This window comes from Lissotriton vulgaris, chromosome 11 (genome assembly GCF_964263255.1).
Source record: "Lissotriton vulgaris chromosome 11, aLisVul1.2, whole genome shotgun sequence".
Classification (NCBI taxonomy): domain Eukaryota; kingdom Metazoa; phylum Chordata; class Amphibia; order Caudata; family Salamandridae; genus Lissotriton; species Lissotriton vulgaris.
The window spans coordinates 269,895,747-271,049,179 of NC_141699.1; the positions used below are offsets into that span (position 1 = coordinate 269,895,747).

Genomic DNA, 1,153,433 nt, shown 5'->3' on the forward strand with positions numbered 1-1,153,433 from the left:
GCACTCTGAGTTCCCCGGAGCACACTAGCCCCAGGAGCACACGGGTTACTCCAACCACTAGAGACACGCCGGTCTCGGAGACACACCAGTCTCTTGGAGCATCCCAGCTCCCTCAATCAACAGTCGGACCACTCACCTTCAATACACGGTACCGACCTCTACCGTTCTCCACCGCGGGCTGCTGGGACCAACACGGTCAGCTCCAAAGTTCCGCCTTCCGGACCCCTGCGCAGTATCATGAACCGGGACCTCTCCCGATCAGCAGGGTGGGGCAGCGCTGCGAGTACCAAACTCGGCATCAAATGGGTACCCGGACCCACCGTGCCGACCAGAGAGTCCCCGGCCTTCTGCTACCCACTTACAGGTGAGAAAGATCCTTATCGCGGGGTTCCTATTCGGGCGCCATCTGATAAGCGTGGCTCAAATCCACCTGAGTGACTTACCGCACTCACCTATAAGTACCAAGTAAGAAGTCAGCCGGACAATGGAGAAAAATAAACAAAGTATTTTATTAGGCCACAAACTCCCATATGAGAGGGCCCTGTCCGACCTCACCCCTAGGAGTGCGCCGGGAGGACTGACTCATCTCATCACAGCAATACATTATAACATGGTACAGCACAGTAAAACACGCCCATACTGGAAAAGTACTGGACCCCGGAGAGGGTGAACAATGGCCTCACACAAGAGGCATCTGCACCTGCAATAGCAACATTTGGTTATCTCTGCCCAAGGCCGCAGAGGCGGGCCTCAGCATCTCCAGTGCATGAGAACATTACTGATTAGGTTTTTGTTATTAGTTTCGGTCACAGTTAGCTAAGAAACGAAAACTGCTGCTTTCAGGGTTTTTCCTATTCCTACGGGAGGGGGGGATGAGCGAGTGCGACTCGCACGCAGAAAGAAGCATCCCAAAATGGTGGCACACAAGCTAAGTTAAGAAAACTGAATAACATCACACGCATAAATGAATAATGAGATGGAGAATATAAACGTAAAGACATAAATGAATACATCATTAGTTAGACACATTATGCTAACTCATAAATGTAAATGTAAGTGGGCGGGGCATTGGAAAATGAAACCTATCATCCTATGAGAGGCAGGACTTTGTCACTTGCCATCTTATTGGAAGGGGGGGTACCTAGCCATTGTTTCTTTGCAATGCCACTATGATGTCCCCTGCTCGGTCTCTTAGTATTGGGTCTGAAACCCTCCTGCGTGGCTATATGCTGTGTCTCCCTCTCTGTTCATAGTGGTGGGCCTTCCTCTGTCCAGGTCCAATCCTCCTGTGGAGTCTGGAAGAAGATGGCCTTACCCCCAAATATGACTTTAAGCTTTCTGGGAACAGTAAAATATATTGGACGTTCATTGCCAGTAGTTCACTTTAACTTAATCAAAGGGCAGCCTTTGTTTTTGGATATCTAAGGCGTAATAGGGGGACATGATTTTAGATTGTGCATGCTGGATCTCTCTCAGTCACCACATCTCCTGCAATACCAAATTCCAATTGTGGTAATTTAAGGAACTGGACAATAACTGGGCGTGTGAGTGCTCCTACCACTGGTTTGGCGCTCAGGGCCCTGCGGGCCCGCACAATCACAAAGCATGCAGAGAACGGTGCTGCTGGGAGAGAGCCTCTCAACCATTTTTCCAGGAATGACACAACACTGGAGCCTTCAACCGACTCTGGAAGACCGATGAAACGCAGGTTGTCAACCCTCCAGGCTTTTAGGGGTAGCTCACAGTTCCATTACTTTGTTTCGGAGGTTATGCTTCACGTCTTCTACTTCTGATATTCTAATCTCTGCCTGGGCTACCCTTTCAGAAACATTACGTATTACTTGGTGAAGTAGAATAACTTCAAAGCGGACCCCTCCTATATTCCCCTTAATGGTTTTCCTTGAAGCATGCAGGAGTGCCACGTTGTTGGGCATAGTATCCGTCTCCTCTTCTGGGCCAGCCTGTTGGCCAATCACTTTTGTATACCGATTCGTTTTGGCTTGTTTTGGTTGCTTGAAGTCTTTATCTTTGGCCATGTTAGCTGGGTGTCCGGGAGCTGGCGCCTGGGGGCGACACTGAGACAATGGCGCTATATCATAGCAGAACCCTCAGAGAGATGTCAGGGGAGTAAATGTATCACCTCAGTGAACGCTCATGTGCTGCAATGGCTGCACCACCTCAAAGCAGGTGTACATTACCCCCTTTCTGAGAACATTCATGAATCTCTGGCTCATTCGTGCTGTTTGATGGAGAGTTTGGTGTCCCACGGGTGTCGGTATGTTTAGGCTGAATCTGCAACTCTGCACCCCCCTCTTGCAGGGTCTACAGGGCCATCAGTTGTGTTGTGGCCTCCATGTTCATAGCGTTCCCAGCCTCATTCACTTCTGAGAATACAACTAATAACACTGGGGTGCTGCCTTTGTTTATGGCCAGGTTTCCACCAGTCCTGTGGCATCACCCTCCGGCCTTTGTATTTAGTGTCCCTCACCTCTCAGGGAGGATGCCAACACCGCTGCATTCAGCCCCGCGTTAGGTCCTGCAGGTAAAACGGGATGCATGCCTACCCTGTATGACCAACAGACAGCTGGAGGACATCCCTTTTTTCCGCCTGCCTCACAGCGGTTGCTTACTGAGTCACTCCTCCACGAAATGGAAGGGGGGGAACACATCACCCTCTCAGTTCTACTCTGCTCCCAAGGCCCAAGTTGGACAGTCTCCGCCTCTTCACCTTGGTTCTTTCCCCGGAGAGCAAGGGCCCCTGAACCACGGCGTTGTGGGATCAACAACCATATTCCTTTTCCCCTTGGGATGGCTTCCTGATGTTGCAGTGCCCACAGGGGGAGTTTGCCTTGCACACCCCAAGTGAGAAGCCACCATACTACTCCCCCCACCGCTGCACTGGGAACTCAGCACTTCTTTTTCCATATTGACCCGGTACCTGTGCGCAGCCTGGGGACCTCCAGCTTAAGCATGAAGGCTCCTCCCCGGCTTTTGCGTCTGGCCTCACCGCAGTGCTGGGGAGAAGTCTCCACCCCGGAGTGCTCCTTGTCTCCTCCCCTCTACTGTAAACACTCCAGGCAGACTCACTCCGGAGACTAACTCAGCTGGCTCCGTAGCTCACCACAGACCCATGTCAGGGTCCTGTGTTTGGCGCTTCATGTTTTGTTGGGGAGAGTCATGCAAGGCTGTCTATCCCTTAGCCTACTACAAATTTGGGGTTTCTCCGGTGTCACTCACTGGCTGCATCGCTGTCTTACGTCCCATTCTTGGCACTCTCCTTCTTCTTTACCATTATGATGGCGCCCACCGGGCCTGAGGGTTAGGTATGCTTCCGGGTCGAGAACGGGTCCAAAGTGACTCTAACCTTCTTTCGGCCCACTCTGCTGTGGGCCCTGGGAGTCTGGTCATGTGTTTTGTGTTTGGATGGCAATACGATCACAGGATTATACCAGCATGAGGAAACAAGCAGGCAGAGCAGGCAGGAAAATCTGCTAGTAGGCCATCTTGTTGGCCACGCCTCATTTTAATGGCATTCTTACACAATTAAACAATCTGTTTCTTCTTTGTAAATTTTAACCACTGTTGACACCCAACAGTTGATCCCACTTTTACAGAATCGCTGACATAAAATGTAATGTTTTTCATTCACTTTCTGACGTCAAAAATCTTTTTGCTTTCATGCTGAAGTTTCATTTCCCTTTCCTTCCATTCACCAACACCACTGAACTTTAAACCTTTTCCCAAAATCATCCATCCCTGACATAGTTCAGCATTTGTAGATCTCCCTTTAAAAAGTTTAAATTGCGTTTGTCCAGTTTTGGCATGCAGTTACAACTTGTGAGCTGCGATCCTTTCTTGCAATACCATTTTCCAATCTAAATTCTTTATTCTGGCCAAGTGTATGCTTTCTTTAAAGTCATAAATAACCTTTCAATTGCACCATTAGTCTCTGGATGATAAAGAGAGCTTCTATGGCAAACGTCACAGACCTCAAAATAATTTTCCCTTTCTTGACCACAAAATTGCAGACACTGATAGAGGACATTACATGTACACACCTCACTTAAATTCACCAGGAATATAAATCCATTAACATTATTAAATAGGATGTACAATGTTCACCATGCAAGGGGCCAACACTGTCTATTGCTACTTCATCCCAGGGATACTTCTGCAGGTCCATACACACAATAGGAATTTGTCCTGTTTTCAAAACATTGTTACTGATGTTACACTGCACACACAATCCTTCTTAGTTTTAGCTATACCCTTGTGGGCTTCATCCGCTAACAATAACAGTTTGCTCTGCAATGCTTGTTGCGGAACTGGTCTGGTGCCTCTTGTTAAAATCCCATCAACTACAGCCAACTCTTCTTTAACCATGGTGTAAGGCTTATCCAACTTGTTAATATTACCCATTAAAATGTACTCCATTACCTTAAAATAGTTGAGTCTTTAGCAATTTCAAGTTTCCAATTATCTTCTTTCACTGCCCTCAGCCCTCATTGTAACTTCACACACATTCACTTCATGTTCCAAAAAATCATCTGACTCATTCTGTGTTTCCTATGAATTCTCAGTGTTAACCAAACGTGATAATCAATCAGCTGAGAAATGTCTTACACCCGGGATGTATTCCACAGTGAAATCATACTCTTGCAGAGCAATAACTCAACTTATCCTTGAACAAACTGAGTCAGGAGCTTTCTTCTGAAAAACGTTGCTCAATGGTTTGTGGTCCGATCTTACCTTGAAGGTGGTACCCCAAATCAGATCGCTAACCTTTCCCAGTGCCCAATGGATTGCAAGAGGCTCGTTTTCAATCACAGAGTAATTTAACTCTGCACCTTTCAACCACGGAGAGGCACGCCCAATCAGTTGTTCAGTACCATGTCTCATTTGAACAATAACAGCTCCAATCCCTTTTCCACTTGCCTCCTTAATTATACATCTTTCATCCCCAGGAACAAATGCTTGTAAGTTGGGAGCACTTTTCAAAACTTCTTTCAGCTCATCAAATTCCTTTTGGCGATTGCTACTCCAAACAAACTTGATTTTTTTTACTAGTACCCTTCTCAGCATACCCTTTGATGAACTTGATATGATATTCTACTATTCCAAGAGAAGACACTAGCTAGTCATCCTTGGAACAAAGCTCCTTTATTTTAACAACAGTAGCCATAAGGTCATTGACTGTTTCATCTGTTGGTGTCTGGATAAGCGCTGGGATGCCCCAGGGTAACTGCGCGCTATATAAAATTTTAATACTCATACTCATACTCTATGGTGTAATCTCTTTACCCAAAATGTGATACCCCAGGTAGTTTACCTCACTTCCACAAAATCTGCATTTGTCTTTTTATAACATGAGACCTGCGTTTAACAATCTATCTACCACCACACTTACTCTCTCATCATGTTCTTTTCTTGTTTGACCAAAAATAAGCACATCCTCCTGGTAACAACGTACCCCTTGTACCTCCTTTAAAATTGTTGCCATTATTCTCTGAAATACTGAGGCTGCTGAGATCAGACCAAACGGCATTCTGCAAAGTTTGTACGATCCCATAGGGTGATAAAGCCTTAAAAGCTGTTAAATACTGAGAGACTTATCTAATTCAACTTGATGATTGGCTCATGCTAGACTGAGGGTTGTGAAAAAATTCGCACCTGCCACAGTAGTCACCATCTCATCAATATTCGGTAAAGGAAACTTATCCACAATCACCTCCTTATTGAATGCCCTGAGATCAACACATAACGTATCTCACCATGAGATATTTTCCTCTAAGGTGTGCCTATCATTGCATAGATAGACAAAGGAATGCCTTAACCTCTGTGGAATTCAATGCACTTTGTTTTTTCTCCTAAAATGGCTGCCGTGCTTAGTCACATTTTTTTTACCTTGAGTCTGGCTTATTTTCACTGTCAAAACCAGAAGCCCAAATACCTAAAATGGCAGCTGAGCATGGTTGGTATGGTTTACGGCCTATTTCTAGGGTCGATCTGGCTTGTTTTTTCTTTTCCTGGCCGCAAGGCTTCTTTTTACAGTCGATTGAGCACATATGTCTCAACTGCCTTCAGTAAACGCAAACTGTGGCACACCACTCTTCGGAAGCCCAGTGAGGCCCCAATAAAATGCCCTCACCTTACTGGTAACACAGAAGCACCAGGAACTTCATGCTGGACTTTCTCCTCTCAATCCTCCCACGCTGTAAGTACCGCCCTCTGTGTCCATAAATTCCACACAGATAAGGTGTTGAAAGTTGACTGCTCAGCTCCTCTCAATGCTCCCACGCTGTAAGTACCGCCCTCTGTGTCCATAAATTCCACACAGATAAGGTGTTGAAAGTTGACTGCTCAGCATGTAGCCATCCCATTCTTCGTCGCCAACTTTGAAACTTGAATACATGAGACTTCACAAGCCATGGATAGGTGCTGGAACCAGGAACACTTTATTTCACTTTCACCCATCTCAAGCTCCTTCCAACTGTTCCCTTACATTTAAATTCCATTTCCCTCTGTTAGCAGACATAGATGGATCCATTTTAGACTCTTACCAATCCCACATATAGCCTCTTCAGTCATTTCTGGATTAATGTGATAAGAATGACCGTCACTATCACAATGGAGTCTCAGGCTTGGAACTTGTTGAATCCCCTAGTTATGGAATGCCACATAAACGAGGCTTGACATGAGGCGCTCCTCCACTGCGGTTCAATGGTCAGTGTCAATTAGGATTTGTCTAAGACGATATGAGAGGCAAGAATGCAGAGGACTGCCAGTATAGCATGGCGGCTATTGGCTGTTTGTGCTACTAGAGGGGGAGCTGGTGTGAGTAGAGGGAAAGCAAACAATAAATAAGATACAAGGAAACTAAGGAAATTATACACAGCAATCACATTGCACATAAATAACCATATCACAAGAAACAAATTACATTGGGACAGGATCATACAAAGGATATATAACAGCAAATGCTATCTATTCATGTACATATTATATTCCGTTTTAAACTGACATTCTTGTGTTGGTGAATCTTGAATGTACAGTTCCAAGGTATCGGTTACGTATTAGTGACACAAACCCTCTCCATTCTTCAGTAGAGTTAAGTCCTTTCTAAATAGTGTAACATTTGGTAATCCACATGTATTCCAGTCTTTGTATAATGAGCGAGAGGTCTCCACCTCTCACCAGTAGCTTAGCCACATTAGTCATTTGATGTCCTCTGTGCTTTGGTTCTTCTAGAAAAGTCGGACAAGTTGTGCACTTATTACTTCACATCTGATCCTACTCCTGTGCTGCCCAATGCAAGTTTCTATCTGTTGTGTTGTCTGTCCAAAGTAGATTTGTAGGTAGGGGCACCAAATTCAAAACACCACATTGGCAACAATACAGTTTGTCAAAAGTCCCATATCCGCATTTATATTGTCATGTTCAAAATGCTTAGTATCGTACATGAGCTTATAAGTCACACAATTCCCACACCGATAGGAGGCTATCAACTGGGTTAGTACCTCGTTACTTTCTAAAGTATTGTTGGCAAGTATATGGGCACTGGCTGAGCCGTTTTGAAGGCAAACAATGGTGGCTCAAGGGAAGCATCCACCGTCTGTAGGATGTGCCAGTGTGTTTTTGTTTATTGAAGTTTTGACTTTATTAGTGTGGGGACAACAGGTTGTTACACGCACCCAACTTATCTTTAGCTTTCTAAGTCTTAGTTCTCAAGAGTTCCTCTTTGGGATTGTACCATGCTTTCATAAGGGCAATCCTTACTATTTTGCAAAGGTCATCCCTATTTAAGAGTTCTTTCTATAAGAGACCTGCCACTCTAAAGTAATTTGTCTTTCATGTACAGTTGCGTGACAACCTGGGAAATTAGCCTTAGGGTTGCCTGTCCCTCAATGCACGTGGATGGAAACTGCGATATGTCAAGAGTGTATTTCTCTCTTTCGGTCTATTGTACAATGTAGTAATCAATTTGCCTTCATCAGGCATTATTATCATATACAAAAATGAAGTCTGATGACTGTTATGTTGACAGGTGAATTTCACTAAATGTTTTTCTTGCTTTTTGCTTTTAGGTATGTAAAAGAAGAAGACATCACTTGCAGTACTGCCAAACAGAAGGCCTGTACGGTGACCTCACTTGTCAGTGCTCCAATCTCTTCCACTTGTGCATCTTATTACCACCGCCAACTGAGTGCTCTAAGATGGCCCCAAAGAAAGTTGCTGCCAAGCAAGTGGTCAGCGAGACAAAGCAGCTTTCCACTAGTGGCGTTTTGGCTGAAACCTTCTTCGCACAACACTGTGGGCCCGATTCACAGAAGTAACTTAAGACAAAATCCTAAACTTACTACTTTTGGTATTCACAGAAGTTAGGATTTTGTCTTAAGTTTGTCTTAAGACAGACTTAAGACAAAATCCTAACTTAAGTCTGTCTTAAGTCTGTCTTAAGACAAACTTAAGACAAAATCCTAACTTCTGTGAATACCAAAAGTAGCAAGTTTAGGATTTTGTCTTAAGTTAGTTCTGTGAATCGGGCCCTGCGTGCCTATCACACCGGTGTCCAGGGAGCAAGCCGGAAGCAGCACTCCCACATCAACAGCACCACCCCAACCTAAGCTGAAAACCATGTCTGTCAGTGAGGCAGCCACTGCAATCATGGCGATGCCAATGAGCAATGACGTTAAATTGGATTTGTTCCTTTGGCAGGCGCCAGGAAACCCTTTTTGGGTATCTGTGCGCATTACAAATTTAATTTAATAATAAAATAATAATAATGATTACTGTATCTGAAATAGTTGGTTGTCTGGGCAATTCCTCTGAGATCTGATGAATTTTGTGGGATCATATTAAAATGCCAATATATTTTAATTCAAATGATAAGGAGAGCCCAAATTCATAGGAGTAGCTCTGAACAACAAAGAATAGATAGGGAAGAGCAAGACCATAACTATAATAATACATAGATAATGGAATTTTTAGATGTCAGGGAAAGGATAACAGCATGGAGAAACATGAACAATAGAAAGAAGTTTAAAGAGGGGGGATTGCACAAAACAGATAGGAGTGGGTTACGAGCTGAGGCAGAGGAAAGAAGGAGAGATGACTTTGTGATTAGTCCTGCTAACTTTCAAACATGAGGATCCAGGTTCAGGTCCTGGACTCGACTCAACATCATGGAATTCTCTGCAAATCACTTAGGGCCTTATTACAACTTTAGCAGTCCTCCAGTGGTGCCGCCACTGACCCATCTGCTGGAGAACTGCCAAGGCTGTGTAATCCATGGCGGGGGGGCATTGCAGTGGCGGTCTGACAGCAGAGGATTATTAGGCTCATGGGAGAGCCTAACATGCGTACTGCTGCTGGAAAAGCACCAACTACATGTTCCTGCACGGTGTAAATCCAGGGGGGCACATGTTGGGCTCCCCCCTGCATGCACCTCCAGGCCCAGTAGTAGCAGGGGGACCTGTTAGGGCCCCTTTTGCTGCCTCTCCACCACCCTTCTCATGGCAGGCTTACATGCATGAAAGGGGTGTCGGACAGGTAACTCGTAATATGCTCGGCAGTGCCACAGCAGTGCTATATAAGCACTACATTTACAGCAGCACTGCCACCATAATGCAGCTTCATGACTGCAGTGTGACCACTCGCCGGCCAATGCAGCGGTTCTGTGGTGGTCCGACTGTTGCACCCGTAATACTTGCAGGCCCACCCGCAGTGTGGCGGTGGTCGGACAGCAACCATAAGTAAGGCGGTAGTATTGACCCCTTTCCTTGTAATAAGGCCCTTATTCTCTCTGTGCCTAAAAGGGAAAAATGTGTAACATACTCTGGTTCTTTTATCAAGTGCTCCAATTCCCTTGGGCCAGGTTTGTGCAAAACAAGATTACCATAAAAAAAAAGTAAAGTATGAGAAGGAGGAAGACAGGAAAAAGGCAATTTGGCATTTTCGGAGTAGACTGTTGGATATGGGGATACTTTAATGGCCGTATGGGTGCTATGACCCATCCATTTAGGCCCTCAGGATCCCATTCTGATAACAAGCTTCTCCAGTCTGGAGCTGGTTTGAACGTTTTTGCTAAGGTTAATCTTTGTTTACAGTTTGACCCTGATGTGAGGGGAAGGAACAAGAAAGACGAGTATCTCAGTTGTGTTAGAGCAGATGTGCAGAAAGTTATAGAGTTGGAATAGAATGAGGCTTAAGAAAATGGAGTCATCGAGCTGAGTAGAAAAAGGGGGAATAAATGGAACGTTTGTCAGTCATCAACACAAAAATGGGAGGAGTCAAGGAACATGGCGGCGGCAGGCTAGCGGCTGTCACGGAACTCTCCGCCTGAGCACATTTGGATAGATGGCTTCATTGTCCATACAGAGATTCCACGAAACGAGGTTTTCTCTCCTTTCTAAGTTAATACGAACGAGTGGAGGCGAGGCGAAGCGGCGGAGAACGGTGGAGAACGGGGATCGGCGCTAGGACCCATGGTTTCAGGGAGATGGTTAGCGTGAACGCACGCCGGGAGGACGAGGAGGGGCTGCCGCTGGACACGAGAAACGGAGCCGTGAGAGTAGATCCAGGAGCCACGGGCAAGGAGTTCGTGAAGGAGTACGAGACGGATGCGGGTGTTTCTCCAAGGCAGACAAACATATTGAAGATAAGTTTAAATCAGAGACTGTGGAGTGGAGTCCGGGGGGGGGGGAGGGGGGGTAACTGGAGGTGGGATATTTGGCAGTGCACAAAAGGTGTTTTTCTTTTACAACATTACAGAGGTCCTGTCTACTGGGGGCATTTTTCAATCAATAGATACCTATCTCCAGTTACCCCAGTTACCCCTGTTAAAGGAAGAGTTCGCATGGAGGCAGCCTTGTCTGCAGGATCACCAGTTTTGTCGTGTCAGAGTGAAGGAAGCTCAGATACTTTATCTGATATTCTTACGCCAGCAGAAATACACTTGGATATAGGAGTTCCAGAGCTTAAGGGGAAAGACCGGGCAAGTAGCAAGCAAACCAAAAGTCGAGGAGAGGTGGTAAAAAATAGATACCAGTTGAGATCAAAACAAGAATTAAAGCAGCAGGGGGTTCTAGATTCAGCTGAATTGGGCGAGAAGGTGAGACCCTCACCTCTTATACCACATAAAAGTAAGAGGAAGTGGAGCTCTAAGAAAAGTATTAGCAGTAAGCTCCCTCAGCAGATTTCAATGCAAAAAAATACTCCCTCCCTTAAAAGTTACTTTAAAGTGGTTGAGAAAATGAATTTTTTAAAAGAGGGAGCCAATATGGAAGAGGTCCAGCAGTCTATTCAGAATACTCAGCCTCCCTCTTTATCTGCCTTGGTCCTAGATAACAGGTACTCCCCACTAGCTGAAACACAAAGTGTTAAAGGACTTAGAGAGCCCGGTTAACACAGGTAATGATATCCTAAATAGCTGCAGCAATACTAATAGTCTCTCTGACAATCTTCTATCCCATCAAGACTCTACAAGTATACAGACACTACAGGCTGCAGCATGTAGCCACACTGAGACTGCGGACACCCCTAACAACGCAACCGCCCCAGCTTCTGAAACCCGTGTTAGATCAGAAAAAGATACCGGCCAGATTTCTACTCCTCCTCAGGAGCTTGATAAGATTGGGCTCCTATTTCATTCATTGAGAAGTGACTTGTTGATGAAATTTGAAATTTCTGAGACAAACCAGAAAAGACTACATGACAGGTTTGATCTTTTGGAAACTAGATTGGAAGGGATAGAAGCCCGGACAGTCAGTCTGGAGAAAAAAGTCTCTACCCTCTCAGTTACCACAGCAGAAAACAGTGAGGACCTCAGTGCCTTAAAGAAACAAAATAAGGCCCTAATGATGGATATGGAAAAGTCGGAGACTCACTCAAGACGGAATAACCTCCGTATTCTAAAGATACCGCAGGGGGAAGAGGTAGGAGATATAAAAGCCTTTGTTTGTAGACTCCTTAGAGAGGGGGTTTTGAAAGATCGCTTAGACATAGACCTAGAAGCGCAGATACAGAGAGTACACAGAGACCCTTTCAGATTACACCAAGATCGTAAGGGGCCCAGGAAAATTTTGGTCTATTTACAGACCTACACCGTCAAAGAGCTGATACTGAGTAGAGCTTTAGCAAGTGCCTCTCTTCATTATCGGGCTAACCCATACCAAATTAGGTCAGACATAGGGGGAAGAACGGCTCAGAGACAATGGGAATTGGGTTCAAGAATGCCGGAACTTAGATCATTGGGAGCGAAAGTACAGATTAAGTTTCCAGCCTTGCTTAAAGTTATGTGGAATAACAAAATGTATACCTGCAACCAGCCGGAATAGGTAGATGAATTGCTACGGAATATGAGAGAGTAGGTTCTGTTGGAAGTATCTAGCTCCAAGTACTGAGTATACTCAAACCTAAACTTCCACTTGTATCTACTGATTATGCCTGTATGGCAAACAATTAATTTAGTAATCCGAGACATAGATCAACCACATTAAGTAAAAAATTTAAAATAAAAATAATTAAAAAAAATATATAATAAGGGAGGTTTGCACATCACACTTGTAAAAAAAAAAAAGGCAGGAAGAAAGGAGAAGGAAGGGAAAGGAGAGTAATTCACACTAATTTACACTAATTCACACCGATAGTAGTTAATAAGGGTAAGGGACAAGATAGATAGGGTGCTGTAAGACGGAGAGCTCCACAGGGGCAGGACAACGCCCAAGATGAAGGGAGGGTTCCTTGGGGGAGGGAGCGGGGGGGGGGGGGAGAGGAAAAAAAAGAAAAAAGTCCTCATTGGATCACAGAAACTCAAACATTTACATATACAGACAAATACAAACATATGAACATATACACAGACATTTAGACAATGCTTTTACCCTGGAGACTAGTTGGGAGGGTAACATCTGGTTATGGCGGTAAATCCTTACACAAGTAGTAAGATCATTTCTTCGAATCTCAATGGAATAGGAAGCTATAGGAAACAACAGAGGATATGTGACTTTCTAAAGAACCTCGAGGCTAGTATATATTTAATACAGGAGACCCATCTTGAGGAAAAAGAGTGCAAGAAGGTCTTCGAGAAAAGGCGTTGGGTACAGGACATTTTATGCTCGAGGCAAAAGGGAATATCTAGAGGAGTTGCTATAATTATTAGGTCAAATAAGGGAATTAAAGTACAGAGCTGGGATACTGACCAGTCAGGGAGGTGGCTGGTAGCTGAGCTCTCAATCGCTAGCTTACCATATACTTTTGCAGTGTTTTATGGCCCAAATGAGGATAACGAAATCTTTCTTCGTAAACTTGAGAGGGTTCTAATTCTTAGTAAAGCACCTCTTACTTTTGGGGGGGACTTTAATCTTATTTTAGACACTCAGTTAGATCGTACCTCCAGAGCAAAATATATCTTGCCTAAAAGATCTCTTTCAGTTCTCAAGAATATAATGAAAGAACACAACCTGTTAGACGCCTGGAGAACCAAGAATGGCAATCTAAGAGAATATTCCTTTTATAGTAAAAAATATAAACAATTCTCGAGAATTGATTTATTTTTGGTAGATCATTCCTTTGAGCCAGTTTTAACCTCAGTCATTCATATCCCAGTGGGCCTTTTGGATCATTCAGTAGTATTACTAAGTATTAACTTTACAAATATATCCACGGAACGCAGATGGACCTTGGATAGAACTATCCTTCTAGACGATAATATTGGAGTCAAAATCAAGAGCAGCATATCAGAGTACTTCTTATTTAACGTGGGTTCAGCTTTAGAACAAACTGTTTGGGAGTCATTCAAGGCCTTTCTTAGAGGTTTATTGGGATACCATATGAGACAAAAAAGAAAAGAGATAAAAGATAGAGAAAATAAAGATTTGGACTCTATTAAAAAGAAAGAGAAGGAGCTTCAGCGTGCAGCCTTGGAGAAAAGAGAGAAGATTCCAGAATTAGAAAAGGAGCTTCTAGAGCTGCAGCTGAGTCTCAAAGCTAGAGTTGATAAACAGATCCATGACAGATGGGAGACTAGTAAATAAAAAAACTTTGAGTATGGAGAGAAGTGTGGGGCACTTTTGGCGTGGAAGGCCAGAGCGGACAGGACCAGAAATAACATTGACATCTTGACCCAAAGAACCTCGGGAGACCAGCTGACTAAAGAAGAAGAGATCAGGGATGAAGCCAGGGGTTTCATGGAAGAGTTATACCGGGAAAATATTAAGGTTGGAAAAGAAGATCTGGAGAAGTGGTGGAACCAAAGGGCATTAGCCCAATTGAATGAAGACGATAAAAAGACCCTGTAGGGGGACATTACTGAGGGGGAAATTAGAGCACAGTTAAAAAAGATGAGCAGGAATAAAGCCCCAGGCCCAGATGGCCTACCAACGGAGATCTACAAAGATAATGAGGAAGAGATCCTTCCACACTTGTTGGCTCTTTTCAACAATATCTACCAACAAAGAGGGGGTATTCCACCCTCTTGGTTTGAGGCCACCATCAATTTAATAGCTAAACCTAATAAAGACCCAATGAAAATAGAGTCATATAGACCTATCTCCCTTCTAAATTCTGACCTTAAAATATTTTCGGGGATTCTGGCAGAGAGACTATCCAAAGTCATTAAAACTATCATCCACCCTGACCAAAGGGGTTTTATCCCAGGGCGACAATTGAATGAGTTGACCTTTCAGGTCATTGGAGCCATTGATTATGCCGAAGAAAAGGGACTGCCACTTACCATCGTGGCAATAGATGCCGCAAAGGCTTTCGATCAAGTTAATTGGGTGTTTCTGTGGGACACTCTAACAAGGTTTGGCTTTCCATCACCCTTTATTCAGGCTGTTAAAAACTTATATGGGAACCCACGAGCAAAGGTTTTAATTAATGGGTGCATGACGGACTGGTTTGAGATATCAAGAGGGACGAGGCAGGGTTGTCCCCTGTCTCCTCTCCTTTCCGATTTATATATTGAGCCTTTCGTGACAGTGATACGATCAGATCCAACAATTACCCCCTTTAATATGGGTGGGCTGGAGTTAAAGACCGCATTGTATGCTGATGATCTGTTGCTATATACTATCAATCCATTAGAGGCTATTCCGAAGTTATTCAAATTAGCAGAGGAATATGGAGCAGTCTCAGGATATAGTATCAACAAGAACAAAACAGACATAATGAGTTGGAATAATCCTGTCCCCATACCAGATATAAAAACAAAGATCAGTTACCTAGGCATCTATATTACTCAAAAACTGCTAGACATACCCAAAATAAGTTGGCAGATTGTGGTGAAAGAATTAACTAAACTCCTTCAAAGATGGACCAATCTACCTCTCAGTATTTATGGTAGAGTCAACTTAATTAAAATGGTAGTATTGCCCAAAGTGACTTCCCTATTCAATAGTATTCCATTGACATTTCAAAATAAAGACATTTCAAGCCTTCAGGGAAATATTAGCTCATTTATCTGGGCAACCAAGTCACCAAGAATTGCTTGGAGAAAGTTGAGGAGGGGGTTAAAAAAACAGATTTGCTTTTCTACTGTTACGCATTTCAGTTAAAAAACTTTAGACTCCTGGCTAACAAGCTAGATTCGTCGTCACATGGTCGTTTGTTTCAAGCATTGCTATCCGACCTTCCTAATGGTCTTAAATTTTTCCTGTTTAAATTTGGCGCCCAAAAATTTTACAAAAAAGTCCGCCTAAAAATCCTACTAACAGCCCTTACACTGTGGCAAGCAGCTTGTAAAATCTGGAAAATTCCTTACTATAACTCTCTGGCACCAATTCGGGACTCCCCCGGAACACCGGAATGTCTATTAGATCATCTCTCTTTCCCCTTGTGAGAGGCAGGCTTAATACGATGGGGAGATCTGCAGGTCAATCTAGAACTTTTAGACTGGGCATCCTTATCTAACATGACAGGAAGGTCCCTCACGAGGTTCAAATATTATCAATTATCATCGTGGTGGGGAAGTCAAAATTGGGCGTCAGAAATAGCAGGCTGTGAATTTCTAGAATTAGCCAATAGACAAGAAGGATGGAAGGGCGAGGTTTCAGCATGGTATAATATACTAATAGGGGCAAAGGACAGACAAGAGGAAGAGATCTCGAAACTTTGGGGGATATAATAGGAGATGGTACGAAAAAACAATTGGAGGTTTGGATAGACTCATTCATAATATCTCAAAAAACAATAAAACCTGCTAACCTCAGAAGAAATCATCTTTACACGGCATACAGGGTCTATTGGACTCCCTCAAAACTCTCAAAAACATCGGGAGTACCACCCTCCTGTCCTAGATGTAAATATACAGCGGCAGATGACGTACACATTTTTGCAGATTGTACAGAAATTAAAAACTACTGGCTATTGGTCTGCACTTTTTTAGAGGAGGTACTATATAGACCAGTCACTTGTAGTCCTAGACTGATTCTTATGGGTTTGTTAGAGGAATACGATATTAGAGACAGTATCACTCAGTTTATGTTCTATGTGATTGTCATCGCCAGGAGGGGGATCTGCAGAGAATGGAAATCTCCAACCCCCCCTAGATTTGCAGACTTTCTAAAAAATATCATGGCTATAAGTAAAATAGATCTGATGTGTGGGGGAGAGGACGCGGCAAAGATCTGGGCTCCGTTGATAAAGTGGTCGGATAGTTAAGACAACAAAAGTCCAATGATTATTGCCAGGGGTTTGTGGTCTGGTCCTCCCCGAGACAAGGTACAGTGACATCGATCAGGGGAGTTGGACTAGTAGAAAACCTACCTCTGGGAGACCTCTCGAAAGCTAAACATAAAATACTCCAGGGCGCACAGTTAGGTATTGTGTTGGCAGAAATGAGAGTTTCCATCTAGAGTCATTCCATCTGGTGGCATATATGAGGACACAATTTTCTTTTTTTAAAGTCATCAACACAAAAATGACAGGAAAGATTGAATGATGTGGTCAGATAAGACGAAACATTAATGTATAAATAAAAACAGGTTGGTATGAAGATCAGACACTTGAGTAACTCCAACATGAAGAGTGAGCTGGGAAGATAAAGCCAGACTAGGAACTAAGTAGGTGTGATGAGGGAGTTACGCTGAAGGCTAGGTTTGGGCTGTACCCGGGATGCCAAACCAGTAATAAAAGCCAGGCAAAATGATTTCAAAGGCATCATATGATCAGAGTGATAGTAAGTGAGGGAAGCCTGGAGTGACAACCTGAGGGGATAGAGCAGTGGTAATGTAAAAGAGTGCAATTTCTAGTTTGGGTAGATTGCAGGGGATGGAGGACTGACAGCAGCAGAGAAAGAAGAGTGTTGGGCTCTGGGTAGTGGCAGAGCTACAAGCCGTCAGTAATAAAAAGAAGGTAGACAGATGGAATGATAGAAGAGATCTAGTTGTAAGTTCTTTAGCACGGTAACAATGGTGGCTTGCATGAAGGATCAGGACAATGCTTTGAAGAGAGAGAAAATTGAAAAGAACAGTTGAAGGAAGAGGCATAGAATAGAAATAGGAAGCTGTTTGCCTGCATCCAGTTCAGCATGCTGTCATATAAGTTTAGTGTCACAGGAATGGTTGAAATCCCAGGAATAAAATAGAGACATGAGAGGAGCAGAGGAGAAGAAACAGAAGGCAACAAGGTATTTGGATCCAAACAACTGTGGGAAATCATAAGTATTAGTGAGACAGAATCAGGTAAGGGAGAAGAAAGATGTTGATTAAGCAAGAAAACAATGAGAGTTGTGAGATAGAGTGCCTATGAATCAATAGTACAAGTTTTTCATCACTAACATGTCATGGAATAGTGAAGAAAGGAATGGTAAGTGACCAAGGCAAAACCTGTCTCCTGATCCTCCTGGACCTATGCTCAGCCTTTCACATGGTTAACCACGAAATTCTCCTTAATCGCCTCAATCTTAGGATGGGCCTAGATGGCACTGTTCTTGCTTGGTTTAGGTCCTTCCTCCAGAATCGCTCACAGAGAGTCCTGATCAACGGTAACCTGTCTGCTTCCTCTCCGATCACTGTCGGAGTCCCCCAAGGATCAACCCTGTCCCCAACCCTCTTCAATCTTTACCTTGAACCGCTCTCAGAGGTACTGCGCATCGCCAATATTTCCTACCACATGTATGCCGACAACACACAGATCTACATCAAAATCTCTTCTCCAGAGGACATTTGCTCCCTGAATGAGACCCTGAAGTTGACTGTTCACTGGCTCACTTCTAACCAGCTTAAACTCAATGCAAAAAAATGGAGTTCCTCTTAATTGCACCACCTAACACCAATACAGACATTCAAGAATGGATCAAGGCTATCTCAGCGCTAAACTGCTCTCCTACCCTTGTTGACTCTGCTAAATCCCTTGGAATTACCTTAGACAGCAACCTGAACATGTGTGGCCATATCAACACAATGGCCAAAACTGACAGATTTCACTTGAACTACCTAAGAAACCTGAAACCATTCCTTGACACCAAAGATCTAAAATCGACAATTCAGGCCCTAGTCATCTCTAGGCTAGAATATGGTTGCTCCACCCTCGCAGGCCTACCCAAGAGCTCTCTGGCACCATTGAAAGCCTGCCTCAACGACGCCGCCAGACTTCTAACTGGCTCTAAGAAGTACGAGCATATCTCACCCCACCTTATAGCTCTGAACTGGCTTCCTCTTGAGGCCAGAATCCAATTCAAGCTGGCTTGCATCACCCACAATGCCCTTTATTCCAAGTCCCCTGCTTTTCTCGCCCAGAAACTCGTGATATCTGGAGGAGCCAGAAACTCCCGTTCTGCCAGAGACCTTTTGCTCCAACCTGCACACTTCAGAAAAAAAAGAATGTACAATCAGGCCTTCTCTGGGGTTGCCCCAAGAATATGGAACTCACTCCCACCCGCCATCAGAAGAATACCGTCTCTAGCTCACTTAAAAAAGAGGCCAAAACGTTCCTAATTGGCAAATTCCTCTACTAACGCTCATGTTACAATCACCTCCGTAACCTGGCTTCGCCTATCGTTATGGCATTATCCCAGGGCCTTTTCCCCTTATGATACCCACTCTGCACTTCCGAACAAACCCCCTAGGTGTTGAGACTGCTTCTCTAGCTTAATGTATCGATTTGTTCCTACCCCAAAATGTATCCGGATATTATGATTGTTTGTTCTACCATATGCTGTATCCACCTGTCCCTATGCCTTTGACTTTCCTCCCCTATGTCCTTGTATCCCACCTGTTACTTCTGTAAAGCGCTCTGATACCCTCACGGGTCTGGTTCGTGCTCCATGAAACACTAAAAATAAAAAATAAAGTGAGGAGTGTGTTTTTTCCAGGTGTCAGATGCTATTCAAGGAGGGGCTGGGGGCATCGGGCTACTGGGCCTCATCTGTGGTGGCTGCAGTAATTTGCCTCTCCTGTCCAGAGGTCCGTCCTACTAAGGCTGTGCAAATTGGGCCAAATACAAGCTATCTTGCATTTGACTCTCTGGGGTAGTGATGGCGAGCAGTCACAGGCTTCTCAGTAAGGTTAGCATGGTGGTAAAACAAAATCAGCACTCAACAATCACCCAACAGTGCAATAACTGAGTGCCCCACCCAGTGCTTAACTCTTTAATAAAGAACACACTTTACTGCACTTTAAAACACAATACTAGGCACTAGAAGATGCATTAATGTTAGTTTCTGGTGAAGGGGTAGGGATACCCTTGATGCTCTTCTCCACACTCCCTTTCCATGCCTATGGGAAGTCAGGAGTCAGTCTCAAGGACATGCACAGTGCTACCCCTTCTAAGGCAGAATATTGTGCCTAGTCTCTCAGTCTTTAATAGTTCTCAAGAATGTAAATATTTATGGCCAGTCCAAGGATCAGACCACAGCACGCTTCAGTCATGTGTGCCAACTAGGCATGGGCGGAAAATCCGTTTCGCTCGCGGATTTTGCGGATTTTCGGGAAATTCGCAATCCGCGAGATTCGCGAATCTCCCGCAAAATCCGCAAATCCGCGAGCAGCGGATTTTGCTCGCACTGCTCGCACTGTTCGCGTGAGTTCGCGGCTTCCCAGTACAACTTCGCGCCCCGCGAATAAGTGCAAAATTGCAGAAATACGATCTAATCAAAACTGAAACTACTTACCAGGTTCAAAAGTTCAGGCTCATCATTAGTAGCCATTTCCTGTAGTGCTTGCTGAGGGGCCCCTCCAGAGTTCAGTTGCCAGTTGCAACTATTATGTGACCCTGCTCTGAACCTCAGAATAGTTACACATATGCCACAAAGGTCCTGAATTACAGCTAAGGGAGACAAGCAGGAGCCAGGCTGGCAGTTCAAATCCATTAATCAGCCCCTAATTCATTATTGTCAGTTGGGGCAGGGCAGGTGTTGTAACTAATTTTGCAACAATGAAAGCACTTAGCAAGTGCAAAAGTTCACTAATCAGGAAGCACTAAGGAAGCAGGTGCCAGCTAAAAAAATATTCTGTGACACATTAATCAGCCCCAAATTAATTCAGGTCACTTGAGGCAGGTAAGGTGTGCTTGCGTTGCCACAATAATGTACACTGACTGGACAACCAGAGGGTGCTGTGATGAAACAGAGGGTGGCATGGGTGGGCCAGAGGGTGGCATGAGTAGTCAGAGAGTGGCAGTGGTGACAGAGAGTGGCAGTGATGAAGAAGAGTGTCCCAAACAGGCTGGACACGTAGAAACAACAAGTTCGCGAAACTTGCGACCCGACAGGTAAGTTCGCAAATTGCGAAATTGTAAAAACCCTCGCGAACTGGCAGAAACACGGGCGAACACAAAAAAAAAAAAATCCGCAAATGCGCGGGAATTCGCGGATTTTGCGGATTGCGAGTTCGCAAATCCACAAAATTCGCGAACGCGAGATCCGCAAAATTCGCCCATGCTTAGTGCCAACCCTCCTTCAAGGGAGAAGTGTTGGCTGCAGGTGCATTACAACCATTCCATGTCCTAGATCAGATATGGAGGTTGTCTTTTGAAGGTGACAGTAGCAGTGTGGATTACTGATGGTCTTCAGAGATGGCAGGACCTCTTGCAGGCTCAAGCTGAGTTGGTGGATGTCGGAGATTACAGGTCACCACAGGTTCCTTTGGTACTGATTCAGTTCCGATGGCACACATGACAGCTGCCCAAGAGGCGATTGAGAGGTGCTGGTCCCTGGGTTTTGGCTTCTTGGGAATCTACTTCGGTTCATTATACCGACTTGCAGCAGTTGGGCTCCTTCTTGGTGGGGACAGTTCACTTGGTGGCGGGGAAGTTGTATTGGGCGCACTTCAGGTCAGCATCTCGGGAAAGCCGTACCCAGACTCAAGATGTAGTTGTCAGCTCGGGCACACTAGGGAAAAGTATCTAGTAGTTTCAGTTTCAGCTGCATAGTCCACATGGTCAAACGCTGAGCCAGTATTTAGGGCTTTCTGCTTCAGAGTCTGATGGCACACTTCAGGCAAGTGCCACTGACTTGCACCTTCAGAGTCTGTTCAGGTAGACTTCAGGAAAGTGCTGTTGGCCTGTAGGTTCAACAAAAGTGACTTGTTCGGGACTAGGACCACCTCTTCATGTTCTCATGAGTCTCTGGTGAACACACATTTAGCTCCAGGGTCAACTGCTTCTTGCCCATGCTGGCAACAGACTCCTCCTGCAGGGTTTGATCACCTTCTTCACAGGCAGGTGCTTCAGAACACAGAGACAGCACTTCATTTCAGATCAGACACCCAATGGTGTCCTCTCATCTCTAAGAAGTTGGCTTTCAGCAAAATCAGCTCTGGTTGAACAGCAATCATCTGGGTACTCTGCAAAGCACTGCCTCCTTGGTCAAATAGAACTTGGAACTGGAACAAGTGAGTGAGCAACTCACACCTTTATTATGCGAATAAAGGATTTCGAAAATGGATAACTGAGTGGACAGAACTATACATGCAAAAAAGACCAAAAATGAAAAGAATATTTGTAGAAATATATATATATATATATATTTAGCATTTAAAAAATCTTGCAAATTCACTGAAAAAACCATAGGTTTCACACATGTTATAGTTAGCTGGAGATTTCACTCATACAAAACCATTGAAATTCCCCCGTTATAGTTAGTTCAGCTAACTATAACTCGCGCGCCCGCAATGCACTGCTGATGATGTCACATACTACATCACTCATGACATGGTCAGTGACATCACTCATGACATCACTGATGACATCTCAAATGACATCACTGATGACATCATCCAGTGAATGTGTGTTTTTCTGAAATTTAAATATGTTTTATATATGTATATGTCAAGGTCGATGGAAGAATAAATGGGTAAATAAGTGTCTAAATGGTTTTATTTTGTAAAATTGATTGTATAACTGACCTATTAAGTAAATATTAGTGAATACATGTATTAGCTAGTAATGTTTAAATATTTAAATATCTGTATCAGTGTCTCCCTTTGTGTAAAAGTGGCTGCATGGGTTTATAAGTACCTACATGAGTGTTTATTTGGGTTATTAGTTGGTTTTTTGAGTATCAGAATGAGTGTCTGTATGGTTTGGTGGGGGGTATTACTTAGCGCACAGATGCATGAATGAATGGCTCACTGTTTGTATGTGTTTTTTTTTAATTTATTTTTATTGCAAAGTTATATAGCATTATCATCACGGTACAAATATATGCCTACAATCCTGAGGCCGGCTTGCATTATGGGGTAAAGATGATCAGAGCAGAGACCTTGTAGCCTTGTCCAGTTGTAGAGATAGTATCAATTATCAAGATAATCAATCATGTGGAACGAATGAAATTTACAATGAAAATACAATTTGCTTTTTGTGTTTTTTGTTTTCATTTTAAACTTAAACTAAAAAACTGCACACAAGAATCAGTACGACAATAAGTTATTCTTAGCGTGTTATCTAGCATCGAAGTTGCCCTGTGAGGGACCAGTTGTGCGATTCTCCCAAGATCACATCCCGCCCGCGCACCCCCCCTCCGTCAAATCCCACTGCTATGTGACCAGCCCCGTCCCCTGCATGTAGACTGCCCACCGTTGGCCCGACCCCTATTCAGTGTCTTCCTCGTCTTCAGAAGCTTCAAGATCCTCTTCCGTCAATGGCTCACAAATATCCCCCCTGTAGGAGTTCCACGGTTGCCAAACCCCATTCCATTTGCGCGGGTTATCTCTCAGTTTGTAAACTGCCCTTTCTGTCAACATAAGCATATCCATGTTCCTGCTCCACTGTGCCAGTGTGGGGAGATCCGCTGTTCCCCATTTCGGTGCGATATCTCGTTTGGCTGTGATAAGTCCTATCGTAGTCCACACCCTTTCATAGAAAGTAAAATCTGTAGGCCCCCACACATTCAGTAAACATACCCTTGGGTCCAGTGTGAGTGAGGTGTGGAGTGTTTGAGCGATAGTGCGTAGTATCCGCTGCCAATAACTAACAATACGTGGGCATTCCCAAAGCGTGTGTATGAACGTGCCCTCTTCCCTGCAGCCCCTGAGACAATACGGATGGTCTGCTCTCTGCAGTTTGTGTAGTGTTGTTCGGGTGTAATAAATCCTATGTAAAATTTTAAGTTGTACCAAGCGGAATTTAGATGATATACCCGCCTCACGTGGAGACGCCATGGCTGCGTTCCAGTCGGACTCGTCTAGGTCTCCGACGTCGGTCACCCATTTGTCTTTTAGCTTCTCCAGCGGGTCAGGTAAATTGTTGATTAGCTTACGATATGTTAATGAGGTTGCGCCTTCCTGCATGAAATCTGTGAGCAGACGGTGCTCTAACGGGGAGGATTCTGGTGGAGACGTGTCTGGTGGGATTGCCGCCTGTAGGGCGTGTCTAATCTGTATGTATCTATACAGCTCGCTATCCCCCAGTTCGTACTGTTCTTGAAGGGTCGCGAATGAAATCACTCCCTCCCTAGTCCACATGTCTCCCACGGTCGATATCCCAATGTTATCCCACTGAGTGAAGCCCTTAGTGCGCCGTAGATGACCCAGCGCCTTGGTGTCCCACAGAGGCGTGAGCTTTGTGATGGTCCCATCCCAGTGTAACTTCGCTTGTGCCTTGTACCACAGTTGAACGGTGTGTTTAGTGGGCCCTATGAGTTTCGCCGCAGTGCCCCGGTGGTAAAGAGGTGCCAGTAAGCTATTTGTACCTAGTTGTACCCTGTCCGCTTTGAATGCTGGATCATCCTGCGGGGCGTGCACCCACTGATTAAGGATCTTGAGTTGGGCCGCCCAATAATATAATTGCATATTAGGCAGTGCAATGCCTCCATCATACCAGCTCCTATTTAGCTTTGTGTGCGAAATCCGAGCTGGCCAGTTTCCCCAGAGCAGACTCGAGATCTGTGCTGTTACTCTCTGTAGGAAACTGGCAGGTATCAAGCGTGGGGCGTTTTCAAGGACGTACAGAAAGCGCGGCAGGGCCATCATTTTAAATGATGCTGCCCTGCCCAGCAATGTCAGTGGGAGTTCTTTCCAGTGTTGCACATCGTTACGGAGCCGGAGCATGGGAGGCTGCAAGTTGAGCCGTGAGAACTCCGTTTCATCTCGAGTGATGTGGATTCCCAGATATTTAAAGGAAGAGGGAGCTATCTCCAGCGGACAGGAGTCTGGCAGTGGCGGGAGTGGCCCCTTGAGCTCAAAAAGTATCGACTTCGCCCAATTGATGGTATAGCCTGATACTCGCCCATGTGAGTTACAAATTGCTAGGAGGTTGGGAAGGCTGTTCTCTAGGTCTGTGAGGTATATTAACATGTCGTCCGCGTAAAGGGACACTCTGTCTTCCCACTGTGGATCCTATTGTATCCCCTTCAGAAGTTGCGTAGTACGGATAGTGACTGCCAGCGGTTCTAGGACCAGAGCAAAAAGGAGGGGCGAGAGTGGGCATCCCTGTCGCGTACCACGTCCTAAACGTATGGCCCGAGATATGTGGCCATTCGCTACTACCCTGGCCATGGGATCCTTATAAAGCATCCTTATCCAGGAAATAAAGACTGGACCAACGCCCATGCGGGTGAGCACCGCGAAGAGGTAGTTCCACTCCACCAAATTGAACGCCATTTTGGCGTCTAGTGATAATATCGCTGCCGGTTCTCTCAACATTGAGAGCCTTGCCACAACTCCGTGTACTCTGCGAAGGTTTAGGGCCGTGCTCCTATGCGGCATGAAGCCGGACTGGTCTGGGTGAATCAGCTGATTTAAGCATGGCATAAGTCTGTTTGCCAGCACTTTTGCTGTTATTTTGGCCTCCGGGTTCAGGAGGGAAATAGGCCTGTATGATTTACAGTCGCTGGGCGGTTTACCCGGTTTCGGGATAGCGACTATAGTTGCCATCCGTTGATCTGGGGGCAATGTTCCCTTCGACCTACTCTCTTCATACATTTGAAGAAGGGGCTTACTCAGGGATTCAGACATGGTTTTAAACCACTCAATGGGCACCCCGTTGGGGCCCAGAGCCTTACCCGAGTGGAGGGAGTTAATGGCCGATTGAATTTCGTCAATTGTTAAGGGGGCGTCGATATCCTTCGCCGCCTCTTCCGTCAGGGTTGGCAGAGGCACACATTTGAGGGCGTCCCGGGCCTCATCTTCTGTCACCACTATCGTCGGAGTGTATACGTCATGGAAGTGATCAGCCAGGGCTTCTACTATGTCCTCCGGTTGGGTGTGTACAGTGCCACAAGAGTCCGTAATTTGTAGTATGTTCCTACCCCCCCCCCCCTTGTTTCTTGTCTAGCCATGCCAGGAGTTTACTAGCTTTATCCCCTATGTCATAAACCCTGTGTTTAGTCGCGGCAATGTCCGCCATTGTCACACGCCTCAAGTGGTCGTTGAGGCGGCGCTGGTGTATCTGTAGGTCATGAAGTGTGTCTTCCGATGGATCTGCCATATGGGCAGTGTTGGCCCTCTCAAGGCCCAACTCCAATTCCAATGCTTCCTTCCTGTGTGCTCTTTTGTGATTTGTTATCGCTGCAATAGCCTGACCCCTGAACACCGTTTTGTAGGCTTCCCACAGTATTGAGGGGGAGTCCACCGATGATTGGTTCTCCTCAAAATAGAGCCGGGTCACTTTCTTCAGGTCTTTACTAATCTGTGGGGCTTTGAGATACCCTGGAAAGATCGGATACACCCTCCTACGTTTGGTGCCTGTGCTAGCTACGGTCAGAGTGACCGGCGAGTGATCCGAGATGCCTCTCGGCTGTATCTTTGCCTCGCTAATGTTGAGGAGACCGTTACCCAATGTGAAAAAGTAATCTATCCTTGAAAGACTATTGTGAGTCGCTGAGTAATAGGAGTATTGTTGCTGATCTGGGTGCAGTGTACGCCATACATCCACCAAACCCTGTGCTTCTAGAAAGTTCTGTAGCTTGCTAGGGCCATCTGCTTGTGTTCGTGTGGGGAACCGATCAAGGGTGTCTGTGAGTGTCATGTTAAAGTCTCCACCTACAAGCAAATCCCCTTCAGGGAGTTCCAGCAGGAATTTGCCGAGGTCCGGCAGAGCTACTGATTGTAACGCCGGCGGGATATAAACGGAGACCACATTTAGCAGTCTACCCTCCCACTGGCCATGTACTGCCGCAAAGCGGCCTTGATCATCTATTTTTGTGGATTTCACTATGTATTGGGAGGATTTTCTTAGCAATATACCTGTGCCACGTGACCCTGAGGTAAATTCAGCGTGTGCTATCATACAGGATCCCCTCCTATCCAGAGCCCGCGTGGCCGCCCCCAACAAGTGTGTCTCCTGTAAAAGAACTAGGGTGGATCCCTGTCTCTTAATGCCTTGCAGTACCAGGCCCCTCTTGATCTTGTCGCCCAGGCCCCTAACGTTCCATGACATGATTTGCAACGGGGCTGGTGTGGTGTGGTTATCTATCCTGGCCATAGGAAGAGTTGGTGGGCGGGCCCGGAGGAGCCCGTTGGATGCAATCCCTCTCCATTGAAACGGAGGGATCACTATAGACCGCAAGGCCTTCTCGCCATGAGTGAGGTGGTGCGCGGAGACGAGTGTAAGGCAGATGTGACTCCTCCCAACCTCCCGCCATCTGGCTGTCCCAGTGACATACGATGCTTCCCAAATGCTGAGTCATACCAATAAACATGTGTGTGTGCAAAACTAGAACTTGCAGGACCAAGTGGTCCCAAACTTTAACCATTCTTGTGCCCCTACCCACCCCCCTCCCTGCCCCCCTGCTACACGGACTCCAAACTGCCCGCCCCCCCAACTGAGCAGAGTGCAGACCCCAACCCCAAAACAGTGTACTTGCACGTTGGGGTGAGAAACTCTCCGCTGCCAGCGGTCTCTCATTCACACCCTCGGAGGTCCATCACCCAGTGTCCAATGGCGGGTAGCGCGTATGCAGCACAATAAGTCTAATAAAATATAGAATTCTGGAGATTACTGTTCCTCATTTTCTTCTTGTCCGCCTTCTGCTCCCAAGGACGCGCTGCTCTCTGGGCCCCCTCCCGACGCCTGGGAGTCCGGATGTTTTCCCGCATTTCGGCCCTTTGGGGGTCGGTTGGTTCGTCGAGGGTGGTGTCCCGGTCTCCACCCTTCCAGCCAGTCCTGCACCGCCTCTGGGTTGTCAAAGAACCAAGTTTTGTTTTCTGCTACTACCCTAAGCCTCGCAGGGAAGAGCATGGAGTACGGTAGTTCTCGTGTCCTCAGTTCCTTTTTAACCTCAAAGAAGGTTCTTCGCCTGCGTGCGACGTCTGCCGTATAGTCGGGGAAGAAGGCAACGGTGGAGTTCTGAAGTTTAATAGGAGGGGATGTCCTGGCCGCCTGTAAGATGGCGTCTCTGTCGCGAAAATTGAACAGGCGGGCTACTATGGGCCGCGGAGCCGCCCCCGGCTTCGGTTGACCTCCCGGCACGCGGTGGGCCCTTTCCACGGAGAAAAAGGTGGACAAGCCTTTCGGTTTAAGTTCGTCCGTGATTAAGCTCTCCACAAACAAGTCCATGGCTCTTGTGCCTTCCGACTCCGGCACTCCAATAATACGGATGTTGTTCCGCCTAGAACGCCCTTCTTGCTCATCAAGCTTCTCACGCAGCAGTTTATTGTCCTGCGCCATCTTCCCCATTGCCTGTTGAAGTTCGGAGACATCCTCCACTAGGGATTTTGTGACCACCTCAATGTCTTTGACCTTCTCCGACATTTTGTGGAGGTCGGCTCTAAGCAAAGTGACATCCGTGGAGATCGAGCCCACCGTCGTCTGTAGCTGAGCCAATGCATGCATCACATCTTCCAACGTTGCCTTCTTTCCTCCCGGGGTATCTGCAGTCTTGCCCCCCGTATCCTTCCCCGTCACTGGGGAGGTAGCTGGTTTGTCGGACGTATATCGTTCAATGCGGGTCTGTGTGGCGCCGCCCTTAGGTCCTTTCCCTGCCATGCCTTTAGGTTTCGTGCTTTCCGGGCCTCTCTGCTCCAGTTTGTCCGGAGTGGCGCACCCACTTCGGCCACAGAATGTTAGTGGTCTCGTCCACGCGTGAGCCCGGCCAGGGCGCCTCTCAAGTGGCCGCCGATATCAACTAGCTGTCCCTCCCCGGGCCTCCGGGGGATCGTATTGGGCTCCTGAACCGGGTGTATTCTTTTGCTGTGCTCAGGCCCATCAGTCGGGCACTTGTAGGGTGTTCCGCAGGGCGAAGTATGCCAACAGTCAATAAGTGCGCAGCGACTTCCTCGGCCTAGAAAATGGCGGCTGCCCTTCACCTTCCGAGGCTCCCCCTCGTTTGTGGCCACCGGTCTGTCTTCGAGCAGGGCTGGGGGTATCAGTCACAGTGCAATATTGCAGTCACACTTCCTTGGACCGTAGGCGGCGCCAAGTCTGGCTGCGTAACTTTCGGGTTTTTGGCCGTCCTATGCGGCTTGCGGGCACTTCCGGTCCTGGTCCCCCGGATCAACTGCACTTCCTGCCGGGCCACTCGATCAGGGAAGATCCCGGTTCAAGCGAATGAAGTAGGCCAAGCGCAGCCGCGATGTAACTCGGTCCCCAGGCGTCGGATTTGAACGCCGCTTCTCGCTACTTGCTCCGCCTGGTCCTGGGCTCCGGTACCCTCCTGTAGGGCTTGAAAATTGTGGCGGATTATTAGTCAGATAGTCGAAGAGGCCGCTTCCGCTGCGGAGCTCGTCCCTTATGCTGCCGCCATGATCGGCTGCTAGCCACGCCCCCCGTTTGTATGTGTTTTGAAGACAGCATGTGTGCAGGACTGTATGGGTGGATGATTGTGTGTATGGGTGTCTTAGTGAGTGAATGACTGCCTCAATAGTGTTTTTATGAGTAAGTACATATGTTTTAAACTAGTATATGTGAGAATTGATGTATTTAAGTAAGGATACATGACAGTGACAGATTGGAAGAGTTCCTGTATAAATAAGTATGTGTTTCTATAACTGATTGTTTAACCACATCGCTGCTGTGCATTTTCCCCTCCTGTGCTGGAAAGTGTCATTTTGCTTCATTTATGACGAGCTCAGCTCGTCATCAGCACAGCTCCACTGTGCCTCATGACGAGCTGAGCTCGTCATGAGCATGGAAGGGGTTAAGAGAGTAAGTATGTGTACGTTTCTGTAGAAATAAGTGTAGTGGTGTGTGTAGAGCTGTATATGCACGTAAATGCATGTGTGAGTATTTGTGTGAATAACTCTATGTATGTGCAGGTGTGTAACAGGATGTATAGGTGTATGAGTACATATGATGAGTGAGTACATGTATGAGTGACTATATAGAACTATTGGTGAATGAGTGGGTGTGTATGTAGATTTTGGAATTACTGAATAGGTTGTTCTAACAAGTATTGGTATCTCCATTTTTTAGAAAATCTTAGGTTCTATTTTTGAATGTGTGTATCAAAGGTTATATTAGGGTGAGAGGAGGTCTGCCACTCTTTCACAAGGATGTCATTTGAGATGTCATCAGTGATGTCATGAGTGATATCACTGACCATGTCATGAGTGATGTAGTATGTGAGGTCAACAGCAGTGCATTGTGGGCGCGCAAGTTATAGTTAGCTGAACTAACTATAACGGGGGAATTTCAATGGTTTTGTATAAGTGAAATCTCCAGCTAACTATAACATGTGTGAAACCTATGTTTTTTTCAGTGAATTTGCAAGGTATTTTAAATGCCAAGTCCTGACTATAACGTGGCTGAAACCTATGGTTTTTTCAGTGAATTTCAAAGGTTTTGTAAATGATAATTTTTAAATGTATAAATTATTATATTTCTTTCTTTTTATACAAATTTCTTTCATTTTTAATAAAAATATTTATATTGATTTTATTTTTTAAATTATATTTCATATTCTTAATGTAAAATAATAACAAAACTAAATCCCCACATTTTTTAAATATTTTTTTCTCCAATTTTTTACAATTAAAATCTGTATAATTCCTTTTTCATATTTTTTTGGTAATCGCACCGTATGCGTACAGTGATCGCAACACACTTTGTACAGTAAATGGTCCTCTGCGCGTAGCCGCGCACTCATTACGGATACGCTTTGACCTTGCACATCGCATCAACGCCTCTGCGTGACATCATGTACGGTGCCCCGTAAGCGTACGGCGCAAAAGTTTCTAATTGTTCAAAAACATATATATATATATATTTTTTTTTTGGGGAAAACCTTTATTAGATAATATGTGCAAAACAGATACGGGCCTACAACCCACAGGCCGGCCTCGACAATAAAAGGCACATCAGCATGCAGTTAGGCAACTCAGCAGCATATCAGAGCAGGCACGATTAATCCAAGTTACACTATACATAATTGCGCCGCTGAGAAGTAGGATAATGAAGGTTTAATTTTTAAAGTTTTGAAATGAGTCCATAGCAATAAGGGTCGTGAAGGATCCGAGGCAAAACAATACGATTAGGACAGAAGTGGGCAACGATCAACAGAAAATTAGCAAGCATTATCCGCAAAACAAACGGCTGTAAGCAATGAAGTCAGGATAGAGGATGAACACGCCACATAATGACCCCCAGCCGCTACCCGCAAGATCCCAATCCTCCCCCCGACCCAAGGAAATAAGAAAGGGAAAGAATAGAAGATAAGAGTAATAAGAAGAAGAAAAAAAAAGAAAAAAAAGGAAAAATAGAGGCCCATAGAAACTGAAACAATCGAAGAAATAACCCCCCACCCTACACGCATGCAGAGGCTACGGCCTACCCCCCCCTAGCAGTGTGTCTGTCGCCCCAAAAGAGTACCCAAAATTCAGAAGAAAGAAAAAGAAGAAAAAAGGAAGAGAAAATTCACATATGACTGGAGGAGGGCCAAGGATATAACCAAAGCAATCAATACTATTACCCGCGGCCACCCAAACCCGGGCCCCGACCTAGCACCCAACCAACAAGTACCTCCAACAATTATCATTTACAGTCCCAGCCATGCACGTAGCAGGTTGCAGCAAAAGAAGAAACATCCTCAGCCCTGTCCCCTCCGAACCGGCATGACAACGGAGTCCTGTTCTAAAACAGCCAACATGGACGGGAAGGGCCTCCGTGGAATACATCGCAGAAGTCGAGACGCTTGGGACGAGTCAAACAGGCTTGGAGCTCGATAGCAAAAGTCAGAAGAAGTCACCACTGCCTGTCCGAGGGTAGTACAATAGGGAGCAAGACGAGGCGAGAGTTCCAGCGTAGCAGCCGGCCGATGCGCGAACAGCAAGTCCAGAAGGACGCTTGAAATCATGCCACCAGAGGACAAAGGAGATGGGCAACATGGCGTCCGAAGTACAAGCACCGGCCATCGCGAAGGATCAGTATCGCCAAACTCCTTCAAGGCAAATCCGGAGAGTGCTGCAGCGGATACTGAGGCGCGCCCATCCGTCTCCTCCACATATTCCAAAGCAGGCGATTCACCGTTAATCGGGTGAGGATGTGGCGTAGTATGCAGCACTGAAGGACCATCACGGCCGGCCGAAGAACTCTCAGAAAGCCGGGCCCCCAAGCCATTGGCAGTGGCACGAAAGGCCACCCGCAGGTCTTCCAGAGCCTCCAGGATGTCCCGAAGTCTCAGCGGCGTATCAAGAGTGGAGGATGCAGCATTGACCCCCATCCATGGCGAACGGCTGCAGAGCGCCTCAGGAAGCAAGTCTCCCTCGTCAGCCATCAACACTCGCGAATTCCATAGAAAATCTGCAGGGCTCAGCTGGGGCAGAGACATGAAGGCAGCCGGTCGTGGGGAAGCTCCAATTGAAAGGAAGCCGGCAGAGCAGGGAACCCCACTGGCAGTTACAGGGTTCCCAATGCAGAAAATGGCGTCCGCCACGGAGGGATAGCAACAAAGAAGCAATCCCGGCCCTCTCCCAGCCAGGCCGGGATACAATGTAGAGGAGCCGGTACAATGTAGCAAGGCGCGCTGGGCTGCCGAGCGGAGGGAAATGCTACGGCGAGACGCCCAGCACCACACTGCAGGTCCAGTCAGCCGGCTCCTCCTCCTCCGCGGCGGCCGCTGCTGTTGTTGTCGCCGCCGGCCGTCTCTCACAGGCAACGACCCGGCTGCAGCCACTTGAAAGGCCGGGAAATACACTGGGGCCCCTCGCCACCGGGACCGCTCCGTTTTCGTCGAAAGTTGCAGCTACGTGATCAGGAGCGTCCAACAAGGAAGCGTAGCGCATGGAGGTACAGGATATGCGGCAGGATGATGGAAAAGGGCACACGGGTCGGCGGAGCCGAGGAACTAGGCGGCCATCTCGGCTGCAGGCTAGGCTCCTCCTCCCCAAAAACATATATTTATCTCTTTAATGTACATATTAAGGGAAGACATTATCTAGGACAATCATGAAAATTGTTTTTTTTTTACTTTTAAAAAATGAATATTACTTTTAAAAGCAATTACGCAAATCGCAGAGGTACGTCGTACGTACTCGCATCTTAAGAGCACCGTAAGAGCACTGTAAGCGTACGCAAAGTCATGTGACCATAAAATGAGAGTTTTGATTGGTTCATAATTCCTCTGAGGAAGATTTTGTTACTGAGCCACCTCAGAAAAAAAGAAAAGAAGCTTTCATTTAGAAGTTTTTTTCATTTCCGGAGGGACAGAAAAAAGTGAATGTGCCGAAAGTAACGTGCAAGATCTGTGAGGTTACACTTTCCAGGGGTGACCCCACTAAAAAGTACTCTTTCGGGACAGCCTCAATGGTTCGCCATGTCAAAAATTTACATCCAAATAATTATGCAAGGATGGCAGCACAAAGGTTCCAGGAGAACCCTCAACCTGCAGTTCCTTCTACCTCAACTGAACCACCACCTCCTCCGAGAAGTCCGCATCCTATTATTGTGCCTCAGTTTGCAGATCTTACAATTCATTGTAAATTTTGCAGAGAACTCTTTTGTTACAGTGAGCAGTCTATTGACCTCATTGTGAAGCGCAAAGAAGAGCACCTTTGCCCAAAACAATAAAAAAAAAATCTATTTTGTTCCTGTACCACAGTTTTTTTGTTTCCGGTTTCATTTTTTTGGTTTAAAAAAACCCAACTATAAACTTGTTGAAAAAAATACCAAAAAAAATAGAAAACAAAAAAGAAAAAAAAAACAGTTATTTTCAGAACTACCTCCATTGGCTTAAGAAAGAACTATATTTCTATATTCGTGTGTAAAAGTTTGTCAGAATGAATGTGTAGTGCATAGTGCGTAAATGAATGAATGAATTAGTAGTGTATGGTGAATGTGAAAGTGCAAAACTATAAGGGACTGCTACAGCATAAATGTATAAGGTATTTACCTATAGTAAACTGTAGTACCTCCGAAGCACTTCAATACCGGTTACATGGCAACACTTTTTACTCCTTAATGCTATTTATACACGATATTTGCACTGTTATGCTATACAACCCTACCTCATTCACCTCCTAATACTAATTGGATAGGCTGAAGAACTATTACCTATAATCCCCCTTACAGCTTACCGCCTTAGACCTTACACTCATGTATGTCTGTTGATACAATTGCCTCCATAATGTCTGTAACTTATCCTACATGTGAAGCGCTCTGATACCCACGGGTCTTGTCCGCGCTATACAAAACTCTATAAATAAATAAATAAAATGAATAAATGTAACATATCCATATAAATAAGTTACAAGTCTATGCTTCAATTTGCACTGCTAGTGAAACTACCTGGGTGAATTTGTATGTGTTAGGAGCGGATTTACAACCCCCTTGTGCCTCTTTTACACATCTTTTCTGCCACTTTTGTGATGCAGCAGTGGTGCAAAAGATGTGCCATGGTGTCTGATATTTACAATGTGATGCATAAGGAAAGTGCATCACATTCTATAGCCCTGCGCCAGAAAGAGGCTTTCCTGCGCAGAGGGGGGGGGGGGGGGGGTGGAGGTGTTCTGCATTAGGAACGCCTCCTAAAAGTGACTGAGTGAAATCTATAAGATTTCATTCAGTCACTTTTAGGTTTATACTATGTCAAAACCCCGCACCTGCTTGAAACAGGTGTAAGGATTGACACAGCTTTGTGAGCATAGAACCCCAAGAGCACTGCTGGAGCTGCATTGCGCTTGGAACGCAAGTCAAGCAATGCACCACCTTCACAACACAAATACATCACATATCTGTGCCGTTTTTGGTCTATACTACACCACATTGTAAATACGGTGCATCCATTGTGGTGATATCACAGTCCACAATAACTGGCATATCTCTGGGGATGTACCACTTATTGTACATCTGCTGATTACTGTTTGAATGTAGTGAATGGATTGCTACACACTGATCAATGAGTCACTACAAAACTATAACAGGAATGACAGAGTGTTTGGTGGAAGTGTAAAGATAAAGACTGAGGAATTCAAAATATGAAAGGTAAATTTGCAGGTGCATAGAACAGTACATGCATAGTAAATAGAAGTTTGAAGCAGTCCATAAACTAAGGCCTACTTTGCTCCATACTTACTTGGGTACTGACTGCATGATTACAGTTCTGCAAAGAGAGTGCATGACTGAATTTATAAGGGCTTCACTTTTACCACAGTACATATATAAGAAAATACTGCTGAATGGCTCACTATAATATTGAAACAGTAGAGTGAGAGTGATTGTGAAAGTCTAATGATACAGACTGGGAAATTGAATGTATAGTCTATACAGGTTTAAAGCAGTACAAGGCACTAAGGCCCACTTTGCACCATGACATCTTGAGTACTGGCTGAATTATTACAATTCTGCAAGGAGAGTGTCTGTCTGAATTTAAAAGAGCTTCATTTTTAGCACAGTGCATACATAAGGGCATTCTGCTAAATAGCTCACTACAATACTGAATCAGCAATCACAAAGAGTTTAGAGGAAGTGTAAAGATACAGACTGGGCAATTACAAGTTTAAAAGCCAAGTTTGCAGGTGCATAGAAAAGGGCATTTATTATTTATTAACCTTCCTAAAGCCCCAACCGCCAGCACACCTTTCCGAGGGTAGGATTACGATTTACAAATGCTTGCATTTTTTAAATTAGGAACCATAAAAATAACAAATATTAAACCTTTTTTTTTTCTTCTAATGATAACGATATTATTTTATACGTCTTCTATTTAGATGCTTTTAATCATGAAAATGCAAAGAACATATTTTACTGAGTAACACTTTTTAAACTCACCAACGTATGTAGATAATAATACCTTATACGTGTTACTATCAAAATCGAAACCTTTACAGCTTCACAGTTTGTAACTTTTCCGAAGACGTGCAGAACAAAAACAGTTAAAACGTGAGCACCTGTAAACTGCAAAACCAACGACCCCCAAAGGGCCGAAATGCGGGAAAACATCCGGACTCCCAGGCGTCGGGAGGGAGATGGCTTCGGTTGACCTCCCGGCACGCGGTGGGCCCTTTCCACGGAGAAAAAGGTGGACAAGCCTTTCGGTTTAAGTTCGTCCGTGATTAAGCTCTCCACAAACAAGTCCATGGCTCTTGTGCCTTCCGACTCCGGCACTCCAATAATACGGATGTTGTTCCGCCTAGAACGCCCTTCTTGCTCATCAAGCTTCTCACGCAGCAGTTTATTGTCCTGCGCCATCTTCCCCATTGCCTGTTGAAGTTCGGAGACATCCTCCACTAGGGATTTTGTGACCACCTCAATGTCTTTGACCTTCTCCGACATTTTGTGGAGGTCGGCTCTAAGCAAAGTGACATCCGTGGAGATCGAGCCCACCGTCGTCTGTAGCTGAGCCAATGCATGCATCACATCTTCCAACGTTGCCTTCTTTCCTCCCGGGGTATCTGCAGTCTTGCCCCCCGTATCCTTCCCCGTCACTGGGGAGGTAGCTGGTTTGTCGGACGTATATCGTTCAATGCGGGTCTGTGTGGCGCCGCCCTTAGGTCCTTTCCCTGCCATGCCTTTAGGTTTCGTGCTTTCCGGGCCTCTCTGCTCCAGTTTGTCCGGAGTGGCGCACCCACTTCGGCCACAGAATGTTAGTGGTCTCGTCCACGCGTGAGCCCGGCCAGGGCGCCTCTCAAGTGGCCGCCGATATCAACTAGCTGTCCCTCCCCGGGCCTCCGGGGGATCGTATTGGGCTCCTGAACCGGGTGTATTCTTTTGCTGTGCTCAGGCCCATCAGTCGGGCACTTGTAGGGTGTTCCGCAGGGCGAAGTATGCCAACAGTCAATAAGTGCGCAGCGACTTCCTCGGCCTAGAAAATGGCGGCTGCCCTTCACCTTCCGAGGCTCCCCCTCGTTTGTGGCCACCGGTCTGTCTTCGAGCAGGGCTGGGGGTATCAGTCACAGTGCAATATTGCAGTCACACTTCCTTGGACCGTAGGCGGCGCCAAGTCTGGCTGCGTAACTTTCGGGTTTTTGGCCGTCCTATGCGGCTTGCGGGCACTTCCGGTCCTGGTCCCCCGGATCAACTGCACTTCCTGCCGGGCCACTCGATCAGGGAAGATCCCGGTTCAAGCGAATGAAGTAGGCCAAGCGCAGCCGCGATGTAACTCGGTCCCCAGGCGTCGGATTTGAACGCCGCTTCTCGCTACTTGCTCCGCCTGGTCCTGGGCTCCGGTACCCTCCTGTAGGGCTTGAAAATTGTGGCGGATTATTAGTCAGATAGTCGAAGAGGCCGCTTCCGCTGCGGAGCTCGTCCCTTATGCTGCCGCCATGATCGGCTGCTAGCCACGCCCCCCGTTTGTATGTGTTTTGAAGACAGCATGTGTGCAGGACTGTATGGGTGGATGATTGTGTGTATGGGTGTCTTAGTGAGTGAATGACTGCCTCAATAGTGTTTTTATGAGTAAGTACATATGTTTTAAACTAGTATATGTGAGAATTGATGTATTTAAGTAAGGATACATGACAGTGACAGATTGGAAGAGTTCCTGTATAAATAAGTATGTGTTTCTATAACTGATTGTTTAACCACATCGCTGCTGTGCATTTTCCCCTCCTGTGCTGGAAAGTGTCATTTTGCTTCATTTATGACGAGCTCAGCTCGTCATCAGCACAGCTCCACTGTGCCTCATGACGAGCTGAGCTCGTCATGAGCATGGAAGGGGTTAAGAGAGTAAGTATGTGTACGTTTCTGTAGAAATAAGTGTAGTGGTGTGTGTAGAGCTGTATATGCACGTAAATGCATGTGTGAGTATTTGTGTGAATAACTCTATGTATGTGCAGGTGTGTAACAGGATGTATAGGTGTATGAGTACATATGATGAGTGAGTACATGTATGAGTGACTATATAGAACTATTGGTGAATGAGTGGGTGTGTATGTAGATTTTGGAATTACTGAATAGGTTGTTCTAACAAGTATTGGTATCTCCATTTTTTAGAAAATCTTAGGTTCTATTTTTGAATGTGTGTATCAAAGGTTATATTAGGGTGAGAGGAGGTCTGCCACTCTTTCACAAGGATGTCATTTGAGATGTCATCAGTGATGTCATGAGTGATATCACTGACCATGTCATGAGTGATGTAGTATGTGAGGTCAACAGCAGTGCATTGTGGGCGCGCAAGTTATAGTTAGCTGAACTAACTATAACGGGGGAATTTCAATGGTTTTGTATAAGTGAAATCTCCAGCTAACTATAACATGTGTGAAACCTATGTTTTTTTCAGTGAATTTGCAAGGTATTTTAAATGCCAAGTCCTGACTATAACGTGGCTGAAACCTATGGTTTTTTCAGTGAATTTCAAAGGTTTTGTAAATGATAATTTTTAAATGTATAAATTATTATATTTCTTTCTTTTTATACAAATTTCTTTCATTTTTAATAAAAATATTTATATTGATTTTATTTTTTAAATTATATTTCATATTCTTAATGTAAAATAATAACAAAACTAAATCCCCACATTTTTTAAATATTTTTTTCTCCAATTTTTTACAATTAAAATCTGTATAATTCCTTTTTCATATTTTTTTGGTAATCGCACCGTATGCGTACAGTGATCGCAACACACTTTGTACAGTAAATGGTCCTCTGCGCGTAGCCGCGCACTCATTACGGATACGCTTTGACCTTGCACATCGCATCAACGCCTCTGCGTGACATCATGTACGGTGCCCCGTAAGCGTACGGCGCAAAAGTTTCTAATTGTTCAAAAACATATATATATATATATTTTTTTTTTGGGGAAAACCTTTATTAGATAATATGTGCAAAACAGATACGGGCCTACAACCCACAGGCCGGCCTCGACAATAAAAGGCACATCAGCATGCAGTTAGGCAACTCAGCAGCATATCAGAGCAGGCACGATTAATCCAAGTTACACTATACATAATTGCGCCGCTGAGAAGTAGGATAATGAAGGTTTAATTTTTAAAGTTTTGAAATGAGTCCATAGCAATAAGGGTCGTGAAGGATCCGAGGCAAAACAATACGATTAGGACAGAAGTGGGCAACGATCAACAGAAAATTAGCAAGCATTATCCGCAAAACAAACGGCTGTAAGCAATGAAGTCAGGATAGAGGATGAACACGCCACATAATGACCCCCAGCCGCTACCCGCAAGATCCCAATCCTCCCCCCGACCCAAGGAAATAAGAAAGGGAAAGAATAGAAGATAAGAGTAATAAGAAGAAGAAAAAAAAAGAAAAAAAAGGAAAAATAGAGGCCCATAGAAACTGAAACAATCGAAGAAATAACCCCCCACCCTACACGCATGCAGAGGCTACGGCCTACCCCCCCCTAGCAGTGTGTCTGTCGCCCCAAAAGAGTACCCAAAATTCAGAAGAAAGAAAAAGAAGAAAAAAGGAAGAGAAAATTCACATATGACTGGAGGAGGGCCAAGGATATAACCAAAGCAATCAATACTATTACCCGCGGCCACCCAAACCCGGGCCCCGACCTAGCACCCAACCAACAAGTACCTCCAACAATTATCATTTACAGTCCCAGCCATGCACGTAGCAGGTTGCAGCAAAAGAAGAAACATCCTCAGCCCTGTCCCCTCCGAACCGGCATGACAACGGAGTCCTGTTCTAAAACAGCCAACATGGACGGGAAGGGCCTCCGTGGAATACATCGCAGAAGTCGAGACGCTTGGGACGAGTCAAACAGGCTTGGAGCTCGATAGCAAAAGTCAGAAGAAGTCACCACTGCCTGTCCGAGGGTAGTACAATAGGGAGCAAGACGAGGCGAGAGTTCCAGCGTAGCAGCCGGCCGATGCGCGAACAGCAAGTCCAGAAGGACGCTTGAAATCATGCCACCAGAGGACAAAGGAGATGGGCAACATGGCGTCCGAAGTACAAGCACCGGCCATCGCGAAGGATCAGTATCGCCAAACTCCTTCAAGGCAAATCCGGAGAGTGCTGCAGCGGATACTGAGGCGCGCCCATCCGTCTCCTCCACATATTCCAAAGCAGGCGATTCACCGTTAATCGGGTGAGGATGTGGCGTAGTATGCAGCACTGAAGGACCATCACGGCCGGCCGAAGAACTCTCAGAAAGCCGGGCCCCCAAGCCATTGGCAGTGGCACGAAAGGCCACCCGCAGGTCTTCCAGAGCCTCCAGGATGTCCCGAAGTCTCAGCGGCGTATCAAGAGTGGAGGATGCAGCATTGACCCCCATCCATGGCGAACGGCTGCAGAGCGCCTCAGGAAGCAAGTCTCCCTCGTCAGCCATCAACACTCGCGAATTCCATAGAAAATCTGCAGGGCTCAGCTGGGGCAGAGACATGAAGGCAGCCGGTCGTGGGGAAGCTCCAATTGAAAGGAAGCCGGCAGAGCAGGGAACCCCACTGGCAGTTACAGGGTTCCCAATGCAGAAAATGGCGTCCGCCACGGAGGGATAGCAACAAAGAAGCAATCCCGGCCCTCTCCCAGCCAGGCCGGGATACAATGTAGAGGAGCCGGTACAATGTAGCAAGGCGCGCTGGGCTGCCGAGCGGAGGGAAATGCTACGGCGAGACGCCCAGCACCACACTGCAGGTCCAGTCAGCCGGCTCCTCCTCCTCCGCGGCGGCCGCTGCTGTTGTTGTCGCCGCCGGCCGTCTCTCACAGGCAACGACCCGGCTGCAGCCACTTGAAAGGCCGGGAAATACACTGGGGCCCCTCGCCACCGGGACCGCTCCGTTTTCGTCGAAAGTTGCAGCTACGTGATCAGGAGCGTCCAACAAGGAAGCGTAGCGCATGGAGGTACAGGATATGCGGCAGGATGATGGAAAAGGGCACACGGGTCGGCGGAGCCGAGGAACTAGGCGGCCATCTCGGCTGCAGGCTAGGCTCCTCCTCCCCAAAAACATATATTTATCTCTTTAATGTACATATTAAGGGAAGACATTATCTAGGACAATCATGAAAATTGTTTTTTTTTTACTTTTAAAAAATGAATATTACTTTTAAAAGCAATTACGCAAATCGCAGAGGTACGTCGTACGTACTCGCATCTTAAGAGCACCGTAAGAGCACTGTAAGCGTACGCAAAGTCATGTGACCATAAAATGAGAGTTTTGATTGGTTCATAATTCCTCTGAGGAAGATTTTGTTACTGAGCCACCTCAGAAAAAAAGAAAAGAAGCTTTCATTTAGAAGTTTTTTTCATTTCCGGAGGGACAGAAAAAAGTGAATGTGCCGAAAGTAACGTGCAAGATCTGTGAGGTTACACTTTCCAGGGGTGACCCCACTAAAAAGTACTCTTTCGGGACAGCCTCAATGGTTCGCCATGTCAAAAATTTACATCCAAATAATTATGCAAGGATGGCAGCACAAAGGTTCCAGGAGAACCCTCAACCTGCAGTTCCTTCTACCTCAACTGAACCACCACCTCCTCCGAGAAGTCCGCATCCTATTATTGTGCCTCAGTTTGCAGATCTTACAATTCATTGTAAATTTTGCAGAGAACTCTTTTGTTACAGTGAGCAGTCTATTGACCTCATTGTGAAGCGCAAAGAAGAGCACCTTTGCCCAAAACAATAAAAAAAAAATCTATTTTGTTCCTGTACCACAGTTTTTTTGTTTCCGGTTTCATTTTTTTGGTTTAAAAAAACCCAACTATAAACTTGTTGAAAAAAATACCAAAAAAAATAGAAAACAAAAAAGAAAAAAAAAACAGTTATTTTCAGAACTACCTCCATTGGCTTAAGAAAGAACTATATTTCTATATTCGTGTGTAAAAGTTTGTCAGAATGAATGTGTAGTGCATAGTGCGTAAATGAATGAATGAATTAGTAGTGTATGGTGAATGTGAAAGTGCAAAACTATAAGGGACTGCTACAGCATAAATGTATAAGGTATTTACCTATAGTAAACTGTAGTACCTCCGAAGCACTTCAATACCGGTTACATGGCAACACTTTTTACTCCTTAATGCTATTTATACACGATATTTGCACTGTTATGCTATACAACCCTACCTCATTCACCTCCTAATACTAATTGGATAGGCTGAAGAACTATTACCTATAATCCCCCTTACAGCTTACCGCCTTAGACCTTACACTCATGTATGTCTGTTGATACAATTGCCTCCATAATGTCTGTAACTTATCCTACATGTGAAGCGCTCTGATACCCACGGGTCTTGTCCGCGCTATACAAAACTCTATAAATAAATAAATAAAATGAATAAATGTAACATATCCATATAAATAAGTTACAAGTCTATGCTTCAATTTGCACTGCTAGTGAAACTACCTGGGTGAATTTGTATGTGTTAGGAGCGGATTTACAACCCCCTTGTGCCTCTTTTACACATCTTTTCTGCCACTTTTGTGATGCAGCAGTGGTGCAAAAGATGTGCCATGGTGTATGATATTTACAATGTGATGCATAAGGAAAGTGCATCACATTCTATAGCCCTGCGCCAGAAAGAGGCTTTCCTGCGCAGAGGGGGGGGGGGGGGGGGGGTGGAGGTGTTCTGCATTAGGAACGCCTCCTAAAAGTGACTGAGTGAAATCTATAAGATTTCATTCAGTCACTTTTAGGTTTATACTATGTCAAAACCCCGCACCTGCTTGAAACAGGTGTAAGGATTGACACAGCTTTGTGAGCATAGAACCCCAAGAGCACTGCTGGAGCTGCATTGCGCTTGGAACGCAAGTCAAGCAATGCACCACCTTCACAACACAAATACATCACATATCTGTGCCGTTTTTGGTCTATACTACACCACATTGTAAATACGGTGCATCCATTGTGGTGATATCACAGTCCACAATAACTGGCATATCTCTGGGGATGTACCACTTATTGTACATCTGCTGATTACTGTTTGAATGTAGTGAATGGATTGCTACACACTGATCAATGAGTCACTACAAAACTATAACAGGAATGACAGAGTGTTTGGTGGAAGTGTAAAGATAAAGACTGAGGAATTCAAAATATGAAAGGTAAATTTGCAGGTGCATAGAACAGTACATGCATAGTAAATAGAAGTTTGAAGCAGTCCATAAACTAAGGCCTACTTTGCTCCATACTTACTTGGGTACTGACTGCATGATTACAGTTCTGCAAAGAGAGTGCATGACTGAATTTATAAGGGCTTCACTTTTACCACAGTACATATATAAGAAAATACTGCTGAATGGCTCACTATAATATTGAAACAGTAGAGTGAGAGTGATTGTGAAAGTCTAATGATACAGACTGGGAAATTGAATGTATAGTCTATACAGGTTTAAAGCAGTACAAGGCACTAAGGCCCACTTTGCACCATGACATCTTGAGTACTGGCTGAATTATTACAATTCTGCAAGGAGAGTGTCTGTCTGAATTTAAAAGAGCTTCATTTTTAGCACAGTGCATACATAAGGGCATTCTGCTAAATAGCTCACTACAATACTGAATCAGCAATCACAAAGAGTTTAGAGGAAGTGTAAAGATACAGACTGGGCAATTACAAGTTTAAAAGCCAAGTTTGCAGGTGCATAGAAAAGGGCATTTATTATTTATTAACCTTCCTAAAGCCCCAACCGCCAGCACACCTTTCCGAGGGTAGGATTACGATTTACAAATGCTTGCATTTTTTAAATTAGGAACCATAAAAATAACAAATATTAAACCTTTTTTTTTTCTTCTAATGATAACGATATTATTTTATACGTCTTCTATTTAGATGCTTTTAATCATGAAAATGCAAAGAACATATTTTACTGAGTAACACTTTTTAAACTCACCAACGTATGTAGATAATAATACCTTATACGTGTTACTATCAAAATCGAAACCTTTACAGCTTCACAGTTTGTAACTTTTCCGAAGACGTGCAGAACAAAAACAGTTAAAACGTGAGCACCTGTAAACTGCAAAACGTGCCATCTAAATAGGCGGAGCCACATCTTCCTTCCATAGACTACTAAACAACAAAAAACTATATAAACCACACCTACTGTGCAATTAGTTTCGTTTACGCGAGTAATTTCTGAATCGCCAATCTCTGTTGCAGGTTCCGTTCTCTAGCATCGGATTCTCTTTTTGCGTCAGCAAACATATTCTGGAGTTGTAAGTTGTTTCAATCAGCATAGCCATAGTACTTAGTTATAAATTGTGGCTATTTGTCAATATTGAAACATTTATATGTAGAAAAAAATGTTATTGCATGTTTTTTGCTTTTTCTCTGTAACATCAGCAGCTTGTTCTTAGAAACAGATAGATTATAACAAATATTGCTCTTTTTCTGGCTCCTTTCACCTTATATACAGTGACTTTTAATATTATAATATTGATACTGTACTTCGCTCGAGAGGTGTTGCTAACCCGTCGACGCAAACACTAAACATTTACAATCAACGTCACAATGTTACACTTGTTATTATGTTTTCCCCTAGAGATCACATACTGTTAATATGTATATTATAACATTAACAGTCTAGGTGATCTTAGCGGAATTCACAATCCGTCGTCACAAACAGTAACGATAAGTAAGCAACGTTACCGGCTAGCTGCTTTCAGTCTATTTTCCCCTTGTGATCATATGCTGTAAGAATATATACATATTATTATTCTCACCATCATGATCTCAGAGGAGTTTATGACCCATCTCCACGAAGATCACATTTTTTCACCTCTCGGAGAAAAGAAGTTCAGTAAATAATTACCGCTCAATAGTATTTCATTATGGATGGTCTGTTAAATATATAACTTTATTTTCCTTTTCTTTTTACTGTAACAATGGTATTAATCGTTATATTATAATAGATTGTCCTATTGCTACAGAAGAGGAATGGGAGATTTTCCAGCACCATCTGTAATATAATTATCAAATATTTATAAATACTTGATCAGATATTTTTATATATATTAAAATATATAGCTATCATGCATACTTTGTTACTTTAAATATTTAATAAACCCTACATTTCTGAACGTTATTTTCTAATTTCTATTCTTATTTGAGATTCCTATTCACCTTCTCCCTAAAGAATATTTAGGACCTGTACTATATATTATAAGAGTAACATTCTATATATACTTTGGTGAGTATGTGATTTATTAGCGGAACAGTCTGCAACCTGTAAACACTACTACAGTACGTTTCTGAATTGTACAGAATACAAATTTGAAAAATAATAATGCATGCATTTCTATATAATATGAAATAATTTATATTTTACTGTTTTACTTGTTCTCTTGATCGGAGATAATGTAGTGCAGGAGTGTTTATTGTAGCACTTCTATTCTACTTTATCTAAAAGTAACTGATGCCCTCTTACATCAACAAGAATGTGGGGCAAAACTTTTACAAACTGTAGCACAAAAAAGAAGTATATAGCCTCGCTAAACTGATATTTTATGAAATTCCATTTTTAAGTGTCACCCCTTTCATATATATAGTAACAGTTTATTAATAAAGTTTATTTGTATTTGCTTAATAAAAACTGTTTCAAACCTAGACTGAATTTTTTGCTGTGCAACCATACCGCCCCATCAGGATAGTAAACACCACATTATAAGTAAATAGTACTACTAAGAAGTATGTCACCTACAAACTTGATAAAAGAAAACAGCGCAATTCACTGTAATTTTTCTGCTGTGATTTATACACCACACGGCAATTACATAAATATCCCTTGAAACATATACAAAAATTGTTTCCCTCATAATTCCTCTCCACCACCTTATGGGCACTGTACAAAGTTAATAGCGTTCCTAACCTGCCCTCTACTACTTTCTTTCCCCATACTCCTTTGGAAAATGCATCACAATATCACTGACAACAGTGAACCATTCCCACCCAATAAGGAGCAAACTTGTGCTCGGAAAACTTTAGCCAATAAAATGTCCATGTTGTTCCACGGACGAGCAAGGAATGACTGCTAAACCTTCTACTTTTAATACTTTACAGCCAATGAACATTAAACTTCGTAAAGTCCAGCTTGGAGCATGTTACCCTAATACTCCCCGAACAAGAAGGAATCCCTAACAAACCTTTTCCATGGACTTCTTCTACGACTAACGGTTCGTATGAAAAAAATAAATATAAATCTCCAGCACAGTAACTATTTCAATTAGCAACATATTGTGATGAACTTCTAACCTCTGTACTCACGCAACTGATCCATGAACTGTTACTATGGTAACAGGCAGAAAGGTAGTGGCTGTACAAAAAAACTTTATATTTACCCTTGATCCTCTACAAGACAGCAACAAAAACAAAATACCACATTTACAACCCCTTTGCACAGTTTTCTTTTATAAAAAGAGGCCGGGGGGGGGGGGGGGCTCGAGTGGAGGAGGAGGCGGTCCTCGGAACTCCGGGGTGCCATGAGCCCCCCGCATACATATAGTTAAAGATCGGGGTAGCGATCCCCGCGCATGGCAGACCATCTAGGCACCCCATTATGAAAAACAAAATTGCCCCAGGGATTTGGCCCCCTCGGAGGCTAACTAACAATAAAGCGGGCTTCGCTTTTTTTGTCTTTTTCACCCAAAAAGCGTACCCTGCGTTTTTTATATAAAAAAGAAAAATATATCCTGCGTGACGTCATATACGGCGCCCCGTACATGTACGGCGCGAAAGATTCTAATTGTTCAAAAACATATATTTATGTATTTAATGTACATATTAAGGGAAAACATTATCTGGGATAATCATGAAAATAGTTTTTGAAAACTTTAAAAAAGCATATATTACTTTTAAAATCAATTACGGATACATTGCCTGTACGTCATAAGAGTAAAGGGATTTCTTAGTTGCAGGTCTAGTTGTCAGATCGACACACACTCTCTCATGTCTGGTATACACCCACACCACACCCATCCAGCACATCCGTCACTACACACGTAACCCTATGTATAAAAAAGATGGGGAGCACGTGTTCTACGCCATTTTAGAGTTGTTTCCAAACTACCGAACAAGGGGCCCACTACTACATGCGTGGCCTCTTTGGTCACTGAGTTAGTGGCGCCCGAAGCACTGAGCAGGTGAAGAACCTGCGATGATAATGATGAGAGCACGAGTACGTCGTTAGCCATATACATTTACCACCCATGATAAAGGCATAAGCATGATAATGGCTCTCTGGTGACGGACACGTGTTGTAATGGCTGTGGCTTACATGCTTCAAATGAGTTTTTAGGTATACATGAGACCAAGTCTGATAACATCGGAGGCCAAGGACAAACACAGGAAATCTCATCGATCGCAGACAAAATAGGCGATAAGTAACAGGTATAAAAAAAAATAACGGAGGAAAACTACTAAAATGGCGGAGTATGTAATCAACGTTTGGCGCCTCGGCAATATGATAATTAATATATTACAAAAGTATAGCAGCGGATGACACACACGGCCCGGGAAAAGAAAGCGGCAAAGTTAATACCTGAAATGAGGACAGCTTTGCTTGGCGAACTTAAAGAAAAAGAAAGAAACATGGGCTTGGAAACGAGGCTGCTCATGCATAGAGAGTACAACTGGTGCACAAAAAGAACCCGGACAGTTTCACATACTATCATTGAAATATAGCTCTTTTTTTCACTAGTAAAGTTAGTTCTCAAAAAGAACTTTTTTTTTTTAGCCCCAATGCCCCCACGATCCTCCCCGCGTCCTTCGAGAGCCGGCATTGCTTTGTCAGAGAGAGCAGCTTACATGCTGCTCTCTCTATCGAAAACCAATTTGCTTTCCTACTTGAAAGAGAGAGCAGGTTAACTTGCTCTCTTTCAAATAGGAAAGCGGATTGCTGTGGTAAAGTGGGAACAGCGACGCTACCACCCTACCATAGCAAACAGCAGTGTCCCGGAGGTAGACATCCCGAGACACTGCAGGAGCCGGTCCTGGGAGGCGGTGGTCCCCATGGCCATCAAGGGCTCCAGGAAGGGGCTGCGCGACCCCCTCCCAACATTAAAAAGCCCCGGGGGTTGCAGGTCCCCGGGGCTGAAAGGTCATTTTACATATTACTGCCCCAGGAAGGTGGTGGTCCCCGAGGCGTGTACGGGGGGAGGGGGAGCTGAAAACATAAATGTAAAAACCCGAGGGGATGGCGGTCCCCGGGCTGCGGGGCACATTACAAGCCCCCCTTTATGGATAAAAATTGCCACCGAGATTTGGCCCCCCGGAGGCTAATTAAGAATAAAACAGACTTCTAGTTTTTTTTTACCTATACGTGTACCCCGCAATTTCTTATTTAAAAATAAAAGTAAAAATTTGGGGCCTAAAGATCCATGTGGGACCCCCTGAGCAGGCCTAGAAGGTCAGGATGTTTCTACACTGCCCCCTTTCCTTTTTTTCAACTTTGTTGTACTGTTTTCTTGTGACTCGGTTCTACCGAGGCACAAGATGGCTGCCAACACTTCCTGGTTTGGAGTGTTGACAGACAGTTGACATCCAATCAGCATTGCTGCTCGTGCTCGTAATTGTACGGATTTCCGTACGCATGCAGTACTTTGTCTCTAGATATCACTATCTGCCAAATTTGGTGTAATTCCGTTCAGCCGTTCGGGCTGTAGCCCTGGCTAAAGGTCCCTATGGAAAATTGCATGGGGAAAAAACGTTTTGGGACCCCCCTTTTTTCTCGGCCCCCACTTGACGAATCACCCCCAAACTTTCAGGGAAGTTGCGGAGCCAAGCAGGCCATTTTCTTGGAGAAATTCGCACAGATTCGTCCACCGGCGCCAAAGTTATTCCAAATAGAATGTTGTAGATTTCCTATGGAAAGTAGGTCCTAACTATAACTACCTACTGGCCCGCCAGAAGGTAATATATATATATATTACCTACTGGCGCCGGTGGACGAATCTTTGCGACTTTCTCAAAGTTCGTGGCCCGCTCCTTCCCTGAAAATGTGGGGGGGATTCGTCAAGCGGGGGCAGAGATAAAAGGGGGGGTCCCAAAACGTGTTTTCTCCATGTTAATTTCCATAGGGCGGTTGGCCTCACTTTTAGCCCGAACGGCTGAATGGATTTTCACCAAACTTGGCAAAATTGTAGGGACTGGTAGCCCGATGTGCCTTTGCTATGTCTCAAGATATGTGCTACAGTGGATTTTGAGTAATTTAGGATCAAAAAAATATATATATCTATAAGCACGCCCCGGTACGCGCACCGGGGAGCGCACCGGGGAGCGTACCATAGGGAAAAAAGAATGACAGAGTTTTCAAAAAATGTAGCATTTTTTTTATAAATTGGAGGTAGTTCTAAAAAGAACTGTTTTTTTATTCTTTTCGTTGTTTTATATTTTTTTATTGTTTTTTGGAACATTTTTTACTTTTTTTGGCTTTTCTGAACACTTTTATATTTTTTTTGTATTTTTTATGGGGAGAAACAAAAAACAGGGAATTGTAAATGGCTCAACTGGAGCAAAAAAAAAATCTGGAACATTTAGGGTTTTCTTGGACACTTATGGTTATCACCAGCAACCATGATAAGTTCGATACTTTGCTCACCATAGCAAAGTGTCTTGTTACAATATTTGCACACGATTTTGTAATCGGCAAACTTAGGTTGAATAGTAGCCAATGTGTCTCTTGCCCCCGGACCCGATGAAGTGGGTTGTTTTGATGTTGAGGGTCTAGAACTTGATGGGGGTAGCTTACTTCTGAGGTCCCTTAACTCTGCATTAGAATAATTGTTAGGGTTCCCCCTGGACAACTGAGCATCACAAATTAAACAAGTCACCTTTACAGCGTTGACTTTTTTAAAACCCCTTGGGATTTTGTAGAACTCCCAAATAAAGTGCTCTTTTGGTTGGTAGGGCTGTTTCTTTTTCAGGCAGGAATTCCCTTCTCTGTTCCTCCTCTTCATCATTCTCCTCCTCATCCTCTTGACCACCAATGTAATCTTCTGGTGGTCTTTTAGATGGTGGTGGTGGTGGGGCAGATACTCCAGCTGCTGCTGCTAATGTAGCCATTTCAAACTAGTAAAGAGTAGAGATAGAACTCCAAAAAGGTCTTCCTCAGTCAAAGGACAAAGTCAGAATAAGGAAAAAAGGTGGGGGCTTTCATCATTTGGAAAAAAAAACTGTTCTGGACCAATGAAAAGGGTTATTTTCAAGTCACATGACCCAGGCTTTCATCATTTGGAAACCAAAACTGATCTGCACCAATGAAAAGTGTTATTTTCAGATCACATGACCTGACGCACTTACGCTATGCGCCCCGGGGCGCGCGGCGTATGTGCGTCGAGACGTTGCACGATCGTATGCGATCGCGTACTTCCGGGTGCGCTTACGCAGTTCGTCATATGACGCATCACGCGACTGCGCGAAACGTCACGATGTTGTTTTCGTTCGCGGCAATAGCGCTAATGGGACGCTCCCCGGTACGCGCCCCGGGGCGCGCAGCAAAATTGCGCTGACCGGGGCGCTCCCCGGTACGCGCCCCGGGAGCGCTGTGGGGCAAAAAAAAAAAGTAAAAATATAAAAAATATTATTACATATTTATACAATATAAAATTCGTTATAAAAAATATTACTTTTCATACCTATAGAGATTTGCTATTAAAAAACCATTGAAATTCACTGAAAAAACTATAGGTTTCACACCAGTTATAGTTAGGAATTATCATTTAAAAAACCTATTAAATTCACTGAAAAAACCATAGGTTTCACACCAGTTATAGTTATCTGGAAATTTTACTCGCATAAAACCATTGAAATTCCCACGTTATAGTTAGTTGGACTCACTATAACTTGCGCGTGCAATGCACTGCTGATGACGTCACATATTACATCACTCATGACATGGTCAGTGACATCACTCATGAAAATCACTGATGACACCATCCTTGTGACAGAGTGACAGACCTCCTTTCACTGTAATGTAACTCTTGAAACACATATTCAAAAATAGAAACTTACATTTTCAAAAAGATGGACATACCCATAACAGTTACAACAACCAATTCAGTAATTCCACCATCTATATATCACATCCACTCATTCACCAACAGTTCTATACAATCACTCATACGTATACTCACTCATCATATGTAGTGATACACCTATTCATCCTGTTAAACACCGACAGTCATCCATAAGTTACTCACACACATACTCACGCATGCAACTAAACTATTGAACATCCATTTATTTGCATGTAGAGCTGTACACACACTACAACCTTACTTCTATGGAAATTTACACATATTTATTCTCTTAAACAATCACTTATAGAAACATATACTTATTTAAACAGGAACTCTTACAATCTCTTACTCTTACATATACTCACTTATATGCATCAATATTCACATATTCTAGATTAAAACATATGTAGTTACTGATAAAGACACTAGTGAGACAGTCCTTCACTCACTAACATACACATATACACACTATTCAACCATACAGTCCTGCACATATGCAGTCTTCAAAATACATACAAACAGAGAGTCAGTCACTCATGCATCAATGTTGTAAGTAATACCCATACTAAACAATACAGACACTTATACTGATACTAAAAAAAATCTATTAACTCATATACATACACTTGTAGTTACTCACCAACCCATGCAGCCACTTATACACAAAGTGAAACACTAATACATATATTTAAATATTTAAACATTACTCACTAATATTTATTTTTCAGAAAGACACACATTCACTGGATGGTGTCATCAGTGATGTCATGAGTGATGTCACTGACCATGTCATGAGTGATGTAATATGTGACGTCATCAGCAGTGGATTGCACGCGCAAGTTATAGTGAGTCCAACTAACTATAACGTGGGAATTTCAATGGTTTTATGCGAGTAGAATTTCCAGATAACTATAACTGGTGTGAAACCTATGTTTTTTTCAGTGAATTTAATAGGTTTTTTAAATGCTAATTCCTAACTATAACTGGTGTGAAACCTATGTTTTTTTCAGTGAATATATATATATATATATATATATTTGAGAAAGAATACGGAGGTATTCGAAACGCGTCTGACAACTTGAAATAAAGACCTGCTAGATCCACGCAAAATTGGAGTCTGTATTTCGTTTCTTTGGCTGTGTTCCGGCTGGGCGCTGCAAAGGGATTCGGAGATATTTTATATATATATATATATGTATATTCACTGAAAAAACCGTAGGTTATAGACCATATATAGTTAGGAATTAGCATTTACAAAACCTTGAAAATTCACTGAAAAAACCATAGGTTATAGACCATATATAGTTAGGAATTAGCATTTACAAAACCTTATTTTACTCACACAAAGCCATTGAAATTTCATATATAGTTAGTTGCACTAACTATATATCGCGCACCCGCAATCCACTGCTGATCATGTCACATATTACATCATTCATGACATGATCAGTGACATCACTGATGACATCACTGATGACATCTCAAATGACATCACTGATGACATCACTGATGACATCTCATTTGACATTACTGATCACATCACTGATGACATCATTAATGTGATAATACGGTGAACCTCTTCAGACTCTAATATAATCTTAGATACACTCAGAGTAAATAGACACTCACAGACTGTCACTCATCCATGGAGTTACTCACACACCTAGTCAGTCATGCAAAGAATCAATCACACTTCCATTTCCTCAACTATATAGTTATACACACCTTCCTTATTCAAACATATACTAACACATATTTACTCTCTTATACAATCCCTGATACAAGTTCACAATGATCCATACAGCCACTCACAAATTCACTGGCTCTTATGCACAGTTATTTATATATGTCAACTCTCACATGTACTGTGTTTTACATATGTACTTACTTTGACATGTAGCACTGAGATATCCATTCACTCAATCATCAATACAGCTGTTTCCACATACAGTTTTGAACCCATACATCTAGTGAATCAACTGCTCACACATCTATGCACATAGTCACACACCTCACAGCCACCCACACACACACTCACTCTCTCATACAAATACTTGGGCAACCTATCATTAACCCATATACTTAATCATTATGCTACTGATCAACACATGCAGTAGTTTACAGAACCAAACAACAAAAGAAGAGAGGTCTGGTCAGTCACAAGGCTGCCAGGAATGTGGAGCAAAGAGATAAGAGGGTTTTTTTTGTACACAGTCACTCTGATTGAGTAGGAAAGCCCTCACACACCGACCTGGTCAGTGTCATGCTTCATCATCGGGCCCCACCGAAGAGACCGAGTGTCTCTTCGGTGTGCTGCGACGCCAGAAAGACTGCGGAGCTGGTCGTGTGGGGAGGACGTGTTGTGAAAAATAGAAAATTAAAAGTGCCTAACAGGGTATCAAAAAAACTTTTAATGAGTGATCCCTAAGACACGTGTGGGTGGTATATGTGTCTGAATTTAGGTGCCAAGGTTGTTAGGATTTGGTTAAATTCAGCTAAATACCACGAGTTTAAAATTAATCAGTCAACATGTTTCTGCCGTGCTTGTGGTATGTATTCACCAAGGCATTCTTCAGGACTATACCCCGGCGGTATGGACACTCTAATAGTCCACCCTGACCTGGGGACGTGAAAGTGAAAAAAGGGAAAAGTGAAAAAGTGCTTAAAAATTAGAAGAGCAAATGCTCATTCCAAAAAAGCCCCAAATTCAGGGGTGTATCAGCACCTGTAAGAGAAAATATACAGACAAACAGATATAGACATACATACGATTAGTATATGCCAGAATAGACTTATCATAGTGCTCCTAAGATGGTGGCAAACTTTTGTGTGCACACAATAATTGATATCTTATGCACCATCCAAGTAGCCCTTGGGGATGTTGTAGTCGTACAAGCTAGGAGGTGGAGTGCTAAAGGTGGTTTAAAAACTACTGTTGTAGTGGGGGAAGTAAAAACACGATGTGAATTCTCCATGAGGAGGGATCAATTTGACCAAATGGTCGGTGACCCCCCTAAGATGGTAAGTATGGAGAATATCTCACTTTAAAACCGGGCGCTACTAGCACCATGGGTCTCGGGAGGAGGATTGGAGCGCGCCTGGCACATCCTAGGGAAGGAAAGAGTTAAATGTCAGTGCAACCCAAGCATACAGGTACTTAGCTCATGATGATCGTAAAAGTCGTTCCGCTGGGGATGCAGACTCACGCCCTCAGCGCTCACAACCCGCTTCTCAACCTGCTAGAATCCACAAAACCGGACCCCGACGATGGAGAGCGGGGCCGGTAAAAGGGTTTAAAAGCGCTTTGTTTTCGGTTTGCGCGCTCGATTCCGGGTTGGGCGTGTCCCGCTCGAAACGAGGCTTGGAGCGCACACGCCCATCTGGGCGGGGTGCGCTTAGGATCAAAATGAGGCTTGGAGTCGTGAGCCTATCCCTGAGCTGTACATGAAAGGGATTTAGGCACGCTAACGGTTGCTGCGGCAACCGAAGGTGCTCGTTTCTCTCCAGTAGTAGTTTGTGAAATCATATGTTTTGGATGGGAGAATTCCAAAACTTTGGAGATGTTAGCACTGCTGTGATTAAGGAGATAATTAAATGGTATTAGAGGAGAAATGCACACACTGTTGGGGAAATTACAAACATTTATGTTTTGTTGGCAGACATAGTTCAATTTTGAGGCATTGATGATGGAAATGCACAGGTTATGGAAATGCACCAATTATTCAGTATTCGGTGGTATGTCTTGATCAGATCACCTTGATGTCTCATTATCAGATACAGTTTCAGACAACTGAAGCTAGGGGCCAAGGGGTTCACGATAGAACTGTGTTCCAGGGGATATCGTCGTTGAGGCCATTGGTATTTGTCCCCAGACGGTATACCCAGCGCTGTTCTTTTTCGAACAGTCTGTTTTGTACATTCCTTGTACCATCGATAGCTTCAATAACAGTCCACCTCATATCATTGGTGGTGTGATTTTTGTCTAGGAAGTGGCGACTCAATTTCGTTGTTATCTTTTTGCACCTTATGTTGCTCCGGTGCTCGCAGATCCGTTGTTTCACTTTTCTCGTGGTCATACCTACGTACCGGAGCTGGCAAGGACAGGTGATCAAGTAGATCACATTGATCGAGTTGCAATTGGTATGTTCACGTTGGCTCCACACTTTCCCTTCTTCTAGTGCCAGTGTTTTGGTAGCTTGTGTTAAGTGACACACGCTGCAGTCCGAGCAGGGGTAGTGCCCGGTAATTTTAGGGAGACCCCATGATGTTGTCACTGACGGTGTCGTGTTTTGTGGTTTCTCTTTTGGGCGTGTGTGGACCAGGGCATCTCTTGAACTGCGTCCTTTTTTAAAAGAAAAAAGGGGTTTTTCCCAGTCCTTTTTAAAGGTTTTTACAATATTCCAATGTTTGTTTATGCTCTTTTTCATGATGTTTGAGAGACTGCTGTATGTGGTGACACAGGTGAGTGGAATCTGTTCTGGATTATTAGTTCTTTCTTCAAGGAGTGCCTCCCTTGGCTGATTTTTAGCTCTTTTGAATCCTTTATTCAGAGTAGAAGTAGGGTAGCCTCTATTTTTTAATTTTTCCGTCAGGTTGACTGATTGGTCTTTGAAATCTGTGATCGTACTGCAGTTCCTTCGTAGCCTGAGGTATTGTCCGTAAGGGAGGTTTTCCTTCAGCGGACGTGGATGGAAGCTGTTAAATTCCAGGAGGTTATTCTTTGCAGTCGGTTTGTTATGGGTTTTTGTGGCGAGTGTCGTTCCACTGATGGAGATGACCACATCTAAGAACACAATTTCTCTTCTGCTTGTGGTGTTGGTAAATCTTAAGTTGTGGTCTAGGGTGTTGATCCATGTGAGGAAATTCTCCAGGTCATTATCACTACCGTTCCAAATGAGCAAAATGTCGTCAATGTAACGTTTCCACAGAAGCATTGACGAAAAGAAGGTTGCATTGGGTGGCAGGATATGTTTGGCTTCAAAGTCTGCCAAATACAGCCCCGCCACGCTTGGCGCGAAAGTACTGCCCATGGATGTCCCAGAGCATTGTAGGTACAGTTGGTCTTTGAATGAGAAAAAATTCTCTTTCAGTGCTATAGTGGCACACTCAATAATGAACTTTTTCGGTGTTTGGAATTCCCAGTTGGTTGAATCAAGTACCTTAGTGAGGACCTCGATTGTATCGTCCTGTGGAATACTTGTGTAGAGGCTTTCCACATCTAATGTTACAAGGGTGATCGAGTTTTCAGGGAATGTGATCTCTGCTAGCAGACGCAACAGACTTTTTGTGTCCTTCAGGTAGGTTGGTGTAGACTGTACTAATGGTTTTAGAAAGTGATCACAAAATTGTGATAACGGCTCTAGGAGCGAACCAATCCCTGAGACGATTGGGCGTCCAGGTGGTGGTAGTTTGTTCTTGTGCATTTTCGGCAACGTATAAAAGTAGGGTATAACACTACTTGTATTGCTCAGAAATGCCGCTTCATTCTTGGATATATGGTCTTGATCCTCTGCTTGTTTGACCAGAGAGCTGATCCTTTTTGTGAGGTCAGGAGTTGGGTCCGATGTCAGTGGAGTGTAATTTCTGACATCGCCTCTACACAAGTATTCCACAGGACGATACAATCGAGGTCCTCACTAAGGTACTTGATTCAACCAACTGGGAATTCCAAACACCGAAAAAGTTAATTATTGAGTGTGCCACTATAGCACTGAAAGAGAATTTTTTCTCATTCAAAGACCAACTGTACCTACAATGCTCTGGGACATCCATGGGCAGTACTTTCGCGCCAAGCGTGGCGGGGCTGTATGTGGCAGACTTTGAAGCCAAACATATCCTACCACCCAATGCAACCTTCTTTTCGTCAATGCTTCTGTGGAAACGTTACATTGACGACATTTTGCTCATTCGGAACGGTAGTGATAATGACCTGGAGAATTTCCTCACATGGATCAACACCCTAGACCACAACTTAAGATTTACCAACACCACAAGCAGAAGAGAAATTGTGTTCTTAGATGTGGTCAGTTCCATCAGTGGAACGACACTCGCCACAAAAACCCATAACAAACCGACTGCAAAGAATAACCTCCTGGAATTTAACAGCTTCCATCCACGTCCGCTGAAGGAAAACCTCCCTTACGGACAATACCTCAGGCTACGAAGGAACTGCAGTACGATCACAGATTTCAAAGACCAATCAGTCAACCTGACGGAAAAATTAAAAAATAGAGGCTACCCTACTTCTACTCTGAATAAAGGATTCAAAAGAGCTAAAAATCAGCCAAGGGAGGCACTCCTTGAAGAAAGAACTAATAATCCAGAACAGATTCCACTCACCTGTGTCACCACATACAGCAGTCTCTCAAACATCATGAAAAAGAGCATAAACAAACATTGGAATATTGTAAAAACCTTTAAAAAGGACTGGGAAAAACCCTTTTATCTTTTAAAAAAGGACGCAGTTTAAGAGATGCCCTGGTCCACACACGCCCAAAAGAGAAACCACAAAACACGACACCGTCAGTGACAACATCATGGGGTCTCCCTAAAATTACCGGGCACTACCCCTGCTCGGACTGCAGCGTGTGTCACTTAACACAAGCTACCAAAACACTGGCACTAGAAGAAGGGAAAGTGTGGAGCCAACGTGAACATACCAATTGCAACTCGATCAATGTGATCTACTTGATCACCTGTCCTTGCCAGCTCCGGTACGTAGGTATGACCACGAGAAAAGTGAAACAACGGATCTGCGAGCACCGGAGCAACATAAGGTGCAAAAAGATAACAACGAAATTGAGTCGCCACTTCCTAGACAAAAATCACACCACCAATGATATGAGGTGGACTGTTATTGAAGCTATCGATGGTACAAGGAATGTACAAAACAGACTGTTCGAAAAAGAACAGCGTTGGGTATACCGTCTGGGGACAAATACCAATGACCTCAACGACGATATCTCCTGGAACACAGTTCTATCGTGAACCCCTTGGCCCCTAGCTTCATATGTCTGAAACTGTATCTGATAATGAGACATCAAGGTGATCTGATCAAGACATACCACCGAATACTGAATAATTGGCGCATTTCCATAACCTGTGCATTTCCATCATCAATGCCTCAAAATTGAACTATGTCTGCCAACAAAACATAAATGTTTGTAATTTCCCCAACAGTGTGTGCATTTCTCCTCTAATACCATTTAATTATCTCCTTAATCACAGCAGTGCTAACATCTCCAAAGTTTTGGAATTCTCCCATCCAAAACATATGATTTCACAAACTACTACTGGAAAGAAACGAGCGCCTTCGGTTGCCGCAGCAACCGTTAGTGTGCCTAAATCCCTTTCATGTACAGCTCAGGGATAGGCTCACGACTCCAAGCCTCATTTTGATCCTAAGCGCACCCGGCCAGATGGGCGTGTGCACTCCAAGCCTCGTTTCGAGCGGGACACGCCCAACCCGGAATCGAGCGCGCAAAAAAACCAAAGCGCTTTTAAACCCTTTTACCGGCCCCGCTCTCCATCGTCGGGGTCCGGTTTTGTGGATTCTAGCAGGTTGAGAAGCGGGTTGTGAGCGCTGAGGGCGTGAGTCTGCATCCCCAGCGGAACGACTTTTACGATCATCATAAGCTAAGTACCTGTATGCTTGGGTTGCACTGACATTTAACTCTTTCCTTCCCTAGGATGTGCCAGGCGCGCTCCAATCCTCCTCCCGAGACCCATGGTGCTAGTAGCGCCCGGTTTTAAAGTGAGATATTCTCCATACTTACCATCTTAGGGGGGTCACCGACCATTTGGTCAAATTGATCCCTCCTCATGGAGAATTCACATCGTGTTTTTACTTCCCCCACTACAACAGTAGTTTTTAAACCACCTTTAGCACTCCACCTCCTAGCTTGTACGACTACAACATCCCCAAGGGCTACTTGGATGGTGCATAAGATATCAATTATTGTGTGCACACAAAAGTTTGCCACCATCTTAGGAGCACTATGATAAGTCTATTCTGGCATATACTAATCGTATGTATGTCTATATCTGTTTGTCTGTATATTTTCTCTTACAGGTGCTGATACACCCCTGAATTTGGGGCTTTTTTGGAATGAGCATTTGCTCTTCTAATTTTTAAGCACTTTTTCACTTTTCCCTTTTTTCACTTTCACGTCCCCTGGTCAGGGTGGACTATTAGAGTGTCCATACCGCCGGGGTATAGTCCTGAAGAATGCCTTGGTGAATACATACCACAAGCACGGCAGAAACATGTTGACTGATTAATTTTAAACTCGTGGTATTTAGCTGAATTTAACCAAATCCTAACAACCTTGGCACTTAAATTCAGACACATATACCACCCACACGTGTCTTAGGGATCACTCATTAAAAGTTGTTTTGATACCCTGTTAGGCACTTTTAATTTTCTATTTTTCACAACACGTCCTCCCCACACGACCAGCTCTGCAGTCTTTCTGGCGTCGCAGCACACCGAAGAGACACTCGGTCTCTTCGGTGGGGCCCGATGATGAAGCATGACACTGACCAGGTCGGTGTGTGAGGGCTTTCCTACTCAATCAGAGTGACTGTGTACAAAAAAAACCCTCTTATCTCTTTGCTCCACATTCCTGGCAGCCTTGTGACTGACCAGACCTCTCTTCTTTTGTTGTTTGATACTTAACCGGGGATTAAGAGAGTGTCCTTGATTCTCCCTACCTCTCTCTTTGTTGACATGTAGTTTACAGAACAACAGATATAATGATGCACAAATTAAGACAGTTTAGTCACTAACCCATGCACTTAGTGAGACACATTTAATCACTCACTCATACAGTCAGTCATGCACCTACTAAATCCTTCATCCAGGCACTTATACATCCACTCATTCTTCAATATGTAAGACATATTTTGACTTTTCAGAAACATACAGTCACTGGATGTTGTCATCAGTGATGTCATCAGTGATGTCATTTGAGATGTCATCAGTGATGTCATCAGTGATGTCATCAGTGATGTCACTGATCATGTCATGAATGATGTAATATGTGACATGATCAGCAGTGGATTGCGGGTGCGCGATATATAGTTAGTGCAACTAACTATATATGAAATTTCAATGGTTTTGTGTGAGTAAAATAAGGTTTTGTAAATGCTAATTCCTAACTATATATGGTCTATAACCTATGGTTTTTTCAGTGAATTTTCAAGGTTTTGTAAATGCTAATTCCTAACTATATATGGTCTATAACCTATGTTTTTTTCAGTGAATTTCATTGGTTTTTTAAAAGCTAATATCTATAGCTGTAAAATGTATTTTTCTTTAAATCCAAAAATATATTTTATATGTTTATGATTATTTTTTTTTAAATATTTTTTTTTGTTCGCTCCCGGTTCGCGAACCGGGAAGCTTTCCGTTAGCTTAATTTGATGCCGCGACCCGGTCCGCTAACCGGTAAACGTTCAGTTTGCGTAACTGCCGCGTCAGAAATCAACATCGTGACGCGTCGCGGAAGCGCGACATATCACGTTGCCGCATAATGCGTCTTATGACGCGCCGCGTTAGCGCACCCGGAAGTGCTCCGGACCGCGAACGAGGCGCGAAACGCAGCTTTCCGGAAGCGAACCGGAGCGCGGCGCGCAGTGCGTAACGTAAGCGGAACAGGTCATGTGACTTGTTCATAAAACTTTTCATTGGTTCATTTCACTTTTAGTTTCCTAATGATGTAAGACTAGGTCATGTGACCTAAAAATAAGACTTTTCATTGGTTTACAACTATTTTTTTTCCCAAATGATGAAAGCCCCCACCTTTTTTCTCACTCTGACTTTCAACTTTGAGAAAGGAAGACCTATTTTGGAAAATGGCTTCACTAGTTGCTTCAGCTGCTGGATCCCCACCACCACCACCACCACCTCTTCACAAGAGAGGACCACCTCCACAGTTCCTGGGAAACCCAGAGGAGGAAGAGGATGAAGAAAAAGAAGAAGAGGAAGATCAGGCACCACAATTTTTAAAAGAGTTGCCCCGGGTATCTTCAAAAAAACCTAGTTTTATTTGGCAGTTTTTTTCTATTCCAGCAGGAAAGAAAAAAGTGAATGCACGTTATGTGACGTGCCTAATTTGCAAGGATGAATTATCTAGAGGCACTAAAAAGAAATATAGTTATGGGAACCACACTATGCATCGTCATATGCAGAGGTGGCATCCTCTGAATTATAGCCGGGCAGAGATGCGTGACCTGCAAGATAATCCTCCACCTTCTACGGCCAGGACACCATCAGAAATATCACTGTCGGTTGCAGAAGAACGAGATACAGTGCCAAATATTCAAAAAAAAATTGTACATATGAAAATTGTTTGCTTATATTGTGGCGCATTATTTTCATGTGCGAATATGAGTGTTAAATTAGTCAATTTAGCATATGAAAAACACCAATGTCCTAAACGCCACAAAAAATAATTTTTTTTTTTTGCTCTTGTTGAGACGTTTTCAATACCTGTTTTTTGTTCTTTCCCTTTCAAAAAAACAAAAAAAACATAAAATTGTTCAAAAAATAAAAAAAAAACAATGTTCAAAAAAGAAAAAAAATATATAAAACAACAAAAACATTAAAAAAAAGTTCTTTTCAGAACTACCTCCCCTTTATACAAAAATTGCTAGAAAGTGTAACACTCTGGCAAGCTGTATTTTTTTTAGTTCGCTTTCCGGTTCGCTCGCCGGTACGCGAACCGGGAGCTAACCCCCCAATTTTTTTTATTTTTAAAAAAGGAGTAAGTACAAGGGAAGTAAACAGAGAGTAATGTTAAAAGAAAGACAGCTATAGGGACTAAACCAGAGATGCTGTTTAATAGATTTATTTACCGAAGAAAAGATGGAAGAGGATATAATTGTGGAAAACAAAATAGATAAGGAAGTGAAAGAATCAAGCATTGAAAATGCAAAAGGTCACACAATATAAGAGTTTGTCCTTTTGGTTTTGCAAATGGATGAGTGGCGTTGCGTGGATGAGTGGCATTGCGTGGATGATTGGCATTGCGTGGATGATTGGCGTTGCTTGGATGAGTGGCGTTGCGTGGATTAGTGGCGTTGCGTGGATGAGTTGCGTGTGTGAGTGGCGTTGCGTGTGTGAGTGGCGTTGCGTGTGTGAGTGGCGTTGCGTGTATGAGTGGCATTGCATGTATGAGTGGCATTGCGTGTGTGAGTGGCGTTGCGTGTGTGAGTGGCGTTAGTGTGGGGAGGGGGGGACGAGAAATGCACACGGCGGACAGGGGAGGGGATGGAGCGGGGAGAGCAGAATGAGGGTGTAAAGCAGCTGGGGCCTTTGAAGTGAAGCTAATCTTCACTTCAAAGGTGTGGGAGGAGTGCGGCTGAGGGAACAGACGGCAATTTGGTAATGTGCACACGCATTTTAGGTCAATGCACTTGCGCATTGACCTAAAAGCCACGGGCACAGCTCCAAATTTCCACATTTAGGTAAACTTTGTTTAAAGCTCTATAGTCTGAAGCCCTATAGTAGGTGAATGTGATAGAAATGTAACGAAAAGAGTAGAAAACATTTACCTTATAATTCTTGTTAACTTATTCACTTTTTTTTCATACTTTCAATCTGTGAAAGAGAGAACAAACATTTGAAAAATATTAAAACATGAATTTAAAAATTAGAAAAGACAAGGGAAAAGGTTGAAGGACAAACAGTTTTTCAACAACTTTGACATTTACAGAAGCCTCTGCTTCTCTAGGCCCCCTACACAGTCCTAAAGATATATATTTTAAACTAACAGTATCTTGATGCTGATGAAGTGAGGCCTATTTTGGAACATGGTGCATCTTTTGCACTGCTGATGTCTCACAACAGTGATGCAATGGCAGCGCAAAAGAGATGTAAAGCCATCATAAAATTGTCCCTAACATTTTAAATGATTGTTTCAGGATGCAAATAAGATGTGTCTTTTCCAGAGGTTTGTTTGAGGTGAGGCCTACTCAGGTTTCAAAATAAAACAGTACCCAGAAGTGCAGCACTGTATGCATTAACTTTGACACTTACAGAAGCCTCAGTTTCTCCATGTCTACCTCACATTTCTAAATGTATATCATAAGTACAAAAAGTAGAGAATTTATTATACATGTTAAATGGTTTATTTTTGCTGTTCTCAGAATGTATCAAATTTCACTAAAATCAGTGACTTGAAGGTATTCATCATGTAACAGCGGGGAAAAAAAAACACAATCAAAATGATTGTGTTTAAAAAACCCATACAACATAAGAAATCAGAATTCAAAACTCCTTAAAATTAACTTACTTTCCATGACGTCGAAGGATGTCCTATGAACAGCTTACACTCTGTTGTGCTGTTAATATTTTCAGCCCGCCACTTTCTGAAAGTGAAAAAAAAATATGTTACATACGATAAAAGACTTCTCACATTCTACCACATGTTTCCACATGGCCAAATCATGTTACAGCGATTTATAACTCTTGGAATTCTTGTAAACAAATCCCGTCATTTTCTATTTTCGCAACTTTCAGAAAGAAAACGTTTAAGATTACTTTCACAATACTGGACTATTAATATCTTACCCTTGTTGCTCACTCATGTTCTACATTTCCTATGACACTGATACTGCTTACTATGAAGCAGAGTTACTTGCATCAGGTTTATATTTTTGAATTTTTAAAATGACATTATGATCAAAAGTTTGGATAAATAATCTAGACAGCATTGCAGACTTACATTCCCTCTACTCCATGAACCTCTTGAAATTGCTCAGAACAAATCCCGAGATTCTGTCCCTAAAATTTTGGTTTTAAAAACACCAGGTAAGAATTTTTAAGGTCAAAAGGCAATTTCTTTTTGAAAGTTAAAGCAGAATCGTTGCAGAATGACCAGCCGTTTCTGGACTTTAAATAAGTTGTGTAATGTCCTGATGTTGTTGTAGGACCGTCATGAAATATAATTGCTGCAGTTACAAAAGTCCTTCCTGATATTGACAACTGCGAAGCAACACATTTTTTTATTAAAGTTGTCAATTTTGTTCGATCAGTCCTACATCGTTGGAACATTAAAATTACATACAGGCCATATCTTCGTAAAAATAAGGTTGACATCATTTCAGATTTACATTGGCTACACTCCATGTTGTGATCAGCTGCTTTTACTAGCTTAGGAAAGGACACTGATTTACAGTCTGGCAAAGTTAAATATATAAATCTTTCAGAATCTACACTAGTAGTACTTGATAGCCTACAATTCTCGCAGTCATGCTGCCATTGATAAGAAAGGCCAAATAGATAATCTACATCTACACCCTCATCTTGCAATACATCAAGCATATACATTACAAACTCCTGACAATCCTGCTGAATATTTTCAGAGAATTCTGTTTGACCTGAACATTCGTCTAACAGAAAACGAATTTCAGACACACTTTCTACTCTCGTTTTATCAGCACTTCATTTCTCTAACACAGAATTCAACAAACAGCATAAACTTTGTTCCGAATTGATCCCAATCTGTTCTTTGAAAGTCTCTAGTGAAAAGAGAACATTAACCACTACATTAGCATAGCAGTTGACACCAGAACTATTTTCAAATTTAAAACCAACATCTTCAACAGAATCCATTTTCTTTCTGCTTATAATTTCAGGTTCATCAACTTTTCGTCTTTTTGGTATAACCTCCCTACTATTGGTCACATTTCTTCGTTTCCGGCCTACCACACGTTTCTCAAACAAAGGATATTGAGGCAAATGTGGCGCATACTCTCTTCTTAACCTATTGTATTCCTTAACACAATCTAGATCTGCACAAATGTTTGTGACATCACAGTCAATCAAGTACAATCCCGATAAAGTTCTAACTCGTGACAATGCCACATATGCCATACCCTCCTTGAACACAGAACTGCCAATATTCACTAAAGCACTATCTACACTTAAACCTTGCGATTTATGGATTGTCACCGCATATGCCAAGCAAACAGGAAACTGCTTACGGCGCACATATAAGTCTTTTACAAGCAAAAATCTAGCAGAAGAACGACCAATTAGCTGTACTTCCTCAATGCCATCAAATTTAATTTTTAAAAATTCAATACCATCTCTATTTCTGTATTTTTCAAAATCAACAACATTACCCATTGATCCATTTACCAGACCTCTTTCAACATGTAAATTCCTTCTCAAAATGATACGACAATTTAAACACACATTCAGAGTCTTTTCAAAACCCGCAGTTTTAGATATAGTCTTCTCTAATGAATGCAATTTAGATTTCAAATTCTCAGACAAAATAATTGTTGCTCCCATATGCTCTGTTTTGTCAATAGCTTCAAGTTTCACAATCTCTTGTTTTTCTAAATTCAACATTTTGTTGTTGAAGATGGCACATTCTGCAAGAGTTGGCATCAAACATATTCCAGATTTCTTCTCAGTAATTTTCTTAAAAATATTCTCAGGCACAATATCTTGTTCTCGATATAAATTTGACAGTAATCGTGCATGTAAAGCTTCTTTCGCATACTCGGTCACTTTTCCAATTCTAACATCTTGTAAAATATTCTTGTAATCTTCATCCTTCGCCTGACGCATATTTTCATGCAGTTCAGCATAATTGAAGTTTAACCATATATTGACATTGCCAATGCTCCCTAGGAACTTCCTGGTATCTTCATGCGTGAGTATTTTGAACACAGGTTGTCCTTTCACTGGAGTTAGCTGCAGAAGATCTCCGAAAACAATGATGTGTTTGCCACCAAATAACACATCATACTCTGTTTTAAGAACGTCTTGCATTCTCAAATGCACAAAGGCAAGCATGAGATTTGAAACCATGCTTACTTCGTCAATGATAAGAAGTTTCATTTTCCTCAAGACTCTTGAAACTTCACAACAAGCATCTCCAGATAACTTGTGGTATTGTAATTTGTTGTCATGCTCCACTGGCAACATCAGTAGACGATGCAAAGTAATACCTTTAATGTTATGTGCTGCCAGTCCAGTTGGAGCGGTGACAACACAAGACAGCGATGACTCAGTCCTTTCCTGCAAATAACAAGAAATTGCTTTAATGAGGAAACTTTTTCCAGTTCCCGTTTCTCCACTCACGTACAATCGGACAGGCTTCAACGACGTACATGAGCACTCTTTCTTCTCATGATTTAATCCATGCTCAATTTCCTTGGTAACTTCGTCATATATTTTCCTCTGCTCAACGTTGAGTTGTCTTTCCAAGTCTTGTAAGTTAACCGCATCCTCCTGAGCATGTGCCATGGCTCTTTCTACTTCATTCATGGCAGTGGCGGCTTCATTTTCGATAACAGGTCCTCCTAGTGGATCCTGACTCAATGAAACAGTACTCTGACTGTCCTGAGAACTGTCTCTAGCAATCTCAGCTGCAATCGTTGCTTCCTGCTCGATTTCCAAAGTCAACATTTCTAGATATTTGGGAAAAGCAGAACATTCTATGGTTTCCTTGGCGGCATTGAAAGAGTCTTCGTAACAAAGAAAATCTCCAAGCAGTTCTTCTTCTGCACGCCAAGGCTTGAAAAGTTGCAAGAGTGCTAAATAGAAAAACTCTTTTTTTTCTGGAGATTCGCCACTCAATTTTCGATGGTTTACCAAGTGGCATTTTCTTTGCTTGACCAGACATCCCTCACTTCCAATTACAGCATACACTCCTTTCTCAATATCTTCTTTGATGTTCCTCTTGAATATGTAATTTTGAAGAACCTCATATAGACAAACATTCTCGAGGTGACTGCTTCGATTTGGATAATATGTATCCAACATGTTGGTCTTCAAAATGTTGGTACTGTTTGGCTCCTTTTCCGCCAAATACTCAATTTCCCGAACAGGTTTTAGAACTCGATTTCGCGTTGCAGCAAGACCAAGACTCGCCCAAACGATACTCCTGGATTTGGCATAGAGACTTGCTGAAGACAAGCGGTCAGAACATTCGTAAGCTCCGATTTCTCGATGCGACAACATCTTCAAACTGAAACTGTACAACTTTTTGCTGAGGCTCTTTTCATGGGAAATATCCTCCCACATATCCTTCAATTATGTCTTTTCTTTTTTGGTGATGTAAGATGTCACATACCGAGCCACAGCCATACAGTTGTCAGCCACAAACTGTATATCCATGTTAGCATTCCACATGGACAAAATCACAGGGTTGTAGTCGTTAATGTACTTGGACTCTTCGTTTCTTTTCAAATTGTATGTGTTTTTGGGTGATTTCCTCGTCACATTATGTCGCAGTGAAGACATCAAACTGTTTACTCTTCCTTTAGAAATCACCGGTCGTGGAAAGTTGAAACGACATTTGGTGTAGAACTTGTCCTTGTTTCTGAATTTACGACTACAGTACTTTTCACAACAATGGCTTTGGAAACGTAGAACTTGTTCTCTTAGGCTTTTCTTCTCCTTTGCGTTTGGAACAGCACACGTAGAATACTGTTCTATGAAACTCATCACTAAGTCATCCGGATCTGTTCCAAATTTAGGTGCATCCTTGATCCACAGCAGCATATGTATATGAGGAGCACCTCTTGCTTGGTACTCCTTTCTCCAGAAAAAATCCAACACCTCTCCAAGAGGTGGATTCTTCTTATTCATGATGAAAGACATCATAGCTTCAAATCTATGATTGAAGTACCTGCATACATTCACTGGATCCAAAGAGCACAGTTCTCCGGGTGTCTTGAATTCAATATTTTCAATGTTTCCATTTGCCTCTCGTAGAAATTCAAGTAAGTCTTCCCAGCTATACTCGGCACAGCTGAGAGTGAGGAACCATGTCGGAGTTCCTAAGTTCCTCAACATACATTTTAAATCACCATGACGACGGTACCAGTACTCATTAGTACCACGCTGACACGCCATGAGATTAATTAGGTGAGAATCCAAAATACTGTCTTGGACATTGACTTTATCCATAAAGTCCCTTGCCGAGATGTTTCGCATCTGTATACCACTTTTCAAGATGTGGTTCACTGCATATGACAGTCCTGACAGATCGCTTTCAAACAGGAGATGAAACAAATAGGGAATGCATTGTCGAAACCTAGCATCTTCTGCATACAATCGTAAAGTCCGGTATTCTGAAGCAGGAATTTGAACAGGTCGCTCATCATATCGTCCTCCTCGACCTGTGGGAAATAGCTGTGGGAAACACCGAGCTTCCAAACTTTCCTCCCAAACACTAATGGGACTCCCTTTGGCTTGTTTCATTTGAAACAACTCAATAGCATTCCCCATAGCTTCCTTGGAATGCAAAGGATGAACACTATAATGTTCATAAATTTCTTCCTTTTTAGAGGCTTCTACTTTTTCAATTTGACCAGGACACAAATCGCTATCCTCTTCCTCACTTACTTCCTCTTCTGCAACATATACATTCTTATAGTACTTATTATTTTTTTTTAAATACAATGTTGCATTTTTGACTTTCCTAACATCCACTAAATCTTGCCATATTTTCTTACTCTTTGTCGGAACACCATTAACTATGATAACTAGAGGTTCCTCTTCCACTTTCTCTACTCCAATTGTGTTAATGTTTTTGTTCAAATCTAGAGGCAAATAAACAACTCTTCCCTTTAATCCTCTCTGTAAATCTGATGGAGGCAACTTCCCTGTCTTTGGCTCCATTCTCACAATAGCTTGAAAGGGATGCACACTTTGAATCAAAATAGATTCATAAGTATTTAAATCCTTCAATTCAGAAGGAATCTCTACCAATTCCAGATTATTATGAACCGCCCTAGCTGGCATCTGGTTTTGGTTTAATTTGTTACAACAATAAGTACACACACGTTGATCCGATCCCAAATCAAAACCATTTTCTACCATCAAGTATGTTGCGAAATCCTTCCATTCACTATTATTTTCCCTTTCACTTTTTGCATATAAATCCACTAACTTAGTCTGATTCTTATAATAAGTCAGTCGACAACACACACAAGTGAAATTAGGCCTCTCACTTGATTTCACCTGAAACGTGGCAATTTCTTTCTGAAAATTATCTGTACTGGAAACCTGTACATTATCTTCAACATTACCCTCTTCTTCTGGGTCAATTTGAACATTCTCCTCTTTACTTCCAAAGTAACAAAACTCAATTTCTTCACAAATATTCTTTACATCTATTTCAGAACCATGGAAAAGAGCAGCACATAATTGTTTAAGCATAATTGCTGGACTCTTAGCATAATACAACAATCTAATTAATTTCCTCACTTTATTATGATGCACTGCTAGCATCCTAAAATGATGAAAAACACTCTGGGATACTCTCCTGGAAAGACAAGCCAGTGAATGACCATGCAAACCTGTCACTTCTCTCACTCTGCAAGGGTCTAATTCTTGCAACAACTTCATTTTCTGATTCAAACTTTTCTTATTAAATGTCCGTACAAAATCACAAAGCAAATCGATTGAATCCTGTCGCACACTGCAAATACTACTACACTTCCAGGTGTACACAGGACCCTTAGGACGTCTTCCTAAAACCTCATTACCTAACACCTCTTCTGTCTCTGTTGTTACAAGTTTTTCTTTTTCAACTGGACATCCATCTTTCACTTCATAAGCTCGACCACTGGTGTCAACTGCATGCACCAAATCATTATCCTGGAAATAACTCTCCTCATTAAAAAATGCCTCAGAACTTGAACTATGCATCCAGTCTCCTGAGAAAACATCACCAAAATTACTACGATTAATTATTCTCTTCCATCTACTATTAGTTTTGAAATCATAAATTACCTTGTTTACCTTCCTAATTCTGTTGAATATCAAAATAAATAATTTTCGTTTAATTTCAAAAGCTTGATCAATAACTTTCTCAACTTTTTTTTTCTCTTATAAAAAACCACTTTCTGTTGACCTTTGTTAATATTTTTTAACAAATTGCCAATTATCCTGTTGCGGAACATTCGTTTACGAATGTCCCTAAACTGTTCTTTCCTTTTGCTATCATGCACAGAGTTATCTCTTGCTCTAGCAGTAACATTTTTGATTGGCCCTTCCTTTCCGTTTAAATTGCTTCTCTTTTTCTGGACTGAAACATTTTCAGTAGAAATACTTTTTTTACTACAAATTTTTCTTATGAATGTTTTCGTGGTCTTACCCGATGTTTTCTTGGTGACTTGACAAGTTTTTTTTGTAGAGGACTGCTGCAGTAATTGATGGACCTGCTGTCTTTGACGTCTTGTAGCCTTTCTAATTCGATTCTTAGTTGGCATTTTCAAATTTTGAAATAATCTGCAGTTCAATCTGTGCTAAAATATAATAAAAACTGTTATTAATCACTATTACCAAACAGTAAATCAATAACATTCATCAAAAACTTAACACCCTGCTTGTTATTTTAACATAGAATAATTTTTAGTGCATTGGCAAATTTAGAAATCACAAATAGTAGCAATTGCTAATTGTTTTACCTGTGTTGTTTTATATGTGATTCTGAACTAATTTTACGAGCATATTTGATTATTTTAATAAAGACACTACACACATACTATTTTTGAACTATTGTTTAATTTTAAATGAAATGGTTTACATTTTTACTACATAGGCTCAAGCAGATCTGCTTCCCACCCTATATCATACAATTCTGACAAATCAGCATTCTCATCATATTCTTTATCATCCTCAAGATTTAAATGATCTAAAGGATCTACTTCCACTGACGTTTCAATGACAAGTTCAACGATAAGATCGAGATCAACTGATTGCTCATTATCACTCATGCTTGATGTTGTGGTTATCTTTAAAAAAAGAGAACAACAATGAGATGTTGGAGACTAAGACACAAATCTCAGAGGCTAGAATAGTAAAATTGTTTAACAAGAGAATCATATTGCAGCTATTATTTAGCCATGTCCAGCGATGCTGAAGAGGTAAGGCCTATGTCTAAGTCTTCAGTAAACAGGACTCATCTCTTCTTAACCTAGGATAAGCCTCACCAACTCTGTGTCCCCTACACATACTTAAATGTATAGGGACAGATTTATATTAACTGACACATCCCCAGAAATGCACCAGTTAATGTGCACCACTGCTCTGCTACTCATGGTGTGGCACATTTACATTGTGGAACACCATTGAATAAAAACAGCACAGATGCGTCACGCATCGGTGCCACAAAAGCAACACATTGCACAAGTCACGTCGTAAACACGACATGTCTACTGCAATGCACAGGAGGAAGTCACACATTGCATGCTGCTTCACTCCTTATATTTACAACAAGGGGTGGTGAGGGACAGAGTCTCTGAATTAAACAGAATACTCTCACCCAGTCAAGAGATCAGGGCTAGATCCAACACCGTTTTTTAGCTCACTGCACCATCCCAGTTTCAGAACCTGGCTGTATGCAAATTAGTCTGTTCCTGTCCCAGTGCATGATGGGAACAGGGCAAACCAAACTACAAAAGCCAATTCTTACACTGGGAAGGAAACAAGCTACCGGGGACCGGTTTCTGGCATTTCAGCCTCTTCGGCCCGGCTTGCTTGAATCCTGATGGTGCAATGAGCAAGGGACTCACATCTGAGCATACCCTTCCACGCTTAGGGTGGACAAAAATATTTACAACAAGGGGTGGTGAGGGACAGAGTCTCTGAATTAAACAGAATACTCTCACCCAGTCAAGAGATCAGGGCTAGATCCAACACCGTTTTTTAGCTCACTGCACCATCCCAGCTGAAATGCCAGAAACCGGTCCCCGGTAGCTTGTCTCCTTTCTGGTAAAGAATTGGCTTGGTAGTTTAGTCTGCCCTGTTCCCATGATGCACTGGGCCAGGGACAGACTGATTTGCATATAGCCAGGTTCTGAGCTGGGATGGGGCAGTGAGATAAATAACGGTGATGGATCAAGCCCTGATCTTTGGACTGGGTAAGAGTGGTCTGCTCAATTCAGACACTCTGTTCATCACCACCCCCTTTTGTAAATCGATTTTGGCCACTATAGGTGTGGCAGGGTATACTCAGACATGAGTCCCTTTCTCACTGCTCCATCAGGATTCAAGCAAGCCGGGCCGAAGAGGCTGAAATGCCAGAAACCGGTCCCCGGTAGCTTGTCTCCTTTCTGGTAAAGAATTGGCTTGGTAGTTTAGTCTGCCCTGTTCCCATGATGCACTGGGCCAGGGACAGACTGATTTGCATATAGCCAGGTTCTGAGCTGGGATGGGGCAGTGAGATAAATAACGGTGATGGATCAAGCCCTGATCTTTGGACTGGGTAAGAGTGGTCTGCTCAATTCAGACACTCTGTTCATCACCACCCCCTTTTGTAAATCGATTTTGGCCACTATAGGTGTGGCAGGGTATACTCAGACATGAGTCCCTTTCTCACTGCTCCATCAGGATTCAAGCAAGCCGGGCCGAAGAGGCTGAAATGCCAGAAACCGGTCCCCGGTAGCTTGTCTCCTTTCTGGTAAAGAATTGGCTTGGTAGTTTAGTCTGCCCTGTTCCCATGATGCACTGGGCCAGGGACAGACTGATTTGCATATAGCCAGGTTCTGAGCTGGGATGGGGCAGTGAGATAAATAACGGTGATGGATCAAGCCCTGATCTTTGGACTGGGTAAGAGTGGTCTGCTCAATTCAGACACTCTGTTCATCACCACCCCCTTTTGTAAATCGATTTTGGCCACTATAGGTGTGGCAGGGTATACTCAGACATGAGTCCCTTTCTCACTGCTCCATCAGGATTCAAGCAAGCCGGGCCGAAGAGGCTGAAATGCCAGAAACCGGTCCCCGGTAGCTTGTCTCCTTTCTGGTAAAGAATTGGCTTGGTAGTTTAGTCTGCCCTGTTCCCATGATGCACTGGGCCAGGGACAGACTGATTTGCATATAGCCAGGTTCTGAGCTGGGATGGGGCAGTGAGATAAATAACGGTGATGGATCAAGCCCTGATCTTTGGACTGGGTAAGAGTGGTCTGCTCAATTCAGACACTCTGTTCATCACCACCCCCTTTTGTAAATCGATTTTGGCCACTATAGGTGTGGCAGGGTATACTCAGACATGAGTCCCTTTCTCACTGCTCCATCAGGATTCAAGCAAGCCGGGCCGAAGAGGCTGAAATGCCAGAAACCGGTCCCCGGTAGCTTGTCTCCTTTCTGGTAAAGAATTGGCTTGGTAGTTTAGTCTGCCCTGTTCCCATGATGCACTGGGCCAGGGACAGACTGATTTGCATATAGCCAGGTTCTGAGCTGGGATGGGGCAGTGAGATAAATAACGGTGATGGATCAAGCCCTGATCTTTGGACTGGGTAAGAGTGGTCTGCTCAATTCAGACACTCTGTTCATCACCACCCCCTTTTGTAAATCGATTTTGGCCACTATAGGTGTGGCAGGGTATACTCAGACATGAGTCCCTTTCTCACTGCTCCATCAGGATTCAAGCAAGCCGGGCCGAAGAGGCTGAAATGCCAGAAACCGGTCCCCGGTAGCTTGTCTCCTTTCTGGTAAAGAATTGGCTTGGTAGTTTAGTCTGCCCTGTTCCCATGATGCACTGGGCCAGGGACAGACTGATTTGCATATAGCCAGGTTCTGAGCTGGGATGGGGCAGTGAGATAAATAACGGTGATGGATCAAGCCCTGATCTTTGGACTGGGTAAGAGTGGTCTGCTCAATTCAGACACTCTGTTCATCACCACCCCCTTTTGTAAATCGATTTTGGCCACTATAGGTGTGGCAGGGTATACTCAGACATGAGTCCCTTTCTCACTGCTCCATCAGGATTCAAGCAAGCCGGGCCGAAGAGGCTGAAATGCCAGAAACCGGTCCCCGGTAGCTTGTCTCCTTTCTGGTAAAGAATTGGCTTGGTAGTTTAGTCTGCCCTGTTCCCATGATGCACTGGGCCAGGGACAGACTGATTTGCATATAGCCAGGTTCTGAGCTGGGATGGGGCAGTGAGATAAATAACGGTGATGGATCAAGCCCTGATCTTTGGACTGGGTAAGAGTGGTCTGCTCAATTCAGACACTCTGTTCATCACCACCCCCTTTTGTAAATCGATTTTGGCCACTATAGGTGTGGCAGGGTATACTCAGACATGAGTCCCTTTCTCACTGCTCCATCAGGATTCAAGCAAGCCGGGCCGAAGAGGCTGAAATGCCAGAAACCGGTCCCCGGTAGCTTGTCTCCTTTCTGGTAAAGAATTGGCTTGGTAGTTTAGTCTGCCCTGTTCCCATGATGCACTGGGCCAGGGACAGACTGATTTGCATATAGCCAGGTTCTGAGCTGGGATGGGGCAGTGAGATAAATAACGGTGATGGATCAAGCCCTGATCTTTGGACTGGGTAAGAGTGGTCTGCTCAATTCAGACACTCTGTTCATCACCACCCCCTTTTGTAAATCGATTTTGGCCACTATAGGTGTGGCAGGGTATACTCAGACATGAGTCCCTTTCTCACTGCTCCATCAGGATTCAAGCAAGCCGGGCCGAAGAGGCTGAAATGCCAGAAACCGGTCCCCGGTAGCTTGTCTCCTTTCTGGTAAAGAATTGGCTTGGTAGTTTAGTCTGCCCTGTTCCCATGATGCACTGGGCCAGGGACAGACTGATTTGCATATAGCCAGGTTCTGAGCTGGGATGGGGCAGTGAGATAAATAACGGTGATGGATCAAGCCCTGATCTTTGGACTGGGTAAGAGTGGTCTGCTCAATTCAGACACTCTGTTCATCACCACCCCCTTTTGTAAATCGATTTTGGCCACTATAGGTGTGGCAGGGTATACTCAGACATGAGTCCCTTTCTCACTGCTCCATCAGGATTCAAGCAAGCCGGGCCGAAGAGGCTGAAATGCCAGAAACCGGTCCCCGGTAGCTTGTCTCCTTTCTGGTAAAGAATTGGCTTGGTAGTTTAGTCTGCCCTGTTCCCATGATGCACTGGGCCAGGGACAGACTGATTTGCATATAGCCAGGTTCTGAGCTGGGATGGGGCAGTGAGATAAATAACGGTGATGGATCAAGCCCTGATCTTTGGACTGGGTAAGAGTGGTCTGCTCAATTCAGACACTCTGTTCATCACCACCCCCTTTTGTAAATCGATTTTGGCCACTATAGGTGTGGCAGGGTATACTCAGACATGAGTCCCTTTCTCACTGCTCCATCAGGATTCAAGCAAGCCGGGCCGAAGAGGCTGAAATGCCAGAAACCGGTCCCCGGTAGCTTGTCTCCTTTCTGGTAAAGAATTGGCTTGGTAGTTTAGTCTGCCCTGTTCCCATGATGCACTGGGCCAGGGACAGACTGATTTGCATATAGCCAGGTTCTGAGCTGGGATGGGGCAGTGAGATAAATAACGGTGATGGATCAAGCCCTGATCTTTGGACTGGGTAAGAGTGGTCTGCTCAATTCAGACACTCTGTTCATCACCACCCCCTTTTGTAAATCGATTTTGGCCACTATAGGTGTGGCAGGGTATACTCAGACATGAGTCCCTTTCTCACTGCTCCATCAGGATTCAAGCAAGCCGGGCCGAAGAGGCTGAAATGCCAGAAACCGGTCCCCGGTAGCTTGTCTCCTTTCTGGTAAAGAATTGGCTTGGTAGTTTAGTCTGCCCTGTTCCCATGATGCACTGGGCCAGGGACAGACTGATTTGCATATAGCCAGGTTCTGAGCTGGGATGGGGCAGTGAGATAAATAACGGTGATGGATCAAGCCCTGATCTTTGGACTGGGTAAGAGTGGTCTGCTCAATTCAGACACTCTGTTCATCACCACCCCCTTTTGTAAATCGCTTCACTCCTTATGCCTGTTTCAAACAGCCATAAGGATTTGATTCAGGAATGCTATAAAGCTGACTCAGTGAAATCTTCTAAATTTCACTGTGTTACTTTTACAGGGCTTTCATGCAAATGAATGCCCACCCTGCAACAAAACACCTATATGAAACCTGACGCAAGTTTCATGTGGCACAGGACTTTACAGCATGACACATCTGTCTAGATGCATCAAGTTGAAAATATTTCGGCACATAGCAAATCTTTTGCACCACCGCTGCAGAGTACAGAGGAGATAATACATGTGAAGGCCTACCAATGAAGTAAGTCATGTCCACTTCACTCTTGAACAAAGGCCAGACCTCTTTTGTGTCCGTGGACAGACCTAAACTTCAATTGCACAATGTTATTCATAAACTTACGAAACACAGGTGATGTAATTGAAAAATGTGGAGTTTCTTTTCCTCATTGCACAATCACATCACCTGTGTTTCCTAAGTGACTTAAAATGCCCTAAGACACATGAAAGTGTTTTTTTAAAGCCTTTGCGCCATTTTTGGATCACTTTTAACATGGCTATGTAAGTCAAATAATCAAAATCTAAATTTGCCAAGCACAGATGGAAGCATATTTACAAGGAACGTGCACCACGGGGAAAGGTCTTAAATTAAAATGGGAAAAATAACATCAGAGATACTTAAATGCCTTATAAATATGCCCCAAACAACCTATGAAGCTCTAGCAGTACATATCCAGAAATGTAATTGATTTTAAAAAAAACGTTTTTAAACACAACATATAAATCAATAGTATACCTACATTCAAGAGGAAATGACTTAAAATGTCCTTAAGACACATGAAAGGGGTTTTTGATTGCGCTTGCACCATTTTTTGGGACACTTTTAACATGGCTATGTAACTCAGAGAATCAAAATCTAAATTCGCCAAGCACAGGTGGGAGCATATTTACAAGGAACAAGCCACACGGCGTAAGCTGTTAATTTAAAATGGGAAAAATAACATCAGAGATACTCAAATGCCTTATAAAGAAACAGACACCATTTTTTCCTTGTGATAAATTTTAAAAACATTCCTTTTCCTCAAAAACGACAGCATGACACATCTGTCTAGATGCATCAAGTTATAAATATGTCGTCACGTAGCAAATCTTTTGCACCGCCGCTCCAGAATACAGAGGAGATAATACATGTGAAGGCCTACCAATGAAGTAAATCATGTCCACTTGACTCTTGAACAAAGGCCAGACCTCTTTTGTGTCCGTGGACAGACCTAAACTTCAATTGCACAATGTTATTCATAAACTTAGGAAACACAAGTGATGTAATTGATAAATGTGGAGTTTCTTTTCCTCATTGCACAATCACATCACCTTTGTTTCCTCAGTGACTTAAAATGCCCCAAGACACATGAAAGTGTTTTTTTAAAGCCTTTGCACCATTTTTGGATCACTTTTAACATGGCTATGTAAGTCAAATAATCAAAATCTAAATTTACCAAGCACGGGTGGGAGCATATTTACAAGGGACGTGCACCACAGAGAAAGGTGTTAAATTAAAATGGGAAAAATAACTTCAGAGACACTTAAATGCCTTATAAATATGCCCCAAACAACCTATGAAGCTCTAGCAGTACATATCCAGAAATGTAATTGATTTAAAAAAAACGTTTTTAAACACAACATATAAATCAATTGTATACCTACATTCAAGAGGAAATGACTTAAAATGTCCTTAAGACACATGAAAGGGGTTTTTGATTGCCCTTGCACCATTTTTTGGGACACTTTTAACATGGCTATGTAACTCAGAGAATCAAAATCTAAATTTGCCAAGCACAGGTGGGAGCATATTTACAAGGAACTTGCCCCACTGAGAAAGCTCTTCAATTAAAATGGGAAAAATAACATCAGAGACACTCAAATGCCTTATAAAGAAGCAGATACCATTTTTTCCTTGTGATAAATTTTAAAAGCATTCCTTTTCCTCAAAAATGATTTTCAAGTAATAATTTGAAAACACTGCACAGCTCCTATGTACAAAAACACCCTGACAGTGCTAATACTTCACATTATTTTCAATTACAATTTCTCAAAGAAACAAAATCTATTTGTAAAACACTTTAGACAAAGCAACATTTTAAAAACACAGCTTTCTTCATAATTTTGTCCTTAAAGCATACTATAGTCTATCTAAATTAAATAAATCTTTTCTCACCTTAGCAAATTCTTTATGAGTTTCAAAACAGTCTCAGAAATACACCAAATTGTCTTCAGCAGAACAAAGAGTATGCACTCCAGAGGCTGCAGCTATAGAAAGCACAGAAATGCAGATATTCATTACACATATCTCTCATGTTAGCCAATCAAAACTCTTCCCTCACTTTTTTCAAATCAAAACCCTTCCCCCCCTGCCCTCTCTGCCTTTTTTGCATAGCAACCACCACCTGAAAGACCTCTGATGTTTGCAAGTTCACACAACAATGTTTCAATTGAACTCTGAACTCTCAGTGCACCTGCGTATCCAGTGCAATCTTTCATTAAATGTTTTTTCCTTGACCATTCAAATTACATCTTTCAAAGAACACATCCATGCACCCTAACTTTCTGTTTTCAGAAATGGAAATCCACCAATCACTGCTAGTGAATCATTAGCACTGAAACTCCACAGTTTTTTTTCTTTACAAACTCCTACTGTTTCATCTGCCATTTCATTACCACACTTCATCTGACTGCAGCAGAAACTTCTCTCACCATGTTTACTGTCTGGATTGTTGGACATAGTTACATCTACTGGGCTCAAAGGTATGCTGAGAACAGAAATTTACATAACCTCAATTTACAAGATGTGGAAATTAAGTGGTTTGGCCACAGAGGATTAAAATGTCACCAATTGATACCATTGGTGAAAACCTTTATGCATTTGCCAAAACCTGACCTGTTAATTGTGCACTGTGGAGGTAATGATTTGGGCACTTTGACTGGGGTAGGTCTGGAAATGCTTTTAAAGGACACCTTTGAGCAATTAATGGCACTTTTTCCTCAAACTGCCTTGGTATATTCAAATATATGCCAAAGACAGAAATGGAGGTGGTCGAACCAATTTTGTCCACAAATTGAGAAGTCGAGGAAGCATGTAAACAAATCTGTTTCAGCTTACATGAGAGACCATGGAATGGGCTCCATGTACAACAATAACTTGTGTTACTGCATGCAAGATATCTACAGAGGAGATGGAGTTCACTTCTCAGATGAGGGCAACAGAATTTTCATTTTGAATTTAAGACTGTGCATTGGTACCTACTTATAAGTACCTAAATGTACCATAAACCCAAAAGCTCTTCTCAGAGCTACCCTACATCTGATCACTCACAATTATTATTTTACTCTAACTTTTTTCACTAATTTTCAACAAAGTACGCTCCCCGGAGCGCTACCCGGCACGCGAACCAGAAGCTAACCGCGCGAAATTTGTAAAAAAAAAGTTTTTTTCCCCGTACATATGGGCCTCCTCAGCCACCCTCAGAAAACCTAGGGGGTCAAGATACGTCTACCGTGCCCCCTTCTACCCATTCTCAACATTATTTGCCCTCCATCTTGTATCTTAATTCGACTGAAACACAAAATGGTGGACTCCCGTAACGCTGCTGGTTCGCGAACCGGGACGCTCCCTGGGAAGCGGTCCAATAAAAAAGGTCGGAAAGTAATTTACAGAGAAACGACTGGAAACACTTTCACCAAATATAGATTAGCTCATACTACATACCAATCCCTACCATTTTCATAAAGTTGTTTGGAATTACATTTAGCCATTTAGCCTGTAGACCTCTCTAAATACCCTGAGGTAAATTACTTCACAAAACACATCTGAAGTGTTGGAATTGACAACCAATGAAAATGTTACTTTCATTTTCAATTTTTTTTACCTGACATTTGATTGGTTATGTACCTGAATATATATAAAGAAAGAGAGGGAAACACAGCTATTTCCACTACTACTTCCTGAACTACATTTCAAGAACATTTTCACCTCCCTGTAAAGTAAATTGATAATTTGTAAGGGGCACTTTAAATTAATTTGTAAAAACGTTTTTTGATAATTATTTACTGTCCCCCTGCTATAGTTATAGCTACAGATAGGCTCCTCTGTTATATTTATTGATTGACTTACACTTCTCTACTATAATTATGAATTTACTTACTTTAACTTCACTGTTAAAAAAACAGAACTACCTGTCTGAACTTAAACCCAACAGTGCCCTAACTCTTCTAATATAATTATTTTTTTATGCAATTTACAGCAAAAAAATGGAAGGGGAGCACGAAAATATCAATGTTTCCTTCGACATTACATCTGAAGAGATTTTAAATGAAGAATTTTTAGATGAAGATTTTATGGATCAGTCTTTTGATGAACAATTTATTGAATGCTTACAAGACATAGAAACATGCATGTTTGAGGAGATTCCAGATGAAGTAATGCTGGAAGTTTTATTGAACTATGAAAATTCTGACCAATACATTTTTATTTAATAATTAAAAAATGTTTGAGACATTATTCATTGTTATATCTAATTCATGAAGTACAACCAAAATAAAAAAAAAAACAACAAAACGAACAATCAATAAACATACAATAAGTTGAAAGTCAATCATTCTTTTTTCCTTATAGTACGCTCCCCGAACCGCTTTCCGGTGCGCGAACTGGGAGCTTCCCACGCAAAAAAATAAAAAAATAAAAACATTTTTTTTGCCCCGCGGGGCCCTTTTAAAACCTCCTCTTCAAACCTAGGGGGTCAGGGAGGATCTACTATGCCCCCTTATGATCATTTCCCCCTTCGTTTTGGCCTCCTCTTGTCTCTCGATCCTACCGAGAGACAAGATGGCGGCCGCTCCGGACTCTTTAGAATGTTGACAGACACCGGAGAGCCAATCAGCTTCGCTTCGCAAAGCTCTGTTACGGGAAAAGTACGCGAACCGGAGCGCTACCCGGAGCGCTGTCACAGATATATATATTTTTTTGAACGTTAATTTCTCAAAATCCACTGGAGCACATATATTGAGACCTAGCAAAGGCACATCGGGCTAACAGTCCCTACAATTTTGCCAAGTTTCATTCAAATCCATTCAGCCGTTCGAGCTAAAAGTGAGGCCAACCGCCCTATGGAAATTAACATGGGAAAAACGTGTTTTGGGACCCCCCTTTTTTCTCGGCCCCCCCTTGATGAACACCCCCCAAATTTTCAGGGGCTGCTCAGAAACAAAATGTGCCATTTTCCTGAAAATTTCAGCCAATTCCGTCCACAGACGCCAAAGTTATTAGACATAGAATTTTCAAAAATCCCATAGGGAAAAAATCCTAACTATATATACCTACTGGCGACCGCCAGTAGGTAATATATTTTCACATATATATATATATATATATATATATATATATATATATATATATATATATATATATATATATATATATATATATATATGTATATATATATATATATATATATATATTTATTTATATATATATATTGGAACATCTATTAGTTAATAGATTGACTACACATCATACAGCTAATGTTGATGAGAAGGATTTAGAAGGCTAATCATGCACACAAGTTCATTCACACATGGCCTAAGAGTTTTTTTGATACATCAGAACATGATATTGTTTGCCCGTCACTCTCCCCCTCTTCTTCCATGCTGTGTCTCTCACTGCTAGCCTCCAACAGTGCCCTTAATCTCTCCAAAGCCACTCCCCCTCATGACTTTGTCCTCGAATCCCCTCAGTACCACCCTCCAACTGCACCCTCCTCTATCCAAAGGCCCTCCTCCTTGGATTCCCTCATTGCCACCCTCCACCAGTGCCCCTCATCACCCCATAGCCTCTCCCTCTATTGACCTCCTCCGCAGATTCCCTCATTGCTACCCTCCAACAGTGCCCCTCATCCCTCTGTAGCCCCTCATGACCTCCTTCTTGGATTCCCTCACTTCCACCCTCCAACAGTGACCCTCACCTCCCCAAAGCCCCTTCCCCTCATGACCTCCTCGCATGCCCTCACTACCATCCTCTAACAGTGCCCTCACAATCCTTCCTTAGCCCCTCCCCCTCATGACCTCCTCCTCAGTCTCCCTCACTACTACCCTCCACCAGTGCCCCTCATTTCTCCGTATATCCCACCCTCCCCCCATGACCTCCTCCTTGGATTCACTAATTGCCACCCTCCACCAGTGCCCCTCATCACTCCATAGTCTCTCCCCCTATTGACATCCTCCTCGGATTCCCTAATTTCCATCCTCCACCAGTGCCCCTCATCGCTCCATAGCCTCTCCCCCTCATCACCTCCTCCTCAGACACCCTCACTACCACCATCCAACAGTTCACTTCATCTCTCCGTATCCCCCTCCCCCCATGACATTCTCCTTGGATTCCCTCACAGCCACCCTCCACCAGTGCCCCTCATCGCTCCATAGCCTCGCCCCCATGACCTCCGCCTTGGATTCCCTAATTGCCACCCTCCACCAGTGCCCCTCATACCTCCATAGCCTCTCCCCCTATTGGCCTCCTCCTCGAATTCCCTAATTGCCACCCTCCAACAGTGCACTTCATCTCTCCATAGCCCCCCATGACATACTCCTTGGTTCCCCTCACAGCCACCCTCCACCAATGTCCCTCATAGCTCCATAGCCTCTCCCCCTCATCACCTCCTCCTCAGACTTCCTCACTACCACCCTCCAACAGTGCACTTCATCTTTCCGTAGCCCCCTATTTTTTTTTTGTCAAACCGTTTTTATTGCAGATCCAATCACATAATATAACAATCAGTAGAAGTATCATTAGCGTGTGATCCCCTCTCCCATTACCATGTTCCCTGCTATTGCACACAGCCATTCAGCCCACAACCCGGAGGTCGGGCGGCAAAAAGCGCATCTCGGTGCAGTCCTCACCATCGGCAGTCACTATACGGTGCATGCGGGGGGATCCACTGTCTGCTTTAATTTTTACCCCTGTCCACCCTCCTCCCTATAACATCTATAAATGAGCATCCCGACTACACTTACTGGTAAAAGATTCCCCCTGCACCCCTCCCAACTTCCCTCCTCCCCCCAAGTGTCACCAATCGCTCCTGGTGAGTGTGACTGGTGCTGGTGCTGTCATCTCGTGGTCACTGGTAGCATCCTCTGCCGAGTCCCTTTCATCCTCCTCCCCATCTAATGTGCTATCTCGCAGTGCCTGTACTAAGAGTTCCCACTCCATAGCCGCCTCCAAGGCCCGTTCATCTGCTCTTCAACGTGCTAACTGGTATCGTACCGTGCTCTCGCTCGTCGCCCATTTCAAGAACTCAGTCAGCCACCTCCGATGTGTTGGGCCCGTTTTCGATCTCCACCCCTTCGCCAATTCCCGTTTAGCCAAGAGGAGGCCCATATCGATGAACCTGCTCGACATCTTATTTTTGGGTGTGTGCGGAAACCAGTGTAAAACGCTGACGGCCATAGTATATTGAAGGTCTCTGTCTGCAGCTTCGTTCAAGGTGTTGCCAATGTCCCTCCAGTATTCCTGCAGCTGGGGGCACTCTCTGAGCATGTGTGTCAAATCTGCTCCTAAGGTATTACAGCGTGGGAAAGCGGCCTCCTCCGCCCCAAAGTATTTCTGTATTTTGCTCGGAGTTAGATAGGCCCTGTGGAGAATATAAAAATGGATTAGCTGGAAGCGTGCGTTCCTCGTACTCTTCCTAGCCCGTCCTATCAGTTGCATCCACGTGGTGTGAGGGATATCCAACTGTAGGACTAATTCCCATTTCGCCTTCAAAGTAGTCAGCGGTTGCAGTGTTTCTCTTAGCATCCTCGAATAGAGGCATGTAACCGCCTTAAAGGTGCCTGCCGACATCATTGTGTACTGGCAGGCCTGTGCTGTCGGCGGTTACTCGAGCCCCGTACCCCAATGCCTCTGTACGGCTCGCACTACCGCCGCATGTAGTAAGTAATCGCCTCGTGGGAGGTCAAAGCGCTCCTGCAGCGTCTGATATGGGACCAACCCTCCATCTTCGAACAAGTCTCCCATCACCTGCAATACTGCTTCCTCCCAGCCCTGCAGGTGTGACCAATCTCCCCCATGCGGGAGGGCCGTCACCATGCCAGAGGGATCTCGGGCGCGTATGGGTGTTTAATCCCCGCACGCCTTGACGAGCGGTTCCAGCACAGGCGGAGAGTCCTCTCTTCCAAGGACAGATCTCTGACCGGCAATCTCTGTCGCAGGGCTATAAAGGCTAACACATGTCGGGGGATGCCGCTGTCTCAGTCCTGCTCCGGCCCGCAGTACACTCTCGCAATTTCCTGCGTCAAGGTCTGGAGCTGGGCCGCCAGGTAGTAGAGTTCAAAGTCTGGGACAGCCAGGCCTCCCTCGTCTTTCGGGCGGGTCAGCGTGGACAGTGCGACTCTTCATCTGCCTGTGCCCCACAAAAAGGAGATAACCATTGACCTCAGTTGTCGAAAAATCGCAGCTGGGACCCAAACAGGCAACCGGGGTAAGGCTATCATCTTGAGCAGAGATATGCGGCCCGTTACTGATAACGGTAGAGTGGCCCAGAGGGACATATTGCCTTTTAAAGCACGGATACAACGTCCGACGTTTCCCCCTAGCATGTCTGCCTCTTCATGGTAGATATGCACACCTAGGTACTCCAGGCAGTCAGGCTCCCATCGGATTAACGGTCGGAGGAAGGGCTGGGTCTCATGTTTACGTAGGGGAAAAAGACAGGTCTTGGCCCAATTAACCCTCAGGCCAGACAACTCTCTGAAGCACGCAAGGAGTCTTTCCGCTCCCGACACTGCCTCGTCGGCGTCTTCCAGGAAAAGGAGGAGGTCATCCGCGTATAGCGAAATAAAATGGCGAGTTCCATTATGAGCCAGGCCCCCATAGTAGATGCCCCTCCTAGCCATTTCCGCAAGAGGTTCCACCGCCAAGGCGAACAACAGCGGGGAGAGAGCACAGCCCTGCCTAGTGCCCCGGAGCTCTTCAAATTGGTCCGATATCAGGGTGCCTACTCGCACTCTTGCTTTCGCCTCAGTATATAGCACTTTTGTCCACCGTATGTAGCCTTCCCCGAGCCCAAAGCACCGTAGCACTCTATAGAGGTATTCCCATTCCAGGCTGTCAAAAGCCTTCTCTATATCCACTGCCAATACCAGGGGTGCTTTTGCTTCTGGCGGTGGGCTGCCCATTAGGCGGGTCAATCTGCTGATATTATGGCTGGTATTACTCTTGGGAATTAACCCGGATTGGTCCTTATGGACCAGTGATTGCATGTGTTGCAGTAGTCTGTTTGCCAGCACCGTGCCCAGAATCTTATAGTCTGTGGTCAACATTGACAGTGGACGGTAAGACGCAGTGTTGGTACTCTCTCTCCGCGGTTTCAGTAGGGGAATAATTAAAGCTTCGCGCATGGAGCTTGGCAGTCGTCCCTTAATCTTAGCTTCGGCATAAATGGTTTGAAGCCGCGGGGCCACTTGATCAATGTATCGCCCATAGAACTCAATCGGTAGTCCGTCCAGACCTGGGGTCTTATTACCGGCCATTCGCTTTACTGCACCTCTAATTTCCATTAGCTCTATAGGGCCACCCAAGGCTTTCGCCTGGGTCTGGTCTAGTCGCGGCAGCTGTAGGTCTTCTAGGAAGGCAGCTATATCCCCCTCTCTCTCACCGAGTTCGCTCTTATATAGTTGTTCATAATAGGTCCTGAAGCTATCTAGGATCGCCGATTGTGTGGTGCGCATGCGGCCTTCCCCCTCTGAAATGGCTAGAATCGGATGACTGCGTCTGGTGGGGTTGACAAGTTAAGCCAATAGGGTCCCCGCCTTATCCCCTTCGGCATGCGTTTTCACTAGGTAAGACTTATAATCATAACTACGAAGGCGTTCCTGCTCTACAGCCACCGCCTCTCTTGCCGCGCAGAGATCTCCCTGAAGGTCAGGCCGGTCAGGGCGCGCTAGCTCAACCTTCCGCAGCTTGCGTTTCGCTCTATCTAAGTCCTTTAACAACGTTTTGCGGGCTCCCGCGAATTTTCCGATGCAGTGCCCTCGTATTACCACCTTAAGAGCGTCCCATTCCGTGGCTCTGGAGTCAGTGGACCCTACATTCTCCGCAAAATATTGCTCAATTCTGTCCCCATAAGCCTCGTGGAATGGCGGGTCATCTAGTGTGTCTGGTCGGAGCTGCCATGTCGGGACCCTAGAGAGTTCAGCCATCCAGTCAAGTGATAATAGTAGGGGGTTATGATCCGAAATCATGCGGGCCAGGTATTCGGTGTGCGCCACCGCAGGGAGACAAGCGACGAGCACAAGAAGGCGTCTATACGAACGTGGAGGTCGAGGAGGCTGGAGTGGAATGAGTAATCTCGCCCCAAAGGGTGTTGTGTGCGCCAGGCATCAGTTAATCCCCATTGTTCCTGCCAGTCTAATCTGCACTTTGCTAGTCTGCGTACTGGGGACGAGTGTAAGGGAGGGTGCGACCTGTCTAGGTCAACATCTGCCACCGAATTAAAGTCTCCCCCCCAACAGAACGGGGCCTGCAAAGTAGCTAGCCAGTTCCCCAGAAAGCCGCGCAAAGTATGCAGCCTGGTCTACATTATGTGCGTATGCGCTGCAAAGCACTATGTTGCGCCCTCTGAGGGTTCCTTCCACTGCCACAAACCTCCCTTCTGGGTCCACCACTTGTCGTGTGATCTGGAACGGGGTGCCCGCCCGTACCCAAATGAATGCCCCCCTAGCAAAGGCCGAGTATGTAGTATTGAACAAGTGTCCTCTCCACCTGCGCTGCAATGCTATTCCCTCCCGCTTCGTCAGGTGCGTCTCCTGCAGCAGCGCTATATGAATCCCCCTGCGAACTAGGTAAGCGTGTATCTTGTGTCGTCTGGTCATGGTGTGCAGCCCCCTCACATTCCAGGTCACACATTTTATCATTCCGGTGTTAGCCATTATCCCATGCAGTGTGGTATTGTACAACATAACTGAGTCCCCGGTCGCTTATGGTGACACATTCCCTCAATCCCGCAGAAACAACCCCTCTCCCCCCACCCTCAACTGTGCCTCGGGCTGCCCCAACTGCCTCAGGCCCCCCTCCCTCCCCCAGAACAGGACCTAACTGTGCCAGAGTCGCTCCCATCCAAACCATATGCGGGCAACTGTGCCCTATTCCCACTTAATCCGCAGTCTGCACTGCGGAGGCCTTATGGGCCCTAAGAGGCGAGAACTGGCTACGGGTACTTGAACCTCAGTCCCGTTCCCCCCGCCCCCAAAACAGTGTTACTCACAACATTATCGACCAAGATCTGCCTGCTCCGGCCGCCATGTCAGCCAAGTCCCATCAGCAAGGGGTAATACTGGGACGGCAGAGCACTCTCAGCCTTCGACAATTTCCCCTGAAGTTTGCGGCGTAATCTCCGGTCCTTTCGTGCTGCCAAATTCTGACAGTTCTGTTTCTGAGTCTGTTGCCCGGGCCTCTGAGCCCGAGGCCCGCTCCGATTGAGTCAGGACGGCGCCCGATAAGTCAATAACTGCTTGTAGTGCGGCCTTCCGTTCACTCTCCGTCTGCGAGACCGTACGTTTCCCAGTCTTTCGTTTCCGTCCTCGCATTCTCCGAGATCTTCTCAACGGTTGCTGCAGCCGCTCTTCCTCCTCCCTCATCCGTGCCCCATCTGTTCCAGCTTTGTATGTGTCCCACCAGGCCCAGGCGTCCGCCGAGGTAGTAAAGAACAGGGATTTCTCGTCCACGACCACCCTCAGCCTGGCCGGAAAGAGTAGCGAGTACTGCAGGCCCTCCGTCCTCAGTTCCTTCTTGATGGACAAGAAAGAGGCTCGCAGCTTCTGGGTCTCGAAGGTATAATCCGGAAATAAGGTCACTCTACAATTGTCCACTTGGAAGGGGCCCGCCATTCTCGCTCTTTGCAGCAGCCAGTCCCTGTCCTTGTAGTGTAGCAGTTTGATGACTACTGGTCTAGGTGACTGTCCCGGGCTGGGTGGCTTGGCTGGTACCCGGTGCGCCCTTTCAAAGGTGAAGAACGGAGAAAGCCCCTCAGGTGCCACTTCCGTCTGCAGCCAGGTGGTTAGATAGTCCACGATGTCAGGGCCCTCTTTTTTTTCGGGAAGGCCTACGAGGCGTACATTGTTGCGTCTGCTGCGGTTTTCCGCATCCTCCGCCCGCCGCTCGAGGGCCTGTATGCGATCCAGGGCGTCCGTCAACCGGCCTTCCACTCATTTTTGAGCAGGAACCAGCTCTTTCAGGGTTGCTTCCGTGGTCTTGACCCTGTCCGACAATTTACCGTGGTCCGCTCGCAGTAGTCCCAGGCTCGAGGCCACTTGAGCTATGTCCTGGTGTAGGGCGTCTTTTGTGGTGGCGATAGCTTCTAGGATTCGGTCCTGCATCTGTTGTAGGTCCGGTGGGGTCGGTAGAGTATCGTCAGGAGCTTCTGAGCTAGTGCCCCCTTCTCCCTTCGGGCCTTTGGGTTTCCCCATTCTGCGCTATTGCTCGCAGTCCCGGGTCTGTTCAACACCAACAGCGGCAGTCGGCCTGTGCTCCTACAAGGTAAGCCGTTCGCAGCCAGCAGGGGCCTACCGGTCAGTGCACGTAGGAGTGGCGCAGTTTCCCATTCACGGTCCCGGCCCTATCGCAGCCCCCAAATACCCAGGCCCCGGCGTCCTGGCACTCTCCTCTGGGCAACGCTCAGTACCCCTCCTATTAGCTCGGTCCTTGGGGTCGCCAGGTGGTGTCGCCTCCTCACCCCCACCAATGGTATATGTCCAAGGCGATAGTCGCGGGGGCAAGGCTGCGTTCCAGGTGTGTGCGTTAGCGCCCTCTTCCCGGTGGCCGCCGCGTGCAAGTACCGGGGTCTGGGCCCGAAGGGGTCACCAGTATGTCTCTCACCGGTTGCAACTCTCCGCCAGTTCTGCCAGTCAGGTTTTGGGCTCCTTCCGTAGCGGCCAAAGGAACGGTGTTGTCTGCGGGGGCCCCGGCGCCTTACAGTTCGCAGTTCCCAAACCGGGCCGTCACTCAGGACAATACTCCCACTGGTGCCATCCTAGCAGATGGGCGTCCTCTCCTCCTAGCGGGGACGCGGGGGGCCCTTCGCTCCGTGTGCGTCCTCCGCAGCGGAGCTCGCGTCCGCTCAGTGGGGTTGTCAGGCCGGGGTCCTCATCGTTTCCAGCCCCAAGGTATGGCAGCGGGCAAGCAGATTTGAGGCTGCCCGTCCTCGGAGGCCTCTGCACCAGAGTTACGTGCCGGTGTCTCACTCCACTTGGCCTGTTTTGAAGCCCCCACTCGGCCCCCTCCGCCCCCGGCCGCCTCAGGCCGCTGGATGCCGGGGCGTCAAGTCATCAGGTGCCTGGGCGGTGAGGAGCAGTGTTGGTGCGTCCAGCGGGCGCGGCACCCCGCTTCAGATCTGGAGCGTCGCCGCAGGCGGGGGCTGCTCCTCGTAGTTGGCGCCCCTTCAGCCCCCGCAGCTCAGTGCTCCCCAGGCAGCCAGCGGACACAGGGAGAACGGCCCAGCTCGGTCCCCGGAACCTCCGGTCGCAGCAGGCCCTCCAAAGCCGGGGCGTCGATTTGTTCCCCTCCGGGCGGGGAGGAGCCTCATTGGGGCCGCGGGGTGGCGACGTGCTCAGCTCCGGGTCGGGGCTCTAGTGGTAGTCGCTTGCGCATCCGGTCATTGTCAAGCGCCGGATCAGCGCTCGTAGGCAGGGCTCAGGGGCGGACGGGCCAGCGGGGCATCGATCAGTGTAGTGCAGCCCTCGGGATCGCCGCCATTTCTCGATCCGGCAGCCCGAGGCTCTGTCGCCGGTCCGACCCCTTCCAGCGTCGGATGGAGTGCTCTGGCTCGAACGGAGCAGGCACTGGAGTATCTTCTGGGTTCCCCCTCGGTTTCGGGGGGATCCCAGTGCTGTTGCAGGATAAAAGGACGGATTACCAGGCGGGGGGTCGGGAGCCTTGTTAGGCTGCGGCCATCTTCGCCAGCTGCAAGCCCCGCCTCCTTCCTTTCCGTAGCCCCCCATGACCTCCTCCTCGGATTCCCAAATTGTCACCCTCCAACAGTGTCCTCCATCTCTCTGTAGCCCCTCTCTCATATTCAATTTCATTTGTTGTATAGCGCTACTCATAGTGCAGGGTGTCACAGTACTTACATCATGCAGAGACAATGAATCATAGAAGTATGTAAATCAGTCTATAGGGAATGTCACATAAGCCAATGAGGATTGCAAGGTGTAGGTATCACATGTCATCCATACTGGTGGGCAGCATGTTTAAGAGGTATTCATCTGGAGAAGCACAAACACAGAACTTAAATCATACCCCAGTGGTTGCGGAGTTGGCTTTACTGATTAAAATGTATATCTGCTAAAACAAACTCTTTATAGCAACATCAGAGTAATGAAAGACAGGGTAAATTCTAACTATATTGCAACACCAAAAAAAATAAGTTCTAATTACATCATTCAGGTTTGTATGCAGCTCTTTGACGTCAGTTCATAGGTCACTGTCCTATTTTAGGATTGCAACTTCTGTACTGCAAGAAACCCACTAGGCTATCCACATAAATACAGTTTATCTGCATTTAAAAATTAGAAACAGACAAAATATTGCTCTGCAGCAGGATCATTAATCACCAGAGTTATCTGGAAATTTTAGTAGTTGTGTCTTGCATCCGTCATGATAACGATACACGATATAAAATATACACAGCATACACGAAGTATGTGTCATGCTGGGCCCTCATAGATTTTTTTTAAAAAAAACCTAATATACACACATCCTTGAAGCATACATCTAGCTGGGCCTTTTCAGATTTAAAAAAAACGGAAGAATAGCCACACAACTGCTCCATTTAAACTCTGTGGCACAGCCCGGTCTCATAAACAGCTGAAGGGGTCAGAAAAGGTGAATCTGGATCAACAAACTCCTTTTCTCCAGCGCTGAAATATCCATGCAGTGGGACAGTGCGCACACATTACCTGGTGCCAAAGAGGATTTCTACCCTTCGCCATGCCCCTGTACCTGCACAAGTGGACGGGGACACAACCCACCTTCCTAAAAGGAGATGCGTGATTGTGAGTGCCTGTGACAAAAAGCCCAGGCCCAACCACGCAACTCCTAGAAAAATAAGAAAAATAACGTTCAGATGAACTTTTTAATTGCCGTGGCCATTTGCTGTTGCCCCCCTGACGTAAGGGCCAGGCTCATGCTTGGGTGGGCCTGGCCCACCCGCTAGAACCGGGCCTGGTAGTATCGCAGAGCACTTCTGGCTGTCTCTGGCACTCCTAGCAGAATATTTAATGCCTTCTCGTTCCAGGTGGGCACTGCACCTGTGGATATGGATAGTTCAAAGGCTGAACATTCTGAAGGAAAGAGTCGCCATTAGGAGCACGGCTTCCAGGTGACTGTGGCTATCATTCATCGGGAAGCCTCCGGATTGGCAGATGGGATTCCTGTGTGGACGACCGGTGCCTGGCAGACGCTTCTGGCTCGCTTCCCAAGCCCATTCCTTAGGGACCCATAGCCGGTTCAGGAGAACCAATTTGCATGTATATTAGATGACTGTGAATGCAGTGTATTTAATTTGCATTCAATGTACATAATTTGCATTACAATCAGTTAGATTGCTCGCCTGAAGTGAGACGTTCCCAGAAAGCGGAGAGTGCAAGTTGCCTGCTCTCTCTTTGGTTCCTGTCTGATCTTGGAGGTTTGTGACCTGATGACTCGCCCTAAATTTTCCAATGGGACAACGTTAATGTAAAAGAGAACCCAGAGCTGTACCAAAGGATGTTGAATTTTTTACTGCTGCGTGCAATTTTTTTTATGATGATGAAGAACTCATATAGCGCAATATGGCCTCATTATGAGTTCCCCAGATTTTGGTGCAGGTATGATAAGGCTGGGTGGTGAGGGGCTGGAATCTCCGGTTCTTGCTGGTATCATTGCACTTAACTCTAGAAATTACGAGTTATTTCCTATGAAATACAGAATAACACATATATTTTCACTTGAATGGGAAATAAAACGTATCTTGCAATACCAGGTTCTAATCCATGTCTTTTTAGCAAAGGTTCTGGAAATAAGGATGCAGGGGTGAGGGGGTAGGAGGGGTGAATGAGTATCAAAGACATCCTCGCACATTTCCTGTGATTTCAAAAACAGATTAAATGTCTGGGTAGGTCTTCTGAAAAATTGCTGCTTACTCTTTCAACAAGGCGTGATTGGTGTTTACTTTTCCTTCTCTGCCTGTTAGAGAATTAAACATTAGAGTATTAGTTCATGTGAACTATCTGACAATCTTGCTGGGATACAGGGAGTGTAAAAGGAAAAACTGTAGGCTAGCAGGTATTTTCTAACACACATTTAAACACCTGTAAAATAACTGTACAAATATTTCAAAATATATCAGCAGTAAGGGAAGCAAAAATAAAGCAATTGTTTTGTAATTGTGTTGTGTGATAGAAACAAACGTAATAGGATCAAAACAACTCAAGACACTTTACTTGGTGAAGTGTAAATGATATACAAATGTAAATATTTGCAGACAACCTATTTCCACACATTATCCTTTGTGCGTTATATAATGTTACCATATCCTCCTAAAAGGAACCATGAAAATACCCCAAATGTACCTATTGTATTGAGGTAGAACAGGAGGGGTCTATAAAATAAGGGATCAAGAGGTCCTGAAGAAAGCTATCCAGACCTTCAACTGAGGAAAATTGTAATTTGGCTTAAACATGTTGAAAAAGAAGCAGTAAGGAGGGGTGAATAGGTACTAACAACCTTATTTCACCACCATCCTATTTTCTTTTAATCTCGGCCGGGTAATCCAGGAATAAAGGGTAACCATGACTATACCTGAGCTAGTTTTAATATCCCTATATGCACTAATTTCTTTGTTGATCCCGTTATTATTTATATATGTTTGTATTGTCTCCCCCCCCCCCTATGCTCCACCCCAGGCGTTGGTTTGCAGGGGTGTTAGTTGGCAAGCTCCACGATGAAGCATGTCATAAATTGTGAGTGAGGGGAGTTTTTTCACACTGAGCACATATCACTTGCATCTTTTAACCACATTCTCCATTCCTACCTCTCTTTTGTGTGAACAAGGAACATGATGGGTCAGTGGATGGTGTGAACCTTTCTCCCACCCTGACCTCTGAGCAGAAGAGGGACTGTTGCCTGGTGCTAGGAACAGTTCGCCTCCCTGTTCTCCCTGACCCCAGGAATCACCAACTGCAGTGTCCATGATGTGGACACGGGGAATGGTTTGCCTACGAAGCACAACACTTTCAGGTTGACTGACAGGGTCAAGGCTAGCGTCAAGGAAGAAGTTTCCAAGATGTTGGTGCTAGGGGTGATAGAGCCCTCCAGCAGCCCCTCGGCCAGCCCAGTGGTCTTGGGTCCAAAAGCTGCTGCACCAAGTGCCACTCCTGAACTTCGGTTCTATCTGGGCTACTGTGGACTCAATGCCATCATCAGGACTGATACGCACCCAATTCCCAGAGCTGATGAGCTCATTGATCAGTTGGCAGCTCAGCATGTTTGATCTAATTTCAGGGTACTGGCAGAATGTCTTAACTGATGGGGCAAAAGAGAGGTCTGCATTCTCCACGCCAGATGGGCACTACCAGTTCCGGGTCATGCCATTTGGGTTGAGGAACGCCCCAGCCACATTCCAGAGACTGGTCAACCAGGTAGTGCCTCAGCTGGAGGATTTCAGCGCTGCCTACCTGGATGACACTGCAGTGTCCAGTTCCAGCTGAGAGGGACACTTGCAACACCTCTGTGAAGTGTTGAAGGTTCTGCAGAAGGCAGGCCTCACTATCAAGGCCAGTAATTGCCAGATAGGGCAGGGGTCCGGGGTGAACTTAGGGCACCAGGTAGGAAGCGGCCAGGTTGCACCCCTACAACCTAAGATTGCACCATTCTGGCTTTGGACCCTCTCTGTCACACCCCGTGAACTAAACGAAAAGATAAATGAAAATAAATAGAGCAAAGTACCCAGGTGAAACTAATGAGAGTTTACATTGTGTAGGGATGTCTCTCTGTACATAAAGTCTCTATTCAGAACTGAAAAAGATGTAATGCTCGTACCGTGGAGGGGCAGGCCACAAGAGGAATGTCCCTGGAAAGGTAGCTAATAAGGGTACCCCATGCATATTGAAAAAACTAGAAATCATCTACAAAGATATTACTCATTCTTTCCATTGTGACTGCCTGCCACAGCCGGCGTGCTATTGTTTTAGAGCGGTGGCCAACTTCTTCTTCCATGCTGCTGCTATAGCCAGCTTCGCTGCTCCTAGGCCGAGCCACACCACATCTTCGTCAGTTTTTGTTTGATATTTCAAAGAGGAGTTCTTATGCCTGGTAATGCATAGTTCGGGGAGTCTTGGATTGGGTATCCAAACATGTATTTAATGTCTGCCAGAATCTCTGCCTAATTGCCCAGCATACCACAACCCCTCCAATATAGATCTGACTTATTAGGAAAGAGTCTTTTTAATTTAGTTGATTATAGGTACCAATCATAGAGTACCTTGTAGTGGGATTCCTGTAGGCATAAGGAGCGATTGTGGCAGGCTATATCTTTCCATAAAGACCTCCAATGTCCCTCTGGGATGTCATGTCCCAGCGTATGATCCTAAAAGGAAATGTGAAGTGGTTGTTGGGAAGGCAGTGTATGGAGAAGAAGGGAGTATGAGAAAGATATTGTGCCTTTAGTTGTCCTACCCCCTTCACCAAGCGCTCTACTTGCGTGAGCTCCCTAGTCGCCATATCCCTAATTTCTGTGTATAGCGCCCATTGACATATTTGCAAATAGTGGAAGTGTTCGGTATCTGAGAGTTGGGAATCTCGTTTACAGAGCTCAAAGGTGAGAGTGTCCCAATTGCAAAATAGATGGGATAATATAATGCCTCCCCCCTCCTTCCATGCTTCAAATTGACCCGGTTGTAGTGCCTGCGGAAATGCCGGTTTGTAGTATATTGAGGTGAAAGGAGAGGGAAATGTCGTCCATGTGGCTATCTTGACCACCTTATCCCAGGTTCTTTGGGTCATTCTCGTGGGTGTGCATATGTTCGCATTAGGGAGGCGGTCTGCCTTTGGTTTCCACAACATGTCCCATATGACTCTTCCCGCGATCGCCCAATCCATATAAAGCCAGTACTTTTCTGGATCTCTCTGGGACCATTCCGCAATAACACGTAATTGGGCGGCTTTATACTATAGATTAAACTCCAGGAGCGCTAGACCCCCTTCATCTTTTGGACGCCAAAGCAAGTTAAAGGGGAGGCAGGCTCTTTTTTTGCCAGATAAATATTGTCAGCAATGTCAGGAGTGTGTTCAGGAAATCTCTCTTAAGGTCAATTGGTTGACTTTGATTCCAAAGGAACTTCGGCCGAGGAACTTCGGTAAGACCACCACCTTAATCACATGTATTCTACAGATCCAAGACAAGTAAATCGAGGCCCATCGCTTAAGGTCACTCTGCAATTGCCAAAGAAGGCAAGGGTGATTGGCTAGAAATAGGCTTGAGAGCTTACGAGTTAATTTGATACCAAGATAGGTAAGCTCCTTCTTTACCCTCTGAAAGGGGGTCGGAGATATCAGCTCTCCCACCTCTGCTTAGGTAGAGGAGGGAAGAAAGCAGGCACCCCTGTCTGGTTCCCCTCCCAGAGGAAACGACTCAGAGCTCACTCCCTTAACAATTACTCTGTAGTAGGAAACCACGTAATTGGCCCGGATTATTGCTATGAAGGCATCACAGAAGCCGAATTGCTGTGGATCAAGAAGGTCCAGTCCACCTGGTCAAATGGCTTCTCTGCATCTAGACCAAGCATAACTGCCGGGAATTTTTTTTGGTAGCCTTCTCGATCAAATGTATAGCACTCCATACATTATTATGAGTCTGCCAGAATTCAATGAAGCCTGATTGATCCGGGTGAATCAGTTCAGGCATCATGTCCTCCAGCCTTGAAGCCAGGATTTTGGAGTATAGCTTTGCATCAAGATTGAGGAGTGCTATGGGGCGATAAGAGCCTCACCTCTGTATGTCTTTGCCAAGTTTCGGTAAGACCGCGATGACTGCCTCCCTCATCGTAGGGGTTACCTTTCCCATTTCTGCAATATGATTGAAGAGAAAGGTTAAGTGGGGGATCATTTCTGCACTACATGTTTTATAAAATTGAGAAGTCAGACCGTCCGGGCTTAGGATTTGTGGAGCTTCAATGTATCAATAGCCTGTCTGACCTCTTCCTCACTAATAGGCTCCCATAATTGTTCGTTGTGAGTTCGTGGTACTCGTGGAAGTTCCAGCATGTGTAAGTAGGCAAGTTGGAATTGTGAGTTGACCGTGTCCACTGTGTATAGGGCTTTATACAACTGCCCAAAGGCTTGTGCCTTTCCCTTGTCCAAGGTTTCCACTTCTCCAGTAGGGTAGCGTATGTCTCCTATGTATTCTTATTTCCTGTGCATCCTTATTTGTCGTGTGCCCCCACATTGTTGCCATGCGAGAAGGTGGTTTGTTTAAGCCAGAGAAGTGTTAATTCCATTCCGTTAGCATAGATTGCATTAAGTTTCCCTTTGACGTCTGTCACCTTCCGTTGGAGGCACAGTGTGGGGGTCAGTTTATGGGACTGTTCTAGGGTGCATAATTCTCCCTCTAAGGTCAATCTCCCCTTGGTCCTCTGGGGGTTTAATGTCGAGATTAGTGCTACACATTGGCCTTGCAGGACCACCTTAAATGAGTCCCAGTTATTGGAGGGGGGTGTATCCTGGGGTTTATGCAGCTGGAAAAATTCTCTAATGCTCTTGTAGAGCTTATCTCGTAATAATCTATCTTGAACCAAGGCATGGGGAAAGAACCAAGGCTTGTATTCAGGTGGGTGGTCATTCCACTCAAGGGAGACGACCACCGGCGCATGGTCTGAGAAAGTTATTGAGTGAGTTGTTGCTTTCCGAATCTCTTGGGCGAGAGCCTGGATACGGAACACATAGGCCAACCTAGAATATGTAAGATGGACATGGGAGAAAAATGTTTAGTTTTAATCTCTGGGGTGTTGCTCCCTCCATGCATCAAGTAAACCCAGATTGTGTATTACTTGTTTTAAGTCTTTTGTGAAGCTACCTGTTTGCATCCTGTGGGGGTTGGTACTATCCACGTCAGAGTGCCATGTAAGGTTAAAGTCTCCCATGAGAATAATATCTCCTTGCGCAAAGCAGCCTATTAGTGTCAGTAGAGTTGATACATTGGCTTTGATTGGAGTAAGGTGCGTAAGTCGCTGCAATTGTCCATATTATACCCCGAATATGTCCTTTCACCAGGACCACTCTTCCCTCTTTATCTGTTTTGTAACCCTCAGGTTGGAATTGTAGTGTGGAGTGAAATAGAAGTGCTACCCCACTGTGTTTTGTAGAGGCGGAAGATTTGTATATCTGGGAGTACATCTTATGTTTGAGTCTATGATCTTCCGACCTTTTAAAGTGGGTCTCCTGCAGCGCCCCAGTATCATAATGTTGATCTAGTAAATATTTCCACGGCTTATGTCTTTTGGCCGGTGCATTCCATGTAAGGGAGGTAACTACCATTGTGACAATTTGGGGGTCCCACCTGCCTCTGAGTCTGCTCCTCTCCGTGCAAAGCCTCCCCTCCTCGACCCCTGCCCTCTCTTCCCCTCCCCCCGACCACAGGCAGCTCCCCTCCTTGTACGCTACCAATCTGTATCTTTTGTAGCCATAGTCTCATGTCACAGAGTGACTCCTAAGTACCTAAAAACAAAAAGTAAGGAAAAAAGACCCCAGAACAAAACTTGTAGGGACAACTAGTCCCAAATTTGGTCCAAAGATATGGTAGGTGGTCATGGGATGCGATTCAGACCAAAGTCGCTACCATGTCTGTAGGGTTGCAACTGCATGCAAGGGTCCAAATCATTGGCAATCGTGTTATGTGCAACAGCCATCCGTCTAGTGAGGAATGCAACAGACTCAAAGAACTAGAGGAGTTGCCAGGGCAGCACTAGCAACTGCACATGGGGAGAAGATAACCCGTGGAGTGACCATCAGTCCTTCTTATGGTGTACAGTCCAGGTTGAGTGCTGCAGCGTGACTGAAGAAGGCGGAATTGTGGCATCACCGATGTCCCACCCAATGATGGTTTCCTCTGCTTGTGGGGACGCTGGGAGAGCCATGGGCCCCGTCTCTGGGACCCCATGGATTCCACTCCTGATGTAGCAGGTTTGTCAGATAAGATTCCGTCGTCGGGTATTACCAACCCCAAGAGCATCAGGGCTTCCTCCATTTCTGCGAAACGGTGGGCTCCATTGCGAAATTCAAAGACCAAGCCAAATGGAAAAGTTCAACAGTATTTAATATTCTCTTGCCTAAGTTTGTCTGTGACTGGTCGGAACTGTTGACAACGGGCTAATGTCACCAGTGCCACATCCTGGTATAGGTTGCAAGTAGCTCCCTAAAATGACACAGTGTCTCTTTTCCTGGTGGCCTGTAGAATAGCTTCTTTCATTATAAAGGAATTAAGTTTAGCCAGGATGTCGGGGGGGGGGCGGAGCTAGCCGAGACGCGAGATGGCTGCGCCTTGAGCGAGCTCCACCGGGAGGCCGATAACATCATCCTCATCCTGCACCTACAGCATGGATCTGACCCACTAGAAATGCTGGCATCGCCTTGACATCGTATCCCCCACCTCCGCTGCAAGTTTTGAAGGGCTCACGCTGGCATATGTGCAGACGAGACCGCTTCCGCTGTAGAGGCCTGCGGAGCGCCGAGTCCAGCTACGCATCGGCCCACAGTACCTTGGCTGGCCGTGATGCACGGCACGTAACCCGGATCGCGGCGGGCCGCGCTTCCGGGGTAGGGGACGTGAGCCGAAACCAGCCTGCCGGAGTGGTGCAAACCGAGACCCGACGACCCGCGCCAACCAGGGCTATCAGGTATTGGCGCGGAAATGCCACAAGTGTCCCACATAAGTGAGCCGCTGCCACTCGCTCATGTGTAATATAGCGCGACTAGGCCGAACTCGGCAGTGTGGATGCATAAGGTGACGGCGCAGGAGTATGAGATGGGGTACACTAACGGGCCCAAGACTGAGCGAGACAATTGAAGACTCTCCAGCACGTCCCTAAATACAGCCACTGGGAAATGGTCAAGGGCCAAAACTCTACGGCCCGGAACTGGATGTGACGGGCTGATTGCTGCAAATGAGGTGCTCCTGAGTTCCCACAGCTACTCGTGAAGGCATTGGCAAAAGAACAGAGCCATTGGAGGGAGGGGATCATACTCCGGACCTGCTGCCATGGTAGGGAGTGACACGAGGATGTGGCTGCTGTCGCCTTTTGAGGGGTACTAGATCTACCCAAGAGCTACAGAACTCAACACCTTGCACTGTGAAACGCTACAAGCGGTGACCAACGGGTGCTCCTTCATGTAACACACTGTTTTCCAGGAATTGCGGACGTGGTTGAGGACAGCGTGGGGACCACACATTGCAATTGTCAGTCTGCGGCTTAAGGCACCGCCAACGCAGGAATTGGTGAAATATCAGTAATTGAGCATTTGCACCGTCTACCGTCGATGGCACGCTGCAATACGGGCTAGCGGTGAAGGAAGACACAGGGTAGCATCTGGATTTTGAGAAATATTGGGTCGCGACTGGTGAATAGCAATTACATAACGCTATACTGTGGCCCACGCTAAGACGACTACCTGGTACGACATATATGCAACTCATTGGCCACAACACCCGAACTGCTGCCTGGACTGGAGTGAAACCACTTACCCTTGGTGGAACGATGGGCAAACCGGACAAGAAGCTCACTTTCGACCATTCCAAAAAACCGGCAGACCACTCCGGAGAGGACCAACAAGCTCTTCCACCTGCAACGACATCGACCGGTGGACCTCCGGCAGACCACATCCAGTCGATGTTCCTAACAATTCAAACTGCGCTGAAGAATATAGACGGCAAAATCGACTCTCTCACGCACAGAGTTGATCGAATGTCCGAGGGATTGGATAGGCATACAGAGCGAATCGACATGGCTAAACGTAGGATTTTGGACGTAGAAGACACTAACAACCAGATTACAACTAAACAGACCGGAATAGATAAACAGCTAACTGCGTTCTCTGCTAAAGCCGAGGATTTAGAAACCAGATCCCGAAGAAGCAATATCCGTCTGATGGGAATTGCAGAAACCACAAATATGGGCCCTATGAAAAAATATGTGGAGCAACTTCTAATCACGCCGCTGGGCAGAGACACTTTCTCGGATGTGTTCCTCGTTGAAAGGGCGCACAGATCCCTCACTCCTAAACCTCCAACGGGCACTAGACAGAGGCCCATCATTGCTAAAATACTAAATTATAGGGACAGGGATGCAGCACTACGCAAGGCACGAGAACAGGGCGCCCTACGCCATGAGGGTATGGACATAGCATTATATCCAGATTTTACGCAAGCGGGGCAGGAAGCGCGGAAGAAATATGGACTGGCAAAGCAGAAACTTTGCGATCTGCAAATCCCCTACGCTATGTTATACCTGGCCAGACTCAAGATCACAGATGACGGGCCACGAAGATCTTCAACGAACCTAAAGACGCCATGAAGTATTTGCAACAGAGGACACCGAAGGGAGAGCGCAGGAGATCACCCCGGGACCGACTAACAGAACGCGGGGGGATGTCCGATGTAGAATGATGTAGCATAACCATGATTGGATAAATCGAGATCTGGAAATGTGAACTACTTACTCTATCTTGCCTGAACCTACTGTGATGCCGATGTTTATATTGACAATCTTTGACTTATGGGACAATCTGCTGGGGGCGAGCAACCTTTTGATCTACTGGGACAAAGACACACCGCACAGCTAAGTAACTCATGTAGAGACCATCTTTATTATAGGGGACAGAGGAGCAATGGGTCCCAATGTTTTTCATTCTTATAACTAGACATGTTGTGCTGGTGTGTAGAATCTGTGGGGTTGGTCATTGTTATAGTGCATTGTTATGTTGTTAAATGGCCCCCCTTTGCACAATCCAGCGAAGGGACAGGACACTGCAGCTTCTGCCTACTTGTGTACACCACACTTGTTTCAATTTTTGGGTTTTGGCTAGTTTAAACTCGGGGTGGGGGGAATGAGGATATGGTTTCTTTGCAGGGGCTTGTCTTCGTTGTTATGGGAATGACGGAGTGGGAGGGGGAGGAAATGGGGGGGCAATTAAGAAAATCGCCGGGCAGCTACAGTTGGGTACATAGTACGTGTTTATGCTCTTCACTTATGAAACACATGCAATATTACGTATTCATTTTGATTCTTTTTGTAACACATGGCGACTGATCTAAGGCAAGTTAGGACGTTGACTTTCATGACCTGGAATGTCAGGGGCCTTCATAACCCACAAAAAGTACGCAAGGTAATAGCTTACCTGCACAGGCACAAGATTAATGTAGCCTGTCTTCAGGAAACGCATCTTACGCCACAACGAGAGAACAGAATTGGCTATAAGTGGGCGCAGTATCGGTTGGCGTCTTCCTACTCAAATTATGCAAGGGGGGTGCTTCTGCTGATTAAACGTAATACTCCATTTACACTTGTCAATGGGATTACAGATGACCAGGGTAGATATGTAATTCTACGGGGTACCTTTGCGGGCACAGATCTTACAATTGTTTCAGTATATGGCCCTAATGTTGATGACCCACTGTTTTTTTTTACGACATTTGAACCAAACATAGCGATTTTCAGCCCACAGCTTTTGTATGGGGAGGGGACTTTAACATATGCCTGGACTCTGCACTGGATAGGTCATCAGGTACTGATAGATATGGCAGATGGGCAGCCAACTCCCTACTAGAGGGCATGGAGGACTGGTCTTTGGTAGACGTATGGAGGATAAGACACCCTGGGCTCAAAGAGGGAACATGCAATTCATTGACACATAACACTTGGTTGAGGTTAGATTATTAGCTGACCATAGGGGAGGCTAGTACCTGGATAACAACGGTGGAACATTTGCCTAAAACGCTATCGGATCACTCTCCTGTTCGCCTAGAGCTAGCTATCCCCACTCATACTCCCAAACAGTTCACGTGGCGCCTCCAACAATCAGCACTGAAAGATCAAGTTTTCTGTAGTGAACTGCGGCAGGCAATTATAGAATTCTTTCAAACTAACGCTGGCTCTGTAGACAGCACTAGGTCCCTATGGGAGGCGTTTAAGGTCACTATAAGGGGCCATTGTATTAGTAAACATGCAGGGATTCTTAGGGATATAAGGCAACAGTTAGTCATGGTAGAAAGGGACATTCAGAAACTAGAAGAAGACTACACTAACACTCTAAATGCGTCCCTCCTCGCAGATTTACGGAGTAAAGTAGATACGTATCATGAATTTGCAGACACGGAAATTAAATACCTTTCAAGACAATACAAGGCCAGAGCATACGGCGAAGGGGGTAGACCAGGCGGCAGAGCACTTTCCCACAAGATCAAACCCATCCATGCTACTGCTCATATAACACAAATCACAAATGCACAGGGTACACTGGTTTACGACACTTCCTCCATCTTGGATAACTTCCTGACCTACTACTCCACATTATACACAACGCAGACATCAAACTCCCCATCGGCCATACACGAATACCTAGATGATATAGGATTAGCATGGCTCTCAGATACACATAGGGAATACCTTGGCCACCATATAACAGAGGACAAATTTAGAGAAGCAATTAACTTGCTACCAAATAATAAAGCCCCAGGACTAGATGGTCTACCGGGCGAATTATACAAAGAATTTAAGGATTTATTGATACATTACTTGGCTCAGATGTACGAAGAAGCGTATGAGGAAGGAGTCCTTCCATTTACACTACGAGATGCACTGCTGATAGCTCTCCCTAAACCGGGCAAGGACCTCAAAAAATGCGAGTCATACCGCCCCCTCTCACTCATAAGCATTGACGTCAAAATTCTGGCCAAGATTCTAGCGACTAGAATACAACCATTATTGGGATCACTGGTTCTGCCAAATCAGGCGGGCTTTATCCCCACTAGATCTACGACACAGAATATCCGTACCATTTTTGCCTTATACCATAGCCTAAAACCTGACTTGCCTGCTGCAGCCGCACTTTTAGATGCGGCGAAGGCTTTTGATTCTGTGGAGTGGAATTCATGTTTACAGTCCTTTCCAGAATGGGATTTCCACCCCCTTTCTTGAAATGGATTTCTTTGTTGTATACTGAGCCCAGGGCTTGGGTGCTTATTAATGGTATTACCTCGAAACATATTGAACTAAGCAGAGGAACACAACAGGGATGCCCTTTGTCCCCTATCCTGTTTGTGCTCACGCAGGAACCCCTGGCATGTAAAATCAGACAGAGACACCCGGAAGCTGCTGTATTTCCCTATACGTGGATGACATGGTGCTTTACACCAGATGCCCAGATACGAACTTGAACCCACTGATCAGAGAATACATCAAGTACGAGAAGTACTCAGGTCTTAGTATAAACTGGGATAAATCGGTAGTGATACCTTTGACGGCTGAGACCACACAGCTCATGTTAGATTACCCACTCCAATGGACGACTGACCCAGTGAGATATCTGTGAGTCTGGATACATCGCGACCCAGATGTAGTGATTAGAGAGAATTATGGAGTAGCCATGACCAAACTAGAAGAGCAAGTCGAGAAGTGGATTAAATTGCCTCTATCAATAGCAGATAGGATTGCCCTTCAGAAAATGATGATACTGCCCCGCTTTCTGTATTTATTTTGGAATACCCCGATCTGGCTCACACAAACCTTTTTTGCCAGACTCCGCACAGCGCTACAGCCCAGGGTAGGTGGGAAGACACTCACGAAGCCATACCACAAGGGTGGGTTTGCGGCCCCCTGACCTACAACTGTATTATTATTGTGCGCAGGCTCAACATGCGCACTATTGGACACAACCACACTCTCATATTCCGCATATAGCAGTAGAAGAAGACAGCATTCGCCCAAAACGCTTAACACACTACATATCGGACACCATCAGCTGCTATCCTAATGACTCCATTCACCCTGTCAAGTGCACATCCAGGGTCTGGCACACATTGGCGCTGCGAGCACAGAAGCTACCGCTCTATGCCCCGGAGCTTCCGTTGGCAGATCACCCCAAACTATCAAAAGAAAAGAAGATGAGAACGGTGCTAGGAGATACGGGTTTTTTGACAATGGGCGCGCTGTTCCCGAATAAAAATTTCATCCTGTTCCACAGCCCGTCCTTATGCGCACACCAAACGCCGTTAAAAATGTTTGCATATTTAAGACTACGTGCAGCAATTAAAGATTTGTACGTATCATTCCCGACAGAACCTGCACCATTACAAGCCCTACAGATTCTTATGACTGCTCCCAAACGCAAGAATCTAGTCACAAGACTATATACTGCTTCCCAGAATGAACAGAATCTAGACCCTGATCGATCGCTCCAAAGATGGGAAGAGCTCACTGGGGTGACCATATCGGAGAACGACTGGAGCTATAGCTGTGCGCAATTACACTTACTCACGTCGAACTGTAATCTAAGGATCATCCATTTTAACCGCATGAGCGCTTGCGGGTTTTCCCGCTGTGCGCTGAAATTTCAAAAAAGAGCCTTATGTGACAAAGCCGGCTCGTCATGCGCGCAGCACAGGTAACAACCATGACGAGCTGGCTTTGTCACCAGCATCGATGGGGCTAAGTTTCTTCATCAGACCTATTACATGCAGGTCAAGTTACACCGATATGGCCTTAGAGCGGATGATAAATGTCAATGCTGTTCCACACCTGGGGCTGATTTTTTACACATGGCATGGGCTTGCCCCGGTCTGAATAAATATTGGCAGGAAGTGACAGCTGCGCTCACACACATGCTAGCCGAACAGATCCCAAACGTACCACTAGTATGCCTACTGGGTATATATAAACTCAAATTGGCCAAAAGACGAAAGCTGCTGGCAGTGGCATTGTTAATTGCAAAAAGGCGAGTAGCCATTAAGTGGGGTAGCAAATGCCCACCCAGATTCAAGGACTGGATAACTGACTTACTATACTGTAAAGAAACACTAAGCGCTTATGAGGAGGAAATACCTCAGGCCTCAAGACCTAAAGATTTTTGGCAACCATTATTAGATTATTTACAGCAATGCGATGACGACTCTTAATCAGAAATCGTAGAAAGATGCACTGACGAGAGAGCGAGAATGCTATCCCATGCGTCCCCTTTGGTACAATACAATAAGTATGACTGTTAACTTTGCTCATTGCTAGGTCATGGAGGTTTTAAATGTACGATTATTTGATTGTGATCATTTTTGTATAGGTATTACATCATATGCCGGGAGTCGCTATGTGTATCTGCATTGTTTATATGTGTTTTAACTGACGAATATTGAGAGCATGAGTACTAGGACGTGTACAAGTACTTCCATATTGTAATATGTTTACCATTTAATGCTGCTTGGTGAATAAAAAATAAAATAAAAAATAAAAATTAAAAAAAAAGTTTAGCCAGGATGTCTCTCGGGTGCTGCTGATCCCCCAGGAGCGGTTTTCCTACTCTGTAAACTCTTTCTATATTAATTTTTGCTGTGGATGGGCTAAGTAGTTGGGTGAAGAGACCCACGACAAAGGCCTCCAAGTCCGGTCCCTCTGCCCCCTCCTCGAGATTCCTGAACCTGATGTTATCCCACCAAGACCAGTTTTCTAGTCTTCACTCTTTAATAGGGCCACATGGAGTTGAGATTGGAAGGAGTGGGTAGTGTCATTCATGCGTTCCATGTGTTCTTCTAGCTCCAGCATTTTGGCTTCCATTTCCACCACTCTGCCCCCCAATGAGTCCACATCTTCGCGCAGTGTGGTTAATTTATCATTTACATCAGCCTTCAGCAACTTCAGTGAGGTGGCCATGTCCCCTTTGAGTTCCTCCCTCAACTCCTTTTTAAAATCCTGTCGTGAGGCGAGAAGGTCTTCCTTTGTGAGAGTCATCTTGTCTCGATCCTCTGGAGCTCGTCGGCTTTTACCGGTGTCTGAGGATGCAAAGTTGCTGGACACCCTGTTACTTTGCTGTTTTTTCGGCGGCATAAAGAAAGTCACTCTGCTGACCGGCATATGTGGGAAAGGCTGAAAATATTCTCCCGGAGCAGCCGTTTTCATTCCCACACGTGCAGCAGGGCGAGCAAGATTCATGTGGCCTCCGTCGGAGACAGAGCTTTGTCCGGCTCTGCTACCGGGGTTAACCCAGCACTTGTAGTCTTTGTGGAGTCCCAGGCTATCCGACAAGCCCCCTCTGTTCTGGGTTAGCCCCCAATTCTGTGCGTGGTGTCACCACTCCAGGGGAGCCCAGACCAGTATTTCAAGTGAGTGGGTAGATCTCCAAGTGGGTAGGAAGCTGCGCTAGTTTGCCCCTTATTAGCGTCTTGTCTCTCCTGACTCCCTCTAGGCACTGTCAGCCTTGTGGAGTAGTCATCAAGCCACCATGTCAGGGCCAGGCATTGTGGTCAGGATGCTCTCTACTGTGTCTCTAGGTTGTGCAGGAGTAGTCCGCCGCTCACCAAACCTCCTTCTGCACATATCATTCCAGACCCGGGGCCACATTCAGCCACTGCTCGTACTCCTTCCCCGTCCTCTCACCTCTCCGATGCGGGCTGCTCCACCGCCATCTTGAAGTCAGGAAGGCTGTGGCTCCCAACTATGCGGTCTGGGGATAGTAGTGATTCCAGCACTAATGGCTCCCATGAAAGCCATATGAGACTCAGGAAGATGCGCATACCATGCACCGTTAGTGCATTTGCTGTGCTAAATCCAACACTTTCCAATTTGATGGGGTGAGTTGGAGGGGTAGAATGAGGATGCCTTTAGGTCTAGATTCCTCAAACTGAGTGAGTTTATCTACCTTTGAAACTAAGGTAAACATGTTCTAGGTTCCCTCAAGAGCACGTCCAAAACTGAGAATGACGTTAGTCCACAGTTATCTGAAGTGCTGTGACTGTAATGGACTTGATATATGGCAAACAAATCATCGGATGGGCATGGCAAGCCGGCCACAAATATGACCGATTTGTGTAGTGTAGGATACAGGACTCTGTGTAAAGTCATGCATTTGTAAAGCACGCATTCACCCGGGAGGGTATTCGGTTGGCGATGCAGAAGAGTCTGAACCAAGCCATGTACTCATCTAGTTGAAGAGCCAAGTCTTCAGCTTCTTGCGAAATTCAAGAATTGAAAAGGCAGCTCTGATGTGTAAGGCACGTTGTTCCAGGATTTAGGAGCAAGGTAAGAGAAGGAATGACCGCTGGTTCTGGTGCTGCATATGCATGGGATATGTGTGAGTAGGAGTCCCGCTGAGCACAGGTGTCTGGAAGGTTTCTGAACTCTAATGTGATTGTTGATGTATGCTGGGCCAGTGTTGTGTAAGGGTTTGAATGTGTGCATGAGGAGTTTGAAGATAGCATGCTTGTGGATAGGGAGCCAGTGAAGCTCTTTGAGGAGTGGGATAATGTGTAGGTGAGGTTGAGCGAGAGCCTGGCTGCTGTGTTCTGTATGGTTTGGAGTCATCTGATCAGATGAGTGAGGGAGTCATTGAGTATTGGGGTGAGTGTAGCGCACATGGGGTTGAGTCCTTAGACAAACATGAAGAGATGGCATGTGTCTCTTTCCTATCTTCTTTATCTGCCTTCTAGATATACTTTGTCTCAGGTTTTCCTACCTGTTCATGTCCTTGTCTCCTTCAAGTCCTGACCATTCCTGTGTACTTGCCATGTGAATCTATACTAATGGCTTCCGTGACCGCTACATGAGGCTCAGTAAGACATCTTTTATGCTGCTTTAGCACACTCGCTGTGCCAACTCCTTCTAATATGAAGATGCAAGTTGGAGGCTGTCTGAGGATACCTCCATGCCTAGATTCTTCAAACTGAGTGAGCATACCTACCTTTGAAATGAGAAAAAACATACTGGGGAAGACTGTCCTATGATCCCTAAAACAATCTTCAAAAACTGCTATAGGTTTTGCCACACAGCATACTTTGTGACAACATGGCTATGGTCTGTCCACCATTATGTCCAGTACACTGACAGGAATGCACTTGTCATACGACGAATGGAACATCTGCCACATTGTTGCAGCAGATAAAGGCGTTAAGCAGGCCAGGAACAAGTCCAAGAGTTTATCAGGTAGCAGAAACAATTTGAAAGGCTGCTTGCCTAGTGAAGTAGTGGCCCTTGGAAGGTATGTATCCTTGCACAGCCATTGAAAGATATATACTAGCTCAACCTCAAGGAATTTTCCAATAGTTCGCTTTTGAATGGTACAACATAAAGCAAGTTGGAAACATAGGCCTAGCTGAGATGGGCATTGGGGGATGTAATACCAACTCTCCTGCCATTTTCCTTACTTACAGCAGACTCTGCAGTGACGACATAGTTGAGTCTTTCTGTCTGTTGCAGAAATGTGGTCCATAAAGTGGAGATCCCACAGCCTTCCAATGTGCTCCACAACAGATGAATTAGAGGTTACTGCTTCTGCAGCAGTAAGACTTTCGATGATGGTCAATTGAAAGTAAAGGAAAGACATTGGTCTTCCTGTGGTGATCAGGCGGTAAACAACATACACAAGGTATGTTGCCAACTGGATCAGGTGGCTAAACAACTTCTCATACCATGTGAGAGTTTTACAACTCGCACTATATGTCTGAAACACCTGGTCATTCTTATCCACCCTATCCATGTTATTGTTATAAAGAAGTATCCAAGTGGGCTTGTGAAACTTGACCTACTTATCCCAAACCATGACCAGGGAAGTGCGCTCATCATGGATTATAATGAGCCCATATTCATCCTGCCTATCAGAAAATGGGACGGAGTGTAGTTAATTTGCAACACAAAGTAGTGCTCTTTAATTTTTGGAACTTTGTGGCAACATTGAACTATACCACATACCAGCTTTGTACAGCTCTATTCATGAGAAGTTGGCCCCATAAAGGTAATAACCTTTGTAATGGAATGGTTGGACAAGCACCTTTCTTTGATGTGGCTCTTAGCATTGAAAAGCAAGTTACAGGATTTGGAGCAGAGTCTTTCCTTATATTTACTCTCAGGCTATATACATAACCAGTAAAACTCTCACACAGCATATGCATTTTGATGCCATAATGAGGTATTTTGTTAGGTATGTACTACTTAAACAGCACCAATCCCTTTACAGGATCATGGACTCATAAGTGGCTATATTTTTTTCAGGGGTAAAAATCTCTGGGAACCTGGCAGACAAATGTTCCAAAACAGGCTGCATTTTGCACAGCCTGTTATGGTCTGGATGGTCCTTGGGCAGTGTAGCAGAATTATCATTAAAATGCAGCATACAGTGCACTAGCAAGAACTGATCTCTGCTTATGACTAGTGCAAAGCTAGGTGTTACCCAAACCATGAGAGTGGACCAGCAGACTAGGATGGTAGGCTTGGTTTGTACACTATCCCCATTTTGAGCATAAGGCCCAGAAATGGTTTCAGTTCTCCAAGTGAAGAGGGAGTCCACTGGTGTGACCTAGAATGAGGCCAGAGAGTGCCACCATGCTCAGAAATAGTTCAACATGCAAATTGGATGGTGCACAATTTCCTCAAGGAAGTGAACATCCTGGAAGAGATGAACATAGTCATTAGGCAAATAATTTGCTGTATTGACTTTATATCTAGTGTCTGCAGTTATCAGGGGAATTTAGGGCTGAATTAAATTTGGGGGCTGCCAACAGTGCACTAGTCTGTGCTTGCCACCACACCAGCATGCTCTCTGGGTTGATTTACCCTGCTACTGTCCACATGAGCCATCAGATGGAACTCAGCCAACTGAAAAAATGCTTACAGATTCTCCTCTGTTTTCCTCTACCTCGGATGCTGTCTCAGTATCTAATCATGCCTCTGAGCAGTCCTCCATTAGTTAAGTTACAGCCTGGGCACAAGTCATCCACCGAGACGCCATTTTTGTTGAATGTCTAAACACTGTCTAAACCCTTCCGTCTAAAATATTATTCCCTGTGTAGAAGGCAGAAGTATGCAGTGGATGAGTGTGTGCATGTGATATAAGCACTTAGCTTCTGGATGCTACGATACAAAGAATTCCTCCAAAGAATTTCTCCAAAGACGCTAAAAGAGCCCAAAAATAAAGTATTACTTCAACTTGCCACATACCCAATACCACAGTATACTTTAAGGTACACGGGGTGAGCCCACTCCAGCCACTGCTTAATTACTTTAGCATTCATATACAGCAGAGATGGGTGACAACTAAAACAAAGCCATATCAAAGTCCGTTAGAACTAAAAACTAGATGCGGTCAAGACAATAAAAGGGTCCCACTTTAGCAAATCAGATAGCTAATCACCTATTTGCTAACCCATGAGGTCTGGTATTCGCTGACAGGCTATTGGCTTTCTCAATGCTTTTTTTGCCATAGCATTTGCAAAACGTTATTGTTGGGGATAGCTGCCTGGTATAAAAACAATCTGGTTTTGATCTCTGTTAGAACTGGGATTTCTGGTTGGCTAAGGCTTGCGCCAAAGCCAGGCAGAAACCACCACTCCAGTCAGGGCTAGGGAGTTACACGCCAAAGATAACCCCTGCTCACCCCCTTGGTAGATTGTCACGAGCAGTCAGGCTTATCCCGGAGGCAATGTGTAAAGCATTTGCGCATGCACACAGCAACAACATCCCAGGCACACTACAAAAGGAACTCCACACAAGGTTATATAAAAATAGCTCTTGTATTCTCAAAACACGTCAGATAGTAATCACACAATATACATTGTGCCAACTGGCATGGGCAATATTCACAAGGGATTATTTACACAGGAGAGGGCCACGTGGGCCACTGTCAGGATCAACACTAAGCAGAATTTGGTACAAGTAAAAATAGATCATAAACCTACAACCAGTAGCCACTGGTAATCACTGTACTCCACCTCAACCTGTAACATAACTTTACATTATGCCCAGTCACATTAGGCGAAAATTACATCCTGCGCCAACCTCATCAGCATAAACACATTATGCAATCTCTCACTAGTCTAAACACATTAGACCCTACGTCCTAAGTATAACTCACATTAGTGGCGTAAATCACAGAGTGAAGTATAATCTCACTAGCATAACCACATGAAATGTAAAATAACCTCATAGTCATAAACCACAGTTTTAGAGGTTTCAGATACAGGGTGCTGTAGTGAATCAGCCACTTTAGTGGTCTGATGCTCTGTGATGACCCTCGATCACCACCATTGTGTACTGACTTTAGTGTGCTATGTTACCTTAGCCTTAATGTAGGATGGTCTTGCATATGCCTATTTCTCTTCTGTTCTATACTCTTGCTGTTTTTCAGTAGAATAATCTTGCCAAAGAATAGAAGGTATGGGATGTCGAGGTGCAGTGTTGTTGGTGATGGTGCACACATGCGCTCCATAGTGGATACTGAGGAATTAAGTGCATAGTGTTATTTTAGTTTGGTGAATTATGACATTAGCCTATAGGCTTTGACGTGGTCTAATATCATTCTGTTTTCCAAGTAGTAAAGGCCTATGCTGGAGCAGCTCCATATTCTAAACTGCAGCCATCTTCTGAGCCTCTTTAGGTTAGAGGTTATATTTTTGTTTCCATGTGTTGTTCACCAGCAGTGAACCAGAGCGGACCGGTTCTTTATCGGAAGAATGTGCTCTCTCGATGCCAAAGTCATAAGAAAACGCTTGGCCAGCTGCTTGTTGTGCTCTTGGTACGAGGTGGTACAGGAATCCAGTGAGAACTATAGGCCGAGTTAGCTAGAAACTTCGATGGAGAGCTGCATTCTATATTAGAGAAAGGGGGTCCGAGAGAGGGTGAGATGTTGGTCTGGTGGTTTGGCGCTCTGGTGATACATCACGGTGCAGACGTGCAGTCGTGACTGTGGAACAGAGAGTCCTGACCCAACCAGAGAGGGAAAGAGAGACGGACCCTTCTTCAGATGAAAATATGCCTAAGATTATGGTGAGGTGTTCCACGTATATCTAATTTTCCTCTTATTTTCAGGTTTTATGTATATGTATGAGTTGGTGATTGCTATAAATGTTTACTGTGATATGCAGTTATTTATTCTCCCTTGTCATCCTGTTATCATGTAATAAAGAAACCCCAGAGCATATAATTGGTTTGTATTACTTGTGAGGGAAGGTCGGGACCCTTTTTTTACCAAGTACTTACAGAGGGATGGGCGATTCCCCTCTAATGGGTACTTGTTGATACGGCTCCCATCAGGGATGTCTAAATTCGAATTATTCTATCCAATACATTGCTAGGAGGAGCATGCGCTGTGTACCCTCTCGGATGGGGAGGTGTTGTGATTTGCTGCGTACCCTCTCAGATGGAGAGGTGTTGTGACTTGTTGTTATTTGCGAGCTCCTCAGCAATGGTCTTATATGTTGTTAGTGTTTATTCCTTTCTTGGGTAAGTATTTTGAAATGTGGTGTCTTTCTGGATCCTGAGAAAGGATGTGGTAAGTAATGGCCTGGTGACTGACAGAAGCACCAAAATATACAGAAAAGCAGGTCATTACAGGTGCGCACAACATACTATACACAATACATTTCCTAGCACCACAATCACTTCAGCACATAATCACATTAGAGCCTTGCGCCCTATACCTCTACCAGCCCCACTGGCCAACTGGCCCTCCAAGAAGGGGCTCAAATGCCCTGTGTCCAGAATGTCAGGGCGCGCTGCAAATGCAGTGCCAGTCAGGTGTGCGCCATCTGCGCAAACCTAAATGCTGCAGCTGCCCACTACTTGCTGGGCAGCTGAGAACCATCCCAAGGGGCCTAAACGCTGCAGCTGGCACTAAGTGCTGCGCAGCTGTGTAACGCCTGGCATCTCTGTGCCACTTCTGTCCCTCTCAAGGACTCTCTGAAGAATAGCGCCTAAACGATGCATCTGCCCACTACTTGCTGGGCAGCTGTAGATAGTCCAAATGCGGCATGGGATCTCCCTGTCCCTTGGAACCAACTTTGCCACAGGTTGGAGCCATCTGGCTCTAGGAACAAACATGTGTCCCCTACTGAGCTATCTGGCTCTAAAATGAAAACCTGTCCCCTGGAACACTCTGGCTCCTTAAACACGGAGCCAAACGTTGATGCCCGCTAGGCTCTAGACATCATGTCCCCTCAAGCACACGGGCTCCTAGAACAACTCTGCGCCACTGTGGAAAAAGAGCTTACCCCCAAGCACTGTGGAGCGCACTGGTGCCCTCAAATAAATAATCACATGGCGGGGCCACACGGGGCCCTTAAAATAATGGGCAATGCGTTGAAGCCATCTAGGCTCTAAAGACAACAAGCTGGGCCATTAAATAACGGTGGCCACCAAGGAACAGAACTTGTCTCCACCAAGGGAGCGGCCCACTTCAAGCCGGGGCCACTCGAAATGCCTCACACCTCACATAGTGCTGTGCCTGTACCCGGCAGCACCGATTGTCCCCATGGAGCCCCTCAGCCCTTTCGTACTCACCGGGCTGCTCGCGGGGGACTCCTTTCCTCTGGGACGGCATCACTTCTCCTGTAGCGGCGCTTGCGGGGCTCTCTCACCTCATGAGAACCCCGCCTCTTGAGGCACCAGACTTCACCCGGTCCTTCACTTGCGGCAGGGGCAGGCAGCAGCAATGTGCCTCGCGCCCCCTCTGCCTTCTGCCGCTAATGGCTGGTGCCTGCGGGGCTCTCCCTCAGCAATGGGAGCCCCGCACCGGCAGGCACCAGCATTCATCTCCCAGGCGGCTTCTCCTTCGCGGGCTTCCTCTCGTACTCGGAGGCCTGCATCACTCCTCTCGCTAGGCCGCACTTCCGCTTCCGTCAGCAGGCCCCACCCACAACCAGGCGGGCCGCGGGCGGCAGCATTCTCCGTGCTTTTCGGCAGCAATGAGGGGTAGGCTCCCTTGGGATTACCGGGTAGACCGTAGCTGCGAACAAAGACTGGTCACCCTTCGCATTTGCACGTTCGTGATCCTGTTTGTCCCCCCCGTGGATGCCAGATTCACCCGGGGAGGTGATTGTGATTGATATCGGGCATGAGGATATGGATCGAACGGTGCATGAGCCATCGCTGAGGTCAATACTGGCAGAACTTTGGGCATTTCGCTCCCATGTGGATACTTTGTTGAGCAAATTGGACACGCGCCTATCTGAGATGCTCCTGGTGGAACCGGACCCAGCCTTACTGTTGGAACAGGAATCTGCAGCCGTTCAAATCGTGGCCATTTTGATTCCGTGCGAGACCCTGTGAGGACACAAGTATTGGAACCATCGGCTGGTGCCCTGGGAGACGGTGTTCCCGAGGATGTCATGGTATTGCTGAACCTTCCACCACTACTGGCTTTGGAGATATCATCAGGCGTTCCACTCCCGGAGACTTTTGTTTGTGACTTTCCATTCATTTTGTGGTCATCTTCTCCTTTCCTGGTGACGCTACGACTCCTGTGCAAGATACATTAGGACTGTTCATCTAGGAGGGAGGGTTCTTCTGCGTCTACAGTTCCTGTGGACTCACTGCCTGCCAGTAGCCATGGACTGATTTCTGATGACTCTCTTCTCCTTTATTGCTTCTTTGTGTGCCTTTGGGTCTCGCTGGGGGGGGTTCGTGTTCTTGTTCGGAAGGGCCAAGGTTAAGATTGACTGGGTCGGGAAGGGTTGGAGTGGCTTTCACAAGTGTTGGACCTGCAACTGTTTGCTCTAAGAGGCTGGGCGGTGTCTCACAGTACCCTCTAATTTCTTCTATATTGTTGTCATAAGTTTGTCTTTTTGTGGTAGGGGGTGGCTGTTTCAGGCGGGGGGTCTAAAGGGGCTGGGAGCCCACTTGGATATGCCCTCCTCCGTTCTTTTTCCTACCTTTGGGGTTTTAGTTATTAGGGGCGACAGACACGCTGCTAGAGGGGTCAGGCTGTAGCCATTTGCAGGGGTGCAGGGTGGGGGGCTGGACGGGGTTTTTTATTTTGCCTTTTTTATTTTCTATGGCCTTTCTTTTCCTTCTCTCTCTTTTCTTAAAGGATCACTATACCTACGAATCATTTGGATTCTTATTGTGTGCTTGTATTTAGTGCTTGTGCTTTTATGATATCCTGATTCCTGGGTGGGCAGGCCCCTAGTACTGGCGCACATGGAATGTATACTGTGTGTTCTTTTGTACCGACTATGAGCTCTGGCGCCAATTCTCCATTATAGTGGCTATTACATGCATATCCTGTCTCTTACCCTGTTCCCCGCATTCTTCTGTTTGATTGTATGGCACCTGATCCTCTCTAATATAATATAAAATGAAACCTCTATCTCATCCTGTAACCCAGTTGTGCATTCTAATACAAGTTTTATCCTGAATCGCTGCCGGACCTCTGGGTTGTCGGCTGATGAGCTGTGTCGTACTGTGATATCGGCGATTTTAATTTGTCTAACGGCCGGCCCCCGCGGTTGTAGGCCCATGCTTGTATTTTTATTGAATGCTAAAATAAAGGTTTTTCAAAAAAAAAAAAACAACAAAAAAAACCTGCTTCCTCAGCGGGATTCCGCCGACAAAGACTTTTCTTGTGTCATTTGGAGTATGCACTGCTGGTAACCTGCTCCTGCAGGCCAAAGAACAGTATTTGTGTCACGCTCTCCCTGTCTGCCATAGCGCTTTCTTTGTGCTTCTGACAGGTAAGGGGAAAAACATGCAACTGCATTTCTGATATCCCGTCCTGCAGCAGCACACTTTCAAGTCCCATACTTGACAACAATCCAGTTTCAGGCCTCAATATGGTCAATGGGGTAAATACATTATCCCTATTATTTGCTCAAACCTCCCACTTTTCTCTTCTAAAATGTTGGCATGTATCTAAAATGTTGGCATGTATGCTATCTCTTTCTTTCTTATCTCGAAATGTTGGCATGTATGTCTTGATGGCATAACAAAGACACAGGTATGAAACCAAAGACCAAACAAAGACTGACCATAGATAGATGTGTGTGAGGAAACTGAGAACCTGACATCACAAAATGACTGGTCTGTGGTTTGGACGTTGTTGAAGATGGCAGCGTGAGCCTTCGTCTCTTCCCATGGTGTAGCTCAAGTCTGCACTTTTAACTGTATTCCGCGTGGGCTGATGCCATCCCTGGCAAGAATATACTTTTGGAATGGATGGGGAAATGTATTAGTGACGTCTGAGGAGTAGTGGAGCCTCTAGAAGGGTGCTACCCAGCTTGACATAGTTTAGCCTCGCATGGGAACATATCTGACCACATCGAGCCGTAGCTCTACAGGGACTGAGAAAGAGAGATGAAGCGAGCTGAAGATTGACCAGAATCAACCCCACATGAATGTCGGGGCAACACTAGACAATTAATGTGCAGGCGGCTACTAAAAGACACTCATTCACCGGCAGGAACTTTACTTCTACATTATTCTTTTTCAAATAAGGCTGTGCACGCTCAAAATGACGGGCGTACTGTGAACTCTCGATAGTTGGGTGTGCCTCTACAGCTCACATAGGCACACAGCACCGGAATATAACTGTAATTCACACTATATCAAAGCGCAATGGCACAATAGCACAACAGCCCAATAGCAGTACGCTTTGTTAGTGAGTTCAACACCCTCACTCGCCGCAATACTCCAGAGCAAAGCAAGCTGGATGTGGCTGGATGTGCTTACAACTGTATAAAGGCACTGGAAGGTAATGCGGCACAAGCAGCAAGCAGCAAATCTATATGATAAGCGACAAGGGCCACATCTGAGCACCTGAGCACTATCTACCACAACGCCTCCGCAGACCATTATGAAAACGCTTGGCCAGCTGCTTGTTGTGCTCTTGGTACGAGGTGGTACAGGAATCCAGTGAGAACTATAGGCCGAGTTAGCTAGAAACTTCGATGGAGAGCTGCATTCTATATTAGAGAAAGGGGGTCCGAGAGAGGGTGAGATGTTGGTCTGGTGGTTTGGCGCTCTGGTGATACATCACGGTGCAGACGTGCAGTCGTGACTGTGGAACAGAGAGTCCTGACCCAACCAGAGAGGGAAAGAGAGACGGACCCTTCTTCAGATGAAAATATGCCTAAGATTATGGTGAGGTGTTCCACGTATATCTAATTTTCCTCTTATTTTCAGGTTTTATGTATATGTATGAGTTGGTGATTGCTATAAATGTTTACTGTGATATGCAGTTATTTATTCTCCCTTGTCATCCTGTTATCATGTAATAAAGAAACCCCAGAGCATATAATTGGTTTGTATTACTTGTGAGGGAAGGTCGGGACCCTTTTTTTACCAAGTACTTACAGAGGGATGGGCGATTCCCCTCTAATGGGTACTTGTTGATACGGCTCCCATCAGGGATGTCTAAATTCGAATTATTCTATCCAATACATTGCTAGGAGGAGCATGCGCTGTGTACCCTCTCGGATGGGGAGGTGTTGTGATTTGCTGCGTACCCTCTCAGATGGAGAGGTGTTGTGACTTGTTGTTATTTGCGAGCTCCTCAGCAATGGTCTTATATGTTGTTAGTGTTTATTCCTTTCTTGGGTAAGTATTTTGAAATGTGGTGTCTTTCTGGATCCTGAGAAAGGATGTGGTAAGTAATGGCCTGGTGACTGACAGAAGCACCAAAATATACAGAAAAGCAGGTCATTACAGGTGCGCACAACATACTATACACAATACATTTCCTAGCACCACAATCACTTCAGCACATAATCACATTAGAGCCTTGCGCCCTATACCTCTACCAGCCCCACTGGCCAACTGGCCCTCCAAGAAGGGGCTCAAATGCCCTGTGTCCAGAATGTCAGGGCGCGCTGCAAATGCAGTGCCAGTCAGGTGTGCGCCATCTGCGCAAACCTAAATGCTGCAGCTGCCCACTACTTGCTGGGCAGCTGAGAACCATCCCAAGGGGCCTAAACGCTGCAGCTGGCACTAAGTGCTGCGCAGCTGTGTAACGCCTGGCATCTCTGTGCCACTTCTGTCCCTCTCAAGGACTCTCTGAAGAATAGCGCCTAAACGATGCATCTGCCCACTACTTGCTGGGCAGCTGTAGATAGTCCAAATGCGGCATGGGATCTCCCTGTCCCTTGGAACCAACTTTGCCACAGGTTGGAGCCATCTGGCTCTAGGAACAAACATGTGTCCCCTACTGAGCTATCTGGCTCTAAAATGAAAACCTGTCCCCTGGAACACTCTGGCTCCTTAAACACGGAGCCAAACGTTGATGCCCGCTAGGCTCTAGACATCATGTCCCCTCAAGCACACGGGCTCCTAGAACAACTCTGCGCCACTGTGGAAAAAGAGCTTACCCCCAAGCACTGTGGAGCGCACTGGTGCCCTCAAATAAATAATCACATGGCGGGGCCACACGGGGCCCTTAAAATAATGGGCAATGCGTTGAAGCCATCTAGGCTCTAAAGACAACAAGCTGGGCCATTAAATAACGGTGGCCACCAAGGAACAGAACTTGTCTCCACCAAGGGAGCGGCCCACTTCAAGCCGGGGCCACTCGAAATGCCTCACACCTCACATAGTGCTGTGCCTGTACCCGGCAGCACCGATTGTCCCCATGGAGCCCCTCAGCCCTTTCGTACTCACCGGGCTGCTCGCGGGGGACTCCTTTCCTCTGGGACGGCATCACTTCTCCTGTAGCGGCGCTTGCGGGGCTCTCTCACCTCATGAGAACCCCGCCTCTTGAGGCACCAGACTTCACCCGGTCCTTCACTTGCGGCAGGGGCAGGCAGCAGCAATGTGCCTCGCGCCCCCTCTGCCTTCTGCCGCTAATGGCTGGTGCCTGCGGGGCTCTCCCTCAGCAATGGGAGCCCCGCACCGGCAGGCACCAGCATTCATCTCCCAGGCGGCTTCTCCTTCGCGGGCTTCCTCTCGTACTCGGAGGCCTGCATCACTCCTCTCGCTAGGCCGCACTTCCGCTTCCGTCAGCAGGCCCCACCCACAACCAGGCGGGCCGCGGGCGGCAGCATTCTCCGTGCTTTTCGGCAGCAATGAGGGGTAGGCTCCCTTGGGATTACCGGGTAGACCGTAGCTGCGAACAAAGACTGGTCACCCTTCGCATTTGCACGTTCGTGATCCTGTTTGTCCCCCCCGTGGATGCCAGATTCACCCGGGGAGGTGATTGTGATTGATATCGGGCATGAGGATATGGATCGAACGGTGCATGAGCCATCGCTGAGGTCAATACTGGCAGAACTTTGGGCATTTCGCTCCCATGTGGATACTTTGTTGAGCAAATTGGACACGCGCCTATCTGAGATGCTCCTGGTGGAACCGGACCCAGCCTTACTGTTGGAACAGGAATCTGCAGCCGTTCAAATCGTGGCCATTTTGATTCCGTGCGAGACCCTGTGAGGACACAAGTATTGGAACCATCGGCTGGTGCCCTGGGAGACGGTGTTCCCGAGGATGTCATGGTATTGCTGAACCTTCCACCACTACTGGCTTTGGAGATATCATCAGGCGTTCCACTCCCGGAGACTTTTGTTTGTGACTTTCCATTCATTTTGTGGTCATCTTCTCCTTTCCTGGTGACGCTACGACTCCTGTGCAAGATACATTAGGACTGTTCATCTAGGAGGGAGGGTTCTTCTGCGTCTACAGTTCCTGTGGACTCACTGCCTGCCAGTAGCCATGGACTGATTTCTGATGACTCTCTTCTCCTTTATTGCTTCTTTGTGTGCCTTTGGGTCTCGCTGGGGGGGGTTCGTGTTCTTGTTCGGAAGGGCCAAGGTTAAGATTGACTGGGTCGGGAAGGGTTGGAGTGGCTTTCACAAGTGTTGGACCTGCAACTGTTTGCTCTAAGAGGCTGGGCGGTGTCTCACAGTACCCTCTAATTTCTTCTATATTGTTGTCATAAGTTTGTCTTTTTGTGGTAGGGGGTGGCTGTTTCAGGCGGGGGGTCTAAAGGGGCTGGGAGCCCACTTGGATATGCCCTCCTCCGTTCTTTTTCCTACCTTTGGGGTTTTAGTTATTAGGGGCGACAGACACGCTGCTAGAGGGGTCAGGCTGTAGCCATTTGCAGGGGTGCAGGGTGGGGGGCTGGACGGGGTTTTTTATTTTGCCTTTTTTATTTTCTATGGCCTTTCTTTTCCTTCTCTCTCTTTTCTTAAAGGATCACTATACCTACGAATCATTTGGATTCTTATTGTGTGCTTGTATTTAGTGCTTGTGCTTTTATGATATCCTGATTCCTGGGTGGGCAGGCCCCTAGTACTGGCGCACATGGAATGTATACTGTGTGTTCTTTTGTACCGACTATGAGCTCTGGCGCCAATTCTCCATTATAGTGGCTATTACATGCATATCCTGTCTCTTACCCTGTTCCCCGCATTCTTCTGTTTGATTGTATGGCACCTGATCCTCTCTAATATAATATAAAATGAAACCTCTATCTCATCCTGTAACCCAGTTGTGCATTCTAATACAAGTTTTATCCTGAATCGCTGCCGGACCTCTGGGTTGTCGGCTGATGAGCTGTGTCGTACTGTGATATCGGCGATTTTAATTTGTCTAACGGCCGGCCCCCGCGGTTGTAGGCCCATGCTTGTATTTTTATTGAATGCTAAAATAAAGGTTTTTCAAAAAAAAAAAAACAACAAAAAAAACCTGCTTCCTCAGCGGGATTCCGCCGACAAAGACTTTTCTTGTGTCATTTGGAGTATGCACTGCTGGTAACCTGCTCCTGCAGGCCAAAGAACAGTATTTGTGTCACGCTCTCCCTGTCTGCCATAGCGCTTTCTTTGTGCTTCTGACAGGTAAGGGGAAAAACATGCAACTGCATTTCTGATATCCCGTCCTGCAGCAGCACACTTTCAAGTCCCATACTTGACAACAAACCAGTTTCAGGCCTCAATATGGTCAATGGGGTAAATACATTATCCCTATTATTTGCTCAAACCTCCCACTTTTCTCTTCTAAAATGTTGGCATGTATCTAAAATGTTGGCATGTATGCTATCTCTTTCTTTCTTATCTCGAAATGTTGGCATGTATGTCTTGATGGCATAACAAAGACACAGGTATGAAACCAAAGACCAAACAAAGACTGACCATAGATAGATGTGTGTGAGGAAACTGAGAACCTGACATCACAAAATGACTGGTCTGTGGTTTGGACGTTGTTGAAGATGGCAGCGTGAGCCTTCGTCTCTTCCCATGGTGTAGCTCAAGTCTGCACTTTTAACTGTATTCCGCGTGGGCTGATGCCATCCCTGGCAAGAATATACTTTTGGAATGGATGGGGAAATGTATTAGTGACGTCTGAGGAGTAGTGGAGCCTCTAGAAGGGTGCTACCCAGCTTGACATAGTTTAGCCTCGCATGGGAACATATCTGACCACATCGAGCCGTAGCTCTACAGGGACTGAGAAAGAGAGATGAAGCGAGCTGAAGATTGACCAGAATCAACCCCACATGAATGTCGGGGCAACACTAGACAATTAATGTGCAGGCGGCTACTAAAAGACACTCATTCACCGGCAGGAACTTTACTTCTACATTATTCTTTTTCAAATAAGGCTGTGCACGCTCAAAATGACGGGCGTACTGTGAACTCTCGATAGTTGGGTGTGCCTCTACAGCTCACATAGGCACACAGCACCGGAATATAACTGTAATTCACACTATATCAAAGCGCAATGGCACAATAGCACAACAGCCCAATAGCAGTACGCTTTGTTAGTGAGTTCAACACCCTCACTCGCCGCAATACTCCAGAGCAAAGCAAGCTGGATGTGGCTGGATGTGCTTACAACTGTATAAAGGCACTGGAAGGTAATGCGGCACAAGCAGCAAGCAGCAAATCTATATGATAAGCGACAAGGGCCACATCTGAGCACCTGAGCACTATCTACCACAACGCCTCCGCAGACCATTATGTGCCCACACAAAATGGCAGCAAGATCGGCACAATTGTTTTAAATCGGCATAATTGTTATATATTTCAACGTCGATAGGCAATAAGTAGAGCATTTGAAAACCTGAGCGCTATCTCCCCCAACACCTGCACAGCTTGCTCTGTGCCCACACGAAATGGTGGCAAAATCGGCAAAAGCGGCGAAATCGGCACTATAGTTACAAATCGTTATAAAATTGCACAACGCAAGGGGTGATCGATCAGCACATTGCAGGGAAAACAATAATAATCTGCATACAACAGGAACTAGGAGTTAATACGCTGCCAACTGTTTTGCAAAATGTTGTTTGTACTGGCAAATGTCAAATGTCAAATAATTGAGTGTTGCCTGACTTCAAAATGGCTGCTATAATAAGGAAACATAACCCTAGAATCAAGCTTGCCTGACTTTAAGATGGCCACTACTATAGACAGTTCTTAACATTTCTAGACCAGTTCTTCTTCAAGCCTGTGCTGCCTGTGTTGCCTGTGTTGCTGGTCATTGATGGGCCGTGCTGCAGAACTGCTTGCTGCTGAGTTGCACCAGTTACACGCAACTGTAGTAAGCAGTGGTTACATGCAACAGAAGTTAGGCTCATCAAACAGCCTACATCTAACAGCCTTCACCCAACAGCTTAAACAGGCCTAAAAATAAAACAGCATATAGCCTACGCTCTACAATCTACGCTCTACAATCCACAAATCTACAAACTGCAAGAAACAAGCTACAAGGGCACAGGCTTCAGGCTACAATCTACAGGCTTCACACACGCTCAACAAACTACGTTTGACGATCTACAATTCTACAAAGATACAAACTACAAGAAACGGACTACAATCTACAGGCTACAATCTTTAGGCTATAATCTACAGGCTACAATCTGCAAGCAGTCCTCAAGCAGACCAACCCAAGTGGTTAGGAGAACCAGTCCACAGACTACAGGTATCCGGATACAGTCTACAAGCTCACAGTCTTTATCACACAAGTTACAAGCCACAAGCTACAAACTACAAACAAGACTGCAAGCCAGCCTACGCAGTCAGGGCAGCCAGGTCAACCAAGACAAACAACGTGGCCAATTAGACACCATGTACTACGTGTACCGGGCACACTCTATAGCAACAAGAATTAAATGCCAAAATGGCCGACAAAGGTATCAAGAACCTCAAAAGACTCAAAGCTGAACCTACAAATCCCGATTCGCCTACAAAAGGTAAATCCAACATTAATGCAACAATGGACACCATATTAAACAAACTGGCAGAGGTTCAGGATCTCGCAAGGAAGAAATCTACACAATTAGGCAGGACATTAGAGAAACTAACATCGGAGTATCTGAGACGGAGAGCAAAATTAGCCAACTAGAGGACACAGAAAATAAAATATGTAAATCCCTCAAAAACCTGACGACCACAATGGACTCTCTAACGAAACGGCTGTCAGGGCTCGAAGATAGGAATAGAAGAGGGAATCTAAGAATTTTTGGAATACCGGAAGGAGAGGAGGATCACTCTGGTTCATGTATCACCTTCATGGAAAATTGGTTCACGCAGGCGACTAACGTATCCCTAGCAAGCCTCTGGAATTTGACAGGGCCCATCGGGTCCCAACTAGAATTGCGTCAAACCAGAAAACACCAAGGCCAATTGCTTGCATCCTCTCCGCTACCAGCGCGTAGAACAGATCCTGGCCTTTATGCGCAAAACAACCATATCTTATGGAAGAACAACAGAATTTCAATTTCTCAGGACTACAGCAAGAAAACGGAAAGGATTCCTAGAACTCCGTCCAAGTCTACGAAATTTGAACTACCAATTTGGTTTTGCATGCCCAGTAAGAGTAATGATTCATGGATCTTCACACTTTTTCACTGATCCCCTACAACTAAAAGCCTTCCTTGATGGTCCAGATGACCCATCAATGGACACAGGGACCCCGGGATCTTCCTCCAAAGGCTCTTCAGGCCTTTGTCGCCCTTGTCCTAGTTAATGCTAGTTAATGCTAGTTAATGCTCTAATGCTCTAATGTTTTGATGTGACTGTTTGATATGGTTGTCTGCATGCTCTTGGGCTAGTCCACATGCCACATGCTAGTCCACATGCTCAGGGGCCCAAGGGCTAGTATTTTCGATCCTTAAACAAGGTTTATTATAAGGTTGACCCGCCTACTTGTATAGGGATACTCCATCAGTATAACAACAACTAACAACCAACAATAACCTACAATAACCTAATGTAACTGTGCTCTGCTCTTGACCTCAGGTAACCAGGTAAATTGTTTATGTTAATGTTCAACCGAGTAGATGTCCGTAATTGTCTCTCGTTAGATATTAAAAAATGTTGGGGTGTGTCCAAACTTGCCTCATAAGGTGCTACATGGCTAATAAAACTAATAGGGTGTTACATGGCTAATTAGCAATAAATAGCAATATGCATACACTGTGACACATTATGCACATTATGCGTTACAATGCTCCATTACAGTGTCCCATACCAAAATGTAACCTCATCCAGTACTCAGTTCTTGTTACTAAATGTTAAAGTTTACTACTCTTAAAGCAACACCATGGCCCCACGCGTTCAACTCTTATTGGTTGGATACCATGAGAGGGGAGCTCTCTTCCCCTGTCACCATGCCTGTTAAGTACTTTCAGGGTAGAATGGGAGGGTTTGGGGTGATGGTGGGTAGGGGTAAGGTTTTGGATCTTGTTTTTCTTACCTTACTTTTCTTATTTGCTGTTTTTGGCATATTTGTATTTTTTACTCAAGTGCCTTGCCTTTTTCCTCAGGTTATGTTTCTTGCAGTGACTGTCGTAGTGCTAGCCCTTCACGTGCAGATAAGACTACTTTGGAAGGTATTACTTTGGTAGACATGCTTTGCGTAGACGATGTTGATGTTGTACCTTCATATCTAAGCTCCAGGTTAAATTTCCTCAAAACATGGTGCTGCTCTATAGCTCACGGTGATACCTTATTAATCTTATATGCAATATATCTATTAATCTTGTATGCATTGTTTCCCAATGATAACCTTGTTTACAAAAATCATAACATAGAGAACCACCTTTTGAATGGTATTTAGGAATACCAAAACACTTGATCTGGAAACTGGCAAGATCTGGAGACAGATTTCACACACCAATTGCAATAGTAGTAATGTGGTATACTTAATCGAATGTACTTGCAAGAAACGGTACATAGGAATGACCACCCGCAAAGTCAAACAAAGGATATGCGAACATCGCAGCACTATACGCTGCAAGAAAAATGCAACCCGACTTACTGATCATTTCATTGAGAAAGGCCACACACCAAACGATATGTTTTGGACTATCATTGAGCAAGTGGCCCCTGGACCAAACATACAAAAACGTTTGTATGAGAAAGAGCAAAGATGGGTATACAGATTATCCACACATGTGAATGGTCTGAACGACAATATACCCTGGGCAAGTGTACTCTCCTAAATACTTTTGTCAAAATCCATATTGGTATACACCACATTATACCATGCTGAATGGCTAACTCTCTTTTTCATTTCCGTGTATGAGATCATATCCCCACGTTCCCATGACTACCCCCTTGAGCCTGAACGCTCCTCTCAATGGAGCTCTTTTGAAAATCTGTGTTCCGTTTCTATGGCAACCTCTGAATCTTACGGGCCTCCATAGATTCCCTTGTGACCGTTTGACGTCATTACGCCACGGTAACCACGCCCACTCCGACCCCAAAGGCGGCTACCTTTAAATACAGCTCCGCATTTGGCCTTTGACGGGCATATGGAGGGGCGAAATAGGTATACGGCTGTAGACAGACCACTGAAACTGTAAGTAGATTCCGGCTGCACTAAAAAGAAACACGTCCGTTTCTAGTTGCCTAACCCGAGCAGCGATGTGGTGCCGATTAGCATTCCACCCAGCACGTTGCTGATCTATTTAAACTTTCCATTTACAGAATACGTTTCCTGTACTGTGGCCTCCCTTCCCTCTAATCCCGTGCAGCATTCTAACCCCCAAAGAGGAGTGAGCACGTTTTATTTACAATATGTGTTATGTGTTGTGTCTGTTTTGTATTGTCTAATTTGGATCAAGTTGTACTCTTAGCACGTCGGTAATCCCTGGCACCATTAAAATATGCGTAATACTTAGGCACGCACTTGTTAGCCTTAACAAACTTGCAGTGAATAGACTTTGCTAGTTCTCCTTCACACTTATATTGATAGGTGTGTCAACAATCAACCCTAAACTTCACTGAAAAAACAACACTCGATCACCGCACCTGAGTAGTTCGTTTTAAATGGATGTGGGATGATTCACAGAAAGAGCAGATTCCGTCACTTCACTACGTTGCAGGCATGTAACTAGTTTTGTTGACTTAAAATTTCTTTTTCTCCACAGGTTTTTCTGCTTTTAATGCAACCACTTTTGGGTTGCTTTTTCTTTACCCTATAACAACCTCTTTGTTATTTGGGAATAAAGGGTTGCAGGTATGGCAGGGTGTTAGTGTACCCTGACCAGCCAACACCTTTATTTTGGTCCTGAAGAAAAACCGGTAATTTCCTTACGGTTTGAAACATGTAGACCTCACATATATTTCACAGATACATTTGGTCAGAATAAAACCTTCACTGTATCGACACACTGTTTTTATTATTGTCCAGTAGTCTTAGAATAAAAATTTTGTATAAGCCATACCAGGACAATTTTTAACTCACTGATTTCCTTTTTCTACATTCATCACTCACATACCCGCTCCACTGTATCCCAGGTGTTGCAGCACACCTTGATGGCACTCGGCTGTCAAGGTGGCCCCGATGATGAAGCATGTCACCGACCAGGTCGGTGAGTGAGGGGTTTATTAAAAACAAAGAAGGACTTCTTCTTTTTCCTCATTAGAATCCCATCCCACCAGCCTTATCTATGGTGGTACTCCTCCTTTTTGTTATACTATGAACTCTTATCACCAAAACCTTGCAAATCTCATAAGAAATGTGAAGGAAAATGGGAGTCAGAGGACAACTCTAGTAATATCCCTTTTGACTGGGATAAGATACATATCACCCCCTTATCGAATAAAATCTCCCCAATACTGTCACAAAATATGTCATATTGGACTCCAGAAAGGATTTTTAAACTTAATCTCAGTGAAAGCCCTACTTGCTGGAACTGCAACTTTAACGCTGGTAACCTGGCCCATATGCTCTTCAAGTGCACCACACTACAAACATACTGGGATAGGATCTATGAGTGCATAGGCAAAACTTTCAAAATAACCCTTGCCAGAGAATTTTCCTATGTTCTACTAGGCGCTCTGAATCCTAGGATCACAGACATAAATGACTGTTACTTGTTAGATCTTATGCTCACTTTAGTAGCATTGTTTTAAATAAGTGGAAACACTCCAAAGAAGTCTCATTTAAGATGTGGCAGGAATGGTTATAGGGATAACGTTGCACTTCAAGCCTCCCCCTGGCGTAAATCACACAGGAAAATGTGACTCCTGTGAAAACAGGCTCATTCTACATAATGTAATTTTTAAAGTATGCTTTATTTGCAATGATGTCCCTGAACTGTATGATGCTCCTGTACTGTACTGTACTTACTCACTTGCCTAATATATCTATAATGAAGAGTACTTGTATTACCAATTATTACCATTTAGGTGATACCTATGCTTGGCTAACCACTTGTACATAACTTCGTTGTCATTGCAGTCACCATGGCAAGGCACTTGAGGAACATATTTGTTTATTTTCCGTGCACGCTTTTGCCTAGATAGTTGGGGGGAGAAAAGCGGCAGTTGCTCGGTGTAGGCTGACAAAACACTGTGTCAGCCAGCCGGCAAGAGAATCGATTGGCTTCCATTTCGGTAGTCTTGGAGTGCGACGGGTTCCTCGCACCACCACATTGCCACAATCAGGGCACCGGCTGCTCTGTTGACAGGTACTTCTTAATCAGGTGACTCATTTCTGAACTGAACAAGTATCCATCCGCAGAGACGACTTTATTCCCAAAAGGGCTGCCCAGTAGCGCAATCGGCAAATGCCTCAATTCGCCCTCACCTGTGTTTTATTTCGTTGCGCGGTCATGTTGACGGTTGTCGCGCGAGAGTTTATCTCAGAAGCAGCGGTGGAGGAGGGAGGCTGGGGGCAGTGAGGAATTACCAAGACACGGACCCTCGGGAGCAGTGCTTTCCCTTCGTTGCCGCTCCGGCGCTCGTGTTTCTTCAGGATACAAATGGCAGCCGTCGACTCTCGGGGCAGCGGTCGGCCGCCCGACGCCCAACCATTATTGATGAATGTCTGTGTGTTGAACGGTTACACTCCAGGCGTACAGCACCGCAGTAAGTGTATATTTTGGGTATAATTTATAGGGATACTTCGCGCGTGTGGGAAAGCTCGGGAGTGTGTGTGTTTTGCTAATTCTGAGGTAAGTAGCATAACTGTTGAATTAACCTCTACACGAAAGTTGATTTCTCCGACGCTTTATTCATTAAAGTAGCATTCTGTGAAGGAGCCAACACGATCAACTCCTACGTAGCAAACATTTTAAATGCCATGGTAGTACTCATGCTACTAATGACGCTGCAAATATAGTCCATACTATGCGTCAAAGAAGGAATACCTAGTAGACACACCACTTCTCCTTCCTTAAATAATTACTGACTAAACCTTAGTTAATATAAATAACATTAATGGATTTACCATTGTGTTCTACATAGTGAGTTCTTACACAGGACGAACCCTTAACAACGTTATAAATAGTAAATTCATACTTGGGAAATAACAACCTATCATGAAATATAGACTCACAATTTATACAATTAACATAATCCTGCACCTAAGCAGGAGGCTTAATTTCTCGTCGAGATAAACAATTACAATGGTCCTGATGTTCTTTGATCCAACCCCTTTCCTTAATTACTGGGGTGAATGTATGACATTGTTCTGCATTCTGTCCATCAACTGTGGTTTTTGCATTTGTCACCTCGAGTGGGATGGGTATGCTCAGACGTGAGTCCCATGCTCTCCACACCACTGGAGTCAAGCTATCCTGGCTGAAGACGGGTGATAGCCCGAAACCGGTCCTGGGATGCTTGATTCCGGTCCAGGAAAGACATGGCTTGGCAGTTTGGGCCGGACTGTTCCCATGAGGCACAGGGTCAAAGCTGATTTGCATATGGCCATGTCTGAACTGGGGTGGTGTGGAGTGCAAAAAAAAACATGGATTTAGGCCCAGATCTCTGTACTGGGGTGAATGTAGGAAATTGTTCTGCATTCTGTCCATCAACTGTGGTTTTTGCCCTTTTCCTTAATTAGTCTCAACCTCATTGCTTAGGCATTCTCTCTGACTACCTTCACTCTCAACAATGTTTTTTCTCTCCACTTCCAATGCATTCTTTAGCTGATGTGTGTCCAACTAAATATAACCTCTCTCTTTAACCTCTTCTAACATTATCTTCTTATTCTCTTTACACCTTACAAATCTACTCATGTTCCACACACGACCACCACTCAATCTGTCAGAGTTAGCAAATATTTTATCCAGTTCCAGTGGTTCTGAATATTTGTGCCTTGATATTTTTTTTTTATACTTTAAATGGTCATTTTAACATGCATCATTCTCCTTTCTTCAACTAAACATCTACTAGCTCTACTTTTCTTATCTTTATATTCCTTTTACTTCTCTTGTGCTTTCCGTATGTTCTTCACAACTTTAGGTGACCAATGCTATAATCGTGAATTCACCATTCAACTCTTGTTACCATTCATGAAAGGTATTCTTCCTCTCCTTATGGTGAAAGGACTATAACCTGTGGCAGTAGGGGTAGTGCAATACATCCAAACCTTTTCCTTATACTTGCCATTTAATGTAAATCTTATATTTAGCCATTTGCAAAGGTTCTTTGACCACACGGTTGAACCTTTCCACTTCACCATTCCCACTAGTATGATGAATTGAAGTCAATGTATGCTCCATGCTGTTACGTCTGAGAAAATTCTCCATTTAACCACTTTTACACTGCACACCATTACCTCTAATAATCCTCTGGAGTAATACCTCCCTCTTAAAAATGTCATCCAAAAAGAAAACCACACTTTCAGTAATGGCATTTTAAAAAAATGTCAGTTCTGGCCATTTGGAAAAATAATCTGTCACAACTGGTACAAACCACACCTCACCATTGTCTTTACTTATTGCTCCCATGATGTCAACTTCTATAGTTTCCTATGTCATCTCAGGACAAGATGTTGGATACAGACATGGTTTCAGTAAAATCTGAGATTTATCTGCATCCACACAATATAACAACTCTTTCTATTTCTACATCTTGACCTGGCCACCAATAGTTCTCTTTAATTTTCATTTTGCTCTTGACAATACCAAGATGTCCTTCACGACTAGACTTAATTATGGTCTCCTTCAGGCTCTTAGATGGTACAATTTTATATCAGCTAAAAATATTCACACCTATCGCTGACCATTCATTGCTAAACTCCCATAAGCTTCTAAATTCCTGTGTCACTGATTTTTATTCTGGCCATCCTTCAGTTTCACCAATCTTTCATCCCTTGAGCTGGCATCCTTCCATTCCTGGTCAGTAATGGCATTTATCCCCTCTCCTTCAGTCGATGCTGCCTTCAATTCTTCTCGACACTCGTGAGGTTCCACTTCCAAAGGTAATGGCAATCTACTTAAACAATCTGATACTTTCTTTCTGACCCCTGGAAGGTAAATCATCTTATACCTGTAGTCCATGAGTCTTACAGACATTCCTTCTATCCTAGCAGCTTCCTTGAATAGCCCTTCCGTAGATAACTTTTAATAAAGGTTTATGGTCTCATTGCCACTTGAAAACCCTGCACAAAATTCCACAAGTGTTATAAACCCCACACCACGGCAAAGGTTTCGCTCTCTATCACAGAATGGCGTTCTTCTGCGGGGGACAATGCCCTAGATGCAAATGCAATGGAGACTTCATCACATTTAACCTCCCTTTGATATAACACAGTAATACCTTTGTTGCTACCATCTGTAGTTAATACACATTCAGGTTTGGGAACAAAACCATGTAATTCCTTTGCTGTACAAATATTGTCTTTTGTACACTCAAAATAATTCTGCAATGTGGCATTCCATACAAATTTGCATTTATTTTTCAATAAATGGGTGTAAGTTGAATGTTTTCTCGGAGAACTTATAGACAAATTTTGCATGATCCTCCACTAACCCTAATAATGTCTTCAGCTCCTCCTTATTGCAGGATCCTCTCTCCCAGCTTTATGTAACACATTTAGTTTTATACCATCTGCTGTGGTTACATGTCCAGGCTAGTCTAAAGGTTGTACTCCAAATTTACATTAAGAAAATTCAGATGCTAAGCCACTATCTCTTAATTTCTTCAACACCTCTTCCTCTCTGATGTCATGTTGTTCTCTACTCTCCTCCATGATCAGTATATCATCTTGGAAGAAAATAGTACCAGGCATGTAAACAAACAACTTGTGCATACTTTTTAGAAAAACTGCTGCAGCTGAGGCCAGCCTAAAAGACATGCAAACCTATTGATAACTTCCTCTAGGTCAGGAATAATGAAGGTGGTGAATTTTTTGATGTCATTGTGTAATTTCACCTGGTGGTATGCAGAGGATAAAACAATAGATGTAAACCACGTCATCCCCTTGGTTACTGCCAACACTTCATTTATTTTGTGCAATTGAAATTTCTTAACAACTATGTTTTCATTAAGTTCCCTCAAATCTGCACACAGTTAAATTTTACCATTGGCTCATCTAGATACGACCAATTGTGCAATCATTCCGCTGCATCCACCTTCTCAATCCCTTCCTTGAGTAATTTATTAAGCTCTATATTGACCTCCTCCCACAACATCCAAGGAATAGCTCTTGACTTATGTGCCTTCAGAATAGCATCTTGTTTAAGCAAAGTTTCTTGGAATAACCTTCCATTATCCCAATTTTTCCTGAAAATACCCCAGGAAATGGGTCTCTAAATCTTGCACTATGGTGTTCACTGTCTTCCATGACCAACACTTGTTCAGTACTATTTGGGTCTAATATTATGTCCAATGCTCTCTGATCGATCCAACCTAAGACAGATGGACCTTCTTCAGCCACATGGAGCTTCCCCATGATTTTCCATCCTTTAAACTGAAATGTAACATTCCTATATCCAACCTTAGGTATAGGGTCTCCCATGAAAACTTTCTGGGGCCACATCTGACGGTTTCAAATATGACCTTAACAGCCCTGCACATTTTTCTATCCCCACTTCCTTGTCCATTGTAGTGTAGGGTGACCCTGCATCGGCCACTATGAGCAGCTCTACACCACCTAGATTCATGGTGCATACTGGTTTATTCCTAGAAAGCTTCGCCAGATGGTTCACAACATTAGTCTCTTGAGTGCTATTGGTGCCATTAATTCCCAAAACGCAATCATTATCCTTAGATGCGCCCTCACCAACAGATACCTGCAAGCCTGAATCAGTATTGGACTTGTCTTGTATCACCAATACCTTTTTCATGCCTTTACTTTTTCTACAATTTTAGAAAAGTGCCCTTTGATCCCACACACCCCTTACTTTTGTTTACGTGCAGGACATTTCTTGTTATATGCCAGATGATTACCACTTCCACATCTATAACATTTCCTCTCTAAAGCCTTAATGCCCTTTTCTTTAGTTCTTCTTTTTCACTTTTTTTCTTTTGTTTTACTCTGCCTATGATGACTTTCTGAATATTTCTCTTTATTTTCAACACACTTAATAAAGCTCTCCGCTTTCTTAACCACCGCAAATACATCACCCAATGATGACTCCCAATACACCCACAACATATCTTGTATGTGATTATTTTATAGGTGAATTATGATTTGAACTTATAAGTTTGTTATGCAATACACCGAAATCTACATGTTGATGCAAGTTTCTTAAGCTCAGAGACAAACTCCTCAGTAGGCTCTGTTTTAATCTGCTTCCTCCAGAAAAAATATGTCTATCAATTGCTCTGCAAACTGAAGTAGAGTAATACCTATTCAAATCATCTAATTCATTTTGGAACACATCTGAGCTTTCGGTAGAGCCACGTTTCTTTTCCATATAGTTATACACCGTGAGACCTTGTAGTCTTAATTAAATGCAGAAGGATTTTCATTTTCCTATGTTGTGACAATTCTTGGTGCCACTTGATGGGTGGATCACCAAACGTTGACGAGAACGATTGGGGAGGAGTAAGACAGAGTTTTGCGAGGCACACGTGTTGTTATACGAGCTAAAACAGCCAAAATATTGGTTGTTGCACCAAAGTTACAAAAATGGTTTAAAATAGTACTAGAGTACAGAATTCAGTAGCTCTTCCCAATATCCACTTGCACAGCTTGAAAAAATGCAACTAAAAATACCTTATCAGGTATTGTTTTGAGCTTGGCTGGCAAATTTGTAAAGAAGAGAGGTAAAAAACCTCACCGCAAGTTGATGAGTACAAAATCAGGTGCGCTTTAATTTTTGAAGGCCTTGATCGCAATTGCCTCAGAAGATGCCCCGACATGTCATGCGTTTTTTAAACAATATGATCTCCACCCCACCCAAAAAATGTCCCAAGTCATACACCTCAACGCCGCAGTAGTAGTGTACTGTTACCCTATAGGGAATCTCCTTATTGAAAAGGGCCCCAGAGCTAACAAGCAAATGTGCTGAAGTGCTCCGCTCCCAAGATCTGTTGAGGCGTTATCGCTTTCCCCGGCGGTCGCTCGTACCAGCACCATTTCTCTAGTGTGCTCGAGCTTAACCAACTGCCCAACGGAGTGCTTGCCCAACATTAAAAAATGAAACTTCACTTTCAAAGTTAAAATAAGCACTTAATTTGCCCGTCTGCTTCTTCATTCACGGTACCAGATACAGTACACGACGTTAACTCGCTTCCACCTGGTAGTTCATTAAACACCTCACATGCTTCCAAAGGCGCCTTGCGTCTTCATGTGGAAAATGTCCAAATTTCACCAAGCTCCTCGCCAATATTGTAGTGTTAAACTCCAAACAAAAGTTCATTTCCACAATACTTTATTCATTAAACTAGCATTCTGCTAAGAAGCCAACACGTCCGGTAGGGAGACATCATCTCTTACTTAGTTAACATTCTAAATGACATGGTATTCATTCTATTAATGATGTAGCAAATACATTCCATATTATGCATCATAGAATGAATACCTCAAGTAGACTCAGAAATAACTTCTACAAATGTGTTGTCGCCTTGGGCTACAGGTGCGCTTATCACTTCTAGTGGCTATAACCTAACCACAGCACTGTCGTCCCAGCTGAATGTTTTTAAATTGGTTTTGTTCCGGGCCATGTCCGGTGTTGCTTGCCTAGGTTGACCAGATGACTCCCTAGGCCTGGGTAGAGATGAGTGAGCCAACAAATTAACATGAAGAGCTGAGTCAAGGATCCCTCGGCTCCAAGAGTCTGTGCACAAGTCGAACCTTGAAAATATTTGGGATGCAACTCATGCAGTAAATATGAATGATATAAGTTGTCTTCAAAATCCCAAAACGTGCATTTCATTAACACACGGAAGTGTTTCAGCTTAGTACATCAGATTATATCCCTGTATCTCTGGAGCGGATTATGAATAATCCACTGGCGCAGGGTCACCACTTCGCCACAGGTTCTTAACAAGTAAGGAGGAATCAACACTGGAGCGAAATACAAACTATAGGTCATTTATTAGCATTCATGAATTGGGGCCTCATCCGACAAGCACCATAGAGATACTCAAGGAGAGAGCACACTGAATGATGGTTACATAGGTTTTTATAGCAAAGAGGTAAATAGAGCTTTGGGAAGAACACACAAATGAAACAATCGGTAAGATTCAACAGCCTTAGTGCCTTGTGTAACTGTTGCGTCATGAAGCTGCACAACAAGATAGGCTATCTGTGTAAACTTTATCTAAGGCTTTACCATTGTTTAAGAAACCCAGTGCAAACGCCAGCTGTTCTTTTGCGCTCAGTCTGCATGTATACACAGCCTACAATGCCCCAATCTAGATTCTTTACCATTGTTTATGCAGGTGCGGTGTCAAGGAGAGAGCCAGGCTGAAAACAGGGCAGTGGTGAAAAATGGATGAGGCACAGCTTAATCAAAAAACGAGAGAATCAGATTTTACATTTCAACAGACCTCCCTTTTAAAAGGTACATGTATTAATGTATATATCAATCTTCATAAAGTCATCAATTTCAAGTTGTACCATCATTTCTCGATTCAGTTCATGAACATTGACGGGGGAAGGTTTAATACTATTGCAAGTATTTATACAAGTGGTGCATATCATAGGGGCATATTGAATGCGGCAACAGCAAGTGAGAAAGACGGCTCCTGTTAGAATCGCCTGTCTCTAGTTGGCAGAGGTATACACTTCTGACAAATAGGGACCCACCTCCTCTAGTCAGGGGAAGGGGATTACACACTCAGATAACCCCTGCTCACCACCTTGGTAGCTTGGCAGAGCAGACAGGCTTATCTCAGAGGCAGTGTGTTAAGCATTTATGACCGCATACAGTAATAAAGTGAATACACTACAAATGGACACGACACAGGAGTTATTATAAAAATAAGGACGTTTATATAAGGCTTAGCACAAGACCAAATAACGACAAAAATATACCACAATCTCAATAAATACTCTTTGGAAGGAAAAATAATAGTTCAGGTAATGTTTCTTCTTAGTAACTGTTCTTTAGCAACAAAAGTAAATCTTCTTCTTAAAGCACAGGTCTTGGCAACAAAGTAACCCCCACAGGAGTCACATGACGTCGATGCAAAGCAATTCCCAAGGTTCGGCGTCGACCGCGAGGAGCGCTACGTCGAGCCTGAAGTCAAGGTAGACCCCCCCAAACACAGTACCTTTGAGAATGAAGAAAACAATGATCCACGGCGTCGAGAAGTATCGGCGTCGATCGAGCCTCGGAGTCTGGGCGATCCGCAGCGGCGTCGAGAGATGTCGGGCCGGAGCAGCGCTCATGGTAGCGAAGCGGGCTGCGGCGTCGTTGTCGATGTCGTCCTTGCAAGAGTGAGCAGCACTCATGGGGTCAAGAAGGGCTGCGGCGTCGATGCGATCAGTAGCGGCGTCGAGACGGGGTCACTTGGAGCTGGAGCCGAACTCGCTACTCCTTGGCGTCGCTACTGGCGTCGATGGGGCCCGGCGTCGAAGGTGCAGGACACTGGAGTCACACTCACGATGTCGAGCTGGATTAGGCGGCGTCGGCAGCGTTCTGATTGCTGGTTTCGTTCTGCGGACTGGAATACCACGTCCCAGTAGTAAGCAATTTAGCAGATGATGAAGTCCTTTAACCCTGTGTCTTCAACAGGAGACTGGCACGCTTCCAGCCCTTGGAGATTTTCTTGGCAAAGCTTGAGAGTACACACTTAGTTCCTCTCTCCTTGTTCCTGGGCAAAAATAAAGAAGCAACTGCAGGATTACCCCCAGCAAACAGCACAGTGGCAGAAGGGGTAGGCAAGTCCTTGGATCAGCAGACTTCTTGTCCTTGGTAGAGGTTTCCTTGTCAGAAGTGATCTAAATTCTTTGGTTCAGGGGTCCTTCTTTTATACCCCTTTTCCGCTTTGATCCCTTTGTCCATGCAGGGAGTGTTCCCCCATCCCCGGTTTGTTGTGGGTGTTGCCAGGCCGAGGCACCTGGCCTATTCACTGTGCAGGGCAGGGTCGTCAGCCGCCCGGCAGGAGGTGGTGCCAGTATTGTCACTGGCAGGGACAGGACCATCAGTCGCCTGGCAGGAGGTGGAGCCAGCATTGTGTCAGGCAGGGCAGGCTATCGGGAACTACTCTTCCCCCACTAAATGCCTCATTCACCCCACACTGACTCATTCAGACCTCTGGAGCCACCCAGCCCCTGTCACACTCACCAAACCAGCAGAGACCGGTAGATAGTTAGACAAGAAACTAGTCACTTTCTAAAAGTGCTAGTTTCAAACCCAGAATCTAAAAACCATCCATCCTAAAGGATGCGTAATTAAATTCCGAGTTCAGGGTTACTAAACTCGACTTTCTACCATGCTCTCTGAGTCTGTTAGGATTATATAGTGTAATAATTCCAGCAGCCCATTCTGGCCTAAGGAGAGCAGGTAGCCTTACAATAGTGAAAAACGAAAATGGCTGTAATTCACTATTAGGACATGCCACACACATCAGGGCTTGTCCTACCTTATGCTTAAAATGCACCCTGTCCTTGGGCCTACCATAGGGGTTACTAACATGAAGTTAAGGGAAGGTTTTAGGGACTGGCAAGTAGGTGCACTTGCGCAGTCAGCATGGCAGTACCAGACTGCACGCAGGTTCTGCAATGGCAGACCGTAGACATATTTTACTAGGCCGCTATGTGGGTGGCAAAACCAGTGCTGCAAGCCCACCAGCAGCATTTGTATTTACAAGCCCTGGCTCTCCTGGTGCACTATACTAGGGACTGACAGTAAACCAAATAAGCCAAACATGGAATCCAATTAATGTACCAATTTAACGACTAACGACATTAATTGAAACTGGTCTTCCGGTATCTCTATCTGCTCCTTCCCTTCTTTGGTCGTAAATCGTACCTTGTCGCTGAAGGCGTAGTTTGATCAGGAAACAAAGTGTCTTCGTTCAGAAGAGCAGCACTTTTCTGAGTCGGTAAGGTGTCTTTCAGATCGCTTCTGCTTCTGGCTGGAGAACAGTTGTTGAGATTCGTTTGCAGTGGGAATCATTAATCCAGTGGCGTCTGTTGGTGACACGGACAGCAGTTCGAGTCGCAAGCAGTGTCTGCTCCGGATTCTTCCAGCGAGGATCCAAATTCTTAGAACGTTGGAAGTTTTTCAAGTCCCCAGGTTGAAGACCATGAGCCGGACCATCTGATTTATCTGGAATAGCTTCATGCACCTGCCGATGAATCAGAGACATTTTCTTAGTTATGTTTATTTAGGTAATCACGCATAACAGGGTACTGTATTTGTTTAATTACATTTGGCCTTGGGGGTCCCCATATACTCATTGGCCTACCTACTATCTCAGGGAGAAAGTCTAATCTTACTATGTGGGATGGAACAAACAGATAACAAGGCTAAGGGCAGGGCATATGGCCTATTAAGGCCCTTTGCTGCTTGTTTCTTTGCTAGCTTCAACTCCAATGTGGCATTGTACCTTTCTGTCAGACCCGCTGCCTGAGGACAATTAGCAGCATGAAACTTCTGTTTTACCCCTAAACCCTTCATTAGGTACTCTACTATCTGGCCAGTGAAGTGGGGGCCGTTGTCACTCCATAGGACTCTACAAATTCCAAAGCGGGGGAAGAACTCTTTTAACAGAATTTTGGCTGTTGTTAAGGCTGTGTTGTCTTTGGTGAGATAAGCTTCTACCCACTTACTAAAGGAACAAACCAATACTAGTACATACTTTAAATTGTTATAGCGCTCTAATTGAATGTAGTCCATTTGGAGTGCTTCGAAGGGAACCCGAAGTGGGGAAAATCCACCAGTAGGGGTTGATACTCCCTTCCCAGGATTGTGCTGTAGACATATCATGCAATTTTTACCCAAATGCTCAGCCGTTTTCTGAATGTACCTTTTATCCCAAACCTGTTCTAGTTGGGAGATGGTATTTTTGGCACTAACATGAGCAGGTCCATGAGCCATAGTCACAAAAGGTAATAAATAGGCATAGGGCCATTTCCATGTTGACATATCTTTTGACCTCCAACATCCCTCATCATCTAACTCTCCTTCCTTTTGCCATTCTGCCCTTTCTTGTTCAGTGGCTGACTGCCGGATTTCCTTAATCTCTGTATACATGTTTTCCCATCTTTCAGCTTGGGATCGTAGTACATACATTTTACTTGTGAGCGCCGTCGACCCCACACAAAATGGCTTCCGTGCTGGGCACAGCACGGAGACCGCTCTTCTTGTGATGGTGGAACATCTCCGTGCGAGGTTGGATGCTGGTCAAACGGCGGCGCTGATATTGTTAGATCTCAGCGCCGCCTTCGACACGGTATCCCACAGCATCCTCCTGCATCGGCTCGAGGAGATCGGTATTGGTGGTCAGGTGCTGCAATGGTTCCGCTCCTTCCTCGACAATCGTTCCTTCTGTGTTGCCATCCCTCCCTTCAAGTCCAACTTCCAGCCTCTGGCCATGGGGGTCCCGCAGGGGTCCTCGCTGAGTCCCACGTTGTTTAACCTTTACGTGAGACCGCTGGCTGATGTCGCTAGGCAGGGGGGCCTAACTTTGGTCTCATATGCCGACGACACACAGCTGGCGGTTACTCTCAGCGGGGACGCGGAACAAGATGCCCCCAGGTTCCAGGGTGGACTGAAGGCGGTGGCAAGCTGGTTGACGGGAAACTGTCTCCAGCTCAATGCCACTAAAATGGAGGTAATGATTGTCGGAAGGGGAGTGGAGCTGTGGGGTGACCAGTGGTGGCCTCCAAAGCTGGGACCTACTCCGACCCCGGTGTCGGAGTTGAAAAATCTGGGGGTCTGGCTGGATGCTGGCCTTACCTTTGTAGGACATACCAAAAAAACAGCAGCCTGTTGTTTTGGTCTGTTGAGAGGTTTAAGACCAGTACTCAAATTCTTTGATGCCCCAACCAGACAGCTGGTAATCCAGGCAACTATCATCTCTCGCCTGGATTACGCTAGCTCTCTTCTGGCCCGGGCCAACCAGGCTGAGCTAACTCGCCTGCAACGGGTTCAAAATGCTGCGGCCAGAGCGATTGTCGGCCTGCCCAGATTTTGCCCGGTGTCGAGTGTTCTTCGCTCCCTACACTGGCTTCCAGTGAGGAAGTGTATTCTCTTTAAGGTCCTCTGTCTGACCTTTAAGATCTTGAGAGGTATAGGCCCTGAAATCATGTCCAGCTGTCTTTCTTTCTATGTCCCCACTCGTACCCTCCGCTCTCAAGGCCAGGCCCTTGCTGTAGTCCCTAGATTCAGACTCAGCCGTATAGGGGGTCGTTCCTTTAGCGTAAAAGCTGCACTAACCTGGAATTCTCTCCCGGTTGAAATCCGTTTGCTGGAGGACCTTATGACTTTCCGGAGAGCAATAAAAACTTTTCTGTTTTAGCTGCCCCTTTTAAGTCTTATCTTTTCCTGTTGTGTTATGTTTCTCCTTGTCTATGCGCCGGGACGCTCCTTGGCTGGAGTAGCTGTGCGCACAATAAATTATAATAACATAACATAACTTGCAGTATCTCGTACAACTTTGTCAGCGAAAGCATTTCCTTGTCCCACCTTCTCTGTAATTTTCTTATGGACACTACATTTGATAATGGCTATACTGTTTGGCAATGTCAAGGCAGCAAGAAGACTATTTACCAATTCGCCATGTTGTATTTTAGAACCATGGGAGGTTAGGGATCCCCCTTCCTTCCAAAGCTTGCCAGAATTGTGTGCCACACCGAATACATACTGGCTATCCGTATAAATATTTACTGATAATCCCTGACTGAGTTCGCAAGCCCTCAAAAGTGCAATGAGTTCAGCAGCGTGGGCAGATTTTTGTGGGATGCAAGCAGTTTCCACCACTGTCTGTAATGTGCTTGTAGCATAGGATGCAGAGGTGGTGCCATCAGGTAGACTTATACAAGAGCCATCCACCCATAGTTCTCCCATAGTATCTGACAAAGATGTATCCTTAGGATCTATTCTTCCCTTAGTTTGTTCTTCTGTCAGAAAAATACAGTTGTGTAAATCTTTAGTTTGTTCAGCTGGCAAAGGTAACAAAGTAGCTGGGTTCAATGTCAAAGCACCACCATATGCTTACAATGCTCACTTCCCCGCGCAGCTGATTGAGCGCTGCAGCGGGTCCTAATCTGCCGCCATTTCGCCAGCCAGGCGACGCCCACCGCTCTAGACACGCCCCCCCGCCGACACCTGATAAAAACGCTGAATACGAGCGCGGCTTGAAAGTGTTGACATACCTCCTGAGGCACAGCCGGGAGCACTCCGTTTTATTGCTACTACTTGCCTTTTTAAAATTCTTTCTGTGTGATAACGTGTTTACCTGATCTCGCTCTCTGCCCACTTTGTTCGAAGCTCAGGACTTCCCCGCGCAGCTGATTGAGCGCTGCAGCGGGTCCTAATCTGCCTCCATTTCGCCAGCCAGGCGACGCGCACCGCTCTAGACACGCCCCCCGCCGACACCTGATAAAAGCGCTGAATACGAGCGCGGCTTGGAAGTGTTGACATACCTCCTGAGGCACAGCCGGGAGCACTCCGTTTTATTGCTACTACTTGTCTTTTTAAAATTCTTTCTGTGTGATAACGTGTTTACCTGATCTCGCTCTCTGCCCACTTTGTTCGAAGATCAGGACTTCCCCGCGCAGCTGATTGAGCGCTGCAGCGGGTCCTAAGCTGCCGCCATTTCGCCAGCCAGGCGACGTCCACCGCTCTAGACACGCCCCCCGCCGACACCTGATAAAAGCGCTGAATACGAGCGCGGCTTGAAAGTGTTGACATACCTCCTGAGGCACAGCCGGGAGCACTCCGTTTTATTGCTACTACTTGTCTTTTTAAATTCTTTCTGTGTGATAACGTGTTTACCTGATCTCGCTCTCTGCCCACTTTGTTCGAAGCTCATGACTTCCCCGTGCAGCTGATTGAGCGCTGCAGCGGGTCCTAATCTGCCGCCATTTCGCCAGCCAGGCGACGCCCACCGCTCTAGACACGCCCCCCGCCGACACCTGATAAAAGAGCTGAATACGAGTGCGGCTTGAAAGTGTTGACATACCTCCTGAGGCACAACTGGGAGCACTCCGTTTTATTGCTACTACTTGTCTTTTTAAAATTCTTTCTGTGTGATAACGTCTTTACCTGATCTCGCTCTCTGCCCACTTTGTTCGAAGCTCAGGACTTCCCCGCGCAGCTGATTGAGCGCTGCAGCGGGTCCTAATCTGCCGCCATTTCGCCAGCCAGGCGACGCCCGCCGCTCTAGACACGCCCCCTCGCCTCCCCTATATATTATGTGCAACCCCGGCCGCGCAGCGGACGAGCGCAGCGGGCGCGCCTAAGGCAAGCCCGTCTGCGCCCGTCCGCGCCTGGACCGAGCCCAGGGCCACCCCCCCTGCCCGCTATACCACTACCAACCCAGAAACTACCATTAAGTACAACTCCGACTATCTACATTCGCTAAACACTACTTCCCATCAATGCCAGCGTCTCAATCTGGCTAAACAGCCATTCCACCTTCCTTACACCTGCCCTAAATGCTCCTTCATCACTAATAATTACCGACTCTTACCAACAACGATCACAAACAAAAAGGTACTACCTAAACCATGTATAGCTGCACTTATTAATGTACGCTCCCTCCCTAAGCACAAATATGAGATCTCCAATTTCATTGAGATCCACAATATCGACCTCCTCTTCATTACCGAAACGTGGGGCGATCTCTCCTGCGGACCAGATTTCGCTACATCTACCCCTGAAGGATACTCAAATGTCAGATTGGACAGACCTCCTCCAAAAAAAGGAGGTGGACTAGCCATCATATACCGTGGAAACCTAACAGTACGAACAGAAATTATTCCCTCCCCTTGCTGCGAAGCATTGTCTTTCATTATCTCTGTCCCAAATGCGCCCCCTTTCAAAGGTATACTCATCTACCGCCCCCCTGGACCTCGCAGTCCTTTCCTCGCTAGTTTACCCATGCTTTTGGAACCACTGGCAGGTGAAAGCCAGTACACCATTCTGGGTGATTTTAACTTCCATCTTGAGCTGCTGGATAATCCCGATACCACAGCCCTGCTATCTGAATTAGATGCTATAGGACTCCCACAACTGGTCACCGGATCCTCGCATACTGCGGGCCATCTCTTGGACGGTCTTTTTTCTAGCGAAAAATCCCTAGTGATAAAGGATCTCCTTCCCTTCACCTGGACTGACCATTCTGCTATCCTTTTTGAATTTTCACTACAACCTACTCCCCCCAGAGTTAACACTTCCCCACCCTTGAATCAATTTAGAGCTTGGAAAAGTATCGACATTCCTGCTTCTCAGTCCTCACTCTTGACCTCCCTGCCACCCACTGCGGCTGATCCTGAACTAGGTGCCAATAACTATACCAATTGGATACGAAACACTGTCAATCTGACAGTCCCACTTAAGACACAATCCTCCAATAGAACCATTAAGTCCTCACCCTGGTTCAATGACACTCTTAGGCAGGAAAGACAACAAATAGGCGCCAAGAACGCAAATGGAGACGTGACTACGACCCAGAGCAAAAAGCCCTCTATAAAATCATGTTGCTTAATTACAAGCAATTAATCATCAAGAAGAAAAGTAACTTCTACAGCAATCAAATCAATCTTGCACAAGACTCGACCAAACAACTTTTCCAGGTAGTGACGCGTCTCTCTGGACAAACAGCAACTACACCTATCACATACACCCAAGAATTATGTAACTCATTGGCAAATCATTTCCAAAAAAAAGTCACTGACATTTTCTCCCAATTTAAAGCTCACGCTAGTGGCACTGGACATTCTAATGCCCATATTCCATCGGCCCGGAACTGTACTAGCCCCCCTCGAACAAGCCCTTCTGGATCCTTCCAGGAATTTACTCAGATCACCTCAGAGCAGGTGTCTCATCTCTTGTGCACCACGAACTCCGGATCTCCGGAAGACCCATGCCCCCCCACCATTCTCAAAAACTTCCCTGAAATTATAGGCCCTAAACTTACTGATATTTTTAATGCCATGTTCTTGTCCACTACTTTTCCCTCCATCAGGAAAAAAGCCATTGTTAAACCTCTTATCAAGAAAAGCTCACTTGATCCGACGATAGTTGCTAATTATCGTCCAATTGCTTGCCTCCCGCTCCCCGCCAAAATTGTGGAAAAAATAATGAACACGCAAATCTCAGACTTCATAGATCTCGATGAAACACAATTTGGCTTCCGAAGGGGACACGGGACGGAAACTGCGCTCATTAAAGCCAAAGAGGAAATTAGGAAGTCTCTCGATAATGGAGGATCAGCAGTGCTCATTTTACTGGACCTATCTGCAGCCTTTGACACGGTCTATCACTCCATCTTGATCGACCGTGTCAAAGCGGCAGGCATCACGGGTGCAGCGAAAGACCTTATTGCCTCATTCCTTACCAATCGAGTTCAATCCGTTGCCTTCGGCAATTTCAACTCACCTCCTTTCACTCTTCCTTGTGGTGTTCCCCAGGGATCCTCGCTAAGTCCCACATTATTTAACATTTATGTTTCAGACTTAGCGAGGATCATAAAAATCCATCACCTGGCGGTTACATCCTACGCCGACGACACCCAGATTGTCTTAGCCATAAACAAAAATGGAGATGAAGTGGCCTCCAACTTTAATCTGGGAATGCTGGCAATAAGTAATTGGATGGCCAGAAACTGCTTGAAACTGAACTCCGATAAAACGGAGGTGATGTTGTTTGTTAATCTCTCCCCTGCCTGGTCTCCCACATGGTGGCCTGATGCCCTTGGACCACCCCTCCCCCTGTGACCAAGGCAAGAAATCTCGGAGTTATACTGGACACCAGACTCACCTTCATGCACCACGTCAACGCGGTAGTATCCTCCTCATTCTATACCTTGAGAATGATAAAAAAACTTCTACCCTATCTTCCCATGAATATGGCAAAAAATCTGATCAGCGCACTTGTCATGGCCCGCATTGACTACTGCAATGGTCTGCTAGTCAATGCTCAAGAAGGTGTTCTAAAGAAATTACAACTGGTGCAAAATGCTGCGGCCAGATTGATTACCGGATGCCCCAAGTATACCTCCATTTCTGGCACACTCCGAGAGCTCCATTGGCTGCCTGTAAAGAAGAGAACTAAGTTTAAGGCTCTCTGCATTGCCTACAAGGCAACTCACGATCAAGGTCCAGCGTTTCTGAAAGATTCTTTTTGACCTTACAAACCTGCTAGATCCCTCCGATCCTCAACCGCTGGACTCATGCAGGTTCCCAGGACTAAGAAAGTCTCCTGGGGAGACAGATCCTTCATAGTTACTACAACTAAACTATGGAACAGTCTTCCACCTCACATCAAAGCCTCTACATCTCTTCTTTCTTTCCGCAGACAGATAAAATCCTGGCTGTTCACGCAATAACTCCTCATGGACTAGTTCACTCATTCAGCGCCGAGACACCCACGGGTAGTTGAGCGCTTAACAAATCGCTTAATTAAATGCAACCTGCTCTTGGGCCTACCATAGGGGTTACTAACATGAAGTTAAGGGAAGGTTTTAGGGACTGGCAAGTAGGTGCACTTGCGCAGTCAGCATGGCAGTACCAGACTGCACGCAGGTTCTGCAATGGCAGACCGTAGACATATTTTACTAGGCCGCTTCTGTGGGTGGCAAAACCAGTGCTGCAAGCCCACCAGCAGCATTTGTATTTACAAGCCCTGGTTCTCCTGGTGCACTATACTAGGGACTGACAGTAAACCAAATAAGCCAAACATGGAATCCAATTAATGTACCAATTTAACGACTAACGACATTAATTGAAACCGGTCCTCCGGTATCTCTATCTGCTCCTTCCCTTCTTTGGTCGTAAATCGTACCTTGTCGCTGAAGGCGTAGTTTGATCAACAAAGTGTCTTCGTTAAGAAGAGCAGCACTTTTCTGAGTCGGTAAGGTGTCTTTCAGATCGCTTATGCCTTCTGGCTGGAGAACAGTTGTTGGGATTCGTTTGCAGTGGAAATCATTAATCCAGTGGCGTCTGTTGGTGACACGGACAGCAGTTCGAGTCGCAAGCAGTGTCTGCTCCGGATTCTTCCAGCGAGGATCCAAATTCTTAGAACATTGGAAGTTTTTCAAGTCCCCAGGTTGAAGACCATGAGCCGGACCGTCTGATTTATCTGGAATAGCTTCATGCACCTGCTGATGAATCAGAGACATTTTCTCAGTCATGTTTATTTAGGTAATCACTCATAACAGGGTACTGTATTTCTTTAATTACATTTGGCCTTGGGGGTCCCCATATACTCATTGGCCTACCTACTATCTCAGGGAGAAAGTCCAATCTTACTATGTGGGATGGAACAAACAGAGAACAAGGCTAAGGGCAAGGCATATGGCCTATTAAGGCCCTTTGCTGCTTGTTTCTTTGCTAGCTTCAACTCCAATGTGGCATTGTACCTTTCTATCAGACCCGCTGCCTGAGGACAATTAGCAGCATGAAACTTCTGTTTTACCCCTAAACCCTTCATTAGGTACTCTACTATCTGGCCAGTGAAGTGGGGGCCGTTGTCACTCCATAGGACTCTACAAATTCCAAAGCGGGGGAAGAACTCTTTTAACAGAATTTTGGCTGTTGTCAAGGCTGTGTTGTCTTTGGTGGGATAAGCTTCTACCCACTTACTAAAGGAACAAACCAATACTAGTACATACTTTAAATTGTTATAGCGCTCTAATTGAATGTAGTCCATTTGGAGTGCTTCGAAGGGAACCCGAAGTGGGGAAAATCCACCAGTAGGGGTTGATACTCCCTTCCCAGGATTGTGCTGTAGACATATCATGCAATTTTTTACCAAATGCTCAGCCGTTTTCTGAATGTACCTTTTATCCCAAACCTGTTCTAGTTGGGAGATGGTATTTTTGGCACTAACATGAGCAGGTTCATGAGCCATAGTCACAAAAGGTAATAAATAGGCATAGGGCCATTTCCATGTTGACATATTTTTTGACCTCCAACATCCCTCATCATCTAACTCTCCTTCCTTTTGCCATTCTGCCCTTTCTTGTTCAGTGGCTGACTGCCGGATTTCCTTAATCTCTGTATACATGTTTTCCCATCTTTCAGCTTGGGATCGTAGTACATACATTTTACTTGTGAGTGTACTTGCAGTATCTCGTACAACTTCATCAGCGAAAGCATTTCCTTGTCCCACCTTCTCTGTAATTTTCTTATGGACACTACATTTGATAATGGCTATACTGTTTGGCAATGTCAAGGCAGCAAGAAGACTATTTACCAATTCGCCATGTGTATTTTAGAACCATGGGAGGTTAGGGATCCCCCTTCCTTCCAAAGCTTGCCAGAATTGTGTGCCACACCGAATGCATACTGGCTATCCGTATAAATATTTACTGATAATCCCTGACTGAGTTCGCAAGCCCTCAAAAGTGCAATGAGTTCAGCAGCGTGGGCAGATTTTTGTGGGATGCAAGCCGTTTCCACCACTGTCTGTAATGTGCTTGTAGCATAGGATGCAGAGGTGGTGCCATCAGGTAGACTTATACAAGAGCCATCCACCCATAGTTCTCCCATAGTATCTGACAAAGATGTATCCTTAAGATCTATTCTTCCCTTAGTTTGTTCTTCTGTCAGAAAAAAAATACAGTTGTGTAAATCTTGAGTTTGTTCAGCTGGCAAAGGTAACAAAGTAGCTGGGTTCAATGTCAAACATCTCTTGAGTGTGATATGAGGTGCCAAAAGTGTAAGTTCGTATCCTGTGAGTCTAGCGCTGGTCAAGTGTTGTGTTTTAGTCTGGTTCAGGATCGCATCTACTGAATGGGGTACCATAACCATAAGCATGTTGCTTAACACTATTCCCTCTGATTGTCGTATAGAAATCGCTGTGGCGGCAACCGCTCTAAGACATCCTGGAAGTCTTCTGGCCACTGGGTCTAATACAGCTGAGAAATAAGCACATGTACGATGCTTACTACCATAGGGTTGTGTCAACACTGACAATGCACATCCTTCTCTCTCGTGTACATGTAGTATGAAAGGTTTGGCATAGTCTGGAGTGCCTAACACTAGAGCAGGACAAAAGGATGCACAAAGCTGCTGATATGCTTCCTGACATTTGGATGTCCATGGTAGAGGAAAGGGGTGTCCTTAGTAACAAGGGACAAAAGAGGCTTTATGATAAGTGAAAGGTTTGGGATCCACTGTCTACAGTAGGAAGTAATACCAATAAGTGCCCTGACTTATTTTTGAGTACTTGGAATGGGAATTCTTAGGATAGTTGGAATCCTGTCTTTAGTCAGAGTGCGGCCTTCCTTAGACAAGAGGTAACCCAAATAAGTGACCTCAGACTGACAATATTGCAGCTTGTTCTTAGAGATTTTATGTCCCTCAGTAGCAAGATGATGCAATATGAAGAGAGTGGCCTCTTTACAATGCTTGATTGCCACTCCTGGTGGCAAAAGAAGTTCATCCAACTGTTGTTCAAGTGCATGACTGTAAATGCTAGGTCTTTCTGTATAGGCTTGTGGATCCCTAGAAAATCGAAATGAACAGCCCCTTAATGAAAAACCGAAAAGATATCTACTATTCTCATTTATTGGAACAGAGAAAAGGCATTTTTTAGATCAATAACAGAAAATACAGTGGTTGTAGGTGGGATTAATGTTAACAAGGTTGTAATATCAGAGATTACAGGATATTGAAGAATCACTATTTTGTTTACTTGTCTTAAAACAATCACAAATCGGTAACTCTTGTCCCCTGTTCCATCACTCCGTTTTAGGATGGGGAGAATGGGGCTATTGCATACATTAGAGAAATCATCCTCAACAATTCCTGTACGTATCATGTCGTCAATGATAGATATCAATGCATCCTCACCTTCTTTTGATATTTTATATTGCCGGACCCTTAGTAAGGAAGCATTCTCCCAAATCTGTATGTGTACTGGGGAAATGTCCATTCTTCCCACATCTGTGTCAGCAGTAGCCCAAACACATGAAGGAACAGAATCAAGGTCTGAACATAAAGAAAAATTATATTGTGTAGGCAACGTCTTTTCCCCAAAAATGACATGTACTCCTGATGAGGAACAATGTATAGTAGCATGGAAATATTTCAAAAGATCGAGTCCAATCAGATTATCTGGAGCATGTGGGGGAAGTACAAAGGGGGCTGTGGTAATGAAATTCTTAACCCGCAAAGGTAGTTTTTGGGACAAAGGGCTAGGAGTTGGTGTTCCATCAAATCATATTGAAGTAATTACTTGGCCAACAAGGGTGTCACAGGGACCAGTTTTTGAGATATCGCACTACGTGTCACCCCTGTATCCACAAAAAAGTTCTGATTCTGCCCAAGTATGGCGGCTGTTATATAGGGTCCTGACTGGTCTACAGGTATCTTAACTGGTTCTCTTTGTCCTATGCTGTCCTAGGCAAAATGTGTTCCCACAGTTTCCTCTGATTCCCAATCCTTCATAGAATATTGATTATTTAATTGATCAAAATAATCTCCTGACCTATTTGTCTCTGGAGTTTTAACCTGCTGCGGCTCCTGTCAGGGAGCTGAAGTCCCCCGACTACCATTCATTTGTCCCCTTCCTCTCCCACCAGCAGCTAAAACAGGACATTCGGAACACCAGTGTCCCTTCTCCTTACAATAAGCACATTGATCCGGCCCTAGTGGAGTTTGTCTACGCGTTGGCCCTACTGGAGGTGCTTGTCTATAACTCTGACCATAATTTTGACCATGGCCTCGACCGTGAGGTCCATAGGCCTGAACCATCATCACCTTAGTTTTCAATGCTTTTAGTTTTCCTTCTTTTTGTTCTTGCTCAGTGGTCACCTGATTCAGATAATACTGAGCCATGTCTAATATAGCTTTCGGGGTTACTGAAGCCCATGTACTCTCAGAATTTTTTAGGCGAACCGATATCTCAGGAAGTAAATTTCCCACGTATCGATATACAAATAAATGTGCACCTGTAGGTGTAGATGTATCTTGCCCACTAAAATCGTGGAACACTCCCTCAAAGCGCATAAAGAAATCAGGGACGGCCTCTCCCTTTTTTGTTTACAAGCAGTGAGAAGTGCCCAATCTATTTTTCTTGCCGGGACTATCGTTTTTATATAAGTGAGTATGTTTCCAGGAAGATCCTGTATGAGCTGACTAGGTTTCTTATCTGAACATACCATACGGCCCGGACATCGGTCCACGCTATCAAAAGACACATCTACGGAAATATTATCCCGCTTTTTATCTTCTGTTGGTTTCTGCACAGCAACCCTGCCCACCACAAAATCATACTTTGACGGGCCATCAATCACCTCCAGAATCTGTCTATATCAAGCTCCACTTACTGGAGAAACGCACTACTTCCCTATCTCATGACGAAGTAGAAGAACATCCTCTATCTACGCTTGCTAAGAAATTCACTACATACAGAATAATTGGAGGAAGTATCGCTATCGCTTCACAGGAATCTGTGGCTCGATTTCCCCAGAAGAAGGCGCTGGTATAGCGCCGAAATGAGCGTCGGAATTAATCTTAATCTCGCCACACCTTTGACAATATAATGCACTGTCTGAATAATGTACTCTTTAAATGATGATTTTTTTATATTCATTTACTGCATACTGTATATCATGATTGAACACTACATGTACTGCATTTTGAGATACAAAGATTTTTAATCTTGTTTGCTTTTAATATAAATTCATATCCTTTTTTTATACAATAAATCAAGAACTTTTGCATTTCGCTTTGTTTGTTTGACAATTTACTTGCTAGGCCTTGCATGACATATTCATGTATTGTTTAGACCGTCTAGGGAGATACCTACACACTGTTTGACCCTGCCCTAGAAGTCTTTTTAGAATCAGGGGATCCTTGTTATCGCATGCACTGACTAGGTATCTTACCAGGCTTCCTATCTCTATCCGCTGCTACTATGGCAGCCCTGTCTCCTCCCAAGTCAACAGCATGATCCTGTTTCTCGGTAAGTCTCCACATATCTGGTGGCAGGATCATACCAAAAAACATATCAATATCTGCTAAGGTCATAATACAAGAATTAATGGCTGCCTGTACATCACCATAAAATCCTCTAGAATGTTTCTGTATGTCTGGTAAAGAAGCTTTTAAAGTAAGCACATTCGTCCTTTTCCAGGGTGTATATATCTAATTGTACAAAAAATGGGCTCTAGCATCAGGACTATTGGGGTCATCATTATCTGCATTCCTTCTTCCAGGATTGAACTGTGGCGCGGCTTCCCTCATAGGTCTTATTCGGGGAGAGGAAGAGAGTTCATTACGATATCTAAATATTGTTGCTATGGCAGTGTTAATCCTACTTACAGGGAAGGCTCCTATCTTACACTGTCGATTAATAGCTCTAACATCATCAGGGCCATTCTGTCCTGTAGTTATCTCCCATTGGACCATAAGTTGATGAGAAAGCCTATTTATGAGACATAGAAGCTCGCCCTCAGAAAAATCCTGTATCTGATCTATCATTTCTCCTACCTCCATTTCTAAATCACTCACCCAATTTAATACCATCAACCTTATCACATCCTTACATGATTGTGATACAGTAGAATGAAGAATACGATTAGTCAGGACAGATACAGAAAGTACAGGATCATCAGGTATTTCGGGTGCAGTAGCCTGGGATGGATGTGCAGAGGCCTGGGATGGAGGGGGTAAAAGATTTACCAGTACTGGTTGGAAAATAGGGAGCTAGACAACCCGGGCAAGGGAGGTGGAACTGGAGGTACAGGATGTCACGAAGGCCGGAATTCTCTCGCAGGGGCAGTCCTGATGCTGAACCCAATCTCCCCGCCACCAGTGACCTCGCCTAACAGGCAAAGACACTAACAGAAGGGAAAAGGGGAAGTGGACAGAGAAGAGACAACTTGAGATCTTCTGGCACCACTTTCAGACCGCTGAGAATAGGTCTTCTGCTGTCTGTGCTTCACCGGTGCCTAATACATAGATTGGGGAAGAGAACATAAGCAACAACCCACCTTAACAACTGTACTCTCTCTATTTTAATAACTGAACTTGTCCTACCAGGATTTCTCAAGTTCTTGCCTCTCTTCTTACAGTGAAATGGTAGACTGCTGGATACTCTTATCTGGAAGAACAGGAGTCAACATTACTGAGGGTTCTACTTATGTTTCGCTCCTACCCTCTAATGGAACTTCTTTTACCTGAGAATATCCTTGGCAATGCCTTAATTGGGGTTCTGTTGGAGACTGCAGGCGCTTGAACCTTGGCTTGACTTCTGTTAGTCCATAAATCCAAAAGTGCGCAAAAAGGAACCAGGGAGGAAAAAAGGGGAAAGGAAGGAAAGGGGTAAGCGCAATGAGGGATTGAAGAGTTTTAGTTCGCAAATACAAGGGGGGGAAGAATGAGCAAGTCAACGAGATAGGCTTACTACTTCTTTGTTGTGCTGCTCACCCTCGAACTCCTTCTTCCTCTGCAGCGCTGACGTCTTCTTAGAGGGGAAATGCTAGAAGTCCACCTCAGAAGATAGCATTCTCCATGACGGATTCTGTCACCAAAGAAGTTCCGCTTTTACCTCAGGAACTGTAGAACTTCGAACTTTTCTTGGGGTTGTGAACCTTACGTTTCCATGAATTCTCTGAACTAAGAATTACTCTACTAGAAGACCGCTAACACTCCCTCAAAACTCCTGTCACGAATACTAGACACGGAGCGAGGTAATTAGCGACCGCCTCAGGCAACGAAGCAGTTGAAGTGCGCAGATTCAAAACTGCGCGCGAGGCACATTAACTAGACCTGTCACTGCCTTAGATTATCTTTAGCGTCCACCCCGGCGGCCATCTTAGGGAGGGACTCTGATGACGGTAATGAAACTATTTACAATATTACAGCCACCCTCTCCTAAGGGCAAGGGTACCACACATTCACCACCCGCGGTCTGGTAATGGTCTTTGCTTTCATTGCTGGTTTATAAACAGAGGTGGCAGCAACTCGCAAAACCCTGACACAGGAGGAACAACATTTGGTGGTCCGGGGGAAGAGGTGTTAAAGGTACATATGGGGGCGGGGTAGTTCAATCAATAATCCATCAATATCTGAATCCACATCTTCTTGGTGGACCTGAACTGCTACTGTTGATCTAACTATATATTCTTTAGATATTAGTAATCTCTGCTCTCTAGCTAAACATTGCTTTTTCTCCTGAACTTCCTTTTCCTTTAATTCCTTATAATTCTGATATTCTGTTTTCCTTTCCTGTTTCCTTTGTACCCTCTCTGCCTTGAGCTGTCGCTCCTTTACTTCCTCCCTCCACACATGCAAACTGTCAAACATAGCTGGCCTAACTTTCTTTAAAAACAATAGTTTCTCTAAATACTCGAGTTTGTGAGGGTCCATTGTCCCCTCCAATGGCCGTTGCAACTGCGAATCCCCTTTTTGTTCCACAATGCATTATACATGATGGTACAAATACCCTATTTGATGTACATTTCAAAATTCGGCGTGCCTTCTGGTGGCGCCGGCTGACTTGTTCCAAAATGCTCTGCTTATCCCAGCAGCAACAACAAAACTTCTAAAGTGTACTAAGTACAGGCATGTTATAGAAAATATAAAAAAAATTATAAACAGAGAGAAAGAAAAAAATATTCCCACATTACCTGTAAATAAAAATGTTAGTTAAAACAAATAGCAAGTCCAAAATCAGATTCTAAATTCTGACATTCCAAGCAGATTCCGAACGGATACCAAACAAATGCCAAGGCAAATACAAAACAAATTCTAACCAAAAGAACCGGTTCTATACAGATTTACCTTATGCGTTGTCTTCGACTCCCACCTGTCGATCCTCCCTGATCCAAAAGAAGGATCATCCGAGAGCCCCAGTCAAAGCCAGCAGCCGCCAGGAAGATCAGAGTCAGAGAGCTGAAAAATCACCATGGACCACGAGCAACACTAGTCTCTTCAGGTGGGGCGAAGTTCGTTTTACTGACCCGATCTGACCAGAGAATCAGATTTTACATTTCATCATATCTAGAAGTGTTTATTAAAAGTGGAGTGTTTTTAAACATGCACTGAAAAACATTGCTTCCCCAACCTTGATGACAATGCTATTACTGAACTAAGAGGCAAGTAAGTTTATTTTGTATACCCAATAGGCCACAACCCAGTGGGAAAGCGTGTCTTGGGCTCGAGGTTCCAAGAAGACATTTAGCGGAGCAAATGCCAGGCTTCTGGCTCAAGCTTTTAGTGAGTTGCCCACTTCTATCACCAGGACATCGGTTTTACAGTCATGGGCTTTCATTTTCCATTAATTAATTTCAGTTGTCTTAGAGCAGTTGTTCTAAAGGAGTCAAATCAATTACGAATCCAGAAAGTATCAGTGTATTAAACCAAATCCCAAGAATGGAAGGCCGCACATGACAATTCCCCCCCCCCCCCCACCCCTAACTGCCCTAATCCGCTGAGAGTTTCCAAAAGGAATTTAAGGCCAAGTGGGGATGTTAGGCTCAAAGTTTACTGCACACTAATGTGTGTGCAGAGTCCTAGGCTTTCCCTTGACATGAGTGAGGTCCTGGACCTTTCCCGTGACATGGAGGGGCACATCAACCATGTCCTTATTATATTGATAGTGGCATGATTTGGAGGGGTCCACCAACAGTGTCTTTATTATATTGACAGTGGGTTTTCGCTTGTAGAGTAGTGGCAGCTGCCATATTTTGTACATCCATAATTGTAATCCATGTTGAAGGGGAGAGGGAAATAATTCATATGGATGGTGACTCAGTTTCCCCCAAGCTTAATGCAAATACTAGAGAGAAGTCCTACTAAAATGCAAAGGTACCACCACCACTACCTATATTCGCCAGAAAAAATAAAGTCTTAATTTTTTTAAAGGTTTCACCTGCACTTATGCATGGCATGCCATCAAGTCCTACGTCCGGTGCCCCTATTGTTGGTGGATGGGATCAAACCCACTTTTGAAGGGAGCACTTTCACTGTAGCCCTAAGGACAATGTCAGGAGTCTGGGAAAGGTTTATAATTAAAAATAAAATAGCCTGCAGGTAAACCCAACAACTATTTTTATTATTGTGGCACTGTTGGCTAGATTAAAAAAGGGTGGGGTGTCGCAGGGAGTATGCTAATGAACTCCAAGATCCTTATGTCAACATGTTTCAGCTATTTAATACGTGCGGCGCCTGCAAAATGTGCATGGCGAGTGGATCTCCCTCTATCATCCCTTCTTAATAGATACAACTTTTGCAGATTACAACACTGAGAGAGAGCTGAGACTGTAACTACTCATGCCCCATTGTGGTAGGGCGTGCTGGGTCTCGTGCTACATTGATGACAGATAGCATGGGCCTTAGGGGATGTCGTGATGGGACTAGACTAGATCAAGGACACTCCTGAGAGGTCTTCTGGGTGCATATGCTACAACAACAGCACAAGCACCAAGGACAACCTTTTCTTGGCACTGAATCGGTGTGTATGGTGTGGCGTTGATATTACTCGAAGTCTCATCCCAGGCACGACTGGGACCCTAAGTAAGCTAAGTTACTATTTGAAAGCTGCTTAATGTGCAAGCAAACAGATACTTATTGCATACGCCCTGAATCGATGTCTGGAGAATACCGTGAGGGAGATATCAATCCTACAGTAAAAGTGCACCCACAAAGAATGCAAGCCAATCTCCTTCCTATTTTTAAATATTCTCATGGACCATAGTGCATCAAAAATATACAAAACAGGAAAATCGCCTCAAATGTGCAACAAACTGAAAATTACTTGGGATGCAAAGGTGCTCTTCCTAATCAAAGCTAATAATAATGAGGTTATGGACTCGAGATCTCTGCAAAATGATTTGTGAAATATGGGGATTTCAGGGTCAATAGACACTGGTAAGATGGACACCTTTGTGGAGGGCATGATGATATCACTCTTTGGTGTGGATAACTTCTTTAAACTGTTTATTTTGGAAAAATATTACTGGCACCCCAACCTCCACAGAGTCACCTGGCGCAGACCTTATTTATTATTTATTTATTTATTTATTTATTTATTTATTACATTTATATGGCGCAACAGCTACCCTGAGGGTTTCCCAGCGCCTTGGATCCGAGTTTTACCAGGTGTAATGGAATTTAAAGGTAGAAAGTGGAATTTATTGGTTAAATAGACCTGCTTTGATGCCTTTCCGGTATTTGATGTAACTTTGTTCAAGACGTAGTTTCAGCGGGAGTGAATTCCACTGAACCGGAGCCAGGTAAGTGAAGGAGCGTCCGCCCAATCGTACCCGTTTAAACCTAGGGACAACAAATTTTGCCTGATGCAATGACAGAAGGTTTCGGGAGGGTGTGTATTTATGCGCCAGCTTACATAAGTAGGCAGGCGCTTCCCCTGTGTTTATCCTGAACATGTAGCATAGTGCTTTAAATTTAACTCTGTTGTCTATCTTGAGCCAGTTTAGCTTTCTTAGGTGTTCAGCAACACTCGTTCGCCCAGGGAGATGGAGAAGTAGCCTTGCCGCCGTATTTTGGACGACCTGGATTCGATGTGTGTTCTCTTTATTGACTCCTAGGTATAGGATATTCCCATAGTCTAGTCTTGAGCCAATCAAGGCCTGTATTACTGTTTTCTGCGCCCCTTCAGGGAGTTGCCACAGGATTTTTCTCAGCCATTTAAGAATGGCGAAGCAGGTTGAAGCTGTTTTGGCTGTTTGCACACGCATGGACAGTTTGTCATCGATTATCATCCCTAGGTTGCGTGCGGATTGTACCGCTACCGGGGTTGGGCCCATTTCCGTGGGCCAGTGAGTTGGTCCCCAGAGTTCCTTATGTTCTCCAAAGATAATTAGCTTGTTTTTTTCCCCATTTAGTTTTAATTTCTTAGTATGCATCCAATTCGCCATTCTCAGTAACCCAGAGCGGAGAGAGGAGATTGTTGGATTTGTCGGTAGTTGATAGGTGGAGAAGTGTGGCTCAATGGTTAGAGCGGCAGACCCTGATGCAGAGGTCTAGCCCGGGACCAGGGTTCAATTCCCCGCCTCGGCGGGTCTTGGGCTCAAAAAGTCCACGGACCTGATAATTCTTGCCTCGGTGCCTATTCCAATCATGGAGTCCCACTCTGCGACTCTGGGCAATAGCTTGCTTAATCTCCACAATTGCCCCCACAACGCTAAGGATGCCTGGCCTCTACCTTGGGGGTGCCCAGGAGTGGACGCCTCACAGGGAAAGCCAGGATGGGTTCCACAGCGGTATTCGTACAAGCGCCTTGAGACCCTTGCGGGTGAGTAGTGCGCTATACAAGTATCAATTTACATAGGGCGAACACTAATTGTGTATCATCCGCATAGGAGTAAATTGTGACGCCCATTTCCTCTACTATTTTCGCCAAAGGGGTAATATAAATATTAAAAAGTAACGGACTCAATCTGGAATCCTGGGGAACTCCGCAAAGGGAGTTCAGGATATTGGAGGCATTATTTTTGGAGAAAACCTGGAATGTCCGGTACGAAAGGAATTGTTCTAACCACTCCAGCGCTTTCCCTCTCACCCCTATATCCTCTAGAGTCTGAATCAAAGTTTTATGGGAGATGGTGTCGAAAGCGGCACTCAAATCTAAAAGAATGAGTGCCACCGTGCCACCACTGTCCAGTTCCAGACGAATAGCTTCAGTTACCCATAATAGGGTGGACTCGGTAGAGTGACTGGCTCTAAAACCCGACTGGGAGGGATGTAGTAACTTATTGATATTGATAAAATCCGCTAGCTGTCTATTCACATGTTTTTCCAGGATTTTGGAGAATATTGGCAAGAGCGATATTGGGCGAAAGTTAGAGAAGATCTCTGGATCTCGTTCGCCTTTTTAAGCAGAGGTACTACCCTTGCGCGCTTCCAGTCTTCAGGTACTACTGCTACATTTAGAGATGCATTTAAGAGTATTCTAGCTACATCCAAAATGCAAGGATCAAGCTGTTTTAAAATATGGGCTGGCATCGGGTCCTGAGGTGAGCCTGATTTGATACTGTTTAGTACTTCCATAAAAGTAATGGGGTCTAATGGCTGCCAGGCAGTAAGCAGGTTCACAGGAGTATTATCCCACTCGTCAGACCCATTGGGAATTGGGGTTGACAACAGCATTGCCTTAGAGTCACATCCTTCATTGAAATTCGAGTAAATGTTGGATATTTTCTCATTAAAGTAATTTGCAATGAGATTACATTGTGTGGTGGACAGTATAGGGGGTTCTGGTTGGTGTGAAGCTTCGGCTAAGTTCTTTAAAACTTTAAAAAGAGTACTGGGATTACTTTGTGCCTCTAAAATGGTATTCTTTGTGTAGTCCCCCTTTGCTATTTTACATGACAAGTGATAAACATTTGGTGCGTGTTTATATACTTCCTTGCTTGCTAATTCATAGTTTCTTCTCCACTGCCTCTCTAGCTTCTTGCAGTTACTTTTTTCTTCCTTCAGTTTCTCAGAAAACCACGGGGTTACATGACTTCTGTTTACTCAACGTGAGCGGAATGGTAGTCTGTACGGCCACAGATAGCCAGGTGTTGATTGCTTTATGATCTGTGACTTTGAGCTCATTAAGAGTAATATTGGGTCTTGACCATATTAGCTGGGAATTAAGATTATCTATGTTAATTTTTTTCCAATTTCTGAACCAGACCTCAGTTCTGTTCAGATCTTTAGTAGTAGGTACCCAGATTTCAAAATTAAATTGATTAGATAATGGTCAGACCAGGGAATGGGAAGTGCGGGCTCACATCTTAGGTTATTAAAATTTGAAAAAATAGGGTCTAATAAGTGACCTGCTATGTGTGTGGGGCATTTATTCCATAATTGGACATTGAGTGCTTCTAAGTCAGAAAGAAGGTTGAGGATAATAGGGCAATTGTGGTCCTCTAAATGCAGGTTAAGGTCGCCAAGAATAGAAAACATGGATGCCTCCAGCAGGAGTGGGGTGATAAACTCTGAAAGAGCTGCCACCCATTCCCCTGCTGCACCTGGCGGTCGATAGATCAGGATTCCAGTAAACGTGATTTGAGGAGTGAGGGTAAGTTTAAAAAGTCCAGCTTCACAGTTGTCCATTTTAAGGTCTTCCCATTTACATTTTAAATCTTTTTTAAAAATAATTCCTATGCCTCCCCCACTTTGATTCAATCGATCTTTCCTAACTATAGTGTAATTTGGGGCTAAGGCTGTGGCAATGTCCGGGCCTGAACTGGCATTATGCCAAATTTCTGTTAAAAATAGCGCATCTGGCTTCTGATCATTTAATAAGTTAAAAATATCCTCTTTATGTTTGGGGAGCGATCTGCAGTTAGTACTAATAAAGTTAAAATGCCTAGCTTCTTCTTTATTTGTCTCAGTCTTGGCATTCTTGCATCCTCCATTCTCCTCTGTTATTCCTAACTGTAAATGGGAGAAGGAGAAGTTACACTCGGGGCAGAGGAAAGGTGGGTCCTCAGAGAGCAGTATCTTGCAGTGTGAGTTGCATTAAGTCAATCGGCTGAGCAAATCACTGCGTGAGTAGGTATGTGCTTTGGAGATTTAGGCAGGGTGTGGCCCCTGGTCCCGGCCGGGCGCTGACCGGCACAGACGGGCTTGCCGCCGGCGCGCCCGCTGCGCGCTTCCGCTGCGCGCGTCCGCTGCGCGATGTACACATAGCCGACTAAGTAGTGCTCCAGCAGTGTTGTTCCTGCCCCAGACCACTAACCCGTGACTATGTCACTGTCCCGCCTTCACTCCCTCCACATCAAGCGGGAAAACCCGTGGTGGACCGGGGAGCCGGCGGACAGGACAGCGGGTGTAGCGAGATCGAGTGAGGCTGTAAGTAAGCTTTGTGATTTTTAAAAGAAATTTAAAAGCAATGCTACTAACAGATAAAATTCCAAGGTTTAAAAATCAGGCGTAACACCAGCGTGCAAAATAGCAAATATAGTGAATCATACTAGCTATTCGTGGCACCTGATCTCAACAGACTTTGAATGCCAGACTCCTGAACTTCAGGGACAGAGACGCAATTCTTCAAATGGTGCGTGAGAAACAAATTCCTACAAAACCGAGGCTGTCAAATTTCACTCTACTCTGTTTCTACTTGAGTGGTTCAGGTGGTTCGATGTGCTTTCCGGTCTGTTAAAAAACAAAAACAAAAAAAACCTACAAACTTAGACAGTACGCAATGTTGTATCGAGGTAGATTGAGGACTGCTCACCCAAGTAAATAGAAGAGATTCCCAGACGCTATTCCTAAAATGCTAGAAAGAAAAGTCCAAATGGGCCAGTCAAGCCAGCAGTGGAGTCTCGTTTCCCTAACTGTCCCCCACCTGAAGATGACTGGGAGCAACACTATTATACAAAGCTCTAGGGCAACATGCCTGTAGAATACCACAAAGAACAAAAAATTATATTACACAGCTAGAACTAATACTTAACTCCATGTGACAACAGTAATGACTTGTGCAGCGTCTCTGCTTCCCTATGTGAAATGGTGTTGGTGGAGTAACCAACCTCAGACATGTCCGGAAAAGGCTGTGCCTACCTGGGTTTTGACTACAGGAGTATGGAGATCGGTGGGTTTGAAGCGGCCCCACAATTGGGAATATATAAAGCATTATTTCCTTTTCTTATTGCCAGTGCTGTATTTTTTTTTTTTTGTCCTCATTTTTCGCCCTTGGTGATCAACTAGTAGCATGTGGAAATTACCTTACTGTCTCAGATAAACTGGGAGGAGCTCCGAGAAAGGCCGCCCTAATCGCCCCACAGTAAGTAATGTCATAATCCAACTAAGCCACTTTGGAGCAACCATCTGGGACACATGCTGCGTTCATATACCCAGTCGTATATCGCTTTCAAATATATTGGGTATAGTCAAATAGAAAGAGAGGATGTCAAGCAGCGTAATCATTGGACTGTTACTGTTTTTTCAGATGGTAAGATATGGAGGGTGGGAGGCAGGGAGGGTTGTCAATATTCACTAGCTAGGTTGCGGGCTGCTTTGGGAGGGGGAACTAGTTAGGAACAATACATACATGTTTTTAGTCCAGGTAAAACTCTACAAAGCCTCTGCTATGCTCACTACTGAGACACAGAATGCACTACACATACAAACCAACCAACTACACTTAAACTACAGGTTATTCATACAAAGACGGTGACTATACTTTCCTTACATGTGACATGTGCAGATTGTATAATCCCCGAACAAAATGAGACAAATCACTGCTTACCTGCAAAGGCATAAGGTGGATATAAACTTTTTACAAGAGACACATATGCCACTATACAATGATAAACAATTGCTGAAGAAACAGGTGGTAATCCAAGAGTATAGTATATGCCACAGGGTCACTGATATTGAGTGGCAAGTCTAATGCCACTCTAAATCTACATATAGATTGCACATGTCAGCCCGTAAATACTCAGAAATTTAGTGGTAGAATGTGAACTCGATATACCGAGATTGAGGAACCAAGGTTATAGACAAGGGATGTACTACTCTTGCACATATAATATGTGGTCAAGGCTGAACTTCTGGCTAACTACTTGAGTTGTTTGCACTTGCATTTCTGAAATTTAACATCTAGCACAAACATTATCAGACCACTGCCCTTTGCTAATGCGACTTATTATACCCAGATCCATCGGGTTGAGGAAATATGGCACATATCCCCCAGAAGATAGTTTAAACAAATTGTTTTATGAGAAGCTTAGGGCATCAACTCATTTTGAAGAACATATGGGGTCCTGCATGAGACCACGCTTTTAAAGTAGTGCTTAGAGGGAGATGCATTTACAATCACTCAGGCTTCATCTATCCAAACTAGTGAGAGAACTTGAGCAACAGTAAAGCCAACTTGGAGCACATGAAATAATAAAATTAGAGCTTTGATTAAGGGTATTAGAGGTGTGGCGCCGCTGCCAGGGCGACTGACGCTGGAATCTGGGGATCACGGTTCGATTCCCGGCGCCTGCAGCAGATTAGCCCAGCACCATGTGACTCTGGGCAATAGCTTGCTTAATCATCCCGACGGCCCCCAGCGCCTGGAGACCCTTACGGGTGATTGTTTGCGCTTTACAAATGTGGATTATTATTATATGTAACAACATAGTGATATATTATGAAGTTGGTGATCGTGAACCCAACTATTTTAGATAATATGCTAAGGTACAGAGAAGGAAAGATACCAGGGACGCTGCTTGCCAGTGATATTAAGCAATGCGCTGCAAATATTGTGACCCAAGTTTCTAATAAAAAAGGCAAAGTCAAATATGAGGTCAAAGAGATTGATGAAATATTCCCTGACTACTGTAAAAACCTCTAACGTGCCCCTGGCCTGTTTGAGTGACACCAATGAGACTTTCTAGCCTGCCTTTTTATGTTGAGAGAGGTCTCAGATTCAATACAGGAACTACCTAACAGTAAAGCCCCCGTGTCTGACAGCCTTCCAGCCGAAATATATAAAACCTACACAAACCTACTGGTGCCTTATCTGCTGAAAATATATGCAGAGGCACTGCAATGGGTAGGCTACTAGCTTTCATGCGTGAAGCAGTCATAACAATGCTGAAACCTTCCAAATTGGTGGATGGATGTGAATCATAAAGCGTTTTCGAGGAATAGAATCTTACTCAGAAACCTATTATCTTAAGGTGGGTGCAAGTGAGACAGAGACATGAATATTTGTACGGACGCTAGTATTGTGCCCGTGAACGCCGTCTTTTTAACTAATGAGGCGTTCTATTGTTTACAGAACCTGAGGCGTTCTATTGTTTACAGAGCCTGAGGAGACTGCTCTATGAATATATTCTTTCTTGTGCTTCTGGAGATTACCACATTTGTGTCAAGACCTTCAACAGGTATGCACATAACAGTGGCAGTAATATTCATCTTTTGAGCGTTAATGTACAATTTTTTGATCATCAATGCACTTTTGAAACCAATCTAATATGGTGTTGTGTATATTATTTTTCCTAGAACAGATGGGGAAATTTGTTTTCCTGATGCACAATCGTTGTTGAGTGCCTCAAAAATACACTCATACGGTGAGTTTGGCACATTAAGGTCTATCTATGCAACTATCAGTTATGTGGGCTGGACTTAAGACTGATCATTCATCCTTCTTATGGTGTAGCCTTTGGAAAGTGATTTCTATCTAACCTCGTCATTGATAGACTTGATTTGATCTACTATATAACTTTTGGCTGGTGGAGCACATCATTGACTGGTGAGTTCGCCTTCCTCTCTCTAAAGAGTACCCTACAGAGCTTTGTAGTGCCAATATTTGAGTCTTGGCACTTAGTCTATGTTTCTTGTCTATTCTTAGGTGGTCCATCGTTTTGAAGTGCTTTCTGCTACAGCTTAGGTAATGTACTCTCTGGTGGTATTTTGACCTTATAATCAGTATGATACTATAAAACTGATGATGCATTCATCTTTACCCCAGGTCCCCCGGTCTGCCCCAGTCCTGATGAAGACCCATAGCTGAGGTGCTAATTTGCCCACCAATGCGCCAGGGTCGAAACGTCGACATCCATCCCCTCTTCTGGAAACCTGAATCCTTTTCCCCTCCTCCTTGCTTAAAGATAATGTTTTTGAATTATCTTTTGTTGGGTCAGGTTTCTGTTATAAGGAATTGTACCTTATTCCTGTATTGTTAATTATTACATCTTTTTTCCATTTATCTTTCCTTTCACACGAGCACTTTTCCTACTGCACTTTATACTGCGCCTGGCAGTCTTTTCATGTATGTATAAAGTTTTTTAAGAAATTGTAAATATTCAAATAAATGTAGATGTTTGGTATGAGCATCTTTTGGAACATTTGATGGGTACATTGTATATATATCCATAGACAAGAACATTTCGCTCTCTTTTTGCTGAGGATTAATTCCAATATACTAATAGCTGTCAAATAATTGATTCATTTTGAGTATTAATTATAAGTCTAGGACCATTTTCATGTTTACCATTTGATACCCAGGTCCTTGGACTATTTTGGGTGATACCCCATTTTTTAATGGAAAATATATGCAGAGGCACTGCAATGGGTAGGCCACTAGCTTCCATGCGTGAAGCAGTCATAAGAATGCTGAAACCTTCCAAATTGGTGGATGGATGTGAATCATACAGACCTCGGTCATTAATTCACTGCAACGTAAAAATCCTTGGTAAAGTTATTGCCCAAAAAATCCTCCCCATACTTCATAAATTATGTTACCGGATCAAGCCGTTTTTGTTCCAGGTGTATCCACCACACACAATCTGCAAACACTATTTTCCATAATGCACCAAATCAACCTGAGACTACTGTATCAATCTTTCAGAATGCCACAAAAGCTTCTAACTCACTTGAACGACACGGTCTTATGATGCCGTCGCCTCCAAGGACTACATCCTCCTCGGGGACCTGAACTTCTATCTCGAGAACAACAACAACACCAACACCAACTCCACCACCCTGATCGACAACCTAGCCAACCTCGCACTCTGACAACTCGTCACAACACCCACCCTCTCCGCCAGTCACACGCTTGACCCCATCTTCTCCGAAAGCCCCCACGTCTCCTTCAACCACACCAGTGAACTCCACTGGCCTGACCATTGCTGCATCCACTACATCTTTAAGAAACCCACCACGCACCACCGTACCGAACAGATGCCCCGCCGCTGCTTGAGCAAAGTCACCAAAGACCAGTTAACCAGCACCCTCGCCCAGGAGCCCACCTGCCGACCCCACCGACCCTGACTCCGCCACCCGCAACCTCAGACAATGGATCAACAGCTGCGCCAACACCCTCGCCCTGATCATGAAACCCTCCAACAGTCACACCAACAAGAAAGCCAGCTGGTTCACTGAAGACCTCAGGGCCTCCAAGCAAATCTGCCGAAAGCTGGAGAAGATCTGGCTCTGTGAATGAACATCGGACAGCCACACAGCCCACAAGAATGCCACCCACAGACACCATCACTTCATCAGATCTGCCAAAAGGGCCTTCTCCAAAGACCGCCTAGACAACAACGCGAACAACAGCAAAGAGCTCTTCAACATCTTGAAGGAACTCTCCAACCCAAGCTCCAACACCAAGGAAGTCCCACCCTCACAAGACCTGTGCGACTCGCTGGCCACCTTCTTCCACCACAAGATCGCAGACATCCATGACAGCTTCAACACTACGACCGCCCTGACAACCACTGAGACCTCCGCACCCCCGACCACCATCCGCACCAACCGCCTGCTCTCCTGGACCAACATTAACGACGACACCATCAAGATCATGAACACCATCCACCCTGGATCTCCGTCAGACCCATACCCACACCACATCTTCACCAAAGCCAGCACAGCCATCGCACCCCATCTCCGGAAAGTCATCAACACCTCCTTCGAGAGAGCAACCTTCCTGGAGAGCTGGAAGCACGCCGAGATCAACGCCTTACTCAAGAAACCCAAGGCGGACCTCAAGAACTTCCAGCCCATCTCCCTGCTCCCGTTCCCGGCAAAGATCATCGAGAAGACCGCCAACCAACAACTGACCCGCAACCTAGAGGAGAACAACATCCTGGAGCCTTCCCAGTCCGGGTTCCGCAGCAACCACAGCACCAAGACTGCCCTCATCGCCGCCACCGATGACATCAAGACCCTGCTGGACAACGGAGAAAAGGCGGCCCTCATCCTCGTGGACCTGTCAGCCGCCTTCGACACGGTCTGCCACCACACACTACGAACACGCCTCCACAATGCCGGGATCCAAGAAAAGGTCCTGGACTGGACTACCTCCTTCCTCTCCGGCAGAACACAGAGCGTCCACCTCCCCCCCTTCTGCTCCGAAGCCACCAAGATTATCTGCGGCATACCCCAGGGCTCATCCCTCAGCCCAACTCTGTTTAGCATCTACATGGTACCGCTCGCCCACGTCGCCCGTCGGCACGACCTCAACATTATCTCCTACACCAATGACACCCAGCTGATCCTCTCCCTCACCAAGGACCCCCACACCGCCAAAACCAACCTTCACGAAGGAATGAAGGCCGCCACCGAATGGATGAGGAACAGCCTACTGAAGCTGAACTCGGACAAGACGGTGGTCCTCATCCTTGGATCCACCCCTTCGGCCTGGGACGACTCCTGGTGGCCGACCGCACTGGGAACCATCCCAACACCCACCGACCACGCACGCAACCTAGGGGCATCCTCGACTCCACCCTCTCCATGACTAAACAGGTCAACGCCGTCTCCTCCTCCTGCTTCAACACTCTCTGCATGCTCCGCAGGATCTACAAGTGGATCCTCACTGAAACGAAAAGAACAGTCACCCAGGCCATCGTCAGCAGCAGATTGGACTACCGAAACGCCCTTTACGCAGGAGCCTCGGCCAAACTCCTGAGACTGCTCCAACGCATTCAGAACGCTTCTGCACGCCTGGCCCGCGACATCCCTCACCGCAGCCACATCACACCCCACCTGAGAGACCTGCACTGGCTCCCGGTCAACAAGAGGATAACCTTCAAGCTCCTCACCCACGCACACAAGGCACTCCACAACACCAGACCAACGTACGTCAACAGACGACTCAGCTTCTACACCACCACCTGCCAGCTCTGCTCCGCCGACCTCACCCTCGCCACAGTCTCCCGCTTCCGAAGAGCGACCTCCGGTGGCAGATCGTTCTCCCACCTCGCCACCAAGACCTGGAACACCCTCCCCATCCACCTACGGCAGACCCAAGACCTGCTGACCTTCAGAAAACTCCTCAAGACCTGGATTTTCGAGCAGTAGCAGCATTCCCCATCCCGGCTCCTTGAGACCCGCACGGGTGAGTAGTGAGCTTTACAAATGTTTTGATTGATTGATTGATGGTGAATCAATTGAGAATGGCCAACCATTCTTGGCCCTAATCTAATTCCTCTATACAGCGCCCATGGCTAAAGTCCATCTAAATGACAGAAAATTCAACTTCATCTCAATAAATCATGGAACCAGACAGGGATGTCCCCTTTTCCATTTTATTCATGAAAGCACTGGGACCTCTTTCAGCTAAGATGAAGCAGCACTATCCACAATACCCACTGAGCTTTATGAGCAGGCCACTCCTGCTCTCCCTGTATACTGAGGCCATTACGCTGTATATTCGAAACCCACCAGAAGGGTCTCAATCCATTGTTGTGGAAATTCATTAAATATGGAGGAATATTTGGCCTACAATAAATGTTTTTATTTTTTCTGCCAACCCTCAATACTCTTAAATTCGAGCTCTAGCACCCTACACTGAACTATGTAAGGCCAATTAATAAAGTAGAGGACCAAATACCTAGATGGCTTGAACTGCCTGCTCTCAATGGCAAGTTGCATCAGACTTATTAAAATAGTGATGCTGCCTAAAATTCAAAATTTTTCAACATCCTAGTGAACAAAAGTTTCTTTAAAACTGTGAAAACCAAATCCATTCACTTGACTCGGTCAAGCAGCAAACCCAGAATCGCCAGGGAAACAATGACTGTCCCTTATCCCACAAGTGGATTCCCTATCGCATCATTAACATGGAACTCTATTACATGTGCTCTAGCACACTTTACACACTGCTGGTTCCTTCCTCAAAAATACTCTACACACCCAGCAGTGGAAAAAAACTTGGTAAACCCAGTCCCTCTAAAAGCATCCATATGGACCAAGCAGTCCTTGACAAGGTTTTTGGTCGACACAGCCAAATGCACGTGTTACCTTGGGATGAGCTCCATCAAAAAGCATGACTAAAATTATTCCCCACCCCCACTATAACCCTGCTATCGCACCCACTATTCAATTATAGCTATGAACAAAAAGCATACGCACTACAAACATTTAACGTCACCACTTGGGTGGGCTATTTCCGACCTTTATGAAAGCAACTCATTCATCACTGTAGAATCCCTCTAGACACCAACCATGTTAACTCCATTAGCCACATTATTAAGCCACAGGCTAAAATTGACGTGCAAATGAGTCCCTTCTGATTTTCCTCAGCAACCTGGCCAAGTTTTCACCTTTCACGGTCCTGACGAATTGGCTTGATCATCCTTTTGACATATTCATGGCAAGAAACCTGTTAACCTTCACCAGTATTTAGAGCCAACTTGGATCATTATATCCACTCTGGCATATACCTGTTTTTAGCATAACCGAGGGTTCCATACATTAAACCTTTGCTGTGAATACCTAGAGTTATTTTTACTACACCACTCTACTCACTTATGGGCTTTACACATAGCACCTCACACTTGACTATGACAGCTGAAACGGACTCTGGCAAACAGCCCCTTATGGGTCCCTTTAGGCATTGAAGCGCAGGCCCAACGATGAGCTGCCCTCTGATGAAGAAAGACACCCCTTGGGGGGTTTGAGGGCCCTTGCTCCTGAACGATTATATCCCCAGACTTGATCCCTTAGTTACCTCTGACCTTTTTTCACAATAGGAACTGCACACCTCTGTGTATACATACTCCCAGTAACTTCAAGGCCAAGCAACATATTGGCACCATTCCGAAACTACCCGTTGAGAGCTGAGAATGATCATAACTGTAAACAACCAGATGTGTAATCATAATCTTGATTGCTTACTGTTGTACTGTGTGTATTAAAGTAACTGAGACTTCAAGGATGCTAGTGGTGAATATTCTATTACTGTGCTGTTTTGTCTGTATTTACACTTAAAAAAAAAAAGGGAGTTGACGTTCATCCATATGATCCCCCAAGCATAACATAACACTGTGTTGTGGTCTGTCATGCCACCATGTGTCCTGAGGCGGTAACTTTGAAGAGCACAGTGTCCAAGGTGGTACCTAGTGCTCTCCCAGGGATGGTTTCTAGGGTTAGATTTCCAAAGACTGTGATTTGCACTGTATGGGAGTGAACCAGTACGATTGTATTTCCTTGTAAACACTTTGGTGTCAATTTCAGGAGGTGCCTGGCTCTACGTGGGAGCCATTTTGGAAGGGTGAGATCCATTTTATTTTAAATTTATGTTTACATTTTTCACTTTTGATATAGTTGAAACTTTCTTTTGATATACTCCTGGCACAGGGAAACCTGTGTGAGGAGCAGGAGTCACTGGACTCCAGTTTGTGATTTTAATTTGCCCACTCGTTTTGCCTCTGACTCGCTGAGGTGAGTTCAGATCTTAATCACTCCACGCCCTAGGGTTGAATGTTGGCCTTTCTAAACTACTGCAGAGCTTGCCATAGGCAAGCCTGTCTGTGCGCGGACATCGCCTAGCACCAGAACCTCTGATCAAATTGCCTTCCAGCCTTGCCCAATATTCAAGTACTCAGAAGAGCTCCTTTCCATTAATGACCCAGTTAAGGAAACACTATGTTCCATGTTTATTTTTAATTGTGCCTTTATTTTATCTGCTACAGCTGTAGCTTCTTATTAGATGACAATAAATACTGAGGGTCATGCTCATTTGAAAACCCAAAGGAGACTACAAGCAGTTGCATAGGGGATAGATACAGAGATCACGTATGCTTATTAATGCACGTTCTTTAATAAAAAATAAACACAATTCACCGGTTTTATTTAAATCAATACTCCGTAAATTGCATTTGTCACAAACTTACGCTGACCAGACATCAGGCCCTGACTTAGTAGCTACAGTTCCAGCAGGCTAATCTATATTCCGATTGGACCGTTTACTCAAACGTGATGGCGGCTTAGAAATTCTGCATCGCAACAACCTGGAGATTACCTTTCAGCCAGTTTCATTATAAGATTGCAAAGCACTTTCCTTTACATTTGAGCTATCTAACAATTCCTCATTCCATGGCTTGTTAATGTATTGGTTACCTAGTCCTAGAGCTAACTTTGTTCTAACACTGTGCACTCTCATGGAATCATTCCTACACCTGTTCAATTTCACTGTATTAGAGGATTTTAATTTTCTCCTAGAGGCATCAGCTGGGAAAGATAATGTGCGACAAGGATACGGTATGATGTTTTAATTTTGGCCTCGCACAAAGGGTCCATGCTACCACTCACTTAGCTGGCCACACTCTTTTTTTTTTTTCTTCAACCATATTTAATTGGTTTTCCAAGACATAGTCAATACTTGCATACAGTGTTCATTGGTCATGTCCCATCCCACACTTGTTGCACATGTTTCACATAATCATTACACTCTGGCGTGCTTAACGTAGCATTCCTGTTTAACAGACCATCCCCCCTTGAATTGCGTAGAGGGGATATTTACAATCCTTCTGTGATATCGTGTTGGCGTAGGTTGAGCTTGCAGTATCAGCGTGTGTCGGAGTGTTGGCCAGTGCTCTATTCAATGCTCTACTCATCCGCTCCCTTGTTCTAGTGCCGCTGGCTGCGAAGTGCTTGCCCCACTACCATTGTCTTGCCCTCTAGCTATCAGCTCACACACTAGTCCTTCCCACACTCTGGCCCTATCTATTTTGCCTCTACCCCTACAGGCTTACCTGAGCAATAACCTGCCTTTCCCTCTTGCCCATTTCTCAAGTTCTTGCCCCACTACCATTGTCTTGCTCTCTAGCTATCAGCTCACACACTAGTCCTTCCCACGCTCTGGCCCTATCTATTTTGCCTCTCCCCCTACAGGCTTACCTGAGCAATAACCTGCCTTTCGCTCTTGCCCATTTCTCAAGTTCTTTTTTCCAGGAGGTAATCCTGGGCCATCCTGGGGCTTTTCAGTTTCTGGCTATTTCTCTTTTAGCCAGCACATAGGCCAGGTCTTGGAACTTCCCAGGCCTCCTATTCTTGGCCATATGGGGAACCACCCTAGCAGGAAGTGGTCTGGGGTACACAGGTGTTTCTTATCAATGAGTTCACCTACTATTTGTCCTACTTAATCCCAAAAGGGTTGAAGTGTGGGGAATTCCTGGACATGTGGATTATGTGTGCCTCCCTCTCTCCACACCGTGGGCACGCTGCTGTGTCTGTGCCAAAGTATCTCCTGATTCGGGACGGGGTGAGGTACACCCTATGCAAGACGTAAAAATTAATTAATTTAAATCACACATTTCTGGATGCCTTAGGGGTTCGCTCTAGGATCCTATTACACTCCACCTCGGTATCTGTTTACCTAGGTCTTTCTGCCATTGTAAATCGCAAGCGCTCTAGCGGCTATTGCACGTCTTGTCTCATGGCCTTGTAGATGCAGGACACTGTTTTAATCCTCCCTGCAGACAGCGCTACATATCTGCACCATGCCAATGTCCACGGCTCATTACCTCCCACTCCCCAGTGACATCCAATCCCTCTAGTAAGGGCCCCATGTTTCATGAAGTGACCTCCAGGCAAGTAATATGGCGCTCGTAGCTCGTCAAATGGTAGTAGTGCGGAGTCTAGGTACAGGTCCCCATCACTTTCAGTCCTGCCTCCACCGAGTCTAACCTAATGTTTTCCTACCCAGAATCCCCTGCAAACCTCAGAATTTAGCAGGCCATACCTCCCTGATCTCCCTGGGGTGTTCTAGTTCTCAGAAATGTCTGGGTTTGGTAGGTTTTCCTAGATGACCATCGAGCCCAGGACCAAAAACGCAGGTGGCCCCCTTGCAAAACCAGATAGATTTGTGATAGATAATTTTGATGCCTCCACAATACGTTTTGGACCCTTTCCTGCCGCGGGTACTTGGCCCAACTCACAAGTGAGGTACCATTTTTATCCGGAGACCTTGGGGAACACTGGGTTGTAGGAAATTTGTGTCAGCTCTGTGATCCCACAATTTTTCCACGCAGAAATGTGAGAAAAATTTGATTTTGATTTTTTTGTCGGCTAAGTTTGAGGTTTGCAGGGGATTCTGGGTAGGAAAACGTTGTGGGATCCACGCAAGTCACACTTTCCTGGACTCTCCCAGGTGTCTAGTTTTCAGAAATGTGTGGGTTTGGTAAGTTTCCCCAGATGGTCGCTGAGCCCGGGACCAAAAATGCAGGTGCCCCTTTGCAAAACCAGGTAATTTTGTGATCGATAATTTTGATGTCTCCACAATAGGTTTTGGGACCTTCCCTGCTGAGGGTACTTGGCCCACCCACACACGCGAGGTACTATTTTTATCAGGAGACCTGAGGTAACGCTGGGTGGTAGGAAATTTGCATCAAACTGGTGATCCTACAACTTTCCCACACAAAATGTGAGACAAATGTGATTTGATTTGATTTTTTTTCTGCTAAATCTGATGTTTGCAGGTGATTCTGGGTAGGAAAACGTTGGGGTATCCACCCAAGTCACACCTCCCTGGACTCCTCCGGGTGTCTAGTTTTTAGAAATGTCTGTGATTGTTAAGTTTCCCTCTGTGGCCGCCGTGCCCAGGATCAAAAGCCCAGGTGACTTGCTCAGAAAATAAGGTATTTTTGTAATCAATACTTTTGAAATCTTCACAGGACGTGTTGGGCCGCCTCCTGTTGCGGTACTAGGCCTACCCACACAAGTGGGGTACCATTTTTATCGGGAGGCTTTGGTGAATGATGGGGGGGAGGGTGTATGTTTGCAGATTCCAGAACCTTCACAGAAATGTGAGGAAAATTTAGTTGGTTTGAGGTTTGCAAAGGATTTTGGTTAACAGAACCTTGTGAAAGCCACACAAGTTACCACATCCTGGATTCCTCTGGGTGTCTAGTTTAAAAAATGTATAGGTTTCCCTAGGAGCTGCCTGAGCTAGGGTCCAAAATCCACTGCTAGGCACATTGCAACTTTGCAAAAAAAGAGTCAGTTTTCGCAGGAAAAATGTGATGTGTCCATTTTGCGTGTTGGGCCGTTTCCTGTCGCAGGCGCTAGGCCTACCCACACAAGTGAGGTAGCATTTTATCGGAAGGCTATGGGGAACACAGAATAGTAGAACTAGTGTTATTACCAATTGACTTTCCTTGCATTTCTACCTTCCAAATATTAGAGAATTTTCAAAAAAGAAGTCCTGTTGAAAAATGACCTCAAATTCACATGCTTGTATGGGTACCCACAATTTTGAATATGTGCAGATAACCACTGCTTCTAAACTCTATTTTGTTCCCATTTCTGAAATATATAGGTTTCCTTGGTACCCATTTTCCACTCTTTATATTTTACCAAATGAATTCCTATAAACCCGGTACACAATGAAAACCATTGTAAGACACAGCTCAGTTAGTGGCTCTGACTTATAGAGGTTCTTGGTGAACCTACAAGTCCTATAGATCCCTGCAACCAGAACGACCCAGCAGATGTAACAGTGTGTTGCTTTAAAAAATCTGGAAAAACCAAAGGAAATGATGGACGGAGCGTTGACAATACAAGCACTCACCCCCAGTCAACTGATCTGGGTTTAATCCATCACCGTTCTTTAGCCCACTCTGCCACCCCAGTTCAGACATGGCCATATGCAAATCAGTCTGACCCTGTGCCTCATGGGAACAGTCCAGCCCGAACTGCCAAGCCATGCCTTCCCTGGACCGGAAACAAGCTACCGGGGACCGGTTTCTGGCATTTCAGCCGTCTTCAGCCCGGCTTGCTTGAATCCAGTGGCAAAGTGAGTAAGGGACTCACGTCTGAGCAAACCCTGCCAACTTATGACGAACAAAGAAAAACCAAAGGAAATGATGGACGGAGCGTTGACAGTACAAGCACTCACCCCCAGTCAACTGATCTGGGTTTAATCCATCACCGTTCTTTAGCCCACTCTGCCACCCCAGTTCAGACATGGCTATATGCAAATCAGTCTGACCCTGTGCCTCATGGGAACAGTCCAGCCCAAACTGCTATGCCATGCCTTCCCTGGACCGGAAACAAGCTACAGAGGACCGGTTTCTGGCATTTCAGCCGTCATCAGACCGGCTTGCTTGAATCCAGTGGCAAAGTGAGCAAGGGACTCACGTCTGAGCATACCCTGCCAACTTATGGCGAACAAAGAAAAACCAAAGGAAATGATGGACGGAGCGTTGACAGTACAAGCACTCACCCCCAGTCAACTGATCTTGGTTTAATCCAACACCGTTCTTTAGCCCACTCTGCCACCCCAGTTCAGACATGGCCATATGCAAATCAGTCTGACCCTGTGCCTCATGGGAACAGTCCTGCCTGAACTGCCAAGCCATGCCTTCCCTGGACCGGAAACAAGCTTCCGAGGACCGGTTTCTGGCATTCCAGCCGTCTTCAGCCCGGCTTGCTTGAATCCAGTGGTGTGGAGTGCATGGGACTCACGTCTGAGCATACCTATCACACTCGGGGTGACAAATGCAAAAACCACCGTTGATGGACAGAATGCAGAACAATGTCATACATTCACCCCAGTACAGAGATCTGGGCCTAAATCCATCGTTTTTTTGCACTCCACACCACCCCAGTTCAGACATGGCCATATGCAAATCAGTCTGACCCTGTGCCTCATGGGAACAGTCCAGCCCGAACTGCCAAGCCATGCCTTCCCTGGAACGGAAACAAGCTTCCGAGGACCGGTTTCTGGCATTCCAGCCGTTTTCAGCCCGACTTGCTTGAATCCAGGGGTGTGGAGTGCATGGATGATGGGACTCACGTCTGAGCATACCCATCCCACTCGGGGTGACAAATGCAAAAACCACAGTTGATGGACAGAGTAAAGAACAATGCCATACATTCACCCCAGTACAGAGATCTGGACCTAAATCTATCGTTTTTTTGCACTCCACACCACCCCAGTTCAGACATGGCCATATGCAAATCAGTCTGACCCTGTGCCTCATGGGAACAGTCCAGCCCGAACTGCCAAGCCATGCCTTTCCTGGACCGGAAACAAGCTTCCGAGGACCGGTTTCTGGCATTCCAGCCGTCTTCAGCCCGGCTTGCTTGAATCCAGTGGTGTGGAGTGCATTGGACTCATGTCTGAGCATACCCATCCCACTCGGGGTGACAAATTCAAAAACCACAGTTGATGGACAGAATGTAGGACAATGTCATGCATTCACCCCAGTACAGAGATCTGGGCCTAAATCCATCGTTTTTTTGCACACCACACCACCCCAGTTCAGACATGGCCATATGCAAATCAGTCTGACCCTGTGCCTCATGGGAACAGTCCAGCCCGAACTGCCAAGCCATGCCTTCCCTGGACCGGAAACAAGCTTCCGAGGACCGGTTTCTGGCATTGCAGCCGTCTTCAGCCCGGCTTGCTTGAATCCAGTGGTGTGGAGTGCATGGGACTCACGTCTGAGCATACCCATCCCACTTGGGGTGACAAATGCAAAAACCACAGTTGATGGACAGAATGCAGAACAATGTCATACATTCACCCCAATACAGAGATCTGGGCCTAAATCCATCGTTTTTTTGCACTCCACACCACCCCAGTTCAGACATGGCCATATGCAAATCAGTCTGACCCTGTGCCTCATGGGAACAGTCCAGCCAGAACTGCCAAGCCATGCCTTCCCTGGACCAGAAACAAGCTTCCGAGGACCGGTTTCTGGCATTCCAGCCGTCTTCAGCCCGGCTTGAAACTGGATCTGTTTGCAACAGAAGACAACAGGAAGTGCGAAAAGTTCGCCAGCAGGTTTCCTCAGAGGAATTCCTGGAATGCTCTACAGATGCAATGGACAGAGTCATTCGCCTTTGCGTTCCCGCCTTTCCTCTCATTCCAAGAGTGTTGAAGAAGATGAGGAGAGAGCCATGCCATATCATTCTCTGAGCTCCGGCATGGCCGAGGCAGTTTTGATACACGGAGCATCTCCTGTGTTCGATATCTCCTCACATTCTCTTTCCTCCGCTGCTAAACCTTCTCTTGATGAACAACGGTCAAATTGTTCATCCGCAAATAAGGTCTCTCAGTTTGTCAGCTTGGAACCTCACGACTATGAATTCGCAGATTTAAACATCTCTCCGTATTGCAGGTCCATTCTCCAGTGGGCCAGAGCCTCATCCACTAACAGTTGTTATGTTGCAAAATGGAAGAGATTCTGTCATTGGTGCAAGAGTCAGGAATTACATCCATTCCTATCAACTCCGGAACCGATCCTGCCGTATTTACGTCATCTAGCTAGTTCAAAATTAGCTCACTCATCAATCAAGGTGCATCTGGCGGCAATTTCCAGGTTTTGCAGAAAACCAGGTGAACTCTTTGTGGTCAACAAGAATCGTTAAGGAGTTTATGAGAGGACTCTTCAGGGTTTTTCCACCCTTCAAGCGCCCTACAGTCCTGTGGGAATTGAATACAGTTTTAGCTCAATTGATTAAATCGTTCTTCGAGCCCATACATAAGGTTGATTTAAAATATGTTTCTTGGAAAACGGCTCTTCTCGTAGCCCTCACGTGGGCTAGAAGAATCACTGAGATTCAAGCCTCCACGATTGCTGAGCCTTTCCTTCAAATCAGACAGGATAAACTTTTCTTGAGAATTAATACTCAATTCATTCCTAAAATTACAAATTCATTTTACTTGAACAAACCAGTTGTGCTTTCTACGTACTTTGCGAATCCTTCAACCAACGCGGAAAGAGCATTGCACTATTCAGATGTGAAGAGATGCATTAAATTCTACATGCACAGGGCAAGGACTTACACCACCAAGAAAGGGTCAAGCCTTTTTAAGAAACAGTATTGCACGTTGGATTTTGTTGTACCTAGAATCGTATCCTTCTTAGTTGCTCAGCCAGAATGAGTGTGTTGTCTGCGTGGAATGTTGGAATGCTTGATGTCAGAGTGAGTAGAATGTGAGGGTGCCTTGTGGTGTGTGGAGAATGACAGTTGATGAGAGTGGGCTGAGCATCAACCATCTAGCTCCTGGTGGGACCCTCTATTCATCTTCTTAAGTACAACTAAATCTTCTATGGAACTTATGATGAACTACTAATAAACCTCTTACTTGGATATATTACCCGGCTACCTTTGGTACTATCTTTATTTACCCACAACAGATTTCCTCTGCTATTGTTTTCTGCCACTCCAAGGCTGGTAAGCCTTTATCTGCGAAAGTGTCTGCGCACTCCACGAGCAAGATGGCAGCCTCTAAAGCATTGTTTACCGGTGTGTTTTGCTTTCAGACATCTGTAGAGCGGCAACATGGTCCAGCGTGCATACATTTACTAAGCATTACTGTTTAGGTTTGGCATGGAAAGAGGACGCTGCTGTGGGTCAAGTGGTGCTGAACATCTGTTTGCTTAAGGTACAGTCTTTCACATCTTATAATTCTATTGTTTTGTATTTCTGGTTTTCACTCCTTATTGGATATTTTATGATTTATTCCGTTTTTATGATTCATATGTATTAGTTTGTGTCAATATGTCTCTTTTATGGCATAGGAAGGTCTTCGCCTCGACTGCTAACTACTCTGATACAAGCATGTGAATCTATGAAAGATTCAATACTGGAGAAAAAACGAGGTCCTTATCTGTACACTGTGGTATTGATATCTTTCATAGATTCACTTGTGGCCCTCCCTCCTCCCGGTCTAGGCATGCCATTTCTGATCTTGTGTTACTTCTTACCTTAGCACACTTGTACGTGAAATCTGAGGTCTGGTGGCTCTGAATAGGGAGCTGAGGTCTAGGGCTGGTCTGTGATTTGTCGAAGTTTGGACCCACATAAGGAGGCTGACGACTGACAAAGTTTACCTCTTCTTCTGGATGGTTTCTATGTACTTCTATGGTACTTCTTTTCTAACTACCGTAAGACTCCCACCAAGACAACGGGTAAGATACAAGCGTGTGATTCTATGAAAGATATCAATACTGGAGAACCACAGAGTACAGGTACGTAACTTATGTTTTATGAACCATGCATGATGGCAAAGCCTGGACATAGAAGAAAGTTTGTCAAATTGCAACTGGGTGGGCACGGTCATCCCAGAATTCAACATTTTTAGGCCTTATTCAGAAAGGTAACTTATAGTTTTGAGTAATTTACTAATTTGGCTAAGTTTGCTACTTTTTGCTTATTTACAAAATCTGAGTGTATGTTACTCCTTAAAATAAAAAGTAATAATAATACACTGGTAGTACAGCAGCACACATGACAAAATGACTGGTAATGTTGTGGAAGCCTGTTTTATTTTGTGAGGAGTCCATCTTGTTTTGTTCACATCCTGTGATATTCATCCATGAAAGGCTTGCAAAATGTGTATGGAGTTCGGATGACCTCAGATAAACTATTGTACCTGTCAGAATAGTTTGTAATGCAAGGCTTGCTCTAACACGCCTCCCGTGACATGCATTCCTTCACTTGCCCAGCCTCAGTCAGACATACTGATGAATACATATAGCTAAGGCCATGGGCATACATTTATTTGGGCAAGGATTGTGCAATTTTCTTTCTTGTTGATGTACTAGACTGTCCCAACAATGGAGGATATGTAGACATCACACCTGGTGCCTTCTGATCAATAACACACCATGTATTTGTCCATAATAATGAAGAAATCACCTTTTTCAGTATTGTGATTGGAAGTGTATTTTCCAGTGGAGGATCACCATCCTGGAGGCAAGTTCCTCTTCTCCTTCAAGACCCACTCCTGGGTGTTACAGGTTTCAGAGAGACTATGGGCCAGATGTAGGTCGCCCAATACCGGTCGGTAACGGCCGAAATTACCGAATTTCGGCTGTTACCTACCGGTATTTGGCATTTGGAATGTAGGTGGCATGATTGTAGGAATCAGTATTTTACCAAATCGGTAACTTAAGGAATCGGTAAATTACTGAATTCTTAACATACCGTTTCGGTAATTTACCGAATCCGTAATGTAGGGAGCACTCAAGTTAGTGCTTTTCTGAGTTAAGGATTCGTTATTTACCACCAACTTCAAATTGGTGGTAAATATCGAAAACCTTGGAAAAAGCTAATTTTGTGCTTTTACAACAGTGCGATATGGCAGACATACATGCCACATGTGCACACATGCACGATTCAGGGGTGCAACAGGGTGTCAATGTAACACCCTGCCACCCTTGAATATGTGCCCACTATTACCGATTCGGTATTTACCGAATCTGTAATAGTGAATGGCTTCCCATTGATTCCTATGGGCCTCCAGGCCCATAGGAATGAATGGGAATTACCGAATTGGTAAATACCGATTCTCAATTACCGAATCCTACTGATTCAGTAACATTTACCGAATAATTATCTACATCCCATTTACCTATTCCTAAATACCGAATCGGTAAAATTCAGTATTTAAGAATAGGTAAATAAAGATTACCTACATATGGCCCTATGATCACTGCCTGCCGAGAAGCAGAAAGTGTCACCTAGAACATCTTGAACTAAAAACAATTCTGGAGCATATCTGAGAACACACCTGAGATTCTAACCTGTGCCGATCTAAAGCCAGAAGACCTGTTCAGTGGTTTTGCAGGGGTATCAGGCCCTGAATCAGTGACAGGCGACCCCACCCCCCAACCCCCCCAAGCCCTCTCTCATTGACCCACACTTAGTTGGAGGACCATCCATCTCCGGGCAGGTTTCCCGACTAAGACTGGTACCAGAATACGATCAACCACCACAGCCTCTGACCCAGCGTGGTGTGGGACATAAAGGTACTTTTTGAGATCCAATCCTCTACTGTCACAGCGATAAAAAAGAATTTGTGTCTGAGTGAGGTGGTCCACGTGACCTGAGTGGATGTAAGACTGTTCCACTGATGCCACATCCAGACTTTACGTTCCTGTGTTTACCCTTTTGCTTCTGACCAAGAGAAGCATTATGCTGGTGACAGTGTTTTGTTTTCACCTTGTGGGGCGGGGGTGGGGGTGGAGGGAGAATGAGCGGCACTAAGCCGCTCTGTAATGGGCCATTACTAACCCCTTTAGTCAGTTTATCCTGGCTGGGAGAACGTGTCAAAAGGGAAGGGACTCTAAATATTCTTCAAAGCTCCACCTTCATTTCTAATAATAACACTGTGGATACTTTTTTAAATTAGTATGGGGTGCCCGACCAGAATAGTATGTTTGCTATTCATGTATTTGAGTGCATTTTTAAAACGGTTCAGAACTTAACTGCAATGTTTAAACAAGTCTAGACCTATTTAGACATTGCCAGTTTAATAGAATAATTGTGACTAATTTTGACTCCCAACTATGGTTTTTTTCTCCACAGGGGGCGCGGCATTAAAACTTTTGAGACCACTGCTATAAGGGATCACATGCTACACATCACTGGCGCTGATGAGGTAATAGTTGCTTCTGGGAGCAGGTTGTGTCCCCCACTGTTGGGAGACTGCCTATCATTTCCTTGCTGTAGAACTGTCTTACTGTGTATTAAACAATGTGAGATGTTCCACTTTGCAGATACTTTGCTGTTTAAATTTGCATAACTTCGCAGTTCCTTGGGGCACAAGATGCTAGATCAGCTCTGGTGATAGCCTTCTAGTGTGTCTTTTTCCAGTATTCCCTAAATCACGTGCAGCAATGTGCAGTCTTAAAAGTAGTTTCTCTGGTAGCGCTGTGTATTATTGTCAGTACTCTTATTAATTATCTAAAACTTTTGTGTTTGGTGTATTCTCAAACCATTTCCAAACTGTTATCCTTCCTTAAAGTGCTGGCATTAGCACGAGTTACTGTTCTACCCATGAAATGTTGGCAACAAGATTAATTACATCCATACCCAAAAAAATTAACAGTAAAGTGGGAGATTATGAAAAAGTTTATCTGGTGAAATACATTTTCCCCATTGACTTCTATGGAAGCAGATGCGATTTTAGCATGAGAGACCGGTTAAAGAAAACAATATTTTGCTTCAAAATTCGAGTTTCTCATCTGACTCGGGTCTGTTGACATGTACAGTATAATAGTCTAAATCACTCTCTACCCCCGCTGTTTCCTTTCTTGCTAATCCCTTGTAGCAATGCAGTTAATGCCTTGGCAATGTTAAAGTCGGTCGTTTCATTCGCGATAAACTGTTCTGCATAACGACTTGGGAGTTCCTCTTTCTCTCCCCTGCTCTTTGCCAGATCCCAAACACGAGCTAGGACTGCCGGCCAGAACTCCTCCCATACATGGGACATTTTTCGATACCAGCTGTCTGAAATGAGACCACTCAGGAAATACATGGGACAACTAATTTATTTTCCACACCTAATGCATGTTTTTTTGACCAAAATATTTTGTTGTGAGCATCTCTGTACAGCATGCTTATTAGCCAAAGTATCACTTTACAATTGCCCTTCTGTTTGTAACCTGTAGAACATCCATTTTTCGTGATCAGTCAGAGATTCTGTTTGAAAGCTGTCCACCCATATGTTCAGTGCAGCCTGTTCTTTGGCGTAGCAAGATCATTATAGACTGTAACGGATGCAAAAAAATAAGCCCCAACTCTTCTTCCATATTAATAAAAGGCAGCAATAATTGGGGTGCAGATAGTTTCCTGAACCCCAGTGTAACTGCTGCATTGACTATAGAGAGGTCTCTCGTCCTTTTAGAAATATGGATATGCACAGGTCAGGTACATGTGTGCTCTTGTGTTTATATGTATGTATTTAATAGACATCTACCTCGAAGTATTGGTTAAGTCGGATTTTCTGTTAAAGACGCATTTTTTTGCTTTGCTTATAATAACTTTGACGAAACGACAAGAAATGTTACAGTCAAATGGTATTAGCGCAGATCATTCAAAGTGAAAAACAAATTTAAGGAGGAGATGACTAGCATATTCCATTTTAACTTATATGGGAAACTTTGCTCTTCGCTTCAGCAAAAAAACACTTAACAGAATTACACCAAGCTTGGCATGAAATAAATTTAGTTGTTTTTGAAAAAATTAACAGTGCAAATTGTGTTGGATGGGATTTTAATGTTTAAATGAAGAGATATCTTGACTGTTTTCTTTTTAAAAATCTTTTTATTGCCATTTTCACATTTTAATCAAACAACATGAACAAGGCATAGAACCATGTATAGATACTTTCAAGTGCTGCGATATCCAGTACAGTACCTTATAAACTAGTGAGTTATTCAACAGGATACAGAGAGAAGACTCACGACAGTGTCAGTATAGGGAGCGTAACAATATCGGAGAGTCTTACCATTGACCAGTCTCTAGGTATTTCGGACTCTTCCATCTTGTTTCTTGTTGCTGTACTTGGTCAGAAGCGCTTTGAGACCTGTCGGTGAGTTGGCGCGATATAAAACCCAGATACAAATACAAATACAAATAAATGGTATAGCCTAGGCCAAACTGTGGACTTAGGGTACAACAAATCGAGGACAACTTCATCGAAGGAGGGGTAAGGGAGTCGTGTGAGACCTGCTGTCACATGTGGGATAACAGAGTGGACCAGTCCTATCAGAGCGTCAATGACAGCGACATTATGAAGCGGGCCATACCTCTCCCATGAGCATTGACTGTCAGCCTTGGATACCGTCTCGAGGCTCCTCTGCATTAGTAACTATGCCCTCCAGCTTCGACACCATAGTATCCCATTGAGATGCTAGGGGAAATGTACAAATACCAAGTAGGTCCTCTCCACGCAGAGCAATTCCCTCCGCCCCAGCCCAGTTAAGCAGGGACCAATGCCAGGCTAATGTGTGAGGTGCCAGAGGGGACTTCCAGCACTTGGTAATCAGGCATTTTACTACTACTAGGCCCAGCTCGAGAAAACTGGTGATAGCCCTGTGCTTCTTATTCCTGCTGAATAGGTGCAGTATATGCACCTCCCATCTGGCTGGGACAGCGCGAGATGTGCAAGCGGTCAGTGTGGTTGCCACACTGCTCCAGTTTTCTTCAAGGACAGTGCAATTCTACAACATGTAGAGTATGTCCACATCTAGCTGACGGCATCGAGGGCAGGACGCGTCCGTGCTGAGGAAGTACTTAACGATTTGGAATGGGGTGAGAGAAGCGTGATGTAACACAAAAAATTGGATTTGCTTAAACCGCTGATTATGCAGGATGTATGTTGGACTGCCCCGGACAGCAATCCATTCCTTGAATGTAAATGCCCTCCCCCGGGTCCCCTCCCAGTGATGTCTCAGAGGAGTCTGGTCAGCCTCCCTATGCTGACGAAGAGAGGACGCGTACCATTGAGTCAACTGTCCCACTCTTCCCATTACATGAAGATATTGCAGTGTGTAGTGAGTAGGTGGTTCCTGAGCAAGTGCACCCCATTTAGAAGACAGCAAGGCTATAAGTGCTTTGTGTAATAAAAACTGTCCCGGGTGTAACTTTTCCTCCGCTACAAGTTTCTGACATGGGATGAGCGAGCCATCTAGAAAAAGATCCCCCAGGTCTTGGATGCCCTCTGCGGACCAGTCATGTAGCTTGGCTGACATAGTGTGAATGTTCCCTCGTGGTGTACCTAATAATGGGATAGCGGGTGCATATAGGGTGGTAGTTCTGGTGAGGAAGAGGCACCTACGAAAGCATTTATAAGCTACAGTGAGTAAGAGCGTGTCAGTGGGCCTGGGCTTCGCACATGGATGAAAAATATACAGTAAGACATTAAGCGCTACTGGGGGTTGTAATGAAGCTGTGTCTTCCAGATTCCAAGATGAGAGCCACCTAGCAATCCATTGCATCTGGGAGACGAGGTAATAGTGCTTGAAATTAGGCACTGCCAGTCCTCCCAGGTCTGCAGGTAGATCTAATTTCCCCATGGATATCCTATGCCTCGATGTCCCCCCTATAAAGTCCCTCACAGTCTTTTCCCATTGGCGGAAGAATGGAGGGGAAATGATTATAGGGAGAGTGGTAAAGTAGTAAAGGAGGTGGGGGAGGGCTACCATTCTAATGAGAGCAATTCTCCCCGAGATTGCCAGCGGGATGTTTTTCCAGAAGTTAATTTGTGACTGGATGGCTGTGGTGGCTCTAAATATGTTCCCTTTAAATAAGTCTGCCCTATTACGATAGACACGCCGCCCAAATATCTAAAAGGGTCAGTGCATCATGCTACTGTAGTTTCCCCAAGGGTATATCCCGGGTCGGGAGTCTCCTGTAGGAACTGTGAGAGAATAGATTTTACTGCGTTAACCCGCAATCCTGAGGCTTGCACGAAGTGTTTTAGGGCCTGATCTAGGGAGGGCGGAATGTTATGAAGGTCCCGGGTATACAACAGAACATCTGTGTATAATGAGATAACATGTGTCATCCCCCAAAACAATACCCATGTCAACATGGGTGCGGATGTGTGCCGCCAGCAGCTCCACTGCCAACGCGAACAGCAGAGGAGATAGCGGGCCTCCCTGCCGGGTCCCCCGTTGTGCCCGAATGGGATCTGAAATATAGGGTCCTGTTTTAGCCTGGACAGTTGGGCGATGGTATAGCAGTTGTATCATGCTAAGAAAGTATGGTCCCAATCCAAACCGGGCCAGGACGGCAAAAAGGAAATTCCAAGCCAGCGAATCAAAGGTCTTCACAAGGTCCAAAATCACACAACACGAGCTAAGCCAGTCGACAGGGGCGTACTCTGCCACCTAAAAGTAGCGTTGTATGTTCAGAGCAGTATTGCGGTGGGGAACAAACCCGTTTTGGTCAGAATGTACCAGCCGGGGACAAGTGGGACCAGCCTATTGGCCAAAATTTTGGCTAGAATTTTATAGTCAGATTTCAGGATTGCAATCTGTCACTAGGAACCAGGAGATGTGGGATCCTTGCCGGGTTTCAACAGAGACCACATTGGCTGTACGCATAGTCGGGGGCAGGGTACTGTCAGTGATTGCAGCTGCGTATCGAGAGCACAGATGTGGCACCAGCTTTTCCGTATATGTCTTAAAGAATTCCCTCGGAAGTCCATCTGGTCCCGGTGTCTTGTCGGAGGCCAGGGACCGCAGGGTTTCCCTGGTTTCATCTTCCCTTAATGGGGAATCCTGGTCAAAAAACGGATTTACCTTTAGTGTGGGCAGCTCTACTGTGTCAAGGAATGATGCCACACTTCGACCATTTCCTACCGGCTGGGTTGCATACAGCCTTGCATAGTGATCTGTTATTAATGTGTGAATGTCCTTCTGAGTACTCTGCACATGTCCCTGGTCATCTACCAGCATCTGTATTGGGCGCTGGGGATGCTCTTGCAGTATCAGATAGGCCAATAATTTCCCTGCGTTGTCTTCCGCAGAGTGTGAATGGGCAGTATGTGCCAAATAATTATTGCACCACAGTTTTTCCAATAGTGCCCTCCTTTCCGTGTGGACATCGTAAAGATGCTCCGGCTGGTCCAGTTGAGTGACGGTCTGCGATTCGAGTTGAAGCAATTGATTCTCGATAGTAGACAGTGACGTGTCCAGCTGTTTACGGATACTCCATTTCTGCCCCAGGCAATGCCCTCTAACCACTACTTTAAAAGCTTCCCACTCTGTCAGGGTTGAGTTCGTAGAGTTCGTGTTGAGCTCGAAATACCTGATCACCGCTGTCTCCAGCGAGCCTCGAAACACCGGGTCCTCTAGGGCTGTAATCTGCAACCGCCAGACCGGAGTCGGAGGTGGGCCCACCTCCCAAGCCAGATGCATTATTTGTGGATTATGATCCAAATGTGCCCTACCCAGGTAATCCGTAGATCGTATCAGAGGGAGTAGGGCAGCAGATGATCTTTAAATCTATTTAAAAAGATAAATACGAACCTTTGGACAAGAACTTTTTGTCCCATCATCCATTACAGATCTGAGTGCGGGTATGCATATTTGTGCTCTCTTCTTAGTCTGGCCAACACAGAAATATGCATATTGTGCCCAGCATTACTCAATTAGGTTTACCAAGCACTTTCTTGGAAAAAATAAATAAAATAGGGCTCAGAGACCCCTCCCTTAGCAATAAATTACATTTTAAAGAAATGGGATTTGTAGATCCTGGGCCGGATTTGCAAATGCTGTTCCTTCCCTGCACTTTCAGTTCTCCTGGGGTTTGCAGGATTTTAGAATTACGGGCTGGAATATAGGCAGAATCTGCAAATTCAGAAAAAAACAAGGTGGGGTACCTCGGCTGTGCACAGTCAACTGATGTGTCGGGTGGGAGATGCTGAAACATGGGTTGCCTGCAGGGCCTTCCACCAACCCACGATGCATGCAGTGGTCCTGGACATAGCCCTGTGGAGACCCCCAACTTTGCACAGCTAATGGTTATGTACAGCAGGGCGTGGTTGTTCATGGCTGTTGTGCGCAGGGCCTGGTTAAAGCCAGAGCCGGCTTTAGCGTTTCTGGCACCCTTTAAGACAATGTTTGTTGGCGCCCCGCCCCCTCCCCCCTTCACCCCTCCCCCAATGACCACCTCTACCACGGATTTCCTCACTAGGTCCCTTTAAAAGTGCCCCTCAAGTATCCTTAACTACTGTCTCTCAGATTCATTTAGGTTTTTAGCGCCAATCATACCAGTGTAAGGTGTTGCAGCACTTTACATTGCACAGAAACAATCATACATGTGTAAATCAGTATATAAGAATGTTACATCAGACTACAAGGAGATGTGTATGAGTGACATGTCATCTATACTGGTAGGCAATAGAGTTTGAGTCCTTATTCTGGAAAAACACAAATTCAGAATTTAAAACGTAACATCATTGTTAGGGGTTCTCTTAAATAATAATTGTTTTCTACCTAAATTAACCCTTTTCACAAGATTAGGATGACAAAAGACTGGGCAAAAAACATGTAGCTCTAATATATACCTTAAGTTTGCATGCAGCACTTTGATGACAGTTTATCACTCAATGTTCTATATTAGGGTTTTAACTTATAAACTACAAGTTACAAAAGGAGCTGTCTTACAAAAGAAGCAACTCACTGATCTATTTAAATGATATGCGCTTTGGTATCTGCATAGTACACGTTCTTAGCAGCAGGCATTTTAACCATCTGCGCTACCTTAGTATGAGTCAAAACTTCCCCAAGACAAACCTCCGGTCTCTTTCCAGAAAGGTGCTTAACCCCTTCGATGCTGATGACGAGCTCAGCTCGTCATCAGCCACGGGGGGCGTGTGCGGATGACGAGCTGAGCTCGTCATCTAACGCGGCTTTTCGAAAAAAGCTGCGTAGGGGAAAAATCACTGTAGCAGCGATGCGGTTAATCACCAGAGTTATCTTGGCATTTTAATTGATGTCTGGAAATTGCTGGAGGCCAGGAATGTGGCAGCAGGTGCTTCTAAAATTATATATTTTTTCAAAAATTACACCCCCACACCCAGTCAACACCCGGTGATGTGGCACCGATCGCACCGCTAAGAGCCGGCCTCGATAGAGTACCCGTCTGCCAAACTCTAAATCTGGGTCGATATCTAGTATACTGCTTTGGCTTTAGAAATTAAGCTAAAAAAAGCTCCCGTCTATACATAAACATTAGACAATTGATGTTACATATTGTTTGTGTATTAAATAAAATATTTCATAATTATGTATTTTTGACACGTATTCATTTCTTATTGTTTTTTTATTGATGTTTCTACATTGTTTTGACGTTCCAGTCCTAGACATTGCGTAGGCTGCTGTCTTTGGTTTTCATTAGTAAGTCAGTGGGAGTCTACAAATGTCTAAAGGGTAAGAACCACTGGATCAGGACATGACCTACATTATCAAGAACGCACCTCTTGCTTTTAAGACTATACCCGTTTTGCAGACCTCTACCTTTTACATTATACGTAATGCTTTGATAATATAACACATCTTAATAAGTTTAATGATGTTACCTGATTTCTCAAACCCACAGATTCACTCACCATCAGAGTCGGATTTGGATTTGGATAGAACATACGCCCGGCCACCAAAATAAAAGTAGCCCCCAATAACAGCTCAGCAGTGGCGGCTGGTGACTTTTAAAATTGGTGTGGCCTAAATGTTTGCAACTTTGACAGAGCGAGTGAGCTCAAGTGACCCACAGAGTGTTCGTAGGGTTGAGTTCCTTCCCCCCCCCCCCCCCCCCCCCCCCCCATGAACATTGTAAGAGATAGAGATCGAAATAATGCATTTTGGGGAAGAATTTCATTAAAGAGTATAGGTTTAAATAGAGAATTTTACACAACATTTAAAGTTTCCAGCTCTTGGGTTCTCAAGAATCTGATGAGATGACTATCTTAAATGATTTTCCACGGGGCAAAATTGGTACATATATATTTAGCACTATTTATTATTTTATTTTTTTTGACTGCTTATGTAGTAAAAAAAAAAAGTAGCGAACTGATGTGTTCTCAAACTTGTCCTCCTTTAATTACGTACAGCAAAATGTATTTGTTGTGTTTCGTCTTAGGAAATACGTAAACATAGTGCAAATCAAACTTTTTTTTTGCACTAGCACAAATTTTTATATATATGGCTGATGTGAAGACTGCAGCTAAATTCGATTATTGCCATACCCTTTACACAAAAAGAAAACATTATGCAAGATATCTTTGCTTCATTTTTTGCACCAACGCTAAATTTTAGAAAAAGTGTCACCCCCTAATGTGTGACGAATCAAATGTTTGGAAACCTTAATAGATATAGATATGTATATATATATATACACACACACACACTCTCTCTCACATGGTAATACTTAGTGCTCATCAAAAACATGGCTACTATCAGGTGATTATAAATACATCATTGTGTAGAATGTAAAAGGCAGTGCACACTTCTGCTCAGTTGTAAGATAAACTAAGCTAGACTCTGGAGACGCGTTTTTAGGTATTAATAAGCAACTACAGCAACAAGCACAAACGGCAATTAACTAGCTGTTTGATTTTAGCTGAATTCATCTCAGACTTCCCATATAGATTTGTATAATTTATGATGTGCAGGATCTGCAGACGCACGTGCGCAGCTCTTGCATATGTCTCCAAGGCAGAGTCAAATATTTATATAGTTGGTTTGAGTGGCATATTTTATTTGCTCATACTGAAACAGTGCCAACTACTGAACATGTCGCCTTAGTTTACGAGAAACATACGGTGATGGAATGTAAGTGAACAAATAAATCTATCACAAATTGACTATGGATAATGTTTGACACGATGTGGTGGATATCTTTAAGCACTACTATGATGGGAAACATTTTGGCATAATAACGAGCACATAATCAGAAACATTATGAATATCGCATTTTAGAGCAAAATCAGAAAAACAGCCACTAAACTGGGAAGCACACACTATGCAGTTCACAATAGCTGTATCACAATTTACATATTGGGAAATGCTGCAAATCTCTTGCAGTTAAAGGAAGAATGTGAGCGTCCTTGACCTGACAGAGGCAGACTGTAACTAAAGAGTGAAATAAACAGCCAGTGTCGATCCATGATTTTTGAAAAACGAGGTAGATGTTATTTTAAACAAAACAAAAAGGGAGCTTAGGTAGTGCTCTGAGGTGTACACTGCAGGTTAAAGATTACAAGATTACAAGGACACACACAGTGCTCCAGGTTAGCATCCATGCCAACATGTGTACAGTCCACAGTGAGATATCTCGGACTTGTCTAAAGCACATTCTTCATTCACAATGAGTTACGATTCCACTACCTTTAGTGAAACTACGATGGAAACTATAATTTGCAGAGTGTGGTCATAGCTCCAAAAGGTAAAAATCCCTCTGTTACCCACAGCCCCCCCGCCACCTCGAACTCAAATTCATTAGCCTTCCGTTGCCATCAGGACAGTGTTCACGACTAACAGACATAATGATGGAACTAATCTCCTGTTCGGCTTACTAAACCTCAGGTTTTTTGTTTTTTTAGAACTGCAAACGCCACTGGGTCAAGGGCAATACAATGAACTTTGAAGTCCAGGCGAATACTTCAAGGAGCAAGGACAGCCATTTGCAAGCATGCGCTAGTGCTCAGCAGTCCTATCGACAGTATCACGGCACACAACCTTGGCTCTGTGGTGTTCTTAGCATCTCTGACAGCCCTTAGCTGCTTGAATGCTTGTTGCCTAGCATGTGAGTTGCCTAGAATGCGAGTTGCCTAGTGGTGTTTGAACAAATGGCCAGTTGTCCTCAGCTTTCTGCTGGATGGGGTCTCTAAACAATCCTATACCTGAATAAACAACATTTGAACAACTCTTCATGTATGAGACCGCTTCTTGAAAAGGACGTACCTCCACATTTTGGCGATGATTACCCTACATCTGTCAAGGCATGTGAGACCCCAAACAGCCAAGAGTTTCCAGAAAAGAAAACTCTACTTACTATTTACTGCATCGACGGGATCAATCACCATCTTTCAATGGCGGATGTCATGCTCGATTGTCGTTTCTCCTGAAGTACGTGCACAAGAAGGATGACATGAGCACACAGCGCACACCAGAGAAAGCCAACACTGGATCAGACGGTAGGATCTTCTCCTATACTCTCGAGCTCTTGTTCCTGTCTTTCGGCCGCAAACTTCCGGGGTAGGTGTTTATGGACTAAATTTACTTAAATAACTTTATTCAAAGGCTTTTTTTTGCCTACGCTTTCCTCCTGACTGCGCATGCTCAGAGGCAACTTTACAATATCTAATTGTTGCTGGAATGCAGCGCTAGAACGCAGCTGCCATTTCATGACATATCAGTGGCAGACATCTTGAGATGGTGTACCCCGTGTCGCCACGTCATCGCGCTACTGTTTATGCACACAGATGATGTTAAAAACAATTTGCACAAACTTCTTTGCTGACATGCACAGCCTTTTGTTCGACTACTCGCTAATGTGCACAGCTTTCCGCATTACAAAATTAGCGCAAAGCAATTAATAGAATCTACCACACTCTACGCTGACTCACACAGCTTGGTTTAATCATACTCACTGACTTGCACAGTGCACAGATTACTTTTCACAAGTTTACACGCTGTTGCACATGACTTCTTTGACTGGCATTTTCTCTTTTTGTGCACAGTTTATTTGATTTTGTCATTTCTCTTACTGTTGAAGCGATCTTATCTCAGATGTTAAAACTTGTGGTTCATTGTGCAAATACTGTATTCTGTGTTTCTTCTCTGAATTTCAAGTTTCTTTTGATTACAGGATGCAGAATGTCACGCCCCTACAGTTTTTTCTGACCTCACCAGGTGATTCTCCTCTCTCTTGGGAGAAATGGAAAAAAAGTTTGTTTTCATTATTTACGGGTCTGTGGCACTTCTTTGAGTGCTGAGAGAAAAACTTTGCTTCTCACGCACTAAAGGCCAGGAGGTATTTGAACATCTTCCTGAACTCTCTGATAGTGACTCTGCTTCACTCAATGAGTATGAGATCTGTATAAAAAACCTGGATCTACACTTTCTACCCAAAATAAGTACTGTTCTTGAACGTTATCATTTTGGAAGGCAAATGCAGAGAAAAGAAAAGTCTGTGCAACAATATATAACAATATAATGGAAATTAGCCACAACTTGTAATTTTGGTGCCGCCCTGGAAGAACGATTGCGGGATCAGTTCATGTTGGGTGGTGCCCAAGACAATATTAGGGATGCTTTATGGCAAAACGACAATCCTACTCTTCAAGAAGTCATAACAATAGCTAAAAGTCATGAACATTCAAAGGCTTGTGTTTATGTCATAAAGAAAGACTCGTCTAATGAAAAGAAAGAGGGTTCGGAAGTGAAGGTGGTAGTGGATAAGTCAGCAAACAAAGCTGTTATACCCAAAAACACTTTAACTCAAAAGACGATTCAAAAAGGTTTTCAAGGAAGGTGTTTTAGGTGTGGTGATCCTGGCCATATGGCTAATTTCAAAGATTGCCCAGGATGGAAGTCTATATGTAAAATTTGTAAAATGAGGGGTCATGTCTCCAATTGTTGCAGATCTGGGAAGACTCAAAAGAAAGTCAGTGAAGTTGATCTCTTTGTCGAAGATGTAGAAGAAATTGTGGTTTCCTAAATTTTGGGGGGGGGTTCATCTGATGGTCCTTACGAAGTTGTGCTAGTCAATGTTGCGCCTGTTAACATGCTGTTTGACTCTGGTGCCAAGATTACGTTGGTACCAAAGACATTCTATGAGAAAAGTTTACTAGGCAAAGTGGCTCTTTCCAAACCCAACATTAGACCCAAAGGGTATGATGGTGTTACAATAGACATATTAGGTTACTTTTGGGGAACTATTGATTTCAAAGGAAGAATTCTTCCTGGGAAAATGTATGTTTCCATGAAAGGTGATTCACTGATTAGTTGGTTTCACCAAAGAGATCTTCATGTTTATCTTGATCCTAAAGAAAAGCCATCAGTCTGTTTGAAAGAGTTACCACCTGTGAGTGTGGTTGATGATTCAACTCAAGATTGCATCAAAGCCTTTCCCGCTGTTTTTGGAAGTGAGTGAGCTGCTTAAGAAAATATGTCCATCTCATTCTTTTAAAGAAAAATGTTGTTCCGAAAGTTGCAAAAGTTAGAAATGTGCCTCTCTTAGTAAGGGCAAGTATGAAGTGTGAATTTGATAAACTTTTGAAGAAAGGAATTATTCAGGAAGTTGAAGCAACTGAGTGGATCTCTCCAGTTGTGATGGCTCGAAAAGCCAATGGAGAGGCCCGGCTGTGTGTTGACCTAAGAGCTCAACAGAGCAGTGATCGTAGATCACTATCCTTTACCCAACATCGCTGAGATGTTTTGCTCTCTTGAAGGGGCAAGACATTTCTCTTCGTTGGATTTAACCTCGAATTACCAGAAGGTTAAACTTCACTCTTCTTCTGAAGACCTCACAACTTTTGTAATTCCCTTTTAAGTATTTAAGGATACCATTTAGGCTCATTTCAGCAGCCTCCGTGTTTCAAAGAGTGATGGAGAGCATACTAGGAGGTCTTGAAGGGGTTAAAGTGTATCAAGATGATTTTACTCATTTTTGCGTTTGATCTTGGTCAACATGAGGTTGAGGTCTTTCCTAAACTTATTGCAAGATGCAGGTCTCACACTTTGTTCTGAAAAATATAAATGTAATGTTGCAGAAATAGAGTATCTTGGTCATCTTGTCTCTGCGACGGGTATTAGACCAAATGCTGCTTTGGTTAATCCAAATCGCTCACCCTCAACTAAATTTGAGTTAGTCAAATTTCTAGGAATGGCTGAATTTTATCACAAATTTGTACACAACTTTGATGGGAAGAAGCAATCTTTGAGGTCTCTTTTGAAGAAAGGGTTTGAATTTGTGTGGTCTAATAAGTGTTGGGATAAAAAGGGATCTTAATAATTCCCTGTATCTTAGTAGCTTTGATCCTGCTAAGACTTCTTACCTCATGACGGATGCAAGTTTGATGGGACTAGGAGCTGCTTTATTACAGAAGATGGATGGGGAAGAGAGAACAGTGTTGTTTATCTCCAGACCTTTGAGAGGTGCTGAACGTGATTTTCAGTTGTGGCAAAAGAGGCCCTTGGTGTGTTTTAGGCTATACGTAAGTTACGGAGATTTCTGTGGGGAAAGGAGTTCAAGGTTTTGTCTGATCACAAACCTCCTAAAGAGGTTTTTACAAAGAAGGGTATTGATTTTGTTTCCAATTGCATTCGCAAATGGGTAGTGGCCCTTCAAGAATTTGAGTTTGAGGTGCCGTACTTACCCGGTGCAAATAATGTTCTTGCTGATTGTCTTTCAAGACTTGGTTCTGTTAATGATGACGTAGTTGACGATGTAGAATGGTTTAGAGGGGAGTACATTGAAGAAAAAGTGAATGTTTGTTTGATCACTGAGTGGATAATAATTGAAAGTGAATGGAAGGAATGCCTTGGGGGTCATGATGTTTTGCAAACGGTCATTACTATGGTGAAAGGTTGGTGTGAGAAGAAGGATTGTAGTGAGGTTCTCAAAGGTTTTTGGAATGTAAAAGAAGACTTGGCTGTTGTGAATGAACTCCTTTTGCGTGAGAGTAAGCTTGTTCCGCCTTTTACTTTGAGGAATAAGCTGGTCAGAAATGCTCATGCATCGCATATGGGCCTTGCTAAAACCATGGAAAGGGTTAGAGAAGCTTACTGGTGGCCTGCCATGGATATTTTGTGGAGAGAATTGTTTGTGACTGTGTTGAATGTGCAAATTGTGACAAACTACTTAAATGCGGAGCTCAACCCATGATTGTTAGGGAGTAAGCAGCTAGTCCATGGTCTGACATCTCAATGTATATTTTGGGACCTGTGAGGTTCAATTCTCAAGATAGGTATGTCATTGTGTGTATGGATTTGTTTTCTCAGTGGCCTGTGATAAAGGGGGTGAATTCAGTGAGGCTGTCGTGGTGATTGAATTTTTGGATGATATTTTTGAGTGTAGGCTTCCCGCAAACTCTTGTCAGACAGTAGAGTGCAATTTACTTAAAAAATGATGCAAGATTTTTGGTCTTTGAGAGGAATTAAGCACAAGAGGGCTTCTTTGTATCATCCCCAATGTAATGGTTTTGTAGAGAGGTTTTTTAAGGTTTTGAAAAAGTCTATGCAACAGGCAAGATCCTTTGGTGAAAATTTGGAGGTGGCATTAAGAAAGAAGGTCATGGAGTATCGGTTCACTCCTCATTCATCTACTGGTGTGGCTCCTTTTCGTTTGTTCAAAGGAAGAATTACGAGTACTGAAACTGTTCCTTTGTGGGTGTGTGACAAGAGATCCTTAGTGTGTGACAATTTGGGGAGCACGAATGGATGGAGAGAAAAGGAGAAAAGTATAATGGATGAACGGAAGGTTCGGTATGATGAAAGAAAGGCTGTCAAGAGTACTGTTGTCAGTATTGGATATTGGGTCAAAATTAAGTCTCCAAGGAAAACAGGAGGCATTTCCAAGTTTAGTAAGCCTTTTCAGGTTATTAAAGTGTTTAAGAGCGCCATAAAGACAATTGATCACAAGATTTGGAACATAAGCAGGGTTGCAAGTTTTGTCCTGTGCCATCCATCGATGGAACTTGTGTGACTCCCACACGTAAGGTGGTTCCTGAGTCTGGTGCTGAAGAAAGGGGATCCAGACCACTTCGCGTGAGGCAAGTTCCCCCTATGGTTACAAGATTGTGTTTCATGATGGATTTCATGCACTTCAGTTTTCTCAGGTTTCTTATTTGTTTTTATGTACAAATGTTTATTTTTATAGGTTGTTGATTTGTGAAGGGGGAGGTGATGTGGTGTTCTCAGCATCTTTGACAGCCCTTAGCTTCTAGAATGCTTGTTGCCTAGAATGCGGGTTGCCTAGTGCTGTTTGAACAAATGGTCAGTTGTCCTCAGCTTTCTGCTGGATGGGGTCTCTATACGATCGTGTACCTGAATAAACAACATTTGAACAACTCTTCATGTGTGAGACCGTTTCTTGAAAAGGACTTACCTCCACAGCCCTGTCCCTTATATCCTCGTGGTCAGCGTTGCAATGTTAAAAGTGAAAGCTCCCACAGCACAGCCAAAATGAGGATCAGAAGAAACATGGCAAATCAGTAAAGCTGCTTCAAAGTAAAGTTCGATAATGACTGGCTGTATCCAAGGGATCTTCCCGCCGCTGCGCTCGGTGCTGCATATACCCGATACGAAAGCTAGCAGGTGTTGCATTCTCTTACAGAGCACATTCAGCCAATGCTGCTGTCATGCTATTTATTAATTAAATTTCACAAGAGCAGCATTTGGATTGGCTGAGAAGGTGCACCCAAAGCACCATTTCAAAGAGCAGGCTGCAGAAGCCTGAAGTACGCATGTCGGGCTGGACGTATAAAATAAACGGTCAGTTCAACATGCTCACTTAACTTTACTACATAGGGAAGGCAGGACTGCTGTCACTCCATGCCAATTTTGTGCCATGCGCACTGAGCAGTGGCACATCATTCTGATTATCAGAACAGAATGAAACTAGAATACAAATAAAGTAAATATGTTTGGTTTCTAGCATCATGCAGTGGGAATGGGGGGGGGGGTGGGAGCAGGCGGGCTTGCACGCCCAATACGCTCTTAAATGCGAGCTACCCTTTGGATAGCTGAAAAAGTGTCCCAAGTTTGCAAATTAAGGCAGTTTTGAACTTGTAAACATAAACTATCTGAATGTTTGTAAGGTATATAAGACTTCATGGATTTGAGCTTGCTGCAGGGAGTGTTTGTTTTAATATCAACCAATTAGGGATTTGTGAAGTGGAGAAGTGTGGCTCAATGGTTAGAGCGGCAGACCCTGATGCAGATGTCTAGCCCGGGACCAGGGTTCAATTCCCCGCCTCGGCGGGTCTTGGGCTCAAAATTCCACGGACCTGATAATTCTCGCCTCAGTGCCTATTCCAATCATGAAGTACCACTCTGCAACTCTGGGCAATAGCTTACTTAATCTCCACAACGGCCCCCACAACGCTAAGGATGCCTGGCCTCCACCTTGGGGGTGCCCAGGAGTGGACGCCTCACAGGGAAAGCCAGGATGGGTCCACAGCTGTATTCGTACAAGCGCCTTTAGACCCTTGTGGGTGAGTAGTGCGCTGTACAAGTATCAATTTACATTTACATTTACTACTTACCCGCGAGCGTCTCAAAGCTGGGAGGGAGAAGGGGGGTTTTGTGCAGCTTCTTCTCACCGAAGAGCCAGGTCTTGAGGCTCTTCCTAAAGGCTTGCCAGGTGAAAGTTTGTCTGATACTGAGTGGGAGTTCGTTCCAGGTCTTGGCTGCAATGTAGGAGAAGCCTCTCCCACCCGCTCTGGCTCTGTGGATGCGCGGGACTTTGGCTAGAGCAAGACCGGCGGATCGGATGCTTCAACTGTAAAGAACGACTAGTCAGACCTTAAAACAGACCCACAAACAGCCCAAAAACTTCCAACACCCTGGCTTGTCAGGCCAGCCCAAGGGACACTGCCTGATTGGCCTATATGCCAGTCCGATCATGCACGCCATGGGGTTACAGCACCAAGTGAGAAACAGGACTTGTGAATAACTGAAAGAAAGGGTTGGTGCAGGCCATGACTGAGATTTGCGATTGAGAAAGTACTTAGGATACATGCTCGAGTGCACAAACAATCTTCCTCTGCAATCAAAGTAAGGCTAGGCTACAAGAAAAGAAGCAACAGTCTCTACAGGCAAATACTCTAAAAGATCCGCTGAGTTTGCCGGAGTCATTCATAAATCAGGATGTTAAGATGAGTGATCAACTCTTTCCCTTTCTGTATAGCGTTTTTCTCCTCTGTGAGGGATGGCAATGCCCTTTTTGTTTTAGTTTTTTTCTGAATCTCAGTTTTATCCCCCAATCTCTGATATGTTTTGAAGTTGCTGCCACCAGAGGTTCGGGTGGTGCCCCACTTAACTTACCTACAAAGCCCCAAAGATGAAAAATAAAATGGTAATTCGTTATTTTATTTTTCATCCCCCTCCCTCCCAAACAGAGTGTTTGGGCAGGGCGGGGCCTGCTGAGGACAGCAGCTGGGTGAAGGGTTGGCTGTGAGTGCATTGTTTAAAGTGCACATGTCTTTTTGGCCAGCCGTCTTACACATATACACTTTGAACATTTCTAACAGAGCAAGTGCAGGCCTCCAAAGCGCTGTAGAGTGCCAAGTGAGGCTACTCCCTCCAACCAGGGTGCTGCTGTCATGGATTTATCAAGGGAGTTTATTAGTGATCGGGCTACAGTTGTAGAAAGAAGAGGTCCTGTGCGGAGGCTTGCTAAGTTTAATTTTTTACATTTTATTTGTGCCTGCCTCACCCTGTAGATTCCAGCCACCACTGTTTGGCGGTTCCCAATTCAGACGGCAGAAGCTCAGGAAATGAAGGTGTGGTAGAAGGTGAGAGAAAGATACATAGAGTAAATGAGATGGTACAGTAATGGACCGACAGAGAGAGAGTGAAACCTGAGTGATTATAAAGACAGAGAGGGGGCAGGCAGCAGAGGCATGCTGTGTCACAGGTGGAAAAATTAAAGTTACATGGAGAGAAAGGCGTGCAATAGGGGAATAAATGCATACATAGGCATACGGAGATAGATGCAGATTGAGAGATACTACTGGAATAGAGAATCTAAGAAATGAATGGTTTCAGAAATAAAAGCGTGGAGAGACTGAGAAAGTGAGTGAGATCAATACAGACGTAATAATGGGTTGATAGAGGCAGGACTTACGAATGAGTTTAAGGTAGACAGGCAGGAAAAGAGGGAATGGATGGAGTGTGAGATGAAATAAACAAACATCTAAAGAGATGCAGAAGGAAAAAAGGCAGAAAGATAAAGAGAAGCAAATAGAGGAAGCAAGGGGAGCAGAATGAGATAGAAAACGATGGAGGGAAACACGCATTGGTAATGCATCTGTTTCACCTATGTAATGAATAAAGAGCTGTATTTATCAATCATCGTCCGGGAGAAGGAATGAGCTCCCTGACAGATAACACAGAAGTGTAGAGGATGTGATGCAGCAGCCAGAGCTGCTGACTCGAGAGCTGGGGATCCCGGTTCGGGTCTTAGTGGCGTCGCACAACATCATGTGATTCTATGCAAATCACTTAATATCTCTGGGTGATAAATTCCACCAAAGCAGATGTTCACAGTATTTCGGCAGTGGGAAACCGATAAAGAGAAGCAGACGAGGAACAAGCATTGGTAAATGCAGGAAAATATGCTGCAGCCAATAGAAAAGGAGGAAAGGTAAGCGGCATACACAGGAACCAATGAGAAGCCAGGAAAGAGGCAGGATATAAGTACTTTTTAAGTTTATATTAAAAACAATAGACTTCTCAAGCACAGTGCAAGTGCTGTGTAAGTGCTGTGCAAGCAAAATGTAGACAAGCAGACAGACATGGAGACAGCAGGAAAAAGAGGCAGATAGAGAAAGATATCAATTAAAGACACAGATGCAGGGTAGGTAGAACAATAGAGGCAAGTAGAAGCAGGTGTAGGGATAAGTATGTAGATGCACACAGTCTGAGACAGAATATTAGAAATATATATGCTCAGCAGCCCAACAAACAGTATAAAAATAACATCCAAGTGAAGGTATACAACTCCCATGAGGGCGAGCATAAAGTCATCCAGCACAACATAAGAACTTCCCCAAGGAACAGCACTTCCTCTTAATTTGCTGCTCACCAACTAGGTAATTGCTTTTTCCCAGGCCTGGGCGTAGTTCGCTGAGTTTTGCTACGCGGAACTCCGCGAAGTTACAAAAAGTTCTGGCCAGTGACGGAGTGCAGTGCGAACTGCAGTTCGTGCTGGTATTCCTGCCGCTCGGGTAGAAATTCTACCCTTGCGGCAGCTCACGATCACAAACTTACAGTTCGCAATCGTGAGAGGGAAAAAAACTCTGCTGCACTATGCAAAGGGGACTTTTCTGCACTCCGTGAGTTCCACGGAGCGCGGAGTGTAGAAAACTTCGCTAACAGAGCGGAATTCACCGCCCAGGCCTACTTTTTCCTTGAGTATGTTCTTACTAGTGTTGTGACCTTAAGTCCTTCTAGTTTATTCAAATTGTTTAGTTTGTTTACAGTGTAATTTTTCCAGTTAATACATTCACTGACATCTGCTTTATGGGCTCAGTTGGCTCGATTCTCTCTAGGATGTGTGACCACCTGCCACAGGGCAGCCATTTTCTGGGTTCCCCGCTCTCTGTACGCATTTGGGGTTTGCTGTGGGCTCCCTGTTGGAGCGCAGCAGTCCTCTTTTTACGCGCTTGTTGGAACATTTTATGGCATGTTATTATCTTTCCCCATGCTGTGGCAATACCATAAGCATCCTTCACGTCATTGCAGTTCCAGTTAGCTGTGATTACCAGCCAGCTCTGCAATGGTCACTGTTGAGATACGAGACACTCTCATCTCATGTCTCGCTTGTATTTTTTTTTTTTTTTTTGGTGTAAGAAGTTTATTGCACTTATCACAAAAAAAATATATTACACGTGATTCGCCTACAACCTTAACAGGCCGGCTACAGTCTTGTACACAGCCCAGCAGCCGACATCCAGCGGACCGGCGGCGTCGTGAATGATAACCGTAGAGCTGTCTGCAAGTGCCATACTCGTTTACATACATGTTAGTGTTCTTACTTTTTTTCCCATTTTCTCCATAAGGTAACTAAACATAACAATATTCAATTTAACTTATATGCGTCCTTCAGCTACAAGTGCTCCGTGTCACAGCATCCTCCCTCCTCTTCACCATTTGACAGTTCATGTTTCCAGTGTTTACGCTCACCCTTAAGCCCACACATTAATTGTTAACGGACTCCTCCTCTGTCGCACCATGTTCTAGTAGGTAGGCTCGTAGGAACCCCCAATAGTCCTTGGGCCGAGACCTAACCGGCAACTCTTCCTCGTATGTGGTCAGTGTGTCTTGACAATACGTCATATCTTCTAACCAGTTTTTTACCTCCGGGCCCTTCCTGCTGTTCCAATGTAGGGACACCCTCCGTTTGGCCAATAATAGCGCAACAGCACAGAATTTGCGCTTCCGAGCTCTCAGTTGCGGCACAATACCCAACAGACAAATTTTTGCTTCGCACCCCATGGAAGTTCCAAGCATTTCGTTCAGCACTTGTACTACTTGTTCCCAGTATCCCGCCACCTTACGACAGTGCCAAGCCAGATGCATGAAATCCGCGTTTTCTTGCTTACACCTGTTGCACTGTGAGTCTTCCCTCAAACCGTAGTTGTGCAGTCTCTGAGGCGTATAGTACACCTGATGTAGGTACTTATAATGGATGATTCTCAAGTTACCATTTGGTGTTAACATGTCAGTAAGCTTACAAGTAGAAGCCCATTCGTCATCAGACAGAGGTGTTTCTAAACCTGCACTCCACTTGACCTTGGCCTTGTCTGTATTACTACCCATAGCGCCTTGTAAGCTTGTGTATAATTTGGACACCAGGTGAGAGGCCGTAGGCGTAGTAAGGAGAAGTTGTAAAGGTGCGAGTAGCTTTGGCTCCTCTGGGTGTGTAGGATAATGCTCCTTAAGCGCCCTTTGTAGTCTGTAGTAATTGAAACTGAAAAGGAGGGACGGGTTGCTGATGTACTGTAATTTGTCTAGCGTCTGAAAAACCCCATTGACATATAGGTCACCTAGTGTGTCTATACCTGCCCATTTCAACAGATCCATGCCAACCTGTTCCTGTGTAACCGTGATAGCTGGGTGGTGAGCTAGTGGAAGTGCAGGTGCGTAGAGTGGCAGAGCATCCGCCCCTTTTCCCATCAGTCTCCACGCCTCCGTGGTAGTGTTAACAGGATTAATGTCGTGGTCGTGTAGCCTAGGGCGCTTGTGTGGTAGTATGCTAGCCAGCGGGATCGGGTCTGTGTCCCCCGCTTCCACAGCCACGTGCGTTAAAAAGGGTATTTCGTGGTACCAGTAGTGCGCGAATTGCACCTGAGCGCATAGATAGAAATCCGGCACCTTGAAACCTCCCCTAGCATATGGTAGTGTCATGGTGTGTAGTTCCATCCTCGCCTGTTTCCCGGCCCAGAGCAAGCTAAGCACCAGTGTATTGATATTGCGGAATACTGCAGCTGGCGGTTTTATCGGTATGTTGTTGAACAAATACAGGAATTTGGGCAGGAGTACCATTTTTACAATTGCGGCTCTGTCTGCCAGGGACAAAGGAAGTTTATTCCATCTTTTAATTTTATCTTCGAGGGACGCTATAACTCGTCCATAATTAGTGCGTATAACTAATTCAGGATCCCTATGAAACCATACTCCAAAATATTTCGTCGGTTCCTCTTGCCATTCTAGTGGGTAGTCTAGGGGTGTTGGCCGTGTGCTGTCCGTTAGTGATAGGATAAGAGATTTATCCCAGTTGATCTGTAATCCCGATTGTTGCCCAAATTTTATGTATTTCCTTAATAGCGGATTTAAGTTTTGGTCTGGATTCTTAACATATAGCACCATGTCGTCCGCGTATAGCGAGATGTGTATTGGGCGTGTAGGCATCTGCAGGGCAGAATAATGATGATGTTGTCTGATTTTACAAGCCAGGGTTCTAAGATTAATGCGAAAAGCATCGGCGAGAGCGGACATCCCTGCCTGGTGCCTCTGCATATTTGAATGGGCTCCGAAATATACTTGTTTATTCTAATGCGTGCTGACAAGTTTGTGTACAACATGGAGATCCATCCCAGAAATATTGGGGGAAACCCTATACGTACCAGAACCGCTTGAATGAAGGACCATCCAATAGTGTCGAATGCCTTAGCGGCATCTAGTAACACTGCTACAGCTTTCGTTTCAGGAGCTAGATAATGCTCTAAGGCAAATAGTGTGCGTGTATTATGTGTGGTGACCCTATCCGGTATGAAGCCGGATTGGTCTGGTCTTATTAAAAGGGGCATAAGCGGTTTCAGCCTGTCTGCCAGTAAACTTGCAATTATCTTCGTGTCCACGTTCAAGAGGGACAGGGGGCGATATGAGTCACATTTATCTTCTTCCTTGCCCGGCGTTAAGAGTGCAATGAGCAAGGCTTCTCTCATAGATACCGGCAGGGTCTGGGCCTCATGTGCTGCCACATAAAGCCGCACCAAGTGCGGAGCGAGCAAGTCTGCAAACACTTTATAGAATTCTGTCACGAAACCATCAGGCCCCGGCGCTTTGTTGTTGGGTAATCGCTTAATGGTATCTGTGACCTCTTCCACTGTAATAGGCCGTGCCAGGTATTCCCTGTGGCCATCCGCCAGCCATGCCATCTCTACATCCGCCATATAGGTTAGCAATTCCTCCTGTGAGGGTGACGGGCGCGCTTCATATAGGGTACCATAATTCGTCATAAATTCTTTTGTGATCCCTTTAATGTCCCTTACCACCTCCCCCGTCGGTGTACAAATTGACGTTACATTTTGTGGCCCTTTCCCTGAGAATATTTTGTCAGCCAGTGCCCTTCCCGGTCTACCTCCCTCTCCATACCGCCGGGCGGTCGCTCGCTTAGTTACATAATTAAGCTCGTCAGAGGCAAATTTTCTATGTTCTACCAAAAGGGTTTGAATTTCTCCCAGTACTTTAGAGTCTCCCGTGTGTGTGTACACCTGTTCTAAGTCTTGTATGGCCTCTTCTCGTGTGCGTAGTTGTTGTCGTATATCCTTCAGGATACCCGAGGTTGTACTGATACACACACCCCTAATCGTGGCCTTAAAGGCCTCCCAAAGAAGACATGGGTCGTCAGTCGTTGGGCAGTTCAGCTCAAAGTAATCTACTATTGCTGTATGTAAGTGAAGGGTGGTGGCTCATACTGTGGGACGTCAACCTGTAGCATCACCGGGTTGTGATCGGACAGTGTTCTCGGCATGTGTGTAATACGTGTAACCCATGTTAGTACTTCATGCGTGCCCAGACAGTAGTCCAGCCTGGACCAACTATTATTCGCCGCGTTAATGTGTGTCGCTGCTGTCTCCCCTGGGTTACCAACCCTCCATATGTCTGCCAATTGGAGGTCGTCCATGGCGTCCCTTAGCATGGTCCTTGCATTCCCATGCTGTTCCGTTGTGTGTAGTGCCCTGTCTAGCTTGTCCTGCAATGTCACGTTAAAATCGCCACCCCATAGTATGTGATCCATCTGCATATCTGCAATGCTCTGCCACACCTTTCTGAAGAACCCCGGGTCATCTATGTTTGGGCCATAAGTGTTCACCAACAGTATTCTCCGTCCCCTGACCGTACCTGCCACAAGGACGCTTCTCCCCTCCGTATCTCTGTGTACGCGTGTGATCGCAAAGTGCGTCCCCTTCCGTATTAGAATACTGACCCCTCTAGAGTAGGAGGAGTAGTTCGAGCTGGTTACTGATTCTGCCCATTTAGTGCCCAATGTGGATGTGCCGTGCTTGCCATGCGCGTTTCTTGCAAAAAAACTATGTCAACATGTAATCGGTCAAAATATGCAAACATCTGTCTGATCTTTTTCGGGTTGCCTAGACCTCATACATTCCATGTGAGAAGGTTCAACGTACTAATTCGCGACATTTACATTTGTATTCATGGCAACAGTTCTCTCTAGGTGCAATCTCGGCATCAGGTAAGATGTGTCTACTGGACACTGTAATGCACATAGTAAAAGCAACAGTAGTGTGAAGTAAAGTAATTGAACATTTGCACTGTAGTATATGACTAAGGAGTTCGCCATGCTTCTCAGACACAGAGTTTGTAGCTCAATAAAACCCGGTTCCCCCGCCCTCCCCCCTCCCACTTTAGCACCCAAACTTTGCCAAAGCCATCCCTCAACAACCTTTAACCGTAGTTGAAAACTGAGTTTGGGGCGCACCCGCCTGGGGGTGTCGCCAGGTTCACACATCTCCATCCACGTAGTAGACGTGGACAGACGCTTTTGTCATCGTCAATGTAGTGTTCGTACTAACCCTCTCTTCCTCCTCCAACCGCCAAAAGTAGATAACGGTATTGCACAATGCAAACATGGTCTGCCAGACCTACCATATCCCAGTCACATAGTTCAGCAGTAGTCCGTGCCTGTGCTATCTATATGGCTTGTCCGGTCGGACTGCTAGTTCAAGGACATATGTAACCAAAGTGCCTTCCAGAGGCTTAGGGTATACCTCCCGTGTTCTGTGTCCTGTCTCACACCCTCCGGTTATTGCATGCCCTTTGGATGCTCACTGCGTATAAGCCCTTCCCGCATGCCCTTTGGATACTCACTGCGTATAAGCCCTTCCCACGGCATACCGCTGTTGAAGACAGTTTGTGCGGTGTGCCTCTGAAGTTGTCTCCAGTCTCTAGTCCGGTCCAGTCGCCTTCTTCTTACCACATAGTAGGCCCCACATCAGTTCATAGCAACTTCGGGCCAACTCCTTTCTCGTATTGTTCGTAGAGCAACTCAGTATTGTTCTCAGTATATCCTGTTAGTCCACATCACTCGTCGGTTCAGCATGCTCCTGAGCCTTTCGCCGCTTCCCTTGCTTTTTGAGAAAGTCCTGTGCGGCCTGCACCGTCTGCAGAATAACAGGTTTTCCCACATTTGTGATTTTGAGTTTTGCAGGGTACAGCATGGCGTACTCCAGACCAAGTTCTCGCAATTTCTTCTTCACCGGAGCGAATTCCTTCCGTGCCAGTTGCACCGCCATGGTGTGGTCGGGATAGAATTCCAGGGTGTTCCCCTGATAAGCGATTTTGCCCATTTCCCTGGCGAGCCGTAGTATCGTGTCTCTGTCTCTGTAATTGAGCACGCGGGCTATGATCATGCGCGGGGCAGCACCAGGTTTCGGTACGGGTGCCAGTGAGCGGTGTGCACGTTCTATCAAAAACACAGAGGACAGTTTGTCAGTGCCAAATATTTCCTTCAGTAGCGTTTCGACGTAAGTTTCCATTCTCCCTGAGTTGGTGGATTCCGGTAGGCCCGAAATTCGGATATTATTTCGCCTGGACCTGGCTTCTTGGTCCTCCACCTTAGCGCGCAGGGGTCTCCACCGTCTTCTCCAGACCTCCGCATACCTTCGACGTGGTTTTGCGGTCGTCTTCCACCTTGGAAATCCTCTGTTCTGCCTCAACAATCCGCTCGTCGTGCTTCTCTATCTTCGCCGCCATGTTGTCTACCCTCTGCATCACGTTATCTAGTTTGCCATTCATCTCCTGCAGACTCTGCTGGATTGCTCGCAGCACTGACTCCATGCCCGTCCCTTCCGCCATCTCTCGGTCGCCTTCCACTTCTGGGGCGGTTGCGGTATTCTTAAGCTGTTTCCTTGTTTCAAATGGGAGCTTGGTCTGCTGTTTCTCTGGCTTCCCCATGTCCCTGGGCTGCAAAGGCGAGTTGTGCCCGTTCTCCCTCGGGCTGCCAGCCGTTGGAGTGTTAGCAGTTGGAGCCGTGCGATGTGCTGGTGTTGTGGCTCCCCACTTCAGGGCTCGTCTATTCATCGGCCTCTTTAGCTGTTAGGAGTTATGCCTGGGCCTGGGTCTACAGCGCGTTTGATTTTTGTAACGGTAGCCGCTTACTGGGTTCTCCATTGTACGCAGTGTATTTGGCCCGCTAATTCAGCGCACTCTGGCAATGGGATACCCCCTTCGGTGCTGGGCATGTGGTGTGTTGCTAGTTGGGAGCTCTCGCCGGCCGTCGGTGCATGCCTGTGTGTCTCCGGGAACAGTCACACTTGTCCACCCATGGCAGGCGCGAATCTCCTCCCTCCTTGTGCGCTCAGCGCCTTAGGCGCGCTGTCTTGGGGATCGCAGGTCAGCCCTCCCGGATCCTGCCGTGAGGCGCGCTCGTCCTGCATGTACCTTTAGAGCTGCCTGCAGTCACCGATCCGAGAAGAGAGGCTCCGCAGTTCCTGCTCCTCGCGCCCGCTCCTCGGGCAGCCAGCGCTGTTGATCATATGCGTTCCAGCGCCTCCGCCATCTTGCTGTCGCTGGAACGCACGGCGATATACGGTGTTTCCCGCTATAGCCTCGGTCCCCAGCTGCTTGTCAGCCTCATATAGCACGCGGTACCTCGAGTCCACTCTGTCCCTGGCGTGTAACCGCTCGCACCATCCTCTGCTCTGCACTTAACCCCGATGCCGCTGAGCGTCAGGCGCGGCCATTTTGGAACCTCTTCAGCTACTCTTCACCTTTTCGCCGCAATATCGATCTGTAGCCCGTATCCATTCACATAATTGCCATAGCTGTGTCGGCCTCGTATTCCGACGACGGATTCTGGTCGTGTCTCTGCAGTAGCGGCGGTTTGGAAGGCCGCTAGATTCGCGTCCGTCCGGCGGAGATGACACGCTAATCAGCCATTCCGCAGTGCGCCCTCTAGCGCCCCATCGTCTCGCTTGTATTTGACAGTGAAAGCATGATCACGCTATCAGGCTCTTTCTCTTCTTTCTTGTTTTTTTCAAGTTTTTTTGCCTAGAATATTCCCTTTTAGGATGCATTTGGTATTTCTGGACTAGGCGCTAGTGCGCTAGGTCCTCGTGGCAGTCCCTGGATTATTATGAAGTTTCTCCTGCTGACTTGCTGGCCTACCTGGCCCATAACATTTCAAGGGTGTTTAATTTCCACGGGTTTGCCCTATAAACAGGACAGCCCTTTTTATTGTCAGTCAAAAACATTACTGTATTACCTCTGACACACAATAGCAAGAATTGGGAGTGAAGGGAGTTTTGATGAGGTCATGTAAGGCATGTTGCCTATTCCTCTAGATGAGGAACTGATTGAGGCAGTGAACATGACTCTACAAAGGGCAATGCCCCATGCCTTGGAGCCCGTGAGCAGGCAATCTGAAAGAGACACGTTAGTGATAGATTCCTTACCTTAGAATATCCCCAGGCGTCAGACTGGATCCAGAAAGTTTTGCGTAGCAGTACCCTTGCGCGTCGGTAGGCGTCGTCTGCGGCTCCGCGTCTGTCGTCGGCGTCGTGGGCGCCGTGATGACGTCGTCGGAGTACTTAGACACCGCCTCCGCGTGCTGACGTCAGTTCTTCTTTTTTCCGCCCCAGCCAGCGCAGATCTGGAAAAAGCAGTTCCCTAGTCATTTTTTGACTAACTTTTTGGATCTTTTGATCTATTTCGAAGTCTTCACGACTCCGACGGTGCCGTTAGGGATGCCCGGCTTCTAGCACTGCGACGAGTGCGAACGCCTCATGTCGATTACGGATCCCCACCGCCTGTGCCTGACGTGCTTGGGCGTCGACCATGACGACGAGGCCTGCTCCGACTGTCGGGCCCTCTCGAGGAAGGCCAGGCGGGAGCGGTCCCGCAGGCGACTCGAGATCCGCCAGTCGGCCCCGCGCCGTGTGAGGTCCCGGTCCCACGGGAGGTCGAGGGACAGGTCGCAGGGGCGGAGCCGTCACAGCTCCGGGAGTCGGCGCCACTCCTCCGGGTCCAAGTCGTCAGGTAAGTAGCATAAGAAGTCGAAGAGACATCATCGCTCTTCCGACTCCCCCCGACGCTCGCGCGATGCGGCCGGGGGTTCGATGACACCGCCCACCCGGCTCCTCAGGAGTCGCGGGCGCCGCGTTCAGCTCCATACCCCCCGGTCCCTGGGCTGAACGCGACGCCGGAGGAGATAGAGCGCTTCCTCATGGCCATGAGGTCCCTTTCTTCTCCGACGGGTTCCGCGGCGCCTTCGGGCCCAGCGAACCCGTCTGGGGGCCCTAGTGGGTCAGGGGCTGCGACCCCGACGCTGTCGGGTGCTTCGGTCTCGACGCCGCCGGCATCTTCGGCGCCGGCGCCGCAGGGCTCCACGATCCCGCAGGGTTCAGCGGCCCCGGCGTCGTCGGTGCCTTCGGGCCCGACGCCGCAGGGTGCCGTTCGGCCCTCGTCGGGCGCTGGAACGTACCCGGTGGACCTTACGACCCCCCCGGGGTCGGTCCGTGTGGTGTCCCCTTCGGCGTCGGCCTCGGCCGACGACGTCCCCAATGCCTCCTCTGTATGGGTTCCGGCGTCGGGACGGGGCCTGTCGGCGCCGATCTCGACGCCGGTCGGGGATTTCCATCCCTATGACCCATCCTCATTCACTTACGACCCTGAGTCTCAGGAGATGGGGGAAGAGGAGGATTGGGAGGGGTCTGAGGACCCTCTGACAAGGGAATGCCAGTCTAACATAGACTGGACAGGAGACCTTGGGGAGGCCAGTGGCCTGGACACCTCTCCAGACACTGGATTCGTCTCTCCTCCTTCCGTGGCTTCGGAGGAGGGCGCGACATATAGTGTGGTGTTGATGAGGGCTGCTAAGGCGTTGGGCCTTGAGCTCCCCGTCGCGGCCGTGAGGACTAACCTCCTCACTGAGGTCCTTAAGCCGCAGTCATGCTCCATGGAGCCTATGCTGCCGTTTAATGAGGCCTTGTCGGACGTTCTTTTGGGCACTTGGTCCAGGCCCGCTACAGGTTCGCCTGTAGATAGGAACGTGGCCAGACGCCACCGCCCGGCTCCGGGCGACCCATGTTTCCTGTCCACCCACCCCACCCCCGAGAGTCTGGTTATCCAGGCCTCTAACTCCCAGACCGCCTTCCCGTCGGCTCCCCCTGACCGGGAATCCAAGAGGTACGAGGCCTTTGGCAAAAAGGTATTCTCGTCCCTTAGCTTAGGACTGCGGTCTTCCAACACCGCATGCCTCTTGGGCCGTTACACCCATTCTATATGGGAAACGGTGGCGGAGTTGCTGCCAGAGTGTCCGTTGGAGGTACGGGCCAAACTCGGCCAAGCCCTAGTGGAGGGCCGGGACGCAGCGAAGTATTCGATCAGGTGCGGACTGGATACAACTGACTCGCTGGGCAGAGCGATGGCTACGACGGTGGCCATTCGACGCCACGCCTGGCTCAGATCCGCCAACTTCTCGGCTGATGTCCAGAATACCCTCATGGACATGCCGTTCGATGGCCGTCGTCTCTTTGGCGACAAGGCAGACCACGCGCTCGAGCGCTTTAAGGACTCCAGGGCTACGGCCAAGTCCTTGGGCCTCTCGGCCCCGCGCCAGCAAGTGGGTGCCTTTCGCTCCTTTCGTGGCCAAGGAAGGGGCGTCCCCACGCGTGCCGCCAGCCACTCGCCGCAAACTGTCGTCCAGCGCGGCGGCGGCCGTGGAAACCGCCGTGGAGGCGGTCGGGGAGGCAAGCGGAGCCAGTCCACACCTGCCCCCGCAGCATCCGCCTCTAAACCCTCCTAGTCCGTGCTTTTCGGCCCATGTGACGCCAGTGGGGGGCAGGGTTCGCCATCACCACTCTAACTGGCGCACAGTCACTTCGGACAGGTAGGTGCTGCAAATCGTCCGAAGGGGCTACTCCCTCCCCTTCGAGACGACCCCTCAAGCCATGCCACCGCAACACCACCGCGTATCGGGGGATCATTTGCGGCTCCTGCAGGAGGAAGTTTCGGCCCTCTTGGCCAAGGGGGCCATCGAGCGCGTTCCTGGGCCAGAAGTAGGTCATGGTTGCTACTCCCACTACTTCCTGGTACCCAAGAAGGGCAAAGGGGGCCTACGCCCTATCTTGGATCTGAGGAACGTCAACGGCTTCCTCCGGAAGGAGAAGTTCAAAATGCTGACACTGGCTCAGGTCTTGGCTGCCCTAGACCCAGGAGACTGGATGGTAGCATTGGACTTGCAGGATGCGTATTTCCACATCCCCGTCCTGCCGGCCCACCGGCGTTACCTGCGGTTCACGGTAGGCCTCGAGCACTTTCAGTTTACCGTGCTCCCCTTCGGCCTTACCAGCGCCCCACGGGTGTTCACGAAGGTGATGGCGGTGGTCGCAGCTCACCTGCGCAGGTTAGGGGTTTCAGTCTTCCCCTACCTAGACGACTGGTTGTTGAAGGCGGGCTCGCCCCAGGCAGTCGTCAACCACCTCCAGACTACGGCGGATCTCCTGCACAGGCTGGGATTTTCCATCAATGTGCCGAAGTCACACCTGTGCCCCTCTCAGAAGCTCCTTTTCATCGGAGCGGTTCTCGACTCGGCGCAGTTTCGGGTTTACCCGCCCGAACAGCGAGTCCGGGATATTCAGGCCCTGATTCCGATCTTCGGGCCGTTATCCCTGGTTTCGGTCAGGCTGACGCTGCGGCTTCTGGGGCTGATGGCCTCCTGCATCCTTCTGGTGCATCACGCTCGGTGGCGGATGCGGGCTCTGCAGTGGGACCTGAAGTTTCAGTGGGCCCAGCACCGGGGCAACCTTTCCGACCATGTCCTGATCTCGGAGGGCACTGCGAGACAGCTGCAGTGGTGGCTCACGGACCTCGATTGGGTCAACGGCAGATCCCTCTCCCTTCCCCAACCGGAGCACGTAGTTGTGGCGGACGCGTACCTCCAGGGCTGGGGTGGCCACTTGGGAGAGGCGGAGATCAGAGGACTCTGGTCTCCGGCGGAGTCCCGGCTCCATATCAATCTGTTGGAGCTGCGGGCGATTCGTCTGGCACTGAAAGCATTCCTCCCGTCTGTCCGAGGGAGTGCAGTGCAGGTGTTCACGGACAACACCACCGCCATGTGGTACTGCAACAAACAGGGCGGTGTGGGGTCGTGGACCCTATGCCAGGAGGCTCTGCGCCTCTGGCAATGGCTGGAACATCAGGGCGTGACTCTGATGGTTCAACACCTGGCAGGTTCTCTGAACGCCAGGGCGGACAAACTCAGCCATCGGTGCTCGATGGATCACGAATGGCGTCTGAACTCGGACGTGGCGCAAGGCCTCTTTCTGCGTTGGGGAGAGCCTTGGTTAGATCTATTCGCCACCGAAGAGAACGCGCAATGTCATCAGTTCTGCGCGTTGGAATTTCCAAGGCGGCACTCGCTCGGAGATGCTTTTCGTCGCGAGTGGAGCTGTGGTCTGTTGTACGCCTTTCCGCCTATACCTCTTCTGCCCAGAGTGCTGAAGAAGATCAAGCGCGACCGAGCACGAGTCATCCTTGTGGCTCCGGACTGGGCACGAAGGTACTGGTATCCCGAGCTACTCAGTATGTCAGTCGATCCCCCGGTTCGTCTGCCTCTTCAGGAGGACCTTCTGTCGCAGCAGCAGGGGACGGTCCTCCACCTGAACCTGTCCAGTCTCCACCTCCATGCATGGAGATTGAGCGGCGACAGTTGAGGCCATTTGACTTGCCTCCTGAAGTTTGCAACATCGTTCTGGCAGCCAGGCGTCCCTCCACGAAAACGGTATACGCCTGCAGGTGGAACAGATTTGTGGCATGGTGCACAGCAAAGGCTGTGGATCCTCTCAATGCCCCTCTCTCTGAGATTCTTCTCTTCCTTCTTTCTCTTGCCCAGCAGGGCTCTGCTCTGGGCACTATCAAGGGCTATCTTTCGGCTCTTTCAGCCTTTCTGAGGCTGCCTGACCAACCTTCTTTGTTCAAGTCCCCTATAGTAAACAGATTTCTGAAAGGCATCACTCATACCTTTCCTCCTGTTCCTTTCGTGATGCCTCAGTGGGACTTGAACCTGGTTCTAACATTTCTGATGTGCGCTCCCTTTGAGCCACTTCATAACTGTCCACTTCGCCTTCTTTCTTTGAAGACTGCCTTCCTGGTAGCCATCACCTCTGCCAGGAGAGTGAGTGAGCTCCAGGCCCTCTCTTGTAAGCCTCCTTTCCTTTCAGTCCATCCGGACAAGGTTGTTTTGAGGACTAGGCCCTCCTTCTTGCCTAAGGTGGTCACGGCCTTCCACATGGGGCAGTCCATCACATTGCCCACCTTCTTTCCGCCTCCGCACCCCTCGAGAGAGGAGGAGAGGCTCCACCGTCTGGACCCAAAACGTGCGCTCTCGTTCTATCTGGATCGCACACGCCAGTTCCGGGTGGATGATCAACTCTTTGTTGGGTACGCGGGCGCTAAGAAAGGGAAAGCGGTGCACAAGAGGACCATTTCTCGATGGATTATCATGTGCATCCAGGCGTGTTACTCCTTGGCTAAGAAGGAACCACCTGTTGGGCTGCGGGCTCATTCCACTCGAGCCACAGCCACTACAACTGCCTTGGGCCGAGGTGTGCCCTTGCAGGACATTTGCCAGGCTGCTACGTGGGCTTCGTTGCACACGTTTGCGAGGCACTACTGCCTGGACAGTCAAGTCCGGAGGGATGGCTACTTCGGCCGTTCCGTTCTCCAGGACTTTCTGGTGTGAATATTGGTTCGCAGACCCACCACCACGGGGATGGTATTGCTGGGGTATCTATTCTAAGGTAAGGAATCTATCACTAACGTGTCTCTTTCAGATGCACAAGTTACTACTTGTGTAACGATATATCTGTAAGAGACATTAGTTAGTGATAGATTCCTTACCGACCCACCCATCCTCCCCGTTCTGCGAACCGATATCTAGGGTTAAGGTCATCCCCTTTCAGGGCCCTAGTTTCTTGGCACCAGTGTCGGTTTTTGTCATGGCTCTGCGCTTCTGGCGCGGAAAAGCTGTGGCTAAGAACTGACGTCAGCACGCGGAGGCGGCGTCTAAGTACTCCGACGACGTCATCACGGCGCCCACGACACCGACGACGGACGAGGAGCCGCAGACGACGCCTACCGACGCGCAAGGGTACTGCTACGCAAAACTTTCCGGATCCAGTCTGACGCCTGGGGATATTCTAAGGTAAGGAATCTATCACTAACTAATGTCTCTTACAGATATATCGTTACACAAGTAGTAACTTGTGCAACAATGTTAATCGCTGCATGCCACAGCATGAAACCCGCTGGGAGAACACCAGAGCCACCAACGGCCCCTTGAATCTCAAGAGGCTGCAAAGGCGAAGCCCTAATGTAAAACACCTGTGTCCCCACTTCCAATGCCTTCAGCAGACTCAGACTAGCATTCCTAAAATGCTGAGTCCCCGCCCCTGCAGATCTCTGGGACCCTATCCAATCTGGCTTTACCCCATTGATGATGATAGGCTGCTTCTCCCGGAGGATGGAGATGGGAAACAGTAAGGTGACCCTGACCAAGATGACTCAGATTACGACTCAGGGCCCAGTAGACTAGAGAGCCCGAGGGTGGTCACAAGCATCCCAGATTGGCCAACTCTAGCAGAGAAGCAGCGAGGTCCAATGTATTAGAGAGTGTGTTAGACCCGGACAACATCTATCTCACACGCTCAGTGGAGAGGTATCCACCAGCGAATCTAGCCAAATATGTGGCGAATAGGATTCATAGGCCCATGGACTAAAAAGTTAGAGGCCACCTTACGGCAGAATGCCCACAACCATCTTAATGTATAAAGTTACAACAAGATAGTCACATTTGTAGGTAAGGTTATTGAGTAACCCAAGATAGGGATCAACAGTACATGCAAGGCATGTTGCGATAAGCTTTTGGATATATTGGGGCCACTCACCAAAACGTAGATGAGTTCGAAGAGGCCAAGGAAATAATGCCTGACATGCAGAGAGTGATATACTTTCTGGGAAAGAACTGTGTGCTCACTACTGAGCAAGGACGTTCTCTTATAATTAAGATCAACTTTAATAAAGATTGGTGGCACGGTTGTATCGATGCCCAAATGATGTGTTGTGCCTAATATTTCAAAAGGGATACAAATCATATCAATGCTTCAAATGAAAGAAGGCAGTCACCACATCTTTCTAATTGGGAACATTCCCTGTAAACATGTACACAATTTCCTGAGCACTGAAAGTTCAATAAATATCCAATCTCATAGTTGTATATAATATTCAGTTTTTTCTCATTATTCAATCTTGTGAGATGCAAAATTTATACAAGTACCCAGTAGCCAACACGTGTTTCATCTCTGACTTCCTCAGGGCTACAGACAACGATTTACCAAAATATCACAAATTCAACACGACGTCATGGTAACCCAACCTCATATTACCCATGTGAGGATGATAATTCTCAGCATCAGCATACCGGGTGCAAAAACCAACATACCAGAATCAGATGTTTAAAGAGACCAGGCATGCCACAGTCTAATTAAAACATTCACTAAATGAAATCCGTATTTCTGGGATAAAAATCTGAGAGAGATCAGATTCTAAGGAAACATGTCCATGTCTAGAGTAGAAGAGCTGGAATTAGCTCAGTGAAAACATTCATTGCATAAGTTCCTGCGTCCAGCCACAGTCTATCTGTAGTGATTAAAAACAGTCACCAAGTCCATATCCCTAGTTCAATATTATCAATACCCTCAGAGTTTAATCTTACCCAAGCGTCATATGTCAACCAATAGCATCCAAATGGCGAAGAATTAAAATATGTACCTATAGAAAACCGAAAAACATTGCCTCAATATTCCATACACTGGCTAAGTGTGCTCCACTCTTCAATGCTTGTATTCGGAACACACAGAAATAATTGTGTTATTTAAAAAAATTATATCTCCTGTATTCCAAACCACTGCTGTATATTATATGTGGTCATTTCATGTAACAGATTGTGTTTCACTTGTAGCCTGAACATTCTAGATATAGTCATCACAAAGCACTCAACTGATTATGTGCCCATCACAGTCTTTCCAATTCATTTCCACAAACTAAAACTGAGACAGTGTGAGGCGAGGTGGATTATGTGATTACACTCTGTAAACAAGGGGCTCCACATTGATCATGAGTAAGCTCGGGTGTAAAATTCTGCTCTGTTCGCGGAGTTGGTGGAATAAGGCACCTCCCCGTTCCGCGGAGAACGCATAGTTACCTTTAAACTATGCATTCCGCAACGGAGCAGAGTTTTTTTGGTCTGCGTGCTCGAAATGTAATTTCGCGCGCATGGGAGCAACTTGCCACAAAATCGCCTATGAAATTTTCAGGCCCGTTTCGTGGGTACCACAAGATTTGCTAGGCGGCCGCATGCTCCAGCGAGGTTTTGTGTTCACCAATACGTCATTCGGGTGCGACAGCGACCTCCGGAGGAACTTTTCTGCTGTACGCATTCCCGAGCGCGCAGGATCTCCAGACTGCAATCTGGGGAACATTCTCTCCTCAAACAGCATCAAAATCTTCCCTAACTGACGATTTGGAGTTACACACCTCCTCGAATTGACATTTTGCGGTGTTTTTTGTGTGCAAGGAGTCTTATTTTATTGTTTTTTAAAATTGTTTTTCAACTGGAAGGAAGTGCCCCAGAGTCCTGTTCCTGTACAGCAGGCTCCTCCCAGTGTTTTTTCCATCTCTGGTCACTATTCATTTGGATTTGGAGCTGGAAGAATCACTCTTTGTGTCTGCTGCATATCCCATTGGATTTAAGGACTTTGAATTTCAGATTTCACAAGTCGGTTGAAAAACGGGTGATATTTGTTCAATTGGGGCCATGGACCTGGATTTATTTGTACTTTTAATCCATTTAAAATCGTAGTGTTGGTAGGTGGCCTGTTGTTTCAGTAGGAGCCTAGTGATTTCTTTGCATTTTATTTTCCTTCATTCGTAAAGGAAAAATGTTTAACAGTTTACTACATTTTCTAAAACATTTTTTCTACATTTGAAATGTTGATGTTTTCTCTATTTTACCATGCCTCCTTTGTCTGGCCAGTGTGTGTATGTTTGCCATATGCCAACATTTGCCTTCGTTCCAGATGCCATGAGGCCACTGGCCAGGGGTCATTTTGTATAGTCAGTGCACTGTCCTGGCCTAGGCCTGCTGCATGTGCTGTTTGATTGTTTTACAGGCCTCCTGCCTCTTGTTGTGACCATGTGGCTGGCGGACATTTTGTGTAGGCACCCAGTGTGCTATTGCCTTAGGCCTGCATGCGGTCTTTGTTGTAGGTATGCATTGTCTAGAGAATATAGAGAATATTCGTTCCATTGTCATTTGTCAGGTGCACCTCCCTCAGAGTCAGTGCCACATCACATGTTGTGAGTGACGTGACGTGACGTCACATGCCGCCATAAAGCAAACAGTTTCATCTGTATGTAGTTGTGGGTTTTGCTCTTATTCCTCCTGAGTGGTCAGTCACCATTAAAGTAATTATATGTCGGTGTGGTTTTCCGTGTTACAAATTAGTGTATGTATGTATATATATATTCACAGAAAAAACCATAGGTTATAGACCATATATAGTTAGGAATTTGCATTTACAAAACCTTGAAAATTCACTGAAAAAACCATAGGTTATAGACCATATATAGTTAGGGATTAGCATTTAAAAAACCTTATTTTATTTGCACAAAACCATTGAAATTCCATATATAGTTAGTTGCACTAACTATATATCGCGGACCCGCAATCCACTGCTAATGATGTCACATATTACATCATTCATGACATGGTCAGTGACATCACTGATGACATCACTGATGACATCTCAAATGACATCACTGATGACATCACTGATGACATCTCAAATGACATCACTGATGACATCACTGACATCTCATTTGACATTACTGATTACATCACTGATGATATCATTTATGTGATAATACATCTTCAGACTCTAATATAACCTTAGATACACTCAGTGTAAACAGGCACTCACAGACTGTCACACATCCATGGAGTTACTCACACACCTAGTCAGTCATGCAAAGAATCAATCACATCTCCATTTCCTCAACTATACAGTTATACACACCTTACTTATTCAAACGTATAGTAACACATATTTACTCTCTTATACAATCCTTGATACAAGTTCACAATGATTCATACAGCCACTCACACATTCACTGGCTCTTATGTTCAGTTATTTATATATGTCAACTCTCACATGGAGTGTGTTTTACATATGTACTTACTTTGACATGTAGCACTGAGATATCCATTCACTCACCAATATACTCATGCACACAGTCAACTGTCCATACAGCTGTTTCTACATGCACTTTTGAACCCATACACCTAGGGAATCAACTGCTCACACATCTATGCACAGAGTTATACACCTCCCAGCCACCCACACACATACTCAGTCTCCCATACAAATACTTGGGCAACCATTCAATAACCCATATAGTTACTGATATAGCTACTGATTTAAACATGCAGCAGTTTACAGAACAACATAAATAATGATTGCCAAATTAAGACACTTTAATCACTAACCCATACACTCAGTGAGACACATTTAATCATTCTCTCATACAGTCAGTCATGCACCTACTAAATCCTTCATCCAGACACTTATACATCCACTCATTCTTCAATATGTAAGACATATTTTAACTTTACAGAAACATACAGTCACTGGGTGTTGTCATCAGTGATGTCATCAGTGATGTCATTTGAGATGTCATCAGTGATGTCATCAGTGATGTCACTGACCATGTCATGAATGATGTAATATGTGACATCATTAGCAGTGGATTGCGGGTCCGCGATATATAGTTGGTGCAACTAACTATATATGGAATTTCAATGGTTTTGTGCAAATAAAATAAGGTTTTTTAAATGCTAATCCCTAACTATATATGGTCTATAACCTATGGTTTTTTCAGTGAATTTTCAAGGTTTTGTAAATGCAAATTCCTAACTATATATGGTCTATAACCTATGGTTTTTTCTGTGAATTTCATTGGTTTTTTAAAAGCTAATATCTATAGCTGTAAAATATATTCTTTATTAAGTGACGTATCACGTAGCCCGTGAGACGCCTCATGATGCATCGCATAACCGTGACGTATCGTCTCTGCAGCGCAAACCAAACCCAAAACGTAAGCGCGCCAGAACACGCTTAAAGATATATATATATTTTTTTAACCTTAATTAGACAAAATCCACACGTGCACATATCACAAACGTTCAAAAAACACAATATGTCGGACTCCCGTTACGCTGCCGGTTAGCTGCCCGGTTAACGTACCAGGAAGCACCTTTACCGCGAAAAATCGCAATTTTTTTTTTCTTTTGCCCCGCAGGGAACTTTAATAGCCCCCTCATCAATCCTAGGGGTTCAGGAGGGGTCTGCCTTACCCCTTTCATTCATTTACACCTTTTTTTTTTCCACCTCTTGTCTCTCGATCCTACCGAGAGACAAGATGGCGGCCGCTCTGGACTGTTTACAATGTTGACAGCCAATCAGCTACTCCTCAGGATTTTTTTTTTTTGGGCCCGCGTGGTTTTATAATATCCCCCTCATCAATCCTATGGGGTCAGAAGGGGTCTACCTTGCCCTCTTTCCTTCATTTCCCCCTTTGTTTTGGTCTCCTCTTGTCTCTTGATCCTACCGAGAGACAAGATGGCGGCCGCTCCGGACTGTTTACAATGTTGACAGCCAATCAGCTGCTCCTCAGACTCCCGTTACACTGCCGGTTAGCTTCCCGGTTAGCTGCCCGGTTAGCTGCCCGGTTCGCTTACCAAGACGCGTCTCTACGGCGAAAAAATCGGATTTTTTTTTTTTTTTTTTGGGGCCCCGCGTGGCTCTATAATATCCCCCTCATCAATCCTAGGGGGTCAGAAGGGGTCTACCTTGCCCCCTTTCCTTCATTTCCCCCTTTGTTTTGGCCTCCTCTTGTCTCTCGATCCTACCGAGAGACAAGATGGCGGCCGCTCCGGACTGTTTAGAATGTTGACAGACACCGGAGGGCCAATCAGCTTCGCATCGCAAAGTTCCGATACGCGAAAAGTTCGCTAACCGGATCGCTGCCCGGAGCGCTGTTACAGATATATATCTTGATTTAAACGTTAATTTCTCAAAATCCACTGAAGCACATATATTGAGACCTAGCAAAGGCACATCGGGCTAACAGTCCCTACAATTTTGCCAAGTTTCGTGGAAATCCATTCAGCCGTTCGGGCTAAAAGTGAGTCCAACCGCCCTATGGAAATTAACATGGGAAAAACGCGTTTTGGGACCCCCCTTTTTTCTCGCCCCCCCCTTGACGAACCCCCCCCAAATTTCCAGGAGCTGCTCAGAAACAAAATGTGCCATTTTCCTGAAAATTTCAGCCGATTCCGTCCACAAACGCCAAAGTTATTAGACATAGAATTTTCAGAAATGCCATAGGGAAAAAATCCTAACTATATATACCTACTGGCGACCGCCAGTAGGTAATATATATATATATATATATATATATATATATATATCCCGCTCCAAGAACACCTGGGCAGGGCACTCGCAGGCGGGTGCTTTCCACTGTGGGGGTGCTCCCACAAATCAATACTCGCTCCAGATTCCGTAAATTTGGACTTCCATCCTACGGTAAAAAAGCACTCACGGGGGGTTGTTTGGGTTGTTTATTTTTCACCAGCAAACAGACGCGTTTCGGTAAAAAACCTTCATCTATGTTTACCGAAGCGCCATCTTAGACACAGTTTTAACCACATGCGCATGTTATCGCAATCAAAGAAGGACTCAGGAATACATAAAGAGTTATTACAAATGGAGCGCCATCTTTAAACATTCAAATCAATGAATCTCATTCATCGAAAGGATGTGCAGTTGATAATGCCCATAGATGGGCTCATTATAATATATACATTATATACAGTGCGTTTCATAACAATTATATATACGATATAAGCTGTGTTAATCAAAGCATACAAATCCTGCCCTGTATGGGCATGCAATAAAAGCACAAGGCCTGTGTCTAATCTAGACCAACAATACATCATATTCGCAGTTATATACATCCAAGAAGAAAGAAGGAAAGGAATGTCAGAACCACTCAAGAAAGAGGGCAACCTGGAAGATTAGCGGGGAGAAAATAGAGATAAAGGTTTCCATTTACATGTATACATTTATACATTTCAGAATTCAGGCAGGAGCTGAAAGTGCAAATACAGTTGGTTAACGTTCCTGGATCATATAGATCACATCACTCAGCACATCCAGGAATGTATACAAAGCCTCAACAGCAGATATAGATTAAGTAAAGTTATTCTCCCAGGTGTATTGCAAGTTCTTCACTGCTATTCAAACCCAAAGGATGCTTGGTATGCATGTCGATTATATATCTCGACTCCAATCTGCTGAGCCGAAGTAATCTATCCCCCCCTTGGATTGCTAGGGACATGATGAAGCCCAAAGTAACTGAGCAAATCCCTGTTTCTTTGATGTACTTTATCAAAATGACGCGCAACAGGGTATGCTTCATCTCCTTTTGCAATTGCCCGCATGTGCTCAAGTATTCTCATCTTCATGGGATTGATCGTGCTTCCCACGTAACGTAGCCCACACGGGCAGGTTAAACAGTAAACACTGTAGGGTGTGGTGCATGTAAGGAACCTTCTGATCTTTCTACGGATTCCTATATTGGGAATTTCATAGGTCAGGACTCGCTTTCTGATTTTACAGGCTTTACATTTCTCACACGGGACGAACCCCTGCAGGGGTCCAAAAGCTGATTTAGGGGTTTCTGCCATGTAACTGTGCACAAGATCGTTTTTTAATGATCTCGCCTTCCTAAAGGTAATTAAAGGATTGGAAGGTAGATCCACGCTCAACACCTCATCGGTTTGCAATATATGCCAACTCCTTCTTAAGATCTTTTTAACTTGGGTGGCACTTTTAGAAAATGTAGTTAGAAGGCGGAATTTTCCCCCATTTTTTTTTTTTCCAAAACCTTTATTGCACTTTGCATATTACACAGCGGAATGCCTACAACCCTGCGGGCCGGCCGCTATCAGAAGATCGTTGTTCACAGTGTTTTTCAGCAAAGATGATAGTAAAGCAACAGTTACATTAAGTGTCCGACGGAGCTCACTGAAAAAAATAAAAGTGCAGTTTGAGCAAGTGTTCAAAGCAGAAAATGAGGTTTTGATGGAGTTTTCTCGTTTTTGAAAAATAACAAACTCATAACGGTAAACAGTTAGGAATGACAGTACGGTCTGGTACGAATCAGTGCATTTCAAGTTACAAGTGTCTCTTGTGATTATGGAAATCTGACATCCTAGCTCAGTACGTGCATGCATCTATCTACAACACATGTCCCCTCCCCCCTTGACTCACAGTTCTAAGCTCTAAGATGAGGCCTCATGCAGCAGTCAAGGCCTCCACCCCACCCATCCATCCCGCCTAGCTTCAGCCCTCCTCATCCTCGTCGTCGGAGTCGTCCTGATCATCCTCTAGTAAGGGTTCGCAGATGTCCCCTCTATATTCATTCCATTTCAGCCATATCTTATTCCATTTCCCTGGGCAGGCTCAGTTGGAGTATACTGCTCGCTCGGTCAACATTACTCGATCCATGTTCAGGCACCACTGGGACTTGGTTGGTAGTTCTACGCCCCCCAGCGCTGTGCTATGTCACATTTCGCCACCATTAGCCCCGCCGTGACCCAAAGTTGCTCGTATCGGGACAAGTCGGTAGGTTCCCATATATTTAGCAAGCACCTTCTCGGGTCAGGCAGTATGGAGTGGTCTAATGCTTGCGAAAGTGTGCAGAGTATTTGTTTCCAGTATTCCTGGATCTTGGGACAGTCCCATATGGTATGGAAGAACGTGCCCTCCTCCCCGCACCCTCGCAGACAGTAAGGATGGGGCGCCCTGTGTATGCGGTGTAGCATTGTCCTTGTATAATAAACCCTGTGCAAGATCTTAAATTGCACTAGCCGCATGCGTGCCGAGATGCCTACTTCTTTAGGGGACCCAAGTGCTTCGTTCCACTCATGTTCATCCATGTCGTTAATCTCCCCTTCCCATTTCTCTTTCAGGTGGAGTGTAGGTTCAGGGGTGTTATTGAGTAGCTTTCGATAGGTGAGGGATGTCGCCCGTTCTAACGTGTAATCAGTGAGTAGGCGATCTTCCAAGGGTGAAGACTCGGGCAGCGGTGTGTCGGCTGGGAGGGCTGCAAGCAGTGCGTGTCGGACTTGAATGTATCTATAGAGTTCCCTGTCACTGAGCTCGTATAATTCTTTTAGCCGGGCAAAGGGGATCACCTCATTCCTTTCCCACAGATCACCCACCGTGGAGATGCCTATTGTGTTCCATTGTGTGAACCCTTTAGTGTTCCTTAGGTTGCCCAGTGTGCGAGAGTCCCACAGCGGAGTCATCCTAGTGATCCTCCCTTTCCAGCCCAGAGCTGCCGTAGCTGCGTGCCATATCTGTACAGTTAGTTTAGTGGGGCCCACTAGAGTCCGTATCCTGCGGTGATCATACAGTGGACCCAACAGACTATCAGTGCCCCACTGCACCCTGTCCGACTGAAATGCTGGCTCGGTATGCGGTTCGTGGATCCATTGAATAATAGGTTTGAGGTGTGCAGCCCAATAGTACAGTTTCAGATTCGGTAGCGCAATGCCCCCGCTATACCAGTCTCTGTGTAACTTGGATCGTGCCACGCGCGCCGGGAGGTTGCCCCATAGTAGGTTGGAGACCAAAGCCGCAACTTTCTGGAAAAACTTGGGGGGCACAGGATAGGGCGAATTTTCAAGGACGTACAAAAAGCGTGGCAACGCCATCATCTTGTAAAGCGCCGCCCTACCTAGGAGTGTCAACGGCAGGCCTGACCAGAACTCAACATCCCGTTTAAGCCTCTCTAAGTGCGGCTTCAGATTCTTATTTATGAATTCTGTTGGGTCCTTAGTGACATGTATGCCCAGGTATTTAAATGATGATCCCGCCAGTTGCAGCGGGCAAGTACTGTCGAGATCCGGAGCCAGGCCTTGCAAGACATATAACTCTGACTTGGACCAGTTTAGCGTATAGCCGGAGATCCTGCGGTACGTCTCGCAAATGCGTAATAAGGCCGGTACACCTTCCTCGGGGTCAGTTAGATACAGCAACATGTCGTCTGCGTATAGGGACAGACGGTCTTCCCAACCCCCGGTCCCTGGTATACCTTTGAGGAGGGGAGAGGCTCGTATGAGAGTCGCAAGGGGCTCCAGCGAGATGGCAAACAGCAGGGGTGACAGAGGGCACCCCTGTCGCGTGCCCCTTCCCAGCGGGAATGTGCGTGAAATGTGGCCATTAGCCACTACGTGAGCCACTGGGGCTGTGTACAGCAGTTTGACCCATGCAAGAAAGCGAGGCCCAAACCCCATACGCGTCAACGTTTTGAAAAGGTACTCCCACTCCACCAGGTCAAATGCCATTTTGGCGTCAAGCGCTAGAATTACTGCCGGCGTGTTGATGGTGTCAGTTCTAGCTAGGATACCGTGCAGTCGCCGCAAATTCAGCGCTGTGTTCCTGTGCGGCATAAATCCGGACTGATCCGGATGTATAATCGATGACAGATGGGGCAGGATCCTTTGCGCCAGGAGCTTGGCCAGGATTTTCACTTCTGCGTTCAATAAGGAAATGGGTCCATAAGAGGAACAATCCTCTGGTGGTTTACCCGGCTTGGGGATAGTTACGATAGTAGCCACTCGCTGGTCTAGTGGAAGGGAACCCCTCTCTAAACAATCCTTGAACATCCCCAACAAATGTGTGCTGAGGGTGTCGGCATCACCTGGTACCATTCTATGGGTATCCCATTCGGTCCCATTGCCTTGCCCGGGTTCAGAGCCTTAATGGCCAGTTGGATTTCATCGGCTGTGATGTCCGCCTCCAGCTCGCTCGACGCCTCTGGCGATAGAGTTTGGACCTCAATCGGCGCTAAGAGCGCCCTGGCACTTTCAGGTGTAATCTTACGCGCCGGGGTATATACTTGTTCAAAATGGGTCGCCAGCAGTTCTGTTATACGCCTAGGATCAGTGTGTGGCACTCCCTGTTCATCTTTCACACGCTGGATCCCCCTGGAGCTGCCCTCACGTTTATCGAGCCACGCCAGCATTTTCCCAGCTTTGTCCCCCACTTCATAAATCCTATTCTGAGTGTCGGCTATGTGACCCTTAACTACCAAACGTAGGTGATCATTATACAGCTGTTGTTGGAGAGTGAGTGCGTGTAGGGCAGAGGGAGAAGGGTGTGACTCATGAGCCGCGGTCCGTTCCTGCAAAGTCACCTCCAGGTCAATCAATCAATCAATCAATGACACTTATAAAGAGCGCTACATACCCGTAGGGTCTCAAGGCGCTGGGGGGAGGGGGGGGGGGGGTGCCGCTACTGCTCGAACAGCCAGGTCTTCAGCTTCTTCCTGAAGGAGAGGTGGTCTTGGGTCAGGCGCAGGTCGGGAGGGAGGGAGTTCCAGGTCTTGGCGGCCAGGTAGGAGAAGGACCTTCCTCCTGTAGTCGCTCTTCGGATGCGGGGGACGGCGGCGAGGGCGTGGTTGGCTGATCGGAGGTGGCGTTTGGGAGCGTAGAAGTTGACTCGGCTGTTGAGGTAGCTCGGGCCTTGGTCGTGTAGGGCTTTGTGTGCGTGGGTGAGGAGGCGGAAGGTGATTCTTTTGTTGACGGGGAGCCAGTGAAGGTCTCTCAGATGTCCGGAGATGTGGCTGGTTCGTGGGATGTCGAGGATGAGTCTGGATGAGGCGTTCTGGATCCGCTGGAGTCTCTTCTGGAGCTTGGCGGTGGTACCGGCGTAGAGGGCGTTGCCGTAGTCCAGTCGGCTGGTGACGAGGGCCTGGGTGACGGTCTTCCTGGTCTCGGTGGGGATCCACCAGAAGATCTTCCGTAGCATGCGTAGGATGTTGAAGCACGCCGAGGAGACGTTGTTGACTTGCCTGGTCATGGAGAGGGAGGAGTCCAGGATGAAGCCCAGGTTGCGTGCATGGTCTGTCGGTTTGGGTGCGGTGCCCAGGGCGGGAGGCCACCAGGAGTCGTCCCAGGCGGAGGGTGAGGGGCCCAGGATGAGGACCTCCGTCTTGTCCGAGTTCAGTTTCAGGCGGCTGGTCGTCATCCACTCGGCTACCTCTTTCATCCCTTCGTGCAGGTTGGCTCTGGCGGCGGTGGGGTCGTTGGTCAGGGAGAGGATCAGCTGGGTGTCGTCGGCGTAGGAGATTATGCTGAGGTTGTGTTTGCGTACGATGGCCGCGAGGGGGCTCATGTAGACCAGTTCCTGTGACTGCTGCCTTCTGTGCCCGGTTATGGTGTTAATGGCTTGGCCCCGTAGAACCGTTTTATAGGCCTTCCAAAGCGTTTCTGGGGAGCGCACTGAATGTGTATTTTCAAGGAAGTATTGTTTTGTGGCGTGTTTGAGAGCTTTGCGAACCTGTGGGACCTTAAAATATGATGCGTGCATGGGGTAAATGCGTTTACGTGCTCTCGTCTGTAGGGAAAGCGTCAGTGTGAGTGGTGAATGGTCTGAAATACCTCGAGGGTGAATCACCAGGGTATCTACATGACAAAGGCCACCCCCCAGCGACAGGAAATAATCGATGCGAGACAGGCTGCCATGCACTGTGGAGTGAAAGGTGTATTGCTTCATGCCCGGGTGTAAGTGCCTCCAGATGTCCGTCAGGCCCATGGCCGTGGTAAATCGTTGAAAATATGTTTCCCCCCCTGTCGGGTTTGGCGAGGGGTGTTTATCTAGTTGTGGGTCTATGACAGCATTGAAGTCCCCCCCTAGAATGGTCTCACCCTCGGGGAGAGTTAAAAGGAAGTCCCCTAGTCTTGGGAGGTGGACCGAATGCAAAGCCGGTGGAATATACACTGACACTAAATTGAAGAGTTTCCCCTCCCACTGTCCCTGTACGGCCGCAAAGCAGCCCTGGTCATCAGTTTTAGTTGATAGGGGCATGAATCGTGAGTTTTTCTGTACTAAAATGCCGGACCCCCCGGAGCCGGACGTGAAAGCAGAGTGGGCCCACATTTTGTAACCACGTCTATCCAAGGCCTTCGTAGCTCCCCCTACCAGGTGTGTCTCCTGCAACAGGGCCACAGTAGGCCGCAGACGCTTAATAGCAGTCAATACCAACCCCGCTTAACCTTGTCCCCCAAACTCTCACATTCCAGGACATCAAGGTCATAGGTGGGCACTGTGCGTCAGAGGGATTCACCCCCCCTGTCGGTACGGAATTGTTAGCCATCGGGGAGTATAAGGTACATGTTGTATTGCCCCAGAGATGTAACCGGTCTATCTGCTGCGTCGCCGCGCAGCGAGGCGTTCAGAAGCATCATGGGGGCATAGTGTCGCTGTCCGTTCCCAGCAATGTGCCTTGATTCCCATAAGTACTGAAACATCGTCCTTGACCCTTTGCGTGCATTCCCAACATAAACAGTTCAAAACAGACCCCCCTCCCTGCCCCCCTGCTTAACGGACCTCCAACTGCCCGCCACCCCAACTGAGCAGAGTGCTTTACCCATCCCAAAACCAGAGTACTTGCGTGTAGGGGGGAGAGCGTCTCCCCGGGTTGGCGGCTCCCCTGTAGGCTCTCGGGGTTGCCATGCCAGAGTCAACGTGCAGCTATGAAAACACCAAGTTAGGTCGGTGATCGGCGATCGCGTTCAGTCCGTAGCCAGAGTCATTCATCTCCGCCTCCCCCTTCAAATCCATGGGAGGGTGAGCGTTCTGCACCCTCCACTCGACCAGATGCGTGCGAGCCACTCCTGCTGCCTCCTCTACGATCCTGATCCGGTCTATGTGCCCTGCGCTGTCGTCCAACGGTGTGCCAGCCCTCCAGCCAGTCCCGGGCCGTGTCCGGAGAATCGAAAAACCACACTTTTTTGTCCGCTACCACACGTAGCTTGGCCGGGAATACCATTGAGTACGGTAGTTCCTTCTCTCTCAAGGTTTTTTTGACTTCCAGAAATGGTCTCCTCTTCCTAGACACCTCCGCTGTATAGTCCGGGAAGAAGGCAATTTTCGAGTTTTGAATTTGGATGGCCGGCGCCACTCTTGCGGCCTGTAAAATGGCGTCTCGATCCCGGAAATTGAACAATCTCGCCAGTATCGGTCGTGGTGTGCCTCCCGTCCTGGGTTTCCCCCCCGGAACGCGGTGGGCTCTTTCGACCGAGAAGAAATTGGATAGGCCTTTGGGTTGGAGTCGATTTTTCACCAAATCCTCCACATATAGGTCCAGGGCCCCTGAGTCTTCCGATTCCGGTACACCTACAATGCGGACATTATTGCGTCGTGAGCGACCTTCCTGGTCGTCCAGTTTGTCCCTGAGCAGTTTATTGTCAGTTTGTAGGCGTTCCATCGCTGTCTGCAATTCGGACACATCTTCGACCAGTGATTTAGTGACCACTTCGACCTATTTGACCCGCTCATTCATTTTTTGGAGATCTGCCCTGATTAAGGTGACTTCAGTTGCCGTGGCCCCCCACAGTCTCTTGTACTTGCGCCAACGCCGCCAGGACATCATCCAGCGTGGCCTTTCTCACCACCTCGGCATCCGCCATTTTCCCAACGGTTTTGCGTTGGTCCTGGGGGGGTGAGTGTCTCTCGTATGCAAATTTGTCCAACTTGGCCTGGGTTGTTGTGTTTTTGGGGACCCTGTGCGACATGGCGCCGTTATTGTTGAGGCTTTGACACAAAAAATTGCCGCCCCACTTATTCCATTAGCCCTTGGTTATAGGCAACACATCAACTTGGATTAGATATGTTAGGTATTTTATTTACCTTTGTTTTCAATTCTTTTTTAGAAAAAATCAGAACATCTCATGGCAGAGAAATAACACTGCACGTGTAATATATAAATACATCAACTGTAATACAACATTAACCAAATGAAAAATCAACAAGTGAGACATACAAAACAACTGTACCAATTCCGAACTGTTCAAAAACAGGCAAGTTAAACTTTACAAGCCTCAATGACCAACAATGGAATCCATTGTTGGTCATTGAGGCTTGTAAAGTTTAACTTGCCTGTTTTTGAACAGTTCGGAATTGGTACAGTTGTTTTGTATGTCTCACTTGTTGATTTTTCATTTGGTTAATGTTGTATTACAGTTGATGTATTTATATGTTACACGTGCAGTGTTATTTCTCTGCCATGAGATGTTCTGATTTTTTCTAAAAAAGAATTGAAAACAAAGGTAAATAAAATACCTAACATATCTAATCCAAGTTGATGTGTTGCCTATAACCAAGGGCTAATGGAATAAGTGGGGCGGCAATTTTTTGTGTCAAAGTATCTAATAAGGTCCAGCCCTCCCCACCTCCCAGGGACCTAACTCCTTTTTCTTGCAAGAGTTATTGTTGAGGCGGCCTAGCGGCCTTCCCGGTCGTCTTCGCCGGGTAATGGCGGCGTTGAGTCGAATGTGCGCGCCGCCTTCCGCGCCTCCGACAGAATTTTGCACGCCTGGAGAGGGTCAACAGGCGACGGCAGAGTGTGCTCTTGAGCCCGGGTCGCTGTGGGGAGTTTTCATGGGTCTTCGGAGTGACGCAGTTGACGAGCCGACACTTCCTGTCCCTCGGCCCCGGCTTCAGGTCGCTTCCGGCCAGGTCTGCCCAAACTGTGGCTCTGCGGCTTCGCGGTCGAGAGTAGGCCCGGCTCCTCCTCCGTCTCCGGCCAGCGGCAGAGTGCTTGTTTGGCCTGCCGCCGCACCCAAAAGGTCTGGAGACGCTCGCTGCACGGACTCCGGGTCCGGTCCACCCTTTATAGCCGGAGTAGATCAGGATAATTGTACGGATTGTTGCGGAAAGCCGCCTTTACCCGGGAGCCTCCCTAAGCTGCGGCCGCCATCGTTGGCTGCTAGCCACGCCCCCCTTTCCCCCATTTTTTAAATCTTGTATTCTCCTGTCTTTGGTCTTTAAAAGGCTTTCTCTTTTCAGTTTATTAGCTCTTTCAAAAGCGCTGTTCAAAATCTCGTGGCTGTAGCCACGTGCCTGAAAACGTTGCAAACTAGTTTTAGCTGCACTTTGGAACTCTTTCTCATCTGTGCAATTACGTTTAATCATAAGGAGTTCCCTACAGGGGATACTTCTTATAAGATTAAAAGGATGGTTGCTCGACGCTTGCAATATAGAATTGCCTGCTGTCGGCTTGTGGTACAATCTGGTTTTCAATTCTCCTGATTCTATATAGATGTTATTATCCAAATAGTTCACTGAGGACTCACTTACTTCACCAGAGAATTCCAGATTGAGCTTGTTCCTGTTTAGGACGTCAATAAATTCTTTAGCCCTCTCTGGCGGTCCATTCCATACGACAAACAAGTCGTCGGTGAAACGATACCGCCCCACAATCTGCTCAGTCCACTCTTTGTTGGCCGCCCCCCAGGCCACCTGCTCCTCCCACCAGCCAACAAACAAGTTCGCGTAGCTGGGGGCGAAGCAGGTGCCCATCGCTGTCCCAGACAGCTGTCTATACAGTTGTTTCTGAAATAGGAAAATATTGTTAGCCAAACAAAATTCAACAAACTCCAAAACCATCGAGCAGTGTTGTGTATACTTCAATGGACGTTTGTCCAAGAAGTATTTTGTGGCTAAGAGACCATCTTTGTGTTTAATAGATGCATATAGGAGAAGTGTGGCTCAATGGATAGAGCGGCAGACCCTGATGCAGAAGTCTAGCCCGGGACCAGGGTTCAATTCCCCGCCTCGGCGGGTCTTGGGCTCAAAAATTCCACGGACCTGATAATTCTCGCCTCAGTGCCTGTTCCAAACATGGAGTCCCACTCTGCAACTCTGGGCAATAGCTTGCTTAATCTCCACAACGGCCCACAAAATGCTAAGTATGACTGGCCTCCACCTTGGGGGTGCCCAGGAGTGGACGCCTCACAGGGAAAGCCAGGATGGGTTCCACAGCGGTATTCGTACAAGCGCCTTGAGACACTTGCGGGTGAATAGTGCACTATACAAGTATCAATTTACATTTTACATTTACATATATAGGTTAGTTATATCCAACACCATCATGGTGTATCCATCTTCCCACTTTAATGTAGCCAGTTTGTCCAACAAGTCTGTGGTGTCCCTGATATAAGATTTCAGGGTCTTCACATGTTGTATCAAGAAGAAATCCACATAAATGGAGAGGTTTTCAGTTAGGCTGCCTTGAGATGCCACAATTGGCCTTCCAGGGGGCATGGTCTTATTTTTATGCACCTTGGGTAGGTGATAAAATGTGGATATTGTAGGATTTAAGCGTCTCAAAAATAGGAAATCGTCAGTATCCAGAAGTCCTTTGTTGTGCCATCTGGATAACACCGCATGGTAATCCACAGTACTTTGTTGGTAATCATTGGTTGTGATCTCCATATATGTGTCCTAGTTATTTAATTGGCGGAGTGCTTCGTTGTTGCTTTGCTTGAATGACAATATTACCGCCTTTGTCCGCAGGCTTGTAGACGACACCCTCATCATTACTCAAATCAATCAGAGCTTCTTGTTGTTTCTCTGTGAATTTACCATCTGGAGATCTCAGATATTTTTGTTTTCGTGTGAATTGGGTTAAATCTCTCACCACCGCCTCCGCAAAGATATTTATGGCATTCACTGCCATCTGCGGATGGAATTTAGATGCCGGTTTAAAGGACGTGAGTCCACCCAATTGTTCGGTATCAGTCACAGCCAGCTGTTGGGTTCTGCTTAAGGACGTAATTCCTCCAGGTTCACAATCGTTTCCAGATCTTTCACAGCCAAGAGATCGGTTACAGGTGCAGTGACGCCCATTTAATAGGTTTGCCAGTTTGCGGTCTAGTCTTAAAATACTTATGAAGTTTTAATTTATGCGTACATTTGAATAAATCAATCCGCGTTTGTGTGAATTCCATCGTTTTTTGGGGGCAAAAAGTCAGTCCTAGCTTGAGTACCGACTCCTCAGTGCTCGTCAGTTGTTTATCCGTCAGATTGACTATGGTAAGATTCTCCTCCGTCATTACCGTTTCTTGTTGTAGATCTTCTTGCTTCTTGTTGCTGGTGGGGAGACATTGTTTCTTACGGCCCCTCTGCCCCCTCCTTGTTTTCCTCTTCCCGATTTTTCCGGAGGTTTGCCCGCACCCCCTTTCTGCCAGGATTGGCGGCTCAGTTTGAATTCCTCGCGAAAAGGAGTATGGAAACGTCCTGATCTTAAGGTTCCCGCACCTCCCTCTTCCGATGATTCATTTTCGGTTACCTCTGACTCCGAGGTGACTGGAGCCTCCGCTGTTCCAGTTGTCGTTTGAATCACAGTCTTACTCTTATTCAGTAACTCTTTCCGTGGGGTGTCATTTTTTTGCGAAGGTTAGAACCCTTCCCTGGGCTAATCGTCTTCATCACGATCGAATTTACTTTGTTTTCGTAATTTGATCTTCTCTTCATAAGTTTTAAGACGCTTCTTCATTTGATCTCTATACTCCCCAATCTTCACTTGATCCTCCTCCTTCTTTAGTTCTTCCTCCAAAGTTTCAATGTCTTTGAGTGCCTTTTCACGGTCGCTCCATGCGAACTTTACCAAAATCCGCAGACTACCTTTACAGGATGCTGCAGTATGTTCTGCCCATTCATCCAGTAATAATGGGTCTGGGGACTCGTAGGCAGGCAAAGTGTAGATTCTTAGGCCTCTCGGGACACTATTGACTTCAATGTACTTTTGGAGGGAGGTCGCCTCCCACCATTTCCTTATTTCGCGTTCGTACAGCCGTAAAGCGCAATACATTTAGTGGTAACAGTCGTTTTAAGGGTCCACCTTGGGCTTGTGGAGTGGCCCCTCTTTCTTCTTTACTTTTAAACATGTTTAAGGCCGCGTCCCGGTGCTCCAATTCACAGAACGTGCTTCGTAAACTTTATGTAGCTCAATGCTTGCAATTTGCGTGTCTCCTCCCCCTTGCCTTGCCCGAGTGAAGCAATCACAGAAATAAGTTGGTACGCCAGCCGCGTCCTACCGGGATTCTCTGCCGTGTTTTGATGCAGATCGGTGCTTCTTCCGACACCACCAGGTTCCGTACGATTTAAGCTCCTCTCGGTCGGTGCTCTGCCAAATTCAAATCCCGCTCCAAGAACACCTGGGCGGGGCACTCACAGGCGGGTGCTTTCCACTGTGGGGGTGCTCCCACAAATCAATACTCGCCCCAGATTCCGTAAATTTGGACTTCCATCCTACGGTAAAAAAGCACTCACGCTGTATGCTTTGATTTATCACAGCTTATAATGTATATACAATTGTTATGGAACGCCGTGTATATAATGTATATATTATAATGAGCCCATCTATGGGCATTATCAACTGCACATCCTTTCGATGAATGAGATTCATTGATTTGAATGTTTAAAGATGGCGCTCCATTTGTAATGACTCTTTATGTATTCTTGAGTCCTTCTTTGATTGCGATAACATGCACATGTGGTTAAAACTGTGTCTAAGATGGCACTTCGGTAAACATAGATGAGGTTTTTTTACTGAAACGCGTCTGTTGATGTAGTGTCTGTTTGCTGGTGAAAAATAAACAACCTAAACGACCCCCCGTGATTGCTTTTTTACCGTAGGATGGAAGTCCAAATTTACGGAATCTGGAGCGAATATATATATATATATATATATATATATATATATATACACACATATATATATCTCTTCCAGGGGATACTCATCAAATTCATAAGCAGTGAATTATCCACACCCATGTGCAGGACCCCGGAGCTTATAACAATATATGTACACATATATATAAATATAATAAATAACTATGCAGCCCTATAAAATCCCAACTAAAACAGCGGCAAACAGCCAGAAAATAACTCAGCCATACTTGTATAGTAACACATTACTTAAAAAAACTTGTAATAGAGACCATACACTCAAATGGTTTCACACAAGAATTTCTTTATTTTCCAGAACAAGGAAAAAAAACACAAGTTTTTGAAGGCAGTTTGGCCCATAGGCTGCATTGGAATTACTGTCCTGGGACAGAAAAGAAAACTGGCACCTCGCCTTTAAGACTTCCAAAAATCTAGGTACTTTGCCTTTAAGAACCTCAGAGAGCCCTATGCTCCCAGCATGCACCACAGGTGACAGTTAGGTCAGTTCTTTTTTCCGGCTCCTTCTGTGAGGATCCTGGAGCTTGAACTCAACAGTTTTGTTTACTTTTTAGTCAGAAATTGTTAATTTTCTTGCTGTTTAGCATTTCTCTTGTGCTGGAAGAAGATTTGTCTTCTTTTTCTGACAGAAAATTGTCATCTTTTTCTGTCAAAATGCCAGCTCTTTGCAGAAATTGTCCATCTTGTGGGAAAAAGATGGCTAGATCAGATCCACATTCTTTGTGTATCGCCTGTCTTCCTTCTTCTCATAAGGTGGACTCTTGTTATCATTGCCAGAAGTTTTCTTCAAGAACACTCCGTGATAGAGAGAGGATTCGGCTTCAGGCGGTGATGGAGAGAAGAAAAACACGCCCAGAAAGTGGCCTTGGGGATCAAGAGCCCTCCTCTAATCAGAAACATCGACACCTTCTGCAGTCTGCCTCTACTACGTCGAGAAAAAGGAAGATTCCAGCTTGTTCGCCATCGGTGTCGCAGCCACCGTCGAAGAAAAGGCCTGAACAGTCTCCGATGTCGAGAGGGCGTAAGTCTCCGTTGTCGAGAAAGGCCTCGACGTCGAAGCGTCCTGCTTCTGAACTGAGGTATGGCCAAGATGTGGGTCTATCGACGTAGAAACATGTATCGTCGTCTAGAGCCCCATCGACGTCGAGACACTCTCCGTCACCTCATCGTAGGTCGACGTCGAGAAGCTTGCCGACGTCAAAGAGACACGAAGACCGGTTGAAGTCGAGAGTAAGACACCTTTCGAGATCACCACGACGGCGTTCGACGTCGAAGTATCCACGACATCGACGGCGTTCGAGGTCAAGATCACCGCGACGTCATGCCAGATAGACGTCGTGGTCTCCTATGAAAAGGTCAAAATCTGCACGGCCCTTGACTCCTAAAGGGGATCATCGTGGTTCGACGTCGAGGGAGGGACAGTTGTCGACGTCGATGCCATCGACGTCGAGGGACAAAGAACTTGCTGGGGCCTCGGAGGAGGTCGCCGGTGCATCTCTTTCTCCCTCAAGATCTTCGTCACCTGAACTTAATATTGTACAGATTTCACCGGAGGGCTCTCCGGAAGTTGGTGAAGATCCTTGGCGGAATAAGGCCAAGTCCATCAGCAGTATTGGTTCGGATTACTCCCGTACCTACTCTCCTTCCCATCTCTCAAAGTCTCCAGTTCGAACTCCTCAGATCTCCACGAAGATCGAGGACACCCACTGTGGTATCTTCACGAAGAAAAACTCCTCCAAGATCACGCTCTCCACAATCCCGTCGGAGGCATTCAAGGGACAGATCTAGATCCTTGCATTCTTCTTCAAGGAGGATTCCTCAAAGGCCTTGCACTTGGTCTACGTTGTCTTCCAAGTCCTCTAGGAGAGATTACTCTCCTTCTTGTACTTCTACACCTCCATCACGGGTTTCACCTGTGGACGATCTCACTACCTTCAATGAGGTGTTATGTCGAGGAGCGAGCAAATTAAATATAGCGATGTCGGTCCCTAAGGTATCCACCACGGTGATCTTTGAAACCCTACATCCCCGTTCCTCACCAAGGCCTTTGTTTCCACTTGTTCCTTGCATTATTGATCTTGCCACTCTGACTTTTCTTACTCCTGCAACAGTGGGGTCTTTGCCTTCGCGAATAGCTAAGAAGTATAAGGCTCCTGATCAGGACCCATTATTCCTTTGTTCAGATCCTTCCCCAGATTCCATCATTGTGGCAGCGGCCATCAAAACGCAGTCATCAATGTCTTCATCCTCCGCTCCCCTGATAAGGACAGCAAAGTGATGGATTCCATGGGAAGAAAAATGTGCAACACATCGGCCTCTTTTGTTAAGGTATCCAGTGCATCTGCTCTATTGGGAAGATACAACAGGTCCTTATGGGATTCCCTTGGTCGTTTTGTTGACAAGCTTCCTAAAGAAGATCAACAAGATTTTCTAGAAATCTTGCAATAAGGAGGTCTAGTCGCTAACCAAGTGATTAGCGCCTCAGCGGATGGGGCTGATTTGGCTGCTCACGGATACGCTCATGGTATCTGTTCAAGGTGGGCTGCATGGCTACGACTAACAGGCCTTCAACCAGAAGTACAGCGAAAAATCACTAACTTGCCGTTTAATGGTTCTTCTCTCTTCGGTCCTCATGCAGATGAGGAGATGACAAAAATGAAAGCGGAATTGGACACAGTTAAGGCGGTTGGTCTCGAAAAGAAGAAAGACTTTCGCAAACGTTTTTGTTCCAATGATAAACGTCAATTCCAACAGAAAGGTCAGTCGAACCAGTGGTCGTCGCAAGGTCAACAGCAGCAGCAAAGGTCTCATTTCCAACAGAGACGTCCAGGGAGAGGAAGAGGCAACAATAGACAACCGGCCTCTACCTCAAAACAACCAGCGAAACAATGAGCAGTTACTTCCTCTAAACGTGTTGTCCACTCCGGTAGGAAGAAGTATTGTTGGTTTCTGGAGCAGTGGCGCAAGATAACAAACGACAAGTGAGTGCTAAATATTGTAGAAAATGGATATCTGTTACGTTTCCAGACTCCTCCTCCTTCCATCCCTCCGAGGGTTCTCGGATCGTGTCATCCCATACTTCTAAAGGAGGTACGCAGTCTTCTAGAAAAAGAAGCCATAGAACGTGTCCCAATTCATCAGAAGTGCCAGGGTATATACTCTTGTTACTTCCTGGTCAAGAAAAAGGGTCCCTCTGTGGAGTACAGGCCTATTCTGGATCTTCGCATCTTAAACAGATACATAAGAAAGGAAAAGTTCTGGATGCTGGCTCTACACCGGATCTTCCCACATTTACATCAAGGAGACTGGATGTGCTCCATAGATTTGCAGGACGCTTATTTCCACATTCCAGTGTCCAGGAAGCATCAAATGTTTCTCAGTTTCCAAGTGGCTTGGCATCATTATCAGTTTCGAGTTCTGCCATTTGGACTCAAGTCAGCACCAAGAACGTTTTCAAAGTGCAAGGCAGTGGTGGCAGCTTTTCTGCACAAACGAGGAATTTTCATTTACCCATACCTCGAAGACTGGCTTCTGAAGAGTTCCACTCCATCTCTTCTTCGGTCGCATCTGTCTGTCACTCTTCACATTCTGAACGACCTGGGTCTTCGAGTCAATTATAAGAAATAGATTCTCAACCCCACTCAGAACATTCACTATCTGGGATCGTCTCTGGACACTGTGCAAGGAAACGTGTGTCCTTCGGAGGAGAGTTTCATATCTATCAGGAAGAAGTCTCAAGAGCTTCTTCAGACTCTTCTCCCTACGGTCAGACAAGTGTCCTCTCTCCTAGGGTCCATGGCCTCATGCATCTTCATTGTCCCCAATGCGCGATTGCACACGCGTCCTCTTCAGCAGGCTCTGGAGGACCAGTGGGCGCAGGCTTCAGGGAAGTGGGAGGATCGGATTGCACTTCCGCAGTCTGCAAAGGACTCTATCAGGTGGTAGACAAGGAGAGCAAATCTTTTGCAAGGGGTTCCTTTTCACCAAGAGACTCCAACACAAACTATCGTGAAAGACGCCTCACTGCAGGGCTGGGGTGCCCATATGGATCACCTCCAAGTGCAAGGTCGGTGGTCGGACACAGAGAAGGGTTATCATATCAACTTCCTGGAACTGAGAGCGGTCCAGCTGGCTCTCAAATCCTTCTTCCCGTCTCTGAGATCCAACTCCCTCTTGGTTCAGACAGACAACACCACGACAATGTTTTACCTGAACAAACAGGGAGGCACCAGATCCAGAATTCTGTCCCAGGAGGCGCAAGCAATTTGGAAGTGGTTAATGGCGAGACATGTGACTATCAAGGCAGTTCACGTCCCGGGTGCCCTAAATGTTCAGGCGGACTTCCTCAGCAGAGAGTTTGTAGAGGCGCATGACTGGGTGCTCAACAACGACGTTGCTCTCGACATTTTTCAGCGCTGGGGTTTTCCAGACATAGACTTGCTCGCAGACTCAACAAACGCCAAATGCCCCCTCTACGCATCTAGGTTTTCCCAACCAGGTTCGAGCGGGAATGCGCTGCTGATGAGCTGTTCCCAGAACTTGCTCTATGCCTTTCCCCCACTGCCTCTCATTCCAGTGGTGATGACCAAATTCTACAAGACCAACTCCAGGATGATACTGATAGCTCCGGAGTGGCCGCCCCAGTGGTGGTACCCAGACCTTCTGCAGCTCTCCGAAGTTCCACCTCAGAGGTTGCCTTGCCGTTCGGACCTGCTGTCCAATAGTCAAGTGAGAGTGTTCCATCCCTGCCTTCCTTCGCTGCGGCTGTGAGCATGGCTCCTGAAGTCTTGCAGTATGGGCACTTAGACGTACCAGATGACTGTATGAACATCCTTAAGGAGGCTAAAAGACCTTCCACTAGAGCCTCCTACGCTTTCAAATGGAAGCGTTTTCTACATCTGGTGTTTGAATAATGGGCCTGACCCAGTCTCTGGACAGAAACAAGTCATACTGCCATATTTGCTATATCTGGCTCAGTCAGGGCTGCAATTTTCCTCCATCAAGGTACACTTAGCAGCCATCACAGCGTACAGAAAGTCTCCTACACAGGGCTCTTTCTTTAAGATACCAGTGGTAAAGGATTTTTTAGAAGGACTAAAAAAGGTGTATCCGCCAGTGCGAGCGCCTTCTCCTCCGTGGGAGCTCAATGTGGTCTTGACCAAACTGATGGGAACACCTTTTGAACCAATACATAAGGCTTCTTTGCAGCACTTATCTTGGAAAGTGGTTTTCTTGGTCGCAATTACCTCTGTTCGTAGAGTAAGTGAATTGCAAGCTCTGTGCTGTAAGGAACCTTACACAGTATTTCATGCAAATAGGGTGGTTCTTAGAAATCACCCTAGTTTTCTGCCAACGGTGGTGTCAGAGTTCCACATCAATCAAGGATTCACATTACCTACTTTCTTTCCCAATCCCTCTACGCCCCCTGAAAGGGCCTTACATTCTTTAGACCTTAAGAGGGTGTTGAAGTTCTACCCAGATAAAACTAAAGGTATTAGCAAGACGGACAGATTATTTGTCAATTATGGTCCTATTAATACGGGCTTAGCAGCCTCTAAGCGGTCCATCTCAAGATGGATGGTTTCTTGTTTTTCCTTGGCTTACCAGTTAGCTAATAAAGTTCTTCAAGGAAGGCCTAGAGCTCACTCAACCAGAGGAAAGGCCTCAACTACGGCTCTCCTCAGAAATGTGCCCATAGCAGAAATTTGCAAAGCAGCCACATGGCGGTCTGTTCATACTTTTTCTCGCCATTACTGCTTAGATTCAGATACTCAGGCAGATGCGCAAGTAGGTCAAGCATCTCTAAGGAATCTGTGTGGTTGATTGTTGGTACCTATTACTTTAAGATTGTTTTTATTTCTAGTGCTACATTGCTAGTCCGCGAAGTGTGGGGTATGGGCTTGCTATTCTATTCACTGCTTATGACTATTGATGAGTATCCCCTGGAAGAGCAGGATAAGTTGCTTACCTGTAATCCTAGTTCTCTTCCAGGGGTATACTCATCAAAGTCATAAGCATCCCGCCCTCCTCCCCGGTCTAGCAATGTTTAGTACTGGTTTTAAATGATATTTTATAAGCCTTTACAAAAAGAACTGACCTAACTGTCACCTGTGGTGCATGCTGGGACCATAGGGCTCTCTGAGGTTCTTAAAGGCAAAGTACCTAGATTCTTGAAAGTCTTAAAGACGAGGTGGCAGTTTTCTTTTCTGTCCCAGGACAGTAATTCCTATGCAGCCTATGGGCCAAACTGCCTTCAAAAACGTGTGTTTTTTTCTTTGTTCTGGAAAATAAAGAAATTCTTGTGTGAAACTATTTGAGTGTATGGTCTCTATTACAAGTTTTCTTAAGTAATGTGTTACTATACAAGTATGGCTGAGTTATTTTCTGGCTGTTTGCACCTGTTTTAGTTGGGATTTTATAGGGCTGCATAGTTATTTATTATATATATATATATATATATATATATATATATATATGTATATATATTGTTATAAGCTCCGGGGTCCCGCACATGGGCGGGGATAATTCACTGCTTATGACTTTGATGAGTATACCCCTGGAGGAGAACTAGGATTACAGGTAAGTAACTTATCTATCTATATATATATATATATATATATATATATATATATATATATATATATATATATATATAGATCAACAAGGTGCCTTTCTGCATTTGGGAGGGCACTCAGCTTGAAGTTCACCATCCGGTTTGTAATTCAGGCTCTCTGAGGTGTCCCTCATTTACGTATTCTTGCCTGACGCGTTTCGATGCAGAGCGCATTTCATCAGAGGCTTACTACCCTCTTCCACCAGGATAGGCTCCCTTTTATTTCGCTTCTGAGCACGCATGAATGATTATGCTGCATGCTGGGAAGCACAGTTCCTCTTAGAGCCGACTATATTCCCTCAGTGGTTACTGTCGAAGGTGATTTATAAAGCTATTATTTCTCCTTTATAGGATTCAGGGCATCTCGGAAAGTATTTTCCCAAAATTGCTGTATTGGCCGCAGACCAGTTCGACGGCACAGCCTCTCTGATGGCATTGCAGACATGGTGCCACCTCCCACAATGTAGCCGCCGTTAGAAACATGGATTAACAAGGTGCCTTTCAGCATTTGGGCGGGCACTCAGCTTGAAGTTCACCATCTGGTTTGTAATTCAGGCTCTCCGAGGTGTCCCTCATTTATGTATTCTTGCCTGACGCGTTTTGATGCAGAGCGCATCTCATCAGAGGCTTGCTACACTCTTCCACCAGGATAGGCTCTCTTTTATTTCTCTTTTGAGCGCGCATGAATGATTACGCTGCATGCTGGGAAACACAGTTCCTCTTACAGGAATTTGAAGTTGGGAGAATACTTTACGAGATGCCCTGAATACTACAAAGGAGAAATAATAGCTTTATAAATCACCTTCGACAGGAACCCACTGAGGGAATATAGTCGGCTCTAAGAGAAACTGTGTTTCCCAGCATGCAGCGTAATCATTCATGCGCGCTCAAAAGCGAAATAAAAGAGAGCGTATCCTGGTGGAAGAGTGTAGCAAGCCTCTGATGAGATGCGCTCTGCATCGAAACGCGTCAGGCAAGAATACCTAAATGAGGGACACCTAGAAAAGCCTGAATTACAAACCGGATAGTGAACTTCAAGCTGAGTGCCCTCCTGAATGCTGAAAGGCACCTTGTTGATCCATGTTTCTAACGGCAGCCTCGTCGTGGGAGGTGGCACCATCTCTGCAATGCTATCAGAGAGGCTGTGCCGTCGAACTGGTCTGCGGCCAATACAGCAATTTGAAGTTGGAAAAATACTTTCCGAGGTGCCCTGAATCCTACAAAGGAGAAATAATAGCTTTATAAATCACCTTCGACAGGAACCCACTGAGGGAATATAGTCCGCTCTAAGAGGAACTGTTTTTCCCAGCATGCAGCGTAATCATTCATGCTCGCTCAAAAGCGGAATAAAAGAGAGCCTATCCTGGTGGAAGAGTGTAGCAAGCCTCTGATGAGATGAGCTCTGCATCGAAATGAGTTAGGCTAGAATACGTAAATGAGGGACATCTTGGAGAGCCTGAATTACAAACCGGATGGTGAACTTCAAGCTGAGTGCCCTCCCGAATGCTGAAAGGCACCTTGTTGATCCATGTTTCTAACGGCGGCCTCGTCGTGGGAGGTGGCACCATCTCTGCAATGCTATCAGAGAGGCTGTGCCGTCGAACTGGTCTGCGGCCAATACAGCAATTTGAAGTTGGGAAAATACTTTCAGAGATGCCCTGAATCCTACAAATGAGAAATAATAGCTTTATAAATCACCTTCGACAGGAGCCCACTGAGGTAATATAGTCGGCTCTAAGAGGAACTGTGTTTCCCAGCATGCAGGTAATCATTCATGCCCGCTCAAAAGCGAAATAAAAGAGAGCCTATCCTGGTGGAAGAGTGTAGCAAGTCTCTGATGAGATTCGCTCTGCATCGAAATGCGTCAGGCAAGAATACGTAAATGAGGGACACCTCGGAGAGCCTGAATTACAAACCGGATGATGAACTTCAAGCTGAGTAAGCTGAGTGCCCCCCGAATGCTGAAAGGCACCTTGATCATCTCTCTCTCTCTATATATATATATATATATATATATATATATATATATATATATATATATATATATATATATATATATATATATATATATATATATATATATATATATATACATATATATATATATATATATATATATATATATATATATTGTTAATTAAGGGAGTAACAGCAGTGACCACACAATAAAATATATTTTTTGTTTGTGCTACTAATTGAAAGCAACAATACCACGTTTCACTGATGTCATTCTTGCTTCGTCATTCTTGCTTTTTTTCTTTTAGGTGCATGACAAGAAGACAACAACAAGAGACAACAACACATCACTCACAGTACTTCCAGAGAGAAGGCCTGGGCACGGCGTGACTCGTGAGTGACCCACACATCAGACATCTCTTAAAGTTGTGAAGCTAAGTGCCACTACTATCTACCATCTTCAAGATGGCCCCAAAGAAAGGTACCACTGCTGAGACTAAAACTGCTACCAAGAAAGTAGCCAGTGAGAAGAAGGAGCTTACCACCACCACCACTGGTATGTTGCCCCATATGGGTTTTGGATAAAAAAAACTGTGCCTGTCACACCATCCTCTGGGGAGCAAGCTGAAAGCAGCGCTTACAAATCAGTGGATCTCCCCCAATCTAGGCCTATCTCATGTCTTGTCACAGAGGCAGCCAGTCTAATTACGGCAATGCCGACGAGCAGTGATGTTGACATTGAATTATCTCTATTGCAAAGTAGTAACCAGTCATTGCAGGAAACTCAGATAAGTGGACAACAACAAGAACAACAGCCACAACTGCCAATAGTAGGTGCTCCCTATGTAGGAGCAGTTCAAAGGATTGAGCTTCATGTTGAGGAAGTAGAGAAATCTACTCCAGAAGATCCATTGTCTTCCAGATAGAAAAAGTAGGGTTGGTGGTGCATCATCTTCTTCTTCAACCCCCCTTCTGATGATCACTTGAATCCCACCTCAGTCAGAGAGTGAGACATGCCCGAGAAGACTCTAACGAGGCTTGGGAAAAGGAAGGCTCCAGAAAGCCTTAGAGTTATGGAGGCAGATGTAAAAGAGTAAGATGCCAACGAGCCAGTCATTATAGATGTTAGCCCAGCCCCAGTGGAGACTGAAGTTACCCCATCCCAACTTCCCAGGGGGATGTGGTAGTGGCACCACAGATCCAACCACCCGCAGCTGCCATATTTGCAAAGTCCCGGCAGTGACCTACATCCACAATCACCTGAATAGAAGTAGGTACTGCAGAGCCAGAGAGTCAAACATCAAAACGCCCACCTACCGCCACTTCATCCGACATCAGCAGTGGCACCAGCAGCATCAGAAAGTTGAGCTCCCCAGTTTGAGATTTCTTTTCTGTTAGCCCGACGGAGGCAAACATTGTCATATGGTCCCTTTGTGGAGCAAGTGTTAGTCGGGGTAAACTTGATACAAACTATGGCACTGGAAGCCAAATGACCCATTTGAGAAAGATTTGAGAAAGCTCCATACAATCCGTTGGGAGGCACATCTTTGTGACAAAAAACTGCAAGTGTTGTTGGAGAAGGGGGTGAAAGCCAGCTGAGCAGGCAATCTAAATCCGATCCGATCACAGTGGAAGGCAAAGAAGAGGAAGACATCTTCATTATGCAAAGCAGCCCTCTCCCCAGCAGTGCAGTAGTATCGCCCACATGAGCAAAATCGCAACGGCATAAGACTTCGGTCGAAACACCAAGGCTACAGAGAACAGTGACTACCCCACTGAAAAGCACATTGAGCCTACCACCGCCTGGTCTCAAGAATTTAACTCCATCAGTGGCATCATTAAAGAAAAAAATTCAGGCTACTATTCCTGACATGTTAAGGACAGAGGGACAGTATGAACGCAAACCAACCAACGGCACGTTTTTAGAATGCAAAGCTGGCTAAAATGTTAGCGCTGGACCGCCTTCCTTTTTCTTTTGTTAAAGGGGTGGGTTTTCTTGAATTTGTGGCAGCCTTCTGCCTAAAATGAAATGTTCCCAGTTGGTCCTATTTATCCAGAGTTGCTGTTCTAGCGCTACATCACGATTGCTGCAAAGCTTGTCCAAGCAGTTCAAGCAGGAGTGCTGTCCACACTATCTACCCGACAACAGACATGTGGACCAGTTGCCTAGCGACTGATTACATGTGCATCACTGCACACTGGATATCTTTTGTGGGGGCTAGAGAAAAAAATGTCTTCAGGTGTTGACACTGCTGAGATTTGTAATCCTGCTTGAAAACATGCCACAGCAGCGATGTTTGCAATGGAGAAATCACATACAGCTGCAAATATTTTGCAAAACTTTAACAACAAGGTCTTTGAATGGATATGACCAAGAGGGCTTGAGATTGGATTTGTTGCCACAGACAATGTCAGTAGTATAGTTAAGACCATGGCCAGTGGTGGTTATTTCAGGGTCCTGTGTTTGGCGCACTGCATCAACATCGTTATACAAGACTTTCTCAAAAAGAAGACCAAGTAAGCAACTTACCTGCAGAAGAATCTGCACTAATTTCAGCCATTCATGTAAAGCCCGGAAACAACTGAGGGTCATTTAGTGTGATAATAGAATGTCTGTTAAAGTATAGGAGGTACCAACACGCAGGAACTCCACTTATTACATGCTTGAATATCTGTTTAAGCAGTACAGACCTATCAATGAATATGTCATGCAAAGAGGAGATGCAACTATAAAAGACATAATCATTGAGATTGACCAATGGGGCCTAGTCAAATGACTGACAGAGATGCTGTTTCCTTTTGATATGTTCACACAGGAAGCCAGCAAAGAGGACAGTAACATGGGCCACGCTATCCCATTGTTGCACATGCTACAGGAACAGCTAAAGGAGGTGTCTGCAATCTATGCAGGTGGTGAGGTGTGGAGGAAAAAAAGATGCGTATAACTTTGTGGAGAGCTTAATCCTCGACTTGTCTGCTAATACAAGGATGCAAAGAGACATTGTGTCCTCCAAACATTACATCTGTGCCATAATTCTTAATCCACGTTACAAACCATTACTGTTCACTATCATTCCTTTTTCAGACAGGGGATATTAGAACATACAAAACATGGATAGCTGAGCAAGGCAGTGAGCTATATAAAGAACGGCAGGGAATTAGAGGCCCACTGGTCCAGGGCAGAAGTCCTGTGGTGCAGCCTTCAAGTTCAGTGCCTGAGGGCAGTGCTGTTGGCTCAAATGACAAGAACATCATCAACAACACCAAGACCAGTAGCATCTGACTCCAAACCTGCAACTGAGTGGTCTCTACTGGCAGAGCTTAAATCCAGCGAAAAGGCAAAGGCAAAAAAAGTCATGCAAAGTGGAGCACCAGCAATGAACATTGAGCGAATGGTCCAGGCCTATATGGATGATGCGACAGAGGTCTACCTTGATCAAAACCCATTTGTGTATTGGTATAGATAGAGACGCCAATGACCAGTGCGCAGAAGTCTGGCAATAAACTATCTGGCTTGCCTTGTAACCAGAGTCTCCGCTGAGCGTGTTTTCAGTGCTGCTGGTACCATTGTCACTGTGAGAAGGACCAGTCTCTCGCCCCTAAACGTGGTGGTAGTAACCATGATCAAAATGAATCAGCACTTTGTACCACCGGTTTACACCATACATGAAGTACCACAGGAGAATGATGACGTATGATGGATGATGGAAGTAGTGTGTTAGATGGCCTACTTCTGGCCAAACTATCAGAGTTTGAGGACGAACTCGACTTCCCTGACAACTAGGCAATCAGATCTTGAATTCATTGTTTGGTTGTAGGATAGGAGGGGGCCCCCCAAAGAAAAGAGACACCAGGTGCTTGGCCAGTAATAGGGCAACAACCATGTATCTTCGGACACCCTTAGGTAGGAGAAGGACATATCCAGTAGAGCCACTAGCGGGGATGGCTCGCTAGTGATCTCTATCGTTTTGGAAAAAATGTCGAACACCCCTCCCAAATATCTCAGTATTTCAGCGCAGTTCCAGGCCAAATGTGTGAAGTGGGCGTGTTTTGTTGTGCGACTAGAGCGTGTGTGGAATTTGGTGGGATCCAACTTAAACTTAAAGTTGCGTGCAAAAGGAGTAATGCAAGTATTTAAAATGTAATCATTTATGCAGATGATTATTGGATACTAATTAAATTTGCTTGCCTAAGTCCTTTTCCCATGCTGCTCTCTACCCCCTGTCACTATATGGGCTTACCCTCAATGGCAGCACGGTATAGTCTGGACACTAAATGTGTGCTATTTGAAGTAGTGATTACCATTGTTAGGAGTGGGAAGTCCAGTGGCTCAAGTGGAGCAGTGGGGACCACCGCACGCAGTGCGCTATGCATTCTTTATAGGACAAACCTGTCCATTTGGGTGACATTACTCTTTTCTTGGAATGACGTTACTGAATGGAGTCCAGAATCATCAAACAAATCTCCCATTGTTTGTGTATGACGTGCAAAGTGTTTTTTGTGTCGAGGCTTTCGCTGTAACAGGCAGCCATGGGTTATTCGCTATTGGGATGTGCAGGGAATAGAGGTGTTTAGCGCCAATATGATGTTGCAATTTCTTCCACGCCCAGCATATTGTTGGTATCGTCTGAATCTCTGACATGTGCCGAGGCAGACCCTACGGTAGCAGTGTATCTAGTGGACAAGGATGAATTTGGGAGCTTTCTGGTTTAAGGTACTGGAGACGTACATGGAGATAGTACCTATGGTAGGAGAAGTGTGCTTGAGTGACCAGGTAATAGAGATAGAAGTCTGGAACTCTAAGCCCCCCTTGCTGATATGACAACACTAAGGTAGACTAACCAACTCTAAGGTGCCGACCAGCCCATATCAGCCAGAGTAGCGTGCTGCAGAGTCTGTCAAAGAAGGTGGTTGTAAGAGCAATGGGGATATTGAGGAACAGATAGAGCAACTGGGTAGTATCACCATTTTTATTATCACAATTCTACCTGCCATGGACAGAGGAAGTTTAATCAATTTTTCAACCAGTGTATTTAATGTATTCACTGCAGGCCCATAGTTCAGCCGCACAACCTCAGCACTTTGCTGATGTAAATATATGCCAAGGTATCGAGGGGAATCCAAACACCATCAGAGAGGGAAGTCTAAGGGCACCTGTGATGTGGTATCTGTCAACGGGAACATTTCTGACTTGGACCAGTTTATCTTGAGGCCAGACAGCGCCCCACATCGGACCATGTCTCTTAGTACCGGTGAAAGGTTGCAGGATTTCTGAGAAATAGCATAATGTCATCTGCGTACAATGATGCTACCAGTGGGCCACGCTGAAATCACAATCCCTTTGCCTGGTGCCGCTCTTATAGACAACAAACAAGTGGATCCATCGCCGCTATAAATAATAAGGGTGACGGGGCAGCCCTGCCGCGCTCCCCGGTATAAGGGAAACTGGTCTGTGATTGTGCAATTTACTTTTAGACGTGCCACTGGGGCAGCATATAATAAGCAGACGAGGTCGCAAAATCCCTTAGGGCAACCCAGCTTACTCAACGTAGCAAACAAAAATGGCCCTTCTAGGGAGTCAAATTTTTTTTCAGCATCCAACAGTATGGCTGCCACCGGGAGGTCTGGGTCAATTTGATTCAGGACTGGAATATAGTGCGTAAACTTACAGAGGAATCCTGTTTGCAGTGGGGATATTATCGTGGTCATTAACAGAAAGCCGGATAGCTTAAACTTTCTCAAGAATTTTAATATCATGGTTCAACAGAGATAATGGGCGATAAGATGAGGTTTGCTCCTGGAGCTTGCCATGGTTCAGGAGTAGGGTTCTTGCATTGTTTTTGGGAATAGTCCCACAGTCCAGGGCCTTCGCAAATACCTCTGGTAAATATGAGGTCAGTTCCTCCTTGTATGCCTTGTAGAAAGCACCAGTGAAGCCGTCCTGCCCCAGCGCACGTGTGCCACACAGGTCATCTATGGCCTGCATCATCTCCAAGTTATTGGCGCAGCTAGGAATTGTTGCCCCTTCTCTATCCAAACCATTGCAATTTCCGCGAGATAATCTGCAATGGTGTCTATGTGTATAGGGCAGTGTAATACTCTAAAAAAGCATCTGTTATGTCCTTCGGGCAGTTATTCGATAATTGCTTCATGGACCTCAGAGCGGAAAACCTCATCAAGTAAGGCATTTGAGGGGAATCGCCAGGGTCCACCCGGTGAAAAGAGTACCTAACAGCTGCATAGTGAGAAGCACGATGGAGTGATCTGACAATATCCTGGGCAGAAGGGAGATTCCAGTAAGTGCATGGGTAAGGGCGAACGTGGTGAACCAATAGTCTATTTGGTACCACGTACCATGTGGAGGCTAGTAGAACGTGTATTCTTAGTGTTTGGGTTGTCTGAGTCTCCATTCGTCTGCTAAGGAGTGGGATTGCATAAGGTCAGCAAGTGCGTACTTTGTGCGTAGTTTCGTCGATAGACCTGGGCCAGTCCTATCGAGTACTGGATTCATGGGGAGATCAAAATCCCCACCCATGAGTAGAGTAGAGCTGTGTAAATGAATAATGTGCAGTGATATGAAAGGAAAAATATCCAGGATATCTGTGTTTGACACGTAGATGTTGATTAATAATATGTGGATGATCCCCCTGTGACCCACCACCATGAGATAGCGACCATCGGGGTCCGCGATCACTTCAAGTGTGATAAATGGTAATGTTTTATGTATCAGAATGTCCATGCCTCTAGAATATGTGCTATAGTTTGCAAAGAACCAGTTCTCACCCCAGGTGCAGGCATACTGAGGCGTGCTACTCAGCGCGTAGTGTGTTTCCTGGAGGATAGCTAACTTGACATCATGCCTGGACAAATATGATAGTACCTGACGGCCCTTGCTGGAACTGTAGAGGCCTCGTACATTCAGGACATACATTTTATAGGGTGAGGGTTTTAGCAATCACACTAGATGGGGACATGCGTGGCAGAGATCGATCCAGTTAAGGGATAAGCTAATGATATATAGAAGAGAATTAAGAGCCATGGACGTTTTAGGCAATACATTATGCAATATAACCAAGATTTTTGATATTACTGTGAGCTGACATGCAGTGTATATGACATTAGGCACTATTGTAATAAACACACCCCTACCCCCCACCCACTGTTGACAGCATAACTGATGCTGCCAGAGAATCCCAATATACAATAACCTTATAGTTAACCAACAGAACATTAACAGAGTCATCCTAGGGGGTGGACAACCCCCAAGAGAGGCACCATTCTGAACATGGGTATGCACATTGGATTTGTGGCCTATTAGTCATAAGTAGTACAACGTTCATCATCATCGAGTAAAAGTCTACACTAGAGTGTCAAGTAAAAGAAGAAACAGTATGTTGGTTTGGCGGTGTCTTTAACAAACGAGGGCTGCAGCATTACCGCCAGGTCCGACAAAGGCAGGAACCGGGGCACAGTTCAATCCTGTAGCCGTCCAGAGTCTGTGGATGGTCATTAAGAGGGGTGGCGAGCAGGAGACGCTCCGTTGGTCGCTAAAGCTGTAGTTCTGAATGGTGACGCTTGTAAAATTGAGTAGCTTTGTCTGCTGTGTCGTAAAAATGCGTTTTGCCTTTGAAGTGTAGGCAAAGCTATGCTGGATAAAGCATTGCGTATTTGACGTTCGCTTCAAGCAAGAATTGCTTCAGTTCTATAAATTTCCGATGCGCCTCTTGTACTATTGGGGTGAAATCAGGGTAGAAAATTGGTGTCATTCCCTGATATTGGACTGGACCTTTCTCTCGGGCAAGCCGGAGAACTGCGTCAAGGTCCTGGTTATTCAAGAGCCAGACAATGATCAACCTGGGCGACGTAGCCGGGGCTGACTGAGGTCCCCAGGTCCTATGGACTCTCTCGACCGCAAACGAGGCAGTGAATGTGTTTCTACCAAAGAGATCAGCGAGGAGACTCTTGACATAGTTGCTTGTGCGGCCAGTGTTTGCGGTCTTGGGTATTCCTGCAATACGTACTGTTTCCATGGGATCTCGCCTCTAAATCTTCAGCCTTAGCCGTGTCTGCTTAAGTAGTTTTTCAATATGTTTGCTGCTGGTAGATTGCACATCTTCAACATCCGATATCTGTTGTTCCGCTGGTCTAGATGTATGTGCATAGTTTTGAGCTTCAAGGCATTGCTATCCAGTTGAGCATCCAGTTCCTTAACCCAGATTTTACTTCTGCGAGAATGGCAGCTGTCCCGGCCTGCACCGCTGCGCTCGTCTCCCCGGCATCTTGCATACCTTCTTCATGCACTTCACCATCGCCACGCCTGAAGATTTTAGCAGATTTAAAGGACAGCGGGCACTGTAGTGGGTCCGTGCGCCCCATCGTTAAAGCAAAAGGCCAGGGGCTGGCAGGCAAGCAGGTTAATAGACCATTGAGCTGGTACTATACGATTCGAGCAGCAAGGAGATTACCCAGTTTGGATGTCGGAGTTTCTAGACATTAATTGTTGTTGCAGTATACCAAATAGCACATACATACACAGCCCAAACCTCTGCAGTCGTACATGCAGATTGTCAAAGCATGCCACCTCACCAAACTCGGCTGTGCCGCATTGTGTTATTCCCTTGCTTGGCATGACATGTGTCGGAGCTCAGTCCTCATAGCCGATATCACCACCAAGACTAAATTGCGGTTAATGCAGGGTTAATCCTCCACCATGGCATTTATACACTCTGCTTATTTTGGTCTGCCCCTTCACAGGAGGGGGGGCACTTATCGCTCCGCCCACCATCCCCCAAACTATATGCCAGCACCTTCTTTTATGTAAAACACACGAAGTTCCTGAGCCTCACTTACTTAAAGCAATAACCTTTTGAGGGCTGGAAAATATTTATTCAAACAAACCCTGGCAACATTATTCTTTGCCAATTATTTTGTTTTTTTTGGAAAATTACTAACACTTAGAATGACAGAAAAGCACACTGTACATTGAAATATTTACACTTTTGTACATAATAGAAAAACAAACAATGTCAAAAATAATATGTGAACATCAAACATCATACAAAGAAATGAATACATTACACAAAAAACAATAATACATACATAAACAGTCAATAAATGAGAGAAATCTAGTACATGGGGAATATTGTCAAATAAATGACAGCAAATCAGTAATGTCTGGACTGGTGAGTCCTAGTTTTCTTTGTAAATAAAGTTATATTCCACCAAAAACAAAAAAACTGCCGACGCGTTTCAAGACCAGGGCAGAAGTCCCCAGTCTCTCATCAGAGCTTTTATTCTTTTTGTCTGAAAGATGCAAAGAAGAAAGCATTTTACTGTCTGAATCAACTATTAGCCTCTACACTTTTAATCGCATGTAGTACTGTATGTTGAAATTTAAGAGTCTTTACATACCAGGCTCTTTTGAGGGGAGAAGGAGGTGTGCTGCTGTATTCGGATGCACCGAGGAATTCACTTATTATATGTGGGCAATCTGATCAAAAAAATGATAAAAAAAATGGGGGTTTGTATTATCACATCATGTATTTGCCTATTGAAATCTGCGACATCGTTTTGTTAAGGAAAAAGGACTGACCTTCAATGTGCCGTCTGGCGGCCTAATAGCAGAGAAGGTGTAACCATCTGTGGGTTTCCTGTAAAAAACGTTTAGAATTGTAAGAATAAATCGCTCTGCACTAGTCCTCTTGTTGTTGAGGTGGAGAAGTGTGGCTCAATGGTTAGAGCGGCAGACCCTGATGCAGAGGTCTAGCCCGGGACCAGGGTTCAATTCCCCGCCTCGGCGGGTCTTGCCTCAAAATTCCACGAACTTGATAATTCTCGCCTCGGTGCCTATTCTAATCATGGAGTCCCACTCTGAAACTCTGGGCAATAGCTTGCTTAATCTCCACAACGGCCCCCACAACGCTAAAGCATACCTGGCCTTCACCCTGGGGGTGCCCAGGAGTGGACGCCTCACAGGGAAAGCCAGGACGGGTTCCACAGCGGTATTCGTACAAGCGCCTTGAGACCCTTGCGGGTGAGTAGTGCGCTATACAAGTATCAATTTACATTTTTTGTTAGTATGTACAGGCTAGTCAGGGGCACCAAACATCGCCTACTTTATGTATGATTCGTTTTTTGTTAATCGCGATGATTCATCCGAACTCACACTCCTGCCGGGCAAAGAGAAAACTCGTAAACCTCTTGCCGGTTAGTTAACAATGGAAGTCTGGGGCATTAATTAAGGGGCCTTTACCTTGTAAGCACGCGCTTTCTCCGCACTCAATCTCGATTCGATCTCTATCAAGATGGCCGAATGGCGTCTCGCCCTCTTTTATGTAAATGCAATTGTGATGTATTATGGGCATGGCAGTTTATTATTAGCGCCACAGACAAGGCGCTGGTAAATGCGTGCCGGTGTTTTGGGTTTCTAAAAAACAGGGGGAGATCGGCAAGTTTCAAATGCACCGAAGTGTGTCAGAGTATCTGGAGAGTGCATTTGCACGTGCAGTTTGATTAAAATGCGAGCTAAACAAGTATAGCGTGATGCGCCTAAGCATGGTTTATGCCTTGTCTGTGGCGATGTTATTTGATTTTTTTTAAAAGCAGACTATTTAAACAGACTGTTTGCTTTGGAAGAGTGTCAAGGGAGTGCCAATACTCGTGCAAGTTGATCAAAGTTTAACACAAAAAAATGTCGCATATTGTGCCTGAACATGGCTTGTACCTTGTCTACAACGGTGTTTTACCGTACGGTGTTTTTCCTAAAATAGGTTTAGGAAATGGACAGTCAAGCCCTTCCAAAAGGTGCCAATTATTCAGCACGGCCTGCCTTAATTTGTGCGTGTCAGGACAGAACGTGGTTACGCACACAGGTTTGTCAAGCGGTGTGCGTTTTTTAGCTTGAAGTAGGCATTCCCGAGACGTTTATCTGGCTCGTTTAAAAGAATGTTTAAGGAGCTTTTTAGGATAGCCTCTTTGTTGCATGTCAGAGCAAAATTGCGAGCATGTTTATGATGTAGAATAGTATTCTACATCATAAAAGCACCCATCCGAGAAACCTTAAGGCTAACTTGCCCTATGGGCAACTACTTAGGATCCGGAGGAACTGCTCCGACATACATGACTATGAGAAACATGCTCGCAATTTCTGCTCTGACATGCCTACTTCAAGCTAAAAAACGCACACCGTTTGACAAACTTGTGGAAGGGCTTGACTGTCCATTTCCTAAACCTATTTTTGCTTTTAAAAAGAACCAGAGTATCGGACAGCAGTTGGTCAGAGCTGACATTGCTATACCAAAGCCAAGAAATGACCTACTGTTACAATGGAAATTGAAACCCATTGAGGGCCACCACAAGTGCGGCAATTGTGTTCCTTGCCCGAACACCATTGAGGGCAAGGAATTCATCCATCAAGGGGTCAAATGGTCACACATTGAATTTTCCAACTGTAGAACTAAGAACGTTGTTTACGTGATACTGTGCCCCTGATCAAAGATCTATGTTGGCAAGACCAACCAACAGATCAATCACCGAATCAGCCAGCATCGGTCATGGATGAAAAAGAAAGTTACAACAGCTCCCATGGTCGAGCACTTCTTGGATAAGGGTCATGACGAACATGACTTCAAGTGGTCCATTTTATGGACAGTTAACTCAACAAATAGATGCCAAGACATTGAGCGTACTTTGCTTCAAAAAGAGGTATACTTAATTCTGAAATTTAACAGCGCTCAAACCGGGTTAAATAACCTTTCAGAAAAAGCCTTTTTGTAATATTTTGACCTTGCATAGGAGTTCCTTGGTGTAGTGAGTGACATGCCGGGCTAGTCCATTTGGTCTTGTTCCTCTATTCTCAAAATGTTTAAAAATTCACCACTCTGATAACAACACCGAGGCATTCCGGGTTTGGCAGCAAGCTGACATAACCTAGCCAGGTCCTCTTCCCTTACGGTAAAACACAGTTGTAGATAAGGTACAAGCCATGTTCAGGCACAATATGTGACATTTTTTTGTGTTAAACTTTGATCAACTTGCACGAGCATAGGCACTCCCTTGACACTCTTCCAAAGCTTGTTTAAACAGTCTGTTTAAATAGTCTGCTTTTTCTAAAGATCAAATAACATCGCCACAGACAAGGCATAAACCATGCTTAGGTGCATCAAGCTATACTTGTTTAGCTCGCATTTTAATCAAACTGCATGTGCAAAAGCACTCTCCAGATACTCTGACACACTTCGGTGCATTTGAAACTTGCCGATCTCCCCCTGTTTTTTAGAAACCCAGAACACCGGCGTGCATTTACCAGCGCTCTGCAATGCTAATAATAAACTGCCATGCCCATAATACATCACAATTGCATTTACATAAAAGAGGGCGAGACGCCATTCGGCCATCTTGATAGAGATCGAAGCCAGATTGAGTGCGGAGACAGCGCGTGCTTACAAGGTAAAGGCCCCTTGATTAATGCCCCAGACTTCCATTGTTAACTAACCAGCAAGAGGTTTACGAGTTTTCTCTTTGCCCGGCAGGAGTGTGAGTTCGGATGAGTCATCGCGATTAACAAAAAACGAAGCATACATAAGGTAGGCGATGTTTGGTGCCCCTGACTAGCCTGTACATACTAACAAGAAGAGGACTAGTGCAAAGCAATTTATTCTTACAATTCTAAACGTTTTTTACAGAAAACCCACAGATGGTTACACCTTCTCTGCTATTAAGCCGCCAGACGGCACATTGAAGGTCAGTCCTTTTTCCTTAACAAAACGATGTCGCAGATTTCAATAGGCAAATACATGAAGTGCTAATACAAACCCCCATTTTTTTATCAGATTGCCCACATATAATAAGTGAATTCCTCGGTGCATCAGAATACAGCAGCACACCTCCTCCTCCCCTCAAAAGAGCCTGGTATGTAAAGACTCTTGATTTCAACATACAGTACTAAATGCGATTAAAAGTGTAGAGGCTATTAGTTGATTCAGACAGTAAAATGCTTTCTTCTTTGCATCTTTCCGACACAAAGAATATAAGCTCTGATGAGAGACTGGGACTTCTGTCCTGGTCTTGAAACGCGTCGGCAGTTTTTTTTTTTTTTGGTGGAATATAACTTTATTTACAAAGAAAACTAGGACTTGTGGTAAATAAAATAATTACCCTGTTGAAATTTCTATACATTAACAAGGATCATGCATATAATGAGAGGCAGAGTCCGTGGTGTCCGATTCAGAAGGGCTTTATTCAGTAACTCGAGTTAAGGGAGAATCGGGTTCCATCACCACTAGGGATCAGGAAGGATCGTCATCTGAACTTTATTCACAGAGTTCATTATTTATAGTTAAAACATACATTAACTTGCATAGAGAAGGCTCCAGGCGGAGCAAGTGAAAGAGAGAGATAAGAGCACATGGGCGTGTAAGAAGGCGTACACGTGGGTGTTCCCTTGATGTGTCATAGGTGTGTCATAGATGGGTGGATACATGGAGGGGGTCTGTATGGTCAGCTGGAACCTTTACCCTACTTGTGTGCGCGACTTGGTCATGACGTGGAATTGACGTATAACTGGGGGAAGCTGGGGGGAGCTGACTTTCGTGCTAGTAGAGAAGCCTTGAATGTCAGGACGACCTGCACTTCTGGTATTATCTGATATCTTGAGTTTGGAGGATGTATTATCTGAATTAAAGGTCGCTCGAGCAAAGGCTACTCATCACTAAATGCTAGTGTGTGCCTATATTTCTTCGTGCATTGCGTGAGGCCATGGGCCTTCTATGGATGCGGGTTCTGTAAATCACTTGAATGGAGACAGAAAGGCTAGGCCCTGTCTTTTGCAGTCGGAATATGTTTACCCTTTTCATTAAGCAGGAATGTGTTTCTCTGGAGCAGAGCAGATAACTGTAGGCAAAATACTGTCTTGGCAGGCCAGGCTGGGCACCTCTCGGCTGAGCAGGAAGTATGTGAGAGGTCAGGGATACATAGCTAAACTAAACTAAACTGCAGTTTTTAGAGTATCAGAAGGCTTGGAGCCTGAATTCGGGTCCTGGCTCGGCTGAGCCACAAAACGTGCTCATTTCGACTTTTAAACGTGCACCATGTAAATACATTGGCAACATAGGCCTCAGTGCAGAATTGACGTTTCTTTCATGGGGGGCTTGGTAACTGACATGCTAACATTGGATGGAAATGCAGAGGCATTATTATTACAGGCATGAGAGGGGAAGTGCATGTTGACATGGACATACATGGGGTACATGTAGGGGACACACTGGCCACGTAAAATTTCTATTTCCTCATCCCTCCTTGTCCCCTACTGTGCCCTTCAGGACACATCTATATTCATGATACCGTATATCTGATCATACAGCATCATTTGCTTGTCTTTCTTCTTTTGTATACGTGGATGGGGAATACAGGCAGTGGCACACAAGCCGCAAATCGCCGGGCCACATTGCAGACAGAGACAGCAACTAAATATAACAAGCAGTATTATTCCTAGGAACGACAACACTTTCCATCCCCATGCTGATATTACACTCCAGAGCCAACCGGACCAAGTCCATGTGCCTGGGTTCTGATGTATCTCGTGAGCTATCTTGTGGAGTCTTGTTATTGCTGCATACACGGATGGCGCGTTATTAGGAATAAACACGCAACAACTGGAGCCGATCACTCTACAAGCCCCGCCCCTATCTGTCAGGATGACGTCAAGAACAAGGCGGTTCTGAAGAACAACAAGTCTCATCGCAGACTGCTCCTCTGTCAAGTTCGCCAGAGCAGATACAGTCTCATTTACTACTGCTTCAAGAGTTCTTGTTAACCTGCGTATTAATTTACTGTTTTGGACGGGACCTATGAAGAAAAAGAATCCTTTATTGAAATCTGTATATTGCTCCAAAGCTGTCTCAGTCTGATCAATCACTGGGGAATCAGTCTCCCTCTTACTTCTAACATGTACTAGTCGGGAATCTCGATGATAATGGGATGGGGCTAGAAAAACGTGTGGCAACAGGAACGCATATAACACGTCCCACCCCAGTCTAAGGGCAGACGTACATAGGCTGTCTAACCACAAATGAAATAGGAATGGCGGGAAGCTTTGAAAGTAGACTTTCCTTTAACATTGAACTCGATTACAGTATTACAATCACTGTGTCCCAAATGCACTGACCCTTTCTTTCTAACGCATAATTCACCTTTTACTGGTAAGACTGTTATAAACGGTGGACCTGTATTTTTCTCGGATTGGACATTCAAAATCATAAAGTTAAGGGAAGCATTTCCTTGTTCATACACTTCATTTTCTAGATCGGTCCCTTTCCTCTGGGGAAGACCATCTTCGTCTGGAAAGCATGCTTTATTCATTACTTTATTTAAATCTCCCCAGACCCAATCGCTCTGGGAATCTGTGAACTTTCTGTCTTGTGATGACATTAAAGCAAACCATGCTCCGCACGAACCATTGTGCGAGAACGGGAAAGGAAAAAGGGGCAGAACTCCCTTCGTTTTCTGATAAGGTGGGAGTCGGCCACATACCCAATTCGTTACATTGCTGGTCTGATGAGAATGGTGTAACATCCGAATAAAAGTATTGTTGCGCAGTGCTAGTCGATATGACAGTTCATGGGGTGGCAGATCAATGAATGTGTGCTCTACAGTGTCGTTGAAGGAAGAATGTATATGTGAAGCAATAGGAGGAAAGAAAACATGTAGCGTCAAGCTGATACATATAATCGATATACTTAGAAGAAACATAATAATCAGAGTTACTATACATCTACTGCGTAAGGTCTTGCAGTATTTCTCTCTCTTATCTCTCTGTCTGCTATTCTGGTCTACGATCTTATACATGTCAGGAACCTGTCTAACCGATTCACCACAGGGTGGACTTAAACAATTAAACGCTGTCTGACTTACTAGACCGTAATTTGGACCTATACTCCTGTTGCGGAGTCTTTTCTAGCAAAGGGGGCTTTGAGTCACTGGTTTCGGGGCAGTCCTTAGTTTCGATCACAGTTCCAGCCTTTCCATGGAATTTCTTGATGTGTTGGGCATGGATCCAGCCTTTTCTTCCCTCGACCTTGACGGCAGTCCTCGTGGTAAGCAGTACTAACTTCGGCGTTCGCCAGCGGGGCTCGAGAAGGCTTGAACGATCAAACTTCCGGACCAGCACTACGTCACCCGGAACGATGGTATGTTCTTTAACTTAGGTGTTGTCGGGGAAGGCGGCTGCAACCTGTGAACGACAAGAGAGGAGTGCAGACATCAAGGAAGCCAGGTAATCTGTCAGCATATTACTGTCAACATCGGTAATTTTCTTTGGCATAGGCGTACCCCACATATTCGGTGGTCTACCAAAAACCACCTCGTAAGGGGACAGTCCTGTTCTGGAATGAGCTACCATACGCATGTAAAAGAGGGCAACCGGCAAGGCTACCATCCAATCCACGCCTTTTTCTGCACAGACTTTCGCCAATTTTGTCTTAAGTGTCTGGTTATGTCGCTCAACAAGTCCGGCTGCCTCTGGGTGTCGTACACAATGGAACTTCCACTGGTAACCTAACAGAGGAGATACTTGTTTCATTAATTCAGAGGAGAATGGCTGATCGTTATCTGAGTACACGACACGGGGCAATCCGTAACGTGGAAAGAACTCTCGAACCAACTGCCTGGCAGTGGTTACAGCAGTGTAATCTGGGACTGGGTATGCTTCTGTCCACCTAGATAGTGCACATACAACTACTAGGACATATTTGTATCCTCTGCATCTGTCCATCTGGATATAATCCATCTGGAGGACTTCAAAAGGGTGGTCAGGAGGATGGAATCCACCTTGTTCCACCGGAATGCCTTTGCCTGGATTGAACTGGCAACAAATCATGCAGGTGCGTACTTTCTGTTTAGCTGCTGCACGCAGGTGCTTGTTGAACCAAATATTCTGTAAACTGTCTAGCATAGCCTTTTCTCCTAAGTGTGCTGGACTATGTGCTGTGTTTATGATGACTTGAACCATAGAGTCAGGGAGAAACCATGTAGCTTTGCTTTTTGTCATCCAACCCTGGTCAGTCTGGACCCCTCCTTGTTCAGTCCATTTCTTTATTTCGTCTGGAGTGGCATGTGTCTGTATATCGAGTACATCTTGTGAAGGATCCCTGACTGTCATGCTATTCGTCAGTGATGTCGTGTCCGTTGGGGTGTCTGTTGGAGTCTGGGATGTAAGTTTAGCTGTTCGATCTGCCAGGTCGTTACCCTGGGAAATGGTGTCTGTAACTTTCGTGTGTGCTTTGCATTTCATGATGGCTATGGCTGTAGGCAAGTGTATAGCTTCTAACAGAGCCTGAATAAGGGGACCGTGCTGAATTTTGGCCCCATGAGAGGTCAGGAAACCTCTCTCCTGCCATAACACTCCGAAGTCATGAACGACCCCGAAAGCGTACTGTGAATCTGTATATATGTTTACTTTCAAGTTCTTGGCTCGTATGCAGGCTTGTGTCAGAGCAATGAGCTCTGCTGCTTGTGCTGACAGTGTGTCTATTCTTTGTGTCTCTATGACTTCAGTATCAGTGGTCACAGCATATGCGGCCACTAACTCTCCTGTGCTTGTTCTCATGCATGAACCATCCACATATAGTGTCAGGTCAGGGTCTGGCAATGCAATGTCTGTCAGGTCTTGTCTTGGTTTCGTCACTGTATTAATTACTTCCACACAGTCATGTGGTGCAGTGTCCACTGTGCTTGAGGGCAAGAGTGTAGCAGGGTTCAGAATGTTGCATCGTCTGATCTCTATGTGTGGCTGAAATAATGTCAGTTCATATCCTGTCAGTCTCGCTACCGTCAGATGTTGTGTCTGTGTCCTGTTCAAGAGAACTTCCACTGAATGTGGAACCTGTACTGTCAGGGGTTGTCCTAATACTATGGAATCACTCTGTCTTATAGCTAGGGCTGTTGCTGCAACTGATTTCAGGCACGCAGGCAGAGCCTGGGCCACTGGATCTAATGTACTAGAAAAATAAGCACAAGGCTTGTGTTTTCCTGCTTGAGCTTGTGTAAGGACAGATAATTCTGTTCCATCTCGTTCAGTGACAAAAAGCGTAAAAGGCTTGCTGTAACAAGGAGTCACTAAAACTGGTGCTTGACATAGGGCTTTTTTCAATTCTTCAAATGCAAGGGTATGTTCTTGTGTCCAGGGAAGGACAGTCGAAGACGCTGCCTCCTGTGTTGTTAGCTGTATGAGTGGTTTGGCTAGATATGCATACTGGGGAATCCATTGTCTGCAGTAAGAAGTGAGGCCAATAAAGGCCTGTACTTCCTTTTGTGTCTTGGGCTGTGAAAGATTAGCAATTAACTGAATAAGGTCTTGTGCCAGCTGTCTACCCCTCTTGGACAGCAAGTGTCCAAGGTACACCACTTGCTGTGCACAGAATTGCAACTTCGAAGGGGACACTTTGTGCCCCTTGTCTGCCAGAAAGTATAAGACTGTCAGTGATGCACGTTCGCAGTCTGGTTCTGTACGTGCTGTGATCAGGATATCGTCTACATATTGGAGCAGTGCGGTGTTGGCAGGCATGTGAATACTGTCCAGTTGTCTTTTCAATGCTTGGCTGTAAATACTAGGACTTTCTGTGAATCCTTGAGGAGCTCTCGTAAATTTAAAGCTGCGTCCATTTAAACAGAATCCGAAGAGGTATTGGCTCTCTGGATGTATTGGGACACTGAAGAAGGCGTTCTTTAGATCAATTACAGTGAAGAACGTCGCCTCGGAATCAATTGCAGTCAGTAATGAAGAAATGTCTGGGACCACTGGGTATTGCGGTATTATACATTTGTTCAGCTCTCGAAGGTCAATCACTAGTCTGTAGACTGGTGGTGCATTAGGGTCTGTTCGTTTAAGAATAGGGATGACAGGTGAATTACATACATTCGAGTCAGTTTCTACTACCACTCCTTGTGCAATGAGTTCGTCAACAATTTTCAGTAATGCTACTACGGCATTAGGTGGCAACTTGTATTGTCGGATTCGTGGCAGTACTACTCCTGGTTTGAGAGTGACACGGTGTGGCGTAATGTGCATGTAACCTACGTCAGTCGGACCTTGTGCCCATAAATGCTGTGGTACATTCTGGAGTCTGGGATCAAAATCTCTCAACACATAATGTCCTTTAAAATCACGTAAAAACTATCGCACTCCTTCCGGAGAACAACAAATAACTGCTCCTAGTTCTTTCAATGTCTTTATACCAAGCAAATTTTCTGGACATGACTTAGTAAGTAACAAGTCTGTGGTACGGGACAATGGACCGACTCCTAGGGAAACTGGCTTTGACACTTCGTTAACAATAGGCTTTCCTGAAAATCCGAGGGAAATATTCTGTGAGCCTGAGAGGGGTGCCCCTGGAACCTCGTCATGACTGATGGTAGTTCTGCTTGCCCCCGTGTCAATCAGAAATTTTCTGTCTTTTCCCAATACACGACTATGTACATAGGGACCTTCTTGATCTACAGGAACCTCAATAAGGGGGAAAGCCAACCTCCCTCTCTAGGCTTTTTCATGAGTACTGTTGGAATTCTGGATAGTCTGACTGGGCGTACTGGTACATTTGTTGCGTGACTTGTTGTGTGGCAGCTGCTGGTGGGGGTGGAAAATTCGCTACTGTCTGTTGCGTGTTCTGTGGGGTGCTATTCTGTCTAGGAGGATGCGGTCTTTCTTTTGTATTGCCTGTAGCTATATTGTGTTTCAGGACAGCACATTCATTTACATAGTGACCTGGTTGCTTGCAATAATTACAGTTCCCTTTAACAAGTGGTGTGCCCTTTTTATTCCCATTAGCTGGTACCGATTGTACAACTAGCACTTTCATTTTCGTATCTTTCATGCGTCTCTTTTCATGTTCCTGTTCCTCTCTAATTCTGTTCTGTTGGTATTGTAACATTTGCAACATTTGGGAAGGGCTATTTGCTTGCCAGGTACTCTCAACCTTCAGTACTCTATTCTTGAACGGGGGTAAGGAATTTTCTACTAGTTTGCTCACAAAAAGATGTGGATATGATTCACTACTTGGCTTAAGGCCACTATTAATAGAAAAACATTTCTCGAATCTGGAATAAAAATCACTAGTGTCTTCGTCTGGTTTCTGTTTACAGGCTGAAATAGCATCCCAATCTTCCTTTTTAGTAATCAATACGGCAGGACCTGTATCAAGAGTTCAGGTAGTGCTTTAACTTTTTCCCCAAGACCAACACCAGGGAGCCGTCCTTTATCCTCTGTTTCCAATTCTGCCCAACTTATCTTTTTCTCTCCCACCTCCCAGTCTTTCTCTTTAAGTTTTTCATAAATACCAGCAGGTAACAGTACTTTCAATAATTTAATGATGTCAGCGTACGTGTAATCCCCTATGCGGAGAATGTCTTTTAATTCACGGTGGAACCCCCCCGGGTCTTTATCATGGCAGGGCAGCATCCTTTTCATTTCCAGTATTTCTATTTTCGTCAAGGGTGTGTAAACGTATACTCGCTGAAGGTCACCCGCTGCATTTTTAACGGGATGAACCTCTCGTACGGGGTTCTGTCTGTCTATATGTAAGCCCCTTCTGTCGTGGTGTGGGGCAGGAATCATGCACGTGGTCAGAAAAGTTAAGTATTTATGTCGTTGGTCTAGAATGACATTAATTAATTCGGTACCTAGGCCTATCCATCTATCTAGTAATATATCATCCAGTAATGTATACAAAGGACCGGGATCAGAATATTGACTCTCGTACAACGTGATCAGATGTTGAACCATGTAAATACCAGCCAAACGCTGTTCGTTCTGTGGAAGGCTCAAAAAGGTCTGAGCCACTACGTCACCGTTATATATGTTGGCATTAGACACCCATTGAACGGCTGACCGGGCTAATTCCTGTTCGTGTAGGGTGTGGGGTCTATCGCACTCTACTCGTCTCTTCAGTGCGTCCTCAGTAGCTTGGAATAGATTTTAGAGGGAATATCTTTCTTTTATAGGAGGTCCCTGTTTGCGGTAGTCGAGGCACTTGGATATTGGATATTGGATAGGTATTTATAGAGCGCGAACGTTCGCTCCGAAGGGAGCATCTTGGCGCTGTAAAAACCTGGGACCAGATCACTGGAGGGGAGGTGGAGGGTTAGATGGCTGCTTTAGTCCAGTCGTCAGAGAGATTTGGGCCTGTCAAACTGTCGTGCTCTGCCTACATAATTTATTTTACCCATTTCCTCTGTTTCGTGCTCAGCATCTTCTGATGCTGAATCCTCTTTCTCGTCAGACTCTTTCCTGTGTAAGTTTAGAATCTCTTTTCGTATTTTCCTGTACATGCATTCTGTCTTTCCCACTGTATCATGTTTACCGGCAGCTATGTTATCACTCCAATCAGTCATACCTATAGTTACTCCTTTGTCTGGCTGGTCTTGTTCCCTGATCAGACAGTTAATCAAAAAACGTAAAATTATGTTTTTAACCTCTACCTTTCTTTGTCCCATGGCCTCTTCTATACTCTCGGGTCCCTCCCCCGTTCTAATGAAATGGTATATTTTGTCTAAATTTTCCTTCATGCCTGGTAATGTGATCAGATACTCTGCAGCGCGTCTTAGTCGTAGTGAGGTATATCAAGAAAGGGTATGGGAGGTGCACAGCAAAGTTATGTAGATGGTTGATGCGAAAGTTGTTGTGTTTTAGAGAACTGGCAAATTCATCGACAAATATCTACAACCGTTAGTGATCCAATCCCACAGTTACATCAAGGACACAACTGACTTTTTGTTGAAACTTTCCAAAATACCGAACCTTCACAATGAATCCTACATACTATGCACCGCTGATGTGAGTTCATTATATACCTCCATACCGCACCTAGGAGGAATTGAAGCAATTGAACATACATTACTGAATAGTGGAATTGATGTGAAACTCCAAACATTTCTCATTGAATTAATGATTTTCACCCTTTACCATTCTTACTTTAAAGTGGATGACCGATGGTTTCTACAACTCTCAGGGATGGCCATGGGGAATTGTGCTGCCCCGTCATACGCTAACACATATATGGAAAACTTCGAAAAGAACTACATATACACCAACCCGAATTTCCAGAAGCATGCCAAACTATACACACGATACATTGATGATCTTTTTTTTCTGTGGTCAGATACCAAGGAAACTCTACATGACCTCATGACCGAAATCAATGATAAAGATCCACGTATCAAACTGACATGGCTCATCAGCGATACTGATATCGCATTTCTGGATGTACATATAAAAAACACCTCACAAGGATTGGTCACCGACCTCTATAGGAAAAGTACTGATCGAAACAATGCCCTACACTATTCTAGTTTCCATCAAGGCTCCCTTAAAAAACACCTTCCATTTTCCCAGATGCTACGCGTCAAACGCATAGTGTCTGATGAACAGCTGGCTGAAGATCGCATCACAGAAATGGAAAACAGATTTCTCGAAAGAGGATATCCTTACAACGTTCTGAAAGAAGCACGTGATCGTGTCAAAACCATCTCAAGAACAGAAAGTATGACCAAGTCTCAAAAGGATTCAAAACAACGTATGGTGCTTGTGTCCAAGTATTCCACAGCTAGTTGCAAATTCAAAAAAATCATCTACAAACATTGGCCCGTATTAAAAAATGAACCCGATTTTATGGGGATCTTTGAGCAACCTCCAATCTTCGCTCATACCAGAAGTAACAACTTGAAAGAAATTCTGACTAAACCTATTGAGCCATTAAAACACCATCGAGGCACCCAACCATGCCGTAATTGCAGTCACTGTAACAGCGCAATCAAAGGAAATACTATACAGCATCCGATGAAAGGTCACGACGTAAAACTCAAGGTGGACGCGACATGTGACACTGCCAATGTAATCTATGCATTGAAATGCCCGTGTGGCAAACTGTACATTGGCAAGACAGAACGGAAAATGAAAGTACGCCTCAACGAACACAAGTCTAACATTAGACTAAGATCTGAAAAATCTAACCTCGCCATGCATTTCATTGAGGCTAGCCACACCATCGCTCAAATGAAATTTATCATTCTTGAAACAGTTTTGAAAAGAGAAGGAACTGATAACACCAAGTTCCTACTTAAGAGAGAACTCGAATGGATTTACTTGCTACAGACTCTTAAGCCGAACGGGCTTAACGATCGTACTGAATTAAGTTGTTTTTTATAATTTTGTACATAGTATTTACAACGCTGCCATGTATATTCTGATATTTCTCACACATTGAATGTACCTTGTTCCTATTCCCACCATAACTTCACCATTCCAATATGGCTGCCACACTTTTTCACTTTTCTAGCTTTACTGTTATACGTGAGTCCTCCTTCACTTTTTACTTTGCACTTTTAGCATATATCTACCCGTTTCTTTTCTTGACATAATAGACAACCGGCTGCCACTCGAATGAGCACGCGTTTATACGCCGCTATGTTTCTCATCTTGAAGTAAGTGCATGCTAACGCGCAATTGAGCAAGCTTTAAACCTTCACGCAACCGTTGGTTTACGGAGCACGCCCACGCCGGCTTAAATATTTTACTTTAGACCTGCATGTTACCCCTTTGCTTGATTTTCAGCGTTTCACGTTATGAGTTAACTAAGCCTGCATCGTTTTTTGATTATTTCATCCCTTTTGGTCACAACTACCCCACGCCACCCACAGCAGATCATTCGTTTAAAGGGCACTATGAGCACTTTGTACACATTATTCACGTTAAACGTTTCAGCATTATCCCTTACACCCCCCTTTTCTCTACTCTTCCTCCTCAGCTTATCCGTGACCAAGGGCCAAACAGCCCGAAATGCATAGGATAATACAGTTCGGATGCACAATGACGTTGTCTTTTGATATGCTTTAAATATCAACAAAATACAAACAATTCTCAAATGAAGTAACTTTAAAGAAAATAAACGTGATAAATTCAAGGAATTTACGAAGCACTTTTGTGTGATCATTTTTTGTGTGCCTCATTGGGGATGTATCTGCGGTTCCCGCAAACACAACTTCCTTTAGTCGTAGTGAGAACACGAGCATTGCACCCACACCTGGTACTGGATCGTATATACAATGTGAAATCGTTACATTAGGCTTATAGGGTGATGCTGTCATTTGTGGCGTTCGTTGTGGTCCTAACCCTTGCAGTGCTCGGGATGCTGACGGTGTTTGTGGTGATGCTGGTGGCCCCTCTCCCACTGCCCCTTGTCCTAAGTCGTCTTTCACGGTCGGTGGAGGAAGCAGTTGTGAAAGCTGATCCTGTGGTGGGGGTGTAGGGAGAAAAGGATTGTTGACGGAAGGGACAGGAGGAGGGAATTCTGCGTTTACATAATCCGGAGCAGGCTCCGCTAGATAGGAGGAAATAAAAGCCTCAGCTTCTGTCTGTCTATGCCTACGTACTTTAGTCGGTATCAGTGGTGGCGACAAATTACTGGGTACTTCTGAGCGGGTCTCTTTAGCTAGTCCTTCAGCGAGGACGGGATATATGCCTGAAATGAGGGCATTTCTTTCTCGATCTGCTTGTTCCGCCTTGACCCGTTCCCCCTCTTCCTTTAGTTCTTTTTCTTTGGCTTTTTCTGCTGCCTCTTTACTTCTCTCTGCTTTGTGGAATTCTTTCTCTGTTCTCCTATGCGCTTCTTTACGCCATAACTCAATGGCATCTTTCTGGGACGGTCTAACTTTCTTTTTCCATAGTGCTTCCTCTACTCTCATAATGCATTCAGCATCCCAAGTTCCTGAGGCAGGCCATCCATACTTTTCTTCTAGATCCTTCGTGTAATCTACCCATAAGTCTAAAAACAGTATGGCATCTAGCCCATGCTTCTGATACATGAAATGACCAGGAGTGTCTCTAGGCGGGACGGGAACTGACTCTTCGAGTATCCCTTTCCTGGTCCCTATGTGACGTAATTTCGAAAACAGTGGCATGTTGGAACTAATTTTAACGAAAACACAATATACACAAGAATAGACTGAAAACAACCATTCACACAACAACACTAAAACATTAAAAACAGATACATCCTAACTAGTACATAGGAAAAAACATGATCCCGAAAAACTGTTTACTTTATGTACTGCAAAACAGTACAACCATACCGGTCTCATAAAGAGACACGTCTTAACCGCGTCCACTGAATGGGACACGTCTTTACCGTGTCTGTGTACCCAGACACGTCTTTACCGGACTCAAATAAATGAATCCGTCTTTATGCGTTCCCAATAACGGTACTCACCGGGAAGCAGAACTTTAAGTTGAAGGCCTCGGAAACTCGATACTGCTACTACTGCTGCGGCTGCTGCTACGCATGCGCCTCGGAACAGGTGGGCCTCTGGATACCTCGGACCTGCTCTCTCGGCTTGGGCTCTGGTTGGGATGGTCCGCAATCCTCACCGCCTCGTGTGGATGCCTGGTCGCAGTCTCCGTCTCCTCCGTGGGCCTGAGGGAGTAGGCAGGAAGTCCCGCTGTCGTGTACACTTGAAGTCCGTCACGGCTGTAGAAGGGGGCAGGGGGCTGGACCTACATCACCGGCGCGTGGGGAAAGGGACTGGTCCCTATTCGGGCGCCAGATTATGTGGTAAATAAAATAATTACCCTGTCGGAATTTCTATACATTAACAAGGATCATGCATATAATGAGAGGCAGAGTCCGTGGTGTCCGATTCAGAAGGGCTTTATTCAGTAGCTCGAGTTAAGGAAGAATCGGGTTCCATCACCACTAGGGATCAGGAAGGATTGTCATCTGAACTTTATTCACAGAGTTCATTATTTATAGTTAAAACATACATTAACTTGCATAGAGAAGGCGGAGCGCTCCAGGCGGAGCAAGTGAAAGAGAGAGATAAGAGCACATGGGCGTGTAAGAAGGCGTACACGTGGGTGTTCCCTTGATGTGTCATAGGTGTGTCATAGATGGGTGGATACATGGAGGGGGTCTGTATGGTCAGCTGGAACCTTTACCCTACTTGTGTGCGCGACTTGGTCATGACGTGGAATTGACGTATAACTGGGGGAAGCTGGGGGGAGCTGACTTTCGTGCTAGTAGAGAAGCCTTGAATGTCAGGACGACCTGCACTTCTGGTATTATCTGATATCTTGAGTTTGGAGGATGTATTATCTGAATTAAAGGTCGCTCGAGCAAAGGCTACTCGTCACTAAATGCTAGTGTGTGCCTATATTTCTTCGTGCATTGCGTGGGGCCATGGGCCTTCTATGGATGCGGGTTCTGTAAATCACTTGAATGGAGACAGAAAGGCTAGGCCCTGTCTTCTGCAGGCAGAATATGTTTACCCTTTTCATTAAGCAGGAATGTGTTTCTGTGGAGCAGAGCAGATAACTGTAGGCAAAATACTGTCTTGGCAGGCCAGGCTGGGCACCTCTCGGCTGAGCAGGAAGTATGTGAGAGGTCAGGGATACATAGCTAAACTAAACTGCAGTTTTCAGAGTATCAGAAGGCTTGGAGCCTGAATTCGGGTCCTGGCTCGGCTGAGCCACAAAACGTGCTCATTTCGACTTTTAAACGTGCACCACGTAAATACATTGGCAACATAGGCCTCAGTGCAGAATTGACGTTTCTTTCATGGGGGGCTTGGTAACTGACATGCTAACATTGGACGGAAATGCAGAGGCATTATTATTACAGGCATGAGAGGGGAAGTCCATGTTGACATGGACATACATGGGGTACATGTAGGGGACACACTGGCCACGTAAAATTTCTATTTCCTCAGACTCACCAGTCCAGACATTACTGACTTGCTGTCATTTATTTGACAATATTCCCTATGTACTAAATTTCTCTCATTTACTGACTGTTTATGTATGTATTATTGTTTTTTGTGTAATGTATTAATTTCTTTGCATGATGTTTGATGTTCACACATTATTTTTGACATTGTTAGTTTTTCTATTATGTACAAAAGTGTAAATATTTCAATGTACAGTGTGTTTTTCTGTCATTCTAAGTGTTAGTAATTTTCCAAAAAAACCAAAATAATCGGCAAAGAATAATGTTGCCAGGGTTGGTTTGAATAAATATTTTCCAGCCCTCAAAAGGTTATTGCTTTAAGTAAGTGTGGCTCAGGCACTTCGTGTATTTTACATTTAATTAAGGTCTAGCCTGAACCACATATATACAGACCTATCTCCTTTGGGGTACAAAGCACCTTCTTTCATGGCACTTGTTGACCACTGTAGGAATCTCATCGGTGGCCTGCCGAGCCGCATCAGCAGGGCACGGCAAGCATGACTCCAGAGCCCCTGGCCTGACTCCTCCCCCCTGCCACCAGGAGAGCAGGCCGCCAGCACTGCAGGTCTCAGGTTTCATGTGCGGTCGGCAAGCAGCACGAGCCCTGCCCTCAGGCTCACCCGCGGCCCTTGTCGCCACTGGGCCTCCGAGGGCTGCATCAGTCCGCTGCTGCCGACTGTTGCTGCGTAGCCTCTTACCGCTGTTCCAGACCTGGGCTTGGGTCTGTGGGCTCCCTCGCGGCGTAGGTCAATCTTCTGCAGCTTTCGCCATGAACATTGTGCGGGAGTGCGGTATTTAGGCTGCTGTCTTGTGGTGCGTACTCAGGAGCTTCTGGTGTGAGCAGCCTTCTTGGTCTTCGGCCTGGCCACGCCCCCACACGTGACATTTATAATTCGATTTACACCGGCAATTCTCTGCTTCATGAACAAATGGAGGATCTGCATTCTGCAATGTACCACCAAATGATCATGGTGAGCACACCGGAAGAACAGGTAAATGCTGGCATGCATTGCACGCTGAGTAATTGCTGTTTGTTGTTGCGGTGTGTGAGCTTGTGGTGACATGTCCTCATCAGTGGGTTCAGAATAGATTGAGAATAGATGAGATGATTCATATCCTGGCAGGCAGTGTGAGACTTAGTGTTTGTTTGTTATGCTTTTTTTTTAAAAAACAAACTTTATTGGGTTTTTGTTTTTCTTTACTGTATTTTCATCATACATGAGTTGTGATATGTAGAGTAACTGCACAGTAACATTTCCTATGACTTATAAGGCCTGTGACATACATGATTACGCCCTCAAACTTGTGTGTTTCAGAAAAATGTTTCATACATTAACTGATGTGGGTCTAAGCTCCTCTACAGTATATTACACAGGTCACTTATAAGAATGATTACACTAAATCAACACCCTCATTCCCCTTCCCCACACTGCTAACACCCATCCTCCTCCCGCAACTGGGTATGACATACATTACCTTAACTTAATCAGACAACTCCATACAGTGCAATTACTCTATATACAATTCTTGACCACACTTCACCTTCTGTAACCACCATGGGTTACTGTTCCTCTTGTCATACTGTCGTAGGTGTTATTGGGTACTTGGAACCATGGGAAAATCGTCCGGGGATGGTATTTTTATAGGCTTCCACCATTGCATCCCATTCCAGGGATATTGGATTTTTCCAGAGGCTGCGGGCCTCTTCTCTGCGCAATGCCATGCTTTCAGCTCCTGCCCACCTAAGCAATTGGTTATGCCACATAGATGTTGTCGGGGCTCTGACTGACTTCCAGCGCATAGTGATTGATCTCTTTGCAACTATAAGAGGCAAATCTAAAAAGCGTTGTTGTACCTTGTGTGTTTTCGTCTGCCTACGAACTCCTAACATGTACTCTAGGGCTGTGTCCCCCATGGACAGGTGCGTGACATCCTCTATCTTTTGTTTGACCCCTCACTAGAACTCCACTAGGTCTGTGCATGCCCACAACATATGTAGGAGGTCTTCTTCTGGTAGTTTACATCGGGGTGTAAGGCTTGACGTGGGGGTAGGGGGCTGTGATTGGTAGGACCAAGGAAGTATAGCGAAAACGAAGACTTCTGGTGCAATTGTTTGAGATTTATTTGAATTAAGGTCGAGGTCCAATAAACAAACAAACTCTCGTGGCTCCGATAAAAAAGACAGTCTATTCTGGCGGACTTCTCTTCGAGGCTCCCGGGGTCGGGTTAAGCAGAAGGTCTTCTGACTTGTGGAGCCCCTCGACAAAAGGAAAAGGAAAGAATACGCCGGGTTACTGGCGAGACCAATTATAAGTAATGGCAGGAGGGGAAGGGAAGGACGTGAAGGGGATCACCAGGGACCACAACCGTTCGGTGCTCTTTCTAGTAGTGAGAGTGGTAGCGCTTAGTCAGGCACTCCCATCCCGTGACCACCCAGCCGCCCTCTACCCAGTCCCTCCCTCGGAATAAAACACTCCCCGTATTCTTGCCCATACCTTGCGGAGCTCCTCCTGTGTACGGAGCCTGGCTTTCGCCTACACACGGCGCTCTGCCGTTAGACTTTTCCACTTCTTTCCTAACGCGACCCCCTGAGGAAGCGCACTGTTGTGCGAAATGCATTGGGGAATCTAAAACCATGTGGATCTTATACATGCTGTATATGTATGATTGATTCTTGAAAAATACGTCGTGACTGTTCAATCATATGAAGTTAATATGATGTCAAACAAATAAATGGTTGAAACTTCTACAAATATCCTGGAGTAAATACCCACCTTTCATTTGGAATACATTTGGAATACATTTGTGAACTAACATTTAGCATATTCTATGCCCAAGAGTACTACAAGTTTTTCTTACTCGCAGTAAGATTTTCTTTATCATTCCTGAAGGAAAACCACCTGCGCCCCTCGGCGTAACAGCAAGGCATGCACTCTGTGCCTTTTGTGTATGGAGCCTAACCCTCGGACATTCCATGTGACAAATTTATATTTGTCCAATATCTGCTGGGCCATACAATCTTGTGAATCTCCTATTATGCCTTAGACCATGCAACCGTATGGGGTTTATCAGTGCGCCAGAACTATGTAACCCCCAACCTAACCCAAATACCAGGTCATGCCTACCATCAAAACCAGGCAAGACCAAACAAGAAAAACATTGAAATAAATCATAGTAAACAGTAGCAATCTCAAAGTGGGGACTGGCAGCTACCGCCATCATGTGAAGAAACCTAATCTGGACCATCCCAGAGCCCAAGCTTGATGTGGAGAACATTACAGAACACATTACAATGTATAGAGAGACCAAACAACAACGGATATACGCGTGGTAGGGGAATGACATTATAACATTGCGTCTCTTGGCGGCAGTTCGTAATGTGGCAAAAAGCGCGAGGAAGCCGCTATCCCAGTATTCCGTCAGCCGTTTGTGGCGTCACAGTAGGAAAGAGTTGTAAGCTGCTGTCCGATTCCGAGCGGACTGTGCTATGGTCCGATGATTCCAATAGCCTGCGGGAGGAGTTATCTCTAAAGGTGTGTGCACCTGTCAGGGCCGTCTCTTTGCCAGTCTGGACTTGTTGCTGTGTGGGCCCAGGAAGGGTAGCGCGCCAGTGGTTGTAGCCTCTCGCTGCGATCGGTGGCGTCTTGAGGTTCCGGGTCCACATGTGGTAGATGGGCATCGGCCTGAGAGTTGCGTAGGTTCCATGACTTCGAGCCATTCCTGGACATCTCTGGGCTTTCAAAAAAGTACACCTTCTGCTCGTGGATGATCTTTAGACGTGCTGGGAAGAGTAGTGCACATTTGAGATTCATGGTGCGTAATTTCCTCTTCACCCCTTGAAAGGAAGAGCATCTGCACTGTACCAGGAGCATACACATACCAAAGGGGATAATGGAGGGAGGGCTTGAGCAAATCAAAAACTCACCCCCAGTCAACTGATCTGGGTTTAATCCATCACCATTCTTTAGCTCACTCGACCACCCTAGTTCAGACATAGCCATATGCAAATCAGTATGACCCTGTGCCTCATGGGAACAGTCCAGCCCGAACTGCCAAGCCATGCCTTCCCTGGACCGGAAACAAGCATCCTGGGACCGGTTTCTGGCTAATCAACCGTCATCAGCCAGGCTAGCTTGAATCCAGTGGCAAAGTGAGCAAGGGACCCACGTCTGAGCATACCCTGCCAACTTAGGGCGAACAAAGCGATACCAAGGGGGAAAATGGACGGAGCGCTTGAGCAAATCAAACACTCACCCCCACTCAACTGATCTGAGTTTAATCCATCACCATTCTTTAGCTCACTCCACCACCCCAGTTCAGACATGGCCAGGAGCATATAGTCAGGATACAATGATATTTGGCAGTTCTCAAAATGGAACTGTGGTTGTTCACATGCTATTTGTAACAGCATGTCATGGTCCCTGTAGTTGAGTATTTTCACGATCAAGGGCCTCGGCGGGGCTCCCACTCTTGGTCTTGCGGTGGGGATCCTGTGCGCCCTTTCAATGCAGAAGAGAGACCCTCCGAGGCCAAATACGTGCAGAGCCAGTGTTCCATGTATGTCGCTGCCTCATTTGCTTCACTCTGTTCCGGTAGTCCAATGACGCGGATATTATTGCATCATGCCCATCCCTCCGCATCCTCCACTCTATCCATCAGCCACGTGACCTGCTTTCGAAGAGACTGTAGCTGATTCACATGTTCTTTGTGTTGTGGCACCAGGTCCCGGAGTGTGGAGCTATGATCTTTCACTGTATCAGTTAACTTAGCATGACCCGCTTTTAGTAAAGTAAAACCAGTAGTAACGGTGCCTATTTGCTGCTCTATGGCTCTTCATGATTCCCGCACCTCATTCAGTATTAAGTCCAGCTTGTCTGGCGCACTCTCATCGTCCAAGGGCGGGATTGTGTTGGGTGAGTGCGCATTCTGGGGCGGATCTCCCTTGTCCACACCTTGGGAGTTAAAAGCCACTGCTCCTGGGTTTTGCCCCTGTAGCAGCCCATCTCCTCATTCAGGGATGACCTGTGATATGAAATATCTCGCTTGTAAGCAGTCCGGGAGCCCAAATATCCGGAGCCCTGGCGGTGTTGAGGTTGGTGCTGTGCAGGTATTGGCGCTGGTTGTTCACCCGCTCCTTCGCCTCATGGGCCCAGGACACGGGACAGGCCAAGCAGCAAGTCTGGGAAGCTACACTGCGATGTGTGCAGCCACACCTACACACAGCCCCAGATACAGCAATTGATCAGGGCCGGCTGCATGAAGAAGGGCGAGCTGCTGCAATGTAGGGGGGGGCAAGGAGGGGGGAACAGGGCATTCCACAGGTCACCGTGCAGCCTATAGCCTTCAACACAATGCGCCCAACAGTTTATGAGGGCCAGCCAGGGAGAGGTTAGGTGAGCAGTAGAGGCTTTCGCGCCCTCAAAGGGCCAGCATATGTTCCTCGCAGTCTACACTCCAGGTTGTCTCCAGTGCAGACCACGGAGCTATGGGCTGTCTTCTGAGGCCTTTCGTCCCCCAAATGCAGTGTGCAATTCAGGCTTCTACCCCCAGGTGTCCGCAAATGCAGCAATTTCAACCCCGCTGAGTTCTGTCACTCGCGGCCCAGGCAGACCATGGAGGGCCCCTGCATCAATGCCCTCCGCCAGCCGCCTACCTCACCTCGCTGCAGCTGCGATCTCGGTGTCTCCCTCAGAGAGGGGGGGGGGGTGCCGGGAAGAAGCACGCCGGCTCCCAAGCCACTAGTCCGGGCAGTGTACAGTCCCCGAGTGCTGGTGCCCGCATTCCCAGCGCAGGCCCAGGCCGCGCACGTCTTCTGCAGCGCGCCCACTCACAGTACCGGGCCAGATCAAGGCAGCTCACAGAGCACTCCGCCCCAGATCCGTAGGTCGGATCTCTGTTGCAGCTCACGGGAACAGATTCCCAGACATCAGCTCAGTCATGCACGGGGCAGCTCTCTTTCCAGCAGTGAGGACTCGCATTCACCCGGGTATGCTCTGGTCTCCTCCATCTACGATCTGCGCCATTGTCATGGTCTCGCCCCTCACAGCAGGCACTCCCGAGGTCTCACCCAGCCAGCCTTGCAGGATCGGGATTCTCACATGTGCACTGCGCCGATGCCTTGGGCGTTGGGGATTCCTCCACTGGCGATCCGTTTGGGGTCAGAATAGTAGTTCAGGATGATTATTCACAGGATATTTGAGCTCGGGCTCTGGAGCTCTCCTAATACGCGTCCGCCATGCTCGACAGCTGGCCATGCCCCTTGTTTGTTTGTTAATGTGTAAGTGATGAATTTGAGATTCCTAAAATGTTGGAGGCCTGGCCTACCAGCGACTGATGAATCATTTAAAATTTTCCCCTGAAGGTAACTTTTTTTCCTTCCACCTTGATAGTATAGCGAGTTTCTTTCACCGGGTTCAACTCCACTCCACACAGTCCACACTGCTTTGTTTTTTATGCTTTATATTTATACTCCACAAAGACTCAGTCCCGACCAGTCCTTCAGATTATGCGAAGTTTGCAAACACAAATCTAGTCTACACAAAAAGTGACTCAATCTTTCCCTTCTTGTTATTCAATAACAAAATTGTACAATACAGGCTGATCTATTGCATTTTGAGTCACAACACTGTTAGTAAGGAGTTGTACACCATACTTGTGGTCAGTCACAACAAAATTGAAACTACATACACAACAAACATCACTAGCAATTCGGGCACAGTCACAATATGTCCTATCAAAAAATATAAAATATCCGGTTGGACTTTTTTTTTTTGGTTGGTGGCTACTTTTGAAAAGCCTCTCAAGAAGACAGCCTGTTGTGTAAAGGACTGAACTGAGTGCGTAGAGCTAATGGTGATTCTCTTGTAGGGGATTTACATGTATAGTCATAAGCACTTGAATAGTCCCGCACATGTGCGGGGACCCGGAGCACTTTTTTAGATATATCTTCTTAAGTGGATATTTTTCGCCTTTCTTCAGCATAAATACATAGGATATACTGGCTGCCTCCTCATCAGGAATTGAAAAAAGGTAGCCAGTATACTAAATTGTGTAGTTTTAGTAGTATTAAACATACAGAATAATCTCCTTCACAAAATCCCTTTTTCATGATAGAGCTGAAAGGAAAGGAAAGAGTAGCCCCCATAGACTACCATTATATGTCTTTGAAAATATAAGCTGTACCTTTAAGATCCATCCAGAGACCACCAGTACCCAATCATGCACAGCAGTGGCAGTTACTCCAGTTCTTTTTCCGGCTCCTGCTGTCAGGACAGTGGAGCATTGAGCTCTACCAATTTGGTGTTTCTCTTCAAATTCACTTCTGAATTTAGCCTTTAACTGCTTCACTCAATGTCTTTGGTCTTCCTCTTCGTGTTTCTGTTTCTTTTACAGAAACTTTGCAGTTTTTCACTCAACAATGCCATCTCTCTTTGGTAAGTGCCCAGACTGTGGTAGGAAGAAGGCCAAGACTGATCCTCACAGAGTTCCATCTGCAAAACCTTCTTAAAATGTACTTTGCATGACAGAGAGAAAATACGGCTTCAGGGAGCTGAAGAGAGAAGAAAACAGGCCAAGTCTTCAGGTGGGACTCCAGGGCGAGGAGAGGGTCATTCCTCTACCAGGGCTCTGTCTTCAGCTTCTGGGGGGCTCCTCAGTAGAAGAAGGTCTGAAAATGGTGCTGGTCCTGGTCGACGTCGAGACGATGAAGTCGAGAGCAGGTACGGCGCCGACCTGTTTTCTGTTGACCCAGGGTTCTGGGTCCAGACGACGTTGTTGTTCAACGTCAAGAAAAAGATCATCGACGTCGATTTCGAAGCCGGCAATGATTCCACCTCCGTCGGCATCAGGAAGTCTGCTGCAGACGGTGACACCTTGTAGGTCGCAGTAGAGACCCTTGTCACACTAGGGAAGTCGCTCAATGCCAAGACGGCCCCGGCGATCGACGTAGAGTCAACATCGTCAATTGACGTTGAGCCATTGCCATCGATCACCTGCACAATCCTAGCATCGGTCGACGCCAAGTAGGCGGCGCTCGACGTCGAAGCGAGATCCGCCTTCAACACGACGTCGAAGGTCGCTGTCGACGAGTGGAACGACGTCGAGTGGGAGTCAAAGAACCTCCTCAGGAACTTTGTCATCATCTTCGAAATTACAGGAGGCGCGTAAGAAGAGGAGACATATCTGCACGTCAGATTTGGATTATCCTCAATCTAGGCTCTCTCCTTCCCCAGCATCTCATCATCACAAATGTGGAACCACGATCTCCGACTCCTCCTCATCCTCCTCCACCATCGCCTCCTCCTATGCCTTTCCTCCTCCTCCTTATCCTCCACCGCCTCCTCCACCATCTTCACCACAAAGGCAGAGGTCTAGAGCCCACACGAGGCATTGTTCTTGTAGACATAGATCCTCTACTCATTCCCGTCATCATCATCATAGGCGGAGGTCTCACTCTAGACATACTAGAGACACTTCCTCGTCAAGCACTGGCAGATATTCACCTACGCTGATGGATTTGCCTCCCCCACTGATCTCACCAGTTGATGACATCTAAACATTCCAAGAAGTTTTAGTAAGGGGTGCTTCAAAGTTGAACTTTCCAGTCTCCACTCCTAGGCCGACTACTTCCGTCATATTGGAGACTTTGCAACATAAACAGGTGTCATGTGCTTTGCTTCCTCTGGTGCCAGGGCTGTTATAACCAGTGATGGAGCTTTTCTAGACACCATCTACAATTAAGTCAACTCCTTCCAGGCTACAGAAAAATACTGACCTCTGGAGCAGTATCCTGCTTTCCTTAGGATAGACCCAACTCCGGACTCTGTAATTGTGGTGGCTGCCAAGAAGCAACTTGCCAGGGCTCCAACTTAGACAGTACCATCAGATAAAGTGGCAAAATGGATTCGGCGGGGAGGAAAGTTTGTAACACAGCAGCGACTGTCATGAAAACCACTAGCGCCGCAACCGGGAATCTCTCCAACGATTTACTGAGGATGTATGACATCACAACACATGCTTTTACATCGCATGCTTTTACATCACAACTTTTACAACGCATGCCTTTACAACGCATAGTGTTGAGGGGTGCTGGATAGTGGTTAGTTTAATTTACTATTCCAACTCCAGTCCCCGTGGATAGTAGGGAAGGTGTTGGATAGTAAATTAAATCTATTCCCTATCCTAGAGCGCCCCCCCAGCGCAATGCGTTGTAATGGTTTGCGTTGTAAAAGTTGCAATGTAAAAGCACTGCGTGGTAAAAGTTGCATTGTAAAGGATGTTTCCCGTTTACTGACTACCTCCCTAGAGACATGAGAGAGCATATTAATGAGATACTTGCAGAGGGTTTGATGGTTTCTAATCAATTTATAAGTGCAGTAGCAGACACTGCCCTCCTTGCTGCACATGAGTGTTCCCATGGCGTGGCATTACGGCGGCATTCATTGTTACGCCTTACGTCACATAAGCCTATATCGCAACAACGCATTCTGAATCTCCCATTTTCAGGTACTACTCTTTTTGGCAATCACGCTGACGAGGAGATGGCCAGGATGAAAGCCGAATTTAAAACACTAAAGTGGTAGGCCTGGAGAGGCCTAAGGAGCAGCGCAAGTCTTTCCGTCCTTTTCAACTACAGTACTCTACACAGAGGGTTCAAACCCCTCGCTGGTATCCGGGCCGCCAGCCAGGTACACAATCACAGTATCAACGTTCCTATCAGCCGTACCAGAGAAAACTAACAAGAGGAAGATCAGGCCAGCAGCCCTCCCAAGGAGGCAAGATGCCAGCTGTTGCAAAACCCTGAATCCTGTCTTCCTCCATTTCCGTTACCAGCACTGGTAGAGGGAAGTATCAGACATTACCGGAAAGAATGGCAAAAAATAACACAAGACAATTAGGTGCTGAATATTGTTCGCAATGGATACTCACTCAGGTTTATCAGCCCTCCACCGTCAATACCTCAGAAACAACCCAAGTTCCAAATTGCCCAATTACGACTGGAAGCAGACAGTCTCTTACAGAAACAGCAGGTGGAACCCGTTCCTCCCTTACAACGAAGCAAGAGGATATACTCCAGATTCTTTCATGTCAAAAAGAAAGACGAGAACGTGTTCGGACCCATTCTCGACCTAAGGACAGCCAACAAGTGGATTCGGAGAGAGAAGTTCAGAATGCTAGCATTACATCAAATCTACCCTCAGTTACAACGAGGAGATTGGTTATGTGCAATCAACCTTCAAGATGCATACTTTCATATTCTCATCCTAGAGAAGCTTTGCAAATTCTTGAGGTTAACTGTGGGGAACAACTACTATCAATACTGTGTGCTCTCATTCGGCCTGAAGTCAGTACCCAGGACTTCCTTCAAAAGCATGGCGGTGGTGGCTGCTCATATGAGGAAGCACAAAGTGTTCATCTGCCCCTATCTAGACGATTGGCTAATCAAGACATCGCCGACTCAGGAAGCTCAGCTGCATTTCAATTGGACTTCCCATCTCCTTCAGCTGGGTCTGCATGTCAACCAGGCGAAATCCATTTTTGTTCCCGTACAATGCCTGCAATATCTGGGAGCGTCCATCGATAATCGCATGGCAGGCGTGTGTCCTTCGGAGGAGAGAAGCTTATCGATCCTTTGCAAGGCTCTTATGGAACTGTTTTGCCCGACTGTAAGAAAGGTATCCTCCCTCCTGGGGTTGATGGCATCCTGTATATTCCTCTCTGCTAATGCACATCTCCACATGAGACCTCTGCAGGAATGCCTGGAAGATCAATGGGATCAATGAACAGGAGACTGGGAAGACTAGATTCAACTGTCTTAACACGCCCCCCGGTCCATCAAATGGTGGTGCTACCCCACCAATCGCCTACGAGGGATCCTATTTCACAAGCAGAAGCCTCTTCAAACTATAGACACGGATGCATGTCTCCTGGGATGGGGAGCCCATACAGGTCAACTTCAAATCCATGGCAAATGGTCACAAAAGGAATCTACTTATTCCATCAATCTCCTAGAGCTGCGAGCAGTTCACATGGCGCTGAAAGCCTTTTGTCCATCACTCAGATCCAACTCCTTGCTTGTATAGATTATAGATGGGCAATACAACAACAATGTACTACCTCAAAAAGCAGGGAGGCTCAAGGTCTAGACCTTTGTCTCGGGAGGCCCAGATGATCTGGAAGTGGTTTCTGACCAGAAACTTGACCATAACAGCAACTCACCTCCCAGGTGTTCAAAATACTCAGGCCGACTCTCTAAGTAGACTTCTCCAGGAAAACCACAAGTGGATCTTAAATGGCGACATGGTCCATGATATCTTTGGAATATATTGTACTCCGGAGGTCGACTTGTTCACCACCGCAGAAAACAGCAAATGCCAAAACTTCCCGCCAAGGTACTGCCAACTGGGAACATTGGTGAATGCCCTATGGATCAACTAGTCAGGAAGATTTCTCTACCCCTTTCCTCCAGTTCCCCTGATCCCAGAGGTCCCCTGATCCCCAGATCCTCATCAAGCGGGCACAGTTGCGGACCACAATGATTCTCATTGACCCAGCGTGGCCACGTCAATGGTGGTCCACGAACCTCCTTTACCCGTCTATCCGTCACATCTCTGGCTTCCTTGCTGATCAGACCTACTAATGAAGTTCAATGGCCAGATGGTGCACCTCATCATTTCCTCTTTGAATTTGGCAGCATGGCTCCTAAGATAGTACAATATGGACACTTGAACTTACCCCAAAGCTGCATGAACATCCTCAAAGAAGTTAAGCGGCCATCCACGAGGTCAGCCTATTCTCACAAATGGAAGAGATTCTGTATGTGGAGCTCATCAAACAATGAGGATCCTTCCTTTTGCCAGGAAAATGTCATCCTCCCATATTTGCTTCTTCTGCCACAATCTGATCTTGAATGTTCTTCCATTAAGGTTCACTTGACAGTCCTTACTTACTACAGGAAATACCCTTCACAAACTTCCCTTTTCAGAATTCCTGTCATAAAAAATTTCCAGGAGGGTTTGAAGAAGGTTTTTCCTCCCATTAAGAATCCTTCTCCTCCCTGGGAGCTTAAAGTGGTACTTTCTCGCCTTATGCAAGAACCTTTTGAGCCCGTACATACATTTTCTCTTCAGCATCTGTCTTGAAAGCCGGCTTTCCTTGTGGCTATTACTTCTGGCCGCAGGGTTAGCGAACTTCAGGTACTATGCTGTAAAAAGCCATACACAGTTTTTCATGCATCTAAAGTGGTTATGAGGGCTCATCCGAAGTTCCTCGCTAAGGTGGTTTTGGAATTTCATGTGAACTGGAAAATCTCCTTGCCTACTTTTTTCCAGCATCATTCTACTCCAGCAGAGAGATCTCTTCATTCCCTGGATGTAAGACAGGTTTTAAAATTCTATTTAGATAAAACGAAGAATCCACGGAGATCTGACAAGTTATTTGTAAACTATGGTTCTCTCCGGACTGGTATGGTGACTTCTAAGCCGTCCATCACTAGGTGGATTGTTTCTTGCATCCTTCTCTGCTACCAAAAAGCTAATAGATCCTTAGCTAGGAAGCCTAAAGCTCACTAGACTTGAGGGAAAGAAGCTACTGCAGCCTTGCTTCATAATATTCCAATTGCACAGATTTGCAAGGCTGCTATCTCGAAATTAGTTCATACTCCCACTAAACACTACTGCCTGAATACTGATGCTAAGGCAGATGCTCAAGTGGGGCAGGCTTACCTATCGAACCTGTTTGCCTAAATCTGCATATCTCTTTCTCTGTCTCTTCCACCATTTGCAGACTTACTTGCTTGTTTTAGCCCACTGCAGCCGACTAAACGCTGCGTGGGTTCGACTAGGTTCCTTGGCGCCCACCATCTTAGGGGGGAAAATCAGCGAGCGGTCTAGTGCTCGGCCCCTCGCGCAAAACACTACAAAATGGCCCCCCACAACAGGGAGCGCAGCGGACGGGCGCAGCGGGCGCGCCTAAGGCGCGCCTAAGGCAAGCCCGTCTGCGCCCGTCCGCGCCAGTACGGGACATGGGGCACCTCACTCTGTACATTATTTGAAATATACTGCCGCTGACCTTTGCCATCTGCACAGAGCGTTTCAATTATCTGATACAACCATTAGGCTTCGCCTTGACAGACTTGGTCTCCTACAGCAAAGGGATACATTCCCGGAAATATGTCGTATTCAAAGGTACAACAAGGCAAATACTCTACATAATCATTTGAACTTTCGTGTGTCCTACTTAAACACTCGCTCCTTAATAAAACATCAACTGGAAATTTTCACTCTACTCTCCTCTGACTTACCTGATATACTGTTTCTCATGGAAACATGGATAACTCCGGACTCGGCTCCTGACATACTGGCCGCTATCCCCTCTGACTATTACATTCTCCACTTCGACCGTCCAGCTGGAAAGGCTGGAGGAGGAGTGGCCGCTATTATTCGCCGCCAACACCAATTCACATCGCTTGACTCCCTCAACCTAGCCGCTGCAGATAATTTAGTGATCAAACTTGATTCAGATCACACATCCTTGATCTGCGTGGTCGTTTATAGACCCCCTCAGATCATGCCTCTTTTCCCCATCTCCTTGAGTGAACAGATAGCTAACTTAGCAATCAAATATGCCAATATTCTGCTTATCGGCGATTTCAATTATTGGTATGGCGACCAAGCTGGCGGCCCCCATTCACTTGAATTCACCAATCTTCTATCTAACTTTAACCTTAAACAACATATTTCCACACCTACTCACAATAAAGGCCATATGCTGGACCATGTATGGACAACAACTCCGATCATCTCCGCATTACAGGTAGCCCCGTGTATATGGTCCGATCACTGTCTAGTTACATTTCACCTCACTCTGACTATCAGGACTAAATCCCCCCTGGTCGAGGGTGGGTCGGCTAGATCTTGGAAATCCATTGATCTATCTGAATTTAATAACTTTCTGGCCGGATCGATACCCAATCCGGACCAGAACGTGGACCTATTGGACACCCAGATCTCCGGGTGGTTAAAAACAGCAAGTGATCAGTTTGCCCCTCTCAAAAAAATCAAAATAAACCGGAAGGCAGATGCCCATAAATGGTTCTCCCCCGAACTAAAGGAGATGAAACTATTACTCCGCCAAAAGGAAAGGAGATGGAGAGCTCGCTATGACCCTGGAGACAAACTCCTTTATAAATCAGAGCAGGCAAAATATAACATAGCAATTAAATCAGCCAAGAGAGATTACTTCTCCTCCAAGATCCTAACGTCCACAAACAAATCAAGAGAGATCTTCTCAATAGTGGATGAACTATCCAACCCTGATAGAGTGACATCTAAACCTACCCCTACACAGGAATTATGTGATAAATTAAATAAATTTTTCATAGAAAAGATCATTACAATCAAAGCCAGTATTGTTTGCTCTTCATCAGCCGCGATCCCATCTGATTCCTTCACGAACATTCGTACTCTGGATAGTTTTCCAACGATCGATCACAACTCTCTTATCTCCTTGATGTCTAAGGTTAAATCGGGTTCTCCCAGAGACTGCTGTCCCCCTCATATATTGAGGGAAGTCTTCTCCACCATCCCCCAACCTGCTCTCTCCTTATTAAACTCATCACTCACCCAAGGCTGCGTCCCCAAATCATTCAAGGACGCTACAGTGGTCCCTCTGATCAAAAAGGTTGGTAGCGATTCAGCTGACCCGTCCAATTATCGCCCCATCTCCTTGCTCCCATTTCTAGCCAAGGTCTTGGAGGCACATGTCGCTAAATCCATGTCCACCTTCATAGAAGAGTCTGGACACTTGGACCCCCACCAAGCAGGCTTCCGTCCAGGTCATTCGACTGAGATGGTTATCTTGGCAGTGTTGGATGAGATTCGAAGGGAGGCTGACATTGGAACCCCCCAGGCCTTAGTCCTCTTAGATCTGTCAGCCGCGTTCGACACGGTGGACCACAAGATCTTGGTGGATCGTGTCGGACGGGCAGGCCTGCAGGGCAGGGCCTTGAGATGGGTTACCTCATTTCTGGAACATCGCTCACAGGCGGTTCGCCTGGCTAACTTCACAGCTTTTGAGTTAAGCTCCACATGTGGGGTCCCCCAGGGTTCTTCCCTGTCCCCACACCTGTTCAACATCTATCTACTCCCCTTGATCAAAGCCTTAAAACAGAGGAAAGTTAAAACATTCAATTATGCAGATGATCTGCAGCTCTCCTTTACAATAGATAATTCTATCGAATCTATAACCAACTTTCAGGACACTATGGTGTTCATCCGTCATTGGATGGATCATAACCATTTGAAGCTAAACCCTGGAAAGACGGAGGTACTGCTAATAGGAGACAGTCGCATCTCTTGGGGCCCTCATTATTGGCCGGCCGAACTGGGGCCCTTTCCTAAACCCTCCTCCTCTGTAAAAAGTTTAGGAGTGATTATTGATGGAGACCTGTCCCTTAACACCCAGGTGGGAGCAGTTGTTTCTAAATGTTTCTTCCAACTACGTAAAATCCAGAAGATACATCACCTGCTCACCCAGGCAGCACTGATACAAGCTGTGATTGGCCTAGTCCTGTCGCATTTAGATTATGCAAATTCAATCTATCTAGGACTTCCCTCTTTTCAGATCAAGAGACTCCAGCTTGTGCAGAACCAGGCGGCACGTTTGATATATCAACAACCTAAGTGGCAATCGGCTGACCTCTGATAAAAAAGCTTCACTGGCTCCCACTTCTCCAACGTGCCACCTTCAAAACCGCCTGTCTCACATACAAGTCCCTAAATTGTCACAGTCCTATGTTTATTAACAGCTTAATCGTGAGATACATCCCTTCCCGTGACCTCCGCTCTAAACATCAAAACTTGCTGGTCAGCACAAAGTTTAAACGCAATTGGCATGGTGGAAGCCGTTTCGGCTACCTGGCGCCACAACTTTGGAACTCACTCCCATTGGAGATCCGTTCCTGTCCCCATCTGCTCCAATTCAGAAAGCAGCTTAAGACATGGCTGTTTACACAGGCACATGAGTAATTCTCTCCCACTGCTACCATTTCAGATCAGGCTACTCAGTACAGTCTCAACAGCGCCATGAAACCTTGGTCAAAGTGCGCTTTATAAATTGGTTAAACATAAACAACATAAACATAAAAATTCCACCGCTTTCTACAGGGATGGGCTTACTAATCTATTCCAGTGCTTTGTCTATACATGGAAATCCCCTACGAGAGAAGGAACGGTTTCTTACCTGTAACTCCAGTTTTCTCGTAGGGGTATTTCCATGATAAGTCATATGCAAAGTTCCATCTTACCTGGTGGAATAGACTCAGGGATCCATAACATACTGCATGTATTCTCTTCTCATCGCCCTCAAAAAGAACTGAAGTAACTGCCACTGGCTGTGAGTGATAGGATGCTGGTGGTCTCTGGGATCTTACAGGCACAGCTTCTATTTTCAAAGACATATAATGGCAGCCTATGGGGGCTAATCTGTCCTTCCCTTTCAACTCTATCATGAAAAAAGGGATTTTGTGAAGGAGATTATTCTGTGTGTTTAATTTTTCAATTACTGACGAGGGTGTGGCCAATGCAGCCTATGCATTTAGGCTGCATTATTGTCTTTCTATCTCTTAAGTGTCTTTGCAGGCCTTCCTAAAGAAAGGTGAAAAATGTCCACTTAAGAAGATATATCGAAAGAAGTGCTCTGGGGTCCCCGCACGTGGGCAGGACTATTCAAGTGTAACTTGTGACTTATCATGGAAATACCCCTAAGAGAGAACAGGAGTTACAGGTAAGAAACCGTTTCATCTGAGTTTTTTAACAGAAATAAGAGTGGCCAACTGGCCGGACAAATAGACATAAATTCTTCTTGGTTGGCAAATGTAATGGTGCCGTCCTCCTCCTTCTCATACTTCCTTCCAGCCATGGTGCATGGTATTCAGTTCACCATCAACTTCTTCTCATCTAGGCCTAGTATTATTAGCAGCAAACACAACTTTGGGTTTTCCAACGTGACCATGGCCACTCTCTTGTTTTACTGATTGAGCATGAGAAAGTAAAAGAAGGCCTTCTCATCTCAACAAACAAGTGTAGAATACCTTCTTTGGGCATGCATTCTGCACAACAGAGTAGTAGTATTAGTAGTAGTACAAGTAGAATGCTAAGGACCAATGGGTTCTCTGAGTCTTACAATACCACCACTCGGCAGTCCACAAAATAAATATGGGAAGAGGGAAAGCTGACTGAAAAACCAGAAGAAAGAAAGCTACAGACAGAGACAGTTTGAGGTTAAATACAGACACTAGAAATATAAAGTAACTTAGCTAGTAAAAGGATAATGCAAGGACAACAAGATTTTTTAATTGGATAGATCAAATAGAATTTGGGAAAGAAATAAAACCAGGAAACAGGCAGAAAATAGTTCAAATTAAGGAGCCATAAAAGATAGGGGAATATATACTGATATTAACAACAGTAGGAATTGCTGAGCCCAGCAGTGCCATCGGCCGAGGAGCGTTCTTGCTGGGAGGCACCTGCAGCTCCCTCACCCGCCTCCGATGACCTCTTGCCCCTGGATGCTGATGCTTGTAAGATATAATTAAAGAGACAAGAAATAATTGGTGGTGAATAAATGATCGTTCCCCAAAAAAATTTGGGACAGGAAATTGCAATAACATTGAACTTGCCTAAATCATATTGACTAGTAGTCGACTATTATCGTGGATTGTCCTATTGATTCCACATTTCCTAAACCTACCTAGTCAGCCTATTCCAAAGACTTTGGAATAAATTGCAACAATTGATATTTGCTTCCAAGTTCCGATCTCATTCGTAATCATTCTCAACCTCCTTTGATGGGCCAATTCACTAAGTCTGCATTTTGTCTTTAAATGCATAGATGAACGCATGCATACACCAAATTGGTTGTTTATTAGTCACTGTAAAAAGCTACAAAAAGGTTCTAAGGACTGAAGTGAGAGGATGTGTACCACCACATTACTTATATTTGCCCCAGTATTGGAACTTTCATAGATTCCCATGCTTTGTATCATTCCCCGTCGTCGGAATGGGAGCCTCGGTAAATAGAAAATACCTTAGTAGTAAGCACAAAGTGAAAAAATAGGTCTAGGCCTCATCTCATTTTGCAGCTTATCCACCTCTTTTTGTAAAAGAGACCAAATTCTTGCAATAGCAATCAGAGCAGCCTCACCCCATAGAACCTTCCTGAGAGAACCTCAGAGCCTCAGATTTTCTACCGCACGTTGTGCAAGGGAGTCTCCATTGAGCTCTGTTCATTTTCTTCAATTCCAAGCTATTTTTTCTTCAACTTGTATCTCTTTTTCGTCATGTCTGACAAGGAGAAGAAAGCACTTTTCAGAGCCTGTGCTACTTGCTCAAAGAAGAGATTGTTTGTCGAGGACAAACATGAGGACTGCATATATTGCCTATATCCGGACCATAAAGCCACGGACTGCAAGAATTGCAGAACCTTCTCCACCAAGACCTTGAGGGACAGGGAAGGACGTCTCCTCACATGGCTTCAGAAGATGAAGGACCGCAAAGAACTTATGTCTTCAGACAGTGACGGCTCCTCGTCTATGGTGTCATCTAAGAAGTCGAAGAAGAGGGGTATGTCTCCCCCTTCTACTTCTGACGAGCCCCTTGTCAAGGCCTTACCAGGGACCTCTGATAGGTCTGACAGGCCTGCTTCCAAAAATCTCCTCACCACGGTGAAAAGGAGAGGCAGGGAAAGCCTGAGGAGTCGCAACCCTCAAAGAAGGCGAAGAAAGTTGCTCCTGTCACTTCACCACCCTCTGACAGTGATAGAGGGGTGAAAAAGCCTTCAACTGCAACTCAGGAGGTCGTTTCTGACAAAAAACAGCGTTCGTCAATGGTGAAAACCACAGGTACGTCGACGATTTCTGTAAAAAAGGACTTGTCTGTGAAATGAGCCTCTTTGACGGGCTCGTCGACGACGGCTGCGACGACGGCACCTGCCCCGTCGACGATGTTCAAGACATCTGATGCCTGTTCGTCGTCGACTTAAATCCCTTTCTCCACGTCGACGACGATGACGACGAGAATCGCTTCGACGGCGACGACGAGGACGACGTCAACGACGACCGTGTCGACGACTCCTTTAACCTTGCTGCTGACGACGAGTTCGTCGGCGATCCCGTCGACGCTCCATCCATCGTCGACGATGAGCTTCTCCTCGTCGACGGCACCATCCTCGACGACGAGCGCAGTTTCTTCGTCGGCGCTTCCGTCGACGACACAATCCATAAAGGCATTACCGTCAACGACGACCCCGTCGACGATGTCGTCGACGACTGAAAAAACTGTTTTTTCACGCAGAAGGAGGCAAATAACACCGGAGATGACACCTCCGCGACAGGTTCAAAAATTTCCACCTAACCTATTGTTGGACGAGGATTCTGATGAGGACGCTTATGGCGACTTTGGCCAGGCTTATAGCCCTTCTGACCTACAAGTTAAAGTTCAGGATATCAGTTCTGAGGAAGGAGAGATGGAACACCACCAATATGTTCCAGAAGATTATTATGGACAACAGGAAATGCCTAGCATGCAAATGCCTTTGCAGAAGCCTTCGCGTCAATCTCGGAAAGAGATGGTGGCGATGCCATCCACTCTCATCTCGGATCTACAACTTATGTTGCAGGACTACCGAAGGCGATTTCCTACTCCTCAGGAGGTTCAACAGGTGCGCCCTCTTACACCTCCGCCTCAGCTCTCACAGCCTGTGGCAGGACACTTTTTGCCTTCGAGGGGGTGTGAAACTGAGCCTGCAGAACATCCACAAGAGGTAGTGCCTGTTCATGATACAGATGATGATACTGCCTCGTCAGATGTGGACCAACAAGTGGACCCTGACCAAGACCAGAATGTGGATTGGAATCCGGATGACCCTCGAGATCCGGACATCACAGAGCCTGATAATGCTATCTCTCCTCCAGCAGATGTCGGAGGTTTTCACAACTTGATGGAACAGGCTTCCAAGAGGTTTGGTCTCCCAGTTACCACGGTTCAGTCCGAATGTTTTTTGTACGATTTCAAAGAACCATTCAGGAAATCCGTACGTTCAATCCCCATCATTGAACATGTTTGGTCTGAAGGCCTGAAGGCTATGCAGAATCCGGCCACAGTCCTCCCGGTGCTTCCATGACTGGAGAAAGAATATAAGGCACCAGATGGCAGCCCGGCGTGTCTACTAGGTCAACCAAAACTAGACTCGGTCATTTCCCAGGCCGCACAGAGCAAATCAAAAAACCCATCCACGCCGCTAACTACGCCTCCGGATAAAGAGGGCAGGCGTTTAGACAATGTGGGTAAAAGATTCTCCACAATGGCCAGTCTCCTTGTTAGGGCGACTAATGCTTTGGTGATTCTGGGGCGTTACGATCGCCAGATGTGGTGCGACCTCTCTCCGTTCGTGGAGGAACTGCAGGATTCCTCTAAGGAAGAGGTTAAGAAGATATTGCTGGAGGGAGAGCGAGCCTCTTCAGAGGTGATCGACTGCGCTATGGATATAGCAACCACAGCATTTCGAGTGCTAGCTGGCTCGGCGGTTCTGAGACGCCAAGGATGGTTGAGAGCCACGTGGTTCAGACAGGAGGTGCAGAATAAGATTCTAGATCTGCCATACGATGGAGAGATGTTATTTGGCAAACACGTGGATGACGCCCTACAGGGCATAAAGAAAGATACTGATACGGCCAAATCCTTAGGAACTTTACAATATCGCAAAGTACCCTTCAGAGGAGCAAGAGGTAGAGGATTCTCCACCTATAGAGGCGGCAATCAGCACCGCTACTCTTCCGGCTCGCAACCTAGCCAAACATACAAACCCCAATACTCTCAGAGGGGTTCTTTCTCTCACCAACAGCCGAGAGGACGACAAGGGCAACAAAGGAGAGACAATACCAGGAAACAATAGCGGCCAGGTGGCTCTTTCTACTGTTCCTGTGCCCTCATTAACACCAGTGGGGGGGGCAGGATTGCCCATTGCCTCAACAACTGGATGGTCATAACAACAGACCAGTGGGTCCTACAGATCATCAAGGAAGGACACACATTGGAGTTCCAAGATCTTCTTCCAACAAGAGCTCCAGACGCCTTTACACCCAAACATCTCAAACTCCTTCATCTCGAGGCCCACCAACTCTTCACCAAGGGGGCAATAGAACCTGTACCCCTCTCCCAAAAGGGGAAAGGGTTCTATTCCAGGTTCTTCCTGGTTCGGAAGATGAGGGACAAGTGGCGTCCGATCTTAGATCTACGGCAGCTCAACACTTATCTCATCAAGTTGTCCTTCAGGATGATCACTCTTCAGGACATCCTCCGCCTTCTCAATCCAGGGGACTACATGGCGACCCTAGATTTGGAAGACGCTTACTTCCACGTACCCATTCATCCAGCTCACAGGCAATACCTTCGGTTTACAGTAGGCAAGAGCCATTTTCAATTCAAAGTACTGTCTTTTGGCCTCCGATCCTCTCCGCGGATCTTTACAAAGGTACTAGCTCCGGTGGCAGCCTTTCTCAGGAAGCAGTCTTTAGAAGTCTTCCCATATCTGGACGATTGGCTGCTGAAGCCTCCTTCTTTCCAAGAGGCGTCTAGGGCAGTCACAAGCTGCAGACAGCTGTTCGAGCAACTGGGTCTTCGGCTCAACAGAGCAAAATCAGTTTTGCGCCCCTCCAAATCAGCGAAGTTTCTGGGTGCTATCCTGGACACGGAGTGCTGCCTGGCTATTCCTTCGGAAGAACGCCAAAACAAGCTGATTCTTTCAGCTCGCCTTCTTCAGACACGGACGTTTCTGTCAGTTCGCAAATACAAATCGCTTCTCGGATCGATTTCATCCTGCATACCATTGGTTCCACACTGCAGGCTGCGAATGCGTCCACTGGAAGAACAGTTGGACAAATAATGGTGTCAGGTCACAGGCTCCTTCGACGACAGAATTGTCATTACTCCGGAAATGAGGAAGGCAAGCAGCTGGTGGTTGCTGAAAGACAATCTTTCCAGTGGTTTACCATTCCAACTTCCACCATCTCCCATGGTATTGACGACAGATGCTTCCATGGAAGGATGGGGAGCGGTCCTCCAAGAATTAAAGGTCAGTGGCCATTGGAGCCCAGTCCAAGTCAAGTTCCACATCAATCTACTGGAACTTATCACCATTCGTCTGGCCTTACAAGCCTTCCTTCCGCGAATCCGCGACCGTGCAGTGCTGGTTCGTACAGACAACACCACAGCCATGCACTACATAAACAAGCAAGGCGGAACAAGATCTTCCACCCTCTCGAAGGAAGCCCAGACGCTGTGGAATTGGGTGATCCAAAACAATATCACCCTTTCAGCGGAACATCTGGCGGGAACACTCAATGTCACAGCGGACGCTTTGAGTCGCCAAAGGATTATCACCCACGAATGGGAACTGGACCAGACAATTCTGAAGGAACTGTTTGCACGCTGGGGGACCCCATCCATCGATCTGTTTGCAACTCCCCAGAACGCCAAATGCCAGTCCTTCGCAAGCAGGGTTCACCATCGGGAATCCTTGGGGAATGCGCTTTTGATTGCCTGGCCCGGCGCATTTGTTTACGCGTTTCTTCCCATTCCGCTGATTCCGAGACTGATCCGCAAGCTCAAGGTAGAGCCGTGCAGGATGATTCTGATCGCACCAGCATGGCCCAGGCAGTTTTGGTACACAGAACTTCTACTCCTCTCCCAGGATCAGCCAATTCTCCTGCGTCCTGTTCCATCACTGTTGACAATGGCTCACGGACAGGTTCTACATCCGGACTTGAAGTCACTACGATTGACAGCGTGGCTCCTGAGTTCAGAGAGTTCCAGGGTTTAAATCTCTCAGGAGAATGTAAAGACATTTTGGCCCAGGCCCGAGCGCCTAGTACGAACAAAACCTATCGGGCTAAGTGGAAGAGATTCTGCTTTTGGTGTCGGAGAGAAGGTCTACATCCATATACTTCTGCACCGCACCAACTCTTTTAAAAAAAATTTTTTTTTTTGTCCTCATTAACCATTAAGTCGATCCAACTGTGCTCCTATCCGCACAGACAAGAGGCCAGACCCCCCTATAGCACCAAGAAGCCCAATAATAAGCTCCAAGTACTCAGAGAGTCAGTCCCCATGTCGCCAGCGGAGCTTGGACGAACATTCTCCCTTCAGACCAGTTCGGCCAGTTGTCCAATAGCTGTACGGTGCCTCCCTTTGGACAGAGAGATTTTAGGCCTAATCATCGGACCCGGGGAAAGAAAAAAACAAAAAAAAAAACCCCGGGTTGACTAACTGTCCCTTTTCCAATTGATCAAGAGGTCCCAAAATCTCAAAGATCGAGGACTACATGTCCTAGATAGATCCTGTTTTGACGTTGCATATAATGAAGACAGCCACCCTGCATGTGTTGGGGGGTTTATGTTGACCCAGTTTTTACAGATCTCTCTTCTTGCCAATAAAATGGCGTAAAACAGAAATTCTCTCTCTAATCCCTTGATATTGTCGTTTACTCCAAAAATAATTAAAAGCCATGAGCACGGGATAGATAATCCAAGATGGATTCAAGTGTTATTCTACTTCGTTCCAGAAGGTAGCAATGCTCGGGCACTCACAAAACATGTGGAGATCTGAGGCAGCTAGAAGAGAACATTCGCAACAACACTTCCCGGGTTGAAATTTCGACAGGCGTTTAGGGGAATAATACGCTCTGTGAAGTGTAAAAGAGTGGTTGCGCCTCAGCCATGCTGGCTTGATAACTTTATAAAACAGGGTAAAAGATTCCTCACATATGTCTTCCATATGTGATTCTCCCTCCTGACCCCAAAGTTTTTCCGGGAGGTTAAGATCCCTCTCTCCATCCTCTATGATATGCCAGTAGAAGAGTGCTACTTCCTTTTTCCCGGGAGGTCTTTCGACAAGGATATTTTCTGACAAACTCTCCTCTCCCATCATTGCTTTCTTCTTAGTTTGAATCCGGAGCCAGCTACTTAATTGCAAGTATACTAACCAAGAGAATGATGATGTTACCTTGAAGTTAAAGATTTCCCAATCTATGATTGATCTTTCCACCAGGAGATCGCCCCACTGTGTGATACCTGCATCTAGCAAGACTCTTTTTACTGTGTTGGCTTCTTGTGATGCTAGTCCCGGTAAATCCCAAATCGGGGCATGTTTGGATAGGTATCCTATCCCGATCTTAGACTTTATTTGAGACCATTCTTTTAAAGTACCCAATAGTGACTTTAATCTAATTTTTTTAAAGAACTTCTGGTGGCCGAACTTAAAGAGAAATCCGTTCACTGGAAGATCCGAACCCATTAGCATTGCTTTGCACATATGCCCATTTGCATTTTCCCAAGGGATCTTAAGTAACATCCTGGAGTGGGTCAGATGAAAGGCCCAAGCATAGTATTCCAAATCTGGCAATGCGAGCCCCCCTTTTTCTCTTCTCCTTCTCAGTTTTTTCCAAGCTAATCTGCTGGATTTATACCCCCAGACAAATGAATTAATATTTTGCTGACATTTTGCAAGCTGTTTGGTGTCGAAGACTAACAGGATGGAATTAAAAATAAAAGTAAATTTCGGGAGGATACTCATTTTTATCAAGCTGGTTCTCCCATAGATGGCGAGCGGGAGGAAGGACCAAGCTTTCATCAAGGTTTGGGATTCTCGGGAAATACGGGCTAAGTTATTTTGAGCCAGGTGTTCTAGATCTTTAGTAATTGTAATTCCCAGGTACCTCAGTGAAGATTTTACCGGGAGCTGGAGATTATGAATATTCCAAACCATAATTTCGGTTTTCCCTGCGTTGATTTCATATCCCGAAAATTTTCCAAAATTCTCTGCTTTCTTTATAATAATTGGGAATGCCAACGCGGGATCGGTTGTGTAAATGATTATATCGTCTGCATAGAGAACGATCTTCTTTTCCCAGCCCGAAAAAGTAAAATGTGCAATGTTAGTATCCTCCCTAATAGACTGCGCAAACGGTTCTACATATAAATTAAAGAGAAGGGGGGATAAGGGACAGCCCTGCCTTGTTCCTCGACTAATTTTGAAAGGAGTTGTTAATAGGGATGCTCTAGGGTTATTATACAGTAAGCCTATGGCCCTGCAAAAATTAGGACCCAGACGGTATTTTTCCATTATTAAATTTAAATATACCCAGTTTACCCTATCGAACGCTTTTGTAGCGTCAAGGGTCATGATGGCCAGGGGTAGGCCGAAAGTTGAAGCAATATCCGCGGCTCCCACCAAGTCATAGGTTAGGTCGGCCAATTGCCGGCCCCTAATAAACCCCTTTTGATCAGGGTGAATAATTGACCCAATCTCGCTTCCCAATCTCGCAGCCAAGATTGAGGTAAAAATTTTGTAATCGTTGTTGAGAAGCGAGATTGGGCGATATGATCCACACTCGGCTGGGTCCTTACCTGTTTTTAATATTAAAGCTATATTGGCTTCCCCCCAAGAGATTGGTGGTGTCTCCCCTCTAATCATTATATTGTTAAAAAGGTTCGTAAGGACTGGGGTAAGAGTAGAATTAAGTACCCTGTATAATTCTCCTGGGAGACCGTCTGGTCCCGCGGCTTTACCCTGTGCTAGTTGTTTAATAGTGTTGGAAACTTCCAACTCTGTTATAGCTTTATCTATATTTTCAGTTTGATGGCATTCCAATTCTGGGAGAGTTATATTATTCAACCATTCATTCCTTTCATTTGAATTAACATTAAGTTCCTCTGTATAGATATTCTGGAAGAACTCATTAAAGGCTTCCCCAATGGCTGTATCTGTTAACCTACTATTGGCTTCCCCAGCGACCCTTACTTCCTTAATAAAGTTTCTGGACTGATCAGCTTTGATTTTCCAAGCCAGCAATTTTCCAGCAGATTCACCATATTCGAAGTGGGCAAGTTTGCTTGCCTGCCATCTTTTATTTATCCTTTCCTGCAATATTGTGTCTAGCTTGGCCTTTAATTCTATTTTCTCCTCTTGGTTAGCAGAGGGAAGCTGGTCTGATGATTCTAAATGGGTCAATTATTGCTCTATATGTCGAATTGCCTCTTCATATTCCTTTCTCCTGAATGAGGCCCTTCCTGTAATACAAACCCTGATGAAAGCCTTCCAAGCCTCCCATACAATGACCAAAGAGGCAGAACCTAAGTTTTGCTCTAAAAAGAAAACAGTTTCCTGCATCAAATACTCTTTCTCCTCGTCCTCCAATAGAATTGTTCGGTCAAAAGACCAAGATAGGTGAGTAGACTTCTGCTCTGATTTTATAGTGAAGAAAATAGCAGAATGATCTGACAGATGTAGAGGCAGATATGTTATGCTTTTAACCTGATCCTTAATTGAAAGACTAAATAGGGCATAATCAATACGTGATTTATGCCTGTATTTATAGTTGTGGTATGAGACTCCCATAGTGTTCCCAGATCTTTGTCTCCATAGATCTATTAACCCAAGATTCGACATACATCTACGCAGTGTATCCCTCATACTGCTATGTACTACGGCCCTAGAGGTTGCAGATTTGTCTAATTTTGGATCTAAGACCAGATTAAAGTCTCCGACCCATATTATTGGGTCAGAGCAAGAAATCAGCTGATTTTGCAGAATGTTTAAATAAGAAGGGTCATCCTGGTTAGGCCCGTAATAACTGATGATGGTAACAGCCATTGAATATAATTGAGCATTGACTATCAGCCATCTACTGCTAGCATCTGTTTTCCAACCCGTAATCTGGGCCTTTGCTGATTTTTTAAAAATGATGGCGGTACCACGAATACTAGCATTGTGATCCGTAGTTATAAATTTATCGACCCATTTAAGTAATCTCCTGTTTATTGAGATGTGTTTCCTGGATCGCAATGATCTGCGCGGGTGAGTCTCTTAAGTATTGTAAGATTCTATTTCTTCTAGCCCTAAAGCGCAGACCATTTACGTTCCAGGATAGGAATTTAATGTCTGACATTAGTTGTAAAGCTCTTTAACACTGTTTCCCAGCCCTCAACTCTATTAATTTTTTTGGGAGACAACCTATCATTAGCTATATCTCTTTCTGTTTTAGCCAAGCAGTCACTTTGAGACACCATTGGATCCATATTATTCATTATAATAAGATTCGGTTTATGAGGACTTTTATATTTTGCATTACCTCCCCCCCCCCTTCCCTAGAAAACGCCTCCCGACTTGCTCTGGCATGATGGTTTGCCAGCTTGTCATCTCTGACATGCTCCCGCTCCATACCCTAATGTTAATATTATCAATCATTTTACCGGTCACTATGCTTAAAATATAAGCAGTGGTGAAACATAGAGCAAAATTGTAGGTCCCTCTGCACCAACTCTTACCTTATATCCTTTCCCTTGCGAAATCTGGATTGGCTCCTTCTTCTGTAAAGGTACATTTAGCGGCCATTTCTAGATTCAGACGTTCATCATCAGGTCTTTCCCTGTGGTCTGCAAGGATTATTAAACAATTCCTGAAAGGTTTATTCAGGGTTTTTCCACCAGTCCGGCCTCCACCACCAGCCTGGCATCTTAATTTGGTCTTGTCACATCTAATGAAGGCCCCTTTTGAGCCTATTCATAGGGCTGACCTTAAGTTTCTCTCATGGAAACTGGCTCTTCTCTTGGCCCTGACATCGGCTAGAAGAGTTAGTGAGCTCCAGGCTTTCACTATTGAGGAACCTTTTCTACAGTTCAAAAATAATGTTCTCATCCTAAGGACAAATCCTCAATTTATTCTGAAGGTACCCTCAGAATTTCATCTGAATGAGCCGGTGGTCTTAAAATCTTTCTTTCCGCAGCCTTCCACACCAGCTGAAAGGGCTTTGCACTCTTTGGACATTCATAGATGTCTTAAATTCTACTTGGAGCAAACAAGACAGTTCAGAAAGTCTTCCCAGCTTTTTGTTTCATTCAGCACTCCTCGAAAGGGGTGTCCAGTTTCTAAACCCTGCATTTCCCGCTGGATTTCCAGTGCTATACATTTTTGCCATCAAGCAGCGGGGAAACCACTTCAGCGAGCAGTACGTGCTCATTCTACGAGATCAATGGCTTCATCGGCGGCTCTATTCGCAGGTGTCCCGATCAAGGACATATGTAGAGCGGCGACATGGAGCAGTGTCCACACCTTCACTCGCCACTACTGCTTGGATTCTTCTGTGAAAAAGGATGCGACAGTAGGCCAGGCGGTTTTGAGGAACCTTTTCCAATAAGTTGGTGCGCTTTCCTTCTATTCCGTCTTCCTGTTTGCATATTTTGTATTACTTGTTATTATTTTGCTTTGTGATGCTAATGTGTATCTGGTTTTCTTATCAGAATTATGTATGACATTTTCAGGTGCACATATTACAAAATATGCTTTTCTCTTTACTGCTAGCTATTCTGATACAAAGCATGGGAATCTATGAAAGTTCCAATACTGGGGCAAGAAAACAAGTTACTTACCTGTAACTTTGGTTCCCCAGTATTGGTAACTTTCATAGATTCCCATGCGCCCACCCTCCTCCCCTGGGAAAGCTCAGCCTTATTGTCTTATGATGTTGCTGTTCACAACGGCTACGAAAATCTGAGGCTCTGAGGTTCTCTCAGGAAGGTTCTATGGGGTGAGGCTGCTCTGATTGGCTACTGCAAGAATTTGGTCTCTTTTACAAAAAGAGGTGGATAAGCTACATAATGAGATGAGGCCTAGGCCTATTTTTTTACTTTGGGCTTACTACTAAGGTATTTTCTATTTACCGAGGCTCCCATTCCGACGACGGGGAATGATACAAAGCATGTGAATCTATGAAAGTTACCAATACTGGGGAACCAAAGTTACAGGTAAGTAACTTGTTTTCTTACTATCTTAGTCGTGACAGGACAAAGGAAAGGAGTCTCTCTCTAGTCTGCATTACTTAACATAAGTTCTTACATAATCACCTGAAGCGAGTCCAAATTGCAAACATGTACAATTAGGCCCATAATATAAGATTTGTAAATGTTATGTAACTTACCTCCCTGTGAGCAGCATGCTTGCTATTTGTGAAAAAATATTAGCAATAACATAGAACACACAATAATAATTATCTACTCACCAAGCCCTGTGACCTCAATTTCTAGCAGGTCCAGCGGAGCCCGTACCCTGACCCAGGCCTGTTGCCTGCTGCCAGAGTGGAGAGGAGGTTGCACTGCACAAAAAAATCAGTGTTGCCACCTCCACCTTGGAAAATAAGTCCAGGGGCTGCACCCCTTCCGGGCACCGCCTTCTGCAAGAAAGGCAGCTCTTCTTTGCCTTTTGCACAGGTCTCTGCCATGATGCTGGGGCAGTAAAGAACATTTAGAAAATATAAAAAAATATAAAAAAAAGAAGAAAGGAAGTAAAAAAAATTAGAAAGCAAGTAATAGAGAAAAAGTACAAAACTCACTAAAACACACAAAAGTAGAAAAAAACACAAAATATACACTAAAGATGACCGAGGGAAAGATAATAAATACAAAATTACAATACCAAGGTGTCATTTGGTGATAGGTGACTTTTTCTCCTGTGTCATGGCTGAAGATGAGGTGATGATTATCATGATGTGATATGGAAGCAAGTGTGTGCATTACTTTCTGATTGGAATATGCTTTTGCATGGGTCTCAGAATAAAATGTTTGGAATACTGATAGCTTTATCGTAAGCAAAGTAGGTTGTTGTTGTGAATATTGGTCCAGTGACATGGCTAACATTGCAACTTAGAATGACAGTAATCTGCATATAGATTTAAAACATGATACTCTGTATAATGCTTGGATAATATGGAATGAATACATCTCAGATGAGGGGACTTAGGGCCGGATGTAGGTCGGTCGGTAACGGCTGAAAATCGGTATTTTCGGCAGTTACCGACCGAGATTCACAAAATGGAATGTAGGGCCACATATTTTACAGATTCGGTAAATTTACCGATCTGTAAATTTACCGAATCTGTAAAATACCGAATCGGTATTTTTACCGATTCGGTAACAATGAGATGTAGGTGGGACTCTTCTGAGTCCCACAAGCCTTACAGAATCGGTATTTTACCGTGAAATCCAACTTCATGGTAAAATACCGATTCCGGTGTGCATGCACATGTGTGCATGCACACCTGTGCCATATGACAGGCAGACCTGCCCTTAGGGCAGGTATGCCTGCCACATGGCCCCCGAATCTTTTTTGGGGGTGCTAGAGGGTGTCAAAGTGACACCCCCTGCACCCTTGTCAAAATCGGTATTTACCGATTCGGTAAATACCGACCGGTAATGCCCCATTCATTCCTATGGGCTTCAAAGCCCATAGGAATGAATGGGGCATTACCGGTCGGTATTTAACGAATCGGTAAATACAGATATTTACCGATTCGGTAAAAGGAACATCTGGATGTTCCTACATATCCACCCCTAAGATTTACCGATTTTTAATTACCGAATCGGTAGAATTCGGTAATTAAAATTCGGTAAATCTATTTTACCTACATCTGGGCCATTATGTCTATATTAATTGACTTAGAGCAAGGTGCAATGTTGAGTCACAGATTTAGTGTCCATGTCAAGATGGCTGCAAAATTTACGAAGGACTAACAGTGCCTGCATTAGTGACTAGAATTGACATATAGGTTGGCTATTAGACATAACTGTACAGGTGTTCATTTTTGTGATATAGTGGTGGCACATATATGTGAATACTAACATATTTAAAGGTGGCCTCCAGGGTTGTAGTAAGGAGCAATGCACACATCAGGTGATTAATATTACGCTGTCTTAATGATTTCACATGACCCGCAGTAAGAATATAAAATACAGTAGAAACAAAGATGGAGCTGCACACAAACGCTGCCATGAAGTGATGCAGGGGTGTACTCTCCTTTTTCAACCTGATACACATGGTAAGATTGGATTACGCTGCATATCAGTTTGAGATATACTTTGTGAACCGGTGTGCGTGTAGGATCTACTGGACACGCTGTGTACGGCAATAATATAGCTGCGTATTATGTGAGTTGGATTGCAAGGTTTGTTAATTTTAGACATACTTGGCAAGCAATGTCCATGTAAGATGTACTGGGCACTCTGTGCAGGGCCCTAATTATAGCTGAATGCTATGTGAATTTGGACGTTTGTTTTAGATGTTGGCATATATAGGTTTCTTGATGTTTTTTCATCTACTGTAAATGACGGGTGTCCATTTAAGACATGAATTGGATATACCGTGAAGGGAACAAAATCAGTGAAGGGCTTTGTGATGTTTTTAATCACTACGAATTGGAGCGACTGTGGCTGTGTGACTGTGGCTGGACACATGAACTTAAGTGATGAATGCTTTACCTTAGCTAGTTACAGCTCTTCTACTCTAGACATGGGCATGTTTTGTAAGAATCTGATATCTTCCAGATTGCTATCACAAAAATACCTGTTTCTTTTAGTGAATGTTTTAATTACACCGTGGCATGCCTGGTCTTTCTACAGATCTGCATAAGAATCTTATTCTGACTTTGGGGTTGCGCATCTGATTCTGGTAGGTTGGTTTTTGCACCCAGTGTACTGATGCTGAGAATATTTATTCTCACATGGGTAATATGAAGTTGGGTTACCATGACGATGGGTTGAATTTGTGATATTTTGGTATATCGTCTTTGTTTGTAGCCCTGAGGGCTGTTGTGTTCCCGAGGGTCCGCCCCCGAGGTCCGGAGGGACGGACAAGTTGGTCATGTGACCGCCCTATAATAAAAAGAGGTCGAGCACGTGAGAGGGCGTTCAGAGACACGCGCCGACCGACCAAGCAACTTTATTCCCAGTGTCTGGCTGAGTTTATTCTAGGGCCACGTGCTAGGCCTAGTCAGGGTTAGATGCCCCTTGAGCGTAGATCACCCGACACAACAATTGGCGACGAGGGTGGTGATCGATTCCCCGCTCGGGGTGCGTGTGTGTGTCCCTGTTGGGGTGAGGCGGCTGCGGGCACTACCACGTGTCCGCGGTGCTCGTGCCTTGCCACCGCACACCCCCCGCTTTGCCTGCCTGGAGGAAACACTCTGATCCCTGGCTCTCTTCAGGTGAGCAGCGCTGGCCTGCATCTCTCTGCGGCGCGCAGGAGTCTGATTGGTCGCGCGAGGTGCGTCCGGCGCTCCGACTGCCGCTGGATCATATCACGGCTGCCCACGGACATCCTTCCGGGCGTCCAAAGTGATGGCTAACATTCCGCCCATTGAGCCGTTTGTGGTGGAAGGTGCGCCGTCCACTCTCGCACCGAAGTGGAAAGAATGGGTGGACAGGCTCTTCATATTCTTTGAGGCCACCAAGGTCCATAAGGAGCAGAAGCGTGCCATGATCCTCCATCTTGGTGGCAAGGACATTCATTCCATCGCCCGCACCCTTACGGAAGCAACTCCCAAAACCCACCACACGCTCATAAACGCACTCAATGCGCACTTTGAACCCATGGCCAACCAAGACTATGAACGGTTCATTTTCAGACAAGCGCGACAACTGCCAGAGGAATCGCTGGACGCCTATCACTCTCGATTGAAGAAACTGGCGCTAACGTGTGGATTTCAAGATGTCACGGAGGAAATCAGAGGCCAGATCATTCAGGGTTGCGCTTCTGCTAAACTGCGCGAGAGAATTCTGGAGGAGTCGGGGAAACCCCTCCCAGACATTCTCACGCTAGGCCGCACGAAGGAGCTGTCCAAGGCCAGGGCAGCCCACATGGAAGCAGCTCTGCAGGCCAATATGAAAGTGGAACCAGTGAACAAATTGCAGGTCCGCCCACAGCCCAAATGGGTGAAGCGAACAACAACTCCGCAGGGCGGAGCTTCGGCGCAATCATGTGGTTACTGTGGAGGCCCGAGACACCCGGCGCCAGAATGTCCAGCACGGGGCAAGATATGCTCCGGGTGCGGAAAAATGAACCATTTTGAAAAGGTGTGTCGGTCCAGAAAGTTCAGCAAGCCCCGCCAGACAGTACACGCGGTGGCGGAGCCTGAAGGCGCGGAAGGAGGACCCAGCAACAGTGATATGGACGACGACGAGGAGGAGCGGTCCGTACACAAGGTGCACATGATCGGCACGGCCACCCGACGCACAAGGACACTACCACAGTGTGCAATACAAGTAGCGGATCAGGACATCATGGCAACGGTGGACACGGGCGCCTCAATAAATCTGATGAGTGCGTCCCTCTACGGAGACATGGCTACTCCACCCAGCCTACGCTCCACTCCGATCACCGTTTTTGCTTATGGCCAGGACGTGCCCCTCCGCATTCGAGGAAAGTTCAAAGCAGCAGTCCGACACGGAGACAAGATCACGCATGCCAACATCTTCGTGTCGGAGGAAGGCCAAGGCATGCTCCTGAGTTGCCGGACGGCAGAAGACCTGGGAGTGGTCTCTTTTGCGCTTGGGGTGCACGAGGAATCAGTGCAGCAACTGATTGCAGACTTTTCGGACCTGTTCGAAGGGATCGGCCGCTTCAAGGGTCGGGAAATACACCTACATGTGGACCCCACTATCCAACCGGTGGCCCTGCGACACCGGCGGGTCGCGTTTCATTTGAGGCCACTGGTTGAGGAAGAACTACAGAAGCTGGAAGCCGCGGGCATCATTGAAAAGGTGTCCGGACCCACCCCCTGGGTATCACCCATCGTGGTCACCCGGAAACCCAAGCAGCCGGGAGCGGTCCGGATATGTGTGGACATGCGCCTCCCCAATGCGGCCATCAAAAGAGAACGACACATCACCCCCACGATTGATGACCTGATCGGAGAGATGGCCGGGGCCCGGTGGTTTTCCAAGTTGGACCTCAGGGCGGGGTACCATCAGCTCGTGCTGGATAAAGAGTCCCGGAACATTACGACGTTCTCCACTCACATCGGACTGCGCAGGTACACCAGACTGAGCTTCGGAATATCCAGTGCCGCCGAGGTGTTCCAGAATGTCATCCAAGAGCTCATTACTGGCATACCGGGGGTGATCAATGTCAGTGACGACATCATGGTGCACGCCAGGACAATTCCTGAGCACAACCAACGCTTGGCACAGGTGTTCCGCAGGCTCCGCAGCGCTGGACTCACTCTGCACCGAGACAAATGCGAGTTCCTTCAGACCAAGCTGGGGTTCTTCGGCTACGTGTTCTCGGCCGATGGCGTCAATCCTGATCCGGACAAGGTCAAGGACATCAAAGATGCACCTCCGCCCACGACTGTCACGGAAGTCCGAAGCTTCCTCGGGATGGTGAATTACTGTGGTCGCTTCATAAGAGACCTAGCCAACCTGACCCTCCCTTTACGTGATCTAACCAAAGACTCCACGCCATGGAACTGGGGACCGGAGCAGGAGAGGGCATTCCAAAACATCAAGAGTGCGCTATCCAGCAACACCACGCTGGCGTTTTTTGACCCCAGACATTTCACTCTTATCGCAGTAGATGCCGGACCGGCGGGATTGGGGGCCGTCCTGATGCAGAGAGCCCGAGACGAGATAGATTGGGCCCCCGTCGCCTTTGCCAGCCGGTCCCTCACGGACACAGAACAAAGATACTCCCAAATTGAAAAAGAAGCCATCGCGATTCACTGGGGATGCCGGCACTTCCACTTATATGTATATGGCAAACCTTTCACAGTAGTAACGGACCACAAGCCGCTGCTGTCGCTGTTCTCAGGTACCTCATCCAAACCACCCCCCAGAATTGAAAAGTGGATCCTGCAATTACAGGAGTATAACTGTGCCATTGAATACCAGCCAGGGGCAAAGAATCCGGCGGACTATCTGTCACGACACCCCCGGGCGGCCACCCCAGAGGAGATGGAGGAAGCTGAAGAGACGGAGGCCTATGTGCGATGGGTCGTGGCCAGATCATGCCCGCGCCCTATATCCCTGGAGGAGGTGGTGAGCGCCACGGCTCAGGACGCCTGCATACAACGGGCCAAAGATCTGCTCCGGACGCCCAACTGGCAGAAAGCCAGGGAGAGCTGGAAGGCACTCACACCCGAGGCCCAGAAAATCATGGACGGTCTGTACCACGTGAGGGCTGAACTGAACGAGGACGCGGCGGGGTGCCTCCTGCGAGGGCATCGTCTGGTGATCCCGACGGCTTTGACAAGCCGAGTAGTTCAGCTGGCGCATGTAGGGCACCAGGGAATGGTTAAGACAAAGGCCCGGCTGCGGACAAAGGTGTGGTTCCCGCTCATGGACGATATGGTGGAAACTGTTGTGCGTACATGCACGGCCTGCCAAACTACAGGCGACAGCCCCCGTGAAGCCCCCATCATCGTGGAACCCAGGCCCCGAGGCCCTTGGGAAAGGGTCAGCATGGACTTTGGCAGCCTTCCGGATGGACGGCACACGCTAGTGATGATCGACGATCACTCCAAGTACCCGGAAGTCGAAATCATCACCAGTACCAGTGCCGACTGTGTGATTCCTAAGATAGAGAAAATCATTGCCACCCATGGAGCCATGAGAGAACTCAGAACGGACAATGGACCGCCCTTCCAGGGTCAAGACTTTGCAGACTATCTCTCGTCCCTAGGGACCCGTCACAGGCGCATCACCCCAAGGTGGCCTCAGGCCAATGGGGAGGCCGAGCGGTTCATGAGAACTTTAAATAAGGTGATCCGCATCGCGCATGATAAAGGACAGTCCGTGGAGATGGCCATTTTCACTTTTCTCCGTAGCTACCGCCAGACCCCTCACTCCACAACGGGGGTAGCTCCTGCACACCTTCTCCTAGGGCGGGTGATAACGGACTCCATTCCTCATCACCCCCAGTGGGCACCTGAGCTGATAAATGAACAGACAGTAGAAACAAGGAGACGGGCTGCCTATGACCAGATCAGCAAGAAACGCAGGGCTGTGGCCCCCCACTTCAAAAGAGGTGACCTAGTGCTCATAAAAAATCGGGCCACTGGTGGCAAATTCAAACTCAGCTATGAAAGACGACCATGGCGAGTCAGTGGTGTGAAGGGCACCCGCATCACAGCCACTCGAGGACGAGACAAGGTGACTCGCAACGTGTCTCACTTCAAGCTCTATCACCCGTCGAGCAGCGAGCCAAGGCGCCAGCAAGGCGACAGAGAAACCGAAACTGCAACTACGTTGCCACCTGGTGAATCAACATCTCAGCCCGAGGTCAGGCCACGTGACGAGCAGCAGGTTTCTAGTGAGGATGTGGGTGGAGACACGGAGGCCCTGAATGAGGCCCCAGATCCGGAGGGGGCCGACAACGAGGCGCCAAGCCACGAGGTGGAGGCTGGAACAGAGCCGATGACTCAGCGAGGGTCCCAACGCCAGCTACGTGCCAACCCCACCCCCTCCAGCTGGCTGAGAGACTACTTTACGTAAGACTGTTCTCATTTACATATGTGCCCGTAATGTTTGAACTGAATGCGCTAGCCTTTTTGAAAGACGCTGAAGGTATCGGTCCTGATGCTAGTGAGACCCTGGGTTTGATCAGACCATGTTTGCAATGTTGCAGTATGTTTTTGGTTTTTGTTGTTCTTCTTGTTTTAGGAGGAATGTTGTGTTCCCGAGGGTCCGCCCCCGAGGTCCGGAGGGACGGACAAGTTGGTCATGTGACCGCCCTATAATAAAAAGAGGTCGAGCACGTGAGAGGGCGTTCAGAGACACGCGCCAACCGACCAAGCAACTTTATTCCCAGTGTCTGGCTGAGTTTATTCTAGGGCCACGTGCTAGGCCTAGTCAGGGTTAGATGCCCCTTGAGCGTAGATCACCCGACACAACAAGGGCGTCAGTGATGAATTCTTTGTTTTTACAAAACACGTGTTGGCTCTGACTACTTAAATGAATTTTGCATCTGTCAAGATTGAATAAAGAGAAAAAAACTGCATACTTTGGACAACTATGAGATTGGATATTTATTGAACTTTCTGTAGTCAGGGGAATGTGTACTAATTAAAATCAACCCCAACCTTGGAGGGTTGACCATGTCACCTAGTGGCAAGTCGGGCCTCATTGGATACCCATTTATAAAACAGCTAGGCAAGTTTCTGACAAGTTACTTATCACTGGATAAAGCCCAGCAATCTATGAAAAAGGTGTTTAGAAAACATGTTTTTGGAAGGGCTTTCAAAGTCAGACGGCACTCTTCTGTCATTCCCTATACCCCTGCTTCCAATATTATTACAGCAACCGTCAATTCTAGTATCTAGACTAGAAGCAGTTTGGTAGTTTCTTCTTGATTTGAGCAGAGGACATGGGGGGCAGGGGAAACCTCTGGCCAGTTAAAGCCCTGAGTGGTATCTCAGGGAAGCATTATCACTTCTTCCCAACCAAGTGGAGGGTTGTGTAGGTTTATTTCTTCATCTGTGGAGGGAGGTAATGGGGAGGGTGGACACGTGAGTTCTGCCAATTCTTTCTGGCATTGGATAAAGTGCTATGGAACTAGAGTACAGCCCAGAAGACTATAACCCCTCTTTCTTTCAGCAGCAGACAGCCTTCTAATTAATTAGGATAACAATTCTGCTGTGGAAAAGGGGGCTTTTGTGCCTTTATTTTTACACCTGCTGGTGTTTTTGAGCAACCTTTTCTTAGTCAAAAAGGAGAAAGGCCTACACCCTAAGAAAAACCTAACAGAGTTCAATCAGTGGTTATTTTATCACCATTTCAAGATGGATGGAGGGTTTCCATCTCCTACTGGCGGGTCACCAAATGGTGAGATTGGACCTGGATCACAGACTGTTCAACATTCTAAGTCCCTGCAGTTCATGTGGAATGGCCTTGTGTCAGAGTTCAAGGCAGGTTTGGACTCCCATGCTGCCTGTAGTGCTTCACCAAGTTAGTGAGTCCCGTTGGGGAGTTTTTGCAGTTGAGGAACATTCCTCTGATATTTTACTTAGGTGATATTCTTTTGCTGAATTCTTCTCCGGAAGCTATCTATGACCCATTTCACTATTGTAGGCACTGGGCTTCATTATCAACAAACGCAAATCAGAATTTACTCCTTTGCAATTAATGTGCTTTCTGATAGAGACTTCAAATCGCCGATTCAGCACCTTTTGAATATTTTAAGGTGTCAGACTGGATCCAGAAACTTGTACCAGCAGTACCTATGCATGCTGATTGGTGGCACCATAAGGCTCACATTCCTCATAAGATATGCCTGTGGTGCCTAAAGCGACTGCGCACCTGTGAACTTGAAGGCCAAACACATCTGTGAGACAAAGCTCTGTTGTCAAGCACCGAAAGAGTCCTTAACTAGAGTAGTCCAAGTTTAATGGCCGATCCTGTTTTTAATCCAGAAGTCACAAAAGTCGTTCCCAAGGTTGATGGTCATCACAATCCAAGTATTTGGGTAAGTCAATCAGTAAACATAAAAGATCCAAGCGAGATTTAGCCCCTTAGCATCATTCACTTTCTCCTGAGAAGGCGCGAGAACGTCGCCATGCCTTTCATTTTCGGTGCCCATCCATAACTTGTCCCGGGACAGACAGAGGTTCCAGGGCTGTCTGTGACACCAAGGCAATTCGAAGAGTTCTGCGAGTCCATGTTCCGTCTCTTCAGAACTTACAGACTCCTCTGGTGCGCCTCAAGGCGCCAAGATATCCTCTATCTGGGATTCATCTGACGGGTACACCTTCGGCACCAGTTGGACCCTCTGACACCACCAATGAACCTCACTTGGATTCCGTACTAACTCCCTCTCCAGTGCCCATTGTGCTGTCTGACTCAGAGGCAGTACTGCTACGACCCCGACCAAGGCCACACTCATTTATGGCCAAAATGCAAACTCCTCAGCTTGATTTACTGCATCTACAAGGATGAACACGTACGTTGTATTCCTTATTTGGAGCAGGTTTGGATAACGATTATTATGCATGAGATTACATAGTGCAACCATACCAGTAAAAACATTGGCATAATGACCTTCAAGGCGCCAGTGGTCTTGATACTTCTCCTTAGTCGGAAAGCCTAGGTCCTGCCAGCGACGAGAGTGCGTCTTACGCAATGGTCATGCTTAGGGCAGCCGAAGATCTTGACCTCCAGCTTCCTATCTTTGAGGTCAAAACCAATGTCTTTGCGAAAGTGCCCCAGCTGGAGGAAACATCTACTGATACCCCTCCTCCTATTACGTGAGGCACTTACAGATACTCCCTAATGTGCCTAGGCCAAACCTTGCTCTAGCCCCCATCATCAATTGCCAAATTGCATGACACCACCTCTCTGCCTGGGCGACCCTTCATTTTTGTCTCAGCTCTCCTCGCCTGATAGATTGGTGATTCAGTTGTTTACCAATCGGACAAACCTGAATGCCTTTCTGAGTAGCCGTCTACCTCCCCTGACAGGGAGTCCAAATGAGTGGAGACCTTTGGGAAGAGTGTATTTATTTACACCAGCTTGGCCCTCGGGTCAGTGAACGCCTGCTTCCTTCTCGGCCGCTATTTCTGCACTCTTTGGGATTCAGTGGCTGACGTCCTCCTAGATGTCCCGAAAGATGTCCACCTGCCTTCACCCAAGTCATACAGGATGGCTGTGATGTGTCCAAGTTCACAATTTGTTGTAGCTTGAACACCACCAGCTCCATCGAGCGAGCCATTGGCACTAGCGTCGCGATTTGCAGCCATGCCTGGCTGCAATCAACTGTTTTTTCGGGCAATGTCCAGTCGTCCCTCATGGACATGCCATTTAACTGGACTTGACTGTATGGGGACAAGGAAGATTCCGATTTGGAGCGGTTCAAAGAGAGCAGGACAACAGTACGCTCCTTGAGCTTATCTGCCTGCCTCACCAGATGCATCAGCCCATCTGTTCCTTACGTGGCTTCTGCAGAGGAAGCCCATACCAGCAGCCATTTTGGTCTCATCAGGGTACCTAGCAGTTTTGCTGCTAAGGCCATTGACCCTCTGCCCCCATAGCCAAGGTCAGCGAGCCACTCAGTGTGCTGTTTCCCCACTCCAGCAGCCCACCTTCCAAACTCCGAAAGCGTGCCTTTCATGGAGCACAGCCACCCAGTTGGAGGCAAGAGCCAAAGATTCTTGGCAGGGTTTACAGACAATATCATTGGAAAGGTTTGGGGGCGTGGCCAGGCAGATGACTCCCTAGATGACCCTGTTCCAGGCAGGTCGCTCCCCACGCCGCACACCTCCACCTGACTGCGTCCGTGCTCCTGTGACCAGCTGCTGCTTCTGATGGTGTTCGAGGCCCGCCTCCACCCGCAGGCTACCACCTGTGCCTCATCCCTGGTGGCCAGTGGTAGGCCTTAGGTTTGCTTTGTGCCCGCTCGCATTTTGCTTGTGACCGTTGTTTTTGTCATTGCTTTGTGACTGTATTTGCTTTGTGCTACTCGTTCCCTGCCTTTGCCTGTGCTTGTTTCACCACCACCCTCAACCTCAAACAGTGGATCAACGACTGCGTCGACACCCTCGCCCCACTCAGAACCCCCGCCGCCAACCACTCCAGCAAGAAAGCTACATGGTTCACCGAAGACCTCCAGGCCTCCAAGAGCATCTGTCAGAAACTGGAGAAGAACTGGCTCCGCGAACAAACTCAGTACCGCCAAGAGAATCGCTTTCTAGGACCGCCTGGACAACAACACACACAACAGCAAAGAGCTCTTCAGCATCGTGAAAGAACTCTCCAACCTCAGCTCCAACACTAACTACATTCCCCCTTCTCAAGACCTGTGCGACTCTCTGGCCACCTTCTTCCACCGTAAGATTGCCGATATCCAAGACAGCTTCAACGCCATGACCCCCACGTCCACAGCCGAGCCCACCACCCCTGCGACCACCATCCAACCAGCCGCCTGATCCAACGTCAGTGACGAAGACACCATCAAGACCATGAACTCCATCCGCTCTGGATCCCCGTCTGACCTATGCCCACACCACGTTTTCAACAAAGCCAGCACAGCCATCGCCCCCCATCTCCAAAAAGCGATCAACATCTCCTTCGAGACAGCAACCTTCCCGGAGAGCTGGAAGCACGCCGAGATCAACGCCTTACTGAAGAATCCCAAGGCAGACCCCAAGTACCTCAAGAATTTCCGGCCCATCTCCCTGCTCCCATTCCAGTCGAAAGTCAGAGAGAAAATCATCAACAGACAACTGACCCAATACCTCAAAGACAACAACATCCTGGACCCATCCCAGTCCGGCTTCCGCAGCTACCACAGTACCGAAACCGCCCTCATCGCCGCCACAGACGACATCAGGACCCTGATGGACAAAGGAGAAACAGCTGCCCTCATCCTTCTGGACCTTTCAGCCGCCTTCGACACAGTTTGCCACCGCACCCTAAATGTAAATGTAAATTGATACTTGTATAGCGCACTACTCACCTGCAAGGGTCTCAAGGCGCTTGTACGAATACCGCTGTGGAACCCATCCTGGCTTTCCCTGTGAGGCGTCCACTCCTGGGCACCCCCAAGGTGGAGGCCAGGCATCCTTAGCGATGTGGGGGCTGTTGTGGAGATTAGGCAAGCTATTGCCCAGAGTTGCAGAGTGGGACTCCGTGATTGGAATAGGCACCGAGGCGAGAATTATCAGGTCCGTGGAATTTTTGAGCCCAAGACCCGCCGAGGCGGGGAATTGAACCCTGGTCCCGGGCTAGACCTCTGCATCAGGGTCTGCCGCTCTAACCATTGAGCCACACTTCTCCATCCTAACAGCACGCCTTCAGGATTCCGGAATCCAAGAGGATCACGATGCCGGAATCCAAGAGGAGGCCCTGGCTGGACCACATCCTTCCTCTCCGGCAGAACCCAGAGCGTCCGCCTCCCACCCTTCCACTCCAAGACCACCGAGATCATCTGCGGCGTACCACAAGGATCCTCCCTCAGCCCGACACTATTCAATATCTACATGGCTCCACTCGCCAACGTCGCCCGACAGCACAACCTCAACATCATCTCCTACGCCGATGACACCCAGCTGATCATCTCCCTCACCAAAAACCCTCTCACTGCCAAAGCCAACCTCCACAGGGGAATGAAGGCAGGTGCCGAATGGATGAAGGACAGCAGACTGAAGCTGAATTCTGACAAGACGGAGGTCCTCATCCTCGCTCCACCTCCTCAGCTTGGGATGACTCCTGGTGGCCTACCTCACTGGGAACAGCCCCAGCACCCACCAACCACGCACGCAACCTGGGGGTCATCCTCAACTCCACCCTCTCCATGACCAAGCAGGTCAACGCCGTCTCTGCATCCTGCTTCAACACCCTCCGTATGCTCCGCAGGATCTTCATGTGGATCCCCCCCGAAACGAGAAAAAAAGGCACCTAGGTCCTAGTCACCAGCAGGCTGGACTACGGAAACACCCTCTATGCAGGAACAACAACCAGCTCCTAAGACGGCTGCAACGCATCCAGAACGCCGCGGCATGACTGGTCCTCGACATCCCCCGATGCAGCCACATCACCCCCCACCTGAGAGACTTAGACTGGCTCCCCGTCAACAAGAGGATAACCTTAAAACTACTCATCCACGCACACAAAGCCCTACACAACGCCGGACCAGCATACCTCAACGGACGACTCAGCTTCTACACCCCCACCCGCAGCCTTCGCTCAGTCAGCCTCACCCTAGCCACGGTCCCACGCATCCGGAAAACGACTGCCGGGGGCAGATCCTTCTCCCACCTCGCTGCCAAGACCTGGAACACCCTCTCCACCAACCTAAGACAGACCCAAGACCTTCTGGCCTTCAGAAAACTACTCAAGACCCCCCCATGTAGTGCGCTTTACAATTTCCTTGATTGATTGATGTGTTTCCCCAGAGCTCCTACCAACCGGCTTTATGATCCTGCATAATCCTGTACCATAAGCAGTTGTCATGACAGCATAGAGACACGTGTTCCTCCGGTTGGCCCCCACTCCCAAAACAGACTGTTCCCTGGGTGAATTGGCAGCGAAAACGGCGGTGGAGGTAGCCGATGGGTGAGGCCCGCTGTCCCGTGGCCTGTGTTGAGAAGCTGCTGGACTGCTGAAAGGCTTGCGGCCTGTCGACTGGAGAACTTTGGTTGGTTCTGGCCGCTCCGAGCACCGGTGCCCTGGGACACAGGAGATCCAGAGGGGACGCTGGTGCCTGGAGTTGTATGGTAGCTGGGTGTGACATTCGGCAGGGCCCCCGTGATCTCTGGAGGTCATCGCATGTGCCTGTTGCGGACTGCACACCAGTGTGCCGGAGTACCTGCTTTACAGACATATGCTGAAGGGGTGCAGACTACAGAGAGGAGGCCATACTGGGCTGGGTCCGCCCCCAGGCCTTGAAGCGGTGCTGCTGGTTGTACGGACCGTGAGGTTGGCACCAAAGATGAGGTGAGCCGAGGTTGGGGGGCGGCTTCTGGGCCTGGCGCTGGGCAGCCTTGCGAGTGCACTGGTCAGCTGCGTCCTGCCTTCTTGGGCTCTGGATGGTCTCTGGATCTCCCCCGAGCCTTGGGAGCTGAAGGAGGCGGTGGCTCTGTTCACTGGGCTCGTCTAGCCTGGGCGCTGCCTGGAGCGAGAGTGGTGGTTGTAGGCTGATGCGAGGGGTATCTGGCCATAATCGAGACCCCCATGCACACATATAAAAATTGGCATAAGGGCCTGTCAGTGGGTCCTTGGCATTGGCCTAGTTGCATGTTGCACACCTCTGCCAAAGAGGTGATCATCTGGTGAGAACATTGTAGCGCACCGGTCACTTCTCGGGCCCAGGTGAATGGGAAATTTGACTTAGTCAAAACAGGGCGCTGCCTGCCAACAGGCAGTCGCTACTGGCTGATGCGGGGGCAGAATTGGCTTGGGGACCCACCCCCTGGTGTGGAGATTTATGGTGCTATCCCGGTTTGGACTGGGGGCCTAACAGTTGGGCTAGGACATGAGTCCAGTTACATTTTATCAACCCCTGACGCAGTGTTGATTTGGTGGCGATGGCTTGTGCTAGGGTGGTTATCCCCTAGATACCTAACGGTTGATAATTGGTTGAGCGACATGGCTGAATGGATGAATGCTGAGGGTTGTCACATGAAAAAGATGTGCAGGGGTGAAAATCTGGAGGACAACATGAGGTCTTGGGTGACAATGATTACAGAAATATTGACACCGCCAAATGAGTTACACCCAAAGACTAGGGGGGTGGTGAAAACTTGATACAGACGATACAGAGACTTCTCGGGTGATAGACCAACTCTGATTAACTCCATCCAAACTCCGTATAAATATAGTTCACTGGCTCACTGTCACTGCCACTAATGCAATGTTGTATGGAAATGCAAGACCTTTTGCCCAAAGAGGCAATCAAAAGTGTGCCTGCATAAAGATGTAGGTTGGGGCTGTTATTCCAACTACTTTCTGGTGTCAAAGAAGGACTACCGCCTTCACCCTATTCCAACCGATACTTCTTCCCAAAGTTTCGAAGAGGGTCAAGGCCGACGGGCCCATGTCATTTTAGCAGCCACGCACTGGGTACAAAATGTTGCAAAAGAGAGCTCCTTTTTTGGGGCTTCTGTCCTTCTATCAGGCTGCCTCTCCGGGAGGACCTGCTTTCGCAGCCACAGGCCAAGGCTCTGCACCAGGCTTTTGCAACCTCCACCTTCATGAATGGAGATAGAACAGTGACAGCTGAACACCTTCTGCTTGTTTTGTCTCTCGCCCTGCAAGGCTTTTCAGCTCTTTTTGATTAACTCCATCCAAACCCAGTATAAATATAGTTCACTGGCCCACTGCCACTAATGCAATGTTGTGCAGAATGTACTTTTTCTTCATATGTGAGGATCTGAGATAGGGGGTAGGGAAGGGGGAGCAGATATATTATGTAATTTGTACCAATAAGCTGTGATACAGTACATTGGCTCCCCATTGTTACTGTATGTATTGTGAAATGCTAATAAAAATTATATATATATATTTTTTTAAAATCATTGGACAGGTTGGTCTTGCAGATAGTCTGAAAGGGGTGCATCTTGCCCATTATTTGAAATTTACTGCACCTTCAACTGTCCCCAGAACGACTGACCGAGGACCATTTATTTGTTTTATGGCAGGTAATGCAAGATCTTTTGCCCAAAGGGGCTATCAAAAGTGTGCCTGCACAAAGATGTAGGTTGCGGCTGTTATTCCTGCTACTTTATGGTGTCAAAGAAGGCCTAAGGCCTTTGTCCTATTTTAGAATGGTGTCCTCTCAATGCCTTCTCCTGGGAGGAAAATACAAGATGCTCACTCTGGCCCAAGTCTTGTCTTCTTTTAGTTCTGCGTGTGGCATTGTACATGCAGCACGCCTATTTCCAAATAACCATCCTCCATCAATGCTATCTGTGGTTTGTAGTGGGAAAGAGCATTTTCAATTCGCTGTGCTCCCCTTTCGTCTCACCAGTGCTTCTTGGGTGTTCAAGAAGGTGATGGCGGTGGTCACAGCACACCTTTGGAGGTCGGATGACTCTGTCTTCCCCAACGTCGGCCACTGGCTGTTGAAGGCGAGCTCACCTCAGTCAATCATCAAACTCCTCTGTACTACAGCAAACTTCCTGTCATCTTTGCGGTTCACTATCAATGTGCAGAAGTCACACCTGGCTCCTTCTCAGGCACGCCCCTTAATTTGAGCCATTCTGTACATGTTTCTGTTTCATGCCTTTCCCCCGGAAAGAGTTCAGGACATTAATGCTATGATTATGATCTTTCACCCTCTGTCCTGGGTCTCACTGAGATTGACTTTGCGGCTCCTAGGACTGAAGGCTTCCTGCATGCTGTTTGCACATGTGGGCTCTGCACTGAGATCTGAAGTCTCAATGGGCTCAACTTCAAGGGGACATCTCTGACTATGTCCAGATTTCAGAGGGAAGATCTGCAGTGTTGACTATTGGACTGCAAATGGATCAGTTGCAGACCCCTCTCATTACCTAAACCAGAGCTGACAGTGATGACTGATGCCTCTCTTCTGGCTTGGGGTGGCCACAAGAGAGAGGAGGAAATCTGAGTCTCTGGCCTTCAGTGGAAGCCCAGGTCCATATAATACCCTGGAGCTCCTGGCCATCCGCTTGGCATTGAAAGCCTTCCTACTGTCCATTAAGGGAAGGCTAGTACAGGTGCTCATGGACAACACCACCACTGTGTGTTATTCCAACAAATCAAATGATGGATGAACTCAGGTGACGATGCCTAGTGGAACACAAGTGGCACTTATACCCTGAGGTGGCGCTGGGTCTCTTCCAGGAATGGGGAGAAACTTGTCTTGCTCTATACGAAATAGCCAAGAACACCAAATGACAGCATTCTGCACGTTGGAATTTCCAAAGTGTCTCTTTTTAGGAGATGCGCGGCGAACACTCGGAGCGGCAGCAGTGGGCACAAAGGCAGGGAGACACAGGGGTACCTCTGTTCCTCTGTATGCCTTCCAACCGACCTCTTTTCCCCCAAGTTTCGAAGAAGGTCAAGGCCGATGGGCCCATGTCATCTTAGCCACCACACACTGGGCACAAGATTATACAATACAAAGCTCCTTGGCTTCAGCATCTGTTCCTCTATCAGGCTGCCTCTCCTGGAAAACCTGCTGTCGCAGCCACAGGCCAGGGTTCGCAGCAGGCTTTTGCAGTCTCCAACTTCATGAATAGAGATAGAACCGTGACAGCTAAAAACCTCTGCTTGTTTTGTCTCTCGCCTTTGCTTTGGGACAGGCTTTGCTTTGGGACAGTTAAAGGATACTTTTCGGCTCTTTCTGACTTTTTTACAGTTGCCGTGCCAACCCTCTTTGTTTACCTCACCGGTTGTAGTACGCTTTTTAAAAGGCCTGCAACACTTTTTTCTTCCAATTCCTTTTCTCATGCCATGGTAGGACCTTAACTTGGTCCTCACATATTTGATGTGCACTCCCTTTGAGCCACTTCACAGTTGTCTTTGCAGCTCCTCACCCTTAAGATGATGTTGCTCATGACCATCTTTTTGAGACGGCGAGGGAGTGAGCTTCAAGCTCTCTGTGTCTTCCATCTTCTGCGGACTCAAGGATCCTTTTTTACAAAAAGGCTTTTCGGTCTCCTACATCGACCAAATCTGCACCCTACTGGCGTACTGTGTTCCACCTCACCTCTCTTAGGAGGAGAGGTTTTGTTGCCTGGATTCCAAACTAGTGCTGAGGTTTTACATCGATCCTACCGAAGAACACCAGGTGGAGGTTCAGCTCATTGTGGGGTTCGCTGGCATAAAAAAAAGCACGCCTGTGCAGAAATAGACCTCCTCACACTGGATTGTGCTTTGCATTAAGATCGTTTATGCAGTGGCCAAGAAGTAGTCTCCAGAAAGGCTGCATTATCCAGTATTATGGGTGTCTTTCATAGATTCACATGCCTGAATCATTCCCCGTCGTCGAGATGGGAGTCCCCGGTACATAGAAAAGTAATGAAAAGTAAGGGCCTTGCCTTAGTAGCCTATCTGTGTCCTTTTGTAAAAAGGACCAAACTTCTGAAGGTAGCCAATTAGCTACCACCTCCCTCTAGAACCTTCCTGCCAGGAGCCTCAGTCTCTCAGATTTTCTACCGCACGTAGTGCTAGGGAGTCTCCACCTGAATTCTTCTCAGGTTTCTTGGATTTATCTCTTTTCTTCATAATTCTTGGATATTTTCTTCAACAAACAACAATGGCTGATCAGCAGAAGAAAGGTCTGTTCAGAGCCTGCACTTCATGTGGTAAGAAGAGACTGCACGTCGAGGACAAGCATGAAACTTGCCTCTACTGTCTTTACCCTGACCATTCTTCTAAAGAATGTAGGATTTGTAGAACATTCTCTGCTAAGACTCTTAAAGACGGAGAAGGGAGACTGCTCATCTGGCTAAACAGACTTAAAACCAGAGAGGATGATGTCCTGTCCTCTGAGGGCAGTGAAATGGCTTCAGTTTCATCACAACTGTCATTGAAGAGGCCAAGGGAGGCTTCCCCAAGCCCTACAAATCCTCCTAAACAGACTACCACAAAGTCTTCCGAGGTAAAATCTGTCAAGTCTGTGAAAGATGTTCCCACATTCAGAAAGCCAATGCAGTCATCGTCGATGAGTTCGTCGACGTTTTCTTAAAAAAAGACCACATATGTCTCTACATCGACGATGACGGTGTCGACGACAATGGCGTCGTCAGCCTCTTCATCGACGACGACGACCACTCAATCGTCGACGACGGGTAAGCCACTATCATCGAATGTCATTATAAAACAGCAATCGATCTCGATCCCGTCGACGACGAGACAAAAACCGTCGACGCCTACGCCGTCGACGAGGACGCCATCGACATCGGGCGCCCCATCGACGAAGACACCGACGACGATAAAAACATCGTCGACGTCAAGGGCACCGTCGACGAGCACGCCATCGACGACGAAAGAGCCGTCGACTACGAGAACACAGACGACTTGGCCGTCGACGTCGAAATCACTGTCGACGACAACACCGCAGACGACCGCGCCGTCGACGAAGGAATCGTCGACGACCGCACTGTCGACGAAGGAATCGTCGACGACCGCGCCGTCGACTACAGAAAAACTATCTACGTCAGCACCGTCGACGACGACAACATCGTCGACGCCATGGAAAAAATCCGAATTGATACCATCAAAGAAGATCACTAAAAACCCTATTACGCCAGAATTAACATCTCCAAGTAGGGTACAAAAATCACCCCCATCTTGTCTGCTACAAAGTGACGAATCAGAAGAGGAACAATTCGATCAGGCTACTTCGGATCTAATTGTGAAATGCCAGAGCACAGATGAAGATGGAGATGACCTCATGATGACGGAAGAAACTGTTCATACTCAAGTACAGACTCAAGTAACTCCTATGATCTGCCTCCCAGCAACTATAGTCACCGATCTACAATTCTTGATCGCAGACTACAAACAACGATTCCCTGAATCACCAGCTGCCCCTTCTACAGATAAATCTCCAGCTTCATCCAGACCGCAACAAGCTCTAAAGACAAAACCATTATCTTTGGATATTCCTCAAGAGAGGGAGACTATTCATCACATCCAATCTTCTGACGAGGAGAGCAATCAACCTGAAAAAGGGGAGGTTAGAGACGACCTGTCTCAGAACAGAGACGATGAGGACTATGTCGCTCATTCTCCAGCTACACCTGAACCAAATACTTCGGACTCTCCGCCAGTGGATATTGGCGGATTCCATAATTTGATAGAGAGAGCAGCCACTAGATTACACATGACCATGGAATCACATGAAACGGACTGTTTCTTATACGATTTTAAAGATCCTATCAAAAAGACGGCTAGATCAATTCCCATAATAGATCACATTTGGGAACAAGGTTAGCAACTAATGCAAAAACCTGCATAAGGTTCAATAGTGGTACCTAGACTGGATAAGAAATATAAGGCACCATCAACAGCAGCTACCTGCCTTAATGCACATCCCAAGCCGGATTCGGTAGTCACCCAAGCCGCAAAAAAGAATTCCAGAAATCCGTCCTCTCCTCTGTCAGCACCACCAGACAAGGAGGGCAGGAAATTGGATGGCATTGGCAAACATTTCTCTACAACGTCGGCTATGACTATCAAAATAGCCAATGCCATTGCGCTACTAGGCAGATATAACAGACAATTGTGGGAAGACATTGCCCCATACATAAAGGATATACCTGAAGATTTAAAGGATGAGGTTCATTCACTCCTTAAGGAAGGACCGATGTCAGCAGAGGAAATAATCGATGCTGCTGTGGATATCGCAATGACAGGCTTTAGACAGCTGGCAGGTGCAGCAGTTTTACGCAGACAAGGGTGGATCAAAGCGACATCCTTCCGCCAGGAAGTCCAAAACAAGGTCTTGGACATGCCCTATGACGGACAACACCTATTTGGCGACAAAATAGATGAGGCCTTGCAGACAATCAAAAAAGACACAGACACTGCAAGAGCTCTCGGCACATTGCAATTTAGAAACCAGTCCTTTCGAGGACACAGGGGAAGGGGTCAACCCTCTTACAGGGGATCATATCAAGGAAAATCCTCTTACTCCTACAGTCAAAATCGTTCACAATACCAGCAGAGGCAACAGCAACAAGGTCGTCAGACCTCCTACGGGGGATCGAACTTCAGGGGGAAAAATCAGAAGAAACCAGCCGGCGGACGACAATGACCATTTTCAGCAGCCAGTCCCTCCACAGTCTCGTCCATTCAAAATTGGGGGAAAATTGACACACTTCCTCCACAATTGGAGATCCATAACAACGGATCGATGGGTACTACAATTAATCCAACACGGACACTCATTGGAATTCGGTTCCATCCCACCAATAACTCCTCCTCGCAACATGCAACACAGACACCTACGATTACTCCTTCTAGAAATATCTTCAATGTTAAAAAAGGGAGCAATAGAGCGAGTTCCATCAGCTCAAAAAGGCAAGGGATTTTATTCCCGCTTCTTTCTAATACAACAAAAGAGAAAGAAATGGAGGCCCATTCTAGATCTCAGGGCACTCAATACGTTCTTAAAGACCCAATTGTTTCGAATGGTGACCATCCAGGAAATCCTGGCATCCCTAGAGGAAGGAGACTATATGACGTCTTTAGACCTACAAGACGCATACTACCACATCCCAATACACAGGCGCCACAAAAAATTTCGCAGTAGCAGGTCAACACTACCAATTTTGTGTCCTTCCATTCGACCTCAAATCAGCGCCTCGCATCTTCACAAAGTGCCTCGCTCCTTTTGCAGCTATCCTACGTCAGCAGGGACACCAGGTCTTCCCCTACCTGGACGACTGGCTGGTGAAAGCACCATCTATGACAGACGCGCAACTGTCTTTCAACGCCTGTCTCACTATTTTCCAAAGCCTAGGTCTGACTCTCAACTACGAGAAATCAACCCTACAGCCCACCAAAGTTATAACATTCCTGGGGGCAATTGTAAATACAACATCTTCCAAAGCATTCCCATCTCGGGAACGGAAACACAAACTGATCACTCTAGCTACCGCAGTGTCTTCAAAGAACACCATCAAAGTCTGTACTTTCAAATCCCTACTCGGGATGATGTCTTCTTGCATACTACTCATTCCTCACTGTCGGCTCAGAATGCGCCCCCTCCAAGAGGCCTTGACCAAACAGTGGACTCAATGTACAGATTTTTTCGAGGATCACATAGTCATTACTCGACAAATAACAACGGCCTTACTTTGGTGGACAACAGACAAGAACCTGACAAAAGGTCTGACGTTCTTGATGCCTGCGACTCCACATGTCATCACCACAGATGCTTCTCTAGAAGGATGGGGCGCAGTCCTGCAAGAATTGCAAATCAGTGGCAAGTGGACAGAACAAGAATCAAAACTACATATCAACCTCCTAGAACTCAGGGCAGTTCTCCACTCTCTACAAGCATTCCTCCCTCGCATCAAGAACTCAGCAGTGCTTGTGAGAACGGACAACACGACCACAATGCACTACTTAAACAAGCAGGGAGGAACACGTTCGCTGACACTATCTCGCAAATCGCAGAAAATTTGGAACTGGCTAGTACACAACAACAACAAACTAACAGCAGAGTATGTCCCAGGCAAAGACAACGTCATAGCGGACGCTCTAAGCAAACAGAGGTCACTGTCCCACGAATGGGAACTAGACCAAAAAGTCCTAAACAACATCTTCTTGGAATGGGGGACATCGCAAATAGACCTATTTGCCACCGCAGAGAACGCGAAATGCCAAAACTTCGCAAGCTGGCATCCCCAACCAAGGTCATTAGGAAATGCATTTTCCATCGCATGGCGCAACGTGTTTGCGTACGCGTTTCCGCCGTTTCCCCTGATAACAAGAGTCATTCGGAAAATGAAAATGGAGCACTGCACCTTGATTCTCATTGCCCCATACTGGCAGAGACAGCATTGGTTTACGGACCTCCGTCGCCTCTCAATCCAACCATCTCTCCATCTGGATCAACATCCCTCTCTGCTCTCGATGTCCAAAGGCCAAGTACTCCACCCGAATCTGAAATCTCTCAGATTATCGGCATGGTTCCTGAGCACCGAGAGTTCTGCAAACTAAACATCCCACAGGAGTGCAAAGATGTACTAGCTAAAGCAAGAGCAGTTAGCACGAACAAAACTTACTGCTTGAAATGGAAGCGCTTCTGTATTTGGTGCAAAGACAACGATCTCCATCCCCTACGGATCACTCCGGAGCTCTTACAACCATATTTATTACATCTGGCACAGTCGGGACTTGCCCATGCCTCTATCAGAGTTCATCTGGCAGCAATCTCCTGTTTTACGAGAACTTCAAAAGGACCTTCTCTATGGTCCAACAGATTAATAAAGCAATTCCTTAAGGGACTCTATAGATCATTTCCACGGCCACGTAGGATTCCTCCAACATGGCACCTTAATATAGTCCTCAACCAATTGATGAAACACCCATTTGAGCCCATCCACAGAGCTGATCTCAAATATATTTCATGGAAGACAGCACTTCTTTTAGCTTTGACCTCAGCGAGACGGGTCAGTGAGTTACAAGCTCTTTCCATACAAGATCCTTTCATGCAGTTCAGAGAAGACAGAGTGATCTTAAGAACTAATCCTCGTTTCATTCCCAAAGTCCCTTCGGACTTCCATTTAAATGAACCGCTTGTACTTCGCTCATTCTTCCCAAATCTTAGTACTGCGGCTGAAAGATCCCTCCACTCTTTGGACCTAAAAAGATGTCTGAAATTCTACTTGGACAAAACAAAACAATTCAGAAAAACGAGTCAGCTTTTCATCGCTTTCAGCAGACCCAGGAAAGGCATGCCACTCTCCAAACAAAGCATTTCGAGATGGATATCATCTGCAATTGCTTTTTGCCATGACAAAGCCGGACGTCCATTACACTCCAAAGTCCGAGCACATTCCACAAGAGCTATGTCCACATCGGCGGCACTATTCGCTGGAGTTCCGGTACTGGACATTTGCAGAGCAGCGACCTGGAAATCGCTGCACACATTTACCAGACACTACTGCCTGGATACGGAACTGATGCAGGATGCAGCTGTGGGCCAGGCTGTGCTTCGCCATCTATTCCAGTAAGATGAGCCCTCCTTCTTCCCACCGTCCTGTACTGGTATGCACATTTATTTACTTTATTCCTTATTATTGATGAGGGTTATTAGTCGCATGATATGTATTATCTCAGACTGCTCAAAATGTTTCATTACAAATGTGCATAATGTATTGATTGCTACTCTGATTCAGGCATGTGAATCTATGAAAGACACCCATAATACTGGATAAGAAATGCGTTACTTACCTGTAACTGCGGTTATCCAGTATTGGTGTCTTTCATAGATTCACATGCAACCCTCCCGCCTCCCCAGGAAGGTCTCATCTCTCCCTCTATAACATATACTACGTCTACCTAGCTTGGTGCGTACGAAAATCTGAGAGACTGAGGCTCCTGGCAGGAAGGTTCTAGAGGGAGGTGGTAGCTGATTGGCTACCTTCAGAAGTTTGCTCCTTTTGACAAAAGGACACAGATAGGCTACTAAGGCAAGGCCCTTAGGCCTACTTTTCTCTATGTATGTCTATAGGACATTACTTTTCTATGTACCGGGGACTCCCATCTCGACGACGGGGAATGATTCAGGCATGTGAATCTATGAAAGACACCAATACTGGATAACTGCAGTTACAGGTAAGTAACGCATTTCATCTCATTCCACTGGGGCCAAGGCACATGGAGTTCCTATCCTGGACATCCCCCATGACTTTCTCAATATGGGCTTCTCCTGCTCCCTATAGATGTCCTTATTCCAACACTATACCATCTCATAGTCCTTCTCTATCCACTGTTTGGCTGATGACTTCTCCTGCCCTTCTGTTGTATATCCACACAGTTATGCTTCCAAATCCTTGCGTACAAACCGAAACACGCGAGGACGCATTGTTGCTTTGTTTAGCGGATTCCGGACTGACGCCATCGCTGCACGCACATGGAGTGTATTGAGTGCCCCGTGACCCTGGATTAACTCTCACTTCTGTTGTAATTTCGGCTCAGTTAACCCTTTCTTCTTTCATTTACCTGTCTCGCCCTTGCCTTTGTTACTTGACATATACTGGTTACTTCTCTAATGTGGACTGCATCTCTAGCACTACATCTCTTTTAGTTCGGTGCCTGAGGCTTCACACTGGCTGTCAGTGTTTCGACTGAGCACACATTGAATGCCTTCCTGTATTCCACTGGCACCTAGGGCATCCATAGGTCCCCCACATCATTTTGACTAATTTCATACCACAACTTGTGCCTCTGACTTGTGGTCACTGAACTTCTCCCATCTCCAACTCTTTATCCTTGATACATCTCCTCCTACTGAGCTATACGTAACCCTCTACACATTAATTACCTACATGTACTTTACCTATGTTGACTCATTGGTGCTAATCACATTTATCCTCCCCTACATACACTCTGAATGAACCTTCTCGCATGTGCCCACTCTTATACTCACTCTATTCTTCTTACCTCTGTGATTTATTCTTTATATCTTTCTCTTTCTAGGTTTTAAACCATCTGATTGAACTGTAGGTGTTCATTACCAACATGAACTTTTTCAATGATTTCATAAAAATGATGTACTTTTAGAATTTATTTTTTGACTACTGTTTTATGCTTGCCCATTTGGTGACATTGACCACTACCTGTGCTCAGCAAAATTCTTTTTGATCCTGTTGATGATTTGTTTATCTACTTAAGGTTGAAACATGTTCGACAGCCTTGCAGACTAAAGAGAAATTTGTGAAACCTCCCTGTGGAACAGCGTATATATTTTTATAAACGTTACCCTTTGAGTGCTCAACATATTGAACTGTATTGAATTAGGCTATTGTAATTTTTCTTCTCATGTGTGATCACTTTTTTCACTAGCATTTTGTATCCACCTTGTTCACGGAGCACCTTTGACTCGTTGATTCTCTTTAAATTCTCAGCAATTGATCCGAATGTGTCCTCCATTTGATTTATGTTTAAGCAGCTCTTGTCAAACTATGGTAAATGATCATGTTTCTTTCCTTCTTAAAAATATTGTGTTTGTGCACATTCATTGTTATACAGATATACTTCCAGTATCTGACAATTTTTATAATTGTTTGGAAACTTAAACCGTTTTGAACGTTGTTGATAATAACTTGCAATACTTCTGCCTAATTTGATTGAGGGATTGCTCCTGCTTTTTGTGATGTTTGCAGAGCGTGAGGCATAAGCATAACTAAGCAAGGTCCTTTCAGTTTCAGTCCAGTTTGTTGTGCTGTCAGTTCTCTGTGAACAAAACAGGTGATGGACAGAATGTGGATCAATGTCACACATTCACCCCAGTCCAAAGATCTGGTCCCAAATCCATCGTTTTTTTGCACTCCACACCACCCCGGGTTAGACAATGGCGATATGCAAATCAGCTCTGACCCTGTGCCCCATAGGAACAGTCCAGTCCGAACTACAAAAGCCATTTCTCCAGTATTACATCTTTCATAGATTCACATGCTTGTATCTTCCCCGTCGTCATGGTGGGAGTCTCACGGTAACAGAATGACCAAGCAGTATCATAGAGAAGAAAAACTGCATAGAAAATCCCCATAGGGGCTGTACTATTTGGTAACCAGACCATTTCTTTGTTTTGGTCCAAAAGCCAGCCAATCAGAATTGCTGCCCTGCCCTCACACTCCCCAGCAGCAGCTTCCTGCCTCAGATTTCCAACCGCCTTCGTGTGAGAAAGGAGTCTCCCTGAGCTCTGCTCAGTTTTCTTCTGTTCCTGTGTGAACTTTTGACCCTTGGGAATCTTGTTTCCTGCCTTCTACTTTGAGGTATTGTGTGTACTCATATTGCTTATGATGGCTGAAAGCTCTAAGAAGAGGCTGTTCAGGCCATGCAGATCCTGTGGGAAGGCCAGACTTTTCTCTGAGGACCCACATGAGGACTGCCTTTTCTGCCTCTACCCTAAACACCTGGTGAAGGACTGTAAGCTTTGTAGAAAATTTTCTGACAAAACTAAGCGTGACAGAGAGGCAAGATTACTGTTATGGCTTCAGAAGAAGAAGGCCACATCAGGCTCAGATTCTGAGGAAGAATCTTCTCACTCCACTCCCAAGAAAAGAAAAGCCTCTGTTTCTGTGGAGAAAGTGGAGTCTAAAAGGAGTAAATCTAAGGAAAACTCGACATCGTCTCTTCCTATTACTCCTTCGGAGAAGCAGTCAAGTCTTAAAGGACCTGGGTCTGCACCTTCTACCAATTCGATGGCTTCTGCTACTAAGTCTGTGGTGAAAACTTCAATTCCGTCGACTACGGCTTCGTCGACGACAGGATCTAAGGCTGCGTTGACGACCACGACGTCTACGGCAACGACATCGATGAGTAAGATGTCTCTGTCAGGACCGTCGACGACGACGATGACGACTCCGTCGACGACAGGTTCGATGTCACGAATGTCGACGGGGGTCCTGTCGACGAAGGTCCCGTCGACGAAGGTCCCGTCGACGACAGTCCCGTCGACGAAGGTTCCGTCGACGAAGGTTCCGTCGACGAAGGTTCCGTCGACGAAGGTTCCGTCGACGAAGGTCCCGTCGACGAAGGTTCCGTCGACGAAGGTCCCGTCGACGATGGTCCCGTCGACGATGGTCCCGTCGACGATGGTCCCGTCGACGGTGGTTCCGTCGACGAAAATCTTGCTTTCAACGGCTAAAGCGTACAGATCTCCTCAGTCGAAGACCATGATCTCCATCCGCTCTTTTCAGTCGACAAGAGGTTCGGCTACCATCAGTAAGTCCGCAGAGTTCACCTCCTGGACAAAGATTTCTCCCTTGCCGCCATCATCGCTGTTGGAGCAGGATTCGGAGGGAGAGGAGTCCTCAGGTGCCGCCTACAGTCCTTCTCAGCTTCAGATAAAAAGCCAAGATACGGATGAGGAGGAAAGTTTTTCCTTCAGGGACAGGCCACAATCTTCCAGATATGAATCATTCCAGGAATCTGGTGATTATGAAGATGAAGAAGAGCAGCACGAGGACTCACGGGAAGAAGAACGTCAAGAGACAGTTTCTATACCCCTCACCCTTGTGTCTGATCTTAGATTGATGCTAAACGACTACTATCGTCGCTTCCCAGAGGCGAATTCATCGCAACCAGTTACGCACACGCCTCCCACGCAGACACCTAAAAAAGCACCTGCCCCTCAAGATCAAGGGGTTAAATCTCCGCAGGTGGTTACTATTAGGGACGACCTAACGGACTCCGATGACGATGAAGAGCCCGAAGACGGAGAGCTAGTTCATGATGCCTCGGGGAAGGAATGGGACGAATACGTTTTGCCTTCGGCTGCATCACCCGAACCACTCAAATCTACCTCCCCTCCTCAAGACATCGGAGGCTTCCATGATATCATGGAAAGGGCGGCCAAGAGATTCAGTCTGGATGTGGACGTACAAGAGACGGATTGTTTCTTGTACGATTTCAAGGATGATAACAAAAAGTCACTTCGCTCAATCCCTATTATACCGCATTTATGGGAGGAGGGCCTCAAGATTCTAAAAACACCAGCTTCTATAGCGGTTTCGGTTCCACGAATTGAAAAGAAATACAGAGCTCATTGCCTGCCTCATTGGTCATCCCAGGCCGGAATCGGTTGTGACACAGGCGGCACAAAGAAATTCTAAAAACCCGGTGGCTACTTCACTAGTGCCACCAGACAAGGAAGGGAGGAGAATGGATGGAGCAGGTAAGAGGTTTGCGGTCATGGCAGCCTCTACCATTAAAGCGGCAAATGCGATGGCTCTGCTCGGCCGTTACAACAGGCAGATATGGTCAGATCTGGCTCCCATCCTGTCAGCGCTTCCAGAGGATCGAAAGGAAGAAGCGGCAGCCCTGCTTAAAGAAGGAGCAAAATCGGCTGCTGAGTCTATCGACATCGCCATGGATGTTTCGTCTTTGGCCTTCAGACAAATGGCCGGGGCGGTCTCGCTTCGCAGACAGGGCTGGCTCAAGGCGACTTCTTTTCGACCAGAAGTGCAGGCGAAGATTGTCGATATGCCCTTCGATGGTGAAAACCTGTTTGGGAAACATATCGATGAGGCATTGCAAGGCATAAAGTCGGACACGGATACGGCTAGAGCGCTGGGATCTCTTCAGCAGGGAAAGTTTCAGTCCTTTCGAAAGAGGGGTGCAAGAGGACAATTTAATCAAAGATCCTCTTTTCAATCCAACCGATATCAACCATACAATCAGCAGGGATATCGTCAGTTTAACACCAACAACCAATACAGATCCTCTAACTCCTCTTACCAACAACAGTCCAGAGGTAAATCCAACGCCAGGGGGAAAAATCAGCAGTCTAATAGACGTCAATGATTTCAGGCAGGCGCTCCCCACACAAAAGATCCCGGACAACGACCACTATCTGTCTCAATACTACACCAACTGGATGTCCATAACATCGGACAAATGGGTCCTGGATGTCATAAGCAGGGGTCACACACTGGAATTTGTGGAGATACCACCGGACAACCCTCCAGTACTCAGGCTCAACCATCATCGCACAGAAATGCAGAAGGAAGTTCTCTCGCTTCTACAAAAGGGAGCCATAGAGGAAGTACCACAGCATCTCAGAGGGAGAGGCTTCTATTCACATTTCTTCCTCATCAAAAAGAAACAGACCCAGAAATGGAGACAAGTATTGGACCTGAGGGATCTCAATCATTACATAAAAAAGATACCCTTCAGAATGTTGTCGTTGCAAGAGATCTTACTCATGTTAAAGGACAAAGACTACTTGGCGTCCTTGGATCTCATGGATGCGTACTTCCATATTCCCATCCATCGGAAGCACAGGAAGTATTTAAGGTTTGTTGTGGAGAGTCGCCACTTCCAGTTCAAAGTCCTGCCATTCGGACTCAAATCAGCCCCGAGGGTATTCACCAAATGCATGGCCCCGGTGGCGGCCCACTTAAGACTGCAAGGGCATTACATTTACCCATACCTGGACGACTGGCTGGTGACAGGTCCATCTTTCAGGGACGCAGCAGAAGCTCTACAGAGCTGCATCCGATTGTTTCAGCGATTAGGTCTGAGAACCAACTTAGAGAAGTCCTCGCTGACTCCGGCCCAGGGCATTCAGTTCCTAGGGGCATGGATATGCACCAGAGCAGGGAAAGCCTACCCTTCCGAAGATCGGATGAGAAAGATCAGGGCGCTGACGGCTTCTCTTCAAGCAAAAAAGTCCACTTCCGTGAGGATTTACAAGTCCATGTTGGGGATGATGTCATCCTGCATCCCATTGGTACCAAACTGTCGTCTGCGAATGAGACCTTTGCAGGAACAACTCGACGAACAGTGGGTACAGGCCAGTGGAACCTTCGAGGATCGCATTACCATCACGACCCGTATGAAGGTGGCCATGTCATGGTGGAAGATCCTAAAAAACCTGAACCAGGGACTGAGCTTCATTCATCGAGATCACGACTTCGTGATGACGACGGACGCTTCGCTGAAAGGATGGGGCGCGCATCTTCAAGAGCTGGAAATTCAGGGCCTTTGGTCAGATTGGGAAGCTCAGCTTCACATAAACATGTTGGAGCTCAAGGCGGTGTTCCTAGGGCTTCAAGCATTCCTTCCCAGAATACGACAATCGTCAGTACTTATCCAAACGGACAGCACCACGACCATGTTTTACCTGCTGAAACAGGGCGGGACGAGATCCAAACAGCTGTCGACACTGGCGCAAAGGATCTGGAAATGGCTCATAACCAACGAAATCTCGATCCAAGTTCAGCATATACAGGGAGTCCTCAACACTCGGGCGGACGCCCTGAGCCGCACTCCCAATGCGACACACGAGTGGGAACTACACGACACTCAGATTCGCATTCTGTTCCAAAGGTGGGGCACTCCCACATTAGATTTGTTCGCGACTCAAAGCAATTCAAAGTGCACTCACTTTGCGTCAAGGTACCGTCAACAGGGATCCATAGGAAATGCATTCCTCATGGACTGGACAGGAAGGTTTGCATACCCGTTCCCTCCGTTCCCGTTGATACCGCGCATCCTGCGCAAGATGAGATTGGAACCGTGCCGGATCATAATGATTGCGCCAGCCTGGCCAAGACAGGCGTGGTTTTCAGACCTCCTTCAATTGTCGAGGGGCGACAAGATCCAGCTCCCGACATTTCAAGACTTCATCTCCATGGAGAAAGGGCAGATTCTGCATCCGGACCTACACTCTCTAAAGTTGTCCGCATGGAACCTCACGAGCGTGAATTTCAGAATCTAGATATTTCGCAAGAGTGCAGGCATATTCTCTCACAAGCGAGAGCGGTATCAACGATCTAAACATATACAGCAAAATGGACCCGTTTCTGCCACTGGTGCAACAGACAAAACTTGCATCCGTTTGAGGTTCAGCCTGAAGGTATCCTGCCTTACCTGCTTTTACTATCAAAGTCAGGCCTGTCGCATGCTTCAGTCAAAGTGCACTTAGCAGCAATATCACGATTCAGGCGAAAGCCAAATGAACCATCTCTCTGGTCATCCAGAGTAATAAAGGAATTTATCAAAGGACTCTTTAGAGTCTTCCCACCCATCCAACGACCACCTGTGCCGTGGCACCTCAATACAGTTCTATCGCAGCTTATGAGGCCACCCTTTGAGCCCATACATAAGACAGACTTGCAGTTCCTGTCATGGAAAACAGCCCTCCTTCTCGCCTTAACATCTGCAAGGAGGGTTAGCGAAATCCAGGCCTTTTCAGTGGAGGAACCCTTCTTACAATTCCGTCAGGACAGGGTTATATTGAGAACAAATCCTACCTTTATTCCCAAGGTGGCGACGTCTTTTCACCTCAACGAACCCATTATTTTACCTACTTTCTTCGGCAAGCCTTCCTCGGAAGCAGAAAGAGCCTTACACTCTCTGGACATTTCAAGATGCCTAAAGTTCTACATTGAGAGGACAAAACCGTTCCGCAAGTCCAAGCAATTATTCATTGCATTTGAAGGGCAGAGAAAAGGTCTTCCATTGTCGAGACTGAGTATTGCTAGATGGATATCCTCAGCTATCCTGAAATGTCACGACAAAGCGGGGAAGCCGCTATGTTCTAAAGTGCATGCACATTCAACGAGGAAGATGGCAACCTCGATGGCCTTGTTCGCAGGAGTGGCACTGCCAGACATCTGCAGAGCAGCAACGTGGAAGAGTGTGCATTCATTTACAAGACACTACTGTCTAGACACTGCGTGGAAGGAGGACACGGCAGTGGGGCAGGCTGTTCTGAAGCGTTTATTCCAGTAAGGTATGGCCTAATGGCATATTGGTTTTTTGCTATACAGTACTTTGATGTGTACTTACATGCATTTATCGTATTGCTGATGTTTTTCCTAGCTGCTATTATGTCATTGCTTTGCGGCAGAGCTTCCTTATAGGTTCTGTCCTGGAAACGCTACGGGTATGGTGAGCACTGCTTACTACTCTGATACAAGCATGTGAATCTATGAAAGATGTAATACTGGAGAAGGAATTAGTTACTTACCTGTACACTATAGTTCTCCAGTATTATCTTTCATAGATTCACATGCGCCCGCCCGCCTCCCCGTTTCTCAGGCAGATCTTGTTCTCGGAATTTATCCTTGTCTCTCACTCGGGGACGGAAATCTGAGGCAGGAAGCTGCTGCTGGGGAGTGTGAGGGCAGGGCAGCAATTCTGATTGGCTGGCTTTTGGACCAAAACAAAGAAATGGTCTGGTTACCAAATAGTACAGCCCCTATGGGGATTTTCTATGCAGTTTTTCTTCTCTATGATACTGCTTGGTCATTCTGTTACCGTGAGACTCCCACCATGACGACGGGGAAGATACAAGCATGTGAATCTATGAAAGATAATACTGGAGAACTATAGTGTACAGGTAAGTAACTAATTCCGTCCTTCCCAGAACGGAATCAAGCATCCGAGGACCGGACCGGTTTCGAGGTAACACCTCTCATCAGCCCGGCTAGCTTGACTCCAGTGGTGTGGAGTGCCTGGGACCCACGTCTGAGCATCCCCAGCGCACTTATGGCGGCAATTGCAAACAAAACAGGTGATGGACAGAATGTGGATCAATGTCACACATTCACCCCAGTCCAAAGATCTGGGCCCAAATCCATCGTTTTTTTGCACTCCACACCACCCTGGGTTAGACAATGGCGATATGCAAATCAGCTCTGACCCTGTGCCCCATGGGAACAGTCCAGTCCGAACTACAAAAGCCATGTCCTTCCCAGAACGGAATCAAGCATCCGAGGACCGGACCGGTTTCGAGGTAACACCTCTCATCAGCCCGGCTAGCTTGACTCCAGTGGTGTGGAGTGCCTGGGACCCACGTCTGAGCATCCCCAGCGCACTTATGGCGGCAATTGCAAACAAAACAGGTGATGGACAGAATGTGGATCAATGTCACACATTCACCCCAGTCCAAAGATCTGGACCCAAATCCATCGTTTTTTTGCACTCCACACCACCCCGGGTTAGACAATGGCGATATGCAAATCAGCTCTGACCCTGTGCCCCATGGGAACAGTCCAGTCCGAACTACAAAAGCCATGTCCTTCCCAGAACGGAATCAAGCATCCGAGGACAGGACCGGTTTCGAGGTAACACCTCTCATCAGTCCGGCTACCTTGACTCCAGTGGTGTGGAGTGCCTGGGACCCACATCTGAGCATCCCCAGCGCACTTATGGCGGCAATTGCAAACAAAACAGGTGATGGACAGAATGTGGATCAATGTCACACATTCACCCCAGTCCAAAGATCTGGGCCCAAATCCATCATTTTTTTGCACTCCACACCACCCTGGGTTAGACAATGGCGATATGCAAATCAGCTCTGACCCTGTGCCCCATGGGAACAGTCCAGTCCGAACTACAAAAGCCATGTCCGGCTAGCTTGACTCCAGTGGTGTGGAGTGCCTGGGTCAGAGCTGATTTGCATATCGCCATTGTCTAACCCAGGGTGGTGTGGAGTGCAAAAAAACAATGGATTTGGGCCCAGATCTTTGGACTGGGGTGAATGTGTGACATTGATCCACATTCTGTCCATCACCTGTTTTGTTTGCAAATTCCGCCATAAGTGCGCTGGGGATGCTCAGACGTGGGTCCCAGGCACTCCACACCACTGGAGTCAAGCTAGCCGGGCTGATGAGAGGTGTTACCTCGAAACCGGTCCGATCCTCGGATGCTTGATTCCGTTCTGGGAAGGACATGGCTTTTGTAGTTCGGACTGGACTGTTCCCATGGGGCACAGGGTCAGAGCTGATTTGCATATCGCCATTGTCTAACCCAGGATGGTGTAGAGTGCAAAAAAACGATGGATTTAGGCCCAGATCTTTGGACTGGGGTGAATGTGTGACATTGATCCACATTCTGTCCATCACCTGTTTTGTTTGCAAATTCCGCCATAAGTGCGCTGGGGATGCTCAGACGTGGGTCCCAGGCACTCCACACCACTGGAGTCAAGCTAGCCGGGCTGATGAGAGGTGTTACCTCGAAACCGGTCCGGTCCTGGGGTGCTTGATTCCGTTCTGGGAAGGACATGGCTTTTGTAGTTCGGACTGGACTGTTCCCATGGGGCACAGGGTCAGAGCTGATTTGCATATCACCATTGTCTAACCCAGGGTGGTGTGGAGTGCAAAAAAACGATGGATTTGGGCCCAGATCCTTGGACTAGGGTGAATGTGTGACATTGATCCACATTCTGTCCATCACCTGTTTTGTTTGCAAATTCCGCCATAAGTGCGCTGGGGATGCTCAGACGTGGGTCCCAGGCACTCCACACCACTGGAGTCAAGCTAGCCGGGCTGATGAGGGGTGTTACCTCGAAACCGGTCCGGTCCTCGGATGCTTGATTCCGTTCTGGGAAGGACATGGCTTTTGTAGTTCGGACTGGACTGTTCTCATGGGGCACAGAGTCAGAGCTGATTTGCATATCGCCATTGTCTAACCCAGGGTGATGTGGAGTGCAAAAAAACGATGGATTTGGGCCCAGATCTTTGGACTGAGGTGAATGTGTGACATTGATCCACATTCTGTCCATCACCTGTTTTGTTTGCAAATTCCGCCATAAGTGCGCTGGGGATGCTCAGACGTGGGTCCCAGGCACTCCACACCACTGGAGTCAAGCTAGCCGGGCTGATGAGAGGTGTTACCTCGAAACCGGTCCGGGCCACGGATGCTTGATTCCGTTCTGGGAAGGACATGGCTTTTGTAGTTCGGACTGGACTCTTCCCATGGGGCACAGGGTCAGAGCTGATTTGCATATCGCCATTGTCTAACCCAGGGTGGTGTGGAGTGCAAAAAAACGATGGATTTGGGCCCAGATCTTTGGACTGGGGTGAATGTGTGACATTGATCCACATTCTGTCCATCACCTGTTTTGTTTGCAAATTCCGCCATAAGTGCGCTGGGGATGCTCAGACTTGGTCCCAGGCACTCCACACCACTGGAGTCAAGCTAGCCGGGCTGATGAGAGGTGTTACCTCGAAACCGGTCCGGTCCTCGGATGCTTGATTCCGTTCTGGGAAGGACATGGCTTTTGTAGTTCGGACTGGACTGTTCCCATGGGGCACAGGGTCAGAGCTGATTTGCATATCGCCATTGTCTAACCCAGGGTGGTGTGGAGTGCAAAAAAACAATGGATTTGGGCCCAGATCTTTGGACTGGGGTGAATGTGTGACATTGATCCACATTCTGTCCATCACCTGTTTTGTTTGTCAGTTCTCTGTGGACATATATGAAAGCTTTGACAAACAACTGTTCTTGTACACCTTGTACAACTTGTATGTGCATTCTAAGTCTCTCCATGTGTGAATTTCTAGAAGTCTTGAAACTGCTTTCTAGAGCTGGATCATCTCCTGACTCTTTTGCAGTTACCTCTTTCTTAAAAGCATATGGGAAGGCTTGCCTAGTGATATATTGGAGGTGCCCCTCGGTAACAGATATGTTTCACATGAAACCAACCTAAACCTTGACACAGTCAGCTGGGTTTTTATCCTTTCCAGGGCAATGAATGATACTAAACTTGTAGTCTTGGAGGCAAAGACCTCAGCTCTTGATCCATTGGGCAACTTTGCTTTTGGATTGCCGAAGAAATGCTCAAGTGCATATAGAATTGCCAAGGTTTATTGTTCCGCCTGCAATTAAGCCTGTTTTAGGCTTCTGAGACTATGGCTGGCATACTCCACAATGCAGCGTGAGGCTTCCCTGTCAGTATTCCTCTGGGTTGGTATTGTCTAGACCCACTAGACTTTCACCCACTTCTTTCTTTGGTTGGAGGTCAACTTCAAAGTATGTCAACTCTACTGAATTTGAAAGTCTGGCACAAATCCCCTAGAAAGCTTCTTGGCAGTCACTGAACAGCTTGAACAGAGTTCTTTTCTTCATCAAACTTCTCAGTGGAGTAGTAACTGCAAAATGTATCATTTTCAATAGCTGTATAGACACAGGAACGAACAAAGGGAAGACATATTTTGAGGTGCTGTAAAAGACAAAAGTGGTATGATCTTTTCTGAATCTGGGCGTGAGTTGTCACATGAGAAGTTGTATCCATAGATTTTGAGAGAGGTGTTGCCAAGGTAACACTTTTCTTACGTAAAGCCCCTAAGGTCCGATTCCTTGTTATGTAGCTCCTGACTCCATCTTGGCTAATGGAGGTCATAATTTTCTCACTCTTAAACAATGGAAGTCACCATCGTTACCGATTTATGCAGAATCATTGTCATGCCTACCATTTGACGCAGATGTCGTCTAATCTTCTCTTTTTTAAGAAATGTGAAAGCGTCAAGTCATTCGATTGATGACATAGATACAACACTTAATTTGACATTTGTCTGGGTCACACGTCTACTTTTCACCATGTCATGGTTAACTTAGGAACACATACATACAGACATATAGGCAAAATAATGTTGTCTGAATTGACAACTTTTACCATAAGGAAACATCTGGGACGCACACCTTGATGCACATAAGCTATGTCAGACATTCCTAAACTTACATGAGAAATTCCAATTTCTGATAAGATTTAATATATTAGGACTACACTTGTACCCCATGTCAAGGAAATGGCCCGCTCTGTCCGTCGGTACCTCAATTGGCACGACTCAGATGCCGATTGAGGTACCGACGGACAGAGCGGGCCTCATTTCCTGAGTTGTAACCAGGGGAGGCGAGGCTGTTTCCTTGTGCATTCTAGAGTTCATCATTGCACCATACTTCACAAGAGAACTTACATTGGGTGGTAGGTTGTAACTTGTCTAACCTGCTTTGTTGTTGCTTTTATATATTCTTTCACTCTTGATACGCAGTAGCATAATCACACTTAGGTCCTGAGGAAGGCCAAGATTACATTTAATCTAAAAGGCTGAAACATGTAGACCTTATTTTGGACTGACGCAGTTATTTTTTTGAACTGCTTTTGCACTGTTTTTAATTTGGTGCTCAATAGATGCGGTATAAAGTTGTTTTCTATCCAATTTTAGCTGCACATTACCGTTCATATAATTTTCACAATGCGCCATCCTCTCAGAATCTTTAGTCCTTCACATCTGTTGGATTGTAGCAAATCCTTGAGACGTTGCTTTTCAAAACATCCCTGAGCTCCTCCCTCATAGAGAGGGGGTTATAGCCCTTGTTTGCACTAGTTGCTATCAGGGGAAGATCCCAGAAGATAAAGCATGTCACCACAGTGAGTGATGGGACTCTGTCCTTTTAAAAGGATTTCCATAGACAACATGGTTTGTCTCTTTTTCTTTCATTTCCTTTTCTCGTGGTCTATTTTGTTGTGCCAGTAGTACCGAGTCTGATCTTCGAGCTCGAACAGACCCAGGGACATCTTGTTTGTTACTATATTGTGCTTGGGGAATATGTCCATGCAGTGGTCTTAAAACGTTCCCTTAAACCGTCCACTCTCTGGGTTGTTGTTATTATGGCTATAGCAGACTGACATGACTAGACCTTGACAAAGTCCTTCATCTATTAGTCAAACTTTTTCTTTAATAACTTGCCCTAATTCTATTTCTGGTAGATCACTCTAAGCTCTTATTGTCTCATTTTCCTTAATGATTAATTTTGAAGCAGAAGTCTTTCTATTTGCAGAAAGAGCAAAGGGCCTTATGTATCAAGCCTTTTTCGAATCGCAAACGGTCTTTTTGCATGTTTTGGCATGTATGAAACATTCGCAAAATAAGGAATAGCAAAGATTTGCGATTCCTTATTTTGCCATAGCATTTAAGGAATCGCAATTTTGCGATTCCTTAAATGCTATGTATGTAGCATTTTTGGGCTGCGAATTATGGTTTAGAATTCACAAATTACCACCAACTTGTAGTTGATGGTAACTTGAGAATTCTTCAAAAAATGCACAATTTGGCATGTTTGAAGGTGGCATGTGATGCACACACATGCCCATAGGGCATGTATGTGCGCCATATGCACACTCATGTACATTTCAGGGGTGCTGCAGCAGGGTGTCTTTGAGACACCCCTGCACCCTTGAAATAATTCTCAAATTGCGATTAGCAAATTGCGAATTCGCAATTTGAGAATTATTTCGCAATCATTCCTTAGGGCCTCCTGGCCCATAGGAATGCATTGGAAATTATTCCTTAATTGCGAATTCGCAAAATGCGAATTCGCAAGTAAGGAAGATTAAGGAATCTCTTAAAAAAGCGAATTTCTTCATACATACCATTTTGCGATTCCTAAATAGCGATTCCTTAAAAATCGCTATTTAGGAATCGCAAAAGGGTTTGTTGATACATATGGCCCTAAATCTCATTGCCATGTGGTCCAATAAACTACAAAGCTGCCACACACTGAATTGTCTTTTGGCTCCTTCAAAGCGTTCTCACTTGTGGGGTTACTGATTCACATCAGATTTAAATGCCCTTTCATATATCTCTTTGTGATATCCCTGCTTGCTAACCTGAGCAAACGGGGCAATCCTACACAATTATTTTTCTTCCCTGTGTCCCCTTGACTGTGATCATCATATTTTAAATCACCTTCAAATAATTCAATTGAGGGTGCACACTGTACACAAAACTCTCTACTATATGGTTTAAAAGATTAGAACTCCATTTGTAACAATAAAGGATTTTAAAGGCGGCACACGAAAACGGGCTTACCCATGGGTCATTGACAAAATGTTCAGGCCAGAAAGCATCTGGTTCACTAATTCTTAAAAAGGACTTTCAGGACACTAATCTCGAATGCGATGAAGTGAAATAATCCAAAATATGCTTTTTAAATTTAAAATATGGTAACTCAGCTAGAATTGCTATACTTAAGTAAAATAGAGTGGCAGTCAGCAATGCCGGTAATAAAGCACGTGTGGTTATTGCTGAGCTGAGAGCTGTTCTCTTAAGGTTTCATGGTGTTGCAAAAAGGATGCAACTATTTGTTGTGTGGAATTTAATGACTGGACCCATACCGGAAGACTTGGACCTACTTACAATGTGTCTTTGATGCAAGTTTTGCCATAATTGTGGCCAGGGATCCCAGAGAATGTTAGCTAAAGATTTTGAGGGTTGGTGTGGTAACTGGCTAGATCCCATGCTTAGATTTAATTGTCCATAGCTTTCTCTAGGTTCAGTGTTCTAGATTCTATGGGTTGACAGTTGGATGAGAGAAGGAAGAAAACTGTTGTTTAGAGGTTCGAGCCCCTTCTCAAGAATAAATCCTACTTTATTCCTCACCATCAGGTATTTCTGGACCTCCTATTATGAGATATTACACTACAGTTGGGTAGTTCGACCACCTATCTGATTGGAGATGAATGTGCTGGTTTTGGTATCTTATTTTACTGTGAATTTCTAAAGTGCATCTACACCATAAGGTCTCTTGGTGATAAACTGGAATCTTGATCAGTGATTCAAAGAAATCAAGAGAAGAGGTAAGTTTTACCCAGGACATACTGGGTTAGGATTTTTATTTCAGATATCCAGGAAGAGAGTTCCAGTGGTGGCGGGGTGGGGGGACTAAAAAGAAAATGGATTCCTACCTTAAGAACATTTTCTAGAGAAAGGTTAAGCTAGAAGAAAAGAAGCTGAGGAGCACAAAGAGCAAATGGGGACATATTTCTTCGTTTTTTATGACAAGTGAAGGCAGAAAAATGTTGACGAATTTATGAATCGGGGTCATAGGAAAGCTAGGCGGATGATAGGTTAGCATAATGGGCATAGAGGTTTCTGATAAAACTATGATGGTGGTAAAATGTCTGTGTACGCTATGGCTAAACATAGAATATTAGTAGTTGTTCCCTATGTAAACGATGTGGCTGAACTATACTGTATTGTATGGTAAATTGGTGTGTATACATTCCTCAGGGTTGAATTGTTACATTCGCACATGTTCATGTTGGGCATTTTTTCAGGCCATTTGTAGTTATTCAGTTCCTATGCTTGGTGGCTGCTGCCTTACCTTACCGTATCAAAATGCCGAACTACCCCCAGCACCTTGTTTCTGGAGTTTCACAAATGCCTCCATTAGCAGGGCAAATATGGTATGTTGGTTGAATTGTGAGCTGCCTCTGATGTCGGTTGTCCAATTCAATTTAGTGTGCAAATGCTGGTTGGGTTTCTAATTCTTAATTAAGTCCAGCTATATGTAAGTGTTTGATATATATGAAACAAACCAAAGAACATTAATCTATTTTGATTTGTATGTGTGTCAGCCATCTAGTTTATAATTGTGCAACCTCCTCATATCGGTTTGTAAAATTTACCTCCTGTCCTGAATTTTTGTTCTCAATTTGCCTCCATGTGCTGTGAGGTGGTCCCTCTATTGAGAACTGCAGCCGCATTTGTTCAAAATCTGACCTTTGTGTTTTTGGCCTCTGTCAAGATGGGAGTCACTTCACGACAACGGGATTGGCCCCTTTTTCCTCCTGATCACTGTATGATTTTCCATGTCCACTACTTGAATGTGCTGTATACCTACAGTTTTCGCTGCACTATCCGTAGGCACCGCTGCTGCAGTTAGGATTCCTACAGAAAGATATTGAAGCACCAAAAATCACCAGAGAAGATCAAGATGGGAGAGTTGCGGAGCATCACCCTTCCTTACAGTCCCGGTTAGATGAGAACAATCTTTAGACTTTTGTGGACTAGATGAGGTTTTAGCAGCAACTTAAAGGAAAAAGGGACGACATTTAATTTGATTAGACAACCCAGGGCAAATAGTCATCTTCGGAAGAAAGCATTAGCATATTCAGCGGGTCCAGCGGGTCTAGCTTTTAATAAGAGATTGGAAATTGAAAGGCTGGTTTGAATGTGTGCTTGTGTGGGTTTGTATGGAAGTTCATGTAACTGCATTTGCACACATCTGAACAATGTCTTTCTATATGAGCGACGGTGCTTGTCTTGTGTTGAATATATGTCTTTACTACGCATGCTTTACATCGCATGCCATTACAACGCAGTTGTTACAACAACCGCGTTGTTACATCGTGAACCATTACATCTTCAGTCGTTACAATGACTTGCTTTAGGGGGCACGCTAGACTTAGGAATGGTATAATTTACTATTCCTACTCCAGTTTGTGCAACAGCAGGGAAGGTGTTGGATGGTAAATCCAACACCTTCTGCTCCCTTCAGCAAGTCATTGTAACGACTTGCAATGTAATGGTTCGCGATAGAACAACGTGGTCGTTGTAACAACTGCGTTTTAATGGCATGCAGGAGACATAAACGCAGTTTCCCCACTTGTGTTCATTTGGACACACCACAAACCCACGTAACCATAACAAAGAATACGTACACCTAAAACAAAACTATAGGCATTGAGAGTGCTTTTTTCTTGCTTTTCTCTCCGATTACAAACCATCCCCACAGAATCCTCCATAATCCTTCAGCTGATGCTCTTATTATACCTTGGAAGCTGTGGTCTGTAATTTTCTGACTCGACATATTGTTCACTGTTTAAATCATTCTTGGGTCCTGTCTCCAGAACCGCTCCTGTGCTCCCGAACGTCTCCCTTCTTTGCCACCGTGTGCCCATGCTTTCCGGACTCCTCATGTTACATTCATTTGTGTTGTGTCTGTTTTTCAAGGTGATTTCATAAACTAGGACAAGTATGGGGTTTTCTACAAACCGGCCACTAAGCCGCTTCTCTTTTGAATCCTGAAACATACAAAGCACTCTACCATTCCTCTGGGTATCCTCTTCAAATTAAAATAATAAATGAGTAAAATATTTCCATAAAGAAACAGGCGTAGAGGTTGAAAAAAAGGGGTGATTTGGCCAATCAAAATAGGACCGGGATGAGACTTGGGAGAAAATTGTGGCAGAGCCCCAGATTGTGACCAGCTGGACAATAAGGTATAGCAACATGCCTTTAATCCCGACATCCGACATGTGGATTAGCTTGGCTTTGTTGCCAAGGGCCCGATGTAGGTAAATGGCTTTTTCCGATTTCTAAATACCGAGGCGGGCCGAATCGGTATTCAGAAATCGGAAAACGAGATGTAGGAAAAAAACACTGAATAAAAACCGATTCGGTCGGCATCGGTATTGTGATTCGATACGTACCGAATCGGCACGGACCGAATCGGAATGTACCGAATCGGCAACCACCGAATCGGAAATAGCCGAATCGGCAACTACCGAATCGGCAATTACCGAATCGGCAGATACCGAATCGGCAATTACCGATTCGAAGGTCGGAATACACCCCCATGGCCAAAATGCCCATAGGAATGCATTGAACGATCCGAATCGGTAAAATCCGATTCGGTAAAATCCGATTCGGTAAAATCCGATTCGGTAAACTCCGCTACAGCCAATGAGGTGGACCCACCCTCCCCCACCCAAGCAGGGAGTGGCTACCCAGGCAGGTGCAGCTCATTAAGAACTTTCTGGAGAGCCAGCCTGAGCTGAACACTCACAGTGAGCAGCAGTGGGAGCAGGAGCCAGAGAACTGTGGATAGCAAGATGGCAAGCACCAGTGAGAGCCAGAAGGCTGGCCAGAAGAGAAAGCCAAAGTTTAGTAGCATGGAGCTGCAGGTGTTGGTGGAGGAGGTGGTGAGGGTGCACAGGCAGCTCTTTGGGAGGCTGTCCCTCACTGTGCCGGACAGCACGAAGAGGAGGCTCTGGAGTGAGATAGCTGAAAAGGTCAACGCAGTAGGTGTCACCCCCAGGTCCCTTGATGACCTTAAAAAACGCTTCTACGACATCCGCAGCCTGACCAAACGAAAGATGGCTGAGATCCAGAGGCAAGCTGGACTGACAGGTGGAGGCAGGAACCCGGCGGCACCCCTCACTGAGCTGGAGGAACTGGTGTCCAGCACCATCGAGAGGGAGTGTGTGACAGGAATCGGGACCCTGGATAGCTCAGCCAGAGCTACAGCTACAGGTAAGAAGCATGTGCATCATGACACACCCTACCAGACAGCTCCCCTTTAGACACAATGCACAGCCAAACCCCAGCCCAGTACTGTAACCAACATACAAGAGAAAAGCATCATGGTATATGTAGTCAGCAGAAGTTAGCAAAATATGGCAGTGCAGAACTACAAGATAGAAAAGAGTGGAACACATTCAAAGGAGACACAAGGACATGTGCAATGCTTTAATTGTAGTGACTGTAATACATCGGCACTCAATTTGCAAATGCTTCTTTATACCTAGGGGCACCATCAGGCGGAGGACCACAAGCTACAGAGGCACCAGCACCAGCACCAACTACCAGTGCGGTGGCAGGGCCTAGCACGAGTCAGGCTGCCGAGGAGGAGGAGGAGGACAACACCATTGGCCAGGGTAATGAGGGAGACCTGGTAATCGACTATGCATTCCTTCACTCCCCACAAATGTCAGGCACACCCCCCTTGCTGTTCTCCCCTGAGAACTCTCCGACAAGGGCCCACCCTGCACCTACAACACCTCCTGCCACGAGTATGGCTGTGGCTCCAGTCAACCCTATCCAGGGAGCAGCGGGTCAGGCCCCGGCCACCACCACACCCACACCAGTGGCACCCCAGCCCACACAGCAGGGCGGCAGCAGCAGTACCCGGAGGTGTGCCATTTCCAGCACTGCAGCGCCGGCACCGGAGGGCAGTGTCTTCCAGGGCCTTGAAGGCAGCATGGTAAAAATCCAACGCCAGCAGGCAAAGTCCATCATGGCCTGCCAGCGCCAGCTCCGCCAGCACAACCTGCAGATGGGCGAGATGGTGAAAGGGTTCAAGGCATTTGTAGACACAAACAAGGAGGTTGCTGCAGGTCTTGGCAGGCTGACCACAGCCATAACACAGTTATGCGGAAGACTTGAGGAGCACGAGCACTCGCGCAGGCGGGATGCCCGCGTACAAAACCGCTCCATTAGCCGCCTTGCTGCTGCAACCGCGCAACTGTGTCAGCGTGGTGCCAATATGGAGGCAAGTTTGACACAAAACACCGCCGAGGCCACCAGGGGAATGGCCCGCATCACAACAGCCATGGAGGCAATGATAATCTCCAACACTGCCGCCAATCCAGCCCTGGACCTGGGGGATGCTGGGGACAGCAGCAGCCGCAGCAGCCCGGCCAGCGCTGCGTCGGAGCCGCGCAGGAGCACCAGGCGCTCCGCAGAAGCCGCAGGACATGCGGAAGGGGGTGAGGCACACCCCAGTGGGGCTGCCAAGCGCACCAAGAAGTAGGCTTGCCAGGGCGGGTGAGGCAACCCGGACCTTAGACATTTGTTTTCTTTACTTTTACATTTTATTTTGTTGCACATCAGTGCAGTAACGGTGTTGCAACATTATTAAAATGTGCTTTTCCCCACAACCATTTACCTGTCTGTGCATCTGTACTCACTCAGAAATAGTTTTCTGTAATCTCCTCACGTCTGTATCTGCCATCACTTGGCGTAGACACCCCAGCAGGCTGTGTTAGTGGCACAGCATCATCGTCGTCATGGTCCTCGTAGTCAGACAACTCCACCTCAGTGCCCTTCTTCACCGCAAGGTTGTGCAACATTGCACAGACAGCTATGATCTTGCAGCAGGTGATGGGGGTATACTGCCTTGCACCTCCACTCTTGTGCAGGCATCTGAATCTACTTTTCCAGATGCCAAAGGTCCGTTCAACTACATTCCTTGTGCTTTTGTGGGCCCGGTTATACCTCCTTTGGCTGGGTGTGGAGGGGTTGAGGTAGGCGGTGAGTATGAAAGAGCGGAGGGCATATGCACTGTCGCCTGGAAGGAAAAGGGGTAACATTACTCACATGCATACATGTATTACACCTAGCTACTTTGTGTTATGGGGGTCTGATGATGTGTCTCACCTAGGAGGTATCCTTCACCAAATTCGCCAGCCATCAGCCGTGCATAGATGCCGCTCTGTTGAAAAATGTAGGAGTCGTGGGTACTCCCTGGGAATTTTGCTACCAGGTCTGTGATGGTGCACTTCGCATTGCAGATCACCTGCACGTTGATGGTGTGCGTAGACTTCCGATTGCGGTATATGTATTCTGTGTCAGCTGGGGGGCAAATCGGAATGTGCGTGCCATCTATGCAGCCAATGATTTGGGGAAATTGTGCCATCTGGTAGAAGTTAGCTTTAGTTTGTAGCAGTTCTGCGTGGGTTGCAGGGAAAGAGATGTATTGGTCCATCCTGTGTATCATGGCGTCAAGGAATGTGTGGAAGAACCTTGACAGGCTGCTCTGGGTCACCCCTCCTACCACCGCAACTCCACTTTGATAGCTGCCAGACGCAAGCAGGTGTAAGCTGCATAGCACCTGGACGTGTGCTGGGATGGCGTGTGCCCTTGGGGTGGGGTGGTCCAACAGTGGTTTGAGGTCCCTGATGAGCTCCAGAATGGTGTCTGAGTCCAGCCTGTACCTCTGTAGGATCTCTGCCTCTGTGAGCATGAACAGGGTGATCCTCTGTCTGTATACCTGTTCCTCTCTTTGCCATTCCCTCTGTCCTTCCTGCTGTAGCCTTAGCCGCCTCGCAATGACATAAAAAGCTGCCATCCTGCAAGTTGCAATGCATTTTGGGTGTGTTTTTATGGGTTGGAGTTGGTTACCACCTGATTGTAATCCATGGTAAATACAGAGTGAATAATACCGATTTTGAGCCGAAATCGGTGTTTCTGTGCTTCCCTACATCTCCCCATCTGTCCGAATCGGGGACTTTCCAGATCGGTGATTCTACCGATTCAGTAGGTTATCCGATTCGGCTTATGTCCGATTCGGTGTCACTACCGAATCGGTACATGGACCGAATCGGATATTTTCCGAATCGGTGTCACTACCGAATCGGTACATGGACCGAATCGGATATTTTCCGATTCGGTGTCACTACCGATTCGGTACATGGACCGAATCGGATATTTTCCGAATCGGTGTCACTACCGATTCGGTACATGGACCGAATCGGTATTTTATTCCGATTCGGTGTGTTACCGATTCGTTACATTTCCGATTTTCGGTATATACGTATCGGATTATTTTCCATTCGGTAGTCATTCCGATTCGGTTTTTGGACCGATTTGGACGTTTTTCTTTGCCCTACATCTCGATGGCAGTATACCGATCGGTAAGGGCCCAAAATCGGTATTTTCGGCCGTTACCGATCGGTAACGGCCTACCTACATCGGGCCCCAAATGTATTGAAGGCTGCCAAGAAAAACAGACATTTTAGGGCTTCAAGCACTGGGGAAAATAAATAAATTCTTCCCTCTATGCCTGCTCCTCCACAAATTCAGAGACTTCAAAGAGAGAAGTCCTATTTAAAAAACAATAGAGTCTACTGTAATCTTTGGCCCATGTTGTAACGGTTGTTTTAGAGATGCGTGGGAACGGTTTGAGATCTCAGTGAATGAGGGGCAGCTGTCCAAAGCGATATGCTGAAAGACAGGGCCCTCGTGTGGTCGACCTTAACGTTCATAGAAACGGTCTTATATGATACTTAAATTCTTTTGAGGGAAGACAGTACATTGTACAGAGAGGTTGAGCGTAGTGATGTGATGAATTCATTCTACTACTCAAAAAATAATACGTTTTATTATTTTTGTTTACAGATCAAGGCCCTGAAGAAGGGCCTATGGGGCCTGAAATGCATTGGGCAGCTCTACATGAAAACATCTTTTGATTGGGATGTAAATGTAATTTGTATATAACAAAAAAAAGAAAAACATTTTTGTGATGGTAACAAAATAAAAAAGAAAATAATTGTTTTGTTGACAAAGAGAATATATTGTGGATTTTTAATACTGAATATAGTATGTAATCATGATACAATAATTGTGACTTTAACCAGATGAAGGTTAGGTAACAGTGCGCAGAAGCCAGGTGGAAACACTTGCAAATAAAATAGTTTAGTCGATAGGCACACAGGGACAGTGTGCATGCTTCAGCAGCACGCCTAGAGGAATAATTTAATTAGACCGAATTAGAACTAAAAAGAGTGCTCCGTTTCCATTATCAATAGACATATAACTCAGCCCATCCGTGCAGATTCCACAGCAGCAGGCTTCCTCAACAATCAACAGACCTTCCACCTAGTCATCGGTGACCACTGGCTCTTTGTAAATGAGAAGATTTGCGGCTCTTAGAAGAATGATTCTGTCTCTTGACCTGTTGTCTTTATTGGTTTTCGTTTGCCTGTAAAGCCTCGCGGATCGATAAAGCATACACGTGCAGCAGCGCTGGCATCCGTAATGTACAGCACCCACCGATCTGAGTCATCCTGTTGAAATAGCAATTCAACGGGATGTCTGAGACAATCAGTTGACATGGGAGACATCGGCTTGGGGCGAGCAATCCGGTGTACACAAAGGCCAGAGACAGGTGCTAGTCCAAACAGCGCATACATATCTGAAGCAAAGTGTCAGAATAGCACACAAATAGATTCACTGCAAAATGCACATACATGCATAATATTATCAAAATAAATAGTGAATAGTTTAAATGTATATCACTTATTTCTGAGATAACCAATGCTGCGAGACTGTTCACAACCCTGCTATAACTTAACACACGAGAACTATGACGACAAATAGCTTTCAGACCCACACAATGCCCGCAGAACATGATAAACTGAAAGCACGGAGGGGCGAAGTCCAAACATATAATATACCTTTGACCGGAGTTGACAAGCTCCCATAATACATAGACATTGCATAGGCAGTCAACTTAAAACTTTGTTTTTTATTTTCATTTGAAAAAAATATGAACAGACATATGATAGTGAATTGACAGAATACAGATGACTGTCCTGTAAGACTCTGTTCACCAAGTAACATAGTGTCCCAGACTGTTACCGCCCTGCAGCACAAATTCAGATGTCACTGACCCTCAACATAGGGCCACAAATTGACATTGTCTTCAAGTCAGTATATCACAGACTCACTACAGTGGAGCATAAGGTAGGTTTGCTGTCACCTGTAACATTAGGACATGAACTATCAGCCTTTCCTCACATCCTTGCGATCCATCTAAGTATGTCACACCCCAGTAATCTCAGACTATCTGTCCTATCATCCTAGAACCAACGACTTTTAAATTGTAACAGAGTCCTCATGTCCTGTTGCCCAGTGTCACGATCTCTCACTACCAGAGATAATATCTTTGACGGTCTCTGCCCTATACCCTGGGACGCCCAGACTACCACTGTCACACATGATGTGTCCACACACGGTTCAAGTACTCTCACTGCTCTGTTGTCTATGATTATAGGATGCCACAGGCCATTGTTTGGGCAAATGCTGCTGCATTGTCGAATATCATAGAATGCAGCTGCTCTGCGGCTCGGATCACAGAATATCATTGGTCATTGACTGGGTCACAGAATGTCAATCTTTTGACATGGGACGCTGAATGACACTGTCCAGTTAGTTGGGGTGATACAATGCCACTGGCTCATTCTATGGGCAGCTGAGTGTCTCTGTCCTGGTGCTTTTATATCCACTTTGTCATGGACCATGGTTCAGGGATTACAGTGCATCAGTGTCTTGTTAGCAGGTATCACAGAATGGCCCTTGCCTATTGGCTGGGTCACATGCCGTCATTATTATGTTCATTCGGGTCAGGAAATGACTCTATTCTGCTGTCTGTGATCAGAGAATGTAAGTGACCCATTTCCTGGGGTCTCGAATTTACAGTGCATTGCTGCTTGCAATTAGGTTATTTCATTGTCGTAACGACTTGGATACAAATATGCCACTGACCTGTTGACTGGGATCACACAATGCCTCTTACCTTTTCTTTACAGTCAGAGGTTGTCGCGGTTCTGTTGCCTGTAATTGCATCATGTGATTGTCCATTTGACTAGGATCATAATGTTACTGTCCTGTTAACTGGAATCATAACTTCACTATCTTGTTGTTTGGGACTACACAATGCCTGTCTTGTTGCTTGTGATCACACTCTATCATCAGTGGCTTGTCGCCTGGGATCACAGAAATGTTACATACCTGTTGCTTTTGTTTATACAGTGTAACTGTCCTGTTTGTTGGTCTGAGAAATAAAGACTGTCCTGATGCTTCGTGTCACAGGTTTTCACTCCTGTTCCCTGGTGTCACAGATCACCATGGCCCTTAAATGCAGCATTATATACTTACACTGCCCTGCAGCCTGTAGTCACAGACCCACATTCTTGCAATCGAGGGTACACTCTCTTACTGTCTTGGAGCAAAGAAAATGTGTCTCTTGAACATGTTGTGAGCAGTATGGCTTGTCAAAGTCCAGATTGGAGTCCAGTTAAGCATAGGTGCATTAATAATTAGTTAACTCACTGACTCTAAGTAAGTGCAGTGCTAAGAATGTCCTACACACTGGGCAAAAAACACTATGCATGGCTTGCAGTGATAAGATAGTCTAGGCCCTCGGTAGGAATGTGAGTGTGTGGGCTGCATTGTTGCGATGGCCATTCTTTCTGGATGTACAAAGTATGGATTTTTGGTGGTGAAAGGGAGGTGTCTTATTGTGGGGAGGGGTGTACCAATGTACACGAATTGCAGCGCACGGATGGTCACTCGTACTAGGTGTATGAAAGTGTGCACAAATTGCAGGTCTGGGATGCTCATTCACTCTGTGGGTCAATGAGAGCTTACGTGAATTAATATGGCAACAAACATATGACAGCAAATAAGAACTTCCAGGCCTGTCATTGTTCCTGTATCCTTTCAATAATGGACCATTTACCCTACACAGTCTCTATCTTACCCTGGCTTAATGTATTATTGTGCTCCAGTGTCTGCCCTTGTAAATTCATTCTATGTTTTTTTGCTCAGCCATATGTACTAGCATGCTGTTCTTTAACTCGCTCCCCTCTAGTTTTTGATTGTTCCTGACTTTTGCATCTTCCTTTTTGCAGTTTTCAGTCTCGGACTGTGACTTTTACTCCTGGAAGTATTTTTCTGCTGAAAAATATTTGCTGCTTGTGCTATTTGAAAGTCCCCATCATAATCCCAAGCCTTCTGGTTCTCTGTTGCGTTTGAATTGTTAAACCGATCCCCGTACTACTTCTGATTTAAACCATTCATCATCCTGGGGTCCTTTGAGGCCTCATCTCTACCCTGTAATGCGTTTTATGATTTATGGGGCTTGAAAGCCTTGCACTTCAATGCACTGAAGATTACTTATCAGCGCCCAGGGCTCTTTTTTTAAAAATAGTTCCTAATTTTGGTTTTCTAGGTCCGTATAGATCGTAGACTGTATTGCAGGTCTTTGTACCAACTGCAAGGAGATTACATTGTCTACCAGTTCTCACAAAATATCACTCTAGATTGCATTGTCGAGCATCAGACCTATATCGATCCCTATGGAGCTCTATTTCTTATCAGGTCTTCTGTGTGGAGGGGTTTCAACAGCCTTGCAAAAGGCTAAGTACATCACTTCCACGGTCTCCTTTAGACTGTTTCTATCACTTCTACTCAAAGAACTTTAATAGATTTGCCTCTTACCGCTTGTGAAACAATGCTATTGTGGATCACGTTATACACTAATTTCAAGCTATTATACTATTTTTTCTTTCATCAGAAAGAGCAAAGATCTTTGATCAGGGATTTTGTTGCTTGACCTGCTGTTGTCCCCCTTTTCCTTAGACCCCTGTTTTAAGTAGAGGGACAATTCCTCCTTCCAAGATGCTCCAGTTCTTTTGCCTCAAGTGATTGATTGAACAGTCTTCTTATTGATGTTGGTACCTCTTCCCTAACCTTTCTGGTCCTTCTGCCTTATACCACTTATGCTTTCAAGCTGCATCATGACTCTTTATTTTGTAAAAAGGCTGTTATCCACCCCCCTCTATTGAGTCAGTATGTGATACACCGACCAGTAAAGAACAGCAAAGGTTTTAAGACCTTGTTATGGGATTGAGTGGAATCACTTGCCAAGAACTAATATATGTAACTGTATTATTTGATGGGAATTTTAGAAGATCAACACTTGTCAAGATTTTAGATGCTCTGATCCTGGAATATAGAAATGCAGAAACGAATTATAATAATCTGAGAGACTGGATGAGGAATCAGCCAACCAGGCTTCGGAATAAAGTGTGAATTTCCTATCTCGAGCCTGGGAACTGTGGGGAGTTACATCTCATTTGGCAGTTGGTCTCATTTGTCAATTGTGTATGCTAGAACCAGTCGTTTATATTCAATGTGCAAAGTTTATCTTTTACATTTTGCAGCGGCATTGCTTAAAACCCAAAGCTAACGTGTCCCAGGGGAGTTGTTCGACGCCTTGCAGTCTCTACATATCTTTCAGGTTTCTAGTCCACTCACTGCTGAAAGCAACGAGTTGATGTACCATTTTGGCATGATTTGGTAATGGCTTAATTACAATGCCTAATTATGTTATTAATGGGTACCTAAATCCGTTTCACAGTACTCCATTGAATGAGAAGTCCAACTGGGATTGCAGGCGCCGTAGGGCACAAAGATTTTTCCAAGTTCCATGTCGGGGCGAAAGTTTTTTGCTAACAAAAGGACTTTTTGTTTTTTTGTGAACTGTATATACAGGCACATGCATCAAGCGATTTTGGAATCGCAAATGGTGCGAATCGCAAAAATCGGCCGTTTGCGATTCCAAAATCACTTATTGAGATGCATCATTTATTTTTCATGTATTGCAATTTGAGAATTCGCAATTTTTTTGCGATTTCTCAAATTGCGATAGCATTTAAGAAATCGCAAAATTTGCAATTTCTTAAATGCTATGCATGAGTCATTTTATTTTGCGAATTCGCAATTTTGTAGGGAAAAATTACCATGAAGTACAGCTTCATGGTAATTTTGCGAAAAGTGTAAAAAATGCAAATAAATGCATATTTGACACTTACATGTTACACACACACATGCCCTTGGGACATGTGTGTGAGTAAAATGTACTTACGTGACATTCCAGGGGTGCAGGGGGGGTCTCATTTTTCGATTCCTTAATTGCGAATTCGCAAAATGAAAATGCCTTCCCATTGATTCAATGTAAAGCGATTCCTTATTTGCGATTCGCAATTAAGGAATCGCAAATAAGGAATATTAAGAAATCGCTAAAACTTTTGCGATTTCTTGATGCATTGCCATTTGCGATTCCTTAATTGCGATTCCTTAATTTTCGCAAATAAGGAATCGCAAACAGCACCAATGATGCATGTACCTGATAGTGCTTTACTGGGGGTATATTCAAAGGAAACAGGTATTTTTAATGGATACTTCACATTTCGACTATCCCATTCATCAGTTTGCATCCGGAAACTTTTCGATAACTTTCTCATGCCAGTAGTTGTCACACGTTCTAGGGATGCCTTCTATTGTTCCTGGAGCCATAAAGCACCACCATTAAACTACTGACATCAGCTAATTTTTTCTGCTCCATCCACGCAACCCGGAGCTCTTCAATTCACCTCAGGATGGTTATCATTATTCTACGAATACTTAGTTATTTTATCCTAATAGGTGTAGTTTTCTTTATTATGTCGCCAGTGCAACCGAATCGATCTGAATTCAAGCCGTGTCAAGACTACGAGGGTTAGATGTACATCACAGAACCTCATTTCATTTGCCTTGGCATCGACCACAACTTTGACGCCTGCGACTTCTGCCCAAAAATGCATTCCATGTCACTTAAAAAAAGAGAAGCAAAGATGTCCGTGGCCAAAGTGCAGGATAAAAACCGTCGACATCATAAATATTGTAAAAGATCAAAATCGCCATAATCTCATTCTTTCAAGTAATCGAAAAAAACACAAGAAAAAAGAGAAGGCACAAGTCCAGATGTAATTCTTCAAGAATCAAGTCACCAAGGCCTTCAACTTCGCCCCTTACATCATCAGAGGATGAACAACCTACTGGAGATTAACTGGCTCCTGGCCCTTCATCAATGCTGGCAACTTCAGCAGGCCCGTGTTGGTTTCAGCTAGTGTCCCACTTGTGGTGCCGATTCCGATCCCCAAGAAAAATACCTTCTGTAGAAGGTCCTGAAAATATAATGATCATCCAGACTTTGAAGGCGTGAAGGAAGCAGGTGGGCTCAACACTTCCACTGGGTGGGAGGTGCTCTCCCCAACCGCCTGAGGTCATTACATAGGGTACGTATGGCAGAGGAAAACAACATGCCCTACCCCTTCTCCCCTCCACCTCTTCCTCAGCCACTACAAGGACACATTCTAGTTTTGAATTACCGGAACACATGTTACGTGTTGGAGGATGGGTATCTTCTTTTCCACAAGCATGGAGGACCATCACTTCAGACCTTTAAGTCTTATAAATTGTAGAAACGTGGTATGACCTACCTGTCCAATAATCACCACCTCCCATCCCTCTCCGACCAGATGCAGTTCCATAGATCCTCTTCAGGCTCACATGTCTGATGTTTGCCATTTTGCTTCCTCGCTGGCCCAGCAAGGTTTCACAGTGACTTCTGTAAAAGGGTATTTAGTAGCCTTAAGCTCTTTTTTTATGTCTACCTGATTGACCTTCTCTCTTTAAGTTTACAATTGTTGCGATTCCGCAAAGGGCTCCCAAACAGGTACCCGCCTACTCAATTTATTTTGACACAATGAAGTCTTTGGTTCGTTCTTTTTGTGTTTCCCATTAGAACCTTTCATAGGCGTCCCTTACAGTTATTAATATTCTGGACTATCTTCTTATTAGCTATCATGTCAGCCAGATGGGTAAGGGAACTTCAGATGCTTAGTTTAAAGCCTCCATTCACCACCTTCTTCCCTGGAACACTGGTATTATGCCATGGGCTGCCTTCCTGCCTAAAGTATTCACTCCCTTCCAATTGATCCCTCCCTTCCATCATCCTTCCAACATTCCACCCTCCTCCATATCGTACGAAAGAGGAGGAAAGACTTCATCGACTTGATGTCAAGAGAACGGTCAGCTTCAATGTGTTACAGGACACCTGAATTCATGCTGGGTGATCTGCTGTTTGTGGGATATGCTGAAAGGCAAAGCAGTCCACAAAAGGAGATTATCAAGGTGGATTATCCTGTGCATTAACCACATGCTCGCTGCTCTTATTCTGCTCGTATGCTGAGTTTTTGTAAATCGCACTTTACATGACGAGCTGGGCTCGTCATCAGTGTGCGAGGAGGCTACACCATGACGAGCCCAGCTCGTCATGAGTGTGGAAGGGGTTAATATCTACTATGCCTTGGCACACAAGAAGCCTCCAGAAGGTATTAGGGCTCATTCTACCAGAGTCAAATCTTCTACTTCAGTGCTAGCGAGAGGAGTGCTTTTTACGGATATCTGCAAAGAAGCAGCTTGGTCTCCCCTTCACACTTTTTGTGAAACACTATTGTCTGTATTCTGAAGTGAGGTGGGATTTTTTATTTGCTTGTTCAGTTCTTCAGATTGTTTTGGTATAGACAACCATGCTTCCACTGCCAAGTGGGGAACTGATTGGGGAATCTGTTCAAGGGGTGAGGAATCTGCAGGTACAAGTATCCATCAGAAGAACAAGTTACTTATCTTTGGTAATGCTTTTCCTAGTGGATCCTATGTGCTACCATATATGGGTGGCATCATGTTTCACAGTCTACATGCAGATTCCTCACCAACCCATTCACCTCCCCATTGTATGGCTGTTTCTACCAATAGTTCTGTTGCTTTCTATTCTTCATATTACTGAGTAAATTTCTTTATTGTTCGGTTAATTAAAACCATTACAATGTATGATATGGTACAGCATTTAAAACAGAATTCTTAAAATATTAGCAAGGAAATAAATAGGAAAAGGAAAGGAGTTAAAAGAAAGGTTTACGTTATAAAAGGTTTGCGATACAAGGAGTCCGGCCTGTCATAGCAGGATTTGGTGTGATACAGAATTATCTATCAACAGTGATCTTAAGTCTCGATGGGGGTCCGGCAAGCAGCAGCTTGCCTTGTTTTCTCCGCGAAGCTGTCCAGGAATTTTACTAGTCTACAGATCAGTTGGGCATCCGCTGAGCATAAGGCTTGGACTATCGCGGACCGGCAGGTATGGACTCTTAGCTCGTTGAGTTTGTCCTTGAGCCAGTGCCGCCGTCCGTAGTACTTGGCTGGGCAGATGCAGACTATGTGTGTAATTCTTCATATTACTGAAAATTGCACCTATCTAAATGAGATATTGGATTATCTGTTCTCCTTGAAGGCCTGATAAAAAAATGGATGTTAATTGATGGCAGCACGTTGGTAATGGCGCTCTAGGGCTCCTTTAACGTTACAGGGCAATGTCTGCAAGCTCGTGATGGAGCCCGCGCTTCCTTCTGGCACAGGAGAGCTATTGAAAAGTTTCCAGATCCAGACTGATGCCTGGGATATTCAAAAGATGAGAATCTGCAGGTAGATGTAGTATCCACCAGAAAAAGCATTACCTAAGGTAAGTAACATGTTCTAAAATGTACAGGGCTCTGAAAAGTTAGCAGCCGACCTCCATTACCAACATTCCAATATTTCATGGCAGTCAGACTGTGAGGTTTCTTCGGAGCTTCTGGAAACTTACCTCTCTGGGTAGATGAATGATACAACATCCACCTCTAGTTCTGAAGCATGTATACTAGGCTAAAGTCTGTCCCATATAAAACTGGTGATTTTCGGTTACAGCAACCGAACTTTAGCTCTATTGCTATGTTTTCTCTCCCTGTGTTTTCCTTTGAAAGAAACAGCCCCGTTGGTTTTGCTTGTTCACTTGTGACAAAACTTCAGCATCCCTCTTTGGTCCACTCTGATTTAGCCTCAATCTTCCTGCATATACACAAGTTTCTGTTCTAAATTCCATCTAGTTTTCCTGTCCATTTAGATTTCTTTTTTTTTGGTTGGGTCATTAAGGTATATCTGTGTTATGCTACTCTAGTACTCTCCTCTCAACCCTCCTCTCGATTCAACTCTTCTCTCAACTCTCCTCAACTCTACTTTTCTATGGGATACAGTGATTCGCTTCAAGATATAGATGCTCTCTTACAAAAACCTTACAGTTCGAAGCCAATGTCAAGGCATACAAACTGTGACACTAGATTGTAATATCTATCCCTTAACCCATGATGAAAAACATTTGGAAAACATTAAACAAAAGTATTGATTCAATAATTCTCCTTTTCTATTGCGCGTCCCAAGTCTGCTTCTGTATGTCTCTATTTTACCCCATACCTGAAATAAAAACTTTTTGATTCACTGCTTCAAGAAAATTGGCAATTTCCTCATCTATTTGTCCATGTGCTCGTCCCCCTCCGCCCACTATCTCCTGCTAAAATATATTTCTGTTCACACTTGCCACGGTGCTTCATTGCACATCTGAAATATTGACTTTTAATCTTTACCACCTTTTTATCCTTCCAACTTGTTTCAATAAATTGACTATTATGATGGATTTTCCTCTTTCTTACATGTACATGCCTAGCATACACGTTCGGTAACTCCTCCTCTGGCTTCGTTTATGTTCACATATATTTGTTAAGCATTATCGTGACTCACCCTCTTAAGAGGACACACTTTGTAAAATTTTCATCTTTGCGAAATTGACTCTCTTGCGCTGTCAGGGATTTGAATGAGTAGGCACTTACTTTGCTACTCTTCTTAGCCTGAAACACATTGATTGGTAGTTACTGGAATCTAGACACTCCCATCCTTTATCATTTGTGTCCCAGTTTTTAAGACCCGAGTCCAAGACTTGATACTTTTTAGTGGGTACTGCTCTTTGAAAAGCAGCCCCGTATCCCGTCTGTGCCCTCGCTGCACCGGTCTGCAGATACAGATCCAGGTAATATATAACAAATACAATTGAAGTGATTGGATGGTCAGTGTATCATAATAAATGGTTTGTAGTACTGGCATGGCCACTTACCTTGTGTCTATGAATATGCCACTGGGTTGCATTGCTCAAAGATCCCATGCAATGGCTGTATAAGGCTGTGCATAGGTTGCAAGGCTTGTGTGATGATTTATCATGAGTGCAAACAAGCATGAACGGGTGAGATGACATACATTGCAAGCATGGGTAAGCTTTTTATGTCAGGATTTGCATGTGCGTGTGTTGGATATAGTGCTTGGATAATCCCTTACTAAGAGATTGTGGGAGTCTGCAGCCCCTGTATGAACACTTGCCAGAATTTTATGAGCGTACATGGTTACAGTCATGGGTAATCACTTACAATGAAGGTTCATAAGTTGCAGTGGTTCGGTGGTCACTTACCATGACTGTATGAATGCAGCTGAGTTGAGAAACTGCAAGGATGTAGTCCTTGGATGATCACTTACCATGAGAATGAGTTGGATCGGTTGCAGTTTCTGACTGATCACTTACCAGGAGTATTCAAGAGTGGACAGGGGTTGCAGATTGTGTGTTATCACATATAGAGGTGTCTGAGGGTGTGAATGGGTTATAGTGTTTAGGTGATTATGTGTATGAAAGTATGCATGGGTTGCAGTGCTGGGATTTCAGTTAGTGCTGGGGACCCTGAGGGAGGATGGGAATGTTGAAATGGAGACAAGTTATATGTATTCAAGTCCAGCCCTTTATGCGAGATCCATGCAGTAGGAAATCCTCACAAGTGTCTATTGCTTACTGATGAACAGTTTATCATAAATATAGATATATATATTTATATCGCATTTAATATTACTATTAATAATTGTATATAACATTAAAAAAGCAGACAATATTGCACCCCAATAATGGGATAAGGGGGTTCTCCATGCACGTTCATGCACCTGTCTCCATATGGAGGCATGCGAGTCCCGGCTGCTCTTTTCGTCCAACTGCAGGAGTTGGGGTGGTCCTGCACTTCCTATCCAATCTACAAAAGGCCTGTTGCACATCTGCATGACCATTGTGGAAGCTTCTGCTCACCCCGAGAGAGGCAGAATGAGCGTGAGGGTCGGAGGTGAGGTTGGAGTTCGGTGGGGCATCACAGGAGGCTGATGATTCCAGAAGAAAAGTTTGATGATGCCCTGTTGGTTCCAGCCTTCTGTTGCAAAGTTTGTGCGAATCTCCTTCAAGTGCTCACCTCTGCTACTTCATGCCACTGCGTAAGACCTGGTTAGCTGCGATCAGCATTACGCTAATGATGAAGGCGATGGCAAATGCACAGATTAAGCTCTTCCGTACACAGGTCTGTCGGATTTGCTGGTTTGGAGAAGCTGAGTGGGTAGAAAAGCAGATGGAGGGAACAGGAGAACGATGTAGGGGTGTGCAGAAAGATGGTTGAAGAAAATACGGAAAGGTTTAGATCAGCGATGAAGAGTGGAAAGATAGTGAAAATGAACAGCGTTCGGAAAACCAAAGAATAAGAAGTGGAAGGGATAGGAATAAAATAACGAGGAAGAGAAAATGTAAAAATGAAGAGAATGAGATTGTGTGGAAAATCAGGAGAAGTACAGGAAAAAATTGCAATGTGGAGGTGTGGTGCACAATGGAAGTAGGCAGAAATGATCAGATAGTAATGTAAAGATGTGGAGCAGTAGAAAATGTTGTGAAGACGTGAAGATGTGTGTTTTGGCAGTAAGTAGGAAATATGGTGAAGTTGAATGAGATAGCAGGAGGAAAGTATAGAAGGATGATGGATAGGACGCATACAGCAGGAGTGAAGACAAATGTTGATGGGAAAATAGAGGTACAGTGCATTTGATGCATAATTTAAAGGTTGGTGACAGAGTTGTGGAAAGATGGTTCAGGTAAGACAGTGCAGGCCAAAGGCAGGAAAGAAATGTAAGGGGAAATAGAAGAGAACAGCAGAAGATAAAATCCTGGTTAGTTGGATCTCCTTATTTGTACACACACACACACAACATCTCAGTTTTATGGGAACTTTCTTACATCATTGAAAAACAGAACTCTTTGTTATTCCTTATGCTAAAAATCCTTTAGAAAGTAGATAATTTCACACTCTTTTAAAAAACAAGAGAAATAGATACTCTGGCATCTTTGAAACCCAGGCCGACATGCCAAGGCAAGTTGAGACCTTACTGCCTTTGTCATGATAGATGAAAGCATACCACTGCTGTTCCCTGTCTTCAAAATCCAAGAATATTATTAAATTGCCTGCGCTTGATCAGAGGCAACTATTTTGCCCCTCTTATCTGTAATGGGGATGCAGATAACATTCTTGTGCAGGACCCATGGACATTTAATGGACATCGCCAACTAGTGTTGAAGGACATTTACAATTAGAGGCATACACGTCAGGGTAGTAGATAGCTAATTACCCTCAAAGATCAATGTGCGAGTGGAACGGATGCGGATGAGAATGAACGGGAAGACTAGTGCGAGTGTGCAGGTATGATGATTCCCCCCAATTGCTTACTGATAAGTTCAGTGATGCCTTTTCAGTATCCCTCATTGGCACTTGCAATATTGCACCCAACAAAATGTTGGCCTTTTAATCTTAAGTGTTGTGCACACTGCTTACCAATGTCTGCTGCAATTTGGGATTGAAGGAATATGTGCCTTGTCAGGTCAGTGTACACCAAGTGCGCCTAAGTAATACGATTTAGGTGGAGATTAGCCTGTTATTACGTCCGTGAACTATTGTCCATAGAGAAAACTCGCTGACATTCAGGGAGCTCCAAAAAACAATTTTGGTTGGTCATAACGCTCTACCTTTAAAACTGAAGACATTTAAGCTTCGATTACGAGCATTGCGGCATTCCATTAAAAGAATCCCAGTGGCCAGATTTAATATTACCACTTGCATCTCAGCGTGGAATTCCTGCAATTAGAAGTTAAACCCTTTGGAATGAAGAATATCTGTGCAGACCCAGATTTCTACATTTTATTACCTCTTCCTAGATGTTTTACACGTACATTTACCACCTACCCTAAGCAGGTGGTACATATGTGTGTGTGAGGCTGATGTGAGGTGGAGGGGGAAAGAGGATCAGGACAGTGGTGGTGGTGGTGGTGGAAAGGGGAAGAAGTGTCATAGCAGGGGAGAACATTGCATACTGGTCATCTCCCTTTCGCGCGCGCCCGGTTTGGTGGCGGACAATTTCAGAGCTTGCATGCAAGAACTGGCAGCCTGGATGTCCGCCAACTGCCTGAAACTTAATGGCAGTAAAACCGAGGTGCTCGTGGTGGGGGGATGTCCGTCTGTGTGGACGTCGGCGTGGTGGCCATCCTGCCTCGGAGAGACACCGGTTCCCTGCCAGGAAGCCAGGAATCTTGGGATGTGGCTAGATACCAACCTTGCCTTTGAATCCCAGATTGGTCGTGTGGTGGGGACATGCTTTGGAGTCCTAAGAATCCTGAGAAAGGTCTTGGATTTCCTGCCCACTTCCGCTCGTCGGACGTTGGTGCATGCCTTAGTCACCTCACGCCTAGATTATGGCAATTTGCTGTATCTGGGGGCCACGGGAAAGGCTCTCAATCGCCTACAGGTACTGCAAAATGCTGCCGCTCGCCTCATCTTGAGGCTCCCAAGAAGATCTTCCTCTAGGGCAGCACTTCAGGCTCTGCACTGGCTCCCTGTGAGGAGTAGGGTGGAATTTAAAGCCCTTGCCACGTGTCATCGGATTCTGGGTGGCAAGGCCCCTGCCCCGCTTCAGAGTCTGGTGACCAGGTATGAGCCCACTAGGACTCTGCGCTCCTCCTGTACAGGCCTCCTGAAAATTCCTAGAATTAGGAAAGCGCGTATGGGGGGAAGGTCTTTCAGATTCCTGGCACCGAAGCACTGGAATGACCTTCCGTCTGAGATACGCCTGGAGTCATCAGAATCCGTGTTTAGAAGGAAACTTAAGACCTACCTATTCAGACGGTAGCCGGCTGCGCTTGCTGTTAACTGCTTACTCCACTATTATAGCGCGGGGACACGCCTGTAGGCGTACACCAGGCGCTTTATAAATGCCCCTAATAATAATAATGCCCTTGCCGTAGAAGGTCAGGCAGTACTATGGAACGCAGTCTGGTTGCAGTTGTAATCCAGGCCTAATGTGATTTTACCAGCTGTTTTTCATGACTTGTGAAATCGAGTTTAATGTTCCTCCACCCTAAAAAAAAACAGGGACTAGGAATACTGGGTAAGTCAGTATAAGACTGAATGGAGAGCACATATGATACTATTCTGAACTTCAGCTTTCTGTGGAAAGAGAACATGCTTTTTTGGTAAACAAGCAACAGGACTCTGCAACCAAGATTTAAGGTGCCTAAGCAATGTGAACGGGTATTCATTTGGCTTTTGGATTCAACTTTAAATCGCAAAATGAATGCATGTGCAAACAAAATATAGTGAATGTGTCCAAACAACCAATACTTCGAAAACAGGCCTCTGTACAGTGGTCATCTAGCATACTTTTCCCAGTAATAAATACTATACTTGATGACTTTGTACACGCTTATTCTCCCACTTTCCGTAATAGGCTGGGACAAGCATCCGTAGGTTTAGTGAGTTTAGCCTCAACTAAATTTGCAATGGATGTCTGTACCCTAGCTGCTAAATGTAAATGGATTCAAATTACTGAGATGATGCGATTTACGAATTCTGCACAGTTGAAATCTATTATTTTGTTTTAAGTGTATGTGTCTTTGGGGAATATGAATTATAAAAATAATCACGTAGCTAAACTAGTGTAAGATTTGTGTAACTATTGACACATTCATCACAGAGTTTAGTTATACTTATGGGAGATTTTAACACCACATTATACCAAAAAGATGTGGAGGGAGTGCCACTGACTATGGTATACCTCAAACTTTATTTAATCATACATAAAGCTCACACTTTGGCAGGAATGGGAGATTTCAAGAAGATAGTCCAGCAAAAAGAACCTTTAGATTAGGGAAACAGAATTGCCCTATTGATTATGTAGATGTTGCTGAATGCCACTTTAACCTAGTGTTTGATTTTAGGGTATTGTACGAGACTGAGAGTGACCACTTTCCCTTAAGCCAGCTTTTGACACCTGTAATTGGTAAGGGTATTACCATAAGAGGTCTAGTCCAACCTGGAGATAAGCAAACGTTCTGGATGGGAGTACAGGATTGTGCAGACTTGGCTATCCTAAAACTAAACTGTGTAGTTCCTGAAGTCAAGTGATGTTCCTTGAACAGAGACATTGTAATGGGGTCACTGATCATTTCATAATTAGTTCTACATTTGATGAGGATTTTCTAAATAGCATATCCATAAAAAAAGATTACTGAAACGATTATTACTTTGAGGTTGACCACGGCTGCTGACCCAGACAATTTGCTCTCCTTGACTATCAAGGTAAGTAGTGAATGGTGAGCTTCACTATTTCATCAAGTATTTAGGTTGGTTTTAGTTAACTTCAGGAACATGTCTGAAAGCTGGAAGGGGGCAGTCATAAAACCCAAATTCAAAAAGGGGTAGGGGGTCCTCATGATCCTTTGACTTATAGCCTTTCTAATGTGAGTCTAAAAGTGTTCTCCAAATTATTACTGAACTATCTAGAAGAAATCTAAGACATTATGGATGTTATACGGAAATGGCAAGGTGGTAAAAAAAAGGCCATTCGACCATTGATCATTGTTTTATTTTATGGGCAAAAGCTAATAAATTGAAGGGGAGGGTAACCTTTATTACTGCTCTGTTGATTTCAAAGCTACATTTGATTTGGTAAATCGTGATATACTGTGGGAGCATTTGAAGAACGTGGGAGTCAATGTAGAGATATTAAATATATTGAAAGGAAATGCATAGGGATAATTGGGTTAGGGTCGAATTAAACCATGAAGGCTTGTTGTCTCAAAAGATACCGATTAATAATGGTCTATGTTGGATGTGTTTTAGCACCCACTTTGTTTGCCCTATATATGTATATCAGAGTTGCCTCTTGTCTTTGCAAATGTGTGCATTCTCCCCTAAAATGGGAGGTCGCCAGATCCCCTGCTTGCTAAATGCTTGTTGGAAGGGGAGGTCTCTGGGTGGTAGAGGTAGATACTTCTGACCACACAGAGACCCACCTCTTCCAGGAACGTTGCCGAGCACTTGAGATGGGAGGGTTAGGCATTTATGGTCGTGCACAATGAGGTCTCCCCACACTACAAAGGGACAGCACACCAGTTGGTTATATTTATGAAAGTTTCTTTATAAAACAATTGTCATCAGGTTCACCAGGTCAAAGCGTATGCTATACAATCAGGTTGGGGGGCAGGGTCATTCCCAGGTCTGAAGTGACTACGGGATAGTTCGATCTGGGTTAATAGTAGGAATGTTCCCCGTACTCACAGTCCAAAAAGGGAGGTAGTCACGAGTCCACGGGGTACCCAGTGTCCGGGCCGGTTCTGGGGAACCGTGAAGAGTAGCGGTAACGTTGCTGCTGGTGGTACAAAGCGTATCTGGCGTACGTCTCTCAATCCTCGAGCCGCGTGATACGGAGATGCCTTAGTTGCGGGGCGTACCAGGGGTACGGCTCGCACTCCTCGAACCTCGGGGCGACTGCTAGGCTGCGGATGCGGAGCGTATCAGGCGTACGGCTCTCAATCCTCGAGCCGCGTTATCGAGCGGCGTTGGTTCTGCGGTGCTGCGGGTACGGAACGTACCAGTGTACAGCTCGTACTTCTCGAGCGGCGTTGGTTCTGCGTGCTGCGGGTACGGAACGTACCAGTGTCCTGCTCGAGCCGCGTCCAGGTCAGTAGGGCTCGAGCAGTGGTGGGCAAAGTGTCCTTAGGGATCAGTTGAGCCACGACCAGGTCAGCAGGGCTAGAGCAGTGGTGGGCGAAGCATCCTTATGGATCAGGGGAGCCGCGACCAGGTCAGCAGGGCTCAAGCAGTGGTGGGCGAAGCATCCTTAGGGATCAGGGGAGCCGCAACCAGGTCAGCAGGGCTCAATGGGTGCCAGGGACGAAGCGTACGTTTTTCTCCAAAAAGGATGAGCCGCGACCAGATCAGCAGGGCTCTCTTGGACCAGCATACGACGAACTCCGTAGATGAAGAGCGGCCCCAGTTATAGTCCTTTTTTTCCTTTGAAGTCTGAGTCCTTGCAGGCGGCTCCCTGGTGCCCCAGGGCTGATTGTGGGTGCTTCCTGCCATCTGGCACCTCGATCCTCTGAAGTCTTGCCGTAGGGTTTCCAGACGCCCGGCGGATGCGGGGCCAACCCTGGGGGAGGCAGGAGGTGTGATCGAAACTACTCCACCCCTCTCACTTGGGAGAGGCTCGCTACCCGCAGCCGGGCATGGTGCGTTTGGCGTCCAGGTTTCCCTAGGGCCGGGGCCCTGCTTGGGGGGCTATGGAGTCAGGGGTCCTAGGGAAAGAGTGATTTCTAAACTAGACCTTCTATTGTTTTGTTCTATGACTAGGCTTCATGCATCCGGGGGATTGGGGGTGCTACGCGGGGGTTTCTATTATTTCCCCGGGGTCATGGGGGATCGGGGAGGACAGAGGAAAGGATTGCATTAGTGTTGGCCTCGCACGGGCTACTGTCGGGGCAAGGGGGCGTCTAGCCTGAAGAGTGAGTCATGCACGTGGGGGGACAAGGGGAAGGAATGTAAGGAGACCCACGCCAAGGATGCCAGGTCTAACAATGCTGATGACTTGGTAATTATGAATGTTACTCCAATCGGGTTACAAAAGGAGCTAGAGTCTTTTGCTAAATACTGTAATAAGAAAAGGTTGGTAATTAAAATGGAAAAAGCCAAGACCCTGGTCTTAAAAAAGGGTAAACATGATTGGTTCATTAATAGTGTCCGGGTAGGGGGTGTCACCTCCTGCAGATATCTTGACCTTCTTATTTTGTTCAATCCTAGAGTGGAACTCCCATATGAACCATATGAAAACTATAGCACTTACTTGTGTTCTTGGGTTAAGTAGGTTGAACAGGGTCTGTGGTGGTTATGATATGACTCCTGTGTTAAAAGCCTTTAAGGTAATGGTACAAAGAAAATTCCTCTGCGGTATAAAGATCTTTTGTATGAGAGGATTTTATGAAAGAAATAGGTTGAAAGGCCACCGTCTTGCAAGACTGCTATGTATCCCTCAATCGTCCATGGTTCAAGCAATTAGGATAAGAATGAAGCTTGTTTCATAGTTTTATTTCTCTATAAAACGTATTTAAGATTTTGGAACAGACTTTAAAGGATAGTGAGGACAAAAAGTCAAATGTTTGTAAAAAGAAGCTTTAAAATAGTGATCTCCTATGGGCTGCCAGTGTTTGAAAGTTTTTAAAGAATGTGTATGCTTTGATCTCTTTATACTCTCCCAATCAATCAATCAATCAATCAATTGATCAGTGGAATTATAAGCCTGGGTCTCAAGGCGCTAGGAGGGGAGGGGGTGGTTAAACAATTCCGATCAGTCGAAAAGCCAGGTCTTGAGTGTCTTCCTGAAGATGTTCAGGGAGGGAGCACGTCTGATGTCGATCTGGAGCTCATGCCCGGTCTTGGATGCGATGTAGGAGAAGGTTCTTCCACCTGTTCTGGTTCTGCAGATGCATGGGTTTTTGGCAAGGGTGAGGTCGGCGGATCGGAGGTTTCTCTTGGGCAGGTGGAAGGAGATTCTCTCGTTCAGGTATTCGGGCCGGTGTTGTGGAGCCATTTGTAGGCGTGGGTGAGTATCTTGAAAGTAACTCTCTTCTTGACGGGAAGCCAAGTAGAGGTTCCTCAGTTGTTGGGTGATGTGTTTGTGTCGAGGGATGCAGAGTACGAGTCTGGCTGTGGTGTTCTGTATGGTCTGGAGCTTACGTAGCAGAGACTTGTTGATCTCGGTGTAGAGGGCGTTTCCGTAGTCGAGTCTGCTGGTTATGAGTGAATGGGTGACGGTCTTTCGTGATTCTGGGGGGGTCCATTTGATTGTCTTTCGGAGGATGCAGAGGGTGTTGAAGCAGCTGGATGCAAAGGTGTTGACCTTTTGGGTCATGGAGAGGGAGGAGTTGAGTATGATGCTGAGATTTCGGGTGTGGTCAGTGAAGGTGGGCGGGCTGCCTAGGGCGGTTGGCCACCAGGTGTTATCCCATGCAGAGGGGGATGGTCCGCGTACGAGGACCTCTGTCTTCTCCAAGTTGAGCTTTAGGCAGTTGCTGCTCATCCAGGATGCGACGTCCTTCATTCCTTCCCCTAGAAGTGGAGTCTGGTGTTGTTGGGTTCCTTGGTGAGGGAGAGGATGAGCTGAGTGTTGTTGGGGTAGGGTATTATGCTGGCTGTCTGATGATGGCGGCGAGGGGGGCCATGTAGAAGTTGAAATGCGTGGGGCTTAACAATGACCCTTGGGTATTCCGCAGTTGATATCCATGGCTTCGGAGAGGAATGGTGGTAGTCTGATTCTTTGGGTTCTGCCAGTGAGGAACGAGCGGATCCAGTCAAAGGTGGTTCCTTGTATGCCGATGTCATGGAGTCTGGCAGTGAGTGTGCGGTGGGAGACGTGTTGAATGCTGTTGAGAGGTCGAGTAGGATCAGGACCGTGGTGTGTCCTCAGTTGAGGAGGTTGCGGATGTCGTCAGTGGCGGTGAGTATAGCGGTCTAGGTGCTGTAGTTGCTATGGAATCTGGATTGGGACGGGTAGAGGATGGAGTTTTCTTCAATTAATTTTGTTGTGCATTGACGGTCTTCTCGGTGACATTGGCTGTGTATGATAGAAGGGAGATGGGACAGTAGTTCTTGAGGTCCGCGGGATCTTCTGAGGGCTTCTTGATGAGGGGTCTGACTTCTGCGCGTTTCCAGCCATCAGGAAAGATGCCGGTCTTCAAGGTGGCATGATGGTGCGTCGTAGTTCTGGAGCAATGGCAGCTCTGTGGAAGATGTGCGGTAGGCAGGGGTCCGTGGGGGCCCCTGAGGGGATGCCTTTCATGGTTGAGATGGTCACTTTGGTGGTGACAGGGGTCCAGGAGGAGATGGTGGGCTGGCTGAAGTTGCTGGAGAGGGGAGTGGTTTCGGAGTCAGGTGTCTGGTCGTTGAAGTTGTAGAGGCTCTTGCTTGTCAGATGGAAGTAGGATCCGAGCTTGTTGCAGAGGTCCTGGGAAGGGGTGATGTCTTTGGTTTCGCTAGCGGGATTGGTAAATTCCTGGATGTCGCTAGCATTGGTGAATATTTTGTTTTGGATGAAGGTCCTTTTTGTGGATCTGATGCATTGGTGGTATTCTGTCATGACGTTCTTGTAGGCGGTGCAGTCATCCGACGTTTTGCTATTTCTCCAGCTCTTCTCGAGACATCTGCAGGTGCATCTGGACTCTTGAAGGTCAGCGGTGAATCAGGTGGCCTTCCTGGAGTGCTGTCTGTGGGGTATGTATGGGTGCGAGCTTGTCTGTGCAGTTGGAGATCCATCTGTGGAGTTCTTTGGCATCGGTCGTGGTGTTGGGGGCATCGTAGCTGAGGGTGGTGTTGAGGTGATCCTCAGTGACTGCTCCAGTTCCTTCGTGGAGGGCGTGGTGCAGGTTTGGCCGGCATTTGTTTGTCGACGTGGAAGTGTAGGCAGTGGTGGTCAGTCCATGGGGGTTGCGTGGTGTGGCTGAAGTGGAGGTTATTACTTCCTGCGAAGATGGGGTCGAGGGTGTGTCCTGCCTTGTGGGTAGGCGTGGTGACAATCTGCTTCAGTCCGATGTTTGCGAGTTTGTTCAGGAGGGTGGTGGAGCTGGGATCGTTGGTCATGTTGAAGTGGAAGTTCAGGTCTCCAACGAGTATGTAGTCCATGGAGGCGATGGCGTGGAGTGCGAGGAGGTCAGTGATGGCGGTGGCGAACAAAGCACAGGGTCCAGGGGCTCTGCTGCGAAGTGTGGTTCTAGGACTGTTTTTGACCTGGAAGTGAAGGTGTTCGGTGGTGGTAGAAGAAGGTGCTTGTGGTGGAGGTGGGGAGTTGGAGGGAGCTCTTGTGTGCGATGGTGAGTCCACCTCCTGGGCGGTTGGGACGGTCCTTCCTCTGGATCTTGTATCCGTCGGGGATGTAGGGGGCGGAGGAGGCATTGGTCCATGTTTCTGTAAAGAAGGCGACATCTGGTGAGAGGGTGTCGAGGAGGTCCCAGATCTCTACGGCGAGTCTGTGCAGGGGGCATTCGTTGAGGAGAATGCAGTTTAGGGCTCCGGTGGTGTTGACGTTCATCATGGGGTCGTGGGGGCAGTGTTTGAGGGGGCTTGGTCGGAGGCCAAGATCTGGCAGCAGTGACGGCAGGAGAACTGACTGTAGGTGATGTTCGATGTGGACAGCTGGCATTTGTAGTTACTCGCTGGGTAGAGAGTGAGGAGGGCAGCAGTGTGTGATTGGAGATCCAGGGGTTCTGGCTCTGATCGCGGTTGGGTCGCGGATGGGCGCAGACAGGCTTGCCATTGGCGCACCAGCGGCACGCCCTCTGCACGTATCTGTTGTGTGATCGTTCAGCGGCCACCATTAAATAGGGAAGGGGGAGGGATGTGCAGCTGGGAGGCGGGAGCAGGAACCGGCAGGGGAGAGGGGCTGCAGCGGCATCAGCAGTGGAAAGAAAAAACAGAGCAAAACAACGAAAAACAGGCACAGAAGCTAAAATAGGCAAAATCAGAAGCAGGCAACAGTCACAAAGTACAACACAGTAAAATACAGAAGCTGAACCTGAACAGCAGAGTGGGCACAGGCACGGACCTGAGCAGAAGCTGCCTCGAACACCTCTCAGGAGATACAGTGGAGCTGAGTTGCTGGGGAGAGAGCAGGTCTCAGACAAGAGGTCAGAGGTCCAGCTATAGAATCACCCTTAGAAATGTCACGGATGGATGTGAACATGTAAAGTAAGATGTTATCTAGAGAAGAAGACTATAGGTATCTAGGTACGAAAATATCAGTTATCCACTTCATGGAATCATGGCATAATGAGTATTTATAATTATATCCTTACACTATTGGTCTACTGGATCTGGCCTGCAAAATACTGTTTTTAAATGTAGACTGGGTATCATATGGTATTACATCACCCAATGTGAATTTTAGAGTTAGTGCATTTTGCAACTGTGGTTTTAATATTAAATGTACTAGTGTACACAATTTATTGGATTTTAGGCTTAATGTTGGAGAAAGGCGTTGATTTTTAAAGCCTGTTTTATTGAAATATAATATGAACACACAGTATGTAGATTTAAGGTTTTTATGTGATAATATAGAGTAGGGCCTTTGTTCAAATAATGAAATCCTCAGAATGAACCAGTAGTATAATACTTATGGTACTGTAGTGTACCTTTATTGAGAGCTGCAGTACTCTAGAAGAAGATACTGTTTCCATATAAGAACAATGAACACACCAGTAAGTGCCTAAGTGTAGGATGTCAATATTCGGCCCCTAAGAAGTTAACACACCCTTGACAAATATTAAAAAGACTGAGATCAGGAGGGGGTATAGTTATTTAGATGTCATTGTTGTTTGAAAGTGTAACTAAACGAATAATCGTGTATGCCATAACATTTGTATATATAATGTATACCATCTGAAGGACATTCTGAAGGTCTAATGCTCTCTTTATAAGTTCCCTTGATTTTGGTGCGGGGGTAACAGATGGCCATACACTATCCCCACACCTAATTCTGATGATTGAGTTGTTTTCAGGGAAAGAGGACTAACACGCGGTTAACATGCAGATCTGGTAATATTGGGTGAAAATCATTGTTTCTTTTCCCCATTTTGGAGAAATTGCACACCCAAATCCGCATCCACGTACCAACTCCTCTGAAGGTAAATGAAATAAATAACGGTAACTATCATTACTGTGAATCATAGCCCTCACTGTTATAGTTCTCACATAGTTGAGGAGTCCCACCTTCCAGACAGGACTTTGTGTAAAGCAAAGGAGAAAAAGGATGCTAGTCCAATTTGTATTACTACTAAAAGGCACAATGCTACACTTCCCACTATCCCTCCCACATCCTGTTTATTCTCAAGCAGAAATCCATCTCCTAAGAGGTGCAAATAAAGGGAGGTGGGAAGGAAATGGACTGGAACGAGGAGGACTGTGATTCAGAGTAATGAATATTACTGATAAGTAATTATTTCATTACCCATCGTCCGTCCTCCTTGTCCCAATCTTCACATAGTTCAGGATATAACAAGTATTATCATTTGCACCAACACCAATTTCGATGCTTGAATGAAAATACATTTTAATCACATATATGAACATTACTTTATTGCTGTGTTAATGACACCTGAGCCAACATTCTTTTCAAAAGACTGCACTAATTGTAGTTGATAATAATTCACAAAGGTCAGTGGAGTCGACCAGTGGCCGCCTTGCAGGTCTACAACAAGGATGCACCCACTTTCTCAGCCCATTAAGCTGAAATAGTTATCCAGTATTGGGGTATCTTTCATAGATTCACATGCCTGTGTGGGAGTCCCACGGTAAATAAAAAAGCAGTGCCAAAAGCACTTTGTAGTAGTAGGCCCTAGAAAAGGCCTGAGGCCTATATTATAGTAGCCTATCTACCTCATTATGCTAAAAGGACCAAAGTCTTTGCTCCAACCAATCAGCTCACAGCACCCTCTAGAACCTTCCCTGCAGAGCCAGCTCTCCTCAGATTTTCACCGCACGTCGTGTGGAAGGGAGTCTCCCTGAGTCTTGACTCAGTTTTTTTTTCTTCAGAGCTTCAAGATGTCTGACAAGAAGGCCTTGTTTAGACCTTGCAGAACATGCGAGAAGAAGAGGGTCCATGTGGATGACCAGCACAAGGACTGCATTTATTGCCTGTATCCTAAGCATGAGGGAAAAAGCTGTAAGATCTGCCTTACCTTCCCTTCCAAGACCTTAAGGGATAGGGAGGTCAGAGTCCTTTTGTGGCTTAAATCCTCTTCCACGGATGATGACGACAGAGCCGCTACCTCTAGCAAGAGGGCGAGGTCTCAAGAGGATAAGACAAGTGAGGGGAGAAAGCATGCTAAGACCTCCCACTCTACTTTAGGTTCCTCACAGAGATCCAAACATTCTGTCTCTGGAGCCTCAGCCACCAATGATCCGGCAAAGAAAACTGTGAGTAAGACTTCTACTGTCTCTTCTCCAGTGACCACTGTCTCTACTTCAACCTCTTCTTCTATGGATATGATATCCACTACATCTGTTACTACTCCTATTGTGTCTACAAGGATTTGTATTGTGACAAAAAGAACTCTCGTGGACGACTCGTCGACGAAGACGCCATCATCATCGAAAAATTCGTCATCCAAGAAGAGCCCGTTGACGAAGTTGTCGACGCCGCCGTCGACGACTGTCTCGTCGACGAAGAAAGCATCGACGTCTATCCCGTCGACGACGAGCCCGTCTTCGGTTACCCCGTCGACGACCGTCCCGTCGACGGTGGCTCCATCGACGACGGTCCCGTTGACGGCAAGTCTATCGTCGACGATGCCCTCGTCGTCGATCTCGTCGACGATAAACCCGTCGACGACGGCATCTTTTCAGCAGGTGGATGCACCTTGGTCACCGGGGCCATCAAGATCGATGGGATCAGCTTTACTAAAACCTACCACTGGGAATCGGGCCTTTTGTACACCAATAGCGACAAAAAACTTTCAACTCGTGTCTTATAAGAGACAACAAGGTTCATATATATCACCACTTATGCCTTCTCATCTTCTAGAAACTTATGCTGATGATGAAGAAGATGACTTTGAAGACGATGATGATGAGGGTGCTTTTGGTGTGGCACGTCACCCATCCGAGCTTGTCATCATGTGCCAAGATGATGATGAAGACGATTCCTACGCTGAACACTACTACCAGGAGGATATCATAGTACCTCATGCATTGGAACATCAGAGACGGCCTAGGGTCCCGGAAGTCACTCAGTTGCCGCCTAATTTGATACAAGACTTACAGGCTATGCTGGTGGATTACAGACAGCGTTTTCCACCGCAAGTACCTCAATCTGATACTGCAGTTCCTCCTCAGCAACATCCACCGGTTTCTCCAATTGTGGAAACTCCGCAACCGGTCTTGCCTCCACAAACTCCGGATACGTCATCAGAAGAGGAGGTAGAAGATGGGGAGTTGCCTAACATACCTTCATCAGACCCATGGGATGAATACGTTATACCCATGCCATCCCCTCCAACTCCACAACCTTCAGATTCACCCCCTCAAGATGTAGGTGGTTTTCACAACCTGATGCAGAGGGCATCAACCAGGTTTAAGCTCCCGGTTACAGTGGAGCAAACGGAGTGTTTTCTCCATGACTTTAAAGAGGAAACAAGAAAGATATCTAGAGCCATTCCCATTATTGAGTATATTTGGAAGGAAGGCATAAAAATAATGAAAAACCCTGCATCTGTGCCTGCTGTGTTGCCCAGAATAGAAAAGAAATATCGTGCTCCGCTCTCTAGTCCGGCGTGCCTTATTGGTCATCCACGCCCGGATTCGGTAATCTCTCAGGCGGCGCAACAAAGGTCAAAGAACCCAGCTACCCCTATTTCTACACCAGATAAAGAGGGGCGACGATTAGACCTTATTGGGAAGAAGTTTTCCACTATGGCTGCAGCATCCATCAGGATAGCAAATTCAATGGCGATTATTGGACGCTATGATCGCCAAATGTGGTCAGAGATGGCTAGCTTCATAGAGCTGTTGCCAGAGGACAAAAGACAAGAAGCCAGGAAAGTTCTAATGGAAGGAGAGCGGGCAGCGGAAGAATCCATCGACTGCGCTCTAGATATGGCAAATACAAATTTCAGACAGTTGGCTGGGGCAGCTGTCCTGAGACGTCAAGGGTGGTTAAAAGCCACTACATTTCGTCCGGAAGTGCAGTTGAAAATACTGGACATGGCATATGACGGAGAGTCCCTCTTTGGGAAGCATGTCGATGAGGCTCTCCAAACGATTAAAACTGACACAGATACTGCAAAGTCACTAGGATCATTGCAATATAAAAGAGGATCGTTCAGAGGAGCTAGAGGACGAGGTTATTCGTCCAGAGGAAGTTATTACCAGCAAGGCAGGCAATATCAACAACAATACCGCCAAAACTATCAGTCCTCTTATAGACAATCTGGATCGGCTGGTTTCTCTCGCCAAGGAGGAAGAAGGCGCGCAAACAACCAAGGACGAGACAGTCACAAGAAACAGTGAGAGCAATTGGGCGCCACCTCCAATCCCTTACCTTCCTGTGGGTGCGAAGATATCTGCATTCCAACAGCAATGGCAGAATATAACAACGGATCGGTGAGTGTTAGACTTGATCCAACATGGTCACACCCTAGAGTTCATCACCAAACCTCCAACAACTCCGCCCAGGGGTCCCCCTCCCCCTCGTCTTCACTTATTGTTCAAGGAAGTGCAAGCTATGCTTCTCAAAAACGCAATAGAGAAAGTTCCAAATCATCAGAGAGGGGCAGGTTTTTATTCCCGTTTTTTCCTCATAAAAAAGAAAACAGGGGAATGGCGACCGATCCTAGACCTACGCAATCTGAACAAATATCTCAAGAAGCAGGGATTTCGAATGGTCACCCTCTCGGACATTCTCAGTTGCCTCAACGAGGGAGATTACATGGCTTCCTTGGACATGGAAGATGCATACTTCCACATACCAATCCACCCAAACCATCGGAAGTACCTCCATTTCACGGTGGCCGGCGCCCATTATCAATTCAAAGTTCTCCCATTTGGCCTCAAGTCGGCCCCAAGGATTTTCACGAAGTGCCTGGCCCCTGTGGCAGCAGCTCTTCGGGCAGCAAAAGTGCAGGTCTTCCCGTATTTGGACGACTGGCTAGTCAAAGGTCCATCAGAGGCCAAAGTAAGATCCAACATTACAGTATGCCGCAATCTCTTCGCATCACTAGGCCTCACAATCAACAAAACCAAATCTCAAATGGATCCAAAACAAAACCTGTTGTTCCTAGGAGCTTGCTTGGGCACAGTGGAATGCAAGGCATTCCTATCTCGAGAGAGACAGCTCCGACTGCAGGCGTTGGCCAAAAAACTGGCAAGAAGAAGGTCACTTTCAGTTCGCCTATTTGCATCACTTCTGGGGATGTGTTCTTCAGCCATCAACCTCATTCCATTGGCGCGTCTAAAGATGCGGCCACTGCAAGAGGAGCTAAACTGTCAATGGCATCAAGCGACAGGTTCATTTGAGGACACCATCACAATCACCAACAGGATGGTGCATGCACTCCAATGGTGGTCTCAGATCAGCAATCTGGAACAGGGGCTCTCATTCTTGCAGAATCCTCCGGATTTTATTCTGACGACGGATGCGTCCATGGAGGGCTGGGGTGGTCATCTCCAGGACCTGCAAGTGCAAGGAAAATGGTCTCAGCAACACAAGAAATGCCACATCAACAGTCTAGAGTTGAAAGCCATTTGTCTGTCTCTTCAAGCGTTCCTCCTCAGGATAGTAGGATCCTCGGTTCTGGTCAGAACGGACAACACCACAAGCATGTTTTATATCAACAAGCAGGGAGGAACGAGATCAGCAACGTTATCCAAACAAGCCCAAGAGTTATGGAAATGGTTAACAGTTCACAACATAACTCTCAAGGTGGAGCACGTCAGAGGCCTCTACAACACCTTGGCAGACAAACTGAGCAGAACATTGTCAGATTGCCACGAGTGGGAACTGGACAACGACCAGTTGAACTATGTGTTTCAGAAATGGGGCAAACCCAAGTTGGACCTATTTGAAACCCAACAGAACAAGAAATGCCGGTACTACGCCAGCAGATATCCTCAACAGGGGTCAAGGGGGAATGCCCTTTCGATGCGATGGTCAGGGACCGATGCATACGCTTTTCCTCCGATCCCTCTGATTCCACGAGTGGTGCGCAAAATGAAAATGGAGAGTTGTTGCCTTCTCCTCATTGCTCCCAAGTGGCCTCGCCAGTATTGGTTTCAGGAACTCATGCTACTTTCACAGGAACCACCGATCAAACTGCGTGTAACTCCGAAGTTACTGTCACGCAACGAGGGTCAGGTACTTCACCCAGATCCTCAATCACTGAAATTGCACGCATGGCTCCTAACTTCCTAGAATTCAAACATCTCCAAATTCCTCAGGACTGCCGAGACATTTTAGAGAAAGCAAGAGCCCAGAGTACTTTAAAAACTTATCGTCTCAAGTGGAAGCGTTTTTGCGCATGGTGCATCTCTAGTGCTTTACACCCTATAGAGACGCCGGCAGAAAAGATATTACCCTATTTGTTGCATTTAGCGCAATCTGGTCTTTCTTTTTCATCAATAAAGGTCCACTTAGCGGCCTTATCCAGGTACAGAAAGATGTCTAACACTCAATCACTCTGCTCTTCATCGCTAATCAAGCAGTTTATGAGGGGTCTGTTCCGGGCTTATCCCCCAGTGAAGCCCTCACCACCGGAATGGGAGCTCAACACGGTTCTATCACAGCTGATGAAGCATCCGTTCGAGCCTATCCATAGAGCCGACCTAAAGTTCTTGACGTGGAAGATTGCTTTATTACTGGCGCTAACTTCCGCAAGAAGAGTGGGAGAAATTCAAGCTTTCACCATAAAGGAGCCCTTTTTACATTTCTCCCAGGACTATGTCACTTTTCGAACGAATCCAACGTTCATACCGAAAGTGCCTTCCCAGTTTCATCTAAATGAACCTGTCAAGCTGAAAGTTTTCTTTCCAAACCTGTCAACCCCAGCTGAAAAAACATTGCATTCTTTGGACATCAAACGATGCTTAAAATTCTATCTTCAGAGAACCAAGGCTTTGAGAAAGTCAGACCAACTGTTTGTAGCTTATGGCCAGACTACATTGGGAAAAGCGGTTAATAAAGCCACGATTTCAAGATGGATCGCATCCGCTATTCAATTCTGCCACGTCAAGGCTAATCGACCATTGACAAGATCTGTTCGATCTCACTCCACAAGAGCTGTGGCAGCGTCTGCGGCTTTGTTTGCAGGAGTGACGCTTGAGAACATTCGCCGTGCTGCGACATGGAAGAATGTCCACACGTTTACAAGACATTACTGCCTGCAATCAGCAAATCAGGATGATGCGGCAGTGGGCCAAGCTGTTTTACGTCACCTGTTTCCATAAGGAGTATGTTCAGGTACTGATGTTTACTTATTTCATATAAAGTACATGCAATTCAATAGATTGTTTTAAATATGCAGACATATGCTAACATGTTGTGTATTTTTGTATGATGCTTAAGATTTCTTTCCAGAAAGAAAATGCATAATATCAATGTTGAACTTGAACATGATTTATTAATAGATCAATCTCTAGGCGTTTTTTGGTTGTTGACGATACATTCATGGGGGTGCACTGCAATAAGTCTCCCACCATCCGCAACCGACTTTGCCTGGCTTACTGCTTGCTATTCTGATTCATGCAAACACAACAGGTGATGGACCGAATGTGGATCAATGTCACACACTCATCCCAGTCCAAAGATCTGGGCCCAAATCCATCGTTTTTTTGCACTCCACACCACCCTGGGTTAGACAATGGCGATATGCAAATCAGCTCTGACCCTGTGCCCCATGGGAACAGTCCAGTCCGAACTACAAAAGCCATGTCCTTCCCAGAACGGAATCAAGCATCCGAGGACCGGACCGGTTTCGAGGTAACACCTCTCATCAGTCCGGCTAGCTTGACTCCAGTGGTGTGGAGTGCCTGGGACCCACGTCTGGGCATCCCCAGCGCACTTAGGGCGGAATATGCAAACACAACAGGTGATGGACCGAATGTGGATCAATGTCACACACTCATCCCAGTCCAAAGATCTGGGCCCAAATCCATCGTTTTTTTGCACTCCACACCACCCTGGGTTAGACAATGGCGATATGCAAATCAGCTCTGACCCTGTGCCCCATGGGAACAGTCCAGTCCGAACTACAAAAGCCATGTCCTTCCCAGAACGGAATCAAGCATCCGAGGACCGGACCGGTTTCGAGGTAACACCTCTCATCAGCCCGGCTAGCTTGACTCCAGCGGTCCTCGGATGCTTGATTCCGTTCTGGGAAGGACATGGCTTTTGTAGTTCGGACTGGACTGTTCCCATGGGGCACAGGGTCAGAGCTGATTTGCATATCGCCATTGTCTAACCCAGGGTGGTGTGGAGTGCAAAAAAACGATGGATTAGGACCCAGATCTTTTGACTGGGTTGAATGTGTGACATTGATCCTCATTCGGTCCATCACCTGTTGTTTTTGCAAACTCACTATAAGTGTACTGGGGATGCCCAGACGTGGGTCCCAGGCACTCCACACCACTGGAGTCAAGCTAGCCGGGCTGATGAGAGGTGTTACCTCGAAACCGGTCCGGTCCTCGGATGCTTGATTCCGTTCTGGGAAGGACATGGCTTTTGTAGTTCGGACTGGACTGTTCCCATGGGGCACAGGGTCAGAGCTGATTTGCATATCGCCATTGTCTAACCCAGGTTGGTGTGGAGTGCAAAAAAACGATGGATTAGGACCCAGATCTTTTGACTGGGTTGAATGTGTGACATTGATCCTCATTCGGTCCATCACCTGTTGTTTTTGCAAACTCACTATAAGTGTACTGGGGATGCCCAGACGTGGGTCCCAGGCACTCCACACCACTGGAGTCAAGCTAGCCGGGCTGATGAGAGGTGTTACCTCGAAACCGGTCCGGTCCTCGGATGCTTGATTCCGTTCTGGGAAGGACATGGCTTTTGTAGTTCGGACTGGACTGTTCCCATGGGGCACAGGGTCAGAGCTGATTTGCATATCGCCATTGTCTAACCCAGGGTGGTGTGGAGTGCAAAAAAACGATGGATTAGGACCCAGATCTTTTGACTGGGTTGAATGTGTGACATTGATCCTCATTCGGTCCATCACCTGTTGTTTTTGCAAACTCACTATAAGTGTACTGGGGATGCCCAGACGTGGGTCCCAGGCACTCCACACCACTGGAGTCAAGCTAGCCGGGCTGATGAGAGGTGTTACCTCGAAACCGGTCCGGTCTTCGGATGCTTGATTCCGTTCTGGGAAGGACATGGCTTTTGTAGTTCGGACTGGACTGTTCCCATGGGGCACAGGGTCAGAGCTGATTTGCATATCGCCATTGTCTAACCCAGGGTGGTGTGGAGTGCAAAAAAACGATGGATTAGGACCCAGATCTTTTGACTGGGTTGAATGTGTGACATTGATCCTCATTCGGTCCATCACCTGTTGTTTTTGCAAACTTGCTATTCTGATTCAGGCATGTGAATCTATGAAAGATACCTCAATACTGGATAAGAAAACAAGTTACTTACCTGTAACTTCAGTTATCCAGTATTGGTATCTTTCATAGATTCACATGCACCCACCCTCCTCCCCGGCGAGTCAGTTCTCTAAGTTTGGGATACTTGTTCCCACTTGTGCTACGAAAATCTGAGGAGAGCTGGCTCTGCAGGGAAGGTTCTAGAGGGTGCTGTGAGCTGATTGGTTGGAGCAAAGACTTTGGTCCTTTTAGCATAATGAGGTAGATAGGCTACTATAATATAGGCCTCAGGCCTTTTCTAGGGCCTACTACTACAAAGTGCTTTTGGCACTGCTTTTTTATTTACCGTGGGACTCCCGCCTCAACGACGGGGAATGATTCAGGCATGTGAATCTATGAAAGATACCAATACTGGATAACTGAAGTTACAGGTAAGTAACTTGTTTTCATCTTGTTAATCGGCCTTCCACATACTGTGAGGGCTCAGTGTTTGTTGCTCTCGAAGCCTGCAATGTAGCCTCTTTCACCCACCTGCCTAAGGTAGGAGCTGCGATCTTTTTCTTTATGTTGGCCACCCCAAACTAAATAGGCAAACAATTGGAAATTCTGAAAGATTTTGTTCTCTATACATATGTTAATAAACACCTCACATACAGGGAGAAAGCAGTGTCAGAACCTGAAGAGGATTGTAATTCTGTAAGGACTAACTCCTGAAACAATGATATTGAGAATTGACCTTTGGGTTATATTTAGTGTCTAGGTTCATAACCACCCTGTTGGGGGAACAAACGCAGACAAGGATAAGAGACTACCACGGTGGTTGTCTCACTCATCCTCCTAGCAGAAGGATTGCCAGTAGAAACGCCACTTTTGATGATAAATGTAATCCTGCCTACTCTAAAGGCTCACATGGAGCTTCCTGAAGTCCCTTCAACAACGCTGACCAATCCCAGTTCGGTACCAGAATGTGATGAGTATGCCTTCCTAACCTAAACATCTCAAAGAGATCGTCAGAAAACTGCTATACTCCCTGATTACTGCCCACTAAGTCACTAGAATGGCAGGAGACAAATCTTTGAGGAACCCATCTCTTAAGAATTCGAGAATTTGAAAAGTATCTATTCACTTGGGGGCTTCTGCTCTCCCCTTGCTCTTTGAAAAGAACCCCTGCACATTTTATATGAACTAAAGTGGACAGTCTTCTTGACTCCTTGATGTCTTTGGTCACCAGCCTGGAGCAACATAAATGTTCTTTGTTCATTTGTTGGCCCGATGTCTGCCGCGTCTGCAAAATGCTATCTGAACACAATATATAGCTGCGCATTGAAGGTGGCAATAAAAATAAAAATAATAAAAAATAAATATATATATATATATATATATATATATTATATATATATAAAACAGCAACCTAAATGTTCTTATCTTTTCTTTCCAACTTCATGCTTGTCAGGAGATTTAATTGCCTGAACATCTGCTAGGGAAGCTTGAGAAATTGAAGTGGACAAGGGTCGAGTGTAAGATGAAAAAAATCCTCGAGAACCATCTGCATAATATGGGGGAACCAGGGATGTCTTGGCCAAAATAGGGGTACCAAGAAGACCATCAACATCTCTTCCTGAAGTAGTGCAGCACCCTTGGGAGGAGAGGAATCGGAGCAAAGCCATACCACAACTGGTCTAGCCACAGAACTGATAGGGTGTCCACTGCATATGCATGAAGGCACAATGTCTCCAATCAAAATTGTGGAAGTATTGTGTCTCCTAGGGATTCAAAGAGATCTATCCTGTGGTGTTCAAACTGACTGCTTATCTGTTGGAAGTAAAGGTGAGATAATATGGAACTTCCCCAAGGAAGGCATGTTGTGATTCAAAGCATCTGCTGGAAAATTTGCCTTACCCGGTATGCATACTGCCCCAGTCCAACAGATGTTGCTTTGCCGAGGATTAAATACTTTTCGATAGATTATGGAGAAGCCAACACTTTGTTCCTCTCTGGCAATATAGATTACACCTTGCCACCTGGTTGTCCGTCCTTACCAAATTCACCCTCTCCAATTGAGATTGAAAAGCTTGGATTGTTTGCCATATTGCTACAAGTTCCTTCCAATTGGACGAATAATTTCTTTCCATGGGTGACCATTAGCCGCTTACCTCATGATCCAGTTATACATAGCCCTCCAACCTCAAAGGGTGGCATTGGTTGTTAACAGATGTTGGGGAAGGTAGGTGAAAAGGGATTCCTTTCGTTGGATTGGTGTACGACCATTATCCGGGTTGTGTGATCCCAGTAACTTAAAAGATGAATGACGAGGGGTTTCAGGTGAAAACAAGCCCAAGGGACTAATGCCGCGACGACTGCCATAAAACCCTGAACCTTCAGCCAAATCTGAGACGGACTCTTCTGCAGCCACGTAAGGTGACACAGATTTGACTGGAGACCTATGATTCTCTTCTGCACCAGAAAAGCTTTCCCCACTTCAGTGTTGAAGATCACTCCTACAAAAGTTACTTTCTGTGGTGGTACCAATTGTGTCTTCTTCTGGTTGATGATTAGACCTAAATGCTGAAGAAAGCTGCCAACCGTATTCACATTCTGCTGCGTCCTAGAAAAGGAGGAAGCTCTCAAACGCCAATCTTGAAGATAGGTAAAAATAGATATCTCCTTCAACTGTAATGCTGCGAGCACTTGTGCTAGTACATTTGTGAAAACAATGGGTGAAGTACAACGGCTGAACGAGATTGCTTGAAATTGGTAGTGGTTGCCTCAAACCTCAGGTACTTCTGACTGTGTGGATCAATAGGGACATGAAAGAAGGTGTCTTGTAGTTCCAGAGTTGGTAAGAAGTCGCCACTTTAAATCAGTGGGATTATGGTTTGGAGTGTTACCATTCTGAAAGTCTCTAGAGACATAAAGGTGTTTAGTTCCTGGAGGTCGCAAACTGGTCGAATAGTATTGCTCCGTGGAACTTGCACCACTTCACTATTGGAAATTAGCTCCTGAATGCCTTGGTATATGGAGTCTCTTAATGGGTCTTTTGGCAATAGTGTACATTTGAACCACTTTGTTGGAGGTTCTTCCTTCAATTGTAAGAGGTAGTGCCTTTTTATAACTGAGAGGAACAAATAATTCTCACTATCACTTCTGACAGTTGATGGAAAAAACCTTGCAGCCTTCCTCCCACTTCATTATAGTAATTTCTGCTGCTCTTGGGTTTGAGAGGTCTTTCTCTGTAATTTGCTCGCTAATTTAGCGCCCGGCCTCAGGTCGAGCCCGAAAAATAATTTTGCTTTCCTTTGAGATTGCATTATCTGCTTTTGAAAATATTTTTTCCCCCTGAAAAAAAGCTTGAATGGGCGTAAGATTTTTTTTCTTGGCAGCAGATTTCTGTATCATAACATTTAGCTTCCTCCCTGAACCTCTGGACTGGCCAGAGATTATCAAATTAAATATCCAAGAAAAACTGGGCCAGGAATTTCATGTAGGCAATGGAAGCCATTGACAAGAGTGCTGTGTTCACTTTTGTTGTCTGCAAAAACTGTTCCTTACATGTTTCAGAGTGTACCTTTGATTTTTTCAAAACCGAGGAATTTACGCCTTGTCTACATCTTTCCGCTCCTTGACAATTATGTTCCTTTTCACATCATTGAGTAGCAGATTATCAGCAGGAGTGTTGTACTGTGAGCAATATTCATCCTGTTCCTGATGTGTTCGTTCAAAACACAATACATCCCTAATGTGGGCTATTATTTTGCGAAGATATGTCCCTTGAACATAGCGGCCCTTTGGGCCTAACTCCTGTTCCTCTGCTGAGTTTGTTCTGGCCCTTTTAGCTGCAGGCTCATTCAGTACAGCATCAACAGCCAGCTTCATTAAAAATTCCAGGTCTCCCCTGGAAATCCAGAGGACCTCCTCTTCCACCAGAGTCTCAGGATTATTCTGTGTGCAGCGGTACTGGTTGGTAGTCATCAAGAACAGCGCTAACCCTCATAGATAATCTTTGCTGTTATGGTATATGTTGGGTGGGGACCCGTTTTCATCCCACAAGAAAATGTCTGGCTCAAGGCAAACTGAGCTGCTGTTCCCCCAGCCGCACGCTGTAGCACCTAACCGAGGCGGGAGCGCCGTATCACCAGTCTCTTCTGTCTGGCTCCTTCCCTCTGCCCCAGCTACAAACTAAGTCTGGACGGTGAACACTGCTCTGCTCGCGGAGTTTGCAGAGTTTTGTGCACCCCGCGTTACGTGGAGCTCTGAAAAACTCTGCTCCGTGAGTTTTTTCCCTTGCTCACGTTCGGCAACGTCAAGTTGGCTAGCGCGAGTGAGTAAAATCCACCTCCCGGTGAGATTTTTCCTTGTTCGCAGTCATCAATATTAAGTGGGCGAGCGTGGAAAATCAACCTCATGGCGAGATTTCTCAACGCGGTTGGTCAGATTTCTCATTGCAAGTGGTTGGGTATGCTTGTGACTTCTCGCACTGAGAAACCATCCGTTCACGTTGAGAAAGCTGCTGCTTGTGTAAAATTCTACTCAAGTGGCAGAAAGGAAGCAGCACCCGCTTGCGCTGTGCATGGTGCCATTTGTGATGATTGCACAGTGCGAACAAGCACCTGGCACTAAAAATCACAGCAAATGGCATTTATCTAACGCACTCCGCCGCTTGTGGTCGGCAGAGGTTTTTTTTTTACACCTCCGCGAACTCAGCCCAAGCTTACTTCAAACATGAGTGGGAGCGTGGAGCAGGAATGGTGCTCTAAATTCACTGACTGTCCTGCAAGACAGCGCATACCTAGCAAGGAAGTATAAATGCAACATGTATATAAATTCTACCTTACATCAAGCCTGTCGACCTCGCAAGTATAAATAGGTTAGAGGGGAAGTGAGAAGCATATCACTGTGCGTTACAGTAGTAAAAGAAAGAACGCCGCACAAGATGGCGGTGTAGCTCAGAGGCTCGGTCACCGGTTCCCGATTCCAGATGGCCAACTCTGTCTACATCGGTCATTCTTCATCTCTGCCACCAGCTTCCTTTGTCTTACGATTTGGTGAGCTATATGTGATGTTTGTCGCCTCAATTAGGACATATTTGAGCCCGTAAATCGGCCCATTTAGGTCCGCCATTTTGTTTTTCAATAATCGCACCTATGCCGTTTTTTCGTCGAGATGGCTATTTCATCTGTTCCTTTCTTCAATATATCTACTGGAATTGATCTCTTTTTGGAGACTTTCTTCAGCAATTGCCTACTTTATATTCAGAATGCTGTCCTCAGTGTTTCATCTTCGGATTACCCCCGCCTCTCCATAAATCTACAGTTCCGCCATTTTACTTCACATGGGGAGTATATCTTCTTCCATGATGTGAAACTTATTGCTAGCCACTTTTCCACTTTTTCTCCCTCGGACTCCTCCTGTAATACTTATATTTTGATTTTTACTTCTCTTGTGAAGCTGGGAATATGGTTTCCTCTCCATATCATTTTGTCTCATTTATATGGGGAAATTGTGGAATCTAAAACTTTCCTCATTGGCTAAAGCCGCTCTTTGTTCGGACTCCTACTGACCTCTTCAAGACATGGAGGAAATTACTGTGCACAAATCCGACTCTGCAGCTGGTGCTACTGCGAAAATTCTTCCCCCAAGCAAACTTCCAACAACAACTCCATTCAATCAATCAGGAGTTTGTTAAAGCGCGACTACTCACCCGTAAGGGTCTCAAGGCGCTAGGGGTGGGGGGGGGGGGGGTGGAGGGGGGGGTGCAGGTTCCATTCCATCAAGCAGGGGGTCTGTCGAAGAGCCAGGTTTGGAGGTTTCTTGCGAAGATGGGGAGCGATGTTGTCTGTCTGAGGTGGAGCGGAAGGGCGTTCCATGCTTTGGCCGCGAGGAAGGAGAAGGAGCGGCCTCCCGATCTGGTCTTTCTGGTGCGAGGGACCACGGCGTAGGAAAGCTGGGCTGATCGTAGGGTCCTTTGGGGTGCGTGGAATTTGAGTCAGCTGTTCATGTATGCTGGTCCGGTGCTGTGGAGGGCCTTGTGTGCGTGGGTGAGCATCTTAAAGGTGATTCTCGCCTCGACAGGGAGCCAGTGGAGTGTGCGCAGGTGCTGGGAGATGTGGCAGTGTTTTGGCAGGTTGAGGACCAGTCTTGCAGCGGCGTTCTGGATGTTCTGTAGCTTGCGGATGAGGTTTTTGTTTATTCCGGCGTAGAGTGCGTTGCCGTAGTCGAGTCTGCTGGTGACCAGGGCGTGAGTGACTGTCTTTTGGTGTTCGAGGGGGATCCATTTGAAGGTCTTACGAAGGAGGCAGAGGGTGTGGAAGCAGGAAGATGAGACAGAGTTGATCTGGCGGTCCATTTTGAGCTCGGACTCCAGGATGATTCCCAGGTTGCGTGCGTGGTCTGTGGGAGTTGGCGGGTTTCCGAGGGCGGTGGGCCACCAGGTGTCGCTCCAGGCGTCGGGGTTTGGGCCCATGAGGAGTACTTCTGTTTTGTTGGTGTTTAGTTGTAGGCAGCTGTTTTTCATCCATTTGCCGACGGCTTCCATGCCTTCTCGAAAGTTGCGTCTGGCGGTGTTGGGCTCGTTCGATAGGGAGAGGATGAGCTGGGTGTTGTCTGCGTATGACACAATGTTGAGTCCGTAGGTTCTGACGATGGGGGCAAGTGGAGCCATGTAGACGTTGAAGACCGTCGGGCTGAGGGAGGAGCCCTGGGGGACTCCGCAGGTGGTAGGTGTGGGGTCCGAGAGGAAAGGGGGGAGTCTGACCCGCTGCGTCCTGCCGGAGAGGAAGGAGCAGATCCAGTTGAGGGCCTTGTCCTGGATTCCTGCATCGTAGAGTCTGCGTATTAGGGTGCGGTGGGAGACTGTGTCGAACGCCGCTGATAGGTCGAGGAGGATGAGGGCTACTGTTTCTCCTTTGTCCAGTAAGGTGCGGATGTAGTCTGTTGCGGCGAGGAGGGTGGTTTCCGTACTGTGGTTTTTTATAAAGCCGGATTGGGAGGAGTCGAGGATGTTGTGTTCTTCAATGAATGTGGCGAGTTGGCTGTTGATGGCTTTCTCGATGACTCGCTGGGAACGGGAGCAGGGAGATGGGTCTGTAGTTTTTGAGGTCGGTGGGGTCCGCTGAGGGTTTCTTCAGAAGGGGGTTGACCTCGGCGTGTTTCCAGTTGTCGGGGAACGAGGCGGTCGCCAGGGAGCGGTTGATGGTGTGGCAGAGCATGGGTGCGATGGTGTTGGCGGCTCTGTTGAAGATGTGGTGGGGGCAGAGGTTGGTGGGGGCCCCTGAGTGGATTGACTTCATTGTCTTCAGTGTGTCTCCTACTAAACTCCATGAGAAAGATCCTCCTTCCCCAGGGTCTTCTTCATCTTCTGGTTCTATGGATTTAATCTTGGATGAGATTCGTGCCCCAAAACCATTCATGGAGGAAACTACTAAGACTCTACAATTTTTACCTGATAAATGGTCCTATTTGGATTCCCGTGGGCTCCTAGTGGAACAGTCGACTGAATCTCTGCAGACATCATGCTCCCGGATTTCATCTCTGGAGGCGGACTTTTGTCTTCTTAAAAGTCAAGCAGAGGATTTGGAAAACCGTAACTGAAGGAATAACCTTAGACTTTATGGTCTTCCGGAACATATTGAGGGATCAATTCCCACCGAATTTTTTCAATCTTTTCTGCCAAAAATATTGGATCTACCTGCTTCATCTAATTTCAATATCCAATGAGCACAAAGACTTGGCCCGAAAGTATCTACCTAACCCCAAGGTGTCATCATGCTGTCCCTACAATATTCTGACCTTCTCCAAGTTTTATCAGCTGCCATATCTAAAAAGCAGATTATCTGGAAGGGTCATCGCCTTTTTCTTTCTCAGGATGTTGCTAAGGTTACATCAGATCGTCGGAAAACGTTTCTAGATATGCGTCCTCAGCTACGTGCTCCCAATGCCAGATTTGGTTTGCTCCATCCCTGCCTCTTCAAGGTTACCTACAAGGATAAAACTACGACATATGAAGATCCCCTAGTTCTGCAAGATTTTCTTCGCGAGCATGGACCTGACGTCATGGACACTTCAAGAATTGATTAAATTATCAGTTTTAATTTTTCTTTTTAGTCGTTTCTAGTTCGGTTTCCCGCATTATGTGCTCCCCTTAATACTTCTTTGCATTGTTTTGTAACATATGTTTTCTGTTCTCTTGATCAATCTTTCTCTTTCACAGGTGTGCTCTTCTCCTACTCACCCCAATGTTTCCCATAAGTCATGTGAAGTGCCGTATTCCATTGGTCTTTCGGTGATGTTTGATTTTGTTGTTGTCGTCGTCTTCTGGCGTCGTCACCCACGTTTTTTCGTCTTGTATTTGTATGTATGTTTCTCAGTCGTCTGTTTTTGACATGTACTGTCTTCTGTTTTACTACTTTCTTCTCTCTTCTCTTGCTTTTTCTCTTATTCTCTCCCCCTCACTTTTCTTGGCTTCCTTTTCATCTCCTTGTTTCTAATCTATGTTCATCCTTCTACTTTCTCTCTCTTTATATTTCAGCTCTTACTCTTTTCTACCTTATTTTTTTCTCAACAATCTCTTCTTTAGTCTGCTAAACATAGTATTTACTCAGATTTCTTCTCTGTTGCACTTTTCTGGTTGTCACTTGGAATGTTAAAGGTTTAAATAACCCAATTAAAAGGCAACAGGTACTATCTCTTTTAGCTAGGCTAAACGCTGATGTGGCCCTTCTTCAGCAATCCCATCTTTCAGAAGCTGAAGCCTTGAAACTTAAACGTGGTTGGGTGGGTCATGTATTCAATTTCCCTGCTGCTCGTAAGAAAAATGGAGTTGTAATTTTATGCCATAAAAAGTTGAATGTTTCTATTGTCTCTCAAGACCATGATGTTGATGGTCGTTGGATGCTTGTTAAATTAACTATAGATAAGATTCCTATTGTTATTTTTAATGTTTATGCTCCTACTGGTGTTGATAAATCTTTTTGGCCTGCTATTTCGGAGAAATTGCTTACACTTAATGATGACTATATTATTTTTGGAGGTGATTGTATCCAAATACTTGACCCTATCTTAGATAGAAATTCCAAAGTTAAATTTTTCCCTTCTAAAATGCACTCTCAATTTACTAACACTGTTCATCATAATGCTTTAGTGGATATTTGGAGATTATGTCACCCCGACCTGAGAGAATATAGTTTTTACTCTCCTTCACATCACTCACAATCCCGTAATGATTATCTTTTTCTAAGCAAATCTTTAGCTCAACATGCCATTCATTCTGAAATTGGTTCTATTTTAATCTCAGACCAGGCACCTGTTTTTGTTGATATTGATCTTATTCCTTTCTCCCCCCAACCCGGAAAATGGAGGTCTAATAATTCCTTACTACTTGATCCCACTTTTTGTACTAAATTCACCTCTTTTGCCACTGAGTTTTTCTTCATTATTGAATCCCCTGATTCCCCTTTTGTAATGGTGTGGGATTCTTTTAAGGCAGCTGCTAGAGGTTTTATTATTAATTTTGTTTCACAAAAGAAGGAACTTCTGGAAGCTCAATCTACTCAGCTTTTGAATAAAATCAAACAACTTGAATATATTTATTACCACTCCAATACTGATTTCTCTCTTAAAGATTTTATTGACGCCAAATTTACTTTTAATAAATTTACCACAAATGCTGCCTCGAACTTTTTATTAAAATGTAACTCTCGGTTTTATGGGGGTGAGAATAAAATGGGGAAATTATTAGCCAATTATCTTAAAATATGGAAAGAAAGAACGAAAATTGAATCTATTCAAGGGTCTACTGGTGTTTCCCATTTTAAAGACAAAGATATTCTAAATGAGTTTGTCGCCTTCTATAAAAAGCTTTACACTCCAGAATTTTGTCCTGAGCTGGCCAACATACTTTCCTATTTTCAATCTATTCCTTCACCTCCTTCTGATCATGTGGACTTTGGGTCTCTCGAATCTGACATCTCCCTGGTAGAAATCTCTGATGCTGTCTCGGTATTAAGACATGGCAAAGCTCCTGGTCCTGATGGTTTTACCATTGAATTTTATAATCACTTTGCCTCCCTTCTCCTACCAAAACTACTGCTTCTATTTCAATCCTTTTTCGACTCTGGCTCCTCTCGTGGTACGTTTCAAGAAGCTCTGATTTGTTTAATCCCTAAAGACGATAAGGATCATTCTTTATGTAAGAACTACCGCCCTATTTCTTTGGTGAATACGGATTATAACATTTTTACCAAAATTTTGGCTCTTAGGATAGATCCTCTAGTGCCTGATTTAATCGGGCCTGAGCAATCAGGTTTTGTTAAAGGGCGTCTCTCTTCTGACAATTCACTGGTATTTTTCAACATTTTGAGTAAAGCTCCCACACTTGATCATTCTTTGGCTGCTATTTCCCTAGATGCTGAGAATGCTTTCGATAGGATAGGTTGGGATTTTATGTTTCAGGCTCTCAAGTGGGCAGGCTTTCCACCTAAATTTATTTCTCTCATTACATTACTCTATTCCAGCCCCCAGGTGTCTATTTTTGTAAATGGTATAGTTTCCTCTACACAGAGGAGTTAGACAAGGTTGCCTGTTGTCTCCTCTATTATTTGTTTGAGCTCTAGAGCCCTTTCTTACAAAAATTCAACAGGATGATAATATCTCTGGTTTTCATTTCGGTCCCCAACAAGTTAAACTTTCGGTTTACGCTGATGACATTCTTTTATACTGTTCTGACCCAAAATATTCTCTCCCTTTCTTCATGCATCAAGTCTCTTCTTTTTCCAAAGTCTCTGGGTATCGTTTTAACGTTGATAAATGTGAAATTCTCCCTTTAAACACTCTTTGTCAGAAACATCATTTTGAACATTCTGGTTTCTCTTGGCAACCATCGAAGATTAAGTATTTGGGAATTTGTTTGCTCCCCACTTATCTGATACACTTAAAGTAAACTTTGAACATATTTCCAAAAAATTGAATGACGCCATTACCCGATGGAACCCCCTCTTTCTTTCTTGGTGGGGCCGTCTCGACTCCATTAAAATGATGTTAGCTCCACTTATACTTTACACCATTTCTATGATTCCTATTCATATTCATAATCATTATTTTAAGAGCATCGATTCTATTTTGCTTAAATTTCTGTGGAAAGGTAAACGTTCTCGTATAGCCCTCGTCAATTTGAAGAAGGATAGATCTACTGGTGGACTTAAATTCCCTGATTTTAAAACTTACCATCAAGCTTTCTCCTTGAAACAGACTGCACGTTGGCTCTCCACTGATCTTCCCTTCTACCCTCCTCTCTATCTTACACTAGAATCTTCTTTTCTTACTCTCTTTGATTTTCGTGAAATATTATCCTTTACTTCTTCCATGACTTCCTTTCGAAACCCTATCATCTCTCATTCTCGTAAGCTTCTCATTCCTTTCTTATCCTCCTCTTATCCATCTATTCATTCTATTCACCTACAGTCTATTTGGCATAATAAACACCTTAAGATTCGTAATCGTTCAATATTCTGGAAGTCCTGGTATTCTCGTGGCCTGAGATGGATTTCCCAACTCTTGTCTCATAATCAACCTCTTCTCTTCACTGATCTTCAATCTCTATTTTCCTTACCTTCCTCTTCTTGTTCACAATATGATTCACTTGGTCCCATTCTTGTTCAATACCTTCAGTCTCTACCCATTACTAATGACATTCCCAAAATATTTCAATCTGTATCATCTGCATTGGACCATTCCCCTTCCGCTTCTTTTCTCTATAAATCTCTCCAATTTTCAGCGGACAGAGTTAAATCTAAGATTGAACTAGTCTGGGAAAAATATTTTTCTCAAGATTGGTCCATTTCCCTGTGGGACAAGTTATGGCTGAACCTTCATAAAACCTCTAGGGCTGCCAACACCACACAAACCCTTTTTTTCATTTATAATCGGATTTTATTTACTCCATTACTGTTGTCGACCTTTTCCTCAAACACTCCCTCCACTTGTTGGTCTTGCTCATGCCCTTCTACAGATTTAAAACACATGCTATTTGATTGCCCCCCTATTCTCCAGTTTTGGAAACTTGTTTGGTCCCAAATTAAAACATATTTAAGTTTCACTTTCCCTTCTCTATTACTAACATTTTTCTAGGCTCTCTTTCTTCTATCTATCCTGGAATGCAGTTGGTTTTAATCACCGCCTTGACACAAACTATGTCTCTCCCATTTCATTGGCAATCAAACGTGACCTCCTTTGGCTTCCTTTGACCAATTATTTATCTTCTGTTGCTCCATCGATAAATACTTCCTAATCTACATCAGATGAGGTTCAAAAACCACCATGATTCTCCCAATGTCTTTTAGCATTTTCGTTACCTAATCACCAGTTATTTATTTAGTTTTTCTATGCTAATGATGATTTTTCTTATGCATGGTCCGATTGACATTCTCTTACGTTTTACTTGATACTTTGTAATACTTTTCTCATTTTATATTATTATTGTATATTCTATATGGTTGTATCATTTTGACTGTTTCTTCTTTTTCCTGTTCCTGCTTCTTTTGATTTTAATAAACTCAAACTTAAAAAGAAAGACCCGTCTGGGAGGTTGAACTTCTCAACTATGTGAGGACTGGGACAAGGAGGTCAGATGATGGGTAATGGATGCAAGAGATTCCGTTGGTACATGGAACGGATGGTAGGGAAGAGCAGAGCAGGAGAAGAGAGAGCTGAGGAAACATTTACAGCACTCCCCATTGTGCAGGTGCAAGGTCAGTGCGGCCAGGTTTAGCATCTGCCTTCAGCTTCTGTTGCTCTGCTTCCAGGTTTAGGTCAAATGATTCCAGGCCTAAGTGCCTGGTCTAGTGACATCAGAGTTGGCAATCCGGGGCCTTTTAACACCTGGCTACTCAGAAGAGCCCGGAGTCATACTACAAGGGTCAGATTGACCATCTTCTGAGATAGTTCCACAGTTCCTGATTTAAACCACCTTCGCCTTTTTGAAATGGGTTAGGTTTGCATTATCTGCTGCACGCTCTCTCTTCCTCTCCATACGCTCATAGTTTCTCTCTTTGTTTTAAATTGGTATTGGTTTCCCTTTCTGCACACTGAGTAAGTAATGGGGCATGCATTGGTGTCTAATATAGTCCAAAGAGGTATAAAGTGAATTTAATGTTAAGATGTAATTTATGGTCTACGTACACAGGATACAAGAGGGAGGGTTTGGTGATTGGATTTTTCTTTGCTTGGGACAGTTTTAATGTTTGTGTGTTAAATGCGTCACATATTTTGTCCATCTTTGAAATTCATGGTGTAACGTAGCCGTTATGTAAAAAATAATATTTAATGGTATCAGGGTTGGACGAGGTTTGGAAAATGATATTTTCAGGGCAAGGGGACTGAGAGGTGCAGATTGCGTGTGTGTTCTGATGTTACTTACTTTCGACGTCCACTGGGCAAGACTCAGGATTCTCCAGGTTGCTCTTTTCTTCCGTCTGGATGATATTTTCGATGTCCCGCATGGATAGATGCTCACAGAAAGTATCATAAAGCAACCGCTTCAATTCATCCACTGTCAGCTTCTGCATGTCACACTGAGGAGGAGAACAGCCGTTACACTCCTGTCACATGCCTGTCATGCTGAAGAGGAGAACAACCTGTTACACTTCTATCCCATGCCTCTCCAACACCTGACATGCTGCATTCATGCACCTGTGTCCCACGGGCAGAATGCCAATGCCTATCACTACATACTCATCCAGTGACAGTGCACACAGATGCCTCCTAGTACATTATACACCAACCAGTGCCACTGCACAACTACACGCGATACCTAGATTAGCTTACTCAGGACTTCATCATTCTAGTCCAACACCAGACATAGGCACCTCAGAGTTCTTATGCCATTTCATAGCAGTGCACCCTACAATCATGATACTGGAAGCAGCATAGCCACACACATAAAACACACAGGTGATCCTAAGAACAGGTAAGCCCACAACACTAGTCATCTACCTTTGATAACGAGGGCGACCAAGCCTGCAAACACGCTTACATCACTATAGCTACGCACACGTGACAGTAAGCGTAGTCACATGGCTGCGATATGGTGGATGGCCTTTCCAGATCTAACTATTGTAATATGATTTGATGCAGAGAGCATCCCACTTACCTTCTCAGAGAAGGATTGAACTAAAGAACGCACTATGTATTTTACCGGTCGCGACCGGTAAAATGTTTTTGTTATGTATGAATTCCAATTTACGGTTCGGTAACGTTACCAAATCGCAGTTTGGAATTGCGAACACATACCGATTTGAATTAGGAAGGGGCGAGTTTACGGTGTCCCTCGTAATACTGAATCGCAGCGATATGTAGGAATGTTTTGCAACCAAAATGCTGTTGCAAAACATTTGCATTTCACCAGCTACTTCAAGTAGGTGATAACCCATTCTCAAACAGAAAGGGGTCCCTTGGGGACCCCTTCCCCTTTGTGAATGTTCGTAAAAATGTTTCTTAAGAGCAGATAGTGATCCCACAGACTACTGCTTACTCTTAAAAAAATGAAAAGAAAACATTTAATTTTTCTTTTTTAGCTACAGCCAATTTTCTTTAAAGGAACATGGGCTACATTTAAAAAACAATGATTGCTTTATTTAAAAGCAATCACAGACATGGTGGTCTGCTGACCACAGCAGGCCACCATCCCTATTATTTTGTCGATTCTTAATGGGTTGTAAATTGCGACCTGCCTCACTAATATTAATGAGGTAGGTCGATTTGCAACCTATTAGGAAACTCTAAATGAAACTCATGGAGTTTCATACATTCAAATAGCGATGACCTAATTGCAATTCGCAAATAATCACAATTAGGTAATCGCTATTTGAAATAATGATATATGTGGCCCCATTTTATTAAAATGATTCCAAGCTGATTATCTAGACACTTGCAAACGAGAGACAATACATTAAAGCTAGTCCCCTGTACCTCAAGATGCAAATATATATTTTACAATGAAGAGCAGCCCACTCCCGGAGCATAAAGGTAAAAAAAGATGTGTGTGTATATATGTATGTGTATGTGTATATATATATATATATATATATATAATGGTAATACAGAAGGCAGTCGAGCTTACAATGCTACAGCCGCACCATGTATACATTACAGTTTTATGATTGTGATAAAGGAAACATTCAAAACTACAGAAACCTTCATAGCCAAGCCTAATTTGTAGCTGTTAAGTACAATCTTGCCTTGCTTATAACAATCACCGTATGCGGTTGATAATAAGAATAGCAAAATAAAACCGAATGCAGCATTACAGCAGCACACCAGTAGAAATCTGAAAAGCTTAGACAACCCCATTCCATTCCAACTACTGCACATAGGTGAACTGAGGTCACCGTGGGCAAGTGTGTGACATTTTAATACCCCTATCATTCAACAAACAACACAATCACATTCTCTTCCAGGGGATCCTCATCAATAGTCATAAGCACTGAATATTCCCGCCCATGTGCGGGACCCCGGAAACAATATAAAAATATATATGTAAAAACACATATATCTCGCTCCCCATATATGTACATACATATATTATTTTTCTCACACCAATGCAGCTCCAAACTGAGGCTAAAACAATTTAAACACATGTACATGTACTGCAATTAGTAAGGAAACAAAAAAACACATTATGTCAAATTTCCCTTGAACTTTGTGTTTTAATGAGTAAAACCACTCATAAATCCTGAAAATTGCCTATAAATAGACATTGTTAGCCCTCAGGCTGCATTGTAAAACAATAGCATAGAAAATGAAACGATTTTCAACAAAAACTGGCACCGTGCCTTTAAGGCACCCGGACCCCAGGCTTCCCATCATGCCTGAGGGGTGACAGTTAGGTCAGTTGTTCTTTCCGGCTCCTTCAGTCAGGACCCTGGTGAAACAGCTCCCTTTCTTTTTGACTTTCTGTCAAAAAATATTCTTGTTAATCTACAATTTTTTATTTCACTCGACGTCTTTTAGACCTAGGGTGCTACTACTACCTTTTTTAGGCTTAAAAAAGGTGTTTTTCCTGTCAAGATGCCTTCCCTTTTTGACAAATGCCCTTCATGTGGAAGGAAGATGGCCAAGACTGACACTCATTCACTGTGTATCCTGTGCCTACCAGACTCTCATTCTTCGAAAACCTATAAACACTGCCAGGTTTTAACATCCAGAACTCTCAAAGACCGAGAGAGAATTCTGAGAGAGGAAGATCTCCCAAGAAGCAGAAAGATCGGAGGGCGCGGTCGACGTCGAAAGAAGCCCCGACTTGTTCACCTTCGGCTTCAGGATCGGCGTCGAAGAAGCAGTCGACGGCGACGAAGAAGATGTCTTCAGCGTCAACATTCAAGGTACCTCCGCTACAGACAGCGCCGAGGGGTAGGTCACCGTCGAAGCAGAAGAGCTCGACGGTGAGCCAATCGACGTCAAAGCAGCATCGTCATACTGTGACGTTGTGTCATTCTCCGTTGACGCCTGGCCACCGGTGTTCGACGTCGAGACATCCTCCGTCGACGACTAGTCGTGGTCGTTCGGCGTCGAGGGAGCCTCTGCCGACACATCATCGATCGACGTCGAAGCAGCCCACGTCGACGCCCTGTCAATGGCGTTCAACGTTGAGGCAGCCTCCGTCGCATTCGACATCAAGGCACCCTCCGTCTCCGCCAGAGCATCGGCGGTCGGCGTCGAAGCAGCCTCCGTCGTCGTCGAGCAGGCATCCTTCAACGGCGAGACGCTCTATGTCGAAGGACAGTCATCGACACTCGAGATCGGAGTCTAGGAGATCACGGTCGACGTCGAGGGAGCGTCTATCTGCTTGGCGCTCGTCGTCGAAACAGCCACCGTCGATGGATCAACGGAGATCCGGAGAGCAAAGCGTCTCGCAGCCAGTGAATATATCTCTTTCAAGATCACAGGAGAGAGCACCTGTGAGGCAAGTGGTGCATGAGATGGAGAGTGAACCTTTGGACCAGACTCAAGTCATAAGGTCTCAGCTGGGTTCCCCAGGATCAGCATCGGCTGCGGAGGTGGAGAAATCTCCATTACAGGATCCACCCGCCAAAAGAAGGAGGGTTTCAGAAGAGAGAGGTCAGTCGTGGTCTTCCTCTAGACGGTCTGTAGTGAGCCTGTCCTCATCCTCCTAGGCATCTCGAAGTAGCAGATCCTCGGATGGGGAAAACAGCTATTCGGATAGGGACAGGTCAAAGTCCCCGGCAAGGTCGCAGCAGGATCGAACGGATCAGCCTCCTCCACGTTCACGTTCACCAGTGCAGGAGCGCGCCAAAAAATCTCTTCCTGTTCGTCTTTCCCCAAGGTGGTATAGACCTCTTCACCACTGGGCCAAGGACAAGGAGACGGCGGATCGGTTGAGGGCGTTTCGAGATCAGACCTCCCGCCGCAAAGAACGGTCTCGTTCTAGAGGACATTCAAGTAGAAGAAGATCTAGTCACAGGGAGCGATCTCATTCTAGAACGCGCTCAAGTAGGAGAAGATCTAGGTCCAGGCAGACTCATAGCTCTTCGAGTTCATCGAGGACCCGTTCGCACAGGAATTACTCTCCGACCCTAACAAATAGTCCACGCTCGAGAATATCTCCAACAGAGGATATTTTCTCGTTCCAAGACATCTTGGGCAGGGGAGCCCTGAAGCTAGGAGTGCCTGTGACATCTCCGCAGATCAAGACAACGGTCATCTTTGAAGCCCTGCAGCACAGAACGGCACCCAAACCCTTATTGCCATTGGTCCCGGGTATCATGGATCCGGTGAATGAAGTTTTCCTGACTCCGGCTACGGGAAAGTCAGTCCCAGCAAGGATTCTCAAAAAGTATCGTCCTCCTGAAGAGGATCTTCTGTTCCGCAAGTCCGATCCACCGCCAGATTCGGTAATAATTGCGGCGGCTAAAAAATCCAATGCGGTGGCCTCCTCATCCACGGTACCACCGGATAAGAACAGCAAGCTACAAGACTCATGGGGGAGAAAAATATGTAACACCTCAGCTTCTTTCCTTAAGGTCTCCAACGCAGAAGCTCTGCTGGGCAGATATGATAGATCTCTGTGGGACTCGCTTCAGAGGTTTTCTGCAAAACTTCCTCAGGAAGACAGAAAGGACTTCGAGGAGATTCTGATGGAGGGCAGTCAAGTCTCCAATCAGATTATAGGGGCGGCTGCAGATGGAGCAACGCTGGCTGCGCATGGTTATGCGCATGGTATTACAGCGAGGAGATCCTCGTGGTTGCGCCTTACAGCATTGAAACCCGAGGCTCAGGCCACAATACTAAATCTTCCCTTTTCAGGTACATCTCTCTTTGGGGCGAGCGCCGATGAGGAGATGCAAAGGATGAAGACGGAGTTAGACACCCTTAAAGCCGTGGGGCTTGAAAAGAAAAAGGAATTCCGGAAGAAATTTTGTTCGGACAACAAGGGCTCTTCGAAGCAGAGGGTTCAAACCCCTCACTGGCAGAAGGGCCAGAACCAGCAAGGCCAACAAAAGTCGCAATATAAAGGAAAGCGCAATTCCAAAGGAAACGGAAATCAGCGCCAAGGCAACAGCTTCAATAAGCCTCAGCAGAAGCAATGAGTCTTCACTTCCCCCAGCGCCGTTGTCCACTCCAGTGGGGGGAAGCATTGCGCATCACAGGACAGAGTGGCAGGCCATTACAAAAGACCAATGGGTGTTGTCTAAGCTGCAGAATGAGTACTGTCTTCGTTTTCATCGTCTAACTCCATCCGTTCCTCTGATGTCAACGTCAAGCCACCAGCTACAAATGTTAAAGAAAAAAGTAGCAACACTCCTCGAAAAGTCATCCATCGAGAGGGTGCCCATGGCTCAAAGGGGGAAGGGAGTATATTCGAGGTATTTTCTCTGTCAGAAAAAAGGGCCAAAAGGCGGAATACAGGCCCATTCTGGACTTGAGAACACTCAATCTACATGTCAGAAAAGAAAAGTTTCGCATGTTGGCGCTTCACCAAATATATTCACATCTCAGGAAGGGGGATTGGATGTGTTCAATGGACCTTCAAGATGCGTACTTTCATCTCCCAATACGGCCCGATCACAGGAGATTCCTTCGATTCCGGGTGGGGATCTCCCACTACCAGTTCAAAGTCCTGCCGTTTGGGTTGAAGTCGGCCCCCAGGATGTTCACGAAGTGTGTCGCAGTAGTGGCGGCAGCTCTACGACGCAGGGGGGTCTTCGTATACCCATACTTAGACAATTGGCTGTTGAAAGGTCCTTCTCCGGACAACGTAAGGAATCAATTCCAGACATGCATAGAACTCCGTCAACGTCTAGGCCTGCATGTCAACTACAGCAAGTCTGTCTCCCAACCCACTCAGAAGATTCACTTCCTAGGAGCTCTGCTAGACTCCGAAGTAGGAAAAGTGTTTCCTTCGGAGAAGAGACAGTTTTCGATAACGCTTAAGTGCCAGCAAGTTCTTCGCAACAGGACTCAGAAAGTGCGAAAGATAGCCTCCCTCTTAGGCTCGATGGCTTCATGCATCTTCTTAGTACCGAACGCCAGACTTCGGATGCGTCCTCTTCAACAGGATCTGGAGGACAAATCACTTTGTCGGAGGTAGCTAGATATTCCATCCCTTGGTGGACAAAGAAGCAGAACATGCAGGTGGGAGTTCTCTTCCATCAACCTCCTCCTGCACAAACGATCATCACAGACGCGTCTTTACAAGGTTGGGGGGCGCACATGGGGCCTCTCCAAGTGCAGGGTCTGTAGTCGTCCAAAGAAAGCACCTACCACATCAACTTGCTGGAATTGAGAGCAGTCCACCTGGCTCTCAAAGCGTTCCTTCCCTCGCTTCAGGAGAAAAAGATTCTAGTACAAACGGACAACACCACCACAGTGTACTATTTGAACAAGCAGGGAGGAACACGCTCAAGGACTCTATCACTGGAATCTCAGCACATCTGGCATTGGCTTCTGGCTCGCAAGTTGTCTGTTCAAGCAATCCATCTCCCAGAAAAGCAGAACGTGAGGGCGGGCGCACTAAGTCGGCACTTCGAGGACAAAGAGGACTGGGTCCTCAACGACGAAGTGCTAGAAGTTTCCAGTCTTAGGGTCGTCCTTCCATAGATCTCTTCGCGAACGACGTAAACAGCAAATGCCCAAGCTTCGCCTCAAGGTTCTACTGACCAGGAACGCGAGGGAATGCTCTTTTGATCGACTGGTCAGTGGAATTTGTGTACGCCTTTCCACCCCTTCCGCTGATCCCGAAGGTGGTGAGCAAGCTGAGTCACTCGTGCACAACAATGATCCTGATTGCCACCGACTGGCCGAGGCAATGGTGGTACACGGACCTACTTCACCTGTCAGTGTCTCCTCACAAGAGGCTTCCATGCAGGCCGGACCTTTTATCGAAGATGAACGGGAGGATTCACCATCCCAACCTTCCGTCACTGAACTTGGCAGCATGGCTCCTGAGGTCATTCAGTACGGCCATCTAGGACTGCCACAAGACTGCATGTCCATTCTGAGAGAAGCACGACGTCCTTCGCATGCAAGTGGAAGAGGTTCTATATGAGGTGCATGCAGAAAGGTCACAATCCGGTAGAGAGTCAGGAAGAAGCAGTTCTTCCATACTTGTTGTACCTGGCTAAAGCAGGGTTGAACTTAAACTCCATTAAGGTGCATTTAGCCGCTATAACTAATTATAGGCGATCACCGTCACAAACCTCTTTCTTCCAGTTGCCATCAGTAAAAGATTTTTTGCAGGGTCTGAAAAAGGTGTACCCTCCTGTACGTCCTCCTTCTCCTCCCTGGGAGCTGAACCTAGTACTATCAAAGTTGATGGGCCCTCCTTTTGAGCCCATTCATAAAGCTACTTTACAGCATATTTCCTGGAAAGCGGCTTTTTTGGTAGCGATTACGTCAGCCCGCAGGGTGAGTGAGATTCAGGCCCTCTGTACCAAGGAACCATATACTGTGCTTCATTTGAATAGAGTAGTGCTGAGAACGCACCCTTCTTTCCTGCCGAAAGTGGTGTCAGATTTTCATGTCAATCAGTCGATCTCTCTGCCCACTTTCTTTCCCAATCCCTCTACTCCAGCTGAGAGGGCTTTACACTATTTGGACATGAAAAGGGTTTTAAAGTTCTATTTGGACAGGTACAAGTCGATTCGACATTCTGTTCAGTTATTTATTAACTATGGATCGATCAGAACTGGTCATGCAGCATCGAAACGTTCCATTTCCAGATGGATCGTCTTGTGTATCAAACTTGCTTACCAATTGGCGCAAAAACCTCTGGGGTTTACCCCTAGAGCGCATTCTACTAGAGGTAGGGCTGCCACGGCAGCTTACCTACAGAATGTGCCAATGTCTGAGAAAGCGGCGACCTGGAGGTCTGTCCATACATTTACCAGACATTACTGTCTAGATTCGGACACAAGAGCAGATACCCAGGTAGGCCAGGCCTCCCTGTGGAATCTGTTTAGCAGCTGAGTTATTGGCTGTTATGATATGGTTGGGTCATGTACTTATCATTTACCTGCAGGTGGTTGATGGGCTTGCTATTCTATTCAGTGCTTATGACTATTGATGAGGATCCCCTGGAAGAGAAGGATAAGTTACTTACCTGTAATCCTAGTTCTCTTCCAGGGGTATCCTCATCAAAGTCCTAAGCAACCCACCCGCCTCCCCAGGTAAATGAGATTCAGTACTATTGCAATTTTATGGTTGAGCCCTGTCTTCAGGGTTATGCAAAGAACAACTGACCTAACTGTCAGTACTATTGCAATTTTATGGTTGAGCCCTGTCTTCAGGGTTATGCAAAGAACAACTGACCTAACTGTCACCCCTGAGACATGATGGGAAGCCTGGGGTCAGGGCTGCCTTAAAGGCACGGTGCCAGTTTTTGTTGAAAATCGTTTAATTTTCTATTCTATTGTTTTACAATCCAGCCTGAGTGCTAACAATGTCTATTTATAGGCAATTTTCAGGATTTATGAGTGGTTTTACTCTTTAAAACACAAAGTTCAAGGGAAATTTGACATAATGTGTTTTTTTGTTTCCTTACTAATTGCAGTACATGTACATGTGTTTACATTGTTTTAGCCTCAGTTTGGAGCTGCATTGGTGTGAGAAAAATAATATATGTATGTACATATATGGGGAGCGAGATATATGTGTTTTTACATATATATTTTTATATTGTTTCCGGGATCCCGCACATGGGCGGGAATATTCAGTGCTTATGACTTTGATGAGGGTACCCCTGGAAGAGAACTAGGATTACAGGTAAGTAACTTATCCCTCCTGTATCTGGGCAGTCAATTTACACTTGGCCTATCTAAATCATTCACACGGTACAAAAAAAATGCAAGATTAGCATGACAAGTATAACTAGTATTGGCAAACACGCTCAGTATATAGCAAAGTATAGGGATCCGAACTGTAGTAATTGCAGTTTACAAGCTGAGGTTTTTTTGGATAGTGCCGTTTCATGTACTTTTTTTTACATGGTGACAGGCAGACAGCAATTTTCCAGTCTTCTGTAATTCTTAGTGACTGTATTTGAAAACGTTGTTGTATGTGCAATAGTGTGTAATGATACTTGTGTTTTCCTTTTTCTGAATCTGACCTTTAAACATTGAGCCTGTTTCTGTTTCCACAAAGCAGCCACACAGCTCTATTTAGTCAGTGATTGCCTATTGTCTATAGTGAAGTACTGTACAATATAAGGTATTTCACAAACAGTCTAAACATTTACGGCAAACATTAAAATAAAGGTTTGTGGTCTGTTTACTTAGTCAATTGAAGGCTTTTCTTTCTTCTGGTTTCCCAAGATGTCACTGCCAGCTGGTGGTGTTGTTGTAGATGCCTTCTCCATCCACAGTTGAGTTGCTTATATAAAATGGCTAATTCAGTAAGCAAAATATTTTCTGAGTAATTTATGCTCCCATTACTTCTCGGTTTACTTTCTCCTAACAGTCATAACCCAATGATGAGTTGATCTCCTCCCACACTTTATCCACCCATCTCCTGCACAACCTCTTTTGTTTGTCTTTTTTCGACAGATCTTTCTGAAGTTCAGGGGATGGAACATCAGTTGTAGTTTCCTTTATCTCATGGATTCTTATTCGGGCCCTTAGATGTTTGTTTTACCTCTTATCTCTCTTTGTGGGACTTTTAGTGGTAGGCTGAAGCCTACAATTGTTGCAAAATGTCGGTGCAGCACATACTGTTTAGAGCACCATAAATGCTATGTGAAATCATTGTTGAGCAGTGTCTTCTTTTTAGGTCGAGCTTGCAACAGACTCGCTTGTGAGACATATTGTATACAGTAAAGGGTTTAGAGCCCACCCATTGCTTACCAGTCTTGGCTCTGTTTTGCTGTTCTTTGCTGAATCTTAATTGGTCAGTGTAGGCCAAGCAGCACCTCCCGATTCTTTCAGTGGAGCACAGATTGATTCAAATGTATTGTCTGTCCACGCCTTGCAATGTGATTCAGGTTCTATTTCTTCTTCTATACTATACTGTACTATATACAAGGCATGTTTAAAGCGCATGGCTACCCAACATTCATCCAAGCACTAAATGTCATGTCTGTTGCATAGTGCCTAATAAATGTACAAACTACTCAAGTAAGCGGGGCTTGAGATGTTTTCTAACACGTCGTTCTTCCAGTATCATTCTCAATGGTAGTGGCAGGGTGTTCCAATGTTTTGAACTCGGATACAAAAACGAGCATCTGCCTCATTAAGAGTTCTTAATAAAAAGCACTGTGCCGCAGTCAATGCTGGCTGCGCCATAGCACTTTTTTCTCAACTTGAAGCTGTGTTGCACAGCAGCTTGTGCTGCTGTTCAACAGATCTATAAGAACATTGACAAAGTCAATACATCTCACATAGGGGAGACTTATTGGCTTTGTCAATACTTGTTTTTTCGTGCATTGAAAATTAGAAGCTACCAGTCGTGAGGCAGACAATGCAGGGCAGGTCAGCATCCAAAGGAAGTGGCAGGCTGGACGGTGCTCAACAAAAGGCCACAAGGCATATAGAGCTTTGTGCTGCAGATGGGCATCCACCTAAGGATAGAGGCCGGCTGAGAGCGTTCTATCAAGGGGTCAATAAAATAGAATTAGAGGACATTTTTCATAGTAGAGAAACTACTTATGTTTGATCAACTAGGTTTGAATATGTTTTGCATATTGACCCCTGTTGGCTCATCGAGGTCTAGCCAAAGGAGAGTTGGAATTGTCTATTTGTCTATTGTATCTACATATATGTTCCTCCTGGAGGTTACTGAGGGTGGTTCATTATAGTGTTGACCATAAAGGGTAAAAACATGTAAAGGTTGACAGCTTGATGTATCTTCCTCAGGGGAAAAGAGTTCCAGAAAATACAGATAATCCAGGTGATTATCTTCCTCTACCAGACCAGTCCAGAGACCAAGGACTCTGATGGTCCCAACATTGAGGGACTAATTGAGGCAGCATTTGCTAGCGCATTTGAATCTGAAAGGGAGAACAGAGGACGAGATAAACATCAGCATAAGGGAGATGACTCCTTATCTCATTCCTCTTCTCTAGAGATAGCAGGTTCTTCTACCAAGGGAAACCATCTGAGGAAGAGGAAATGAAGCACATTTTAACCCTTCTGGGGTGTAATGTGGGATTCCAGGCAGTATAGATTTCAGAGGGTTTATTTTCAACTTTTCTTTTGCAATGTGAAGGTTCCTCCTGTCCTCTGCCTCTACATGGTGAGATTAGATCCCTAATCTAATCTTGCAAGAGTGGAAGGATTTGGATCATCTGAGAGCAACACAGTTTGTGCTGAAGATGTATTTGCTGGAGAATGCCTTTTCAGTCCTTTGGCATAATCTAAAGATGGATTCCATGTTGACTACACTGGTGGGAAAAATGACAGTTCAGAGGATTTTTACGCCTTCAGATGCTGTGGATAAAAAGACAGAATCAGGTTTAAAGAGCAAGTTACTTACATTTGGAAGTGCTCTCTCCAGTGGATTTTCTATTTAACTGCAGATTGCTCTCCCTTTGAATGTTCCCCCATGCTTAAGAATGGATCCTCAAAATCTTTTATCAGTACCGCTGCACGCTTATTGATGACGTCATGTGGCTCCACGCTGACATCCTTCCTCTCCAGAAGTGACGTGTAAAGCTGTATGTAAGCGCAACCCATGGCACGCTGACGGCCGTTGCTTTCTAGGCTGTTGGCTGCTCCAAACACAGACCTAATTAGCATATCTCTAGACTTGGGACCTTTTTAGAAGAAGAAAAGAGCCCAGTTCAGAGAAGGAGGGAAAGGGAGACTCTGTGAGGAATCTACAGTTAGAGATAGTATTCAGCAGAAAGTGTTATGAATGGGAATTAACTTATTCTTCTGATGGATACTTCTAACTGCAGATTGCTCACCTTTTTAATACATACCAAAGCCGTACCCTCCCAGTTAGTGGCAGCTGGCAGGGAACAATAGTGGAGGGAGGGGGAGGGAGTACCAGGGGGGCAGAGGGTAAAAAATGCAACAAAATAACCACTTACCTTCTCGCTACGTCTCTTCTCCATCATCACTCCGAAGCCGGAACCAGGAAGCACACAGGATAGCTGCCTTAAACCAGTGCAGTGCAAGCTTGGTGGGGAACATGCAAAGTGTGCATGACTGTTTGCCTGGCCCAAGATGGCCTGCCAAACAGTTATTCGCACTCGGAGTGTGCAAACCACTCCTCCCACTGCGCCACCAGCCCCGCCCAGGCCTAACCCAGCCAGAACCCCTAAGAAAAATAAAATAATATCAACAATGTTAATATTTTAGTTTTCCTGCTCTAAGAGCAATGGAGGACGCCCTTCCACCTTAGCAGAAGAGCCGGCCCTGCTCCCAGTGGTGGGTCTATGAACTGGCTCAGACCAAAAAGTCCAGCAAGACGGAGCGGGCAAAATGCCCTTCTCAACGGACCTGGCTGTTCACGCAGTAACGCTTTGTGAACAAATGAAGCAAAACCCAAGTAGGGGTCTGGCAAATATCCAGACCAAGCACTCCGCCTTCCAACGCAGTGGTAGCAGCCTTGCTTCTGGTGGTAGGAACCCAAAAGCCTTCCAGCAGCTACCTCTTGGCCAGTGCGTAGCTGATGTTGATACAGAGCATAATCCAACGAGCGATGGTTGTCTTCTGCACTGCCTTGCCTTATTTGCTCTAGCGAATCCAGTGAAGAGCTGATCATCCACCCAGTGGTCAATTGATGTGAAAGACAAGAGCTCCTATAGCATCAACCAATGGAGACTATCCTCCTCTTTAGAGGGATGAAGCATAGGGAAGAACACCAGGAGGGTGATGTTTTGCATCAAGATATCTCCACTTTTGGGAGAAATGAGGCTTTGGTCTTCAAAACCAACTTGTCTGGACAGAGAGGGCCTGCACCTCACTCACAAGCATCAATGATATGATGATGAGGAAAACTGGCTGTAGGGCGAGAAGCCGTAATGAAGGGTTGTGTTAAGATTCAAATGATGCGCACAGGAGGAATGTGAGGAATAGATTCAAGTCCCTCTGGGGCATAATCAAAGAAACAGCTGGAAACGTATATTGCAAACATTTCCAAAAACGTATCACAACAGGTGATGTGAATACAGAAGGCTTGTCTCATGACAGCAAAAAGGCCCCAAAAATTACCTTTAACTGGGCCCAAGGAAAGTCTTTGCTGGGCTGGGGATTACTCAAACTGCGAAACTTCAGAAAGTTTGTCCTGAAGTTGGTCACTGTGGCGAGTCTCAAACCATGTCACAATATTGGCCCAACAAAAGGCATGTGAAGATTTCGTGGAGGGATGCCTGGCTGCCAAAATTGACATCTACAACCTTAGGCGGTAGCTCGAATGCAGTCAACTGCTGCCACTCAATCTCCGAGTATAGAGGTGATGATTGTACATGCCTGGGTGCAAGATGCTGCCCTTCTGTTGTGACAGATGTTCTTCTTGAAGCAGCAGCCTGATCAGAGGACATGTGCTCATGCCCAGGAGTTCCCAACACCTTACTGCTGTGACCCAGTGCAGCGCCAATTGGTTATTCCTGCTCTTCTTAAGAACTCACGGCAGGAGAGGTAGTGGCGGAAATGCATACAAGAGTCCCAAGCGCCACTTTAGGCAGAATGTGTCTCTGAAAGAGAGCTGCCTGGGAAACCACAGAATGCAGAAATGTTGACATTGTGCGTTCTTGGTGGTGGTGATAAGATTGTGCCAAGATTATCCCCAATCGGGGAACATAGTTTGTGCCACCTCTGGAAGCGATGCATTCGTCACCTCTGTTAGCTCTGGGTAGGACAAAGAGAGTGGTCTGTCGCTGGCCCAATCTTGGTCTCACAGCCTTCGCTGCAGATCGTTTGCAGTCTCCTCCAAATTTTGGACTCAATCTGTGAGATTTCCCTGATGCTGTGCCCACTATGACCTCTGATCCCACTACAGCCACTTGGCAGGCAGCCTTAGAGTCATCCTCACTGAGATACAGGCTATAGGCTAAACCACTCGAGATCATAGCCTGATTGTTCTGGACTCTCTTCTCTTGGGGGCAGGCACACAATTTCACCACGGCCAGATTAGCTCAAATGAAAAGGAGCTCCTGTGAAGGAGTTGGGTGTACATTCAGCAAGTTTACAGTGAACCCCAAATATCTCAGGAGATAGGGGTGGGTGATAACTATCTGAGGTGGACCCGCCTTCAGTAGCCAGTCATTGAGGTGAGGGAAGACTAGAACCTCCGATATCTGAAGATGGGCTACGACCATAACCACCAGCACTTTTGTGAACACCCAAGAAGCATTGGTGGTACCAAACTGAAAGTGCCCATGTCCCACTGTCAACTGCCGATATCACCTATGGGCCAGCAGGATGGGGATATGAATACAAGCATTCTGCAGGTCTGTTGCCAAAATCTAGTTTTCAGGGTAATAGGCAGACAGATCTGAACCATAGTGAGCATCTTGAACTTGTCCTTCCACAGGAAGGAGTTGAGAGAGCAAAGAACTAAAACAGGATGAGGTCCTCTTTAGCAGAAGAAATGAGCAGGAGTAACACCCAGTTCCTGTCTCCGAGGCTGAAACCCTGCCTATGTCCCTTTTGGTCAAAAGGGCCTGCACTTTCTGCCAAAGAGGGACTAATGGTTCTTCATCTGCCATTGTGGAGATGATGGAAAGTTTGTGAGGTTAATGCAAATGGAAGTGTTTAACCTCTGCTGGACAATTTTCAGGACCCACTTGTCCGAAATGATGGCTTGCCACCCTAGAAGAAAATGTTGAATTCTGCCTCTGACAAGGCGGTGTGTACCCAAAAGTGTTTTGCAGTTTCAACAGCTAGGGGTGCAGCGAATTTGACTGCTTGCTGCCCCTGCCATGAAAAGGAGTGTAGTGTGCCCCTGATGTCTTTAAAGAGTTTGAGTGTTGAGTCTGCCTTCTTGCCAAAGAGGGGAGAGGCATCAAAGAGCAAGTCCATCAAGGAAGATTTGACATCCTCGGAGAAACTCGTAGCCTTCATGCAGCTGTGTCTTCAAAGTGTCAGGCTGCTGCCAATTACTCGACCAAAGCAATCAGTAGTAGCCGCCCTGCCGTGAATCATGTATTTTGAGGTAAAGATTTTGAGGCCCTTGGACTCACAATCCAGTGTGGTGAAAGGGAAAGCATTGGGGTGACCATGCTTGTGGATGCTTGCACTACCAAGCTTTCTGGAGTCAAGTGCTGCGCTAGGAAATCAGGGCCAACCACCCCCACCCTAGGGCAGGGAGGGGGCGCATTGCTACCTGCCTATTTATCATCGGACTGAAACATGGAACATGGATTTGTCCAAGTCCCAAGATGAATGTCTGTGAGGGGCTCATTAAAAAGGTAGCGGGCTCAGTAGTAGTTTTTCCAGATTGAAAAACGTTCGTAAGAATATTGTTTCATACCTCCATGGTGGGAAATTTGAGGTCATGATCTACTGTGAAGAAGGCACTTTCCTAGGTAGCCAGCCTAGGTGGAGAAACCAGACCAGTGTCTAGAGAAGTATCTAGTCCATATGCATCATGTAGCACATCATACCAGTTGTCCTCCTTATATGGTTGAACAAATGTGTCCCCTTCATCATAACAGTCATTATTGAAATCTGTGCAAAAAAGATTGTGGATGATCTGAGCCCTTCCTTGAGGCAGTGGCAAGGTATCAGAGTTCAAAGGATTGTCGAAAGGCTGCAGCTTGGTGAGATCAGGGCAGTCAGTTCGGAGTCGGAGTACACTATTGGTTGTGCTTCAACTGCATCAATAACCCTGCTTCGAATTTTGGCATGGGGTTTCAGGCCCTGACAAATCTGTTCTCCCACTCGCTGTGGCAGGTCAGATTTTTATCAGAGTGACCTATATTTAGGGCCTACTCACACCTTCTGACAAGCTGACAAACATTTGTTCTGTTCACTCACAAAGTGAAGGAGCATTAAAGGTGCCTTTAAATCTTGTTTTTATCTTGTAATATTCTTTTCTGTATTTAGACAGAGAGGTCAAAAGTCAATTTACATTTAGTTACTTTTCGTTCTCTGACTGCAGAGTTCATTCATTTTATAAAGTGAACTCTCTGACAAACGTACTATACCAAAAGTGTAAAATAAAAGGCTGTAGGATGTCGTGTTTTATTCTAACACACATTTGAATAGCTTAAAAGTGAACTGTACCAACATTTCAAAATACATTTCAGTAGTTATGCACGTTCTTGTTTTGTAATTCTGTGTGATGAAAAAAATATTTTAATATGATGAAAACAAATCTGAACACTTTACTTGGTCATGTGCAAATGATAACTATGTTTGCTGAAACCCAATTTCCACAGAATATTGCTTATATGCTCTATAGTTGTATATGTAAAACTGCATGTTAATGGGAAGGTTTTTCCCCATTTCAAAGGAAAATGTGCCGTCTGTAAATGACAGTGCATTACCACCTCATGCTTCACTAATATAATTATAAAAAGTGAATTTTTAAAGATGAACTGAGGAACATTCCTGCCCCTGTCTTGATGGCAATGCTATTGCTGAACTAAGAGGCAAGTTAGGGGTCATGTATCCCCTATATGTGGACTGCATTCTTATTGCATGGAGCAAACGCTTCATCTTTTAAATCAAACAAAACAGATTTTTTGTACATCAGGAATGTTGAACTCACATATTGGAAAGTGCCCTTCTATGTGATAATGAGAAAAAAGGTGGCTCTGCAAAATAAAATATTTGCCTTGGATGACATAATGAGACCAGTTTCTGGGTGAAGGACATTACAGTTAGGTTAAGTAGATTATTCAAGTTACTAGACCTCGAGGTCTAGTAATAGTTTTATAATTTTTTGAAGCCTGGTTGTAGTGCCAATCTGAAAACAGCACTGAAGCCGGTTCGGGCCCGTAATGGCTCCAGAGGATTCAGCTGGGGTCAAGGGTGGTCCTGCCGGTGGAGTTTCAAATGGAGAATCTTATGGTTCCTTAAAGTCATGAGGCATGCCAGAAGGAATGGCCAGTGTGCAGAGGGTGATTTAGTTTGTGAGCAGGTTTACACCATTGAGCTTTCGCTGGAGTTGGAGAATGGTGGAAAGGAGCTGAGTTCCGCTTGGACTTATTATGCTTCTTTTTTTAGTTACCTAAGGAGTTCAATAGCAACAAAGATCTGCTGTGGTAACAGGACAATCCTTTTGACCTTGACCAGTCACTGCATGGAGTATTCCGATGCTTGTTGACATGCAGCTTTGTCTCACAATCCCAGATGGCCTTTGGATTCATCAAGGCACAGTCACTTCAGGTCTTGGAGTTGAGGTCCAAACCCCAAGCACTGATGGAGATATGGCACAGACATCTGCTTGTGACAGTTTGAACCCTGTGGTTCTGGAGGTGACATTTTCCCTTGTGCACCGGTATTTCAAAGTAACCTTTGTATTTTTGTTGTTGTTGGTACTTGTTAAGCTCATCACCCACAGGTCTCATAGCGCTAGCTTATACTCAGAAACCAGGGAAAACCGGGAGGGTTAGACCGTCTGAGATGGAAGAGATCAGAATAGCCAGGTTTTGAGGGATCTGTGGAATTTCTTATGATCATTTTCTAGGTGGAGATGTAGAGGCAATGCATTACATGTTACTGGAGCGGTTCTGGAAAAGGATATGCCACCGTTCTTGACTGCGGATCTTATGTACACTTAGAAATTGCTTACCGGTGGAACGAAGGTTTCTTGCTGGTGGATGTTTTATCCGTTTCTTGGCTAGATATTGCAGCCCTTTACTGTTGAGGGTTTTATGTACCAGACAGCATAGTTTAAAGTTGATCCGCTTTCTGATGGGAAGCCAGTGGAGGGTCTTCAGACTGGGGCCGAGGGCGAGCGGGGGGAGGTTGAGGACCAGCCTAGCTGCAGTGTTCTGCAGGACCTGAAGCTTTGTTAGATGTTCTTCATTTATGGATGCTAGTAAGGCGTTGCCGTAGTCCACACGGCTTATAATTAGTTCCTGCACTAGGGACATGCGCGTGGATAGAGGGACCCATTTAAAGATTTTTCTAAGGCTGCGCATTAGACCATAGCATGTGCGAACCACATTATTGACTTGATCTGACATAGAGAGTTTGTTGTCTATAATCACTCCAAGATTGCGGGCTGCCGTCTTGGGTGAGGGGCAAGGTCCTAAGGAGGACGGCCACAAGTCATTGGTCCATAGCTTTTGGGCATCACCAAAGAGCATTATTTCTGTTTTACTTGCATTAAGTAAAAGTTGATTGTTAGTCATCGAATCATTAATGGCTGTCATGCATTGCTTGAATCTGTGTTTAGTATTGGTAGGATCAAGTCCAAAGGTAATTAGAAGTTGGGTATCATCCGCGTATGATACTGTTTCAAATCCATGGGCTTTGATTATCTTGGCTAAGGGAGACACATACAGATTAAGGAGTGTGGGGCTTAGGATGGATCCTTGTGGCACACCTTTGTCAATGTGCTGGCTGCTGGAAGTGAAGACTCCTATTAGGACCTTGGTTGTTCGGTCTGTCAGGTAGCTCTTGAACCAGCTCAGTGCGGGGCCTTCGACACCAAGCTCCCACAGGCGTTCCAGAAAGATGCAATGGGAAATGGTGGTGAAAGCCGCCGACAGGTCAAGTAAGACCAAGATGGCAGATTGTCTGGCATCCAGAGAGAGCCTGAATTTATCGACTATCTCCAGTAAAGCAGTTTCGGTGCTGTGGAAAGCCTGAAACCCCGATTGAGAGGGGTCTAGCAGGTTGTTGCTTTCAAGGTGTTTGGATAGTTGGCTATTGACCAGTGATTCCATGACTTTTCCAAACAGGGGTAGGAGTGAGATTAGCCGGTAGTTGGAGAGCTGTTTAGGGTAGGTAGGCTTTTTTTAGGATGGGTCTGACTATGACCTCTTTCCAGATTGAAGGCATGGTGGATTGAGACAACGAAAGATTGAAGATTTTGGTCAGATTGGGGAGAAGGGCTGGTCCAATTATGGATAGGATCTGGGAGGAGGCTGGGTCTGTCGGTGAGCCGGATTTAACCCTGGTTAGGGTGGAAGATACTTCTTCCTCAGTGACTACTTGCAATTCTCTGAGAGAGTTTGCGTGTGAGAGGTGGTTATCGGCGTGTTTCTCTATTAGTGGCATGCTGGTAGGTTGGGGAAAGAGTTTATGAATGTCATTTATTTTGAGGATGAAAGGGGAAAGGGAGTTGACCCACTCCTGTGAGGCGATCTGCGCTGGTTTACCAGAGGGGGTGGGGGGGGGGGGGGGTAAATTCTTTCAGAATCTTGTACAGCTTTTTGTGAGAAAGTAGTCTTGTGAAGAGATTTTCTAGTTAGATTGCCTATTGTGATTACTACTGGAAGTATCTGTTTATGAGGCAAGGTACCCAACAAGGCTTGTCTGACTGCTTCCACTTCCTTTCAAATCGATGAGCAGACTTGGGTAGGCCACCTGCTATGAATCTGTTGTAAGGTCAACATGGCTCATCAGTAGTCACTTCCATCTGTCAAGATGATCTTTGATTGTTCAGACCTTAAGGAAGTCCCTGCTTCCAGATGCACAGGATTGAGTCACCAGTCCAGTACTTGAATGACCTCATTAGACGTATGAAGTAGAATATCTAGGTCCATGGATACCAGTTTCTAGAGGTTTAGAAGGTGGTGAACAAAATCCCTAAATGGAATCTAGCCCAAGGAATAATAAAAATAAATTGCTATCAAGTCTTCCTTAACACCCAGCCAATTCCTTGATTTGTATTTCCTCCGGACTTTGAGAAGAGAAACATGAACTAGAATTATTATTTTTCTTGCCTCCAGAAGCACACCAGCCAAATATCTGTTCAAAACCTCATGCTGATCCTGTATGGCAAAATATACATACCTCTGATGGTTCAGGCAGATTGGGATTCGGAGATATGTGTCTGGCAAATCCAACTTCACCCTGTCTAGCAAAAGTGTTATTCTTTGAATGCATACTATCTTGAAGTGAATTGTAGCAACCCATTTGTTGACTAACTTAAGATCGAAGGCAGGTTTATACCCATCTGATAGCTTCTCCATTAAAACAGGATTTATTAAATCTCTTGCTTTTGTATATTTTTTGATCCTTGAATTATCACCTTCTTCCTTGTCAAATCTTTTACTCCTTCCCACAGAGTCCTTCGTTTCTCATTGGTCTTTGGAAACGAAGTAGGGGATGAGTATCCGCTTTGAAGGCACTGAGCAAAAGTCTATATTGGGTCTGTGTTTAACAATGTATATTACCCAAAAATCCAAGATATATATTCCAAGATGGCTGCAAGCTCTCCGGTAGAACCTCCCACTTGCAATGCTGACTTCATTGTTCTTCGATAGTCAGCCGAGATGCCCCTTTTGGTTTGACATCTGTTCATTGGATACCAACAGTTTGTCATGTCTGCCTAGCTGAAAGTGTCTCCTTCTCTTTGCCTGTTTCTGAGTGTCCTGAGAAAAAGACAGTAAAAAACCTGACTTCCCTCTGTATGGTAAGGCATGCTTGTGATCTTTAAAGGCCTTTGTTTGCATGGAATCTATTTTTTCTCCAAACAGCTTGAACCCAGTAAAGGGAACTGAAGCTGCCATTTCTAAGTTTTCCACCTTCCAATATCTGAGCTAGATCTGCCGTCTGGTCAGGATTAAGACACCGGCAGCCACAGCTCACTAGCTATGACTATGCCTCTTCTTTGTTGATCACTTTTGCTGTATTCTTGGCTGCTATCCTTGCTCCTTGTTTTACCATTGCCAAAGCATGCCCTACAGCATGAAGATAAGTCATCTTTGATATATTATCCCTGCTGAGGAACCTGCATATATGTATTCTGTGTCCATTTTGGAAAATTATCACCACTATGAACTGCAGACCTCGCCTTCTCTTGAAAGGGCCAGAAGCATCTCATTCTTGGTCTGAGGCCTTTTCATTCTTCTTTTGGCCTCCACTTGCAACAACTGGCTTTCGCATTCAGCCTGCTTCAGAACTTCTGATTTCTATTTTATTATGTGTGGGCTTTCTGCTGACTTCCATACCATTGCTAATTGCTGTTTCACTTTACTAAGGCATGATCATCTAAGCTACTATATGCTTTCTTGATTTTAGGACATGGGAAGAGGTCCAACAAGCAGGCCTCTGGTTGTAATTGAATTGTTCTGCATAACGAGTTCGCCTCACAATGTTAAACTGTATTGATTTAAAGCAAACGTTTGCCTGGAGACTCCAGTGTTATCATTCGTATCCAACTGCAGCTTTCTTTGTGAATCATCCTGTCAATGTCTACTTTTCCATTACCCCCATCCAGAGAGCATGTAGCTGGATCAAGGAGTGTCTGATATAGCACCAATATGTATTTACTCCTTTGTCCCAGTGTGCATATCATTGTGTAAGCCAGTTGGGTGGAGGTTTCAGGCGCCCCAGTGTCCTATATATGATGTATTGTTTTACTAAGTAACCCATACAATAGAAACTGTCATGCAGGGATGCCATAGTACGGAATCTGATTTCTGAATCAGATTATACCACCCTTCACATGGAGATCATCCACTTGTATTGACATTGTTAATAGACTTGTTCTGTCTCGAATATGTGGTCCCAGCAATCCCACTGGAAGGATCACGGCCACACGTAGTTCCTTCATGCATTTTCTTCTGAGGCAGTGTGCCCATTAATATCTAAGAGCTTACAACAATCATGGCATGGTACAAAGTATGGTATCCTATCTGAGAAAGATTGTCATCCTTTCTTTAGTTACTCTTCCCACGGTGGTGTCTTCCCCCACGGTCTAGAGTCACCTTGTATGTAGCTGGCCATTGTAGCTGTACTGCTACATAGTATAACTCGTAATTTGAGACAACTTGGCCGCCCTCTTTTATTGTTAATCACAGCTTGCCTGGCTTGGAAATAAACCTTTTTGCCTCAGAAAGATCAGTTTAGCAAAATAATACAAGAGGCCTGCGAGGAAGACCATTTTTGACACTCTTTGATTCCCATTACTTTTAATGGTATCGTTCTCCAGAATGCAACTCTTTTCATCATGGCCTCCTTTACAGGTTTAATATTTTCACCTAGAATGACTGAGTCCATTTGGTAGACTCATGGCCCAGTTATCGAAATACAACTGGTTCTTATCTGTCCATATATTAGGATATAATTTTGACTTATTTCTGTTCGCTAGCCCTGATAGCCTGCAAAGTTCCTCTAATGCGTTTATTGCTTGAACGGTTTCAGTTCTTATGTAACACAAAACAGTAACATATCAGCATATTTGGATTTGAAATAAGTCCTACATCCAATGGATATGCCCATGTTTTACCCCCATATGAAAACATTTTCAGGTGGCTCCATGCCCAAGTAAAAACCAGAAAATACCAGGGAATCCCTGTCATGCTCCTTTTCCGTTTCTGCTCAGTGGACAAATTGCATAAGTTGTGCAGACTCTTACAGAGAGGTTAGAGAATAACAAGGAGATCCAGTTTAGGAAACCAGGGCATGTTGCATGTTTTTTGCTATGTCTTTTGATATCACAAGTACCTAAGGGGGCAGTTCTGTAACACCTTCCAGAACCTAGTGTAGTTGCCTAATATTCATAGAGGAGTCTCTGTGTGCTAACTGAGACATTAATTGAAGGAACCCATTGGCTAGAGTCTTGCTTAGCATCTCGTAAACAATATTGAGCATCTATAGAGGTTTTTTAGTGTTATAGCTGCCTCTTCCCATCCAGGTTTGGGTAGGGACATAAATAAGAATGTTGCGTGACATGTGGAGTAAGGCGTGCTCTTGAAGAGCAGCTGTAAACAAATGAGCTAATACAGGTGTTAGAGATTGTATTTAACTGGAGTAAAACTACAGAGCCAAACATCTTCCCTCTAGCCATGCCCTTTACTACAGTTTTTATTTCAACTTCTCAGATTATCTACTGTACCTGATCCATCACATATAGTGGTTATGTTTCAAGTGGTCCCAGTCATAATATATTAACATATTTTGCTATCATTTGCTGTCAATCATATTTTATACAAGTCGGAATAATAGCCTACAAATACTTGATTAATTTCAAGTTGTGAATAAACCTTATTCTTAGTTGTACAGATATTCGTAAGGGTGGATCCTCTCATTTCCAGTCTTGACAACCATGCTAGTAGTCATACAGGCTTATTACCATCATTATGTGATCTAACCTGATAGTCTCTGTAATTGTAGAAACTCAAAACCTCGATATGCTGTGTTAGCTTTTCTTTCTCTGCTACCACCTTCTCTTATAAGGGGTCTTCTGGTCTTTGTTTTTATACATCTCTCAGCCTACGTTATTTGTCTGTCTCCTGCAACAGCACTTGTGTTGACCTTTATTGTCTTTATCCAAAGACATTCTACTATCACTTTAATGGCTAACGACTCAGCCAATGCATGCAACACTGTGCCTTTGTTCTCCAGTATTAGGGTGTCTTTCATAGATTCACATGCTTGAATAATTCCCCGTCGTCGAAGTGGGTGTCCCACGGTACATAAAATAGTAATAAGAAACATATATATATATATATATATATATATATATATATATATATAACATATATATATAACTGGACAGTGATCTATAGTCTAGAACTTTAAACATAAACATTCCTTCATGAATTGTTCACTAACGCTACAAAATTGCTATTGCGTTCCAATGTGAATTTGAACAAGAGCATTTTAACACACAGAACACAGTTGCAAACTACGTTTCCCATAATGCAGTTGCATCATACTTATTGTTTTTTCACACTGTGCACTAAACATAAAAGAAACCTCGTGATAGAGCTCTGTACCCGTGATCAAGCCTTCAGCTGAAGGCGAAACGCGTTGGGCTAATGACGAATGAGAAAAATAAAGATAATGGTTTAAGCTTTACATCTGCCTTCTTGTGTGCCTCCTTACCCCCGGTGCTGGGCCGGACCTGTGAATATATATATATATATATATATATATATATAAAAGAAAATAAAACCTTAAAGTACCATAGAACCATAGAACAACATTGGCCCATAGAAAGCATTGAGGGAGGGTTCACTTTAGTAACTCTCCATGTCATTATAATAGTCCACATTACAGCCAATCAGGCTGTAGCACCCTCTAGAACCTTCTCCTCAGAAGCTCAAGCCCTCAGATTTTCTACCGCACGTCGTGTGAAGGGAGTCTCCCTGAGCTCTGCTCAGTTTTCTTCATTCTCAAACCTTCAGAACTTCAAGAACATGTCTTCAACTAAAAAGTCTTTATTCCGGCCCTGTTCTTCCTGTGGAAAACTTCGTCTTTTCTTTGAGGACCCTCATAAAAAATGCATCTACTGCTTATACCCGGACCATGAGCTGAGGAGTTGCAAATTTTGCTGAACTTTTTCTTCTAAGACCCTAAAGGATAGAGAGGCCTGTCTCCTTCTGTGGCTACAGAGGTTGAAGACCTCAGACAACCCTGTGTCTGATATAGAAAGTGTGTCTTCCTGCCATTCTAAGACCTCTCTGAAGCGTGGGTCTGAGACTGAGATTCCTTCTCCTTTTCTAAAAAAGAAGAAGCTAGTGGACGCTCCGAAGTCCGTCTCCCCACGGGATCTGCCGGCCTCTACGCCTGCAGGACCTAGTTCTCTGGCGTCGCAGATCAACACTGTGCCCTCGTCCTCCAAAACAAGTGCCAGCTCGTCGGCGAGCTCGTCGACGCGCCCGTCGATGATGACGAGGTCCGTTGATGTTATACCTACTTCGAGGACGACCAGCAATCTGTTGACGAAGACGACGACGACGTCTACATCGTCAGCGATGGTCCAGGAGCTCCGGCCTATTTCGTCCAATGTTAAGATATTGTCAACGGCAAAGAAATCTGTCTTGTCGACGACCCTTCCTAAGCGTCATTCATCGACGAAGACTTCGTCGACGCGTCACGTCTCGTCGACGCTACCTGTTTCGATGACTACTTCGTCGTCGATGGCTCCGTCGACGCTGAAGACTTCGTTGACGACAGCAACATCTTCGTCGGCGCCAGTGTCATCGACGACATAGGCTTGGGCTTCGTCTATGGCAACCACCTCTTTGTCGACGCCTGGGACATCAACGACGGTGCCCTCGATGACGACTTCTACGACGAGCTCGTCGTCGGGACCGTCAACTGCGCAATATTCTCTGGCGACTGCGACCTCCTTCACAGTGGTGACAGCTACAACTGTTAAACGTCCAACATGGGTCAGGTCCTCCTGCTCAACTATTTATGTCTGCAGGGGAGGACTCTTCAGATGACTCATATGCAGATAACATCTTTCGTGCTGCAAGTAGCCCGTCAGAGCTACATATCAAATATCAAGACTATGATGATGATGATGAACGGGAGTCGCACATCTCAGTTCCAGATGACCCACGTGATGATGACCATGATGTTCCTATGGCTCAGTTACCAATGACTTTGATCACAAACCTTCAATATATGCTGGAGGATTACAATTGTTGTTTCCCACCTTCTTCGCAGGCCTCTCCACCGCCTCCTTCAAAACAGGAGTCACTTCAGGTTGCACCGGCCCGATCACCAGTAGATCAGGACCCTGGTAATGATGATGACAATCGTAACCATACAGACCAAGATGATGACGCTGTCCTAGCAGATTGGGACAATCACCAGGCTCAGACTCCGTCTCCTCCTCCTGCCTCTCCTCTGGCTTCACCTCCAGTGGACATTGGGCGTTTTCACCTTTTGATGGCGAGGCCCGCGAAGCGTTTCCACTTGCCTAAGGTCATCAGACAAGAGGACTGTTTTCTTTATGATTTTAAAGATCAGCCTCTGAAATAAGTGCATGCCATTCCTATTCTTGATTTCATTTGGAAGGAAGGACTCAAACTCATGGAACGGCCTAATTCAGTTCCGGCCGTACTCCCACGCTTAGACAAAAAATATAAGGCACCAGAAGATTTGCCTGCCTGCCTTGTGTCTCAACCAAAGCGAGACTCTGTAATTACGCTGACTGCCCAAAAGAGATCGCATAATCCGGCTTCTCCTTTAACGTCCCCGCCGGACCAGGAAGGTCGACGCCTGGATACCATTGGCAAAAAGTTCACCACGATGGCTGCGACTTCATTCAGGGCGGCAAATTCCTTAGCCATCCTCGACCGATACAACCGACAAATGTGGTCGGAGATCGCAGCCTTGGTCGACCTGATTCCTGAAACCTCCAGGGCAGAGTCACATAAGATCCTGCAAGAGGGTGAGAAAATTTCATCGGAAATTATAGACTGCGCAATCGATATTTCCTCCACAAGTTTCAAACAACTGGCAGGTGCTGCAGTCTTAAGAAGGCCGGGCTGGCTTAAGGCTACGTCCTTTCGGCCTGAGGTGCAAGCAAAAATACTCGATTTGCCTTTCGATGGAGAGTCCCTCTTCGGCAAGCATGTGGACGATGTCTTGGAGTCCATCAAAAAGGATACCGACACTGCTCGCGCCCTAGGATCTCTCCAATATCGGAAGCAACCATTTCGTGGAGCACGTGGCAGGGGCACATCCTCCAATTTTTGAGGCTTTTCCCAGTACCGCTCCTATGGTGAGAACAGACAGCGTTACTCCAACCATAGTCAGACGAGACAGACTGATTCCAGGCCATATAGGAGAAAATCCACCTACAGAGGGGGTAACTCCTCCAAAAAACAATGACTTTCTAAAAACCAAGTATTATCCTGCTCTGAAGATTGGAGGTCGAATCTCCCAAAACCTTTACAATTGGTCAAAAATACCATCAGATCGTTGGATCTTGGATCTGATTTCAAGAGGCCACACTCTAGAATTTCTCAAGTTTCCTCCCAACCGCCCTCCATCTAGTCCCCCTCCAGCACACTTGAAAGAACTGTTTGCACAAGTTGCAGTTATGATTCAAAAAGGAGCAGTTGAAGTGGTTCCTCGATTACACAAGGGACGGGCTTTTATTCTTGCTTTTTTCTTATCAAGAAAAATCTGGAGAGTGGCGCCAGATCTTAGACCTCTGAGCCCTCAACAAGTTCATCAAGTCCCAAACATTTTGAATGCTGACTTTGTTGGAAATCTTACAGTTCCTGAACCTCGAGGAGTTCCTCTCCACAATCGACCTCCAAGATGCCTACTTTCATTTGCCAATCCATCAAAGGCACAGAAAGTACCTCCGTTTCAAAGTAGGAACAAAGCACTTCCAATTCAAGGTTCTGCCTTTTGGCCTTCGATCCGCTCCGAGGGTCTTCACACAGATCATGGCTCCGGTAGCAGCTTATCTACGTCTACAGGGCATACAAATTTACCCCTACCTAGACGACTGCCTGATAAAGGCCCCAACCTTTCTCGCAGCACAACAACACACTCAGACTTGCCTGTCAGTCTTCAAAAACTTGGGTCTTTCCATCAACTACGAGAAATCGCATTTCCTTCCGGCACAACAAAGAGTCGTTCTGGGAGCATTAATAGACACACATCTAGCAAAGGTGTTTGTTTCGCTAGAGCGCCAAGCTTGCATTGCCAAATTGGTGGCTCTTTTACGCTCAAGAAAGTCCATTTCTGTCCGAATATTAAAATCCTTTCTGGGCATGACCTCGTCCTGCATACCGCTGATCCCCAACTGCAGGTTACACATGAGAGTAATCCAAGAAGAATTGGACAAACAATGGCGGCAAGTCTCAGGGACGTTCAACAACAAGGTTTCAATGACCCCTCGCATTCAAGGAGCGTTAGAATTGGTGGGCTCCCCCTCCCAACATTGCAACAGGGCGTATGTTTCAGGAAACGGCCCCCACGCTTGCCCTTACAACGGATGCTTCCTTAGAGGGTTGGGGTGCACACCTCGAAGGGTTGTCAGTTAACGGCAAATGGACTGCAGACCAACGCAAGTGGCACATCAATCGCCTGGAACTCTTGGCAGATTTTCTCGCACTGAAATCCTTCCGTCTGCTGGTGGAAGGAGTCACTTTTGGTGCTTGCGGACAACACCACCAGTATGCACTGCCTCAACAAGCAAGGGGGAACGAAATCTCTTCTGCTCTCCAGACAGGCACAGCAGATCTGGGAATGGGCAATACAACATCGAGTCCATTTGACTGCAGTTTTTTCTTACCGGGCATCTCCAACGCCCTTGCAGATTCTCTCAGCAGATCTGCCACAAACAACCACGAGTGGGAACTCCATCAGCCAACTCTGGAGTATGTCTTTCGCCTGTGGGGCCAGCCGGAACTGGATCTGTTTGCGACTCCACTCAATCGCCAATGCCTATGCTACGCACTTTGGCATCCCCACAAAGGGTCGAGCAGGAATGCATTTTCGTTCAACTGGTCGAAAAAATTTGTATACGCTTTTCCGCCGATCCCTCTTATACCTCGTCTCTTGCACAGAATGAAAGCACAACCATGTCACATCCTATTAATAGCGCCCAGGTGGCTGCGTCGACCATGGTTCACAGATCTTCTTCTATTTTCCAAGTGCGATCTGATCCCTCTTCGCCCCCTGTCTCACCATGAACCACGGACAGATCTGCCATCCAGACCAGGCATCTCTCCAGCTTCACGCTTGGAACCTCAGAACCACGAGTTTGCCCATCTGAATATTGCTCCTGAGTCCTGACTGCAGAGAGGTCCTTGCTCACGCACAGGCTCCTTCCACTATCAAAACCTATAAAATGAAATGGAAGCGGTTTTGTGTTTGGTGCCACTCGGAAAACATTGATCCTATGCTCGCCACCCCTGAGCAAATCTTGCCTTTCTTCCTCCTTTTGGCGAAGTCGGGACTTTCACATTCCACTCTCAAAGTTTTCCTGGCTGCACTTTCCCGCTTTCGCCATGATGGTTCCACATCTCTGTACTCCTCTTGGATCATTCGCCAGTTCTTTAAAGGTCTGTTCCGGATGTTTCCACCTATCCGGCTTCCTCCACTATCTTGGTGCCTGAATTTTGTCTTGGTCCAGCTTCTCAAACCTCCATTCGAACCAATCCACTCAGCGGATTTGAAATTCCTTACTTGGAAGGTTTCCCTCCTCCTCGCACTCACGTCCTCCAGGCGAGTGAGCGACATACAAGCTTTTACCATTCAGCCTCCTTTTCTTCAGTTTTCAAAGGATGCTGTTGTACTACGTACAAACCCAAGCCGGGGGCTGAAGACGGCTAAAATGCCAGAAACCGGTCCTCGGAAGCTTGTTTCCGGTCCAGGGAAGGCATGGCTTGGCAGTTCGGGCTGGACTGTTCCCATGAGGCACAGGGTCAGACTGATTTGCATATGGCCATGTCTGAACTGGGGTGGCAGAGTGGGCTAAAGAACGGTGATGGATTAAACCCAGATCTGTTCACTGGGTGTGAGTGTTTGATTGGTTCAGATGCTCCGTCCATCACCACCCCCTTTTGTACCACTTTGTTCGCCATAAGTTGGCAGGGTATGCTCAGACGCGAGTCCCTTGCTCACTTTGCCACTGGATTCAAGCAAGCCGGGGGCTGAAGATGGCTGAAATGCCAGGAAGCGGTCCTCAGAAGCTTGTTTCCGGTCCAAGGAAGGCATGGCTTGGCAGTTCGGGCTGGACTGTTCCCATGAGGCACAGGGTCAGACTGATTTGCATATGGCCATGTCTGAACTGGGGTGGCAGAGTGGGCTAAAGAACGGTGATGGATTAAACCCAGATCTGTTGACTGGGTGTGAGTGTTTGATTGGTTCAGATGCTCCGTCCATCACCACCCCCTTTTGTACCACTTTGTTCGCCATAAGTTGGCAGGGTATGCTCAGACGTAAGTCCCTTGCTCACTTTGCCACTGGATTCAAGCAAGCCGGGGGCTGAAGACGGCTGAAATGCCAGGAAGCGGTCCTCGGAAGCTTGTTTCTGGTCCAGGGAAGGCATGGCTTGGCAGTTCGGGCTGGACTGTTCCCATGAGGCACAGGGTCAGACTGGTTTGCATATGGCCATGTCTGAACTGGGGTGGCAGAGTGGGCTAAAGAACGGTGATGGATTAAACCCGATCTGTTGACTGGGTGTGAGTGTTTGATTGGTTCAGATGCTCCGTCCATCACCACCCCCTTTTGTACCACTTTGTTCACCATAAGTTGGCAGGGTATGCTCAGACGTGAGTCCCTTGCTCACTTTGCCACTAGATTTAAGCAAGCCAGGCTGAAGACGGCTGAAATGCCAGAAACCGGTCCTCGGAAGCTTGTTTCCGGTCTAGGGAAGGCATGGCTTTGCAGTTCGGGCTGGACTGTTCCCATGAGGCACAGGGTCAGACTGATTTGCATATGGCCATGTCTGAACTGGGGTGGCAGAGTGGGCTAAAGAACGGTGATGGATTAAACCCAGATCTGTTGACTGGGTGTGAGTGTTTGATTGGTTCAGATGCTCTGTCCATCACCACCCCCTTTTGTACCACTTTGTTCCAGGATCTCTCAACAGGAACAGTTTGGAAAAGATGGGCCTTTTGAAGGGGAAAGACTCTGAGATAAAAGAAAGTAATATAAAAATAGGGTCATCCACTTTGAATAAACTTTACATGGAACAAACACCAATACCAATATCACCTAGGCCCATCTCTGACCATGTTTATGAAAGCACAGCAAGAGAGAGGAAGGCTATTGGGCAGAGGAAGTCAAGGTCCAAAACCTACACCTAAAGCAATTAACAAAGAAAGGGAAAGGGTGCTCACCCAGTTTGGGAACTGCCAAAAGAGACAATGAGCCTTATTACGATGGGGGGGAGATCGCCACGGACAAGCTGTCAGTGGCGTTCTCCCTGCCCTCGTAACCAACTGTACCGGCTGCCATATTATGATGGCGGGCGGATGTGTGGCGGTTGTAAAGACCGACCATCATGCATTCCACAGGCTCCTTGAGCCCGCCAGTGTGGCGGAGGGTCTCATTCCTATCATGGTGGCGCTGCCTACAAGGCAGTGCCGTAGGGACGACGATGTCCTTTCCTGCCTGCCTGTTCATGGCGGTGTCATGTGGCCCGTGGGGACATTGTCGTCTTCCCTAAGTTAGCATGAGCACGCTGCAGACTGTCCCCTGCTTTGCACACATTACTACATGGGCTTCTTTTGCAAATGCTTCTTTTGACATTTTCACATGAGAACCCACTGTTGTGTTCACCCTTTGCAGGTTCCTGGGATTTAGTCTGAACATTGCGGACAAGGTCGAACAACAATGCCCCTTGTTATTCTGTTATGGTCAGGCCCTAGCACCTAGACAAAACATACAGCTGTTTTTTGGGAATACGTACTTTGTTCTTATTGGAATACACGGATAGGTAGGGAACACTTGGAGAGGAGGGATCTTTTCATGGGTCAGAGCATGACATCACCTATGATGTAGAACTACCATTGATAGACTGAGGTACAGGGTCTGCAGAGAAGTCCCAGAGATCTTGTAATGTATAATCATCCTGCGTCTGTGCAAGGGGAGGGAGGCTAGGTTACTCTGTCTCTTACTATGACAGCTCCTTTTACGATCTAGAGATTACTTGCTATGCTGCCTGTATTTGTGTTATACATTTTTTCTGCTTATTTTGCCACGTATACGGCATATTGGAGCACAGTAGTTAAAATAAATATTTTAAACTTGTTTGTGTCTCTGTCAGATCTTATTGTGGCCAAGTACAAGAGTGTGAGCGAAAGGGTGTGTCTTGTAACCTCGATTCCTGAGAGAGTCGCTATTGTTGTGTTCAGGGGTGTCTAATCACTTGTTTCTCTGTAGGTGAGTAGGAGGGCAAATGAGACACTATAGCTAGTCAGTCTTGGGCACATGGGTACTAAGGTGATAGGATGACTCAGTCCCTATATACTAAGGTCCCATAATCCTAAGCATTGTTCTGTGTTTGTGCAGAATTCCTGCAATATGGCGCTGCCAACGTTTGGTCTGGCACTTAGTCACGGGACCTCTGAGTAGCGCTTGTGTTCATCCACAATACCCTTTGGCCACTTCTCGGGGATGCCCGAGGCGGAAGGGCTTTGCCTCTTACGGTTGTAAGCTTGAATTCTAAAAGGTTTCTTTGACCCATTTTGCACTACTGTTTTCTTTAACTTTCCATAATATATGGCACAACCGTATTCCGTGCCAATGCTGGGCGGCGGTTACCCAACATTTGACACACCTTGGAGTCTCCTATATGGGGGCTACTGTTATCATGGTAGTCAAGGCGGATCCAGCATACCTCTTCGAGGTGTTTTACTCCTGGGTTACATTTCCTGCAGTTGATGCCAATGATGATTATTTCATGCTTACACGGTCTCTGCTCCACCGGCGGCGTATCGTCCTTACACGATGATTGAAGTTCCGTTGACTTCCTGGGAGCATATGATTTGGTTTATTGGCGCCCTTCTTCACCCTATCTCTTTTGTTTGTATTGGCTGGTTTTTCACCACATCCAAACTATCTAAATGCTACTATGATGGAACTTTGTCAGCTTTATGCACAGATGACTCAACTCTATAGACGAGCCATACAATACATTTCTTGTACCATTCAGGTGACTCGCCTGGAGCTGGGCCTCCGGCACCAGTTCAGGGCGGGGGTCTCGTCATTAGTCCCGTCATAATTGTAATTGTATTGTAATTGTAACAGTATTTATTGAGCGCGGTTGCTGCCCGCAGGTGTCCAAGCGCTGGATAGAGGGAAAGTGACTGAAGGAGCTTAAGGTACATAGGATTGAACAAACAGCAGTGTCTTTAGGTTTTTCCGGAATGCAAGAAGGTCAGAGTTGGAGCGGAGTGTGATGGGAAGAGCATTCCATAGCCTAGCGGTGTTCAAGGAAAACAGCCTGCCTCCAGACCTAGCTCGCTTCACCCTAGGCACAACGGCCAGGAAAGCCTCCGAAGACCGAAGCTTCCTTTTAGGGTGGTAGGGGGTAACCAGGCCAGTGTTTATGGCAGGTCCCGTCTTCCAAAAGGTGCGATGTGCCAGGCATAGCGCCTTGAAGGACACTCTCTGCTTCACTGGCAGCCAGTGGAGGCTCTTCAGAGCAGGTCTGGCCGACTGGGTCCGTGGAATTTTCAGCAAAGTGCGTGCTGCACAGTTCTGAACAATTTGCAATTTCCTGAGGGTCATCTCCGGGGCCCCCAAGTATAAAGCGTTATTCGAGTCCAGGCGAGATTGAATCAGACCTTGGACTGCCACCTTTTTGGCCTCTAGGGGAAGTAACGGGAGCACCTTCCTCAGAATTCTGAGTAGGCCAAAACAGGTGGCGGACAACTTTTTGGCCTGGGTGGAAAAGGAAAGTTTGTTATCTAGCCATACTCCCAGGCTTTTAACACTTTCTTTGTGAGTGGGCGGGGGACCCAGGGCACTGGGCCATAGGGAGGTGAAAGACACAGGAGAGGTTGGGCCCAGGAGCATGAGCTCCGTCTTTTCTCCATTCAGCTTAAGGGAGGAGTTGGTCATCCATCCCTTCACGTCCACTAGGCAGTTTAACAGGTCTGCTGAGGAGTGAGTATTGTTCTCCGTTGCCAGCGAGACCACAAGCTGGGTGTCGTCGGCATATGACACGATTTTAATGCCATACGGTTCGACAACACCCGCCAGTGGCCTCATGTAGACGTTGAACAACACAGGGCTCAAGGAGGAGCCCTGTGGCACTCCCCAGCTCAAGGGTTTCCTGGAGGACACTGTCTTTCCATCGAAGATCTGAAACGACCTCCCAGACAGAAAGGACTCGAGCCACCTTAAAGCGTCACCTGAAACTCCGATGTTATAGAGACGGTCTAGCAAGGTGGTATAGCTGACCGTATCGAAGGCGGCACTTAGGTCAAGGAGGATCACTGCCACTGATCCTCCCTGGTCTAGTATCCTTCTAGTTTCTTCGGTGACTGCCAATAAGGCGGTTTCAGTACCATGCTTTGGTCTGAAGCCTGTCTGGGAAGTATGTAGTAGAGAGTGGTCCTCCAGGAACTGGACCAGCTGCGCGTTTATGTGTTTCTCCAGCACCTTGCTCACCCAAGGGAGAAGTGAAATGGGGCGATAACTGGAGTGGTCGTCTGGGTCTAGGCTGGGTTTTTTTAACAGTGCCCGCACCATGGCCTGTTTCCAAGCTACGGGGACTGAACAAGCAGATATGGAGGTGTTGAGGAGGTCTAGAATTGCGGGCAGGGTGGTTTTGCTGGCTCGCATAAGGATCTCTGGGGGGGCAGGATCACAGGGGGAGCCCGACTTGACTTGTTGAGCCACCTTGCTTAAGGTGTCTAGATCCAGAGGATGGAAGTACTCAAGGGAGGGCTGGTCTGGATGGAGGGGTGGTCTAGGGGGAAGTGAGTTGCTCGGGTCCAGGGATGTGGCTGCGATAGGCGATGTAGAGTACATTTTTTGAACCTTTTCGTAGAAGAAGTCCGCGAGCTCGTTGCATTGGTCCTGGGTTTTAATAGGTGGAGGGACCGTATTGACATTGGAGCACTGTTTTATAATTTGAAAGATTTCTTTTGGCTTGGATTTTGCTTCTAATATTTTCTCGGAGTAATGGGTTGCCTGGGCTGACCTGATTGCTTCTTTGTAGGATCTGATCGCCTCTTTATAGGCAGCCTTCTTATCTGGGAGGAAGTCTAGGCGCCAAGCTCTCTCTCGTTGTCTGCAAATGCGTTTTAATTGTCTTAGAGAGTCGGAAAACCAGGGAGCGGATTTCTGTAATCTCTTCGCGGAGGACCTACGATACGGAAGGATCGCGTCTAGCGAATGAGTGATCCAGCTCTCATAGTGGGTGTTTGCCACGTTAGGGTCTGGACAGGGTAGCGGGCGAGTGGAGTCTAAGTTGTTCATCCAGAGCTCTAGTGGGAGTTTTGACCAGTTCCTCCTGGTGGTTGTTTGGGGAGGTAGCTGGGGGGTCTTGTGTTTTACCCAGGAAAAAGGAATTAAGAAATGGTCTGACCATGGGAGGGGGATGGGTAGATCCACAGTTAGATTCAGACAATTACTGAATATAGGGTCGAGTAAATTGCCTTTATCATGGGTCGGGGCAGCAACCAGTTGGAGCAGTTGGAGAGCTTCCAGGTCCTCTTGTAGTTCATGAGCAATGTGGTCTGAGGGGGAGTTAAAGTGAAGGTTGAAATCACCCAAGATTGTATGATTGGCAGAGGAAAGGATTCTTTGCGCTGTAGTTTCTGGAAGAGACCTGTGAAACTCTTTTGCAGGCTCGGGGGGGGCGATAGATTAGGGTGCCAGAAAAAGTGCTGTTGGCATGAAACTCTATACAGAATTCTGCACTCTCGCACTCAGGGATGGTTCCTGCTGTAAAACGGCATCTGTACTGGTCTTTTAAGATGATCGCCAGACCTCCGCCTCTCCCTAGCGGTCTGTCCACTCTGAGGATATAATATCCTACGGGTAAGGCTTTTACCACGTCTGGCTCGGAGTGGGCAGTGAGCCATGTTTCTGTTAGGAATACCGCGTCCGCTCTTTCCTCCTCCAACAGCATGGAGATCTGTGTGCTGTGTTTAGGTAGGGAACGGCAGTTGAGCGCGTACATACGGTACGTTTGAGCCGCGGTCGAGGGGGTTTTGTAGAAAGAGTGTTTGCACTCGGTGATGGGAAAACGTCCTCAGAATCATGAGGATCGTCCCTTTTGGAACGCACAGAAAATTTAACAGACAATTTAACAGATTGAAGCTGTTTTCCCACATACGAGCCCTGAGGAGAAACACAGGATCTTTACTATGTGTTCGCCAAGTGGTCTGATTCCCATTCTAATGGATTTCAATGCCTGGGGGATGGTGTTTGCATCAATGTATACACTGTGCTTTGGCACCCCCTCCATGAGCGTTCTGCAGAGCGTTCTAAAACGAGTGCAGGAGGAACACGGGCTGGTCCAGCCCTGGATCCAAGGATGAGATTAGTGGGAATGAACCCTATTGTCTCCAATATGACTCTAGCTAACATTAAAGGTGAAGCGGTTTTCTTGGAGGTGCGCCAATGCCTAGCAGTGGTGGCGGATGCTGATCGGGAGCGCCGGTTGCTGATTGTTATTGCGGATGTCTATACAACCCTAGGTCGCAATATTTTGGGAATCAGACCATTTACCCAAGTACAAACTAAACCCCCTCTGGACAGGAAGGGCTGTTCAGTCTTTCCTAAGAAGGGCTGGAACAAAATTGGCAGCAACAGAAGCCTAGGTCCCGTGCGGGTTCGCCTCCATCGGACGCTTATGAGCATAGATATGATTTATGTGACTGCTCTAAAATTAATACACCTGAGAGGTTTCAGGTTCATGATTCCCAATTCTCCTTGTTCCTTTCAGGAATCGTCAGATCAACAATTTGGCGGAGGGGGACGACAGAATCGCAGACAGGGTGAGCCCACGCAACAAAAGAGAGGCCTGTAGCACCAATTTGACGTTGAAGTCAAACGGGGGGAACCACCTCAGTATCTTGCCCCATTTCAGAAGAAAAAAGTTGCTGCTTTGACTGCAAAGTATGTCCCTGATGGTGAGAACCCTCCTGCTGACAGGAGTTGGTAGGTGACTCTCCTCGACAGCACGGCTGAAGTTACCATAGTTCGGCAGACACTTCACCAGCGTCTGGAGCCGAAAGCAACTGACATGTTTATTGCTGTTGAAACCGCGGACACCTTTGTAACTCCCCTAGATAGCGCGTTCCACGTTGAACTTCAAATTGAAGGTGATATTAACCGCACCATAAATGAAGTCTTTTCGGACAATTTGATTTCTTCCTATGACATTTTGCTGGCTGAGGTTGATTGGCCTCCCCCGTTTGTCACCGCTTCCTCTAGGGACGATGATGTCATTTTACCATCTTTCTCTCAATATGTCCCAGAGGGGACTAAACAAGCTTATGCGTCGAAGTGGGCTCTAGCCCATGCTCCTGCTTTGTATCGCAATCAGGCGGGTTGGGACAGAGATTCACCTTTGCATGTAATTCCTTTGCGATCTACACCTCAGCCTCAACCCCAAAATCCCATTAAACATTATGCTAAAGCTTCTGTTAGTGAGTGACATTCTCAATTGGAATATCAGGGTGTTATTGAACCCTGTGTTTCGTCGATGAATAATCCTCTTTTTGTTTGATATTTAAACCGGACAGTTAATATCGTATAGTTTTAGACTACAGACATTTGAACAATCATGTTTGTACCTTGGCAGTTCAGAACACACATAGCTCTGCGTTAGTGGATGACATAGTTTGTAAGAAGTTCACAAGACTAGATATTTCCAAAGGATTTTTCAGTCACGCCATGACTCCTGAGAGCTGTGACTTGACTGCATTCAGCGCTGTAGGCAATCTGAGACTCTATGCGAGATTGCCTTTGGGGTATAACAATAGCCCCAGGGTTTTTGCTGCACGCAAAATATTGATTTTATATGAAATTGACCCAGATGCATTCTCTTATATCGACGATATTTACTTGACAGATGATAAATTAAATCTGAATCTCATGCGTGTAGATTGCATAAGTAAACATTTTTCCACTTTAGGTTACAAATTAAACTTTGCAAAGTCCCATATTGCCTTCTTGGCATTTATTTCACCAGTTATGAAGTGAATAAGGAGGGTAGGAGTTTAGCACCCCGCTTTCTGTAGAAATGTGCTCAATTGCAACCTCCATCCACCCTAAAACAAATGACAATCTTTGTTTGTGTTTCTTACATTTTGTCAGAACCTATATTCCAGATTATGCCCAGAGTATCAAACTGCTATATGTGTTGATACAATCTTCTTTTTTGTCTGCCAGTTGGCTCCCAGAACATACCACAGTTCTGCGGTATTTGCAGTCTGATCTGCTTGCTACTCAATTCTGGCTGACACATGATAATACTATGAATTTGGTCATAAGGATTGTACCCGGGACATTGGGTTTCACCTACATGACTTTTAATGAAGGGACACAGTTCTCATTACTAATAAATCACATTTATATGCTCCTATTGAAATTAGTTTTTCTTCTACAGAAAAGATTTTGATGGTCGTGCAGATTATAAAACAATGCTCTCTGGCTCAGGGCAAACGTATTTTCATGGTTTAACCTGTGCTCGCTTTGGAAGCTGTCACCAAGGCGAGCTTGCCCAATTTCAAAGCTCGGCATCCTTGTTTCATACAATGAGCTACTCATTGACTTCGGCTGATTTCAATTTTATCTTTGACCCTTCTTTGCGGACTCAAGAGTTTTTACAGTATGAACATGTTCACCCTCTACCTTTATCCCTACTCACTCTTGATCAGTATAAATGTATCATTTACACTGATGGATCTGCACAGCCAGCAATTAGTTCTTAACATGCTTATTCTGCAGCCAGCCCTATTGTGGCAGGCGTAATAGTGGACAGTGATTTTAAATCCTCCCTGGTTCCCACACAATACCTTGAGGATTGTAACATGCAATAGGCCGAGTTACGTGCTTTACTATTAGCCCATGAGGTTGCTGATCCTGGAGTGCCTACTGTTGGAGTTTGCGATTGCTTCTACTGTGTACAATCCTATAATGACAACCTATTCTTTTGGAAACAGAATGATTTTTGTGATTCTAAAGGTAGTGCAATAAAGCATAAAATGTTTTGGGTCTGGGTGGCCGTTCTTAAGGAACATTTACAACTTACACATGTAAGCCATACATTGGGCCATCAACGTGTAGGAGCACACACTATTGTAATTCTATGGCTGATGAAGTAGCCAAATCTGCAGTAGCAACATGCACTGTAGCAGCTATTACAAGGTCCATGACTAAAGCTATTGCTGTAACGAAGGAGGGAACATCTTATCCCCAGGGTTTCCCGCTCGTTTCATCACTTGACCACTGACCAAGGTCCTTTTGTGACTATTCCCTTTGTTGGCGATCGCTTAATTCCCAATGAGGACCGCAGACTTTCGCTTATTGTGGCTGCCCATGAAGGAATGGCTTCTGCGCATGCAGGAGTGACAGCCCCTATTACTCCTTTGCAGCAATGTCATTGGTGGCACGGCTTGGATCATCAAACGCGTAGATATGTGCCTTCCTGTGCCATTTGTTAACAGATTACACCTTCTACTGTCTCGCGTCCACCACACACTCAACTCTTCATTTCTATTCAACCTTTTGGTTGTATTTACCTTGATCACTGTGTTCCCTTGACCTCTGACAATGCTTTCAAATACATTTTGGTTGCATTGGATTCATGCACGAGAATCCTCTGGGCTTGGCCGCAGCGCTGTGCTGACGCTCGTTGTGTTATAAAAGATTTGCATGTCTTTGTAGGAACATATGCCTGTGGCACCTTCCATTCAGACCAAGATCCGGCTTTTGCCTCCAGGGCTTACTATGAATCGATGAAGCCGATGGGGGTGCAGGTGCATTTCTCTTCTCCATATTGGCCTGAGGGCAATTCAGTTGTGGAGCGGATGAAGCATGACTTAAAGCAATATTTAACAGCAAGGGTATTAAGTACAAGCCAGGGCTGGTTAACTCATCTATATGGGGGTTCAGGGTGCACTCAATAATCTCCCTTGCAGATCTCTGGGTGGGCTGACCCCGTACGAAATACTCTTTGGCATTAAGATCTTTGTGCCTGACCCTGATGTTCTAGACAATGTGGCGGCTGCCGCAACATTTAGTGTAGATAACCACTGTACTATGTTACTGGATCTACAAAAGAATCGAGATGCTCTAGCACAATCACATTTACCCTCGCCGATGGATACAGCAGTCTTACGGCCAGATTCATGAAGCTTAATTGCGCTCGCAAAGGGCCAGATTCTCAGAATCTGGCCCTTTGCGAGCGCAATTTTTGCATTTGGGATTCATCATCCCAAATGCAAAAATCTGTAATAGCGAAATCGCTAATTTGCGAGGAATTACATTTAAGGAATCTCTATTTGAGATTCCTTAAATGCAATTCATTATCCATGTTTTTAAATTGCGAATTCGCAATTTCGGGCCGCTATTTACCCCGAGGTCAAACCTCGTGGTAAATAGCGAAAACATAGAAAAATGCTTTTAAAAGCATTTTTCTAAGTTGCATGTTGTACACATGTTGTCGCGCCAGGATACTCTCAAGTAACGGAGCGCGCTACAAAATAGTTTATACATACATACATACATACACACACATGTCCTTGTGAAGGGCACTCGAACTGTAATTTTACCTCCACTGCCTGGATGCAAAGATAACCGATTAATTTCCGTGGAACACGTCAATCTACCATATGGCCGATTCTCAATAGCAGGCCTAGAAGCGTTCCAAGCCGGAATGTTTTGCTTCAGCAAATGAATTCTGTTTCTCCTGAGTCTCTCTAAAACATGGAAGAAGAGCTGGAATCTTCAATTGATTTATTGCCTGTTTTGCCGTAAATGCCTTCAATTGTGGAAAATAAGTATTCTCCCCCATCAGTTGAGCTTATGGTTGATGTGCCTGACACTGTACTACATTTGACTTCTAATAACGAACAGCCTCCACTGTTTCAGCTTGGCTCCAGCGGTTACTTTCTTGACCAGGATAACTTTTCTTTGGATACAACTTTGTTGTCTTTGTCTGTTGCTATGCCTCCCAATCGGATTTGTGTCTTCATCTCATGGTTGAAGAGCACATGCTTAGTCCCTCCATGGACTTACATCTGTATCGTGTTGTTTGTTATCATGTGGATTAGTTTTGTGACTGTCTTCTTTCTTTTGATTAATGGCCCCTCATACGTCTTCGCATAAAATGAAAAGTGACCAAACAATAGTTAATATTTCAGCAGTCCAGATTGCTGATGGCATTGTTTGGGACAAAGTGCCTTTCGATGTATATGGTCCGACCTTGCAAATTCCAATTGTGTTCCGTGTCTCTTTTGTAGATGTTGTTTTACCTGGGATGCATTCAGATGATTGGGATGTCAGTGCTGTTAATTCTTTGTTTTCTGATTTACAATATTATACTATTTTTGATACGGAGGATCTATATTTGAATTCGGTAAATTATGCAGAACCCATTTGTTACCAACATTATAGCCATCACTTTCTTTACAAATCCAGTACTCAAAGACCCACTTTCAATTATTCACAATGGCAACATTGTCCAACACCATCTAAAATAAGTTCTGTTACATAGAATTTTTTTTAAATATATTTTACGGGTTACGATCTATCTAACCCAGCATAATAATATTTTAAATTGAATGTCCCTAGATTGAAGAAATATATGCTAAGACAGACTAAACTGATTTATTCCTCATCTTTTATAAATTACCTGTCACTGAAGGGTTATGATTTTTGGAAAGACACTGTTGATTTAAAGTCTATTTCGGGCACTAAGGTATGGCAAGTGCTGGGTAGTGAATTCTTACAACGTACATGTTTAATACCATATCAAATATTATTATATCATATACGATTCAGCAAACTACTTGCTTCGGTTTGGCCACTGCAATTTTTTTAATGTTCCTTCTATTCCATCTTTGGCTCAACATAAGTCGTGGAGCATACACACCAATTATACTATTGATGACTTGACTTGAATGATACAGAATGGCTCTTTTAACTAATCAATGATAAATCCGGAGGGCTGGGTGTTATGGCCTACAAACACCAATGCTTGTCATTTAAATTTTTTGAATGTTAATAAGGGTTTTACCCAAATTAGACCTAATCCTCACTACCCAAATGTACCTACAGTTACCACTTATTCTGTTGGATAATTATGTCAACAGTGGTTGGAACATTCCCCATTAGCATCTGTGAAACACCATCTTTCCCGTTTGTCAGGTCATATTGATCTTTCTGATTTTCTTTTAGGTCCGAATTCCTCTCGCACTAAATGTTTTGTTTATGCAGCCTATAATGAATTTTGGAAACTTTCACAAATGGAGTCGGCACTATGCTTACGCCAAATTGATCAGGATGATTTGGACAAAGTTCTTGCTGTGGTTGATAAAAGCATAATTACACTGTCTTCTCATATTTATACCTTAGACAATATTGTGTCATCTGTTATTGATATTGTTCAGAATGAAGTGTCTACTTCGTATCATGGTCAAAAATCAGTTACATTCTGCAATTTGGTTGGAATTTACAAACACTTAAAAAGGGGAGAGTACTATGGGATTACCTTAATGCTTCTGCGATGTTTTTACCATTTGATATGACAGACAAACAGAAAGTGATGTATATGAAAGCTGCAACTTACACTATGTTACACATTGAGAAACTAGAACAGTTACCATTTACTGTGGCAGAAAGAGATTCAGCAGTGTGGCTAATATATGGAGTTATTTTGTTGCCAGTCTAACTTTTTCATTTCACAGCTTGCATGAAACATTATACTGCCGGAGATATTAACCCCTCCGGAGTAGTTTCATACATGAATTGTGGTCATTGTCATTCGCTTTCCATCGTCAGCGTGCAGAGAAGGACGTTTTCCTTACTGGGGAGGATTGTGATTCTACTGTCAGACACGCCCTTGTCTGTAAACAAGTAAAACTTCATGACACTTTAAATGTTTCAACACCTAATTTAGCTTGTTTTTTTAAAAGGTACGCCAGTTCCTGCTATTATTCCAACTCTCACTTTGTTTTCTAACAGCAGTTATCTAATTTTCATTTTCAACAATCAGAACTGCTGTGGTTTACGGGCAGGCATCCCGTACAAAGTTACAGTTTCAAAACGCGTTACTTGTTGCAGCAATGTCCTGTGTCCCCCCCACACAGTAGTGTAGATAGTTCACTGTGGCCTTCCATTCTGACTTTGAAAACAGATTTTAGTAAGCTAAGCAGACTTAAAGTTGAGTTGTTTCAACAAGAAGTTTCTCCCACGTCTGCTCGTGAGACCTTCAAATTGCAGGTGGCAAGAACATCTATTGAAATACAATCTTTACTAAACACAAATCTCCCCCTACACTTTGGGCAATTAATTCACCACATTTTTTATGCGTCTGATACAGCAGGCCTCACACACTTTTTTAAAGGTGTGGTATCCTGCCTTGTTACATCATTTCAGACTATATTTGGAGTAATACATACTTTTATTCATTCTATTTTTTCCAGTGTATTTGGAGGGTTTCCACTGCTGCTCCTCCTGGTTTGTGGCATGGTGGTACTTCTTTTGTTGTTCCACAATGGATGCTCGATCTGTGGTACTGCCCAGTCAGGCACAGTTGCAGCTGTACTGTGATTGGATGCAGCAGCTTTTTAACTTAATGCCGTTGGGAGCTCTTGACATTGGCTATTGGCTGACATTTCATTATGCCTACTTCACCTGTGTGCAACCTGTGTTCTATTGCCTAAGGTGCACTTTTCAATGGGCCCTGGACATCTGCCTTTCCACAGCATCACCTAATGCCCTGGATTATGATCTGTTGGTGGGTCTGTTGTGGTCTCAGAGGCATGGATGTTCTGGTACGTGGCTTGTGTACGATTTCACTGGGGCTGATGGCCGAACAGAGTACCTGTGCCCTTGCACAGCGCCTCGTGGATCTGAGATTAATCGAGACTGACACAGGTTGCCCTGGTATGCTCCATGCGGCTTCAGGATTTGCGGAGCACGTCTGTTCCTTTGATTTACTTACTTGGATGGCATCACTTTTTAATATTGACGGTTCGGGTGCCTTACTGGAGCTCATATTCAACAAAGAAATGGGAAACCCAATAAACCCTTGGAAGCTTGGGCAGTCTAATAGTGTATCAGGTAAAGGTGCCTACAGGGGATTCATTTACAAAATGAATTTAATAGATTCAGAAATGAATTTTGATAAGCCCTAATTAGTGGCTTATTTTGAATTAAATATCTTTAAAAAAAACTATTGCTTATTATGATGGCGCTATAAAATCACGAAAACCTTACTGAAAAAGGAAAAACAAGACAAGACGGGTGTACTGTTATTCAAACACAAATTAATGTGAAAAAATCTGTGTATCAAGTTGAAGGGTACATTTATCCAATTCACATAACGCAGAAGGCAGCCGAGATTTAACAATGTCTTGCATTTCTCATTGACCCTTCTGTATCACCCATTTCTTACGTTTCAAGAACAAAGAAATTGTCGTCAATTACACAAAGAACAATTCCTGAAATAAAAAGAATCACATAGAAAATGGACGTGGTTGTCGACGTTTTGGTCTTTGGTGTGAAGACATCTGTAAAACCATCTTCAGCGCGAATTCTTCATATGTGAACCGAGAACCCCTTACGAGGACTGAGCAGTTGATCATATATAGAAAAACGTGCAGCTGTATTAAGCAGTGTCTTGGTTCAAAGGAATTCCTGTTTCTAAAGGGAGAAACAATGGTTGTTATTATTTAAACACTCAACCGGGACTTCATAATACTTTAAGCAAACTCAGTAATACAGCGAGGATTGCAATGAGGCCAACCGCTCTGGTATAAATCAGAGAGTGGCCTGAGTCCTGCTAGATACACGCTGCTCATATTTTTCCTTTTTCAGTAAGATTTTCATGATTGATTAGAGCTATTATAATAAGGAATTGTTTTTTTGAAAGATATTTAATTCAAAATAAGCCACTAATTAGGGCTTATCAAAATTCATTTCTGAATCTATCAAATACATTTTGTAAATGAATCCCTTTTAGGCACCTTTACCTGAAGCATTAGTGGAGCTGATTGCATTCCACTTGTCACATGAAGTTTTTGGCCCGGAAAATACGCTGCCATTGGATGTACTTTTTGAGCTCTAAATTTGCTTTTTCATTTTGGCTTTCCATCATGGTCCTCCTTTGGCATCTTGGATCATACTTGTCATCTGCAGGATACGCTTTTGTTCTGTTTACCTGTGACTTCTTTATTAGTCCAGGGCTGACGTCCTGACCAAGGGCAGGGTGTCATGTGGCCCTTAGGGAGTTAGCGCAGGTTCCTGGGATTTAATCTGAACATTGCGAACAAGGTCAAACAACAATGCCCCTTGTTATTCTGTTCTGTTCATGCCCTAGCAACTAGACAAAACACAGATGCAGCTGTGGTTTGGGATTTCATACTTTGCTGACCGATTTTGTGTTATGCATTTTTCTGCTTATTGTAGCACGTATACTGCATATCAGAGCACGTTAGTTAAAATAAATATTTTAAGCTTGTTTGTGTCTCTGTCAGATCTTATTGTGGACAAGTACAAGTGTGTGAGCGAAATGGTGTGTCTTGGAATTGCGATCCCTGAGAGAGTCAGGAGTGTTGTGTTCTGGGGTGTCTAATCACTTTTACCTCTGTAAGTTAGTAGGAGGGCAAGTGAGACACTAAAGCTAGTCGGTCCTGGGCTCATGAGTACTAATGTGGTAGGATGACTTTGTCCCTATTTACTAAGGTCCTATAATCCTCTGGATAGTTCTGTGTTTGCGCAGAATCCCTACAACAGCGGTTAACCTGCCATGAACAGACAGGCGGAAAGGGACTTTGGGGATCCGTAGTGGCCCCCCTTACCTCCTGGCCCCCAGACACAGGGCCTAGGGGGCACCTATGGTCCTCCCTACATATCCCTGCACATAGTGCAGTGATATGTAAATTGTCCCTTTTCTGATGAGCAGCAGGTGCTGCAGCCAGCAGCACCCACCACAATGCAAAACATGGCAAATCCAGCCGCCTCTGTGGCGGTCACATCGTAATTCGTACTGTGAGACTGCGCTTTGTAAGCGGGCGTTCCCAAATACGAAATGATGACAGATGGATGGAAGTCCATCCACCATCGTAATCAGCCTCAATGTTTGACTCCACACATTGCGGATGAAGCAGAGGCAAAAACAATCATGGTGTGGGGTGTATCCTGGTTGGGCGTAATTTGTGTACTTTTGGTAGCTTTGTATTATGCTTTATACATGAAATTCCCAAATTATGCAGTTGCACGAAGTCATGTAAAGACGTTGCAGTCCTCTGCTAAATTATAATGCTGGAACAAAGCAAAAAACATGACTGTTCATTGCACTTGGTTTTTGTGTGCTCTTTTTCGACATGAAATGCGTACGTGACAGATTTGAACATGTTTTCACACAGTTTTCCAGACTTTTTGTGTAATTTACATGAAAGTAAATCATCCAAATTGTATACACTCTTATACATGACAAGCCCCATGTGGGCAGTTCAGGGGGGAAGTACTCATGTTTTAGAAAGTTAGTAAGTTGATAAAGGTTGAAAGTTTTTGGGGAGGTTATATTACAAAAGGAACAAAAGGGATATAGCATCAGCAAAGAAAGGGTGAAAGTGAAAGCCAAATCTTAGCTTTTTTTTTTTGGCAGAGTTTTATATAGCGCGAACTAGACCCGAACCGAATCGGGTATCAGAGAGCTTTACATAGCACCAGTTACGTTACATTAGGACACACATTCATTTTTGTTAGGCACGGGGAGATTAAGTGATTTGCCCAGAATCACAGGAAGTTTGGCGTCGTTAACGAGACTCGAACCCAGTTCCTCCAGGTCCGAGGTCGAGTCATGTGGGATGAGCAAGTAGACATAAGAGCATACATGCTCAACCCTGTTAATTAGCATGGGAGGAGATGTTTGCCTGTTGTAGAGGACACACCACCACAAAAGAAACTTGAGCAGAAGGCGATCAAAATGGTTTCCCAGGCATTTCTACTGATCAGGAAGAAACAAAGCAAGGTGTGGTGATACTACTATGACATAATTTGGTAGAGCACATGCAAACAATTCTGCAGGATGGAATTGCCTTGGCAATTGTTATGGTGTAAGAGTAAACAATGTGTGCTATTCCATCGGAGCAATCTTTGCACCGAACAACAGGCAAGAGAGTTCTCTGAAAGAAATCACGGCACCTCTTATGAGAATGCCACAGAAAAAAATATTATAGGGAATGGAGTTGACTGTGGTAATGAATATTTCACAATAGACTATATCACATCCAACAAGTCATACACGCTCCATATCCAAATGAAGAATACGTTGGTCACAGTGAGAGGAGGAAGAAAGTCTGTAACAGAGTAGGTGAGCTATTTGACAAGGGTGGGGTAACCTCATCTAAGTCACTAAAGTAGGATTTTGTTCTCCCAGAATCTGAACAGAATTGGTAGCCGCAATGGAGGCCGATAAATACATGAAAGGTGTTTATGTGATAATATGAGTAAGAAATTGAGTTCTGATCTTTGGAAATTGCTGCAAGAGAGATAAATACAAATCCATGCGAGGTAGAATCCAAAAAGAGAACTGGTGAAAACACTGTCCGATAATAAGTGAAAAGAAATGTATGCTAGAATACATAACATGCTAGAGCAGTAGCAGTGAGAACCCCTGATGATTGGTACCTCACACCGGATAAGTTATGGGAATGTGACAGGTGTAAATCGAGAGGTGCTGGAGAAGTTGCAGGGAGGCAGGATCATTGATAACACTGTTCTCGCAGTGAACTAAGCTCGTAGCATACTGTGATGAGATGTTCTTCCACTAGTACCTGGATTCTTGGCTAATGTCATTTTAGGCATTGCCAATGAACAAACATATCTCCTTCCTTCTGACAGCTGGAGCAGGCATAATCAGTATGTCCAGGGAAGCAGTGTGTTTTGGCAAATGGTGCAAAGGTAACCCACCAGAATATAGAGTTGTTATTCAAAATATGGGATATAGTGGGCATGAAGAAAATCCTTTGCACCATTTCAGAGAAACCTGGAAACTTTGGAAAGGATTGTGTGTCTTTCTTAAAATATTTAGCTACGGGATTTGTGAAAGTTTTCATCCCGAAGTATTTATTCCATGTATTACCACGCATCTGATGAGAGGGGATAGGAGACCAAAATAAATTAAAGTTCAGTGAATGACACGGACAAACAAGGCTCACTTATCGACTATTGAATAGAGACACTAGCTGTTGATGTGGTGGAGCTGTTGATATAAGTTAAACAGTTTTACTGCCAGCTAGTTGTTGTCTGCAGGGCTTCTGTACAATAGAAGGAATGAAAGCTTTTGATCCATAAACAAGTTTTATTAATTAAATTAATATTTATATAATTTTTTTCTCATCATTTAATGTGATAAGTTAGTTTGTCGTAACTTTTTATTTTTTATTGATTCCAGATTAATATTATTTAAATTACTTTCCATTACAGTTTTGTCTTACATTACATTGAAATATTTTTAACAAAATAAACTTCCTTACATTTCCCTCTTTTGCTCTAGAGAGATCTCTAACCCTACTAATAGTAACGTTACACTCCTAAATTCATTCATAGGAAGCTCCACCACTCACTGAAGTAGGCGGAAACATTTACGAACCACCTGATTCATCTTTACATAGATGTACTCATGTGACAACGGTACAAGTTACATACCACAATAATTAGAATTCCTCTGAAAATGCCTATTTTGTGTTTACTTTCTCTTTTGGTTGTTTTCTAATAGTCTGTATTAGCCAAGTTTGGACATGGCCCTTGGTCGAAGACTTATCTTTTGAAGCAATTACCCTGTGTAGTTTCTATGCCTCCGCGTGGTCAGGGAGCCTTAGAAAGGCTCATCTCCAAAATCTGACAGGTGTAACAATAGTTACATTTAATCAGAATACAATTCTAAAGGCTGATCAATTAATTATATTCCTAATAATGTTGTTGGCAGTATTTAAGGTTTACTTATATATGCCAGTTTGAACTGATAGTATTCAGGAGGTGCAATAAGAAAGTCACACACTTTGGTGGTTTCTAGAAAGTTATATTAAAAATGGGTTCCAAACTGGCCCAAATCCACATGCAGTCAAGACAGTGACGTAATTTCACAACTTCCTGGTTAGTCTGGAAGCAGGGGAAATGTCTTAAAAATCAAGTATCACCTCATAATTGGAGAATACCACACATTGCTAGGCATATGTATCCCAGTAAACTACAAAAGATAAAGTACTCATTTAGCCACCCTTTCTTACCATAACTCTTTTCTTTGAAATATGGGTGAGGTCGCTGCTGACACGTGCTCTTGGGGCTTTTGTACGTGCACAATGTCCACAGGAGATAGCTAATTTGATATCGACAGTGGCGTTATCAGCAAGACCAAAGGGCAAGCAGTAAACAGTGACGACTATAGTGAGTTAATGTGTCAGGTCTCGTGCTCACATTGCATTTTAAAGTGTTCTACCACAGAGGTTTGCATAACATCAACTTAAATATTAGCAGCTCTATGCACAGTAACATCTTCAGGGTTTTTCTGAACCACATGTGGCTGTTAAGCGGTTGACCTACTGTAGTTATTTCTAGCTCTGTGGAAAAAAAGGCTAATTGGAATATGTTCTTAGTCCCACTAAAATATTAGGGCTTGCATACTGAGCCTTTTCTAAAACACCTACATTAAGAGGCTTCATTTTGATAGGTGGTGGATTTTATTTTTTTGCCAGACATCTCTAAAGTATAAGAAGCATTTTCTCGTGTATTTATGGTAACCTGGGGCGTAATAACATAAACTGCCTAGACTGCGCTAATTTACACCAAGTTGCTGTTTAGGTTCATATTTTATAGGTTTTCTGGTTTGAGGTTTAGCTCCAGTCCATTTTGCGGAAGTTAGTGCTGTATTGTGGTAGCAAAAACCCCCAAAATCTATGTTTTTGTCTAGGTAGACAAAGTAGTTAAATTGATTTTTACTGCTTCCAAACAGCACTTCCCACTTCAAAACGACATGAGGCACGGTATCACACCTTAACAATTTAGAACAACCCAGAATATAGTGCTGAATAGCACTTGAGTGCAAATTAACATTCGGATGGCTCCTGAATTGAGAGTGAGACACCTTTGTGAGTGTAATTAAGAACAGGAGAATGAAGAATATTTTAATCTCTCTCTCTGTGGAGCTGTTCCACAAAAGCATTTGAGATCAGGAAGATGCTTTACAGGAGAATTATTTTACGTAGTGTTACAAGTACATGCCCATTTGAAATGGCTTGAAACGTTCTACTTCCGATTAGTGAAAGCGTAAAGAGGCACAGTCCTTATTTGTGCTAATTCTTTATGAATTGTTTTCCCAGAATACTCCCATTTTATTCCTATGTTAAATGCTAGGGGTCAATCCATAAATGCATGTAAGAGTATGCAAATAATACTACATGAGTACTACATTACATATTCAAATAATAGTTTTCCAAATAGGCATCAATATATGACCCTCTCGCTTCCACACTCTCCAGAAACACAGTAATCTTTGACTATATGACTCGTTTGGCCTTTGTGTAATCAAATGTTCTCAAGCTTCAGTAAGATACGGAGAACAGGTACAGCATGTACAGTACAGTACAGTAGTGTAGCCTTTCTTGCTCACGTACATAATCCTAACCTCAATGGCATCAGTAGGTATAGCACAAACAGCAATGGTCTGAGCCCACACAGAGCAGTCTGTAAAGGACCACTAAAAGATGTCTAAAAGAGTTACAGCATATTATATACTGTATTTGTTGGCAGAGGAGAGTCACACTTGTAGAAGCCCGGCATGATGTGGAGGGTCATGCATAGCAGTCCTGGCTGACACTGACAGCTTGTTGTAGCTCTGGCTGGTGGCAGAGAAACAAGATGGGTGCACTTATAGCGGCTCCAGGTAGAGACATAGGCTGGAGGTAGGGACATAAGCAGTTCAGCAGTTGGTGATGCTGTTGAAGTGTGTTTGGTGGTAACCGGTTCAGACAGCAACAAAGGCTAGAGAAGGAGACGCTGGCAGCAACTCCAGGTGCCGCCTCAGTCGCAAGGCAGGCAGTGCAGGTGGGAGTGCTGGGTCATAAGCAAGAGAGGGCTGGGGATAGTAGAGTTGGAGGGGTCGGCTAGAGAGTTGAACAGGATGGTGTCCAGGGCTACTTGAGAAGGCGTGGTGTTCAGAGGTTGTGCGACAGATGACTATAGGAGGCAACATGCTCCTGACCAGGCTGATTTTGTAGCTTACCTATCATCTAAATTCAGAGCACTAATGTTTCCCGTATACCTAAAAGTCCGAAACATAGCTTTAAAAGACTGCCAGGCATCTGTTAATCCACAAATTGGCGCATGCGAATGGGGGCGGTGGTGAGGAAAATGTTTACTGGGTGTTTTATTTAATTTATTTTCTTCACTTGTTGTCGAACCTGGATTAGGGGAATTTACTCTTGCAGGGCATGTAAGCAAATAAACTGTACACTTCTTGTAAAACGTTATAAAATGATTTGATCTATAAAGAATACAATTCTTAGTAAAAGATACCTTTGTATTTATTGCACATACCGCTTCCTTTCAAATATTCTGCCAGTAAACTGCAATTACTTGGTGAGACATATTTGTAAACAGTGCTCAAACAACGCACTACCACATGCACATTGGTTCACAGATTATTTTGCCCTTTATACTGCATCCCCTCACCGATGTCCTGACACCTTTAGAGTACAAACAGATGTTATGGAGAAAATGGTGACCCCTAGTACCTTCCAAAACACTGTGTCAAAGTCTGTTCCGTGGAATTTATCTGGCACCCCGGAGGTTGTGATCTTGGGACCCAGCAACGTCACAAACTCTTCAAAGTCTACCTGCCCGTCCCCTTGAAAGGAAGCGACAGCAAAGTATTAGACAGAAAAATAAAAGAAACTTACATCAATAGCACAGATAGAAAGCATGAGTTAAATATCAAAAGCGGGAGATGGCATTATGAGACAAACAAGGGTGTTCCACTAAATGGTGTGAAGAGGTCAAATGTCAAAAAAGCGAGCAATGTGAAAACATCATATATGTAATGTAAGGTATCATTAAACAAAACATTGTAGGGAGTGATATCACTGATAAAAATTAAGAAAGGCAGTGACATCAGAGGTATCCTAAGCATAGAAAGGGAATTGACATTACAGGAATAGGAAGGGTACGAAAGTTTCTCTCATTTATCACATAGAAAAGGAATAACCACTAAGGAGGTCAACAGGAAAAGAGGCAGGCACCGCAGCAGTCATGTAGAAAAGGAACAAATATCACATGAATAACCAGCATTGGCAACGCCAGTAGGCCTGTGTTTAATATGTGGCATAAGTTCATTAAACCCAGGAAACATAAAACAGTCCCTATTAAAAGCACCTTTGCTTTTGATACTGTTGTGTTTTTATTTCCATGGCACATAAAGGTCACGGTGCCAATTGAACCTTCATTATAGTTATTTATCAGTTTCTGTAACCTAGAAAGAAAGGAAGACTACAATAAAGACTCCTATTCACCTTCTTTTGGTATAGAAGACTGTATGGAAAGTAGGGGAGCTTATATACAGTATGGACAGCCATTCATTTCTTTAATGGTAAAGTTGGCCACCGTGAGTGCACAGCCTTCAGCATTCTCACAGCACTTACGTGTCGCGATGCATGCTTGTGCTGTGACTACAAAACTCGTTGGTTGTGTGGTAGTTTTAAACAAATCTGTTGAATAAAAGGAAATATTTATGGACTAATTCTTTGCGTTGACTTTATTGACTTCGGAGCGAGTGCACCTTCCAACCTTCTTTTTGAACTTGGCTTTCATTTAACACCCCTCGACGGCGGGTGTGGTAAGAGGCTGCACCACCACATGAATTGGTAGTACATATTGACTGGATGTGCTTGGCCTTTGCCTGCCGTTTGTTCTTTCATTGATAACTGCACTTGCGACTACCTGTTTAGTAGTAGACTATTGCAATTTTTGGTGTTTAGTGGGGTGTCTTGAGCTTTTGGTCCTGGTGTCACTGTACCTGCTCCACCATTGAAATCATAACCCTGTTGTCTAATACATAACTGCACTTGTGACTGTCTTGTATATTAGTAACATTTAGCAATAATCTGGGTTTAGTGGGGTTGCTAGAGCTTTTGGCCCCTGTGCCACTGCACATTTAATATGGAGCATAGAGGGAAAAAAACCCTGGTCGCCATCCACTCAAAGAGTTATAAACAACAAAAAGACCAGGATCCTAAGACTACAGAAATCCTAATCTATCGTATTTCCTATTGTAGTCCACATGAAGACTTGTAGTTTTCTACATAACCCTCATTATACTCTAATAAGTAGCATGTATTACTGTATAACATAAAACCCTTTTAGACAATTTGTTGACAGTTTTTAAGAAATCAGGGACTCTTAAGGTGACATTCTCAACTCTTCCAGTCCCATACACACAATTCTTAGTGTAAAAAAATGTGAAAAGGGCAAAATGACCCCTCACGGGCGCACCACCAAGCGGGTAACTGGCAGGTACTCACCAGATAAGCCCATTTTTGTCATCATTGGCGGTCATTAAGCCCAACAGAAAAGTGTCCAAAGAAAAATGTAAAAGGTGTTTAAGGTGTGCGTGCAGTGAAGTGAAGTGAAAAAGTAGATCACATCTCACAGTGAGGCAGATAGTGATTGAAATTGAAAAAATTCACTCGATTCACAACAACTTTATTCTTCTTCTAAGTGAACCCTCTCAAACTTAAAAAACAGCATAGGATGCTATATATGCATACTGCTGTCAAATGCCAACATGTTTCTCTGCTTCATATATTTTTTGCAGGTGCCACTGCACCTGCTGCCTCAATAAAATCCAGTCCCTTTCAAATGCGAGGTAACTGTAATTGTGACTGCCACTTCAGTAGTCAAAATATAGCAATTTTATGTGTTTAGAGAAGTTCTTACAACTTTTGGGCTCTCTGCTACCACAACTGCTGCACCATTAAAATCAACACTCTGTTGTCTGCAAAGTAACTGCACTTGTGGTCGCCTGCTTAGGAATCAAATATTGCAATATTAGGTGTTTGGTGGAGTGTCTGTAGCTGTTGGTCCCGGGGCAACTGTACCTGCTACGCTATTTAAATCATGACCCTGGTGCTTGGTAGATAACTGCACTTCTAACGCAGCACAGGGGATTGGATGGAAGTCTGTCCCAGGGGCTGCTGGGACTAGGAAGTGGAGAGGCTGCGCAACCCATTTCTGGAAATGGCCGGTGGCTAAAGGTACTTTTTTAAAATTAAAAATATTATTTTTAAACTGCCACACTCCCCCTTACGCGTTTCCTCCAGTTCATTTGTGGCAGCCCCCACTGTCTAAAGCATCTGCTTCACACATCTAAGTGATAAAAAGCAATCATTCCACCATACTGTTAGAAGCTGTCTGCCTTTTCTGTGGGAAGAGATCCTATCTTGACAGTGAATCGGGCTTAAACAGTGTAAACAGCTTTAGCAGAAGTATCGTAAATGCAGAGACGTTTTAAGGCATGGGCAAAGTGAGCCCTGGCCCAGGGCCCCAGCCTTTTAGGGGCCCCCTGATAGAGCCACCTCTGTTCTTGCCCTGATGATCTTGAATAATTCTTAACAGAGTTTTTTACATACCGTTTTCCTTTCATTTATTTTTAATGTGTTGATGTATTAGAGTCCAGTACAGTCATTTGGAAGAGAAATGTCTGTTTTTCAACACCATGCAATATAAAGACAGTTTATTTTAGATCAAAACAGGACTTCACATATGAGAAATAGCAGGGGAATTGCAAAGATTATATTTTCAATATATTAGTGAGATGCTGTTGTATTATGATAATGGAATCACACATCGCCATCCCTGAATATTTGAAGTAAATATAATTAAAATTTGGACGAGTGTGGCTGTATACTGCCAGTGGCCTGGCCAAAGAGGGAATGAAAGAGCTGAAACTGGATCATAAATACAAAGCTGTTACTAACAAGGGCCGCCAAACTGCGTTTGGCCCAGGGCCCCTGAAATCCTTAAGATGTCCCTGCGTAAATGCATGCAGCCAAGGGACGTTAACACAAAAGTGAATGAACATAGTAATTCGACAATGGGAACTGATAAGAGCCCCCATTTAAGATACATTAAATACACCAGATTTCACAAGCACAGCGCAAACGATGTGCAGGCGAAACCTAACAAGGCTGATAAAAGGGATAAACAAGGAAAGGATGAAACACGAGAGGGGCTAATAGTGAAAGGAAGTAACATCAAATGGATAAAGCTCTAACGAACTAAAATTTTCAAAATTATTTCCCGTCTTCTTACTACACAGACGTCTTAACTTGCTAAGTGTCTTGACCGAGTATTCTGGTAACACTAAGAAAGGCTTTTTTTTCTTCTTAGGTGCTCGGCCAGAAAGTGAAGAACTACACTCTCAAGCATGAGTGACAGCAGGTAGATGCCAATGATATTCAAGCTCCATTGTGAGAGGGTCCACAACAAGAAGATGGGATCTGTGTGTGTGTCAATAAAACACTTAAAAGATCACTACCACACCTCAGTCATGTAAAATGACTTAACTGTATCAGGTGAGCCACAAGTAACCATGAGAGAAAATATGAAGCTTACACATTGCCTAAATGTCACGTGTGAGTTGAATCCTTCCTTCAGTGTTACATCAACTATATATATTTTCAATTGAGGCTATTTAAAAAATAGTAGTTAATGTGATGCTTTGCATGGCTTGTGCTAGCAAGTATGCAGTTAAAGTAATCACACAAAATCTCTGATAGATAGAAAGGAGATGTGTACAAATTAGACAACACTTCTATTTTCAACCCCTATGTGGACAGCACATTTTTTTTTAGCTGTTTTCAAATATATTCTCTGCCTTTTCATAAAAAACATATCAACATGTGACATAATATGTATGGAGAGTAAACATTCCTCTGAGTTTTTTTAAGCAAACGTTTTATTCATGACAGGAAACGGTGTGTTTGTGCCTCTTAAATTTATGTCATTATCTGCTATAGAAATGGTACATTGATTTTACAGTAGCTCTCTTAATCATAAATTACCAAAAAGAGCAACAATAGGATATATGTGAGTCATTAAAAATACCTTGGAACAAGTAAGATGCCCTGGTTGTTGTCTCTGCATCCTTATACTGATCGCTTCCCTTCAACCCTCTCACTGCCCCATAACCTAATCCAAAGTGACTACTAATTAACTTCAGTTACTCCTATTACTGCATACTGATTCATGACATGTAACATCTTGTGCCTCATTTTCAACGGCTCATTTTCAACGGCTTACAGGTATTGTCACATGCCATTTGGCCTGACTACCACTGTCTAAACTCTCTATTGATTCCTGGGCCTGATAATTCCAGAACCAACCTAGGTAATGACCTGAAATATGCTAACAATAAAGTTAATCAATGGCTGGAATCGTCACTAGACACGCTAATTCCGAAAAATTGGAGGACCAGTAAAAAGACAGGCATTGTGCAGCCTAGTACTCCCCCCAAAGTAAGAAAACTGAAACAACTATGTAAGCGCCTGGAGAGAAGTTGGAGAAAGGACTTCTCTACTATTAGCAAAACTAAATATAGAAAAGCCATTAAAGCCTACAAGGCAGAAATAAGAACTGCCCAATCTGGGTATTATGAAAAGAAGATTATCTCAGCCTCCAACTCCTCCGTGAAATTTTCATAATTGCGAAATCCCTCCTTAAGCCTCCTGAGGCTGAATTGTTTCTATAAGAAAATTGAAGATATCTATTTGACCTCCCCCCCCCCCCCCCTTGTCAGTTTCTGTAAATACCCCTCTTGCAGATGTTCAATCCTGATTGCTAGACCCTCTCATTGAAACAATCCCTCTCATGGATATGAAATCTTTAAAAAGTTAACTCGCCCGTTTGAAATCCGTCTCCCCAAGTGATCCTGTACCCCTTACCATTCTCAATCAGGTCTTTGACTCTGTCGCTTCAGTGATTCTGGATCTCATGAATATTTCATTTTCCTCTGGGATAGTTCCTTCCTCATGGAAACGGGCCATGGTTAGAGCTCTTCTGAAGAAACCCACTCTTGACTTTGAAGTCTTTGCTAACTATCGGCCGATATCGCTCCTACCAGGGATTGCGAAAATAAGTGAAAAGTATGTCAACTCCGTCCTCTCTGCTTTTTTGGAGGGGAATGAACGCATTCACCCCTCTTAAATGGGTTTTAGACACCAACAAGGCACGGAGAAGGCCTTATTAGTGGTGGTTGAAGAATCCATGAAAATTCTGGATGTGAGTGGGTCCCCGGCTATTGTATTGCTCGACCTCAGCGCGGCCTTCGACACGGTCAATCACCAACTATTGATCGCAAGACCTGGAGAGATTGGGGTCACAGAAATCTTATTCAAATGGCTTGAGTCTTTTCTGGTAGATAGGTCATTCCAGGTCTTTGAGGACAATTTAATCTCGGAGAAGATGCCTTTGCGATGTGGTGTGCCTCAGGGCACCTCCCTGAGCCCCACGCTTGTTATTGTTTATTTGCGCCCTTTGACCGAGGTGGTCAAGCCCTTTGGGGTTAGGATCATCTTGTACGCTGATGACACTCAGCTGATTGTGTTCCTCAATCTTGTGGACAATACGTGGATCAATTTGGCCAACTGCTTGAAAGGGGTCTTCGCTTGGATGGATGACTTCTTCCTAAAGCTGAATGCAGCCAAAACCGAGCTGATGTTTTTGGGCAAGACCACTTACCTTGATACCAGCATACTTTGGCCAAAATGTCTAGGTGTTATGCCACCCCCCCCCCCCCCAAAGATCAATTAAAAAATCTCAGGGTGTGGCTAGACCACAACCTGAATTTTAACGAACAGGCACGTAGGATGGCAGGTACCTGCTATGGTATCCTGAAAATGATTAGGAAAGTTATTCCCTTTCTGCCCTTAAATGCTAGGAAACTACTGAGGCAAGCCTTGATTCTTTTGCGGCTTGATTACACCAATGTGCTCTACCTAGACTCACCTTGCTCTACCATTAAAAAACTGCAAACAGTTCAAAACTGTGCTGCATGACTTCTTATGCAGGCTCATAATCGAGAATCTGCTAAATCCCATATCATCTCTTTGCACTGGCTGCCAGTGACCGAAAGAATTCAGTTTAAGGCCCTGTGCATTGCCCATAAGTGGCTCTCGTCCAGGGCCCCACCGATTCTTCAATCTATCATTTCCCCATACCTCCCTTAAACCATCTCTGTGCTCCGAGAAGAAACATCTTGCAGCCATTCTCCCTCATTGTGGCAAAATGCTGGAATCAGCTACCCGACCACATTCAGCTTGAGGCCAATTATCTGTCCTTCCGCAAACTTCTGAAGACGCTGCTGTTCCCTTGAATCCTCTGACACATCTCGGTTGATGGCTCTGTCTCTAGCGCTGGGAGGCCTTTGGTAGCCATGCGCTATATAAATGTATATTCATTCATTCATTCATTCTCCCAGCTGATAATCTGCAATGGCTTAGAGGTTTTGTCACATGCCATTTGGCCTGGCTACCACAGTCTTCCAGCTGCTATCACAAGAGATCTTTGATGGTGTCTTGTACTTTTCAAAAGAAAATGTCAATATTTGAGGAAGATTTAAAGCATTATGATGACAAATTGGAGTAGGTATTAGGGAGCTTGGAAGAAAGTGGTAATTCACCGGAAAAGAAACCACAGTTAAAAACTGAAATATGGTTCTCCAATATTTGATCTTTCATAGATTCACATGCTTGAATCATTCCCCGTCATCGAAGTGGGAGTCCCATGGTACCATAATAAAGTAGTATGTGCCACTATCATAGGCTGTAATGTCAAGCAATGAAAAAGTCAGTTTAATGGCCTATGTCCTTTTTATTTAAAAAAAGGGTCAAATTTGAACTATAAATAATCAAGCGACAACACCCTCTACAACACTCTCAACAGAGGCTGAGTCCCTCAGATTTTCTACAGCACGTCATGTGAAGGGAGTCTCCCTGAACTCTGCTCAGTTTATTCCGATATTTCTTCTTTTTGGATCATCCAAGATTATATTTCATGTTTCTAATTTCTCTGACCCTAGCACTAGTAAGTAAGAGTAGCAGAAAACAAGGTAAAGGACTCCAAAATATGTCTAACCTTCTCCTCAAAAACTCTCACATTGTATGTGTAAATGTATACATTCAGACAGATTAGGCTATTATTGTGTTTGCTTTATTACTGGAACTACAGAAACTTAGATCTGTCATTTTCTGATGAGGACAGTGAGGATTCCTTCACCTCACAGGAGGTGTCAAAGAAAGAGGTCACGCCAAGGGTATCTAGAAGTCGTGGAGAAAAGCCATAAAAAGTCTGACCATGAGTCTTCTAAGACTCTTCTCAGTGAGAGAGAGAAAATGGGAACAAACTTCCTCAAAGGCAGACCCTACAACTCCCTCTTCATCTCTGATACTACATCAGGGAAATCCTCATAACCTGACGGTGAGGCGTCTATGGCAAAACCACAGTCAAAATCTTTATCAATTACAATGACAACATCTATGACAACAACCATGTCAACTATTACAGTCGCACCTATGACAGCCTCATCTTGGAATGTCCTCATCTACGATTACCTTATCTGTGATGGCCTCATCTATGACGGTTGTCTATGATGGCCTCCTCTACGATGGTTGTCGATGATGGCGTCCTCTACGATGGTCGTCTACGATGGCCTCATCTATGATTGTCGTCTACGACAGCCTTATCTATGATGGTCTTTTATGACGGTTATCTATGACGGTTGTCATTGATGGTCGTCTACGACGGTCGTCGACAACGACCTCGTCTACGACGGTTGTCTATGACAACCTCATATCCGATGGACGGCGACAGCCTCATCTTTAGTGGACTACGACAGCCTCATCTTCAATGGTTGTCTTTGACAGCCTTATCTACGGTGATCGTCTACGACAGCCTCATCTATGACGTGTACAACTGTCTGATCTATGAATGGTCTCATCTATGAATGGCCTCATCTACAATGGCATAGTCTACGACAGCCTCATCTACGATGGTCGTCTATGACGGTTGTCTATGACAGCTTCATCTATGGAAATCGACTGCCTCCTGTATGACTGCCATCTATGAAGTCCTTGTCTACGGTGACCTCGTCTTTGACTGCAACCTCAATGACGGCCTCGTCTATGAAGAAGCCTCGTCGATGACAAGCATTGTCGACATCAGCCTAGTCGTCTACATCCACCTCGTCAACGACAATCTCAATGGCAGTACAAATGAAAACAAAAGCACTGTAGTCGTCAAAAAGAATAAAAGACACCTAATCTAGAATAACTTAATGTTAAGAATTAAGACTAATATGAGCATGTCTACAACAGTCAGCAATATATGAAGAGGCAGTATGTGGAGCAATTTCACCACTTTTTTCCACCTCCAACTTTAGAGCCTGGCTCAGGTCTATGTTGCTCTAGTACTAGACCTACAGAGCATGTTACAGGATTTCTACAAACACTTTTCCAAGCCTGCAAGGTCACATTGTGTCGCATATGTCCACATTCTCCAATGCTCCTGCCACTCCAACAATGATCCCAGTGCCAAATATTGCCATGCTTCCTTGGAATGACCCGTTTACATCTGATGATGTTAGAGAGAAGGCCCACAACCTGTGGGTTCCCCACCAGAGGATTTTTGGTGGTTTCTATACCCTTACAGAACGAGCAGCCAAACGCTTCCAACTTCCAATAGCAAACAAGCAATCAGTTTGTTTTCTTTATGATTTTAAATAAGCTGTGAGACCTGTTCCAATTGTTCATATATATATGGGAAGAATTACAATCATGGAAAACCCTTTCACTCATAACCCCGCCTAACAAGACGTTTTCAACTATGTCTGGTGCTACTGTACTGACTGGCAATACAGGGCATGTATAACCACCAGAAGTGGTAAAATATTGCCACATACATAGAATTTCTACCGGAAGACAGAAAGGGCAGAAACAAAAAATATTCTGCAAGGAGTGAAATGTCCTCCCCAGAAAACATAGATTGCACTATAGATATAGCTTCAATAGAATTCCCACAACTGGCAGGGTTAGTGGTCCTTAGACGCCAAGGTTGGTTCAAGGCAATAGCGGCCCGTATAGGGCGAGCTGCCGGGCAGTGGTGGAGGAGAGGCAGGGTGGGTGGTAGTAAACACCGGAATAGGGATGAATGCTGGTAAGTAGACAATTAAATCACATTAGGCGATGCAGGGCGCGCAACAAAATCTATTTTATTGATTTAATTGTCTACTTCCCTGCATTCATCCGTATAACGATGTTTACTATTCCCCCGCTCCACATCACCACCCAGCAGCACGCCATATACAGGCCGCTACTGGTTCAAGGCCACAATTATTAGAACCTGAGGTGCAAGTATATCTACCATTTTTACCTTACCATGGCGTCGCACTTTTTGGCAAGCACGTTGATGACGCCTTGTATGCAGTCAAGGCTGACTGACACCGCATGATCTCTTGGCCACAGTACAGTTTCAAAAGAAACAACCATTAGATGGACTCATGAAAGAGACACTTATCCATATCAAGGAAGATACCAGAGATATCAGACTTATCAACCCTCTCAGTAGCCCTTAGGTCAGCTTACGTATAGTTACAATGTTCTGGTGCTGCTTATGTCATCCTGTGGAAAAAAACAATTCCAAAATGTTGTCATCAGAGGCAGAAAATTTGCATTGGATCTGATCACATGCCATCGGACATTATAGTTCACTCAGAGGGCTCCCACCTCATCTCTATCGGCTTAGGAAGGGATTGCTAGCTTTGCTAACCAAAGGTTCCATAGAGTAAGGCCAACATTCTCAGCAAGAAACAGGCTTCTATTCTTGGTTTTTCTCATAGACACGAAAACAGAGTAGTGGGGATTCATCATAGACCTCTGGACATTAAACAAGTATTCCGGAAACAATCCTTTTAGGTGGTAACCCTCTCCAACACCACATGACTGGTCTTAATTTGCAGGATTCATATTTCTGCATTTCCACCCATGCATCAAAGTTCTCCCATTTGGCTTTAAATCAGCTTCCTGCATTTTTACCCACTGCCTTGGCCCTGAGGCAGCTTTTTTTCAGGAAGGGCAGTCATCAGGCATTTCCTCACCTCCACAACTGGTTGATAAAAGCACCAACGGCATTTCAAGCTTCCAAGGCCACAGATGCTTGGCCTAAAGTTGTTTCACAAACTAGGTCTCCTTGTAAACTATCAAAAATCATCAACTCCTCCCTCAAAGAAGAATCTGTTCCAGGTCCGTAACACTAGCTACTGTCCAAGACAAAGACTTTCTATTCCAAGATTAGCAACGAAGGCTCTTGGAACTGGATCTCGAACTAAAAAACTTACATTCTGTTTGTTTGTTCAATTAGCTTCCGGGTACAATGTCCTCAGCGATCAATATGATAACTCTTGCATGCCTGAAAATGAGAGCCTTACAGGAACAGCTACAAAAACAATGGATTCAAATAAAAAAATTATTCAAGGGCCTGGTGAACTTCACACATGTATGATGGAAGTTCTAGCCTGGTGTTCCCAGATCTTCCACCTGTCAGAGGACCCCACGCTCTTGCCTGAAATACTTCACTTCGTAGCGATTATGGATGCCTCCCTGGAGAGCTTGGGCAGTCATCTACAGAACCTGCAAATTCAAGGAAAGTGGTCTCCACTCCAAAAGAAGCTCAAAGCCATCTAACTCAGGGCCTGATTATGATGGCGGTATGACGAGCGACCGACCGCCATCCTGTCGGGAACGGGACCGCCCAACTAGCTGATGGCGGTCCCTCCATCGGGGTTAGGATGCAACCCCCTTCAAGGCACACGCAGTCCAAAATAAACACATTGCACATATCCCTGCACTATGGGGCAGGCACTGTGCAGTACCTGCCACATGGTGCAAGGGCATGTAGGGGGGCACCACAGGTGCCCCCCAGTGCCCGTATCGGAGCACGAGGGCGGTAGGGGGGCCCACTGCAGGCCTCCAAGTCACTTTCTGCCTGCCTTTATATGGCGGGTTAACCACCATGAAACTACTAGCGGAAAGGGGCATTGTAATCCCTACAGCGGTGCCTGAGCAGGCAGCGCCACTGTTGCAGTCCCTCTTCTCCTCTGCATCAGTAGGCTGGCAGAAAAACCCAAGGTCATCTTCACTCATCCCAAACTGGCTTTTGGCCCCATCAGGATACCAAAACTGCCCTTTTTTCAGTGGTGGAGAACGCCAGGAAAATTATTGACCAGGGAGGGTCCTCTGCCATTATACTCCTCGACCTCTTCGCAGCCTTCGACACTGTGAACCTCAGTATTCTGGTTCACCATCTCAAGAAGGCTGGAGTCTCAGGATTAGCTCTGGATGGCTACGTCTTTCCTAGAAAATAAGGCAAAAATACACCCAAGCACCCGTGAATTCAAAGGAGCATTCTTTTCAGAGTTTAGTGAAGGCACAAAAAGAAAGTAGAACAAATAAGGCAACTTTTTTCTTTTTTCTCTTTCTTTTTAATCAGTCTTCCTGATGTCAGTTGTTCAGGTTACCGGCGTGAGGGACAGAGACTCGAGGAAGCTCCCATCAAGTCGCATGTACCGAATTACAGGAGGCGACGAAACACGTGTTGGCTTCGAAAAACCTAAACAACTGACATCAGGAGGACTGATTAAAAAGAAAGAGAAAAATAAAGAAAAAAGTTGACTTATTTGTTCTACTTCGTTTTTGTGCATTTACTAAACTCTGAAAACAATGCTCCTTTGAATTCACGTGTGCTTGGGTGTATTTTTGCCTTGTTCTGTTGGTTTACCACAGAGATCTAGGGATGCAGGTGGTTCTCCCTAACCTTAGATCACGGTCAACAATACTTGATGATAAATGATTAATTTTTAAGTGTAAATACCCAGTAGCGCCTACAACCTATTGCCTATACCACCGATCTCACTTTAAACTTTCCTAGAAAATAGACATTTTCAAGTGTTTAAAGGAGACACCTTCTCCAAACCCCTCTCCCTTCAATGTGGAGTTCCCCAGGGCTCCTCCCTGAGCCCCACTCTCTTTAATGTGTACATGGCCCCATTGGCGGATATTATATCCCCCTTCGGGGTCCACATTGTCACATACGCAGACGATACTCAGCTGGTTGTAGAACTAAATCAGACCAAACAGTCACCCATCGACCTCCACTTCTGCCTCAAGGAAGTCACCAACTGGATGTGCCCCTCCCATCTGAGGCTGAACGGTGACAAAACCGAACTGATGGTGTTAAGCAACCAGCTGAGTTTCATATCAAACACCATGTGGCCAGCGTTCATGGGTCCAGCCCCCATCTCTACAACTGAAATAAAGAGTTTGGGAATCTGGCTGGACCATGAACTCTCATTCAAAACCCAAGCACGCCAGACCACTGCAGCATGAAATGGCATTCTTAGAACGACCCGGAAAATACTCCCCTTGCTTCCTAATCATACCAAAAAACTTTCGATCCAGGTCCTGGTCCTGTCTAGGCTAGATCTCGACAACTCTCTCTATCTGGGTGCCCCTACCTCTGTCATCAACAAGATACAAACTGTGCAGAATTCAGCAGCACGACTGCTCACTGGTTCGAGCCGCCAATGTTCAGCTAAACCCGCCCTTCGATCCCTCCATTGGCTCCCGGTGCAGGAGAGAGTCCACTTTAAGCCATTGTGTATTGCCCACAAATCCCTGAAGGGGACTGGTCCCCCTCTTTTCAAGGATCTAGTCAGACCGAACAAGGCCTCTAGATGTCTCTGCTCGGACGATCTCTATCTGGCAACGGTCCCCAGAATCAGAAAGTCCAGATCGGGGGGGGGGGGGGGCGCCTCTTCTCATATAACTCCTCCAAGCTTTGGAATTCCCTTCCTGCAGCCCTTAGGAAAGAACCCAATCACCTGGTTTTTCTGAAGCAGTTGAAAACTTGGCTTTTTCCCTGAGTATTCCCCCCCTCCCTATCGTAGTCGTGCTGCAGCTCTGGGATGCCCCCGGGTAGCCATGCGCAATATAAAAGCCTTTCCATTCCATTCCATTCCCCCTGACGCACCAACGGGCTCCTTGAGCCCGTCAGATGCGTGAGCTAAAGAACGATGATGGATTCAACCCAGATCTGTGACTGGGGGTGAGTGTCTGAAAAGTTTCAGCGCTCTGTCCATCATCTCCTTGTGCTTGCTTTGTTCACCCTAAGTTGGCAGGGTATGCCCAGACGTGGGTCCCTTGCTCACTTTGCCACTGGATTCAAGCTAGCCTGGCTGATGAGGGCTGTTAACCCGAAACTGGTCCCAGGATGCTTGTTTCCGGTCCAGGGAAGACATGGCATGGCAGTTTGGGCTGGGCTGTTCTCATGAGGCACAGGGTCAAGACTGATTTGCATATAGCTGTGTCTGAACTGGGGTGGCGAAATGAGCTTAAGAATGATGATGGATTCAACCCAGATCTGTGACTGGGGGTGCGTGTCTGAAAAGTTTCAGCGCTCCATCCATCAACTCCTTGTGTTTCATTTGCTTATGGATTTATGTACATTTTAATGTATGATATGTATATTTATATATTATTTTATTAAATTGCATATGAATATGTTATGCATATGTTTTCTGCCCACCATCCACTATTTGTGCTAATACTATGATATGTAACCATACAGCAACTGTTTGCTATTCTGATTCAAGCATGTGAATCTATGGAAGATCGAATACTGGAGAAGAAAATAAGTTACTTACCTGTAACTGCAGTTCTCCAGTATTGGTATCTGTCATAGATTCACGTACAAACCACTCTTCTCCTGCAGAGGCTCCCCTTATAGCTTGGAATTCTTTATTCCCTCCCACTTGTGCTTGAAAATATGAGTGACTCAGCCTCTGAGCCTCTGTTGGGAATGTTCTATAGGGTGCTGTCGCACTCGCATACCTCACAATGGGAGCATGCATTCCGAGCGGAATGCATGCCTGCATTGTGAAAAGCAGGGGTGCAGTTCATCCCTGCACCCTGTGGCCGGCACCCCAAGGTGCCTGCCACTGGGTGCAGGGATCAACAGAGGGGCGCCATAGGTGCCCCCACACCACCATTCTGCAGCCTTGCACCCATGGGGGCCCTGCTTGGGGCCCCCAGAGACAGTTTATGACTGCCTTTTCATGCTGGAAACACCGGCACGAAAAGGCAGTGAAAAGCTGCCATCGTACTCCCTCTGTTATAAAGAGGCGACTGGGGGAGTACTGAAGGATTTCCGGACGGTGGACAGGCTCTCCGAGCCCGTAGTAAGCCATCTGGAAATCCGAGTCGGATTTCTTTCTGACTGAGCCCTTCGGAATAGCTTAGTCGGAAAGGACCCAGATCGGAATCAGGACCTTAGTAGAGAAATCCAAAGTAGTAATTGCATATATGCTTACTAGGAATCCATTTGTAAATTCCTGACAGATGTAAAAAAGTTATGTTGAACCTTAAACATAATTTGATGGCCTAAGATAACTTTGTGGATAGGAATTAATATGTTTGTGCCCAGAGCATTGAGTAATGAAATGAAAAAAATTTCTGTTGTGGAAAGGAATGTATTAGATTGTTTTTAGGTGAGAGGTAATTTCAGCTTCCATCTATGATAAAGCATTTCTTAGTTCAAATGGATTATAAGCTGCAAATTCTTGAGCAAATATCATCATCTATTATGAATTTATTATAAAAATCTATACGTAGTTCTGACCATATCCTGGATATACTGAGGAGCTTCCAGCGAAATCTGATGGTCGACTTAATGTGAATAGCCCAGAAACATTCACTAATCGTTTTGTAGTGAATCATGTACCACCAGTAGATCTATCCTTGCTAGAAGCCATTTTCAAGGAGGTAGAATCAACTCCACTTGAACAATGAGGCGGAGGCCCTTAGCCCAGTCAGTACCTGCTTCAGGGGAAAATCATGAAATCTTTCCAATCTTCACGAAACAAAAAATGAATAATCAGTTTTTAAAACTCAGGAAAGTGAACCTGTACCTAGCAAAAGAAAGAAAGGAAAGAAAGGAGGTAAAATAAGAAAGAAGCAATAAAAGTTAAATTCTCTGTGGTGGATTCACAGACTGAAGTGCCTGTTAATCAGGCACTAACATTATAGGCACTGGCAAAGGTAAATCCAAAAACTCCAATCAATAAAGATGTCAGAAGTCTGAAAGCAGCTAGAAGTACTGACGGTGTCACCGCTAGTATAGAAAATCCTTTTTCATAGGTCACTCCCTCTTTGAATGATCTAAGAGTTATTTATTATCCATTATCTGTTTTAAATCCGACTGCTAAATCATATGACCCATATATGGGGTCTGGTTTCAAGCATACTTTAACAGTCCAGCAAAGGTGCTCACTCGGTCATCAACAAGGATTGGTCCTGTTTGAAGCAGTGACGACTCTGGACTTTATTGCTTTGTTTGATGACATTTATTTTGCAAACAGATCTTTTCTCTTGAACTGTTTAACACAAGTAGGTCAGTTAAATATGCTAAGGAGTAATGATATAAAGTTGATGGAATGTCACTCAGTGTGATAAGAGGTCATGGATTGTTTTCAATACTCCCGTAATTTTTTATCTGATTTTGAATAATTGTGAATTCTTTATACTGAGAGGGATTGACATTATTCCATATTGTCCAAAATCCCACATGCCCACAATGAATAGATTTAAGTATGCAAACAACTCTAGCCATCTAGATAATTGTTCAGTTTCTCAAGAGTAATTGGCGCTTAACACTAAACTGACCATAGTATCCCATAAGGCAGATTCTAGAAGGGTACATGTTGTAGGTCAGAACTCAGTTCCCGCCCCAAGGGAAGATGACGTATCACAATGGCACTGGTTGGCAGGGGCACTAAACAGTGACAAGGACTTGCGGTCCACCTCTTTGAGGCATCCTATTTAACAATTTTATCATAATTCTTTCCTGGAATTTGGCAAGCTGCTCAAAAAATTAGGACAAAATTATTCATTTGGATCCCTTGACTAGACATTATATGCCTTCAAGAGAATTGGATAGCAGGCTCCTTTGAGGTAAAATATTATTATGTCATTAGCAATCCTGCTAAATAAATTGAAGCATGTGGTAGAATAGCCACGCTACTGTGTATCAACTACTGGTGATCTAATAAAGTATTTTCTCACCCTTCAAACTAACTGCATTGTATAGTTTTCTCTAATTACAATGGTGTAGTTTCATCAATGTCTTCCCTTATTTTGTCAGTTTTTTTAAATACCCCGGTAATTTGAATAACACCCTATTAAAATATTTGTTTTGATTTTATAAATGCTATTGCCGACCAGGAAAATAATAGGAACACAATAATTGTAGGGTTTTTTAATGACACTACCTTTAACCATACTAAAAGACTGCTCTGTGGCACAGAGAGGGAAGAGGCACTGAATATACCTATGGCAATCTTCCTGATAGGCTCCAGAATAAACAAAAGAGGGTCTCTTCTGCTGGAAGCATGTTGGGACTGTGAGGACATCATAGTAAATGGCAGATTAGATAAGGATAGTACGGCTCATCCCACTCATAATGCACGCGTAATCTCCTCAGAAATGTACTACATTGTATGCTCTTACTCAGTCTTCTGCTGTTTAAAAAATTAAAGATGATTGATAACATATGGAGTGATAATAACACTTTATCACTCATTATAAATAGGCACCAGAAGCGGTATCTCTTTAGCAGAGTGGCAAAAAGGAGGAGGTACATCTAAATACCTCTAACGGATTTGTCTACTTGAATATGATTTGATTTTTGATTTATTGATGTTTAATATTTATAAAGTGCAAACAAATGCCAGAGGGCGTCTTGCCGCTGCACAAAAAAACAGATGAAATAATAAACAGGAGAGAAAGCGGGGATAGTAATCATGCCTGAAAAGCCAAGTCTTTAAATCCTTCCTAAACTTTGGTAAAGAGGGCCCCATTTTTAACTCCAATGATAACTGATTCCAGTTCCGGGCCGTACAACACACTAGGTGCCTGCCTCCTCCGGTGGCCAGTCTGTAGGTGGGCACTGCCAGACATCTTGCTGAGCAGTTGCGAAGTTTTCTTCCTGGGCGGTACCATCTAAATCTACCTTTCAGATAAGCATGGCCAAGGCCGAGATCTGTTTATTAAGAGTTTTCCATCATACAGTTACAGTTCAATAAAAGATACAATATTAGTACAAGGGTGTTAATAGTTGACTGGGTAAAAGAGACGTGTGTGAGCTCATTACTATTAGTCCAGGGTATATCCCAGCAATGCAAGAGATTACTGGCCTGAGTAGCTCGTAACAGGAGCAAGACATGTCTTGCAAGTGAAGCAGTCTGTGTGTAGCTATATTATCTGCAACATTCCATGATAATGACATCAAACCTTTATGAACTGTATAAATGTGAGCAAACGGTTAGCTCAGAGGGAACAGAAATAAACAACATGAGGAGCAGGTGAAATAATCAGGGGTGGGGACAAAGAGGGAAAACAAAGAGGATTCGCTGTCGCACAATGCTGCTCCGAGTCACCTTGAGAGGTTCCAACAACACTGTTTAAGTCTGTGTCTCTTAGCACATATCCCAGTGTATATACAAAGAAACATTTCAGAGAGTGGTAACGTGACCCATATAGGTGTTCCTAATTGGGTACTGATTACAGATCGGAAGTGTCACTTGTATCCCCTTCGTGACATAATGCAACTTGGTGGGCCGTCAAAGATTGTGTCCCAGTTGGATGAAATGGGATACTTACGTAGGCCCAGAGTGTCTTCCCTACAGAGAGAGACTCTGTAGGGAAGACCCTCTGGGCCTACTTAAGTAAGGCCATGGAGAGCTTTAAAGGCCATGCAGTGGCCTTTAAAGACAATTTGTTTTTACCAGGAGCCAATGCATTTTTTTTATGGCTTGGGAAACCAATCCAAATCTAGAGACCTTCATCAGCATATGAGCTGCCACGTTTTGTAGGACTTACAGATTATTTGTTGATTTCCTTAGTAGATTCTGGTACGGACCATTACAATAGTCCATTCTAGGTAGAACTAGAGAACTAGAGCAATAATAATGGTCTTTAACAGATTAACAGGAAGAAACTGAGTGATTTTCTTGACTGAACTCAGGACGTAGAAGGAGGCCGAGGTGTCTCTATTCACTAGTGCCTTGTAATATAATCAGCTATCTATCAAGACACCCAGTTTTTTACCTTCTGGGTTGGCGAAGGTAAAGTGCTGAGTTCTTCAGGCCACCAGTCCTGTGTCCAGAATGTTGGGTTATTGCCAAACAAAGTGACTAAGATCTTTGATGAATTAAGTTTTAGGTAATTTTGATCCATTCACCGGCCCACAGCACTCATACAGCTACAGAAGGTCTTATCCACCTCTGTGCTCTTATACAGTAGGGAGATTACTATTTGGGTGTCATCAGCATAGTAGACTAAAGATATCCCAATGGATTTGATTAATGCTGCTAGGGGTGTAACATACAAATTGAACAGCGTTGGGCTCAAAGATGAGTTCTGAGGGACCCCACACAGCAGTGTGAAGGGCTCCAATGTAAAGCCCTTATAGGAGACTGATTGAATCTGGTGAGTTAGGAATGATCTCAAAAGATTTATGGCAGCACCTTGGATCCCCAGGCTCTGTAACCGAGAGATCAGAAGGTGATGGTTGACTATGTCAAAGGCCGCAGATAGATCTAACAGGATGAGGACGGCATTACCCCTCCTTATCCACAGAAGCCCTGATCTCTTCTGTTACAACTACAACTGCTGACTCCGTACTGAAGCATTTTCTAAAACCACATTGTGTATCTTCTAAAAGAGAAACAGGGCTATAGTTATTAAGGTCCTGCTCATCCAGAGACAGTTTTTTCAACAGTGGGAACACTAAAGCAGCCTTCCATTGTTTTGGAAATACATCCGAACTAAACATGGCGTTAAATATGCATGTCAGATGTGGGGCTGCTACCTCTGGAACTAAATGAAAGATGCTGGGTGGACAGGGGTCCAATGGTGATCCTGACTTTAAATTGAAGATAGCCTGCACAACTTGATCCTCTGTTACTGGAAAAAACTCCTTGAAAGTAGCCTTGTCAGGGAGCCCAGTCATTATTACGTAATTATTCCTGCCTACAAATTCGCTGCTAGAGAATTTTTATTAAAGATGGCTTCGACTTTCTTTTGAAAGAAACATGCTGGTGCATCACAGAAGACTGGAGTTGAGAGTTTGGTTACAACCTGGAAGAGAGCTTTTGTTGAGTTTGTAGCTGCTTTTATCTGTTCAGAAAAGTAAGCTCATTTTACCTCTAACAGGATCTTTTTAAATGGTCCAATACAGGATTTGTATTTCTCTCTCTCTCCAGGGTATTGTTATAGTCCTTCCTCCAGACGCTCTCTTGTCTACGGCTGCTTTGATTTGCTGCCCTGGGAGTTTTCTTGTATCATGTGCAATAGGCTTGCCTCTTCTCATTATTTTTGTTTTGGTGGGGGCTAATTTATTAGGAGCCCTATTAATCCAGCTTTTTACATTTTCCACCCTTAAGAGAATATCAGCAGTGTCTTCTGGCTGAGAATGCCTCAGAGTAGTGCTCAACTCTGGGGCTTGAATCCTTTTCCATGCCTGTGAGATAACCGTTTTATCTACAACCTTCCCTCTCTTTAAATTATTGGGAAGCGTTATGTCCCAAATGACGACCTTGTGGTCTGTCCAATTAAGCGGGAGCATGGCTGGACAAGAGAGCAACAAATTATGTAAAAGATTCTGTCAAGGGTGTGCGCTGCCTTGTGCATTTGACCTATTACACACTGTGTAAAATTAACATAAGTAGGTCTACATCCGGGTCTGCTTTGTTATTGAGATGAAAATTAAAATCTCCTAAAATTGTAAAACCAGATTTGAAAGCAGAAGCTTCCAACAATAATTAAAAGGACTCGAGAAAGGGTTTTTTTGGCCCAGGGGGACGATAAATCACAAGTCCATTAAATGCTCGAGATTTCTTTAACTCAAGTTTACATAGAAGAGCTTCCTGGGAGTCAGAGGATGCCGGTGTACATGTTTCTAATAGAAAGTCCCAAAAGGTAACTGCTATACCGCATCCCTTTTTATGGGGTCTATCAAGCCGGTCGATAGTATAGCCTATGGGAACTGCTGCCGTCTTCTCTTGTTAAACAAGAACAGTTGGTTCTGTCAGATATAAGACAATTTCTTTGCTATATGGTGAATATAATTTTTCTTTATATAATTCACACAGTCCGCATTTATGGTATGATATGTAAGGACACACACAATAGTTCTTGATTTGAAAAGTTTTTCTTATTATAGAAATCTTACATGTATCAAACAATTGTAAAATGTTTCTGTCAGGGACAGAAATAATTTACAATCACATACAGGGTGAAATATTTAGTGACTAGTAGCGACAGGTGATGACCATGCTATACACGAATAAGTGAGGATGAAATATTCACATTTATAAAAAACATATATAAAGAAACATAGATTTTCATCAGTCCATTTTCAAGAAAGATTAGTCACAACAATCACATTGTTTTCTTTTTTCTTATGTTGTGACTTGTGATGGACGGATTGACAAAAGTAAAGTTGACGTTTGAAAATCTATGTTTTTTTATATATGTTTTTTTTATAAATGTGAATATGTCATCCTCACTTATTCGTGTATAGCACAGTCATCACCTGTCACTACTAGTCACTAAATATTTCACCCTGTATGTGATTGTATATCATTTCTGTCCCTGACAGCCACTTTTTACAATTGTTTGATACATGTAAGATTTCTATAAGAAGAAAAACCTTTCAAATCGAGAACTGTTGTGTGTGTTCTTACATATCATACTGTAAATGTGGACTGTGTGAATTATATAAAGAAAAATTACATTCACCATATAGCAAATAAATTATCTTATATCCGACAGAACCAAAGAAGTCCGAATTTCAACAATCTATAAATGGGAGTGCTCAATGTACAACACTGTGCCACTCATCCAGTGTTATCTCGTTTGGAGAAAACTTGTCCCCATACATATAACAACTATTATTTAGTTACAGAGCACAACCACTAATATGTTTCACTGCTGACTTTGTTGTCAGTATATTTTAATAATACATTTGTGACATCAATTTATATATCAATAATGGTTTTTCAAATGTAAAACAAGTAAAAATGCAAAGAATGATCTTGAATATGTTGACACGTCGGAAGTGTTGTTGAAGAAAATGACAGCTGACACGTGTTTCGTCGTAAAAATGACTTCATCAAGGCTCTACAATAGTTGAGAAGATCATAGTTTAGATTCTTCGGAAAACTTCAAACTTTATAAGATGTATCCTAGCAATAGTATTGTGACAGTTACTTTGCATAGAGTAGGACTAGTAGACACTGCCCAAACTCAAAAAGAGCTGTAATGATCAAGAGGATGCGCTAAAACAATGCAACTGGAACCCAATCTGTCCAGTTTCCAAGCATGTATTCTTATAATATGTAGAGAATCACGAAAAGCACTTGTATGTTTGTGCCAAAAGAAACATGAAACCCATGGTTCTGTAGGGGCATTGTTTAGCAGTGCATCATCAGAATCCCTGCTGCCCACATCCCAGTATGGGCGGAAACGCGTCTCTGCTCTCCTACTTGTTTTACATTTGAAAGATCTTTATTGATATATAAATTGATGTCACAACTTTATTATTAAAATATACTGACAACAAAGTCAGCAGTGAAACTTATTAGTGGTTGTGCTCTGTAACTAAATAATTGTTCTGCATTCTGTCCATCAGTTGTTCTTTTTGCAATTGTCACCCGAGTGGGACGGGTATGCCCAGACGTGGGTCCCGTGCTCTCCATGCCACTGGAGTCAAGCTATCCTGGCTGATGAGGGTTGAAAGCCCGAGAGCGGTCCTAGGATGCTTGTTTCCAGTCCAGGGAGGACATGGCCTGGCAGTTCGACCTGGACCGCTCCCATTGGGCATGGCTGGGTCCAAACTGAAATGGCATGGTGAGCAAAAAACTATGGATTTAGGCCCAGATCTCTGTACTGGGGTGAATGTATGACATTGTTCTGCATTCTGTCCATCAAATGTTCTTTTTGCACAAAAACAAAGAACAAGCAGATAGTTTTTGGGTGATAATTACGGAAAAAGTAATACAAAAAAATCTTAAATCCTTTTGGAAAATTATTGGGGAATGTAGTGGCTGTACTTGTAAGCCTAAACCTAATAACATCACCAGTATTGAATGGTGCGGCTACATTTCTTCTGTCTATGCTCCACATGACACCCTAAACACCCCTCTTCCTTATACCAAGTCAGTATGCATTCGCACTTCCGAATTGCAATTTGGTAACCTCATATTGAATCATAGTTTGGGATTGATACATACCAAAAGGTTTTTCTGGTTGCAAATAGCCTGATTCAATGAATTGGGCTGTTTACGACTGGAAAATGCTTTCTATATCTAGCCCTTACTGCCCTGGGAATTCCAGAGGGTTTACTAAAATTGATCATAGCTTTGCATACTTCCACATGGTGACATGTAATGCTTGGTGGTGATTGTGGCCTCACTGCAACAGTTAAATCCAAAAACGGTCTAAAACAAGGGTGCTTACTGGCTTCCCTGCATTTTCTCTGTACATTGCCCATCTTCAGGAGCTGATGAACCGTGTGGGTGGTGATGCTCCAAGAGTGGGGTTCTACTCTATGGGGACACTACTCTATTGAGATGATTTTGTCTGATAGAATTGCCACCAAAAGGATTGCAGAAACGACTTAACTTATTAACATATGCCAAGACTCATTATCTGAAAGTCAATATGAACAAGAGTAAGATCATGAAGTTTCACAGCAGGGGCTGTCAACCAACTGCGAATATAGTTGATATTTTGCAGTGTCCCTCTGGAAATTATTAAATCGTATCCCTATCTAGCAAAAAAGTGTTCCGCAAATTTATCAGAGAGAGAGAGCATATTGCACAAACTAATGAATAAGACACTAATTCATGCTAAGGCACTTAAAGCACTCAATGACGCTATGAGAGAAGGCCTTTTAACCATCTATTAACTGTATGTAAGATGAACATCCCTCCGTTACTGTTATACGGTGTAGAAAATATAAAAGTAAATCACTGGCACTATATGCATAGAGCAGAAGGGAAGATCTTGCATTCCATTTGCAATTTAAATACAATAGAGCCAATCAAGGCCTTGCACATTCAAATGGGTCTGGTAAGCAATTTTATAAGGGGTTGGCAGCCATTATGCAATGGACTTTCTGACTTCTTTACTCGCATGAGCAAAATCTGAGGAAGTTCATAGTTTTATAATGCTTTGATCCTTTAGAGAAGGATTACATATTGATAACAAATCCTTTCACACACTTAAACACTTTCATTTAGATCTGGCAGATTTGCAAAGTATGACCTACTATAACCTTAAACGTTATTTGAAAATATTCATGCAAATTTGCTTTTTGGGGCATAATATCCAGTTCTGCAGAGGAATAAGGAGGCTGGACGAAATAATATGGTCTTGCATGACTTTGATGCCGCAATCCTACCTATGTTGGAATGAAGAACACAGCGTCCATCGGTGTATGCTATTGCTTAGGTTAAAATGTCTTCCTCTAAAACGTATTGCAGGCGCTTGGTGGTTAATAAAAAAGGATGACCGGTTGTGTAATTTATGTAAGGGTGATGTACAAACATTAGATCATGTTCTACTTGTCGGACCAGCTTTTTGAAATACCCCAGACATATTCTTTTAACGCCTCTCTTCATAAAATGTGACATTAATTCAGGTAGAGCTGCAAATCAGTTGCTATACTGACCAGTAAACTAATTGATGTGTTGCATGATTTTTTGCTTTTTTAATGCTTTTTAAAAATGTATTAAGCTTTGAATTGTGCCTTCCTTCCAAAGCCTTACACATGTTTGGCGGTGAATATGATTTAAATGCTCTTTAAAAATGTTTTAAAGGTTTTGATTTATGTAAGTCGATCTACTGTTGATCTCTTTGTAGATCTAAATCCTTAATAAAAATCTTGAAATCATGTTAGTTTCTGATTTAATTAGTAAAAGAGCAGATATTACTGCATCTCGCATTGAGCCGTGGATGTTAGAATTGGAGGGATATTGCTTAGGATGGGATTTCAACTTAATGTGGAAATACTGGTATGTTTGCCATTAGTTTAAAATCAATAAGAGGATGGTGGATATATTAAAGAAATCTTTTTGGTGGTGGAATCTTCAGGAATCAAATATGAGGAGTGGGACAAATGCACCAATGAGGATAACATATTAAACTTTGGAAAGCAATGTACAGCTAATGATTAACAAAATGTGGTAGATCTGTCAGAAGAATATATTACGTTTTGGGAAGTGAAGGACGGGTTGTGGTAAAATGAGCATATAGTTTTTAAAGGAGACTAATACTACCATATGGCATTTGGGAGAAATTGGCAGATCTGACCCCCGAGTGACGTTTAGGAATGAGTCTTACCAAAGGTGGATTTAGGGATCGATATTTGTGCCTGATATTAGTTGTCAGTTGGAAAGAAAAGTAAAGCATTTTTCAATGTTTGCAGCTAGTCATGAGGTAAGAGTAGTTAGGAATCGAGCACGGTCACCAGTTGAAGCATCTGAGCCATGGTCAAGTCGATTTGACATTGTAGGCCACTGGATGAGCATAGACTGGACATTAGATTCATACTGAGCACTAGCCCTCGAAACCGATTGTAACTGCACGGATTAAAATGTTGTAACAAGTATGTGTTCGAAAGATTTTTACAGGCAGTCTTTATAGAAGAGCAAATACTGAAAGTACATTTTACACATAATGGGGTACAGTTGTATTCAGCTGAAATGGAAGCCTTCCTCACAGAGATGCCAATTCGAAGAAGGAAACACCTGGAAAAAAACATAGGAGCAAGAAATAATAAAAGTTGTCCTAAATGATTTAAGGCCAACCCTGTTGATAATTACATAATTTAGCATTTCAGTTCTTTGATACTATTTCCTGTTGCAATGTTGCTTTGTAGATGTAATGACTGCATTTTTGCCTTAGGGTTGCCTTTGTAGTGTATATATTTGGGTTTAATATTAGAGCTTAGAGCCATGGAAAAACTGCTGTAAACTAGAGGTTCTCGTGTCCCTCTAAGCTTGAGAATTCACAGCCTCATTTAGAGATAAGGAAACTGTTGACTATTTGCAGATGAAAACTCTTATCTACTCTGTTGAGTTATAGAGTTATAAGTGGCAAACCAACTGCTACGTGGTTATGGCCTTTACTCTATTAGTAGCTCCACATTGTTTAGGGCAGACCTTTCCATGGATATTTTCCGTTCCCAGGTCTCCCATATGAGTTATGGTAATCCTGAGAAGGAAAAACGAACAGTGCCCTTGACACTCCGGTATAAAACTTCCTGCTCCTCAGGATCATTACTTTTTAGATTTTTTCACAAATAAATTCCCATGTCAAAACCCTATTCAGAGTGCCGGGGGGGGCAGCAGGGATATTAGGCATAACATTGGGCTTTTAGGGATTTTTGAGGCAGATGTCCCAGGGCCCTACCTACTATGGGCCCTGAGTAACTAGTACCCCTTCAGCACTTGTCTTTTAGTGGTAGCAGGGGTCGAGCAGTCCAAGGCATAACGGGGGGGGGGGGGCTTGGACAAAGGGAGTTGAACACTGGCTCACAACTCAAAATACACACAGCAGTAGATGATCTTCCAGTCAAATACTTGTTTTTATATAAAAAAGGAGTATTTATAAACAATCACAAAGTACAATATGACATTGACAATTCACTGAGGTCAGGGATCAAATTTTTTAGGGGCCAGTTCTTGATTCCCAAGTTAGCGGTAGTGGTTATTCCCCATTCACTTTCGGCAACATTTAGATTAGGCTCTACCATTAGTCCGAGTCAGAGTCCACTCCGACTCAGTATTAAAGTCAAACGTGTTTTAGCACATCGGCGATATCTGGCAAACAAATTCCCTCATGGCTGTCTGGCCCAAAATCAGTCTTACCCTCACAAGCAGGATCTGAGCAACTGGAGTCTTTGAGTTTGCTCCCTCTGTAGGCTCTAGAGCTGCAGCGGCTCTCTCAGATAACAATTTCTCATGCAGTACATGTGGGCTGCACTCAGCTATCCTAGAGTTCCCCCACAAGCAGCCTTGTAGTTGTAAGGGGGTGGATTGCAGCTCCATCAAGCTGGGCAAGTTCTTACGTTCTTCCTACAAGTAGTTGGGGGGGTCACGGGGTAAGATCATTATAGTGCTGGTCCTAAACCGCAGCTCATGCCTGCTAGTGTCACACAGCGGCCTCTATAATCCTCTGACGATTCCTGACCGCCCACACTTCTTGCTTGGTCCCGGTGGCCCCCTATGGCATACAGATTCACTTCCCTCCACTGCACATGGGCTTTGGTTGATCAGCACAGCAGCAGTCTTGACCACGGCCCCCCATGGCATACATAAGCGGGTGCACTAGCAACTCCTCACCCACACCTACACAGCACTCCACAGCACAGGTCCGGCCTTCTTGAATAGGTGCATTCACTTCCACCAACCTTTCAGACACCTCCGCTCTGCTGGTCTCTCGATAGCACACACCCCACATATACACAAAAGTAGAACAGTGGGCCGCTCCATCTCATAGCCGGCTCCTAAAGTCTAAAATCCCCTAGGGCAACACATCAGAGCCTCCTCCTCTCTTCTTGACTTTCGCAAGAAGCTGAAGACCTGACTTTTTGAGAAAAACTTCCAGGACTGGCCTCACACACCTGCTACAGAGCACCTGAATACCCTAACAGGTGCTTAGTGTGCTATAAAAACACAGCATAGCATAACTAGATATCGTGCCTGGCATTGAGAAAGACTACAGTGGACTGAAACTGAAGGCATCCTGCTGCACTGGGAAGCGAAAAAAGGAAATTGGGTTTTGCCAGAGCCAGGGGTGAGTTTGTGCCATCTATTCCACATTTAGTGAAAGGACAACACTGAACCCTCCGCAGAATGTGCACATAGATGAGAGTGCAGAATCATATGTCTGTAAAATTGTCCTACGGTGGACCCCTTTCGAAATGTTGAAGTTGTTAGTTTGTTAAATTGTAAACATGATATATTGAAGAACAAAATGTTGATGGTCGAAGTATGATAAATAAATGTAACCAATGAGTGTCTAATAACATAAAGCATGATATAGAGCGACACTGGTTGTAATTTTATCTTGTGACAATGTTTTGGATTAAAAAACAATAAAATATTATTTTTGAAAACATTACGATTCATGCTTGTCACACAGACAGGTAACATTTAGACGTTTCTGCATGCGTTCGGTGTGTTTGAAAAAGCTTACAGGCATTGGCGTCTCTAGAGTGGTGCCAGAAGGGGCATGTGCCCTAGCTCTATTTGTCCTGGCTACCCTGGAGCCCCACCACCACAGCTGTTGAATATGCCAGGAGCTAGTACAAAAAATAAAACAGACACTGCACCGTGATATATATGGATATTCGATATGTGATGTATATATTTACACTCATGCATATATTGCTTGTTAAAATCTAACTTTGCATGTATGTGTATGTGTTATATATATATATATATATATATATATATATATATATATTTCCTCACAAAGCAGACAAGTTGGTTTGCTCAAAAATTAAGAGGCACACGCAGAGTGAAGATATAAAGCTGGAAGATGCTTTATTCAGTGCTTTCAGTCCCTCTCCCCTCCATTTCGACAGACGCGTTTCACCCCGCGGCTTTTTCAATGTCGACTACCCTTCAGTGTAACAACCATTTTGAACCCACTCCTCGCCTCCATAGCCATGGAGACAAACAACGGACATAATTGACACCAACCAGACATCAGTTTAGTGGCGGCCATCTTACAGTGGGTAGAAAATGCAATAAATTCATATAAAATTTAGAAAGTGCAAGTGCTCAGAAAAGAAATCAATGGTAAATGTGACCTAATAATCCATTCACATGATAAAAATATATTCATGAGAAAACAGGTTTTTCAATTATTTAGCGGCAAGCAGTTTTCGGCCATAAACATAACCTGTTATATCGTTTACTGTTTCAGCAGACAACATAGTCGATACCATTTAAAGTTCAAAAAATTATAGAACAATATGACACAGTATCAATATGCATTTCAGCCTGCTGAAATGACAAAATTGAGCCCTGAATGGGCAATTAATCCTCAAATATACATAAGTATAAATCCAGCAAGAAATATCACTACAATACATTATTGATTCAACATAAGAATTCCTATAAAGTGATACCAATGTATAAGGCTGTTCCGAGACATAAGAGGATCAATCAGTTAATGCATAAAGTTTTTGCATTTTGATATTGACTGAAGTATCTCTCTCTATATCACATTATCATGCTCGATAGATATCTAAGCAACACAGCTATGTAAATGTGAGTTAGTCCAGATGTGTCCAAAGCTCTTCATCATTATTGAGTCCAGCCGGGCTCATGCTCTGGAGTTCTATTATATAACGGGACTCTTTGGTTCTAAGTTTTTTCAATCTGTCTCCCCCTCTCTCATGTTTTTCTACCCCATCGATGCAGTAGAATTGCAACAGATCCCTATTGCTTTGATGGTATAATTCAAAATGTCTAGCGACAGGGTAGGTGGGGTCCTTGTTCGAGATAGCGCGCATATGTTCTTTTGGTAGGATTTTTAGTACTACCAATATATCCCTTTTTGCAGGGACAGACGAGGCAATACACAGTATATTCTGAATTGCAGTTATAAAACTTATTTATAGTCCTAGTTGGTCTGGGGTCCCCGTCGACGGTATATTCACCTTTGTCGACGGAGTCTTGGTCGTCGTCGACGAGGCAGCCGCTGTCGTCGACGCAGTCTTGGTCGTCGACGGAATGATCGTCGACGGCTTCGTAGACGAACTCGTCGTCATAACCATCACTGTAGACGTTGAAGTAGTCGTGGTCGTCGACGTGGTCTTCGTCGTCGACGAGCCCGTCGACATCACCCTGCTGGTGCTCATCGTCGTCGACGTGAAAACAGAAATCGTCGACGAACCTGGCATCTTGAAAGACGAAGACTTCGTCGACGTGGAGATTGCTACCGTCGACGAGCCCGTCAACGGAGCTATAGAAACAGCGGGAACTTTAGCGGCAACAACAGTCGTCGACGTACCTGACGTTTTCGTCGTCGACGAGCGCTGTTTCTTTTCCGAACCGGTCCCAGAAGTGACAGAAGAGTGTTTGTCACAGGGTTTCTCTTTTTTGGACGGAGGAGAAGTAATGGAAACCTCCTTTTTGTCCTTTGAAGTAGTAGGTAATCCAGAAGCCTGTCCCTGCCTCTCCTTTTCACTTCCGTGAGGAGATTGAAGGGGACCAGCCCTCTCAGACCTATCAGAGATCTTGTGAGGGGCCTTAAGAGGGGGTTCCATTGAAGAAGAAGAACCAGGGGGAGACCTACCCCTCTTCCTGGACTTATGAGAGGATGCCATAGATGTTGAATCCTCCTCATCAGAAGACACCAGCCCCTTCCGAGTCTTCATCTGTTGAAGCCAGGTCAAAAGTCGACCCTCTCTGTCACGGAGAGTCTTGGCAGTGAATGTTCTGCAGATCTTGCAGTCCATGGCCTTGTGGTCTGGGTATAAGCAGTAAATACAGTTGTCATGCTTATCCTCAACAAAAAGTCGTTTTTTCCCACAAGAGGCACAAGACCTGAAAATGGCCTTCTTCTCCTTGTCAGACATCTTTTGAAGTAGTAATAATCCAAAAATCCAATAAATCCAATATGCTGTAGAAGAAAACTGAGCAGAGCTCAGTGGAGACTCCCTAGCACAACGTGCGGTAGAAAAATCTGAGGCTCTGAGCTCTCTCAGGAAGGTTCTAGAGGGTGAGGCTGCTCTGATTGGTCCTAGCAAAAGTTTGGTCTCTTTTACACAAAGAGAGTGATAGGATACAAAATGAGATGAGGCTTAGGCCTGTGTTTCTCTTTTGTTTCTATGTTTATTATACTACTGAGGCTCCCATTCCGACGACGGGGAATGATACAAAGCATGGGAATCTATGAAAGTTACCAATACTGGGGAACCAAAGTTACAGGTAAGTAACTTGTTTTCTTCGCGCACCCGCAATCCACTGCTGATGATGTCACATATTACATCATTCATGACATGGTCAGTGACATCACTGCTGACATCACTGATGACATCTCAAATGACATCACTGATGACATCACTGATGACATCTCTGATGACATCATCCAGTGACTGTGTGTTTCTGTAAAGTTTAAATATGTTTTACATATTGAAGAATAAGTGGATGTATAAGTGTCTGGATGAAGGATTTAGTAGGTGCGTGACTGACTGTATGAGTGAGTGATTAAATGTGTCTTACTAAATGCATGGGTTAGTGACTAAACTGTATGAATGTGTGCATCAGTATGTCTTGTTGTGTAAGCTGCTGCATGTGTTGATCAGTAGCTATAGGAGTGGCTATATGGGTTATTGATTGGTTGCCCAAGTATTTGAATGGGAGACTAAGCGTGTGTGTGTGTGGGTGGTTGAGAAGTATGTGACTCTGTGCATAGATGTGTGAGCAGTTGATTCACTAGGTGTATGAGTTCAAGAGTGCATGTGGAAACAGCTATATGGGCGGTTGACTGTGTGCATGGGTGTGTTGGTGAGTGAATGGATATCTCAGTGCTACATGTGCAAGTAAGTACATATGTAAAACACAGTGCATGTGAGAGTTGGCATATATAAATGACTATACACGAGAGCCAGTGAATGTGCGAGTGGCTATATGGATCATTGTGTACTTGTATCAGTGATTGTATAAGAGAGTAAGTATGTGTTAGTATATGTTTGAATAAGTAAGGTGTTGTGTGTATAACTGTATAGTTTAGGAAATGGAAGTGTGATTGATTCTTTGCATGACTGACTAGGTGTGTGAGTAACTCCATGGATGAGTGGCAGTGTGTGACTGTCTGTATAGGTGTATGAGTGCATATGATAGTGTTGTATTGATGAGTGACTGTATGTATGAGTGATTCTATGGGTGAATGAGTGAATGTGTGTGTAGACCTAGGAATCAGTGAGTGCGTATGTAGTAACTGGTATTGGTGTGTCAATGGTTTCAAGAATGGTAGTCTGTATTTAACACTGGGTGTATCAAAGGTTATATTAGAGTGTGAGGAGGTGCATCGTATTATCACATGAATGATATCATCAGTGATGTGATCAGTGATGTCAAATGAGATGTCATCAGTGATGTCATCAGTGATGTCATTTGAGATGTCATCAGTGATGTCATCAGTGATGTCACTGACCATGTCATGAATGATGTAATATGTAACATCATCAGCAGTGGATTGCGGGTGCTAGAAATATAGTTAGTACAACTGACTATATAGGAGCAATTTCAATGGTTTTTTACATGATAATTCCTAACTATATAAGGCCTGAAACCAATGGATTTTTAAGTGAATTTGCAAGGTTTTTAAAATGCTACTTCCTAAGTATGGGCCTCATTATGATGGAGAATTTTCCGCCTCCTCCGGGCTGGGGGAAGCCACCTCCGGCCCGGATGAGGCGGAAAATCCTCTGCGGACTCACCAAAGACCCACAGCCGCATTACGATGGCTGGTGGGTCTTGGTTACTGTCCGCTGCTTTTCCGCCGCGGTCGGATTACAACCGCGGCGGAAAAGCTCTCATTTGGCTGGCAGTGTCTATCAGACACCGCCAGCCAAATTATGAAGCATTTGTAAACATGCTTTTCCTCTGCGGTTTTTCCGCCGTGGAAAAGCATGTGTATTTTTTATTTTGGGGGCCGTTGCGGGCCCCCAGGGTGTTGGCGGGTGGGGGTGCACATGGGGGTACCTATGGTACCCCCCAGCATTTACTTGCACAAAGCGGCAGGCACCGCGCGGTGCCTGCCGCTTTGTGCATGTAAATGTTAAACATGCACTTTTAACATTGCGGCGGGTGCTGCTTGAAGCAGCACCCGCCGCAATGTTAAATATCCAGGATGTGACCGCCAGGGTGGCGGTCACATCCTAATCGCACATGAGGGAACGCCGCAGCCCATGCGGACGTTCCCTCATCCTCTGGGGTCGCAGACGGACGCAAGTCCATCCGCGATCCTAATGAGGCCCTATATAAGGCCTGAAACCTATGGTTTTTTAAGTGAATTTGCAAGGTTTTTTAAATGCTAATTCCTAACTATATAAGGCCTGAAACCTAGGGTTTTTTAAGTGAATTTGCAAGGTTTTTTAAATGCTAATTCCTAACTATATAAGGCTTGAAACCTATGGTTTTTTCAGTGAATTTGCAAGGTTTTTTAAATGCTAATTCCTAACTATATCAGGCGTGAAACCTATATTTTTTTTCAATAAATTTCAAAGGTTTTGTAAATGCTAATTCTATTAGCGGATAACGTTTATATATGTTATTATCCTTCTGGGGCCACCTGAGCAGCCATCTTGTTTCTCAGGAGAAGTGAGGCACAAGAGAGCACAAAACAAGAGTGGAAAACGCGAAAAGGGGGCAGGGTTAAGACCCCCTGACCCCCTAGCCCTTCTCAGGGGGTCCCAGAAGGACCACCAAGTGCAAAAAAATTTATTATTTTTTTTAAATTGCGGGGTACGCGCACGGTACGCGTACCCTACGCGTACGAAGCGCGTACCCCGCAATTTTTTTTTTTGCCCTTGGGGGTTCTTTTGCGACCCCCTGAGAAGGGCTAGAGGGTTGGGGGTCTCTACCCTGCCCCCTTTTCGTGTTTTTTCCACTCTTATTTTGGGCTCTCTTGTGCCTCAGTTCTCCTGAAAAACAAGATGGTGGCCAACACTTCCTGGTTTGGACAGCTTGGAATGTTGACAGTCGACTGCCAGCCAATCAGAAACTCGCTTGCGCACGTAAGGGTACGCGCACATACGCGTACGGTACGCGTACAGTGCGCGTACGGTGAGAGCATATAGATATATAATTTGATCAAATTCAATTTTCTCAACAACTACTGGAGGGATTTTCACCAAATATAGAAAAGGCACTACTCCATACCTGTCCCTACCATTTTGCCAAGTTTGGTGTAATTCCGTTCAGCCGTTCGGGCTGTAGCCGTTTCTAAAGGTCCCATAGAAAATGTCTTTTGAAAAATTTCAAATTCAATTTTCTCAAGAACTACTGGAGGGATTTTCACCAAACATAGCAAAGGCACATCTGCATACCAGGCCCTACTATTTTGCCAAGTTTAGTGTAATTCCACTCAGCCGTTCGGGCTGTAGCCGTGTCTAAAGGTCCCTATGGAAATTAACATGGCGAAAACACATTTTGGGCCCCCCCTTTCGGCCCCCGCTTGACGAATCCCCCCCCGAAACTTTCAGGGAAGGAGCGGAGTGGAGCTGGCCAAAATTCTGGAAAATGACACACAGATTCCTCAATCGGTGCCAAAGTTATTCCCAATAGAATGTTGAGCGCATATAGATATATAATTTGCTCAAATTCGTTTTCTCAACAACTACTGGAGGGATTTTCACCAAATATAGAAAAGGCACTACTGCATACCTGTCCCTAACATTTTGCCAAGTTTGGTGTAATTCCGTTCAGCCATTCGGGCTGTAGCCGTGTCTAAAGGTCCCATAGAAAATGCCATTTGAAAAATTTCAAATTCAATTTTCTCAAGAACTACTGGAGGGATTTACACCAAACATACAAAAGGCACTGCTGCATACCAGCCCCTACCATTTTGCCAAATCTGGTATAATTCCATTCAGCTTTCCGTTCGAGCTGGAGCCTTGTCAGAATGCCCCTATGGAAATTAACATGGGGAAAACACGTTTTGGGACCTCCCTTTTTTCTCGGCCCCCGCTTGACGAATCCCCACGAAACTTTCAGGGAAGGAGCGGAGAGTAGCGGGGCAAATTTAAGGAAAATTACAGGCAGATCCCTCAATCGGCGCCAAAGTTATTCCCAATAGAATGTTCGGAATTTCCTATGGTAACTAGGTCCTAACTATATATACCTACTGGCGACCGCCAGTAGGTAATATATATATATACACCTACTGGCGACCGCCAGTAGGTAATATATATATATATATATAACTATATACACCTACTGGCGACCGCCAGTAGGATATATATATATATATATATATATATATATATATATATATATATATAACTCCCCAGTGGCACACTCACCACTAAGTAGTTATAGTTAGGTCTGCATTCCCATGGGAAGAGTGTGTTTTGGTTTGCTAATAACTCTGTTACTGTTTGAGGAATCTTCACAACATTCTCCACAAAAATATTCATGCACCCCAGCTCCTACCTAGAAACGTTTGTAGTGATCTGTCAGCGGGGCCAAAAAAAAACATGGGTACCAAAACTCAGAATCCTCATTCATTTTCCATAGACTTTTTTTAAGAAGCATTATCGCAAAAACTGCTGAACAGAATTACACCAGATTTGGCAGAAAGCTAGATCTTAGACCAAAAAGCGTGCTTTTTGAGATTTGGTGTAAATCCGTTTGATAGCATTTGAGAAATTAGGGATCAAACATATTTGTATATCTGGATGGTTTGGTTTGAGGGACTCTCGTGAGAGTCCCTCGAACCCAAATAAAGAAAAAAATAGAACCTTCTGAAAAAGCCTGGGAGCTTTTTTACTCTTGGACTGTCTTGCGGGACAAAGGCTCTGATTGACTGCCTGCAACATTAGAAATCTTTTTGTAGGCAGCCATTAGAGGACTAAGGCAGTTAGGGGCAGATGTATCAAGATTCCGATTCGCGAATTCTAAATAGCGATTTTTTGCGAATCGCTATTTAGAATTCGCAAAATGGAATGTATGTACAAAATCGCTATTTTTTAGCGATTCCTTAATATTCTTTATTTGCGAATTTGCAAATAAGGAATAATTTCCAATGCATTCCTATGGGCCAGGAGGCCCAAAGGAATGATAGTGCAATCATTCTCAAATTGCGAATTCGCAATTTGCTAATCTCAATTTGAGAATTATTTCAAGGGTGCAAGGGTGTCTCAAAGACACCCTGCTGCACCCCTGAAATTTACATGTGTGTGCATGTGGCACACATACATGCCCTATGGGCGTGTATGTGTGTCACATGCCACCCTCACAAATGCCAAATAGGACATTTTTAAAAGAAATCGCAAATTGCCACCAACTACAAGTTGGTGGTAATGTGCGATTTCTTAACACAAATTCGCAATTTCTAAAAGTTACATACACATCATTTAAGGAATCGCAAAAATTGCGATTCCTTAAATGCTATGGCAAAATAAGGAATCGCAATTTTTTGCGATTCCTTAAATTGCGATTTTTTCTTACATTTCAAATCATGCCAAAAGGCACTTTGCGAGTCACAAAGGCCGAAATTCTGCGCATTTCGGCCTTTGCGAGTCGCAAAAGCCTTGATACATCCGGCCCTTAGTTCCCTGTCCTAAGTTTAGTTTTTAAAAATAATATAAGGGAGCAGGGTTGGGATACCCTTCCCCCCTCAAAGCCCATGAGGGTCCACTGGGACCACACTTGGGGCAAAATAAAAAATAAATAAACAAGTTTTTATCCCACGGGATTGCGTCATATTTTAAAAAATAAACCTCCCACCTGCGTTTTAATTATAAAGGGGATTTGGGCTTGAGTGTCGCCCACCCCCATGCCATGCAGGACCCCCGGGATCCCATTCCCTAGGGCCAAGTATAGTTTAAAGGGGAGTGGGGCACATGGCCCCCCTCCACAAGCCTTAAAATCCCTGGGGTTGAAAAATATAATATTATGGGAGGAGGTGAGGGGTCCCCTTCCCAAGCCTATAGACGCTTCGGGGACCTCATTTACCCTGGGAGAAAACCATTTAACTAGGGGAGGGAGTGCAAGGGCCCCAGGTTCCCCATCCTTTGGAGCCAAACACTAATTATAAGGGAGGGGGGTATGTAAATGTATGTAAATGTATTGCGATTTATATAGCGCACGTATCACCCGAAGGCATCAAGGCGCTTGCTTCGGGAACCCGTCCTTGTATTCCCCTGTGAGATACCCCAGCAGGGTATCCACAAGGTGAAAGCCAGGCATCCCGCCGCGAGGGGCCGTTGTGGAGATTAAGCAAGCTATTGCCCAGAGTCGCAGAGTGTGAACCCGTGAATCAAGTAGGCACCGGAGCGAGAATTGTCGAGTCCATGGACATTTTAGGACTCAGGACCCCGCCGAGCCGGGAATTGAACCCTGGTCCCGGGCTGACCTCTGCTTCCAGGTCTGCCTCCTCTAACCAGTGAGCCATACTTCTCCACATGCGCCCCTCTCCCCGATCCTCAAAAGGCTCTAACATCCCCCGGGGCCATATGTTTCACTGTGCCTCTGGACACAGTCATTTTTTCTGCCCACCGGAGCGTGGGCAGAAAAAGCAACTGTGTTGGCATCTGGCGAGAGCTTTAAAAATGTTCCAGTCGGGTGGGAGCACACTTTTGTTTCTCTGCTTGCGCTCATGCGGGCTGGGAAATTCTGATTGTTCCCACCTGTCAGGAGCAAGCAGCACAGCTGCTCCTGCCATGTGGAGAGCCAACTGGGGCAACAGGGGCCCGAGGCTCTCCCTGTAGCCCCCAGCATTATGTTTTGTAGGTGCCTTGGGGGAACTGGAGCACCCACTTAACGTAGATAAGACCCTTGGGGATGGGATTTCAAGATCCACTAGAGGCTCGGGAGGGGAATGCTCACACCTCTCCTATTTTGAAAAAATGAAGGCCCTGAGAAATTGAGTCCCCGGGGTCAATAGTGGGTTGGGGATGGCGTTCCTAGGGAAGAAGACCCCTCCTCATATGATAACATTAGCGCTCTATTGTTCAGCGGTCGAAACGTCGACGTATACCAACAAGTGTTAATGATCACCCATAATAATTGAGCATAACTAGACTGTTTGCTAGTTGGGTTGAATCACATTTTCATATGTTTCACACTGTGTTTAAATGTGAGTCTTGAATATATGTTCATTCGTTATGTATATATTGTGTTGTGATATGTAAATGTATTCCTTGTTTTCACTTCACGTCACCAATTTAAGTGTAACTGTTTAGTGTTTATCTGTGTGTGTATATAATTGTTTTGTTTTCATTTTGTGAGTACATAGTTTCCATTTATTCACTATAAAATCATATACTGACTCAGGAGTACATGAGTTTCATTTGTTTGGACTTTAAATTGGATATGTTTCATTGAATGCTAGTCAAATCTTAATAGAGGGACCAATTTTATAAATATTTGTCACGCTTTCTAAAGCTAATTGGTGGCAGAACCACTGTTCACTTAATGTACGAATCCCCAGGTTCTGCACTTAACTGGGTTACCCCATTACTTTATACTGACTAGATGTACATGCATTGGTAACAGGCGTGCAGGCATCTAATTCTTCCCCGGCGGCTGCAGTGGGAACCAGAGATGAACACCTTTGCTCATTGGATATGATAATGGAAGTTCTGGAGGGACTGCCACCTGCGGATAGGATGTTCAGCGACGTTGAGTCTTAAGCGCAGGATTCATAAACAATTTGGCCTCTCCTGTGCTGGAAACCGTTTGGCAACTTTTGAAACATATACTAAATTGAAGGTTTAAACTGACTTTGTTTTATTTTTCTTCTCTGCTCTAACTGGGCATAATGGCTTTCAAGGTGCTCAGTGTAATAACAACTACATATACAAGTTTAGAAGACATTTTGAATGCTTTTTTAGGAACAAAAGACTTTTATGGATATTTTTAGAGACTTTTAAAGTGCTTTTTAGTATGTTTTATTATAAATGATATCTGAAAGAAACACGTTAGTGTTAGATTCCTTACCTTAGAATATCCCCAGGCGTCAGTCTGGATCCGGAAACTTTTGCGTAGCAGTACCCCTGCGCGTCGGTAGGCGTCGTCTGCAGGCGTCCCCTGCGGCTCCGCGTCCGTCGTCGGCGTCGTGCGCCGTGATGACGTCGCTGGAGTATATAGACGCCGCCTCCGCGCGCTGACGTCAGTTCTTCTTTTTTTCCGCGCCAGTAAGCGCAGATCCGAAGAGCAGTACTCCGGTCTTTGACCAAGTTTGTTAACTTTCTAATCTCTTTTTGGTGCCTGGTAGGATGCCCGGTTTCAAGAATTGTGACGGTTGTGACCGCACGATGTCGGTCACGGACCATCACCGACTCTGTCTCCGGTGCCTGGGCCCCGACCACGACGTGGACGCCTGCGTCGACTGCCGGGCTCTCACTAACAAGGCTAGACGGGAGCGGTCCCGCAAGCTACTCGAGCTCCGGGTGTCGGCCCCGCGTCGGGAGCGGTCCCGGTCCGGCTGGAGGTCCAGGGAGCGTTCGAGGGAGCGGTCGCGGAGCCACGCCGAGCGCTCCGGAAGTCGTCACCATTCGTCGGGCTCTTCAGGTAAGAAACACAAGAAGTCGGGGCGTCGTCATCGTACCCCCGACTCCCCGCGACGCGGCCGGGGGTTCGGGTGACCCCAACCCCCGCGGCTCCGCGAGAGTCGCCGGCGCGGCCTGCCCCATACCCTCCGGTCCCTGGGCAAGGTGCGACGCCTGAGGAGATTGAGGCGTTCCTCATGGCCATGAGGGCGCTCAGTTCTCCGACGGGGCCTACGGCGCCTAAGGGCCCAGTGCTACCGTCTGAGGACCCTAGCGGGTCGGGTGTCCCTGGCTCGACGCCATCGGGTGCTTCGGCCCCGGTGCCGTCGACGGCTCCGACCCCGGCGCCGCAAGGGCCTTCGGGGTCGACGGCGGCTGGTCTGCCGACCGCTCCGGCGCCGATTCCATCGGGGTTACCCCCAACGCCGTCCCCGCGCGGCGCCGGCTCCGGGCGGCGTCGTCCCCATACCCTCCCCGAATCCGGACGCGGAGTCGGACCGACGTCGCTCGACGCCGGGCTCGACGCCGATGGGGCCTGTGAACCCCGAGGAGCCGGTCTACATCGTTGACTCCGAATATGGAGATGATGAAGAGTACGGGGAAGGTTGGGAGGGGTCTGAGGACCCTCTGTCACGTGAGTGCCAGTATGACGTGGACTGGACAGGAGAATTGGGGGATGCCAGTGGTCTGGACGACTCTCCTAACCCTGGCTTTGTCTCTCCTCCTTCCGTGGCGTCGGAGGAGGGAGCTGCATATTCAGTGGTGCTGATGAGGGCTGCCAAGGCCTTACACCTTGAGCTCCCCGTCGCGGCCGTGAGACCTAACATCCTCACTGAGGTCTTCAAACCGCAGTCATGCCCACAGGAGCCACTGCTGCCGTTTAACGAAGCCTTGTCAGACGTTCTGTTGGGCACGTGGTCCAGGCCCGCTTCAGGTTCGCCTGTTGATCGGAACATGGCCAGACGCCACCGTCCTTGTCCGGACGACCCCAAGTTCCTGTCCACCCATCCCACCCCGAGAGTCTGGTGATCCAGGCCTCAACCTCCCAGACCGCATTCCCGTCGGCCCCGCCCGACCGGGAATCAAAGCGGTATGACCATTATGGCAAGAAGGTCTTCTCGTCCCTGAGTTTGGGACTGCGGTCTTGCAACACCGCTTGCCTCTTGGGTCGCTACACCCACTCTTTGTGGGATACGGTCGCGGAACTGCTGCCAGAATGCCCCATGGAGGTGCGGGCAAAACTCGGCAAGGCTGTGGCTGAGGGCCGAGATGCAGCAAAATATTCCATACGGTGTGGTCTTGATACGACCGACTCGCTAGGCAGAGCGATGTCCACGACGGTGGCGATTCGTCGCCACGCCTGGCTGAGATCCGCCAACTTTTCAGCAGATATCCAGAATGCCTTGATGGACATGCCGTTCGATGGCTGTCGCCTGTTTGGTGACAAGGCGGACCACGGGACTCCAGGGTCACGGCCAAGTCCTTGGGTCTCTCGACCCAGCGCCAGCAAACGGGTTCGTTTAGCTCCTTTCGTGGCCAAGGAAGGGGAGTCCCCACACGTGCTGCCAGCCACGCACCGCAACAATCCTTTCAACGCGGTGGCGGCCGTGGAAACCGCCGTGGAGGCGGTCGGGGTCAACGGCGGGGTCAGGCCACACCTCCCCCCGCAGCATCTGCCTCCAAATCCTCCTAGTCCGTGCTTTCAGGCCCATGTGACGCCAGTGGGTGGCAGGGTTCGCCATCACCACGCCCGCTGGCGCACAATCACATCGGACAGGTGGGTGCTGCAACTCGTCCGAAGGGGCTACTCCCTCCCCTTCGAGACCACTCCTCCAGCCATGCCACCGCAGAACCACCGTGTGTCGGGGGACCACTTGACACTTCTGCAGGAGGAAGTTACGGCCCTCTTGGCCAAGGGGGCCATCGAGCGCGTTCCTGGGCCAGAAGTAGGGCGTGGTTGCTATTCCCACTACTTTCTGGTGCCCAAGAAGGACAAAGGGGGCCTACGTCCTATCTTGAATCTACGGAACGTCAACGGCTTCCTCCGGAAGGAGAAGTTCAAGATGTTGACATTAGCTCAGGTCTTGGCCGCTCTAGACCCACAAGACTGGATGGTAGCGTTGGACTTGCAGGATGCGTATTTTCACATCCCCGTCCTGCCGGCCCACCGGCGTTACCTGCGGTTCACGGTAGGCCAGGAGCACTTTCAGTTTATCGTGCTCCCCTTCGGCCTTACCAGCGCCCCACGGGTGTTCACAAAGGTGATGGCGGTGGTCGCAGCCCATCTGCGCAGGTTAGGGGTTTCAGTCTTCCCCTACCTAGACGACTGGTTGTTGAAGGCGGGCTCGCCCCAGACAGTCGTCCACCACCTTCAGATGACGGCGGACCTCTTGCACGACCTGGGGTTCTCTATCAATGTGCCGAAATCACACCTGTGTCCCTCTCAAAAGCTCCTTTTCATCGGAGCGGTTCTGGACTCGGCGCAGTTTCGGGTTTATCCTCCGGAACGGCGGGTCCGGGATATACAGGCTTTGATTCCCATCTTTCAGCCGCTATCCCGGGTTTCGGTCAGGTTGACGCTGCGGCTGCTGGGGCGGATGGCTTCCTGCATCCTTCTGGTGCATCATGCCAGGTGGCGGATGCGGGCTCTGCAGTGGGACCTGAAGTTTCAGTGGGCCCAGCATCAGGGCAACTTGTCCGACCACGTCTTGATCTCGGAGGGCACTGCGAGACAACTGCAGTGGTGGCTTACGGACCGCGATTGGGTCAGAGGCAGATCCCTCTCCCTTCCCCAACCGGAGCACGTTGTCGTGACGGACGCATCCCTCCAGGGCTGGGGTGGCCACTTGGGAGAGGCAGAGATCAGAGGCATCTGGTCTCCGGCGGAGTCCCGGCTCCATATCAACCTGTTGGAGCTACGGGCGATTCGTCTAGCACTGAAGGCATTCCTCCCCTTTGTCAACGGGAGTGTAGTGCAGGTGTTCACAGACAACATCACCGCCATGTGGTACTGCAACAAACAGGGCCGGGTGGGGTCGTGGACCCTTTGCCAGGAGGCTCTGCGCCTCTGGCAGTGGCTGGAACGTCAGGGCGTGACTTTGACGGTTCAACACCTGGCAGGTTCTCTGAACGCCAGGGCGGACGAACTCAGCCATCGGTGCTCGATGGATCGCGAATGGCGTCTGAACTCGGACGTGGCGCAAGGCCTCTTTCTGCAATGGGGAGAGCCTTGGTTAGATCTATTCGCCACAGAAGAGAACGCGCAATGTCATCAGTCCTGCGCGTTGGAGTTTCCAAGACGGCACTCGCACGGCGACGCCTTTCGGCGCGAGTGGAGTTGCGGTCTGTTATACTCCTTTCCGCCTATACCACTTCTGCCCAGAGTGCTGAAGAAGATCAGGCGCGACCGGGCCCAAGTTATCCTTGCGGCTCCGGACTGGGCTCGAAGGTACTGGTATCCCGAGCTACTCAGCATGTCAGTCGGTCCCCTGATCCGCCTGCCCCTTCAGGAGGACCTTCTGTCGCAGCAGCAGGGGACGGTCCTCCACCCGAACCTGTCCAGTCTCCACCTCCATGCTTGGAGATTGAGCAGCGGCAGTTGAGGCCATTTGACTTGCCTCCTGAAGTCTGTGATGTAATTCTGGCAGCCAGGCGTCCCTCCACAAAGTCGGTATACGCCTGTCGGTGGAACAGATTTGTGGCATGGTGCACAGCAAAGGCTGTGGATCCTCTTTCTGCCCCTCTTTCCGAGGTTCTTCTGTTTCTTCTCTCTCTTGTCCAGCAGGGTTCTGCTCTGGGCACTATCAAGGGCTACCTTTCGGCCATTTCAGCCTTTCTAAGGCTTCCTGATCAGCCTTCTTTGTTCAAGTCCCCAATTGTAACGAGATTCTTGAAGGGCATCACACACATGTATCCACCTGTTCCGTTTGTGATGCCTCAGTGGGACTTGAACCTGGTTCTAACCTTTTTGATGTGTGCTCCCTTTGAGCCCCTTCATTCTTGTCCTCTCCGTCTCCTGACTTTCAAGACAGCCTTCCTGGTTGCCATCACCTCTGCCAGGAGAGTGAGTGAGCTCCAGGCTCTTTCTGTCCAACCTCCTTTCCTGTCCATTCATCCTGACAAGGTGGTTCTCAGGACTAGACCTTATTTCCTGCCCAAAGTAGTTTCTGCTTTTCACATCGGGCAGTCCATTACCCTCCCCTCCTTCTTCCCGCCTCCGCATCCCTCAAAGGATGAAGAGCGGCTCCATTGTCTGGACCCAAAACGTGCGCTTTTATTTTATGTGGATCGCACACGCCAGTTCCGGGTGGATGACCAACTGTTTGTTGGCTACGTGGGTGCGAAGAAGGGACGGGCGGTGCATAAACGGACCATCTCTCGGTGGGTCGTTCTGTGCATCAAAGCGTGCTACTCTTTGGCTCGGAAGGAGCCTCCTGTTGGGCTAAGGGCCCATTCCACTCGGGCCACGGCGGCTACTACTGCCCTGGGCCAGGGAGTCCCTTTGCAGGACATTTGCCAGGCGGCTACGTGGGCCTCGCTGCACACCTTTGCGAGGCACTACTGTCTGGACAGTCAAGTCCGGAGGGATGGCTTCTTTGGCCGTTCTGTCCTCCAGGACTTTCTGGTGTAGGAATGTATTGGTTCGCAGACCCACCACCGGGGTTGGTATTGCTGGGGTATCTATTCTAAGGTAAGGAATCTAACACTAACGTGTTTCTTTCAGATGAACAAGTTACTTACCTTCGGTAACGATATATCTGTAAGAAACATTAGTTAGTGTTAGATTCCTTACCGAACCCACCCTTCCTCCCCGTTCTGCGAACTGATACCTAGGGTTAAGGACATCCCTTTCAGGGCCCTAGTTTCAAATGGCACCAGTGTTGGTTCTCACATGGCTCTGCGTTTTCTGGCGCGGAAAAGCTGTGTACAAAGAACTGACGTCAGCGCGCGGAGGCGGCGTCTATATACTCCAGCGACGTCATCACGGCGCACGACGCCGACGACGGACGCGGAGCCGCAGGGGACGCCTGCAGACGACGCCTACCGACGCGCAGGGGTACTGCTACGCAGAAGTTTCCGGATCCAGACTGACGCCTGGGGATATTCTAAGGTAAGGAATCTAACACTAACTAATGTTTCTTACAGATATATCGTTACCGAAGGTAAGTAACTTGTTCTTCATGCATTTTTTATAGTGTTAGCTTTATCATTACCTAGCTGACCTTGTTGACCTTTTGATGAGTAGTGGATGTCATGTCTTTTAGGATAGTCTTGAATGTATACCCTTTTTTACATAGATTGTTCCATCCATATGACAAATAACGATTCTAAACAGGTGACCTTTTACCTACTAGCCTGCTCCAGTCTCTTCCATACCAGTCTCTAATTACTCTATCATAATCCCTGTACCTGATGTATATAAACATGTCCCCAGACACAGCAGAATTATTCTGTATAAGGAGCACCACTTTTTTCATCCTTGGCCAACAGCCAGCTGGGCATGATCGCAATTGTTTGGAAAAGCATCGGTGATTGTTTTCAAAACATTTATGAATGTTTTCAAAACATCCTCGTTTTTTGTCATAACATCCACAATTGTTTAAAAAAAATATCATTTCGAGAAAAACCCTGGCGTGGGAACTTTAGTATAAAAGACCCTTACTGGTCCCTACAAATTAGAGGAGAATTCCTTCCAAACTGAGACGGGGTCCTGCATTCTGAATATTTGATGCTGTCATCCTCGAAGCAGAGCACGGTCCATCATTCCCAACCATCAGGTGAGGGGGCTGGTTCATCCCTAGGGGTTTCTTGGATACAGATAGATATTGCTATGCACGCATACACCTACACATTCAGGTTAAGCTAGGTACATTTTAGCAAAATTACCTAGGGTGCGCATTTTAGGAATATGCAAGTGCTACTGTTTTTATCTGAGTTATTTATGTACATCTTATTAACACTATGGTAGAAATGTATCGACTATAACTATATTGGTACTAGCAATCTCTTTTGTATGCTTCTGTCTCCAATTTGTCACAGCACATATGTTTTACACAAGGCTGTTGCTGGGCCAATAAACTTTTAATGAAACATCCTAATCGCCAACCTGTGTATTTTCTGAGAGTAAGCAAGCATGAGTGTCTGAACGAAAAGTACTGTACAGTTTTCCTCGATCCCTGAGAAATCAGGGTTGTCCTGTTCAGTGGTTGCCAGAGACCACCTACACCACGGTACAATACAGGGGGGAGGTAGTGGCACTATAGAGCTAGCTGGTCTAACGGCTGACATATGCTGTGGGGGTGTCCAGAAGCGGTTGGGACACCAAGCCCTCAGTTTAGGTCATCCGAAATGCACAGGTCCTGGGGGACTCCTAGGAACTACACGAAAAAGGTTAGCCACTACCAGATAAGTCTTTACCGAAGTTAAATAACTCATTCTTATAGACTGGTGAATAATGATGTTTTATGCAATATTAATTAAAAGGTGTTTGAGTTTTATGGTTGGTGGTTTCTGTTGGGTTTTATTCATAGTTATATTTATAGATTGGTTAGAGTATTGTGTTAGCTATCATTTTGAGGTAGTGAAATCCTTTGTTATTTTCAAACAGATGTACTTTGAATTCAAACAATTTGGACATCTCTTTGGTTTGTTTGACTATTTAAGGTTTCATTTGGTTTACCGATTATTCTATTCCTCACTTTGACAAGCTTTGTTCTTTTTGCAGGATTTCTAGAAATGTTTACAGTTTAATGCAGCTTCAGCCTAATGTGGCTTGGAAGGCATTGTACCATCCAGCGTGTGGTTGGTTTTGGATTTTTTAGCCACTGAACTGCTAAATACTTTCCACCATGGTATTTGAAACTGGGGTTGGCATCGCTGGCCAGGATGGTGTTTTTTACCAATCCATGTGTCTTCAAAGTAGTCCATAAGGTTGTCTAGTTTTTGTTCATTAGTTTGGTAGCATGGGGATTTCAGGCGTATGTTTTAGTGGTTAGCTACTTCTGTGACTCGAAGGTATACCAGGGCTTTTAGTTTATCAATTTTTAAGGCAAACTTGCTGTTTGTTGCATATTCTACATTTAGGGCCTGATTACGAATTTAAAGCAGAGCGGTGGTGCAGCAGTTTGCACCACCCGCCAGATTACTACTTTTCAGAGTTCTGTCTGGCGGGTGGCATGGAGGTTCCCCTTGCTGTGCCCTTTAAAAATGCACCACAAAAGGAATGCCTAACAAGGTTGCTATATGGACTTGTAAGTTATGCTATGCCACCCTGTGTGCATCCATATATGTCCGAGGATCGGGGGGCACCGGTGAAACCTCCATGAAAAGCCTGCCAGAGAGGAAACTTGTAATATGCTTGGCGGGACCGTGGCGGTCCTGCCAAGTATCTTGTGGCCTCTGACTGCCGCTCCTGCCGGAGTTTGAACTGTAATGTGCTTAGGGACTTGAGGCAGTATATTTTTTAGAATAGTGGCTGTGCTTCCTGAGAGCAATTGCTTGCTTCTCAAGATCTTAACTATATCTCTGTTATATTTAGGGGGTGTTGGTGTTTGCTAACATGAATTGCAAGATAATTTTTAATTGTGACTCTCTAATAACAAGCATTATAATAATATTTGGTACATTCCCAGTTTATGTTTACGCTGCATTTGCTCTCCTTGCTCTATGTGTACCTCATGTAAGATACCAATTGTTTGCCTTTTTGCAAGGTGATATATGTGGCTCTTTCATCCATTTTATCTGAAAATGGTAGAGGTATTTATGTATTATATTGTGTAAGTGTTTTATTGTAATTATTACTACATATAAAAATTCTGTTAGTTTTTGTTTGCATTTTATGCGTACTTATGCTTTAGTTTTGGTTTGGAATTAGTTTGGATAAGTTTTAATTTTAGGTTCTAGGGTTTGGTGGTGTTTATACTTTTATTAGTTTTTCTTACTTTTAACATATGCTTGTTGAAGCAAAATTTTACGGGGTTGGTGATATTGGTGCGGGCGGTGGTTTTTTTCTTTGAAATGTTGAAGTGTAAACCGCAGTTGGAAGATAAAAATGGAAAGACAGGTCTTATTTTAAATTGAGATTGCAGCCCTTTAAGTTATATTGCAGTGGTGTAACGAAAGTTGAGGGTGCCCCTCCTCAAGGGACTAAGAGGGGCCAGCCTCCATATTTAATCGGGAGCTCTCAGGTCTGAGTACTATGCTGAGGGGGTCCCCTGCAGCTCGGGCCCCCCACACCGCGGATGCTGAGGGGGCTTGTGTTACGCCACTGTTATATTGTAGTTAGTCTATTTGGTTTTTAGTTAGTTTTGTGAAGCGTTTTTCCTGGATTTTGTTGTGGAAATTCAGCTGAGTGTCGTTTTCTTGTAGTTGTAGCATTTTGTGCTGTAAAATGTAGTGTTTTTGTTCTCTTTATGTGGTATGTGATATTTAGGTAAAAAGTTATGTTGGTTCTTTTATTTTATGTTGAATATTATTGGTAAGTTAGTGTGCTTTATCAATTTGTTTCCAGGTTGTTTGTTATTTGGTGGATGCCCGATACCTTGAAGAAAACAGAATCCTGGACCCTTCCCAGTCAGGGTTCCGCAGCAACTACAACACCGAGACTGCCCTCATCGCTGCCACCGATGACATCAGGACCCTGCTGGACAACGGCGAGACCGCAGCACTCATCCTCCTAGATCTCTCTGCCGCCTTTGACACTGTCTGCCACCGCACACTATGCGCACGCGTCAAGCCACAGGGATACGAGACAAGGCTCTGGATTGGACCACCTCCTTCGTCTCAGGCAGAACCCAGAGCGTCTGCCTCCCCCCATTCCGTTCCAAAGCCTCCGAGATCATCTGTGGCGTACCCCAGCGATCCTCCCTCAGCCCGACGCTATTCAACATTTACATGGCCCCGCTCGCACACGTAGCCTGACAGCACAACCTCAACATAATGTCCTACGCCGACGACACTTAGCTGATCCTCTCCCTCACCAAGGACCCCATCACTGCCAAAGCCAACCTCCACGAAGGAATGAAGGCCGTTGCCGACTGGTTGAAGACCAGCCATCTGAAGCTGAACTCGGACAAGACGGAGGTCCTCATCCTCGGCTCCAACCCTTCAGCCTGGGACGACTCCTGGTGGCCGAAGGCACTGGGGCAGCCCCGACGCCCATCGACCACGCGCGCAACCTGGGAATCACCCTTGACTCAACGATCTCAGTGACCAAGCAAGTCCACGCCATCTCCTCCTCCTGCTTCAACACCCTCTGCATGCTCCGCAAGATCTACAGATGGATCCCGACAGATACAAGAAAGACAGTCACCCAGGCCCTCGTCAGAAGCAGCTTCGGGAAACGCCCTCTACGCGGGAGCCCCGACCAAGCTCATCAAACAACTACAACGCATCCAAAACGCCTCGGCATGACTGATCCTCGACGTCCCACGCCACGGCCACATCACCCCCATCTGAGAAACCTGCACTGGCTCCCCATCAACAAGAGGATATTCTTCAAACTCCTCACCCACGCACGCAAGTCACTCCACAAGACCGGCCCAGCCTACCTCAACAGACGGCTCTCCTTCTACATCCCCAACCGCCAGCTACGCTCCGCCGACCTCTCACTCGCCACCGTCCCGCGCATCCGAAGAACAACCACTGGTGGGAGATCCTTCTCCCACCTCGCCTCCTAGACATGAAACACCCTCCCACTGAGCCTACGACAGATCCAAGACATGCTGACCTTCAGGAGGATACTCAAGACATGGCTGTCCATGGCCCCCCCCCCCCCCCCCCCCCCCAGCGCCTTGAGACCCTCGCGGGTATGTAGTGCGATTTCCAAATGATTGATTGATTGATTGATGCTATTGAATGTTTCTTATTAGCTTTATATATATATATATATATATATGTGTTGTTTTTTAAAACAGTATTATTTTACATGGTTAAAGTGTATAATTATGTTCCAATATTTGTTATTCAATTGTTTGTAATTGTTTTAATGAGTTTTAAATTAATTGTAGATTGTATTAGAGTTCATGTCCGTTGGTTTGTATTTTTTTTGTGTTTAGGCTTACCTAAATTGACATTAATGTTATATGTTTGTTAGTTTTGTTATGTGGTTTTATGTTTTTTTATAATGTTTATTAATGTAATATAATTTTTGTATTCATTTTAATAAATAATATTGTAGGCAATATTTTTGGTTTCGATATTTTAATCGTTTTCTATGTACTTAATGTTTAAATGATATTTTGTTAATCGATTCAAGTGATTTTAGTTATTTTTGATAGTGATAGTTTTGATATCAATATTTGTATTTTTTTTGTTTATGTATAATATGGCTATCTTGTTTTAAATTATATATTTTTGGCGATATTGGGGTAAATCAATATTGTGTTTGTCAATGTCATGTCTTAAAACCATCAATAAAGCAAGTTATTAATATTTACTTTACCTGAAAATTTAGGATATAGTTAAAATATGCTGTTAAAATAATTGTTTTCTCTTGTGTAATTGGGATCCATTACTGTTATGTAGAGTAAAACGAGAAGTGATTTTATGTCCTCTTATTGTTGTAAAAATGTTACTGATTTAAGTAAATTTTAAGAACTATTGCAGTGCTATGTTAAAACTGTATTGATGATTTTAAACTGTGCAGAAATAGGGAGCTAATAAAAGTCAATAGATCAGGAAGTGGTGGCCTAAAGAGGTAATTGTATTCCTTTTTCATTTCCTATTGGTCACCCAAGTCCTCTAGGGGGATCTGGATGTCTTGGGAGTCCAGCAAGTCTACTTTGTTTACCCATAAAGGATTACACCTTGGCCATCCACTGCAAATGGATGGGGCCCAAGTGCTGGTAGGAACATGGCTGATCGAAATTATTTGGGTTTGTATCCAGTTACACTTTAGCTCATGCTCTCAGTACCACAGCACAAAATCCTCTTCTGTGCCTCCTTCTTACTCTTCATGGAATGCAACCTCTCTCTTTTGTAAAATGTCAGTATCTGTGCATGGCAACACATCCAGTATTTAACTGCCAAGAGATTACCCAGCCAATCCCATGAATGCTCCCTGAATAAATCCAAGGTCACCACATTTTTCACACCACTACTGGACTGTTTCCGCTTATCTTACATGGTTTATCCGGTGAACAATAGGTTTCCCCTGCAATTATGGCACAAAAAGTAAAACAAGTTATTTTCAAACAAGTGTGGCCAATCAGTGTGACTCGATATTCTGTGTTTTCATTTTCTTTTCATGATAGTTCAGTTCTGTGACAAAATATTATATAAATAAATTATTTAGGCGAACACGACTGGAAGTATCATTATAACAATTGCTTATATGCCCAGTCACATTTGCTGATTTTAATGGACATTTGCAAAATGACTAAGTTAGCCCGGAAGTCATTGCTAAAACAGAGAATAAAATTATCTAGCTGCCTTGCTAGGCATCGAGAGATCAAGCCAATACAAAACTACGAAGTACCTGCTGACATCATATTCTTTGCAGAAACAACTGTATATTGATTTTAACATAGGTAATAAGGAGAAAGAAATATGCTTATGTTTTAGACTTTTTTTTACCCTTTTATCTCTGATGTTCATTGGAAAAAAGCATGGAGAGTCGGCAGACAGTATGGCCCGGTTATGCCATGTGTGCCAGAAACTTTGGAACATATTTTCTACCAATGTCCTGAACTCCTTTGTCTCTACACGAAGTACTTGGAACCGGTTATTAATAGCGAGGGAGTTAGAACTATCGTAGAAGCAATGCTTCTTGTATATAATATATATTTTATTTATTTAGATTAATATGGTATTGGATTTTATATTGTAAATGGTTCTTCAAAAAACTGAGGCAATAAAGTATATTACTTAATGTGCTTATATTTATAAATATGGAAAATGGTAAAACCTAACCAGTCTCACAATTTCCTTCCAATGTTGTAGGTAAATGACCATTATACCGTCCTTTTGAACAGGCACAATCTCAATATGGCTATTTAACTGGGTGTTGTAAAGCAGCCAGTCAGTCAGTAGTAACTTTATTCGATTCAAGAAAGAAGAATCATAAAAGTATACAGTTTTAAACTTACAAATTCACAAATGGTATTTCATTTCCCAGAGTTAAAACACAAAACTCCAGCAGAATATATCAAGAACAGAATACATATAGATATATTCCTATATTTGTCCATAAAAAATTTACATTAAATATCAATATAAAATCACGGTTATAGCAGATTTCATTCTATAATCTCAGTCACATCCCTCACAAGCTAATATGGAAACATAAAGTGAACTGTGCATTATCAAAAGCGTCATTCTCACAAGTTAATAAGGAAATGATCTGAAAACAGCATCCTTACATTGTATAAAAGCCGATTAGCCTCTCACGCTAACCAGCTTAAATTTAGCAAACCACTACGAGAATTTGGTACATAATAGCTAAAAGCGTTCAAAAACCGAAGTTCCTAGAAAATCAAGGTCCTATACGAGGCTCATAAATAAGTATAAAGTGCACTATATGTTTTCAAAAATTGATCATAACATTACTTAAATGGGTTAGCCTCGTACGCCTTCCCACTCAAGTATGTAAGACCACTGATGTGACTTTAATACATTCTAGCTAAAAGTGTTAGTCATCATCAACATTTCTAGCAATTTCAGTAATTTTCAGAAATAAGATCAAAATCAAAAATATCAGAAGACACAATATCAGTAACGATTCCTGATTAAAATTGCTGATCTAATGAAACTGAGCATAGAACTACATAGAACAGCAGTTGACAATGATCATAAATGCTCAAAACCTTCCCTAAAATTACAGGGTCTAATGTCCCTTAGGAGGGGTTTAATAAAGCGATCACGCGGAGCTTTATAAAGTGTACAAAAAAGCCCAAAGTGCAATGTGCATTGTTTAGCTTCATTATCACATGGGCAAGGGGGTAGCCTCTCACACCAACCTCCTTGATTTGGAAAAGCCACTAAAAAGTGCAGTGCGTTTAACCGAAATCTAGTTAAGTAAAAATGCCATTGCGTGTGTAGAGTAAAAGATAAATAAAATTGTTGCTGGAGTATAACTGTTTGGTATGGAAGCTGATTTTCATGTTTAGACAAGCCTATTATAGTACGATACGCATTCTTTTTTTTTTTTTTGGATAATTTTTATTTGGAAAACCTCAGTTGTAGCATTACAGGAAATTGCAGGCACAGGCCAAGAAATCACCGGACAACAACAGAAAGAATTCTAGCCTCGCACAGCGAGAGGCGACAGTACTGTAAAGTTCGACGTAGCCCTGTAAATCAGGATTGATGAATTAATTTGTCCACAATGTTCCAGGATGTGGGAGGATTCCAATTTATAATAAGGGTTTGAGGATCTTATAGCATGCGATATTGCAAAAATCAGAGACTGAACAAATCTCAGAACAGGATAATAGTCTTCAATGGGGGTTCACAGAATGGGAAACAAAATCAGGATGTAAGGTAACAACCACTATGTACTGGACCACAGCGTCCTACTCACGAAAGCAAAAGGCTGCAGCAAAGTTATATAGGTACACGTTACATAAGACTCCCCAATGAAACCGGACCCCAATCCCTCATCTAATAGATAAGTATACAGGAAATGAAGAAAAAGAATACAGAGAGAAGAAGAAAAAGGGAAAAAGTAGGGCCATAAAAACAAAGAAAAACATAAAACACACCCCGTCCCCCAACCCCCCACCCTGCATACCAGCAGAAGGCCACGGCCCACCCCCCCCCTATAGGCATGCCTGTCGCCCCAGAGAGAACCCCGAAAGTGGGAAAAAATGGAGGAGGGCCTTAGCTCCAGCCCCAAGCACACCCTCCCCCCCCCCACACCCAAAAGCATAAGCCCACCAAGATGAAAAGTGAGCATCAATGTACGTTCATCCCAACCCCCCAAGATCTCAAGCACAAGCCATGTTCCATTTCGGCACCGGGGTCACCCAGGAAGTATCAAGAACAATCAGCGTTCAGCCCTGGCCAGTCCGAGCAGCAGTCGACAATCTCCCCAGTGCAGAAGCAAACAAACTCAATGGTCCAACAGTATCAGTAGGGGCCGCCCTGGCCCTAGGCAAATACCACGACAATGACTCAGAATCAATCCTCCAGGGTACACTTATCGTCATCGATAAGGCAGGACGCTGATGGTCAGGAAGCGAATCAACCGGCAGGGTTGTGAAAATGGCAGCAGACACACAGTCCCGGTCATTGTGTTCATTAATCCCGCAATCCAACACCACCCATCCCTGGGAGTCCTCGGCGACAACAACCTGAAGTGGGTCGGGCATCCATTCCTCCTTGCATCTGTCCGCATTTATCAGTCCTGTGGCAGGAGAAGTGGCCGACTGCGAGGCATTTATGACCATCCACCGACTTTTCAGGGCTGAGTGTAGGTCTCTGATAGCCAGCAAAACTTCTCTAACTGTAGGTGCCATCCCTCCTCCGCCAACGTACACAGAGCCTCTTCTCCCCAGGGACAGATAGAGAGCCGGCTCGACAGGCAGTCGGGATCCGAATAGCAACTTTCAGTGTGCGAAGGGGTCATGAGGTAGCACACTCGAGCCCACAGACACGCACAATGTCGCTCTCCGCTTACCGCACTCCGGCTGAAAGTCCGGTCCAGGCAGTAGGCAGTTCACTCTGCCTCGCAGCCTATTGTCTCCACAATCGCAGGCACCATCAGGAAATCAGTACCGTGGAGCTCGGAGGTCCAGCGCCGCGACGTGCCTGTTACCCACGGCAATGTGCAGTTTCAATATCCAACTCGGGGCACCGGACCATCACGGCCGACCGGGGCCGATGTTTATCATCTCCGAGCCGGCTGCAGTGCCACCCGAGGTCCCGGCTCACCCGCAGGGAAGGCCGGAAACTTCACGACGACGCTTCTCGGTCGTCCGTGGTGGCATACGAACCGGAGTTACACGGTCGGGCCCCGCCTTCGCTCATCTGCACGGGGCCACGGCTGGGATGCAGGATCATTAGCAGGATATTGCGGGAGGCGAGGGCGAGCGGCAGAGCCGGGCGTCTATGCGGCCATGTTGGCCACCGTCTTGGCTCCTCCCCCCACGATATGCATTCTTAATCACCATTTTTGTATCTGATTTAATCAGATGTGGGTTATTGTAAAAATCACCAAGACCATTTTTTTCAAAGGTTTCCTTTACGTAAAACAGCCAGGGAATTTTCAAGGCATTTTCCAAATTTATGCAATCTTTCAGAATTTCTTTTGAAAACAACAGGTCTTCCAAGGACCATATTTTCCCCCATAAAAGAAGTGGGGAAACGTGGATATTGTCACTCACGAAATCTAGGCCTACCTCGGAATGACAGAATATATTTGGAGATCTACTTGGCACTGATAACAGGCGTTTTAAAAACGTGTTCCCCATAATTTGTAACTGTGCACATTTATGGTATCCCCATACCCCTGCACCGTAAATTGCCACAGGCAAACATTTTGATTTATACAGGGTCTTTAACTCAGCAATTGGTTTATGACCTAGTTTGATAGCGAAGCGAAAGAGAGCCTCTATCGATCTGGTGGTTTTTTGTACCTGTGATATTATAAGAGGGTCCCAATTTAGAGATTTGTTAAAAACATTTCCCAAATAACTAAAATTTGGAACTTTTTCGATAACATTGTTATCTACAACAAATTTACGTGTTTTGGTCTTATTTAGGCCACAGACCATTGCAAAGGATTTTGTGAAGTTTACCTTTAGGTCTAAATCCAACATAAATTCATTAAAAGCGTCCAAGCATATTTGCATACTATTTGCAGTCAAAGTCATTAACACAGTGTCGTCTACCAGCTGATGTTAAATACAGCCCTGGCACCGCCTGATGATGCTGTTGTCAGGCGCCTGGGCTGGGGCTGCTGGGAGTTGTGGTCTGGTCCCGCCTTATGAGCTCCGATGGCCGTTCCCCTCACGGCGTTTGCGAGGTGCCCAATGCCGTTTCCCTCACGGCGCTTGCAATGCCAGAAGGTTTGCCCCCTCGTGTCAGACTGTATGTTGGGCAAAAGACAAAGTTTTCACATTCTCGTTCTTCAAATAAAGTGTTCAGGCATTCTAGACCCCCATTCTCAGCATGTTCAATAATGGTCCTGTATCGTGACTGTTTCACTGATGTGACATTGTCGACAGCTTTATTCTCCCAAAGCCTCCTCAAGCCTCCCTTCAGGTACGGGGCCAGCTCAACTTCCTGTGGCACTCCTAAGCCTCGCCGCGTCCCTTCACTGGAAAAAGGCCCGTACCGTATCAGTGCTGCAGGCTGAAGCCTTCCGCACCAGCAGGGGCGGATTGGCAAGGCGGGCATTCGGGAATGGGCCGAAGGGCCGGTGCCTCAGTGCCCTCTGTGGGCCGTTTTTTTTCTCCCCTGTCCCAGTCCATAGAGAGTGGACTAGGAAAGGGGAGAAAAAAAACGGCCCACAGAGTGCACGGAGACAGAGACTGAGAAAATGAAAGCAGCCTCGCTGTGCGGCCAGACAGCGATTGTCAGCTGTGGGCTCTCCTTCACCCCTACCCTGCCGAACAATCAAGCTGAGGCTGGGCTGGGGAGGGGTGATTGTTTGCAATAATCGGCCTCCCTGGGGGCCAGGTGTTTCTTAGGCCTTTGAGCCATTTGCACCTCGGCCCCCTGGCGCCCATGCAGCCCAGAAACGGTGTTAGTCTTAGCACCTCGCCCACAGCCCTTCACATTCAGGGCATAGTGGGCGAGGAAGAATGGGTCTTGCTGCGGGGGGGGGGGGGGCTGGTGATGTTTGGATTTTTTTGTTTTATTTAATTATTTATGCAATGTTATATAGCGCTGACTTTACCCGAAGGTGTCAGAGCGCTTCACACTAGGAACAGCAATAATACATGAGGAGAAAATTATAAGTGGACAAATTACAAAAGCAAACGTTAAGTTACATGAATCAATAGTGACAATAGTGAGCAACCAAAATACAAGAGGAGCAAACGATACATTACAGGAGGAAAAAGAGATATGTGTGCAGGTTACTAAAGCGTACAAAATACAAGTAGAGGTATAATACTGCAATTAATGGCAGACACTCCAGCACAAGAACAAACGTTAAGTAGGCAATGGTGGCACTTGTGCAAGTATCTAAAGCAAACAAAAGTGAGAGGTAGCAAACAGTGTGTTACAAGAGAAAAGTGACTTGTGCAAGTTACAAAAGGGTACCATACACAGGTAGAAGGGTAATACTACAGTAAATGGTAACTACTCAAACTGCCAGAACACACTGGGAAGGCACTTCCCATGCACCAGCTTCACCTCAGCCTCCCCCTGGCTACCTTGGATGACCCAGAAAACTGTGTTTTGTGCTCCCTTGCCAGGACATTTTCCCAAGGCCTGGAGGGTTGATTAATTTACTAATTGCAGGGGCCTTACCTCTTTTCATGTGCTCCTGAGCTGAAGGTCTGGGGAGGGCTGAGTAGGTTAGTAATAGCAGGGGCTTCGCTGCTTTTCAGGTGCTCCTGTGCTGGAGGGCTGGAATAATTTTGTGACAAAAAGGGGCCTTGCTATTTTTTTTAGTTGCTCAGCATGTAGGCCATTGTCACCTTGGCCCTGTGTTGTGTGCAAGAACAGTATCCTCCCACTTTCATTCCTTGTCTGTGCAAATGGTGTTTCATGAAAGGGCACTCCCCTTGAATGTGGGCCACGCCCCTTAAATATGGGCCACGCCTCTTGAATGTGGGCCACTTTTTTCGTCAGTGCCCGGGCCGAATTGTGATCCCAATCCGACCCTGCGCACCAGTTACATGTTTTGGGCCCTTCCTCTCCTCCAAAAATCGCCGTTGAGAGATGCCGATGCCAGAACCTCCAGTCACTGGCTCAGCAGAGGTCCGGACTACAGATCCCAGAATGCTCTATGTCAAAAAAAAAAGCACGGACCAAATCGCTATTTTCCCCCTGTGATTATTTCTTTTTTTTTTTTTACATGTGAGGACCTGATCTATCAAACTTATCGCCTTCTCTTTTGACAGCAGATAAAACCGGATGTATTACTTCACATATCCCTTCAGCATGGTTCTGGTGGTTCTGTGCCACAAAATGCTGAATCCACAGACCACAGGACTTTAAATTTCCCACTTTAAGCCACTAGCCACACAACAGATGCAAGTTGTGCATAAGCAGAAATGTCTGGTCTTTCAAACAGCAGGTCTTTCAAACAGCAAGATTGTGGGCTTCAGGAGAAAGCCGCACTCCTCTCTGGGAACACACACTTCGAGTGGAGTCGCGCAGAACCAGAGTGATCAATTCGCAAAAAGCACTCGGGAACAGCCTCAGAGTCAGAGCGGAATCAAAACGGAGACTGCACCGCGCGTTTGTAAAGTGTCCTGGGTGCAGCATTGCGGAGACAGAGGGGATGCAGAAACGCCGTCAGGAACCCGCCACCATTGCTCGTGGTCGAGATTGACTCCCAGGGACACGGAGAGTTTTCCAGGGAAACTGTTGATTTCTGAGAGGCCAGCAGGACTCCGTAAAGCAGCCAAAACCAGGGAGGATATATTAATCTGCATACACGAATATCAGATTGCCTGTTTGCATGCAAAAGGAACAGAACAAAATGTTCTCTTTTGCTCTGGATCAAAAATGTAATGTATCCAGTTCCCGAAATCTACTCTCTACCACGAAAAATGCTCTGTTCACACTTTGAAAACACTGCATACATGCATTTAATAATCGTATAAATATGCCAAAGTGTAAACTAAATAAGCTTGTTAAAATGTTTTGAGAGTTTGCTTATGAAATATTTTGTTGGTTAGTTTGAAATCCAGATACGTTTAGCATGAAGTCTTAAAGTGGATTATTCCACAACGAGTACTGAATTGAAATGGAAATTGCATTTATAAAGCCCTTACTACCTCATATGAGTCGTTGAAGTGCTTTACGGCAAGTAGCACACTACCTGGGAGCCCAACGTTAGTAGTCATTCCATTGGCTATTGTGTTTAGTCCTGCATGCTAAAGGAAAGCATTCCAATCATTATAGTTTCTTTGTGGTACATTAGTGACTTGGACGTGATCATTAGAGGGGTTAAGTGGGAAGCAAATCATTTAAAAAAAAACTTTAACACAGACATGCATGAGATTTAGAGTAGTTTATATAGAGAAGAGGCATAGAGACAAGAAGCAGCAAATAAAAGATTGAAAACGGAATTAAAGGCCATTTTTGCATGCAGAATTCTAAGGAATAGTTAGAGGTTTTTGCGACAGCATGCAATATGTGGATGTAAACCTCTGAGAAAGAAACAGCTTTAATTTCTGCTCTAATAGAATGCAACTTTTTAAAGACATGGTGGATACTTGCCTCGCTGCAAAAAGCAATCTTGATGCTTGCTGAGACCCCTTTACCAGCGACCATGAAGCAGTGTAACATCAAAGCACATCCCAGTACCCATGATTAACATTTTACATCTCCACCATCGTCCCACTGTAAGCAATGCAATTGATTATTTCAAACCCAGGACAACCCCTCTGAGTCGCGGCCAGCATGACTTGCGGGTGGGTCGCACGGGGGGAGTTAATTTAATTTAAAAAAAAATTTTTTTTAACTTACCTTTACCTCCGGTCCCGGACTCCCGCGTCCCATCTCATGCTCTCTCTCTGCTCACAGGAAGCAGAAGCAGGCAGCCTCCCTCTCCTCCCCTAAGCCAATCACAACGCTGCAATGGCAGCATTGGGATTGTCTAGGACGTCTATGAGGAGGCCGTTTTCTCCAAGCAGTCTGCATACATCCTACATGGAGAAAACGGGAGAGTGCTCATGACTGGTTAGTCAGCGCCCATAACATTGGGCTAGCCACTCTTCACCAACCCTCCCACCTCCTGCCCCCATCCAGGCAGACCCATCTTCTGCTTTCTCACAGAGCGAGAAGCAGAAACTTAATTACGTTTCTGCTTCTCGCACTGCGCGAAAGCAGTGGGGCAACGCTCCAACGCCCACGTGGAGGAGCCGCACCTGACCCCTCTCTTTACCTTCTACAGCAGCATATTCACTACCAGAAAATATTGTTACAGTTTATGCAAATGATTTTACACCATACGTAAACTACACATATAATCTAAACATGATATGTTTAACACCATCACACCTACCAACTTAAAATATAGCCAGGCAGCTGATAAACACATTGCAGCAATCAAAATTCAGTGCATGTTTATGTGACCCATTCACTACGTGGTTCAGAAGGTGCTGTCCCCTGTGTCCATCTGAAGAGCACCAGGCAGCACAGAACATACACCATGTTCTGCAGAATGAATGTGTTGAATCAATGGATGTGGTCCCCATGACCTATCCTTGTAGTGTTAACCAGTTAAGGTATTTCAAAGTATATATGTGCACTTTACTTAAAATTTGTGTCTTAGGGCCTTATTACGAGTTTGGCAGTTCGACTGCCGTGTTAGGAGTGCGGTGGTCAGACTGCAACCAGCCCGGTACAACACTGACGGCACTGCAAGGATCCTGCATCATAAGGGGGCGCATGTTGTGCCCCCCTCTGCCTGCACTATTCTGCGTGCACTGTGTGGCATGCACAACATGGTGCATGCCAGCAGTGGGCGCACAACAGTGAAGGCACTGCTGTGCTGCTACACTGGCTTCAGGTTCACTTAGTGAGTGGAAGGACGCAGAGAGCGCAAAACCGCGGCCAGCACACTGCCGGCCCTGTGGTCTAATCCGAATACGCGACTTTAAGACTGCTGGTGGAGCGGTCTTGCAGCATACGTGGCTTCAGCGGTCTGGCTGTCAGACCGCTGAAGTCGTAATAAAGCCCTCTGTAAGGCTTTGTTTTTTTCCATTCTGTACTGACAACACACCCAGAAAAGTCCACTGTTTTATTCCCAAACTCGCATGCATCAGAGAAAGTCTTCTGATAAATAATGACCGTGCATCAGCGATACTTCTACAACAATTAGGGAATGCTCAATATTCTCACATTGACAGTGGCCAGTCTCAGTATACTGGATAACCCTGTAACTTATAGTGGGGCTTTCACCAAGAATTTCCAGAGCCCTTTCCCTCCTTCATCTGCTGCTTCAGTTAAAGGGGGAGGATTGGTGTTTCCCTGAAGGCAGATCCACTTCCAAATACGCTTTACGGAAAGCATTTTTCTGAGCAACTACTAACTAATATATTATCAGAGGGACCACTTTACTTAAACTCCTGTATCAGTCTCACCAGTTTTTTCCTTGATAAGAACCGCCTTGATGATGACTGGCATGCTGTGGCTAAGTGGGCCTCCAACGCATATTTTTTTTTTATTTTTTTTTTTACAGTTTTCCTGTAATTTTAGCAGGAGCTCTTTCAGACGAAACAAAACCTCAATGAACTGGCAGAGATCTTTAAGTAAGTCGAGTCAGCCTTGAATAGGATGGTGGAGACTCTGTCCTAGCCTTACAGATCAGGCCTGCATAGGTATAAATCCCTTCCCCCCCATCCCCCAAAATCCCCAATTTAGCCCTGGTATTTAGTGAAATTTGCCTTTCCTGTATTTGTTTTTATTTTAAGAGTGCACTATCGAGGAGGAGCCTAGCCTGCAACCATGATGGCCGCCTGACTCCTCGGCTCCGCCGACCCGCCCGCTTTCCTTCCGAAACACCGCTGATCCTGACATCCATCCTGATAAAGCGTCGGCGTTTCGGAACCGGGTGGCGATCCTGATTCCGGTGGTGTGCTCCCCGCTGTATATCTTGCGGCAGAACTGGCGATACATCTCTACTTTCGTTCCAGCGTGGCACGTGAGCGACCGGGTCTTTGTTCCCGGAGACGGCTGTCCCAGAACTCGACAACAGCGGATACTTGCAGCGGGAGGGACCGGCGGCTAGCGAGTTACTGTTGCAATTCCTTTCTTGCTACAGTGTACCGCCCGGCCCTGCGCACCTCTACGCTTGCTACCTGCAATTGTTGCCGGCGCTTTATTGTACTTCCCAATTGACTTGTGGCCGGCACTGGGAGCTTTATTGTTCTTTAGCGCTGCGGTGGGTGCCATCTTTCACCGAGCGCTCAATATTTGGGACTGCCGACCCCGGAGGACTGATCGGAGAGCTCATTACGGTGCATGCTACATTGTAGCCGGGTCTTGGTGGCCAGGGACAGATTTGCGGTTGTCAACCCCGCGGCTGCTGTGCTTCGTGGATCTAATACTGGCGCTCTGATATTGCGATGGGCACCGGTGGACATTTTCGAAGACGGCAACATGGCGGCGCCCTCTGGGTGCATGAAACTGCTGCTGAGGAACCTCTTGGGATTGCTGCTGTTCTGGGCGCTCTGAATAACCTGCGAGCTTCTATGCGTTTAAATGCCCAGGACCTAGAGGGCCGACTGGATACTATATTGCCCGCTGAGCTCCCGCTTGGCGGTGCTGCTCATCATGCTCTGTGTGCCTTGCCCCATCCTGTGCTCGACGGTGGTTGCCAGTCTACCCAGACGTATGTGACGGCACTGGACGCCCAGGGAATAGTGGCCGCCGCGCTACCCTTTCAGGATGTGATGAGTTGCGGGACTCTAGATCCTATCCGTCGGCTGGAGGTTTCTTTTTGGACACCATGCTTTGTGTTTACTTGGTGGCCCCCCGGTGGGTCCCTTTGTCTCTTCATGGGATTGTTGCTATGGTCCTGGCCGGTCAACCTTCAGGTACTGCTGCTGTGTTTCCACCGTTACTGGGTAGTTCTGCACTGTTTGGCTTCGCGTTGGACAGACCTCTGTGGATGGTGTTTGGCTTGGTTATGGTCCTTACATTTGCGATTCCCGTCTAAGATGGCTGCTGCTCGACTGGACTTTCTTGACTGGCTGGAACGACAGGGACAAGGCTGAAGATGTTTTCTCTTTCTTTACTTTGTTCTGCTGCGGACATTGCTGGTGATTGAATTGGACAGCTGGGGAGGTGAACGTTGGTGCGATGTCGGGTTGGGGTCTGGGGAGGGGTGGCCGAGGGCGAATCCATTGATTGCTTGTTTGTTTTATCTGGCCCTCCTCCGGTCTTCCTTCTTCTCCGGGGGTTGTCTTTCCCCCGTCTTTTCCCTTATGTGGGTACTCTTGGGGCGACAGGCACGTTAGTAGGGGGGGGGGGCCGTAGCCTCTTCGACGTGCAGGGTGGGGGGGTTGGGGCCTGATTTTCCTTTCTCTTTTTGTTTCTATGGCCTTCTTCTTATCTTTTCTCTTATTTCTCTTTTTCTTCTTATATATCTTGGGTCAGACGGGAGGTTGGGTTTGGTTCTTTACGGGATGGTTTTTTGTGTTTTGTGTCTATGTCTTTATCACATGGTTTCTTGATTCTATGATCAAGATATCGATTTTAATATATAGTCACTGAATGATTACAGAACTTGCTTTTCCTTCCTTTTTCCACTACCGTTTGAGGGCGCATATCCTGTCACGAATTTTCCCATGTAATAAGTGTCCTTTTTATACGTCGTTAGATCCTTTATTGTTGCTATAGAATGATCCCTTCCATATCCTATCATACCGTAGACAAGCTAGATTGTAATTCCTGATGTGATATATTGATTGGGCGGGCGCTAATTGGGGCGACATCTAATTCTGTGCTTGTGTATCCTTATTGTAAATGATTCATGCCAGTATTTTGATAACGATGTATCACTTGTGGATATCCTTTATGTGGCTCGCCCACTCAGCTACCCTGTCTGACTTTAGGACGATTCGTCAAAATTATAAAATGAAACCCTCTTTATCCTTTTCCTGTGGCTCCATGCAAGTCCATCGTAGTGTTCCTATTTTTGTCGTCTGTTGCAGCGCAAGGTACCTCGGAATGGTTGTATATTGTCATAGCGGCCGGCCCGCAGTGGTTGTAGGCAGACGCTGTGTACTATGTTTACGGAAAATAAAGGTTTAAAAAAAAAAAAAAAAAAAAAAAAAAAAAAGAGTGCACTATCACATTTTTCTGGTGCCTAAAACCAAATCAAGTGAGTCAGCAAGCTAGATGTCAGGAAACTTGGCTTGAAATTTGTCTACTACTTATGGCTTATTTATTTATTTATTTATTTATTTGTTGAGCTTTTAAAGCGCGACAGCTGCCCAAATAGGGTTTCCCGGTGCTAACAAGATAGAAAGCTGTTGAGCAGGTAATGATGCTCTGAAGAGAAGCAGGATCCAAATTATTGATGGAACAGTCAGTTCTTTATAGCTCTGCGAAACTGAACATAGCTTGTTTCTGTACGTAAGTTAAAGGGGAGGGAATTCCATAACTTTGGTCCTAGAAACGAAAAAGACCTGCCCCCCATCCTAGCTAGCCGGACTTTAGGCACGCTGAAAAGGCCCTGAGATGAGGATCTCAAGCAGCGGGCAGGAGAGTAAGTGTGAACCAGAGATTGTAAATATCTTGGGGCAGTGCCGCATTTAATTCTGTGCATGAAACACAGAGTCTTAAACTTGACTCTGTAATCGACTCTGAGCCAGTGTAAAGCCTTAAGATGACCCGACATGCGTTCTCGTCTGTGACATTTGCACAGTATTCTGGCAGCGGCGTTTTGCACCAGCTGAAGGCGTCTCAAGACAGCCTGCGAAGATCCTAAATCTATACTACTATTATAAAGAGAGAACTGTGTCCTTTGAGCCAGGTAAACTCGAAAAGTACACCACCAATCACAAGACCCAATACAGCGTTGGAAAGGGGGTCCAGTAGATGGACATATGCTATAAAAAAAATAAAAATAAACGTTATTTAAAAAATAAACAATAAAAAAAAGTAGTCCCTAGGAAGTAGCGCCGGCCGTGTGTGCTAACAACGTGCGTGCTGACATCATCGGAGGACAGGAACGGGAGGAGGAGCGGACAACAGTGGGGGGAGGAGCGGAAAACTTAGCCAGACTGGAGGGAATGAGGTGCGTGAACCGCGGGGAAGAGCGGTGAAGTAAGGCGGACTGGACAAAATGGAGGACAACAGCGCATGGAGGAGCGGAGAACGTAGCAAGACTGCAGCGCCATAAGGTATCTGAAACGCGGGGAGGAGCGGTAAGTGAGGCAGAATGGAGCGGGATAGCGGACTGCAGCGGGGGGTGTAGACTGGCTTGGTGTAGTGGGGGGGGTGAAGTGAGGCGGACTGGAGTGGGATAGCAAAATAAAAGATAGGTTTTAAAACGGCTTTCACGTTTGGTGCAGACATTTAAGTGAGAGTAGTGGGGGGCGGTGAAGTGAGGCAGACTGGAGCGGGGGCCTGGGCTTGTGCGACTGGGAGCAAGCGCTGAGGTAAGGTGCACACAAGCCTGAAATGCTGCCCCCAGCCCCCTTCTGCCCCGGGCAACGCTGGGGCGGGCTGCTAGTCGAGGATATTGCCGTAGTCTAACCGCGAGGTGATTAGGGCGTTGACTACAGACTTTTGTAAGTCTTCGGGTAGCATCCAGATGATTTTCCTAAGCCAACTCAGGATGGTGAAATAAGTAGCTGTTAGATTCCTGACTTGAGGCTGCATGGTTAGGCCTTTGTCGATAATGATGCCTAAATTGCGCACCTGGCCCAACGGAGTGGGAAGGGATCCCATTTCTGGAGGCCAGTGTCTAGGACTCCAAAGATCCGGATTGGGGCCGAGTATTACAACCTCTGTTTTGCCGCCATTGAGCTTTAGCAGGTTGTCCCTCATCCATGTTGCAATTTTGCTAAGACCTGCCTGCAGCGGGGAGGAGGAATCCCGATCTGCGTTGGAGAGTGAAAACATTTACTGCGAATCATCCGCATAAGTAAACATGGTCAGGCCTTCCGATTCGGCGATCTGAGCCAGTGGGGTTACGTACAGGTTAAAAAGCAATGGGCTGAGCACCGAGCCCCGAGGAACTCCATATGGGGACTGATGGATGTTAGAGGACCCAGTATTGGAAGTTATTTGAAATTTTCTTTGGGTCAGAAATGAAGCAATCCAGTTCAAGGCCTTACTCCTAATGCCCATGGCAGAGAGGGATGTTAACAAGATGTTATGGGATATGGTGTCGAATGCTGCGCTGAGATCGAGTAGAATCAGCGTAGCTGAGTCCCCTCTGTCTACCAAATAGCGCAACTTTTCCGTCACCCCCAGCAATGTTGTCTCTGTCGAAAACCCCGACGGGAATCCTGACTGCGAGGGATGGAGTATGTCATTGACTTCCGTAAAATGGGCAAGATGGCAATGAACATGTTTCTCCAAAACTTTGGCGAAAGCCGGCAGGAGGGAGATGGGACGAAAATTGGCCAGAATTTTAGGGTCGGCCGTTGGTTTCTTCAACAGCGGCGAGACCATGGCATGTTTCCACGTGGTAGGGACCCTGGCGGTGGATAGGGACAGATTAAGTGCCTTGCAAATCACAGAAAGTTGCTGGGTATCCAGGAGTTTAAGAACTGAAGTTGGGAGAAGATCAGCTGGAGATCCAGATTTCAGTTTCCCTAGTATATTTTGCAGGCCTTGAACATTCATCTCAGGCCAGGAAATAATCAATCAATCAATCAATGACACTTATAAAGCGCGCTACATACCCGTAGGGTCTCAAGGCGCTGGGGGGGGGGGGAGGGGTGCCGCTACTGCTCGAACAGCCAGGTCTTCAGCTTCTTCCTGAAGGAGAGGTGGTCTTGGGTCAGGCGCAGGTCGGTTGGGAGGGAGTTCCAGGTCTTGGCGGCCAAGTAGGAGAAGGACCTTCCTCCTGTAGTCGCTCTTCGGATGCGGGGGATAAGAGGCTCATAGGACAGATCAGGCTGGAGGGAAGTAACCACCTCCACAAAGTCAGAAACAGAATTCCTTGCAGCATGCCCCAGATGTTGTTTTGAGATGTCCGAATAGATGGCATCAATCTTACTAGTGAAAAATCGAGCCAATTCTTCACATTGGGCATTACTCAAGGGAAGGGGTTTAGCGATGGTTTGAGAGCCCGCTAAGCCTTTAACTAAGTTGAATAATGTTTTAGATTTATTTGTGGCTTCAGAAATGGTTTTCGCCACATACCCTGCTCTAGCTGCAGCACAATCTTTGTGATAAAGCTTCAGTTCTTTCCTGTAATTCTGGCGCGCTGTTGGAGAATAATCTATCCTCCAGAGGCGCTCCAGACGTTTTCATTTGGACTTTACAGCTTTCAGTGAGTTGTTAAACCACAGTGCCGGAGTGTTGTGGGCCTTGACTTTCTTGTATGAAGATGGCAGACAAGCGTCTATGGCCCCCAGGAGCCAACTATTGGTCTTCATAGCTACTGTCTCCATATCATCCGAGTCTACTACCTCGTCGAGTGGCACAGAGTCTAATGCGGCTTTGAGACGATTCAAGTCCAGCTTCTTCCAGTTCCTTTTACTGTACTGGGGTGTTGAATGAGAGAAAACGGGAGTTGCAGGGGCGGACAGACTGAATTTAGTAAGAAAGTGATCTGTCCAGTGTAGGGGCAAGGCAGGAAGACATTGTAACATGGGAAGGCTGGAAAATATAGGGTCCAGTAAATGGCCACCTATGTGTGTGGCTCCTGTATTCCATAAAGTGAGGTTCATGGCTGCCAGGTCATCGATCAAATTTGTACCTGCGTTATTCTGAGGGTTGTGCACAGAGAAATGGTACTGCAAACCCGCTTGTGCTAATCTTTCAGCGAAGGAAAGGCTAAGATTCATCACAGTGTGTGTGTGCTGTTTGGACTGAGGCTATGCATGCAGACAGCATGCTACACAGCAATATGCTGACAATGGTCTATAATTCCCAGCAGGTCATAAACTCTTGCGTATTCTGGAGAGACGGTAGCCATCTTTGATATCTAGGTAAAACTTTTCGCGTGGACAAAGAGTATTTTGCTATGCAGTCGTGCTACCGTATTGCTGAAACCAGACCTCTCGACTCGGATCTTGAATTTACTTGTCAAGACCTTTCACTTTATGAGTATTTGTATAACTGAACACCGGGAATGGAGACAAGTATCCAGAAAAGTTGTTGTTGATTAAAACTATCAACTAATTGTTAACCTTTAAGATGAACTCTTTTAATACTGGAGTTTGTTACATTGTATTAAGCTTTATCCATTGATTAAACAAGAAGGATTCTAAGGCTTACCTATGTACCACATTTATGTATGTATGTCATGCACAAGTTTTTTCAGTTCTAGTATGCATATTTTGATTGCTTAGAACAGGGAACAATAGAGTATTCACATTGTTGGTTATTATGCAGTTCTAGATAAGTCAAGGAGAAAACAAATGCTTGTCTTGAAGTAGTTATCCAATAATTAGGGACAAGTGCTAGTGTGTATATGCCTTTGAGGTGCTTTTTCTTTGTTTGTTTAGTTTACTATTATAATAAAGCAAATAGCTAGGTTTTCAAGTTTTATATGTATCGACTACACCATGCTGACATCCTTGACCAACAGAAGTGACAAATCAAAGCAGTGGATTCCTCTCAGTTTTCTCTTATCACATTCCCCTTTCCCCACTTCTTCCACTGGCCCTCATATTCCTGTAAATGTGATTAGTGAAAGAGGTGGTGAGGGAAGGAAAAGTGCATCGCTTCGATTGAATTCAGAACACAAAAATTGCAATATAAGGACACATCACAAGGGAAAATAAAAGGGGAGAGCTACAGAAAATATTTATAGCAACAAAAAAGTATTTTCAATCCTTTATGAAATGAACAGCCCATTTTCGTAAGGCAGAGAGAGGTCAGAAGGATGTTCCAAAACAAAGGCATGAGTACTCAGACGGCACTTACCCTGCAATCCAAATGCTTAACGTGTGTAATCCGAAGAAAAGGTTGACTAGCTTAGGCATTACAGCTCATGAAGCCGGATAAAGTCCCACTCTGATTTATAAGAGACATGGTCTACCAAGGAAAGATTCTAATGCATCCTTTACTTTAGTAGTTTCTGTCACTTGATCGAATTTACGATGACCACATGCAAGTCTCATTGCCATATTCTGAATGTGATGAAGACTCAGAATTATTGACAGGCTGAGGTATACCATGTGCCCATAGTCCAAGCACAAACTGACCCGAGTGCAAATGACAGTGGACTTCAGATGCGTTGGAATAAAAGGCAGGAACTCCCATAATAGGCAGGGTTGTCCTACGCTTGAAGACCGACCCTTTGAGTCTGAGAATTAAAACAAAACTGTCCATACTGTATGATGGCCGGTTTGAGTTTGGAGAGGTTTGCTTTGGTGATGGCTGCTTTGATTCTTAGGAATTCGTAGAATTCCTTGTCTGGAAGACTGGTTATCTGCTGCAGTGCCTTGTAGGTGGGTGGGTTGTTTCCTACTTCTAGTTGTGCTGGCGTTGTGATTCCTCTGCTGAACCATTCTCTGCTATCTAGCGTCTTACCTTTGTATGTGATTTTGGTGTTGTACCATATTGACTCCCATTTGGTGCCTCTGATGTTTACTTCTAGTTCCCTGTCTACTCTCAGTAGCGCTGTTTTTGTGTTGCGTAGTATCGCGTTTTTGGCTTCTGGGTGTCTGTTTGCCGTAAGCGCCATGATCGGGTCTGCTCCTCCTAGAACCAAAGAAGAACGTGATCTAGTCGACGTTCTGCTGACGGCTGCGGTGAAAACCATCCTGGGGAACTGAAAGAACACCAGCAAAGCCACCTTCAAACGCTAGTTCAACTGGGTAACTTTCCTTCGAGGGACAGACAACATTACCGCCAAACACAAGGCAACAAACCATACAGCCAAAGAGGACATGTGGGAAGCCCTCGATGCCTATCTGAAGCAGTGACCCACAACTCCCCCCCCTCTCTCTCTTCTCTTTTCTTTTCTCTCTCTCTGGCTCCACTAGGCCAAAAGTACACATTGTAAGAGCAGCCCAAAGTAAGACAACTGTTTGTTTTTGTATATGTAAAATTTATTTTCAATAAAAATATTTTGAACTAAAAAAAAAAACTGTCAAAGCCGATACCCTTTCTTCAGCTGTCAAACCAGGAATAGCTGCAGTTGACTGCCTCGCAGGGCTCATCTCCCTCATGTCAAGACCTACATCTTCTCACTGTTAATCTTCAAACATTGGCTGCTGTCCATCAGAAAATGGCAGCCAGGTATTTTCCTGTGAGACTGATGACGTAAGAGGTCTGCTCTTTGCATATCAGCAAAAACCGGGTACCACGAGCACAGTGGAAAACCCATAAGCAAAAGAAATGTAATACTTATACAGGCTCCAATTGCAGGCTGAAGATAATGGGGAGCTCCGCAAGTCTTAAGCTGCACAGATGATTAAAAAAAACTAGGATCATGACAGACTGTGTTCAGATGCAAAGTAATGACAAACTACTGAAGAGCCTGGCCTGCAAGTCATTCTGCAGAAAGTCAATCAACCAAAATAGTGGTGAAATATATTAAACATAGTGAGCATACCTCATAGCAGTATCCAATTCTAAAGGCTCTCATCTCTGCTAGCACGCAACTCCTCCCTCTAGAATGGCCAAGAACCTGACTCAGTAATGCAAAGAGGGCAAAAGCTGGCTTGAGAGCAGTCAGCTTGGTTGTACCCTTGATGTTATCACCAAGCTCTGCTGAAATTGGAAAACTACAAACAAATATAAATTACACTTCACACCCCTTACCTGGGAGATGCAAATCGTTAAGAAGCAATGGACTATTAAATGGCAGAAAACAGAGCGGTATAAAATAGTAGTCGTCAAAACATTAAGGAATGTGGCTTTTAATTCTGAACACAGGATTTGGTCATTTCTGCCATCGCACTAGTGAATACCCACAGGGATATGGCAAAACTATCTAGATATGGGTAACTAGCAGGACCACAGTAATATGGCAACCCTATCTAAGTACAGGTAATTGACCACTAGGTGTACTGAAAGAGTTGCTCTCATGTGTTAAAAATATTGCACATATACACGTATGACAAACGTGAAGAAGGCCGTCCTGTATTGTGGCACACATGTGGCAATTGATCAACCTCCAAGCAGTGTGTTGATTCCTTGAAGTTGTTTCAAATGTACACTTTTCATGTTAATGTTGTTGTTAATTTTTGCATGTTATAAACTTTTGGTATGTGCTAGACTATGGTAACGATTAGATAGCTCCTTGAGAGAGAAATATTTGAGAAGGTATGGTCCTAGATGTATACCGTGTTAACTAGATGTGAAGGAAACAGTTTACTAGTGAATGACTACCTGTATATGCATGGCGTATAAAAACTAATAAGGTGTTTGTTTATCTTCATTTGTTTATGTGATTGCGTGCAAAACCTAATAAACAAACGCTTTAAATATAGTAAATTATAAGCAGTGTGTGCGCCTGTCAAATGGTAAAAGGAAACAGAACACCACTTAAACCAAGATAAAAAACAAACAGGTCTAACGTCCTAAAGCCAAATCCTGACATAGTAAGTCATAGCTGCCAAGGTTTCAGATTGCCATGTGTGACATTTTTATAATTTCAGTGTAATTATGAGTGACATTTCAGCGACTATGAGTGACACTTTCTTGCGAGCAAAATGAAGACGATCAAAACATACAAACATCAGAAATTACATCCAATTGAGCGGCAAGAAAATCTTAGATCTTAAAACACCAAAAATGGCACGAAGCTGCAAAGCACCAGAAAAGAAAGGGCACTCAATCATGGCACGATATAGCCTCTCATTGTATAGTAGATGGTTATGTGCTGTGTGTATATCCCTCCCTTCCGCAGAGGACAACGGGCCATTTCCAAGCCCCACCATCCTTTGAAGATGCACACCCGCAGGGCATAGAAACTGCACCAAAATAAACATGGCGCAGCGCAGGCTAAGTAGAAACGCCTTCATACAAAATCCCTGATGACGTATCCAAGTGCTTTTCGAGGAGTAGCACGTTACTCCGGAACCCAAACAGGATTAGTAGTGAATTAGTATAGGGAGATATGAAATTAATTTGAGCGGTGGAGATGTGAGTTTTTTAGTACGGATCCTTGAGACCTACTTCTATTTGGGAAACCCAATGATCAAATTACGACATGGGTAACTGGTGGATTTGACTGCGACAGTCCTGAGGAAGACCGGAGTGACCTTTCGGGGCATAAAGAAAGCGGTCGAAACATGTTGACTCGAGCAGTGGTAGGAGGGAAGTCTTGAGGAACCTCATTTTCTCACTAAGACATTTTACCATCCTCTTTTATTTGTAATCCTGATAAGGGTACCACAATTGGTTCTAATAAAGTATTTCTTTCTATTGGCACCCCTAATCAGTTTTAACACACGTCCTTACTGCACTAATTTTCGTCGCATTCACATCAAATCCACAAGGTGTTCCTTTGCACATTGTATCACTCATGTATGTTGCTCGTTGTACGTATTTACTGATTATGTTGTACGTCTTGTAACGTGGAATTTATTATTTTTCCCCCTCCCTAATGCTCCGCCCTGGATGTGGCTACACCAGGGCGTTTGTAGCAGGCCCTATGATGAAGCATGTCACATACTTCGGTATGTGAGTGAGGGCAGTTTTTTCAGACTTGGGAATTTCCCCTTGTAGTGTTGGTGCACTCTATATACCCATTTTGTATGTGATTACCATCACTGAATACACAAACAATTTTGGCCACAACAACCTGTGCTTTCCCTGAGGCAATGGTCTACTGCTGGAAGAGAGTGAAGCAGCTACTTGCATAAAGAAGTCCAATGTGACTTTATTAGATGTGGCGGCACATGAGCTGTAGCACCTTTAATTATTAAATCACATAATTGCAGTATAACAGCCACATGTCGTCCAATGTGATGATAAAAAACCGGAAGGGAAAACAGTGACAAAACGCCAACCCGCACATTTAATGACAGAGAAAAGTTATTTGTGTTACTGGTTGTCAGTAACCTTCATAGTAGTGCAACAGAGATCAGCTAACCTACAAAAACGAGCAATATTATTAGAACACATAAAGGATTTATCATCTTCAGCGTAGTAAAAGCGCAGAACATTTCAGTGACTGTTTAGGTGTCTCCATTTACCGACCCTTGTTTTCCTGTCACGCTGGACTTAAATGAAATCATCCCGAGGTAAAGTTTACGTCCTGTATGTATGCTTACATCCTATGAGTAAATGAAGTTGGACAATTTTCCAGCACGGGAACTTGCTTCCACAACGGAGAACACCCAGACCAACCTGCGGAAGAGGCGATACTAATCTGCATAAAGCCATATTGACCTGGTGAGAAACAGAAGAGCCGGCCTCAAGGTGACTTCTGGCCTACATAACGCAAATTAGCTTTTTAGCGGAGCGCGATCAGCTGGCTGCTTGCAGGTCGGTGTCTGGACTGGAGTCTGATTTACTGTTTTGCATGAACCTTGTAAAAAAGAAATGGGACTTCATTCCAGACACCGAGGATTGGAACTGCAGGCACCTGATCGCGCAAAAAAATTAAATTGTGGACAATTGGATTAACACTCTGCTGCACTGTCTCACAGTCACTCTCACTGACTTGTTAGACTTGCCACAGCACTTACAGGCCAGCTGCCGCCCGTCTCCGCAAACAGTCACACTGCTCCTCGGCAAACGTGGTACTAGGGTGACCAACTGGCATTGGTGCAAATTCAGGACGGTGAGTGTAAAAATTCAGGACAAAGGGTCAAAATTCAGGACACAAATTCAGGACAGGAGGTCAAAATTCAGGACAGAACTTCAGGACAATTGGATAAGTTTTACAGACACATCAGAGGTCGCGCAATGGTATATAAGTAAGCCCAGCCATATCCAAACATATTCAACCATTTGCAAACCTATCCATCATGTATCCTTCCATCTATCCTTTCACTCATCCATCCCTTCATCCATCCTTTATCCATCCATCCACCCTTTCACCCTAGCCATCTGTACACTCATCCATCCACTCTTCTACCCATCCATCCATTCACTCATCCATCCAGCCATTTACCCTTTCACCCATCCAGCCATCCTTTCTCTTACTCATCCATTCACCCAGTCACTCGTCCTTCCACCCATCCACCCTTTCAGTCATCCACCATCCTCCCTTTCACTCTCCATCGTCCCTTTCACTTAGCAATCCTTCCTTCCATCCATCCATCCATCTACTCATCCACTCATGTATCCATCCATTGACCCTATCACTCATCCATCCTTTCTCTCATCCATTTATGCTTTTACTCCTTCACTCATCTCTTCATCCTTTAGTCCATCTACCCTCCCTTTCACTCACTCATCCATCCTCACATCCACCCTTTCATTCATCTGTCCATCCATTCACCCTTGCACTTATCAATTCATCAATCCATCCATCATTTCACTCATCCATCCACCCACTCATCCACCTTTTCACTCATCCATCCGTTCACTCATCCATCCACCCTTTTACCCATCCAGCTACCCTTCCACCTATACATCCAGCTATTTACCTTTTCTCCCTTCCATCCTTCCACCACTCACTCATCAATCCATCCATCCTCTTTTATTATCCATCTATTCAATCTTTCATTCATCCATGCACCCTTTCACTAATTCATCCAGCCATCCACCCATCCCTTCACTTACTCACTCGCCCACCTTTTCATATTCATTTTGAGCTGAGCCTTTTTGAGCTGCAGAAGCCATTCCTGGACTGGGACAGAAGCCACCCAGGGCAGAGACAGGATCCACCACAGGTGGGGGGGAGGGGGAAGGACAGGAGCCATCACTGGGGGGTGGGAAGGAGGGGGACCAGGATCCACCAGGGTGGGCACAGGGGTGGACATGCAGTATCCTAGTATCATCTTGGTCTCTTCCAGGGTGGGGTAGGGCTCCTCACCCCCTCCTGGACAAGACAACGAGAAGTCAGTCTCTCTTTCCAAAATGTTACTTTTACCAGCCCCCACTGTGATGTACAGTACTTAAAGGAGATACCCCGAGAGAACTGAGTTAACTGATTGTCCTCCTTACTTTGTTAATCAGTGTGGGTGTGATTGTGCCATTTCTTTATTTTATTACATTAAAGACTGCATGTTTGAACAATCGAGGTTTGTTTACAATTTAGTGACAGTTATTAAGCTCTGTGCTGTGAGGAGAACCAGGTGCTTCCTCAGTGTAATCCATACCGGTTGTAGGATGTTTGGGGCCCTGGGCAGAAAGGGAATGTCTCACACAAATTGCAGATACAAGACGCATTCAGGGCTGTTTGCATCTCAATAGATGTCCCTGCTCCTGAAGCTGCAGCCCCTCCCTCTCAGCCACCTTCAAGCACCTCTTAACAGCTCATCAAGGGCTGGAGGTGTGAGGGGTGGGGGCTGCAGCTTCAAGAGCAGGGGCATCTATTCAGATGCAAACCGCCCTGAATGCGTCATGTCAAGTCAAGAAGGGAGGTGAGTGGAAGCTGTGCCGGCTTTAGGGATGTGCGACCGTGCCCGGTTAAAATTACGGACAAATGGCGTCCGTTAAAGAATCCTTCACGGACAACGGACAGACGGCCGAAATTACGGACTGTCCGTGAAATTTACGGACGGTTGGTCACCCTACGTGGTACACGGTGCGCCGGCCCGCCCTTGGTATTAATTGGACTCTCACTGAGGCTCAGCATGATCAGGCAGTGCTGCTGCACAGACAGTGGGCTCCATGTGCGCGGGCGGTTCCGTGGGCTTCTAAATCTGGCACGATCATGATTCGTTTTAATTTACCGCCATGGCTGTGATGCCTCCCAAACTAAACTCAGGCAGCAGGACGTAACGACGCGCAGCGCTTATGACTTCGACATTCAGAACGTAATACAGCGTAGAGGAGGGGAGCTAACGTTTCTTTTTATACATTGTAGCATTCATAGACACCCCAAGCACAGTGCCGTGAGCAGCGCTAACAACCACTCCAGTTAGTAAAGCAGCGCTTATGGCTTGGCAACCGAGGCACTATAACGATTATGCGTGACAATGCATTTCAGTGCGGTGATGCGGACCACCACACTGAAATGCGTTAGTGTCACGTCTCATGCGTGATACTTGGCAGAACTGAGTAAGTTGAGTTGCCACAGAGGCAAGAGTCTCCAGGTCAAATTAAGTAAACTTATATTTGGGAATTCATGTACCTTTTAGGTGGCTATGCTGTGTTATTAAGGCTTCTACTTTAGTCCGCATAGAGGGTAATGTTAGGGGCGATTCCTGCCGGGTGTTTATGCTCCTTTCACCATTGGGATTTGTAAAGGCTTTGCATTTCTCTGATGTGTGGGGATTCTGTTAGTGTTTCGACATGTTTGTTTGTGGTTTCAAATGAGGTAGAACCTCATCTAACTGATGGGCGGTAGGCAGTTTATGAAGGTATGTCTTCCTCCCTGTAACCAACAGCTCTTCCCGTCTCTATACTAGCGACTCACTGGTGTGGCAGACGGGTAGTGCCGTGGCTCTAATCACCAACAGTAACGCAAGGTCTAAGAATGTGTTCATCACTTTCTTCACTTTAGGACGACTGAAAAGATCTAACAGGTAATGTGTTGGTGCATGTAGGTCTGTTTGTTCCATTGCCTCTTCCAGCACCTGAGTTACATTCTTCCAATATTTATTAATGATAGTGCACTACCACCCCATATCTAAGAAGCCTATATCAGTGTGTGCGCCTCTGTTACTCGATAGTCATTTGTACTTTATTGAGCCTTTTGGGAGTTAAATATGTTCTGTGAATGTAGTTAAATTGATAAACCTGAAGAGTTACTAGATATTTTGTGTGTGTTCTAATAATTTCTTCCAGTTCTTTGTCCTCCAAATATCTCTCCAAATGGGAAACATCTAATTCAACGCAGTCATTACAACGACCTACCTTTACAACGCAACTGTTACAATGCAACTGCCTTTACATCGCACGCCATTAAAATACATGACATTACAATGCATGTCACTACAATGCATGCCATTACAACGCATACCATTACAACGCATGCCATTACAACGCATTATAAGGTAAGTAATGGAGATTTTTTTAGTATTAGGGTCGGTATGGGTTTTGGGGTACATTGGAATAGTAATTTTTACCCCTACACTATCCAACACTTTCCCTACTGTTGCACTCACTGGAGTGGGAATAGTAAATTTTACCCCTACCTTATCAAAGACTTAGTAATTTTTACTCCTACACTATCCAACACTTACCCTACTGTTGCACTCACTGGCATGGGAATAGTAATATTTACCCCTACACTATCCAACACTTACCCTACTGTTGCCCTAAAAGTATTATGCGCTGTAATGAAATGCGTTGTAATGGTATGCGTTGCAATGGAAGTTTTAAACAAATGCGTTGTACTGGCATGCATTGTAAAATTATGCAATGTAATGGCAGTTGAGATGTAAAGACTGAGTTGTAAAAGCATGCGTTGCAACATCATATATTCGTCCAGATCGAAGCCTAATTTCCTTCCTGCACTCACTAAGATTTGCTCTGTCATGGAGTACAGGGCCCATTACTGCTATGTAACCTGTTTCCTGCTGTCAGTGGGTGAGCTGCGTTTGGAGTGGTTTGGGAGTCTGAGATTCCTCATTCCCAATACTTCAGCGTATGATGCTGGTGAGAGAATCATACAGTTGAACTGACCTGCAGGGATTGCGTCCTCTTCTGTCAAACGCCCCAGTGTTGTCTTTACAACCGGGAATATCAGTTGTCTTCTATCTCTGTCCCCCTCTCCTCCAGGCTGTTAGAAATGGGGTCTCTAGATAGCAGAGGTAGGTACCTTAGTCCGAATAGGGACCCTTGCTTCTAGTCAGGGTAAGGGGGATAAACTTCTAAAATAACCCCTGCTTACCCCCTTGGTAGCTTGGCACGAGCAGACAGGCTTATCTCAGAGGCAGTGTGTAAAGCATTTGTGAACACATACAGTAATACAGTGAAAACACTACAAATGAACATCACACCAGTTTAAAGAAATGTAGTAATCTTTATCTAAACCAAAACAAGACCAAATGACAAAAATCCACAATACAGTTATCAAAATATCCACAAACATAGGTTATTCTCTTATTTTAAGTCTCTAGGAACAAGTAATTCCACCTGGAGTTATCACGACATCGTGACAGATAAAAGTCCCAAAGTATGCGCCGCCTGCGAGGTGTGCGGTGTCGGGCGCGGAGTCAAACAGACCAACAAAGAACAGTACCTTGGAAATGATTAAAATAAAGATGTTGCACGGCATCGGGCAGGGGATGCTTTGTCGGCATCAAGCGGCGTCTGTTCCGTATGACCCCCGGGGAAGTGAAGCCTCTGTTCCTTACTGCAAAAATAAGTATTGATTGACAGAATGCAGAACAATGCCACACATTCACCCCAGTACAGAGATCTGGGCTTAAATCCATCGTTTTTTTGCTCACCATGCCAATACATTTTGGACCCAGCCAAATGCAAATCAGCCTTGACCCTGCGCCAAATGGGAGCAGTCCAGCCCGAACTGCCAGGGGTCTGGTCCTTACGACAGTGCGGTATTGATGGATTCGGGAGTCACCCACGTCGAGTATCGGCTCCGCTTTGATGAAGCACCGGCGTCAGAGTCCATGAGGTGCGGTGGCAGCAGGCGTCGGGCCTACCACGCAAGTCGGGGCGGTGCGTCGTGCTCTTCATGAGCGGTGCCCATGGCTTCGATGCAAGTTATGGCGTCGCTCGCCGGCGTCTTTGTTTCCGTTTCCTTTTGTGGCATCTGAAACAGCAGTTCCAGATGCAGAGACACAGAAGAAATCAAGTCTTTGTGTCCCTAAGAGGCAAGCTCAGTTTCAAGCCCTCGGATATCTTCTTCCTCATGCAGATGGAAAAGCAAACAGCAAAGTCCTTTTTCTCCTTTTTTTGGCAGCAAGTGGCCATTGCAGACCAACTCCAGACGGCAAACAGCACAGGGGAAGTATTCTCCCTCAACTTCTCCGGCTCTTCTCCTTGGCAAAAGCTTTCTATTGATTCCAAGAAGTGAACTAAAAGTCTGGGTTCTGGGCCCCTCTTTTTATACACCAAAATCCTTTGTTCTCTGAAGGCAGAGAGTGGCTGTACCTGGCCAAAACCAGTTCTGTGCACACTGGTGCAGCTTCCTGGCAGGAGGTGGAAACAGCATTGTTGAAGGCAGACCATGCCTATTCAGGTGAAAAGAAAATCTCGTCCCCCTACTCTAACTCTTTCGCTGCGGTGGCTATTCCGCCGCAGCGCTAACGGTCGCGGGGGGCGCGTGGGTGAGCTCCGCTGGTGACAGAACCGTTCCGTCACGGCTCGCGGGTAAGCTGTGCTCATGACGGAACGGTTCCGTCACGGCTCCGCCCGCTCAATTAAACGCGCCACGCAGGTGCGAAATCAGCGCCGCACAGGCGCGGCGGCCGGGCAGTGACGGAACGGTTCCGTCAATAGCTCGAATAGGCTAAATGCAGCTAGGTCCATTCAGCCCAGCCCTGTCTCATCAGACTTCTGGAGCCACAGCCCCTCTCCAGCCCCTGTCATCCAAAAGCCGGACATGCAATACACAAACCTACAGAGGCACACTGGATGGTTAGGTAAGAAAATACCTACTTTCTAAAAGTGGTATTTTCAAACACAGAATAAAAAAGTCACCCTCACTAAAAGATGCACTTTAACATTCTGAGTTCAGGCATATTAAACTTTATTTTTCTACCTTGTTCCTTGGGTCAGTTATGTTCATAAGATGTTATAGACAAACTCCCCATTCTGTCCTATGGGAAAAGGTAGCCTTGCAATAGTGAAAACGAAATTGGCATCAATTCACTATCAGGACACGCCACACACACCAGGGCATATCCTACCTTTTACATACATTGCACCCTGCCCACAGGGGTACCTTGGGCTACCTTAGGGGTGGCTAACATGTAGAAAAGGGAAGGTTTAGGGACTGGCAAGTGTGGGCACTTGCCAAGTCGACATGGCAGTCCCAGACTGCACATAGTCTCTGGAATGGCAGGCCAGGGTTAAGTTTTACAGGCTGCTTCTGTGGGTGGCAGAATCAGTGCTTCAGCCCACTAGCAGCATTTGATTTACAGACCCTGGGCGCACACAGTGCACTATACTAGGGTCTGACAAGTAAATCAAATATGCGAATCATGGAATCACTAATCACTAACAACAATTCACAAAGGGAGCACTTGCACTTTGGCACTGAATAGCAGTGGCAAAGTGCCCAAAACTTCGAGATCAGCAAACGAAGTCCAACACACAGCAAAACCAAAGGAGGCAAAGGCAAAAAGTGAATGGGAGACCCACGCCAATGGTGCCAGGTCTAACACATGCCTTATGTTCTTTAGTCATAAATGGACCTTGGGGCTTTGGCAGGAACACCAAGGGAAAGGTCTAAGTTTATGTCATTGACTGTTCGGTTAACACTGCACTCCAGATGTTATCTCTATAATTAGGCCAATTTCTATGCTGACAATATTATACTAGTTTACTTATTAACATTCTGAGTGTGATAGTTGTCAGCACCAATAGGCCACCCTTGCAGTCCACTTTGGTGGACATAATAGAGTACTGAACCCCCTGAATAATGAAAGAATGCTTAGAGGACGGGGGAGCAGTAAGCTTCTGTTATGGAATTAAATATAACAACACTCAGGTAGACAAAAACAGTTCACAAAGCTGGACTGCCCCATATTTGAATAGCTATTCACTGTCAACTCTAGCTGGCATCTCTGGAAACAACACACAAGATCTTGGGGCAGGCCCTGCAACCTGAGGCAAATAGACACTAAACAAAGTCAATTGTCATCTAAATCTTCGTCCAAGAGTTCTACGGGTTCAATGTCAAGCGATGGATGTGGGATGTCGCTGTTTACCTCAGAAAAATGTGTGCATGTCAGACAGGCCACATGCCAGGAAGAAGACGAGTCAAAGAAGAGTCCACATGTCAGATCACAAAAGTAATTCAACTACTGTCCTAAAATTTCACTAAAAGTGAACGGTTGCTTCATACTTTTTGATATATAGACAGTGGGAAACCGATAAACATTATGCCTGAGGAGAAGTACAACAAACCATCTCTAGTGACCCATCTCAAACCATTGAAAACCAAGAATACATATGGGCTGCATCAGTGCCATTGAAAAGTCAAAGTTCATTCGTAGCAAACATGAAACACAAAAAGACAAACGTACAAGCACCCATTCACATACTTCAAGTTACTGCATCAGCTGCCAGTTTGCTCAGTTTCAGTATTGCTGCTGATATGGGACTGATATCATTGAGCTACAACTCGAATGCTCATCACAAAATAGTAAGTCAGTTCCCATCTTTGTTTCATGGATTTGGAAAACTTAACACCATGAAAGTGTAACAGCATATCAACGAGGACGCTTGTCCTGTTGCTCAAAGATAATTTGTCAAATTGCATTTAATTTAAAAGACGTTTTTGAAAAGAAACTTGAGACATTACTAACTCGTGATATCATTGAGCTATCTACTGGCCCAACACCATGGGTTTCACCAATAGTGGTAGTGCCCAAGAAGGACAGTGAAGGAGCTGTATGCATCTATGTTGATATGCGTCACACTAACAAGGCAATTGAATGAGAATGACATCCAGGTCCACACATTGCCGACATGATCACATGGCTAAATGGTGCCAAAGTCTTCTCTTGCCTTAACTTGAACAAAGGATATCATCCTTTAGAGCTCAAAGAAAACTGCAGGTACATTACCACCTTTTCTACCTATATTGGTTTGTTCAGATATAAAGGTTGCGTTTAGTGTGTCATCAGCTGCAGAACTTTTTCATGATGTCATTCGACGTATAATGCAGCCTGCCAACAAATGGTCTCAACTACAGTGATGACATATTGGTCTTTGGGGCCACACGAAATGAACATGATAAAGTTCTTACTCAAGTGTGTCAATTACTTGCTAATGCAGGTCTAACCTTGAATGCAGAGAAGTGTTAGTTACACAAAACAAGACTCAGATTTTTTGGCCATTATTTTGTGTGATGGGAGAATGACTTCAGATCCTGCTAAAGTACAGGCTTTGTCAGCCTCCTGTCCCCTACAAGCTGATACCATGATATGCTCTTTTCTTGAACAGCTGGTTACTGTTCTAGGTACATACATCACTTTGCCACAGTAAATGTTCCCTTAAGAGACTTAACTAAACAAATTGCTTCATTTCACAGGTCATTTGAATGTGAACAAAGCATAAAAAAAAATCAAGAATGCAATTGATAACAGTACTGAAATGGCTTACTTTGATCCAAAGCTTCATACAGAAGTTTTGTTCATGCAAGCCCAGTCTGGTTGGGCACGATCCTTGCCTAATACAATGGACACCCAAATGCTCAGTGGCATATTGTGGCATATGCTAGCAGAAGTTTGTCACAAACTGAACGTGCCTATTCACAATTTGAAAAAGAAGGTTTAGCAGTGGTGTAGGCTTATGAACTTTTCCACTTATTTTTATATGGAAAGCATTTCACTCATTTTTGTTTTAAACATATTTTATTGATTTTCATAATGGGCAATCCAGCATGACAGCATAAAAAGTTACAGAATACATATAGGTGTTACATTCAGTAGCCTGAGGGTGATCATTACTTCTAACATTTATTCGGTTCAGGGATGGAAACACCATAGAAGTTGCAATGATAGTGTTACAAATCACTGTGTCACTGTTGGCGTCACTAGTATATGCATTCATCATCATCAACTTAGCACAACCTACCCTCCTACCTGTAACTTGTAACATAAACAATCCCACCCTCTCCCTCCCCTAGACTCACTATGGACCTTACGCAGACCGATAAATAGTTAGGATGGTCCCGGCTCGTACGTATTATCCATATAGTTGATGTACTGCAGTGTGCATATTTGGCTTGTTAGTACCTGGTGAGAGCTGCTTTTGGTTGCTAAGTTTTGTATTGGTTGGCAAATCACTAAACCACAGCGTATTACTGTAATGAATCTTCAGAGGATATAACGAGTTACAGCATTGCGCCCCATTCTAGCGAAATTGGGGTTTTTAGTAGGCCCAGATTTTTCTCCATCCTTATTGCCATGCTTTCAGCCCTACCCCATCTGACTACCTCTCTGTGCCAAGTGAGTATTGCAGGAGGTAGTGTAGATTTACATCTCAAAGTAATTGAGCGTTTGCCAGTATGAGAGCTAAGTTAGCAAATCGGGATTGCACTGTGTGTTTCTTGTGTTTACAACCCAGCCTGAGTATACAGTATTCTGCTGTGTCTTCCCCTACTATATCTGCGACAGTTCCTATGGTCTTCATTAACTGTGGGCCAAAAATCTGTTTCGCTTGCGGAATTTGCGAATTTTCGTCAATTTCGCGATCCGCGAATCTCGCGAAATTGCCGAAAAATCCGCAAATCCGCTCGTGGGTGGATTTTTTTTGGGCCCACATGAAGCACTTATAGTGAAGGCAGGTGCTCGAGTTGAAGCTAACTTTGTAACCATTTTAGAATGGCGCCGGCGAGCTGCCAGAGTTGAAGTTGCTTACTTGCAAGTTGCAACTTCAACTCTGGCAGCTTGCCGGCGCCATTTTAAAATGGTTACAAAGTTAGCTTCAACTCGGGCACCAGCCTTAACTCTGTAAGTGCTTCCTGTGGGCCAAAAAATAAACCTCAACAGGAAGCACTTACAGATATAAATAAATCAGGTGCCCGAGTTGAAGCTCAAATTCAATAAAGTTTTATTCAGCCCAAAACATTAGTGAGCACGGTCGAGGCTGGGCAAGTGTGCTTTAACCCCATATCTGCCATCGAAAATTAGCTGTAATACTCGGGGGAGGTCTTTGAAACCCTGAGTTTCTCGAGTGCAACCCCCGTGTAGTTCCTGTGACCAGGAGGCTGCTTTCTCCTCACCTGCTGCCCTGCTCGCTCTCTGACCCTTTATACACAAGAGGCATATTGACACGCATAGAAGCCCCGCTCATTTGGCCCTGCACCACACACTAGCGGTATCAAACGTCTTCCTGCCCTTTCCCAACTATGATGGACAGCTCACTCAAGGGACCTCGGCGCCGTTTGGCGCGGTGGCAAAGTTACAGGCACACATGGTCAGTGGAGACAAATCTTCTGGCCCTTTACGCAGCTGCAGTGTAGGACAAGCACTTTACATTTACCCAACGAGGTAGCACTTACTGGATTAGCCAGTAGAAAGTACTCCAGTTGAGTAGAGGTATTGCACAAAACGGAGGCATCTTCGTGGATAACTATGCACGGCAGGATTCATTCTGACACGAGGCTCCTGTCACAAAAATTAAACCTCAACAGGAAGCACTTAAAGATATAGCAGGTGCCCGAGTTGAAGCTCAAATTCAGTAACGTTTTAATCAGCCCAAAACATTAGTGAGCACGGTCGAGGCTGGGCAAGTGTGCTTTAACCCCTTATCTGCCGTCAAAAATTAGCTGTAATACTCGAGAGAGGTCTTTGAAACCCTGAGTTTCTCGAGTGCAACCCCCGTGTAGTTCCTGTGACCAGGAGGCTGCTTTCTCCTCACCTGCTGCCCTGCTCGCTCTCTGACCCTTTATACAGAAGAGGCATATTGACACGCATAGAAGCCCCGCTCGTTTGGCCCGCAACATACACTAGCGGTATCAAACGTCTTCCCGCCCTTTCCCAACTTTGATGGACAGCTCACTCAAGGGACCTCGGCGCCTTTTGGCGCGGTGGCAACGTTACAGGCACACATGGTCAGTGGAGACAAATCTTCTGGCCCTTTACACAGCTGCAGTGTAGGAAAAGCACTATACATTTACCCACTGAGGTAGTACTTACTGATTAGCCAGTAGAAAGTACTCCAGTTGAGTAGAGTGCAAATCGCAAAAAAATCTGTGAGCTTGCAAGAAAATCCGCAAATTCGCAAATTCTTTTGCATTTTTTGCAGATCCACAAAATTCGCCCATACTTAGTCTTCATCACATTTGCCCAGAAGTGGGCCAGTGGAGGACAAACCCATAACATATGTAGCAGTTCAGCAGACTATGCAGAGCATTGGGGACATTGATCTTCCTCCTCCAGGTAAAAAAAATGTCAATGGTGCAGTTTAAGAAAAGGCCTGTGTAATACCATGTATTGAATAAGTTTAAATTTTGCGTTGTGGGATACTTTTTGGGGGTATTCCAAAATGAGGTCCCACTCTTTGTCACTAATTTATCTGCCTATATCTGTGCCACACTTTTCTCCAGTTCATCCAGTGAGATTGATGCGTTGGAGCAAATTCCCTTGTACAGCTAGCGGGTGAGATGCCTTCAGTTGCCCATAAGATGTAGTGTATATACTAAATTGTGCATGGGGGGCTCTCCACCATCTGACGCCCAATGCTGCCTAATATACCTACTTATGCTCGCATGAAGAATGTAAAAGGAGTTTGGCACTCCTTGTTCTCTAACAAAGTTCTCATGATCTGATAACATATTGTTTGTAAACAGCATCCCCACAGTGTTCACTCCTTCTTGCGTCCATCTGGTAATACTTCTAGGTGTAATTACTCTGGCTGGTGTGGGGATCCCCATTAATGGAACGTTAGGGAGTAGGGGAGCAACCTGTTTATATATTGCATTGCTTTTTCCCAATACATGAGGGCCACCTTCAGCAAAGGGGAAGCCTTCCTCCAGGCAGCAAGAGGGTATGAAGGGCTCCTTGGTCTAGTGTCTGTTGCATCATCCCTATCTCATGGAGGTTACGGCCTGCTGTCCATTATGATAACCATTTGAATTGACTCGCATAGCAGTATGCTTTAAAATCCGGGACTCCTAAACCTCCATAGTTAGTACTCAGATGGATTTTAGCGAGCCCCACTCTCCTGCGGACCCCACCCCATATTAATGAAAGCATTTCACTCTTGCAATAGATTATCAAGCTTTGCTTACCATCTACAGCAATACTAAATCTAATGTGCCTCCTCGTATTGAACGTTTGGGTTTGTGACTACAGGAATATGACTGCACTATTGTGCACCGATTGGGGAAAGATCATAACCCTGCTGACTATTTTTCATGAGTGCCAGTACAGTGTCATGTTACCACTTCCAAAGCGACTGAAGCATAAATTAACTTCATCGTAAAGTTCAGTATACCTGCTGGAATTTGTTGGAACAAATCATTACTGCCACAAGCACGGATAGTGACATGCTGATACTTACATCAATCAATTCTCAAAACCGCACACCTAAGGTCTTACATTTGACAGTGAATATCAGAAACTAAAAAATATGAAAGATGAACTGTCCATTACTCAAGAAGGTATTGTCTTATGAGGTTCGAGAATTGTCATACTGGAGAGTCTGTAACAACAAGCAATTGAAGTGGCACATTGAAGGACATCGTGGAATTGTCGCCATAAAATGAGCTCTCTGAGGCCAAGGCTGGTTTCTTCAGTTTGACAAAAGAGTTGAAAGAGAATTAAAGTCCTGTCATTTGTGCAACTGCTTATGTCCCAAACCAACTCAGAATCCATTGAACATGTTTGATCTTCCAAAGCATGTGCCGGAGAGATTTATTTTAGACTTTTGTGGATCCCTGGACAATGGATATCACCTGTGAGTACTCTCCTTTCCCTTTGGCAGAAGACCTCTCATCAATCACTCAGGAAAAACTTATTGAGTAGTTAGATGGCAGTTTTGCAACTTGGGGCATTCCTTCAATTCGAAAGTCTGACAATGGCTCACCTTTCAACAGTTGAGAATTCAGAATTTCTTAATCATCTCAATGTTAAGCATCAGAATAGCACACCTCTTTGGGCACAAGCAAATTGCGTTCTCAAGTGTTTTAGGAGCCCCCTTAAAAAGATTGTTCAGCATTTTACACTGGAGAAGCTTGATCCCAAATCAGCTCTAAATTCTTCATTCTGCTCTTCATGTCTACCAGTCAACTCCCATTCAACAATAGGTGAAAGTCCTGACACCCTGATGTTCGAGAGAGCCATGACTAGCAAGTTGTCACAATGGACTAAAGAAAGAGCAACAAAGGATGGTGAACTTCGTTAAACATATTTGTGTCACAAGGACAAGATGAAAATCTATGCAGACGTACTCTGATGTGCTAAGAACACTGCGTTTCCAGAAGGAGATCGAGTCCTAGTGAGACAAAAGAGAAAACACATGTTTGAAGCGCCATTATAGCCTTATAGCCTGCAAAAGAGGGCTATTTAAGCCATTAAAGGCCCACTCCAGCGCTAAAGGGGAGTGAGACTTTAATGCCAGTATAGCCCAGTTACGGAGGGCTCTAAGGCTATTAGAACATTCCGCCACTAGAGGGCAGAATGTTCTAAAAAATAAAACAGAGGCCTCACGTAGCCTGAGAGGATTGAAAGGCCCTCGGGCTTCGTGAGACCTTTGTTCACAGCACAACATTGGAATGTTGGAGCTCTGGGTTTCTACCGACCATTAGAAACCCGGAGCACTCCATTGTTTTCAATGGAGCTCCCAACATTCTGATGTTCTAATTGATGTTCAACCATTTCAAGTTGTGTCTAGTGAAGGACACATGGTGACTGCTCACCATCCTGGAAAGTCCATTACATGAGATTCTTCGCATTTCAAGCTTCTCCCTCATCATTTGCCCTCTCCAGATGTCAGAAATGAGACTGCTTCAAATGAGAATTCTGAGAACCTTTCTCAGTATCACTAGTGCCAGTCATGGACACTTCTCTTATCCATTGACACCATGTTCTGTGGGATTGATTCGAGCTCCATGACGACTTATCGAAAAGATGTGCTATATATATATATAGCACATCTTTTCGATAAGTACAAAAATTACACACACACACACATATATATATATATATATGTATGTTTAATCTTTGTATTGAACACACACACACATATATATATATATATATATATATATATATATATATATATATATATATATATATATATATATATATATATATATATATGTTTAATCTTTGTATTGAGCACTGGGGGAGATATAGTGTTGTGTGAGTTAGAGATGATGAGACCCTTTTGGCGCCTGACGGACTCTTTAGAACTGTGACGTAAGTGTTTAGGTATGGTTAATAGAATTCATGATTTAAAATGTTGAGTTCATGGTTACACGTTGAGGGATAAAGACGTGTAATACCAAGGTCCATGTGGGGTGTAGTCATTTACATGTACTGAGGCTAGGGAGGATGCTACCATAACAAATGTGTAAAACCACCTGAAGGTGAACCAACATAAAGCTGGAGAAGGGCAAAATAAGATAATTATACAGCTCTAAATAAACTACGTCATAACAATAGACGCGGACAGGAATATATATGCTTCAATGCTGCCCTGATAACAGAAAGAAACTACAGCTTCGACAGTATATCAAATTGAACTTGGCCAGAAATATTAATGACACTTAGTCAATTTCAGAAGCATTTCTACCAGCTGGATTGCTCACAAAATCTTCTGTCGCTTCACAGTGAACAGAGTATTAGAATCGTTGATTGCCAGCAGGAATGATACATGAACGCCAGATTGCTTTTGCTGCCTCGGCACTGAACCACCGATCACATCTTCATAGAAATGACACCTTTCATTCTGGCCAGATGAGGACAGCATGCAGTAAAAGCCCGGATTTCCGTTTGCATTAAAAGATGTTTCCAAACACGGACACAGAATGGTATTGGGTCTTATGATTGCAGATACTATAGAAATACTTCGTATACATATAGTCCTAATTACAAAAAATGTAAATACAAATTGGTAACCATTACAAAAAAGTCCGTCAGGTTTAAATGAAAATTTCGTTTGAACGGTTGCTAGGTACCGGCAGCATTAGGTGTCATAGCAACCACACAAGCTAAGACCAGGAACAGAAACCTTACCCTGTGCAAGAAACTGATGTATCGCTGCCTGTTGTTAGAAGACAGTGCTTTGTCGAGGAGAAGAACGTTTTTCTTTGGAACTATTTGATTGAAGATATATTCTGTATACGTTTGTTATAATTCTATGATAGGGAAGATGTGTGATGAACCTGGACGACCAGAAAGGGGGATGGTACCTGTGAGACCCCATTCTGGTAGCCACAGAGCAGACTGGGTCCCAATCATGTAGTAGATTGAGGTTGCTTGCCACTGGTGCCCAGGGGCCTGTCCTCCTATTGTTCTGTAAACCATGTCAAATACAACACTTTTCTGCGCATGAGTCTTCGTGTAGAAAGGGCAAGCCGTCACAGGCTTATTATGCTATGTTATATTGGTTTGTATAGCGCACTAATCACCCGAGAGGATATCAGGCGCTTATTCGTGGGAGATAGTATGATGGGAAAGAACTCAACAGTCAACTAACAGAAACAATAGCTTGATGTCCATTCCAGCACATGTCTGTATGTAAAAGATCGACACAGAGCATATGCATGACCCCTCAGGTTCAGATGCACAACCAATTTGCTCGTTCTTTAACACCATTATTGATATGGGTAGAAAAGTCTCAAGTCCTCGCGGTCAGATCTTTGACATACATTGTAGTCTCTCTATTCTGATCCTAGGCAGAGGCCTACATTGCCTGATTGTTGGTTTTGCAGTCCTAGTGGGTGGAAGGTCAGGTGCAGCCTGTACCTTTGGCGTCTGTGACAGTTTCCATTCAGAACAGGAGTTGCCAGACAAATGAACAATGGAGCACACCATATCCTGTCATAGCGGTCACTGCATCTTCAACAGTTGCAGTCCTTCATTGGCTGAATGCAAACTTTCCTATGGTAAGGCAGTTGCATCCCCCACCAAGCTTAGCAAAGATGTGTCCCTGGCAGTTGCAGCCTTGTTAGGCCAATCATCTCTACATCAGTGATTATATGGCTTCTTCCTCCATCTGCAGCAGCTGTACCACATTGCGGCCCACTGCGGCTACCAGGTGTCCACGATGGTTGTTGAATTTGGGCAGTCTTTTGAGTGCAGTTCTCAGCAGGAACCACGGAGAGAGAAAGGGAGACCCACTCACAACAAGAGTTGCTTCCCCTTCTTAGTTGTTCGCTTTTTCCCGGTGTTCTTCACACTCTGAAAACATTGGGCGTGTCTTCCTGTACAACCGGGACGTCTTCACAGGCAGGCAAGCAGACTTTTAGGCACTGGATAGACTCAATTCCTCCAAAAGAATTGCAAACTGCAAGTGAAATCCCCTTATCTCTGGGAGACTGAGTGTTGGACAGATAGCAGCCTCCATCACACAGCAATAGTTTGAGTACTCTGCGGAGCACTCCCTTCCTTGGTCACGAAGAAATAGAACAAATTGGGGTGGTTTGGAATGCACTCTTTTTTTATTGGCCATCCTGTTCTATACCCTCGGAAGAAATTTACTTCTGATAAAGGCCACTGGGCACTTTTTAACCTTGAAATTGATTTTATCTATGTCATGTTTGCTTGCAGTCTTTCCAGTGTTGCAAAACATCTTCCCTGTGTCAATTACACTCCATTGGCCCCACCCTACCCCTAAACACTATAATTCAGAGGCAATCTCACCATTTGTGCAAGAATTCCCCTTTTTCTTCGCAGCACCTGCAACATAAATTCAATTTAATGAAACTCTTGATAGCTTTGATGGTCAGTTTTGCTCTATTTCCTAACCAACACATTTTCTAGGTGCCTCTGGTTGCCCTCCCATGAATTGCTAAAGATGGCGATGTCAACCAGGTAAGCCATGAGAACTCTTCCAGCCATGAGAGAACATAGGGGCATATTACCAACGATTAGCGATATTTATCGCTAACTAGGCTTAGCAACAATTTTTTGTATCGCTGAGCATCGCCGGAAATTATCTCTGAGATAACGTGCTATTAGCTACGTTTATCTCCAAAGCGATAATTTTTTCCGGCAATAGCATGAATATCGCTGAGAATACAGTGATATTCACGCATTAGCGACTAGATGCTCTTAGCCATGTTATCCACCTCCTATTGCATAACATGGCTAAGAACTGGTCTGGGCAGGTGTTAGTTTTTGGCGTCGCTAAGCCTGCCTTGCTAATAGGTGTTAGCGACGTTAGCGACTGCTTTCAGTCGCTAACGGGTTGGGAACACCCACTTTGCATGTAATTAGCGATAATTATCGCTAACATGCAAAGCGGGCCCCAAACCGCTCGCTATCGCCTCAAAGCTGTCGCTAACATCAGTTAGCGACAGCTTGCTAATTGGGCGATAGTATTATCGCCGCTTAGCGGCCGAAAACGTCCGCTAACGCGGCGAAAATAGCATATCGCCAGCATTGATAATATGCCCCATAGTTCACTAGTGCTGGAAAGTGACAGGAGCCTACTTAATCCCAAAAGGAATGGTTGTTCAACCCTTCTGACATAGAGAATGCACTCATCTTCTTGGCAATAGACGCTAAGGTGATCTGCTAGCATCCATCAGGCAGATCAATAGGACTCAAGTAGTGAGAAGTACCCAGTTGATATACTAGCTCATCAACTCTGGGAATCATGTATCCATCAGTCTTGGTCACCTTACAAAAGGTTTGGTAGTCCACACAAATGTCCAAATATGTGGATCCTTGCTTTGGAACCAATGCTTTGGACTGGACCAAGAACGATGGAACATTTTTGCATCACCATAAATTCAACATCTTGGCAACCTCTATATTTATGCACTCCTGAAGGTTGGTCAGACATCCTGTAAGTCTTGCTCTTCATTTATTAACACCTGTATCTAAGCCATGTGAACAGAAAATGTAAGCGCTGGAGTCGTGAAAATAGATGATCATCCCATTTCCTCCTTACATTCTCCTTGCTGTTCAGACATTAGCTCAGGGCCAAGTTCTACCCATCCACAGAACTATCCATCATCTCATCATGTAAAAGGTCTGGAAAGGGGTTCAGTATTTTCTTCAACTCCTTCTGTCACTGTCATGTTTACAGTGAAATCTCTCCAGAGATAAGGCTTATGCAGGTTCTCATTGCTTGTGGCACCTGTGACTTCCAAGTAGTTTACCTCAGAAACCTTCTGGACTACCGTGTATTGCCTACACCGCTTATCCTCCACAGATCTTGGACAAATGGACTTCATCACCAATTCCGTCTGACCTTCATGGTATCCAGTCCTTCTGGTCATATCATTTCATCATCATCTCCTGACTTGCCTGAAGGCTTTCCTTTGCCTCACTCCTGACCTGCATTATAAACTTCCTGAAGCCAGTCACTTAGTCCACCACAGCCATCTGAAGTGACCTTGCCGTTCCTTCCCACCATGCTGTGACTAAGGTCAGTGGGCCACACACTGGATGCTCCTACAGAAACTCGAAGGGACTGAACCCTACCCCTTCAGTGAACGTTGTTGCTAGGCGAATGAGAGACATGACAGGAGGCGACCTCTCTTCCTCCTGAGATTCTCTGACAGAGTTCGCCATCATGATCTTAAGGGTCTTGATAAACATTTCCACAAACCCACCTGTTTGAAGGTTACATGCCATGGAGCAGTTGTAGGACACACCAGCTTGCTGCCATATCTCTCTCTCATGTTTGAGGAGATAAAGTTTGTACCCGCTTGAAAATCACTGTCATAAGAAATCCAACACTTGTCAAGATCACTAGCAGTGCTCTAGCTTCTACCTTCGCATTTGTGCTCCTCCAATATAATGCTTTTGGAAACCTGGTTACATAATCCAGCACTAATAAAATATAGTCGATGCCAGAAACTCAAATGGACCAATAATGCCAATGCTCACCCACTTCAATGGAACGCCTATTACAGGCAGAAATACTAATGGTGTCTTGGTCTTACTAGCTGGCTCACCAATCAGCTGGCAAGTGGTCAGGTCGTGGAGAAACATTGCGTATCCCGATGCATCCCTGGCCAGCTGAACAGAATCCAACATATTCTGGGTCTTTTTTATGCCCATCTGTACTGTTAATGGTGCCTTGTGAGCCAGTGACAAAAATGAAATTCCTGTACTCTAGAGGACCTGGTCGTTACTTGCTAGCTCCTGGCTCAGGATTCACATCATGGCCATGGCCTATAGCCCCTTTCAACTTTTTGGTCCCTAACTAATAATTACATCTCTTGCTGTGAGGTGAGAGGCACTAAGTGGGTGCTGAAAGACAGAGCAGAGGGTGGTGGACTCGTTGAGGGACAAAAAGGGAGGGAATTGAAGTGAGTCTAGGAGAAGAGAGGAGAAGACAGATCTGGCAGTGTACCTCAACCAGTCCTGCAACATACCCTGCTAATCATGCACTATTACTAATATACAGCTCTTCCAGTGCACTTCATACTGCACTCCATACTCTGTGCTTCCCCTGCTCTCCAAAAGACAACTGTGCCAGTGCACCCAAGTTATGACCTGCATTACCACATGCTGTCCACAACTGTGGCCAGCACATACCTCTGCCACTGCAACTTAATCTCACCCTGGTGAATGCCCTGCTGTTCCAGCACTAAGATTCACACAGAGCTGTACTAATGTACAGTGCAGCACACAAAGCTATTTCTGAGCCCCTCGACCCTGTTCTAAAGCAAACCCTGATTATCATGGATTGAGGCACAGGCAGTTCTGCCTGTACCCCTGTCCTTTGGAAAACTCTGTTATTCATACACTGAGGCTCACACATCTATCTGCCAGTGCACCTCAACCCTGTTCTAATGCTCGTTGTCCTAATCACGCGGTGAGACTCACATAGAGCTCTGCCGGTGCACCTCAAACAGTACCTGTTGTAACCCCTGCTACTCCTGCTCTTCAGCATACACAGCTCTTCCAGTGACTATCAGTGCAGCCTGCTATTTAAGACTGGGATCCAGACACACCAGCTCTGCCAGTGCGCCGCACTGTCGAACTGGAACCCCCTGCTGTTTCTGCTCTAACGCTTACACACAACTTTGACAAAGCAACTTAGTCCTCTCCATCACTAAACCCTGCTATTACTGAAGTATGACACATGTGGGTGTGCCAGTGCACCTCACTCCTGTCCTACAGCAATTCCTCATATTTCTGCAGCGTGACCCACACAACTCTGCCAGTGCACCTCAGCACTATCCTACAGCATCATTTGTTATGACTGACTAGAAACACAGCTTTGCCCGTACACTTCAATCCTGTACTGGAACTCCTACTACTGTTCCTGCACTGAGACTTGCACACAACCATATCAATGCACCACGGTTGTCCAACAGCATGCCTTGCTAATCGGGCATATAGACTCACCCACAGACCTGCAAGTTTGCCTCACTCATCCTGTTCTACAGCACAATATGCTATTCCTGCACTGACACACTCAGCTCTGACAATTCCTTTTAATCATGATCCTTATTACACTATGTTCTCCAGTATTTAGCTACTGACAGCTCTGCCGGTGCTTCTCATTCCTGACACTCACAGATCTGCCAATGCACTCCAATCGAGATCATGAGAACATGTGTTATTTCAACACATGTTGCCACAGTGATGCCAGCACCCCTCCATTCCAAACTGGACCTCACCATGCTCTCCTTTATTAAACGTCCAAGACTATTTGATAATTCTGCTAATTCGCCTCAGATCTACACTATACAGCTCCTATGAATTCATCATAGGGACTTGCAGATAGCTTGGCCAGCGGACCTCAGTTAGTTCTGACCTACAGACTTCCTACTATTCCAGCAGTGACATCCACTCTAAGCTCTGCTACTGCACCTAAACAGTGGCTTGCAGAACCCTGGGCGCCCATGATATTCTTGCTTGATTCCACTCACACAACTCTACAGGCAACACCTTCCTCCAGGTTCCAATGCAAAGATGCCAGTCCGTAGGCAGAATCTGAATTCTGTTTGATTCTGTCCAGACAGTCTGAAGCTTTCCACCTAAAAATAAAAAATCCTATAGCCAGCCATAACCAATCACTCACCCCAAGAAAGAGAGCTATATAGAAATAGCTGATCAGATGATGGTATTATGTTTCCACAGCATACTTGTCTTAGCATGTGAAAGGCGTACCATACTCGTTTGGGCCTGCCCCTTGGAACATGCTGCTCTAACCAACCCCCCCACCCAATTTTAGTGATGTGCTCTGTTTGAACTCTAATTTAAAACATGAATATCAATCAATTTAAACTGAGTAGTTTAGACTAGATTGATAATAATTTAATAGTGCATTTTGAAGCCAGTCAATCTCTGTCACCTTTTAATACTAAAGATCACTTTGGTTTCAAACCAATGTAAAGAGATGAGCAGCCCCTCACAGCTATCTAAATATTGAAAAATTAAGTTAAAAAAAAGCTTAATCTTGTGATGCCAGAAAATCAACAAACTTTAGCTGGCGTTTTTAAGCATCAATTAAAGAGTTGTTCACTTGCATTGGAAACTGCCAGCAACGAGAATGGCAGCGGGACTTCCATGAGGAAGAAGGGGCACTGAAAGTAAGAAGAGACACAGATAAATAAAGTGCAAAGAAAGAACGAGGGCCTTCTTTTTCTCCTTGTCCTTTTTTAGGTTTTGCCTTTCGAAAGCTGCGCACCGCGCAGCTTTTCGGCGCAGGCGAAATCTTATGTGTACAGTATGTGTGTGTTGTCCCGCCCCTCTGTTCCATTGGCTAGTTCCATAAATGTAGGCTAGCCGTTGGAACAGAGATCTGTCCGTCAATGCTGGAGCAGATTCGTGGGCGTTCCCGAGAATTTTAGGCTTTTGCCCACGTCATGCGGCGGTGGGCGGATGTTATTTTTTTTTTTTTTTGGACGCCATGTTTTGATCATTTGCAGCCGGAAGATGTCCAGGTGAGTGCTGTTTTATTTTTCTTGCCTTCTTGTGCCCGTTTCCGCCCCCTCCCGCTGTTCGTAAGCCCGTTACCACCCCCCCTACCGCTGTCCGGTCCGTGTGCCCGTCCCCCCTCCCGCTGTCCGTGAGCCTGCCCCCCCTCCCGCTGTCAGTGAGTGCTTTGTGTGGTCAGGGGATGCTCTGTTTGTATCTGCGAATGTTCCCTGACCTCCCAATAAAATGTTTTTTACGAATAGGCGTTAATTAGGCCTCGAGTGAGTAAGAATGGTAGCCCGCTTCTCCCAGACGGCCTCCATTTTGGAAGTGTGTCTTTTGCTGCGGTGTAGAAAGAGGAAAGGATGTAAGTTAATGGCCGATGGGACTGAAATAACGCATCTGACAGGAATGGCGCCCAGGGGAGGGGGCAAAGCAGCGCGTCGGCAGGTGTGACAACGAGGCGCTTGTATTCCGCTAGCTCGGGATTTATCAAGGTATAGAAATGCAAATAGTGTTTAGCAACACAACAAAGCGGCGCTGCGAGCTTGGGTGGGGGAAACCATTGAGTTGTTGGCTCGAGGGGGGATGTGCGTGGGAGAAGTAATTAATGTCCCTCTGTGTGTCGAGCGCTATCAGGTTCCTAATTAGCTGAGTCAACCTTGTGTCCCTCTGTGCAGAAAAGAATGCGATGCTGGTGCTCGAGAAGTTAATCTTGTTTGTTTGCGCTCTGTTGTTCATTTGGCCTTTTGAAGGTGCACACCATCCGTCTCCCTGGAGGTAGAGGCTCGTGCTCCATACCTGTTCTTTAATAAAAAGATGAAAAGATGAGTTGGCATTCAGTGCTCGTCTTCTCAATACTATTCATTATCAGGCGCATCTCCCGCTGTCCGTGAGTGCTTTGTGTGGTCAGGCGATCCTCTGTTTGTATCTGCGAATGTTCCCTGACCTCCCAATAAAATGTTTTTTACGAATAGGCGTTAATTAGGCCTCGAGTGAGTAAGAATGGTAGCCCGCTTCACCCAGACGGCCTCCATTTTGGAAGTGTGTCTTTTGCTGCGGTGCAGAAAGAGGAAAGGATGTAAGTTAATGGCCGATGGGACTGAAATAACGCATCTGACAGGAATGGCGCCCAGGGGAGGGGGCAAAGCAGCGCGTCGGCAGGTGTGACAACGAGGCGCATGTATTCCGCTAGCTCAGGAATTATCAAGGTATAGAAATGCAAATAGTGTTTAGCAACACAACAAAGCAGCGCTGCGAGCTTGGGTGGGGGAAACCATTGAGTTGTTGGCTCGAGGGGGGATGTGCGTGGGAGAAGTAATTAATGTCCCTCTGTGTGTCGAGCGCTATCAGGTTCCTAATTAGCTGAGTCAACCTTTTGTCCCTCTGTGCAGAAAAGAATGCGATGCTGGTGCTCGAGAAGTTAATCTTGTTTGTTTGCGCTCTGTTGTTCATTTGGCCTTTTGAAGGTGCACACCATCCGTCTCCCTGGAGGTAGAGGCTCGTGCTCCATACCTGTTCTTTAATAAAAAAGATGAAAAGATGAGTTGGCATTCAGTGCTCGTCTTCTCAATACTATTCATTATCAGGCGCATCTCCCGCTGTCCGTGAGTGCTTTGTGTGGTCAGGCGATCCTCTGTTTGTATCTGCGAATGTTCCCTGACCTCCCAATAAAATGTTTTTTACGAATAGGCGTTAATTAGGCCTCGAGTGAGTAAGAATGGTAGCCCGCTTCACCCAGACGGCCTCCATTTTGGAAGTGTGTCTTTTGCTGCGGTGCAGAAAGAGGAAAGGATGTAAGTTAATGGCCGATGGGACTGAAATAACGCATCTGACAGGAATGGCTCCCAGGGGAGGGGGCAAAGCAGCGCGTCGGCAGGTGTGACAACGAGGCGCATGTATTCCGCTAGCTCAGGATTTATCAAGGTATAGAAATGCAAATAGTGTTTAGCAACACAACAAAGCAGCGCTGCAAGCTCGGGTCGGGGAAACCATTGAGTTGTTGGCTCGAGGGGGGATGTGCGTGGGAGAAGTAATTAATGTCCCTCTGTGTGTCGAGCGCTATCAGGTTCCTAATTAGCTGAGTCAACCTTGTGTCCCTCTGTACAGAAAAGAATGCGATGCTGATGCTCGAGAAGTTAATCTTGTTTGTTTGCACTCTGGTGTTCATTTGGCCTTTTGAAGGTGCACATCATCCGTCTCCCTGGAAGTAGAGGCTCGTGCTCCATACCTGTTCTTTAATAAAAAGATTAAAAGATGAGTAGGCATTCAGTGCTCGTCTTCTCAATACTATTAATTATCAGGCGCGTCACAGGATGGGAGTGGGGGGGGGTTTGCGGGGCAGAGAGGACTCGTTGTCCTGGACCTCGTGCTCCTGCCACCAAATTCATCTTTGTAATGTGGCTGTGTGTGTGTGGCTCTCTGTATGTATGTGTGTGTGGCTCTCTGTATTTTTTATTGCTGTGTGTGTGGCTCTCTGAATGCGTGTGTGTGGCTGTGTGTGTGTGTCGCTCTCTGCATGTGTGTGTGTGGGAGAGAGCAGTGAGAGCGACAGCAGTGTTTGAGAGACAGCAGTGTGAGTCTTCTAGGGAGAGCATGGTGTGTGGGAGAGCATGGTGTGTGAGAGGCGGCAGTGTGTGAGAGACAGCAGTGTGAGAGACCTTTTATTTATGTTTTGGTTTTTGAAACATAAAATAAAATGCATTGTTATCTGCAATATAATTAGCTCAAACTCGCGTAAATACGCGACCTATTGCATTGCAAATGCTATAGGTCTCGCATTTGCGAGAGATTACGCTATTGGCATTGTAAATGACAATGCCATTTATTTATTTATTTTCAAAACCAACACATAAATAAAAATGTTGTCATTTACAATGCCAATAGCTCAAACTTTTCAAAAGGCGAAACCATTACATTGTAAATACTTGTTCTATCTTTGCCCCTTCTTTTTCTCATTGCCCTTTTTCTCAGTGCCACTTTTGAAGGTGCGTGGAGTGAAAGACGGAGAAAGAGAGAAAGAAGAGGCACATTTTAAAAGAAGGGTTACAGAAAATGAAGGACCTTTTGTCTCCGCTTCTTCTTATTCTCAGTGCTTCTTCGTTCAGTGCCGCTCCAGAAGAGGCATGAGAAAAAAAGGGCACTGAGACAAACATGCTTTTACAATGCAGTAGGTCACACAATGGCATTGTTTTGAGCTATTGGCATTGAAAATGTTACTGTTTTTTTTTTCCCTTCGAGAAGCATTAATCAAGTAATGGCATTGTAAATGACAATGTCTTTTACCCCTCCCCGTTGACCCCCACAAAGCTCATCAGCTTGTGCCCGTCATAAAAAGGAATATCTGACAATCGCATCTTAAACATTTTGAAACAATTCTATAGTTTCACTGCGGTTCTAAATTAAATTGTAAAATAAAATGTATATTCCCATAACATATTGGGTTGGGACGTTGTTAGTGTAGCAGTGGCATGGGGGTCAGGCGGGCAACTAGAGCCAAATTTCGGGGGGGGGCTGAAAAATATTTCGGGTGGGCTAATTCTTCCAACCATAGACAGAGAGGCTTTTTTTGTTGTGTGTTTACCCCTTCTTACAGCCAGTAAGAAGGGGTGAACACACAACAGAAGCCTCATTTACAAGTAAATGGTCTTTTAAAGACCTGTTAAGTAGTCGGGTGCGGCTGCAATTAAATGCTCGCCAGCCCGCGAAGCTGTCTCCGCCCGGGCTGACACACACGACGGGGGGGGGGGGGCTGAAGCCCGATGAGCCCAATGGGTGTTGCATGCCTGAGGGGGGGTTGATCAGCTTCGACCTTGGAAGGATAAAAGGAGGAGGCAGTTTCAACTAAGGTCGAACTCTTAACCTTTACATCACAAGTCAGCTTCGAGGGTTTATCTCGCGGCTCCAAAGAAACGACCAACAGCAACAAATGAGCCGATCCATGCGTCGAGTGCCACTACATTTGGCAATATTAACATATAATACTTATAGCGCCTTGAAACGGGGAAACAAACCCCCTCGTGGATTCTAAAGGTCGGAAAGATGCTGGGTATCCTCAATCCATTTACAACGGGTAGGTTCCTGGGATGGCGTAGAAACAGAGCGGGGGCTGCGAGAACGCAAGGGGTGCCATCGAACACAAGGCCGGAGGGCTATAGTGGAAACCTACAAAACGACAAACAGATGGGAGGACAGGGCAGAAGAAAAGATAGCTATAGAGACAATGAAATCTGTCTTTTTTAGGAACGACAGGACAAAAGTGGCTCAGAGGAAATAGGACAGAGTGAATGGCATATGACAGGGGGGCATTAGGAAACCTCCAGTGATCAGACCAACCAATAGGTGAGAAAGAAGGGGGCAGGGCAGAGCAATAAAAAGACATGTCCGAGGAAATGGACAGAGCCACAGACAGGATGACTGGAGATAACAAGTAACATTGCGGACTGTCGCCTTCGGGAGGGGCAGGAGGGCCTCTCGAGGCGGGTGGCTGTCGTTTTGTTCACTAACTCTCACATGGGAACAGGCGTGATCTAGGGAATTACTAGCAGGGCAGGAACGTTCTTTGTTACCGCCCTGTCTCCTTTTGGGACGGCCCATCCGGACTGGATCCTTTGCTTCACGGCTTGTTTAGATAACAAGACTACTTTAGATAAGAAACAGCTTCACGACAGCCATGAAGCAAACGATCCAGTTTGGATAGGCCGCCCCAAAAGGTAAAAGGACGGTAACAAAGCAGCCTTATTTTCAATGGGAGGTCACCGTTTACCATAAACGATGACAGCATCTAATGAAAATGAGGGGCGGGGCTGCAAGTCCCCTTCTGAAATCTGATGGAAGGGGCACAGAACAAAAGAAAAGACAATGAGAAAAAGAAGGGTTATAAAACGTGAGACTGGACACATACATAAAGAAGGTGCACAGTGACAAAGACTGGCACTGAGAAAAAGAAGGGCCATAGTGGGGAAAGGAGGGCAGAGACTAGAGAATAGCAGGAAAGTAAACGACTGAAAAGCGACCACTGAATGGGCATTGAGAGACTGAAGAAACAGTAAAATGTAAGAGAAATGAAGGCTTAATACATAAAAAGCAGAAAGTGAACAGAATGACAGAAGGGGCACAGAATGAATAAAATGATTCGGAACGAGAGAAGCAGCATTGCGAGACAAAAGGGGTACAGAGAGACTCCATGAATCAAAGAGGCAAACATAACGGGCACCGAGAGGCAGACAAAAGGAACACAGACTGAAACAGCTTTTCGTAAATCCCTGAAAACACATCTATTCTCCTCCTAATACTGGACATCTGACCCTATGACCTCTTTTTTTCTGAGTTTTCAGCGCCGGGACGCCCCGTTGGGGCCGCTGCGCGCTCTACAAAATTCTCAAATAAATAAATAAATAAACTACATGAGATAGGAGACTGATGAATCAGAGGCAACACACAGTAGAAAGTTCACAGCTAAGTGGAAAAGAAAGACAAAGTCATAGTAATCAGACAGAAGGGGCACAGGGATAAAATGAACACAGAGGTACAGAAGACACAATCAAATGGAAGCATGAAGAAAGCTGTTGAAGGTCAGTCTAAATGGCGACAATGGGCCAACGTCCCCACATTAGACAGTGAGATCACTGCTGCAAGGGAATCCAGTAGCTCAAATATATATAAAAAAAATAGCGTGCCTTCTTCTGTAGACGGATTTCACATCTGCCGTGATTTCATGTTGCTCATGCATTCCCATGCCTTTGCTTTTAGGTGTAACATTTCAAATTCAGTGCTTTACGCGTCAGACTTCGAGTGGCACTTTATTGTGGATCAGCGGAAGCAAGACTTTAGGCTCAATTCAGAAATGAACTCCTTTAATGCAACGTTGCTCTGTGAAGCATGCTACACATGGTTCTATTTCCTATAGAGCCACTCTCCCTCGCTTTTCTAACAAGATCACCCTGGAACAATTAGCACCTTGAGAAGTAATAAATTACTATTTTTTTTATAACCAATTTTATTGCATTTGTAGAGATAGCGAGCAATTCAACACATCACAGTTCATAAAAGAAATAGAAGAAGGGTGTGATTATGACAGACCAATGCTAACATCGACATCAGCCCACGAAGGGGCAAGCCCCTTTATAAAGATACTTTATGGTAAGCCTACCATTTCCCCCACACTCTCTCCTGTTTTTGAGGACATTTATGAGCCTCGTATATAGGTGTTTCCTGCTGCGCACACCAGTCTATCCCTGAATGCCAAACTGATAATGAGGGTGTTGCAGATCATTTCCACAGGTGCACTATCTCTCGTTTGGCCACCAGGTAAGCCAGGCCCACAAACTAGCTAAGCGTGGGGATCCCCAGTTTCTCCACCAGCCCCAATAAGGCCACTCCTGGGGCCAATTCAATTGGGCAGCCCAGGACCTCAGTAATTTCCCGCTCCACCCCGCTCCAGAATGGCATCACCCGATGGCAGTTCCATGCGACATGCAGGGGGTCAGCAGTGGCTGCTTGCAGCGGGAAACATCTGTTGTATGTGTGAAGGGGACAGGTAGGCCGCATGTAGGTAATTTATCTGGATCATGTGGAATTTTGCAGAGATAGCCAGTTCTTTAGGGGCTATACAAGCCTATCAATCATCCTCGTCTAAGGCTTCCAGCCATCAAATCCATTTCTGGTGAAGGGAGTCGAAGTTATCCTGGGTATGGATGATCAATGTACGATAGATTTGGGTAATCACTCCCTTCTCCAATCACCCCATGAGTATCTTCGCTTCCAGCGGGCTGTGTTCCGGGATTTGTGTCCAGGGATGGAAGTCTACTGCCAGGGCATGTCGTAGTTGGAGAAAGCAAAAAAACTGTGTGTGGGGTAAGGCAGCTCTTGGAAGGACACCAGCACAGTCCCTTTGTAAACATTGGCCAAATATGTGATACCTATGCAATCCCACTGACGGAATCTCCTCAGGCCAGAGAGCTGACGGAGCCACAACCCACTCCAGAGAGGGGTGAGTTTGGTTAGCCTGTGGTCCCAGTGAATCAAGTGCAGTGCTGCCCTCCAGCAGCATATTGCAACTCTTGTGCACGAGGGCATCTCCCTAGACACCAGGTCCCCGTTCAGGGCTCTGAATAGGCCCTCGAATCCCAGTGCATGGAATTCAAGACAGTATGCTGGGTCATCCTACCCGTCTGTAAACCATTTGTTTATGGTCACTAATTGAGCCGCTAGGTAGTATGCTTAATGATCAGAGAATCCCAGTCCCCCATCAAAAGGTGATTTGCATGCCTCTGCGAAGGCCACCATATGGCTCTTCCCGGCCCAGATAAAGTCAGCTTGGAGGTTAGGGAGCAAAACCATTGCCTTGGTATGGAGTGCGGGACATTCGCTAGTATTTATAGGTACTGGGGAAGACACATCATCCTAAAAAGCAAGCTGCACCCCATGGGGTTGAGTGGCAGTAGTTGCCAACGATGGTGGTCCTGATTGAGGGAAGTGGCCAAGTCCTGGAAATTAAGTTCCATGCTAGGTCTGGGAGGTGGGATATGTGGACCCCCAGGTATTTTAATTTGTTACACCTCAGTAGAATAGTTGGGCATCAGCAATGGCCCTTTGCATCTCCCCTCATCTCTACCAGTACAGACTTAGCAGGGTTAATAAGGAGGCCGGAGGCTTCTCCATAGAGGCAGAGTATATCTAAACAGCGGGGATCGGAGCTTGGCGTGCCTCCGAGAAAAAGCAAGACATCGCTGGCATAGAGCGCCACTTGGTCCTCAAAGCCCACCCCCCTCTCCACCCACTGACCCGCGCATCGCAATGGAGGACGAGCAAATGGCTCAATGGCTAAGGTGAACAACAAGGGGGAGAGTGGGCATCCCTGATGGATTTGGAAGGCAGCCCATAGTACGCCATTAACCTGGACCTGGGCTCTAGGGTTGTAGTATAGGAGATTGACCATCTTCTGGAAGCCTGGCTCCAGGCCCACTCGCACAAGGGTGGCCTCCAAGAAGTTCTGAGATAGTGTGCCAAAGGCGGGCTAGTTTACCCTGTGTTTAAGTAAGGTATTCTAATGTGCGGTGACATGGGCTTCTATTCAGCATGAACCCACACTTGTCCGGGTGAACAAGATGGGGAAGGATGTGCGTCAAACGAACGGCCAGGATTTTGTCAAAAATCTTTATGTAAGCATTAATGAGGGACATAGGCCCGTAGGCGGCACATTGGTCAGGAAACATACCCTCCTTGGGGATGGTCACAATGGTCGCCCAATCTAATTCTTCGGGAAAGGCTCCCTGACTTATTGCTTCTGTTTAAAAGTTTAATAGGTGGAGTATAATGATGGAGCAAAATCTTTTAGAATATTCAAGGGGATACCTACCAGGCCCAGGGGTTTTCCCTGCCTTGAGCCCAGAGAAGCCGGAGTCTACCACCTCCTCTTGACAGGGGTTTATGTAAGTCTCTGGCCAGTGAGTGAGGGATAGAGGGGCGCAGGATATCCCGCAGGATGGGGTTACCAACCTCCCGAGGGTGCGCCTGTCGACACCCATATAGGTTTTGATAATTTGTTGCAAAAGCTTGGGTGATCACAGGCAACTCTTTCCTAAGGCCACCTGTTAGGTCTTAAATAGCCGGTACCACTCTGGAACAGACTCTGCGAGTTGCCAACCAAAATAGCAGTTTGCCTGATTTGTCCCCCAGTTCGTAGACTCTTCAAGTGGAGGCCCTCCAATACTGTTTGGCTTCTTCGAACGAGACCTGCCGTAGCTCTGTGCGTGCAAGGTCTGGTAGACGAGGTGCGTCTGCCGAGTCAGGGCACTGGGTCCGATCTTCCAGATGTCGTATTTGCATTTCAAGGACAGTCACCTGCTGCTGTTGTGCCACCTCCTTCTTCCGAACATAACTTTTAAGCAATCCTCTCATGGAGGACTTGCAGACCGCCCAGAGTGTCACTTTTCATGACACTGCGTCTTTGTTAGTTTGGAAGTCGTTTTGGAGTCCATCCTCTATGAAGGAGCTTTCAGGTACCATGGGCCAAAGCACCACATGGGTTTCGGCGTCTTGGGTCGGACATATCATTCTGCTGTGAGGGGTGCGTATTCTAATATACAGCATGGGAGAAGCTGAACAGAGCACAATGCAAGGATATCCGTGGCTGGCAGCCTCAGCAGGTAGATTCGACTTCTGTATTATGAGCTTCTGTATTATGAGCAGCTGAGCGTTATGTATGGGCTTGCGTCAAAGGGTGCCAGAAGCGCCAAGCATTGCATAGGTTTGGCAGAGGTATCTCGTTCAGGGCCTGGGACCGCATTAAAGTTTCCCCCCACCAGAGTGGACCCCAGGGGCAGTATCACCAGTAAGGCGTGCAGCACTTGGAGTGTGGACTGTAGCAGTTGCGGAGGGACGTATCTTCCCTGGGTATCAACATGTTAAGGAGGTGTGCAACCCCCTGGAACCTCTAGTGAATCCTGTGTGAGCCACTCTATCATAGCCGAACCAGCCAATGAGGGGGCATTATGTTCCATGCAGATGGGTTTCTCACAGGAGTACTACAGTAGACTTATATATTTTAATATATTGCAGGATGGCCGACTTCCTAATACGGTCAAGAAGGCCATTAGCATTCCATGAAAGAATAGTGATCACGTGGGAAAGTCATGAAAAGGTGTGTAGATAAGTCAGACCCGCCAGGAGCCAGATTTACCCATAGACAAGGTCTTCACCACCAAGTCTGTGTAACAAGTGTCACTGTGTGGGAAAGCTTGCTGACTCAAAATCTAAGCATATAAGAACATTAGTACCATGGAAAAACATTTTTCTAAATGTCAACCCAACCCCTCCAACTCCCCCTTCCTCTTAAATGTCAGTTGGTCTGAAGTTAGGCAATAGGATTTGGATTTAATAAGTTTAGAAGTGATTGCACCCTGTGTACAAAGGCTCCATAGTAAAAAAAAGTATGCAAACGACTGAAACGGGTGTGTTGGTAGGGAATGTTTGTACTGAATGTGGAACAATATTAGGGAATCAGGGACAACATTATAGAAGTTATGCAACCTTAGAAATTATAGTGAAGCACAGCTCAGTTTACGAAGATATTCAGATAGCAAATAAATAGCGTGCCACACCTATATTTTAAAATAATATATTTCTGTTTGCAAGAGCATCAGATACCGCTGTAACACCCAGTCTTGAAGTGGTAGAATTGCGATTTCTGCTGTGGCTAGATAATTGTGGACACATGTATAAATGTAAATGGCCAAATGTAGAATAACCCATCTGACAAAAAGATGTCTTAAGCCAAAATATAGTCACTAGTTATTAGAACGATGTACATAACATAATTGGCAATAAATCTGTCGAAGCACCTTCTAAATCCAGTTTGTATCAACCTTGACCCTCTCCTGGCCCCAATTACTTCTGACATCGCCAGATGGTGCTCATTCAATGTAGGTCTCAGAAGGAGACGAAGTGTAATTAGAATTAACATTCTTCACAGAATTGCTTTATACACCAAACAACATTTTCATGCGCATCAATTAGAGATACAGCATTAGTTTCATAAGATTGTTCAAGCAAGTTCCCTGGAGTATGAAAAAAGTGTTTTATATATGAAGTGTCTGCAACTTTCCGAGTCAAGGGGTATTACGACCTCTTTATTGGATTCATCTGCCGCGACTTATCCTAGATTCATTTTATCTTTCCAAATAGTATGGTGAAGCCTGTTACGAAAAGGTAGGTGGAGAGAGGAGACACAGAAGTAGCTCCACTAATTGTGGCTTGTGCACACCCCTCTTTCTTCTGGCTCTACATGTGAAGCATGTTCACAGTCCAGGAGAGCAAAACACTTGTGCTGACCAGTGGAGGGATGGGGCAGCATTGCATGTACCAACAGATGTTGAGGCACAATGCTCCCTGTCCTTCCGTTGTCCAGTTAGTGGCTGGGCCCAATCAGTTTATCCTTACTGAATTGGGAGCTGGAATCTCTGCCCTTTCCAATCCTCAATGGATACCTGCAAAGAGAATGGAAGAAAGATATCCAAAGCTCGTTACAAGCATCCAGCACTGGCAAACGAGGGAGAAAACAGGAGCTGCATCCATCTGCTCCTTGGCAACTTACCAATTACTTTTCTGACACACAGTAATGGTCTTGTTCTGTAGCATGTGGAGGATTGTGACTGAATTTTCTTAATGTTGTTGGCTTCTTTGGCATATCTCTCTTGGCATTATTTTATCATGCACTGCACTCTCTCATTTTACACTTTTTCGCGTATGACCTAGCCTAGCATTTGTGAGGCTCACACTAAAAACAGAAAAATGAAAATCCCCTCTAACACAAGAAGTGTCTGTACTGAAACCGACATCAGTAAAATGGATGAAAACATTAATATAAACTCTAGTTAAACTCAGAATCTATATTCTAAAGCCTTATTAAATGGATACACATGACATCAATCACAAGTGGATGGAGGAACTTTGTAAGGTCTCCACAAAACCGATACATTTACAGTTTTAAATAAGTGTGTCCAGATAAAAATTCAAAGAAACACCATCAGGGTAGATGTGAATGAACATTCCCACAGTACTTAAAAACACACATGCACACACACACAATGTGGGCTGACGGACAGCACACAGTTAGTGAATGGGCCGGTGGGTTGGAGTTTGACTAAGTGCCTGAACCTGGAATCACCCACCTGGGTGTTTCTCACACACTTTGGCCTGTAAGACACCCTCCTGAGACCGCCCTCCGTAATGGGTCTACAAATATTGGGCCTGGACTCTTTATACCATATATATCTACTATATTGAACATAAGGGACTTATTCAATCTCGTGTTTTGTCTTTCCTTTCAAAAAAGCATGCCTATATATACAAACCAGGATACATTTAAAACAGATCAAGAAGAAATACCCACTTCTGGTGTGGGAAACCTAAAGGTGAATGGTCACAAACTTCTTGCAAAAGTAAAGGTAAAACAACCCTAATGAGAAATTCTGGTTCTGTGTCAATGAAAGTTCAGCATACCATTTAATACTGTCATTGTTCCGCTGTACTAACACAGTTCAAGACAGTCCGTTCCATATGTATCACAACAGCTAAAGAAACCTATTACAAACCAGTCATCATAGAAGTAAACAATGAAAGCTGTCTCTTCAAAGCAGTAACACATTTTTTAACCTCCGTTCATCGCCCATAATTATCGTACTCCCTCTGCAATGCAGTCAACCATTTACTCATAGAGAAGATAAAGAAGAACTAACTTCCCACCTACTGCACGAAATAAGTTACCACATACTGCTCATCATCCCAAAGTAGACCACCTTCATTCCCCTTTCACGCACAAACCACACATTAATCATCAGAGCTCTCAAAGGTACCATCAGGGAGGATTGACATTCTACCCTTGACTATTTTGAAGTTCATCTCTGGGGACATACTCACATCCATTTAGAACATCGTCAAAACCTTCTTTACCCACTCAGTGCACTCCCAGATGCATTTAAAAATGAACGTGTCTTAACATTTCTGAAGAAACAAACCGAGGACCCCCAAATCCCCGCGTCACCCCCTTCATCACAGGCAAGTACTATCCCACCTATTGACCATTCTCGACTTCTCTGGAGCCTTCATTAGCATTTATTATCAAGCCCTGACACATATCCTGGAAAATTTCATGAGTTTCATTAGCTTTCAGTGTTTTGAACTCCTCCAGTAGAAAAACCTGAAGACCCTCGAAGCTTAGAGACCCTTGGTGTCTTCAGTCTTCTGCATATGGAACTCCTTATTGCCCCAATAATGGACAACATCACAACCACAATTGTGCCGGATAGACTTAGCCGTCAGTGACTTTGAAAGACCTAAGACATGCATATCCGGCACCTACATGAAATGAAACATGACCAAAACCAAATTACACTTCTTTCTAAACAGCAAGAGAGAACTGCAGGTCGAAAATGATGCTAGACAGTTTCACATCTTAGCTTACAACAAATCCCTCAAATGCAAAGTTTCTTTTAGGGCAAGCTAGTTTTACTAAGAAAGCATAGACTCCAGGTTACAGTATTGAAGAATGTGAAGACTTACATAACTATATACAACTTTAGAATGTCAGTTCAAGTCTTTGTTCTCTCCCATTTGGATGGGATTACTGTATGCAAATGCTCACCTCAGATGACTGTGAAAATAGGGCCACAACCCCCGCCCTCAAGGCATGGTTGGTTGGCCAGCATCCTTTTTAAAACCTCCGGCATCACTTGAAAATGACATTGCACTGGGCCATCGTGAAACTCGGCTGATAAACTAGCCCCCCCCCTCCTCGGATGGTGCAATGCAAGAGGTCACGGCACTGCATGGCTCTACGCATCGAAGATCTGAAACACCATCACAACACATTCAACCGCTCCAGCCTCCCAAGGCTTTGGCTAAAGATTCACTTCTTCAAAGAGCTCCACCTTGACCTTTGATAAAGACCCCATAAGCTTATTTGACCTTTGGCTGAATGGCAGGGCGTATCACCCTCTCCTTCCTTCACTATTGTTCACTATGTCGATCATTGCTCCTATTATACATGGTATAGATCCTATGCAGGCTATTCTGTTATGTACAGAGATCCGTTGTTTACAGCTATGTTCGACCTAGAAGAAAAAGAATGTGAGCCTACTTCGAAAGTAAGAATGCTCTGTTGGTCATTGCCTGCGCTATCCTGATTTAAGAATAGGAGCCCTGCCAAGAGGTGCTTGAACTCTCCTATTAAATGTACACCATGAAATGTACACCATGAAATGTGCTACCATTGTGCTGTGAAAAAGAATAGTAGCAGTGCTGGAAAGAGCAGATGTAAGTAAAAGCGGTACACAGTCAAAATATCGAGTTGGAAATATCGACCTACCATAATATCGAGTCTGAAATATCGAAGGAGCATAATATCGAAGGCAAGAATATCGTAGGACAGAATATCGACCCAAGGTAAGTAATATCGAAATACTTAATATCGATGTAAGTAATATCGAAGTTAGTAATATCGATAGCATATATATCGATGTTAATAATTTCGATGACACTCATATCGATATTTGTATTATTTTATAGTTTTTTATTATGTATGTGTTATATGTTTAATTTAAGTATTTAAAATAATTACTATTATATGTGTATACATTTTCTATAATAATATATACATTTATAAGGAAATTTGATGTTTTAGTACCGGAGCGGGTTGTGGGTTTATAGGGGAATAGGGTGGGAAGTAATTTAATTATGGTAAGTTGATTAATAATTAGTAGGATTAATTAATTAATTATAATTATTTGCTAATTAATATTGATTAATTGGGAAATAATTAATTGATTAATTGATATATATTTTCTGTAGCGGGATGTGGGTTTATAGGGGAATAGGGTGGGGAGTAATTTAATAATAATTAATTAATTAATATATGTTTTTAAATATTTATAACTAATTAATTGGCAAATAATTAATATTAATTAGTTAATTAATTAATATAATTTTGTACATATTTTAAATTAGTAATTAATTGGTAATTAAATAATAATAATTAGTTAATTACATTAATTAGAGTAATTTATTTATATATATAATTTTTAGTTACTGTTAATTAATTAATTGGGGAAAAATGATATTAATTATTAAATTATATTAATTACAGCTAATGTGCTAATATATTTACTTTATTGTTATTGTTAATTAATTATTAATTGCTAATTAAATAATATTAATTAACTTTGGGATAAGGAGTATTTTTAGGGTTCAGGGTCAGTTTTGGGTTTTTGGGTAAAGGGGTATTTTTAGTGTTCAGGGTCAGTTTTGGGTTTTTGGGTAAAGGGTTTTTTTTAGGGTTCAGGGTCAGTTTTCAGTTTTTGGGTAAAGGGTTTTTTTAGGGTTCAGGGTCAGTTTTGGGTTTTTGGGTAAAGGGGTATTTTTAGGGTTCAGGGTCAGTTTTCAGTTCTTGGGTAAAGGGGTATTTTTAGGGTTTAGGGTCAGTTTTCAGTTTTTGGGTAAAGGGGTATTTTTAGGGTTCAGAGTCAGTTTTCAGTTTTTGGGTAAAGGGGTATTTTTAGGGTTCAGGGTCAGTTTTCAGTTCTTGGGTAAAGGGGTATTTTTAGGGTTCAGGGTCAGTTTTTGGGTAAAGGGGTATTTTTAGGGTTTAGGGTCAGTTTTCAGTTTTTGGGTAAAGGGGTATTTTTTGGGTTCAGGGTCAGTTTTCAGTTCTTGGGTAAAGGGGTATTTTTAGGGTTCAGGGTCAGTTTTCAGTTTTTGGGTAAAGGGGTATTTTTAGGGTTCAGGGTCAGTTTTCAGTTCTTGGGTAAAGGGGTATTTTTAGGGTTCAGGGTCAGTTTTCAGTTTTTGGGTAAAGGGGTATTTTTAGGGTTCAGGGTCAGTTTTCAGTTTTTGAGGAAAGGGGTATTTTTAGGGTTCAGGGTCAGTTTTCAGTTCTTGGGTAAAGGGGTGTTTTTTGGGTTCAGGGTCAGTTTTCCCGACTGTTGCACTCTCTGGAGTGGGAATAGTAATTTTATCCCTACGCTATCAAACGCTTTCCCTACTGTTTCACTCTCTGGAGTAGGAATAGTAATTTTTACCCTTACGCTATCCAACGTTTTATATAATTAATTGTTAAAATATCAAATGTTTATTTTATTTTTTATATTACTTACATTTTATTTATGTTATTGTTTTATGTTTGCAAATGTATTAGTAAATTAGAATATATTTCATTAATTTATACATTAGTAAATTAATTATTAATACTTATTGTTCAGTACATATATATTATATATTTACTGTATATATTTAATTAATGTATTATTAATATATATGTATTATTTATTAATTTTAAACATTATTAGATACTTTTAAATATGTATATTTTATTTATTAGTGTTATATACTTACTTTTACATTTATATATAAAAAAAAAATCGATATTTTTAACATCGATATTTTTTACATCGATATTTTTTTTCTCGATATTTTTGTACTTACCATGTTGTAGATAGGATGTCGATATTTTTGCCCTCGATATTCTTGACTCGATATTCTTGTAGGTCGATATTTCTGATGTCGATATTCTGTCAGTGATTCAGTAAAAGCATCATAGGCCCGATGAAAAGTGTAATTACTGCACGATTCTTCATTGCAGCCCTGATGAGAATGCCAGTACTCTCCCATAAAATATAGCAACCTTGCTGGGAATGCCTGGTAACATTTCGCGCTTCTTTTTAATGCAATTAATGCTTATCAGGAGGGTAAATAGGTGGTTCACAGTCCATGGCAACTGGCAGTTCAGTTAAGGACTACTCTGCTGAAACTTCAAGCACATGCTTGTATTTGGCAAATTATACATGCATGCCCTCACTATATATCAGAGATCTTCAATCTGTGGGGCGCGACCCCCAGGGGGGTCGTGGAGTCCTTGGAAGGGGGTCGCAGATTCTGTCAGGGGCATGAGGGGATCGAGGGTGCTCCCAGCTGAGGCCTAATTCACACCGAGGTGTGAAAAACATCAAAGGCTCATTAACAAGTAGAAGGTCTTTTAAAGACCTGTCAAGTACTCGGGTGTGGCTGTGTGTGTCCCTGAAACAGTTTCAGCCGGGCTCACACACACGAGCTGGGGGAGCGGGGAAAGTGGGTGGGGGTGGGGTCTGGGGGAGCAGGCTGTAGTGTAGCCCTTTGAGTATAATGGATGTTGCGCGCCTGGAGCTGTGGGTCCAGTGACACGTCTCCCCCTCCCGCCCCTAGCAGGGAGGCACAGAGATGTCCTCCCATGAGCGGGAAAGAAGGAAGAAGACACAGAGATACTGCCCCCCCCCCTCCTACCCCCCATGAGAGAGTCACAGAAAAGGTGGGTGGATGAATGATGGATGGATGTAAGGATGAAGGATGGATGGATATGTGAAAAGGTTGGTGGATGAATGATGAGTGGATGGATGATGAGTGGATGGATGAAAGGGTGGATGGATGGATGAAAGGGTGGATGGATGGAAGGATGAAAGGGTGGATGGATGGAAGGATGAAAGGGTGGATGGATGAATGAAAGGGTGGATGGATGGAAGGATGAAAGGGTGGACGGATGAAGGATGGATGGATGGATGGGTGGGTGGATGTATGGATGGATAAAAAGTTGTATGGATGAATGATACATGGATGGATGCGTGAAGAGGTGGGGGGATGAATGATGGGTGGATGGATGAAAGGGTGGATGAAGGATGGATGTATGGATGGATAAAAGGTTGCATGGATGAATGATGCATGGATGGATGTGTGAAAAGGTGGGGGGCTGTGAATGATGGGTGGATGGGTGGAGGAAAGGGTGGGTGGATGGATGTATGGATGAAAGGGTGGATGAAGGAAGGATGGATGTATGGATGGGAGGATGAAAGGTTGGATGGATGTATGGATGGATAAAAGGTTGCATGGATGAATGATGGATGGATGTGTGAAAAGGTGGGTGGATGAATGATGGGTGCATGGATGGAAGGGTGGATGGGTAAAGGATAGATGTATGGATGGAAGGATGAAAGGGTGGATGGATGGATGAAGGATGGATGTATGGATGGAAGGATGAAAGGGTGGATGGATGGAAGGATGAAAGGGTGGACGGATGAAGGATGAATGGATGAAAGGGTGGATGGATGTATGGATGGATAAAAGGTTGCATGGATGAATGATGGATGGATGTGTGAAAAGGTGGGTGGATGAATGATGGGTGGATGGATGGAAGGGTGGATGGGTAAAGGATGGATGTATGGATGGAAGGATGAAAGGGTGGATGGTTGAAGGATGGATGTATGGATGGAAGGATGGATGGAAGGATGAAAGGATGGATGGGTGTGTGAAAGTGTGGGTGGATGAATGATGGATGGATGAGGTCTAACAGGCGCATTTATGGTTGTCAAATGTTGATGAGGAGTACCAGTTTCTAGAAACTTTTGTCGCAAGGGGGTCCTTACGCCTAAAAAGGTTTTACAAGGGGGTCTCGGCATCAAAAAGTTTGAAGACCTCTGCTATATATCTTCATACGCAACAGAAATTACCTGATTTACCAGTGCTTCTTTTAGGAATTTTGGGCCAGACGTATGGTGGATTTTTGCATGTGTGAATGGGTTTCAGACCCGTTTACGCATGCAAAAATCCTTTTGGCCTTGTACTAAATCTATGCAAAATATTGTTTAGCGACTCGCTATTAGGAAGGGGCGTTCCCTCCCTAATAGCAACCCCAACAGCTATGTAAGAATGTTTTGCGATCGCAAATGCGGTCATAAAACACTCGCAGTTTACCACACTTCTCAGAAGGGTGGTAAAGCACTCGCAAACGGAAAGGGGTCCCCAGGGAACCCCTTCCCCTTTGGGAATGCATGCACAAAAAGAAAAGGAGCTGGATTAATAATTAAAGTATGTTTAATCAATAGTGTGTAATATTTTATCAGTAACATATTGATGTCTAGTGTTAAAAACTGGCAAATTTTATTGATATTTTAAATGTATTTTATATTGTTACGTTTTTAACTGACTAAACAATAAAACTTATTTTGACTACTACTTTTGAGTCTCACCAAACATGCCATTGGGAGAGCTTTTTCTGTGTCCAGATATGCAATCCTTGGAACACACTGTTATAGTGAATAATTATCAACAATTGCTACCTTGAACTCATTATAGCAGTAAGAGGTGGAGGCTTCTAAAATCTGCTACCGCTGGCCTCAAGTCGTGCTCGTTTGTATATACTGCCAGCAAACCTATCCCTTGCATGCCTTCCGCTTCATGTTTAAGATGCTACTACACTTCGCCATGCCTAGTATGGGGCACACTACCAAAACTCAACGCTGATAGAGGACACTGCAACGATTACATTTTCCTCATCCAGCAACTGGAACATTTTGTAACTACCCACCGACCAGTTGGAAAGTGCTTTGGTGCCTTGACAAAAAGTAGTCATGCCGCAATACAGTACGGTACAATCCGTGGAGCGGCGGAGAGCGGTGGAAGACTGAGGTCGAGGGAGAAGTGGAGCCCAGATTCAAGGGAAGTAAGGTTCACGGTTGAATGAGGCCAGTGGGAGCGTGAGATTCAAGGGAATTGGGCCAGTGGGGCAAAATATACAAAATAATATTAACTGTCCTATATCATGCAATTTTTAATGCAGTTGTTACTGTTTATAAGTGCTGAAAATAACTGTTAATATAGCCTAGTATAATGATTTACTTGAGAGGTGACAGGCTGGGAGCGCCTTCTCTGGGTTTGCACTTGTAATCAACCTGTTAACATAGAAATCCTCAAAGGAGAGCTTGCGCGGCCCCATTTCCACACACCCTGAACTCCTAATTAATTAAAAAAAACATAACTCTTTTAATGCCCTACAGCTTTAATGGAAATGGAGTAAAGTTATAAGCCCACATTACGAGTGGCCTGTTTTCCAATTCTAGTGCAAACTACTGTTTGCACACAATCGGAACTATATGTTTTGTGGTAATTCCACATGCCACGCAATTTTACAAGGTACATTTCGTCAGGTGAAACATGCCAATTTTACAGTGGTAAAATGCATGGTAAATACCGGTGCATGCAGATTTTGATGCACAAATCACCCAATTTCCACGTTATGTCGCATTTTAAATGACACACATGTAATAAGTGATAATTATCCCACCTTTTGCATTCCGAAGCCCGTGGTATCGGATTTTAAAAGGTGAAATAATAATCGCCTTTCGAATAGAGCTACTCGTAATGAGGGCTTTGTGTTCAATTGTCAGACCCATAGTCAGTCATTCCCAAGTGGAGGCCATGGCATGATGGGCGCCATCCTGCTGCACTTGCCTGGGGCCTGATATTGCAGTAATGATGAGGTGTGTGTATACTGAGAAACAAAGACAAGAACCCAATGGAGTGGGAGCACCTGAATGGCGTGTAAAGTGAATGATACCCTAGTCCGGAAAAGTAACCAATTATGTTTCCCCATTCCAGGCATCACTCCTTCTCCATATTGACCAGTGTAGGCACCGTTCTCTGTATTGGATCTGTTCCTTCTGCCAAGATGCACAGTTATTGAGAAGACAGACTACACTACTGAAATGTGCTGCATAGATCTTGGAGGGTGGTCATGCATTGAGTGCTTGGTCTGAAATAGCATTTGCAAATTGTGTGAAAGAAATCTGATCACATGGTGGCCTGACATGACCATTATTTACTGTTTTATTTAACCAAATGTGAACCAGTTAGCTCATCTGAAGACTCAGAAATGGTAAATTAAAGGAATGAAAAGGTTTATGATGACATTTCCATTTCGTTTTGAACCCCAGTCTTTTCAACGACTCATGAAAATGAAGGCTCTTGAGCACATTGAAACATGTCTTTCACAATGGCACTGCTACCCTATACCCATACTAATTTCCGACGGTTCCATTACACTTGACCCCCGTCGGCTAGCCCCCATTACTGATGCTAGCTTGTTCATGTGTCCTTTATTATCTTTCGCGGACTCTGACTGTTCGATGTTAGTCATTGCTACTCTATAATCATTAGCAATTAACAAGTAGACTAGATCACTGAGTTGATGGGGAATTCTCTAAACAGTCTATGCACAGTAGGGATAGGAATAATAAGCGTTCCTTAAAAGTAATAGGAAACAGCTCAAGGGAGCACCCAAAGGAGTACTGTACCTAAAGATCAGTGTCCTGGGTTTCTCCTCATTGGTGTACCCCGTACAGATATGGGAACATCAAGTAACTCATGACAATGAATCATAATGGCGGAAGTCACTGAGATTGCCTGGCTAACCCACTCGTGTCCCTTTTCTCTTCCTTTCTCTTGTTCCGCAGCTCTCTCCCTGCCTCAGCAGTGGTCGGTGGTAAGCCTAATACATAAGACCTTTCTATTTTGCCCTTTCTGTAGGTCTGGTGTTTCTAAGAGCCCTACACTTCTAAGCCCTCCATTTCTAGTTCACATTATTATAACCAATGTCTGGCATTCACTCAATTATTTTTACACTCAGCAAAAATAACAAACATTTGCAATGCAATAGGTCTCGCATTAGGAAAGTATGAGCTAATGGTATTGTTAATGACACATTTTTTATTTATGTGTTGGTTTTGAAAATAGCTACATTAATAGCTTTGTCATTTACAATGCCAATACTTTTAACTTTCGCAAATGTGACACCTATAGCATTTATAACGCAATATGTGTTGTATTTACGTGACTTAGATGTATTGATATTACAAATAACAATTGCTTTGAATTTTTTTAATAATTAATAATTAAATAAAAGTTATTGTAATTTATAATGGCAATAGGTTAAATTTTTGTATATAACTTTTGTGAAGATTATGTTCAGTGTATTTTATTGTGACAAAAATCCAAGAACAGAAGTGAAATATTAACCTCTTTGTGTGACATTTGTAATAAAGCTTGAAACATTGAGAGAACATATTTGAACCAGTTGTTGTTGAATGGTTGCACAGATTGATGCTGTGGTGGTGCTGAGTGATGATATGGTTGCGACGAGTGATGCTGTGGTTGTGACGAGTGATGCTGTGGTAGCGCATAGTGATGTTGTGGTGCCACTGAGTGATGTTGTGGTGGTGCTGACTGATGCTGTGGTGATGCGATAGATAGAGTGTAATTATGTGGTGTGTAACTATGTGGCACTGAGTGGTATTTGGAGTGTATGTTGCATTGAGTGCAGTGTAATTATGTTCCGTGTAATTATGTGGCACTGAGTGGTATTTGGAGTATATGATGCGTTGAGCGCAGTGTAAATATGTAGCATATAATTATGTGGAACTGAGTGGTATTGTCTGGAGTGTATGTTGTATTCAGTAGAGTGTAATTATGTGGTGTATAATTATGTGGCACTGAGTGGTATTGTTTGGAGTGTATGTTGCATTGAGTGCAGTGTAATTATGTGGCGTGTAATTATGGGGCACTGAGTAGTATTTGGAGTGCATGTTGCATTGAGTGCAGTGTAATTATGTGGCGGGTAATTATATGGCAGGTAATTATGTGGCACTGAGTGGTATTTGGAGTGTATGTTGTATTCAGTACAGTGTAATTATGTGGTGTGTAATTATGTGGCACTGAGTGGTATTGTTTGGAGTGTATGTTGCATTGATTGCAGTGTAATTATGTAGCATATCATTATGTGGCACTGAGTGGTACTGTGTGGAGTGTGTGTTGCATTCAGTAGAGTGTAATTATGTGGCACTGAGTGGTATTTGGAGTGTATGTTGCATTGTGCACGGTGTAATTATGTAGCATATAATTATGTGGCACTGAGTGGTATTGTGTGGAGTGTATGTTGTAATCAGTAGAGTGTAATTGTGTGTGAGGGTGCAGAGTGTGTGAGAGTGTAGAGAGTGTGAGGGTGCGGAGAGTGTGAGGGTGCAGAGAGTGTGAGGGTGCGGAGAGTGTGAGGGTGCGGAGAGTGTGAGGGTGCGGAGAGTGGGAGGGTGCGGAGAGTGGGAGTGTTGCAGCGTGTGCGGAGTGTGTGAGGGTGCGGAGTGTGTGAAGAGGGAGCTGTTTTGAGGGCACTGGAGAGGAAGAGCAGCAGAGGGAGCTGTTTTGAGGGCACTGGAGAGGAAGAGCAGTAGAGGGAGCTGTTTTGAGGGCACCAAGACAAAGAGCAGCAGTAAGAGCTGTTTTGAGGGCACTGGAGAGGAAGGGCGGCAGAGGGAAGGAACTGTTTTGAGGGCACAGGAGAGGAAGAGCGGCAGTAGGAGATGTTTTGAGGGCACTGGAGAGGAAGAGCGGCAGAGGGAGCTGTTTTGAGGGCAATGTAGAGGAAGAGCATATTTAAATAAGCCAGAGTGGGTAATTAATATGCAATAGCTCATTGCTTTCAGTTATTTTGGGTCCCATATTTTGCATGTTCCAGTGCTCAAATTAAAGACAACTTCTGTCCTCGTTACATTATATTGAGCATTGAGTCTCTCAAAAAGACTGTGTACACTGCAACTCCAAAATAAGTCAGGGTTCTGAGCAACATTTCATCAGGGTGCCCCAGCTAAGACCAGATGGGCCACAAACATGTCATACTGCCAGATTATCACATAAAATCAGTTTAGCTCAGTGTATTTCAATAAAAATCGTGAACAAGGTCATTTGTCATGCAGAAAATATGACACGGACAACCTCCACTGGTCCGATGGTGACATCAGACTGGTTTTATGGAGAGAACAATTTGTAGTGCCTCAGTTCATCAGACATAAACTATAATAAAAATTGTTCATATGTTTAATACCTGTTTTATATGACTAGGGGCACGCTAAGTCAAGGACCAAACAGATTTTATGACAGATTTAGAGTGGCAAAAAAAATCACCTATCTCTCCCCCCCCAAATCAACAATCAATGGGACTTCATTACACACACAAACGTTATTTAAAGACCACGCAGACAGACAGTGCATTTCCTGACTCCTTCGGACATTATTCCCCTTTGTTTGCTCTCCAGTTTTACCCGTGTTTCTCAGCCCAGTCGAACTGGGTTATATAGGGCTCTACATACCACGTAACACGTGAGATGCTGGACGTGGTTGGTTTTTAGCAAATAGCTACTCATTTCATTCTGGGACCTATAGTTTCTTGTTTAACCTGGCAAGAAAGTACTTAAAATCCACGGCCCGTAAAGTGCTGTTGCGCTACTCGGTAGCTATGGAGTTGTTATGATAAACCCCCGACATTGAACAGTGATATTCTCTAAGAACCAACTCGATTGGTCAATATTTTACATTGAGCTGGATTAGGTGGGTCCCTCCTTTATTTGAGGTACGTAACGCTTCCGACACCACCACTGCTTACAAAAAGTCACTAACAACCTTAATTAACACGTACGCCCCTCTTCACTTTTTTGAACAAATACAAAAAAAAAACACAACGTGTGACGCCTAGCGCGAAACGATGTACCTGCTTTTCACAGACATACTGCCCTACAACCAGATCCACCCCTCCCCTCCCACTGCCTGGAAAGTTATGCCCATCTTAATTTCGCAACAAAAACAAAAAAAAGCATCGCTTTACCTGTTGGATGGTCCTTGCAGTCTCCCTGTGTGCGGCAAGACTGTCTGACAGAACCCTCTGCCCTCAATGAGAGTGGCGTTACTCAGCACTGGGCTGGCACGGCGGCGGAGGTCCGTGGTTCTGGAGCAAGGAGGCTACGAGAGAGGTCAGTGTCAGGGCCCCGCGCACAGCCCGACAGGGTATGAGGAGGTGTGAAGACCCCTCTATCCCGCCTACGATCCCTGGAGCTCCGCCCGAAACTTGACTTGTCTTCAGCACATGGCGCACCGGGATCCTTTACACAGCGTCCCCCTTGCACAACCGATGGGCACCGGCAGCAGCTCGGGAATGAGGGGCAGGTATGTGAGGCATGCTGCGGGGACGGGGGCCGGGAGGATGGTGCACCCAAGAGATGTGCAGCATCAAATTAAACTTAATGGGCAGAAAGCAGATACTGTACACAATTTGAAATAACCCGCATTTAAAAACAAGATGTGCGCGCGCACTCCTGAAAACGAAACCTACCGTGGGGGCGGGACTTCCGCCTTGTGCGCGAATCAGCGCCCACGGAGTTCCTGGCACGAGTAGCAGTGGTGACGCGGGGCTCCCATGCCCGAGGGAGAGCCCCGCGGAGGCTACAGAATACCAGATTGGCGGTAAGTGGGACTGTATCGGGCGGGGGGGCGCGTGTGTGTATGTGTGCGCGCGAGTGTGTGTCTCTGGTGAGGTATGGGGGGAGCGTGTGTGTATGCAGTGTGTGTATGCAGTGTGTGTGCGCGTGTGTGTATGCGACGGCGGGGGTGGGTTCTCTGTATGTATGGGTGCGTGCATGGGTGCTCGTGTGTGTGTGTCTGGGTATGCGCATGCGTGTTGCATGCAAGCCAAGCGAAAGCAGGGGCTGTGTGTACGTGTCTGCGCAAGCGCGTCTGAGAGGCGCGCTTCTGCGGTGAAATCCGACAATGAACAGGCGCGCGTCTGGCTGCTGTCCACATTCCCAAATACGGGCAACATTAGTTGTCTTCGCTGACAGCTTTCAATGCTTTCGCATTGAAAGCTAGGTCAGCTCGACCTAAAAAATTATACGTATCTGCGCCAACTTTTAAGGAAGTTATCGACCTGTTTCACTACATTAAACAATTTTTGTAGATTGATCAGGCCCAAACCACTTTCAGGATCCGTCTTTACTCAAAAATATTGTGCTCCCATTGTTAAAGTAAAAAGATGGGCCGCTCTTTCTGGAGTAAACAGTCAGTGTCATCAAAAACCTCCAGGGATGGATGAAGACTTGAGGAGCAAAAATAGGGACAAAAATGGATATTGAAAGGGCATGAACCCACTGAGAAATACTACAGTTTTGTTGCAACGCATTGTCATGGAGAAAATGCTGTCCGTTTATAACTGAAAACAGGAAAAAGAAAGCGGCAGAAAGTAACATGATCGGCCTTCTTATTAGATACTACCAACGTGGATTGTGAAAAATAAGTTTAAAAATCCGGACTGGTATGGAGTTAATAAACTGCCTTTAATAGACGTCTGTATGCCTTGAGACAAGTGATTACTTTTCGTTTCCAGGAAGGCCATGGTGTAGCTGGAAAGTGCCACCCATTTCCACCCATGAGGAGCAGTGCATGGGGGAGCGGAATCTGCAAGCATGATTCACCACTCATGCTCCCAGGGCACAAGGTTCTACGAGGAGAACATGCGCTGGCTTCAGAACGGCTTAGGTGAGCAAAACCCAACTGCACCCTTCGCCCTGCCACATCAACACTTGCAGTGCACACCATGGTCTGCAGGACCTGCTGTCTACCTACTAAAACCGCCAGCCTTCGGAGACACTACCCACAAGCAGCTGTGAACATGACGTCAATGCAGTATAGGGGCCTCTTTCAACTAGTGTGGTTACCTTAGAGAAAGCCTGAGCAGGGAGTGAGTTTCATGAGTGTTACTTTGAAAACTTGTGGCTCGTGAAGATCTTGAGAAAGGACATAGTGAACAATATCTGCTATCACTATCTGAAAGAAACATGTAGTGTTAGATTCCTTACCTTAGAATTACCCCCAGGCGTCAGACTGGACCTGGAAAGTTTTAGTCAGCAGTACCCCTGCGCATCGGTAGGCATCGTTGTGCGGCTCCGCATGCGTATTTGGCGTTGTTGTCGCTGAGATGACATTGCTGGAGCTACCTAGACGCGCCCACGTGCGCTAACATCAGTTCTCTCTTTTTCCGCACCAGCAAGCGCAGATCTGGGAAGCGTAAGTACTCCCAGTCACTTTTTGACTGAGTTTTTCTAGGCCTTTTGTCTCAATTCTTCGAGTCGATTGACTCCTGGTGTCGTAGGGATGCCTGGCTTTAAGAACTCTGGGGACTGTCACCGCATGATGTCGGTGACAGACTCACAACAGGAATCTAACACTACATGTTTCTTTCAGAATTCAATGCAAACAATTCCTTCTCAGGTACCCTGATTTATCGCCCCCCTGAGCCTGTAAAAATGTTTCACAGGTCCCTACCAGAAATCATCGCGGAAAGAACCCTCGCGCCCGCCAACCACACGATTTTAGGGGACCTTAATCTTCATTTCAATTCCCCTGCAGACCACATCGCACAGGAATTGCTAGAAGATCTGGAAGCCCTCCAACTCCCCCAACTGGTGGCTGCTCCGACCCATGAAAAAGGCAATTTACTCGATCCCATTTTCAGTAACTGCCTGGACCTAACTGTCGATCAACCCATTCCCCTTCCGTGGTCAGACCACTTTTTGGTCCCCTTCTCCTGGGCCACACACAAAACCCCCCAAGCACCTCCCCAAGCTACCATCAGGAGAAATTGGTCAAAACTCCCTTTGGAATGCTGGCTGCATAAATTGGACTCCACCCGCCCTTCACCCTGCCCAGATCCTAATGTGGGAAATGACAACTACAGAGATTGGATCACTCGCTCATTAGACTCGACTCTCCCGCTTCGCAAATCCTCCTCGAAGAGACCACATAAATCTGCCGCCTGGTTTTCTGACTCCCTAAAACAGCTTAAACGCACCTGCAGACAACGCGAGAGAGCCTGGTGCCTAGATTTCCTCCCAGAAAAAAAGTCCTCCTATAAAGAGGCCATTAAGGCATATAAAGAAGGGATCAGAATGGCCCAGGCTATCTATTTCTCTGAGAAAATACTGGGAGCGAAATCTAAACCCAAGGAAATCTTCCAAATCATAAAACAATGCTCTAGTGCCAATACGGCTCCCCCCCCTATCAAAACCCAGGAGCAATGCAACGAGCTTGCAGATTTCTTCCATGACAAAGTTTTAAAAATTTATTCCACCTTCCCACCTGTAGCCACTCCCCCGGAAGCGATCGAACCACTCTTCCGCAGACCACTTTCTCGGCCAGACCAGCCTTCGCTCGAGCACTTTCTCCCCCTCGACCTCGACACTTTAAGTAAAGTGGCCCGCTCGGTCAAGTCAGGATCTCCCCGTGACCCTGCACCTCCAGACATCCTGATGCAGGCAAGTAAAGCCACCCTGCCGGTAATCTTGGATCTCCTGAACACGTCCATTTCTGCATGCTCTGTCCCTACAGCCTGGAAGCAGGCCATGGTACGGGCGCTGCTAAAGAAACCCAGCCTAGACCCTAACGACCTGTCCAGTTACCGCCCCATCTCACTTCTTCCGTGGGCGAGCAAGGTGCTAGAGAAGCACATAAATGCACAGCTGGTGCAGTTCCTGGAGGACCACTCGCTGCTACACACATCCCAGACAGGCTTCAGACCACAGCACGGGACAGAAACCGCCTTATTAGCAGTCACCGAAGAAACTAGAAGGATTCTGGACCAAGGAGGCTCAGTGGCAGTGATCCTCCTTGATCTAAGTGCCGCCTTCGATACGGTCAGCTATTCCACCTTGCTGGACCGTCTCCACAACATCGGAGTTTCAGGTGACGCTTTAAGGTGGTTTGATTCCTTTCTGTCTGGGAGGTCGTTTCAGATCTTCGACGGTGCAACAGTATCCACCAGCAAACCCCTGAGCTGCGGAGTACCACAGGGCTCCTCCCTGAGCCCTGTGCTGTTCAACGTTTACATGAGGCCGCTGGCAAGTGTCGTCGAGCCGTATGGCATTAAAATCGTGTCATACGCCGACGACACCCAGCTTGTGGTCTCGCTGGCCACCGAGAACAGCAGGCACTCCTCAGCCGATCTGTTACACTGCCTAGAGGACATAAAGGGCTGGATGACCAACTCCTCCCTCAAACTAAATGGAGACAAAACGGAGCTCATGCTCTTAGGCCCACCCTCCCCAGTCCCGTTCACCTCCCTGTGGCCCAATGCACTGGGTCCCCCCCCCACCCCCAAGGAAAGCGTGAAGAGCCTGGGAGTGTGGTTGGATAACAAACTTTCCTTCTCCACCCAGGCCACAAAACTATCTGCCACATGCTTTGGCCTACTGAGAACCTTGAGGAAGGTTCTTCCGCTGCTTCCGCTAGAAGCTAAAAAGGTTGCGGTCCAAGGCCTTATCCAGTCCCGCCTGGACTCGAACAATGCCCTATACATGGGAGCACCTGAGTTTACTCTCCGAAAACTACAGGCTGTCCAAAACTGTGCTGCGCGTTCCTTGCTGGAAATCCCGCGCACTCAGTCTGCTAAACCTGCTCTAAAAAGTCTCCACTGGCTGCCAGTGAGACAGAGAGTAGCCTTCAAAGCACTGTGCCTGGCGCATCGCACCTTTTGGAACACGAGCCCAGCGATCAACAGAAATCTTGTTATCCCCTACCATCCCAATAGGAACCTACGATCAAAGGAGGCCTTCCTAGCTGTCGTTCCCAGAGTAAAGCGAGCCAGAGCCGGGGGAAGACTGTTCTCACTGAATACCGCCAGGCTCTGGAATGACCTTCCCCTCTCACTCCGGTCCAACTCAGATCTTCTTTCATCCCGTAAAAACCTAAAAACATGGCTGTTCGACAAATCCTCTGTACCCTAGCACCCCTTCCGTCACCTTCTGGTCAGCTCAGCGCTTGGACGCCCATGGGCAGCAATCGCGCTCTACAAATACTGTTACAATTACAATTACAATTACACCGGTGTGCGTCTCTACTGCCTGGGGCACGACCACAACCCCAAGTCGTGCCTAGACTGCCAGGCCAAGGTGCCGAAAACTTTGCGGGAGCAGTCCGAAAGTTGCTGGAAGTCCGGCAGTCGGCTCAGCGTCGCTCAAGGTCCGGGTCCCGTGGGAGGTCGAGGGACTGGTCACGGAGTCGTCACCATCGTTCCTCTGGCTCTAAGTCTTCACATTTGGGGTCAGGTAAGTTGGAGCATTACAAGAAGAAGTTGAAGAAGCGTCGTTGTTCTTCGACTTCCCCTTGCCCATCGCACAACGTGGCTGAGGGAGTGGTTGTGCCACCCCGCGGCTCCGGCAGAGCCTGCAACGTCGCCACAGGCCTGACGCCCTTTCCGGGTCTGTCGGCGATGCCTGCTCAGGTTCAAGAATTTCTTGCTGCCATGGCTCGACTCCTTGGGCCCTATGGCCCTGCTGGTGCGCCTACGGGCCCCGCAGGCCCCACTGGAGGTCCTGCCCTTCCATCGCTGGCAACTCTGGCACCGCAGATTCCCCCCTGGATCCGGACTCGGATCCCGGGTGACACCGGTTCACCTCATAACACCTCCACTGTTGTCGACCCCTCCTCTGGCACCACCTCCGACTTCGTCCGGTGCTACCGCCGACCTCGACCCCGGTTTCAGCCCTGAAGCGGATGCTGTGCTGGGTCGGTGTTGCTCGACACCAATGGTTCCTTTCTACCCCTACGCGCCTCCTCCTTATTTTCAGCCTGTTTCACAGACTTCGGAGGAAGGGGAGGACTGTGAGGGATCTGAGGACCCTTTCACACAACAGTGTGATTATGATTCAGACTGGGCAGAGGATTTGGGGGATGCCAGTGGTCTTGACAACTCTCCTGACCTTGGCATTCTGTCTCCTCCTACCGTGGCTACCAAGGAGGGAGCCAGTTATGCAGTGGTGTTGCGCAGGGCGGCCGAGGCTCTCCACCTCGAACTCCCTACAGTGGCTGTCAGGACTAACCTCCTGACAGAAGTGCTTCAGCCGACGGCAACCTCTGCAGAGCCCTTGCTGCCTTTTAATGAGGCATTCTCGGAGGTTCTTTTGGGCGCTTGGTCCAGTTCCAACACAGGGGCTCCTGTGGACAGGAACGTGACCCAACACCATCGCCCAGCTCCAGGCAACCATCTCTTTCTCTCTCAACAGCCCACTCCCGAGAGCTTGTTGTCCAAGCTTCTGCTTCCAAGAGCACGTTCCCTTCTGCACCTCCGGATAGGGAATCCAAGAAGCTGGAGCAGCTTGGCAAGAAGCTGTTTACATCTGCCAGCTTAGGGCTGCGTCGGTGAACACTGCATGCCTCTTGGGCCGTTATTCCCACTCTGTGTGGGAAACGGTTGCGGAGGTGCTACCCGACTGTCCGGAGAGGCACGGACAGTACTCTCCCAAGCTATAGCAGCTGGGAGAGACGCAGCTAAGTTCACCATTCGTTGTGGGCTTGATACCGCTGACTCGCTGTGCAGGGTGATTTCCACGACGGTGGCGATTCGGCGCCCCGCCTTGCTGAGGACAACTGGCTTCTCAAGGGATGTCCAAAACACTCTGATAGACATGCATTTTGATGGCATTCACCTTTTTGGCAATAAAGCAGATAGTGTGCTGGAGCGTTTTAAGGACTCATGGGCTACGGCCAAGTCCTTGGGCCTGTCGGCCACTCACCCTCCTCTGCCTTCTTCTTTTCGCTCCTTTCGTGGCCACGGAAGGGGTGCCCCAACACGTTAGTTCTAGAGCCACAGGCCGGCGCAGCAACATCCTCAGCGTGGATGTGGGAACCGCTGAGGCAGTTCTGGGGGCCACAGTGTGGGTCAGTCCACCTCCACCCCCGCAGCATCCACTGCAAAGCCTTCCTAGTCTACACTTGCAGGCCCATCAAATGCCAGTGGGCGGCAAAATTCGCCATTATCTCTCCCACTCGCACAACATCACCTCGGACAAGTGGGTGCTGCAAATAGTCCGGAGGGGTTACTCCCCCCCTTCGAGACTACCCCTCCAGCTATGCCACCTCAACATCACCGCATGCTGGGGGACCATCTTGCACTTCTTCAGAAGGAAGTCACGGCCCTCTTGGCAAAGGGGGCCATCAAGCGTAAGTAGGTTGTGGTTTTTATTCCCAAAATTTTCTGGTCCCCAAGAAGGACAAGGGCCTATGTCCTATCTTGGACCTCAGGAACGTCAAGAGAAGTTCAAGATGTTGATGCTAGATCAGGTTTTGTCTGCCCTCGACCCTGGAGACTGGATGGTAGCGTTGGACTTGCAGGGCGCATATTTCCAAATCCCCGTCCTGCCAGGCCACCGGCGTTACCTGTCGTTCACAGTAGGCCATGAGCACTTTCAGTTTACTGTGCTCCCCTTCAGCCTTAGCAGCGCCCCTCAGGTGCTCATGAAGGTGGTGGTCGCAGCTCATCTGTGCAGATCAGGGGTTCCAGTCTATCTCGACGACTGGTTGTTGTTGAAGGCGGGATCACCCCAGGCAGTCGTTTCCCACCTCCCGAGTACAGCCGACCTCCTGCATTTGCTGGGGTTCTCCATCAACATGCCGAAGTACACCTGATTCCCTCTCAGAAGCTCATGAATCCCAATTGGGTCAATGGCAGATCCCTCTTCCTTCCCTGACCGGAACACACAGCTGTGACGGAAGCGTCCCTTCTTGGATGGGGCAGACACATGGGAGAGGCGGAGATCAGAGGCCTCTCGTCTCCGGGGGAGTCCGGGGTCCACATCAACCTTCTGGAGCTTCGGGCAATCTGACTGGCACTGAAAGCATTCCATCCCTCTGTCCGAAGAAGAGTAGTACAGGTGTTCACGGACAAGACCACCGCCATGTGGTACTGCAACAAAAAGGGATGTGTGGGGTCCTGGACCCTTTGTCAGGAGGCTCTTCACCTCTGGACATGGCTGGCACATCAGGGCATTTCTCTGGTAGTTCAACACCTGGCAGGTTCTCTGAACACCATGGCGGACGAACTCAGTCGCTGGTGCATGATGGATCACGAATGGCGTCTGAACTCGGACGTGGCACAAGGTCTCTTTCAGCAGTGGAGAGAGCCTTGGTTAGATCTATTGACCATCGAAGAGCACGCGCAATGTCAGCAGTTCTGCTAGTTGAAATTTCCAAGGCGGCACTTGCTAGGCGACACTTTTCGTCGCGAGTGGAGTTGCGGTATACTATACGCATTTCCGCCTATACCTCTTCTACCCAGAGTGCTGAAGAAGATCAAGCGCAAGCGGGCCCAAGTCATTCTTGTGGCTTCGCACTGGGCTTGAAGAGTATGGTATCCCGAGCTACTCAACATGACTATAGCTCCCCCGATACGACTGCCTCTTCCGCAGGATCTTCTGTCGCAGCAACAGGGGATGGTCCTCCACCCGAACCTGTCCAGCCTACACCACCTTGCGTGGAGATGAGCGGAAGCAGTTAATATCTTTTGACCTGCCTCCCGAACTTTGTGATGTAATCTTGGCAGCCAGGCGTCCCTCCACTAGGACGGCATACGCCTGCAGGTGGAATACATTTGTGGCATGGTGCACAGCAAATCCCCTTTCTGCACATCTTTCAGAGGTCCTTCTATTTCTGCTTTCCTTGGTCCAGCAGGGCTCTGCTCTGGGCACTATCAAGGGCTACCTCTCGGCCATTTCAGCCTTTTTGCGGCTTCCAGATCAGCTTTCTCTTTTCAAACACCTGTTGTAAATAGGTTCTTAAAAGGCATTACTCATCTTTTCTCCCCTATTCCTTTCATAATGCCTCAGTGGGACTTGAACCTGGTTCTGACATATCTGATGTGGGCTCCCTTTGAGCCACTTCACAACTTTTCTCTTTGGCTTCTTACTTTAAAGACAACTTTCCTGGTGGCTATCATCTCTGCCAGAAGAGTGAGTGAGTTCCAGGCTCTTTCTTCTAAACCTCCTTTTCTCTCTGCCCAACCGGACAAAGTTGTTCTAAGGACTCACCTATCTTTTCTACCAAAGGTTTTCACTGCTTTTCACATCCGGCAGACCATCACTTTAACCACCTTCTTTCTGCCTCCGCATCCCTCGAAAGAGGAAGAGAGGCTCCACCATCTGGACCCAAAACGTGCGCTCTCATTCTAGTTCTGGGTGGATGACCAGCTCTTTGTTGGCTAAGTGGGTGTCAAGAAAGGTCGGGCCGTGCACAAGCAGACCATCTCTCAGTGGGTCATTCTGTGCATTAAGCCTTGTTATTCTTTGGCTAAAAAGGAGCCTCCAGTGGGGCTTCGCGCCCATTCTACCAGGGCAACGGCAGCGACTACTGCTTTGGGACGGGGAGTTCCCTTGCATAACATCTGTCAGGCAGCTACGTGGGTCTTGCTGCACATGTTTATCAAGCATTACTGCCTGGACAGCCAAGTTCAGAGAGACGGCTTCTTTGGCCGTTCTGTCTCCAGGACTTTCTGGTGTGATCTTGGTTCGCAGACCCTCCATCGGGGTTGGTATTGCTGGTATATCTATTCTAAGGTAAGGACTCTATCACTATGTGTTTCTTTCAGATGCACAAGTTACTTACCTTCGGTAATGCTATATCTGTAAGAACCATTAGCAGTGATAGATTCCTTACTGCCCCACCCATCCTCCCCGTTCTGCGAACTGATTTTGAGGGTTACGGTCATCCCTTTCAGGGCCCTAGTTTCATGGCACCAGTGGTTAGTTTCTTGCATGGCTCTGCGTTCCTGGCGCGGAAAGTCGTGTACAGAACTGACGTCAGCCCTCGTGGGCACGTCTAAGTAGCTACAGCGACGTCATCTCAGAGACAACGACATCAACGACGCACGCAGAGCCGAGCGACGATGCCTACCGACGTGCAGGGGTACTGCAGACAAAAACTTTTTGGATCCAGTATGACGCCTGGTGGTAATTCTAAGGTAAGAAATCTATAACTACTAATGTTTCTTACAGATACTTTGTTACCTAAGGTAAGTAACTTGTGCGATAACAAGAAAAAAAGATTCTGATTCCAGCGTAAAATTTGAGGCTGCATTAATAACCCCATGCTGTACTGAACAACAGTGTCACAAAGGAATAATGACAGTTGTATTAATGAGCATCAGTGACCACATGCACTGCTACCCTGAATAGTGCCTTAAAAAAGGATAAGTGTCCTGGGGCCTAATCCATGCATTTGTTTATGATGATTTTTTAACACACCTTTGATTTATTTTGGTCTCTAATACATTTTGTTTATTCATTTTATACGTTATATTTTTATCCTAAAAATGGGTGTTCAACATTATAGTTTTTTACTCTAAATTGTCTCATAAGATCTCAATTAAATAAGTATTACAAATAACACAAAATGGCTGGCTGAAGACGCTGGAGGAGAATTGGGATGACAATTGAATTGAATGAGAGATAAACATAAAATTAGTGGGCAGTAACAGCAATTTAGGGTCACAGGAGGGGGCATATTTCAAACAAAAGTGGGAGCTGTCCCAAGCACCACACTGCAGTATCCCTTAAAAACGAGGATATGGTACCTGCAAATCAAATCCATATCATAATGGTTGGAATATCGTCTATGCAAAATTATTGTGAAACATAATATTGAGGAGAATTATCAAGTTTTTGTATTTTGGGTAATTATACTGATGTTTAACATATAATTTACTAAAATAGTATGGTATTTAAAATAGTTATTACAATGTAATTTTCGAGTTTATTCAAATATAGTTCTTTTATTGCTTATTCTGTTTTTTGTTATGTTATTTCTTTTGTTTCCTTTCAAATTGTTTCATTTTTCGCTGTTGTGGGGTCTTTTAAGAGTTAGACTAAGGTAATAGTATATACTTTTTTAAAAATTGTATTATTCACAGAATTGATTTTTAAATCTTTAAATTGATTAACCTATTTAAGAAGCATTTAAGTTCTTGCATTTTGGGTTGTATAGTTTAGACTTTTCATATCACAGGCTAAAGAGTTTATTGGGATATTGGGTTGTTAGTGTATTTTGGGGGGTGTCCAAATGTTTTTGTTATTTGTTTTTAATTTTAAAACAATTTGGTATGTTTCTGGGGGATCATATTTGTGTTGGTAGTGTTTCATTCATAAATTATAGAACATGTTTGAAACCTTCTTGTAACTAATGTTCTTAAAAAATATTTTTTGATTTATTTTGAATGTTGAGATTCATGTATTTTGGGTTGTATAATTTTCCTTTCAAGTTTACTTTATTGTTTAAGTGGTTTACTGGGATCTTGTATTAAGAGTGTTTTAATGTTAATTTTATTTCTAATTTTTATTTTTTATCATTTTGCCAAAGTATTGTCTTTGGTTTTAATTGTAATTCAATTTTAAAAACAGAGTAAATTTATTTGGGATGTTTACATTTTAAAGTTTGGAAGGTTTACATTTTGATAGTAATGCATGTAATAACTTCTGTGTTTTGTGTTCTTGGCTTTGTGTTTCATTTATTTTAATATATTCAGGGTGTTTGTTTCAAATTGAATGTTAACCATACCTGAACCATAAATGTAAACTAAAAAAAATTAAGCTACACCTGCCCAGTTTTAGTTGGATTGGAGTTTGAATGGTATATCTCCTCTCCTTAATGTATGCACTATCTCCAATGTTTGTGAAACAGGAATTAGAGTAGTAAGCACTTTCTCCAATTATTTTTGGATTGGAGTTAGAACAGTAAATCTCACCTCTTGTTTCTACTATTTTGGTTGGATTGGTGTTAGATAGTAAACATCCTAACACACATGTATCCACCTTCCCGACAGTTTGTAGGAATGGAGTCAGAGTATCAAATCTCACCTATCCCAATTTTAGTTGGATAGGAGTTAGAAAATGTAAATCTCATGCTTCTGACTTATATACTTTTCTTAAGGTTGTGTGACTGGGGTTAGATTAGTTACTGTCTACCCTTTAATTTATTAATGTTCTCCATTTTATTTGACTGGATTAAAAAAAATAGTGAACCTCCCCTAACCACACTTTATGTAATTCCCCCATATTTGAAGGACTGGAGGTAGAATAGCAAATCTGACCCCTCTGATTTATTTGCTTTTATGAATGTCTATGAGACTAGGATTAAATTAGTAACATATAATGTTTGGGTGTTTTTTTGTTTGTTATTTATATGTTTTATGGGCATTGTCCTAAAATGAGTTTAATGGCTTGCTTACTTATATTTTATATGGTGTGGGAATGATCAGAGCCTGCTTGCCGACAGGTGAATGATCGCAGTACAAGCAGTATGTTGATAAGATATAAAGAAACTGACAATTTCTTGATTATTGGGAGAGTTTTTGTCGATGGATAACAACAGAATCTGGTCTGGTCGGTGAACAAGCATATTGTATGTATCACTTTTCCAATTTTAAACCTTTGGAATATATAGTATTGTAGCATGCTTACATAATTCCATTAACACACCTTGAGCAATCATGTTGCACCTTTGAAATACTCTTAACTAAAATGAGCTTAATGGGACAGTGGTGGCCTTCCACACTTCTGAAAGGGATCCCAGTTTCTTGCAGCACTGAATTATGAAGTGTAAGCGAGAAAGCTGGTAAAAAATGGACTGTTAAACAGGAGTCGGTCTATGTAAAGTACTGCTAACTCGTGGCAGCTCTGTGGTTAAGAACATCTCCCATAAGAAGCTTGGGTTTTCCAGAAAATGTTAATCTTTATTAACTAACAATAAAGTAATTTAGGAGTTTGATGGTACTTGAAAATCCTTTGATTTCTGAAGATACTGAATGGAAATATTGAGGTGGAAACTAATTTGTATTTAGAATTGGATCTACTAACAGGAGTACTTTCATGTATCTCTATATTACCATAAGGTGTCATTTAAGGTTTGGTGGATGTGGAGCATTGTCTTTAAACCAGGAAAATTCCTGCGCGGCCAAACCCTAAGTTTCCTTCTCTCATTTATAGCTGTCTCAACATCAAAAACTTTTAGCTGACAGACACATTCCCCACAGGGCTGCCAGCCAGACTGCTTTGGAATACCCTTTTTTCAGAGGGGACCTTCTAACCCATACTTTCATGTTTACAGGCTCCACATTAACTATGTGGTCGAAAACGTGAAAAAATTAAGAAATATCACCAACGCGGTGGGTGAAATCTCTTTGCATATTAGTGATATTTCTTTAGATTTTTCCGAAAGAAACCTGCGGAGGTTATTTCTAAAAAGAAACAATAATTGGCAAAGTTTATAGGTCTGGCCTATATGAGAGTTATTGGCTTTGCCAATGTTTCTTAGCCATTTTGTACAGTAAGGTGTCTGCTGTTTAGCATGTCTAAAAGTTAGTGGTATGGCATAGAGATGCATGGAGGACAGTAGTGTAGAGAGGAGTAGAGTGTCATAGAGCGGAGTGGCATGGAGTGGTGTAGAGTAGCTCGGAGTGGGGTGGTGAAAAGTGGAGTGGCTTATGGCAGAGTGATGTAGGGTAGAGTGGGGTACAGTTCAGTGGCGTAGAGTGGAGTGGTGTAGAGTAGAGTGGCATAGAGTGGAGTGGCATAGATTGGAGTGGCGTAGAGTAGACTGTGTACAGTAGTGTGGCCTACAATAGAGTGACATAAAATGATAGGAGAGACGAAGAGTGGAGTGGCGTAGAGTGGAGTGGTGTAGAATAACGTGGCACAGAGTAGAGTGGCATAGAGAGGAGTGTAGTGGAGTATAGTGGCATGGAGTAGAGTGGTGAGCAGTAAAGTGGAGTGATGTAGAGTGGAGTGGCGTAGAGTACAGCGTCAGAGTTCAATTGTGTGAAGTGGAGTGGCATAGAGTGATGTAAATCTGAGTGGATTAGAGTGGAGAAGAGTGGTATAGAGTGGAGTGGCGTAAAGTGGAGTGGAATGGCGTACAGTGGCGTTAAGTAGAGTGGAGTGGCGTATAGTGGAGTAGTGTAGAGTGGAGTGGCGTAGAGTGGAGTGTTGTAGAATAACGTGGCATAGAGTAGAGTGGCATAGAGAGGAGTGTAGTGGAGTATAGTGGCATGGAGTAGAGTGGCGAGCAGTAAAGTGGAGTGATGTAGACTGGAGTGGCGTAGAGTACAGCGTCAGAGTTCAATTGTGCGAAGTGGAGTGGCATAGAGTGGCGTAAATCTGAGTGGATTAGAGTGGAGAAGAGTGGTATAGAGTGGAGTGGCGTAAAGTGGAGTGGAGTGGCGTATAGTGGCGTTAAGTAGAGTGGAGTGGCATATAGTGGAGTAGTGTTGTAGAGTAGAGTGGCATAGAGTAGACTGGAGTGATATAGAATGTGGTGACCTAGAGTAAAGTGCCATTGAGTGGAGGAGAGGGGCATAAAGTGACCAGCATGACAGCAGCATCATGATTGGTCTGAGCGTCATGGTTGGGCGCTCAGACAGGGAGGTGGGAGCCTGCACATGTTCTCCACCCAGGCTGTGTGATACAGCCGAGCGGAGAACATGCTAAGTGCGCATGATTGTTTGGCCAGCCCAAGATGGCTGGCCAGACCATTATGCACACTTAGGTACACTCCCCACTCCTCCCCCTGCTGGCTGTGACGACAGCCAAGCCCTGCCCAGTAACTGGCTTCAGCAGGGAAAAATATACATTGTGTAATTATAATTATATTTTTTCCTTTTTTGCACTTCTGAAAAGCAGTGGGGTGATGCTCCTCTGCTTTGGTGGAGCAGCCGCCCCTGAGAGTGGCATACAGTGTCGTAGAGTAGAGTGGCATATAGTAGATTAGAGTAGAATGGCATTGAATTGAGTGGTGCAGAGTGGCATTGTGTGGGATGTAGTGAAATAGAGTAACGTGGAGTGGAGTGGTGTGGAGTGGTGTAGAGTGGAGGGGCGTACACTGGCAAAGAGTAGAGTGGGGTGGTGTAGAGTGGAGTGACATAGAGTGGGGTGAAGTAGAGTAGAATTAAGAGGTGTAACGGGGAGTGGCATAGATGTAGAGTGAAGTGGCGTAGAATAGAGTGTCTTAGGGTGGCCTTGTGTGAGGTGAAGTTGTGTGGAGCAGAGTGGAGTAGAGTAGAGAACAGTGGAGTAGAGGAGTGTGGAGTAGAGTGGCATAGAATGGGGTACAGTGGCATAGAGTAGAGGAGAGTGGCATGGAGTAGGGTTGCATAGAGTGGCTCACAGTGGGATGGTGTGGCATGTAGTGGGATAGAGTGGCGTGCAGTAAAGTGTAGTGGCGTGGAGTGGGGTACAGTGGTGTAGTGTAGAGCGGAGTTGCATAGAGTAGAGTGGTGCATCGTAGAGCTGAGTGGTGTAGAGAAGAGTGGTGTAGAGTTGCCTAGCATAGATTAAAGTGGTGTGGCTTAGGGTGGAGAAGAGTGGCGTTGATTGAAATAGAGAGGCGGAAAGTGGCATAGAGTGGAGTGGCATAGAGTGGAGTTGCAGGCACTTGAGTAGTTTAGCGTAGAGTGGAATGGAATGGAGTTGCAAATAGTAGAGTGATGTGGAGTGGCATAGAGTAGTATGGCATAGATCATGGGTACTCGCAGACATTTTCCCAGGTTCCAAAAGGTTTCAACTGTGGTGTGGCTGAGGTCGCATTGATGCCAGCAGGGTGGTGATCAGGGCGAGGGGGTAAGATGGGTGTAGATAAAGCAAACAATGAACATTTAGTGGCTGAATTGCACAATGTTGTGAGAGTCTGGCCTGGTATATATCCAATTATGTGAGTGGGCGCCTTGCACCAGTCCAGACAGACCTTATGTTGATTTAAGAGGTCTTAGACCACCTTAGAAAGCTCGCTAAGTGGCAGCTATGGAGAGTAGCCTTCAGGCTTAGTCTAGAAGGAGTGTAAAGCAGCTTGTTTTACCAGAGTGCAATCCTATATGTATAGATTAAGTGAAAAGAACCCCAGGGGGGGGGCAAACCATATACTAAGAATGTGGTATAAGATCCACAACTTGAGTTAGCACGATGTTGAGGGGACATAGAAGTGCTGGGGACCCAAGGAACCACCCAAGGTGAGAGACTAGAAGCCCCATGGAGGTCTTGTGCAGTGTGGGAACATGACTGCATTCTCCGTACAAGTCTAATTGTAAGTCACAATTGGATTTCTAAAGATTAAGGACCATTCCCAGTGGACCCTGAAAAAACCCAGTGGAAGACAGAAGGTTGGAGAGCCACCCCACCCGTGGATACCCTAGTACCCACGTTACCTACACTAGAGAAGCCGGGTGCATACGTGTGAAGTGGTGTCAGAAACAGCAGTCAAACCCAATGGAGGACTTCAGGAAAGTGCCACTGCTGAAGAAGAAGAAAGTGCCCAGTGGAATCCGAAAGTGGATTCTAGATGACAGGTACCTGCAAGCAGAGGGGACAGAGTCTATGTCACTCAGGAGTGACCAGGAGACTTGGAGTTGCAGGAGAGTTGACAACAACCTTGACTCTGTAGCTGTGAGGACCAGGAGATGCTGAGGAGGACCAGGAACCGCACACAAGCTGTCCCATGAAGGATGTCGAGTGTTGAGGGGTCGGTGTCCGGCAGAAGCACCAACAAGCCTTGGCAAATGCAACCAATGTAGGACTTGAAGAAAGAGCAACGTCAGGGCCAGCAAGGTCCAGGGGACTCAAAGCCCCAAGCAATCAGGGGAGCCCAAGAGAAACAGTGGTGTCCCTCAACAGGACCCAAAGGCCGGAGGCACTGGTGTCGCAAGAGGACCTCGAACAGCTCACCAAATGATGCAGGCCACAGTGCACATGTTGCGATTTGGCTGAAGATTCTCGTCACTTGAGGTGCTTGAGGTTGGGGCTACTTGGATCCAGAAGATCTTGCTAGAAGGAAGACAACAAGCCTTTGCAACTGCAAGTTGTTGTTGTGCACAGGGGTTCAGTTATTGCAACCCCCACAAGGCATACTGGCCTCAAACTTGATAAGAGGGCAGGGCAGGTCTTGAGAGCTGTGGAAAACCACCACATATGTTGCAGAACCTTTCAGAGTCCGGAAAAGCTCAGGATCAGCAGACCTGTCAACTTAGTTGCAGTGCCTGCGAATGTAGGGAAGTGACTCCTTCACTTCAAGGGAGATTCCTTCAGGTGTCTTTGATGCCCACAGGCCTTGGAAGTTTTCTGTAGGGTGCACAGGCACAGACAATGTTGCAGACTAGATGGGAAGATGAAGTCGAGCTCAAACGAAGTCCATTGAAGTCCAGAGTGCCCAGACGGTAGAAGAAGTGGTGTCTGAGCTGAATCTTGTCCACGAAAAATCTAGGGACCCACCCACAGGTAAGCCATTACATTCCATAAGGAAAGGTTTGGGATGATTCAGGGGACCCTCCCAGGGGAGGGTCTGGACAGGGGGGAGGTTACTCCCATGTCTTTTGTCCAGTTTCGAGCAGGAGCCAATGGCTCCCAGGACTGGTTTGAATTGGACTATGCATGGGGACACCAAATGTGCTCCTCATGCATACTTAGTGGCGCTGGCAAGCGCACCCACCTGTTCCCAATACACTAAATTCTGTCTGGGAGGTGGTTGCACCTCCCTGTGACAGGATGCCTATTGTTCTGCCTTCCCCTGCTCGAGCTTGGCTCAGCAGCAGGAGAGCAGAAATGTGTCTCTGGCCGGCAGCAACCATTTTGTGCTGTCCGGGGTCTAGAAGGTTGGCACCGAGAACACTGAGACCTTAATGGAGGGCTCTTCCAGGGCTTGGAATCATACCTCCCATACTATTTAGAGTGTGGGGGTACTATTTCAACATGTTTTATACCAAACATGATAGGATTAGTTGCAGCCAGTTTTGAGATGGTCATCACGTAATTACACGGTGCCCCTCTATATGGTATATGGCTGCTTCACTGACAACCCAGGAGAATGGACTCCGTAGGCTGTAGGGGTGTCCTGCTCATGCAGGGGCACCCTCTCACTTAAAACCAAGCTCACTGCTGTCTGGATTGCAAAGGCCTGCTATAGGGATGACTTATAGTTTTTAAGTGCAGTGACCCAAGATATAGGAAACTGTTGTAAACCCTTTTAGGACACTATTGTAAATTTCCTGACTCATGCCCTTATATAGGTATAAATCACTACGTCCTTATATAGGCATAAGAATCATAACCATATTTAGACATAGCTCATGCAGTCCAAATACGGCAGGGCTACTTCCACTAGTTCCGAAAATCTACAACGATTTCTGGGAAAACTCAGCTTCAGCAGCTATGGACTTTCACTTGCTCGAGAACTGACTCGTCCAAGAACTCTTGGAGTTTTCAAAGAACTGAGACTCTTTGATGACGTTATTATGTTCACCTTTACGTCAAATTCGGCAACTTCAAGGTATAAATATACCCACACTTGCCTTAGCAAACACACAGTGGGTTGAAGGCAGCTTTCCATTGGTAGCTACATTATGTTAAATGATCACAGCTGTTGTGGAATGAGGCCAGGAATAGGCTATCTCGTTAGTGTGTCAGCCAGGGTCACTTGTTGTATGCAAGTATTTTTTCCTGAAACTAAGACAGACGGGGAGTCGCCATTATGGCCTTCACTGGACATCTCTTCTATTCGATTTGATACTTTAAGCAGAATGAAAGCCATTCTTTTACAAAAAACTGTGCCACTGACCTCGTCCAAAGAGACGTATGATCTGCAAGTTGGCAGGACTTCTGCAGAGATACATGCATTATTATCAACAAACTGCCCAATACATTTCGCAGAAATGTTAGGTCGTATCTTTAACATGTCTGATACCAGCGGTATTGCACATGTATTTAAGATGATTTTTTCGGGACTGTTAGCACCATTTGAAGCAGTCCTGGGCATTTTTTCTAATTTTGTACACTCTGTGTTTGACGGCCTGCCTCTCATTTTGGGACTCGTAGGAGGGATCTTATTTTTATTCCTCCTGCTCCGTTATGGCAAATCGGGCCACCAGCGATACCCAAGTCAGCATGGAGGATGCGCTCCAGGCCATGAGGTATCATGAACGTATAACACAGATACTTGGCTTGGCTCGTTTGAGAGATCTGAATACCACATGGTTCCTGTCATTCAGACCAATCTGGCAAGATTGCATCTTACCTGTTCTATGATGCCTGCTTTGTGGAGAGGAATGCGTGTTAGATATCTGTCTGACACTTCCATTAGCACTGCCAACGGATGCTGAAGCATTACTGGGTCCGGTAACGGCTCATGTGTTGTGTTGCCCCCTACGGCTACTAATCCTGATGACGGCATTCATTGAGATCTCACCGGCAAATCCGACTGAAGGTGAGATACGCGGACCAACAGGCACACAGGTACCATCTGCTATGACGAGACTGACGCTGACGGCGATGCTTCTCATCTGTATACAATTGATCTTCTTAATGAAGTGGTCGAACTTTCACCGACTGTGGTAGACAATTTCTTAGCGAGCCTTGATGACTTAATGTTTTCTCCTGACAGCGAGAATAACTTTTGATATTATCACACAGCGTTCTTTTCTAACTCTGAAATTCGACCTTCACTTTTTTCATAATAGAAGCTTCCAAGTTTGGAACTCTATTTCGCTACAATTTAATTTGATTTTTTTTCCAAAACAGACTGAACTTTGGCACAAAGTAATCTGCTTAAAGTAGAACTATTCTTAGAGAACAAGAATTATTTGACTACTTCCAAGAAACAGTATTGACCTAATGCACAAATCAAACTAGCTTGTATATTCTGTTATGGAATGGTATCGACCTTTTTTCTGTATCCAGAGCCATTTCATAAATGTAAATTTCGTGATTCATTTGGTTAGCATTTCTAATATCATATCATATGCTTACAATGAAATCATTGCTTTTAGATGCATACTGTACAAATGCTCATTTTGTGTACAACCATTTTTTACAAAAATAAATGTCATGCTTTTTTTTGGTGGGATTGTAAAAACACATACTCTGGCTTCTATGTTTTAGTATTTACTCTTAGACGAACATAATAGCATGGAGTGGGTGTTGTAAACCATTTTAGGACACTATTGTAAATTTCCCGATTCATGCCCTTATATAGGTATAAATCACTATGTCCTTATATAGGCATAAGAATCATAACCATATTTAGACATAGCTCATTAATTAATTAATTAATTGTGGGTTTATATAGCGCTAGGATAGACTCCCGGAGGAGTATCTCCGCGCTTCGACCGCTGCGAAACCCTTCCTGGCTTCCCTGAGAGATGGTCCCTTAATGGGTATCTCCAGGGTGAGACCAGGCATCCCCGGCGGTCTGGTGGGGCCGTTAGTGCAGATGAGGCAAGCTTATGCCCAGAGTTGCCGAGTGTGATCGCTGATCAGAGTGGGCACCGAGGCGAGAGAATTATCGAGTCCGCTGACCCTGGTCCAGAAACCTGCCGCGTCGGGAATCGAACCCTGGTCCCGGGCCGTCCTCTGCTCTCGGGTCTGCCGCCTCTAACCAGTGAGCCACACTACTGCACCTCATGCAGTCCAAATACGGCAGGGCTACTTCCACTAGTTCTGAAAATCTACAACGATTTCTTGGAAAACTCGGCTTCAGCAGCTAGGGACTTTCCCTTGTTCGAGAACTGACTTGTCCAAGAACTCATGGATTTTTCAAAGAACTGAGACTCTTTGATGACGTTATTATGTCCACCTTTACGTCAAACTCGGCAACTTCAAGGTATAAATATGCCCACACTTGCCTTAGCACACACACGGTGGGTTGGAGCAGTTCGACTATCTACTTGCCCGACGCATATAATGATGTGGTGTAAGTAACTGAATGCCCCACGACTCAGTTTGGTGAAAAGAATTACTGAAATTGACAAAGGCTCAAATAGCGACAATCTCAAAACAGTCCTAAAGCATTAGAACGTGCACAACCTCGTCGAATGGAACACTGCACTGCTTAAAATACAAGATGGGAATGATTGCTCCGTAGACAGACTCCCATACCAGATTTTGTTTTAGGTCTACTCCATGCCAATTTCTAGAGAGCATGGTGCAACCCTAATGATGATATGGGCCCAGATTGTAAAATTGACTCACTGTCTCTTCCTTGTTCCGTGGCCCACCGTTAGCTAGGTGCCCTGGGCGTAGACATAGCAGAATGATGTCTGATTATACTAAAAAAACAACTTTCCTAAGTGCAGGCACGAATGCTGACAGCTCACACCTGTGCTTATTACCGCACATTATAGAAATCTGGGGAAGGTTTGAAACCACCATTCCAACTTTCACTACAGGAGAACTGGCCTATTTTTATAGTGGAGAAAATGCATCCCCAAACGTTTGCAAATCAAGCTGTTTTTGCTTATTAGCCCCTCAGAATTTATCAACCATTGTGTTTTACATGGCCCCTGTTCTCAAGGGTATTCTTAGTTTTTGCCTTTGAGTGGCACCTTCAGGGCTACATTTCCTGGCAATGCAAAATTACAGCTATGCAGCCGTTTCTTTAGAAAACTTAGGAACTTTTTAACTTTTCTCAAAATATTCTAGGAATGGAGTTAACATTTTAATTAAGAATTTTGAACTATTTTGGCAAAAGCTGCACTTTTTGGAGTAGTTTGACCACATTTGAAGGTTGAAGGCCTGTGTCTCAAGATCCCTGGAGTTAATGGTAGTAGACATAGCCAGGGTTAACAAGAGAAAAAGAGAGAAGATAGAGAAAGGGGGAGATAGAGAGAGATAATGAAAGGAAAGAGAGAGGAAGTGAGCATGACTGGTTTAACATGTTTGCCTAGGCTGGTTTTGTTTCTCAGTCCAGCCCCAATCGCTCAAACATTAATCCACTGCATCCTTTATGGCAGGGCTGCCTGCTTGAAAAATAACATCATAATTACTTTAAACAATCACCTGCCCAGGCTTCATCCCTGGATCTGATGGTGACTTTAAGTTAAACCACCGACATGACTGATAAAGAGGGTTCCTACTAAGAGCTGTCAATCACTCATTGAAATTGTTTTTTGATTAGCCCATCCGTTTCTAATCAGTGCCTTGAGACCCTAACGGGTGAGTAGTGCGCTCTACAAACATCTGATTGATTGATTATCTTTTTAGGCTAGTGAAATTGTTGTTGCACGGACAGGAAAGGAGATAGAAGCAGAGAAGATGCAGAGGACAGGTGTGGAGCAGCTGTGGAATGAATGAAGTGACATCTTACCGTCCATGTCCAGCCTCTGTATAATGACTTCCAGCTCTACTTCATTGGGCATGTACCCCAGCGACCGCATGGCTGTTCCAAGCTCCTGCTTAGAGATGAAACCATTCCCATCTCGATCAAACACCTTGAATGCTTCGCGGATTTCTGTAGAAAAAGAGTGTAGCTGGTTAGAGCAGAAGGTTTTGGCAAGTAGTTGACTGTCTACAAAGACTTTAGAGGAAACTACAAGTTCTGCACATGGGGTTCTCAGTGAGAAGCAAGGACATTGTGCTGGAGGAGAATAGAGTTTTGAACGACTGTGGAAGATAAGCTGAGTATGATTCAGTGAAAATGACAGTCCCCTAACCTTGTTCAAAAGCACAGGAAAGGTGAGTTTCAGTAAAGAAAAGTAAGAGGTTTTAGGCCAGATGGGTGAGGGACAAGTCTTGCTCCATGATGCTGATGATAGGGAATTATGAAACTCAGGCCTCATTGAGAATCAGAAGCCGGTCTGCAAATAGGTACAGGGCGGGGTTGGAATGTGAAACTATTGATCGCTACCTGTGATAGAAAGGGGGAAAACTGACATCCGTGCAAGAGTTGAGTGATAGAGTCTCAATAAATATGAGGAAAGAACGGGGACAGTGATCCGAGTCAGCTTTTATACAGTAGTTTTGTAAGAATATTTTTCATGAAATAAAATACGATAAAAAAGTAACAAGAAGGTAAGAAATTCTAAAAAAAAAAGAACTCCTAAAGATCGAATGGTGTGGTGCAACCAAACACTGCTGTAGGTACTTCTCTCTACAGATAAGATCATGGAAGACCCGTGATGTTTACTGTATTGGGTTGCACTTCATATGTGCTGCATATTTAATTGTGATGGTGACAGTAAGCCCCACTTAAAAATATTATTGTACTTTGCTACCTTTACAGTGCATTTGGTTCATTGTGTACAGCATGCACGTTGGTAATTAGGAAAAGTAGGGTGGCAGTCATGCTTCGTCCTAATTTTACTTGGGGAGGTGACGTTTAATGATAGGTAGGGGGTCAAATGGGGTCAATTGGCTGTCCCCATTGAAGCTTTATCCAATTGATTCAACATAGGAAACATGTAATTTCGGAGCTACCAGTGATGACAATCTATAGCAATGAGGCAACGACAGAGTAATTTTAAGGACGCAAACCCATATCTGTGGTATGTCTAAGAGTCATATAATTATAACACAGAAGATCCTGTATTTATGCATTTAGATGGAACTGAATCACTGTATGTTACTTTCTTGTGTATCTGTTAACTAAACTCTGAAGGAGATACGTAAACCAATTCAAATAATAGGAACACAAATTGCAATTATGTCACTTCCCTTCACAGTCAGATGGGCTCCCCCCCGATTCCAGCTGTCAAGGTTAGGAATTTGGGAGTGATCTTTGATAACAGGTTATCTTTTGGTTATCATGTCAACAAGGTGGTCTCTGCTGCATTCTTCGTGCTGAAGAAAATAAAAAAACTCATGCCATACCTACCCGCTTCGGCAGGGAAAACACTGATCACCACCTTAGTGTTTTCGAAGCTGGACTATGGAAACGCCCTCTTCCTTGGCACTCACAAATACATCCTGAACAAACTACAGTCCGTGCAAAATATGGCAGCACGGATTCTGCTTAATATTCCTTGGCGACACTCCACTTCAGTAGCCATACGCCATCTACATTGGCTAAGAGTGGAGAGCAGAATCAAATTCAAGGCTCTCTGCATCGCCTATAAGGCCATTCATCAGACTGGACCAAAGTTCTTAAAGGAAGCTTTTCAGGTGTACATACCTGGAAAGAATCTAAGATCAGCAGCAAGCCACCTATTGCATGTTCCCCGAACAAGAACGGCCACATGGGGAGATAGACACTTCCTGGTAGCGACCCCCATACTGTGGAACACACTCCCCTTGTATATTAAAACAGCACCAACACTCATTGCCTTCCGTAAGGCCCTGAAAACTTGGCTATTTAATCAATAAGTTCCTGTCCTGAATTTTGTGTATCCTAGAGCATCTCATTGCGCCTAGACACCCTAGGGTATTAGTTGCGCATTAAAAATCCCATAAATAAATAAATAAATAAATAAATAAATAAATAAATAAATCTTCTTCACTTCCCAACCCAGTGAACTTCCTGAATTTTTAAGATCAGTTTTAGAATTGGCCATACATTTACTTACTATTTCTTAAAATACCTATATATAAACATGAGCAACAGCAGTATTAATCGAAATTATTGCAAATAAATATCTAATAGCATTAAATTAATCTCACTTGAGATGACCCCCTAAGGTCAGTGTCAACATTTACTATTTAAGCATAGTTGTGTCATCATGATAATCAATATCCCTATCCTTTTAGACCTATCCGCAACACGTAACACTGTCGACCATATCATTCTGTAGCACAGACTTCAGGAGACTACAATCTGTGTCCAGAGTTGGCATAATCTCATCTATTAGTGGACTCAGAGAAACGTACTTGTGCTGTCCTCTCATATTCCCAGGCTTTGACCTTTGGTGTTCTACAGAAGGCTGCAACATTTATGTTGAGCCTGGGTCAGGTTCATATGTCTCCATGACCTCCTTTTCTCATATAGACTAAAGAACCCAAATCAACCTAAGCCTTCATGGGCCTTGGGGCAAGGAAGTCTCCTTGAAATACTGCATGGGAAAGGTCAGGCTGATTATGGATTCTAACTGGCTAATGCTTAAAGCATAAGAGTCGGAAATGATGTTTGTGGATGACCATTCCAACTGCTTGGACATTAACTTGGGTAATATGGGATGGGGAACTATCCAGTTCCAGCATCTACCTAGGGTTTAGATGGGACTCGCCCTTATGTGGTCAAGTCAGATTAGTAAACGTCTACTTGCTCATCCATTTAGCAGCTGAAGTCCATTTTGCATACCTCATGGATGGCAAAAAGACATCTATCACCGGTTATATTGGGTACAAACTTTACAGAAATGTGCTTTAACTGGGCTTACCAAACTTCCTTCAAGATATACCCAGTCGATCAAAAATACAACAGCTAGACTTTCCTTGTGAGCCCTTAAATTTACCCATGCCTCTCTTGATTTTGCTCCCTTGGCTTCCCACTGAGGGCTGAATATCTTTTAAGATGTTGTTGTGAATTGCTTTGTTCATGGTCAAACTTTGCTGTTCCTGAAAAAGCACATTGTTAGATTCTTCCCTTCTAGCTGTCTGATTATTAGTATTCTTGAACTTCTTAAGATCCCCACTAACCATAGACAAAGAATGGCTACTGGTGCCTTCTCTTTTCATGCTCATATTCCTTTTCTCCTTTGTTCGAAAAATTTAACAAAACATAACATAGCATGGTAATAAGGTAGATTAAACTGCATATGCCTGAAAGCAGCCATGTTCAATATGTAATTTGAGTCGTTCTAAAGAGCACAACCTTACTGCCTTTGAAATATGTTGTTCAAAAACCCATTTTATGCTGAAGGTGAACAGCAACTGAAACTGAATCAAATGTATCTTTAATCATTAAGCTCAGAAACTTTAACAATGTATTTGTCCATAGAAAAATGCATGCTTTGTTATAATAGTCTCTACAAAATAAAAAAGTAACAATTTTCATGTCATCATGTAACTTTATTTGGTTTTGGTTAGCCATGAAAGCATACACAATAAACACATACAATCAAACAAGTTACATACTGCTCCTTATAAGACCACGTAAAACCATCTCACATTAGGGATACATGCTTTTATGTCACAGGTCAACCTATTGCTTCTCTCATGGGCCCTATATGACTAAACCAATAAATAACTCAATAAAACATTTTGTTAAAATTCAATAGTATGTTAAAGACTCATAAAATTAAACATAAAATACACTCATGTTAAGAATTCCATCATCCCCTGTAAATGCTTGGGTATCTATTCTAAGGTAAGAAATCTGCAGCGAGAAGTCTCTATCAGATGAACAAGTTACTTACCTTCAGGAAGAGTCTTATCCGGTAGAGACTATATCTAGACACAAATTCCTTATCGACCCACCCATCTGCCCAACTCTGCAAACGGATTTCTAGTGACAGGGCTGATCACTTTCAGGGCCCTAGTTTTAAGCACTAGTGGTCAGCGGTCTACATGGCTCCGTGCTTCTGGGGTGGAAAGTTGTGAAAAGAAACGGCCTTCAGTATGGCAGGGTGGTGCCTATATAGGCTCTGCACATCACTGGAGTCAAGCTATCCAGGCTGAAAAAGGCTGATAGCCAGAAACCGGTCCTTGGATGCTTGATTCCGGTCTAGGAAAGACATGGCTTGGTAGTTCGGGCTGGACTGTTCCCATGAGGCACAGGGTCAAGGCTGATTTGCATATAGCCATTGTCTGACCTAGGGTGTTGTGGAGTGCAAAAAAACGATGGATTTAGGCCCAGATCTTTGTACTGGGGTGAATGTAAGACATTGTGCTGCATTCTGTCCATCAACTATGTTTTTTGCAGTGGACATCACTTCTGGCGTTGAAGACGCCAACGACGCACACAGAGTCAATCAATGCCACCTACCGGGACTCTGGGATACTGCTAACGAAATCTTCCGGATCCAGTCTGACGACTGGGGAAATTCTAAGGTAAGAAATCTGTGGCTAGATATAGTCTCTACCAGATAAAGCAATGCCAAAAGTAAGTAACTTGTTCTTTTAGGTTGAGCAAATCAGACATTGCAATCTGCCTGGATGCAAAAGACCAGTTGTGGGTTTACCAACAACTTACAGGGGCTCAGAACCCACTGATATCTTACCATTGGTGTGCTTTATTGTCACTCTCTTTTGCTTGGCATTTATTCATTGGCTTTCCATGTCCCAGTGTGTCCATCTTGTGTTTGTCCTTCTCTTGAAGCATGGCCTCATTAACATCTGTCTGATTGGCTGTCTTCTGTCCTTCTACTGTTTATTGTTAGGGAACTTTTTTTTAACTTTTTGGTTAAGCACTCCATGCAAGATCATGTGTTTTCCACCTCTCTCCTTCTCTACCCTGTGTGTCCTTCCCAAATGTCCACCACTGCACTCTGTGTTTCTCTCTTGTGTGCTTCTCTCTTTTTTCCTTTGCACTCCATGTTGTTCTCGCTCTTGTGTGCTTCTTTCCTGCCCACCGTGTTCCTATCACTTTTGTATTCTTCACTGTCTTGTTTGCTCCTCGGACTCTGTGTTCTTCTCCCTCTCCCACCCCAATGCTCCGCGTTCTTCTCCCCCCCATGCTCTATGTTTTTCTCTCCATGTATGCTTCCCCCTTGCCCTCCGTGTTGCTCTCTCCATCTTGCAATGCTTTTTCCCCTCCTCCCCTCCCACTACCCCCATTAGCTCTTCCATTGCCCCTACGATCCTTTTTTTAAAATTTTATTTGCACATTCAAGCTAACATTTCTTAATTTTTTTACTTTGCTTAGCCAATTGAAATCCACCATCTTGAATCGGTCATTAAAAAATTAAAGCAAATGGTGCCCAGTTTGCTCTGACACATAAATGCATATATGTTATCATGCATGCATGCACCAGTGAAAATGGCATCCATACACCTTTATTTAGTTTGCTGATGATGCACAGTTTCAGAAAAAAATTAGATGCTGAGGAGCAGCTCCAGAATGTAATGGCAAAGGCAGTATATCCCATATGTGATACCTGTTGGCTTTGCCAATGCTTGTTATACACAATAAGACTGTATGTGCAAAGGCTTCACATCAGTAATATCAGTTTAACACTTTTTATTGTTAAAATCTGGAAATTATGCAGAAGGTGATGGACTATGTGGCAAGAGCGGCAATTCCATAATTATCGGGGGAAACGTCAGAGCCGCAGAATCACATAATTCCAGTGGCTATAACAAATAACACATAACATGACATGATCTATTTGCTATAAGTGTATCCTCAGAGTGTTTACCCTCCCTATCATTTCATAACGCTTAGACTTTTTAACGTTTGATATCTGGAATATTTCGAAAAAGAAAAGGGGATTTTTTTAGCCCTGAATTGTACTTCATAGGTGTGCAAAAAAAGAAAGGCTCTGGAAGCTATTTTCAGACACGTCAATGCCTATTTTGTACTAGATAAGTAAAAAGATTTCCCCAAAAATATCTTCATTATTTCCTCTTTGCATCTCTCATTCACTCTTTTATAGTCTTTTATTATGCACCTGTGTCTGTGAACTTAGACAGGCTGAGGCTGCTAAATCCTTTTTATTGTGAGTAATACTAAGAAAATCGACATGAATTCTTTTTTATTGTTTATAACAAATATGTCTGTGCGTGTGTCTCGTTAATTACTAGATTCAAAGTTAATTGAATATAACTTTAAAAGTAAAGATTTAATTTGTTAAACAGAGTACTTAAGCTGCGTATCTGGGTATCAGAAAAAATAGACATAACTTGGGATAGTTAAAACAGAGCTTCAGTGCGCCTATTAAATACAGTTCCAAGTTTGTATCCTATAGACAAAATAACAGTAATATACCTCCAGCGTGTTTCAGCCCTGTTGCTACAGTTTAAATTACAGCATTCTCTGGTATAATTGTGTATGTTACAGGACACTAGAGACATGTTTAGCTACAGACATATAAGCAGTGAATAATCAGCAATATGCTTGTTTAGGTAGTTGGTATATTGGTGTTTTAGTATTCATGAGTGGCCAGGGGTTGCAAGAGGGCGGTCGGGCTTTAGGAAGGCTCCAAAAGGGAGATCCGCCATCTGACAACACACGCCGCCACCAACGGTTCTCGGAGTCCAGCTCCACTGGTCCTGTGACCAGGAAGGGCAGTAGCATTGATTTCTCTGTAAATCCTGAGAATTAGTGCCTCATAACTTTGGCCCGGCCGGTAGACAGCACAGGTCTCGCAGGTCCTGTGGCGTGGGGTGGGCCTTATCTGGACTGTCTCCGGGCGGTTGCTGACCAGTCATACGGCGTGGTGGCCGTGGGCCTGACCGATATGATTCCGCAGTACAGAGCAGCTCAAGGAGAAGATGATATCCACCCTCTGGGGTGAGTAAGAGGCAGCGGTGACTCTGTCAATGTGAGCTGGGCCCGTGGGAGATGAGTCTGGGCAGCCTGGAGTGCACAGGGAGGCCCAGCTTCAGTTGTGGTGAGTGGGGGTGGAGGCAGGCTACCTACGCATCAACCTTTTCTGGAGGGCCTCATTTCTGCCGCCCACTCATTAACTGGTGGGCGTACTTGATTGTAGCCACTTGGGGCGGCCCCCCACCCCGGAGTTGGGGTGCCTGATCGTCCCGGAGAGCTGCTAGCTTATGGACAAATAGTTAGGCGGAGGCCGCCCCCCCCCCCTTTTTTTCTTCCTTTCCCCCCTCCCCATGGTGCGGCCTACTATGTTTCCCTGGAGGAACCTGTATTCAGTGGGGACAGCCCACCCTCCCTCAGCTGCTGAATTGACTGGGCCTTGTCTGCCCTGCCCCTAAATATTGCCCACGGCCCTGTTGTGCGCTGTTGTGTCCTGCTTTCTCAATCACAGAGAAGCCTAACTATTGGGGACTGGCCTCATAGTTGAAGGTGGTGGATTGGACTGTGGTTTCTCCTCTCTCTCCCCTCTGCTTCTGTCTCCCAGTTCATTTGGCGACCCACGGCCTGGGTACCTGTCTGGGAGCTTGGTGAGCAGTCTTGGGGGCTAGGCCTAGTGCCTACTGCTACATCGACACTTACAACCTTTCCATTAGCATAGTGACTCTCCCAACTAAGATGTAGCCCACTGCTGCATTGTTGGGGTAGACTTGCTTTCTCCCTGCGTTGCCTTGATGATGCGGATGTGACTTTCACCTCCTCCCCCTGCTGTGGGCCTCCGCTGGGAGAGGTGTGGAGGTGACAATCTCAGGACTGCGCATGCCCCTCTGGTGCAAGAACCAGAGGAGTGGCGGGTCGTTCATTGGTGACTCATACAGCCTGAGACCTGGAGTTCTTCCTCACCTGTGACGCTGCCCCTGTACTGCTGGGTGCTCTCTGCCATACCTGTGGGATTTTGGGGAGTGTGATCGGAACCGGGCTCCTGTTCCTGCCTGGCAGTCAGCTACTAATGGTACGGCTCATGCCGCCCTGTGGTCGCTTGAGTGCGAACTAAACATGCCAACTTGATGGTACATACTGCAATAAGGGCAGAGAGGAGGTGCAGGACCTCAGCAACAGCAGGACCTACGCGATGCTGGCCTGGGTGATCCGAGAGGTGATACAACTTTTGTAGCACCCCTGACTGAGCCCACTAACGACCTTAATCTGGATAAAAATCTGGATGCCATAGCGGAATCTCGCCAAGATCTGCTTGCCAGGGTGGATGCGGTGGCAATCGAACTAGGGCTAGTGGGTGAAGACCAGCTTAAACTGGCAGAACATATCACTCATACTGGGCAGGAGATCACAGACATGCGCCCAACATTGGAGGAGCTAGTGGAACAGGTACGTTCCCTTACCATGAAGGTGCAGGAATTGGAGGCCCGGGCAGAAGACTCGGAATGGAACCCCTAGCGCAATAACCTCAGCTTTGTGGGTGTCCCAGAGGGTGCAGAAGGGTTTAACCCTGTGCTATTTTTCAAGACTTGCCACCCACAGGAGGTGGCCCCTGGCAGGCTCTCCGCTCATTTTTTGATTGAACTAGCTCACAGCGACCCAGCGTGGTGCCTTTCGATAGGGTCCCCTCAGCACCCTAGAGTGGCCCGAGTAATTAATTACAGAGTTAAGGATGTGATCCTTCAAATCGCTAGAGAGTGCTCCCCACGGTGATATGACAATGCAAAATAATTTATCTTTCCAGATGACGCCCTTACAGCGCAGTGTCGTAGGGCCTTCTTCCAAGCTCTGACAGAGTGGACTCTGCTACTTGCTGCTTTTCCCAGCCAAGTTAAAAGTAATGGTTAAAATGTAAATGTAAATTGATACTTGTATAGCGCACTACTCACCCGCAAGGGTCTCAAGGCGCTTGTACGAATACCACTGTGGAACCCATCCTGGCTTTCCCTGTGAGGCGTCCACTCCTGGGCACCCCTAAGGTGGAGGCCAGGTATCCTTAGCGCTGTGGGGGCCGTTGTGGAGATTAAGCAAGCTATTGCCCAGAGTTGCAGAGTGGGACTCCATGATTGGAATAGACACGAGGTGAGAATTATCAGGTCCGTGGAATTTTTGAGCCCAAGACCCGCCGAGGCGGGGAATTGAACCCTGGTCCCGGGTTAGACCTCTGCATCAGGGTCTGCCACTCTAACCATTGAGCCACACTTCTCCACTTGAGCCACACTTCACAATGGTTGGATGCCAAAGCTATTTTTTCACCTAACCCGGAGATGCCTGGGACTGGGTGGAGCAGCAGCGCTATGAGACCTCTGCACTGGCCTTGCCTGCACCCCAACTGAGGATGGCATGCTCTTCCCACCGTAGGAAACGAGTTACCCGCTGTGCTGGTAGTAGGCAAGTTAGCGCGGCCGTACGCCAGAGCAAGCCAGGGATGAACAAGGTAAGGCCTTGACGGTCACAGCGAATCTCTGGTCAGAGTGTGGATCGCTGTCGATTGTTGCTTTAGGAGACGGGACCTCTGATCTAGAATCTTCCAACTCTGTTAGCAGTGTGTTCTCAGTGATATTGCCTAATGCTGCACCCCAGGTTGCAGAGGATCTTGTGTGAGTACAGGGGGACCTGGTGAACAGTATGATCAACCTAGACATTATCAAGGCGCTGACACCCAATTCCTATTAATTTATTCTTTGGGGAGTTTTATATAGTGCGAACTGGACCAGACGGTATCAGAGTGCTTTACATAAGCACCAGTTATGTTACAGACAGAGACATTCATTTATTTTGTTTGTTAGGCACGGGGAGATTAAGTAATTTGCCCAGAATCACAGGATGTTGAGCGTCCCTACTTAGACTCGCACCCAGTTCTCCAACTTCGTGGTCAACCGCCCATGCCGTTAGACCACATCCTCTCCCCAGCCTATTGAAGTAGACAGTGGCGAAATGGGTCTCCCGTAGGGACCTACACTTTTTACTCCCTTCAGCTAGTCTCTCAACTATACACTGTGGTTCTTTTGGCTAACCCCCTCGCCTAGCTCCTGGGCAATATAAGTGTGCATGTTTGCACAGCAAGGAGCATCCCTCTTATGGTACCCATTGTTGCTTGATTGGTGATCAAGTGTTTAAGGGTTACCTTGTATCTTTCCAAATAGCCTTTATTTACACCATAACTGTGCAGCCTTGATGCCCCGGTTGTTACTTCCACAGTAAACTAATGATAGTGTTATATTATTGAGATGGCAAAAGTAAGCGTTATCACTTGGAATGTACGTGGAATGGGCACAGTGTGCAAGCAATATGGGGTTCAGCAATACATCAGATGGCGGGTGCGCAGATAGCTGTGCTACAAGAAACTACAAAGCAGTGGCGGGTTCAATGCTTCTGCACCACGTATTCTGGCTTCGCAAGAGGCACGATGATTTGGACACGGTCTGGGGTTCCCTTCTGATGCACTGGGTCCGAGATATATCCAGTGGGTCGCTATGCGTTGGTGGAGAGCACCTGGATGGCAGGGCTGTAATGTTGGCAAGCATAATGGTCCTAACACCAGGCAACCAGCCTTTTTGGCAAATGTATCAGCCCTTACTTACGAAATGGCTTATATCCCATGGATATTGGCTGGCGACTTTAACTGCATACTCGACCTAAAACTGGACCACTCGCATTCGCCCTCACCGGTCTCCCAGTGGTAACAACTGCAGTCCACTTCTCCAACTGGCTCCAAAATTGATCCTTGTTAGATTGTTGGAGGTCAATGCATTTGGATTCCAGAGAATACAGCTTTTATTCTGCACCCCATGATCTGCAAGTTCGGCAGAACTGCATACTCTGTGATCCAGCGACTAGACTACTAGTAACAGGGGCAGAGTATTTAGGGAAGACCTTCCCAGATCTCAATCCCCTACAGCTACAGCTGGAGTGGGGAGCGCTGCAGCATCCAGTCCCTCTTGGCTCTTGCAGCCCTCCATGTTGGAGGACCCAGTGTTTTGTGTTGCCACTGCTTAGACATTGACCCAGTGTTTGACAGATAATTGGGGAACCTCCTCTTCCAAATTGATTGATTGGGAAGTGACAAAGGTGGTGCTTCGTGGGCATTGCATAAGCACAGTGGTGGGGTGAGGGCGACCCTACAAAAGGATCTGGTGACAGCTGCGGAGTCTCTTTGTGACCTAGAAGTTGCTGCCTGTGATGACCGAACGGACATGAGAATGCTTACGGAAGCCTTGGAACTCCATATCCAACGCATCGATCAACTGCGTTGCATAGATTATCAAGCATATCAAGTGAAAATGCACTCAGAAGGGAATAAGTCTGGCTGATTGTTGGCTTGGCTCCTACTCAGCACCATCCCTGTCACACCAATTTCGATGATCAGGGCTCCTGAAGGCCCAGTAGCAATGCATCAGATAGGTATACATGCTGTGTTCCCTGCACATTACCAGGCTCTGTATTATTCCCCCCACGAATCGCCAGGAAGCTATAGATCACTTCCTTGCTGTGGGGGCTCTCCCTATGATTGGTCCCTTGGATAGGAACAACATGAACGTTGCTCTTACCTTGCAAGAGGTATGCGGAGCGATCCTCAGAGCAGTGACCTGTAAAACCCCGGGCCTCAACGGATTCCCTATAGAATTCTACAAGGCATACGAGGTACTCCTTGCCCCAAAGTGCTGGAGGTGTTTCAGGTTGCTCAGATGGAGGAATGACTCCTTCCTACAATGTGGAGTCACTCTTGGTGTCTCTGCTGAAGCCCAGCAGGGACCCACTTTAGCTTACCTCCTAGAGCCTGCTGTCCATGATGGTGTCTGACTATAACGTGTTAAGTAAGATCATAGCTGTCCGCCTCAATGAGTACCTGCTTCATCTGGTGCAACCAAACCACAATGGATGTTCCACGACCCTTAATATCCATTGGTTACACAGCGTGTTGGAGCTTTCCTGGGTCCAGTGGCCTTATGCAGCTTGATTGGTGCTTGATCTGGAGAAAGCTTTTGATACGGTGAACTGGGTTGCTACACCTCTTCCGACTTACACTGAGGCTTACGCCTGAGTTAAAATTGGCCGGTGCATATCTCACTCTTTTTCTGTGAGTAGGGGTATTGAGGCAGGGCTGCCTTCTTTCCCCAATACTTTTCGCCCTGGCAATGAAGCCCCTGGCTCAGCAACTGCGACAACAGGAACAAGCTTGAGGTATTCCACTCCATGGCGAGATGTATATTGTCTCATTATATGCAGATGGCATTTTAATATATACACTGGACATATGGGAGGGGTTTGATGGAATACAGGTGGTGTTGAGAGAATTCAGAGAGGCATCAGGCCTATCGGTGAACTGGGCTAAATCCTTCCTGTGCCCCTTGCATCTAGACTGCCACCAGCAGCTAAATAAGGTTGGTGCTTGTCCAGTCCGATGAGAATCCTTCCTGTGCCCCTTGCATCTAGACTGCCACCAGCAGCTAAATAAGGTTGGTGCTTGTCCAGTCCGATGAGAACCTCGCTCATTCCGGTATTTCAGAATAAAGATGTAACATGAGACGCAAGATGTAATTGATGGCAACCTTACTAGGGCCATAGCCTCTCTACGACCTCAGATGGCTTTCTATTGCATTTTACCCCTGACTGTGCAAAGCTGTGTCTCACTGGCAAAGATGGTGGTATTGCCGAGACTCTTATATTTTTTTCATAATCTCCCAGTCCACATTTCCAAAGCCACCTTTCGGGCGTTGCATACAGAGCTTTATTTGGAATAAAGGGAGGAGGAACATTGCGCTTCACAAACTTCAATTGGTCACGAGCCGAGAGGGTTGCGAGCCCATAATGTTTAGCTTTATTACTTGGCGGTACAGCTGCAATGGCCCACGCGCTCGCTGATGGGTCGTCTTACGGAGGAGCTGCGGCTTCCTGATGATTCCCAGGCACAGCAGGTTGTGCATCGTGCTTTTCTACCATATGGAAGGCTCACACATAGTGTCTGTTCTGCATTGCCTTTCACAGCTTCTGCCGCAGCCTGCGACTTATGCCACGCATTCCCAGTTACTCTTCTTAGATCCCATTACCTTCACTTGAACTCTTCACAGGCAGGCTGGGTAGGGTGGGGCTGGAGGCTTGGGAGGCAGCAGGAGAGTGCAACCCTAGGCAACTTATTTCGTGATGGCTTCCTCTTGCCCTACGAGCAGCTTTGGGAGGATTATGATCTTCCGGTGAGACACTTGTGAGTGAGTGAGTGGTCTTCTGTCACTGCTGGAGCGACATTGTGGTTTTACAGACACTGAACCTTCGCAACACCCCTTAATACATAGAATGTATATTATGGGAAATGGTTGCAAGTTTGCTACCATGCTTGTCCACGCGCTGGTACAGACCACACACGATCCATTGGCAGCAACCCAGGATTGTTGGGAGGCAGATGTGGGCAGAAAGTTCATGCAGAAGGAGTGGGAGAAAGTGTTACACTACCCTAGGAAAGTGTCGTAGAACGTGAAGTTCCAATATATTTAACATAATGTACTCCACAGGGCCTATCTCACTCGCATTGCATATTTGGCTTCTCCTCGATGTGCCCCAGATGTCCACAATTGGAAGCAGATCTTCTGCACCTGTTCTGGACCTGCCCAGCAGTGGGATCTTTGTGGGAGGGGATGTTTCTGAGGTGCTGAGGGCAGTAACTGGTTGCTCAGACGTGCACACTAGAGGGGGCCCTACTGGGCGTGTTTAAACGTCCTAACGTGGCAAAGGCAAGTGCCAAATTAATCGATTTAGCCCTGCTGATCATTTGCCAATTTATCGCAATGCATTGGAAGGCACTGACTTTACCAGGACTGTTGCACTGGTGTAGGGCGACTCTCATATGGGGTAGTGCAGAAGTGGTGGCGCTTAGGTGTGTAGAAGTCTGGGGACTATGCAAATACTCCGTCAAAGAGGACTGGGAAACGATGAACGTTGATTTACATACTTTTGGTGAAGGTCTAGCTGCCTAGTGCTTCACTGCTTGCTAACCATTGAGTACTTTACTGGTCTTGCTCTGTTAGCAATTATAATACCCTAGCTCCTTATGTTGAAACGCCCTGCTGGGCTGACATCATCGTATATATATTTGCTGTGCCCATCAATGCATCCTTTTAGCTGTACATTTGTGAGCATTGAATAGCCTTATAGAGCCTGTCTAGACAATCAGCTAGGATTTCCTGGGGACTCACTGATTTATTATGGTAAGGATATATGTCTATGTAGTTTTTCAGACTGTCAGTGATTGAGAATCGTCACCCTATTTTACTGTTGGTGACTGTTTGAGGGGGGGGGGGGGTTTCTCTTGTTATTCTCAGTTGAAAGCTCCTCCCATTGACAGACAGGACTAGGTCTGAACTAAATATGGGATTCATATGACGTTAAGGTCATATATGATACTTCCTGATGGATTTTAGCTGTGATGTTGACATACTGGATAACGAACCAAAGTATTACAGAGTGGACAGGCCCATGACTAATTGTCATATGGGTAGGTCTAATCTGAGGTAGCATGGTGGGCAAAAGAATGAGGGTTGGAATGCTATGCTCAGCAATTGCAGGTGATTAGACTTAATGCAACACCTTTTGTGTGTTTGATATAACATACTTACTGCCAAAGGATATGCCCAGACCTGTGTCCCTTGCTCACTGTACCACTGGAATCAAACTACACCTGACTGAAGATCCTCAATCAGGGCGAAGCAGGTCTGGGGTTGCTTGTGGTCTGGTTCAGAGAGGTCCTGTTTGGCAGTTCGGCTGAACTGTTTCTGTTGAAACAGGGTCAAGACTGACTCACATATAGCTGGGACTAATCTGAGGTGGCATGGCGGGCAAAAGAACAGTGGGCTGGAATTCTACCCTGAGCGTTTGCCAGTGGTTAGACGTATTGCAAGCATCCTCCCATCACCTTTTATGTGTTTGATATAACATCCCAAGTGGCCATGAGTATGCCCAGAAAAGGTACCTTGCTTAATGTGGCATCGGAACCAAGCTACACCCAACTGAAGAGCCACAATCAGAACAAAACTGGTCTGGGGTTACTTGTTTTTTACCTGGCTTGGCATTTCAGACTAGACTGTTCGTATTGGAGCGAGGTCAAGACTAATTTGCATATAGCTGTGTTTACTCTGAGGTGGCAGGGTGGCCAAAAGAACAGTTGGTTGGAATTCTACCCTGAGCGGTTGCCAGTGGTTAGACTTATTGCAAACATACTCCTTTCGTCTTTTGTGAGCTTGATGTATTGTTGATGATAACAAAAAATGGATAATGCTATATATTTTTGTTTTTTTTACGGAGTTTTACATAGCGCAAACTTGACCCGAATCGGTTATCAGAGCACTTTACATAGTACCAGTTGCTTTACATGAGGACACATTTATTTTTGTTAGGCTTGGGGAGATTAAGTGATTTGCCCAGAATCACAGGATGTTCAGCGTCATCGCCGAGACTCGAACCCAGTTCCCCAGATTCAAGGTCGACCGCCCTAGCTGTTAGGCCACCTCTTCTTCTCCTATTTATGAATATTTTGTGTATTGTGCTTAATAAATACATCAAAACAGCCCCTTCATGAACAATGCAAAAAACACAGTTGATGGACAGAATGCAGAACAATGTCTTACATTCACCCCAGTACAAAGATCTGGGCCTAAATCCATCGTTTTTTTGCACTACGCACCACCCTAGGTCAGACACTGGCTATATGCAAATCAGCCTTGACCCTGTGCCTCATGGGAACAGTCCAGCCCGAACCACCAAGCCATGTCTTTCCTAGACCGGAATCAAGCATCCAAGGACCGGTTTCTGGCTATCAGCCTTCTTCAGCCTGGATAGCTTGACTCCAGTGATGTGGAGAGCCTGGGACTCACGTCTGAGCATGGATTAAACCCAGATCTTTTGACTGGGTGTGAGTGTTTGATTGATTCAGATGCTCCATCCATCACCACCCCCTTTTGTACCGCTTTTCGCCGCCATAAGTGTGGCAGGGTATGCTCAGACGTGAGTCCCTTGCTCACTTTGCCACTGGATTCAAGCAAGCCGGGCTGAAGACAGCTGGAATGCCAGAAACCGGTTCTCGGAAGCTTGTTTCCGGTCCAGGGAAGACATGGCTTGGCAGTTCGGGCTGGACTGTTCCCATGAGGCACAGGGTCAGACTGATTTGCATATAGCCATGTCTGAACTGGGGTGGCAGAGTGGGCTAAAGAACGGTGACGGATTAAACCCAGATCTTTTGACTGGGTGTGAGTGTTTGATTGATTCAGATGCTCCATCCATCACCACCCCCTTTTGTACCCCTTCATGAACAAAACATCCTATACAGATGTACACTGAACACAGTGCATGCCAACCAACAACCTCAAAGAGACCAATGCAGAGTCAGAGGAAACTACTGAGGCACAGCAGTTGGAAGCCAGTGAGCATACAGGATAAGAATCTCATGAGCAAGTACCCCAAGACAGTTGTGACAGCAAAAGCAAAAAGGCAAAGCCCCAGGTAAGAAGCACAGAAAGAAGAGGATACAACCAACAAAAGACAATACTCAGAGCCAATCCATTTTTTTTAGAGCAACAGTGGTCCCATGCATAAGAAATATACGGGCACAAATAAATATAGACACAATGGAAGCTATATTCAGTAATGGCCTGTCCAGCCGGACAGAGGTCCAATCTTTACTTTAGAAAAGAGTTCACACAAAGATACCTTCAACAATTCTACGAAGTAGGGCACAAGCCTGTACCCAAACGTATACAGATTGCATGGAGAAGCTTAGTGTTAGGCTAGTAATGGTGGTAAATTGAATTTCTGTTATTGTGTAACTTACAGAAATCTACAGCTTCTGCCTAAAAACTCTGTTCTACCTCTTGACTACTTTCTTCACCATGTCAATCTGTATACGTTTGGGTACAGGCTTGTGCCCTACTTCGTAGAATTATTGAAGGTATCTTTGTGTGAACTCTTTTCTAAAGTAAAAATTGTACTTCTGTCCGGCTGGACAAGTCATTACTGAATATGGCTTCCATTGTGTCTATATTTAATTGTGCCCGTATATTTCTTATGCATGGGACCACTGTTGCTCTAAAAAATATGTTCCCCGAGGTCGAATGGGTGCCCTTGTTGTTCTATATAATCAGAGCCAATCCATGGCGCAAAAAAACAGGTCAGTCCCTTAGCAGCCTGAGTTAACCCCACCTAATCCAGGCACGACCTCCTGCATAAATGAAGAAGAGAATGAGGGTCCCCTGAAGGACTAGGAGGACAGTAGAAGAAGAACAAATCAGAAGATATCTAAGACATGGCACCCAGTGGCTCCCAGATGAAGAAGCAAGACAGTCCCCCAAATAGAACCAAGCCCAACGCAGCACTGAAACACCAGAAACATACTGCAGGCAAAGAGAAGACAACTTTAAATGCCATCAGAGGAGCCAGGACAGTAGGATGTCAGAGGCATACCACCATGAGACCACACAGCACACAACAACATGGGAGTGGGTACCAAAAGAGGACCACTCACTCCAGGAAACTCAAGCACACACAAGCCCAAGAGCACCCCTGACTCCCACAACAAACGCTTAGGGGTAAAGACAAAGGAGGCAACACACAGGCAACCCCAGGTAGAGACACCCCTAACCTCTAAGCAGGAGCCAGACGTAGGTGGTGGCCCAAACCAGTCCCAGGAACAGACCAGAAAAGGCAACCAGTGAATGGGAAGAGAGATATCCATCAGAGTTCGGAACAGAGTCAACACTGAGCAAAGGGAAAAGTGCTACCCACACCAGAAGACAGAACCAGCAAAGTGCTCTCCAGTGAACCTGCAAAAGCAACATCCTCAAAAGGGAGTGGCCAAAAAGAACACAACCAAATGTTAAGGATAACAAGGGTACAGTGGAGAAGCCGAGGAAAAAACTGTCCCACTAGAAGGTGCACAGCTATGCTGCAGCTAAGAAGATGTCATGGGTGGACCACAAATCACAGCCACCAGAAGACCCAGCTCAAGAACACTGAAGAGCCTTCCACTGGTGAATCATAAAGAGGGGGTAATGGATACAACAGGATATGCGACGGACAGCCAGATATGCACACTTTGAACCTCTCAACCGAGCTAAGACAGCTGTGTTGAGAGCAAGTGCAGGCCTCCAGTGCGCCGTGGAGTGCTAAGAGAGGGCGCTTCCTCCAATCAAGGCGCTGCTCTCATGCTGGTTAACAGCACGAGAGTAGCACCGAGATTGGTCATGGGAGTTTGCTGGTGCCCGCACTGCAGTAAAGAAAGAAGAGGTATGAGGTTCGGGGTGGAGGACATGTTCGGTAAGTGTGTTTCATTTTTTAAAATTATTTTAGAGTGCACCCGCATACTCCCCTCTCGCCCCACCTCAGGTGCCAGCCACCACTGGCTCACCTTAGTGATGTAAGCAATAGAATGAAGATGTGTTGAGATGGCAATGCAAGGAAAAGGCATCGATGTTAAAAACAATGTGGCCGAACCGCAGTGCATACAGCTACTTTGGGCAATAGAAGTGGCGATGGAACTGGTGGGGGATGTAGGAGGTGCTGTAGCGCCCTCAGATAACATGGAATGTGTTTACATAGACAATGATCAATTTAAAGGCCATTCGAGTCTTCTTATGTGAGCAGCAGTCAATGTTTTTCATGGACAGACTGTCAAGCGTCAGGTGGTTTTCCTGCAAACTCCTGCTAATTATTTTAACATGCCAGTTATCTGTGTTATATTTGGCCCCTGTGACTGCAAAGTAACTTACACCTTGTGGCTGTAACACTGTGGTCCGAAATATGTTAAAAGAAAAGGTTGCTGCTTCACAAAGATTTTCTAATACTATACTAAGTAAAAGCATTTATTTTCTTTGCAACCTACACATTACAGGCATCTGGAAATATCCCCTAAGTATCAGAATTTCAGAAGGCATGATAAACTTTTCCTCTTTAAGATTTATTCAAACAGAGGTTTCAGTAGGGTCAAAACAAACCAAGGCAGATTAAGTTTACTTTATGTGATGCATACAAGGTATACAATGGTGCTGATATATTATTTCCACATGTTAGTGATATCTTATTTTCATATAAAAGGCAAATGCTCTGTAGTCTAGCCATTCGATGACAGTTAACATACAATGCCATTTAACTTCCATCTTACACCATTTCACTTATTTAGAGCGCCGGGCAATATGAGCAACAACACATTTCTACACATAATATCGCGTGCATTCTGAGTTTAATATAGCAGATACTATATACGTGAGTGGCTAAAACAGACACAATAATAATCCTACAAAGCACACGTGTTAGGTTTACATGCTTTTTTAATCAACTTGTGGTCCATTTAATAGTACCATAACTATGCTCCTAGAGTAGGTCCACTTGATATAAAGATTACCACTCGGTGACAGAAGTCCCACCAGGGTCATTTGGCCGGTAGGGCAGGCTGCCATCATGTGTGGATTGGAGATATCAAGTGCCCCTCATTCTTTCCCACCTCTAGAGACATACACACTTTGTCTTCCCACCGTCACTGCAAAAAAACGTTCAATTTAGTCAAATAAGTTAAGTGTCCTCAGTATGTCAGTGCTTTGTCAATTGTCACCACATGCTTTGACAACGGTCACCACATCTCCATAAAGTTAGAGCCCTGCTGCATCATATTGCCCAAACATTTTTCTAGTGCCATTGTGCTCCGTAATTTAAAAAACCATTGAAGAATTTCTGTAATTTTCTATATCCTTGATAGTGGTGACCTATTGTCACTCTGTTTTCATTTCTGTGTGGGAATATGTTAATCCGCATCACAGATAACCATTGCCTACATATTTCTCATGCAATATTGATATTTAGATTTACCATAGTTCATAACTTTACATTAATAATTAATCATAGTTAGAGTGCGTTCGCGTTAAGTTAGCCATAGCCATTGTAGGCCTCGATTTCAAATGCCCATGGTAAATGAAATGTTGCGCTTCTGATTGCTGCACATAATATTTCTCCCGTTTCAAGCACCAAGTTTCAAAAGTGTTCTCCATAAACCTGTACTGTTAATGTTAAATTCTGTGTGAAGGTCTTTGAACGTATCTTTTAACAAGCTGGACAATAAATCTTAGCGACTGTGTGAGATGGACTGATGGAGATGAATTCTTCCATGTGCAATATCTTTGAAGGCACCAGCGCTGAAAATCTTTTATTGTATGATTCATGAGAGGAGGGCCGGCACAGAGAGTTTTCTGAATGTTTTGCTTTGGTTGCTTCCTTCTCTGGGAATCAATCACTTAATCAGGAAATTATAAGCACAATACTCACCCGTGAGGGTCTCAAGGCGCTGAGGGGAGGAGGGTATGCAACTCCGTTCAGTCGAAGAGCCAGGTCTTGAGAGTTTTCCTGAAGGTGTTCAGGGAGGGGGCAAGACTGATGTCTGCAGGTAGCTCGTTTCAGGTCTTGGCTGCAATGTGAGAGAACGATCTTCCGCCTGCTCTGGCTCTGTGGATGCAAGGGGTTTCCACCAGTACGAGGTTGGTCGATTGCAGGTTTCTTTTGGGTGCGTAGAAGTTTATTCTGTCATTGAGGTATTTGGGTCCTTTGTTGTGTAGGCATTTGTAGGCGTGAGTGAGGATCTTGAAGGTGACTCTCTTCTCCACTGGGAGCCAGTGGAGAGGAGTGCCTATCTTGTTGAATTTCGTGATTTTAATTGTGCATTTCTGTACTAGGCTGTTAAACTTGATCCTGTCCACCATTGAAGGCGGACGTCCATCTGCCACTCTCTTGACCCTGTGCTTAATCTAGTCCTGCTCATGAAGTTAATCTCTCGAGCAAACACAATTCTCCTTTGCCTGATTAGAACCTTTGTTTGGTTCAGCCTTAGAGGCTTATTTTTGCTGAGACATGCTTCTTAAACATCCCTGACTACACTTCTGCAACCATAGCTTAGTATACCGTGTTTCACTTCAGGGGGACTGCATGCATTATGATTTGCCTACAATAATTCTAAATAACTTGCCTTTGTATTTGTTATTCTGACTCATTGGGATCATTTTGGCGTCTGATGTATCTAGATGATTATTGATTTACGATTCATTTGATTGAGTTGATTTTATAATTTACTAATCTACTAATAAACGTTTATGGTTTGCATATATACTGCTGTCTTTATTGTAAGGCAAATTGTGCTTCACTGATGTTGATATGCTGTTTAACAGTTGAAGTTAAGCCTCACTTCGAGTCAAAAATCCCTCCACTTGGGTGTATGCAGAGTTTCTGAATTTGCACTAAGCCTTTCATGGTGCAAACACTGTCCTTTTCTGTTTCATCAATAGTACCATATTTGCTGCTACATGTATATGTGCTAGCTACATTCTGACGCCTTCCGGTATTCATTTACTCTTTGCATTTCTGATCCCATCTCTATTAACACAGAGTCAGTCAGTGTCAATGGGGTAGCCTAATGTTTTCTTAATGTGCCTCAGCACCTATTTCCAACAAGCCATCCAAGACGCTAAAACCAGCTATTTCTTGAACAAGATCCTCCGGGCAGAGAACCAACCCAGAGAAATCTTCACCACAGTCTTTGAATTGGCCTCTTCGGATAGGACCACCTCCAAGCCGGTACCTTCCCAGCCCCTGTGTGACTCGCTGAATAATTTTTTTATTAACAAAATTGCAGACATTAAGGCCAACATTCCTCCTCCTTCCCCAGCCTTTTTAAACCCCGACCTACCACCCAATACCTATCACCTTGATCATATAACTCCCCTGTCTAAAGAAATGTTTCTCTCTTTGCTCCCTTGCGTCAAGTCTGGATCCCCTTCCGACATCTGCCCGGCTTACATCTTGCGCGACATCTTCCTGACCTGCCCTTCCCCTCCTCTAACCTTTCTCAATGAGACCCTCAAGTCAGGAATTGTCCCTCCTTGTCACAAATCAGCCACCATCATCCCAATCTTAAAAAAACCAGGCGCAGATTCAACAGCGCTAGCAAACTATCGGCCAATTTCCCTTCTTCCTTACTTGGCCAAAGTCCTCGAACGCCACGCCACTAAAGTTCTCAGTTCTTTCATCTAGGACAGTGGTTATCTCGCACTGTGCCAAGCAGGGTTCCACCCTCTCCATTCCACCGAAAAAGTGGTGGTTTCCGTTATAGACACACTTAGAGAAGGGCTAGACGCTAACCTTCCACAGGCACTGGTTCTTCTCGACTTGTCGGCCGCCTTCGACACGGTGGACCATACCATCCTTCTTTCCCGTGTCGAGGCGGCAGGCATTGGAGGTTCTGCCCTGGCCTGGCTCAGCTCATTTCTGAGCGACCGTTCACAGGCAGTCCATCTGGCGAATTTTTCCTCCCAGGCCCACAAAGTGCAATGTGGCGTCCCCTAGGGATCTTCTCTCTCCCCCCTTCTTTTTAACTTGTATATCTTTCCACTTATTTCTGCCCTGCAGAGGATGGAGGTCGCGGTGTTTAGTTACGCCGATGACCTCCAGCTCATTTTTAACCTCTCTGATTCTCCTGATTCTATTTATAATTTCCAGTCGGTGATGGTCTTTATCAGGGATTGGATGAGCTTTAACCATCTCAAGCTCAACCCTGATAAGACCGAGTTTCTCCTCACTGGCAGTAAACTCAACCCGTGGTCTTCTATTTTTTGTCCCCCTTCTTTTGGTCCCCCCCCTCTCTTTCTCCCTCCGTTAAGACACTGGGGATTACCCTCAACCAACATCTCACCTTACACTCCCAGATCAGCACGGTGGTTTCCTCTTGTTTTTTTATTCTGCGCACCATTCGAAAGATTTCACGTTTTTTTTCCTTTTCAGCTCTTAAATTGATCCTGATGGCTATGGTCCTTTCCCGTTTAGATTACGGTAACGCTCTGTACAATGGCGCCCCCGCGTATGGCATCCGGCGGCTCCAACTGGTGCAGAATCAAGCTGCCCGCTTGGTCTACGGCTTACCTAAATCACACCACATTACACCCCTTCTAAGATCCCTCCATTGGCTCCCTATCAGAGAAAGGGCCCTTTTTAAGATGGGATGGATTATGTTCCAGGCCCTTGCGGGAACAGCCCCATCTATTATCAAGTCCAAAATCGAACCCTACATCCCTGCAGACAACTGCGTTCCTCCTCTTTGTCCCTCTTGGTGGTGCCCAGGTTCAAGAAGAGTAGAATGGGAGGCTCTAAGTTCTCCGTCCTTGCTCCGCAATTTTGGAACTCTTTACCTCTCCTACTGAGATCAATATCATCCTACCTGGAGTTTCGCAGCACCCTGAAAACTACTCTGTTTTCACAGGCTTTTAAAATCTAAACCGCTTTGCCATCTAACTCAGGATTCCTCCTCAACAGCGCCATGAAACCGCCTGGTGAACGAGCGCTCAATAAATACCTTTAAATTCAAATTCAAATTCAAGCATTGGAAATGCAATAGGTCTCGCATTTGTTTAAGTTAAGGCCATTTGCATTGCTAATGGTATTGTGTTATAGCTATGTATTATTTAATGTATGTATGTGATATGTTGTGGTTGTATGTTGTTAGAATTGTTTTTGTTAGTTGTGCAGTAGTTTAAGGCATAGCGTTAGAAGCACAGGAACGAGAAAGCAGCGTGGATTGGGGGAGGGCAAGTGCATCATGGAGGTAGTAGGGGAGAATCGCACAGGCGACAGCAGCACAAGCGGGAAGAGAAGCACAATATAGGGAGATAGCTTAAAAACACATACATTCATTGAGTGCTTAAACCACATAAGAAAAAAGTAGCGGCTGAAAAAGCAGGCAGTGTAAGGACATAGGGCCCGATGTAGGTGGCTCATTACCGGTCGGTAAATTCGAAATTCGGTAAATTTCAGGCTTACTGACCGATATTGAGCCATTTGCTATGTAGGTGATGATTCGGTAAATACCGAATCGGTATTTACCGATTCTGTATTTACCGAATCATTATTTACAAATTGGGTATTTACCGAATCGGTAAATGGCATGTAGGAAGCACATTTAAGAGTGCTTATGTGCTTTAAGGATTCGTTATTTACCACCAACTATAAGTTGGTGGTAAATACCGAATGCCTTTGAAAATGCAAATCTGTGCATTTTCAACTGTGCCATGTGGCAGACATACATGCCCTTAGGGCATGTCAGTGTGCCACATGTGCACACAAGCACGATTATGGGGTGAAACAGGGTGTCAAAGTGCCACCCTGCCACCCTTCAATGTGTTCCCACTTTTACTGAATCGGTATTTACCGATTCGGTAATTCACATTCATTCCTATGGGCCTCCAGGCCCATATTACCGTAATTACCGATGCAAAATGACGCACACCTATAGAAATTACGGGCGGAGCCGAGACTCAGTTTCTAAAAGTATATTGATTCCAAGAAGCCCTCACAGAGCGAGCAGCGCTTGCACGCTGCAACGCCAGGCGAGACCTAAAAATAACATATTTAACTGGAAACCTACCAGCTATGGACATGTGTGCCTTTTTTTAACCCTGCACCACCATTTACCCTAAGCTTCTAGATATATCTGTTTTTTGGAGGGGGGTTAAATATTAGTAGGACAGAAGCTTATATTGTGTTTTCATGTTTTCAACTGCTTTAAAATATTTTCCCCTGATAATGTTTTAATTTCTTATGTCTTTGGTCCTCATCCAAACCTTTCTGCCATTGCGTATGGTACGGTATGAAAAACAATGGTCCTCAACCTAATTTATAAGTGATCCAAGCACCAACCTGCAATCATTATTTAAGTCAGTTAATTTTCCAGCCGCAAGCTTCCGGCTTACTTTATTAATACATTACTTTTTTCTAGAAGTGCAACAACCAAAACAATTACTTTCAAACAGGGATTTTTAATTTCATAGTATTAAAGTTCACACAAAGGACATACATTCGTACAATTTAGGAGGTACAAGAGCTGTTACTCCTAGAACATGCAAGGGGAGAGAGAGAAAGTGCTCTAGGGATGGAAGGGTGAACAAGGTTTTGTGAAAAGTGAAGACAAAGATAAACAGTTCAAGGGTGGACTTATTATGCACTTTAAATCCTTTATATAACTGGCCATATTTGTTTATAATTCCATTTAGTTTACAACACACAATAAATTATTGTGTTGCACGTAATTGAGGAAAGGGGCGTGGTCCAGGTAAAGCGTAGATGGGCGTCAATGTTTCGACCCAGCTTGGGGGTTTCGGGGTAAGTGGGTGCCTCAGCCTGCGGGTCTTCTTCAGGACAGGGGGTAACCTGTGTACCAGAATGTTGTACCCGTGGGTTATTCAGGGTAAGTGCATTTGTATTCCAGTAAATTGCCGGGTCTTTATTAGTGGACTGTAAGAATGGGTTCCTTCATGTGTAGGAAACGTGAGTCTGATCCAAACAGACGAGCGTGCTCATCCAGAGTGAAGGGTAACGAGGATCCTTCTTGAAGAAACGACCACTGCTCGTTCAGTAGCAATTAGCAATCGCATACACCGGCGTGCTCAGTCCGCTCGGGGAACGGCAGTATGGTGCAGCAACTTTGCATCCCTTTACTATCCTGTAGTAGTTTATAAAAAATGTAGAATAGCGCATTCAAACACATACATGTCTGTGAAAATTACAAAGGTGTTCTTTACAACGTAATAGATCCCCTTTATTTCATGGGTGTTCATATTTTAATGGCCAAGTGCTATATTAAGAGGGCAAACAGCAGAGGTGATTGCGAATAAAACTACCTAGTGCCTCTCCTTAATAACTCTTTTCAGACATTCTCCCTTTTAATGTTATTGTCACTGTCAGTTGTGTATAATTTTCCAGTGCCTGGATTCTGAAAATATGAACTAGCCCTGCATTGTGTTGCACCTCTCTTTGAAAATCAAAGAGTTTCTTCTATGTCTATACTCCCTTGAGAGTTCGTTCCCCTTTATATTTTTCTATGTCGAGCGGCATCACGTGATCGTGAGACGACCGGCATGAAGTATCGAGCAGCATTTTTAGGTCTCACTATAGCCATTGCGTTAGCAATGCTTTGCGAGGGTATAGTAAGGGGCTCTCAATAATGCTCCCAAAGGTGGATCGGGCACAGTACATGTGCGCCTGGCGCGCGCACCATTTGTCCGCCTGCAGCCTTTGGGAGGACTTTTGCGGCCGCTTTGATGTTCCCAGCCACTTCATGCGCGCGCTCCGCCTCTGCTGCCATATGGACACGCATTCAGATTACCATGCTTGAGCACACCACCTCACCCCCATCCCCCTTATGCTCTGCCTCCCAGACACACACACAGCCGCACCCAGGGGCGCAACTAGGTCTTAATTTCGGGGGGGGCTAACATGGCAGAGGAAGGGGCGTGGCTAATGTAAATCAATGGGGCGGAGCTAAAATGGCAGATAATCAGGATCGGTTAATGCTCAGGTCAAGCTGAGAAAAAAATGTGGTGAATTCTGTATTTGAAACTGGACAACAATTAAAGCACACATTTTTGTTAGTTTGATGCATTGCCCCCCAAAACCCATACTCACCCTGAATCTTAAAATTACCCCTGGCACACCAAAACACATACCCACGCTGAACCCTAAAATTAACCCCCTCACACCCTAAAACCCATACCCGCCCTGAAATCTGTAATTACCCCTGGCACCCCAAAACCCATACCCATCCTATCCCTAAAATTATCCCTCCCCGGCACCCCAAAACCCATACCCACCCCACACCCTAAAATTACCCCCTGGCACCCCAAAACCCAATACAACCCTGAACCCTAAAATCACCCCCCTGGAGCCCCAAAACCCATACCCGCCCTGAACCTTAAATTAACCCTGGCACCCCAGAAACCATACCCATGCTGAACCATGAATTCCCCCTCAAAATCCAAACCCACCCTGAACCTTAAAATTACCCCAGGCACCCCAAAACCCATAGCCATGCTGAACCATAAATTCCCATCTGGCTCCCCATAACCCATACCCACCATGAACCCTAAAATAGCCCCCTGACATCCCACACCTGCCCTAAACCCTAAAATTACCCCTGGCACCCCAAAACCCATACCCATGCTGAACCATAAATTCCCCCCGGCACCCCATAACCCATACCCACCCTGAACCATAAATTCCCCCCTGGCACCCCATAACCCATACCCACCCTGAACCCTAAAATTGCCCCCTGACACCCCAAAACCCACACCTGCCCTGAACCCTAAAATTACCCCTGGCACACCAAAACACATACCCACGCTGAACCCTAAAATGTCCCCTGGAACCCCATACCCACCCTGAACCCTAAAATAGCCCCCTGACATCCCAAAACCCACACCGGCCCTAAACCCTAAAATTACCCCTGGCACCCCAAAACCCATACCCATGCTGAACAATAAATTCCCCCCGGCACCCCATAACCCATACCCACCCTGAACCATAAATTCCCCCCTGGCACCCCATAACCCATACCCACCCTGAACCCTAAAATTGCCCCCTGACACCCCAAAACTCACACCTGCCCTGAACCCTAAAATTACCCCTGGCACACCAAAACACATACCTGCTCAGAACCCTAAAATTACCCCCTGGCACCCCAATCCGTAACCCACCCTGAACCATAAAATTACTCACTGGCACCCTAAAACCCACACCCACCCTGAACTCTAAAATTACCCACTAGCACCCCAAAAAAAATGAACACTACAAACTTACAGTACATTTGCATATTTGGAGGGGACTGTCCTCTTTGACGTTTCTATGTATGTAAGTCAAGAACAACATTCACAGTAACCTAGATATGTAGGCAGTAGGTAATGCTGTGCTGAAAAATGCATTAAAGTTACTGGAACTTACACAAAAAACTGCTGCCTGCTCTTCTGATACTATACTGCGGAGTCTGGCTGATCAGCAGCACTGTGTCCTGGCATCCAGCCCCTCCCGAAGGTCTCACTGTGTAGATCAATGTGGGTCAAATGCACAGACAGCAGGGGGAAAGGGATGGCCAGTGCAGGTGAAGCTTTTCCTTTGTAAATTAATTCCTGCTGGCGTCATAGGGTTTGCTGTCTGTGCATTTGTATGGAATACACATCTAAACAAGTGCACAGACAGCACACCCTGTGCTAAGATGCCAGCAGAAATTCCTTTACAAAGGAAAAGCATCACCTTAACTGGCCATGCCTTCCCCCTGCTGTGCACATCTTCACACCCCATGCTCACAACCCATCAAGTGCTTAGGTGAAATCCCTGCCTTCAGGCAAGGATTTCGCCTCTGCGCCACTCTAAAGGAAAACAAGAGGTCAGGGCAGGGGGGTTCACTCGCTGAAACTTTTCAGAGGCTGGCTGTCTGGCTCGGGCTGCTGGGCCTCTCAGAAAGCATTAAAACAATCACATTCTCGGATCGGATGCGCAGCCTTCCTGCACCATTTCAGTGCGTGTCATCTTAGCCCGGGCAGAGGAGGCGACGGGGGGGGGGGCTGAAGCCCGGTGAGCCCAATGGGTGTTGCACGCCTGGCCGCACCCATGTACCTCACATCTCTTCACAACAGAATTGACTTTGTAACTTTTTTTTTTACTCATTGTTAAAGCACCTACATCTCCACTCAACATATGCTCCCTCGCCAATGTCCCTTCCACCCTTCCTTTGATCTCCGCTTTTCTTTTAACTTTCGGCGCAATTTCTCACAGACTCCTCTCTGCCCCCTTCCTTTAATGGCCCTCCTCCTCCCCCAGCACAGAGCGCGCATCGCTTGTTGTTTGTGTCACCAGCATCCTTTTCCTGTTCTTGTGGACTGCACTCATTTTGGGGCGCGTGTGGCGTGTACCTCTTTACTGGAGAATGCTTCCTGTTCCTCCACCTGCAGCATGTTGTTTGCACCTCACTATTCTGTAGGTAATGTTCCCCCCTTTTCTCTTACATGTGTCCTAGCCCACTCTCCATACTATAGCTCAAGCCATCGTTGCTGCTTATTTTTCTTATGCAACTAACAACCATTGATCCAGCCAATAGACCCGACTTATTGTCAGTATGCTGCTACTCGTTGTATCATATATCTGGATGCAATGAAGAGAAACAGCCAAAATACAAGTGGGGCAGCACACTAAGCTAGGCACAATTTTTTTTTATCCTTTCAATCCACTTTTTGCTGCTGTACTGTCCCTCACATTTTAGCAAATTAAGGCGTTATGTGGGGCTGTTAGGGCAGGACGATGGTAGGTGGTATTGCAAGTTATTTCACCCTTCACCCCCTCTCCACTCATTGTAACCTCCTTCAGCGCTGGGCACCCCTCGCACATAGCTGACCATCGCTGCGTGCTCTATTCAGAGAGGCCAGGTATTGGATGGGGGTACATCAGCCGTGTGATGTGACTACAGGCCAGGTAATGTCCCCCAAGTGACTTGTGTTCCCACTATCTTTCCACAGCTTGCGCCTGTTTAGTCCTCCCATGCACCCAAATGTGCTGCATTATATCGCATAATTTGGCCTCTTTTTAAAAAAAAAAATGTTATACCCAAGCCTGCCGCATACTATAACCAAAGCCATCGAAGCTGCTTATTTATCTTATGCAACTAACAACCATTGACAAAGCCAATAGACCCGACTTATTGTAAGTATGCTGCTACTCGTTATCATATATCTGGATGCAATGACAGAAACAGCCAAAATACAAGTGGGGCAGCACACTAAGCTCAGCACAATTTTTTTTGCACGTTATTTAATCCACTCCTTTTATTACATTACCCACGCTGCTGGCGTTATCCTTTCAAACCACTTTTTGCTGCTGTACTGTCCCTCACATTTTAGCAAATTAAGGCATTATGTGGGGCTGTTAGGGCAGGACGATGGTAGGTGGTATTGCAAGTTATTTCACCCTTCACCCCCTCTCCACTCATTGTAACCTCCTTCAGCGCTGTGCACCCCTTCACACACTCGCACATAGCTGACCATCGCTGCGTGCTCTCTTTAGAGAGGCCAGGTATTGCATGGGGGTACATCAGCCGTGTGATGTGACTACAGGCCAGGTAATGTCCCCCAAGTGACTTGTGTTCCCACTATCTTTCCGCAGCTTGCGCCGGTTTAGTCCCCCATGCAGCCAAATGTGCTGCATTATACCGCATAATTTGGCTCCTTTTTTGTATTTTATTTTTTTATACCCAACCCTGCCGCATACTGTAGCCCAAGCCATCGTTGCTGCTTATTTATCTTATGCAACTAACAACCATTGACAAAACCAATAGACTCGACTTATTGTCAGTATGCTGCTACTCGTTGTCTCATATATCTGGATGCAATGACAGAAACAGCCAAAATACAAGTGGGACAGCACACTAAGCTAAGCACGATATATTATATATTTTATTTTGCACGTTATTTAAGCCACTCCGTTTATTACATTACCCACGCTGTTGGCGTTATCCTTTCAATCCACGTTTTGCTGCTGTACTGTCCCTTACATTTTAGCGAAATAAGGCGTTATGTGGGGCTGTTAGGGCAGGACGATGGTAGATAGTATTGCAAGTTATTTCACCCTTCACCGCCTCTCAACCCATTGTAACCTCCTTCAGTGCTGTGCACCCCTACACACACTCGCACATAGCTGATCATCGCTGCGTGCTCTCTTCAGAGAGCCCAGGTATTGGATTGGCGTACATCAGCCGTGTGATGTGACTACAGGCCAGGTAATGTCCCCCAAGTGACTTGTGTTCCCACTATCTTTTCACAGCTTGCGCCTGTTTAATCCTTCCATGCACACAAATGTGCTGCATTATACCGCATAATTTGGCCTCTTTTTTTTTTTATACCCAACTCTGCCGCATACTATAACCCAAGCCATTGTTGCTGCTTATTTATCTTATGCAACTAACAACCATTGACAAAGCCAATAGACCAGACTTAGGGGCTCATTATGATTGCGGATTTTCCGCATCCTCCGGGCCGGCGGAAGCCACCGCCGGCCCGGAGGATGCGGAAAATCCGCAGCGGACCCACCAAAGACCCACCGCCACATTAGGATGGCTGGTGGGTCCTGGTTTCCGTCCGCAGCTTTTCCTCCGCGGTTGGCTTACAACCACGGAGGAAAAGCACTAATCTGGTGACGGTGTCTCTCAGACACCGTCCGCCAGATTAGTATGTGCCTGCAAACATGCTTTTCCGCTGCGGCTTTTCCGCCGTGGAAAAGCATGTGTAACTTCACTGCGGGGGCCCGTTGCGGGCCCCTAGGTGAAGGGGGGGGGGTGCACATGGGGGGTACCTATGGTACCACCCTGCATTTGTATGCAGAAAGCGGCAGGCACCGCACGGTGCCTGCCTCTTTCTGCATGCAAATGCAATGCGTGCATTTTTAACATTGCCGCGGGTGCAGCTTGAAGCCGCACCCGCCGCAATGTTAAAAATAGAGGATGTGACCGCCACCCTGGCGGTCACATCCTAATCGCACAGGAGGGGACTCCGCAGCCCATGCGGACGTCCCCTCCTCCTCAATGATCGCGGACGGACGCAAGTCCGTCCGCGATCATAATCGGCCCCTTATTGTCAGTATGCTGTTACTCGTTGTATCATATATCTGAATGCAATGACAGAAACAGCCAAAATACAAGTGGGGCAGCACACTAAGCTAAGCTCAATTTTTTTTGCACGTTATTTAAGCCACTCCCTTTATTACATTACCCACGCTGCTGGTGTTATCCTTTCAATCCACTTTTACCTGCTGTACTGTCCCTCACATTTTAGCAAATTAAGGCGTTATGTGGGGCTATTAGGGCAGGACGATGGTAGGTGGTATTGCAAGTTATTTCACCCTTCACCCCCTCTCAACTCATTGTAACTTCCTTCAGCGCTGTGCACCCCTTCACATAGCTGGCCATCGCTCTGTGCTCTCTTCAGAGAGGCCAGGTATTGGATGGGCGTGTCTCCTGTTAAGAGGCGTCATTCATACCAGTTACCTTACACAAGGTCACACTTTTCACTCATCCCTGACCCTTTCACTCACTACCAAAGCACCTCACAAAGCACTACAACAATTAAGTGCTCCAGCGTAGTCGCTAGTCGTAGCAGGCCCGTCCCGCAGCGGGCGGTAAGACCCCGATGATGAAGCATGACACCAAGGGCCCTTTTGGTGTGTGAGGGGTATTTTAACATATATAGTGTATGTCTTGACCTTTAGACATACACTCTCCCCCTTACCTCTTAGAGGTGGATCTCTTTGTTTTCTTAAGGCATGTAAAACAAGGCAGCAATTGAGCATACTCTTACTATGCGAACCCTACTCTAAATTTACCTTGAGAATGTGTAGTTGTACAGCCAAGAATCCCCCCAAGGCCCGATCCAACCCCATTACCAGATTGGAGAGAATGAAGGACCCCCGTCTTCGTCACAAACCTGACATCCCCTCACAGAGATGCCAGACAGCTGCATGGTGAAGTCTCAGCATGCAGGGACTCTCTGTGTCAGCTGAAGTAGCTCCTCTACTAATTTATACGGATGCTCATCTTTCATAATAGGAAGCAGCCTTGTGATGTGCATATAGATTAGTGATGTTATGGATATGTAGATAGTCCTTTCGCCCTGTGGACGAAAATAGAGATTATACTTGTACATAGTATGAGAAGAGACCTTGTACATGATGTTCAGGGCATTGTGATAATGTTGTGCGAAGCTAAATGTGTAACCAGTTTAGTTTCAGAAAAAAAAATCAAAAATATTTACGCACGCAAATATGTGCAAAAAGTCACTGCTGAAAAATAGAATGATGTAAGAAATGAGCTGCTTTGCTACATGGGCCAAACACAGGAATATACCATTACCTCTTTGAACTCCATTATGGCTCCCATGCCTCATGTTCATCTGTTCCCTATACCCTGAAACCTGCGTACCATTATGATTCTTTCCTTGTCAGCTGTTTCCGTTCTGTGTTGTCTCTTTCAAGTAGCATCTCTGTCTTTGTCTTGTTCCTTTTGCCTGTCCTTTTATCTCTTATCTCTTCTGTATTTTTACCCTTCTTTGCTGTGTTCTGTTGTTGTAGATATGCACTCTGGTACTTTCTCTGCTTCCTCTCCATCAGGAATCCCTGGAATCTCTTTACCTTTTTCTATTGTAGGTATGAGTGTTTCCTTCTCCATTCATTTGAAGTGTAGTTCTCAGGGAAACATCTACTTTTATTTCAGTTGTTGCTTATTGAGTTCAGTGGTCACTAGTCAGAATGGTCTTCTCTTCAGTAGAGTTTTTACCCCATAGATCTTGTTACAGTAAATCCCGACTACCTCTAAAAGTGATCTGGATTAAGACGTTCCCTTTTTTTCATAATGTGTTATTTGTTTGGGAAGGAAAACATCTTGCCCTCTCCATTCTGATATGAAATGTTGCATGTTCTTTTAAGCCTTTGCTGAGACAAGCTTTAAAGTCAGCAACTTCAGTTTGCAGCACCAGCTTCCAGATTTTGCCATGTCCTTTATGGATCTATTTTCGGAGTCTTCATACTTGTTCATCAGTCTTTGTTTGCGTTGCAAGGGCTGCAATCGACTCAGCTATTAAATGCACAAGATGGTCCACAGATCTCACTATTGTACCATCCACTTGAATATCACTAAAGGGGATGGTACAATGTTACAATCATCTGCTGTGATTTGTTTTCAACTCGCGGATTCCTTCCGACAAGGATATGTGACACAGGCAGGCCATTAGATATTTGCTTGTCAGTGCTTTCTTTTTAGCTATTCCAGAGACGTGTCCCTAATGTACCATTGTTTGATATCAGCATGCAAGTTGCTTTGTACAGTTTTCCAGAGGACTGAGACGCTGTTGAGCAGCCTCTATAAAATTAATGTTTCAGAGTAAGATACACTTGTCTTCTTCTCTCAGGAGCACAGGTTTGCAGGATCTTTGCTTCCTCCCAATAATGTATTTCCCCATCCTTCACACTTATTCTGCCATTGTGTTCTTTTTCAGGGGCTGTTTCACCACTGTTCTTGATGTGCCACAAGCCTACCTCCTTGTCATATCCCTTATGCATCTTTTCTATACCAAACCTTTGTTGTTGAGACTGTACCAGGATCTCGATTCGTGTTGTCCTACCCTTCGATTTCAACTTCTCAGTGAGCGATGCTGTGAGCCATTACTGATATATATCACAGATTTCCCAAGGGAGTAGCCGCACAAATCAAACATACTCCCACGTTGAACCATGTCCCAAACAGCTCTGAGCAACCAGGTGGGGCAAGTGAATCGGGCAGTTCTTAAATGTCTATTTGTAAAGCGGGCTATCACATGTGAGTGTATTCTGGCGCAGAACAGGTGTGTGTGCCGAGCCCTGCCTAAGGTAGCTTGGTTAACTGAAAAAAACATGCCTTCCGCTTCTTGTGACATTTAAGATGAGAGGATGTGGTGCTGGTGTGGAGTGGGAGGTTGTTCCATACGTTAGTAGAAATCTAAGAGAACACCCGTTCTCCTGATCTGGTTCTGTGTATGCATGGGATATGTGCATGGAGGAGTCCTGCGGAGCAGAGGTGTCTAGGTGGTTGATGGAAGGAGATGTGACTGTTCAATTTGGTGGGGCCTAAGTTGTGTAGTGGCTTGAATGTGTGTGTGAGGAGTTTGAAATGAGCAGGTTTGAATGTCAGGAGCAAGTGGAGCAGATGTGTGATGTGAGTTCGGTGTGAGAATTTGAGAATGAGTCTGGCTGCCCAGTTCTGGATGGTAGAGTGTGTTCCCATAGTCCGGCCACCAGTTGGAGATTCATGGGAAGGTGTTCCTACTTAAGATCGCTATTTCTGTCTTGCCTCTGTTGATGTAGCGACGTCCATTGTACAGGTTGGGTTTAGTCATGTTTCCATGAGGAAAAGCAGGTCTGGAGAGTGGTCGTGCAGTAAATCCCATATCCCTGCAATGTGTTTTGGGTGGGAGCACGGGTGTTAAGGAGGATGCATGCGACTGTGGAATGCTGCATGGGTGGTGGGTGGTCTGCATGAGTGGGTGGCTGGTTTGTCTGAGTGTGAGCGAGTGGGGTGCTGCGTGTTGTTGTGGTGGTATAGGGTGTAGGGTGTAGGAGAGTCCATAAGAACTTGCAGGAGGCACATGTGAAAGCTACATCTGTGTTGTGTAGTTAGGTGTGACAGCATTGCGATGCACGGCGGCTGGGGTGAAGAATGAGGGGGAGTGTGGCAGGTTAACTGTGGCAGGGCAATAGCCAGGGTTCCTGGTGTCGGGTGTGGTCCAGGTGCAAAGAGGCCCAGAGGGTTTACACTTGGCATGGCTTCAGTGAGCCATTGGTGCGTCTGCTGCACCATCCATGGTTTGTCCACCATTAAGTAGGTCTAGGGAGGGGGGAAGAACACATGGGGCAGTGGGCGGTGTGCAGTTGGTTGATGGTAAAATCTCTTCCTGCCTTCTCTCCATCCTTCTTGCTTTTCTTCCTTATTTCCTTCCTTTCGCTTATTTTTTCCATACATCACCTTTCTGCCTTTTTCATTCATACTTCTCTCCATCTTTGTTGCTTAATCGTCCTTGCTTCTCTCTATCCTTCTTTGTCTTTTTCTTTCCTTTCCTTTTTATCCATCCTTCTCTTCACCCCTTCCGCCCTTCCTCAAAGAGGATGCATTTATGAGCTTCTTGAAGACCAAAGTTTCAAATCAAAGTCAAGAGAGTCATAAACAACAATTTCAATGCTTCATGTTACTTAGAACTTCCCATTGACAGGCACCCCCGCCCACACTGCTGTAGTGGAGGGATAGGGACGCTCTGGTTTGTATCCATGTGAGAAACGTATCTATCTTTTAATGAGGGTTGGCTATTCTGACCGGGGGACGGACTTTAGAGTGCAAGTTTTACGGAATATGATGCCGTTTTTGGGACATTCATCTTCTAGGATTTTAATACCTGAACAGAGTGGTTAAACTAAGGTTTAACAAGAAAAATATATTTTGAAAACTGTGCAGTTGTTCCAACTACTCATCTCAGTAGTAGGGTCAAGCAAACTAGCTTGTAGGAAAACAAGCCTAACAAAACCACTAATGCATGCCTCTTCTCTGGAAGACCTCAAAGCAACTGGAGCCATATTTACCACTGAGTTAGATTATTGGGACAACTGTTTATTACACAATGGTGCCTCAAGACTGGGGCAGAAAGCACTATGTAAACAATGTCAGTGTTAGTGTGTGCTGTGTTTAGGGGCCCTGTGCAGAAATGGGGGGGGGTCTATTTTCGGCAAGGAGAGGGTTATACTGTAAGAATTCAGAGACACCAGGCTTGACATATGACGGATTCTGCCCTAGTTGTAACTGCCAATGAGAGACGCTGAGCTCACATCTTGAAGTACACTGCAACATGTTGGCGCTCCCTGCAGAATGTGATGAGGGGCCCCTGAGCTGAGCTGAGTCTCCCATATCTCGCAGATGTCCATTGGCTTTGGGCTGAATGGGGGCCACTAAAGACTTGATCCCCACTCTCCGACCCTGCGCTACAGGAGCCTGTACTTTCCCCCTCGGTCAGTCCTAAATTTCCTGCAATTCCCATACAGTCTATTACCTTCTTTAAATAGAGCAGTGATTATATCTCTGATGACAAAATATTTGCACTAATGGTCCAAGTATTCTATTAGAGGGTCTCCAAGACAGAAACCCTGCTGGAAATTTCTGTTAACCGGTTGCAAATGCTTTCTACTGGATACATTTGTTGGCATATCTGTTTTGGGCATGGGCTGAGTGCCTAAACAGAATTTCTGTAAATTTCATTTGCTTCTTGGAAATGGTTATTGATGCTTAACCATGTAAATTGTTTTATATAACTATAAGACATATCTTTGAGCTTTCGACTGGAGATTTATAGTTCAAAGTTAAAAAAACATGTGCAACTGATCATTAGTCCTTATTTGTAACTGTCCAAGTCAAATTTTCCCCAGAGAAGTGCAAGAGAGGATGGTCCATTGTTGCACAAGCAGATGTTTTAATCCATGGTGGCTGACAGGAAGATATTAGGGAGAAGAAGAATTTACAAATCCCTATTGTCTTCAATGTAGATTTAACTAACGCAAGATTATTTATCCAAGTAGCTTCCAAGTGGCCCTTGACTCGGGTCTTGTAGAATTTGAGTGCAAGTTTGACTGCTGTTTTGGGGTTTCTAAATTAGCTTCAAATGTCTTGTCACAGTGTCAGTATACCGTAATTCTTGCAATTTTCACAATTCGCTACGTTGCTTGATTTTATTCAGCATGTGAATTATTTATCTTTGACAGTGCATCTCTATCGATAATTTGTGGACACCCTTAGTTGTTTGTTTCTTCATGAATAAGGTATAAATGAACTGTAGTGTGGACCTGACAGAGAACACTTCTTGTGTATATATTGCAAAAGGAAATTACCTTTGAGAAACTTTATTTCTGATGGAGACATCTAGCCGCAGATTCCTTAGCTTAGAAGTTCTCCCGGTGCCAGTCTGGATCCTGAGATCTTTCAGCAGTACCTCTGTGCGCCCAGAGAACGGCGTCGCATGGTTCCGCTCTGACGTTGTCCACAGATATGACATCAGTGGACCCACATATAAGTCCCACCCAGCGCGCTGATCCAGGAGAAGTTGTTCCTCAGGCCTCTTTTTGTTTTTTTGCCTTTTTTGATGCCTTTAGCATCCTGAAAAGTGTGCCAATGCCTTCCGGCTTCAAAGAGTGCGACACCTGTATGCGACAGATGTCGGCTACGGATCTGCATGCCATTTGCATGTGGTGCTTGGGTGAGCACCACGACTCCAAGGAGTGCAATGCCTGTAAGAGGCTGAAGGCCAAGTCCTTGCGGGACCGCTGGATGAAGTTGCTGTCAGCCCGAATGTCCAGTTCGGAGTCCAAGCAGCATCGATCCCCTTCCGGTGCTGATGCTCCTGCTCGGAACAGATCGCGTAGCCATTCCCGAAGGTGCTGTTTGCCCTCAAGGTAAGCATAAGAAGTTGAAGTCATGGCAGCAGTCAGCTTTGCGTAGCCGTGACTCTGGTGCCTGTTCCTCCCTGTCTTTCCCAGACACGACTCCACAGAAGTCGACCCCCACCTATCTACTGTTTCTTGGTGAAGGGGTGACTAGGACCCAAATGGAGATTTACTCCCAGGCTTTACAAGCCATCTATGGGTCATCACCTCTCCCTAGCACGCCTTCTCTCTCCACAGTGGTAGAAGGAACTTTGATTGGCTCTCACCTGTGCGTTCGCCCTCAGTGCCGATCAAGTACCCTGGTTCCGTAACTGGGGTCATTGAGCAGTCAGGACGCAGCCCGGTTCCGATGTCAATAACAGTTCGATGGGGCTTCCTGTCATTCCCTCAGTGGCATCCGTGGCTCAGGACTTGTATCACCTTCATGGCAGTAGACGTCGATACAACGCCGTCCCGACACCATTCGGGGGAGACTCCCTTGGTGATGGACGTCGATACGAGGCCGGAGATGGTGCTGGATACAACGCCGTCCCGACACCAATCGGCTGAGACACATTTGGTGGTGGACGTCGATATGGTGCCGTCTCAATGTCAATCGACGCCGCAGACACCTTTTCCTCCACAAACGGAGGATGAGGCCAATGCTGTTTCCGGTTCCCAAGGGCTGCAAGAGGATTCTGCAAATACTGGTGGAGTTGAGCATTTGGATGCTCTTGGCTAGCCTCAGGTAGGAGGTTCTTTGGGCTTTGGAGGGCATGTTAGTGTCCAACCAGCTCCTACCTATGATTTACTGTCACCCCCCAGAATGGCGACAGAGGCTAGTGCTGCTTCTGCTAGGTTCATTAGCAAAGCTGCTGACATTTTAAAATTCCAGCCTCCTGTTGTGTTTCTGCCTTCGGATCCCTTGTTGGACCTGCTCCATCAAGGCAGCACTAATGTTGAGCCTTTACTGCCCTTCGGGGAGTAGTTATACAACATCCTTTTGGGGACTTTGGCAAGGCCCTTATTTGGAGACTCTTTGGAGCGTGCCATTGCACACCGTCATCGACCTGCTCCAGAAGATCCTGTCTGTCTGTCTGTCCCTACACCCTAGGGCTCAAGGGCTGGTTAAACAATCAACTTCAGCTTTGTTGCATTTGCATGCACCTCGATTGCTTCTACCGACTAGGAAATCCCGGTGGTTGGAGAACTGTGGCCGAAATTTGTTGGTGTTCACTAGCTCGTCCCTTAGATCTTTAAACAAGACCTGCGTGTTCGGATGAGCTTCTTTTGCCCTCTGGGATTCTGTTGACCGTCTCCCTCCTTCTCTTCCTGAAGGACCTAGAGCTAACCTCGCTCAGCTAATTCAGGATGGTCGTGAACTGGCCAAATTTACTATTAGGTCGGCCATGGGCACAACAGATTCTGTGGGTAGAGCTATGGTCAGATCAATATCTCTGAAACGACATGCTTGGCTGCGTGATGGCAGTTTCCCTGACAATGTTCAGGAGAGTCTTAACCACATGGCTGCTAGGCGTTTTCCCGTCGTGCGCTGAAAAACCAAAATAACAATTATAAATGATGAGCTGGCCTTGTCATCCGTGCAGGGCAGGTAAGCGCCATGACGAGCCCAGCTCGTCATTAGCTTCGAAGGGGTTAAAGACTTACCTATTGACAGGATCAACCTTTTTGATAGCTATGCTGATTCTGCAGTCCAGCTCTTCATGGCTGGCAATCTGTAATTGAACATTACTCTGGTTAATTCTTTTTGCTGTGTCCTTTTGTTGCAGACTTTATTACATTAATAGTAGTTGCAGTGTTTGCACTACTTGTATTCAGTCTCTGTGTTTGACACTTTTAATTCCCAGATGGTTTGTACAGCCGGCCGGCTGTTTTGCCTTTGTTTTTCAATTTTCTCTGCCTAAAGGCTAGTCTCAAGGGATTTACCTCCTCCCTCCTTCTTATGCGGATGTGAAGTACCCTATGTGGGTATTCGTTGGTTATTGTACAACTCTTCTAGAATGCCACATCAGGGATTCTTACTGAGTGGTATATTTGCTTGCTGAGGATCCAACTCTGTGCTCCTCGGATTATTGTCTTCCTGCAGTACCCTCTAGACTCTAGAGGTGCCATTGTATTTCACAATGCAGGCTTCTAGCGATATGCTTTCTCTTCTATGACGCTCAAGTATTCTCAAATGGACAAGTCCGCAAGGGGTTATGTTGCTCTATTTAGAGTTTACATTTTTGCATTTGTGGAATGCATTTTGTTTACAAGGTACAATAGCTCAGTAGTAATGGTTCCTGTCTCTCATGACGCAAACTCCTCCAGAGCATTGTTCCAATCCCGCCACAGCTGGCTCCCTTGAGGCTTGGTAACCTATGAATACCATTTAAGCTTTTTAGCTGTGATTTCTCCCTTGGCCGTAAAGCCAGAGCCTCTTGGGAGCATGTTTATTTTCTTCCACTTCACAAACAATATCTGTTCCTGTTTCAGTTCTGGCACGGTGTATTGGCAGGCAAAGGGTTCCTGCTGATTCAACTTGTACCCAGACCTTTTGGCTGTGCTTGTTTTTTTTTGTAGTCTTATCTATTCTACGACCTCTTGGGTGAGGAAGGATATGCTTATGCCTTTCACCTTCCTTTCATAGTACAGACTCATGCCTGGTTTCCCTTGTTAGATGCATTAGGGGGTCGCAGTTGCATACCATTATCAGTCCGTTCTTTCGCTTGTTTCTCCATCTATTACCGTTTGCGTGCGGAATGGGTAAACGTGCCTCGCCTCTTTGCACGTGTGTAAATATAAGTGACGAATTGCAGCAACGCTGTGCTGCAAAACCCAATCGCACAGCTTTGAAGAATCACTATACAACATTTTCATTTTCAACAAATTTATTCCATGATTTTTCGACTTTGACCAGTTTTGTTTGGCTTTAAATTGTGTTAAAGACATTATAACAATATATATGTGCTGCTGTGGCTATCATTTTGACCTCTCTCACATGGCAGTTGGTACCTGCTGTAAGCACAGCTGTACTTGTATGGGACTACACTTTGTGCATCCCTTGTTCTCTCGCTCTCTATAAAAAACCGTAGGGGAACATTGTCTTACTTGATCTAGTATCTTGGGTTTCTTTAGCCCCAAGTTCTGTTTCCTCACTTTCATAATGAAAGCAAGCTCTGTTTTATATGTCCGGCTTCTGCCAGTATTCTTTGGCCAGAATGATTCTGTGAATGGTTTGGTCAGTATGACTATCTGGTGATACGTTTCCATATATTTAGATCGACGCATGTGTGCTGTTGATGCTACATCTGGATACTCCTGTGTGTGGTATGGAACCGAGAGTCAACAGTCTGCATGTGTGTATATATATTAAATGTGTATGTCTCTATGTATATAGTAAACATGGAGGTATGTACATCTGTATCTACATATGTCTAGCCGATGGCATCCACTGTTGTGCATGCTCATTTTGTCCGCACTGAATCTATAATGATGTTCTCATTTCCTTCAGGCAATGCTTTTTGCAGATCCCTAGGATTCAGTACACAGTTCTCCCTATTGTTTTTATTGACAGAAACTTTATGGATTATGTTTCCATTGTGCAATGGCCCTTTTATGATTATCTGATTTTCCTTTGTCCCTATTTTAAGGGTGAAAGGTTCAATCCTGTCCTCTGACAGAGAGTTCTATTTATTTATGATGGTTTATTCAGAGATCATTGTTTCTCGTACTAGCCAAGCCTGCACTTGCAGCTCCCACCTGTTTTGGTCGCTCATTGTTGACGGACTAGTTCTCTTGTAGAACTTGGTGGGACTCCGCCGCAGACACTCCTCCAATGGGGTATAGCTTTGGTATCTAATTATAAGTTAAGGAATCTGAGGCTAGATGTCTCTATCAGATGGTGGGTGGTGCATGCAGATTTGCACCCACCACCCACCTTCATGGAAGGGTGGTGAAGGCAACAGGTAACACAGAACAAAGCTTCTGACTTGGTCAAGGATTTTGTGTAGACCAAACAGTGGTTGACAGAGACCACTGGAATAAAGTCCAGGGTTGTAAGAGCCCAACCTGACAGAGCGGGGAGGATGGGTGGGCGTTAAGGAATCTGCGGCTAAACTGTTTCTACCAGATACACGTTTACCAAAGGTAAGTAGCTTTTCCTTCTTACACACTAAACCTTAATGCATTCACTTTTCTTTTCACCTGTTTGAGAAATTAACCCACAGAGGGGAATCCTCCAACTATTTTCTGTCATACAGCTGGCTGCATATTTTACTCTTTAAACTAGTAACGTTTTTCTAATATATGATTCTACTGAGTAAAAACACCAACTATCCCCATCCTACACTTGGTAATGCACTCGTGTTATAATGTTACCTCGAACAATAATGAGTCTTCGTCATTCATCCTCCCTAGTTATTTCTGTCCTGTCTGCTTCCATCTCATCTGCGTCAAAATGATTGATGTTCGAACAGTGACACTCAATTAGGATCTTGACTTAAAGATTAGAGGGCTCCAGAGCCACAGAGGAGTAGGGGTTAGGCCTCACTACAATGGCTGAATATTGCAGGAGTCTGTGGCCTCCCTGATAAGTACGGGAGTCGTGTAGACAAAACATCTTATGTTTTCATTCAGAAAATACAGATAAACCCAGTTAACTGTGTATTTACATTAAATACAAACATACATCTGCTCTAAAAATATGGTAATGTATAGACAAAATAATAGTCCTGCATCCAATATGTATGACTCACTGATGCTTAGAAAATTTCAAAACCAGTGACACAACTGTAAATTTCACTGGATTTACACTACGTTCTAATGAACATTTCTGTTTGTGACACTTCAAATTGTTTATGTTTGTTGTTGATTTCTAGAGCGCATGGCTGCCCGTGAGCGTCCCTTACATCTATTTTTCTAGTATTGTTTAGTACTTCACTATACAGGATAGATTCCATGTCTAGTAAATGTTTTTCCCAAAGTGTCTTGCTAATCAGACAATCGCCGCTGATTATGGGAAGCAGCGAAGCTTCTGAACAGAGAGAGGAAATGCTGTTCTACAATATAGTCAAATAATAATTTTCTTAATGTGCAATCATTGTAACGAAATCAAACCAATGCAGATGTGAATGTGAAATTTATTTTGAATTGTTATACCCATGGTTAATTCAGCCTTACAAATCAATTGTATATGTTATAAAGTACTTTATTTTTCGAAGGGTAAACTGGCTCGCGTGGCATACATACCACATTAACAGAAGGAGATAGAACTGCTTGCTACTGACCAAATAATGAGTCAGCAGTCTGTAGCTTTCTGAACTGGCTCACACTCCAATTATAATAATGATGCTGATTCAGAGGCCTCCTTAGCAGAAGTATCCTTTCCTTACTTCTACCTACATTTTGGCAAGTACCAGATAATCCTAGAGTTAGCACAGACGCCCAGAAGCTAAACGATGTGCTACATAAAGATTGCAGAATTAATTAATGGGAATAAGGTTTCAATTTCATAAGAACGTTATGTTTTGTTTTCACATTAAAATATTCTTAACACTTTGATCCCAACCATAACATTGATGACACTTGTTCTTCTGTTTCAACTTCAGCCAACATTTATTTCACCTTTTAGCACCAGGTGAGCCCTGGTTTTCTCAAGGCTTGGGCTTGTACAGCAGGATCACTTAGTGCCAGGTTAATTTATTGAATGCGGTCTGTGTTGGTTCGGTGGTCACAGTATTGGGTCCCGTGACTAAAGACCCTACACAGGCTGCATTATGTACACAAAATGTCATCAATATTTATTTTAAGATCAAAGTGCTAAGAATATTTTCATGTGAAAATAAAACGTATAATTCTTACGAAATTAGAGCCTAGTTCACGTTAATGGATTCTGCACTCAGAAGACACAATATGTTATGTTGTTATGTTATTTTAGTATATTTTATTGATAATTTAAAAGAAAATAATAGTCAAGACTATACCAAAGGGGACAGGGAACTACGCCCATCAAAAATCAAGGGTGGAGTAAACCCGATTACATCTCATAAGGCATTTTAAAGTAGATAATTTAAGTAGGAAAACAGAATCATTCTTAGTAAGAGGGGGAGCCACAGCTGGTTCATATTTCAATGCGGGGCAGCAGTTGTCACCTAGATATAGAAATTATAAACGAGGATTCATTGGATATAGTATGATTCAGTTAGAAAGGTAGCGTACCTCATAGGTAGGAAGAAAAGAGCAAGGAAAGGGGCGAAGGTGGGGTAGGTACACAGCGAAGATACCAGGTGACCAGGTTTGTAAGGGCGAGTCGGAGAGTCTGTCCGTGTCACAAACCACCCTAAGGTTGTTTTGGAGGTTATTCAAAAGAGGAATCATGAATGAAGCGGTTCAAAGTTTGCCATCGTATCTGAGCGATTCTAGGATTCCTGGGTGGGTTGTCTTGTGAATTATGTGTAGGATTCCTGGGCAGTTTGTCTCTTGAATTGTGTGCTCTTCTGATGTAGGAGACCGAGGCCCAACAAATATGGAAGGGTATGTGAATGGATGATTTCGATTCAATAAGAATGAGTTTGACCGCAACGGTTAATAGGAGAGCTGATATGGTATTATCAGTTTCAGAGAGAGCTAAGGTGGCAATGGAAGCCAAGGGGCCTATGGTTGGGAAGTCTAGTGCAGTTTCAGTTTTGCAGATATTAAAAACTTGCCCGTGACCTCAATTCATTATGGTTAAATTAATTTACAGCTAAAGAACATGCTATGTTATAGCTTCTTTTTAGTGTGCACAAACACCCACGTTTCTTAACCCTGTAGAGGGTAACACAACAGTAGAACAAAGTATACTCAAGTAAAGTTTTATTAAATTAAAGATCTTTACATTCCACTCAACTCTTCCTCCCTCCCTTTGACAAGACCAAACTTTTAGTAATCATAAATTTCATAAACAATCTGATTAGCGGCAAATCTTAGGTCTACATTGACCTCCGCCTCTGCTAGCATGCACTGTTTAAGAGGTTGAGTTATTATACAAATTTTGCTATGTTGTGACAATGCTAGGAACCACTTCGGAGAGGCCGTGTCACTCAGTCTCTGGGGTTTCTCTAGCAAGTTCCAAGAATGTGGGAAGACCCCCTCTATCCTTTCCTATCAGTTTCAGTCATTAATTTTCTGGAGAACAATGCTGAGCCTACTCTCTCCGGGAGTTTGCCATCATTATCACCGGACCTTAGCATTTCAGTCTTTCGGCGCTTGCTGCGAGATGCGGCACTAGGGCCGCCCACCGTCCTCCAGCCTTCCAACCATTCCCATGCAGAATCCGAAGTCATAAAGAACCAAACTTACCCTCTGATATGGCTGGTAGTCGTGCTGAGAACAGCACCGAATACTTTACCCCTTTATCTCTCATTACTTTCTTAACTTCCAGGAAACTGCATCTTAGTCTCTGGGTCTTCAGGGTGAAGTCAGGAAAGAAGGTGATTTGTGCATTTTCATATAGGACTGGAGGAGCAGCGCAAGGCTGGAATTGGTCGCTTTAACTCAGTCACTTGTGTTTTAAGTACTTTATTGTCTTGGAGCAAATTTTTTGTTGCGTCTTCCACCTCTCGTACTCTCGTCCCAATATTGCTCAGGTCTGCCCGAATCAATAAAACCTCTGATATGATTGAGTCCATGCCACCCTCCAAAGCTACGCGGACTCCCTTTATGGCTTCCATGAGGTTTTGCTGAGAGAGTGTGGTCTCCCCGGCAGTCGATGGGGCATCAGGTGGAGGGTGGCTCTGGGTGCCCTCCTGGACTTCTGCTCCTTTCAGGATAAGGGGGGACACAGTGGGTAACTTTCTAATGTTATTGATTTTTCTTTTTTTTTAATGTTTTCATATTAAGGCAGTAATCACCCACTTCTCCCACCATGATCTTCATCTCTTTTAGTGCACGGACCTACGGGGAGTGGAGCTCTACATGACTGATACCCGGGATTGTAACATGTCTTCTTCTAACTCCCCAATGATGGGCACTCCCTCCCCAAGATCTGAATAATGACCTGGAATGTAAGCGGGTTGGGAGACAGGATTACACGCTGAATAGTACTTCACTTTCAAAAGACACACACTACCCAACTATTGTACTGCTGCAGGGTAAACCCATTTAATGGGCAATATATGCAAAGCTCTAGATAGATAGGATTACTAGATGCGAGTGCACGCTAGATATACATCCGGCCAAGGGTCACTGGGATCCTTATGAGAAAGCGATTTCCCCTTTTAGTTGAAAAGGTGTGGACTGATAGACTGGGTAAATATCCAGCACTTTCTGGGACGTGGGTAGGGAAACAATCAATATTCTGTCGATCTATGTTCTCCCAACTTTAAAAGACTCAACACTGGTTGACCTGGGAACTCTCATACTTACACTCCAGACTGGACGCCTAATGATCGGAGGCGATTTTAATATGGCAGTATGCGACCATCTGGATAGGTAGCCATCTAGGGTCCCATGCCCCTCTCAGACCCATCTCGCAAAATTCCTCAAAGTGCTGGGCTTACCACATATATGGAGAAACCTAAATCCACATGCACAGGAGTACACTTTCCACTCTGGAGAGCACAGGAGTCACTCGAGAATCGACTTCCTACTATGTCTGGCACAACTTCTCCCACATTTCTCAGAGGTGAGACACCTGGCAAGAGGTATCTCTGATCACTCCCCACTTTGGGCACACTATAGGGCTGGCAACCCACGACATACTGGACCGATCTCTATTATCTGAAGGTACCAACCATTAGAAAAGGTCTTGTTGACGCCTCTAGACACTACTTTCAAGAGAATATACACACAGTTACATTGCCTGTATCTCTCTGGGAGGCATATAAAACAGTTGTCAGGGGCCTGGCCCTCTCTCTAATAACAGGTCATAGAAGAGACAAGAAAGCACAAGTTGCGGGACTTGAACAGGAGATATTAGACCTAGAAATCCAATTAGTTACAAACGACAACGAGAATACCAGACATATATTAACTCTGAAGCAAAGAGAATATAAGGACTTATTGATAAGGGAGGCCAACGCCACTTCTACAGCAACACTCCACAGAGTATAAAAGCTTTGGGGCAAAATAAGAAAACTACTCGCATGGCTCGACTAGTGAGAAAAAGCAAAACGTTGGGTCGTGAATATATATTGCAAAATAGGGGGGACTCTTTCAAGATCTCCACGCAATAGCAGAGGTCTTCACTGATTACTATACCCAAATCTACTCCTCAGAGTCAACATATTCGGAACAAGACTCAGGGGAATTTCTATCAGATATTCCAAAACTCACAGGATTCAAGAAGAAGCATTAATATTATACTTAGATGCGTGCACAGCTTTTGACACCATTCAGTGGTCATATCTCTTTGCAGTGCTAAAACGCGTGGGCTGTGGACCGCGATTTCTAGCCTGGCTCTGCCTCTTATATACAGAGCCTCTAGCGCAAGTGGTGGTAAATGGAGAGCTGTGTCGAGTCTTCTCCCTGCAGGGAGGAACAAGGCAGGGCTGCCCACTGTTTCCCCTCATACTTGCCTTGATGTTAGAGCCGCTGGCCTTGTGGAATCGTGGGGAACCATTGATTCAGGGCCTCTGCGTGGACAAATGACTGAGAAGACAGGATATCGTTGTACGCAAATGATATCCTGTTGTAGATAGCATCCCCCCATATCCTTCGTGGCCGGATTTTGAATATCTTTATGTCGTTCCGAAGATACTCCGGGTTTACAATTAATTGATCTAAATCTGTTTATATATGTCCTATATGGACCAAGGCCCTCCCTGCACAGGGGTTGCAAAGCGCTGATAATTGAGGAAGGGTTTCAATACTTGGGTATATTTGTCACTACTGACCCAGCATGCTTCTATACCCAGCACTTACAGCCACCCTTGACCTGCCTCAAAACTGACGTACAACATTGGTGATCGCTTTCTCTCTCTTTGTTTGAAGGGGCAGCAATGTTTAAAATGATGGCACTCCCCCGGTACCTCCACGTAGTACAGAATACCCCATTCCCTAAACTGGATACTTATTTTAAATCCGTAGAGAATGAGGTCTGAACCCTCCTGTGGGATGGGGGTTTCCCACTAATCGCGCATAGTTTTTTGACTCAGAGTTGGTATGAGGAAGGAATTGCACTCCTTGACACCCAAACGTATTATAGAGTGGCTCAGTTGACAACCATAAATCAATGGGTACACCAACCCATATCTGAAGGATGGATATATTGATACTTCAACCAAGGGATATTTCTCAGAGCTGATCCCGAAGCCTCCCCCTCGAGGGTCCTACAGCTTTGACAGTCTGACTGTGGCACTCGACCTCTTCAAGCTAGGATGGAATAACAAAATCACAAGGGTGACGTCCTTGTGGGAAACTGAGCAGCTGGGCACTATGGCAGTGAGACAAGGATTTGATGAATTGGAACTGATTGGGGAATTCATGAGTAGGAGACCTTTACTTCGGGTCAGATATCATTTCATTCACAGAATTACAGAACACTCACTGCCTAGCCCCCATAGAAGCCTTCCGATACATACAGATCCGTTATGCCCTACAGACAGTGATACCGAAGGGGACAGCTTTGTCAGAGTCTTCACCCCTGGAATGTAGATTCCTAGAGTAACATTTAACTCATACAGCAATAATGCTCACATATCAGAAACTCATCAATAACGCATCAGACACACTACCATGTCTAACGCTGGGAAAGCGATATAGCAGATTTAGATGAGGAGGGTTGGCTAGAAACATTGGCATCCCCTAGGGAGGTGGCCATTAGAGACCGTTTTAGACTAGCCCAACTCAAAATTCTACACAGAGCCTACATCTAATGTAATACACTGCTCAAGATGGGCAGGAAGGTAGGTTCATTTTGTAATAGACGGTGTGGGGAGGGAGGGAAATTTTACCACATTCAAATAAAATTCAATCATATTGGGTGGAGGGAATATCCTGTATTTCAGAGGTTTGCGGAGAGCAATGCTCAACTGCACTCAAATGGTTCCTCCTCAATGTCTGGGAGACTACAGACCTGGGAAGGGCAGACCAAATATGGGTTACACTACGCCTGATGCTAGCAAAACTTAACATAGTACGCAATTGGGGAGGGGGTCGGAAATCCCACCAGCCCTTCGGGACTGGAAGAATGACATGGATTGGTGTGTGGTGGCTGACAGAACAATTTATACAAGTAATGGATGCCCCAAGAAATGAAAACAGGTGTGGACCAAATGGAATGTTTACAGGGGTAGTCCATGTGAGGTACCCATGGGAAGGTCATTACATTCCTTGATATATGAAGAAGAAGACTAACCAAATCTACAGTAGAAGCGAGTGTTGGAGATTTCCCAATCGAACTAAAAGGAATTGACAATATGGAATCAGAACTGTTAAACCTAGAGCATTTTGTTTAGAAACAAAATCTGTGTATCCTTTTAGTGAGAGAAATTATATTTAATGCTCTAGGATGCTAAGATGAGGACCAGCAGTGGCAGCACAATGGACCGTGGAGGGCAGGAGGGAGCGTACAGCGGCACAGACATGGACAACGTAGGGCAAAGGGAGGGCAGGGGCAGCAAACTGACCATGGTGGGCAGGCCTGCATGGGCAGCAAACTGCCCATTAAGGGCAGGTGACATGGGCACCCAGGAGGTGAACAAAGGGCAGGGGAGTGGGGCAATGGCAACTTGTTGACTATGGAGGGCAAGCTGACCTTGAGCAGGCATACCACAATGGACCGGAAAGCGTAGAAAAGAGGGGACATGCGCATGCACATGGTGGCCAGAGGACAGGTGAGAGGGGAAGGACAAGGAGCAGCAGGCTGACTACAGAGGGCAGGCTGACAAGGGCAGCACAATAGACCGTGAAGGGCAGTAGAAAGTGGGCAGAGCTGTGCACATGGAGAATGGAGGGCATGGGGTATTGGGAGAGGAGTGGATATCTGACCATGGAGGACAAGCCGACATTGACAGGAGCAGCAAGCTGGCCATGGTGAGTTGGCGGGACAAGGCAGGTATACCCAGATGAAGAACGGTAGACAGGCTGGAGGAGGTGGGGGCAGGGGCAGCAACCTGTCCACAGGCCGCAGGCCAGCATGAATATGGACAGCAAGCTGACCACAGACGGAATGAGGGATGCAGCAGGGGCATGGGCAGGGGCAGCAAGCTGACCATTTAGGGCAGGTCGGCAGTGGTAGCACAGTGCACCATGGAGGGAGGGTGGGAATGGACAGGGTCGCACAGATGGAGAGTGGTGAGCAGGAAGAGGGACAGGGGCAGAAAGACAGCCACAAGGGGAGGACAGCAGGGGCAGCAAGCTGACCACAAAGTGAGGGTGGGATTGTGCATAGGCAAGCGGATGGAAAATGGTGGGCTAGAAAGAGAGAGGCATGGGCAGCTAGCTTAACATGAAGAGCTGGCAGGCATACACAGGGTGAGAACAAGGAACCATGGAGGGCAAGAGGAAAGGGGCAGGGGCACACAGACACACACACAAAGAACAGAGGCCATGGGAAATGGCATAACAATCGACCACAGAGTGCAGGCGTTAGAGTGCAAGGGACACACACAAAGAACATAGGGCAGATCCGATCGGGGCAAATGCAGGAAGCAGGCTATGGAGGACAAGCCCTCATTGGCTGGGGCAGCAAGCTGACCATGAAGGGCAGACAGGAAGGAGCAGGGAGAACACGTATAAAGAACGGGGGCAGGCAGGAGGCATGCAGCGGGAGGCAACCAGCTAACTATTTGGAGCATGCCCGCATGGGCAGAGGCAGAAACCTGATTACAGAGGGCAGTTGGGAGGTGGCAGGAGCAAGCAGATGGAGAACGGAGAGAAGGCAGAAGGGGAGAAGCTAACTGACCCCAGTGGGCAGACCGTAGTTAGCTGGCAACATTCCTGTTGCTGGCTGGGCCAAACCCCCAGCTGCACATGGCGGATTAGTATAAAAAAACTGAAATTCAGTTAGGCTTTATAGTTAGCTATGGTGATATCATTTTCCATTTCACTATCAAACCCCCGGTAAATTCAATGGAAAAAACAATGGTTAAAGTGATGTTAGAGTTAATTGTTGAAATGGGTTAAAACTAACGTTTATAAACCCCCAAAATATGAAATTCACTAGTTATAGTTCAATGAACTAATTATAATTTGAGCCCCCATGCACTGCTTATCATCGTACATATTACATCACTCATGATATGTAAATTACTTCATTGATGACATCACTAACTACATTATTGACAACACTGATGAAATCATCCAATGAATGTAACTGTTAGCTATATGCTTTTCATACTGGAAGCAATTCAGCGAGGTACTTCTAAACCCAATTTTCTAAAACCTCCGTAGTGCTAAATGGTGTAATCTTTCTCAACATATAGAACTTGAAACATATCTGTGAAATCACTCACCTATAGTAGATGTTAGGATCCTTTTTTACTGGTATTCAGGTATGTGAGAAAAAAAAGTCTCAGTAGATATTAATGTGATCAGCAATTTATTTAAGAGTAAACTTATAAGTTTATTCACAACTGTAAGCTACCATTGTGAATTGACCCCGTAATGTCTCTGTAGAAATTAATGCAATCAGAAATGTATTAAACCTTGAATACCGTTCAAAAGAGTGTTTGATGATTATCTTACCTTAGTTTCATGTACTTGTAAAATACCTCATCTGACATAGAATTTTAAGCCTACTACTTCATTCCTATGCATCGCTACAGATAAGGCATGCACAACGAGGTCCTATGCATAACCCTCTGTAATTTGTAAAAACACCTCACAAATATTCCAGAAATTAGCAGAATTGCGTGTATCCAAGAGGACAACACTTACAGTCATACTGTAACTTGAAGCATTTGTAAGTGAGACTCACCCATTTTACAGTCTTCAGCAATGTTAAATGTCTCTGAATTTCCAGTTTATATAGAAATTGTAGATAGCACTACATGACAACTCTTTAACGTCAGCATATGCACGGAAATCCACAGGTGAATAGTGTATTGTAAGGGTAAGCTTTAGTTATTTTTCATGTATTTTGGCAACAGGACTTTGATTTAAGCTGCAACCTATTTGCTACATATATCCAAAACTCATACTAGTTGCGCTCAGTCTCTACCTCATTCAAATTAAGTGCTGCTTGTACTTAAATGCTTACAGGTGGTTACACTATGCACTGTATAACTTTTAACATAGTGAATCAGACTTGTCTCTAGTACAACACTATTTATATTTCGGACATGCACTCATTTACATTTAGTCAACCTATGCTGTATATGTTAATGAGCCCGTTACTGCCTGCTTCTTTTCTGAAATGATCTAGGGGTTATAGAGTAATTTGAGGAGCAGACTTTTGAATGATGTCATCAATGATGTCATCAGAGATGTCATCAATGATGTCAGTTGACGTCATGGGTGCGTAATATGTGAGGTCATATGAAGAGTGCGGCGGGCGCAAGTTATAGATAGTTAACTGAACTATAATTGGTGAATTTCAGTGTTTTTTTTTCATTGATAAGCATTAGTTTGTAACTAGGCTGTCCTGTTTTCAGTGTTTCTTTTTTGTGGATTTCAGTGGTGTTTTCTCATTGTTTTCCAAGCCTTTTGAAAGCACTGCTTATCAGTGTTTATTGAGCTGCTTAGGCTCAAAAATCTGCAAAAATTATGTTGCCAGTGTTTACACAGCATGTTTTTTGCAGTGATTGTTATAAAGCACGTATTGAGAAGCATTGAAGGATATGTGGGGACTTTCCATTGGCACTGAGTCCAACAAATGTATGTTAGACTGCCTTAAGCAGAGAAAGTGTGTGTATTGCACTTTCACTAACACTCAAAATTATTACCCTCTCAACATCTCATAACCTCTCACACTCACTCTGTCAAGACTCTGCTTGGTTTACAGAACTATTAATGGATTAAAAAGTAAGAGTGCTATATTCAAATGTTTTATTAAATAAATTCCTGGAAACAGTCAGGGCATTTAATAATCTTTACTGAATATTATGACAATGGAGGGGTGTCAATCCTTCTGACAGCTTAGTACCATGCACAACTTTTAACATTTGGAATTATACCAGACTAATTTGTATCCTTGTATTCGAAGGTACCTGAAACTTGATACTTTAAGCATGCTCACCACTGCTTTTCTGCACTTTTTGCCAGACCTCATTAAGGTAGTGCTACTGTAGTGTGTTCATTTATAGCTGCCAAGTGTCCCCATGGCAAATATCTTACTTTACGTCAGCCCTGAAGTTTTCCCAGCTATCACATTGTATTATGGGACATTACATTTCGCAGTTTTTTTAATAACATTTTTTAAATAATTTTTAACAAAACTCCACAGGTGTACAGCATTGACCAGTGCAGGCTGGTGTACTATAAAGCAGAATATCATGATTCAAACAAGACCATTCAAGTTATGGTATAACAAAATAGCAGGAAGCAATGAGCTGGTCACACTACTCAATCCATCTACCCCTCTGCCGTACTCTCACTCATACCCGACTCATTCTGATCACTTGCATTCAAGTCAGAGTTCAGGAACGTGTTACAAAGCTCCCTCCGCGTCTGGAGGTCCTCTTCCAGTTTTTCATCTCTTCGACTGGCTTTCATAGGGGCTTCTTCCGCCAATGTCCATTTGTGCACATTCCTTAACCATGCATCCACCTCTGGGGTGCTCTTCCACATTCACCTTATTGCAACTTTGCGTCTTGCTAACACTATAAGCAGTTGCAAGAGTTTGTAGGCTATCTTGTTTTTGGGGGATTTCTGAATGTGTCCAGTGAGCAGTGTAGAGGTGACATCACCTGAAGTCCGGTGCCCCTCTAAACCTTCTCCCACACCCGCTCCCAGAATTGACTTACCCTGGGACACCCACACACTAAGTGCATAAACTCTGCCTTGTTTTTCCGCACCTAGGACATGTGTCTGTGCGATGCCGGCGCAATGCGGTGTAACTTCACTGGTGTCATATATGTGCGGTGTAGGTAGTTGTAGTGTATCAATTTGAAACGTGCACTACGCCGAGTATAAAGAATGGGTTCCTCCCTATCTATACAGAGACTCTCTGGAGCCAAGTAAAGTGTAAGACCTGTGACACACATCTGGTTATATTTCTTGTTCCTGGGGTACCTCTTTAGGATACTGTATTGGGGCATCATCACTCCCTTCCACTCAAGGAGAGCTCCTATCTCAGCCAACATCATGGGCCTGCATCCATCCTATCGTGGACATCTGTACCACTTAGAACGTGAGCCAGGGACTCTTGCCCTGGCCTTTGGATTCTTGTGCCTTACCAGAATCCTTCCACGTACCTATGAAACCCTTCAGGCAGCTCTCACCCAATGTTGTGTTATCTATGTCCTGATGATGACCTCCAGTCATGAAGATCGAAACGCTGTCGACTTGCGCAAGCCAAATTTGGTCTCTGAATTATGATATGATGTTATACATTTCTTCATAACTGTATAAATTCATGCATAGTTTCATTTTGAATTCTGGTGCAATGCGCTGTAGCTTTCTTTATTAGTTTTTCACTTGTTTCACTTGCGCCGATTAATATTTTTCACGAGCACATAGTGTTCACATGTTCATTTAGTACACAACCTCAAAAGAACCGTTGATGCTGCTCTGTGATTTATGTAAATTTAATCTGTTCGTCTTTTGCTGACAATACAACTGCATAATCACATTCCTGGAATTTTTTGTCATCATTCAATGTATACACTGGAATTAATTTTGTTCTCAAATTATATCCCTTTATTGATTCCCATTGAGACATTGCTGAATGTTACAACAATTACCCAGGCCTCGTCTGGCACAACGGATGTCTCCTGTAGCTATGAATACTTAGCTTTACGCCAGGCATCTCAGATGCATGTTCACGCTAAGGTGTTCTGGGGGCTAACTTCCTGCACATAGCTTGGAGATGACTGCAAGTACAGAACTTCTGGGTCTGGTGGTCGATAGGCTCACACATATTGCAAGGCTGCAGAGCACTCTTACGCCTCAGTTCTATTTATTAAGGATCGTCAGTAGGCCTAAAGGACACAATATTGTGTATAAATATTTACAGCTGGCTTTGCTGCTGGCCCAGAGGAGAGTGGCTATCACATAGGTAAGATAGCGCACCCCGTTAGAGGAGCAATGGGTAAGGGATGTAGGGTAGTGAGCTTTGGCGGAGCAATTACATACAAAGCATACTAGGATGGATGTCAAGCTTGGTAATGATCTGGTTGCATGGGGGGGCCCTAGGAGATTTGCTACTTCTAGGGGCACGTCATCCGATAAAGACACCCAGTGATACTTTTCACCAAGAGCATCAGGTGGTGAATGGTAGAGTGCCTTGGATATTCCAATGAAATGGCATTGGCTGATTAACTCCAGTGCATTTACTGTTCCCGTAAGGGAATATGCTCTCAGATGCAAACTATATACTGTGATTATTGGTCTTAGAGTTGGATTGTTGGTTGTGGTTGTTAACCTGAAACAGTATAAATAAAGTTTTTTTTTTAAAAGAACATTCAACTTTACTTCACTTAAATGCCTATTTGATAAATTGGTAACTAACTTATTTATTTGTCCTCCTCCCTCCTGGTTTGTGCTCTATGTGCTCAGCTTTTCACACTATCTCTCTACTTTTCCTTCTGTCACAGTTCTTTCCATCTCATGTATTCCTTCTGGTCTGCTTCTCCTGGCCTGATTCTCTCTGTTTATTACAGAAGCCCTCTACTCCAGCAGTCTTGTTCCCTTCAATTCCGCTAAAAAAAAGTGATTGATCTTTTTCTGGCAAGACTCACATTATTGGACATGTTATTTGTGTCCGACCCACTAAACTCCCCTTCCTTACTTGATAGACAACTTGCACTCATTGTCTTAATAATCTGTTTAGTGGATTCACCATCCGTTACTCCCAGTCTTTTTTAGTTATCAAGTCACATTTATGAGCAATAGAGCAGATCCTCCCTGTCATGTAGCCTCTCTCACCCCTAAGTAATGTGGTTTTCCACCAGTGTCTTGTTGGAATTTGGTCATAATTAAGAATATCATATTTCTACTGAGTATTCTCAAGACAATTCAAAGTCATTATTTCTTTCTTTAGATTCTTTGTCTCTTTATTTAAAATGTCCCTTTGTGACTCTGCTTGATCAATTAACATTCTCTTTAAATCCCTACGTTTCATTTAGTTTCTTCTCCCACTTGTCTGCACTTGCCTCACATCCAGGTCCTCACAGACAGCAGGAAAGATATTAATTCTCAATCCCCTCTGGATCCTATTGACATCTAAATATCTCTTAAGTCTCATAGAATTCCACCATTTTGATTATTCCCGCTTTGTCAATCGTTCCAATTTAATGAACAGTTCCCTCAGACTTTTAGTTTGTTACCCTATTCTAGTCAAATGTCCTCCTACGTTTTTCGAAAATAAATAAATTCACTAATTCTTCACATAAATCTAAGTGTGTTGCTATTTTGGGTTTTAGTTGATTCAAACAATATTCACATTTTTGGGGGATTGAACATGTGATAGGGAAATGAAAAGCAGACCCAGATCTGAAAGTTGGATCTAAGGAAAACTTTTGGATGGACAAGCTGCAGACTGTAAGGAATGGTTTGAATGTGGTATCAAATACCTTATTGTGAGCCATGATAGGGTAGCAACATAAAATAGATTATAACTTTACCTGCAGCAGTCCAGGAGGGGAGTACTAGATATTGTTATCATAGAATATTGGATTAATATACAAGCTGTTATTGACATGAATCTGGGTATATGTTTCTACCAATTATGAAATTGATTTTTAGAGTTGGTATAGACTAATTCTTGTGTTGATGGACTGGAGCGATATGGATCTAGATTTTGATTTGCAGTATGGATATGGTTTAGACTAACATGAGGAAGCTATCTTCTCCTAGATGCAGCTGGTGATAGAAGATCTTTGTCATTACGAATGTAAAATGACAAAGAATAGGACGAAGTGGGAATGTTGCCACTCGAGATCAGCATGTTTGCTGCGACATTCCCATGAGTATAAGAAATTTGAAGTTAGCTCACTGAAGTTGGTCATCCAGTGTGGCAGTTGAGTAATATGGTCTGAACACTGTGGACAGCTGACAGAAACCATAAAGAAGTGCCCTCACTAATCGATTTGCTGACATCATCAGTAAAAAAACAAAATCCTTCTTTTACCCACAACTACCACCTGGAAACAAAAAAGATCTTTTTCATGAGTCAGTAACTCAGGAAATTTTCAAAATGAATAAGCAGAAATATACGAACAATCTCACATTGGCCGAAAGACAAGCTCTTTTTTCCTTTACAACAAGAAGAATCAATTAAAAATAAATAACTGACAAAAGCGGAAACATAATCATCTTGGAAAAAGTAGATGATATCAAAAAAGCATTTTCCGAATTTAAGAATAAGACCTATTTTGAGAGACTGAAGGATAGTCCAACACTACAATATAAGATGGAACTTGACAGCTACCTTAAAGTGTGGACAAAAAATAATTTACTAGATGATGGTGAATGTAAATATTTAACAACTATTCACCCTATCACACCAACTATGTATTTCCTACCTAAAGTTCATTAACATCCTACAAAACCTCCAGGGAGACCCATAATTTCAGTGAAAGGGGCACTCTTTGAACCAGTTGCCAACTACATTGATTTCTTCCTGTTGCCCTTCGTGCCAGATCTAAATTCCTATTTGAAAGATACAAGTGATTTCTTAAGATATCTACAAGAAATTCCTTGGCAAGAGACTTTTAAATGAATTACAATGGATGCAATCTCTTTGTACACGAACATCGAAAATTAAATTGGTATCAAAGCCTGTGAATATTTCCTAAACCAAAAAAAACAATTTGCCAGACATAATGAGATGCTACTCAAAATGATCCAACTGTGCCTAACCCAAAATATATTTTTGTTCAGAAATGATCTGTTCAGGCAAGTAAAAGGGAGCGCAATGGGTTTTTCTTTCAGTCCAAGCTGATGGTGGGAGTAACAATTGACCTGGTATACACAGGATGACCAATATGTGAATTTAACAATGGGATGGTGGGAGCAACAAGTGGCCCGGCTTCCACAGTATGACCAATATGTGAATAAAACCATTACGTGGTTAAGATATATAGATGACCTCTTTATCATCTGGGACGGGACTGAGAAAAAAATTCTGATTAAATGGAGCATATTCGCCTAATCACGACATTCGGCTGAGGCGAAAACCATAAAAGAAATTCTAAGAGAAAATTGGCCTATCCTACATTTGGATCGGACAGTGGCTAACATCATGGGTGATCACCTCATTTTGACTTTCAGACGTTCAAAAAACTTAATGGAAAAATTAGTGCACATCACTTTTGTAAAGAGAAGAAGAAAACCTCCAATTGGTTAAAACTAACTGGATTTTATAAATGTTAGTCACTGAAACGTGTGCCAGATTGGCAAACAACAGAAACAGATCATACTGGCGAACAATAAAGTGTGGAAAATCAACCAATACATCACATGTAAAAGCCAGTTTGTGGTGTACATAAATAAATGTCCATGTGAGTTGAAATACGTGGGAAGCACTATATTCGAGCTCAAAAAGCATATTTTGGAACATGTGAGAGCAACCACGAATAGAGATAGAAGTAATGCGGTGGCCAAGCACATGGAATCCCATCATCACAATGATTAGAAAAAACTTAAGTTCTCTGCAATCGAACAAGTGAAATGTCATGATCAGGGTGGTGATCGTGAACAAAAATTAAGGCAGCGAGAATCATAACATATCTTAAGCTTACCGACTCCTACCCCACATGGCCTGAACCAGAATGAGGAACTGTATATACACTTGTAAACAACTTTATTCATTTTGTCAACTCTCCTTTCCAAATCATAACTGAACTGTTAATACTTTTTTATTGCATTTGATCACACATTACCACAAGCCTATTATTTGCAGGTGGGCGTTATAATTTCATTTATTTATATCAAATATTCTAAACAATAGTTAGATGACTATACTTTAAATATATGCTGGTCAAAGAGATAATGGGCACTTGAACCACTACAGTGACAAGGTTGTCCTTGAGCATGAATTAGGGGAAACTCCTTAATAATAATTGTGTCTGTGAAATTTTAGTAACACAAAGTACTAAATATGTCGATCGTAAGAACCGAATGATAGAAGCCAGAAGTGTTCTGAGTATGAGTAAGAATTATTCATAATGTTAACAATCACATTTATTAAAAATGTGAGGCAATTATTTGACACATCACACTGGTGGGACAATCCAGAACACCTGGTACACCCACAATGCACAAGTTGGAAGCTGTGGGGGGAACCCCAGGGACCCTGCTTCCCCACTAGCTCTCCTACATGCATCCATCCCGGATGCAGCTGGAGCAGGCTTTGCTTTTGTGTGCAAATTGTGACCCCGAGAATGGGGTGCCCAGGGCCTTTTAAAGCTTGGGAAGGGGGACCCCTCCCCTTTTAAATAATTTCAGCCCTGGGAGATGGGGTCCCTTGGTCTTTGGAGGCTTTTGGAGGAGGGCTGTGCATATGCCTCTCCTTTAATCTTGAATCAGGCCCTGGGGACAAGGTCCCCAGGAATACAGAAAGGCTCGGGGGCTATGTGCCCCTCTCCTTCAATTTAACATTGACCCTGGAGGGGTGGAGTCCCCGACGCCTCCGAGAGGCTCAGGGCGGGGGACCATGTGCTCTCTCCCATATATATAGAAATGTTCCACCCTCCCCCAGCCCACACTTTTATTTTGTTGTAGATTTGCAGCTCCAAAATGAATACACAACAATGTTTTTCAAAATATATGCTTTTGGCCCCAGGGAGAGTTTGTCTGGGACACCCTCCACCTGGCCTAGTGGGATAGGGTATTCCTACCCTTTATTTTGACATTTAAAAAAAATATTCTTTCTAGGACTGAGGGCTAAGTCCCGAGTCCTAAGAGGGCATTATTGTTGATATGGTGGCAGCCAATCAGATCTGATCTGGAGATCGCTCGGCTCTGCGGATCCTTTGGTGCTTGATACATGCAAAGTTTTTTTAGCTTAATGTCTCAAAAACTATCCAACTGATTTACACTAAATCACAAAAACACGCTTTCGTGACCAAGATCTAGCATTCTGCCAAATTTGGTGTAATTCCGTTCAGCAGTTGCTGTGATATTGCTGTGCAATTTTCCCATTTAATAATGAATGGGGAAAAATGTGTTTTGGGACCCCCCTTTTTTCATGTGTCCTTGCTTGACAGCTCACCCAAAACATTTCCAGGAAGGTGAATCAGACTTTTTTGTGGGGGAACGTTTTGTGAAAATTCATCAAATGGTGCCAAAGTTACAAGCAAGCCAAGAAATGCTTTATATATACATTAAATAATATATATATATATATATATATATATATATATATATATATATATATATATATATATATATATATATATATATATATATATATATATATATATATATATATTCACTTAAAAAACCATAGGTTTCAGGCCTTATATAGTTAGGAATTAACATTTAAAAAACCTTTGAAATTCACTGAAAAAACCATAGGTTTCAGGCCTTATATAGTTAGGAATTAGCTTTAAAAAAAAACTTTGAAATTCACTCAAAAAAAGTTTTAGGGGTGTTATAGTTTACTGGACATTTCACTCATACAAAATCATTGAAATTGCTCCTATATAGTTAGTTGGACTAACTATATTTCGCGCACCCGCAATGCACTGCTGATGATGTCACATATTAGATCATTCATGACATGGTCAGTGACATCACTGATGACATCTCAAATGACATCCAGATCGGGGAGCAATTAACCAGCCCAGACAGCTGGAAACTCCTAGAAGGCCTCAGAAAGTTTAAGCCAGGAAAACACCAACTTTCTAAAAGTGACATTTTCAAAATTGTCATCTAAAATCTGACTTTGCATTTAAAGAGGATTTTAAATTAAAATTAATTTGAGTCCATATATGATATTTCTATCTGTTCCCAATATAATGTTAGCACTTAATAAATGTAATAAGGTAGCTCGATATTATACTGTGGGAGTGGTAAGCATCACAGTAGTGAAAAACAAATGAATGTGTTTTTCAGTACCAGAACATGTAAAACTTAAAAACATATCCTTCCTTTTAAATACAACACACCCTGCCCTGTAGGCATTAGGGCCTACTTTAGAAATGGCTTGTATGTATTAAAACAAAGATTTAATCTCACAAGCACCTAAGCAATCCAGACCAGAGTAACTAAAGAGTTCCTTTATCAATTTATCTTTGTTAGGAAGAAAGGTTACCAATTGATTTAGTCCAAACTCATATGTGCTCTTTAAATGACCAGTCCAAGAAATAATCCATGCCCAGAGAAATCGTTCCGTTATCACTTTTAAAAAAATTCTAAATACAAATGGCAGCTGGTGCGCGTTTCTCCCGACAGGGCTTCCTCAAGGCTACAAAACCACATTTAAAAAACACATGGTTGTAACAATCAATTACATATCACTTTACAAGACTATACAAAACATTATAAAACATTAAAACAACCATTATCCCATTGGCCAATGTGACCATCAGTGAATAGGCCATCACCAAAGATAAAGAAAAGGTATATACAGATCCAATGTGCATCCTAGTGATGTTCTTACCCGTGCACCAAAGAGTGATTGAGATTGGTTCCTAACCGTCACCTATTTTCTTAGTGATTTCGTGTTATTGGAAGTAGAATATCAAGTTGTCACTTATTATCAAAGTGACATTCCATACAGGCATGGTTTAAATATAAAAGGGGTAGTAAGGGAAAGAAACACATTGTTCTCACCTTTTTCCCTTTGTATGTATATGCAGTTGTCAGAGCAAATCACTTATTTGAGAAGAGAAGTGTGGCTCAGTGGTTAGAGGCGGCACACCCGGAAGCTGAGATCGACCGTGGACCAGGGTTCGATTCCCCGCCTCAGCGGGTCTCGGGCTCATAAAATTCCACGGTCTTGACAATTCTCGCTCCGGTGCCTACTCAATTCACGGGGTCTCACTCTGCAACTCTGGGCAATAGCTTGCTTAATCTCCACGACGGCCCCTCGCGGCGGGATGCCTGGCTTTCACCCTGTGGACACCCTGCCGGGGCCTCTCACAGGGGAATACCAGGACGGGTTCCCTATGCAAGCGCCAGGATGCCCTTTGGGCGACAGGTTGCGCTATACATTTACATAATACAGTGAATTTCGGGAATCGTCCATTTACACCTACAATTAATGCAATTAGGGAATAAAAGAGTATTGTTTAGTAAAGAAAGATTTAAGCCTGGCAAAAGGTTTATTTTGCCAGGTTGAATTGGTAGTTTGAAACTGCACACATACTGCAATAGCAAGCCTGAGACATGTTTTAAATTGGCCTAAATGGGTTGCACTAGGGCTTTATATGGGATGAAAAAACTGGGGGGTCTCTCTAAGGGGTGTGGCCAATGTAATGAAGGGCATGGCTTAAAACACATAAGCTAAAAATCTGTGCTTAGCATAGTGCGCCGCCCGACTTGTATTTTGCTATTTCTGTCATTGCATCCAGATATATGAGACAAGTAACGTCCTACCTACAACAAGTCAGGACTAATGGCTTTGTCAATGGTTGTTAGTTGCGTAAGATATATAAGCAGCAACTATGGCTTGTATATTATATTGAAATAGCTTCCACTTAAAGCAGTGGTGACACCACGACAATGTTGCTGCTCCTGAGTTTCAAAAAGAGAAGGGAACTCCAGAGAGAAACATTTAATCTCTTTAAAGGATTTCCATTCACCTACAACGCTCATCTGGCATGATGTCATGCCATAACTTCTCCACTAGTGAGAAGTGAGCAATGTGAGCATGCGCGAATCGATGTGCCTGCTGTTACTGCAGCCTGGAAAAAACTGACAGCCTGTACCAGGGCACAAAACAGAGCCCGATAGAGACCCTTTTGAGGCCTCCTTTAAAAAACTGCATGTGCTCAGCACCACTGAGGCCCACTTACAGCCCTGGGTTGCACAATAAGTGCTGCAGTAGTATAATTTGATTTAGAGCCCCTGAGTACATGTAGCACCACTGTACTAGGATTTTACCAGTAAATTAAATGTGCCGATTGGGTGTAAGTCAGTTTTACTATGTTCTAAGGAATTATCAAAATAACTTTAGCACTGGTTAGCAGTTCTAAAGTGCACAGAGTCCTTAAACCTAACAAAAACGGCTTCCAAAAACAGGAGGGGGTGACTGTATGACATCTTGAATTCCAGGGTTGCTCTCCGTGTTAAAACTTTACATCTCAAACTGCATCTGTAAGGAAGTTCTTTCAAGGCTTGCCCTCCGTATAACATTGTCAGTTCTCAGACATGTGCCTTTAGAATAACTTGTGTACTCACTGTGTGGCAGCTTCAGTTCCATGGGTACTCTCTGTGGTGGCTTCAATTCTAATGGCTCTCTTTGTGTGATAGGTTGAGTTTAAGGCGTGCTCTCCTTATGGTAGTTTTGAATCTCAGTCTGCTGCCTGTGTAATAGCTTCAATTCTGATGCTGCTTTTTAGGTCTCGACTAGCGTTTCAGCGCGCATGCGCTGCTTGCTCTGCGAAGGCTATCGTGATTAAGGAGATTTCAGAAGGGGACTTGAAGCCCCGCCCATCCTTTTTATTGGGTCACGTCAGTGTTTATGCTAAACGCTGGCTTCCCATTGAAAAAGATGCTTTTTGGTTACCGCCCTGTCTCCCTTTTGGACGGCCCATCCAGACTGGGTCGTCTGCTTCACGGCTGTCTTGAAGCAATTTCTTATCTCAAGAGGATGTGTACACATCTGTTTCACTCAGCGGTGTGTTTATATTTACATTGCGCTTTGAAAGTGCTATGCAAATATAAACAAGCGGCTGCCTTTCCGCAATGGCGAGCGCTTGTTAAAGGCGAGTTGGCAGTGTAACTAAATTCCTCTGCCCTGAAGTAAACAGCAACTTCTAGACATGCCAAGTGCCTTTGGCACGCGGCTGGCTCTGAACTATGCTCACCGGTCTCCTAGAGGCTGCAGCCTGCCATCATGCCACCAATGTCTGCGAGCGGGGCCTTCTGGGCTCCAAAGCAGTCAAAGCCTGGAGCCCGCACTCTCAGAGCAGCACAGCACTGCGGGTTGAGTAGCTCCTCAAGCAGTTTTCTTCGAGTACCTTCTGACAGTTGTGCCTCGGTTAGGGGCGAGTGACAGATAATTACCCGGTGCCAGAGAGAGGGGACTGCTGCTGACAGGTGAAGGACGCACCCTGCTGAAGAACAATGGGTGGCCCGGCCCGAACAATGGCGCCTCTCCTGCGAACACTGGGACCCGAGGGTAGGCAAGGGTGTACAGCGCGTGGCGGAGTGACAGAGTGACGGAGCACCCCTCCATCTCCCCACCTCCGTACCTGCTCCACCTCTGGCAATGCAACGAGACGGCAGCAAACAGGAAAGTGCCCTTGCTCAACTTTCTCTCTGTATCCTTTCTGTGACCCTCCGTAATCTCTCCTCCTCCAATGCACTAAGCCCTCATGGGGCTCTACTTCCCTCTCGTGCCCCATCCTCCTCCGCTTCTTCTGTGTTACCACCTTGAAGTGCCCCTGTGACTGGTATGCATCATGGTTCACGCTTCCTTCCCTTAATGTATCTCCTCCTGCTCCCAGAACTTCGCATCTTCTTCCCTTTCTAACTTCACCTTGCTCTGCTTATGTGTGCCATTTTCTCTTACCCTTCGCCCTGCTCCTTCTCTACTCAGTTCTTTTCTCGCCCATGCGCATTGAAGCAACTGTAGGGTGCTCTAGTTTATGTACAGACAATGAATATGATGTGGCGGCTCCAGATTGTCACTGCTGTGCTGCCAGTCAGTGAGGTGGGGCACGAGGCGGGCCTGGGCATGCCCAAGCTCCCTAGTGGGCAGCTTCCTGTGGGCCATCAGTGCCTTAATGGTGATCACACCTAACAAAAGAGGGTCTGTCTGAGCCTTATCCGCTTTGGTTGCCCTAAAAAGAAGAAATCACATAGTGGTATGAGAGAGCAGGGGCAGGGCTTCCATTGGTGCAGCAGGTGCAGTGCAGCAGGGCACAAAGGCCTGAGGGCCCCCGTGAACCCTGATTATTTCTGTATTTGATGATTCAAACAGCCAGGGCTAATTTTCTTCCTTGCACTAGTGACCATAACACTGTGGAAGACAGAGATGTACAGCGATAGAAAGGGGGAGGCTGAGGGAGTGGGAGAGAGTGAGCATGCGAGTAAGTGTGAGAGGGAGTTAAAGGGTGATCACCTCAGATTATTACGAACACTGCCTCGAGTCTTAACTTTTCACCTACAAATAATTGAATTCATGTGTTATTGGAAGCAAAAATAAGACTGCGAACCCCAGAATGCATTAGGCTGTTACACAGACACCACTAAGTCGAGACAGAGTCCATAATGGCCCGGAAGACGGTGGGCAGCCTCTGAGGGAAGGAAAATGAGATTCGGTAAACAAGCATTTGCAATGCAATAGGTCTCGCATTTGCAAGACTTTGAGCTACTGGCATTATAAATGACAAACCTTTTATTTATGTGTTGGTTTTGAAAATAGATAAATAAAAGGCATTGTCAGTTACAATGCCAGTAGTTTGAAACTTTGCAAATGCGAGACCTATTGCATTGCAAATGCTTGTTGTGTGTTAGCTACTAATCTCAGGCTGCTGTTTGCGTGATAAATTCAGTTCTTGGGCTGCTCTCTTAGTGACATCTTAATTTCTGGGGCTATGCTCTCTTTATGATAGATTCAGTTCCAGGGCTGCTCTTTGTTTGATAGCTTGTGATCTGAGACTACTCTGCGGTAGCTTAAGCTTTCAGACTGCTCACTGTGGGATAGCCCTGTTCTTAGGCTGTATTCTACAATGGCACCAGTTCTGTGGCTGAGTAGAATAAGGCAAAAATATGGCCTTACCCAAGTTCGAAATGTGCATAGGGGTACACATCTTAAGTCATCTTTGCTGTAACCCCCGAGAAGCCAGCTTGCCGAACTCAGTACAACCCCCATCTCACAGATGCACAAGGATCATGCGGAGGTCCCCTGAATAATGGAGCCTAACCACTTCACAGAAAGTACATGTTGCTGTGTTTTATCTTTGCTGGGGGGTGTCTTTGAAAGCAGCAGTTGTGGACTGGGCGTCTCTGCGCTAGCGCCATCCAGTCGTGCTGCCTGCAAAAGCACCAGTGCTTAGATATTCTCTGTGACCTCTGCATGAGTGGGCTGCACTCTGAAAGCGAAAGCGTCTAATTATAGGCCGCACTCTGTGATTTAGGGCCATATGTATTACGGCCAAATGGGTTTGCAAACGCCGAAATTCGCAGAATTTCGACGTTTGCGAACTCATTTTCACAAAATGGTATGTATGAAGGAATTTGGGTGCAAAATATGGAATCGCAAATTTTGCGATTCCTTATTTTGCGATTGCATTTAAGGAATCGCAAATGTTGCGATTCCTTAAATGCAATGTATTAAGCAAAAAAAAAAATCAAAAATGCCCTTAGGGAATCGCAAATTACCACCAACTTCTATTTGGTGGTAAGTTGCGATTTCCTTGAAAAATGCACATTTAAGCATTTTTCAAAGTGCCATGTGACGCACATACATGGCCTTAGGGCATGTATGTGCACCACATGTGCACCCATACTTATTTCAGGGGTGCAACAGGGTGTCCTTTGGACACCCCTGCACCCTTGAAATTATTCTCAATTTGCGATTAGCAGATTGCGAATCGCAAATTGAGAAAAAATTCCCATTCCTTCCTATGGGCCAGGAGGACCATAGAAATGAATGGGAAAGTATTCCTTAATTGCGAATTCGCAATTTGCGAATTAGCAATTAAGGAATATCAAGAAATCGCAAAAAAATTGCAATTTTCTTGATACATACCAATTGGAGATTCTGAAATAGCGATTTCTTTAAAATCGCTATTACAGAATTGCTAATTGGTATCTTGATACCTATGTCCCTTAGTAGTTCCAGATTTTTTTATTTTTTATTTTTTTGTTGAAAAAACCTTTATTGTTCAGTTCTGTAAACCATAATGTCAAGCCTACAACCCAGGGGCCGGCAGACATAATCGCAACCGCATCAATGCAACACAGCCCTTCAGCCGACAACCCTGGGGTCCGGCGGCGTAGTAAAGTAGAGTGCATACAGAACCATCAGTTCCAACAAGGATGTACTAACGACCTGTTTTTTTTTTTAAACTGGAACAGAGAAAGCAGAGTTATATATCAGTCGCGAGCACTGCATTACACATCAAGTCACATACAAACCAATCAATGTCACTTTGTTACAGTACAGGTCCTCTCACAGGGCCATCCCGGGACATGGCCAATTCCGCCGTAGGAGAGTCACATAGCTCCCCCCGATCAACATTCCAGTGTCTCCATTTCCTGTCCCACATTTTGGGGCATCCTCGAATCTTGTACACTGTCTTTTCAGCGATCATGCAGCGATCCATTTCAGCCACCCAGCTCACCACTAATAGTCTGTCCGGCGAACCCCACTTCATTGCTATAGAGCGCTTAATCAGCAGGAAGCCTAACGCCGCCCATTGCAGCTCAGGGTCAGTTAGGTCATTGGCCCCCCAGATGTTAAGGCCACATTCCTTGGGTGTAGGCAAAAGCGGTTTACCTAGGGAACTACTCATTTTTCGGATTGCTCCATTCCAGAACTGCTGCACCACTGGGCATTCCCACAAAACGTGGTAGAAGGTACCAGGGAGGCCACAGCCCCACAGACACAGGGTATCAGGGCACCGCCCAATTCTGGCCAAGGTAAGGGCAGACATATACGCTTTGTGTAACACCTTTAATTGGATCAGTCTAAATCTATGGCAATAGCCGATTCCCTCGGGGACATTAACGCCGAGCGCCAGTCTTCCTCGTCTAAGGAGCCCAAGTCAGCCTCCCATTTGGAGCGTAGGGATTGAAAGGGATCAGGAAGATTATTGCATAGTTTACGATAGGTGAGGGAGATGGCCTTCTCAGGAAGGGGTTCCGATAGCAACCTGTCCTCTAGGGGAGAAGCCATAGGAAGGTTGGCCAGATCTGGGACAGCCGCCAGAATAGCATGTTGAATTTGCAGATATCGGAAGAATTTGGTGGGCGCAAGCGCGTATTTAGACTGTAGGTCGTTAAAGGTCAACAATTTACCCTTATGAACAAGGTCTCCCAGCTCCGAAATCCCAAGTATGTCCCACTTATCGAAACCCCGACAGAAGCAAAGGGAGCCCAGACTCTGCGCAGACCACAGAGTCTAGCTTTAGTGAGTCTGTTTGCCCATCCCAGACTCTTAGTAGCCTTGTGCCAAATAGCCACTGTATGTGCCATCGGTCCGACATATCTAGCTCTAGAGGGCTTACCATGGAGAGCCCCCAGGTATCCCTCACGACCAGTCTGACATCTGTCCAGGAGGAAGGCCGGGTTCAGGGGCGAGCCATGCACCCATTGGTTCACAGCCACTAGCTGCGAGGCCCAGTAATTAAGACGGAGATTAGGAAGGGCGATGCCCCCGTCATACCACCCCTGAAAGAGTTTACAGAGGGCAATCCTAGCAGCTCCCCATCCCATAGCAAGAGACAAAGCTCACTCTCAACTGTGCGAAAATAGGAATCTGGAACCTAGAAAGGGCAGTTCTGCAGAACGTATAGGAAGCGCGGGACTGCTAACATCTTAACCTCTTGGATGCTAATGACAAGGGTAACTCGTCATGCACTCTACATTGATTTCAATGGAAATTCAATGAGTCCTAAAATATTGCCTTAGCACTAAAGGGGTTAAATAGCGCAGCTCTACCCGGAAGCGATAGTGGGAGGGAGCGCCAGTGGACGACGTCACTGCGAAGCCTGCTCAGGGGAGCCAACAAATTGCGATCATAAAACACCTTGGAATCTGGCGTAACAAAGATGCCAAGATACATGAAGCCCTCCGTGGCCTCTGTGATGGCAAACCCTCTGGGCAGTCGGGCGGGGGGCCATGCAACATATAGAGCACAGATTTAGTCCAATTTATGGAATATCCTGAATACTTCCCAAAATTGGTAAGCACATGAAACAGGCTGTTAATAGAGGACCGAGGGGATCTATCTATCTATAAGCATCTACCTCATATTTTTGCTTTGTGATCATTGTTGACTGTATGTATTAATCCTTTAATATGCTCTTTATGTGAAGCGCTCTGATACCTACGGGTCTTGTTCGCGCTATACAAAACTTTCTAATAAATAAATAAATAAATAAATAGATGACACGTATATTAATATGTTGTCGGCGTATAGGGAGATTTTATCTGTGACATCCTCAGTCCATTGTAGGCCTCTAATAGAGGCGTCTGTGCGGATCCAATGAGCCAGGGGTTCCAGGGTGAGGGCAAACAATAGTGGGGACAGGGGGCAGCCCTGTCTGGTCCCGCGATGAAGCGGAAATCTCCTGGATGTGTGTGTATTAACTCGGACTTGACCCCAGAGGTCCGTATAAAGAAGTCATACCCAGCTAATGAACTGGGGTCCAAAGCCAAAGCAGCGGAGGACCTCGAACAGGTATGGCCATTCGATAGAATCAAATGCCATCGTGGCATCGAGGGATAAAATGACCGCATCTTGTTGCAAAATGGGTCGACAACTTATTACATTGTACACCCTGCGAAGATTTAAGGCTGTATTGCGACCCGGAAGAAACCCGGATTGGTCATCATGAATCACGGAGGGAAGCACTAGGAGGAGGCGAGTCGCCAAAAGCTTAGCCAAAACCTTTGCCTCCGCACTGATCAAGGAGATAGGCCTGTAGGACCCACAGTCAGTGGGTGGTTTAGTGGGTTTGAGAATGACCGCTATAGAGGCCAGCCGTTGGGCGAGCGGGAGGGTCCCGATCTCCCTACTTTTTATAAACATATACCGAAGGTGAGGGATAGCGTCCGGGACCATGCCCTTCAGGAATTCGATAGGGACCCCATCTGGGCCCATAGCCTTGCCGGAATTCACGGCAAACAGTGCTGCAGTCAATTCCTCAGCTGTGATGTCGGCGTCCAGGGCCAGTCTGTCCTCATCTGACACAGTTGGGAGACGCATCTCGTCCAGGAGTTGCCTGGACTCTTCAGACGTGTAGCCCTCGCCAGCTGTATAGACCCGCTCTAGGTGGTCAGCAAAGGCCTCCGTGATGTCCTGAGGGCCCGTCACTGTGGAGCCATCTGGCTTAACTATGGACGATACCCATCTGGACCCTGATCACGACGCTCCAGCCAGGCAAGCATCTTACCCGCGCTGTCTCCGAATTTGTAGACCCGGTGACGCGTGTGGAGCAGCCTTGCCTGCGCCTTTTCCTGGGACAAGGCCTTATAGGCCAGTTGTTGGGTGTGGAGCCTGGCAGCAGTAGCCGCTGACGGGGCGACGCTGTGGGACGTCTCAATGGCGATGAGTTCCGATTCAGCATGAAGGATCTGTTCATTATGCTTCCTCAGGTAACCTTTCTTTAGGGCCAGTGCTTCTCCCTTCATCACCGCTAAGTATGCCTCCCAGAGTGTGACTGTCGAGTTCACAGACCCAGTGTTTTCTGCGAAGTAGAGTTCGGTGCGTTTCTGCAATGCTTCCCTAATGTCGGGGATTTGCATTAGCCAGGGGTTGATGACAATGGGGCGATTATAGATGAGGTCTACACTAAGCGACAAGTGGTCGAAGATGCCATGAGGGAGGCCTCTTGGGTGAACAAAGCAACCGACGTCCGCAGTGGGGCAAAATAAGTAATCGATCCTAGACATACTAATATGTGCACTGGAGTAATGAGTGAAGTACGGCGTGTCTGGATGGTGGAGGTGCCAAATGTCTGTTAGTCCCATAGCGTGCGCGAAGTCCCTCGAGTCTGAGGTATGTCGATGGGAGCTTCGTTTAGGTTTACGATCAATGTCGTCACACATCGTCACATTAAAATCTCCACCGATCAGGAGAGTACCCGGGGAAAGGCCTAGCAATTGAGCGCCTACCTCCTTAAGGTAGTCTCGGATCAATGTCGGTGGAAGATATGCTGAGATAATATTTAGGGGGCGCCCCTCCCAGGTGGCCTCGGCGAGCTTAAAGCGGCCCAGTGGGTCCGCCCAAGTCCGAGTGTGAGTAAGTGCGAGAGTTTTGCGGATCAGAATCCCGGTGCCGCGGGATCCCGAGGAGAACCCTGCGTGGACTAATAGTTTGTACCCCCCTCGTTGGAGTGCCTGACAGGTGTTACCTACTAAGTGAGTTTCCTGGAATAAAACGATGTCAGGGGAGTGGCGCCGAAGAAATTGGAGGACTACACTCCTTTTTATTTTATGACCTAGCCCATTGACATTCCAGGAAAGGACATTAAGGGACTTAGTTAGTGTCTGTGTCATAGAAGCAGAAGTGACGGAACTGATATGACTGAGGGCTGGAGGGGAGTCGCTTGTCGCGGCGGAACCCCAGAGCCCATCGGAGCATGGGACAGGAAGGATCTCTGGCACCGGGGGGGCCGGAGGCCGACCGAGGTGGCCAATCTGTCAGGAAGGAACCATGTGTGAGCAGGAAATCACGACCAAAGAGGACTCTGCTAAAAACAAAAAGAAGCAACAAAACGATAACAAAACAACCCCATACCCCTTCACCTCTTCCCCATACCCCCCACCCTGCTTCCCTGCCCGCAGACTTAGAACTATCCACACCCCAACTAGGCAGAGTGCCTGTCGCCCTCCCAATTAGAATCGGGGTACTTGGTTGGCCGGTAGTGCCACTTGCCCGATATTTGAAGTGATATAGGTATTATACAAGTGTAAGAGTATAAATAGACCCCGTTTAACATTCACAAATTAGAAAGGTTACTTGTTAGTCAGCCGGTGCAGCCCGATCGGGGCCGAATAGGGCAATGTTCAAGAACAGGTATCTAATGGAATACAGAGGGCAGCCGCCCCGGGCAGTCATAATAAACAAAAGGAAGCCGGCAGGAAACCAGTCAACATCTATCCAAGTGTCCCCCGTGGGCCCGGGAGTCATCCCTGTCCATTGTCAGTATTTCCGGTAAATAAGTCTTAGCTCCCTGACATATGGCCTCTCTCTGAAGGTCCTCCAGACCCCCAGTGTTTCCTTGAGACCTCCCCGCTCGTCCCCAACCCTCCAGCCAGTCCCACACTTCCTCCGGTGATAGGAAGAACCAGGCTTTGCCATCCATCTCTAGGCGGAGTTTAGCAGGAAAAAGCATGGAGTATTTAATTCCTTGAGTTCGCAGAGCCTTCTTGACCTCAAGAAAGCTGTGTCTTCTTGCCTGCACCTTCATGGTGAAATCCGGGAATAACGAGATGCGAGCGTTGTCAAGGAGAAGAGGAGGTCCAGATCGGGCGGTCTGGAGGATAGCGTCTCGATCTCTAAAGTTAAAGACCCTCGCAATGATGGGGCGTGGTGGGGCCCCCGGTTTCGGTCTGCCCCCCGGAACCCTGTGCGCCCGTTCGATGGAAAAATAGCTTGAGAGTTGTTTGGGTCGGAGATGTTTCGTGACCAGTTCCTCAACAAACAGGTCCACTGATGGCTCCTCCATTTTCTCCGGAACTCCCAAGATTCGGATATTGTTCCTTCGCGTCATCCAGCAAGTCAGACATTTGTTTCTGTTGTTTCTGGAGTCGGGCAACTTGCTGTTGGAGCGTAGAGGTGTCGTCAATGAGGGTCGCCGTTTTGACCTCCATATCTTTGACCTTAGTGCCCATTTTGCGCAGGTCATCTCGCAAGAGAGTCACCTCAATGTTAACAGAGTCAATTCGGGTTTCCAGGGAGGAGCGGACTCCAGCAATCGCCTCCATGACGTCTTCCAGTGTGAGCGATTTTGCTCCTTGTGACGGGGACGCAGTTTTCGAATCAGCGGGGGGCGCGTCCTTATTCTCTGCTCTGGAGCCCCAGGAATTTTTATTTATCTGCCTCTGAGTCGAGGACCTGCCGCCCTTGCTAGACGACATCTTCGCCCGTCGAATGGACCACCAGAGTGGCCAGACACAACCAGCGAAGTGAATAAGATAGGGCCCGATCTTCTCCCACTCTCCCGGGCAACCCACGTGTAATCCAGTTTGGAAGGGTTTAGGATGGAGGATACTGTGTGGATTACGATTCAGTGATAGGGTCTTTTCAGTAAGTCACTCCCCGCTGCCACTATAGGCCCAGCACCGCTGCAGGTAAAGGAGTCTCTTTTGGGTCCTCGTCGGGTCCACGCCACGACTGCAACAGTGAGCAGTCGGATCGGTGCTGGGAAGTCCGGTGTCCAGTGCTCAGACCAAGCAAATAGGCAGGTATCAGTCCCAAAATGTGCAGTCTTGTAGAGGTCGTATGGTACAGATACAAGGGGGTCCCCGCAAGGGAAGCGTATTGTAAAATACATACACTGGGGACATTCTGAACTAGCAAATAATAAAAGAAATTTTATTTTAAGGTATTGTTATTTATTAATCAACACCGAATAATTGCCATTGGCAAATTACAATCACATAAAATTGCAAGCCCCAAGGAGGGGGAAGAGGAAGGAAAGGGAGGGAGGGGTAGTGCTCGAGGGAGTGTAAGGTCAAGGAAAATAAACACAGTCCCAAGTAAATACTAATTACAATATTGCAAATAAGGTCGTGACAATTATGATACAAAAGTCCAAAATCAAGGCATACAATGAAACATATTAAACAAAATGACATTCAACGGTCACATCCAACATTCAGAATTATCGGGGGCATGTGCCGGAGGTCCAAGGAAAGAAACAACCGCTACCTCCTGCGGAGTTCTTGCACGACCGGCTTAGACGGCAACGTCCGTTTGGGCATCTGATTAATCTCATTAAAGGCTGACGGAACGAGTGTTCGTGCCTTTCCTGACCTGCGGATCAAATGACGCTTTTCACCTTTGACGACCCCTGGGAAGGATATAAACTCCACAATTGAATTTCCCCCCCTCTTGCGGCCAACACGGAGCGACCTTTATCACAATTTAACCACCCCACGGTTTCTACAGAATCCACGTTTACTGGTCTCCAATGCCCCTTCATCCCGTGCTTGCCTGCACCGATTGTGAACTTGATTAATGACGACTGTGGTTTAACTGACTTACCATTCGTCTTAACCCTTGAAGCATGTTTGCGAATCGTTTCCGCTGAGATCGACCACGACACCTTGCGTGGCTTACTCTCCTTCCACGTTCAGAGCCCAGCTGGGCCTTTACTCCATGATAGGATTGCCCCACTCCTTCCCCTCCCCCTTGTAGATGTCCTGATGAAGACCCCGACAAAGGACTCAACATAGCCTATAGATAGGGGTCGAAACGTCGACGGTGGTTTCTTTCCTTGGACCTCAGGCACATGCCCCCGATAATTCTGAATGTTGGATGTGACCGTTGAATGTCATTTTGTTTAATATGTTTCATTGTACGCCTTGATTTTGGGCTTTTGTATCATAATTGTCACGACCTTATTTGCAATACTGTAATTAGTATTTACTTGGGACTGTGTTTATTTTCCTTGACCTTACACTCCCTCGAGCACTACCCCTCCCTCCCTTTCCTTCCTCTTCCCCCTCCTTGGGGCTTGCAATTTTATGTGATTGTAATTTGCCAATTGCAATTATTCGGTGTTGATTAATAAATGACAATACCTTAAAATAAAATTTCTTTTATTATTTGCTAGTTCAGAATATCCCCAGTGTATGTATTTTACAATACGCTTCCCTTGCGGGACCCCCTTGTATCTGTACCATATAGCACCCAGGTCCCCGTGACTGCATGGGTTCAACCCCCCCTTTTTGTAACGTTGTAGAGGTCGTATGCAGAAAATTCGCAGTTCCCTGCGGGCCAAGGACCCCCACCCCGGTTCTTCAGTGGTCTTCAAAGCCTGGGTGTCGCGGAAGTTATTCCTCGGCCGGTCGGCGATGTCTCTGTAATCGACCCGCGAGCCACTCACAGGCTCTAATATATCAGGGGGGGGAAGTCCCAGTAAACATATATGGTCCCAGCTTAGGCCCAGCGTAGGACAGCAAGGTACTACAGGCCCCAGGAAGACCCAGACCGATGTTCAGCGCTGCAGCCCGGTAATGCAGCAGGATTTACCCCCCCAGGGCTCCAGTGTCACATGGGCAGCAGGCAACAGGTCCGCCGCGATCCGCGGGCCAACAAACAGTTCTTCACTGGAGCTCCGGCAGTGGCAGGCCTCAAAGCCGGGGCGTCGCGTGATTGGCGCCCCAGCAGGCCGGCGATATGCTCCCTGTCAATCAGCAGGTAACCCTCGGTCTCCGCAACAGTCAAGGGGAAGCTCCGGCAGTCGCTGAAGACAGGGACATAGGCGCGATAGAAAGCGGCGGGATTATTAGGACGCCCGCAGGTTCCGTCTTCTCCTCAGCAACTGATGGGGCATATCAGTTGGAGCTCGGGCACAGGCGCCATCTTGCGAGCTTCGGGGGGTCGGCCCGCGCTGCAGTCCGGTAAAGCAGCAAGATTTAGCCCCCAGGGTGCCAGCTTCGCATGGGCAGCAAGCGATTGATCCACCGCGATCCGCGGGCAAACAGCCAACTCTTCGCCGGAGCTTCGGCGATAGTAGGCCTCAAAGCCGGGGCGTCGTGTAATTGGCGCCCCAGCAGGTCGGCGATGTGCTCCCGGGCAATCCGCAGGGCACCCACAGGCTGCGCAGCAGTCATGGGGAAGCTCCGGGAGTCGCAGAAGCCAGAGACATAGGCGCAATGCAATGCGGCTGGGTTGTTAGGGCTTCCAGCGGGGTACGTCTGCCCCTCAGCAGCCGATGAAGTGCTCCGGTCGGGGCTCGAGCACAGGCGCCATTTTGCGAGCTCCGGGGGGACCTCTGTAGCGGCAGCTCTATCCCCGGCGCAGCTCCTCCGATCGGCCCAGCACCGTGACCAGTTGTGCTACGGAGGTCAAGGATCAGGGGCCTCCCAGTTACAGGGGAGCCCCCAGCTTAAAGGCGGATCTTTTTCCACGGATATACGGGCGAGGGCCGGGAGTCGTGTTGACAAGCGACCATTCCCTCAGGCTGCTAGCCACGCCCAGTAGTTCCAGATTTGCTCCGGGATTGCAGGCAGAGTATTTGCTAGGGTCTCGCCCTGTTAATTTACGAAAACAAAGGTCCTAAGCTTAAGCAACATTTCACAACAATATTATATAGACCACAATAGGCTGCTATATACTTTTCCTTTGCCCAGCCGGGAAAGGAATTTATTATAGATCAAATCAAGTGTTTAGAACTTTGAATACATTTGACAGCAAACATTTTTGATGCAGTAAGGCACAGTCCTGTACTGTACTAAAAGGTAAGAGGAAATGGGGAAAAAGTATAGTAAAAAGAAAGATTCTTCAGGCAAAGAGAGTGAGCAATCTGGGCACTATTTTAAATCAATGTTGTCAGTGTTTCCCAAAGTAGCACATACAAGCAATAGTATACAATAATCAACTGTATGTCTACTAAAAGGAGTCGACGTTTCGATCCCGTGCTCAATTTACAAAGGGATCATCTTCAGGACTTAACAATATATTGCCTGGTTTAACAGTATATATGCCTCAGCGTCAATGTGAGGTAACCGAGTTATCCGGATTCTCAGTGCGAGCAGAGGAGGCTTGGTAGCCTCGGCGCTGGCCGTGAATGAAAGCTGGCGCGTGCGTGCAGGAATTGTCAAGGTTGACACTGTGTTACAGCCACGGAGGGAGCGCTGGCCTGATGGCCTCAAGGTTGAGAGCGTGATCAAAAGTTTAAATTGTGATCCGCGATTCTTGGATCGATGTCTATATTCAATGTGGGTCTGCAGATTGGCCTTTGGATAGAGGGGCGGTCGCTAAGTTTTTTGCGATTTGCGATTAGAAGAACGATGTCTATGGAACAGTGAACCGAGTTGTGGGTCCACTGGCGCTTCTGCGTAGAGTCTGGTTCCAGGAACCAGACTCTACGCGGACTATGGACAAATGTTGTTTTGATGTATAATGTTTACTCCTAACTTTATTGTTCAAATATTTTATAAAATATACTACACTGGAATCGGTGTGTTAGTAGTTCCTTCGCGCTCTGTCATAAACTAACCCTCTATATTACAATTGTGCTCATGTATCATAATCTCATAATATATAATTCCACAGGAACCACTGTTTTTCCTATATAACTATTACCCTGGTTCTTTAGTGAGTAGGGTTCCCCTGTTTCTCTTGAACCTTAACCTGGGCAGTTAGGGCCATATACAGCAATTGCATCCAACCTAAAAAATGTGGTCCGAAGCCCAAACGTTCAAGTGTTCCAAACATGTACGTCCATTCAAGGGTGTTGAATGCCATTGAGGCATTCTTTGACAGAACCATCGCGGACACTTTGTTGTTTCTGGAGTCCGCCATCACTCCATACAATCTACGCAAATTGAGACGCGTTCCTCTGTTTGGCATGAAGCCTGACTTGTCAACATGAACTAGTGTAGTTATGACCTTACTTAATCTAGTCACGAGGAGCTTGGCAAGGACCTTAACCTCCACGTTAAGAAGGGAGATGGGGTGATATGAGGCGCATCTTTCCGGGGGTCTTCCAGCCTTATGAATGACAACTGTCGTCGCTAGATGCTGATCCGGTGGGAGTATATGCTCATCTCTCACTTCCTTCCACATGTGGAGCAAGTGGGGTGCTAACCTCGATGCTAGACGTTTGTACAATTCAATGGGTAGGCCATTAGGCCCCATCGCCTTGCCCGAATTCAATGCTCGTATTGCCTGTTATATTTCACCCGACTCGATGTCTGCCTACAAATAGGCCTGATGCTCCTCCAAGAGGGTTGGGAGTTTAATGTCTCTTAGAAAGTCGTGGATCTCTGCAATGGACCATTGTGTAGTGGGGAAGTAGAGTTGCTCATAGTGTTGCGCAAAGGCCTCCGATATTCCCTCAAGGTCGGAGATAGTTTTGCCTAGCTCTGTAACTATTTGGGGTACCCCTCCTTTTGCATGTCTCTTTTCTGGAGCCAAGCGAGCAGTTTTCCTGTTTTTTTTACCCACCTCGTATATACGCCGTTGGGATAGAGTGTATGAATTTTTCGCCCTATTTTCCATTAAGTCTCTATATTCTTTTTTTTGGAGACGAAGGGTGCGGGCCTGGTCTTCATTTAGGGTGTTACCTCCCTCCCCTTCTAATGACTGTATTTTATTCTTTAGTGCAAGAAATGATTTTTCCCTTTCCCTTTGTTGCCCAACTATTTGAGAGTACGTCGATCCTCGTAAGAAAGCCTTGTATGCCTCCCAGAGTGTTAAGTTGGAGGCCACCGAGCCCTCATTCATTTCGAAATAATTGGTCGTAGCTTGGTCTGTTTTTTCGGCGAATTTGGCATCTCGAAGATGCCAAGCATTAATGGGCTGCAGTCCACGAGTTGTGTTGGCGTGCCTGACAGTTCTAACCACACCAAGGAATGCTCTGGAATTCCTCTGGCCACGTGTCGTACCTCAGCCACCTTAGCAAGGTGGGCAACCTGAGTAAATATATAATCCAGTCTACAGAGGCTTAGATGAGCTCCGGAGAGGTAGGTGTACTGGCGATCTGTCTGATGTTGTGCACGCCAGGTATCTGCCAGGCCTAGGGCCGTGACAAAATTGGATAGTGTTGGGACCCCGTGGGTAAGGTGGGATTAGGCATGTCTGTCTAAGTCAGGCGAGAATAGTGCGTTAAAGTCTCCCCCAAGAAGTAAAACCCCCTCAGGCAATTGAAGCAGCACCTCGCTCAGCCCCAGGAGTGTGACACGGTGCAATCGCGGAGGAACATAAACAGAGCATAAGTTAATTGGGATTCACTCCCAGGTGCCAGTTTGCCCCATGTAAGTTTCCTGTGGGTCTACCCAGGTTTTATGAAGAATAAAAGGGGTGGAATTTTGATGAGATTTCCAACCCCCCCTAGAGTCAGTAGTGTATACTGAAAGTGCCACCATTGTAAAGCCACCCCTAGTCATTGCTTTACATGTATTGCCTAGTAAGTGAGTTTCTTGCAATAGTATATGGCCAGGAGTATGTTTACGGATAAACTGATGGACCATACTTTGTTTGTTCTTATTGCCAAGTTCGTTCCTGTTTCATGTGAGAACCGACAGGCAAGACCTGATTTTAAAGGGGGGTGGCAGATCGTAAGGTAAAAAGGAGGGCGAGGACCGCTCCAGAGTGGATGGTGTCCCAATGTTATTTTCCTTTCCTAGATCTCCAAGTATCTGTATCTGCTCTTTGAACTAACTCAATGTAACCAAGAACTCTCCCACCCTACTAACCTGCCCGGTGGTAACTAAACTACCCACCCATCCCCAACTGGCAAGGTGCCTGTCGCCCCTAAAAAGAAAAAACATGTTAGTTAATTAGCAACTGGGGGGGGGTAGGGAGAAGGCTGCGACCAAGCTGTTACTCTCTGCTGTGCCCTAACAGAGGACTAGGTTACAGGAGGAAACTGGTGTTTACTCAAAAGTGGAGCTGACTTGGAATGTTCGCCATTATCGCATTATCAATTTGTCTGCTCTTTTATTAACCATTTTGTGTTCTCCTCTTGGCCTGTACAATGGGGACCCCCTTGCGGCTCATGAGACGCGGACAGTGCACATCCTGACTGCATCGCAATTTGTACTAGCAGTGGAGTTAGGAGTAAATCTGAATCCTATTCAGGGATCCGGTCGATCTCGATTCACATTGGAGCCTCCCCCACTAATTGCAGCATTATCTGTGTCATCTCACGGCCGATTGTCCCTGGCCTGTCCATGCCCGCCTCCTGTACTCTTCGGGCGTGACATCCGGTGTCGCCTTCCATCTCCTGCAACCCGCCAGCCCTCTAGCCAGTCCATTGCTAGGTTTGGGGAGTAAAAGAACCTGGGCCCAGATTTACAACCCTATTTTGAATGCGCAAATGGGTTTGCGCATGCAAAATGTGAAAGGGATATGTACAATTCCTAAATAGCGAGTCTTAATTTATTTGCGACTCGCTATTTAGGAATTACGAGTCGCTATTAGGAAGCGGCGTTCACTTCCTAATAGCAACCGCAACCCAATGTATGAATGTTTTGAGACCGTAATTGCAATTGGTAATTGCACATTACCAGCCTCTTCAATAGGGTGGTAATGCAGTAGTAAATTGGAAGGGATCCGCAGGGGACCTCTTCCACTATGTGACTGTCTCAAAAAATATTTTTTAAGGGCAGGCAGTGGTCCGAGAGACCACTACCTGATCTTAAAAAATGAAACGAAAACGTTTCATTTTTATTTTTTTAATGCATCCTGTATTCCTTTAAGGAAAACGGGCTGCATTAAAAAAAAAAACTTTATTGAAAGGCAATCCCAGACATGGAGGTCTGCTGAGCCCAGCAGGCCACCATCCCTGGGAGGGACAGCCATTCCCAATGGGGTCGCAAGTTGCGACATGCTCATTAGTATTCATGAGGCTAGCAATTTGCGACCCCATTTGGAATCGCAAACAGTGTTAAACACATTGTTGTACATTGCAAATAGCGCCATGCAAATTGTGAGTTACAGATGTGACACAATTTGCAAGGCATACATCTGGCCCCATGCCTTCCCCTCCGCTATTACTCAGAGCTTGGCAGGAAAAAGTATCATGTATTTGATGTCGCAAGTCCGTAGTTCATGCTTTACTTCTGTAGTTGTTGGACCGTGAGGGTATAATCTGGATAGAGGGCTACAGAGGTTCCTTTAAATTTCAGATCCGGGGCACTTCTTGCGTCCTGCAGGATTACATCCCTATCCCTATGATTAAAGGGTATAGAGTCAAAATATCGAGTTTTTTATTTCGAATTACATTAATATTGATTCAAAAATATAGAATGGACACAATATCGAATGGACAGAATGTAGACAACAAAAATATCGAATTAGAGGTAAGTTAATATCAATTTTTTAAAGTTTTTTTATGTTACTGTATGTGTGAAAAGTGTATATTTATTTTATAATTTATTTTAATTAATTCATTTTAGGGTATTTTATTTTTGCGTAGTATAAATCAGTAGCGGGTTGTGGGTCTATGGGGGAATAGGGTGGGAAGTAATTTAATTATCATTAATTAAATATGTTAATTTGTTTATTGGTATTAATTTTTAATTCATTGTTAATTAATTATTAATTGGTAAATAATTAAAAATAAATTGGTAATTAACTATAATTAATTGGTTAATTGATAATTATGTTAATTATAATAATTTCTTTTCTGTTGCGGGTTGTGAGTTTATAGGGGAATAGGGTGGGAAGTAATTTAATTAAAATGTATTAAATATGTTAAGTTACTATTATTGATATTTATTTTCAATTAATTATTAATTGGTAATCAATTAAAATGTAATTGGTAATTAATTTTAATTAATTGATTAATTGGTAATTAATTAAAATAAAATTGGTAAATCATTGTTAATTAATTGATAATTGGTAAGTATTTAAAATATAATTGGTAATTAATTTTAAATAATTGATTAAATGTTAATCATGTTAATTGTATTAATTTATTTTCAGTAGTGGGTTGTGGGTTTATAGGGGAATAGGGTGGGAAGTAATTTAATTATAAATAATTACATTTTGTAATTCATTTAATGGTTATTTTTGTTGAAATTAATTAATTTATTATAAAAAACGAATAATTAAAAAAAAAATTAATTGGTATTAATATTTAATTAAGTTTCATTCATATATGAAGTATATACGTTCCCTACTGTTGCACTCTCTGGAGTGGGAATAGTAATTTTTACCCCTACGCTATCAAACGCTTTCCCTATGTTGCACTCATTGGAGTAGGAATAGTAATTTTTATCCCTACGCTATCCAATGCTTTCCCTACTGTTGCACTCTCTGGAGTGGGAATAGTAATTTTAACCCCTACTCTATCCAGCGCTTGCCCTACTGTTGCACTCACTGGAGTGGGAATAGTAATTTTTAAACCTACGCTATCCAACGTTTTTCCTACTGTTGCACTCACTGGAGTGGGAACAGTAATTTTCACCCCTATAGTATCCAAGGTTTTCCCTACTGTTGCACTCTCTGTAGTGGGAATAGTAATTTTTAACACTACGCTATCAACGTTTTCCCTACTGTTGCACTCATTGGAGTGGGAATAGTAATTTTAACCTCTACGCTATCCAACGCTTTCCCTACTGTTGCACTCACTGGAGTGGGAATAGTAATTTTTACCCTCCCGCAATCCAACGCTTTCCCCACTGTTGCACTCTCTGGAGTGGGAATAGTTATTTTTACCCTCCTGCTATCCAACGTTCTCCCTGCTGTTGCACTCACTTGAGTGCGAATAGTAATTTTTATGCCTACGCTATCTAACGTTTTCTCTGCTGTTGCACTCTGGTGAGTGGGAATAGTAATTGTTATCCCTACGCTGTCCAACGCTTTCCCTACTGTTGCACTCTCTGGAGTGGGAATAGTAATTTTTACCCCTACGCTATCCAACGCTTTCCCTACTGTTGGACTCTCCGGAGAGGGAATAGTAATTTTTACTCCTACGCTATCTAACGCTTTCCCTACTGTTGCACTCTCTGGAGTGGGAATAGTAATTCTTACCCTCCCGCTATCCAACGCTTTCCCTACTGTTGCACTCACTGGAGTGGGAATAGTAATGTTTACTGCTACGCTATCCAAAGTTTTTACTACTGTTGCACTGACTGGAGTGGTAATAGTAAATTTAACCCTCTTGTTATCTTATGGTAAATATATTGTATATTTTATTATTAATACTATGTTTATATACGCCACATCCTGAATTTTCGTACCTTGTCACCTTTGGGTTTGAACCACTCAGAAGAAATGTACATTCACTTATAAACTATGAAATTCTTACTCCTTTCCATTGACAATTTATTCAATTTATTCCCCTTCCCTCATGCTACCCTTCAAATCCCCCCCCTTTTCCAAAATACCCTTTGAAGGACAATGAAGTTGTTCGCCACAAACATGCTAAACCATAAGCCCACTGGAGGGCTGCACTAAATAGAACTTATGATTTTTCATTATTGACAATGACCATCATAAACATTTTCTGGGTAAAAGCCCACTGGAAGGCATTACTTGCATAGATTATTTGATTTTCATTTCACTGTACAGTTGGTATGAATACAGTAAAATGGGGGCTTCCATAAAACTAATGCAAAATGATGTTTGATAAGGCAAACTACATGGACCAGAATTCCTTGTGGGCGGAAGTGAAATAATAACTTCCTGGGTACATAGGGCAATTTAAACAATGCTTTGTGTAAGTTAAACTGACCGTGAACAAGGTAGATGTAACTACCGAAACGCGTTGGATTTCTGTGCTTATTAAAACCTTTTGGCAAGAATATTGGCTGATTGTGACGGCTCACTCTGTTGGTTCATTGGATCGACATTGTTGTAAAAAAAAAAAAAAATAATATATATATATATATATATATATATATATATATATATATATATATATATATTCACTGAAAAAACCATAGGTTTTAGGCCTTATATAGTTAGGAATTAGCATTTAAAAAACCTTGAAAATTCACTGAAAAAACCATAGGTTTCAGGCCTTATATAGTTAGGAATTAACATATAAAAAACCATTGAAATTCCTCCTATATAGTTAGTTGGACTAACTATATATGGCGCACCCGCAATCCACTGCTGATGATGTCACATATTACATCATTCATGACATGGTCAGTGACATCACTGATGACATCACTGATGACATCTCAAATGACATCACTGATGACATCACTGATGGTTTTTTCAGGGAATTTCAAAGGTTTTTTAAATGCTAATTCCTAACTATATGAGGCCTAAAACCTATGGTTTTTTCAGTGAATATATATATATACTAGCAGCCCGCCCCAGCGTTGCCTGGGGTAGAAGGGGGCTGGGGGCTGCATTTCAGGTTTGTGTGCTCTCCCGCCCAGGCCCCCGCCCGCCATGACATTGTCTGTGTCCCGGACAATGTTGTGGCCGGCGGGGGCCGGGGCGGGAGAGCACGCAAACCTGAAATGCTGGCTTGCCCTACCCCCGCCTGCCCAGACATTCCCCAGCAGCCCTACTTTTTGTAAAAATGTAACTTTTTATATAACGTTTATTTTTAAAAATTTTAAAGCCTATGACCATCTACACACCCTGCCGATTTCAACGGTGTATCGGGTGTGTAGATTGGCGCTGTGGTTCCCGAGTTTACCTTGCCTAAAGGTGCAAGTTCTCTCTTTATAATAGTAGTATAGATATATATATATATTTTTTTTTTAGCAGGCTCCGGGCGGCAGGGGGGCGTTGCCAACTTCCAAGCATGGCTTACGCAAGCTGAAGACACTCTGTGCCGAGCCCTGATACTATACCAATAATCCTGTAAGATCTGGGACCATCTGGGCTTTAAACCAACGCCTTGTGCAGCGGAGACCCGGAGGCCAACAGCGACTGAGGGTCATGATGCCAGTTTAAGCAGTATACACGCTGCCGATCCTGGGAACTGAGCCGGTGGTGGAGGAGCAGACAGGGCGCCGCACGGTGCCGGATCGAGCCTCACACTACTTATGGAGTGCAAAAAAGTCGGCACACCGATGGAGATGTTGGCTGGACGGACCTTCCCTCCCTGCGAGTGTACAACATGGAGCGTTGGGCGTGACAGGATTGGATTTGTAGGTGACTGTAAAGCTAGTGATTAACACAATGGCGGAGGGCAGCGCTTGAGAACAGCGGACCGCTGCCGGACTCTGGAGTACTGACTAAATCGTACAAGGGTTCTCCCCCCCCCCCGGCTCAAGTACTATCAAGGGTGCTTGGTTACGCCTACCACAGTGAATATAGCCACGCATCGGTGAGCATTGAAGATGGGCGGCAGTGCAGATTCCTACTACGTCATGGGCTTGAGAGCTTAACGTGCAGATAGAGAAGCGGGGTTGCGGAGACACAGAAGCAGGGCTGCAGAAACACGAACAGTGGACGCTGCTCTATTGCTTGAATGGAGGGTCATGTATTTGCACGGTGAGTGCTTTAATCTTCCGGTGAATACGGCTGTGCAATGGAGGTCAATATGCACGCAGCCACCGCACTAGAGTATTGCGCAGCAACCAGACATACGCCACGTCGGCTGCGTGGTATGCTGCTGGACAGCTGGAATAAGCGTGACTCAGTGGGGTGGAGAGATCAGGGACATATGCCACGGACCCCTAAGTTGGAGATATAAGGGGAGACTACCACAGCATTACTACCCAGGCATGACTCGCTACTAGTGCTCCTTAAAGACAAACTAAGACGCCTGCTCAACGGTAGAAGAGGGGACCTAGTGCGCCTGCAGATAACGAGAGTGGATAGACTTAGCTGATCGGAGAGCGATGGACTGACCGGTTGTTCCGAGTGCCTGCCACAGTAGTGACACTGCGAGGAAGGTATATTGAGCTATGTGCATATGCAGAGACGTGGCACGAACTCTACACACACTACCACGGAACCTCTGGCGCCTCCCTGGCATGCTGGCCCGGAAGATAACCGCTACAACAGCCTGTCCTGCTGCGTGCGCTCCTAAGAGGGCGGATTTAGCTTTATTGTGGTTGTACCCAGTCATAATCTACAGTAAATAGCGTGAGGGTGGGTTGGTTAGTTTTCTTTAACCAAAATATCTTGGAAAGGATTGCTGTGCTGGGACTCCACTCCTCTGAAGGCAGGGGGAAGCGGAAACCATGTCCTCCCGGCCCCGCCCACAACCAGGCGGCGGCCATCTTGAGGCAGCTCGGGCCGCGGCGGGGATCTCGGGGGGCAAAACGAGGGGTGGGCACCCTCGATATTAAAATAAAAACATTGAAATAAAAGAGAGAAGCCCCCCAAGGCCCCCCCCCCCAATTTTTTTTTCTGAAAAATCGCGGGGTGCGCGCACGGTGCGCGCTTACAGATATATAATTTATTTCTCTTTTAATTTTCTCAGGAACTACTGGAGGGATTTACACTATTTAACCAAAAGCTGTATCTGCGTACCAGACACTACCATTTTGACAAGTTTGGTGTAATTCCCTTCAGTGGTTCAAGCTGTAGCCGTGTCTAAAGGTCCTATGGAAATTAACATGGGGAAAACACGTTTTGGGACCCCCCTTTTTTCACAGCCCCCACTTGACTAATCCCCCCAAACTTTCAGGGAAGTAGAGGAGCGGAGCGAGCCATCTTCTTTGAGAAATTTGCGAAGATTCATCAACCAGCGCCAAAGGTATTCCCAATAGAATGTTGGGGATTTCCTATGGAAACTAGGTCCTAACTATATATACCTACTGGCTACTGCCAGTAGGTATATATAGTTAGGACTATATATTAGGACTGTTTCTGAGCAGACCTGCAGTTGTGCATAAAGTACGACAGCGCAAAGGTACAGGAGCCGATTTTGAAAGTAATGAGACGCCAAACCAGGATTGTGATGGGATGCCGCAACCCACATGGGAACAATTTCGAATCATGAACTTTGACGGTCGAAGACCCACTGGGGTAAGAATCATAAGCACCACAAATACCACAATGCTGTGGGGGCGGCGACGCCCCAAGAGGCGGGAACTAATTGAAAAGTCAGGTGTTTATAAATGCTTCTGCTGTCTGCTAGTTCTGAATGCCATCAGTCCCTGATGAAATGCTACCAAGGCATGAAACGCGTTGGACAATTGGACAATTTCAGTGGCAGCAATTGCTTTCCTGTCCGCGGCAAACTTTCAAATAAACGTGTTGGAAACATACCTACCTGTTGTGGGCTCTTCCATCGTGGGCGAAATGTTTGGTGAATCTTTAGCGGCCATGCCTGGGCCGCGGAAGAAGCCCCGCTGTTTCTGAGCAGACCTGCAGTTGTGCATAAAGTACGACAGCGCAAAGGTACAGGAGCCGATTTTGAAAGTAATGAGACGCCAAACCAGGATTGTGATGGGATGCCGCAACCCACATGGGAACAATTTCGAATCATGAACTTTGACGGTCGAAGACCCACTGGGGTAAGAATCATAAGCACCACAAATACCACAATGCTGTGGGGGCGGCGACGCCCCAAGAGGCGGGAACTAATTGAAAAGTCAGGTGTTTATAAATGCTTCTGCCGTCTGCTAGTTCTGAATGCCATCAGTCCCTGATGAAATGCTACCAAGGCATGAAACGCGTCGGACAATTGGACAATTTCAGTGGCAGCAATTGCTTTCCTGTCTGCGGCAAACTTTCAAATAAACGTGTTGGAAACATACCTACCTGTTGTGGGCTCTTCCATCGTGGGCGAAATGTTTGGTGAATATATATATATATATATATACTTATTATTTACATAGCGCTCCATTTTGCTCTGTTGGGGCTTTTTTGCTCCATCCTTGCCTCCTGCCATAGTGAGAGAGTGGGGCTCCGGGGGCACTTTGGCTGCCGGCTGCGTTCTGAACTGCTCCGCTACCTATTGCTCCACTGCCTGCCATGATGGGGACCCCTGGAGCGAGGAGGGGAGGTACGGGGCCCTGCGTCCTCACCTGTGCGTCCCTATCGCGTGGCCTGTCCGCATTGACTGCCCTGACCCAGCAGCTTGCCTTGGTACACTGGCTGCAGCGGCTATAAGGGGACTCAGGACAGCGGCCATTGACTTTCTTTCTGCCCGAGGCATTGAAACTTTCATCACCTACCTGTTAACCAGCGGGACCCACAGTCTACCTCATTCCCCCACGCCATCGACCCAGCCGTGCCGGTACAGTGCCCTCTGGGAGTTGAAGTCCAGCATGGTAATGGACTCAAACAGGATGTGTCGACCACATTAGGGGGAGGAGCGTCAGCTGCTGGAATAATGTATTAAGCAGGAAGGAACATTTGTGAATAGGACATGCTGCAGTGCTGGGCGCTGAAGAAGGCTACAGATGCCGAAATGCATTTGCCGCCATTGCTGAATTGAGGAATAAACGAGCTGTCTGACCTGCAATCCCCTGGCCTCCGCGTTCTTCTTTGAGGGATGTTTGTGTTATATATTCTGTGCCTGCCAGAGACACAGTACGGAAGGCTCCACTGCACCAAGAGTCTCGGAGATTTAACTGGCACCCAGCTGCTTGCAGCTACAAGACTGTATCGAGGGATCGATATTCTCCGAAGACCGCCAGAGGACCTGGATTTACGTTGGGGAGAGCGAGGTATTCTACTTCTGTGGGGCGTCCAGTCCGCATTGACTGCCCTGACCCAGCAGCTTGCCTTGGTACACTGGCTGCAGCGGCTATAAGGGGACTCAGGACAGCGGCCGTTGACTTTCTTTCTTCCCGAGGCATTGAACCTTTCATCACCTACCTGTTAACCAGCGGGACCCACAGTCTACCTCATTACCCCACGCCATCGACCCAGCCGTGCCGGTACAGTGCCCTCTGGGAGTTGAAGTCCAGCATGGTAATGGACTCAAACAGGATGTGTCGACCACATTAGGGGGAGGAGCGTCAGGTGCTGGAATAATGTATTAAGCAGGAAGGAACATTTGTGAATAGGACATGCTGCAGTGCTGGGCGCTGAAGAAGGCTACAGATGCCGAAATGCATTCGTCGCCATTGCTGAATTGAGGAATATACGAGCTGTCTGACCTGCAATCCCCTTGGCCTCCGCGTTCTTCTTTGAGGGATGTTTGTGTTATATATATATATATATGTATAATTATTATTTACATAGCGCTCCATTTTGCTCTGTTGGGGCTTTTTTGCTCCATCCTTGCCTCCCGCCATAGTGAGAGAGTGGGGCTCCGGGGGCACTTTGGCTGCCGGCTGCGTTCTGAACTGCTCCGCCACCTATTGCTCCACTGCCTGCCATGATGGGGACCCCTGGAGCGAGGAGGGGAGGTACGGGGCCCTGCATCCTCACCTGTGCGTCCCTATCGCGTGGCCTGTGGGCGCAGAGGTCTTGCAGCTGGCCCCGGGCTGTATGTGTCATCAGGCTGGAGGTTACAGGCCCCAGATCTTCAGTGTAGTCCCAGGCGTGCCGTCGGGTAGGTTGCTGTATCCCTCCCCATCTCAGACAACCCATCATCGGGGGGGGGTCAACCAACCCAACCCTGCTTCTTCTGTCAACCCTCCGCAGGAGCTTGTCACAGTCCCAGACCTGCTTCTGCCTTGGTCAGGACGCCCCGAGACCATGACCAGTCCCGGGCTTCCTTCTGCTGCCATGTTCGGTTGCTAGCCACGTCCCCTGGTCCTGCATTTCTATCACATTTCCTTCTGTTCTTTCTTCTGTTCCATTCCCTGTTGTTACTCTCACATTCTAGCCCACCTCCCTTTCCTTCACTTTTCTTTGACCATCTATTCTCACTTTTCTTTTATAGTGTGTCTCCTCTTCCTTTCTTCAAATTCTTCCTCCCTCCTTTCTTTCCCTCTTCAACACTTCTTTTAAGCCTTATTTTCTTCCCATCCTCTCTACTCTCACGTAATTTTTATAATACATACAAAGATATTTCCAATAAATTCTTAAGTCTTAGCTCTCCTCCATTTCTCTCCTTTCCTCTTCTTTCTAATCCCTACTCTTCTTCCTACCCCCTTCATTGCACTCAACATTTTCCCTAGTCTCCTATTCCTCTATCTTAATCCTCCTGCTCCACCGTTCCTCATTTTCCTGTATGAGCACTATTCTTTTCTTTGTTCTTCCCTCTCTTTCATCCTTCACTCTCTTCTTCTTTCTTATCTCCCGTTTCTACCTTTGCCTCACTTCCTTTTTTCCTGTCATCGTTTCTTCTGTTTTTCCTCTTCATCCTTTCTTTTTCCTACTCTTTTCCTCCAGCTCTTCCTGCCTTTGCTTCTCCTTTTTTAACCTTCTCTCCCTTCCCATTCCTTCACTTCTTTCATTTTCTCCTACTTTTCTCCACCTCTTTCTTCCTTTCTTGCTAGACACCCTTTCATTACGACTGGTGTATTTCCCACTATCTGGAACACCCTGTGATTTAAAGTTCCCATTTTACCTCATCATCTTCCATTCGCCCTTCACCTATCATCCTTTTCTAATTTACCGTTTCCCTCGTCCTTTGTCCCTCACTCCCCTTCTTCCTTAGCCTCACGGCTCCTTTTAATGTCTCCTCCCTCTATGGCCTTACACCTCTTCCTTCCTTTCATGCTCTGATGCCTTCCTTCCCTTTTTTGCCTTTCTCTTTCTTCGCACCCACCCATCACGTCCTTTGAATTTTCCAGTTTAAGCTCTTTCCAGTTACCCTTGCTATCCAAATCTCCCTTCCTCTCCCTCCAGATTTTATTCCTACATCTATTATATCTTTTTTTTTCATTTTCAGAAGCTGCTTGATCCTCTCATTTCCTCTCTGCTCCCCCCTCCTTTTTCCTCCGACGTTGCCCCCCGTTCTTTTGATTTCCAATTCAAACAGTTGCTGCTTGTAAATAGCAAATACTCCTGCTAGTAGAAGCAGCCTGCTGCTTTCCCTCTCCCTTCCCCACCAGTCCCTTTTCTCAGTTGTAATTAGTTCTGCTCTTCCAGCCAAGTCTGGTTAATCCATCACGGCTCGAGCTACTCGCGGCTGTTCCCCGCATTCCCACCTGTTGAGGCGGACTTGGAACATCCCCTGTGGTGAAGCTCACTATAAAACCATTAGTTTCAATAGAAAGATGAAAACACTCGGATAGAGCTTCATTGATTGCCTCTCTGCACAGGACTCCTATGACAACTGCGCAGAGCCTCTTTGGTGGTGTTTTTTATTTTTAGCCTACGTGGGCAATGACCACCAGGATGCGGCCACCAGGATACTGTTATCGTGTTATGAGACGCTGTCCCTGGGAGTGACTGGTTGAGGATATGTGAGAGACACATCTCAGACCCTCATGCAGGGCTTTAAGTGGGATGAAAAAAGTGGGGGCAACAGGGGCCTTTTATAGGGTCAGTACCTATGAAATTAAGGAGTGTGACTTAAACATTCAAACTGCATTTTTTTGATTCCCATGGCGTGCCACACTGATATTTTGGTTCCTCATGAACTTTTTTGTTACTGCATCCTGATAAATAACACACAGAAATACATCTACAACCAGCTAGTACTATTGGCTTTGTCATTGGTTGTTAGACAGATAAATAAGTAACAACACGCATCCTCCGCAAGACCTTTAAATGAATCCCCCCCGAATCAAGGAAGACCGTCACCCACGCACTCATAACCAGCAGACTGGACTATGGCAATGCCCTGTACGCCCGGATCAACAAGTCTCTACTCTGCAAACTCCAGACCATACAGAACACCGCACCCAGACTCGTCCTCGGCATCACTTGACAAGAACACATCACCCGACGCCTGTGTAACCTCCACTGGCTCCCCGTTGAGAATAGAGTAACTTTCAAGATACTCACCCACGTCTACAAATGCCTCCTCAACACCGGACCTCAATATCTCAAAGACAGAATTTCCTTCAACGTACCCAAAAGGAACCTCCGATCCGCCGACTTTGCCGAACCTCCGTGCATCCGCAGAGCAAGAACAGGTGGAAGAACCTTCTCCTACATCGCGGCCAAGACCTGGAACGAGCTTCCGATCAACATCAGGCGTGCCCCCACCCTGCACATCTTCAGGAAAACCCTCAAAACCTGGATCTTCAACTGACCGGAGCTGCTCCCTCCCTCCCTCAGCACCTTGAGCCCCACACGGATGAGTAGTACACTTAATAATTCCCTGATTGAACACTGATTTTGTTGTAAATAATTTTGAAAATGTTTCAATTATGAATTTGTGAGAATGTAAATTAAAATAAATTCCAAGGCCTTGTGGAAGTCTTTAGTATCTCAATCAGTCCTGTTATATTCAATCTGTTATATATGTATCCCCTTTTTCTCTTCTTGTCTCTCCATCTACACATATTACACACCATCTTTTTCCTCTTCAGTCCCCTCTTTTTTACTCTCGATGGAAGGCACTTCCTTGTTTCTCCTTCACTTCACCATCCCCCAAACACACAACGCACCCACTCACTTGTAAGCACTGCATTTTCTTTTATTTCCACTTTGTCAATATTTTGACAACTGTGTACCTCCTTCATACGCATTTGCAGAGAATCACATCTGCAACTAGAACACATTGATCTGTGCTCTCTACAGAGAGCCAGGGATTAGATGACCATGTATTCTGAACACTTTTTTGATCTCATGACAGGTACTGTCAGAAACTCACACTGCCATCAGCCTCCACTCAAGAGCTCTCAACTGTTGACCTGGAAGCAACTCATTTGAACGTATACACTATACGAGAGTAATATGCTGCACTAAAAAAATAGAATAAAACAACATCCTGTAAATAGATAACACTCCTAGAGAAAGCAGGATTAAGTAAAACATGTGAAATAGAAGAAGGCACCAAATCGTTGACAGGTTACCTTAACATTTCGTAAGATGTAGGGTTTTTTAGAAAATAGGACTAGAGGGGCGCACTGCCTGGGTTGAGACGTTACAAAGTGTTTGAGAGGCAAGATAGTATTTGTATGTAGTGCGTGAAGAGCAGACGGAAAAACACCCTTAACCGTCTAGGTAAGTCAACAAGACCAAACAATGATGCAAAGCCAAGCTCTCGCAACTACATTTAAGTACATATAAGCAAGGTACAATGACCCAAAGTTCAAAGGAAACGCGGAAGCAGGTTCTTTGATGTTGTTGACGTGCGTGGATGTCTGAAATTTTAGGACCACTGTGTACGAGTGACACATGACCACACATGGGTCTTCTTAAATTCCTTCACTCACGACGTACACACTAGCACAATAGTCCAATGACTTGCACGACCATGCAAGTGTCATCACCACTTTTTTCACCAACCGTGTGCGACATCCACGCACGTCACAAACTGCATGTTGGCTGCACAAATGTCACCATATGCAGTACACAATTGAACATGTTTAGTCAATTAAGTGCATACACTATTTTGTATCACCAGCCCTGAAGAGTCGTGTGACTCAACCGTACACGACGAAACACGTGTCGGCGTTTGTATTGTTTCAAGTCTGGAGAAAATTAAACATCTTGCAGAGACAAGAAGAACAACATCAAAGAACCTGCTTCCGCGTTTCCTTTGAACTTTGGGTCATTGTACCTTGCTTATATGTACTTAAATGTAGTTGCGAGAGGTTACCTTAACATGTTTTACATTTATCGTTCAGCAACTAGAACTAGATAAGTGTTTTCGCCAGTACAATAAACCCCTTGTGTGCTCATTACGGAGCCGCTCCGTCATGAGCATCGGCTGAGCTGTGCTCATGACGGAGCGGTTCCGTCATGGCCCGCTCGGCGCGCCTGCGCGGCGCGAATTTCGCGCCTACGCGGCGCGTTCTATTGAGCGGGCGCATTCATGACGGAACCACTCCGTCACGAGCACAGCTTAACCGCGGCTCGTGACGGAGCGGCTCCGTCACGAGCATGCGAGTGCTGCTCGACCCCCCCCGCCCCCTTAGCGCTGCGGCGGAATTCCCGCCGCAGCAAAGGGGTTAAGGACATAAATATAGGGCTCGAAAGGGACCCTTTTCAATGTCTGTTTTTAATTTTGTTCGGGTCTTAGACTTGGAGGGTCCAAGCCCACTTAAAGCCCTGCCTTCATGACTAATTGTGCTGCAGCAACAACTGATGGACGGAATGATGAATCAATCAAACATTCAACCTCAGACAATAGATCTGGGTTAAATCCATTGTACTTTTGCTCCCTATGCCACCCCAGTTTGGACCCAGCCATATGCAAATCAGTCTTGACTCTACTCCTCATGGGCACAGATCAGCCGGAACTGCAAAGCCGGGTCCTCCCTGGATTGGAAGGAAGCATCCTGGGACCGGTTTCGGGACATCACCCCTCATCAGCCAGGCTAGCTTGAATCCAGTGACACAGCGAGCAAAGGACCCATGTCTGGGCTGCAACAGAGTTTCCACCCGAATCAGTATTACAAATACACAGAAAAACCATACCCTCTGAGTTTTCCATCCAGACATTTCACGAGGTACACCTGGCCGCACATGGCTGCAGAAAACTTCGTGCAATATGAAAAACTATACAGAAATGAGTACAAAAGCACAGATTTCCATGGAAATTCTGCAGAGGAAAACGTGGAATAGTGTGGGAATTAAAATGACCAAAGCCCAAGTTATCAGTAATCGTGGTGCAGAATTAGTGAAGCATATCCCCACACCGCTTGTGATGGGGCCTTTGACATCCATCAGCAATAGACACACTTGTTATCCGTCCGTCTGAAAAAAATGAATCCCTGCAGTTCCGGTAATTACCGCAGCATTTTGCTACAGCAGTCAGAGAGAGGGCCTGTAACCAAATAACATCTTGACTCCAATCATGAAGAATCCTACAAAAGAAAATGGCACCCAAGTACGAGAGCGCCAGAGGAGCATGCAGATGGAGAAGTGCTCTAAATAAATACCAACAACATAACATTCCGTCACTTGGAGGCCGGCTATGTGAAATGGTATGCCCCCCCCCCCCCCGACCATTTCCGAGGAAGAATCCGCGGCCTTCCTGCGACAGCTGCTCGTATAATACGCGGCGCTATCTTCGAGATGTGTATTCCAAATGTCTGTTCTGCCTGCTTCTCTGGGGCGTATCCATGTATTGTATTTACTATCTATAAATTCTAAGTAAAGAAGCAGTAATTACATTGAAAACGTTTTAATGAACCTCTTGGTTTTTCACTTGTGATTACCCTCTAGTGAATCCAAAACACAGGCCCATGGGTTCTGTTTATGTTCATTAGTCAGCGCTAACGCCGTGGTTGCCCAAACTGGGGTTGCGCTGGTTCAGAGAAGAGGTTACTTTTCTCACACAAAGACAGCACGCGCTCCAGTGACTCATTCGTGCACCTACGATGACATTCAGATCTGACTCATAGAAGTAATGCTGCAGCTACGACGTGACCCAACTCTAATGAACGCGAACACATGTACAGTTTTTGCTGCTTCGCAGAATTCAGCTCCTCTTCCTTAATTTCCATCATTGCTACTTTTCCTGACTCTGCCAGCTCAGGGACGAGGCATCAAAGGCAGAGTGATGGCCATACCCAGCCGTGGCTGGGTCCAAACCTAGGGGGCATGGTGTGCAAAATAACAATGCACCGAGTATCCCTAAGTAGTTATCAGTGCCTGAGATTAATTCAAGCATTCCATCCATCACCTTTTTATATACTTTAGTGTGTTGCCCTGAGTGGGAAGGGTTTGCCTAAACATAGGTCCTTTGCATGCTGTGTCACTGAACCGGGTTCACAATTTGGCCCGGGCACTGATGAAAAAAGTTGCCCACATTTGCGAGGCGGGGCCCACATTTGCAGGGTATGGCCCACATTCGCGGGCGTGCACTTTCATGAAACACACATGGAATGTAAATGGGAGGATATTGTTCTTGGGAAGGACACAGGGCCAAGGTGACAATGTCCTACAAGCTGAGCAACTGAAAAACAAGACCCCTTTCTATTACAAAATTATTTCCCATCCCTCCAGCGCAAGAGCACCTAAAAAACAGCGAGGTCCCTTTCTATTACAAAATGACTCCCCAGCCCTCCAGCGCAGGAGCACCTGAAAAACAGCGAGGCCCCTTTCTCCCAGAAAATTATTCCCCTGCCCTCCAGCACAGGAGCACCTGAAAAACAGCGAGGCCACTTTCTCCTAAAACATTATTCCCCAACCCTCCAGCGCAGGAGCACCTGAAAAGCAGCGAGGCCCCTTTCTCCTAAAAAAAAATGATTCCCCAGTCCTCCAGCGCAGGAGCACCTGAAAAACAGCGAGGCCCCTTTCTCCTAAAACATTATTCCCCAACCCTCCAGCGCAGGAGCACCTGAAAAGCAGCGAGGCCCCTTTCTCCTAAAAAAAATGATTCCCCAGTCCTCCAGCGTAGGAGCACCAGAAAAGCAGCGAGGGCCCTTTCTCCTAAAAAATGATTCCCCAGATCACCAGCACAGGAGCACCTAGAAAACAGCGAGGTTCCTTTCGCCTAAAAAATGATTCCCCAGCCCTCCAGCGCAGGAGCACCTGAAAAACAGCGAGGCCCCTTTTGCCTAAAAAATTATTCCCCAGCCCTCCAGCGCAGGAGCACCTGAAAAATAGTGAGGCCTCAGCTATTTTTAAATTACTCAGCCCTCCCCAGCCCTTCACTGCCTCGGGGCAATGGCCTGGCAGGAGAGGGGACAAAGCAAAAAACACAGATACCGGGCCATCCATGGGGGTGAGGGGGAGGCTAAGGTGAAGATGGTGCCAGTTCCCAACATTACCTGGCCCCCACAGCGAGACCCATTCTTCCTCCCCACTATGCCCTGAATGAAGGGCTGCAGGCGAGGTCTTAAAGCAAACACTGTTTCAGGGCTGCGTGGGCCTCAGGGGGCCGAGGTGAAAATGGTGCAATGGCCTGAGCAACACCTGGCCCCCTGGAAGGCCGATTCTGGCACAGAATCACCCCTCCCCAGCTCACCACCAGCGTGATTGCTTAGCAGGACAGGGGGTGAAGGAGAGGCCACGCTGATCATCGCTGAACGGCCGCACAGGCAGGGATACTCTCCTCTCCCTGTCCAGTGCTCTCTGTGGACTGGGAAAGGGGGAAAATGGCCCACAGAGGGCACTGACACACCGGCCCTTCGGTCAATGCCCGAGTTCCCGCATTACCAATCCGTCCCTGTCACTGAAACCAAGTTATACCCGGCTGATGAGCCCTAACTAGCGAGTAACTGTTCTTGGGTTGCTTGTGTTCTGGTTCAGGGAAGACCTGGCCAGGCGGTTCGGGCTGGACTGTGCCCATTGATGCAGGGTCAAGAGAGATTTGTATATTGCTGGGCCCAAACTGAGGGGACATGGAGTACAAAATAATGATAGCCTGCGTAATTACCAGTGGCTTAGATTAATTCAAGCATTTCATCCATCACTTTTTTTGTATACTTTAGTTTGTCCCTAAGTGGGACGGGTATGCCCAAACTGTGATCTGTGCACAATGTGCCACTGGAACTAGGCTATTCCTGGCTGCTGAGTCCCAACTAGGGTGAAACCAGTTCTGGGTTGCTTGTGTTCTGGTTCAGGTAAAACCTGTTAATAAACACAAAAGGTATCAAAGGATCTACCAAGAATGCCTGGAGTGAAAGAAACACCTAATACAGACACTACGTCTATCCTAATCTCCTAGATGGGTTACCTAACCTCAAGAGGGGGGCCAGTCAAAAGATACCGATCAGTCACCACACGGCTCGCCCTTCATCATTTGGGATTCCTTTTTGACCCAAAGCTGAGACACCTGCCTCTAAAGAGTGAGGATAAGATGGAGATAACCCTCATCTAATCGGCTAGATGTACATTAAAAATACAATGTGAATGGGAAGAAATGTGCAAAATCTCAGGCCAGTTCACTGCACATTTGATCCATTCTACGGCAAGATCCTAGATCTCCGGCTCCATTTTAAATACTTTAAATCTGTGGCTCATTGGTGAGTGATCGACGCTGCCAAATGCCACAACCCAGTCTACGGACCATCAAGTGCACCTGCGCTTGTCAATTTTCTCCATTATGGTGTCAATGGTGCCCTGATAGGCTACTTCAGACCCATTTTTGGGATGAATGCTAGACTGGCACAGATCCAAAACCCTACCCAAGTCTTGGGAGAGAATGTGGCCTAGGGGCTAGGGTGGTCGATCTCAAATCTGGGGAATCGGGTTCGAGGCTCGGCAATGACGCTTAACATCCTGTGATTCTGGGCAAATCAATTAATCTCCCCGAGTCTAACAAAAATAAATGTGTCCTTGTGTAACGCAACTGGTGCTCATGTAAAGCGCTTTGATACCTTCGGATTAAGTTTGCGCTATATAAAACTCCCAAAAACAAACAAAGAAATAAATTAATGGTACTCGAGTTATCTAGTAAAAAGTGAGAAGAGCTGAAGGTCTAAGAGAATGACACAAGAGTACTACAGTCCCAACAGGCCCCATGGCTCTGTAGTATGTACTGTGCAATTCCAGATAGTGCACCCAAACTTGTATTCCATGGATGGTAGTGTTAAAAAGGCTGTCCACCAGAGCACTCACAGTCAGTGGCCAGCCTGAACAGGCCATTCAAGTTTATCTGTAGCATTTTTTGAGTCTTTGCCACAGAGTTGCACTGTCTGCCCTCGTGATTTCAGAAACACACCAGAGAATGAACACCTGATGAAAAAGCTTGACAAGTACTTTTCCCGTAAGGACTTATTAGTATAGATGCGCCATGAAGATTTGCAAAGGTGAACAAGGAGTAATCACTTCAAACAAAGGTTCGTTTGTGTGCTATTATTGGAATGTGCAGTGGCAGGTGGACGTTGTCAGCCATCTTAGTGTATTACCATGCATTGCCCAACTGTTACTGGATAACTTGGATTCTTGAATGCAACGGATCAGCTGTAAGTTGTACAGGCATGATTAACTCTGTATTGGTACAAGGTTTGTAAATCGCATATAAACAATAAAAACAGATTTAAACAAAAAAGAAGGTGGATAAGCAGACTGAAAAGTTGCTTGACCAGATAAAAATGAGATGGTGGATCCAAAGATGGATCAGAAAGTAGAACAGAAGGTAAATGCCACGAAGGATCAGAAGATAAACAGGAAGATGGATCAGAAGATACATTCAAACATAGATGACAAGGTGTATGAGACCTTTGAGAAATCTGGGTAGCTAACAGGGAATAGCAAGCAGTCCTAAAGATGGCACTGATTGGCTTCCTCAAAACATAGGTGCTGGATGCTAGAAATCAGTAAGTTAAAGAAAGACTCTGTAGCGCCCTTGGTTTATCTGTGGTAGTGTGGTCAAACATTTAAGGCGCACGCTATGTATTAGGTGATTTGAGGATTTAGCACCAGACACAGAATAAAATAATTCACCAAAAGTCCACAAAATTGAATATACAGTCAAAGTATTTAAGTTAAAAAAATATTGTTTGCTCTATAATATAAATTGTAGATAGTAAAAATTATGCTAATAGGTGACAGCTATCCAAAGCAGTTCCAAAGTCATGATCCCAGACACGTTAGGAGAAAGTTGCTGCCTACACCACACCGCCCCCCTGCAATGAAATCTTGTGCCCAGAGTTTACCAGGTGGTGAAAGTTAGTCTGTGACACTACAGCTCTTTGGTCAACTAATTCAGTTATCCAAGCTCTGGGATTCTCTTATGACGTTATCTACTGAAAGGTACTCATGGGAGGGTCATCACAAGTGCTTGAGTGTTTGGGAGGGCGCAGGTGCATTTTCATTTCATTTTTAGTGTTTGGTCACCACAAAAACAGCAGCAATAGTGATGTCTCTGGAAATATGTGATACCACAGTGCTATGTCCGTAACTCGTCTTTGTATTCCTGTGGTAACACTTATTGTTTGTCCTGGTGTTTGGTTTGGAAAACTTGGCCACCCTACAGTTACCAGAAATAAACTGTGGTCTAAGCCCCACTGAGTGAATCTATAACAAGATTACGAAAGGTGAATTTTACATACTTGTGAAACTTCCCCTTCACCTAGTACACATGCATGATCCAGTTGGTGCCTATTTTAAGCCAATTGGTGCAGGCAAGGTCCACTGGCTTCAATTTTTGGGGACTGGCACTAATTGTTCCTCAATATATTTTAAATGAGGACAAAAGAGACAAAAAACACAAAAGGGGGAAAGAAGGATGAAGAGAAATATGGACAAACAATGACAAAGGGAGAAGCAGGGATGAAAATAACCTACATGAGTAATGCATGCAGTGTCTGGTGGTGGAATAAAGAGACATGAGGTATAATAAAGACTAAGGACCCTGGCCTTTAATGGTGCCGGACATGAGCTTCTGCGCAAACCTTCGAGCCCCAGCACTTATTTGTTACCAGATTAAGCCCTGAATCCAGAAAATATCAAAGAATTTGTGTGCTACACTTGTATAGCCCTACATAACACATACTATCTTTTGAGCACTGTGGAGATGGTGTCAGTTTAATAAACAGCAGAGTAAAGCATGTTTATTTATTTTTTATTTAATTTATTTATTTTAAAGGTTTTATATAGCGCTGGCTGGACCCGGAGGTATCAGAGCGCTTTACATGAGCATCAGATCATAGTTACAGGTTACATCATACGTAAGGGGAAAAGCAGGCAAGGGGAAAGATTCAGGGGAGGGGGGAAGGAGCTGGGGAAGTAGACAGGTAATGAAGGCGGGAAAGAGGAGGGGAGGGTGAAGGACACCGCATGGAAAGAGGCGGGGAAGGGCGACGGGGACACAAACCGGTAGACGAGTCAAAGCAACGTCCAAAATCCAGTAAGCTGTGATTCGAGGGAAAGTGGTATTACTTCCCTATCTCTGTTGTGGGAGGCTCCCTTTAAGCAGTGGACTCCCTCCGAGGGGTCTCTGATACTCCAAGGCCTACATACTGGATCCTTCCCCAACAAGGGGAGAGGGAGTGCTTTGGCAAGGGGTGCCATACCATACCTCAGCTGTGAGTGGCTCCCTTGGCGCAGTGGACTCTCTCAGCGGGTACGCTGAGACTCCAGAGTATAACTATTGGATCTTTCCCCAACAAGGGGAGAAGGAGTGCTTAGTCAAAGAGCACAAAGGACAGGGGGCTAGGCAGACTAGCAGGTAAGGTGAGAGCTTCAGGGGAGAGTGGATAGGAGCTAGGATCTAGGGAGGTAGATAAAGAGAGAAAGAGTACTAGATGGGAACAAATGTAATTAATGAATTATTATATAGCGCTGGCTAGACCCGATGGAATCAGAGCGCTTTACATGAGGGACAAAAATGTTGTAATTTACATCAGTTAAAAGTTACATAAGTATCAAGAAAAGCATTTAAAGAACATAGGGGACAAGGTGAATTGAGCAAGGAAGGGTAAGGGGATAGGGTAAAGGGGTAGGAGGAAGATAGGACGTAGAAACGAGGGGAAAATCTGCCCAAGGTCCGGCTGGGTAGGTGATGGCAGGGAGGGGGGAGTCCACAACCCATCTCCTCTTTAGCTATATGGTAGCTCCACCGGGCATCAGCCAAATCGCTAGGTCTCCACAGTCTGGGGTAAGTTCCGCAGGTTCCAAGTCCTGATGTGTAGGCAGGTTAAGGGATAGGTTCAAGACTGAACTTAGTTAACCAACAAAGCTACACTACCTGTCACTGCAGGTTGTACTGGTGTGTAATTAGATGTGGGTGATCCCAACAAAAGAGAGAGTTTACCCCAGTTAGACCAAAAGGGACCGGGTGGTTAGTACTTATCAAAATAACAAAATTCCCTTCTGTGTCTCATGCACTAAGTATTAAATAGTTTGCACTGAACCAGAATCTACACAGAAAAAATAAGATATCGTAACTGATCTATTTAAGTACATATGTTTTATTACATTCAATGCAGACAAAAACCTGCTTTCGATTGCACTTACATTTAAAATTGATTAAAAATCATCAAAATGATACAATTAAATAATGTCTGTAAATAAAACGTTCCATAAAAACATTACAAGTGTATGATACTCAAATCCCTTTTGTACATTTGAAGTGAAACAATTACAACAGAAAAAACAATATCTCAATACATTTGACTCAAGTAAAAATTGTTGTCAGAAGACAATGTGTCTATATCAATACATTTGACTCAAATAGTGATGTTGCCAAAGGGCACACCTTTAACAACATCACTATAGAGAGAATGGTTGGTTATAGCCGACCAGCCATTCAGCATGCATCTAGCGATTTCATTTTCATGGGGTTCCATCGGGTTCAACAGCTTTCCTCTCAGATTGTAATTTGTAGCTACACCAGCCAGCGCACACCAGGACGGCCCGCCTATCCCACCAAAGCAGGCCACAACAGTCTCAGATGCATACTACTCAACACCCGCTCAACCCACTGGCATGCCATCGAATTCTGGGACCTTCTCGATTCATGCTCCCCGGACGTCGCCTTCCTGACAGAGACCTGGATGAACGTCTCCTCGGCACCTGACATAGCCATAGCCATCCCTGACAGATACAATATCACACGCAGGGACCAAAACAACAACAAACCAGGAGGAGGAATCGCCATCGTCCACAGAAATACCATCAGAATATCAACAAACACCGATGACTCCCTCAGCATGGTCGAACACCTTCACTTCCAGATCCACGTCAATCACAACACCACTCTTAGAGGTACCTTTGTCTACAGACCACCGGGGCCCCGCCCAGAGTTCAGCGAATCCATCGCTAACCTCATCAGCACGCACGCCCTTGCCTCCACAGACTGCATCCTCCTCGGGGACCTGAACATCCACCTCCAGAACGCAAACGACAACAACTCCACAACGCTGATCAACAACCTCGCCAACCTCGGACTCCAACAGCTCATCATGACACCCACTCACTCCGCCGGACACACGCTTGACCACATCTTCTCCGCCAGCGACCACGTCACCTTCAGCCACACCACCGAACTCCACTGGACCAACCACCACTGCATCCATTTCTCCTTCGAGAAGCACACCGCACACAACCAACCGCAACGTGTCCCACAACGCAGCTGAAAAAAAGTCACAGAAGACCAGCTCATCACCACTCTTACCCAAGACCCTCCACCCGAGCCTTCCAAAACCAACGCAGCAGCCCGCAACCTTAGACAATGGATTGACGGCTGCGCCAACACTCTCGCCCCGATCAGGAAACTGTCCAACAGGCTCACCAAGCCATCTGGTTCAACGCCGACCTCCAGAACTCCAAGCACACCTGCCGAAGACTCGAGAAGCAGTGGCGCAATGACCAGACACCAAACAACCATGCAGCCCTCAAGAGCGCCAGACGCAAATACCACCAACTCATCCGTCTCGCCAAAAGAACCTCCTTCAAGGAATGCATCGACAGCAACGCACACAACAGCAAAGAGCTCTTCAACATTGTGAAAGAACTCGCCACCCCCAGCTCCAGCGACGTACCGCTGTCACAAGAACTCTGCGACTCCCTGGCTACCTTCTTCCACCTCAAGTTCACAGACATCGACAACAGCTTTGACACTAATACACCAGCGATAGTCGCCAACACCCCAACACCCACCGAACACACCGACCTTCAGCTCTCCTGGCACACCATCAACGACAAAGACACCATCAAAATCATGAACACCATCCACTCCGGCTCACCCTCCGGCCCCTGCCCCCACCACATCTTCAACAAGGCTAGCTCCGCCATTGCACCCCAACTCCGAAAGATCATCAACACCTCCTTTGAGACCGCCACATTCCCAGAGAGCTGGAAATACGCTGTGATCAACGCCCAACTCAAGAAACCCAAGGCGGACCCAAAGGACCTCAAGAACTTCCGACCCATCTCCCTGCTCTCGTTCTCGGCGAAAGTCATTGAGAAGACCGCCAACAGACAACTGACCCACTTCCTGGAGGAGAACAACGTCCTGGACCCCTCCCAATCTGGCTTCCGCAGCAATCACAGCATCGAAACAGCCCTCATCGCCGCCACCAACTACATCAGCACCCTGATGGACAATGGCGAAACTGCGGCCCTCATCCTCCTGGACCTCTCAGCCGCATTCGACACTGTCTGCCACCACATCCTGCGCACACGTCTCCACGACGCAGGGATCGAGGAAAAACCCTGGACTGGATCACCTCGTTCCTCACCGATAGAACTCAGAAAGTCTGCCTCCCCCTTCGGATCCGAAGCAACCACAATCACCCGCGGCATACCCCAAGGCTCATCGCTCAGCCCGACCCTCTTCAACATCTACATGGCACCACTCGCCAACATCGTCCGGGTGCACCATCTCAACATCGTCTCGTACGCCGACGACACCCAGCTGATCCTCTCCTTCACCAAGGACCCAGCCACCGCCAAATCCAAACTCCACGAAGGAATGAAAGCGGTCGCAGAGTGGATGAGGACCAGTCGTCTGAAACTGAACTCTGACAAGACGGAGGTCCTCATCCTCCGCGCCACTCCCTCCGCATGGGATGACTCCTAGTGGCCAACCACGCTGGGACCCGCCCTGACACCCACTAACCACACACGCAACCTGGGCTTTAACCTGGACTCAACGCTCTCCATGACTCAGCAAGTCAACACCGTCTCCTCCTCCTGCTTCAACACCCTCCGCATGCTCTGCAAGATCTACAGATGGATCCCTACCGAAACCAGAAGGACGGTCACTCAAGCCCTCGTCAGCAGCAGACTGGACTACAGCAACGGCCTCTACGCGGGCACCAAGGCCAAAATCCACAAAAGACTCCAACACATTCAAAACACCTCTGCACGCCTCATCCTCGGAATCACTCGCCACAGCCACATCACTGCCCACCTGAGAGACCTGCACTGGCTTCTGGTCAACAAGAGGATTACCTTTAAGCTCCTCACCCATGCCCACAAAGCACTCCACAACGCTGGACCAGCATACCTTAATGAATGGCTCACCTTCTACACACAGAAATGCCAGCTTCGCTCAGCTGACCTCGCACTCGGACCATCCCACGCATCCGCCGAATGACTACCAGCAGCAGATCTTTCTACCACCTTGCCGCCAAGACATGGAACACCCTCCCCATCCAAGCGACAGACCCAAGACCTGCTGACCTTCAGGAGACTCCTTAACCTCTTGGCTGCTAGGCGTTTTCCCCCTCCTGTGCTGGGATTTACCATTTTGCTGTTTGCATGACGAGCTCAGCTAGTCATCAGCACATGACACCCGTGGGTGATGACGAGCTGAGCTCGTCATCAGCATCGAAAGGGTTAAGACCTGGCTGTTCGATCAGTAGTTGTTGCTTCCCCCCCTCCCCTTCTAACGCCTTGAGACCCTCACAGGTAAGTAGTGAGCTCTATAAATGTTCTGATTGATTGATTGATTTGCCTAGGGGGATGGCTGACATTCCATAACATTGACATCTGATTCAACAAGGACAATGCTTCATCCATTTTTTTGAAGCTGAGTTCTCTACCATTTCTCATCTGATGGGGCTGGGATGGGCCTTCAGCACTTTCCAAGGTTTGAGTGGCCTTGCCTTGGGTTATTGTCAAAATATGATGCTTCCTTTCTATGTCAAAAACTCACCTGTCTCATCTTGTTTTACCCTTTGAGGTGATAACTCCCTGCCACCAATATGGCAATAATAACCTGGGCAGGGAGAACAAATATAAGGAGAACAAGGTAAGCAAGAGAAGAAGGGATACATCAAGTTCTTTACTTAAGATGTTGATCATTGCAATCCATCCATTTTCTTGCACCACTTAGACTGCAAGACCCCTAGCCAGGGGAGCAGCATAGGCCTATGTACGCCACATGCAAGTTATACAATTATACTCCAACTGATTTACCAGGGTTGGCCTGTAGACATACTCCCTAACAGGACTGCAACCTCTGACTACATCATCAACTGTCACCAACTGTAAATCATGGCCTAGACATGGGGTTGGTAATAGCATATATTAAAAGGAGTACTACTTAGATCACCATCAGAGTTTTGTACTGTAGATTCTGTGCATCTGTCTCAACAGAATCATGCAGAGCACAATAGAGAATGCACAAGATGTGAATATCTTGGACAGGAATACGACTTGCTACATCAGAAAGTGATAATATCATGATGCAATTGTGTTAGAAACTTTCAACCCTACAGTTGTCTTTTTGTAGATGCTTGCAACAGCCTTTGAATCGAGCAGGCTGACAGAGCAGCTATTCTTTCTGGCAAGAAAGGGGGCAACTGGAAAACTTCTGTAATATTCTTGTTCTCTTATAGTTGCTTTAACTTATTGTTTAAAGTGCTCACTCTCAGGCACAAGTATTTACAGGAAGCAGGGGTTTAGTCTTCACAAAATTCTTCAACCCCCCATTTGCTTTAATCACTTTCAAACGTATAGATTGTCATAACAAACAATATACCACATAAAACATTATAACACAGAGAGTGACCCAAAATCATGTTGATACTTCTTCAGTATCATTTGAACTGAATACTGATAACGGATTAAAAGAGAGACTTTGTTCACATTACTGTGGAGAAGGGCACCAAATTGTATCCTTTGTCTTTGGGAACGAAGCCAACCCACTGGTTATAAAAAAAACATTGCATTGCGCTTTTTTGTCATGTTTTAGAGAAGATGGGGAGTATTGGGAGTTATTTCTCTTCTTTGTCTCAAGGTCAATGATACTGTTGATGGCAACATTTAGTCACAACTCACTGAGTTTTCTTGAATCCTCTGTGAATCTGTAGTTAAACAGTTGGCATATTGTAAAATGTGTTTGGGAGTGCAAATCCATATACAATATTACATAGTCACACAAAAGTGTGATGAATGCCTAGTCAGGTGTATTTGTTTAAGGAACAATTCTCTAATGCACATTTAGGAAAACAGTGATTGTCGTACAGAAAATCTGAAGGTAAAAAGGAATCAGTGTCAGGGTGGTGCGCATGTGACAGAGACCTGGAGTGTCATCTTTATACCTTAAATGGCAGATCCAGATTCTCAAACGTGAGTTGTAGCAGCTGGCAAAATGCCATGGCAAAATGGCAGCCACCGAATGGAGGGCCTTGTAGTTGTCTTAGAATCAAAGGTATTTTGTGGGGTCTGTAGCTAACAACCAAACATGCTGTGATTCAGTACATAAATCCCTCTTCCCTTGGGAAGCATCGGGTTTACAAAATTGAATCCTCCAATGGATTTCATGCAAACACATTTTCACCATGCATTCTTCGGCTTTTAGGTGTCACCCTGCCTACTGTTGCAATTTTCTACCCCAGAAAGTACATGCATTCTTCCACCAGGCAAGTAGCTAGCAATACTCAATAAGGGCTAATGGCCCTAGGTAAGTGGTACTAGTTGTACCACTTGCCAGACAAATCACAGGACTTCTGTAACATACATGAAGTGTTATCATGCCAGTTCTGTTGCGGTCAGAGAATACATGATAATCAGATTGCCAAAACTACACAGCAACTTTGAGTATCTTACAATCCAGAAGTTTCTGCCTCATCAGGAGAACAAGACATTGAATCAGAAGTTGAATTAGTAAAGGAATGAAAAGGTCATCCAGTAGGTTTATTAGTAGATGAATCAGAAGTAGATGATAGTTTGGGTCATTTGTGAACCGGAAGGTGGCTGAAAAGGTGCATCAAAAGTTGATGATAAACTGGATACCAATTCAGAAGACGGATATGAAAGTGAATTACAAGATACATTAGAAGTAAAAGATCGAAATGTAAATTGGACAATAGCTCAGAGTGTTCACCAGAAGCAGAAGATAACCTGATTCTAAAAGTGAATCAGAAGGTAGTTGGCTGAGTTGATTTGCTAGACGTTTAAGATAAACTGGACCAGGCACACATTTAAAAGTGAATCTAAAAATGCCTTTGAGGGTTCAAAAAGATAAATCAGAAGGTAGCTCAGAATTTGCATTAGAAGTAGATGAGAAACAGTATTGGAAGATAGCTAAGGGGGTGTGCCATAAGTAAAAATAAAATTAGTCAGAAAGTAAATCAGAAGGTGGCCCAGATTGTACATCAGAAATAGATGATAAAACAGACAGGGATGTAAATCAACAGATGATTTAGAAGGTACAGCAGAAGTAGATGACAGCCTTCTAGAATGTAAGTCACAAGGAGGCTTTTAGTGTGCACCCTAAGTAGAAGATGAACTAGATCAGAAAGTAAAGCAACAGGTGGCTTAGAAGGTGGCAGATGTAGAAGATAAACTGCATCAGAAAATAAATCAGAATATGGCTCAAAGAATGTTTCAGAAGTAGAAAATAAACAATGCCATAGGATAAATCAGAAAGTGGGTCAGAACGTAGAACATTAAATGGATCAACGATTGATCTAAAGGTGGATCTGAAACTGCATCAGAAGTAGAAGAGACACTGGATCAGAAGGGAAAATCAAAATGCATCTAAAATATTGTGCCAGAATTAGATGATAAACTTGATCAGAAGGTAACTGAGAGGGTGCACCGCAGATAGAGGAACAACTGAATCAAATAATAAAATAGCTCTGAGTGTGACCAAAACTAGAAGACAACCTGGATCAGGAAGTGAATCAGAAGGTGCTTGACTGCAATAATTCACTAGAAGATAAACTGACACAGAGGTGAATGTAAGAGAAACTCTGAATGTATATCTGAAGTGGGTGTTAAACTGATCGAAAAGGTAAACCAGAAGGTAGCTCAGAAAGTGCATGATGATGAACTGGATCAGAAGGTGTCTCAGAGGGTGCAACAGGGGTCAAAACACAAACCTGGTCAGAAAAAAACCCAAAAAGTGGCTCAGAAGCAGATGATAAACTAGATAAGAACTTGAATCTGAATGTGATTTATGGTTTAAATATTTGATTGTGATTTATAAGAGGCATCATAAATAGATGACAACCTACGTCCGAAGGAGGCTTTGAATGTGCACCGTTGAGATAAACTTCAATCAGAAGGTGGCATAGAAGATGCCAGATGAAGAAGATAAACTAGGTCAGAATGTGAACGAAGACATGGTTCGGAGTGTGCATCTGAAGTAGAAGATGAGCAGGATAAGACAATAAATTAGAAGGTGGCTGTTGGAACCTAAAGATGTCAGGTCACCGAGGGTAGCCTGGCCTAGGGTGAGGGAATATCAACAGAGGCACATGTGTAAAGGTTGCAAATCACCCAGCAGTAATCCAACGCAATATCACTCAAAAATGACGCTACACCAATGTTTGGAAAAATACGAGCTTGTTTATAAAAATAATCTTTGCTCTCTTGTCTTTAGAAATCACAGCTCAGTATATTACATTTACCCCTGAAAATATTAAGTCTTTCAAGGTTGCTAAATCATGTCATTAAGCAGTTTTTCATCTTAACAGCTCATTACATTTAGTTAAGAGTTTAGTAAATTCCTCAAAATTGCCAAAACAATCACACTACTTGGCTTCCTAACTTTGCATTACATTTCAGTAGCTTCCAGGGAGCAGTGTCTGCACCCCTCTAGAAAAAGGTTACACATTTACTCCTTCTCCACCACTGACATCAAGGAGTACCGGCTAACCCTTCCCAATTCCTTTATTTCGGGACTTGCTCTTCTTGAGGAATGTCACGTTATAGGCAATTAACCAATCTGCATATATTCAGAAGGAAACCATCAATCAATGTAGACCCTTATGGGAGTCTTTCAGGGCGTAGCACGTTGTGGCCTTGATCCTTTGTTTTAATAAAGATAATGCCTTGCTTCCCTGCCCCCGCTTTAGTTTGCTTAAGAGGACAACTTCCCCCTCTCGACCTCCTCCTTACTTGTTAAATATCTGCTGTTGTCGGTGTTTTTGATCGCCGGGGGGGGAAGAAGAATAAAGGGCGGCAAGGAAGAGGAACCGAACCTCACTGAGGCTCACAAACCTTTGGGGGCTCCTCTGCTCTCCCCCTCCCGCTCAAGCCAGCTCCTCCGTGTGGCGCTCGAGCGGGGGTAAAGTAGGTGCACAACAATCCTGAGCCGCTGCTGCTCTTCTGGCGCTTCCCTGTCCGGTCCCGCCTCCGCCTTCCTGGATGGGAGCGGCTCACCCGGGCAGGCGCGGGAGAGTAGCGGCTCAGGTCAGAGCCTGCTCGGCTTCGAAGGACGGCCTCCTCTGGTCCCGCCCACACACGCCGACTGACGCGTTCAGGCAACAGAGCCGGCGCTGATCAGCCACAGGAAGGAAAGGGTGATTCACCTCACCTAAAGTCACCGCCACAGACACCAGGCCCAGAGCGATGAGGGCAAACCTCACCAGGCTGTCAGTACACTCAGCGGCGCCTCGCCAGGCACTCGATGTCAGCCCCAATCTAGTCAATCCAATTACTCCTTGGCAAGGGGCTACCCCAGGTAACGGGAAAATGGGGAAGAAAGGTTGGATTATAATGTCTGATGACTCCTCTTCCACTCACAGTCCCCTTGGCTACCGAAGGAAGTATCCCGAAGTCCCTTTCCTCAGATTCCGTGCTAGAGCCTCTTTCCTCACGGGGCAGGGGGCTTCCCTCAGGCACAACCTCCCTCACCCACGCCTGTCACTGGGACCAGAACAGGTGCCCAGGGTCTTCAGGATTTCCCACAGGCAGGGTCAGGACAACGACTATAAGGGTAGAAGGGTGGTGAACCAGTAAGGAGCGTCCCTATAATGGGAAGTCAACCCTCTGATGATCCTACCCCCGCCTTACACTCCAGCCTTAACTCCAGCCAGCCCACACTGTAAGACAAAATGGCTGACCAGCATTCCGCCTTATATAGGCTGACCCTCAGAGGTCCAGAAGGGACCAGAAGGTTCTGGAATGCCCTACTCTATCCTATGGGACAGGTTCCAGGTATGTCAGTTAGGACTGTTGGTAGCCACCATTTTGTGACTCCAAAGAAATTCCTGTCAGGAAAGGCCTCTAGGCCTGAGGTGAAAAACTATGAGGGCGAAAGAGCACCTATCCCCTAGACGAACACCTTGAAAAATCTAGTGGACACAAAAATAAATAAAGGCATGAGGGGCAAAAAGGGGACAAAATAAATAATAAATTGGAGGGACTACGCAAAAGGTCAGACAGGTCTAACACGCGTCCCCCCCAGCTGAAAGTGGGGAGAGCTACCCAACCCCTTGGGAGTCCTCATCACCAAGGCGGAAATACCTAGAGAGACCGTCTGCATTGGCGTGGTCCACTCCAGGCCGATGTTCCACCCGGAAGTCCATTCCCTGTAGGGAGATGGACCACCTCAACAGCTTGGGATTCTCCCCCTTCATCTGCATTAGCCAACGAAGGGGTCGGTGGTCAGTCTGAACCAGGAAGTGCGAGCCAAACAGGTATGGCCGCAGCTTCTTCAGAGCCCACACCACCGCAAAAGCTTCCCTCTCAATTGCACTCCACTTCTGTTCCCGGGGAAGCAGTCTCCTGGATAGGAAGACCACAGGCTGATCCAGGCCCTCCTCATTCAGTTGCGATAACACTGCCCTAATGCCATGTTCTGATGCATCTGTCTGGACAATGAACCCCTTGGAGAAGTCTGGGGCCCTCAGGACCGGTGCTGCACACATTGCCTGCTTCAGTTTCTCAAAAGCTTGCTGACAAGCCTCTGTCCAAACTACCCGTCGAGGTTGTTTCTTTGAGGTGAGCTCTGTGAGGGGCGCTACAATAGTGCCATACCCCTTCACAAAGCGACGGTAGTAGCCTGTGAGGCCCAGGAAAGCTCGGACCTCAGTCTGTGTCTTGGGGGGTTCCCAGGCCATGATTGCCTCAATCTTTGCCTGCAGGGGCTGCACGGTTCCCCTACCCACCAAGTGTCCAAGGTACACAACCGACCCCTGCCCAATCTGGCATTTGCTGGCCTTGATTGTCAATCCAACTTGTTTCAGGGCCTGGAGAACTGCTTGCAAATGTTGCAAATGGTCCTCCCAACTGCTACTGAAGACAGCAAAGTCATCCAGGTAAGCAGCGGAGAAACCCTCCATTCCAGAGAGGACCTGATTCACCAGCCGCTGAAATGTGGCAGGGGCATTTTTAAGCCCAAAGGGCATCACGCAAAATTGGAAGTGTCCCTCAGGCGTGGAGAAGGCTGACCTTTCCTTTGCTCCATCTGTCAAGGAGATCTGCCAGTACCCTGAAGTGAGGTCAAAGGTACTTAGGTATTGGGCAGCTCCTAGCCGGTCAATTAATTCATCCGCCCTAGGGATCGGATGAGCATCAGTCTTTGTAACTGAGTTCAGTCCCCGGTAATCCACACAGAACCTCAGTTCTGGCGTGGTGCCCGGTGGAGCGGCTTTTGGCACTAGCACCACCGGACTGGACCAAGGGCTGTTGGATGGTTCTATAACTCCCAGCTCTAGCATCTTGGCAACCTCTCCATGGATGCTAGCCTTCACCTTGTCGGACAGCTGGTAGGTCTTGGACTTCACTGGTGGGCTGTCCCCTGTGTCCACATCATGGGTACACAGGTGAGTCCTTCCCGGGACAAGGGAGAACAACGTAGAGTACTGCTCCAATATCTGGCGGCAGTCCTCCCGCTGTTCAGGAGTTAGAGTGGGAGAGAGAATCACTCCCTCCACCGACCCATCCTTTTCCTGAGACGAGAACAAGTCCGGGAGAGGTTCGCTTTCCGCTTCCTCTCCCCCATCAGTCACCATCATTAAGATGACCTCGGGCCTCTCATGGTGGGGTTTGAGTCGGTTGGCATGCAGCACCCGTAGGGGCTGTCGAGGGGTCTTAAGGTCCACCAGGTATGTGGCCTTACCCTTCTTTTCCAACACTTCAAATGGGCCTGTCCAGCGATCCTGGAGGGCACTAAGCTCTCCAGGCTCCATCACCCACACTTTCTGGCCAGGCTCCAATTCCACCTGGTGAGCATTGTGGTCATACCACTCTTTCATGACTGCCTGGCTGGCCTCCAAGTTGTCAGAAGCTTGCTTCCACAACTTCGCCATTTGGCTCCGGAAAGCCAGCATGTAGCTCACCACGTCCTGGGGGGGTTTCCTGGGAGACTTCTCCCAACCATCCTTCACCAGGCTGAGAGGACCGCGTACAGGGTGCCCATACAGAAGTTCGAAGGGGCTGAAGCCCACTCCCTTCTGTGGCACTTCCCTGTAGGAAAATAGCAAACAGGGTAGGAGGACGTCCCATTTCCTCCGCAGGCTTTCGGGCAGACTTCTGATCATGCCCTTCAAGGTTTTGTTGAACCTCTCAACCAGTCCATTCGACTGGGGGTGATAAGGAGTGGTGAACCGGTAAGTCACTCCACACTCCTTCCACATTGCCCGCATGTAAGCTGACATAAACTTGGTCCCCCTGTCAGACACAACTTCTTTGGGGAAACCCACTCGGGTAAAGATCCCCATAAGGGCCCTAGCCACCACAGGTGCAGTGACTGTCCTCAGAGGAATTGCCTCTGGGTACCGTGTGGCATGATCCACCAGAACCAGGATGAACTGGTGACCAGCTGTTGTTGGTGGATCTAAAGGCCCTACAATGTCGATGCCCACCCTTTCAAAGGGGGTGCTAACGACTGGAAGTTGTTCCAGGGGAGCTTTCAGCTTCACCCCTGTTTTCCCACTGGCCTGGCAGGATACACATGTCCCACAGTAAGTGTTGGACGCCACTTTCATCTGAGGCCAGTAAAAGTGGAGGACAAGCCGAGCAAAGGTCTTGTCCTGTCCTAAGTGTCCTGCCAAGGGTACAGCATGAGCCAATTCCAGCAGAAAGGCTCGGTATTGTTGCGGGACTACCAAGGCCCTTGATGAACCAGGTAAGGGTACCTTGGGTTCACTGTAGAGGAGTCCATCCTCCCAGTAAATATGGTAGTGTCCCGTAACATCACCTGCTGCCTGGGCTTCAGCCTGACGCCTCAGTCCCTCAAGGGTAGGGCACTCCCTCTGCCCCTTACAGAACTCCTATCTGGTAGGCCCTCCCTCCACATGCCACTCAGCAGGGATGGGTAGGTCCTCCAGAGAGACTACTTCCCCCTCCACGGACTCCTGGTCTACCACCGCAGGTGGCCGATCTTTCACATGGGGTGTGGAAGCCGAAGCAGGCTCTTCCTGACTTCTGGTCTGTCCCTTTTTGGCAGCGGGTTGGGCCATTGTTCCAGGCTGCAACCCAGGCGAACTCCCTCTCCGGGCAGTCGCAGACCGTGTGCTCACACAGGCCCAGTCAGGTGTACCCAGCATCGCAGTGTGCGTCCGGTATTCCACCTCTCTCCAAGCGTTGTGCTCCATATCATTCCCCAGCAGACAATCAACTGGCACGGCAGGGCTTACGGCAACTCGAAGTGAACCTGCAATCCCTTCCCACTCAAAGGGAACCTCAGCCACGGGATAGTGGCCCATTCTGCCGTCAGCCATCGCGGTGGGGTGGAGTACATGGGGAACCAACTGCTCTGGAGACACCAGTTGACTTCTTACCATTGTCATACTGGCTGCTGTATCTCTCAGAGCCTCCCCTCTCTGGCCATTGATGGTGACCCATTGCCCATACTTAGCAGTATTTGGGGCATCTGGATCTTAGGAACCATCTCCCGTTCCCCCAGGGACACTAAGGTGACACCCGCCCACTCACCCCCCTTTTCTAAGGGCAACTCCTCCCCGAGCGCTAAACTAGCTACTCCCGGTGGTTTTCCTCCGGTGGGAGGGGGTGGTCTCTTTGGGCATCTGACATCTCCCTTATAATTTCCAACACCACCACACTCGAAGCAGTGGAGAACCCTTGGCTGCTGGCTTTGGCCAGGTTTAGGGTTCCTGGGCGGGTTTGCCTTAGGGGTGAAACCTGTTCCCTTTCCCTGGAAATTGTTTTGGGGACCTTTAGAGAACTCCCGCTTTTTATCTCCCCCCTCCTTCTTCTGAGGGGCGCCCTGTCCGGCCTTTTGGGAATCCCCTCCAGTCCCCTTAGAGGACACCCGGGTACTTGCCCAGATGTCCGCCTCCTCTGCAAGCTTCCGGGGATTGGTCAGCTTGCTGTCCACCAGGTGTTGGCGCAGCTCGGGAAAGCATTTCTCGAGGAGGTGCTCTTTCAAAAATAGATCATACAGCCCCTCATAATCCTTCACCTCACTGCCCTTTACCCAGCCCTCTAATGCCTTTCTTGCATAATCAAGGAAGTCCACCCAGTTCTGGGTGCTTAACTTGTGGCTCCCCCTGAACTTCTGGCGATACCTTTCTGGGGTAAGCCCAAACTTCCTTACCAATGCTAGCTTCCTGGTGGGATAGTTGGTTTGCTCCTCTGGTTCCAGGGCCAGCAAGGTGTCCCGACCAGTAGGAGGCATGTACTTATACAAACCACACCCCAGTGCTTCTCCTGCATCCCATGGGCTCTTAAGGAGACCTCATAGGCAGCCAACCATTTGGCTATGTCATCCCCCTGACTAAGCTAGCAATTAGGTCTTTTGGCAAATAGGGTCTGGACTCCCTGGCTGTTTCTTTGGATTCGCTGCCACCATTCATTACAGGAGAGGACCCCCGTTGCAGGGCCTGGAGTTCCAACTCTTTCAACCTGAACTCATGAGCCATCCTCCTCTCTTCCTTCTCCTGCTCCAGCTTAGCCAACTCCCATCTTAATTGCCTCTTTTCCCTCCTGTCAGTGAGCTCTGCTTCGGTCAAGCTTCCCCCGGAGACACTACTGCCCCTCCTGGAGTAGGACACTGGTCCTGGGAGTAGGTTTTCCCCCTCTGAGTGGAATAATCCATCTATCTCCACAACCGTGTCCCGGTCTGTCCCTTCATCCTCCTCCTTCCCTTCTTTGTGTGCTTCCACCCAAGCCCTTAGACTGGTCTGGAGTTCCCCCTTCCTAGCACCATGCTTAAAAAACACCCCCCTTTGTTGGCAGTAATCTTTTAGCTGGGCCACAGAATAAGTGTCCAGTTTTTCCAACGCAAATTCCATTTTGCAGAAGGCAATACCAAGTTACACACACAAGGAAATTTTAGTTGCAAGGGCAACCTGAAGCTACCTCCACCCCACCACCAGGTACAAATTTGGAAAAAGCAAAAGTAAAAATTAGGAGGGCCGCTAGGAGAAAACTCCTGGTGTAGGCTAGTGGATTACGCTCAATTACTACAGAGTAGTTGCAACCACAGTCAAGATCCCACCGCTAGACACCAACTTGTTGGAACCTAAAGATGTCAGGTCACCGAGGGTAGCCTGGCCTAGGGTGAGGGAATATCAACAGAGGCACATGTGTAAAGGTTGCAAATCACCCAGCAGTAATCCAACGCAATATCACTCAAAAATGACGCTACACCAATGTTTGGAAAAATACGAGCTTGTTTATAAAAATAATCTTTGCTCTCTTGTCTTTAGAAATCACAGCTCAGTATATTACATTTACCCCTGAAAATATTAAGTCTTTCAAGGTTGCTAAATCATGTCATTAAGCAGTTTTTCATCTTAACAGCTCATTACATTTAGTTAAGAGTTTAGTAAATTCCTCAAAATTGCCAAAACAATCACACTACTTGGCTTCCTAACTTTGCATTACATTTCAGTAGCTCACAGGGAGCAGTGTCTGCACCCCTCTAGAAAAAGGTTACACATTTACTCCTTCTCCACCACTGACATCAAGGAGTACCGGCTAACCCTTCCCAATTCCTTTATTTCGGGACTTGCTCTTCTTGAGGAATGTCACGTTATAGGCAATTAACCAATCTGCATATATTCAGAAGGAAACCATCAATCTATGTAGACCCTTATGGGAGTCTTTCAGGGCGTAGCACGTTGTGGCCTTGATCCTTTGTTTTAATAAAGATAATGCCTTGCTTCCCTGCCCCCGCTTTAGCTTGCTTAAGAGGACAACTTCCCCCTCTCGACCTCCTCCTTACTTGTTAAATATCTGCTGTTGTCGGTGTTTTTGATCGCCGGGGGGGGGGGGGAAGAAGAATAAAGGGCGGCAAGGAAGAGGAACCGAACCTCACTGAGGCTCACAAGCCTTTGGGGGCTCCACGGCTCTCCCCCTCCCGCTCAAGCCAGCTCCTCCGTGTGGCGCTCGAGCGGGGGGAAAGTAGGTGCACAACAATCCTGAGCCGCTGCTGCTCTTCTGGCGCTTCCCTGTCCGGTCCCGCCTCCGCCTTCCTGGATGGGAGCGGCTCACCCGGGCAGGCGCGGGAGAGTAGCGGCTCAGGTCAGAGCCTGCTCGGCTTCGAAGGACGGCCTCCTCTGGTCCCGCCCACACACGCCGACTGACGCGTTCAGGTAACAGAGCCGGCGCTGATCAGCCACAGGAAGGAAAGGGTGATTCACCTCACCTAAAGTCACAGACACCAGGCCCAGAGCGATGAGGGCAAACCTCACCAGGCTGTCAGTACACTCAGCGGCACCTCGCCAGGCACTCGATGTCAGCCCCAATCTAGTCAATCCAATTACTCCTTGGGAAGGGGCTACCCCAGGTAACGGGAAAATGGGGAAGAAAGGTTGGATTATAATGTCTGATGACTCCTCTTCCACTCACAGTCCCCTTGGCTACCGAAGGAAGTATCCCGAAGTCCCTTTCCTCAGATTCCGTGCTAGAGCCTCTTTCCTCACGGGGCAGGGGGCTTCCCTCAGGCACAACCTCCGTCACCCACGCCTGTCACTGGGACCAGAACAGGTGCCCAGGGTCTTCAGGATTTACCACAGGCAGGGTCAGGACAACGACTATAAGGGTAGAAGGGTGGTGAACCAGTAAGGAGCGTCCCTATAATGGGAAGTCAACCCTCTGATGATCCTACCCCCGCCTTACACTCCAGCCAGCCCACACTGTAAGACAAAATGGCTGACCAGCATTCCGCCTTATATAGGCTGACCCTCAGAGGTCCAGAAGGGACCAGAAGGTTCTGGAATGCCCTAATCTATCCTATGGGACAGGTTCCAGGTATGTCAGTTAGGACAGTTGGTAGCCACCATTTTGTGACTCCAAAGAAATTCCTGTCAGGAAAGGCCTCTAGGCCTGAGGTGAAAAACTATGAGGGCGAAAGAGCACCTATCCCCTAGACCAACACCTTGAAAAATCTAGTGGACACAAAAATAAATAAAGGCATGAGGGGCAAAAAGGGGACAAAATAAATAATAAATTGGAGGGACTACGCAAAAGGTCAGACAGGTCTAACAGTGGCTCAAAAGGTGCTGGAAGTAGAAGAAACAATGGATCAGAGATAAATCTGAAAGTGAGGATGAAGGTGCATCAGAAGGAGAAAGTAGAATGGATCAGAAGGTATATCATAATGCAGCTAAGAAAGTATCCCAGAATTAGATGATAAACTGGACCAGAAAGTAGATCAGAAGGTATCTCAGAAACAGCAGTGAAAGGAAATAATGAACTGGATCGCAAAATAAATCAGAAGGTGGCTTAGAGGGTGCACCAGAAGAATAAATTAATGATAAAATCAAATAGAAAAATTAACGCCGCACAGATTTAGCCAAAGTTTGTGCTCTTGTGAAAGATTAACCTATGTTGTGAAGAGACTCTGTAAGATTGTTTAGCCTCCCCTGCCTTCTTGCCCTATGCCTGCACAGCGAGCTCTTCCTCCTGCGGAAGAACACATTTGCTTCCTTGACAGCAGCTTTCAGTGTATTATCACCAGCTTGCCTCTACTTGGCAGGGGTTTTCACTCGTCCTACTCCATCTGTGAATAGAACGAGTTTGGAGGGAGGAGGTTGTTGTGCAACTCTTTGCCCAGTTTTGGTGAATCTCATTAGGCGCTTATTCGTGTGTGCTTGCAAAGTCTGCGTCTTTGCCAGCTGTGATTAAATGGCAAATGGCCTTGAAGGCAAACAAGAAAGTAATAAACAAAGCTGAATGAAATGCCCGATTAGCAAAATAAAATTGCAATATAAAGTACTGGGAACACCGTTTATTGGAATCCTTTAGAGTAATCTGACTAGGATATTGCACTTCAATGTTGCCTCTTTGTTGTGCATCTTTTAGGATTTATTATTTATTATTTTAAAGACATTTTCTTGGAAAATGTTACTTTGCATATTTTATGTGTGCGATTGCGCGTTCCATGTTTAATGTAAATCTGCATTATTTGTGCATGTCAGGAGTAGCCATCATCAAAAGAGAATATAGCACATATCTAGTCTTATGTTATAAAGAATCTATACTTGCTAAATTTTCTTTGGAAATTAATTCCTTAAAATTCAGGTTTGGTAAATCCAACTATTCTAGTTGATACGTTGTGCCTAAGTTCCTTGTAGGCTGTGAAGGATTTGATACCAACAGTCACTTTACACAGTCCCGGAGAAAAATAAAATGTGGCATACTTGAATAATCTTTAAAAAATTACTTCTTCATTTTATTCCTTACGATTCAGAAGGAAGAAGAATAGTCATTCTGTTCAGGAGATGGCTTGTCTTTACTCTCAAGTGGGGCTTACGGTGGTTGTTAACGTGAGCTCTTTCTGGACTGCTTCAGGGGTTTTCTATAGTAGGGCCTTGCTTACAGCCTCTCATCCATTATATGTCTCAAAGCTTGTGCGGTTCTGTCGGATACTACAGTTTTGGCCGCATCTCTCAAGGTCTTGTGGTGACTGACAGATACGATTAAGATTATTGAGAACCTACCTTATGCCGTGAAGAATTATATGACTGATGCCATCACCATCAGGCCAAGACATGCTGACCATTATAACACTATACCGTTGTACATCTTGAGTTCACAGACAGGCTCTGTGGGATAAATTACATTGGTTGTCTAGAAGGTAAGGTTTGAGATACACTTGCCCCTTTCTTTTAGAGGGGAAGTTGGACTCCATAATCCAAGTGAGTTTGCTACGTAAGGAATGGGGAGTGAAATGGTACAAAGTTTGAATCTTTTTACAAATATTTGTATTGTAATTTTGCTTGATAACATGAATAAAGTTTAGCCTACAGCAGCAAAACCCACAACATGTGACAGGCAATTTACATATGTCAATAGATGGCACCATTATATATTCATTAGGAATGATCTCTGGTCTAATCTTTGTGCCTGGTAAACTCAAGGGTTTTTTGATATGTCAGTGTTTGTTTGTTCCCGATCAGGTTTATCTCTCCTGTTTCCTCTCCAGCATTTTCATTCATCTTGAGAGAGTATCCAACTCCATAATAGTTTATCCAACGACTCTATATTTTTTAACTTGCATGGGCAAACTCTAACTTCATATGTTATGCTTTCTGCCCATATATCAATCAATTCCCTGCTACCATTTGCTTTTCCTAGGGGTTTGGTGAGTTCTCCACTGTTTCGCCATGATCGTTTTCAGAATCAGCCACACCAACATACAGAGCATCAGCTCAAATCGTGCTAAATCAACAACCTTGGAGGATTCCGAAAATAATAAACTTGGGGGTCATTGGGATGTCACACTCAAGGATTTGACCCAATTCCTGAGCTGTACCTTTCCAGTATAGCTGTACCTTTCAACATTACCTAGTCACGTGTACGAATGCCCGCTCCCTAGTGTTACATTTTTAGATATGTTGGGTTCTTGGCTCGCCCCTTCTTATACAGCTTGCTCCTATTCTAATACACTTTATGCAGGATCTTCAGTTATATCAGCTTTAGTCTTGCCTTTATTGCAAGTTCTCTTGGGTGCATGAATGCCATCTCCCAGTCTGTAACTTCCAATTTCCCTAAACCCTGTTCCCATTTTGCCCTTAAACACAGTAGTTTGTCTAGCAAATTGTTACTAAGGTAGAAGACCGCCCCACTTCCAAACTCATCCATTAGCACTCTGTTTTCTAGAGGGGCATAGTCAGTAATTTCTGACAAAGCTAGGTCTTAGTTTTGCAGGGTGTGTCAAGTTGTGTGTATTTGAGTAGTTTACTATTGCCTAAATCAAGCTCTTGCAGTAAACTCGTGCTCTCCGACCTCAATACGACCTCTCATTTTTGATATTACAATGTTGTCCCATGCCCAGAATCCCCTAAGGTTATGAACATCTTTGAAGATTTCACCCTCTCACATGGGTGTTTCTTTTGTGATTTTCTTTTTTGCTCAGCCAGTGCACCCCATAGCTTTTTCACATACCACCAGCATCGCCTGGCAAAAGGTCTGTCCTTTCCTAGCCTCCACATTGGTAAGGAAGAAACGTGGGTTTGACCAATATTGTTCTTTCCAACTGGAAGGCTGGATCGTCTCATGGGGCATATGGGCAATCATTAAGGTTGACAAGTTGAAGCCACGGAATAATAATAAGCTCTAATGTCAAAAAGAGTAATCCTGCCATTATAAGTGTTCCTATTTAGGGCTTTCAGTGCTATTCTTGAAGGGACAGTTCTCCATTTGGGTAGGTCCACCCGGAGCGCTCCCAGGGTATTTCCTGTGTTCCTTGACCAGAATAAAGCAATTTTGGTAACAAAAAAGCTCCAAGGTAATTAAAGACCTTCATATATATCTTAATCCTGGGAAGTAGACTCCTTTAAGGGTCTATCTAGTCAGTAGTTTTGTATATGGTGGTTCCATATTTTTGATATATCTGGAAGATCTTTGGGATTATGATTATTGGGTGTGTTGCATATCTTCCTTACATAACAAGATTTTTTTCCTCTGTAGAACTAGTCAGTCAGTCATGTTAGCTTTATTGCGATAAAAACATATGTTAAAAGCTGCAATACACAAGTTAAAAACAGCTACAAAATTAAGAGCACAAAACATTTTGTCAAACAGTAAATACACTCTTGATGACTGAATAAAAAAGGTTCACCAAAGTCCATATAATAAAAATGATTAAAAATGACATTAAAAAGTAATATATACAATATAAAATAGGAAAAGGTGCAATTAGTAAAGTGCAAGTGACTCATAGGGCATGAAATAGAAAGTACAATTTCTAAAGTGCAGATGATTCATAGCAGCATCAATAATTAAAAATGAGTTTTCATCAGTCTCGATCTAATGTTCCAAGCCCAGCTCAGGAATTTGGCCAAACCACACGCATATAGGGCATGCGCATCAGATCATCTCTGTAGAACTAGCATCTTCCTTAAATCCTCAAATGTCCTCATGTTCTAACCCAGCAAGCCAGAGGTTCTATGCTTATGGCAAACAGGAGTGGGGATTATGAATATCCCTGTTTAATTCCGAGTTTTGAAACTTTTTTAACTTTGCGTTTTGTTATCTATACATTCATGGCGCCATACCCCCGGGAAATCTATTCCCACATTCCCCTAACTGAATGTACAACAATATGACTATGTGTGACACATTGTCCTTATGTCAAAAATAAACAGTGAATTCTGTTCCTACAGGGTCTAAAACAAAATGAGATGGGACTGAAAGCCCATTGAAGCTGGTATGAAACGTAGGTGGCCGGGCCCCAGTGTCAGTCTACTAACTCAGGCTGCTTCTACCAGGCAGATTTTTCCAAGGGTAATAGAAGGAGTCTTTCGCTACTTCTCAGAGTGATTACACTCAGACCAGGAATTGTGTGTATGGAAAGGGGCGACCACTCGGTCCCCCCGAACGTATGGCAGGGTGCCCGGATCCCCCCGGGAAACCATTTTGGGCGGGGGCGTGTCTCGGCTGGTATGCCCGAAGCGGCGTAGCCGGGGCGCGCCTTTTCCCGCCCAAGAAGGGGTTGTCCTAGACACCTACACCGTTGGTCACGCCCCGTAGGCGTACCAGAGGAGGGTACACGCCCTCCCGAAGAGGAATAAAAGGAGCAACAATCCAGAGAAGCATCCTCTTGTTCCTGTGCTTGGAAGCTGCACCCTCTCGTTGCACGTGAGCCCTAGACGGAACAAGGAGCAATTTTGAGAACTTGTAATTTTTGTGTTTCTCTTCCAGGAGCCTTCTCCACCGGATCCAGGACCTCGTCGAGCAGCTAAGCAGCAAGGGTCGAGTATCTGACAACGATGCCTGGCAAGAAGGTCGGAAAGAAGGCAGGGACGGAACAGATACTCCGCATGCTGATGAAAGACATGGCGGACATGAAAAAGAAAATGGCGGCAATGAATAATACGGGCAGACCAAAGAAGGTCATCGGACCAGCATTGCCGGGAGTAGTCCCCGCAGGGAGAGGTAAAAGGGCCAGGAATAGGGCGGCAGGGGGGGAGTCCCCAGTTCCCGAGTCACCCCCGGTAAGCCCGGTTAGTCCAGTCGAGGCCCCGGTACCTGTACCGATCCCGGATGCGGGCCAGCCGATTCCGGTAGTAGTTACGCCCACCAGCGAGGAGGAAATGCCTCCGGAGTTGGCCGCCCAGTTGGCCGCATGGCTTGGAAAGAATACCAAGGGTGCAGCAGCGCCCGGAGACATGGCCAAAGAGGCTAGGTTGCTAATGAAGCAGTTGCGGCAATCGCGAGATGCTGCAAAGGCGAATGTCCCTCTTGTCCCCTCACAGATTCCCTCGGAAGAACCAGCGGCTAGCGGTGGAAAATCAGCAGGACCGGCTATGGAGTCTGGTAAGCAGCCATTGCCAATGGCAAATGGGGGGTCTTTGCCCTCAAGGAGGGAGAAAGTAGTTCAGCATATTCCTCTGGCCACGAAAGAGATGATTTGGGCTGATAAATATGTAAATATGTTTTCGCTCCTGACTGATCATCACAAGATAGAGTATGTTAAGGCTCAGAAGGATTTGTTGCATCCGAGTGTGTGGCGCGCAAAAATGGCGGGCTTCAGGGTGGATGAGACGATCTCGAATTGGGCCAAGGCCTTTGGGATGTTTACTGCTATTATGGGTGAACGCAAGCCAGAGATTATGACTGAATTAGGCTGTTATCAGACACGTATAATGGATTTCTATGAAACGTATGAGGGCGATCTATGGAGGGGTTATGATAGTAAGTTTCGTAAGGCCAAGGAGCACGATTCGTCTCTGACGTGGTACTGTCTCAACTCCGTCTCTTGGCAGAAACAGCTCTTGCCGGGCACGACGAAGTCGTCCTCGCTTGGCGAGTATGGGTCGGCGCCTTCCCGCCATCAAGCGGCGGCGCCCTTTCGAGCAAACCCCGCAGGTGATCACCAACCCAGGAGTAGTGGGAATGGGGGTAGAAAAGGGGTTTGTTGGAATTTTAACAGAGGCAAGTGCACGAGGCCACATGGGACATGTAAGTTCAGGCCTGAACTTACATGTCCCATGTGGCCTCGTGCACTTGCCTCTGTTAAAATTCCAACAAACCCCTTTTCTACCCCCATTCCCACTACTCCTGGGTTGGTGATCACCTGCGGGGTTTGCTCGAAAGGGCGCCGCCGCTTGATGGCGGGAAGGCGCCGACCCATACTCGCCAAGCGAGGACGACTTCGTCGTGCCCGGCAAGAGCTGTTTCTGTGTGCAGGTTGCGGACATTCTTCATACCCGGAGAGTTCGTGCAGAGCCAAGAATGGGGATACCGGGGGTAGAGGAGGTACCAAACAGGTCTAATATCGGCCAAGGGGTACCACTACCTACCCCCGTAGATATCATGGCAATGATCCCCTGGCTAAACGAATACCCTGATCATGTCTCCGCTGGGGTGTTACGAGACGGCTTTTCATATGGCTTCCACATCCCGGCGGGGGATTTTCGGGGGGACTCACTGTGCAGAAATCAACTGTCCGTTCAGCAGCACCCGATGGTGGTAGAAAACAAGATTGCGAAGGAAGTTGCCTGGGGCCGGGTTGCCGGCCCATATAGGCACCCGCCCGTTCCTAATTTCATTTGTTCACCGTTGGGAGTAGTCCCCAAGAAGGACCCAGGTGAGTTTAGGCTAATTCATAACTTGTCGGCTCCTAGGGGTCTTTCGGTAAATGATGCGATTGATCCTGGAGTCTGTTCGGTGCGGTACGCATCCTTTGATGAGGCCATCGCCATGTTGAATCGCCTGGGGCCCGGAGCGCTGATGGCTAAATCAGATATTGAGTCAGCATTCCGGTTGCTCCCGGTACATCCTCAAGATCAGCGTCTGTTAGGTTTTGTGTTTCAAGGACGCTATTACATGGATAGATGTATGCCAATGGGCTGCTCCATCTCTTGTGCTTATTTTGAGAAATTCAGCTGTTTTCTACAATGGGCGTTCACCAGAGCTACGGGCTATACACAGGTTATGCACTACCTAGATGATTTTTTGTTCTTGGGGCCTGCCGGTGACACGAAATGTGCACAGGCTTTACTGGAATTTTGCAATCTCATGAAACGGTTCGGCGTGCCATTGGCACCGGGGAAAACTGTGGGGCCATCTACTTCACTTGAGTTTCTTGGAATTGAGCTCGATTCAGTGGAGGGATGCTTCCGTTTGCCCAGGGACAAGATAACGAAATTTAGGGCCTCGCTAGAATTGTGCATTAGCAAAGGGAAGGTAACTCTCCATCAGTTGCAGCAAGCGGTGGGCCAGTTTAACTTCGCCCTCAGAGTGATACCAATGGCCCGCCCCCTTTTCCCGCTCTATTGCACAAGCCATGGTCGGTCTCAAAGAAGGACACCACCGCACGAGACTGTCTGCAGAGGTTCGCCAGGATATGCGCATATGGTTGGCATTTCTGGCGGATTTCAACGGTCGAGTGGTATGGAGCAAACCACCAGCATCCTCGGACGAGCTGGGTTTGTGGACCGACTCGGCAGGGAGCGTGGGATTTGGCGCCATCTTTGGTAATCGATGGTCGGCGCAAACATGGCCGACGTGGTGGCACACCAGTGGGCTAACAGGTAACATTGGGTTTCTTGAGTTGTTCCCCATTTTGGTGGACCTGAAGGCATGGCCGGGCAATTTCCGTGATCGCTCAGTGGTATTTTGGTCCGATAACATGACCGTTGTTGAATGCATAAATAACCAGGCAGCACGCTGCAAGTTGATTTTGAGATTATTAAAGGAAATTGTCCTACTGTGCATGAGACTGAACGTTCAGTTTAGGGCAAGGCATGTGCCGGTTGTATTGAACCAGGCGGCTGATGCACTCTCTCGTTCCCACATGCAGGCCTTCAGGGGTTATCTACCTTCTGCGGATCTAGTGGCGGCACCATTTCCCGAAGCTCTCTGGTCACTCGGTGCCCCGGATTACAGGACCTCGTGGGAGCCAGCTTAGCCCCCAGGACATGGAAGGCGTACGAAGGAGCGTTTCGTTCCTATTGTGCATTTTTGGGTCCAGCAGGAGGGGATAAGTGGGGACAGGAGGAGTATGTACTGAAGTTTTTAGTAGCACTCCACAAGGCAGGCCGATCAGCTGCGACGGCCAATAGGCACCGGGCCGCCATTGCATTCATGGCGCAGGCTTACGGCATCAAGGACCCTACATCGTCCTTTTTGGTTAAGAAGGCACTACGAGGGTGGCAACGCCTCGAGGGTCATAGAGTAGACGAGAGGCGCCCGATTGGGTTAGAAAGATTGTCCCTGTTGATGTCAGTGCTCCCCGCGACATGTTCCTCCCAGTCCGAAGTAGTGCTGTTCCGAGCCGCTTTCGCATTAGCATTCCATGGGGCTATGCGGGTGAGCGAGCTGGTGGCAAAAAATAAGAAGGATGTGGGGGGAGGTCTATGTCGGGAGCACGTTCAGATCAAGGGTGATTCAATGGTAATCACAATAGCCAGGTCTAAAACAGACCAGGGTGCGATGGGGGACAGTATTGTGGTCCAGCGCGTGCGAGGATCCCCCATGTGCCCGGTGCAGTGCGTTGAGCAATACCTGGCGCAAAGGGCGGTAGCATGGGGGGGAAGCTTGCTGAGACACACCGACGCCACCCCACTGACAAGGTTTCAGTTTCAGCGGGTGTAAACTTTGGCAATCGCGGCAGCGGGCTTGGACCCGAGCGGTTTTGGGACCCATTCCTTCAGGATAGGGGCTGCTACAGAAGCTACAGCCAGGGGTCAAAGTGTGGAAATGGTGAAACAATTGGGACGATGGTCCTCGAACTGTTATAAAAGGTATGTGCGGTTGCACATGTTGTGAAGCTAATGTCATGCACTCACGCTTCTTGTCTTTTGTTTGGTTTACAGTTTCGCGAGCTTGCGAGGCGGGGCGGACTGTGCAGTCGACCCGACACCTGGGAACCAGCGGTCAAAGATCACCGGCTGAGGAAAGAGTGGTGTGGGTCGTGGGCCACTCATACGTGAGGCGTGCCGCGGACGTATTCAAAGCAGGGGACATGATTCACGCAGCTGGGGAATACGGGTACAGGGTGACCTTCCATGGAAGGGGCGGGCTCTGTATTGACCGGTTTCAGTGTTTTGTCGAGGAACTGTAAGGGCGGACAAGGTCACCGCCGTCTATAATCATAGTGCATCTGGGGGGCAATGACTTGGTGGCGCTCGGTCGGCGAGTACTCCTCGAGCGGGTTCTATCCACTGTTAGCTGGTTGGCAAAGAGGATTCCGGGGTGCACGATAGCGTGGTCACACATGATTCCAAGGAAGGTGTGGCGGGGGGCCCTCTCTGTGTCAGCTTTGAATCATTCAGTAAAGAAAGTTAATAACAAGCTGGGTAGATTGTTTAGTTCAGGACAGTTGCACTGTATTCCGCATGGATGTATCCGGGGGGATAACATGTATCGCGAAGACGGGTTTCATTTGTCCCGGGAGGGGAATGTCTTACTCATAGGAGACTTCATAGCATGGTTACGGGGTTTGTATAGTCATGACCTTTAGTAGGAGTGTGGGGGGTCCGGATAGCCGGTCAACTATCCGGCTGTGGCGGTAAGGTCATGATCGGTGAGCAGTAATTTCAAGATCCCTAGAGGGGGCGTCACCCATTATGGATGGGAGCGCCCGGGGGGAGGCGGCAATTGGCCCCTCACAAGGGGAGGCGGCACCCACTAAGTATGGGGTCGCCGAAGGGAAGGCGGTCATAGGCCCCTCCCAGGGGAGGAGGCGGCTCGATGCCCCTCCTAGGAATTTCCCGGGGCCAGGATATCCGCGACGGCGGATGTGGTGAACAGTGTGGGGTGGGAGGGGGGTCCACGCTACCTTCTAGACACCTCACACAAGTCCTCGGACGACCACTAAGATGGCGTCGAGTTAAATAAGGGGCCCCCGCTAAGACAAGGGAAATTGGAAGTTGGCACAGAGGTACAGTCCTCTGTGCGACCGCCCCTCACACCGTGAGGGGGGAGTTCTGGTGGTAGGGATCTGACACCGGTTACGACCTTGCCGTTGGCCCGTAATGTTAGGATGTACAATTTTTATTTAGAAAGTATGCATTTGCAGGATGTTTAGACTCGGCTAGGAGAACCTTTGTATTAGAGATTTGTTAAGGTTAGCCAATAAACGTGACTGCAGTGAAATGTATAAATGAAAAATTGTACATGATATGAAACTGTTATTTTAATGTTTTAATTTTGTTTCATATTTTTAATAAATACGGCCAGGAGGGTAACTCCCTCCCGCCTTCCAAAAGTTCAGAACTGCGTCCGTCTTCCCATCCTTGGGGATTGTGTTGGGAGGGGGAGATAGGCATCCCGGCCATATGGAAAGGGGCGACCACTCGGTCCCCCCGAACGTATGGCAGGGTGCCCGGATCCCCCCGGGAAACCATTTTGGGCCGGGGCGTGTCTCGGCTGGTATGCCCGAAGCGGCGTAGCCGGGGCGCGCCTTTTCCCGCCCAAGAAAGGGTTGTCCTAGACACCTACACCGTTGGTCACGTCCCCTAGACGTACCAGAGGAGGGTACACGCCCTCCCGAAGAGGAATAAAAGGAGCAACAATCCAGAGAAGCATCCTCTTGTTCCTGTGCTTGGAAGCTGCACCCTCTCGTTGCACGTGAGCCCTAGACGGAACAAGGAGCAATTTTGACCCACCCACCAGCCCCTTATGGCAACATTAGTAATGCAATGAAGTGGATTTGCGTTGATAGTATCTTTTTTCCAAGGTTTTTTAGTGTGTAATAAAGATGTCAAATGTTTGAACTGCAATAAAGTAATTTGCTTCATAACAATTTTTTCTCATCCAGTTGAGCGGAGTATCACAGTCTAATCGAATGTGTAGCATGTGTAGATAAGTGGATGAATAGTACAATGTCCAGGTAACCGCTTTTATCACTCTCTTCATTAGGTTCAAAAAACGTCGTATTTATTTTGGTCGGGCGGTAAGGTCATGATCGGTGAGCAGTAATTTCAAGATCCCTAGAGGGGGCATCACCCATTATGGATGGGAGCGCCCGGGGGGAGGCGGCCATTGGCCCCTCACAAGGGGAGGCGGCACCCACTAAGTATGGGGTCGCCGAAGGGAAGGCGGTCATAGGCCCCTCCCAGGGGAGGAGGCGGCTCGATGCCCCTCCTAGGAATTTCCCGGGGCCAGGATATCCGCGACGGCGGATGTGGTGAACAGTGTGGGGTGGGAGGGGGGTCCACGCTACCTTCTAGACACCTCACACAAGTCCTCGGACGACCACTAAGATGGCGTTGAGTTAAATAAGGGGCCCCCGCTAAGACAAGGGAAATTGGAAGTTGGTACAGAGGTACAGTCCTCTGTGCGACCGCCCCTCACACCGTGAGGGGGGAGTTCTGGTGGTAGGGATCTGACACCGGTTACGACCTTGCCGTTGGCCCGTAATGTTAGGATTACAATTTTTATTTAGAAAGTATGCATTTGCAGGATGTTTAGACTCGGCTAGGAGAACCTTTGTATTAGAGATTTGTTAAGGTTAGCCAATAAACATGACTGCAGTGAAATGTATAAATGAAAAAATTGTACATGATATGAAACTGTTATTTTAATGTTTTAATTTTGTTTCATATTTTTAATAAATACGTCCGGGAGGGTAACTCCCTCCCGCCTTCCAAAAGTTCAGAACTGCGTCCGTCTTCCCATCCTTGGGGATTGTGTTGGAAGGGGGTGATAGGCATCCCGGCCATATGGTAGGCACAGAGCTCCATTGCAACACATAACAAGTTACTTTTGAATTGTATGGAGATCGACGCACTCCATTCTGAGTAGGCGCATGGATCACCTGTGTGGTTAATGGAGGAGTGATCACAGCTGTAATCCCCCTCCTCTGCTGCGCCCCTCTGGTTTTGAACAGTTGTCTAGATGGCCAGTCTAGGCTTGTCAATAGATCTTACACTTTCCCTTTAGATACCTCTAATCCAGCCTCTTCCTCTGTGTACATTTTATCCTGTCTTGCATTCCTTGCCTCCACACCCTGCTCTTCTACGTGGCTCCAACTCACTTAAATTCCTTCACTATGCAACCATTCTTCCCACTCTCTCTCTTTACATTTTCAGGCAGGCACCTAAGGGTGGCACATTTAGGTAAGGTATTGAATGAGCATTGACTCTGAGCTTCAGTTGTTCTTCGGAGCGGGCTTCAGAAGTAGAGACCGCGAGAGGAACTTGCCACTGCTATTGAAAAATATATTTTTACATGCCTCCTAAATGAGGCCCTAAATGCACACACTAAATTTACCGGCTCCACTAAAGGGGATTCATTTCTCTGTTGCCCTGAGCACCAAACCCATCTTCTAGCGATAAGCCATCTTCCTACATTGCTTTCCATCTTCCTTCTTTGCCTTTTACATTTCACGTTTATAGACACAGCGAGGAGAATCACGACTCACTGTAAATGACAGCTTAAAGGTCACTGCCCCTTTCTGTGCCCATCTGTGTACACGTCAGGCGGTCGCGTCACCCGAGCCTTCTCCCTGGGCTTCTGTTGCCTGTTCAGTCCCTGGCCGCAGCCGATCAATACTAGATTGATCACAAAGGGCGCATGCTCTGCACTGATTGCTTTCTTCCTTGCTGAAGAGTTTGTTCTCAGTTCCTGCTCCTTTCCCTGCTGTGCCGAAGCTAGTTCAAACGGTAGATCGTGTTGCGGGATGGGCCTGGTGCGGCAGAGCAGGGCCGCTGAGGTGGATCAAGCCTGGAGGTAGAGTGCGCTGTGGGTGGGTGGAATAACACTGCTGGAGGTGCAGCAGGTCTGGTCTGGTGGTGTAGGTTGGGGGAATATGTAATATGCCTGGGGTGGTGAGTAGGCATTGGATAGGTTGGGCATGCATTGGGTGGTGGTGCAGGCCTAGGAGTAATGATGTAGCATAGACCTGGGAGAGATGTGCTGTCCTCTAGTGGTTTACTATTATACAGAACAAGGGAGCCCAAAGGAAATTTAGACAGGGACCTTGGGCAATTTCATGTTATAGAGAACAGTGGTCCCTATTCAGGGAGAATACAGTGTGATAGATAACCATACACTAGAATAGAATGTATGTCTTTTGTCCAGCCGGACAAGAATTTATTTTCATAATATTTTTCAAAAGTAGTATCAAATAAAACATTCAGATGACAAGAGGGCACAGCCGTGACCCACAGAACACAAGACAGAACAACGAACACAGAATTGGCCAAAAGGCAAGCCAAAATGGGTCTGTACACTTGTACTCAGTATAGACAGACACAAATTAATCATTTAACACTGTTGCACAATGTGTTATAGCTTGAGTCTGATGCATAGGGTGTTTGGGTGTCGACGACGTTTCGATGCCAACATTAAATATAGGGCATCATCTTCAGGACAAACAAATAATGCATTGCTGTCTTGATAATAATGTATCACACCTTTTTTTTACAATTCTAAGGTAGCAGAGAATCAACGGTTCACTATAGGCGCAAGGGCGCTCAGCATCTGGACTTTGGGGGATGCTGGCACCAGCAGGATCAATTCTGTTTGCTTAATGGCAGAAAGTCCTGTTGGGTGCTGTGTGCCAGCTGTAGGAAAATGCACGATCGCATTACTTCAGTGAGTGTGGACAGTATCGCCGCATCTGCTTCGGAGTTTCCATCCGAACCAGATGCGGCGATACTAGCCATGCATGCATTATCAAAACTTCACAATTTCCAAATCTATATTGCTGATGCATTCGGAGAAAAATCTTCTCATCAATAGATATACAATACAAATGAAAGGTGCATTATATCAAAATGATTAGAATTCAAATTATGGACATATGATTGTCTCAGGAACACATCAGATTTCTTGTTTTATACATGATACAATACAGTGTAAATTGAGAGAACTGGCGGTGTATTTAAACGACGCGCGTTTCGGCGAAGTCTTCTTCAGGGTTCCATCTCAGTAAATACTCTATCCACGATTGAAAGATTACAAAACACACAAGATGATGGCGGAATGTTGCACAATGGCAAAACATTCCCCCCGGTCACAGATCTGGGTTTAATCCATCGTTATTTTGCTCACCAAGCCACCCCAGTTCAGACATGGCCATATGCAAATCAGTCTTGACCCTGTGCCTCATGGGAACAGTCCAGCCCGAACTGCCAAACCATGTCTTCCCTGGACCAGAATCAAGCATCCTAGGAACTGGTTTCTGGCTATCAGCCGTCTTCAGCCAGGATAGCTTGACTCCAGTGGCTTAGTGAGCACGGGACCCAGGTCTGGGCATACCCTTCCTACATAGGGTGAACAGGAAAACACACAAAATGATGGACTGAATGTTGCACAATGGCAAAACATTCACCCCCAGTCACAGATCTGGGTTAAATCCATCGTTATTTTGCTCACCAAGCCACCCCAGTTCAGACATGGCCATATGCAAATCAGTCTTGACCCTGTGCCTCATGGGAACAGTCCAGCTCGAACTGCCAAGCCATGTCTTCCCTGGACCGGAATCAAGCATCCCAGGACCGGTTTCTGGCTATCAGCCGTCTTTAGCTAGGATAGCTTGACTCCAGTGGCTTAGTGAGCCCGGGACCCACGTCTGGGCATTCCCTTCCCACATAGGGTGAACAGCAAAACACACAAGATGATGGACTGAATGTTGCACAATGGCAAAACATTCACCCCCAGTCACAGATCTGGGTTAAATCCATCGTTATTTTGCTCACCAAGCCACCCCAGTTCAGACATGGCCATACGCAAATCAGTCTTGCCCCTGTGCCTCATGGGAACAGTCATGGCCTGGTTCTAATGGACTTTGAAATACACTGCCCTTATTTATTGTCAAGTAGCTGCATACTTATTATTAAATCGGAGTATCTGCTAAACTGGGTATATATAGCTGTGCGAAGCTTGATAGAAATCCCCACGAGAATGGATGGAATCAGGGAGGACGCTACAGCACTGTAACATCCGGTGCTGTAAAGTTGTATGATGTTACTAGCTTGATTAGCTACTTGACTCAGAAATAATTTACGGGTGCAGTCCTTATTTGTTGCGTGCAGCCAAGCAAGAGACAGCATCCGGGCAGCCTGGCCCCCTTCATCCAGAGCCTCTTGTACACCTCACACATTTCCCAATATCTCCCAGGATAAGGTGGGGCCACTGAGGCTTTTTCCCTTTCCACTCCCTTCAGAAAATGTGTGGGGTTGCACTGGTACATAGTGTAGACAAATAGCCTCAGGAAATCCAGGGCTTAAGCTTAAAGCAGAAGCACCCAGGCAGTTTTCAGTAAGCTAGGCTGCACTGCTTCATAGGAGACAGCAGCCTTGCAGTCTTGGAGGGCACAGAAGACCAGGGCTGAAATAAGGCAAGCCCTGTAAATCCTGCAACAGCGGGCACATGCGTTCTAGGGCTTGTGTTTTGCTAAAGAGCCTGGTTTTGCCTGACCTCGCACAGGGCAAGGGTCAGAAGCTTTACATAATTCAGGACGTTTACATTTTTAAAAACAAGTAAGAGGTAACAATTGAGGCAGCAGGCGGAAGGGGGCATAGCCCTTAAACCCTAATAAAGCAGTCACCCCTGCGAGGGAAGAATGTGCAACCACATGTATAGTGTAAGACCATTGCTATTAACAAACAACCCTTTTTTATAGTTATTACATTTAAAAAGAAGCCAAAACAGTCAGAAATGTACTCCAGCTCAGAGCTGAAGTAAGTTCAGTACCATCCATGGCCACTTGGAGGTACTGCAACACCTTTCCATAAAACATAATAGAGATAGAGATATATAATAAATCCCCATAGAAAATACAGTTAAAATAAATGTAATGTATTAAAACTTTTTGACAAATATATATGAATTTGTTTTAATGCAAAAAAATCATAACTTTTTTTATTAAAAAATATCTTATCTTTTCATTAAAAATAAATTAAATTCATATAAATTAATTGGATATAACTTGTAATAATTACTGGGAGCGATTAAGTCTGCATCAGATAAATTGCATCTTATGTTTTATTTTTTATGGCAAAATTTGTTATAGGCCATATTTATCGCACCTGATAAATTACAAACCCCAAAGTAATGTATTTTAAATGGTACAAAACGTATTGCTTGAACAACTAGGGACTTGTAATTGAAGCCAAAGTGTCCTCTCCCAAAGTCCCTAAGTTCAGCATTAATTAATGAGTTTGTGCTCTGCAGTGTGGTCAAGGGGTCTCCCTTACCTATTAGAAAACCTATCAGCGGTTTTCTCAACCCTTTGAGATAAAGTAACATGCAGGAACGGTGGAATCATTTGGGGGTGCAGTGGTAGGATCATAGGCCTGCCAACTGAGCCCTTCCTATGAGAGCCTGCACATCTTTATGGTAAGGTGAAGCTAAGGTTCATTAACCATCGGGACAAAAGCAGATTGATTGATGGAACTTTCCGACTTGGAAAGTCTACTGGCTGTCCTTGGCCATTGATCGCATTGCTCCTTTAAAAACAGTATCTCAACAGAGGTCAAAACCCTCAGCTTCCTGGTTCTTGGCTGTGTTAAAAGATGAAAGGCCACACTGGAAGCACCTCGAATGCAGGTGGAAGAAATCTTTTGACTCAGAAGCAAAAATCAAAATACAAGAAAGTACTAAATAACTTACGTAGATCTGTTTGCATGGAGCATAAATCGTTTATTTTGTCTTTTATGGCCTCTTCCACTAATAAACCCAGTAAACTCCTAAGGGTTGTGAACTCTTTTTTGTATGTCAATGCTTCACAAAATAACTTAAATCCATCGTCTAATGTGTACTAGGATCTTTCTGACTTCTTTTGTAATAAAATCCAAGTGATCTGTGTTGAGCTTCCTTCATAAGAGCCGTCCATTCCAAACTTGGATGTGTGCCCTTTCCCTGGCCCTTGGATGACCAATATTGTGCCTATCTATCTGGAGGACTCTTTTATCTTACTAGCCAACTGTAAGTCTGGGTTGCCTCTTGACCCAGGACCCTCAGACAATCTTAAACTTGCTTCTCCATTGGTCAATCCTATCCTCAATAAACTGATGAACACCTCTGTCGGGGCAGCAATAGTGCCGCAGAACTGGAAACAGGCCCTACTATTAACACTACTGTAGAAAGCTAATGCGGACCCCAAGGCGCATAGCAGCTTTAGACCAATTTCTCTTTTGCCTTCCGTAGCCAAAAGGATGGAGACGTTGGTCAGTCAACAACTCTCCAATTTCTTGGAGCAGAACCACTTGCTACATAACATGTAGTCCTGCTTTCGTGCAGGCTACAGCACCGAATCAGCCCTCTTGCCGGGCGTTGAATTCATAAAGGACAATCTTGATCAAAAGGCCGTAGCAATAGTTGCCCTTCTTGATCTCTCTGCGGCTTTCGACATGGTCTCCCACTCCATTCTTCTGGAAAGGTTATGCTGTGTCCGTATCCGTGGGCCAGGCTGGACTTGACTCAAATCCTACCTGAAAGACAGATCTCAAATGTTTTTTCTCCCCACGTCACGCCTTCCACCAAACCACTCTACTGTGGGGTGACTCACGACTCTTTTTAATGTCTATCTGCCCCCTGGCTAATCTTCTTGAAGCTTGGGGTGTGAGGGTGATCTTGTATTCCTAGAAGCTGTGGAAGCCTTGAACGCCTTCATGACTGCCTGAGGGCTGTGGTGAATTAATTAACTTAATTACCTTACACTGAATTCTGACAGAACAGAAATACTCTTCTTGGCATTAACAATCATCTAGATGCCTATAACAGGTGGCCTTCAGAGCTGGGGATCTCCCCTGTTTAATCGTCAGCAGTAGGAAATCTAGGTGTCAAATTCAACTCTAACCTGTTTTTTGAATCGCAGGTCAGAGCTGTCACAGCTAGCTGTTTCCTTAGGTTGAAATCTCTCAGGAAGATGCTCCATCTGATTCCTGAGGAGAATCGTAAGACCATCATTCATGCCTTGGTAATTTCCAGGCTAGATTATCCTATCTGGGTCTACCATCCTACTTGCTACACTGCCTGCAAATCATTCAAAACACAACAGCATGTTTAATTTGGAAGATCCCGGCCCTTTTATCTGTAACAGCCTCCGTACGCAGCCTACATTGGCTGCCCCTTGCCAGCTGCATTAAATTTAAAGCCCTAATCTTCACCTATAGAGCTTTGAGCAAAGAGGCACTCTATATCCCCTTCAGCGCTGATGACAAAGCCAGCTCGTCATGGGCGTTACCTGCGCTACACGGATGATGAGCTGGCTTTGTCACAAACCGCGCGATTTTCAAATTTCAGCGCACAGCGGGAAAACCCGCTAGCGCGGTGCGGATATTTAAGAGGAAGCAGTAGCTGCTGGCAGGGAACAGAGGTGGCAGGATGGAGGGGGAACAAAATATAAAAAATAGTAAAACACTTGACTCCATCGTCACAGCCTCTGGCCGTTCCTCCATTACTCTGACCCGGACCTTGGAAGCAGCAGGAAGCTCACGGGCTGGGCTCCGAGGCTCCTCTAAGCCAATCAAAACACTGCAATGCAGCATTGAGTTTGGTCTGAGCGCCGTGATTATGCTCAGATAGGGACAGGGAGCCTGGGCATGTTGTCTATCAGTCTGTGTAATGCAGCCTGGTGGGGAACATGCTAAGTGTGCATGACTTAGTGTGCACAAACCACTCCTCCCCCTGTGGCACCATCCCTGTCCCAACCTAACCCAGTCCCGAACCTATGAAAAAATAATAAGAACTATGTTATAATTTTATTTTTCCTGTTCGGAGAGCAGTGGGGCGACGCTCCTCTGCCTTAGTGGAGGAGCCGCCCCTGAGAAAAAGATTGCCTGCCTATCAAGAGAGTAGATCACTGCTCTCCAAAGCGCTAAAACTTCTGCGCATTCCCAGGGTTAGCAAGGCAAGGAGAGGAGGTCACTCCTTTTCCTTTTTTATCGCCAAACTCTTGAATTCCTGTCCTACGGCCCTACGTTTCACTCCTTCTGAACCAGTTTTTCGTAAACTACTTAAAACTTTTCTTTTTAATTTGTAGACATCTGTTCTGGGGTTTGACAAGTTTTTGTCTGTTCCGAAATCAGGCCGCTAGATCTGCAATGCTTCTTCAGAAGCAGCCGTACGCCTTACAAATTCTATTGTACTGTATTGTATTTTACCGCCCTAGTCTGATCCAACCCTCTTACCTTGAATTCCCCTTTGCCTGACCCGAGCACCATAGAACTGTGGGTACTGGATAATTAGATTAGTATCAGGCTGGCCTATGTGAAGCCATACCTGATTTAGCTCCAGATGGCTAGTTTTTCGCCCTAACTGCATTGTACTGCTAATGATTTTCACTTCCTTCCGTTCATTGCTCATGTGCACCTTGTGTAACCATTTGCTCCATATACCAAGTGGCTACTGTAGTGTCCGGAGACACAGGGGAAAGGAATGCCTAGGCCTCAGAGTGGGGCCTAACTATAACTGGTGACAAATCACACATACACGCTATCTGCTGGTTAGGGCCAAAGACCACGAGCGGTCTTCCGGCCATTTATTTATACTCAGGGGCTACCCCGCCCCTGAGGCGTATGCGTGCGTGTGTGCGTACGTGAACGGGCCGGGTGGCTCCGTTACTACATCCCTCCAAACTTACAGATCAATAGTCCCGGCCATAAATTGTTTCTTGATTAGTTCATAGTCCATGCATAGTCCTTCAGTCTTTGACTGGGAGTTGGATTTGGTCGCAGGTGGTATCTTTGGCTTCGGTGATTTTCCATGCCTTCCATCTCCGCTGGTCGCTCGGGACGGTGTTGAGTCTCACTCGAGGTGCTTCCTGGACTGGTGGTGTTGTCCGGCTCGAGTCTCGGTGGAGTCGGTCTTTCCTCTTCTCGTGGGGCCGTAGATGACTCATCTTGCACCGGCTCATGGTCCCCGTCTTCAGCACCCTCAGATGCAGAGTCGGTGTTTCCGCTTTCACGAGAGACACGCTTGAACCATGACACGTTCCTGGTCATGGCTCTTGTGCCCCTAGATGCGGATACCATGGTGCCGTGTACGTTCACAATCTCCCACACTTCCGGTTCAAATGCCGGGTCGTATTTTGAATGTCGGTGTCTGTTCTTGAGGACCACTTTGTCGCCGACTACCAACGATCTGGTTTGGGCTCTTCTGGTCCGACTGGCTTTGTCGTTCGTGCGCCTCCGTCGTTCTTGAGTGGCTCCCTGGTTCATCTCTGGAGGGCACCATGCCGGTGTAGCTGGCACGCAGTCTCTTGGCACCTTCTTGAACACCAGGTGTGCCGGGGCGCAGCGTGTGGTCGAGTGGGGCGTTTGTCGGTATGGGCTTAGGAACCGTGATAGGCATTCTTCTGCGTCCTCCTTTCTTTCCACTCCAATCTGTAGCGCGCGGTTCAGGGTCCTCATGAACCTCTTGACTTCCCCGTTTGCCTGGGGCCATTGCGGAGTGATCTTCCTGTGGTGGATGCCCCGGGCGGCTAGGTATGTTTGGAAGTCTATTCCCTGGAAGGGAGGACCATTGTCTGATCTCATTTCTTCTGGCAGGCCCATCATGGCGAACACTTTTTCCAGGGCTTTCTTCACGTGAGCGAATGCTGTGGAGGGTACTACTTCCACGATGGGGAAACGGGAGTAAGAGTCAATTAGGACGAGGGTATGCCGCCCATCCGGGAAGGATCCGAAGTCCACACTGACTTTTGACCATGGTTCACGACATGGCTCCTCGGTGATCACAGGGTGGGGAGCTGGGCCTTGGCTTGTTATGGTGCACGAATGACAGTTGCCGACCTCCTTCTCTACCGCTGCGTCTATGCCGGGGAACCATACTTTGCTGCGCAGCCGTCCTTTTGTCTTCGACACGCCTTGGTGTCCTTGGTGGGCTAAACGTACAACCTCTTCCTGTAGCCTCGCGGGTATCACTATCGCTGTTCCTCGGAGGACCACTCCATGGGGTCCGACACTCAGCTCGCTCTGGGCTCTCCAAATCTGTTGTCTTGATAACTGTGGGGTGTGAGGGCGCTAACTCCGTCCAGGAAGTGCTTCCAGTTCCAATTCGACAGCGTGGCTTTTACTTTGAGGAGACACTCGTCTTCATCCGTGGCTTTGCCAATGTCTTCCAGTGTCAGGGCCACAGGGCAGGCCTCTTGAGAGATCATCCTCACATACTCCTCGACGTCCTCTATGTCGCCCGCTGCTTTAGCCGAAACGGCGGTGCCAGGATGCCGTGATAGAAAGTCCGCGGGGTTGTCGGCTCCAGGCCGGTATATGACCTTGAAACGGTATGCTTGAAGTTGGACGGCCCACCTCTCGATCCGGGGTGGAGCAAGCCTGGCGGTTCCAGCGAATAGAGGTACGAGGGGTTTGTGATCGGATACTACTTTAAACTCGTGTCCATATAGGTAGAGGTGAAAGTGCTGGCAGGCCCATTTGATGGCCAACGCTTCACGTTCGATTTGAGCATACCGCATCTCCGTCGCAGTCAATGCTCTGCTTGCGTATGCTGTCGGTACCCATTCGTGTGCTTCAGTCTCTTGCATGAGGACAGCCCCCAGACCAACGGGGCTTGCGTCCACAACAACTTCCGTACGCCGGTGTGGTCTGAAGTAAGCCATAACCTTGTTGTCAATTAGAGTGGCCTTGATCGCCGTGAAGGCTTCGTCTTCCTTGGCGGTCCACGCCCACGGTTGGCCCGACTTGGTGAGGACACGTAGTGGCTCAGAGAGGGACACCAATCCAGGGATGAAACGGCCGCAATAAGTGGCCATCCCCAGGAAGCTTCTGACTTCCGTGGCCGACGTGGGTTTGGGAGCAGTTCGGATGGCTTCCGCTTTTTTTGGATCGACCTGAAGCCCCTCCCTGGAGAAGATATAGCCGAAGAAATCCACGGATTCTCTGTAAAAGGAGCATTTGTCCCTGTGTAGAGTGAGGCCGTGATCGGCGAGGCGTTGCAATGTGGCTCGGAGGTGGATGTGGTGTTCTTCCAAGGTCTTGGAGAAGACGAGGATATCGTCGCTCAGGTTTATGACTCCTGGTAATCCTGAGAGTGTCTCCCTGATGGCGTTTTGAAAGACTTCGGCAGCCGACGACACACCGAAGCTCAGACGTTTATACCTCCGGAGTCCGTCATGGGTGGAAAAGGTAGTGATGTTGCGACTGTCCGGGTGGAGTTCAAGCTGGTGATACCCGGCATTGAGGTCCAGCTTTGAGAACCAGCGGGCGCCGTTGAGATCTGCCACGATGTCGTCCATAGTTGGCGTCAGGTGCCTTTCCCTTTTCACTGCTTTGTTCGGAAGACGCATATCCACACACAGGCGTATAGCGCCTGGCTGTTTCGGTTTTGGGGCGATCACCAGAGGCGACACCCATGGTGTCGGGCCCGACACCTTCTCGATCACCCCCAGTTCCTCGAGTTTTCGCAGTTCTTCCTCCACCTGCGGCCGCAGGTGAAACGGTACTCGTCGGTGTCTGAGGGCCGTAGGCCAGATCGTTGGGTCCACATGTAGTTTGAATGTTTTTCCTTTTAGGCAGCCAAGTCCTTTAAATAGGGCTGGGAAGTCCCGCAGCATTGCATCCGCATGCAGCTCATGTACCTGTCGTGCGAAGAACGCCAATTGTAAGTCCTCAGCTGTGTGGCAGCTCAGAAGCGTGCCACGCCTGCCTCCGGTGACATGGAACTTGGTCTTGACTTGGTGATCGTTGCAAGCAGCAACCACCTCGATCACTCCTCTCAGGGGAAGTGGGTCGTCACTGTCATAGGTGTAGATCTTGGCCTTTGATGGTGACAGTGGTGGGCGTGGTGACAGTAGCTCGTATTGTGTGCTGTCCATCACATTCACCGACGCTCCAGTGTCAATGAGTGCCTGTACGGGTGAGCCGGCGATGGAGATCTCGCACATTGGTGGAGGTCTTCTTCTGGAACCATCTCTCCCAACAAAGGAGACAAAGAAAACGTCGTCCTCATCAAGGCGGAATGCCGATCTGGAGGCATCGCTGCATGGGCCCGGATCATCCAGGGAGAGTCGTCGCATAGCCTGTGCAGGGATTTTCCCGCTCGAACTGGGGCGGCGGTTCCCACTGCTGCGGCACACCTTCACGAAGTGGTTCATCTTCCCACAGTTAGAGCAGACTTTTCCTCTCGCGAAACATTTTCCACCGGCGGGGTGTTCCATCCCACAGTTTCCGCAGGAGGACTGGGAAGAGGCATGTGAGGACCCCCTCTGGGGTTGTGGCCGGCGCCGAACGGCGTCCACGTGTTCTTCCTTGATGTGAGGGATCTTTGTGGGCGCGCCAGGTCGGTCGAGGGCTGCCTGCATCTCGTCAGCTCTGGCATTAGACAGCTCATGCGAGCGCGCGAGGACAAGGATTTCATCCAGGGTGATCCGCGGCTGTCTGAGGATGAGGCGTCTGAGTTGCACCGATCAGCACCCTTGGATCAGTTGCGCACGTATCTCCTGGCGCTGGTCCGGGAGCTCGCAGGCCAGGGCCAGCTTTCGCAGCCGTGCATAGAAAGAGTCAATGGGTTCCGTCTCGCCTTGTCTTGCCTGGCGTAGCTTAAACCACTCGTAATCAGGGCTCACCCTGGGGTCGAAGTACAGGTTCAGAGCTCTGACCGCGGCGTCGTAGTCATGATCACCACCCCGATCCGGTAGTGTCTCGAAGAGTTCGTAGAGTTCGTCACCCCCATAGCACATGAGCAGGGAGCGCTTAACTTTGCCATCAGTCTCCCGGACGCCGACGAAGTAGTGTTCCAACCTCCCAATCCATAGACGCCATCTTGCCGCAGCTGTGGGAGGGTCCGCAAGTTCGCTAAACGGGGGAAGTGGCGCCGCAAGGCCATGCCCAGGGGGAGCTGGTGTAGCGGCCGCTGCAACACCTGGAGCCGGACCGGCCACTGCAGCGCCTGGAGCTGGACCAGCGACTTGGGGCGGCACAGTGGCAGGAGAACCAGTGGGAGCCGGTGTCTGGTTTTGCGCGGGAGTCGCAGCCGTGGCGCCACCAGTAGCAGGCTGTTGGTTCATGGTCGTTGGCGCAGGAGCACGTGGAGGAGCTCGTGAAGCAAGACTAGAATAGGCCTGGAGGAGCAGGCACGGCAATGAGCAGGTTCTGCATGACAGCGGAGGAGGTGCCGGGTACTTGGTCCGCGGGGCACAGGCAGGTGCGGCCCCAGTGTATCAGGAATGGTGCTCCGTTGACCGTGGCAGCAGAACGAGGCCTGTGGTGCGCAGGGGCAGCAGAAGTGGTCTTTGGCGTGCAGGAATAGCGGGGACACTGAGGGCCTAACACACCCCCCGAATGGTATCCGCCACCCGCCCGATGCGTGAGCAAACGCAGGGCACTTCACAGCGCCCGTCCGCCTAATGCGTGAGGCGAGACAGGGCCTGCGCGAACCGGTGCGGTGTGCGCATGCGCGAGCCAAGGCTCCCAGCGCGGCCGCGAGGGACTGAGCGCGAGGGTCGAGAACCACCCCACGAGGCGCTGGCGGCCGAGAAGAGCGCTCACCGAGGCGGCAGGTAAGTGCACGCCGTGCAGGAGTGTGGGTGCCGGCGCGAGTGATGGCGGGCCTTGGGAGGGACCAGGCAGAGTGTTGGGTCCTAGGCCGCGGCCTCGGAGAGGCGCGAGCTCACCTGGTGCACCACGGCCTGGTGCAGGACAGCAGATGTGCGCACGTGGCAGCGCCAACGCCGGGGGCCCGTCCGTGCAGGGCCCGGCCGTACGCGTGGGCGCAGGATGGCAGGCACCGCTGTGTGGCGAGGCGTGGGTAACAGAGACCGCCTCGTCGCCAGTGTAGTGTCCGGAGACACAGGGGAAAGGAATGCCTAGGCCTCAGAGTGGGGCCTAACTATAACTGGTGACAAATCACACATACACGCTATCTGCTGGTTAGGGCCAAAGACCACGAGCGGTCTTCCGCCCATTTATTTATACTCAGGGGCTACCCCGCCCCTGAGGCGTATGCGTGCGTGTGTGCGTACGTGAACGGGCCTGGTGGCTCCGTTACTACAGCTAAGAATTCCTGTCTAGGGCTTTTCTTATCGTTTTTTTTAAATTTATTAGGCTGTTTTTTTCAATTGAAGTGAATAGAGACATCTTTTCTCAGAATGCATTAAATTGTTAAACGAAAGTATTTATTTGTGTGCCTTAATTCCAGTGGATTAATATGAACATGCCATTGGTAAGACATAACAAGTACTGATATGTTTCATGATTGATTTGCAATATCGTTTTTATATGAGCCCAAAGTACACATTAACTCAAATATGTTTGAAAAGTTTCACATATTTATGAGACCCAGAAGCCAATTTATTCAGTGTTGTACAATTTCACATTTTCTGCACTGTGTAGTAAGAATTGCCTCCTTGTGAAGGTTGGCACACAGGGTGAATTGTAAAAGGTAGGGGAATCGGCGATCGTTTATATTTCTGTATCTAATCTTCAAGAACTTTTCAAACTCTTTCTCCTGAGAAGATTCTGCCATTTACTCATTAGTTAGTATCATTCAAGTGCCAGTTTAAAAACACATGCTCACGATCCCATAGACTACTTGCATTAAAAAACAACTGTATAAAAGTTTGCTCAAAATGTATTGATTTTTAGCATTGTAATCTCCAACTGGATATTTGGCAAAAGCTCGGGTCTGTTGAAACAAAAGTAGCCACACAATATGGTGCTTGCATACTGGTAAATTTTTGTATTAAGCACGTTAGACTTTAAGACTTCCCGGAAGTGTTGTGTTTTAATTACAGACAGGAACCGGATTATGATGTCCCTCATTATATGGAATATGATTGCACTAAATACACAGCCAGCACACAAAATCACCAGGTTTCAACTGGGTAAGCACAGGCATGCTTGCACCTCCACACACACGGACATGCACTAGCTACCAGATTAAACAGTCTTTATGATCACTAAATGAAGCAATGCGTCCTGACACATATTGATGCGCATAGCTTCCTTGGTTGAGTACAGCATTGATTCAAGCCCTGTCCAAAAGGAAATGAGGATCAGGTATAAAATTAATCTTCACATCAAACAAAGAACACTGCATGAAGGCACAGCAAATGATCTCACTTGGAAACACTGGATCTCAGGAGGAGAGCGACAACTGACGAACTATGAAACGCGTCTGATCAAGATTCCATCTATGAAGAAATTTAAAATGATAAAACAGTCCTTCACTGGAAATGCACCCTGGACAGGGAACTCGATTCTGCCAAAGATCAGGATATTATCGTCGTATGACATATTACAAAAAGTAACTGGAAATACTATTATTTTAACACCACCTCCTCCTATAAAGGACATCGGCCTCTCTCTCCCAGTTACAGATCTGTGGAACTATAAACCTGTCTGATATGAAAACCTGAGTTTGTAATGTATAGATACAAGATCAATACTCTAATCTGAAATCATTGGCATTCAACCTCAATACAGAGCCAGATTCTGAGCCAAAATCAGCCCAGGCAAAAATCTTTAAACCAGACACTCATAGTGCCATAAGGAGTTGAGCCCTTTTGTCTGTCTCACTCTCTTTTTCGCTCTCTCTGCGTATCTCAATCTCTCTCTTATTATTTACAACACCTTTTTATTTATGTGCAGAACGGGAGCACTGGGTTTTTGAAAATGAATATGGATCTCTCCTGATTGGTCACTCGAGTTTTTTTTTAGGTGTGCCGTCCTTGCTCATATAATGTGATAAGTTTAGGTAAACCTCTGAATTTCTCTGAGTGTCAGCAGAGTGATCCATTCTCCCAGACGGCCAGGGCCGGACTGGGAACGCATGCTAGCCCTGGCTATTACGTCCCACAGGGGAGTGTGGGTTAAGGGGTGTTATGGGATTGCGGTGCTGATGGGAAAAACAGAAACACTGCAACTGCGCTTTTGTTACAGGGGCCGATATTGCAACACTGCTGCAAAACCAACCCTCAGTAGCAAAAACGGCCCCCACCCATCAAAAACCAGCCCCCCACCCTTCCGGCCCACTGGGCAAACACCCGGTGCCCTCTATGGGCAGTCCAGCCATGCACATGGCGAGCAAAAGCTGCGAGGGTCCTGATGTACTGAGAAAAGAATCTTGCAAGAGGAACTTGTCAAGACAAAGTTTTGATGGCAGTGCCCACCTTTACGCCGGCATAACTTGGAGCTTCTAAGCCTTGAAACGCTGCTCTTTCTGATTTAGTACTTCCTGCTGGCCTATGGTCCAAGTTTCAATTCAGTTTTTCAGTAAGCTGCGGTTGGACAGATTTGCTGATGTGTTGCACTGTACCTTGTACGATCCTATCACCTCTGGAAGAACACCAGCCTTGCTTTCATCACACACTCAAGGGCACCATGTTTACTCTTGCTTTGACCAAACCTGAGTAGTGATTAGAAGGAACTGTGTAGCGAGGTAAACACTTAGAATATCATATCACCCTTATACTTGAAGCACCATTAATAATGAAAATGATGTCCCCTTTCGACCAGAGTAGAGTTTAAGATCTCACATTTACTCTCAGGTGAGAGTAAATGACCGACACACAAAGGTACTGCTCCAAAAATTTCCGGATCCAGCCGGACGCATCTGGATGATTTTAAGGTAAGGAATCTGCGACTAGATAGAGTCTCTACCACATAAAGCATTACTGAAGAGAAGTAATTTGTTCATCTTTGCAGTGCACCAGTACCATTTCATTAATTTGGCTACTGGTAGCTCTGTACATGGTTCGACATTTGAGTTAATAACAAATAGAATTTGCAAAGGACTGGGGACATGTGAGGTCTGGGTACAGCATAGAAAGACGAAATGGACTGATTGCTTCTTTTGCACTCAGTTATTGAAAGATGCAAATCGGAAAAATAGTATCTATGGACAAAGTTCACCTGTTTCTTAGACATGTGCATCTTTTATCCAGGCAAGAGCATATTCCAAAATGCATTTCCTTAAACTCTACCAAAGGGCATTCAAGTCAGGTGCACACGTCCACAGTCCAGAGTAAATCTGTTATCACCTCAAGAGCTAGAGGACTGAATGACCTTGGAACACCCCATGTGTTCCGTCATGCAGAGACCTGACCATCCCACACATGCCATCCATCTAGCTCCAAACAGTTGTTCTTAAAATAATCGTGATGCATCTGTTGATCTGAGGATGCAAAGTTGCAGGAGTGAACTGGTGGTTTCAAAAGGTAGCACCACCATAGATATCTTTACAAAATAACACTGCATGGGACATTGTTCGGTCATGTACAACAAGATTACTTCTAATGCATAGCTGCCAAGGTTCCAGATTGGCATGTGGGACATTTTCATAATTTCAGTGTAATTATGAGTGACATTTCAACGACTATGAGTGACACTTATTCATGAGCAAAATCAAGCAATGAAGATGAGGGAAACGAATCATATACATACTATAGCGCATAAACAGGTAAGAGAGGTCAGTCAGACAGTCAATCACAGAGAGAGAATCAAAGAGAGCAGCACTCTGGAGACAGTGAGTTCATGTACCTGCTGGTCTGTGGACTGATGCAAAGAGATAAAATATAACGGCCACTGTTTTAAATAGTTTCTTATGCTTGTATTTAGCAAGAATTATCTTTCAAATTATATTGCTAAAGAACTCTAATGCAGGTTACGATTTTCAGTGCTACAGTGCTTCAGGATTGAGAACGCAAAAGCAGAAGAGCTAATAGAATATAATACAGATCTTGCTTTAAACGAATTTCAGGAACAGTCACTGTACTTGGGACCTCTATTCAGAAAAAACATGCAAAGCTCGAGGTTAGCACATCTCACTATCCATGTCAAAAAATCAAGAAAATGATCTTGCCATCATCCAGGTAATGCCTGTCAAATGCCTGCTCGAGAGACCCCTGGACACCTTTAGAAGCAGCAGATTGGTTCCAGGCTCCTATAACTTCTTTAACCAATGCAGGCCCTGCTCGCTCTATAATTGCAGGTAGACTCTGGTCTACAGCTGGCTGAAGGTAGGCTGTAAGCACCGCAGGCCGTGGTAATTCCAGTCCGCCTCCAGTGAAAGCCGTCCAGGCCGCTGTCTCTGGTCTACAGCTGAAGGCAGGCTCAGCCCTGAGCCACCGCGCGCCATGGCAATTCCAGTCGGGCCCCAGGCCTGCCTCCAGTGAAAGCCGGGTGACGGGTCCAGGCCACTGTACTGTCCTGACTCGATCCTGTGAGTCCCGGGCGGGGCCATCCAGTCTTTGGCCGCCATTAAATACTGAATTCAGCAGAGTGGGGTGGGGGTAAAAGAGCCGCTGTACACGTCGACCCAGGCCTGTGCGAAGTGCTGCTTGATTAGAACTGCGAGCATCACTGCAGGGTGCCATGAATATCCCTGTAGCGCTCTGGCTGTGATTATTTCGTAGCGCTCAGGTCACGGTTATTTGTAGCACTCTGGCCACGGTATTATCCTGCGCCCAGTCCCTCCGACCATGAATATAGGCAGTCCTCCCTCCAGCCATAATAAAATAGCCAGCCGCCTTTTTTTGCTCTAAACACCCCGCGCTCCTGTAGTAGGAAGCGACGTGAAGTCCCCCACAATGATGTTATGCCTAACCTAGCCTGAAGCCCTGATACAAGTTCTGATCGCCCTTGTGCTCTCCCGCCTGGATTTTTCCAACTCCTTGTATCATGGCCTACCGAAATACCTGCTCCATAGGCTGCAAGTTGTGCAGAATCTGGCGGCCCGACTAGCCTTTAAGACCCCGAAGTGGCAGTCTGCAAAACCACTGCTCTGTACACTCCACTTGTCGCCGGTCGAACAGAGAGCCGCATTTAAGATTGGCTGCCTGACCTACAAAGCTGTAACTGGTACGTCCCCCGTCTTTCTAAAGTCCCTAGTGACTCCTTGCCGTCCGGCACGTAACCTTCGGTCCTCCCATCGTCAACTTCTGGCTGCAGTCCCAATCAAACTCAAAAAATATGGTGGTTGCAGATTTGCTCATCTGGCTCCCAAACTCTGGAACCAGTTGCCGTTATCGCTCAAATCCTCCATGTCTCTGCTGGAATTTAGAAAACTTCTTAAAACCAATCTTTTTACACAGTCTGGCTAGCTCCCCCTCTCTACATCTCTCAGTACCACCCGGCGCCAGGAAACCTATGGTGACAGAGCGCTATACAAGTCTCCCTTAAGATAAAACAGTGAGAGCGCGATGTAGGATTGGAAAAACTATGATACACTGTAACAGCTGAGTGAGGCTGCCAGTAGCCTTAGCTCAGCTGAGAGCCTCAAAACTGCTGGAGCAGCGCGCCAAAGTCATGGGCAAACCACAGACTCTTAAGTTTTATTCAGTGCTTTCTGTGACAGCCACCACACAGCATATGCGTGACAATGCATTTCAGTGCGGTAATACGGAGTACCACACTGAAATGCGTTAGTCTAACGTGTGATGCATGATACTTGGCAGGATTGCTAATGTAAGTTGCATCCAGTATCTTGAATGCTGCCTTAGAAAACTAAAGCAATATTTTCACATACACAGGAACTGCAAAAAACAAAACGTCTATGTCAGTTATCATTGAAAACTCTTCGACATCTCTTACATAAATATTGTGTTAGCAAACATAAAACAGGCATTTTTAAATATGCATATATTTCTAATACTATAAAATCAATCAGCAAACAGGTACACAGTTATATTTAATTAATAGAAAGTGTTGTACATTTTTCATATGTCATTATAAATATACTTAGCGTAGTTCAAGCATCGACATGCTGCTTGTTCTGCTGCCTATGCAATTAATCACAATTCAATTTACTGATGCGTTTTATGTACGAAGCCCTCTAACAAAGAACTACCATGTGGCGTATTTGCACAAACTAGTGTTTCTTGTAGATTTCTTGTGTGTACCTTACACATTTTTTAAAACCTATTTACCAGTGACCTTTAAGTTCTACAACCCAATGAGCGCAGAGAAATAGTTATTCCTTGTTTTCCTTATTTGTGATCACTGTGCCAACAGACCTTTTTAGGTCTCGCCTCAGCCAGCATATGCGCTGCTCTGGCGAGACATTTAGTAAGCGGCTTTTGGAAGTGCTACTAAAGCGGCCAAGCGGCCACCAGCTTGCGATTACACGCACAAGCCTCTGCTTTCACTTTTGGCGCCGCGTGCGCGACGCTGCATCTGCTTTCACTTTTGCCGCCACACGCACGACGCTGCATCTGCTTACACTTTTTCCACATTGCCGCCCCCTCCAAACGTGCATGTGTTCTCCTTCACCCGAATCCACCAGCAGGTCTGTTGCTTTCCCTACTCATCCATGTGCCCTCAAACACCCTAATCCACTGCTTTTTATTTGCTTGTCACTCCCGTGGGCCGTGCTGTGACTACTCTGCAGCTTGGCCCCTTTTTGTCTCACTCTCGCGTCCTCGCGCAGCTCTCTGCCTTCAGTGCTCACCTACCACTCTCCCTTTTACTCTGGTTCTCGTCCCGTTACCAGCATTCCTTCTGCTGTGTTTCCATTTGTCGATCGGGCGCCAATCTCGTTCGCAGCAGCCCTTCCTGTGCGCAAGCCCGTTACTTCATGGCGACGCTACATCTGCTTACACTTTTTCCATATTGCCACCCCCTCCAAACGTGCATGTGCTCTCCTCGACCTGAATACACCAGCAGGTCTGTTTCTTTCCCTACTCATCCATGTAAGGGCTGCTAGCATTTCAGGCACACAGAGCCAGGGATGGTTTTAAGGCATTGCAGATGGAACTCAGATTTTCACATTGCCATCTGAAGATGTCACTGGTGACAGACTGCATTTCCACACCGCACATGCTTGACCATCTGTGTGACCAGAGACACGATGTGACTACATGAAATTCACAGATTTGAGATTTGAGATGCCACCAATTATTTGAGGCAGAGTCCAGTGTTTCTGTGATGCTGCCTTTGCACTACTTGCCACATTTGAAACGGCAAACAAGCATTGGCATGGCCAATAGGTCTCACCTTTGGGACCTTAGAAGTGTTTAACCATTCAACAGTTAATGTTGTTGCACCAAGGATATTGTACTGCATAACTAAATACTTATAAGGTCCCAAAAGCGAGACCTATTGGCTATGCCAGTGCTTGCTTAAAACTGCACCGTTTATATAACATCCAGGACCGGGAGCATTTGCATTTTAGCAAATAGCATGAGAGAACTATTTCATCTTTAACAAACTCTTGCCCTGTTTTAAGAGCCAGGTCCTAATAATCCAATTGAGTTTTGGTTTTCAGTGCTTCTTAAGTAGCTGTTACACATGCATTTCCATATCATGTGTCCATGCTTGCGACTCTGTTCCCATCAGATATACGGAAGTCGGGTGCTTCTGTATTCGCCAACACATCTGAAGAGTGCTGCTCATGCAAACATCTAGAGGGCCTGACGTATGTCTCATTGTACAGTTGCCTTTACCCTTTCTGCCCTAAGCTCCACAAAAGGCATGCATAGAACTATCAGGGCGTTTTTGCATACTTTTAGCAGAAGACGAACTTGCCAAAGTTCAAAATTGCAAAGACATGAAGGTTTATTTCTAACTTTTTAAGAAGAAAGAATTGCTGGTCCTGAAGCAGCAACCCAGAGTCAGAACCTTTTCAGAGAATGAGGCACTGGTGTACATTTGCAATTGTATCACTTTAGATTGTTTTAAAGTATTGAGGAACAACAAATCTTACATTGGTGCAACTTACATTTAAGAATCTAGACCCATGAGCCACTGGGAAAGAGAAACCTGTGTCAGTCCTTAATGGGGTGTGTGTAACACCAAGTCTGAAAGACCTCTACTAACCCATGTCTACAGCCTGTAGGTTGTATATATGCCATTGTGTGGATCCTCCTTACAGGAAAAAAATATCCTATCTCAAGCTCCAGAACAAGCCATGCACTGGTATTAGATTATTCGGCCTTGACAAACTTTCAAGTCACCAAGACCCTAAGATGAAACATTGGAGCTACATACCAAGCATCTGAAGGTGGATTAATCAATAGTCCTGAAACACTGCCCATAATCATAGACATGGAAAGAGTCTGGAGAGAATTAGAGTTTGATAGATGGGATACTTTGTCACAAATTTGACTGATTTCCCGTCCGCCGTATTACAAGTGCCACAGGATATAATGAACTTGTAAGTCGGCGGACGGGATATCCATCACGTTTGTGACAGAGTATCCAATCAAACAAACTGTAAATCAGGCAGTCTGATTCTAACATGTTTTAACAAATGATATCATATGTGTCAGGATTTCAACCTGAACCCCTCATAAACAAGTGGTCACTGCTTCCATAATGCCTGGATTAATCTTGGAATCAACCAGCTCAGACACATACGGATTTGGAAAAGCTGTAGGTTGAGATGTGGCAATGGGGAAAGAATAGAATGTTAACTACTGCGTGGATGGGAATTTCTTAAGTCAGAAGTACACTTCCAACTCATTAGTGATAGAGCATATTTATCATCACTACACAAATGTTTCCTTGCTTGGCAACAAATCCTAGTTGTACTTGTTCCCCATTCTCACTTAGTTATTTGTCCCCTTCGGGTTGGTTCTTTCCTATACCTGTTCTGGCTTGTTCTTGTTGTTTTGTGCTTTCTGTATGTTAGCATCCGTCGTTTGCTGGCCATTTTTCTCCTGTTCCTAAGCATCTTGGGGTTCAGTCAACGCTCAATTTCTAAACAAATAAGTGCCAGCGCCCTCATCAGGAGGCTACTGCAGCTTGTTCAAAACATTTCCCTGCCAGCGCTGCCAATTATAGTACCAGCACATATACTAACCATAACACTCCTATAAGTATGACAATTCAGACTATTTCAGGCCCCCAAAGCTAACAGAATCATTTGTGCAGCAGGTAATAGTCAATTTTAATATATATTGAATTAATAAACAGCTACTATTGCGCTCATTTATAAAGTAGAGAAACAGTGCTATTTTTGCTATTACTATTTTCAATATTCTATTATATCCATGCAATTCCACAGCATATGCATGAAGTCTGTCTCCGGTTCCTTACATCGGGGGCAGGCACTAGGGCTGTCTGCATATATTTTACTGAGAGTTTTGGGGGTGAGATGGGCTTGATGTATAACATTATATTGGGTCAATTTAAATTACACATTTGAGCTCACTTTCTGAACCCTTTTTTGGATTTTGATCCAATCCCGCTCCGTCAGGTGGCCCCTCTTACATCTTCCCATCTTGCCTGCACTGGGAGGGTCTCCCGTGGAAAGTCATGCCGGATAGCCCTGTACAGGTGGAATATGTTACCTACCATGTGCTATGTTTACCAGCACTTGCAGTACTTTACTGGTAGGGAGCTTCTCAGGAAAGGAAGGCAACATCTCTCGGGCTACCTGGGCAATCTTTCCATACTGAAAATATTGGCCTCTACCCAGTGCAAAAGTGGTTTCTTCTGATTCCCGGGTTATAAAACATCCATTGCTGTATAGATCCCTTAATGTTAGACACCCCCCTACTTTTCATCGCTGTATAGACATTGATTCTGCAATTTTGCAAAAGGGCTGTATAGCCCATAGTGGCATGTCTGGGGCATAGGGAGTGCAACGTATTACCCTCCTCACTATGATCTCTGAACATTCTGCCACCCGCTGTATTATATATAGGTAGGAGGGTTGGACCATGGCACCAACCATCAGGAGTTCTGGCAATGGTTTTCGCTCGTGTGTGCCTGCTAGTAGCTGTTTTTCCCAGTTATCCTTGTCATTAGCCAATGAATAGCATGCTGGAGCTGAGTGGCCATATGGTAGTACTCCAGACAAGGCACCTCTCTGCCTCCTTATTTCCATTCTCTCTGCGTCGTCTCAAACCAAACCCTTTTACATTTTGTCCCCCGAAGGTGGTCAATCACCAAGCCCTTCAGGATTAAAAAATAGTTGCTGTGGATTTTATACAGTGCATGCTGCAATGCATAGAGGCATCGTGGTAGGATGATCATTTTGGTAATAGCAATCCTGCCCATTAGGGATAGAGGCAATTCCTTCCAGCATCATGCAGGTCCCTGGATCCCCTCCACCACCCTTTCTATGATGAGTTCTGTATACAAGGTGGGCGTGTGCGCCAACCTTATCCCCAAGTATCGAAGACTTGAGGTCATCTATGGGAGCCCCACCGCCAGAACTAACATGGACTTCCTGGGATTTGTTTTTAGGCCGGATACCTCTCCAAACTGTTTTAAGACCTTGAGCAAGGTAGGCATATACTGTGTTGGCTGTCAAGCAAAGACCTATGTATCGTCAGGGAAATCAACATGATTAGTAGCTCCCAATCTTTTTTTTTTTATAAATTTTTGAAAACCTTTATTGTGCATGAAATAAAGAACAAATACGGGCCCACAACCATCCGGCCGGCCACGAACTCTCATGTAGCACTAGTGCATGCAATATGGCGACATAGTAATACAGCAGAACATCGGTTACTATGCAGAAATCAAACTGGAGGGCGCCGCAATACCATGACACAGGAGCAATGAAGGTTAAATGTAAAAAAATTTTTTTGCAACTATTGAGTTCAGGTCGTGCTGTTCCGTACTCATAAAATAATAAAGTAAGAACAAGGTCCATGCAGGTGGGACATAACATTAGCTACAGTTTCCGACCAATCCACATCTCGACAAGCAAGTCCCGACCAGGCAGGATGGCCACAAAATATCCACGCTACAGGGTAGCAATCTCAACATCCCATTCGTATCTCCGCCGCCACCCATCCCCCAGTATGCCTGAACACGGGCCAAGAAAAAGGAAAAATTATAAAAGAAGCAAAAACAGGTCCCATAGAAACTAACAAAAATGAAATATAACCCCCCACCCTACACACATGCAGAGGCTATGGCCTACCCCCCCCCTAGCAGAGTGTCTGTCGCCCCATAAACCCGAAATACAGCAAGAGAAGAGAAGAAGAAAGAAAAAGGAAGAGAAAGCAAGAAAAATGTAAGAAAGAAAGGGAAAAAAAGATGGTAAGAAAAATGAAGAATTATAACACTTGAAATATAGGGAGGAAGAAAAGGACAAGCTAATCTACCACTCCCAAAAAGAAGGAGGCGGGGAGGAGCCCACACAATAACAGATCTCCCGGACTCCCAGCCATTTGCAACCCCTACGCCGTGTGAAGCAATAAAGTCAAAGGGCATATTACCAAAGGGGAACAGAATCAGGTACACCCAGGTCCCCAGGTCAGCACATGAGTCGCCACCCCATCTACAACAAGCATTGGAAATGCAATAGGTCTCGCACCATTAGAGTTAGTGCTTTTAGAATTGTTTATGGTTTTTTTTGTAAATGTTTAGCATTTTTGTTTCCTGTAGCCAATGCTAAAGTATTACAAATAAAAAAAGCCATACACATTTCTAAAAGCTCTAACTGAAATGGTCTGAGAACTATTGCACTGTGTGAGGGTGAGGGTCAGTGAGGGTGAGTGAGGGTGAGTGAGGGTGAGTGAGGGTGAGGGGTTGAGGGTGAGTGAGAGTGAGGGTGAGTGAGGGTGAGGGGTTGAGGGTGAGTGAGAGTGAGGGTGAGTGAGGGTGAGTGAGGGTGAGGGGTTGAGGTTGAGGGTGAGGTGTTGAGGGTGAGTGAGGGTGAGGGTGAGTGAGGGTGAGTGAGGTGTTGAGGGTGAGTGAGGGTGAGGGTGAGTGAGGGTGAGGGGTTTTGGGTGAGTGAGGGTGAGGGGGAGTAGTTGAGGCTGAGTGAGGGTGAGTGAGAGTGAGGGTGAGTGAGGGGTTGAGGGTGAGGGTTGAGGGTGAGTGAGTGAGGGTGAGGGGTTGAGGGTGAGTGAGGGTGAGGGTGAGTGAGGATGAGTGAGAGTGAGGGTGAGTGAGGATGAGTGAGAGTGAGGGCGAGTGAGGGGTTGAGGGTGAGGGGTTGAGGGTGAGTGAGGGTTTGAGGGTGAGGGGTTGAGGGTGAGTGAGGGTGAGGGTGAGTGAGGGTGAGGGGTTGAGGGTGAGTGAGGGTGAGTGAGGGTGAGTGAGGGTGAGTGAGGGTGAGTGAGGATGAGTGAGAGTGAGGGTGAGTGAGGGGTTGAGGGTGAGTGAGGGGTTGAGGGTGAGTGATGGTCAGGGTGAGTGAGGGTGAGGGTGGGTGAGGGGTTGAGGGTGAGTGAGGGTGAGTTTGAGGGGTTGAGGGTGGGTGAGGGTGAGGGTGAGTGAGGGTGAGGGGTTGAGGGTGAGTGAGGGTGAGGGTGAATGAGGGTGAGGGGTTGAGGGTGAGGGGTTGAGGGTGAGTGAGGGTGAGGGGTTGAGGGTGAGTGAGGGTGAGGGGTTGAGGGTGGGTGAGTGAGGGTGAGGGGTTGAGGGTGAGGGGTTGAGGGTGAGTGAGTGAGGGTGAGGGGTTGAGGGTGAGTGAGGGTGAGGGGTTGAGGGTGAGTGAGGTTGAGGGTGGTTGAGTGAGGATGAGTGAGAGTGAGGGTGAGTGAGGGGTTGAGGGTGAGGGGTTGAGGGTGAGTGAGTGAGGGTGAGGGGTTGAGGGTGAGTGAGGGTGAGTGAGGGTGAGTGAGGGTGAGGGGTTGAGGGTGAGTGAGGATGAGTGAGAGTGAGGGTGAGTGAGGGGTTGAGGATGAGGGGTTGAGGGTGAGGCGTTGAGGGTGAGGGGTTGAGGGTGAGTGAGGGTGAGGGGTTGAGGGTGAGTGAGGGTGAGTGAGGGGTTGAGGGTGAGTGAGGATGAGTGAGAGTGAGGGTGAGTGAGGATGAGTGAGAGTGAGGGTGAGTGAGGGGTTGAGGGTGAGTAAGGGGTTGAGGGTGAGTGATGGTCAGGGTGAGTGAGGGTGAGGGTGGGTGAGGGGTTGAGGGTGAGTGAGGGTGAGTGAGGGTGAGTTTGAGGGGTTGAGGGTGGGTGAGGGTGAGTGAGGGTGAGGGTGAGTGAGGGTGAGGGGTTGAGGGTGAGTGAGGGTGAGTGAGGGTGAGGTGTTGAGGGTGAGGGGTTGAGGGTGAGTGAGGGTGAGGGTGAGGGGTTGAGGGTGAGTGAGTGTGAGTTTGAGGGGTTGAGGGTGGGTGAGGGTGAGTGAGGGTGAGGGTGAGTGAGGGTGAGGGGTTGAGGGTGAGTGAGGGTGAGTGAGGGTGAGGGGTTGAGGGTGAGGGGTTGAGGGTGAGTGAGGGTGAGGGGTTGAGGGTGAGTGAGGGTGAGGGGTTGAGGGGGAGGGGTTGAGGGTGAGTGAGGGTGAGGGGTTGAGGGTGAGGGGTTGAGGGTGATACCAGTGACTGCCATACTAGGAATGAAAATATCAGGGAATTGCCTGGTAGACGAACCAACTAACCACGCTAACAGAAAAATGTGTAATCTGAATTTCTCCATCAAAAATTAAAAAAAGTGGGTCTTTGCAAAAAAATCCCATCAATGAACCAGTGTACATTACCCACGCAACTATCATATCTTCCTGCCAAGTCAGGCAAGCTCTTGCCACACTACACATTTCGTTTCCAGGTCCATATCTCTGAAAACAAGTTAGAAAAATCAACAGCCCCCCGGATATACAATACTGTAGGCTAGCAGGTCAAACTCGGTGGATTTCAAGAGATTGTACCAACGGCTCATGCAGCGAGACAAGTCGATGAACGAAGGCTTTAAGAGCCAACTTCTTGCTTTACAAAACGTATATGGATATCTACAGCAAGTGGAAAGAGCAAGACGCATGCAGACGACGGGTTCAGTGGACTGCGACTGCTCCATGTGCGGGATGGGCGGTACCTGAAAGAGTCTACGCAAAGCAGGGTAACCTGACCCAGGAGGGGGGAGGAGGGAGGAGAAATGCATCTCGGCCGGAGCAGGGGGCGGAGCAGGGAGAGCGGGCTTCACACGGCCGGCCGGTCGTGAAACTGAAAGCATGGCCGGCCGGCCGTAAGACACAAGCAAGGTGGCGAATGCTTCTATGCAAACTAACCGGCATCCCCGTATAGGTTAAACCACGTTTTAAAGGTAAAACGAACCAAACCACTGAGATGGGCAGAGTGAGGGGAAGGCGGCCAAGATGAAAATGAAGGTCCGGGAGGGCTCGCCAGTGGAAGACCATGGAAATGGTGCGACAGCTGTGACGGGTTCAGTGGACTGCGACTGCTCCATGTGCGGGATGGGCGGTACCTGAAAGAGTCTACGCAAAGCAGGGTAACCTGACCCAGGAGGGGGGAGGAGGGAGGAGAAATGCGTCTCGGCCGGAGCAGGGGGCGGAACAGGGAGAGCGGGCTTCACACGGCCGGCCGGTCGTGAAACTGAAAGCATGGCCGGCCGGCCATGAAAGCCTTTGATGCCGCAGGGGGTGGAGCGGCACCAGCTGGGAGAGTAGGCAAGGCAGGCGGCTGGGGGCATGTGCACGCGCATTTAAGCTCAATGCGCATGCGCATTGAGCTAAATTTCTCGTGCACTGCAAGGAATCGCCACGATTCCTTGCAAGTTGGGGATAAAGAGTGGATAAGCCACCATAGACTCGCAAGCTCGATGCGCATGCGCATCGACAGGCGAGACCTAAAAAGACAACAGGATACGTACAGCTCCACCCCAAGTACGAAAGTGCCAGGATAAACTACAATATCAGAATAAATGTGAGGAGCCATAGCAGCAACACGCGCCAAAAAGGCGCTCCAGTCCATAATCACTTCAGACATACCAGCTAAAGTTAGCACCCGGAAACCCTAGCTCTAATCAGGTCGCACGCGACCACTACACCATGATGCCCGACAGGAGCCCGCCCCAGCTGGAACAAAGGAACAAGATGGCCGCTTAAGTCATGCAGAGACAAAGAAAGCAAAACGGACGCCACCCTACACAATCAGTCCCCCTGTCCCAATGAAACATCATTGGCAAGCAGTCAGGCACCGAAGAGAATATAGCGGAGCCGTCGGCTCACAATTCACCAGGATAGCCCGTTATAGCGCCGACTGTGCCGTAGGCAAAGGTTGCACTGTCCATAGGACGCCCTGAATGTGAGAGCGAAGCAATGACTAGCAATGACAAATACAGATGGGGGAAATCAAGCTTCATTTGCGTGTGGTCCGTACAGTCACTCTACATAACATTCTCAACCCAATCCCCGCCAGGCAAGAAAGCAATACAACAAAGAACTGCCTAACCCTGGCCCGATATCGGATGCCCCTCTGAACACTCCCCTCGACGAGTGCCAACCCCCTCTACAACAAAGAGACAAGATGGGAGCAAAGAAGAAGGGGAGACTCATAAACACAAAATGGTCGGCGCCATGCGGAAGGGGAGGGTCAACTCTAATTGCGCAAGCAAAGCAAACCATGAACAGTCCCAACCTAGTCCCCGCCCGCCCATGCGTCCATCACACTAAATAAGACCTAGCCCTGGCCCGATCTGGGACGCCCCCTTGCGCCCGCCCCTCCTGAGAAGCCAGCAACTGCGAGGAGAAAGGGAGAGCCCGCCCCCACAAGAACAAAGAAACAAAATGGCCACACTCGGCAATAAAGAAAAGTCCGAGGACTGAATAGATGTCGCTAGTCCCAAACAGAGGCAACACATAAATGAAGCTGCATGACGAAAGCCATAACACCACACAGTGCGGGAGATAACGATGTCCCCAAGAAGTAGGCACAGTCAGACAGAATAGGCAAATATTGCAGCAGCGGCCCCTGGAACTCCGTGGGCGAGGGTGCGCTCCGTGTTGGGGAGAGAGACATTGTAGCAGTACACAGGTGGGTAGAATGTAGCTCGCTCTCCATGACATCGCGAAGCTGCTGATCAAGTTCACACGTCACCGGCAACAATGTTTCACAGACCGGGATCAGCGGAGGCTGTTTAGTAGAGCAGGGAGAGAGGACGGGCAGAGTATAGTCCGATCCAGACAGACAGCCATCCAGCTTCTCCTCCAGTAGTCGCGAGCTCGCACACCACTCACCCCGCAGTCGAGTAAGAGCCAGGAAAACAGAGGCGAGGGTAACTGGCGATTGCTCCTCCATTACCTCCGTGGTACGAGACGCTTCAGCCAAGTCTGCTCCCCAACTAGGTGCAAGCCGGAAATATCGAGCAGGTGCCAGGGCGCCATCCGCCATTGCCACGGATGAGCCGGCCGTCACGGTCCCGCCGTCGGGGCAAACAGTGATTTCAGGCAGAGTCGGCGTTAGGAGGAAACGGGCAGCTCCTTCGGAACAGGACAGGTCCGCAGTCGCAGGCTGCATACAGTGGGGGGGCTCTTCTCCGATCGGCACAGGAGAGGCGAGGCAGTGAGGGAGTCCCGGCTGCCGAGGCACCCCCGACATAAGAAAGGCAATGAGCGGTTATCCTGCAGCGTTTCACAGTGGGAAGGAGCAATTCAGGCTCCCAATCGGCCAGCAGTCCCAGTCACACGAGCGCCCAACGTAAATGCCAGATATCCATTCGGCCAGCCCAGGATGGCGGCACCGCTCCGAGGTAATCGGCCCCTGCAGCCACGGCAGTCACAGGCGGCTCTTTGTATCGCAGGTCCCGGGTCCAGGGCTAGGGTCGTCCCCCGCGTGCATCTCGACGTTTCTCAGGTTGCCGGGCAGGTAGGAACACCGGAGGGACACCAACGGAATCAGGAAGCTTCCCCAATCACCCCGCCGGTACACAGGAGCAGGATAGTAAGCAGGATTACTGTGCGGGAAACAAAGGCTCGAGGAGCCGGGAGATCACACGTCCGTCTCCGCGGCCATCTTGGCTCCTCCCGTAGCTCCCAATCTTATCCCCCATGTATTCAGTCGGTCCCTTAAGATCGTCACCAGTGGTTCCATGGCTACTGCAAATATCAGTGGTGACAAAGGACATCCCTGTCTGGTACTCAGGTACCCCTTTCGAGCCCGAATGCCTTCGACACTAGACCCCCGATGTGACCGGAGTGTGCGGGTCTGTATACAGTAATTGTGCTGATTTCAGGAACCCTGTCTCACGCCTATCCGCTGGAGGACAGACCATATATAGAGCCAGTCCACTGAATCGAAGGCTTGTTCTATGTCCTAGAACGCCAACGCATAGTCATCCTCCTTGAGCTTTGGTGAGTGCCATACATGTGTTAGCTGGCGTAGATTATGCATGGTACTCCGTTTAGGGATGAAGCCAACCTGGTCTGGGTGGATCAAGTATGACATGTGCGGGAGTAGTCTAGCCGCCAGTATCTCGCTTAGCAGTTTCCCATCTAAATTTAAAAGCAAGATTGGTCGATAGGAGCTCGGTAATAAGATATCTCTATCCTGCTTAGGTATTATGATTATCACTGCCTCTCTCATGGAAGTCGACAGAAATTGCAGTGCTAGGGCCTCATTATATACTTCGAGAAGTCGATCCACCAATAACACAGCAAACCGTTGGTAAAATTCAGCAGGGAAACCATCACTTCCTGGGCTTTTTCCTGTTTTAAGTCGACTATTAGCTGCTAGCAATTCCTCTTTAGTAATGGGTGCTCCCAGCGCTTCCATGGAGGATCTAACTAACTGTGGTAATTCCATTGATGCCAGAAATTCCCGTTTCATGCTCTGTGACCTGGGCGCAGCCTCTTATAGACATTTTCCAGGTGGTGAGCTAGTATTTCAAGGATTGTTGTCTGGCTATAAACCACCTGCCCTTTGATATCCTGTAAATGTAATATCGGTGCCCCGACTGTCTCCCTGTGCACCAGTCGGGCCAGCATCTATACAGATTTATCTCCTTCAATATGCAGGCTCTAATGGAACGTCGAATATGTGAACTTTTCTAGCCGGCACCCAGATTCTAATAGCTCTGTAAATGCCCTGCACCACTCCTCCATGGCATGTTGTGATTTGAGGAGGGCCGCCTCTAATTTACTCAGTTTTTGCTCTTGCCTACGGATGTCCTGTTCTCGCCCATGTTTAACCCCATACATTATCTGCATGCACAACTCTCTGAGTACCACCTTCATGGCTTCCCCTTCACATGTCCCACTGGAGGTTGACCCCCAGTTTTCCGCAAAGTATTGGGACATCACTTTTGAGACTGACGCAACAAAGGGGAGATCTAACAGCGACATTGCCAGACACCTCCATGTGGGGATTACCTGTCAGGGTCTCTGCCCCCCAAAATTGAGCAGAACCGGAGAGTGGTAAGAGAGATATCTAGTCATGTAGACTATACCCTCCACCTCTGCTGCCATCTCCTCAGGTACAAGACAGTCATCTAGTTAGCTAAAAGTATTTGTTGCCGGGGTGTGGCATGAAAACAGCCTTTGTGACGTGTGACGTAATCTCCAGACGTCACATAACTGTATGCCCCGTATAATATCCTTCAGGGACCCTGTCATCTTAGGCTTCGTGTTCAGTTGGGGGCCTCCTGGTCAAGCCGACCATAAAGAACACAATTGTGTCCCCCATCATAATTACTACCGCTCCTAGATAGGGAGTTGTTGCCATCAAAACATTTGGGAAGAAATCGGGACAGTCTATATTTGAGGCATATATGTTAATTATACACATTTCCCGCCTCACCAATTTCTATGTAATATCACATTTCTACCCTTAGAGTCTACCAAATGATGCAAGTATTGTAAGGGTACACCAGGTGCAACCCATATGAGCACCCATCGAGCAAATCCAGAATAGAACATTGCATAGAGCTGGCCTCACCATCTTCATCTGATGGGAAAGAACACTTACAACACAACTTTTACAACGCACTACATTTACAACAAAACTTTTACAACGCAACATCCATTACAACGCTTACCATTACAATACAACCATTACAACGCATGTCACTACAACGCATACCACTACAACGCATGTCATTACAACACAGTCATTACAACGCATACCATTACAACGCATACCTACACTATCCAACACTTACTCTACTGTTGCACCCCCTGGAGTTAGAATAGTAATTTTTACCCCTACACTATCCAACACTTACCCTACTGTTGCACCCCTGGAGTTAGAATAGTAATTTTTACCCCTACACTATCCAACACTTACCCTACTGCTGCACCCCCTGGAGTTAGAATAGTAATTTTTACCCCTACACTCTCCAATACTTACCATACATGCAATGTAATGGTATGGGTTGTAATGGTATGCGTTGTAAATGTAGTATGCGTTGTAGTGGAATGCGTTGTAAAGGTAGTTTCAAAGAATTCGTTGTAATGGCATGCGTTGTAATGGAATGCGTTGTAATGGATGTTGCGGTGTAGAAAATGTGTTGTAAAGGTATGCGTTGTAAAAGTATGCGTTGCAACGACATACATCCTTGTCTGATACACAGATGTGTCTCCTGCAAGCAGGCAATGGAGACCCTATATCTTTTTAAATATGCATAGACTCTCCTACGTTTCTCAAGAGGGGCCAGCCCTGAACATTCCAGGTGAGCATTTTTGTTATGATGGATGCCATATCTGGCAAGTTATATGTAGTGTGATTCGACCTCTCCCCTCGCCTGCTGTCCCCTCTCGTCCCACACCGTGGTTCACCCAAGACACCTGCATATCAGTAACATCCTGAGACTTTATGTACCACCCTCCCCACAACTCAAAGCAGTGAACATTAGAAACTCCCTTGACCCCCCCTCCCTATGGGCAGTAGTGCAGGCCCCAATCCCTCTCCCCCGTGAAAGAAGAGTCAGGACCGGTCTTAGCTGCCCATTTCCCAACAAAGCCATAACCTGTACAACATTAGTATCCAGTGAACCATACGCCACTTTTTATTGTGTTGGTTTTTTGGCTTAGTTCGGTATCTAATATCCCACACTCCTATATTTAACGCCATGCATGTGGTTGAGTATACAGGGGAGTGCGAGACAAAGGCCTCCAGCTCTCTTCCCATTTCTCTCGGCCTCTGAGAAGGCAGGGGTGAGTCCTCCCACCAACAGTTCCCAACTCCCCACCCCCAACAGCAGCTTACATATTCCACTTACCTTCGTCCTGGCAGAATGATCACAGTTCCTGTGTCAGCGAGGTCTATTCTTTTGCTTGGTGGAGTCAGGGATAATCTTGTGTTACATCCTCTGATTCGGATACTGCGTTCACCATCTGTAAAGTCCCATCAGGGCGCACCTGAATTCTTCCTGGACTACCGCTATCTACTCGTTGTTTCCTCTGATTCAAACGGTTCTGGCTTTTGTTCTTGATTGCATTTTTGTGCCAAGCTCGAGGACCCCTTGGGAGGCACCCAGCCAGTCACAGATTGGTTAGAATCATCCAGCCATTTGTTCACCTCTGCTGCTGAAAAGAAAAACAGGGCCCTCCCTTTGTGTTCCAATCGGAGTTTAGCTGGATATAGGAGACTGTACTTTATTACAACGTCTCGTAATCGCCTCTTGACCGCAAAAAAGAATTTCCTGTGCTCTTGCACCCTCTGTGTGTAGGCGGGGTAAATCGCAATAGGGTGTCCCTCATAGACTTGCGGTCCTCCACTCCACGTGGCCTGTAATATAACGTCCCTGTCTCGATAGTTGAAGAATCGGGCAATGATCCCCTGTGGTGGTGCACCAGGCCGAGGTGGTAGGACCAGTGCGCTCTTTCAACGTTAAAAAAGTTTGAACTTCGCTTGGGGGCCATTTCAGTGACAATCCAGTTCTCCAAGAACAACTCTTCAGAGGGTCTTCAGCCCGCTCGGTAAAACCCACAAAGCGTAGATTATTTCTTCTGTTGCAGCCCTCCACATCCTCTGCTCTCTCATCCAGTTGCGCCGCTTTTTTCCTTAGCTCAAGGATCGTGTCTCTAAGAGATTGAACCACTTTTTCAACTGTGTCAACCTTCCGTTCATTTGTGGTCGCTCTCTCAGACACCTTGTGCAGGTTGTGTCGTAACAACTTAATGTTGATTGCCACTGTGCCGATCCTATGCACCATGTCCTCCCGTGTAGATTGAATCTCGGCCAAGATATCCGCTAGAAAGTGGTCTGGGTCCACGGGGCCCTGTGTTTCCTCCACCTGTTTATCTGCAGGTGCCTCCTGATTGTCTGGACCTTGCTGGCAGGGCTGTGCATAGTTCAGGATTTTGTTAGTCTGTACCTTGCTACCCTTATCCTTCATCATTGTGGGGTTCTGTGTCACAGCCGCTCGACTAAGCTTCCATCCAAGGTCCTTGTCCAGCTTACTTACATGGGACAGTCCCTCTGACTCGTCCTCCAGTAGACTCCTGCTTCCTGTCTGTGTGTCCAGCCCTTTTAGCAGCATTACAAATTCCCTCTTTCTGGCAAATGGCCGCCTATTAGGTCCTTTCCCACTTCCTGGTTAAGGCCGGCAGTTCCTTTTCTCCGGTTTCTCTTTTTTTTTCTCCCAATCCTCCTTTCTTTCTCCCTTGGTCAACAGGCCCTGTCGTCTGAGTGCACCTCCCCTTCCACATTTAGGCGGCTCTGATGGCTCCGTGGGCTCAATCCGAAGTTTCTAGGCCTCCCGAGCAGCTTCCCCCTCCACCGGGCATCTCCTGCATCCAGGTGGCAGGCTCACTAACCGGACAAACAGGGGGCCACGCGCTCCTCTACCCACCACATAGGTCGACTACACAGCCATGGGGGGGTCCCTGGTCCGGCACTACCCACTGAAGAGCACTCCTGCAGTTCCTCCTGGGCTGCTCCTTTCTCTGCGGTCCGCTGTGCCGCTGGGTTCAAAATGTGGTCCTCTGGCAATAGATCAGTCCAGAGCCAATTTTACCTTTGGGTCCTCATCCAGCTTCAGAGCGGCCACATCCTTTCTAGCTATCTCTTCTGTCTGCTGCCACTGTTGCCATTTTCCGTCCAGAGGAGAGAAAGCCCTCCGTCTCAAGGGATCCCAAATGAGTGATCTCCCCTGGATCCAATCCCCTCGCCTCAACCAGCCAGGCTCTTCATTGGTGTTTGGATCCCCCTGATGGTTGCTCACTGGGTCACCTCTCCCACGTGGGGCTCCGGAGGGTGGCTCGAATGTTCCTTCAAAATGGCAACTGGGGTCCCCCAGTCTTTATAATCTCAAGAGACTTGTTTTTTAATTTAGACTTTGGATCCCTGAGTCAGCCCCGTCAGGAAGACCACTGTATTCCGCCACTGTCCGTGGGGTCGGGAACCCGATTATATTTCAGGATTGTGGCAGATTTGATTGCTGTCCACAGGAGCACCAAGAAGCACTTCTATCCAGCCATGTTAGTTGGCCATGCCCTTTGTCTATGAAGGTTGTGGCAGTTTCTCTTTATTGCCACTCTCAATTGGGATTTTTTGCCGTACCTGGACATAATTTATTCTGTATCTGCTTTGTGTGCTGCTTATGGTTTTCCCCTCCTATGCTGACTATTATGTTTTCCCATTGTTCATGACGAGCTCAGCTCGTCATCAGCACAGCTCAACCGTGCCTCATGACGAGCTGAGCTCGTCATGAGCATCGAAGGGGTTAATATAGCTACTGGGATTCTGTCAAATTCTAGATTTAACTGAAACCAACAGATTTTGAAGTCATTTGATCCCTTTGAATGACATGGCAGGGCACACAATGATCTGACCGAAGTATTCCAAGAACAGCATTCAGAAATAGCTCCATATCGACAAATCAACAAAGTCTTTATGGTCAAAATAGTTTTTCTTCCCTAGAAAATTCTAATTTGATTGATATAATTATACCTCCTAATCTGTTTCCCTTTCCAGCCTCTCTAGTCTCAACAGAAATCTGTGTCATCCTTATGAACCAAGTGTGGAATATGCTACCATATGTGACCTTCATGATTGGACTAAAACAATACCATCCTTGAAGCTTTTGAATAGCTCTTTCTGCATATTTGATAAATGCTTGAATGAACATACTTAAATAGTTGAAATGTTATGTTCTTCGAGGCATCTCTGGAAGACTTCCCATGATGTAATCCCAAACAAACATCTATTTTAATCAACTTGTAGCCCCAACTAAGTCTGCAGAGGGATTTTCAAGCCACTATATTGTAGCAGTAGTTCAAGTTAGAGCTTAAATATGCTTACTGTCTGGAGGTTCATACACCTGATGGCATTAAGATGTTAATAGGCTTTACTGTAGAGTTAATACCGTGTTATGTGAAAAGGTGCAGGGAATGCTGTTGTGTTTATGACCCCTCAAACATGTTCCCTTCTTCTGCTGACCACATGAATTTTAGATGATTTTATGTGTTTAGCAACAAGTAGTTTTAAATTTCTGCCAGAGAACGTGTACATAATAGAAACATATGAGCATGCCGAAAACAACTCTGCTATATTAGGCTGAGTATTTCCGTTGGTTTATTAACACTGGGAGGCACATATCTGCAAAGGCCTTCTCGTTTGTCATCCCCACTTGAATGCTTAACAATTTATTTACTCCAAATGAATAATGTTTTTAATTAGCTTTTGACAGGGGGAGGAGCCAAGCTCGCGACCGTGATGGCCGCACTGTAGCTCGGCTCCGCTAGCCTCCCTGCCCAACACACATATCCTGGCACGTATCCTGCCCCGAGACGACATACTCGGGAAGATTCGGAAAGACAAAGGAAAGCTTGTACTCACCATCTGTCCCGGGGACTCCTGCGAGCGGCTGATCCGAAGTTGCACCCCTGCTTGGTCTGGGGCCTCCGTGGCGTAGAGACCGGGGACTTGCCTGTAGGGGTCAGCCGGCGAGATGGTGTCAACGGCGGCCCCTGGTGGAGAGAAGAGGTCGCCTGGGAGAGGCCGTGGTGCGGTTATGCCGATGGCAACGGATCGGGCCCGGTCCAGCGGCCGGAGGGCCCCGTGGTGAGGTGCAGCACGCCGTGGACGGGGGAAGACCGTGTAGGAGGCTCCCCCCTTTGTTGCCTTGTCCGGCCATCTTGAAGCCCTGTGCCCGGAGTCGGCGTGTGGCACCCGCGGGGCGGTGGCGCTGGCGGTCCCCCTTTTGGTGGCTCTCCTTTCTGCACCCAGATTGTCATTCTTGGGGCTCGAGGGAGCTCCTGTGGTGGCCTTGCTTGAGAGCCCACTCCAGAAGTAGAGGCGCACGGGGACGCGGCTGGATCTGCAAGATGGCGGCCGGCGCCCTGAGTCACGGACTGAACCGGGGCGGTGAATTTGAGTCACTGAAGTGCACGGGGGTCTGGTCATGTGAGCGGGAGCCCACGCTTGGCGATGTTCTTGACGCCTTAAAGACTTTACGCGCGACCCTGGCCCTCGACGCCCTTGTGCCGGATAGAAGACCGACCGCCATTGCGGTCGGGCCGTCCCTCATGGACGTGGATCGGCTCCGAGTGTGTGCTGTTTCATCCCCCTCTGTTGCCGTGAGGAGTGCTATCACTGTGCATCGACAAGCCTATACACCAGCGGCCCCGGATCCCGGGGTCGCCTTGATCGTGGCGGGCGCGGGCGCGGGCGTGGGCACTGTGTCGGGGCCCGTTCCTGCTCGACTGATCGGGGTACAACGTAGATTGCCGATTCGAACTGCCACGGCGAGACCCCAGTGTTATCCTGCGGGGACGACTCTACTTTCCTGGGCGGTGAGACTTTACCCACACTGTTTGTTGTTCCCGTTGTCGTTGCTGAAACGTCTAGACTGCCGCACAAAGTTCTTGCTTGGCCGCTGGTTGCTGGAGTCCTCTGGTTTGCTCCCATGGTCTGTCCTGTTTCTACCACGCGGCCTCACCATTTTGATTTGTTTGCTGCCCACTACTCTACCACTCGCGGTAGTGATGGCTAGGAAAGGACAGGGGTGAGCCGGTTCTTGACCCGGAGGACTGATGGTTGGCGGATGGAGATGAGGAGTGCCCTCAATCAAGATAATATGGACGATTCCTTCGAAGGTTTATGTTACCCGAGACTATGTCGATTTCGTTTTGATGTTGCATTAATGTGTGTTATGGCGGGGGGTAGGGGCCGAATGGTTCGATTGATGGCTCTTCTCTCCCCCTGGTTCTTTTTCCTTTTTTGTCTTTTCTGTTTTCTTTCCATCTCTCTAACTTTTCCTATATTTCGGGTCTCCTATTTAGGGCGACAGGCACGCTGCTGGGGGGGTAGGCTGTAGCCTTCTGCAGGGGTGCAGGGTGGGGTGGGTGGGTTGGGGTCTTTTTCTGACTGTTTTTTAGTTTCTACTGCTCTTTTGTGTCCTTTTCTTAGGACGCCGTGGCTGTGCGTGCTTCCCACGGTGTGATTGCTTGTGGGGGGGGGGGGGGGGGGGGGATGAGGTTTTCTTACTTTATACGATATTGCTTGCACAGATATCCTGACTTGAGCGCCCCACCCCCAATAACGTGGTCCCCAGTCACTTTGCTCGCCTTTATCGCTGTGGGGGCGCGTACAGCAGCACGGCGTTCCTTCTTCTCTTTCCCTTTTTTAGCGTTCCCCCCTTTTTCTTATCTTCTGGGTCAGTATAAAGAATGACTGTATCTCCTTTTGCCGTTCTGGTTCCTCAGTTAGGTATGAGTATGATAATTTGGTGGTCTGTGTGCACGTGGCGGGCTACGATGGGTATTGACTGGAAATATGGCATCTATACTCTGATTGCTGTAGACTATTGCTGATAACCGTTTTTATTGATGCCTTAATGTTTTGCTGTTTGATTCGCGGCCGCTATGGGCACTCAGATGATTAAACTGCAACTGATCCTGCTATAATTTCTATTATAAAAATTAACCTTCTTTGATCCTACGTCCGGCGGTCACACTCAGCTCCTCTACGATTGAACTACTAGTCCGCAATATACTGGGTGACTTGCGTGAGACTTCTTTATTGATTTACCTGCTTTTCAGATTGCTTCGTGGCCGGCCTAATTGGTTGTAGGCCCGTATTTGTATGCTACTATCTGCACAATAAAGGTTTTAAAAAAAAATAAAAAATTAGCTTTTGATAAAGATACGCAGTGACCCAATGATATGTAATACTTCAGCCAGTCTCGACTTTTCAGACAAGAGCATGTTACATTGGGGGCTTTGGACTTTTGTACAGTCATTATAGTATTAAAAAGCTATGCAACATTCACAGAAATGTTCTGTAAAACCTGAATCACACGAAGGTGTCACTCGTGACAGTGAGCCCCGTTGGTGGCTCTGTTTTAGAATGTTATAATGTGATCTAGTCTATTTTGAAATTGTGTTTCACATACAAGAACAAGTATAAATTATGTTCAATGATTTTCACGTTTTCATTCACATCTTGTATTAAAACGAACATAGTAAATGCTCGTCATTTAGATACTGTGTAGTTGAAAGGTTTTTATCAAACTTCACAAACACAACACAGATGCAACCTGGACAGCAACAGGATAAGCTGCCCTTGGACAACTCACATGTTGAAGACAGGCGGCAGCACGCACCAGGACCATTGAAAGGTTCTGTCAAAAACATATAATGGGTACAACACAGGTAGGGTAGCAACAAGGCAAGCTTCCTTTCCTCACCGAATAGGAACAACTTCAAGCTTCTCTTCTCTGAGAACAGGTACTGCCATGGCGGCAGCATTGCCAGCTTCCCCGTCTCATAGGACAGACCGTACAGAACAGGTAGAGCTAGGAGACTAGCAGTGTAATGTTTGCTCCCTCTTAGGACAGACAGACAACTGACAGCAGAAGTGCAAGCCAGCATGGCAGCAGTAAAACAAACTTGTTTCTTAGGGGGCATCCATGGTTCAAGTTTCCATTTATTTTGCAAAACAAATACCCAGGCCCCCTACAACTTCAGTGCAACCTTTCATTGTTCGTAGAACAAGTACATGTGAGGCCTCAGTGGCATGTAAATACCACACTAATAACTGGAGAAGGAGTGCACATGTTTTGCGATATATCCCAGCCTGTGTTGCACCTGTTCAAATTCTTGAAGCAAACACTGTTGCGTGAACAGAACTCTGCCGGGCATACCTTATGCACGCTGGTTTCAGACCCCTTGTACCACATTACACCGCGAGTTCGAGTATCATAGCCATGAAACTCAGCACAGTGCGTTTGTATTGTCTCCACACTCGCTCCCGCATCAGACCTGCCGCAGGACGGGGCAGGCTGACTGCAGAGCGCTGGGGCTGCCACGCCGGCCGGGGTCACCTTGATGTCCTGCCTGTGCGCCGAGGGTGGGGCAGTATCGATCCCCTTTGGTTTTCCCTGTCATATTTCTCTTTTCTTCCTTGACGCCGTCGGCTCGGCGCATCTCACAGTTTTTAATTGTCCTTCTCTGAACCCCATCCCTCGCCCTCCCACCCCGTCACTCCCAGTCTTTGTCAGCTCTGAAATATCACACCCAGAATGCGACAAAAAGCCGCCCGGGCGCCTGCTCCCCGAGCGCGCGGGGGCAGAGGCGGGAGCGCTACCTGTGCGTGGGGGCCGCCGCCGGTGATTCACCGCTGTGCCCGCTGCGGAGCGGCCAAGAAATTGCAGCATTTGATTTCCGACTTCAACGCACTGCAGCATCCGAGCGGCGCTCCGTGTCTGCTGCAAGTGTAATTGCTTCTTCGTTTTGCATTTTATCCCAATCCCCCGACTCCCAGGCAAGTGGCAGCGAAATGACAGCATGCATGGAAGCCGTCCTGAACAGGCAGGAGGATTCCGTGAATACCAGCCAGGAGGTCTCCTTACCTACCGCCCTTTTACTGCTAGGCAGGAGTCTTTCCTGAGCCTGGCACCTTTCACTGTTGAACGGGTGGCTTCCTGCCAGCTAGCCGTTGAATAGTCTTTCACTGTTTGGGCAGAAGCCTTCCCTGCATGGCATCCTTTAACTGTTAGGACAGGAGTCTTCCCAGCCTACTACCAATTCGCTGCTGGGCAGAAAGGTGTTGCCACCCTTACACTGCTTGATGGAAAGGAGTCTTCCTTCAATGGAAACATTGGCCTTTGGGCAGACAGCTTCCCTGCCTGGCACAGGTTTCACTATTTGGTGAAGGCTTCTCTACACAGTGCCCTTTCACTGTGCAAGTGTCCCCTAACTTGGCACGATTTCTATGATTGGCCCTCTCCTTCTGCCACCATTTAACTGCCAGGCAGGAGACTTCCATTAATGCCACCCTTCATAGGATGGCTGGCTGCTTTCCTGCCTAGCACGATGTATCTGTTTGAGCAAGGGGCTTCCCTGCATAGGATCATTGACTAACACTTTTACTTGGGTTTGCCGGAAGCCTATGGACCCAGTTCACCGCACGTCAGTGGTCGAAGTGGGCGGGATCTGAGGAGCACAGCGTGGTCATACTTTTTAATTTAAGAAAAACAGTTCCTCTACGTTTTGTAAAAAGGCAACCGTCCTGGGACGTGTCATTTCGAGAGTTGAACTACTTCCACTGAATTGTAAGACAGGGAGTCTCCTGTCTTTAGAACCAAGGGAGGGGCACAAAGATAAACAAGCCTTCTTGCCAGGGTGCCTGCTTGCTTTAAAGAAATGTATATGTCTGCAATTGTTCAATCTGCAAATGTAAAGGGTGCTTGGTGCCAGTATTGGCTTTAATTGATGGATTCACTCGAAGCTTCCAGATGACACGGATTTATTCTTTTTGAGTGGTATTGCAAGGGAGTTGCCAGCTGAGATGTGAAGTGCATGCTTTAAAAGAACAGTTACAAAAAACATTGCACTGCACACTGTTTGGGTACTACTAAAGTCTATATTTTGGAAGCCTTTCCCTATCTTAAACGTTTTAGCACATTTTATAGCAGCCCATTGTCTACTGTGTGTAATGCTAGTTTGAAATAATGACTTACATATTCACAATGCTTTCCTCCACAGACTGGGACCTCCTAGCTAAACATAAAAGTCACTATTCTCCCCTGCACCAACAAGGATATAGTTCTGTGTCTCTTCGGTTACAGACTCAGACCTCTGCAGGGTATTAACTAATTGAGGTTTCATAATGTTCGATAGTGCATTTCCCACTGATTAATTTAACCTGAGTATATTTTTCATTTAAGCTGTCGTTATTTTAAATGTAGTTACCTGAAGGTGAAAGACAAAATTTTTTTACAGAATATTTTGTTTTTTTTAGCCAAGCCGTTGACCCCACCCCCATTTGCAAGCAGCATCACAGTTCCCATACTTTTTAAATGCACTTCAGCACTGAGCTCAGTCGATTAAGATAACATTTCACTGTATATAGGTGTAAAATGGTCACCGACACGTGCAGGCTAAAATAGATCCTGCAGCCAGGACACTAGTCTGGTGTTCCATCAGGCTGGACTGGCCATTCTTCAGCTCTGGTGTTTACCTGGTGGATTGCAGGCTAAGTTGCTTCTTTCAGTAGTTGGTTGAGTTTCCATGACCCATTCATGAAAGACCTTAGGGCCCAATTCTCCAGCAGTCCGGGGTAGTTTGAACATTTTGAAGAGGACTGATTTTGGGTTCCAGGGACATTAGGTTAGGTACAGTGGTAGTGAGTGGACTGATTGCAAGTATCTCACCCGAAATGAGAGGGAGCATTATTTGTAGAGTGTGCCTTTCATGTTTGTCTAGATCTGTGTGACTTTACTGCTCTACAGATTGAAGCTGTTTTTGAGATTTTCACACTGGCTTTCTAGGGTGCAATCCCCTACTGAAGGAACTGAGGGGCGAGTCAGACTCCATGGTCATTTGATTTTTGGTCTCTCTGTTTGAGACAACAGTGATTGGTGCAATAAACACTGCTGTATTGTTAACAGCACTAAGAGTCATTGTTAGTTTCACAATTACTCACCACTGATTTTATAAAGCAAACAAAATGGCAAACGATCTGCCCTTATGAAGTGCTCCATTGCCTTCCCGTTGGGAAGTGCTAGATTCCCCTCCGGGCGACTTATATCGTGCAAACCCCAAAGAATGGGCCACATATTTTGCCCTTTTGATTAATGCTCTTCTGGAGGGGGCCTCCTTCCCTGCTTCATGGAAGGGGGCGGAGGTAATTCCCATTTACAAGAGGGGCTCCAGAGGGGATCCTGCCAACTAACGTCCCATCAGCTTTATAGATGCTGGTCAGAAGGTGGTTGGCAGGGTCCTACTGGAGAGAATGCTCTCTTGGGCCGGCAAGAACAATATCCTGTCACATTATCAGGCAGGGTTCAGGGCTTGCACAAGCACGATTGACCAGGCCTTCCGACTGGCTCTTCTGCACTGGGATGTGGTGACTATTGGCAAGGGCAGTCTTTATCTCGCTTTTATCGACCTAAAGACTGCCTTTGACCTGGTCCCTCGAGACCGCCTATGGTTGGTCTTACAAGAGATGGGGATTTGCCCGTCCATCCTAAGTCTCCTGGTCCGCATGCACGAGGACAATTATGCCCGAGTCAGGTGGGGCACACAGGAACAAAAAACAGATAAAATCCCTGTCGATAGAGGCGTCCGTCAGGGCTACGTTATGGCTCCCACCCTCTTCTCTCTTTTTGTGAATGGGGTGGTTTCCTATTTATTAGAAATAAATGCTGATGCTCCAGTCCTGGCGGGTGACAAGGTACCCGGCTTACTCTTTGCGGACAACACCTTATTAATATCTAAGACCCCTGCCGGACTGCAAAAATTGCTAAATAGGTTCCACCTTTTCTGCAATTTGAGGGGCTTGGTAATTAATACCCCCAAGACCAAGCTCCTCTATTTTAATCCTAGTAGGTTGGCAAAGACCACTCTCACACTTGATGGGGTATCTTTAGAGTGTGTTAAAACGTTTGACTACCTGGGTATTAGAATTTCAGATAAAACGAGCTGGAAACCGCATATTGATAAAATGGCCCTAAACCATAAGCGGGTTGTGGGTGTAATAGGAAGAGAGCATGGCTCTTCAAGATCCAGGCCAATTGCTCCTGCTCTTGTTATCTGCTGCCAAGCCGTAGGCTCAGCACTATGTGGTGCTGAGCTTTGGGGCTTTGAGAAAACCAATGATATGGTAAAGGCAGAAAAGACATTTTTCAGAGAATTGGTTTCACTCCCACAGGGAACACTCACCAAGCCACTATTGAGCGACTTTGGACACCGCTCATTGAAGGATCTTGCCACTTTACGTCCTCTTCTTTATTGGGCCCGCACACCTGAGCTATCTAAATACGCCGACGGCCTAAGAGAAGTGATGAATCTCGAGGGAGCCTACAAGATTAGTTGGCTATTAAAAATAAAAAAGTTCCTTATAGCATTGGGATTTAGAGCAGCCTGGGACTCAGGGACTCTGTTGAATAATTCAGACATTACGGGTGCCTACTGGGCATGGGTTGATAGTCAGGAAATAAGAAATCCTAGCCTAGGTAGACTGACTGACGAGTTTCGTTTGCACAAACGAGGCGCGGCGCAACGCTCATTTTTTAATTCGTGCTTGGACACTTTTACTCACCTTGCTCCTTGCTTCAGGGGTTGCGCCGAGGACACCGCGCACCCCTTGTCCTCTTGGGACTTCCTTGTTTGCCGCCACCAGAGCGCCCCACGATGAGCGTTCCCTCCCCCTCTGACGGGCAGGTCACGAGGGCGGGGACGGGCGTGTGTAACATCTTGGGCTGCTCTCTGGTTGGCGAGGCAGCTCCTCTGTCCCTCCACCCCCTGCCACGCCCTACTATTTCCGGTCCCCTACTTATGGCACTACTATCCCGGCCGCGCAGCGGACGAGCGCAGCGGGCGCGACGAAGGCGCGCCGAAGTTGCGCCTAAGTTAAGCCCGTCTGCGCCCGTCCGCGACGGGCCGGGACCAGGGGCCACACCCCCTGCCCCCTTGTTGTCATATACGCCTGCACAACTCCTCGCCTGCTCCACTGAGGTGCCTCTTTCCCATACCCTCATGCAGCACCTTGTTGCATTAGATATCTATGTCCCCCATTCAGACCGTGCTGTGTCTCCACATTCAATTACTCCCCTGCCTACGCCGGATATTGACTCCCCCCCCATTGGACCCTCTTCTCCCCCTCACACTGCTTCTGCTTATCTCCTCAATACTCACTCGGCAGGTAAACACCAACTTGACCTGTTTAATCTTCTTACCACAGACTCCCCAGATTTTCTGTTCTTAACGGAAACATGGTTTTCGGAGGCTTCCCTCCCCGACATTCTTGCCATACTTCCCCCTTCTTATTATGTCCTTCGGGCCGACCGCCCCGCGGACAAGATCGGGGGGGGTGTTGCCATGATTGTCTGATCCACTATTCAATTCCAGCTTCTCCCCCAAGCACCCATTGCTGGAGTGGATTTCCTGGTCGCTCGCTCCTCCAATCTGTCTGCACCTCTCACTGTTGTCCTTGTCTACCGCCCTCCCCTGAACATGCCCCTGTTCGTGGCCTCCCTGCAGGAACTCCTCGCCACTCTGGTGGTTAATAACTCCTCTGTCCTCCTGCTTGGGGACTTTAACTACTGGCCTGGCGACCCCAGGGAGGACTCAGCATCCAAGGACTTCACGGCCACTCTCCTCTGTCTCAACCTTAAGTCCCATGTTCTGGTCCCTACCCACAATTTTGGACACATCCTGGACCAAGTCTGGTCATCCCAGGACATAGTTTCCCCCCCCAGCATCCTTCCTTGTACATGGTCTGATCACTCTCTCATTTCCTTCTCTATCACCACTGGTTCCCCCCACAAGACCCTTCGTCCCAAGAATGTCTTCTCCCGTAGCTGGAATCGTGTTGACTTGGCCTCCCTCTCTCACTCCCTTGCTTCTTCTTCCCCAGACCTCACTGGCATTCCCCTTGATTCACAGGCCGCTGCAGTTGGTAACTGGCTCTCTTCTGCATGTGATTTAGTAGCCCCCCTCAAGCTAGTCAAGTCCATTCGCCCTCACGAGGCTCACCGTTGGTTTAGCCCGGAGCTCAAGACTCTTAAATTGAAGCTTAGACGCTCAGAGCGCCTATGGCGCCGTAGCTACTGCCCTGACCACAAGGCCAAATATAAATTACTTCTTAAGGAGTACAAGAAGGCCATCTTGGCCACTAAGACCAAGTACTTTTCTGAACAAGTGGCGCTCTCGGCTAACAAAGCTAAAGAAATCTTCTCTTTGGTCAACAACTTGGCCACCTCTGATCGTGCTTGCCCTCATTTCACTCCCTCCCAGGCCCTCTGCTCTTCTCTTAACAACTTCTTTATCGAGAAGATTGTTAAAATTAAATCTAACATCTTGGTCACTCCTTTTACTCCTCTTCACTCTGTTCCCTCTGCGCCTAAATCTTCCTATTCTTCTTTCCCCCCCCTCTCCTTGGACTCTTTTCTAGCTCTGCTCACTAAAATCAAGTCTGGTTCCCCCACTGACTGTGCCCCTGCCCGCATTCTTAAAACCCTTTTTTCTTCCTGTCCTGATATCCCTCTCTCCTTTCTTAATGCCTCTCTTTCCACTGGATTGGTCCCTTCTTCATTTAAATCTGCTATTGTTTCTCCCATTCTTAAAAAACCTGGTCTCGATTCTTCTCTTCCCTCTAACTTTAGACCTATCTCTCTTCTTCCCTATCTTGCTAAAATTCTCGAATCTTACGTTACTTCCTGTCTCTCTGCTTATGTTGAACAGAACCAGCTCCTGGCTTCTCACCAAGCCGGTTTCCGTTCGGGTCATTCGACCGAAACCGTGGTGTTAGCCGTCCTTGACGAGCTTAAAGCCAAGGCCGATGTCAACTCTCCCCAAGCTTTGATCCTCCTCGACTTGTCCGCTGCGTTTGACACGGTCGACCATAACATTCTTTTGGACCGTGTCAGCGCAGCGGGCATACGAGGCTCTGTCCTCTCCTGGATCACCTCCTTTTTGACAGGCCGTTCTCAAGCCGTTCACCTTCCCGGCTTTTCTGCTTCCCCCCTCCCGGTGCCCTGTGGAGTCCCCCAAGGTTCCTCTCTTTCTCCCCTTCTTTTCAATCTCTATATTCACCCTCTTATCTCTTCCCTTCTTGAGCTGGGGGTCTCTGTGTATAACTACGCTGACGACCTCCAGCTCGTCTTTGATCTTTCCTCTTCTTCTCACTCTCTATCCTTTTTTCACTCCACCATGGTCTTTATTTCTGGGTGGATGAGCGCCAACCACCTCAAGCTCAATCCAGATAAGACTGAGCTTGTCCTGTTTGGCGGCTCATCCAGCCCCTGGTCCCCTGCTTTCTGGCCTCCCATTCTCGGTCCTCCTCCCACCCCCGTTCCCTCCGTTAAAACTCTGGGCATCAAGGTCAGACAGGACCTGTCCATGCACGGCCAGGTCAGTGCCGTGGTGTCCTCCTGTTTTCTTTCCCTCCGGATGATCCGGAAAATCTCTCGTTTCTTTTCTCTTGAATCCCTTAAAATCATTATTTCTGCCCTTATCACTTCCCGCCTTGATTATGGCAATAGCTTGTTCGCTGGCATTCCTGCCTATGAAACCCGCCGCTTACAAGCTATCCAGAATCAAGCTGCCCGTCTTATCTTTCACTTGCCCAAAACCCATCACATCACTCCCGTCCTCAAATCCCTTCACTGGTTGCCCATTTTGCAGAGATCCCTGTTCAAACTAGGGTGCCTTGTTTATCGGGCCCTTGATCACTCTGCACCGGCTTTCATCAATTCTTTGATTTCCCGTCACACCCCTGCCCGCACTCTCCGTTCATCATCCTCTGCCCTCCTCACTGTCCCCCGTTTTCATAAATCTCGCACTGGTGGAACCCGTTTTTCTGTTCTTGCTCCCCGGTTCTGGAACTCCCTTCCTCTTTCTATGCGCTCGATCCCTATCTTTTCACACTTCCGTAAAGCGCTAAAAACTTTTCTGTTTACCCTGGCCTACCCCCGCTAACCTCCTGGCTCTGTCTGTTCGGTTCTTTAGAGCTCCCAGCGCCAGGAAGCCGTTTTGGCCATTGTGTGCTCTACAAATATCTTCATTCATTCATTCATTCACAAACAGGTTCCCAGCTTAGAGTCCTATTTAGATTTTATTCAGAAACCCAGGGGTAGGGCTCTTTATATACAGTTCAGATTGGGCACGATTCCTGTCTGGGAACACACCAACAAATGGAAGCCTCCTTACCAGACACACTCAACTTGCCCACACTCTGAAGGATTGGTCGAAAGCGCCCCCCACCTTGTGTTCGCATGTCCTGCATACACTAAACCAAGAAAAAAAATTGTTAAAACCTATCTGGTGGCAACTAGGAACCAGGAATCACCGCGAATCACTGAGAATATTGCAAGCGGACACCAATACAACTCTGGCTTGCGGTGTGGCCAAATTCCTCAGCTGGGCATGTGTGATAAGATCAAAAATGTTATGCCCTGGATGAAGATCTTTCTTAAACTCTGTTTTTATTTCGCTTCAAAGCTGAGACAGTTTAATTAATTTTTTAACCATGCCATGTGTGTTTTTATCTTTGATGAGTTGTTATTTATTGATGGTACGATTATGTATAGGAGGAAAAGAGAAGGGAAAAAAGTTTTTTTTTTTTTCTTGTGGAGCAATTTGCATCCCCTAACTGTGTTTTTAAGTTTTCTTAATTTGGTACCCCTGTTCAAAATTTTATATCTTGTACCTTTTATACACAATTTGTAAAATGCTTTTATGATATATCTATATCGAAATAAAGCTTTGATTGATTGATTGATTGATTGATTCCCTAATGCAACAACATTCTACATCCACACACCTACAACGTGCAGGATACCTTTATATAAGGTCATCTACCACAATAAAATGCCAGGTGGCCTAGTCCAACAAGGTGACACATTTCTTAAAAATAGAAGATCCCCTTCAATATAAAAATGCTTGATATCTTTCAAAAACAAAGTGTTAGATAACATACCCCTAACAAGCTGCAAGAACTGCCAATCAACAGAGTGCACTAAATGCACTCCAATAAAGCTTCAGATACTGTACCATAGAGCACAAGATTGCCTTCCTCAACAAAGTGCTAGATCCACCCATTCCAACAAAGCAACAAAGGAGAACTTCCCCTATTAGGACAAATTGCAAGATCCTCTACCCAATCAAAGTCCAAGAGCCTTTACTACAACAAAGTGCAAGATTCTGTACCCCAACAGAGGGCAAGATCCTCTACCCCTACAAAGTGCAAGATCCTCTAACACAACAAAGTGTATGATCTTCTACTCCAAGTACAAGATCCACTACCCCAACAAAATACAAGATCTCTAACCCACTAAAGTGCAAGATCCTCTACCCCAATAAAGTGCAAGATTGTGTCCCGGAAAAAAGGGTCACATACCTTTCCCATGTGCACTGCCAAATCCTCTACCTGAACAAAGTGCTAAACCTCACACCAACACATTACCCCACCCCAACAAATTGCAAGATCCGCTACCCCTACAAAGTAATAAATCACATATCACAACAAAGTGCCAAATCTCCATTAATTATAATCTCGAATATTGAAGCAGGATCATGGAATGGTCTGAATATCAAAACCCACAACATCGAGAAGGTAAGTGCACTGAGTGAGGTATAGATTTACCATCCTTAAATTCACATCTATGTAGTTTGAGGGTAGCTACATCAAGACACATATATGAAGTTATGTATAGAATATATATACAAACTTACCTGTCCATATTCTGGGTTGCAAAATTCCGGCAGTCACGAATATAGAGTGGTTCCCTCTATATCCCTGAATTAATATTCAGAGCCCACATCCCAGCGGGTCAAGGACAGCCGCCACTGCTGCAGATGAGAGCAGTGGGGCAGGCTGGGGGGGTAAGGGGGGGGTGATTGGGGGGGGCATTTCTAGAGAAGACCACAAGGGAAAATTAAATAAATAAGGAATTTTCCCTCGTGGTCATCTCTCGAAATGTAAGTGTAAATTGATACTTGTATAGCGCACTACTCACCCGCAAGGGTCTCATGGCGCTTGTACGAATACCGCTGTGGAACCCATCCTGGCTTTCCCTGTGAGGCGTCCACTCCTGGGCACCCCCAAGGTGGAGGCCAGGCATCCTTAGCGTTGTGGGGGCCGTTGTGGAGATTAAGCAAGATATTGCCCAGAGTTGCAGAGTGGGACTCCATGATTGGAATAGGCACCAAGGCGAGAATTATCAGGTCCGTGGAATTTTTGAGCCCAAGACCCGCCGATGCGGGGAATTGAACCCTGGTCCCGGGCTAGACCTCTGCATCAGGGTCTGCCGCTCTAATCATTGAGCCACACTTCTCCACCCCCCCTTCCCTTCCCCCCAGCTGACCCCACCGATCTTACCTGCAGCAGCCGCGGCTTGTCAAGGATGGTTGTAACGAGGGGCATTATGCAGGCCCGTGCAGCGCAGGAGGGCCCAAACCCTTCCCTGGGCCCACAACCCTACAGGTGGCCCCCATCGAGCCTAGGACCAGTGAATATATGTGAGGCCCTCAACACATTCTTCAGGTGGGGGGGGGCTTCATTTTGTGTTACGCCACTGGTTGTAACGTCACCTTGTTATTTTGCTATGTTGAAATGTTTAATATAAAAGAAAACAGTATAAAGCGCGTAATTTGCCATGGATGGCCACTCGCCACTGAGGACCACGGAGCCTGTAGAGCAGGCGGAGCTTCTTCAGGCCATCTGTATCAATGCGAATCCGGACTGGGCATACGGACTCACTTCTACAACCACAGTGGGCGGCAAAGGGAATGTGTGGGGTTATTTGGTGGTTTACAAAGTAAATAAACTGGGATATTAATGAACGTTGCGTTGTTTTTCCAGGAGCAGATCTGAACCCGAAGGTGTCAAACCCGCAGTCCTCCGGCCTCTAATCACTCACTTATTACAACCTGACATGGCTCGCCTTCTCCCTACGGTATTCATCTGCCAAATGATCCCAAGCTCGAATCAATACACCTCGAGGTGTATGCACGCCCTTCACACTCCCGATCACGGAGCACCGGGGATTAATGCCCTTTCTGCACTTCAAAAGAATGGCGCAGTCTGCAGATCTACAGCGGGAAATGAGCAGCTGAAGGACTGCGCGCGCTCTGCGCATGACGTAGGCTACGCGGGCGGCGCTGCACTGCAGGGCAATGACGGACCGGCCGCCGGCCGGGCAGGACACGCAATGAAGGAGATGAGAGAAACGTACTACAGCGGACAGTTGACACAACGCTCGTGCTGCACAAATCACACACAGCCAGCACCGTGCACTGGAGAACCATGGCGCAGGCTGCACATGTATAGGGGAAACTGCGGCGCGTGCCCGTCTAGCTTTGCATCTTGGTTTTGCTTCGGCAGAGAATAGTTTCTCTCTGTCGCCTAGACCCGGTTTATAGTGGGACATGTTACCCTTATACTTGCACACTTCTCCAAAGGTAAGTGCTGCCAGGCCCTGTGGTTGTATGTCCCTACTACGGTATGTCATCTTGGCCCAGCTTCTCTCATTGACAGGTTCTCCTTAGGTGCACGCTGCCTGTCTCATGTAACACTTCTCCTTAGCTGCACGTTGCGTCTGTCTCACGTGTAACACTTCTCCTAAGAAAACACACAGCGTCTGTCTAATTGAGAACGCCTCCCAAGGGACTCACTGTGTCTGCCTCCTGTAGCCTGCCCCAAGGCACACCCTGTGTTGTCCCATAGAGGTTTCCAGATACATGCACTACTCTGCCTTTCTCAATGTAGTTTGCTCGTGAGACACATACTGCGTTTAGAGTGCCCACCTGACATGGAGGCAAATTCAGGGCAGAACAAATGGTTAAAATTCAGGACAAAAGGTTAATTTTACGAGTATATCCGAGGAGCAGCCATGCCCCACTACTTTATCAATGCATTTATTTACTATTTTTCACATTGTACTATTTATTCACCGTACTCTTTATGTGATTGCTTCTAGATGTGCTCTAGTCAAATGGCACATTATGTCCTTGTTCAATAGTAAATTGATGCCCTCGAGTACGGTCAAGGGCATTACCGCTACCTAAATCTATTCAATCTTTCAAAAGCAACAGCAACATCAACATCTTGATTATGTTACTAACCATTTTAATACCCATGGGAAATATTAATGAAAGTGACTTTTTCACCTTCTGCTGATTTAGACAAGTTGAACAAAAACATCTGGCTCACCTCACTCAACAAACAAGGTATAAAAACAGGATAAAGCTTTTAAATGTAGAAAGTGTTTCTTTAACACATGCAAGTGTTTCAATTTAATACACTAGATAACAACATCGCATTGACATTTATTTGAAGTGAAAGTGTTTAAACTTGAACTTTAAACATTTATTAACTCTCCCTCCAAGTGAACTGACTTTCTGGTGCTACATATATCATGCCTAGTATTATTTTTATGAATGGTGGAACATTGCAGATGATTAAAGCATATGCAGGTGAGGTTTTTGGATCCATATTGATCCATATTGAACTGAATCACTCAAAAGTACTCTCAAATGTCACTATCAAGGAAACTAGAACATGAAGTAAAAAGATTTAATTTAAAACACACAATTTAGTCATGCGGGTAACCAGGATTTGAACCCAAGTTTACTGGTCCCGTATAGTGCAATTAGGCCACTGACTAGATTTTTTTCCTCAATTCCTTCTAGCACCAGAGGACAGTGATTGTTTTAGAATTCTGTCTAATGAATAGTACACTGTGTTAAGTAAATATAGATTCATTTGACATAGTATAAAAAAAAAGTTACATGGTGAAGGTGAGAGACTAAATGCTAACATCACTGACTTTTTCAGACTTTATATTGCTATCCAACACAGAAGTCGAAGTGCATTAAAAACAAGTATTGATACTGTGATCTTGAGTGCAATAGGAGCGCTGTCAGTGAACGAGGCGGCAGAATCAAAGGCATGGCTTAAAAGAACAAAATAATTTGTGACTATTTTTTTTGATCTTTCACCATTAGATAACTGCATATAAATTAGCACACACCTTAAATGAAAAATAATTGCAAGTTAAACTAATCGGTGGGAAATAGACTAAAGTATGATATGAAAAATCTGATAGAATAGAATCGTATTTGGTTCAGCAAGGAATAGTGTCTTGTGTACTTTTAATGCTAGGAGGTCCCGCCCATCACAGAAAGGACTGTAAATGTGTAAGTCATTATTTTAAATTTGCATTACACTCATTATGAGACAGGCTACCACAAAATGCATAAGTACATTTAGGTTAAAGACAAAAAATGTGTTTCCAAAGTGTAGTAGATTTTAGTAATATGCCGATTGTACCTAGCGCAAACAGTTTTTAACTTCCATTAAAACCACGCACTCCAAAGCTCAGCTTTGAACACCCTAACACTACCTCTCAAAAAGAATAAACCGTTATCTTCAGTAAGCTTACAGTGACTCAATCAATTGATGCCTAAATGACATGCAAGTCGCCTTTACATTTGCAGACTCACCAATTGCACATATCTACATTTCTTTCTAGGCAGCAGGCACCCTGGGGAGAAGGTTTCCCTACTGGCTTCTCCCTCTGGATCACAGCACAGGAGACCCCCCCCCCCCCCCTCCAGGTCAGCTGAGCCATCTCACCTGTCGGAATTAACATTTGTCTTTTAGCACAAAGGCTAAAATTATGGACAAAGGCCATCCATTGAAACCTCCATCACATACAACGGACATTAGAGTTAATTCATGGACTGTCCATGAAAATTACAGACGTTATCACCCTAACTGCATTTGCCTCAACTGAGATTTTCTCCTGAGGTATACACCGCGGGTATCTCTCTGCAGCTTGCTGCTGAGCCACACGCTCCCCCTGTCTAATCGAGACCTTCTGCTGAGATATGGCTCTTGTTTGTCTCTGCATCTTAGTTCTGAAACACACACACTGCATCTGTTTCATTGCCATATTTTCCTTCTGTCGCCACAGGTCTATCTACATATATTTTTAAGAGACATGGGAACCCAATGGGTTGGAGAGGGACTTTGGGTACAAGTAATTTATAAAGAAACAATTGTCCCTTTCGACAATTTATGAATGGAACAAATCAACACAGAAATATTATAATGAATGTGTCATATATTTTTTATAGGAAAAAAACATTTTTAATTTACATCATGAAAAACATGGAAATATTCACAAAGGAAGTGGGGTAGTGTCCAAAAACTTAGGGAAAAGAGAAACTCAGGCACAAACAAACAAGCATGGCCAGGACATAATCAACAGTTGGGCCAAATAACATAGTGGAAGAACCATTGCACCAATATAGAGTAATTTATATACAACAATTTTGTGTCAAGGTGCTAAAGTTGAAGGCGCTTCGATCCCAAGGAGAATAATGGGATCATCATCAGGACTAAAAGGGTGTGTAGCCTGAGAAAATCAGAATTTTGGGGAGATATTTTTGAGAAAGTTTGCCTGCTTGTAAAGCAGAAATAGCGGCATGTGGGGACCCGAGGGGGTCAGGGGTCATCCATAAAGGCACAAGGGGCCTGTCATGGATCAGGGTCAGATTTTTAATCCGTCAAAATGAGTCTCCGTTTGTGAGAAACCCAAGAATGGGGGCTGATGGCCGTTGATAGGTATATGGGGGCTGCCTTGATAGGAAAGCGGATGCTGATGTGGGGCCACTAATCAAGTGTCCTCGGGCAGCCTCTGAAGGAGAGGCACAACAGATTTGAAGGAAGCCGCAGTGCTTGAAGGGAGATGGGGAAGTGGTTACCAAATTAGGTACTTGGCAGTAGATGTGAGGTCGCAGGCACCAGTAATATTGTCTATGGCCCATTCCATGTGAGAGAAGCACCTCAGAGGGAAAATAACCCCAGGTCTATCTACTGCAACTTATAAGGTAAGAAGACGTACACACTGTGTCTGTCCCTGCAGCTTGTCCCTGATAAACACACTGTCTGGCTCATTGACACATTCTTCCTAGGCCTACACTGCATCTCTCTATTTTCAGTTGGCCATGAGGCACTCACTGTGCCTTTCTCATAGCCATCTTCTTCTGAGGTGTACACTGTGCTTCTTACTCTGCAGTTTGCCCCTGGGGCACACATTGTATTTGCCCTATTGAAAATGTATCCTGAAGTCAACATTGTGTCGGTCTCACTACTGCCTGTTACTGTGATCCCCACTCTTACAGACTGGCCTTGACTACACCAATGTTGCCACCTTCCACCTACTAAAAATCACAGCTTTGAATTGTTTCCGCCATAAATTTTGGGAGGTCAAACCTGTAGAAATTTAGCAAAAGAAAAATTCCTGGAAGAATTCTTTCAGGGTACCTATATATATTACTTTATTGTTTGATCCATCCAATCACCTCACATTCATACCACCAGTCTTGAATGAGTCGAGTGCTGCACAATAACCTAAATATTTATATCTACACATTTAATTAAATCTTTTTACTTTTCAAAGTATCAAGTTTTGTTGTAATTGATTCATAAATGTAAAAATTCATAGATATGAAAACAGGACATAAATATATATATATATATATATATATATCTCAAACATCAGGTGCTCACCAGTTGAGGGCCTCACGCTTTGTGTATTCAATACCTTTATTTTTGGCGGTTTCAAAGGAAAAGGCAGAGTTCACCAAAACAGCATAATTTTGCCTTTCAGTCCATACGCGTTTCGGGAGAAACGTCTCCCTTGTTCACTGGAGTCGGCTTCACGGGGAAGTGGCAAGTTGATTTGTCAGCGCAGCTCTTTTTGAAATGTCCCGCCTCATTGGGCGTGCGCTTCAATTGCATCGTGGTACTTGGAGTTCAACCTCGTAAAATTCCATAGTGGTTGTTGCCTGTGTGTCCCCTTTGGTAAGTATATTGTTCCACAGTGGATTGTTGTCAGCAAACCCCTCTCTTTACCTCGTTTTTCTGCCACCAAACGTACACGAAGTACCTTGAGTGCCTCTTCGTATATCACGCTCAGGCACTGCAGCTTAGCAGCGGGGCTCCTCGCGACCAGAGCAGGCCGCAAAACATCAAACATCAGGTGCTCACCAGTTGAGGGCCTCACACTTCGTGTGTTCAATACCTTTATTTTTGGTGGTTTCAAAGGAAAAGTCAGGGTTCATCAAAACAGCATAATTTTGCCTTTCAGTCCATACGCGTTTCGGGAGAAACGTCTCCCTTGTTCACTGGAGTCGGCTTCACGGGGAAATGGCAAGTTGATTTGTCAGCGCAGCTGTTTTTGAAATGCCCCTCCTCATTGGGCGTGTGCTTCAATTGCATCGTGGTACTTGGAGTTCAACCTCGTATAATTCCATAGTGGTTGTTGCCAGTGTGTCCCCTTTGGTAAGTATATTGTTCCACAGTGGGTTGTTGTCAGCGAACCCCTCTCTTTACCTCGTTTTTCTGCCACCAAACGGACACGAAGTACCTTATATATATATATATATATAAACCGCAAATACAATTATGTAAAGTAGAGAAAACATATAAGATAATCACACCTGTCAAATTAATTTGAGTTAATTTGTAGGAATCAATAAAAAAACACCACATAGCAGAAACCATTTTTTTGTCCTGTTTTTATATCTCTGTAATTTTAAATTTATGAAAATATTTGACTCCTTCATGACTGGTGGTATGAATGTGAGGTGATGGATGCCTGTATGGGCAGTTGATTGAACTTTAGTGGTTTCCAAAGGGAGTTATTTACGACTGGCAAGTCTAATACAGAGCTCTGTCCTTTTGGTTGGTGGGGCCCCACTCTCTGCATTTGTTGTGCTATAAATATCACGCCATCATCGGGGGCACTCCTAATTAAGATACTGGATCTTGTTGGTGATATGAAGTCTAATTTCTTCTAAAAGAACATGAACTACCGGGATTGGGTTCTAGCAAACATAGCAATGCATTTTCTCATAGAAAAATGTTGCACTTACTGGTGGAGGCAGTTGAGGTTGAATGTAAATTAAAATTGATACTTGTATAGCACACTACTCACCCGCAAGGGTCTCAAGGCGCTTGTACGAATACCGCTGTGGAACCCATCCTGGCTTTCCCTGTGAGGCGTCCACTCCTGGGCACTCCCAAGGTGGAGGCCAGGCATCCTTAGCGTTGTGGGGGCTGTTGTGTAGATTAAGCAAGATATTGCCCAGAGTTGCAGAGTGGGACTCAATGATTGAAATAGGCACCAAGGCAAGAGTTATCAGGTCCAAGGAATTTTTGAGCCCAAGACCAAGACCCGCCGAGGCGGGGAATTGAACCCTGGTCCCGGGCCAGACCTCTCCATCAGGGTCTGCCGCTCTAACCATTGAGCCACACTTCTCCTGAATGTGTTGCGCTCATGATTGAAGAGAGCCTATAGGAGGAGCCCATAGGAGGCCTAGAAGTGATGTGACTGTGTTTCTCAGTGCCTTTAGTCCTTCAACCCCCTTAAAAGAGATTGGTTTTGAACTCTTCATGCACTCCAAGTTAGCAATAGAAGCTTTACTCTGCTCTGCAGAAGTGAGTGAGACACATCTTTAGCTCTTCAATGCTTTGTTTCCAATACTAAGACGATGGGAGCCTGTGAAGCTACTGCTCATCAATGCCTGCTTGCTGCTAAAAATCTCTCTTGATAAGGACAGGCTTTACCATTCACTGAACCATAAACTAATAACATATTCTAGCAGACTGTGTACCAGCCTAGTTTGGTCTTGGCTTGTTCACATCTGATAGTCTTTGAAAATTAGACCATTGTAGCTGCAACACAATTCTGAAAAGGAACAGGTGTGTGTGTGTTTGAGAGAGAGAGAAAGAAAGAGAGAGATATGCCTCTTGTAAGACATGACTCTCTCATTCAGCTATGATTTTTTAGTTTTTTTCTGGTATTTGTTGCGCTGTTTTGGTTTTGGGGGAAAAAACTGCAAAGACCCGAATGGAAAGTTAAAACGGAAAATGGCTACTCTATTCATGCCTAACATGTGTCAACTTGAGACCTCTTCTGGAATCTGTTGAGAGGATGAATGTATTGGATGGAGTCAATGTCTGTCTCAGGAGGCCCTTGGATGTTTCTTGTGCTTCTAAAGAAAATGATGAAAAGAACATGGACCTCATTATAAGACTTCTTGGAAAAATAGATTGGAGTTTCTTCCTGGGGAGATACCAATACTGGAAGGATTATTTTTTCCTGGGGTGAAAACTCCAAGGCATTCCACATTTTGATCATCACAACAAGAAATAACATCCGGAAATGGTGCTTCTGCTCAGAGACCCTCATTTTTTTCTCTTTTCTTGCCCATTTTCCATACATGCATTTTGACAGGTTTTATTCGCAACAGTGTGCATGGAAAATGAAATGCCAGTGCATTTGAAACAGACAATGTGTTAGTCTGTTGTAAGTGAAAAAACCTGTGTTACAATTTATAATGATGAGGGCCTGTGATTAAACTACAGGACATCCATTGTGGTTCAGCCTTTAAAATAATTTATAATGACGAGGGCCTGTGATTAAACTACACAGTGGGTTAGCCTCTAAAACCTAACTGAGCACAGTACCACGCATGCTGGCATAATGCATGCATTTTCAAGAAAAACTTCTTATAATGTTTAATATGTCACGTTCTGAAAACGTCCTTATTTAATTTAAACTACAAGTGTTTTGTAACGTTCCAGTTGACACAGTCTCTCGCTGTCCATGTCAGATGCAGCAGCTGATCCAGGTGCACTTTATTCTTTACAGTCTTTTACTCAGTTTTTCTTTTTCATTATTTGCACATGACTGCGAGGCCCAGGATGAAAACAAATTAATAGGATCGGATGAACCACTGAACTGTGCTGCATTGCAGTCAGTAGGGATAGGAACGCTGAGGATCCAATTGATGCTCGGAATGCGGCTGTGGAATCTCCTCCACGTGAGAGGTAAAGGTGACTGGTTGTTCCAGATTACTGTTCTATACAAGAGTCAAGAAAGACTGAAACTAGAGTCTAGCCCCTCTATTTTCATGCCCTGTGTACTTAACCATGGGAAAAGAAATATGCTAGACCCAAGAACTGTGTTATTTCGTTATCATCACAGGCCTAATTCTATACAAAGTCGCTTACGGAGTTCATTTGCACATATTTCTCCATACACTTTTTTTTTATACAAAACTATATTTTATTTGTTTCTTTTTTAGTTAATGTATTCTTTTGAGTAATTCTTTTATTTCTTTTTCTATTAATTATATTTTTTCATATTTCATTCATTATTTGATTTCAGTTCACAACCTCATATATTCAAAAACATATACACAAATATATACATCACAAACAATACATGACTGTACACAACTCATATAAAACTAGGTGAGGAAGTTCCTAAAGGTAACACATCTTTTATATGGTTGGCGGTCGGATAACATGCTATCAGAATAAATTAACCAAAAAAGAAACAAATAAAATATATTTTGTGTAAAAAAAAGTGTATGGAGTAATATGTGCAAATGTACTCTGTAAGCGGCCTTGTATAGAATTAGGCCTGTGATCATAACGAAATAACACAGTTCTTAGGTCTAGCATATTTCTTTACCCAATGTTACTTTTCCCTACAGCTAGCAAAACTTATTGTTTTCAGTAGGGGTCTTCTTTTTCCAAAGATACTGTGTACTTAACCATACTTTTCCCAGATTCTTCTCAGCCCCAATTGTGCATTCTGTCTGGCCGAGGACTATCGGTCCACGGAAAATATGAGCAATTACTTTTGAATTCTGTGGTGGTCCCAATTGTAAGCTGTAAATATTTGGCATTAGTTCCATGTGTACAACATATTTGTGATCGCAATTATGTATTTAATTTAAAAACAATTTTCGAGCTCCATGGGCACAATTGAAATTTTACTTTTGTTGTAAATAAACTTAAATAAATTCAAGTTTAGTCCATCATTAGAATTCTGTGTAGAGAAATAGACCGAGTTCTTAAGATACTCAGTGGCCTTAATGAAATAAAAGTTAATGGGTTCTGATTCTGCACTCGAGGCAATACATATAAAACTTGGAAAGACTTTTCCCGCAAGCAATCTAGGAGATGACACAAGGGATCCAAATTGCATCATTAAAAGCAAACACCCTGCCAAATACCCGGCCACAAGTCACTCTAGAGCAGTGGTCTTCAAACTTTTTGATGTCGAGACCCCCTTGTCAAACCTTTATAAAAGTAAGGACCCCTTCTGACAAAATTTTCTAGAAACTGGTTCTTCTCGTCATCAACATATATCGATAACTATAAATGCCTCTGTTATACCTGCCATCTTTTGGCATGTTTCTCTTGTTTTTTTCCTTTCTGACCTAGTTTTGACTCTGCTTTTGGTGGTTCAGTGTCTCTGCACACCTCCTTTTTGCTGTTCAGTATTAAAGCGCAAGTGCTCCTATTATGAATTGTATTATGGACAGGTGTTTCCATGATTTCATGTTTGACTTACTGGTAAGTCCCTAGTAAAGTGCACTGAGGGTGCCAGAACCTGTAACTCAAATGGTGCTGGTGGTCCTGCAGTACTGATTGTGCCACTCACCCAAGCAGCCCTTAAAAGGGTTACCAGATATGCCACTGCAGTGTCTGCGTGAAGTTTGTAACTGCCATGCCGACCTGTAAATGTAAATGTACAGGAATTTATATAGCGCAAATCACCGAGAGGTTTCTAAGCGCTTGCTTAGGGAACCCGTCCTGGTATTCCCCTGTGAGATAACCCCGGCAGGGTATCCCGTAAGGTGAAAGCCAGGCATCCCGCTGCGAGGGGCCGTTGTGGAGATTAAGCAAGCTATTGCCCAGAGTCGCAGAGTGTGAACCCGTGAATCGAGTAGGCACCGGAGCGAGAATTGTCGAGCCCATGGACATTTCAGGACTCAAGACCCCACCGAGCCGGGAATTGATCCCTGGTCCCAGGCTGACCTCTGCTTCCAAGTCTGCCTCCTCTAACCAGTGAGCCACATTTCTCCACACCTGGCAAGTGCACCCACTTGCCAAGCCCTAATCTTCACTTTTCTTACACGTAAGTCACCCCTAAGGTAGGCCCAAGGTACCCCTGTGGGCAGGGTGTTGTGTATGTTATAGGTAAGACATGTACTGGTGTGTGTGACATTTTCTGGCAGTGAATTACAGGTGTTTCATTTTTCACTATGGGAAGGCTATCTGTCCCATAAGATAGAATGGGAGTTTACTTAGAACATTATATGAGCATATCCAAACCAAAGGTCATTGAGTGTAGGGGTGTAGCTAAAGGTGTAGCTAAAAACAAAGGGCCTTATTTATGAGGAATTGGCGCAGGACAGCTCTGCAAGTCTTCTTGCAGCGCTGCCCAATTCCAATGTGAAAGGGCAGGAATAAACTGTAATTATGAAATACGGTGCATTCCAGTTCTTTTCCCTTCACAAATTGCTGTCTAGCACTACCTTAGGCAGAATTGTTTTTGTATGGGAAGAGACACCTTCCTTCACGAAAACAATACTGAGGGGTGTTTTCCTATTTCTGCAGCTCTCATAGAACATTTCTCCTTGTTACGCCTCCACTGGAGAGGTGTCAGTTTTTGGAGCTGCCCCAGGTTTACATGATTTTGTAAATATGGGGCATCATCAAAATTCATGGTCTTTGCGTGGGAACCCCACACAAAGCCCATGGAATACCTCCTTGACGCAGAGTAAAGCAACGCAGTGTCTTGCGCTGCTATGTCTTACTGATTACTCCATATGAGGCAATGCAAAGCCATGCAGGGTGACTTTGCACTGCCTCATAGGTATGGTTGAGATGGTTGCGCCACCAGAACATCAAAAAAGTGATGCTCTGGCGATGCAAGCCTCTCATAAATAAGCCTAAAATATTCTTACGTTTTTTAGGTATTTTACCTTTAGGTATCTACATATAAAATAATGGGCAGTGTAAATGAAAAATAAATAAAATAAGTTATTGCTCAGTGGGAAATGCACTGTAGTACATTAGGAAAACATCTATTAGTTAAAGCACTGCAGAGGTCTGTGTGTAACCAGAGACCCACAGAATTCAATCTTGATTGGCGCAGTGGAGAATAGTGATGTGTATTTTTAGTGCTACAAAGTCAGAGCCAGTGACAGAAAGCACTGTGAATATGCTAGTCAATTTTTTATACTTGCATTACACACAGGGCAAAATGTGTGAATAGTTTTACAATAAAATGGTGCTTTCAAAATGTAGGTTTCAATAATACCAGACCATATGTAATGCAGTTAATTTTTTTACATAACTGTCCTTCAACACCTCTTTCGGGGCACAAATGGCTGTGTAAATGCAGTTAAAATGAAAAGAAAGAACTTTCCAGCCCAGTAGCTAACTCTGTGCACTTCAACTCAAAACAATACACATCTTTGTCTTCACAAAGAGCCAGAACTGCTCCCAAGCATCCTTTACACTGGCAGATTACCAGCGCGTTTGCTTTTCATTCAGGCAAACAGCTGATAACGATCTCAATTAGCCATCCCAAAACACCAGATGGCTGTCTTTTTTCAGGGACAAGTGAATCTGGGGAATCTGCGACACCCTTCCTAGGACTCCAGGACACCCCTGGGGGTCGGGCCCCAGTTTGAAGACCTCTGCTCCAGAGGGAATGGGGTGGATTACTCGTGGCCAGCTGTAATTAACTGTGTAGTGGCATACAATTAAGTGGGGGGCCATTCGGAATAGGAGAAGCCTCACCATAAACTGACAGATATTCCTCATGTTGGTGTGCAAGGGCCATTATATGGGTGCTGCTTGTTTATTAATGGTTCTGTATCGTACTGTTCAGCCACAAAGCTTGGCCTTTCCAGGCCCTTAGGGCCAGATGCATCAAGCATTTTTTGCCTTCGCAAACGGCCGATTCGCAGAATGGGCCGTTTGCAAACGCAAAAAAGGCTCTTCCGTTGCAGAAAATGGTATTTTACGATTCGGTAACCTGTTACCGAATCGCAACATGGATTTGCGATTTGCTATTAGGAAGGGGCGTGTTTAGGGCATCCCTTACTAATACCGAATCGCATCGGTATGCATGAATGTTTTGCTACCTAAATGCAGTCAGTAAACATTCTCATTTTACCACCTACTACAAGTTGGTGGTAACCACTTCGCAAATAGGAAGGGGGCACTAAGGGACCCCTTCCCCTTTGTGAATGTATGTAAATTCATTTTCTAAGAGCAGGCAGTGGTCCCACAGACCCTTGCCTGCTCTTGGAAAATGAAAGGAAAAGTTTTAATTTTCTCTTTTGCAAAGCATCCTGTTTTCCTTTAAGGAAAACTGTCTGCTTTACAACAAAAAAATTGCTTTATATGAAAGCAATCACGGACATGTTGGTCTGCTGTCCCCAGCAGGCAACCATCATTGTGTTTTTTTGCGATTCCTAGGTGGTCGCAAATTGCGACCTACATCATTATTAATCATGAGGAGGGTCATTTGCGATCACCTAGGAATCGCAGAAAGTGTTAAACACACTTTCATGCATTCCATTTTGCGATTTTCTGATTGCGAATCTTGAAATTCACAAAATGGTGTGTTGATACATCTGACCCTTAGTCTTGAACCACAACCACCTGCCATTTCCTCAATCTCTCCTGATTAAGTATTCATGGATATTTTGTATGGCCTGAAAAATCTGCAGCACCTAAAGCGTCCCTTACACTATGAGACCCAAACAGATTTCTAGGGAGGTGTGCATTGCTTTTGCCTGTACTATACCAATTCAGTTTGTTAGGGAGGGTTGCATTGCTGCTGCCCATACTGTACCAAGGATGGTCATGTTTGAGATTCTAGTAAACACCCTTTCCCTGCACAACAGCAAAAACAATTGGCTTCAACAATGCTTGTTCCATTTTGGGGCGTGGCATGCAAATCAGTACAATGTGATCAAGCCGGCGATCCTCATCTTCTTAACCAGTCCCACTTAGCCATGGCATCTTCTTGTATTCCAAGCATCTGAGATGTAAACATTCATTATCATTAATGTATCATAAGGTCAGCGAGGTCTAAATGGGCCTCTTTGTGAAGAAGTGTCAATTGATCAGGCTGTTCTTCTCCAATAATATCTCAAGCCTCATCCCCATTGAAAACTCTTCTTCAAGTGAACTGTTCTTGGATCTCATCAATAGCATAACTTTTTTATTTGTAGAGGGCACGTTCCCCTCAAGGAGGCTCTTAGTGCTATGGATAGATTGAAGAAATGTCTTGCTACAGAACACAAGGTTGCTGCTTTTTTCATCCTCGGGAGAATGAAAGGCAAAGTGGACTCTCCAGGATTTGAATCTGTTACCATGGGGCCAAACTCACATCTCTACAATGGATACATTAGTCTGCTGAGCCACCAGACAATGCCTGAAGAAGTGTTGCTCTGAGAAATGGAATGTGCTAATTCTTTTAATTGGAGACACCAGCCTTGCAGTGGAAGCATCTCCTTTTGCCGTGATGTGTATATACCCATCATGTTTCGATTTAAAGCTCAACTCTGCAGCACACTTAGGGTAATACATTTTCTCTTTAACACCTCTCTTTGGTGCTACCCTCGTTGTATTACTTCATGTGTCGATACCTAGTGCTCAGTAAACCTCTGTTTATATGGAACTCTCGGGTTTCCCTACTGATATAAAACATAGAGCTCTGTTGAACTTGGCTTATGAACAAGCTACATGTGTAGAGTTTCTCTCATTTGTGTTATAATTTGTTTTACCTCAGGTGAGGTAAAGTGGATTTAAACTTACGTATCCATGATCAGAGACAGGGATAGGAAAATTTTGAGCTATATCTACTCTGCCAAAATAGTATCTCAGCAGGTGACTTAATCAGTTATAAGATGTTTGGGATAAACATAAGCTCAATTTAGATACAGATAAGTCTGTAGCCAGTGTGCTAAGTGTTTTCTACGTGGATAAAATGTTTCCTAGCCTGTAGACATCTCACCCCATTGAATGTTCCAGTGAAATTATTCTTACAATAGTGCATTAGAAGGATTATTACAAGCAAATTTGACATCAAACATAATGAGTGTTTTTGAGCGAGATGTCCTTGAATCTTAAACTCCATGACATTATTCTTAATCAACTCGGTAAGGCTCAGTAGAGTAATTACTAGACTTTGAAAGTGACTGAACCACGTCAAGAAGTTCTAATTCTGGCCATGTGCGAATCCTTATTCCCATGAAGCTGAATTTATCGAACCGATACAGATTTTGTAGCAGAGCATCTAATCACTGTGATTCTGAATGGACAGTAAGAGAAAAATGCTCAGGAAATAGTACAATAGGGGAAGCAAGGTCAGATTTGAGAAAGATTTCAGAAAAGAATAAGGAGGTGGGCGATTGAAAAGAATGAGGGAGCTGCAAAGGATTTTGGGGCATATCATTAAGGGTGTTATCGCTGCGTTAGCCTCACTTTTTGGCGATAAAGCGGCGATTATTTTATACCCCTATCAACAAGGCGTCACTAACCCCCTTAGCGCCAGTTCCTCGGCTATAGTAACCGGAAATTGTATCGCCGTGCATGTTAGTGATATTCATCTCCAATGATATGCAAAGTAGGCGTTTCTGACTAAAATTTCACGAAAATAGTCGCTAACACTGCTTCACACTATTATCAATGATATCGCTGACCCGCGTTAGCCACAAAAAAAGTCACGCTAACTCCGTTATCTCCAGTTATTAACACCTGATAAAAACCTGACTTACAATGGAGATAAGTGGGTGACTAGGCCAGAGCTCCCTCAAAACAGCCACAGAAGCCATGGAGGTAGTCAGCATGCAGATTGGAGTCACACCAAGGCAACAACATCCACCGCCAATTCCACCACCCTCAGGACCACTACCACTGATGCAGCGACGAAGAAGACAGCGGGCACTGCTGAGACGTGCTGCCTTGCTGACTTAACGCCACAGGAAGTCATAGCCTACTACAGTCTCAAAAGAACATCCATCCAGCATATCCTGACCCTGATTGCTCACAGGCTGACGCCACTAACACAGCAGAGAACCAACATCCTTCCGCAGACAACACTGCTTGCTGTGCTGCACTTTTTGGCCTCTGGGACATTTTAACCAACAACATCCAGAGTTAGTGGAGTATCACAGGCAGCCTTCTCAGGCTTCCTCCCCACTGTCTTGGATGGCATATTCAGCCTGATACCCCAGCACCTTTACTTCCCCAACACTGTGCAGGAGCAGAATGCCATCAAACAAGGATTCTATGCCATCACTGGCTTAACGCAGGTGTTGGGTGCAATTGAATGCACACATGAATCATTTGTGCCCCTGAGGACAGTGCACACATATACCCTAACAGTAAGTACACGTATTCAATGAATGTGCAGGCAATAGTGGACCACCACGGACTGTCACAAATGTTGTTGCCAAATTTCCAGGGAGTGTGCATGATGCATTCATCTTCCGACACTGCATCATAAATCAGCGCTTCCAGAATCACACATATGGAAATTCATTGCTTGTCGGTAAGTACCAACTGAATACACCACATGCCCGAAATCCACAATCATGTTGTTCCTTCAAGAGGGAGGATGCAAATACGTTGCCTAGGTACCGATAGTGGGGGAGGGGGGCAGCAAAAGACATGGGCACATCATGTGGTGTCACATCCTGATGTGTCATGGTCGAGGATGAGGTCCACAGGCTCCACTGCTTAGAGTAACCCCCAGCTTCTGGACATCTATGTTGCAAATTAAAGTTATCCTCACTGGTATCCCAGTCCGGTGTGTGGTTGTATTGTCGAGGAAGATGAAAATGTTGCTGTCCTTGTTGCTGGTGACCAATAATGGTTAACTCAATGTCACATAAGTACTCACACATGTCTAATCAGTGTGTTAAGTCAGAGCTTTGTTGTGGCCAAGGTTGTAACAATGCACGTTGAATATTGGAGTTGCATTGCGGGGCAAATGTGTATGGGCAGGTTGAAAAATCTGTTATGAAACACTATCTAGCGCCATTGGTGATGACTGCAGTGTTGTGGGTGCTGCTGTTGATGTTGGTGTGCAGCATCTCCTCTCTGACTCAGCTACACATTTTTCTCACTGTCCCATCTGTGATATGGTGTGTTTTGTGGTTGCCTGATGAGTAAGTGGATGTGTATTTGGTCACTACATGTGTGTTGAATTTGTTGTGTCAAGTGCAAATCTATTAAAAAATGCCAAGAAGTGTGCAAAGGTGTGGCCTGCCATGTGTATCAGTGTGGTGAAGTGTGTGGACAGTCTGATCTTGTCAAATAATCCACAGAGTGTAATAGATTTTGAGTAGTCGTGTAATGTGACTTTGAGGCCCTGCTCGTGACTGAGGATGCAGTACAGAAAGTTTACGTTGTGTCATGTGATGTTGTTGATGGTGTGTGCAAACCGTCACTGCCCTCAGTGGTCGCCGCCGGTGAGGGGGCTGCTGTCTGTTGCTTTGTTTGGACATTCAATTGCATGGGTTGTTTGGTGTCACAGGCCTGCCGTCAGCATGAGATGCAGATCTGAATGTGAGCTGTGACAGGCGTGGCCTATGTCATTTGAACATTCACATGGCGTTGACGGCAGGAATTGCGGATCAGTGCAAATGCTAGATGGTAGGAGAGCCAGTGTGCCTGCTGGTATTTGTGTCATCTGTTAGGTCTCATTCACATTTTGTACAGTTGTATCGACACTGATGCAAACGCACAGCACACACTAGCAATATGGCTGTCTGGAGGAGCAACCATGAGGCAATGTACTCAGCATTGATGCTCCTAAATAGCCACAAGCAACCCATGTCTAACCCAAATTAACAAAGTAGCAAATATCACAATACACAAAACTGTCAACACTGCCAACACAGCATGCATAATTAATCATGAACACATCTCCCTATTACATGTTACAGGTGATCAAGGATATGCCCTATGCCCGTGGATGATGAGACCCATTCAAAACCCCACCACTCAGGCACAGATGCAGTACAATGCTGCCCATAGATGCACACGTGACATCGTGGAGCGCACATTTGGCGTGCTGAAGTCACGTTTCCGTTGCCTGGATATCACAGGTGGCAAACTGCTGTACAGCCTAGAAATGGTAAATAAAATAATTCTAACATGTTGTGTATTGCACAACATTTGTGCGCGCACAAATGCCCCCTGGATCCAAGTGCCTGCAGCACCGGGCAATGACCAGGATGATGAGGAAGATCAGTGAGTGGCCCACAGCCACTGCTGCAGGAATTGCCTGAAGGGACAGGATAATAAACAATTACTTCACTTGAGCACATCACATCGTGACTGACAAAAACAAAGACATGTATGTGGAAAATTACCACAATAACTGTTTGTGACAATAAACAAACTCAACACACATACCCTGTCTGCAAGTTACTCTCCTGCATTAGTATATCACTATGAAATGTTACCAATGTACAATAATTGCAAGTAAGATTACAAAAGTAAATCCATGGTGTGTATGTCTCCTCATGACAGAGATGGCATAGTGTGACAAACGTGCACAACTTAACCTTCCATGGAGTTAAATGTGGTACCCAATCCCTCCATTAGTGTGTCAAATTGTATGTAAACTATGATTAACAAGGTGTACTTGGTTTAAAAAATTGAAATGTATGGTGTCGTAAGTGGTAAATAATTACTTTGAATGTTTAGCCTGTGTGAAATGTAACTGTTCAGGGTGTGAAATGTGGCACAAATTTGAAAACTGGTGTGAAATGGAGGTCACATATGAATAGTGGGTGTGAAATTGGGGTCAATTATGAAAGTATATCTCAGCTTGCAGCCAAGACTTTGAATGCGCCACCAGCAGAGCTCACATGTACACCATCCCTGAACACTTTCTTGAAACCTGTCAAGACCTGTCTCTTCGTTGAAGAAATCTGCGTATCGGCAGTATGACCCAAGAGACCAGAAGAACTATCCGACCACCTCCCTCATCCCTGTGGTAAACAAAGTCACCGAGAGACTCATAAACACCCAGCTGACTGCCTCCATTAAAGAGAACCCCATCATTACCCACTCCCAGTCTGGGTGTGGCAGCAAGCACAGCACCAAGACCATCCACCTTGCTGCCAACAACGACATACGCATGCCACTTAACCAGGTTCACATTGCGGCCCACATTCTACTACACCTCTATGCAGCATTCAACACTATCTCACACCGCACCCCAGTCGCCAGACACCACGACCTTGGGATACCAGGAACCGCCCACTCCTGGATCTGCACCTTTCTCACAACAACAACCCAAAGGATCAGACTCCCACCCTCCATCTCCGAACTGACAGAGACCAACTGCGGAGTACCCCAAGGACCATCACTAAGCCCCACGCCTTTCAACATCTACATGGCCCCCCTCACTGCCATTGTCAGGCAGCACGGGCTCAGCATATCATCTCATGCAGACGACACATAGCTCATCCTCTCCCTTATGAAGAACGCTTAAGACACAAAACCCTGCTCCCAGGAATGAATGCTGGAACTTGCAGATTGGATGACAAACTTCTGCCTAAAGCTCAACGCAGAGAGGAATGACCTCCTCATCCTCGGGCCATCCACATCCGCATGGGACATCCCCTGTTGGCTCTCTACCCTTGTGAGTCTGCCCTCACTGACACACCACAAACGTAACCTTGGCATCATCCTCAACTCTTCCATCATCATGACCTGCCAGATAAACTCAATTGTCTTCACCAGATAACAACTGCCTACTGATCCAATGCAATACATTCAAATGGATAACCCCCAATTCATCAAAATGTCAACAATGCACTCATCACCAGCAGATTGGAGTACGGCAATGCCCTCAACACAGGGATCAACCAAACGCCACTACACAAGCTCAAAAACATCTACAAGGCTGCAGACAGACCTGTCCTCAGAACCCCAGGTCACAAACACATACAAAAATCTCCACTGGCTCACCGTCAAGAATAAAGTAACCGGCAAACTACTCACACACGCCTACAAATCACTCCACATCATCGGACACAAATACATCAGCAAGAGTGTCACCCTCAACATCTCCAAGAGGAACTGCTGCTCCGACAACCTTGCCCTCGCGGACTCTCCCTGGATCCGCAAATCCAGAGCTGAGGAAGAGCTTTCACCTATGTCGCCGGCAAAGCTGCGAACGAGATGACAATCAACATCAAACGCTCTCCCACCCTGCACACTTACAAGCGGAACAACAATACATGGATATTTGCCTGAGACGGAGCTGCACTCACACTCTCCCCCAGCGCCTTGTGAGCCTCATGGGTGAGTAGCGCATATCATGCCCCCCTTATTGCCTGATTGATCTGCGCACATACTCATCACCTGCAGACCATCACAGGTGAGTAGTGCCCATACAATTCACATCATTTTTGGAATGAATGTTTAAATAAATTGCTATTGAGGTGGTGATGAGTCATGTTACATGCAATTTAGGTTGTCAACTGTCTTGAAATATAAAATGTAGGCTGCCTTCATTGTGCAAAACAATCATTCCATTGTATAATTGTTAGGACTGGGCGGAAATTTCATTACGCCACTTTTGCGGAATTATGGAAAAAATGTGTAGAAAACGAGCGCATGTCCTGAGGGTGCGTGTGCCCGGGACAGGGGTCCCACGTGCCCGGGCAGGCTCTCTGATCTCCCTGGCCTGTCTAGGGTTCAGAAGCTGGGTCCGGGCCCGGGGCTTGTGCTCCGTCCCAGTGTCCCAGGGAGCGGGAGCCCCCCGTCCTGCAAGCCACCCGAGGGTCTGGGCGCTGGGGACGGTGGTCCACCGGGGCCTGGGGAGGCTCTCTCCAGCCTGTCTGCTGTTAGAAGCAGATACAGGGCTGTGGAGCGAGGGTGGCTGGCTGCGAAGTGGAGTTTTCTGCCCACCCCTAATAATTGTGCTTTGAGAATAAATTTGCTCTGAATGTCCATATGTGTTTGAAATTGGTCTTTTGTTGAAATCTTCACGCGAACGCAATGTTTTTTTGGGCCACGCTATGGAAAAAACATCGCTGGACACACTCACTGTACCATACAGTGTCAGCCTAAGGACATTTGCGGCCCATTTGCATGCAGATTTTTATCGCATTCAGAAAAACGGGCCGCAAACACATAGCAGTATCAGCCTAAGGATTTTTGCGGCCTAGTTGCGTGCAGATTATTATTGCATTTAAAAAAAAAGAGGGCCGCAAACACGCAGGAAGTGATGTATGCATGCTTCCTGTATCCCAGAGGAGTGGATTCCACTTTCACTTTCTCTTTTGAGCACATTGCTGGGGATTGTTCTGAGTGAAGGAGGTGTCTGGTGGTTTGTGGTGTTGGCCTGAGATTTAGAGAGTGTTACTGTGTCCTGTATCCTGTAAAAAAGTGTCTGTTAATTTAGTTTTAATTGTTGTAAATTGTTTAACTGTCAACTGTCCTCAGTGTTGCTGTGTTTGGGTATTTAACTTTAGTGTTTTCAGAGGGTTATCATTTGTTTTGCTTGAGTGGTTACTGGGGTGCAGGGAGATGCCGGCTGTGGACAGGTCAGGAAGGATGTCAGAGGGGGCATTGGGGGGCTTCCTTTGGATGGTGAAATATTACCTGCCATTGATGTTGGAGAGGGGTGGACGTATATTGCAAGGGAGCAACGTTACAGTGTGTAAGCTTCGTTGGGAGCGTTTGCGTGCGCAGATGCTCCGGTGCTTTGGAGTTGACAGTAACATGCGCCAGTGGAAGCACCGCTGGCAGGACATGCTGGCACGTGAGTGCGACATCCTTGACTTCACCGGAGTCATGCCTGGCATACAGGGTGGTGAGTACAAAGCCTATTTTTGTCCCTAACTAATGTTACGTACATAAATAAGTGACGTATCGGACAAGAAGGTATGACGTCTTAATGCTGTCTCAACACTGTGACACTGTTACAACGTGGTTAATACTATGCAAGTTGCCAAAAACACTTGCGCATGATGCACTGGACTTTGGATTTGTATGACTTAGTCTTCTCACTACAGTGTGTGCAACAGTAGGGAAAGTTTTGGAATAGTCAATCCTGACATCCCTCATTGTAGAGTGCCATCCAGTGCAAGTTGTAGTGACGAGTTGCGTTGTAATGACCGCGTAGTAAAAGGCTTGCTCTGTAAAGACCACATTGAAACGGAGGTCTCCCGTGTGACCCATCCAATCAATCACATGCTGATTGTGCGTGTCTACTCAGCAGTAAGGGTCACAAGGCGCGGGGGTTTTTGCATGTTGAACTACATCAAGGGGGGTGTCTGTCAAAGAGCCTTGTTCAGAGTTTCTTCGTGAAGATGGTGAGCAACATTGTCTGTCAGTGGTGGAGCGGAAGGTCGTTACAGGCCATGTCTGCAAGGATGGAAAAGGAGCAGAGTCACGATCCGGTCTGTCTGGTGTTGGTGAACCCGGCGTAGGATAGCTGGACTGATCATAGGGTCCTTTGATGTGCTTGGAAAGTGAGTCGGACATTAAGGTATGCTGGCCCAGTGTTGTGGAGGGCTGTGTGAGCGTGGGTGAACATCTCGAAGGTGACTCTTGCTTCGATGGGGAGAAATTGGAGTGTGCGCAGTTGGTGGGAGATGTGTCAGTGTCCTGACAGTGTGAGGATCAGTCTTGCGGTGGCATTTGGGATGTCCTGTAGCTTGCAGATGTAGTTTGTGTTTATTCCGACATGGAGTGTGGTGCCATAGTTGGGTGAGCTGTTGCCCAGGACATGAGTGACTGTCTAACTGTGTTCTAGTGGGATTCATTAGATGGGCAAACATAGGATGCAGAGGGTGTGGAAGCAGGAGGAGGAGACTGGGTAGATCTTGCGGTTCATTTTGAGATCTGAGTCCATGATGGTTCCCAGGTTGCGTGTGTTGTCCGTGGTGGTAGGTGGGTTTTCAAGGGTGTGGGAGCACCAGGTGTAATTCGAGGTGTTGGTGTAATGGAGCCTGATGTGTACTTATGTTTTGTTGTTATCTAGTTGTAGGCAGCTGTTTGCCATCCATCTTGGGAGGGCTTCCATGCCTTCTCAAAAGTTCTGTATGGTGGTGTTGTGTTAGTTGGATGTTTAGAAGAGGAGTTGTTTGTCGTCTGCATATGATACAATGTTGAGTCTATAGGTTATGACGATTGTGGCGGGTCGAGCCATGTGGATGTTGAAGAGCATAGGGCTAAATGAGGATACTTGGTGGACTCCACAGATGGTTGGTGCAGGGTCCGAGAGGGAAGGGGGGAGTCTATGGTATTGTCGCAGTTGGAGATGCATCTGTGCATGTTTCGTGATGTGATGTTGTGCTACTAGTTTTCCTCAATGGTTGGGGTGGAGTTCCTGAGTGATGAGTTTAGCTGTTGAGCGGTGATTCTGGTGCTGTTTGTTCGTGGGAGTAAGTGCTGGATCCTGTGGATGGTGACTGTTTGGAAGGTGAAGTGGACGTATCGATGGTCAGTCCATGGAATTGTGGCGTGGCAGAAGCTGATAGAGTTTCCTGTTGTGAAGAGTGGCGCGAGGGTGGGTCCTGATGAGTGCATGGGATTAGTCATGACCTGGCCGAGTACAATGTTGTGTAGAATGTCCAGGAGGAATGTGGTGCTGGTGTACAGATGTATGTGGAGATGGAATTTGATGTTTCCCAGTGGGTTGTAGTTGGTGTACGCAATGGCATGCGGGTAGATGATGTCAGTGATGAAGTTAGCAAGAGGCCCGCGGGGGCATCAGCGGTGGCCGAGAAACGTGCGTGAAAGGAGGAAAATAGGCTGGAAAGGAACAAAAGAGTGAGTAGCAGAAGGGCGAAAACTGAATAAAACTTAGTCAATGTATTAGGGTGAAAATAAGTGAAGTAACAATTTGTAACGAGTAAAAAATGCAGCGGAAAGCGGGAGACAGCGGTCCACTGGGACACCAGGGATGAGGCGCAGGTTAACCTGCGGCTAGAGGAGACCTTCTAACACTTACACTAGAGAGTGCAGGGGCTTGTGGGAGGCCACATTCAATGTTGGAGCTGCGAGGGGGGGGAGAGCAATTTCACTGACAAAGACTCAGTGGTCTTGCTCGTCTGTCCGCGCAGCGGATGTCATTTAGTAGGGGTCCGATTGCTGAAGATTCGCAGAGTGAGTTGTGAGATGCAATGTTTCTACACATGATGTGGTCACATCAGACACACAACGCTGCATCATGTTGACAAGCATAGAGGGCTATTTTGGTTGATTCGCTGCACTGGTAAACACTTAGCAATGTGGTGCCAAAGCTGGCACAATTTCGCTAAAACTGTGTGCAGGAGGATTTATGTTTGTATACAGTAATGGTGACTGTTCATGTACAATTCAAGAGATTGTGTGTGTGAGCTATGTGCTGTCCAGAATCTGGAGTTAATACAGCAGTCCTCCAAAAATGTGGGAACCGTAGCTACGATGCCCCCGTACATAGTTTATGTGTGGTAATGAATTTGGGAGGTCAAAAGACACAAAAAAAATAGTACAGATCCAGAGTTTTATACACCACAAAGCTCTATACAACTGCCTTTTTCAAACTGCAGAGATGCCATCCTACACAGAACAAGTTTTTCTCATGCCCGTGTAGAAATGGTTCCTTAAGATTGCGTGACACAACTCATATGTGCATGTCTGCCAGCAGTGATTTTTTGTGTGGTCTGCCTCTGCATTCACAAGTCATGTGTGAATGGCAGTCAAAGTAGACACAGTCATGTGGCCAACATGTAAGGCAACACAACAGTGATGTTGTAGTTTTCAGTTACTGTAATGATATTCATTATGAATGTCACGTTTGTTTACGCCTGTTAACAACACATATTTACATTTGTTCTCTCACAGAAGGACGTCAACCTATTAAACAGGGGGACATGCAAAGATTCCAGGACTCACATGCCACTGGTAAGTATGGACATTAATTTTACTCCGCCCCCTACACTCCAGATGCAGGTCAGCCTGTTGTCTCATCTCCCCTGGGTGAAGACATTCCCCAGATCCTATCACTTTCAAATCCAGACAGTTAATCCACAACCAGGCAGAGACACACAGAAATGTTAGAGCACAAAAACGCAACCACTTCTAAAAGAATGGCTTCTAAACACACAATGCAAAAACCACCTTCATAAAAAGATGTGTTATTACATTGTGAGTTCAGGCACACTAAACGTCACCTCTCCATCTTAAGCCTTTGGGAAGATAGGCTGGAAAACATATTACACAGCCTACCCATTCTATCCTAGGGGCAAGATGGCCTTTCAACAGTGAAAAACAAAATGGAGATTATTTCACTGTCAGGACGTGGTACACATCTTAGTACATGCCCTACCTTTCACATCCATTGCACCCTGCCCAGGGGGTACCATGGACCCACCATAGGGGTGACTGATGTGCATAGAGAGGGAAGGGTAAAGTCTGGCAAGTGGGTGCACTTGTCAGAACAACATGGCAGTTTACCAAACTGCTTGCAGGCCCTGCCGTGGCAGGCCTGAGTTCTCTCTTTTAAGGCTACTTATGTGGGTGGCTTAATTAGTGCTGCAGGCCCACTAGTAGAATTCGCATTACCAACCCTGGCACACATAGTGCACTTTACTAGTAAGGCAAACATACCAATCACAGACAACCAATTTCCATTATACTTTATACAGGGAGCACTTGAACTTTGACACTGATCAGTAGTGGCAAAGTGCCCAAAGCATCTAAGTTGGCAAAACAAAATCCATCACAGTATCGAAAATAGAGGAGGTAGAGGCAAAAAGTCAGGGGTAATCACGGCAAGAAATGCCAGGTCTAACAGTGGCACAGTTAAGGCTTTAGGCTCACTATTAGCCTTTAATTTATAGGCCCTGGGTTCTTGTGGTACTTCTTTACCAGGGACTTACAATTAAATTAAACATGTTGATTTGGTGGGAGACAATTTCACCATGTTTAAAGGAGAGAACACAAGCACTTTAGCACTGGTTAGCAGCGGTGAAGGACACAGACTCCTGAAGGCCAATAGAAACTGGTTTAGAAAATATGAAAGTGAATGCAAAAAGATTGGGGATGACCCTGTAGGAAAGGCCAAGTCCAGCGTGACCTCTCTCCAGCCAAAAAACATGGTGACTAATCAATACCTTGATGGGATTACCTGCTTAGGTGATAGAACATAGACAAAGGCCCTGTTAGGCAGGGACATTGGTCAGATCTATGCCCTTCTGAACTCAGTTGGAACCACTGTCTACACTCTCCTGAGCCATTGGACTATACCGTGAGGAACCCTTCTCTTCACTTGTGGACCTCATCTGTGCAGCTCCTAGCCTTAACTTGCTTGCAGATTCATCCTAGAAGGCAGACAGTACCACCATGGCCAACAAAGTGATGTTGCCCATCCCACTCCTGGGACCATACTTCTAACCCCAACCCAAGGGAAATTCTGCTCATAAGGTCAATAACCAACAGAAGCCACTGACAGCTGTCAACAGCCAAGCCCGGACCATGCACTGTCAGGTGGAAGCTTCAAGTGAGGACATTGGGTAGCCCTCTGCCTCAGCCTTGGGGCTGACCGGGAGTTCCCTTAGGCCTCCTGAGTATGTCCTCTGAGGTTTCTCAGAGTGGGGGCAACAGCCCCTGGTGTTAGGCATCCTACTTCCACTATACCACCCACCAATTTAGGGGTGGTATGCTGAGACTGGCTTTTTAGGCCAGGTCTGTACCCTGAGGCTGAACAGGTGTCAGGGACAAGCCCTTCCTCCTCCTGTCCCTTCATCTCATCCACCGATACTGTCCTCTTTGGGGTGGTACCCCCAGAACACTAAGCTGTAGCCTGGGCGGCCACCCCTCCCAGCTCTCCTAACACTGTGGCACTCCTTCTAGTGGATGGTCTGTTAGTATAGACAAGGTCCCTTTGCATGTGCTTAGTAAACAACAAAGGAGACAATGAGGTCTTGGTAAAGGTCCACCGTACTTGCCCTGAGTAGAACTAGAAGACAAAAGAGGTACGGTGTTCCTGGGTGGCAAGTTGGTCAGCTGGTGAGTACTCAGAGTGGTGGGGAGGTGGGGAATACCTCCTTTCGGAACTAGGACCCTCACACACCCAGCAAGCTAGGTGTCATGCTTCATCATGTGGGTCTGCTCCTCATCGAGCCAACGCTGCAATGTTCAACAGGCACCCATAAAGGGGCTCTTTATCGGAGATCTTTTGTTCCTTGCCTTATACGTGCCGTGGGTGTGAGGGGCCTGGTAAGATGCGGTGTGTGGGTTAAAACAGGTAAGGGAATCCTCTACAATTATTTTTATTCTGGAGAGGTCACAACCTGATTAAAAAGTAAAAAGGAGAAGGAGGGCGACTATTTTGTTTTAATCTGACAAAAATTACGCTCTACCCCTTAGTGGTCAATATGTTTCTCGCCTATAAAATGTCTCTAATAGATCAGTTGGCGATTCCTCAGGTACTAGTGACTAAATGAAAACTATCTACAGTGTGTGGTGTGGTTCTACATACCACTACTTCTCTCTGAAGGACGTTGCCCCGGAGAAAATTAGCCAACCTCTTAAGGATTCAAGTGCTGCTTCATCAGACCGCAGCGCAGTATATGGACACTCAACGTAGTGTCGCTGCTCCCGCTCAGAGCAGTCCGGCTCACCTACCCTCTCCACTGCAACGTCCTACCGAGAGAAGAAGTGGTATGTAGAACCACACCACACACTGTAGATAGTTTTCATTTTAAAAAAAGGGGGTGGTGATGAACAGTGTCTGAATTAAGCAGACCACTCTTACCCAGTCCAACGATCTGGGCTTGATCCATCACCGTTATTTATCTCACTGCACCATCCCAGCTCAGAACCTGGCTATATGCAAATCAGTCTGTCCCTGGCCCAGTGCATCATGGGAACAGGGCAGACTAAACTACCAAGCTAATTCTTCACCAGAAAGGAGACAAGCAACCGGGGACCGGTTTCTGGCATTTCAGCCGTCTTCGGCCCGGCTTGCTTGAATCCTGATGGTGCAGTGAGAAAGGGACTCATGTCTGAGTATACCCTGCCACACCTATAGTGGCCAAAAACGATTAAAAAAAGGGGGTGGTGATGAACAGAGTGTCTGAATTAAGCAGACCCCTCTTACCCAGTCCAAAGATCAGGGCTTGATCCATCACCGTTATTTATCTCACTCACCATCCGAGCTCAGAACCTGGCTATATGCAAATCAGTCTGTCCCTGGCCCTATGCATCATGGGAACAGGGCAGACTAAACTACCAAGCCAATTCTTCACCAGAAAGGAGACAAGCTACCGGGGACCGGTTTCTGGCATTTCAGCCATCTTCGGCCCGGCTTGCTTGAATCCTGATGGTGCAGTGAGAAAGGGACTCATGTCTGAGTATACCCTGCCACACCTATAGTGGCCAAAAATGATTCAAAAAAGGGGTTGGTGATGAACAGAGTGTCTGAATTAAGCAGCCCACTCTTACCCAGTCCAAAGATCAGGGCTTGATCCATCACCGTTATTCATCTCACTGCACCATCCCAGCTCAGAACCTGGCTATATGCAAATCAGTCTGTCCCTGGCCCAGTGCATCATTGGAACAGGGCAGACTAAACTACCAAGCCAATTCTTCACCAGAAAGGAGACAAGCTACCGGGGACCGGTTTCTGGCCTTTCAGCCGTCTTCGGCCCGGCTTGCTTGAATCCTGATGGTGCAGTGAGAAAGGGACTCATGTCTGAGTATACCCTGCCACACCTATAGTGGCCAAAAACGATTCAAAAAAGGGGGTGGTGATGAACAGAGTGTCTGAATTAAGCAGACCACTCTTACCCAGTCCAAAGACCAGGGCTTGATCCATCACCGTTATTTATCTCACTGCACCATCCCAGCTCAGAACCTGGCTATATGCAAATCAGTCTGTCCCTGGCCCAGTGCATCATGGGAACAGGGCAGACTAAACTACCAAGTCAATTCTTCACCAGAAAGGAGACAAGCTACCGGAGACCGGTTTCTGGCCTTTCAGCCGTCTTCGGCCCGGCTTGCTTGAATCCTGATAGTGCAGTGAGAAAGGGACTCATGTCTGAGTATACGCTGCCACACCTATAGTGGCCAAAAACGATTCAAAAAAGGGGGTGGTGATGAACAGAGTGTCTGAATTAAGCAGACCACTCTTACCCAGTCCAAAGATCAGGGCTTGATCCATCACCGTTATTTATCTCACTGCACCATCCCAGCTCAGAACCTGGCTATATGCAAATCAGTCTGTCCCTGGCCCAGTGCATCATGGGAACAGGGCAGACTAAACTACCAAGCCAATTCTTCACCAGAAAGGAGACAAGCAACCGGGGACCGGTTTCTGGCATTTCAGCCGTCTTCGGCCCGGCTTGCTTGAATCCTGATGGTGCAGTGAGAAAGGGACTCATGTCTGAGTATACCCTGCCACACCTATAATGGCCAAAAACGATTAAAAAAAGGGGGTGGTGATGAACAGAGTGTCTGAATTAAGCAGACCCCTCTTACCCAGTCCAAAGATCAGGGCTTGATCCATCACCGTTATTTATCTCACTCACCATCCGAGCTCAGAACATGGCTATATGCAAATCAGTCTGTCCCTGGCCCTATGCATCATGGGAACAGGGCAGACTAAACTACCAAGCCAATTCTTCACCAGAAAGGAGACAAGCTACCGGGGACTGGTTTCTGGCATTTCAGCCGTCTTCGGCCCGGCTTGCTTGAATCCTGATGGTGCAGTGAGAAAGGGACTCATGTCTGAGTATACCCTGCCACACCTATAGTGGCCAAAAATGATTCAAAAAAGGGGGTGGTGATGAACAGAGTGTCTGAATTAAGCAGACCACTCTTACCCAGTCCAAAGATCAGGGCTTGATCCATCACCGTTATTTATCTCACTGCACCATCCCAGCTCAGAACCTGGCTATATGCAAATCAGTCTGTCCCTGGCCCAGTGCATCATTGGAACAGGGCAGACTAAACTACCAAGCCAATTCTTCACCAGAAAGGAGACAAGCTACCGGGGACCGGTTTCTGGCCTTTCAGCCGTCTTCGGCCCGGCTTGCTTGAATCCTGATGGTGCAGTGAGAAAGGGACTCATGTCTGAGTATACCCTGCCACACCTATAGTGGCCAAAAACGATTAAAAAAAGGGGGTGGTGATGAACAGAGTGTCTGAATTAAGCAGACCCCTCTTACCCAGTCCAAAGATCAGGGCTTGATCCATCACCGTTATTTATCTCACTCACCATCCGAGCTCAGAACCTGGCTATATGCAAATCAGTCTGTCCCTGGCCCTATGCATCATGGGAACAGGGCAGACTAAACTACCAAGCCAATTCTTCACCAGAAAGGAGACAAGCTACCGGGGACCGGTTTCTGGCATTTCAGCCGTCTTAGGCCCGGCTTGCTTGAATCCTGATGGTGCAGTGAGAAAGGGACTCATGTCTGAGTATACCCTGCCACACCTATAGTGGCCAAAAATGATTCAAAAAAGGGGGTGGTGATGAACAGAGTGTCTGAATTAAGCAGGCCACTCTTACCCAGTCCAAAGATCAGGGCTTGATCCATCACCGTTATTTATCTCACTGCACCATCCCAGCTCAGAACCTGGCTATATGCAAATCAGTCTGTCCCTGGCCCAGTGCATCATTGGAACAGGGCAGACTAAACTACCAAGCCAATTCTTCACCAGAAAGGAGACAAGCTACCGGGGACCGGTTTCTGGCCTTTCAGCCGTCTTCGGCCCGGCTTGCTTGAATCCTGATGGTGCAGTGAGAAAGGGACCCATGTCTGAGTATACCCTGCCACACCTATAGTGGCCAAAAACGATTCAAAAAAGGGGGTGGTGATGAACAGAGTGTCTGAATTAAGCAGACCACTCTTACCCAGTCCAAAGATCAGGGCTTGATCCATCACCGTTATTTATCTCACTACACCATCCCAGCTCAGAACCTGGCTATATGCAAATCAGTCTGTCCCTGGCCCAGTGTATCATGGGAACAGGGCAGACTAAACTACCAAGTCAATTCTTCACCAGAAAGGAGACAAGCTACCGGGGACCGGTTTCTGGCCTTTCAGCCGTCTTCGGCCCGGCTTGCTTGAATCCTGATAGTGCAGTGAGAAAGGGACTCATGTCTGAGTATACGCTGCCACACCTATAGTGGCCAAAAACGATTCAAAAAAGGGGGTGGTGATGAACAGAGTGTCTGAATTAAGCAGACCACTCTTACCCAGTCCAAAGATCAGGGCTTGATCCATCACCGTTATTTATCTCACTGCACCATCCCAGCTCAGAACCTGGCTATATGCAAATCAGTCTGTCCCTGGCCCAGTGCATCATGGGAACAGGGCAGACTAAACTACCAAGCCAATTCTTCACCAGAAAGGAGACAAGCTACCGGGGACCGGTTTCTGGCATTTCAGCCGTCTTCGGCCCGGCTTGCTTGAACCCTGATGGTGCAGTGAGAAAGGGACTCATGTCTGAGTATACCCTGTCACACCTATAGTGGCCAAAAACGATTCAAAAAAGGGGGTGGTGATGAACAGAGTGTCTGAATTAAGCAGACCACTCTTACCCAGTCCAAAGATCAGGGCTTGATCCATCACCGTTATTTATCTCACTGCACCATCCCAGCTCAGAACCTGGCTATATGCAAATCAGTCTGTCCCTGGCCCAGTGCATCATGGGAACAGGGCAGACTAAACTACCAAGCCAATTCTTCACCAGAAAGGAGACAAGCTACCGGGGACCGGTTTCTGGCATTTCAGCCGTCTTCGGCCCGGCTTGCTTGAACCCTGATGGTGCAGTGAGAAAGGGACTCATGTCTGAGTTTACCCTGCCACACCTATAGTGGCCAAAAACGATTCAAAAAAGGGGGTGGTGATGAACAGAGTGTCTGAATTAAGCAGACCACTCTTACCCAGTCCAAAGCTCAGGGCTTGATCCATCACCGTTATTTATCTCACTGCACCATCCCAGCTCAGAACCTGGCTATATGCAAATCAGTCTGTCCCTGGCCCTGTGCATCATGGGAACAGGGCAGACTAAACTACCAAGCCAATTCTTCACCAGAAAGGAGACAAGCTACCGGGGACCGGTTTCTGGCATTTCAGCCGTCTTTGGCCCGGCTTGCTTGAATCCTGTTGGTGCAGTGAGAAAGGGACTCATGTCTGAGTATACCCTGCAACACCTATAGTGGCCAAAAACGATTCTAAAAAGGGGGTGGTGATGAACAGAGTGTCTGAATTAAGCAGACCACTCTTACCCAGTCCAAAGATCAGGGCTTGATCCATCACCGTTATTTATCTCACTGCACCATCCCAGCTCAGAACCTAGCTATATGCAAATCAGTCTGTCCCTGGCCCAGTGCATCATGGGAACAGGGCAGACTAAACTACCAAGCCAATTCTTCACCAGAAAGGAGACAAGCTACCGGGGACCGGTTTCTGGCATTTCAGCCGTCTTCGGCCCGGCTTGCTTGAATCCTGATGGTGCAGTGAGAAAGGGACTCATGTCTGAGTTTACCCTGCCACACCTATAGTGGCCAAAAACGATTAAAAAAAGGGGGTGGTGATGAACAGAGTGTCTGAATTAAGCAGACCACTCTTACCCAGTCCAAAGATCAGGGCTTGATCCATCACCGTTCTTTATCTCACTGCACCATCCCAGCTCAGAACCTGGCTATATGCAAATCAGTCTGTCCCTGGCCCTGTGCATCATGGGAACAGGGCAGACTAAACTACCAAGCCAATTCTTCACCAGAAAGGTGACAAGCTACCGGGGACCGGTTTCTGGCATTTCAGCCGTCTTCGGCCCGGCTTGCTTGAATCCTGATGGTGCAGTGAGAAAGAGACTCATGTCTGAGTATACCCTGCCACACCTACAGTGGCCAAAAACGATTCTAAAAAGGGGGTGGTGATTAACAGAGTGTCTGAATTAAGCAGACCACTCTTACCCAGTCCAAAGATCAGGGCTTGATCCATCACCGTTATTAATCTCACTGCACCATCCCAGCTCAGAACCTGGCTATATGCAAATCAGTCTGTCCCTGGCCCAGTTCATCATGTGAACAGGGCAGACTAAACTACCAAGCCAATTCTTCACCAGAAAGGAGACAAGCTACTGGGGACCGGTTTCTGGCATTTCAGCCGTCTTCGGCCCGGCTTGCTTGATTCCTGATGGTGCAGTGAGAAAGGGACTCATGTCTGAGTATACCCTGCCACACCTATAGTGGCCAAAAACGATTCAAAAAAGGGGGTGGTGATGAACAGAGTGTCTGAATTAAGCAGACCACTCTTACCCAGTCCAAAGATCAGGGCTTGATCCATCACCGTTATCTATATCACTGCACCATCCCAGCTCAGAACCTGGCTATATGCAAATCAGTCTGTCCCTGGCCCAGTGCATCATGGGAACAGGGCAGACTAAACTACCAAGCCAATTCTTCACCAGAAAGGAGACAAGCTACCAGGGACCGGTTTCTGGCATTTCAGCCGTCTTCGGCCCAGCTTGCTTGAATCCTGATGGTGCAGTGAGAAAGGGACTCATGTCTGAGTATACCCTGCCACACCTATAGTGGCCAAAAACGATTCAAAAAAGGGGGTGGTGATGAACAGAGTGTCTGAATTAAGCAGACCACTCTTACCCAGTCCAAAGATCAGGGCTTGATCCATCACCGTTATTTATCTCACTGCACCATCCCAGCTCAGAACCTGGCTATATGCAAATCAGTCTGTCCCTGGCCCAGTACATCATGGGAACAGGGCAGACTAAATTACCAAGCCAATTCTTCACCAGAAAGGAGACAGGCTACCGGGGACCGGTTTCTGGCATTTCAGCCGTCTTCGGCCCGGCTTGCTTGAATCCTGATGGTGCAGTGAGAAAGGGACTCATGTCTGAGTATACCCTGCCACACCTATAGTGGCCAAAAAAGATTCAAAAAAGGGGGTGGTGATGAACAGAGTGTCTGAATTAAGCAGACCACTCTTACCCAGTCCAAAGATCAGGGCTTGATCCATCACTGTTATTTATCTCACTGCACCATCCCAGCTCAGAACCTGGCTATATGCAAATCAGTCTGTCCCTGGCCTAGTACATCATGGGAATAGGGCAGACTAAACTACCAAGCCAATTCTTCACCAGAAAGGAGACAAGCTACCGGGGACCGGTTTCTGGCATTTCAGCCGTCTTCGGCCCGGCTTGCTTGAATCCTGATGGTGCAGTGAGAAAGGGACTCATGTCTGAGTATACCCTGCCACACCTATAGTGGCCAAAAACGATTCAAAAAAGGGGGTGGTGATGAACAGAGTGTCTGAATTAAGCAGACCACTCTTACCCAGTCCAAAGATCAGGGCTTGATCCATCACCGTTATTTATCTCACTGCACCATCCCAGCTCAGAACCTGGCTATATGCAAATCAGTCTGTCCCTGGCCCAGTGCATCATGGGAACAGGGCAGACTAAACTACCAAGCCAATTCTTCACCAGAAAGGAGACAAGCTACCGGGGACCGGTTTCTGGCATTTCAGCCGTCTTCGGCCCGGCTTGCTTGAATGCTGATGGTGCAGTGAGAAAAGTACTCATGTCTGAGTATACCCTGCCACACCTATAGTGGCCATAAACGATTCAAAAAAGGGGGTGGTGATGAACAGAGTGTCTGAATTAAGCAGACCACTCTTACCCAGTCCAAAGATCAGGGCTTGATCCATCACCGTTATTTATCTCACTGCACCATCCCAGCTCAGAACCTGGCTATATGCAAATCAGTCTGTCCCTGGCCCAGTGCATCATGGGAACAGGGCAGACTAAACTACCAAGCCAATTCTTCACCAGAAAGGAGACAAGCTACCGGGGACCGGTTTCTGGCATTTCAGCCGTCTTAGGCCCGGCTTGCTTGAATCCTGATGGTGCAGTGAGAAAGGGACTCATGTCTGAGTATACCCTGCCACACCTATAGTGGCCAAAAACGATTCAAAAAAGGGGGTGGTGATGAACAGAGTGTCTGAATTAAGCAGACCACTCTTACCCAGTCCAAAGATCAGGGCTTGATACATCACCGTTATTTATCTCACTGCACCATCCCAGCTCAGAACCTGGCTATATGCAAATCAGTCTGTCCCTGGCCCAGTGCATCATGGGAACGGGGCAGACTAAACTTCCAAGCCAATTCTTCACCAGAAAGGAGACAAGCTACCGGGGACCGGTTTCTGGCATTTCAGCCGTCTTCGGCCCGGATTGCTTGAATCCTGATGGTGCAGTGAGAAAGGGACTCATGTCTGAGTATACCCTGCCACACCTATAGTGGCCAAAAATGATTCAAAAAAGGGGGTGGTGATGAACAGAGTGTCTGAATCAAGCAAACCACTCTTACCCAGTCCAAAGATCGGGGCTTGATCCATCACCTTTATTTATCTCACTGTACCATCCCAGCTCAGAACCTGGCTATATGCAAATCAGTCTGTCCCTGGCCCAGTGCAGCATGGGAACAGGGCAGACTAAACTACCAAGCCAATTCTTCACCAGAAAGGAGACAAGCTACCGGGGACCGGTTTCTGGCATTTCAGCCGTCTTCGGCCCGGCTTGCTTGAATCCTGATGGTGCAGTGAGAAAGGGACTCATGTCTGAGTATACCCTGCAACACCTATAGTGGCCAAAAACGATTCAAAAAAGGGGGTGGTGATGAACAGAGTGTCTGAATTAAGCAGACCACTCTTACCCAGTCCAAAGATCAGGGCTTGATCCATCACCGTTATTTATCTCACTGCACCATCCCAGCTCAGAACCTGGCTATATGCAAATCAGTCTGTCCCTGGCCCAGTGCAGCATGGGAACAGGGCAGACTAAACTACCAAGCCAATTCTTCACCAGAAAGGAGACAAGCTACCGGGGACCGGTTTCTGGCATTTCAGCCGTCTTCGGCCCGGCTTGCTTGAATCCTGATGGTGCAATGAGAAAGGGACTCATGTCTGAGTATACCCTGCCACACCTATAGTGGCCAAAAACGATTAAAAAAAAGGGGGTGGTGATGAACAGAGTGTCTGAATTAAGCAGACCACTCTTACCCAGTCCAAAGCTCAGGGCTTGATCCATCACCGTTATTTATCTCACTCACCATCCGAGCTCAGAACCTGGCTATATGCAAATCAGTCTGTCCCTGGCCCTATGCATCATGGGAACAGGGCAGACTAAACTACCAAGCCAATTCTTCACCAGAAAGGAGACAAGCTACCGGGGACCGGTTTCTGGCATTTCAGCCATCTTCGGCCCGGCTTGCTTGAATCCTGATGGTGCAGTGAGAAAGGGACTCATGTCTGAGTATACCCTGCCACACCTATAGTGGCCAAAAATGATTCAAAAAAGGGGTTGGTGATGAACAGAGTGTTTGAATTAAGCAGACCACTCTTACCCAGTCCAAAGATCAGGGCTTGATCCATCACCGTTATTCATCTCACTGCACCATCCCAGCTCAGAACCTGGCTATATGCAAATCAGTCTGTCCCTGGCCCAGTGCATCATTGGAACAGGGCAGACTAAACTACCAAGCCAATTCTTCACCAGAAAGGAGACAAGCTACCGGGGACCGGTTTCTGGCCTTTCAGCCGTCTTCGGCCCGGCTTGCTTGAATCCTGATGGTGCAGTGAGAAAGGGACTCATGTCTGAGTATACCCTGCCACACCTATAGTGGCCAAAAACGATTCAAAAAAGGGGGTGGTGATGAACAGAGTGTCTGAATTAAGCAGACCACTCTTACCCAGTCCAAAGACCAGGGCTTGATCCATCACCGTTATTTATCTCACTGCACCATCCCAGCTCAGAACCTGGCTATATGCAAATCAGTCTGTCCCTGGCCCAGTGCATCATGGGAACAGGGCAGACTAAACTACCAAGTCAATTCTTCACCAGAAAGGAGACAAGCTACCGGAGACCGGTTTCTGGCCTTTCAGCCGTCTTCGGCCCGGCTTGCTTGAATCCTGATAGTGCAGTGAGAAAGGGACTCATGTCTGAGTATACGCTGCCACACCTATAGTGGCCAAAAACGATTCAAAAAAGGGGGTGGTGATGAACAGAGTGTCTGAATTAAGCAGACCACTCTTACCCAGTCCAAAGATCAGGGCTTGATCCATCACCGTTATTTATCTCACTGCACCATCCCAGCTCAGAACCTGGCTATATGCAAATCAGTCTGTCCCTGGCCCAGTGCATCATGGGAACAGGGCAGACTAAACTACCAAGCCAATTCTTCACCAGAAAGGAGACAAGCAACCGGGGACCGGTTTCTGGCATTTCAGCCGTCTTCGGCCCGGCTTGCTTGAATCCTGATGGTGCAGTGAGAAAGGGACTCATGTCTGAGTATACCCTGCCACACCTATAGTGGCCAAAAACGATTAAAAAAAGGGGGTGGTGATGAACAGAGTGTCTGAATTAAGCAGACCCCTCTTACCCAGTCCAAAGATCAGGGCTTGATCCATCACCGTTATTTATCTCACTCACCATCCGAGCTCAGAACCTGGCTATATGCAAATCAGTCTGTCCCTGGCCCTATGCATCATGGGAACAGGGCAGACTAAACTACCAAGCCAATTCTTCACCAGAAAGGAGACAAGCTACCGGGGACCGGTTTCTGGCATTTCAGCCGTCTTCAGCCCGGCTTGCTTGAATCCTGATGGTGCAGTGAGAAAGGGACTCATGTCTGAGTATACCCTGCCACACCTATAGTGGCCAAAAATGATTCAAAAAAGGGGGTGGTGATGAACAGAGTGTCTGAATTAAGCAGACCACTCTTACCCAGTCCAAAGATCAGGGCTTGATCCATCACCGTTATTTATCTCACTGCACCATCCCAGCTCAGAACCTGGCTATATGCAAATCAGTCTGTCCCTGGCCCAGTGCATCATTGGAACAGGGATGACTAAACTACCAAGCCAATTCTTCACCAGAAAGGAGACAAGCTACCGGGGACCGGTTTCTGGCCTTTCAGCCGTCTTCGGCCCGGCTTGCTTGAATCCTGATGGTGCAGTGAGAAAGGGACTCATGTCTGAGTATACCCTGCCACACCTATAGTGGCCAAAAACGATTAAAAAAAGGGGGTGGTGATGAACAGAGTGTCTGAATTAAGCAGACCCCTCTTACCCAGTCCAAAGATCAGGGCTTGATCCATCACCGTTATTTATCTCACTCACCATCCGAGCTCAGAACCTGGCTATATGCAAATCAGTCTGTCCCTGGCCCTATGCATCATGGGAACAGGGCAGACTAAACTACCAAGCCAATTCTTCACCAGAAAGGAGACAAGCTACCGGGGACCGGTTTCTGGCATTTCAGCCGTCTTCGGCCCGGCTTGCTTGAATCCTGATGGTGCAGTGAGAAAGGGACTCATGTCTGAGTATACCCTGCCACACCTATAGTGGCCAAAAATGATTCAAAAAAGGGGGTGGTGATGAACAGAGTGTCTGAATTAAGCAGGCAACTCTTACCCAGTCCAAAGATCAGGGCTTGATCCATCACCATTATTTATCTCACTGCACCATCCCAGCTCAGAACCTGGCTTTATGCAAATCAGTCTGTCCCTGGCCCAGTGCATCATTGGAACAGGGCAGACTAAACTACCAAGCCAATTCTTCACCAGAAAGGAGACAAGCTACCGGGGACCGGTTTCTGGCCTTTCAGCCGTCTTCGGCCCGGCTTGCTTGAATCCTGATGGTGCAGTGAGAAAGGGACCCATGTCTGAGTATACCCTGCCACACCTATAGTGGCCAAAAACGATTCAAAAAAGGGGGTGGTGATGAACAGAGTGTCTGAATTAACCAGACCACTCTTACCCAGTCCAAAGATCAGGGCTTGATCCATCACCGTTATTTATCTCACTGCACCATCCCAGCTCAGAACCTGGCTATATGCAAATCAGTCTGTCCCTGGCCCAGTGCATCATGGGAACAGGGCAGACTAAACTACCAAGTCAATTCTTCACCAGAAAGGAGACAAGCTACCGGGGACCGGTTTCTGGCCTTTCAGCCGTCTTCGGCCCGGCTTGCTTGAATCCTGATAGTGCAGTGAGAAAGGGACTCATGTCTGAGTATACGCTGCCACACCTATAGTGGCCAAAAACGATTCAAAAAAGGGGGTGGTGATGAACAGAGTGTCTGAATTAAGCAGACCACTCTTACCCAGTCCAAAGATCAGGGCTTGATCCATCACCGTTATTTATCTCACTGCACCATCCCAGCTCAGAACCTGGCTATATGCAAATCAGTCTGTCACTGGCCCAGTGCATCATGGGAACAGGGCAGACTAAACTACCAAGCCAATTCTTCACCAGAAAGGAGACAAGCTACCGGGGACCGGTTTCTGGCATTTCAGCCGTCTTCGGCCCGGCTTGCTTGAATCCTGATGGTGCAGTGAGAAAGGGACTCATGTCTGAGTATACCCTGCCACACCTATAGTGGCCAAAAACGATTCACAAAAGGGGGTGGTGATGAACAGAGTGTCTGAATTAAGCAGACCACTCTTACCCAGTCCAAAGATTAGGGCTTTATCCATCACCGTTATTTATCTCATTGCACCATCCCAGCTCAGAACCTGGCTATATGCAAATCAGTCTGTCCCTGGCCCAGTGCATCATGGGAACAGGGCAGACTAAACTACCAAGCCAATTCTTCACCAGAAAGGAGACAAGCTACCGGGGACCGGTTTCTGGCATTTCAGCCGTCTTCGGCCCGGCTTGCTTGAACCCTGATGGTGCAGTGAGAAAGGGACTCATGTCTGAGTATACCCTGTCACACCTATAGTGGCCAAAAACGATTCAAAAAAGGGGGTGGTGATGAACAGAGTGTCTGAATTAAGCAGACCACTCTTACCCGTCCAAAGATCAGGGCTTGATCCATCACCGTTATTTATCTCACTGCACCATCCCAGCTCAGAACCTGGCTATATGCAAATCAGTCTGTCCCTGGCCCAGTGCATCATGGGAACAGGGCAGACTAAACTACCAAGCCAATTCTTCACCAGAAAGGAGACAAGCTACCGGGGACCGGTTTCTGGCATTTCAGCCGTCTTCGGCCCGGCTTGCTTGAACCCTGATGGTGCAGTGAGAAAGGGACTCATGTCTGAGTTTACCCTGCCACACCTATAGTGGCCAAAAACGATTCAAAAAAGGGGGTGGTGATGAACAGAGTTTCTGAATTAAGCAGACCACTCTTACCCAGTCCAAAGATCAGGGCTTGATCCATCACCGTTATTTATCTCACTGCACCATCCCAGCTCAGAACCTGGCTATATGCAAATCAGTCTGTCCCTGGCCCTGGGCATCATGGGAACAGGGCAGACTAAACTACCAAGCCAATTCTTCACCAGAAAGGAGACAAGCTACCGGGGACCGGTTTCTGGCATTTCAGCCGTCTTTGGCCCAGGTTGCTTGAATCCTGTTGGTGCAGTGAGAAAGGGACTCATGTCTGAGTATACCCTGCAACACCTATAGTGGCCAAAAACGATTCTAAAAAGGGGGTGGTGATGAACAGAGTGTCTGAATTAAGCAGACCACTCTTACCCAGTCCAAAGATCAGGGCTTGATCCATCACCGTTATTTATCTCACTGCACCATCCCAGCTCAGAACCTAGCTATATGCAAATCAGTCTGTCCCTGGCCCAGTGCATCATGGGAACAGGGCAGACTAAACTACCAAGCCAATTCTTCACCAGAAAGGAGATAAGCTACCGGGGACCGGTTTCTGGCATTTCAGCCGTCTTCGGCCCGGCTTGCTTGAATCCTGATGGTGCAGTGAGAAAGGGACTCATGTCTGAGTTTACCCTGCCACACCTATAGTGGCCAAAAACGATTTAAAAAAGGGGGTGGTGATGAACAGAGTGTCTGAATTAAGCAGACCACTCTTACCCAGTCCAAAGATCAGGGCTTGATCCATCACCGTTCTTTATCTCACTGCACCATCCCAGCTCAGAACCTGGCTATATGCAAATCAGTCTGTCCCTGGCCCTGTGCATCATGGGAACAGGGCAGACTAAACTACCAAGCCAATTCTTCACCAGAAAGGTGACAAGCTACCGGGACCGGTTTCTGGCATTTCAGCCGTCTTCGGCCCGGCTTGCTTGAATCCTGATGGTGCAGTGAGAAAGAGACTCATGTCTGAGTATACCCTGCCACACCTACAGTGGCCAAAAACGATTCTAAAAAGGGGGTGGTGATGAACAGAGTGTCTGAATTAAGCAGCCCACTCTTACCCAGTCCAAAGATCAGGGCTTGATCCATCACCGTTATTAATCTCACTGCACCATCCCAGCTCAGAACCTGGCTATATGCAAATCAGTCTGTCCCTGGCCCAGTTCATCATGTGAACAGGGCAGACTAAACTACCAAGCCAATTCTTCACCAGAAAGGAGACAAGCTACTGGGGACCGGTTTCTGGCATTTCAGCCGTCTTCGGCCCGGCTTGCTTGATTCCTGATGGTGCAGTGAGAAAGGGACTCATGTCTGAGTATACCCTGCCACACCTATAGTGGCCAAAAACGATTCAAAAAAGGGGGTGGTGATGAACAGAGTGTCTGAATTAAGCAGACCACTCTTACCAAGTCCAAAGATCAGGGCTTGATCCATCACCGTTATTTATATCACTGCACCATCCCAGCTCAGAACCTGGCTATATGCAAATCAGTCTGTCCCTGGCCCAGTGCATCATGGGAACAGGGCAGACTAAACTACCAAGCCAATTCTTCACCAGAAAGTAGACAAGCTACCGGGGACCGGTTTCTGGCATTTCAGCCGTCTTCGGCCCAGCTTGCTTGAATCCTGATGGTGCAGTGAGAAAGGGACTCATGTCTGAGTATACCCTGCCACACCTATAGTGGCCAAAAACGATTCAAAAAAGGGGGTGGTGATGAACAGAGTGTCTGAATTAAGCAGACCACTCTTACCCAGTCCAAAGATCAGGGCTTGATCCATCACCGTTATTTATCTCACTGCACCATCCCAGCTCAGAACCTGGCTATATGCAAATCAGTCTGTCCCTGGCCCAGTACATCATGGGAACAGGGCAGACTAAACTACCAAGCCAATTCTTCACCAGAAAGGAGACAAGCTACCGGGCACCGGTTTCTGGCATTTCAGCCGTCTTCGGCCCGGCTTGCTTGAATCCTGATGGTGCAGTGAGAAAGGGACTCATGTCTGAGTGTACCCTGCCACACCTATAGTGGCCAAAAAAGATTCAAAAAAGGGGGTGGTGATGAACAGAGTGTCTGAATTAAGCAGACCACTCTTACCCAGTCCAAAGATCAGGGCTTGATCCATCACCGTTATTTATCTCACTGCACCATCCCAGCTCAGAACCTGGCTATATGCAAATCAGTCTGTCCCTGGCCTAGTACATCATGGGAATAGGGCAGACTAAACTACCAAGCCAATTCTTCACCAGAAAGGAGACAAGCTACCGCGGACCGGTTTCTGGCATTTCAGCCGTCTTCGGCCCGGCTTGCTTGAATCCTGATGGTGCAGTGAGAAAGGGACTCATGTCTGAGTATACCCTGCCACACCTATAGTGGCCAAAAACGATTCAAAAAAGGGGGTGGTGATGAACAGAGTGTCTGAATTAAGCAGACCACTCTTACCCAGTCCAAAGATCAGGGCTTGATCCATCACCGTTATTTATCTCACTGCACCATCCCAGCTCAGAACCTGGCTATATGCAAATCAGTCTGTCCCTGGCCCAGTGCATCATGGGAACAGGGCAGACTAAACTACCAAGCCAATTCTTCACCAGAAAGGAGACAAGCTACCGGGGACCGGTTTCTGGCCTTTCAGCCGTCTTCGGCCCGGCTTGCTTGAATCCTGATGGTGCAGTGAGAAAGGGACTCATGTCTGAGTATACCCTGCCACACCTATAGTGGCCAAAAACGATTAAAAAAAGGGGGTGGTGATGAACAGAGTGTCTGAATTAAGCAGACCACTCTTACCCAGTCCAAAGACCAGGGCTTGATCCATCACCGTTATTTATCTCACTGCACCATCCCAGCTCAGAACCTGGCTATATGCAAATCAGTCTGTCCCTGGCCCAGTGCATCATGGGAACAGGGCAGACTAAACTACCAAGTCAATTCTTCACCAGAAAGGAGACAAGCTACCGGAGACCGGTTTCTGGCCTTTCAGCCGTCTTCGGCCCGGCTTGCTTGAATCCTGATAGTGCAGTGAGAAAGGGACTCATGTCTGAGTATACGCTGCCACACCTATAGTGGCCAAAAACGATTCAAAAAAGGGGGTGGTGATGAACAGAGTGTCTGAATTAAGCAGACCACTCTTACCCAGTCCAAAGATCAGGGCTTGATCCATCACCGTTATTTATCTCACTGCACCATCCCAGCTCAGAACCTGGCTATATGCAAATCAGTCTGTCCCTGGCCCAGTGCATCATGGGAACAGGGCAGACTAAACTACCAAGCCAATTCTTCACCAGAAAGGAGACAAGCAACCGGGGACCGGTTTCTGGCATTTCAGCCGTCTTCGGCCCGGCTTGCTTGAATCCTGATGGTGCAGTGAGAAAGGGACTCATGTCTGAGTATACCCTGCCACACCTATAGTGGCCAAAAACGATTAAAAAAAGGGGGTGGTGATGAACAGAGTGTCTGAATTAAGCAGACCCCTCTTACCCAGTCCAAAGATCAGGGCTTGATCCATCACCGTTATTTATCTCACTCACCATCCAAGCTCAGAACCTGGCTATATGCAAATCAGTCTGTCCCTGGCCCTATGCATCATGGGAACAGGGCAGACTAAACTACCAAGCCAATTCTTCACCAGAAAGGAGACAAGCTACCGGGGACCGGTTTCTGGCATTTCAGCCGTCTTCAGCCCGGCTTGCTTGAATCCTGATGGTGCAGTGAGAAAGGGACTCATGTCTGAGTATACCCTGCCACACCTATAGTGGCCAAAAATGATTCAAAAAAGGGGGTGGTAATGAACAGAGTGTCTGAATTAAGCAGACCACTCTTACCCAGTCCAAAGATCAGGGCTTGATCCATCACCGTTATTTATCTCACTGCACCATCCCAGCTCAGAACCTGGCTATATGCAAATCAGTCTGTCCCTGGCCCAGTGCATCATTGGAACAGGGCAGACTAAACTACCAAGCCAATTCTTCACCAGAAAAGAGACAAGCTACCGGGGACCGGTTTCTGGCCTTTCAGCCGTCTTCGGCCCGGCTTGCTTGAATCCTGATGGTGCAGTGAGAAAGGGACTCATGTCTGAGTATACCCTGCCACACCTATAGTGGCCAAAAACGATTAAAAAAGGGGGTGGTGATGAACAGAGTGTCTGAATTAAGCAGACCCCTCTTACCCAGTCCAAAGATCAGGGCTTGATCCATCACCGTTATTTATCTCACTCACCATCCGAGCTCAGAACCTGGCTATATGCAAATCAGTCTGTCCCTGGCCCTATGCATCATGGGAACAGGGCAGACTAAACTACCAAGCCAATTCTTCACCAGAAAGGAGACAAGCTACCGGGGACCGGTTTCTGGCATTTCAGCCGTCTTCGGCCCGGCTTGCTTGAATCCTGATGGTGCAGTGAGAAAGGGACTCATGTCTGAGTATACCCTGCCACACCTATAGTGGCCAAAAATAATTCAAAAAAGGGGGTGGTGATGAACAGAGTGTCTGAATTAAGCAGGCAACTCTTACCCAGTCCAAAGATCAGGGCTTGATCCATCACCGTTATTTATCTCACTGCACCATCCCAGCTCAGAACCTGGCTATATGCAAATCAGTCTGTCCCTGGCCCAGTGCATCATTGGAACAGGGCAGACTAAACTACCAAGCCAATTCTTCACCAGAAAGGAGACAAGCTACCGGGGACCGGTTTATGGCCTTTCAGCCGTCTTCGGCCCGGCTTGCTTGAATCCTGATGGTGCAGTGAGAAAGGGACCCATGTCTGAGTATACCCTGCCACACCTATAGTGGCCAAAAACGATTCAAAAAAGGGGGTGGTGATGAACAGAGTGTCTGAATTAAGCAGACCACTCTTACCCAGTCCAAAGATCAGGGCTTGATCCATCACCGTTATTTATCTCACTGCACCATCCCAGCTCAGAACCTGGCTATATGCAAATCAGTCTGTCCCTGGCCCAGTGCATCATGGGAACAGGGCAGACTAAACTACCAAGTCAATTCTTCACCAGAAAGGAGACAAGCTACCGGGGACCGGTTTCTGGCCTTTCAGCCGTCTTCGGCCCGGCTTGCTTGAATCCTGATAGTGCAGTGAGAAAGGGACTCATGTCTGAGTATACGCTGCCACACCTATAGTGGCCAAAAACGATTCAAAAAAGGGGGTGGTGATGAACAGAGTGTCTGAATTAAGCAGACCACTCTTACCCAGTCCAAAGATCAGGGCTTGATCCATCACCGTTATTTATCTCACTGCACCATCCCAGCTCAGAACCTGGCTATATGCAAATCAGTCTGTCACTGGCCCAGTGCATCATGGGAACAGGGCAGACTAAACTACCAAGCCAATTCTTCACCAGAAAGGAGACAAGCTACCGGGGACCGGTTTCTGGCATTTCAGCCGTCTTCGGCCCGGCTTGCTTGAATCCTGATGGTGCAGTGAGAAAGGGACTCATGTCTGAGTATACCCTGCCACACCTATAGTGGCCAAAAACGATTCACAAAAGGGGGTGGTGATGAACAGAGTGTCTGAATTAAGCAGACCACTCTTACCCAGTCCAAAGATTAGGGCTTTATCCATCACCGTTATTTATCTCATTGCACCATCCCAGCTCAGAACCTGGCTATATGCAAAACAGTCTGTCCCTGGCCCAGTGCATCATGGGAACAGGGCAGACTAAACTACCAAGCCAATTCTTCACCAGAAAGGAGACAAGCTACCGGGGACCGGTTTCTGGCATTTCAGCCGTCTTCGGCCCGGCTTGCTTGAACCCTGATGGTGCAGTGAGAAAGGGACTCATGTCTGAGTATACCCTGTCACACCTATAGTGGCTAAAAACGATTCAAAAAAGGGGGTGGTGATGAACAGAGTGTCTGAATTAAGCAGACCACTCTTACCCGTCCAAAGATCAGGGCTTGATCCATCACCGTTATTTATCTCACTGCACCATCCCAGCTCAGAACCTGGCTATATGCAAATCAGTCTGTCCCTGGCCCAGTGCATCATGGGAACAGGGCAGACTAAACTACCAAGCCAATTCTTCACCAGAAAGGAGACAAGCTACCGGGGACCGGTTTCTGGCATTTCAGCCGTCTTCGGCCCGGCTTGCTTGAACCCTGATGGTGCAGTGAGAAAGGGACTCATGTCTGAGTTTACCCTGCCACACCTATAGTGGCCAAAAACGATTCAAAAAAGGGGGTGGTGATGAACAGAGTGTCTGAATTAAGCAGACCACTCTTACCCAGTCCAAAGATCAGGGCTTGATCCATCACCGTTATTTATCTCACTGCACCATCCCAGCTCAGAACCTGGCTATATGCAAATCAGTCTGTCCCTGGCCCTGTGCATCATGGGAACAGGGCACACTAAACTACCAAGCCAATTCTTCACCAGAAAGGAGACAAGCTACCGGGGACCGGTTTCTGGCATTTCAGCCGTCTTTGGCCCGGCTTGCTTGAATCCTGTTGGTGCAGTGAGAAAGGGACTCATGTCTGAGTATACCCTGCAACACCTATAGTGGCCAAAAACGATTCTAAAAAGGGGGTGGTGATGAACAGAGTGTCTGAATTAAGCAGACCACTCTTACCCAGTCCAAAGATCAGGGCTTGATCCATCACCGTTATTTATCTCACTGCACCATCCCAGCTCAGAACCTAGCTATATGCAAATCAGTCTGTCCCTGGCCCAGTGCATCATGGGAACAGGGCAGACTAAACTACCAAGCCAATTCTTCACCAGAAAGGAGACAAGCTACCGGGGACCAGTTTCTGGCATTTCAGCCGTCTTCGGCCCGGCTTGCTTGAATCCTGATGGTGCAGTGAGAAAGGGACTCATGTCTGAGTTTACCCTGCCACACCTATAGTGGCCAAAAACGATTTAAAAAAGGGGGTGGTGATGAACAGAGTGTCTGAATTAAGCAGACCACTCTTACCCAGTCCAAAGATCAGGGCTTGATCCATCACCGTTCTTTATCTCACTGCACCATCCCAGCTCAGAACCTGGCTATATGCAAATCAGTCTGTCCCTGGCCCTGTGCATCATGGGAACAGGGCAGACTAAACTACCAAGCCAATTCTTCACCAGAAAGGTGACAAGCTACCGGGGACCGGTTTCTGGCATTTCAGCCGTCTTCGGCCCAGCTTGCTTGAATCCTGATGGTGCAGTGAGAAAGAGACTCATGTCTGAGTATACCCTGCCACACCTACAGTGGCCAAAAACGATTCTAAAAAGGGGGTGGTGATGAACAGAGTGTCTGAATTAAGCAGCCCACTCTTACCCAGTCCAAAGATCAGGGCTTGATCCATCACCGTTATTAATCTCACTGCACCATCCCAGCTCAGAACCTGGCTATATGCAAATCAGTCTGTCCCTGGCCCAGTTCATCATGTGAACAGGGCAGACTAAACTACCAAGCCAATTCTTCACCAGAAAGGAGACAAGCTACTGGGGACCGGTTTCTGGCATTTCAGCCGTCTTCGGCCCGGCTTGCTTGATTCCTGATGGTGCAGTGAGAAAGGGACTCATGTCTGAGTATACCCTGCCACACCTATAGTGGCCAAAAACGATTCAAAAAAGGGGGTGGTGATGAACAGAGTGTCTGAATTAAGCAGACCACTCTTACCCAGTCCAAAGATCAGGGCTTGATCCATCACCGTTATTTATATCACTGCACCATCCCAGCTCAGAACCTGGCTATATGAAAATCAGTCTGTCCCTGGCCCAGTGCATCATGGGAACAGGGCAGACTAAACTACCAAGCCAATTCTTCACCAGAAAGGAGACAAGCTACCGGGGACCGGTTTCTGGCATTTCAGCCGTCTTCGGCCCAGCTTGCTTGAATCCTGATGGTGCAGTGAGAAAGGGACTCATGTCTGAGTATACCCTGCCACACCTATAGTGGCCAAAAACGATTCAAAAAAGGGGGTGGTGATGAACAGAGTGTCTGAATTAAGCAGACCACTCTTACCCAGTCCAAAGATCAGGGCTTGATCCATCACCGTTATTTATCTCACTGCACCATCCCAGCTCAGAACCTGGCTATATGCAAATCAGTCTGTCCCTGGCCCAGTACATCATGGGAACAGGGCAGACTAAACTACCAAGCCAATTCTTCACCAGAAAGGAGACAAGCTACCGGGCACCGGTTTCTGGCATTTCAGCCGTCTTCGGCCCGGCTTGCTTGAATCCTGATGGTGCAGTGAGAAAGGGACTCATGTCTGAGTGTACCCTGCCACACCTATAGTGGCCAAAAAAGATTCAAAAAAGGGGGTGGTGATGAACAGAGTGTCTGAATTAAGCAGACCACTCTTACCCAGTCCAAAGATCAGGGCTTTTTTTTTTTTTTTTTTTTTTTTTTTTTTTTTTTCTTTGTCCTCATATTTGCCACCAAAAAAATGACTCCAGATGGAAACTCTCAACTCTGCCAACACAAAAACAACCTTACTGTGCGCCCTGGAGTATTTGGTTATGTGTATGGCCTTCGAGAAATCTCCCAGAGGTGGGTTCTCTTCTAGTCCAACTCCCCTACTCGATGTTTCTGTACCTTGTCCTGGGGAGGACCAGACCGCAAACCCCTGGCTTAATCATTGGACGTTTAGTGTCTAACTGTCCGACCATTTAAGCAACGGTGCCCAAATCTTTTCCGCCTCCTCTCCACCACATTTAAGATCTGTTTTACTAATGGCCATAATGTTCTTTAAGCATTCTGCAAACTTAGGGGGGGTTGGGGATTTCCATTCTTTGCATACCTCTCTTCTGGCGATGACAATCACAAAAAATATAAACTGGGTAATGTTATCTGTCAAATCATATTCTTCCAACAAGCCCATCAAAATCAACCTAGGGATACCTGTGATTGTTCTAACAAGTACCTCCTCCAAAAAGATGCAGACAGCTAACCAGTAATTTTTAATCTCACTACATTCTACAAAAATATGTACATCATCTGCCTCTGCCTGTTTGCATCTAGGGCATACATGTAGTGTTCCAGAGATTTTTGAAAGCTTAGAAGGGGTCCAGTATACCCTGTATGCCGTAAAAAGGTGATTTCGCCTAAGATTAGCAGGTTTTATTATTTTCTGAGAGATTGCAAAAGAATCCAGCCATACCTCTAGTTGTTTCTCAGGACCTTCTCCTATTATATCTCCCCATAGTTTAGAAATCTCTACTTCTTGACTATCATTTACCCCGATCAATGCGCTATACCACGCTGAGACCTCCCCCTTCCAGCCTACTTGTCTATTTGCCAGATCTAAAAAATCACAGTCTTCCATTTCTGACATCCAGTTTTGGCTCCCCCACCATGAGGATAACTGATAATATTTAAACCTCGCTAGAGATCCTCCTGTTATATTGGATAAGGATACCCAATCCATTAATTTATGATTCACCAGGAGATCTCCCCATCGATTAAACCCCGCTTCCCTCAGGGGGAATGAGAGTCTGTCTAGTAAACATTCTGGTGTTCCGGGGGAGTCCCAAATTGGTGCCAAAAAATTATAGTAAGGAATCTTCCATGTTTTACATGCTATTTGCCAAACTTTTAAGGCAGTCAGTAATATTTTGAGGCGGACTTTTTTGTAGAATTTTTGGGCGCCGAACTTAAACAAGAAAAATTCAAGGCCCTGAGGTAGGTCAGATAGAAGAGCTCGAAACAAACGACCATGTGACGATGCATCTAATTTATTGGCCAGGAGTCTAAAATTTTTTAAGTGAAATGCATAACAATAATTTAATAAATCGGGGAGAGCCAGTCCTCCTATTTTTAGCCCTCTCCTTAATTTCCTCCAGGCAATTCTTGGGGACTTAGATGCCCAAATAAATGAACTTATTTTCCCCTGAAGATTTAAGATGTCTTTATTGTGGAATGTTAGCGGAATACTATTGAATAAAAAGGTCACTTTTGGTAGTACTACCATTTTAATTAAGTTTACTCTTCCGTAGATACTGAGAGGAAGGTTAGACCATCTCTGAAGGAGTTTAATAATATCTTTCACAACGACCTGCCAGGACACTTTAGGTAAGTCTGATAAATCTTTAGTAATATAAATACCCAAGTATCTAATCTTACTCTTTACATCAGGAATGGGGATAGGGCTATTCCAACTCATTATATCTGTTTTATTTTTATTGATACCGTATCCTGAGACTGCTCCGTATTCTTCTGCAAGAGTAAATAACTTTGGGATTGCTTCTAGTGGGTTTGTGGTATATAATAGCAGATCGTCGGCATATAAAGCAGTTTTAAGTTCCAGCCCACCCATATCAAAGGAAAGAATTGTTGGGTCAGATCTAATTACCATAACAAAAGGCTCAATATACAAATCAAAGAGGAGAGGAGACAGGGGGCAGCCCTGCCTCGTCCCTCTCGATATCTCGAACCAGTCTGACAAGGCTCCGTTAACCAAAACCTTAGCTCGTGGATGTCCATATAGGTTTTTAACAGCTTGAATAAATGGTAGCGGAAAACCGAACCTTGCTAGGGTGTCCCACAAAAATAACCAGTTGACTTGGTCAAAAGCTTTCGCGGCGTCAATTGCCACAATGGTAAGTGGCAGTCCCTTATATAAAGCATAATCTATTGCACCTATAACCTGAAAGGTCAACTCATTAAGCTGTCGTCCTGGAATAAAGCCCCTTTGATCCGGGTGAATGACAGATTTAATTACTTTAGATAGTCTTTCAGCCAAAATTCCAGAGAATATTTTAAGGTCCGAGTTTAGAAGAGATATGGGTCTATATGATTCTATATTCTTTGGGTCCTTGTTTGGCTTAGCGATTAGAGTGATAGTGGCCTCGAACCAGGATGGTGGGACATTCCCTTTTTGTTGATAAATGTTATTAAAAAGAGTCAGTAAATGTGGAGTAATCTCGTTCTCATAATCTTTATAGATCTCTGTCGGCAGACCGTCGGGACCCGGGGCTTTATTCCTGCTCATTTTCTTTAGTTGAGTTCTTATTTCCCCCTCTGTGATGTCTCTTGACAGGGTCTTCTTATCCTCTTCATTCAGTTGTGGTAATGCCCTTTGATTCCACCACTTCTCTAAGTCTTCTGTGCCAGTCTTATTGTTTTCTCGATATAGCTCCTCCATAAATCCTCTGGCTTCCTCCCTGATTTCTTCTTCTTTAAGTAACTTACTTCCAGTGGCCCTTTGGATCAGGATGTCAATGTTATTTCTAGTCCTGTCAGCTCTTGCTTTCCATGCCAGAAGTGCCCCACATTTTTCTCCGTATTCGAAGTTTTTTAATTTACTAACTTCCCATCTGTCATGAATCTGTTTATCAGCACTAACTTTAAGACTCAGCTGCAGCTCAAAGAGTTCTTTTTCTAGTACTTGGATCCTCTCCCTTTCCTCCAGGGCTGCATGTTGAAGCTCCAGCTCTTTCTTTTTAATAGAATTAAGATCTTTAATTTCTGTGTCTTTAATCTCTTTTCTTTTTAATCTCATTTGGGTTCCCAAGATACCTCTAAGGAAGGCCTTGAATGACTCCCATACTATCTGTTCTAGTGCTGAGCCCACGTTGATCAAAAAGAACTCCCTTATGCTGTTACAGATTTTTGCTTTTATATTGACATCTAAGAAAATTGTCCTGTCCAGAGTCCACCTACGTTCAATGGTAGCATTTGAAAGGTTGATATTAAGCTGTACTACTGAGTGGTCCGAAAGGCCTACAGGAATATGAGTTACCGAAATCAGGGCTGGTTCCAAAAGGTGGTCTACCAGGAATAAGTCAATTCTCGAGAATTGCTTGTATTTTTTACTATAGAACGAGTATTCTCTGAGATCACCATTTTTTGTTCTCCATGCATCCAACAGATTATGTTCTTTCATTATGTTTTTCAGAGCTGAGAGGGATTTCTTTGGTGAGATATATTTCGCTCTTGAGGTACGATCTAATTGAGTGTCTAAGACAAGATTAAAGTCACCCCCTAAAATCAGAGGTGCCCTACTAGACATCAAAACCCCCTCAAGTTTAACCAAAAAAGTTTCATTATCCTCATTAGGACCATAATAGACTGCAACATTATAAGGTGTCCCTGCTACTAAGAGCTCAGCTGCCAACCATCTCCCTGTCTGGTCTGTATCCCACCTCTGAACTCTAATATTCCTATTTGCTCTAATAATTATTGCTACTCCCTTATTCGCTCCCTTTTGCCTGGAGCATAAAATATCCTGTACCCAATGCCTATTCCCGAAGACCTTCTTACACTCCTTTTCCTCAATATGGGTCTCCTGTAATAGGTATATACTAGCCTCAAGCTTCTTTAAAAAATCACCAACCCTCTGCTGTTTCTTTCGGTTTCCTATTCCGTTAAGATTCCAAGATATAATTTTACTATTAATGTAGGGGTTTATAGCCATAACCAAATTTTGCTCTCCCTATTCAGCTTAATTATAATACAAAAAATGGCAGATTGTGCGTTTCTGTTTCTGTGTTTGTCTATGTATATGAATAGCTGTCTCAGAGTTTCAATTTTTAAATGAGGACTTTTTTCCTTTTTTTTTCCACCCGTCCCCCCCCCCTCTCCCCCCCTCTCCCACCCCCCAAGGAACCCCCCCTTCACCTTGGGCGTTTGTCCTGCCCTTGTGGAGCTCTCCACCTATCGAGCTCACTCTATAGCTCTAATTCCTTATCCCGTGGCAACATCTAATGATAGAAACCCAAATTAGTTCATCAATACCACATGCTTCCCTAAATTCAAACCTATACCTCATCTCTCTCCGTTTTGCATGTAAAATTGATCTAACCTCATATGAAAACCCCAAGTCCTATGTGATATATATACATTTTTTTTTTTTTTTTTTTTTTTTTTTTTTTACAACACTTCGTGTAGCTTAGTGTAAAAGTAATATATCCTATAGTTAATTGATATCTTATTATTTTATCTTATTATTAGTGGTTATCTGATGCCTCGGAATTAAATACCTATCAAACACCATCTATATACAGGAATATATACCAGAGTAAGTATTTTTAATTATTCTAAATAAAGACTAACAAGTTAATTATTTGAAAGTTAAGGACAGGAAGTCATCCGCCTGACCTTGCCTACTCCCTCATCCTTTTTAACAGATCATCTACCTCTTCAGGCTGATTACATGTATATGTTTTATTGTTCCACATGACCTTAAGCAGGGCTGGGAATTTCATCTGCACATTTGCGCCAAAAGATCTCAGATCAGGGCTTGATCCATCACCGTTATTTATCTCACTGCACCATCCCAGCTCAGAACCTGGCTATATGCAAATCAGTCTGTCCCTGGCCTAGTACATCATGGGAATAGGGCAGACTAAACTACCAAGCCAATTCTTCACCAGAAAGGAGACAAGCTACCGGGGACCGGTTTCTGGCATTTCAGCCGTCTTCGGCCCGGCTTGCTTGAATCCTGATGGTGCAGTGAGAAAGGGACTCATGTCTGAGTATACCCTGCCACACCTATAGTGGCCAAAAACGATTCAAAAAAGGGGGTGGTGATGAACAGAGTGTCTGAATTAAGCAGACCACTCTTACCCAGTCCAAAGATCAGGGCTTGATCCATCACCGTTATTTATCTCACTGCACCATCCCAGCTCAGAACCTGGCTATATGCAAATCAGTCTGTCCCTGGCCCAGTGCATCATGGGAACAGGGCAGACTAAACTACCAAGCCAATTCTTCACCAGAAAGGAGACAAGCTACCGGGGACCGGTTTCTGGCATTTCAGCCGTCTTCGGCCCGGCTTGCTTGAATGCTGATGGTGCAGTGAGAAAGGTACTCATGTCTGAGTATACCCTGCCACACCTATAGTGGCCATAAACGATTCAAAAAAGGGGGTGGTGATGAACAGAGTGTCTGAATTAAGCAGACCACTCTTACCCAGTCCAAAGATCAGGGCTTGATCCATCACCGTTATTTATCTCACTGCACCATCCCAGCTCAGAACCTGGCTATATGCAAATCAGTCTGTCCCTGGCCCAGTGCATCATGGGAACAGGGCAGACTAAACTACCAAGCCAATTCTTCACCAGAAAGGAGACAAGCTACCGGGGACCGGTTTCTGGCATTTCAGCCGTCTTCGGCCCGGCTTGCTTGAATCCTGATGGTGCAGTGAGAAAGGGACTCATGTCTGAGTATACCCTGCCACACCTATAGTGGCCAAAAACGATTCAAAAAAGGGGGTGGTGATGAACAGAGTGTCTGAATTAAGCAGACCACTCTTACCCAGTCCAAAGATCAGGGCTTGATACATCACCGTTATTTATCTCACTGCACCATCCCAGCTCAGAACCTGGCTATATGCAAATCAGTCTGTCCCTGGCCCAGTGCATCATGGGAACGGGGCAGACTAAACTTCCAAGCCAATTCTTCACCAGAAAGGAGACAAGCTACCGGGGACCGGTTTCTGGCATTTCAGCCGTCTTCGGCCCGGCTTGCTTGAATCCTGATGGTGCAGTGAGAAAGGGACTCATGTCTGAGTATACCCTGCCACACCTATAGTGGCCAAAAATGATTCAAAAAAGGGGGTGGTGATGAACAGAGTGTCTGAATTAAGCAGACCACTCTTACCCAGTCCAAAGAGCAGGGCTTGATCCATCACCGTTATTTATCTCACTGCACCATCCCAGCTCAGAACCTGGCTATATGCAAATCAGTCTGTCCCTGGCCCAGTGCATCATGGGAACAGGGCAGACTAAACTACCAAGCCAATTCTTCACCAGAAAGGAGACAAGCTACCGGGGACCGGTTTCTGGCATTTCAGCCGTCTTCGGCCCGGCTTGCTTGAATCCTGATGGTGCAGTGAGAAAGGGACTCATGTCTGAGTATACCCTGCCACACCTATAGTGGCCAAAAAAGATTCAAAAAAGGGGGTGGTGATGAACAGAGTGTCTGAATTAAGCAGACCACTCTTACCCAGTCCAAAGATCAGGGCTTGATCCATCACCGTTATTTATCTCACTGCACCATCCAGAAACCGGTCCCCGGAAGCTTGTTTCCTTCCCAGTGTAAGAATTGGCTTGGTAGTTTGGTTTGCCCTGTTCCCATCATGCACTGGGACAGGAACAGACTAATTTGCATATAGCCAGGTTCGGAGCTGGGATGGTGCAGTGAGTATTCTGCTTAATTCAGAAACTCTGTCCATTACCACCCCTTGTTGTTAGATAGTTTTCATTTAGTCACTAGGTCCTGAGGAATCGCCAACTGATCTATTAGAGACATTTTTTAGTTGAATGCCATTACCAAATCGAGGAGATTGATGGTCTGACACTTGTTGTCTGCTATGAGACCATGAGAAGAAGCTTTTCTGTCAGTGGTGTGCGAATTTAGTCATGTGCACCAGTCTTTAATCTCCCTGGAAGTGATCTAAAAAATGTTTAATTTCCCAAAAGTCATGTCTTCAGCTGCTTTGCAATAAAACTCTCCAGCAGCTTACTAAGAATGGGGGAGTTAGAGGTTGGGTAGAAATTTCCAGGTTCAGTGTCTCCCAAGAATGGCTTCTTTGAAAGTGGTGTGACCACTGACGGTCTGATGGTCTGCAGCACGACGTTAATGAGCTGTGAAACAGAGTTGAAAATGACAAGACGAGTACTTCAGGGATAACTTTCGAAATTCGTAGTGGACAGATACTGTCAAGCAAATCTGACACATGCTTTCCCTCAATCAGAGCAGTAATCTCCTCAGTATTCGATATGGAAAACTTGGTAAATGATTACTTTGTTGGGTCCAAAGCGGTGCTTCCTGCCTATTTTCAAGATTTGGCTGCAAGGTGCTAGTCACTCTAACCCTGCGGCTATGGCTGATCTGTCTCGTGTCATAAGGTTGGTGTTATGAAGTTTCTATTTTTGGCGACTTATGCACAGCGGTAGGTCCTCCGCAATGGCAGAGGAGCGTCGACCCCCTGCCTGGCTCAGAGCCAATAAATGTAAAATAAAACGAAGTTGTTGCATCGTTTTATTTTGCATTTGCCGGCTCTTAACCAGCGCTGTAAGGAGGGGTGGGACCTAGGCATGGGAGGGGTGAAGAGGACTGCTGCATGCACTCTACTCCCTAAGTGCTCATGTGTGTTTGGCCGGCCCTCTAATGCTGACCAAAACACACATGCACACATAGGTTTTCTCCAGCTCAGCTGCATTGAACAGCCGGGCTGGAGAAATCCCCACAGACTCCTTCCCAGAACGGAATCAAGCATCCGAGGACCGGACCGGTTTCGAGGTAACACCTCTCATCAGCCCGGCTAGCTTGACTCCAGTGGTGTGGAGTGCCTGGGACTAAGCATGGGCGAATTTTGCGAATCTCGCGTTCGCGAATTTTGCGGATTTGCGAACTCGCAATCCGCAAAATCCGCGAATTCCCGCGAATTTGCGGATTTTTTTTTTTGTGTTCGCCCGTGTTTCTGCCAGTTCGCGAGGGTTTTTACAATTTCGCAATTTGCGAACTTGTTGTTTCTACGTGTCCAGCCTGTTTGGGACACTCTTCTTCATCACTGCCACTCTCTGTCACCACTGCCACTCTCTGACTACTCATGCCACCCTCTGGCCCACCCATGCCACCCTCTGCTTCATCACCACACCCTCTGGTTGTCCAGTGTACATTATTTTCGGCAAAGCAAAGCACACCTTCCCTGCCTCAAGTGACCTGAATTAATTTGGGGCTGATTAATGTGTCACAGAATATTTTTTTAGCTGGCACCTGCTTCCTTAGTGCTTCCTGATTAGTGATCTTTTGCACTTGCTAAGTGCTTTCATTGTTGCAAAATTAGTTACAACACCTGCCCTGCCCCAACTGACAATAATGAATTAGGGGCTGATTAATGGATTTTAACTTCCAGCCTGGCTCCTGCTTGTCTCCCTTAGCTGTAATTCAGGACCTTTGTGGCATATGTGTAACTATTCTGAGGTTCAGAGCAGGGTCACATAATAGTTGCAACTGGCAACTGAACTCTGGAGGGGCCCCTCAGGAAGCACTACAGGAAATGGCTACTAATGATGAGCCTGAACTTTTGAACCTGGTAAGTAGTTTCAGTTTTGCTAAGATCGTATTTCTGCAATTTAGCACTTATTCGCGGGGCGCGAAGTTGTACTGGGAAGCCGCGAACTCACGCGAACAGTGCGAGCAGTGCGAGCAAAATCCGCTGCTCGCGGATTTGCGGATTTTGCGGGAGATTCGCGAATCTCGCGGATTGCGAATTTCCCGAAAATCCGCAAAATCCGCGAGCGAAATGGATTTTCCGCCCATGCTTACCTGGGACCCACTGTCCATCACCTGTTTTGTTTGCAATAGCCGCCATAAGTGCGCTGGGGATGCTCAGACGTGGGTCCCAGGCACTCCACACCACTGGAGTCAAGCTAGCCGGGCTGATGAGAGGTGTTACCTCGAAACCGGTCCGGTCCTCGGATGCTTGATTCCGTTCTGGGAAGGACATGGCTTTTGTAGTTCGGACTGGACTGTTCCCATGGGGCACAGGGTCAGAGCTGATTTGCATATCGCCATTGTCTAACCCAGGGTGGTGTGGAGTGCACAAAAACGATGGATTTGGGCCCAGATCTTTGGACTGGGATGAATGTGTGACATTGATCCACATTCGGTCCATCACCTATTTTGTTAGCATTTTACCATATGCCACAAACTTACATCCTGTTGGCTTTTCTATCTTGTTCCATTGCTAGTTAGAAACTCCAAATGTGGCAGAGACCTGACATTGCCAGTTTCTGCAGAACCCCAGAAAAAGAGCATTTCTGAGGTTAGTGCAGCAATGTGAGGTGAAAAAGAGATACACATTTACCCTGATCCTCATCCAGAAGTTGCCACAATTTTAAAGATCTCATTAATTATGTAATGCATTATATTTTCCTGATACAAGCTTGAATGTGGCGCCTTTCAGACACAAATAACTGTGGGACAGATGTAAAACATTGCCATTGCAAACACTGCATTCGCAAAATCACGGCACTGGCAATTGCATATTAACATTTTAGTATTTACTAAATATTGTCTGTGATTGGGCAATGGCTATCCGAATTCTAAAAGTGGTTTTGTGACTCATTAGGAATTGCTGTTAGGAATGAGTATGAAAGTGTCATTGGAAGCTGTCTTTTGTTCTTGTTGCTCTATATTCATCTTGGGGCCAAGGTGTGAGGGTAGCCCTATATGCTTTTATTCCATTGCTCGTTTTCGCAGTCATCGATATAAGGGTGAACAAGAATTTCGCATCCTCACTTGGACGACGAAATTACTTAGTAATTTGCGCTTTTAGCCCGGAAAAAATGTGATATCTGCCACTGGCAATGATACCAACTTTACATGGTTACAGGGAATTCCTAAGACCAGGTGTTTAAGAATAAACCAATGGATGACACCCTGCTAAAGGAGAAAGAAAGCTTCTCTACATGGATTCACCTATAAATCGTGAGGAAATCTAAAGAAGCTAGAAAAGTTGCTAAATGATGGTGAAATTATTCTCGTTGCAGCTTTATCAATAAATCCAATATAAATGTATGTGGGTTTGCCACGCACCTAGAGTTATTGCTACTCTTTTAATTTCTTTTGTTGACCAATAGTTGTAATCCGTCAATAAGTAAAGAGGTTCTGTCTGAAGAAAAGGATGACTGTGGCATTTCTGTGGCACCTCCTTACCTCTGATTCTAAGATGGCGTGCACTGAAAGAATTGATAAGGGGTGATTTCACCAAAATCATAAGTGTGGCTGTATCGGCGTTACTCCGCCCTTGATCCCACTGTCTCCGATTAAATCATATGATCTCTGACAATCTTTATTGAAAATTCGAGATGGCAGCGTTTTAATAACCAATGATTAGAGTGAATGGCAACAGTCCATTCATGCTTAAACAATGTCAGCTAGTCCGGTAGGTTAAAGCACAGGGCATGCAATGAACCAGTCTACAGGGGTTTCAGGCCAGTAACATAGGTGAAGGAATTGCACTAGCACTACTCTTTAATTTAAGTGCCATCTCTTTCTCTCCTGCTCTTCCATTCTCTCTCTTGCCTCTTTCCTTCACATCTCTCCTCTCTCACTCTTTCTCAGTCAGGCACATCCTCCTATTCACTTAATTTCTACTCGAATAACGTTCTCTCGACATCAACTTTCCCGGTCACGTGCAGCTCTAATTAAGTTTGATTAGCCACTAGTTATGCTTCCTGGATTCCTCATCATTTCTGTCTTAAAATGAATTTATAAATGAATGTGCTGCTGACCTTTGTTAACTCACAGAGGTAAATAACCCAAAGGCTAAGTTGGGTGTAATTGTGATTATCCGTGCGGGTGCCTCTCTGCAGCCTTCTCCGGGACGCACACTGGCATATATTACTTGCTGGCTGCTCCAGCACAGCCATCTGGTCGGTCTGTCCAAGCCCAGCAGCTCCTGTCCTACAGTGAAACAGGGTAGTCTTAAAATATACCCTGGCGCACATAGTGTCTCTCTACCTGCAGCCTTCGCATGAGTCTTTCTTTTTGCCTACAGGTTGCTCATGTGGTACATACATGGTCACACAAATCCTGTTTCTTTTGAGGAGAGGAACACGTTGTTCATGTGTCTCTGAAGCCTGCTTTTGAGATGCACAGTCACATGCTGTTCCCCACACACTGTGCCTCTTTCTCGGAAGTCTGCCTCCGAGGGATAATTTCTCTGTATACGCTGTTTCTCTGAAGTCTGCTGCTCGTGTACACAGGCATGTACTGTGTCTGGCTCACTGCTGCCTGTTTCAGAACCCTGCACCTCTTCTGTCAGTGTCTTGCTGCTTTGATGCCTGGCCCTTGCATACACCAAGTCGCGCAATCTTCTTTTTCTGAAACCTATTCCCTTGGTACACTTTTTTTATAACAACACATTTTATTGATTTTCCATCCTACCAAATGGGCGAATCCCAGCGAGGATAATCCAGAATAAACGTCTGAAATAAAACCGGAGGTACAAAGTGCAAAGCTCATGGAGGCCACAGAACAACGATTTGAAAAGAAAAAAACAAAACTACAAGCTACAAACAGCACCTACACAGTTGTAGAACATTGCATGTACATATATAGAAATTACCCACCGCAGAGAGACCTAGGTAGTGCATTAAACAGGCGAATTGCTAACCACCAATCGTTCAATGGGAATGTACCCCCACCGTGCATGGTGTTCGTGAGCAGGAAAGAATCTGTTATCCTGTACGTTGCCGTCCTGGATAGCAAAAGCGACGTGTGACTTTCGAATACCTCCCACCGGCATTCAGACTGCTGCATTTGGTTACTAACAGCAGAATCAATGATGCTTCCAATGTCGAAAAACCGACATCCCTGACCTTTGATGAGGCAGGGGATGCGTAAGGAGGGGGACTGTGTGTCTATCAATTAATGGTAGATGCTCTCATTGCTGGATAGTGCTTTTTGATTTTGACTTACTCTATCAGAGTGAATTGTCAGTTCAGCTAGCAGCACTACCGTTTGTGAGCTTGAAGGTTACTTCAAGGTGGCCTTGAATCTCACCTGTACCTGTAATCCTATGTGAACCTTGTGATCTCAGCTAAAACATAGTAAGCCTATGTCAGCCATTTCTGTTTTTTATTGGTTTCTTCCAGTAAGGTTCACTTTTTACTCTCAGGCCTAAGCCTAGTTTCCATTACACGTGCATTGGACTGCGCCAGTGGCGGCCCTCCTATTTATCACTGCAGTAGGCTCGCGCGGTGCACACTGTAACACGCAGGAGCCTTCACGTGCCTTAAACTGCGGTGCACGCATGTACGCTCACGCGGCTCACGCTCAGTTTCTCACTTCCTGGTTCTCCCACGCCTCTTCCTTAGATGCGCAGCGGTGAAGTACGTGCCTTGCTGCAGTTTCTGAAGCCTGCTTACCAGGGGACCGTCACCCCTCACCGGACTTATTTGAATCCCCCGTTCTTAACAGGACAGATGGGTATACAACGCCTGACCCTGCTTTTTTTAACCTCCTCCTGCAGGACACACAATAGACTTGTTTCTTTGAAGCTCACTCCTGCGGTGCGCAATGTCACTCAACATCTCTTCGCACCCTCATCTACATACTGTCGCAGAGAAGGGACCTGTTTTTTTTAGGCTGCCTGTTACACGTTTTCTGCCCTCTAGCTCACATCTTTTTTTTTGTTTCGCTTTTTATATCGTCCATTCATTCTATGCTTTCTGTTGGTGCTCCTTATTTATTTTTAGCATCTTTCTTTACTACATCTACTTTTTCCATCCCTCCCTTCTTATCTACCTCTTTCTTTCGCCTACTTCTTTCACCCTTCCTTACATTTCCTCTATCATTCCTTTCCTTCCTTCTTTCCTTCACTTCCTTCCACCTTCCCTCTCCATTTTCTGCACCCCGGAGCATCATTCTTCCCTCCATCGCCACCTTCCTTACACTCCTTGTGCCCTTCCTCTCTGCCACCCCCTGTCTCTGCCATTGACTTTGCACGATGATCAATCGATTTACTGGGAAGGAGGTAGGCAGCTGAGCGGAGAAGGTCCCCCTCTTCCAATGGCTCATGTTAGCCAGAACACATTGAAATCTTCACTGAGACACCGGCGGAATTTCAATGGAGCCTCTCTGAGCCCAAGCAGATGACTTCAGGGGAAGAGGGAAGCAGCGGAGGCTGCAGATCCCCTCCCCTCCCCTCCTGCCTGCAGAGCACCTGCTGTACACAAACCCTCCCTTCCAATTCCTCTCCAGTCAGGATCTTGTACTGCAGAGACCCTGCTACCCTGCAGCTTAGAGGGGTGGTCTTAGGCAGAGTACCCCTTTACACCTCGGGTATGAAAAGAAAGGCAGAGTCCCAGGTTTCCTTAGATCATATTCTGTATGGAGATGCTTTGTGCCTAGTGTTATTTACTGGTTCCCTGGAAGAGCCAATGCTTTCTCTGGACACTAGTCTTGTATTGTATTGCAACATTTATATAGCGTTACTCAGTGGTCAAAGTGGGGGGGGGGGGAAAGTAGGGGAACTGTGGGCGGAGAACCAGAGGACGGGAATAACCCGACGATTGGATCAGTGGGCGGAGTCAGAGGTGTGGCCAGAATGCACTAAACGTCCCAATTTTTTGTATTTTTTTTGGCATTTCACTAACCAGTTACAGCTTATAATGTTATTTAATTCAACCAATGGATACACATGATTATTTAAGGTGGGACATGTTTCCAATCACAGAATGTCCCAAATATGTTTAAAGGTGGAAGTCCAAGCCATTTTTCTCGGAGCCATGCAGTTCTCCCTTTTTCCACCAGAGCAGTTCCAACATGAATAGCAAAATATCCTAGTTTGCAAATGTTTTCTATATAATTATGGCTCTGCCATAGTTGACACATAACACAGCATCTAATTCATAATCTGACAATTTTACCTAATAAATTCTTTGTTGCTCAAACGGATCAAAAGTTACAAAAAAATTTGACCTATGTTGCTGCGAAGTGGACAGCCCTTCCCAAAGGTTGACTGATCACCTTTCTCACAGCTGTATTTGTATCTTACACTGGTATTAAGGCAAATTCTTTCCACAGACTGTTAGCATGTGTAAAATGTCAAATAAGAAAGTATCAGACAATATACTGCATTACGTTACAGTCTTTTTTTGCTGCATAATGTAGTCAACACTGCGGCATCATTTTGTCCTCCTTTGCTGCATAATTCCAATGACCCCAAAGCAGGCAGGACATGTTAATAGTGCTTATTCATGAAGCAGAGAGACTGTGAAGTTTGCAAACTTAGTATGGTGTGCGTGCAAATCCTGCATTGCCGATCCCTGGTGAGCTTCAGCTACTACTGCTGAAACAAGGCCAATGGAGGTACCAATTTGTGGCCTCAAGTGCAGGGCTAGCTTTAAACCTGGTGGTGCCCCGTGCAGCAATATTTGTTGTTGCCCCCAATGACCACCTCTGCCGTAGATTCCCTCACTACCACCCTTTAACAGTGCCCCTCAAGTCTGCATAACTGCACTCTCTCTCATATGCATTTAATTTGATTTACCTCGCTGCTCATACCAGTGTAGGGCGTCAGAGTACTTTACATCACACACATTACACAGAGACAATCAATTATACGTGTATACATCACTGTATAGGAACTTTTACATAAGACAAAGGACTACAAGGTGTAGGAGCCACATGACCACCATACTAGTAGGCAATACAGGTTGATAGTGATTGGACTAGAGAAACACAAATTGATAATTTTAAACGTAATACCATGGTTGCAATTTCTCTTTAATAATCAGAACTGATTTCCATCTGAGTGAGCACCTTTTGCAATATTAGGATAATCAAACACTGGGGAAAAAAAACATAACACTCTAATTTACACCTTGCAGTTTGCATGCTGCTCTTAGGTGACGGTTAATGGCTCACTGTTCTATGTTAGGATATTAACTTATAAATTGCAAGTAACAAAAGGATCTCTCTGACAAAAGCAGTGATCCACTGACCTATTTACATTATGTGCAAATTGTGATCTGCATGGTACATGTTCTTTGCAGCAGGCACATTAACCCTGTGTGCTACCTTTCCTTGAGTCAAAACTTCCACTAGACAAAACGCTGATCTCTCTCACTCTCGCTCTCTAGGAAGAACATTAATCACCAGCATTATCATGACATTTCAATTGCTGGAGGCCAGGAAGGAGGCAGCAAGTGATTTTAGAACCATAATATTCTCTCAAACAGGGCGCCCCCACCCAAAGTCAGTGCCCCGTGCGGTCTCACTGCCCTAGAGCCAGCCCTTCTCAAGGATACTGTGACCTCAGTGAGAGAGTCACTGTTGCTCTAGGGTGTGCTGCTTCATAGGCCTGCCCACAGGACTGGAGGTGAACTTCAGTATAGATTGTGGTGGACAGGCATCAAGGTTAACCTACACTTGCCACCACTAGGGTCCACCTGCTAGAGCTAAGACACCAGGGCTTTTAAGGTTTAGCGGGGTGATCTATGGTCTAGCACAGGATTGTGCTCCCTCGGGAGCGTGGTCTGGGGGACTGGCCACGAAGGCTAAACCTGGTTCCCCAGTTCCAAATTCGGCAGCTCTGACCATAGTGCCACATCCTCTCCTCCACTGAACACTATACTGCCCCACTGAGAGAAACTCGCCCTACCTTCAACTACAACCCAATTGTGCCCCGCTGTAAATACCTGGATGTAATTCAAATTATGCCTAAAAAAAAGTACCAACATCCTGGAAAAAGCAAAGTAAAGCATGTGAAATGTAAGCAGGAACAACATGGTTACCAGCGACGGCTCGTGGAGGGAGTTACGGTGGGGCAGGAGGGTGGGGAGGGGGAGGGGCAGGGTGGAGGTTGCTAAAAACCGGCATATGGATAATTGCAGGTAAGTAAACAATTTAATTAATAAAACGAATTTCGTAGTGCGCCTTGCATCGCAAAATGCAATACAGTGCGAGCTACGAAATTCGTTTTATTAATTAAATTGTTTACTTACCTGCAATTATCCATATGCCGGTTTTTAGCAACCTCCACCCTGCCCCTCCCCCTCCCCACCCTCCTGCCCCACCGTAACTCCCTCCACGAGCCGTCGCTGATGGTTACCAATCCACCCATCAATCAGACATTGCAGTACCTCCAAGATTGGTGCACTTCCCCATCTGGGGAAAACAATGTTGTTCAAAGAAAGACAAGAAAACAAAAGTAGCTCTTCACTGGCAAACTCTGTAAGGAGGCGCTAATGTGTTTGGGTGTGAATAAAATCAATCTGGCCGCTTTGCGAACACTGTCCTGCTTTTTGTTCTTTATTTTTCATAGTTAGAACCTTTTATTCCTGAGGCTGCACTGTGGAAAACAAAAGTGTCCGAAAAAGACGACAAAAGTGTTTTTTCTTTTTTTTTATCTATTTCACAGGGGAACAAACAAACATAACGAAGAACGAGAGGGTGAAAAACGTTTCTTGAAGTCACAGTTTTCACTAAGTGAGGAGGAGCAAGACCGAAAGAGATGGAATAAGAGAAAGAGAGAAGAGGAAGCTGCCAAAGGCAGAATAGGAGTACACACTGCCCTTGTCTTCTCTGGGCAAGAAGGAAAAGAGTCCTTTTCCTCCTCTACCGGCCACGCCCATCTCCGTACTGTGGCCGAGCCTTCTTTGCAGGCCTTTGCTACTTTGCTGTCCTGGGATGAATGTTTAAAATAAATGAAGTAGTGGAACGGAATCTACTGAAAAAAAGAAATAGGGGCACGCCGTGCCTCGCCGATTCCGCCAACTTTGACCACTGGCGTTACTACCCGTATGTGGGTGCAGAAGCACTTGCCGACATAGGTAGCATACTACATCATGTAGGGTCTTTGGTCAGAAGTGTGTCTTTGTTTTGGTCCCATGTGGGAAGTGTTTCCATGTTGTGCGTGAGGAACCCTGAGGTACGGTTATTATGTTATGGGACGCAGTGCTTAGCAGTGTGGTGCATGAAGAAGTGTGAGAGACAGGCACACAGTTTACTGCTTTCAGTAAGCTGGCAGTTTTGAGCAGCTCTGTAGGTCTCTTTTTGGTATCTTAAGTTCATAGTCCACGTAGCAGGTTACTGCAGTGGGTTGTCCATTCTGAGATTTTTTGTTTAACGTTTTTGGTCTTGAGTAGGCGTAAGTTAACGGGAGAAGTGATGAAGAGATCTGCTGGGGTGGACTTTGTTAATATCGTCCTGAATCTGAGTGTCACTGTGAGATACCAAGAAGTGGCCGTAGTATATTATTAAGCAGCCTGAACTACACCTGACTGACTGCGTGTTATAGTATTGTATGCTGTCTCCTATCCGGAGCACCCACAACATGAGCACAATGAAGTGTGAGATCTTGCATGTGATGGTCATTCAGCCTTCCCCTAATAGTAATCAGACACAAAATGAAAGGCTCTGCCTAGAAACTCCCCCACCTGAACAATAGAAGCTGCAGTCCATCCCTCACACTTCCCTTTTACCAACCCAGCAGTGCTCAGGAAGAACAAGTAATTAGCAGCCCCTTATGTAATTGGATTTCGAAGGAGAGCCCTGTCTCTGGTGCTTAATTTGAGCCAGTGCTTGCACCAGTACTTATTTTTCCGCATCAGATATTTACCCAGCGCAAGAGAGGGAAAAGCATACAGATTGGAAAGATGGAGAAAGAAAAAACATTAACAGCAACACCAAGAAAGCAGGCAGGGACCTGCAAGACTGAGGTAAAGGAGCAGGAAGTGCCTGGCAGTTGATTAAAGAAGCATGACATGGATTTATGTCTATCTATTAGGTGCACCAATGTTTAATTCCACTGGAAGTGGGTTCCTGAGCTGAGCTCTGGGCAGCAGCAATCTTTCTTATGCAAGTGAAGCACTGCTTGTCTCAATTCCTTCTCACCTCAGCATCTGGTCTCCACCCTTAGACCATAAGAATTCAGGCAAATGCCATATTTAGTCTAGCCTCATAACATCGTGCATAGTGAAGATGTTTTAACTATTTGGATCCAGAAATGCCGGTACAGGAAGCATGACTTGTTGTACTGGAAACACACACATCTTGGCAAGAACAATACAATAATTGTAACAGCAGACATCTTCGTGAAATTACATTCTCCTTACCACATGGGACGGACAGCCCTGTAGTGCTAGCAAAAAATATCCATTGAGCAGGAACAGCATGCATACAGATGACACACACAGAGCACACATGCATTGCTCCCTGTGCAAGCCAAACACTCAGAGAAGGGTTGCCGCTCACTCAGTGAAAGTACACAGCTCTAAAAACTCAAAAATGCACTTATTCTGGATTTATCCAGTGCCTGGTGTAGTTCTGTTCATATTTCTTACGCCAGGCAGCACGGTCAGACTAGGACAAAAAACTGGCCAGGGCATCAAAATAAAAGTGGCCCCCGTTAGTAAATTATATAGCTAAAGAAGTGGCCCATAAGTGGAGTATATTTGTATGCGTCATAGAGAGGTGGGTAATTTCTGAGAGGCGACACATTATGCAAAGGGCATCTCCAATCATTTCCCGGTTGGTGTGACGTTTGAGGGGCCTGATAGGGCATTTGTACTCCTCCAAAAGATAGATCCCTGGTATCTAACAGATTAAGGGCTTAAGGAGAAGCTTAGGGAAATGGCAGAGTTGTACTTTATTGAATATCAGGGGACAGGTGACTCCGCAGGTGTCTTGCGGGATGCTTTTAGGGCGATTCTAAGGGGCCAGGTTTAGGCGCTGATAGGGGGAGTCAAGAAAGAACATCGGCTTCAATGTGAGACTGCAGAGAAAGATACAGTGCAATTGGAGGCTAGGGCTGTGACGGAGGAAACGGCCTAACTAAAGCACCAGCTACAACTCAGGTAACATGAGCTAAGGGCACTGGCGGAACACCAAGCATGCAGACATGCACTCGCAACGCAACGTTGTCTTTAAGGTGTTGGTGACAAAGCCAATAAACTGCTAGCTTGGCTGGATAAACGAGATAGAGATAGATCCTTGGTACTGAAGATAACTGACCGGGAAGAGAGGCTCTAAACTACTAACTCCTCCATTGTGGATACATTTGCCACATACTATGAGGAACTATGTTGTTCCACCACATCTAGATCTGCCACTAATTGTGCAGAGCTCCTTGGGAACATGCCATTAGATACGCTAAGCGGGGAAGAAAAGGAAGCGCTGGAGGCAGACCTCACTGAGGAGGAGCTCACGGCTGCGCTCAGCGATTTGCAGTCCGAGAAGGCATGGGGGGCAAATGTCCTTCCGATAGAATTATATAAAGAAAAGACTGAAAAGACAGCCCCATATGTGCTAGCCATGTTTTAATGAGGTGAGGAAGTAGGGCTGCCTACTGTTGGACCAGAGGACAGCCATGATTTTAGTCCTCTATATAAAAGGCAAACCAACAGTGTACTGCAGTTCGTATAGGCCTATATCCTAACTCAATGTTGAAGTGAAGGTGTAGGCAAAAGTACTTGCGTCCAGACTGTGTACAGTCATAACATCAATTATACACCCTGATCAGTCGGCTTTATACCACATAGGAGCACCCGTCTGAACCTCTGCTGCTTATATGGTGCGCTGTTGGTTACTGGACGCTGAGGTGCAGATCTGGCAGTATGAATGTTATTGGCCTCCGGAATGGCATTTGATGGTGTTGAATGAGATTATGTATTTGCTGTACTGACAAGCTTTGGTTTTGGCCCCAAATTCTGTGCCTGGTTCCGACTCTTGTATCGGGAGCCTTTGGTGAGGGTGGTAGTCAATGGAGTGATCTTTGGGGGGTTTTCCATTGTTGAAAAGCACAAGACAGTGTTGTCCCCTCTATCCCATGATGTTTGCCTTGGCATTGGAGCTGCTTGCTGCATGGATTGGGCAAGACCCGCTGTTGCAGGGGGTACAAAGTGTAGGTGACTAGGAGGAATGCATATCTCTGTATGCCGATGATATCATATTATTTTTGATGAACCAGACTTCCTCCATTCACAGGGTACTGCACATCTTTGACCTGTTTGGCAGTTATTCGGGGTATCGTATGAATTGGTCAGAGTCACAGGTCTTTTCCCTGGTGGGAGACTGGGTGGAGATCCTCTGGTTTTGTGAGGCACCGATTGTGCAGACGGGTTTTCAGCATTTAGGTATACATATAACTCAGGACCCAAAGGAATTCTTAAGTGCTAATCTCCTTCCCCTATTGGAGAGGCTAAGAGGTAATATCGGGCACTGGAGCACAATACCACAGTCCCTTATGGGTAGAGTGTCCTTGTATAAAATGATGACGCTTCTGCACTTACTGTATGTGCTTCAGAGCACTCCATATAGGGTCCCCTGAGAGTACTTTCAAAAAATAGAATGCCAAGTTCATAAGTTCTTGTGGCAAGGAGGGGCCTCCTGTATAGCACTCTCTAAGCTTTAGAGAGAGTTTATGATGGTAGACTGGCAATTCCAAATATCACAAAGTACTACTGGGCAACCTAACTGGTGGTGATAAATGAATTGGTTTTTGCGGATCATCTGGAACCGGCATATAAAGTGGATAGACAGGCAATGGGACATGGTGGTCTTGAACAACTCCTATACGGTGGGACGGGATTGCCGCACCACACTCATAAGGTGGCCCAGATGTGGAGGGAGGCCACAGGTTTCCTGGGCTTGGCCGGGTGAGCCACAAATATGGCACCATTGTGGCACAGCAATTTACTGTGTGAGGTAGACGGTCTGACAATCTTCACCAAATGGAGCTTATAGGTATAGAGCCTCAAGGGGACATATGGCGTAATCAGGTCTTTCTGGCATTTGATTCCCTAAGCCAAGCATTTAAGCTACAAGACTCTGAAAGGTACAGATATGTGGTTCTCACTGGATCTTAGGTCACTTGATAGAACCACTCGAACTGTATGAACCTGTTCGTTCTCAGTACTTAGGCCTATTTTTGTTCCTCTGTAGGCACAAATACTTTTCACTGAGTTTCATTAGCACTTTATGAGGCATATAGTGAAATATTCCACCCAGCTCTAGCTAGAAACTCTGGTTTGTATTGCCTATACTTAGGTTAACCTACTCTGTCTTTGTTTTCCCAGCAGCTTTGGTGACGTGCAGCCTTCACCCAGGCATATGCAACATATTTTGAGTTCAGGGTACAGTGAGTTCAGGGTACAGTGGGTGTCAGCTTAAGTGCATTGAGCCTCATGTCTGCCAGTGACTTCCTCATAGAAGCTATTATGAATACAGGATATCTTGTAAGTGATCCCTTACACGTAGAAATAACTATTTAGAGGAAAGTATCTCTCAAAAAGGTGTCACATGCAGAGCCTTCAGGACTGTGGGTACACCCAGCGTTCATCTTTGATCTGTTACCCATGGCAAAAAAAGAAGCTGCTAGTGCGAGAAAATGCAGCAATGCCACACACTTTTCGTGTACCTAGGCGTATCAATCCAGGACAGAAACATACCCCTTGCCACCTGTGTTTTTGGATATTTCCAAAGTGTGACACTCTAAGGGTTTGCACCAGTTGCTGATTGAGAGGTTCACAGGGAAATGCAGCGCCTACAGACATGCCCTTATTCATTAACGCATTTCCCTATAGAGACCGAATGGGTAAACCCCTTTAATGCATCTGTCCTCAACTCTGTAAGGAGCACTAACAACATGCAGTCATTCGGACACAGACACTTGTCCTGCTCTTGTGCAATCTGAGAATTCCTCGGCGCTCTGCCAAAGTCATTAGAACCTAGACTCTGATACCCCACACAGAAAAATGGGCTGCACGGGATAACAATTATATTCAGGTTGAAATGTATTAAACTGCGTAATCATTGGAGGGGAACCTGTTGTTACAATCACATAGCAGTGCTGGAGCTCCACGAATATATAACTAATTTTACAGAAAAAGCGAAACCCCAGAACTGTTCTTCATGTTATACTCACTTTACGTTCATAGTAACTCACGCAAACCATTGGGAATGTTTACTCTGTACAGTTTCTGCTAACCACACACAGCCAACCACCGGCAGAACCACTGACACTATGACATGATGGTTCTTGCAGTTCAATTGCGGCTAGTGCTGTACAAATCTAAATAACACGACAGCACGATCTGATGTGTTTGCAGTCCAGTGAACAGCACTCTGCCACCCTCCGTACCCGCAGTGCAGTGTGGCGGTGGTGAGGGTGAGGGCGGCGGGCAGTGCGGGTGAGGGCGGCGGGCAGTGCGGGTGAGGGCGGCGGGCAGCGCTTCCCTCCTTCGCTCTGGCTTACATTCAGATGCAGACAGTTTCTTCGATCCAGCCTGTCCAAGGGCCATGTATTCCCCTCCACTCTCTTTATTACCCGTGCTGGGCCGTTTATCTCTTAATTAACATACATACAATGGCCTGACTTCCTCTCCTTCCAGGCCGTGTCTGACATCGGCGTATATGTGTCCCAGAGATTGCACTAATTCACTCTCCACCGCTTCAGGAGCCTCCTCCGACCCGCCCTCGGTGTCTCTCTCTCTCTTTCTCAAACACACGCTTGGACACAGATACAGCAGGAAGCATTGTAGTTTTTTTCCCACAAACATATACAGCAATAATGCATGTCACCCAGGGCTGTAAGTGGGATGAATAAACGGGGGTGTCTCTCAAAGGGGCGTGGCCAATGTAATTAAGGGCGTGGCTTAAAAAAACAAATACGATAAAATCTGTTCTTAGCATAGTGTGTCGCCCGACTTGTATTTTGCTGTTTCTGTCATTGCATCCAGATATATGACACAAGTAACAGCCTACCTGCAACAAGTCAGGACTATTGCCTTTGTCAATGGTTGTTAGTTGCATAAGATAAATAAGCTGTAAGTATGGCTCGTTGTATATAATATAGAAAAAGCTTCCACTTAAAGCCCTGGTGACACCACTACAATGTTGCTGCTCCTGAGTTTTCAAAAAGAGAAGGGAAATCCAGAGAGAAAATGACTCTCTTTAAAGGATTTCCCTTCCCCAACAATGCTCACGTGGCATGATGTCATATCGTAACTTCTCCACTAGTGAGAAGTGATCAGTGTGAGCTGCGCATATCGATGTGCCTGCAGTCACGGCAGTCTGGGAATGAACGGACCGCCTGTGCCAGGGCTCAAAACAGAGCCCAATAGAGACCCCTTTCCAGGCCCCTTTTAAAAAACTGCTGGTGCTCAGACCCGGTGAGACCCACCCCACTTAAAGCCCTGCTGTCACCTGTGAACACCGACATGCAATAGTATGTTGAAGTCATAGTGTGTTAATAAAAAGGCCTGACAGACATCATTGCAGACAGACCTGTTATCTCAGTAATGTGTAGGTGTTTTATTCTGCATAATGCCAATCTCTGCACGTGCCCCACTGACTCTAACCCTGAAGATTACACATTTATAATGTGACAATGGGAAGAAAATCCTCAAGTCCCGTACCTGTACAGCCAGGGCCGGCTTTAGGGAGGTGCAACGGGTGCAGCAGCACCTGGCATTAACATCGGGGGAGGGCACTCTGTTTAAAAATGGAAAACCAAAGGGAACAATGGACGGAGTGTTGAACATTGCAAGCACTCACCCCCAGTCAACTGATCTGGGTTTGATCCATCATCATTCTTAAGCTCACTCTGCCATCCCAGTTCAGACATGGCCATATGCAAATCAGTCTGACCCTGTGCCTCATGGGAACAGTCCAGCCCGAACTTCCAAGTCATGTCTTCCCTGGACCGGAAAGAAGCATCCTGGAACCGGTTTCTGGCTCCTACGTAGTTCGCAAGTCGCAGCACGCCCCTTTTCGTAGAGAACTGGGATGGCCCCAATGATGAAGCATGTCACCGTGAGGAAACTCCGGTGAGTGAGGGGACTAAAAGAAAGACATATTTTCTTTCTTTTCTGACTACAGACTCTATTTTGTAGTTAGCCACCACACGAGACAGGTCTCCGAACCCAGACACTGGGTTCTTTTTCTTCATATGTCTCTTTAGGAGGACGACCTGATCTCGAGAACCTCCTTTTCCCTCTGATTAAACATATGTGAAGAGAGCCGCCATCATGTGACACACGGAGGCACTGTGTGAGTTGGAAGGTCTGATTTCCTTTGTCCAGAGTAGGGGAAGGTGGTGGCGCTCTCTCCTAAAGGCAGATATGTGTGGTGAGTGTTCGGTTTCTGCTGTAAAGGCAGGTTGTGGGGGTTTAGAGTCCTTAGAGTCTTTACAGTCATGAGATTGATTTAAGGGGAGATTGATGTGCATAGAATGACAGTAATCTAGGTGCCTATTGATTGGTGCCCCAACCAGCAGTTGTCTATCCTCGAACAGGAGGATCTTTCTCACTATGCTTTTTTGGTAACTGCATGATCTTTCAAAATAACCAGTTTGTCTGGTAGCGGGGTTCATTATCGAAGACGATTGATAGGTTTCTTGCCCATCGATTGGCGAGGTGATGGTATTCTAAGTGAGCGAGCTTGGAGTGGAAATGGGGAGGAGAGGAAAGGAAGGCGGCTCATTGAAGTTGAGGTTTGGCAGAGCTTAGGAATCCATTTTAGGAGCCATTTACTTTCAATGCTGCTCTCCCCGATCTAGCCCTAATGCATTTGTTATGTGCAAACGATATTTATACAGAATGCAATTTATTTAACGAAAGACAAATCAAGTAAAATAACAAATATAGGCACATTGGTGAGGAAAGATTTGAAAATGGGAATGTAATAAATGTTTAATTGGAGATGTTAGGTTGTACAATATGTGCAAATCACTATACAGCTGCTACCTTTTAATAAGAACGTTTTTATTAATAATGCTTTTAATGAAATAACGAGTGGTTTATTTCTTGTAACATAAAGAGATATTTGTATTCCAAAGAGAAATTATATATAAAGCATTTCTCTACTTGAAACAGCGCCTTGAAATTGTTCTCAGACTGTTAGTTTAAAATCAATAGGGTTGTGCTTCATTGTCAACAATCTTTAATTGTATCTTAGAGCGTCTGCCCTTGTTCAGTGTTCGTGTGCTCTTTATCTAGGTTAGTTCTTTACAAACATTGACACAAGCATTTATATAGAAATGGGTGCCATAGCCAAATTAGCTTTGTGCTTGCTGTTGACATCTGCATGTATTCTAGTAGTCACAGGTTCAATCCTGACAGGACCAATTCTGATTTTCATTCTTCTAAAGTTGACAAATTGAGCACAATCAGTTGTGCAATAGTAAAGCCTTTTATTGACAGTTCATCTGAAGTAAACAAGTTATTGTCTGAATGTAGAAGACCCAGAGCCTTATGTATCAAAGTGTTTTACCCATTCTGTGTCTATGGGAAAATGCGTTCCTACATATGGCCCCCAGTGTGTCTGGATGACTTTCTCAAGAGGTCTAATGTATGTTGTATATAATAGGCGAGAGTGGTTAGTTTTACAGCACACCAAGTAGGATGGCTGGAAAGTTTTGATTGCTTAATTTCAGGAACAGCTGTCGATGTGCAGGAATGAGATGGACATTTTAGATCTTTCTTGAAAATGTTTCTGAAAAGCATAGTGTGCGCAATTAGATGAGGAAATCCACTGTGTTGAACACAAAAGACACATCAAAGAGCTTTAGGATGGTCACAGTGAGGTAGTCTTCAAGACGTATGTGTTTTTAAGATAGCCCCAACTCACCATGTCCTTTTCTGTGGCCTGGCACGGTTAAGAGGTTGAAATTATTAACACCTTCTTGGATCTTAACAGCAACAGGTATTTGGGCATATTAAAAAGTTTTGGAAGATGGAAACTTAACTCGTTTGTTCAGTTTTGATCATCACAGTTTCGAAAAAGAGAACAGAGACATTTTGATCTATTTGAATTAGAACAATAAAAACATTACGTTATCACAGTCAATTACCATTTCATAACTTCTGCTGAATCGATAAAGAAAGTTTCGACGATTCTGTTCTAGCCAACCCACTCTACTATTTTAAATGTAACAAATAAGTGTTCCTTGAAAAATAAAATACTTGTGGATGACCATTCATAAATGGCAAATATGATACCTGTTGTATGATATTGTTTCTGCTCCAAAACCTATAACCACCTAGTAAATAAAGTTTTGATTGCTTGATTTCAGCTATTTTCAGGAGAGTCAATGCAGATTACAGAATCTTGACTAATCTTTGCAAGCAGCAGTTTTCAGAAAAAAATTGTACGAAACATATTTTTTTTCCTACGAGACATATTTTTCAGTTACAGTGCTTAAAATAACTATAATAGAATAAGTTCTACTATTTCCAAAAACAACCTACAAAATCGACAAATTCTAATCTCCATTGTAATACTCTTCCGAGGCTCTTCTGCGATGAATATAATAGACATTGGGTAAATAGTGGTCTCGCATACGCTTGCTGCAGGAAAAGGGATGTCAAATTAGTAGATTAGCAACATTCCAAAACTACTGACATGACACAAATGTGCCCAATTTCGCTTTGTGCTTAGGTGAGTACAATCCTTGATATAACTAAGGTTAATGGGATGGTAGGTTTTTAAGACCATAGGATGCTAAATTATGAGGGAATGTTAGCAGCCACTGTCAGCATTGCTTTGTCCGTTGCTGGTCAGCGTTAAATTTAGTAGAGTTAGAAATTATTGAACAATGGCAGAGAAGTCAAAGGAGAAACCACCAAGGAGATATTGGCCAAAGAAGCAAATCAGCATTAAACGGAATGAGGACTGGCAGCTAGCAAGAAAGATCCATTTTGAGACGGAGTATTCTCTCCACTAGAGACTAAATTATGCCCTAAGCTCCTTGAATAAAATGCGGGTTAATAGAATCGATAAGGAGTAGGAAACGATCATGTGGATAGAGTTTCTCCCTCAGAAGAAAGTGACCAACGCATTTCACGCTATCATTTCTAAAATGTGTGTGCTTATTGCTGGTGTAATTTGCAGAATGTTAGCGGCGGAGTAACACTTTGCATACTGAATGAGCAAAACAGTTAGCAGTCAATGTTTTTGCACCCCTGCAAAGAAGAATTCTAATTCCACCATGACATTCTTTCTTAGGGATATGCTAACTCCGTTTCTGGAGCAAACAGGAGTTTGCTCCCAATACATAATTTCAGCTTGACTATAAATTGTACATAAGGCAGGCATATGATTTCCGACTGGTGAAAGTCCTGCTGGCAAATCGGTCACATATTGATTTTGCCACCTTGAAATATGGAGTAAACCACAGTTTCACACACCTTCCCCGTTCCAAGTTGCTTAACAAGGAATGGGGTGCAGACTGTACACTCAGTCCATGCTGAATCCTGAGGCATTTGTATTTAACAAGTGTGCATTTGACGTAGAATGAATGCCTAAGTGTTGACCACTAGCTTACAGATGCACTATCTGACCCTACATTGGCCCTAATTATTTCTACCGTTTTCTGGGGGCATATTCCACCACAGCAAAGAGCACCAGGGCCTCTTTTCCTAGTTTACCCACCATGCTGTTGGCTACTCCCATGGTGGCTATACAATTCCTTAGAGTGTTTTGATAAACTTTGTAAAGTGCATGGTTAATGAGAAGGTAATTACATTTTTTGTATTTTGGAAACATTCGATAAGTACATAGATTTCAATAGAAATCAAAGGGGAGATAACGAGATACATTTTAGAAGATGCGAATAACGTAGCACCTCGAACAGGAAGAGTGTTCAGGAACAAAGTGAAAAGAATATATTTTCAAATAGAGATCCTAAGGAAATACTAAGGACTTAATTCAGAATTACCTTTATATGTAATAGGGCGCAAATGGGCTTTCTTGGATCTGTGAAATTCTGTTTGGGGAGATAATTTACGAAATGGAATGAGGCCCAAAGTGGGTTAAATACCTTTGATATTGAAATGCTACTAGCATACCTTCCAATTTTTTTTCAAAAACATTTTTAGTTTATTCGTTGCTACAACTTTTATGCCCTGGTTGCCTATTGCAGGTAACATGGACCTTCAAGGACGGAAAATAACGGTATGAACGTTGATAACATGTTGTACAGTAGCATAAGGCAGCGCAAAATCTGAACTGAGATTTGCAGAGTGAAAATAAGGCACAAATTGGCACATTCATATTTTCAGAGAAATCCCTTTCCGGTGTGGGCAACTATAGGAAACCCCCCAAAGCCTCTGCGTTGTAATCGGATTTTTGTTTATTTATTTAAGCGGCCTTTGAACACTTGTGCTCATTCATCCTTTGGTACCAATGTAAATGGCTTCAGCTATCCTCAGCTACACTCTCATTGCTGAGTAGGAAAACAACCACAAGAGAGGGCAACAGGTATTGATTTATTTGATAAAGTGTAACATATCAGTGCAGTAACATTTTTGAGGCTGTAAGCGCAGAAATATGGGTACCTTGCTCTTCACTGCTCAGTGACTTGTTTTATGAATGTAAGTGTTAACAATCTATAAGCCTGATTACAAGTCAGGCTAAATGATGGATCGAAATGTACATAATTATCAAATTCTCAAAGTTGTCCCTTGATGGAATCTGGCTCACATTTATTGGCAGAGTAGTAAGATGAAAGAGTGCTGGAGTGAGATCCAGAAAAAAGGCAAAACATGCCGTAATTTTATGCCTAATTTCTGAGTTGAAAAATGTAAATAGACGTACTTCTCCAGCATTTGATCTTCTATATATTTTACATGCTTGAATATTTCAATGTCATCAGACTGGGAATCCCTAGTAACATTAAATAGTAGTAAGCTGTGTTAAAGCGGTCATAGACCTCAACAACAGTGTTTGTTTGGAGCGCATTCACCAAATTTGAAGCCCTCCAAACTTTGGACAATGCAGTGCCAGTGCCAAGCACTCCTACTGCCATTAGAGACCACCACAACTTAGATTTCCACTGCATGTCGTGGTCTGCCATGGAAGTTACTAGGGCCCATATTCACGTCTATGTGTAATGTAAGTTGTTTCTGGTGGTATTTTCTGGAAATCTCCCTTTTTGGACCAAGGAAACCTTTAATCTGTCACCAACTGTCATCATGACTGACAGAAATAAAAATTCCCTTTTTAAATCCTGCTATACCAGTGGTCAGAAAAAGATCTACACTTGTGACCCACGTGAGCAGTGCTTTTATTGCCTCTATCCAGCGCACAAGGCTTAAAGCTGCAACATTAGTAAAACTTTACCTTGAAAGACCATAAAGAATAGGGAGAGGGGGTTGCCTCTCTATGTATTAGAAATAAGGAAATACCCTCCTTCTAAGGGAGATGCACCTGATCTAAGAATGAGGTTGTGAAAAGTGCTCCAACAAGCACTTCCACAAAGGTGGCACAAAAGCAGAAACGTGAAGTTTCCAGAGTTAGACTTAAACTCATGAAGCGCCTGCAGCAACCTCCTCACAGAAAAAGACTGGAGTTTCTTCAGAAAAATGCTCCAAACCAGACAATCGCCAGCCTGAGCAAAAACCTGCGTGAAAATCCAGTTCTCTTGATGTCATAACTGAAATACAGTCTCCATCGTCCCAAACCCATTGACGTTGATGATGTCTCTGACCGCACTCCTATTGTTACCTATGTGACAGGCACCGTCGATGCCTATGAAGAGATCCAGAGACCCTGTCAACGACCAGACCTTTGTCTATGATTATAGCACCTTCTTTGATGACCATTATTGACGATACCAAGGGTGTCTCCACTCCTGCCATTGACTCGTTCCCATCTAAAACGGCCTTGTCAACCCTTGCTTCAATCATCTACGATGCAAACCTTATCTATGACATCGTCATCTGCAGTCATTGCTACGCTAGCCACTTTTTCACCTGTAAAGGTAACAGCAGGCCTTCCCATACAAAATCTGGATTCTGAACTGGAAGAGGATTTCTGCGACCAGAAGACCTCTGAGACTGCCTATTACCCTACAAAGTTAGATGTGCGTTACATTTCAGAGTTTGAGGGATATGCGTTCTATAAGAGAATCCTTACCAGGACTATGACTATTGGCCACAGACTTCTGTAACTGATAACCCTCCTCAATCCTGTGCACCTCGTAGTTGCTATACAGACTCTGTGGTCATGCAGGGTGCCTGTTGCATTTTTGTAAACCTTATAGCTGATAATGTACACCTTCCAAAGACTACTCCCTCCACAGCCTGCCAGACAAGCTATGTGCTCCCCACCTTTGCCTCTACCTCCCCTACCACCTCCAATACCACCTCTACTACCAATGCCTCCTCTGTCAACCTCACCCCCTTTCCTTCCAACAGAGGTCGTGCCAACTCCTAAGGATATGGGAGACAAGGACTCATCAGATTCAGTGTACTCTGATTTGGAGGAAGAAGGCAAACTATCATCAATAGAGGTAATGAGAAGTGGGATTGATTATATCATACCAAATGAAGGGGAAAAATTTCCTGTTCATCCAGACTCACATCCAGACAACATAGACCATATCCATGCAGTGATGGAAAGGTCAGCTACACAATTCAATTCCCCAATGACCTTGAGCAGGAGCAATACTTTCTGTTTGACTTCAAGGAGCAGCCAAGCATAGCTATTAGGTCCATACCGCTACTGGACTTTGTTTTGGTCAGAAGGCTTACAATTGATGAAAATGTCAGCCACATTTTCAGCTTCACAACTTTCACAATTTCATTTTCGAAAATAAGTACTGGGCCCCTGACTCATCCCGTGCCTGCCTCATAGGCTTTCCAAAACCAGGCTCCATTATCTTGCCTGCGGCACAACAAAAACCAAAGAACCACGCCATAATTGGAATCCTCTGATAGGGACAGCAGGCACAAAGATAATTTGGGCCATAGAGCTGGATCCATGGCAGCCCCATCTATCACTGCCATAAATGCCTTGCCAATTTTAGGCTGTTATGATTACCAGATGTGACATTTTATCTCGCCTCTTATCGACCTTATATCAGATGATAATAGGTAGACTGCTAAAGCCATCATTAAAGAGGGTTCAATAACATCAGCAGTAACTATTGACGATACAATGGACGTTTCAAACACAGGATTTTGCCAGTTGCTCATAGCAGCTGTATTAAGACAACAGGGATGGCTGAGATCTACAGCTTTCTATCCTGAAGTACAAGCAACAATACTGGATATGCGTTTTGATGCAATCACCCTGTTTGGAAAGCATGTTAATGATTCCTTGCAGAATATTAAAACAGATATGGATACAGCAAAATCTGTGGGCACCCACTAGTATCTTTGTGCCAGCATAATAACTTTTTGTGGCTCACAAAGGCACAGGCCTACAGGGGGGGCTTCGATCAGTATGAAGGTCATGGCCTGCCATATGATTCGCCCAAAGCAATCTGGATATTACCAGGGCTATTCGTCCAACAGAAACCAAAGATAAGGATTTGGCAAATCTTCTAGGAGAAAGCGGAAGGCCTCCCAAATGAGCTCCCATGACACTCAAAACTGAGCTTAACTCCTCACAACCTCCCGCCCCTCCCCTCCCAGCAAACCCATCTCAAGAGATGGGGGAGGGAATTTCCCTTTTTGCCCCCACATTGGAGTCCATAACATCGGAGCAATGGGTGCTGAAGATTGTACACTCAGTTCATATGTTGACATTTCTACAGAAACCACCTGTCTGCCCACCGAGGAAGTAACAGCATCTTCATTTGAGGAAACTGCAACATTCTATTCTCCTCCTCCTCCTCCCCAAAGGAGTGATAGAAACGGACATGAAAACCCTGAGAAATCCAGGATTTCATCCCAAAATTCTGTCTGACAAGAAAGAAGACAAGACAATGTAGACCTGTTCCGGACCTCAGGGAGCTGAATGAGTTCCTGAAAAAAAATCTTTCACATGATAACACTCCAAGCAGTCCTTATGATATTCCAGAGAAACAATTATCTGACATCTGTGGATCTTCATGATGCCTAGTTTCACATCCTTATACTCTGAAAGCACAGGAAGTACCTCCACTTTTCAGTGGTAGGACAGTACTAACAATTCAATGCACTTTAATTCGGCCTCAAGTATATTTACCAAGTGCCCTAGCTTCAAGTCCTGCCTTGCGGGACGGGAGGGTCATCAAGTGTACCCATACTTGTCTGACTGACTCATCAAGGTTCCATCAAGGGAAGAGGGAAAGACTTCTGAAGTCACCTGCATCTAGGTCTGATACTGAACGCCAACAATTCCCCTAAGGAATCACAGAAAAGCATCAGTTCTTGGGAGCGATACTGGACACGTGGTTGTTAAAGACTTTTTCTTCTGCAGACAGACAGATGAAGCTTAAATCGATGGCATAGACCTTACCTGTCAAGCAGTCTGTCATAGTCAGAATTTGCAAGTCTGTTCTGGGCCCCTGTAGTCATGCATGGATCTTATACCCTGCAGGTTCCAAATGAGACCCATCCATCAAGAACTGGACAGCCCGTGGAGACAAGTTCATGGGCACATGGGACGACTCGGTCCAAGTGACAAGACACCTGAAAATGCATTTGTGTGGTGGTGGTTCCATACGAAGATCAATACAGGGCTCCCATTCCATCTGTCATCGAACAGAGTGGTGCCTCCAACAAATGCATCCATGGAGGGTTGGGAAGCTCAATTGCAAGAACTGTCAACAAGAGTTCTTCGGTCAGATACAGAAAAGAAGCTCCATATTAATATACTGGAGCTTGGTGCCATAAGATTGAGTCAACAGGCCTTCCTCCCAAGACTTACTGGTCAAGCAGTCCTTACCAGGATGAACAATAAGACATCCATCTTTTATGTCACCTAGGAGGGAGGGACAAAGTCCCAGCCTCTATCGGAAGAGGCACAGATGCTATGGGACTTGAACATTTCCCACTAAGCAGACATCGCCGGAGATCATCGCCATGGACACCAAATGACCAGACGGCCGAATTCAGTCAAACACTATGAGTGTCACAAGTTGGAGCTCCACCAACATCAAGTGGACTACATCTTCTACAAATGGGGTCTTCCCACAACTGTCTTGTTTGCCATGCAAACCATCAGGAAATACTGGTGTGACACCATCAGGCTGTTGAAACCAGTGTCCATGGGCAATTTCTTTTCAATCTAATGGTCCAGCATCTTTGCACATGCCTTTTCCCTGGTTCTGAGGGTCTTAAGGAAAGCAAATGCAGAATATTGCCCCAGCTTGACCATGCCAGTATTGAAATTATCTGTACTCCCAGCAATTACTTTAAAGGTGCATTCCATGCTCAGTTCCAGACACAACAGAGAAATACCAATACCTCTAGTCATTGAGCCTGACATCATGGTACCTGATGACCTAGAGTTTGGTCATTTGGATCTGACAGCAGAATGTAGAAACATCCTGGCACAAGTACTTTGTAATCTATGGTTGAATGGCGTTACGCAGGCCATGTTTGAGTAAGAATTGGCACCTTTGAATGTTTTTGTTGGTTTTTTGGTTCATGTTGTGTGGTGTTCTAGGTTCCACTATATTGCAAACCTAAACAGAAGGGAATATGTGACGTTACAACGCGATCAAAATGATTGCGGAACGTTACATCGCAGTTTTTACAATGCAAGTCATTACTATGACTTGCGTTGGAAGGCCATGGGCTTAGGAATAGTATGATTTACTATTCCAACACCAGTCTACGTACAGTAGGGAAGGTGTTGGAATAGTAAATCATACTATTCCTTAGGTTATAGCGCCATCCAGCGCAAGTCGTTGTAACGACTTGCGTTGTAATACCCGTGATGTAAAGGCATTTTGATGCAATGCCCTCGTGTTACTTGATGTTTCCCAACAGGCGGTGTATTGTTTTTCTTCTAGTTACCCCTGATGAAGGGTTTTCTACTCCCAAAATGCATTGGGTCATTTTCGAGACTGTATTCTATTGAAGATCATTGGCGGCTGCTATTAGTGCTTAGGGGTGAGGCGGGGGAATAAAATAAAAATTGAAGTGCAAAAACAAAAAATAATTACAACGCACTCTAACCTTGCGCTCCAACAGCCGCCACCTTCCTTCTATTAGTCGATCCTGGACTCCGACAATGCAGACTCCTAGATGCAAAATCCCAGCTCTTCTGTCATGCTGGGAATACCATTCCCAGCATGAGAGAAGCGCTGCAATTGGTCTGAGCGGCTTCATTTGCCGCTCAGACAGAGCGGCTTCTTTTGCCGATCAGACAGTGCATTGGGACCTTGGGTGTTTTTCCAACCTGGCTGTGCAACTTAAGTGCACATGTGTATTTGGCCGGCCTAGGCTGGCCGGCCAAATACACATGCAGACTTAAAGTGTTCACCACTCCTCCCCCTGCCACGCCTCTTCAACAGGATTGCCTGGCCCGGCCCGTCCCACTGAAGACTTGCTTGTTAGCGTTTAAGCAAAAATAAAATTATAGTAATACGCTTTTATTATCATTTTATTTTCCCTGTTTTAGCAGGGGGGTGGCGCTCCTCCAACATTATGGAGCCGACCCTGTTTAAGATATCAGATATATTTTCAAAGATGTAGAACAATGGAATATTGATTTTGTTGTTGGATGTTATTAGACGACTTTGAATGAATTGAAGATTCAAGTATGAAAAGCATTTCAAATTGAATTGAGCTTGGTCTTTTAGACAGTAGGATTCAGCATTAACTTGATTGAGCCTGCGGGCCTTTTTTGAGTCCGTGCTTCTTGGGACTTTTTTTAGTCTGTGTGACTAGGGGCTGGCCTGCTGGCTGCAATTTCACTCGACTATTCGTTGCTCTACAGGATAGAGTACACACCAAGACAGCATGTCATCAGTTGTATTCTGTTGAATAAATTCAGTTAATTTAATTGAGTGCATCATCCGGGTGTTCGTTCAATGTGAAAAATACTAACACTGGAAAACTGGAGTTACAGGTAAATCGCTAATTTCTAACCATGCTTGGTCAATATCTTGCCCCACGATAATGGTATTTACCGGGTTTTGCACATTTTCCATCCTATTGAGCACAACTTACATATCAGGGTCTCTGAATGGTTTTCCTGCCAGCTCACAAGAACTAATCCTTCTTTGGAGCATGGTGATAGGGAAATCCCATCGTTAACCACCACACACACTATACAGAGCATGATCTATCCATGCACACCCTCATTAAAGTCCCTCTGTGGGCAAATCCGTTACACCTGAAAGTGCAAAGTACCCAAGCAGTTGGTGAGTGTACACTATATGAAAATCACACCTTAATGGGAAAAAAGCAGTTGCTTACCTTAACTTGTCTGTAGAGCCACAATGCAAAATATATGCTAGCCCTCTTCATCTGGTCTTGAGTTTGTCTTTTGATGCCCAATGCAATGCAAGAGCAAAGTGCAAAACTTTGCAATAGTAGTACGTTAGAGGCCTCTGACTATGGAAGCCTTTGTCGCAATGAGGAGTGATAACTGAGCTTAAAGAGGTTGTGAATATTCAGTTAGGGACCAGGGGCTTCACCAGACTGTTATTGTTAGAAGGCCTCTGCCGTCCACATCTCAAGGTTCTGCTAAAGTTAGGTCACACCAAAGATCTCCCTTTGGAAGGCCCTGTTGCATTCAATATTCAAGCTCAGCGATTTTCTTTACTTTTTCATATCTGATTTGTCCAGTGTCACCTAGTGCAGTGTCCCTGCCTGTCTCACATACCTTATTAGATTTTCGCCCCAGCCACAAGCTGTTTTTACGGTAAAATGGTTTTGTTTTTTGTTTATTTTTAGGGTTTGGAATTCATGTAAACTTATAATGTCTTTACATTGTTTATCGTTCATTTATCTTGTACACTGCATTGACTACCCACGCATCTACCCAAGTCTACAGAGGGAACGTTTTTTTTTGTTTCTCTATCCATCGCAAACTACTTGTCAGGAATAGGTCAGTGTGATTGGTGAGAGATTTGACCTGTTGCTCTCTGAGTCTAGCGTAATCCTTGAAATGGAAACATAGAGGATTATTCACATTGAAGTAGTCTTATATGTTTAGCTTGCAAGATCTTTTGTTGGAATGAAGTGGAAAATTGGCTTGTGCATATTATGCAGCAACTTACATATACCACTAGTTCCTAACCAGGGTCAAATGTTGCGTGATAGTGAGAAAAACCTGGAATGTGCTTACACAACAAATGACTGCTTGGCACAAAAGAAGGTTGCAGGAAATAAAAGAATAGATTAATCAAAGTGACAGATGAACAACCATGGTGTAGCTTTTGTAACTAAGACTCATAGACAGGAGTGGGTTATTACCCCTTTTCATTTGTCTCCGAAAGCTTTGGCTACAGTTTACATCATCAAATTCTTGAGGAACTGGGGATAGGCAACACTGTAAATGGACTGATGCTCCATATTATTCCGAAGTAGCCAAAAAGCAGTATGTTAGCGCTACGTAATAACTGGACAGACTAATAATTATTCATAATGTAAGTCAAAGTGTCTAAAAAAGTTGTCCTGCACAGTCAACTGTTCACATTATGGCGTGCAGGGTAGGTACTGTACAATGTTCTGTTTGGACTGTTTTGTTGTGATGCCCCTTGTTATGTTTTAACTGTAGTCTTATGTTACAGTGTGCATGCTATTGCATTATATTTTATTGTTTTCTTTGGAAATGCCAGCAAATGCTGTTACATTTCCAGCCGGAAGCTGCGTATGCCTTAAAAGTTTCTGTTGCAATCAACCATTTAAAGCTGTCTAAAGAGGAACAATATTGCTGTTCCAGGTCTTTTTCTACTTAAGGCACAAGTCAGTTCAAAACTGTGGCAGCAACTATGGTCTCAATTTTTATTTTGGATGCTGGGCTGTTCTCCACCAGCTCAATGGAGTAAATTAGTCTATGTGACCAAATTTAGAAATATCTGTTGGGCTGGACGACATTTAATGCAGTGACATGAAGTGCTATCAAGGCGGTTCCTATCAATGCATTGTAACTGTGCCGTACAGCTAGGCAAAGTACAATTTTCAAATTTAAAATGCATACCCTCAAAGCGGGATTTTGTTTTTGAAAATAAAAAGAAATGTCCTCCCTTCCCATGGGGTTTTCCTGGTGATGATGGGGAGTGAAAACTCACCTGTATCTCTGCCCTTCCAAATTAGGTTGTCAAATATAGTGATCAACCTTCGCCAGCTCCTACTCCATTGGGCCATTGGAGGGGTCTTACCTTGGCAGAAATAAAGTAGTCTATGCTGTGGTTAAACCAAAGGTTCGCCCGCATTTAAATTGGGGGAGCGATAAGGATACTCTGCCGCCTTTGCAATGGTGTATTCTTTTCGCCAACATATAAATAAGCCCCAATGTCTTAACTTAGCTCTTGCAGTGCTCCTTTTATGTGATATTGCCCCAGAACACTTCTATAATTTAATTTATGACTTGTGCTTTGAGTGAACTCTGAAGCCTTCTCTCCTTGTGACTACACGTGATAACTGCAACAAAGAGTGTGAGAACGAAAGGGATGGCTTATCAAACTACATCACACACTAGCCCATCTATCTCACGACATGCATATGCACTTTGCAGCATATGTAACATTAGGCCTTTGTGTTCTATGCTACCAAGCATTGTCCCAGAGACTTATGACCAGCTTCTTAGGGACAACAAGCCATTAGAAATAATACTTGATCAACAAGTTAGAACAAAATTCCTAAAAAACATTAAAGTAATACTTGATAACTTAACTAATCAATTTGTGAGCTCATGATTACTGGATCTACCAAACTCTACAACCGTACCTCCGTAAGTACCACTATAAAACTTTAATTAGGCAAAATTGGTTTATGTAAAGCCATAGCGAAACACATGCCAGCAGAAGTGTTCTATTACTTCATTATCAGACACATTAGAAGGACAATCATGGACGCCTTTATCACATCAGCATTGTTTAAATGAATTGATTATCAGACATGTAGCAAAAGGAATACTACATGGTTCTAGACATTAGAAAATTACATTTAATTGACTGCCGAAAGAAAAATGTAGCACAACGAATTTTTAGAAAATAAATGTGTTCATGGTTTGTGTTAGTATTGCATGACTTTGCTTCTAGCAGTTCTACGCCTGGAGTAACTGGAGAAGAAATCACCACCAGTACTCATTCAAAGCCCTAATGTGATCTCTGCCTGCATGTCATTTCAGTCATGGAGCATTCCTTGGACTAAAGATTCCAAATCCCGTTGCTCATATTGAAGATGACCTGGCAATCCATTGTGCAATCCTTTTTAATAGTACACGTGCTGCTAGTCTTCAGCATGGATCTCTCTTCCAGGACTTGTGAGCAAAAGGCTTTACTCACACTCACACACATGCATGCCCTTTAACGCCAACTGCCACCCGCCACCAGCCACCACCACCAGCCCACCCAATGGCTAGTCTTGTGCAGCCCAACCATGTTATTTGGTGCTGGCTTGCTGCTGCATGGAACTTCTTATAAGTTGTAATTCTGTCAAGTTTTGATGTTTGATCCTTTATTTATTACAATTCACGATGACCTATTCCTTCCTTTCCAGAGCCATTTTCTTGTTTCAACGTAGCTAACTGTAGATTTCTCTTCACCCTGCACTGCATTTTGCTTTACACTATTTTCTGTCGTTAGTCTGCAGTCAGGTGCTACCTATTTATTTAATTCCTTGTTTATTTTTGTTTCTACTACATCTTCCTTCTTCTGCCTGTGATGGAAGGAGAAGCTGTAGCACATATTGTGTTGCTAATGCAGCTTCAGTTGGTATTTCTAGCTTTAGTCAAGCAAATAAGGGGAACATAGACACCTAGAGTGGACACAACCCAAAATCATCAGGGACACATCCCCAGAGCGTGTAACGCAGTTCAATGTGCTTGCCATTTTCAGTTAATGGCTTGGAGTGGCCTTCCACGTCCTCCATCAGAAAACGAGAGGGTTTCATGTGAGCAGCAATAAGTTTGTAACATTGCTTCCACAAGCACACTGAAGACTACCTAGCTGCTCTTTTTGACTCTGTGTAGCGGGAAGCGGGGCAGCGCGACTGCTGATACTGTGTGTGCCAAACTTTCCATGCAAACTGCCACTGTGATAGTGAATATCTTTCATCATGCTTTATTTGAGGGTTTTTTGTTTAAAGCACACTGTGCTTTAATTAGTCTCCTGATGAGTTGCTACTTAATGACATCCTTAACCCCAAAAATATAGAAGGTGGTACCAATAGCTTCCTACAGCTCTGCCAATCATTTGTGTCTTGTTTCAATCTCCCCTCTCCTCTTTCTCTCCTCTTTAATCTTGCTCTTTCTGACTGTCTGTTTCTCCAGTAAGACTCCTGGTTATGGCTGATGCCACCACTGCTATTTTTCGGTATCTGGAATTCTAAAGTAGGAAACATTAAAAGCCACACGATCTTTCCCATCAGGGACATCCTAAGGATGTTGGGGGCCCTAGGTCAAATGGATTTTGGGACCCTCTATTCAGAACAGCTTTGAATTTATGATCCAATTTCAGCTCCTTCATGCCCTCTTTAGCCAGGCCACTGACAGTGCACAGCACACACATTCAAATTCTAAGTGTGTTTACATCGAATATTCAGGGATAGTGACCTATGTTTTCAATATTGTAACACAGCAGCAGCTCAATATTATTACTGCAAATAATCTCCATGACACTTTCTCATTTCTGAAATGTGAAGTCCTGATTTGAGCTACAACAAACGTATTTGCTGGATGTTGCATGAAACATAAACACATTTATCTGCAACATGTCTGTAATAGACTCTCACACATCACCTATTTTAAAAATAATTTAAAGCAAAACAGTATTTAAAACAATCTGTTTAAGAATTATTCAAGATTATCGGGGCAAGACTCTCTGCAGAAAAGAGCTGGCTTTATCAGGGCGCCCCCTTTCAGACTGGGGCCCTGGGCCGGAGCCCACTTTGCCCATGCCTCAAAACGTCTCTGTTTCCATGTCTGAAATACAATGTAAAAACCTGTAAACTGTTTTGTACACTCCAGGTAGTTGCAATGTATGCATGTTCCAGTGAATAATTTTGCTTTTGCGCGCAAAGCATAAGCTGTCAGCGTAGTAAGGATCGCTTCATGGCAACATTTAATAAACAAACGAAAGCAACAGTAGTAGTTCCTGTGTTCCAGTGAGAGACTTACGGTTAAATTCTGAATTAAAAAAAAACTGTAGAGTGCATAAGATACTTAAAGAACTAGTGAGAGTGTAAGCACGCGAATGAGTACTGCAGAGAAAGTTAGTGTATGAGTGGAGTGACTTACAGACACCGAATGAGGTAGTAAAGAACCACACATGCATTTATTTGTCTGTCAAACAGAGGGAGAATGAGACGAATGTTACTGAGTGTGGGGGTGGGGGGTTCAGGCAAGGAGGAGGGAACTGAGACAAAAGTACAGAGATGGGGTACGTGAAAGCAAGGAATCCTTTGTCGCACTAACTCATAGCAGGCATTAAGTAGCCATTAAGTAGCCAAGTAACTGATAAGCACAGATCCTGTGACAAAAAGGCTACTAGCAGGCACAATCTGACCCACTAACTGATGTGTCGACATCCTGTAGTATGATGACTTACTGGCAGCCATTATATGGTCCAGTAATGGATAGACAGGTATGATGTGTCCTTTTTCCTCAAGGGCAGGCATCGTGGGCCATATGTACGACCAAATAAATTGTGCTTCGCAAATTGCGACTCTTTTGCGAGTCGGAATTTGCGAGGCACAATTTACTATGTACAACAGTGGTTTTCTCACTGTTAGCAATTCCCATTGGGGTCGCAAATTGAGAGGCTCATGAATAATAATTAACCTCTCGCAATTTGCGATCCCATTGGGAACGGCAGGCCCTCCCAGGTATAGTGGCCTGCTGGGCTTAGCAGACTTCCATGTCTGGGACTGCTTTAAATAAAGCAGTTTTTTAAAATGAAGCCCGTTTTCATTAAAGGAAAACTAGTTGCATTTAAAAAAAAAGAAAATGAAATTTTTTCGTTTCATTTTTTCAGGGCAGGCAGTGGGCCTGGGACCACTGCCTGCCCTCAAAAAATATTTGCCCCTGCGTTTGCAAAGGGCTTCCCTTTAGCGACCCCATTACCACCCTCTTGAAGAGAGTGGCAAATTGCGAGAGTTTTGCGACCGCAATTGTGGTTACAAAACATTTGTACATAGGGTTGCGCACACTATTAGTAAGGGAACGCCCCTTCCTAATAGCGAGTCTCAAAACCCTATTTTGCAAGTTACAAAGAATTTCAGCTCTCAAAATGGGTTTGTACATACCCCATGCTGTTTTTGAATGTGCTAATGGGTTTGCAAACCCGTTTGTGCATGCAAAAACCGTTGTACATCTGGCCCCAAGTGTTCCCGTAAAGTTTATACACACCATATGTGGCCCAGTAACTGATGGCAGGCATTATCTGCAATATTACCTCATGTTCAGCCATTTTATGGCTCATTAACCGGTAGGGCTGACCTTCCATGGCACTTATTATATGACTTAGAAACTGATTATCAGTGCATTCTGATCAGAGTAATTTACGACCAGTTTTTCCTATGGACAAGCATGGAAACTAGTCTGCTTGTTCTGTAGGTAAATGGGTGCACCACACAAACGTCTTTATTTAGATATTCTCATACACATAGTTAACATGTTTTCATACTGCTATCACGAGCAAATGATTTCTCTGTGTTGTTTGTTCATGCATTGTCTCTCATCTAATTTTCTTCAGGTTGTCATGAATTCTCCAGTTGCACAAAACATTTCTGTGTCTGAGTGGTATATAGTTCTGTACATGTGCGATAAAAAGAATTCTGCTGACTGGTACATCAAATTGTTTATGTTCCATAGGATTCATCTTCTATTACTATTAAAACACTGGTTTTGTGAGCTATCCATCCCATCAGTATCTAAACCGAGGCACTCTGGTTGAGAAAATGTGCTTTACACGACACAATTTAGTTCATTTTCAAAAATAAAAAAGGTGGGTGGATCTTCTCATCACTCCAATGCGCTCATACATTCCATTGCCGCAGGTGATGGAGAATAAATTGCAGGGAACATTGGTCCTGATGCAGAGTCACTTCAGCTGCCCGCTGGCCAGAGGGTTGCAGAGTGACCAAATGACGCGGCTCAAGCCTTATCCATCTAGATTTTAGATGCTCTGTTACTTGGTGGCGACCAAATATCTATTTTATTATTTTCAGGCAATATTGTCTTACTAGCCTGTACAGAACCAGCAATGCACCAACTACCCAACGTGTTTGGAAAAATGTTGCAAACAAAAGAAGTTAAGCATCAATATTAGTAAAACGATGTTCTTTCTACTTAACCCCTTCGATGCTCATGAAGAGCTCAGCTCGTCATGAGGTACACCTCTCGTACACTCATGACGAGCTGAGCTCGTCATGAACAATGGGAATCAATCATTATCTGCGCACAGGGTAAATCTGCACCGCACCGATGGTGTTAAACAGAGGAAAACTCTGAAGACAACATTCAAAATCTATATCACTGTAATAGAGCAAGTCCATAATAACCATTGATGCCAAACTAGCATAGAATGAGCAAGTAGCAAAAAGCTATTTCATCTTAAGCCAATACGCCAGAGCAGACTTACGTTTTTCTAGGAAATGCATTAACAAGCTAATCGAGCCAGGCCTTACTGGTTATGAATTGAAAACCATAGCTGGTAGTTCATAAGATGCTGACATTTTGGGGGCACCAGGCATGTACGTAACAGTATAATTTTCTACAACGTTTCACACATAGGCTCAGGAACAACAATGAGTAAAGGCCCGATTTTTATCTTGACGGACGGATTACTCCGTCACAACAGTAACGGATATCCCATCTCAAAATATAAATCTCATAGGATATAATGGGATTTATAATTTGGCCGACTGGATATCCGTCACAGTTGTGACGTAGTAACCCATCTGTCAAGATCTAAATCAGGCCCTAAAATAAGAACAGAATTAAGCATGTGCAGAAATTGAAGATCATATTGCATTACAACTAGTTATGTATTGGGCTCGTCTGTGATTAATCCCAATATGTCAACAATTCAAAAATCTCTCCAGGATCTAGGAGGAAACCAAAAGTATACATCATTACCTTGGTTCAAGAATGCTGACAACATTCTCACAGAAATAGGCTGCCACGATGTCTGGGCAAAACCTAACTCCATGACTAAACAAAGTCCAAGGTTAATCAAGGAGCAGTTAGTTATAGGCTTATATCAATATGAGGAACCTAACTCACAACAGAAAATTATCATCACAATTTTTAACAACAAAGTCTGGAATATCTTGTAAACCAAATCTTGATTTTATATTTCCTGAAGTAAAACGTCACTGTATATGAAGTTTAGATCACAACCTCCCCCAGTTCTGGTAAAAACTGATCCAATAGTAAGCCTGGGTGGAGTTTGCGGAGTTCCATAAGTGACATAAAAACTCCGCCAAGCTAGGTGGAGTTCTGTGAGAGTTGTAGTGGGTAACCTCACACAGTTCGCACTGATTTTTACTGCTAGGTGTTTGTCGAACAGCATCTCTCACAGTGCAATAGGGCGCTGCTTCTTTCTGCCACTCAAGTAGAAGTTCTACTCAAGAAGCAGCTTCCTCAACGTAAACGGAAGGTTTCTCAACTCGAGCGGTAGCACCCACCCACGACCAACTGCATTGAGAAATCTCGCTGGTAAGCGGTCTAGCGTTGGATTTTCATCGCTCGCGCTCGCCAACTTACAGTTGGCAAGTGCGAGGCAGGAAAAAACTCCACTATGCTACACAGAGCAGAGTATTTCAGAACTCTGCGGGCTCCGTGGAGTGCTAAATACTCCGCAAACTCTGCAAACGGAGCGGAGTTCACCGCCCAGACTTATCCAATAGCCAACTACAATAAACGTGTAAAAAAAGAGTTTAAACAAGTATGCATTTTTTGATTTTTTGCGGTAAAATGATTAATGCAAGAAGATTTTATCTACGGCCTCTTTTTATTGAATACAAGAACAAACGATGTTGGGAGGCACTGTTCTTATGTTATCAAACAGACTTAAAATTCATCTTTTTGTATGTAGCTACACACACACACACACATACAAAAAGCAAGACCTACAAGCCATTGACCTTAGGACGAAAAACTAAAGGATAATTAAAACAAAAGTTGTTTTAGCTCTGAGTCTAATCCGTGTATAACCCTACAGGTAACCTAATGTATTTGTTCAGTTATTGGTTCTTTTCTGCTCTGAAACATTAGGTTTACTGTGCCTTTTCAGTCCTGTTGCTGTCACTTAACCTGTTTGCTCCTGCTCTTTGTTAATATCTTAAAGCCTGCTCCTCTGAATCGATGCCACAGCGCCCTTCTCTATAATCCGATATTTCTTGACTTCATGAAATGGAATCATCTCGTAACCTTATTTAGAGAACATTCAGTGTAAGCAAAAGCTATTTGAAACTAAAATTGCTATATTTCAAATAAGGACAACAATGTAGTCAATAAATAAATTATTGATTGGCGTAGCATTGATTCTGAAAATTCTCTTTAGCCCTGAATATTCTGTGGTGATGGCTGAAGTGGTAGAGCAAACTCATTGCACTGTATTTTTTGGTGGCCCTGCCATTTCGTATCTGGATGGTAAACGGCATGCTGAAAAGCTCACAAATTTGTGGTAACAAGCGCATAATTCCTATAATTTCTGAACATTCAGTCTATATGCCAGAAAGAACTGTGTGACCAGTTAGGTCATAGACCTGCATTATACAATTATATTCTTTGACTAAGTACTTCAGAGCAGCGTTTTCTAAACTTTGACTTCTATGGACCCCCCTAAATCATTAACGTATTTAAGGGCTCCCCACTGATTCATTACTGGAAGCCGGGGATTTCCGCCTAAACAATTTCTACCATTTGAACTTCAAAGCAATGCAAAATAATACAGGAAGAAGTATACATCAAATGAACACACAAATTATGACATGTTTCAGTTAATTGTCAAACAAAATTAGAAAATAGAAATTTGTATTTTAATGGGAATGTTTGAGCTCTTTTTATTTATTTTCTTTAATTCTAAAAGACAAAGCAATATACTGAACTCAAGCATATGATTTTGACTATTTTGCTTTTAGTGCATGCTCTCTTTGTGTCAGCACATCAATTGAGGTCTCCTATTGTTCATCATATACTGTGTTTGCTGTAATTGTGCTGCTCGAATGAATCAATCTAGGGATACCAAGTAAGGACCAGGCTTATTAAAAGTTAATGCAGGGCAGCACGCAAAGTGGCTGTGCTGCGTTTGTGAACTGGAGAGAGCAAAGCTATACCATCTCTACAAAGAAATGGCGCAGTTCTGGTCTCCCCATGCACTGGCACACTTCGTACAGCCGTGCACCAATGGAGGAACCCTTCTGCAAGGGTGTCTGCATTGTGGTCAGCATTGTTTTGGTGGAGGAAGGCGTCTCTTCCTGGGCAAAAACAATGCTGCTTCAAAGAAGAAACAACAAGGAGAAATCAAGATATTATTGTAATTGTATTTATATAGCGCTTAGTACCCCTGACAAGGTGTCGAAGTGCTTTTTGGCAAGTAGCAGGTTACTCCGGAACCCAGAAAGTATTAGTGGTAAATTAGTATAGTGAAAATTTAAGTTAATTTGAGCAGTGGACATGTGAGTCTGTTAGTTGGATTGAAAAGGATAATGGGGGACAGAAGAGGGAAGAGTCTAGAAAGTATTTATTGGGAGATCATAGTAGTAAGATGAGGGTTGGGAAGAGTATAAGGAGAGATGGAGGAAGGAGGAATCTCTAGATATTGATTAGGGTAATCATATTAGTAAAATGAGTTTTAAGATAAGTCAAAGGAGGGATAGGTGACTGAAGAATTTAGAAGGCTTGTTTGGGAGATCATAGTATAAAAGTTAGGTTTGGGGTAATCCAAGGAGGGATAGAAGAGGGAAGAGTCTAGAAAGGGTTATTTTTGAGATCATAGTAGTAGAATGAGGTTTGGGATGTCAGAATAGAGTTAAAGGATATATTGAGAGAGGTATAGGGTGAAATTTCGGGCAGTGCATTGGAGAGAGTCAAAGTTTTTTTTATAGTAGGAGTAAAGTAAAAAATTATATAGATACATTAGTACATATTATATACATATTTATGTCAATAAATACACATATCTAGATGCATAAATATAATGCAAGTAAGGCCCAGATCTAAGCCAATTAATATACTGTTTTTCACGCGCTTAAACAAATCACTTTTTTCTATCCACAATGAGTGCTACATATACTTTCCAAACACAATTTAAATCATAAAGTAGATAAAGTAGTCTTTTGAACATACTCTGCTCAGCCTCTGAGGCTGAACTTTACCTTTTTCTCTTTAAAATAAAAAAAAGTGTGGGGTGGGCGGGGATGGGCTGGGGACTTGCCCCTGCAGGCCTAAGCACAGTACAGGGGATACCAGGACTCAAATTTGGTCACAGGTGGAAAAAGCAAGCAGTTTCACAACACAGTACATGAAAATACATATATGCATATGTGCATGTGTATGCTACCTACTGGTGGTCAGTATAGCAACCTAAGTATGCAGTTCCTTTAGAGAAAATATAGAGGTAGAGGCCTGGTCGGTATATCAGAGTATCCCAAGAGTGGAGATGGGGTGTCTCCCACTTTGGGAATTAGAGCTCTCACACACCCGGCTGGGTATCATGCTTCATCATAGATTATGCTCCTTGTCAGGCCGGCGCTGCAATGACTGACGGGCACCCTATGAGGGCTCTTTATTAGAGATATTTTATTCCCAAGCGGCAAGGTGCGGGTGAGTATGGGGCCTCGTAGTGTAGATGTGTGTAGGAAATGTGAGGGAACTGTGAAGGGTAATCTAAAATGAGGCGCAGTGGTGCTCCAAATCAATTTTAATCAGCGAGACCACTGGTCCCAGTTAAAAATGAAAGGTGTATCACCACTGTGGTGGCTACATAGGTCAACATGTTTCTTGACTAGGGTGTCAGAATGATCCTGTGACAATTCTTCAGGACCAAAAGTTAGAAATAATGATCTACACAGTGGTTGGTTCCATTGTTAGTATACAGTGTAGACCAGGCACAAAAGCGCCCTAACATTGGGATACCTTGCTATCAGACCGGTCACCATTAGGTAATTACAGCTAAGACCATTGTTTCCATATGAATAGCTTTTTTGTCTTGCCTATATCTTTGGTGCTGGTGAACGAATCTTCATGAAATTTTCCCCAAAAAGTTCCCCGCTGATTCTACTAGTTTTGGGGTGATCCGTCAGGCGGGGCAGTGAAAGAGGGGGCAAAAATGTGTGTTTCCCATGTTAATTCCCATTGAGATTTTATACATGACTGCAGTCCGAACTGCTGGATTGAATTACACCACATTTGGCAAAAAGGTAGCCCTTCTCCAGTATTAGGGGTGTCTTTCATAGATTCACATGCTTGAATATTCCCCGTCGTCGAAGTGGGAGTCCCACGGTAAATAAAATAGCAATAATGCTAATATATATATATATATGTAATATCATAATACATAATAAAACAGATAAAATATACACTGAAAAACCTCAACAATGGTTCCCACATAGGAATGCATTAGAGGGTAAAAACTCATTTGCAACATATCAGTGTCATTATGTTAGTCCAAACTGCAGCCAATCAGGCTCAAGCACCCTCTAGAACCTTCTCCTCAGAAACTCAAGCCCTCAGATTTTCTACCGCTTGTCGTGTGAAGGGAGTCTCCCTGAGCTCTGCTCAGTTTTCTTCATATCTACTCTTCTACTCAGTGTTTTCTCAAGATGTCAAGTAAGAAGTCTTTATTTAGACCTTGCTCGTCCTGTGGGAAACTGCGTTTATTTGAGAAGGACCCCCACCAAAAGTGTATTTACTGCTTATATCCAGAGCACAAGGTGGCTGACTGTAAGTTCTGTAGAACTTTCCCTGTTAAAACCCTCAGAGACAGGGAGGGTCGTCTACTGTTATGGCTGAAGCGCCTTCAGGATAAGGACGCAGTTTTGTCAGACGCAGAAAGTTTCCAGTCAGATCCTTCTACTGTGGCTTCCAAGCGTGGCAGTGTTCAGGAGTTACCTTCTCCTTTTCTAAAGAAGAAAAAGCTGGCCTTGACTGTAGCTCCAGTAAAACCTACTGCTACTATGACTGCTGTGTCTACGCCCACGAGACCTGGCTCTCAGGCGTCTTTTCCAGCCTCTATAAGTGTTGTTACACTTATGACAGCGCGGTCGTCGACGGGCTCGTCGACGACCATTCCATCGACGAGATTGGCTGCTGTGGCTTCGTCTACGACTACTGTCACAACAACGTCGACGATTCCTATTATATCGTCGAGAAGAAGCCAACGTCGACGAAGAAGTCATCGTCGACGATTTCGTCGACGTCGAAGATTCCGTCGACTGCAAAGTTCCCGTCGACGGCGAAGTCTCCGTCGACGTCGAAGACTCCATCGACGTCGAAGACTCCGTCGATGGCGAAGACTCCGTCGACGGCGAAGACACCGTCGACGTCAAAGACCCCGTCGACCAGCTCGTCGACGACAGTTTCGTCGACGGCGAAGATATCATCCAAGGATTCGACAACGATCCCGTCGACGAAAACACCGTCGACGGTTGTATCTAAGCATTCGACGTCGACGAATTCATCCAAGACATCACTGTCTCCGACGACTGTTTCTAAATCATCGTCGTCGACGCAAATATCTACGTCAACGGCTGTTTCGACGACAGCTTTACCTTTACCTTCAGGGACACAGCAAGAGGACGCAGCATCCACTTCAGGATCACTGTCCTTCGCCAATATGCCCTTAGTGCCTTTGGACATTTCAGCCCCTACAGTCACTACGGAGTCTTCTGTCAGCAATGTTGAGGATTCTGCTCTCCAATTACCAACTCCTACTCTTCAGCCACCTTCTCCATTGTTCGTACCTGACCATGAAACGGAATCCGTTCCGGACGACACTGTTTATGGTGATGCTCAAAGTCCATCGGATTTGATTATCAAGTGTCAGGACACTAGTTCTGAAGAGGACGAGGAAGAGGCTGTAGACCAACAAGAAGAACAATATGTGCAGGTTCCTATGGTGACTTTTCCAGTATCGCTATTTTCCAACCTCCAACATATGTTGAATGATTACAGTAAGAGATTTCCTCCTACCCCCCAGGGTACTCCGGGACATGTTACCTCTGAGACCACTATATCTTTTCAGCCTCAGCAAGCTCCTCCTAGGCAGGCTACTCCTTCAGAAGAGCCACGTCCAGCTATCCCCACTAATTCACAACGAGATGTGGATGATGAGTCGGAGCCAGAAAGAGACGAAGGGGAAGTTAATCAAGATACAGATGATGAACAGGATCCAGATATGGCAGAATTCGATGACTATCGAATACAGACACCCTCGCCACAACAGGGCGATTCCAGTGATTCACCTCCGGTTGACATCGCTAGCTTCCATAAGTTGATGGATAAAGCAGCAGACCGCTTCAAATTACCTAGAGTGCAGCGAGAGGAAGACTGTTTTCTTTATGATTTTAAGAACCAGCCTTATAAGCAGGTCCACACCATACCAATTATCAACTTTGTTTGGAAGGAGGGAATGAAGATCATGCAGGCTCCTAACTCCTTGCCTGCTCAAATACCTCGATTAGAAAAGAAATATAAGGCCCCAGCGGGCTCGCCTGCCTGTTTGCTCTCGCATCCTAAGCCAGATTCCGTAGTGACTCAGGCAGCGCAGCGTCGGGCGCGCAACCCGGCAGCTCCTATCACTTCCCCTCCTGATAGAGAGGGTCGACGTTTGGATGCAATTGGGAAAAAGTTTTCGTCCATGGCGTCTACTTCAGCCCGTGCCGCTAATGCTTTGTCCATTTTCGGTCGTTTCGACTGGCAAATGTGGTCAGACATTTCCGCGCTGATTGCGTTAATTCCGGAAACATCCAGAGCGGAAGCGCACCAGATCCTTCAAGATGGGCAAAGGGCTTCGGAGGAAATAATTGACTGTGCTGTGGACGTTGCGGGTACTGCCTTCCGTATCCTTGCCAGTGCTGCGGCGCTCCGACGCCAGGGTTGGCTGAAATCCACGTCGTTCCGACAAGAGGTCCAGTCAAAAATACTTGACATGCCGTATGACGGAGAGTCTTTGTTTGGTTCTCACATCGATGAGTCGTTAGAGTCCATAAAGAAAGATACCGACACGGCAAAGTCGCTTGGGTCCTTACAGTTCAAGAAGCAGCCTTTTCGTGGAGCGCGTGGACGGGGCACCTCGTCCAATTTTTCACGAGGAGGACAATCCCAGTACCGCCAGTACAATCAGGGGAACCAGCGTTACTCAAACCAGCAATCTTCTCGTCAGCAACACTCCAAGCCCTATAGAGGAAAGTCTAACTATAGAGGATCCAACAACAACAACAAACGTCAATGACTTTCAAGTTCAGCAGAAAGTTGGAGGGCGAATCTCGCAGTTTTACTCCCAGTGGTCTCTGATAACATCAGACCAATGGGTTTTGGACATTGTGCGCAAGGGTCATGCCTTGGAGTTCACAGAGATTCCTCCACATTCTCCGCCTTCGGGCCCGCCACCTCCCCATCTAGAGGAACTGCAACATCAAGTTCTTCTTTTATTAACAAAGGGTGCAGTCGAAGTGGTTCCTGTATCTCAGCGAGGGAAAGGTTTCTACTCAAGGTTTTTCCTCATTCTAAAAAAGACGGGGGAGTGGCGACCCATTATGGACTTGAGACCTCTCAATCTATTCCTCAAACAACAATCTTTCCGCATGTTGACGTTATCGGAAGTCTTACGAATTCTCTGCAGCGGAGATTTCTTAACGACAATAGACCTGCAGGACGCCTATTTTCATGTGCCAATTATCCATCAACATCGGCAATACTTGAGGTTCAAGGTGGGTCACGTTCATTATCAGTTCAGAGTCCTACCTTTTGGCCTCCGATCAGCTCCTCGTGTTTTCACAAAGGTTCTGGCTCCCGTCATGGCTCATCTGCGTCTTCAGGGAGTTCAGATATTTCCTTACCTGGACGATTGTCTTCTAAAATCCCAATCCTCGCTACAGTTGACTCACGACACACGCTTATGCCAACACCTGTTCAAGTCTCTAGAGTTGACCATCAACGTGGAGAAGTCACACTTCACACCTCTGCGGAAAAGGAACTTCCTCGGAGCAATCCTAGACACAGACTTGTCAAAAGCCTTCGTCTCCATCGAACGGCGCCAGAAGATAGTTCATCTGGTCTCAATCATCAGGTCAAAGCAGTCAGTTTCTGTGCGAATGTTAAAATCGTTTCTGGGGATGGCATCATCTTGTATCGCACTGATCCCAAATTGCAGGTTACGTACCCGTCCTGTACAGGAGGAATTGGACCTGCAATGGCGACAAGTGTCGGGGTCGTTCAACGATCAGGTGACGGTCACACCCCGCATGAAGACCAGTCTGCTCTGGTGGGAACAACCAGCCAATCTAGACGAAGGGATTTCTTTCCTTGCCCAGTCTCCGGATCTGACATTGACCACGGATGCGTCCATGGAAGGTTGGGGTGCTCATCTCCTAGACCTTTCCATCAAGGGAAAATGGACCGCGATTCAGCGAACCTGGCATATCAATCGGCTGGAGTTGATGGCAATCTTCCTAGCGCTCAAAGCATTCATTGCCCGTAGTGCAGGGGGAGTCGGTGCTGGTTCAAACAGACAACACCACCAGCATGCACTACATGAACAAACAGGGCAGCACAAGATCTCAGCCACTGTCTCGTCTAGCTCAAAGAATTTGGGAATGGGCACTTCGTCACAACATTTCTTTGACAGCAGTCCATCTGCCGGGGGTATCAAACATACTGGCAGATTCCCTGAGCAGGTCCGCGTCATCCACTCACGAATGGGAGTTGCATCAACCAACTCTAGACCTGGTGTTCCGCCGATGGGGTCATCCCAGGATAGACCTCTTTGCAACCCCAGTGAATCGGAAGTGCCAATCTTTCGCAAGTTGGCATCCTCATCCAGAATCCAGCGGAAATGCCCTACTCATGGATTGGAGCGGACTGTTTGCTTATGCATTTCCACCAATCCCGTTGGTGCCAAGAACGTTGTGGAAGATACGCAGGCAACCCTGCCGCTTGATTCTGATCGCCCCACGTTGGCCCAGACAGGCTTGGTTTTCAGAACTCCTTCTACTGTCACAATGCACGCCCATTCATCTGCATCCACGTTCGGACCTCCTGACGATGGACGACGGTCAAATTTGCCATCCAGACCCATTGACGCTTCAATTGTCGGCATGGAACCTGAGTACGTTGAATTTGCCTCCTTAAGTATGCCCCAAGAATGTAGAGACATTCTAGCGTCTGCTAGAGCTCCATCAACCATCAAAACATATAAGCTAAAGTGGAAGCGTTTCTGTCATTGGTGCGCTGCATCCAATGTTCATCCAATTGACTCCACTCCGGAGCAACTTTTGCCTTTCTTTCTGAGCCTCGCTCAGTCTGGTCTCTCTCATGCCACCTTGAGAGTTTTTCTGGCGGCTATCTCACGCTACCGCCATGATGGCTCACCATCTCTCTGTTCATCCAGAATCATCCGACAGTTCTTTAAAGGACTTTTCAGGAAGTTTCCTCCGATAAGGCGCCCTCCTCCGGCATGGCACCTCAACGTGATATTGGCAAAGCTTATGAAACCTCCATTTGAACTGATTCACCGAGCACACATTAAGTATCTTACCTGGAAGGTTGCTTTACGTTTGGCTTTAACATCGTCTCGTCGTGTAAGTGACCTTCACGCTTTCATGATCAAGGCTCCGTATTTACAGTTTAAGCCCGATGGAGTGTCACTTCGTACCAATCCTTCGTTGTTGCCGAAAGTACCTACTGACTTCCATTTGAACGAACCTGTCTTCTTAAAAACTTTTTTCCCGGATCCTAAATCTCCGGCAGAACAACGACTACATTCTTTAGACATCAAGCGTTGTCTAAAATTCTACATTTCAAGGACCACCCCTTTCCGTAAATCCGATCAGCTATTTATAGCATATGGACAGCTGCGGAAGGGGCATTCAGTGACTAAACAAACAGTTGCAAGATGGCTCTCTTCAGCCATATCCTTTTGTCACCAGCAGGCTGGCAGGCCTTTACAGCGTCCAGTGAAGGCACATTCAACGAGAGCGATGGCGTCATCCACCGCGTTGTTTGCGGGGTGCCTCTACACCAGATTTGTCGGGCAGCGACATGGTCCAGCAGGCACACCTTTACCAGACATTATTGTTTGGAAGCTGTCAACGAAGCGGATACCGCAGTGGGGCAAGCAGTGCTTCGTCATCTTTTCAAATAAGGTGAGCCTCTGTTCCCTCCTCCATTTCTTTTGAGATTGCTAATGCTGTTAAGCTATATGTTGTTCTTTTCAAATGTTAAGAATATATTGCAATCTCAGCTTCTAAGGAGGTTACTGCTATCTATTCTATTCAAGCATGTGAATCTATGAAAGACACCCCTAATACTGGAGAAGAACAATTGTTACTTACCTGTAAACAGGTGGTTCTCCAGTATTGGTGTCTTTCATAGATTCACATGCGACCCTTCCTCCTCCCCTCAGAGGCTCTTTTTCTCCTCATACGCTTTTATTACTTGTGCTACGAAAATCTGAGGGCTTGAGCTTCTGAGGAGAAGGTTCTAGAGGGTGCTTGAGCCTGATTGGCTGCAGTTTGGACTAACATAATGACACTGATATGTTGCAATGAGTTTTTTCTCTCTAATGCATTCCTATGTAGGAACCATTGTTGAGGTTTTTCAGTGTATATTTTATCTGTTTTATTATGTATTATGATATTACATATATATATATATATTAGCATTATTGCTATTTTATTTACCGTGGGACTCCCACTTCGACGACGGGGAATATTCAAGCATGTGAATCTATGAAAGACACCAATACTGGAGAACCACCTGTTTACAGGTAAGTAACAATTGTTCTTAGTCCAGAAAGCGTCCTTTTTGTTTTTTGGTGTAAATCTGTTTCAGTATTTGTAGAGGTATTAACCAAAAAAACAAATTTGTACATGTAGGGACGCGGATCCTCTGAGTTAGATTTGCGGATCCACTCGCCAAATGCAATGCATGATTGGCTGGCAGTAACCTGACTAGGAAGTTGTGGCCGCCTTTAATGAATCAGGAAATGGTTCCTGGGGCTGTACATTTCTGTGAAAAGTGAATAAAGGAGTTGAGGTACAAGTACCCTGACCCCATGGGTATGTTAGTGGGTCCCAGAGGGATCCATAATGGCCAATAAATTGCATAATGTTTTTTTCTCAACTCGCGGGAATCCACAGATCTCCTACAGTGCTCAGCAGGACACCCTGTGGGTCCCCTGTGGAACAGCGAGCCCTACCGCAGCTCATCAGGGCCCGTCCCCTTTCTCAACCAGTCTGCAAATGCCCTCCTGGCACTCTACTCATTGGGGGATGAAGTCCCCTTGGATGCTGAGGATTGTTAGGGGCTAAGAGCACATCCTGTTAAGACCAGTAATTCCCACAAGGCGGGATTTCTTAGAACTCATCAGAGGCCCTGCACCCTTTCTACACCCCCTGCAAACGTGCCTCCTGGTGCTGTTTTGGTTGGGGGATAAAGTCTTCTTGGCTGCTGAGGGTCGTTGGGGGCCAAGAGCCCCTCCTGTTACACCCAGTAAGTACCATAGAGCGGGATTGCTTAGAGTTCATCGGAGACCCATCCCCTTTTTCCACCACTCTGCAAACTCACTTCCTGGTGCAGTACTGTTGGGGGGATAAAGTCCCCTTGGTTTCTGAGGGTCATTGGGGGCCAAGAACCCCTCCTCTTACCACTAGTAGGTCTCACACAGCTGGATTGCTCAAAGCTCATCGGAGCACCGTTCCCTTTTTCCACCACGCTGCAAACACACCTCCTGTTGCACTACTGGTTGGCGGGATGAAGTCCCCTTGTATGCTGTGTGTCATTGGAGGCCAAGAACCCTTCCTGTTACCACCAGTAAGTACCACTCAGTGGTATTGCTGAGAGCTTGTCAGAGGCTCCGCCCCTTTCTCCACCCACTGTACATATCCATACAGCCACTTCCATACCCACCCTCAGACCCACACAACGACTCACAAACTCACTCACACAGTACCTCACACACCCACTCAGAGACCCATACAGCCCCACACACACCCACTCACAAAACCCATACAGCCACTTGCACACACACTCAGAACCATACAGTGACTCACAAACCCATTCAAAAAACCACTTACAGACCCATACAGACACCCACTCACAAACCCACACAGCCACTTACTAAATCCACTCACGCTGCTACTCGCACACCCACTCACACACCCACATAACCACTCACCACCCAGTCACAGACCCATACAGCCACCCACCAACCTCCACAGATATTTGTTCTCGTTACTCCAGACTCATGTAGGCGCAAAATGTTGGTGTAAATTCATGTCTACACGTTTTTGTAGATATGGAATTGCATCAAAATCCATAGATGGATGCACGGGAATGCCCATGTGTCACCCATGGAACAACTCCCTGGCGCAAAGTAATGTAAGGCAGCTCATTGTATTTCCTTGTTTTATTTTTTGTTACAAACCAATGCAAATAGTGATTAGTTTTGGTTTGTAAATACCATTTGCGTCAGATCTGTTAAAAAAGTAATGCAAACCCAACGCATATTCTTTGTAAATCTGAGACACAATATTTAGCCTCTAATCTCAAATTCCTTCAAATTTACAGAACTTTTTAAAATGTTACATTTTTTTATGTACACTTTAATAATCTAATATTAGTTAATTTTCTACACAGTTGAGAAACACCTGAGTACGTATCTCAGACCCTTGGTGCTCCGCTGACTACAGGTTTAGAGCCACTTATGTACTTTCTGGTAATTTCATGCACTTATAGTAATAAAGTAATCCGTTTCCTTATCGGGTGCATAAAGAGACATCATTCTTTGCATTCATCATATTTGTTTCCGGGTGATTTTGTGCTCGTACTTAACATATACGTTAAAATGCGTTATTTGGACATACACTTTAACTCTTTTTATTTGCCCGCATTCAGAAACTTCCAAAGTTAAGTGAAACCCCAGTCAATGGAACATGAAGCTGCTGTCAGGACAGTGGGCTTCTGTGTATGCGTGTGGGAAGTGAGGTTCAGTGAAAGGGCGCTTAAAGTTTTATTGTCCACATTCTGGCGGGCATTATTAGTCATTAATTACCCTCCCCTCACATTGTGCTCCCTCCCTTCGACTCTCTTCGGCCCGTAATGTTGGGGGGTGCTTTTAGCATCTGTCAATGTTCTAAGCTGAGGGCAATAACGCTTGATTAAAGAGACACTTAGAAAAAGATGCGAAGGAGTTGAGCAACTTCGTTGTGAAATGATAGCCCCCAATAAAGAACACATCAGTGCTTTAGACACATCAAGTAATCAGGAGACATGGCAGAAACTGAAAGCTAAGCACGCTGAGATGAGGGATTGTATTAATATAAAGACTCAATCAATTAAAGCAAAGAACAGATTGTATATTCATGAATTCGGAGACGAGATCACTAAAGTTCTCGCTGTACAATCAAAGCGGCAAGTTCTGCAAAATAAAGTCTCGGGAATTAACGATTCTCTGACAACATAATAAATGCTGAAACTGAAATACTGAAAACACCAGAATCTTGAAGGGACTACTGTACACACGTTTGTATACGTGCACAATGCAATGCAATTCTCAAGTTCCATAAAGAATACAGAATAAAGAAGTAATTTAGGAGGAAACATTCCAGGGATAGCGAAAGTGACATTGCACTTTAACTGTTGATGACATAACATAAGTGACCACTTCTTCTCACCTATCCCTCCCAGCACTTCTTACCACCTCAACAGCCTCTTTTTGCTGCTGATGAACCAATAGGGGAAGCTGCAACCCTTGGCTACCTCATGGAACTATTCCAGTTTTACAACGGGGATTAACCTCCATGGAACAACGATGTACTTACGCACACATACTGGTTTTGACTTCAGATAAGGGCTATTACACCCAGACAACCTGCCCATTTTACATCCACCTATAGCTCGCTGGAGACTTCTTAGTCGCAAACTTGACTTTTACTCCTGCACCATGTTTACTGCACCTGGGCCTATCTTCCACTCGGTTGAATGATGTTTCAGATTTTTTGCCCCACCAACCCCACTCGTACTGAAAGGACGTTCCCTGCTTTTACAACCCTTTCTGGGAACACAACTTCCTTTTGTTATTTTGAGTCTCTCAAAGAAATATTCATGTCATAAACCTTCCAATCTAGAACCGCACTTCTGAATATGAATATGATGGCTCTACTGTGTTTATATCCTTGGGGTGTTTAGTTTTCTCTAGGTTCTTTTTATCCCACACTACGGAAATAGAAGTCATTACATCTCTAAGATAGTTTGCTCCCAGACTATGCAAATAGAAAGAGGTAGAGGCAAAAAGGGATACAGGTAGACAGCTGAGGTAGTGTGGCAAGAGTAGAGAGAGACAAATATAGAGAGAGTTGAGGTAGAGACGGGGAAAAATGACAACGGAAGAATAGAAAGACAGGTAAGATAACGAGAGAAGTGAGGCATGGCTAGAGGGTGAGGGGAGATGAGACATGATGTTAGAGAGAAAAGAGGTGTAGCAGGGAGATTGACGTAAGGTAGAAAAGTGAGGTGAGGTTGATACAGTGATAGAGAGCGAGTGAGGTATAGAGAGAGAAGTAGAAACCGAGAGGTGAAAGACTGTTACAGTAGAATGGGTGAGTTGAACTAGAGAAGGAGATACAGGGGGAGAAGAGCGATGGGAAGTAATGAGAATAAAAGAGTAGTGACAAATATAGTGAGAAAAGAGAAAGGTAACTAGGTGAGGCAGAGGTAACAGGTAGATAGAGAGGGGCAGGTGGAGAGGCAAGGTAGCAAATAGGGCATCGAAAGAGAAAAAGAGGATAGTAAAGAGAGGGGACAAAGGTAGTCAGAGAGTATTGTATTTGTGCTGTATTTTGTATTTATAGAGCACCACAGTCATCCTGAGGGATATCACAATGCTAGGAAAGCTATATCCTCAAATTAGGGTGGAATGATACCTGGACAGAGAACCGGGGGAAATAGGCAAAAGGCAGCAGAGTGTCCGCGATTACATCCTAGGGAACAACAATGTTTTTAGTTTCTTCCTAAATGATACATAATTGTCCGTAAGGTGAAGGTCTAAAGGAAGTCCATTGCAATGAACGGCCTCCAGATGAGAGAAAGAGCGGCCCCCTGCTCTGACTTTCTTAATGCGTCTGATTTTGGCCAAAGCATGATAACAAGACCTCCGTTTTCGTGTGGGGGTGTAGAATTGGATTTTGTACTGCAGTATTCGGGGACCGCGCTTGTATAGCGCTCTGTGTGCATGGCATAGGAGCTTGAACTTAGCTCTTTGGCGCAAAGGCAGCCAATGGAGCTTCCTCAGACATTCTGATGCCGAGCTGTATTTGCTTTAATTGCAGACAAGCTTGGTGGCTGCATTCTGAATCACCTGCAGTTAGGAAAAAAGGATAGTCTGGCATGCCCACATAGAGCGCATTCCCATAATCCAGTCTACTTGAAAGTGGTGCCTGGGCAATGGTCTTCCTGCAGTTCACGGGGATCCATGAGAAGAGTCTGCTTAGTAGATTTAGCAATGCAAAGCTTTTTCTTCACAACGCTCAGACTTGGTCCTGCATCGTTAGTGCATTGTCAATGAGTATGCCCAGGTTTTATACAAACCGTTTGGGTTCTGGGGTAGTTGCTAGTGACCAAGGCCACCAGGTAGCGTCCCAGACTAGGTAAGCTCCTAGACGGCGGTCTGTCATCCAAGTTGCTGTTTCTGAAAGACAGTTAATTAGGTTGTTCCTGGTTACCTCATGCCTTTCTTCGAAGGCAATTAGTAGCTGTGTATCATCCGCGTAGGAGCAGATATTGAAGCCCCATTTCCTGCCGATCTTGGCCAAAGAGGAGACATAGGCATTGAAAAGGGTAGGGCTCAGGGAAGCTCCCTGCAGGACACTGCAGTTAATAGTTTTTGGGTTAGAGGAGAAGGGGCCCATTTTAACTTTTTGTGTTCTATTAGGTATGCAAGATGCTCAGCATGAGGTTGTGGGATACCGTATCAAAAGCTGCCAACAAGTCCAAAATGATCAGGGCGGCAGCTTTGCCCTGGTCCACCAAGGATCTAATGTTGTCCAATACCGCAAGTAAGGTGGCTTTTGTGCTGTTCGAAGCTCTGTAGCCATCTGAGATGGGTCCAGGAACTCATTTTTTCAAATAAATTGACTAATTGTTTATTGACCAGTCTCTCTGAGTGGTATAGATGAAGAAGAATGTTAGGGAGAAGGGCAGGTATCAAGTAATGGGTGCAGTAGAGAGAGAGAGATGGTTTACAACAAGAAAGGTAGAGTGCAAGAAGAAGTAGAGAAATACGATGTAGAAAGAGCGGTGAGAGGTAGAGTGAGATAGAGAGAGGGGCATACAGGACAGAGATAGGCAAGACTCAGAGTATGTTAGAGGGAGGTAGAGAGAAAAGTAGAGAGAGGTAGAGAGGTGAGCAAGGTAGGTTAAGAAAGATAGAGATTGCTGGGGTAGCAAGTGTTAGAGAGAGACAGAGTCTGGGGAGAGAGAGCTAGGTTGAGTTTAGACCTAATGCAGAGTAATTCACATAATTTAGGGAATTTTACATTATTACGCTTACTATGAGAAATTCTCAAAATTACACCACTATGCGTAATGCGTAATTGCGTGCTATTAATAGTAAAAATTCACCACAAACTTATCAATTGCTGTAAAAATTTACCACAAAAGCACAGGGCCAACAGAACATGAGCAGTTGCTTTTAGTGGTGTTTTTGTTTTTTGCACAAATTTTTGGAGTGAAATGTGTCCTTGCATCAAAAATTGATGTGAGGACTCAACTCCTGCTAAAGTACAGCACAAATTGGTGGAATTGCATCCGACTTAAATAACTAGTAAATTTGCGGAAATTTAGCAGAACTACGCAAAAGCAAATTATGCGAATATCACACACCCCTAGTTGAGATACAGAAAGAGAATGTAAAGAGAGTCTTATTATTTTACCAGGGTCCCTTTGGAAGGTGTAGCCTTGGACAGTTGTCCACTGTGCCTCAAAATGACTCTGGTAGTGTAGTTATAGGAAGTAGAAACATTCAATGCATAGGCGATCAGTAGAGAGAAACATGATACCTGTTTCTGATAAAAACTTGTAATCTCAGATTCCTCACTTTGTGAATTTCCCCAAGTACTTGTCTGGATCCAAAAACCTTTGTAGCAAATCCCTAATGTATTGGTAGGTGATGTCATGCGACTCTGCATCAGATCTTTCTCACCCAGGACATATGCCCCCATACCTTCGCCACCTCTGCGTCCTGGAGTCAGTTTCTTTCTTACTGCACCTTCAGTCATGGGTCCGGAGTTACAGTCTGCCTACTTCACAGACTTTTTGCCTCGGGGAAGCAATTTTATACTTCCAATTTCTTTACAGTGTGCAGATATGGATCACAAAACCACAGGGTTTAAACTGGGCAATGACTGCCACCAACAGATGTTGGTGACAGACACCCTCAACACCTGCCTCTGGTGCCTCCACTCATCACACGGCTCAGAGTTTTGTCCTTGCTATTTGAAGATATACATCAGTGACCATGAATCCAAACCAGCCATCGCCAAACTCTGTAGAAAGAAGTGGTCCTGGTTCAAGTCAGGCGCTTTGGAGGTTCTCTCCTTCTGAAGGCTGCCCATGCGAGCGTACCAAATCAAAGTTACAGAGTTTAAGTAAGAAAGTCAAAAGAAGCCTAAGACACCCGTACAATGTTTGACCAAGTCCGCAGTGCAACAGCCAGGGGGGCTATTGTTCTAAGCCCTGACACAGGTACCTACGTCACCAACTCTGAATACTAATCAGATAATGTTATTGTATTAGGAAACTCAGCTCCTACCTTCTGGACCGTGACATCATGATCATTCTAACCCGGAAACATACCACCACTGTGAGGACGACAATGGTGACTATAGAGGGGATTGTCATGAAGGAAGGAATATATTTCAAGACCTTCAGTATGCAAGTGGCCTTGACCCCTCACCAGACATTAGGTTATCGTCAATGAACCATGCTGTGGCAACTAAAGACTCTGCCTCCTTCACCACTGGGATGAAGAGGGTGGCAGAAGTCCTTGACCTAACTCTCCCTATGCTGGAAGTCAAATCAAATGTCCTAACTGAAGTCCTTAATCCAGCAAACACCTGTCTAGAAGAACCTATACTACATTTCAATGAAACACTCATTGACGTGCTGGTGGGCACCTGGCGAAAGCAGGAGATTGCCCTCCAGAAAGTAGGTAACCGGTGAGACGACATAGGCCTGCACTCTGAAGACCATGACTTTCTGATCCAGTACCTCACCCCAGTATGCTTAGTGGTACAGGGATCCGCCAGCTGCTTAAATCCCAATTTGTCCCCTACCACTCCACCGGACAGGGAATCTAAACAAATGGAAACATTTGCAAAACAAGTGTTCTCGAGTACTAGACTTGCTCTAAGATCTGCCAACATCTCATGCCTGCTGAGCAGGTACTCACATTCCCTGTGGGACAGGGTGGCAGATGTCTTCCCAGCGGTCCCAGAAAAGATTAGAGCAAGACTATAATGCCTAATCTTAGAGGGTCAAGATGCAGCCAAGTACACAATCTGCTCAGGACTGGACACAACTAACTATCTGGGTAGGGCAGTCAGGACCAGGGTGGTGTGTCAGCACATGCCTGGATTTCCTCCTCAGGCTTTTTATCAGATGTGCAGCAGTTCCACATGGACATGCCCTTTGATGGCAAAAGTGGTTGGAACATATGCTGGCAAGGTCCTGGAGAGATTTAAAGAGAGCACGGCTAGTCCCCACTCTCTGGGCCTAGCTTGACCAGTTTGGCAGTTCCCCCAACAACTGCCCCCTTTCAAAGCTTCAGCAGGGAATATCAGCAGAGGCAGTGCAAATAGCCAATCAGCAGCAACAGGCATCCTAGCCATTCAGGGTAGAGGCCGAGAGCAGGCTGACAAGGTTTAGGGTCCCAGCAGGGTCAACATACTACTCAAACCCCTACCCCTACTTGCAACAGCCTTGAAACCCTTATGATTTATCCTTGGTGTCACATGATTGCCCGGTAGGAGGTCGAGTTACCTTTCACCTCCCTGGATGAAGGAGCATCACATCAGACCAATGGGTGCTCCAGAATGTCAAAAACAGAAATTCCCTACATTTTCTGTCTTACGCCTCGGTAGGAAGCTGGTTCTCTATATAGTGCACTAGAACGAAGTACACTGCACAGAGAGTCCAGTGAGAACCAGATTTGTAGAGGAAAAAGTAGATAATACTAACGCTCTATTTGTGTTAGTTTGGCCGAGCAGTTAGGCTTATCAGAGGGTAATGCTGAGCATTTGTTATACTCATAGAGGCAATAAATGATACACACATTCAAAAATCAATCCAAGACCAATTTATAAAAATAACACCAATTTTATATAATTTTTCAGACCAAGAACTTCGTTCTATTGTAAGTACTTTTCAAGAGATGGAATTTTTCAAGTTCACAAAAACAATCACTTTTGTGTAGAGTTATGCATCATTGAATTAAATAGGAGAAAATAGAAAAATGCATATAAAATAATACATTTTGACTTCGAGGTTCACTTTCGCGATTTAGGTAAGTGGCAACTCCAGGCGCAATGTTCCACCAGTGCATTCTCTGGAGTGTCTTGGATTCAGCCAGGGGCAGGGTGCTTAGTTAGTTGGTAGCTGGTTTGTGTTGGTAGCTGGTTTGCTGCGAAGACCGGGCCACCTGATAACACACTAAACAAGGAGACTTAAAGGTAAGTCCAGGGGGTCCCACTCAAGGGAACAGGTCACAAGGGGCCTCAGGAACATGGGATCACAGCTGGTTTATTGGAACCCAGCCCAGACTGGCTGGGTGCAGAGCAGATAGGTTAGCCGGGCAACGTGCTTCAAGATGTCCTCGCGGTCATGAGCAGGCAGCCTGGAGTGGGGATTCTGGGACAGCTGAGCCATTTATAAAGTGGATCTCAGGGGTCTCAATGTCCCTCAATGGGTGCTTGCTTCCCGGGCAGTTGGAGTCCAGATTTGACTGTTTATCTCGGTGAATGCTGCAGAGGGTTCGGTACCCAGGGTATTGGTGAAGTACGGCTCTGGTAGATCCTGGAGGGGAGACAGATTTGATCCTCTGGGGCTGGTGTACCACCTTTGAGTCCGGTGCTGTGCCGGAGTTGCTGGGGAGCAGCATGTCGGACAACTGGATTCTGTGGGTTCGGTGCCTGCAGACTGCAGGGGAGGAGTACCTCTACTCCAGTGGAGTTCTTTGGTGATTTGTCGAAGGCTGGAGGTGCTCCGGGGTTCATGGAGGCCTCACAGTTGCAGGACGAGACAGCACACTGCGATTGTCGAGTCCTTAAGGCAACAGGCATGGTTTGGCACCAATTTTCTGCAGCAGTACTTCAGACCACAGTCCTTATCTTCTCAGTGTCCATTGAACCTAAGTTTAGGGTCCAGGGATGCCACCTAAATACAACATTTAGAGGGATTAAAGGGGTAACAGGTAAAAGCCAATGGGCTACCTCCCTTTAAGGTGTTTGCACCCTCTAAGTGACCACTTCCTTTGGGAAAGGGAACTACCCTGACCCCAACTGGCTAATTCCCTCTCAGACGAAGATGGAGGGAAATGAAAAGTGGGTTCCAAATCACATGCCCGACCTCAGAGGGTGGTGTTGACTGAATGGGGACCCACCTCCTAATTTAACGAATTTTCCGGCCTGTCCTCCCACCAAATGTGGAGCAGGACAGGGGGGTTGCATCCTCCACTATCTGGAGATGCCAGGTTTACATTTCAAAGGCAGCATCACCTTTGACGCTTCCCACCTTGAAATTCCATTCTGGCTTGGAGGAGTTGTGAATCACTTCCTCCCAGAGTAGGCTTTGTTCCTGGCCTCTTAGAGTCTGCACTTTCATCCCATGAGGTCAGACACATGGCTGGTAGTGGCATCCTGGCTAAGACTAGTCAGAGACCACACCAGTGCCTTGTAGGTTTTCATGGCACCCTCTAAGGTATCACCTGTGTGTATTTATTAATTAATCCAACACTGGCATCAGTGAGGATTTGTTAAGACAAGATGTTTGGTACCGAACATCTTAGGGTACAGTCAAGCCATCATGGAGTTAGGAAACTTGTGATAAGTATCCAGTCAATGTACTCTCTAAAGCTTCTCTGTGCACTCATAATATCCAAGAATGGACTTAGGTATTATAGGGTCATATCTGCTCATACAAATATATCCACACATGGGATCTAGTGCACCCTATCATAGGCCTGCAGTTGGGGTGACTTACCTATACCTCATTCATTGTCTGTAGGCATGGCACACAGGGATGTGTGCCATGTAGATTTTTTAGTTTTCTCTGTATCAAGACACACAGCCTGCAATAGCAGTGGGCATAGTCTTGATGAGGGGTCTCTAGGGTGGCACAATTTGTGATGCAGCCCTAGTAGACCCTCTTCAGTCCCAATGCCCAAGGTACCAGGGGTACCATTGACTAGGGACATATAGGGGTGGCTGAAGTTCTGTCAATTGTGGTGCATTTTTAGGGAAAGAACACTGGTATTGGGAACCTGGTTAGCAGAGAACCAGTACACCTTAGTCAAAGTTGCATAAAAAAACAGGCAAAAGTTGGGAAGTACTGCAACAAGAACCCAGTTTCCCACAACCCTGGACATGCTACCCACACTACAACACTTCTTAGAAGACCATTTGTCCATAATCTGTGGAGAAGTTCAGGCTCTCTTGTGCAAGGGAACAATAAAGAGGGTGCTAGCATCAGTGATCAAAACTAGTTGTTACTCCTATTATTCCTATTATTTCTTGTCCCAAAGTAAGACGAAGGCCTATGCCCCATTCTAGATCTTCGTCCTCTGACCTTCTTCCTCTGGAAGGATAAGCTTGAATGCTCATCCTGGCTCAAGTTCTGTCTGCCCTGGATCTAGGAGACTGGATGGTAGTGCTGGACTTACAGGATCCATAATTTTACATTCCTTTCCTACAGTCCCACAGAAGTTCTTTGCGGTTTTATTTAGGGCAAGAGCACTTTCAATTCTCTGTGCTCCCCTTTGGCCTCACAAGTGTACTTTGGTGTTCACAAAGGTAACGGTGTTGGTTGGAGCCCATCTGCGGCGGTTGGGAATACAAGCCTTACCATATGCTGCCAAAGGCGGGCTTATGTCAAACAATTGTAAATCACCTCTAGACGATGGCAACCTGCTTACATAGTTGAGTTTTTCCATCACCTGACTCCTTTACAATGGCTCCCCTTCATTGCAGCCATTCTGGATATAGTGATCTTCTGAGCGATCCCTCGACCAGTGAGTCCAAAACATTGTGGCTAGGATCCTGATGTTCCACAATTTAATTTAGGTCTCTGTGAGAGCAGTTCTGAGGCTCCTGGCCTCTTGCCCACCCGCTTTCTACTTGTGAACCAATCAGTTGCACAGACAGGCTCTGTGGTGGGACCTGAAGTCTCAATGGACTCAGCACCCAGGGGACTTGTCAGATTACATAGAGGCGTTGGACTGCAAAATATCTGCATTGGTGGCTACTGCCTGCAAGTGGACTGGTGGCCAACCCCTCTCCCTCCACCGAGAGCTAATGGTTGTGACAGATGCATAGTTGCTTGTTTGGGGAGGTCATCTGGTAGAGGTGGAGATCAGAGGACTCCGGTCTCTGTCAGAGGCTCAGCTCCACATCATTGTGCTGGAGATGCAAGTGATTTGTTTGGCTTTGGAAGCTTATCTTCTGACTATTAAAAAGGAATGAGTGCAGGTTCTCCCAGAGAACACAACCGCTAACTGGTATTGCAACAGACAGGTCGGAGTGGGGTTATGGGTTCTTTGCCAGGAGGCCCTGCCTTTCTGGAAGTGGGTGAACTTTCATTGCATCCTTCTGATTCCCTAGCACCTGGTGAGATCTCTAAATGCCAGGGCAGGTAAACTTAGCCAACATTGCCTAGCATATCACAAATGGCAGTTACACTCGAAGGTGGCACAGGCCATCGTCCAGAAATGGCGAGAGAACCCTGGTTCGATCTATTGACCACCACAGAGAATGTGCAGTGTCAAAACTTTTGTTTGTTGGAGTTCCCAACAGCCTGTACACCTTTCTATCCCTCCCTCTCCTGCCCAGAGAACTAAAAAAATCAAGAGAAACCAGACCCAAGTTATTCTAGAGGCTCCAGACTGTGCGAGAAGAGTGTGATACCGGGTCATGAGCACATGTCCTCCAATCCGTCTGTCCCTTTCGGAGGATGTCCTGTTGTAGCAGCAGGGTCGGGTCTTGCACCTGAGCCTGCAAAATCTGCAGCTACATGTGTGAAATTTGAACAGCGACAGATAATGGTTTTTAACTTCCTCCCGAAGTGGTTGGTGTCATCTTGACAGCCAGGGTTCCATCAACCAAATCTGTTTATGCAGGATGCTGGGAGAAGTTTGTTGTCGGGTGTTCCTCCCAAAACATCCAGCCAATTATTGCAGTTAACTGAAGTTCTGCTGTTCCGTTTGTCCTTAGCCCAGCAGGACTTTGCTGTGGCAATATGTAAAGATATTGTTTGCCCTTACCATGTTTGCCTGACTCGTTTTTTGAAGGGGCTGGTTAACATGTTCCTGCCAACACCTTTTGTGGTATCACAGTGGTACCTTAATTTGGTTCTCACCTACTTTATGTGCACTCTATTCGAACCCATGCATGGTTGTCCTCTTCATCAATTACCATCAAGATAGTAATTCTCATCACCAGAACATAAGCTAGGCGAGTTTAATGGTACCGCCATGTACATCTTTCTTCCTGGACTAATTAGTGCCGGAAATAAAGGTAGCATTCCTGCCTAACATCGTCAAACATAGGGCAGTCCATGACCTTACCGGCTTTCTATGCCCCACCTCATCCATCCAAGGGAAGAACAACTTAATTGCCTTTCCACTAATAAGGTGTGTAGCTTCTAAGTCAATCGAACCAAAGAGTGCAGACAAGATGACCAACTTTTCATCAAGTTTCTCTTGGGCTTACCAAGGCAGAGCAATGAAAAAGAGGACCATCTCCAGATGGATTGTGGTATGTATTAAGGTCTGGTATAGGCTAACCAAGAAGCAGTCCACAGAAGGCTTGCACATTCATTTCACCAGAGCCAAGGCTACTACCACTGCACTGGTGCATGGTGTGCCAGTCATGGACATTGCCAGGCTCTGGCCCGGACTGGACGTTGCGGGCACCGGGCAATCCCCCGGTGCGCCGCAAGGGTGGGGGCCGGTTTTGGGCTCCTGGGGGCCGTTTTTGTTACAGGACCACAAAATCGGCCCTGTAACAAAATCGGCCGAAAACTGGACCCTGCAAAGAGCTTGTCGCACCCAACAGCCTCCCTCCCCACCCCCGGGGGTGGGGTGAGGGGCCGGGGCGAGGCGGCCGAGAACTTTGCCAGGGCCGGTTTTTGTTCCCAGTCCGGTCCTGGCCAGGCTGCTACGTTGGCGTCCATCCACACGTTCACCATGCATTACTGCCTGGATAGCTAGGTCCATCGAGACAGGCACCCGATCTTTACTGTAGTATTTCCTGGTCTGAGTCATTCCACATACCCACCACCTGGGGAGGCGTACTTCTTTGGATCTATTCACAACATGCGAAATCTGTAGTTAGTGTTTCTATCAGAAGAACAAGCTAATTACCTTTGCAACACCTTTTTTGGTAGAGACGTTATCTGACCACAGATTCCTCCCCGACCCACCCTCCTCCCTGTTCTGTGGAATGGATTTATACAGTCTATTAATAAAATGCCAAATCTAAAGATCTTCACTGCTCTATCGGATTTAGAAGGCTCGGCCCCCAACAGCGTAGACAGAGATCAGATAAAAACTGGCACCAGCACACAACAGTGGCACACATATATAGCCCCCCCCCCCCCTGACCACATCTGTGGCGGGATGAACCGGACACGGGAAAACATGTGGATGGATCAGACACGGGGCCGCTTGACGCCTCCTACCGACGAGCAACGGAATTTCTACAAAAGTTTCATGTGATATTTTACTCAGGCCATGCAGGCTGCATCCTTTCAGCACCATAAAACTTTTTTCTTATAACGAAATGTAACGTTATTTTTATTCACATATACTCCTGAGCTTATAGTCGTGATTTGATTCATATATTCATGTTAGGAAAGCGTGTTGCCGTGACACTATCTGTCCCACTTCCTCCATGCAGGAGAAACAACTAATATTGTGTGGACTCTGTTAATAAATGCGTGTGGTGAGTTAATTTCACCCCTCCTTCAAGCTTTGATATCTATAGTCTTAAATGCTCCTAGGGTGTACAACTTCCATTCCAACAATATTACGCCTCAAGTGCGTGGTGGGACTTGGATTTTGGAGGTAGTACAATAACACTTTCTTCCCTCTGATCAGAGGGTCTAAATAAGGCCTCTCTTCGTGACCTGCCCCCCCATTTGTTGTTGCTTGGCTGCTCCCTCCTGCTTATTTTTATACAGAATTTACGTTTAATAAATCAAGTTATTTGATCCCAGACTATGGACTTTGAAGAACGCACATTAAGTCGCCACATATGTTTGATTAACATTACTTGAAATATAAATTGCATGATCTAAGCTTCTAGACTCAATGCCATAGTAACCAGAGCGAGCCATAAAAACCATCATGGATTTCTCTACAACTTACATCGTACTCACAAAGTGGACACACTTGAAATGTTGGCTGTGGAGATATTAACATTACAAACAAGACAAAAAACTATTTGACCCAAGATGCTGGAGTTTTTCTCCGCCAATCCACGGCTCTCTTTAGATTTGGAAACACATTTAGCAAGCAGATTCTAAAAAGTATATAATACTCCATTCGCCAAAATGATAGTCAATAATCGGATAGTTCTACGTTAAATAGACGAGGAGACTTTCAGCAGAAGTGACTATTTCCACCACTTCTGTTGGCTCTGCGTGTGGAGCCTTCCGCCCTGGAATACAAATGGAGGTTTTCAGTATCAAGATTAGAATCAACCATGGGAATGCTTCTTATGTGAGGGATTTACAGATTTATTGGGCCAGCCTCGGTGGAAGGCTTCAGAGTAATAATGAAAATTACATCTGCGATTGGAGAGATCTATGATTAATAAAGTTAATATGTAGGAAACCAAATAGATGAAGGGGAGTCTCAAAGAAAGCAATCATGCCTTTCTTTTTTTAAAAAAAAATGGGGGAAAAATCTGATGTCTGCCTGTACAATTTTTAATTGATACATATGGGAGACATATTAAGTTTCCTGCTTTTTCTCCATAGACATACAAATAGCAGAATATTGCTGCCAGTCCGGGAAGCAGGTCTGTGTGGTCTGCCCATCCCCCTTCATACACGTACTACACAGTTGTTAAATGCTCATCAGCTGTATCCCGTTTCCCCCCTTATTTCACCTACTCATGGCCTTTTAAAATTAACTTACTCTTATTGTTACAACCACTTCTACTCGTATGTTCCAGGTGAGATGGACAATGGGTTGGGACATATAGATGACGCTATGGTGAGGGACGTATGGTAACTTTGAACAAAGGTTTGTCATTATTTTGTCTGTGCATGAATTACATATGCATGTTAAGCCAAACCCGTCCATTCCACTTGGTCCCATAAAATATTTGCTCTCTCTCCCTGGATTTTTTCTGTTTCATGGTCGGGAGAGGCAGACCCCAGGTCAGCAGGTGTTGGTGCAGATTTTGAGGGATACCGAGTAAAGATCCAGCTTCTAATCTCCACCCGAATACCTTCAAAAAAAATTCTCCTTATTTCCTCGACGTGCTCAACCTAGTTGGGTAGAACGCCTATGTAAGTCAGGCGAAGTTTGAGTTCTCTACAGCCTATGCCTGACTCTAGGTAAAGAGAATGCTGGGCCTGTGCTACAGCATATTTTAGAGTGCTGTGCTTATAGGCCTCACCATAACCTCCCAGAAGCTCTTTGAATATAGGACAATTGGAGGGTATGATGGAGAACATCCCCTTCTTCCCACATCTCCAATAGGAAACCTTGTCCTCTATCCCTCTAGCAGTCAATGTTAGGCCTGCACAAAGGGCTGTATCACTTTGGAGAAAGAGAAAAAGAGACAGGATCCGTGTAGCTTTCCTCAGAACCACTGAGTGGGGAGGGTGAAGAATGTAGGATAGTAGGATGCGAGGATTATAGGTATCCACTTCCCTGTGTGCTCACTGTCAGACTGGGGGATCTTTTTCACTATTATGCCAATGCCTCCATCTCAGGATTCTCTTCCATTGCCAACCTCTTATGTCAGAAAGATCCCCTTCTGAATGTTGTCCACAGAAAAAATACCAAAAATAATATACTGTAGCATAACCTAACATAGCATTAACATAATGTTAATATAACATAACATACAGGACGTAACATAAAATATAACAACGTAATATAGAATAGCATATCATAACATAATGTAGCATAACAAAACGTGATGAAGCATAACATCACATAACGCAGTTGAACAACATAACAGGTTACAAAACACAGAGAATGTAATATAACATAGCATAACACAACATATAAAATTCAACAAAACATAGGTTTGCTAATAACAGAAGGGGAAGAGAGGAAAGGGCTGCCCGATCTATCCTCCCAGCAATTAACTCTACACAAAAGATATCTTGTGACGCAAAGGAAAATCTTCCATGTATTGATTAAACCATATTAGGGGCAGAGACAAACTAATGTCATATTTAGAGCATAAAGAATGGCCCAACACTCCTATTCTGTTGGATAATACCATGTGTCTGAGGGTAGTACACTCTTGAAGTTGTGGCCAACTGTACCTCCCAAAATGTCAAAGTTTCACAGATGAATGCAGAGTCTACCCACCCAAAACAATTCATGTCTAATAATAATTCTGTGCAAATCACATGAGGTATTCTTTTGTGAGTGCATTTTGACAAAATTCTCCATTTCTTTTTTCATGAGGTTGTTTTTATTCTTCTTGTTTGTTATCATAAATGTACATCATTTATGCTGAAAAAAGTTGATTTTATGACTTATTCCACATGATGTGTTCCAATGTTGCTTCACTGATATAATATACACGTGTTTTGCCCCCTATAGTGGCTATGAATGCCTGAGGCATTTTCAAGGCTCATATAGACATTTGGTTAAATCCTCGCACACGCAAAGGATTCAGCTTGTGACGGATCATATATAACTGGAGGACTATGAGCAAATGTTATGAGAGATATTTCTCTATGCCTGAACCATAGAGTATATAAAACTGAAGGATTGAACCAAATGTCTATATGAACCTTAAAAAAGCCTCATGCTTTCATGGCCACTAAAGGGGGCGAAACAAAACATCTGTTGGCACAAACTGAATGTACTTCATACTATCGGAATACATCTTATATATTGTATCATTGAGCCAATATTGGAACACATCATGTGGAATAAGTCATGAAATCAACAGTGCTCATCATGAATTATATAAATATACAATAGCACCCAAGAAGACTAAAAGCAACCTTATGAAAAAAAAATATTTTGTCAAATTGCAGTTACAAAGGAATTCCGCTTGTGATTTGTACTGGATTATTATTAAACTTGCAATGTTTTCGGTGGGTACGCTCTGTGAAACTTTGTAATCTCATATTTCACCTACTTTATATATATATATGTATTACCTACTGGCGGTCGCCAGTAGGTATATATAGTTAGGACCTAGTTACCATAGGAAATTCCGAACATTCTATTGGGAATAACTTTGGCGCCGATTGAGGGATCTGCCTGTAATTTTCCTTAAATTTGCCTCGCTGCGCTCCGCTCCTTCCCTGAAAGTTTCGGGGGGATTCGTCAAGCGGGGGCTGAGAAAAAAGGGGGGTCCCAAAACGTGTTTTCCCCATGTTAATTTCCATAGGGACATTCTGACAAGGCTACAGCTCGAACGGCTAAACGGAATTATACCAGATTTGGCAAAATGGTAGGGACTGGTATGGAGAAGTGCCTTTTGTATGTTTGGTGTAAATCCCTCCAGTAGTTCTTGAGAAAATTGAATTTGAAATTTTTTAAATGGGACCTTTAGACACGGCTTCAGCTCGAACGGCTGAACGGAATTACACCAAACTTGGCAAAATGGTAGGGACAGGTATGCAGTAGTGCCTTTTCTATATTTGGTGAAAATCCCTCCAGTAGTTGTTGAGAAAATGAATTTGAGCAAATTATATATCTATATGCGCTCAACATTCTATTGGGAATAACTTTGGCGCCGATTGAGGAATCTGTGTGTAATTTTCCAGAATTTTGGCCAGCTCTGCTCTGCTCCTTCCCTGAAAGTTTCGGGGGATTCGTCAAGCGGGGGCCGAAAGGGGGGTCCCAAAACGTGTTTTCCCCATGTTAATTTCCATAGGGACCTTTAGACACGGCTACAGCCCGAACGGCTGAATGGAATTACACCAAACTTGGCACAATGGTAGGGCCTGGTATGCAGATGTGCCTTTGCTATGTTTGGTGAAAATCCCTCCAGTAGTTCTTGAGAAAATTGAATTTGAAATTTTTCAAATGGCATTTTCTATGGGACCTTTAGACACGGCTACAGCCCGAACAGCTGAACGGAATTACACCAAACTTGGCTAAATGGTAGGGACAGGTATGCAGTAGTGCCTTCTCTATATTTGGTGAAAATCCCTCCAGTAGTTGTTGAGAAAATTGAATTTGATCAAATTATATATCTATATGCGCTCACCGTACTCGCACCGTACGCGTACGGTACGTGTACCGTACGCGTACGTGCGTGTACCCTTACGTGCGCGAGCAAGTTTCTGATTGGCTGGCAGTCGACTGTCAACATTCCAAACTGTCCAAACCAGGAAGTGTTGGCCACCATATTGTTTTTCAGGAGAACTGAGGCACAAGAGAACCCAAAACAAGAGTGGAAAACACGAAAAAGGGGGCAGTGTAGAGACCCACCAACCCTCTAGCCCTTCTCAGGGGGTCCCAAAAGGACCCCAAGAGCAAAAAAAATCGCTGGGTACGCGCACCGTACGCGTAGGGTACGTGTACCGTGCGCGTACCCCGAGATTTAAAAAAATAATAATTTTTTTTGCACTTGGTGGTCCTTCTGGGACCCCCTGAGAAGGGCTAAGGGGGTCAGGGGGGTGTCAACCCTGCCCCCTTTTCTCGTTTTCCACTTTTGTTTTGTGCTCTCTTGTGCCTCACTTCTCCTGAGAAACAAGATGGCTGCTCAGGTGGTCCCAGAAGGATAATAACATATATAAACGTTATCCGCTAATAGAATTAGCATTTACAAAACCTTTGAAATTTATTGAAAAAAAATATAGGTTTTACGCCTGATATAGTTAGGAATTAGCATTTAAAAAACCTTGCAAATTCACTGAAAAAACCATAGGTTTCAAGCCTTATATAGTTAGGAATTAGCATTTAAAAAACCTTGCAAATTCACTTAAAAAACCATAGGTTTCAGGACTTATATAGTTAGGAATTAGCATTTAAAAAACCTTGCAAATTCACTTAAAAAACCATAGGTTTCAGGCCCTATATAGTTAGGAATTAGCATTTTAAAAACCTTGCAAATTCACTTAAAAAAACCATAGGTTTCAGGCCTTATATAGTTAGGAAGTAGCATTTAAAAAACCATTGAAATTGCTCCTATATAGTTAGTTGTACTAACTATATTTCGTGCACCCGCAATTCACTGCTGATGATGTCACATATTACATCATTCATGACATGGTCAGTGACATCACTGATGACATCACTGATGACATCTCAAATGACATCACTGATGACATCACTGATGACATCTCATCACACTGTTTGAAGTGTTGACAAAAATTCCCAAACATTAGAAGTTGCGAAGTTTTTCCCATACTCTTGAATTATTCAAATTCTGCCTGTACTGTGATTGCACGAAACCATCCCCTATATACTGGTTTATACAGGATATTTCATCAATTGCAAAGTTTAAGAGAAGGAAATTCCTCTCCAGCCTGCATAAGACTTCCAGTACCTGTGTACAACATCTATCATTGGACAACAAGTTTGCACTAACTTTCAAAGCAAACCCAATGTGCACATTTTCTGTCCTTTTAATAGTTGCATTTGATTGTGCAAAGAACATTTGATGCAGATTTCTTGAAACAATTTAGTGTTGAAGGTTCATTTTTACACAATTCTTTTGTACACGTTCTCATAAGGACACATCAACATTCTTCTACGTTTGTGAAAGTCGAAGGGTGTATGTAGCTCGACACACTGCACTTCCGAAAAAAAGAAATCCATATACAAACCAACCTGCCCCAGCCCCAGACTCCGTGCAAAAGTGCATGGTTTTTCTGTGCGAAAACATTAGGTCTTTGGATTTACATATATTTGCAGTTCTCTTACTAAAATGGCATCCTTGAATCGTGGCTAGAATTCCAATCTATGAATCCGCATCATGCATTTCTTTTGTTATTTTTTTCAGGTTAGAGACTGGCTCAAGACATAAGAGATGCTCTCGAATTCCTTACATGGTGTTATCAATAATACTACATGCACACAAGACCAAAGGCAGAATGGTAAGATTTTAAAACAACCTGGTATCTTGGAAAACATGGGAGGCGGGGTAGATTCAATCACATAGCTGACGCTTTTCAGATGTGACTGCCTTTTCCTCGATCACAGCAGCTTTTCATAGGCACTAGCCGCTCAGGAAATCTTCCATTTTCTCTATCTGCCTTTGCACAGTATCACTTTAGCCTCACAATTTTGCGCAATGGAATATAGTGTAATATATGATGCAGAACGTAGTCCTAATTAGTTTCACAAACGTATGTAAATTTAGGCATGAAAACACTGACACTGATTATGATTAAACGTTCTTACAGAAATCGAATCTAGAGCAGAGTACAACAGAAGAAGTCAATGCAAATGAATCTCAGAAAACAACATGTGATCGATGTTATTGGTATCAGGGGATAAGAAGCAATTATTGATTATTGAGAAATGCACTCTAGTTTGAGAACCAAAAAGGTTTAATGTTCGTCAGTGGAAACACTTCGCTAGACAAAAGTATACGTCTTTGGCACACGTACAATATCAGTTGCTTAAATGAGACATATGTAAATCACTGGCTAATATATATATATATATATATATATATATATATATATATATATATATATATATATATATATATATATATATATACATATATATATATATATATACATATATACGTATATATGTATATATGTATATATATATATATATATATATATATATATATATATATATATATATATATATATATATATATATATATATATATATATACATATATATATATATACATCCATAACCCAAGAGGGATCCTTCTTGAATGGTTCCCGTAGTCAGGTGGCGCATATGCTGGCAGCACCCCAACGCCGGTAAGGTGTGCACAAAATTCCAAAAGGTCCCCGAAAGGATTTAATGCATAATCGATTACCTAAGAATAAACGTGGTGTTTTCTACCCTCTCTCCGAGTGCGCATTAAATCCTTTCGGGGACCTTTGAAACAAAAAAAATATATATATATTTATATATCCTTTTAAGGGGAATTGTATTCCTTATGACGCGTGGGCACACCATTACTCTTCCCCTTAAAACCTTAAATCTTTGGTCTTTTGAGCATTCATGAGAGCAAATAAAGTTGTTATAGTATATGTATATGTAGTGCAAAATGAAACACACCATTATTCAGCCAATAAATTGTTGCAAAATGGTATAAAATAAAATGTAATGTAAGTCACTTAAAAAAATAGCAATAGTTAGTAATATCCATGTAAATGTTTTCCTCTGACTTCACAGATGCGCCACAATACTAGATCTGATGTCACCCTTAACAGGCAAAGGTCATTCAAAAGGTATTGCGTCTCAAAATGTCACTCCCAAAACAAAAATGCTGCTGGTTTATTGGTGTTATGTCATGAACCACATTCTGTTTAGTGGTTTAGGTCAGGTGTCTTTAAGGTACATCGGCTATATGACTTGTCTTTTCTATACACATCCCCTGGAGACTTGCTGTCCTATGCCATTGTAAATAATAAGTGTTATTGGTACTTACTGGTTTAGCAATGAAGGCCGGAGGTTGTTAGAGGGTTTGTGCCAGCTGCATTATATCACATTTGTGGCCTAGCTCTGTGGTGGAGCCTGTGCCGTCTCCACGCTTCCCAGAGTTTCTGGGAGCCAGAGAAACCTCTGCTTAGTTACGCAAATTTTATGAGGCCATGCACCTCATATTTGGGTGTCCGATCCCCACTGGAGTGACTTAACGTCCTGCGGGTTCAGAAGGGGTCTTTTACTAACAGGTTCACCCCTCATAGCAGTCGGGCCCCTTGGATTCGGAGCGCCACCAGTCGTGTCACCTCCAGTACCGATGCCCCCGGCACCCCATCCTCATCATCATCCCTGACTCCGACACTGAGCCGAACGGGCATTGTCCAACCCCATTTCTAGCGCCGATGGGATACAGACTTCCCATGACAGAGTCAGTGCCTTATTCACATGACAGGCCTGGATTAGGAGATGAATAGGAGAGGTCAGCGGATCCTTATGTATACCAGTGAGTAGATCCAGAGGACAACTGGTTTAAGGATCTAATGGAAACTAGTGAACTGGACACCTCCTGAGACACTGGCCTGGTCTCGTTCCCTACCATGGCTACGGAGAAGGGTGCCTCATTTGCAGTGGTGGTGCAGAGGGTGGCTGAGGTCCTAGAACTTATGCGACCTACACTGGCAGTCAAGACGAACATTTTGACGCAGGCGCTTCAGTCGGGATTTGCCCCTACCAAACCATTATTCCTATTCAATGAATTCCTTACTGATGACTTACTTGGGCCTGGTCCAAGCCCTCCAAAGCGGTTCCTGTGCATAGGACAATCGCCCCCACCATTGCCCCGCCTCAGGGGATCCCAGTTTCCTTAACCAGCGTCCCATCGTAGAGAACTTGGTGGTCCTGGCCTCCCTACTGCTTCACTGAATAGGGAATCTAAAAGACTTGATACTTTCGGGAAGAAGATATTCTCCTCCGCCCAGCCTGGCACTGCTGTCGGTGAACACAGCGTACATCTTGGGCTGATACTCCCATACCATCTGAAACTCGGTTGTGCAAGTGCTGCCCATTGTCTGACAGGAGGTATGAGCCATACTCTCTCAAGCAATTGCTGATGGAAGAGACAAAGCCAAGTTCACCATACGATGTGGGCTGGATCCGGCCGGCTCGATGGGTAGAGCGATTTAATTATTGGTGACCCTTAGGTGCCGTGCCTGGCTGAAAACCAATGACTTTTTGGGGGATGTCTAGACCTCACTGACAGACATGCCCTTTGATGGCTCTTGGTTGTTTGGAGAGAAGGTGGACTCAGCACTTAAAAAAAGATATATCTTTATTAATTTTGAATATAGCAGTTACCATATACATACAATAACATTATCAACGGGGATGTGGGCACCAGTGATCCGTACCCTTGTATTCATCTGTCCTCAGATGTGGTTGGTTCAATTAGTACTATAATACTGTAACATGTCCATGCGGCTACCCATCCAACAGTAGAGGGACCTCGCAATCACTGCAAAGCGCCCGAGTACCACAACCAAAACCAGCTCCTCTGCCCCACCCACTTCCCTAATCCAGAACGAGGATGTATATATGCAGCACCTGCTCATCTATTGCAGGAGTGAACAGCCCTTAAACTGCATGTTTTGTGTAGCTGCTTTCAGCATCCCCAAGCATTGCCCCGCCATCACACTCAAGCATCTCATATGCTGTATCGCCATTGCGAATACATGAATGGGTGCGAGAGAAGTACCTCCCCACACCATACATCTGTGTTGGGCTCGGCAATTAATAATCAGTGTCATGGGTCTCTGGGGTAAGTAGCCAATTCAGTCGCTCCAGGAAATTGACTCGTTGGTCCATGAGGTTGCATCTCCCTTCTTTAGCCATCATGTCAGCCCGCACTGCCAACTCCACCTGTGGCCCAACTGATCACATTCTTCTGCCACAGCTGGAGAGGCGGGCCCCTGCCACCTTCCGGGACATGGCAATGCAGCGTTTTGCTAGCACCAAAGATAAGCCCTGGAACCGAGCCTGCTGTTTCATCCTCTTGGTCTCCACATCAGTGTTAAAGAGGCAGTGGCAGGGTCCTGTGGGAGGAGAGAGGCTGTGGGTCACCTCCCGCCAGAAGTCAACCATCACCGGGCAGGACCATGTCACGTAAAGAAAGTCAGCATTAACCATCTGACATTTAGTGAAGACAGCCCTAGTGTCCACATTAAATCTTTGCTTTTCTGTCTGTGGAAAGGTACTTATTGTGCACATAGTTAAACTGAGTGAAATGGAAGCGCGCATTTCTTGTGATCGTACTAATCCATCGCAAGCATCTCTTCCATTAAGGTTCTGAAAATTCTATCACCAATTGTTCCACCCACCACCTCCTGAGTGCCTGAGTTCCCACTTTAGTGTGATCCTTAGGCCGAGCTCCGTAGAAGCCGGATATCAATTCAATTCAATTCAATTCAATTCAATTCAGATATCACTCACCTCCCACCAGCTGAGGTCACCATTATTTCTAGTGGGCCCGCCACCAGGAGCTGTCAACGGAAGGACCCCACATCTTGCTCACTGCCCCGTGCAGGGCTGAGTATAGTAAGAACTATCCTGGGTTTAAGTCACCGGCAGCAACCAGAAAGGTGGACTCAGCACTTGAGCACTTAAGGACAGCAAAGCTAAGGGCAGGTACTTGGGCCTTTCCATGGCCCCTCACCAATCCCAGTCGCCGAAAGGGCTTCCAACCGCGTCTTTACACAGCCAGCCTCCCCAGCCAGCAAACCACATAATCTTTTCATGGCTGAGAATGCATTTCCCACATGGTACAGGCAGCCAGAGGTCGGGCCAGTCCACCCCCTACACCCTCTGAAGCTGCAGCCTCCAATCCCCTTTAATATGCCCTCTGACCATCATGGGCATCCAGTGGGGGCAGGATATGCCATCACCTGCACCACTGGAGTTCAATTACATCAGACCATTGGGTTTTACAGCTCGTCCAAATGGGCTATTCCTTCCCCTTTGTGACCCCCCACTGATGCAACCTATTTAAGACAAGCTGACGGAGGGCCACCTCTCCTTACTCCACCAGGAGGTGTTAGCTCTTTTGGCTAATGGAGCTATAGAGAAGGTGCCAGCATCATAAGTAGGTTGTGGTTGCTATTCCTGCTACTTTATGATGACCCAGAAGGACAGCAGTCGTCATACTATTTTAGACCTGCACCTTCTTAACCTCTTCCTGAAAAAGGTGAAATTCAAAATGCGCATGCTTGAGCAAGTCCTGTCTACTCTGGACTCAGGAAACTGGATGCTATCGCTGGACATGAAGGACGTTTATTCTAAAATCCCTGTCCTGCCTACCCACAGGTGTTATCTGCGGTTCATGGTCAGCGAAGAGTACTTTCAGTTTGCGGTGCTCCTCTTTGGCCTTACCAGTGCACCTCCGGTGTTCACAAAAATGATGGCGGTGACTGCAGCTCATTTTCAGAGGTCAGGTTTTCCAGTCTTTCCCTACCTCTACGATTGACTGTTGGAGGCAGGCTCACCCCGGGCAGCAGTCTCACAACTTCAGACTACGGTGAACTTTCTGCACTCCCTGGAGTTCCCAATCATTGGACCTGATTCACAAAAGTAATCTGAGACAAAATCCTAACTTTACGACTTTCGGCATTCACAAAGGGCATTTAGGAGTAGTAAAGTTAGGATTTTGTCTAAGTTTAACTTAAGTAAAACTCAAGTTTAACTGAGACAAAATCTTTACTTTACTACTCCTAAATGCCCTTTGTGAATACTGCAAGTCGTAAAGTTAGGATTTTGTCTCAGATTACTTTTGTGAATCGGGCCCATCGTTCTGAAGTCACACCTGACTCCTTATAGGATGCTCCCTTTCATTGGAGCCTGTTGGCATATGAGGGCTATGCAGTCTGACCTGAAGTTCCAGTGGGTACAGTATCAGGGGAATCTCTCAGACATTGTAAAAATACTTTTGGGAACTGCAAAAAACCTGCAGCAATGGCTAACTAACCGAGATTGAGTCAGTGGCAGACCCCTCTCTCTTCCCCATCCAGAGTTGACTGTAGTGACAGATGCATCATTTCTGGGATGGGATAGCCATCTGGGAGAGGTGGAGATAAAGAACTGTGGTCTTCGGTGGAATCCAGACTCCACATCAATCTGTTGGAGCTCCAAGCGATCTGGCTGGCGATGAAAGCCTTTTTTCCTTCAGTCAAGAGAAGGCTAGTACAGGTGTTCATGAACAAAGTACAGGTGTTCATGAACAAAACCACCACCAAGCAGTATTGCAACAAACAGGGTTTGGTGGGGTTATGGACCATTTGTCAAGAGGCATGACTGACTTGAAATTCAGGTCATATGCCTCTTGCTTCAACACCTCGGGGGCTCTCTGAATGCCAGGATGGACAAACTCAGCCTTCAATGTCTAGCAGATCATGCATGGCGTTTCCATCCGGAGGTGGTGCAAAGTCTCTTCCAAGAATGGGGAAGGCCTTGGTTAGATCTCTTTGCCGCTGTCAAGAACGTGCAATGCCAGCAGTTTTGTATGCTGGAGTTTCCAACATGACTCCCGCTTGGAGATGCTTTTTGTCTCGAGTGGCGCTCGTGCCTCCAGGATGCCTTTCCGCCAATACTGCTCCTGTCCAAAGTTCTCAAGACGATCAGGAATGACTGGGCCCGAGTCATCCTTGTGGCTCAGAATTGGGTACAGAGAGTCTGGTATCCCAAGCTGTTGAGCTTGAGCTTGGGTCCTCTGCTCAGACTGCCCCTTCAGGAGGATCTTCTGTTGCAGCAACAGGGCAGGGTTCTGCATCTGAACCTGAAAATGCTTTTCTTGCAAGCGTGGCGATTGAGCAGTAACGATTGTAAGCTTTTGCCCTTCTACCTGTAGTGTTCAATATTATCTTGGCTGCCAGGAATTTCTCCACTAAGACGGTATACATATGCAATTGGAGCAAGTTCGTGGAATGATGTACAGATAAGCAAGTTGATACCTTATTGCACCCCTTTTCCAAGCTCTTTGTCTTATTCTTTCCTTAATCCATGAAGACTCTCCTTTGGGCACATTGAATAGTTACTTGTCCGCCATATGGTCATGTCTGCGGTTGCCAGATCAGCCATCCCTTTTCAAACCTCCTATTCTAAATAGGTTTCTCAAAGGTCTTTAGCAAATGTTTCCTCCTGCTCCTTTTATTATGTCACACTGGGACCTCAACTCAGTCCTCACATTTTTGATGTGTGCTTCCTTCGAGCTGTTACACAACTCTTCCTATTAGGTTCCCTACAATAACAATGACCTTCTTAGTGGTGATAACAGCTGCCCAGAGGGTCAGCGAGCTGCAGTCTTTGTCATCTCAGTCTCCATACCTGACCATCTACCCAGACAAACTGGTCCTTTCGGACTCGAGCATTCTTCCTACCGAGGTTGTAACTCCCTTTCACGTAGGCCAGTTCAGCACCCTGCCTACCTTTTACGATGTGTCTCACCCCTCTAAAGAGGGGGAGAGAGTCCATTGGCTGGACCAAAATGAACGTTGAACACACAAGAGAGTTCTGGGTGGATGATCAACTCTTTGTGAGATACGATGGAGCCAAGAAAGGAGATGCGGTGCAGAAGCAAACCATCTCACAGTGGATAGTGCTCTGCATCAAAATCTGCTTCTTTTATTTCTGCATAAGTTACTGCTGATCCGGAGAAATTTAACCCCACTGTCTCTTTTTGACAGACTATTTTTGACATTTTGTCGAGTGATTTTTCTTGTGTTTCGAGGATGACCTCTAGACGGGTAGGTTTTAAACCATGTGGCGCCTCCACTGCGCCAGTGCCGGCCATCACCCCCCAATCTCATTTGCTTATGATGTCTTGAGCATGACCACGACTTGAAGTCGTGCCCCGACTGCTGGGTCATTGTACCGAAGACCTTGAGGGAGTGGTCAATTAAGCTCCTTGCTGCCCGGCAGTTGACGCCATCGAGCGTGACTCCTCGGAGGTACCGGTCCTGATCCAGGAAGAGAAGGTCACGGTACAGCTGCAGAAGTCCTAAGTCCTCTTCGTCACGCTCGAGGTCCTCGGGACACTTGGGGAAGAGGCACAAGAAGAAGAAGTCCAAATGGACTTTGACCTTGCCTCATCCGTTGTCCATCATTGCCAGGTCTGACTTCACGCCTCCCCCTATTTCCAGGAGCCGAGCAACCCCTGCGCAGATGAAAGAATTTTACAAGGACATGCACTGAGTATTGAGCAGGCCAATCCCTCTGTTGCACCTTTAGGGGCCCCGCAGGGTCGATAGAGGACCCACCATATTCCACGCAGATGGCTCCGGCCTCGATGCAGGTGGGGTCTCATTGATCCGGGTCCGGATCGGCGTGACCTTCCCCGGATACAGTTCCGAAGTTGGTGATCCCGGTGCTGCCAGTGCCCACTGGCAGTGACAGCCCCATTTTATTACCCGATGACTTGGAGTCGGATCGACGTCAATGGCAGCGCCAACAGAGCCAAGAGGTTCTGCATCGTTGCCTGTTCATTTTGAAAAAGTTACACGCATGGGAGAAGAATGGGAGGTTTCTGTGGACCCATTAAAAAACCACTTGGCACTCCTTGTGAGGATGTGGACTGGGATGAGTAGCTTGCAGAGGCCAGTGGACTGGGCACCTCTCCAGATGCTGGTATGCTCTCTCATCCTACTGTGGCTATAGAGGAGTGGCATCTTATGCTATGGTGCTAGAGAGGACAGCAGATGTCCTTGAGCTGGAGCTGCCCTCGGTGCAGGTTAAGGCTAACTTCTTGAAGGAAGTGATTCAACCTGGGGCTTCCTCATCCAAACCCCTATTGTCCTTCAATGAGGCACTTACCGATGTCCTACTAGGCCCTTGGTCCAAGCTTAGCATAAAGGCTCCTGTGAACAGGACAATAGCACCCCATCGATGTGCACTGAGTGATCCAAGTTTCCTCAGCCAACACTCCACCCCTGAGAGCTTGGTAGTTCAAGCCTCAACATCCCATGGCACTTTCCCTTCCACTCCCCCAGACAGGGAATCCAAGAGGCTAGACGCACTTGGGAAAAAGATGTTTTCTTTCACCAGCCTTGCATTGCTGTTGGTGAACAGTGCATGTCTGTTAGGCCATTTCTCGCACACCTTATGGGAAATAGCTACATAAGTGCTTCCACAGGTTCCGGACGAGGCCTGACCATGCTCTCCCAGGCACTGAGAGAAAGGGGAGATGCAACAAAGTTCATCATCAGGTGTGGTCTGGATACAACTGATTCACTGGGGAGAGCGGTTTCGTCAACTGCAGCCTTACGGCGCCACTCCTGGGTGAAAACATCTGGCTTTTCAGGGGATGGCCAGGCCAGCCTTTTGGACATTCTTTAAGTAAAGGTCTGTAGTCAGTTAAATCAAACGATTGACATATACAGTTCTACGTCTCATCATAATGTACAACCAACACATAGTCCCAGTTGAAACATTCCAAATTGACCAGAGATACCACACATGTCTACGAAATTCTATTTCATTTTATTGTTCAGTCTTTTTTTTTGGAATATATATATATATATGTATAAAAGTTATTTTATCTCATCAGAAAATTCTTTGCATAACAATCATATAAATAATATGTGACATAATTCATGCTGTTCAATATAAGAAATGGCAAAATCAATAGACGTAACGTTGATGGGGGCAATGCGGTAGATGTGGACTATGTGCATTTCGGCATTTCTGCCTTCATCAGGAACCCGTCTATTGCACTAGAACACTCCTGGAGGACTAGACTGGCGCACCCCACCAACCGAGGGGACCGACTGCCGTTACAAAGATGAACAAGGTCAGCGCTGTGTATTCCACTTCAGGGAGCAGTGCAGAAGAAGGTATTGCAGAGATCTCAAGGTGCCCGGCGAGTAGCTCATTCAGTCTAGTTTTCTTTGCATCCTGGGACTTCTACTTTTCTATTCCTTCTTTCTCCTCGCCTGACCACACTAACTGTACTTCCGCTTACGCCCGCAACCTTATGGACATTTCCTTCGATGGGACTCGTCTGTTTGGACAGAAGGCAGACTCGGCACTGGAGCGTTTTAAGGACTCACCGGCTACGGCCAGGTCCTTGGGCCTTTTGCTAACACCTCGCTCCCAGTCTGCTTTTTGCCCCTTTCATTGCAATGAAAGGGGTTTTCAACCATGTCAGCCATACCCCATCCACCGTCTTGCATAGACTCCCCAAGTTGTGCAAGGACGTAGGCGCTGTACATTCTGACCTCATGGGAATGGTAGCTAGAAGCCATCCACCACCCATTCCTCTGCAGCTGCAGCCTCCAAGCCTTCCTAGTTTGGTTCTGCAAAACCATGGCAGTCCAGTTGGAGGGAGAATTCAACAGCATCTCCTCCGCTGGCAGTCAATAACATCGGACAAAGGGGTCTTGCAGATCATTCGGGATGGCTACTCCATTCCTTTTCTGACTTTTCCTCCTCCTTTACTGCCAACTCAAAAATGGCTGATGGAGGATCATCTGTTATTGCTCTGAGAGAAAGTTACAGCTCTCCATCCCAAGGGGGCTACAAAGAAGGTTTCAATTTCAGAAGTAGGCAGTGGTTGTTATTCCCACTACTTTCTGATACCAAAAAAGAAATAAGGTCTTCGTCCTATTCTGGTCCTTCGGACCGCCAATCTCTTCCTCAAAAGGGAGTAATGCATAATGTTCACGTTAGCTCAGGTCTCGTCTGCCCTAGACCAAGGAGATTGGCTGATAGCGTTGGACTTGAAGGATGTGTATTTTCACATTCCCAGCCTACAGGCGTTACCTGTGGTTCACGGTAGGCCATGAGCACTTTCAGTTCACCGTGCTCCCTTTTGGTCTTACCAGCGCCCATCGGGTGTTCACCAAGTTGTTGGCGATGGTTGTGGCTCAGCTGCGCAGGCTAGGGGTTCCAGTCTCCCCCTACCTAGACAACTGGCTGTTGAAGGTGTCATCGACCTAGACTGTCCTCTCTTATCTCCAGACTACGGCTGACCTCCTGCACTTGCTGGGGTTCTCTATAAACGTGCCAAAGTCACACCTGACTCCTTCTCAGATGCTCCCTTTCATCGTAGCTGTTCTGGACACTGCATTTTTGGGCTTATACTCCCGAGCAGGATCTTCAGGTAATGATGCCAATGTTTCAGCCTCTTTACTGGATTTCAGTGAGGATGACTTCTGAGGATGCTGGGACCAATGGCCTCCTGCATCCTATTGGTAAATTATGCCAGACGGCGTATGCAGGCTCTGCTGTGGGACCTAAAGTTCCAGCGGGCGCAGCATCAAAGAAATCTCTCTGAAATGGTCCAGATCTCGGAGGGAACTGCAAAAAACTTGCTGCGATGGCTAACAAACCCCTCTTCCTTCCCAACTAGATCTCGCAGTAGTGACAGATGGTTCACTCCTGAGTACGGGTGGCCATCTGGGAGAGGCGGAGATCAGAGAACTCTGCTTTCAACTTGTTGAAGCTTTGGGCGATCCAACTAGCATTGAAAGCATTTCTTCCCTCTAGAAGGGAAACATGGTGCAAGTATTCACAGCCACCATGTGGTACTACAAGAAACAGCGTGGTGTGGGGTTGTGGACTCTTTAACTGCAACAAGCAGATCTGAAAGAGACTATTAGTTATGGATCCCTTACCTTAGAATTACCCCCCAGGCGTCAGACTGGATCCATAGAATTTTTCTTCAGCAGCAACCCTGCCCATCGGTAGGTGGCGTTGGTCGACTGCGCGTTCGTTGTTGGCATCGTAATCGCCGGAATGAAATTGCAGTATCAACTTAGACACTACCTCTGTGCGCTGACATCAGCTCTTTCTTTTTCCGCACCAGCCAGCGCAGATCCAGAGAGAGCAGTACCCTTAGTCTTTTTTTACTAGAGTTTTTTCGACTTTTGCCGACTTCTTTTTTTGAGTCATTTGAATCCTGGTGCAAGGGATGTCACATCGACGGACCGGCTTCAAACTTTGTGACTCCTGCCAGAAGTTGTTGTCGATCACAGACCCACATCTCCTATACCTCTGGTGTTTGGAGCACGACCACAACTCAAAGTCATGCTCCGACTGCTGGGCCATGAACCTGAAGTCTTTGCGGGAGCGTTCTCAAAAGCTTCTTGAGGCCCGGCAGGTCCCGGTCGAGAGGGAAGTTGCGGGACGGTCGCGGAGTCACAACCATCACTCCTCTTCGAAGTCTTCATCTTTGGGTAAGTCGAAGCACAAGAAGAAGGTGAAGAAGCACTGTCGCTCTTCGCCTTCTCCCCATCTGTTGGCCGACGCGACGCAGGATGCGGAAGGTAGTCGTCCGGCTCTGCCCGCGGAGCCTGTTGGTTCGGTTCCGAGCTTCCCTCCTTTCAGGGGAGCTCTGGTGACCCCTGCCCAACTTAGTAGCTTTTACGAAGCCCTCTTCTCTATTTTGGGCACCTCAACTCCGCCGACGCGCCTTCGGGCCCGCTTACTCAGCTGGGGGTTCTAGGCCTTCGATGCCAGCGGCTTTTGCCCCGGTGCCGCAGGGCCCCCAGGGATCCAGGCCTGGATCTGGATCCGCACCGGTCGACCTTACGACAGCTCCTCCGGCGCCGAATCCATTGATGACACCTCAGCCGGCATCGACTCCTTTGACATAGAAATGGAGCTGATCGCAGACCAGTACTTTTGTACCTCTGTTCTATCATGGTGCCCCTTATCCCCCTAAGTGGCAGCCAGCGGAGGGTGAGGAGGACTGGGAGGGATCTATTGACATTTTAGTAGACTAGCTGGAAGAGCCAGACTGGAGAGAGGAACTGGGTGAGGCCAGTGGTCTGGATACATTCCCAGACCTTGGTATGCTTTCTCCCCCCACTGTGGATATATAGGAGGGAGCCTTCTACTCTGTGGTGTTGCGTAGGGTGTCTGAGGCCTTGGGCCTTGAGCTACCTATGCTGGCAGTGAGGACTAACCTCCTGACTGAGGAGCTTCAACCTGCAACAGCCACTCTGCGGAGTCCCTGCTGCTGTTCAATGAGGCCCTCACTGACATTCTTCTGGGCACCTGGTCCAAGCCCAGCACAGGGGCTCCTGTGGATAGGATGATGCCCGACACCACGGCCCGGCCCCGGGCGACCCCCACTTTCCTCTCCCAACACCCTACCCCTGAGAGCTTGGTGGCCCAAGCCACAATGTCCAAAGGCGCATTCCCTACTGCTCCCCCAGATAGGGAATCCAAGAAGCTGGATCATTTTGGGAAGAAGATGTTTTCTTCCGCCAGCTTAGGACTGTGGTCGGTAAACACTGCATGTCTCTTCAGCCGCTACACTGACTGTGTGGGACACAGTCGCGCAGGTGCTGCCACAGTTCGTGAAGGAGGCCCGGGCCATGCTGTTCCATGCAGTTGCTGAGGGTAGAGATGCAGCGAAGTTCGCCTATCATGTGGACACTGCCGACTCGCTAGGCAGGACGATTTCAACGTCAGTAGCCTTGAGACGCTATGCCTGGCTGAGGTCAACTGGCTTTTCGGGGGATGTCCAACCGACTCTTTTGGACATGTCCTTTGATGGCCGTCGCTTGTTTGGTGACAAGGAGGACAACGCTCTCGAGCGCTTTAAGGATTCTAGAGCTACGGCCTAATCCTTGGGACTCGCTACCACCGCTCGCCCTGCACACTCTGATTGTCACCCCTTTCATGGCTACGGAAGGGGTGCCCCACCACATTCCACCCAGAGCCTCAGGCCTGCAGAAGCTGTCCCGCCTCTGCGCAGCCGGGGTTCTGGGGGCCAGCGGGCGGGCCAGTCCACCAGTGCTTCCTCTGCAGCAGCCTCCAAACCTTACTAGTCTGACTTTTCTGAGCCACCAGTTGCCAGTGGGCGGCAGGATTCATCATCACCTCCTATACTGGCACAACATCACGACGGACAGGTGGGTTTTGCAGATAGTCCGAAGGGGCTACACCCTCCCTCCATGCCACCCACATTCCATGTCATGTTGGAGGATCATTTGGCCCTTCTCTCTCAGGAAGTTACGCCTCTCTTGGCCAAGGGAGCTATCAAGCGAGACCCTGTGCCAGAAGTAGGCTGTGGTTGTCATTCCCACTACTTCCTGGTACCCAAGAAGGACAAAGGCCTGCGTCCTATCTTGAAACTCAGGGACATCAACCGCTTCCTCCGGAAGGAGAAGTTCAAAATGTTGACATTGGCTCAGGTCCTGTCTGCCCTCGACCCTGGAGACTAGATGGTAGCATTGGACTTGCAGGACGCCTATTTTCACATCTCCGTCCTGCCTGCCCACTGACATTACCTACGGTTCACGGTAGGCCACGAGCATTTTTAGTACACCATGCTCGCCTTTGGCCTTACCAGTGCCCCTCAGTGTTCACGAAAGTGATGGCGGTGGTTGCAGCTCATCTGGCAGATCAGGGGTTCCAGTTGTCCCCTATGCTGGTGACTGGCTGTTGAAGCGGGTTCACCCCAGGCTGTCGTCTACCACCTCCAGACTACGGCGGACCTCCAGCATTTGCTGGAGTTCACTATCAATATGCCGAAGTCACACCTGATTCCCTCTCAGAAGCTCCTTTTCATCAGGGCAGTTCAGGACACAACGCAGTTTCGGGTTTATCCTGCCAAATAGCGAGTCCGCAATATTCAAGCTATAATTTTGATCTTTCAGCCTCTATCCCGGGTTTCGGTCACAATGACCCTGAGTCTGCTGGGTCTCATGACCGCCTGCATCCTGCTGGTGGATCATGCCAGGTGGCATATATGGGCTCTGCAGTGGGACCTGAAGTTCCAGCGGCCACAGCATCAGGGGAATCTTTCCGATTGTATCCAGATCTCAGAGGGCACTGCACACAAATAGCAGTGATGGCTAACAAACCAGAATTGGGTCAACAGCAGATTCCTCTCCCTTCCCCAACCAGAGTTCACAGTGGTAACAGATGCATCACTTCTGGGGTGAGGCGGCCACATGGGGGAGGCGGAGATCAGAGGTCTCTGGTCTCCGGTGGAGTCCGGGCTCCACATCAACCTTCTGAGGCTCCAGGTGATGCGTCTTGCACTGAAGGCATTCCTTCCTTCTGTCAAAGGAAGAGTAGTGCACGTGTTCACTGACAACACCACTGCCATGTGGTATTGCAACTAACAGGGTGGAGTGAGGTTGTGGATAAGCATGAGCGAATTTTGCGGATCTCGCGTTCGCGAATTTTGCGGATTTGCGGATTCGCAATCCGCAAAATCCGCGAATTCCCGCGAATTTGCGGATTTTTTTTTTTGTGTTCGCCCGTGTTTCTGCCAGTTCGCTAGGGTTTTGTACACTTTCGCAAATTGCGAACTTACCTGTCGGGTCGCAAGTTTCGCGAACTTGTTGTTTCTACGTGTCCAGCCTGTTTGGGACACTCTTCTTCATCACTGCCACTCTCTGTCACCACTGCCACTCTCTGACTACTCATGCCACCCTCTGGCCCACCCATGCCACCCTCTGTTTCATCACCACACCCTCTGGTTGTCCAGTGTACATTATTTTCGGCAAAGCAAAGCACACCTTCCCTGCCTCAAGTGACCTGAATTAATTTGGGGCTGATTAATGTGTCACAGAATATTTTTTTAGCTGGCACCTGCTTCCTTAGTGCGCCCTGATTAGTGATCTTTTGCACTTGCTAAGTGCTTTCATTGTTGCAAAATTAGTTACAAAACCTGCCCTGCCCCAACTGACAATAATGAATTAGGGGCTGATTAATGGATTTTAACTTCCAGCCTGGCTCCTGCTTGTCTCCCTTAGCTGTAATTCAGGACCTTTGTGGCATATGTGTAACTATTCTGAGGTTCAGAGCAGGGTCACATAATAGTTTCAACTGGCAACTGAACTCTGGAGGGGCCCCTCAGGAAGCACTACAGGAAATGGCTACTAATGATGAGCCTGAACTTTTGAACCTGGTAAGTAGTTACTTTCAGTTTTGCTAAGATCGTATTTCTGCAATTTTGCACTTATTCGCGGGGCGCGAACAGTGCGAGCAGTGCGAGCAAAATCCGCTGCTCGCGGATTTGCGGATTTTGCGGGAAATTCGCAAATCTCGCGGATTGCGGATTTCCCGAAAATCCGCAAAATCCGCGAGCGGAACGGATTTTCCGCCCATGCCTAGTTGTGGACCCTCTGCCAGGAGGCCCTTCATCTCTGGAAGTGGCTGGAACATCAGAGCTTGTCGCTGGTGGTTCAAAACCTGGCGAGTTCCCTGACCCCCAGGGTGGACGAACTCAGCTGCCAGTGCTTGATGGATCATGAAAGGCGTGCTCACTCTGAGGTGATGCAAGGTCTCTTTCAGCAGTGGGGAGAGCCTTGGTTATATCTATTCTCCACCGAAAAGAATGTGCAATGTCAGCAGTTTTGCACGTTGGAATTTCCAAGGCGGCACTCGCTAGGCAACCCTTTTCGTTGTGAGTGGAGTTGCGGGCTTCTATACGCCTTTCCGCCTATACCACTTCTGCCCAGAGTGCTGAAGAAGTTCAAGCGCGACCGGGCCCAAGTCAGTCTTGTGGCTCTGGGCTTGGCACGAAGATTCTGGTATCCCGAGCTCTTGAACATGGCCAGCAAACCTCTGATCAGACTGCCCCTTCAGGAGGATCTTCTGTCGCAGCAGCAGGGGACGGTCCTCCACCCGAACCTGCTCAGCCTCCATCTCTTTGCATGGAGATTGAGCTGCAACAGTTGACAGCCTTCAACCTTCCTCGTGAAGTCTGTAATGTTGCCTTGGCAGCCAGGCGTCCCTCTACTAAAACAGTATACGCCTGTAGATGGAACAAATTTGTGTCATGGTGTGCAGAAAAGTCTCTGGATCCCCTGTCTGCCCCCCTTTCTGAGGTTCTCCTCTTCCTGCTTCCTTTGACCCAGCAGGGCTCTGCTCTGGGCACCCTCAAGGGCTAACTTTTGGCAGTTTGGACTTTCTTTGCCTTCCTGAGCAGCCTTCTCTTTTCAAGTCCCCTATTGTAAATCGTTTACTTAAGGGAATTACTCACTGGTTTCCTCATATTCCTTTCGTAATACCCCAGGGGGACTTGAACCTTGTTCTGACTTACCTTATGTGCGCTCCCTTCGAACTGCTACATAATTGTCCTCTCAGACTCTTGACCTTAAAGGCTGCTTTTTTGGTTGCCATTACCTCTGCTCGCAGGGTGAGTGAGCTTCAGGCTCTTTTTTATAAGCCTCCTTTCCTTGATGTTCATCCGGACAAGGTTGTCCTTCGACTTCAACCTTCATGTCTTCCCAAAGTGATTACCTCTTTCCACATAGGACAGACCATCACTTTACCTACCTTCTTCCCGCCGTACATCCTTCTAAAGAGGAGGAGAGGCTCCACCGTCTGGATCCAAAACGTGCGCTTTCATTTTATCTGGACATTTCAAGGGCGGATGATCAGCTCTTTGTTTGTTATGTGGGTGCCAAGAAAGGTCGGGCCGTGCAAAAACGAACCATCTCTGGATGGGTCGTTCGTTGCATTAAAATTTGTTATTCCTTAGTGACAAAAAGAACCTTCAGTAGAGTTGCGCGCCCACTCCACCAGGGCGATGGAAGCCACTACTGCTCTGAGACGTGGAGTCCCCCATCATGACCTCTGCAAGGCATTCACGTGGGCTTCATTGCACACATTCACTAAACATTATTGCCTGGACAGCCAAGTCTGAAGAGACGGCTTCTTTGGCTGCTCGGTTCTTTAGGACTTCCTGGTGGGAACTTGGTTCGCAGACCTACCTCTGGGATTGGTATTGCTGGGGTATCTATTCTAAGGTAAGGAATCCATACCTAATAGTCTCTTTCAGATGAACAAGTTACTTACCTTCGGTAACAATTTATCTGTAAGAGACATATATTAGTTATGGATTCCTTACCACCCCATATGTGGCCCTCACTGACATTCTTCTGGGCACCTGGTCCAAGCCCAGCACAGGGGCTCCTGTGGATAGGATGATGCCCGACACCATGGCCCGGCCCCGGGCGACCCCCACTTTCCTCTCCCAACACCCTACCCCTGAGAGCTTGGTGGCCCAAGCCACAATGTCCAAAGGCGCGTTCCCTACTGCACCCCCAGATAGGGAATCCAAGAAGCTGGATCATTTTGGGAAGAAGATGTTTTCTTCCGCCAGCTTAGGACTGTGGTCGGTAAACACTGCATGTCTCTTCAGCCACTACACCGACTGTGTGGGACACAGTTGCGCAGGTGCTGCCACAGTTCGTGAAGGAGGCCCGGGCCATGCTGTTCCATGCAGTTGCTGAGGGTAGAGATGCAGCGAAGTTCGCCTATCATGTGGACACTGCCGACTCGCTAGGCAGGACGATTTCAACGTCAGTAGCCTTGAGACGCTATGCCTGGCTGAGGTCAACTGGCTTTTCGGGGGATGTCCAACCGACTCTTTTGGACATGTCCTTTGATGGCCGTCGCTTGTTTGGTGACAAGGAGGACAACGCTCTCGAGCGCTTTAAGGATTCTAGAGCTACGGCCTGATCCTTGGGACTCGCTACCACCGCTCGCCCTGCACACTCTGATTTTCACCCCTTTCATGGCTACGGAAGGGGTGCCCCACCACATTCCACCCAGAGCCTCAGGCCTGCAGAAGCTGTCCCGCCTCTGCGCAGCCGGGGTTCTGGGGGCCAGCGGGCGGGCCAGTCCACCAGTGCTTCCTCTGCAGCAGCCTCCAAACCTTACTAGTCTGACTTTTCTGAGCCACCAGTTGCCAGTGGGCGGCAGGATTCATCATCACCTCCTATACTGGCACAACATCACGACGGACAGGTGGGTTTTGCAGATAGTCCGAAGGGGCTACACCCTCCCTCCATGCCACCCACATTCCATGTCATGTTGGGAGGATCATTTGGCCCTTCTCTCTCAGGAAGTTACGCCTCTCTTGGCCAAGGGAGCTATCAAGCGAGACCCTGTGCCAGAAGTAGGCTGTGGTTGTTATTCCCACTACTTCCTGGTACCCAAGAAGGACAAAGGCCTGCGTCCTATCTTGAAACTCAGGGACATCAACCGCTTCCTCCGGAAGGAGAAGTTCAAAATGTTGACATTGGCTCAGGTCCTGTCTGCCCTCGACCCTGGAGACTAGATGGTAGCATTGGACTTGCAGGACGCCTATTTTCACATCTCCGTCCTGCCTGTCCACTGACATTACCTACGGTTCACGGTAGGCCACGAGCATTTTCAGTACACCATGCTCGCCTTTGGCCTTACCAGTGCCCCTCAGTGTTCACGAAAGTGATGGCGGTGGTTGCAGCTCATCTGGCAGATCAGGGGTTCCAGTTTTCCCCTATGCTGGTGACTGGCTGTTGAAGCGGGTTCACCCCAGGCTGTCGTCTACCACCTCCAGACTACGGCAGACCTCCAGCATTCGCTGGAGTTCACTATCAATATGCCAAAGTCACACCGATTCCCTCTCAGAAGCTCCTTTTCATCAGGGCAGTTCAGGACACAACGCAGTTTCGGGTTTATCCTGCCAAATAGCGAGTCCGCAATATTCAAGCTATAATTTTGATCTTTCAGCCTCTATCCCGGGTTTCGGTCACAATGACCCTGAGTCTGCTGGGTCTCATGACCGCCTGCATCCTGCTGGTGGATCATGCCAGGTGGCATATATGGGCTCTGCAGTGGGACCTGAAGTTCCAGCGGCCACAGCATCAGGGGAATCTTTCCGATTGTATCCAGATCTCAGAGGGCACTGCACACAAATAGCAGTGATGGCTAACAAACCAGAATTGGGTCAACAGCAGATCCCTCTCCCTTCCCCAACCAGAGTTCACAGTGGTAACAGATGCATCACTTCTGGGGTGAGGCGGCCACATGGGGGAGGCGGAGATCAGAGGTCTCTGGTCTCCGGTGGAGTCCGGGCTCCACATCAACCTTCTGAGGCTCCAGGTGATGCGTCTTGCACTGAAGGCATTCCTTCCTTCTGTCAAAGGAAGAGTAGTGCACGTGTTCACTGACAACACCACTGCCATGTGGTATTGCAACTAACAGGGTGGAGTGAGGTTGTGGACCCTCTGCCAGGAGGCCCTTCATCTCTGGAAGTGGCTGGAACATCAGAGCATGTCGCTGGTGGTTCAAAACCTGGCGAGTTCCCTGACCCCCAGGGTGGACAAACTCAGCTGCCAGTGCTTGATGGATCATGAATGGCGTCTTCACTCTGAGGGGATGCAAGGTCTCTTTCAGCAGTGGGGAGAGCCTTGGTTATATCTATTCTCCACCGAAAAGAATGTGCAATGTCAGCAGTTTTGCACGTTGGAATTTCCAAGGCGGCACTCGCTAGGCAACCCTTTTCGTCGTGAGTGGAGTTGCGGGCTTCTATACGCCTTTCCGCCTATACCACTTCTGCCCAGAGTGCTGAAGAAGATCAAGCGCGACCGGGCCCAAGTCAGTCTTGTGGCTCTGGGCTTGGCACGAAGATTCTGGTATCCCGAGCTCTTGAACATGGCCAGCAAACCTCTGATCAGACTGCCCCTTCAGGAGGATCTTCTGTCGCAGCAGCAGGGGACGGTCCTCCACCCGAACCTGCTCAGCCTCCATCTCTTTGCATGGAGATTGAGCTGCAACAGTTGACAGCCTTCAACCTTCCTCGTGAAGTCTGTAATGTTGCCTTGGCAGCCAGGCGTCCCTCTACTAAAACAGTATACGCCTGTAGATGGAACAAATTTGTGTCATGGTGTGCAGAAAAGTCTCTGGATCCCCGGTCTGCCCCCCTTTCTGAGGTTCTCCTCTTCCTGCTTCCTTTGACCCAGCAGGGCTCTGCTCTGGGCACCCTCAAGGGCTAACTTTTGGCAGTTTGGACTTTCTTTGCCTTCCTGAGCAGCCTTCTCTTTTCAAGTCCCCTATTGTAAATCGTTTACTTAAGGGAATTACTCACTGGTTTCCTCATATTCCTTTCGTAATGCCCCAGGGGGACTTGAACCTTGTTCTGACTTACCTTATGTGCGCTCCCTTCGAACTGCTACATAATTGTCCTCTCAGACTCTTGACCTTAAAGGCTGCTTTTTTGGTTGCCATTACCTCTGCTCGCAGGGTGAGTGAGCTTCAGGCTCTTTTTTATAAGCCTCCTTTCCTTGATGTTCATCCGGACAAGGTTGTCCTTCGACTTCAACCTTCATGTCTTCCCAAAGTGATTACCTCTTTCCACATAGGACAGACCATCACTTTACCTACCTTCTTCCCGCCGTACATCCTTCTAAAGAGGAGGAGAGGCTCCACCGTCTGGATCCAAAACGTGCGCTTTCATTTTATCTGGACATTTCAAGGGCGGATGATCAGCTCTTTGTTTGTTATGTGGGTGCCAAGAAAGGTCGGGCCGTGCAAAAACGAACCATCTCTGGATGGGTCGTTCGTTGCATTAAAATTTGTTATTCCTTAGTGACAAAAAGAACCTTCAGTAGAGTTGCGCGCCCACTCCACCAGGGCGATGGAAGCCACTACTGCTCTGGGACGTGGAGTCCCCCATCATGACCTCTGCAAGGCATTCACGTGGGCTTCATTGCACACATTCACTAAACAGTATTGCCTGGACAGCCAAGTCCGAAGAGACGGCTTCTTTGGCTGCTCGGTTCTTTAGGACTTCCTGGTGGGAACTTGGTTCGCAGACCTACCTCTGGGATTGGTATTGCTGGTGTATCTATTCTAAGGTAAGGAATCCATACCTAATAGTCTCTTTCAGATGAACAAGTTACTTACCTTCGGTAACAATTTATCTGTAAGAGACATATATTAGTTATGGATTCCTTACCACCCCATATGTGGCCCTCACTGACATTCTTCTGGGCACCTGGTCCAAGCCCAGCACAGGGGCTCCTGTGGATAGGATGATGCCCGACACCACGGCCCGGCCCCGGGCGACCCCCACTTTCCTCTCCCAACACCCTACCCCTGAGAGCTTGGTGGCCCAAGCCACAATGTCCAAAGGCCCGTTCCCTACTGCACCCCCAGATAGGGAATCCAAGAAGCTGGATCATTTTGGGAAGAAGATGTTTTCTTCCGCCAGCTTAGGACTGTGGTCGGTAAACACTGCATGTCTCTTCAGCCGCTACACCGACTGTGTGGGACACAGTCGCGCAGGTGCTGCCACAGTTCGTGAAGGAGGCCCGGGCCATGCTGTTCCATGCAGTTGCTGAGGGTAGAGATGCAGCGAAGTTCGCCTATCATGTGGACACTGCCGACTCGCTAGGCAGGACGATTTCAACGTCAGTAGCCTTGAGACGCTATGCCTGGCTGAGGTCAACTGGCTTTTCGGGGGATGTCCAACCGACTCTTTTGGACATGTCCTTTGATGGCCGTCGCTTGTTTGGTGACAAGGAGGACAACGCTCTCGAGCGCTTTAAGGATTCTAGAGCTACGGCCTGATCCTTGGGACTCGCTACCACCGCTCGCCCTGCACACTCTGATTTTCACCCCTTTCATGGCTACGGAAGGGGTGCCCCACCACATTCCACCCAGAGCCTCAGGCCTGCAGAAGCTGTCCCGCCTCTGCGCAGCCGGGGTTCTGGGGGCCAGCGGGCGGGCCAGTCCACCAGTGCTTCCTCTGCAGCAGCTCCAAACCTTACTAGTCTGACTTTTCTGAGCCACCAGTTGCCAGTGGGCGGCAGGATTCATCATCACCTCCTATACTGGCACAACATCACGACGGACAGGTGGGTTTTGCAGATAGTCCGAAGGGGCTACACCCTCCCTCCATGCCACCCACATTCCATGTCATGTTGGAGGATCATTTGGCCCTTCTCTCTCAGGAAGTTACGCCTCTCTTGGCCAAGGGAGCTATCAAGCGAGACCTGTGCCAGAAGTAGGCTGTGGTTGTTATTCCCACTACTTCCTGGTACCCAAGAAGGACAAAGGCCTGCGTCCTATCTTGAAACTCAGGGACATCAACCGCTTCCTCCGGAAGGAGAAGTTCAAAATGTTGACATTGGCTCAGGTCCTGTCTGCCCTCGACCCTGGAGACTAGATGGTAGCATTGGACTTGCAGGACGCCTATTTTCACATCTCCGTCCTGCCTGCCCACTGACATTACCTACGGTTCACGGTAGGCCACGAGCATTTTCAGTACACCATGCTCGCCTTTGGCCTTACCAGTGCCCCTCAGTGTTCACGAAAGTGATGGCGGTGGTTGCAGCTCATCTGGCAGATCAGGGGTTCCAGTTTTCCCCTATGCTGGTGACTGGCTGTTGAAGCGGGTTCACCCCAGGCTGTCGTCTACCACCTCCAGACTACGGCGGACCTCCAGCATTCGCTGGAGTTCACTATCAATATGCCGAAGTCACACCCGATTCCCTCTCAGAAGCTCCTTTTCATCAGGGCAGTTCAGGACACAACGCAGTTTCGGGTTTATCCTGCCAAATAGCGAGTCCGCAATATTCAAGCTATAATTTTGATCTTTCAGCCTCTATCCCGGGTTTCAGTCACAATGACCCTGAGTCTGCTGGGTCTCATGACCGCCTGCATCCTGCTGGTGGATCATGCCAGGTGGCATATATGGGCTCTGCAGTGGGACCTGAAGTTCCAGCGGCCACAGCATCAGGGGAATCTTTCCGATTGTATCCAGATCTCAGAGGGCACTGCACACAAATAGCAGTGATGGCTAACAAACCAGAATTGGGTCAACAGCAGATCCCTCTCCCTTCCCCAACCAGAGTTCACAGTGGTAACAGATGCATCACTTCTGGGGTGAGGCGGCCACATGGGGGAGGCGGAGATCAGAGGTCTCTGGTCTCCGGTGGAGTCCGGGCTCCACATCAACCTTCTGAGGCTCCAGGTGATGCGTCTTGCACTGAAGGCATTCCTTCCTTCTGTCAAAGGAAGAGTAGTGCACGTGTTCACTGACAACACCACTGCCATGTGGTATTGCAACTAACAGGGTGGAGTGAGGTTGTGGACCCTCTGCCAGGAGGCCCTTCATCTCTGGAAGTGGCTGGAACATCAGAGCATGTCGCTGGTGGTTCAAAACCTGGCGAGTTCCCTGACCCCCAGGGTGGACGAACTCAGCTGCCAGTGCTTGATGGATCATGAATGGCGTCTTCACTCTGAGGTGATGCAAGGTCTCTTTCAGCAGTGGGGAGAGCCTTGGTTATATCTATTCTCCACCGAAAAGAATGTGCAATGTCAGCAGTTTTGCACGTTGGAATTTCCAAGGCGGCACTCGCTAGGCAACCCTTTTCGTTGTGAGTGGAGTTGCGGGCTTCTATACGCCTTTCCGCCTATACCACTTCTGCCCAGAGTGCTAAAGAAGATCAAGAGCGACCGGGCCCAAGTCAGTCTTGTGGCTCTGGGCTTGGCACCACGAAGATTCTGGTATCCCGAGCTCTTGAACATGGCCAGCAAACCTCTGATCAGACTGCCCCTTCAGGAGGATCTTCTGTCGCAGCAGCAGGGGACGGTCCTCCACCCGAACCTGTTCAGCCTCCATCTCTTTGCATGGAGATTGAGCTGCAACAGTTGACAGCCTTCAACCTTCCTCGTGAAGTCTGTAATGTTGCCTTGGCAGCCAGGCGTCCCTCTACTAAAACAGTATACGCCTGTAGATGGAACAAATTTGTGTCATGGTGTGCAGAAAAGTCTCTGGATCCCCTGTCTGCCCCCCTTTCTGAGGTTCTCCTCTTCCTGCTTCCTTTGACCCAGCAGGGCTCTGCTCTGGGCACCCTCAAGGGCTAACTTTTGGCAGTTTGGACTTTCTTTGCCTTCCTGAGCAGCCTTCTCTTTTCAAGTCCCCTATTGTAAATCGTTTACTTAAGGGAATTACTCACTTGTTTCCTCATATTCCTTTCGTAATGCCCCAGGGGGACTTGAACCTTGTTCTGACTTACCTTATGTGCGCTCCCTTCGAACTGCTACATAATTGTCCTCTCAGACTCTTGACCTTAAAGGCTGCTTTTTTGGTTGCCATTACCTCTGCTCGCAGGGTGAGTGAGCTTCAGGCTCTTTTTTCTAAGCCTCCTTTCCTTGATGTTCATCCGGACAAGGTTGTCCTTCGACTTCAACCTTCATTTCCTACCAAAGTGATTACCTCTTTCCACATAGGACAGACCATCACTTTACCTACCTTCTTCCCGCCGTACATCCTTCTAAAGAGGAGGAGAGGCTCCACCATCTGGATCCAAAACGTGCGCTTTCATTTTATCTGGACATTTCAAGGGCGGATGATCAGCTCTTTGTTTGTTATGTGGGTGCCAAGAAAGGTCGGGCCGTGCAAAAATGAACCATCTCTGGATGGGTCGTTCTTTGCATTAAAATTTGTTATTCCTTAGTGACAAAAAGAACCTTCAGTAGAGTTGCGCGCCCACTCCACCAGGGCGATGGAAGCCACTACTGCTCTGGGACGTGGAGTCCCCCATCATGACCTCTGCAAGGCATTCACGTGGGCTTCATTGCACACATTCACTAAACATTCTTGCCTGGACAGCCAAGTCCGAAGAGACGGCTTCTTTGGCTGCTCGGTTCTTTAGGAGTTCCTGGTGGGAACTTGGTTCGCAGACCCACCTCTGGGATTGGTATTGCTGGGGTATCTATTCTAAGGTAAGGAATCCATACCTAATAGTCTCTTTCAGATGAACAAGTTACTTACCTTCGGTAACAATTTATCTGTAAGAGACATATATTAGTTATGGATTCCTTACCACCCCATATGTGGTAAACAATTCCTAGGCAATCATAAATTAATACATATACAAATGTGCAGAGAGTATAACAAAAACAATGCAATAAGATGTCTAAAAAATGTATTGTGATTTTTATTCAATAATAAAAGTACATAGCTAATTAACAACAATTACATGAAGTCATTCCATAGCTACTGCACTCATATCTGCAAAGCTCATTACAATAAGAATAAAAATTACACAAACAAAGGTATTCGTCAATATACAACTATCATTAATGTAATAATAGTCAGATTGTCATTCAAGTAGTAATTTTTCGACGTGCGTTTCGGCGTATCAAACGCCTTCTTCAGGAAATTACCACAAGACTTCGTAACTCGTGGAATATTTAAAGAACTTTGATTGGATCGCTTGGTTTCTATATCTGATAAAATAATTATTTTAAAAATCCCTCTGTAATGATGTAGGAATGGTAGAATCGATTGATATGCTCAATGGTTATTAAATTCACCTCCTAGGAGCCTCCTCTTATCTGTGTGAGAATGCTGTTCACCTACGGACCCTTGCTCATTGCACCATCAGGATTCAAGCAAACCGGGCCGAAGACGGCTGTAATGCCAAAAACCGGTCCCCGGGAGCTTGTTTCCTTCCCAGTGTAAGAATTGGCTTTTGTAGTTTGGTTTGCCCTGTTCCCATCTTGCACTGGGACAGGAACAGACTAATTTGCATACAGCCAGGTTCTGAAACTGGGATGGTGCAGTGAGCTAAAAAAAGGGTGTTGGATCTAGCCCTGATCTCTTGACTGGGTGAGAGCTTTCTGCTTAATTCAGAGACTCTGTCCCTCACCACCCCTTGTTGTAAATATTTTTGTCCACCCTAAGCGTGGAAGGGTATTCTCAGATGTGAGACCCTTGCTCATTGCACCATCAGGATTCAAGCAAACCGGGCCGAAGACGGCTGTAATGCCAGAAACCGGTCCCCGGGAGCTTGTTTCCTTCCCAGTGTAAGAATTGGCTTTTGTAGTTTGGTTTGCCCTGTTCCCATCATGCACTGGGACAGGAACAGACTAATTTGCATACAGCCAGGTTCTGAAACTGGGATGGTGCAGTGAGCTAAAAAACGGTGTTGGATCTAGCCCTGATCTCTTGACTGGGTGAGAGCTTTCTGCTTAATTCAGAGACTCTGTCCCTCACCACCCCTTGTTGTAAATATTTTTGTCCACCCTAAGCGTGGAAGGGTATTCTCAGATGTGAGACCCTTGCTCATTGCACCATCAGGATTCAAGCAAACCGGGCCGAAGACGGCTGTAATGCCAGAAACCGGTCCCCGGGAGCTTGTTTCCTTCCCAGTGTAAGAATTGGCTTTTGTAGTTTGGTTTGCCCTGTTCCCATCATGCACTGGGACAGGAACAGACTAATTTGCATACAGCCAGGTTCTGAAACTGGGATGGTGCAGTGAGCTAAAAAACGGTGTTGGATCTAGCCCTGATCTCTTGACTGGGTGAGAGCTTTCTGCTTAATTCAGAGACTCTGTCCCTCACCACCCCTTGTTGTAAATATTTTTGTCCACCCTAAGCGTGGAAGGGTATTCTCAGATGTGAGACCCTTGCTCATTGCACCATCAGGATTCAAGCAAACCGGGCCGAAGACGGCTGTAATGCCAGAAACCGGTCCCCGGGAGCTTGTTTCCTTCCCAGTGTAAGAATTGGCTTTTGTAGTTTGGTTTGCCCTGTTCCCATCATGCACTGGGACAGGAACAGACTAATTTGCATACAGCCAGGTTCTGAAACTGGGATGGTGCAGTGAGCTAAAAAACGGTGTTGGATCTAGCCCTGATCTCTTGACTGGGTGAGAGCTTTCTGCTTAATTCAGAGACTCTGTCCCTCACCACCCCTTGTTGTAAATGTTCACCTACGGATAGCGGTGATTGCTGAGGCAAAACGATACTATGTCTGTATGCAAAACTTCAATGGCGGTCAAGGCAAAGCTATTTCTAATTCAGATGCCGAAAAATACAATGTTTTAGAAAGTCGAGCCAAATGTAGCCGATAAGGGAACTTGCAGTGTTATTGATGAAAACGATTTCGCTGGAAAGGATGTTGTCTGTCAGATGGACGCGACCGCTAGTAAGGGACTCCCTTTTTGGGCCCTAGTTTTATGCACCAGTGGTCAGTGTCTTGCATAGCTCTGCACCTCTGGAGTGGAATGTTGTGTAAAGTACGGACATCAGTGCACAGGGACTGCATCTACGTAGATACTGCAACGTCATTCCGGCGATCAGGAGGCCAACGACGAACGCGAAGTTGACCGACGCCACCTACCGATGCGCAGGGGTACTGCTGAAAAAAAATTCACTGGATTCAGTCTGACACCTGGGAGTAATTCTAAGGTAAGGAATCCATAACTAATATACGTCTGTTACAGATATATTGTTACTAAAGGTAAGTAACTTGTTCGATGGTGTGGGGTCGTGGACCCTTTCTTAAGAGGCTTTAAGCCTCAAGACATGTCGGGAACAGCAGGGCATGACCCTGGTGGTTCAACACCTGGCAGGTTCTCTGAACGCCAGCGCAGACCAACACAGCCATCGATGCCTAGTGGATCACGAATGTTGTCTCCAGTCGGAGGTGGTTCAAGGTCTCTCAACAGTGGGGAGAGCCTTGGTTAGATCTGTTCGCCTCCAAAGAGAATGTGCCATGTCAGCAGTATTGCATATTGGAGTTTACAAGGCAGCTATCAGGCGGCTATCGTTCAGTGATGCTTTTTGCCGTGAGTGGAGCCCAGGCCTCCTGTACACCTTTCTGCCTGTACCTCTTCTGCCAGGAGTTCTCAGGAAGATCAAGAACGACCAGGTCTAAGTAATTCTTGTGGCTTTGGACTGGCCACAGAGAGTCTGGTATCCTGAGCTTCTTCAAATGAGCATAGATCCTCCAATTAGGCTGCCCCTTCGGGAGGATCTTCTGCCACAGCAGCGGGGGGGGGGGGTTCTCCACCCGACTCTGTCAACTCTCTGCCTACTTGCATGGAGATTGAGCGGTGACAGTTGATCGCTTTCGACCTTCTTCCTGAAGTCTGTAAGGTAATCTTAGCGACCAGGCAGTAAGCATGAGCGAATTTTGCGGATCTCGCGTTCGCGAATTTTGCGGATTTGCGGATTCGCAATCCGCAAAATCCGCGAATTCCCGCGAATTTGCGGATTTTTTTTTTTTGTGTTCGCCCGTGTTTCTGCCAGTTCGCGTGGGTTTTTACAATTTCGCAATTTGCGAACTTACCTGTCGGGTCGCAAGTTTTGCGAACTTGTTGTTTCTACGTGTCCAACCTGTTTGGGACACTCTTCTTCATCACTGCCACTCTCTGTCACCACTGCCACTCTCTGACTACTCATGCCACCCTCTGGCCCACCCATGCCACCCTCTGTTTCATCACCACACCCTCTGGTTGTCCAGTGTACATTATTTTCGGCAAAGCAAAGCACACCTTCCCTGCCTCAAGTGACCTGAATTAATTTGGGGCTGATTAATGTGTCACAGAATATTTTTTTAGCTGGCACCTGCTTCCTTAGTGCGCCCTGATTAGTGATCTTTTGCACTTGCTAAGTGCTTTCATTGTTGCAAAATTAGTTACAACACCTGCCCTGCCCCAACTGACAATAATGAATTAGGGGCTGATTAATGGATTTTAACTTCCAGCCTGGCTCCTGCTTGTCTCCCTTAGCTGTAATTCATGACCTTTGTGGCATATGTGTAACTATTCTGAGGTTCAGAGCAGGGTCACATAATAGTTTCAACTGGCAACTGAACTCTGGAGGGGCCCCTCAGGAAGCACTACAGGAAATGGCTACTAATGATGTGCCTGAACTTTTGAACCTGGTAAGTAGTTACTTTCAGTTTTGCTTAGATCGTATTTCTGCAATTTCGCACTTATTCGCGGGGCGCGAACTCACGCGAACAGTGCGAGCAGTGCGAGCAAAATCCGCTGCTCGCGGATTTGCGGATTTTGCAGCAAATTCGCAAATCTCGCGGATTGCGGATTTCCCGAAAATCCGCAAAATCCGCGAGCGGAACGGATTTTCCGCCCATGCCTACCAGGCAGCCCACCACCAGAATGCTGCATGCCTGCCATCGGCAGAAATGTGCAAAATATTGGACCCAAAGGTCTATTGACCCTCTTTGTGCCTCTCTTTCTGATATTCTTCTCTTTATTCTTACCCAGCAGTGCTCTGCTCTAGACACTTTCAAGGGTCATCTTTCTGCTCTGTCTGCTTTCTTGCGCCTGCCTGACAAACCCTTTTTATTCAAGTCTCCTATTGTAAATAGTTTCTTGAAAGGGCTTGTACATATGTTTCCCCCTATGCACCTTATCATGCCTCAGTGGATCTCAGTATAGTTCTCATGTATCTCATGTGTGTTCCCTTTGAGCCATTGCACAATTGTCCCTTCCGGCTGCTTACCATGAAGACAGCCTTTCTAGTGGCAATAACTTTCACCCGGAGGGTGAGGGAGCTGTAGGCTTTATCATCCAAGCCTCCCTATCTCATGACATTCACGGATAAGATGGTGCTTCGCACAGGAGCATCTTTCCTTACTAAGGTGGGGACCACATTCCATCTGGATCAGCCAGTCACACTGCCCACCTTTTTCACTCTCCGCACTTCTAAGGGAGAGAAGCATCTTCATTGTCTGGACCCAAAAACACTGTTGTCGTTCTACCTTGACCACACAAAAGAGTTCTGGGTTGACTACCAAGTCTTTGTGGGTTACGTGAGTAGTAAAAAAGGTCAGGCAGTGCAGAAACAAACCATTTGCTGCTGGGTCATCATCTGTATCAACATCTGCTACACTTTGGCTAGGAAGGAGCCTCTAGAGGGCTTGCGAGCCCATTCCAGCAGAGGAAAGGCTGCAACCACAGTGTTAGCTCCTGGTGTTCCAGTCGAGGATATCTGCCAGGCAGCAACATGAGCGTCCCTGCACATGTTTCCCAAGCACTGCTGCCTAGACAATCAGGTCCCCAGGTACGGGCATTTTGCCCGTTCGGTCCTGCAGGACTTTCCAGTCTAGTAATTTGTCTGCAACCCAACTGCCAGGAAGTATGGCTTGGGTATCTATTCAAGGATAAGGGATCAGCAGGCATACGTCTCTATCTGATGAACAAGTTTCTTACCTTCCGTAACACATTATCTGATAGAGACCATATCTAGCCGTAGATTCCTTACAGTCCCACCCACGCCTCCCCGCTTTGCGGACTCATTTATAGGTTATACAGTTGCTCCCTTTACAGGACCCTAGTTTTTTGACACACAGACACATACGGCAGTTCAATTCATGGCTCTGCAAATATGGCATGGAAAAAAGCTAAAAATAACTGACGTCTGCACGACTGGGTGGCGCCTATATAGGTGACCACGACATCACATTGAGCGCCAACAACGCCATGTGGAGCTGAACGGAGCCACCCAAAGGCGTGCAGGGGTACTGCTCATGCAAAAGTATCTGGATCCAGATTGTTTGCCTGGGCACCTGTGCTGACACCTACATATGCAGCTGCACCAGCATCCAGAGCAGAATTCAGACAAGAACCTGTACAAGCATCTGAGCCTATGCATGCACTAGTACTATCACTGATGCTAGCACCAATAAATTGCCCCTGTGGTATCACTTACAGAAGCACTAGCACCCAGAAGAACATGTGTACCACATCAATTCTTACTTCTGTACCAGCAATTATCCTAGACTATGCACATGCATCCGTACTAGAACTGCACAAATGCAAACACAAACTCTGTCACCAATGCTAGGTCTAGGAATTTCACCTTTGTCATCAATTGTACCACGCCCACGCCTGCACCACACCAGAACCCACACCAATAGGTGTGCCTGTGCATGTATGTGTGTAAGGAAGTGCCCCCTGCATGGTATTCGGTTATGTTCTGTTGCCTTGAATACATAACTGTAAGTATCTGGTATCCTGTTTTATTTTTATTTGACCCATTCTCACACTAATCCAGTGTGTGGGCAAAAGCCTAGGCTGTCCTTTATTATGCAAGATGATCTACACCTGTCCTGGACCTGGAGAAGTGCACAAAGTATGCTCTCATTGAATAGAGACAGTGGACAATTGTTCCTCTAATGGGTTTAGTGTGCAGAGTGGTGGTGGCAGCCTACCATGTTTTGTGAATCGGTAGTTGGCCTGATTTTTAGTTTGAGCTGGTGTAGCAGCGCAGCTGCGTCCAGCGAAGCATCTATTGTCGTCCACTTCATGGGAATGTGAGACAGGGAATGGGCACGCGCAGGGGATTCTCCCATGTGAGTGCGCACGTTCACCCACACGCCGTGCACATCTCCTGTCCCACATTGCCAGGAATCGGATAACACACACACACACGTACACACACACACACACACCCTCCCCCCACCCCCTCCCATGGGCTCACGCGCACACACACAGCCCCCCCACCCCACCCCACTCATGGGCTCACGCGCACCCCCCTCCTCCCTCCTCCCCCTCACACCCTCACTCACCCTCACACCCTCTAACCCTCACCCTCACACCCCCTCACCCTCACTCACCCTCACTCACCCTCACACACAATCACACACACTCACCAGCATAGCATAACAAAACATAGCATAGCATAACAAAACACAGCATAGCATAGCATAACAAAACACAGCATAGCATAGTATAACAAAACACAGCATAGCATAGCATAACAAAACAAAGCATAGGATAGCAAAAAAATATAGCATAACAAAACATAGCATAGCAAAACAAAACATAGCATAGCAAAACACAACAAAACATAGCACAGCATAACAAAACATAGCATAGCATAACAAAGCATAGCATAGCAAAACACAACAAAACATAGCATAGCATAACAAAACAAAGCATAGGATAGCAAAACTAAACATAACAGCATAACAAAGCATAGGATAGCAAATCATAGCATAGCATAACAAAACATAGCATAACAAAAGACAACACATAGCATAACAAAACATAGCAAAACCCAACAAAACCTAGCATAGCTTAACATAACACAACAAAACATAGCATAGCAAAACAAAACATATAATAGCATAGCAAAACATAGCATACCAAACACAGCAACGCATAGCATGGCATAGCATAACAAAATATAGCATAGTAAAACAAAGCATAGAATAATAAAACGCAACAAAACATAGCATAACAAAGCATAGCATAGCAAAACAGCATAGCATAACAAAACATAGCATAGCATAACAAAACACGGCATAGCATAGCATAACAAATCAAAGCATAGGATAGCAAAACATAGCATAGCATAACGAAACAAAAAATAGGATAGCAAAACATAGCATAGCATACAGCATCACTCCGCACCACCACAGCATCACTCAGGGGCACCACAACATCACTATGCACTACCACAGCATCACTGAACGCCACAGCATCACTCGTTCGCCATCACAACATCAATCAGCGCTACCACAGCATCACTCTGTGCACCCATTCAACAGCACCTGGTTCAAATATGTTCTCTCCATGTTTCAAGATTTATTACAAGTGTAACAAAAAGATGTTAATATTTCACTTCTGTTCTTGGATTTTCGTCACAATAAAATACACTGAACATAATCTTTACAAAAGTTATTTACAAAACTTTAAGCTATTGCCATTATAAATTACAATAACTTTTATTTAAGTATTAATTATTGAAAAAAATTAAAAGCCATTGTAATTTGTAATATCAATATATGTAAGTCACGTAAATACAACGCATATTGCATTACAAATGCTATAGGTGTCACATTTGCGAAAGGTATAACTATTGGCATTGTAAATGATAAAGCTATTAATTTCGCTATTTTCAAAAACAAAACATAAATTAAAAAATTGTCATTTGCAATACCAATAGCTCAAACTTTCCTAATGCGAGACCTATTGCATTGCAAATGCTTGTTTTATCTGTGTCATAGGAACGAAGGACTATTGGTCCACTCATGGAAAGATCCACTCTTACACACTAATGCAGGTTTTAGTGCTGACATTCCTGTGCACCTTTGTTTGCTTTGTGACCTTCACAGTGTATTCCTCATGTATATGAGTGAACCAGAATAATACAGTCCCATGGGTTCCATTTTGCTCCTTGCCTATTCATCTGCACAAGGTGGAGATGAGGTTGCTTTCTCAGACAATGGAAGTGTATTGCTGAAATTCCTGAAACTGGTGGAAGGAGACCTCTAAACACAAATGGGTAAAGACTAGACAGTCTTCCCTTTAGAAATGTAATTAGGTCCTTTTGGTGCAGAAGCTACAGATGAGTCTTCCTGAGCACAGCCATTTGGTAGATGGTGCAGTTGAAGAGTAGCATGTAGTCTTTATTTTCCTGAGTGTGAAGGGTCTTTTAGGTGGGGCTGCATTTTGTCTCTATTCCTGATCACTGTTAAGTGTGGCTGTTGACAGCCAGGTTCTGAATACTCACACCTCTTTGTACCTCTGGTGTGGTCGCTCCACCTTGGAGACAATCCTGCTTTGAGGAGCATCGTTCTACACAAAGGATGTGTCTGGAAGACAGTCTGGAAAGAAGGCATGAAAAAACGGATCCATGCCGGTTCTGAAGGTGCAACCAGAGAATACACATTCCCTGTTTGCTTTAGCTGTATAAAAGTGGAACCTGCTGACCCACTAGTTGTTCGGATCCAGTTCCAAGTTCTTGTTAAACCAAGGAGGATGGTTCTGCATGGAGTGCCTGGAGGGCTGCTGTACAATCAGACCTGGTGCCTGCCTGACATCCAGACTCACAGAGGTGAGGGGGACATCATCTGGAGTCTGGCCTGTAAAGAAGAATTACAACCCTGGCCTGAAGCACCTGGAATTAGAACTGCCTGAGAAGAAGAGGGGATAGTTAGCAAACCCTGGAGGAGGACCTGCCTACTAAGGCGAATAAAAAGCAGCTGACTTTGGAGCTGTGGGTCAATGTGCCCAGAAGAGAGTCCAAAGAAAGCGATTGGCGTACTCCTGAAATGGAGCGTCATTTCTCTTGCCTCCAGTGGCCTGTGTGGTGGTACTGTCCTGAAGTGGCCTGTGGCAGGGCTGTGGCATTCCTGAAGTGTACCAAGCAGGCTGCACTACTGTGAGCATAAACACTGTGGCCCAAAGCCTTCTATTGTGTCACTGGACTTGGAGCCACACTCCTGCTTGATAAGTTTTAATGGTGGCCCTATAACTTCTGGCCCAACCAATCTCCCCATGTTGCCAGAAGAGGGCTTGTGACCATTGAGGACTGTTAGAGATGGCAGAGCCTGACAAAAGCCAATCCCCGGGTAACAGGCATGCAGCTGCTACCTCTAATACTGGAGTCAGGGACATGCCAGTGCATTGTTGTCCCAGAAGATGGAGGAGAGAGCAGATTCATGCTGTGGGCCCCGATCACGACCGACACAGGACTAAAAGACTTACATTGTTGAGATAGATATTGGCACTAGAAACTGTATACCTCAGAGCACACTCTAAATGCCAGAGGGATAGCACTGCACTTGTACCTGAAACCTGCCACACTATCCTTACACAGAGTGATGGGAAGATGGTGCTGAGCAAATGGGACCTTACATAGGGTGACCATTCGGCAGTGAATTAGTGCTTGTATATTGTAGTGTGTAATATCTTCCTTATGAGTGTTTTTAAAGTACTTTATTTTCTAAAAAGAGAAGCACTTGGTTGGACAGTCGGTTATTATGCTGCTAGGTGATTGTTGCGTTCTGAGCTTAATGCATTCAAGCATTTAACTGCTTGCCATGACTACCACTAACGGTCAAATGCTAAAGATATGGTACCTGGCCCAGTTTGCAGAGCCATAATAGGATGGATCCTTGGGCATCAGAGGCAAATGACCCCTCTCTCCACTGTTGTGGCCTACTAGCCACTGCATGCCTCAAGACACCCCAAGCAGGTTCTGACAGCTTGTATGCGTGGGTATTTATCTATGTATCCACTTCTCCCTCTATGTCCTTTTGAATACATCTGTTTATTCATGTCTTCTTCCTCTAGCTCTCACGATAGAAAGAGACAAAAAGAGAGAGAGAGAGTGTGTGTGTGTGTGTGCGCACATGTGTGTATGTATTTTCATGACTATGGGTGCCCGCATTTTGGCAGCCGGTGCATATTTGTTGATTTGTGTGCCCTTATCTTCCTCTATCCTACAGTGTGTATATCTACTCACCTCACTCTAAGTCAATCTCTTGCTTTCTAACTATTCATACCTCTGTTTATTTCTCAATCCAGTCAACTTATACAAAAATAAACATCAGTGTTCATTGCTTCCACTGTCCCTCAGTGCATCTCTATTAATCTGTGTGCCAGTCTCTTCATATCTATTCCAGTCTTTATATCTATCCCTCTCTAATCATCTCTCTCCCATCTCAAACTGTATTTCAGTCGCATGATTGCTCATCCATTGCTCTTCCAGTGCATAAATATACATTAATTTGCATATATCTCTCTGACTTTTTCTTAGTAAATATTTACTTGTACGTGTTCATGTCGCCATCTCTTCCAATATTTTATTTATTCGTAGCGGTATCTCCCACTTCCTTTGTCTGCTGTTGTATATTTAAATGTCTCTGTCTTCCTATCCGCCTGTGCTGCAGTATGTAGTTATTAATTTTTAGGTCTCGCCTAGGCAGCCCATGCACTGTCTCTCCAAAACATGCTGTGTCTAGAATATTCTATAAGTGAACAGTGGTTCTGCCACTCTTGAAAATCAAAAATATCTTTATACAATTATGTCTCTCCAACTGGATGAGAACAATCAACAAATGAAAGAGCGAATTACACTTAAGTCCAAACCAAGAACCGCAGCACTCTTGTATTATTTTTCATGATATATTTTTTATATCAGTATTTTGAAAAGTTGAGTTTAAACCTAAGTAGATACATATATTTATATACACACAGAATGATTCTTCTGTACTAACATTTTAAGACTTGTGAACTTCAGTGAACACAAATATTTAAATATTTACATATCACAACACATTACACAAAATACATGGACATGTACGACAAAGAAAAATTATATCTAAACACTGCAAAGTTTTTGAAAAATAGAAATATCAGCCCAGTGAGCAATTAATCAAATTATTTCTTTGTATCCTGAGCGATCATCAACTCTTGGCAATAAAGCGTCGACATTTCGACCCCTGAAATATGTGCTATAGTATAACCGTCTTGTTGGGGTCTACCTCGGTACTAACTAGAAGGTCTGTGTGTAGCCTGTGAGGAAAACAAATTAAGGGTGGGTACTTAAATAGTTTGTGTGGTTTGGACATGTATCATAGAGTGGAGAGACCAAATGTCCCTGCTCACATTTGTAGGGCTTCCACCCTGTCATATATGGTGGCACAGTAGTCCTAATCGTGCGCTGCTAATGATTTTAACTCAGATGTCCTCTGGTCACTTCAACAAGGATTAATCTTGTAAACCATTCCTCCGGTGTCTGGCGCACGGGACTCCATGGGGAAATCTTATTCATAAGGGGGAGGGTGAAATCAAGGGGCCTTCCGCCTCCTCACACGACCCTCGTGTCTTCTTCCAAGGCCTATCAATCGCCTTTAGAAACTGTCGTCCTCTGTGTCTGTTCAGAAATACGTCTTTCTGAACAGACACGGAGGACGAGAGTTGCCCCTAGCTCCGAACAAAGAGAAACAATTAAACTAAAGCAGTTTCTAAAGGCGATTGCACTGGGCTACCCCATTGTTTTATATTGTATCTAGAATATGGGCTTTGAGCACCGCCCATCTTTTTATTTGGTTCCTCTTTCTGTCCTTTTTCAAATGCTGACTTTTGTTTGGCGAATACGCATAGTAGTCCCTTCTTTTGGACTTTTGTATCCTCCCATGAGGACTGCCGCTGTTACATGTGCTCTTACTCGTCAGGGTATTTAGAGACCTTTGAGAGCACTTTTGTTTTGTTAGCCTGTCTCTGCTCAATAGGTGTTCTGTTTAATTCGCTTCAGCTTCATTTGCCTGCTGTCACTTTAATCTTCCTTTGTCATACCACACCCCCACACCCTTCCCACAACACTGCTTGTGCGCCCCCACAACCCCTACGAGATTTCTGCTTTTTTTGTTTAATTTAAATACCGCTTCTCATACTTAATCTCCCTGTGCGATCTCTCCCCCACCCCGTTACCCCCTCCCACAACACTGCTTGCCCACCCCATCACTCCTCCGAGATTGCTGCTTTGCTTTTTTTTTATTTACTTTAATTAGTATATTTATGTAGTGCGGGAAGTGAGGAGATGAAATTATTTTCCCAGATTCACAGGATGTTGAGCCGACTTAAAGGTTTGAACACGGATGCCCAGCTCCCGAGTCAGCAGCTCTGACCACTGCACCACATCCTCTCACTTTGGGGATTCATGTTGGAGTCTCCCTTTGTTGACACAGCAGTTCCATCAAATCACCTCAAAGGTGCTGCTGCTCTTCTGTCAGGGGACTTGAGCTGTTGTGCGCCTTCTATTTGCAAAGCACCTGCTGCTTGAACAACAACGCACTTTGCGCTTGTTTATTTGTTGTTGCTTATTTTGTTTGCAGCCTGTCACTAAGGATAGTATTTCGCTCCCGGCCTGTGCAGTGGTCAGTTAAAATACTCACTATTTCTGCCATCTCGCTCTCTTCTGTTGAAAAATGCTTCCATGTATTTCTTTGATGCTACTAGTCCCTGCTAACAAACTACTTGCAGGTGAAAAATCGTTCTCACTATAATACATTCATACCTTCAACCTTCAATAGCCAAACTCTACCACCGAAGAACTGCTTCAAAATCTTTCCCCACACCTCTCACTTGTTCCGAACTGTGTTAAATAGTGCCATGGTTAATCGTGATTCTACCAAATAAACCCTACTTATTTAAAATTGTATTATAGAAACTCCCATTTTCCCTTTTGTTCCCAGCTATTTTTATTACAAGATGATTCCACAAAACAAAATATGTAAAAAATATTGTCATTTACACCGCTAGCTCTAACTTTAACAAATGTGGGACTGATTGCATTGCAAATGCTTGTTTATCTCTACTTCTGTTTTGTGTGTGTGTTTTTCTGCTTATGTCTCCTGGTGACTAGATACATATTAGTACTATAGAGTATTCAAGGGTGAGATGAAATTCCTCCTATTTCAATGGCACTGTCTCCTCCAACTTCTCAAATGAGTCTGTTGCAGCCGTTCTTATGCTACCTTATCCCCACCAACCCCAGATACATTTGACAGTCTGCATCCTCATAAACCTCCGACTGCACCTGTGTGTGTATTTGTATGTGATATCTTGCTGTTAATCACTGTTTGTAGTGTATCCATCATGTCCATCTCTGCCTCTGTCTCTCGTTCATGTGTTTGCCCATTTCTCCTGTCTCCTCGCATATCTAGCTATTGGTGTCGTGTTCATCTCACCCTGTGTCCCAGTGTACACTCATTTACCTGTCTATCCACCTCGCTCCTGTGCCCCAGTGTTTCTTGTGAATTGTTCTTGTTTGGATCTCGCCCTCACCTCCAGTGTATACACTTATATGTATCTGTTCACCTAGACCTCTGTTTCTTGTGAACACAAATTCACCAATCTGTCCATGCATCCATTTATCTGTTTGTCTATTTCACACACTGTATCCCATGATATCTACCAGCTGCCTGTCACTTTTACCCAGGTGCATACAATAATTCAGTACCCGTCTCTCCCTCTATCTCCAAGTGTACCCCATGTCTGTCCATCTCTCCTTTGGCCTCCCGATGTCCCCTTATATCTGTCCCATCTCTCCCTCTGTCTCTAATTGTACACCTATATCTGTACATCTCTCTGTATCCCTCATGAAGTCCACCCATGTCTGTCCCATCTGTCTCTCGTTGAACACCTATATCTGAACAACTGTCTTTATGCCTCGCAGTGTCCACCCATGTCTGTCCATCTCGCCTTCTGCCTCACAGTGTAATACGTCTGTACATCTCTCCCTCTGTCACCCAATGTACACTCAAGTCAAGTCAAACTTTATTAGGTCCTTCCGACCATAAACGTGCAAGTGCTTACAGTACAAAATGGCAGAGATGGATATATTGCAATAACACATTAAGTTTGTAAGGACCGTATAAGTGCAAATGCTTACATTACAGAACCTCGGGTTTGGTTGCATGACAAATGATCATTGGATACATTACAATAAATTGTTATTAAGAAAAAGAGCAATCATGATCAAAATAATTAAAAAAGATAAAAGAGTGGTTGTCCAAGGGGAAAGCCCTGGTAAAGTGCATCGAAGAGCCCACTATAGGATCACAATAAAAGGATCGGACCACAAACAATAATATAAAAACATACTGTAACTGGCATGTTTTCATTTAGCGAATTGGGGGGGTGGGGGGTTGGGGTGGGTGGAGAAAAGAAACTTTAAGGCACACAGTATCACTTATTTAACGTGAACCTTCTAACTATCCACATTTTCTCCAGAAACTTAGCTACTGCACAGGCAACAAGTGGTCTTAAATCCGATTTTAAAATAGGCAGCGCTTCCTGGTGACAACGTGTTCCCAGCAACCTACAGACAGGTTCCAACCATTCACGTCTCGGGGAGTTGTACATTGAGCAAACAAAAAAAATGTGTGCAATTGTCTCAACAGACTTGGGGCAACCAGGGCAATGTAGCTGCACTGATGAGGGCCGTCGCCACCCGGCTGTAAAGGAGTTCACAGGAAGTGATCCAAGTCTAAATTGGATATAAAGCTTTCTATCCTGTGGAATTGTGATGGCCTCCAAATATTGCTTGTGTACGCTTTGGGTTTCGAAGTCCATAAATTCAATTGTGAGGCGACCACAATGTGAATGTGTTACACTAGACTGAGCCACCCAGTTCCAGTGTTGGTACTTAGGCAGCCTTTTGCTTGGTAAAGAACAAGGATCATTGACGTTCCATGAGCTCCCCTAGCCTATTGGTGGAGTAGTGTGGCTCACTGGTTAGAGGTGGCAGCCCCGAGAGCAGAGGACGGCCCAGGACCAGGGTTCGATTCCCGGCGCGGCAGGTTTCTGGACCAGGGTCAGCGGACTCGATAATGCTCTCGCCTCGGTGCCCACTCTGATCAGCGATTACACTCGGCAACTCTGGGCATTAGCTTGCCTCATCTTCACTAACGGCCCCACCAGACCGCCGGGGATGCCTGGTCTCACCCTGGAGATACCCATTAAGGGACCATCTCTCAGGGAAGCCAGGAAGGGTTTCGCAGCGGTCGAAGCGCCTTGGGACCCTACGGGTAAGTAGTGCGCTATATAAATGCCTATACATTTACATTTACATGTATTGCTGCGAGTAGGGATCGGACTTTAGTAAACAACCCAATTTTGTTGAAACAGTCGCGTTCACAAACTTCATCGGCTGCAGCAGCATAATATGACAGCTCAGGGGGTTGTTTCAGGTGCAGGCAAAAGAGCAATGTGGGTAAATTGTGCCTTGTTCACAATGGATTACCTACACATATCAAGTCTTAGAGGAAGAAGCAGGGTGCTTTAGGGGAGAGAGCAAAGGGATCTCAGAAATGTGTTCTCGTAGTTAAGAGACCCTCTAAGCTCTCGAACCCCCAGAGTTCATCCCCATACAAAGCAGAGCCCACTACTTTATGGTCGTAAATCTGTAGTGGCGCTGCTACTGGTCTTGACTGAGAGCATCTATGCTCCTTCAACAGAGCCCCAGTGGTCTGCTTCTGCTGAAGAGTCTGCCTTGCTATGTACACTCATATTTGTCCTATCTCTTCTACCTCACAGTGTACACCCGTCTGTCCAGCTCTCCCTATGTCTGCTAATGTATCCATGTCTGTAGATCTTTCCTTAAGCAGCACAGTGTACACTCATATCCGCCCACTGGTCCTGCCTCGCAGTGTAACCCACCCTGGACTCTGTCTCCCAGTGTACACACTTGTCTTTCCACTACTCCTGCCTCTAAGTGTAACCTGTGTTTGTCCACCTCGGCCTCTGTCTCCAAGTGTACACTCATGTATGCCCACTACTCCTGCCTCGCAGTGTAACCCGTGTATGTCCACCTCAGCCTCTGTCTCTCAGTGTACACTCATGTATGCCCACTACTCCTGCCTCGCAGTGAAACCCGTGTCTGTCCACCTCGGCCACTGTCTCCCAGTGTACACACTTGTCTTTCCACTACTCCTACCTCGAAGTGTAACCTGTGTCTGTCCACCTCGGCCTCTGTCTCCCAGTGTACACTCATGTATGCCCACTACTCCTGCCTTGCAATGTAACCCGTGTATGTCCACCTCGGCCTCTGTCTCCCAGTGTACACTCATGTTTACCCACTACTCCTGCCTCGCAGTGTAACCTGTGTCTGTCCACCTCGGCCTCTGACTCCCAGTGTACACTCATGGCTGCCCTCTGTTCCTGCCTCGCAGTGTAACCCGTGTATGTCCACCTTGGCCTCTGTCTCTCAGTGTACACTCATGTATGCCCACTACTCCTGCCTCGCAGTGTAACCCCTGTCTGTCCACCTCGGCCACTGTCTCTCAGTGTACAATCATGGCTGCCCACTACTCCTGCCTCACAGTGTAACCCGTGTCTGTCCACCTTGGCCTTTGCCTCCCAGTGTACACTCATGTATGCCCACTACTCCTGCCTCGCAGTGTAACCCGTGTCTGTCCACCTCGGCCACTGTCTCCCAGTGTACACTCATGGCTGCCTACTACTTCTGCCTCGCAGTGTAACCCGTGTCTGTCCACCTTGGCCTCTGTCTCCCAGTGTACACTCATGAATGCCCACTACTCCTGCCTCGCAGTGTAACCCGTGTCTGTCCACCTCGGCCACTGTCTCCCAGTGTACACTCATGGCTGCCCACTACTTCTGCCTCGCAGTGTAACCCATGCCTGTCCACCTCGGCCTCTGTCTCCCAATGTTATGTTATGTTATGTTATTCGAGCTTATATAGCGCATGGCTGCCCCGGCAACGGTGCGTCCCAGCGCTCCCAGACAGAACCAGTAGGGGAAAGACACAGCAGAAAGGACAGATAAGTATAGTCGCTTTCAAGCGCAGGCAAGTGCAATTACATCGCTAAATGGAGGCAAACAGCCAGGTTTTAATCTGTTTTCGAAAGGTCCAGTGATCTTGTGTGCTGCGTGCATCGAATGGAATAGAATTCCATAGGGCAGGGGCCAGAGACCTAAAGGAGTGGCCTCCCGCTCTACTCCTGCGCACCCTGGGGGTGCAGGCCAAATGCAGGTCTGCAGAGCGCAATACTCGTGTGGGAACATAGAAAGTACAAATTCCCTGCAATATCTGGGGGCCCTGGCCTTGTAAGATCTTATGGGTCAAACAGAGAGTCTTAAACTGAATTCTCTGTTCCATGGGCAGCCAGTGCAGGCGGTGAAGAAGATGGGAGGTGTGACAGAATTTAGGTAGGGCAAAAAGGGTGCGGGCAGCCGCATTCTGAGCCCTTTGAAGTCTCTTCATGACCGTTTTATTGACGCCCAGTAGCAACCCGTTGCAGTAGTCAAGATGTGACAAAACCACTGTTTGAATGATTACTTGACGGGTGGTGGCATCGAAAAATCCCAGAATGGGTTTGAGTCCACGTAGGCGGCCAAGCAGGTTCCTGCAGCTTTTTTTGCATGTAGCTCGAAAGAGAGGAAGTTGTCCATCAGGACTCCCAGATTCTTGACTACCTCTTTCGGTTGAGGGGGAGAACCCAATGCCGCAGGCCACCACTGATGGTCCCATTTATGAGAATCACTTCCGATCAGAAGCACCTCCGTTTTTGAAGAGTTGAGTTGAAGATAGTTGTCAGCCATCCAATCCGAGATGGCCAGAACATCTTCAGGAAATTTTAGCTGGTCCAGCACGTTGTTTTTAGTGAAGGTGAAGATCAGTTGCGTGTCGTCCGCGTATGAAATCATATTAATCTTACGGTCTTTGGCCAAAAGGGCAAGGGGGCGGACGTGCACGTTGAACAACGTGGGGCTCAGAGCGGAACCCTGGGGGACACCACAGTTGAGGGGGTGCGTGCCAGACAGGTATGGAGGGGCATGGATCTGAAAGGAGCGATCAGATAGAAAAGACGCAAACCAGGCCAAGGCCCCGCCACTAACCCCGATTTCCCCCAGACGATGGAGGAGAATCTCATGGGAGACCGTGTCGAAGGCCGCACTAAGATCGAGCAGGATCAATGCTGAGGTGTTGCCCAGGTCCTGCGATGCCCTCAGTTGTTCTGTGACTGCCAGCAGGGCGGATTCTGTGCTATGCTTATGCCGGAATCCGTTTTGTGACCTGTCCAAGATCTCATTGTCTTCCAGATACTTGGTCAAGGTGATATTAACATGTGATTCCATCACCTTGGCCAAGTACGGGAGTAAAGATATAGGCCGGAAATTCTCTGGCTGAGATGCATCCAGTGCTGGTTTCTTCAGTAGAGGAACAACCTTGGCATGTTTCCAGGATTTAGGGATTATTGTTGACTGGAACGATCTATTGATCAGTTCCCAGCCCTCAAGCAAGATACAGTCCTGGAATTTCCTGAAGGTGTCTGGTTTAACCGGATCGTCTGGAGAACCAGACTTCACCTTCACAGCCAGGGTTTCTAGGTCTTTAAAGGACATAGGTGGAAGGGCTTGTATGGAGCAGGGAAGGTCAGATGGGCAGGTATATGGCCATGATTTAGAGGCACTCCTTCTGGCGTCCAGTGAATTGTAGATGCGCTCAACTTTGTTGATAAAATATTGTACACTTGTCTTTCCATCGCTGCTCCTGCCTCGCAGTGTACCCTCACACCTCTTGTTTTATATAAGGTCAGCTAACCCCAGGTTACACCAGGCCTCGTTAGGCAGTGCTATGCTGTGTATACTCCTTTACGATGCTGCGCTATACACATGACTTGCTGTGTTATAAGGTGAAATGTACGTTTATACAGGCCAAAATCGTCATTTGTGAGGCCAGCGGCTGGTGTGTGATCTCGAGAGATTCACATAATACCGCTGTTTACCCCAAAGTCCGGCCAAGCAGCACAGAGAACAGCGGAGCAGCGGGAACAACTAGGGTGGACAACTCGCCATCATGAGGAAATACACCAGGAGCGTAACCCATCCTTCTGTGCTATTTTCCTATTGCAGAATGGACCCCTTGTCCGAAATTGACCCGAGGATGCATGTTGTGCTAAGAAAATAGCGCTAAATGCAGTAGAACTCGGACACCAGCAGCTGCTTGCGCTCTGCAAGTCCGTTTTTGCTGTGCACCTTGGGTAGGATTTTTGTGCCAGATTACTTATAATAAAGTGAACGCACGTACTTGCGTAAATTTCTGTAATTTCTCATCAAAACAGTACTGTAAAATTACCGTAATTACTCCAGCGTAAGTAAAATGTGGCCCACTCCTAGAAATAAATACGGAATGTCACAGATGACTGCAAAGTGGCAGTACCACACAATACTGCAGCGTGTCAGACTTGTAGTACGTACCGGAGGGCACCATAGAAGTATAAGAAGTACCACTGAGTACCTGGAGTACCTGAGGAAGCCACGGGATACCACATAGTATTCGTACCAATATGCGCCCAGAAACAGCTCCGAAGAATGCGGAGTACTGCTGAGAACGTGCTGGTGTCACGAAATACTAGAGTCCTATGACTTAATACAGGTGGGCCTTAATTTGTGCCGGTGGTTGCGCGTGGTGAGCCCCGGCTCTGATTGTGGGAACTAGGACTTATGTTTTCCTCATCAGACTATGATTCAGAGCAAAAGAGACAAATCAGAAAAGGAAGAGGAGGGTAGGGAAAGTGGCAAAGAGAATGCGGGGTTGAATAAGGAGGTGTACGGTGGGGGTAGGAAAGACGTGAGATTGAATGAAAACTGGGTATTTGTATTCAGCAACCCGGCATCCAACTCTGTACCCCGCCCCCTTCACTTTTTTTTTATTTATTTCTTAATTTCAGCAAACTGAGCACTGCCAAGGAGTATTAAAAGTAGGCAACGGGTACCAGGGAGTACACCACAGTACTGTAAAAACCAAACTGAATTCCAAAGAACCGAGGATTGTCTCAGTATTGCAGAGTAAGATAAAGCATCACTAGAGTACCAGAGGTTCGGGCTGAGTATCTGGCCAGTATCACAGAGTGCACGAATGGCGAGTAATGCCGTGCACGCAGAGCGCCACGAAGGACCAGGAAGTAGCGCTGACTGGCACGAGGCACCACGCAGGAGCGCAGTTAGAACCGCGCCGATCTCCTGCTCACTGAAGCCGAGGCCGAGAGCTTCGGCGCTCACTCATTCTGCGCGACGCGTTCCTTCTCCCCCCCCCCTCTCAACCCCACTCGATTCTTCGTCGCCTTCGCTCCCTGCTCTCTGTTTTTCTTTCTTTCTTCATCGAGTCCCCGTCTTCTCTCTTTCAGGTTTTGATTTTAATACCCATGCCCTTTTCCTCACTCTCTTCTTTCCTCTTTAATCTACCTTTCCTCCCACAACTTCCACTTCCCTTTCCCTTTTTACAAGTCCCCCTGTCTAACCCTCGCCCTCATTCCGCCTGTTTCTTTTCCGACTTTGGTATTACATGCTTCATTTCTTACAATCTCATTGACTCTTCTCTTTTTTGGTCTCCACCCATTTCTGTCTTTCTTTTTCTTGCCCCTTTGTCTTCCTTGCTACCATTTTCTGGTTTAACTGTTTCTGTGTATCTTTCTTTTTGCCTCGCTATCTCGCCTGTTTCCAAAAACAAGAAAGTAAAGGATGGGACGTGGGGGTGGGAGGCAGGGGTTGGTTAAGAAAATCATTAAAAAAAAGGAAAAAGGATGGGAGATTTAGAGTGTCTTTTTTAACCGAGTCCGTCTGCCGGTCCATTCTCTCTTTACTTTCTATTTCTCACTGCTCCCTCCAATCTCTCTGCCCTTCTTACTTCTGTTATTTCTCTCCATTTTTTTTAGCCCTTCGTTACCCTTTGTACACCCCCCACTCTCTCTACCCCTCCATCACTCGGCTGGCCTCCATGTACCCCTCCTTTTCTTTTTACTTTGTTACTCCTACTCATCTGTCTTCCTTATTGTGATTTTTTTGTCATCGTCTCTTTTTTTTCTGCGTGTGTCTCTTTTTCTCTCTTTGGTTCTCCTCTCCTCCTGTGCTCTCACCGGCTCTCCTCGCCCCATCTCTGTATCCCGCCTTCCCTCTCAAGTCTGAGTGGTTCTCCACTTACCCTCGAGTTCGTCCTCGGGGATGTCGACGGGCTGGTGGTCGGCGAACAGGTCGGGGATGGTGTATATTCCTCGATACATCAAGGCGGCGGTCACCGGGTGGAACGGCATCTTGGCGGGTGTGGGGGTCCCAGTCTAGGCGCTCTGCTCTCATGAAGTGTGGAGACCCAAGCAGGGGACGGACACGGGACCAACCGAGGGGACCGGGTCCTGCCGCTATGCGCCCGAGCCCCGCCACAGAAACCCCCGTTTCATGTGTTGGTCACCCCCTCCAAAAGTGGCTTCTGGTGGAGCTTCCTAAAGAAGTGATTTGAACCTGCTCTCGAGCTGCGGAATTGTTGTAACTTCGCCTCTCCCAGCCTAGCAGTCAGTCACGTACCCAGAGGTGGTGACCTCTTTGACCTGGCGTCTTGCAGGTCCTTTTTGTGGGGTTTCCCGGCGGTTAATCACTCAATGCTGACCAGCCCTTTGATCTTGTTTCTCGCTGTGTTATCCGGCTGGTTCCACCTGATCTGTAACAGTTGAGTTTTGTGCTTTCCACCTTTTCACAGCCCTGTTCTCATCAAGCGCCAAAATATAGCCAGTCCTTTGACCTGGCCTGATCTGCATCTGTTGTCCTTAGTACCTTCCACTATAGCCCAGGTTTGGTACTCAAGCAAGCATTACATTTCGGCACTACCTTTGACCTGATTGCTTCTGTTTGTTTTTACAGAGGTGACCTCCAACTGATCTGCATCTGGTGCTTTTTGTACCTTTCACTCTTCCCTGGTCTGCTACTGAATCACGTAATGTTCAATTTTTTGACCTGAAGTCTTGTGGTCTTGTTACAGAAATGATTTCCACATGGTCTTCCTCTGTTTTTTCGTCCCACCTCTCCCTCTACACATACCCTGGTACTCAGTCAGGCACCAAAAGTTGGCTAAACCGTTTGACCTTGTTATTGTGGTTGTTCTTAAAAAGGTGATCTTGGCCTGGACTAGATTTGATGTATTTTATTAATTTCCACTCTTGGCCCAGTCGTGTACTCCACCAAGGAACCAATGCTGGCCAATCTCTTGCCCTGGTGTCTTGTGGTTGTTCTTGAAAAGGTGATGTTGGCCTGGATTGGATTTGCTGTCTTTTAGTAGTTTCCACTCTTCCGTAGTCGTGTACTCAACCAAGCAACGAATGCTGGCCAATCTCTTGTCCTGGCGTCTTGTGGTTGTTCTTAAGTAGGTGATCTTGGCCTGGACTGGATTTGATGTCTTTTAGTAATTTCCACTCTTCGGTAGTCGTGTACTCAACCAAGCAACGAAGGCTGGCCAATCTCTTTTCCTGGCGTCTTGTGGTTGTTCTTAAGTAGGTGATCTTGGCCTGGACTGGATTTGATGTCTTTTAGTAATTTCCACTCTTCGGTAGTCGTGTACTCAACCAAGCAACGAAGGCTGGCCAATCTCTTGTCCTGGCGTCTTGTGGTTGATCTTACATAGGTGATTTTGGCCTGGATTGGATTTGCTGTCTTTTAGTAATTTCCACTCTTCCGTAGTCATGTACTCAACCAAGCAACGAATGCTGGCCAATCTCTTGTCCTGGCGTCTTGTGGTTGTTCTTAAGTAGGTGATCTTGGCCTGGACTGGATTTGATGTCTTTTAGTAATTTCCACTCTTGGCCCAGTCGTGTACTCTACCAAGGAACCAATGCTGGCCAATCTCTTGTCCTGGCGTCTTGTGGTTGTTCTTAAGAAGATGATTCTCGCCTGACCTGAATATGATGTCTTTTAGTAATTTCCACTCTTCCGTAGTCATGTACTCACCAAGCAACCAATGCTGGCCAATCTCTTGTCCTGGTGTCTTGTGGTTGTTCTTAAGAAGGTGATTCTCGCCTGACCTGGATTTGATGTCTTTTAGTAATTTCCACTCTTCCCCAGTCGTGTACTCCACCAAGCAGCCAATGCTGGCCAATCTCTTGTCCTGCCGTCTTGTGTTTTTTCTTGCCCGTGTGCTCTCAACCTGATCTGCCTTTGTTGTGTCTTCCACTTCTTTGAACTGGTATCTTTTGGATATTCTCACAGAGGAGCTATCCACAGGATCTGCATCGCTTGCTTATTCTTGGCTTTTGCTCTTTCTCCAGTCGGCGATCAACAGCTCATCGGTGCCCAATTGTTCCAATTGGGCTTCTGGTGTGCAATGTTGAGGCTGTTATTCACTCTGCTATACACTTGATGGTTTATTTGTAGCTCCAGCGTCTATCAGTCTGTCCATATATCAGGCGCCCTGTGTGAGCTCCGATATAGGGCGCTGAAGCCCCCAGGGGATGGCATCACACGTTTCTTGAACCATGGTGTGAAACACGCCTCGTAGAGTTCCTGCGCGTCTAATGCTGGTCATTGGCAGACTGCGGTTGTCCTACATCCCCGGACCTCAGCGATTCATTGACGACTTCTGCTCGGCAATCCTTTCAACGGTGCAATGAGATCCATTTGTGTTACAGGTGCCATTAGCCAAGGCTCCTGGGTCCGGTGATTCTGGGGTGTCCAAGCGTGCGTCCCGCTGCCTTCCAGGTCCCAATTAACACCCGAGCCTGACGGAGCCCACCTCAGCCACTCAGGGATGCTCCACCTGTTGAGGGCGATGCAGCCTGGCGAGGGCTGTCTGGCTGTCTCGGCTGCTCGAGGATCGCTTGACCCTCTAACGTGTCATGTCAAGTGCTCGCAGGCCACCTCCTGCTCTGGGGGGTCGTCTCGGACCACCGAAGGGCGCCTCAGCCCGTCCTGCGCCCGATTAGCATCGCAAGAATTGCCTCATTCTCTCGAGGGGCCCCTACCTCAGCCATGCGAGGGTGGCCTCACCTCTGGAGGACCCACCTGCCTCAGTCCTCCGAGGGTCGTCTCAGCCTCCCTAGGGTCGTCTCGGTCTTTGGAGGGTCAGAATGCAGTATTAGGAAGGAATCTAGCGCCCCGGGCGCAGAGGCAGCAGCGGGAGCGCTGGGCGCGGGGTTTGGCCCCCGGCAGGACTGGGTCAGGTCGGGTCCCGTTGAGATGAATTGTGTCCACAGCGGGAGCTCGGAGCGGTGCGTGTCTCTGCCGTGGTGTCTCTTGCCTGTAGTATGTGCGGCTGCAGCGCGCACTCCCTCCTCTCTCACTCACTCACTCCCCTCCCTCAGCCAGAGAGACTCGCGCCAGGGAGACAGCGACAGCGAGAGAAACACGCGGGGCTGACGGACACGAGCTGCATACTCCGAAGGCAGCTACACACTGCAGAGCCTGCTCACACACGCACCACACAGAGACACACGCACGCCCCGGGCATGGGCACAATCACACTGAACACGCGTTGCCAGGCACACGAACCCACAAGCAGCCACCACAAAGACAACCACACGCGCGCAGTCACACCTACAGATTCACAGCCACAGGCGGGAGGGGGCGTCATGGGCACGGGCTGCAGCCTCCGGAACCTGCGCCTCAACATCTGCACAAGCCATGGCACACTCACACACATGGACGGGCACACAAATACACACGCACTGCCCCCAAACACTGGCCGAGAGGGGGTGCGATGGAAAGCATTGCATTCTGTGAGGGTGCACGCGGAAGGATCATCTTTACACACATGAAGACACACACTGACACACACATTCACCCAGTCACAACAGTGATGAATATAGGGGCGTCCTGGACTAGAGCTGCTGGCTAGCCCAACCCTGCTCTCGAACACACAAACACACAACGGCAAGGACGCACCAAGCCACACGCATCACAATCTCAACCTCTCACACAAAGCCCTATGCACATAACACCACGCGCACACAAAGTCAGGTAATCACATACTGGTGGGGAGCGGCCCAGGTGGACAAGGACTTTAAACTACTAAGTGCGCACCCCGAATTTTCTTCCACGCATTTACATGCAACACGCACGCAGGCAAACACTTTCATAACACACACATATAATGAAAAGCACACCTTTATGAACATGATGAAGGCTTGACAAGGGCCACACATGACGAGGGGTCGCGTGGCAGAACCTACTAACACCTTTCCCTCTCACACACAAACACACACGCACTCACAGAGCGAAGGATGGGCCAGTAAAGCATACTGTGCCCGATACTGTGCAGAGCCTGCAACACACGGACACTCACGCCATCGCATATAGACGGACACACAATTACACACACCGTACCTGGGGAGAATGAAGGCATGCGGCACAGAACCACCTGGACTCACACATATATCACACGTGCACAATCAGAGAAGCACACACGGACACATACAGCAGACAGAAAACACAGACTCACACAATCAGATATGCACACTTAGGAGCATGAACACATATCACATAGGATGGAGATATACATTGACCCCAGGACCCTTTCATAGAGAAACAATGCTCATTCACCTGCACAAACACAGCAACACACAAACACACACGCGCATGCTTGCATATACAATCTCAGACGCATATATACATGCAGACGAAAACACACACAGCCTACACACTGAACAGCCTGCTCACATGTGCGCCACGCGCACAAATACACACACACACACACACACACATACACACGCACACACACACACACCCAAACACACACACACACACACACACACATACACACGCACACACACCCACACACACAAACCCCCCCCCCCCCTCTCTCTCTCTCTCTCTCTCTCCCTCTCTCTTTCTCTCTCCCCTTCTCTCTTTCTCGGTGGAATGACCAAAGCGAGCGAGTGTACCTGTGCTTCTAAAGAGTGCATTGTCTGTCCTTGTGCTTTTCTCTCACAGGACAACCGAGGCTGTCTGCTCACTTCATAAGGCACCACCAGCATAACAATAATGCATAAAGGGGCTATGGAAAATACTTTTTCGTAGACTATTCTTCAGATCCAAACCCCGCTTACAACCCTCTTATCCGTACACTATAGACAGCCCTTACACCAGGTAACCAACACACCAATTCTAAGGCATGTTTGGGATTTCTTACCCCCACCCCGCCTCCTGCCACAGAGCGGTCTATAGCAAACAATAACACCACATACCATAGTTACAATTTCGTCCATAGATGGCTATACCAGGGGAGCATGAGCTAGAGAGATTGCCCTCACCACTGTGTATAGGACTGCAATTGGAAAATCTCTGCCAAATCAAAGGCACTGCCAGATAACACACCAACACACATCCTAGGATATAAGATTAGCTTAAATAGAACTCACCCGTACGTGCACAACATCAGTTATCAAAAGACTTAGTTGTGGTGCAAATGTAAAAATAGAATATATTTTAGCTGAGCAGTGGGCAATTCATCACGCCTCGGTTGAGAGAAAAATTGAAAGACATTCGTCCACCCAAACATATGCATAAAATACCACAAAGTTCTTACTAGATGAAGCTCTTTTTAATTTAGTATTCACACAAACAAACTGTTTTGAAATCGAGCATATACAAAACTGTAATAGCTACATACAACAAAAAGCCTACAAAATGATGGTTCTTTCAGTTTGATTGATGTTCACTATATGCCCACATTAAAGGGGCCATAGATAATAAATGCACAACTACGCAGTAACTGTGGCGTCTAGCTCTATACAAACCAGCAATCCAGTCCATCAGCAGAAGAAGGTTATTCACTCCACAAACAGTATTGGGAGGATGCTTGGTCACAGAAATCTATGGCACACATAAAAAATGGTTATGTTGATACATGAACTTAGAAAGGTGAGGGACTATGTAGCCCCAAAACCAAATGCACAGCTTCGTGCCGCTAGTTTAGCGTGCACCTCTAATTTAAACAACTAATAACTTTTATCCGCAGTATTCCAAATTTTAACCATATTTAAACTCTTGTAAGTATGTTGGTACATGGGCATTTGGGTCTGCAGAATCAGGAAAAATGAAAAGAGCAGAGACAAAAACATGAGAATCCTAGAGGTTGGGGTTTCTGTCTCCCAGATGCCCAGCCCGGGTTAAGGAAAGTTAGCAGTCTAATGGGCATCAGACAAGTCTCTATTTTTGATTGGTTTTAGTTTTATGAACGTCTGTCTACATTTCTAACTGAAATCCATGGCTTTTGTTAGTGCAGTGGCCGTTTCAGCGGGTTATGGTTGGTTTTGATTTTAAACTGAGACTAAATAAGAATATATCTGTGTTCAGCTCATTTACGATTCCCGGAAAAACCCTTACACCTTACTGGATTATACTTCTAAGACAGTGACCTTCCTCTTCACGTCTGGAGAACTTGGATATATTGTAAGTCCTTTGTTTGTGGAGATCTCTGTTAATATGGAGGAGCAGACGAGAACCAGGCGTTCAGAGCATACTTATGCGGTTCTGTGCACACACGAGGGACCGCAAAACAGCAGATTCTGCCCAAGCTCTGGTACATGTACAAGGCTGACTCCTTTCTAAGGGACCTTTTCACCCCTTAAAAGGCCAGCCTGGATCCTGAAGCTGCCCAGCAACCATCTGCTATGGAGACAACGTTTTTTGCTTGTAACACCTTGGCAAATAGAGCCCTAGGAAAGGACCCCTGCAAGTCCTGTCAGGTGACCAAACCCCCCAGTGGCAAAGCTGTAACTTCTTTTGGCACTTGTCACTCCTTGGAGGTGCTGACAAGCCTTCAATGTGGAGGGGAGGGAGTATACCGTTTATTATACTCCTATGCTCTAAATAAGCGCTCCCCTTTAAAGCCACACCCCATACCCCGGCTCAGATGTTTTTCAAGAAGACCATCCCCAGGGGGTACTTTCATGATTGATTTGTTCAGCACGCAGGCTATACCTCTAAAGCCGGTGAAGGCAGCTTGTAAGACCTGCCACTCTAATGATTCTCTCCTGGAAAGACAGGCACATCTCTGGGGCTGGAAAACATGCACCAACCTTGCAACTTCAAGAAGTGCAAGCACTGGGTACTTTCCATGACATTTTGTCTGCAGAACTAAAACTGCATATATCTTCTAAACACAACCTTCATTTCTTTCTCTGAATACTTTGCGCCAGGAGACATGGAAGAAGGAGCATTGAATGGTGTACACCAGAAAATTACTTTACCACCATGAACTCTGATTGGTTCCATTTTGAAATATTGAGTTACCTTACAAATATAATACACTGTTGTCTCTTCATAAACTCCTAAGTGTCAAGGTCGGTTATACCTCAAAATAATGATTAGAAAAATGCTGTGGAGCCTAAATAACGAGGACCAAAATATCGAGAAAGTAAGCGTCTATGGGCAAGTATTCATTTACTATTCTTAACTCCACAACTACATACTTTGAAGATGTTTATATATCATCAGGGCGCATATATCTGAAGTCAAATATAGTAAACCTACACTGAACTATATATAGTCACCTTCATGAAATTTTGGTTGTCGTTAATTAGGGCTCGACATTTTGTCCCGAGTTATTTTCTAGTTCATATTCTGATGGCATAGCATCAAGAGCCTTTACTGGAACATTTTAAAACTCATATTTTCATCCTCAGCGTACCCTAGCTACGCCGCCTGAGTGACAATGAGACTCCTACGTGTACAGCTGAAAAGTGGCGGATGTACACCCTACACTAAACCAAAGCATCCTAAGGAACAATATGCAATTAGTCTTTTCTACACAAACAGCAACCCTAGGTGAGTGTCTATCTGATTGGTGAGAATTGCTTTAAGTCCCGCTAGCAACACGTCTGGCAATGCCGGAGCACTCAGGGAGACACAGACCGCACACAAGTAATGGCTGGAGATTGTTGAATTCAGCTGAACGACTGATACATGCATTTTGGAGCATCCCACCGTATTTAGCATGTCTGTGCTGTAACAGTGGCCTGCCAGATCAAAATACTTTTATTTGATTTCAATAAAAATCATAAAAGGGTGGGCGTACCACCATGAGTCAGTGGCCAGCCATTCCTAACTATGCAATGCCTTGCCCGCAGCAGGCTCGTCTGATCTAGACTGCATGGCCAGATCTGCTCTGAGCTAAAAAAAAAAAACAGTTCCAGGAGTTTCATTCTCATCCAGTGTCATGATATGGTGCAGGTTCAGTTTCTTGTACATTTTGAGATTAAGTACTTGATTGTGGCTGCTTAATTATTTGGGGAATTTTTGTAGTGTTCATCTTTTTTTTTTAAAAACGAACTGCTGTTTTCAATCAAGTATTTGGTTTAGCCAGTTATTTGCTTGGAGGGTAAAATGTGAATATATTAGTAATATTATTTAGCTGGGGCAGTTCTTTAGGTCAACGATGTAGGCTAACGTGCCACATTGTACTCTGTGTGCCTCGTCGCACTCCTGCACAGCCGTACGCCCTACCACATGAGCATACTGCCTCGATGAGTGAAAGGCTGTTCAGGGAAACCACCTAGTGAGTCCCATGTGAGGTACTGTGAGGTACTGAAAGACACCGAGTACCCCTCATGATGAGGCAATTGTAATCAAATAATTCTGGTCTATCCATGTTGCAATGATGGCCAAAGAGTAGAGTCCTGCCACCGTTTAAGGTTTACAAGCTTAATTCTGTTACCTCTTACTGAAGATGACGATGTAGTTTAAGGTTGCTAGATGAGTCAATTTCACGGCGGACATCATATTGTGGTCCTGGGCTTTCATTTAGCAACCTAATATATTCTGTGGTTTAGGACCCAATTGGACTAAAACCCGTAAAAGCCATATTTTATGAAAGGTAAGCTCAGGACTAGAACTGGCTGTCTCTGGTGACACAAATTCACCTGTAGCCCTTCCCTGGCTGCGGGTGCCATATCTTAATACTGGTCCTCTGGATTAATATTGAGATGCATATGAAAGTATAATTTTTCCATGCCAGGCTAATCGATCAAAATAGTTTGCCCTGGAAACAAGAAAGGAACACAATGTAAAGGTACTACTCTTTACACTGTCTCGCTCATGGCTGGGGCCAAGGCAGCAACATAATACAGTCTTCATTGTTACCATTGGCTCTGCAGTGAAGTGGGTTGTTTTCAGGTATTACCTCCTCAACTCTTCCCTCATCCATCATTGAGGTGCGTCTTCCTCCCACGTGACCTAGCTTAAGCCCTAAATCTCTCTCTCTCTCCTGGGCTGTGACCTCTCCTTAACCCCCTCCCAGGTAGGCAGGATCAGAATGGGGGGAGAATCCACATGCTGGCCCATTCATTTGTCCCCCTTCCTGGGTTGGGTATTGTCAGTGATACAGAGGCTCCATCGCTGTGAGCTTCACATGCAGTGTGCTCCCAGTGAGTTTCCTTCAAGAACAGAACTTCAGGGGCTTCCTTCACCAGCGTGCAGCCAGTGCGGCAGGACTTTAACAGCGTGAGCTTCCTTCAGCAGAGTGCTGTCAGAGACACAGCACCCAGGTGCGCGAACTCTAGGTCTGTCTGCACAGCAGGACTCAGCAGCTGGCGCTTCCTACAGCAGTGAGCCACCAGTATGCTTCCCACAGTAGTGCATCGTCCGTGGTACAGGGCTCCTGCGGTGCCGGCTCCTTCAGCTGTTTGCTGTCTAAGAGTCCGACATAGTAGACTTACTACAGACGTCTGCTATCAGCGAACATTCTCCAGGGGGCACTGTCCGTGCTAAAGGACTCCAGCAGTGAGAGTGGGGCCCGCCACTGTCCTGTCAATGCCCGAGCTCGTCGTACTTTATTTTTCTCTCATGATAGAAAGGGATGGAAGAATAGAGAGGGGAGAAAGAAGGAGAAAAGAGATGGAGGTGAAGGATTAAAGCGTTGAGGGAAGGTGACAGGAAAATAAAATGAAGACTATAACACGAAAACTTGGAGAGGAGAAAAAGTTGAGAGGATAAAAATGGAGAGTCAAAATAAGAGATTGAAAAAAGAGAAGAGGGGATAAAGAGGCACAATGGAGAGGGGAAGGGAATCGAGAGGGTGGAGCGCAAAATAATGTGAAAGTAGAGAGAGATGTGTGATGATTACACTACTCTGAAATGAAAACCTTTTTTTAAATTATTCCCTGATCCTAGGGATTCTAACTAGAGTCTCCTGCTGTTTTTCCCATTGTCACTGATTACTCACAACTCCCTGAGGTTAAAGCACAGCCCAGAGCAGGCCCTTCACGAGAGTAAGCAGGAGATGCACCGTGCTGGAGGTCTAACACAGTATGAAGAAACCCCACACTGCTGGAGCCCGGTAACACTGACAAGACACTGCTAGAGGAAGCTCAGACTGCTGGAGTCCTTCAGTTCTGCTGGAGAAACCCCACTCTGCTGGAGCTCAGCCCTGTAGCACTGACAAGACACTGCTAGAGGAACCCCACACTGCTGGAGACCTGTATCACTGACAAGATGCTGCTAGAGGAAGCTCACACTGCTGGAGCCTTGTAGCACTGGCAAGACACTGCTAGAGGAAGCTCACACTGCTGGAGCCCTGTATCACTGACAAGATGCTGCTAGAGGAAGCTCACAATGCTGGGGTCCTTCAGTGCTGCTAGAGGAACCCCACACTGTTGGAGACCTGTATCACTGACAAGATGCTGCTAGAGGAAGCTCTGAGGTACCGGGTTTTTATGGACCCGGCGGTGCCAGGGAGAACACCCAAAGACCTCGAGTCCTTCCTGTTTCAGACTACAGAAACACAGAGTCTTCTAGGTGAAGTCAAAGATCGTATTTATTGGCTGCAACCAGTAACAGGTATCCTAGAAGTACAACAGCATGTATGTTCTCAGGAGACTGCTCAAACTTACAAAGCCAGCCTTCGTCTTTTATACAAAATAATAAGCTTCGGGCACAAATTCTGTATTTTACAGTTAGACTGAAGGACTGGGCTATTCTTAAGGCCCAGCGGTGCCAGGGGACAACACCTGAAACCTTCGTGGGTTACCTGTTCCTGCGTACAAATGACAGAGACACGGGACACTTCCTTCGGCGCCAAAGATCGAGGTTTATTTACTGCAGGGAACACAGAAGTCACAAGAAGTACAACGCATGTAGGTTCTAGGAGACTGCTTCAAATTGCAACTGTGGATCGCTCCTTTTATACATATTTCTGTCATAGAACAACATGGCGAACAAAAGGTTACAACTTAGTTCCCACAGTAAACTTCAAAAGGGCTGCTTTCATGTATTCAGGGTCCCGGAACATAATTACAGTAGCATCACCGGTTCCCAACTGTAAAAGTACATCATCCCACCATTAGTACATTCCATTCCGGCTGTAAACGAGTTAAGGAAGAGTCAGAAACAGGTGCAAGGGAAGACAAAGATAGACAACAGATTGAAAAGAGTGTAGGGGGGTGATATCGAAAACACGATTGCAGGATCAAAGGAGACATGCCTAATAAATGCACGGCTGAAACAATAGACCGGCACGGCAAGATGAGCCTCGAGCGGGGCCATCTGCCTTTACAGTGTCATCCCCCTCGTCATAAAGACACCCTCAAAGGAACACGTGTCTTCAGCAAGAGCTTGGGATTCCCTGGGTCACGAAGCGGACAGTGTCCGTTCGCCGGCTACTTGAGGGTAAGAGACAAAATGGATGCCGTATCTAAAATGGCACCAGTGGGTTCAGATGATGAAACCCACGAAACAGACGAACGGTTTAGGTCAGCATAGCGAAAACGCGTACACCCACTAAACTCGTCATTTGCGGTTCATAGATACCAAACTCGTCCATATTCGAACGAGTCGAAAACACCACTTACAATTGTCACGGAACCTCAGACGCTCCTTTTGCCCTCATGTAGGCAAGCACTAGTCGATATCAGAATCGATCTCGATATTCATCAGATCATTCAGATTTTGCTGCAACATCATTCTATCCATCAATGCTTCCTTGGTAACAGATGGCCGTCTTATACACGTCGTAGCACAGAGGCCACATAAGGCAGGACCACACTGTACACAAAGACAACACGTGAACAGAAATGCTACAACAACCCCAATGATCATCAGAATCTTCCAACCCCACGTCGACATCAGGCCCCAAAACCATCCTAGTAGCGTCCAATCACCTACGTCCACGTGTATGGACTCGGAGATCTTATGCAACTTCGAGATGGCTTGATAGACAGTTGGAGCAATATCAGGGATGAAAATGCAGCAACTCGAATGGATCACCTTACATACACCACCTCTATCTGCAAAAACGTCTAAAACCATACGGTTTTGTAACGTCATAAGCCTGTCCGCCTGAAGCTCTGCTGTCAGATTACCAAGGGCACTTGCAGTGATATTAGCAGTCGATTCCACCACTCGAGTCAACTGTCTCAGGTTCCTACTATTGATCATAGGTCCCCAAAACGGCAAGAAACCCTTAAAGAAGTCTCCTGCTTCTTGACCGGCAGTGTCTTCTTCGCTAATAACGCCTCTCACAACTCTAGTCTTGTGATAGTCCGACCCAACTGTAAAGGTCGGCGGCAACAGATTCGCAATATAACAGGTGCCTGAGAAGTCACGAGGCAACCATGTATATGCGCGGTCGTAACATACAAAGTATGTACCCTTGGCAGTTAAAAGAACAGGGGAAGAGGCAGTTGGTAAAATACATACGTTTCAGTACAGGCACTCCTCCCAAGCTGAGCTCGCGGGCTTCGGCCAAGACCTTTCAAACAGAAGTTACCGAGATGGGGTACGATCCAGATCGGAGACGAGCTTTTGAGCTGCCGATCACCCACTGACATGCTATATTCAGCCTCACTCAGATCTCTGTATGCTCGCACCTCTTCCTCTGGAATAAGCGATGCATCAAAAATATCTCTATCTAAATCGGCAATCGCTCTTGCCAAAGGCTTGTGGTACGGGCCAGGACCATGATCTGCAGTGCGTGGCTCTCGATGGGGGTAGGAATCTAGTGCGCTACGAAACATAGTTTGGAATGCTCGAGCTGACCCCTGGGAACTATAAGGAAGAACCAAGTACGGAATTCCCCTATGTGGCATTAAACCACACACCCTGCAGTTGGTAGTATTCATCACCAACTGATGTTGATGAAGAAGCTGAACAAAGGAGTTATTCATGAATTCCGCACGTCTAATCTGTTCGTGTTGGGGTAGAGGGTGAAAGGAATACGGAGAAACAGTGGGAGTAGATTTTGGTTCAGAAGAAGTAGGTAAAACAGAAGGCAATAATGATTGTATTCCAAAATATACTCCACCCACCAATAACAGGGAAACAGTCAAAAACAGCAGGAACACCTGAAACAGAAAGCATTTAGTTCGTACAACCCTGTGTAGTGTAGATCTTTGTGCTAGAGTCTTCTCCACTTCCGACAACTTTGAGAATTCCATCCTCTAAAAACCGTCTGCAACGTTCTTGACGCACTCCGTTCTGAGTAGCGATTATCAATTCCCAGGAGTTCCTAGGAATCGACAAAAGTACCGACCTAGTGTCAGGAACCTGCTAAACAGAAGGAAGTACCCGCACGGCCCTACGGTCAACCCGGATGTGAGGTTCTTTAATCAAGCATTCAATTGTAACACAAAATCTCCTAGCTGTGGAAAAAAACAAACGTGGAAAATAACTCAAAAATTAATAGAGGCTACAAGTGTTCATAATGTTCAAAGTGACAATAAGGGGGTAACGTGAACTTCAAAAAGGGGAAAAAGGGCAAAAAGGTATTTTATTAGTCTTTGTTATGAGAACAAAGAAAATATCTGCTTCTTCCAGGACGAGTCTGCTCCTCGAATAATTGTTCAGATTGCGGAACAGAGTCCTGTCGATCAGATGATAGTTCAAGTCTTAAGTTTTCCAATGATGAAGGTTCAACAAAGTTATCTGATTGCACTGAAGTGTCTCCTACAGGCTGAGCATCACTGAACGGCACAAATTTCAACGGAGTTTCTGTTTCTGTTGCGGCGATACCTGTTCTCACCCACAAATCTGCTGGTAAAGGTATAGGCACCTTTTTGGTGTGGGTGGCGTGCACCCAGTTTTTCCGGCCTTCCAAACGAACTGCAGTTCTCGTGGTGAGGAGGACCTGGAAAGGGCCCACGTATCTTGGCTCCAAATTGCGCTTCCTGGCGAAATTTCGGGTGACAACCCAGTCACCCGGTTGGAGCCGATGTCCAGGACCCTCTGTCTGTGCCGGCAGTGCTTCAAAGACCTGTTGATGAATTAACCTCAGTTTAGCAGTCAGATCATGAAAATAATCAATTAACATTGGGTACTCAAGACTATCGAAGGACTTAGGCCTAGGGACCCCCCAAACATTCGCAGGACGGCCGAACACAATCTCATATGGGCTAAGCCCTACTCGAGAGTGTACAGTCGCCCTGGTCGACAAGAGAGCCAGAGGCAAGGCATCAGGCCATGACAAACCAGTCGTAGCTTGAATCTTAGCAAGTTTCAGTTTCAGAGTGCCATTGTACCCTTCAACTAAACCTGCTGACTGGGGATGGTTGGCGCTGTGGAATTTTTGTCTAATTCCAAGGCCCTTACACACACTCTGCATCACACTCCCCACAAACTCACTTCCGTTATCTGACCATACAATCCGTGGCATTCCATACCGAGGAAAGTATTCCTTCAGTAGGACTTTCGCTGTGGACAGGGCAGTATTATCTTTGAGAGGATAGGCTTCGATCCATCTGGAGAATGCGCAAACCACAACTAAAACGTATTTCAGATTATTACATCTCTCCATATGGATGAAGTCCAGTTGGATAACCTCAAAGGTACATGTAGGAGGAGCAAAATGGCCAAGTGGGGTAGGAGTGCCCTTACCAGGATTGTACATCATACATACCATACAATTCTTAACCACTCTCTCAGCACACTTAGCAATACCATCATTCTTCCATACTGGGGACAGCAACTTGCATATACCTTTTGCGCTAATATGTGACAAGCCGTGAGCCATAGTCACAACGGCTAGCACATATGCATCCGGCAACATCCATCTCTGATTTTCCGACAAATCAATCCAACATCCGTGCGCATCTAACTTTCCTGTGCTTTCTTCCCACTTAGTCTTTTCAGTTTCGGTGGCCTCATTCTGAATCGCTTTCACGCTCTCAATAGTGTCCTCACACATACCAGTCTCTGCAGGCCACCTTACTGAACTCGTCACGTCCATTCGGGTTGCAAGGTTTCTAGCTGTCTCTTTAGCAATCTCATCCGCTAACGCGTTACCACGACCAACATCATCCGTCACTTTTCGATGCGCGCTGCATTTAATAATCGCCACCTGCTTAGACAATGTAAGTGCGTCTAAAAGATCGTTCACGAGCTGTCCGTGTTGGATCTTTGTGCCATGCGATTGACCAAAGCTATGTGCAACGCCAAAAGCATATTGGCTATCCGTAAACACATTCACTCGCTTTCCCTTCGACAAAACACACGCTCTCGTCAACGCAATCAACTCTGCCGCCTGCGCGGAATTCTGATTCAATCTCGCAGTTTCCACAACCGTACTCAATGTCACCACAGCATACGCAGTCGTCACATCACCATTCGGCAACTTAAAACACGAACCATCAACATACAAGGTACCATCGGGATCTGCCAATGGAGTATTTTTTAGGTCAACACGACCCTTCGTTTCTTCCTCAGTTCGCAAATAGCAATCATGTGGTGGTACATCATCTGATTCCATATTAGTTGGCAACAACGTCGCCGGATTTAAGACATTGCAGCGCTTTATTTGGATATGACTTGCCAAAAGCGTCAACTCGTAACCGGACAACCTTGCGCTCGTCAAGTGTTGAGTTTTTGTACGATTTAGGAGAGTGTCAACTGCATGCGGAACCATCACCGTAAGCATATTATCCAAGATCCAATCCTGCAGATTGTCGAATGGACACCGCAGCCGCCGCTGTCGCTCTTAGACAACTCGGCAAAGCTCTAGCTACTGGGTCCAAGGTCGAGGAAAAATATGCACATGGACGCTGCTTACCACCAAATTGCTGCGTCAAAACACTCAACGCACAACCTTCTCTCTCGTGAACGTATAGTGTAAACGGCTTGCTGTAGTCAGGAGTACCTAACACAGGAGCCGAACAAAACGCATCACGCAATTCAGAAAAACTTTTCTGACACTCTTCAGTCCATGGCAAAGGAGTTGGAACATCCTTGCACGTGAGGGCTACCAATGGTTTCGCTAGCAATGAAAAATTCGGAATCCATTGCCTGCAGTATGACGTGATACCTAGAAAGGCACGCACATCTCTCTGAGTTGTTGGCACAGTCATTCGAGCGATCGCTGCAATTCTCTCTGGGGTCAACCTTCTTCCCTCCTTTGACAATAAGTGACCTAGATAGGCTACTTCTTGACAACAATATTGCTGTTTAGAAGGTGACACCTTATGATGTAAGTCGCAGAGATGCTGTAACAGCGACACCGTAGCAGTTTTGCAGATCTCTTTTGTGTCAGCAGCCACCAGCAAGTCATCAACATACTGGATCAAGGCCGCACCAGCCGGTAACACAAACGCATCAAGTTGACTCTTCAGGGCTTGGCTGTATATCGATGGACTCTCACAATAGCCCTGAGGAGCGCGTTTAAATCTAAAGCTGCGACCTCCTAATGAGAAGCCGAATAGATCTCTGCTTTCCTCAGCAATCGGAATGCTAAAGAAAGCATTCTTCAGATCGATCACTGAGAACCAAGAGGCGGAGGCTGGAATCAGAGTCAGTAAGGCCGTAATGTCAGGCACCACAGGAAATTGTGGAATCACAATTTTGTTCACCTCCCGTAAATCAATAACAAAACGATAAACAGGAGGCTTAGATGGATCAGTGCGTTTCAAGATAGGTAACACAGGACTATTACACACGTTTCCCCGAGTTTCCTCGATAACATCTTTCTCGATCAAATCATAAATGATCGCTAACAACGCTCGTTCTCCATCAAGGGAGATACGATACTGGGGAATACGTGTCAATCGCACATTCGATTTCAGTTGAACAACATAAGGAGAGATGTCAAGCAGGCCCACGTCATTGGGACCCGTTGCCCACAAAGATGCAGGAAGAGAACTCAATTCCGGTGGGAGCTTATCAGATGACAAATACATAGGAGAGATCACTCTCTGACCCAAAGTAAGCTCCACTCCCGCAGGAGAATAGTACAAAGTCGCATATAACCGTTTCAGCAAATCCAGGCCCAAAAGATTTTCACCACAACCAGTAGTCAAAGTCAAGGGAGCTTTCAGCTCACGAGGCCCAATTGTAATGGGCAAAGGGCTAGAGACCGGATTGCTAACGGGGGCGCCAGAGAATCCAACGGAAACATTCGTTAAGCCAGACAAAGGTGCGCCAGGGAGTTTCGAATGCATGATGGAACTTTTCGCTGCACCAGTGTCCAACAGAAAAGGCTCAACTACGCCTGATGTGGCAACTGCGACTTAAGGCCCTCTCTGATCAACCGGAACTGATACTACTCCCTCTCTTTGTCTATGGCTGTCCTAGTAGTTACCGTCATCAATATCATGCTCGATGTAATAATCATCCACATGATACTGTGCAGATCTACCTGACGAAGAACCACGCTGATCAAAGCAATTATTGGAATCAGGCAAATTATTAGAACGCTCATTTTGATTTTGAGTAACACCACGACCTCTACCTCGCGAAGCCTGTTGAGGACCACTACGACCTCCTCTAGCTGAACCACCACTATTTCGGTCGCGCAAAACCGGACAATCAAACTTCAAATGACCCTCACCTCTACAGTACGCACATTGATTATATCCGAGCATAGATCTCTGCGTGGAAGAGTCATTGCGCGACTGTGACCTAGCAGATTGTGATTGCGGTCTATTCCGCTGCTGTGATTCATTTTGTTTTGACCGCGGAGGATACGCTTGCTGTAACAGAACTTTCGTTTTGAGATCCTTTGTTTTCTTATCTTCACGATCATTTTCCTCCTTCTCCCTATTTTCGTAATATTGAGCCGTGGCCAATATCTGGGCAGAGGTAGAAACAGCCCACGAACTCTCTGAATTTTTCAATTTGTTGCTGAGGTCAGGCAACAAATTCGATACGAATTTATCTACGAACAACCTCTGACCTCCCTCGGTGCTCATATCCTGACCACTGTGATCGATGAATGCCTCCTCAAATCTCGTAAAGAAATCGGAGACACTCTCGTCCTTCTTTTGCTTACACGCAGACAGTTTATCCCAATTAACTTTCATTGCTGGCATAAGTGTCTTCATTAGTGTAATAATTCTTTGAGGCAAAGCCGCAATCAACTGCTCAGGCTTAGCCCCACCAACCTGCAATGCATCAGCCGCTGTAAGTGCAGCCCAATCACCACCTAACTCAGCTGCGTGATCTTCTTGACGAATTTTCGCCCAAACCGGTTGAGGTACTACGTTGCCGAACAACATGTCGATGTCGGCAAGATTCATGATAGTAGCATCTACTAATTGGGCCAACTCTTTATAGTATACTGCAGGATTTTTTCCGGGGGTCAGGCAAAGATTGTTTCACCTGCAAGACTTCCGATCGCTTCCATGGGAGGTGTATCCAAACTCTCTGGAAGTGCGGCAGGATCGGAGGGGCAGCACCAGGGTTACCTGGTATATACACTGGGGGAACTTCTCTCATGGGATACTGACCAGGCGTTGCCATCCACTCCTCAGTTTCATATTTAAACAATGCTCGAGGTATTACAGTAGGACGAAAAGATAGAAGATGTTCTACAGCACGTCAAACATTACTACCCACATTCATACCACTCGAAAACTGATGCTGAAGTTCAGTCAAGTCGGGCGGTATATTGTTGACCTCATCATTTTCTATCGCTTCACGTAAACATTTACACATTTCCTCAAACACAAATCTCTGTGTGGGCTCATTGAATTGAGAGAAGGTCTCGAAGATTATGCGCGGGGTGTTTTTAACAGGATACCTAATCCAATTACGTGCCATTTTAATTAGCGTATCACTTTCCCTACCACCAGGAAGTTGACTTCGTCGTTGGGGAACATCAGAAACATCGGACCCAAGAATCGGTCCAAAAGAAGAGTAGAAATTAGCAACAGTATTAGGAATGCGTCTTCGAACAGACGGAAAAGAGGAGAGAAGTACAGGAGCAACAACATGGGGACTAAATACAGGAGCAGCAGGAGCAGTAGGAGTAGCCAAAAGAGCAGAAGTAGCGGGAACAACAGACTGAGAAGGTATAGGCAGTGGAGCAGTAGGAACAGGAGCAGGTAAAGGAATAGGGACAAGAGGATGTGCAAGAACAGGACCAGCGACAGGCTGAGGAGCAGCTGCGGGAACGACAGGTTGAGGAACAGGAGGAACCACAGGAGCTGTAGTATCCTGTGCATATGGAGGTGGCGACTTCAGTAGGTAGGACAACAAAGGGTCCTCTACTGCTTCCTCTCCCTTCTTATCAGTACTCAACGGTAAAACGGGATAACACTTATCCACCGCCATACGTTGTAGTCTATCAAAAACGTCCTTTTCCTTCTCTTCTTTGTCTCGCTGAAACTGCTCTGCATTTCTCATTGTCGTAACGATACCTTCCCTCTTATTTCTTTTAAGCTGTTTGATTTCCTTCTGCTTGGCCTCTTTTCGCCATAACCGAAAGGAATCAAACATGGCCGGCCTTGCTTTCCTTTTGAACAATTTTGCTTCTAGGTTATTTATAATTTAAAAATGTTAAAAACATATTTTAAAATATAAATAAACCTATAATATAAATGTAAAAATAAATTATATATAATAAGTTAAAACATAAAAAATGTTTTTTGTTAAGTTAATATTTTACAGTACATTAAATATAACAATAGTGAAAATGTTGCCTAACGTAGGGGATACAATTACTATTCCCACTCCAGTGAGTGGTACAGTAGGGAAAGTGTTGGACAGCGGGAAAGTAAAAATTACTATTACCACTCCACCAAGTGCAACAGTAAGGAAAGTGTTGGATAGCGGGTGAGTAAAAATTAGTATTCCTACTCCAGTGAGTGCAACAGTAGGGAAAGTGTTGGATAGCTGGTGGGTAAAAATTACTATTCCCACTCCAGTGAGTGCAACAGTAGGGAAAGTGTTGGATAGTGGGAAAGTAAAAATTACTATTTCCACTCTAAACAGTGCAACAGTAGGGAAAGTGTTGGATAGCGGGTGGTTAAAAATTACTATTCCCACTGCAGTGAGTGCAACTGTAGGGAAAGTGTTAGATAACGGGTGGGTAAAAATGACCATTCCCACTCCAATGAGTGCAACCGTAGGGAAAGTGTTGGATAGCAGGTGGGTAAAAATTACTATTCCCACTCCAGTGAATGCAACCGTAGAGTAAGTGTTGGATAGCGGGTGGGTACAAATGACTATTCCCACTACAAATAGTGCAACAGTAGGGAAAGTGTTGGCCAGCGGTTGGGTGAAAAGTACTATTCCCACTCCGGTGAGTGCAACAGCAGAGAAAGTGATGGATAGCGTGTGGGTAAAAATTACTATTCCCACTCCAAACAGTGCAACAGTAGGGAAAGCGTTGGCTAGCGGATGGGTAAAAATTACTATTCCCACTCCAGTGAGTGCAACAGTAGGAAAAGTGTTGGATAGCGGGTGGGTAAACATTACTATTCCCACTCCAGTGAGTGCAACAGTAGGGAAAGTGTTGGATAACGTAAGAGTTAAAAATATTATACTTATAAATTAAAACATTTTTGTAATTAAATTATGAATTATCATAAAATGTCACATAATATAATTATCAATGAATCAATTAATATAAATTAATTACCCATGTATAATTAATTACCAATAACTAATGATCAATACCAATAAATGATGAATATTAAAAATTATTTACCAATTAATAATTAACACAAATAATATAATTATTAATTAATTAATCAATAAAAAGTAATTACCAATTAATAATTAACAATACAATAATTATCAATACCAATAAATTACATTTAATAATTACTTAATTTCAATTAACTTAATTCCCACCCTATTCCCCTATAAACCTACAACCCTCTCCTAAAAAAGTACACTTTTAACATATTAAATTAATTATTAGTATGTAATTTCAAATTAATAACTATTTAATAGTTTTTTGCTCAGTAAACATATTTACCAATAAATTATTATTTATTATTAATCAAATTATACCTACTTATTAATGAATTAACACAATTAACAATATAAATAATTAAATACAAAATTATTAATTAATTTTAAATTAAATTACTTTCCACCCTATTCCCCTATAAACCCACAACCCGCTACGGAATAAAATTACACAAAAATGAATTCATATATAATTAATTTAAATAAAATCTTAATTAATATATCATAATTAAATTACTTCCCACCCTATTCCCGTATAAAGCCACAACCCGCTATGGAACTAAAATATGCAAAAATAATGTAACATAAAATTCAATACTTTAAAAAAATTCCAACATCCATTACAAACATAATATATACTTTTAACACATATACTAATACTTAAAACACAAAACAAATCGATATTTTTAACAACTATATTATGACTTTCGATATTACTAACTTTGATATTATTAAAAACAATATTTCTTACCTCCATTTCGATATTCTGCACCACGCTATTTTTGTAAGTCGATATTTTAGCAATTCTATATTTGAGTCAAGCAAAGCAACCTTTGAAAGCTGGCTAAACTGGATTACGTACCTAAGAGGTGCGGACAGCCTGGGAATGCAGTACTCCCCATGGAAAGCATCTACCAGGGGACTGTGGGAGGCCCTGGATAGGAACCTTGCCCCCCCATAAACCCTCCTGAAACGCCGGCACCCAATACGGGCACCCAAGCTCCACAATTCGCCTTCGATGGCCTAAGCCTACGGCCGCCTTGAGCCCATTGTAATTTGTAGCAGCGAAATGCCTGTTTTTTTGGCTCTTGTTTTTGCGGTTGATGTTTTTTTCGTGTGTGGTGCATAGATGGTGGTTCAGAACTCTCTTCACAGGGCTTTCCTATCCCTCTCCTCTTAGCTCCCCTCTCTCTCTTTTCCCACTGACTTCACTATCCTGTCCTTCTTTTATTACTCCTCTAAGAGTAGACCAGCTCGTACAAGAAATGCATGAGAATGGTGTATAACTCATAAAATCCCAATAATTTTTTTTTTTTTTTAAACCCTGATATTTTGGCAACTCGATATTTAAAATGCGATATTTAGACTGTTCACCGTAAAATAGAACTCTGCTATGCTATCTAGTATTGCCCCAATTAAATGTTCCAATATTCCCCAAACACCTCATCCCTGTTTCTGCAATCTGATGTCAACCAGATGCCACACACTCGATGTTGTTTTATGTACAGAGCCATGTGTTTGAGACTGGCTGCCCTGCTGTTCCTTGGAACACCTTAAAAAACCTAAAGTAAAACATTGACATTTCTTCCTTTCACATACACGGGCCCTTTGCTAAATGCTAATATGGTCCCGTACATGTACCAGGTATCTCACAGGATGAGTAGACTCGCGGCTTTCCAGTGCACCCCGGCTGTCCTTCCTGGGATGTACGACATTACAACGCATGCTTTTACATCGCATGCTTTTACAACGCGGGTTTTACAACGCATACCATTACAACGCATAGTGCTTTGGGGCGCTGGATAGTGAATAGTTAAATTTACTATTCCAACTCCAGTCCCCGTGGATAGTAGGGAAGTTGTTGGACAGTAAATTAAACCTATTCCCTATCCTAGAGCGCCCCCCAGCGCAATGCGTTGTAATGGTTTGCGTTGTAAAGTTTGCATCGTAAAAGGCACTGCGTGGTAAAAGTTGCGTTGTAAAGGATGTTTCCCGTCCTTCCTGTGCATCTCTCGTGGGAACTATCTCTTAAAGTGTGTTTAGCTCCCAGAGGTGTACCCTGACCACCCTGTTCCTTTCCTGAACCTGTGAGCCCCTGACAAAGGGTCTGCAACTGCCTTACCTTTTGGTTTTCGTACCTCATCCTTCAGGTGGACGTACTTTTGGGTTCTGTGGAAAAGATTTTAGGTTTAGGATCGCGGTAGACATATTTTCATTGGGCGTCATTAAAGGACTGGCACGTGCACCTGCAGAGAAAGCCTGAATGCATTATGGTTCTTGTTCTTTATGCAATTTTTGTAATTTGTGCTAAAAACATCAATAAACAGATTTTGACCCAAAAAAACGGAGTGGCATTTGTATTCCATGTCAGCCGCTGGTGAGTATTTTCTCCAGTCACAAAGCTCCACGTCTCCTCTGTTATTCTCCTACCTAGACGGACTTCGTTGCAGCCCCTTGCGGGGAGATTGCCACACAATCCATCAGTAAACACTTAATAGGATTGTCAACTCAGGGCTGGGATTGGTGCCTTTGATTACAATTGTAAAGAGCAACATAATCCATCACACCCTCCACGGACAACCAAAAATTAAAAAAATATTTTAAAAAATATCACTGGCAGTGGTGTAAATCTCTATGAATGTGAATAATTCGCTCAGTGAACACATGCACCTTTTGCCTCAGTGCGAAACCTTTCTGACCTCAGTCAGCTAAAAATAATCTAGGTTTCACTTAGGCCCTGATTATGGGTCAGTCAGGGCCGAATTACTGTGTGGAATTCCGTTCCGCCAGATCCTGGCGAGGCTCATGTTACCGCACTTGGAACACCGAACACAATATAACAGGCATTAATTCTGCCTGAAAACGTGCATGGCGATTTGGCAGCCAAGACACCCTACCATTTTTTCCCCCGCACCCCCCGCCCCCTTAGAATTTAGCTTCGGCTTCATTCTCCTCCTCAACCCCCATATGCCCCCTCCATCCACACCCCACAGAGGCTACAACATACATTTATCACCTGCTTAGACACGTGCAAAATGTATGTATTAAACCCCAGAGAACTGTGAAGTACTTGTGATTTCACAAGCGGTAAGTCTGGTCCCACGCTGTTATTCCCTATTCCATGGGGTTTAACTCTTAATTGCATTATACTGGTGCGCTGATGCCACATGGTAACATAAATTCGCATGCGGAGTTCAGTACCATGCAACTCGCAATCAGGGTTTAAAAGACATGTACTAAATGCAATGTAACAGCAGCGAGCGTTTAACTCCCTGAGCCTCCTTCCCAGCTAAGAGCAATTGGTCTCAGTAGTTGCTCTTACCAGGAAAAATTCAAATAAGTGCTACCCAGAAGAGGAGTGTATTCAGAAGTTGTGTGTTGTTTAGTTTGTCATTTGTTTTTAGTACTGCACGGTCAAACTTACAAAGAAAAATTACGTTAAACAGATTAATTTGCTGTACATAAATTGGGTGAGGAAGTATACTTAAATAGATATATAATAAATAAAGTCAGAATTTTACGATGCACACACAATCGAGGCCAGTGGACAAGCATATGCGTAGTGCAGGTACAGTCTGTCCTCGTTGGAAGAGTAGCGTGGAGTGGCACAGAGTGGTGTAAAGTTTTGTAGAGTGAAGTGGCATAGAGTGGAGTTGAGAGGAGTAGAGTGGATTAGAGTGGCGTAGAGTGTATTGGCGTAGACTGGCATGGCGTAGAGTGGAGTGGTCTAGAGTAAAATGTCATAGAGTGGAGTGTTGTACAGAGTGGGTCATGAAGTGGAGTGTCATAAAGTGGAGAGTCGTAGATTGCCTTGGAGTGGCATAGAGTGAAGTAGATTGTTGTGGAGTGGAGTGTTGTAGACTGTTGTAGGGTGGAGTGTTGTGAGTGGTGTTTCGTGGAGTGTCGTAGAGTGTCGTAGAGTTGAGTAGAGTGTTGTGGAGTAGAGTAGAGGGGAGTGCAATGTTGTGGAGTAGAGCGTTGTAGAGTGGAGTGCTGTTGAGTGGAGTTGAGTGGAGGAGAGTGACAGAGTGGAGTGGCGTAGATAGAGTAGAGTGACATAGAGTAGAGTTGTGTGGAAAGAGTGGAGTGGCGTAGGAGTGGCATAGAGTGAAGTAAAGTGTCATAGAGTGGGGGAAAGTATTGTAGAGTGGGGTAGAGTGGAGTGCCATTGAGTGGAGTGCTGTAGAGTGGAATGGTGTAGCATATAGTGGAGTAAAGTGTCATACATTGGAGCGGCATAGAGTGAAGTGGCATAGAGTGGAGTGGCGTAGAGTGACATAGACTAGAGTGTCATAGAGTGGCATAGAGTATTATAGAGTGGAGGGATGTAGAGTGTGGTGGAGAGTGGATTGTCACAGGATGGAGTAGAGTGGCCTAGGGTAAAGTGGTGTAGAGTGGCTTAGAGTGTCATGGAGTGGAATGGTGTAGTGTGTCACAGAGTGGAGTAAAGTGTCGCAGAGTGGAGTGGCTTGGAGTGGAGTAGAGTGGCCTATAGTGAAGTGGCACAGAGTGGTGTGCCTGAAAGTGGTGTAGAATGGAGTAGAGTGGCTTAGAGTGGAGTAGGGTGTCATAGATCAGAGTGTCGTAGAGTGGAGTAGAGTGGTATAGAGTGGAGTAGAGTGGAGTAGAGTGCAGTAGAGTAGAATAGCATAGAATTGAGTATAGTGTCATGGAGTGTAGTAGAGTGTTGTGCAGTGGTGTAGAGTGCCGTGAAGTGGAGTGGCACAGATTGGCATAGAGTGGAGTGGTGTACTGTAAAGGGGAGTAGAGTGTTGTGGTGTAGGGGGTGCGGTGGCTCGCTGCCATTATAGACAATACATTTTAAATTGAAATTACCGTTACATTGGAACAGACCTACAGCTTTTCGATAAAACTATACAGCTGACAAACGTTAATGTGTGAAAATGGCATCACCTAGTGCATGGATTCGTTTTGATCATATTAAAAAATTACTTTCTACAACAACTCAGAATTTCAAAAAATATGCTTCGTTGATGCTTTCCTGAGTATTTGCACGGTTACATTTTGTTGTGTGCTAGAAAAAATAACATTGTACAGCCTTCTTCCAGCACACTCCCAATACCCAGCATGATTGTCACATAAATCTTCTCACTTTGAAGTCAGAGAACGAAAAGTAAACACCAAGCCCCCTTTGGACGACAGATAAATGCTCAGCAAATATGGCAAGATAAGAACAAAATTTAAAGACCTGTTTACAGAAAGCGAGCACTTGTGGAAGAATACAGTAAACAGGCTATTCTCTACCGGAGGGGCAAAAACATACTGGACAGCCTAAAACAAATAAAAACAGCAAATAGGAAGCAAGCAACTGTGAGCTGCAAAACACAAAGCCAATGGCAAACAGTGGGCGGTATGCAATCCCAGAGAGGCCTGCCGAAGTTCCCCAAGAAGTCTTTGCAAACCAGACAGCTGTGCTGTCTGGAAGGCTTCGCCCTAAAAAGGCCCTTCCAATATATCTTTATTCATTCAGTGAGCTGTGGGAACTTGGTAGTATATGTTGATCACAAAAAAAGGATAACGTGGAATCCTAACACTGCCACATGATGGGCTAGCACTAAATATTGACTATGTTTTTATAGCTCTGTTTCCAACAATATAGTTTTGGAGACAGGTATCTGAAACTGAAGGTAAGCAACACTGAGAAGCAGATTTAAATAACGGAAACATATGGCACGATGGCCTGAAAGAATATTTTAGCTTTGTCGCTGCCTATTGATTTTATAATCAAAATTTTAACATAGACATCACCAAATGAACGTGGCTCTCATTAGTGAGTTAGACAGCTAAGAATGTCGCCCATCTTTGCAAATTGGAGTAGTTTTAAACTTGTTTTGCATAGTATGGAAGACTGCAAGGATTTGAGCTTGTTGCCGTCAATGTTTGTTAAAATAACAAGAAAGTCAACAGTAAAAACCACCCAAGCAGACCATAAAACAGGCCCACAAATTGTCAGTCTAGCCCTTCAGCTCTGCCTAATTAGCCTATATATCAGTCCGACCTTACCCTTAAATAGCTAAATTATATCAAGTCTGAGCACTGATGGCGCGCGAATATGTGAGGCTCTGTGACTCTCAAGTCACATAAATTACCAGTGGCTGAACAAAGTGCGTACCTATCCTGTTCAGGGCATACAGACCATGATACTTTCCTGGAATAGATATATTTGCACTGCTGGTGTCCTGCTGTACATGCCCTGCAACACAATGCATGAAGTATTTAGGGCGACCTCCACTCTCCAGGTCATTACGGACATCGTTTCCAGTTCTGGACTCTTGTGTGACAGAGCAGTCATTATGGGTGTTGTAGTCTTGTTTTGCTCCTATTGGACCAATTAGACTAACACATCGGAAATCAATAATTAGAGGGTGGGAAGGTCAAGGTTGGAGGCAGTGTTTGTAATAACCTGGAGTGAGGTGGCCACCCTAGTTGTACTGCTGCTGCTTAATAGACTCTTCACCAACACAGATTCCCACCCTGAGCCTTGCTCTGCTTCCCTTTGAACCCTTCGCTTCTCCTACCCTAAACTGCTTGATCCCAAACCAGTCACTGCGTTCCCCAAAACATGCACGAATCACTGTGTTGAAGAAACTGCACTGCTGCCTATATTGTTTCCGGCCCTAGGTTGGTGGACCACTCCCTTCGCTGCTCCTGGCTCAGTTCACCCTTCTCTCTTTGTCCTTGCACTGCACCTTTCGACTGCTCTTCCTTTGGGCCCTGGCTGCTGAACCCATTATATCTTGAGCTGAACACCCATCATTGGACCATACACTGCCCCTCCCCCAGACCCTCCACAAAACATTTTACCTTGAACTGTTTCAGTCCCCTTGAACTTTGTGGTGCTTATTCTCCCTTGGTCGATGCTCAGATCTCATCCCCCTATACTGCCAATCATTGTTACGGTTGTATTTTGCTACTTCAAGTGCAGCTACCTTGAGGTGCAGCTTCTGCACGCCACGCTGCCTTGAAAGCTAAGTTATCATGGAGGGACGCCTGAAATGTATTTTCCCGCTTCTTCGATCCCACTACTCCACTATACAACTACGTTGATTTTTTAAAACAAATGTATTTCTATTCAGTTTTATAATTTACTTAAGCTACGTAAACTCAAAATGTATCCCTAGTCGTAGAAAATATATTTAATTGATGTAATTACTAACCTTCAGGTTACCCTAAACCCAGCTTTATCCATTTAGTTCATTCTAGCAATAGCCATTAATTGATAACATTAATACATTAAATAATTATCCCTAACCATAATACTAAACCTAGCCTTTAAGTATTTAATTTCAAATTACATTACATAATTACCCATAACCTAACATTTCCATTAACCCTAATCGTAATACTGAATTCATTTGAAATGTAATTACGTTAGATAATTATCCTTAGCCTAACTCCACAACTAACCCTCACCTTCTTAATTCATTTAAATTAATTTACATTTAATAAATAATTAGCCACAATCTAACTATAACAATACCCTAACTTTGTCTCTTAATTTAAGTTTATATTTTTGAATTAAGTTAATTATTACTTAACTTCAAACTACCTCAAATGCCAACCTAAACTGTTGATAAATCTAAAATGATTTTTTTTATTGTTTTGAAAGAAATACATAACATTATTTATATTTAGTTACATATTCAATCATTCATTACCATTCCTAGGTTTGTAATAGAACATATTTAGCTGTCTCGCTAGCTACATGTAATAAACACAGTCCTAAATAATATATATATATATATATATATATATATATATATATATATATATATATATATATATATATATATATATATATATATATATATAAATACACACACGCACACACACACACACACACATACATACATAGGAGGGCTTTGGGTCAATTCTTTTCATCCATTGGTTTGTTTAATTGTTAGTCACATTTTAATATTGAACACTAAATAGCATATGATAATAAGTCGGCCTATTTCAGCCACTGCCTGCTTACTGCATGAGTGACATAATTGTTTCTGGTCACGTACGCATCCACCTAAAACGAAGGGCACTGACCTGGGCTTGTAGGGCAATACTTTACTTTGCCAATGTTCGAGGCGAATTAGGTTCCTTGCCTGTATAACTCTTGATGAATGTGTGACTACAGAGACTACCACCTACTTCCAGATCATGAAGCTCTAGTTCTCCAGTTAGGGAACCATGATTACCTGGGTTGTCAAGTTAGGATTCACGCTCTGACAACTCTGTACCTTACCCATACCTATTTAGTGTAAGGAATAGAGATAGGGTTCCCTGTTTGGCACTGACCATTGCCCCTAACCAGCATGTGGGCAGAAACATGTTGGCTTAACATGGATAGGTGACGTAATTGCACCTACTTACCATCCATGTTTGTTGGTTTTAGTTATTAAAGGTATATTATCCTGGGTTTACCTTAAGGTATGTTTGGATTGTCTGGATCCTGTCTTGTCCAGTTAGTTTTTATCACAAACTCTTTCCTAATGAGGCTGCGTCTGCCCTGGTAGGACCATCCTAGCAGGTGGAATGAGGTTGCCGATAATGGAGCATGCCACAACTAGTGGGCGAGGCCTCCTCATCCAATCTAATCGGCACTCTATGATTGGGGTAGATCTCTTTGTGACCTCAAGCGGGTGATTTTTCAAACTCTTTTCTAAGATGACGTGTTAGGGGTCTATATTAGCCTTATACTGTAGACCATCACATTTTTGTTGTGTTTATTGTGATTACTGTGGAGGGTGTGCGGTGGTTTACCTCCACCTCTCCCTTTGTGTGTCATGTGGTTCTTGATCAAAAATGTGTAACATATTTGTAGGTGAAAACCACCTAATCGTCTGCATTTGTCACTTTCGATTTTAAAGAAAGTCACTGATATAACTTTTTTTACTTCAATCTGCCACCCCATAGCACATTTGAATAACTTATCCAATGAGATGCAAGCTTCCTCTGTTATGACCTTATGCAAATTCAGAAGTCGATGAGGCCAGGCGAACCTTCTCTTTGCATTTGGCCTCATAGTGCCAGCACTGGAAAACCTCCGCTGGAACATGCGAAGGATCAGAAAAAGAACTGAATTTAAAGGTAACTTTTCGGACCAGGATTTCCTTCTGGTTTTATGGCCTCCTAAGTTTATTCGCCACATGCGGCTTGCTGTAGAATTTGGAATAGGTAAAACATCAAACCTATTCCGAATATATAGATTTCTATATGCTCCAAATGGGACGGACAGGACTGGGCATCTTCCACTTTTTGAAAAGTATTCTGCATCCACAAAACGCTCAGTCAGCCTTTGTAATCCCTGTGAAGCTCAATAACAGTTTTAAGCAATGAAACTCTGTTTTGAAAATTAACTTCTCCTGAAAATTCCTGCAGATTAGCTCTTAACCCCTTCCGTGCGGCCGCGATTTTTCCCGTGTGCGGCCGCCGGCCGAACACGGGCGGGCCATGACGAACCCCAGCCGTCATCAGCACACGAGCACTGTAGTGCATGACGGCTGGGGTTCGTCACCAGCATGGAAGGGGTTAACCTGATAGTGATTATGCATATTCATTTCTGACTCCCCCGCCACTTCTGGGACAGTAAAGCCTTTCGAGATGGTTTGCACGGGTGAGCAGTAGATAGGTTGGTTATCAAGAAGTCAATCTTTTACTCCTTTAGCATTCAGCACTGTGGGAGAGCTCCTAAGGCATGTTAAACCTACATGTACTCCCTCAGTTTTGCCCTGCAAGGCATTTTCTTACAAAAGGTGCCCACCTCCGCCCTGTTTACATGTTTGGCTATAAACTGGAAAATCCCTTCAATACACTCATACTAGAACAGCAGGGTCACCAAAGTGTATCATAAACCCAAAAGGGCATCATTCTCATCCTGCACTGTATTCGATCAAGCTTTCTCCATCAACAGCTTAAAGAGAGTAGGGCATATTTTACATAAAGCTGTACTACTGAATATCGACTCCCAGAATATTGTGGTACAAGAACATCGAGGACAGAATATCAAGGGACAACATATTGTAAAGTAAGTGCATATAGGGAAGCATAGATTTACTATTCCCAACTACACATATATGTACCTTGAAGATATATCTACCACCAAGGTATAAAATGTGTAGTTAGGTATAGAAAATCTGATAATTTGGGATGCCTTCAAATCTTCAGCTAGAGACTTTATTATTTGTTTTGTTTCTAACAAACGTAGGACAGCTCAGCAGGTCACAAATGCTTTTTTAGCCAAGATCAAAAAATTAGAACACTCCTATTACTCTTCCAAATCTAAAGACTGCTTATCCGAACTCCTAAAGATTAAATTCCAATTCAATAAAGATACCACTAACAATGCTTCAAATTACTTACTTAAACCTAGTGCGAAATTTTACGGTGGTCAAAATAAAGCTGGAAAATTGTTAGCTAATTATTTAAAAGTTAAACAAAACAAGCTTAACATAGAGTCTATTTTTGGTACTGACAACTCATTAAAGTCTAAGGATGGTGAGATATTAAATGAATTCCTTCAATTTTATAAATCACTATACACATCTGAAACCCCTTCTTCTGACCACTCTACATCCCAGTTCTTATCCAAAATTCATTATCCACCTGAAGCACGCCCAGATCTTTCTTGTCTAGAATCTGATATTACACAAGAAGAACTTCACGCTGCCCTAAAAATTCTTAAAATGGATAAAGCTCCTGGTCCAGACGGTCTCACTGTAGAATTCTTTTCTCATTTTGCGTCCTTACTGATCCCCAAATTGCATACTCTTATACTTTATTTTGTGAAGTCTGGTGCATCTGCTGGTTCTTTTTCTGACGCTATTATTTGCCTTATCCCTAAAGACGGTAAAGATCCCCAATAAGAATTATCGACCCATATCCCTAGTTAACATTGATTATAACATCTTTTCGAAAGCTCTAGCATTGCGGTTAGAATCTCTCATGCCTGATTTGCTGGGTACTGAGCAATCTGGTTTTGTTAAAGGGAGGCTTCTTATAGACAACACACGTCTATTCTTTGATATTTTATCCAAAGCCTCACATATGTCTCATCCTCTAGCAGCCATCGCTCTGGATGCTGAAAAAGCGTTTGATAGAGTTGAATGGTCATACCTTTTTCGTGCACTTCAGTGGTTTGGATTCGGTCCAAAAATGTTGGCTCTTATTTCTATCCTATATTCCACTCCTAGAGCAGCTGGCACAGCGAATGGTAGTGTCTCCTCTTACTTTGATCTTGCTAGAGGTGTTAGACAGGGATTTCCCCTGTCTCCTTTTCTTTTCAATATTGCCTTGGAGCCTTTCCTACTCCGCATTTGTCAAAAAGATAACATTCATGGTTTTACTTTTAATGATTCTAATATTAAAATGGCGGCTTTTGCTGACGATGTGCTTTTATTTTTGTTGCAGCCCCAATCCTCTCTTCCTGCCTTTTTAGAAGAGGTGCAATCCTTTGCGTCTGTTTCTGGCTACAAATTGAATAAAGACAAATGTGAAATTCTGCCCTTGACAAAATATACTTTTAGTGCTGATTTTGCTATTTCGGGTTTTTCATGGAGTCCTCAATTTATCAAATATTTAGGTCTACACTTTACCTCAACCGTGGCGGGGACAGTATCGCGTTGCATGGATAATTGTACACAAAGATTATCTTCTTTAACTTCAAAGTGGCATACACTATACTTATCTTGGTGGGGTCGTTTGGATACCATAAAAATGATGCTCTCTCCCATAGTCTTATATACAATTTCAAATATGTCATTGTCTCTCCCTCTCAAGCATTTTAGGAAAATTAACTCAATTTTAGCCTCTTTTTTACGGGGACATAAGAAATCCCGCATGTCTATTCGTAAATTAATTCATCCTAAATCGGAAGGTGGGACGAACTTCCCGGACTTCTCTCTTTATCATAAATCTTTCATGCTGACTCAATCGTCACGATGGCTCTCTGACCCTTCTGCACCTTGCCCTCTCTGGACTACATTAGAACGATCTTTCATTTCTCCCTTCTCCTTTCAGGAATATCTATCTTTTACACGCAAACTACAATCCGTTTCCACTCCTATACTTAAACTTACTTCTAAACTCATTCCATCTACACCTTCCTCATCTTTTCTTAATTCTCCCATATGGCATAATTCACACATCTTAATTAACAATAAACCTTTCTATTGGAAAACCTGGAGACAAGTGGGCTGATCTGGGTCAATCAATTATGTAATCAGGATTTAATTCTACCCTTTGCACAGGCTCATATTGTTTTTGATTTTCCCTCATCTTTTTGCTCTAAATATTCCCTCCTAACACAAGCTATCCAATCTGCCTCTCTGACTTTTAGACCACCTCCTTTAATCAGCTCTATTGATTCTACTCATACTGTTAAACTGCATTCTCTGTTGCTTGCTCGTTCTAAAGCTTCTACCATTTACAATTTTTTACATACCTCATCCACACCAAGAGACAAAACTCAGACAGAATTATTGTGGGAAAAGGACTTTGACACCTCCTGGAATGTCGACGTCTGATATAAAATTTGGCTTAAACTTAGGAAATCTTCCAGGGCTGCAAACACGACGCAAACGCTCTTCTTTATATATAATAGACTTCTATTCTCCCCTCTTACTCTCCACTCATTCCACGCTGATGTCTCACATGAATTCTGGTCCTGTTCGGCCCAACATGCTGATATATTCCATTTACTCTTTAATTGTAAATTTGTTAGCCCTTTTTGGGAAAAGGTGTGGAATCACCTAAACTTAATTTTTCAGTCCACTCATCCCTTTTCTACATTACATATTTATTTAGGTAGCGTATCCTCCATTTGGGAACATTCTAACTTTAATGTCAAAATAATTGACCTCCTAATAGCAGTAACCTTCCAGCAAATAACGAGAAACTGGAAGAATTTCACTAAGCTTTCATATCAAGCATGGTGGTATGCGGTCTGTTACAATCACCGCCTAGACACTACATTTGTATATCCATCACATTTGGCATCCAAGCGCTCTGATTTATGGGCTCCGGTCATTTTATTCATTGACGCTCATGCTAAATGCTCTACTACCCCTAGACCTCTGCAGCAAGAAGTTACTAAACCTCCATGACTTCCTTTGTGTTAATTTATATTTCTTTTTATATCTTCTTTTGTACAATATTGCTTATGTTATCATTATTTTTGATTGTATTTGCATTTCTTATTCATGTTTATACTCTTTATTTTCTAAACCCACTTCTTACATTGTATATGAACCTACTGCCTTCATTGTTTTTATATTCTGCACATTGTTGTAATTCTTTTGTCCTAATAAACTTTTTCTGAACTAAGAAAAAAAAAAAGTATAGAAAATCTACTTTTACATACCCGTCGATTTTGTTATTTTTCGATATTTTGTCTTCGATATTGTGTCTCATCAATATTGTGGTGTTGATATTCTTGGGACACCCCTTACACAGGAATATGGGCTGATCCACAAAGGCTTTTCAGTAAACCTAAAAAGGACTGGATTGTATCCGTATGCATCACTAGATACTGCATAAATACAGTCTCTTCTTCAAGCAGGGCCGCACTGGCTGTTGCGGGCACCGGGCATTTCCCCGGTGGGCTGGAGGGGTGGGGGCCGGTTTTGTGGCCCCAGGGGGCCGCTTTTCTTACAAGGTGCCGGTTTTGTAGCAGCGCTGCAAAATCGGCCCTCTGTAAGAAAAGCAGGAGCAGTGCCTAGCCGGTAACAACCCCCTCCCCTCCCGTTACCAGGGCCGGTGGAGAAGCAACCTGCCAGGGCTGGTTTCTGATCTCAGTCCGGCCCTGTCTTCAAGGCCAAGCATGGACCTCCAGTTCCTGGTATTCCTATTCTTGGTGGATTTTCTCCTTGAAGTTTGAGAGGGAGAGCTTACAATTCATTTCTCTGCAGTTCTCTAAAATTTCTTTTACATTTCTTTATATTTCATTTCTTACTTATATGTCTTTTCCTCCAGGAGTACATGGGTCCCCTAGAATGCAACTAGATGCTGGAAATGGCCTGATGATGCTCATAGGAAGTGGCTTTCCCACCTGGAAGGCAGTTAAGTTTCTTGATTGGCTTACCCCAGCAGTGTACTGCTGTCATGGTTGGAAACAAGGACATCACCACTTATCCTTAACTGCTAGACAGACCCTTCAGGATTACGCAGTTTCGCGATTTGCAGAATAATAGTGAATTTGACAGTTTTGTAAACAGCGTTTTTTTACGAAAGTGCCAGCGAAATTTGATGAATGCAACGGCATGAGGCCGTGCATACTGTTACAAATATGAACACTCCATTGCCCGCACACAGTCTAGGCATTTTCTGCTGCTGCATCACTATGAAGGCCCCTCGGTCTCGGCTAACATTGCTGATCAGATACGGAACCCTTCTTGGCTACAGGTGGCAGTGCGCCCTGAAGACTGTTAAAGGGCTTGGCAGCTTTCATACGGTCCGGGCCTGCACGGCAACTACACACGTGTTGTTGATTCCAGAAAAGATCTCTCCGCACAACACACTGAAATGTGAGCTTTCCTGTGAGCCAGCACGTCCGCTGCCAGTGCTGGAGGCAGCCAAATTACAGCCAGCTCTCCCTTCACCATGGCAGGATGGATGCTGGCTCCTAGCCCAGGGCCTGGCTCACGCCGCCCGGGTAGACCTGCTCGTTACAACAGGTTTTAGCACAGCAGCAGTTCAGGGGTTTGTGTTTGATCAAGGTTGTTTCCCGCCAGGAAGATATGTTTATGCAAACGAAATCTTGCATGAACCTGAACTATTGGGTTTTGCAACTTTGTGTAATTCGGATTTTTCCTATTCTTCTCACATAATTCTTCCACGCGGGAGGCCAGTCGGAGTAGAAAGTCTCACACATACCACCCAATGCGATCCCGCATTATTTTTGTACCAGCGAGCACGCATTGAATATTGTGCACACAAGTGCTGAAGTGTCATTAGCATGACAGGAATGATGTTCATGAGAAGTACACGTCATGCAAGTCAAAACGTGCACACCCCTAGTTTCCATCATTGCAACTAGCTCAACAACCTAGCATGGACAGAGTTTATGGGAGGAATTGCAGAATAGCAAAATCAAGTGCCGCGAAAATGCCGGAAAATGTACTAATCCTTGGTGCAATATTCTAGGTGGCTGGCCTGATTACAGATGCCATAATTCCTCTGTCTACAGTCAAACAAGTGATGCTAAAACATTCACATGTGGGACTATCACACACCCTAACTGATTTTACCAATTGCAACTCCGCTAATTTTGTATATGGAATCACATGTCCTTGTAATCTTATTTACATCGGACAACCCACCTAAAAGGTAAAAGACTGGATAATTCAACATTAGAGCAGAATCTGACGACCGGTAATGACTGCCCCTTTGGTGACACACTTTATTACGATGTCACACTTGGGGTCATCATTTATATTGCAGGTAAATAACCATGTCAATTTCCCTTCCCCCAAGGAGGCAATATACAAAATGTGCTCAACATACGTATGTCCAAATGGATAATGATATGTTCTGCTACTATGTTTGATTTAAATACCTTAGATGAATGGCACTCACTTATTTAGGCAGATGTTATCTGTCTGGTATAGTCAGATGTTTTGATTATCTTAACAATATGGGGATTTTGTTGATGTTGTTAATGCCATGAGTCTCCCAGAGAGACTCTGGTAGTGGATCTGTTCTTGAACCTATTTGCAAACATATAGACCTTTTTTAGGGACTTTGTCCCCCAAACCAAAACTTACATCAGGGACAACATGTATTTGATTAATCAAACTGAAAATCTCAACTTTGTCTGCTCTCAAGATCTTATGTTGATCTGGATATTACATACTTTAAACGAATATCCAACAATTGGAAGGTCTTAACATAACTACCTCCTTGTCGGACATCAGACCTTTTCCACATCGGGCCCTGACCTCTTTCCTCAGGGCCCATATGAGTATTTTTCTGGCACAAAACCTTTTTCAGTTTGAGAACAATGTTTACCTGCAGTGCAAAGGTGCTTCCATGAGCGCTTGTTTCACCTCCAATTTCGTCATTACGTATGTTGATCATGTGGAAAATCAGACCATTTTACACAAAGACAATCCCTTGTATAAACATATTTGGTTATGGAAAAGGTATGTAGATTATGTCGGCTCATATGGAGAGGTGATACAACTGAATTGACATATTTAATAACCTGGCCTAATAACTCTCATGCCCACTTACATTATCACACACAGTTACATTAATACTTCTCTCTTTTCTTGGACCTCATTATACTTCTCCAAGATGGGACTCTTGGTACTGACTTACATCAAAAACCTACAGAACGTAACACCCTCCTGGACTACCAAAGTTTACATCTGCGGGGCATTAGGGATAATCTCCCATATAGTCAGTGTTAGATCTGGCATTTCTTGGCATGGTTACCCCTGACTTTTTGCGTCTACCGCCTCTACTTTTTAATGCTGTTATGGATTTTGTTTTGCTGGCTTAGATGCTTTGGGCACTTTGCCACTGCTGATCAATGTCAAAGTGCAAATGTTCCCTGTATAAAGTGTTATGGTAATTGGTTGTCCATAATCAGTTTGTTTGTCTTACTAGTAAAGTCCCTAGTAAAGTGCACTATGTGTGCCAGGGCTGGTAATGCAAATGCTACTAGTGGGCCTGCAGCACCAATTGTACCACCCACACAAGTAGCCCTAAAAAGAGATCTCAGACCTGCTACTGCAGTGCCTGCACGCAGTTTGTTAACTGCCTTGTTGTCCTGACAAATGCACCCACTTGCCAGGCCTTACTTTCCCTTTTTATGCACATCAGACACCCCTATAGCAGGCCCAAGGTACCCCCCTGGGCAGGGTGCAGAGTATGTGAAAGGTAGGACATGTACTGAGGTGTGTACCATGTCCTGACAGTGAAATAATGCCAAATTCGTTTTTCACTGTTGCAAGGCCATCTTGCCCATAGGACAGAATAGTGAATAAGGTGTCCCATGTTTCCAGCATATCTTCCTATAGGCATAAGATGGTTTTTAAATTGTGTGCTTAGAAACCGTGCTTTTAGTAGTGGCTGGTTTCTTGTCTTAAACCATCCTGTGTGCCTCCGCCTGTTTGTGTATTGACCATCTGTGTTTGGATGTGACAGGGTCTGGGGAGTGTCCTGACCGCAGGGAAGGGTAGGTGAGACAGCACCAGGCTGGCCTGCATTTGATGGGAGGGGGAGGAGCAGCCCTCCTGGATGTGAAGAGGGCTGTGTTGCTGCCACAAAAGGATGGCTCCACCTCATGCTGAGCGTCTGGGGCCCAGACCTGCACTATCAAAGGAAGAGGGTGTGCACTGGTAGGAAGACACCCAGATCTGGTTTGGACTGGGGTCAGAGCCCCCTGAACACATAGAATTCAAAGGAATGTAGAGATATAAGTGTGAGAGCTAAAACCCCTGAACTCAAGACTGAAATCTAAACTGAAAAAGGATTGAACCTACTTGGTGATCAAGAGGAACCTCTGCCAAAGAAGAACAGCTGAAGAGACTGAAGACGACTGCCCTTGCTGTTTATTCTGGGGCTGGCCTGCAGTTCGCTGGTTTGACTACAGAGAGGACAAGGGACTTTGCTGTGTGCTGTGTCCCCATGCTTGTAAAGACTTTGCTGTGTGCTGTGTCCTGAAGTAGCGTGTCTACAAGGCCCGAGGGGAGCTGGTCCCCTGTTGTGGAAACTCAGGAATATAACATTTTCCAACCGTGTCTCAGAGACGCTTAGTGTGTGGTGCTTTTGCACACCTGAGACTGCAGTGTGATCCGTGGTACTGTTTACGAGGTGCTCTGTGATCGCATTGCCCCTGCAGTGTGAAACATCGTTTACGCTGCTGTATTGCTGTTTGTGGCCTGAGCCGGCATCGTAACTGAGGCTTTGAGTGAAGATCATTGCCGCCGGCCCGAGACGCAACGCGCTACAGGATTTCTGGAAGACCGCTGTGTGGTCCGTGGGCCTGTTTAAGAGGCGCCTCATGATCGCATTGCCCCTGCAGCCTGAACCATCATCCAAGCTGCTGTATTGTTGTTTGTGGCCCGAGTCGTCCCTCTCAGAAGCTCCTTTTCATCAGAGCGGTTCTGGACATGATGCGGTTTTGGGTCTATCCTCCCGAAGAGTGAGTCTGGGATATTCGGGCTATGATTTCTGTCTTTCAGCCTCTATCCCGGGTTTCAGTCAGAATGACCCTGAGGCTGCTGGGCCTCATGACCTCCTGCATCCTGCTAGTCGATCATGCAAGGTGGCATATGTGGGCTCTGCAGTGGGACCTGAAGTTCTAGTGAGCACAGCATCAAGGGAATCTGTCCAATTGCATCCAGATCTCGGAGGGCACTGCACAACAATTGCAGTGGTGGATCACAAAACAGGATTGTTTCAATGGCAGATCCCTCTCCCTTCCCCAACCAGACCATACAGTGGTGACGGGCACGTCCCTTCTGGGATGGGGCGGCAGCGATCAGAGGCCTCTGGTCTCTGGCGGTGTCCGGGCTCCACATCAACCTTCTGGAACTTTGGGTGATTTGTCTTGCACTAAAAGGATTTCTTCCCTCTGTCCGGGGAAGAGTAGTGCAGGTGTTCACGGACAACACCACCGCCATGTGGGACTGCAACAAACAGGGGAAGGTGGGGTCGTAGACCCTATGGCAGGAGGCTCTCCGCTGCTGGACATGGCTGGAACATCAGGGCATATCCCTGATGGTTCAACACCTGGCAAATTCCCTGAACTCCAGGGCGGACGAACTCAGACGCAGATGCATGATGGATCACGAATGGCGTCTTCACTCGATGGTGCAAGGTCTCTTTCAGCAATGGGGAGACCCTTGGTTAGATCTATTCACCACCGAAGAGAACGCACAACGCCAACAATTCTGCGTGTTTGAATTTCAAAGGCGGCACTCGCTAGGCAACGCTTTTCGTCTTGAGTGGAGTTGCGGTTTGTTGTATGCCTTTCTGCCTATACCACTTCTGACCAGAGTGCTGAAGAAGATCAGGCGTGACCGGGCCCAAGTCATTCTTGTGGCTCCAGATTGGGCACGAAGAGTCTAGTATCCCGAGCTCCTCAACATGACCATCGATCCTCCGATCAGGCTGCCTCTTTGGGAGGATCTTCTGTCGCAGCAGCAGGGGACGGTCTTCAACCGAACCTGTCCAGCCTCCACCTCCTTGCGTGGAGATTGAACGGCGGCAGTTGATGTCGTTTGACCTATCTCCCAAAGTCTGCGATGTATTTTTTGCAGCCAGGCGTCCCTCCACTAAGATGGTATACGCCTGTCGGTGGAACAAATTTGTGTCATGGAGCACAGCAAAGGCTGTGGATACCCTCTCTGCCCCTCTTTCAGAGGTTCTCTTGTTCCTACTTTCTTTGGCCAAGATCAGGAACTGTAAACTTTCACTTCCTTTTCCTGCATAGGTCCATGATGGAAGAGGTTTGCTAGTTTCTACTTGTGATGACTGAGTGATGTCAGAGGACGGCAATGGAATTTGTTTGTCTTGTCTTGTTTCAAGGTGCTTTTGTCCACACAAAAATGAATGTCTGCAGACTTCCACACAGGAAAGAGTTGGTGTACTTTTGAGGTGTCCTACGGTCCTTTTGTGTGTTGCTATGGATGTTTCTGTTCTCTGGGGATTAACTTTCAATGCCTGAAAATGGACCCTTTCTGATTTTTTGTGCAAGAGCTATTCATTGGGTGTAGTAATTATCATATGCGCTAAATAACACATTTGGTATTTACCACATGCACTTAATATTTAACATATGTATAAAATAACAATTTGGCAGTAACGGTAAAAACTCATAATCCGTGTTATTTGCCGAACCCTGTGGTATCCATATTTTCCGTATATGTGAGCTTGTGGGTTTTTACCACCAAACTCCTAATCAATGCCATACAGGGCAACGTACTATCAGCATAAACTACTCTCCAAGAAACATTCTGCTTGCCTGCTCTCAGGCGATCAAAGGCCAAAACCACTGTGTCTATTTTATTTGAATGGCTTGTGAATGTTGTCTAAATTGTACTCTGGAGCACTGAACAGCCCTTCTTTACATACATCAGATCTTCCAAACATGGCTCCGGATGAACTACCATCTGAGGTGTTTAATATCAGGACGCTTTAATGTTTGTCTCAGGGCTTGGATTTGCCCAATTTGCTGAAGAAAACGTTTGTGACCTTGACAGAAGATACAAAATGTCTGCATATAAAGAGGCAATGTTAGGGGTTGGAACGAAGACACAACCTAAGCTAGACTTCAGTTCCTAGATGATTACATGAATAGGATGAAGTACTTGCGAATAAATGGTCTGTTTATAGTAATATCACTGCATAACCAGAAGAAACGTCAGAGTGTATTTTTACAGAAGGCCTAGTAACACGTTTCAGCGAGGCTGAGAGGTTGTTTAGCTTTAGGCATTTAGAGTTTTCAAGCAGGCTGGTGTTTTTTGTTTCTCTCAAAGCAGCTCACAGCTCTATGCTGCTAGCTGATTTAGTGACTGTAAGTCATCCATGCCATAATGAAGGGACAAATCTGTTAACCTTCAAAGTGAGAAAAAGCAAAAACAATTCCCTAAAGTGTATTAGGAATTTTCTCTCAGCACATGGCCCATCTGGACAGGAATAAAGCCAGTGGACATGGTGCTGGTGGGCCGTCCTAAATAAGACAGACCTAGACACTCCTTCCAAAATATCAGATAATCTGACTCCTCATCACAGAGCTTGCCATAGGGGGTTAGACGGAACAGCTGCCAATTTGTGCCGCCGAGTTCATTACAACATACCTATGGAAGAGTTCCTTGGACTACAGTTTAATGTCTTGGGTGGCCAGCTGAAATGTAAGAGCTTGAAAACTTGCTGGGGTATGACGCAAAAGGGTGGATGTGTGGTGTTGCAAGATAGGTGCCCGCAAGCAAGAAAGGAAGGCGAGTTGTGTTGCACCAGGAGCAATGTGTGAGATCAGAGGCGGCTCCTCCGTTTGAGCTGAGGAGCGTCGCCCCTCAGGCCAGAGCTGAAAAATAAAATGGTAATAAAGTTTATTTATTGCCATTTCATTTTTGAGCAACTGACCCATTCAGAAGTGAGTGACAGGATGGAGCAGGGCCAGTGCTGCCGAGTGGCAGCAACAGGGAGCTGTGACAGTGCGCTTTAAAATGCACGTCTCTTTGGCCAGCCGCCTTGGGACAGCCAGCCAGACATGTGCATTTTAAAGTTCAGTTCTCTAACCAAACTGTTTTAGAGAGCTGGGTTGGAGAAAGCAAAGGCCTCCAGTGCTTGTAGGAGCGCTACAGGATGCCGCTCCCGTATTGGAGCGGCCCTGGAAGGGAGACACCAGTGTAGGCGGACACTGAGCCTCAAGGTAAGTATTTTATATATTTATATATATATATATATATATATATATATTATTTATTTATTTATTTATTTATTTTTTAGGGGTGGGTGGAATTTGCGTAGTCATGCTAAGCAAAGTTCCGCAAAACGGCAAAAAAATCCACAAGCTTGCGAAATAAATTTTTGTGACAGGAGCATCCTGCCAGAATGAATCCTGCCTCTTGTTTATAAAAGGTCAGAGAGCGATCAGAGCAGCAGATGAGGAGAAATAACCTCCTGGTCACTAGAACTACACGGGGATTGCGCTAGAGAAACTCATGGATGCAAAGACCTCCATCAAGGATCACAGCTCATTTTTGACAGTAGATGTGGGGAGAAAGCAAACCTGCCCAGCCTCAACCATGCTCATGAACATTTTGGGCTGATTAATGAGATACTGAATTTGAGCTGCAACTCGGGCACCTGCTTAATTTATATCTGTAAATGCTTCCTGTTGAGGTTTAATTTTTGTGACAGGAGCATCGTGCCAGAATGAATCTTGCCCTGCATATTTATCCAAGAAGATGCTACCATTTTGTGCAATACCTCTACCCACGAAATTACGCAAATTACGCGAGCGGTGCGGAATTTGCCGCCCACCCCAAATATATATATACATATATTTTTTTTTTTGCGGTCTCCCCGCCTCACCACCCTTGGTGCAATGCAGCCGCTACTGTGTGAGATGCTTACAAAGTGTGTTTATCTCTATTTTGAATCTGCCCAATTGTTAAAATCTAGTTTGCGACATCAACATTATCGGCGCAATCTTGTCCCATTCTAGGCTCATCCGTGCGCGCAAACAGCAGCCATTTTGAATGCCATGGCCTCTCTGCCCACTGCCGATAGCCAGCGCGTCTCTCTCTCTCTTCTAACCTCGCAAGCACCCCTCGCACGCTGACAGCCCCGCTCTCACTTGCTTGGGCAATAAACCCCTCTTCAGCGCAACCCTGCCTCGGAACCCCATCCGGTTCCCAGCTCAACACCTCTCTCCATTCCTGTCATGATCCCGTATCCCTTTTGGTAAAACCCCCTTTTTTCTCTGTGCTCGATTGTCCTGCTCGTTCCCAGGCCGCCACCTGGCCCTGCGGATGCTGTTTATTGCCCCCATACAGTAGGAAGCTCCCCCCTTCAAAAGATCCACAACTGATCAAAGCCCCCACCCCATGAGATCCAATCAACCACATGCATTCCGGGAATCGGCGGAATGCCCAGCTGCGTGACAATCATCACCTGTTGTGACCGGGGTTTGGACTTCTACTGTAAATATGTGTGGGAACGGGCTTGGAGCGGGGATTCCAAGGATGTCTTACCGTACATCAAAGTATTGACAAAGATGTGTTTCATGCAATAAAACCATAAACCTGTGTATAAGAGGCCAGGCCTCAGAGATGCGGTTAGAGCACCTCGGGAAGATACCCTGTTGTCTGAGTGGCGTGTTCTGCTCCGTCGGAATAAAACTTCTGTTTCCTGCCTTCCAGTCTCCAGCGCCTGCCTCTTTGTTTGAAAGATTCGAGTGGTATGAGAGGCGGTTAGTGCCGGGCAATACTGAAAAAGGTTCTCGATCGACATCGGCCCTACCTTTTTTCCACAATGGCGTCCCAAACGTGGGGCCCATCAGTGACACGTGGATCCAATGGGAGAGGTCCTGACGACAGAGTGAACGACTGCAACGATCGGGAGAGCTCCTGTCCGATAGACCCTCGTCTGACAGCCGATCATCCGAACTTCACTGGTTCCGAACAGACCTCTCTCGAGTGATCTACGGTCCTTACTGGGAACCATCAGGAGTTCTGCGACAGTCACGGAGAATAGAGGACGATCGGGCGCTGGATTAGGAAAACAAGAAACTGTCCATGCGGTCCGGGTAAGGTCGTGTAACACGACAAATTGCGAAATGATTGTTTGATTGTTTGGAAAATACTAGTATTACTCTTCGAATTGTTGGTTCTTTTTGGAGATTCTCTGTCTGCAAACGGAGAAGAATAGAAAGATTCTCTCTTCCTTTGCAGGTAGTGAAGGGTAGGTAACGCGGACTTTTGTCCCCCGTTGTAACCCGTCGTGCCTATTTTTCTCCCCCACTGATTGATTGTTTGCCCGAACATTGTTTGTTCGAGGATTGTTCTTTTGAGATTCTCTCTGTCTACAAACGAGGAAGAATAGAAATATTCTCTCTTCCTTTGCAGATAGTGAGGGGTAGGTAACGCAGACTTTTGTCCCCGTTGTAATCCGCCGTGCCTATTCTTTCTCCCCACTGATTGTTTGATTGTCCGAACATTGACTGTTCGATATTGGTTCTTTGAGATATTCTCTGCTTGCAAATAACGAAGAAAAGAAATATTCTGTCTAGTCTTTGCAAGTAGTGAAAGGATAGGTAGTGCGGACCTTTGTCCCCCGTTGTAATCTGTCATGCCTATCTTCTCCCCACTGATTGGTAGTTGGTTCAGCCCGGACCGCTTATTAGAGATGAACCATCCAGCTCCACTGGAAGGCACCCCTAATAAGGACATGTTCATGAAGCATGGATTAATCGCCATAGCCTATAGCAAACTATGGCATAAATATACGAAAAAGGATCAGAAAAGTCAGTGGCCACTGATAGGATCCTTCGATGAAGATAAAATAAGCGCGCTAGAAACAGCCCTTTGTAACAATAAGACAACACCCACTCTGCTTGATAGTCTCGGCATGTGGCGTAAAGAAACAGAACAACGTAAAAAGAGAAACAAAGTTAGATTAGAGAAAGAGCTACGAAAAGCAGCTCACCTAGCTGCTAGAAAATTAGAAGAAGAGATAAAGGAGAGAGAGGAAGTCAAACGGAAGCAAGAGTCCGAAACATCGAGCCAGTGTCCTGTTAGAACACCCTCTATACTCTACCCTGAATTACCCTCGAAACAGTGAGCCAACGATGATCTTTTATTAGGTCCTCCGATCATCTACATGCCCCCTCCATATGCCCCTTCCCAACCTTTAGCGCAGCACCCGCCGCCCCCAAGCACAGGCGAGAGTAGTACCAGGGCCTCGGTTCCCCTGGCCTCCGCGCCGGCCGAACCCCTTGTACTAGATACAGCACAAGTAACAATGTTAGATGACCCTGAGGCCCGAAAGACAGATTCCACAAGAACGAACAGGTGAAGCAAAGATGAGCGAGCAGGGATCGACAAAGTAGTAAGGACACTAGTAGAACGAAAGGAGAGTGAGGAACACATCATGGATATGTTCAACTCATATGCTGGGAGCCACAGACGGCACTTTGTTGTACGATTATGTTATCATGCCCTAAATGCGTATGAGGACCGATACCGAGACAAAAGTCCTGAGAGCCTAACGACTCTGTATAGAAAGGTCGATGTCGGGGATGAGGGCGAGTGTGATGTGACGGACCTTCTTGTGCGTACGCTTGAGGTTTTCCGCCACCTCACTGAACAAGGGTTGGAAGCTAAACCTACGACACCTGTAGCGACTGAACCACGAATAGAACAAGCTAGCACCATGATGCCAATAAGAGAGGCTGCCCCCTACTGGGTTCCCCCACGAGGTCAGGGAACACACGATGACGTCAACCACCAAGATGCAAGAGGGAGGGTAGTGTACAACTGGGTCTACCAACCATGGGATCGTCAAGATATTCTGATGTTCCGGAAGTCTCTGCCCGATTTACGTAAAAACCCCACTGCCTTCTATACCGAACTAGGTACAGCCTTAGGTTCAACGATTATGACCCTAGCTGACATCGACTTGTTTTTCGGGTTATGTCTACCAGCTGATGTGTGGAAGTAAATCCGGAAAGTCGACCACCTTGAGCTGTTCGGACATACCTGGTCACAACTCGATGGCATAGATAGACAACGAGAGCCTGGACAGAAACCTTTGAAATCTATTTTAGAACTCCCGGACAAAATTGTGCAGAAACTGAAAACCCTGATCCCAGAAAAGAAAGTAGACTGGTCAATAGTGACGGCCTGTCGCCAGAAACTCCAGGAAGACGTATCAGAATACTTCTCCCGGTTTGAAACGGTGTTCTCCGATTACAGTGGCCAGGGCATGACCACTGCAACCGGACACCATCTGTTTGTCCAGAATTATGTCAAAGGTCTGTCGCAGGAGGTCTCTCAGAAACTGCAGGCCAGCAAGAGTAGTTGGGCAGCCTCCAAACCCGCAGCTATCCTCCAGATGGCCCAATATTATGAACATCAGAAAAAGAAAATGATAGGGCGACTGAGAAAAAGAAAAAGGACTTGAAGGAGAGGGTGATGATTGCACAGTTGCAAGGGGTGACTATAGGACGAGAGCAGTACAAGAGAAATTACCAAACGAATGCCCCTAGGAATCCACCCCCTAAGGACCGTACTCCCGCACCCTATGTTGGACGTAAAGATATTAGCGAAGACCAGGGTGCATTCTGCAAGGGATTCGGCCATTGGAAATCCCAGTGTCCGGTTCTGTTGGATATGAATAAGAATAGGGACCCCAAAGACGTAGCGGGTGGACCGAGAAATAGAGGACAGGGACGAGGGTCCACGAATGATGCGAATAACGACAGACCAGGCAGACCGAATACATTTGACCGTCCCCGACAGAACCAGTACCAACAGTCTGACTGTGACGACACCCACGACTTCGCATAGGACTGCCTAGGGCAAGGGAGGGATCCAGTCGAGCTCTATGTTGACCAGCAAGGTCCGTATGTCACCGCTAAGGTCCTGGGTACGAAGTCTCCATTTCTGGTAGACACTGGAGCGACACGTAGTGCGTTATCTAAACGACTGATTCCAAGGGCACCCTTGTCTGGCTCACTTGTAACATCGATAGGTTTCGATGGGACGCCCTCCACTAACCCCTTGTCCTCACCGATCTCCTTTGACTTAGAGAATAACATCACTGGCACAAAGTTTTTACTTTCTTCAAATACCCCTGACGCCATTATGGGACTTGACTTGCTAAAGCATTTCCGAGCCACTATTAGGTGTTCGCAAGATGGAGTTCGGGTCTTCCTGTACGACAACCCGGCTCTGCTCAGACTTTGTCCTTCCCGACGCATGTTTTCCATCACTGACGCTGACTCGTCCCTACTTGACACTCTGCCTCCGTACCTGTGGGCCAAAACTGACTCGGACGTAGGACGCATGATGATCGACCCAGTGCACATAACTTTTCGACAGGACGCAATACTCCCAAAACTTCCGCAATATCGGATATCGCCCGAGGGCGAGAAGGCATTGGTAAAGATTATTCAGTCCCTGATAGACGCAGGAGTGGTAGAGGAAGTAGTTAGCAATGTTTGCAACAGCCCTATCCTACCCATCATAAAGAAGCAAGGAGAGGGAGATGAGAAAGCGTACCGCTTCATCATCGACCTACGAGAGGTCAACAAAGTAGTTGTACCTCAGTACCCCACGGTCTCAGACATCACCACTATTCTGACCCTGATTCCTTCCACTGCCACCACCTTCACTGTCATTGATCTAAAGAACGCTTTCTTCTCTATCCCCATCCACCCAGATAGCCGATACCTCTTTGGCTTCACCCTAAAAGCCCGCTCGTATAGATTCTGTCGAGCACCCCAAGGCTACACTGAAAGCCCTAGCATCTACAGCCAGGCCCTCAAGAGACAACTGGATGCAGTCCAGTTACCCGATGGAGTGGTGTTGATAAAGTACGTCGATGATATCCTTTTGGCGGCTGATACCACTCCACTTGCAGTCACAGCCACCATCCAACTCCTGCACTTCCTTGCGGAAAATGGCCACAAGGTCTCCAAAAAGAAGCTGCAATTCTGCCAACCCCAGGTCACTTACTTAGGCCACCTCTTGTCCAAAGACGGAAGGAAACTTACTCCCGACCGAATCCAAACCATTCTAGAGACCCCTGTCCCTAAGACCCAGAAACAAGTTCGCTCCCTACTAGGCCTCACTTCCTTCTGCCGACAGTGGTTACCGAATTTCAGCCTCATTGTGAAACCGCTGCTTTCTCTGCTAGCTAAAGATGTCCCCTTCCCATTCCCTTGGACCCCCGAATGCCAATCCTCCTTCATAGAACTAAGAGATGCCCTCTGCTCGGCCCCTGTCCTAGAAACCCCCGATTACACGAAGCCTTTCTCCCTCTACACTCACGAAAGGGAGGGATGCACTTTGTCTGTCTTGACCCAGTCCATTGGCCCAAAGCAACGCCCATGCGCCTACTTCTCTGCCACTCTTGACCCCGTAGCCAGAGCTTTGCCTGCCTGCCTTCGAGCTGTAGCTGCCGCTGCTATCTCTATCCAACAAAGTGATGGGATCGTGCTCTCGAACTCCCTCACGGTGTTAGTACCCCATGCGGTTGACACCCTCCTGAACCAGACTAAGACGCAACACCTGACGAGTGCACGACTGACTGGATACGAATTGACTCTGCTTGCACCCCACATCACCCTGAAAAGATGCACCACACTGAACCCAGCGACTTTGTTACCCCTACCAGAGAACGATCCCAATGTGTCCCCTGTACATGACTGCGTGACCCTCACGGATGAACAGACTAGGAGTAGGGTCGACCTCAGAGACACAGCTTTCCCTGACCCTGACGGAAAGCTATGGGTGGATGGTTCTTGCATCATACTCCCCGATGGCACCACCTCAGCTGCTTATGCAGTTACCACAGCCCGAACTGTAGTAGAGACAGCCCGCATCACACAACGATCTGCACAGGCAGCAGAACTGATTGCCCTCACACGAGCATGTATCCTGGCAGCAGGAACCACAGCAAACATTTACACCGACAGCCAGTACGCCTTCGGGTGGTTCACCATTTTGGGCTCCTTTGGAAGGAGAGGGGATTCCTGACCTCACACGGCACCCCCATCTTACACGGAGATCTAGTCTCCGCCTTAACTGAAGCAGTCCTTCTTCCCAAACAACTTGCCGTAATAAAATGCCAAGCACACAAAAAGGTGACAGACATCATTGGACAGGGGAATGCACTGGCTGACATCACTGCCCGAACCACAGCTGAGAATAGGACAACGACACGCATGTACGTGACCAGGTCACAAGCAGAGAAACGGACAGACGCTAGGGAAACAATTAGGGACATCCAAATGGCCAGCTCACAACATGAATTGACTGAATGGGCATGGGTGGGACTGAAAGATGATGAAGGGTGCTGGCGGACAAAAGACACAAACAAATGGTTGCTACCCGATTCATACCTGATCCCCATACCTACCATGGCACACTCTCCTGCACACATAGGATCTGCCCCTATGACTGAGCTTGTCTCCAAAGTTTGGCTCAACGACAAAATCGCAGACTCTGCTAGACGTCTGGTCCAACAATGTCTGATATGCCTGCAACATAACCCTGGGAAAGGAACTGTAGTACCCCGGGGAGGGTTTGGGGTTCCCAATCATCCGTTTGAAGTCCTGCAGATGGACTACATCCAGCTAGAAAGATGCCAAGGCCTGAAGTATGTACTTGTTGTAGTGTGCGCATTTATCAAATGGGTGGAAGCCCACCCAACCCGCGATAACACTGCCATGGCCACTGCAAAGGTACTACTAAAGGAATTCTTCCCTCGTTACGGCCTTTGTCGAATTTTGTGGAGCGACAATGGCCCCCACTTCGTAGCCGAAGTTATCCAACTCATCTTGAAGGGGTTGGGTGTAAAACAAAAGTTCCACGCAGTCTTCCACCCCCAATCTGCTGGACTAGTTGAGCGACATAATGCCACACTGAAACTTAAGCTGGCTAAGATAGTGGCTACTACAGGACTGAAATGACCAGATGCTCTCCCACTGGCATTGCTATCAATGCGTTCCACCCCCACCAAACACCACTTGACACCTTACGAGGTCGTTTTTGGCCGGCCCATGAACGTCTGGTCTGCACCAAAACCGACTTCCATTCATGACGTCCCGGACGTCCTAATGTCTGATTACTTGTACCAACTGACTAAGACACTGTCTGTTATCCATCAACTGGTGCTGCATGCCATTCCCGATGCTTCCAGGGGCCCCGGGCATGACATCCAACCCGGCAACTTCGTCCTAATACGGAATTTCCAGCGAGCAAAGAGTCTGGAACCTCGGTGGACGGGCCCCTGGCAAGTCTTAATCACCACCCGAACAGCTCTTCGAGTGGAGGGGAAGTGCAATTGGGTGCATGCACACCACTGCAAGAAGATCTCCTCGACTCTGACGACGACCGAAGACGTGGCCACCCAGGAAGAGCTCCTGAACAAAGACTGACCATCCCTGAACTGTTATCCTGATACAGAGACACTCGAATTGGCAAAATATCCCAATCCCACTGTGCCATCCCGAGAAGGGTATAACCTGCGACGAAAGGAGGGAGCTTCGGCTAAGCAGACCACTGACTAAGTCGCAATTCTCAGAGCGGTGGCCTAACACTACTAAGGCTGTCAGGAGAGAAGCCAGACGAAGTTTGTGGTTCTGCCCGCTACTGAGCACCCTTGAAGATGATGGAAGCGCCCGATAAGAAGATGATGGAAGCACCCGGCACGAATATGATGTAAGCAACCGGACATCCGAAGATTCGCTACAGAAACCCAAAGACTGACAAAATCCACAGTTCAAAGACTATTGCACTTTTTATCGCCCTTCTCTTTTGCCTCCTCCTCATGACCACCCTCTGGATTGTGGAAGAGAGCGCACCAGCTCATGAGACATTCCTGACCACTGCGCAGCCTACCACAATGAAAGAACATTATCTGATTTCTCTTTCACCCCAACTCCGAGAAAGGCGTAAGGAGTTTTGGAACAACTCCTTCGTGCAACTGCTGCACCAGCACAATCTTGCTACCAATGCCACCAACTGCTGGATCTGTGGGTTGCTACCCCACGCCACTGGACATTCTATACCCTTCATCCCTTCACCCCTCTCAGTTGACGGCTCCTGCCTTGCTTGGCTGATCCTCTTGCAAGAAAGCTATAGGGATAATGCCACTTCCAGCAGAACTATGACACATTTCTTTCATGGGGTCTGGCAGAACAAAACGAAGAAAACTGCTGCACACTTCTGACCACAGACATCCAACGATTCTATCCACATGGACATCCCCGTCAAAGAACGGATTGAAATGCAGGTGTTTAACAATCCGACCAGACCCACCTTCTACCTCCGGAAACGGACATCTGCCACCCTGACTGTGGCCCTATCCGTCATCAACGTCACAGGCCTTATGTGCATCGAAGGGCTTGGGACACAGCTGGTAGGCCGCAGTGCTTGCCGCATCACTAGAACTTTGGACTCCACTGATCCACCCTCTTTTGTCTCCTCTCCGAACATGTACTTTGTTTGTGGTACAAAGGGTTACACCTGGCTCCCCAAAGGCTGAGGGGGCACCTGTTACATTGCCTTCATCCTTCCTCCGACCTATGTAGCCCCAGCAAATCACCACAGACAAAAACAAGCGAAAGACATTGAACAAGCCGACTCCACCGGAGCACAGTTCCTCGACGCAATGAAGGGACTTGTTCCACTCTGGGGTCCGATGGTGAACAGCCGTGCCATCCGACACTTGACCCAGGCAGTTGAAACGACAATGAACATTACAGCTGGCATCCTCACGAACAATACAGCCGAGCTTCAGGCGGTCCGCCTGGTGGCTCTTCAGAACCGCCTTGTTCTAGATGTGGTTCTAGCGGATCGTGGAGGAGCATGCCGTATTATTGGGTCCAGCTGCTGCACCTATATACCGGACAATTCACCCTCAGTGTACAAAGCCATTGAACACCTCCACAGACTTTCCTCAAAAGTTCACCAGGAACAAGAAGAATGGTCGCTTGGTGGTTGGTTCTGGAGTACCGTAAAGAACTGGGGGTGGAGGTTATTTACGATCATACTGATACCCGTTGTTGTAATATGTGGGTTCTGCCTAGGAATCAAATGCCTGCCACCTCTGTGTTCACTATGTGCAAATTGTATCTGCCCTAAGACTCTGGACTTCGAAAAAGAACGCATGAGAGCATTGTACGATGTCGAGGTTAGGAATTTGATGAAGATAGATATCGATTAAAAAAGCTGGCTAGATATGTTGAAAAGGGAGGACTGTTAAAATCTAGTTTGCGACATCAACATTATCAACGCCATCTTGTCCCATTCTAGGCTCATCCGTGCGCGCAAACGGCAGCCATTTTGAATGCCATGGCCTCTCTGCCCACTGCCGATAGCCAGCGCGTCTCTCTCTCTCTTCTAACCTCGCAAGCACCCCTTGCACGCTGACAGCCCCCGCTCTCACTTGCTTGGGCCATAAACCCCTCTTCAGCGCAACTCTGCCTCGGAACCCCATCCTGTTCCCAGCTCAACACCTCCCTCCATTCCTTTCATGATCCCGTATCCCTTTTGGTAAAACCCCCTTTTTTCTCTGTGCTTGATTGTCCTGCTCGTTCCCAGGCCGCCACCTGGCCCTGCGGATGCTGTTTATTGCCCCCATACAGTAGGAAGCTCCCCCCATCAAAAGATCCACAACTGATCAAAGCCCCCACCCCATGAGATCCGATCAACCACATGCATTCAGGGAATCGGCGGAATGCCAAGCTGCGTGACAATCATCACCTGTTGTGACCAGGGTTGTGACTGCTACTGTAAATATGTGTGGGAACGGGCTTGGAGCGGGGATTCCGAGGATGTCTTTCCGTACATCAAAGTATTGACAAAGATGTGTTTCATGCAATAAAACCATAAACCTGCGTATAAGAGGCCAAGCCTCAGAGATGCGGTTAGAGCACCTCGGGAAGATACCCTGTTGCCTGAGTTGACGTGTTCTTCTCCGTCGGAATAAAACTTCTGTTTCCTGCCTTCCAGTCTCCAGAGCCTGCCTCTTTGTTTGAAAGATTCGAGTGGTATGAGAGGCGGTTAGCGCCGGGCAATACTGAAAAAGGTTCTCGATCGACATCGGCCCTACCTTTTTTCCACACAATGCAAAAAGGCTTCCACAGGGTAATACATTTAGATATAAAGATAGTAATCTTCTTGCAGCATATACCTGTTATTCTAGTGGGGGTATGTGATCAGTCAGGGCTCTGCAGCCATGCTAGTTACATTCAACAGCACACTTCCCAACTCCCATCTGAGATCTCCTTTTTTAGGTCGAGTATTTCAAACCTTTTGTATTTACTTTAGTATATACTTATATTTCTCTTGTGGGCTTCAAGCCATTTAATTTGGTTCTTTCAGTGTCCTCTAAAAATCCATGCTTGCTAGTGGACTCTTTTTTTTACTTCTTTCTTGCCCCTGTTTCACTGTGGGTGTGTGTGTTCAGGTTCAGCAACTGTATTTGCTACCCTTTTCATTTGCATAGCATTCTTGCTTCTAAACAGGCCTGTAAATCTTAATCTTATCTGGTCAGGTTTGCAGAGCATTCAAATAGCAAGTATAAATTCCATAAATCTTTTGAAGGAAAGCACTCTGGACATGACTCAAAAGGGGGCTGAGAGGCCCAAGAGAGCTCACGTTACAGACTGAGGAATGCTGTGAGAACTTGTTAGGTCTTGCCTGAGCCAGCTTGCATGCACTACTCTGCGAGGCATTTGGTAAGGGCTTTTCAGCTGTGAACACACGCTTGTGTGTGTGTTTTTCTTTTAATCAACCTACGATTGGCCTTTCCATGTGTCTTTATAAGAAAGACAGCATACAATGGGCCTAAGGCGGGAGCATTAGCGCCATCTGTTTCCAATTATCGCACCCGCTCTCGATTTTGCGTTAATTGGAAACAGATGGCGGTCAGCGCTGATTTTCTCTGTCCTTGCTTTCAGCCAGACCCTGCTTTCATGCAGATTATTTTCTTACTGCAATGGTTTTTAACTCTCTCATCAGTATATGGTGATAAAGTGTCTTTGGTGCTTAATGCAGTGGTCCTGATCTGGGTCTCCGCGTGTTCGTAGTGTTGGCGTATGCGGCATCTCTAGAACAAGCCTTGCATTGTGAAAATGCTGTAATGGATGTGGTCCTTGAAACACAAGAACCGCACATGTGGCAGTTTCAGGCATATGTAATTTTTCATGTAGCTGTCCCCCCCCCCCCCACTATCTAGTCATCTCACTAGAATGAGGAGATCCAGTTATGCACAGCTCTATTTTTAGAGGCGTACCACCTATCGGTACCCTTGCCCGTCTGCGTGGAGCAGAATTTCAGGTTATTGGGTAGCCTTTTTTTTTCTTCTGTCTTTCGTGATTTATATATGACCTCTGATTCCACCGTATCAATGTAATCTGTGATGCAATGTAGTGTTTCATGCAAATGGGAATGTGTTATCGCCCAACGTCTGCTTATTACGGAATTTATCCAATGTTTATTGATTTTCGTACTCTTACTGATGAGATGCAGTTGACCCTCCATGCACCATCATATTTAAATGGCGTTTTAGAAGGTTGATGAACCCTGACTAAGGAGCGGTTGGCCTCGGCGCGAATTTATTCCAATGGTATACGGCGCTGTAGACTTTATGCATGTGTGTGTGTGAGTTCCACAGCATAGCTTTTACTCGTTATGTTAGTTTGGTAAATATGGAAAAAAAATGTGGCCCATGGCATGACGTTTTCCTGGATTAGTCTCATCATAGGGCCGCCCGCCCCTTATGACGTGTAAATGTGGAGGTTCCTCCACCCTATTACTAACCGCTGGAAGTTGATTTAATTTCCATGCACATACATTTGGCTTTTAAAAACTCCTTTATATGATAAGGAATTATTGGCCTTATTGACGGTGAACGAAATAGACTAGTTTTAATTAGTTGAAATTGTCCTGTTTTCTCCCTTACTCTGTAATAAATGGATACTCTGGGTGGTATATGACCAAGTTTCTGTGGTTTTAATTGATATTTTTCATTAGGGTAATGTTTAAATCATGGACATGATTTATGTATGCGGAAGTCTCAATTGTTGTCTAGTAGATGCTACAATCCATGCTCAACATGTCTTTTGGGGTAATCTGCTTATTAATTAGGCAATTATTTCGTGAACTAGTTAGCTTGTTAACTTAAGATATATTGAGCACTAAGTTTCACTATTAACCTACTATATATTCACTATAAATTCGATATCGTTTTGGATGTCAAGTTTTACAATGGCAGATGAACATATAGTGAGAATTCGAGGATTGCCATGGCCCTGCGCACAGGAGGAAGTGCTGGATTTAATTAAGGTGGGTATGTTCGAATAGACCCATGGAAACAAGGTTATGGTATGAATTATATTTAATTTGGTAGAAATTCACGCTCGTTCAAAGTTGTCTTAATTAGCTTTTACGCTTGCAATTATTAACGCTAACAATCCTGTTTAATTCTGGATATTGGAATCTGCGTTCTTTTATTGGAATCGGGTTTAAGATATTTATTTTTGTATGTTAACAGAATGCAGCATAACTGGTAGTCTCAATGGAATTCATTCCACCATTTCCAAAGAGGAAGGTCCTACTGGAGAGGCTTTTGTTGAGTTCGAGATGGCAGAAGACGTGAAAAAAGCACTGACAAAAGACCGTAAATACATGGGAAATAGATATGTAGAAGGTGGTTTTTTTTCAGTTTTTTAGTTTTTTAGTTTATTGAAGTTTGGCCTCTCCACTGAACGTAACCAACATAATATTTTATTCGATGTTTCCGGGCCCTGCGTATGGACTCTAGCGTTTTTTTGTCATTCTAGCATCACATTTGGTGTTACTTTTTTGATTTTCGCGATTGTTACTTTTTTCGTATTGATGGTACTGTGAGATGCAATGAGTGAGTCTTTTTTGGTCTTTCCTAGATATCTAGTTGCGATAGACCTCTCCAGTACTTTGTGGACGGTGCCCGCTGCCTATAATCGGTTGACTTGGTCACTCGTTTGCCTGCCTATTTGAACCGCCACCCACACAGCCTCTTGTCCTTTTTGTAGTTTACTTGTTTTCTCTATTCTCTCTTTAACTCTTGTCTTCTTTCTCGTTTTCACCCCTCTCTTAATTGCTATTTCTCAATATTTCTTTTTTTCACTCACTGTCCCTCTGGCCCTTCCTCTCTCCCTCCCTCCTTCCCTTCCTCTCTCCCTCCTTTCCCCCTCCCTCCTTCCGTCCCTACCTCTCTAACTCCCTCCATCCCTTCCTTTCTCAAGCCATCTATCCCTTCCTCTCTTCCTCACTCTCTCCCTCTCTCTGTCCCTTCCTCTCTCCCTCCCTCCCGCTCTTCTTCCCTCTCTCCCTCCATGTCTCCATCCCTTCCTCTCTCTCTCTCTCTCTCCTTTCCACCCCCTCCATCCCTCCCTCTGTCCCTCATTCCCTCCCTCTCTCCGTCCCTACCTCTCTCCGTCCCTTCCTCTCTCTCTAACTCTCTCCGTCACTTCCTCACTCCGTCTCTTTCTCTCTCCCTCCCTTCCTTTCTCCCTAACTTCTCTATTCTAGCATTCAACTGCCTCAGATCGTGTGTTAAATATTTATAAGGTGAAAGCACGCACAAGTTGCAGTAAAGAATGCCTTCTCCATTGATTGAGATATTATAAGAGGTTTCCCCATGCCCTCTTCTCATTTGATTAAACTGCAGGTACTGAATGTATCAATGAGGTGTGGGATCACTTTATGTTAAATTGCATTTCTTACCAAACTTTCAAACACTTCTTGCAAAACACTTATAAGGTCCCAGAGGCGAGACCTATTGACAATGCCAATGCTTGTTTTTTATTGCAGCTTTATCTCTCTCTAACTCTGTCCACCAACACTGTGGCTTTTTGTTTCGTTTTGTGACTGCTAACATTCAAAAGGAAGACATGGAAGAGGCACACAACTTCCCTCTTCTGCACCAGCAATATTATTCTGATGTCAAGGGAGTATCTCAACTTGTCAGGCAGATTGATGGGACTGTCTAGCACATCCGCTTACACAAGTTGAACTAAATAGTAAAGAGTGCTGCAGACAGGTATGTAACTGGAGACAGCGACGCTGCTGCATAGTGGTGTTGTGCGGAGGAATTCATGTCTTACACTAAATCTACTGATTAATATTAACCCTGGGCGGAAAACTACACTATGCTCGCGGAGTGTGCATAGTTTGTGCAACTATGCGCTATGTGAATCGCACGTAGCACAGTGCAAAAACACGTATCGGCCATTTTTTGATTGCTCGCGGTCCTCAAAGTCAAGTTGGCGACCGCGGACGAGCAAAATCAACATCCCGGCGAGACTTTTATCCTCGCTCGTGATCTGTAACATCAAGTTGCCGATCGCGAGCGTGGAAAATAAACACCCCAGCAAGATTCTCAATGCGGGGAGGTCAGGTTTCTCATTTCGACTGGTCGCGTATGCTCACGACCGCTCGTGATGAGAAACTACCAGTCCCGTTGAGAAAGCTGCCGCTCGAGTTCAAATCTACTCGAGTGGCAGAAAACGACTACTTGCACTGTAAATGATGCAGTTCGCAATTATTGCACAGTGCGGACAAGCATCCGGCACTGTGCAATCATTGCGAACAGCATTACCCTATCGCACTACGCAGTTCGCGTTGCTACGCGTAGCATGCATAGTGCGAAATGCACTTTGCGTAGCTACACGTAGCGCGACTATGCAAACTACGCCCAGGGTTATAAATGGCCACCTCTCTTTGTACACCTTTCCTCCCTTTCTTCTGCCCATTTAGAAGACGTTCTTCTAGTGCCCGTGTCTCGCCCTGAGTTTCGATTTCAAGAGGTCAGCCACTTACGGTGTCTCCTCCCTCCGCTCCGACTACAACTCCTTCTCCCTGTCTGTGGCACAAGAGTTGCTCTCGGACCTCAGCGCGCTGCCTGCCTAGGAAGGCTGCACAGGAGTCCGGGTTTCCACTGCCATCCTCGCTGCACTGGTGCACTACGTGACGGCCTTCATTTCATACCCTCCTCTGAGCCCTTCCATGTCTGTTCCTTTCAAAGCCCTCAACTGTCGCCTGCTGCCATGCCTTTACCTTCCCGCAAAGATGTGTCTATTTTTTTTAAGTATGATACTTCTGATTCAGTTTTCTAATTAGAAAGATATTTCCTTCAGTGTCTGCAGCTCGCGTTACACCTTGCCTGGGTTATTTCTGCTTCCACACAACTTCCTGCATTGCAACGTGGTCTTTAAAATACAGGCGAAAGATTAATGGGAAATTTGATGCAACAAAATGCCCCTTGAAATTGCTTTAAACGAGTCCCACAATGCAGTGCTAATTTCACAGACTAACGTTATCAACATGCACTGATTCAGAGAGACGTAATTTCAATAATCGACTAACTCAGTGGTACTCATTTTATTTACCTAAGAAATATAATATGTTCACTGCAAAGTACTCACAATGTCGCAGCATATGCTTTGATCCACTGAGCTATCTAGTTGATTTGGTACGCGGGGCAAAACCCAGTCCATCAGTTCCAGGCTAGACTGATTTTTCCTGTCTTCACCTCCCAGGTTTTGGCATGTTACACGAAGACAAGCTAGTATTTTTAGAGAAATCGCGCGATAAATGTATGACTTATAACATCTAATTCCCTATATAACACTCAGGCCGCGGCGCTGTGGCACTTCTGTGTTTTTACTAGAAACAGGCCTCTGCTCAGCTGTCATTTCAGCATCCATGACGTCACCATTTGGGAGGCCCAGCCCCCTGCAATTCCAACTGAAATCACAAAACACTATGAGCTGGCAACTTTTTTTTTTTATTTAAAACGAAAATAACCACAAACATCCCAGGTGCTTCTCCCCAACAGTAGTCTTTCCATAAAACGTTTGTAAAAAGTGAAAGAGAGACCCCAGGGAGACGTTCTATTAATGAAAATGTGAAGTTTTGTGTACATTTTCCTCAGCGAGTGAAGTGCCATATTCACAGAAAAAATGCACCGGGTCACGCGGTCAGCGGCATAGTGCCTGGTACAAGCACTTCCTGTGCAGCCTGTCTCTCGCTGCGCTCTCCCGGGCGTACACTCCGCCTTCCCAGGCTATAATGTAAGGTTGGGCCATGGGTCTAACAAAGGGTTTGTCCTGGAGCCTTTCCAGTACGCAATAATAGACTGCCTGCTTTATGTTATAGCACCCATGCAAAGTTAAAAAAGCATTTGCAATGCAATAGGTCTCGCAGTGTCGCGAGTTTAAGCTATTGGCATTGTAAATTACAAGCCTTTTATTTATGTTTTTAAAAAGAAAACAAAAATAAAAGGCATTGTTATTTGCAATGCCAATAGCTCAAACTTGTGTCAATGCGAGCTTATAGCATTGTAAATGCTTGTTTTATTGGATATTTGGCTAATGTGTTTTTTAGACTTTGGACTATGCATGTACATCCGAAAAAACCCCCAACTGACAGCCCAGGAAGACTTACCGCTGAACTATACAGACACAGTTACCCTCATATAAACAATGCCTGTCCTTCATAGCAATTCAGCAGATGTTAAAACAAGCATTTGCAATGCAATAGGTCTCACATTTGCGAGAGTTTAAGCTATTAGTATTTCAATTGACAATGTGTTTTATTTATGTTTTAAAACCCAAAAGATCAATAAAAGGCATTTTCATTTACAAGGCTAATAGCTTAAACTTGTGTGAATGCGAGACGTATTGCCTTGCAAATGCTTGTTTATACATCTTGGTGCCATGAGTGCAGAACAATAGCGGAGGATCTCACTTTTCCAGCAGTGTGGCTGGGATAAGTGAACATGAATTCTTTCCACCACGGTAGAATAAAGTTGATGGTAAGTGTTTATGCATATATTAAATATATGTACAACTGACTGTATAGGTAATATTATTAATATAACAAGTGCCCCCATCCACAAAAGCTCTGATTATGAGTTTCCCGACAGTGGTGGGTTATTTACTGCACCTTACAAAAAGCCCTGAAACCATGGGTATTGGATTTTATGAGGTCTGACGAATAGTCCCTACTTCTCCACACAGTGGGGGATACCATACAGATTTTGGGGCTTTCTGCACCAAAATCTGCATGCATCTGAATTTACGTTGCCAATTTTCACCAGTTACATTTTAGCCGGTTACCAAATTTAACAGGGGGAAGCTCAATGGGTTCAGAATGTATTGAATCTCTTGCAATTGCGGTCTCTGCAGAAACAGATGTGCAACCAAAGTACATGTATGTGGAGAAAGGTTTAGAAAATCTAGACTTACCTTTCGATATTTTAGATTCAATATTTAGTCCTTAGTATTTGGATGCCTCAATATTCTGGATTCGATATTCAGAGTGCACACCCAGTTCATACAATGGAAAAACATGTATTCCAGTTCAAATAAGCTTTATTCGGCGTTTGGCCATAAAAGCAACACAATAAAATACATACAAGTAAAAAATAACTCAACATAACATTGCCTGGTTAAAAGAAAAAGAGATAAGACCCAACTAAAAATAGTTTAGCAGTAAGCAGTTATAAATAAAAACCCCAATACACAGAATCCCCCTTTTTCACCCGCTGTTATTGTGATTCGGTGCTCGAGGACCAGGGTAAAAGTCATGGAGGTCCCAAATGCGAATGGAGCCATCACCAAGTTTTGGCTGGATAGATCGCAAGTAGGGGGCAGTGTTCCTGTCCTTAAACCTAACCAGAATCAAGTCCCCCGGAACATTTTTGGGCAGATGACCAAGCCACCCCACCCTTCTGACGCTCTGTATCCCACCGTCTAGCGGGGAAGGTAATGGTCTATTGTTTTGGAGCCAAAAAATGGCTTTGTTCAGAAGGTCCCGATGCAGTTCACGTTTTCCTGGTCTGAGAGCAGGGACCCCAGAGAGAATGGTGACATATGGGGCTGCTACGGGGGGTAAATCGATGCAATGTCTTCTATCTAGTGCGATCACAGGAGCTCTTTGTGGGACATGCTCGTGAATACGGGTGATATTGTGATCACTTTGAGTCGGTGGTGTAACAGGGGAGTCACATGTTTGTAAAATCCTGGGAGCATTGTCCGTAGGCCTTTTGTGGGTATTAGTGGGGGAAGAGCGTATGGGAGTAACAGTGTTTCTAGTCGGTGGGTATGACTGTGATACCGTTTTTTCAATCCTGCACAGTCTATCTCCCAAATCATTTATTTTAGCAACCAGTGGAGAGAGCGCAGTATCAAGCAGTCGCTCGATTTGGGCCAGAAGAGACGATTGAAGTGGGGATCGAGACTCAGCCTTGTCCACAGGTGATGAGGCTGTACTGGGTCCGGGTACTGAGGGGCTGCATTTATTAGATGGAGGGAGGGTTGTAACGGGGGAAGCCTGGGGGGAGCAGGTAGTTTGGGCAGTGTCTCGAGACACTATGGGGGGGGATAGAGCATCCGGGATATAGTGTGTGCCACAGAGGGCATTCAGCTCTTCCCAGATGGACATTGAAGAAGAGTGACTGTATACAGTTATCCTGATGACAGCTATAAGCAGTTCAAGGCAATAGGGATGGAAGAAAAGGAGCTTGACTGTACCTTGTCCAAAGCTGGAGCCAGGAGTGGTGGCCCGTCCCGTCCTCCTAGTGCCTCTGAGGGCCACAGAGGGCCCGCCCTTTGCCCGGGCTTAGCCCGGCGCCCGCCCGCGCGCGTCCGCGACGCGGAGGGAGCTCACTCCGTTTAAGCGCCTCCGGGCGCGACTGACCAGGAAGTGGGCGGTGCTAAGAGCAGAGCTCGCTGGGAGCTGTAGTTTCCCCCCACGGCGGCCGTGCTAGGTGGTGAGCAACGGCGGCGAGGGAAACATCCAGCGTCAGGAACCCAGCGGTGATCCCCGTGGCAGGAGCGTCCCTCCAGGTAAGTTGTCCGCAATGTCCCCCGCTCCTCAGTGGGAGCTCACTCCGTTTAAGCGCCTCCGGGCGCGACAGACCAGGAAGTGGGCGGTGCTAAGAGCAGAGCTCGCTGGGAGCTGTAGTTTCCCCCCACGGCGGCCGTGCTAGGTGGTGAGCAACGGCGGCGAGGGAAACATCCAGCGCCAGGAACCCAGCGGTGATCCCCGTGGCAGGAGCGTCCCTCCAGGTAAGTTGTCCGCAATGTCCCCCGCTCCTCAGTGGGAGCTCACTCCGTTTAAGCGCCTCCGGGCGCGACTGACCAGGAAGTGGGCGGTGCTAAGAGCAGAGCTCGCTGGGAGCTGTAGTTTCCCCCCACGGCGGCCGTGCTAGGTGGTGAGCAACGGCGGCGAGGGAAACATCCAGCGTCAGGAACCCAGCGGTGATCCCCGTGGCAGGAGCGTCCCTCCAGGTAAGTTGTCCGCAATGTCCCCCGCTCCTCAGTGGGAGCTCACTCCGTTTAAGCGCCTCCGGGCGCGACTGACCAGGAAGTGGGCGGTGCTAAGAGCAGAGCTCGCTGGGAGCTGTAGTTTCCCCCCACGGCGGCCGTGCTAGGTGGTGAGCAACGGCGGCGAGGGAAACATCCAGCGTCAGGAACCCAGCGGTGATCCCCGTGGCAGGAGCGTCCCTCCAGGTAAGTTGTCCGCAATGTCCCCCGCTCCTCAGTGGGAGCTCACTCCGTTTAAGCGCCTCCGGGCGCGACTGACCAGGAAGTGGGCGGTGCTAAGAGCAGAGCTCGCTGGGAGCTGTAGTTTCCCCCCATGGCGGCCGTGCTAGGTGGTGAGCAACGGCGGCGAGGGAAACATCCAGCGTCAGGAACCCAGCGGTGATCCCCGTGGCAGGAGCGTCCCTCCAGGTAAGTTGTCCGCAATGTCCCCCGCTCCTCAGTGGGAGCTCACTCCGTTTAAGCGCCTCCGGGCGCGACTGACCAGGAAGTGGGCGGTGCTAAGAGCAGAGCTCGCTGGGAGCTGTAGTTTCCCCCCACGGCGGCCGTGCTAGGTGGTGAGCAACGGCGGCGAGGGAAACATCCAGCGTCAGGAACCCAGCGGTGATCCCCGTGGCAGGAGCGTCCCTCCAGGTAAGTTGTCCGCAATGTCCCCCGCTCCTCAGTGGGAGCTCACTCCGTTTAAGCGCCTCCGGGCGCGACTGACCAGGAAGTGGGCGGTGCTAAGAGCAGAGCTCGCTGGGAGCTGTAGTTTCCCCCCACGGCGGCCGTGCTAGGTGGTGAGCAACGGCGGCGAGGGAAACATCCAGCGTCAGGAACCCAGCGGTGATCCCCGTGGCAGGAGCGTCCCTCCAGGTAAGTTGTCCGCAATGTCCCCCGCTCCTCAGTGGGAGCTCACTCCGTTTAAGCGCCCCCGGGCGCGACTGACCAGGAAGTGGGCGGTGCTAAGAGCAGAGCTCGCTGGGAGCTGTAGTTTCCCCCCACGGCGGCCGTGCTAGGTGGTGAGCAACGGCGGCGAGGGAAACATCCAGCGTCAGGAACCCAGCGGTGATCCCCGTGGCAGGAGCGCCCCTCCAGGTAAGTTGTCCGCAATGTCCCCCGCTCCTCAGTGGGAGCTCACTCCGTTTAAGCGCCTCCGGGCGCGACTGACCAGGAAGTGGGCGGTGCTAAGAGCAGAGCTCGCTGGGAGCTGTAGTTTCCCCCCACGGCGGCCGTGCTAGGTGGTGAGCAACGGCGGCGAGGGAAACATCCAGCGTCAGGAACCCAGCGGTGATCCCCGTGGCAGGAGCGTCCCTCCAGGTAAGTTGTCCGCAATGTCCCCCCCATGTATTCCTATTATTCAGGTTTCTGAAATGGGCTGCATGTCCTTTTTCAGATTTTGATGAATATAAATAGTTTTTGATGTGCATACCACTGGTAAATCTTCTATAATTGTTTGGCTATTTACTTTATTCTGGAGGCTTTGTGCACATTTCATTGATGTTCTCGCAAGTATTTTGTATTTACGGAGACAAAATACTATGGGACTGATTACTAGTTTGGGTCACCACGCCAACACCCAGCTCCAGGACCGCCAAACCCACAGTCAGACCGCCTACCAGATTAGGAGTTTTCTCCTGATCTAGTGGGTGGCCCTTTGCCGTTTCCGGGGCAGTGCTTGTTAAAAAGGCACAGCAATGGGAACGCCAAAGCCGATTCCAGTATGGCATGGACAGTAAAGACCATGGCGTGCTGGAAGAGGGTGTGAATGCACACAGGGGGGCACAACATGTGCCCCCTGCAGCACCCCTGGGCCCTGAAGGGTCCCCTTTGTTTCCTCACTACCGCATTTTGCATGGCAGGCTCACCGCCATGAAAACTGTGTTGGTGAGAAAACTCCAAATGTCCTTGGTGCTGCCGCTGTAACACCCCCAAGCATTTTGGAGCCTCTGACCGTCGCGCCACCGCAAGGGATCGCGGATCATTGGTGGGTGTGGTGGTCTTGTGGAGGTGGGACCGCTGCACTGTTCCCTGATTTTTCTGTGCATTTTTTGCCTCTGCTTCTATTTTATGACCCTACGTTTTGCTTCTAATAGTTGGAACGTCTAGTGGATTCCACTTTGCAGATTATGCCTGGCTATTTTCTCTTCCCAGATGTGAGAGGGAGTTAGATGCCTTGCTAATTCCTTCACTATTAATATTCAGGTGTACTCAGGACCCACATGATTGCTAAGGAGGTTTTGTTTTACCCTTTGTGTTTTTTATCTCTTAACTGGGACCCTCTTAAGGACATACTACACACCACAGAGGACTAATTTGACTGAAAAAACTGACAGAGTTGGGTCTTCTAGATAAGAACACCTACCAGACCTGACCCGAATTGTGGCAGGGTCTGGGATTGGAGTGGTAGCGTATGTAACACTCAGGGCACAAGCCCTCAAAAAAGAAGTGGGGGGACGTTGATGTCACGACAGGAAGTGACGTCACGAAAGGTGGCTTGCACCATCAGACTCATTGCCTCCCCTCGCTCACCTCTTAGATGCGATTGCATCAGAGAAGCCAGCGCGTGAGCAGCGTTCTGAATGGGCTCTGATCTCGTCCCAGAAAGGCCAAAGAGTGAATGTGTGGCTCCATTTGCTCCAGTTATTGAGCTCCCAGTTAAATAAGTGGGGGGACGCCGTCCACCCGCGTGGTACCCCGACTCGAGCCCTAGTGACACTCCTATGCAGGAGAGATAATACCGTCTAGAAAGAAAGGGAGGAATCCAGGATGGACATAAAATAGTTCCAGGTTCGCGTTGAAAAGCAGCTGTATGGGGTGGGTGGCTGGGTCTGGGATGGTTAATTGGTGGGCATGCCTGCCTTAAGTTATTTAGTATTCTGAAAAATTCAATAAAGAATGATTGAAACTTAAAAATTAATGCTTAGTGGAAGTACCACTGGCAATAGGCACAAAGGGGAATGTATTGATTTTCCCCAGAATCTGAGGCGGTGCATGTGTGATGCTGAAATGCTCAGCATGCGTCCAATGTTTCTCACCCTTCTGCGGTTCTCTATGAATAGTAATGTGTACTGGAAGTGGATGCTTCAAGTACGGATTCTATGCTGAACTGCACATATTCACCTCTGAGCCATGGTGCGATGTTGTGCGTCATGGAAGGCAGCCTGTTTATTGTACAAGTGCAGAGGAAGATCCAGCAACATGCCACTCTTAGAAGGCATAGCTCTGCTTTGTGTTTTTCCTTTTGCGCAATGCAGCACAGCAAATTTGGTTGCTAGTCTCCATTCTGTGAAATCTAAGTAGATCTGGGTCCATGACCAATGTTCCCTCCAATTTTTTTCCTCTGTGTGCAGCAGTGTAAGGTCTCTATGCACTGCAGCCAAGGCTATGTGCACCATAAACCCGAAAGTGCGTGTTGGTGCAGGGACAAATATGGTTTGTAAAGGTTGGAGAGCACATGTGCAGTACAGAGAAGATGCCTGATGTGGACAACAATGTACATGGTAGAGATTGGAATTGGTGAGTGGAGATCACGGATAAAAGGTTAGAAAGTGGTATTACATGGAGTAATGGCAAGGGAGTAGCCAGAAAATTAAAATACCCCCACTTTGAACCAAAACTCTTATGACACCAAGCAAGTGAAGCAAGTCATCGGACCCTCCCCATTGTCTTCCATCCCAGCATCTATCCATTAATTTATTCATTCTTCCATCCACTCACTGATAATCATCATTTCACCTTTACATTCTGTCTTCCATTCAGTCCTTCATCCAATATTCAGTCCTTCATCATTCCGTCCATCCATCCACATGCAAACCTATTCATCCATCTTCTGGGAAAGCGCATGTTTGGTCCGTGCATCCAGTTTATGAAAGGATTTGCCAGCTTTCGAGTGCAGCCCACTTCCTGGGGCTTCGAGGGAAGATGTGTTTGGACTATTATTCACGGCACTGCCCAGTGCCGGTAGGAGCCCGTACCACCAGTAAAACGACACAGAGCCACCTGGAGGATCTCAGTACCGGGCGGCCCGTGTCATCGCAGATTCACTGCGTTTTCTGGGCCCTTCTTGACTTCCATATGTGTCTTTTAACCGCATGCGAGCTAGCGGAATTCCGCTCCTGCGCTGAGATTTTCAAAAGCGCATGTTACGTGACGAGCTGGGCTCGTCATCAGCGTGCGAGGAGGCTACGCCATGACGAGCCCAGCTCGTCATCAGCGTGGAAGGGCTTAAGGGATCACTGGCCCTCTGTATTGATGCCATTTCACGGAGCATGGAACCTATTAAAGGAATATTTTTGCTATGGGACTACCGGGTAAGCATGAGCGAATTTTGCGGATCTCGCGTTCGCGAATTTGCGGATTTTTGAACTCGCAATCCGCAAAATCCGCGAATTCTTGCGAATTTGCGGATTTTTTTTTTTTTTGTGTTCGCAAGGATTTCTGCCAGTTCGCGAGGGTTTCGTACCAGTTCGCAATTGCGAACTTACATTTCGTCGCGCAACGGTCGCGAATTATGTTGTTTCTACGTCTGGTTCATCATCACAGGTTCCCAGCACCCTCTGTTTCACCACTGCAACCCTCTGTTACATCAATGCCACCCTCTGGTTCATCATTACTGTAGATTATGGGGGGGAAAAGCAAGCACACCATCCCTGCTTCAACTCAGATGAATTAATTTGGGGTTAGTTTATTAATGTGTCACTGTTTTAAAATTCCAGTCTGGCACCTGCTTCCTTATCTGTAATTTTGCTTTCTGTTGCAGTGCATTTTTTTTCCCCAGGACCTTCTTTGTGGCCTACTTGTAGCTATTGTATGAGCCTGCTGTGAGGGTCAGAGCAGGGTCATACAATTGTTGCAACTAGCAACTGAATTCTGGAGGGGCCCCAGTCAGGAAGCACTACCGGGAATTGTTACTAATGATGAGTTTGAACTCTTGCCCCTGCCGAGTGCTTTCACTTTTGAAAAACTCGTTTTTCTGCAATTTCGCGGGGTTCGCGGGGTGCGAACACGCGCAAGATCGGATTCGGAAGCCGCAAATTCGTGCGAATATGCAATTTGTTTTTTTTGCAGCGTGTTAGTTGGCAAGGTTTTGTGCGTTTTTGCGAGCCGCTCGTAGCGCAAGACGCGAAGTTACCCTCGCGGTCGTGCAAGGGCGCAGCCATCTTGTTTGCCTGACGTATTTCCGTTTCCGGGCGCGAAGTGTAATCTCGCAAAGTCCGCGGTTTGCCAGTACAGTCTCGCGCGTGTTCGCAAGGAAAATCTCGCGCGAACTTACCCGCGCGGTCGTGAACGGGCGCGGCCATCTTGTTTCTCATTCATTGCTATGGTTCTGGGCATGGTCTTTGTATCCTCTGTCAATCTCTGCCATCCTTTGCTTGTTTGAAGTTTTTTTTTATCTATTTTACTTATTATCTATCCCTCTATTTTTCTAGCCCTATATTTTTGTGTTTACTGCTACTTTTGGTTAATTTTAAACTACTTTTGTAAACTCTTTTCTTTTCTTCTCTTCCCTATTCTATTTTCTTTATTCCTTTCTGCCCAGACCATGGTGAAGGGAGCCGGGAAGCATCCCGAGAAGGGGAAGGGTCCCGCACCCCGTGTCCGGCTCCCGTGCGGGCGTTTGAGGGGGGAGCTAGTGATGCCACGGGAGATCTTTACCCCGGAGGAGGTGGGCCAGCTCATTTTTTATGTTCAGCGCCGCCTCCCCAGGACCATCATGGGAGGCGGCAAGATCAGTGCCGGGTACGGGGCCCGGGAGCGCCGGAAGCGGTGGGAGAAGGTGTGCCAGGCCATTTACCACCACTCTCGGGTCTGGCGCACCTACAACCAGGCCACCCACCGCTGGACGGATGTCCTGACCCGTGAGCGAGATCTGCTCGACCTCCTTGGCCTTGAGATCCCCGGGCTTGGTGAGTAGTAGTAGCTATGTCTTTACTACTATGTTTTCTCCTGCTGTGTTATTATATTGCAAATTTTTGTTTTTTTTACAAGAGCAATAATGCTGCTCATTACATTGTAGGTACATTTTATTTCAAAATCTTCTGTGCATTTCAGGTACACTGCTCTCCTTCTCAGTAGTGTTGCTACTATGCTTATTTGTTTTAGATTTTGTGTTCATTTCATTGGCCTGTGAAATTATGTATGAGTGTAGTTGAAAGAACTGCGCAATGCTACACACTAAGGTTCAGATTTTTAATTACCGGCGCATCCCTGCAAAGTTGCAGGGATGCGCCAGTAATTGTGCGTCACGCCACCATCACCCATGGTGCGCCGTATTACAATGCGGCGCGCCATGGGCCCAAAACGTCACCAAAGCGTTACGCATCTGTGCCGTAAAGGTGGCGCATTGCTGGAGTTGCGTCGCAACGATGGTGCAGCTCCATCAATTCTCTGGGGTGCCCTATCTCCCCAATGCTGCGTCAAGCCGTACGTCTGCTTCAAGCAGGCGCAGGGTTTGAGTCACGCATCATTGTCCTCAAAGTGACTGATTGAAATCTTGTAGATTTCCCTCAGCCACTTTTAGGATGCGTTCCTGCGCAGGAACGCCCTCCCTTGCGCCGGAACACCCCCATTGGCGCAGGGCTTTACAACGTGATGCATCTCCCAGATGCGTCACGTTGTTAATATACGCCGCACCATTGCGCCTCTTATGTGCTGTCGCTGCGTCACAAAAGTCACGCAACAATGGAGCAAAAGAGCCGCAAGGGCCTTATAAATCAGCCCCTACAGACTCAAGTCCAGTCCTTCCTTTGTACACATGGCGATAAGAAGAAATAGTGGTGGTGGATTAATAGTTTGAGTATTTTAATGACTGGTGAATGTAGTAGGAAACTTTAGTGTTGTCGCTGATCTTCAATCACAATGGACTTTGGCTGTCACTTTGCGTGCTGCGGACTGCTGCCTGCCAATCCTAGGCAAACCTTTTTAGTACTTTGTTTAGTGAGTTACATAGGGTAGTTTCCAATTCGACGGTCCGCAAATCAAGCAATACTAAAGTAATGACGTAGTCGACCACATGAGATTGGTCAATAATATATCCCGTGGAGTCGTTCCCTATTTGCTATTTCGCAAAAATATTTTGTTACTTTGTTAGTTCTTTTTTAAATGTTTGATTTGGTTGAGAAATAAATATCATCCATGTTTTCTGTTTTTCTTTCTTTCATGTTGTACATCAGCTTCCCCCAGGGGCAAGAGGAGGACACAGGAGGAGGAGGAGGAGGGTGCTGTTGTCGATGCAGGCCAGGACCGGGCAGTCGAGGGCTCCTTTGCTGGCCCCAGTAAGTTTTAATTTTAATATAGAGTACTTATTTTTTCCTAGCGTTCCTCATTCGATTTTTTCTAAATCGTCTTTGATCTTCTTGTAGACAGGATCTAAATTCTTATCCCTATGACTCCGTGTGGTATTACTAGATTATTCTTATTAGTCTGTCTGTGTAGCTAACTAAGATTGCACATTTGGCATTTCCATTGGACTCCCATTCTAGTCAGCAATAGCTCTATGCACTGAGTGTAGTCCTCTGGGATTGTCCATATTGTCTTTTCAAGTATTCTAAATGTTTATGCTTTGACCATTGCCAACAATAAAAAGGTGAATGACCACCACCAAGAAATAATAAGATACTACTTTACTTTTGGTTTGGATAGGACAATCCATTCTACTACTGTTGCAGGGACAAATCTGCACAAACAGAACTATGGACACTAAATAATGCATCGCTTAGCTTATCAATTATAATAGGTGCTGTAACTGTTAGACTTTCCACATACCTCAGTGATAACAGACTTTGTAGTTGAACCCCGGCCCCAATCTCCTTACTGACTAGATAGTGTGGCAGAGTCATTTAGCTCCCAAAGTCACCGATGGCAGAGGCACGGACTCATGCTTGCAAAAATTCGAAAACCTTTAGCTCATCCACTCTAGTCTGGAGGACCAAAAACCACAGACTCTATTTAAGTTTAAAAGCTTTATTAAAAGTAAACACATTTATTAAATTCAAGTTTGTCATAAAAGTGAACGTGTAACTGAAAATGGAAAAGTGCTTAGTGCTGACGATTAATTGGACACATTTCTTGTGGTCGAGCCGAGCTCTCACCTGGTTTGAACTTGATCCTGCTCGTGTTCTTAGAAGTCAAGGTTCTGTCTGTTAGGAGAAAAAGTGGTGCGTGTTAAAAAGTAAAAAGCAAACATTCATCAGTTGTGCCAAAAAGTGCAGCAAGACAACAGCCTTCCCTGGAAAAAGGGACCTTTTTACTCTAGAGTAGACAGTCAAAAATTATTAAATTGTACACTTTTTTTCACATTTCTTTCTTCCTCCTAGACCAAATATTATATAGTAGTGAGTGGTGTATTCTAACATTATTAAATGTACTTTGTAGGTGGAACATCTGGAGACGGGGCCAGCGCGGAGGTGGTGGCATTGGACGAGGAGGACAACTCTGGGGAGGAGGCGGTGCAAGTGCCGGAAAAGGACATGCCTGTGAGGGTTCACACGGTGGTGGCGGGCAGAGGTAAGCTATACATTCCTTAGTCATTGAGATTGAAGACTGCAGAGTGTGCTTTCTGCACGGGTGTATTATAAAAAAAGCAGGTAGTAGCCTCCTCTAAATGTACTTCGACTTAGCTGTGAAGTTTTTGGCGAGAAGAATCCCAATCAGATCTGAGGTGAACTTGATGGATGGGATGAACGAAAAGCGAAAGAAGGGTGTAAGTAAGTGTGGAAGCACGAGAAATGTAATGATGACTGGCAAAGAAGAATGATATGTGTTTGCTTGGTCCCCGAGGTGGCTGGGAAGGTAAGAAAATGGTATGGTGCATGGCTGGGTGAATGATGAAGCAAGGATGGGTGGAAGGAGAACAGCCTGGGTGGGTGAGACAGAAACTGTATGTGTGCAATATACTTTGAATGGATGGATGCCTGGATCATTCATGGTACTATCTGACTCTTAGATAGCATATGTGAATCTAGAGAGAGTAGACGGTCACTGGATGAACTAAGTGTTACTTTGAAGAGCATGTAACACCGCACCCGCACGTCCGTTCCAGTGTAGGAAAGGCAAGGAAAAGAAGTTGTAACGTTGTCCAAAGACTACCATGAATAGTAGCAGTAGTTTGTATTGCAACTGCAAGCACAGCATATATCCAGTTATTACGGTGGGCACTCCCTACCTCCCTTAATAACTTTAGTTTAGTAGTAGTACGTCATTCATGTGTGGGGGTATCACTGTTCACTCAATAATAAGCAAAGCACCTAAAGTCATCCCATATGTCATCAAATACATCCCATGTGAAGTGATAGATAATCAGATAATTTAGCTTCTTCATTTTCCTTTTCTAATACTCATTTGCACTGTAGGGTGAAAGCTAAATTAATTAAGCAGTAGCCCTTTTAACAGAGTATTCTCAGTGCCACCCGTAATAGAAAAGTAAGAGCTTCACCACCTGCATGTACTGGACCGGTACAGTAACGCAAGTCTGTCTCACTCACCATGGTGTGCGTCTGTTTTTCTCGGGTGCAAGTTCACTGCGCTGGCATTATGCCGGCTTGCATAAGATAACGTACCAATTGTCCTAAACAAGAGAGAAGAAGAAGAATAAGAGTGGTGTACTGTCATAGTCGACTGTAATAGAAGTCCATAGTGCTCGTAGAATTTGTTCCTTAAACTCCCACTAATGTTAGAGCAAGGATGAAGAAGTCGGAGGTTACATAGATACTGTCCTCAATAGTTATGCACTGTGCTTTCAATTTGCTACTTGTACTGTGACAACTTTCTGCTCAATCATTTTGTGTTAATCTTAAGGAGCATTGGTTACAGACTATGTCTTTCTTTTTTCATGTAGTTGCTCCTTCCAAATCCAAGACACCATCAAGGAGGAAGGAGCAGGCTCGAATGTCCCGGCAACGGAGGCTGGATGACACTGTTGCTGAATATCGGCGGCTGGTGGCCCTGGAGGAGGAGGAGACGCAGTCTGGAACAACAACAACGTCCACTGGGACAGCTGCCTCCTCCTCCGTGCGGGCTGCCAGCCAGCGCAGTGCTCCAGCGGTACGGAGCCGGGCTACCAAAGCCAAACGCCACCGCCCAGCAGCAAAGAAAGCAGCTGCCCCTCACAGGAATTGCAAGGCACACCGGCGCCGCTTATCCCTCAGACTGTCCTACCTGGAGCAGGAGGTCCATAATTATAAGAACGTGGTGGAGGGCCTCCGCTTCGAACTTGCCACCCTCCGCAAGGAGCATGATGCCCTGGCTGCTAATTCCAACAGCACCCTGCCATAGTGTCCCTTGCCCCTTTTTTAGAGACTTTTGGGGGGTGGGAATTGGGAGTTGTGATTTTTGGGGACTTTTGAAGGACAATCGTTGGGGTTAGGGAGGGTCTTGCGGGAGATTCTTTTGTTAGGGCTATAAAAATATACTTTTTGAAACTTTATCTGACCATACCTGTTTTTTACTGCTTTTGAGTCTGGTGGGTGGGGGTTTAACATAACAGTAAGTTTGTTTTCCTGAATAGTCCTAGGACTTTAGTAGTACTACCGTCAATCAAATCTCTCGTCTCTCCTAATACTCCATTATACTACCTCCAACCAAACGCCTATCTTACCTGTAATTTCTGTTTGCAAGTAGGGCTAGGCCCAGGGCTGGCTCCACGGGAAACAGCAAATAAGGTTGGCAATCCTGGGCGGATAAAATTTCCTCATAGCGGTGGTACTAGTGGTGTGACACAGTGGCAGTTGCTTGCCTATGAAAAAAAGAAAATGAAATCTGGTTTGTGCTCCTGAGCAATACAAAGGTACAATACAGAATATAGCAGGTGACAGAAGTACACTAGAACAGTGCCACGTTGTAGCCTAACAAATGTTAAAGTATAACTAATTCGGTTGAAGTTCTTTGACATTAGCCATGGGTCTTTGTCAAGCAGAGTAAGAATATATCATCGGATTTCTTCACCAGCCTGTTGCTATCACCTTATCCTCCCCAGCAAGTGTGTGGATTTATTGCTGTAATTTAGTCACACATCAATCAAAACCACACAGCCCGGGGGAAGAGGGTTAGGGTTTGAAAAATGGATGGGTACGGGGGTTTTTGGGAAAGGTTTTGGGAGACAAGAAAAAGTAGCACAGCATGGACGAACAATTGTGAACATAAACAAATCTTTGGGTACAAACCTATCCATCAATCTTTGAAAGTGCATACACTACTGTAACTGCATGCATGTCAGTTAAAAGTAATTAGTACTTTCGACAACTGTGGAAGAAAGAATGCGACAGTACAGGGCGTGGGTGGAAATATTGATAACTATATTCAACATAAGGTCTCTGTAGCCAGATACCTGAGAGCCTTGCTGGTCACTATAAATCCATTCACAACAACACTCAATGGGGTTGGTCTGGAAGGTGTCAGGTTTACTCCCCGTGATCCAGTCGATGCAAATATGGTTCCACTTCCAAATGTCACCAACACCCAGAAGTGTAAACACAGGGTGTTCGAGGCATTAGGCGGGGGAGAAAAATAACAAACTAAAATAAAAAATGTGGGATGGGTAAAGGTAGGGTCAGCAGGGAAAGGATACCTGTAACAGAAGACAAGACAGGCATCAGTGAAGTGCTGTCCTAACATACAAGGGTACTCTCATATAGTCTCACTAAATAGTCTGCAAGTCTCCCGCCTACTCATGGGAAATGTAGTTTCATAGTACGGTAGGCGCTTAGGGGCTGCGTAACCTGACAGAAGGTATAGTAGATAGAAAAGGAGAAATTGCTTTTTTTCTAGGTGTCCCCTCACTCACCAGGGTTGCCCCTTGGTGACATGCTTCATCATTGGGGCCATCCCAGTCCTCTACGGCCTGGGGCGTGCTGCGACTTGCGAATTACGTAGGAGCACTTACAAATGACTATGTGTGGTGCAGATGTGATAGTGGAGTGGACTAAGTGATGTGTTAAGGGATCAATGTAGAAGCAGAGAGAGAGCCAAGAAATGCAGTCACAGTCAGAGAAAAAGGCAAGGGATACTGTATCTATGTGGTTGTAGTGGTCCTGTTGGAAGTGGTAAGTAAGTTGCCCGCAGAAAAAAAATCCTCCTATTAGCGGCACTCCTCCATTGCAGCCGACGCTTCGTCCATCGATGTTGGTCACTAGAAGACACCCTGTCCACTGCCTGCCTGATGCTGAATTGTGGCTCGCTACTGTGAAGCCTGACTCCATCCTTTTTTCCCCATTGCAGAGACTGAAACCCGGCCTGTAATTATTCAACGAAAAACAGGAAGTGATATAATATTACAACACCACTGATAAATAAATATAAGGCATGTAGGCTGTGGAGTGCAAAAAGTCACAATTTGTTTTTCCTAGTAGACAGTACAATGTTTTTGAAAGTGCGTACTCTGAGTCACCTTTTGAAGGATGTATGGGCAAATTAATGTATCGGATCTTGCCCCTCAAGCTAGGTGTACTGTAAACTGTGTTTTAGAACAAAATTAGATCTTCCTAGCAGTGCTCCCACCCAGACCCTTACTAAAGCCAGTCGCAAAAATGTAGAAGACCCCCAATCAAATCTCAAAAAACGAGGCCTAGCAGAAAACTGGTGACAAAACTTACTTTGAAAGTAAAAGTAGGCCGAAGTACCCTAATTACCCATTACCCACCGTGGATTGCATTCAAACCACTTGCAAGCAACCAAGCAAAAGTAGCCATAGCCAGCATCGCTCCAAGACTCGAAATCCCCCCCACTCAAACACATGCAATAGAAATACTGCTAACCCTAACGAACCCTAAGTTAAGAATAGTGGCAAAGGCTTTCTTTAACTATGCCAAATCCCCCCTTTCCCACCATGGATTTTCTTCAAATGACTTGCAACCAAAATTACACATTCTCACGAGTGCTCTAAGACCCCAGAACTCAGTTTGAAAAATCTAGAACACCCCGAAACACATGCAATCCTGCTGCTAGGGCTAACCCTAACGAACCCTAAGTTACAAAAAGTGCCAAAACTAAAGGCTTTTCCGCGCGGATTTTGTCCCAACCACTTCTACCCGGTATTAGACCTTCCCAGGAATGCCCCAAGACCCGGCAACCCACCCGCCAAGAAGCGTAACACCCCCAAACAGGCCAAAAGCAAAATCTCATACTTGCAATATTTCTGGGCCTTCGGTCCAAACGCGCTGCGTAGCTAGGCCATAAGTCGGGGTTGGCACGACGGATTTCCTGAAAAGCAAATGCAATCAAGATTAGAGTGTCCCAGCAGTGCTCCCAGACCACGAAACTCACCCGCAAACAGACGGAACCCCCCCTAAGAGCACGTCAAAGGCAAGCAAGTCATCAAAAACACAAAAAAAATTCCGCCTGGGATTTGGTCCAAAAGACTTTTATCCGGTATTAGAGCTTCCCAGCAATGGCCCCAGAGCCGTCAACCCAGGAGAAAACGAGTAGAAGACCCCCAAACAGCCAAAGAGCAAAAGTACAAAAATGGGGACTTAGTCACTTTTTCACAAATTTCCCAAATCACTCCGCGCGCGCTCTGCAGCTAGGCCCTAAGTCCCCTCAGCCACCATGGATTTGCTTCAAACCTCTTGCAAAGTAAAGTATATATAGCCAGCAGTGCTCCCACACCACGAAACTCACCCGCAAACACCAGGAAGCCCCCCAAACAGGCCCCCGAAAACGCTACATAGAGCAAAATGTCAGAAATAGCCCAAAAAAAAATCGGCCTGGATTTTGTCCCAACCACTTCTACCCGGTATTAGACCTTCCCAGGAATGCCCCAAGACCCGGCAACCCACCCGCCAAGAAGCATAACACCCCCAAACAGGCCAAAAGCAAAATCTCATACTTGCAATATTTCTGGGCCTTCGGTCCAAACGCGCTGCGTAGCTAGGCCATAAGTCGGGGTTGGCACGACGGATTTCCTGAAAAGCAAATGCAATCAAGATTAGAGTGTCCCAGCAGTGCTCCCAGACCACGAAACTCACCCGCAAACACCAGGAAGCCCCCCAAACAGGCCCCCGAAAACGCTACATAGAGCAAAATGTCTGAAATAGCCCAAAAAAAATCGGCCTGGATTTAGTCCCAACCACTTCTACCCGGTATTAGACCTTCCCAGGAATGCCCCAAGACCCGGCAACCCACCCGCCAAGAAGCATAACACCCCCAAACAGGCCAAAAGCAAAATCTCATACTTGCAATATTTCTGGGCCTTCGGTCCAAACGCGCTGCGTAGCTAGGCCATAAGTCGGGGTTGGCACGACGGATTTCCTGAAAAGCAAATGCAATCAAGATTAGAGTGTCCCAGCAGTGCTCCCAGACCACGAAACTCACCCGCAAACACCAGGAAGCCCCCCAAACAGGCCCCCGAAAACGCTACATAGAGCAAAATGTCAGAAATAGCCCAAAAAAAAATCGGCCTGGATTTAGTCCCAACCACTTCTACCCGGTATTAGACCTTCCCAGGAATGCCCCAAGACCCGGCAACCCACCCGCCAAGAAGCATAACACCCCCAAACAGGCCAAAAGCAAAATCTCATACTTGCAATATTTCTGGGCCTTCGGTCCAAACGCGCTGCGTAGCTAGGCCATAAGTCGGGGTTGGCACGACGGATTTCCTGAAAAGCAAATGCAATCAAGATTAGAGTGTCCCAGCAGTGCTCCCAGACCACGAAACTCACCCAGAAACACCAGGAAGCCCCCCAAACAGGCCCCCGAAAACGCTACATAGAGCAAAATGTCAGAAATAGCCCAAAAAAAAATCGGCCTGGATTTTGTCCCAACCACTTCTACCCGGTATTAGACCTTCCCAGGAATGCCCCAAGACCCGGCAACCCACCCGCCAAGAAGTATAACACCCCCAAACAGGCCAAAAGCAAACTCTCATACTTGCAATATTTCTGGGCCTTCGGTCCAAACGCGCTGCGTAGCTGGGCCATAAGTCGGGGTTGGCACGACGGATTTCCTGAAAAGCAAATGCAATCAAGATTAGAGTGTCCCAGCAGTGCTCCCAGACCACGAAACTCACCCGCAAACACCAGGAAGCCCCCCAAACAGGGCCCCGAAAACGCTACATAGAGCAAAATGTCAGAAATAGCCCAAAAAAAAATCGGCCTGGATTTAGTCCCAACCACTTCTACCCGGTATTAGACCTTCCCAGGAATGCCCCAAGACCCGGCAACCCACCCGCCAAGAAGTATAACACCCCCAAACAGGCCAAAAGCAAACTCTCATACTTGCAATATTTCTGGGCCTTCGGTCCAAACGCGCTGCGTAGCTGGGCCATAAGTCGGGGTTGGCACGACGGATTTCCTGAAAAGCAAATGCAATCAAGATTAGAGTGTCCCAGCAGTGCTCCCAGACCACGAAACTCACCCGCAAACACCAGGAAGCCCCCCAAACAGGCCCCCGAAAACGCTACATAGAGCAAAATGTCAGAAATAGCCCCCAAAAAAATCGGCCTGGATTTAGTCCCAACCACTTCTACCCGGTATTAGACCTTCCCAGGAATGCCCCAAGACCCGGCAACCCACCCGCCAAGAAGTATAACACCCCCAAACAGGCCAAAAGCAAACTCTCATACTTGCAATATTTCTGGGCCTTCGGTCCAAACGCGCTGCGTAGCTGGGCCATAAGTCGGGGTTGGCACGACGGATTTCCTGAAAAGCAAATGCAATCAAGATTAGAGTGTCCCAGCAGTGCTCCCAGACCACGAAACTCACCCGCAAACACCAGGAAGCCCCCCAAACAGGCCCCCGAAAACGCTACATAGAGCAAAATGTCAGAAATAGCCCCAAAAAAAATCGGCCTGGATTTAGTCCCAACCACTTCTACCCGGTATTAGACCTTCCCAGGAATGCCCCAAGACCCGGCAACCCACCCGCCAAGAAGTATAACACCCCCAAACAGGCCAAAAGCAAACTCTCATACTTGCAATATTTCTGGGCCTTCGGTCCAAACGCGCTGCGTAGCTGGGCCATAAGTCGGGGTTGGCACGACGGATTTCCTGAAAAGCAAATGCAATCAAGATTAGAGTGTCCCAGCAATGCTCTCAGACCATGAAACTCACCCACAAACAGACGGAACCCCCCCTAAGAGCACCTCAAAGGCAAGCAAGTCATCAAAAACACAAAAAAATTTCCGCCTCGGATTTGGCACAAACCACTTTTAGTGCTTCCCAGCAATGGCCCCAGACCCGTCAACTCACCTGCAAAGAGGTAGAACAACACCCCCACAAGTGCTGAGTCTTTCTTCATTGGGCGTAAACCAGCCCTCTGCTTTGATGGAAATAGGAGTCTGGAGGAGGAGGATAGAGGAGCATGTTCTTCTGAACTTGTGAACCTGAGGAATGCAGACTGCGGCACCTTCAAATAAATTAGCAAACAAGTGAAGACAGTTCTGCTGATGGGCTTGTCTTTGTGATTATCTGATTAAAGTTTGAATTATATTAACTGTGCACAACAAAGAAAGACAGACACACAGGAATAAAAGTGAATAAGGATGAAAAAGAAAGTTATTGATTCGTTGTCTCATTTTCAGGGCTCGAAGTCGGAATCACGGTCCAGGAATAAGAATAAGGCTTCGTCATCATACTCTGCGAATTCAGCCCGGGTGAGGTCAGTGCCACCTGACAGAGTAGAAATTCCCTCATCTATGGTGCTGGCCACCTCCTCTTCATCCGGCACGCTCTCTCGTACTCTTATATCTGGTGGTATGAGGTGCTGATTCATCTTGATCATTGTTAACCTCTCCACATTTTTGGGCGAGAGGCGGCTCCGTTTGGGAGTTACAATCCCACCAGCCGCACTGAAAACCCGTTCAGAAGACACACTTGCGAGTGGGCAAGACAAGTAGTTTAAAGCCAGGTTGGTGAGCTGTGGCCACAATTCTTTTTTCCCATGCCAATACGCCAATGGGTCAGAATTAACATAGACCTCTGTGGAGTCATTCAGATAGTCCTTCACCATCGACTCAAGGTCCTCCTCCAAGGTTCCTCCACTTTGCGTAGCTCTTGCTGTGCCTCTGGCCTTTTGAGAACCAAACCCACGCAGAGCTAGCCAATCCTCTTCAGCCTCCAATGTTTCTGCTGCCTTTCGTGCAGATGATGCGGTTGCCGGTGTCTTTAACGGCTGAGAGGTCACTTGTGCCACAGCCACAGGTGCAGAAGTGGATTGTTTTGACTGGGGATGGCCTGCTGATGTACTGCCATTTCCTTCAATTTCCAGCCGTTCTGTTTCAAACTTCTTGGCTGACAAGGCTAGCCAACGTTTGTACTTTGTAACATCTTCATCAGCAAAAGGAAAGAATGCTCTGCCTGCCAGCGCCTTTTTGTAGCGTGGATCCAGAATAGTAGCACAAATGTAATGCTGTTCTGAGTGGATCTTTTGAAGACGTTCATCACCTTGTAGGAGCTCTAATAATGTCTCAGCCAGAAGCAAAGAGTCTTTCTTTTTGTCATCTTTTCGAAACACAGAACACACCTCCTTCAGTTGGTCCTCCAGCATGTACAACAATGGGATAGCTTTTCCCAAATTAGAGTCCTCCTTGCTGACTGCACGTGTGAAGACCTCAAAAGGACGAAGCATGCGTGTTAGGCTTTCAACTATGTTCCATTGCGGCCCACCCATCCTCAGCTCCTCTATACCCTCTTTCAAGAAAAATTGATCGAGTTGCGTATACTGCTCATACAGACGCTCAAGCATGTAGAAGGTTGAGTTCCAACGTGTTACCACCTCCTGGATGAGTGCTTTCACTGGCATTTGACTTTGATATAGCATGCTCCTCAGCTGCTTGCGGGCCTTAAAAGAATGCCTGAAATGCTTGCAAATTTTTCGGCAGTTCTCCAATACACTGTACGCTGCACTGCGTTTATTACCCAAGAATTTTTGGACAACCAGGTTTATACAGTGCGCCAAACACGGCACTCTGAAATAGTAACCGTCCCTCATGGCCTTAACTATATTGGAGCCATTGTCTGTGGAAACATAACCAACCTTGCGTTTTAGTGGGGACAGACAGTTAAGGACCTTTGTGTTAAAGACATCCAAAATGTTTTCTGCTGTGTGACGTTTCTCCAAACCAAACATGGCTAGTGTTGCATGTTTCCGAGCACCTTTAAAAACAATGTTAGTGTCAACACCTGAGTTTAGCTTTGCTTTAGCCCCTGAAAAAGAGACCCAGTGTGCAGTGATGCACATGTAATCAGCGCCTGCGCCACTGGTCCACATGTCTGTTGTCAGATGTATAGTGTGAACAGCACTCTTCTGCAAAGCTGCCCCAATCACCTTCAGAACATCTTCATGTAGTGCTGGAACCGCAACTCGGGCAAAATAGAACCGGCTAGGAACCTTCCATTTAGGGCAGAGCACTGTCACTAATTCTAGAAAACCAACCCCTTCTACAAAAGAAAAAGGGAGAAGGTCCAGAGCTAGCATTTTAGCCAGCTTAGTGTTATACAGACGGGTCATTGGGTGGTTGCGTTCATATTGCGCTTCTGTAAACAACATCTTTTTAATGTTGCCCTGGACCAATGATTTACGGGATGATGATGATCTCTTCGACCCAGTTACGCTCGCTGATGAACTTTTCCGCATTGATGTCTCACTCTCTCCCACACTCTTAGTGTGGCTCCCATGGGGTGTGCTGCTGACATGGGAACTGGGTGTAAGTGAAGTGTTTGAATCGTCTTCTACCTCCTCGTCATCAGCAGATGACAAATCAACGTTTTCATTACGTGCAATTCCGGCTTTCTTGACCGCCTCTAGGTGCGGAAACCATTCGACAGGGTGCCTTCTCTCAAGATGACCTCTCTGGCCTCCGGTACCATAGTTAGAACCAAGCTTACCACGACTAAATCGAAGCTTACAAAGGCTACAAATGGCTACGTTTTCCTTTTTTGGGCAAACACTAAAGAAGTCCCAAACTGGAGACTTGAAATGTCTTCGGGGGCCGGAGGAGGCGGCGATACTGGTGGTGGTGGTCCTGCTGCTAATGACAGATGAAGTGGAGGATGTGGATTGCCGAACTTCAGTACGTTTTGCACTTTCACCACCACGAATTGAGGTCGAGGACGAGGTGGGTACCTTCTTGCGAGGAAGAAATATGGAAGCGGTAGGTTTTGGTGTACTACTTAACTCCAAATCTAATGATTCCATTTCCATTGCCTCCTCGCCGACATCATCATCACGCTCAGCAGCTTCTCGGGATAGGGTCAAAATGTCTCTTTGCTGCATGCCCGGTGGGGCTGCAGTGACCTTTGTGATGACTGCCTCGTCGTCATCGTGAGAGGCTTCATCACCAGCAGTATCTGTCACTTCTTGTTGAGCCTCATCACACTCCATAGGTTTGAGTTTTTGGACGACCTTCCTTTTACGCTTAGGTACCGGTGGCAGATCATGGTGTGCCTCTGCCTCACTGTCAGACCGCAGTTGTCGTGGTTCCCAAGACAGATCACTTGCACCAGAACGAGGTGGGCTTGAAGAAGATGTAGACACCCCCCTTGATCTTTTCCTTGCTAGGGATGTGGAAGACAATGAATGATCATCAGGAGGAGTGGCTTCCAATGATACCTCAGCTTCATTGTCGATTTCCAAATGTGCCCCTACTTCGGGAGGAACAACTATTGTGGGCACTTGTGAACGTCCATGCACCTTTGCTTGCGCATCTCCTTTTGCTGCCTCTCCTTCCACATGTACTTGGGCGTGTACTTGCACATGGTGTTGTTGTTGCGGCTGTGGTTGTTCAACACTTGTCAGATGAGTTACAACAACCTGTGTTGATTCAGGGACATTGCTGCTACTTTCTTGCGATGAGCCAACATCACTGGTCGATGGTGATTGGAGAAGTACACTGACTGCCTCTGAAGCACTCAAGGGCTTTGACTTAAGTTGGCGTGGTGGTGGAGGCACTGAACCCAATGGAGCAGGGGTGCTGCTCTCAGGTTGGTCCCCAGCAGATCCTGCTGCTGCAGGCGTACTTTTTTTTTTGCTCCCAAAAAAAGTGGCGGGTGGCACACCAGCCTCCTTGGTAACTTGCTTCTTCTGCTCCTTACTAGCAACTTTCTTGCTAGAGGAGCTACGGAGAACTTTCTTTGGGGCCATCTTCTTCAGAGCAGGTCAGACAGCAGGCCGCAGTTGCACGAATTGTAGAGTTGTCTGAGGCCAGACGTGACGTCGCGTGACGTTATGCTGCACACACACACCGCTGCAGGACTTCTTCCTGGCACTGGTGGTTCTCTTGAGTCTTGTGCACCTAAAAAAAATGGAAGACAGAGGAACATCAGTTCAGTTATAGAGCACAAAAAAATCGAAAAACACTGCAAAATCAGCACAATCCCAATCCATCCATGCCCTCCATAATGTTTAAATTCAAGACAACCCACAGAAAGACTAGGCCCATGCAAGACTCACTACCCCTGGGCATAAATAAAGGTTGAAAAGTAGGCAAAATGGTTGGAGGCCTAACAACAAAGCCTGCATTCAAAATGGCCACTTGCCTGCCAAGCACATGGCCAGTGCCTGTAGCTGCACTCAAAATGGCCACCAGCCACATGGCATGTCCCTCCCCATGAACACCCCCAAAAATCGAAAAACACTGCAAAATCAGCACAATCCCATTCCATCCATGATGTTTAAATTCAAGACAGCCCACAGAAAGACTAGGCCCCATGCACCACTCACTACCCCTGGTCAAGGCCCCAACAACAGGTCAAAAATCGAAAAACACAAAATTTTACAAAAAAAAAAAATCGAAAAACACAGAAAAATCAGCACAATCCCAATTCATCTATGGCCTCCATGATGTTTAAATTCAAGACAACCCACAGAAATACTAGGCCCATGCAAGACTCACTACCCCTGGCATAAATAAAGGTTGAAAAGTAGGCAAAATGGTTGGAGGCCTAACAACAAAGCCTGCATTCAAAATGGCCACTTGCCTGCCAGCACATGGCAAGTGCCTGTAGCTGCACTCAAAATGGCCACCAGCCACATGGCATGTCCCTCCCCATGAACACCCCCAAAAATCGAAAAACACTGCAAAATCAGCACAATCCCATTCCATCCATGATGTTTAAATTCAAGACAGCCCACAGAAAGACTAGGCCCCATGCACCACTCACTACCCCTGGTCAAGGCCCCAACAACAGGTCAAAAATCGAAAAACACAAAATTTTACAAAAAAAAAAAATCGAAAAACACAGAAAAATCAGCACAATCCCAATTCATCTATGGCCTCCATGATGTTTAAATTCAAGACAACCCACAGAAATACTAGGCCCATGCAAGACTCACTACCCCTGGCATAAATAAAGGTTGAAAAGTAGGCAAAATGGTTGGAGGCCTAACAACAAAGCCTGCATTCAAAATGGCCACTTGCCTGCCAGCACATGGCAAGTGCCTGTAGCTGCACTCAAAATGGCCACCAGCCACATGGCATGTCCCTCCCCATGAACACCCCCAAAAATCGAAAAACACTGCAAAATCAGCACAATCCCATTCCATCCATGATGTTTAAATTCAAGACAGCCCACAGAAAGACTAGGCCCCATGCACCACTCACTACCCCTGGTCAAGGCCCCAACAACAGGTCAAAAATCGAAAAACACAAAATTTTACAAAAAAAAAAAATCGAAAAACACAGAAAAATCAGCACAATCCCATTCCATCCATGGCCTCCATGATGTTTAAATTCAAGACAACCCACAGAAATACTAGGCCCATGCAAGACTCACTACCCCTGGCATAAATAAAGGTTGAAAAGTAGGCAAAATGGTTGGAGGCCTAACAACAAAGCCTGCATTCAAAATGGCCACTTGCCTGCCAGCACATGGCAAGTGCCTGTAGCTGCACTCAAAATGGCCACCAGCCACATGGCATGTCCCTCCCCATGAACACCCCCAAAAATCGAAAAACACTGCAAAATCAGCACAATCCCATTCCATCCATGATGTTTAAATTCAAGACAGCCCACAGAAAGACTAGGCCCCATGCACCACTCACTACCCCTGGTCAAGGCCCCAACAACAGGTCAAAAATCGAAAAACACAAAATTTTACAAAAAAAAAAAATCGAAAAACACAGAAAAATCAGCACAATCCCAATTCATCTATGGCCTCCATGATGTTTAAATTCAAGACAACCCACAGAAATACTAGGCCCATGCAAGACTCACTACCCCTGGCATAAATAAAGGTTGAAAAGTAGGCAAAATGGTTGGAGGCCTAACAACAAAGCCTGCATTCAAAATGGCCACTTGCCTGCCAGCACATGGCAAGTGCCTGTAGCTGCACTCAAAATGGCCACCAGCCACATGGCATGTCCCTCCCCATGAACACCCCCAAAAATCGAAAAACACTGCAAAATCAGCACAATCCCATTCCATCCATGATGTTTAAATTCAAGACAGCCCACAGAAAGACTAGGCCCCATGCACCACTCACTACCCCTGGTCAAGGCCCCAACAACAGGTCAAAAATCGAAAAACACAAAATTTTACAAAAAAAAAAAATCGAAAAACACAGAAAAATCAGCACAATCCCAATTCATCTATGGCCTCCATGATGTTTAAATTCAAGACAACCCACAGAAAGAATCAGTCCACCCACCACTGAGTACCCCTGGGAAAAGGCCCCAAAACAGCCCAAAAATCGAAAATCCCAAAATTTTAGTTGCAGCAACTGTAATGCCCCAAACAAACTTACTTGTAAAATTTCTAATCCAACAGTGATCCAAAGAAAGTCAAAAAGGCCTCAAATCCAAAGATCCAGCAGCATCCACAAAAGGTAATCCTTCCAGGTCCACATCCGAATGAAAAGTGACCAGGAGATGGACAAAGCACTGGGAGGAGCCTGCTGAACAGGAACAGGAAGTTGAAGACTATGGGGCACTTCCTTCCTCCCACCCCCCTGCCCCCTCCCCAAAATGGACTCCTCGCTAAAAAAGTGCAGGCAAATGTCAAACTAAGGAGTTATTCACATAAAAATCATCATTTCTAGAAGGTTTATGCTGCTTGCTGGTGGATTTCTTGTGCAGAATTGCAAATTTATATTTTCGCTCGCCGCATCTCAAATCTCGCAAATTGCGAAGTACCGCGAGACGTGATCTCGCCGTACTCGCGTTGACAAACTATCGCTGGCAAGCCGCGATGACGTAATCGCGCTCGCCAATTCCCGCGGGATCACACAGCAAGATCCAAAATGGCGCAGCACTCGCAAACTATCGAAAAAAACAACTCGGCAAACGATGATAAACGCCGCGCGCCGCAAAAATTGTATCACCAACGCCGCGCGCCGCCAAAAAAATCCGCTGCGTGCGAATTTGCGGATTTTGCGGGAAATCCGCAAATCTCGCGGATTGCGGATTTCCCGAAAATCCGCAAAATCCGCGAGCGGAACGGATTTTCCGCCCACGCTTACTACCGGGACCATGATGCATCGCTCCATTGGGGGCGGGCCTTAAGAGGGTTTTATATTAAAAGCAGGTGGGACAGACCGGGAAGTGCCCAATGACATTGCAGCTGATTCCCGTGATCAAGGCATATCGCTGAAACGCATAGGGAAAGCTCATGTTTGGACCGTGCATTCAGTTTATTAAAGGATTTGCCAGTTTTTTAGTGCAGCTTGCTTTCTGGAGCTTCGAGGGAAGATGTGTTTGGAATATATATATATATTTCCAGTGTGCAATAGGACTACGGCTATAGGCCGGACATAAATAGGTTGACGGGGAAGTGGCAGTCTGTACAAAGACACACAGAGCACAGCAAATTAGTCCAGATCAGTAGGCTCTAGTGACTGTAGGTAGTCCCTAAGTGGTTGCAAAATATCTCAGGCACGAAACACAGGTGGTTGTAAAACGGCAAAATGTCACTGGTGGTGTCACAATATGTCAGACTTTTCAACTTAGAGTAATTGTGTGGCAGTGTCCACTACCCCAGTGCAATGTAATCTCCCCCGTTGCCAACAATTGTGATATGGCCATAAGGCTGCAGATTGCCCTTGGTACATCCTTCATGTGGCTCAGCAGAGTCAGAAGTGGGTCAGGCACTATTACTAAGGAGAGCCGGGTGAATACAGCATTCCAAAATCCCCCTAATCCCCCTGTGCGGTGGCATGTCCATGCCAAGTGTGCAACCCCCCCCCCCCCGCCCCCCTTCTGCATGACATTTGCATCAGTGAAAGGATCTTGAGGGGTCGATTTTAACCAGTGTACTAGGGGTGGTGTATGTCCTATGCAAACGTTTAAAATGTATGAGTTAGTTTGTGTCCATAATTGGTAGAGGCTAGTTGGGTTTAGGCACACAAATAGCAGCAGATTTTGGCAGTCAATGGGCGTCCTAAGTTTTGTTCCCAGGTTTCCCTGACCCTCCCATCTCGCATAGGCAATATATCCTCCTAGTCACGGTACAGTTTAGAAATCAACCTCCACCTGCGGCATCTGTGATCACCAATGTTAAAGGTGGGAATTCTTCCAGGGCCAACCGGTAAGTAGGAATCTGTGCATGCAGCGCAATGCGCAGTCGTCGTAATACAAAATGATTCATGAGTAGGGTATTCGTGAATCAGGCATCATCGGAAAGGGTGTGTCCATCTGGGAAAATGTCTCCAAACGTGTGCAGGTTGTGGTGTGGCAGTGTGTGTTGGTCTAATTTCTCTTATGTGATCGTAAGCCACTGGTTGTCTGCAAAGGCATGGCAGGAGAGTAGAGGGGGTACCCTCTGAGTACCTGGCTAAGCTGTCCCCATGCTCAGCTTTGTAGTCGAGAGTGCTTGAATGTCAGTGGCATTTAGCTGGAAGCCCTTAGGGAGGATGAAGCACAGCAGTATATGCCCTCCCTGACCATTTTCAGGTTTGGCGTAGGTGAGATGCACATCTGCGTGGTACCAATAGTATGCAAATTGACACTGCACGGCCAGATAGTAAAGGTGGAAGTTTGGTACACCAAAACCCCCATGAGCATAGGGAGGCATGAAGATATTCCAGCTGTTCGGGGGGCTACCATCAGACTAGACGAGTCACAACAAGAGGCTTCTGAGGGAGGCAAAAAAGTTGTATATTATTGAGCAATATACCTCATCTACGTGTTCTCTACGCGACACCTTCAGCCTTATATTAGCTGTTTTACCATTCTCAATTATCCTTTTAAAGTAGAGCCAAACTCTTGTTGGCACGAGTATTATGTATTTCCGAGTAGGCTTTTACTATTATGCGTTTGCATGCGCAGCTGTTCCCTACCCTTGTGAGAATCACAGTTGCTCTTCACTCCTGTGAGAACTATGTATGACTTACCCGCTTTCCTTTTCCTACAGCGTACTAGCCAGGTCTTATGTGACCTTTGATACTGTTTCTTTGGACCGAAAGTTGCTGAATGCTACCATACATTGTTAATCTCTACCGTTTACATTTAGGTGAGTTTTACTGTAAGCGAGTTTATGGACGCTTTTGTGAATATCATGTAGTCTGGTACCTATTCCGTTTATTAAGTAGCTGTACAATTTTTTCATCAAGATGTCTTTATGGTAGCTTTGTATTCTTTAGTTACCTAGCTTTAGACCAGACATGGGTGTATACATTCTCACAACTTCAAACCCTACAGGCAACCGGGCCCTCTGCTGTTTGAATTGTATCAGCGTTGCCATACATTTGCCAGTGATACCCTATAGTGTTTTGGTCATCACCATCAGAGTGCTTTGGACACTAGCGTCAGTCTCTTTTCTCGTTAGACTCCCAAATTCCAATACTTATGACACCTCTTCTTTTCTCAGAATTTCTATTCTTTTCTACCAACTGTGGCCTATCACTTTATTCTGGACATCCATTGGACGATTCAGCTCACCTGACCTTTTGGTGAGTCTCTTTTTATCTTTATATTCCCAATAGTACCTTATGCACAAAACTATAGCATTATTTGCTTAGCCCCATAGGAGAATTATATGCATATGACTGCAAATTTTTATATATTCTAAATGTCACGTCTTGTTTTGCACAGCCCTACAGGGATTTCTTTCTTTGCTATAGATATCCCATGTATAGGACTGATTATTATATTGTGTTGTTGTCTGTATGTATAGATGGTATTGTGTTTTCTGGCTGACACCAGAGGGTATGTCTTTTGAGATCCGGTCCTGCCCGCTGTGTTAATAATCAATCTGATATAATGGACAAAGTTAGCTAACATAATACACCACTGTATATAAAGTTTTTAACTGTAATTAATATATGAGATGTATGCATTTTAGTAATATGAATCACCACATTGTATATATATTTTTTGTAATTTTCCAGCCTTGAAAAAGTCCTTGTGTAGGACGAAACACGTGTTGGTGATGTTTAATCCTGCTGGAATTATCTGTGCTGTGGAATCACAAGAATAAAGATTGAAAATAAAAACAAGTGGACTATATCCTAGAACTCTATCATTGCCATTGAATGTTACTTCATAACCTGTTTTTGTGTCTACTCTACAAATATTAGAGTCTCACTTACTGGGGGCTACCTAATTTTGCTCCAACCCTTCCAACTGTTACTTTATAGGAGTGCTATCCTCTTTATTTTGTTTGGTTTTTGTGACACACCGTATAGTGTGCACTGACGGCATCTTTAGGTGGTAGGTGCCTTGAGGTTCTACAGCACCCTACAAAATTACTTCTTTTCTGCCAATACAATGTGTACTTAATATAAAGATAAAGAATAACGGTTTATATAAGGTGTTGTGCAGACATTTCCCTTTTGGGAACACTACCGCCTTTGTTTTGTTTCTAGTCGGGCCAGTGTGTACGTTTCTAGGTAGGCCATTTCATGCTCAGCTTCCAGGCATCCTCCTTAGAGAATCCTTAGCACCATTTGCACTAGGGAATGATCGGAGAGTGTGCATGGAAAATAGGTGATGCTTTCCAGCCACGGGGCCATGCATCCCTAAGTAAATAGGTGTCCCTGAACTCTCTGCTGACCGTAACGACCGAGGTTTGCCACTCTGTCCCATTCCAGTAGTGTCTACCAACGGATCGAAGATCCTCCCATAATAATGTGGTCGGCATCCATGCATCCTTGCTGGGATGAGAGTTTGTGAAGGAGTCCGTTGAGTCTACATTTGGGACGTAGACATTGACCAGAAGTAGTCTTTGATCTGCCATGGTCCCTGTAAGAACAACGCGTCACTCATTGTCACAAGAAGGCAAGCAGAGGGGTGGAAGGGAACCCTTTTGTGTATAAGGATGCACACTCCCCGATGGGGGCCTGAGAGGATGCAGATGTAGAGGTGGACCTCAGAGGGAGATGTGTCTCTTTTAGGAAGGCCACTTTGACATCATGCCGGGTCAACTAGAGAAGTATCTGCTTGCCCTGATGAGGGCTGTTAAGGCCTCTGATGTTCCACGATAGGAATGTGATCTCACAGTGTGGCTCCGCCCCTGTCGCACCGCTGTCATGTAATAAAGTGTGGGTGTGAGTAAATGTAAACATCAGGCAGAGATGAAGCAGACAGGTACAGCATGCCCAACAGACACCCACAGGAAAAGCGCAGAGAAAATTCCAGAGTGCCGCCAGCTGCCCTACATATGCTGCCAGGCGTTCCACCAAATTCAGGGCCTAGTGCGGGCTGCAGCAGCAATCACGGAGGCCGCTCCTCCCCGGTAAGGATTTTTCTTTTGGCAGATTACCGGAACCTGGCAAAGGTCTGCAGTTAGCAATGAAGGGCCCGTCGCTGAGCAGCTTCGACACCCGCAGCAAGGCCCAGTCCCCGGGACCAGGCGGTCCCCCATTGATGTGTTTACCACATGCCCCCGGCCAGTTCCATCAGCACCGGCACGCCGCCTCAGCAGTAGGCTTGATGGCTCCAACCTCAGACTCACCCTCACCCAAGGCTCCTCTCGCTGCAGGACCTCTGAGGTGCAGGCTGCATTTAAGACTTTTCTGAAGGAGATCAAAGGTATAAAGGTACACAAGCATGGAAGATGGCAGCCTTGACTAGGAAAGTTAAGGCCCTGCATGGCATGCTGTGGACTTTGTTTGAGAGACATCAGTAAATGGGCAATTGACTAACTGGGTCGGAGGAACAAGTGAATACCACATTAAGTAAACGGATTAGTATCTTAACTCGAAAAAGTGAGAACCTCCAGTACAGATCCAGACACTGTAATAACTTTTCGGAGTCGCAGAGGGCATTGAGGCTGGGTCTCCTGCCATGATCAATTGGGCAGTCCAGTTAATGGTCAACAACGAAGGAGATTTGCTTAGGAAATGGAAAACTACCCCTGCCCTGTCGTTTGTTTGAGCACATAGAGTTCCGGTTAAAGTAACAGAGATCAAACCCAGAACAAATATCTGCTATTTCCAAGACTTCAGAATCAAGGAGGCAACCCTGCACAGTGTTTGGGCAAAGTGAAAGAGTAATGTCTAAGAATGGTTTCAAATGTTTTATTTTTCCTGATCTTGCTTGCACAACGGCAAAGAAACAACAAGAGCTGCGCTCCCTGCTCCCAGAATTCAGACCTTTATAGATTACTACTACACTGAGAGGGTTGTGCATACGAATAAACTGTCAGGATGCCTTCTGAGACTTCAAGGACTTTTCTGATGAGTCAGTTTCTTCTACAAACGAAACGCCCCCAGCAGTGGTCGAGGCTTAAGGCTTAAGAAAAGCCCAGAGCAAGGATATCTTTAGGAAGTATAATTCACTGATAAAAACTCAAGAACTTGATTGCACGGTGGGCAGGTGGCAGCCACATTTCCAGAATGCAGACATCAGCATCCATTTTGGAGATGTGGGACAAAGGTCTTCCAGACAGACAGACACTCGGGGAAACGTTGGGGGCAATGGAAGGACAAAGAGAAAGGAGGATAGCTGGGGGAAGGTTAGCAGGTGGGGGGTGGGTTCCTGATACTTTATTGATAGTAGAGTAGATGCAACTGTTAAGTGAGTGGCCACATTAATATTTAGATCCTATTGCCAGTTGGTCTTTCAAAAATTGAATGCAGGGGGATCTCAGTAATTATAGGGGTCAGGATTGATGGCATTCGGCTAAACATTTGCTCTGAATATGGCCCCAATAATGATGATCGTACCGTAATAGGAGACATTAGAGAGAACCTTATGAGGCTACTCATAAATCATATAGTAGTAGGAGATTTCAGTGATATTTAATCTATATACAAAGATGTAACTATTTCCTCTGGGAGTTCCCGAATGACCCAAGTCAAGAAAGTTATATGCATATATTAAAAGCTAGGCTAGACTATGTTGATCCTTGGAGAAACTTGAGCAAACCAGATCGGAGACCATTCACATATTTTTCTTCTGCCCATAACCAATATTCTCATACTGACTATTTTATAGTTAGTAAGGAAATAGCTCAGAAATCAGTGGTAAACTGTCATCCCGTTTGGGTGTCAGATCATGCTCCGCTCAAGCTGACACTTGCTATAAATTTCACTTTATCGAGTAAATACAGTTGGACTTTCCCAAGTTTGTGCTGCACAAAAAAGAATACATGGAACATATTAGGAAGTCTGTGAAAGGCTTTATTCAGATAATTTATGACACAGCTAGTGTGAGTGTGGGATGGGATTCTTGAAAGGTGGTATTAAGGGCAACACAGAGCAATAAATAGTCACCAGATGAAGAAAATTGCAGGAGCAAGTTGTATATCTCAAAACTAAGTTGAGGGCTCTAGAGTGTGGGCATGCCTTTCTAGTAACTAATATGGATATCCGACACCTAAGTATTTAGTGTGATGTTACAAGGCTAGGGGCATCAATGAAACACTCACTAATAAACATTTAGAACGAGATATCCAAAGTTCCACATTTCAAGAATGGACTGTGGAGATAGACTAGGCACACTCCTCGCTGTACAAACAAAACACAGATAGCGAATCAATGTATATTAGAAATACATACTCAACCCAGGAATGGCTGCTTAAGGATACTAGTATAACCGACATATTCTGTAGTTTTTTTTTGCGATCTCTCTACATCCTCTATGGTAAATGCTGATCTTACAGAAATGAACTGGTTCCATGCCCTGGCCAGGCTACCCTAGATCTCCCAGTGACATGAAATGGAGGTTGGAGGACCTGTTACTCTACAGGATCTTACTGACTCTATAAAGGGGACTTCACCAAGGACAGCCACAGATAAGGACTCAATCCCCAGCGAACTAGACACTCGTTTGATAACAGAAATATCACTACTCTTTTTATACTTAATCAGTGATATCCTAGGCAGCAGCCCTCTACCTGGTTCATGGTCAGAAGCTAACATTTTGTGTCATATAAAATGGATAAATACCCCACTTGTGTAGTATCTTATAGGATGATTTCCATGTAATGAACTAACTATAAAAAGCTATGCTTGCGTTTAGTCGCCAGACTCAGTGCAACAATCCATGACTTTATTACCCCATGGCACGCACAAGCGGATGATAAACAGAGTGCTGAAACTTTTGAGACACTCACCCCCAGATCTGAGTTGAATCCATCATCAATCTTTAGCTCACTTTGCCATCCCAGTCTGGACCCAGCCATATGCAAATCAGTCTTGGCTCTGTGCCTCATGGGAATAGTCCAGCCCGAACTGCCCATTCCCTTCCTCCCTGGATTGGAAACAAGCATCCTGGGACCGGTTTCTGGGTAACACCCCTCATCAGCCAGGCTAGCTTGAATCCAGTGGCAAAGTGAGCAAGTGACCAACGTCTGGGCATACTCTGCTAAATAAGGGTGAACTAAGCAAACATAAGGGGATGATGGATGGAGTGCTGAAACTTTTCAGACATTCCTCAGTCACAGATCTGGGTTGAATCCATCATCATTCTTAAGCTATCTTTGCTATTCCAGTTTGGACCCAGCCATATGCAAATCAGTCTTGGTCCTGTGCCTCAGTCCAGCCCAAACTGCCAGGCCAGGTCCTCTATGGACCGGAAACAAGCATCCTGGCCTGGTTTCTGGGTGACACCCCTCATCAGCATGGCTAGCTTGAATCCAGTGGCAAAGTGAGCGAGGGACCCACGTCTGGGCATACCCTGCCAACTTAGGGCAAACAAAGCAAACACAAGGAGATGATGGACAAAGCGCTGAAACTTTGCAGACACTCACCCCCAGTCACGGATCTGGGTTGAATCCGTTATCGTTCTTTACCTCAGACACAGCTATATGCAAATCAGTCTTGACCCAGTGCCTCATGGGAACAGTCCAGCCTGAACTGCCAAACCATGTCTTCCCTAGACCAGAAACAAACATCCTGGGACCGGTTTCGAGCTAACGGCCCTCATCAGCCAGGCTAGCTTGAATCCAGTGGCAAAGTGAGCAAGGGACCCACGTCTGGGCATACCCTGCCAACTTAGGGGGAACAAAGCAAACTCTTTGTCAGAACGAGGCGGCCCATTTTATGCGCTCTGGCCAGCTTGAGCTCAGTGCCTGGAAGGTTGCCAAGGTTATGATTAAACAGGTCTCTTGCAAAGCTAAAGATGTTACTTCCTTCTTTGTTTGACTTCACCCCTGTGATCTAGACATTATGTTTTCGGGACCCGTTCTCGAGATCCCCTAAGTGCGCTTACAAGTCTATGTGCTGGTCTTGGCGGCGGATAACATCTTGTTGGGAGGCTGCCATTTCGGTGTCTCTCTGTATCCTTTTTCTTCCAATTAGGCTACCAGTTCTACAAGTGCATCCACGCCCGAGGGGCGCATGAGCATATCCTTAAGTGTTCTGTCTTTCTTCACCTGGGCGGAGGACATTGTCCATATTTTTTGCCGGTAGTTATTCCCTTCTGTGGTATATTGTAGCGCACACCCAATTTGTTGCCAGTCCCAACTGGCTCAGCCGCTTATCAGTCAAGGGGCCTCGTCTTGGAGTATCCTTGACCACACACTGGGAGCACGAGCACTGTATGAGTTTCACCCCCCTGGCCGCACCCGGTCTCTCTGGTGTTATGAAGGCTATCTCTGTCCAGTATTTGGGAGCCAGGGTCCTTTATTTGTGGCCGCGCCTCTACTCCCACTCGAGAAGACTCTTAATCCTCCTGATGCACCCATCGTGCCCGTAGCTTGCCCGGCGTCCTCTTGTGGGGCCAGATTCAGGATCACTGATGGTCTGCTAGGTGACCTCAACTGAGGGAGTATGGGGTGGCCCAAAGTCTGTGAAGCATGGGGGTCAGCACCAATTCCTCGGGACCTCTCAGGCACGCCAAGGGCCAACGACGCTGTTCCAGAGGGCGTCTCCTCCCCAGCTACATCTCAGTCGCACCAAAGCTCCCTCCTACATGCAGCTCCCACTGGCAGGGCCTCTGCTACTGTAGACTTGGAGGCCCCAGTCCAAGCATGGCCATGCGGTGCGAGTGTGTGGATGTCAAGGCTCTCCCAGGGCTCTCGCTCCCAGCCGGTGATGTCAGCTCGCTCTCGCTCAGACGCTGGCCGATCCGCAGACCGCACGCATGTCAGCACGGGTCACGGTTCTTGATCCTCCTGGTTGCTTTATTTATTTATTTTTATTTATTTAGTGCATCTTTACAAAGTGCGGACATTACCCGAAGATGTCAGAGGGCTGTACAGTAGAGCTAGTTACGTTACAAGAGAAAAATGGTACAAAATAGAACATTACAAAGACTAAAAATGAAGGGTACACAAACACAAAATCCAACACAGCATGCAGGGGTTAGAAATGTACAGGAAAAAAATAAAAATTTACAATGAAGAGGGAACTTCCAAGAGGGGCCTGAGAATGAAGGGTACACAAGCACAAAATCCAACACAGCACGCAGGGGTGAGGAATGCACAGGAAAAAATACAAATTTACAATGAAGAGCGAACGTCCAAGAGTGGCCTGGGTATGAAAGTATTAGTTCTGAAAGAGTCTTTGGAAGAGAACAAATTTGAGATCAGCTTAAAAGATCGGGGTAGAGGAGGTGGCACAGAGCAAAGGGGGAAGTGAGTTCTAGATTCTCACCCCATTGCCTGAGAAGGATTGCGCCTTCGATCTTTCCCTTTTGAAGACGGGTATCTCAAGCAGAAGCTTTTCCGCATTGCGAGAAGGTCGAGAGCCTCCGGACAATTTCAGTTTATTTGCCAGGTAACAAGGGGAGGACGTGTGCAAGGCTTTGTGTGTGATGCTGGCAGTTTTGTAAATAGATCTTGCCTCGATCAGAAGCCATTGAAGAGAGGACAGGATAGGAGTGATGTAGTCGCTTCGTTTAGACCCTGAAATCAAGCGAGCTGCTGAATGGAGGATGGATTTGAGAGGGGAGAGGTGGGATTTGGGTAGGCCCATCAGAACAGAATTGCAATAATCCAGTCTTGAGAGAACAAGTGATTGTACCAAGGTTTTTAAGTCTTTCTCTGGGAAGAACCGACGGATCCCCCACAGAAGGCACAACTGGTACTGTGCGTTCCTGGCAATAGAGTTGATGTGGGAGATTAAGTTTAGTCTTTTGTCAAGAATGACACCTAGAGATTTAGCGCTGTCGACAATGATGGGTTTTTTGTTGAGTAAGTTCAGCTGATCCATCTACGATTGAACAGGCGGAGTTGAAAGAGAGGTCGAAAAGAGGAGGAATTCAGTTTTGGCAGGATTTAGAATATTGGGCAGGCGAGAGCAGCGGAGCCCATCATCCTACCTTGCCGGCATTTTGGCCACGCCCCCTGTGATCTGCGCTTTTTGTTGAGATTGCATTAGAAAGGAGAGTCGCTGTATTCTGGCTGGAGCCTGCCCTTGAAGATTTACGGTTTAGCTCATCATTAACCCCCTCCATAGAATGTTCCAAAGTTGTTACTTGACTTCCAGGTATTTGAAAATACTGTGTAATGAGCCCTTGTTGAGGTAAATTCGCAGGGGATTGCTCTAATGTAAGTGACAGGACAGTGCTTCTTGTGACACTTGTTTGTGTTGACATGAGAAGTTATTTTTCGTCGTTATCTGCCGCTAAGCAACGAGAGGTCTTCTTTTTGAGCCATTATGCTATCGAAAAAAATGCTCTTGAAAAAACAATAGGAAGGTTTTTTAAGTGCTAGCCAGGTGCTGGTGCTGGTAAAAGTCAGATGCCATTAATCGCTATTATTATTGTTGGAAAAAAGCTCTCCTTGGCTTCCCTGTGGAGATACTTGTGACTCCCCAGGTCTACCTCCTTCCTCCTTTTCCCGCTGTCTTGAAACCTCCCTGCAGGTTCCCTGGGCCTGTTGTACACCGGAGGCCCTTGGAGATAACTCCTATGTTCAAATGCTTGCTCCATATCTGTATCTTCCCCAGATGCTCCGTAACTTGCTCAACGTCTAGTTAAGAGATGTGTGGGTTCTGGGCTCTGCTTACCCACAGTTCCAGTTGTTCCTGCTGCCGGTAGGCTGAGCAGCCCTGTGGAGCCTACAAGGGCACACACACTGTGAAGGCTTGTTAAGGCCGCCACACTCGCTCTTCCCAGATAGCCTCAATAAAGCCTCAAAATGGGCCTGTATGAGCCCAGGGTCCAAAGGGGTGGGCTCTGGGATGGGCCTTGGCTGCCGCTTAAGGTGGACCGAGGAGTGCAGAAGCAGCCATATCGAGAAAGCAGAACCTGCCAGCTGATGCCCTGAGCTCTGGTCGGGTTCTCTGCGAGCCTCCCTCATGGTCGTTGCCGATGTCCGTTGCTGTATTGGCTGCCCAGCTCAGCTGCTGCTCAGACATTGCCGCCAACTGCCGGACCTTCCGGCCCACCGCGGGGGCTTTCCTGGCGGCGAGGGCACCCGCCTTGGTGGTAGCGGGCAGGTGAGCAGAAGGCAGTGGACAGCAAGCAACGGCAGAACAGAGTGGGCAGTGAGCGAGTAACCGCTGGTAGCTCCTCCTCTTTCGGCACCTGAACACTTCAACTCCAATGTCAAAGTCACCCAAAGTGGAAATACAGATGTAACCAAGAATGATCACTTCGATTCTGGAGAGTTGTTAAGCAACCTGCTCTTTTCATTGAATATGTTGAAAAGTAGTAACTATAGTCATTATTGTTGTGCAACTTTACTTGTGTTCTTCATTTGTCTTCATAAATATGATCTTTTATTGCTTCTTTTGACTGGTGTTTATAAAAAGGGTAGGGTGGTGTTGGGATTTCGAATGGGTATCAGAATGCTATGTTCTTGGCAGTGGAATGTATTATCTTTGGATCCTTAGTTGGCAGTTGCTGCGTTGGGGGCCTCACAACTTATGTTCTTTTTCCTTGTCATACATCACTACTCAGGGTCACTTTCATGGCTAGCCCAGTTCCCTGAAATTCACTTTCAAAACATTAATTGCAACCTGGACAAATGAGTAAACAAATTTCCACTCTTTTAACTAGTTTTAACATCTGAGTTGTGTAAAAATTACACATTTTGTGACAAATCTTGACCAGTTGCTTTCCACCTAATGTATACGCACATATACATTGGATTTGATGTTTGCCCATGAGAAAGACCACATGTGCCTAAATGTATGCTTGCATTAACTGTGCCAGTCAATAGAGCAAGTTGCCTCTCCGTTCCAACGACAGGCGGCAGTTATCACATTAATGATAATGATAATTACGTATTTGCATAGTGCACGACTACCCGGAGGCATCTCGGTGCTTGTACGAATACCGCTAAGGAACCCGTCCTGGCTTTTCCCTGCGAAATGCCCACTCCTGGGCACTCCCAAGGTGAGGCCAGGCATCCTAGTGTTGTTGGGGCGATTAAGCAAGCTATTGCCCAGAGTTGCAGAGTGGGACCCATGATTAGATTAGGCACCGAGGTGAGAATTATTAGCTCCGAGGAAATTGAGCCCAAGACCCACCGAGGCGGGAATTGAACCCTGGTCCCAGGCTAGACTTCTGCATCAGGGTCTGCCGCTCTAACCTTTGAGCCACATTTCTCCACCTTATACCTACAATGCAAGCTGAAAGAAACTCTCTGCACAAAGTTTGTTCGAAGTATGTTTTTTTTTTACTCTGCTGAAAGAATAGCACATAGACTGTGAGGCCCCTACCACAACCATGGCCAACTTCGGATCCAAAGGTTTTTGAAACTCTTAAGGCCCCCACCGCAGCCACTGCCAATTTCTGATCCAAAGGATTTTCAGGAAAGGGGAAACTGTTCAGGAGACTAAGGGCCATATGTACAAAAATCTTGAATTACAATTTCCTAATTGCGATTCTTACCGAATCACTATTTGTGCTTTTGTACATTTAAAAAACAACAACAATTTTTTGGGCTAACAGATGACATAAAACTGATATTCGCACCGTTTCCGACTGTGAAAATGCTTTGTACATATTGTCCCTAGGAAATAGCACACAATGGTTCTCTCCCTCCCTCTTCCTAACATAGGTACACACCAGCGTTTTCTCAAACCAGCCTGAGGAGTCCATGAAGCATCACAGGCACCAGCCTGCAAAGATGTGCCCTAGAATTCTCCCTGGAGAAGCCTCTAAACATATTCACACATACATAGCATAGCCCTCAAAACAAATTAAACAGTCAATAATCTGATGTAAAAACACTCCCAGACCAAGGTCGGATGAAAGCATAGCCCGCTGTGACATAGTCCTCCTGTACCTTCCTTCCTCCCTAACTTCCGTCCCCCCTAACTTCCGTCCCCCCTTCCTCCCTTGCTTTCTTCCTGCCCTTCCAACCCCGCCCTTCCTTTCTTCCTTCCTACCCCACCTTCACTCTCACTCTCTTGCTTTATTCCTGCCCTTCCTCCCTCCCTCTACTGCTTTATTCCTGCCCTTCCTCCCACCCTCCCTCTCCTGCTTTATTCCTGCACTTCCTTCCTCCCTCCCACCCTTCCTTTCTACCCCTCCTTATTTTTCGATTTTTATTTTATAAAGTTTTATATAGCGCAAACATGATCCCGAAGGATATCAGAGCACTTTACAATAAGTTGGAAGAAAAAACAAAATGAAATGTGCACCGTAATTGTGGGGAAAAAAATGTTAAACAGTAAACAAAGGTACACGTATAAGCTATAATATTATGCAGAAGAGACGATCCGTGAGTGTTAGTTGTGCCATGGAGTTAGAAACCAAGAAACAACCGCCTTATGAGTGCCTCCCCCCCCTTATGGTACGAATTTGCTCATTAAGAATCTTTTGGCTTCCAATTTGAAAGCCGTCATCGAGGAGAGTCTGCGTACATCCGGAGGAAGAGAGTTCCATATTTTAGGGGCAGCACCGGAGGAGGCTCGGTGACAAGTTCTCTTTTTGCTAAGGATGATCGGTTTCAAGAGGAGAGTAGAGGCACTTCTAGATGCCCTCGCCCCACAGGGTAATTCAAGTTTTTGCGCCAGATACGTGGGAGAATTGTAGTGAAGGGCTTTGTACGTCAGGATTGCAATCTTTAGCTGGATTCGTGCTTCAAAGGGTAGCCAGTTGAGAGATTTAAGGACTGGGGATATGTGCTCATTTCGTTTTGAGCTTGTAATCAGTCTTGCTGCAGAGTTCATTCCTCTCTCTTTCTTTCTTCCTGTCCTTCCCCCTCCCTTCCTTCCTTTCTACCCCTCCTTCATTCCTCCTTCTCTTGCTTTCTTACTGCCCTTCCTTCCTCCCCACATCCCTTTCTATGCTTCCTTCCTCCCTTACTCACTCTTTTGCTTTCTTCTTGCCCTTCCTCCCTCCCTCCCTCCCTTCCTTTCTATGCCTCCTTCATCCCTCCCTCTTTTGCTTTCTTCTTGCCTTTCCTCCCTCCCTTTCTACCCCTCCTTCATTCCTCCATCTCTAGCTTTATTTCTGCCCTCCCTCCCTCCCTCCCTCACTTCCTCCTTCTCTTGCTTTCTTTCTGCTCTTTCTCCCTCTTTCCCTTTCTTTTTAGGTCTCGCCTATGCAGGGCGCATGCGCTACATAGGAGAGAGACGTTTAGCCATCGGCACAGCTTTGGGGGCAAAAACGTGCATGCATTGCATTGCTTGCAATGGCAACACGTGCACGTCTGGCGATTCCATTGCGGGAGCACGCAGCGCCATATGGTGCGCCATATGATCGTAATCATTGCGCCTTGCTTCACGCTCCCGCAAGGGAATCGGGCAGGCCCCCTCCCCATGCTGCCGCGCGAGGTGCGCGCTAGTGCTGGTTTTCATTGCTGCCTATCTCTGTTCTCCACGTCTTGCCTGATGCCATTTTCTTTTTGTCCATTGCATGTATTTATATTTCTGTTTCCTCTATTCTCCCTATTCCGCTACTCCCCTTCTTTGCTCCCCATTGTTACTACTGCTCAGTGTCATTGCTGTGTCCACTAAGTTTGCCGCGCACTTTCCTCTGCTCACCCACATTGCTGTCTTCACTTCACCACTTCTTGAGTCCTACAGAGCTCAAAAGTCTCAACAGGCACTGTAGATAAGTCGGTAGGAACTCTGCTGCCTGAGAGGCTCCACGCTGTCTGTCCATCTGTCCAAAATGCTGTCATGAGCTTTGTCTTAGACTCAAAATAATGTGGCTGGTCAGAGAGTTAGCAGATTTAAAACACAGAGCGGTATAATGAAACTTAGGAGGGGGTCCTTTCTGAAAGGTTCATAGAACACTCCCGCACACCCAGGAAGACTTTTATTTTAAAACAAATGGGAACCTGAACTGGATTTGTATTTCAAATAAATGCCCCCGTGCAGAGTGAAGATGAAAGGTGGCCATAGGGCTGCAGCGTGACCAGGGCCTGAGGACTCCTCCAACACTGGAGATGTGGGGCCCTGCGTTACACCCCTAAATCACTGTTCCATGAGAGGGCTGGTAGGAGCTATGGAAGATTGTTTTCTTAGTCAGAGAGGGAGGAGTGATCTTGCAAGGCAGGGGAGGATAGTAGTACACGGTAGTGACCAAAAAGTCACTTCACACTCAAATATGCCTCTCTTCCTCTGGGTATTTTTTGAACCATTTACTCTGCTCACTCACAAGTCCTCGACACAACATGTCTTATCCCAATTTCTCCACTAAGGTTTGTGTCTGTGATGCTTCTCCTGAATGCCCCAGGTTTCACATATGTGTTAGTCACCTTCTTCTTGTTTTTGTATTGTTGTAGTTAGTTGCCATTTGTATATTTTTGTCTGTGAGGCTTTTTCTTAACACCTTGGCTCCCACAGGTTTTGTTACCTGATGTTTTCTTTGCATTTTTATCGTTATTTGTCATTTGTTTACTTTTTCGGTCTCTGATGTTTCTCCATAACGCCTTGCCTTCCACATGGGTTTTGTCACCTCTTTGTTTTCTTTGTATTGTCTTTGATTGTCATTTGTGTATGGCTCAACCTCCCATTGTTATGACACTGCAAGCCACTACAAGAATGGACCCGTGTCTAGGCCAGGTGGCGGGCCCCTTGGCCTTCATTTAGCAGAAGAGAACAGCGTGGGAGGCATTGGCTGCTCGGAGTTTCGGTCAGACTAATGGGGGTAAATCCTTTGGCACACCCTAATCTGGAGTTGGGACAAACAGGCCCTTTACCCTGAGTGTCTGCGTCATGAGGTGGTGTTATTGTTTCCATTCTACTGTTTTAGCCCTGTTCTTCACCACCTCATCTTGCCAGGCAGCGAAGCGTTTGTTCCCTGCAAGGCTAGGTTTGTTTCATTACAACTAAAGACAAAAACATCTTCAGAGTGCTAATAAGCATGGAAAGGGCATTTACTACGTGCTTCTGGTCATTGAAGGAGCTCAGTTAGAACACCATTCTTTTAGTCCCTTTTTGATTTCAGCGCTCAGATATTGCTTCATAACTAAGAGGTGGGACAAAGTGTTAGACGTACACCAAGACTGCAGACTATAAGTCATTCAATACAGCAAAACAATCCGCCCCCTCTGATAAAGAAATGGGCTCAATTAGAGTCCCCGCTTAAAATAATCAGTGGTAAGCTCACCAGAGCCAGCTCAAGAACAAGGTTTCATAGTAAAAGTGTCGTATTCAAATCATTTTTTTATTTCATTTTTTGTAAAACATAAATATAAAAAGACCAGTTCAAAAACTTTTTGATAATTTAGCAATACGAGATGACAACAATATACATATAAATTTCATTCATTCCTTCAATTTTCCCACACAACCCTTCAATCACAACATTCGCCTCATACAAAACCCATGCAATCTCCAAACATCCAGTACATGTTGCACTTAAGTTGCCAGAATGAACAAGATATCCGGTCAAAAATAGTCTCAACACGCAGGTGGAGACTAGAAGAGCAGATAGCAGGACAAACTCTAAGTGCCGACGCGCGTTTCGGTGCGGGGCCAGATCATAGGCCACACCTTCATCAGGACACACAGTAGAAGGGAGAGGGAAAAGACAACAGCAATGACCTAGAGGTAGTGAACCAGGTCGTAGGAACTTTAAGACACACCGGATACACAAGAAAAACGTCTGCGAGGATACAAAGGTCAAAGAGGAACAACCCTGGTTCATATATACGGAGGGTTGGTCCACACTCCCAGAGGTTTATTCCTCGCCCAGATTTCAAAGAGGACGAGGACCGTGTAGGTGTAGTGGGCCTTCAAAAAACGGTAGTTCTGAATAAAAGATTCAGGCTCTGACAGCCATCTGTATGATCCACTCACAGAATCCAAAGGTTTAAGATGAGTAGAAAAGCAGTACACAATGACACGTTCGCTAATAGAGTCCAGCGAAATCAACTCGGGGAGTAGAGGGGTTCTCGGATCAATGGTGGAGCGATAGACAATCTGAAATTCTCTGATGTATAAATCACTTCGCACAGGAACTCCCGTCTTAAGGACGTGCTGCAGAGGCACAGCGCTGAAAACTGGGTTTTTTGCATTTTCGGCGCTGTGCCTCTGCAGCACGTCCTTAAGACGGGAGTTCCTGTGCGGTCCTCGCCCTCTTTGAAATCTGGGTGAGGAATAACCCTCTGGGGCTGTGGACCAACCCTCCCTATATATAAACTAGGGTTGTTCCTCTTTGACCTTTGTATCCTCGCAGACGTTTTTCTTGTGTATCGGGTGTGTCTTAAAGTTCCTACGACCTGGTTCACTACCTCTAGGTCATTGCTGTTGTCTTTTCCCTCTCCCTTCTACTGTGTGTCCTGATGAAGGTGTGGCCTATGATCTGGCCTCGCACCGAAACGCGCGTCGGCACTTAGAGTTTAAGCTGCTATCTGCTCTTCTAGTCTTCACCTGCGTGTTGAGACTATTTTTGACCGGATATTGTGTTCATTCTGGCAACTTAAGTGCGACATGTACTGGATGTTTGGAGCTTGCATGGGTTTTGTATGAGGCGAATGCTGTGATTGAAGGGTTGTGTGGGAAAATTGAATGAATGAATGAAATTTATATGTATATTGGTGTCATCTCGTATTGCTAAATTATCAAAAAGCTTTTGAACTGGTCTTTTTATATTAGTTTTACAAAAAATTAAATAAAATAATGTTTTGAATACGACACTTTGACCATGAAACCTTGTTCTGGAGCTGGCTCTGGTGAGCTTACCACTGATTATTTTATGTGGGGACTCTAATTGAGCCCATTTCTTTATCAGAGGGGGGCGGATTGTTTTGCTGTATTGAATTGCTCTTGTTTCCCCTGCCCGTCCGCCCTGTGTTATTGTCCTCAGGGGGCCCCTCCGTTTACTGACGTGCAGACTATCAGTCATCAGTGAACTAAGGGCAATGGCGATTTGGTATCTAAATGTGTGTTTATTGTAAAAAGTTTGAGCCACTGACCTTTGGGGAATGAAGATAAACTAAAAAGCGATTGGAAACTATCAATAAAATTCCTATGGCTGTACAAATTACTAGAATAACTTGGAGGAGGAAACAGAAACAATGCATTGGCATAGCCAATAGGTCTCGCTTTTGGGACCTTATACGTATTTAGTTATGCAGCACAATATGCTTAGTGCAACAGCATCAACGGTTGCATGGCTAAACACTTATAAGGTCCCAAAAGGCGAGACCTCTTGGCTATGCCAATGCTTGTTACCCTTCCTTCAGGTCCCCCTCTTGCTTTCTTCCTGCCCTTCCTTCCTTCCTACCCTTCCTCCGTCCCGCGCTCACCTATTTCTTCCTGCCTTTCCTCCCTTCCTCCCTTTCTTTCTACGCCCCCTTTACTCCTCCCTCTCTTGCTTTCTTTCTGCCCTTCCTTTCTTCCTGCTCTTCCTACCTTCCTCCCCTTCCTTCTTTCCTCCCCTTCCTTCTTTCCTCCCTCCCTCCATTCCTTTCTACCCTTCCTCCCTCTCACCCTATCTTGCTTTCTTCCTGCCATCCCTCCCTCCCTTCCTACTCTTCCTCAATATCCCTCTTTCTTGTTTTCTTCCTGCTCGTACTCCTTTCCTGCCCTCCCTCCCTCCCTTCCTACTCTTCCTTCATTCCCCTCTTTCTTGTTTTCTTCCTGCTCGAACTCTTTTCCTGCCCTCCCTCCCTCCCTTCTTTTCTTCCTTTCGACCCTTATTTCCTCCCTCCCTATCTTGCTTTCTTCCTGCCATCCCTCCCTCGTTTCCTACTCATCCTTCATTCCCCACTTTCTTGTTTTCTTCCTGCTCGAACTCCTTTCCTGCCCTCCCTTCTTTTCTTCCTTTCTACCCTTCTTTCCTCCCTCCCTATCTTGCTTTCTTCCTGCCATCCCTCCCTCGTTTCCTACTCATCCTTCATTCCCCTCTTTCTTGTTTTCTTCCTGCTCGTACTTCTTTCCTGCCCTTGCTCTCTTCCTTCCTTCATCACTTAGTGCTTATCCATGGCGGTGGGGAGGGGACGGTCCATTAAGAGCATGCTCAGTGACAAGGCCGAGGAGCCCGGGGGTTGATTTGGTCCTTTGGGATCCTTCAGTTCGGAGGTGGTTTGATGAGGCGCCTGGGGCCCGGAAGGCGAAAGGGACCGGGGAAAGTATTTTTCGCACTGCTGCTAAGAGGACCAGATAAAGGTGGATGTGAGAGAGGAGGAGCTGCTCTCGGGGATGAAAGCGTTTCTCTCTGCGGCCCACCCAAGGAGAGCGAGGGTGGGCCGGTGGAGAGCGTATGGGGGCCCGGGGAGCGGGTGGGGGCCCGGGGAGTGGATGGTGATTTCTTTCTTCCAGATGTGGGGGCTTTCCGGTGCTTACAGGTTGAGGAAGGGCGCTGGTCTTCCCGAGGTGGGCTTCATTCTCTGGTCGCCACTGTAGTTCTTGGGCGTGGGGAGTGGTAAGGAATCTCTGCAGGGTGTATGTAGAGCTGATATTGCTGAAAACACTACACAGATCTCACACCCGTGCCCGAGGCTGCAGCCACCCAGCGGCCCTGCAGCCAGGCATGCATCCGGTGTCCTGTAAGGCCCTGGCTCTGCGGCTTTCCCCGCTCGTCTGCACAAATAAATGTCCATTCAAGCCCGGATCGGTGTCTCCAGGGCAGCGCTCGCAGTATTAAATGTACTGCTGCTCGGGGTCCATAATGTGTGCCAAGCGCCGGCCGCTGGCGGCGGCCACAGCAGCAAATAGACTTGCTGCTGGAGAGCGGAGCGTTTATTTAAGGTGAAAAATGGAGAATGTCGCCAAGACTCCCCGCTTCGGGTTAAATGGAATTGCATTCTGAGCCTGTCAGTGTAGAGAAAATAAAATCACGGTAGATGTTTCCAGGGACGCGTGTGTGTTCAGCTAATGCAGGTTTTAGGGAATTCATAGATATCTGTCCCCGGCGTTTATAAGACATAAACTCGGGGGTCCTCCTGGGCCTGACTCTGGTTCGAATGAGACTGCCCACCCATCGCGACCCCCCCCCCCCCCCCTTTACCTGCCACAAGTGGCGGTGAGAGCTTGTTCTGTTTCCCCCTATCTGATACCAAATAGAGTTGCAATCTATGTCCCTCGAACACTCTGTGGCACCGGAGACAGTTTAATTCGTTGTTCATCGAGTCGTCTCTAGTGCTAATGAGAGGTGAATGACGTGTCCCAAGTGTTGGTAAAAGTGGAACTCCGTCGTTTTCCCGTCACTGATGGAGGGTTCATTTTATCCCAGGATCATCATAGTTCTGATGCGGGGTTTAATTTCTGCCTGGGTCTGCCTCTGAAGATGAAGACAGTTTAGCCACATGTCTATCCGCCCCTGCCGCAGAAGACATGAGTCCTCAGAGCTGTCTCTGATGCTAAACGCAGTTTAATAACTCGGTGTCCTCTGACGCCCAAAGACTGTTTACTTCTGTGTCATTAGAGCAGTGACCTCGGGCCTAAATCGGAAGCCCAAAGGCAGTTTAATCAGTCCTCTGAGCTGTCGTTGATGCTGAAGACAGTTTACCTCTGAGTCTTTGGAGCTGTCTCTGATTCTAAAGCCTCTCTGCCCTCGGAGCTGTCTCTGAAGCCCGAAGGCAGTTTATTTCTGTGCCCACGATGCTGTCTCTAATGCTGAAGACAGTTTACCTCTGTGTCTTTGGAGCTGTCTCTGATGCTTCTGAGCTGTCTCTGATGCCCGAAGGCAGTTTACTTCTGTGTCCTCTGAGTTGTCTCTGATGATGAAGACAGTTTACCTTTGTGTCCTCGGAGCTGTCTCTGTCCTCGGACCTGCCTCTAATGCGGAAGATATTTTATCTCTGTGACTTTCGAGCTGTCTCTGATGATAAAGACATTTTACCTCTGTGTCCTCGTAGCTGTCTCTGATGCTAAAATCGGGTTACTTCTGTGTCCACGAAGCTGTCTCTAATGCTGAAGACAGTTTACCTCTGTGTCCTCGGAACTGTCTCTGATGCCTAAATTATCTTCATCTCTGAGTCCGCGAAGTTGTTTTTAGAGTTGAAGGAAGTTTACTTCTGTGCTCTCTGAGTTGTCTCTGATTCTAAAGCAAGTTTATCTCTGTGTCTTTGGCGCTGTCTCTGATGCTAAAGCAAGTTTATCTCTGTGTCTTCGGAGCTCTCTCTGATGCTAAAGCAAGTTTATCTCTGTGTCCTCTGAGTTGTCTCTGATGCTAAAGCAAGTTTATCTCTGTGTCTTCGGTGCTGTCTCTGATGCTAAAGCAAGTTTAACTCTGTGTCTTCGGAGCTATCTCTGATGCTAAAGCAAGTTTAACTCTGTGTCTTCAGAGCTCTCTCTCTGATGCTAAAGCAAGTTTAACTCTGTGTCTTCAGAGCTCTCTCTGATGCTAAAGCAAGTTTAACTCTGTGTCCTCGAAGCTGTCTCTGATGCTGAAGCAAGTTTATCTCTGTGTCTTCGGTGCTTTCTCTGATGCTAAAGCAAGTTTAACTCTGTGTCTTCAGAGCTGTCTCTGATGCTAAAGCAAGTTTATCTCTGTGTCCTCTGAATTGTCTCTGATGCTAAAGCAAGTTTATCTCTGTGTCTTCGGCGCTATCTCTGATGTTAAAGCAAGTTTAACTCTGTGGCTTCGGAGCTCTCTCTGATGCTAAAGCAAGTTTAACTCTGTGTCTTTAGAGCTGTCTCTGATGCTAAAGCAAGTTTATCTCTGTGTCCTCGGAGCTGTCTCTGATGCTAAAGCAAGTTTATCTCTGTGTCTTCAGAGCTGTTTCTGATGCTAAAGCTAGTTTATCTCTGTATCTTCGGAGCTGTCTCTGATGCTAAAGCAAGTTTATCTCTGTGTCGTCAGAGCTGTCTCTGATGCTAAAGCAAGTTTATCTCTGTGTCTTCAGCGCTGTCTCTGATGCTAAAGCAAGTTTAACTCTGTGTCTTTGGAGCTCTCTCTAATGCTAAAGAAAGTTTAAGTCCATGTCTTCGGAGATGTCTCGGATGCTAAAGCAAGTTTATCTCTGTGTCCTCGGAGCTGTCTCTAATTCTAAAGCAAGTTTATCTTTGTGTCCTCGGAGCTGTCTCTGATGCGGAAGACAGTTTACCTCTGTGTCCTCGGAGCTGTCTCTGATGCTAAGGCAAGTTTCTCTCTGTGTCCTCGGCGCTGTCTCTGATGCTGAAGCAAGTTTATCTCTGTGTCCTCGGAGCTGTCTCTGATGCTAAAGCAAGTTTAACTCTGTGTCTTTGGAGATGTCTCTGATGCTAAAGCAAGTTTATCTCTGTGTCCTCGGAGCTGTCTCTAATTCTAAAGCAAGTTTATCTTTGTGTCCTCGGAGCTGTCTCTGATGCGGAAGACAGTTTACCTCTGTGTTCTCGGAGCTGTCTCTGATGCTAAGGCAAGTTTATCTCTGTGTCCTCGGCGCTGTCTCTGATGCTTAAGCTAGTTTATCTCTGTGTCTTCGGAGCTGTTTCTGATGCTGAAGCCAGTTTATCTCTGTATCTTCGGAGCTGTCTCTGATGCTAAAGCAAGTTTAACTCTGTGTCTTTGGAGATGTCTCTGATGCTAAAGCAGGTTTATCTCTGTGTCCTCGGAGCTGTCTCTAATTCTAAAGCAAGTTTATCTTTCTGTCCTCGGAGCTGTCTCTGATGCGGAAGACAGTTTACCTCTGTGTCCTCGGAGCTGTCTCTGATGCTAAGGCAAGTTTATCTCTGTGTCCTCGGCGCTGTCTCTGATGCTGAAGCAAGTTTATCTCTGTGTCCTCGGAGCTGTCTCTGATGCTGAAGCAAGTTTACCTCTGTGTCCTCGGAGCTGTCTCTGATGCTAAAGCAGGTTTATCTCTGTGTCTTCGGAGCTGTCTCTGACGCTAAAGCAAGTTCATCTCTGTGTCCTCAGAGCTGTCTCTGATGCTAAAGCAAGTTTAACTCTGTGTCTTCGGAGCTGTCTCTGATGCTGCAGCAAGTTTATCTCTGGGTCCTCGGTGCTGTCTCTGATGCTAAAGCAAGTTTATCTCTGTGTCCTTGGATTTGTCTCTGATGCCGAAGCAAATTTATCTCTGTGTCGTCGGAGCTGTCTCTGATGCTAAAGCAAGTTTATCTCTGTGTCCTCGGATTTGTCTCTGTTTCTAAAGCAAGTTTATCTCTGTGTCCTCGGATCTGTCTCTGATGCTAAAGCAAATTTATCTCTGTGTCTTCGGAGCTGTCACTGATGCTAAAGCAAGTTTACCTCTGTGTCCTCGGAATCATCTCTGATGCCTAAATTATCTTCATCTCTGAGTCTGCGAAGTTGTTATAGTGCTGAAGGAAGTTTACTTCTGTGCCCTCTGAGTTGTCTCCGATTCTGAAGCAAGTTTATCTCTGTGTCTTCGGCGCTGTCTCTGATGCGAAAGCAAGTTTATCTCTGTGTCTTCGGAGCTCTCTCTGATGCTAAAGCAAGTTTATCTCTGTGTCCTCTGAGTTGTCTCTGATGCTAAAGCAAGTTTATCTCTGTGTCTTCGGCGCTGTTTCTGATGCTAAAGCAAGTTTAACTCTGTGTCTTCGAAGCTCTCTCTGATGCTAAAGCAAGTTTAACTCTGTGTCTTCAGAGCTCTCTCTGATGCTAAAGCAAGTTTAACTCTGTGTCCTCGAAGCTGTCTCTGATGCTGAAGCAAGTTTATCTCTGTGTCTTCGGTGCTTTCTCTGATGCTAAAGCAAGTTTAACTCTGTGTCTTCAGAGCTGTCTCTGATGCTAAAGCAAGTTTATCTCTGTGTCCTCTGAGTTGTCTCTGATGCTAAAGCAAGTTTATCTCTGTGTCTTCGGCGCTGTCTCTGATGTTAAAGCAAGTTTAACTCTGTGTCTTCGGAGCTCTCTCTGATGCTGAAGCAAGTTTAACTCTGTGTCTTTGGAGATGTCTCTGATGCTAAAGCAAGTTTATCTCTGTGTCCTCGGAGCCGTCTCTGATGCTAAAGCAAATTTATCTCTGTGTCTTCAGAGCTGTTTCTGATGCTAAAGCTAGTTTATCTCTGTATCTTCGGAGCTGTCTCTGATGCTAAAGCAAGTTTATCTCTGTGTCGTCAGAGCTGTCTCTGATGCTAAAGCAAGTTTATCTCTGTATCTTCAGCGCTGTCTCTGATGCTAAAGCAAGTTTAACTCTGTGTCTTTGGAGCTCTCTCTGATGCAAAAGCAAGTTTAAGTCCATGTCTTCGGAGCTGTCTCTGATGCTAAAGCAAATTTATCTCTGTGTCCTCGGAGCTGTCTCTGATGCTAAAGCAAGTTTATCTCTGTGTCTTCGGAGCTGTTTCTGATGCTAAAGCCAGTTTATCTCTGTATCTTAGGAGCTGTCTCTGATGCTAAAGCAAGTTTAACTCTGTGTCTTTGGAGATGTCTCTGATGCTAAAGCAAGTTTATCTCTGTGTCCTCGGAGCTGTCTCTGATGCTAAAGCAAGTTTATCTCTGTATCTTCAGCGCTGTCTCTGATGCTAAAGCAAGTTTAACTCTGTGTCTTTGGAGCTCTCTCTGATGCTAAAGCAAGTTTAAGTCCATGTCTTCGGAGCCGTCTCTGATGCTAAAGCAAATTTATCTCTGTGTCCTCGGAGCTGTCTCTGATGCTAAAGCAAGTTTATCTCTGTGTCTTCGGAGCTGTTTCTGATGCTAAAGCCAGTTTATCTCTGTATCTTCGGAGCTGTCTCTGATGCTAAAGCAAGTTTAACTCTGTGTCTTTGGAGATGTCTCTGATGCTAAAGCAAGTTTATCTCTGTTTCCTCGGAGCTATCTCTAATTCTAAAGCAAGTTTATCTCTGTGTCCTCCGAGCTGTCTCTGATGCGGAAGACAGTTTACCTCTGTGTCTTCGGAGCTGTCTCTGATGCTAAGGCAAGTTTATCTCTGTGTCCTCAGCGCTGTCTCTGATGCTGAAGCAAGTTTATCTCTGTGTCCTCGGAGCTGTCTCTGATGCTGAAGCAAGTTTATCTCTGTGTCCTCGGAGCTGTCTCTGATGCTAAATCAGGTTTATCTCTGTGTCTTCGGAGCTGTCTCTGATGCTAAAGCAAGTTCATCTCTGTGTCCTCAGAGCTGTCTCTGATGCTAAAGCAAGTTTAACTCTGTGTCTTCGGAGCTGTCTCTGATGCTGAAGCAAGTTTATCTCTGGGTCCTCGGTGCTGTCTCTGATGCTAAAGCAAGTTTATCTCTGTGTCCTTGGATTTGTCTCTGATGCCGAAGCAAATTTATCTCCGTGTCGTCGGAGCTGTCTCTGATGCTAAAGCAAGTTTATCTCTGTGTCCTCTGAGTTGTCTCTGATGCTAAAGCAAGTTTATCTCTGTGTCTTCGGCGCTGTCTCTGATGCTAAAGCAAGTTTAACTCTGTGTCTTCGAAGCTCTCTCTGATGCTAAAGCAAGTTTAACTCTGTGTCTTCGGAGCTCTCTCTGATGCTAAAGCAAGTTTATCTCTGTGTCGTCAGAGCTGTCTCTGATGCTAAAGCAAGTTTATCTCTGTATCTTCAGCGCTGTCTCTGATGCTAAAGCAAGTTTAACTCTGTGTCTTTGGATCTCTCTCTGATGCTAAAGCAAGTTTAAGTCCATGTCTTCGGAGCTGTCTCTGATGCTAAAGCAAATTTATCTCTGTGTCCTCGGAGCTGTCTCTGATGCTAAAGCAAGTTTATCTCTGTGTCTTCGGAGCTGTTTCTGATGCTAAAGCCAGTTTATCTCTGTATCTTCGGAGCTGTCTCTGATGCTAAAGCAAGTTTAACTCTGTGTCTTTGGAGATGTCTCTGATGCTAAAGCAAGTTTATCTCTGTGTCCTCGGAGCTGTCTCTGATGCTAAAGCAAGTTTATCTCTGTATCTTCAGCGCTGTCTCTGATGCTAAAGCAAGTTTAACTCTGTGTCTTTGGAGCTCTCTCTGATGCTAAAGCAAGTTTAAGTCCATGTCTTCGGAGCCGTCTCTGATGCTAAAGCAAATTTATCTCTGTGTCCTCGGAGCTGTCTCTGATGCTAAAGCAAGTTTATCTCTGTATCTTCGGAGCTGTCTCTGATGCTAAAGCAAGTTTAACTCTGTGTCTTTGGAGATGTCTCTGATGCTAAAGCAAGTTTATCTCTGTGTCCTCGGAGCTGTCTCTGATGCTAAAGCAAGTTTATTTCTGTATCTTCAGCGCTGTCTCTGATGCTAAAGCAAGTTTAACTCTGTGTCTTTGGAGCTCTCTCTGATGCTAAAGCAAGTTTAAGTCCATGTCTTCGGAGCCGTCTCTGATGCTAAAGCAAATTTATCTCTGTGTCCTCGGAGCTGTCTCTGATGCTAAAGCAAGTTTATCTCTGTGTCTTCGGAGCTGTTTCTGATGCTAAAGCCAGTTTATCTCTGTATCTTCGGAGCTGTCTCTGATGCTAAAGCAAGTTTAACTCTGTGTCTTTGGAGATGTCTCTGATGCTAAAGCAAGTTTATCTCTGTTTCCTCGGAGCTATCTCTAATTCTAAAGCAAGTTTATCTCTGTGTCCTCCGAGCTGTCTCTGATGCGGAAGACAGTTTACCTCTGTGTCTTCGGAGCTGTCTCTGATGCTAAGGCAAGTTTATCTCTGTGTCCTCGGCGCTGTCTCTGATGCTGAAGCAAGTTTATCTCTGTGTCCTCGGAGCTGTCTCTGATGCTGAAGCAAGTTTATCTCTGTGTCCTCGGAGCTGTCTCTGATGCTAAATCAGGTTTATCTCTGTGTCTTCGGAGCTGTCTCTGATGCTAAAGCAAGTTCATCTCTGTGTCCTCAGAGCTGTCTCTGATGCTAAAGCAAGTTTAACTCTGTGTCTTCGGAGCTGTCTCTGATGCTGAAGCAAGTTTATCTCTGGGTCCTCGGTGCTGTCTCTGATGCTAAAGCAAGTTTATCTCTGTGTCCTTGGATTTGTCTCTGATGCCGAAGCAAATTTATCTCCGTGTCGTCGGAGCTGTCTCTGATGCTAAAGCAAGTTTATCTCTGTGATCTCGGATTTGTCTCTGTTGCTAAAGCAAGTTTATCTCTGTGTCCTCGGATCTGTCTCTGATGCTAAAGCAAATTTATCTCTGTGTCTTCAGAGCTGTCACTGATGCTAAAGCAAGTTTTCCTCTGTGTCCTCGGAACCATCTCTGATGCCTAAATTATCTTCATCTCTGAGTCTGCGAAGTTGTTTTTAGTGCTGAAGGAAGTTTACTTCTGTGCCCTCTGAGTTGTCTCTGATTCTGAAGCAAGTTTATCTCTGTGTCTTCGGCGCTGTCTCTGATGCTAAAGCAAGTTTATTTCTGTGTCTTCGGAGCTCTCTCTGATGCTAAAGCAAGTTTATCTCTGTGTCCTCTGAGTTGTCACTGATGCTAAAGCAAGTTTATCTCTGTGTCTTCGGCGCTGTCTCTGATGCTAAAGCAAGTTTAACTCTGTGTCTTCGAAGCTCTCTCTGATGCTAAAGCAAGTTTAACTCTGTGTCTTCGGAGCTCTCTCTGATGCTAAAGCAAGTTTAACTCTGTGTCTTCAGAGCTCTCTCTGATGCTAAAGCAAGTTTAACTCTGTGTCCTCGAAGCTGTCTCTGATGCTGAAGCAAGTTTATCTCTGTGTCTTCGGTGCTTTCTCTGATGCTAAAGCAAGTTTAACTCTGTGTCTTCGGAGCTGTCTCTGATGCTAAAGCAAGTTTATCTCTGTGTCCTCTGAGTTGTCTCTGATGCTAAAGCAAGTTTATATCTGTGTCTTCAGTGCTGTCTCTGATGCTAAAGCAAGTTTAACTCTGTGTCTTTGGAACTCTCGCTGATGCTAAAGCAAGTTTACCTCTGTGTCCTCGGAGCTGTCTCTGATGCTAAGGCAAGTTTATCTCTGTGTCCTTGGAGCTGTCTCTGATGCTGAAGCAAGTTTATCTCTGTGTCTTCGGAGCTGTCTCTGATGCTAAATCAGGTTTATCTCTGTGTCTTCGGAGCTGTCTCTGCTGCTAAAGCAAGTTTATCTCTGTGTCTTCGGAGCTGTCTCTGATGCTAAAGCAAGTTTAACTCTGTGTCTTCGGAGCTGTCTCTGATGCTGAAGCAAGTTTATCTCTGGGTCCTCGGTGCTGTCTCTGATGCTAAAGCAGGTTTATCTCTGTGTCCTTGGGTTTGTCTCTGATGCTGAAGCAAATTTATCTCTGTGTCGTCGGAGCTGTCTTTGATGCTAAAGCAAGTTTATCTCTGTGTCCTCGGATTTGTCTCTGTTGCTAAAGCAAGTTTATCTAATTTAGGCATCAGAGATGGTTCCGAGGACACAGAGGAAAACTTGCTTTAGCATCAGTGACAGCTCTGAAGACACAGAGATAAATTTGCTTTAGCATCAGAGACAGATCCGAGGACACAGAGATAAACTTGCTTTAGCAACAGAGACAAATCCGAGGACACAGAGATAAACTTGCTTTAGCATCAAAGACAGCTCCGACGACACAGAGATAAATTTGCTTCAGCATCAGAGACAAATCCAAGGACACAGAGATAAACCTGCTTTAGCATCAGAGACAGCACCGAGGACCCAGAGATAAACTTGCTTCAGCATCAGAGACAGCTCCGAAGACACGGAGTTAAACTTGCTTTAGCATCAGAGACAGCTCCGAAGACACAGAGATAAACTTGCTTTAGCATCAGAGACAGCTCCGAAGACACAGAGATAAACCTGATTTAGCATCAGAGACAGCTCCGAAGACACAGAGATAAACTTGCTTCAGCATCAGAGACAGCTCCAAGGACACAGAGATAAACTTGCCTTAGCATCAGAGACAGCTCCGAGGACACAGAGATAAACTTGCTTTAGCATCAGAGACATCTTCAAAGACACAGAGTTAAACTTGCCTTAGCATCAGAGACAGCTCCGAAGACACAGAGGTAAACTTGCTTTAGCATCAGCGAGAGTTCCAAAGACACAGAGTTAAACTTGCTTTAGCATCAGAGACAGCACTGAAGACACAGATATAAACTTGCTTTAGCATCAGAGACAACTCAGAGGACACAGAGATAAACTTGCTTTAGCATCAGAGACAGCTCCGAAGACACAGAGTTAAACTGGCTTTAGCATCAGAAACAGCTGGGGCGCTGCTGGCGGCGTCGGCGAGGGTCAGCAGGTAGGCTGGGCTGCAGTGGCAGGCACGGTGAGGAGCAGGGGGGCGACCAGGCCGGAGGCGCAGTGGTCGCTTCAGCATCAGAGAGAGCTCCGAAGACACAGAGATAAACTTGCTTTAGCATCAGAGACAGCGCCGAAGACACAGAGATAAACTTGCTTCAGAATCAGAGACAACTCAGAGGGCACAGAAGTAAACTTACTTCAGCACTAAAAACAACTTCGCAGACTCAGAGATGAAGATAATTTAGGCATCAGAGACGGTTTCCAGGACACAGAAGTAAACTTGCTTTAGCATCAGTAACAGCTCCGAAGACACAAAGATAAGTTTGCTTTAGCATCAGAGACAGATCCGAGGACACAGAGATAAACTTGCTTTAGCAACAGAGACAAATCCGAGGACACAGAGATAAACTTGCTTTAGCATCAAAGACAGCTCCGACGACACAGAGATAAATTTGCTTCAGCATCAGAGACAAATCCAAGGACACAGAGATAAACCTGCTTTAGCATCAGAGACAGCACCGAGGACCCAGAGATAAACTTGCTTCAGCATCAGAGACAGCTCCGAAGACACGGAGTTAAACTTGCTTTAGCATCAGAGACAGCTCCGAGGACACAGAGATAAACTTGCTTTAGCATCAGAGACAGCTCCGAAGGCACAGAGATAAACCTGATTTAGCATCAGAGACAGCTCCGAAGACACAGAGATAAACTTGCTTCAGCATCAGAGACAGCTCCAAGGACACAGAGATAAACTTGCCTTAGCATCAGAGACAGCTCCGAGGACACAGAGGTAAACTTGCTTTAGCATCAGCGAGAGTTCCAAAGACACAGAGTTAAACTTGCTTTAGCATCAGAGACAGCACTGAAGACACAGAGATAAACTTGCTTTAGCATCAGAGACAACTCAGAGGACACAGAGACACAGAGATAAACTTGCTTTAGCTTCAGAGACAGCGCCGAAGACACAGAGATAAACTTGCTTTAGCATCAGAGACAACTCAGAGGACACAGAGATAAACTTGCTTTAGCATCAGAGAGAGCTCCGAAGACACAGAAATAAACTTGCTTTAGCATCAGAGACAGCGCCGAAGACACAGAGATAAACTTGCTTCATAATCAGAGACAACTCAGAGGGCACAGAAGTAAACTTCCTTCAGCACTAAAAACAACTTCGCAGACTCAGAGATGAAGCTGTCTCTGATGCTGAAGCAAGTTTATCTCTGTGTCTTCGGCGCTGTCTCTGATGCTAAAGCAAGTTTAACTCTGTGTCTTCGGAGTGTCTCTCATGCTAAAGCAAGTTTATCTCTGTGTCCTCTGAGTTGTCTCTGATGCTAAAGCAAGTTTATCTCTGTGTCTTCGGAGCTGTCTCTGATGCTAAAGCAAGTTTAACTCTGTGTCTTTGGAGATGTCTATGATGCTAAAGCAAGTTTATCTCTGTGTCTTCGAAGCTGTCTCTAATGCTGAAGCAAGTTTATCTCTATGTCCTCTGAGCTGTCTCTGATGCTGAAGACAGTTTACCTCTGTGTCCTCGGAGCTGTCTCTGATGCAAAGGCAAGTTTATCCCTGTGTCCTCCACGCTGTCTCTGATGCTGAAGCAAGTTCATCTTTGTGTCCTCAGAGCTGTCTCTGATGCTGAAGAAAGTTTATCTCTGTGTCCTCGGAGCTGTCTCTGATGCTAAATCAGGTTTATCTCTGTGTCTTCGGAGCTGTCTCTGATGCTAAAGCAAGTTTATCTCTGTGTCTTCGGCGCTGTCTCTGATGCTAAAGCAAGTTTATCTCTGTGTCTTCGGAGCTCTCTCTGATGCTAAAGCAAGTTTAACTCTGTGTCCTTGAAGCTGTCTCTGATGCTGAAGCAAGTTTATCTCTGTGTCTTCGGTGCTTTCTCTGATAATAAAGCAAGTTTAACTCTGTGTCTTCGGAGCTGTCTCTGATGCTAAAGCAAGTTTATCTCTGTGTCCTCTGAGTTGTCTCTGATGGTATAGCAAGTTTATCTCTGTGTCTTCGGCGCTGTCTCTGATGTTAAAGCAAGTTTAACTCTGTGTCTTCGGAGCTCTCTCTGATGCTAAAGCAAGTTTAACTCTGTGTCTTTGGAGCTGTCTCTGATAATAAAGCAAGTTTATCTCTGTGTCCTCGGAGCCGTCTCTGATGCTAAAGCAAGTTTATCTCTGTGTCTTCAGAGCTGTTTCTGATGCTAAAGCTAGTTTATCTCTGTATCTTCGGAGCTGTCTCTGATGCTAAAGCAAGTTTATCTCTGTGTCGTCAGAGCTGTCTCTGATGCTAAAGCAAGTTTATCTCTGTGTCTTCAGCGCTGTCTCTGATGTTAAAGCAAGTTTAGTTCTGTGTCTTTGGAGCTGTTTCTGATGCTAAAGCAAGTTTATCTCTGTGTCTTCCGAGCTGTTTCTGATGCTAAAGCCAGTTTATCTCTGTATCTTCGGAGCTGTCTCTGATGCTAAAGCAAGTTTAACTCTGTGTCTTTGGAGATGTCTCTGATGCTAAAGCAAGTTTATCTCTGTGTCCTCGGAGCTGTCTCTAATTCTAAAGCAAGGTTATCTCTGTGTCCTCGGAGCTGTCTCTGATGCGGAAGACAGTTTACCTCTGTGTCCTCGGAACTGTCTCTGATGCTAAGGCAAGTTTGTCTCTGTGTCCTCGGCGCTGTCTCTGATGCTGAAGCAAGTTTATCTCTGTGTCCTCTGAGCTGTCTCTGATGCTGAAGCAAGTTTATCTCTGTGTCCTCGGAGCTGTCTCTGATGCTAAATCAGGTTTATCTATTTGTCTTCGGAGCTGTCTCTGATGCTAAAGCAAGTTCATCTCTGTGTCCTCAGAGCTGTCTCTGATGCTAAAGCAAGTTTAACTCTGTGTCTTCGAAGCTGCCTCTAATGCTGAAGCAAGTTTATCTCTGGGTCCTCGGTGCTGTCTCTGATGCTAAAGCAAGTTTATCTCTGTGTCCTTGGATTTGTCTCTGATGCCGAAGCAAATTTATCTCCGTGTCGTCGGAGCTGTCTCTGATGCTAAAGCAAGTTTATCTCTGTGTCCTCGGATTTGTCTCTGTTGCTGAAGCAAGTTTATCTCTGTGTCCTCGGATCTGTCTCTGATGCTAAAGCAAATTTATCTCTGTGTCTTCGGAGCTGTCACTGATGCTAAAGCAAGTTTACCTCTGTGTCCTCGGAACCATCTCTGATGCCTAAATTATCTTCATCTCTGAGTCTGTGAAGTTGTTTTTAGTGCTGAAGGAAGTTTACTTCTGTGCCCTCTGAGTTGTCTCTGATTCTGAAGCAAGTTTATCTCTGTGTCTTCGGCGCTGTCTCTGATGCTAAAGCAAGTTTATTTCTGTGTCTTCGGAGCTCTCTCTGATGCTAAAGCAAGTTTATCTCTGTGTCCTCTGAGTTGTCTCTGATGCTAAAGCAAGTTTATCTCTGTGTCTTCGGCGCTGTCTCTGATGCTAAAGCAAGTTAAACTCTGTGTCTTCGGAGCTCTCTCTGATGCTAAAGCAAGTTTAACTCTGTGTCTTCAGAGCTCTCTCTGATGCTAAAGCAAGTTTAACTCTGTGTCCTCGAAGCTATCTCTGATGCTGAAGCAAGTTTATCTCTGTGTCCTCTGAGTTGTCTCTGATGCTGAAGCAAGTTTATCTCTGTGTCTTCGGCGCTGTCTCTGATGCTAAAGCAAGTTTAACTCTGTGTCTTCGGAGCTCTCTCTGATGGTAAAGCAAGTTTAACTCTGTGTCTTCAGAGCTCTCCCTGATGCTAAAGCAAGTTTAACTCTGTGTCCTCGAAGCTGTCTCTGATGCTGAAGCAAGTTTATCTCTGTGTCTTCGGCGCTGTCTCTGATGCTAAAGCAAGTTTAACTCTGTGTCTTCGGAGTGTCTCTGATGCTAAAGCAACTTTATCTCTGTGTCCTCTGAGTTGTCTCTGATGCTAAAGCAAGTTTATCTCTGTGTCTTCGGAGCTGTCTCTGATGCTAAAGCAAGTTTAACTCTGTGTCTTTGGAGATGTCTATGATGCTAAAGCAAGTTTATCTCTGTGTCCTCTGAGCAGTCTCTAATGCTGAGGCAAGTTTATCTCTATGTCCTCGGAGCTGTCTCTGATGCTGAAGACAGTTTACCTCTGTGTCCTCGGAGCTGTCTCTGATGCAAAGGCAAGTTTATCCCGGTGTCCTCCACGCTGTCTCTGATGCTGAAGCAAGTTTATCTTTGTGTCCTCAGAGCTGTCTCTGATGCTGAAGAAAGTTTATCTCTGTGTCCTCGGAGCTGTCTCTGATGCTAAATCAGGTTTATCTCTGTGTCTTCGGAGCTGTCTCTGATGCTAAAGCAAGTTTATCTCTGTGTCTTCGGAACTGTCTCTGATGCTAAAGCAAGTTTAACTCTGTGTCTTCGGAGCTGTCTCTGATGCTGAAGCAAGTTTATCTCTGGGTCCTCGGTGCTGTCTCTGATGCTAAAGCAAGTTTATCTCTGTGTCCTTGGATTTGTCTCTGATGCTGAAGCAAATTTATCTCTGTGTTGTCGGAGCTGTCTCTGATGCTAAAGCAAGTTTATCTCTGTGTCTTCGGAGCTGTCTCTGATGCTAAAGCAAGTTTACCTCTGTGTCCTCGGAACCGTCTCTGATGCCTAAATTATCTTCATCTCTGAGTCCCCGAAGTTGTTTTTAGTGCTGAAGGTAGTTTACTTCTGTGCCCTCTGAGTTGTCTCTGATTCTAAAGCAAGTTTATCTCTGTGTCTTCGGCGCTGTCTCTGATGCTAAAGCAAGTTTATCTCTGTGTCCTCGGAGCTGTCTCTGATGCTAAAGCAAGTTTAACTCGGTGTCTTCGGAGCTGTCTCTCATGCTAGAGCAAGTTTTTCTCTGTGTCTTCTGAGCTGTGTCTCTGATGCTAAAGCAAGTTTATCTCTGTGTCTTCGGAGCTGTCTCTGATGCTAAAGTAAGTTTATCTCTGTGTCCTCGGAGCTGTCTCTGATGCTAAAGGTAGGTTAAATTACGTGATGAAGCAGTCCGTTTGCGGGAGGAGAAAAAGGCAGCAGACACAGCTGCACAAACATCCCACGTCAGCATGGCACAAACTTCTACTCCTGAAACAGATAAGAATGTTGTAATTAATGTGAAACCCATGCGGGAAGCCGCGCCTTTATATGTCCCTCCTAAGGGAGCGGGTACAAAGAATGATAAGACTTCTAATGACGCGAAAATGTACTTTATTTATAATTGGGTTTACACTCCTTGGAATAAAGCAGATGTCATGGCCCTTAAAAATGCATTGCCTGACCTGCGAAAAAATCCAGCAGCTTTTTCTGAGGAAGTTGAAGGCGCTACTAGCTCTTCTACTATGACTTTGCCAGATATTGATTGGTTTTTCGGATTGATATTACCCCCCTGGTATGTGGAGAACTGTGCGTAAAGTTGATGATTGTGCAACTTTTGGGGCGTTATGGACAGAGTTAGAACAAATGGATGTAGAACGGGAGCCTGCATAGAAACCGTGTAAATTAATATTAGATCTCTCTGCTGCTATATTAGTTAAATTAAAGATGATTATTCCCCTAAAAAGATAGATTGGACCTTGTTAGGGTCGTGCAAGCAAAAGGCAGATGAGTCAGTGTCAGATTTCTTTATGCGCTTTGAGGAAACATTCCACGATTTTAATGGCCAGTCATTAACGGATGACACGGGCAGACATCTGTTCGTAGATAAATATGTCGCCAACTTGTTGCCAGGAATAGCTAGTCGCCTAAAGGTCAGTGAGAGCTCATGGACAACTTCTTCTCCAGTTTCTCTTTTGACTATGGCTAATTACTATGAACGCCAGGAGCTAGAAGCACAGGGTAATGAGGATAAAAAGACGAAAGATTTAAAAACAAAGATTATGTTGGCTCAGGACTATGGTCCGCCTTTTAGAGGAAATGACAGAGGTAATGACAGAGGTAGACATGGATCTTATGCTTCGTCTTTTGATCGTTCAAATTTGTCTATTGACCAGTGTGCTTATTGCAGGAAGTTTGGACATTGGATTTCTGACTGTCCAGTACTGCGTGCTCAGCAGGGTTCACGTGGTCGGGGACAAATGAGGAATCGTTTAGGGCCTAGATGAAACACGAATGATCGGGCTAGGTTTGATGCTGATACACGAGGACAGAGGGGTCTAATACTTTTGACAGACGGAACCAATATCAAATGTCCGACTATGAGCCGTCTGATTTGCAAGATTCTGCTTATGCATAGGATTGCCTAGGATGGGGTAAGGAATCAGTTGAAGTTCCAGTAGATCAGAAGGGTCCCTATGTTACAGCACATGTTTTGGGTTCTACCGATCAGTTTCTGGTTGATACAGGAGCTACTTGTAGCGCCTTGTCTAAACACTTGATTCCTAGGCTCCCCTGTCTGGCTTAACCATTACATCGATAGGGTTCGATGGAACACCTTGCCTTAGCCCATTGTCACAACCACTTGCATTCTATGTTGATAAGTTTACTGCTCCATTTCCTTTTTTGCTTTCTCCAAACACACCAGACAATATTGTGGGTCTTGATATGCTCAAATATTTCAGGGCTACGATACGATGTTCTCTGGAAGGAGTACGGGTTCTTTTGAATGACAACTACCCTGTGATCGAGAGATCTTGTATTGTTAAAGAGGACATTGCACTAGACTCACTCCCTAGTACTTTGTGGGCTATTTCAGACACCGATGTAGGGCAAATGGTTATTCCGCCATTAGTGTCAAGGAGGGTGCTTCATTGCCAAGACTGCCTCAGTACAAAATTTCTGGAGAAGGAGAAGAAGCACTTACACGCATTGTTCATGATTTGAATAAAGTGGGGGTTGTGGAAGAAGAAGTTCCTTACAATGTTTGCAATAGTCCGATTCTTCCCATTTTGAAACAAAATACTGTCACTAGGATTTATAGATTTATTATAGATTTGAGAGAAGTCATCAAGGTTGTAGTACTGCAGTACCCTGTGGTTTCTGACATAACGACACTACTTACTTTGGTTCCTCCAACAGCGACTACATTCTCTGTGATAGACTTGAAGAACGCTTTCTTTTCGAGCCCTATTCATCCTGATAGCCGATATTTGTTCCGTTTCACTTTGAATAATCAATCGTACAGATTTTGTAGAGTTCCGCAAGGCTATACTGAGAGTCCTAGTATTTATAGTCAAGCCTTAAAACGACAACTTGATTCCTTTACTTTGTCTGAAGGAGTGGCTCTCATACAATATGTCGATGACATATTGATGGCAGCCGATACGCCTGAGCAGTGTGAAAAATGTACTTTGTCTTTACTTTCTTTCCTTGCTACACACAACCATATAGTATCACAGAAGAAATTGCAATATTGTAGACCGAAGGTAACCTATTTAGGACACCTTCTGTCTAAGGAGGGCCGTGCACTGACATCAGATCGCATTCAAGCAATTTTAGACACACCAGTACCTTCCTCACAGAAAGATGTCCGTGCATTTATTGGTTTGACTTCGTTTTGTAGGCAATGGATATTGGCCTTTTCACACATTGTTAAACCCCTGCTAGTGCTTTTGACTAAAAACACTCCGATCCCCCTTCCAAGGACAGATGAATGCCAAAATGCTTTTCGTCAGTTAAGACAAGCTCTTTGCTCTGCACCAGTGTTAGGCACACCAGACTACACGAAAGCTTTTACACTCTATGTACACAGTAAAGATGGATGTGCATTGTCAGTTTTAGTACAGACACACAGTGACAAGCAGCGTCCCTGTGCATATTTTTCTGCAGTTCTTCATCCTGTTGCTCGTGTGTTGCCTGGATGTTTTCGTTCAGTTGCAGCGACAGCTGTGTCTATACGTCAGAGTGAAGGGATAGTTTTTTCACACAAACTGTTGGTGCTAGTACCCCATGCAGTAGATGCCCTTTTGAATCAGACCAGAACGCAACACCTAACTAGTGCTCGCCTGATAGGATATGAATTGACACTGTTAGCATCCCATATTACCCTGAAGAGATGCGCCACACTAAACCCAGCCACTTTGTTGCCATATTCTGCGACTCAGTCTCAATCAAAGGAGCCTCATGATTGTATATTCCTTACTGAAGAACAGACAAAGGGTCGCATCGATTTGCAAGATACGCCCCTGCCAGATGTAGATGGGGAACTGTGCGTGGATGGGTCCTGTTTGAAGTTACCAGATGGCACGACCTCAGCCGCATATGCAATCACCACGCTTGAGACAATAGTGGAACAGCTCGCATACCTCAGAAGTCGGCTCAAGCAGCTGAACTAATAGCTTTGCCACGAGTGTGTGAACTTAGCACTGACTTGTGTGTGAACATTTAAACAGACAGCCACTATGCTTTTGGAGTGGCCCATGATTTTGGCCTACTCGGAAAGGAAAGAGGCTTTCTTACATCTCACGGGATGCAGATAATGCATGGAGAACTAGTACATAACCTTTTGACTGCGCCGACATATCCAAAAAAGATAGCGATTGTGAAGTGTAGCGCACACAAGAAAGTGACTGATAAGATAGGGCAAGGCAATGCATTTGCTGATCGCGTAGCTCGTGAAACTGCAATGCAATGAAGCACTACTTCCATGTACGTAGTGAAATCTCAAGCTGAGTGATGGCACGATGTTAGAGAGGAAGTACTAGATGTACAGAGATCTGCCTCTGTAGCAGAACTTGAGCAATGGTCGAAAGAAAGAATATTGGATGATGAGGGTTTTTGGCGCAACAAAGACATGGATAAGTGGAAATTACCTGCAGCCTATTTTCAACCTATGGTTCAAATGGCACATGGACTGGCACATGTTGGAGCTCTAGCGATAACGAAACTACTTACACGAGTTTGGGAGCATCCTGAGATAGCTAATAGAGTAGTACAGTCCTGTTTGATCTTTTGGCAGTATAATCCTGGTAAAGGGACACAAATTCCTACAGGAGGGTTTGCTACATCGACTGCACCTTTTGACGTTTTGCAGATCGATTACATCCAACTTGAACGCTGTAACAATCTAAAGTATTTCCTAGTGGTGGTATGTGCCTTCAGTAAATGGATAGAGGCATACCCTACGAAGGATAATACAGCGCTCACTACAACCAAGATGCTTTCAAAGGAGTTCTTCCCAAGATATGGTGTTTGTAAACTTTTGTGGAGAGACAGCAGACCTCATTTTATTGGGCAAGTTGTTGAGCATGTCCTGAAAGGATTAGGGATCAAACAGAAATTCCATGCAGTCTTCCACCCACAATCAGCAGAATTAGTGGAGAGGTACAACGCTACTCTGAAACTAAAGTTGGCGAAAATTCTGGCTTCCACATCCTTAAAGTGGCCAGATGTGTTACCTCTGGAATTGCTGTCCATAAGATTGGTGCCACACTCATGATCTGGGCTCACACCTTACGAGGTGGTATTTGGAAGACCGATGAATATTTGGGGAGTTCCTAAGCCACGCCCCATACATGATGTACCTTGTGTTCTAATGAATGATTATTTGGCACAGTTAACAGACAGTTTAATTTCCATTCATCAACGGGTTCAAGAAGCTCTTCCTGACAGATCTGCAGGTGAGGCTAATGATCTCTGGCCTGGAGACCACGTGATGGTCAAGGTCTTCGACCGATCGAACAGCTTGGAGCTGAGGTGGCGTGGACCAGAGCAAGTCCTCCTAGCAATGAGGACAGCAGTTCGAGTGAGAAATACAAAGAACTGGGTCCACGGCACACACTGCTGACGTGTGTTGCCTACCTTGGTGGAACCTGCTGCGTTGACAGACCATCTAGAGATTCTGGAGATGGAGAAAGGTCAAGCTATCTCACCTGATGAATCTGTAGAAGTCTTCCCGGACCACACGATTCCTGGAGCATTGCGATACCACTTGAGACCGAGAAAGAATCTGCAGTGTTGAACGAGACTGGTTGAGCTACCGCCCTGGGTTAGCGGAAACGGAATGCCGATATGACAAGGGGGGGGGGAATCAGCCCTGCGTAGTGTAGCGATACCTGTCTTGATCTTCGGTGAAGAAATCAGCAGCTGCCCGAGGGATAAGAGCTCCAACGATTATTTCAACGAGTTTGCAGAAAGATTAAATTATCACTGTTGCTAAAAAGCTCATCAAGCGAATCATTTGTGCTGTAGGGTTTGTTGTTGCTCTGGTGGTTATGGCGATAATCACCTGGTTTGTTGAGAAAGTGGCTCCTGCTCGACAGCTTTTTGTTGCCACTACGCCAGTTCCAGTGGAACACAACTATTTAACGCTTCCCTATCATGAGCAGAAGCATCGACAATCCTACCTAAATAACACATTCATCCAGATGTTGCATCATACACACAATGCCACTAATACCACCAATTGTTGGGTGTGTGGGATGATACCTGCAGACCAAAAGGCAGGAGAAACGCCTTTTATTCCTTTACCGTTTTCTCATAATAGTTCATGTCAAGCTTGGTATTCCCTTTTGTTTGCTTTCGGAAAGCCCTCAGTAGGTGGAATCATTTTTCGGTTGAATAAAGAATGCTACCAAGACAAAGAAGGTTATCCTCAAGCTAAAGGGACTAAATGGGAATGGGAAGAGTACCAACCGGACAATATTTCAACACCATATGTCTTCACAAATTTGAGGACTATTAAAACTAATGGACTCTTTGTGATATCTGTAACAAGAGCTGAAGCAGATGTATGTATTGGCAGTGTTGGGAGAATTCCCGTAGGACAAAGTGAATGTACTTCTACTCCAAACATTGAAGGTGCTAATAACAGTAGTTTTACATCATCGCACAACACCTATTTTGTATGTGGTAATAAAGGCTATTATCAATTATCTGTTGGGTGGTCAGGGGTATGTTACATATCATTTTTGTTACCCCCTGTGTTTTTAGCACCTGCATCATATCACCTTGACCTGAAATTGTACAATGATATTTCGAAGAATAGATACAAACGAAAAATAAGTACAGATGAGATCGACCAGACAGACACCACTTTGCAACAATATGCCGCTCACTGACCCGAATTTGCAATCACCTGAGGATTTGCCTTTTGTCCACGAACTGCTGCGCATTCCCTGTGGCAGTGGTCGGCTGGTGGGAGCGTTACTGCATTCGGCGGTAAGTCAACCCGCTCTCAGCGCGACCCGCCCAGGTTGTAGTGCATCTGATAGGCTGTGTCCTGGAAAAGCCTACCGGGGGACTGCGAGGCCCAGAAAACACCGCACCTTGCAGCTGGTGCCTCTTCCCCCGGCGGCCACGCCCATCTAATTGGCCCGTTTCTTATAACTTTTTGCGACACCCGCTGCGCGGGTGCCGCTCACTGACCCGAATTTGTAATCACCTGAGGATTTGCCTTTTGTCCACGAACTGCTGCGCATTCCCTGTGGCAGTGGTCGGCTGGTGGGAGCGTTACTGCATTCGGCGGTAAGTCAACCCGCTCTCAGCGCGACCTGCCCAGGTTGTAGTGCATCTCATAGGCTGTGTCCTGGAAAAGCCTACCGGGGGACTGCGAGGCCCAGAAAACACCGCACCTTGCAGCTGGTGCCTCTTCCCCCGGCGGCCACGCCCATCTAATTGGCCCGTTTCTTATAACTTTTCGCGACACCCGCTGCGCGGGTGCCGCTCACTGACCCGAATTTGCAATCACCTGAGGATTTGCCTTTTGTCCACGAACTGCTGCGCATTCCCTGTGGCAGTGGTCGGCTGGTGGGAGCGTTACTGCATTCGGCGGTAAGTCAACCCGCTCTCAGCGCGACCCGCCCAGGTTGTAGTGCATCTGATAGGCTGTGTCCTGGAAAAGCCTACCGGGGGACTGCGAGGCCCAGAAAACACCGCACCTTGCAGCTGGTGCCTCTTCCCCCGGCGGCCACGCCCATCTAATTGGCCCGTTTCTTATAACTTTTCGCGACACCCGCTGCGCGGGTGCCGCTCACTGACCCGAATTTGCAATCACCTGAGGATTTGCCTTTTGTCCACGAACTGCTGCGCATTCCCTGTGGCAGTGGTCGGCTGGTGGGAGCGTTACTGCATTCGGCGGTAAGTCAACCCGCTCTCAGCGCGACCCGCCCAGGTTATAGTGCATCTGATAGGCTGTGTCCTGGAAAAGCCTACCGGGGGACTGCGAGGCCCAGAAAACACCGCACCTTGCAGCTGGTGCCTCTTCCCCCGGCGGCCACGCCCATCTAATTGGCCCGTTTCTTATAACTTTTCGCGACACCCGCTGCGCGGGTGCCGCTCACTGACCCGAATTTGCAATCACCTGAGGATTTGCCTTTTGTCCACGAACTGCTGCGCATTCCCTGTGGCAGTGGTCGGCTGGTGGGAGCGTTACTGCATTCGGCGGTAAGTCAACCCGCTCTCAGCGCGACCCGCCCAGGTTGTAGTGCATCTGATAGGCTGTGTCCTGGAAAAGCCTACCGGGGGACTGCGAGGCCCAGAAAACACCGCACCTTGCAGCTTGTGCCTCTTCCCCCGGCGGCCACGCCCATCTAATTGGCCCGTTTCTTATAACTTTTCACGACACCCGCTGCGCGGGTGCCGCTCACTGACCCGAATTTGCAATCACCTGAGGATTTGCCTTTTGTCCACGAACTGCTGCGCATTCCCTGTGGCAGTGGTCGGCTGGTGGGAGCGTTACTGCATTCGGCGGTAAGTCAACCCGCTCTCAGCGCGACCCGCCCAGGTTGTAGTGCATCTGATAGGCTGTGTCCTGGAAAAGCCTACCGGGGGACTGCGAGGCCCAGAAAACACCGCACCTTGCAGCTGGTGCCTCTTCCCCCGGCGGCCACGCCCATCTAATTGGCCCGTTTCTTATAACTTTTCGCGACACCCGCTGCGCGGGTGCCGCTCACTGACCCGAATTTGCAATCACCTGAGGATTTGCCTTTTGTCCACGAACTGCTGCGCATTCCCTGTGGCAGTGGTCGGCTGGTGGGAGCGTTACTGCATTCGGCGGTAAGTCAACCCGCTCTCAGCGCGACCCGCCCAGGTTGTAGTGCATCTGATGGGCTGTGTCCTGGAAAAGCCTACCGGGGGACTGCGAGGCCCAGAAAACACCGCACCTTGCAGCTGGTGCCTCTTCCCCCGGCGGCCACGCCCATCTAATTGGCCCGTTTCTTATAACTTTTCGCGACACCCGCTGCGCGGGTGCCACTCACTGACCCGAATTTGCAATCACCTGAGGATTTGCCTTTTGTCCACGAACTGCTGCGCATTCCCTGTGGCAGTGGTCGGCTGGTGGGAGCGTTACTGCATTCGGCGGTAAGTCAACCCGCTCTCAGCGCGACCCGCCCAGGTTGTAGTGCATCTGATAGGCTGTGTCCTGGAAAAGCCTACCGGGGGACTGCGAGGCCCAGAAAACACCGCACCTTGCAGCTGGTGCCTCTTCCCCCGGCGGCCACGCCCATTAACTCTTCCATTTAAGCAACCAACCTCCAACGCGACGCGGGACGCGCGCGGGTCGGAGCCCGGGGCGAAGACCGGGCAAAGAGCGGGCCGTTTGAGGCCGTTCGAGGACGCAAGAGACTGGACTGGGCCTCCACTCTGACATTTCCACCTGATACACTCCATTCCTTTTTCTAGTAACATCACCCGATTCACTGCCTAACAATAACAATAATGGTTCTTACAAGAGGATCCAAAACTAAAACTAAAGCCCCGAGCTCAGTGGGTAAACTGCTTGGCCCTATGGACGATTTCCTAACGAAGGCTAACACATTCATAGACCAAAGTATTTCAATGATGGAAGAAAGGGTCTCTCTGGATCTGGCATTCGCCAAAAGATCCTCATTAGGTATCCTGGCGGAAGCTAGATCCCCAGCCGTAGGAGCGTCAAATGCTGAGGTAGCCCCAACACGAGAGAGACAAAGCTTACCAAACACAGTAGATTTATCAGTATCCCAGCTGGCGGACTCACAGCTTAGCTTTGATTTAGAAAAAACACCGGATCTACTCCCGCTAACATCTCCACAAATTTCCTCCACAGACAAAAGAATAGAAAGGGGTAGGAGGGAGGGAGCCATTAGTAAGAAAAGGGCGTCCACTAATCCCAATGCACTAAATAACCCGACGCAGCCACCTAGCCTCCCACAAGATCGAGAAGATAGATTAGTGCAAATAGAGATCCTAGCGTCAGTTCATCAATCAGAGAAGGAAACATCGATCCCGAGAGTTCCGGACTCTCCCTCTCTCACACAAGCCCAAGTGGACTTGAGTGATATGGAGGTCCCTGAACTAACACTGACCAATATAGCTAGCATATTTAAACAAGCATTACAACCCCTAGAACAGCGATTAGCACACTTGGGGCCCGATGTAGGTAGGGCTTTACCGATCGGTATCGGCCGAAAATACCGATTTTTGGCCCTTACCGATCGGTAAACAGCCATCGAGATGTAGGGAACCAAAAACAGAACGAATCGGATAGAAACCCGATTCGGAATGAGTACCGAATGGGAAAGAATCCGATACGTACATACCGAAAATCGGATATGTAACGAATCGGAAAAACACCGAATCGGTTACAAGGACCGAATCGGTCCTTGTACCGATTCGTTAGTGACACCGAATCGGAAAATCACCGATTCGGTCCATGTACCGAATCGTTAGTGACACCGAATCGGAAAATCACCGATTCGGTCCATGTACCGAATCGTTAGTGACACCGAATCGGAAAATCACCGATTCGGTCCAAGAACCGAATCGTTAGTGACACCGAATCGGAAAATCACCGATTCGGTCCATGTACCGAATCGGAAAAAATACCGATTCGGACATGAGCCGAATCGGAAAACATGCCGATTCGTATGAATCTCCGATCGGGAAATTCCCCGATTCCGACAGTTGGGGAGATGTAGGGAGGCACAGAAACACCGAAATCGGCTCAAAATCGGTAGAATTCACTCGGTATTTACCATGGATTGCAATCAGGTGGTAACCAACTCCAACCCATATAAACAGTCCCAAAATGCATTGCAACTTGCAGGATGGCAGCTTTCTATGTCATTGCGAGGCGGCTACGGCTACAGCAGGAAGGACAGAGGGAATGGCTAAGAAATGAACAGGTCTACAGACAGAGGATAACCCTGTTCATGCTCACTGAGGCTGAGATCCTACAGAGATACAGGCTGGACTCTGACACCATACTTGAGCTCATCAGGGACCTTAAGCCATACTTGGACCACCACACCCCAAGGGCACACGCCATCCCTGCGCACGTCCAGGTGCTATGCAGCCTACACCTGGTAGCGTCTGGTAGCTATCAAAGTGGAGCAGCAGCAGCAGGAGGGGTGAGCCAGAGCAGCCTGTCAAGGTTCTTCCACATATTCCTTGACGCCATGATAGACAGGATGGACCAATACATCTCATTCCCTGCAACCCACGCAGAACTGCTACAAACCAAAGCAGACTTCTACCAGATGGCACAATTTCCCCAAATCATCGGGTGCATAGATGGCACGCATATTCCGATTTGCCCACCAGCGGACACCGAATACATATACCGCAATCGGAAATCTACACACACCATCAACGTGCAGGTGATCTGCAATGCCAAGTGCACCATCACAGACCTGGTAGCAAAATTTCCAGGAAGTACCCATGACTCCTATATATTCCAACAGAGCGGCATATATGCACGGCTGATGGCTGGCGATTTTGGAGAAGGATACCTCCTAGGTGAGCCACATCATCAGACCCCCATAACACATAGTAGGTAGGTGTAATACATGTATGCATGTGTCTAATGTGACCCCTTTCTCTTCCAGGCGACAGTGCATATGCCCTCCGCTCATTCATACTCACCCCCTACCTCAACCCCTCCACACCCAGCCAAAGGAGGTATAACCGGGCCCACATACGCACCAGGAATGTTGTTGAACGGACCTTTGGCATCTGGAAAAGTAGATTCAGATGCCTGCACAAGAGTGGAGGTGCAAGGCAGTATACCCCCATCACCTGCTGCAAGATCATAGCTGTATGTGCAATGTTACACAACCTTGCGGTCAAGAAGGGCACTGAGGTGGAGTTGTCTGACTACGAGGACTATGACGACGACGAAGCTGTGCCACTGACACAGCCAGCTGGGGTGTGTACGCCAAGTGATGGCAGATACACACGTGAGGAGATCACTGAGAACTATTTCTGACTGAGTACAGATGCAAAGACAGCTAAATGTTGCTTGGAAAAATTTTTTTTAATAGTGATGCACCACAGTTACAGCACTGATGTGCATCAAAAAATGGAGATTGTAAACTCAAATAAAGTCCAGGGTTCTGGTTTGCTCATCCCCCCTTGCCAGCCTATTTTTTGGCCCGCTTTCCAGACCCACTGGGGTGTCCCTCGGCCCCCTCCGAATGGCCAGCAGCATCAGCGGATCGCCTGGTGCTCCTCCTTGGCTCTGATGCAGCGCTGGCCGGGCTGCTGCGGCTGCTGCTGTCTCCAGCATCACCCAGGTCCAGGGCAGGATTGGAGGCGGCGTTTGATATTAACATGGCCTCCATGGCCGTGGTGATCCTGGCCATCCCCCTAGTCAGCTCAGCTGTATGCTGACTGAGCACCGATTCCTGATTTGAGCTGCGATGGCACAGCTGTGCGGTCGCCGCTGCAAGGCGGGCCATGGCCCGGTTGAGCACCCGGGCATCCCTCCTGCGCGCAACCTCATGCTCCTCCTGCCTGGCAGAGGAGTGGGTGATGGCAGTGGTCAGCCTGCCCAACCCTGCTGCCACCTCCTTGTTGCTGTCCACAACAGCCTGGAAACCCTTCACCAACTCCCCCATCTGCATGTTGTGCTGCAGGAGCTGGCGTTGGCAGGCCATGGTGGATCTGGCCTGTTGGCGCTGGATTTTGACCATCTGGCCCTCCAGGCCCAGGAACACACTGCCCTCCCGTGCAGGTGCAGCAGTGGTGGTGGTGGTGGTGGCACGGCGTCTGGCACTGCTGCCTCCGGCCTGCTGAGTGGGCAGGGGTGCCACTGGTGGGGGTGTGGTGCTGGCCGGTCCCGGAGCCCCTGCTCCCAGGACAGGTTGGATGGGTGGCAAGGCCACGGTTGTGGCAGGGGCTGGTGTCGGCGGAATGGTCTGCCTTGTAGGGGAGTTTTCCGGTGAAAATTGCAAGGGGGGTGTGCTGGCCAGTACTGGGGAGTGCACTGCTTGGTAATCAATCACCAGGACTCCCTCCATTCCAAGCCCTGGGGTGTCTCCTTCCTCATCCTCATCCTCCTCCTCCTGGCCAGCCTGGCTGGTGCTCGGCCCTGCGACTGCAGTGTCTGACGTTGATGCTCCCTCTGCTGTCACAGTGTTGCCGCCTGATGGTGCCCCTAGGTACAAAGAAGCATTAGTAAACTGAGTGCCGATGTATTACAGTCAGTACAATTATGGCATTCCACATGTCCTTGCATCTCCTTACACCGTGTCACACTGTTTCCTGTCTTGTGATTCTGCACTGACATATTTGGCTAACTTCTGCTGACTACATGTACCATGATGCTTGTCTCTTGTATGTTGGTGACAGTACAGTGCTGGTGTTTGCCTATGCATTGTGTCTAATGGGGAGGTGTCTGGTAGGGTGTGTCATGATGCGCATGCTTCTTACCTGTAGCTGTGGCTCTCGCAGTGCTGTCCAGGGTCCCGATCCCTACGATGCTCTCCCTCTCAATGGTGCTGGAGACAATTTCCTCCAGCTCGGTGAGGGGTGGCGCCGGGTTCTTGCCTCCTCCGGTGAGATCAGCCTGCCTTTGAAGGTCAGCCAGCTTCCTCTTCGTGAGGCTGCGGAGGTCGTAAAACCTTTTCTTGAGTTCCTCAATGGACCTGGGGGTGACACCAGCAGCATTGACCTTCTGGGCGATGTCGGCCCACAATCTCCTCTTGGTGCTGTCTGGCACGTTGAGGGACAGCTTGCCAAAGAGCTGGCGGTGCACCCTCACCACCTCCTCAACCAGCACCTGAAGTTCGGTGGTGGTGAACTTGGGCTTCCTCTTTTGGGAGGACTTCTGGCTTCCTGCCTGATCTGCCATTTTCTCCTGCTCAGTTTGCAACCTCCTTCTCCCACTGCTGCTAACTGTGTGTTGGGCTCAGGCAGGCTTTCCAGAAACTTCTAGAAACTTCTTAATTGGCTGCACCTGCCAGGGTTGCCACTCCCTGTTTGGGTGGGGGAGGGGGAGCCACCTCATTGGCTGAATCGCCTATTGCCGAATCGGCTTTTACCGATTCGGTAATATCCGATTCGGTAAAATCCGATTCGGTATTATCCGATTCGGTAAAAGCCGAATCGGTTCATGCAATGCATTCCTATGGGCTTTTTCGCCATGGGTCTATGATTGCCGAATCGGTTTTTACCGAATCGGCTTTTACCGAATCGGTATTCGCCGAATCGGAAATATCCGATTCGGTGGTAGCCGATTCGGTGTTTTCCGATTCGTTGTTGGCCGATTCGGTAATTTCCGATTCGGACCGAGCTGAATCGGAACGTACCGAATCTCATTACCGATGCCGACCGAATCGGTTTTCATTCGGTATTTTTTTCCTACATCTCGTTTTCCGATTTCAGAATACCGATTCGGCCCGCCTCGGTATTTTGAAATCGGAAAATCGCGTTTACCTACATCGGGCCCTTGGAGTCACAAATCTCAAAATTTTTAAAAACCCAATACTCAACCCTTTTACCATGCCCACAAAAAGCAGGAGGAACTAATATTAAAAAACCAACTATTACTAAAATTGCCAACGCAAATCCACCCTCGCTCAATCCCCAACAAAAGACTCTTCGGATAACAACCCCCAACGTGCCCACTAACAATAATACACCAAACTTAGCGAAAACATCAAAAATTGCTACTGCTCCGAGTATCACTAATAATTCACAACAGACAATCATATTAACCTCCCCAGGCGCGGCACTTACATCCGCCCCATCTCCAGTGGCTCCTAATAGTTCTGTTAATAAAACCCTTGGTAAAAATGCAAATAAATTATCAACTAAATCATCGGCCCCTCAGGCCCCAGCTCCAAAAACCCCCTCGGATAGGCCCAAGAGAAATACTGCTAAGAGTTTTGGTCCCCCAAGACTCCCAGCAGATTTTCCTCCTGAGGCCTCACCGTACGTGGTGGTCATGGCTGGCGTCCCCGAATTAACTGATCTTAGTTCGGAACCCGTTTGGTCCTTAAAAAATAAGGCCCAGCATTGGCTCCAGACCAACCGCCCGATTCCATCCACCTGGCGTGGAAGGATTAGATCCGTTGCTGGAGTTCCATGGGTGGGTAGCACCAGAAAGACGATCCCCGGGGACTGTATAGCGATTACTTTTGAGGACCCACGCATAGCGGACTACGTCTGCGCATGGGAAGATATTGCCTCAAATGGAGGTATTAAGATCAAGTCACTCTCCTTTTTCTATCCCTTTAGGCAAGTGGACGGATTTATCCAGGAGCAAGAGCCACCCTGGTCCGTTCCATTCCCCAGGCAGGACAATTTATCAAATCCTAGATACCACGGCCCCCCTAACACTTATGAGCCAGATTTTTCCTGGCACACAGTAAGACAACGCCATCAGGGTGGACGATGGGAAGACAGAAGACCTCACACGCAATGGCCGCTATCCAGAGATCAATCCCGGTGGGATCCATGGCATAACATCCCGTTATACAACAGGTACAGTGGCCTAGAAATGGTCGACTGACCACTAACAGAAACCCTACCCAACGACCATCATGTTTCTTCTTCCCCACAGACCTCGATTACCCCCTCAGGTTCTAGAAATACGGAACCCATAACCTCAATAGAACAACTAAATGATGAGTTCTTTCCAATTACAATACTCTATTGGAACACCGCAGGCCTTCGAAGCAAAATCGAGGACGGATCTGCGCAAAAGTTCCTAAAACCATACCAAATAATCTGTCTCCAAGAGACATGGTTATTAGAAGAACTACATTTACAAGGTTATAAAACCCATTTTGTACCAGCATTAACCAGCCTAATGGGAAGATCGAAAGGAGGGTTAATAATCTATATTGCAAACACCCTATCACTCAACAAAGTGGTCACACTCTCTCAGGATTCTAACCATCAAATTCTCTCATTAACCCTTGTGAATAAAGAAACAATCATTCTGACTAATGTATATAATAATCTATCGGAAGAAAATTTCATAACTCTCCTCACAAGTCTATATGATAAATTAAAACAATTTTACCAATGGAGATCTGGTAAAGAGGCAACCCACTTAATTTGGGGAGGAGATTTCAACCTCCATCCCTGTTCAACGACTAACCCACTGTGTTGTGGAATAGTGGACGAACTCGGTGCCCCATTAGCGCACTTTGCACATAACAAATTGGGAAACACTATTAACGCTGTCCTTTCGGATTTTGATCTGCATATTGTTAACCATCACGATGAAGACCCTAACAAATTTAGTCCGACTTACGTGGGCAGAGGCCATCAAACTACAGTACATTTTATATTCCTTTCCCCTGGCCTGATGAACATAGTTAAGGATTTCGGGGTCATTCCTAATCCTCTTAGTGACCACTCAGCCTTAACGATCAAGCTATATATGCCAGTAAGCACCTCCCGCAAATCAGATATAGCGACCACCCTCACACAGAATAAAATTGAGGTCGGTAAACATAATGGATACACAATTAAATGGGCAAAAATCAATCCTACTGAAATAACAAAAAAACTAATAACTCGGACCTATCCAAATATTGTAAAATGTCTAGACCTTGCATCAAGTCACAAGGAAGTCCTAACAAACTTTAAATTAATTTTAGATTCTACAAAGGACCTACTTACCACAAAACCCAAAGTAAACCGTTCCACAAAACAGAAATGGTTTAATCATAATTGCACAGCCGCATTAACAAAATTGAAATCAGCACTCCACAACAAACCGCGTGATGCAGCCCAGATCCAACTTTTAAGGCGTCAATACATAGGGGAACGAAAGCTGAGAACTGCCCATCTCAAGCAAAAACTTTGGGACGACCTCCATAAGAGCGCAGTCTCAAAAAATAGTGAGCTTTTTTGGCGCACAGTTAGAACTCCATATCTCTCAGAAACTGGCATCCCAAAAATAGAAGTCGCCATTGATGAAAACACTTGGGTCACACATTTCGCGGAGATCTTCAAAAACACTTAACCTACAGACCCATTACCCCTAAAGGCCCAGTACCCCATTTTGGTTCCCTTTGACATCCCAGATCTCTTGGAGGCTTTGCAGAACAGTAAACCAGGCAAGGCACCAGGTCCCGATGGGGTCCCAGTGGACTTCTTTAAAAGCAACCTAGACCTCTGGGCCCCCATTTTAACGAGAGTCTGTACAGCGGCCGCAAACGAGGGAATCCTAAGCTCTTGGACTAAATCAATAATGGTCCCCATTTTCAAAAAGGGGGACCGCCAAGATGCAAAATGTTACCGGCCAATCTCACTGCTGGATTCGCTCGGGAAAGTAGTGGGGAGAGTCATCCTAGAGCGTCTCCAGCAGTGGAGTGAGGACCAAGGCATTATCTCCGACATTCAATTTGGCTTTCGCGAGGGCTTCGGCACACTAGAGCAGGTCCTTAACCTCACCCTAATAATGGGCAAATATACCCAGGCCATCCCAACTAAGATATATATGGTCTTTGTCGACTTATCCGCAGCTTTTGACTGCGTCTCGCACGCAAAACTGTGGAAGGTCCTAGCCCAATTAGGAGTAGACCTCCCCCTTTTGGACTTCTTAAGAGAGCTCTATACCGGGGCATCGGCCAGAGTGCGTTTTGGCCTAAATGGAGAGCTGACGTCCCCGTTTAGTGTAGGGCGTGGAGTCAGGCAGGGATGCGTCCTGGCCCCCTTCCTCTTCTCACTCTATACCAATGGTCTGGAGGGGGAGATGTTGAGGGGGGCTCAGGACCTCCCACGCATAAACCGACGCCTGATTCCAGCCCTGCTCTATGCGGATGACGCTGTCATCCTTGCACGAACTCCTCGTGAGCTCCAGAAATCATTGAATAGGTACACGACCTTCATGGGTAATCTTGACCTAATGGTGAATGTGAAGAAAACGTTTGTAATGACGGCTGGTAAGGGTCAGAAAAGAATAAAACCCATACAGCTTGACAACCAAAAGCTTGAAGCTACCCCTCAATATCCCTATTTGGGGGTTATGATAGATGACCAATTGACTTGGAAGCCAGCAGTGAACACAAGGGCACATTTATTTAAGAGATCAATTGCCGCCCTAATAACCTTTTCTCAGAGACTAGGAAAAAGGCCACCAGTGGAGCTACTAAAGATTTATAACGCTAAATGCCAGGCAATCGCAACATATGGCGCGGGAGTCTGGGGCTACACTGACACCAGCTCAATCCAGAAGGCAGAAAATGCCTTCTTGAGATTCCTATTAGCCACTCCCAAAGGTACCTCAACTTATGCAATGCATTTAGAACTAGGCATACCCTATATAGAGGACCTAATCAAAATAGAACCATTGATGTTGTGGCGCCGTATCTGGAAATCAGATAAAAACGCACTGACCCAATCCATCATTGCCGATTCAATGAACCTGGACAATTCTTCAAAAATAAAGTGGCTCCTTTACGTTAGAAATTTTTTTAATGACCTAGGTTTTGAGAACTATTACCTGGATCCAGTATCCATATCAGACACCTCGAAAAAAGACCTTAAACAGGAAGCATTAAGACATTTGGAATCCTTAAGACTTGCATCCAACTCCTCAAAAACGGCAGTTATACATGCGAACATGATTCAAATAGCCTATGACATTCATCCGTATTTGGCACTGCAAACATCAACTTACGAAAGAATGTTAATTACAAGATTTAGGCTAAACACTTTTTTTAGAATGGTCACTTTTCCACTACAAAACTGTTGGAACGCCACACTCCCGCTTTGCCCGTGTGATGGCTTATCAACACAGTCTAACCTGCATGTGATCCTGCTTTGTAAATTTCATCAAGCCCACAGAAAGATCTGGCTACTACCGATATTAAGAACTTGGGGGTTGAGACAATGCAGACCTGCCCTCTTAAGACTCCAAATGCTGGAAACGGAAAATGTCTGTTATTTTGTTAGTAATTTTTTAAAATGCATCATGAAACATAGAAAGAATCTTTAAAAATCCTCATCAAGCCCACTTTGAGCGGTTTCCCACATATTTCGATCAACTCTTTTTTTAACTGTTAAATGAATTTTATATGAAATGCTATGTAATGTGTGTATTTCTTTTTTTACCATGCAATTATGTAATGTACGATATTACCTGTCTCTTTTATGGTTTTTCCACTGTGAATAAGCCGAATAAAGATCTTTATAATAATAACAATATGTCGATTTCAATTTGGGTTTGTTCTTTTTTGTGGGTGCTGCATTGAATAGGAGAAAGATAAGGCGGTTAACTTGTGTTGTGGAAGCTGTCACTAATCAGACAGCTATGGCACTTGGGAACATTACAGAGGAACTGCAAATTGCAAGGATTGTAGCACTCCAAAATAGGATGGTATTAGACGTGATTTTGGCTGATCGAGGAGGCGCATGTCGCATCATCGGTAGCAGTTGCTGCGTCTTTATACCTGACCACTCACCTTCAGTTTATGATGCAATCTCTAAAATGCATAAGATTGCTGCAGACATTCACCCAGAGACTGGTACATGGACATTTTCGAACTGGATTTGGACACTCTTTGTTACTTGGGGCTGGAAACTACTGATTATTCTATGTATACTACTGGTGATACTGTTTACATACTGTACTTGTATACAATGTGGTCCTATGCTTTACTCCATGTGCATCACTGCTTGTATACCTGCCAAAAGAAATATTGCAGGTATAAAAACACAGAAAATGTTAAGCCAAGAAATTACTGAGATGATGAACATCAATGTACAGGATGCAGATCTAGATTACCCTAGATAGACAAATGTCTTCAGCTAATGCTGAAAGGGTCGTCTGTCGTAATTTAGCAGCGATTAGATTAAGCATTAGCAGAAGACATCCTGTATTTAGAGACTATCTTGTCCGTTTTATGGAATCCATTTTGTATTTCTGGCAGCCATTTTGTTTGCCATGTGTTCACCATGTTCTCTGTCCTACCTTCCTGTTAACTGCTCTTGTCTTTTCTATTCCAGTTTCTGTGCCAACTTCTTCCTATTGGTCTAAGGACTCTGTGCAGAGAAGGGCGAATCCCTTGCACTGGTAGGCCTTGCTAAGACTCACCACCACACTCGGAGCAGTCGCTGATGCTAAAGCAAGTTTATCTCTATGACCTCGGAGCAGTCTCTGATGCTAAAGAAAGTTACTCTCTGTGTCCTCAGAGTTGTCTCTGATGCTAAAGCAAATTTATCTCTGTGTCATCAGAGCTGTCTCTGATGCTAAATCAAGTTTATCTCTGTGTCCTCGGAACGGTCTCTGATGCCAAAGACAGTTCACCTCTCTGTTGAATATCTAGTCCTGGCTCTGTGTCTCTGGCGCCAAATACATTTTCCCCTCCGGGTCCCCTTGTTCATTTGTTATTGCTGACGACAATTTACCCCTGTGTCTCCTTATCTGCTGGGCCAGCTCCTGAAGATAGTCTTCTTTTCTTTCCTCGGATCTGTACCTGGGGATGGAGACAGCTTGCCTCTCTTTCAAAGGTCTGGTGACCTGTCTAATTTTTGGGTGCAAGTCACCTAAAGCCTATTTCTTTTATGCTTGTCTTTTTCTGACCTCTTCTGTCACCATGGTTCGCAATCATTCAATGTTTGAAAGACTACCAACGACTCAATTTGATTTTCTTTTTCCTCAGGAATGTAAGTAGTCACACTTTGGGGAAATTCTGTAGCAATTGCGCATCTAAATTCTGTTGTTCCATTTTTGCACTCTGTTAGAAGCCACTACAAAGGAAGATGAGTTTCTCAAAAAAGTGATCAGTCTGCAAAAACGTAAACATGAGTTAATTCACCAAAAACACTGCGAACCAGCAAAATTGACCTCTTAAACATCTCAGTATGAGTAGCTTATTCAGTCTAGGTTTTTCTTGCCATTCTGGTATTTGTGGCCCTGAATTTAAGCTGGGGTAGATGGCATTGCAGGTGCCAGGATGCAGTCAGTGGCCTGGAGCGATTGAGCTACTGATGCTTTAAACTTGAGAGCCCCGGCAAAACTAGAGGAAAATAAAATCAGATCTTGACAGAACATGGCAGAATCAGGTCTTGTCAATCTTGTGCAGAGCAATGTCAGGTGGTTTAACCAAGATCATATATCTCAGACAAGCGAGTAACACAGGCTTAGACCTGAAGGGCGAATACTTCTTAACCATTGAGCTGGTCGCTGGATGCAATTCTATATGTTGGTGGTTAAGTAGTGTTTCTCCAGTCACTGGTAGTGCTGTGAAATCTTGTTGTTCAGTGGGCTGGCTGGGGGCTGAATGGTGATGGGTTGAGAAGACTTCTGCAAACCAAGCACACTATTCAACCTACATCACATATTATAGAAGCGCCAGTGTGGATTAGCTACCATTCATCAGTATGATTTTGACACAACATCACTTCCTCATCTGGTGAAGCCTGGGAGTTGTCACAGCTGGAGGGAGAACGGTGCACTAACAGGGCGTACCTGTTATGACTGTAACCTAAGAGCCTAACATGGAATAAACAACTTACCTCGTATCTCAATGGGACTCGACTCTAGTTTAGAGACCCTGCCCTCTAACTACAACATGTCCTCTCTGTCCATCTTCCTCAGGACAATTTACCGTTCTCTTCCTTGGATATGTCTCTGGTGGTGAAGGTAGTTTAACCATGTTTCCCTGAGTCTGTCCCTGCTAATAAGAGACTACCTTTGTGTTCTTGTATCTGTCCCATGTGCTGAAAACAGGTTACCTTCCTGTCCTCGGATCTGGCAGTTGTGCTGGAAAAAGTGTTTTCTTCCTTGAGCCCACATCTATCCCTACTGTCCTCAGGGCTGAGGGCAGTTTACTGCTCTGTCCCTGGCTCTGCCTTGGTGTGGGAGGCAGTTTACCTCTCTGCCCTCAAATCTGTCCCTGGATCCATATCTTGTGTTAATTAAAGATAACCTTTGTGCCGCTTTATCTATCTATCCCTGGCCTCGAAGGCCTAGGTGCTTCTGGGAGTTTTTATCTGTGGCTCTAGCCCTGGTGCTGAAGGCAGTTTACACATGAGTCCTCTGCATCTGTCCTGGATGCTGATGGGAGTTTAACTCTATGTCTGTGGCTCTGGCCCTAGTGCTGAAGGCAGTTTACATCCAGGAGCGGTCCGTGCAGGTAAGCGCGGTAGGGCAGTGTGGTGGTGGGGCGGGGGGATGTTGACAGACAACAATAGTATTTATTTATTTTTCCCAATTCCGTCTTTTGTCGACTTCATCCCCCTCCCACCCATGCCAAGCCCCACTGCTCTTACCGCTGTTTACTTCTCCGTCCTCTGCATTTGTCCTAGATGCTGATGACATTTTAACTCTGTGTCTCTGGCCCTGGTGCTGAAAGCAATTTACTCATGAGTCCTTTGCATCTGTCCTAGATGCTGATAGGAATTTAACTTTGTCTGTAGCTCTGGCCCAAAAAGGGAAGGCAGTTTACTTCTCGGTCCTCTTAGCATTTGTCATAGATGCTGATGGAAGTTTAACTCTGTGTCTCTGGACCTGATGCGGAAGGCAGTTTACAACCAGCAGTGTTCCGTGCACGTAAGCGTGGTTGGGCGGGGGTGGGGTGGATTTCGACAGACGACGGAATAGGATTTAATTATTTATTTTTTCCTATTCTGTCGTTGTTAGAAATGGGATTTCTGGAGGCAATGTTAGTTAAGTATTTGCGCATGCACCCACCAACATCAACATCCCAGCCCCCCCACAGAAGGAAATCCACACAAGGTATATATAAAAAATAGCCTTTGTATTACCAAACAAATTAGATAGTAAACACACACTTTACAATGTGCCAGAGGCACGGGCAGAATTTACAGGGGATTATATACATGGGACACAGCCACATGGACCACTGTCAGGAATAAGCATTTTTAGAACTAGCACTTGGTAGGAATAAGGTTTAGCAAATAGAACATATGATAACTGTAGCACCAAATAACAAATGTAGCACACAACCAGTAACCACTGGTAAAAGGTAAGTACCACCTACGCAACCCTAACCACCATAGGAAAATATCACGCAGGGAACCAGGAACTCCCTAGTATAACTATACTAGGAAAAACAACCACCTAAGCATAAAAATACATTTAGGGGTACAGGCAAGAAGCTTGGCACATGATGCATAAAAACACATTCAGAGGTATAGACAAGCATCTTTGTACATGATGCATAAAAACACATTCAGATGTATAGGTAAGCACATGATGCATAAAAACACATTCAGCATATATTCACATATTGAGCAAAGATCACATAGGGCCAAAAACAGGTACCCCACACAAGGGCACAACACCAGAACTGTCCCCCAGGCCAACTGGCCTCTCAGGGGCTGAAACGCCCTGTGTCCAAAATGTCAGGGCAGGCTGCGCAGGCAGCCAAAGAAGATTGCGCAAAGGTTCTTAAATGGAGCAGCTGCCCACAAAGTGCTGGGCAGCTGTTGCAGTGAGCCTGGCACCAGCATGCCACCTGACTCTCTTCGGGGCACTAAATGAACAATGGGGCCAAAACCAACGTGGGAGCCGCGTTGGCTCAAGAAACAAATGCCACCTCACTGGGGGGAGGGCTCCCGCTGCCAACCGGGGCCGCTCTACCCTCCAAAATGCCCCCGTGGATGTCGGAGCCTCTCGGGCTTAAAATATAAATACCCCCAAGAGCCTCTTGGGCTCTGAACACAAAATGCCCCAGTCGTTGGAGTCCCTCGTGGACTCTGAGGAAATGCTGCTTCGTTGGAGTCCCTCTCAGGGGACTCGGAAAAATAATGCCCCCGGGGTCATTGGAGCCTCGATGGACTCGAGATAAACAAAATGCCCCGTTGTGCCCCCTAGAACCCTCGAGGGCTCTGAATGCACTGGCGCCCGGGAGCTTGCAGCAACACTGCCCAGAATTGTTGGAGTGCCACCCGTGGGACTCGACGCAGCGAAATGCCTCCAGGAACCTCTTTGGCACAGAACTCTGAGAGAACTCTACCCGGAACGGAGGAGCGACCCCGGGGACGCCCGCACTAACCGGCTGATTGGGAGGAGGCGTCTCCTCTCTGCGGCGTCTCCTGTCTGCTCCTCACCGCAGCGGCCGGACTCTGCCACAGGCGGCGCTCTCCCCTAGCACGGTAGCCCCGCGACTTCACCCACGGCTTCCGGACTTTACCTTCCACTTCTGGGTCAGGCTGGGGCACTTCCGGGTTGCGGCGGCAGTGGCCCAACAACGTCTTTGCACACTCCTGGGCTGCGGCGGTGAATTCTTTCTCCTCAATACGGGGTGGGCTCTAGTCAAATAAATACATAAAACATGGTGGACACATGTTCTTGAAGTAAGCAAGCAAAGGGCAGCAAATAAACGGGGGGGCACCTGTGCTGAGATTCGGCCAATTTGCGGGGCCACACGCAGGGTGGGCACCTGCTTCGAGAAAGAGGCACAAAGGGGGATCCCCACGCTGGGGAATCCCTCGAGGTAGGGGTCGCCGCACCAGCGGCGCAACGCGATATTTTCGGAGGGGGAGACCAGCACTCCCCAGGCGCTGGCGGGCCCCAGAAGTCCCAAAAGGTCCAGGGACAAAATCCTGAAACAAGAAGAAAGGCAGGGGGGGCAAAGGCTGGGCCCAGAGGCCAGCTCACAGGGCCCTCCAGGCAGGGAGGCAGTTCCCAGTGGCGGTCCGCCTGGCACCCAGCAGCAGCAGGCCCCCTCCCAATTAGGATCAGCAAGAGAGAATATTTATATGAGGTCACAGCCCCTCTTTTATACACCAAATCCCTTTGTTTAGGCTGCAGGGTGAAGGGAAAAACCAGTCGTAGCTGGTTTTGGAGCACTCTGTTGTACCCAGCCACTCTTCCCATTCACTAGTCAGTCTAGGGTCATCAGTTGCACCACAGGGGGCAGAGCCAGCATTGTGTAGGAAAAGCCCAGCCCTATTCAGTTCCCAGGTGCACCCCTCCCTCACATTAACATGTAGATCTCCATTCACCACCGGGGCAGACCCATCCTGACTCCTGGAGCCAGGCTCACCAGCCAGCTCCAGCCAATCACAAGCCAGACAGCCAATTTGCATAATTTATGCAGACAGGCCAACTTCTAGAAGTGGCACTCCCACACTAGACACTATCATGCCGCACACATCATCGTGCAGCATTTAATCACACGAGTCCGCACATACCAAACTCGAGCTTGCACTCCCCACGCATCAGGAACTACCAGAGACACATACATTCCCCCATGAATTCCTATGGGAGGGCAGGCCAACCTCACTGCACGCTCGCACTTTACCCTCGGACACAGTGGTAAAGTGTGCAGAAGCAAAAAAATCACTAACACCAGACCACCATAAAAAACAAAAAGTTTAGGGATGAACCTGCCAGGAGGGCCAAGTCCAACAGTCGTCTGTTGACTTACCCTCCTTTTGCCCACCCTGCCACGCCCAGCCTCGCCACCCTTACCTCCACGGACCGCCGCTGTTTAAATCTTGGTTCTCTGCACCTGTCCTAGACGCTGATAGGCATTTAACTCTGTGTCTGTGGCTCTAGCCCTGGTGTCAAAGGCAGTTTACCTCTCTGTCCACTGCATCTGTCGTAGGTGCTTTTGGGAGTTTAACTCTGTGTCTGTGGCGCTACCCTAGGTGCTGAATGCAGTTTACATGCCTGTCCTCTGCATCTGTCTTAGATGCTGATGGGAGTTTAACTCTGTGTTTGTGGCTCTAGGTCTGGTGCTGATGGCAGTTTACATCTCTGTCCTCTGCATCTTTCCTAGATACTGATGGAAGTTTAACTCTGTGTCTCTGGTCGTGGTGCTGAAGGCAATTTACTCCTGAATCCTCTGCATCTGTCCTAGATGCTTATAGGAGTTAAACTTTGTCTGTGGCTCTGGCCCTGGTGCTGAAGGAAGTTTACATCCAGCAGTGGTCCGTGCAGTTAGGCACGGTAGGGCAGTGCAAGGGGGATGTCGACAGCCGGTCTGGTGGCGCAGTGGACAAATGCATCCACAGCAGGGGCCTGTGTTCGACCTCATGGTCACAGGTTCTAATCCCGGCGTGTCCACTCAGCCTTTCATCCGTTTAAGGTCGATAAAATGAGAACCATTGAGTTGGGTAACAATATACATCTTGAGACCTTCAGTTGATATATGTGCTATATAAAAGTACATGTTATGTTATGTTGTTACAACAGAAAAGGATATATTTATTTTTTCATAATCAATCTTCTGTTGACTTCCTCCCTTCCTGACCACGCCCGCCTCACCGCGCTTACCTGCACAGATCGCCGCTATTTACATCTCGGTCTGCTGCACCTGTCCTTGATGCTGATGGACATTGAACTCTGTGTCTGTGGCTCTAGCCCCAGTGCCAAAGGCAGTTTATGTGTCTGTCCTCTGCATCTGACCTAGAGGCTGATGGAAGATTAACTCTGTGTCTCTGGCCCTGTACTGAAGGTATTTTACTCCTGAGTTCTCTGCGTCTGTCCTAGATGCTGATAGAGTTTAACTCTGTGTCTGTGGCTCTGGCCCTGGTGCTGGATGCATTTTACACATGGGTCCTTTGCATCTCTCCTAGATACTGATGGGAGTTTACAATTATGGCTGTGGCTCTTGCCCTGGTGCTGATGGCAGTTGACGTCTTATGGGAGTTAACTACATGTCTGTGGCTGTAGCCCTGGTGCTAAAGCCAGCTTACTCCTGAGTACTCTACATCTTTGCTAGATGCTGATGGGCGTTTGACTCTGTGTCTGTGGCTATAGCCCTGGTGCTGAAGACAGTTTACCTCTCTGCCCTCTGCATCTGTCCTAGATGCTGATGGCATTTTAACTCTGTGTCTCTGGACTGGTGCTGAAGGCAATTTACTCATGATTACTCTGTCATCTGTACTAGATGCTGATGGGAAGTTAACTTTGTCTGTAGCTCTGGCCCTGGTGCTGAAGACAGTTTACGTCTCGGTCCTTAGCATCTTTCATAGATGCTGATGGAAGTTTAACTCTTTGTCTCTGGCCCTGGTGCTGAAGGCAGTTTGCACCCAGCAGTGGTCCGTGCACGTAAGCGCGGTAGGGCGGGGGAGGGGTGGATTTCGACAGACGACGGAATATGATTTATTTACCTCCTATTCTGTCCTCTATCGACTTACCCCTCTTTTGCCCCGCCCTGCCTTGCCCAGCCTCACAGCCCTTACCTCCACGGACCGCCGCTGTTTAAATCTCGGTTCTCTGCACCTGTCCTAGACACTGATGGGCATTGAACTCTGTGTCTGTGGCTCTAGCCCTGGTGTCAAAGGGAGTTTACCTCTCTGTCCACTGCATCTGTCGTAGGTGCTTTTGGGAGTTTAACTCTGTGTCTGTGGCGCTACCCTAAGTGCTGAATGCAGTTTACGTGTCTGTCCTCTGCATTTGTCTTATATGCTGATGGGAGTTGAACTCTGTGTTTGTGGCTCTAGGTCTGGTGCTGAAGGCAGTTTACATCTCTGTTCTCTGCATCATTCCTAGATGCTGATGGAAGGTTAACTCTGTGTCTCTGGCTGTGGTGCTGAAGGCAGTTTAATCCTGAATCCTTTGCATCTGTCCTAGATGCTTATAGGAGTTTAACTTTGTCTGTGGCTCTGGCCCTGGCGCTGAAGGCAGTTTACAACCAGCAGCGGTCCCTGCAGGTACGCACTGTGGGGCAGCGCAATGGGGAAGTCGACAGACAACAGAAAAGAATTTATGTATTAATTTTTCCATATTCCGTTGTCTGTTGACTTCCTCCCTTCCTGACCACGCCCCGCCTCACCGAGCTTACCTGCACGGACCGCCACTATTTACATCTCGGTCCTCTGCACCTGTCCTACATGCTTATGGGCATTTAACTCTGTGTCTGTGGCTCAAGCCCCAGTGTCAAAGGCAGTTTGTGTCTGTCCTCTGCATCTGACCTAGAGGCTGATGGAAGATTAACTCTGTGTCTCTGGCACTGCCGCTGAAGGCAGTTGACATATGGGTCCTCTGCATCTCTCCTAGATGCTGTTGGGAATTTAAATTTATGTCTGTGGCTCTGGCTCTGGTGCTGAAGGCAGTTGACGGCTTTGTCCTCTGCATCTTTCCTAGATGCTGATGGAAGTTTAGCTCTGTGTCTGTTGCTCTGGCCCTGGTGCTGAAAGCAGTTAACACCTCACTCCTCTGAACCTTTCCTAGATGCTTATGGGAGTTTAATTCTGTGTCTGTGACTCTGGCGCTGAAGGCAGTTATGTCTCTCCATTGCATCAGTCCTAGATGCTTATGGAAGTTTAACTCTTTGTCTGTGGCTCTACCCTAGGTTTGAGACAGTTTACGTCTCTGTGCTCTGCATCTGTCCTAGATGCTGATGGAAGTTTAACTCTGTGTCCCTGGCCCTGGTGCTGACTGCAGTGCACTCCTGAGTTCTTTGCATCTTTCCTAGATGCTGTCTGTCTGTAGCTCTGATCCTGGAGCTGAAGGTGGTTTAAGTCTCTTTCCTAGATGCTGATGGGAGTTTAACTCTGTGTCTGTGGCCCTGGCCCCGGTGCTGTAGGCAGTTTATGTCTCGGTCCTCAGCATCTGTCCTGGATGCTGATGGAAGTTTACTTCTGTCGCTCTGGCGCTGGTGCTGAAGGCAGTTTACAGCCAGCAGCAGTGCATGCAGTTAAGCTCAGTTGGGCAGGCAGTGGGATTATCGACAAATGAAGGAAGAGGATTTATTTATTTATGTTTCCCTATTCTGTCATCTGTTGGCTCCAACTTTCCTGACCCGCCCCACTCTACCCACCCCCTGCCTCACTGCGCTTACCTGCACAAACTGCCCCTGTTTACAAATCGGTCCTGTGCACCTGTCCTAGATGCTGATGGAAGTCTAACTCTGTGTCTCTGGCTTTGGTGCTGCAGGTAGTTTCCTCCTGAGTTCTCTGCATCTGTCTTAGATTCTGAAGGAAGTTTAAATGTATGTCTGTGGCTCTGGCCATGGTCCTGAAGGCAGTTGATATCTCTCTGTTCTCTGCATCTCTCCTAGATGCTGATGGAAGTTTAGCTCTGTATCTGTAGCGCTGCCCTGGTGCTGAAGGCAGCTAACATCTCATTGCTTTGAACCTGTCCTAGATGTTTATGGGAGTTTAACTACATGTTTGTGGCTGTAGTCCTCTTTGTCTGTGGCTCTACCCTAGGTTCCGAAGGCAGTTTATGTTCTGTACTCTGCAAGTGTCCTAGGCGCTGATGGAAGTTTAACTATGTGTCTCTGGCCCTGGTGCTGAAGGCAGTGAACTCCTGAGTTCTCTGCATCTTTCCTAGATGCTTTGGTCTGTGGCTCTGGCCCTGGTGCTGTAGGTAGTTTTCATCTGAGTCATCTGCATCTGTCCTAGATGCTGATGGAAATTTCGCTCTGTGCCTCTGGCTCTGTCCCTGGTGCTGAAGGCACATTACATCCAGCAGCGATCCGTGCAGGTAAGGTCGGAGGGGCGAGCTGGGGGATGTCGTCAGACGAGGGACGGAATAGGATTTATTTATTAATTTATTTTTCCCTATTCCGACTTCTGTCTACTCCCCCCTCCCTCCCCATCCCAAGCACGCCCCTCTCTACTGTGCTTACCTGCATGGACCACTGCTGTTTACCTCTCTGCATCTGGCCTAGATGCTGATGAAACTTTAACTCTGTGTCTCAGGCCCTGGTGCTCAAGGCAGGGGGATGTTGTCAGCTGACGGAATAGGATTTATTTCTCTTTCCTAATTCCGACATCTGTCGACTCCCACCCGCCGCTTACCTGCACGGACCGCCGCTGTTTACGTGTTGGTCCTGTACACCAGTCCTAGATGCTTATGGGAGTTTAACTCTGTGTCTGTGGCTCTGGCCTTGTGCTGAAGGTAATTTATGTCCCTGTCCTCTGCATCTGTCCTAGACGCTGATGGGAGTTGAACTCTGTGTCTCTGGCTCTGTTGCTGAAAGGCAGTTTACATATCGGTCCTCTGCATCTGTCCTAGGTGCTAGTGGGAGTTTAACTCTGGGTTTGTGGCTCTGGCCCTGATGCTGAAGGCAGTTTACTGTCTGTGTTCTGCATTTTTCATATATGCTGATGGAAGTTTAATTCTATGTATTTGGCCCTCCTGCTGAATGCAGTCTCCGTCCCTGTCCTCTGCATCTTTCCTAGATGCTGATGGAAGTTTAACTCTGTGTCTCTGGCCATGGTGCTGAAGTCAGTGTGCTCCCAAGTCCCCTGGTTCTGTTGTAGATGCTGATGAAAGCGTAGCGTCGTGTCAATGGATCTGTATTTCTGGCAATAATGCTTGCGTACCAGTATCTGTCCCAGGTGTTTATAAATGTTAAGCTATTTGGAAGAGTCTTTCTTGAAGGCTTGCTCTGTAGGCTCATAATTCAGCGCCCCAGCTCCCCCCTGTCGGCGTGCTCGCTTCCAAAGCACAGACTAGCGGAAGGATTGTGGTTGGAATAACAGCAGTCCGGTGCACCTATGTGCATCGCAGTTGTTTAGAATAGTCAATGCGCCTCGCATTCAAAGATTTCCTGCTCTTTGAGGATCTCAGGCTTGAAGCGGGGGCGGCTGCAGGGAGCTGTCCTTGGTGCTGAGAATAATTTGCTCTGTGCTCCCGGGTCTCTCCCGGGTGCTGGGGCGTATTGGTTCACTGGCCTCTCCGGTCAACCACCTTTGAAGGGCTGCCAGGCAACCTGTCCTTGGTCTTGACAAAAGCATTGCTTTGTTTTGTAGGTTCTTGACCAGCTCCTGTTGAGGGTTGGCTCACGATCCTACTGTCTGTTTTTGCTACGCGTGCGTGCGGCAGAGGCAGTCATTTCCAGCCAGCAGGGACGGACCTGCTTCTCTCGTCGGATTCTGGGTGCAGCACTCAGCTATTGTTTGTGGACTCTCCTTGCTCCACGACATTTCTTTCTGCCTTCGGGCAGCCAGGGGGCACTGTGAGGCGCTAGTCTGGTGGACCCGGCTTTGTATCTCTCACTTGGCTGTTAGTGTTGCTCTGCAGGCTGGTTTTCTTTTTAGAAACTTCCACACGACCGACAGGTGTTTTGGTTTTGTGTCAGAAGGTGAAACATGCCTCCAATAATTTCCATGCCAAGTTTTCCAATCTAAGCATTCCAAGATGGTGTCTGAAAGGCTTATTTTAAGAACATTCCTATTCCAATATGGAGGGTAAGTATATTTGCTTTTCTTGTTGGTCAGTTCCTGTTTTTGAGTTTTTTAAGGTTGCTGAACTGAACAAAGTATTCTGAAAGATCAAGGTGGCTGCTATTAGGTGTATAAGAGCTCCTAGAAGATTCAGTGTACAGTCCTTGAAAGGCTGCAATGCCTACAAACTTCCTGAAATATTTCCAATATGGATCAAGGAATGGATATGGCTGCAGTTATTAAACAATTTATTCAAGATGTCAGTACGGAAGAAGCAATCCAGCAACAGACTCCACAGAATGCAGCCCTTAAAATAACCCTAACAACTAGACTTGAAGATATTCCTCTGCTGATTCCAGTTGCTCCACATTTTTCTGTCGACCCAACAAAATTGAAGGAGCGTTTGGATTCTTTGACAGCTGATTTCAACTTTAGACCTTGGCAATTATTTTCAGACTGAGCTTAAGTTGGCTATTTAATTGGATCTCTTGCTAGAGCAACATTGGCTACCCTTTTGATCAACAGCAATAACCCAGGTTTAAGTCATTATTACAACTTTCTGGCTAATTTAAAAATGCAGGCGTTGAGCGAATAGATTGAGACTTTTCAGCTGAAAACTCACTCTGTGAAATTCAACAGGGAAACTCAGATATGTTAACTTATGTGAGCTAATGTAGGCAACAAGCTGCAGAAACCGCCTGGGTGGAACAAAGTACTTTTTGGGGTGAGGACTAAGAAACAAGATAAAGGATTAACTGGTCAGGTTCGAATCCCTATCTGACTGGACTAAACTTTCCATATTGAACAAAAATAATTTGCAGGAAAGACTGTAGGACATAACAAAAGAGGAGTTTAATCAGTATTTCATTATTTTGCCAAAAGGCCAGAGAATCCGTCGTTCATCAGAAACCCAGAAGGAGTATAAAAAGAAATCTAGAGTGTGCCTATATAGTGTGTTGATCCAGGACCTGTTGTATGGGATTGCCCTATAAGGCATTGAAGAGGTCTGGGAAACACTGGAGCTCCCCTTCTTTGAGAAATAGAAGAAGAGATGTGAAATGCTTTCCTTATCTTGAATATGCACAGCTAGATTCTGCTTTGGCCATTTCTGTTCCGCCCTTTTGTAAATGAACTCAGACTGGGCCAGTAGGCATTTAATGCCAACAAAGCCTAAAGCCTAAAAATATTCCTGAACAAATTCAGACTATGGACAGGTGTTGTATATCTTCAGGTCCAGTGAAAGAGAAGCCATTCCATTATTAGTTTCTCTTGGTTCTTTTATGTATACTGTAATTTCGTTCTTATCCCCTCTCCAAAATACCTTGTTACGCTGGGTATTCCCGGGTTAGAAAGATGCAATCATTATATAAATTGGGTCCCCAGAAGTGTGTTGCTGTCATCTTCATTTTATCAAGAAAATTGTTTTGTCACAGAAAGTTATTGGTCACCCGTGGAAACTCGGCTTGCAAATTCTCCTAATCCCGGGGATAAAGGTTCAATTAGTTCAGTGCCAGTCTATGACTGAACCTGTGGAGACATTTTCGATAAACCCATAAATTGTTTTCTTCCCTCACATCAGCAATTTCCACCACTCCTATTGCCATAATTCTGTATGGAAAAATCAATTTTCTATCAGAAGAGGAGAAAGAAGATTGAGACAATATCTGCAAAATAACCCTCAGAATGGCTTAATAGCTTACACAGTGTCACCTGCAGGAGCTTCCCTATTTTTTGCCAAGAAGAACTGTGAATTAAGACCTTGAATTAAGACATTGTGTTTACTGTCATGGTCAAAGTATGGCATTATGAAAGGATCTTTATCCATTAACTTTGAATTAAGCCACTGGGGAAGCTGGAAAGATTATGGCTAAAGTAGATCTCTGCACCACCTTCTTCATGTGAAAGGTGGAAATGAACAGAAGGTAGCTTTCTCAACGCCCTTTGGGCAATCTGAATACCAACTAATGGCCTTTGGTCATTAACACCGCCACTTTTTTTCTAATGATTTATCAGCCATGCCTTCTTGAATATTTTACGGCAGTTTATAGTCATTCTGCTAGATCTTTTCCAAGATATTAAAGAAGCAGTTCTTAACTTTGGGTCTCGGGAACCCTGGGGATCTTTGTTGGCTACATTAGGTGTCCGGGACTGCCTAGGAAATGAAACAATATTAGTAGATTAATACTTAAATTGAATGTTTATGTTTAATATGCAATGCATCTTTTATGGTCTAAATGACCGAAATAAAGAATTTTTGGATTGGATTGGATTGGATTAATACTGTATATGTGCATAATAAAGGAAGTTTAAACCTTTACATGCTCTGCAAATATGAAGGCATTTGACATTTGGAGGAGCTTGCAATTAGGTCAGTATCCTTATCTTCACGTGTGACAGCAGTGTAAGTGTAGCAAAACAAAATTTGTATGGACTGTTGGTGGCCTCAGTTAAAACACTGGTATAGGCCAAAAAGGCCTTTATTGCAGCCTCTTATAAATGCAGCCATATTGAACTAGGAACATAATTGTTGAGACTGATGTTTGAGAAAAGGCAGTGGAGTCAGTTCTTTTGCATGAACAACTAGATAATGGTCTTGAATATCCTGTAATCTATCCTTCCTATATCCTGACTACATGTGAGCAAAAGCATTCCATTTTAGAAAAAGGAGGTTTTGACCATAAAATATGCCAGTGAAGAATGGGATATTTTTGATATCTCAACAACCCTTTCAAGTAAGAACACATTACAGTAACCTACAATTTCTACAGAAAATTGAAGCCTGAAATAATTGTAAAGCTTGATGGACATATTTTTTTCTAGTATTATTTTATAACTAACACTCCAGGATCTTGAAATTTGCCTGCAGATGCTCTTTCCTGGTGAACTTAATTCTACAAAATCTGAATCGCAAGAACCAGTCTTACTATTGCCCAACCGAGTCATAAGCCTGGTACAAACAGTTTTTTTAGTAGGAGTAAGAGAAGCCAAGTTCATATCAATTCAGAGACTTTAGATGAAATTCTATGCCAGTTTCCCCTATCAACAATCAAGATCTCTACCTTAATCAACACAATCTATATATTCCAATCAGTGACTTGCTGAAATAAGTTTTTAAGAATTCCATAATTCAGCTGTGTCAGGCCCTATAAGTGTGCAATCTATCTTGGAATTAGTTAAAGTCTTTTTACTAGCCCTCCATAAATCAAGATGTTCACAATTATGTTAAATGTTGTTCTGATCATAATGAATGACAGGCTTACTAGGAAAATAAAACCCTTCTGATATCTGCAATCAATATCGCCATACCCTTGGTGTTCGAAATGGGGGTCTTTAGATGGCAGTGGTTTAGCACCCTGTCCAAGTAGAGGCCATTATTCTAGCCAAGGTAGGGTAAGGTGATTACACACCCAAGATGACCCCTGCTCACCCCATTGGTAGCTTGATACAAGCAGTCAGGCTTATATTAGAGGCAATTTGCGAAGCATTTGTACATACGCACACAGTAACACAATGAAAACACTGCAAAAGTTCAAAATCACTATCGCTTCCCAATTGGAAGAGACACTTGTAAGAGGCTACAAGGCATCCCAAAAGATAACCTATGGGAGAGATAGCCCTTGCAATAATAAAAAACACAAGTAGCAGTATTTCACTATCAGGATATATAAAACACACTAGTGCATGTCCTACCTTTTTAAATACACTGCACCCTGCCACGGGGCTATCTTGGGCCTACCGTAGGAGTACCTTACATTTAGTAATAGGGAGGGTTTTGGTCTGGCAAGTGGGTTCACTTTCCTGGTTCAACATGGCAGTTCAAAACTGCACACACAGACACTGCATTGATAGGTCTGAGACATAGTTGCATGGCTAGTCATGTAGGTAGCACAATCAGTGCTGCAGGCCCACTGGTAGCATTTAACTTACATGCCCGGGACACATGCAGGGCACTTTACCAGGAACTTACCAGTAGATCAAATATGCTAATTAGGGATAACCAATCATAACCAAAATTTACACTGGGAGTACTTGCACTTAAGCACTGATCAGCCAAATGCTCACAGTTGTAAAACAAGCAAAAATGAAATGCAGCACACAGTCAAAAACAGAAGGCCAAAGGCAAAAAAAGACAGGGAAAAAATACCCTAAAGATGCCAGGTGTAACACTAGGCATAACATTTCAATTGACTTCATTCTCAACTTGCCACCTTCCAAGAAGTATGGAGTAATCATTTGATAGTACATTTCTTCATTCAAATGCCCTATTTCACACCACTTAAAAAGAGTTGTGCCACCTTGGAAATCGCCATTCTGTTCATTTCCAAAATATTTTGCTTACACGGCTTACTACACAATTTAATTTTGAACCAAGGTACACAATTCCTCTATTGATTTTGGAAAGCTGTGTGTTCAAACTTGAGCATTCATGTCTCTTATATTCATGGCTATCATAAACAGTCCAGCAGTTTATGTGAAAGAACTAACCAACGTTTAGAGCACTTTTTACAATGCTACAGTAATACCAGACAGGGCAATTGGCCAGAGAATGTGTTCAAGTCGCTTACAACAATGCCATTCATTCTGCAGCCACGACTTGACCATTTTTCTGCATGCAAGGCTTTCATCCACAAAGTCTTTCTACCATTCCACAAATAAATCCCTTAGTACCCACTGTGCAAAAATTTTTTATAATTAAAATGTGCACAGAAAGTGATAGTCAAAAATCTACAAAAATGTAAACTACCCATGGAATGTAAGAACAACTATCATTGCAGACCACCTTCAAGATTCCATCCTTGACATAGGCTTGGTTATCATCTAGATTCTTTCTTACCCACAATCTACCAGTTAAGTTAAGGATGAACTATTGTGGACCCATCATCATTGCCAAAATTGTCCACTTTTTGGAAGATTCAGCCAACATTCAATGTTTCACAGTTGAAACATTGTCATTCAGTTCTATTTCATTGCACTCTACCAACTCCACCACCCTTTCTAGTCAACTGGAATCCAGAATTTGAGATCAGTGAAATTTATGAGTCCTGCTTTTCAAGAGATCAGTTACAGTATTTGGTACTCTGAAAGGGATACCCTCTCAGAGATAGGTCTTGGGTTTCTGCATCCTCTGTTCAACCCTCGACTTTGGTTTGTCATTTTCGTCAAGCTAATCTCATTAAGCCTGGGTCTTTGCGAAATGATGTACTTTCATGACCACGCTGAAGCAGACAGGGTCATTTCCAGGCAGGCAGGGGCTTGCTCACTTGTCGGGTCTGATTCCTGATGCTCCATCTCGGCTGGTGTAAACGGTGAGTTTTGCCACACTCTCCTCACACTGGGGCTCTCTTCTTGCCTTCGAGAGCAGGGGGACTGTTGCATGGACTAGGGGCAGGACCCAGTGGTTGCAGCATCATGAGTTTTGCTTGGCAGTCGGCAGTGCTTTAAGTGGAAAAAAATATGTGCAGCTACTTGCCAAATCGAGATGTGGACTAGGGTGCGGGGCTTGGGGTGGGGTTAGGGGGCAGAGCTATGGGCGGCGCAAAGGGATCCGGCCCAGGGCACCCATTTAAGCATTCATGCATGCAGACAGGGCACTCAGTACATGTATTTTAGAAAGGCTTAGATTCGCTGCTGCCCACATTAATAAACCTTGATTCCCACCTGCTGTGCTAAAGCATTACTATCGCCACCATCCTCCTCAGTCTGGTTGCAAACAAGGGCTGCTGTATGCACTCTCCTATGCCAGCAGGAAGCCTTCTTTTCGATTTCCTTAGAGTAACTAAATGGGTCTGTTAACAAGCCCTGCTCACACACATACAGTTCTATGCACTCCACATAGCCTAAGTGGACACTGCGCAGGCGCGCAACGCCCATTTCACCCCCCCCCCGTTGTGTGTGTCAGCCCGGCTGAGACAGCTTCCCGGGCACACACACGGCCGCATCCAACTACTTCACAGGTCTTTAAAAGACCATTTACTTGTTAAAGAGGCTTTGTTGTTTTTCACCCCTTCTTGGAGCCCCTGCATATCCACTCTGTCTATTGCTGGGAGAATTAGCGCCCCCCCCCCGAAATATTGTCTTACCCCTGCCCTTCCCCTCCCCCCCACCCCCCAGAAATTTGGCTCTAGTTTCGCCTCTGACACTGTGTCAGTAATCACAGTATGAGTCGGCCCCCTCCCAAACTTCCTGCCAGCTCAGAATGATTGCCTTCTGAAGGCCGCTCAATTAGCAAATTGTAAGGTGAGATTAGCACTCTAGCAGAGTGTTTCACGTAAACAGATCCACTTGTTGTCAGCTGTGTTGCACTTCTTTTTGAGAATACTAATTTCACTGAGCTTGGCTCACATCCCCATGAGAACCAGTACTCTCTTAGGACAAAGAAAAGTTCCGGTACTTAAGCGCTGAAAATTTAGAAGTGCTGGTACTCAGTACCGGTGAGTACCGGCCCATTTAAAGCACTGGGCCAGTCGGGGTTCCTCAACAAGCCTTCTTTCCAGAGTCTTCCACACACAGAGTAGAGTTGCAGTATTATGTCAGAAGGCGTTACATGCCTCCAATATCTTTCCAGGCCAAGTTTTGCATTTTTCCAAATTAAGCAATCCAAGATTATACCTCGAGCACTTATTTTACAACATTCCCAATCCAACATGGAGGATAAATATTTCCTTTTCCTGTGGGTCATTTCCTGTTTTCAGGTATGTAAGGCTGCAGAACTGTCCAACTTTCTGGGTTACAATGCGGTTGGAGTTGTCGTCACCATTTCACGATGGTCTTTGTTCAGATGTGTTCCTATACTCCGCCCTGTTTTGGCCTGTGAGACTGGACCCACTTCAGCCAGCAAACGTCTATTGCCATTTTTCAATCAAAATCTTGTCAGGAGTCTTTGTGTTCCTCGAGACTTTGTGTTTTCTTTGGGACCTGGGGCAGTAACGGGATAATATATCCTTCGTTCTGATGATAGTTTTACTCTGCATCCCTAGGTGTTGGCAGAGGGTTGGGTGGCCTGCCCTAGTCATGTGCCATCTCTAGAAGGAAAGCAATCCGGCCTCCCCACAGTGCAGACCGGCTTCCTCCCTCATGGGCCACTGAAGCATTGCATCCCTGGTCAGGCCGCTTCCCTCTGCTGAACGAGACAGCGCCACCTTGTACCGCCCCCAAACAGAAGAGCGAGTTCGCATCGGCTTGAACTCTCTCAAGAATCGATGTAATTTGATAAAATTAGTGACATTTTATTCATAGACGAAATAACCCTGTATTATCAATGTAGCCCGATGTAATCAACGTCACCTGATATAATGAATGTATAACGTTACAACTAATACATTTACAACGCATGCACTTAAAATGCAGTTTTTACATCACAACATCCACTACAATGCATTCCATTACATCGCATGACACTACATCGCATTTTAAAAAACTACCTTTACAACACATTCTATTACTTCGCATCCTACCTTTACAATGCATACCATCACAACGCATACCATGCTTTTAAGGTAAGTATTGGATAGTATTGGGGTAAAAATCACTTTTCTAACTCCAGGGGTGCAACAATAGCGTAAGTGTTTGATAGTGAAGGGGTTAAAAATTACTATTCTAACTCCAATGGAATGCGTTGTAATGGTATGCGTTGTAATGCCTGCGTTGTAGTGACATGCGATGTAGTGTCATTCATTGTAATGGTATGCGTTGTAATCCCTGTGTTATAATGGCATGCTTTGTAAAGGTTGTTGCGATGGAAATAAGGAGATCTGGTCAGATGATTGGTGGCCCCAGACACTTGGATCCTGTCCCCAGCCTTCCTTATCTGCCCGTAACCTGGGAGTCATTTTTGACACCTCACTTGCTTTTGATAAGCAAGTAAGTAGAACTGTCGCAACCTGCTGTGGGGTCTTAAGAATCCTAAGAAAACGTACTCTTTACCTTTCTCCTGATGCCCAGAAACAGGTGGCAGTTGCCCTTCTATCCTCGCGACTGGACTACTGCAATGCTCTTTACCTTGGCATGAGCACTAAACTACTCCATCGCCTGCAGGTCATCCAGAACGCGGTAGCAAGATTCGTTGTCAATGCCCCCAGACGTTCCTCCGGGACTAGGATCAGGAGAAACCTTCACTGGCTCCCGGTGCATGCCAGAATAAAATTTAAAATTCTGACCATCACCCACAAGGCTCTTCACGGTGCTGGCGCTGAGGGCATCAGGACCTTAGTGTCGACCTATATCCCAGGCAGGGCACTACGCTCCTCCGGTCAGTATCTGTTGTCTATTCCCCGAGTTGCCAAGGCGAGATGGGGTGGTAAGGCATTCTCCTCACTAGCCCCCAGACTTTGGAACGAGCTCCCCCTGGAACTCAGGGGCCAGGATTCCCTGCTGCTCTTCAGAAAGGGCCTCAAAACCCTGCTCTTTACTGAAGCCTACTCTTAGGTTTTCTCTTACCTCCTTTTCATTTCAGTACCTGGCTGTTTTATTCCATCTTTTGCGCCTTGACGCCCTTGGGCAAAGTAGCGCTTGTATAAATCGCCTTTCAATCAATCAATCAATCATGTAATGCCTGCATTGTAAGTGTAGTGCGATGTAATTGTTGCCTTGTAAAGGTTGTTTTCCGATATAATCAATCCAGTTTAGATCCATCTGATCAATTTAGTCGTACAATCAAAGCAGACAAATGCAATTTAAACTACTGTACTAAATAATACCAGAAAGCATCCATTGTAAACAAATTCAAATAGCGTGGACCAATATAAACAAGGCAGCGCAGAGTATAACCCCACTCGACGTCCAGCTTCTAACATGCTGCAATTAATGCAATCTGATCAAAATGAATGCACCTCCGCCTTATCTTATCAATGCAGTGAGATATAATCAACGTGAGCCGATTTAATCACCGCAGACTCCGCTAATCAGTACAACCGAAGTCATCAATCGACTCTTCATTAACCAATGTCATTCCATTGTTTTTATAACCTGCCTTGCACAATGTAACATGATCGAACCACTGTAATCTGAGCTAATTAGCATAATCCGCTGTAAGAAGTGTAATCGAATGCAAGCGACACTCCTGCAATTTGATACCAGTAAAACTTGGAACGCCTAGAGGCTATTCACTTAAGCGCTACACAAGCCTCCTGCTTTAAGATACAGAGGGTGACGAGGGACGGGAGCGCTGGGGAAGAGACGGCGCTCCTCGCGCTGATGTATTTGTCTTTTCTCCGTAGCTCTAAGCGACAGGCCGACAACTTCTGTCGCCAGTGATGTAACCAAAGAAGTGCATGTCTGGGGAGTCTCCTGAGAAGCACATCCGCCAAACCTGTAAGCGCACCCAGAGGGCGCTGTTTGATGTGAGTGCAACATCATTTCCTGTAGCCCAGGGCTTCTGACATTGAAGGCGATCTACACCCCGGCCCCAATCTCCACAGAGGAAGAGTGTAAACGGCTGTGCCCTACAGACAGCGCCTCGCAGGGGAGTGTTTCCTGCCTGCTGCTCGCATACAGCGCCTCATAGGGATAGGGTGAGCAACTGGCATGGGTGCAAATTCAGGACAGTGAGTGTAAAAATTCAGGACAAAGGGTAAACATTCAGGACAAAAATTCAGGACAGGAGGTCAAAATTCAGGACAAAACTTTGGGACATAAGGTACGTTTTACAGACACTTCAGAGGAGGTCGCGCAATAGTAGAAAAGCAAGTAAATAGTCAACCACTCAAGTACAAGTCAAAATAAGTTTATATTAGGTTGAGACAATTGTCCACTTCACTATTTTTCAGTATGCCTTCAGCTTGCTACCTTAGACGATTCAAAAGGTGCATCTTGCTCCAGCAGGTATTAGTCACCAGACAATGGTGAACCACACCTGAATATAAGTGAGGCCGCTTTTATTGTTGATTGAAAACTACTGGATATACAAGGAATTTTGCAGTGCCAGCCCCCAGTGCCAAAACCTACCCCCCGCTTTCCAGCCTCCCAGGGAAACCCCCGATGCCCGGTCTGGCCAGTCCGGGATTTCTACACCCTCCAATGGTGACCCTCCTCTTCACACAGACCCTCTCACATGTGTATTTAATTTCTTTTATAGTGTTACTCATCCCAAGTATGTAGGGCAGGGTGTCGGAGTGCGTTACATCACACACACATCATATAGAGACAATGACTCATATAAATGTGAAAGTCAATATATAGGAAATGTTACTTAAGATAATGGGTGCTACAAGGTGTAATCATTCTTTTATCTATCATTGTCTTTCACTATTCATTCTGTCCTTCCATCTGTGTGCCCATCTTTGTCCAAACACATTCAACCATCTGCAAACCTATCCATCATGTATCTTTCCATCCATCCTTTTACTCATCCATCCCTCCATCCACCCTTTCACTCATCCATCCATTATTCATCCATCCACCCTTTCACCACATCCATCCGTACACTCATACATCACCTCTTCCATCCATCCATCCATTCACTCATCCATCCAGCCATGTACCCCTTCATCCATCTAGCCATCCTTTCACTTACTCATCAATCCACCCAGTCACTTATCCTTCCACCCATTCACCCTTTCAGTCATTCATCCCCCCTTTCTCTCTACATCCCCCTTTCACTTATCCATCCATCCTTCCACCCACCCATCTACTCATCCATTTATGAATCCATCCATTGATCCTATTACTCATCCATCCTTTCACTTATCCATCTGTTTTCTCATCCATCCACCCTTTAACTTCTTCACTCATCTATCCATCCTTTTGTCCGTCTACCCCTTCACTCACTCATCAATCCTTACATCCACCCTTTAACTAATCCATCCATCCTTTCACCCTTTCACATGTCAATTCATCAATCCACCAATCCTTTCACTCATCCATCCACCAATTCACTCGCCCATCATCTACCCTTTCACTTATCCATCCATCCTTTCACTCACCCATCCACCCTTTTATCACTTGAGACCTTCCACACCGGCATGTTGGAAATGGCAACTTGTCTAAAATGTAACTCATTACAATTTAACAGCAGTAAAACTGAGATAATGCAATGCAAAGTGGGAAGAATCACCAGAAACATGCCTGTTGACTTCTTGCCCCTAGCCTCAGATGGACCATTGATACCAGTAAAGACGGTGCGGAATCTGGGGGTCATCTTTAATGACAAATTAAATCTGGAGACCAACGTCAACAAACAGGTGAGCAGTTGCTTCACCCTAATGCGGGGCCTCCGAAAGCTGCTGCCTCTCCTTCCAGCACAGACTAGAGTAACCGTAGTGAGGAGCACTATCCTTAGCCGCCTGGATTACTGTAACACTCTGTTAATGGAATCTCCTGCGTATTTGATCTCCAGACTCCAGAGCATCCAGGCGGCAGCGGCGAAAATGGCACTCCTTCGAGGACGACGAGCCTCCACCACTCTAGCACTGGCCGAGTTACACTGGCTGCCCGTGCATCAGAGGATCCTCTTTAAATCTCTATGCACTGTCTTCAAGGCAGTACATGGTCTGGGTCCAAAACCCCTCCAAAACAAATTCATATGGTATGAGCCCACACGGACCCTCTGTTCCTCATCCTCTAACCTCATTAGCATACCTAGGATCAGGAAAGCTACTCAAGGTGGCAGAGCCTTTAGCATTGCGGCAGCCCATCTCTGGAATAGCCTTCCTATTGAAATTAGAAAAACAGGTGAACTGGTGCCTTTCCGCAAAAAGTTAAAGACCTGGCTCTTCCCTAAGGCCTAACTGCCCCAAGAGTATTTTGTTCACTCCCCCCATCCTGCCCCTTGATGCTCAGTTCTTAGTCGCACTTTTTCATAGCGCCAGGATGCCCGTAGGGTTGCAGCGCGCTCTAAAAATGACATAAATAAATAAATAAATAAATTACCCATCCATCCACTCTTCCACCATACATCCAGCTATTTACCTTTTCTCTCATCCATCTTTCCACTCACTCACTCATCCATCCTTTCTTTCATTATCTATCCATTCACCCTTTCATTCATCCTTTCACTAATTCACCCAGCCATTCACACATTCCTTCACTGATTTACTCACCCACCTTTTCACATTATGAGCTGAGCCTTTGTCTACAGAGTTGCAGATAGAAGAGGTCCATCAAGAACTTCACCCTCACTGTGGTTCCTAAAGCAAAGGGGTGGGGTGAGGTGGAGGAGAGTTTACTATGCCCCTGCACATAGGCAATCTGAAAACTTAGAAGTCATGAGTCATGCATGAGGCACAGTGCCAGGACGTGAGGTGACTGTGACATGGAGTTGTTTCCAGGGCTTTAAGAGGGGTAAAAAACCTGGGGGTCCCTTCAAAGGGGGAGTTCGATGTAATTAAGGACGAGGCTTAAAATACCTAGGCTAAAAATCTGTGCTTAGCATAGTGTTCCACCGACTGGTATTCTGCTGTTTCTGTCATTGCATCAAGATATATAATACTGCAAGTATTGTTACACCAACAACAAGCCAGGACTATTGGCTTTGTCAATAGTTGTTAGTTGCTTAAAATAAAAAAGCAGCAACCATGTCTTTGTTGAATATAATATTGAAAATGTGTCAGTTCTAAAATGATGAGACAGTGAAAGAACTTTCACAGGCTTCTTTATATAAACTGTATTCTCACGTTGCAGCATGGGCGTTTGACCTTTTATCCAACTAACAGAATGCCCTGCTGTACACCGAGGCAGGAGGAGGCCACCACATGTTTTAACAGCCCAGACTGCCCCATTGTCATTCTGTATGTGGCAATTAGCCTGCATACAGAATAACAATGGGCGGGGTGGGTCTGCCCTCATGCTTGAGGAGGAGTGCGAGGCGGCTCCATCAGGGGGCTTAAGGTTCTCACAGGGGGACAGTGCTGCTCACTGAAATGGACATAATTACGGACAAAAGGCAGTTTTCAACCCCTTCCCTGCAGGGCTAATTCCCCTACGGTGCGGAGGGGCGGGTGGTGAGCGCAGCGCCGTGGTGCTCGGTGACTAGACCAGGCCGTCATGAGTCACGGTGGAGCTGTGCTCATGGCGGCCTGGTCTTGTCATGACCCCGCCCGCTCATTAATTAACCCACACAGGAGGGGAATTAACCGCGGGTGGGCGGAGCGGCGGTGTCATGACGAGACCAGGCCGTCATGGCACAGCTCAACTGTGACTCATGATGGCTTGGTCTCGTCATGAGCACACAAGGGGTTAAATTATGTTTTTTGAAAATGTCACTATTAGAAAGTAGGCATTTTCTTGTCTAATATATATATATATTTTTTTTTTATTTCTTAAATTTGTATGAGTGCAACAGCTACCCAACAAGGGTTTCCCGGCGCTAACAAAGGAGCAGCAGAGTAAAAAACAACCTACTGGCCAAGTAGCCACGTTTTTAGTGACTTTCGAAACAAGAGAAGGTCAGAGTGCATGCGCAGAGAAAGAGGCAGAGCGTTCCATAACATGGGGCCCAAATATGAAAAAGACCTCCCGCCCATAAGGGAAAGTCTTATCTTCGGGACCTGGAATTTAGCTTGCGTGGCAGACCGAAAAGTGCCGGACGGAGCATAGGGAAGGGCTAGGTGTTTGAGATAGCGGGCGGCTCTGTTGTGCATATAGGTTAAAGCCTTGAACCTGGTCCATTTTTCGATTGGGAGCCAATGTAGCTTATTGAGCAGGCTAGAGGCCGAGGAAAATCCGGAGGCCTGACACAGTAATCTTGCAGCCGTGTTTTGCACATGCTGCAACTTGCGCATGACATTTTTATTAGCTCCAAGATAAAGAATATTACCGTAGTCCAGCCTTGAAGTGACAAGGGCCTGGACTACGGTTTTCTGGGTGGGGACAGGCAACATCCAAACAATCTTCCTCAGCCATCCCATTATGGTAAAGCAGGTGGACGCAACCTTGGTGACCTCTTGATGCATAGATAGAGATTCGTCTATGATAAAGCCAAGGTTGCGGACCTGCGAGGAGGGATGAGGAAGAGGACCCATTTCTGTCGGCCAATGTAGAGGGCCCCAGAGTCCTTTCTCCTTGCCCAGGACCAACATCTCTGTTTTTTCCCCATTCAATTTTAGAAAGTTTGCATTCATCCAGGACACCACCCTGTTAAGCCCTATCCTAAGGGCTGAGGGCTCTGTAGTCTTCCCTGCTGAAAGAGAGAAGACAATCTGGGTGTCATCAGCATAGGAAAAAATCGACAACCCAGATTCCTCAACAATAGTAGCTAGGGGTCTAAGATAAATATTAAATAACAAGGGACTAAGAATGGAGCTCTGTGGGACCCCATAGGGTGATGAGTGGACCTTGGAATTGGCAGTAGATGAAAAAACCTGAAATGTACGGTTCGTGAGAAATGAAGTCAGCCAGTTTAGAGCGGCACCCGTGACTCCTATGGATTGGAGGGATTGTATTAATGCGGCATGGGAAACCGTATCAAAGGCCGCACTCAGGTCCAATAGCACCAAGGCCGCCGTCTCTCCGCGTCCATGTTCCTTCGGAGCAGTTCTGTAACTCCCAAAAGTGTTGTCTCAGTCGAATAGCCGGTCCTAAAACCAGATTGGGAGGGATGGAGAAGCTCGTTAGTTTCGACGTACTGAGACAACTGGATATTGATATGCCTCTCTAAGACTTTAGAAAGGGCGGGGAGTAAAGAGATCGTCTAACCATTCTGTTTGCCTCTGCCTCTTTGTGTATTGACTGTCTGGTTTTGGAGTGGCAGGGGCTGGGGATGTGCATTCACTGTAGACATCCACTGGGGATGGAGGTGTGCCTGACCCTTCCTGGATGATTCAGAGCTGAGCTAAATAGACCTTGGCTGAATTTAGAGTAGTGGGAGGAGATTTCCTTGCCCCTGAATGGGGCCTGTCGCCCTTGTACAATGCTGTTTCCACCCCCTGTGGTCATACTGCACCAGTGAGGACAGAACTGATTTGGGCTGGGCTCAGATACCCTTGCACAAAGGGAACAAAGACATTTTGGGGTATAAGTATCAGACCTAAAACCCCAGAGATTTAGACTACTTATGGAATCTTTGCTAAGGAGAAGAGCTGGAGAAACTAGAGGAGGAGTGCTGCCTCTTTGCTGTGTGCTGTCTGGGGTTGGCCTGCAGTAGCTGTTTCTGCCAAGGAAAGTGTGCTGTGTCCTACTGGCTGAGGAAGATCTCCAAGGACTTGAGTAGAGCTTGCCACCTGTTCGGAAGTCTCAAGGACATAAAGACTTCAGCCTCAGCTCCCCTGTGTGCTGTCTGGGGTTGGCCTGCAGTAGCTGTTTCTGCCAAGGAAAGTGTGCTGTGTCCTCCTGCTTGAGGAAGATCTCCAAGGACTTGAGTAGAGCTTGCCACCTGCTCAGAAGTCTCAAGGACATAAAGACTTCAGCCCCAGCTCCCCTGAACTGCCTTGCTGGGAGTTCTGACCTGCCAAGAGGTGCATGTGACTGGGCTGGGCCTCTGGAGGTTCTTCCTGCTGTTTGGAGCTGGAAAAGGAATGCAACTACAAGAAAATCAACTCATTGTTCTTCATGCAGCTTTTTTTCCGACGCAACACAGATGGGTAAGAAGAATCTCCATGTATCGCTGCGCCACTGCCGAAAACACACATAGCCTGTTGCCACTGTAAGAACCAACACACCGAGGCATCGCGGCTGAAGAAACCAACGCAGCACAGCTCGACGCCACCGCATCGATCGCTGATGCATCCCAGATTTCCACGCATCGTACCAGTGCTGCAAGTTTTCTCGATGCATCACACACAGGCCATCTCAGAATCGACGCATCACTTCCCCCTACACACTGGATTAGACGCATCACTTCTCCTGCGTGCAGCAGAACTGTTGCATCACCTCCCCAGGATGCTTCCCATCTCTGCGCGTGTTTGGCCTTGTGAATTTTGTCCCAACTACAGGTACTTTGAGAGAAACCATGCATCCATAATTTTCTATGGACCCAGTTGTTTGAAACCTTTTAAAGTCATATTCTTATTACATGTATGTTGGATTTTTGTCGTTTTGGTCTTGTTGAGTTTAGATAAAGATACTTTATTTTTCTAAACTGGGGTGGTGTCCATTTGTGGTGTTATCACTGTATTACTGTATGTCTTGAGTACAAAATCTTTACACATTGCCTTTGGGATAAGTCTGTCTGCTCGTGCCAAGCTACCCAGGGGGTGAGCAGGGGTTATCTAAAGTGTGTTTCCCCCTTACCCTGACTAGAAGCAAGGGTTCCTATTTGGACAAAGGTGCCGACCTCTGCCAACTAGAGACCCCTATTTCTAACACATGGCTTCTTGGAATAAGGGACACATCCAGGTGAGGGTGACTTTCAGATAGAAGGTCTCTGAGTGAAAATGCACAGACCTATACCTTTGTCATGGCAAAAGTGATCCAGACATATCCCCCAATTACGGTCAGTTATGGGGACTAGGATCCTTTTACACAACAGTTGAGGTCTTCTGGGACTCATTTACATAAGCCAGACCTTTCTACTTCTATCTGTGTTGTGCATTTGCCACCTTCAATATAAACATGACCTCAGTGTGATCCCAAAAGTGCACAAGTGGTCCAAAAGCTTACTGAGAGAGTTAGTCATTTTAGTATTGCTCTCCATTGTTAAGCTAAACTGTGGCTACTACGTGTTTTAGGTGTAGATATGAGTGAGTGAGCGAGTGACTATTACGAATTGAGTGTTGTGTCTGAGCGATTCACAAAAGGTCTCGAAAGAGGAGTCCATGCTTGAGACCTAGGCCCACCTTTTGATCCACTTAGAAGTTCCCTGCGTTCTTCAAGCCCGATCTCACCAGCTCATGCACAAATAGGCGTGACATGCGGTCAGAAAACATTTAGTCAGTATCGGCAATATACACCCAAGAGGGAGTTGTACATAGACTTTTAATTGAGCTCTGAACCCAGCAAAGGGCAGAGCAATGGGTGCACAGTGAGATGTCTTAGTGTTGTCAAGAAGGGTCTGCACACTAGATTTGACTGAGTAGTTGGTTCAAAGTGATATATCTGGTATGTCATAGGAGTCATCTATACACCAGACACGGGTCCAGCAGTGTCAGCTACGGGGCCAGCAGTGGTCCAGCCATGGGCCAAGCAGTGGATCAGAACAACAGACCTATGCCCAACTGGGATGCATACAGGGTCTACACGCCATGCTCAGATTGAGGCATGGGTGTATAGGGACTTGTTCTAGAGTGTCACAAAACAGGCTTGCATTTGAGACACTTCCTAGCGACAAATGCACATTCATGTGGAGGCTGCAGTAAGAGACTAAATCCCTGACCAGGGTACAAAAGCTATGTAGGAGTTCAAAATTGTCCTGCGGTCTCTCAGTGGGGGTCCACACCCCAGATGCGGGTGCTGTGTTTGGTGCATTGTGTCACCAAGCAGAGTTATGCACCTCAGATTGTGTCTGAGTAGTCATTATACAGTGAGTTATTCCAAGATCTCCCAAAAGGGATTTTCATACCAGTCCCCCCTTACAATGGGTGAAGAGGTGGTGTAACCATGACTCCCAGGAGTGGTCTGCATCACACATCTGCGTCAAGTAGAAGGTGAGCTACAGGTTATTATGTTGCGCTGAAGAACCGGGTTTTAGAACCCAGCGGCGCCAGGGAAAACGCCCTAAGTCTTCGAGTTCTCCTGTCTTGGCAAACAGAGACACGGGACCCACCTGTGAGCTGCAGTGGTGTTGCGGAGTGTTGTGGAGCTTGTGCAGGGGACCCACCTGTGAGCTGCAGTGGTGTTGCGGAGTGTTGTGGAGATTGTGCACGTCCCGTTGACCCTGGGACTGACTCCTGTGTTGCTGCCGCTGCCCCTCGCCGCACCCGCTCCGCAGGTGCCGCTTCGCGGCTCCAGGAAAGTGAAAGCTGTGTCCTAAGCGCTGGGCTCCTAGAGGCGCTGGTGAAAACATCGCGTTGGCGCTCTAGCAGGGACTCGGAGATCCAGGAGTCCCTGCTCTCACAGGTGCGCTAGCGGACGCGCCCACCACCAGCCACGCCCCCCCCTGGTCAGCAAGAAAAGGCACGTGTCTCCTGTGCTTCCCGGGACCCACCTGTGAGCTGCAGTGGTGTTGCGGAGTGTTGTGGAGCTTGTGCACGTCCCGTTGACCCTGGGACTGACTCCTGTGTTGCTGTCGCTGCCCCTCGCCGCACCCGCTCCGCGGGTGCCGCTTCGCGGCTCCAGGAAAGTGAAAGCTGTGTCCTAAGCGCTGGGCTCCTAGAGGCGCTGGTGAAAACATCGCGTTGGCGTTGGCGCTCTAGCAGGGACTCGGAGATCCAGGAGTCCCTGCTCTCACAGGTGCGCTAGCGGACGCGCCCACCACCAGCCACGCCCCCCGCCTGTAACGCTCTCTTATATAACGCTCTGTCAGGCGCTCGGCGGGACGCGAGCGGGACGCCGAGCGAAGCCCGAGCAAAGGGCGGGCAGTCTGTGGCAGTCAGGGGCTGTCAAGGCTGGGCTGGGCCACGTCCCCTTCCTGTCCAACTCATTACGCCCATACGGCCTGTGTGAGGCACCCTGTGGCCCCTATCAATCATGTCTACCCGCTCCGGTAAACTCCTCAGGAGTGAAGGTGAAAGAGGAGCCATTGCTGGGAGCCCTGTAATTGGAACCATGGACCGCTTTATTACCAGGGTGGCGGCTGTAATAGAAAAGGAAATTGCCATGTCTGAGCGGCGCCTATCGGAGGTTTATCTCCCTGCAAGACGTTCTTCTCTGGGGGCTGCTGCACAGGCATTTACACCAACCAGTGAGCGGGTTTACTCCGCCTCCCCCGCTGGCGTTCCTGGAGACTCTACAGACCCACCACAGTTGCTCGAAATAGGGCATAATTTAGACAGGCTGGAACTCCTGGCCGAGCTTCTACCTAGTGGCACTGAGGAGGGGGGTGGCCTTAGTAAATCATTGTCACCAGCATCACCTAAATCCCTAAATGTAGCCACCAGCCAGCCCCTATCACCACCACTGCCCAATCCAATTATAGTAATATCAGATGAGGTGCCAGAAGGGGTGTCTTCTAATTCTCGAACCCCTGGAACTAGGCTGGACAAAGGGTCTGTAAACAAAAAGGTAGGAAAACGTAAACGGGGCAGGTTGGTGAGACAGGCCGCTCTTTATCAAAGAGCAAAAAAGCCGCCTGGAGCTGGTGTAAAAACCCCCAGGGGCCCGACAATAGAGAATGAAGCGGGCAGAGAAGGGGAAGTTGTGGTCTCTCCAAAGGGGCCACTTATAAATGATAACTCCGCTAATCTCTCCAATGTTTCCAAGCCCACTAACTCGGTAACCATTGAAAACATCCTGGAGAAGGTAAATAGTCTCCTGATGCCCCTATTAACACAGGTTAAGGGTTTGGGGGCGAGGATAGATAAACTTGAACAATCAACCCTTGACGGGTTCCACTCGCTCAAAACTACTTTTAAACAACTAGCCAGAGCGAGTGAAAACCTTGATACGGGTGTAAGGGGGACTGATTCACCACCACAGAAAGATCCTAAACCTCTAAAATGTTTAAATAAGGCTGAAAGTAATAGAGCACAAATCCCAGCTCCCAAAACTTCTTCCACCTCCTTAGTAGGGCCAAAACCCAAGGGACCACCACTACACTTAGAGGTTGTTACAAATAAGTCTAAGCCATCCCCACAAAAAAAAACAACAGACAGCTAGCGGTAAAGCGAAGGACATACAAACATTAGGTACAGGTGAAAAAGGCCAAAATCTAGCACCAGGGAAAGCTACCAGACCTGTCCCCCAACCTATAGCTCCAACTACTACCATAGTGGGCCCCAGAAATCTAGTACGACTGATCCCGCCAGTAAACCTCCCGCCAGACTGTCAACCTTTCGTTGCTGTCCTGGTAAATGTACCCCCCCTCAAGGAAGGCCAAATGGAAAACCATCAATCTCTCAAAAATAAGTGTATCCATTGGCTCAAGTCTAACAAGCCAATACCTTTGGGTGTGGATGGGATCATCTTAAGTGTTCGCAGGGTTGAGTGGGTAGGGCAGGGTAAAAAAACTCAGGAGGGGGACTGTATAATAATAAATTTCCAAGACCCTAGAGTAGTCCCATCCATCTGTACCCCAATTAGAAACATGGGGGCTCCGGGGGTTAAAGTAGTAGATCTATCCTACTTTTACCCCAGACATATTGTTAGCTTCACTGGAGGAAGTTCGAACCCCCCCAGTTGCGGCCAAAATTGGGAGACATGCTGGACAGGAGCAGCTGGGGGCTCAGAGGCGAACCCCCTGTGGATATCAGGGTCCCACTGACTGGGGGAGGCTGACCCCAGGATAAGTAGGAACAAAAAATCTGTAAGTAGAGTAGACCTATCTGAAGTACCATCCCCCCAAACAGTCCCTCCCTTAATTAATGACAGTACCGAGATGATAACCTCTAAAGGTATTCCCCAGGATCCTTGCCCTCTTCAGGCACCCTTGATGAGGGCCATAGACAGGGACTCTCCTGCGCCCAACGAGACTCCAGTTGTGACGGACCTATCCTTTAAGGTTCTCAGCTGGAATGTCGCAGGGATTGCAAGAAAGTTGGCTCTACCTGATTTTACCTCCTGGGTGGATGAGCACTTATTGTGCATTTTCCAAGAGACGTGGAGCCTGGTGCCGGTTCACAGGGTGGGATTTTCTTCTCACTTTGTCCCTGCACGAGCTTCGGTAACAGGGAGAGGGCGATCGTCGGGCGGCCTACTCATTTGGGTTGCAGCCTCTCTTGACTGCAGTGTAGAGGAGCTTTACACAGGCTGCCCTGACATCCAAAACATCACCTTAACAGATCCAAGGGGAAGACTGATTCTAAATGTTTTTAACATCTATGCCCGTGGGACCAAGGGTGGGAGAAAGTCACCTGTAATATCTCTCCTTGAAACCCTCTTAAATAAAACCCCACACAAGATGTGTACACTGGTAGCGGGTGATATGAACTGCACGTTCGAGCCCTTGGGGTCGGACGTTGCCATCGATCAAGATGAGGAGGATTCTAGGCTGGGGGTCCCTGTATTGGACATCCCACCTGTCAGGAGGTGGTCAGAAGTGGCACTTCAACTTTACTCCCTGACCCTTGAATTCAATCTAAGGGCAGCCAATGGGAGGACAATCTCAGACAGGGGGGGTCCCACACATATAATAGACCAGGACATACCTCCAGGATAGATTACCTGCTAATAGATGTACATCTATGGAAACATGTGAGGGATATGCTGGTGGTCGCTACGACCGAAAGCGATCATAACTCACTTTCATTAACCATGGACCACTGGTGGCGACCAGTAAGAAAGGGTGATAATAACTTGATAGTTGCACCCCCCGACGAGTCTGAAGTCTCGCCCTGTGGTAGGCGCTTAAAATGGGCCGAATTGGTCCTCTCTGAGGCAAGGGTTGGGGAAATTTTATCCCTCTTAAACCATGCGATGTCAACCCTGGGGTCCCCCCATGAAGGGGTGGGTGGAGTAAGTAGACTTTTCGTTTCCTTAGTGGAGGCCCTGACAAACGTGTTTACAACTCACTTTAGTAAATCGGGTAACAAGAAACCTAAAAACCAAGAGGATGGCTGGTATACCCAAGCTTGTAGGTTGCATAAGGCTAAGCTTGTAGAGGCAGTTAAGCATAAATCCCACACCGACATACAGGAAGCAAGGAAGGCATACAATAGATCCCTCAAAACTGCTAAGGAGGAGTGGGAAGATAAATTCTGGGATGATCTGCTCCAAGCAAGTAAATGTAGGGACCCAAGGGCCTTTTGGAATGCGATAGCCAAACGGAATAGGCCAGAGGGAGCCATTAGACCCTGCAACATCCCCCCCCAAAGTTGGGTAAAACACTTTGGGACCCTATACCTTCCGCCTGAAGGGGAACTAAACGCCAGGACGAACTTCCAGCTAGTAACTGAACCTCACACCTATGACCTCTTTACCCCCTTAGAGATTGAAAAAGTAATAGAGTGGGTAGCCCCGCGTAAGGCAGCTGGTCCAGACGGCCTTCCGGGGGATCTCATGAGGGCTTATCCAGTGGAGTGGGGAAGGGTCATCGCCGCTCTCCTCAATGACATCATGATGGGAGGGCCAGTACCCGAATCCTAGAAAGGGGCGGTGGTGGTCCCGATTTACAAAAAAGGATGTAGAGAATCCCCGGGGAACTACCGCCCGATAAGTCTGATAGACTCCACCCAAAAGATAGCAGGTAAAGCTATACTCGGGAGAATTCTCCATTGGTTGGAGGAGAATAAGATACTATCGGACTTCCAGGCAGGTTTTCGGGCAGGAATGGGGACAATAGAGCAGGTGTTTAGGTTGGCACTTCTGGGGTGGAAGGTGGTGGAAGTAGGCAAGGGCAGTCTTTATTTGGCCTTTATAGACCTAAAGACTGCCTTTGACCTAGTCCCCCGGGAAGAATTATGGAAGGTACTTTATGAGCTGGGCTTACCCCCTTACATCATGTCCCTCCTCATTAACCTCCATGCCCACACCTTTGCACAGGTTTGTTGGGGAAAAAACGGAGAGCTCACTGAAAAAATACCGGTGTCCAGGGGTGTAAGACAGGGCTGTGTCTTGGCGCCCACCCTATTCTCTCTATATGTGAATGGGGTGGTAGAATATCTTCAATCAGAACCAGCCGATACCCCCTGTCTTGGAGGAGTGCGGATCCCCACCCTGCTTTTCGCAGACGACACGCTTCTGACCTCGAAGACCCCAAAAGGCCTCCAGAAATTGCTAACCCGTTTTCAGGACTTTTGTACCGCAAGGGGTTTAGTAATAAATGTGGACAAAACAAAATATTTGGTTCTAAATCCCCCAAAGAAATTGGGTCACCCACCTATGCTTAACTCTGTTGCCCTAGAGAAAGTATCCGAATTCGACTACCTTGGAATTCGGATAACGGACAAAATGACGTGGGCAACACATATCGACAAGATGGTCCTTAATCATAAGCGAGTAGGAGGAGCTCTCTTGAGGGAGTATCGGGCTTCATCAAGGAGATCGCTTACCCCAGTAATCGACATTTACAAGGCCAAGGTAGTTACATCAGCCTTGTATGGGGCAGAACTGTGGGGGCACTGTCGTATGGACACCCTGGCGACAGCAGAGAGCAAGCTATTAAAATCCATCATCGCCATTCCCCTGAGCACACCGACCATACCAGTGTTGCTGGATACAGGCTGCAAAAGCATCGCAGATCAAGCCCAACTTCGCCCTCTCCTCTTATGGACACGAATCTGGAGAGGTGAAGAGCTAAAAACCTACGCGGATGGCTTGGGGGAAATAATGAGCATGGGTGGCTGGGCAAGAATAAGATGGCTGAGAGACACTAAAAAACTACTGGAGAACATCGGTCTGGGGGATTGCTGGTCATCACGCTCTGCTCCTCCAAAGGAGGTTGTTAAGAGACTCTTTTGGAAATGGACGGCGGAGCGCTTAATTTCAAATCCGAACCATTGCAAGACTACTGCCGCTTTTCTACTAGTCAAAGACATTGTGGTATTTGAGCCCTATTTGGACCTTATTACCCTCCCTTTTGACCGAGCTTTATATTTTAAATTCAGAGTTGGCTCTCTACCGCTTGGAGCCGCGGTATCAAATTGGAAATCAGCGGCTCAATTGTCCCCTAACTGTGCTTGTTGCCCGAGTAGGATAGAGACCATCTCGCATGTCCTATTTGAATGCCCGGACTATGCAAAGCCCAGGAGCTTTTGGTTGAAACCACTCTGCCGTAACATGGGCACACGCAGCTACTTAGTAGCTCTACGCATCTTAATGACGGACACATCCCCTCCAGTTGTATGCGGAATAGCAACATTTTTAAAACAGTTTTGGCTTATTCGTTGCAAGAGACTGTCAGTAGCGGTTTAATTCTTTTTAGATAAATTATTACGGGCATTTAATGTCCTTTTATCCTTTTTAACATAAGTTCTTACTGACTTCTTAAAGTGATGTATTTTTTTTAACGTTAATGTTTGTATTGTATATGTGCTTATAAGATATCTTGCATATCGAATAAAAGCTTATGACTGACTGACTGACTGACTGACACAGGACACTTCTAGGTGACGTCAAAGACCAAGTTTATTGGCTGCAACCAGGAACAGAGGTCTACGAAGCACAACATGGGTGGATCCAGCATCAGTAAGTGAGCACAGACTCTGGAGCCAGAATCAGTGAGAGAGCACAGACACTGCATCCAGCATCAGTGAGTGAGCACAGGCTGGATCGAGCATCAGTGAGTTAGCACAGACACTGGCTCCAGCATCAGTGAGTGAGCACAGTCTCTGAAACCAGCATCAGTGAGTGAGCACAGACACTGCATCCAGTATCAGTGAGTGAGCACAGACACTGGCTCCAGCATCAGTAAGTGAGCCCATACTCTGGATCCAGAATCAGTGAGTGAGCACAGACACTGCATCCAGCATCAGTGAGTGCGCACAGGCTGGATCCAGCATCAGTAAGTGAGCACAGATTCTGGATCCAGAATCAGTGAGTGACCACAGACACTGCATGCAGCATCATTGAGTGAGCACAGGCTGGATCGAGCATCAATGAGTGAGCACAGACACTGGCTCCAGCATCAGTGAGTGAGCACAGTCTCTGGATCCAGCATCAGTGAGTGAGCACAGACACTGCATCCAGCATCAGTGAGTGAGCACATATACTGGCTCCAGCATCAGTAAGTGAGCACAGTCTCAGGATCCAGAATCAGTAAGTGAGCACAGACACTGCATCCAGCATCAGTGAGTAAGCACAGTCCCTGGATCCAGCATCAGTGAGTGAGCACAGCCACTGGCTCTAGCATCAGTGAGTGAGCACAACCTCTGGCTCCAGCATCAGTGAGTGAGCACAGACTCTGGCTCCAGCATAAGTGAGTGAGCACAGCCTCTGGATCTAGCATCAGTGAGTGAGTGAGCACGCCCTCTGGATCCAGCATCAGTGAGTGAGCACAGCCTCTGGATCCAGCATCAGTGAGTGAGCACAGCCTCTGGATCCAGCACCAGTGAGTGAACCCAGACACTGGCTCCAACATCAGTGAGTGAACACAGACACTGGCTCCAGCATCAGTGAATGAGCACAGAGTCTGGATCCAGCATCAGTGAGTGAGCGCACCCTCTGGATCCAGCATCAGTGAGTGAGTGAACACAGACACTGGCTCCAGCATCAGTGAATAGCACAGAGTCTGGATCCAGCATCAGTGAGTGAGCGCACCCTCTGGATCCAGCATCAGTGAGTGAGTGAACACAGACACTGGCTCCAACATCAGTGAGTGAACACAGACACTGGCTCCAGCATCAGTGAATGAGCACAGAGTCTGGATCCAGCATCAGTGAGTGAGCGCACCCTCTGGATCCAGCATCAGTGAGTGAGTGAACACAGACACTGGCTCCAACATCAGTGAGTGAACACAGACACTGGCTCCAGCATCAGTGAATGAGCACAGAGTCTGGATCCAGCATCAGTGAGTGAGCGCACCCTCTGGATCCAGCATCAGTGAGTGAGTGAACACAGACACTGGCTCCAGCATCAGTGAATGAGCACAGAGTCTGGATCCAGCATCAGTGAGTGAGCACAGGCTCTGGATCCAGCATCAGTGAGTGAGCACAGACTCTGGATCCAGCATCAGTGAGTGAGCACAGACTCTGGATCCAGCATCAGTGAGTGAGCCCAGGCTCTTGATCCAGCATCAGTGAGTGAGCACAGAGTCTGGATCCAGCATCAGTGAGTGAGCCCAGCAGGGCCGGCTCTAGGCTCATGGTGGCCCTGTGCAGGGAGCGTAGGTGGGGGCCCCGGAAGAGGGGGTCCGGACGGGGCGGAGCTCAGGAAGGTGTTTGAATAATACGTCCAGAAAAGTCGTTAGATGATTGACCTCACTGTGTCTGTCACTCACTATCCTCCCTGCGTGTCTCCATCAGACAATCTCCATCACTTCGCCCAATCACTCACTCGCTTCTGTTTGTGTCTCCATCACACAATATCCTGTCTCTCTCCATCACTCATTCGCTATCACTCACTCTACTCCCTGTGGGTCTCTATCACACAATAACTGGTCTCTCTCCCTCCTTCACTCTGTTGCTCTCCTCCCTGTATGTCTCCATCAGATTATCTTCAAGTCTCTCTCCATATCTTCCTCTCTATCACTCACTCTCTGTGTCTCTCCATCACACAATATTATCGTTGTCTCTCTATTCATCACTCCCTCTCGTTACTCAGTCTCCTCACTGTGTCTCCATCATATAATATCTTCTTTGTCTCGCTCATCACTCATTCTCTATCACTCACTCTACTCTCTATGAGTCTCCATTAGATGATGCCCTTCGAGTCTCTCATCACTTCCACCCTATCACTCACTCTCCTGTGTGTCTCCATCACAAAATATCCTCGCTGTCTCTCCATCAATCATTATCTATCACTCCCTCTCCTCTGTGCGTGTCTCCATCAGACAATATTGTTGTTGTTTCTAGCACTCTGCTCCCTGTGTCTCCATCATATATTATCCTCTTTGTCTCTCTCATCGCTCACTCTTTATCACTCACTCTCCGCCCTGTGTGTCTCCATCAGATCATCTCCTTGAGTCTCTCCATCACTTCCTTTTTATCACGCACTCACTCTTCCCTGTTTCTCGCTTTGTCATTTCCTTCCATCTTTATCTCTCGCACTCTTTTCTTTCCGTTCTTGACCACACAAAGGTCTCTTCTCCATCACTTATGTCCACTCCTGTCCCCATCATTCTCTTTCTCTGTTGCTGCCTCTCTCTGTTCATCACTCCCTCTAGTCCGTCTCCTCCACCCACCCTGTACTCACTCGTCTTTTTCTCAATCACTTCCTCTCACACTCCCTGTTTGTCTCCATCCATCCCTCTCCGTCTCTCTTTCAGAGTCCCTCACTTCTCCTTGTTCTCTCCCAGTCCCAATTCTTCGGTGCCCTCGCAGCTTTTTATGTCATTCCCTCTATCTGTAGTCTTATTCCCTCATCTCTTTCTTCGTCCTGTACACTCTCTCATCAGTGCCAACTCTTCTATCTGTTTCTCCTTTATCAGCTCTTGAGTGTCGACCTTTATTTCTCTCTCTGTCCTTTCTACAACACTCTCTTCACTTTCTCAGCGCATCTTTCCTGAGTATCTTTTTTTATTCACTCTTCCCCGATCTCCTTATTCGGCGCCTCGCCAGGGGTAGTAAGCGCTATATAAATACAATTACAGTGACTTCTGTAATGGGCGGCCACTCCCTCTCTCTCTGTGTTGCTGTCTCCTCTCCATCCACCTTTCTCTCCTCGCCTCTCTTACCCTTCACGTTCTATGTCAATCAGCTCCTTCATGCTCTTCGGGACCTCTGTGACCTGCCTTCTGTTCACTGATCACCCTTCCCAGTCTGTCTCTTTCGCCATCACCTCCTCTCCCCTCTCAGACTTTCCTATCCTTTTCTCCCCCTCCAAGGCTTCGCCCCCGATCTGTCTCTGCCCCTCGTCCTCTCCACCTGCTCATTTCAGGACACGTCCACCTGCTCTCTACCCTCCTCGCAGCCCCCAGCTCGAGCATAGCTGTCAAGGTTTCAGATGACTATGTGTGACATTTTCATAATTTCAGTGTAATTATGAGTGACATTTCAATGACTATGAGTGACACTTTTTCGCAAGCAAATGAAACACATAAATAGCAGAAATTACACCCATTTGAGCAACAAGAAACTTTAAGAGGTCACTGAAGATACAACATGAGTCATCTCAAATTATTTCATGCCTTCATTCACTCTTTGTGGATGTAACAAGTTAACCTACACGCATGACATTTTTTTTGGTTTCAAATGAGTGAAATATAAACTAAGAAAACTATCTCTCCGACTTTTTTTGGTGTAAACTAATTGGAAATATGGCCTTCTACTACTGTTTAAATATATGCCAGCAGCGTTCAGTTCACAGTGAACTTCAGTACAGAATCAGAGTTCAGAGAGACTTAGTGCACACCTTCCCCAGGCAGCCAACTCACAAGTGCCTGGAGGAGCGAGTCTGCCTGGCACAGTACTTCACTGGTGACGTCGCAGTGATGCTTGTGCTTAGGGCCGTCTCAGGGCTGCTGTAAATTCTACCTCGTGGCAAATCTAAATAATCGTGCAGCGTAGTTACAGGGCAGACGCCTTGCCAGAACATATAGCCAAGCAAAGGTGCTGCCTCATAGATCCACATGTGTCTGGCACGCCCAGGCTCTTGATCCAGCATCAGGGAGTGAGCGCAGACACTGCTTCACGGTCTCCCCTCGGTAACCAGCTCCTTGGACGCGGGCCCAGCACTGGACTCAGAGGGAGTTATCCCAGCGGCTCAGAAGCCTACTGTGGCTCTCTCTGCACTGCCAGACAAATAAATCTAGCCCGGAATGGTTCTGTCAATGTTCTCTTTAGTGAAATGCTTCTTAAATGAATTCCTGATGGGAGAAGAGAAATGGATGCTTCATACTGAGTGACAAAGTTATCTGCTCTAAACCCGAGCACAGGACCGAGGAGCAGCGGCGGCAAAAGGAGGCGCGTGCAGCGAGCACTTACCCTCATGACCCAGGCAGTCTAAGGATGGGGCAGAGCGACCTGGCATGGTGCCACCCAAGGAAGTAGCCAGAAGATTAAAATAACCCCACTGTAAACTAAAACGTTTACTCTTCCATCCTTTCACCAATTCGTCCACCTATCCATTGACTCATCCTTTCACCCATTCATCCATCTACCCACTTATTTATCCATCCATCCATACATCTTTTCGACCTTCCTTCCATTCCATATTCCTTCCATCTTTCGCTCTTCTATTTACCAATCTTTTGTTCTTCCTTGCTCCTGCTTACTCTTGCTGTTTTCCTTTATAGGAGTATTTAACAGCTTTTTGTCTGCTCAATTGCAAACTGAAGAGGCTCATAAAGAACCCCAGCCCTGCTGAAGCTGCTAAAGCGGGGGGTTCACAACACCCTTGGTGCCACCCCTCGTTCACCTGCCACCTTCGAATGGCTTTCCTGCCGGTGCTCCATACATAAGTGCGAGAAGGCATATGTAGCAACCCAAGCCCTTACTACATCCGCAATGCGAGATATGAAAGGGACTCCCTGTCATGGTGGCACCTCTCGCCCACCTGTCATCTCTGACATACTTGCCTGGCTTTACAGAAGGAATGGATGCTAGCCAGGCACCTGCAGTGGATGGGTGCTGCCAACCATGTTTCTTCATGTGGCGCAGGCTAAGCACAGATAAAGTGGGGAGCATGATATAGGAAAACGTATTAACGAAAGGATGTGGCACAGCGGCCAACCTGCCAACTAGAGAACTGGGGATCCAGGTTCAAGTCTCGGTGTCGGAACAACATCCTGTGATTCTGAGCAATCTCGCCCCATGGACAGTGGCTGGATACCCTCACGGGTGATAAGCCAGGCTACATAAATCTACAAACTAAACTAAACTATGAAGGCAGGTGAGATATTCGGATGTGTGCAGTACAGAGAGGAGCCAGCAAGTTCAGTATTGCACCTGCTCACATCTCCACAAGACTTGTCCTCTGAAACGACCTTAATGTCACTTAGGCCTTTGCAGCACCCTACCTTGTTTTTTATTATACATCTTTGTTGACTTGGGAGGAATTAGCGTAACAGAACATTAGCGGCCCCTCGAGGAATGGTGAGGGGGGAGGAGAGGGGGGGGGGGGCACAACTGCTAATCCCTAGCAGTCGACAACCACCCAGTAGAAGTACTTCACCTTTGCCTCCTGCATGCACATGCCATCAGCAGGAGTTTCGATGATACGTTTTGTATTAAAGAGAAAAATATTATTCTTCTAAGATTAACATGCACACTAAAAACATTGGACCCAATTCACAAAGGTAGCTTTTGTGTAGTAAAGTTACAAGTGTGGAGTCTCCACTCTTGGGGTGGAGTCTCTGCACTTGGGGTGGAATCTCCACACAGCACACTGTAGAACGGGGATTCCGCGCTGATTGAAGTGCAGAGACTCTGCATATCGTAACTTTAAAACACCTGTGTGAATCGGGCCCCAAGTTGTATTCATATTGTTTATTATAATACTGTTATTATTTTTGTTAAACTTGAACATTAGGGGCTGAGTGAATGTACCCCTCACAGATGCCTAAATAAGGAAGTAGGCGTATAAGGCATGTGCAGATCTAGCCACCAAATGAGAATATTAAGCGGTTTATTTACACTTTGGCAGCGCGAGTTAATCTACCATAAATTTGCAGAGCTCCTGTTCTATGAGAATGGAAGTCCCCCTTTCAATTTAATGCAGTTATTCTGAGTGTCCAATAGTAGCACCAGTTTATCTGTGACTTAATGTGTTCCATCCTAATATTCACTACTAGGGACACCACTGATCGTATGGCTAGTGGTATTTTAAACATTGGATATAGTAAAAATGCACAGACAAAATAATTCAGATGTGTGTGTGATAGCCCAAGCAGCTATTGCAATATGGGTGATTGCTGTATTGGGTAATGAACAGGGCCACTGGAAATATGGATTTGATGTACTTGCCACATAACTCGTCATATGCTGCACAAGTTATAGATTTTAGCCAAAAAAAATGGTTTCTTGCTCAAATGGAGCAAACGTTACTAAAATCTCATTGACAGGTGTTGTCATGTAAGTGGAAGGCCCTGTGCAAAAGTTGACCGATCGCCTTTCTGTTGCTTTTTCCTATATTTATATGTTAAACTGGTTCAAATGAGGCCAAACCTTTGCCAAGGCAGTGTTAAAGTGTTAGAAAAATGACACATTTATGAAGTATTATTATCACAAAGTGTGCCCCATTCTGTTGTGTAATTTGCCTTTTTTTGCCAGACAATTTAGTCAACTCTGCTGCATAATTTGGTCTTTTCATGCTGCATAATTCCAATGGCCTTGAAAACAAATTTAAATTACTTGTTGATGGGTTCACATTCAGTGTAAGATATGTTGTTACCTTTTTAATGCCTCTGCTTGGATTAAAATAAAACACATATCCCGCCAGAACTCTTCCCTTTAGTTTATTGCATATACAGGGGACACCATGCGTACATTTAACTTTGTTAACAGGGTTGCCAAGTTTTAAGTCTTTAGTGTGAAATTTCATTATTTCAAGTAGTTCATTGCGGGCAATTGGACCTATATGTGGATCTAAAAAGCAAAGCTTTTTACAAAGAAAATATTATTTTGTATATTTACATTTGGAGCCCGAATGCAACAATTTAGTTAGAAAGGCGAGTGTGATGCAGGACAACATATGATGATTTTTCTGTAATTATTATATTCATTGCAGCTTATTATCTCGTTTTAGTTTTTTTGTCTCTATATAACGATGATTATCACGATCCAGTGCTCACAAAAAAAGTGATGTCAAAGTGCTCGAGTGGGTGAAAAACATTAAAACAGGCATCTTTTTGTTTTCAGAACATAAGACTAAGCTACTTTTGCTAATTTTATATAATGAGACAAGGAGTTATGCAGGTCGACGGCGTTACGATCTCATTCAGTTGAGATCATGATCAGGACCGGTGAGTGAGCACCTGCTATCTCTGAAAGAAAGAGAGGGATCAGGCAGAGGGACCCGAGTTGCCTGCTCAGTTATATACATTTAGTCTACTTGCCAAGTAGAGGGTAATTTCAATGAATGACACACATCTGATGTGTACATTTGGAATCACTACTAATTTAGATGGAGGGACAATAGAATCCCTGGTGCGAGAGCGACGCAATCTTGTCATTCCAAGGCGAAGATGCATTTGCTTGAGGACGGACTGGATTAATTAATAAAACCGGGGAACTTCGATATCAAGGTAACAAGGTTGTACACCACTTACCCGAAAAGGGCCAGAGCAGCAGTCTATCTGAATCACGTTATTGGGGCCCATCGGGAGACGGGGAGGGGAAGAACCGACCGGTCACAGATGTAGGTGTGATAAAGGCCGCTTTATTGGGAAACAGGTGCATCCTGAAAACATACCCCAACCTTGGCCTTTGCCGTACAAAACTAGGCCTAACTAATTATACATGTACCTGACCAAAACCCCCACCCCCTCCCCTAACAGTTCCCCGCCAACACATAACATCATTATAAATTACCCAACACTTGTCTCTCTGTTTCAACATCAGCCAACTGTACACTCCCTCTCCTCAGCCAGTAAAACTCCTTCCTCCTATCCTACCCCCCCCGTTTAGCTAGGAAAAGCGCTATCCGACATAAACATTGCAGCACCTGCCCCCAGCGACAACACGACCCGAAAACCCTAACACAGAAAGCACCTGCTCCACAACATCCCTTGGGAAATCCCACAGGCATCCTCCCCTGGACAAGCTAACCCCTCTCCTCCCCGAAAACCTATCCAAAGGGAGGGTGGGTGGGACAACGCTCCGTTAACTACGCCCCCCGGCTGCTGGGTCACTGTCCCACGAAATGGTGCACAGTGACCCAAAATGGCCGGTTTTATCCCTACCAGCCCAAAAGGAGCCCAAAACCAACTATCCAGCCCAAGCCCCTAGTCCCTTCCTGTGTCCCCTCGTAATTCTTCCCCCCCCTCCCCTCTTCCCGGGGCCCCAAAATTCCCGGGGGGGGGGGGCAAGCCTCCCTCTGGTCGGCCACCCCCCCAAAGCCCCATTGGGGCCCATCGGGAGACGGGGAGGGGAAGAACCGACCGGACACAGATGTAGGTGTGATAAAGGCCGCTTTATTGGGAAACAGGTGCATCCTGAAAACATACCCCAACCTTGGCCTTTGCCGTACAAAACTAGGCCTAACTAATTATACATGTACCTGACCAAAACCCCCACCCCCTCCCCTAACAGTTCCCCGCCAACACATAACATCATTATAAATTACCCAACACTTGTCTCTCTGTTTCAACATCAGCCAACTGTACACTCCCTCTCCTCAGCCAGTAAAACTCCTTCCTCCTATCCTACCCCCCCCGTTTAGCTAGGAAAAGCGCCACTCGAAAGCCCCCATACTGCTTTCGACCCCCCCCCCTAGGGCCCCTGCACCTTTGGATACCTGCGCACCCCAACTGCCCGGTATACCGCCTCCTTCAATTGCACGATATACAGCTCCATCCCATATCTCGACAAATGTACCCCATCCTCCATAAAAAAGTAGACCGCCCCATACTTCAACTCTGGGTGTTCCATCCGTCCCACCCCTTCCTTGTCACAGAAGGCCCTCATCTCTCTGTTAATCTTCCTCCTAGTTCTATCTATTGCCCCTGGTCTCTCCGCCCCCCTCCAACACCTCATGGGTATGAACTCTGACCAGATGACGTAGCACCCCGCCCACTGCCTCTTGATCTCCAGCAAGTCCCTCCTCATTTGTTTTACCAGCGCCAGCCCTTTGCTCTGCACCAAGTCGTTTTCCCCCAGGTGAATGACCACAACATCAGGGCAGACCCCCCCCCGCACAACATTGTTCAAAACCGGCACCAACTCGTGCCAACGCATGCCCCCTTTGCCCCTCCAGTGACACCTAAACAAATTCTCGTCCAGCTCCAGATTGAGGTTCCTGCATTTTTCCCACTCAGCCCTCTCCGCTCTTTTTACAAACGAATGGCCCACCACATATATGGACACCGCTGCTGCCGTAGGCCCCGCCACCGCACCTGAAAAGAGACATATGTAAGCAGCGATCCCAAACATCCATTCTAATCCAACACTACCCCTCGCAACCTAACATAAGACTTATAGCAGTCTGATTTCCACCGCCCCAGCCGTTTGATCTCCTCCTTCCCCCAACCCTTCCGCGCTGCCTCCGTCGCTGCACCGATGCGAAACGAATGTGTTCCAAAATCCCCCGGGTCCTCACCCATAGACCGCAGGGCGTGCCGCAGGACCCACAACAACTGCGCCGCTGTCACACGCCCCCCCCCCCTCTCCTGCCAAAGACCTCCGAACCATCCTGTCTCCCGTCCTCTGCCAGCCGTCTCCCCCACTCCGCCGGGCACACTGCCTCCGCTCCCCCCGGGCCCAACAACACCCACGTACCCTTTCCTCGCTGATCAGTCTTAGACCGCCGAAGCCGCACCGCTACCTCCCGGCCACCGATCTCCACCTCCCCCCACGTCAACCCCGTACCACCCTTCAAACCCACCAACTCCGACACCCGAAAGGCTCCAAAATACAACCACGACATCAATGTGGAAAAACGCACCGTCTCCGCCCGATCCCTGCACACCCGCGGCAACTGACCCACCAGGTCCACCAAAATTTTCTCCGTAATCGGCCGCCTCTTCCGCGCTCTAGCCCCTCTCTCTCTCTCCCAACCCTCCAGCAGTCTCCCCCCCAATTCCCCCGCAGAGGGTGCATACCCCCACCACAGCTTGCCCATGAAGGCCACGCCCGCCAGTTTACCCGCGATGGTCACTCTCGCCAAACCTTTGTCCATCAACCCCAGCATGAAACGCACCACCTGCTCCTCCTGACACCACTTGCCCCGCTGCCTTACCGCTCCAAAGCGCAGAAACTCCGTCCAGGCCTGCTCATAACTCTTCCATGTGGACGCTGCCAGGGACGTCCTCACCAACTGAACGACCCGCGCTCTCCCACCAACCACATCTACTTCGGCACCTCCGTCTTGACTGCCGCCGCCTCCGTGGCTAGCCCATGGAATCTCTGCCACTGAGAACGAGACAAAGCATCCGCAATGTCATTGTCCACTCCCGGCACATGCTGAGCCCGGAACAAGATATCGTGTTCCAAGCACCTCAAAATGAAAACGCGCATCAGCTTCAGCACCTGGGGTTCCCTCGCGGACTGCCGGTTCACTACCTGCACCACTGACATATTGTCCACCTTGAACAACACCCGCCTGTGCGCCAACTCCCGCGCCCACACAGTCACCGCCACCACCAACGGGAAAAGCTCCAAGAAAGCAATGCTCCTACCCCCTGCCTGCCACTGCTCCGGCCATTGTTCCGCGCACCATCTGCCCGCCCAGTAGATTCCAAAACCTCCAACTCCCGCCGCATCCGACGACATCGTCACGTCCCACTCCCAATCCTCCGGGGGTGCCATGGGCACGCCTTTGAAGCGTTCCAAAAAAGCCAACCACATGTTCAGATCCTCCTTCGCACCCGCCGAGATCCGCACATGATGATGCGCCGTGGCAGACCGGCCAATGCCAAACCCAACCGCCGACAGAAAGTTCGTCCCGCTCGCACCACGCGACACGCAAAATTCAAATGCCCCAGCAACACCTGTACTTCGCGCACCAACACTTTCCGCCTGGCCAACATGCTCTTCACCAACTCCACCATAACCGTCCGCTTCTCCTCCGGCAGGCGTGCTTCCATGGCCGCCGAGTCGAGCTCTATCCCGAGGAACGACAGCACCGTGCTGGGCCCTTGCGTCTTCTCTGGCGCCAGCGGCACCCCCAGGTGACCCATCAGGTCCGTAAAACTGTCCAGACTCCGCTGGCAGTCCGTCGAACCGGGCCGACCCACCAGGAAGAAGTCGTCCAGGTAATGCGTAATCGCCTCAGAGCCTGTGCGCCAGGAAAAAGCCCACTGCGAAAGGAGCTGAATCGTTCAAACAAGGCACACGACACAGAACACCCCATAGGAAGCGCCCTGTCCACAAAAATTTGCCCATCAAGCTGAATCCCCAGCAACTGATGATCCGCCGGGTGAACCGGCAGCAACCGAAAAGCAGACTTCACATCGCATTTTGCCATGAGTGCCCCCGAGCCCGCCGTCGTCACCAACCGCCTCGCGACGTCCACAGACGAGTACGACACGGACGCCAACTCCGCCGAGATAAAGTCGTTCACCGACGCGCCCTCCGGCCACGAGAGATATTGAATCAGGCGGAACTGTCCCTGCTCCTTCTTCGGGACCACACCAATAGGCGAGATGATCAAATCCGGCAACGGTGCCTCCGCAAAAGGCCCTACCATCCTCCCTTCCTTCACTTCCTTCATGAGCTTTTCCCGGACGATACCTTTGTGCGCGTTCACGGACTTCAGGTTCTCCGCCCAACGCGCAATCCGCGGACTCTCGTATCCCAACCGAAAACCCTCCCTGAAGCCCCGACGCATCACGGCCGCATCGTCCGCCCGCGGATACGCCTCCAACAACGGCTCTAGCCGATCCAGCCTAACCGGTGTACAAGCCTTTTCCCAGGGTACTCGCCCCCCCCTTCCACCTCCCCTCCCCCTGCTTGGCCCTGGGGCCGGGTACTGGGCCTGCGCTGGGCCTCCCCAAGGTCCCCAGCATCGCGCCTCTGGGTGTCGTCTCCCACATGCGGAGCACTCGTGCCGAAAACGGCACGCCTGCCGGAGACAGGAACCCCTGTTAAAATCCCAGCAGGTTCCGACACCCTGACTACTTCCGGCACCCCCCGCCCCCACCCCTCTACGGGTGGGGCGGGCCGAAAAGGGGGGCGGCGCCATTGGCAAACCGCTGGCCGTGAAGATGGTGCGGCCAAACTTCGCCCCACTCATCGTCTGTTGGTAGAAGTCGGCATCCAACTCCCCCCACTTTGCCTCCGGATCCGACGCCATGCGCGCCCGAAACTCCGCATCGTAATGCGACCACGCATTACCCCCGTAAGTCACCTGCGCCCGCCGCACTACGTCCATGTACTTGAACAGCGCGACCGCCCTGTCCGGGTACTTCTCACAGTACACACTGGCATAGATCAGGAAAGCCGCCGACCAATTCTCAATCGTAACCGGCACTTTCGGATGCCTGGCTAATTCATGCTCCTCCTCCTTCGACCCCTCTTTTGCCATCAACTCTCTGTGAAGCAACCTCCAGATCTCCACATACTCCCCCTTCCATATCTTCTCTTTGGTCACCAGTGACAAATGAGCCCCCAGAGGCTTCGCTACCCCCATGTACGGCAGCTTCTTTACCGGCACATCACAACTCTCCTTCATCCCGGCGCCAGGCGCCACAGCCCCGCCGGCCGTCGCCGCATCCCCCGTCGACGCACTCCCCGACGCCGCGCCTCCTACCGCTTCCGTACCCACCCCCGCATCCGCTACGTATCTGCCCTTCACCAATCGCACTGCGTCACCACCGCCGGCATCTGTCCCCACTGACCTCTGGCATCCGCCATCCGCACCCCCACCCTCCTGGCCTCCATGAGGCCTGCCCAAGCCACACCCCGACCCCGTACTGGTCTTACCTGGCGTCAAGGCGTGCGTCCTCACTGGATCCCGCTGCCTAACCAGGTCTGTTGGGGGGGCCGTCACTCGCGGCACCGATTGCCGGGGGCACACCTGTAAAACACTGTCAACAACATTACCGGTTTCCCCCCCATCCTCCCGCAGTTCCCCTTCTTCCTCTGACTCCATCTCTGCATCACCGCCCCCCATGACAGCTCCTGTTGACATCCTGCTCAGACCCGCTTTGTCCCTACACGCTGCCATCAACGTCCCCAAATCCACACTCTCCATACTCGTGTCCCCAGTTTGATTTCCAGAAGTGCCTGCTATATTGCTGCTCCATCCCCGTCCCCCGGCGGCCGGAGCGACCCATCGGGAGGGGGGCGTTGGAGACCTATGACCTTGCCATCCGCTGCCCGCGCGCACATGGTCCCTCGGTGGAGCGCGACCGCCCGTACTAGGCTGAGCCGGCCCATCATCTCGGCGGGTTGGAGCCGCATGCTGCTCACCCGAGCCCCTTACCAACTGCTCCTGCCAAGAAAAAAACGGGGAAGTCCAGCATGCCGGGGCAAAACCAAAACCGTCGCCACCCCACCCCCCTCTCCCCCTAGCCGCCGAATGCCCTCCACGCCGCGCCGGAATCCCCCCCCCCCAACCCCCTTCTCCCCACCCCCAACCCCCCGACTCGCCCCGTCCCTCCCACCCGCCCCCTCTCGGCCCCCAACAATCCCTGCCACCCCACGTCCCCCACCCATCCCCGCCCCCCCTCGGACCCACTCCGCGACCTCCCGTGGCCCCCCCACTGAAACCGAAATCCCCCCCGCCGCACCCCCCCTCCCCCATCCCTCTCCTCCATCCCCCCCGGACCCCTGTGGCATCCCCCCAACTCCGCTGCGCCCCTCGCCACCTCCCCTCGCCCACCCTCTCTGCCCCATGCCCCTCCCCCCGCCCCATGGCGACTCTGTCCTACTGGGCGCCACCACATCCTCATCTGCTGAAGACCCCAACTCCAAATCACCTGCCCCCCCCTCATCGTCCCCAACCTCCTCCTCCGACTCTTCCACGATTACCGGCGAACCCCCCCTGCATCCCCCTGCCCCCTCGCCACCCCCTCCCCCACCGCGTTCTCGCCCCCTTGCTCCCGTCCCCCACCCTCCCTGCCCCCTCGCGCCCCCTCTGTCTCCCCCCCACCCCCTGCCCCACTCTGGTGCTCTTCCTAGGTGCCTGCGAGGCCTGGCTGCTCCCACGCCCCCTACCGGGCCTGGCCCCCCCGCGCCTCCCGCACCTCCCGCACCCCCCTCGCATAAGGTCCCGCCCCCCCCACACCCCCCAGGCCTCCCGCCCCCTCTACAAACTCAAGCGGCGCCTTCCTCCGGCTACCGCGCCCCCTCGCCGCACCTCCTCTCTTCCCCGGCGCACCAGCCGCCTTCGAACCGCCACCTCGCGCCGCTCCGCCTCCAGCTCCCGCCCCCTCCCCCTTCCTAGCACGCGACCGCAGAGGCTCGCAAGCCGCTACCGCCGCCGCGGCGCCATCAGCAGCGCGCCGCGGTGGCCTTACCCTGACGTCTTCCCGCAGTAGGTCAGTCCTGCCGGCCTCACCCAAGAGGCGCAACGCTTCCCGCACCCTGGAATCAGACATCGCCTCAGTCGCCATTACGAATCAGGTACTCTCGCTCCCAACGTTCGAAAATCCCGCCCTGCGCACACCAGTCCTCCTCGACGATGCACCGCACACCAACCGCCACAGAACCGCTACTTCCAACGGCCTCAAGCGACCCAAACCAAGCCACCACAACGCTCCGTTAACTACGCCCCCCGGCTGCTGTGTCACTGTCCCACGAAATGGTGCACAGTGACCCAAAATGGCCGGTTTTATCCCTACCAGCCCAAACGGAGCCCAAAACCAACTATCCAGCCCAAGCCCCTAGTCCCTTCCTGTGTCCCCTCGTAATTCTTCCCCCCTCCCCTCTTCCCGGGGCCCCAAAATTCCCCGGGGGGGCAAGCCTCCCTCCGGTCGGCCACCCCCCCAAAGCCCCAATGGGGGTGTGGAAGTCTCTCGTGTGTAGAGTGCACCCGTAATGAACAAGCCTAATGATTTAAGAGACAGTGTGGATTTAAGGGCGAGGCATACTGTTAGGCGGCATACATATTGAAGGGAATTAAGGACACTTTCACCAGGGTCAGCTTGATATTCATATATTGTAGTTAGTAAAACGGACCGATGTCAGTCTCTGAATTAAGGGTCGTAGTCTATTAATTACCTATGAGGAGAGTGGCAGAAATTAGACCCTAATGCTAAGGAGTGCAGCAGGGCTACATGTGGCAGGGATGGCAAGCCCACTACCATTGTAGGTCACCCATCTGATTAGGGACCCTCAGCACGATGCGTTCAAGTTGCAGATTAAATCACTTTGTCTGTAATTAATAAAGGAGAGAGTTTCGTAGAGACTCTACGCTTGAAGTGGAGAGTCTGTAGGGACTTACTTAGATAACAAATTTTGGCGGTGCGATTTCCTTAATCGGGCCAGGCAGTCGCTCCAACGGCTAGGACTAAATCAACATTGAGGATTAAGCGTGGAAGGGGTTATTTAACCCCGGGAATTAAAAGGCGCGTGAACTGGTAGGTGCAGCATAGAGCGCTGACCGTGCTATTCACAGAGCATGCGCAGTGCGAGCTGTGTGGTATACGCGCTCGCATGTTTTTTCATAGTGGTCTGGTTTTAATTCCTCTACTAATCATGCACAATGAATAGAGAGCTGAATTAGAAAGGAGGAAACCCTCAGAAGAGGGGAAAGAAAGAGACTATACATTACTGTACTAAACAATGAAAAAATGCAATAATATTGCATGTACACTGGACATATACAATATACAGGGGTTACAGGAACATGTGGCAATGTTGCCAATCGGTCATGTGTAGATGGGGTTACAGGTACATTCGGATCTAATGTACTGGATAATAATATATTAAGTACAGACACAGGTAACTTTCTCCTACTAGGGGATTTCAACTATCACGCAGATCTATTATCGGATCCCACACAATCAACCTTATCACCAGCCTAAACACATTAGGCCTAAAACAACTGGTGATAGGCTCTACCCGTATCGCTGGTCACTCCCTAGACCTCTTATTCACAAATTCACCCAATGTTGGTATCGACCAGTTACTTCCAGTCCTATGGTCCGATCATCATGAGATCAGGTTTCTCATACTTGGGAAACCGACTCAACCCCAACCTAGTAAATAACCTAAACTGAGTAGACCATGGAACAAGATAAACTTAGAATCTTTTTCCACTCACTTTATTCCCCCCTCCCCTATGGAGATAACCCAGCCAAACAAGGCAGCAATAGATCTGGAACTTGCAATCAGTACAGCCCTAGACACAATCGCCCCCAGGAAGACAACAAGATGCCCAAATAAACTCTCCATTTGGTTCTCCCCAGACCTAAAAATTACCAAACTCACCGTCAGGAAATCTGAACGCAAATGGCGACACACAAAAACATAATAGACAGACAGCACTACAAAAAAATGCATCGGCTCTATATGGACCATATAGTCACAGCCAAAAAAGTCTATTTGGGAAATAGAATAAGCCTGGCCTCAAATTCACACAAAGAGTTGCGTAAAATAGTAAAAGAATTCACAAATCCCCCCTAATGCCAAAAACCATTCACAGTGACCCAAGAATGGGTCGATTCCCTCTCACCCTTTTTTGTAAACAAGATAAACGAGATTCATAAATTGTTTCCCCAACCAACCGACATATCACCTAAACAGACCGCTAATAAGTTTCTTCCATTGCACACCACTACCCTCAATGAATTCCACTCCTCAACAAAGGAAGAAGTAGCCCTCACTCTAAACAAGATTAAATCGGGATCATCAGCTGACCCGGCCTCCTCTCAGACTCTATCCGAAATTGCACCACCCTTCTCCCAAATCTGACCAAAATTTGTAATCTCTCACTATCCAATCCACTGTACCTTCCCACTGGAAGGAAGCCATAATCAGACCAGTCCTAAAAAAGCCAACAGCCCACCCTAGACAGCTTGCTAACTACCTTCCAATCTTTCTCCTGCCCTTATTTGGCAAAGTCATGGATTCGTTGGTCAATAATCAACTGTATAAACATCTTGAAAACAACAACCTGTTAGACCCTTCCCAATCAGGGTTTCGAGCATTTCATAGCACTGAAACAGCCTTACTCGAGATAGTTGACAACATCCGGCTTTCTCTTGATGCTGGACAATCCGCCATCCTGATTTTACTGGGCCTGTCTGCTGCCTTCCACACCATCTCATATGGCATTCGCTTGGAGTGCCTAGCAGAGCTTGGTGTCGAGGGTCCAGCATTAAACTGGATCAAGAGCTACCTGACAGACCGGTCCTCCAAAGTCCAAATAGGAAATCTGTCATCTAAGAGCTAAAAATCGACAAGGGAGTCCCCAGGGATTCATATTAAGACCCACACTTTTCAACCTATATGTGTCCCCTTTGGCAAAAATAATCAAAGCACACAGGATTGAAACAGTGTCATATGCTGACGTCACGCTGTTGCTAATCACCCTTGGACCAGATCCAACTGATACCAAACTCAGGTTTAACACCTTCGGTGCTCATGGCGATCTCAGCTCGTCAGGAGGCACAGTGGCGCTGTGCTCATGATGAGCTGAGCTCATCATGACTGCCGCGGCGCTTCCACGCGGGGATAATTCCCCTGCTGTGCTGAGCGTTCTATTAAAACGGGCGTGGTAATGATGAGCTCAGCTCCTCATGAGCAAAGCGCCACCGTTCTGCTGCCCTACCCCCGCACCATGGGGGAATTAGCCCAGCGGCGAAGGGGTTAATCAGTGCATGATGGCCATAATGATTGGATGACACACAACCACCTATTACTTAATGCAAGCAAAACAGAAATCATGCTTTTCGTGGATGCTCAGAAACTGTGGACTGATGACTGGTGGCCGCCTGCCTTGGGACTCTGCCCCCGCCTAAGTCAGCAGCTCGAAATCTGGGCATAATAATTGACAATAAAATCTCCCTGGCGGACCACATCAACAATGCTACGGGCTAATGAGTAATCTCAGGAAAATCTTTTAATGGATTCCTTTATCCTCGTGTTGTTTGACCTATGTAGACTAATTCACAGGGGCAACTTATACAATAAATTACATTGCCCCAGTATTGGAACTTTCATAGATTCCCATGCTTTGTATCATTCCCCGTCGTCGGACTGGGAGTCTCTGTAATAAAAAATATCATAGTAGTAGGTACAAAAGAGAAAGGAAAGGCCTAGGCCTCATTCCCTTTTGTAACATATCAGCCTCTTTTCGTAAAAGAGACCAAACTCTAGGCGTCAGCCAATCAGAAGAGCCTCACCCTTAGAACCTTCCTGAAGGAACCTCAGAGCCTCAGATTTTCTACTGCACGTTGTGCTAGGGAGTCTCCATTGAGCTCTGCTCTATTTCTACTCTTTAAAACTCATTTCTATAGATATTTCTTCAGATTTTTCTTCAGATTCTTCAGGAAACACCTTTCTTCATCAAAATGGCTGAAGTTGAGAAGAAAAAAGCCCTTTTTAAACCCTGTTCCACCTGTGGTAAGAAGAGGCTGTTTGTGGAAGACAAACACAAGGATTGCATTTACTGCCTGTATCCTGATCACAAGGCAGAGGACTGTCGAATTTGCCGCACTCTCTCCACCAAGACCTTGAGAGATCGTGCTGGAAGGCTTCTGACATGGTTGCAGAAGCAGAAGGAGAGGAAACATGGAGTTTCCAGTGATGAGGAGGAATCAGTGTCCTGCGCTTCTTCTAAAAGGTCAGTGAAAAGGGGTAGAGGTTCCCCTTCTTCCTCTACTGGGCGCCCCTCTAAGGCTTCAAGGAAGACCCCCAGTGAGTCTGATGGCCGGGGTTCAGGAGGTTCCCCCCACCACAGTGGGTCGGGCAAGGCAGAACTGGTTTCGCCTCCTAAGGGTGAGAAGACAGACCCAGCCTTCAAGAAACCCTCTTCACACTCTTCTGAGAGGAGTTCCAAGTCCTCTACGACGAAGACATCGTCGACGGTGGCTCCGTCGACGACGAAAATGAAGCCCAAGATCCGATTGGTTCCCTCGACGGGCTCGTCGACTGGAGCGTCAACGGCTAAAGCACCGTCGTCGTCGAAGAAGAGCTCGACGACTGCAGCGTCGACGGACAGTATGCCGACGACATCGTCGACGAAGGTGAAGACATCGTCGACGAAGAAGCCGTCGTCGTCGACGGCGGTGGCGACGACGGCGATACCGACGACGACGAGCACATCGACGACGCCGACGACGCCGTCGACGATGGTGTCGACGACGGTGTCGACGACGGTCATGTCGTCGACGAGTGCTTCAACGACGACAACAATTTCGACATCGACGGCGGGCTCGTCGTCGGTGGCGTCGACGACGACTTCCTTTCCTATCTCGTCGACGAGGATTTCACCGGCATCGACGGAGCAGCCTACAATACTGGCTGCAGAGAGGAGGGTGACGATTTCTCTTACGAGGATTACGCCTGAAATGACGTCCCCAAGGAGAGTGCCATCATTACCTCCCACAATGTTGCTAGACCAGGAGGACTCTGAGGGAGACGGTCAGGATGGCTTTGATTATGCGAATAGCCCTTCGCAACTTCTCATTAAAAGTCAAGAAACTGACTCGGAGGAGGCATATGAACAAGGGGGCAGTTACTACCCACAAACTGACGACCCAAGGGAATATGAATCACAAAACATGGTTTCAGTCCCGACGTCCTTCCTACATGACCTGCACAAGATGTTGCAAGACTATAAATCCAAGGCCGAGCGCCCAGCTCCGAGAAGATCTATTCCATCAACTCCAGTTAAGGACCACTCTTCAATTGTCCCACCTATGCACCCGGTGCAGTCTCCTCCTCAACCACAGCGGCCACTGCCCCAGACTCCGTCTGAACCAGCAGATGATCCGGATAGGGATCATGATAATGAAACGGATGTGTCTTCCGATAATCGTCCAGACTCGGATCAGGATGGAGATGAATACAATGATTACGTCCACCCGGATCAGGCTTCGCCACACCAGGACCTAGGCGATTCTCCTCCTGCTGACATCGGTAGTTTTCACCAACTGATGGAACGTGCAGCCGGCCGATTTAAGTTGGTCTTGCCTGCGCAAACAACGGATTGTTTCTTGTATGACTTTAAAGACACTCACCGTAAGTCTACGAGGTCCATTCCGATTGTGGACCATATATGGGAGGAGGGGTTAAAGACCATGAAAAACCCAGCCACGGTAGTCCCTGTGCTACCGCGCCTTGACAAGAAGTATAAAGCGCCAGAGGATGGTCCGGATGCCCTGACAGGTCATCCCAGGCCGGATTCTGTAATCTCACAGGCAACGCAAAGGAAGTCACGGAACCCTTCTGCACCCTTAACGGCCCCTCCCGATAAGGATGGACGTCGGTTGGATAGCACAGGCAAGAGATTTTCATCCATCGCTAGCCTTCTGGTTCGCGCAGCCAATGCTTTGGCGATACTGGGACGATATGATCGCCAGTTGTGGTGCGATACTGCTCCCTATTTGGATCACCTTCCTCCAGAATCAGGACTGGAAGCCAAGAAGTCCTTGCAAAAAGGTGAAGCGGTCTCCATGGAGATCATAGACTGTGCCATGGACATTGCCACTACGTCCTTTATAGCTTTGGCAGGAGCGGCAGTGTTAAGGCGCCAGGGGTGGCTAAAAGCGACGTGGTTTAGACCAGAAATCCAAAATAAGGTCCTGGATCTACCTTTTGATGGCGAGGCACTCTTCGGCAAACTAATCGACGACACACTTCAGGAGATAAAAAAGGACACGGAGACGGCTAGATCGTTGGGTACGCTCCAGTACCGCAAAACTCCTTTTAGGGGCACAAGAGGCAGAGGTGGCACTTACAGGGGCGCATATCAACAACAGCGCTATTCTTCGACCAGCTCTGGATACCAACCAAATCGCCAGTCCTACCAGCAGAGACAGGGCCAGTCGTCTGGTTATTCACGGCCATACAATAAGGGCAAGCAGGCTGCCCGTGGACGGGACTCGTCTAAACGCCAATAGCGGCCTCCTGGCTCTGCCTACTGCTCACTCCTCCAAGAGATCATCAGTTGGAGGCAGGGTGTCAAAATTCCTTCTGAATTGGTCCCAAATTACATCGGACCGTTGGGTGCTCAACATAATCAAAAGAGGACATACTTTAGAGTTTACGGAAGTCCCTCCATCCAGACCCCCATCAGCCATACCATCACGACATCTTCGTCTCCTACGGCTAGAGGTTCAACAGATGCTCCGCAAGGGAGCGATAGAACCGGTCCCCTCCAATCAACGGGGCCAGGGTTTCTACTCCAGGTTCTTCCTGGTGAGAAAAACGCAGGAGAAATGGCGTCCCATCCTCGACCTCAGGGAGCTAAATGCCTATCTCATCTCCCTATCCTTCAGGATGGTATCCCTGCAGGATGTTTTGAAGATGGTCAACCCGGGGGATTATATGGCCACACTCGACCTGGAGGACGCGTACTTCCATGTCCCAATTCACCCAGCGCACAGAAGGTTCCTACGCTTCACAGTAGCCAAGAGCCATTTTCAATTCAGAGTCTTGCCATTCGGCCTTCGCTCTGCTCCAAGGATTTTTACGAAGGTGCTGGCACCTGTCGCAGCTTTCCTGAGAAAACACCACTTCCAGGTCTTCCCTTACCTGGACGATTGGTTACTGAAGGCCCCAACCAAAACATTAGCGCAGGACGCGGTGCAGGCTTGCACCACTCTGTTCCACAATCTGGGTCTCACCTTGAACAGAGACAAATCCACGCTGCTGCCGTCACGGAGGGCTCGGTTCCTCGGAGCAATGCTGGATTCGCAGCTTTCCAAAGCTTTTCCGACTCAAGAGAGGATTCAAAAACTGCAGACACTAGCAGGAAACCTTCAAAGAAGAAAGTGTCTTTCTGTACGCAGCTACAAGTCGCTGCTGGGGGTAATGTCATCCTGTATCCCCCTGATCCCGCACTGCAGGCTCCGGATGCGCCCCCTACAGGAGCAACTGGACCTCCAGTGGCAACAAGTGCACGGATCGTTCGACGACAAAGTACTGGTCACTCGAGAGATGAAGGATGCAGTGCGTTGGTGGTCAAATCAGCAGAACTTATGCCGAGGTCTATCCTTCGCAAGCGTTCCATCACCTCACATACTGACGACGGATGCGTCATTGGAGGGATGGGGAGCCGTGATGCAGGACCTGCAGGTCAGCGGCCATTGGTCCCCAAGCGACCAAAAGTTACACATCAACCTGTTGGAGCTGAGGGCAATCAGGCTGGCCCTTCAAGCCTTTCTTCCGCGTCTCCGGGGTTCACAGGTGCTAGTCAGGACAGACAACACCACGGCTATGCATTATGTGAACAAGGAGGGAGGGACCAGGTCACTTCCCTTGTCACGAGAGGCTCAGCAGATTCTGGAATGGACGATTCTTCACGGAATTTGTCTGAGGGCGGAGCACTTACCAGGAGTGCTCAACGAAGGCGCAGACAGACTGAGCAGACTCACCTCAGTCACTCACGAGTGGGAGCTGAAGCAACACGTTCTGGATCTAATCTTTCAACAATGGGGCACACCAGAGGTGGACCTTTTTGCAACTCCAACCAACAGAAAGTGTCCAGCCTACGCCAGCAGGTTCCATCACCAAGACTCTTTGGGCAATGCCCTGTCGATAGCCTGGACGGGGAGGTTCCTCTATGCATTTCCACCGATCCCCCTGCTTCCTCGACTCATCAGGAAGATGAAAACGGAACCATGCAGACTCATCCTAATAGCCCCGGCATGGCCAAGACAATTCTGGTACACCGAACTACATCTGCTATCGCTAGTACCTCCGATAGCGCTAGAGGACGTTCCGGATCTCCTGGCAATGTCCGGAGGACAAGTTTGGCATCCAGACCCAAGGTCGTTGCACCTGACCGCATGGCTCCTGACCAGCGAGAATACATGAATGTCCCACTTCCCACTGAGGTCAAAGACATCCTCTCTCAGGCGAGGGCTCCGTCCACGAACGAAACATACAGATTAAAGTGGAAGAGATTCTGTATTTGGTGCAAAAAACAAAAGATTGATCCTTTCATGTCACAACCTCATCAGCTCCTGCCTTACCTACTCTCGCTAGCTAAGTCTAATCTGTCCCATTCTACTATCAAGGTTCATTTAGCGGCGATTTCGAGATTCAGAAGGTCGGATTCGGGTCCTTCTTTGTGGTCTGCTAGAATTGTCAAGCAATTCCTCAAAGGCCTGTTCAGGGTCTATCCACCAGTGCGATCTCCTCCTCCAACGTGGCATCTGAACTTAGTCCTGGCTCAGCTAATGAAAAGACCTTTTGAGCCGATTCACCGCTCAGACCTAAAGTTCTTATCGTGGAAGTTAGCTCTACTCTTGGCCCTCACGTCAGCGAGGCGAGTGGGGGAGATACAGGCCCTGACTATCCAAGAACCATTTTTGCAGTTCAAAAAGAACACTACCGTCTTAAGGACGAACCCAAGGTTCATTCCCAAAGTCAAAACAAAAAGGGAGGTCTCCTTTTCTCTGTATTTGGGGACGAGGAGAATACGTAGGAAGAACAAGGAAAGTCCCTGAATCATTTGGCGTATTAGCACCCGAATATAGTTATCATATACCTCAAAATGCCAGATTTCAATTTAAAATATGTACCATAAACTTGAAAAACAAGAACCTCAGATAGTGTGTTTAGTTATAAAAACAGTGTATAGTTTATTACAATTTCACAATAGGTTAAAAAAACATTTTGTACAATAGTAGTGCCCATGGGCTACCATGGTATTAAAAACAATAAAACATCACAGTTTGATTTAAAACAATAAATGCCAGGGTTCACAGTTTTGTTGGTGTTGTCCCCACTGACTTTCATCTAAATGAACCAGTCATACTTAAAACATTTTTTCCGAACCCAGTCACTCCAGCAGAGAAGACATTGCACACTCTGGATTTGCAACGCTGTCTAAAGTTCTACATAGACCGCACCAAGGACTTTAGAAAATCTTCGCAATTATTCATTGCCTTCGGCGGTCCAAACAAGGGTCTCCCTCTGTCCAAACAGGGGATCTCGAGATGGATTTCAAGTGCCATTCTGCATTGCCACAAGTTAGCAGGAAAACCTCTGGTGGGCAAGATCCGCGCTCACTCGACGAGGTCGGTGGCTTCTTCTACGGCCCTCTTTGCGGGGGTACATGTCAAGGACATCTGCGGGGCTGCTACCTGGAGCAGCGTACACACGTTCACTAAGCATTATTGCTTAGAATCCTTGCAGCAGGATGATGCGGCTGTGGGCCAGGCTGTCCTGAGAAACCTCTTCAAGTGATGGGTGAGCTTTCCTTTCTATCCCACCTTCCATGGGTGACACATTTTGTACTTTCTTGCTAATGTTATAATGTACTGCTTTACAAAATGTGTTTATGATGTTTACTGCTTGCTATTCTGATACAAAGCATGGGAATCTATGAAAGTTCCAATACTGGGGCAAGAAAACAAGTTACTTACCTGTAACTTTGGTTCCCCAGTATTGGTAACTTTCATAGATTCCCATGCGCCCACCCACCTCCCCGGGGAAAGCTCAGCCTTCAGCAGGTATGGTGTCTAGCACACTACGGCTACGAAAATCTGAGGCTCTGAGGTTCCTTCAGGAAGGTTTTAAGCGTGAGGCTCTTCTGATTGGCTGACGCCTAGAGTTTGGTCTCTTTTACAAAAAGAGGCTGATATGTTACAAAAGGGAATGAGGCCTAGGCCTTTCCTTTCTCTTTTGTACCTACTACTATGATATTTTTTATTACCGAGACTCCCAGTCCGACGACGGGGAATGATACAAAGCATGGGAATCTATGAAAGTTACCAATACTGGGGAACCAAAGTTACAGGTAAGTAACTTGTTTTCTTACAGGAATTGCAATTTGAATAAAAGCCAAGGGTCTGTTTCATGTTGCCATGTTCAAACATTTTGGTGTTTGATGTGGAGCTACAAGCCAGGCAATTACCACACATGAAGTCTCCCAATACTGGGGGAAGTCTTGAGCAGAGTTAATAGTACTGTCAGTATGTTTAGGTTTATGTGCTCTTACTAGACTGTCTCTGATAGGCTCGGTGTGGTGCGCACCGGATCAACCATGAGAAAACGCCCTGGGCAATGTCAGCTGCCAGCTTGGAGAGGTGTTGATACCCCTTAGGCGGTCACGGAGGTGAGCCGGCACAGCCGCGTTGCTGCCGCCTGACCAGTGATACTGATGGAGGACTGAGTTTGCGGGGGTGAATGAGAGAGAGTGGGTGTTGACCGCAGGCTACGGCAGTACCTCTCCCATTAAAGCACTGAAAACCGTGATCTGCTTCTGCGTCGACCGATGTCCCTTGGCCTGAGCAGAGCCCACTCATAACATTGCGGGAGCAGTACCTATTCGGACCCAACGACTGTACCATAAATTTTTCCCCCAGCGCAACCCTGAACTACAGCCGCGCAACCCTTTAGTGCGGGTCGGTAATGGTGAAATCGGCCCGAGGGGCATCCGGCCGTGTCGGGACTGCGTCCCATCGTTTCTGTAGCCAGGGGACGGATGCCGATGGAGATGTCCTCCCTGTAGGTAGACAGCGCTCCCCCCTCCCTCAGCTGGCTAAGACAACTGCCACATGCGCTCCTGAAGCCTGGACCAATACAGCACCGGGCATGAGCTAGGAGCGGAGGGCCCCCTAAAGACAGGGGAGATCGACTGGGAGTGGAAGCAGTGGCCATCCGAGTGTCGGGGGGTCCTAAATGCAGGGCCGGCCCTAGCCATGTGCAAACTGTGCACCTGCACAGGGCCGCCAAACCCCAGGGGCCGCCACGACGAGGATCCGTTCGTGGCACTGGCGCCCCCTGGCAGGATTTGGCAGCCTCCCGGCTTCTATTATTTGTTAGGATATCTCGCGCTTCCCCTGTCTCTCTCTCCATCTCTCAGCACGTGTTGTTGTTTTCGGGGGAGGGGGGGGGGGGTTTGAAGGGGGCCCCTCAGCTGAGCCCTCCGGTAGAGAGCTGTGTCTCTCTCTCTCTAAAGCAGCTGCTGCTGTCTGCAGCCTGCTCCTAGGAGCTCCTCGCTCCTGCTGCTGACCTTTGACTGAAGAGAAACAAAGTATCAACTTCCATTGTTTCTCTTCAGTCAAAGCCACGAGCCAGGCCCGGAAAGAGGAGGGGGTGGGGGCCCTAGGATGGTGCATTCTCCTCAAGGCACTATTCCTTTGAGAAGGGAGGAGGCCAGGGCTGCATGGGCTGGGGACTTCTTAATGTGATTGTGGCACCCTTAAAAAACTGCTTCCCTGCCACCCCTACAAGTTATCTAAAGACACAATTACAACATTGAAGCTGGCTCTGTTTCCACATCAGCATTTTAAAAGCATGCTTACATTTTCTGGATGATTTTAGCCGGCTCGACTACGCATGTCTAACATGCGAAAGTGAAAGCGATTTGCACACCCCGATTGAGTGGGCCTCGGTAAATGTGGAGAGCTGGCATGCTGGCATGTGGCGAAGACGCAGTGTTCTGCTATGTGATTGTGCACAGGTTGGCCCATGGTGAATTATAATTATTAGAAAGAACGCTCCAGATGCAGAAGCACTTCCTCAGCCACCAAGTTTGGGACAAGGAACGAGACAGTGAGTCAGTTTATTTTTATTGTTGAATGGTGAAACAGAGGTCTCGGTGGAATTGGATAACGGGCCTGCAAGTAAGGGAAGATTATCTCTGTTCAGACAGCCTGTAGGTCCTTTCTCCAACATACGTGCCTGTGTAATATAGTTTGTAATCACTGTGACATTTTTAGGAACTTTTATACATAATAGAAACTGTGTTTTCCGACAAGTCATGGTTCTTTTAAACAAAATACAATTTTAATTGCTTGCTTTATCGTAGTCCGTTTCACGCTCACCCTGACATCTGTTTAAGTCCTCCGAGTCATTTGTTATTCTCTCGGTGTACCAAGTCAACCTTCCCTCTGAGTTCGGTAAGCTGAGTTACAGTGACAATCGTTATGCACAGCACATAGAGGTGTCAAAATGGCATTTGTACAAACATTAATTTTATTGTGAGAGAAAAGCATCCTCATTAAAACATGAATGCATGTGAGGGTGATGTGCTCTCTGCCCACCCTTGTTTGGCCGATATATTGTTGGTAGTTCTTAGTATTTAGTGTGTATCCTTGGCTTGGGATGGTGGCACTTTCCTTGTATAGCCAGAGTACATATGGATACTGGATGGAAACTGCAAACTGATAGTAGAGCACCTGCCATGCATTTACTAAAAATAAAAAGCTTGTCTATTAGGTCAAAATTATTTTGTTTGAAGAAAGTGATCAGCTTACGTTTTGGAGTCCAGGCGGAGGGGGAGAAGGGTGCAAGGCAGAGGGGAGAAGGGTGCAAGGCAGAGGGGAGAAGGGTGGAAGGCAGAGAGGAGAAGGGCGCAAGGCAGAGAGGAGAAGGGCGCAAGGCAGAGAGGAGAAGGGCGCAAGGCAGAGAGGAGAAGGGTGCACGGCAGAGAGGAGAAGGGTGCAAGGCAGAGGGGAGAAAGGTGGAAGGCAGAGGGGAGAAAGGTGGAAGGCAGAGAGGAGAAGGGTGCAAGGTAGAGAAGGGTGCAAAGTAGAGAAGGGAGCAAGGCGGAGGGGAAAAGGGTGCAAGGCAGAGGGGAGACGGGTGCAAGGCAGAGAGTAGAAAGGGTGCACAGTAGAGAAGGGTGCAAGGCAGAGGGGAGAAGGTTGCAAGGCAGTGGGTAGAAGGTTGCAAGGCAGAGAGGAGAAGGGTGCAAGGCAGAGAGGAGAAGGGTGCAAGGCAGAGGGGAGTAGGATGCAAGGCAGAGAGGAGAAGGGTGCAAGGCGGAGGGGAGAAGGGTGCAAGGCAGAGGGGAGAAGGGTGCAAGGCAGAGAGGAGAAGGGTGCAAGGCAGAGAGGAGAAGGGTGCAAGGCAGAGGGGAGAAGGGTGCAAGGCAGAGGGGAGAAGGGTGCAAGGCAGAGAGGAGAAGGGTGCAAGGCAGAGAGGAGAAGGGTGCAAGGCGGAGGGGAGAAGGGTGCAAGGCAGAGGGGAGAAGGGTGCAAGGCAGAGGGGAGAAGGTGCAAGGCAGAGGGGAGAAGGGTGCAAGGCAGAGGGGAGAAGGGTGCAAGGCAGAGGGGAGAAGGGTGCAAGGAAGAGGGGAGAATGGTGCAACGGGGAGGGGGAGAAGGGTGCAAGGCGGAGGGGAGATGGGTGCAAGGTGGAGGGGAGAAGGGTGCAAGGCGGAGGGGAGAAGGGTGCTAGGTGGAGGGGAGAAGGGTGCAAGGCAGAGAGGGAGAAGGGTGCAAGGCAGAGAGGAGAAGGGTGCAAGGCAGAGGGGAGAAGGGTGCAAGGCAGAGAGGAGAAGGGTGCAAGGTGGAGAGGAGAAGGGTGCAAGGAAGAGGGGAGAATGGTGCAACGGGGAGGGGGAGAAGGGTGCAAGGCGGAGGGGAGAAGGGTGCAAGGTGGAGAGGAGAAGGGTGCCACGGGGAGGGGAGAAGGGTGCAAGGCAGAGAGGAGAAGGGTGCAAGGCAGAGAGGAGAAGGGTGCACGGTAGAGAAGGCTGCAAGGCAGAGAGGAGAAGGGTGCAAGGCAGAGGGGAGAAGGGTGCAAGGCAGAGGGGAGAAGGGTGCAAGGCAGAGAGGAGAAGGGTGCAAGGCAGAGGGGAGAAGGGTGCAAGGCAGAGGGGAGAAGGGTGCAAGGCAGAGAGGAGAAGGGTGCAAGGCAGAGGGGAGAAGGGTGCAAGGCAGAGGGGAGAAGGGTGCAAGGCAGAGAGGAGAAGGGTGCAAGGCAGAGAGGAGAAGGGTGCAAGGCAGAGGGGAGAAGGGTGCAAGGCAGAGGGGAGAATGGTGCAAGGTAGAAAAGGGTGCAAGGCGGAGGTGGAGAAGGGTGCAAGGGGGAGGGGGAGAAGGGTGCAAGGGGGAGGGCGAGAAGGGTGCTGCAAGGCAGAGGGGAGAAGGGTGCAAGGCAGAGGGGAGAAGGGTGCAAGGCAGAGAGGAGAAGGGTGCAAGGCAGAGGGGAGAAGGGTGCAAGGCAGAGGGGAGAATGGTGCAAGGTAGAAAAGGGTGCAAGGCGGAGGTGGAGAAGGGTGCAAGGGGGAGGGGGAGAAGGGTGCAAGGGGAGGGCGAGAAGGGTGCTGCAAGGCAGAGGGGAGAAGGGTGCAAGGGGGATGGAGATGAAGTTAAAAATGTGCCCCCCCCGGAAACATTTCTGCGGATGCCCATGGAACGCACACTACTTTGTGAGAAAGAGTGGGAGAGAGTGGAGAGAGAGAGAGTGGAGAGAGAGTGTGGAGAGAGAGAGTAGAGAGCGAGAGTAGAGAGCGAGAGTAGGGAGAGAGAGTGGAGAGAGAGTGAGGGTGGAGAGAGAGGGTGGAGAGAGAGAGTGGAGAGAGAGTGGAGAAAGAGTGGAGTGAGGCAGTGGAGAGAGAGTATAGAGAGAGTGGAGAGAGAGAGTAGCGAGAGAGTAGAGAGGGAGAGTCAGTGGAGAGAGAGTGGAGAGAGAGTAGAGAGAGTGGAGAGAGAGAGTGGAGAGAGAGAGTGGAGAGAGTAGAGAGAGAGAGTGAGGGAGAGAGGGTGGAGAGAGAGAGTGGAGAGAGAGCGTGGAGAGAGAGTAGAGAGAGAGAGAGTGGAGAGACAGAGAGAGAGAGAGAGAGTGGAGAGAGAGTGGAGCTAGACAGTGGAGAGAGAGAGTGGAGAGAGCATGGAGACAGTGGATAGAGTGAGCAAGAGAGTGGAGAGAGAGAGAGTGGAGGGAGACAGTGGAGAGAGAGTGGAGAGAGAGTAGAGAGAGAGTGGAGAGAGAGAGAGTGGAGGGAGAGAGAGTGGAGGGAGAGAGAGTGGAGGGAGAGAGAGTGGAGAGAGAGAGTGGAGAGAGAGAGTGGAGAGAGAGAGTGGAGAGAGAGTAGAGAGAGAGAGTGGAGAAAGAGTAGAGAGAGAGAGTGGAGATAACGTGGAGCTAGACAGTGGATAGAGAGTGGAGAGAGAGAGAGAAAGTGGTGAGAGAGACAGTGAAGAGAGAGAGTGGAGAGAGAGAGAGAGAGAGAGAGAGAGAGAGAGAGAGTGGAGGGAGTGGAGCTAGACAGTGGAGAGAGAGAGAGAGAAAGTGGAGAGAGAGACAGTGGAGAGAGAGAGTCGAGAGTGGAGAGAGAGAGTGGAGAGAGAGAGTGGAGCGAGAGAGTGGAGAGAGAGAGAGAGAGTGGAGAGAGAGAGAGAGGAGAGAGAGAGAGTGGAGAGAGAGAGAGGAGAGAGAGAGAGGAGATAGAGAGTGGAGAGAGAGTGGAGAGACAGTGGAGAGAGAGTGGAGAGAGAGTGGTGGGAGAGATAGAAGAGAGAGAGAGTGGAGAGAGAGAGTGGAGAGTGGAGAGAGAGAGAAGAGAGAGAGGAGAGAGAGTGCATAGAGAGTGGAGAGAGAGTGGAGGGAGAGTGGAGGGAGAGAGTGGAGGTAGACAGTGGAGGGAGACAGTGCAGAGAGAGAGTGTGGAGAGAGTGGAGAGAGAGTAGAAAGAGGGTGGAGAGAGTAGATAGAGGGTGGAAAGAGAGTGAGACAGAGAGTGAGTGAGAGAGTGAGAGAGTGGAGTGAGAGAGTGGAGGGAGAGAGAGAGCGGAGAGAAAGAGAGAGTGGAGAGAAAGTAGAGAGAGAGTGTGAAGGGAGAGAGGGTGGAGAGAGTGGAGAGAGAGAGTGGGGAGAGAGTGGGGGGAGAGTGGAGAGAGAGTAGAGAGAGTGGAGGGAGACAGTGGAGGGAGATAGTGGAGAGAGAGTGGAGAGAGAGTAGAGAGAGAGAAAGTGGAGAGAGAGACAGTGGAGAGAGAGTGGAGAGACAGTGGAGATGGAGTGGACAGAGTTGAGAGAGAGAATGGAGAGAGAGAGAGTTGAGAGAGAGAGAGACTGACTGACTGACTGACTCAGAGACTGAATACTGACTGACTGAGAGACTGACTGGCTAGGAAACTGACAGAGAGAGAGAGCAAGATTGGCTGACTAAGAGAGTGACCGACTGACTAACAGAGAGAGAGAGACTGATTGAGAGTGAGGCTGACTGGCAGAGAGAGAGACTGACTGAGGTAGAGAGATACTGGCTGACTGAGGTAGAGAGATACTGACTGACAGAGAGAGAGACAGAGAGAGAGTTAGAGACTGACTGACTGAGAGAGATAGACTGATTGACTGCGAGAGAGACTGACTGACTGAGAGAGACTGACTGACTGAGAGAGACTGACAGAGAGAGAGAGAGACTGACTGAGAGGGGGACTGACAGGGAGAGAGAGAGAGAGACTGACTGAGGTAGAGAGAGAATGACTGACTGAGAGAGACTGACTGACTGGGAGAGAGCGAGACTGGCTGACAGAGAGAGAGACTAAGAGAGAGAGAGAGAGACTGGGAGACTTACTGGCTGAGAGAGAGACTGTCAGAGAGAGATAGAGTGACAGAGAGAGAGACTGACAAAGAGAGAGACTGACTGAGAGAGAGATTGACTGACAGAGACTGACAGAGAGAGAGACTGACTGACAGAGAGAACAGAAACTAAAGAGGGCCCATGGAGCTTTGTTTACTTTTCTGTTGTCTCCATTTCTTGCTCTTTCCATAACACCTCAAGCAGTAAATAAGAGGCCGTCGAAGGTCCAAGGTTAGACACGCCTGTGATGTCACTGGGTGTGAAAGGGAGTGACATGTCGCTTTTGTCACCCATAACATTTTGGCGAATCGATGTCCATGAGGGTCCGGGCCCCCACCTACGCTCCCTGCACAGGGCCACCATGAGCCTAGAGCTGGCCCTGCTAAATGAGTTTGAGGAGTGAATGATCGCCTGAGCCTGGGGGGAGGCATATCCTCTGCACATTCGTGCAAAGCGGAGAGACACTGGTGGGTGCCTGGTAGCGCATGGAGCTCCCTCCCCTCATGCTCCAGGATCACCTTGGAGCCACCCAGATCCTCGCATTGGAGGCCACTGGTGCGGGGTCCTCGCCCATACTGTAATTTCAGACAACAACACAGCCTGGGGAATCAGTCCCGCTGCTGGTGATCTAGTGGGTTCTGGGAACACACGCTACAGGACCCATTGCCTTCTGAGACTTGTGAGGCGAGAACACTACAGTGAGGATGTCAGAGACCAGAAGGCCACAAACCAGTGCAACAAAATAAGCTGGACAAATAAGCTTTCTCTAAAGCATCACTGCCGGATCCCTAACACGCAACCACCGGCAAGACGAATATGGAAAAAAGCTTTGTGGAACTAACGTTCCAAGACGTAATGGACGCTGTAACGGGAGTTCAGACGTGGAACAAAGGCTGGATGAGATCACGTCCAAGGTGACTCTTATTCAGGCAGATTTAACGAAAATTGGGGAGAAAGTGAAATAAATGTAAATCACCAAGTCCAGCCCGGTAGATGACACCTCTCAGCTGCAACGCGAAATAAGAGACCTGCAGAACTTTCATAAGCTGGCGGAAGGCAAGTTGGATGAATACAAGGGATGTACCCGCCGAAACAACGTGCGCATCTTTGGGGTTCTTAGAGGGTGGAGGGGCAGGCAACTGACCTCTTCGTGGAACCTTACTTAACCACCTCCAGCTAAAGGGACTGTCCAAATTCTTTGTGATCAAAAGGGCGCATAGGGTCCCCGGGGGAAAGCCAAAGCTTAGAGCGCCGCCTCGGCCAATCCTGGCAAGAATTCTGAATTTTAGGGACAGGTATGTCATCCTTCAAAATGCCAGAATTACCCCACCTCTTCGATATGAGAACTCGGTAATCTCGTTTTTCCCAGACTTTACCCTAGCTGTTCAGAAGCAACGAAGATCATTTCCTCTGGTAAAAAAGAAACTGCACGATAAGGGCATCAAGTACCCAATGTTGTTCCCAGTCTGCCTCCGGGTGGAGGCGGAAGGTAAAGCCTGGCTCTTTGATCGTCCTGAGGATGTCACAGACTGGCTGGAGAGTCGCGGAGGAGAGTGCCAGGCGACCCATGGATGCCTGATTCTGTATTGACCCTGATAAGATGTATCGTATAAGGGTGGGCATAGTTGGCGGAGTACCACTACTGGGAATTCTGCGCAATTGATCAAAAACTCAGTGAATTCCGCTCCACAGCTCTATTCCATATCACCACAATTAATAAAACAGAAACCTCACATACCCTTAGTAAAACAACAGGTAGTAACTATTTTTACATGGTAAGATGCATATAATCCTCTCACAAAAGTAAAAATAAAAAAAACAGCAAGCAGTGAGAGAGGTGATGATTTTGATGTCCTCACTAACCTACGGAGTGAACCAAGCAGATGCATTGAATACAAAGAGCACATCATGCTGAATGATTGGTGGTGGTCCCATCCTCCTATGACCACCCCAAGCACAGTTATTGGCAAAAAATACAATCCCAACCAAAGGCCCTGCAAAGCATTATGGGACAATATTCTAAGGTGCAGTGAACATTATAGTATCCAATATCAAAACATTCCTCAAGGGGCAGGCTCTCGGGCTCAGCTGAGAACTAATACTATAATATTCCCTAAACTCTAGAATCTTGCCCCATAATGCTTTGCTGGGCCTTTGGTTGGCATTGTATTTTTGCCCATAACTTTGCTTGGGGTGGTCCTAGGAGGATGGGACTACCACAATCATAGAGCATGATATGCTGTTTGTGTTCAAGGCACCTGCTTGGTCCTCCCCGTAGGTTAGGGGTGACCCCAAAATTATCACCTCTCTCATTGACTAATATTTTTCAAAGCTCACTTTTGTGAATTGGTTACATGCTACATAACATGTAAAGGTAAAATTGTTTTAGCAATGGAATGTGGTTGCAGTAGGTACTCCAGAGTTTTTGTATGAACTCCGTTGTGTATTAATACAAGTTGTAAACAGAAATCTCACATACCTTTAGTAAAAAAAGTAAATAGTTATCTTTGCATGCTAAAATACATACAGCCGTCTCACAAAAATGAAAATATAGCAAGCAGTGCCTTTAATTAAACAATAAATAATTATATCTTTATATGCTAAAATGCATATAGTCATCTCACAAAAGTAAAATTGAAAAATAGCAAGCAGTGAGAGACGTGATGACCTAAGGAGAGGACCACGCAGATGCCTTGAACACAAAGAGCACATCATGCTGATATTATTCAGTGGTGGTCCCATCCTCCTAGGACCACCCAAAGCACAGTTATGGGCAAAAATATAATCCTAACCTAAGGCCCTGCAAAGCATTACGGGACGATATTCTAGAGTGCAGTGAATATTATAGTATCCAATATCAAAACACTCCTCAAGGGGAAGGCTCTCTGGCTCAGCTGAGAGCTAATACTATAATATTCACTAAACTCTAGAATCTCCCCCATAATGCTTTGCAGGGCCTTAGCTTGGGACTGTATGTTTGCCCATAACTTTGCTTGGGGTGGTTCTTGAAGGATGGGACCACCACCGAATCGTTCATCATGATATGCCCTTTGTGTTCAAGGCATCTGCTTGAGCTCCCATAGGTAAGGGGTGACCCCAAAATCATCATGTCTCTCATTGCCAGGTGTTTTTCAAAATTCACTTTTGTGAATTGGTTATATGCTTTTTAGCATGTAAAGGTAAAGTTGATTTACCAAAGGGTTGTGGGTACAGTAGGTAACTCCATTGTGTAGCGGAATGGAAATTCTTGCATGAAATCCGTGTTATCAATGAAATACGTAGTTACCAAATCTCCGCAACTTCCGCTGGCGGAGCGGAGTTCTTTGCCCAGAGTTAGTATTGTAGCACATTTGGGGAGACATTATTCCTGTTGTTAATGAGGGATGGGGGCTCTTTGAGCAAGATGTACGGACACGCAACCACCTAGCCGATTTATATATAGATACGCTTAACTTGACTGTAGCTGGGGGAATGGACTCTGGGGCTCACCATTTCCCACAATAGGATGGGTTCACGAGGCAGCAGCCTCACCGCCCCCAAGTTAACTGCAGTTAGTACCGTTCTGGGTTACAGGCACTCTGCAAGTTTGTTAGATGGGCAGTTCAAAGCTCAGAGTGCAGGGGAGCAGGGTGGGGGGAAGTTGGGTGGGTAAAGATGAATCATTGTTGTTTTTTGTTACGTGGACTAAACTATACTCCTTACAGGCAGAGAAAAACGCAAGTAAAGGTTGTCATGACAGGTACGCACCCAGAGAGACACTTTAAACTATTAAGTTGGAATGTCAAAAGAATGGGGGGGCAAACTGAAGCGCTGCATAGTCCTGCAACACATTAAACAACACTCTCCAGAGGCTATAGACTCATGGCGCATTCTGGATTTACCACCGCTCCAGGGGGGGCGGGTATTATGTTAAAAAACTCCTTCCCCTACTCTATACACCGAACATGGGTGGATGACTTGGGCAGGTATGCCGCGATCTCTGGGCGGTGGGAGGGATCTACTCTCAACTTGGTATTCGTAACCCAGTTAGGGACTCCCTTCTGCTAACTATTGACAATTACTTTCTTGAGAATGTGGGCTCTGTCCACTCCCCCAAACTTTATGGGAGATATTTAAGACAGTAATCAGGGGACAGGCACTCTCCTTGATCGACTGTACGTGGAAGGAACAATGTAAAATTCTTGAACAGGTGTACAGCGAGAATCTCCCCCTTGAGGGGACGGACGGGGAGGAGGTCATAGAGGAGACCCTCCACACCCTGAGACTCAAGAGAGACAAATATATAAAAGTATTGCGACTGATCTGGCAAAGGCAAAGGGAAGGGACAAAGCGGGTAGAATATACGACCTGGGGGATAAAGCTGGGAAACTTCTCGCCTGGCTGGACAAAAAGGACTTAGCGAGCCGGCTGGTTCCGGAATTGGAGGCCAATGGAGGGCAAATGGTGACTGACCCGCAGGCTATAGCCAACAAATTTGCCACCTATTTTGGCACAGATCTATTGCTCTAATTCCACCCACTCCGAGGAAGACTCCACAGAACCACTCATATCCAGATGCCGACCTTGTCGACAGAGGAGAGGGTTGCACTGGAGAGCGCCCGCACGAATGACAAACTAGCGCAGGCGATCAGAGACTCTCGACTTGGCAAGGCCATGGGTCCAAATGGCCTGCCAATAGAGCTATACAAACTAAAGGCAGACGCTGTTGCCCCGCACTTGCGGGCATTGTTTGAAGAAAGTATGGATGGGGAACTGCTGCCGCAGGATCAAAGAGTGGCCACACTAGTAAAGATCCACATGGAGGGTAAGCCCAAGAGCAAATGCTCCTCCTATTGACCCATCTCTCTGCTCAACTCAGAGCCCAAGATCTTAGCCAAAGTATTAGCAAATCGACTTATCCAAGTAATCTGTAAATGAATACACCATGACCAATCCGGCTTCATGCCTCATCAAAATAAGGCTTTAAATCTACGCCTCCGTCACGGGTGCTGGGTAGACTAGACACAATACAGGAGGCAGCGGTGGTGGCCTCCCTAGACGTAGCCATGGCATTTGACATGATACAGTGGCCTCATTTATTTGCTGTGTTATTCAAATTGGGGTTCGGGCCTACATTCATAGGATGAATCAAACTACTGCACACCGAGCCCTTGCCGTAGGTCGTTGCCAACAACAAGAAATCTGGGGTACTTGAGCTTGGCCAGGGAAGCAGACAGGGCTGTCCACTATCCCCCCTCCTCTTTGCCCTCTCCTTGGAGCTGCTTGCAGCTTGGATCCGCTGGAGCCCCTCCATTAGAGGTCTCAGATGGGCGGCAGATTGGGAGGATTGCCTATCCCTGTATGCGGACGATATTCTACTGTGCCTGGCCTCCCCAAGGCCCTCTCTCCTCGCGGTCCTACCAATTTTGGAAGGTACTCCGGATATAGGATCAATTGGAGCAAGTCCTTGCTATACGCCCTGAGTGGGGATCCCCAGTCCCTGCCCCAAGATTGCCCCATACAAACAGCAAGGGAGGGCTTCCACTACCTAGGTATCTTTATCACGACAAACCCCAAACTCAGATGTCAGCGAAACCTACACCCCCCACTGCAAGGGTTCAAGAGAGATGTGGACACATGGAAGGCGCTCCTGCTCTCGCTAATAGGGAGCACGGCATAGTTTAAAATGATGGCATTGCCGCGTCTCCTCTATGCATTACAAAACACCCCGGACATAGTCCCAACTAGATACTTTAGTGAGGTAGAAAGTATACAGCCAGAATTACTGTGGGAAGGGAGACCCCGAACAGCATTTCAGAAACTGACCCTGGGCTGGTACGACGGGGGAAATGGATTGCCTGACATCAAGAAGTACTACTGGGCGGAGATTAACCACTGCTCGTATCGAAAAGACGATGGCCCGGCGTATAGGCTTGACAAATGGCTACTCCCAGGAGGGGCAAATCACTGAGCTCTCTACTCCAGAACACAGAAATATTCCCTGACAGGACCAACCAAGCACTCAGTATGGGTCTGGCACACGGCCACCAAAAGCCTGGGGTGGGATAAAAAGCTTACACAAGCCACCGCAAAATGGGAAATGGAGCAACTGGGCACACTAGGCAACACGAAGGGGTTTGACAAATGGGACACTATTGGGATCTCAAAAATCGGGGACCAATGGGACAAGGGAGAGGTGGTCACCTTCGCTGCTCTACAACAGAGCCATGAGCTTGCTAACTCGGAGCATTTCCACTACTTACAAGTCAGACACGCATTACTGTTAAACACACCCAGAAGCACCACTTTGCCAGACGCTTCGTCACTAGAGGACAGGTTGTTGGATCGGTACATGCCCGACATAGCAATATCCCTGACCTATAAAAAGCTGATCAATAACTCTCCAAACCCTCTGATGACACTTAGGCAGCTCTGGGAGAGGGATGGCTAGACATAGATGACGAAGAATGGCAGGAAGTATTCGCATCCCCAAGAGAGGTGGCGATCTCATCCCGGTTCCGTCTCGTGCAGTTGAAAATCCTCCATAGAATATATGTCACCGGACCAAGCCTAGTCAAAATGGGAAAGTAGAGGACGGCAACTGTAGACGAAGATGTGGACAGCTGGGCTCCTTTATGCATATAATATGGGAATGTGAGTACATCCAATCCTACTGGTTGAAAATACATCAATGCATGAACAGGGTGTTGGGGATGGTCTTGAGGCCGGAGGCCAAGCGGAGCCTATTGAACATATGGGAACCGACCGATCTCAGCAGCAAAGACAAAATATGGGTCACATTGGGTTTAATGGTGGCCAAACGGAATATTGCACAACTGTGGGGGGCGGGAGAGGCACCCAAGGTAGCATCTTGAAAGGCAGACATGGACTGATGCATGCTCCGTGAGAAAACTGTGTATGTCTCCTGGGGTGCACCAGATAGTGATCTTACATTTGGAATACATGGAACAAATACAGAAGAGATATCTGTGTTCCCCCCACTGTCCTAGAGCCAAAAGACCCGGCTCTCCCATAGTCATTGTTAATTACTACGATTTACCTATGTACTCTGTAATCATGATGGCATGTGATATTGGTTTCTGCCTCAACTACTGTAACTTGTAAAGTCGACCTAAGTTTTGTTAAATAAAAAGATTTACAAAAAGAAAAAGAATTGGCTACACAGGAGTCCCATCTCTCAAAGAGCTGGAATATTGAAGTAGTGTGTTTCTTTCTGTGGGGTTCCTGAATTGTGCGGTATAGATTTGGCCTTCTAACACTTTTACTGTGACATCCAAATAATCAATCTCTGTGTTACTAAAGTGATTGGTACATTTTAGATCTGGTTGGCAGTTGTTAAGCCAATCGTAGAATGTGAGCAATTCATTACTATTTCCAGACCGAATCATGAAAACATTGTTGATGTATCTTTTCCAAGTACGGATTTTGTCATAAAAAGGGTTACTGTTGTTTAGGATACAGGTGGTTTCTATGTCATCCACAAACAGCATAGCAAAATGTGGGGCAAAAAGTGCTCCCCATTGAAGTGCCTTTACATTGCTTGTAGAACTTTTCATCGAATAGAAAATAGTTCTTGGTAGGTGCCAGTTCTAAAAGGCTAATGATGAATTCTAAAGGGACCTCGGTGGGGAAAGGGTCTCAGGTTAAGATTTTTTTAATGACTTTAATACCGTTGTCCTGTGGTATATTTGTATATAGAGGCACTATATCCAATGGTCCCAAGAATTCGGAAGAGGAGTTGAATCAAAAAAATCTTTATTCGAATTTTTTCAAATCCATAAAAGCAGTACAAATATAAAATCCCAATGAATAAAATAACCATGATTCCAGATACATTTAAAAAGCCACACACGTTACAAAATACAAGTTATTTAGCAGCAATAGTACAAACATTTTTACTAGGGGCACTCCATAGTTTTCCGTACATAGGTAATAACTCGTAAAAAAGTGCTGGTGCGGAATATCAGTTCATCATTATTCAAAGTTAGCAGCATCAAATAGGATTCCTCCAAAGAAAGTGGTTTGTGCTTCTTAAAATATGGAACTAGGAACCATTTAATGTATTTTAGATAAAATTTACAGAAAAAGAAGAAATGTAAGTCATTTTGTAAGCTCGTATCATCACATGGGCACGCTTTGTTTTCAGATCTTGTTAAAGAATAACCTAATGGAAAACATAATAAAAATCTAACAGTGCCTGCCCTTTAACGGAACAGAAGGGATCTTTCCCAGTTTGTCATTGGCAATGTAAGATACAATGGAATTGGTTGTATATACAGATCTTTGTTCACATAAGCCTGGATAGTTGATTTAGTTAACTCCCCCGCCAGTCTATCTTTGCTATAAAGTGCATACAATGCAAACTTTGTCTCATTTTTGTCTTTAGGCTCGATCTTACTGGGGTCAAAAAAGAGATGGCCTTTACCTACGCTGCTCAGTTTTTTAAGAACTCCGGAGAGCCAGGGGATTGTCATTCCTTTCTCGCAGTTAAGAAAATCTCTTATAATATCATGGGTTAGGGAGGCCAATTTATTCCTCCAGATAGCCAGCCAAAACATGGCCGGTCTAGATGCTATGAAATCTGATATATAATGCAAATTCAATTCACAGTGACAAATACACTCTGAGGAAGAGATAGGGGCCCCAAGGATTTTTCTACAAAAACGATTTTCCTCGGTCTGGATACTATATGTTTTACCCAGACCCCAAATGTCAGCCCCATATGTTGCTACTGGGACGCACTGTAGTTTAAAAAAAATTTAAATTACTCTAGTGGCACCTACTTTCTTAGGCCGTGGAAGGCTAAGAATAGAATTAATGGATTTTGAGAACTTGCTCGTGGCGTGGACCAAATGTCCACTCCACGAGCCGTTCGCAGCAAAAACCATTCCTAAATAGGGAAAAGTATTAGTGGAGTAAAGTTTATCTGATCCCACCGAAATAACACTAAGCTGTCTTTTTCCCGGGCCACAAGACATGATAAAAGATTTTTTTAAATTTACTTTAAGATCTAGTTTATCCATATATTGTGCAAAACTTTTTACCAAACTTCGTAAAGCGTTTTGTGTAAGGCCCATAAGCACCGCGTCATCTGCATAAAGCAGAGTCGGTAGCAATCCCCCCTTATTTTTGGGACATCCGTAGTTGCCAGTTTTAAGGATTTATTTAGTCCATTAATATAAATGATGAACAACAGGGGTGCTAAAACGCACCCCTGTCTTACTCCTCTTTCCACCTTTATGTGCCCTGATGTTTCCCCCGCCATCCCGATCCTTACTTGTGCTTTTGTGTCAGTATGCCGGTAGGCCCGAAAGTGTACAAGGGGCTCTTCTAGGCCATAGTCTAAAAGAATAGACCACAGTTTAGACCTATTTACTAGGTCGAATGCGGACATCTAAGTAGATTGGTGCCGACCGAGCGATGGTATATTTGCCAAAAAACTAAATTTAAATTCAGGCACTGCTCTGTCGTCTCAACCCCACTTCTAAAACCCATTTGGCAGGGGTCTATAACCCCTGTTTCATTCGTCTACCCAGGCATTTATTCTATTATATAACACTCGCCTCAAAATTTTAGGGTATTATCTAGGAGTGAAATAGGTCTGTAATTTACTGGGTCTGTTCTTTCCCCTTTTTTTATATATGGGCACTATTACACTTGTAGACCATGTATCTGGCATTGGTACTAATGGCAAACTATTAAAAACATTTTTTAAAATAGGTGCCCAAAGTTCAGGTTTCCATTTGATAATGTCTATTGGAAGGCCGTCTGGCCCAGGGGCTTTAATACCAAGGCTTTGTTTAATAGCTGCAATCACCTCAACTTGACTGATCTTTAGAGGGCATTATTGGCCCGGTGTGTAGTTACTACTAACATTTGGGGGTGTTGCATACACTTTAGAAAAATGGTCTTCCCACTGGTTACTCGAGATGGTACAGCTTATTACTGACATTTGAGTTTCCATGTTACGCATATTTTTTACAGCAGCCCAAAAAATCGTTCCTTTCTTCCCTGCTGCCGAGTCTGATAACTCCTCCCAGCGTTCTGACAGAATAGTTGCCTTACGTTCCCCTAATGCAGATTTATACTTCTTTCTCGCCTCCCTAACCTCCATTTGGCATCTGGGTTTTGCGTTCAGTGCCTTATGTAAAGCCCTGTTTGCGCCTGAACAGTTACTATCAAACCACTTAGGGTCCATATCTATTCTTTGGTTAGGGATAGTTAAGAGTGTATTTATAACTGTGCACAGATGAGTAAAGTCTGGGATTACTAAGCCTTAGGTGATTCCCATCTGATAGTGTGGATGAATCGATCAGAAGTTGGTGCTTGTTTGTAACCTGATCGATTATGCTTCCATTATCGACCCCCCTCCATTTCAATCTTAAATTGTTTGTAACGGGGGTTATGTCTCTAGCCCCCAATGTACTTGCAAACACTGGGGAAGGCCCTAATCTAATATTCGCCACTAATGCGTTATGGTCCCCAAAGGCAGTCTCAGTTACCTTAGCCATTGTCAGGCAATCAATGAGCTTGGGTGACATAAAAATATAGTCAATAGTTGTCAAGTAATCTCTGCCTCTAAATGTTGGGACATAATTAGTTGCGGGGGTAGGGCTTACATCCATGATATTAGTTAATATATGCTCACGAATGAAGAAATCCAGTTCTAAGCCCCTTTTTGCAGCTCGATCACTTTGGGTATTTATCCCAATTAGTTCGGGATTTGGAATCTTAGCATTAAAATACCCAGCTAGGATAATCCTTTTGCCCATACTTTCATCTGGTGACTCAATAACTTCAGACAAAAGTTTAAAAAGTTCTATAAAATGTTTGTTTGGGATTGAATAAAAATCATTGTTATAAAATGTATCACATAAAGAGGGAACTTTCTTTTATATTCAATGATCTGGATATTAGGACTTTTAGTTGGTATTATCTTAATACTGCCACCTGCAGTTATCCTAATACCAATTAATAACCCGCCTATAGGTCTAGCAAAATCAGGTTTAGTTGCAATTATACTATTGCAATGAAAACCCTCTATATGGAGATCGGTAGTGGCCAATGTCTCCTGGAACATTTTTATATCTTTATCAGATAGGGTCATTAACCAGTCTGGATCAGATAGTCTTCGTTCCAGCCCTGCAACGTTCCAGCTAAGGATCGCAAGGTCAGTTTTGATTGAAGTGTTTAGGCAGGCTTTCCCAATATTCTCATCATTTACGGTCCCCTCATTTAAAAATCTTTGTTCAGGTAGGGACCTAACCTCACCCTCTCCAATGCTTTCAGTCACTACAGTCTTCTCCTTACTATTATTTGTCCGTGCGGCTGAAGGGCACTCCGTTATTAGTTCTGCTGTTACATTTACTTCCCTATCATCCGGAGTGGGCAACAAATGACTGTTAGGCATCTGGTTACCTCTTCTGTCAAGTTTTCTAGACCCTTCCCAATCTTTGCGAGATCCGATGGTTGCTGTCAGTCAGTCAACCATCTCCAGACAGCTGTATCTATATGCGGTCGGAACCCCTATAAAGTTATCCATAAATGCTCCGTCCCTACCCATGTTCCCTCCCCAGTCTCCCCAGTCTTCTCCCCAGTCTCGGTGGCCCATTCTGCTCCAATTCCTATCATGACCTGGCCAGACGCGACTCCTAGGGGGATAAAAGAAGGAAAGTCGTTTGGTTTCAATATGTTTATGGCGCCCTTGTGTTCTCCAGGAGCATATGTAATCCACAGTACGCGGGTCCTCAAAGTTAATTATAACACAGTCACCCTGGGTAGTTTTCCGCTCTTCTCCCACCCAGGGGACTCTGCGCACCGTTAGAATCCTACTTGAGCAGTGTGGGGGTAGGGGTCAGTTAGCGTTGAGCCAGTATTGTACTTTGTTCTTTAATGACCAACTGGATTCAACTATATGGCCCGCCACCTCTGGAACCCCAGTCATGACTACTACTAGTGGACTTGCTTCTGGGGGCAGATTGACTATACGTCTATACTCTTTTTCTCCCCTCTTCTGATCCCTTTCGAGGGGTGTTGGGGGGGCCTTAGGTAAGCTATCTTTATGTCTAGAAGGTGCAGCAGGGTTTACCGGTATAGCTGGTGTTTTATCAACTTGGGCTACCGGGGTCTTTGGCTTTCCATTTGTGTTTGCTACTTGTACGGTCGTTTTCTTAGGTACTGAATCTGCGAGTTTGTTGTTTCTAGGTTTTGGCCCACCAGCTGTGGTTGTCCCGGGGTTACATATATTCTGTGTCTTAAGTGCATTTTTGGAAAGGGCACTCAGTTCATCCAGTTGTTTTTCTATATGTGAGAGTCGGGTCTCTATTGGGGACAATTAGATATTGAAAAGCTCCCCAATTTTTGCTATCAATTTCCTTTTTGCGTCACAATGGTTGGGTATTCCCCCCCGTGTGCCCAGAACCTCTGCACTTTCTATGTCCGAAACCTCGTTTGTCACATCTGGGAGTAATTTTCCATTACCATTCTTTGGGGGATGGTCTGATGCTTTACCTAGCTTACTCTTTGGTACACATTTCTCCTTAACCGTTAGAACCTTGCCTGTTTCTTTTGTTTCTGTATAGCACCCTCCCTCCTTCCCCTTGACTGTCTATTGCTTATTTCGTCTGGCGTAAGGTTGATAACTAATTCTGGTGACCTTTCTAAAGCCAAACTTAGTTGTGAGCCCGACAGAAGTTGTGACGCGGACAAATCAACTATATTTGGCATTCTATGTACTTCTGCCTGGACATCTACTAGAAGACCAGCGTCCTGGGCTTGTACTGGGGTTCTAGCTAGTGCAAGGGTCCCAAGGATGACCGTCTAGCCAAAGCTAGATCTTGGGAGACTCTGCGTTCTAGGAGAATGATGCCTTGGTCTATAGCTTCATTTGCCCTTGTTATAAAATTATCCAGGGGACCTATGATCTGTGCTCCACCGCAGCCGTTTTACTTCTGCGACCCCTCGTGGACATATTGTTTATAAGTATGTGTTTAACAAATGTTGACTTATACAGTATAATAAGAGAGGTAAAACATACGTACGAGATATCTGTGTATGCAAAATAGTAAGAGACAGATAAACAACAAACAAAGAGGGGGAGCCCGGTCCGGTCTCAAACGGTCTCTAACGGGCTACAACGGGCCCGCCCTTGTCCCGGCCTTCTCCCGGAACGCTCCCGCGCAGCATGGGCCTTAAGCAGTTATATAGCTCACGTTCTCTGGCCAGTGGGCGGGGCTTGCAGCCTAGCGCCGGATCAGGTGTTATCAACCAGTGGAGCAGGGACTCCTGGTACAACGAGTCCCTGTTGCCAGGCTGTGCAATCCCCCTCGTGGCCAGATTGCCCCAATGCATGCTGCAACAAACCCACTGGTTAGGAGACTCCCACCAATGACGCGGCACCCGCAGAGCGGGTGCGGCGAGGTATGGAGTTCAAACAGCTTCTCCTCCCTCAATGTCCTCGGCAGGCAAAACGGGAAGCAAGGTCTCCTCTCCTAAAGCAAAGCGGCTCCCATTCAACTGAGGCTGGTCCGAGGAGTAAATGCGTTCTCTGGCCAGTGGGCGGGGCTTGCAGCCTAGCGCCGGATCAGGTGTTATCAATCAGTGGAGCAGGGACTCCTGGTACAATGAGTCCCTGTTGCCAGGCTGCGCAATCCCCCTACGAAGCAGCACCCGCGGAGCGGGTTTGGCGAGGTTTGGAGTTCAAACAGCTTCTCCTCCCGCAATGTCCTCGGCAGGCAAAACGGGCAGCAAGGGCTCCTCTCCTAAAGTCCAATTATTCAAGTTCAGCTAAGTTGATGAAGTGAGTTGTGTCCTTCACATACGTGGCAGTAGTCTGAACCAAATCCTGAATAAAAACAATTGATGTATCTGCCAAGGGGTTCCAAAATGTAACCACTCTCTGAAAGTATGGGTGTCCGCGGTAGTGTAATGGGATCTTTATGAATTTTAGTCAAGGCGCACTTCACAGGTATGCGAGGGTTCCTATTGTTCAGAAAAATATATTCATTATGGCTAGTGAAGCCCTCTTCTTTTGCTTCTTTTGTGATTGTGTTGATGATATTCCTAAGTTTGAGTAAAATATTACAGGTAAGTGGTTCGTAATGATTTGGGTTATTCAGTTGGCGAAAGATATTATTATAGTCAACAGTATCTTGGATCACTATTCCACCCCCTTTATCACAGGGTTTGATCACTTTGTTATTCATGCACTTAAGATACTAAAGGGGCTTTCTTATTCCAAGCTAATGTTATAGGGAGTAAAGTGGTAACCTTTTCAAAGTTTAGCAGCACCAGGCGTTCGAAGGTTAGAATTTCAGGTGGCATTAGGTTGGTAGGTTGAAAATAGGATTTCCGGGGCAATCTCGTCATATCCTTTTTCTGTGTAGTTTCTTTTTCAAAAAAGAAAACTGTAAGTCGGATTTTCCTGATAACCCCTTCTGCGCTTAGCTCTCAATGCGTATTGACTCCTAGCTGTGAGAGCGACTGCCTGGCCCGATTAAGGAAATCACACTACCAAGAATCGTTATCTAAGTAAGTCTCTACAGACTCCCCACTTCATGCATAGAGTCTCTACGAAACCCTCTCCTTTACTGAACATCTCCATATTAATTACAGACTAGGGGCCATATGTAGGAGCCCTAATACCGGTCTACCGACCGGTATTAGGGTTTTCTGATGTAGGGGGCCTATATTTTACCGATTCTGTAAATTTACCGAATCGGTAAATTTACAGAATCGGTAAAATACCTAATCGGTATATGTACCGATTCGGTAAATCCATATGTAGGTGACACTCCTAAGAGTGCCACAGGCCCTTAAGAGTCGGTATTTTACCACCCAATCCATTTGGGTGTTAAAATACCGAATTCAGGTGTGCATGCACATCTGTGCATGCACACCTGTGCAATGTGACACACAGACATTTCCTTAGGGCATGTATGTGTGCCACATGGCACACAAGCCTGTACTTGGGGTGCAAGAGGGTGTCAAAGTGACACCCCCTGCACCCTTGCAGGATTCGGTATTTACTGATTCAGTAAATACCGAATCTTTATTGCCCATTGATTCCTATGGGCTTTAAGGCCCATAGGAATCAATGGGCAATACCGATTCGGTATTTACCGAATCGGGAAATACCAAATGTTAACGATTCGGTAATTCAGAATTAAAAATTAGCTACGTCTCCCTCCTTCTAATTTACCGATTCATAAATACCGAATTGGTAAAATTCTGTATTTATGAGTCGGTAAATTAGAGTTACCTACATCTGGCCCTAAGTGATTTAATCCGCAACTTGAACACATCGCACCGAGGGTCCCTAATCACATGTGGCGGCCTACAACGTAAGTGGACTAGCCCTCCCCGCCACTTGTAGCCCTGCTGAACTCCATAGTAATAGGGTCTAAGTTTTTGCCTCGCTCCTTATAGGCAATTAAAAGACCACAACCCTTAATTCAGAGACTGACATTGGTTCGCTTTACTAACTACAATATATGAATATCAAGCTGACCGTGGTGAAAGTGTCCTTAATTCCCATCAATATGTATGCCGCCTGACAGTATGCCTCGCCCTTAAATCCACACTGTCTCTTAAATCATTAGGCTTGTTCATTGCGGGTGCACTCTACACACGAGAGACTTCCACACCCCCATTAACGTGAATCAGATAGACTGCTGCTCTGGCCCTTTTTGAGTAAGTGGTGTAAAACCCTGGTATGTTGATTTCTAAATTCCCCGGTTTGTGTAAATTAACCCAGTCCGTCCTCAAGAAAATGCATCTTTGCCTTGGACTGACAAGATTGCGTCGCTCTCGCACCAGGGATTCTATTGTCCCTCCATCTAAATTAGTAGTGATTCCAAATGTACACATCAGATGTGTGTCATTCATTGAAATTACCCTCTACTTGGCAAGTAGACTAAATGTATATAACTGAGCAGGCAACTCGGGGTCCCTCTGTCTGACCCCTCTCTTTCTTTCTCTTTTTTTTCCAGAGATACTAGGTGCTCACTCCCCTGTCCTGATGATTAGTTTAACTGAATGAGATCGAATTGCCATCAACCTACTTAACTCCGTATTTCATTATATAAAATTAGCAAAAGGAGCTTAGTGTTACGCTTTATTAAAATTGCATGTTTAATTGTTTTTCACCCACTAGAGCACTTTTACGTCACTTTTATTTGTGAGCACTGGATCGTGATAATCATCGTTAAATAGAGACAAAAAACCAAAAATAAGATAATATGCTGCAATTAATAAAACAATTGCAAAAAAAATCATTATATGTTGTCCTGCATCACACTTGCCTTCCTGACTAAATTGTTGCATTTGGGCTACAAATGTAAATATACAAAATAATATATTTTTTGTGAAAAGCTTTACTTTTTAGATACGTATATAGGACTAACTGGCCCCAATGAACCATTGTTTTTCTTATATTCTTCACTACCCCAGGTTCTTGACAATTGTGGGGTTTCCCCTGGTTTGAACATACATTTCAGTGTTAGCAGCAGCTGTGTAACATTTTCAGGCTTCACGTGTGACACTCAGAGTAACACCATAGGGAAAAACTTTGCCTTTGACCCAAGCAGATAATGTTTATGCACATGTAGCAGGAATTTTCTCCGAGGCACATTCAAGGACCCTTTGCAGATAACGTACCCTAACTGTGTCAGGAATTCTACGTAGCAATACAAATTGACTATATACGGACCTCTCACAATATCATGACTCCCCTTTCAGTAATAATTCCCTTCCTGTCACCTGGCATTATCGTCACCTGCCCAATCAAATCATCGACTTGGTCCCCTTCCTCGCAGACCCATGGACACTGCTTTGGTATCATGGACTGCCTTGGTATCCTTGAGGGAAGGTTTTGACTTTGGAAACCTAAGAAAACTAAAATTGCAATGCTACTGACCATTCCTGTTATGGGAGCTACCAGTATAAAAACACAAACGTACTTTGTGAAAAGAATTAAGGAAAAGGCTTCCATACTGCATATGTGTACACAAAAGCATCCTGTAGACCTTATACAGAGACCTCACATTTTTCCATTTCAGGCGTGAGTAGTTGATACATTGCATTCTGGTACTTGTAGTCCTGTCAATAATGGGAAAAGCAAAATAATAAGAACCCAGTTGCATAAAAAATACATCGTACAATCCTGCAACTTAATAGGATTATTTATATACTGAATTCTTTGAATCTTTTATGTAACACATAGGCAATCTGCTTTGTTGATTACTTTGGTTTAAAAAGAAAATACTCACAGCGCTTATAAACATTTAAGTAAAGCTGGCCACTTTTGTTTTCAAATGCTGTGCTTTTATTGGTATAGATTTTTCAATTGTTTCTAAACTATATGTATTGCATATTGCTTTTAACTTTTACCTAACACCTCATTCAAAAGCAAAAGGAACAATTGATGGACGGAATGCTGAACAATGCAAACATGGCATTTTTCTCCGGGAAAAGGTGGCATCCGTATGTCTGCTCCAGTCACTTCTGTGCTGCTTCTCATCTACACAATCAGTGCTCTGTCGAGGACGCTCTCTTTTCGGGGGGCCTACCTACTTATGTAAGGTGTCTGGCGGGCTTGGACTGAAGACAAATAAATAAGTTATTTTGCTTCTTTTCAGTCCTGGGTCAGCTCAGAGCATGTTGCACACTGCAGCTGCTTTAGAGAGAGGCAAGCTGCACACACATACGGCCCGATGTAGGTCGCCAATTACCGGTCGGTAACGGCCGAATTAGGTTGTTACCGGCCGGGAATTCAGGAATTGACAAGCAGATGGCATTTAATTTACAGAATCTGTATATTTGCTGAGTCGGTAAATACAGATGTAGGTGGCACTGGAAACAGCGCCACAGGCCATTACCGATTCTTTATTTTCCGAGTAATTCTATGACATGGTAAATAACTAATTCCAGTGTACATGCACATCTGTGCATGTACACCCGTGCCATGTGGCACACAGACATGTCCTAAGGGCAAGTATGTGTGTCACATGGCACACAAGCCAGTCACAGAGGTGCAACAGGGTGTTAAAGTGACACCCTGTCCCCCTTGTAAAATCGGTAATTTTACCGTTTCGGTAATTACTGAATCGGTATTTGCTATTGAATCCTATGGGCTTCAAGGCCCATAGGAATCAATGGCAAATACCGATTTGGTAATTACCGAATCAGTAATTACTGAATCTTACCGATTCAGTATTTTTACCGAATTTTTTACCTACATAGCAATTACCGAATAGTAAATACCGAATCGGTAAAATTCGGTATTTACCATTCGGTAATTTGCTATTACCTACATCTAGGCCATAATGAGGGGACCCTCTTCATGCAGAGAATACTGGGTCCCCCCTGCACCCGGGTGCTGCAGCAGTGTCCATTATGCCCTGGTGGGAGGGCAGGTACTACTAAGGCATGGCCTGCACTGTAGAGTGACCATATTTTGAGAACCAAAAACAGGGATGGCCATAGCCATAGAAATAGAACTAAATGTTGGCCCAGACCACAAACGGTGGAGGGTTGCAATACAACTCGTAACAACGTAGGACTGGACTGTCACACTGCAGATACCTATAAAAGGAATCCAAATAAAGACAAAAACAGACAAGCATTCCAGGGGTTGTGCAGCTTGCTCCATTTCAAAACGCTTTGACTAGCAAAAAATAACAAGCATTGGCATAGCCAACAGGTCTCGTTTTTGGGACCTTATAAGTATTTAGTTATGCAGCACAATATCCTTGGTGCAACAACATCAACTGTTGCAAGGGGATCCTAAGTTTTTTAAAAAGATTAAGTTGAAGATTTTGTTGGGATTCACCAAAACATGGGTTAAATTAAGAAGTGCCATAAAGGTGGGGTATTTCGCAGGCAGGTCTCCATTGTGGGACTCTCCTGGGTGTCCAGGATGGCTCCTTGATAGTTTGGCAACTCCTTTGAGAGAGGCCGGCCTGGAGGTATGGGGGGATCTGTTTTTAGAGGGCTCTTTGTTACCTTGGGACTACCTATCAGCTAGAGTGGGGTTGGGCCTCTCTAAATTTAAATATCTACAGATGGCAAGCTGGGCCCATACACAGAGTTCTGTTAGGGGTAGATTCCAAATGGGAGGTGATAGTAACATATTGTCACTGATGATGGACAAACCCCCGGTAATTAAGGAAATCTCGTTCTGGTATAATTTGTTTTCTTGATGAGGTAGAAGGGGATTTTGTCCTTCCCGAGACATTGTGGAGCTCTTCCTTTATCGGAAAAGATCTCGAGAACATTTGGTATTCTTCCTTTAGGCTTCTGTGGGATACAGTGAAGCCGGCGTGGTTGCGTAGGAACCATCTTTTTACGCTACATAGGGCCTACTACTCTCCACAGTGGCTATCGAAGTTCTCAACTGATTCCACCGTGGCTTGCCCTAAGTGTGGGTTGCTTGCAGCCTCCGACTTACACATGTTCTTTGAATGCCCAGTGCTGTCATCTTACTGGGATTCTATCAGCTCTCTGTTAACAACATCCCTGGGCTTCGAAATCCCAATAGATGCACTGCTTGTAGTCTTCGGAACATCATTGGAAATCCAAGGCCCTGTCAAAAAACTCCTCTTCTACTGTATCCTATTGGCCAGGAGAGAAATATGCAGGAAATGGAAGGAACCACTGCCTCCCACTGTGTTAGATTGGCGCATCTCAGTTTTACAAACATCTAAAACTGACCTAGTAAGAGCTGGCAACCCCAACAAACGTGGCTTCTGGCACCTTTTAAACTGGTCTAGGTGATTCTTCTTTAGACTGTGGTTTTTTTTTTTTCCCCCACTGTCCGATGATTAACGCTGCTTGGTCTGCTCTCCCCCATTGCTCTATCCAAGGTTGTGGTCCCCCCCTTTCCTGTATGGGTATTGCATAGCAGCAACATTGCTCCTCTAGAGTTGTCATCTTGCGGCGCTTTTTTGGGAGTGAATGAACAACGCTGAGTGTCAAAACCATATCAGTCGGGCGACGGCACTACCAGTTTAGCTATGACAGCGAAGTTCATACCCCTCTCCTAGTGCACCTAGGTGATTTACTAAGGGCAAAATGAGGACACAAAAAAAAAACAAAAAAAAAACATCAACTGTTGCATGCCTAAACACTTATAAGGTCCCAAAGGCGAGATCTATTGGCTATGCCAATGCTTGTTTTTTATTTTACAGAACTCTTAAACAAGTCCTGTAATTAAGGCTGCCATATTTCATCCAATGGTGCAGCTAGTCAGAAAGCTCTGGTACCACTGTTCCTTATTGGGAATTTCAGCGCCAAACTAGCTGATGGGAGAAAAATCTTCCACAAATTAACATTACATATTTCGCAACTTTTTTTTAGGGTTAATCCATTCACGTCCAACCTGATCCCCACTTAAAATGCTAATTTCTTTAAAATGGTTGAACTGATTTACACCAAATCACAAAAATAAAGCTTTCTGAATAAAGTTCTAACGTTTTGCCAAATTTAGTGTCATTTCATTCAGATGTTTTTTCTGTATCAGAGATCAATCTTCTCTTCAAGACCTACCTTTTTCTTGGCCACTGCTTGACATATCAGTACAATACAAGGAGCCAAAGTAGATGATCTTTAATTCGAAAACGTTTTGTGCAGACTCTGTGCCATCGTTATTAGGAAAACAAAAAAGCCTTTGCTAGAGAAATTCAGACATAACTATTACTGCCCAGGCACTAGCACCACCAATGTAATATACATAGACATAACTTCACTCACAACAATTATAATGAAATACAATTATTTACTTGCCATCAATACAGTGGCTTTTGAGAGGGATTGATTTCCGATGTAAATATTCATGAAAAAGACTGCTGCTGTACTTACCTGCGCTATGGTTAATGCAATGGAATTGTCCTTCAACATATGTGTAGCACAAGTAA

At 46.0% G+C, this 1,153,433-nt stretch overlaps 2 protein-coding genes across 2 annotated transcripts; one reads left to right on the forward strand and one right to left on the reverse strand.

The window, feature by feature from the left end:
- Nucleotides 1-351,517: 351,517 nt before the first annotated feature.
- CABP7 (calcium binding protein 7) lies at nucleotides 351,518-927,264 on the reverse strand. Its single transcript, XM_086944739.1, has 5 exons — nucleotides 927,009-927,264; nucleotides 579,007-579,150; nucleotides 438,757-438,869; nucleotides 387,454-387,607; nucleotides 351,518-354,162 (listed from the first exon to the last, which is right to left on the reverse strand). Exons 1-5 carry the CDS (start codon nucleotides 927,115-927,117, stop codon nucleotides 354,035-354,037), a joined length of 648 nt encoding a protein of 215 aa, XP_086800865.1. The 5' UTR covers nucleotides 927,118-927,264; the 3' UTR covers nucleotides 351,518-354,034.
- LOC147679647 (uncharacterized) lies at nucleotides 367,476-368,978 on the forward strand. The gene has a single exon (XM_086944668.1). It carries the CDS (start codon nucleotides 367,476-367,478, stop codon nucleotides 368,976-368,978), a length of 1,503 nt encoding a protein of 500 aa, XP_086800794.1.
- Nucleotides 927,265-1,153,433: the final 226,169 nt, after the last annotated feature.

What these genes read in the sequence shown, in the direction of transcription:
- LOC147679647 (XM_086944668.1), top strand. Translation starts at nt 367,476, where the DNA reads ATGCCTTCTCATCTTCTAGAAACTTATGCTGATGATGAAGAAGATGAC.
- CABP7 (XM_086944739.1), bottom strand. Translation starts at nt 927,117, where the DNA reads ATGCCGTTCCACCCGGTGACCGCCGCCTTGATGTATCGAGGAATATAC. An exon ending in CCCCGAGGACGAACTCGAGG is followed by an intron (nt 579,151 to 927,008) that starts GTAAGTGGAGAA and finishes CTTTTTCTACAG; the next exon opens with AAATCCGCGAAGCATTCAAG. An exon ending in ACAGAGGCTGGACATGGACG is followed by an intron (nt 438,870 to 579,006) that starts GTAAGATGTCAC and finishes CTTCCTTTCAAG; the next exon opens with GGGACGGGCAGGTAGACTTT.